At 41.4% G+C, this 1,153,433-nt stretch overlaps 6 protein-coding genes, 1 long non-coding RNA gene and 1 pseudogene across 16 annotated transcripts; 3 read left to right on the top strand and 5 right to left on the bottom strand.

Annotated features, from left to right (window-relative positions):
* Positions 1-273,829: 273,829 nt before the first annotated feature.
* GABRG1 (gamma-aminobutyric acid type A receptor subunit gamma1) lies at positions 273,830-341,784 on the bottom strand. 2 transcript variants are annotated; one of them, XM_050947808.1, is made up of 9 exons: positions 341,643-341,784; positions 320,085-320,233; positions 313,417-313,484; positions 296,895-297,115; positions 294,158-294,240; positions 287,076-287,213; positions 286,608-286,760; positions 282,543-282,754; positions 273,830-275,281 (listed from the first exon to the last, which is right to left on the bottom strand). In XM_050947808.1, exons 1-9 carry the CDS (start codon positions 341,741-341,743, stop codon positions 275,003-275,005), a joined length of 1,404 nt encoding a protein of 467 aa, XP_050803765.1. In that variant the 5' UTR covers positions 341,744-341,784; the 3' UTR covers positions 273,830-275,002. The 2 variants fall into 2 exon arrangements, with proteins under 2 accessions (XP_050803765.1, XP_050803767.1); XM_050947810.1 differs by having other exon boundaries at positions 282,543-282,655.
* A 53,623-nt stretch (positions 341,785-395,407) lies between these two features.
* On the bottom strand, positions 395,408-728,656 carry GABRA2 (gamma-aminobutyric acid type A receptor subunit alpha2). Of its 6 annotated transcripts, XM_050947533.1 has the most exons (17): positions 728,274-728,645; positions 727,946-728,064; positions 716,418-716,485; positions 713,782-714,002; positions 713,597-713,679; positions 711,904-712,047; positions 708,838-708,990; positions 698,080-698,339; positions 466,431-466,519; positions 463,595-463,710; positions 440,278-440,345; positions 422,805-423,025; positions 419,276-419,358; positions 414,396-414,539; positions 413,373-413,525; positions 403,265-403,467; positions 395,408-399,078 (listed from the first exon to the last, which is right to left on the bottom strand). In XM_050947533.1, the coding sequence occupies exons 1-17, from the start codon at positions 728,354-728,356 to the stop codon at positions 398,770-398,772; spliced, it is 2,517 nt and encodes an 838-aa protein (XP_050803490.1). In that variant the 5' UTR covers positions 728,357-728,645; the 3' UTR covers positions 395,408-398,769. The 6 variants fall into 6 exon arrangements, with proteins under 6 accessions (XP_050803490.1, XP_050803493.1, XP_050803492.1 ...); XM_050947536.1 differs by lacking the exons at positions 698,080-698,339; positions 708,838-708,990; positions 711,904-712,047; ... (3 more) ...; positions 727,946-728,064; positions 728,274-728,645 and adding an exon at positions 467,709-467,776; XM_050947535.1 differs by lacking the exons at positions 698,080-698,339; positions 708,838-708,990; positions 711,904-712,047; ... (3 more) ...; positions 727,946-728,064; positions 728,274-728,645 and adding an exon at positions 467,202-467,381.
* Positions 545,461-546,879, top strand: LOC127046361 (histone H2A.J-like; annotated as a pseudogene).
* Positions 728,657-731,121: 2,465 nt separating the features above from the next.
* Positions 731,122-1,020,424, top strand: GABRB1 (gamma-aminobutyric acid type A receptor subunit beta1). 4 transcript variants are annotated; one of them, XR_007773567.1, is made up of 10 exons: positions 768,267-769,382; positions 769,530-769,621; positions 769,913-769,980; positions 921,884-922,104; positions 974,082-974,164; positions 996,760-996,897; positions 996,986-997,138; positions 998,428-998,669; positions 1,005,187-1,005,629; positions 1,020,152-1,020,424. XR_007773567.1 is itself a non-coding variant. In XM_050947725.1 (9 exons), exons 1-9 carry the CDS (start codon positions 768,991-768,993, stop codon positions 1,005,532-1,005,534), a joined length of 1,737 nt encoding a protein of 578 aa, XP_050803682.1. In that variant the 5' UTR covers positions 768,267-768,990; the 3' UTR covers positions 1,005,535-1,005,949. The 4 variants fall into 4 exon arrangements, 2 of the variants coding, with proteins under 2 accessions (XP_050803684.1, XP_050803682.1); XR_007773566.1 differs by lacking the exon at positions 1,020,152-1,020,424 and adding an exon at positions 1,006,700-1,007,025; XM_050947725.1 differs by lacking the exon at positions 1,020,152-1,020,424 and having other exon boundaries at positions 1,005,187-1,005,949.
* On the bottom strand, positions 738,968-768,179 carry LOC127048410 (uncharacterized). Its single transcript, XR_007773656.1, has 3 exons — positions 767,782-768,179; positions 765,284-765,413; positions 738,968-739,019 (listed from the first exon to the last, which is right to left on the bottom strand). It is a non-coding gene; the product is annotated as an uncharacterized LOC127048410 (long non-coding RNA).
* LOC127048324 (uncharacterized) lies at positions 928,828-930,588 on the bottom strand. Its single transcript, XM_050948060.1, has 2 exons — positions 930,407-930,588; positions 928,828-929,412 (listed from the first exon to the last, which is right to left on the bottom strand). Exons 1-2 carry the CDS (start codon positions 930,579-930,581, stop codon positions 928,895-928,897), a joined length of 693 nt encoding a protein of 230 aa, XP_050804017.1. The 5' UTR covers positions 930,582-930,588; the 3' UTR covers positions 928,828-928,894.
* A 7,418-nt stretch (positions 1,020,425-1,027,842) lies between the features above and the next one.
* Positions 1,027,843-1,040,237, bottom strand: COMMD8 (COMM domain containing 8). The gene is made up of 5 exons (XM_050948105.1): positions 1,040,093-1,040,237; positions 1,036,143-1,036,298; positions 1,034,133-1,034,285; positions 1,030,998-1,031,153; positions 1,027,843-1,028,349 (listed from the first exon to the last, which is right to left on the bottom strand). The coding sequence occupies exons 1-5, from the start codon at positions 1,040,135-1,040,137 to the stop codon at positions 1,028,329-1,028,331; spliced, it is 531 nt and encodes a 176-aa protein (XP_050804062.1). The 5' UTR covers positions 1,040,138-1,040,237; the 3' UTR covers positions 1,027,843-1,028,328.
* Positions 1,040,238-1,059,943: 19,706 nt separating this feature from the next.
* On the top strand, positions 1,059,944-1,133,030 carry ATP10D (ATPase phospholipid transporting 10D (putative)). The gene is made up of 17 exons (XM_050947436.1): positions 1,059,944-1,060,105; positions 1,088,248-1,088,556; positions 1,093,110-1,093,304; positions 1,098,719-1,098,923; positions 1,103,765-1,103,850; positions 1,106,025-1,106,131; positions 1,106,918-1,107,049; positions 1,108,441-1,108,568; positions 1,108,756-1,109,008; positions 1,112,150-1,112,385; positions 1,114,701-1,114,889; positions 1,118,192-1,118,810; positions 1,120,025-1,120,128; positions 1,120,698-1,120,824; positions 1,129,397-1,129,581; positions 1,131,307-1,131,616; positions 1,132,914-1,133,030. The coding sequence occupies exons 2-17, from the start codon at positions 1,088,288-1,088,290 to the stop codon at positions 1,132,928-1,132,930; spliced, it is 3,162 nt and encodes a 1,053-aa protein (XP_050803393.1). The 5' UTR covers positions 1,059,944-1,060,105; positions 1,088,248-1,088,287; the 3' UTR covers positions 1,132,931-1,133,030.
* Positions 1,133,031-1,153,433: the final 20,403 nt, after the last annotated feature.

Here is a 1,153,433-nt window from a genome sequence, read left to right as displayed (position 1 = left end):
TGTGTATGTTGAAAGGGCTGCACACATATTTCTCTTTAACGTAATTACAGGGTTTTAAGGTTTTTGGTGGATATAGTGTGTCCTGCCTCATCCTTGCCTATCACCAAAGGTAGTTTTTGTTTGTTAAAATATGAAAACTGATGCTGCTTTTGTATTTGATTTGTGCAAGCATTCAAAAGTTTGAGTTATACTTGCCATGGAGGAGGATTTTGAGAATCACATATTTGCGTCTTTGGTGGAAAACTAGTCTTGCATTCTCAGATGAGGATGTTTGTGCAGGATTTTCTTAGGCACTCATTAAGTCAAGGATCAGAAACAATACATGTGATTTATCTTCCTGATTACAGTTTCGATTCTTAATATCACATTGTCACAGAATCTGATTCAATATCTTTCCCAGTGAAGATGTGATAGGAAAATGTCAAACCTTTGTTTTATGGCTGGAAAATAGTCCACTATATTGCATTGGGAAGACCATAGTTCCCTTTTCCAGTCTTGGATGATCTTATCTACAATATGGGTCAGGAAGGCATTGGTCAAATAGACATTTTGAAATCCTTTTAATCAGTCTATATAGTAAAAAAAAAATTAGGAAAAAAGCATTGAATAAGAGTAAGAAACCTATGCTGCGAGTGGGAGGGAAGAATAAACAGAAAAAAAAATCAAATTATTCATTACAAATCATTTGCTCAGTTTTAACATTAACAGATATTAAAGCCAGAAGGGGCAATTATGAACCAAATATGATGACTAGTTATGATCAATATGTAATGAACACATACTATCTGTTAATATAGATATGTATGATAAACATTCAACAAGTAATGCTAATCACTTGGTCAGATAGGGACAACTGCCCTCAGTTCCTCTCAGGAGCGGCACCAGGGTTTTTGGCGCCCTAGGTGGAGGTTCTTCCACGCTCCCAGTCGGTTGGCGGTAATTCTGCAGTGGGAGGGTGAGGAAAGTCCTTCTGCACTCCCGGTCTTTGGGGCACTTCGGCGGTGGGTCCTGGAGAGAGTGAAGGACCTGCTGCAGAATTGCCGACGACGACCCAGAGTGTGGAAGGACCCCCCGCTACCAAATTGCCGCCCTCCCAAATCCTAGTGCCCTAGGCGACCGCCTAGGTCGCCTAAATGGAAGCGCCGGCCCTGGTTCCTCTGCAGAAAAGCATGCTCATGAAAAAGCCTTTTCAGTAGGGAGGTCAGCAGTTCAGATCTGGATGGGCTTGTATTCCATCGCTGCCCACCAAGAACATCTAATCTCAGCCTACTGGCAAAAATCATTCATTGTTGTTTTTTTAAGAACTCCTTCTTTACCACCTCCCCTAGCTTTTTTAATATTGCAAACACAAAACAGTATGTTAAATGTTTGGTAAGTGTTCTGTTTTCTGTAAATAATTCATTTCTCATTACTATGTAATTCAAAAAGACTAAAATGAAGAATTACAGTATTTATTTTATATAGCAAACCGCTGTGACAGAAGATATGTTTTGCAAATCCTATTTAGTAAAACTTTAAAATTATTTACCATTGAAACACATCAATAAATAAGTTCAGCTTATTCATTTACTCAAAACACACATTGATCCTGATAATACTCTCTCAGTGTAAAATACAGTAGCTTTTATGACAATCATTGTAGCAAAACCTCCAGAATCTGACGAATACTTTCCCAAGCAAGAAGTTATAAGGTAATGGCAACCCTTTGTTTTAGGCTGGAAAATAATTGTTAATCCACTATGTTGCACTGGCAAGACTGTGCTTTCCTTCTCGAGCCTTGGGTAATCTTATGTATAATGTGCGCCAGTGATGCACTGCTCAGATAGGCATTTTGAAATACAAGCAGACTTTTCAAGTGCGTTTGAGTACTCCTCCCCTCCCCTCCCCCACAAGAAACAGAACCAAAAAAGTCACCATTTCAGTGATTTTGTAGGTCCCATGACCTAAGAACTCATGATCTGACTACTGATTTGAAGTATGTGTGTGTGTGTGTGTGTGTGTGTGTGTGTATAGTCCTCCCCTAGGACTTCTCTTTCTATCTCTGGTGCTGTGCAACCTCTAGGAGAACTCACCTGCTGCTGTTCTCCTCCCCCATCAGAAAGCCCATTCTGCGATGGCTCCCATGCAGTCCCACAAGATTGTATTTCTGCTACTGCACGCTATCCCCTTACCCTCTACCCCACTTTCAGGTTCCATTATACCTCCCTTCAGCCTCTCTGGAATATCCTTCCATGCCCCCACCACTTTCCACTGATATCTCTTCTCTCTACTCATGGATAGCAGGTAGTGCTATAGTCAGAAGTTCTGTGAATTATCTTCTGGGGAAGAGAAACTGAGAAACAGAGAACAAAAGTTACAGTAGCCACAGGTTCTGTGTTGTCATAGACTGTGGCATATATTGTCATATGTTTCCACATATGTCGTGGAAAGTCTACGTAGATATACAGAACTTGATTCTCCACTGCCTTGTGGAGTCATCTACAGCAGTCAAAAATGTTAGTGCAAAGTGGGTTTAGATGCTACCATTCTGATGTGTTCACTTTGTACAATTGCTCTGTACAGATGTCAGTGACTACACATGGTGCAAAGCAATGGTGAATTGGGCCCTTTGTGTTTACTCATTTTTCTAGAGCCACTTCTGACTCTACTTGGTCAGATAGATCTGAAAAAGACCAGCAGTGAAATCCTGGGCCCAGCGAAGTCAATGAGAGGTTAGCCAGGAAGCCACCGCCAAAAACATAGGTAAGTTCCTCCCCGGCTCAGCAACTATCAGTCATGTAGAGAAGCACAAAAGGTGCTTACTCGAGCTTAGTGCTGAAGCTTTGGAGTTCCCCCACTGTTCATTCTGTGTGTAGTGCTGCATGCCTTGGTATGGGCTCTGGCTATCGTAACAGTGGGTGTTGTGTGTGCTGCGTGTATTTCTCTCTTAGTCCTAGAAGCTGGTTAAATATTTAAATTGGAAAAGATGAGATCAACAAGTCAGTTTGTTACCTAGGGGTTCAGTGCAGCCTAGGACTCTGAGTGTTCCGGGTATATTCAGTATTGATGACTACCCCTCTAAGGCTTGTTTTGGGCTGGTTAGAGCTGACTGACATTTTTCAGCAATTACTTTTGTTGATGCCACTGTTTCTCCTTCTCTCAACTGAGCTCATCCTGTATGTATATATAATGTTATTCTATAGATGGTTAACATGTCGTATTTTGCACTGGTTAGTCTGAAATCCTCACATTCCGAATCGCTGTACCTACTGGGAATACAATTTCACTTCTTTCCATTGTGCTGTGTTTCAGTAAACCAGACAGCGGGCAGTTTTCACTAGATGACCTTACATAACAGTCTAGGAGAATGTTCTGGGTGTTTACTGTGAAGCCTGAAAGTCAGCAATTTAATGATTAGCGCACCATCAAGGGGACCTAATGAAAAGGGGGAGCTAATGAAAAGTTTTAGCTATTGTGGAAATATGTATAAAATCCAAGGACTAGCAAGTAACCAGGATCTTTCAGCTTGAGAACTAGCCTGGACTGAACTCCCCACCCCTGGATGTGCATCTGAAAGTGGAAGAGACTATTCTTGATAAGAAAGCTAAGTGACTTATTTTTACAGTGTACTCCTTTCTTGTCTCTGTTCCTGGAGATTCTCTAATAGCACAGGCTGATTTTAATTTATTCCCCAAAGATTTTGAAGATCTGAGGAACTATTCCATTTTTCTGATGACAGCTGATAATTCATTTTTAAATAATAACTGAAGTAGTATTCAGAAAAAAAACCAAGCATCTCTTTCGTATTACATTGTAAAACCATGCTTACTAGTACTAAACAGAAGACCAGGTCTGACAATATTTATTGAAAATGTATTTTATGAATTTAACAATATTGTCAGTTGTTTGATTCCTTTCATTTTCATCCACTATGCAGAGCTACAAATAAATATTAAGTTTATAAAATTAATTCAAATAAATAATTACCTTTTTCCTCACTATTCACCCGCCTAGGCTATTCAGGTTTTCAGTTTCATCTGCATACAAGTTGCCTATGAAGCCAATGACATTTATTACCATACTTTACTTCCATAATACAGCCTTACTAGGTATGGTCCATCTTTTCAACCAATACGAACCTGATTTGTGTTTGCAACATAGGAAATTGCACACTCAGTATCAAGGAGAAGAGAATTTTAATAAAAGCAGCAAAGAATCCTGTGGCACCTTGTAGACTAACAGACGTTTTGGAGCATGAGCTTTCATGGGTCAATACCCACTTCCTCAGATGCATGCATCTGAGGAAGTGGGTATTCACCCACGAAAGCTCATGCTCCAAAACGTCTGTTAGTCTATACGGTGCCACAGGATTCTTTGCTGCTTTTACAGATCCAGACTAACACGGCTACCCTCTGATACTTGAGAATTTTAATGTTTTTCATCAGTTGGAAGTTTTACACTGTCTGGAATGGCTCAGGACAGACTATCAAAAAGCATGGCAGACACCCCAGGGTGGTTGTATATTCTATAATTAGATTTCACCAACCCAGTGACAAATGCAAACTCTTGGGTCACTGTAACAGCATGGAGTCACAGATAGTCTCCCTGGGCTCTCCAGTCTATCTTATCACTCAAACAAGCTGGACTTAGTGATAAATGGTTACTTATATCAAAAATCACAAAATATTCATATTGCTCACAGACCCAAGAGACCAGTCCCTTATTCCAGATCAGTTTGTACCCTAGATCTTACAACTCTGGTAGCCAGTCCTATGACAAACTAATTAAGGATTTATTACATAGGAAGAAAGACAAAAGAGAGTTATTTACAAGTTAAAACAGGCAACATATATACACCAATGAGTTCAGTCTATGGTTCCAAAATATGACAGATGTATTTATCTGTCAGCACTGACTGTCTTTTTAGAACTAACCCAGGTTGTCCGTGAGTATCTCTACTTTTTTGCTGCTGAGCTCCAGCCCTTCTAAGAGTCCAAATAGCAAAGAGATTACAAATATTCATGTCAGCTATCGTCATTTCCTTCTTCTAAGCTGCTGGGACCTGCTTCCTCACATACAGCATCTTCATATTGCACATGAACCAGCCTTTTTGTGTTGTGATGTTCCACAATGGCCCTTTTAGTCTTGGTAGTTCTTCTGGATGGGTGGGGGAACCCCTTTTCCTGCCTAAGTTCACAGGTTCAGAGCAAGCATTTTTACAATTATAAATAAGGCCCAAACTTGAATTGTGGGATGATCTTCACATAATTGCAGCAGAGTGGTAGACAAGACATGGAAAATTGAAGAAAAGTATTAATGGGTCTTTATTACTACCAGTAATTTGGAAAAGACAGAGTAGACCTATTTGTTTAAGAAAAAAATTCTGGAGTGATATAAACACTCAACTATTATGTTATATCAGCTAATTTTTTTTGTTAATCAGACATTTTGCTGCAACTATATTACATTCATGAACAACAGCAACAACAAAAGTGACTGGAATAATATAAAATTCAGAAGACTAAAAGCCTTAACACGGCTGCTAAAGAAACTGAGCCAAGTCACTTTTACAGGCACTGAATGTTAGTGCAGTAAACTCCACTACAATGGTCTCCTTCATGCCTTGTCTTTGCTTTGTGAAGACTTGTCTATACCAAGATACTGCACACTTGGCATCCACAGAATTAGGCAAGATTGATAGTGATTGCTTTGCTGTCTCTGCTAACTCTGGAAAATGCTGTAGAACTGCAGGTGAATTGCAAAACTCTCCGCTATCATTTAATTCACATTCACTTGCAAAACATTTGAATGGGGCAAGTTGTGCTTTAGCTTTAGGGCCAAACATAGGGATTGCCTCCAAGGAGAGTGCCTGCTCCAATAACATATTCACTTGTTTCACATCAAATACCTGAACTACTTTCATAAAGGACTATCCGGGCTGTGTGAACATTGGTCCTCGTCAAGCTGGTCTGGCAACACTCTCCTCAATGTTGCAGTTGTATTCCTTCAGTTTGTCTGCCATGTTCTTGAACACTGCTGTCTGCATTCCGCTCTGCATATTTGCTGTGCTTGCATTGGAGTCTGCCCAGTGTGTCAAATCCATTACAGTGTTGTATGATTGACGGAGAGAAACAGAACACATCTCGAAAGATTTAATGGTTTTCATCAATGATTTGGCATTCTGAGCAATGAACTCTATGTCAAGTGGCAAGTTCATGTCATTTAAAAAGCCAGATCAGTCTGTGCATTACTTGAGATTAGGTGAAATCTTCATTTCACTTTCAAAGAATTTGTTGTAGTCACTTACATGCTCAGCATGGTAAAGAACTGCTTCAGACCATGAAGTCAATCATGTCATGCTTCTGGACACAGAGGCACTTGGTTAGGATTAAAATGTTTTATTTTTTTTTCTGTCTGTCAAGAAAGCCTTGAAACACAGTTTGCAAGCTGGGCGGTGTTTAAACATTTTTTTTCATTGCAGCAGTGAATTTATCAACTTTAGAAAAATGAACATGCCACTGATTGCTAGTCAGACTTACAATATGCACATTGCATGTACATGGACCAAATTAGGAAGTAGCCCCTTTAGAAACTGATTATATGCTCAAGTACAGTATGTTGCATTTTCTGTCACTAACCTGGACACCTTATTAAAGTCTATATCAAAATTGGCCAGGCACTTGATGACAGCTCATGACACAGCTGAACAATTTCCCAGGTTAAGAATAGGACTGTCCAAAAGAAATGGTTGTAGATTTTCTGAGCCACTCAATATGCAGTACATAATTATCTTTGTCATCTGTTGACTCATCCAATGTCAGCTTTTTTCATATGCTCTTTCAACTCCTTTCTGTATACTTCAAATATTTTGGGCAAGTAATCTTGCTCCTAGCAGAAGGAAGAGCTTCTGTGTTTCCAATTTGTTTCTCAATGTATTCCCTGAACACTGGGTTATCCAGTTTATCCACTGATATATTTGCACTTGAAAATACCTCAACAAGTTCAAAATATGCCACATTTCAAAAGTCCTGACGCTCAGTACTGCAATTAAATATAGATGCGACAATTGTCTGACATTTTACTTTTGATGTCAGATCTGTCTCTGCTTTGCATTTGGCATTATGACGCTGATCAGAATTTATAGGAACATCAACACTTGACGTACATGTCTAACATGACTAAAATGTGTCTAATGTGACATTGCAGGTTGTACAAAACAACTTTCCACCAACAGCATGCAATTGCATGGGATACTACTTTGCATGAGCTAAAACAGTTGGGTTTTTTTGCAGTTTTTGAGTCTTTATTAGGATTTACCATTTGCTTAAACCCATAGAAGTACTGTATTGTATGTAAACAACCATTTGTCTCCTAGCAACATATAAGTATTGCGACATCAGATGAGTTCATTCAAGTTTCAATGCACATGACAAATTGAATAAATATTGCCAAAGCTACCATAGTTAAGGAGGGAAGTCCTAATGGGAAAAAAAGTGTGTGCTGCAAACCTCAAAATGTATGCAAAATTGTGGATGGTGCAAAGAAAGCTAATTAAAATCAAAATTGTGGTGGAAGTCTAATATTGCAGGATCCGCAGTTTCCACAATATTGCAAATGAATCAGGTCCTTAATGATAAAACAAAACTTACATATTGCCTTATAGGAGGGGATACAGACATTACAAGTAAGATTAATGTATTCAGCAACCTATAAGCATTTATAGAGTCTAATCACTAAACACATTCAATATCTATCTTGAACAATATTAACATACAGGTGAGCTTGTCTGGATTGCAGCTATGAATTTGTCATTACTCAGCTGACACCTATATCCTTGCTAGTATCACAGAGGCTTACTAGCATCACAGAGCCTTACTAGCATCACAGAGGTCACAAATATTCTCTGCATAAGTCAGAGAACAAAAAGAAGCAGGTTGCATGATAATCTAATTAAGTACTTACATATTTTTCCATTCTATACCAAATTTTAATTAGAACATACAAAGTTGCCTATTTAGTCTCAGGGAACAGTTCTCCATGTTAAAACAATTCTGATTTATTAAAATACACTTAGGTTGTAAAATGTTTCTCTAAAATTCTTATAAATCAAATTGAAGGATATCTTTGACATTTTTTTAAAAGTCATTCTTATTGTGAAATATTGGATATAGCTTGAAATTGATACTTTGGTTTTCTGCATATTTCTTCACCTTTAAATATGTAAGAATTCTGCTTGAATGTAGAAACAGCAGCAGTTTCATTCTGCATAACACCAGCTAAGGATGTGGTCCACAATGTTTTGCTTTTTGTATCTGGAAGAACATAAGAACATAAGAACGACCATACTGGCATCAGACCAAAGGTCCATCCAGCCCAGTATCCTGTCTGCCGACTATGGACAATGCCAGGTGCCCCAGAGGGAGTGAACCTAACAGGTAATGATCAAGTGATCTCTCTCCTGCCATCCATCTCCACCCTCTTTCAAACAAAGGCTAGGGACATCATTCCTTACCCATCCTGGCTAATAGCCATTAATGGACTTAACTTCCATGAATTTATCTAGATCTCTTTTAAACCCTGTTATAGTCCCAGCCTTCACAATATCATCAGGCAAGGAGTTCCACAGCTTGACTGCACGCTCTGTGAAGAACTTCCTTTTATTTGTTTTAAGCCTGCTGCCCATTAATTTCATTTGGTGGCTCCTAGTTCTTATATTATGGGAACAAGTAAATAACTTTTCCTTATTCACTTTATCCACACCACTCCTGATTTTATGTACCTCTATCATATCCCCCCTTAGTCTCCTCTTTTCCAAGCTGAAAAGTCCTAGCCTCTTTAATCTCTCCTCATATGGGACCCATTCCAAACCCCTAATAATTTTAGTTTTCCTTCTCTGAATCTTTTCTAATGCCAGTATATCTGTTTTGAGATGAGGAGACCACATCTGTACTCAGTATTCAAGATGTGGACATACCATGGATTTATATAAGGGCAATAAGATATTTTATGTCTTATTCTCTATTCCTTTTGTAATGGTTCCTAACATCCTGTTTGTACTTTTTTGACTGTGCTTCACACTGTGTGGACATCTTCAGAGAACTATCCATGATGACCCCAAGTTCTCTTTCCTGATTAGTTGTAGCTAAATTAGCCTCCATCATATTGTATGTATAGTTGGGGTTATTTTTTCCAATGTGCATTACTTGACGTTTATCCACATTAAATTTCATTTGCCATTTTGTTGTCCAATCATCTTTTTGAAGTTCTTCACAGTCTGCTTTGGTCTTAACTATCTTGAGCAGTTTAGTATCATCTGCAAACTTTGTACCTCACTGTTTACCCCTTTCTCCAGATCATTTATGAATAAATTGAATAGGATTGATACTAGGACTGACCCTTGGGGAACACTACTATTTACCCCTCTCCATTCTGAAAATTTACCTACTTTTGTTCCCTGTCTTTTAACCAGTTCTCAATCCATGAAAGGATCTTCCCTCTCATCCCACAACAACTTAATTTACATAAGAGCCTTTGGTGAGGAACATTGTCAAAGGCTTTCTGGAAATCTAAGTACACTGTGTCCACTGAATCCCCCTTGTCCACGTTTGTTGGCCCTTTCAAAGAACTCTAATAGATTAGTAATACATGATTTCCCTTTACAGAAGCCATGTTGACTTTTGCCCAACAATTTATGTTCTTCTATGTGTCTGACAATTTTATTCTTTACTATTGTTTCAACTAATTTGCCCAGTGCTGACATTAGACTTATCAGTCTGTAATTGCCGGGATCAGGTCTAGAGCCCTTTTTAAATATTGGCGTTACATTAGCTATCTTCCAGTCATTGGGTACAAAAGCTGATTTAAATGACAGGTTACAAACCATAGTCAATAGTTCTGCAATTTCACATTTGAGTTCTTTCAGAACCCTTGGGTGGATGCCATCTGGTCCCAGTGACTTGTTACTGTTAAGTTTATCAATTAATTCCAAAATCTCCTCTAATGACACTCCAATCTGTGATAATTCCTCAGATTTGTCACCTACAAAGGATAGCTCAGGTTTGGGAATCTCCCTAACATCCTCAGACATGAAGTCTGAAGCAAAGAATTCATTTAGTTTCTATGCAATGACTTTATTGTCTTTAAGTGCTCCTTTTGTATCTCGATCATCCACAACATGCATTATTACATTACAAAGTTTTAAAAAATCAGCTACTAAACCCAAAATCTAATACTAACTCCAGAACAAATTGAGAATAAATTAGAAACAGTATAAATCAACACAGAACAGCTAAACAACATCTAACAAACACAAGGTCAACTCCTGGCACTAGTCCACTCAGTCACGAGTAATCAGCTGGAGTTCTGCTACCTAGGAATGCTCTTGGCACAGTGGACGTCTCTTCCAGTAGATAGTAACTCAGCCCTCCAACCACGTCACCATTATAGTCCACTCTTTTCAATGACAAAGAATAGAAATCCAACATCCCTCAAAAGGAATTTCCAGCCCAGCCCAGCCCCAGGCCCCCAAAGACCTCCCACATTTTATCCCCCTTATCTCAAGGTGGGGGGGGGGTGAAGCTATGCCTCCCTCACAGTTAGCTGATACAGGAGCTCATGGTTCCCCTCTCTATCTGGCTCTGAACATGAGCCCTATGGATGGCTGGATATCAGGCACCCCAGAGAGCCCCAAGGCTACCTCACTAGGCCATTTCCTATCTCTTATTTTCCCAGTCCAGGCCATAGTCACAGTCTTACAAATAATCCAAGAAAAAAACAGAGAAAAGAGTTCCTTAATATTAAGGACAAGTGTGTCCCTCCTTCAAGGCCTGGGGTAGCTGCTGTTTGCTGAGCCTCTTCCCTGTAGCAAGGATTCTGCCTTACTCAGGACCTCTTGGGATAGGTCCACCACCCTATTCTATGTGGTCCCAAAACTGCTCCTTAACTCCTATCCTAGTGTGGGTTTATAGATCCCATCAGAGGGCCCTAGAAGTATAAAGAATTCCATGGGTGTTATTTAGAACATAAGAATGGTCATACTGGGTCACATCAAAGGTCCAGCTAGCCCAGTATATTGTCTTAAGACAGTGGCCAATGTCAGGTGCCCCAGAGGGAACAGAACAGGTAATCAGCAAGTGATCCATCCCCTGTCACCCATTCCCAGCTTCTGGCAAACAGAGGCTAGGGACACCATCCCAGTCCATCCTTGATAATAGCCATTGATGGACCTATCCTCCATGAACTTATCTAATGCTTTTTTGAACCATATTTCAGCTCAGATTTAATTATTTATCCAACTAAAGGTCTTAAATGGAGCATTTCTCACTATACCGCTCTGGTTTTTGCCATCCTCATAATTTAAGCCAGCATTTCAGTAAAAGTTATGGAGCCAAAGAGCCTTGCACTTTGAGAAGAGCTACATCCCATCATTAAAATCTGAAACCCACAAAGACTTTTCTGGGAGAGACAGCATGCCAGGGCACTCGCCTCCCCACCAAAATTATATTATCAGGGTTGTTAGTTACTTAGACACAGGTGCTGTAAGTGGGGAGGAGGGATAACTCAGTGGTTTGAGTATTGGTTTGCTAAACCCAGCATTGCAAGTTCAATCCTTACAGGGGCCATTTAGGGAACTGGGATAAGAATCTATCTGGGCATTGGTCCTGCTTTGAGCAGGGGGTTGGACTAGGTGACCTTCTGAGGTCCCTTCTAGCCCTGGTTTTCTATATTTCATTAATAGATTTTTTTTAAGTGTGAACTTTCACTATCACACTAATAATAAGATATACACACTTAATGATAGCTTGAGGGGTTGATGGGGCTAGCTAGCACTTTATCACTACAATGATCAAAGAAAATTGCAAGTACATATATTTATATAAAGAATGTATATATTTGATTGTATCCCTTTTTCCCCACTCTTGGTATGTCACTTGCCCTGATTCTGCACACAATTAAGTTTGTTCTTTAAAACTTTCCTCATGTGAAAAATTCCATTGACTCTATTAAACTACCCATGTGAGTAAAGTTACATTCTAGATAAGTATTTGCAGGTTCAGAGCCTATGAAGGCAAGTGACAAGGCAGGGACCCTGTTGTCAGTGGGGCCATAATGCCAATCAAGGCCTCTGGGTGTCACAAAAACATAAATACTGAATAATAACAATGACAAAGCTATTAAGCTATGATACAGTGTGATAAATTTTGTGTATATATATATATATATACACACCTTCCAAATGATAAGAATACAATCAGAAAAGCTAGTGGAAATGGACAATATACAGGAGCAATATGTTGCTTTTAATATAATAATCATAGTGGGGAGTTCCAGGACACAATCTGGTTTTTTTAGATTTTTTTTAATTGCAATTGAAATAAAACAAACAGATGCTGAGCACTGCTAGAGATAGATATTTTTTAATTTTTGTTTAGAAGCACTTCTGACATTTAAGCTGTGGGTTTGCAGAGAGGGGATTCCTCAGCAAATGTCTCATAATTTGAATCTCTGTTCCTTGAAGGCAAAACTAATTAAAAAAAAAACAAAAAGCTTTGTGGGCTGAAGGTTTGTAAACAAGCGGCAGCAGAGGATTATTATTAGTCACGACTTCCCCTGGTGGCTTTTATTTTGTTCATTGAGAAATGACTGAACACCAAATTTCAGGAAGCATTATTCATTTTGTTACATACATGCAACATTTAACTTTAACTGCCCATGTTCATGGCTGGGCAGAAAGGTTCACACAGTCCTTATAAATCATCTTACTTGTCTATTATTGCCCTTAGGGGTAAATTAAATGTTCAGTGGTAGAGAGCAGCAACTAAAAAAGGGAAAAAGCCAAGGGCAAGGCAGAAGATGGGAAGGGGTGAGGGGAGTACCACTATAGAAAACATGGAAAAGAATTTTCAAGCAAAATGTCATCAAGAGTTCAGTTGCTACATAAAGAAATAAAACCACTGGATACAATGTGTGATCAGAATTTAACACAAAGGAAGGCATTTCCACAACAAAGAGTTCATCTCAGTACACCTTGGCGGCACACTGGACCCTATACTGGATTTTTTGCTCTTTTGGAGATATAGGGATAAATAATACTCATGGGTACCCTAAAGAATTTCCCCAGGAAGTGAAATTCTCTTTCTTCCAATCATTGTAGTACTGTCATAAAAGATGGAAATGACCTATTAGGTTGGCTATTGTATTCATGTGAGCTCGATGAAAGCTAGCATGACTATGTGTACATGCGCAGGTGAATCACATCCTTAGCTCAAATTGCAGAGATAAGCACTGAAGGTGCTAGGCCTTATAGGGTACATTAAAACTGCAAAAATAGCCATGGGAGTGGTTCTCAGAGCCTGGTGAATTGATTCAGGCTCATGCTATGAGTCAGGCTCAAAGTAGCAGTGTAGATGTTCCTGCTTAGGCTGAAGCACAGGCTCTGAGACCCACCCCCCTTGCCAGGTTTCAGAGCCCAGGCTCCAGCCTGAGCAGGAAGTTCTACACTGCTGTTTTGAGTCCCGCAGCATGAGCCAAAGTCATTGACCAAGGCTCTGAGCCTTACTGCTTCAGAGTGGGTGCAGGGGTTGGCACTGTAAATGTACACATGGGTACTAGCCCTGGTGAGAGCCAAGAAGCACTCAGACAGCATGGCTAAAGTGTAGGGCTATTTTACTATGGCTGGCAGAAAAATGAAAAGTTGCAAACACCCCAGATAAAGTGACCTAAGCAGTGATGTTTCAAGGTGCAACATAGTGATTCCTAACTTGGCCCTGGGAGCAGCTGAATAGAAATTAGGGCTCATCAAGCCTTGAACTTGGGTTGCCCTCTCCAGTCCATTCTACTTCTAAAGGCAAGTAGGTAAGCTGCATGTTACCTAGCAAAGATCAATACATGGTATGTCTTAGTGGGTGCCCCTCTGCATTATTCCCCTATCGCTGTGGCAGTACATCCTACACAGCTCCCGATAGCAGGCTGCTCCAGCCACCGTGCCAGCTAAGCTAAAAATCTCACTATGGTTCCTGACTGTACATGATTGTCCTTTATGAGGATAGTTGTCCCTTCTCCTGGGGCAGCTCAAAGTCAGAGCACACTGCCCATTTCTAATCCCTAGTGTCCAGGGCACTTTGCCTATAACAGTGTTCTTTGGGCTCCTGTCCCTTTAAGAGCCTGAGTTAGCCATAGCCATAGCCATAAGCCGTTCTCTTGCAATCCCTCTTGTAAACCCTGGAGGAGGGATTGTGTCTGAGGGTGGGAGGGGCACGTCAAGGACAGGGCCACAGCACATAGTAAGATAAAGATTTCCAAAGGGCAGCCCAAGGATACTGTCATAAGTTAGACAACCACTGAGGGCTGTCTACATTCTAACCTTGGAGACCACTTTGGCCCCCAGAACAGTCCAGAATCAGGTGGTATTAAGGTGACTTAAAGCCACCTCAGACCCCCCTCCCCTGGGCTATGAGTTCTCTGCTGTGTCTCTTAAAGCTAAGCATAACTTTAAATGTCAAGCTATCCCTCTCTTAAGAGGACAGAGTCAAACTGCCCAGATTATCTACACTAACTATATAAAGTATCACATATTTCCTCATAGTTAGTAGATTTAATATCCACTATTACCTGGGTCACAGAGAGCTCTCAGAATGTTTCAGATATGATCTTATTTATAGCATAAATAAATCTAGCAACATTTTTACAGTGCATTTGTAAAATTAACACATTTTGACAGCCAAGGTCACTTATACAGTGACTAAGGGGGTTTGGACTAGATGGCCTCCTGAGGTCCCTTCCAACCCTAATATTCTATGATTCTATGGGCAGAAAGTCTTTGAGCCCTTTGAATAGAGGTGTGTTGCAAACAAGAGACATAACTAGGGACTAACCTTAAATCTACTGTGCTAATAGTTAAGGGTTAGATTGTTGGCCCCTAATATAGTCAGGTCAAGATCAAGGAAATGCAGCTGTACTTCTGAATGTACTATAATAAATACTATGGAAGCAACGTTTGCCTAAGTTTAAGTTTGAAAATTAGCCTTCTCGGTATGTGCCTTTAACCTCTAAAAAAAACACTAGCATAGCATTTATTTTACAATTTAAAAATGATAGGATATATCCATCCACATCTATGACCTAGGAATATGACCTGTGCAATTGCATTTTTAAAATGTTTATTGTACAAATTGTAATTTTATTTACATAGAATAGAAATATACCCAGGCAGATGTAGGTGTTAAAAACCACTGATCTGTATTACAAATAAAAATAGAAGTAAGCATTTGAATAAAGTAGGAAAAGAACATGAATATGGTAATTTTGAATTCTCTTTCACCAAAGCTGCAGTAAGAGGTTTTCTTATTCACATTCTTGAGTATAATGAGATTTCAATTTTGCCCTCCATATATTTTTTAATATACAGCCTCTCTCTCTGTTTATTTGACATTTACTTGGCTTTCTCAATATGACTTTTCAATTGTGAAGAGAGCTGCAAATTTTCAGGGTAATAAATCTCTTAAAGATTTTAGAATTACTGATAGAAAATTTGGAAATTAGAAAAATTACGTAGTTCCACCTCGCATTTAGCTGTGCCACTGAAAACTCCATCAAGACAGAATTTGATCTTATTAAAGATCAAGGAAAGTCTAAGAAAGTCTTGAGGGATAGCTCAGTGGTTTGAGCATTGCCCTACTATAAACCCATGGTTGTGAGTTCAATGTTTAAAGGGGCCATTTAGGGATCTGGGGCAAAAAATTGGTCTTGCTAATGAAGGCAGGGGGCTGGACTTCATGATCTTTCAAGGTACCTTCCAGTTCTAGGAGATAGGTATATCTCCTATTATTATTTTTTTTATTTATTAATTTCCCCAGACCTGAAGAAGAGCTCTGTACAGCTCAAAAGCTTGTCTTTCTTTCACCAAGAGAAGTTGGTCCAATAAAAGATATTATCTCACCCACCTTGTCTCTGTTAGGAAATTTGAAATTAGACCTGATTCTCCATTGCACAGCATTTTGTGAAGTCATTTACACTGGTACAAACTGCATGTGAAAGACACTTCCATCCTGATTTGGTAGCATTTATACACCCACTTGCAATAGTGCGAATGACTACATGGAGTACAATGGAAAATCAGACCCATAATCTTTGATACATTGAGCTCAGACTATTAGATGTATCTATGTCTTTTTTATTCCCCTGTCACTCCCCCACCCACCCTCATGTTAGTTTTACAGTCTGCTTTTTTAGGACACCTTTTTTGATGCTGCCTACATTTTCTCAGATAGTAAAAATAAAAATTCATGTTATCTATGTAAAAATTAATGGAATTTTAGAAGTTTCTGCATATATGTTCATTAGGAGTTGTAGAAAGCAACAAAGAGTGCGGTGGCACCTTAAAGACTAACAGATGTATTGGAGCATAAGCCTTCATGGGTGAATGCCCACTTCGTCAGAGGCATGTAAAGGAAATTTCCAGAGACAGGTTTAAATATGCAGGCAAGAATCAGTCTGGGGGTCATGGGGCAAAACGAGACGAGTTGGTGGCACCTTATGAATTTATGCAAATATGATAGGTATTAAACCAGTTGACCTCTAGCAGAACAAGATATACAGAGAATAGAATGCCTTTGTTTGGAGACCTGAAAGATACTGAATTCTTTTTCACTCTCTTCATGGCAATTTTTCCTCCAAAGAGGTCCCCACTCTAATCCTCACCCTCTTGTAACAGCTCACTCTAAAAAGGATGAACTTGGAAGAAATGGACTTGGGACAGCCATGCTCCTATGTGACCACTGGTCTTCAGAGAAATGAGAGATGGAAAATACTTGTTAAGTCATGGAGTCCCTGACTTTGCCAGTGCAGGCCTCTGTCATTATAATTTCTAGTGCTTTATCCAATACAGGTTCAAACGTCTCATGCAAAGCTATGAGACACAAGGAAACTACTTCACAATTTAGATTCTGGCCTTGCAAAGAGAACTACATGAGTGGACACTGTGCCCATTCAGTTCCCTGTGCAGGACTGATACCTTAACTGACTCTCAGGAAACATCTTGATTCTGTGCCTTCATTATTCCTTCACTTAACTTTCAATCCCTCACCCATGTTGTGCCTCTTGGCACTAGTTTAAGTATTTCTTGTTCTTCTTTGTTGCTTACATTTTTTAAATATGATTTACAGTCTTCCCTACCCCAAGAGACAATCAATATTGAGCCGTGCAATGCATATGATAGCTTCTCCTCTTCCCAGGTAAGGGACATTTTCGAGCCTCCCTCTAATTTTTGTTGCTTTCCACTGAATTCTCTCCAGTTTGCCTGCATCTGTTTCGTAATAAATGGCTTAGCACATTCACTCATCGAATGTTCAGGGTTAATGATACCAGAATAGCTCAAGATGGGATTAGGCTCAAATTGTGTAGTTTTCACAGCTTCAGTAAGTCTATGGCTTGTATAGGACCTTCAGGCTTAAATTCATATTAAGTATGCTTAATCATTAAACCAGTTTCCATTGACTTCTTATGGAGCCACACTTGCTGACAACTCACATTAACTTCAGTCTGGATGGACTACAGAACTAAATTTTCAAAAGTGCACAGTTGCATTCAGAGTGATGATTATGACTGTGGTAGCACACAAAGGTGTCAGTCAGGTTTGGGCCCCACAGTGCTAGGCACTGTACAACACATATTGTATTCAGACATGGTCCCTGTGCTGACATGCATATAATTAGAGGTGTGTGAATAACTGATCTTTCAGTTTGCTGGCATTTAAAAGAAATGTTTTTATTTTGGGTCAAACTGAAAATAAAATTTAAAGCAGTTGCTGGCAAATGGAGGAGTTGAAAAAAAATTCAGTTTGGGTTGAAGTGTTTCATTTTGGTTTTGAGCTTTTGTTATATTTTAAATTTTTGGAAAACAAAAAATGAGAGAAATTTCAAAACAAAAACATTTAGAATTTAAAAATTAGAACATTTTGAATAAAAAAATGTCAAAATGAAGTGTTTCAACTTAAAAATAAATAAGTTGGAGGCAATGTTTGTTTGTTTCTAACCAAAACAGATTCAACAAAATTGACACGAATTCACTAAAAGTTTTGGTGTCACCAAATATGCATTTTTGGCTGAAAAACTTCAGCCAGTTCTATTTACAGGGACGTGCACAGAGGCCATGATGTTCATGTGCCTTAATGTCATCAAACATTTTATTTAAAGGTGCAAAATTCATAATAGTGAGGTATTGTCCCCACCTGAGTGTGTGGCTGTAGACGTAATAGGCAGCTGCAAAAGTAAGTGTGCCAAGTATCATGCAATTGTCGGACACATCCTTATGCCCATCTAAATTTGCAGCTATCCCACTCACACAGAAGGGGTCAAAAGCAGGGGCAGATAAAGAGCTCAGGTCCAGAGCACTAATGGGAGAGAAGACCACTCCATTAGTCTATTGATGAACCAAAGATCCTTAGGAATACATGAGAATGGACTGAAGGAGGGAACGGAGAAAGGCAAACACCAAAGAGAGTTCAATAGGTGGCGGTGACAAGGTATTTTGAGTCCCTTGTGAAGATTACTGCTTTCCTTTTTTTATTTTAAACATTTATATTTTCCCTGAAGACAGGGTTGGATAATTGAAAATACCTCAGTATTGCCAACCCCCAAATGTTCCAAAATCGTGAGTAAGATCCTCTACCCCCAAGAAAAATCACGACACTGGATTAAAAATCATGAGATTAAAAAATTAATAAACATGGAGTTCTTTTTATTTGCCTTGTGGTGTCTGAGCCTTTAGGGTTCACATTTTCAAGCTTCTCCCTCACTTAACTCCACAGATCACAGTTAGCTCTTCTTCCATGTTTTACCCAATGTACAGCCAGATCCTCTTCCACCACCCAGTACCCCAGGCTTCTGATACGCCCTTCTCATCACTCCATTAGGAGTGCAGACATGGAGTAATGGGAAAGAAGTACAATGATGTATGTTTTCTCTGCATGTTTCCCTCCTTCACTTTCTTTCATCTCCCACATCCATTTTTTTTAATATATATATATATAAGAGAAGACCAGAGTCCTGCTTAGGAGAGTAGGGAATAGTCATATCATTCAAGGAACAGTGCAGGCACTCCAATCCCACTGATGCATATGGCATGTGTGTTGGTGGATAGGTGGGTACTTTCACCATTAGAGAGGTGCATACTACTCCCCTTGGTGTGCCCAGATCACTTCACAGGCCAGTGCATGTTGAAGGTCCAATGACCAGCTTGCCTAGTGGTGAGATCATATCCTTACAGTTTTGGCTGCCTGATTGTTCCAGAGTTGGCCCCAGCTTCAGCTTCAGCATGTTCTAATTGCTCCATTCTTCACTTAGATCTGCATTCTGTCTTCAGCTGTTCATCAGCTGCTCTCAAAAAGATGATGGGAATCATGTTGCAACTGCATCCAAAGTATGTTTTGTCCTGGGTCACTTCCTACCAGTCTGGAGCTCCTCAGTTTGGGGGATGGTCAGATGCTTAACAGTCTTACTGTCCTGTTCAGTTAATTTCCTGTTGAAGGACTTGGCCTCCCTAGCCCAGTTTTGCTGTATTCCCAGCCCTGGTTCAGTGTAGGGCCTGTAGATTCCATCACAGCCAGCATGGCTCAATTCCCCCCAAAACCTTTCTGGGGTGTTGGACACCCTCTGAGTGCAGGGTCTGTGAGGCCTGTGAGCCACACAGCTTGGTGGGATGATGCTCTTTGTCCTTGCATCTCCTTCCCACACATTCCCTGAACATCCAGACAAGCCAGGCTCTAAACATTATTTCTTTCTTTCTGCTCTCTCTTGCACATCTTTCTTTCCTACTTCACCTGGACTGTCTGTTATTTTTCCTCTTACAACATTCACCCTCCTTCCAATTTTCCATCCCCTTTATGACTCCTATGCCTTTTTCTCTTACCCTTCTCTCCTACCTTTTTCATTCTTTTCCCTCCATGTCTGACCTTTCCCTTCCACTGTATCCATCTTGCTTTCCCCTAACATCTCCTAATTCAAATCGTTTTCTTCTCCTTTCCTCCCTCTTCACCAGCCAGTCATCTTGGAACATGTGCGTTCACAACTCATTGGTCAATTGGTCTGCAGGATTTCCCACTTCCAATTTCTTTAGCTTCTTTACAAGAAATAAGCTGTAACACTTAAATATTGGTTGGGTCCCAATAAATTCTAACCTATAACTCTTATTTTGAAAGACTCATGCATAGGTTGACTGAGGATATTAGTATAGTATTATGCCTACATATGTGTGTCTGTGTGGAGGGTGAGTGTGCATATATGAGATCATATAGTGAAGACCAACAATCCAATGGTTTGCTCCAAACTAACCTAAGGCGAAATCCTATCAGTGATACAGTTGCAAGATGATTCCCATCACCTTTAATGAGAGCAGCGTATGAACAGCTGAAGGCACAATGAAGCCCTGAGTGAAGAAATACTTTTATAGTCTGATTCCCTAAATATTTAAAAGCACAGAAAAACTGATTTGGTTTTAATAAGAGAAAATGGCTTTGCTTCCCTAGAAAGTGAACTTTAGTTGTGTGAAAGGGCTGGAACACTAACTGGAATTGGTGACCAAATTCAGTCCTTGTGATGTACTCCATTGAAGGCAATAAAGAAGACCACTTTTTCAAAATAAATAAATAACACTAGCCCTTTAGGTTATTTTTAATGATTCATAGAGTTTAACACCAGAAGAGATCATTAGATCGTCTAGTCTGACCTGCATAGCACAGGACATTAAATTTCACTCAGTTACCTCTGTACTGAGCCCAATAATTTGTGGTTTACTAAATCATACCTTCCAGAAGGGTGTCCAGTCCTGATTTGAAGATACCAAGAGATGGAGAATCTACCACTTCCCTTGGTGGTATGTTCCAGCGGTTAATCACCCTCACTGTTAAAACAATTGCACCTTATTTCTAAGCAAAATTTGTCTGGGTTCAGCTTTCAGCCACTGATTTTTTGTTATGCCTTTCTCTACTAGATTAAAAAGCCTTTAGTACCTAGAGTTTTCTCATGGTGAAAATCCTTATACACTGTGATCAATCAACCTTTCACTCTTTCTTATAAACTAAACAAACTGAGCTCTTTAATTATCTCACTTTCAGGCATTTTATCCAGCTCTGAAATCATTTTGTAGCACTTTTCTGTACCCTCTCCAATTTTTCAGCCTCCTTTTTAAAAAGTCCACACTGGGCTTGTACACAGTATTCTAGTATTAATCTCACTACTGTAAACAGAAAGAAAAATCTTGTCCCTGCTGCTACTCAGTACTTCCTGTTTATACATCCAAAGATGTCATTAGCCTTTTTGCCACAGCAACAAACTGGGAGCTCATGTTGAGTTGTGAGTCCTCTCTGACCCCTAAATCACTGTCTTCCAGGACAAAGTCCCTCATTCTCTAGGTGCAGCCCACAGTTCTTGTTCCTAGTTGTATAACTTTGCATTTGGCTGTATTCAAATGCATTTTTGAATGGGCCCAGGATACCCAAGTGATCCAGACCACTCTGTGTGACTGCCTTGTCCTTGTCATTATTTACCACTCTGCCAAACTTTGTGTCATCTGCAAATTTTATCAACAGTGATTTTATATTTACTTCCAGATCATTGGTGAAAATGTTGAATAGGATTGGTCCTAGTACTGATCCCAGTGGAAGCCCTCTTGAAACACCCCCACTCGCTGATTCTCCATTGACAACTATTTTTTTCAGATCTGCCAGTTAGCTTGTTCTTCCTCTATTTAGTGTATGCTTTATTAATATTGTAAAGTGTTATTTTTTAAGCAGAATACCTTACAGTTTTAAGTCAAACGTCTTGCAGAAGTCTAAGTATATTGCATCTACACAGTTATCTTTATCAAGCTCATGAAAAAAATCATATGAAGTTTGTTTGACAAGACCTATTTTCTATAAAACAATGTTGACAGTCATTAATTATATTCCTATCCTTTATTTATTAACTGAAGGCTGTATCAGTTTTTTCATTATTTGCCCTGGGTTGGTGTCAGTTTAACTGATCTGCAATTATGTGGGTCATTCATTTTGCCCTTTTAAAATATCAGCACAACATTGACACTTTTACAGAATTTACCTATCATTACAAGTTGTATTAAAAATTAACATCAGCAGACCTGCGATCTCCTCAGCCAATTCTTTTAGGACTCTTGGGTGGAAGTTATCTGAGGCTACTGATTTTAAAAAAGTTCATCCCTGGTGAATGCTGCTTAGCATTAGAATGTACTTTATGATCATTTTGTGATATGGCTACATTATCCTGCTTCTTTCCAAATACAAAACAAAAATATTTATTGAGCACTTCTGCCTTTTCTGCATCATTTTTAACAACATCTAGTAATTGCTAATATTTCTTTCAATCTTAATATCCTGAGAAAATTCCTTCATATTGTCTTTAACCCTTCTAGTCTTTAGCTTCCCTTATAAATGTTCTTACTTGATAACTTTTAATTTATATTGATTGCTATCTATTTTCCCCCTTCCCACTTGTTATATAGTGCTTGTTTATTTCTAACTTCTGCCTTCACTTCCCCACTGAAATAGAGGGTTTTTTTTAACCAAAATTATCCTCTTTCTTGATTGTAGAACTGTGGCTTTTGAGCCATCTAATAAACGATTTTTTAAGTTAAATCCCAATTTTACTTTAAATTTTTCTATTTTTTTCCTCCCAGTATAGTTCACTAATAATTATCTGCAGCACTGGAAAATTAGCCCTTCTGAAGCACCATACACAGGTTGGGCATCATCACAGGTCTTCCAGTGATTCCTTCATCTTTATCAGTCATAAGGAGTTCCAATATTGAGTAACCATGAGTTGAATGTAATATCTTTTGCACTGGATAATTATCATCTGCAATTTTTAGAAACTCTAATAATCTTCAGTCTAACACCCTCCCAAATAAACTACTTTGGAAGCTGTAAAATAATGTAAAATAAATAAAATAGCAAAAATAATAGTTTACTACTGGCTTTTATTACAACTAGTTGAAATTTTGTATGCAAAATGTTTTTCTAGTGAAAAAATTTCCTTTTTCCCTAAAGCAAAAACTGTCATAAAATGCTCTTAAAAAAATCACCTCTTGGTCAAAACTTTTCCTGGAATTTTTATGCAGCATTCCATTGGTGCCAAGGCTCCATTATTTAGCTCCTGGGCAGTAAATAATAGTTTTCATTAAACACATTGGACACAGTAAAGACATAAATATTTGCATGTACACACTTACAGTATTGGTTAACATTGTCCCTAATCGTAGAATTTTTAATCTTGAGGAGGAAAGTTTAAACACCTACTGATTCTATCTATCTATCTAATCATATAATGAAACAAAACTGTAAACCTGGTGTATGATGGAAACCACTTCAAACCAGAGGGTGCTATTGCACCTCCAGCACTCCTAGTCCCAGCACCTCTGGATGGATGGATAGCAGGGCCGGCTCTACCATTTTTGCTGCCCCAAGCAAAAAAAAAAAAAAAAAAAAAAAAAAGCTCCTCAAACTGCCACCTGAACTGCCGAAGCAAAAAAAAAAAAAAAGCCACCTGGACTGTGCCATCCCAAAAATGGACGGAATGCTGCCCCTTAGCATGTGCCGCCCCAGGCAGGTGCTTCCTCCGCTGGTGCCTGGAGCCGGTCCTGATGGATGGATAGATAGATAGATAGATCAAACTACAGCTAGAGTGAAGAATGAGAATTATTTACCTTTTATACATTATTATGTTTCTGCTCCAGTCAATGCAGAATACATGGACGCTGGGGCAATTTTCAGTCCTTTGTGTTTCATGCACAAATCAAGGAACTATGCTAAAGAAGAGAAACAACTTGCAAAGCAGCTGAAAGGGTCAGGATTAGAACTTCCTGAATCACAATTCTGTTTTCAGTGCTGTAAACCATGTGGCCTGCCTGAGTAGAACTGAGAGCAGTTTATATCTATATTTGAAGCTGTCCATGGGGATTGAGATATCTAACTCTCATTAGTATTTATGGCTTATGTCCCTGTGCACTGTTTTAAAACTTTGTGGGTTAGTATCTAATGTAATCAGAATACTTTCATTCCATTGCCAGGAAAAAATCAGAGAAGTATATAAAAAGTAAAAAAATAATCATACCATAAGTGAGAAATAAAATAACATAGAGTAATTCCACTCAGTGACTGAACTACAATAGGTGCAATGTTTCTGTTTTGCACACAACCCTTTCAATGCAGTACTCTACAATTTTTGTACTAAGGAAGACACAATGTTTACCGTTTACCCTAAGAGAGAGACTAAGTGGCTGATTTAGCCCAGGGATGGAGTACTTGTGTTGCATTTCAGTGCTTTGAGGAATTACTGTTTTCTTCATGTCAAAGAAGTAATCAGCAATCAGGAAAATGCTGTTGTCTTTCATTGTAGTTGCTTTCAGCAGCTTTATCATCTCAAATTTCAGTGTGCTAGAGAAACTCAACAAAATATATAAAGGCAGATTTTCTGTCTCCTTTGTGCTGTTCTGCTCCACTAATCCTCTAAGATCCAGTAGGTCCCTCATACAAGTGGCATAAGTTAGAGCAGTTGAGAGGCGATTCAAAACAGGGAGAATAACCCCGCTCTGACAATCCCCTTCTCAATTTCTCAGCGCTGAGCAGCACATGGCTTTAGTGGAAGAACCTAGTCCATCATGTTTTAATGTGGTGTTGCATTTCCAATTCTGCTAGCACATTCAGGTGTCGTATTAAGTGAAATTCAACATTTCACAGACTTTTCATTCATGGATATGCTAGTACAATAGTGCAACATTAAAAGATTTTTCTCATTACTTCATTCTTCCTCATCTGTCGTGTAAGCCCAGCCTCTTTAAGTACGTATTTAAAGGCATGTGTGTGTGTGTGTGTGTGTGTGTGAACAAATTTTCTGCCTTGCACTTTTTGGAATACTAATGATGTGAAGCTGTCAGAGCTACCAGCATCTCAGCTTGCTAATGAATTCCTAGACCTGCATTCAGATGAAAGGGATAAGCAGATGAGCTGAAAATCCAGTTTCCAAGGAGACAGCCCTAAAAACATGTAAGAAATATTTAACTAGGTACTGTATGTCTCCATGAATTGGAGTTTCAATGTTTCTTGTTCTTTTCTTTTTCAAGTGATAAATACAAACAATAATGGAAAGATAGTTATGCCCTTAGGGCTCAGCTCTGATTCTTAGGACTTGTGTGCTTATCTTGGATATTGCACACAATTACGGTGAGGGGAGTGCCTAGTATTGTAGAATAGCTTTTCATACGGCAGATGTGCACATGTGGCATAGCAGAGGCTTTGTGTTGTGCATACTTAGTTATATATTTTGTTATCCATTTTTATTTATGATAATAGGAAACCATTTCTTTTTGCCTCATTCAGTCTAGGTGAAAATCCCCAGGTGTGCTGTACAGAGCTCTGTATTCTCCTCATTACAACAGCTCCAGACACGTGGGGGGGGGGGCTGAAAAAACATCATATGATGCTTGTGGAAGACAGCAGTAGTCCCTTAGGATTATTTTCCCCTAACTCAGGATACTTTTGATAAGAAGGATTTTATAATAGCTGATGCTGCTTTTCTATCCATGCACCACAGTTGACACTGCAAGCCACATAGTCTGTAATGAAAAGATCTTGAGCTGTTTCAGCCATTGCAACAGATGCTTTCAAACCTGCTCCCCTGCATTAAGGTTCAGATCACCCACTGATAGCAATAATAATGCCTGGCTTTTATATACCCCTTTTTATCAGTAGACCTCAAAGTGCTTTACAATGGATTTAAACATAATTATCCCTATTTTACAGATGGGGAAACTGAGGCACATGACATCTGAGATGTGACTTGCCCGAAGTCACCTAACATGCCAGTGGCCAAATCAAGAATAGAACATAGGTCTCTGGACTCCCACTAATCAGTTTCAACTAATCATTTTCCTTGGTGTATTAGAAAAGGGTTTCAGAAAGTAACTGAGTGAGGCCGTCACTACCATATCTCTTCCAGATTATTCTAATTTTTGGGAACCATGGAAAAGCATTGGAAGTTTCTAGATGCAAACCAGAAAATGCCACCTAATGTGCAAAAGAAAGTCAGTAAGAGAGATGCAGAGAAATGAGTATTTGTTTATGCCCATTTGCTCCACAGAACAAAGCTCTCAGTGAAAACACCTACTTCTCCTTACATGTGGGCCTCTGTCTTCCCTGTCCAACAGATCTTCTCTCTAAAAGATTAATTCCAGCAACTGGAATACAGTGTTAGTGCTAGAAAGATGTAGGCAAATGGGAGGGAATTCAAAGAGCAGTAACAACAACCAGTAGACTAGAAAGAATGAATCATGATAAAAGCGTTCAGTAGTTAAACATGTCTAGCTTGGCTCTTCTGGTTGGGTATGTTAAACGGAGCTGGCCAGGCCAAAATTTTACTTCCATGAATAGTTTCAAGTTTTTGGAAATAGTTTAATCTCAAATTGGGACAAAAAGCCAAAGCTGAAATCCCAGAATATTTTCTGCATTTGTGGCTAAATTGTTCTTCTCCTCCCACCGTATGTGTGTGTGTGTGTGTGTGTGCGCAAGAAGGAGAAGAGGGTGCAGGGAGGTCGTTCCCACCTCATGCAGGGCACCCTTGCAGTGGGCAAGCATAATCTGAGTCTCAACACCAGACAGCATAAAGACAGTGAGGTTGGCTAGAACTGTGCACAGTGATAGTACTCCCAGAAAGGCCATGGGACGCCCCCTCACCCATCCACCTTGATTTCTATGCTGGGAGAAGCACTGACTGTTTCTTTGCAAATGTGTAGCAAAGGGTGGTTTCCATCACAGAGCAGGGATTATGCCTTCAGCAACCTCCACTTGAGGAGGCCCTCTTTATCCCTCAAGATCACAAGAGGCATGAGAGATCAGTGTTAACATGAGTATGGTATCCCATTGAGGAGAGACAGGTGATACAGCTAGAGCTGAAAGTAGCATTTGGCCTAGGCTCACAATAAATCTGCATGGTTTGAAAACCAACTATTGCCTTTTTAAAAGTTGGGTTTTATGTTTGGAAGGAGGTAGAATTGCAGAAGGGCCAGATGAATCAGGACCAGAGCACGGTGAAGACTAAAGAAAGCATTTGCAAATATTTGCTTGAATATAAAGAGCAGCTGTGCTCCAAAAGGTATTTATGACCCTTTTCTTTGCATTCTCCAATTGTATGAGCAATTGTATATGTGCAAGAGTGTTCAGCAGGTGAAATTCTTTCCTGTGCAGTGAGCCAGCCCAAGGCCTTTGCAACTATCTCTATAATGAGGATTTAACTAGGACTTAAATGATGCCTAATCTTTGTGCTGGCCCTCAGCAGAGCAATGGCACAGTGAGGTTGAAGGGAATAGGCTGTGAGGCAGGGGTGAGAGGGAGCTGGAGCAAACTGCCAATCAGTAGAGGGGGAAGATATTTCAAAGTGAAAATTGTAGAAAGCAATGGGTGTCTGCTGGTCCCTGCTGCAGCTGCTGGTCTCTGCTTCTACAAGCCTGAGTTTCAGAATGGCTCATTCCAAGTTATTCTTCCCCAGGCTCATATAGCTGAGGTTGCATGGGTCTGGTGGCTTCGAGTGGAAGTCTCCCCAGCACTGTTTGGGATTTGGTGGTAGCAGGTAGAACCCCATCTAGGTCTCAGTTCCCCCCTCCCAGGCCAGTGTTGTATCTAGACTTTCTGCTGTTACTTGTCCCTGTTTGGCAAACAGGAAAAATGGCTAACTTTATCAGATACACTACTCACTGCAACTAGCCTGTCCAGCCTTAACCACTCCCATGAACTGTGTACAACACTTTCACCCCAGGCAGTGCTTGCAGCATGCTGTCTGAAAACTATGTTGCCATGGAAATGAGAGGTGCTAGTCTCTTGGAAGATGATTCTATACTGGGGATGGGTTAGACAGAGAGCTGCAAATTTTCATCTGATTATCAAAGAGATTACCAACAGGGTAGATTAGGTGGTGGCAGGGGAGGCACATGAAAATTCTATGCCAATCTCTACAGAACTGATGACATAGAGCTATAATATTTAGCTTATTAAATTTTGATTAAATACCATAGGTTGCCCCCCCCATGCATGATCGAGGTGGCATATAGGGGCTGCCTTAGGTTTATCTACCTTGAGTTTACATCAGAAATCTTGTGAATAAACAACATCAGTTTAGTGTACTTATTTTCCTCTACTAATTTCTCATTTTATATCCCTTGGACACTTCAATGTGCACTCATTTTTTTTTTTTTAGAAGTGACTTAAACACCATAGTCAATGCCCCATACTAGCAGACACTCAAACTCTTTCTGAAACTTTGCATAGTATATTTTTCATCCTTCTGATTGGGGGGAGTGGGCTTTTCCTTATCAGTGATAAAATATAGTATGGTGCATAGAACTAAAATTCATAAAGCTGTATGTTTTCCATAAGATGTTTTGTCATGCTCATGTCTGTGTTGCTTTTTAAATTGATTTTCACTTACTTTATAAAACTTCAGTGTTACATGTCATAATTCACACTGGCTCATGAATATCTTTGCATACAAATATTTTTAAAATGAAAACGCATTTCTTTCAGTTTGCCGGTATTCCGCTGTTATTTTTCTTCATAGCAGCAGGAACATTTGTTCCCAGTATCCTTTATTGGTTATGTTTTTGTCATCATTTTACATTTAGCTTCAGGTGAAGACAGCAGACTGTAATGCAACAGCTGTATGACTAACATAATTATGCATTTAAGGGTATAAGCAGTCTACATGTAGACAGAGTTGTTCCTAGGGGATGGTGAATTGGGGTGACTGCTCCAGGCCCCGCAAGTCGGTGTGATTGGCTGACACCACATGGGCAGCAGGTGAATTCCTGGCTGGGGGAGGCTACACCCAACCCCACTCCTTCCACCCGAGGTAGAGCACACCCGCCGCCGGGAGGGTGAACGTGCAACACTGCCACAGCCTCCCCAGCTCCGGGAAGGTGGGGCAGTGTGGCCCCAACCCCCTGGAGCACAGCAGTGTGGCTGAAGCAGGGCCCTTGGGTGCGGGGGAGTGAGGCAGTGTGTGGGCAGGGCCCCACCTGGCTGTTTTGTTCACCCAGCCTCCCCTATCCGCCTCTGGCACAGTCGATCCCAGAAGTGACATCACTTCCACACCAGTCCCTGCACCCCCCTACGGACGGCCCTGCATGCAGAAGCAGTCAGCCAACATATTCAGTTGTCCATGTAGTTTGCAGAGTGACTATGTCTTAAAACACAGTTCTACACTGACAAGTGACTGTAAAAATCGCACTGGGGGGCTCCATGTGTATTGTGTTTTACTGATTCCATATCAAATGTGCTCTGTTTAGAAGTAAAGCTGTTTTTCTAGTGCTGATCCTGCAAATATACCTTGAGATCAATAGATTCTTTATCAACTGTGCATGTACCATAGGGCCACAGTGCTACAAGGTCCAGGAGGTCCTCACTGTTGTGTAAGGTGTATATATCCACATCTGCCCTGTTTCATTTTCCAGTGCTGACTGCTGATAGCTAAAGCTGCGATTCTTTCACAGAGATTGCAGAAGTCAAGGTTTCTGTGACTTTCCACGACCTGCGTGACTTCCACACCCAGGCTGCCAACAACAATTCCAGGCTCCAGGGCAGAACAGTCAATGGGCCCTCAGCCCATACACACATGGTCTGCCTGACATTTGGGTAGTGCTGCAGCTGTACTGGCTGGTGCCCAGCGAGCTGCCGGCAACACCACAGCTTTCACATACCTAGCTGCCTTTGCCACCACCGGTACCACCCACACGCATCTAGGAGTCCTGCCCTGTAGCCCGCCTGGGCTATTTAAAAGGGCCTGGGGTCAGGGGTGGCTCCAAGCCCCAGCACGCCAAGTGCGTGCTTAGGGTGACAAGCCGCGGGGGGCACTCTGCTGGAGCCGCAAGGGCGGCAGGCAGGCTGCCTCGGGCGGTTTGCCTGCGGAGAGTCCGCTGGTCCCGCGGCTTAGGTGGACCTCCTGCAAGTGAAGCCGCAGGACCAGCGGACCCTCCGCAGGCAAACAACCAGAGGCAGCCTGCCTGCCATGCTTGGGGCGGCAAAATTCCTAGAGCCGCCCCTGTCCAGGGTGCCCAGTTGCTGCTCAAGTGCCCCAAGGTCAACTGCATCGGCCACTGCTGAAGCGACCTGGGGCCAGCTGCTCCGTCAGTCCTTGGGGCCAGCCCACACCAGCCGCAGCTTCAGAGGCCCTGGGCCAACTGGCTCTGGGGACTGCCCAAGGGAATCTACTAACAGACACCTCTTACCGAGAGTGGTTCCCCTTGTCTGGCTTTTATCAGTGGGGACATGCAGGCCACATTCCTAGCAAGTCAAGACCTCACTTATCATGAGATAAGCTTTGTTTGCTTCTCATATTTTGACCATATAATTAATTTTATGTAAGCATGTAACACAGGAGTATTTCTAGCCAAGTGTGGAGAAGTCTGCTCAACAGATTAGGTGTCTATACACAAATGCAAGGAATATGGGGAATAAAGAGGAAAAACTGGAAGTATTATGCTAAATTATGATTTAATTGGCATCACAGAGACTTAGGGCTAGTCTGCTCTGGGAATTTACATCAGCATAGCTACGTCTGTCAGGATGTGAAAAAAACCCTGTGAGACATAGCTCTGCCAACTAGCCCTGAGTGTAAACACTGCTAGGTTGACAGAAGAATTCTTCTGTCAACCTAGCTACCATGTCTCAGGGAGGTGGATTACTTATGCTGATGGGAGTAAGTGTAGGTAATATCTGCACTGAAGCACTACAGCAGAGCAGTTGCAGCCCTGCAGCTGTGCTGTTTAGTGATTTAAGTATAGATATATCCTCAAGTAGGATGTCTCATGGCTGAAATACTGGTACAGAAGGGTATATTTGTTCAGGAAGGAAGGTAGGGAAAAAAGGAGGAAGTGTTATATTCTTGATGTATACAATATACACTTGTTCTGAGTTCCAGAAGCAGGTGGGAGGCAGTCTCTTGGTAAAGATAAAGGGAGAGAAAATAGGAGTGACATCATGGTAAAAGTCTAATATAGACCACAAAATCAGGGTGAAGAGGTGGATGAGGCATTTCCAGAACAAATAACAGAAATAACCAAAACACAAGACCTGGTAGTAATGGAGGTTTTTAACTACCCAGACAGCTGTTTGAAAAGTAACACAGTAAAACAAAATTTCCAATAGGTTCTTGGAATGTATTGGGGACAACTTTTGGTTCAAAAAGTATAGCAAGTAAAAAGGTGAACAGCATTTTAGACATGATTCTGATCAGCAAGGAGGAATTGGTAGTAAATCTGAAGGTGGGCGGCAATGTCAGTGAAAGTGATCATGAAATGATAGACTCATAGACTCTACGACTGGAAGGGACCTCGAGAGGTCATCGAGTCCAGTCCCCTGCCCTCAAGGCAGGACCAAATACTGTCTAGACCATCCCTAATAGACATTTATCTAACCTACTCTTAAACATCTCCAGAGATGGAGATTCCACAACTTCCCTAGGCAATCTATTCCAGTGTTTAACTACCCTGACAGTTAGGAACTTTTTCCTAATGTCCAACCTAAACCTCCCTTGCTGCAGTTTAAGCCCACTGCTTCTTGTTCTATCATTGGAGGCTAAGGTGAACAAGTTTTCTCCCTCCTCCTGATGACACCCTTTTAGATACCTGAAAACTGCTATCATGTCCCCTCTCAGTCTTCTCTTTTCCAAACTAAACAAACCCAATTCCTTCAGCCTTCCTTCATAGGTCATGTTCTCAAGACCTTTAATCATTCTCGTTGCTCTTCTCTGGACCCTCTCCAGTTTCTCCACATCTTTCTTGAAATGCGGTGCCCAGAACTGGACACAATACTCCAGTTGAGGCCTAACCAGTGCAGAGTAAAGCAGAAGAATGACTTCTCGTGTCTTGTTTACAACACACCTGTTAATGCATCCCAGAATCACATTTGCTTTTTTTGCAACAGTATCACACTGTTGACTCATATTAAGCTTGTGGTCCACTATGACCCCTAGATCTCTTTCTGCCATACTCCTTCCTAGACAGTCTTCTCCCATTCTGTATGCGTGAAACTGATTGTTCTTTCCTAAGTGGAGCACTTTGCATTTATCTTTATTGAACTTCATCCTGTTTACCTCAGACCATTTCTCCAATTTGTCCAGATTGTTTTGAATTTTGACCCTGTCCTCCAAAGCAGTTGCAATCCCTCCCAGTTTGGTATCGTCCGCAAACTTAATAAGCGTACTTTCAATGCCAACATCTAAATCGTTGATGAAGATATTGAACAGAGCCGGTCCCAAAACAGATCCCTGCAGAACCCCACTTGTTATACCTTTCCAGCAGAATTGGGAGCCATTAATAACTACTCTCTGAGTACGGTTATCCAGCCAGTTATGCACCCACCTTATAGTAGCCCCATCTAATTTGTACCTTCCTAGTTTGTCTATAAGAATATCATGCGAGATCGTATCAAATGCCTTACTAAAGTCTAGGTATATCACATCCACCGCTTCTCCCTTATCCACAAGGCTCGTTATCCTATCAAAGAATGCTATCAGATTCGTTTGACACGATTTGTTCTTTACAAATCCATGCTGGCTATTCCCTATCACCTTACCACCTTCCAAGTGTTTGCAGATGATTTCTTTAATTATCTGCTCAATTATCTTCCCTGGCACAGAAGTTAAACTAACTGGTCTGTAGTTTCCTGGGTTGTTTTTATTTCCTTTTTTATAGATGGGCACTATATTTGCCCCCTTCCAGCCTTCTGGAATCTCCCCCGTCTCCCATGATTTCCCAAAGATAATAGCTAGAGGCTCAGATACCTCCTCTATTAACTCCTTGAGTATTCTAGGATGCATTTCATCAGGCCCTGGTGACTTGTAGGCATCTAACTTTTCTAAGAGATTTTTTACTTGCTCTTTTTTTATTTTATCTTCTAAACCTACCCTTTTCCCGTAAGCATTCACTATATTAGACATTCCTTCAGACTTCTCAGTGAAGACCAAAACGAAGAAGTCATTAAGCATCTCTGCCATTTCCAAGTCTCCCATTACTGTTTCCCCCTCCTCACTGAGCAGTGGGCCTACTCTGTCCTTGGTCTTCCTCTTGCTTCTACTGTATTGATAAAAAGTCTTCTTGTTTCCCTTTATTCCCATAGCTAGTTTGAGCTCATTTTGTGCCTTTGCCTTTCTAATCTTGCCTCTGCATTCCTGTGTTGTTTGCCTATATTCGTCCTTTGTAATCTGACCTATTTTCCATTTTTTATATGACGCCTTTTTATTTTGTAGGTCACGCAAGATCTCGTGGTTAAGCCAAGGTGGTCTTTTGCCACATTTTCTATCTTTCCTAACCATCGGAATAGCTTGCTTTTGGGCCCTTAATAACGTCCCTTTGAAAAACTGCCAACTCTCCTCAGTTGTTTTTCACCTCAGTCTTGATTCCCATGGGATCTTACCTATCAGCTCTCTGAGCTTACCAGAATCTACCTTCCTGAAATCCATTGTCTCTATTTTGCTGTACTCCCTTCTACCCTTCCTTAGAATTGTAAACTCTATTATTTCATGATCACTTTCACCCAAGCTTCCTTCTACTTTCAAATTCTCAACGAGTTCCTCCCTATTTGTTAAAATCAAGTCTAGAGCAGCTTCCCCCCTAGTAGCTTTTTCAACTTTCTGAAATAAAAAGTTGTCTGCAATGCAGTCCAGGAACTTATTGGATAGTCTGTGCCCCGCGGTGTTATTTTCCCAACATATATCTGGATAGTTGAAGTCCCCCATCACCACCAAATCTTGGGCTTTGGATGATTTTGTTAGTTGTTTGAAAAAAGCCTCATCCACCTCTTCCACCTGATTAGGTGGTCTGTAGTAGACTCCCAGCATGACATCACCCGTGTTTTTTACCCCTTTCAGCCTAACCCAGAGACTCTCAACACTCCCATCTCCTATGTCCATCTCTACCTCAGTCCAAGTGTGTACATTTTTATATATAAGGCAACACCTCCTCCCTTTTTCCCCTGTCTATCCTTCCTGAGCAAACTATACCCATCCACACCAACATTCCAGTCGTGTGTATTATCCCACCAAGTTTCAATAATGCCAACAATGTCATAGTTGTATTTATTTATTAGCACTTCCAGTTCTTCCTGCTTATTACCCATACTTCTTGCATTTGTATATAGGCATCTAAGATACTGGTTTGATCTTGCCTCCCAGCTTTGCCCTGACCCTCCTTTCTCTCTGCCATTATAGCCCGTGCTCCCTCCTGTTTCCAACCCATCTCCCAGGTCTTGTTCCCCACTTACCTGTGGGGTTTGCTCACCTGTCCCCGTTGAACCTAGTTTAAAGCCGTCCTCACTAGGTTAGCCAGTCTGTGTGCAAATAAGGCCTTTCCCCTCCTTGAAAGGTGAACGCCATCTGTGCCTAGCAGTCCTTCCTCAAATAGCATCCCGTGGTCGAGGAAGCCAAAGCCCTCCTGGCGACACCATCTTCGCAGCCAGGCATTCACCTCCACAATGCATCTGTCTCTGCCCGGGCCCCTACCTTCGACAGGAAGAATTGAAGAGAATACCACCTGCGCTCCAAACTCCTTAACCCGTACTCCCAGAGCCCTGTAGTCACTCTTGATCTGCTCAGTGTCACACCTCACAGTATCGTTTGTGCCCACATGGATGAGTAGCATGAGGTAGTAGTCAGAAGGCCGGATAATCTTTGAGAATGCCTCTGTAACATTTCGGATACGGGCCCCTGGCAGGCAGCATACCTCCCGGGATGAACGGTCAGGGAGACAGATGGGTGTCTCCGTCCCCCTCAGCAGAGAGTCTCCAACCACCACTACCCTACGTTTCTTATTATCAGTGGTGGCAGCAGACCTCCCAGCCTTAGGGGTACAAGGCTTCGCCTCCTTAACTGTTGGGGGTGATTCCTTCTCTTCTGTATCAAGAAGAGCATAACGGTTATCTATTATCACAGCAGGAGGGTTCGCAGCAGGGGTGGAGCACTGCCCGCTGCCAGAAGCAACCAGTTGCCAGCGTCCACCCTGAGCCATCTCCTCCTCCACTGGTGTGTCAGATACACCCTGAGCCATCTCCTCCTCCACTGGTATGTCAGTAGCCCTGTGATCTGGGACAGCTACATCAGCTGTCTCCACATGGATACTGTCCAGGAATTGCTCATGGATACGGATGTTCCTCAGCCTAGCCACTTCCTCCTGTAGCTCTCCCACCTGCTGCCTGAGAGATTCCACCAGTAGGCACCTTTCACATTGGATGCCTCCCCCAGCCTGGATATCAGTAAGTGGAAATTGCAAATTACAGTCTTTGCAAGCCCACACCAGAATCTGGGTAAAAGCATCCATGCTTTGGTGCTCTGTCTGGCTACAGGCGCAGGTGGAGGAGACAGAAGCGTGCTGGCACAGGTGTTGCGGGTCCTCCTCACCATTGTAAGCCTCCCTCTGTCAAATTCTCTCAAATTCCCGTCTGCAGCTCCCAGTCCGCTCTGCTCTGCTTTAAACAGAAAGGTTTAGGATGGGGCTTGGTTTATAGGTTCAGGGGACCAATGGGTCATGGATGAGACTGACAAGGGACCCCCACTCCCTTCCTACTCCCCTTGCGAAACTCCCTTGCGAAACTCCCTGTTAGCAGCTCCTGTTCGCTAGGCTCCCTGGTCACTTGTGCGCAGCTTTATACAGCCCTGGCCTGAGTGAATGCCCCGCCAACTGGTTAAGGCTCAGCCAATTACCAGAGGCTTCTAGCTTTCAAACATTCCTTGGTAGCTCCGCCTCCAACTGCCAGCTACAGCACACGGTCCTTCAAACAAACAAACCAAACAGACTGACAAACACAAGCTCAGCACACAGCAAGTAACCCCCAAACACAAACACAAACACAAACACACACTGAAGACAGACACTTACCCCACAGATGCTGTATGTGCTCCTCCTTCACCTGGAGAACTCCCTTACCTTTGGAGTTTTTGGCTAGCCGTTCTTCAAACTCCTCTTTGGCTTTTCTTATTACACTCTTGCACTTAAGCTGGCAGTTTTTGTGCTCCTTTCTATTTGCCTCACTAGAATTTGACTTCCACTTTTTAAAGGAAGTCTTTTTATCTCTCATTGCTTCTTTTACATGGTTGTTAAGCCACGGTGACTCTTTTTTAGTCCTTTTACTGTGTTTCTTAATTTGGGGTATACATTGAAGTTGGGCCTCTATTATGGTGTCTTTAAAAAGGGCCCATGCAACTTGCAGGGATTTCACTTTAGTCACTGTTCCTTTTAACTTTTGTTTAACTAACCCCCACATTTTTGTATAGTTCCCTCTTTTGAAATTAAATGCCACAGTGTTGGGCTGTTGAGATGTTCTTCCCCCCACAGGGATGTTGAATGCTATTATAGTATGGTCACTATTTCCAAGCGGTTCTGCTATAGTTACCTCTTGGACCAGCTCCTGTGCTCCACTCAGGATTAAATCTAGAGTTGCCTCTCCCTTTGTGGGTTCCCATACCAGCAGCTCCATGAAGCAGTCATTTAAAGTATAGATAAATTTTATCTCTGCATTTCGTCCTGAAGTGAAATGTTCCCAGTCAATGTGGGGATAATTGAAATCCCTCACTATTATTGGGTTCTTAATTTTGATAGCCTCTCTAATTTCCCTTAGCATTTCATCATCACTATTACTGTCCTGGTCAGGTGGTCGATAATAGATCCTGATAGTGAACCCCTCCCCCCCCCGCTTGACCCTACCTTACCCGAGGCCCCAGGCTTTTTGCTGAGAATAGAGTAAGAGTAGGCCCAAAAGCCTTTAGCTAAGAGCAAGAGTTTTAACTTTTGCTAAACTTGTTTTTCCGTACAAGGGGCATGCGGAGGCAGAAAGATGTGGTCAGGGCCCTGTAGCGAGGCGGTGTGGCTCCCCTCCCCCTCAGGGAGGGTCGAGCCCCATCAGTCATCCACGGGGGCAGGGCCGCTGAGCGGAAGTCCCGCCCCTCAAAGGGTCAGGCGGCGACCCGGAAGAATAAAAGCTGGGCCCCAGCCTTCAGTTGCGGCTCGGCCACCGGCAGGAGCAGACGTGCCTGCCGCTGCTCGTGACTGGGAGGCTGCCCGAGCCAGAGGCCGAGACCAGGAGCCGCCAAAGCTGCCTCGCCCCTACTACAGCGAGGAGCTGCCAGAGCTGCCTTGACCCTACTACAACGAGGAGCTGCCAGAGCTGCCTTGCCCCTACTACGACGAGGAGCTGCCAGAGCTGCCTTGCCCCTACTATGACGAGGAGCTGCCAGAGCTACTTAGAACTGTGTTTGGTGCCCCGCCTGAACCAAGGGCTGGGCCCCTTTTGACTTTGCCACTGCTCTGCCCTGCTCCAAAGGCCAGAGCTGTTTAACTGTGTTTGGTGCCTTGCCCGAACCAAGGGCTGGGCCCCTTTTGACTTTGCCACTGCTCTGCCCTGCTCCAAAGACCAGAGCTGTTTAACGTGTTGGTGCCCCGCCTGAACCAAGGGCTGGGCCCCTTTTGACTTTGCCACTGCTCTGCCCTGCTCCAAAGGCCAGAGCTGCTTAGAACTGTGTTTGGTGCCCCGCCCGAACCAAGGGCCGGGCCCCGCTGACTTTGCCACTGCTCTGCCCTGCCCCAAAGGGCCAGAGCTGCTTGTAACTGTGTGTTTGGTGCCCCGCCCGAACCAAGGGCCGGGCCCTGCTGACTTTGCCACTGCTCTGCCCTGCCCCAAAGGGACAGAGCTACTTGTAACTGCGTGTTTGGTGCCGAAAGGCCAGAGCAGACTGTAATTGCAGGGAAGACATCGAGGCCGGTGTGGCTCCCCTCCCCCTCAGGGAGGGTCGAGCCCCGGCGGAACCCGTCTACAGGCCCCAAAAAGAGGAACTAGAATTGGATAAAGGGGAACCAGAATATCTGTTAAGTTACAACAGCTGAGCCTGCTGTCAGGACTACAGAAAAGGTGCTGGAACGGTCAAACCGCAGACTTGACTGGCAAAGACAATAACAGGAAAAACCATAGATGGAGAATTAATTGGCCAGCTTGCTAATCATCAACATTATATTCCAAATAAGGCAAATAACATGTATAACCAGCGTGCTACGTTTTGCAGTTTTAACTTTTATAAGCTTGGTAAAATTTGTAATATGTAGAGCAGCCAGCCTCTTGCTGTCTCTCCTTGCATATATGCTTGTATGAAATAAAAGAGCCTTGGGCTGTCTGATCTAAATTGAATGGTGCGGTCGATTTTCCACAACAATCCCTAATGTTATATTTTTATTAGAGCATGACATTTCTATCCATAGCGATTCTATGGACCATGTGGATTCTCTTAAGAATTCACATCCAATATTCCTAGGTTCAAGAAGATTTGATTCAAGATCATCTCTCATTATTTTTTAATTAGTTATGAACCAACCTTATTTTTAGCTATGGTATAAATCCCTGTACTTCATTGTATTGGAAAAATGTAGACATTTTGCCATCAGAGTATTTTCCTTTATTGTGGGAAATTTACAGAATTTGGTGCTAGGGTTCAACTCATCACGGAACAAGTGGAGCTCTGGCATAACTCAGTGTAATTCCCATTGAGGTCAAGACTCAATTCAGCACAATGAGTTGCCCATATTCTACGGCCTCATGATAAATTAACTTTTACATGTGGAAAAACAGCTCAAGAAAACAGGAAATAAAGAAACTTAACTCTTTATTATATAGGGAAATTATAAGCCAAGAAAAAAAACTGTCTCAAATAACAAATCACAAGTAATAAGTAAAAAAGCATAGTCTTGTTCAATGAAAAACTGAGGCAGTGCTGTCAGATACTGGGTCAAATTTGGAGGTACCGTAAGATGCCACAACTTCACTGATGTCAATGGAATTGTCTACTAATGTCAGCAGTGCATCTGGTCCTCTCACTTAATCAAAAGAAGGCAGGTCTTTTATGAAAAATGTAATAATTCAGGTCAATACACAAATACGGCATTTAAATTGCTTTTGTTCATTTATTCAGTGTTATCTCTTGCTTTTTGTCTTTCTGAAATAAGAATTTCAACTTTCATCACTTGAGCGGAAAATATGAGCTTATAATGTAAAGGCACTGGGGATACTCTAATAGAAAATACCTTAAGGCAACAGCAATACTTTCCCAGGCAAAATAGCTGGTAGTACATTTCTCTATTATGCGACAAAGGTAAATTTGGCAATGGTCCCAGCACTTTTCCTCCCTAGGCTGCCAGTTTGAGCCACTGCATTACTTAGCTACCATGTGAAATGACAGGAATGTAAACAAGAAAACTATGTGGCCTCACAATGACTGGAAAGGTGAGAGACATTCACAAGCAGTTTATACCCCCTCCAAAGGCCAAAAAGGATTGTGCAAAAAGGGTACAAAGACAGCCTAAATACTGAGGTTTCCCCGGCTTGAGAAAGGCAGATAACAGACATTTCTATACTTTTCTCAAAAGTCCATTTACAATAAATATTTAAGAGTAGTAAAAAAAAGTTTCTGAAAACAAACCCAGAAGGAAAGAGAATTCATAATTCATCACGGTACTGTATCTTTCCAACAAAACACCAAGTGGATAGTCAGCCTGTTAAAAATGTGCATTGAATATGAATTGACACTAGTATCTTGCCAGATATAATGCACAGTATTACAGGGACAATTCCAGAAAACATATTTCAGTAGACATAAGAAAGGCTTTGTTTCTTTTAATGTATAGTCAAAATCACTTTGTTTCTTTACACCTCCGTTTTCTCAAGAGATTACTTTCTGATTAGACAGCTTTATTTTTTCCTCTTTAGTTAGAGACATCAGGCTAATTCTTCAGATAACCTGAGTATTCCATCCAGCATAAAAGCACAAAGAAAAGCCACAGTAAGGTTTAGTAAAACATGCAGGTTCCAATTAAAATTAGACCAAAATTAGATCAAATCAAATAATCAACTCTTCTTCTTCTTCCCCTGCCCCCGCAGACACTTGCTTCCTCTCTAGAATATTTTCTGTTGACAGATATTGGGGAAAAGCGATTTCATTTTTGTATACATTATGTGAGACAGCAAAGAGCTGGTCCATTGTTCTAAGGCCAACACAAAATCTGCATTGTTCCACCTGAATCTGAGGTTCGACTAACGGGTGTAACCTCCTCTCCAGCTTCCTGGCATAGGTTTTGCTGGGGATGCTGAATAGTGTGATTCCCCCTAGAGTTGGAACACAATCTCTGGTCTCCTTTCTTAATGATCAGGACCACCACCCCAGTTTGCCAGTCCAGAGGCACTGAACCCATCTTCCATGCAGCTTTGAAGAGATGCGTTAACCACATCACCCCAATATTGTCCACTGGTTTCAACATCTCCAAGAGAAGCTTGTCCATCCCTGCTGCCTTATCACTATGAAGGCACTTTAACACCGTATTGCCTGAGCATCAGAAATAGATCCGATCTCACTGGAGGTTTCCAGCGTTGCCTCCTGAAAGGGTGTGTGTGTCCAATGGGTTGAGAAGTTCCTCAAAGTGTTCCTTCCACCTCTCAACCATCTCCTCAGTCAAGGTCAGCATTTCACCACCCTTGTTGAGTACAGCCTGGGCAATGTACAAATGAATGGTTTGCCAGAACACCTTTGAGGCTGTCTGGTAGTCATTCTCCATGGTCTCTCCAAACTCCTCCCAAGCCTAGTCTTTTGCTTCCATGATAACCACAGCCCTTTTAGCCAGTGAGTAACTCTCAGCCATATCAGGAGTCCAGTTTGTGAGCATTGCTCAGAAGGCCTCCTTCAACTTTACCTTTGTTTTGTAGGTCTGGATAAGGCATATGACTGCACTCCCAAGAAGTGTTGTGGGAGTATGAGGTGCCGGGGCTATCTGGTCCCTCTATTATAGGAGGGAGGGTTGTGTTCATATTCTTGGCATTAAGTCAAGTTCATTCAAGGTGGGCATTGCTGTGATGCTCTGTACTTTGGGGGAACACCCAGCGCCCCATTTTCATCCTTGTAAAATGATTGTGTGGTATCCAATGCAAAGTTTGTCATGTACAGGTGTCTTCCAAAGGCTCATGATGCCATGAGCATTGTTGTTACAGTAATGTTATAGTAAGGTTATAGATTATAATTTTATGTATGTAGTTATGAGGCTGAAAATGTATCCTCATGGCTTAAAATAAGCCTAGGCAAAAAGTCTCCAAGAGCTAAGAGGTAGTTCACACCTTATCAGGGCATGTATGAGACAAACCAGGCCCAGCCTCACAGGAACAAAGGATGCTGGCCTAGGCAGAAACAAAAGAATCTGTTGGACTCTCGAGGGAGTCCCCTCTCTTCCTTTTGTCAGTTTGGAACTGCAATGAGGTAATGCTCACCTGACTCTGAAGGAGGGGGGCAAAGCCAAGAGAGAATAAAGGACATAATAAAAGGGAGAGACATTTTCCATGCTCTCTTGTTCTTCCACCTACATCTACAGATACCACACCAAGTGATTGAAGCACTGATCAAAGGGGAGAACCTGGCTGAAGAGCAGCCAGCCAGCCTGTAGTGAGAAGCATCTAAGTTTGTAAGGGCATTGGAAGTGTTAAGGTCAGCTTAGAATGTGTTTTGCTTTTATTTCATTTGACCAAATCTGACTTGTTATGCCTTGACTTATAATCACTTAAAAGCTACCTTTATAGTTAATAAATCTGTTTGTTTATTCTACCTGAAGCAGTGGGTTTGGTTTGAAGCATGTCAGAGACTCCCCTTGGGAGAACAAGCTTGGTACATATCAATTTCTTTGTTAAATTGATGAACTCATATAAGCTTGCAGTATCCAGCGGGTATAACTGAACACTGCAAGTTGAAGGGTTGTGTTTGGGACCAGATGTATTGACTAGTGTCATTCAATTGCAAAATCCAAGGAGCAGCTTACATATCAGAGGCTGTGCGTGAACATCCCAGGAGTAGGGGTTCTCACAGCAGAACAGGGTAAAGTTGACTCCCAGAGTCAAGGATTGGAGTGACCTAGCAGATCACCAATCCAGATAACACCAGAAAGGAACATCGCAATTTGACTCTGCCAAGGGTGAATCTTGTCCGGACTCCTGTTCATGATTTTCATGGACAGAATATCAAGGTGCAGATGAGCTGTGGAGTGCCTCCAGTATGGAGAAGTGCACTCCTCTCCCATCCCAGCCAGAATGAGTGCTGAGCTAGGCACAGGGTAGGAGCTACCAGTCAGGGTGCCCAAAGCACTGAGTGGGGCTGGGGAGGGCTGGGTGGAGGGGGGTGAGGGCTCCTACTTCACTTTTCTTTCTGTTTAACTTAGTCTTCCCTAAGTAACAACTGCCACTCTCCACACACACAAAATCATGGAACGAACACAATGTTTGCTTCCTTCCCACTCTTCACTCGGCTTGTGTGTTATAACCCGTCTGCCACTCTGTGTCTGGCTTGTCTGTTTAGATTGGAAGCTCTTTGGGGCATGGCATGCCTATTTCTGTGACCCATTTTGGCTGACTCTTAATCACTAGTGTAATAAACATGACTAATAAGCACTGATTTCTACAGAAGCAACAACAGCTTCACATTGCGATTATTAATCTAGTAGTACATCTAGCTTTTTCTCATTTCTTAAAGAAAAATGGAAATAAATATGAGGAACTACTTTATCTACCTGACTGAGGGGAAAAATTATAATTGATTGTATAATAATAAATAATAATTGATTGTATACATTACATAATTTCCTCAACCCTCTGTGTTATGTGTTTCACACGGGAGTTCTCCAGGTGAAGGAGGAGCAAATACAGCATCTGTAGGGTAAGTGATTGTCTGCAGTGTGCGTGTTTGTTTGCGTTTGGGGGTTACTTGCTGTGTGCTCAGCTTGTGTTTGTCAGTCTGTCTGTTTGTTTGTTTTGGTAGTTTGAAGGACCGTGTGCTGTAGCTGGCAGTTGGAGGCTGAGCTACAAAGGAAGGTTTGAAAGCTAGAAGCCTCTGGTAATTGGCTGAGCCTTAACCAGTGGGCAGGGCATTCACTCAGGCCAGGGCTTTATAAAGCCGTGCACAAGCGACCAGGGAGCGTTGTGAACAGGGGCTGATAACAGGGAGTTTCGCAAGGAAGTTTTGCAAGGGGAGTAGGAAGGGAGCGGGGTCCCTTGTCGGTCCTATCCGTGACCCGTTAGTCCACTGAAAACCTATAAGCCAAACTACATTCAAAACCTTGCTTTTTAAAGCAGAGCAGAGCGGACAGGGAGCTGCAGACAGGGGAGTTTGAGAGGGAGTTTGACAGAGGGAGGCTTATGATGGTTAGGAAGACCCACAACAACTGTGGCAGCACTGCTTCTGTCTCCTCCGCCTGCGCCTGTAGCCAGACAGAGCACCAGAGCATGGATGCTTCTACCCAGATACTGGTGTGGTTTTGCAAAGACTGTAACTTGCAATTTCCACTTACTGATATCCAGGCTGGGGAGGGCATCCAATATGAAAGGTGCCTACTGGTGGAATCTCTCAGGCAGCAGGTGGGAGAGCTACAGGAGGAGGTGGCTAGGTTGAGGAGTATCTGTGTCCACGAGCAAGTCCATGTGGAGACAGCTGAGGTAGCCGTCCCAGTTCACAGAACTGCTGACAAACCACTGATGGAGGAGGAGATGGCTCAGGGTGGGCACTGGCAGCTGGTTACTTCTGGCAGCGGGCAGTGCTCCACCCCTGCTGTGAACCCTCCCGCTGTGGTAATAGGAAACCGTTATGCTTTTCTTGATACAGGAGAGAAGGAATCATCCCCTACAGTAAAGGAGGAGAAGCCTCGTACCCCTAAGGCTGGGAGGTCTGCTGCCACCACTGAAAATAGGAAACGTAGGGTAGTGGTGGTCGGAGACTCTCTGCTGAGGGGGACGGAGGCGCACATCTGTTGCCCTGACATATCATCTCGGGAGGTATGCTGCCTGCCAGGGGCCTGTATCCAAAATGTTACAGAGGCATTGTCGAGGATTATCCGGCCTTCTGACTACTACCCCATGCTACTCATCCATGTGGGCACAAATGATAAGTGCAAGGTGTGATGCTGAGCAGATCAAGAGTGACTACAGGGCTCTGGGAGTATGGGTGAAGGAGTTTGGAGCGCAGGTGGTATTCTCTTTGATTCTTCCTGTCAAAGGTAGAGGCCCAGGCAGAGACAGACGCATCATGGAGGTGAATGCCTGGCTGCGAAGATGGTGTCGCCAGGAGGGCTTTGGCTTCCTCGACCACGGGATGCTATTCGAGAAAGGACTGCTAGGCAGAGATGGCGTTCACCTTTCAAGGAGGGGAAAGACCCTATTTGCACACAGACTGGCTAACCTAGTGAGGACGGCTTTAAACTAGGTTCGACGGGGACAGGTGAGCAAACCCCACAGGTAAGTGGGGAACATGAAGACCTGGGAGATGGGTCGGAAACAAGAGGGAGCGTGGGCTATAATGGCAGAGAGAAAGGAGGGTCAGGGCAAAACTGGGAGGCAAGATCAAACCAGTATCTTAGATGCCTATATACAAATGCGAGAAGTATGGGTAATAAGCAGGAAGAACTGGAAGTGCTAATAAATAAGCACAACTATGACATTGTTGGCATCACTGAAACTTGGTGGGATAACACACATGATTGGAATGTTGGTGTGGATAGGTATAGTTTGCTCAGGAAGGATAGACAGGGGAAAAAGGGAGGAGGTGTTGCCTTATGTATTAAAAATGTACACACTTGGACTGAGGTGGAGATGGACATAGGATACGGAAGTGTTGAGAGTCTCTGGCTTAGGATAAAAGAGGTAAAAAACAAGGGTGATGTCGTGCTAGGAGTCTACTACAGGCCACCTAACCAGGTGGAAGAGGTGGATGAAGCTTTTTTTAAACAACTAACAAAATCATCCAAAGCCCAAGATTTGGTGCTGATGGGGGACTTCAACTATCCAGATATATGTTGGGAAAATAACACCGCGGGGCTCAGACTATCCAATAAGTTCCTGGACTGCATTGCAGACAACTTTTTATTTCAGAAAGTTGAGAAAGCTATTAGGGGGGAAGCTGTTCTAGACTTGATTTTAACAAATAGGGAGGAACTCGTTGAGAATTTGAAAGTAGAAGGAAGCTTGGGTGAAAGTGATCATGAAATAATAGAGTTTACAATTCTAAGGAAGGGTAGAAGGGAGTACAGCAAAATAGAGACAATGGATTTCAGGAAGTCGGATTTTGGTAAGCTCAGAGAGCTGATAGGTAAGGTCCCATGGGAATCAAGACTGAGGGGAAAAACAACTGAGGAGAGTTGGCAGTTTTTCAAAGGGACGTTATTAAGGGCCCAAAAGCAAGCTATTCCGCTGGGTAGGAAAGATTGAAAATGTGGCAAAAGACCACCTTGGCTTAACCACGAGATCTTGCATGACCTACAAAATAAAAAGGCGTCATATAAAAAATGGAAACTAGGTCAGATTACAAAGGATGAATATAGGCAAACAACACAGGAATGCAGGGGCAAGATTAGAAAGGCAAAGGCACAAAATGAGCTCAAACTAGCTATGGGAATAAAGGGAAACAAGAAAACTTTTTATCAATATATTAGAAGCAAGAGGAAGACCAAGGACAGGGTAGGCCCACTGCTCAGTGAGGAGGCAGAAACAGTAACAGGAAACTTGGAAATGGCAGAGATGCTTAGTGACTTTCTTTCGGTCTTCAATGAGAAGTCTGAAGGAATGTATAACATAGTGAATGCTTATGGGAAGGGAGTAGGTTTAGAAGATAAAATTAAAAAAGAGCAAGTTAAAAATCACTTAGAAAAGTTAGATGCCTGCAAGTCACCAGGGCCTGATGAAATGCTTCCTAGAATACTCAAGGAGTTAATAGAGGAGGTATCTGAGCCTCTAGCTATTATCTTTGGAAAGTCATGGGAGATGGGAGAGATTCCAGAAGACTGGAAAAGGGCAAATATAATGCCCATCTATGAAAAGGGAAATAAAAACAACCCAGTAAACTACAGATCAGTTAGTTTAACTTCTCTGCCAGGGAAGATAATGGAGCAAGTAATTAAAGAAATCATCTGCAAACACTTGGAAAGTGGTAAGGTGATAGGGAATAGCCAGCATGGATTTGTAAAGAACAAATCGTGTCAAACCAATCTGATAGCTTTCTTTGATAGGATAACGAGTCCTGTGAATAAGGGAGAAGCGGTGGATGTGGTATACCTAGACTTTAGTAAGGCATTTGATAAGGTCTCGCATGATATCCTTATCGATAAACTAGGCAAATACAATTTAGATGGGGCTACTATAAGGTGGGGGCATAACTGGCTGGATAACCATACTCAGAGAGTAGTTATTAATGGCTCCCAATCCTGCTGGAAAGGTATAACAAGTGGGGTTCCGCAGGGGTCTGTTTTGGGACAGGCTCTGTTCAATATCTTCATCAATGACTTAGATGTTGGCATAGAAAGTACGCTTATTAAGTTTGCAGACGATACCAAACTGGGAGGGATTGCAACTGCTTTGGAGGACAGGGTCAAAATTCAAAATGATCTGGACAAATTGGAGAAATGGTCTGAGGTAAACAGGATGAAGTTCAATAAAGACAAATGCAAAGTGCTCCACTTAGGAAGGAACAATCAGTTTCACACAAACAGAATGGGAAGAGACTGTCTAGGAAGGAGTATGGCAGAAAGAGATCTAGGAGTCATAGTGGACCACAAGCTAAATATTAGTCAACAGTGTGATACTGTTGCAAAAAAAGCAAATCTGATTCTGGGATGCATTAACAGATGTGTTGTAAACAAGACACGAGAAGTCATTCTTCCGCTCTACTCTGCGCTGGTTAGGCCTCAACTGGAGTATTGTGTCCAGTTCTGAGCACCGCATTTCAAGAAAGATGTGGAGAAATTGGAGAGGGTCCAGAGAAGAGCAACAAGAATGATTAAAGGTCTTGAGAACATGACCTATGAAGGAAGGCTCTGAAATAATTGGATTTATTTAGTTTGGAAAAGAGAAGACTGAGAGGGGACATGATAGCAGTTTACAGGTATCTAAAAGGGTGTCATCAGGAGGAGGGAGAAAACTTGTTCACCTTAGCCTCTAATGATAGAACAAGAAGCAATGGGCTTAAACTGCAGCAAGGGAGATTTAGGTTGGACATTAGGAAAAAGTTCCTAACTGTCAGGGTAGTTAAACACTGGAATAAATTGCCTAGGGAGGTTGTGGAATCTGCATCTCTGGAGATATTTAAGAGTAGGTTAGATAAATGTCTATCAGGGATGGTCTAGACAGTATATGGTCCTGCTATGAGGGCAGGGGACTGGACTCGATGACCTCTCGATGTCCCTTCCAGTCCTGGAGAGTCTATGTAGCTTTGTGGCTATATTTTACACATACATTAAGTGATGACATGACTACACAGCCCCGTTTTTAAAGGCATAATTATATTTAAGTATATAATTTGGAAGTAGTTACATGTACAATAAAGCTTAACTGCGAAGAAAAAAGAGAAGTCCTACTCAAATGTGGTCATGCTGTTAAGTTAAAAAATGGAGATATGTATAATTAATTTTATCAGAGAACTGCATTTCTATACCCTTCTTACAATTAGTGTAATGCCAAGTGGGAACAGTATGCCAGGCAGTCAAGTAATCACCATAGCTCCATTGAAGTAAAAAAGCCAATTGACAGTCCTTGAGAATTTGACTCACTCTTCTGACAAGAATTATTTATCTCTACATTCAGCATCTGTAAAAGCAGCAAAGAATCCTGTGGCACCTTATAGACTAACAGATGCCACAGGATTCTTTGCTGCTTTTACAGGTCCAGACTAACACGGCTCCCCCTCTGATATTCAGCATCTGATTAGCATCGAGTATGCTGAATTGCTGTGCTGAATGTATATATAGAAAAAAAAAAGTTTCTACTGAATAATAAGCTTCCATTCCATTATTTTATATAAATTTTTTTTTCAAACTATAAACTAAGACCCTGATTTAGAAAAAAACACTTAAGCATGTGCTTTATGTAAGTCTCCATTGAACAAAGCACTTGAGCATGTACTTAATTCCCTCTGAAATCAACTTGATCTTTAAATAAGTGAATAAAGTGCTTTGCTGAATCAGGGCCTAAGATTTTATTGTCAAAAGACAGCTTGGGGTGAAACTGTGGTCTCATCCTTTTCACTCATTTTAGCACACAAGAATAAAGCATGGTCTCATTTACAGTGCTGCTCATTGATATTGGAACATTCAGGCTGCTATAGCTAAAGCATCTGTTATCTCTTCCATTCCATAATAAACCTCTATTTTGAGGGTTTGCAATTCATGTTTAAAGCTTCACTCCAGCCTAAGGCTTGACACCCAACAGTTCAGCACACAATGGAATGCTTCACAAATGTAGTTTGTTAGTTTATTTATATTTAAGGTCTAAGTGGAGTAGCAGGCCAACAATACATCCTTGGTTACAGTAACATTAGGAGTGCATGGGTGCTTACACTGAAGTAGAGTTGAATTGCTCAGGTATATTTCAATGGATTTTTCATGAGTCTTTTAGTGAAGCTTCTCTCCACTTGAGGCTGTATTTCATAGACATTTTTTTGATTTCTCCCACCATCACAATGCCACTTGTACAGCTCAATCAGTAGTAGCACTAGGAGAGACAGGGCTTTACTGTTTTTACCACTGTGTTCTGTAACCCTATTTAGAGCAGGTCTAGACCACACACCAGCTACCTGAACTCTCTCTAGGCTATGGCTCCCACTGTTGCTACCACAGTAGAGCTCATCATTATAGCTGGTCACTCCAAAACTGCAGCTAAAAGCTGGTGTTGTCACTTATGTCCAACAGTCTGTGGGAGTACAAGATGTTGACAGGATGTTCAAGCATTTGTCTAGGCTCTCCACGTTCACATTTGGGTTCATTACTCAGATTCCACTTGGTGATAGTGTCACCAATCTTTGTCATCCCATCTGCCGTTCGATCTACAGTACATCTAAAGTACACCAGTATTTCCATTTGAGGTCATTTCTCACCATTTTATTACTCGGTAGCCTTCCAAAGTTGTGTTCTGGGATAACAGATTTTCAGAAGCAAAGGTCTTTCTGGACTTCAGCCTCTTGGATGGTGCAATGTTTGGTGCCACGGGTGTCAGAGATCATGCACCTGTTTTTGTCTCTCCTTTTTCCTGAAGTATCCTGCCTCACTGATAGTGATAGTGCAATCCCTTCAAGTATATAGCAACAACATGGGGTTAGTTTTAAAGTCACTCTGATGATCCTACACGATTGATTAATTTCAGTATCAATGGCTTGTGCCTGGGTTGAGCATGACCGTACTGGAGCACAGTACTCCACAACTGAGTCACACAAGATGAGACTGATGGCTGAGTATTTTGGGGTAAGCTCCCCATTTTGAATTGGCCAGTTTCTGGAGTACACAGTTCCCAGATTTCACTTTTTTCTTCAGCTTCTTGATGTGCGCTTTGTATGTCAATGTTCAGTCTAACTTGATCCTCAAGATACATTGCATGTTCATAGTTCTCCAGAATTGGTATCATCCAGTTATCACCCACTCATATAGCTTGTAGGTTGGGCAGACTAAGAATATTGGGTGGTAGCTCATTGCAGACTTAGGCCAAAGTGGCTGCACTGCTCAAACCACATAAAGACACTGTTTCCTCCACCTAGGTATCTACATTTTCTCCATACAAAAATTGAAGATCTCAAGTAGCCACTTCTGCACTCTTATCCAAAAATATAAAATTAGGGCTGTTGATTAATCACAGTTAACTCATGCGATTAACTCAAAAAAATAATTGTGATTAAAAAAATAATTGTGATTAATCACACTGTTAAATAATAGAATATCAATTGACATGTATAAAATATTTTGGATGTTTTTCTACATTTTCAAATGTATTTATTACTATTACAACACAGAATACAAAGTATACAGTGCTCACTTTATACTCTTTTTATTATTAATATTTGCACTGTAAACATGATAAACAAAGTATCAGAGGGGTAGCCGTGTTAGTCTGGATCTGTAAAAGCAGCAAAGAGTCCTGTGGCACCTTATAGACTAACAGACGTTTTGGAGCATGAGCTTTCGTGGGTGAATACCCATTTCCTCAGATGCATCTGGAGATATTTAAGAGTAGTTTAGATAAATGTCTATTAGGGATGGTCTAGACAGTATTTGGTCCTGCCATGAGGGCAGGGGACTGGACTTGATGACCTCTCGAGGTCCCTTCCAGTCCTAGAGTCTATGAGTCTATGAGTCTATAAAACGTCTGTTAGTCTATAAGGTGCCACAGGATTCTTTGATGATAAACAAAATAAATAGTATTTTTCAGTTCACCTCAAACAAGTACTGTAGTGCAATCTCTTTAACATGAAAGTGTAACTTACAAATGTCGATTTTTTTTGTTACATAACTGCACTCAAAAACAAAACAATATAAAACTTTAGAGTCTACAATTCCACTCAGTCCTAGTTCTTGTTCAGCCAATTGCTAAGACAAACAAGTTTATTTACATTAATGGGAGATAATGTTGCCTGCTTCATATTTACAATGTTACCTAAAAGTGAGAACAAGTGTTCGCATAGCACTTTTGTAGCCAGTGTTGCAAGATATTTATATACCAGATATGCTAAATATTCGTATGCCCCTTCATGCTTCGGCCACCATTCCAGAGGACATGCTTCCATGCTGATGATGCTCATTAAAAAAAAAAATGCTTTAATTAAATTTGTGACTGAACTCCTTTGTGGAGAATTGTATATCTCCTGTTCCATTTTACCTGCATTCTGCCATATATTTCATGTTATAGCAGTCTCAGACAATGACCCAGCACATGTTCATTTTAAGAACACTTTCACAGCAGATTTGACAAAACGCAAAGAAGGTACCAATGTGAGATTTCTAAAAATAGGTACATTACTCCACCCAAGATTTAAGAATCTGAAGGGTTGTCCAACATATGAGAGGGACAAGGTGTGGAGCATGCTTTCAGTAGTCTTAAAAGAGAAACACTCCAATGCGGAAACTACCCAAACCACCAAAAATGAAAATCAGCTTTCTGCTGGTGGTATCTGACTCAGATGATGAAAATGAACATTCGTTGATCTGCTCTGCTTTGGATTGTTATTGAGCAGAACCCATCAGAAGCACGGACACATGTCCTCTGGAATGGTGGTTGAAACATGAAGGGACAGGGGAACCTTTAGAGCATCTGGAAAGTAAATATCTTGCGACACCAGCTACAACAGTGCAGTGTGAATTCCTGCTCTCACTCTCAGGTGACATTGTAAACAAGAAGCAGGGAGCATTATCTCCTGCAAATTGTAACCAAACTTGTTTGTGTGAGCAATTGGCTGAAGTAGGACTGAGTGGAGTTGTAGGCTTTAAAGCTTTACATTGTTTTATTTTTTAATGCAGTTATTTTTTGTACACAATTGTACATTTTTAAGTTCAACTGTCATGATAAAGAGATTGCACTACAGTACTTGTATGAGGTGAATTGAAAAATACTATTTATTTGGTTCTTTACAGTGCAAATATTTGGAATAAAAATAAATATAAAGTGAGCACTGTACACTTTGTATTCTATGTCACAACTGAAATTGATATATTTGAAAATGTAGAAAAAATCCAAACATATTTAAATAAACAGTATTCTCTTAGTAACAGCTCATTCATTCACGATTACTTTTTTTAATCACTTGACAGCCCTAGAATAGCTCATTAGATATACCATCGGGTCAAGCTGTCTTTCAAATTCTTCATAGCCGTTGTCAGTTTCTCACTGTTGACAAAGTCATTGTAGACTTTGCTGCCTCTGAGGAGTGAGTAAAGTTCCTGCTTGATTTGTTTCATTTTGCACTTTACATTGTGGGCTGGTTTACCGTTTAGGATGATTTGTTGTGCAATTTAGTTGTCAGAGCACTTTGGCTGTTCTCCATCAGGATTCAGCTTGTGAATGGTGGCTCATGCTTTTCTGCTCTCATTGCACAGATTTGTTGTTTCAAGCCCAGCTTCCTCCAGCCATCATGCTGCTCCTTTCCAATCTCTCATAAGCATTTCTCTGAGCCCAGTGGTTTAATCACCAAAGGAATCCAAGTCAACAATTCTGAATATCTATTATATTGTTGGCTTGTTTGTTCCGAAAGCCCTAGTACAAATGGTGTCTGACATTCCCTTAGGGTTGTTCCTTTGGGAAGTTTTCCTCTCCATGAAGACAAATTCTCCATAGTGCTTGTGTGTCAGAGTAATAGTATACATAGATTCATCCAGTTCAGAGGTAAGCCTTTCTAGACAGTCTTTTTGAAGCTGAAACTTGGCAGGTACATTTTCCTGAGTTGTACTTCAGCATCTGTTCTCACTTGCACTTGTCCATGCTGAACGATGGAATGCAAGGCTAGATTTGTTTTCCCCTAAACAAGGACATAATGAAGTTTTACTGTCCTGCAATTAGTTTTCACTATGCTAATTCATTTGCAATACAGCAATTAATACCTACCAGTGGGTGTTAACCATTTCGTAATGCCAGACAGGTGGAAGAGAAGACCCATTGTTATTGCTCTGAATGTGAGGAATAAAAGGGCCCTTTCTGCAATCTGCTCTCAATACAACTGTTTCCAGATGGAAGTGAACAGGAGCCGGTCATGTCACAACTGTTCATCAGTGGAGTGAAAATATAGCTTTCCAAAGGCTACCTCCAAAAATGGTGGAGGCTTTCTGTCTTGAGCTCAGTGTATGGCTCCTGTTGAAGGAGGAATCACAAATGCTCACAATTAGAATTGGCTACACTTTTTAAAATGGAAATGGCTATCATTTAAAAATTGAAATGCAATTTGTTTTGTTTCAATGAAAAATGTCAAATACAAAAATTCTGTGGAAAAAACCCTAACAAAAAATTTTGATCAGGGTCAGGGGCGGCTCTAGACATTTTGCCGCCCCAAGCACGGCGGCATGCCGCAGGGGGCGCTCTGCCAGTCACCAATCCTGCGGCTCCGATGGACCTCCCACAGGCGTGCTGCCGAAGGCTGCCTGCCTGCTGCCCTCCTGGCGACCAGCAGAGCGCTCCCCACGGCATGCCGCCCCAAGCATGCATTTGGCATGCTGGGGCCTGAAGCCGCCCCTCATCAGCATTAATCCTGAGAAGTTAGCAATCCTTTATGCTCATGCCAACTCTGGCCTCTGGTCAGAGAACAAAGTTCAGCTCAAGCTCTCCATCAAAGGCATGAACCACAAAGTATGATCCTATAAGGTGTTCTCAGTGGTCTGGCTGCCATCAGCCTGAGGTACGGGAAAAGCTTACAGATGAGGGAAGAAAGGCGAGTTCAGTGAGAATGTTCTCAGATGTCTCCATGTGACAGTGTAGCAACAAAGGAGAATAGGGGACATAATGGGGAAAGTAATTTGTCATTTCAGAGACCAATGTTTTCCATCTTCCAATAATGTAGAGCCCCAAATTAAGGGCAGAATAAGAGGTACAATTGTACTCGTGGGTTTCTTTGTGTACCCACATTCTGTGTACACTTCCCCCTCCCCACTAAAGTAAGTGGAATGAGATCATCACACATTTTCACATAGGCAATTGAGCAGCCATCATATGATAAACATTTACAGTGACTGCTATCCAAATCTGGCTTCAAATAGGCAACTTATGAGTGAAAGTCTGAAAACTGCTCTCCAATTTATTCCAAGATATGAAATACAAAAGGTTTTACATAATCTGCCCAAACCCACACAACAAATCAGACAGGAGGATTGGTACCTTAATTTGTTCCTTTTCTGCCAAAGAAATGACATGTCCTCCAGCTTTGTTTACACACAATAAGAAAAACAATGCCTGGGCTCAAAGAGTTACAAAAAGAACTAGTATCAGAGGGGTAGCCTGTTAGTCTGGATCTGTAAAAGCAGCAAAGAGTCTTGTGGCACCTTATAGACTAACAGACGTTTTGGAGCATGCATCCGACAAAGTGGGTATTCACCCACGAAAGCTCTTGCTCCAAAATGTCTGTTAGTCTATAAGGTGCCACAGGACTCTTTGCTGCTGTTACAAAAAGAACTGAGTCCAACAATTGATTTTCACATTTCAATTCCAAGTGAATTTTCTTGACTGTGGATTTTCAGGCACTTAGCATTAGATGCTTAACTAGCATTTTACAAGATAGTAGCAAAGAAAGCAGATACCAGCACACATTTTTGTAGTTAAATAACTGAAAACAATTAAGAAGAACATCTAGTGAAAAATTCAGTAATTCTAGCTGTTTATGTAAGACTTAATTCTGAATATTTATATGAGCAACATCAAATGCAACTTGGGAGATAATAAATCCCAAAGAAGCAAAGCTGACTATGAAGGCCTGCAAGATGTTGCTCTGTTGAGCAGACGCATGCTGCTTTAAAAGAAGTCAACAACAAAGCCTAACACATGGAAAATCCATGTGACTCAACATTTATTCAGAAAAGAAAAGAACTACACATGGCAGCTAGTTTCCCAGGCAACTGGGAATCTCTGTGAATCTAGGTGAAATAATTAAGCATGTTTCTGTGTTTCTGGAGCCAGATAATTGGTATGAAATGGTGAGGTACAGTATGCACTACTGTGTTATCATTCTTAGGGTTTTCTACAGTGCCTATCCAAGTGCTTCCTAAGGGACGTATGGGGAGAGGAACCTAGTGGATGTAATGGAGCTTTCTACTCTTCTCCCTTTCCTTACAGAAGGTAGTTCTGGCTTGGGATGTGCATGTATGAGCATTTGGTTAATTTTGGTGGGGGAAGGTTTCCCTCTCCCTCCCTACTTTCCTTATTGTTTTGGTTATAGTGGGAAAGCTTCGTCAGAAAGTAGGGTCTTGCTCAATGCTCTGACAATGCTCAAATGCCAGGTTAGTCTGACTTCCTTTAGAAGCTTTTTACAACCAGACCCGTTTGAATAAGAATGATTTGTCATCCAGCTTATTCCCTTGTAGCTCTGCAGGGCTAACAGGAATAGGCAATACTAAAAATCTATTTTTGTCACTAAAGGAAGCAATATACACAAGCAGATGAACTGCTGAGTAAGAAGATGTTCCTTTTTGCCATCTTTTTTTCAGAGTAGAACAGAAAGGATCTGCACTAGATGGCTGCTGACAATTGACAATGGTTATCAAGAGTGGGTGCCCCTGAACAAAGACCGAAACCAAATTTGAAGAATGCTTTCTATAACGATGCTGAGAACAATTATGTCCTGGCTATTATGCTAGCAGCTAAGCCATTCTAAAGCAAGGTTTAATGAGAGATGTTGCCATCCATTCAGAAATAAAAATATCTGGTCAGTATGTTTTTTAACTATTAATGGACCAAAAGCCTGTTTATGTGAGGAATTGACATATCAGTTATCTCATAGCTAGGATAGCTGTTCCTATAAAGTAGCTAGCACTATTCTCAATCTGAGTGCTATTGAGAACTGATCATTTTGCTCCCCACTGAAAGCTCATAAAGATACACTATTATTTTTAAATGGGTTTGTCTACATTGTGCTTGCATTCCTTTTGCCTTGGCTTTTTGAAAAATATTTTACCTGATAAAGCTGACTGGTAAGAACACTAATAGAAAAATGAATAAAGTTAATTTTAAAACGAGTAAAAGCACTTTATTTGTCCATGACTGGAGACTGTATCTAAGATTTACATTCCTCCAGTGACGAACAGGGCAACCTAACCAAAATAGCTCAAATGTTGACCAAGAATTATTCACACAGATTATCTGGAGGAACAATACATTTGAGGAAATCACAATCTTATTGCTGTCAATTTGTAAACCAAAAGTTTATTGAATTAATTGAATGAATTATTTGCTATTATTTGTTATGAATCATTTGCAGTTCAGTATAGGAAACAGTGATGCTATTTTGGGTTGGTTGCTTTCTGTGAAACTGGTGTAAATGTAATTTTCCTCTTATTTGCTGCAACATTTTTCATACAAGTCTAATTTTAATCAAGGTTATTACTTAACAGTATTTGGCAACTTAAAACTCAATGACAGCTTCCTTCTTTTCAATTAAGAAAATACAAAGAATTTTTGTTTTACACTTGAATGCTCTCTATCATCTTTCCAAAGCCGATTATTCCATAGATATCATGTCAGCAAAGACTGAATCATTCTACCGTGGACATTTGCTCTCCAGCAGATATTACCTGATAGCACACTCAGACAATCATTTCCTCTAGACTAAATGATGAATGTCTTAGCTTTTGGTGGGTTCACAAGATCATGTCTGTTTGAGTGGGTGTACACCCATGCTCTGGATTTGTGAAGAATAACTATAAATTATACAGTTGCTTCTAATTTATATATGCACTGTCTTTTAGACAATGTGCAACAGTGTTCTTGTCATTGAAAAAGATTCCTGAATTCCTTTTGTTGATATCTGCAGACAGAATACTGTAAAAGAGGCAGAGATTGTAGGTATCACTATTACTTGGGGATAGATCATCTTTACCCACTTACTAAAGGAGACAAAAGTGTCTCCTCTTATCGCTCTGACCATTCAGTTAAAGGTACTAAAATCGCATCTTCAACCGTGGTGGGGGAAAGTAGAAAGCAGAGACAAAAAGTACATATTCACCAGCCAGAACATTGAATGAGCACTTGTAGGGAGATTAAGGCATGGTCAGACCTACAATATTTTGCTGGCATAACTATTTTAGTCAGGGGTGTAGAAAACAACCCCAAACACTCCCTAACCAACATAGCTGTGACACAGATAAAAACCCTATGTAACTGCAGCACTACCAACAAAAGAGTGCCTCTGTCAACATAGACAATGCTGTTAGGGGAGATGGTGTAATGATGCCAGTAGAAAAAACTCCACCTCCCAGCATAATCTGCATCTACACTAGGGAGCTCATCTGGTTTAGTTATACCAGCACAACATCTGTAGTGTGCACAAGATCTAAACTACATCCTGAAAAGGGTTGAAACAATTTACTTACTCCTCTACCTCCTTCCCAAAGGAAGGAGAGAGGGGAGGAATTGTGCATCTCTGAACGCAATAAGATACCTCTATAGTTTAATAAAAGTATGGCTGGCCCAGGTCAGCTGATGCAGGATTTCAGGGCTTGGGCTGCAGGGCTAAAACTTGCAGTGTAGTTGTTCAGGCTCAGGGTATGTCTACACTGCAATGTAAGCCCAGGGTTAGTAGAAGTTGAGTTAGCAGACCCTGGGTTTGTTAGCCTAGGTCTTGAACATCTACATTCATTTGTAACCACAGGATAGGAATTGTTGAGCCCTGGTTTCCAATCTGAGGCTCCAGCATCTACCCTGAATTATTCAGGCCCAAGCCCAACCACCCACATCGCAGACTTTCTAGTGCTCTCTCAAAAAGTGGCCACTCTTAGCCTTTTGGTCATGGTGCTGTGTGGGAAAACTTGACTATCTGACAAACTTGACAGTCCAGAGGACAAAAAGTTGTCCTATGGTATACTTTTGGCAGATTCCCAGAGCACAAGTCCATTGGGGCTGCATCTACACTGCAAAGCAATAGGTTGAATCCTGTGTTCCAGCTTGACTCAGAATTGGACCCACCACCCCCATGGGCTCTTTGGACCTTGGGTCTGAGCCCTGGATTAGCACAATTTGTGTGTAGAGACATCAGGAATATAGGGGAAGTCTGCATTCTTGCAGTGTCAACAATGAAATACATCTTAGAATACTCAGGGAGCTCACTGAGGAGATATCTGAACCATTAGTGATCATTTTCAAAACTCATGGAAGATGGGAGAGATTCCAGAGAACTGGAAGAGGGCAAATAAAGTGCTGAACTATAAAGAGAGGAATAAAGACAACCTGGGGAATTGCAGCTCTAGTACTTGGAAAGATAATGAAGCAAATAATCAAGCAATTGATTTGCAAATACCTAAAAGATAATAAGGTGATAAGTAGCAGTCTGCATGGATTTGTCAAGAATTAATCATGTCAGATCAACGTAATCATTTTCTTTGACAGGGTAACAAGCCTAGTGGATAGAGGGAAAGCAGTAGATCTGTTATATCTTGACTTAAGTAAGGCTTTTGATACTGTCTTGCATGACCTCCCCATAAACAAATTAGGGGAAATACAACCTAGAACTACTATAAGGTGGTTGCAAAACCATTCACAGAGAGTAGCTATCAGTGGTTCACAGTCAAGCTGGAAGAGCATATGAAGTGGGATCACTCAGGGATCAGTCCTGGGTCCAGTTCTGTTCAATATCGTCATCAATGATTTTGATAATAGCATATAGAGTAAGTACATTTCACACGTTTGTGCATGACATTGAACTGGGAGGGGTTCCAAGAGCTTTGGAAGATACGATTAAAATTTAAAACGATCTGGATAACTGGAGAAATGGTCTGATGTAAATTCAGTATGGACAAATGCAAAGTACTCCATCTAGGAATGAACAATCAGTTGCACACATACAAAATGGGAAATGACTGCCTAGGAAGGAGTATTGTAGAAAGAGATCTGTGTGTTATAGTGGATTAAAAGCTAAATATGAATCAACAGTGTAATACTGTTGCAAAACAAGCAAACATCATTCTGTGATATATTAGCAGGAGTGTTGTAAGCAAGGCATGTGAAATAATTCTTCCACTCTACTCCATGCTGATAAAGCTTCATCTGAAGTATGGTGTCCATTTCTGGGCACCACATTTCAGGAAAAATGTGGACAAATTGGAGGAAGTCCAGAGGTGAGCAACAAAAATGATTAAAGGTCTAGAAAACATGACCTATGAGGAATTGGACTTATTTAGTCTAGGGAAGAGAAGACTGAGTGGCGACATGACAACAGTTTTCAAGTACATAAAAGGTTGTTACAAGGACGAGGGAGAAAAATTGTTCTCTTTAAACTCTCAGTATAGGACAAGAAGCAGTGGGCTCAAATTGCAGCAAGGACAGTTTAGGTTGGATATTAGGAATAACTTCCTAACTGTCAGAGTAGTTAAGCACTGGAATAAATTGCACACTGAGGTTGTGAAATCTCCGTCATTGAAGGTTTTTAAGGGCGGGTTAGATAAACACCTGTCAGGGATGGTCTAAATAATACTTAGTCCTGTCATGAGTGCAGAGGACTGAACTAGAAGACCTCTCAAGATCCCTTCTAGTCCTATACTTCTATGATGTATGAGTAATACTTGCCTGAATTACTAAAAGAAAAAGTGGTTTAAAATGCAAGAGTTTCAGCTTAAAACTCTTCTGGATTTAAAAGCAAAAGAATTTATATTGTTTCTGTTATGGAGAATGAAACATATTTATATTCCTAAATATTGTGCTTTAAGTTCTTATTTCAACTTGACCTTTATTGCCAGTTCTTCAGAACATAAATGATGGGAATTACCTTTACAGCTAACTGTGATACGTTTAACGATGTTTGCATCAAGTCTGTACATTCATCTTAGCAATATTTTGTTCTGTGTTTATGTTGCACTCGCTAGGTCCACTGTAATTCAGGGTCTTTCAGAATTTCCACTATAAATATCCTCACATATAATTTAAGATTTATTATATATATGAAAATATTAAATTATATATATTTTATTTGTTCATTTTGAAATGTTGCATTTGTGAGAAGAGTGCAGGTAGCAGTCAAAGCAAATGTTTTATACCCTGCGGTATACATGGGCCAAGAGCCTCTTCATATAAAAAGCTGGTTTCATTTCCATTCATACCCACTCAAACTCAGAATAGGAGTCACTTATTAGAACAGACATCATTCTAATCAGACTCCAGATATGCCAGCTCTTCAAATAAACATGCTTTCTGTCAAATCCAGACTCCATTAATAATCCATAAAACATTTTGATCTGACACTGTCTTCCCGAATGTCTTCTTCTGTACCATCATTTTGTCACAGGTATAAAAATCAGGGCCACTGTTACAGAATGCTTTGGAATAATGTTCTGCATTAATGATTCCTATGTATTGTATGGGCAATCTTTTCCACAGGAAAACTAGGTGTTTCTGAGCTTATGTGCTCATACTAATTCACCACTTTGCCACAAAGTCAGAAACCATCAGCAAAAACAACTTTTTTTACTTTGCTTCTGTGATATAATTTTTGCATATGCAAAATCAAATCACGGAGAAACAGAGTTATTTTAACCTAAAAATATTACAGTTTATGTCTGTATATGTAACCAGTCACATCCACATGAAAGGTATGTATGTGGTCCAAGGGACATGCACTATGTGGTCTTATATTTCATTGAAGATTTTTATATCATGTTTCAAAAAGCTTCATGGCTCCCAATGCTGCATATTTTGTGTGGCACTTAAACAGGTACTGATGACAATATACTGTACCTTTTAAAAATATTCTCTTCAACTAGCTATTAACATCAACTGCCTGAGAAAGTTCATAGTAAATGCTCTGATGGGCACATTTAAGTACAGTGCAAACTAAAACTGGACAAGCAGCTCCCATTATGAGTAGCATGAGTTTGTCCCTTAAATGTCAACATTCATAGAATCATAGAATATCAAGGTTGGAAGGGACCTCAGGAGGTCATCAAGTCAACCCCCTGCTCGAAGCAGGACCAATCCTCAACTAAATCATCACAGCCAGGACTTTGTCAAGCCTGACAAAACCTTAAAACCTCTAAGGAAGGAGATTCCACCATGTCCCTAGGTAACCCATTCCAGTGCTTCACCACCCTCCTAGTGAAAAAGGTTTTTCTAATATCCAACCTAAACCTCCTCCACTGCAACTTGAGACCATTATTCCTTGTGCTGTCATCTGCCACCACTGAGAACAGTCTAGATCCATCCTCTTTGGAACCCCCTTTCAGGTAGTTGAAAGCAGCTATCAAATACCCCTCATTCTTCTCTTCTGCAGACTAAACAATCCCATTTCTCTCAGCCTCTCCTCATAAGTCATGTGCTCCAGACCCCTAATCATTTTTGTTGCCCTCCACTGGATTCTTTCCAATTTTTTCACATCCTTCTTGCAGTGTGAGGCCCAAAACTGGACACAATACTCCAGATGAGGTCTCATCAATGTCAAATAGAGGTGAATGATCACATCCCTCGATTTGCTGGCAATGCCCCTACTTATACAGCTCAAAATGCCATTATCTTTCTTGGCAACAAGGGCACACTGTTGACTTATATTCAGCTTCTCGTCCACTGTAACCCCTAGGTCCTTTTCTACAGAACTGCTGCCTAGCCACTCAGTCCCTAGTCTGTAGCAGTGCATGGGATTCTTCCATCTTAAGTGCAGGACTCTGCACTTGTCCTTGTTGAACCTCATGAGATTTCTTTTGGCCCAATCCTCTAATTTGTCTAGGTCCCTCTGTATCCTATCCCTACCCTCCAGTGTATCTACCACTCCTCCCAGTTTAGTGTCATCTGCAAACTTCCTGAGGGTGCAGTCTACACCATCCTCCAGATCATTAATGAAGATATTGAACAAAACCGACCCCAGGACCGACCCTTGGGGCACTCCGCTGGATACTGGCTGCCAACTGGACATGGAGCCATTGATCAATATCCATTGAGCCCAACGATCTAGCCAGCTTTCTATCCACCTTATAGTCCATTCATCCAGCACATACTTCTTTAACTTGCTGGCAAGAATATTGTGGGAGACTGTATCAAAGGCTTTGCTAAAGTCAAGGAATAACACATCCATTGCTTTCCCCTCATCCACAGAGACAATTATCTCCTCATAGAAGGCAATTTGGTTAGTCAGGCATGACTTGCCCTTGGTGAATCCATGCTGACTGTTCCTGATCACTTTCCTCTCCTCTAAGTGCTTCAGAATTGATTCCTTGAGGACCTGCTCCATGATTTTTCCAAGGACTGAGGTGAGGCTGACTGGCCTGTAGTTCCCTGGATCCTTCTTCTTCCCTTTTTTAAAGATCAGCACTACATTAGCCTTTCTCCAGTCATCTGGGACCTCCCCTGATCGCCATGATTTTTCAAAGATAATGGCCAATGGCTCTGCAATCACATCCGCCAACTCCTTTAGCACCCTCAAATGTAGCGCATCCGGCCCCATGGACTTGTGCTCATACAGTTTTTCTAAGTAGCCCTGAACCACTTCTTTCTCCGCAGAGGGCTGGTCACCTCCTCCCCATGTTGTGCTGCCCAGTGCAGTAGTTGGGGAGCTGACCTTGTTCGTGAAGACAGAGGCAAAAAAAGCATTGAGCACATTAAGTTTTTCCACATCCTCTGTCACTAGGTTGCCTCCCTCATTCAGTAAGGGGACCACGCTTTCCTTGACTTTCTTCTTGTTAACATAAGAATATAAGATCGCCCATAAAGGGTCAGAAGAAACGTCCATCTAGCCCAGTATCTGTCTACTGACAGTGGCCAATGCCAGGTGCCCCAGAGGGAGTGACCCTAACAAGCAATGATCAAGTGATCTCTCTCCTGCCATCCATCTCCATCCTCTGACAAACAGAGGCTAGGGACACCATTCCTTACCCATCCTGGCTAATAGCCATTTATGGACTTAACCACCATGAATTTATCCAGTTCTCTTTTTCTCTGTTGCTAACATACCTGAAGAAACCTTTCTTGTTACTTTTAACATCTCTTAACATCACTTGCTAGCTGCAACTCTAAGTGTGATTTGGCCTTCCTTTCTATACTCCTCCCTGGTCATTTGTCCAATCTTCCATTTCTTGTAAGCTTCTTTTTTGCATTTAAGATCAGGAAGGATTTCACTGTTAAGCCAAGTTGGTCGCTTGCCATATTTACTATTCTTTCTACACATCGGGATGGTTTGTTCCTGCAACCTCACTAAGGATTCTTTAAAATACAGCCAGCTCTCCTTGACTCCTTTCTCCCTCATGTTATTCTCCCAGGGGATCCTGAAAAAATGTTAAATATACTTCCCAATAGAAGAGAATCAGGTTTATTTTACATATTTCAGAAATATTCAAAGATCCACTTTTAATCTTAATATCTATTCTACATATGGTATACATTTAATATACTCTGGATACAGATTTTGCAAGCTGCATGGAAATTTTTTAAAACACCACAATAAAGACTCAAACTAAATGTACACCCTTCCTCCCCCTCCAAAAAAAATAGTAAGAAGAACAAAACAATAATGCCACCTTGCCTAAACAGAATAAAAGAGTTGGTTAGAGGCAAAAAAGCTTACTTTAAAAATTAGAAATCAGTTATTACTGAGGTAAACAAAGGAGCATATACTTTTACACTTGACTTGCTAACGTTTAATTAGTCAGGAAAAAAATTGAAAATCAACTGGCAAAAGACACAAAACTAACAGCAAATTTTTTTTTAAGTACATTAGAAGCAGGAAGCTTGCCAAACATTCAGTGGGACCACTGAATAATCAATGTGCTAAAAGGAAGACAAAGCCACTATGGAGAAATTAAATGACTTCTTTGCATCGGACTTCACTGCAGAGGCTGTGAGGGAGATTCCTACTCCTGAGACATTAGGTTTAGGTGACAGATTTGAGGAACTGTTTATTGAGGTGTTGATAGAGAAGATTTTTGAACCAATTGATACATTAAACACTAATTAGTCACTAGGACCAGATGGTATTCAAGCAAGTGTTCTGAAGGCATTCAAATGTGAAATTGCAGAACTACTATATACTGTATACCTGCAGTATACAACCTATTGCTTAAATGAGTCTCTGTACCAGATGACTGGAAGGTAGCTAATTTTTTTAAAGGTTCATGAGGCAGTTCTGGTAATTACAGGCCAGTAAGCCTAAATTCAGTACTGGACAAACTGGTTGAAACTGTAGTAAGGAATAGAATTACCAGACACATAGCTGAACACAATATGTTGGGGAAGAGTTAACACGGCTTTTGTAAAGGGAAATCATGCCTCACCAATCTATTAGAATTCTTTAAATGGGTCAACAAACATGTGGCTCAGGGTGATCTAGTGTATATAGTGTACTTGGATTTCAGAAAGCCTTTGACAAGGTCCCTCACCAAAGACTCTTAAGCAAAGTAAGGAGTAATGGAATAAAAGGAAAGGTCCTCTAAGGGATCAGTAACTGGTTGCAAGACAGGAAACAAAGGATAGGAATAAATTGTCAGTTTTCACAACGGATATAGGTATAGCAGGGTCTCCCAAGGAGCTGTACTGGGACCAGTGCTGTTCAACATAACTGATTTAGAGAAAGGAGTAAACAGATGGCAAAGTTTGCAGGCTACACAAAATTACTTGAGATAATTAAGTCCAAAGTCGATTGTGAAGAGTTATAAAAGAATCTCGCAAAACTGGGTGACTGGGCAACAAAATGGCAGATGAAATTCAATATTGATAAATGCAAAGTAATGCACATTGGAAAACATCCCAACTATACATCCAAAATGAAAGGGTCTAAATTAGCTGTTACCACTCAAGAAAGAGATCTTGGAGTCATTGTGGCTAGTTCTCTGAAAACATCCACTCAATGTGCAGTGACAATCAAGAAAGCTAAGAGTATGGTAGAAGCCAATAGGAAAAGGATAGATAATAAGACAATATAGATCATAAAGCCACTATATAAACCCATGGCATACTCACACAAATACTGAGTGCAGTTTTACTCACTGGTTCTCAAAAATATATTGGAATTGGAAAATGTACAAAACAGGGCAACAGAAATGATTAGGACCTGTTCAGCTTGGAAAAAAGATGACTAATGGGGAATATAATAGAGGTCTATAAAATTATGAATGGTGTGGAGAAAGCGAATAAGGAAAAGTTATTTTTTCCTTTTCATAACACAAGAACCACAGGTTATCCAAAGGCATTAATTAGCAACAGGTTTAAAACAAACAAAAAAGAGTCAACCTGTGGACTTCATTGCCAGGGGATGTTGTGAAGGCCAAAAGTATAACGTTTCAAAAAAGAGTTAGATAAATTCATGTAGGATCAATGGCTATTAGCCAAGATGGCTAAGCCTCTGACTGCCAAATGCTGGCACTAGATGACAGGAGATGGATTGCTTGATAATTACCTTATTGTGTTCATTCCCTCTGAAGCATCTGGCATTGGCCACTATCAGAAGACAGGATACTGTGCTAGATGGATAAGTGGGCTAACCCAATATGGCCATTGTTATGTTCTTATAAAAAAAAAGTTTTCTAGGATCGTAAAAAATCCAGAAAGTTATTGTCAAGTAGATCAATTGCAAGATTTGTCACATATCCTTCAGAAATGATCCCACTGTGACATTCAGTAATGTGCAGTAAGTGTTACATATTATAGTAAAAGCAGCAAAGAGTCTTGTGGCACCTTATAGACTAACAGACTATAGTCTATACGGTGCCACAAGACTCTTTGCTGTTTTTACAGATCCAGATTAACACGGCTATCCCTCTGATAATATAGTAATGGTCCCATAATTAATCTTATATAGTCAGAATTCATTTTATCCCATTTTGTTTTTGATATCTCTTAATTATTCCAGCAGCATATTCAGATGCCTCCAGATGACATGAAACAAGATAAATAGTGCAGAGGAACTTTCCTAATAGCCTCCTACTCTGATTGATCTCTGGCAGTCGATCATTCATTCAATATCTAGATTCTCTATATTTATTTTAATGCAGTTAAGTAATAAGAGGCAAGAACTTCATTTGGTGAAATGTCTGTTCTGGAAGATGCTGCTCTGTTAGTGCAGAGGTGCACATGTGCAAGTGACCAGCAATATTCGATTCTGAACACAGAGTGCAATGTACATGAGAGATTTTTAATGTCAGTTATTAGAATGGACTGCCATCCCTTGTAGGTACATTGGCTTCTCACTCCATTGTCCAATGAAATGTTATGATTGTAAAATTAAAAGAATTATGAAATGAAAGGGTTGTATCATAGATGTGCTTATTGGAGCCTAATATGCTACCCTTATTCATATCAAGTAATATCTGACTGATTGCCCTAAGAAACCTGCTGCATCATCCCAGAATATATTAAAAAAGCACAGAACAAGAGTTAAGGAATGTACAATTTTGATCTCGAAAGTTGCAATAAGAGAAAGGTATTATTTACTTTCATTAAATTATTATTGAGTGGCTGATCCATATGTTAATAGGAGAATATACCACATTTCTTTGTCTAGGTATGGTTTTGTTAACTGCAATCCATACTGTTATAGGAGGACCCTCCAGACACCTGCATGATTCATACTAGCTGAGAGTCTGGCCCGCATAATTAAGGGTTATTTGACTTATTCTATGTATGCACGCGCATGCACACCCCCACCCACCCAGCCCCAACACAAACACATTATATAATATATACAATAAACTCAGTTATACAGATTTTAAATACTTGTATATGCCCTGAAACTGAATGTGGGTTGGTGAGCAATTAAGGACAGATTAGAATTAGAATTTTTTTTTTAAAGACACATACTACGTTATCTGAGCAACATCATATTTTTTATGTGTCTCCCACCCTCATTATCCAATTTTATTCCTGCTACTTCTGTGGAGTTATCTTTATACTTAAGGCTAGATTGTGAGGCAACAATCTGCCCCAAGTAAGGGGCAGCTCATTGGTGCACTCCACCTGAAGCAGCCTGGAAGGGAAGTTGTATCTGAATCACAATCTGCCTCGTCTATTCGCTGCTCCAGGAAGGGAGGGATCTGTATGACTGTTGCCGAGGTGGCTGAAAGAGCAGGGATCGAAGGGGGGAATCCAGAGATAAGAGCATGAGCTGCTAAATGTAGGGCTGTAACAGACTTATATCCTCTTCAGATTGGACATCTAACACCCATCAACCAGTGAGTTATATACACACCCATGTATATATGGCACAACATAGCTGCCTGATGTGCTAGCCTAATTACACCACCAAGCACCCCGTGGATAGTCCCACGGTTCCTCCCCTCCCATTCATCTGCACCAATGAAGAAGCAGCGGCTCTGAGTCTCCTTCCATGGTTATCTGTGTGTCGCTTTGCTAGCCAAGCCACAGTTTGGCCCTAAGTGTTTGCAGGATAAGGTCCTTAGAATGTGGGCTCCTCAAGGCAGGGCACAACCTTTCCCCAGTGTACTGACCAGGTGCAGAATTGTCTTTGATCTTTGAAGCATCCCTGCATTGATGAGTATTCAATCTAGCAGGGCTGTCATGTGTCACACATCTTACTTTACATTGCCACGTTTGGCAGCCTTATTGCCTATTCCTGCACCAATGCTGAGCTGCAAGCAGGCTTCAGGCATTTCACTGTAGTTGAGCCTTTTGGCCACTAGAGGACCCTGGTATCTGCTGCACCTCGTCCATTTCTGATCCACCTGTTGAACCAGGGCCTTTAAAAGAGCAGCTGAGAGGTAATGGCTGAAGGAGAAGGTGGTGTCAGCAGGGAACAGAAGCAGAAGATGAGGGACTAATATAAGCCCAGATCTCCCCTCCAACCCCACCTTGCAGCCAGCTGTACCAGTATCTGCACCCAATATTTAAGCTGTACCATTATCTCCCTAGCCCTCCATCCACTAGGAGTCCAGGCACCCATTACTGCCCACTAGCCCTTTAAACTTCAGCACTCACTGACCTCCCAGCAGCCCCAACACCCTCTACACCCAATAATGCTCCATCAGTACCAATAGCCACCCCCTGCCAGCTACGCACCATCCCACTCAAACTCCCCATCCCTGACATTCTCCAGCATTCTCCCTGCTGGACCAGGCAGAGTTTCCAAGTGCTGGGCAGCTCCATGTCTTGAACCACCTGCCCTAACTGGGACTATGCACTTAAATTCATATTCAAATTAGCTCACTGCATAATTTGCATAAAATGTCACATCTGGAGCAGAACAAAACTTGGTAGCTGTGTCTAAGAACCAGACCATGAAAGCTCTTATGCATGAGTAACTTTATTCTTGACTAATGTTACTCACTTGTGTAAACGTTTGCAGGACCAGGGCACTAAGCCAAGCATGATAAATACAGTACAACCAGAATAGGGGAAACAATATCAGGCAGTGGAGGAGGAAGGAAGGGACAGACAGAAACACACATTCTCCTTCAGATCCATCCACAAGGGGCCATTCATCAGGATTTTGTTGCAGGACCAGGGCTCATTTGCAATGTACAGTAGTAAGAATGCATGGCTTTAAAATAAAACTAAAGAAAAGGTAAGAATTATAAAATAGCTAATATAAATGGAATACAATGGAAATAGGGCAAGGTCAAAATACCAAGCAAGGGACAAGCTAGGATTAATGAAAATAAATGAGATAATGGCAGCTAGATAAAAAGTCTATAAAACTGGGAATGCAGCATGAGATCAAACCCTTTCCCCTTCCCTTCTATTTTTTAAAATTAGACTTTAGTTCCACGAGGCAGAGACCCTTTTTTGCATATCTTCAAGAAGCTTAACATATTGTTAGATGATATTAAACAATATAATAAATCATTTAAAATTAAAAACAATGGTGATAGAGATATATAAACAGATGAAAGAAAACAACCAACTTAGAACTTGAATGACTGAAAGAGTAGAGCATTTTTATCTACAAATTACTCCATACTCAATTGGCCAGACTTCCTAGGTCACCCTAACTGTCACTAAAGCCAAAGTAGAATTATACTGTGCCATTGTGTGGTGGGTTGGTAAGTCCCATTTGAGTTTGTGGTCTAGGTATTTTGTTTTCTACATTCTGAGCTTCAGGGAAATGGAACTATTCGTATAATAGCCTCATGAAATATGGGGGAGTTAGGAAATAAGTCACCATGTGAATCGCTGGTGGACTGTGTATCTCTACGAAGTTTTAAGAGAGAGTTTTCACAGCTCAGTTTTATGAAGAACGTAGGCGTTTTGACTTCTTTTTAGTGACATACAGATTTCAATATGGGATGTCTTTTCTTCTGAACAAAACAAGCACCTTACACAAAAAAATCTGTGATATACAACTCATTATTCAGTTATTTTAATGGTAGCCTATTTTCCAAGCAATACAATCGCTGGCATTTTTATTTGAACAATAGCTAATGAGACACAAACATGTCCTCAGGATTAGTGACCAGCTGGAAGGATTGTCTCTATTTTGGTGCACAGGGTGCATGAGATGCAATTAATATTAACAGTGCAACAGTGGTCTGGAAAGGAACATCAGCAGGATGATGCACACCAGAACCAAGTTTTTTGTAGCCTACTCACCTGTTTCAAGAGCTTTCCTAAGGAAGCCAGTGACAGCCTGTGCTTTTTTATGTAAGAAAAAAATTATGAAGAGACAAGGAGTAGAGCTAGTCAAAACATTTCACATTTTTTATTTTATTTTTTAAAAAAACCAGAAGCCAAAGCAAAACAGGGGCAACATTTTCCACAATTTCCCCCCATTTTTCATTCAGATGTATCACCAACATAAAGGTATGTGACTTTTTCATAAGAGATTCTGGTTCAAGTGGTAAGGGCAGACCGCTTGTAGAGAAGTAATGTTCTATACATTACCCAATCAAACTGTCTCAATCACTTCTCATTGTTCATCCTATAAAATGAATTATAGAAAAGGGAATTGCACAGAAGGCACTTGCTTAGTCAAAGACAGTTCTGACTATAGGTTCCAACGTAACCACATATGTCAGGATTTGTTAACCAGTGCACCCCCAAAACGTATTTTGACCATTCAAAGAAAGTAAAGAAAATAAAAAGATCTTTGTTTTCCCTATAGCTTGTAAACACTGCAGATTTTAGCATTCCTACTGAAATGGGATTAAGGAGACAAAAAGTAAGGATGAGGGTGGGTTTTTTTTTTGTTTTTGTTTCAAGGTTTTTAAACCATTACCTTCTGTTCACATCTGTATCCATGTAAGTGGAACAACTTATGGAAGCAGTCACTAGCAGATGAGTCAATTTCAGTGTCTGGTTTCTGGTTCTCACTTCAGTTTCCATGGAAACTGATGTTGGCTCAGTGAAAGTAAGGTAAAGTTTTTAAAACATTACAATACTGATCTAATAAAGGTCTTTTTGTCATATTAGCACCATTCTGACCCTCATTTTCTCTCTCTCTTTCTCACTCACACACACACACCAGCCAAGAGTAGCTGGTTTCAAAAACCGAGTACTGATTTCTAGAAGCCTGTTTTCTCCTAATGTCTGGCTAGAAGGAGTAGCTACAGCTCCAGATGGTATACAAGACCATGGACAGCCAAACACTGCTAATGTCCCTGGCCTTAGTGCCAATGGTCATTTGATCCCTCTCTCTCCCCTTGTGCACCTGTACTAGAGCCAGATGGGAACCAAAAATATGACTGAAGGACCACATGAGAAATCCCTTTCTGTTTGAACGGAACTACTTATCTGAATAACATGAGCAAGATTTGTGCTTGTAAACCATGCTATGAAAGCAATAACATATACCAAATGATGAGGGTGTACCAGATATCTGTGTCTCAAGTGACAGAACACAAAAGGTACATATTGTTACTGGTGCGACTCCTGAGAGGAAACAGCCAGAAAATGAAGCAGGCAAATTGGTTGCAGATTTTGTGATATTATTGCAGAAGCTTTGTGTGCTCTGTACTTCCTCCAAACCATCTCTGTGATGCACCACAGAAACAAATACCAATCTGGCATTAAAAATACGAGATATATTGAGTCTTTCATTGAGGACGTACAGAATATTCTCTTTATGTATGTAAATACACACATATACAAGCAGGAAAATGTAGTAAAAAACAAAAGTTAGTTAATTACAAAGCAGCATAGAAACTGAGAGCCCAGAGGTCACAGGAAAGGAAGATTTCTACCTATTCCTCTGTACCCACCAGAAGTGCCTAAACATCACATTGGCTATTCAATAAATTGCACAATAGCTAGTCAAATTAGCCCATTATATAGGAAAAGTTTTATCTATGATCTCAGCTTCCTTTTCAGATAAACACTATCTAAAAAAACAAGCCAATTAGTCACCAGTGATGGAAACTCACCAGGCAGCTCCTCACCCGAACTGAATACACACAAGCCATTATTAAATCACAGTCAGTAATTTAACCTATTATAGACAGGAACAAAATGGTGAGACTCTTAAGCTGGGCTGGTCAAAAAATGTCCTTCAAAATTTTTCAGTGAAAAATTGGGCTTTTGACCAAACATAGTTTTGTAGTGAAAAGTGCCTGCTATCCATAGAAAAAATTAATATTTTGTCCAAACAAAACAAAACCCCAAACATTTTCATTTTTCAGTCAAAATACTTTGTTTTTGGGTAAAATATGTTGCCAAGAAGCTGCCATATTTTGGCATTGAAAAAAATTGATGAAGATGAAAAATCAAATTGTTTTCATTGAAATTATTTTAGGGTGAAAAAACCCTATTTTCTGACCAGATGTATTCACAAGTTTAATATTAGAGGGTGAAACCTTGGCTTCATAAAAGTCAATAGAAAAACTCCCTTTGACCTGAATGATGCCAAATTACAAGGAGAATATGCTGGTCAGACAAAAGCGAGAGTTCTACCTCTTCCCTACCTTCATTGTCTACTCTTTGCCCGCCTGCTCTGGAGCGTATTGTGATAGGAAGGCAGACAGATGCACAGCATCCACTTACTTCTACATGTAGACTAGCCTGAGCCAGTGTATAAGGGGGTTCCTATTTCCCTTCCAGGGAGTATAGTCCAGTCCATTTCATACAGTAGCCCTTAACAGGTAATTGGCAATAGACATGGGCATTCATTTCAAAGAGCCTGGGAGACCTTTTCAAGCATTATGGGCACCCATTCCTATAAAATTCTTAAGAACATTCACAAAGCCTGCAGGGTACGCAAAGAGAAGAGAACTGGTAATCATATATTCTCATTTGAAAACGGTTAGTTATGAATATAAATATGACAGGTTCTGAACTGGACATGCCTATTGTAAAATAAAGAGACAAGGTGGTTGAGGTAATCTTTTGCATTGGATTAATAAATAAAATTATTTCATTATTACTCTCAGAGTGACACAGCTAAATACAAGGCAGAACAGATTGGAATTGGTTATGCTAAACAATCTGTTCCATTTGTATTTAGCTGTGACACTGAGTATGTTTCTCAGACCTCATGAAGAGCTGCTCTATGTAAACTCAAATGCTTGTCTCTCTCACAACAGAAGTTGGACCAATAAAAGATATTACCTCAACCACCTTGTTGCTCTAATATTCTTGAACCGAGACTGTAACGGTTTTGGAGTTCATTAAATAACAAGCCATGAATAAGAACAATATTAAAAACTTTAATAAAACAAACAAGAGAGCATCTATGGTGAACTGCTGCACACAGCCCTGCCGTGTGCCCAACCCCCACCTCCACAATATATCCCCAAATTCCTATGTTCATAATACTATCCCTTAGGAGGGAGCATCTCTAAATTATAATCTTCTACAAACATATCTCTACATCTTCCCTTTTAACGAAAAACTAATTAATTCCTATATACATATATATAAAACAGCTAATGGCCAACTAATCACACATGCATTAGATTCTCAATCCATGAAGTATATTTCCATAAACCCAATATGTCAGCTACCTAGAAAAGAGCGGTTACCAGCACATAACTCTTGAGTGAGTCTTTACCACTCACTTTCCTCAAATGCCTCGTCTCAATGCAAGTTAACAAGGCTCTGAGTATTGCAGGACATTTAATCACCTGCTCTGATCTTCTCAGTGTCAGTCTTTCATTAGAGTCTGAGCTGTTCTCTTGTTCCTTGACAGTTTTTCCTTTGTGCGCTGATAAAGGAATAGTCAGATGGGAAATGCCAGAGTCCACATCTATTGTCAATGTGTTGGAACTTTTGGGGATTACTCATAAATCTCTTCAGTTACACTGAAACGTGTCCCCCTAGTCTGTCTAGACTACATAAAATCTTAGACGCAGCTGTTCTTTAATGGTACCTCTTTGGCCCCAAGTATTAGAGGTATGATTCCTCAGGCACACCATTACCTGGGCTAAGAGATGGGAGATCATGGGCCTTTTTGTCAGAATAATATTGCTGCTTCCACTTCTGATTTTCTTTAATCTTTCGTATGGTTTCATTGTTATGAGATTTCAGCAAGTTATCAGTAATGGGTAAATTAGACCTCATCCTTCTTCCCATTAACAGCTGAGTTGGAGAAAAGCCATTCTCCAGCCATCACTGGCGTGCTTCAGTAAACCAGTGATGCTTTATACCTAGGTGTGGAAACTAGGGGTGGGGTGGGTGCTTTAGCACTGCCAGGTTTTGTGCGGGGTCCCAGCCACTAACCCCATGTCCGGGGTCTCGATGCTCCTGACCCCATGCCCGGGGTCCCAGCTGCAGGACTTGAGCCAGGGGTCCTGGCTGCAAGACCCATATTCAGGGCTCTGCTCCCAGACCCGCACATGGAGTCCCAGCTGCAAGACCCGTGCGTGGGGTCCCAGCTGCAGAACCCGCGCCCGCGCCCAGGACTCTGCTCTTGGCCTGACACGTGGGGTTCCGGCTGCAGGACCTGTGCCGTGCCTCCGCTACAGGATCTGCGCCCGGGGCTCTGCTTTCAGCCCCAGCTGTGGTCACAGTCTCAGTGCCCTTACCCCTGTCCATGTCCCCCCATCCTTCTGGAGCCACAGCCAGGTTCTGGCCTCACTCTGGGTAGAGGGGTGTGGACATGGGTAAGGGGACCACTGGCTTTCAGCACCCCCACTGAGTGTTCCAGCACCACAGGTTTTATACAAATCACGCTCACTGTCAAAAGTCTTTTTTTCCTAAGGCTCTTTACTGTCTGTATAGATATTTTGACAAGTTCGTTTGATTGGGGGTAATTTGGATTTGATGTTTTGTGATGTAAATCCCAATCTATGGCAAGTTCCTAAAATCTGCACTGGAAAATTGTGGCCTACCACAGCTAAAGACTTCATCTGGAATTTCATGTCTGGAGAAGTTTCTCTCCATGCTGGCTATCACTGACTTACTATTAGTACTGTTCAGTCTGCAAATTTCTGGACCCAAAGAATAATAATCTGTGACTATTAAATAATCCTTTGATTGCCAGATAAATAAGTCAGTGCCTCCCTTCTCATAAGGCCGTTGTGGAACTGGATGAAGTATCAGTTTTTCTGCCTGTTGACATAGCTTGTACCTGAAGCATGAAATGCAGTTTCCTACCACATTAGCGATGCCTGGACTGATCCACAGCCAACACACCACTTCCTGGGCTTATTGTTCACACTTCTCAATTCCTAAATGACCCTAAATCTTCCGTAGCATTTCTTTTTGGATGTTCATTGGAATTACAACCTTTCTGCCCTTGAAAATCACCCCAACTATCACAGTAAGTTCATGTCTGTAGTTCCAACAGTCCATAAACTTGGACAGCAACTGCTCATTTCTTCAGGCCACTCTTCAATCATCAATTCTTTAAGGATTCCTAATGATTCATCTTTCTCCATTTCCCCTCTTATTCATTGAAGTTTCTTGTTAGCTATGGGAATTGTCTTTACAATCAGATTTAAGTAGACTTGCATCTCTGTCTCTAAAGTCTTCTCTGGTTTTGTGGGAGCCACTGCTCTGGAAAGTGCATCTGCAGTGAACATGAATTCATCGGGTGCGTAAGTCACAACCAAATCATACCTTTACAGCTTTATCATCATTCTTTGAATCCTTAAGGTACAGTCATTTAGTGGTTTGCTAAATAACACTATCAGGGGCTTGTGGTCAATTTCAATTTCCACTATCTGTCTATAAATATACTGACTGAATCTCTCACAGGCAAACAATATTCTTAAAAGCTCTGTCTCAATCTATGTGTATCTGGTTTCTGCCTCAGTCAGTGATTTGGATGCATATGCCACTGGTTGTCAACAATCCTCTTGCTTCAGTAAAATCACTATAAGTAACCACTGTGAAGCATCTGCTGAAATTTTAATAGGCCTTCCTGTGCATAGAACTTCAACAATGGTTTTTGTATCAGTTGTTGTTTTAAACCTTTCAATGATTCCTCCTGTTCTGCACTCCTATATCATTCATTTTTACTCTCTAGGAGTTTTCTCAAAGATGCTGCTTTGGTAGATAGATTAGGTATGAATTTTCCAAAGTAATTAACCATTAGGTATCTTTCTCTGACTGAAGATGAGGCATCATTTCAATGGCTGAAATCTTTCTCTTATCAGGTTTTATATTTTTGCTGGAAATAACATCCCCAACAAAAGCCAGTTCTGTAACTCCTAAAATATATTTTTCCTTCTCCAGTATGAGGTTTACAGCCTTAGTTTCATCCAGGACTTCCTGAAGTCTAATATCATGCTCCTCTTTTGTTGAGCCCCAGATGATTATGTCATCCACTGAGGTGTTATCATAACCTCAATATCATAACCTCAATCCCAGATTTGGACCTTAGCGTCCAAAATATGGGGGTTAGCATGAAAACCTCCAAGCTTAGTTACCAGCTTGGACCTGGTACTTGCTGCCACCACCCAAAAAATTAGAGTGTTTTGGGGCACTCTGGTCCCCCTGAAAAACCTTCCCTGGGGACCCCAAGTCCCAAATCCCTTGAGTCTCACAACAAAGGGAATTAATCCTTTTTCCCTTCCCCCCTCCAGGTGCTCCTGGAGAGATACACAGACACAAGCTCTGTGAATCCAAACAGAGTGAATCTCCCTCTCTGTTCCCAATCCTGGAAACAAAAAGTACTTTCCTATTCCCCCAGAGGGAATACAAAATCAGGCTAGCAATCCAACACACAGATCTCCCCTTGATTTCTTCCTCCCACCAATTCCCTGGTGAGTACAGACTCAATTTCCCTGAAGTAAAGAAAAACTCCAACAGGTCTTAAAAGAAAGCTTTATATGAAAAGAAAGAAAAATACATACAAATGTTCTCTCTGTATTTAGATGATACAATACAGGGTCGATTGCTTAAAAGAATATTGAATAAACAGCCTTATTCAAAAAGAATACAAATCAAAGCACTCCAGCACTTATATTCATGCAAATACCAAAGAAAAGAAACCATATAACTTACTATCTGATCTCTTTGTCCTTACCCTTAGAAACAGAAGACTAGAAAGTAGAAACTGCTTCTCCAAAGCTCAGAGAAAGCAGGCAGGCAGACAAAAGACTCAGACACAACTTCCCTCCACCCAAAGTTGAAAAAATCCGGTTTTCTGATTGGTCCTCTGGTCAGGTGCTTCAGGTGAAAGAGACATTAACCCTTAGCTATCTGTTTATGACAGGTGTCAACACCATTAATAGGTTCATAATCATATGTATGGTTTTGTGGTACACTTTCTATGCTGAAGCTGTGATGAAGGGTAAGCATATCTTCCAAATGAGGTATTAAATGTGCATAGCTTTGGCTTTCTTCAGGCAATTTTAGCTGCCAAAAACTTGAGGATATAGCCAAATATTGAGGATTTGCAAATTGAGCCATAATCGCTTCTCTGGTTGGTGGTTTGAAATGTTCTCTTTTTATAGGCTTGTTGAGGTTTCTGGGATCTAAGCATATGTGTAGTTGGCCACTACTTTTCTCCACAATGATGAGAGAGCTCACCCATTCTTTTTTGTATTACTTGCATTGCTTCCATCCTTGCAAGCTTAGCCTTGAGTTTATCACAGAGTGCAAATGGCACTTTACTATGTGGATGGGTAACTGGAGGGACTTGCTTGTTTATCCAGATTGTATGTTCACCCTACAAGCAATCCAACCCTTGACACAGATTGTGATATTCCCAAAGCAATGCCTCATAGCTAGGTTCAGTATGATCTTGCAGTGAAATCACCTATTTTACCACATTGAGTTTCTCACGTGCAATCAGGCCTAAAATTGGTGTCCCATCCTTTAGCACTACAATGAACAGGAGCCTGTCCATGGTGATTTTTACAGTTGATGCACCTCCCCTTCACTGGTATATTTTTTTCCAGAATAACCAGTTACTTTTATTTTTGTTGGTCCCAGTTTTGGTCTTATTTTTAGTCTCTCATGTTCTTGTTCAGACAGAATATTAACCAGAGCTCCTGTATCTAATTTCAGTGGAATACTGTTCCATTCACTGTGATAGACAGTATGTAGTCCTTCTCATCAAGCTTGGTAGATCCCAGTACATCTATGAAAAACTCTTCAGCCAACTTGTCTTTAACTGAGAACACTTGACTTTTCTGCATTTGGCATTTGCAGCATTTTGCAAAATGATTATTTCCCCCACATTTATGACAGAGTTTCCCAAAAGACACATTCTTTGGGGCCACGCTGTGAACCACACCTTCCACATAACTGTCTGTCCCCAGTTGGAAATTTCTCCTAGCAGGGGTTTTCATAGCGAGTAGTTCCACTTTCTGATTTGAAATATTCTGCCGGCATGCTTCAGTATTTAGTGCCTGGATAACCCCTTCTGGTGAATTCAGCTCTTTGGCTTGTGCTTTCACAGTTTCTGCTGCCCTGCATATTTGGAGAGCTTTTTCTAAAGTTAAATCTCCTTCCCAGAGCAGTCTCTCTCTTAACATAATGTCTTTAATGCCACAAATGATTCTATCTCTGACTAGAGACTCTGTCAGCTCACCAAAGTCACAGGTTTTACTGAGTATCCTTAATTCTGTGATATATTGTGCTACGTAGTTGTCAGATTTTTTGCATACATGTAAAAAAATTGTGTGTCAAAGGTTTCATTCCTTTTTGGCATGCAACATCCCTTAAATGTAGTCAGTATTTTACTTATCTTCATGCTTTCACTTTCTTCAAACTGAAAGTGAAATCATCAATATTTTTGCATGGTGTTGGGGAGGAAGTATTGGCTATCTATAATAACTTTATCATTTTTCTCCTCTGCCTCTGTGGCTGCTGAATACAAGTCAAATCTCTGTCTGAATTTTTTCCAGTTCTCTGCAATATTGCCTGAAAAGTGCAGACTAGATGGAGTTTGCAATGCATCCTGTCTTGGCTTCCCTCCATCCCCTCCTTTTAAGATAGTCAAGCTATTATTGTGCTCATCAAATACCTGCAAAAGCCACTGAGCCTGGTGATCCACATACTTCCCAGTGCCCCTCTTTGCTTCTATTTTCAGTTGCAAATACAGGAGTTAACTTCAAAATGACTGCAGTCTCCTTCTCATTCAGCACTTCTGACACCATGTAACGATCTTGGGGTTCATTAAATAACATACCAATGAATGAGAAAGGATTAAAACTTTAATAAAATAAACTGGAGAGCATCTCTGGTGAACTGTTGCACACAGCCATGCAATTTTCCCAACTCCCACCTCCAGGGTATATCCCCAAATTCCTATGTTCATAATACTGTCCCTTAGGAGGGAGCATCTCAAAATTATAATTTTCTACAAACATATCTCTACAGACATGACTACAATAAGACCTATAAGCTTTCTGGCTAATATTTTTGTACATGTTCAGCACCCAACATGCTGAGTCTTTTGAAAGATTTGTCACTTATTTAGGGGCTTAAATGGAAGCTGAACTTTCATGAAAGTCTGCCTGAGATTGTGGATGTTGAGCACTAGAAATCTAGCCCTCTAGTCCTACTTTATTTTACTTTGTTTAATTTCATTATGCTTCACTGAATATCAGAGAAAAAGGAATTTGTAAATTTTATTAGATGTAGGTAAATGAATTGTTATAATAACTTGCATGGAACTTGGAAGGAGGACCACACATTGCAGGAGGAAGCATGAGGAATTTGATCTGTATGCACATGGCTAGAATGCAACCTGCAGTTGCAGCATCTCCATAAATAGTTCTCTTAGGCCTGGTCTATGCTACGCGTTTAAACCGAATTTAGCAGCATTAAACCGATTTAAAGCTGTACCCGTCCACACTACGGGGCCCTTTATATTGATATAAATGGCTCTTTAAATCGGTTTCTGTACTCCTCCCCAACGAGAGGAGTAGCGCTAAAATCGGTATTACCATATCGGATTAGGGTTAGTGTGGCCGCAAATCGACGGTATTGGCCTCCGAGTGGTATCCCACAGTGCACCACTGTGACCACTCTGGACAGCAATCTGAACTCGGAGGCAGTGGCCAGGTAAACAGGAAAAGCTCTGCGAACTTTTGAATTTCATTTCCTGTTTGCCGAGCGTGGAGCTCTGATCAGCACGGGTGGCGATGCAGTCCCAAATCCAAAAAGAGCTCCAGCATGGACCATACAGGAGATACTGGATCTGATCGCTGTATGGGGAGACAAATCTGTTCTATCAGAGCTCCATTACAGAAGACAAAATGCCAAAGCATTTGAAAAAAATCTCCAGGCTACACAGTGCTGCGTGACAAGTGTAACGGAAAGCCAAAGAATCACATAGACACTCATGGAGGGAGGGAGGGGGTATTGAGGACTCCAGCTATCCCACAGTCCACTGCAGTCTCCGAAAAATATTAACATTCTTGGCTGAGCTCCCAGTGCCTGTAGGTTCAAACACATTGTCCGGCATGGTTCAGGGTATAGCTCGACAATTTACTCCTTCCCCCCCAATGTGAAAAAAAAGGGAAAGAAATCGTTTCTTGACTTCTTTCAATGTCACCCTATGTCTACGGAATGCTGCTGGTAGATGCGATGCTGCGGCAGTGAAGAGCAGTATCCGCTCCTCTCCTCTCCCCGGTGGCAGATGGTGCAGTAGGACTGCTAGCCGTCCTTGTCATCAGTCCATGAGTGCTCCTGGCTGGCCTCAGGTGAGGCCAGCCGGGGGCGCCTGGGTAAAAATAGGAATGATTCCCAGTCATTCCCAGTAGATGGTACAGAACGGCTGGTAACAGTCCTCATCATAGCAACTGGGGGCTGAGCTCCATCAGCCCCCTCCCTTTCCTGTGTAAAGAAAAGATTCTATCCTGCCTGGATTATCATAGCAGCGGGATGCTGGGCTCCTCTCCCCCACACCGCTTAATGTTCTGCCTGGACTGTCATAGCAGCAGGAGGCTGCCTCCCCCTCATTTTATCTCACTAACAAGTCACTGTTTCTTATTCCTGCATTCTTTATAACTTCATGACACAAATGTGGGGGACACTGCCACGGTAGCCCAGGACGGTTGGGGAGGAGGGAAGCAACGGGTGGGGTTGTTGCAGGGGCAACCCCCGTGAATGGCATGCAGCTTGTCATTTCTGCGGGATCTGACATGGAGCAGCTGTGCTCTCTGATACACTGGTTGTCTAGTACACTTGCCCCATATTCTAGGCAGGACTGACTCTATTTTTAGATACCACAAAGGAGAGATTGACTCGGGGAGTCATTCCCATTTTTGCCTTTGCGCCCCCGGCCGACCTCAGCCAGGGGCACCCATGATAGCAGCAGACAGTACAGGACGACAGATAACCATCATCTCATGGGGCCACAACCGTGGTACCCCCAACCCACCCAGCAATATCGTCAATCTATCCAACTATACACTCAGCCCAGAAGAAAAGTCTGTCCTATCTCGGAGACTCTCTTTCTGCCCTGCCACCCCCACCAACATGATACAGTTCTGCGGCGATCTGGAAGCCAACTTTCGCCGTCTCTGACTCAAAGAATACTTTCAGGACAACACTGAACAGCGCACTGATACACAGGTACCCTCCCACCAACAGCACAAGAAGAAGAACTCCACATGGACTCCTCCTGAGGGTCGAAATGACAGTCTGGACCTCTACATTGAATGCTTCCGCCGATGTGCACAGGCAGAAATTGTGGAAAAACAACATCGCTTGCCTCATAACATAAGTCATGCAGAACGCAATGCCATCCACAGCCTCAGAAACCAGCCTGACATTATCATCAAAGAGGCTGATAAAGGAGGTGCTGTTGTCATCATGAACAGGTCTGACTACCAAAAGGAGGCTGCCAGACAACTCTCCAACACCAAATTCTACAGGCCACTTCCCTCAGATCCCACTGAGGAATACACTAAGAAACTGCAACATCTACTCAGGACACTCCCTACACTAACACTGGAACAAATCAACATACCCTTAGAGCCCCGACCAGGGTTATTCTATCTACTACCCAAGATCCACAAACCCAGAAATCCTGGACGCCCCATCATCTCGGGCATTGGCACTCTCACTGAAGGTCTGTCTGGATATGTGGACTCTCTACTCAGACCCTATGCCACCAGCACTCCCAGCTATCTCCGTGACACCACTGATTTCCTGAGGAAACTACAACGCATTGGTGATCTTCCAGAAAACACCATCCTAGCCACCATGGATGTAGAAGCTCTCTACACGAACATCCCACACACAGATGGAATACAAGCTGTCAGGAACAGTATCCCTGATGATGCCACAGCACAACTGGCTGCTGAGCTCTGTGCCTTTATCCTCACACACAACTATTTCAAATTTGATGACAATGTATATCTCCAGATCAGTGGCACCGCTATGGGCACCCGCATGGCCCCACAATATGCCAATATTTTTATGGCCTACCTGGAACAACGCTTCCTCAGTTCTCGTCCACTCACGCCCCTTCTCTACCTACGCTACATTGATGACATCTTCATCATCTGGACCCATGGGAAGGAGTCTCTGGAAAAATTCCACCACGATTTCAACAGCTTCCACCCCACCATCAACCTCAGCCTGGACTAGTCTACACAGGAGGTCCACTTCCTAGACACCACGGTGCAAATAAGTGGTGGTCACATTACCATCACCCTATACTGAAAACCTACCGACCGCTATACCTACCTTCATGCCTCCAGCTTCCATCCCGGGCACATCACACGGTCCATTGTCTACAGCCAAGCACTGAGGTACAACCGCATCTGCTCTAACCCCTCAGACAGAGACCAACACCTACAAAATCTCCACCAAGCATTCTCAAAACTACAATACCCACACGAGGAAATAAGGAAACAGATCAACAGAGCCAGACATGTACCCAGAAGCCTCCTACTGCAAGACAAACCCAAAGAAACCAACAGGACTCCACTGGCCATCACATACAGTCCCCAGCTAAAACTTCTCCAACGCATCATCAGGGATCTACAACCCATCCTGGACAATGATCCCACACTTTCACAGGCCTCGGGTGGCAGGCCAGTCCTCGCCCACAGGCAACCTGCCAACCTGAAACATATTCTCACCAACAACTGCACACTGCACCATAGTAACTCTAGCTCAGGAACCAATCCATGCAACAAACCTCGATGCCAGCTCTGCCCACATATCTACACCAGCGACACCATCACAGGACCTAACCAGATCAGCCACACCATCACCGGTTCATTCACCTGCACCTCCACCAATGTAATATACACTATCATATGCCAGCAATGCCCCTCTGCTATGTACATCGGCCAAACTGGACAGTCGCTACAGAAAAGGATAAATGGACATAAATCTGATATTAGGAATGGCAATATACAAAAACCTGTAGGAGAACACTTCAGCCTCCTTGGCCACACTATAGCAGACCTTAAGGTGGCCATCCTGCAGCAAAAAAACTTCAGGACCAGACTTCAAAGAGAAACTGCTGAGCTTCAGTTCATCTGTAAATTTGACACCATCAGCTCAGGATTAAACAAAGACTGTGAATGGCTTGACAATCACAAAACCAGTTTCTCCTCCCTTGGTTTTCACACCTCAACTGCTAGAACAGGGCCTCATCCTCCCTGATTGAACTACCTCATTATCTCTAGCTTGCCTGCACATATATATACGTGCCCCTGGAAATTTCAGCTACATGCTTCTGACGAAGTGGGTATTCACCCACGAAAGCTCATGCTCCAAAATGTCTGTTAGTCTATAAGGTGCCACAGGATTCTTTGCTGCTTTTACGTCATCTCATTGCCAATTTACAATGGCAGCAGACAGTACAGAATGACTGATAACCATCTCTGCTATCATGCAAAAGCAAGTGAATGCTGCTGTGTAGTGCTGCAGTATCGCCTCTGTCAGCGGCATCAGGTAGACATACAGTGACAGTAAAAAGAAAAAACTGAACGGGCTCCATGGTTGCCGTGCTATGGCATCTGCCAGGGCAATCCAGGGAAAAAGGACGCGAAATGATTGTCTGCCGTTGCTTTCCCAGAGGAAGGAATGAGTGACGACATTTACCCAGAACCACCCGCGACAATGATTTTTGCCCCATCAGGCACTGGGATCTCAACCCAGAATTCCAAGGGGCGGGGGAGACTGCGGGAACTATGGGATAGCTATGGAATAGCTACCCACAGTGCAACACTCCGGATATCGACCCTAGCCTCGGACCATGGACGCACACCACCGAATTAATGTGCTTAGTATGACCGCGTGCACTTGACTTTATACAATCTGTTTTATAAAACCGGTTTATGTAAAATCGGAGTAATCCCATAGTGTAGACGTACCCTTAGTAAAGAGCCAATTAAGCTTTGTAAGCATGGAAAGCTTTCATGTTATTACCCAACACAGAGTACGTGAAACAATTGTAACACATAGAAGTCTTTTTAGATGGCTTTAAAAACCAATAAAAGTTTTGTTAAATAGCACACCTCACTACATGTTTAGCAGCCAGATGGCTGTATATAAAAACCTCTTTGAAAATCCAGCCCATTCTTTCAGTAAATACCAAGTGTTATTTTCCCACTAAAGGCAAGACTAAAACATGAAAAGATAGTATTGCATCCCCAGGAAAAAAAAAAGCATTCACAAAATCTGTACTAAAGGAAACACCAACTTTGTAGATTTAAATTGTGCATGTCCATTATCAACATTAAAGTAAAAATGACTAATTTTTTTCAAGGTTTATCTGTACTATTTATACATCAGAAATATAGCTTATATTCAGCAAACTGTGCCTGCCCCAACACAGCCAAGCAAGAAGTTCATATATGACTCTTTGACTATTGACAGGTTGTGAAACTGATATATGCAGACATTTACCTGTGTCTCTTGAGATTCTAGGCAAAATAATTCTGTGGCCTAAGGAGTTACTGTAGGGATAAATTCGGCCTATTACAATTCACATGAACAGTTAGATGAATAGAGCAATAGCAATACATTTTAATTAAACAGGTCAGTGCTTAAAATATATCCCTGTGCTGGCTTTATTCTCATTGTTTTGTGGACTAAAGTATCCTTATGTCTTTATTTCCTCAACTGTACATAAGTTACACAAAATATAAAAATATGCTTCTTTTGCATCTATTTTCAAAAATAGAATTCATTAAAATGGTAAGCTGACATACCCTGTAATGGCTCACTGGAATGTATGGCCAGTTGAAAAAAAGGCATCTAGAACATCATCTTGGATCTTACCAATTATACTTGATGTCTAATTCAGTCAAGGATGTTGAGTAATCAGAAATGGTAACAGCAGGGAACGTGTATATGAGCAGGCTGGGCAGAGATGGGTGCAGAGGTGTTGCCTTATTTAAGGAGATTAATAATATGATTTTATATAATATCAGTTATATTAATCTGATCAGAAGATAATAAGGTTCTTGTCCCAGAATCAAGCTACACAGAGTTTGCAAGGACCCTTGGGATGTATGACAAGGACTATAACACTGCGATAAATGTAGCCTTAAAGACTTTTATTAAGATAAATGGAATAGTAATCAAATGGTAACATAATAAGAGTTACAAAGGCAATAATATTGTTCTAGAGATATGTGTGATATTATGAACCATAAAGCTTTTGATTAATATACTCACACCCTTCCCTGATAACCTGGTGGCAAGAGACAAAGGACCAGCCTCCCCTCTGGCATGCCAAGAGAGTTCAGGTCCAGGTTTCTCAATTCTGGAGTGGGAAGTGCAGAGCTTAGGAAAAGCTAAAGAGCTAAGAGCTATCGAAGACTAAAGAAGTTAACTTAGAGTTTTACTTAACTAACTGACTTAAAACTTACAATTAAGAACTAACCAACTAATAAACTAAAGGATAATAAACAAAGAACTAAGAAGCCTCCTTGGCATGGTCACCCCTCTCATAGATCTTGAACACTTAAGCCCTCCTTCTATGTCCAAACTTAGTTTTCTCACCCACAAAATTAAAGGGTAGACTTACTCTAATGGCTGTTATGTTTATATGTATTGATGACTTATACATACATATTAAAGACATTTGCTTATTCTCACATTTGTTACTTCTGTCCTAACCAGTTATTTTGGTTATTTCCAAGTTCTTTGTGAGATTTTTTATTCTAAAGAATCTTACAGAACACAGTAATATTTTGCTATTTGTCTTTAGTACCATGACCTACTGTGTCAAAAACTCCATTGGGTTCCACTTGAGCTAAAGGAAAGTCTCCATCTTCTGTAGCAGGGGTAATAGCCATTTTCAGCTTGTCTTCAGTAGACTTTTTTACCTTGTTAATTGATTGCTGATGAACTCAAGGTCATCAACATCTTTGTAAAGGCTAGTTTGGACATTCTTCAAATGTTTGTTCCAGGCTACAATCATTGTTAGTTTATCCTAGGGCTCAACCTCTTCTGTGGTCACAACAGATTTCAAGAGTTGTTTCAGTTGTTTCTGGGTCTGGCTCATTAACCCTGTTTTTCCACATATAATTCCAGCCTGGAATCCTGAGTTTCCTTTTCCTGTTCGCTCCACATGGGTGTCCTATCCTGACATGGAGCTTTTGAGGTATATTTTTTTGTGAAAACTAAAAGTAGTTGTTTGAACTATTTACTATAATATTCTAAAGCACAATTTTACACCTTCAGTAGTGATTATACATTAAGACAGAGCTAATCTATCAATATTTACTAATAAAAGGAACCATACATCTCCATTTTGGAGAAAGATCTTCATCACTGTTCACATGATTTATGCATGTATTTATCACAATTGAGAGTGTAAGCACAGTAATTCTATCCACACATTTACAACTAGGCATACTGCGTGGTCTGATGGACAGGACACTGGACTGGACTCAGGAAACCTGGATTCTATTTCCAGATCCAGCACTGAGCTGGTGTCACTGTATCTCTTTGTGCTTCTATTCCCCCTCTATCTTGTCTGTGTAGACTATAAACTCTTTTAGACAGGGACTGTTTCCTATTAAATTCTTGAATAGTGGGGCTCTGATTTGGCCTGGTGTCTCCAAAAGCTACTGTAATACAAATAATAATAACTATAATAAATTCAGTTGTATGTGCAGTTACCAAAATGTCACACCTATGCATCCAGTTATGTTAATTGCATGCACAGATTAAACATGCACATTTTCAAACACCCAAATACAAAAATCTGGAGCAATAATCTTAAAAGGAATATCATTTTTAAATCTAGCATTTTCCAGTTAGTAAAATCTATATGGTCATTGTTTAAAAATTTAGCATTTTCCTTAATTCAGAGATTCTCTAAATGGGTTTATTGGATCTGATCCAGTTCCCATGGAAGTCTATGGGATTCCCATGGAAGTCTATGGGATTGCTTAAATGGGCATTGAATCACAACAATACACTCTAGGATGAGTGATCAAAGAACTGTATCTTCATTAATTTGACTATTTCAATTGATGGTCCCTTTTTAAAATTAGATTTTAGTAACTCATTTATGTATGGTTGAAATATTATTCTTTTATCTCTGTGTGTGTGACATTTTGGATCCAAGAACAAATAGCACATAAGTATAATAATGTAAAAATAATATAGGTATTAATGCAATAATACAATTTTCCAACATTTTATTTTCTAACTCGGTGAAAGCACAAGAAAAATAGGACATGATAATCATCCTGGGTTATAACAGAGGCACCATATGGATTGAGAAGCCAAAAGATAGCATGAAACCAGTGTGACTGAAATAGTTTTCTAAACCAAAGCATAGTTGCTTTAACCACATTATTTTAGTGAACAATCTTTTTGAAGTTTTCAGTTGAATCAGTCATATTTTGTTATGCTACCTGACTTCTAACATGAAATGACTGAGAAAAATAAATGACTCAAGGTGTCTGGAACAGATCAGTCAGTGAATCAAAACCTTTCAGAAAAGCAGAAATAATAAAATAATGCTTTAGTAGTATGATACAAAGTTTATAGATTGGATTAATTTTTTTTTCTTTTTGAGCCTGAATTGTAAATGGCATCTAACAGATATAAATACAAAACTAGGAGAAGGATTTTTTTCTTAACTACTTTACTGTGTATACAGTTACTATAAGAAGCATTCATTTCTAACTGAATATTGCTGTTTATAGATATGTTTTATGTGAGCTTTGGCCCTGATTCAGGAAAGCATTTATGCATATGCTTATATCTATCCCTATTCAGGACAGTACTTAAAAACATGCTTAAAGTTAATCCTATGCTTAAATTCCATTGACTATATGTTATGCCCTAGATATAGATCCCGAGTGCATGAGAATGAGGTGACATACTCATTTTAAAAATACTTTAAACTGAATTTTTAGTGCATAATAGGTAAAAATTGAAGTATTTTCTTTCTCCACAGAATACGTACAGCCCGAGCAATGGTTGTGCATTCTGCATTCTCCATTCTGCCCCACCAATATCCCTCAATCTTGAGCTGGAGGGACCATATTTAGGTGAGAGAATAAGGCACCAATCTGTGCCTGTGGAAGCTAGTTCTAGAGGAGCAGAGTCTCATTACAGCCGCAGTCAACGGGGCTGTGCATAGGCATAGGTCTGTCTACGTGAAGCACCATGCAGAAGGCCTGAATCTGCTTCCATGGCTATTCAAGACTTGGCCTTTCTGTTAAGACGGCCAATAAGTATGCCATATTGCCCAGTACAAACTGGACAGAGCTCAGCAGCTCATGCACACAAAACATTTAACAGCCATCAGATGGTTGTTCAGTCATTTCTGAACTAGGACCTATTTTGCTTTTTAAATTGAAATTGCACAGTTTGATTACAGGCATTACTTTTACAGCCCCTGTAGACATCTCTGTCATGGTTACAAGGCAAGCTGTGCCTTAGACCCCCCGTACTCCCTCTTGAACGCACTCCTGTAATGACTAGTTTCACTACTTTTACCTCTTGCTTGGTGGAATCATGCAACCCTATCTCTTTTGGACTCAAATCTCTGGGCTGCAGCACCCTGTTTTCCAGCTGTGTTAAACTAACAGTCCCAATTGCATTTGGCTCCTATACAGCCTTTGTCTCCAGGGACCTGTGACAGCAGCTCATTAAAGTGACTCGCAAGCAGCATCTTCAAAACAAAAGTAGAATTTTATTGCCAAAGGGAATGAAGCATTTAGGAAAATAGGTTAACAAAACAAAAAGTTCTATTCACATATTTTCTCACCTAAATTCAACCTCTCTATCCATAGCTTAAGTGGATCCAGCTTAGTCTACTTCTCCTAACCAAAGATAGGAATATCCTGCAGATCAGCTCTCTCTGACACCTTACCAAGGCTAGCATCTTTAAGATTTAGGATCTCCTTTGATCCTAGGCTTTCATCCTTCATAAGAGTACACCTTGCCAGCTGGCGGGAATAAGCAGATAGCGTCTTCTGAAATGATGGCTCTGCCATTGGTACCTTAACTCCTTAGAAGCTGTTTGCCCCACATCTTACCTTTTTCATTTTTTTGGGTTACTGTTTCCTTCCCTCTTAACAGCATCTTTAACACCTAGCAGTCAGGTTAACATTTCTGGAATGAACTATTTTGGTTTGGTTTTCAAACAACTTTTCATTTCAAGTTTTTTTTTATTTTGTATTATAACATTTAAAAACAGTTTCAGCCAAACAAAATGTTCTGATCGATCCAAAATGATTTTTGGGGAGGTATTTGAGAATTTTGAAACTTTCAGATTTTGTGCCAATTCAGAACAAAGCCAAATTTGGAAATCTCAAAATTCTTCATGAAAGAGAATTTGTCCTGCACACAGCTTTAGGTATTTGAGTTGTTTCCAAACCGAAATGGCAGTACTGCATACTATTTGATGCAGAATACCCATAACAGGTTGAAAAGAGGGCATGGTCAAATCATTGTGCAAGGAGTTATCCGTTGAAATAATTGCACAGTATGAACCCACCCAAGCCTTGCACGTGGTACAGTCAAGCAAGGATTGCAAGTCACTGCTGGCCTGAATAGCCCAATGTGTCATCATAGAGGATGCACTAAGCACACAAACATGGATTGCCACTCTGCAAGCTGGTTGATAGCCAATGTGCTGGTGTAGAGGAGGCCAGCTGAGCAGGTGAGTCTTCCTTCAGACTTAGTAAATTCTTTTGGGCAGGGACTGTTTGTACTGTGCCTAAAACAATGGCGCCATGACTCTGGGGCCCTAGGTGCTCCCACAATACAAATGCATAATCATGAAACATTTAGCAGCTTATATGAAATCAAATTCTTAATAAAAATAATGTAATTATTATAGAACACCACTGTGCTTGTGGATAAACAAAAACAGGAAGACAGTCCCTGCCACCAAGAGCTTCCAGTCCTGTATCCAACACAACTAATACAATTAAAACATGGTTACATAATATATCTCAGCAAGATCTAAATCTAAAACCAAGACAGATAATACTATTTAGTGAATTTTTAATAGTATAATAATCCAAAGCTTTTTGCTACCAGACTGGTGAAAGGAAGTGCTAAGACTGCATTATTTAGCTATATAGGAGCACATGTATTAGTTTGCCAAATGTCACTATCACAAAAAATTTATTACTAAATTATTCTCATCAAGCTATTTTTTAAAGAGAGGGTTTTGTGATGCCATGCGCTTGATTTCCCTGTCTCATAACTGTTTGCTTACCCAGTTATCAGAGTGAATTTGTGAGATTCTATTATATTCCACATGGTTAATTTGTTCATGTGCACTAGAATAAGACACTTCCTTTCCAAAACAGCTTCTAGTCTTCTTGCCTTTACATAGTATAGAGCTGTCTATTCACTGTACTCTCAAGAGCAAAATCAGTATACCGAATAGATCAGCACACACTTGAAAAAATGTCCAGGTAAAGAAAAATACAGCATGAAATCAAGACAATTGCAACAATCATGTTCCAGAGCTGCACAGATGACCTTTTATTTTTCCACATGGTTATAATTATTCCATAGTTAAGCCTTGAATGCTACACTCCTAGAATAACCTATTAAAATGAATGTGAAACCACAATATTGATCTTATAGCCAGAGCATCTTGCAGTTGTGCCTCTGCTGGATTCTGAGACTGTTTCACAGGATACTGTGGGGTTAAATATGTGCAGAAATTTTAAAACTGCAATGGAATCTTCCTCTGCATCTAGGACACTCAAGTGACATTTCCCCGCCTAGACACTGAGAGGATTATATAAAATATATTAATGAGAATTACTGTATATTTTACCATCAACTACTGTCCCTATGTAACTTCTCCTTCCTCCACCACTTCCTACCCCCTTCACACATGCACAGACCTTGACCTCCATACTATGCTTGGAATGCTGTTGACATCTGGGCTGAAAAGAGTATGAAATGGAGATGATCAAACTTAATAAACTGGGTAGGCCAATCCACTTCTAAACTCCTTCTCTTCTCTACCTTTTATGTTTGTAGATCTACTCTCGGGGCTTGTGTACATTTAAAATGCTACAGCAGCACGGCTGCACCACTGTAGCGCTTCAAATGTAGACACTACCCATGCTGATGGGAGAATCCACCAATTGGCATAGATAATCCAGCTCCCAGTCAGCCAGTAGCTAGGTTGATGGAAGAATTCTTCTGTTAGCCTATCAGTGTCTACATGGGGACTTGGGTAGGCTTGATTATGTTACTCCGGAGTGTGGATTTTTCACACTCTTGAGCAATATGGATATGCTGACCTAATGTTCTAGTGTAGCCGTTACTCTGACTCTCTCAAAACACATGAACGCAGCTCCTTGTTTGCTTCCATTCTGTCTTCAGTCAACATGCAGTGTTTTTCTGAGGGAGTTACCATTGGATAATCATGGCTTTCGCTCTCTCATGCTGGATGGGATATCACAATGCAGCAAGTATGAATGTAGGAAATTTTACTTCAGTTAATAAATCCAAACTTTGCTCTCTAGCAGAAAACATATAAAAAGAGGCAAATAAAAGGTTCTTGTTTAAGATTTTGCCATTGAACTTTATTTCCAGTTTTGAATTAAGTGAGTGAGTCTTATGCAAAAACTTAACAAGTATCTCCAAGTGTATTTTGCATCTTATTGAATCATTTTATGTTAGAATGTGAAGGATTGCTCGTTAATAATTGTTAAGGGTAGTTTTAATAACAAGGACTTGGATTTTCAAATTCTGTAGGGACTTTGGTACCGAACAGTTACAACTGGTATCCTGCCACTTTAAACTTCTTTGAAAACCCAGGACTTGATTGTGCTGGGTGTTGAAATTTTGTTTGTTTATTTTGTTATTTAGATACAGAAATTTGACTCAACATTAAGGGGCTTCATTCGCCTCTCACTTATGTAAATCAGGAATGGCTTCATTGAAGTTAATGGAGTCCTGGTGAATCAGGATATTACAATCAACCTGAAAGTGTCAGTTTAACCAGGTTTTGGAGATTCCGGGTAGTTCTGTATACCTGTTATTGGTCCAAGGTTTTGTTACTGCCATTTTCATTGGCACTCGGGGGCTGTTATCTTACCAGACACCCTTGGAAATAGTGGGTTTTATTTTCCATTTACTTACAATGGTGTCAATCGAGTCAATCAGGAGTAATTCTACTGCAGACAATGGAGTAATTGAAGTCAATGGAGTGATGCTGGTGTAGAACTGTAGAACTGGACTGAGTGATGAATCAGACCTAACATTTTATATTTCTAAGTTGTCTTTCTGCTATAATGTATAAATACATACAAAATTATATGTATTTTAAAGCAAAACTAATAAAAAGTGACTAAAACTTTTACATCTAGTCTATATCAAATATGTTTGAAAGCCAAAGAAAAATACACATGCATACTATTTTGTTTTTAACAAATATAGTCAAAGTGTCTCTTTTGAAATCTGTTCTCATATCATTTTAAAACACTGTCATTACAGTTTTCCAAGTGGATGCAATAGGTAAAAGAGTGGAGAAGGGAGAGCTATAAAAACTCTGCTAAAAAAAGCAGAGGACAAAACTAAGTTATCTGGGCTGTCACATTCTTGAAGTAAAATCTCATCACTCTAAGTTTAATGGTTCTTATTAAGTGTGGTTAACAGCTAAAAATGGTGAACTGTGTTCATCTCTCCAGCTTTGGCAGCAGTCACTGTACATAGTAATAAAAATAGAAAGAATTATGGTAGGACTTTTTTCCCCTGAATGGAGTTATTTGTCACCCATTAACTTAAAGTTTAAAGCACTGTTCATTAATAGACTGGCATTGATGTGTGACTCTATTACCAAGGCTCTTCAAGATGTACATTTTCCATTTAAAACTGCCCATCAGTTCATTATGGAAAAATCTACTTCATGTGCATTCAGTGTTCAACTCTGTTATGCTGTCAAGTTAGGTATGTTTTGTTTTGTTTGTGTCTCTTCTGCTTCGTTTTCAGGTTGCTGTAGATGTACAGAGATGTCCTCAGACGGCACATTTGACTTATAAAGTGGAAAAATATCAACAGCCTAAGGGTCAAATTATGGTAACTTGGAATTCTCTTATCTGGATTATCTCTTGCAACTCGTGTCACATCTGGTTTATGCATGTGGGAAGAAGAAGGAGAAGAAGAGGAGGAACACATTCCAGAAAGTATAGACGGATGATGCTAAATACCTCTGACAATCACTCACACTAGCAATCTCCATGCACTGTCCTCTTGAGCAACCCAAATAGCAAGAGCTCTGAGGCATAAGTGGTTCTCTCAATTACAGAAAAGACATTCCTTCTCATGCAGATTCAAAGTAATCCTGCCATGGTCTGGTGCTGAGCATCATCAGGCTCTGAGTTCTAGGCTGCCCAGAAGACTGGAATGGTAAAGCCCACTGTTTTATTTGTTCTATGACATTGCCTAAATTTTGTTATTTCACAGATAGCCTGAGCCTTTTATGTATGAGGAGGTGAGTGATTTGGAAATGGAATACTGTGATGTCGCTCGCTGAAACACTGTGGTCAAAATCATGGAACCTGATTCACCTCTGTGTTAATCCTGTTGAATGCCAGCGGTGGCTCAGGCCCACTAATGACAGGGATTCCCCCCGTGACACCTACACTGTACACTGGCTCAGAATTGTTTGAGAATACTGAGAAATTCCATCAAAGGATATGGTATCACTCTAAAGGATCCCTCAAGGAACACTACGGGAATTCAAAACATTACCAAATGGCACTCAGTGGTAATTTTCAAAAGCCTCACATAAATTATTGGCTGAATGGATTTTATCCCAAAATTAGCAGTAGTGGCCAAAGGCACACATGAAACGGATAGGAAATATGACCTACAAGAAATCATTCCTGACAAACTGTTAAATAGTGATCTGCAACCATGTTTCAGAATTTAGTTTGGTGCACCTAAGTGCAAAATAAATGTAACAATGATCAACTGGCAGGATACTTCATTTTAGTGCTTGGTTAACTTTTCTTGAAATTGATTTTCCTGTAGGTTTACACCAGTATACTGACCTTTTATAATAAGTATAACTTTCCTTTAGCTAAGCCCCCTCCCTAATTAGAACAATTAAACATGAGATAAAGCTGAAGTATGACTGATACTCTTAGTCACACACTTATGCTGTATGCAGCTTTCTTCAATACTTTTGTGATGTGCTAATAGTTTAAAAATCTACCTTTACTGATTACTTAATAGCACCAAGATTTTAGCAATGGTAACTGCACTTACAATGGGTAGAGTTCATCTGGTTTTCTTTTTTCTCAATAAATGAGAATCTACAAATTTGCAAAATGTATTAATAAACCTGTATGACCAATGCTTTGTAAGAATGTGGGAACAAAACTGAATGCCATTATGCTAGAGTTGGTGACAATCCATGATATTGCATGCACTGTACAAACAGAGGAATATGCTGATATGTACCATAAGTGATCGAAACAAAGTGCTTTTCACAATGTTTTCATTGACTGTACTATCCAGGAACGTAAAGAATTCAGCACAGATCTATGAATCTATGAATCTCTGTTCCTCCTTTATTTTATATAAAGTCAGTTTCACAAGTGATAATCCTGACGCTCAGGAGGCCGATGCAAGGGCCAGACAAATCCCCCAAAATCTGCAGATTAAGGAGAATAAAACACAGTGTCAACAGGACTTAACTGAGTAGTTACTGGGTTCTACCATCCAATTGCTCTCATCAGGGGAGGAAATGAAAGATAAGTGAAAAGACTTCCTCCTAACAGCCTGTCATCAAGTGAGCCGATATATGGTTTCCACTGGTCTCCTCAACAAAGATGTCTCACCCTTAAAGGTGAGTGACATGGTCAGAGAGTCATGAAATGTGAAGGGTGGGAAATTTACCAAAATAATCTAAACTTAAAAAAGGGTTTGAGGCTTGTGTGGAAGTCTGACATAGTTTAGATGTTGTGAAGATAAACATGACTAGGAAGAAGAACTATTTTTTCTGTCAGTAAGATTCTTAGGGTACATTCTACATTCATTGTGCACATGGAATTCCAGTTGGCATAAACGGGGGTTTTGCACCAAGACAAAAGGGACACTATGACAGGAAAATATCTTCTTCCACTAAAGTCAAGACAGAAAAAGGATTTTTAAAAATGTTTAGAACACATCGTGCATCTGAATGAAAATACTTTTGTTCCTGTAGTTATAATGATTTAAGATATAAATAAAAGAAAAAAGGAGGGTCATCTGCTTTCTGGTGTCCTGCTACTTAATTTGTTAGAAAATTCTATTCTGACAAAGGTAGCTCAGGAAGAAGCTTGAGGAGATTAACTTCAATATGACTTAGCAAAGAGGAAACCTTTATAAGAATGATTCTTAGCAATGACTGCAAATGAAATTTAGCTATCCATTATCCTGATCAGGTGACTAATTTTGTTTAATTAAGAATGCAGTAATTCTCTTTGAAGTCAATGGGAATCTTTTAATTCATGTCCCATAGATTTAATTAGGTTGCATTTTTGTAACTGACTGCAGAATCTGACTCATTATGGCATCTGATTCTGCTATCCTTACTCATTTTGAGTAGTACCTTTCAGTGGGACTATTTCTATAGTAAGTTACTTCTCAGCATGGGAAACCAGAAACTGGTCCTAACTTAGGTTTTCTGAAGATGAGGAGGCCTGATAAAGGTGAATATAACTGAAACTAATGTAGGTGGATTGCCAGGCTGATTTACGTAATTTACATAAATGCTTTTTTCAATCACCTTCCAATGTACACTTACTCTCAGATGACAGGATAAGAAGATCTGCTCTCAGTTTAAATCTGGGATAGTTCTTCTGACACAAAAGGTAATTCAGATTTACACTGGCATATTTTAGAGCAGAGTTTAACCTGTCCTCAAGTCATTTAAAATAAATTAATTGTTATCCATGAAATTTACAATAACCAACTGCTAATGTTGTCTGTTAATACAAAATCACTACTGAGAAGTGAGAGCAAAGGTGCATCTAAAGCTTCAAGATACAAAAGAAAAACTACAGCAAAAATAATAATGGTAAAAGTATTATTCATAAAATAGGACAATGGCCATAAGTACATACAGCATTTTTCAGACAGACAAAGAAAAAGGCATGGTCTCTGTCGTGAGGTGCTTGCAATCTACAGTTAGAAATGATGCAATGAGTGGGGACAAACCCTAAAGGAAGCCTTGGCAGGAACATGGAACTGGAAGAGACCTCACAGCTCATCAAGTCCAACTCTCTACTATTAAAGTCCAGTCCCCATCATATAATCTAGGTCATATATTTATCAAGCTCCATCTTCAAAAATGATGAATCTCAAAATGCATTATTCACAATTCACATGGCAGCCCTCCAAAACTTAAACATAAACAAGTGTTTTTTCTAAACCGGGGCCTCAATGATAGAAGAGTGTGCAATGAACTTCTCCTCTCCTTGACCCCTGTATAGTATAGGGGTAAAAGTCACACTACTTGGGCTCAGAGACCATACAGTATGCAAGCATAGCACTACCCATGCCAACAGACTCCTTAAGGTGGCCAGGAAGAGGCAGAGAGAGGACTGGGCTACGTCCACCTCCTTCTACACAGGCCATTGGCATTACATCCTTTAAGGGAGACAGCACACTTCACCCTTTCAAATGGTGTCACAGGGGCTATGCTCCAAGAGTCATACTTTCCTGGTGCTCAATGTCACCAATACCCCAGATAGGCCAATGAGCCTCAGTACCAACTTCCTCATAAGCAGTGTAAGACCATCCACCATCCATCTGGTCCTTGCTCAGTTGCAAGAGGTCTCAGGATGCAGATGCATAACTCAGTGCAAACAATGGTGTTAAAAAACAAAAGTAAAATAAAACAGACAAACTCCTCCCAAGTCCGGTTGCACCCTCCTCCAGAGCTAATGCTGAGAAATTAAGTTAAAATACCAATAGGCTGACATTGGTGTATGTAAATATATTATGTTTCTATAGAGACATTATTGCATAAGGGAATTCTTCATTTAAAGGTAACTTGCAAAGCTAGAATATAAAAGAGAAGTATTTCTGCTGGCATTCTTGTTTCTTCCAGGACCCCTTTGGAAATGACACACTATCTCAAAGGAGATTCTCCTGATAAAATGATACATGAGTGAAATTCTCAATAGTATCTAAATCACTAAGGCATTCAAGTCTAATTGATTGTCATTGGTACTTGTGCTCCAAAGTGACTTAGATGCTTTCAAAATCCCACCCAAAATGAGCATTTTAAAACAGTCTAGGGTGGGTAACTATTTAGACATTTAGAAATAAATCCTAATATTGACTTCAAATGGGAGTTTTGCCTGCACAAGGACTACAAAACTTTGTCAAAATTCCCCATTCTCACTTAGACCCAGGCCTCTTTATATTGCTCTGGCAGCATAAAGGGGTTGTAGAGTATTTGCAAATGTAATTTAACAGAACACTGTAAAAGAGCCTTCTAGTGTAAACAAGGATCAGACCTTAAAAAAAATCAGTGGGTGATTTGGCTAGAAGAGGTCTGCAAATTGGTCTCTCTATCCAAAAACTGATGCTGAGGGATAAAGAGGATAACTTTTTTTCTGTGTTCACATCTCTGGTGTTTTATGATTTCAGCAAACATTAAACATAATCAATGGAATAAAGAAAATAGGCTTGCAGCAAATTTGGAAAGTCTAGAAAGTACTTCACGAAGTACAATTAAGCTTGAGAGAAATTCATTAACCTTAGGCGCTTGTATAAAGCACAATAATATTTAGAAAGTCATTAACTGAGCCAAAAGCTAATTAAGTATTAACATGATCTTTAAAGTTAGAAATTACTAACTTCCATTGCATTCTGAATCTTTATCCCATCTACTCCTGTATTTGTCTGAACTAGATTGCAAGCGCTCTTAAGCAGCGTATCTGCTAAGCACCAACTGTTTTTGTATGAATGTGCTTTTTTAAAGTGCCACTCTCATAGTTACAGTGCTCTATAAAAGTTTCAAATCTATGCTAACAGATAATTAAAATATTTGGAACACTGTTTATAATTTGATTGCTGTTGAGTTTATTCTGCTACATGAATGTAAAGGGGCTTCAGTCTGGGCCCACATTCAGCAAACATGTCTGTGGTTGTTGCAATTTATTCTCCCTCTCCCCCATTTTATGGCTGTCCTTTTCAAACCACAGCCATCATAGCTACCAAATGTAGATCTCTGAGACATGATCTGCAGTCAGTTCTGTGCTTGGAGGTCTAAAATTACATGAACTGCACTTGTAAATAACTGTGGGGACAAAACTGACTTAATTGAGAAGAAGTGCCTTAAAAATCAGACCAAAGGTCCATATAGAATATTGTAATTGGTAATTAAAAGACAGAAAGAGAGAGAGAAAAAAAAGAAAAATAGTTCTTTATAATTTGACCCTGGCTTATATTTAAATAAATAAGTAGGCCCTACATCAAAGCAGAATTTGGCTCCCTGAATTTTTAGTTTAGGTTAATATGAAACATGCTTTATTGCTCCAAAATGATTTTTGAGTTATGTTTAGAGGTATCTAGACTATCAACTGGAACTAGCAATTAGAGGTTTTACAGTGTTCATCCTTTTGTCTGTAATGTAAAAATGGCCCCTAAAAGATAATATTCATTTCTTCCATTACTTTGTATAACAGACTAATAGTTTTCTACTGGTCAGTTGTTCTACTGGAGCATACAATATATACTGCTAGAGGAACTGTCTGCATTTAAATGCAAGACACTTTCTGGTTATTGTTTCATATTAATACATAATAGCTACAGAATCCCAGGATAGTGACTGTAATATCATTCTATGTCAAACTGCACTTATACTTTGAGATCACAAAGTTGTTATATAGCTAACAAAGGTTAGAAGTCAGAAAGATAAAAAGTCTTTTTAATTTGCTGAACCAGCTAGCTGGAATCAATTACCAGATTTACTTAGAATCTGTTCTACTGATAATGAGATAATTGCATCTTTAACTGTGAAAAAGCTTTTGATTCCATGGAATTAAATTACATATTCACCTTACTCAGAGAAGGTAATTTTGGTACAACATTTATTCTGTGAATTGAGCTACAATATATTAAGCTGAGAATCTGAAACGGTCCAACTTTTTAACTCTTTCCCTATTTTCATTGATTACAAAAAGCAAGCAGAAAATAAACAAACCTGGCAACATGGCTGCTAACAATTTTTTACCTTACCAATACCAAGTTTCTTGTGGTGAATGTTTTTGATGGTTTCCCTCTAAAGCTACAGCAATGTTTATTAGTCTAACTGCTAGAAAGAGATGAAACTGCATGTCCTCTTGAACTCAAGCGGGACTAATGGCATGTTTAAAGTTAAGTGCAGGTGTAAATCTTTGCATGATTAAAGTCCAAGAGGTTTTTTTTCCCATTCAGAGTGCATTCAATAATACTTTCAAGGTGGCTTTGACACTTTTTGTTCTCTGATGAGAGAAAGTAAAACAAGAACTCTCAACTATTCCTTAGTTTTCCTAAATGAACAAAGTCCACCACTGAGCTCCCAGGCTGCCTTGGTTGCTTTCCTGAAATTTGGAACTAGACAAATATACATGTGTTTCAATGAGGAAAGGGGGAAATTGCTTTCAAAAGAGCATCTACTGTCCTGCTACCTTTGATTTTCCAATACAGAAGTTAAATAGAGCTGTGTTTATCTTTTCATCTATCCTTTTCCAACAGAAAAATCAAACCTGAAAGTATTCTAGTGATGAAAACCTGCTAAAAATGTCTCCAACAGAAGGAAGATTAGGGCTGCAAAATAGATAGGAGGATTTATACCCTTAATAAAACTCTACTTTGTCTTCAGCAATTTTTAAAAGAATTCACTTCCAAATACTAGGCAAAAACATTTGATAATTTTTCATTTCTATATTAATACCTTCCACTACAAAGTATTTTCCTTAATAGAATAACACATAAGCACAATTATTTAACTACAAATGTTTTAAATATTTTTTCAATCCATATTATATTTTCAGCTTGCAGGCCTTTGCATTGTAGGCCTATCATAAAATTAGTCCCAGATTTGGACCTTAGCGTCCAAAATATGGGGGTTAGCATGAAAACCTCCAAGCTTAGTTACCAGCTTGGACCTGGTAAAGCTGCCACCACCCAAAAAATTAGAGTGTTTTGGGGCACTCTGGTCCCCCCAAAAACCTTCCCTGGGCACCCCAAGACCCAAATCCCTTGAGTCTCACAACAAAGGGAAATAAACCTTTTCCCTTCCCCCCTCCAGGTGTTCCTGGAGAGACACACAGAAGCAAGCTCCATGAATTTAAACAGAGGGAGTCCACCCTCTCTATTTCCAGTCCTGGAAACACAAGCACTTCCCTCTTCACCCAGAGGGAATGCAAAGTCAGGCTAGTAAATCTAACACACACAGATTTCCCCCTGACTTCTTCCTCCCACCAATTCCCTGGTGAGCTGCAGACTCAATTCCCTGGAGTTCCCCACTAAAGAAAAACTCCAACAGGTCTTAAAAGAAAGCTTTATATATAAAAAAGACAAATACATAAAAATGGTCTCTCTGTATTAAGGTGACAAATACAGGGTCAAGTGCTTAAAAGAAATATGAATAAACAGCCTTATTCAAAAAGAATACAATTTAAAGCACTCCAGCAACTATAGACATGTAAATACAAAAGAAAAAAAACAATAACCCCTATTTTTTTATGATCTCTGTACTCACAACTTGGAAACAGAAGATTAGAAAGCAGGAAATAGAAATCCCCTCATAGCCGAGAGAGAGTCAGGTAGAAGACCAAGAACAAAGGACTCACACACAAACTTCCCTCCACCCAGAGTTGAAAAATCCTGTTTCCTGATTGGTTCTCTGGTCAGGGGCTTCAGATACTTATTTCCAGGTGAAAGAGACGTTAACCCTTAGCTATCTGTTTATGACACGCCCCCCAAATTGCAGACAGTGGGGAAGCTCACTGGCAGCGATTTCCTCCTAGAACTTTAAACTAAACAGATTAATACAACACATGCACCGTTACATATACTACTAAGAATATAACTAACAGACTTCTACAGTTTAAGAACACTTTTTAACTACTGGATTCTGGGAAACTCTCACAGGAGAGTGCATCAGCTACTTTGTTAGAAGCTCCTGAGATGTGCTGAATTTCAAAATCAAAATCTTGGAGAGCTAAACTCCAACGAAGAAGTTTCTTGTTGTTCCCCTTGGCAGTATGAAGCCACTTTAGCGCAGCATGGTCAGTTTGTAGCTGGAACCGCCGTCCCCAAACATATAGGCGTAGCTTTTCCAGAGCGTACACAATGGCATAGCATTCCTTTTCACTGACTGACCAGTGACTTTCCCTCTCAGACAGTTTCTTACTGAGAAATACGACAGGATGGAAGTTGTGATCTGTTGCTTCCTGCATGAGAACTGCTCCTATACCACGCTCAGATGCATCTGTGGTTACTAGGAATGGCTTGTCAAAGTCCGGGGCCATGAGCACAAGGTCAGACATGAGTGTTGCCTTAAGTTGGGTAAAGGCCTTTTGACACTCATCAGTCCACTTAACTGCATTTGGCTGGGTCTTTTTAGTCAGGTCGGTCAGTGGGGCAGCGATTTGGCTGTAGTGTGGTACAAATCACCTGTAGTACCCGGCCAAGCCTAAGAAGGATTGGACCTGTTTCTTTGACCTTGGGACAGGCCACTTTTGGATAGCATCCATCTTGGCCTGTAGGGGGTTTATGGTTCCTCGACCCACCTGGTGCTCCAGGTAAGTCACTCTGTTTTGGCCTATTTGACACTTTTTGGCCTTAACAGTTAGTCCGGCCTGCCTGATGCGCTCAAAGACCTTTTCCAGGTGTAGTAGGTGTTCGGGCCAGGAGTCTGAAAAAATGGCCACATCATCGAGGTAGGCAACTGCATATTCTCCCAGTCCTGCTAGTAGACCATCTACCAGCCTCTGGAAGGTGGTGGGTGCATTTCGAAGGCCGAAAGGAAGGACATTAAATTCATACACCCCCGCATGGGTGACGAATGCTGACCTCTCCTTGGCAGGTTCATCTAGCGGTACTTGCCAGTACCCCTTGGTTAAGTCTATTGTAGAGATGAACTGGGCACGTCCCAACTTCTTCAATAGCTCATTGGTGTGTGGCATTGGATAGTTGTCCGGACGAGTTACCGCATTTAGCTTACGGTAGTCCACACAAAAGCCTATTTCCCCATCTGGTTTGGGTACCAGAACCACTGGAGATGCCCATGCACTGGTAGATGAGCGGATTATACCCATCTGTAGCATGTTCTGGATCTCCCATTTTATAGCAGCTTGGGCATGAGGAGACACCCGGTAGGGTGGGGTTCTGATTGGGTGAGCATTACCAGTGTCAATGGAGTGGTATGCCCGTTCAGTCCGTCCTGGGGTGGCTGAGAACAATGGGGCGAAGCTAGTGCACAGCTCCTTGATTTGTTGCCGCTGCAGACGTTCCAGGGTGGTTGAGAGGTTCACCTCTTCCACGCCACCGTCTTTTTTCCCGTCATAGTAGACACCGTCAGGCCACTTAGCATCATCTCCCTGGACTGTAAACTGACAAACCTGTAAGTCTCTGGAATAGAAAGGCTTGAGAGAATTAACATGGTACACTCTGGGCTTTAGTGAGGAATTGGGAAATGCTATGAGGTAGTTCACAGTTCCCAGGCGCTCTTGGACCGTGAATGGCCCTTCCCATGATGCTTCCATCTTATGGGCCTGTTGCGCCTTCAAGACCATAACCTGGTCTCCTACCTTGAAGGAACATTCTCTGGCATGTCTGTCATACCAGGCCTTTTGCTCTTCCTGAGCATCCTTTAGGTTTTTTCTGGCAAGGGCTAAAGAGTGTCGGAGGGTGCTTTGTAGGTTGCTTACAAAGTCCAGAATGTTAATTCCTGGAGAAGGCGTAAACCCCTCCCATTGCTGCTTCACCAACTGTAATGGCCCCTTAACCTCGTGACCATACACAAGTTCAAACGGTGAAAACCCTAAACTGGGATGTGGTACAGCCCTGTAGGCAAACAGCAACTGCTGCAACACTAGGTCCCAATTATTGGAGTATTCGTTGACGAATTTACGTATCATGGCCCCCAAAGTTCCATTAAACCTTTCCACCAGGCCATTGGTTTGATGGTGGTACGGGGTGGCAACCAAGTGGTTCACCCCATGCGTGTCCCACAGTTTTTGCATGGTCCCTGCCAGGAAATTAGATCCTGAATCTGTAAGGATGTCAGAGGGCCAACCTACCCTGGCAAAAATGTCTGTTAGAGCCAGGCACACAGTGTTAGCCCTGGTGTTGCCTAGAGCTACTGCTTCCGGCCATCGGGTAGCAAAGTCCACTAAAGTCAGTACGTACTGCTTTCCTCTGGGCGTCTTTTTTGGAAAAGGACCCAGAATATCCACAGATACTCGCTGAAATGGGACCTCAATTATGGGGAGTGGCTGGAGAGGGGCCTTGACCTGGTCTTGAGGCTTTCCCACTCTTTGGCATACCTCACAAGACTGGACATACTTGGCAACGTCCTTGCCCATCCCCTCCCAGTGGAAGGACTTCCCTAACCGGTCCTTGCTTCTGTTCACCCCAGCATGGCCACTGGGATGATCATGGGCTAAGCTTAAGAGCTTCCCCCGGTACTTAGTTGGAACCACCAACTGTTTTTGCGGCTGCCTTTCTTCCCGGTGTCCACCAGAAAGAATTTCCTTGTATAAAAGTCCTTGGACTATAACAAACCGGGATTGATTAGAAGAGCTGAGAGGCGGTGGGGTGCTCCGTGCTGCCGCCCACGCTTTCTGAAGGCTGTCATCTGCTTCCTGCTCAGTCTGGAACTGTTCCCTTGAGGCTGGGGTCACCAGTTCTTCCTCAGACTGGGGACTTGGGCTTGGTCCCTCTGGAAGCGATGTAGGTGATGGGGTGGTTTCCGTTGCTGGTGAACCGCTCTCCGCTGGTGCACCTGAGGGTATTTCAGGCTCTGGCTGAGCCTTTTGGGTATGGCTGTCTGTTGCTTCTGCCAGTTCTGGCTCGCTGGTGCCCACTGGCGTTGAGTTTGAAGATGTGGTTGCAATTGCTTGTGCTGGTTGCTGTTCCAGTTCTGGGCTTGGGACTGGAGGTGCTGTGGCTGCTTCAGTGGTTGGCACGGAATCCGGGTCCACTACCTCTGTCTGGGTCTCTGGTAACACAGACGGGGCGTCTGTGGACGGCTCAGGAACAGGAATGGGTCTGGAAGCTTGCCTGGTTTGGCTACGTGTAACCATTCCCACTCGCTTGGCCCGCTTCACCTGGTTGGCCAAGTCTTCCCCCAGTAGCATGGGGATAGGATAATTGTCATAGACTGCAAAAGTCCACATTCCTGACCAGCCTTTGTACTGGACAGGCAGTTCAGCTGTAGGTAAGTCTACAGCTTGTGACATGAAGGGGTAAATTGTAACTTTGGCCTTTGGGTTGATGAATTTGGGGTCTACGAAGGATTGGTGGATAGCTGACACTTGTGCCCCCGTGTCTCTCCACGCAGTAACCTTCTTTCCGCCCACTCTCAAATTTTCCCTTCGCTCCAAGGGTATTTGAGAGGCATCTGGGCCTGGGGATCTTTGGTGTGATGGTGGTGTAATGAATTGCACTCGGATGGCGTTCTTTGGACAGTTGGCCTTGATATGTCCCAGTTCATTACACTTAAAGCATCTTCCATCTGATGGGTCACTGGGCCGAGGTGAGTTACTGGAGACTGGTGAGGTGGAAGAATAGGGCGTCTGTGGCTTTACTTGGGTTGTATGTGGGGTTTTTGGCTGTCCTCGGTTGTAGGGTTTATGGTCAGTGTGCCCCCTGGGGTATTCGTTCCCCTTGACCGTAGCTTTCTTGCTTTCTGCCACTTCCATCCATCTGGCTCCAATCTCCCCCGCCTCAGCGAGATTTTTGGGTTTTCCATCTTGTATGTACCGTGTGATGTCCTCAGGAACACCATCCAAGAACTGCTCCATTTGTATGAGGAAGTGCAGTTCTTCCAAGGTTTTAACATTGTGTCCTGATATCCAGGCCTCATAATTTTTCCCAACGTAGTAGGCGTGTTTGGGAAATGACACATCTGGTTTCCACTTTTGGGTTCTGAAACACCGACGGGCATGATCTGGAGTTATCCCCATTCTGTATCTGGCCTTGGTTTGAAAAAGTTTATAGTCGTTCATTTGCTGCTTAGGCATTTCAGCTGCCACCTCTGCTAAAGGTCCACTGAGCTGTGGCCTCAATTCTACCATGTACTGGTCTTCAGGGATGCTGTACCCAAGACAAGCTCTTTCAAAATTTTCCAAGAAGGCCTCAGTGTCATCACCTGCCTTGTAGGTGGGAAATTTTCTGTGATGTGGAACCATAATTGGCGAAGGGTTGTTAGGATTGGCTGGCGCATGCAGCCCAGCTTGCGCTAAGTCCAGTTCAAGTTTTCTCTGTTTTTCCTTCTCTTCACTTTCTTTTTGTTGTTTTTCCATTTCTTTTTGTTGTTTTTCCATTTCTCGGCGGTAGGCTACCTCTTCTTCTGCTTGTTTCATTTTGTGGGCCACCTCTTCTTCTTGTAGTTTTCTGTGGTGGGCTGCATTTTTGGCTTCTTCTTGTTTTTGTAGCCTTTCCATCTCTTGTTTGTGAGTTGCCTCATCTCTGGCCATCTGTGTTCTGAGCAGTTCTATCTGTTTTTCCATTGCTTCGAGCTGTACTGCGTCTGGTTTTCGTGACATCCTGTTTTCTTGTGTTGGGGTGCCCTCCGGTGTTTGTTGTCTGAACTGCAGGTTCTCTGTTGCCTCCTGGGGTCTGCCTAGCAACAGTGCCTTTTTCCCTTTCTTCCTCTAGCTAATTTTTTCAATGTAACGTAAACCAGAAAAACCACTTTATTTGCATGTGTATAGTGCTGGTATCTGCCTCCTAATGGGAGTGCTATTGTGTGACAAAAGATCCTTAATAGTCTCTTAATGGTTTCTTGCTTAATATGCAAGCCACAACTGCCAGAGAGAGGAGAAAAAAAATTCTCTCTGGTTCCCTTTTAAAACCAAACTGTTTCTCTCTGCTAAAAAGCCCCTAGCAGAGAAAAGAAAAATATAATATTCCTACTGGCTTCTGGATTGTATCTATCTCACCACTGCCACTCATGTCATAAACCTAGTCCCAGATTTGGACCTTAGCGTCCAAAATATGGGGGTTAGCATGAAAACCTCCAAGCTTAGTTACCAGCTTTACCAGGTCCAAGCTGGTAACTAAGCTTGGAGGTTTTCATGCTAACCCCCATATTTTGGACGCTAAGGTCCAAATCTGGGACTAGGTTTATGACAAGGCCAGTATCATCAGATCTCATTGCAGCTACCCTGGAACTTTATACTTGCAGAAGGATCCTGTGATGGTAGATTCTATCGATTAAACGTTCTTCAGGGCAAAGATAATCTGTGTTTGTACATCTCCCAGCACAATGGGGCCCCATTCCCAACTGGGACCTTTGAGCACTACCATAATATAAATATTTACTATTAAGAACAGGAGGTCTGTTAGTATTGCCAATTGACTTTCCAACCCTCCAGTTCTTCACAGGCTCTTCAGGGAGCGGGGGAACAATACCCATCTAGGGGTCTCAGGTACAAGGTGGCAAGTGTATCACCTTATTCCTCTATTCTGCTCCCTCACAACAACTTCTGTTGTGTAAATAAAATTAAAATGTCTCTAAGTGGGTTTCAGATGTGCAGCTCCAGCAGAACTGCTGCCTAGCACCAGAGCACTGACAGGAGACTGGTTAAGAGATCTGATGCAGAGGGACAGGAAACCAGATTGCCTGCAGACAGGGCAAGCGCGTGAGAGAAGCAGCCTTAGGAGTGGCTTCCTGGGCATGGAAGTAGATGATGAGGCAATAAGAGCTGTTAGCATGGCACGCTCAGGAGATAGAGCTTTCAGGGTATGTTTTAAAGAGCCATCACTCCACTCCTATATTACACACAAATCTACCTCCCCCATTTTAAACACCTGACCTATACAATTAAAATGTGCATTTCATGTCATTTTATACGCATATTTGTATCAGTATAATTGGTACTGGGGGTGGGAGGGTATATTTTATACCATTGGCCGTGCTTTATTAACTATAGTAGCTTATTGCCAACTGAGAACCCCTGACAGAGGTGAGTGGGGGGAAATATCAGTATAGAGATAATAAGTTATAAATAAATAACACTATTATTAGTGCTTATGGAAGAAATTTTCAAACCCAAGCGTAAGTCCTGAGTTAATGGAACTTGGGTAGATGACACTCAAGACAGTTGGCTTGAGAAATGACTTATGATGCCATTTTTATTTTGCCAGTGCTGCTTAAATGCATAGTGGGTATAACATCTAAGGGCTCGGGATGGGGGTGGGGTGAGCTACACAATTTTCTTATTCCCTAATGAAGGATTCCTGAACTGACTTTGATAGCTGTTATGGCAAAGGTGGGAATTAAATGCTGGCTAACTGTATAAAAACTAGCTGTAAAAGCTATTAATAAATGGGTAAAAACTTGAGAACTTTTTCACAAGTGCCTCTGCCTGGACACATATGTCCAGGTGGGCTGGCTATTGCAGTCACTAAAGATGGTTGGGTAAGAACATTCTGTCTGAGGGAGAATACCTGAGAAACTGACTACACATGGCAGAGGAGTTTGAGTTACAAAGTGGCACGATATAGGGAGAAGCATGTTAACACACAGTTCCATCTGAACCATGCCCAGGATGAGGCTTTGTGGCTTCCAAATTAAGGCCACAATAATTCTGAATGAGACTGTCTATACAGGGGTTTAATGTGATTTAACTAATCCACTTTTAATTCACACCTCTAGTTAATTCAGATTAATTTTCCTGAGTGTTCCCAGGTAAACAAGCCCAATGAAGATGCTCACTAAAGGTATTAAGAAATGTGGTCTTAATTCTCCAATGACTTGCACTATGTAGAGTCACACCAGAGCATGAGGAATGCAAAGTGGTTGTAAAATGCTATAAGTCGGAATGGTAGCATTTTATATCCACTTTGCACTGGTATAAATGATTATTATACTGAGTCCAGTGTGAGGGAGAGACCTCAATATTGATGAAAAAATGATAGATTAATTTAACTATCAACTTTTAATGTTGGTATTTACAAACATGTTAGCATCTTTACTGAATATTAAGCCATAGCTGCAGGTATGTTATAGTCTCCATAACTGAAAAATGCAACTATCTAAACATACTACTTTGTTATGTAAATGTTCAAACTAATCAAAGTAATTCTGCTTCAGTCATCCAAGGATGAGAAAATATCAGGAAGATAACTCCTCCTTACTCATAAAACCATTACATTAGACTGCATCTTGGCACAGAAAGCATTTTACCATTTACTTAGCAATGATATAAGGAAACTACATTAGCCCCCTTTAAATTTAGTTAAAATACTTGCAAATAAATGATCAGTCCTTTCAATATTTAAAGAAGGAAACAAAGGCATAAAAATTTCCAGCTACGCGTGTTTTTTCCTAGAGGCTTTTAAGGACACAAGCTGGAAGAGGAGGGGGTGTGGAATTGGTATAGCCCACTCAACACCTAGATTTATTGCTCCGATAACACAGCCTTACGTATCTTTTCACAATTAGGTTATTTCCTAAAATATGAATATTTCAGATCATTTCCTTTCTTGAAACAAGGATACATATGTGCCAAACTGGTATTTTATACAAAAGGGGGGAAGGCAGGACTCATTCTATCCTGAACTGTTATGGTTCGATAAGGAACTTCAGTATTAATTCTCTTTGATGTCTTTTAGACCAAATTATGGTTACCCATTACAGTCTTTGCAATTAAAATGCCTGTCAAATGTTTACACAAAGTACCAATCACAACAACCAATCTTACATCCATTTTTCAAAATGTAGAGGGGCTACAAAAATCAGAAAATACAATAATTTCAATTATCCTCAATTAATTAATTTAATTAATTTGACAGGGAAAATGTCACCTCAGGATATGATGCAGAGATAAAATTTCTAGACACTTCCTGGAGCAGCTATTCCTGGAACACAAAAGGGGAAAGGCAATTCTTGATTTAGTTCTAAGTGGAGCACAGAATCTGGCCCAAGAGGTAACTATAGCTGAACCGCTTGGTAGTAGTGACCATATTGTAATTAAATTTAACATTCTTGCAGGGGATATAACACAACCCCCCCCCACCACCACCACAGTAATGTTTAACTTTAATAATGGGAACTATACACAAAATTAGGTTGTTTATAAGATGGGAATTAAAAGGCTCCGTCACAAGGGTTACTTACCTGCAAACAGCATGGTGACTATTTAAAAATACCATACCAGAGGCTTAGATTAAATGAATACCCCAAATCAGAAGACACAATGACAGAATCAAAAGAATACCATAATGACTAAACATCAGAGTAATAAAGGTGGTTAGAGGTAAAAAGGCATCCTTTAAAATTTGGAAGTGAAATCCTAGTGAGGATAATAGGAAGGAGCACAAACTCTGGCAGGTTAAACATAAAAATATAATATGTTAGGACAAGTATTTAAGAAGCAACTTGCTAAAAATGCAAGAACTAAGAGATATTTTTTTCTTTTAAGTACATCAGAAGCAGAAAAACTGCCAAGAATCAGTGGGGCCAGTAGATCACCAACGTACTAAAAGGATCACTCATGGAAGACAAGACCACTGCGGAGAAGCTACATACATTCTGTGCAGGGCTGGTGCTTCCATTTAGGTGACCTAGGCCGTCGCCTAGGGCGCCAGAATTTGGGAGGGTGGCATTTTGCGGCCCTCGGTGGCAATTCGGTGGCGGGGGGTCCTTCCACGCTCCAGGTCTTCGATGGCAATTCTGCGGTGGGTCCTTCACTTGTTCCGGAACCTGCCGCTGAAGTGCCCCAAAGACCGGGAGCACGGAAGGACCCCCCCTGCCACTGAATTGCCGCCGACCGGGAGCGCGGAAGGACCCCTGCCTAGGGCGCCAAAAACCCTGATGCCACTCCTGATTCTGTGCATCAGTCTTCACTGCAGAGGATGTGATGGAGATATCCAAAAATAATAGCTCTGATGTGGGTGATAGATCTGAAGTACTGTCCCATATAAAGTGTCAATAGAAGAGCGTTTAGAACAAATGGATGAATTAAACAGTAATAAGTCACCAGACCAGATGATATTCACCTAAGAGTGTAGGAGCAGGATTTTTTAATTGTACTATGAGAATTAATGTATAATTTGATTTCATCCTGCCAGCCACCCTTGTTAAATAGCAGAAAGGAATGACCCTCTGGAACTATGGGATTCTGTTTCCCATATGCATTACAAATTGGGCCCTTTCTAGTTCTATGTTTTAAGGTTTAGTTAGTAAGAGACAGGATCCTTTATTGTGTCTATCTTAAGTAGATAAGTAGGAAGATTGAAGGCCTGGGCCTCAATGTGAATTGTTTTGGTTATAAAACTTAGCAACGTTTAATTTACAATGTATTTTTGCTCGACATAAAATACTGCTGTTTGTATTCTCAGAGGTCTCTGTAAAAGATTGTTTGTGTGAATGAGGAATGCATGCATCAGGAAAAGATTAGGTGTGAATGCCATTGTTAACCAGATGGTCAAGAAAGGAGGAGCGAAGACACTTATCAGGTCAAGACTTATTGATGCCAGAGAACCATCAATGCGCATCCATGATTAAGGAAGGGCAGACTGACAACCCTAAGGTGGAGGCTGGCACCCCTAAAGACAATAATTAAATCAGATCCGGGACAGGATGACTCTCTTGGAGGTGTTTTGGAATGTTTACATCAAAAGATAACACCAATTAAGGAGTAACCGGTCATAAACTGACATAGAAAAATCCATAGACTTCAACAGAGAAAAAAAGACTATAGGAACAGGGTGCTTTGCCATGGGACTTTAGGTTCGTCTTGCCACTACTCTAGGAGCATGGGTTCATGACCGACAGAGACATGCTCCCCTCTGAAGCCAATCTGGCTGGCCACTAGGTTGATCCAGACTCTGGATTGGTAACTATAAACATTGACTGGCGGGACTGTGTGCATGGTGTGTGTGTGAGAGAGACTGAAAAGCATATGCTAACTGCTGTATTCTCAATAAATGCAGCATATTGCCTTCTTCCCTATAAAAAAATCTCATGTGCTCTGTTTAAGCATAACAAGAGTTCTGAGGGATATCAAATATGAAATTGCCAAACTACTAACTGTAAGTATGTAACCTATCTGTGAAATCAGCTTCTGTACCAGATGACAGGAGGGTAACTAATATAATACAGATGTAAGCAGAGTCAGAATGAGCTCTACCCTGACATCTGGTGGTGAGCTGTGGAAAAGACTTCAGGAGCTGATCTCGTTTGCATGGGCATACCCTAACATGATTGACTGCCTCCCCAAATGGTCACTATGGCTGCTGTGGGATCCCCAGTCTCTTTGTTATTAGGGCAGGAGTAATAAAGCATTGTTATCCTGGTTATGTGACTCAAGGGTAGTAGAACTGTACTTGGCATTTTATGATGGAGGGACTCATCCTCAACTAAGCAGCACTCACTAGGCAGGGGACATGGGTTCCAAAGCCCAGTAAATTGAGATAGCCTGGGGACAGGTATGTGTATCTGGTAGTGTAGGCCCCCTCAGAAAGCTCTAAAAATTACTTTGATCCCTTCTCTCTCCACTGTGTAATAACAGAGCTAATTTTGACTCTATTGGGAGTCTTATTACATGCTGAAGAGCTGAAATCACTGATACCTAGCTATAAGCATTAGACCTACTTTGGGCTAGTGGTGCATCAGCACTGAGGTTCCCCTGCTACCAGCTGAAATCGCTAAAGTTGCTGAGAGCTGTGTTAAGTGGGGGGGAACCTGAAAACAAGTGGGTAGCGGACAGCAGGATGGCTAGAGCAGAGTGGATAGCAGGGCAGCTAGAGCAGAGCAGATAGCAGGGCGGCTGGTGGAGTGGAGCGGACAGCAGGACAGCAGGAGAGGTGCAACTGGCAGTGAAGACTGCAGCAGAACCCTATGGAGAGGTGTGTCACTCAGCCATCAACCTGAGCAGCGAAGCATGTAAGATGCCCCCCCTCCCCATACCTCTCTCCACTTCCACCCAGGATGGGAGGTAAGCTCTGCAGATGAACTTCTGGACTCTAGGTGTGGGGGCTGCTCTGACCAAGGACAGAAACTGGGGTGAGGGGTGACTTTTGGGTTGCTGGACTTAAGACCCTGAGGGGAAAAGGACACTGCTGGCAATTACAAGCCAGTGAGCCTAACTTCAGTACCAGGCAAATTGGTTGAAACTATAGTAAAGAACAGAATTATCAGACACGTAGATAAACATGATATGTTGGCGAAGACTCAACCCAGCTTTTATAAAGGGAAATCATGCCTCAATCTATTCTTTGAGTTTGTCAACAAAGCTTGTTAATAAGGATGATTCTGTAACCTCAAATACACTATATTGACTGAAAGTTTTTGACAAGGTGGCTCACTGAAGGCCCTTAAGAAAAGTAAGCAGTCATGGGAGAAGAGGGAAGGCCCTCTCATGGTAGATTGGAAAGTGTAGGAATAAATGGTCAGATTTTACGGAAGAGAGAGGTAAATAGTGGGGTTCCCCAAGTGTCTGTGCTGGCACCAGTGCTGTTCAACATATTCATAAATGATTTCAAAAATGGGATTAACAGTGAGGTGACAAAGTTTGCAGACTATACACAATTACTTGAGATAGTTAAAATCCAGAGTAGATTGTGAAGAGTTACAGAGGGATCTCACAAAACTTGGTGACTTGGCAACAAAGTGGCAGATGAAATTCAATGTCGATAAATGCAAAGTAATGCACATTGGAAAACATAATCCCAACTATGCATCCAAAATGATGGGGTCTAAATTAGCTGTTATCATTCAAGAAAGATCTTGAATCACCATAGACAGTTCTCTGAAAACTTCAGTTCAATATGCAGCAATGGTCAAAAAGGTATAGCAAATGAGACAGAAAATATGTTGGCACTATATAAATCCCTGGTTCATCCACATATTGAATAGTGTGTCCAGCTCTGGTCTTCCAATCTCAGAAAGGAACAGTGGAACTGGAAAGGTTCAGAGAAGGGCAACAAAGATGATCATGGGTTTGGAATGACTTCCATATGAGGAGAGACTAAAACAATTAGGGCAGTTTAGCTTAGAAAAGAGACAACTAAGAGGGGACTATGATAGAAATTTATGAACTATGTGAAAAAATAAATAGAGGAATGTTATTTACCCTTTCACAGTATATAAAAACTGGAGTACATTAATAGGTAGCTGGTTTAATCCAAACAAGTGAAAGTATCCTCTTCCACCCACAATGCACAATAAACCTGTGGAACTCATTGCGTTGGGTTGTTGTGAAGGCCAAAGTATAACTGGGTTCAAAAAGGAACTGGATAAGTTTATGAAGGTCAGGTCCATCAATGCCTGTTAGTCAAAATGGTCAGGGATGTAACCCCATACTCAGGGCAACTTTAAGCCTCTGCCTGCCAGAAGGTGGGATTGGAAGACAGGCATCGATCATGCCACAATTTCCCTTTTCTGTATACTCTCCCTCACGTTCTGGTACTGGCCATAGTCAGAAACAGGATACTGTGCTAGATGGACCATTCTTCTGACCCAATATGGCAGCTCTTATATATGTCATGGGAGATAACTGTCCCACTTTATTCAGCACTGGTGAGGCTTAAGGTGAAGGAGTACTGTGTCTAGTTCTGGTCACCATACCTTAAGAAAGATATGGACAAATTAGATGAAGTACAGAGCAATGGAACAAAAATGGAACAAGGTTTAGAAAACCTCACCTATGAGGAAAGGTTAAAAATCTGGTCATGTTAAGTCTTGAGAAAAGATAACTGAAGGGGGGAGGAGGAAATCTAGTAACAATCTTCAAATATATTAAGGGCTGTTATAAAGAGGATGGTGATTAATTGTCCAGTGTAGGTTTGACAAGGAGTTATTGGGTTAAATTGTAGCAAGAAAGATCTAGGTTAGAAAAGTTTTCCTAATATCAAATAAGGACAGTTAAGTACTGGAATAGGCTTCCAAGGAAGGTTGTGGAATCTCCATCACCGGAATTTTTTTAAGAACAGGTTAATCAGACAGCTGTCAGGGATAGACTGAGTTTACTTTATCCTGCATCAGCATGAGGGACTGGACTAGATAACCTCTTGAGGTCCTTTCTAGCCATACACTACTGTGATTGTATAGTGTGACCTAAGGTATGTAAAAGAACCCATGCGACTACAAGAGGAGTCACACCCTTGAGTTGGCAGTAAGAGAAGCTTCTACCATTTGTTATTTCTCTAATCTAAGTACTTTTAACATATTTTAAAAATAAAATAACCTGGTGTCCAACAATTTTAAATCACGCCTTTCTACCTCACACCAGTGTAACAGAGAGTGAAGCCCTGTGTCTCTCTGCTGAATTTCTGAAGTGCAATGGTCTTTGTGAAGCTTTGCTTTATTTGCCACCTTTGATCAAGGTAAAGTGAATTTGTGTGCAGATTGGGTAAAAATCACCACTGTTCAGAAGATCCTCATAGATCTTTGCACAATTTTAGTCCAACTAAAGGCCTCAAAATGGGATTTATATAGGAGATAAGACTTGTATGCATCCTCTACCGAAGAGTGGATTTCAGCCACTGTGAATAAAATAGACTAGGAGTAAATAGCTATAAGCCTTGTCACTAACTTCTGTCCCAGTGAGGAACCGGCTCAATCTTAAATCCCCAAAACTATCTACTTGTTGGCAGAAGAGACAATACTATTCTCTAAAGAATATTCTCAAATGTAAAAGGTCACTCTTCTGCTTTTGACCAATGAATAACTATTTTGATCAATTGTTGAAATAAAACAAAGCAGCAATAGAGGTCCAATATTGATGGTGAGGAAAACAAAATGTCAAACAGAATGAGGAATATCTTTTATGCTGTGGTTCAATGAAGGACGGCACTTGCTAGGATAAATAATGCAGAGCAGAAATAATATAATACCCAACTGAGGACACAGAATGTATATTCCTTAAAAATATATTGGACTTGTATATATATTGTCATAAGACAAAAACAAAGAACATTGAACAAGTAGTTTATGCTGATGCTAAAACATTCTGACTGTATAAATTATTTAACAATTTCAAGTTAGATTTTGGACACTGATCAGAGAGAATTGAGAAGTTGTGTCAATAGGCTGCACCTTTCAAAAATGAATGAAAGGTAGAGAAATTGCTAACTTAAGACTTAGAAAATAAGGAAAAACTTTTGTGAAATTGTAGCAGGAAGCACAGAGACAAAATGCATGTATATCATACTTTAACTAGAGGAAGCTCACTGGTGGCTCTAACTGGGGTCCATAGATGCAATTTCACCCAGGCCCAGATGTGCACTATGGGGGTTGGCTCTCATCTGGCTGAGAGTGCAGCTGGCATTTGGGTCCCACTCTGCCTGCTGTTGGTTCCACAATAGCTCCTCTCAGCAGCAGAGAATGAAAGGAAGCCTTTAGCAAGCAGGGAGGGTAAAGGATTGAGGCAGGAGAGAAAGAAAGGGGACTGAAGCCGAGCTGTTCTCCTTCTCTGGCCTGGCAGGGAGCTCCGGTATGGGGGAAAGGACAACAGGAGTGGAAACCTGTGCCACTACCACTGGAGTAGGGATGCCCACTCTATATGCTCCTGCCTACTCCAGGTCCAGGCTGTGGCAACTCCCTCCTGTGACCCTAGGGGATGAGTGGAACTGCATGTGGTCTTGCACTCATTGAACTGGGAGGCCACATCTGCCCTTGAGTAAGCTACAATTTAAGTAGCATAAAGAAAGATCAGTTCCTCAAAATTAATCCCTGGCATTTTCTTTGGATCAAGGAGACATTCCTCTATAGATAAGGAAATCAGAAAAAAAAAGTTTCAAAAGCATATAATGTTAATAGAACATCCTAAAACTGATAAACCTCTTCAAATAATCAGGTTGAGTTAATTGAACTGAAGAGAAGTTGATGTGCTCTGATAAGCTCACTGAAGAAATCCCATAAAATCCTACATCACATATTGAAAAGAAGCGATATTTAAATTGAATTCTCCACAAAACAAAGAGAGACTGCTTGCTAACTATAAAGGCAGAGAAGATAAAAATTGAAAAAGGGAAGCAATTGTTACTTTAGATCTCACAGGTCAGGAAAAAGTACTACTTTAATTAAAGGCAAGATAAGTGAGAAAGTGCAAAGAGGTGAATTTTCTGGATGAACTGCGTATGTGAAGAATGATAGCTTTATGATGACTGCCATCTGAACCACCTGTCTATGAAGAGAAAAGCTGATTATGAAACACATTATTAATAAGAAATGCTTCAAACTTTTCAGTAATAAAAGGTAGCTTAAGTCAGCATGAATCAGTTACTATATATCAGTTCTTCTCTTCATCAAATATTAAGGTTTGATGAGATACTAGGCAAACTACTGTATATTCCTAAGTCATCTGAATTTGTCGTGATGACACCTGGGCTAAATTATCTTCTGATGTAAATGGGTGAGAAATTTGCAAAAAATCAATAATATTTGCCCATTTACATCAGCATATTTGGCCTAATGGGTCCAAATCAGACCTGGCATAAGTAGGCGCAGCTCCTTTGACTTCAGAGTTTAAGACATTGGATCATTTTGGTGGTTAGATATGGAGGTTAATGTAATTGATTGAGGAAGAAAGTAACTATGCCTAACTTTAACAGAATATACTTAGACTCCCAGAAGAGTGGTTTCCAAACTGTGGGGCATGCCCCTCAGGGGGTGCAGAGAAACATTCAGGGGGCATGGTGGGGCAGAACATCAAAAAAAGAAACAAGGTCGGTGAGGTTATATTTTTTACTGGGTCAACTTCTGTTGGTGAGAGAGACAAACTTTGGAGCTTACACAGAGCTCTTCTTCATGTCTAGGAAAAGTACTCAGTCTCTCACAGCTAAATACAAGAACAGATGTTGATCCAGTAAAAGATATTACCTTATCTACCTTGTCTCTCTAATATCGTGAGACTGACAAAGCTACAATAACACTGCATATATATATCAAAAAAGAACGAAAAGTGCCCCTATCATGAAGTCCTAAAAGTTGGCAACTGAAACCAGACAGCATGGTCCTAACTAAATGTGCTGTGCTGTGCTGTGCATGTGCTCTGCTATGTATGTCTCTTCCTATCCACAGCAAACTTACCTAGCTCAAACTTTGTGCTTTCTAAATAAGTTGAACTTTTTTTCTTATATCACATTCCCTCACAAAAGAAAGCTCCAATGCTATTTTCAGGGATTTTCTGCAAAATCTTTCTGAGAAAGAAAATAATTTCTGTTTTACACCACCGTAATCTGAGTTGCATTGAATCTGAATGGCTATTGTCTCAAAAGCACTTATAGACAATGGCAAATTAGTCCTCGTCTTCTTTCACTGCAAAATGTATCTTTGGATGCAGTGAAAGTTCAGTGAATCTGTATCTATATATTGATATGCAAAATATACACTCCGTGATAAGCACACAATTTGACGAACATCAGCAAATGATAGTATCCTAGGGGTTAAGGCTAGATAGGTACTGTTCAAATAACAATAGAGCTAAAAACATTTATAAAGAAACAAGTGAAATTGTAATATTTGGAAACATGCAGGATGGCAAATAACCTCTTTAGTCCAGACATTACCCTGTTTGTTCTTGTCTTTGTGACTCCCAAACTGCATTTGTGCAGTATAGTCTATAGTTGCCTGAGGATGTTGTGATGTCCAAGACTATAACAGGATTTTAAAAAGAACTAGATATATTCATGTAGGATAGGTCCATCAATGGCTATTAGCCAGAATGAGAATAGCTGGTGTCCCTAGCCTCTGTTTGCCAGAAGCTGGGGATGGGAGACAGGGAATGGATCACTTGATGATTACCTGTTCTGTTCATTCCCTCTGGGGCACCTGGCAATGGCCACTGTTTTAAGACAGATGGACATTTGGTCTGACCCAGTATGGCCATTCTTATGACCTACTCTTGAATATTTGTTCTGCAGGGTGCACTCAGCATGCATCTGCTTCCCTGCTTTGTAATGTTACACTTATAAAACATTATACTAAATTAAAAACAACTGTTCACTTCTATCTATAAATCCTTCTAAGGCTCAGCTCCTATCTCTCTCTCTTTCACTATAACACTAAAGTAAGTACATGCAGATTTCTTTTAAGCTATATACATGGATGATGGTGTTAATAATACATGAAATGTGTGATATGGAATTATATGTCTAATAATAACTAACCGTATTATGTTTTCCAAAAAAAGTTTTTTCTATCTATTCATTATAGTAATTTGTGAACACACTAGGCCAAATATAGTTCCAGTATAAATCTGTTTACTTATACGTGGGTGCAATGCCATTGGTCAGTTGTGAATGTAGATCATTAAATATAATCACGATTGCCATCTGGTCCTCTTCTAGCTATCTATATTGGACATTAGGAAAAATTTCCTAACTGTCAGGGTGCTTAAACACTGGAATAAATTGCCTCCGGAGGTTGTGGAATCTTCATCATTGGAGATTTTAAGAACAAGTTAGACAAACACCTGCCAGGGATGGTCTAGATAACACTTAGTCCTGCGACAAGTGCAGGGGACTGAACTAGATGACCTCTTGAGGTCCCTTCCAGTTTTTTGATTTCATGATTGTAAATTGTATTATTTTTTGCTTCCCAATACAAGACAATTAAATAAAAAAAATTCTCATAAATCTGTATTAGTCATTTTTCACAAGACGCTTAAAAAATAAAATAACTTCACTGTTACTGATAGTTTTAAAAAATATGGCTAAACTGATAATAGCCTTGAAATTCACTCCATAGTCACAGCACACCAAATCACTATTGGCAACCATATGAAATAATGCAAACCTGTAATGTCCATATCAAATAAGTTATACACTTACGATAATTCTTCCAAGAAGAAATCCAGTTCTGAAAGCTCCATATGATGCCTTGACACTTACCTGAGCACAAGTTTATTAATTCCAGAACTTTCATCTCCACCCAAACAGTTCTAACTAATTTCCTGCTTGCCATAAATGAAAATGTTAATTCAGAAATCCTCATTCTCTTTCCTCCAGCTACAATTTGTGTTAGTTTGTTTTGCACAAGAATAATACATAATTTGAGACATACAGAACCTTCTGGCAAAATAAAACAGTCATGCAGACTTCCAATGAGAGCAGGTAACAACAAATTTTGAAGACAATACTAAGTGATACAACAACATCATATGAAGATTAAACCCAATTAAACTAACTCTTTAGCTGAAATGCTTCAGAAAAACAAACAAAAACAGATGAATCCTAGTTGTTTATTTTAGAAACAGAAGTTCCTTTATGCACCAGTCTTCCAATGTCACTTCATCATTTGAGTGCAGTCCAGCTTTTCTTACACTGGAATGTTCCAGGAGGTAAGAAAGAACACCTACTGAGTCCCACGTGTGCTCTGCTGGACAAAGTCTGCAGCAAGGCACTCTGATTTCTGCAACATGCTGGCACTGAATTTTGTAGCAGATTAAATTTTGTGTCAGTGTAAGATATAAAGAAAGCATTCAGAAAACGAGAGGGGATGTTTTTGAATGTCCTATTATGTTAATACTTCCCTCAGCTATTGCACCCTCTCTATAGGCTTATATGCAGTCAGAGCACAGTAAAGGGATCAGGTCAGGGGACAGAATCTAGCCCAAGGTGTCTCAAGTTTGTGACACCGAAACTGAGGTGCCAAAAATTAGTAAATACATCCCAAAATCCTGGTATAAGGTAGTAAACAGACTTACCTGATAACATGTACTGCTTCTAAAAATAGCTTTCCCTCAAGCTAAAAAAAGCCTGTCTCTGACATCTAACTTAACATACAGTCAGTAATACAGAATGTGTACGGCTATTGGTAATAACCCTTTCTGTAAAAGCAGCAAAGAATCCTGTGGCACCTTATAGACTAACAGATGTTTTGGAACATGAGCTTTCGTGGGTGAATACCCACTTCCTCAGATGCATGTATTACTGACTGTATGTTAAGTTAGATGTCAGAGACAGGCAGTTGCATGCATCTGAGGAAGTGGGTATTCACCCACGAAAGCTCATGCTCCAAAACGTCTGTTAGTCTATAAGGTGCCACAGGATTCTTTGCTGCTTTTACAGATCCAGACTTACACGGCTACCTCTCTGATACTTAACCCTGTCTGGTGAAGCGCAGAGTTACACATAGCACCTCACATGTCAGCAGAGTTGGCACATGCCCTGTATCTTGTCAAAGAATGACACGGTGTTTTGTTCCCCATGCTCTCATGGAGCCATTATGCCTGCTTCAGGCAAAGTGCACAAGACCTTTTCCATTAAAGGCACTGCTGAGACCTTAATATTTACAATAATTTCCTAAAATAATTTCTCAGTATGTTGGGGGAATGCTTTTTTCTATGAAATTTCAATTACTATGTTCTAGGATAATAGATTTTAAAGCAAAAAGGGACCACTATGATCATATAGTCTGTCTTCCTGTGTAATATAGGTTTGCCCAAGAGTTGCAAAAATTAGGGGGCTTCGCTTCAGAACTTGAGCTCAGCACCCCACACCCTCTTTGTCCAGCTGTTGGTAGTGTCTCCTCCCTCCTTCTAGCTGCTGGGAAGGAGTGGCAAACAGGAGGGAAACAGCAGCATGCAGGAGTTGAAGCACAAGGATCTCCTGCCAACAACAGCTGCAGGCAGAAAAAATGGTTACAGAGCAAAGAGAAGTATTTCTCCAATAGCTGCATAAAATGGTTCATTCTGTTACCTGTTCCACTGCCATGGAATCATAGAATTCACAGGACCTTGCAAATATGTCTGAAAAGCAAAGAGTTTCTGCTGGAAAAACCAAAGCACCAATTTTTGATTATTTAATAAATTCTGGCAGCTCTTCTTTAAGAGAAGTCTTGTCTATAATTTGTATCTCTCTGTTGACTCCATGTAATCATCAATATAAATATTTCTAAGTTGGGGTACAGTACTATTAGCACAAGCTCTGCTTTATTCTTGAAGTAGAAATCTTCTGGATCAGTATGTTTATTCAATCAGCTTGTGAAAGCAAAATGCTGGTAGCTGCATAATCAGCACTCGCCTCTTGTTCTCCCATCTTTATTCATAAGCTTTGTTTATTATATTGTTTTGCTTTTGTATATTATTTCAAATCTCAAATTATATCTTGCTTTGCCAAATGAAAGTACAGTGACTAGGAAAAGAAGGAAGAGCTGTTTGAACCTGTGAGATTCCACAGTGTTAAGGAACAGTGCTGCAGGCTAGGTTTTGACAAGACCTTGCTCTGCCAGTAGTATAGATGCACTCATAATTTCATCTCTTGAATTTAAGACTAGGTTCTGCAGCAATTAAATCAGGAAAACCTGCATTACCACTAAATTTGGTAAAAACAACAAGGTGTCCTTGTGGCACCTTAGAGACTAACAAATTTATTTGGGCATAAGCTTTTGTGGGATATATCCAAATACATTTGTTAGTCTCTAAGGGATTCCTCATTGTTTTTACTGATACAGACTAACATGGCTACCCAGGGCTGCCCAGAGGACTGAGGAGGCCTGGGGCAAAGCAATTTTGGGGACTCCTTTCATAAAAACAAGTTGCAATACTATAGAATACTATATTCTTGTGGGGGCCTGGGGCAAATTGCCCCACTTGCCCCTCTCCTCTGGGCGGCCCTGCAGCTACCATTCTGAAATCTGTCACTAAATTCTGTGGGACCCTGAATATCTGCTGATTACAGAGTTACAGGGTTTTTTTTTAAATATATATGGTGTGGATGAGGATGGAATATTATTAATCTAAATGAAAATTAAAATTTATTCTTAAACTACTTAAGTCTATAAATACCGCTGAAGCTTGCATTACTGCTTCTAAATGTGAAATCCACTGCTCTGATATAAGCACCAGGTAACAATACCCTTGTATAAAGTCAACACGGATTATGTAAACCAAATGCCGTTTAAATGCAATAAATTAGACAGACAAATGGTTTTTATAGTTGGAATATAATCCCAGTTACTGAACTCAACCACATAATGCTTTTTCCCATATTTAGAAGTATCACCCTTTCCAAATTATCTTAAATTAAGATACAGAAAATTGAATAACAAAGGTAACTACAGAACATCAGCAGAATAACAACTAGAATAATAGAAAGGATTTGTGTATGTTTTTGTAATAGTCTGATTAAAATTTGGTTCTACCGTGAAAAACAACTATAAAAACAGTATTGTTAGGTTCCATGATTGTAATGACACAATGACTTCAAGATTAAATTTGAAAAGATGACAGTAATTGGATTTTTTTTCTTTTAAATGTCAGGGCTAAAAATTCAGGCCTTAGTTCAGGAAACCATCCCTACTTAGGAAACCACTTCAGCATGTGGTTAGATTTAAGCATGTGTTGAAGTCTATTGAAATCAATAGCACTTAAGCACTTTTGTGCTGGGACACTTAGCCCAGGACCTAAAAGTCAAGATCAGTTTTTATTTCTTATAAATCTACACAAGTAAAAATTTCAGTAAGACCAAATGCTACGCTCTGTTTTACCTGTACATCCCCATTGTCGTTAAATTACAGCATCAGCTACCTCTGCACAACCTTGTGATAGCCTTTGGTTTCCACAGATATAACTTCAGTATGATTGTAAATTAAGACTGAATTTGCCTTTTAAACGAAATTCCAATTGCAAGGATTTTAAGAATGCACCAGCTTGCTCTCTGATGCCAGAGCTGCGTCTGCAGTACTAACAGGAATATAAAGATTTAATCAATCAGTAAGTCTGTTTACATATATTCCTGTCAATTAAAGAAGCAGATCTTTCTGAATACACACAAGATGCAGATCTGCTGTGCAAGAACATGCCATTTTTGCATAATCTCTTTTAGTAGGTTATTTTAATTATTAATGAGATTGACAAGGTTGGTTGAAAAAAAGTAATAGTGTTGATGATGTAATATACTTAGACTTCTGTAAGGTGCTTGATTGGGTACCACACAACATTTTGATTTAAAAACTAGAATGATATAAAATTAATATGACACTCATTACATGGATTAAAAAGTAGCTAGCTGATAGGTTTCAAAATGCAACCGTAGATGGGAATTATCATTGAGCCGGAGTATTTTTAGTCAGGTCCCAAAGGTGTTCCTGGCCCTATAGCTATTTAAATATTTTTATCGATGTTCTGGAGGAAAACACAAAATAATCACTGGTAAAATTTACAGATGACACAAAAAATGGGGAAGTGAGAAATAATAAAAGGACAAGTCAGTAATACAGAGCAATCTGCATCAGTTGGTAAAGTGAGAACAAGCAAACTCTATGTATTTCAATATGGATAAATGTAAAAGTATACATCTAGGAACACAGAACAAACTTAGGCCATACACAATGTGAGACTCTATATCCTGGGAAGCGGTGACTCTGAAAGAGATTTGGGGGTCATGATGGATAATTAGGTGAATAAGAGTTCCAGTGTTACACTGTGGACAAAAGGACTAATGCAATCCTTGGATGCATAAACAAGAGAATATCAAATAGGAATAGAGGTTATGGTTTGACCAGTGCTCGAACACTGTGTCCACAATTCAAGAAGGATTTTGAAAAACTGGAGAGGGTTCAGGGAAGAGCCACGAGAATGACTAACAGATTAGAAAACCTGCCTAGACCTAAGGAGCTTAATCTATTTAGTTTAACAAAGAGAAGGTTAAAGGGTGACTTCATTACAGTCTATAATACAGTTTATTGGGGAACAATATTTAATTATTGGCTCTTCAGTCTAGCAGAGAAAGGTCTAACACCATCCAAGAGCTGAAAGTTGAAGCTAATAAATCACTCGTTTTTAAGGGTGAGAGTAATTAGCTATTAGAACAAAGGGTCGTGATGGATTCTCCAATCTCCACTGATGGTTTTTAAAAGCAAGATTGGATGTTTTCTAAAAGATATGCTCTAGGAATTTGGGGGAAGTTCTATGGCGTGTCAGGAAGTCAGACTGGATGATCACGTGGGTCCCTTCCAGTCTTGGAATCTATGAATCTGTTATTAAGTATCATTATCACAATATAAGTTGGAGGCCCAAATTAGAATTAGAATTCTATTGTGCTTAGTATTGACAAATACTTTCCAAGATACAATCCCTACCCCCAAAGAACAGGAAAAGAGGCTGGAAGTGGTAGTGTGTGAAAGTTTACTGGAGGAGGGACCAAAGAAGGGACAGGAGATAGAGAGGGAGGGGAAGATGTCAGAGGCAAGGAGGAAACAGCATGAGGGAGGGAGGTCCAGGGTTAGAAAAACACTCTAGGATCTAGGCAACCTGGTTTCACTTCCTGCTCTGCCACAAACTTCTTATGTGACCTCAAGCAAGTCACTCAGCTTCTCCATGCCTCAGTTCTGCACACAGGGGTATCGTGAGTAGAGTGACCGGACAGCAAGTGTGAAAAATCCAGAAGGGGGTTGGGGGTAATAGGAAACTATATAAGAAAAAGACCCCAAAATCAGGATTGTTCCTATAAAATCAGGACATCTGGTCACCCTAATTGTGAGGGTAAGTACTTTTAAGGATTGCAAAGTGTTCAGATGCTACAGTAATGGGGACCACATAAATATGTTAGGTAGCAGAGCAGTATGTGGGACATTGTTTTGAGGGAGAATGGACAGAAGGGTAGCAGAAGTAGAGATAATGGAACTTCAGATAGATGACTATGACAGGGAAGTGAAACCAGAACAAAAGTGAGGAAAGAAGGAGTATGGCGAGAGCTATATGTGAGTGGTAAATGGCCACAGTTGTGAATCAATTTTTCTAATAAACAATTTTACAGTAGGTCAATGATTGGTTGCAAAAATTGAGAAATTATACAGTCAGGAGTCAAGCCAACTGTCAATAGCAGGTATCAGGGTCAGTGTTGGGGTTCCAGAGATTAAGCAGAAATCAGAATTCAAATCAGAGCTGGCCACAATATAGGGTGACCAGACAGAAAATATGAAAAATCAGGACAGGGGGTGGGGGATAATAGGAGTCCATATAAGAAAAAGACCCAAAAAATCGAGACTGTCCCTATAAAATCAGGACATCTGGTCACCCTACCTCAATACCAGAAGTTCAGAAGCAGGGCAGTCATGGCAGCTAGCTAGTAATTCACATTGTTGCTCAGACACTTCCTGGTATGCCTCATGGGCTCATATAGGATCAAGGAGCTAATCAGGGATGCTAAAACAACTATCAGTCAGATCCGTCGAGGTGGAACTTCCTGTGGCATGCAACCTCTGCACAGTGTGAGTCACAGAGAGCAGCCAGCTTACAACTACTAGCCATCTTACAACTACAAGGGTGGCAAAATGAGGCAGGGCCACCCAGAGGATTCAGGGGGCCTAAGGGTAAAGCAATTTCTAGGGCCCCTCCCATAAAAAAAAGTTGCAATATTATAGAATACTATATTCTCGTGGGAGCCCCTATGAGGCCTGGGGCCTAGGGCAAATTGTCACACTTGCCCGTCCTGGGTGGCCCTTGCATGAGGACATTGATGGCCTGGTTGTCCCGGATTCAAGTCCCACTGATCCTTACAGAGCCCTTCATTTCTACTTCTCCCCTCCTCAGAGGGTGTCCCTGCTCTGGGAATCTTTCACTTTTATAGGGAAAGGTTCTGGCAGTGGGATACTACACTACAAAAAAATAGACAGGGGAAGTGCTGCTTGGATGAATAGATAGTTGTGGAGGAATATATCTTGGGTCAGGTATGTAGGGCACTCTACTCATCTAAACTGTGCCCCACTATCTATGCTGCTATTTATACCCATGGTAGCTGGACATTCAGTGTCTGTACTCTACATGCTGCCATAAGTGTAGACCCACTCTTAGACACTTAAGGGTGGGATTCACAAAAGTACGTAACTACCTATGTGAATCTCACCCTTTAGGAACACATGTCTTACCTGGAATTCAATGAAGTGTAAGTGACTCATCTAAAGTCATAGGAGAGCCTGTAGTAGAGCAAGAAAGTGAACATGGTCTCCTGAGTCCCAGCCTAGTGCCTCAACTACCAGATCATCTATTCATGTCTTCCATTATCTTCAGGTGCAGAGATGCTAGCAAATTTTAACTTGGGGGTGGGGAAGGGAATACATAATGAAGAAAGGAATAGAAGGGATTGAAGGATGGCAAATGCTGGATCAGATGGTGTACCTTCTATCCAGCCTGCTCTTTCGCACATTAGGAAAGCAGGAAGGGGACAAGAAAGGAAGAAAGAAGAGGAAAATTATTAGATTTCTCTAAGCCCCACTAATCTGTCTCAGACATGATGGACCACAGCCTGCATATACTTGAGTAAGCAATGAAAGATAAGTAAGCAACTTTAAATCTGCCACAAGGCCAAGGGCTTTTATTATTTTGTAACATTGTTTGAATCCTAAATCAAGAAAGTTCAGTTTCTCCCAAAAAGCTAAATGCTGCCCATCTATTTTTGGCTAGAAGACTGTTGTAACCTGATTCATATACTGCAGTGGCTGTTCTGGCAGAAATAATGAGACTTACTGGCACTTACTAAATGTTAAGAATAGGTCAACTTCCTCCTTGCAAAGCAATAACACCGACCTCGGCAGCATTGCCAATATCTTGGTATTGACAGATAGACTAGAAATCATTACTTGCTTTTTATGTATCTTCCTGCCCTAACAGAAGTGACTGTTTTATGTCAGATTGATTTATATGGGCACTTAGATCACAATACTTGCATTTATTTTGGCCTGGAAATCGCTTCCGGAGAGTGTGACCCCTAAAGCTTGCAGACTAGCCATATTGAATGATCCTGATCTCAGCAGTTCTTACCTTTAAAAACAGTGAATAGCAGAAGAGAGTTAACGTTTTTAAAGAGTAGTCTGTGTGGGCAATTATCCCTGTTAAATTTACTAGCACTAAAAAGCATAAAAAGCCAAATAAAATATCATGGCTTATATCAAAAGTAATTTGATTATTTTTTTTCAACACTGCTTACAAATAAATACACAAATAAGCCTACAAAGTTACATTTACAAAATTAAGTCTATATTTTAAAAAGGGTAAGAAAATAGGTCTTCTTCCATTTATGTCAATGGAAGCTTTGCCATTGGCTTCCATAGTGCTGGAACAAAAAAAAAAAAAATCACATTGTCCTGGAGTCTTAAGTTCCACTTGTCCTGCAGAAAATTTTCTGTCCTGCAGGGCAAATTCCTAAAAAACAGACATTTCTTTCCTTCAGGACAAGGGGAATTTTAATGGGCCAAGGCAGCATATGTGTTGGAGTCAAATAAAAATCTAGAAACTTTGATACTAACTATTAATTACCTCACACTGATTAATAACTAGAAAAAAGTTTCTGTGTGGGCTGCCTGGTGATCAAGAGAAGTCTATGTGAACCACTTACAGCCAGATCTTGCTCCTACTGAAGTTAAGTAACAAAGATCCAAACCAAGCCAACAGTGGCAACATATATCATGAATGCTACCAGAGGAGAGGGGCAGAGAACAATAAGGGTAAGCTGTCTCTTTGTGCATGGATTTCTGCACAGTTCTCAAGGCATCCATTTCCAGCTACAAGCCTCCCCTCCTGAGTACTGAAAACTGATCAAGAACCAACACCACTCCCGAAAGTCCCTTCCTGTGAGAGGTGATGACAGGACCCTATGATCCTGTAATACTGATACGGACCCTATTGATTAGGCCTGTCGATTAATCACAGTTAACTCACATGATTAACTCAAAAAAACTAATTGTGATAAAAAATATTAACCGCAATTAACTGCAGTTTTAATTGCACTATTAAACAATAGAATACCAATTGAAAAGTACAAAATAGTTTGGATATTTTTCTACATTTTCATATATATTGTATTCTGTATTGAAATTTAAATCAAAGTGTATATTATTTTTATTACAAATATTTGCACTGTAAAAATGATAAACCGGTAGTATTTTTCAATTCACCTCATACAAGTACTGTAGTGCAATTTCTTTGTTGTGAATGTTCAACTTACAAATGCAGATTTTTTTTGTTACACAACTGCACTCAAAACAATGTAAAACTTCAGAGCTTACAAGTCCACTCAGCCCTACTTGTTCAGCCAATTGCTAAGACAAACAAGTCTTAAAAGAACAACACTGATGTGGAAACTACAGAACTCAAACCATCAGCCTTCTGCTGGTGACATCTGAAAATGAACATGCGTCGCTCCGCACTGCTTTAGATTGTTATCAAGCAGAACCAATCATCAGCATGGACGCACGTCCCCTGGAAAGCTGGTTGAAGCATGAAAGGACATATGAATCTTTAGCACATCTGGCACATAAATATCTTGTAATGCCAGCTACAACAGTGTTATGAGAACACCTGTTCTCACTTTCAGGTGACATTGTAAATAAGAAGTGGGCAGCACTATCTTCTGCAAATGTAAACAAACTTATTTGTCTGAGTGACTGACTGAACAAAAAGTAGGACTGAGTAGACTTGCAGACTCTAAAATTTGACATTGTTTTATTTTTAATGCAGTTTTTTTGGACATAATTCTACATTTTTAAGTTCAACTTTCATAATAAAGAGATTGAACTACAGTACTTGTATTAGGTGAAATGAAAAATACTATTACTTTTGTTTTTTTACAGTTCAAATACTTGTAATAAAAGTAAATATAAAGTGAGCACTGTACACTTTGTATTCTGTTGTAATTGAAAAGTAGAAAACATCCAAAATATTTAAATAAATGGTATTCTATTGTTTAACAGTGCAATTAATCATGTGATTAATCACAATTACTTTCTTTTGAATTAAATCACATGAGTTAACGATAGCCCTACTATTGATACTAACACTCTACTTCAATCACATCTTATTTTAAGACCTATTTATCCCTTATGATTGCTCCCTCTTTACAATACTTTGTTAGATGAGTTACAAGCTTTTAAAATATAGCTTTTATATGTTCACTGCTTCAATAATGTCTACAAATTCACTAAGGCATCCTTGAATGCCATCAAGGATAATCTCATTTTATAGTCATGCTAATCCTCCACAGATGTGAAATACGATGAACTGGTGTCCAATACCTTCTTCACAGATCAGACCACATGGTTAACTCCCCTGCTTTTCTAACTATTCACATATCTGCTTTCTCTGATACTTTTACCTCATGTCACTTTGTTCATCAGAAAAATCTATATAGTATCTGGACTGTGATCTTTAGATTCTTTCATCTAAGACAAAAGGGAAAAAAAGCCCAGCAGACTTCCAGGGATACCAATCCATCTGTCATTTTAAACTCTCTACTTCTGTGTCTGAATCACTCCACTGATTCCTTGCATGACTATTTGCCTTGCATGTAGCCGGAGAAAGATAGATGTGTAATTTATCTTTATTTGTTTTGCTGTATTTGTTTCATTTACAACTCTAGACATCCTTACTGATTTTTGTTACACCCCTTTAAGTTTGCAATCATATCATTTCATCATCCTGCTAGGGGTCCAAATTCTGCAGTTTATAATTCACGAGTGGAAGGCTGTGACCATTCAGAGCCCGACTGACATCAAATGTGACTCTGCACAAGTGCAGCAGTCCTGCCACTCATTTTAAATTGTAGGATCAGGTGATAGGGCATGTGTATTGTAGAAAGTTTTGCCACCAGTGTAATTAAAATGGAACACCCTCCCCTCACACTGTATGCACAGTTACACCAGAATAAAAGTGTTTATACTAGAATAGTTATTATGGTTCAGGAAGTGAAATAAGCTATACCAGTATAATGAATCTTTATACTGGTATAACTGCATCCACTCTAGAGCTTATGCCAGTTTAACCATATCAATAACAATAATAACAACAATAATAAAATCACACTCCCACTGGTTATTCTGATCTATAGTTATACAAATGTGACTTTCCAAGTTAGACCAGGTCTTTGACTCTAGTAAAACATTTTACTAATCTTGTGAGAAATCTAGTAATCATGACAAAATCTGTTTGTTTTGTTTCCCCTTCGCCCTTTCTACTTTAATACAAATTTTACTGAAACTTACCCAAACTTGGTTTTGTTTTTAATTTTCCAGTTCTTCCCCATCCCCTATTCATCAATGACAAGAATTGCCTGCATGACAGTGTTTGCCTGCTGTGATGTGGCTCCACTCACCATGTTGGCACCTCCTACTGGTCATCTTGGGGATTAGCTCTGCAGGTCAGTATGCCCTCTCCAGATGGTGCCTTGTCCACTATCACACCTGCAACCATGTTATTCCAAGGAACATGGCATCCTCTTCATGACACAGCTGTCCAGCTGTGTCATGATTTGTGCTTCCCCACTTCCAGGGGCCCTGTAATCAATTGTCCAGCCACTTCCCCTAGTGGCAACTGCAGTCAACTGTTCAGCCACTTCCCCCAGTGGCAAGTGAGGGGGAGCTGGGACTGCCCACTACTCCAGGTCCTTGCCCAGGGACCCAATAGATGGCAACCACCTGCTGTGTCTCCTCCAACTCCTGAGTATATTTCCCAGGGCCAGTTCTCCCAGTTCCTTCTTTGCCCTCACCTCAGGGCCTCAGCATGACAGTCCTAGTAGCCAGCCAGGAACTTCTTCTTGCTCTCCTGTTCCTGTACAGCACTGTTCTGTTCAGGGTGCTAGATTCCATCCACCTGAAAAGCACCCAGGCCTCCCTCCTTGAGCTCCAGGGAGTAACTGCCTCTGCTCTGCCCTGCAGCTCTTCATATATGGGCCTGCTGGGCCTGGATTGGCTGCTCTTCACAGCCTCTCTCCTATTGACCACTTCCTTCACAGCATCTCTAGGGCTTTATTAGCCCCTTACATGCCAGTGTGGGGCAGATGCCTTATCACACCTTCATTACTGGAAAATATGGTGGCCTAGAGTCTTCTCTTTATTTTCTCGTTAGTATCTTTATCACATCTACCAAACTCCATTCATCCTGCAACATTTTTTTTCTGATGTGTAACATACAGATGCATTTTATTTAACACTGTCATCTAACATTCTCTAAAATAGTGTTCGTCAATTTTTTTTGCTGTGTTCTTTCTCTGCTCTACAATGTCTTTCTGTGTCCACCTGTCTCTTTTCTCTCAGTAGTTCCACTCTTGAACTAAGAAATCCACCAACATCCCTTAAAGAGAAGTACTATCTCACCACTAATCCTGTCTTTGAGGAGCATGCCTTTATTGTCTTAGCTGCTGTCCTTCAAACTGACAGCAGAATATTTACCACCATTTCAGTCTCCTACCATCTATTTGAAACTACTTCTATCAGGATCAGAGTTGTGCAAAGATAGTAGAATACCCTTTGGAAACTCCTTGCAGAATCCTCTCCGGAGCTCTGGTTACTATTGTCATTTGTTTCTGAGATTTGCATGGCTCTACTGAAAAATATAGAATTGTTGCAGTTTAATGACCCCACAATGGCTTCTTCACTGCATGACACTTTAATTAAAGATGAGCCTAGATACTTTCATTAGAAAAATATATCTGTGTGTTTCAGGGAAATCCAGATACAGCCTCAGCTAACAAAGTAAAGATACTCTTTTCTATTGTTTCACAGCACTGTTGATGCTGCACTGAACAAGCTGTGGGCAGATAGAAGGAAATGCCACTGCTGGCTTTTAGCAAGGCCACAGAGCACCAAAGCCCTTTTGTTTTCCAAGGTTGAACAAGAAGCACACTACCTAACCTAGATACTTACTGGATTGCATTGTTCTCACCTTTCTCCATCATCTCTTCCTGTCTCTACTATTTGTCTTCTTCACTCATATTACATATGAACTTTAGTGTATAAGCATCTTAGGATGTGGAACATGTCTTGTGATGCTTTGTAAAGCCCCAACACACTTTTGGATTTCTATAAAATAGTAATGAGAACTGTATGGAATTATTATGGAAACTGGTTAACATTAAAGTAAAAAGAACTTGCATAAATGAAGCATTCAAATTTCTATTTAAAACACTCAAAAGCCGAGACACAACTAACTTGGCCACATACATTCCTGTATATTTCATGGTATAGGTTTGATATTAGCAATATTATTATTTTAGTAGTTAATATTTATATTCTGGTAGTATTCTTGGTTCCTAAACAGCACCTAAACTTTCCCAAACATTCTCCCCACAAATTACCCTTCTGCCACTTTGTGAGTTCAGTTACTACTCTGACCATGTCTTCACTTGCAAAAAGTGTTATTTACCATGTGTTAGTTAACAAGTGGTAACATCCTAGTGTGGAGAAGTTTAAGCTCTCACTAGGGTTTTCCTCAACCTGCTAACATGTGTGAAAACAACAAACTGTCTTGTCTAGAAATATGAGATATGAAAGTCAGATGCTCACTGTACAGAATCAGTAAGAAAATATTTCAGTTTGATTAATACTGTTGCCTGTTCTTGTGACACCCAAGAATCTTAGCCCAACACCAATGCTCAGTTTCCAGGAGCAATTCTGCCTGAAGGACTGTTTCTAGCCAGAGATGAAGGCAGACAATAAACTGTCCTGCTACATGGAGAGCTCCCTCGCCCCAAAACCTTGCATAACCCAAAACTAACAGCACACCATGTCTTCCCAAGACCAAAAGTTTGCTCACACACTAAAAGAAATGTGGAAGGCTATGTGTAACAGCACCTCCTGGTAACACCAGACATATCATTATAAACACCCTATTGTTGGTAGATTTTTCTGCTACAATCATCATTTCAGTCCATTAAAACACAGGTGCTAACTGTAAAGTAATTCACAAGGAAACTTTGTCTCAATTTCCTAATGCTCATGAAACAAAGAAAATACTCAAGTTGCAAACATGTTATATTCTAAGTGATCTGGTTAGATGTAGGATACAGCACCAACAGTGTGATAAAATATACTTCTATATTAGTTAGCTAGCGTAAGAAATGCAAATTAATTGCTTGAGGACAGCAAAAATTAACTACAAAAGCTGATTCTTAAAATGAGTAATTCTCTACAGCTGCCATTTGCTCAGTATTATAAAAGCTGTATTAATAAACTGTGAAGTGACTCCATTCTATACATTTACTATCTATACTTGTATTCTCCTGTGCTTACCATAGGGGAGGAGGAGAAAGCCTATTTCTCTTAGAAATTTCACTTTATTAAGCTGTCCCTAAATCTTTTATACAGCACTTTGTGATCCAAGTATCAGCAACATCAGTGAGTAGGGTTAGAAAGATCATTTGCAATAAATAAATCAGTGTGGTAAATAAGTATAAGAATATATAAGTATAAGAATTTTTTCATCACATGCCCCTAGTAGTGATTTGGGAAACTTAGTCAGGTATACATTCTTGTGCAGTATCTTGGTGGTATTGGAGAGGAACATTCAAGCAGGGCTGCTTTGATGCGATGATTTTAGAGCATCTGTTAGTTTGGGTGTAAACACTAGATGTAAACAAGTTATCCATGCTCATCTTTGCACATATAATGGGCCAGATCTGTGAACTTCAATGAAGCTATACTGATTTAGACCAGCTAATGATCTGGCTCAGTATGTACAAGTAGACCTGTAATATGCATATGAACTGAATAGCCATTATGAATATAATTTTGATCAAAATAGCTTAACTCTTTAATTAATAAAATCACAGAAATGATCAACAGAAAAAACCCCACATAAATGGGCAATTTCCCTTTACACATCCAGTAAGAGGCTGTATCAATGCCACAAAGAACCAAGGAACCTGTAAGCACATGACTGATGTCTAGGCTCTAACTGGCCTCAATATTCTTTCAGATGTTTGAAAAGTGTTAGCCAGAAGCATGGAAAACTTTAAGATGCAATGCTGTAAACAAACTGTGGGAAAATACTGGAGGACTTTTAGGAACTCTTCATGAATGTATGAATTGTTCATAAGTAAACAGTGGGGAGAAAAAAATCCAGAAATAATCTGAATTTGAAATTTGATTTGAACATATTCATGATTGTTTCATGGTTTTTCTTCTGTAAACACTTGAGCAGCAGAACTTTATTAACACAAATACTGGTTAAAAAAACAATTTGAAACTAAGATGCTTGACGATTCACAGAAAACAAATTTCAAATTGTATATGTATTTGTAATATCTGGAACTCATACTGTGCTCTTTAATTACATTAGTCAAATAACTGAAATAACTGAAATTCTCATATTTATAAATCTACCAGATTATCTGAAGGAAAGAAAATGTTCTCTTTATATGCAGAATAAAGATGTTTATAATATTTTAAGAGTGGTAGAGAGAGGAAAACACTTTTTTTTGCAGAAATGATCCACATTTTTTAAAATTAGGTTTTGTCTGGCTTAATCAGAGTTTTTCTAAACAATGGTCATTCTAGAAACTGCATCATAATTTTAGCTCATAGTCCAGTTCATTATTACAGTTAAATAAACTGAACATGCAAGCTTTAGTTTAACTCAGCATACATAGCCTAGCTGAGTGAATAATGCACAATAAATAATTTATATGAAGAAATTGGTTGTTTCTGAATATCTACAAGCACATAATAATGTTTGTTGTTTGCATTTTGTCAGTAATTTTTCTTTACTTTTTGTGTTTGTACCCTCAAATGATGGTGAATATTTAAAATGTGAAAGGGTTTTTTTGTTTTGTTTTGTTTACAGTTCTGATTTTTTGTTGACTATTCACGCATACCATTTGTACTTCCTGATTTGAAGTACATGGAAGCATTTTGCCACAAATACTTAAAGTGTGAGAATTTAAAATTTAGTTTCCACATGTTTATTTTGATTTCTGTAAACATTTTTGTTGGCAAAATGCTACTGCTCCGATATTCACAAGAAAACCCAAAATAAACTTGTTCAAAGCAAATTCATCCAGAAATGTGAACATATGTGGTTTTTCTCTTTCTAAGTAGAGGTAAAATTTTCAAAAGCACCTGCATAACTCAGGTGCCTAAGTCCCATTTTCAAAAGTGTCTTAGGCTGCATCTACATTACAGCCCACTTTCAACTGTGTGTAGGGTTTCACCATAGCAAAAAGTAACCTGTGCCCACCCTGTGGTGTATAGGTACACGTGTCCATGCAAGGCTCTGGCAGGGGGAAGCAGTGAGGAAAAGTTGAGTGAAGCCTTTCCCTGCTGCTAGAGCCTTTCCCCACTACGAGTCTTTTTCTAAAGTAGGGAAAGGTGACAGCAGCTAGGACACTACGTAGCTAAAAATAGCATTGCAGGCAGGAAGGCATGGCTTGGGTGAGTAGGGAGCCATATGGGATATGTATTCAGGTATAAATCTACACCCTTCATGTTTGCCTTTACCCTACTCACCTAAACCATACCTCACCATCTACACTGCTGCTTAGACCATGCTTCAGAGGCTACCCAAGTACATTGCCAAAAGAAGTATGTAGTGTAAATGTAGCCTTAGGCACTTTAGGTGTGAAATACTTCTACAATTCTGGCCCTAAAATGCATATATGCTCCTAGTCTAAATCAATGAGAATAAGATACTTAGGTACCTGGCTGCATCTTTACATACCAAAATGCCTTTACAAATCTGACCCTTATAAGACTAAATCCCACTGATTTTCAATGAGATTTACGGGCCAGATTTTCAAAACTGTTTAGGCAGCAAAAGCATCTAACCAAGGTAGGTGCTTAACTCCTTTTGACTGATTGCAAGTAAGAATTCTACCACTTCATCTGGAAGTGGAGGTTAACCTCAATGGAATTCCACAGATGACAGTAAAAGTGTCATGTGTTCTGGTCTTATGTGATGATCTCGGACTGGCCTTGTGGACTCGGTGTTTCCAAGTCCACACCAGAGCATCCACACTGCATTGTAAACCTGGGCTTACAATTGCTGTACCCATGTCTCACAGCCATGCTAACTCATTCCCACTGCACTATGAAGACCTTTTTCCTCAGGTCTGACACTTGAGCTCAGGGGTGGCTCTAGGGACTACCAAAGCAAGCAGCTGCTTGGGGCAGCCCATTTGCAGGGGCGGCAGCTAGCAGGGATTGAGGCTGGGAGCTGAGAACCAACAGGTGGCCCTGGGAGCTGTAGTTCCTTGGTTAGCTCCCTGCCTACAGAACCAGCCCTGGAGCAGGGAAAGAACTACATTTCCCAGCATTCCTTTGGCCACTACCAACAGGAAAGTAGGGGAGGGAGTATGGTAGCTGAAACCTCATGCTGCAGCTTGAGCTCACTGCTAGAGCGGGATGGCACATGAATGGGGGACAGGTGTGCTCAAGGAGTAGAAGGCTTTGGCCCAGATATCCCCTTCAGAAGACATCCCCAGACTGGCTTAGGGATACTGGTGTGACCTCACCTTGCAGCCCCCAAAGAAGGAATTGGGTGGACTAAATGGACAGTGCCCCTCTCTATCTGAAGCCTAGCAAGGGAGGTACGTGGATCTCAATAGAATTTAAAATGAAAAGTAAGGGAGGGGAGGCTCTGGACCTGGGCAGCTTTAGATACAGTACCAGGCATGTAGGAGGATTTCCACTTCTGAGCCATGGAAGCAGAAATTGACTTTTCCTTTCCAGATTTAGCTAATATTCAGAAAGGGAATCTAGCACCTGCCCTCCAGATTTGAACACCTCAAAATTCAAGAGTGCTCTCACTCAATTTTGGCAGCTGTTACTTCATTTCTCCCAAATCAAATATACTGATCCACTGTCATTTGCTGTAGAAAAAGTAGATAAAATTGATCAAGAAACGCTTCCCAGTAGTTTTTAGGACTGGAATTCCTATTTTCAACAGCCATTGCTTTTTTTTTAATTGTTTAAAAGGAAGACAGTGATATTGCTTTGGCAAATTCCCCACAGAAACAAAGAGTGGAACAAAAGAATAATAAAGGCACCTTGACTTTTCCTCATTTTGGAGGACAATTTTATAATATGCATCCAGATATCCTCCAGTCACACAAGCTGAAAATTGTTGCACTTTACTGCAGTTCTGTAACCATATGGGAACCAATCCTGTCTGTGTTCTGTGCACTTCCAAAATTCCTGCTCAATGACCCACCCTGGGAGCAAGTCACCAGTGACCCAGGGCTGGGGCAGAAGGAGAGTGCAGGTGGAGGATGGGGGGGAAAATAGCCCAGGGCTGGGGCGGCAGGGGGTGCGAGTGAAGGGGGCAGAGCCCAGGGCTGGGGTGACAGGAGGTGGGGGGGGCACTGGTGGGGGGAAAGGGGGTACCCAGAGCTGGTGCAGCAGGGGGTGCAGGTGTGGGAGGAGAGCCCAGGGCTGGGGCAACAGGGAGGTGCAGGGGGGAGCCCAGGGCTGGGGTGGGGGCAGCAAAAAGCCTAGAGCCGGCCCTGCTTGAGCTATATCCACACAGGAAAATGGCAGGGCTTGGACTGATGCCAAGGAAATACTTGGGTTCTGACCAACCTGCCTGTCAGGGTCTAGAACATGGGAACTGTGAGCTTGCTGACCCAAGTCAAACAAAAGGCTTGTGCTCAAACCTGAGTCAGAACCTAGGTTTAATGTACAATTTAGACATACCCTTAGAGCAGGGGTCAGGAACCTTTCAGAAGTGGTGTGCCAAGTCTTCATGTATTCATGGTAACTTAAGTTTTCACATGCCAGTAATACATCTTACATTTACTGGGGCCGGCAGCTGGAACCCCAGACTGGCAGTGGGCTGAGCGGCTCAGCCCGCTGCCAGTTTGGGCTTCCGTCCATCAGTCCCTGCCAGCCGGGGTCCTGGCTACCGGCCTCGCTAAGCCTGCTGCCGGGCCGAGGTTCCTTTCATCCAGGCCGGCGAGGGGTGAGCGGGGCCTGCGGTCAGGACCCCAGGCTGGCAGCAGCGTGCCACCTTTGGCATGCATACTATAGGTTGCTGAGCCCACTTTACAGGATAACACTAAACTGAAAGAGAACCTAAAGCTTAAAACTGGAAAAAAGAAAGCAAAATTGGAAGCAAACAAGAACATTTTAAAAGAAATGCAACAGAGAGCGTTGTGAAATCAGGGTCAGACTCCCCCAGGGTAGAACAGAAGGTTTAAATCCCCAAAATGAGTAGCTAAACTGATTGCATACTGTCTTATTGGGCTATAAAAGTATATCAAGGAAGTTTTTTTTATGAAAGCTTGTAATATTATGAACATGCTGGTCATAATGAGATATGTATAAAGACTATGATTACAAAACTATGAGCACAGTTTTCTATATATTCAAATACATGCTCTGTGCTGCAACTTCAACTACACCTCACAGCAGAACAGTGAGCAGTCAAGCAGGGAGGGGCACCTCCCAAGCCAGGGGTTTACAGGAGACCAGCTTCAGGTAAGTCTCTATTGTCCAATTCAGGAAGAGAGAATTGATGGACCATTAGAGTTAATGGATAGCCAAGATGTCTCAGTGTTTTGCAAGTCAAAGAGGGAATTTCCCCACTCTGAATAAACATAAACCACCATGGACTGAGGGGCAGGGGGAAGTCTTTTAAAAAACAGGCTTGGGCCTAAGTTTTTTTATCCTGAACTTGAGGGGCCATCTTGAATTGGGAGGCTGTCTGTCAACTCTGGATCCCTCCTATAGCTAGAGAGTACACTGGAAAACTGTTTTAAGGCAATAGGTAACGTGTTAGAAAAAGGGTGTTATCTGATATTTAAGTGTAAAGCCTGATGTGGAGTCTATGTTTAGTTCCTGTATAACTTGTAGATGATTGCTTTCCCTTACTATTTCACCTTTGGATCAGTGGATTTTTTTTCCTATTAAAAATTGTTTTTGTTTATTTTCAGCCCAAGAAGGCCCCTGGTGTGCAAACTTTGTGGAACATGTATGCCATAGTAGCCAGGTGGCTGGTTTCACATTATGGGGGTGATGAACTGAAGAGAAATGGTACTTAAGAGTATTTGAGGAGACACAGGACTGAAAGGGCAGTTGGCGTCACCCTGCAAGGAGTAACTGTGCTACTCCAGAGTTAGACCTTATGTTTCAGGAATCTGTGTTAGGGATCTGAACCATAGCTGCACAGCACAAAGACTCCAAGATTACAAGACAGGAAGTGACAAAACCTCTTATTGGTCTGATTGGTCACCAAAACGTCACATGCTTAGAGAACAGCTGCACATATTCGTTAAGTAGGCACATGTGTCAAGTTTATTATTATAACTTTTGGGACAGAAGGTTGGAAATGAAAATATTTACCGTGGTTACTCTCAAACCTTTGTATTTGCAAGTAATTAAAGCTACTACATAACTAGTAACCTGCCTTATACTATTGCCCACACCATGGCAATATTAATTAGGCAAAAGCTAAATGTGAAGTTATTAATCACATCCTCTCAACTTAGGGAGTTGACCAACATTGTCTCATTGTTTCCTTGGGCTCCACAGTCTGCCTGTGCCACCCGATGTCTCCTGTCTTATTGTAAGTTAGGCCATAAGTTCTCTATTTTCCTCAAGTATTTGCAGAGCAAGGAGCCCCACTGCTACTGGAATACAAATAAGTGATATCAAATTTAAGTTAATTTTCATAGAACTCTCACACATATTCAAATTGAATCATTAAGAACTGGTATATGTTTAGTGGAGCTGTGGATTTCTTCTCTATAATTGTCATAAACAGATAGCTAAGGGTTAATGTTCTTTTACCTGTAAAGGGGTAACAACAGTAACCTGAAACACCTGACCAGAGGACCAATCAGGAAACAAGACTTTTTCAAATCTGGGTGGAGGGAAGTTTTGGGGTGTGAGTTCTTTGTTCTTTGTCTTGTGTCTGTGCCCTCTCGGCTCTGAGAGTGATCTTTCTGTCTCCTGGCTTTCTAATCTTCTGTTTCCAAGTTGTAAGTACAAGGATAGTAAGACAATAAGGTTATATTGTATTTTTTGTATTTACATGTGTGTAGTTGCTGGAATGTGTTAAATTGTATTCTTTTGGAATAAGGCGTTCATTCACTTTTTTTTTTCTTAAGCAATTGACCCTGTAGATTATCACTTTATACAGAGACTATGTTTAATGTCTTTTTCTTTCTTTTTTATATAAAGCTTTCTTTTTAAGACCTGTTGGAGTTTTTCTTTAGTGGGGACTCCAGGGAATTGAGTCTGCAGCTCACCAGGGAATTGGTGGGAGGAAGAAGTCAGGGGGAAAATCTCTTTGTGTTAGATTTACTAAGCCTGACTTTGCATACCCTCTGGGTGAGGCGGGTGAGGAGAGAGGTTAGCTCTCTCGGTACGTGTGTTTCCAGGACTGGAAGCAGGGAATCTCCTAGGGTCGTCCAGGGAGGGGAGCCTGGGAGGAAGTAACAAGGAAACAAGGGGAGGGGTTTATTTCCCTTTGTTGTGAGACTCAAGGAATCTGAGTCTGGGGGTCCCCCAGGGAAGGTTTTGGGGAGACCACAGTGGGCTAGGCACTGTATAATTCCTGGCTGGTGGCAGCTTTACCAGGTCCAAGCTGGTAACTAAGCTTGGAGGTTTTCATGCTAACACCCATATTTTGGACGCTAAGGTCCAGATCTTGGAAAAAATGTTATGACAATAATCTCTTATCCTACTGGAATATGGATGGTAAAATGTACTCTGTTAGATACACAGAGAGTTTATATACATAGAGACAAAGAAAGAGTAAACAGCTGATATTTAGTGACTGGGGAAATTGCACAGCTCTATGTAGACCATCACCTTCATTCAGGGACAAAAGGATGAATATTCTCCAGAAGAGCTATAAACTATTACATTCCAAAATAAATGCTTCAGTGAAAGAGAGTTATGGTTGCTTTCTTAATTTTAAATCATTTCCTATGCAGTGAGTTGTTGCATAATAAGCCAGGATGACGTTCCTTAATGTTGTTGGAATATTTCTATGCCTGATGAACAAGATCCTTTTACAGTCTGAAAACAGTGATAATTATATTTTGTACACTCTGCACTGAATCTGTAATTCCCATTAGACATAAAAGCTCTTCTAGAGCATTTCAGGTAACAGAGAACAACCTGAGCACTGCTGCCTGACGAGGTGCATTTTTCAATGGATCAATAAGCCATGCAACCTGTATGTTAGTGACTTTTTCAAACTATAAGACGTAGACACATAATATCAAGGACAACCATCCATCTTAGGAATGACAGTGACTGGTGTTGCCTGGACTTCTAAGTAACATGAACATAAAAAAGCACTCAACCTCACAAAGCAATGGGACGCATATCTAGGCCTACTATAATCAATCATTCATATATATTTCTTCCGCTTGCTAAAAAAAAATTACTGAGGGAACACAAAGCATGTTTGCCTTTAAGATGAAATTTGATACAGCTGAATAGCTAATATAAAACATCTGAGAAAGTTTAGAACTATTGGGCCAGATTCAGACTTGGCCAAGTGGGTAAAACTCCACTGAAGTGGATGGAGATGCTGCCACTTACAACAGTTCTGAATGCGACCCATTGTGTTTTTAAAAGTTGGTGCAAGTTTGCCTAATCTAGTTTCAGTCTGAAGTATCTTCTTTTCAGGGTCTGTGGGGAAAATCTGAGTTAAAACCAAGTAAATCTGAGTCTGTGATGGTATAATGTGCATCTTCTTCTGGCCCTCTCATGGTTTAGTTTACACTTCCTGGATTCCCTAGACTTCCTTACACTCTCACCCACTTACTGATGCAGGATTTACATATCACCACGGCCTCAGGCCTACTGGATCTAGCTGAGTTTAAGAGAATATAGGTTGATCAGGGACTACTAACTGGGAGTTTTGCAACTGCAAGGGAGTTCTCCAGGTAAAGGAGGAGCAAATACAGCACCCTTGGGGTAAGTGACTGTCTGTAGTGTGTGTTTGTTTCTGTTTGGGGGTTACTTGCTGTGTGCTGAGCTTGTGTCTGTCAGTATGTTTGGTTGGTTGGTTCTTTGAAGCATCCTGTGCTGTGGCTGGCAGTGGAAACTGTGAGCTTCAAAGGAAGGTCTGAAAGCTAGAAGCCTCTGGTAATTGGCTGAGCCTTAATCAGTGGGCAGGGCAGTCACAGAGGCCAGGGCTTTATAAAGCAGTGCACAAGCAACCAGGGAGCTTTGCAACCAGGGGCTGCTAACAGGGAGTTTCGCAAGGGGAGTGGGAAGGGAGTGAGGGTCCCTTGCTGGTTCTATCTGTGTCCCCTTATTCCCCCTTAAAACCTGTAAACCAAACTACATTCAAAACTTCTTGCCTTAAACAACCCTTTCATTAACTAAGAGACAATGCAGGCAGAAGCCTAGCTGCAGAGTGGAAGCTATCCAGTTTATTGTGCTGAGTGCAGCATGTATGATTACCTGCCCTGTGGGTAGGTGGTGTATGTGTGCATTCGGTGCAAGGAGCTCCTGGCCCTCAGAGACCATGTACAGACTATAGAGGCCAGCGTGGCGGAACTGGAGGAGCTAAGAAAGGCAGAGAGGTATGCTGATGAGACTTTCCGGGACACGGTAGAATTGTCCCACCTCCAGTCAGACAGCCTCTGCACTGTTGAGGAGGATGAAAGGCCCAGGGAAACAGAGCAGTCAACGGGAGCAGAGGGAAACCTTCCCATAGTTGGGACACTCCTTCCATATGGTGCTGGGGTTGCCTTTCGCACTGAGATTACCTCTCCTGGGGAAGGAACTCCAGTTGCTAGGAAAAGGCAGGTGTTAGTAATGGGAGATTCGATCATTAGAAACATAGATAGCTGGGTTTGTGATGACCAGGAGAACTGTATGGTGACTTGCCTGCCTGGTGCAAAGGTTGAGGATCTCTCGAGGCATCAAGACAGACTTATGTGTAGTGCTGGGGAAGAGCTGGTGGTCATGGTACATGTAGGTACCAATGACATAGGGAAGGGTAGGAGAGATGTCCTGGAGGCCAAATTTAGGCTGCTAGGGAAGAGACTGAAATCCAGTATCATAACCTAGTCCCAGATTTGGACCTTAGCGTCCAAAATATGGGGGTTAGCATGAAAACCTCCAAGCTTAGTTACCAGCTTGGACCTGGTAAAGCTGCCACCACCCAAAAAATTAGAGTGTTTTGAGGCACTCTGGTCCCCCCAACAACCTTCCCTGGGGACCCCAAGACCCAAATTCCTTGAGTCTCACAACAAAGGGGAATAAACCATTTCCCTTCCCTTCTCCCTTCCAGGTATTCCCTCCCTGGGTTCCTGGAGAGATACACAGAAGCAAACTCCGTGAATCTAAACAGAGGGATTCCACCCTCTCTATTTCCAGTCCTGGAAAACACAAGCACTTCCCTCTTCACCCAGAGGGTATGCAAAGTCAGGCTAGTAAATCTAACACACAGAGATTTTCCCCCCTGACTCCTTCCTCCCACCAATTCCCTGGTGAGTACAGACTCAATTCCCTGGAGTTCCCCCCCCCCCAAATGAAAACTCCAACAGGTCTTAAAAGAAAGCTTTATGTAAAAAAAAAGAAAAATACATAAAAATGGTCTCTCTGTATTAAGGTAACAAATACAGGGTCAATTGCTTAAAAGGAATATGAATAAACAGCCTTATTCAAAAAGAATACAATTCAAAACACTCCAGCAACTATACATATGTAACTACAAAAAAACAAACCTATCTTTTTGTACTTACAACTGGGAAACAGAAGATTAGAAAGCAGGAAATAGAGAAATCCTTCCCATAGCCGAGAGGGAGATAGGCACAAGACCAAGAACAAAGGACTCACACACAAACTTCCCTCCACCCAGATTTGAAAAAGTCTTGTTTCCTGATTGGTCCTCTGGTCAGGTGTTTCAGATTACTTCTTTCCAGGTGAAAGAGACGTTTACCCTTAGCTATCTGTTTATGACATCCAGAACCTCTATGGTGGCATTCTCAGAAATGCTCCCAGTTCCACGTGCAGGGGCAGGTAGGCAGGCGGAGCTTCAGAGTCTTAATGCATGGATGAGACAATGGTGTAGAGAGGAGCGGTTTAGATTCATTAGGAACTGGGGAAACTTTTGGGATGGGGGGAGCCTATACAGGAGAGATGGGCTCCACCTAAACCAAAATGGAATGAGACTGCTGGCACAAGCATTAAAAAGGTTGTAGATCAGTTTTTAAACTAGGAGATGGAGGAAAGCTGACTGCTGCAAAGGAGCATGTGGATTGGACAGAGACTTCTCTTAGGGGAGAATCTAATGATAGAGAACCTCCAGGTTGTAGTCAGGAACAAAGGATGGAAGAGGATAATGTAAGGGCCAGATCAGATGATAAACATTCACATAAAAAAATGATTCTGACACATCAGAAAAGTGCAGGCAAATAAACAGTGACAAGTTTTTAAAGTGCTTGTACACAAATGCTAGAAGTCTAAATAATAAGATGGGTGAACTAGAGTGCCTTGTGATAAAGGAGGATATTGATATAATAGGCATCACAGAAACCTGGTGGACTGAGAGTAATCACAATGGGACACAATCATTCTGGGGTACAAAATATATCAGAAGGACAGAACAGGTCTTGCGGGCGAGGAGTGGCACTATATGTGAAAGAAAATGTAGAATCAAATGAAGTAAAAATCTTTAGTGAATCCACATGTTCCATAGAATCTCTATGGATAATAATTTCATGCTCTAATAAGAATATAACAGTAGGGATCTATTATCGACCACCTGACCAGGACAGTGATAGTGATGATGAAATGCTGAGAGAAATTAGAGAGGCTATCCAAATTAAGAACTCAATAATAGTGGGGGATTTCAATTATCCCCATATTGACTGGGATCATTTCACTTCAGGACGAAATGCAGAGATAAAATTTATCGATACTTTAAATGACTGCTTCTTGGAGCAGCTGGTACGGGAACCCACAAGGGGAAAGGCAACTCTAGATTTAGTCCTGAGTGGAGTGCAGGAGCTGGTCCAAGAGGTAACGATAGCAGGACCTCTTGGAAATAGTGACCATAATACAATAGCATTCAACATCCCTGTGGTGGGAAGAACATCTCAACAGCCCAACACTGTGGCATTTAATTTCAGAAGGGGGAACTATGCAAAAATGAGGGGGTTAGTTAAACAAGTTAAAAAGTACAGTGACTGTAGTGAAATCCCTACAAGCTGCATGGGTGCTTTTTAAAGACACCATAATAGAGGCCCAACTTCAATGTATACCCCAAATTAAGAAACACAGTAAAAGAACTAAAAAAAGAGCCACGGTGGCTTAACAACCATGTAAAAGAAGCAGTGAGAGAGAAAAAGATTTCCTTTAAAAAGTGGAAGTCAAATCCTAGTGAGGCAAATAGAAAGGAGCATGAACACTGCCAAATTAAGTGCAAGAGTGTAATAAGAAAAGCCACAGAGGAGTTTGAAGAACTGCTAGTCAAAAACTCAAAAGGTAACAACAAAATGTTTAAGTACATCAGAAGCAGGAAGCCTGCTAAAAAACCTGTGGGGCCCCTTGATGATCGAGATACAAAAGGATCGCTTAAAGACAATAAAGTCATTGTGGAGAAACTAAATGGATTCTTTGCTTCAGTCTTCACGGCTGAGGATGTTAGGGAGATTCCCAAACCTGAGCCTGCCTTTGTAGGTGACAAATCTGAGGAACTGTCACAGATTGAAGTGTCACTAGAGGAGGTTTTGGAATTAATTGCTAAACTTAACATTAACAAGTCACCGGGACCAGATGGCATTCACCCAAGAGTTCTGAAAGAACTCAAATATGAAGTTGCGGAACAATTAACGAAGGTTTGTAACCGGTCCTTTAAATCGGCTTCTGTAGCCAATGACTGGAAGTTAGCTAATGTAACACCAATATTTAAAAAGGGGTCTAGAGGTGATCCCAGCAATTACAGACCGGTAAGTCTAATATCGGTACCGGGCAAATTAGTCAAAACAATAGTTAAGAATAAAATTGTCAGACACATAGAAAAACAAACTGTTGAGCAATAGTCAGCATGGTTTCTGTAAAGGGAAATCGTGTCTTACTAATCTATTAGAGTTTTTTGAAGAGATCAGCAAACATGTGGACAAGGGGGATCCAGTGGACATAGTGTACTTAGATTTCCAGAAAGTCTTTGACAAGGTCTCTCACCCAAAGGCTGTAACGTAAATTAAGCTGTCATGGGATAAAAGTGAAGGTCCTTTCATGGATTGAGAACTGATTAAAAGACAGGGAACAAAGGGTGGGAATTAATGGTAAATTCTCAGAATGGAGAGGGGTAACTAGTGGTGTTCCCCAAGAGTCAGTCCTCGGACCAATCCTATTCAACTTATTCATAAATGATCTGGAGAAAGGGGTAAACAGTGAGGTGGCAAAGTTTGTAGATGATACTAAATTGCTCAAGATAGTTAAGACCAAAGCAGACTGACGAACTTCAAAAAGATCTCACAAAACTAAGTGATTGGGCAACAAAATGGCAAATGAAATTTAAAGTGGATAAATGTAAAGTAATGCACATTGGAAAAAATAACCCCAACTATACATACAATATGATGGGGGTTAATTCAGCTACAAGTCAGGAAAAAGATCTTAGCGTCATCATGGATAGTTCTCTGAAGATGTCCATGCAGTGTGCAGAGGTGGTCAAAAAAGCAAACAGGATGTTAGGAATCATTAAAAAGAGGATAAAGAATAAGACGGAAAATATCTTATAGCCCTTACATAAATCAATGGTACACCCACATCTGGAATACTGCATACAAATGTGGTCTCCTCATCTCAAAAAAAGATATACTGGCACTAGAAAAGGTTCAGAAAAGAGCAACTAAAATGATTAGGGGTTTGGAGAAGGTCTCGTATGAGGAGAGACTAAAGAGGCTAGGACTCTTCAGCTTGGAAAAGAGGAGATGAAGGGGGGATATGATAGAGGTATATAAAATCACGAGTGATGTGGAGAAAGTGGATAAGGAAAATACTTATTCCCATAATACAAGAACTAGGGGTCACCAAATGAAATTATGGACAGCAGGTTTAAAAAAAATACAAGGAAGTTCTTCACACTGTGCACAGTCAACTCCTTACCTGAGGAGGTTGTGAAGGCTAGGACTATAACAGCATTTAAAAGAGAACTGGATAAATTCATGATGGTTAAGTCCATTAATGGCTATTAGACAGGATGGGTAAGGAATGGTGTCCCTAGCCTCTGTTTTTCAGAGGATGGAGATGGATGGCAGGAGAGAGATCACTTGATCATTGCCTGTTAGGTCCACTCCCTCTGGGGCACCTGGCATTGGCCACTGTCGGTAGACAGGATGCTGGGCTAGATGGACCTTTGGTCTGACCTGTTACGGCCGTTCTTATTACCTACATCCCAAAGAGCCAGAAGAGAGAAGTGTAGCAGGAAAAATACCTGGAAAGCGGGTGTAAAAAAGATGAAATAGGCAATCCCCTACCTTAACTTACACTTTCTTACCGATAGTGGTCAGGAACAGAGGCTTTTGCAGGAAAGGCAATTAACTTAGACGACTTTAGACTTCGGGACTGAATTCAGAAGTGAAATATAAGTATATGAGCATATTGGGAGTCTAACAGAGTCTAAGATGATGTAACTTACAAACTAGTGGGGGACAGTAAATGACATGTTATACCAGGTTTTACATCTGTATGTGGCCATTTATTTGGACAACAACTCTTCCCTTATTATCTGTCATGTAGAAGCTGCACATATGTTTATGGAATTTATCCACATGTGTGCAATTATACTGCCTTGGGCAGTGTTTTGAAACTAATATTTTAGTTAAACTAAACTGGCCATGCGTATTTGGAATTTTATCTTTTGTAGTGGTAAATGCCTGTGTTTTGCCACGACTACAGTAGCTCGTTCACGTTAAAATGTTTTATCTTACTTCACAGAATATAGAAGTCATGGCCAAATTAGGCCAGCCTTTAAAAACATAACTTCAATTTTTCACTTATGTAACAAGTCATTTGACAAAGTCTGTAGCTTAATTTCATAGCCTTTTTGTCAAAAACAGGAAGACAAGACAAGAGACCAAAATATGATAAACTAGGATCATCAGTACTTATTAGATTGCATGTACGTCATCAGTGTTTATACATCTCCAGTGTCTGAAGAACGTGTCATTGTGTCACATACACATGCAGTTAATATTTTATCTTTCCAATTAGCTGGTAAGTGCAAAGTCTCAGCAAAGATCAGTCATTTTAATTTGGTACGGTGGTTTCTCCACAACTTCAGGTCATGTTTTAAGGGCAAAGTTCACTCTGGACCCATTTCTGATTTGCACTTTTATACACCCAGCACAACTTTTCCAGATAGGCCAGACCCAAGGCTCCTTTACAGCAGTTTGGCAGAATGAAGAGGCTTGAAAGTGAATGTCAATACAATTTATGTCCACCTTAAGGTCCCTTGATGTGGTCAGAGTAATGCAATGTGCCCTTTGTGTAAATGATAATCAGGACCCATGTCTATAAAGCTTGTGTTTTTTAATGGCTGCTAACTCAGATGCCAATGATGATAGTTAACAAAATTGTTATTAAAATATGTCACTGCTTTTCAAAGCACTTTAAGTAGTAGTATCATACTATGAAAATCTACAGTCTACACTAATTAGCACCCAGCTCATTCTGGATAGGCCTTTAATAACATATGGAGAAAGTAAAAGGGGGTGCTATTGGTTTCATTTTTCTACCAGCAGTTTAGCTATCAAAAGTTTGGAACATTGCTAAATCAAGATGCTCTACGTATTTAACCAGCATATGTCTGTAAGAACCACCATTGCATTAGAGATTTAAGATTAAGTATTTTACTTCCATCCTACTACAGAAAACAGATTTTTTACTGCCTATTAATGAGTTAACATGAGTAGTTTCTTTAAGAGCTATCTATGCCACATACAGCTGTGGAAGCTGGCAACTTGTGTGTGTGTGTGTGTGTGTGTGTGTGAAACTCAGTTAGAGCTATTTAGCAAAGAGTCCAATTTTCACAGCTTCAGCTTCTCAGATATTCCATAGTGGCTCTGCCAAAAGTTTCCTTGCACTATTTCTGTGGTACTCCATGCTTCAATACAGCACAAAGTTATCCTCCCACACCCATGGTTGGAAGGTGGCCCATATGGATGGCATCTTTAGGCAGAGCACTGATGCTTACCATGGCAAGAGCTCTCAGGCCTGGTCTACACTACGCGTTTAAACCGAATTTAGAAGCGTTAAACCAATTTAACCCTGCACCCATCCACACAACGAGGCCCTTTATATCGATATAAAGGGCTTTTTAAACTGATTTCTGTACTCCTCCCCGACGAGAGGAGTAGCACTAAAATCGGTATTGCCATGTCGGATTAGAGTTAGTGTGGCCGCAAATCGACAGTATTGGCCTCCGGGCGGTATCCCACAGTGCACCATTGTGACTGCTCTGGAAATCAATCTGAACTCGGATGCACTGGCCAGGTAGACAGGAAAAGCCCCGTGAACTTTTGAATTTCATTTCCTGTTTGCCCAGCGTGGAGCTCTGATCAGCATGGGTGGTGATGCAGTCCCAAATCCAAAAAGAGCTCCAGCATGGACCATACAGGAGATACTGGATCTGATCGCTGTATGGGGAGACAAATCTGTTCTATCAGAGCTAAGTTACAGAAGACGAAATGACAAAGCATTTGAAAAAATCTCCAGGCTATGATAGACAGAGGCCACAGCACAGTGCTATGTGACAAGCGTAACGGAAAGCCAAAGAATCAAATGGATGCTCATGGAGGGAGGGAGGGGGTACTGAGGACTCCAGCTATCCCACAGTCCCTGCAGCCTCCGAAAAGCATTTGCATTCTTGGCTGAGCTCCCAATGCCTGAAGGGTCAAAAACATTTTCCCGGGTATTTCAGGGTCTATGTCCTCAATTTACACCCTTCCCGCCCGCGAAAGAAAAGGGAAAAAAATGTTTCTCACCTTTTTTCAATGTCACCCTATGTCTATTGCATGCTGCTGGTAGACGGGGTGTTGCAGCGCTGAACACCAGCATCCCCTTCCCGGTGGCAGATGGTACAATATGACTGCTATCCATAGTCATCATCAGCCTGTGAGTGCTCCTGGCTGGCCTCAGTGAGGTCGGCCGGGGGTGCCTGGGTAAAAATGGGAATGACTTCCTGGCAGATGATACAGAATGGTTGGTAACCTTCTTCATCATAGCAACTGGAGGCTGAGCTCCATCAGCCCCCCCCCCCCCCCGCTTTCATGTCTAAAGAAAAGATTCTGTACTGCCTGGACTATCATAGCAGCAGGAGGCTGGGCTCCTATCCCCCGCTACCCTTTAATGTCCTGCCTGGACTATCATAGCAGCTGGAGGCTTCCTCTCCCTTATTTTATCTCACTAAAAAGTCAGAGTTTCTTATTCCTGCATTCTTTATTACTTCATCACACAAATGGGGGGACACTGCCATGGTAGCCCAGGAGGGTTGGGGGAGGAGGGAAGCAATGGGTGGGGTTGTTGCAGGGGCACCCCCTAGAATGCCATGCAGCTCACCATTTCTGCGGGATCTCTGGGGCTCTGACATGGACCGGCTGTGCTCTCTGGTTCTCTAGTAGACTTGCCCCATATTCTAGGCAGGACTGACTCTATTTTTAGACAAAACATAAAGAAGGGAATGACTTCGGGAGTCATTCCCATTTTTGTCCTTGCGCCCCCAGCCGACCTCAGCAAGGCCAGCCAGAAGCACCCATGACAGCAGCAGATGGTACAGAATGACTGATAACGGTCATCTCATCGCCAATATACAATGGCATGGCAGACGGTGCAATAGGGATGGTAACCGTATCTGCTACCTTGCAAAGGCAAATGAATGCTGCTGTGTAGCACTGCAGTACCGCGTCTGTCAGCGGCATCCAGTACACATACGGTGACAGTAACAAAAGGCAAAACAGGTTCCATGTTTGCCATGCTATGGCGTCTGCCAGGGCAATCCAGGGAAAAAGGGCGCAAAATGATTGTCTGCCTTTGCTTTCACAGAGGAAGGATTGAGTGAGGACATTTACCCAGAATTACCCGCAACACTGTTTTTGCATTGGGATTTCATCCCAGAATTCCAATGGGCGGGGGAGACTGCGGGAACTATGGGATAGCTATGGGATAGCTACCCACAGTGCAACACTCCGGAAATCGACGCTAGCCTCGGTACATGGACGCACACCGCTCAGTGTGGCCACATGCACTCGACTTTATACAATCTGTTTTACAAAACCGGTCTATGTAAAATCGGAATAATCCCATAGTGTAGACATACCCTCAGAGACAGACTGATAATAGCCCTGCAGCCCATTGCCTTTAAAGGAATACACTCACCCAACTGCTTTGGATTCTCTGTGCTCTGTTTACAAGCTCGTTTTCAGCCTCTGGCCAATCAATCAATCATCTCAGCCCTCTGCTTTATTTTATCTCTGACTAGTAACAGCCAGATGATTTATTTTCAGTGATGTTGCACAGGTGACTCATTTCTCAGATCCTTGAAGCACCATGTGTAATCTAGATGCAGTGTTGCACTGGGTCCATTATAAACAATAGAGGGGAAAAAATGGCACACACGAAAAATTCTAGAACTGCAACATGATTGCATTGAACAAAATACAGTCTGATGTGATAAAAATATTTCTAGAGTAATAATGTAAAGCAGGGGAAAGGGTTATACATATGACACACTAATAATAAAACAAGGATCAATGTTCTAGGTTAAATCTGGATATTAATAAAACTCACAAAGTGAGTATGATATAAATATTTAATTAAGCAAGTTGTATCATACTCTCTGCATTCAAACTGTGGTTAGTTACATCTATAGAAAATGTTATATAGTCTTTCCTTCTTGGTAAAAGAGGTTGCACTAGATTACACAAGAAACAGACCCTAAAATCTATGCTCCTTCAAAAGAACCCAACTACTTTATTCTCTGCACCAATGCTCATTGAATGAGCAAAATACCAGGAATAGTTTTATATTCATAAAATATACATACAGGATAATACATTATGTAAAACATTTAGTAGTTACTGAGAAAATGAATTATATTTTTCCAAACATAAGCATAGAGTTTGGGGATTTTTTAAAGGTAATCTGTGTGGGCCCATGAAAGTGACAGATATAGTAAAACATGAAAGATCACCACAAATCAAATACTTTCACCTCATGCCTATGATTTTGGTCCTCATTGGATCATCTCTGCAAGGAAAAGAAGCAATATAGTCTCTAGATTAAGTCTGCTTTATTGAACAGGTGATTGCCAATTAGGTCAAACTGTGTTAAACAACATTAGGTAGTTGTTTTCATGATGTGTATTAATATCTACTTGTAAGCATGTGGACTCACCCCTGAGGCACCTCCTGCTGGTCTCTGAAGGAATTAGCTGAATTTCCAGCCTGGAGTGCCCTCTGCAAGCTGGTGATCCACCTTACCGCTTGCTGTTGGCCCCCCATGTCCCTCCCTAGACCCAGTGCCCCTTTTACCTGGGGTGCTGCCCCCTGATAGTAACCCCCTTTCTCTCAAGGTCTACCCCTCCCAGGGGAACCCCCACCCACTATCCCCACCTTGCCTCAGTATATGGCTACTGCCAGTCATTATCTAGCCCCCATGCCCTGGGGCAGACTGCAGTATCAGCCTACGTATCACTGGCAAGGTTGGGTTTGGACCTGCTGCCTTGGCCTACCCTGGGCTGCCCTCTGCAACCCCCAGTACCTGTTGGCCTTGTGCTAGGCCACACCCTGGGGCTTTCCAGGCTGGAGTTCCCCAGCTCCTCTGCCTTTCCCCAGACCTGCTCCACTCAGGTACCCTGTCTCTAGCTCCCTGCAGCCACACCCTTCTCCCTCTACAGGCAAAGGGAGACTGTTTGGGCTCCTGGCTCACAGCCTTTTTATCAAAAGAACAAGAGTACTTGTGGCACCTTAGAGACTAACTACAGCTCACGAAAGCTCATGCTGAAAGGTGCCACAAGTACTCCTGTTCTTTTTGCAGATACAGACTAACACGGCTGCTACTTTGAAGCCTTTTTATACCGGCCAGCTGTGGCCTGATTGGGGCATGGCCCAGCTGCAGTTGCTTTCCCAAGCAGCCAAGTTTTTAGAGCTGCAGCCCTCTCCAGGGCTGCTTTTTAAACCCCTCAGGGCAGGAGCAGGTAACCACCCTGCTACACCATTAAAAATAAAACTGAAACCAATCAACACATTTCATTTCAGAACTAAGTTAAGATTCAAACTGTGGTCATAGAATTTAAATGATAAGTCAGTTCCTTTACTAAAGCACCTCCTTCCTCAAAAGTTAAATAAAGTGTTCAGTTTTACATTTTGAAATGTATGCTTTGCCTTAATAATCAAGAGTGTAATTTTATCATTTGTAAAAAACTAACAGTCTTAGAAGAAGAAATGAAACACTTTATAAAGTCCAGGTACCATACATTTGAATGTGGAACTATTATATGACATTCTGAACATTGTGCAACCCACTGCTGATGATTTGGTTAGTTTGGAATGGAATGTCTGTTCAAACTCCGTATCAACAAAGGCCTCATTAAATGGAATTAGTAAGAGAAAAAAGTACTCTGATGGAGTTTAAAGAGCTCTCAGTCCAATCATATGTTCTACAGCGTTCGTCTCTTTTACAAGGTAGCACAGTCATACAATAAAGTTAGACATCAAAAGAATGTCAACTAGTCAGCTAGTCCATTTGTCTCTTTTTCTCTTTCTAAATTTAAGCACCATTTCTCATCTATAAGTATTTGCCAGAAGCAAAAGGCAATAGCCTTTTACAATAGTTCCTATAAAATCTACACGTTGTGTCAGTTCTGTGTTAGATTTTCCTTCCCTCAAATCGTGAGTTTCACAAAGTTTTAGTGAGTTCACTTTACCCACTCTATTATGTCACTTCAGATCCCATCACCTTTCCTCCCTTTTATGAGTTTAAGCGCAGTTATTCAATCGCTCGGTCCAATGCTCAGTGAAGTCAGTGAGAGTCTTTTGATTGACTTAAATGGGCATTGGCTCATTTCCCTAGTGCCCAGGCATCTAGAGTTATTGGGAACATCAGACAAGCTGGTTTCAGATTCTTCTTTTAACAGTTACAATCCACTATACTTGAGAAGTCACTATATTAGGAGGGAAAATTTCCTCTTGGACTGTGCAGTAGACAAGTAATAACAGATGGAAACTATTGTATAGAGAATGGACACGTGCATTTAAATCATTACATGATGTTTTATGCAATGTGTTTTTTTTTAATGCAGTTGTCAATGCCACTTTTTTTTTTTACATTATAACTAGGACAGACCAGATGGTGACAGCTTAACATAAATGCAGCCATTAAAATAATGTACAGAACAAAAAGTGATTAATTCATTGCAGTAGCAGGAGTACATTAATTGTTATGGGGCACGGTATTCACTATAAGGTGATTGGTTTCCAAAGTAAATAGTAATAAATTCTGTTTGCATCTCAACACTGCTTCCCTACATCAACTCTGTTCTTTCCTAATGACTTCATCCCATCTGAAATCTGCTTCTCTATTCAAATAAATAAAAAAAAACCAATAAAATTAGTGTTGACGTTTGCAGAAGTTATTCCCACCCTTCCATTTGTCCCATCTTCAGCTTGATGGAAAAATAATCAACCTCCGTTAGTTTTGTAGTCATTTCATCCTAAAACTATGTTTCACTAAGGGAAATTTTGGTAGTTCTTATTCCTCTGGCTAGCTAAACATCATCCAGTTTTGTTAGTATTTAGATGAGAGACTTCCAAAGCTGCCATAGGTTACAGTGATTATAGGAAGACACGTGACTGATTCAGGAGTAATAAGCACAAATGGATTCTTTATTCAGACTGTGGAGACACACAGATCCTGTAGCGGTCTGGCTCAGGCTGCAAGTAGAGCCTTTGTGTTCTTACTTTGTACCATCTTTGGATGACATACAGAACCAAGGGTCTTATTACTCTCCGTTATTTAAACTCCTCTGGCTTTTCCCCTCAAGAATAAGTGTATTAGCTCTGCCAGTCTGCTCATATTTCAACTTGCCACTTGCAGAAAACAACAGAAGTTTACCTGAGTACTATCTGATTACAAACGGAGGCCATGTCTACATCTAAAATTTTGCAGCGCTGGTTGTTACAGCTGTATTAGTACAGCTGTATAGGGCCAGCGCTGCAGAGTGGCCACACTTACAGCAACCAGCGCTGCAATTGGTGTTAGATGTGGCCACACTGCAGCGCTGTTGGGCGGCTTCAAGGGGTTTCGGGGAACGCGAGAGCAAACCGGGAAAGGAGACCAGCTTCGCCGCGGTTTGCTCTTGCGTTCCGCGAACCACCCTGCAAACCGCAGGGAAGGAGACCTGCTTGCTCGGGTTCGGGGAACGCGAGAGCAAACCGGGAAAGGAGACCAGCTTCGCCGCGGTTTGCTCTCGCGTTCCGCGAACCCCGAGCAAGCAGGTCTCCTTCTCTGCGGTTTGCAGGGTGGTTCCGGGAACGCGAGAGCAAACTGGGGAAGGAGACCAGCTTCGCCGCGGTTTGCTCTCGCGTTCCGCGAACCACCCTGCAAACCGCAGGGAAGGAGACCTGCTTGCTCGGCGGTTCGGGGAACGCGAGAGCAAACCGGGGAAGGAGACCAGCTTCGCCGCGGTTTGCTCTCGCGTTCCGCGAACCACCGTGCAAACCGCAGGGAAGGAGACCTGCTTGATTACCAGAGGCTTCCTCAGGTATGCTGGGATACCTGCTTATTCCACGGAGGTCAAGAAAAGCGCTGGTAAGTGTCTATACTTGATTACCAGCGCTGGATCACCAGCGCTGGATCCTCTACACCCGAGACAAAACGGGAGTACGGCCAGCGCTGCAAACAGGGAGTTGCAGCGCTGGTGGTGCCCTGCAGATGTGTACACCTCCTAAGTTGCAGCGCTGTAACTCCCTCACCAGCGCTGCAACTTTCTGATGTAGACAAGCCCGGAGTTTGAATGGGACCCATTCCATCTACTTAAATTCCCCTTGAAGTTTTAGTTGGATACATTATTCCTTATTTCCATGTAAATACTTGATTATGAAGGTTTGCTGACAAAGAACTGTTACAAGCCATCACATCAGTAGCTACATGTTAGTGGTTAGTGAAGAGATCCTTGCAAACACTGGACAAGAATTTCAAAATTAATTTATTTATTCTTTAAGAAAAAATCTTCCCACCTTCTGTCTCAGACTTCACTGCTCCTCCTGAGACCTCACATCTCTTGTTTATGTTAAGCTGTTCTTCTCAGCATAGAAGAGGCACTTGGAACATTTAATAATGAAATCACCAGTCCTTCCCCTCCTGTACTGCAGAGATTAATTAGGAAAAGTACCTGAAGTGCTCCTCTGGGCATCAGATTCTTTGACAGCAGCAGCAAAGATATTTTTAACAGAATGTTTTTGCATGAGGATTTAACAACAGTATTTTAACTGAGCTTCTTTCCTGTTTTTACTGTGTATCACATACAGTCATTTGCTCTATCACCTCTATGAGACTCAGATGGCCTTCTCCTCAGCTGGGCTAAGTCACTGGTCATCTATTGACATCAAGGACACCATGCAGATTTAAACCATCTGAGAATCTGACCCAAGGAGTATGCTTCAAAGATATGAAACAGCTTTCCTTCTTGTAAATACTGTATATATGATATTGATAGTGGGGTTTAGGGAAATATGTCTAAGTAGAAAGCATTACAAGAAACCAATTAGGAAATATAGTCCAGTTTCCTTCAATATTACATTACTAGGCTCTGCAGTCTTATCAGACTCTTTATTGAATATAAATTTCATGAACATCTGTATGCATTGTGAATTACAGTATATGCCCCAATACCTGTCATGTTTGCAAAATTACAGGGCTACAAGACGGAAGCAGAAGAAAGAATACATCTTCTTCCACACTCGGAGCACAAGAAACGAGAAGTTCCGTTTATGAACCAATCCAAATTTGGGCTTAAGTTTGCTTGAGGAATTGCAGCAAGTGGTATGAAATTTGGAGGGAAGAATTTGGAGGAGGCACCAAGATAATCTGTATGCACATGGCTAGACTGCTAGCTACAGTTGCAGCATCTCTGTAAACAGTTTTCTTAATAAAGAGCCCACTTAGTTTTAGCACAGGGTCCTTTCATGTTATTACCCAGCACGCAGTGCATGAGATAGGGATGACCAAATTTGCAGCCCAGTTTTTGTTTCCCAAATCAGTTCATCCACACCTAAAGAAAACCCTGAAGTCTGGGAATCTCCTTCAGTTTGCTTGATGATTTAGTGGAATGCTTAGCTCAAAACAGATGTCATGGGCTTGATGCAGAAGTTATTGGATAAGGTTCTATGGCCTGAATTATGCAGGATGTCATCTTAGATGATCATGATGGTCCCTTCTGGCCTTACAATCTATAATAAAAAGTCTGAAAATCTCTCCACTGAATTCAGTAGACAAATGGTAAATTGTAGACCAGATTCAACTTCCCTTAAAGTGAATGTGAGTCTTTCCATTGACTGTTATGGGAGCTGGATCAGACCCCATAACACAGAATATGAAATATTTTATGCACCAGATTTCTATAATTAATAACAGATAGCACTTGAGTTTTGTCCAGTGTAAAAGTTGGAGGTGGTAAAGTTACCCATTCATGAACAGATACTAGATTTTGTTAACAGTATTGGAGAACCTAGTGTTTTTATTCTCATTTACTTATAAATGTACTTTTTCCTATTTCCCCCCTTTATTTTCCTTTGCTTTAGGCAGTTGTAGTTTATAGGGTTTTTTTAAATGTTCATAAATGCTTTTGAGAAATTACTGATCTTGTCCGTAAACTGGAAAAACGACAACTAGCTTATTTGTCTTCCCTATTAAAAAAGCCACACAATTTTTGTTGAAATATTGGCTCATTAGTGAAAGCAACCATTTCTAGTGATGCAATGCAACTGTTACCATTAGAAAAGCAACATGTTCAATGTTCATTGAACATATTCTTATCTCTGTGGTAGGTTTTGCAAGATCGAAGAGACAGCAGCAATATCAGCACAGTGTTTACAAGAAATATAGGCACAGAAACATACAGCACATTTATTAAGCTCTTCAGAGAGCATGCTGGTGAGTCAGGCAGTTCGCTGTAGCATTGTGAGACGTTTTTGTTACAGATCTTTGACAGAAGTTTTGATCTAGCTGAGTTCCAAACCCTACCTCCCTCCATGTGCACAGCATTTGAAAGATTTGATTTTTTCCATTTGCTTTATTTGTTTAATTTATGGCAATACTTTGTTTTTAATGACATCATTACGGTCAGGCTAATTATTAGGGGTCTGAACCTGTACCCATTGAAACTGATAACTAGAAACTCCCATGCAGCTTATCATACTTGTATTTTATGTAATTATATTACATATAATTAAGGATGCATTCAACAGTAGAGAATGAAAGGAAGAAGCCAGGATAGATTACAAAAAGGAAATACAGCTAGGAATCTTTAAGAAGGGAGAGACTTAGAATGATAAGAAACAGGAATAGAGCTATACTTCCAGAAAAGAAGAAAAAATACCCAAGAGTTTAGACTACAGATTCTTTTGCTTTTTCTCTATCTTTTCAAGATGTTTTCTAAGGGCCAGATTGTATCAAACTGAGTAATAACTTACTCCTTGAATAGTCCCACTGTAATCAGTGGACTATATAAAAGTCTGATCCTACTCAATGTGAGTAAGGGCAAAGCAATGTGAGCCTAAAAGAGAAAAAGAACACAAAAACATTAGCAACCCTTCCTCCCAAAGTTCTGCACCTACTACATCTTGCTCTATGAAAATGTCACATAAAAAGGGCTTTCCTTTCAACCAAGTCAGAATTCAGCCCTTGGAATTTGACCATGCTGCAGGATGGATTTTCATAGCATGTTGAGAAGAACATATTTGAGTGAGAGGAGGATCTTCAGTAAGCAACAAAATCTCAGAGGAATTCAAAGAAGCAAGATGTGGTACAATTCAGAGGAACCTTTTTAGATTCATTGTGAGCCTGAGCAGGCCACTGGGTGAAGAGCAAGGTGGTCCAAAGCTACCATCAGAAGTGTCTTCGAGGGCAAAAGAAAATAAGACATTGTTTAGCTGAAGACATTTTCCAGCAACTATAACAGTTTGCTAAATATTATAATGTAATAAAAGCTATGAAATAACCTTGTCAACCTTGTCATTTCAATTTTTTATGCCTGGTCTTTCTTTTCCTGGTTATGTCAGTGAATTCTTATCTCCTCCACATATTGCCATAGGCCCATAGTTTGAATAAAAAAAGGGAATCCTGTCTCACAAATGTCACATCTAATAGCATTACACCATAGCAAACACTGGCTTTAGATACTCCTAAACATCTAACTACATAGATTTTGTAGGACCTTTTTGTTCATCTGCATTTGCAAGAGCATGCTCCTTTTGCTGCTCTATTTCTGTCCATGGTTACAAGCCATCTTCAGATTTCAGGGCCTCAGTCTTTCATTTGCACCCAATATAAATCCATCAAGAGCTCCAGTTACACTCCAGTACAGTTAGTTACACTGCTACAAAATTGTTATAAATAAGAAAAGAATCAGTGCTGACTGCCAGCCAAAGAAAGTGTATTGTTCTAAAGACCACCACTGAGAAATAACCACTCTGTTACTTCATTCTTCCCCAATAAAGAAAATTTAGAAACAAAGATATACTTTAGATATAACACAACTGAGCCTTTCACTCGTTGGGCTCACATATTTCTAGATTAAAAAAAGTCCACAGAGAAGGATAGAGTCACTGAAAGCAACCTCAAGTGTGGAAGGGAAAGTTTATTATTCAATAATCTCAGAAATGTAGAGCTTAAAGGGATCTCAAGAAGTCAACAAGTGCAGTTGTAACACTGACAGACTCTGGTCATTGGTGAGTGGGATCCAACCGAAGACCTCCGGAGCTAAATGCATGATCCTCTACTGCATGAGCTAAAAGCCACATGCCTGCTAACTAAGGCTGTACCAGACTCATTAATCTCTAAGTGGTCTTGATGCTACTAGAGGGGACAGAACTCCATACCAGGAGGAGTGTGGGTTACACAGTGCCCTGAGCTGAGGCTGGGCTAAATAAACAAGAACATTCTTAATGTTGGTCTACTAAATAAAGTAAAGTGAGACCACTTTATGTGTAACTATCTTCTGGCCTACTGTACATACAGTAGTCCTAACTCTTGCCTACCTGGGGATTTTGGTAACTAAATAACAGACTAAAAATTGTCACCAAGTTTGAGTATGCCTGGGATTTTTTCCTATAGGATTGCTTTTGTTGCAAACCCTAATTCCCCCTGCCAGAGGGATACTCCAAACCCCCCTTATATCCTGTTTATAAACAAGGCTTACTTGCTAGAAAGATTCATCAGTAATTATGCAATACCTCCAAACACTGTTAAAGAACTGACATCAGGACAATTTTAGTTCATGAGCTCTGCAAACCTATTCTGGGTCATAAAGTCTGGCACTCAATTATAAATACTTATTTTTTAAAGTTTATAAAAGGTAAAAGTGCCCATTGCATAACCTACTGAGTTAAGTTACAAATTATTAACAGGTGATATTCTAGTCCTGACGGCAAAAGTTATAGAACAAAAGAACTTAATATCCAAAGGACAGCAACGATCATAACAATAAAAAGGAGGAGGGATAACCAGTTAAGTTTACTAGGTCAGGAGCATCATTTTACATTTTTCTTCTTGTTCTGACCTCTCCTTCTATATGTTCAAAGTACACACAATGGTAAGGAAGCTAATATGAGAGTGCAAGTCTATGGACTGTCCATGATTGGAATGGTAATGGTATACGGAATCTTTCCCTTTCCAGTTAAAATCTAGTAAAGACTAAACTAAACTAAATTTTGCAACACTACCTGTTCAGTGACCTAAATAAGGCCATATTGAAATAAGTATGGTGGTCACTGTTTCATTAGTAAAGAATGAGGCTGAACAGAGTTTAACTTTATTAAAACCTGTGCACTGCTCCAACCATATGACTGAGTTGCTTCTAGCCTAACTCACCATATTTCCTGGAGGAACTGTTATTGACAGGACACCAGTGGAACATGCGCTCTCTGATTCCAATTCCATGATCATGATGCATCTTCCTTATTTAGTAAACATTTTAATATAATTGTTTTCAAATGTTTGATATCCAGGTCTCCATCCAGTCTCCCTTTATTATTGCTAGTACATAGTCTACTTACTATTGCTAGTACACAGTCTATTTGGAGTCTCATCCTTACCACACTTAGCTGTTTACATAGTCTTTGAGATAGTTTGATCTCAACAGGCAATCAGAGTGACCTCTCTCTTTCTCAGAGTCTACTAAACTATCTCTGTGGAGTCTCCATGCTCCCTGTGGGGTTGGTCCTTAGATGATTCTCTGTCTCTCTGCTTTGGATGTTGCATCTGCCGGTTCATATGTGCATCCTGTTCCTTCAGATCAATTGTCCCTGTTGCATAATCCCGTCATATGACCTGGGTACAACTGCATCGCTCACGACTGCTTTAGTGCCCTCCTCTGGAGACTCTCTAATGGCTAGATCCTCACAGGAGTGTCTGTCTCCAGGACCAGTAGGTCCTTGGCAGACCTGTCATACCTGCCTGCATTCTGATTGTTGGCCATCTCTCAGCAATGTCCCCACCCTTCTGGATGCACCAGGTCTCCCCTCATTGACAGAAGGCTTTTAGTCCTTCATCCCATCAGTGTCTGTGCTAGACTATGTGGCAACCCCATTGTGGGGCATTCCTATGCACCAGAAATGCCAACAAGGATCTGAACCAAAAGAAACAACCTTGTGTGACCGTCTCTTAGCTGTTTTTGCAGCTGATTCCACCTTACCGTTACTCTGGGGGTATGTTGGGGATGAAGTCGTGGTGGTCATATTCCCATTTACATGCAAACTCCTTGAATACTTCTGAAGCAAACTGTCCCATGGTCAGTGGATACAGTGTCTGCAATGCCATATCTTGCAAAGTGTACCTTCAGTTTGTCAGTCACTGAGTTGCTTCTTGTATCAGGCAGGATATCCCACAAATCTGGATAATAGTAAAATTCTTACTGTTGGGGATCTGCACAGTCCACTCCATATCCTGCCTTGTGAGCTGATGTATGGGTTCCGCTACTGCATCCAAGTTTGGACATAACATTTATCATTTCTCTGAAGCGCCTGCCTGCCTTGATCTTGTTGGAATTTGCTCTCAGTCCTTCTACTGTGAGCAGATATCCAATGTTGTTACCCTGAAAAACAGAATTTGAGGCAACCTTACAATAGCCTGCCTGTTGCCCCCTTAATCTGTCCTTCCTAAGGTATGGGTGTCCAGGGTAGTTAAGGAAACACTTGAAGGACATGGATATAATCTTCCAATAAAATGATTGACACAGGCAGTATTCTTTCTGAAACAAATAATGATATTTATTTAGGTGAATAATAATTCTGATTACAGTAATAATCTAGAAATAAAATCAGACAAATCCCTTATTACAAGTTAAAGAGATTTAAACCACAATAGCATACAGTTCAAATAATTCTAAGTGAGTGAGCTCTGTCACAGATGGCCAGTGTGCAACAGATCACTGACAACAATTCATAAATTATATTTTAAGTTTTACATAGGTAAATTACAATTAACACACACTCATACATCACACACATACACATACTAATACTATTTACTATCCTAATACTAATAGTATAATTAAATAATAACAACTGGCAGGCTTGCTTACTCTCGCCGTTAACTTTGCTTCAATGACAGGACTCCCTCTGTTGCTGCCACTTAGTCATTGTTGCAGCTGTTGCTGCTTCTTAAGGTCTGTGTCTGCTGTTACTGTTGCTTCTTCAGCAGGGACGGCTCCAGGCCCCAGCACGCCAAGAGCATGCTTGGGGCAGCATGCGGCGGGGGGTGCTCTGCCGGCCGCCGGGAGGGTCCCACAGCTCCCTGCTGGTCCCGCGGCTCCAGTGGAGCATCCACAGGCATGCCTGCAGGAGGTCCACCGGAGCCGCGGGACCGGCGACCAGCGGAGCGCCCCCTGCGGCGTGCCGCCGTGCTTGGGCCAATGAAATGGCTAGAGCCACCCCTGTTCTTCAGCTATCAGCTTGGTCAGGTCTCTTCAAGAGCTGTATGCTTCTTCTGTTCTCTTGGAACTCTTCCTCTCTCCAGCAGTTCTTGCTAGCTCCCAACTAACTGCTGACTGTCTGCCTTTTATACTATCAGACATCAATTGAGCATGCCATCAAACATTACCTCATTCCCGTTTACTGTGTATGCTTGCTACTGCCACAAAAAGCAACCTGAAGCCAGTCCAAGCTGGAGCTGTTTGATCTCTTTCTACCGTTGTATCTCACATGCTCATTCCAAGCATTACCTCACTCTGCACACGTGTTTTTATGTCTGAGCTATGATTATCTTATCAAATCTTACTGCCCATACTCCATGGCCATACTTCATTTAGGAACCTACATTCTACTAGGCATGCTCAGCCCTGAAATGCTTCGAGGCCATACCTCATTTTACAATCAGTTTGATCATATGACCCATGATATCCAATGATGAGTGACCTGCAGCTTTAAGTTGGTGAAGTGACTCCTGTTTATTTGAAATGGAAAGTAGAGACACAAAACGGAGTCTGAGGTAGTCTGGGGAATTTCTCCGGCATCAATGTGTGTCACCTCACGCTGTTTGAGTAGCTTGTTTTCTGGGTCAAGTTTCATGTTTCTGTCCCTGCTTCACTGGAGAAGAGTTTGACGCCATGACAGAAAACCACATTCAGCTTCTGTATCATTGCTTCCTTCACCTATAATGAGGATATAATCTACAATTATGTTTAACACAGGCAGTCCCTCCAGCACTTGGATGAGTCTTCTCTGGAGCACGTGTGGTGCTTGGCTAATGCCCATTGGCACATGCAACCATCCATAGCGACCAAATGGCATTGTAAAGATTGTCAGAATGCTGTACTCTTTATCCAAGGTCATGACCAAAACCCATTCCTCACATTGCAGATTATACAGATTCTCTCTTTGGAAAGTTCTAGAAAAAAAACAACTCAAAAGTCATCAATTGCAGGCAGTGGATATTGGTATCCTTTCAATGCCCAGTTCAGTGGCTGATTGTCTATGCAGATATGTATTTATCTCCCCATGCTCCTTACCCAGGCTGTACTGGCCTATTCAGGTTCAATGATATCCCTGCTCTATAGACTTTCATGTTCCTTGCGTAGTGGATTATGTAGTGCCACTAAAAATTTCTTTCATGGTAAACACACAGATTCCACTGTGGGGTCTACTTCCAGTTGAAGCTGTCCTTCGAGGCACCATTGCCTTTGAAAATATCCCCATACGTTTTTAAAGCTGTCTTCATTGTCCATAGGACTCCCCCTTTTGCTTCTTGTAGTGCAGCTGTAAAATCTGATACTGTATCCAAATCAAATCCCTGGCCAGTATGTCTGCATTCTGCCAGTCTTTACCTTGCCTTGCAGGTAACAGTGAACCCCAGTTCCCAGGTTCCACAGAGACCTATCTCTCTGCAGTGTCCAGTTCCTATCAATGGACACCCACAGAAATTAAGCCCAGTGCCTCCAAAAGAGACAGTGTTCAAATCAGTCAGTTGCTTTAACTGAGGACTCACACTTAATTCAATATAACATCACAGAGATGGTTCATAGCAAAAACTAAAAATAAATTTTTGTTAGTTGATACTAAGTGGAAAAGTGCGTCTGACAAAGTGGGCATTCACCCACGAAAGCTTATGCTCCAATACATCTGTTAGTCTTTAAGGTGCCATAGGACTCTTTGTTGCTTTAGTGGAGAAAATGTTTACAAATAAAAACAAAATATGCTTTCTAGGGCCTAAAACTTAACTCTAGCAAGATACATCTTTGCCTAAAAAATTGTTTCTCACTTATAGCAAGTTATCAGCAGCTCCTGACCCACAGGCTGAAAGGATCCACAATTCACAGGCTCAGAGAGTGCTGTTCCCTATGACCCTTAAGTGATGGGAAAGCAGGGCATGTGAAGAGGCAGTGCCCACACAGGACTTGCAGGGCCAAGATTGGCCCAGAGAGAGGGACTGAGACAAAAAGCGACCAGGAGAGGGTCATGACCAAGAGAAGGCACAAAAGGTGCTTCCAGTGCCATAAAGAGGGCCATCTAAAATGGCATTGCTCCCTGATGAGAAGGAGGGGGATGCCTGAGAGCCAGGGTTGGTCAGAAACTGGCCTGAGGGAGATGGCAGTGGTGACCAAGGCTCCAGCAGAAAGATTGTCTGGGGTAGGGAGGACCCAGATAAATAGGGGAACCCACACAGGAGCAGAACAAGCTACAGTGGGGACCCAGACAGATAGGGGAACCCACTCAGGAGCAGGACAGGCTACAGTGGGGACCCAGACCCTGGAAGAAGGAAGCAGGTTGCTCCTCATAGTGGAGAGCCTGAGGCAGGAGAGAGACATCCTGTGGGCCCAGCTGAGGGAGAAACTGGGGAGATAAGACCACATACCGGGAGGGGGGGGGGACTCTAAGAGGGAGTGTGTGTGATGGGGCAGATGCCCCACACATGTAGATGTAGGGTTAAAGAAGCCCTCAAGGAGGCTGCACAAAAGTCAACAATGGGATGAGGGCTTGTAGAGAGCCAATCAGGAGAAGGCTTGTTGGAGCAGCCAGTCAAGGCCAGGGAGTGCCATATAAGAAAGGCTGCTCAACAGAGCAGGGGAGCCTCTCCCTGAAGTGCAAGGGAGAAGGACTGGCTGCCTTAGAGGAGTACCTTAGATAGAGCAGTCCTGGGCAGGGTCAGGGGAGCAACAGGGAGTTCCAGCCTGAGGTCTGCAAGACTAAGGCCCCTGATACAAATGGCCGGGAAGGTGCTAGGGCTATGTGGAAATGGCTCACGGAAATAGGTGGCAGGATTTGGAGGGGCAGCAGTATGTGACTGCAGGCTATAGGGTATTTGGGTCGGGGACTGGAATAGGCGGTAGGCCCGCCTCTCCCTTTCCCCGACTTGCCCCAGAGAGAGTGGCCAGTATTCAGACTGCAGTTTACCCCTGGGGGTGGGGAGAGGCTAGACCGAAGGCTGCAGTAGGCCACAGCAGCAAGTGGATGGAGTAGAGACAGTCGGTTCTCCCAGAAGAGGAGGCTGCAGTCCAGGGAGCAACACAGGTCTTAGAGGTAGAGCAGAAGTAATGGCAATGAGACACCACTAGAGGAAGGTGCACCGGCAACCAAGAGCTAATTCCCAGCACAGCCAGCAGGAGGCACGGTGGTGCATCCTGCCTTGTTACAGCCCCATGTCAGTGCTCATTGAGGGGCTCTTAGGGTCATACCCTCTTATCCAGTGGAAATTGAACAAGAGGTTTCCTTATTAATAAATATGCACAGAGGTTGTTATTGGCCATTGTTGCTTTCCTGTCCAAACAGCTTGAACAAATGTGCTCTCAGACTCAAGGAGAATGTCACAGTGTCATCACTCCTATCTGATGTGCCATCTCTGTCTTGCACATGTCTGACCAAATATTTCTGAGACCTTCCTCTACTCCTGCATACACTGCTAAAAGATTCAACTTGCCACATTCTTTGCAATGCTGTCCTTTACCATTTATGCTGTTTCCCCACAGTAAATGAATCTTGCTCTAGACATGGAACCCTGGCCACCTGTTCTCCTTTGCTGTTGTCTCACTGCATATACTTCTTGGGCTATTGTGCATCCTAAGGCTTCATCTTGATGCTTCCAGTGCATGCCCCATGTCTAAGCATCTGCATAACATCAGATTGCCTTCCTGAAACAGCTGCTCCCACAGGAGATCCCAAATACCAAACACTATCCTGTCCTGAATTAGGGAGTCTGTCAAGTGTCCAAAATTGCACGTAGTATCCAGTGTATGTCAAGGTAATAAGAGAGGGGTCTATCCCTTCCCCTCAGATTAGTCTGTAGTGGAAAAACCTTTGTCATTCCATGGTTTTGTTCTGCTTTGGAGAGCAATAGGTTCCTAGGGCTCCTCACACTGCTGGGAGGACTGAGGCAGTGGTGAACTTCAAATTGCTGCGGACTACCACCATGTTCCCCAAATAAGTTAAAATAGTTTTACTTTCCCACTGTTGTCATCATCCTCCATGGTCAAGTCTGTGTACAACTCAAATGCCTCTTTCTGCCAACTCCATCAGTGGGCCAGGTTTCTGCCTGCAAAATCACGGCTCCTGCGGGCTTCAGACCAAGTGTTATGGCTCACATTGCCAGCTGGTGCACTTCAAAGAAGTTACATCTTTGACCTTGCCACCATGTTTCATTAGCAAAGAGTGAGACTGAAGGCAGGTTAAATTAAACAAATGGCACTTTAATAAATTCTGTGCATTGCTCTTTCCATCTGGTAGACTTCCTTCCAGCTTAACACCAACAGTTTCTCCTTCTCCTAGTATCTGGTCAATAGAAGTTCCTGCAGGGAACATGGACCCTCTGAATCCAATTCCACTGATTATGATATAGTCACAGCCCAATTGCCCATGGACAGCTGGCAAATCAGGACATCTTGCATCCCTTGGTAAACTGAAAGTTTCAGCAAGGGCTGGTTAGATTTTGACACTGACCTACCCTGCGCCTATTATATGGGGTCCTTCCAGGTCAGGATTAAGACCTATTGATAAGATAATAAGGAAATTTCAGGTTAATGATGCATACTGCCAAGATAAGTAGGAGGAGAAGGATCATGGTGTAAATCAGGGTAACAACATTGAAGTCAAGCAGTTACATCAATGTAAACCTAGTGTAAGCGATAAGAATCAGTGTAAAAATCAATGTAAGAACCAGCCATCTAATGGTAGAAAATGCTTCAGTCACAGATCATTCCAATCAGCTACCTCTCTCCTGTCCAATTCCTTCAAAACAGTGTTATCTGCAAATGCCCTGCACAGAAGGTTTCAAAAGAGACCATGGTTTACCTGAAGCACTACTACTAGGTATGGCTAGCTCAAGTCTCAGATTCATCATTGTATCAGACATATGTGCCACAAACAATAGTGGGAATGTAGAAAAAGTTATTTTGCATTTTATTTAAACTAGGGTTTTAAGAACTTAAATATTGATGCGCAGTACAACCTTGCCAAAGATAAAAAAGTAATATCTTTACAGGCTTCCTCAATCCTAACAAACCCAGAAAGATTCCGGCAGTTGGAGAAATAAATCAGCTTGTCACATCAGCTGAACACAGAGGTTCCCACTGTTTGGAACTCCATGTTCTTCATGCTTCAAGAGTTTCCGGAACAACAAAAAATGTGCATGTCTTTGTTGACAAATGCAAAATTGAAGGGACAGATGTTATTCTAACTTAAAGCCATGGAATCTGGCTGCTAACATAGGTAGCCTGTTTTGTCTGATTAAAAACTGACAACTTGGCACAAGGAAGCAAAAAGAGAGTGGTGGTGGTGGTGAGTGAAGCAGCAGCCCCCAGATGCTGGAGATGCAAGGGGAGAGGGAAGGAATGGGGGGCATGAGGAACACATCCTCAGGCGCTTCCATCTCCCCCATTTTGTGTACTGGCCCTGATGGTGTCTCCACTCCACCACTCCATTCACCAAAGCTACCAGCTCCACCAAAATCTCACACTGGCTAGTGGGGTGAGCAACCTTACATGTGTAGCAAACAGTAGCATCTTTCTGATTCCGGGTATATTGGATATGAAGTGCTCTGAGCTTGTATCACTACTTGGATGAACCCATTTTGGAGAAAAATGTGACAGCTATTCAGAAGTACACAGCAATATTACGTAGAGGCTCAAAAGGCATTTCAGAGGTACAAGAAGAGTGAATGACAGTAATCCAGACTGGAAGAGAAAGGTGTGGCATGGCCACATCTGAGTGAGATGGCTACATTCTCCTAGTCAGCTGCAGATAAGAAAAGCATTATGTGCCACTGCTGCTATCTGCTTCACCTTGAGACTGTGAACCATACTGGAAGAAAAAAAAACAGTACAAATTTCCTTCCTCTGTCCTCAGTTTCCCCCACCAACCTACAACCATCACTTATGTGTTGTCTAGGCTGAATATCAGCTAGTTTGCTCCCATCTGGGTTCAAATTTCAAGGTTTGAGGAAGCATGCAAATGACAGAATTTGCGTTTGATGAAAAGTGAGTGTTGAGATGAAGGTCATGCACATACTGGTACATCGCCTTCTAGTAATGCTATCTCTTGCAACAGTATTCCATACAAATTGAACAAAGAAAGAGAGGTAACAACATTGAGCCCCATGGCACCCTGCATGCCAAAACCCTCAGAGAAGCAGAGAAATTGCTCAATTACAAATGCCAGAATTTTCAAATGAGTCAACAAAAACCTTGTGGTCAATGGTAAAGTCTGCTTATACTATAGTAATTGATACTACAGGGATGGGTGATGTATAAAACCCTAAGGATGATAGGGATGCAGATTCCATGCTTTTGCATGAACATCCATTTTTAACACTTTTGCTTCTAGTCTTGTGGATGTTATGGTAAGGAGAGAACAATTTATAAATGTTACAGAGTTCATAGGGACCTTCCAGATGATTTTTCTGTAGTTTTTGTAAGGATGGTCCTCCAACAATTGCAGCGCTTATAAACATTGTTGATATAGACAACAACAAAAGTTAAATCGTAACTCCAAAAAGAGGAAAGAGGAATGGCAGAGTTTATATACATGTGTGCTGCGGGGAAAGACTGGGATGGAGGCTTTAGCCTCCCCCCAAAAATAGAGATTGAATTAATAAAGGAAACACTGAATTTGGACCAGAAGCACATTTATCTCACTTCATTAGAAATAGACAAATTTAGTCATGGTACAAAACATCTCATTAAAACAGTACTTACAATTCTGAAAAGGTTTCAAGCAATGATCTTCGTTCTGGGTTTCCTGAAATGAATTCTGCTGTACCAGCTGCAAGCTATAAGTCATTATTTTGCCCTTGTGTACATGTACAATCCTACACCAGTTAAACTGTGACTGTCCCATTGTGGGTGGAAGCCACGTTTTAATATAAAATAGAACACTGAAACTGCACCACTTACAAACATTGATTTTGGCGTAATCAGCAACCATTTTTTAAAAAATCAACTTCACCCCTTCAGAAAACTGGAGCTATCTGGTTTGGCTAAGTGAACTGAGATTTCTGAACCGAGTTCAGTGACTTTGCTATATGCTGACAGAAGGCTTGCAACAGATGAACCTGACTAATCAGTTAGTCATGGCTGAAAATTGGAACCATACACCTGAAGTCTTAAATTTGCCTTTTTTTTTTCTTTTTTTTTTTTGACATTTGGAGTTAAGAGCTTGAAGATTTACAATAATTGTGTAGCCTCTTTGAGGAAGTATGGAATACTTGACACTGTAAAAACACTTACCTCAATGTAGATGTACTTATAAAATTCCTTGCTGAATTCTAGCTGGGTTCACCTGTCCCTATTTGCATTTTCTTGGGAAAATCTCTTCCTTGGAAGCTCAGGCATTCTGACTGTCTTTAACTTTAAAAGATTTCTAGTGAATTTGCTCCCAGAGTAAGTTGGAGCTTTCATTTGATCAGGTGGACTGAAATGTTACATTTTGTTTATGTAACCTCCTTGTCTCCTCTCACTCCCAGAGGCTCTGGCAAGGGAAAGTCAAAGGAGGACAATTATGGGCCTGCAGGAGTCATGGAATAACAACAACATGTTCTGTCTTCCGAAATCCTTCACAGGAAACATCCCCACATATTACTGAGAACCATTATCCACCATTGCTCACTCCTTCTGATGAGGAGGGGAAGGAGATAGCTGCAAAGACATTAAAGTGTAAGCAGTTTTGTTCTCAGTTTTCACATTTTTTTTTAAAAATATGGTGGTGTACTTTCAAAGTTGTATTTCAAAAATATTCTAAAGAAAATTTCATTTTTCATCGATTCTAAGGCCAGACAGGACCATTATTATCATCTAGTCTCACTTCCTGCATACACAGGCCATAGACCTTCCCCACAAAATTTCCTAGAGCAGATCTTTTATGAAAACATCCAATCTTGATTTTAAAATTGTCAGTAATAGAGAATCCACAACAAACCTTGGTAAATTGTTTCACTGGTTAATCACTCTCATTATTAAAAATGTACACCTTATTTCCAGTCTGAATTTGTCAAGCTTCACCTTCCAGTCATTGGATTGTGTTGTACCTTTCTCTGCTAGACTAAAGAGCCATTTAATGTGTTTTACTGCCTTAATTGTTCTTTTTACATTTTTCTAGAAAGTAAACCTTCTGCCTCAGAATTAGTAAAATTTAATCATTTGTTTGTGCATCTCTTTCTGCATATGGTGAACTTTGGGTATGTTTTTTTATTCGGGAACTGGCCTTAAGCCTACAAGTAACGTAATTTGTATTGCTTTTAACATTTGGGTGCCATTACAATTGAAATATTTTTGAGTCTCACCCAGCTCAAACTTCAAGTTTCACAAATATCTGAAGTCCTGGGGATACATACAGAGAAAAGAGTGTACTGTGTGTTTTTCATGCTGTAAAAATCTCTACTACTTTTCAACGTAACAAATGTTTTACACATAGGTAGTAAAGGTGTAATGCCTTTCCAATACCTTTATTGAACATTTTGAAATTCAAAAACAGAAACAAAAAAATTACTGGCAATTTATCTGCCAGTACTCTGTACTCCCCCACCCCCCATCACACACACACGCACACCCATACCTAAGCTCTTTCAAGTAAATGTTGAATTAGGATTCTCTAACAGCTGTGAATTGCACTTGCCACTGGTGACAATTTTTAGTCAATAAATTAACACAATGGGTGCATTTCTCCTCCCTACCTGCCCAAGAGACAATACAATACATTATAAATGTACATATTACACAGAACAGCCACAGCAGGGGCCAGGATCAAGCCTTGCACCAGAGAGCTTCCTATTTAAATATGAGGCAAGACACACGTGATAGCTAGGAGACCATGGTTAGGTAATATAGGGGAAAGAGGGACAAGGTTTGCAAAAATAAGGTTTAAAGATTTTGCTGCTAGGCTTGTTCATGTCTTGGGAGGTGATCTCCATGTACAAGTGAATGTATGTACACATACATGTAACCTTGGTGTACATTATTTGTTTTCTTGTAAACATTAGAGACCATAAGATTGCTTGTTTAATCTGTGATGATTGTACTAATATTGTTCATTGTCTCAAACTGAGCACAGATCTTTGTCTCATTACCATTTATTGAGATCTGCTTGGTACACAGTCCAGCTACTCTATCTGTGTGCTGTACCAGCTGCAGACTGAACACAGTGTCTGCATATAAATGTTGCCAAAAGTGCTGGATGAAGTCTAGCGTGTGATGTTATTGGAATTCCCCTGGCAACCAGGCAACATTGAAGGCTGTGCTCCCTTCACAGTCACCAGTGCTCCCCTATGGGGCACACTGACTACACAATTAATCAGACTGTGTCATCAGCATCCTGAGGCATTATGAACTATCTGTATGAGTCTGGTGCACTTGCACCTCTCAGTGGATTCCAGCATTTGTCTTAACAGAATGTATCCCTATATCCAGGGAAGTAAGAACTTACAAAAGTACCATCCCCCCTTCCCAAGATGAAGAGCCTGGAGGAGGCAATGCTTTAATCATGCTGCTCACAGCTGCTTGTCATTTCTACAGCATCTACAAACTATACTATATCTTACTCAGTCAGCAACTACACAATGTATGCATGTGCAAGAGAGATCCTAGACCATTAGACCTGACAATCAAGTGACCACTCAGCTGCTGGGTTGGTTGCAGGAATTGTATTGGGATTTGCTAATTGAATGCTCTCAGCTGATGTATGGATTTGGCTACCTGCTCCAGTGACTTGGTGTTTGTCTCAGATATCATCTGAGTGTCCTGTGCTGTAACTAAAGCTGAGGGAGTAATTTTTTAGTCTGATGGTCAAACTAAAACAAAAAAACAAAAACAAAATTAAAAAAACCCACCAAATGTTTTGTTCAACCTAAAACAAAAAATGTCATGACCTTAAAACAAAGTTTTGTTGTTTTCATTTTGGGTTTTGAGGGTGCTTACTCTTTTTTAAAGAAAACATCTAAATGTCTAAACAAAAACAAATTTCAAAACAAAAATCAAAAAACCTTTCATTTAGAAAGTGTCAGTGAAGAATTCTGACTTTGTGAGGTTTTTTGGCTGAAACTACTCACCAAATTTGACCCGAATTTGTAAATAGTTTAAGTTAACCCAAAACTACATTTTCAAGTGAGCAAGTTGTTCACATGAAAAATTTAATCAAACTCTATTTGTAACACTTGTCCTTCTCACACCAACCTAGCTGCAGGAAAAGCCATGCGACATCTGTAAGTTCTCTGTATTGCACACTTGTTTATGTTGTGTAGTGGGTGCAATTGTGGAAATTGTGTTTATACAGCACATAGGGGAGGAGTGCCATGGAAACTAATTAGTAATTATATTGGTGAGATTTTCAAATGCTCCTGGACATGTCCAGTGGGAAGCATTGGAAAGCCCACCCAATATCTAGGTTTCTTGTGTTCATTCTACCTCCCTCTCATACTGTTTGTATGTGTTCCTAAGAGAATGTTATATTTTATACACCCACAAACTCCCTACTGTATGTCTAGCTGATGTATGTTCTAAATATTTTTCGTAGAATATGCAAAAGTCAAAATAGCCCTGTTTGGCCTACAGTTCCATTCCTGGCATTATTTTCCAAGCAAAGACCATCTTCAGCTTTCCCTGTGAAGTCCTCTCCTTTCATCACCATTAATTATCATTTATTGCTGTAACTGAAGTGCCTAGCAACCCTACACAGGGATCCACTGTACTAGGTGCTGTACAAAAGAACCACAACAGCAGATCCCATCTGTGACTGAGACAACAAGGAAGGTGGGGGAGGGAAAGGGGAGACCAGATAACTTCAGACAGGTATTATTGTGTCAGTTCATAGTGGTCTCACTAGTTATAGGTCATCACCATCCTAATAAGTCCTAGCAATTCTTGATGTCTACCATTATCCAGTTGTTGCTAATGTTGGGGTTGCTGTTCATTGACCAAGTTATGGAGACAATTTTTGTTTTCAGGCACCCTGTGGGCAGTGGACCACTGTGGTGGTTATATTTCATTCTGTGCCTTCTTGAGGCCTCCCAGTCACTATTCCTCTTTGCTAATCACTGCCATTTTTCTCTTTTCTTGTTCCTCTCTTTTTCATTCCATTATGGCGGTGCAATATACTTTTTTCCAAGCTTGCTGTGCTGTCTCCACCCTCCTGAGAGCACAATCTCTAACTGGGCCAACAATACTTTATTCAAGTGGGGAAAAGTGAGCAGAATCTCTGCCATTGGGTGAATCAGCACAGAGTGATTTTAGGTACTGTAGTCCTTCATTTATATGAGCCACAGCCCCTCTGACAAGATGCAGTGTTCACATAAGTTTATAGATATCCCTTTTTGGCCATTAGTTTGGCATTTAAAACAAAACAAAACCATGACATAGCTGGCTACTTTTACTTCAGATTTTTATTTTCTCTCTCATACATGCACAAGGGTAGCCAGAATTTAGTGTTTTGCTATAGGTGCTTCTTGGTATTTTGATGTGTATTTTGTCCTTAGTGCTTTTATTCTGCTCGTCATTTCATTCCCTGACTCTTGGTGTCTATAGGGTCATTTTCCATATTTTTAGTTTATTTGTTCTTTTGGTTCACAGTGTAGCCACTAATAACAATAAACTATTTGTTTTTCCTCTAGTGCATAAAATCCCCACTTCCTTTCTGTTGTCATTGGATTTCAAAACTAAACGTTTTGTAGTCCCTTGAGTAAGCCACAATATGTAGTTGAATTGAATAGTATATTGGTTTATACATGCTCTTAAATTCACATTTTGAAAAATTAATGTGAGCATTTGGAGTTGGCAGCCCTTTTTTGAATAGGATGAAATCAATTTTTGATCCTGAAATATTGTCAGAACAAGACATGCACTTACCAATGAGTATGCTTGTTTCTAGAATACTGCATTTGTACATGCTCAGAATAATTTTATATTCACTGTGATTAGAGCAAACTGCTTACTCTCAAGGAGTTGACAAACGTTAAAGGTTTCCACTTTAGTGCTTCACAATGACATCAAAGTGGCATTACATCTTTGCAAAGATCTGTTTCCTTGGCAACATGAAGCAAACTATTCAGTTCACAGGTGCCTATAGAGAGTAACTGAGATTCTATCTTTATGTTAAATATCAAAACTTAATGTGGATAATACCATTGTACGAAATATACCACTGAGTTAAAAACAAGTTGTTATACCTTCAATCAACAGTAGAAATAGATGATTTGGAATATCAATAACTTCAAATTACCTGTAGACATAATGTGTTTGAAATCAAAAGTGTGAGATGTTTTCATGTGTCTATGTATGAGTAGTTTAAAAAAAACATTGGATACACAGAATATTGGCTGATAAAATGAGTATATAAATTACAGACAGTCTCACCTCAGTCCCTGGAAAGATCATGGAGCAGGTCCTCAAGGAATCCACTTGGAAGAGAGGCAGGTGATCAGGAACAGTCAACATGGATTCACCAAGGGCAAGTCATGCTTGGCCAACCTGATTGCCTTCTATAGTGAGATAACTGACTCTATGGATATGAGGAAAGCAGTGGATGTGATATATCTTGACTTTAGCAAAGCTTTTGATACGGTCTCCCACTGTATTCTTGCCAGCAAGTATGGATTGGATGAATGGACTATAAGAGGGATAGAAAGATGGCTAGATCATTGGGCTCAATGAGTAGTGATCAACGGTTCGATGTCTAGTGGGCTGCCGGTTTTATTCAATATCTTCATTAATGATCTGGATGATGGAATGGATTGCACCCTCAACAAATTAACAGATGACACTAAGCCTCAGGGAGAGGTAGATACACTGCAGGGTAGGAACTGGATCCAGAGTGACTTAGACAAATTGGATAATTGGGCCAAAAGAAATTGGACGAGGTTCAACAAGGACAAGTGCAGAGTCTTGTGCTTAGGATGGAAGAATCCCATGCACTGTTACAGGCTGTGGACCGACTGGCTAAGCTGCAGTTCTGCAGAAAAGGACCTGGGGATTACAGTGGACAAGAAACTATATATGAGTCAACAGTGTGCCCTTGTTGACAAGAAGGCTAACAGCATATTGGGCTGCATTCGCAGGAGCATTGCTACCAGATCAAAGGAAGTGTTTATTCCCCTTTATTCAGCACTGGTGAGGTCACATCTGGAGTACTGTGTCCAGTTTTGGGCCCCCCACTACAGAAAGGATCTTGACAACTTGGAGAGAGTCTAGCAGAGGACAACTAAAATTATTAGGAGGATGAGGCACATGGCTTACAAGGAGAGGCTGAGGGAAACTGGGCTTACTTAGTCTGCAGAAGAGAAGAGTGGGGGGGGGGGGATTTCATAACAGCCTTCAACTACCTGAAGGGGTGTTCCAAAGAGGATGGAACTTGGCTATTTTCAGTGGTGGTAGATGACAGAACAAGGAGCAAAGGTCTCAAGTTGCAGGGAGGGATGTCTAGGTTGGATATTAGGAAAAGCTATTTCACTAGGAGGGTGGTGAAGCACTGGAATGGGTTACCTAGGGGGGTGATGGAATCTCCATCCTTAGAGGTTTTTAAGGTCAAGCTTGACAAAGTCCTGGCTGGGATGATTTGGTTGGGGTTAGTCCTGCTTTGAGCAGGGGCTTGGACTAGATGACCTCCTGAGGTTTCTTCCAACCCTAATCTTCTATAATTCTATATAAAAGTGTGTTGGTTGCAATAACCAATTTTAAAGAGGTTAATAAGTAATATTTTATCTAGTATCATCTAATGATATTGTTGGGTCTAAACTTTTGGTGAACTTTGGGGAGCCAAAACACACCCAGACTGGCCGTCTCTGCATAATCCTTTCTGAACCCTTTATCGAACAAAGCACTGACCTGCAAACTACTCATGACACCCCCTTTATTAAGTAGCCATTAGCCTTTATCTCTATGCATTTACTTGTTAAACTTGCTTTTCCTGTAAAATATTGATTGATTATGCATGACCATTATCTTTTGTTAATCACTTTGTTTACTTCTGTGTATAAATATTGATGCTCACCCCTAATAAAGGGGCCACACTTAATCTAAAGCTTTGAGAGCTAAGGATAGTGTGAGCCCGTTGATCAACGCATTGGTGTCTGGTCTCTGACAGAATTGTGTGCCCCATACCAACTCCGCACGAACTCGGGTGCTGGAGAGGTGAGTGAGGACTTGCTTTATTACCTAACAATTTGGGGGCTCGTCCGGGATTCCTTCTGGTGCGGTACCTCTGTCCAGTGGTCAGACCACTCATATATGAATTGGCAAGGCGCCACAGGAGATTTCTCCCAGCCAATTCAATATTGAGGGGTCGTGTACTGGACAGCAGGGTAAACGCCAGTTGGAGGGCTCCTGTCAGACACCATGGGTCAAGGGACTAGCGTGCCTCTTGAGAGTCCGTTGGGGATTGTAAATAAGTTATGGAACGAAGGGAAACTCCCAGTACAGACAGGAATGTCTAGGAAGAAGTTGTACACACTATGTGTAAGGAATTGGACTGGGTATACCGCGGTATTGGCCGACCCGGAGATGAGGTGGCCTTCGTATGGCTCTTTCGAACAGGCTGCCTTAAGAGGAGTAAAGAGCCAGATCGAAAAAGACCATCCGGGACAGTTATGTTACTGGTTTTGTTGGGACACAGCAGCAGAGCTGTGGAAATCTTTAAAAATTATGGCAGTCAGGTACTCTCCCGAGAGTGAACCCCCTCCAGGTTATTTCGATGAAGGGTGTAGACCACGGCGTGTTTTGACTCGTCAGCTGGTCCCCTCTGCACCTGCCCCTATTCCTCCGCAGGGGAACTCTCTCCTTGTAGCAGAGGGGAATCTGCAGGATACCAGATTGGAATTTCTGCAGAAGGATGAGGAGGAAATGGAGGGGCAAACCTCGGGAGGAGTGGTTACTAGGCTAATGTCCAAGCAGGTACGGCAGGGTGCATGCCCCCCCCCTGAGGATAGCCCAGAGGATGTCCCCGTCAAATCTCTTGCGAGTAATAAAAGTATAGTTAGAGAGATGCCTTTACAGGTGCACGATCAACCTTATATGGGCAATGATGGACGGTTACAACATGCTAATATTGTGGAATATAAAGGATGGCTAGAATGGGACTTGAAAGAGTGGGGACAGTTGTCAGGGTCTTTTGGGGAAAATCCCCGAAAGATCATAGAACTTCTAGAAAGATTGTTTTTAAGTTATAATCCTACTTATACGGATGTGGATCAGTTGTTAAGTAGAGTTTTGACCGGAGAGGAACGTAGTAGATTGTGGATGGCAGAAAGGACATGGGGAGATAGCAATGCAGCTAATCATACTTGGATGGATAGGCGGGATCTGGCCGCTGGCTGGAATCCCCTAGACTGGACTCAGCCAAGGCTGACTCAGCTGCGAACAGATCGAGAGCGATTGTTAGAGAGACTCAAGGAAATGGCTCGCCGCTCGCCTAATCAGGCTAAGTTCATGCAGATTCGGCAGGAATCTGATGAGCCGCCCAGAAAGTTCTGGTCGAGGCTATTGGAGGGGGCCCGAATGTTCACTCAGATGGATCCTGAGAGAGAAGCAGACCACCCTACTCTTATTTCATTTTTTGTGAATCAGTCGGTGCCCCCTGTAAGGGATTACTTCTTAAAGTTTCGCCCTGGTTGGGGAGGTGAGTCAGTCACTTCAGTGTTGGACGTAGCTGATTTTGCCTGGGAGAAAGAAAGGGAAAGTAGTAAAAAGAAAGAGAAAAAGGAAGAATATAAGCTGATGGCTTTAGCTTTTCACGGCGGTGTTCGAGGCAAAGGCCGTGGCCGTGGCAGGGGATTCCAGGGTGCTCGGGGAAGAGGGTCCTGGCGACCCCAGCCATCAGGAAATTGTTTTCAGTGCGGACAGCCCGGTCACTTTAAACGTGAATGCCCCTGGGGACGCCCAGAGGGTCTGGTTGCATCCGCAGATGCTTACACAAGTGAGGAATACACCCCTGCACCACCAGCTCAGCCCATTCCCCAGGCCTGGATCAACTACGGGAAACAGCAGCAGCCGCAGCACACTCAGCCTCCTCAATGACGGTACCCCGGGGGCGAAGGCAAACAATGTGATGGTCTTATTTCCTTAATGTCTTTAGCCGGCTCCTTTCTCACTTTCTCCCCTCCCAGCAAAGAGCCTCGTTTAACCCTTTCAGTCCAGGGACTGCCTGTCTCTTTCCTCATTGATACTGGGGCTACTTTCTCTCTTTTAAATCATGCCCCCTCTCCCTGGCTATCCTCTGAGGTTAAAACTGCGACTGGGGTGGAGGGCAACCCACAGTCTCTGGAACTCACTTTGCCTTTGAATGTTGTTTATGCTGATAAATGTTTTCCTCACCGTTTTCTTTTTTCCCCAGCTTGTCCGATCCCTTTGATGGGCCGGGATTTACTCTGTAAGCTTGAGGCTACTTTAACCTGCACTCCTGAAGGGGTAGGATTATTGATGACAGTGTTAGGAGATTCGGCCCCTACTCAGGGTAATTGGGAAACACCCCCCTCTCTCTCCCCTGACCTCACTGACTTGCCTTCAACCCTCTGGGGAATTTCTGACACTGATGTTGGCCTGCTCCTTTCGGCAGAGCCCGTAAGGATTCAGGTGAAGCCTTCCTTAACCCCCCCGTCAGTCCCTCAATACCCCCTGTCGCTGGAAGCCCGGGAGGGCATCCGCCCCATTATCGAGGGATTCATTGCACAAAAGCTAGTCCGCCCTCAGCGCACTCCCTGTAACACCCCTATACTGCCTGTCAAAAAGCCTCCTAAAAAGGACGGAGACCCTGTTCGTTGGCGCTTTGTACAGGATCTACGAGTTGTTAATCAGTATGTGGTCCCTCTTCATGCAGTAGTTCCTGACCCAGCTACTATCATCAGCCAAATCCCCTGGGATGCTGAGTGGTTCACTGTTATTGACTTAAAATCAGCTTTTTTCAGCATTCCTGTGCACCCAGACTCTCAGTATCTCTTTGGTTTCACCTGGGAGGGACAAAGTTATGTCTGGCAACGACTTCCTCAAGGCTACAGAGACAGCCCCACGATTTTCAGCCAGTGCCTCCGCCACGACTTGGAAGGTTTCACCAGTCCGCAGGGATCCACACTGGTCCTATACGTAGATGACATCCTATTAGGTAATCGCGAAGAAGCTGCCCTCCGCATCGATGGTAAGGCACTTTTATTATACCTACACACCAGAGGCCACAAGGTAGACCCTAAAAAGATTCAGTGGGTCTCACAGAAGGTCCGATATCTGGGCTTCATGTTAACCCCAGAGGGAAGACAGATGGACCCAGCCCGCATAAAGACTATTCAAAACTGCCCTCTACCGAACACCAAGAAACAACTTCGAGGTTTCTTAGGATTAATTGGCTTCTGTTGCCCCTGGTTGCCGTCCTGCGGGGAGTTAAGCAAACCGCTCCACCGACTCACTGCTAACCTTGCTCCTGACCCTTTGCAGTGGTCCCCGGACACTATTCAAGCCTTTCAGTTACTGAAGGACAGTGTGGCCTCCTCCATGTCTCTCCGCCCCCCCAATTACAGCAAACCCTTTCACCTTTTTGTCCACGAGAGGGGCGGAATTGCTAGTGGTGTCCTTACCCAGCTGAGCGGGCCCCACCATTTCCCGCTTGCTTTTTACTCTCAGCAAATCGACCCTGTCGCTCAGGGAACCCCATCCTGCACCCGGACTCTGGCAGCAGCTGCCCTGCTGATCACAAAGGCAAAGAGCCTAACCCTGGGTCATTTTACCACGGTTTGGACCTCTCATGCCTTGTCAGCCCTTCTGCGTAGGGGCACAACCCAAGTCTTTTCGGCCCATCGTCAGCAACAGCTAGAGGCCGAACTCTTAGAAGACACTAACCTAATTTTTGAAAGGTGTGGACCCCTTAATCCAGCTACCTTGCTTCCTGACCTGCCAGTCCTCCAGGATCAGCACGACTGTGTGGAAGTAGTTTACAGCATCTTACAGATAAGAGACAACCTGTTTGACGTGCCACTGGACAACCCCGATTGCATCCTCTTCTCGGACGGAAGCTCCTTCTATGTTGATGGCAAGCGTTTCACTGGTTATGCTGTCACCTCTGAATGGGACATTCAAGAGGCCGCCTCACTGCCAGGCAACTGGGGAGCCCAAGCCGCTGAACTCTATGCCCTGGCCCGAGCTTGCCAGTTGGCCGCTGGTAAGACCGTTACCATTTTTACTGATAGCAAATATGCTTTTGGAGTTGTGCATTGTCATATCCACCTCTGGAAGTTTCGAGGTTTCCAGACAGCTGCCGGTAAACCCATTCAGCACCTCCCCCTCATCCACAAGCTTTTGGACGCCCTCCAAAAACCCTCTGTCCTGGCTGTAGTTCACTGCCGGGCCCATACTAAAGATAGTAGCCCCGTTACCCGTGGGAATGCCCTGGCTGACGCCTCCGCCAAGAAGGCTGCCACCTTACCTTTAGCCATGCCCACATTGGCTATTGCAACCTCCTCCTTTACTCCACCGCACCCCGTACCAGTACCCGCTGCTGAACTACAATCGTGGGAAAGCCTCGGGGCCACTCTGGTCAAAGGGACCTGGCTTATGCCAGATGGCCGCGCCTGCCTCCCTCGCTCCACATACCCCGTGGCAGTTCGCTGGCACCATGATAAAGGGGGTCACTACGGCACGCACGCCCTCGTGGACACTATCGCTCGCTTTTGGTATGCTCCAGGCATTCAACCCTATTGCCTATCAATAGTGAAAGCATGCAGCACATGTCAGCGTAATGGACCTGCTCCGCCTCTTAACAAAATTAAGGGTGGAAGACCTCCGCCTGCTGCTCCATTTCAACATCTTCAAATTGACTTTGCAGATATGCCAAAGGCTTTTGGGAAAAAGCACCTCCTTGTTTTGGTTTGCCCTCTGACTTCCTGGGTCGAAGCTTTTCCTACTGCTAATTGTACTGCTGCCACAGTGGCGAAGATTCTCCTTAGAGATATTGTACCCCGTTTTGGCATCCCTCTTGTGCTCGACTCAGATCGCGGACCTCACTTTACTGGTCATGTCCTTGGCCGTTTAGAACAAGGACTGGGCATTTCACACTCCTTTCATACACCCTACCACCCCCAGTCTAGCGGGAAAGTTGAGCGTATGAATAGGGAACTTAAGTTTACATTGGCTAAATACTGTCAGGAAACAGGATTAAAGTGGCCTCAGGTACTTCCCTTGGTCCTGTTTCACCTTCGTACTCGCCCAACCCGCGCATTGGGATTATCCCCCTTTGAACTGCTCTATGGACACCCCCCTTTCAAAGGCGGGGCGCTACCACGTGCTGATGTTTCACTATTGGGAGGGGATCATATGACCGCGTGTCAGTTTCTCTCCCTACAGGCTCGCCTTCGTACCCTTTGGAAAGCCTCGCAGTTTTCCCAGACCGTGCCGCTGGAGGAACAAATCCACCCGTTCCAACCAGGGGACTTCGTCTGGGCCAAAAAGTTCGTTCGTGACGACACCCTCCAGCCAAGGTTTACTGGACCCCACCAGGTTCTTTTGACAACCCAGACTGCAGTGTTCCTGGAAGGACGCAAATCTTGGATCCACCACTCCCACGTCAAGCCAGCCGTAGTGGACCACAGTGACGGACCAGCAGCTCTTGTCACCACTGAGGACACTGCCTTCGACCAGTGGACCAGCTTACCTCTCTCAGACATTAGACTTAAATTGACTCGAAAAAAATGAGAGGACCCTTTATTCTGACAACTGTATGTTTTTTTTTTATGCTTTTTTAGTTTATTTTCTGCTTATGAAGATAATGCTTTTATTAGATATTCCCACGAGGTTAAAACTCGTATTTTAGGAAATAGAAGTGATTGCTGGGTATGTACTCAATTTCCAGTAAATGCAGCACAGGGACTCCCCTTCACACCCATTCCCCTAACCACTGCTAATATGACTTGGATGCCACCGACTAGAATAAAAGATCCAGTCCAACCCAATCTTACATGGGACAAAACAGGAGTGCCAATTAACAAATATCTCAGGGTAACCAATCAAACAGGATCACTGTGTTTTGTTAAAGAAAAAGGGTCAACTTTTGTGGGAACAAGTAAATGCAACATATATTTTAATGGCACCGCCTTTAGTAAAAATCTTGGCTTCAAGCCTTGCGCATCCCACTTATCCCATATGTGGATCCCTCACCCCGATCCAACCTTTTCAACTTTTTCATGGAGGGGCAGGTTTTCAGAGTCAGTTTTTAAAAAGCCCTGCTCAGATCTCGAGGGTGTCCAACTAATTGTTAAAGGATACACAATTGCCTTCTACAACTGCTCAAGCAGTACTACACTGCCCTTTGAGGACAACACTACCAAATTGTGCCTCTGCAGTTCACACAACGACCCCTCTGCGTTACCAGGGGAACAGTGGTACAACGGGTGGTGGGTTACCTCCTACTTTGAGAAATGGAATACCCAAAACGCATTATATGGAACATACTGGGTGTGCGGGCCCAAGGCTTATTATTTTCTCTCCCCTGATTGGGCAGGGTCATGTTATTTGGCATGGCTAGCACCGCCTTCTCGCATCTCCCTCACTCCCCCTCATTTTCCCCACGTTCGTAACATCCGTGAAACTGACAGAGATATTAATCTCCGTGATGGTTTGTCCTGGCAGCGGTGGGCTGGTCACACTAGCTTGAAGGGTGCTATCATCCGCCTACAGGGACTATTAGAATCTTTGACAAATGAAACTGCAACCCTATTTGAAAATCAGGCCGGGGAAATGTCCCAGCTGCGCCAGTTAGCTTTGCAAAACAGAATGGCTTTAGATATGATGTTAGCAGCCCAGGGAGGAACTTGCGCCCTCATAAATGAAGAATGCTGTGTTTTTGTAAATGACACCTACTCTGACACTTTTCAACGTACCAAACACCTAAGGGAAATGGCTAAAAACTACTCCTCTGGCCAGCCACCTTATGATTGGTGGGGAGCCTTATGGAATTGGCTGCCCGGACTTGGGTGGGTTAAAAACCTCTTGGTGGGTGTTGTTGGGGCCATAGTAGTCCTTATAATACTGTGTTGCTGTATTCAGTGTGTCCCCTCCCTCATAAACTCATGTAAGTCAGTTTATTCTTTTCCCACTTCAGCTAAAAGCCTTACTCTCTTCGAATTGGCCCAGGCTGAAATTGCCAAGCGGCCCTTGAGATCTTGAAATAGGGTGTAGCTTTTTGATTAATAGTTATCTCAAAGCTACAAATGGAGGAATGTTGGGTCTAAACTTTTGGTGAACTTTGGGGAGCCAAAACACACCCAGACTGGCCGTCTCTGCATAATCCTTTCTGAACCCTTTATCGAACAAAGCACTGACCTGCAAACTACTCATGACACCCCCTTTATTAAGTAGCCATTAGCCTTTATCTCTATGCATTTACTTGTTAAACTTGCTTTTCCTGTAAAATATTGATTGATTATGCATGACCATTATCTTTTGTTAATCACTTTGTTTACTTCTGTGTATAAATATTGATGCTCACCCCTAATAAAGGGGCCACACTTAATCTAAAGCTTTGAGAGCTAAGGATAGTGTGAGCCCGTTGATCAACGCATTGGTGTCTGGTCTCTGACAGAATTGTGTGCCCCATACCAACTCCGCACGAACTCGGGTGCTGGAGAGGTGAGTGAGGACTTGCTTTATTACCTAACAATATCTGAAATTTGCATTTTTCTGTTGGAGACAAACTTTATGTATTCTGCACAGTGATGAAAAATTGTACAGAATGTGTGCCATTCTTGTAAGTAAGCTACTAACAAACCCTCACCCAATCTCTATTTGTTCATTTCACCCTTTTGTCTTAAGTCATGAACCAGAAAGACAAATAAAGAAGAGCTTAGCTACAAATACAAGTTTAGCTTTAGTTGCAACCTTTGTGTACCCTTGCTGTAGTTGTGTGTGTAGTTATAAGGAGAACAAGCAGCGGAAAGGGATTAGTGTGGGACAAAAGGATAAGCAAGATGAAACAGGATTGTCCACCTCCCAATCATCCCCTTGTAGCCAGGAGTTGCTGTGCAGCACCCAACCTCAGTTTCCTTTCTTCAGCTTTTCAGTAACTCAAAGTCTTTCAAGAGTTCAGCAACAGTCCTTCTTGGAATCTGGTTTATTAACATGAAGTTCAAACTTAAGTCAAGCCATCCTCAAAGTCCCAAGGTAATCCAAACAGTCACTTCTAGGCCTCTCCTATCTGCAGCCTTTCCCTGTGACACAACACAAACAGAAACAGAGTTACAAACACTCAGATATGACAGATTAAGGACCCTGGCTAGAAGTGTATATTAACTGCAAAATTACATGGGATTTGGAGAGATCTTAGGGCTAGAACAATCTAAAAGGAAGGACTTGTATCATGATCAGTGAAACTGGAGTCAGAGGGCCCAATGTCTCTGGAGGGACTGTTATTGATGGAACACCAGCAGAACAGGGAATGCAGGGAGTTATGCTGGAAGCAGCACAGACAGAGCGGTGCACAGGGTTTATTAAAGTTCTACTTGTTCACCTTAACCTGTGCTAATGAAATACTTAAAACAGCTTTAAGGCTTGAAGCAGTGGTGAGCTCACCTCTGCCTCAAGCTTCACAGTGTCCTTGGAGCCCTGGAGACCTATTGTTCCCCAAAGCAGAACAAAATTATGCAGTGGCTCAAGCTTTTTACTAGAGAGCAATCCAAAAAGGAGGGGATAGATCCCCGTTACTTCTGTACACCCACCGGTCTGCAGCATTAGAAGTCACCGTCTGAAGGAGAAGCTGCCCCAGGAATGCAATCTCACTTTAGACAGATACTTCAGACATGGCGTGTGCAGCAGAAATCTCAAGAGAAAAAAAGAAAGTCCCAGGAGGCACAACATCCGCAGAAGAATATGCAGTGAGACAACAGCAAAGGAGAACAGGTGGCCAGTGTTCCATACCCTTAGTGAGAAGCATTTATTGTTTGAGACATTATGAGAGGGTAAAGGAGAGAAGTGTCCTGCCCTAAGACAGCAGTGCAAGGAATGTGGCAAGTAGAACCATTTTTGCAGTGTGTGCAAGAGCAGAGGACGGTCTCAGAAATACTCAGTCAGACTTGTACAAGAGGGAATGGCACATCAGACAGTGGTGATGACATCATGACTCTCCTTGAGAATGAGACCATATAAGGTCCAGGCTGTAGGGATAGGAAAGCAATAACGGCCAATCCCAACCTCTGTATAGGCAACAATATGAATAGGGAAATGCTCTGGGCATTTTCAGTTGGATAGCAAGGCATCCTGCAATGTGATTCCTCCTGGTGAATTGGCCTGGCACACACTCATTACAAAGAGCAGGCACACGCTAATAGTGTACAATGAATGAATGATGCAGCCCATATGAAGTTATAGCACAGCATATTAGTATGTGCTGTAATTCACACCCCTGTAGTCCATAATGCAGGCCATGTAGGTGTAGCCTAAGGCTCCTTTACAGGGAGGGAGCTGTGTCAATTTGATCACAGTATTCAGCAGGCAGATAGCTCTTACAGAAGTAATTAAAATATTTATTTTTTAAAAGTTTTTATTTTTTATGGTTTTCTTTTTCTGCTATTAGGAAAAGAGTGGTACATACTGGTGCAAGATAACTTGCAAGCTACAGAAAGAGGAATAAAGTACATTGTACCTGACCCAGAACCTTCAGAGTTTTCTGGGAAAGTGATACCTCTTTCGATGATCAAGAAACCATTCGCATTTGTTATGTGTTCTGTATTTGTGATCTTCAGCACAGAGAGCAGGAGAGGTCTGGGGATGCACTTGTGCACTACACCATGACTGTATCAAAGCAGATGGCCATCAGTTGTTCATGAGAAACATTATTTTGCTGACTTTTGTTGGGGGACCTGACAATTCATTATTATCTCTCTATATTTCTCTTCCTGGGTAAGTAATGAACTGCAGGTTGCATTAATGTTTATATATGTTAAGTTGTCTGACAGGGTGAGATACAATAATAAAAATGAACTTGCAATCCTGGAACCTTAAAATTCCACATGTCCTGAAGAAAGGGTGTCTTAAGGAACTGGCTGTTGTGGGGGAGGGGAAGGACAGGTGGAACATTAGCGCTGCAGAATAGTACCTGTCATTATGATTGCTCATCTTAGACTTTTCATTGCAAGTTGGGTGAATGTCAAATTACTGCAATGATTTTTCCTTCCATTGGGTAAACAATCTCTGGCATATAAATGGGTTGCTTTTCACTGAGATCCCAACAGAGGAATGCCAGCAATTTTAAGAACACTTGACAAGTAATTCTGGAGAGGTTTGTTCAGTAAGCCCCAGGATCATGCAAATACTTATGCACATACTTAAGTCAAACAAGTATACAATTGTTTGTAGGTCTGGGGCCTGGAGTTCCTATTGCTCTGTAGCCCAAGCAAGAGCTATATCATTTTGGCATGAACTGAATAATCTTTGCATTCAGAAAAGAAAAAAATCCATTAATAATGCAGGTATTTTAACTGACCATTGGAGGAAAAAATAATTTAGTCCAAAGGAGGTAATCAAACTAAATAATTAAATTTAACACAGCATGAAAATGATAGAGAACTATTGAATTAGGAGATAACAGAAGGAGATTCACAAGCCCTCCATAAACAGAACAATGTGTTTCAGAGCTGTGACTCATTAATTCTTGTTTTTATTATTTAATCTAACAGTCACAGATAAACAAAATTCAATGGGTTTAATTGTGTGATTTATGCAAATTCATTGAGTTTAGAGGTACTTTAACAAAATGAACTCAAACTCTAGCATTTACATTTGGTAATATTAATTTGATTCATCTTTAAATATTTAATTTTAAATTGCATTAGTATGTAGTCTGCCCACTACTTTTATGCAATAGGAATGTTTAGTTTCTAATAGTTTCTTAGGCATTGCAATTTTTCTTAAGTCAAATGTGTGGTGCAGTAGTTTTTGCCATTCTACCGACACTTACAAACCTGCTGTGTTATAATGCAGTTGAAACAGTGACAATAGAAATATCTTTTATAGTAAATAAAAATATTTATTACAGGTCAAGCACATAAAACCTTATTGATTAACCTTTGATCCTTGAACTTCAATTAGACATTACCACAATGGTATTCAGTGAAAATTATACTCCGCCTTCTGGCTGTGTATGCAGACTATGTCGACTTATTCAAGATAAATGTGTCTGGGTACAATAGTTATTTTTGTAACTTTATGATGGGCAATAATACAATAGTATTAAACCATACTACATAAATCCTTCTGGCTACTTATTCTCAGTGGATAAGTATAAAATATTCATAGCCATGTTTGCAGGATATTATTGTGAACAGGAAGTTTGAGAGTTCCCACTATGACCCCCAGGTTATTCTGTGTGGTCTTATTAACTGGAGAGTAGGATATTATCCAGCCTCAATTTTCCAGTCTGCTATAAGGTTATTCCCTAAAAAGGATATTGTGAGAATTAAAGTTTATGTATTTCCAAAGCCTCAAAAAATGCATTACATTAGTCAAAATCTTATCTGATCTTATCTTGAGCAAGAGGAATTCCTCCAGCCAGAAGTCCAAAGTTTTCTCCACCTTCTAGACTCAGTCCTCCAGTTTCCATTTGCTCCTCTCAACCTTAGAATCACCCTGAGCCCTGCATTCTCCTCCTTCAATATTTCCTATGTCTGCAAATCTGCCAGTCATGTTCCCAACACTGCCTGTTTATTCTGCTGCTTTGATTCTACCTCTGCTGAATTTTTCATCCAAGCCTTCATTTCCTACCTAGCTAACTTCTTTATGCCTCCACTTCCACTCTTACTTTCCAGATACCACCATATGCAAAATCCTGCATGAATGGTAATTAGAGCCATTCCATGTTAGATAGACTAGAGCTTTGAAATGCAAACCTGTATTGTTAGAGAAGTAGAGATAATACTAATTGTATGTATTTACTTATATCTTGTTAGCTGTTAACCATGTAAACAGATGGCACCTGTCTGTTAATACATTCTATTGATTCAGAGGGGAATATTAACATTTAGATGAAAACTTGGGTATAATAATATCATTGCCTATATTTCTCTTTGAAGTTTGTAGTAAATTGTCTATGAACTTTTTAATGGATAATTACCTTATGCTGATGAATGCAACTAGTTACCCGTTTATACATAGGAAATAGGAGGTTCTAGTTCAATGCCACAATGCTTCACCCAAGGAATGCCTGCTGTCAAAAGGCTTCCAGAGAATTATAAAAAGAACTCTTGGGGCCTGATCCTGTGTCTCAGATCTGCTTAAACTTTGGCAGGGGAAGTTTGAGTCGCAAGACTTAGGTCTTCATCTCCAGTCTGGATCACCATGGTATTGGATGTTAGACTATAACCTATGGAACTAATTCTGAAAACTTTTTGCAACTCTGAAGTAGGGCTGTCAATTAATCACAGGTAACTCACATGATTAACTAAAAAAAATTAATCACAATTAATTGCAGTTTTAATGGCATTGTTAAAAAATAGAATGCCAATTGAAATTTATTAAATATTTTGGATGTTTTTCTACATTTTCAAATATATTGATTTAAATTACAACACAGAATACAAAGTGTACAGTGCTCATTTATTATTTGCACTGTAAAAATGATAAAAATAGTATTTTTCAATTCACCTCGTACAAGTACTGTAGTGCAATATCTTTATCATGAAAGTACAAACTTACAAATGTAGGTTTTGTTATATACCTACACTAAAAAACAAAAACAAGCCTACAAGTCCACTCAGTCCTACTTCTCGTTTAGCCAATTGCTAAAACAACAAGTTTGTTTACATTTACGGGAGATAATGCTGCCCACTTCTTATTTACAGTGTTACCCGAAAGTGAGAACAGACATTTGCCAGATATGCTAAACATTCATACGCCTCTTCATGCTTTGGCCACCATTCCAGAGGACATGTTTCCATGCTGATGATGCTTGTTAAAAAAATTAATGCATTACATTTGTGACTGAACTCCTTGGAGGAGAATTGTATGTCTCCGGCTCTATTTTACCCACATTCTGCCACATATTTCATGTTATAGCTGTCTCGGATGATGACCCAGCACAGGTTGTTCATTTTAAGAACACTTTCACTATAGATTTGACAAAACACAAAGAAGGTACAAATGTGAGATTTCTAAAGATAGCTACAGCACTTGACCCAAGGTTTAAGACTCTGAAGTGCCTTCAAAAATCTGAGAGGGATGAGGTGTGGTGCATGCTTTCAGAAGTCTTAAAACAACAACACTCCGATGTGGAAACTACAGAACTTGAACCACCAAAAATGAAAATCAACCTTCTGCTGGTAGCATCTGACTCATATGATGAAACTCAACATGCATTGGTCCGCACTGCTTTGGATTGTCATCAGCATGGAAGCATGTCCTCTGGAATGGTGGTTGAAGGGACATATGAATCTTTAGCATATCTGGCATGTTAATATCTTGTGACACCGGCTACAACAGTGCCATGAGGACACCTAACCACATGTATCTTTGTGAGAAAAGCAGAAACTGGTCAAAAGAAACAAGAAAAACTCAGTGTATGTATTTGCATATAGTAAAATGAGAAACCCTGATCAGTACATCAGGAGTCTGGCCAACCATCCACAATACCAAATAATATGTCCATCCTGTGGAGCTTCAGAACTCTGTCTTTCGACAAACCTTATACACTTAAAACTCTACAGGTCAAGTCAGTGTTAGTGGCAGCCTTCTTCTGCTGGTCTGCTTCAGTCCAGAGAGAACTGCTCTATCAGGTCCTGCTCCAAGAAGTGGCCCTCTGGTCCAGTTGTGCAATTTCAGTTCTATTTCCACTGCCTAAATGGCTCAGTGCACTGTAAAATCAGTTCAGCACTGCCACCCTGCTGGGCCATATTGTGGAGTCACCTCTGTTCTGCTGCCACCAGTCCTCATTATAGATCCAACACTGCTTCTGCTGTTCATCAGACCCTGTTGATATTCACCCCTTTTTGTCAAATGTTGGGAATAGGCCACTTCCACCTTGATTGAATTGGCCTCATTAGCACTGACCTTGCCCCCTCCCCACTTAGTAAGGCAACTCCCAGCTTTTCATGTTTTGTAATATATATACTGCCTACTGTATTTTTCACTCCATGAATCTGATGAAGTAGGTTTTAGCCCACGAAAGCTTATGCCCAAATTTGTTAGTCTCTAAGGTGCCACAAGGACTCATTTTTTTTTTTTTGCTGGTACAGACTAACAAGGCTAGACCTCTGAAACTTGTCCACATAGCTGTTGGCACGAGATTGGTCAGGAATGATTTCTCTTTACTAAAGCCACATTGTCTCTTCCCCAACATGTTGTGTTCATCTATGAGTCTGATAATTCTGTTCTTTATTACAGTTTCATCCAGTCTGCATGGTACTAAAGTAAGACTTCCTGGCTTGTAATTACCAGGATTGCGTTCGGATCCTTTTTTTAAAGATCAATGAACATTAGTTATCCTCTATTCATCTGGTACAGATGCTGATTTAAGCAATAGGTTACATATCACAGTTTGGAGTTCTGCTATTTTGTATATAAGTTCCATCACAACTCTTGTGTAAATACCATCTGGTCCTGGTGCTTTATTACTATGTAATGTATTCATTGGTTCAAAACCTTCTCAAATGACACCTCAATCTGGGACAGTGCCTCAGATTTGTTACTAAAAAGAATGGCTTAGGTGTGGGTATCTCCCTCACATCCTCTGCAGTGAGCACTAACTAACTTCCTTGCTATGGCTTTGTCTTCTTTGAGTGCTTCTTTAGCACTTTGATCATCCAGTGGCCCCACTGACTGTTTGGCAGGCTTCCTGCTTCTGATGTACTTAAAAAATGGAAGTCAAATCCTACTGAGGAAAATGTAAAGGAGTAGAAACTCTCGCAAGTCAAGTGTAAAAATAAAATTAAACAGGCCAGAAAAGAATTTGAAGAGTAACTAACAAAAGACACACAAACTAACAGCATTTTTTTTTAAGAGGATGTCTTTTTGCTTCTAAATATCTCTTTATCTGTTTAGCCACGGTGGCATTTTTGTTTGGTCCATTTACTTTTTTAAAATTTGTTATATGCATTTAGTTTGAGCCTCTATTATGATGTTTTTAAAGGGAATGTCTACATTTAAAGCACTGCAGTGGTACAGGTCCAGTTGCAGCACCATAGCACTTCACTGTGGACACTACCTATGCCATTGGAAGGGGTTCTCCCATTGCTATAGGTAATCCACCTCTGTAAAAGGCGGTAGCTAGGATGATGGAAATATTGTCTACAGCAAGGGTTAAGTTGGTATATCTCCATCTCTGAGGGGTGTGGATGTAAATTCCTAGTGTAGACCAGCCCTAAGTAGTCACCATCTAGCTTGCAGGTGTTTCACTTTGGTAACTGCTACTTTTCAAAATTTCCAATTAATTAGGTTTCTCATTTTTGTGTAGCTCCTTTTTTGGTTTCTTTAGTGAATATTTTTCCCCAGGGTCCCCCTCCCAAGGAAACATACCTACACACCATACCTACCTCTGGGCTAGAAGTGAAAGACCAAGGAAGGCCTGAGTGTTTAACAAGTCACTTTACCTGGTGTAAAAATTTTGGGGGGGAATTTAAATCTTTCACTATTAAAAATGAGCTTCGTCAACAAATGCAATCAAAATGGATGCAAATTCACAAATGGTTGTACCTATAAAGGAAAAGGCATGGCAATTAGCTAATCGTACATTTTTCTTTACAGAAACAATGTTCTCTATTTTCTACAGTCAGCATGAATTTTAGGTCATCCTAGGTTTTATGAAGTTACAGATCACAATGTCTTAAAAAATACAAAGAGCTGCATATAAGCCAGATATGGGGTGGTGCTAACTATCCCCTTCCAAGTGAGATTCCTACTGAAGTGGGTGGGAGCCAGTGCCATACAGAATCAGGAACTTCTGTTGTTCCTTTTAAAGAAACTTCAGCCAACACTTGATGAAGGTGGAATATAAAGAGAAGGGCAAGTAAAAGTAACTTAATTTCTGCATTTTGAGTTGCTGAAATCCAAAATAGGTAAGTTGACGCTATAAGTATACTAAAAAATAACATAACAGAGTAAGGTGAGCATCTTTAATCTTTTTCTGTACCACGTTTCAAAAACAAAAACAGAAAATAGAAGTGTTTTCCATCAGTCATAAGAACAGCCATACTGGATCAGACCAAAGGTCTATCTAGCCCAGCGTCCTGTCTTCTCACAGTAGCCAATGCCAGGTGCACTAAAATAAAAGACCAGGCTTCAGTGAGATTTAAACTCACAATCACTAATTTACAAAACCAGTATGCTAACCCCTGAACTGTGGAGCCAATCAATGAACAACATTGAAACAGATTTTAAGAGCACAGTTGATGAAATAAAAGTAATTAATGGATGACCTGATTCTATGCTCCAGAAAGAGATAAAAACTACCAACATCACAGGAGATGCTGGTTGTTGTATTCAGTCCCACTGGGTCCCAGGAATATTCAGACTAGTTATATCCTACCATTGTAAAATCCTCTGAGTAATGCAAATGCTGAATGATAAATCACTCCTTTATGAATCAAATAAAATAACATGTAAGAAAACAACCTTGTCATGAATTCCAATAATGAGTTAATGGAACATCATAAAAACAAAAATGAAAGAGACACAGCTGCACTACCCCAGGAGCAGAGTAGATAACTCGCAAGTCACACTTTCTCCCCCAGTCCAGTAGTAAGCTACTTCACCCATTTTTGTGGAGCAGATGACTCCCCATTCCACACTGAGCTATTCTGGACAGTGATTATATCTTATGGGAAGTAGGGGACAAAACAAAGGCTTCTCACCCTCTATCTGTTCCCTCCCGTTGACCTGCTCACGGCAGGTAAGGGCAGGTGACTAATTCCTTCTCTGGTCCTGACACCTGTAGTTGCAATCTGAGCAAGGCCAAGCTGGGGAGACCAGCTAAGAGCTGTGACACTCTAAGGACTTAAAAGGCCAAAAACAATAGTTTGAATTCCACCCAGAAGCACCTAAGGCAGCCAGGACAACTCAAAGAGCACTGATTGTTCTTTCTGATTAAAAAAAAAAAAAGTTGCTTAACTGGCTGCAGCATTCTGGACTAACTTCATTTTCTGAATGGTCTGATAGTGCAGCCACAAGTACAGTGCTTTACAATAGTCATGAAATGCTGAAGTATAGCCGAAAAAGTTTTGTAAGTGACTATGTTGAGCTCCAAATAAGTTGCTTCACAGATTAATCCAAATGAAAAATAGATACATTTACTGAAGATAATGTTGGTGCAAAACACTCAACTGTCCTGTTCAGTTATTGGCATCACAGGCATGCCCCTTTCACACTATTTTACTTCTGCAAATCACAGCAGAAGTTAGACAATCTGCCAGGGGAAGTTCTCCCCTGAGGACCTCTCCCTGTATGCCACTTCTTAATTATAAAATATGGAACATTCTCAAAGTGAACTAATTTTGACTGGGTAGCAGTTCTAGATACATGATCATTAGTAGAATTTGACCTAATTTTGGCTCTGCAAAACTGCTCTGTGGAAAACAAGAAATAAAAGCTAATTGAGGAAAGAGGCAGAAGTAACTGTTCATAGAAACAGTATTCAAACCAAAAATGTTTCAGAACTCATATGATAATACAACTATTGGTACATAATAGTGATAGGACAGACAAAACTAATTGTGTAATTCTGTTATCAAAATATAAAATGTCTAAAGTTTAACCTAAAACTCCTCTCCATGAGATTTTTTTTTCCAAATAAAGTAAATGGGATAAGAAACATTTTGTTTTAAAAGTGGCTTTTTACAAATTGAACATTTTGGTTTAAATTATCCTTAAAGTGCTTTGTGTTTTTTGTCTTCAGGAAGCATGAGTGCTTTGACATTCATGCATTTGTTGTGTATTTTAATTAATCGTTGTGATACTCAAAAGACTCAGGGTCTTGTTTGCCTCTAAACCATTGATTTCACTGGAGTGTCACTAGTTTGCACCATTATCATATGAGAATGAGGTCAGTGTTTGGATTTCATTTGGATTTGAGCACAGTTGTTTGGATGTTCATTTGCAGTCAAATCAAAGAACATCTAATAGGTCAAATCCTGAGAGATGCTGAGCCCTTGTTGAGCTCCCAGGACCCCTGGGAGTTTTGAGTGCTCAGGATCCCTCAGGATTGATTTTAATGGGAGTTTTGTCTGAGCAGGGACTACACAGTTTTGCCTGGAGACTTATAATAAATTTAATTTGGGGATCTGAAAAATTGAGCCATAAAGCTGATTTGATGAGAACAAATTGTCTTGTGAATTTCTAGTTAAACAGGAAATTAGTGCCAGAACAGTTTCTCAGCATTTGCATTTATGGTCTCACCTGCAATCAAGAAGAGCAAAAGCACACAAAAATCAATACTAATATAAAGGCTAAGATTAAAAATTTGGGTTCAGTTCAAGTTTTGGATGAAAGTTTAAAGAGAAAATGGAGACAGAGTCCCTAGACATGAAGGGAGAGAACAAGATTTATTTTTTTTAATCTAAACTTAGGGCTAGATTCCAAGTGTGCTGCAGCTGCTTTGCATCTGACCCATCATTTTTATATTTAAAATATCAGTAATTTCAAATTTCAGCTGACATTGTAAGATTAGACATTACAGCAAACCAGAGTTTTATTTATTATTTTTTAATATTTAGGTTGCAATTGCACCTAAAGACCACCACCAGGTTGGACCCCATTGTACAAACATATAAACAAGTGAAAGATATTTTATAAATATATTTCTTGGGTTGGAGTTTACAGATTGCTCAGCACTGGCCTAACCGTGCTCTCACTGAAGTCAATAGATGTTTTACTTTGTGTGGCAAATTGCCGGCACTATTATGATGGGTCTCATGCTCTCTTTTCTGTGGGGGGGATTCAAGGCGCCATTTCTTGCCCCGAATTGGAATATTAATTGCCCCACTAGTGTCCTTGAGGAAGGGAATGGAGAGGGAGGGAGGGAGGGAGGGACCTGGGCCTGCCCTCTACTCCAGGTCCCAGCCCAGGGGCCCTGAGGATAGTGGTGAACCACTTGAACTGGCAGTTCCTTCCCCTGAGTTACTTCCCTCTCCTGCCTTTCAGCTTGTGGGGGGCTTCCTGCCCTCTCTCTGCACAAGCCAGGTGCCCCTTAAATAGAGTCTTGGACTTAGCCCACCACAGCACTCCTCCAAACTTTCCTCTGCTTCTTTTCAAACTGTTCTTTGCTCCAATACCAATCCTTTCTGCTCCAACTCCCACACTGTCTGATTGAAGCAAGGGTTTTTATCATGTGACTGACTGCAGGTGCTCTAATTGGCTTCAGGTGCTCTAGTTAATCTGTAGCAAACTTTCTTCCCCTTACAGGGAATAAGGCTCCCTTCTAACACTCTCCTGCTGCCTTCTGGCCATGCTGTATCACATTTGACTTCAGTGAAAGCAAAGTTAGGCCATCATGGAGTGCTTTTTCGAGATGACATCCTAATGTACAAATAGTGGGCAGATTTGGAAACACTTGTTTAGTCCTTTTTTAAAGTCACTAAAATGTGCATTCAACTCTATTAACTTAACAACATTAATTTAGCAACCTATTAACATGCAACATGCCAGTCATCCCTAGGAAATTCTTGTCAACTGGGAATAGATATCTATTCCCAGGTGACTAAGAAAGTAATCTACAAGGAACTTTGCTCTCTCTCCCATGCCCCCTATGAATACTTAGGGCTGTCTCATCACCAGAACTTCTTTTGTTGGAAAGCCATCAGCCCCACAGGAAACTAGCTTATGTGCAGGAGAAAGCGTTGGGGAGTGCGAGAGGGAAGGGCGCGGGGGACTATCCAAGACTGTGGAACAAACTCCCGCCAGAAGTAAGAACTACCACAAACTTCACGATCTTTCACTCCAAGTTCTAGGTGTGCTTCTTTGACCTTGCCTTCAGTAATATAAAATATATGACACAGTGCTAGTATAATTTATCATAGTTAATAAAAAAAACCTACCAGAACAAAACCCCACACTGCACAAAAACAGTTTCCTCCAGGAGAATGAGTGACAGCGAGAGTGAATATATGTGTTAGAGGGAGGGAAACAGAGAGAAAACACACCATGACAGACATGAGTACGTTGACTAATGCAGCGTTGAAAGATACTCAGCTATTACAGTGATATAAAGAACCTGTACAGAATAAACACATAATTTCTCCAATAAACTATTTAAGTATTTGTATAAAATGGCCAGAAAGTTAAGTGCTCCTTATGGTCTGATCATGACCAAACCGTCAACGACTTCCATGAGAATGTGATTGGTCTCTACTAAAAAACATGGACCCAAATTGTCCTCTCACTTAACATGAAATTTGAATGGGCTTCCTCCATTGACGTTAATGATGCCAAACTCCTGCTGACTTCAGTGAGTGCAGGATCAAGTCCATTGGAAGTTGCCAGGGCTCTTTGCCCCTGAGCTTTGGCTTATTTGTAGTGCAACTTCTAGTGAAGTCAATTGCACCCACGTGAGACTAGAATCAGGCTAGTCCATCTTTAAGCAGATCTCAAATTTCACTCTGTTTAGTGTGATTTTTTCCTTCCTCTTCTTGTCTTTCCCCTACAACACAAGTACGTACACCCATGTGGAACTTTACTGCAGGATTACAACTTGGAGTTGGAAAACTGGGGTTCTATCCCTCTACCACTATTATGGTGACAACTTACTTCTTTGCTTCTTATTTATCAGTCTGTAAAATAGGGATAACACCTACCCAATTTTGGAGACAGCTTTGAATGCCTCAGGTGAAAGATTTCAGAGTAGCAGCCGTTGTTAGTCTGTGTCCACAGATCTTGGGAGACAGACCAGTCCTCGCTTACAGACAGCCTCCTAACCTGAAGCAAATACTCACCAGAAACCACACACCATACAACATAAACACTAACCCAGGAACCTATCCTTGCAACAAAGCCTGATGCCAGCTCTAATGTATCTATTCAAGTGACACCATCATAGGACCTAATCACATCAGCCACGCCATCAGGGGCTCGTTCACCTGCACATCTACCAATCTGATATATGCCATCATGTGCCAGCAATGCCCCTCTGCCATGTACATGGCCAAACCGGACAGTATCTACGCAAAAGAATAAATGGACACAAATCTGACATCAGGAATCATAACATTCAAAAACCAGTGGGAGAACATTTCAACCTCTCTAACTACTCAGTGACAGACTTGAAGGTGGCAATTCTGGAACAAAAAAAACTTCAAAAACAGACTCCAAAAAGAGAGAGTGCTGAACTTGAATTAATATGCAAATTAGATGCAATTAACTTAGGTTTAAACAGAGACTGGGAATGGTTGGGTCATTACACTAATTGAATCTATTTCCCTATGTTAAGTTCTCCTCACACCTTCTATGGGTCATCTCAATTATCACTTCAAAAGTTTTTTTTTCCTCCTGCTGATGATAGCTCATCTCAGTTGATTAGACTCTTCCTGTTGGTATGCATACTTTCACCTTTTCATGTTCTCTGTATGTATAAATATCTCCTGTCTGTGTGTTCCATTCTATGCATCCAAAGAAGTGAGCTGTAGCTCATGAAAGCTCATGTTGAAATAAATTTGTTAGTCTCTAAGGTGCCACAAGTACTCCTGTTCTTTTTTCAGATGAAAGATGCTTTAAAAATGCTTTGCATTAGCTGCCGCAAAAACACTAATTGCTTTTCAGTGCAGAGTAAACGGTCTGGCAAATAGCAACAGGTAATTGGTTAATATGAGCCAAAAATGAATTATCTTTTCTCTCCACTGGGTGGAGAAGTCTTTATTGGAGGAAATTAATTGTGATGATTCATGCAGAAATCTTCCTCCTTATTAACAGAAGAGCCTCTTTATGAAGACACCATTCTCTATACGTCAGTTTAGAAGCTTTTTACATTTATGAAACCTTTTACCAGAAGAGGATTTTTTCACCTTTCTTGCCCATAACGTGATGTGAATTTTAAAAGGGGGTGGAGGGCAGGTATTCCCAAAGAGAAATTCAAATGGGGAATCCTCACAAGAAATAGCAACCAAAAAAGATGTAGCCTAGATACTATTTATACATGAGGGTATTTTTCAACAGTACTTTACAAAGGATGCCATACTAGCCTCCATTCACCTGCAGAATGCAAACTGAAGGATCACAATGAGGGGGCCAGAGAATACCTATACTTGTGACAGTGTCTCTGGAGAATGAATGTCCTTTCCTTTGTGGTCATCCATCTGATTAAGAACCTCTCTTAAATACTTTTTATAAAGTCACTGGAATAGTATTAAGATGACACATACTGCTACTTAAAGGCTCCATTAAATCCCTTCTGAATATACAGTTGTGTTTTTTGACAGATGAGAAACTGGGGGCAGAAATGACACTAAATAGGCCCATGACAAGGAAAGACATGTTGGGAGAGGAAACAGAAGATTAGGATGGAGGAGATTAACAGAATATGCTGGGGGATGGGGTACCCCCTGCCTGCAGCATAAGGGAGTCTCACTTGTGTTTAGCTAGGTGTCAGCTCCCTGACACCATCCACCTGTTACCCATTCAAGCACTCTTTTCTGGGCTATGCCAGCCATTACTTTGCCTTGCAAAGTACAGTAGGTGCACTCTAGTTCCTGAGTCCCTCTGAAGTGTTCCATGTGATAGCCAGCCTCTTACACTGGCTACTCTCAGAATTACCAGGCTTCCTGTTCTCAAAAGGAAAAGTACAGGCACCAACTTGTAAGATTCAGTTCAGGACCAGTACGTTGCTTAACACCACAACACAAATATAGTTAAAATAAGAATAAATTTATTATCAAAGACTAGAGAGATTCAGGAGATAGTGAGTAAGGATATTGGAAACAAATTGTTAACTATGAAACAAAATCATAACACTTTCTAGAGACAAAATGTAAGTTAATCTCTTGTCTCAGTTAGTTTTTCTCACCCAAAATCCTTTTCAATGTTTTCAGCCCAGGCTGGCTGAGATCCCATTTTCATTAATGGGAACACATTTTGTTTATGTCCTATGTGGGAGGGGCTGGTCTTCTCTGCCTTCTATATACACCCCCAAATTAGTTGTCCATACTGAGAAACAGGATAATCACCTATGGCTTTTTTTCCTATGTGCTGCTTCCCTGTTGACTTTACATCTCAATGTAAACGGGTATCCATTGTGTTACTTTGCAACGCTTAATTTACATCCCGACAAACAAATACATTTCTTTCCTCCTGTATGGAGGGAAACCGGTTTTTCACCTCTGCTGGTGACAAATACCTTGACAGAGACTTTTAAAATGTATTTAATGACCATTGCAACTCCAACTTTCACTTAAGACCTCAGGTGATATCCTTTGGAGAAACAAAATGTACATACCAGAATCAGGATAGTCCTATAATCCCTTGCCATTGGCTTTAAGGTGTGTGTATATACAGTCACTGGCTTGAGAACCAACACAGAATTTCTGGGGTCATTAAATACCTGCCCTGGGCACCCTTGATAGTACTTGTGAGTGTGGAAGTATTATCTGAGTCCATGTATGAAAAAAGGAAACTTTATTTGGGGAGAAGGGAGCATTGATATAGCTAAATGAAGGATAAGCAAAAACACTCCTATATGGAACTTTGGCTGCAATCCATTAACTTGGGTCCCCACTCACCAGTGGGCATGTCCAATAGGCAAATGTCCCTTTATGACATCACTTCACCTCTCCCCATCCTCTAAAACCCATTTTAATTTAGTCTCATGAAATCATAGAAACATAGTGCTCAAACCGACTTTGAGAAGTCATTCAATCCAGAGGTCTGCACTGAGGGATAACCAAGTAGACCTAGCCTATCCCTGACAGGTGTTTCTTCAACCTGTTTTTAAACATCTCCAATGATGGGGATTGCACAACCTCCCTTGGAAGCCTGTTCCAGAGCTTAAATACCCTTTTAATTAGAAAGGTTAGCTATCAGGAAAAAATAAATCTCCCTTGCTGCAGATTAAGGCCATTACTTCTATCTACCTTCAGTGGACATGGAAAACAATTGATCAGTATCCTCTTTATAACAATCCTTACCATATCTGAAGACTTATCAGATCCCCCTTCAGTCTTCTTTTCTCAAGACTAAACATACCCAGTTTTTTTAAGCTTTCCTCATATGTCAGGCTTTCTAAACTTATTTTTATTGCTCTCCGCTGGACTCTCTAATTTGTCCACATCTTTCCTAAAGTGTGGTACCCAGAATTGGACACAATACACCAGTACTGAGTAGAGTGAGACAATTACCTCTCGTCTTACATACAACATTCCTGTTAATACACCTCAGAATATGTGCCTTGTTTGCAACTGCATCACATTGATGACTCATTCATTTTGTAATACACTATAGCTTCCAGATCCTTTTCAACAGTCCAACCACTTTGTAAGTTAGTCCCCATTTTGTAGTTGTGCATTTGTTTTTTTCTTCCTAACTGTCTTTATTGAATTCATCTTCTTGATTTCAGATCAGTTCTCCAGTTTCTTAAGGTCATTTTGAATTGTAATGCTGTCCTCCAAAATGAGGAAAATCTCTCCCAGCTTGTTGAAATCCACAAATTTTATAAGTATACTCTCCATACCATTATCCAAACCACTAATAAAATATCAGATAGTACTAGACCCGGGACTGACCCCTGTGCAACTCCACTAGATGTGCCCAGCCAATTTGACAGAAAACCATTGATAACTACTCTTTGAGTATGATTTTTCAACCAGTTGTGCACTCACCTTATAGCAATTTTATCTAGACCACATTTCTCTAGTTTGCTTATGAGAATGTCATGAGACAAATCTTTATTCAAATCAAGACATATCATATCTACTGATTCCCTTTGTTCACCAGGCCAATAACTCTGTCAAAGAAGGAAATTAGGTTGCTCTGGTATGATTGGAACTTGAAAATCCATGCTGCCTGTTTGTTATAAACCTTTTATCCTCTAGGTGCTTACAAATTGATTGTTTATCAAAGTAAGGCTGACTGGTCTATAATTCCTTGGGTCATTTTTGTTCCCCTTTTTAAAAACTGGTACTTGGCTTCCCTTCTCCAGTCCTCTGGGACTTCACTTGTTCTCCAGAAGTTCTTAAAAATAAAATTGCTAATCATTCCAAGATTGCTTCTGCTAGTTCCTTAAATATCCTGGAATGAATTTCATCAGGCCAATATAGAATTGAATACATTTAACTTACCTAAATAATCTTTAGCCTGTTCTTTCCCTATTTTAGCTTGCTTTCCTTCCCTCTTGTTGTTGATATTAATTGTGAGCAGGGGCAGCTCTATGTTTTCTGCCACCCCAAGCATAGCAGTCAGGCAGCCTTTGGCGGCATTTCTGCGAGAGGTCTGCCCCAATCACACAGATTCGGTGACGGTTCTGTGGGAGGTCCGCCGGTCCCGTGCCTTCAGCGTACCCGCCGCCAAATTACTGCCAAAACCACAGGACAGGCAGACGTCCCGGAGAAATGCCTCCAAAACCTCCCTCACAGCGACCAGCAGGCTGCCTCCCCGTGGCTCGTGTGCTGGTACTTGGAGCTACCCCTGATTGTGAGTGTCTGTTCACCATTAACCCTTTTTTAGTTTTGCAGTGCCTCTGAGCACAGACCTTCACAGCAGATGAGTATTTGTCTTTTTTGTAAAGTGCTTTGAGATCTATGGATGAAAATTGCCAAAAAAGCTATGTATTATTTTAATTTATTATGATTCTGGAAACTTCACAGTGCATGCATTGGGATTATATTAAAATCTGAAGTTACAAGAACCACATATGCCACATAAGCGATGGCAGAATAGGGGCATAATGTTATAAGTGTAGCCAGTAGAAGCAATAACATTCCAAATTAAGACTGTAGGTTCGTTCTTACCAAGTGGAGTTCCAAAAAGACAAAATATTAATGATGAGAGGACAGGCATACAAAGTGATCTGGATTGCTTGGTAACCTGGGCCCATTTAAAATGTATAGCTTTGCATTTAACTATCAAAATACAACTAGGAACTAGCAACATGAGCCATACCTACAGAATGGGAGACTGTATCCTGAAAGGCTGTGACTCTGTAGAGGATTTAGGGGTCATAGTGGCCAAACAATTCCTCATGAGCTCCCAGTGCAATACTGTGGTAAAAGCCTAATGAGATCCTTGGATGTATAAACAAGGAAGTACTGAGTAGGAAGGTGATTTTACTTCTGTATACAACATTAGTGCAGCTTATATTAGAATACAGCGTGCAGTTCCAGTGTTGACTTTTTTTTACAGGTTGAAAAATTGGAGAAGGTTCAGAAAAGAGCCACAAAAATTATTTGAAGGCTCGAGAAAATATCTGTTTAGTTTATTAAAAAGAAGACAGATGAATAGATCACAGTGTATATGTACATTCATAGGGAGAAAATACCAGGTATTAAAAGGTTCTTTAAATCTAGCACAGAAAGGCATAACAAGAACAAGCTGAACCCAGGCAAAGTTAAAAATTAGGCACAATTTATTTTAAAGCAATTAAACACTGGAACAAATTACCAAGGTAAGTGGTGGATTCTCCATCTCTTGCTGTCTTGAAATCAGTAGTGGATGCCTTTCTGCATGATATGCTTTAGTCAAAATATAAAGCTTAATCTGACCTCTTGTACATCGCAAATGATCTAATGGTCCCTGCCGGCCTTAAACACTATTAATACATCTGGAGTTCAGTGAAGTTAGCAAAGAGCTGCTGAAGAAATGATCCCCAGTCCTTGGCCTGTTGGACTACTTCTGCTTCGGTTTAATTAATTCAAAACAGTGCTGAAAAGGAATCAGAGATTCTGACTTGCTGAACTTCTGACGCTCAGCTAGAACTTTTAAAATGGAGGTAAATTGAAATGTTCTTCTACCCTTGAAGCCAGAGGTCTGATAAGACAAGGTTTGTTTTGAAATTACTGACAGACAGTTATTGGGGATTTTACTACCATAAGTGACACAACCACTGCTTTTAGATGCAAAGGACTCCAAGTGGCATCTTATGTACAAGGTGCACATACCCCATAGACTGAAAAAGCACTTAGCAGTTTTAAATGGGTCTCTTGAATCTGATATGTATGCTCTAAAGGAACTCATAAATAAATACCTTTGTGAAAACTGTTGGTATGATGGGTGACTTGGTAACGCACTTACAGTGACATCTGCACAATGCTGGATAAGCAATTGGCATTTGTGACTTCTAGATTTGCAGTCTCCTTTTAGTTTCACTTACACAATTGGAGTTTACTTAGCATTATTAATGTAGTTTGCAAAAAGGCTGACTATAGGCCAAATCCTACTTGCCTTGCTCACCTGAATGTTCCTAATGAAGCTAAAGGAAATGCTCTTATAAGCAGGAGTTAGCCTGGCATGCTCTTCCTCGTACAGAACGATTTCAGTCTGGGACATTCTTTGGGCTATATAAGGTCATGTGTGGAGATTGCTTTTGAGTGTGTGTGTGTTACATATTTCTTTTGGGGTGAGTTTATTCAGTATATATGTAATAAGCAGGAAGAAGTTATGGATGGGGACATTGAATAATTTAATATATATACTGTCATGTCTAGGCAGAAGAGACCAATTAAGGTCACAGTAACAACTTTAAATCTGAATTTCTTTCCTTTTGTCAGTTTTTAAAATGCAACTGTAACTCACTGGTGAGTGTTTCTGACAAGTCCCACTCAGTGTTGATATACTCCAAGATATGAGTTGTTACAACCTTTCTACAAAGCCTTTGCTCTGTAACTCAGAAGGTAGCAAGTCCTGCTTTTAGGGTGGGAAATGCCTTCAGTCCCTGCTGTGTCAACCAAGAGCCTAGCTGTCACACAACCTTAATGAGACAAGGTGGATGAAATAATCTCTTTTATTGGACCAACTTCTGTTAATGGAAGAGACAAGCTTTCGAGCTTCAGGCTCTGTAAAAAAGCTCTGTGTGGCTTGAAAGCTTGTTTCTCCCACTAATAGAAGTTGTCCTGGGAACAACACGTCTACAACACTGCATACAGCACCTTAACATTACCTCTGAAAAAAAAATTAATACAAAAATAGTTCAGTCAGAGAAAGTTTAAAAAACCCACAACCTCTTCAAGTTACATTATGATTTCTAGAGCTTTGTACCTGAATGAAACATGAATCAAATCATTATAGCCCGTAAGGTAAAATATTCAGACCCAGCAGCCTGAATTGGAGATTTATGTCCCTATTTAGCCAGCTACATGCTAGCAGCCTGATTTTCAGTGATGCTGAACATCAGAACTCATATTGTACCTATTGCCTTCACCACTTCTGAAAATCAGGTAATTTATTTAAGTGCCTAACTCTAGGTACTCAAATATACATAGATTAAAAGCTCTAAAATACCTGTTCCCTTCACATTTTTCATAAAAACTAAAACATTAATAATGCCAATGATAATAATCAAAGTTCAAGAGCAATCAATAGCATTTTGTTTAGTGCTACTGATATTGTGCTGCAGATCAGTAAAGACCATTGACTGGTTTTTTAAAAGAAACCAAAAAAAAGAGTTACTGTTCATGCACCAGGCACGTTTCAGTGTTTCTTTTTTATAAAAATAATAAAAGACATCAGCCCACTGGATTGGCATTGCAGTGTCCACCAGGGGTTACTTATGACAAATATGAATTGACATGATAACCAAGTTCAGAATCTTTTTGAGCTGATTCTCTCCGTACTACTGTATGGTTGGAAAACAAGGACACTATGCCACTCACACTGGGCAAAACTGGAGGCTTTCTATATAAAATGCCAACATTGAATAATGGGAATAAAGTGGAATGACTTTCATTCATAATGCAGATGTTTACAGTCATTCCAGTCTACAGACCACTGGGGCCATTGTCCGCAGATGGTGTCTTACGCTTTTCAGACATGTTGCCAGAATGCCTCAAGATGTTCCGGTAAATGCAGTTCTCTGGGCGGAGGCAGCCCAGAGGTGAACACCCTATTATGTGGGTGCATCAAGTCTGTTCTGATGTTGGATTTTGGCCTGTGAAGCCCTTACAGCTGCACAGGAATAGATCAAATGGCGAACAATTGCTATGGTCAACTGTTTGGCTAAGCCTAGAAGCAGCAGCAGCCCATTTTTGGTGACCTAGCCCCCACGTTTTTATACCCTATATAATATGGGTGCTGATTTTTTTTTAAAAATTATTCACAGGAAATTAAGTATCCAGTTCAGTGGGTTAGCAGAACAATGACAAATGGAAATGGACCAACTCCAACATTTCATTACTGAAATGCAACCATGAAAAAGATTTCTCCACTCACTCTATTGGGGACTAACTAGTTTAATCTCTCTTTCAGCTCATAATCATATAGTCATATCAATGACTTCAGTGGTGACAGATGAAACATATACAACTAATTCCTGCAAGGCCCTGAGCACTTCTGCAAAGTACTGAGCATCTTCAATTCCCATTGACTTCAGTCAGTTGGTATACGAGTCAGTTTTTCCCTTGCTGAAAGAGCTATATAAATAGGGAGCAGACAAACCATATTTTATTATACAATATTTAATGTGTGTTTGAAAGGGCCAATCTGAAACTTTTTTTAAAAATTGAGTGAATTAAAAACAAACATTTTAATATATAATATATTGTGGGGAAGTACCTGCTTACCCTCTGCTGGCTCAGCCCCTTGCCACCTTGGAGCCACAGGCTTGGGCAAAGCAAAAGCCTTCCGGGTCGCACAGGGTCTAGCCGATCCCTTCTCAGCCAGTCCCTTGCTCAGTTTCTCTCTCCTTCTGGGGAGAGTGCAATCTGCCTTGCAGGAAGAGTTTCAGAGTCCTGCTGCACCTACTCACTGGCAGCTACTCTACTTCTCTCCTCCCCCTTGCTTCCCTGCCAGGGAGGGTTTAAAAAGGTCCCCAGCAACTGGGGCCAGCTGAAGCTAATTAGTTCCCTGGTAACCCCTATTCCAGCTGAGCCTTGTTTCTCCGTGGCTATCTCCCCTCAATGGATAGGGAGAGGCCTTTTAACCCCTCTGGGACTAATTACTATCCCTCTCCTGGTAGCTAATAGTCCCGAGTTTGCCACATATCCCCCACCCCTGCTCAACACTACATGGTTGGGCTACTTGGGTCGGAAAGCAGTGCACCCTCGACAGGCCATCCGCATTACCATGTTGGGTTCCAGACCTGTGTCTGACTGTGAAGTGGAAGGGTTGAAGCAATAGAAACCATCTTGTTACCCTCGCATTTTTGTCCTTGTTTTGGTGCATCCACTGCAAAGGGGCATGGTCTGTGACCAGGGTAAACCTCTGTCCCAGTAGATAGTAGCGGAGGCTTTCTATGGCTCATTTTACAGCCAGGCATTCCTTCTCCACTATGGCATACTTCCGTTCCCTAGGTAGGCGCTTCCTACTGAGGAAGAGGATGGGGTGTTCGTCATCTCCAACCATTTGTGAAAGCACCGCCCCCAGCCCTACTTCCGAGGCATCTGTTTGTCGGATAAACTCCTCTCCACAATCTGGGGCTACTAGTACGAGGTCTGTGCAGAGGGCTGTCCGCAGATCTGCAAAAGCTGCTTCGGCCGCAGCAGACCATTTTACTATGTCTAGGCCCCGAGCTCTGGTCAGGTCCGTTAATGGGCATGCCCTTGTGGTGAAGTGGGGAATGAGCCGTCTATAGTACCCCACTAGCCCCAGGAATGCTCTGACCCATTTTTTCCAGAGTGGTCGGGGCCACTTCTGTATAGCTTCTAATTTGTTGAGTTGGGGCTTCACCATGCCCGTCCCCTCTATATACCCAAGGTACTTGGCCTCAGCTAACCCGATCGAACATTTGGATGGATTTGCAGTCAGTCCTACCCTTCACAGTGTGTCTAGGATTGCTTCTACCTTCTCTAGGTGCGTCTCCCAGTCGGGGCTATATACGATGACGTCATCAAGATAGGCAGTCCCATACTCCCAATGGGATCGTAACAGTTTGTCCATTAGCCGTTGGAAGGTAGCGGGGGCCCCATGCAACCCAAAGGGGAGAACAGTGTACTGATATAGTCCTTCTGGGGTTGCAAAGGCCGTCTTCTCCTTGTCGACCTTAGCCAGGGGCATCTGCCAATAGCCCTTGGTAAGATCAAGGGTAGACATAAATCGCGCCTTCCCCAGTCTGTCAATCAGCTCATCTATCCTGGGTATAGGGTATGCGTCAAATCAGGACACCTTGTTCAGCTTGCAGAAGTCGTTGCAGAACCTCATACTGCCGTCTGGCTTGGGCACTAAAACCACGGGACTGGATCATTGACTATGAGATTCTTCGATGACTCCTAAGGCCAGCATCTTCCTGACCTCTTTCCTAATTTCCTCTCTCTTGGCCTCCGGGATCTGGTATGGCTTGACGTTCATCTTCACTCCGGGCTCTGTGAAGATGTGATGGTGAACCACAGTAGTCCTGCCTGGCTTTTCCGAGAACATATCTTGGTTGCGCTTAATCAGGCTGATCACTTCTGATCGTTGTTCCGGAGTCAGCTCCGCAGATATTCCCACCAGGTTGGGCTGATTGCCTTTAGGGGATGGTGCCCCCAGCGCAACTACCGGAGCTTCTCTATCCTGCCAAGGTTTCAGCAGATTTATGTGATAGATCTGCTCCGGCTTCCGGCGACCCGGCTACCGGACCTTATAGTCGACTTCTCCTACAACTTCTATTATCTCGTATAGCCCCTGCCATCTGACCAGGAGCTTGCTCTCCACTGTGGGTATGAGCACCATCACCCGGTCCCCCACCTGGAACTTCCAGGACCTTGCTTGACGATTGCGCCCCTTGGGCCTTCTCCATGTGTTTGCACACAAGGGGGGTGACTCGGGCTATTTGATGTTTCATCTGCAGCACATGTTCCACAATGTTTCTCCCCGGGTTCGGCTGTTCTTCCCAGTCTTCTTTAGCCAGGTCCAGTATGCCCCTGGGGTGTCGACCATATAACAGCTCGAAGGGGGAGAATTCAGTGGAAGCCTGAGGAACTTCCCGTACAGCAAACAGTACATAAGGCAGCAGGGCATCCCAGTCTTTTCCATCACAGCTAATCACCCTCCGTAACTTGTTTTTCAATGTCCTATTAAAATGTTCAACGAGGCCATCGGTCTGGGGATGGTAGACCGATGTTCTAAGGGTCTGTATGTGGAGCATGGTACACAAATCTTTCATCAGTTTAGAAACAAAGGGGGTCCCTTGGTCTGTCAGGATCTCCTTAGGTATCCCTACTCTGGAAAAGATCTGGACTAATTCTTTGGCTATGGTCTTGGACATGGTATTCCGTAGGGGAATGGCCTCGGGATATAGGGTGGCATAATCTAATACTACCAGGATGTACTGATGGCCCCGGGCTGACTTCTCCAATGGCCCTACTATGCCCATAGCTATTCGCTCAAATGGAACCTCAATAATTGGCAGAGGTACCAGGGGGGCCCTTAAGTATGGTTGGGGCCCATGTATTTGGCATTCCGGGCAGGAGGAACAATATCATCGGACGGCCGCATAAATACCAGGCCAAAAAAACCTCTGTAGAATCCAATCGAGGATCTTATCTATCCCTAAATGGGCCGCAAACAGATGACTGTGGGCCAGATCCATTACCGCTCTCTGATGCTTCCGAGGGACCAAGAGAGTTGTTCTATGACTTGCTCTTGGACACGGACTACTCTATATAGCAGATCTCTTTTAATCATGTAATAGGGCCCAGGGCCCTTGGCTCTCCCCTCCACTGGGACCCCATTTACCTCGACTACTTCCTTAAAAATGTTGTGGTATATGGGATCATTGGCCTGATCCTGACCAAAATTCCCGTGTGCAGTCCCTATTTACCTCCGTCTCCCCTCGGGGACAGCCCCTGGGGAACCAGGTCCAACAATTGGGTTGTAGTTGGTCGACCCAGTCCCCTGTCAGCCGAGTCCCTTCTTTCCCCTGCCAGTGTAGACTTCAGGTACCGGGTCAGGATCCTCGTCCCCCTCCTTTTATCCACCCTCCGTTCCCTCCGAGTCTTCCAGGACTTCCCCAGTGGGAAGAACACATCCTGGCTAAACTCATGGAAGGCGGGGGGAGGGTCTCCTATCTGGGCCACCCCTTGGGTCCCAGGGTCCTCCTTCTCTTCTCCCTCGTCCCCGGGGAGTAGGCCATCAAACCCTGGGAAGTCTCGTCCGATAAGGACAGGGTAAGGGAGTTTCAGAACGACTCCCATCGTTAACTTAGTGGGGTTTCCGAGAACTTCTATGCGTACAGGGATGGTCAGGTAATAGCTGACATCCCCATGCACACAGGACATTCCCGAGCATTTGCCTGGGATAGTTGGCCCGGCCTGACCAGCTTCCTTGAGACCAGTGTGACTGCACTTCCCGAGTCTATTAAGGCTGTGGTCTCTATGCCGTTCATCTTAACGGGCTGAGTGTACCTATGAGGTACCATCGCAACTCCGACTAGACTTAATAGCTCGCATGGTCCCCCTATATCTCCCAGTTCACACTGCATAGGCTCTCCTAGATTAGAGCATTGGGCAGCAATATGCCCTAGTTCACCACAGGCACAACAACATCGGTACCCCACCCGGGGCGCCCCCTATTTTTCGGGCTGCTGGGATTTATCCCTCGAGTCTTCCTCCCTCAGTCCTCCAGTCTCTCCGGGATGGCTGGCTGCTCTTCCGCCTCCTGCCTCCCCTCCATTTTCTGGCCTGGAGCTAGGGCAAAGCGGGGCCTCGGCGCAGAGGCTGGTCTCCGATTCTGGCGCCTTTCTTCCCTGGTGGTTCTAGAAAGTTCCTGGGCTGCTAAGTGTCTCTCCACGAGAGCAACTAGTTCGTCATAAGAGGAGGGATCATTTTGGCGGACCCACCCCTGTATGTCCGGCTGCAACCCCCTCATGTACCTGTCCAATACCAGGATTTCCACCACCTTCTCCGGCCCATGGGTCTCAGGGTGGAGCCACTTCCGAGCAAGGTGTATCAAGTCAAATAGCTGGGACCTTGGTGCTTTGTCATCCTGGTACTTCCACTCGTGGAAGCGCTGGGCCTTTATGGCTGGCGTCACGCCTGCCCTCGCCAGGATTTCCGCCTTCAGCTGAGGATAATCCATAGCTGCTTCTGTGGTCATGTCAAAGTAGGCTTTCTAGGCCTCCCCACACAGGAATGGAGCCAGGAGACCTGCCCACTGGTCTTGGGGCCAGGCCTCCCGCAGTGCCATCCTCTCGAATGCAAGGAGATATGCCTCTATATCGTTGTCTGTCGTCATCTTCCGTAAATGGTTGCTCGCCCGTAGCAGCCTGGGCCCCGTGCGTCATTGTGGTCAGGGCTTTCAACTGGTTCACAACTTTGTTCAGGGTGGCTTGATCTTGGGCAGCCTGGCTCATCAGCAGCTGGTTTGTCTCCTGTTGGACCCATATTGACTCTTGCTGGGCCACCACCTGTACTCTGGTAGCCTCTTGTTGAGTCGCGGTGGCCTGCATCAACACCTTCAGTACGTCCTCCATTTTTTGCGGGGGGGGGGGGGGGGAGTTACCTTGCTCTGTGATTGCTTGCTACAGAGCCTCCCTCACTAATGCATTCCACTGCTGACACTATGTGTGGCGAAGTACCTGCTTCTCCTCTGCTGGCTCAGCCCCTTGCTGCCTTGGAGCCACAGGCTTGAGCAAAGTGAAAGCCCTTCCCAGTTGCATAGGGTCTGGCCGATCCCTTCTCAGCCAGTCCCTTGCTCAGTTTCTCTCTCTCCTTCTGGGGAGAGTGCAATCTGCCTTGCAGGAAGAGTTTCAGAGTCCTGCTGCACCTACTCGCTGGCAGCTACTCTACTTCTCTCCTCCCCCCTGCTTCCCTGCCAGGGAGGGTTTAAAAAGGTCCCCAGCAATTGGGGCCAGCTGAAGCTAATTAGTTCCCTGGTAACCCCTGTTCCAGCTGAGCCTTGTTTCTCCGTGGCTATCTTCCCTCAATGGATAGGGAGAGGCCTTTTAACCCCTCTGGGACTAATTACTACCCCTCTCCTGGTAGCTAATTGTCCTGAGTTTGCCACAATATACACACACAAATTGCATACACACAAATTCATATGTATAAGTCAATTTGAGTTACAATACAAAGAACCTGGATTTTTTAAAAATTGAGTGAATTTTAAAAAATATAAAGTTTCAGACTGGCCCTTTCAAATTGAATACACTGAGCACTACACTAACAGCCTCTTAACATCTAGCATTGAAGAGGTCAATGAACAGGATGTACAATACAATAAAATATCCCTTGATTTAAAATGACAGTTGAAGAGGGGAAAAATTTTAAATATTATTATTTCATTAAAGTATATTACAAGCAGCAAGACATCTTGTATATGATTCTCTAAGTAAGGCAGTGAAAACGGATTTAAAGAACTGTAATTTGAATTATAATATAGCAGCCTTCTTTCGGCAATAATATTACAATTATCCAAGTCAAATGATTTCTTAATATCATTATTAGCATTTCTTTGCAATACTAGGCTATAGCAAATGTGTCTCCTAATACTATAATGGTAAGGCTTCTGTTCTAAATATAGAATTCCAGAGGACAACATAGACACTTTATTTACATTATTTAGTTGATATTGAGGCTAATCTAAGTAGAACCATCATATAACAAATTTATAAGTGCACTGGTCCAATAAAAATCTTTGCATAAAGCCAGCTTTTTTGTGGGGGGAAGACTGCAGAGACAAAGGAGTTTCACCAACCAAGTTTGGGATGTAGTATGTACATTGACACTGCTGAACCCCACGCAGCTCCTGTTCTGATGCTTTTAAAAACAATCATAAGCCTAGAGATGCCTTATTGAATTGTGAGTTAGTATGTGCAAGATAAAAGAAAACCCAATGCCTAACTCATTACTACAGTAAAACCATTAATGTGATAATAGTTAAGACTGCAACCATGTTCCTATTTTACAAAGCAACTCCCACAATCTCCTTATGAATATGTAATTGTGTAGCACATGAAAAGGAAAAACTATAGGATTGTATCATATCAGTCTTACAGAAATTTTCATCCTGGAGAGTTAACATTCTTTCCTGCTAACATATAAAACCACAGGTGACTGATGCACAGTATTAAAAATGTAACATCCTAACACATTAATAATTCAGTAGCAATTGATCTGCAAACAATATCAAGAATCCCAATGAGTAACAGTTACAGATAGGTAACTATTTTGTTTGAGATGTAATGCAGATATGTATTACCCTGAGGTGTATGCATGCACAGTGCATGTGAACTGGAGAACTTTGCCTAGCAATATCAGTAGAGGCAGGGCTTATGGCCTACAGCCATATGTGGACGGCAGTGGCTGTGCTGCCACCCCCTCAGTTCCTTTGCCCTGAATGTCAGAAGTACAAACTCTGATGCAGAAGGTATAGAGGATGGGGCATGGGATATACATCTGTATTGCATCTGGAAAAACAACAGTTACAGAAAGGTAAACATTTTTTTCTTCTTTGAGTAAATGCAGTCCATGTATTCTACTTAAATGACTCACAAGCAGTACTTCTGGGAGGTAGGGCTTGGAGTCTTTTAAAATAAAGGCTACAGGATTGCCTTCCCAAAGTTTGCATGTGATCAGGACACAGCAGTAACAGTATAGTGGTTTGTAAAATTATGCAGAGAGGGCCAAGTGGCAGCCCTACAAATGTTCAGTGTAGGAATATCCCTAAGAAACGCCATCAATGTGGCCTGGGCTCTCGTAGAATGAGCTTTCACCTTCTGAAGAGGTGTAGCCTGGGCTATTTCATATGTTGTCATGATACAGGAAGTTGTCCACTTGGAGATCATCTGTGAAGAGACCACTTGACCCTTCATTAAGTCTGCATACGAAAACAACAAACGAGATGAGGAGCGGAAAGGTTTGGTGCTAGCCCGATAAGAAGCTAAACATCACTTGACATCCAATGTGTGATGTTCTTACTCTAGGGCAAGCATAGTGTAGGGAAGAACACGGATATTAAAATATATAGCTTGGTCTAAGTGAAACTGAGAAACCACTTGGGAAAAATCTTAGGGTGCGACCGCAGGGTTACTTTGTCTTTAGAAAATTGAATGCATGTTGATTCCTACCATCAAAATCTGAAACTCTCCTACCCTCCTTGCAGACAGTATTGCCATGAGGAAGGCAGTTTTCTGACACAGAAGGGAAAAAAGTTGCCAGAGTCTCAAACAGACGTCCCATAAAAGTGCTAAGACATTATTAAAGTGCCACAATGGAATCGACTTTTTAACTGGAGGGTGGGGACAAGCAAAGTCGGTATTTTCCCTGGTACATTGCTAGTGTGGAGCCAGTCAGTGCTGATGCCAATGTCATTGGTACTTAACCTAATGGATACCCCATGTCTGGAACCAGAGTCAATTATACTAGCTCTCACTGATCTTGATGTGGTACCAGGAAGCATTTGGATGGACCTGCTTCATTCCATGTGCTGGAGGGAGTACAGTGCCAGTCAGCACTCCTCTTAGAAGATGAGGAAGAGTTGCCTCGAACCCTGGAGTGGCCCCGATTCGTTTTTATGAGACCTCTTCCTCACTGCACCAGAGGAGGATGAATGACCCCTCTTCCTCTTGGGGGAAACTCCCAAACATGGAGCAGATTCCCTTGCTGGATCTAAAGGCAACCACCATCTACAGGCTTCATTGCCTGCTCTAAGTGGGTGCCGTTTCAGCTGCAAGTCTCTAGCCACCTGAGTCCTCTTTGTGAACGACTTGCAGATGGAGCACTGCTCTTTAACGAGTCCTTCACTGAGGCTTAGTAACGACCTTGTGTGGGGGGATCACTCATGGGAATGCTCCTCTCACATGACAGACAATGCTTGAACCCTGGTGAGGGCATTACACAGTGCAGCCAATTACTCTATACAAGAACAAGTTCTCAGAAACAGAGAATGAAAGTGTGAGGTGAAAACACCAAACAGAGCTCTGGTTGTAGCCGGGGGGTGGGGGAGGAGCAGGATAAGAAGGAACTGAGGGAGTTGGGAGCTGTTGCTCTTCCATAGCCAGGGGAGGGCTAAAATTATGGGTCCTGCTAGGCAAAGTTCTCTGGCTCCAGTGCACTGGACATGCACACACCTAAGTTGAATATACAGCTGAATCTACTGAAAGAAGAACTCCCCATTTGGGCAATAAAACCAATACTTTTCCTCTCTTCCGGTCACCTCCCTCCACAGACAAATGTTGAATATTATATGCAAAATTTTCACCATCAATTCCAACATTGATATATGTTTTTAGGTAAATCAGTAATACACATTGTCTGCTACATTTCATGCCAATAAATCTTAGATAACAATATTTTTAAATTGAAGATTATGGTTATTCAGGTTTATGGTCCTAGGTTTACACTACACTATGCAATAAATTCATGCAAGCCTTGCTTTGTTAGATTTGAGAGTTTTACATAGTTCGAGTAGCTGCAGCTGAATATTAATATCCGATCTGGGTTCCTGGAAGGCCCCAAAAGTTGTAAATAAGTAAATAGCAAAAGGGGGACGTGTTCAACAGAGCATTTTTTAATCCTATGCCCTTTCAAACATTAGATCGACATTTCAAAAACCTAACTGGCTACTTTGCATGCAAAGTTTGCAAAGTGAGCTAGATCCCCAGTAGCCGAGTGCTGCGTAGATACACACTGTGCATAGGTGGCTTTATGCTACCTTTCCAGTGGCTAACTGTTCCCAAGAAGTCCCTGTGCTGCTCAGAACAACACTGTAGTGCACTGCACCCTGACTTTTCCCTGACATACCCCCAGCTCACCCTGGAACACACCTGTGCTGTGAAGGGCCAGGGAGCAGACGTAGTCCTTTAAAATAAAAATCCTCAGCTGTTGCTTTAAGACAGCTTTAAATCCCCTTGTGCCACTTTATTGCTGCAAAGGGGACTTAAGAAAAGCCACGCACCTGCCCCTTGTCTTTAAAGATATGAAAATTAGAAAGGAGAGGCAGCTTCCATTCCTTCCAGAAATAGCTATCCCATTCTGAATTGCCCTGTAACTAATCTATAATGGATAGCTTTCTACCACTGCAGAAGGCTTCTGAGCTTGTACAGTACCAATTCAGACTTCTTAAGGATCAATCTTTCTGCTATCGACAAGGAAAAGGAAGAGCTGATCTGCAATAAATCTTTTTGATTTGTCACTAGCTTTAAAACCATCAAAAAGTCTCAGTATGAAATTCACAAATTGGGATAGTACTCATGGATAATTATTGTGTTGCTTACTGTAAGACAACCAGATGTCAAACTGAAAAGGGTCACATCATCAGGCATATGGCATCTACAAATGCAAGACATCAGCAGGGAGGAGTGGTGAACTGTAGTGGCAAGGGTGCAACTCATCATTAAGTAGCAAGGTGCTGCCTAATTGAAATTTTTGAGGCATAAAATGAGTTATGCTTCATGTCTTGGAATTCTGTGAAATCTTCAGAGGAAGAATCCTCTGTCAGAATGGGCAAGAGAGCTAACAGGCCATCTGAGTCAGAGAGCAGTCAGTATGCAATGACCTCAACATGTAAAGGTTGTCAAGAAGCAGAGTGCTCTTTTAAGCTCTCCACAGTTGCAGCTGGAAAAAAGGCAACAGTTTGACTGTAACAAGGGACTTGGTGCAAAAATAAACTCTCTTTTTAAAACACTATTAAGTGGTATGGCTATATCCAACCTATGCGAAGGTATTCCAATGTGCTGACAGTGCAACCAAACTCCTCTTAATTTGTCCACAGAACTTCCTCATGGGGATACTACTTCTCAAACCACACTGCTGTGTGTCATTGGTGCATGCTGGCAGGTAGATGGTGATTTCCACCCAAGTGGTTAATGGCTACACTTCAGTGGAAAGTCATGTTTTTCTGACTATAAAGGCCCCGATCCTACAAACACTTATGTTTAAATGTATTCACTTGGATAAAAATTAACTACTTATAATGAGTAAAATTACACAAGTGGACATATGACTATTTGTAGGAACAAAGGCCCAGTTCATTTGTAGAGGGGTTTGGATTCTTACAAGTGTAAGGGACTTTAATACAGTTAATTTTATTGCTATAATAGCAATAAAATTGACAGTTGTCATTCATTCTCTTTCTAATGTTGTTCCTAAACATACACAGTATGAAGCACAGTATTGTACTTTGAGAAATGACAAAACCTTGCCTTATACATTTGGCTGTAACATCAGGAGCCTGGACACACAGGATTGATGTAGTTTAAGCAGGCTGCAACTTTATTACTTAATTCATCTGGGAATTATGACCTGGACTGTACAAGATGATTCTTTTCTCACTCATTTCCACCTATTTGGAAGAACTGCTGCTAGTCTTCCACCCCTCCAAAGTTCATCCCAGCCCATTGCTGGAACCTCACCACTCTCCCCTCATCTAAAAAGCTGGGGAAAAGTGGGGTGTCTCCTTTTTGTACCAGAGTTAGGAGCTTCAATCCCATTCCCCAGTTTAAGGGGATGCCTTCCTGTAAGTCAGCTTCCAACTCTGTTTTATCAGAAAATCAATTTCCCTATATGACGAGTATCTACAATGGACATCTGCCACCAGGAGATGCCAGCTATTACTGGGGCAGACTCCCCCGCATCCTCAGCCAGGTTCCCAGATAGTTAACAATGGCTTACATGAGCCCCTAGCTCAGGTGATGGCACTGCTCTCAACATGAAGGAGGGAGGGACCCCTTAAAGGAGCCACAATCCCTTTATTCCTGCTTGATCAAAGTCCTTCCCACCCCTAGACTTTGAGGTCATGAGTTTTGCAGAACCTCCACCAGCAGAGGGCAGATTGCCAGAAGTGACATAAAACTGGGGATCAGAGGCCAGGCCTCCAATTTGTATGGAGAAGCAAACATTTCAGTAGTAGCTCCCCATTTGTAATAAGTTTAAAACAGCTGCTATACTAGCTATAAAACTGGGTGATGTAGTCTGTATATCCTCATTGTGCAGTAACTGAAAACAAGTACAAACTTCTCTATCAGTAGCCAATGAAATGTAAAATGGCTAATATCTTTCCTCACATTTTTCCCCACATTATTTTTTTTAAATTTAATGTACATTGAGTGCAGTTCCCTTAGGCCTCTATTATTCATTCCTTTCTATTCCTCTGCTTTCCAAAGAGTTTTACAATATTATGATGTCCCCCCACCCACAGCAGCTATAAGCCAGTATGTTTCAAGCTTGCAGACCTTTCCCTTGATGGTGAGCAACTGTGAAATCTGTTTCCACATTGCAGAGACTAGTACTACAATAAACTCCTCACACTATATTTATTGGCCTTTTGCATGGCCAACTAAAACTACGTTGACTTTGTTTCTTCAAAAGGTGCGCATAAGCTTTGTGGCGGATAGTTGTCACTTCTGCAGAGGGATCATCTTCCCTTTGGTCTATAATACCATGGGGCAATTATGCCATGGCATTGTAATCAATGGCAGCATACCACAGATAAAGCCGGCCCCTTTAGCTACTAACTGGAAACAAGACAAAAGGTAAAAGAAGCTGTATTTAAAAGAGGCACCTGCCTATTTCTCCAGGCAAAATTGAAACTTCTGGTCAGAAACTGAAACCTTCTGAGTTATTTCAGCCTTCTTTCATTTGTCACAGAGTACATGGCCTCTGATTAAATTAAACAGAAAAACACAGCTGATAATGTGTTCTTATCACAGAGCCAGTCATGTTGGCCTAAAAATTCTAAGTTCTGAACTTACATCGTCCTAACAGTTAACCATTCACTTACCATAATCAAAGTTCACTGTATTAAAATAAAAATGTGACAGTATTTTGATTTTTTACATTCCTGCCTGAAATATTAAACCACCAGTAGCCAAGCTCAAATACTGTCCCATTAACCCACACTGTCTCACCATCATTCCTAACAGTATTCTCTGAACATAACGGTGAAAGAATTGCTGAGGCTGATGACATCACTAAAGGGAGGTGGAGCCTCTGTTGGGCAGGTCAATAAAGGAGACAGTTGGAGAGTGGATTTTGAGAGAGGGAGCTCAGGGAATGGTGGCAGGGTAGTCACAGGGAACCATGAGTTGGAGGGGCAGATGGAAAGTCTGCCTAGATTTGTGTGGAGAGGGAGGATAACTGAAGGAAAGTTAGTAGAGCTCTGAGGATGGACCTGAAGAAAACTCAACATGGTGTGCCGAGCCCCAGAAGCTTCCCACAGAGGTTGATCATGGTGAGCTTTGGAGGAGAGAGATTCCTCAGAGAAAGCGAGGGCCTCTCAAAGCCATCCCAGTAACCCAGCAGCAGGGATTAGTGCTCAGAAGTGACATGGAACACAGGTGTATATTTGTATATAATTAAGAAGTTCAAGATTGACTGATGTGGATAGGGTAAGAAGAGTGCTTTCTGTGTATAAAACTATTTCTTCACTGCTTCCGGCTCCCTGTTCGATTGTACTTGTTCTTGATGTAATAAATAAGATTCTTTCAATCTCTCTGAAAACAGACACCCAAACCAGAGCATCTTATAGCCCAGTAAAAGCAGTAAAGAGTCCTGTGGCACCTTATAGACTAACAGATGTTTTGGAGCATGAGCTTCTGTGGGTGAATACCCACTTCGTTGGATGCATAGCCCAGTAGTTACCTCAGAATTAGTTTATTTAGTGGTTGAGTAGGAGTTCACTCAGCTCTACTGCTATCCTCTGACGCACTCTCTCTCCAACCAAAGAGCCACTTCTGCATCATTTCCCATTGCAAAGTCCTCCTAGTAATGAAAGATGCTCTGTGGAAAGGAACCAGCAAAGACAAGATGCTTGCACAGACTTCTTACCCCTTGCCGAAATGGTACAAGCACTTTTCCCTTGCTCTCAACTCAGGTCCATTACCCAACCAATTCAAGTTTTAGTACAGTTATAGGGCTCTCAAAATAAAACTGGACAAATTCTGGGTAAATCATTTATGCAGATGAAGCAGCTCTGCAGTCGTTCTTCCCTCTGTTCACCAACAATGAGCTTTTTATTTTCTAGAGCTTCATCCCACTGCTAATGATGTATAAACTTTTAGAATAGCAACCCAGTGTATTTATAGCATTAAATGAAATTTAGGATCACACTTAGTGGAGATGACAGAGGTTGTGGAAGTGACAGCAATTCAAGAGGTCAGGTTCTTCCTGTTTGCTGAGTGAAAGCAATGTGCAGCATACACTAGTCCTAAATGTGAACTTGGAAACCAAGCAGCTCTTTCAGTGCTTTGAAATTCACTCTGTATGTTAAGGATAACCAATCTATAATATTCATGAACTTGTGTGTTCCCAACAGGATGACAAAGAGATTGAGCAGCAGATCCCATAAGACAGAGTGGCCACTTGTCCCATAAGAGGAATGGACCCATCAAATGGCCCTGGAACAAAATTAGTAAAGGGGAAAGTTGACTAACTGACTCCAGAAGAACCAGAGGGGAAAATAGAAGCCTTGAAAGTGAAGGCAGAAGGTTGTTGGGCTCCACTCATCTCCTCTCTTCAATCTTCTACTCAACTCAGAAAAAGGTGCAAAGAGGGAAATACCTTGGTTTGTTGGGGACAATGGAGTGAGTCACAACATACAGGGCCTGTTGAGAGGAGGGTGAAAGTGAAGGATGATGAAAGGCAGATCATTTTCTTCTGGTATTATATATATCCCCTGGATTCATATATCAGAGATTACATAGTACAGCTTATATAGGACTTTCAACTCAGTTGACAAACTGAACCATTAATAAATGAACCTTCAAATTTAATGGTGTGTCCATCAAAGAGTAAAATGTGACATTTTATGTTCTGTGCTAAAAGAAATGCATTATGCAAAAAGGGCATGAAGTGACCCTCCTAAAATGCCTGAAATGTCGAGAGAGACTATCCAATTTCTCCAAGGTTGAATTAATTCTGAATGGTCCTGCAGTTCTCTAACAGCAAAGATGTACTGCAGCAGAGGTTAATCTGACTAATGTGCTTCTTTCCTGGGCATTGCTCAACCTTGGGGAGAAATGATAAAGGTCAAAAATACATGTTTTAAAATATGTTTTCCCCCCGAGAAGCCAGAATAGTTCATCTTAATTAAGGATAATTGAAAAAAAAAATCACTTCTCCCATCTTCCCATTATTGACATGATTTGGGAATAAGTGATAAAATATTAATTACAGAAATATAACTAGAAAAGCCTTATGCAACAGTATGAGATGCATCCCTCTTGACTTTTGTTGACCAAAGAACTGTTGACTTCAATGGGACTTTGCGAGAGAGTGAAAGGGTCCACCCATGTGGAACCAGTTGCAGGGGTGTAGCCATAAATTGGAGAAGCCCCCTGTGAGAAGGTGGTAGATAGTTATCTGCCCACACAATCCTGACCTGTTATGAGTTAGAGCTGATTTAATGCTCATGAATTAATATAGTTGTGAGAGCATCTAGAATTTAGTTAACTGGTTCGCTGTTTAAAGAAAGCATCAGTGGTCTTGTGTTTGTGCATTTGAATACATCTCTCAATAAGAACCATTTTTTTCTAATGTCCTCAGCTTCTTTAGCTTTCCTCCCCAAAAAACAAAAAGTGACTTTCAATACATTTTTTTTAATTAAAATATTCTTGTCCAATTACTTGGAAAATATTTTCATGAAATCAGAAACTATGGGCCCAGTCCTGTATGCATTGTGTGCAAAATTCCCAGCACTGAATGAGCAAGGCAGAAAGCAAAACTGTGGCCAAACTAAGGAACATAATGTGCCCGAAATACACTAGAAAACAAAGTAGATGTTATGGCTTGCCCTGTGAAGGGGAGTAGCCTGTTTTACCCAGAAAAGAAAAACCATTAAGAGTAATCTATTTCCCAGGGTCAACTCCTGATATTACTGATAGATTTTTTTTTAAACACAAAGAGATCCCATAGTCTCACAACAATAAGCACCCAGTCTTATTATCTATAATAATAAAGAACATAAGAACAAACATCAATGCAATGCTTTGTTTCAATTCAGCCCTTCAATATTCAGCACTTCAGTTGTTGGTTAGCAAGTCTTGCTTGTATAGTCTAGGAAACAATATTTATATATAGTGGACCCTTAGCCTACAGACCACTTTTCAGTCTCAATATCATGGAAGTATGTAAATCACACCTCTCTGTATCAGCAATGGCCATTAGATACCAGGAGGAGGATTATCCCCTTAGTCTTTGGAGAAGACAGACAGCATTTGCACTGACACCTTACTCCATGGATTCCCCCAAGGGAAGGCATTACAATAGAAGACCTATCAGAGAAGGATGAACTGGGAATAGTGAAAGGTTGAGGAGCAGTTTTGTTTTTACCATCATTATTGATATTTCTTTTGAAGATCACAGCAAACAAAAATCTTGAGGATTTGAATGATGGATCATGGCATTCCAAATGAACATTGGAAGGGAATTCAAGTCTAAGGAGTTGATATGGGATAAATGGAGGGGAAAGTATAAAAATGGGACATGAAAGTTTGTATCACTGCTGATGCAGAGAGGAGAGGTGGTGGTAGGTGACCCTCATTTGTTCACATTATTTGTGCCATTGACTTAAATTAGACGCTCACAACATTAAGGGCTCATAGACTCAGACTCTAGGACAGGAAGGGACCTCGAGAGGTCATCGAGTCCAGTCCCCTGCCCTCATGGCAGGACCAAATACTGTCTAGACCATCCCTGATAGACATTTATCTAACCTACTCTTAAATATCTCCAGAGATGGAGATTCCACAACTTCCCTAGGCAATCTATTCCAGTGTTTAACTATCCTGACAGTTAGGAACTTTTTCCTAATGTCCAACCTAAATCTCCCTTGCTGCAGTTTAAGCCCATTGCTTCTTGTTCTATCATTGGAGGCTAAGGTGAACAAGTTTTCTCCCTCCTCCTGATGACACCCTTTTAGATACCTGAAAACTGCTATCATGTCCCCTCTCAGTCTTCTCTTTTCCAAACTAAACAAACCCAATTCCTTCAGCCTTCCTTCATAGGTCATGTTCTCAAGACCTTTAATCATTCTTGTTGCTCTTCTCTGGACCCTCTCCAATTTCTCCACATCTTTCTTGAAATGCGGTGCCCAGAACTGGACACAATACTCCAGTTGAGGCCTAACCAGTGCAGAGTAAAGCGGAAGAATGACTTCTCGTGTCTTGTTTACAACACACCTGTTAATGCATCCCAGAATCACGTTTGCTTTTTTTTGCAACAGTATCACACTGTTGACTCATATTAAGCTTGTGGTCCACTATGACCCCTAGATCTCTTTCTGCCATACTCCTTCCTAGACAGTCTCTTCCCATTCTGTATGTGTGAAACTGATTGTTCCTTCCTAAGTGGAGCACTTTGCATTTATCTTTATTGAACTTCATCCTGTTTACCTCAGACCATTTCTCCAACTTGTCCAGATCATTTTGACCCTGTCCTCCAAAGCAGTTGCAATCCCTCCCAGTTTGGTATCGTCCGCAAACTTAATAAGCGTACTTTCTATGCCAACATCTAAATCGTTGATGAAGATATTGAACAGAACCGGTCCCAAAACAGAACCCTGCGGAACCCCACTTGTTATACCTTTCCAGCAGGATTGGGAGCCATTAACAACTACTCTCTGAGTACGGTTATCCAGCCAGTTATGCACCCACCTTATAGTAGCCCCATCTAAATTGTACTTTCCTAGCTTATCTATAAGAATATCATGCGAGACTGTATCAAATGCCTTACTAAAGTCTAGGTATATCACATCCACCGCTTCTCCCTTATCCACAAGGCTCGTTATCCTATCAAAGAACACTATCAGATTAGTTTGACACGATTTGTTCTTTACAAATCCGTGCTGGCTATTCCCTATCACCTTACCACCTTCCAAGTGTTTGCAGATGATTTCTTTGATTACCTGCTCCATTATTTTCCCTGGCACAGAAGTTAAACTAACTGGTCTGTAGTTTCCTGGGTTGTTTTTATTTCCCTTTTTATAGATGGGCACTATATTTGCCCCCTTCCAGTCTTCTGGAATCTCCCCCGTCTCCCATGATTTCCCAAAGATAATAGCTAGAGGCTCTGATACCTCTTCCATTAACTCCTTGAGTATTCTAGGATGCATTTCATCAGGCCCTGGTGACTTGCAGGCATCTAACTTTTCTAAGTGATTTTTTACTTGCTCTTTCCTTATTCTCTTCTAAACCTACCCTCTTCCCGTAAGCATTCACTATACTAGACATTCCTTCAGACTTCTCAGTGAAGACCGAAACAAAGAAGTCATTAAGCATCTCTGCCATTTCCAAGTCTCCCGTTACTGTTACCCCCTCCTCATTGAGCAGTGGGCCTACCCTGTCCTTAGTCTTCCTCTTGCTTCTAATGTATTGATAAAAAGTCTTCTTGTTTCCCTTTATTCCCATAGCTAGTTTGAGTTCATTTTGTGCCTTTGCTTTTCTAACCTTGCCTCTGCATTCCTGTGTTATTTGCCTATATTCATCCTTCGTGATCTGACCTAGTTTCCATTTTATATGACGCCTTTTTATTTTGTAGGTCACGCAAGATCTCAAGGTTAAGCCAAGGTGGTCTTTTGCCACATTTTCTATCTTTCCTAACCATCGGAATAACTTGCTTTTGGGCCGTTAATAGCGTCCCTTTGAAAAACTGCCAACTTTCCTCAGTTGTTTTTCCCCCTCAGCCTTAATTCCCATGGGACCTTGCCTATCAGCTCTCTGAGCTTACCAAAATCCGCCTTCCTGAAATCCATTGTCTCTATTCTGCTGTACTCCCTTCTACCCTTCCTTAGAATTGCAAATTCTATGATTTCATGATCACTTTCACCCAAGCTTCCTTCTACTTTCAAATTCTCAACAAGTTCCTCCCTATTTGTTAAAATCAAGTCTAGAACAGCTTCCCCCCTAGTAGCTTTTTCAACTGCAAGATCAGATCCTTCATCTAATTTCGCTTCAACCAGGAAAGACAAGAGGGTGCGCGGGGAGGAAAAATCACAAATGTTCATCCTTAGTAGTTCTTCTATTCTAAGCATATATTTGAGGTATGCAGGCAAACTTCTGTTCTGCTGTATTCTAAAGCTTTAATTTGATCATATATGAACCTTATCAAAATTTGAAGATGTTTTAGAACTACACATCTAATTGAATTGATTTTTGTGTTGGTGGTGGGAGTGGCATTTATTCTGCACTACTTTCTATTGGTCAAGAACTAAAATAATCCAGTGTCTAAAAATATATATTTTAGTTACCCACTTTCAAGTAGTACAGAAAACTACAAACAATTTGGGAATAAACACTTTCCATCTTGGCTGAAAAGACCTATTGTCATTAAAATGAGATTTGTTCTACCGATGCTTCCTTTCCACACGAGTTGAAATTTGACAAACCTTTTGTAAAATTCTTTTGGAAGAGTAAAAAGCTAGTTACACTGAAACACCCAGTAAGAGATGTAGATTTTCTGCTAGATTTAATACACCAGGATTTAGGTGTGCAAAATACAACTTTTGAGAAAACACCCTGTAAAGTTATGGTATGAAATGAACCAAGGTCAAGCAATGTGCCACTTAATATTTAGAAGACACTCTTCATACTGTTAGAACCCTAGGTGGCACAAAGGATTTAATACTGATACAGTAGTAATTGGCAGATGTACATCAGATTTTCTGTGTATCTTAAATGAATGAAGTATTCATTTAAGGACACATTTTTTCTGGTAGAATATATTAAGTATTTAAGATACTTACAAATTTGTTCCTAGAGCAGTTAGATCTGACAGCACCAAAGAAGAGAGAGAGAGAGAGAGAAAAAAAAAGACCTTCAGTGGAAGTTCTGATGCATAAACATATAGGCATGCACTTTAGAAGTATCATTTCATTTTCTCAGTATGCAGTGCCATTGATGCAAAAGTACTTTACATAGTACAGTCACATAAAATCATAGAATCATAGACTTTAAGGTCAGAAGGGACCATTATGATCATCTAGTCTGACCTCCTGCCCAATGCAGGCCACAGAATCTCACCCACCCACTCCTGTATCAAACTTGTGTTTGAGCCACTGAAGTTGACCATTTGACTGTACAGATAAGTAAACTGACACCATCATGGGTTCCATCAGAGATTTGAGATCCCACTAAGCATATTACAAGAATATAAACTCTATTGCATCGTATGCATGCAAACAATATGGAACCCTTGACCAGTGTATTTTTATGTCATATGGAATATCCTGTGTAGACTTTATTCAGAAACAAATTAGCCTTACACAAAAGTATTTTCAGAGGATATATGTACAATAATTTCTTCAGACTGGATTGTTCAAAAGGCACTTTAACATTAACCTCATGAAAAAAAAAGCATTGATTTTGCCTCATAACATCAAGTAAATTCACTATCCTGAACTGCAAGGGAACAAGTTTCCTTCTTGCAATCAATGTTTGAGTTAACTATATGAACTCTGTATTATGAAAAGTAGCTTTAAAGTCACACAAATAGCAGTGTCATTTTATAAACTGTGAACTGCTATTCCAAAAACTGCCAAGATACTCAGAGTGTTACTAAATAGGCTCGATGGTGAAACTACTACTATTACCACCTCACAGAGGAGCTCTCACCTATTTTTAGGATTCAGAGAAAGAATTGTATTTTTTGTGCACAGAGGTCTTAGTTTGCGTCAGGCAAAGAAGTGTATAGAATGCAAAATTTCTGAGCTAATTCAGTGTACGCATATCTGAAGGCAGCTTCCATTGACTTCACATATATCTGAAGGCAGAAGTTAAGCACACTTTAAAGTTAGTGAGCTGTTTGGTTGTATGCCCCTCATTGCAAATGCTACGGCTTATTATATTTCTGTATTACCATTTACTTGAGTTATGCAGATTTTTATATATTTTTAATAAAAGTTCCAAATTTTAAACGTGGTTGTCTAAAGCTAGCACTTCAGTCTACATTTCCGGTAAATAAATGTGGGTTTTGGAATTTAAAAGTCACATATGGATGCGTTAAATATGGATTTAGGGGACAGACTTGAGACACTCAAGCTTGGAAATTAGGTTCATAGGGTTTCTTAAATTAATTGACTTTTCACTTCAGGCATGCATTGTACCAGATCTTCAGCTAGTGCCAACATGCACAGCTCCCCTTAGGTTAATGGAGCCAGGCCCATTCAGACCAGCTACAGGTCTGGCCTGTTACTGTATTCTTAGAGTGAGCCATACAAGGAACTGATTGAGTGAAATTCACTTCTCTGTGCTAAAACCTCAGCTCTGTATATGTGGAAAGGATAGAATTCACTACCAGATCATCTGCTGGCTGGGGGGCGGGGCACAGGGGACAACACAACTCAGCCTGGCCCTCCACATCCGCTGCTTCAGAATATGGGCTAACATAGCCTTTTCTATCCCTCTGCATCTTTTTCATAGAGGAGGCTAAAGCTGATTATGCAAAAATAAAGTTTGCACTGAGACAGACAAAAGCTAGTGTATCAAATATTAACAGGTTTACGTGTACTGTCTTTACTGTTGTACATAACAGGGAGGATTAAAAATAGTTGCTGATTTCATGCCTGAGATAATTATACTCTGATTCTCTCCCCTCCCCCCAGTTGCTGGTGACTATGGGGAAGGCTGGTCATGAAACTTCTAAATATTTACAAATTTCTTCAAATATTGAATTTCAACGAAAGAAAGGGGAAACAAAAAACCCTATACAAATTAATGAATTCTCCTCCCTCATTTTTCTGCCAGCAGTAGTTAAATCACTGGAGAGTAACACATAATTTATTGCGTTAAGCAGTGAATGAGGAAATGGCAGATGCTAATAGTGGGCTGTTATATGTATAACTTAAAAGAACTCTAAAGAAACTATATATATAACTTAAAGAACTATAACAAAAAAAACAAGGACGTGTTAGGAGTGCAGCGTGCTCTGGTTTTTTCCCCCACAGATCAGTAACAGATGAGCAAGTTATGTCTGTCTTGTTCCTGAAATGCAAGAATCCATGGAGAGTGGGTTCTTGAATGTTGTAATCTTGTAAATGGTGTCAGTCTTCCAGATGTGAAGAGGGCAGGATCACTCTTCACTGCTCTGGTAGATTTCTGCCTCCTTACTTTTGCTAATCTCATTGGTTTCAGTGGATCCTACAGCTGATGGCATTTGAAGAGTGCCATAAAACACCTGCAAGATGGCCCGCACAATATCACTCAGCTCTAGACTCTGGATTGTGGGTTCATTTTGGATGTTGTAAGTTGTTACAGTGCAGCTGTCATTCAGCTGTTTACAGCTGAAAATTAAGATTTCCTCTTCTAAATTGACATCTTCTTGGGCATCAGACTTGACTTGGATATTGGCCTTGGCATTCCAAGTGTTGTCATTGGGATCCACTTTCACTGAGATGCCAGTCCAAGTCTTGTTTTTCATAGAGATCTGCATGTTCTTTATTGTTGTTTATTTTTTTAAAAAGAAAATAAAGGAAAAAAAAAAGAGTGCACTTAAGTTAAAACTAGCATGCTCCGGTCTGAGTTAAGAACGATGGCTCCAAATGCCATAATATTGATTTTAGTGGCCTGGGAGAAGACCATTTACCTTAGTAGTTTAAAAGTCAGTATTTACTTCCTTTTTCCTTAGAATAGAAAAGAGCTGTAGTATCTCTGATATTCCTGCAAAGGGTATGGATTCTAGAATTGTGTAGTAACTATGAGTAATGATAGTTAATAGCAACTATTCTTCAATGCAATTAATCCCATAAAAAGGTATCAGAATAGTCAACATCTTATTTTTCTTCTGTTTATTATTACCAGGCACCCAGTTCAGGATCAGAACTCCATGGTGCAAACAAATAAATGCCAGAAAGAACTGCATAGACAGTCTAAGACAAAACATGCTAAACAAACACGAACTTTGTAGACTTGTGCCTATTTCTCTGTGCTAATGACGATGTTTTCTTTCCATTCTACCCTTAAGGGTCTAAGTTTAGTGACTGGTTTTAGATGGTTTTAGTCCTGTTAGTCTATAAAATATAAATCACCTACCAATTCAGAGCTATTCCTTCTTTTCCTAGTGTACTGTGTAGTTTTAAATGTCTCAGGAACAAGTGCTTCCAATACTTCCTTATGAGACTTATTTCACAGATTAATAGTTCTCATTATGAAGATTTTTCCTCCGATATTTAGCCCAATTGCTCCCTTCTAAAATAAATTATATTAATTGCTGATACATGTAAGAAATACCAATTGAGCCTAACATATTATAAGGCTTTGGGACATAGTCCATGTTTTTGTTATGTGTGTATATAAGCCAAGCTCTTCCCATCTCCTCTTGCACGATTGGCCCTCCATTCCCCGGACCATCCTGCTTCAGTTTGAATTGCTCTTTCTTGAACACAGGTGACAAAAATTGTATTCCAAATGAGGTCTTATCAATGCCTAGTACAATGGCACTAATACTTTTCTCTCCTTCTACTGAAATGCCCATTTGCCTTTTTCACAGTTGCAAATCGACCCACACACCCAGGTAGAACTATTAGTGAACTATTTCCTCACAGGACCTGAGACAGCATGAGGGACACCATTTTGTAGAGCAAACTTGACTTCAGTGGAGCTGTGCCAGTCAATTTAAACAACTTGGGCAATCACTGGGTCTATTTGTTTATTAAAAACTTAGAAAAATATAGAGGACCAGAATCTCAGATTATTATTTAATGTAAATATTGAAATACAGAGGATCACTAGTACTAAAGGAAAGAATATGGACAAGTTGTGTAAATAAATTTAACTATTTAAAAGTAGATAAATACAGGAGGTCAGACTAGATGATCACAATAGTCCCTTCTGGCTTTGAAGTCTATGAATGAGTGAGGCTGAAATAAAACCATTACAAAGAACACATGACATGGGATTAGTACATAGCAAGTTGACTAACAAAAAAAAACCCCAAGAGGCTCACAACAGTGTCATTTTAAGTATGTGAACCAGCTCAACAGGATCAGAGCCTCCTCCATATATTCAGAGACATGGTAATACCAAAGTGAACTGAATCACCTTCCAGCTGAGGCACCCAATTCAATGAGGCTGCCTCTTGCAAGGTCTGGACACCCCCTGCATCTTCCACTAACTACAAAGGGAATGGGTGGGGCTCAGTAGCACCTCAGTGTCAGACCATAGACCAAGCAGCGTTGGCCTGTTTGCCAACAAAAATTTCTTCCTCCATAAATCTCACTTGGGAGAGATGTATTAATATAGGAATTAGGCCAATCTGCAGTTCTACTCTTATGAAATAGCTCTGTGTAATACAGAGGATCTCCTCTTTCTTTGTGATTAGAGGTAGTGGGTTACAGTCTCATTTACACAAAGGATGTTTTGCACCAGTCTGGCAGTGCAAAAAAGGCCTGAAAGGTGGAGGAATTTATATCGTCATTACATTAATTCCTATTTTAACACCTCTCTGCACTGTCAGAGTGGTATGAAGTGGCCTTAGTGCAGTAGTATAGCAGGTCTACTACTGCTCTGTTGAGATACATTAACTGTTTGAATTCTCTGCCTTCTTTACAGATTTGTTCACTGTTTATTACTTGATCTTAAATCAATACATACAATTTTAAAATACTCCATCTTCTTCCAGAGCTTAGTTCATAATCACTAAAGGCTAGACTTTGCCACCCTCTCTGACATTAAGTAACATCTTACTTCTCAAAAAGTCCCATTGATTTCAATAGAGCTTCTTTTGAAATATGGTATTGTGGAACATGATAAGAGTGGCCAAATCTTGCCCTATAGTAACAACATCTTCTTTCTGCCTTGTTCTTTTCTCTAATAAAACTGAAGGGAACTCTGAAAAAATCAATTAAATTGTTCCTACCCACCACCTCCTGAACAAACTCCAAACAGAGATGTCTGAAATATTCACTAAGTTCTCCTAAAATGACTTTAGCCTCAAATTGCCTTGATCTCTGCATTCATAAACTTTAGAATAATCCCTTTTCCCACCCTTATAACTGGTTCCCTCCCTCTTACCGCAGTCCTGTGTATCAATGGTAATATTTTAAACAGACAGTAGCAGAAGAGAAAATGGAGCCGTTGAGCCATAAAGTAGTAGTACTTCTAAACCAACACAGTCACCCATTCACACATTAACTCATTCTGCCAGGCAGAACAGACAAACTGAGGAGTCGCACACTAAGTTGTGCCCAGAGTAAGAAAATGCTAATACCCACCACGCTGTAGTTGGGAGCGATCTCCTTGGCCAGTTTGGCAAGTAGCTCCGCTTTGTCAAATTCTATTACTAGGTGGGTTGCTTCTGGTTTGGTGACTGGACTGGGTTTGACATATTCAGTCACCGTTGCTGCTTTTTCAAATATGGTGACCATCTTAGTTTCACCAAATGTAACAGTTAGCCTTGTGCTGAAAAGCAGGATGCAGAACATTACAATCAAGCCAAAAACTAGGATCAGCCCAGCCAAAATGCCAAACAGCAGAGACAAGAGAGTATTTATGATGTTCATGATGGTCGAGTGTTCTGATGTAGTGAAAATAGCTGTATGCCCTTCAAAGAACACTGTAATCAAGTGCCATATTTCAGTGACCTCCCTAAGTTGTAGCTCGATCCATCTGTGCTCACTCTAGGCCTGGTCCAGTATCAGGGAAATTTTGCTACATCACAATGGACAATATGTGAGCAGCTGCAATACACAAAGGGTCCTTCAGCACCATTGCCACCTCCCTGAAGGGTCTTTGCATTTACAACTGCATTTTTGGTCCTCCTTTTTAACTTAAGAATTCTTCTTAAGAAGGCAAAATATTAAATAACTCCTCCATCATGCTAGCTGGCTTCCTAATAACAGAGTTCTTCACTGTAGACACCTATTCAATAGCCAGTTCCGTTGGCAAAAACATTCAAGGCAAAAATAGGCTTGTGCCCTTTTTTTGCTCCTTGACAATGCATTTTAAAAACCTCAAAACTGGTTGAAGTTGCTCAGGTACTTACCTATCCCATCATATACAAAGTCTTGCATTTCAAAATCAAGAGTGGATGGATGGGGTGGGGTGGTGTGGAAAATGTGTTCGAGTTTATATCTAGAGTACAACATTTTAATGGCCATCTCCCATGAATATGCGAGAATAACTACAAACAACTCCAGATGAGAGACACCTTGACTTGAAATGAAACCATTAGGCGGTTATGGAGTAGATTGATAATGCCCCTGCTATTCTATAAAGGAAATAGAGGCAGCAAGATGAGTTGCTATCCTACTGTATAACCAATTACAACATAACACATCTTCCCCATACTTTGTACTTGTTTTCTGTGTTGCTTGTGTTGTGCGAAGACCATTTTTGTGGTTTTATGCTAGTACCTGCTGTAATATGTTTGATTGGCTACCAGTGATTCATGTGCTTGGGCAGTCAACTACTCACACCTATAGCAGGTCCCATTCTCTGTCACCTCAAAACCTTCTGTCAGTGAGAGATTCTGCTGAGTTCTTCCCTTGCACTTTTGGTACCACATTCTGAGCAGGATTTACTTCAACTTATCTGTAGTTAGATAACTCTATAGCTTCTTTACACAGTACTCCCAGCAGGTGTAATTAATTGGGCTGAATTCAAAATGACATAAGGGGTGAAGAGAAGGATTGCCCAGTTAAACTATACCTCTCACACAGGCAGAAGACCAGCTATACTGGGAAGAAGAGAACAATTTCACTCATTTTTTTTAACCTGTTAGTTTTGCCAACCAATAATTGAGAACTGTGTTCGTGATGGTCACATCAGCTCAGTACATGTGAGCATCTATACAGATATCCTAAGAGCTGCCATCTCTGAAGCCAGTGCTTGTGTTAATTGATGAGAACACCTAAAGTTCACAAGTATACAACTTAAACTTTAGCCTTTTCCAAGGAAATCTGGGCTTGCCAGTGAAGATTAGCAGAGAACCCATGGTGATACCCTATAATCAGTTCCATCAATCCAGTAGCTGGCATTGGGATTGTGGGTGCAGTGACTTGAATCCCTGAAAAGCTCTTGTGCATTTTATATACTGTGCAGAATGATTTAAAAGATTGGCACTATACCACTCCGTGCAATTAGTGAGAATCACAGTTGATTTAGTGATGGGTAATCTTCCCATCTGTTTCGCTAAACCTCTAAAAGGTAAGATACTTCTCTGAACCATATGGAAACCTGGAACTTCTATTTTCTAGTCACAAGCAGAAATGAAAATAATGTTTAAAAAATTAATCTTTTAATCTCAGAAAAGGTTTGATTCATGCTTGGCTTGTGATCCAGGTGAAGGTTCTGCGAGTTAATTTAATCTAAATCCACTTGTTCACTGCCTCCATGTGGTGGTATTTTATCTTTAAATTTAAAAGCAAATGAGTGGTGCCTTTACTACAGTTAGGACTACAGTGTAGGGATTTTTCCAGACAAAAACAAAAACCTTACCTACTGCTTGCTACAACTTCAGTTTGCAATTATCCATCAAATGAATAACTGATCTGCAGAGCAGCACAGCATTTGGCATCCAGTTACTAAGGTTCTTATCTGCAGGAGTTAAAACTTAGCACAACATTACTAGACTTTGACAAGTACCTTAGAGTCTGCATTAGGTCTGAATATCAAACAGAGTTTGCCAAGGTCCAATTGAAAGTCAAGAATAAAAGATCGCTGCCTAAGCTGAAAGAGTATATACAGAGAAGGTACATTTACTGTATGTCAACTTGTGCAGCTCTGTAAAATTGACTGGCCAGTTCAGCTTATTGATGTCCTGAAAGACTGGGGCCAGGGAAACTAAATGTGAACTAAAGAAACAAAATCTTTATGACCTCCTGAGAATTATATAGAAAAGACATAGGAAGTCCAACAAAATATGAGAGAGGGTGCAATATACCTGATAGACTGAAAAGCAGCGTCACCTCTGTTGCTGCTGGTAAGTGGCATACAGATATGTAAAATGAGCTAAGGAAATGAACTGTTTCAAAAGGAATTATTCTCAGAGCAAGTCTATACTACAGCCAGGAGAGACATTCTGAGAACGATCCACCAGCATTCAATTTAACAGGTTTAGTAAAGACCCACAAAATCGACAGCAGATTGTGCTCCAGTCGACCCCTGTACTCTACTCCAATGAGAAGAGTAAGGTAAGTCGATGGCTATATTGAATGAGGGGGTGAAATCCTGCAGGTGAAAGTGTCAAACAAGCCACAAATGCAGATATCCAAGACAGCAATATTTTTCTCTCCCCCAGAATACAGAGATGATGAAAGTCTACTTCTGTGTAATTTTAAAGATGTTTAATTCCTTTAGCTTTGTTTGTACCATATTCTTTTACTCCTGGGGAAATTCTGCACAGTGGTGCAGAATTCATGTCCCCCACAGATTTGCTTCCCTGCAGAAAAATGACTTTCTGACAGGGAAGCAAAGGGAAGTTGCAAGAGCACTCATGCACCACTCCCTAGTAGTGCAGTTACATCATTTCAGACACCCAGAGCAGCTGTTGGAGGGGTAAATCACCACAGGACTGGAGACACCCGAGCCAGTGGCTCCTACACTGAGCCGGGATCAGCTGCTAGTCCTGGCTAGGCTGGAGGCAGGAGAGGACAGGGACTTCCTCTTCCTCTGAAAGGAGGGGTTGGAGCTGTGTCAGACCCACCCTCAGAAACTTCCCCCAGCTGCAGGAAGCTCAGCATCCTCCCCTGCTTCCTCCCACCATTGTTCATCAGCTATGTGGGGGAGGGGTAACTGTACAGGGAACTGCTCCCCCATCCACCCAACCCCCGCATCTGGAACTCCCATACCCAGACACCTCTGCCAAGCCTCAGCTGGTACATCCAGAACCCCGCCTTCCCTCTAGGCCTCCATACCCAAACCCCACACTACTGAACCTCAACCCCTGCCTCCAGATCCCCACCCCTGAACCCAGACCACCCCACACTGGGCTCCTTGACTCAAATCCCCACCCTGATGCCCCACCCCTTGCACCACCTTGATCCCCCACATCCAGAACCCCACACCACTGACCGCCAGCTAGCTACACCCACTGAGACCCCCACACACATGCACCCAGACCCCTCCACTGTGCCCCAACCATTTTCACCTGGAAGTGCCTGCAGAGTCCCATTGCCCCTGACCTGGAACCCCACCCACAATGAGCTTCTGTGTATTCAAAGAACCGCCCCCTCACCTAGTAGTCCCAGTGAGCTGCCTACACCCAGATTGTCCCACACAGAATTCTCACCCCACACCTAGATCCCTCCACACTTGGATCCTGCCTGCCCCACACCTGGTGCACCTGACGCAGGGAGGGGAGATCCAGGCCTCGTGCTGTGTCAGGGTTGGGTGCAGCCTTACTACTGAGTCTATGTTCTGGGAGTGGAGGGTCTAGAGGCTGATCTCCCACCTTCATGCAGCCAGTGGTCTATGCTCCCCACTGCCATGCTGGAGCCTCTGCAATTTTTTATTGACAAATAAAACTTGCAGAATTTTAAAATGCTGTGAGCAGAATTTAATTTTTTGGCACAGAATGCCCTCAGGAGTATTCTTTTCTGTCTCTCATTGTAAATTTCTTCTGAAAATACTCACAAAACTATCAAGTGTTTTTACATACATTGAGTAGTTCAGGGGTCCCCATCTAAATGCACCCACGTCCTGGCCGGCAGTCAAGCATCCGCTGAAATGCTGCCACATTTATGTGACGTTTTGGCAGCAACACCTCTCGATGATGCCGTTTGCCGCTGACAAGCGGCATCATCGAGAGGCGTCGCCACCGAAACACCACAGAAATTCAGCAGCACTTCGAAGGATGTTCCACCACCGCCACGGTCCTTCATCTGGCACCTGCCAGACGAAAAGGTTGGGGACCACTGGAGTAGTTCCATGCCTTTTTTTTTTTTTAATTTCCTTCACTACTGGACTTTCAGTTTCAAAACCAGGTAAAAATTGAAGAGCTTGGAACCCTAATCATCTCTCATCCCAACTGTCTGCAGAGGACAACTGTAGTCTGCTCCATGCCATGCTTTCTGTTCATTTTATCCAGCATACTACCTTCCAGCATAGACTACAGAACAAGGAATTGAAATGTCATCTCTAGATCTGCTGAGAGCTGTGAAGTTATTTGTGAAATATAGTGAAAGTTTTAGGAAACTTCATATTGCTGGCTGCCACCAGATTCATCTTTTTAATTCCTTGTTAGAGAATAATTGCCACCACCCACAAGTGGGGTTAGGAGTAAGGCGATGTTGCCCGATCTATTGATTATGTATTAATTATATTTATTACTTCCAAATTCCCACTTAACACTCTGAGGTTTGGTAGGTTCTTGTCCCAAAATTAGGCTCAATACTATTAGAATTCCTGTTTAACTGGGAGCCCCTACCTGCATAGTTCTAATACTCACACTTAGGAAAAACATTCTGTATCGGTGATAGTTTTATTAACACTGTTAGCAAAGTTACAAAACACTCCAACTAAGCATCCATATGCTCTCCCCATCCATTGGGGAACAACTTGAAGTGTTAGTTATCCTCTTCCTCATCTTCCCTTTCCACCATTACCACTGGTCATCATCCTGGCACCTCCTAAGGCACACAGGCTGGGACACAGCTTGTGTTATACTGATACCACCATACCTAATGCATATTCAGTATGGGTTTCAGCCCCTTTGTCTTATTTGTAGCTCCTTACCCTACTAATGTTCAGGTGTCCTTCTCTCCTAGGTCATTAATTCTAAAGACTGCACAGGGGGGTCTGCAAACTATTACGAAAAATAAAAATAAACTTTCACCACATGCAAGTCCCCTAACAATTAAAACCAACAAATCTACTATTTCTGTTTACACAATGTTCCATGGTGCATGAACACTGCAATGCTCACATTGTGCAAGTATCGATGAAAAAAAAATCTCACTGTGTTGCAACAGCAAATCAGAAGTGACATCCTTTTTTTGATGACTGAGATGTCTTTGGTGGGTGAAAGTGGAATATATTTTTGCAGTGTGTGAACAAATTAGATTGAAAATGGGTAAGTTTTTAAAAATGTCCTCATACTAGTACTGTTAGTTGTGCTGGAAACTGGGCAATACAAGTAGTAAGAAACAAACATAGAACAGAGTTTGACAAAAATTATATTGATTTTGGTTTTATGGAATTTAGTGATGGATGATCGCAATGCATTGTATGCTTATAAATCCTATCAAACAAACAAAGCAATTAAACCTGCCAAGTTGGAACACCACCTCACAACAAGGTACCTGGAGTATGAGAGATAAATCCAGAGACTTTTTTCAATGAAAAAAGAATACAGTTGACAGAAAACTCAAATGACACACATATTAGTTCCAGAAAAGGCTCCAAAAGCATCTCTTAGCAGCACTTCAGACTGCAAAGAGCAGAAAAATCCCATACCATTGGAGAAGAACTGATTCTTCCACTTGCTGTCGGTTAGGGATAATGCAGCGAAGAAACTTAAGGCCATACCAAGTTTCAGTTCTTCTACTAACTGTGGCATTAGAGAGCTTTCAAATGATGTAAAATGCCAACTAACTGAAAGTCTACATACCTGTAAACAGCTTGCAATTCAGCTCGATCCCACAAAATTCAGATGACAAAAATTGATAGAGTGGTAAATAACAAAGGGGACACGTCACTGAGTGAATTGGTAAGCTGGCCACAAGCAAACAATATGCATTTTAATATGATTAAATGTAAACATACATCTAGGAACAAAGAATGTAGGCCATACTTACAGCATGGGAGGATTCCATACTAAGAAGCAAAGTCTCAAAGATTTGTGGGGTCCTGGTAGATAGTTAGCTGAACATGAGCTCCCAGAGTGACATTCCAACTAAAAACAACTATTCTGAACCGTGGATGCAGAAACAGGGGAATCTCAACAAGTAGACAGGTTATTTACCCCTGTATCTGGCACTGGTCCAACTTCTGCTGGAATACTGTGTCCAGTTCTGGTGTCCACAATTCAAAAGGATGTTGATAAAGTATAGAGAAGAGCCACGAGAACCATTAGAGGCATAGAAAGCACGCTTTATAGTGTACACTCAAGGAGCTCACTATTTAGCTTAACTTTCTCTTTAAGGGGTGACTTAACTGTACTGTATAAGTACCTACATAGGGAATAAATATTTAATAATGGGCTGTTCAATCTAGCAGGGAAAGGTATAACATGATTCAGTGGCTGGAAGCTGAAGCTAGATAGAGTCAGTAGAAATAAGGCATATGTTTTTAACAGTGGGAGTAATTAACCAATGGAACAATTTATTGAGGGTCATGGCGAACTCTCCAATACTGGCAATTTTTAAATCAAAATTTAAATTTTTTTCCTCAAAGATCTGCTCTAGAAATTTAGGGGATGTTCTATGACTATATTATACAGTAAGTTAGACTAGATGATCACTGTGGTCCCTTCTGGCCTGGTAATCTATGAATCTGCCCCTCCTGCTCTGTGATTAAACAGATAGGGGTACTCAGAGCATGCCTATGAGATTGGGCCCCACTGGAAAGATAGGCATCCCCCCACCCACTTTGAGAATCCAGCTTTGGTTTATGCTAGGGCTCTGAGTAGCTCTTTAGAAGTAGGGTTGTCAAGGCTTAGATGAGTTTTTGGACATTGTCTGGTGGAAATTTAGGCACTATTAAGACAAGTGCCTACAGGATTAGGAAGCAGCACAGTGGTTCTTTAGAAAATGCCAGTGGTATCCTAAATGGTAGACTTAGGCATCCAAGTACCTTTAAAGATCTGGGACAGAGTGATTTACCAAGGCCACACATGAAATGGCAGGGCAGGGAAGTGAAATCAGGTCTTGATGTCCCAGGCTAATGCCCTAACCACTGGACAATCCTTTCCCCGTAAAGCACTCTTACATACAGAATAAGATGGCTTTCAAATGCATTAACCTTTATTGTAATAAAGTGTCAGCAGCTTTTATATAAGGCAGGATATTATAACTGAGATTCTGAGCAAGTATACAATTGAATGTATAAGCTATAGGAATGATTGAGTGTAAATCATACACACAGAGCAAAAGAAACATTAAAAATACAGAGGTTTCAACAAATGTTTTAAATTCATACCAAATCCTATATTTTAGATATTCCAGACTTCTGTTTTTTTGTCTCTGAATTCCTGATTGATAGGCTGGTTTAATGCAAACAATCAGAGCTGAATGTTTCAGTTTCTGATGGCCTTTATCTAGAAGCTGGCACACCTCTAGTGGGAGCTGTAAGCAAGCAGAAGGTTGGCTAACATTTCTAATTTGACATTTCATGCAATGGACAGCATGCAACTGGCATGAATACACCTCCCACTAAGGAGCCTCCTCCCTGTTTAATGATACATAAGCAGTGCAGTATTGCTGAGGGTCCTAATGGTTTCAAGGTTTGACTGAACAGATTATGGAGATACTGTTCCCTTAATTAGCTGAAGCTGTCAAGACAATGGCAGGAGGACCTTCATAGCAGAGTTATAATCCTATCATTTTAAGTTAATCTGTCTGTGCCCATTAACTAAGGTAACATTATGCATCTGATTTTTAACAATGCATTCACAAATTTTGCAAACAAACAATACACACACTTCTAACTGGCATTTCACAATTACCCAGTTTGCTGTCAAATCATAGCTGTACCTGTTCATACAGATAAGATCTGCACCACTATCATGAAGAAAAGCTGTGTTCGTGTCTGCTTTCCAACTGGCTATATATTCATGTTATCACCTGAGAGTCAGCCAATTAGGTACCAAATGCCTTTCCTCAGTCTCTGGGGGAGAGGATGTTTTCCTGTATAATTATGCAGAGCAGTGTAGAGTTGTAACGGCTGATTCGATAAAGAGGACTAAATGCACAGCTTTGCCTTTGGCAAGTTGACATTTTATTTTTTCACAAAGAACATTGCTAAAGACTACAGCATGACTGAAATGTGCAAGGGCTTCTGAATAATGCGGTACCCATTCTAATGATAAAAAGGTAACAGTCAAATGCATCTATAAGGTTTAAAAGACTCTTTGGGACTGTGACTAATAAATACCTTCTGACCAGGAGAGAGCTAGGTGCAATTCAGTACAAAAAGAATGAAAAGTTCTCTCAAAGGTTGTATGAGTTTACTTGGGGAAATGAGATAAAAACACAAGACAAGGCCAGGAGTTACTGATCTACCTGAGTTTTAAAGAGAGAGAGAGAGAGAGAGACACTGCAGCTGCAGAGAGCTTGTACTAGATTCATTTGCAATGATTCCTGGGGGGAAAAAATGAATGTGCCCTTTCTACTTGGGTAGATCTGAGCCACTGTCAATAAAACTGATCTACCAGGCTCAGAATCTCTTTTGCTATGATATTTTTTATTTTAAAAAGATTAGTATATTTAATACTACTTTAGGACTTTAACTCTAGGTCCTGACAAGCCAATTTCCATCAGCTGGTTTGGGGCTAAGAAATCCCTTCTTCCTGTTATGAAGGGTTCACTTTTATGTAAGTCTTTTTGGAAAAAAAGACTAATGGGAATGATCATTTCATAGCAGAAATCTGGATCCTTAGAGCTGTTCAATATAGTCACAAAAGAACCACAACCCATAGCCTGACAAGTTACATTTGGGTTTGGTTTTGAACATAACCTGGGTTCAACGCTTTGGGGTTTTGTGCTCCCTTGCCCCTCAGAGGCTCTGGAATTAAACTGCCAGTAACAGTGCATTCCTTTGCTCTTCTCTTCTGTTGCTGAGAAGAGTATCCAAAGTCTTGAATTTGTTAGACATGCTCTAGTGTGGCAGCCTACAACAAGTTACTGAATACCTGGTATCCCTTTCCAAGTATAAGACTTTAAAGCCATTGCCCTGATGAATTAAGCTGGTTAGAGATGCATGGTCAAGTTCCAAGACGGCTGAAACAAACCACACCATGGGATGCAAGTAATCAGCATTGACCACGAGTTCAACCGGTTTATTTTCAGGTGGGGTGGGTAAAATCTGTGTGTGGAGGGGAGGGGAACATAAATTCTTTCTGTGGCACTACCTTGGGATGAGGGTGCACCTCTTGTCCGGGACATCCTTCTCTCAGTAATATGACTCTCATCCAGGTTGCAGACTTGGGGTCTAGCCCTCCAGCTGTACTTCTTAGGGATTATGCCCCCATTCTGCGGTGTGGCATTTAAAGAAGTCCAAAAGAAAATAGAAAAACACCTCCACAGCCCATGAAAAGAGCCAGGCTTTTGCGGTCACACACCAGGTAAAGGACAATTGTTAGAGTCCCCCCTTTTTTTTTTTTTGGCAAAATAGCATGAAATAAAATGTAATATATAGGAAAGTAGGAGTCTGATTTTATCTCACATCATATGTCCCACAACATAATACCTGGCACATACTGTGTATATTTGATTATTTATTTTTGATACCACTATATTTCTTCAGCAGCATATTCAAAAGCTTACCTAGCACTGTAAGCTTTACTAGATTTCTTAGTGCAGGTTGTTAAATCATGGATTATTAGATCCCATTAGTATGTTTTTCACATGCTCTTTGCAAATGTCAGAGAAAAATTAAGACACTGTACTTAGATACACTTCCAGACAGATTCTACCATAGTGGAATGCAAAGTCCATCTCTAATCAGAGCATATACATATTATATGCAATATTTTTAAAATAGAAGTGCCTTGAGTTTATACACTACAGTAGCCAGGCAAACACCATGAGCTTATCTGCCCTTATTTTTATTTCTTAAAGTCATTCTGCAAATAAAAATATAGGCACATAATTTCATTGCACTTGCAATTGCATTGTTTTAGATGCCTTACAACTTGGTGTGCAAGTACTCTGACAGACTTCTAAAGAAATACTATACAGAAAATTCTATGCATTGCTGATGAAGATGCTCCAAATGTAACTGCCAGTGGTCACCTTGACTAGTGATAAATCATGGCATTCACCGAGCCATGGACTCAATTGGCCAAATCCAGTTTAATTTACAATACAAACAGGCCCAACAAGTACTGGGCATACAATATTTACATCCCACATCAATAAAACTGATATTCACCTCATCAGGAGTCAGTATGGGCTTATTGCATGTTTCTTTAAGATTGCATAATGCTAGTCCTTACGGTACAAAAGCAAACTTAAGATGGCCAAAATAATCTCTGTTGGATTTGGCCAGCTCAAAGAAATGAAAATTGGACTCTAAGAGAAAAAGCAAATTTCTTTTGGTCTATGAAAAAAATCATTAAGACTAGAGACAACGGCACACAATCAAAACTTGAATGTAGATTGTCTCACAATTATTGCTGACAGTTCAATATAGGAATGGATAATGGTGAGGCATTAAGGTCCAAAACATTTAAAGTCTCAAAGAATGAATTCTGTTCTAGAAAATGGTAGTCTATTTCAAAAGATTTAATACATTATTTTCTTTCCTCTGAGTTTTTTGGTACTTTTGCAGCCCAGGACTTAAAGTTCTCTGTTATTTCCGATGATTGAGTTTTTGGAGACTATTTTGCTTGTCTGCTGCTGCTGAATTTCCTTCCCTTCAATGTTTCCAGAGTCTGATATTAATTTTGATACCAATCAGGACACTAGGAGTCTTATTTAGAAGTCTAACTGCCATTCCATCAGTTATCTGTATAATAAAGCCCTTTGAAAGAGAGAGCGAGCAGTTAGAAAGCCCCTGATAGTGCTGGTGTTCCTACTGGGTACCTCTGCTGTCACTTCACAGAATGGCCAGGCTGACACTGCCAGTGGGCACCTCATTGGTGTTGAAATGCATATTGTGGAGGCCACAGCAAGGAATGAGCTGTGTGGACCTACATGGCATCAGGTTAGAGAACATGTCCTTTATAGGAAGAAAGTAAGACCTTGAGAGAGGAAAGAATGTTTGGAATTTTGGCATGAAGGACCCTTTACCACATTTTTTTGTTTGGGTTGTTTACTTACAGCTTTTAAGAGCAATTAGGTGAGGGCTATTTAGCCCAAATGTAAGTTTGGTACATAAAATACCAGAACTCTTAAATGCAAAATTTGGATCTATCTTTGGTTCAGATTTCAAACAGCCCTAATGTTTGAAGGGAAGGGTTTGATGTAGGATGCCTCAGATCTGATGCTGTGGTTCAGACACAACTTCAGTACACACACACACACACACACACACACACACACACAAGCTGTGCTAATGTCATCATCAGTAATGCTGGTGAGCAAACAAGGCTTCTGCTAACTCTGTATTCCTTGGTTACCAGGGAGGGAACAATGTTAGTTTAATTTAAAAAAAAAAAAAAAAAAGAAAATTTGAGGAGCAGAAGAAGGTGTTTTCAGCATCTAGTAGGATATTAGAAATAATGAAAACTAAAACTTTAAGAAATCTTGGCAGTGTCCCTTTAACTTTACTATTTAAAGCTTCAGTTCACTTGGACTGGAAAGCAGGTAGTGAACCTTCAAAATGGTCCTGGTTGTTTTAAGATGCTTTTTCACCACTCACGCCACTGATTTTATTAAGTGACCATTTTGAATGCAGGCAAATCACTTTCAGGTGGATTTAATCAGCCTGAGCATCTCAGAAACATGCTTTGGGCCCTGACTGAGTTGAAGAGACCACTGCTCTTTTTGTGTTTCAGCCTTTATAGCCTGAATTCCCTTCCTCCCTCCTGCAGCAGCTGTACTAGACCTCAAGAGTCCTTTTGCAAAGCACATCCCTGACTAGGAGCTCCTATTTTAAGTTGTCTAGCCTACCTATATACCTGCTGATTCCTCCAGGTCATATACAACCTAATGTAATATGATGCATGTGTCAGGTTGTATCACTGCTTTAAACAAGGGGCACTTTTTGGAGCAGCCTAGTAAGTAGAAATGGTAAACAGATATTCTGCTGTCAGCATGTCACTGCAATCAGGTTGATCTCACCTTTCCTTTCTAATGTTTTCTAAACTGCAGCAATTCTGCTCTTCATGTTTTAATAATACTAACAAACCTTTGAAATGACTTTGAAATGGTAAATAATCAGTCTCATGAAAAAAGGCATCCTGGATTCAAAAGACAACAACTTCACAGGTTCGTGCAAGGCCTAGTGGAAACAATACCATCTGAAAGAATATCAAAACAGCATAGATATTTTTCCTTGCCAACGGCAAATGGAACTGGTAATTGAGTTGTCCTACAACATTTAACAATGGGTCTGCTTTCCTTAATATTGCTATTATACAACTCCCTGAGCAGGGAGCAATATAGTAGTAGTATGAATCAAAAATATGCTGCATCAGGAGTTGCCTCTAGAATCTGAGAGAGTTTTACTAGTAGTATCTACAACGTATTACTGATTGAGGGAGCAGATTGAGGCCCATGAAGATTAACAATACTGTAATCAAGGGGATTGTGGGCTCAAATGAGATAAGGCTGCAGAACAGAACCTTTAGCCTGCAAGTCTTGCTCGTGAAGAAAGAGGACCTGGCTACTGTAGTACTTTTTGCATTAGACATGTTCTCTAAGGAGGCTTTTTTTATTATTAAAAGGTTTGTAAGATTTCCTTGCAAGTGAAAAGGACCATACAAGTTCTCTCCTGACCAATATGCTCTTAATGAACTACTGCCCACCTGCCCCACCACCCAAAGTTTGAATGTTCAATTCAGACATTTAAAATTTGAATATTTACCCAAAACTTAATTGAAACCACATTGTTCTGCAAGCCTTATGTAAGCAGGATTACTTGAGAGATGTCCCATACTTCTCGGCCCAGGAGGAAGTATTATGGGACTAGCTTGGGGGTGAAGGGGGAAAGAAAAAACAAAACCAAACACCTTTGGTACTTCCACTTTTGTTCTTAACGCAGGCACTGCACAGTCAGGCAAAAGTTAGAAGGAAGATTTGGAACCCCCAAATGGATAATCATTCAGTTCAACTTCTGGGCAAAGATTTGGCTCAGTTTATTGAATCTGAACCAGGTTTTCCCAACCACAGTACTAACTGGCTTTCATCCAAGTCAATAGACTCTCCTAATTTACACCAGTTGAGGATCTGGTACACATCCTGCCCAATGCTTCTATGCTTGTAACTAATGCTGTAGGTATGTTACTGTATCATTGCTAAGGCTAAATTGGTGCCTGTAGGCCCAGCCCTGAGCAGGGGTTGTTGCAGCACCACAGTACCCCAGGGATTGCTCAGTAAGGTCTTTCATAAAAGCTAGAGACACACTGGTTGTTAATATCCTTGTGAAATGTATGTGCAAATATCATGTAAGTGTGAAGTCCCTAAAGTCTGAATCAAGGCATACATAAGTACAGCCAGACTGGGTTAGACCAAAGGTCCCTTTAGTCCAGTATCCTGTCTTCCAACAGTGGCCAATGCCAGGTGCCCCAGAGGGCATGAACAGAACAGGTAATCACCCATTCCCAGCTTCTGGCAAATAGAGGCTAGGGACACCATCCCTGCCAATCCTGGCTAAAAGCCATTGATGGACCTGTTATTGGGGTGATAAAACAAACAGGTTTTTGCTAGATAAAGGATGTATAGTCTCCTGCTTGCCTCAGTTCGCATGTAAATTTAGCACTGTAAGCCAACACAGTGGAAGCCCCATTTCTGTATGAAGTCGGCCCACTGAAGTATAAGCTTTGGGGTATGGGGACGGGGTGCATGAGATCATCCTGACTTTGGAGATGAACAATGAACTTTGGGGAATACAAGAAAAAGGCAAAAAGCCACCCTTTAATTCTGCACCTGAGGAATTAGACAGCAGATTTACATTCATGAAAGTGGGATCCCAATCATCCTTGGCTGGAAGTGCTACAAAGGATATTTGGGTGAGATAAGACCGCTTCAGATGGATAGTTAGCCCATTAAAGTTAACCTGCATTGTAGAAATCAAACTTATAATTGTTTATATATATAATATTTCTGTTTTCCTTAATTAGCACTTCAACTCTTGATCTCTGGTAATAGGCTTATGACTGTTTTTGCTATATCACAACAGAGTTATAGTTATTGTACAAGGAGCTGAACCTAAGCTGAATCAGTCCAGTTGGTGTGTATACTGTTCCCTTGGGGACAGCAAACCGGGTATTTCTGTGAATAGCCAGCAACAGGGGCATGCTTCAAAGTGACTCAGGAACTGGGGTGCACCTATTGTTAGTAATTTCTTACTTTGCCTTGTAGGCTGTCTCCTTTGGTTTACTAGGCTGATGGCATCAGAGATGACAGCAAGTATCTCTCTCGCTGGAGGCAGGCAGTTTGCAAGGTGACTCAGCCTGGATCCCCAAAGAAAGTGTCACAGGAGTGATGCCAAAAACAGATCCCCAGGACAAAATTAAATACATTTCCTGTGGTGATGCATTCATTGTGACTTGTGCTGCTAAACAAATATTGCTGCTGCATTTTGTATCAGGGCTTCTTCCAGATGTGTGGCTTCATTCCTAAGTAGAATGGCTTGCAATAATAAGTCTACTAAAGTTCTCTTAAAACACCTATGCTGCATTCCTCAATGTAGCCTGTCTGGCTACCAACAGCTTTTTCAGAAAACACAGCATGGGGACAATAGGGTTTACTCTCTGAAACTTCAGCTATCCAGGTAATTTCATACTTGGCTCAGAAAGAGAAATTATTAGTATCATACCTCTCAGCCTGCCAACCCAACTCAGAAACAGGATATGAGAGACATTTCAGAGTGGTAGCCACGTTAGTCTGTATCAGAGAAAACAGTAAGTATTTCTGGCACCTTAGAGACTAACAAATTTATTTGGGCATAAGCTTTTGTGGGCTAAAACCCACTTCATTGGATCCATCAAGTGGAAAATACAACACACACACACACACACACACACGAAAAGATGAGTTGCCTTACCACGTGAGTGGGTCAGTTCTACTGAGACAATTCAGTTAAAATGGGCTATTATCAACAGGAGGAAAAATTCCTTTTGTAGTGGTAATCAGTGTGGTCCATTTCAAACAGTTGATAAGAAGGTATGAGTAACAGGAGGAGGAAATTAGCATGGGGAAATTAGTTTTTGTAGTGACCCATCCACTCCCAGTCTTTGTTCAGACCTAATTTGATGGTGTCCAGTTTGCAAATTAATTCAGTTTCTGCAGTTTCTCAATGGAGTCTGTTTTTGAAGCTTGTTTGTTGAAGAATTGCCACTTTTAAGTCAGTCATTGAGTGTTCAGGGATGTTTAAGTGTTTGCTGACTGATTTTTGAATGTTATAATTCTTGACATCTGATTTGTATCCATTTATTCTTAAATATTCTTTAATAAATAAATGGGGCATGCATTAAAGTTGTTGTTTAGCTGTATGCTTCTGTTTTCCTCATATGCCCCACACTCCCCAGAATTATTTTGGAGCTAGATTGTGACTAGGAGGGCTACGTACCCCTTCTCTTACTTGCCTTATGCCCCTTATTTTTAATTTAGGGTGTTATTCAAACTATTCTGAAGAAAACATTTTAATCTAAAAGTGCCTTGTGGCTCTTATAGTGCACATCTACAAAAATCCTTAAAATAAAAATTTTAATTGGTTAAAGTGTGCATGTTTTAGTAGAGAATAAATCATCATATTTTAGAAAATGTATTCAACTTTCTCAGGCGGTGTATCTGATTGGCATAACACTGTTTTCATTTTCAGCATTATGATGAGACATGGAATATTTGCATTTCTTTAAATTCAGAATCAAAAGTGGTCACATGAAAGAAGTTCACTCACATTGCTTTCCTGATAAGGGCTCAATAGCCGTATTACTCATCATATAGCATAGCTGACTTTGGAATCACTGTCCAATAAGCCATTTTTTGCAACAATTAACAGAATGATCATTCCCCTCGCCCCCCCACCCCCCACACACACACACTTCTTCCATCATTGAAGTTATTCCAGAATGACCTTTTTTTCTTTGCAAAACTCCCTGTTAGCAGCCCTGGTTGCAAGGGAGTTCTCCAGGTGAAGGAGGAGCAAATACAGGACCCTTAGGGTAAGTGGCTGTCTCTAGGGTGTGTTTGTGTTTGGGGGTTATTTGCTGTGTGCTGAGCTTGTGTTTGTCTGTCTGTTTTTGTTTGTGCTGCTAACAAGGGAGTTTCGCAAGTGAGTTGGGAAGGGGGCAAGGTTCACTTGCTGTTCTTTAAAACCTGTAAACTAAACTATATTCAAAACTTCTTGATTTAAAACAATATCTTTTCATTAAATAGGTAGCTGTAGGAGAGAATGCAGGCAGAAGCACAGCAGCAGAGTGGGGGCTACCTAGTTTATTGTGCTGAGTGCAGCGTGTATGATTACCTGCCCTGTGGGCAGGTGGTGTATGTGTGCATTCTGTGCAAGGAGTTCCTGGCCCTCAGAGACCGCTTATGGGCTTTGGAGGCCAGGGTGGTGGAACTGGAGGAGCTAAGGGAGGCAGAGAAGTATGCTGAGGCTTTCTGGGATACTGTAGAATTGTCCCACCTCTGGTCAGACAGCCCCTGCGCTGTTGAGGATGAAAGGCCCAGAGAAGGAAAGAAGTCAATGGGAGCAGAGGGAAACCTTCCCATAGTTGGGAAACTCCTTCCAGATGGTGTTGGGGTATCCTCTTGCACTGAGGTTACCTCTCCGGGGGACGGAACTCCAGTTGCTAGGAAAAGGCAGGTGTTAGTAATGGGAAATTCAATCATTAGAAACAGATAGCTGGGTTTGTGATGACCGGGAGAACTGTATGGTGACTTGGCTGCCTAGGCGAAGGCTGAGGCTCTTTCAAGACATCTAGATAGACTTATGTGCAGTCCTGGGGAGGAGCCGGTGGTCATGGTACATGTAGGTACCAATGACATTGGGAAGGGTAGGAGAGGTGTTCTGGAGGCCAAATTTTGGCTACTAGGGAAGAGACTGAAATCCAGGACCTCTATGGTGGCATTCTCAGAAATGCTCCCAGTTCCATTGTCATAAACAGATAAGTAAAAGTACTTCATCTCTCTTTTGCCTGTAAAGGGTTAACAAGATCAGTGATCCAGGCTGTCACCTGACCAGAGGACCAATCAGGGGGCAGGATACTTTCAAATCTTGAGGGAGGGAAGTTTGTGTGTGCTGTTAGTGTTTGGTTGTTGTTCTCTCTGGGGGCTCAGAGGGACCAGACATGCAACCAGGCTTCTCTCCAATCTCTCTGATACAGCTCTTATAAGTTCAGAATAGTGAGTACTAGATAGATAAAGCGAGTTAGACTTATGTTTGTTTTCTTTATTTGCAAATGTGTATTTGGCTGGAAGGAGTTCAAATTTGTATTTTGCTGAAAGGATTTTAATTTGTACTTGTATACTTAGACACTGGGAATACCCTCCCAGCCTATAGCTGAAAGACCCTGTAACATATTCCATCTTAAATTTACAAAGATAATTTACTGTTTTTCTTTCTTTAATTAAAAGCTTTTCTTGTTTAAGAACCTGATTGTTTTTTTATTCTGGTGAGACCCCAGGGGACTGGGTCTGGATCCAGCAGGGAATTGGTGGGGAGAAAGTAATCCTAACAGAGAGAAAATAACCTCTCTCTCTCTCTCTTAGGGAGAGTCTGGGAGGTGGAGAGAGAAGGAGGGGGGAAGGTGAATTTTCCTCTCTGTTTAAGATTCAAGGAGTTTGAATCACAGTGATCTTCCAGGGTACCCAGGGAGGGGAAGCCTGGGAGAGGCAATGGTAAGGGAAAGGGTTTACTTTCCTTGTGTTAAGATCCAGAGGGGTCTGGGTCTTGGGGGTCCCCGGGCAAGGTTTTGGGGGGACCAGAGTGTACTAGGCACTGGAATTCCTGGTTGGTGGCAGTGCTACAAGTACTAAGCTGGTAATTGAGCTTAGAGGAATTCATGCTGGTACCCCATCTTTTGGACACTAAGGTTCAGAGTGGGGAATTATACCATGACATCCATGCACAGGGCCAGGTAGGCAGGCAGAGCTTCAGAGTCTCAATGAGTGGATGAGACGATGGTGTAGAGAGGAAGGGTTTAGATTCATTAGGAACTTGGGAAACTTTTGGGATGGGGGAGCCTAAACAGGAGAGATGGGCTCCACCTAAACCAAAGTGGAACCAGACTGCTGGCACTAAGCATTAAAAAGGTTGCAGAGCAGTTTTTAAACAGAGATGGGGGAAAGACAACTGCTGCAGAGGAGCACATGGATCAGACAGAGACTTCTCTTAGAGAAGAATCTATTGATAGAGATTCTCTAGGTTTTAGTCAGGAGGAGAGGATGGAAGAGGATAATCTAGGGGCCAGATCAGATGAGAAACATTCGCATAAAAGAATCAGACAAATAAAACAGTGACAATTTTTTAAAGTGCTTGTACACAAATGCTAGAAGTCTAAATAATAAGATGGGTGAACTAGAGTGCCTTATGATAAGGTAGGATATTGATATAATAGGCATCATAGAAACCTGGTGGACTGAGGACAACCAATGGGACACAATCGTTCTGGGGTACAAGATATATAGGAAGGACAGAAGAGGTTGTGCTGCCGGGAGGGGGGGGGTGGAGTGGTAATATATGAAAGAAAATGTAGAATCAAATGAAATAAAAATCTTAAGTGAATCCACATGTTCCATAGAATCTCTATGGATAGTAATCTCATGCTCTAATAAGAATATAATATTAGGGATCTATTATTGACCACCTGACCAGGACAGTGATAGTGATGATGAAATGCTAAGGGAAATTAGAGACGATCAAAATTAAGAACTCAATAATAGTAGGGGATTTCAATCCCCATATTGACTTGGAACATGTCACCTCAGGATGAAAGGCAGAGACAAAATTCCTCAATGCTTTAAATGATTGCTTCTTGGAGCAGCTGGTACAGGAACCCACAAGAGGAGAGGCAACTCTCAATTTAGCCCTGAGTGGAGCACAGGAGCTGGCCCAAGAGATAACTATAACAGGACCTCTTGGAAATAGTGATCTTAATATAACATTTAACATCCATGTGGTGGAAAGACCACCTCAACAGCCGAACACTGTGGTATTTAATTTCAGAAGGGGGAACTATGCAAAACTGAGGGAGTTAAGTAAACAGAAATTAAAAAGGTACAGTGACTAAAGTGAAATCCCAGCAAGCTGCATGGATGCTTTCCAAGACGCCATAATAGAGGCCTAACTTAAATGTTTACCCCAAATTTAAAAACACAGTAAAAGAGCTAAAAAAGAGCCACCATGTCTTAACCATGTAAAGGAAGGAGTAAGAGATAAAAAGGCATCTTTTTAAAAGTGTCAGTCAAATCCTCATGAGGTAAATAGAAAGGAACATAAACACTGCCTAATTAAGTGTAAAAATGTAATAAGAAAAGCCAAAGAGGAGTTTGAAGGACGGCTAGCCAAAAACTTCAAAGGTAATGTTTTTCAATACATTAGAAGCAGGAAGCCTGCTAAACAACCAGTGGGGCACCTGGATGATTGAGATACAAAAGCAGCACTTAAAGACAATAAAGTCATTGTGGAGAAACTAAATGGATTCTATGTTTCAGTCTTTAAGGCTGAGGATGTTAGGGAGATTCCCAAACCTGAGCCAGATTTTGTAGGTGACAAATCAGAGGAACTGTCACAGACTGAGGAGTCATTAGAGGAGATTTTGGAATTAATTGATAAACTTAACGGTAACAAGTCACCGGGATCAGATGACATTCACCCAAAAGTTCTGAAAGAACTCAAATGTGAAGTTGAGGAACTATTAACTATGGTTTGTAACCTGTCCTTTAAATCAGCTTCTGTACCCAATGACTGGAAGACAGCTAATGTAACACCAATATTTAAAAAGGGCTCTAGAGGTGATCCCAGCAGTTACAGCCTGGTAAGTCTAACATCAGTGCCAGGCAAATTAGTTAGAACAATAGTAAAGAATACAATTATCTGAATAAAAATTGTCAGTAGAGAACATAAATTGTTGGGCAAAAAAGTCAACATGGTTTCTGTAAAGGGAAATCATGTCTTACTAATCTATTAGAGTTCTTTGAAGGGGTCAGCAAGCTTGTGGACAAGGGGGATCCAGTGGACATAGTGTACTTAGATTTCCAGAAAGCCTTTGACAAGATCCTTCACCAAAGGCTCTTACATAAATTAAATTGTCATGGGATAAGTGGGAAGGTCCTTTCATGGATTGAGAACTGGTTAAAAGACAGGGAACAAATGGTAGAAATAAATGGTAAATTCTCAGAATGGAGAGGCGTAACAAGCGGTGTCCCCCAAGGGTCAGCCCTAGGACCAATCCTATTCAACTTATTCATAAATGATCTGGAGAAAGGGGTAAACAGTGAGGTGGCAAAGTTTGCAGATTATACTAAACTGCTCAAGATAGTTAAGACCAAAGCAGACTGTGAAAAACTTCAAAAAGATCTCACAAAACTAAGTGATTGGGCAACAAAATGGCAAATGAAATTTAGTGTGGGTAAATGCAAAGTAATGCACATTGGAAGAAATAACCTCAACTATACATACAATATGATGGGGGCTACTTTAGCTACAATGAATCAGAGAAAAGACCTTGGAGTCATCATGGATAGTTCTCTGAAGATGTCCATGCAGTGTGCAGCAGCAGTCAAAAAAGCAAATAGGATGTTAGGAATCATTAAAAAGGGGATAGAATAGAAGACCGAGTATCTTATTACCCTTATATAAATCCATGGTACGCGCACATCTTGAATACTGCATACAGATGTGGTCTCATCTCAAAAAAGATATACTGGCATTAGAAAAGGTTCAGAGAAGGGCAATTAAAATGATTAGGGGTTTGGAATGGGTTGCATATAAGGAGAGATTAAAGAGGCTAGGACTTTTCAGCTTGGAAAAGAGGAGACTAAGGGGGGATATGATAGAGGTATATAAAATCATGAGTGATGTGGAGAAAGTAGATAAGGAAAAGTTATTTACTTGTTCCCATAATACAAAAATAGAGAATACAACGGGCCACCAAATGAAATTAATGAGCAGGAGGTTTAAAACAAATACAAGGAAGTTCTTCTTCATAGAGCGCACTGTCAACCTGTAGAACTCCTTGCCTGAGGATGTTGTTAAGGCTGGGACTATAACAGGGTTTAAAAGATAACTAGATAAATTCATGGAGGTTAAGTCCATTAATGGCTATTAGCCAGGATGGGTAAGGAATTGTGTCCCTAGCCTCTGTTTGTCAGAGGGTGGAGATGGATGGCAGGAGAGAAATCACTTGATCATTGCCTGCTGGGGCACCTGGCATTGGCCACTGTCGGTAGACAGGATACTGGGCTGGATGGTCCTTTGGTCTGATTCAGTATGGCCGTTCTTTTGTTCTTGTATCTAAAGTATTGAGTCACTTTCTCAGACCAAAGTGGTTTTCAGTTTAAGGATTCATAGTGAAGTTTATAGCAGTTTGTTTTTAGGTTTAAAATTTCAGAAATGGAACAAACAAGTGTGAAACCAGTTTTGAGAGTGGATGAAATTCCACGGTTTCACGAGAGACTCTTAAGTATAGCTAATTTTCTTCAATATTAGAAAAATTATAATGAGGACCTTGCCTCTCTGGCATGGAGATACCACTATGCTTTTGTTTCTATCATAACCTTAGTCCCAGATTTGGACCTTAGCGTCCAAAATATGGGGGTTAGCATGAAAACCTCCAAGCTTAGTTACCAACTTGGACCTGGTACTTGCTGCCACCACCCAAAAAATTAGAGTGTTTTGGGGCACTCTGGTCCCCCTGAAAAACCTTCCCTGGGGACCCCAAGACCCAAATCCCTTGAGTCTCACAACAAAGGGAAATAATCCTTTTTCCCTTCCCCCCTCCAGGTGCTCCTGGAGAGATACACAGACACAAGCTCTGTGAAACTACACAGAGTGACTCCCCCTCTCTGTTCCCAGTCCTGGAAACAAAAAGTACTTTCCTCTTCACCCAGAGGGAATGCAAAATTAGGCTAGCAAATTCAACACACACAGATCTCCCCCCTGATTTCTTCCTCCCACCAATTCCCTGGTGAGTACAGACTTAATTTCCCTGAAATTAAGAAAACTTCAACAGGTCTTAAAAGAAAGCTTTATATAAAAAAGAAAGGAAAAATACTTACAAATGGTCTCTCTGTATTAAGGTGACGAAATACAGGGTCAATTGCTTAAAAGAATATTGAATAAACAGCCTTATTCAAAAAGAATACAAATCAAAGCACTTCAGCACTTATATTTATGCAAATACCAAAGAAAAGAAACCATATAACTTACTATTTGATCTCTTTGTCCTTACACTTAGAAACAGAAGACTAGAAAGTAAAAACTACTTCTCCAAAGCTCAGAGAAAGCAGGCAGACAGAAAAACAAAGACTTTAGACACAAACTTCCCTCCACCCAGAGTTGAAAAAATCCAGTTTCCTGACTGGTCCTCTGGTCAGGTGCTTCAGGTGAAAGAGACATTAACCCTTAGCTATCTGTTTATGACAGTTTCCCTCCTTGGTGGGTAGTTAGCCCTCTTGGCCAAGCCAAGAATTTCAAATGTTTCTATCAGGCAGCCTTCACCCAGATTCTTTCCCTCTATGAGGCACACTCTCTTCGCTGAAGGCTGTATCAGCCATCCCACTATTACTACTACCACCACACAGGGTTATAAATCCAGTTCACAAAGCCTTCCTTTCATGCAGGAATGCATCAGGGGCTTCCACCTGCCCCCATCCAGTGTCTGAGGACAATTACCTTCCCTCAAGGGTCTATCAAGGTTCTCCTTTCTTTCAGTGTCTGACAGCACCCCTTGGTATTTCCTTAGGAGAGCTCATGCTTTTTCCCCTTTTCTGAGAGCTCCACCTATGAGGCCCTGAATGAAGTAGAACTAGAGGTGAGCTGGAGTCAGTTTGCACAGGTTTGCATGAACTGGTTGTTAAATTTTGAAGCAGTTTTAGAACTGCTTGTTAACTGGCTTCCCTGTGAGGGAAGCTTTGATGGGCTCTGGCTGGGAAGCGTGTACTTTCTCCTCCCAGAGCCATGTGAGCTGCCTTCTGGCCCTGTTGCTGCTGCTGCTCCTCCTTGGACCTCTGGCCCTGGGGCTTATGCTGGTATGCAGTGGGTTCCTGGCTGCTCTGCTGGGCCTGGGCTGTTCCCAGCTGCTCTCCCTAGCCCCTGCCCACAGCCAGCCCCTGACGCAGACAACCCATGTCACACTCCCTGCCTCCAGCTAGCCCTGTCCCACGCCCCTGTCTACAGCCAGCCCCATGCCCACTGGTGCCCTGCAGTTCTCAGGGCAGTAACCTTGCACACCTGCTTCAATGAGGGGGGGCAGGGAGCAGCTGGGACCCACACATATGCACACCCTAGGGTGACCAAACAGCAAGAGTGAAAAAATCAGGACGGGGTGGGGGGTAATAGGAGCCTAAATAAGAAAAGACCCAAAATTTGAGACTGTCCCTATAAAATTGGGACATCTGGTCACCCTAGCACACCCCAAGGGAGTGGTGGGGACCCACACATGTGAAATGGAGCTCATTTCTAGTTCAGGCCCATCTTTTTAAAAAAAAAATTTAGGTAGAGTTAACATACATCTGTATTTTCGCATTCATATTGGTACGAAAAAAATACATACTGTGGCACATCCCTTAAAATCAGAACTTTTTATAGGGAACTGGTTGTTAAGATTTTAGCAGCTCATCACTGAGTAGAACCTGTCCATTCTTCTCTCATTTCACTTCCAGTATGACTTCCTATGCTCTTCCCCTCCTTGGGATAGTCCAAGCCTCCTTTATACCCTTTGGTCTCTACTTCTTCCCAGGCTCTCTTGTGATGTTCCCCACTGTCCTGGCACAATTCAGGGTCTTTTAGTAGAGAAAGCAGGAACCAGTCTCTCTGCACTCTGTTGAATGGGCTGCTTCCTATATTCCTGGCATTCTTTGCTGTGTCTTCAGCAGACATTACTGGGGAATGTTAGCCAATATTATATATTTTAAAAAGACTTTGTATTCTTTGCACTTATGCTAACTGTGAACCAGGCTGCCAGTATGCTTTGTTACTCATGTCATGCAGCTGAACTGTGTGTAACAATGTGTGTGCAGAACCTTTCTGAAGTAATGCCAAATATAGAATCATAGATTATTAGTATTGGAAGGGACCTCAGAAGGTCATCTTGTCCAACCCCCTGCTCAATGTGGGACCAATCCTCAGCTAAATCCCCAAATGGCCCCCTCAAGGATTGAATTCACAATGCTGGGTTTAGCAAGCTAATGCTCAAACCACTGAGCTATCCCTTCCCCCCACCAAAAATGGTTGGTTTATCTTCTAGGCATAATTGGTGCAGGCACTAGAAATAATTGGGGTAGGTATCTCTGTACACTGAAAAAACAGGAGGTACAAACTAGGTAAGAGAAGAAAGATCTGTATTAACTGGGGACTTTCCATCTGCTGTTATCAAGTGTGATACAAAATAAGGGTAGGATTAAGATCATACTTTGAAAACTAACTGCTGCATGCTGTTTCCCAGATTGGTATAATGTATTTGCCTGTCTAGTGCTGATTTATCTTAGTTCTATGGTTGTTTATTAGTCAAAGTTACCGGACAGCTGATCAACTAACAGGAACCATAAGTTCCAGAATGTCCCTGTGGTTGGCTGTTCTGGGCACAGGACCATGCCAGTCCTGTAGACTGTCTTACAGGGCCACATGTCCTGTCCCTTCCTGGACATACACACATTCAACCTGTGTGTTGAAGTCACCAGTACTAGTACTAGCCTGTAAATATCAGGTGATCTTGGCTGCTTTTCTTAACTCCATTTTAAGGGCCCTGAGATCTCTGCAAACCCCACTGATTGTCAAACCCTGATATTGGAGGTGTAGTCAAAAACCACTGAAGTTTTACTTAACCCAAGAGCAGTGTTCAATAATCTTTCTACTTCCAGGGACAGCCTGTTGTGTTCAGGCATACATACAAAGACGTTAGATAAACACGAAATACACTGACTAGAAGGCTGACATTACCCTACCTTATCTTAGCATTCAGAATGATAAACACACACAGCAGACTTCTCCCTAAACAGAATGGCACAACTCATCCCAACTTCCTCTAGGCTGACTCTGATCCCATACTTTCCTCCAGGGTCTGCTATCAACCCAATGTAAATGTTAGCTTGTAATTTTAAACAGTTTTCAATACTCTAAATAGCCTAATCCAATAAATGACCAGCAGTGCTTCCCTTCAGGGTCATGTAGTCTAGCTTTGACTACTGTGAGGAGAGGGAGTCAGTGACCCTTCTCCTCAGAAGTAATTGACAAGCCTTCAAATTAATCTCCCAAAGTTCCAAAGGAGCAAGAGTCCAAAGCCCTCTATGTCTGGGCACCCAGGGACTTGCTTTTTGTGTTTTGGCTTTCACGGGCAGGGGCTGGGGGAAGAAGAGGAGAAGAGTCTATATCCCACTTCATATATTTTTCCTTTAATGCATCCTATTTCCTAATCTACATAGTTCCTTCTCCACTGGCCAGCTTGCCCTATTACACATATTGGGAATGGAGCTAGCCAAAACCTTAAATTTCCTGTGGGAGGGAAATACTAAAATTTCAAAGTCTGTCCCTATTCAGGATTAAATCAGAGAGTCAAAAACCTTGGAAGTTTTTATAAAACTAAACATTTGATCTTCAAAAAGTGTTTCATTTCAGTAAAGTTAATTTAGCAATGGCGGTGGAACAGTATGATCTCCAGCCCCAAGTACACATGTTGGATTAACTGATGAGGAATCTAACGTCTCAGTTTTACTCCATTTTGGTCTAAAAAGTGTCTGCACATTGCATTGTTCTGGTGGAGCATTAGGGGGCACAGTGTCTGCTGGTGCAACCTGGATTTGTGCTGTGGGAAAGGTGTAAATTTGCCACAGACCTGCCCTTTAAAGCTCCCTCACTGCTTAGCACCATGGATCCTCCTACTTCCCACACTCACTTTATCCCCTGGGGACCAACCGTACAGGGGCTATTCTTGGCAGCTTCCATGTGGCCAGCACAAATGGATAGTGATGGGTTGGACCCCACTTCTGGGATGCCACCTGACATACTGAGGTTTCACTGAGTCTCTCCTGCTCCACCAGCATAAATACAGGTAGGGCCACACCCAGCTGCAGCCACAGACTGAAGTCAGCTGTATGTGAGAGGACGTCTCCAGTACTCACATGAACACCCTTTTGGGAGATAAACCCAAAATACTGTTTTGCACTGTATAAAAAAAATCTGCACAGCGCAAGCTCATAAAAATCCGCCCTCTTCCTCAATGCAAAGAGATGTGCACGACTTCTTGCCCTCCCCAGTTAGAAATTACATAAACTGGGTTTAATAAATAAAAGAAGTTTAACTACAGAAGGTAGATTTTAAGTAGTTAAAGGGATAGCAAACAGAACAAAGCAGATTACTTTAGTAAATAAATAAAAGCCACAAACTGAGTTTAACACACAAGATAGGATACAAATTAGTAAATTCACACCCTGAATGATAAATGGGCTGGCAGATTAAGGTACAAGTTGCCTTGGCTTTTCCAGGTTCTTACACAGGCTAAAAATCCTTCCAGCCTGGGACGATCACTTCCCACAGTTCAGTCTTTGTTCCTCAGGTGTGTTGTTGTAGGGAGAGTGAGGACTCCTCATGTTGTAGTTGTCTCTTTTATATCTCCCCCCACTCCTGCTGGAAAGCTTTTTTGCTGTGACCTGGGTCAAACAGTTCCCACTGTGTAGAGCTATCTCTGAGAGGTTTCTATTGCACACAATTCCTGGGGTGATCCTTGTGCTTGTGTGCATTTCTTCAATAAGCCACTAACACTGTTTGGCCTCATAGCTCATTTGAAATACATAGACATGGTCAATATTCCCAACTTCAGATAAGACAATGATACATGCATACAAATTGGATAAACACATTCAGTAAATCATAATCTTTCCACTGATAACTGAGTTTTACTTTATGCAAGATGGCTCATATAAGGTATGTCATATCTTTCCATAAAGAATATGGAGGTAATGTCAGAGAGGAAGGCTTTTTCCTTCCTGTTCATCTCTCGTTTAACACTTCCTCTCCCCCAACAATCCTTCACCAAGTAGCCATGAAAGGGCTAGCCCCAACCTGGACTTTTAAAACTGGTCCATGGCTATTATAGCTCATTGTTTGTATGTACATAAAAATGCAAAACATTGCCATTTCTCTGCTGTTCTGTAAGACAAAAATAGGTTATTTTGACCTAAAGCAGTTTATTGTTATAGTAGCTTATTCTGACAATAATCCCTTTAGTGAATGTGAATCCTCAGAGGGAATATTTTCAACTGGGAGCATAGGAACTCTGACACTGTAAAACAGAGAAGTTAAATTGCACCAAACCCAGATTTTCTCTTCCCTTGAGGACTCCAGAGCAGCAATGGCAGGGAAAACCCAGAGCAGAGATATTCATTCAAGTTTGTGCTATGATCCATTTAAGAGGTGGATTTAAAAGCCTGACTGATTTATACTAAGAGAGGAAACAAAGACAGAGATCAAATGTCCATTAAAGTTGCTTGCAAAACTGAGGTAACGTAATCTTCAGATACTAGTTCATAACAGAACCTTGTATTGGGGAGCAAGGAAGAAGTAGGAAGGAAGCAAGTACAGAAGAAAAACTACACACACACGAGAAGTTGTCAAATAAACTTTAGTTAAGCCATTGGTGCTGAGAGTCAGGAGCCATGAGTCTCTCTCACACACACTAAACTTCCTGGAAGAGAACTGTAGGGCTGTTGGCCTGTTTTGCCAATCAAAGAAGAATTAAACACACATTCAGATCTTTCTGGGTTCTCTCAGGAAGTTTTTATTTTAGTTAACAAAAAAAACAAAAAACACCATACTATCCCCCTCTACCCCACAGCAAACCCAGGCTGAATGGGCCCAGAGGCCTTTCACTCTGTACCCCTCTTTCTGCTCCAGGGAGACTCATGGGAACAAGGCTCCCTCCTACAGCTTTCCTCCATCTGAGCTCTCTCCACTTTTAGAGAGACCACTTGACCCCTTCCCAGCTGGAACTGATAATCAGACCAGGCTGGCCAGCCCCAGGTTCCCTAAACCTTAAAGGTGATGGCCACTCCAATACAGTACATGAACTTGGATGTTTATAAATAAAGTGAAAGGGTTTCTGTGTGGCCTAAGAGATTCATTTTCAGTTCCCCTTCAAAGTGTTGGTCCATCCTGCTCTGAAAACTGCTAATATGGCTATTTATAAAATTGCTTTTGGTGGGGAGGCAGCGGAGGAAAGTGGAATGTATAGCATCCCTCTCCTTCCAAACTCCCTGAAGCTACTGGTCAGTGAGAGCAGATGACACCTTCTGTAGGCAAGAGGCTGGGATGGGACCAAGCAATCACAGCCTGTTGGTCTCTCAAATCTGTACTTCACGCTTCCCCTGTGCAGAGCAGAGAAGTGGAGATGAGCTGCCAAGAGCAAGAGCCCCTATGGTCTCTTTCACTGCAGCTGCCCTTTGGTTGTCCTAATACTATAACTGCTGTTGTGCCAAGGGAAGAGTGTTTCTCCTCACATGTTATAGCATGCCCAGCTTGGTCTGGGTGCTCCTGGGGCCCTAAGCCACTCTTCCTCCGACCCCCACCCCTCAATATTCATTTTAACACCCTCTCCTTTTTTCAGCCAAGTGAGCATTAGGGAAAAATGTAACATGCCTACCCTTTGCAGCAGTTACGTGAGAACACCATTGGAACTATTTTCATTTTACTTTAGGGAAGACATGCTGCAATAGATCATAATCTCTCAGTCCGTATCTACAAGGTTTCATTTTGTACTCATAATATTAGAATAGTTACACTGCCTTGCTACTGTTAGTGGATAAACACTGTGCAAGCACCACAGTGAAGTTTTAGAATTGTTGGTCTTCTATTAAAAAAAGAAAAGAAAAAAAGTTAATGGAATTGGATACTGGCCAGGAGAACAGTGTCTTTAATAGAGGTAAGAGATAGACAAAGTCATCAGATGTCAGGCCTTGCCAGCATAGGAAAAGGAGGAATTTTAAGATGTTTGAGCTAAAAGCATTTGCCAAGTTAGAATATGGTACATTGGAAATACACCCAAAACAAGAAGAAATATGCTAGAGATGCAATTCCATGCTCATGGGGACATTTTCTAAATCAGCTGATTTATACCATTTTTCAAGCCTATTAGAACTGTAGAATGGCTTTAAAAAAGTTTTAAGGTGGCCCTACCTTAGATGGTCTTGAAATTGGTTTGCAAAATAAAAAAAGTCAAAAGGAGGACAACCCAGGCTGGGGCTACACCCTGGTTTTAGAATAACTTTAGCTGAACCAGTTTTAAAACCAGCATCTCCACTGCAAAGAGGCCCTGACCAAGTAGCCATACAACACTGCTAGTCCTCGCTAGTAACTTAAGTGCTGTTAAATATATTTTATTTCCATTCCAGCTTTGTTTGTAACAAGTCCACTTTGTTTAGCTCAAACAAAGCTGCTGAATCAAATCTGTCTTTAGAATACTGTCTGCCATCTTGGAAAGCACAATGACTGTCCTTTTTCCCCAGAGGAAGGTAAAAAATTAGAGTAACAATATGGTCACTGATCTTGTGCTAGGGAAGGTACTAATGACTCTGCTCCCAAGAGGCCACTGAGGAGCTCGAGGACACAATGTATAAGATAACAACTGAGTTACAGATGCTGTCACACAGAGACCTTAATTATTTCCACTGATTAAATGTAGTAGATGGTAGAAATATTTAAAGTACTTCTACATAGTGTTTACTTCTTCTGAACTTAGTAGCCACTTTAAAACTTTCTGCAAGTATCAGATATTTTCCTTCACACTCGGGGTAATAATTGGGCACATTGTTAATGGCTGTCTGCACATGTCCAAAAATTATTCACTATATCAAGTGGCTTCAAGGACCATGTGGCTTCGATGGATAACTTCATTTAGTGTAATTTTAGAATGGTGCCAAGGCATCACATTCAATTGTGGCTTCTGGGAAGTGCAAAGATTGTTTGTAATGTGATTTTTCTATTTAGCCAAGTCATCATTTAGAATTTTAAGGCACTGTGTGTCACCTAAAGGCAGTGACAAATCTGTAAGTTAACATCACATGTTACTTGGACTGAAGAGAACTATAGCAAATTGCAATGCAGTCTTTGTGTAATTCAATCCTTACATTATTCACCTATATCTACCTATAATTAAAAAAGACAAAACCAACCTGCTTTGTAACAGGAGATCTAGAAAAGCAATTCATGTTTAGTAGGAAAGAGACCCCACATACCAGGACCCACTCCTGCGCTAAAAAACCTCATCGTTCTGAAGTATAGATTCCTTGCCACGTTTCTCACTAAAGATAGGCCCAAAGCCAAAGAGTCTCAAGCCACCTCCTGTCCAAACTTTGGCAGGGGGAACAACTGACCAACATCCTAAGTTTTATTGGACTGCCTCTAGGAGAGATTTGGAACACCATTCCCAATCTGTCCTAATTTTGAGGAAGATTGAGTATAAATGTTATGACTGAGATTTAACACCATTTGCATCTTTGATTCTTTCAGCACTAGTTCAAACAGACCACTTAGCTGTGTTTAGATCAGTGGCAGCAACATTAACTAATATCAGCTGCACTTTGTCTTAGAAAGACAGGATGTTATAGCAAAAAAAAAAAAAAAGCCTGTCTTGCACATTGTGAAGTCATTTAGACCTATGTAAAGTGGGTGTGAAATGCTACCAAGTCTGTATTCTCCACTCATGCCAGGGATAACATTTTACACAGGTCAAAGTCCTGGCACAGGGGCCATTCCAGAGGGTGCAAGAAATGGTAAGGGAAGCGGCCAGGGCTTTTTGCTCCTATAACAAGCTGCCTCCCTTTGGTCCCTATGCCACAGCTAGAGTCAGTGTAAGGACGAATCTAGGCCTATAAATTCAGCATGGGAGATGAATTTTGGTCAGGCCAACAGAATAGAGTAAAAAACAAAACAACAACTTTTCCTATCTCTGTTTTTCCATACAATAAATTAAAGAATATCAACCCCATCTCTCAAGCAACACCTACTTTACACAAATACTCATTAAATGACACAAATTGGAACATGCATGTGCTCACTGATAAGATCAGGACTGCAAGTATATTGGCAGTACAGCAGTCACCATGTGACCTCTGAGTTGGTTTCCCATCATAGGCGCTGACTCCATGGGTGCTTGGGGGCTGCAGCTCCCATGGGAAAAAATTTTGGGGGCTGAACACCCACCAGAAGTCCCCCTATCAACTTCCCCTTCCCCCCAGTGCCTCCCAGCAGGCCCTGCTGATCAGCACCTCCACCACTGTCCCCATGCCTCCTGCCCGCTGCAATCAGCTGTTTTGCTGCATGCAGGAGGCACTGGGCAGGGGAGAGGAAGGCTGGGTGTCATCAGGGGAGGGGGCGGGACTTGGGGCAGAGCCAGGCGTCGAGCTCTCTCTGGCACATTGGAAAGTCAATGACTGTTTCCCATTCACTGAAGCCAAAAAGTCAGTTCTTAGCTATACTAAAACAGCAGTGGAATTTAATGCAAAATAATAATAATAATAATAATAATAAATAATAATTAATAATACTGACTATGGTATCAAGTTTCTAATCCATGACTCTCAATGATTCTTTTTCATTCCATAGGTCATATCATTTGCTGCTGTAAATCAGCACATCTCCATTGGCTCCAATGAGTTTATATCGATAGGCTCTGACCCATACACTTTTTAAATAATCTAGGCCAGTCAGTAGGGGCCCAGATCTACACCACTGAATTATATTTTTGCCATTGATGTCATTTAGACTGAAATTGGGACCTTGTATCCCCACAGAACTTCTTTAGTTTGGTGCATTGTTGTAATAACTGGGTCTACTAGTTTACCCTAATTGTAAGCTCAACTGTGGGAAAGTTGATCCACTTTTCCAAAGTGTTGTAATAACCTAGAACAATGGCCCTCAGTCAGCAGTATGGGGCCTCCTGGGGGACCATGAGCAGGTTTTGGGGGGCCACCAGGCAGAGCCAGTGTTAGACTTCCTGGGGCCCAGGGCAGAAAGCTGAAGCCCCACCACATTGGGCTGAAGTCCAGGGCCCTGACCCCCCACTACCCGGGGCTGAAGCTGAAGCCTGAGCAATGTAGCCTTGTGGGGACCCCAGGCAATTGCCCTGCTTGCTGCAGCTTAACACCAGCCCTGGCTTTTATATGTAGAAAACCAGTTATTGTGACACAGGTGAACCGTGGAGTTTAATAGCATGATGGGGGGGTGGGGGTGAACCTGGAAAGGGAAAGGTTGAGAACAATAAAAGTTGATGGGAAAAGGTGCAAAATGGAGACAGACTAAGTGAGTCTAAACAAGAAGGCCTACTGATATAACTCAAGGACTGTTAAGATCATGCCAGGCAAACAAAAGAAGTCGAGGAAATCAAATTTGATGTGTCTGAAGTTAGGCCTAATTGGTGAACAAAATATCAAGGGGATGGGCTAGTCCGCCCATCACTTCCTTTTGGGGTCCTTAAAAAAAATGCTGCCTGACTGGAAGATGGGAGAATAGAAAGCAATGAGCTTCACTATCATGGCTGGACCCACCTTCACAACATTGTATGAAAGACGGCCTGACCAGATTGTGCTAGAGAGGGTCCCAGACGACACTGCCATCTCCACCAGCCCTGGCTAAATCCCCAAACCGCTAGGATACGAGACTTGTCTCCCTCCCCAGATCTTTTTGAGGTGTCCTCCTTCCCCACCTTGTTTCTTCTCTTTCCTATCCCTCTTCTTTTGCTTTCTGTTTTATAAAAGCCTGGCTTAGTTGGACAAGACAGCATATTTTGCAACAGTGTTGTAAGCTTGTGACTAGAGAGCCAGCTAAAAGCAATGTCCTAAACAGCCCAATGGAAGTACTAGGTTATCAGGTATCAGAGGGACTTGGCATATGGTCTCATTAGCCCTTGTTTTTCCAGTAGTGAGGTTGAAATTGAATCAATCAATACTAGAGATAGAAAATGCATTTTCTATATTTGCTGTTCTCTCCTCTTTTGTGAAAGTCGTCTTGCTTTTAAAATCTGATCCCATTTTTTAGAATACAAAACAGCAGCAGTCTAAGCTCATAACCAACTACCTCACTTTTCCCTAAGACAATTACCATATTGACTACCATTTAAAAGGCTGTCAAATAAAGGGTCCCCCCTTTTAAAATTTCTCTCCAGCTAAAGGAAAAGTGAACAAGGAATTGTGATGGGGTAGCTTAGGAGTGAAGAGAAAGGTAGAGGATAGCTATAAGCAAGGAGAGAAAATGTTGCTTGAAGGAGAGAATGAGTGGGAAGAGGATAGAGAGCTGGACTGCATTTAATCATGGACTATATGGCTCAGGGGATAAGTAATGGGCTATAGAGCCTGTAATTTCTCAGTTACCAATTTAAATCTAGCTCAGGCTGGTAGTTACTAAAAGTCATTACCATTTGACTGCTATTCTTTGGCCTGTGTGAAATGAGTTTGATGGTTGCAATCCAGTTCCCAATGGACAGGCGATCACAAAAACAGCTATTGCAAATGGCAACTCAGCTAGCAGTCCCAGAGAAGCCAAGGACTGAATGCATCTGTACTTTTAAATACTGTCTCATAATTAGCAATGGTTCATCTAGTTCAGGGTTGAGACACATTGCCAGAGTAGCGTGAAATACCTTGTGAGACTGATGTACCTGCTGTGTGGATAGAGGGTATCTGTCTCCAGATATTTCACTTTGAGAATTTAGCATAAATTCTAAGTCTACACACTTGATTAATAAAAGGTAAATTTAAAAAAAAAATCTATTCTGACAACATTAAAAGAAAAGTCTTAATTCAATTGAGGGATTGCACCTCCATTTGTACTTAGATGATGCTCTAGGCATCTGAACTGCATTGTTTGTCTAAATTAGATTTATATCTGAAGGATTGGATGTTCCTGCACACTGCATGCAGTGCATTAATGTTTAATAAATAACTTCAGTCAGAGCATATTGGTCCAGGGAATGATCTTGATCTGCTCTTTCCTTCTCAACTCTCAGCACCCTGAGTTTGCAGAAAGGAATATTGTACATAGACTTATAGATGATTAGGGTTGGAAGAGCCTCAGGAGGTCATCTAGTCCAACCCCCTGCTCAAAGCAGGACCAACCCCATTGTTCTTTGAAATGCATTCAAATCCTTGGAGCAGCCCCAATCTGTACCAGGCACCTGTTGCTGAAAACATTCTAAAAATAGATAGATATGGCAGAATTTGCTTTAGAGGCCTGTACATACAGATTTTGTCTAAATTACTCCATTTGTCAACTACTTCAAAAGAACCAAACTGTAGAAGCTGGTTTGGGAAGTAAAAGGCTATTTAAACAACACTATGCTTTCAGGGACATGGTATTGGGTAGCAGCACAATTTTACTGAAATGTACATCTAACAGAGGCCTAGCATTACTAGCCACTTCAAGTAAAACAAAAGGAATACACAGATTCTGTCCCCCTAATCAGCCCCTCTACATACTCTAGCTCCCTGCAAGCCTAGTGTAGTGGGATGCATACCAGTGGGAACTATAGCCCAGGATGCTACAGGGGATTTGGAGATGCTCTGCATTGTGAAACAGCCCACAGGCAACCCTCAGGAGATTAATATAATTCAGGCCCTGGCACAAATAAGTCCCCGGAGCAGCCCAGAATCCTGTACAGCAGAGGCCTATAGCAACTCTTGCTGACACCCCCACCCATTCCCATGGGCGGTGCCTCTCTCTTGGCACAGGTTTCTGTAGAGGTGGGAGTCCTCAGATACTAAACAACATGGGGGAGAAGTATGTTCTACCCTCAGGGCCTTGTGTGGTAGGGCACTTTCCTCTAATAAAGATGGGCTGTATTTCCACCCAGAGCCAATTAACATTATTCCTGTAAATCAGTCCGAGAGGACCGCTGGAGAATTATGAGGTATTCCCACCCACCTGGATTGAAAGTACTGCCTCCACATTACTTCCTTTACCAACCAGGGGAAATAGGGCAAAGCATATCAGCAAGTCTGAATTCTAATAGCTTAGTCACTACCTTTAATAATGTCGTCAAATATTAAAAGAAAGTGAAGTTTGGACAGGATACTTACTTGGCAAAGGTACTTCATCAAAATGGAAAAATCACATAACATTCCATTTAATACTTGCAAGTGCTTTAGTTTGGCACTGAGAAACCATGATCTTTTAAGAGAGATGAAACAAGTCAAGGCCTAATCATATTAAAAGCTTGCTGGGATACTCTGAAGCTTTGTGTAGCTGAGTACAATAGAGGCTGAATGAACAAAGTTCCTACTGGAATTGTACCAAACAACCCAACAGAAATGTATGTATTAGTACAGTCACAGGGAGACCAGCAAAACTGAAGCAGTAGTAGGGCTGTTGGAAGGGATTTTGGTGGGAGTACAGGTTTACATTTACAGTAAAACTGTGTGTCTATGTATAGACATACAGTACATAGGACCAGATCCTCAGCAGGTGTAAATAGACATCTCTGCATTGTTAGAGAGATAACCATGTAAATTATTGTAATTAGCAGTAAGTTACATTGCCATTTGTTCCAACATTAAGTGCTCCACAAGAACTACCCACTTATTGTTCTACAGGAAAATCTGATAGACAGTAATGTCCAGCTACACATCTACAAGTGTTCAATATGTACCACCATGATACATGGGGGCAGAAAAAACCCAACCTAAATCAACACCCTGAGTCAGACTGCATCAATATTTATTGAGCCTCCCTTTAGTTTGCTAGCTCGTGTAACACTGAACTGAGCCTCTAGATAGCAGTTTTCAGCCTGCTTGGGGTCTGGGATGGGCACAGAATAGAGTAGAAACTCCTACAAAAGCATATGACCAATGACAGGCTAGGACTGCTCAGTCCCTCATGGGAGGGGGCTTGCTGCCAGAGACAAAAGGAATGGGGGATTTGTTTTGGTTTCACTTTGGGGCTGGGAGTTTGGAGCTGGGAGAGGAAGTGTAGCTTGGGGAGTCTACTTAATTCCCACCTCCCAAATAAAGGAGGACTTAACTATTGTTGGATTTAACATGCTGTCTGGGAGCATCAAGCAAGGAGTAGAGAATAAACCCCGTCCAGCTGCAACCTCCACAGGGCTCCAGACCAGGGAACCAGAAGACACCATAAAGAGGAGCTGTTTCTTTTTGTGTAAGCTGGCCAATGTTCACAGTGCTAAAGCACTCATCACAGGACTTATCCTCAGCATCCCATCTACCTGGAACAATGCTGGAGGGGGGGGGGGAGCTGGGGTCTGTGTACAGTTGCAAATGTAGGGAGATGGGGAATGTGTTATATGGTTGACGTTTTCGTTAGTACTGATCCTTTGTTTTCAGTCCCCAATACAGTTCTCTGTTATATTGTTCTGAATATGGCAATTCATTGGTTGCAGCTTGTATTAATGTATTGTGTTGTTCAAGTACTGTGTTATATTTCTTGTGAATAGAGTCACAGTATTAGTTATTTTCCCCAGGGACAGTGCTCCCTGTGTCCCAAGCACAGAAAGAAGTTACCTTGAGCAGAGACAGGCACTGAAAAAGAATCCAAGACCCCAACCCATGGGAGGAGAGAAGAGCAGCCATTCCAATTTGCAAGCACCAGGAATGATGCCTGTGCACTGCTTTGGGGAGGGAATACTTTTTTAAATAAAGAAAACTGAATGAAAGAAAGGACATGTCAATTTGGAAAGGAAAGGAAAGTGCAATCAGGACACCAATGAACTACTACTTACATTGTAACTCTGGGCAGGGACCTCACATGCATATGTGCACATGCTGGCATAGTGCAGTCTCATTTCCTGATTGGTGTCTTCCACCCCCCAAATAAAATAATGACAATGCTGAGTATTGTCATTGCTAGGCTGATACCAAGGTTTCTTTTGTTCAGTTATTTTTAAAGATAGTCTAAAATCAACTTTAATTGATTAGCACAAATTCAGGGAGCAGGAAAACATGGAATTCAGAAGGTCAGCCTTATGAAAAATTAAGACAAGAATTTGAAGATCAGGATTCTTGCCCTGAAAAATTTATGGTGTTTACTGATTTCCAGTGGGCCTGACTCCGATGCCCTTCCTCCCACTGAATAATTTTGTTGATTCTAAAGGGACTATTTGTGGAGTCAATACAAATAAGGATATGCCAATCTAGCTCTTAATGTTTGCACAAAACGTCTTAGCACACAATGGGCACTGCTGCCAAAAATAAACAAACAAACAAACAAACATTAAAAAAAGAAAGCCACCACAAACCACACAAAACTTAAAGACTAATGTGAGACAATAAAGCCTGATTTTCAAAGTTAGGCATATGCAGACAATTGTGATAGACTTAAGTGCATGAATGGCCAATACATAAGCAAAATCAGGTGTTTGCATTTTCACAGTGCCAGCACAGGTTTCTGCTCATACCTGACTTTGAAGATCAGAGCCATAGCAGGACAGCCCCTATTTCTCTGTTGCTATCATATGATGGACGGAAAAATACACCTTTGCCTTCTTAGGTTCAAAGATCATGGCCTACTGTCTACAGGAGATTTGGTCTCACAACAAGTATCCCCTAATCAATCTTCTCAAGGCAAGGGGAAGGGTGGTGCTGGAGGCAGCAGCAAGCATCATATTTCTGAACAGATATAAAGACTCATTCTACAATTTCTATGCCTGAACCAACCACAAACATGAGTGTTGTATATTTCATAATAAAAGGGACTAGTACTTCCACTGGTCAAAATTGCAACAATTAGTTTTTCCACCCATAATCCAAGAAGCACTCACTCTGCAACCCAATAGCGCTATCCTGACTCCTTAATACTGGAGGAATCTAAGAGTCACCTCCCAGATGTGCTGTAGCATGGCAAACTACCACACACAAGCCCTAGCCTATTCACCTCAAGATATTCTTCCTTAAGTCCATACATGGTTGTCAACAAAAATCCAGCCCAAGACCAAGATCAGTCTGTGAAGCCAAGAAACATGTTAAAAAAAAAAAGTAGACTTACCACTGATACCCTCCCACACACACATTTAGGGTCTCACAATCCTTCTTGAGATAATGTCCCACCTGAGTTCTGCCTCTCAGGCACATCTTCAGCAACTCCTCCTTCAGCAGCTCCCTCATCTACTCCAGGCTTCCTCTCTTTATAGTACCCAGCTCTCCCCAGCTGGGCTTCATCCTTAATTAGGCCTGACCCACCCTCCAGGTTCAAACGGGTGGGTAACTTGGCCTCTCCAGCCCACATTAACCCTTTTACTACCCTTGTAGTGTAGACACCCTATCACAACACAATACAATGATCTCCACTCCCAATCACCTCTGAGTTCTGTTTCCTATTAGAGTCTAGCCAATTAAGGGGTTAATGGGAGAGCAACTACTGCAAGGATTGTATGAGAGGAAACCTTACTACTGCAAGCTGACTTCTCTCTCTCTTGAGGAGAGAGTGAATAGATCTATGGATTGGTGGGAACTGGACCCCAGTCACATAGCAAATTTTCCCATGCCCACCAGCCTGGCCAGCAGATTGAAATTTCTGCCTCTTCTATAGGGCCACAGAAGAACTTGGTTCCTAAATGCTATATTAGTTGTCCACCTAAACAACTCTGAGATCAGAGGGTTCTGGAGTGATGCTTCTTTTAGATAATAGATAGAGAGCAACCCTTCTCCTCAATGCCCCTTCACCTACTGACCAGTATACTATTAGATCTAGCCAGCTAGTAGGCTGGCTAATACCTCACCTTCTCTCTCTATATATATATAGTGGTTCTCAGCTGGAGCGCTTTGCAGAGAGTCAGCATGGCTCACTCTCATATAGTCCAAGTTTTGTCAATCCAGCATTACCAGACATTTGGAGATGGAGCCCTAATCCGCCTCTGCAGTAGGCACTCCAAAAGCTTAGGGATTTTGTTAGTCATTTTTCCTTAAAAATGCCATGAGACTTCCACCACAGTTCACCTGGATTGTTATTAAACAAATTAGTATCAATTTTGTTAATAAAACCTCTCTGTAAAAACAAGGCCTAGAGCCATTTATCCATTTCATTTTTATCTACACTTTTGCTTTGATTTGACACCTAATAGTCTCTCTCTAACTCTATTACCCAGTGAACTGATTTTCTTTAGTGAGTCATTGGAAAGTTGCATGGGCAATTTGCCATGTGGTAAATTATACACTATTTTCAAAAATACATGTAACAATTTATTTATTTAGTTGTTTTTTTTGTAGATACAGTGAACATTTTTTATGAGACAATGAAATGTGATTCATGCAATCTTATTGACTTAATGTAGAGGCCATTAATTCTCAAGAAAGGCCCTGTACATAACAATTGAAACTTAATCAGCCATAAAACAAAAACATTTTCCACCTTGTTTTAAAATCATAATAGCAATAATATCCCTATAACAGGATATTTCACAGGAATTCATGATCAGTGGGGTTAATGCCATTAGCTCCTTCCAGCCAGTCAATCTCTAGAAAAAAAAAACAGGTGTTGTTGAATTAATTAAATCTGGTTGGTTAAAAAATTTTTTCTGCTGTTATATTAAAAACAAAGTCAATTAAGCTGCAGGGAGAATAACAGTGTCATATTGAGCACCTCTGAAAGATACTCTAACTAAAAGAAGCCAAGATGATACAGTGGCCAGGATGTTAGGGTGAAGTTTTTTAAAAAGTGACCTAATTCTGTCCCATTGAAGTCAGTGGTAAAGCTCCCATTGACCTCACAAAGAATAAAATTAGTCCAACACTGGATGCTTTTGAAAATCTCAACCTTATTCAAAGCCAGGACAGAGACCTTCCATATCTTAAAGTGCATACACTCTGCCACGTTGATGCTTTACTTGTGCAGAGCTGCTAGTGTGGGACTTCTATACCTCGGTGAATTGCTTCTTTGCCATGTTTATCAAGATGTGTTGGAGATTTAGGCTTCTACAGAAATGAAAGCAAAGTAATTCTGTCAAGATCTGTTCTTATATTTTAGTAACTTATTTAATTTAGCTCATGGACAATGATTTTACTTTCCATTGGCTGTATGCATAATCATTAGAAGCTGCATTTTTAGATGAATACAATAAAAACAGATAAAAGATCATTTTGAAAGTATGACTATGCAAAGAAGAATTATAACAGTGTGCAATTTAACTTTAAAAGCTGATAAGGATTTAAAAATATATAAATTAGATTTATTTGCAGTAAGCCTGAAAATATGAATTGTAATGGTGAAGGACACTGAAACAAAATATCTTGTTTTATACAAATATTTAAAAGATAAATCTTTTTCCTTGAGCTTTTGATACGAAAGACAGGCTAAGGGTTCACGTTTTTATGACCAAATTACAAAGCATCTTTCAAATATCATCTTAAAACAAACCATACATTAACATAACAAGTAAGCAACAGGTAATTACAGTGGCAAAACAACATTGTCTGAAGTGATTCTCCCTTAAAATGTTGCAACATTTCATGTCGTAAGACAAGGGACCAGGCCTATAAAGCATATTGAAAGAAATTGTGTGAAGCACAGTAATCGGAGTTCACATTTTTTTGCTTGGTCCTGTCACTACATAAAATAAAACATTCAGATGCTGAGGATAATGAGTGAAATACAATCAAATACACCAAACCTTCCTGCATAATAACACATTTAGCTGCATTAACTCACAACAGAGAGATGATCACTTGACTATAAGAGTATCACTTAAGGTCTTTCACAAGATAAATTTCAGAAATTTCTCAAGTCTATGAAGCACAGGTTTCATGCAATTTTCTCTATTTCCATTTTCCCATCCCTCTTCATTTATATGGCAGCTGCTCCAAAGCCCTTTGCAATCAATGAAAAAACCTCCTACTGACTTAAATATGCTTTGGATCATGTTGGTAGGGCTCAGTCATTTAAGTACTGCCTATCGAAATCAATGGGATTTAAACACATGTTTAAGACCTAATTTTAGGAAAATATCTCTATTCATGAGATCACTTAAGCACATGCGCAAGTGCTTTCCTGAATCCAGTCCAAGTAGTGTTCTGAACAGGGATGGACTTAAGCATGCACTTAAGTGCTGTGCTGAATTGGGGCCAGAGTGCACTACTCCAAACCTCCAAATCTGACAATGGCATACCTCAGCAAATAAGCCACTCTCCCTTTGATAGCTATGTGTATTTGAAAGATGGTCACATCTAATCTCTGCTTCCCTGTCATTTTTCATTAAATTCAGTTAAATGTCTTGGTATCTAGGGAGAGTTTCCATGCAGACTAGAAAGGAAACATGTAGGGCTAAATCAACACATTTATTGCATGCCAAGTTATAGTTCACTGCATTCCCATTTCTGTTTGCACACACAGTACTATGAAAACCTGAAATGTTTTCACCAGAAACAAATGAGGTACACACAAAAGTTGGTTAACAGACAGAAACAAGTGTATTTATAAGCCAAACAGCCCTAACATTCAATAGCTTTAATACTCCATTACATTGTTTCATACAAATTAAAGATGACAAGACTTCTTGTCCATCCCCTGCCAGTTCAGGATGTTCTCTCTTTGCTAATTCATTCACTGGAGTTGACTGGCAACTGACAACTAAATGAAATAGAAATAACTAACTGGATGTGCCAAGAGAGGGTTCCCTCTGCAGCACTGAAGCACTGATTTCCTCCTGCAAAGTGCTGAGCTCCCTAAGCATTGTTTGCTTAAACAGGAGTTGGTGGATCTTAGCTCTTCATAGGATAGGACCTTTAGTGGTATAGTAAGCATGGTACCCTTCATTTTCCTTTAATCTACTGCTATTGAAACCACCCTCACCACATTCCCAATGCACAGTGAAAATATCACAACTGCACTGGTACTTGGAACTGGCTCATTTCAATTTTTTTTGACATGTCCCAGAAACTGGACTGTTAAGTAATAATAAAATGACAGTAGATTAGGAAATGTCTTTAGATGATGCATCACTTTTACCCTAATTCTAACAGGCAGGAGAAGCTCTGAGCTCTAAACAGGTCACCCAGTAAAAGAAGTCTGACATTGATTTCAAGGGAGTTAGATACTTAAATACATTTGAGGAACTGGTCCTCTGAATTCAGTGAGGAATGTACATCAGACCACATTGTTTCTGGTACCAATGACTGTAAGGATACAGTATGTTTCTGAAACACATCCAGAAAAGGGATTATTTCAATAGAACTCTAGAGTCTTCCCCTTTAAAATGGTAAATCTTTGTCTACTTCAAGCTATTAGTTATTTTCTTTATGCTTTGTGGAGATATCCTCTGATACAGTGAAGTCTGCACTAAGGCCCATCTGTAGTAGACAACTTCTTGTGCCACACATCCCTTTTAAAGTATCCTCAAGGACTCTTTTGTTTGACTTTTAGTTAAGGAATTCTTCAATTACACAGCTGACTTTTGCGGGTTAGCTTGAGACCAGTTTCATTGTCTATGAAAGGTCAGAAAGCAGAAAGGATTGTATTTTTCTGCAGTAAAGACAACATGATTTATGATACAAAAGTGTTAATTAATTAAGCCAGCCAACAATATTCAACAAGCGGTGAGCTCAGTCTGGCAAGTCCACCACTTGCACAATATCCACTAATGTCAATGGAACATCTCAGTGAGGAGGGGGTGCATGACAGGGTCCTATTCTTTTTAGGTATGTGTTGCACCATGGAGAATTACCTGAAATACATAATTATTTTTCTTTCTGAACAACACACATTTCCAATTAAACATACAATTATTACAACTGCCATTATAAATCAATTCATATTACAAGTGTATTAAAACTGCTGCTCTTTAGTACTGACTCAGAAGGAGACACACAGAGATGAACAGAATCAATAGAAGCACTACCATTTTGGATTATCCTGTAAACAATATGGGTTTCTGAGGAAGTGAAGGAGGCCATGCCCTTTGCTCTGAGGGCTGGAGTTGGAAAGTAATGCCTCTAAATGTAATGACTATGGCAGTGGTAGAGTTTAGGAGAACAATAGTTGGCCCCAAGTCCTACAAACTCTATTGAGCACAATGGTTTTCACAACCCTGGGTAGTCCATATAAATGAATGAGACTAGTTGGGGGAAGACAGCAGGAGAAAGGAAGGAGAATCACTATGTTCAGTACCCAGGTATTTCTGGTGAAATCAGTAAAGCTGCGCTGATCTACATTAGTTAAGGATCTCTGCAGGATTTTGCCCTTTTTTCAGAACCCTAGGAAACTACCAATAGCTAAGTAATGATGGGCAAAGTACAAGCATAAACTTAACCCAAGTTCTAAGCAAAAAACTTATGTGATAGTCAGGATCACACCAGTTCAGAATGACTATCGCCTTCATATAACATGTCAGTTTCATGCTGCTTTCATTAAGTGCTAATTAACTGCATTCAGGTTTACACGTACTTGTTACCAGTATTAGGCAGAGGACAAATGGTTAAATGGACCAGGGGAATATTCCACGCCAACCTCTTTAAAATAGGAATTTATAAAAGTTCAGGTGTTTTTTATTTTTAAAAGTCATTCTGTGGTAGAAAAGGTAGGTATGAGAATGATTTACTAACAGTGCTGCTACACCTATTTTATTAAGGCTTTGTTAACTTTGGTGTAAGAGATGCTACAATGTTTAGCTGTTATTCATTTAAAAAAAAAGTTATGAAGAGGTGCCTGATTCAGCCATTTAACCATTGATTTCTCTGCATTTTTGTTAGAGCTGGAGAAAAGAAAAAAATTCAAAAAACGTTTTTTGAAAGTTTTACCCCTAATTTCAAAAGTTAAAAATTAGCTATATAATTGATCAATTAGAGATGGAAAAGTATGAAAATGTCATTCTATTTCCTTTCATTTTTTCAAGAATTTCAAGTTTCATGCGAATTTCAGAAATTTTGAGCAGCTCTAATTCTATATTGTTCACTGAGATACATTAAAGAGTATCAGTGTTCAGTTATCCCTTTTCTGAGTTTGTCAGACCTCTGGAATTTATAAGTAAAGGTAACCAATCCAATAAACGAGATTGAACAAGGCAAAGGCTGTTGGAAAGAAGATTCGAGAATAGGAGTCGATTTTGGCAACACGGATGTGTATTCTTCCTTCTCTCCAAGAACCTGTGCGGCAGTCTTCAAAACAACAAAAAAAGCTGGTGCAGTCTTTGCCTTCCAGGCATTCATATCCATAATCCTCATCATGCTGTTGGAGGTGATTAATGTTGTTAATTGCTATTAATGTTGATCTAGGACGGACAGCAACTGCAGATGATTTCTAAAGAAAACAATATGTTGGTTACAGTCAGAGAGAAAAAAAAATAACCCTTATGTTTCCCTGGGTGATGTCCAACTATGAACATTTTACAGTACAATACACAGAATTTCATGTTTGAAGAAATCAATTTTGGAAACTTTTCCAGTTTTGAAACATTCTATAATTAACTGATGAGGCAAAAGGATCATGAATATTTTTCACATGGTGCAATGCACAGTAGATTGTTCTGTGAGGCAGGAATACTGAATAATAGGTTACACAGACAAAGATAGGTGATCCCATTTATACAGCACAAAGAACATTTGGGAACACAGTTGCAGCCTGAAACTTGGGTCACAAACTTGTTTACAAGCAGGATAAGAACACTACTACCACGGAAGATGGTGGATTCTCCATCTATTAATGTATTCAGATCAAGCCTGGATGCTTTTCCAGGAGATATGCTTTAGCCAAACAAGTTATTAGGCTCAATACAGTGGTAACTATATGAAAGTTTAATGGCCTTTGTACACAGGAGGTCAGACTAAATGATCTAATGGTCTCTTCTGGAATTAAAGTTGATGAATGGTAGACCCGGGTAGTTGGGAACCAAGAGCCAAATTCTTCCCCAGCAGAACTCCATTAAAGTCAGTGAAATTGAACCAGTGATTAATATGGCACCCTGTGTTAACTGTGTTGAATGGACGTGTGCCATGTGGAAAGGAAACCTTGCTATAACCTGGTAAAATATGTTATGTAGATAATCTCATCAGGTAAGTGATGGAAGTCCTATCACTTGATATTAAATAATAATAAAATAAATAATAAAGTAATAATAATAATAATAATAAATAATGGACTATACAAAGGATGTTCTGTTCTACTGTCCTGAATTTTCTTCTTCCTACTTACACTATTTACTTGACTCTTTTCTCCTTCAACCAGTCTCCTTTTTTATGTTATTTCTTACCTTCAGTCCCCTCGTTCCTTCTCCCATGATTCCTCTATCAACTGTTTCCCTACTCTTCTTTATTCCTGAGTCTATCCTTTTTCCAACCTCAACTCCACACTCATTTGTCCTCTCATTCACTCTCCTTGTTTCTTCCAACCTCAGATTTAATGTCCCCATCCCGCATTTTCAGACAGAAAAAAAATGGCGATCCTTCATATTATCTCTACATAATGCTCATATATGTTCCCTTTCCTCTTCCAGCACTTTGACTGAGCACCTTGGTATACTGAACAGGAATGAGACAGAAAGCAATGGAAAGAAACACATTTAGAAGATAGGCCAAGAGAGCACATATTTGCAACGAAAGCATTTATATAGCTAGCACCTGAAAATATGGAAGAGAACCTCTCTAAAAGATTTGTGAGTGTACATGTGGGGGTGCACTTGGTGGGGGCAAGAAAAAAACTATACAAGATGGCCAATAACAGACATAGGAACCAAAGTCATCTGGGACCTTGCACTTTTGGGGTGCTGTTTCACCACTTACAAGGCTCTGCCTTAAACATTGTGTAGGTCTCCGATTCCTTGCTAAGAGAGTAATTTGTGCCAGTGCATCTTTGCAGCCAGTAGTCTCCCAGAGTTGGTACTGAAGTGGTACAATGGACAGCAGTCACTGGCATTTCCCAAAGCTTCCAGAAATGTTATTTAAATAATGTATTTTAATATTTTATATTAATTTTATCATAGGCACTGACATTCTGCAGAGTCTGCTGTTTCTCATATTTGGACAGGAGCTAATTATTATCCTGTAGGAATTATTGTCTTCAATTTTGTGAAAATACAATACTACCTACATTAGCAATCAACAGTTAGATGTTTCTCATTTCAATTAATATAAAAAGGTTCATTTTTAAATTAGAAAAAAAGTTGCAGTTTAACTTTATTTTTTATTACTACTTTATACCAATAAGTAAAAAGATACAAGGCCTGATTCACTACAGGGCTATCCTGGTTCTACACCAGCCTTACTCCATTGGTTTCACTGGTGTAAAATTCAAGGAACAGTGGTGAGGGCTACATAAAGGGTGCAGTGGGGGGTGAAGTCTCTAAACTTGATGTCATGAAGAAAATAACCAAAACCACTTATTTCAGCTTTTGCTTCTATGCAATGTACAGAAATAAAATGCTTTTTTCAGAAGCATTTTTCTTTTAGCTAGCTATTCATTTAGCAAATAATTCAAAAATATATAAAAGTGTTAAGCAGCAGAAGCACAATACCTTTCCACATTCAATAATCCCGTTCATTAATTATGGCCTAGCAGCACCTCAGTAAGACAGTTAAATCATATTATACCCGCATTATAAAAGGGAAAATTGAGGCCCAGAGCTGTCAAGTCATTTATCCAAGATGGCACAGCTATTCGGTGCCAGAGGTGTCCTGACTATTTGTGTAGAAAGATACCCAAGAATCTTGAAACTACTCAAAGCAAGGGTCTCTGATGCTCCACTGAGCGGATCTAATTCTATCCAGTAAGGCAGTGGTTCCCAAACTTGTTCCGCTGCTTGTGCAGGGAAAGCCCCTGGCAGGCTGGGCCAGTTTGTTTACCTGCTGTGTCCACAGGTTCAGCTGATCACGGCTCCCACTGGCCATGGTTCACTTCTCCAGGCCAATGGGGGCTGCGGAAAGGGCAGCCAGTATGTCCCTCAGCCCACGCCACTTCCAGCAGCTGCCATTGGCCTGGAGCAGTGAACTGCAGTCACTGGGAGCCGCGATCAGCCGAACCTGCAGATGCAGGAGGTAAACAAACCGGCTCGGCCGGCCAGGGGCTTTCCCCGCACAAGTGGAGGAACAAGTTTGGGAACCACTGCAGTAAGGGAACACACACATAACTTACCCAAACAATTACAGTATGTAATGGCTTGATGCCTAAAAATTAAAAAAAGAATAAAAGGGTATCTGAGGCATGTCTAGGTCCTTTGCTCCTAGATTTTCTCCTCATAAAGATCAAATTTTGACGGAGAAGAGGTTATGGTGTAAGCATATCAGTAAGTGAAAGATGGAACAGTAGAAAAAGAAGCATATGCATTTAAGAGAGTATGTCCCACTGTTAGGAACAAGGTACAGTTTAATCTGTGTCTAGTTTGGAAGACATAATGGCAGCACATGTCCACCAGGGTAAGCGCCATTTACAAAAAATATTGTGGACAACCTAAAATGCTCCTTTTACTCCAGTATATGACTGAGACAACCACAGAAAAGGGCACAACATGTGGAAGAATAACGCTATACAACCACTACTGGTCTCTCTCTCCTTAGGCCAGCAAAGAGTTGAGAATGCTGCAGATGTGATGTCCTCATACTCAATCAGGAGATGGAGAAGAAATGAGAAAGACCTGAGTCACACAATAGTGATCAGTCTAGTCATGAGGAGAATTAGTGGAATGTTCCACAGAGGGACTCAGAGAAGTCAATGACAATGACTGGAATGTTCCATAGCACAGAGTTTCAGAGGAGGGAGAATCATTGGTGAAAAAAAAAAAAAAAAGAAAAAAAAGTATGAGGGGAAAAAAGAAATAATGGAAAGAGGAGAAAGAAAAGAGCAGAAAAGCTCAGAATAAAAGAAAAAACCTTAAAAATAAAAAAGTAAACATTAAAATCTAAAGGTCAGGAAAGGCCAGATCCTCAGCTGCTGTAAATCAGCACATACGTTTCCCAAACCTGAAGAAGACTCTTCTTGACTCTCTCATCAACAGAAGTTGGTCTAATAAAAGATATCATCTCACCCACCTTGTCTCACTAATCCTAGGACTGATACGGTTAGAACAACACTGCATAAACCTTGCCTCTTGAAATGTCCCTGCTGTATCTTTTGTGTAATCAGCATCCATGTGACACATAACAAGGACTTTTAAATATGGAACACTGTAACTTAGCCTATTTCCCACATCCTGGGAAATTTTTAACTTAAGGAATATTCTACTTTCAGAAAGCTATTTACTATTCCAGTGTTGCTAAGACAATAACTCTTCATTCAAACTCCTTTATTCATGGAAATATGTTTTCATCTCCATATATTGTAGTAATCTTGCTGTTGTGAGAATATACAGAAGAGATGTAAACTTTTGCTTATTTATATGACATGGTTATATCTTTATATACTGCATAATGATATGTTGCATATTAATATTTTATTATGTTTACCCTTTTGGGATTATTAAAAGTGTAGTATGTTCACTGAAGGGAAAAAGTAACCCCTTTTTATAATAACTTGGATAACTTTTCTCTGAGCATGAAAATTAACTTAGCCCTAAACTTAGCCCTACAGCTATCACTGAAAGGGCTATGTGAATACTAACAAATGAAGTAAAATGCTGTTGATTAATTCATCTCCTGCCTCTACATGTTAGTAAGTATTCCACAGAATAAACGCAGTTCTAATCAGCTGCAGAATCTCACCCTTTGATAAAATGCTATGTTATCAACTTCTTCTTGGAGTAAACTCCAGGAGTAATGAGCTCTTGCTAAATGCCCAGCTGGAAATAGGAGACTGCTACAAGCAATCTTTCCAGAAGAAGTGTGAATGAAACCTTTTCATAAAGAATTAAACTGATTTTTAATTAAATTGATTTTAAAATAGTATACCCATAATCAGAAGGAAAAAAAGAAATTAATATAGAACTTGAAGAAAGGCAGTTGAAAAAAACATCAGGGTTTGTAACTATATGGCCTCTCTGTAATTAAATAGCTTGCTAGTTTAATTTTTCTATTTGGAATTAGAAATCTCACTGCATTTAAACAACGTCAGTGAGCAAAATTGATTTTTCATTAGACTGGTATATTTTATAACTAAATACATTAAATTAAAAACAGTACTCTATTTTCAGATTAATCACTTGGCAAATGTGAGCTCTCTGATATTTTTAGTTTGCTATAAACATGTTTGAAGAAATCTGGATGAACAGATGGGTGCATTTCTCAGACCTTAAGAAACAAAGCACATTTATAAAGGAAAACACATAATTAAACAGTGTTCTAGATATTGTATCATTGGTTTTCATCTTAGATAAATCTCTAGCTACAGATTCAGTAATTGATTCTATGTATGCCTCACCGATACTGTATATTTTATATTGCTTTAGGTGCTGTAAGTCTTGTACCATTTGGCAGAATATTACACAAATGCTTAGTTTATGAAAGAAAATTCTGTAGTCAGGAATTCTATATTAATGCACCTCCATTACTTTAATGGACGTTGTCAGCCACTATTTCAAAAAAGATGTTTAGATATTTTGACTCTGATATTAGAAGACATTTAATACTAATAAAAGATCACATGAAAAAATATTTAAAATTAACCAACTCTCTTTTCCACAGGCTGGGAAAGAAGAGAGATTCTTATTATTTCTATTATTAAAATACATGAGATGCATTCAGCTCCACTGGTGATGTAGGCAGATTAGCTAAGTTAAAGTGAAGGGCAGTTTCTCCTCCTCTCTCTGGCTTGGGTAGGCAGCACTCCCCCGCTGCTCCCTTTCCTCCTTGGGACATTGAGAGCTTCCCCTCCTGCTTCAGTCTACCATGACCAGTAGACACATACTGCAGTGTCCTCCCTGGAGCCATGCCCTAAAAATGAAGCTCAGACACACCATCACCGGCAGCTTCTATCTTTGTCACCCCCTCCCATCAATTAGGCTTAGGCTTCCCTTCCATCTGTGACTGTATGTCCTCCAACCAGTTGGACTGAAGAGATTCCAAGCCTTCCTCTCCCCTGCTGCTGCCATGGCTCCTTGATTGGGCAGGACTGCCCTAGAATCATGGGGCTGCAAAGGTGACTTAAAATTACTTCCCCTGGCCCCCGCCCGCCACACAGACTCCATCCTAGACCTATCCCAAACATAGTTCAGCCAGAATAGAGACCTGATCTCAACAGCAATGTTCACCTTTGCTACCTACAAACTTTTTCTTTGATCCGGTCATGAAAGGACGCTCTGTCATTCTCTGATTTTCTCAGGCTGGGGGGAAAAAGGAGGAGGTGTTAGTCACCCATGCAGTGGTATTGGCACCAAGCTGTACCTTCTTATAATTTAAGGATTTGGGAGGGAGTTTTGCAGCAAGACAGTTTTGGGGCATTTTCCTGCAGGGTTCCCAAAGAAAGTGGTGACCAAGCTTAAATTATTATGAAACAAAGCTATTTCAGTTTGTGTTTCAATGCATAAGATATTCAATGCTTTTACCTCAATGTTTTGTCAATATAAAGTTTAGTTTCAAGTATTTTTCTTATTTGCTAGTATTAGATTCTTTGGAAAATATACTGAACAGGTTTTATATATTAGAACAACGGTTCATTAAAATAGACTAATATTTGTTCCTTCACTTCTGCTGTGTGGAGCCTCATACTCAACAAATCTCAGACTTTAATACCAGGGTGTTGATTCAATTAAAAAAAATCCGTAAATGAGGCTATGGAATTTGCTTTTCATGAAAGCAAGGAATAAAGAATTTGGTGTGATGTTGGATATAATGTTTTCTATGCACGTGTCCAAAGACAGTAATGCCAGTCCAAGCGAAGCCTCATAACCTCAATCCAGCTACACCATCTCTGCTGCTACAGTACTGTTCTCTGATCCTATGTCTGGATGTGTTAGCATGGACCCTACATGCATACTGAATCTTCAGTGGGATTCATCACTCTGTGGGTTACTGGGTCTGCACTAGTGGATCCTGATGAATCATAGAATATCAGGGTTGGAAGGGACCATAGAAGGTCATCTAGTCCAACCCCCTGCTCAAGGCAAGACTGATCCCCAACTATTTTTTTTGCCCCTGATCCCTAAATGGCCCCCTCAAGCATTGAACTCACAATGCTGGGTTTAGCAGGCCAATGTTCAAACCACTGAGCTATCCCTCCCCCCTAAGTATTGGGGCTTTGGGTTTCTCCTTTGAAGCCATGGAAAATGATGTTCAACTGCTTTTTGGCTTAATTTATATCCATTAGAGAGGAGGATGAGCCTAAATTCATGTTCATTGTGCAATTATCAGGAAATGAATCCAAGAGTGAAAGGCTGACATGTTAGCTACCTTTGACTGAGCCTCGCAGTTTGCCAGATAGTCTGTTAAATGTTCCTTTTAGATTGCAAGCTTATTGGGGCTGGGACCATGATTTTGTTCTGTGTTCATACAGAACCTAACCCAACGGGTTCCTGGTCCATGACTAGGCTCCCAGATGTTATGGTCATACAAACAACAACAAATACAAAAATAACTTTTTGTAAAAAATAAAATAGAGACATTACAGCTAAGCAGGCTTTTCCCAAATTGCTTAAACTTACAGCTGGCTTGTGTTTTGATGACTTCTCTTTCTCTTTGTTCCCTTTTTTGTTGCTGGTGAAGTAATGCAAGGTGCCATATTCCATCAAGGCAGCAAACACAAAAATGAAGCAAACTGAAACAAAAAGGTCCATTGCTGTCACATACGAAACCTTGGGGAGAGATTTCCTAGCAATTGTACTTAGTGTTGTCATAGTCAATACTGTAGTAATACCTGTTCAAAAACAGAAACAAAGGGAGCTATTTCAATAAGTGATCCTACAGACAGATTTAGTTGTGAAGCATTTAATTTATTCCCTTTAGTACCAAAGCAATCAAACTGGCACAGTGCTCCTCAATGCTACAATCAAATCTGAGCAAACTGACTCTTCCACCTACACAGAGCCTACTGACTTTCATGAGGCTTCGCATGAGCGCAAATATATGTGCCAGCACAAGAGTCCATCCCCATGGATCCAATGGCAGGACTGGGGCCATAGAGAGCTAGATTATTTTAGCTTCTATTCAAATCCTCTCTGTTCTTCCCACACACTGCAGTGTTAAATAAATTGTAAAGGTCTGAAATTTTCAACTTTTTATACAGCGTAATGTTATTCAGACTTTACATATTTTAAAAATGTGAATAAGGAACAAATGTAAATATCTAAGGAAAAGGTGCACTACTTAACCATTAATTCTTCCAAAAAACCCAGAAGAAAGCATTAAGTGGATGAAAAGTAATGGCCTTTGATATACAGGAGGTCAGACTGAATGATCTAATGATCCCTTCTGGTCTTCAAGTCTATGAAAGTTCTAACTCATAGAAGAGGTATTCCACCTAAGACTCACTGCACAGCCTTTGACATATGAGCCAATCACACAGAAGAGCTGGTTTTAGTAACTATATATTCAGAATCCATATCAAATCACACTTCATTGATGTAATGCAACAATTTTGTATTATATTTTCTGCTTCATGAGGATTAACTTTAGAATACAAGGGCTACTCCAATTTCATATCGGCACACCTGACAATGCAGATAAATATCTAGTGGGATTTTCAAAAATGCCTACCTCCCAGCAGGTCTTTTTTTTTAAATCCATTGTGTGCCCATGTGCATCTTTAGGCCTATATGCATCTTTAGGTGCCTTCAAAACTCTTAACCACTGGTTCTTTGGAAAGGCACAATTTCCACCAAAGTTCTGCCATACATGTGGGTGGTGTGAGCAGTCAGCTCCATCCATTAGCAAGTCCCCATCTTCAATGCACCGTTCCCACTGCAGCAGCCAGTGGGGAAGGATGGGCATGGCCCTGTATCCTCCCCACTACTCTATTTTCAGAGTCCTGTTCCATAGAGGAAGAGGTAGCAGTTGAAAACATTTCCAGTGTTCCTCACAATGAAAGCAGTACAGACATTGCTATTGTGAAGCTATGGAATAGCAGCTCACAAATGGAAGTGAGGTGGGAAGAAAAGGTGTCTGGATTGCTCCTCTGCCCCCATGAATGCAACAGAGTTTCCTCAGAGTCCAGCCCTTTAATGATAGAAATAAATGTTTGTCAAATAGAGTTAAAATGTGGTTGAACTCAGAAGAGTGACTCTAAAAATAACAGCATAGTGGGGTATTCTGGTTTTGTGTTTCCCTCCCATAATGATTTCATATCAAATTAGCTCCACCACCACCACCACCACACCACTCCATCTGCCAGTCAGCAAAATAATCCTAGGATCTGACAGTCAACCAGGGTTCTTTACTGCTTACCCATCAGTCAACAGTAACTAACCCAACTGGCGTGTGTTACAGGTGCAGTACTATAAACCTCTATAACATACCTGAAACACATTTAAGTTGGAACAGGGTTACTGTTGCTGATATGAGAGCCGGAAAAAAAAAATAGCTTTACTGTCATATCCTAGGGTAAGTTTTCAGGGCTGGCAGTTTAGAAGAAACAACTTGTAAAGTGAAGAAATTGAATATGAAGTTGGCAAGAGACAATGAATTGGGAACATAGGATGCCATATTTACATTCTCTTTTCAGACTGTACCCACATTGAGATTTAAATACTATACTTTAGAGGTAATTTATATAGATTCTAAACATCATGAGACATGTCAAATAATTAGGTTTTAAACTCTATTCACTAAAATTTTATGTAACTTTTTGTTAATTAAATAGCATAGAACTAAGTGAACAAATTCATCATTTTTAAAAAAAATCTAGATCTTCCTGTGTTCTTCCTGTAGATTAATGCTGTCAGTAAATTCCTATTACTCATACTCCAGTATGTAAATAGTAGTATATTGAACAATGATATCTCTTTGTAACCAAATTTGCAAGTGTTCTCCTACAGACTGAAAGTGTTTATTCTGATAAATCAGTACTTTTCAAGAGAGCATAAATAACTGCAACATGTTAACAAGAGTAAATATGGTTTCTTTAATACCACTAAAATTAGAAACTGTTTTAGCTACTACTATTCTTAAACTGATTTAATTAAATGAGCTGGGATGAGTGCCTTAACCAAATGTTAAAATAGAACCAATATTGAAAGGGAAATAGCAGAAATGGGGCTTAATTCTGCTCTCACATAGGTTTAACTCCATCATTAATTTCAGTTGAGTTACTCCCAATTTTTCCAAGTGTGAGAGGAGAATCAGGCACATGTAGATAGGAACAACTGTTACGTTTAAGGATCCTTCCCCTTCTGCATACAGAAACGGGTGACTTGCTCACTGAGAAAGGAGCCAGAGAACAGAAAACTTGTGGTCCCAAACCAATAAAGACACAGATATGTTAAACATTGGGATTAGTTAATCTTCCTGGATTAATTTCCCCTGTATTCTGCAACTCTCACTGCAGCAAAATCATGCCTCTCAGTCTATTCATTGACCATGCTGCCATCATACTGGATGATGAGAAGAGCATATATAGAAAACTCTTCTTTGTGCACAGCTGCAGATCCACGGGGTCTGGATCAAGATTTCCTGAGGATTTTCAGCCTCTGCTGTGGTATCCCCTGGTGCAAGCCCAGAATCATAATTTTAAAGTCATGGATATTTTTGATTAGTTTCTTTCGCTCTGAAGATTTTTATGCATGGGTGTCATAAACAGATAGTTAAGGGTTAATGTCTCTTTTACCTGTAAAGGGTTAACAAACAGGGAACCAAACACATGACCAGGGGACCAATCAGGAGACAAGATACTTTCAAATCTCGGTGGAGGGAAGCCTTTGTTTGTGTTTTTTGGGTTTTGCTTTGTTCTCTCTGGGCTCTGAGAGTGACCACACGTACCTACAGGCTCTCTAATCTTCTATTCCAATTTAGTAAGTACAAAAGGTAGAAAGGCGGTTTAGTCTTTTTAATTGTTTTTGCTTTATTTGCAAATGTGTATCTGGCTGGTAGGGGTCTAATGTGTATTTGGCTAAAAGTATTTTAAATTGTATTTTTGCTGGAGGAGGCTTTTTTCTCCAGTTTCTATAAGCTGACAGACCCTGTAATATTCCATCTTGAATTTACAGTGATTTTCTTTATTCTTTTTTTCTTTTATTAAAAGTTTTGCTTTTAAGACCTGTCTGATTTTTCCCCTTGTTGAGGCTCAAGGGAATTGAGTCTGTACTTAACAGGGAAGGAGAAGGGAGGGGGAGAGAAAGGGGGGGGGACCCACCTAATTTCTCTGTGTTGTGATTCAAGGAGTTTGAATCATGGTGATCTCCTAGTGTACCCAGGGCAGGAAAGATCTGGGAGGAAGAAAGGAGAAGGGGGAATCCCTTTGTTTAGATTCACGGAGCTTGAATCTGTATATCTCTCAAGGAGCCCAGGGAGGGAACACCTGGAGGGGAGAAGGGGGAAGGGAAATAGTTTGTTCCCCTTTGTTGTGAGACTCAAGGAATTTGGGTCTTGGGGTCCCCACGGAAGGTTTTGGGGGAGACCAGAGTTTATCAGGCACTCTACTCTAAGTACTGATTGGTGGCAGCACTACAGGATCTAAGCTGGTAATTAAGCTTAGGGGAATTCATGCTAGTACCCATATTTTGGATGCTAAGGTTCAGAATTGGGAATTATACTATGACAATGGGGAACATACATACCTAATGATGTCCTTGCAGGTACAGCATCTTTATTAATCCAAAACGAGACCCATGAAAGAACAACTGTTAGTATACAAGGAATGTATGTCTGAATAGTAAAGTATCCCATGCGTCTGCTCAGATCAAAGAAGATTGTCATGATAATATAGTCCCCTACGAGGAAAAAGCCCACAATTCTAATTAGACATTGCAAGTGGTTTTCTATCCCATAATTTTTGGTATTCTTGTTCCAAATACTTACCATGTTGTAAAATTTACAGTGGGAAACATAATGTACTTTCCTTTTAAACAAAGCTGCCAAAGGACTTTTATCCATTAAAACAGGTCAGCTGCAATTCTGTTTTGCCCTAGACATTAGCAGCACACATAACAACTAAATGGTTCCTTGCACAATTTAGGCAAAGAATGAAAGTGCATAGGCTGCTAATCCTTTAAATGCATGCAAGAAAACATCAGATTTTTCCTTACCAGACAGAGTATGAGAAATTTCAGTTGTATTTCGTAACCCTACAAATGCAAACTGGTATAATCTCCAGTATTTGGGATCTGCGACTTCAACAGAGGTTTTCTTCCATTTGTATTCAATTTCATTTCTGGGGTATCCATCTAGAACAAAGTAGAGTAAACCAAGTATTCATTCACAGTACATAGCAAAGAATGCTTTCACTTGTGATTTCTGAAATTTTAGATACAACCCAAATAAGTGGGTCAGAAAACAACTGCTCCATAACATACCTGATAAACTATTAAGCTTTAGCCTGCAAATGTCTCAGTTTTAAGTGTGGCTAAATGTACTACCAACAAAAATGATAGAGAAGACAGACATTTAAGGAAAATATATATCTCAAATTAATAATGCAATATTTAAATATGAAAAAAATTAACTTGTAGTGATTCCGTTTCTTTAGATTAATAGTTTAATGTAATACAACAGAGGGGGCATAATTTGAGAAGCATATTTAAAGCTTAAATATGGTAGCTACTTTTATTTATTTCATACTTAATTTGTTTTAAAAGGTATAAATGCTTTTGGAAACTTATTTCCCTTTCCATGCTGAATATTTGGTGACTGATTCAGAACTGCATTAATCCAGTTTTAGGTGCACTAGGAGAATACAATCTTTCAGAAGACAGAGGTAATGTCTACACTATAACTGCTACAGTGGCACAGCTGCAGCTGCGTAGGTAATTGCTACAACATCAGAAGGGTTTATCCACTTCTGTAACAAATCTACCCAATCCTCCCTCAGGTGGCAGTAGTTAGGTCACAAAAGTTTAGGTCACCTTAACTACATCTCTCAGGGGTGTGACTTTTTCATACCCCTGAGCAGCATAGCTAGGTCAACCTAAATTTTAGATGTAGACCAGACCTGAGCTGTGAAAGCATGTTTAGTTGAAGTATATAAGAAGCAAACATTAAGCAATAATATTCATTTAAGAAGAATCACTGTAGTTACATTCATCTCCTATTACACTGTACATTAAGGAATAAATTGTTTAGATGTGTTCAGTGTTTTATTTTACCAGTGGTAGCACAATGTCCTTGGGAACAAATTAATTTTACATGCTTAATACTAAAGAGGATAATCCTGTAAATTAGTAATTCTTTTACTCATATATACTAGTCCCACTGAAAGCAATATGTGAATGTGTAAGATATCATTCCTCTGGAGTTAGAGGCCCGTAGCTGGCTGGCTGATTTGCTCCACCTGCTCCACCTAATAACATACTGGAACTTACTTCTCTGACCCTAATAAAAGAAAGCAGCAGGAAATGGAGAAGTGGGACTGCAGCACACACCAAAAAGCTGAGGGGCTGGGGCAGTGTTCCCAACAGACTGCTACTAGAGCTACTGTGGAGAGAAATTGCTCCAAATGGACAGAAGGGAGAGTCTGAGGCAAGAGCAAGAAAATTTTAGTTACTGGAGTTACTGGCACGAAGGGACTGCTCGGCCTGCACAGACTTTTGAGGGAAGAGTCTGCAAGGTTTTACTTTTGTTTTCTAAGAAGGCTTAGATAAAATGACTAACCATGCTGGAAACTGCTTCCCAGGATTCCCTGGGAGATCTCAGACAGTATTAACCTAGGAGTGAGTGACTCATCAAGAGCAATGCTGGTAGGAGGAGGGTGCTTTAAGATGGCCTCAATCTGTTTGCAAGTGATGCCCAAACAGGGGCCTGACCTGAACCCCTTCCAACAAGAAAGGATATGGAGAAGATACTCCAAATAATGGTGAATCAACAGCATGCAGAGAACTAAAGGAAATTCTAGACGGCACTTCTGCCACCCAACAATGTCTGCAGGAAGCCCAGCTGGCAGAGCATGAGCGGAACAGAGAGTTCCAAGTTGAAGTGGCCTGGCTGCTCTCACAGTGGCTGCTGGTAGATGGGAACAGCCCCAGAGGGGTGGCCTACACCAGGGCGTCACCAAGTTTCACCTTGATGAGCAGCAGTGATAACCCGGAGACTTACCTTAACTGCCTTCAAGTGCATTGCCCCTACAGCAAGCTGAAAGAGGAGATCCTGGGTGGCCCATCTGACCCTGCACCTCACCAGAGAGGCCGAAGCAGCTTATTGGGCCCTGAGTGTGAACAAGGCACAATTCTATCTGATACTAAAGGCAATGTTGTGGGCTGCCTCTGTCTCTCTCCAGAGGCTTATCAAAAGAAATTTCAGCCAGAGCCATTCCTTAAGGGAGCATGACCCTAGGCTAGTAGTTCCACAGCTTTAGGACTCCGCTACCTCATGGCTAACCCCAGAGACCAAGACTGTGGCAGAACTTATGGACAATACTGTCCTACAACAAACCTGAACATTCTCCCCATAGTGTTCAAAGCTGAGTTTGAGTTTTACCTGACATTCATTCAGAAGTCACTAGAGACAATTGAGAAGTCTTTGGAAGCCAAATTGCCCAGGATAGGAAATACAGTCTCCCTGAGGGCTGGCCACACTTAGGACAGTGTCAAGGGACAATAACCTGCCAAACCAGCAAGGGTCATAGTACTGGTCCACCCTGAGCAAATGAAACTTTACCCTCATCACAGGAACATCAGGAACAGAGGATCCAAAGTCCCAGACTTTCAAGGGACCACCACCACCACCCTCCCATGCAGGGCCAGCGGTATGTTATCGTTATGGACAACTTGGATAGAGCCAATGGGAATGCCTTGTGATGGAATATGACTATTTAGGATGTTTCTTTGGCCAAGCAGGTGAGAATCCAAATCAACCATTAGGACTGACCCGAAGGCTTTTCATGGTCCCTGTAAAAATAGGGACAAACAGAGTGGAGGGATTGACAGACTTGGGGTGTGGACAAAATCTACTTCAAAGGGACTTAGTCTCACCCAAAGCCCAGGATCCAGAGTGGTCCATCTGAATTTCCTACATTCACAAAGAAATCCGTACATACTCAATGGCCTCAGTTGTTTTGCAGTTAGCAGATCAGGTAGAGCACTTCCAGGTAGAGTGGTGATCACCTACCCTGGACAGTGATCCTGGGATATGACTGGAAATGTCTTCTTCCAGGAGAGTCAGTTCCCTTCAACCAGACCCCCTACCTCAAGAAAAGACCCCTTCTGAAGATGCTAGGACCTATTGCACATTGTTCAATCCAATCTTTTTGGAAGTCTCATGAAGGTCCCAGAGCACACACAGACATTCAAGGAAGTTTTGGGATCAAGCACAAGCCTAAGCCTGTCCTGGAGTTGACTCCATGGAGCATGGAGAAGGACCTTCCCAAAGGGTAAACTCTCTGAGGGGAACATCCCAACAGTCTGTATGTTATCACTTATCCATGGACACTGCAGATCCCATTCCCATCTTAGACTACAGTGTCTTGAGTGACACCTTTTGATGTTGTGGCAGCTCAGCATGATGACCAAACACTACAGGAAGCTTTCAGACAAATTACTGCTGCCAACAGGATGGTTACATTTGAGCAGTTTCCCTGATTTGAATTATGGGATGAGATTCTGAATTGAGTAGAGAGACCCCCATAAACTAAAGAACCCAGAGATCCACTCCTAGTCCACAAATCTGCCAAGCAGGAGTTCCTATGGCTAGTCCATACTCTTCCCATGGTTGGACATCTGGGTAAGGTGAAAACCAAAGAAAGATTGTTAGCTCAATTCTTTTGACTGAAGATATGTAGAGAGGTAGCCAATTTCTGATTGCTATGCCCTGATTACCAAAAGGAGCCCCAAAGGGTCAGGGCCAGGCCACTCTCATCCCCCTACCCTCATCACAACCTACTGTGAGCAGGTAGAGATTGATATAATAGGCCCGCTATAAAAGAGTGATTGATGTCACAAGTTCATTTTGGTTCTTGTGGACTATATCAACAAATATGCAGAGGCAATTCCCTTATGAAACATCTTTGCCTCCACCCTGGAGCGAGAGTTACTCCAACTGTTTTCCTAAATTGGCCTTCCATTGGAAATAGTCATTGATCAAGGGACAAGTTTGGGCACTGCTGAAAGTGTGACCACTCCAGTAGTTTATCTTCCTCAGGTCTGCTGGAGGGGTTCAATAAGGTCCTCAAGAATATGTTAAACAAGCCTGTGGGCACAGAGGCCAAACACTGGTACCAACTGCTCCCCTGTTGGTTGTTTTCAATACAAGAAGTACCACAAGCCTCCATGGGCTTCTTTCCTTTTGAGATTCTTTAAGGGAGACAGCCTCAAGGAATGTTAGACTTAGTTAGGGAGTCTTGGGAAGCTCAACCTACCAATTTCCTCCAATATGTCAGTTAAATGAGGGAAAGATAAGAACTTGTGTGCCTCTTTGCCCGAAATAACCTCTTTCAGCCCCAAAAGATCCAGATGCAGCAATATAATAAAGGGGCTAGAGCAAAGGAATTCCAACTGGGATACCAAGTGCTCCTACTCTTTGCCAGCTTGGAAAACAGGCTCTTGGCCAAAAGGCAGGACCCATATGAAGTACTCCATCAAGTGGGACCAGCAGATTATGAAGTTTACAGCTCAGACCAGCAAAAACAAGGCAGATTTATTATGTAAACCTGTTAAAATCCTAGAAGGTACAGGAAAGTCTTGTCATCCACCTGGAGGACGGAGAAGAGGATCTGGTGCCTCAGCTTCCTAAGCCAGCCAAAATTGGGATAGAGGAGGCATCACTTGGGAAGGGACTCTCTAATGGACAGAGAGGGCAAATAAATAACCCCCTGAGGTCTTAAAAAGAGGTGTTCTCCCTATTACTGGGACAAACCTCCATGGTGTCTCACTACATCCACATATGGTTGGGGCCAAGCCCATTCAGAAGTCATATCAAATCCCAGAAGGTGAAAAACCCATTCATTCAGAAAAACCCATTCATTCAGAAAGTACAGGAATTGTTAAGACTGGGAGTCATCAAGGACTCCTGGAACTCCTGGTGTACTTTGGTAGTTCTAGTACTAAAGCTGGATGGGACCATCTGATTTTGTGTGGATTTCCATCAGATAAATGCCATTTCTGAATTTGATGCCTAGCCGATGCCCTGAGTCAATGATCTGCTAAATTGTCTCGGTCAAGCTTGCTTTATAACAACATTAGATCTAACAAAAGGGCTATTGGAAAATTCCCCTTGCTCTTGATTCCCAAAAAAACCAACAAACAAATTTTTCTAACCCAGTGGGCCTATTCCAATTTACCATGCTCTTTAGGTTGCATGAGGCCCCATCCACCTGTCATAAGCTGATGGATCAGGTTTTATGGCTCCACCATCACTATGCCACGGCCTGCCTAGATGAGAGGGTGGTATACAGTTGGGACTAGCCCACTCAGCTTCAGAACCTAGCAGTTGTCCTTCAAACCCAAAGAACTGGAAAGTGGGAAAGGAAAAAAATATTTTTTCTTATCTAGTAGGGGAACAATAAGGTATGATGCCTAGTTGACAAAGTTGAGGCCCTAGCAAATACCCCCAAACAAAGAACAAAAAAGCAGGTCTGGGTCTTTCTAGACCTAACAGAATACTATAGAAGATTTGTGCTCGACTTTGCCCTGTTAACTGCACCTCTTATCAAGCTGGTTTAAAAAAAAAAATCAGCCCCTGGACAAGTCACATGATCCCCTCAGCGAGATCAAGCATTTTGGAAAATTAGGCAGATTCTCTGCAACAAGCCAGTGTCCCTTAGCCCCGATTTCACTCGAGAATGAATCCTAGAAACAGACGTCTTGCATTACAGCGCAGGTGCAGTGTTACCCTAAAACTTCCATGCACAACAGCACACTATCCTTTACATAAGTAGAAAACTCTTAGCTCAGGAAACCCAGTACTCTGTCCTTTGACAAGGAATGCCTGGCCATTAGGCTTTAAAGGCACTGAGATACTATCTGTTTGGAACACCCTTTGTCTTGATCACTGACCATGTGGCACTAAGATGGCTTCAAATCATGAAGGACTCAAATACCCATGAGACAAGTTGGTACTTAGACTTTCAACCCTTTCAATTTATAATAGAGCATTGGCCTAGGAAGGACCATTGGAATACAGGCTTGCTTTCAAGAACTAAAGAACACAGCAGGCTCTGTGGTAAGTGCCATGACAGGCCCACTCAAAACAGGTGGGTATGTGAAGGTATCAGGGACAGTATTGCTCTAGGGTCGGAGGCCTGCAGCTGGCTGATTAGCCCCACTCACTGCATCTGAGAAAGGTCTGGAACTTAAGTTGACTGATCCTTATAAAAGAGGACAACAGGAAACAGAGGCAGGGACTGCAATACCCTCCAGAAAGCTGAGAGGCCAGGGACAGTGCTTCCAATGAGCTGCTATTGGAGCTACTGAAGAGATGATTTGCTCCAAACAGGCAGATGGGATACTACGTGGAGTTATTTATGGCTGAGGCTCTGAGGTAAGAGCAAGGAAACTTTGGTCACTGGAGTTACCAGTGTGAAGGAAGGGACTCCTCAGCCTGAAGAGACATTTGAGGGAAGAATCTGCAAAGTTTTGCTTTTGTTTGTTAATTAAGCTTAGATCAAACAACTAACCCTGCTGGAAACAGTTTCCATGAATTCCTTGAGAGTTTAGTTAGAATTAACCCAGGAAGTGAGTGACTCCGCAAGAGTCAAGTCTGGTCTGGTAGGAGGAGGGCACTGCAAGATAGGCCTTAATCCTTTTACACAGTCGGCCCAGTTGTGGTGATTAAGTGTTACTTTGTTGTGACCTGATCCTGTAACTTTATGCTGTTAAATATGCTACACGTAGTCACTTAAATGCAGGTAAATTTTGCAGATTATATACATTTCTCCCTCTCCTAAGATCTGATCCAAAGCCCCCTGATGTCAATGAGCAGATGGCTGTTGATGCCAGAATGCTTTGCATCAGGTCCCTAATTGGTAGGATTATTTTTAACCTTTTACACTTCATTTCACTGCAACTTTAACATCATTCTTTCAATTCAAAAGAAGACTAAGCAAACTATAAACAGCTAATTTTTTGGCTGTTCTGCAATAATTTAATGTGCAATCACTGACCTGCTGCTTTGCAGCCTGTCAATCAACAGTGTCTGAATTTAAATAATAGAAAATAAAATTATGAAGTATTTTACCACCTACAGCTTGAAAACTCCAGAGGACAGGAATGTTCATCCATAGGAAAGTTATGAAGCTGAAGATAACATTCAGCATTAATTGTCAACCTAATTAGAAGAAAAAGTTTTATGAGTGAGGTTATGTTCAAGCATCTAGACTCTTTGGGCTACATATTAGAGTACATGCAAGTCATTTTGGCCAATGAATGTGTATTACAGAGAGGCAACTGGCCGTGTACAAAAAGTATTCAGTATCATTTCTAAAGAATGGTATCCATCACCAAATACTACTTGAAGACCCGGTGTCTGTCTGGTCATGCTAGTTTGCATGACCAGTTATGCTACCACAAGGTATCTTCAATATGCCATTCTATTTTTGTATCCTTTCAGCTCTTCACTAGCACAAGCTGATTAAAACAGGAGCAGTTCTCCCCTCACTAACCAAAGAGGAGGGGAATTTGTAAAAAACTGCCACTTACCCAAGACGGGGAGAGCTCTCCACCAGCATTAGCAGAGGCGCCGGAGCTGTGCTCCCTCCACTGCACCCCCTGGAAGTCTTAAACCATATGTCCTTTATGTGAAAGCCATTGATAGATGGCTATATGTTAAGACCACCTAATAACCTACTCTAATGGCTTATCTTAAAGTGAAATTTGGAATCATTATGACTGATGACTAGACGTGCAATAGTGGAATTGAGTACACAGGGACCCATCCTGCAGATCTTACTCATTTAGGTACTTTCAATGAAGCTAGTGGTACTAATATGAGTAGCAGAATCAGACTCTTAAAGAGAAGATGCCCATGGGTAACATTTTCAAGAAGATAAATGCCCTAAATCACTCCAGAAAATAGGACTTAGGCTGCTGAGTCATTTAGGGGCTTTTGAAATTATACCTTACATCTACACAGAAAACTTTCAAAGGCACAAGTTAGGTCCCCAGCTCTCATCAACTTCCACTTGGAATTAGAGACCTAACTGCTATTTGTGCAATTAAATCTTCCCTTCTTTTTGGTAGGGGTCAATTAAACTGATTTCTGATACCATGCTTAAATATCCCTGTGTGGTTGGAGGGGAGAAGCTGACAGGCAAAATAGGAGTAATGAAGTAAGTTGCTATTTTATATACACACTTCTCTGGGGCCTTTCTGGAAATCTGACCTAACCAGTTGAGACAGATGGATAGACTTTAGGATGCAAGAAGGAAAGGACTTCTACCATGCTGTAGAAAACATACTATATTTCAATTTGAAAGTTGTGTATCTACTGGGTCATACGTTTGTTTGTTTTTATAAGTAGTCAACTACAGTACATGCATTTATTCCCCACGTTTCCTTTCTGTGATTTGCTGTTTTTAGATAATTAATCAATAAAGTCATCTTTTACTTAAGACAAAACAAATTAGGTTTCGGATCACAGATGGGTGTCTTGAAGAGATCAGCTGACCAACCTCAGGAAAATCAGCCTGCCTATGAAGTTGAGGGTGAAGAAGTGACAATCCTGCTCCACAAAGTACCAAAAGGGAAGTGGCGAAGGCCATGAGGGATAATTGTAGCCAAATGGCCTGATGTGTTGTCAGATCCTGTTCTGGCTCCTTCATTTGCTATCATATGAACTTTGTTTTTCTCCATTTACTTCCACTTTAGGCCAAATTCAGGCCATCTCTTTCCCTGATACAAATGTGTGCACTGGACAGCACTGGGTTTTGCTGAAGGTCGATTACACTTCCTGTCTCATACACTAGCTTGGTGACATCACTCTCATCAACTGCTCTTGGAGAGCTTACATGAATGCTCTTCCCGAGGCCTTCTAAAAGAATGTTAACCAGAAACAGCAGCAACAAACCTGGAATTACAATTGGACAGGCAGCAAGCTGGCTGGAAGACAGTAGAAGATATGGGTATGAGCAGGTTTGGTGGTGGTGCTCCAAAAAGTTAACATATATTTTAAACATTAGCAGATGAGCATAAAACTCTATACAGGAAATTCTACCAAAGAGGATATACTTCTTAAAGAGGGCTATATCAGAAGAATATATCAGAAAACTGCACTCTTCAAAATAAGATATTTTAAAAAATAAAGTTAACAGTATCCTTTAAAATCATGTTAGATTATTTTTCCTTCTAAAAGATTATTACTGGCAAACAACTGTTTCCCATGATGGGCACTCCTACCCCACATATATATAAGTACTTATAACTAATATTTAAACTGAGAGCTTTCTTTTATTCAAACATAATTTTGTACAAAATAGCTACAGAGGACAGTTAAGAATTCAATTCAGTCCAGTAAGTCTGCTGTCCAGTGTACAGCTGGAGTGGTGACATTTCAAGAGTTAAGCACAAATCATGGTACTGGCTTATTGCATTACATTCATCTTATTTATCTTTACTGTCTTCTTGTATCTAAATAAAAACAAATCTACCCCCTGCCCTGATTTAATTTCTTGTTGGGCAGTATATTACAACAGCATATATTTTATGTTCCTCTTGACTAAGTCACAACTAATTCCTCTCCACATTTGTTTCTGAGCCTCTGAACTTTGGAAGCAAAAGGGACCTGGAAGTTACTTTTTACTATAATTCTTTCCAAGTCCCATTCACAATATTTTGTTTATTAATGATGATGCATTTATTTCTGTCATTTGCAATTGTTTTTAAAGTTGTAAAATTCAGAGGTTTAATTGTAATGGATTGCAGAATATAACAATGAGTGAAAATATTAATGAAGAGCTCCTTTACATCCAGTTAATGAGCCCTTACCTCAGAGTATATAATACTCGTCCATCACTCCAGATTCGAAGCAAACGATTTGGAGTCGTGATCCAATGAGCATCAGATTTTCTTGAGTTCCGGAAGAAAGTGTCTGGAATCCAAATTTTTCCAACCATATTGCTATTAAGCATAAGCACTTTCATTGAGCTGTTAAACTTTAGGCGACTATCATACCAAGTCTGGGCAAAAATTATATCTATGGTGTATTCCTAGAAAAGGAGAAACAACCATATAGTTTTTTTATAATTAAACACACACACACCCAAAACCTATATGCCAAATATTTTTTTTAAAGTTAAACTTAAGGTCAGTGCCTTCATTCTGCTATGGACTCCTTTGCAGCGCTTGAGGAGTGCACAGCACTTTTAGCTTCTGATTTAAAAGGAGTAACTGAGGAATGGGGAACATGACTAAATCAGTTGCCAGAACAGCCAATTGGGACCATCAGTACCTAGACGTGAGCTAGAGCAGCCCCAAGGCTCACAATGCAGATAGAACTACTCTTTCACCAAGCATAACTTGGTTAGACATGCGTCTGACGAAGTGGGTATTCACCCACGAAAGCTCATGCTCCAATACATCTGTTAGTCTATAAGGTGCCACAAGACTCTCTGTTGCTTTTTACAGATCCAGACTAACATGGCTACCCCTCTGATACTTGGATAGATCAGAGTTTCTAGGCCTGTTCTTTAGTTTTTGGTTGTTTTTTTTTTCATTATCTTGAACATTTTGTGAAAAGTTTTCCCATGGGTAAAATGTGGTCATTTTTCAACATTTCCATGTATGTCTCATGACAAAAATTATGGAATTTTTCTACCAGTCAAGTTAAACACAGTTCAAAAAATTCATGAACACGCAGCAAGGGAAACCTCACTATTTGCCATGTAAATTGGTCATGAACACTCTCTGAATAAGGACAGAAGTCCATAGTAGGAAGGAAACCGTGTTAAAGAAAATCACATATCTGTTTCAGTCTGTACGTAACATTTTATCTTGATGGAAAGTATTTTCCTTAGTAGATGTTTTATGTCCAGAACAGAAGAATGGTAATAAAAAAAATCCAAAGAAGCCAGGATTCTCATTAGAGAATTCACTCTGCATCTTCATATGACAATAGTAACTGTATAGTGTGGGAGGGGAGAAATTTTACTGCTCTGTTAGACTTGGTTTTTTTTGTTGATATTAGGGTTGGAAGGGACCTCAGGAGATCATCTAGTCTAACCCCCTGCTCAAAGCAGGACCAACTCCCAGAAAAAATTTTTCCCCACATCCCCAAGTGGCCCCCTCAAGGATTGAACTCACAATTGTGGGTTTAGTAGGCCAATACTCAAACCACTGAGCTATCCCTCCCCTGGAAATCCTTCAGGGCTGCTCTACACTTAAGACAAAGGAGCAACTTGACATCATTTCCCCTGAGGAGAGTTTGGTTACTGTGACAGGACCATATTAGGCCCTTGAGCCCCATGGGGAAGGGACCATACATGCATGGAAGTGTCTGCAACAGTGTTTCTTTCCCCACAGAGACCTTGCACAGGCTTTCAGTGCATCGAAAGTCTGCTCTGGGGAACAAGAAGACTTGGAAGACCAGGGTAGACATGTATCTTTCCACACAGCTCTCTATCCTTGTCCCAGGGACAGCTGTAGCCACAGGGAGTGTGACCGGGTGGGGGGGGGCACTGACCCTGTGTAGGGGCACAGGGTCTTCATGCAGCTGGCTTTGGTCTCTTGTACAGGTGCTAGTTTTGACAGGGGAGGGGTGGGCGAAAATCACCACAGCTTTGACTGGGAGGGGCAATCTGCCCTATTATATAATATAAATTGTCTTGCATAGAATTCAATGCCATGAAAAAGGAAGGCATTATCAACTACAGTGGACTTCACTAACGTGTGTAGTGCTCAATTATTTGACCACTCAAATGCAGCCTCGAAATGTTGGTCTGTCCAGAAAACAAGATACAGTGTCGATCATATAAAAGTAAAACTGACTGCAGAGGGATTAATGTCTTTGTTTTCTAAGAAATTAATATACCCAAAATATGTTCAGTTCAATGTGTTTTCAGCAGCATAAAAATCATCCAGAATTTAGGAAGGAAGGAAGGAAGAAGGAAACTATACTTGCTAAATAAAAACCTTGGGCCAGATCTTCAGTAGGTGTAAACTAGCCACAGTTTCACTGAAGTTAATAGAGCCATTGCCAATTGACACCAGCTGGAGACCTGGCCTCTCCTAGATCTAATAACATAAAGCATAAGATCAATAAGAGATGCTGCTGATTCACTGCCTCAGGAAAATCACTGTCTTAGTTTTAATTCCCCCCTCTGCAAAATGGGGATACTAATACTTGTGTCCCAGAAGGTAGTTAAGATTAAATTTAGTGTTTGTGAAACACTCAGAGACAAAAGCAATGAGCGTCATAGAAAAGACCACAAGGAAATGAATGATTCAGTGTTCAGTGCAGGTTTTGGATGGGGTACAGTAAATACGGCAGGGACTACTAATTGAATGATGATGATAAAAATATGGAGCAGCTGTCTCATTCCCTGAGCACTGTCCATCGTGTGCATTGAATGAAGCAGGGGGACATGTGGAAAAATACTATATGATCATGTAATTAAAGATTGTATCAGAATGCATGTACACAAGGGAATAGAATTAATGTTCCATGGGCAATCTTAATTCTGGCACTTCCTAATTTTCAAATGTTGCTTTTGCAACCTAGGGTGGAGGAAAAAGACACATGATTGAATCATGATGTTTGGCACATATTGCTAACTCTACTCTTCAACTGCTGGATGTTTGTTTTGTTTAGTTGACTATATAACAAAAAAGATCACATTTCATTGACGGGAGAACTAGGGTTTGAAGGTCTTTTTGATTAAGTATGTTGTGGCAGATATGGCAATTTTCTGAAAAAAAAACCTTACTGAGTTAAATGTAAGATCTTTGGAGTCCATTGTACTATAAGCAACAGTTATGTATTACAGTGGATTGGGATTGTATGTAACCTCTCTGGGGTGAAGATGGTATGCAAACAGTTGGAAGTGATATGAACTTCAAAAGACTGTGTTGAACAATGGCCCATACAAGAATGAATTTCTGAGCTAAGGCTGTTGTAACCACAGAAAAACTCCTTTGTGGAGTTTTCAGTAAATGACTCTGACAAGAGCTCTTGGGCTTGACCTCTGGTAAGTTCATTTGAATGTGTGTAGGTTCTTTTATTGTTTTTAATAGGTTTTCTGTGCAGTGCTTTCACTTTAAGAATAAATGTGCTTGCTTAAAAAAGACTTTGGGGTAACTTATAACTGCTGGCAATTATGCTGTTCATAGCCTTTGAAGAGAAAGCAAAGTGCAGATGCTGGCTTGCTGTAGACATCACAACACAGTCAGGGAACTGTGCATCCTGGAAAAAAACCTTGTTGAGGATGGAGTGAAATGTTGGTCACTGCCCAAGAGAGGTGACTGCTGAGGAGCCAGGAGCCTAGAGTCAGTGCTCGTGAGGGACCATGGAGGGGAATATAAGTGCAGTTGCCCTGAACTTTGACATATGTTTTCAGAAGTGCCTTGAGGGGGCAGAGATGACAAGGCAGACAAACCAAGGAGAGGATTCCATGGCTAATGGGATGAATGGAAGAAAACACAGAAAAGAGAGGTAGGAAAAGAGCCCAGGGGGAAACAAAATATCAGCTGAATAATTATAACATAACACACTTGGAACAAGTTATGTCTATAACAGTTAGGGTGACCAGATGTCCCGATTTTATAGGGACAGTCCCGATTTTGGGTCTTTTTCTTATATAGGCTCCTATTACCCCCACCCCCATCCCAGTTTTTCACATTTGCTGTCTGGTCACCCTAATAACAGTTTAAAGATGTTAAGTTACTGATACAGGGAAAGACAGTGACTTGCCCTTTTATATCATGAATGAGAAGAAGGGAATATAAGAACTGACTCACTATCCCACCCTGTGAAGAGTTCTATGGATCCACGTGTGTGGAGAATGCTCTGTCCCTACTCTCTTCCCCCTCCCTTGCCCCATATGCCAACCTGCACAGCTGAGCTAGCATGAGGGTGGCATAGCAGTAAAAGTCACTGACTTTGTGAATCAAGGAGGGGGAGATCAAGGAAGGAATTATTACCCTCCGTGTCACTGTTCTTTTCCTGTGGTGGAATAGCTATTTGGCCCCTTACATAGGGTGAAACAAATATCAATCATATCCACAATCTGGTCAGAAATTGCAAAGACTTTAAACACAATTACGATTTGAAGTGTCTCTGTTTTCTGAAAAATCGCTCTGCCAATAAGTGGAACTGTGGAACTTTGCTTATTGTCCTTGAGTGATTTCCTGTTCAAAAATTATCAGTGTATAAGGAAAAGGGTGGGAGGGAGGATACTGGGGGCCTGTAACTGCTAATCATGAAGACTGACCTGGGATTATCTGGATCTAAAAGTCTGATTTATTTCCTGACAGCTACTAACACCAGCAGTTGTGGTTCCAGAGGTCAAATTAGGCCACCAGTTATGTCTGTGCAACCCCTTTGTCTTTAAATTTTGCCTGCAAAACAGAGCCTGACTCTCCATTTGCCTGTGCTTTGTGTAGTCAGGTACAGCAGTTCAAAGTGGATGCAAAATGTTGCCAAGTCAGAATGGCAGCCAGCCTTTGGCACTCACTCTGCACTAGTGTAAATGGTCACACAAAACAATGGAGAACTTCCCTACCCCCCTCAAGTGACTTCAGTGGGCTGCACAAGTTTAACTGAAACTGAGTAAGTAATTCTTTTGAAGACTCATATGAAAATAACAGATTCCAGCTCCCTCTTCTAGAGCTGCCTCTGCAGCATTAACAGGAGTAAAAAGTAGTCACTAGGTGAGTGAATCAGCAGATGATGTTTTCAATATACAAAAGGAGCAGACCAGGAGAGTAAGAAGGTGCCATTTTAAATATTCACTTTTCACAGCAGAGCTGCAAAAAAGAAATATGACAAAGTAACATTACAGTCAAACCCTCCAGAGCAGGAAAATTTCAAGCACACAACACTTACCACCCCAACAAATTAAGGTTAAAAAGGAAGAAAAACTACTAGACAATTTTGAAGAAAAACAGGGTTTCCAGCAAGGGAACGGCTGAACCAAGCTAGCTGCTTATATTATCTTACATTTTAGCTCTGAATACCAATTCTAGACATAGTCATAAATTGCACAGGTACTTAACTATTCCCCCTTTTTAAAAAAGGGCACAACTTTGCTAACACCTTGCATGCAGCATTTACCCCTTTCAAATACAACCTAATGCATAAAATATAATACAACAAAATTAATAATCTGTTGCTGAATAGTTCACTGCTGTGCAACATTGGACCTAATTCCATGGATCCGTGAGAGAGAGCAGCATGCTAATTGGAGTGTATTTTATATGGAAAACAGGAAATTAAGAGTAAAAATATCCTGATTATTTATGGGACAAACACAAATACAACCATATTTCCCTAAGCCAAAACTCCAAGAAATAGCATAAGACTTGCTTCAGCCAAAGCCTGAGATGAAGACTCAGCAAAGGTCTGGAGTGCAGCTTGCTTCAAAAGAACTGCAGAGATGAAGAAGAAAACCCATTTGATTCACCTCAGCTCAGTTCTCTCTAGAGGTCATTGCCCTCTTTGGTTGACTCTGGCTGAAAACTTAAATTGAAAGAAAGAGTTTTCAAGAAAAAGAGAGAAAATTTTTTATTCTTCTTCAGGAAAGTTGAAGAAAATATACTGGCATTCTGTCCTTATCAATAAGGAGAGCTATTACTAAATTCCACAGACACAGTTTGGTGTGGGGATAAAAGGGTTAAGCGATCAAGGCAGTCAAATACAAACTAGTGAAAATATGAGCTAAGAGGAAGGAATGCATGGAATAAAGCTATCAGCATTAGCTGCTTTATCAGCATCTCACCAGCATTCTGTCCGTGAGCACTTATTTTCTCTCTTTCTCTCTCACACACACACACCCCTCTACCTGCACGTAAGCAAGGGCTTTCAAGCAAGATCTCCAGTATTAAAATATTTAGCAGTCTTTCATTTATAGCTACTCTAACAAAAGTTCCAAAATGTGGCTGCTCTCTTTGGTGAGTTATTTTAAAGCCTCCCTTTTTAAAACCTATGGGAACTGCTTCAGGCTTAGCAATGGATTCATCAACAGCAGATCCCCACGCCTGGGACCAAAGCTGAAGTTAAATTACTTGTTTCAGCAAACACTTTTGGTTATTTCCTTAGGGCCCTTAGGCCAGATCTGGGAAGCCCAATAAGTCGCAATACATTTTGACCTACAAATCTGACATTTTTGATACTGTGTTGATGGGGAGGAGAGGCAGCCGGGGCTTGTAGGAACTTTATTGAACAGAACACCGTTTCATCAATGGTTGGAAACTTTAAACCAATCAGATAATTCCCATTAACAGATCTTACTATAGGCTGTCATGTGAGCCTATGCCAGGCCAATGGAAATAATACTGCAATGACATATTCACAAGAAGTGTATAGAAAAAGTCCATTTGACTCCCTAAATTGTAATAATACAGCAGATAAATTCATATTCTTTGTTATTACATCTGATGTATACACTAATCTGGGCCATTATGAATGTGAAAAAACAGACAAGTGGTTGTATAAATAAATAAATAAGAATTATTTTGACTCATCTGTATAAATTAGAGACTACTAATAAAAATCATGACTGTTAATTATTTTTCTACCTAAAATATTTATTAGAGCACTTCCTGCAATTATGGCACTTGAGAGTTTGGGTTTTATTTATTTGTTTTAAACACACAGGAGTTCCCTTGCTGAAAGTGATGCATTGCTTTTCATTTAAACATAAGTATGCCCACTGTTGCCATTCCTATAAAAACCTCAAAGCAATGAAAGAGAAGGCTAATCAGGCAAACAGCATCATAAGGTGAAAATACACAAAGAGCCATGGGGTGAATGTTGATAAGGGCTAGGGTTCATCTTCCCTTTTTGTGGTTGACATCAGTGACCTGTAAACCTGAGTAACTGCACCTCTGACTTCTTGAGTTACACCCATTATCATCTAACTAGAGAGACTCAAGCAGCCCAATCATCCATAATTGAGCTGAAGGTACAAAGATGTGGGTGCAAATTTTAAGGGAACAAAACGCACAAGATTCAATCATGCTGTAAAATCTCAAAAATGCTTCAAAATTCATTTTGAGGTAACCTCTATTAAAATGAGATTTGATCTATAATGTACAGATATTTATTGATACTTCAAAAAAAGAAACCTAATTAAATTATTTTATGCTAAGCCAACAAAAAAAAAACTGTTTGAAGTAAAATGTCATTGATGCACTTTCCACAGCACCTAAAACAAAACATGGTAATACAAATGTATAAGATTCAACCAAAAGTAATAAGCAAAGAAAAAGAAATTAAAAAACAAAGTACTTACTGTAAGCATCTGTGGTGCACAAATGCAGCCACAATGAGAAATCATCACTTCTCGATTAGAGTAGTATGTATATATGATGGCATAAACACAGGCTTTCTTCTAAGGATCTCAAACTGTATTTTAAATGTTAGTTAGGCATGATGAACTGTAAAAGTAACTATTGCATGATAATGTGAAAACCTAATAGAAATTAAGTTTGGTAGGATGATTCTCACAGCTCGAACACAACATCAAAAGGCAATATTTGCACAGGAAGGCTAGGAAGTAGTAATAATGTATAGGGATATATTTTGAAAAATATCTACTGTCTAATTGACAATGCAGGGGATAGCTCAGAAAGTGTTAAAAATGGTACAAGAAATGAAAGATAGTGAGTCTGTCCCACAGATCACCAAGAAAGGGGCTGATCTGAAATCACACAAAAAATTACCACAGTGCAGCCAAGTAGCCTGAGGGTAGGGCAGAATTGGATAGAAGAAAGGGAGGGGAGTGAAGACTATGAAGAGGGACATATGGTCTTGTATAGAATTAGCAGAATTTGATACTTATGTTTAATAGCAAATATTAAAACATGGCTTAAAAAAGCAGCAGATTTCCAGGTGGAATTCCATTTCCCAAGACTGTATCTTTTCATTAATAATTTCAAATACTTTTTTAAAAGATATAGGTAATAGTGTAGATATATGTCAATAATTGAAATATATATAAAATATTGGAAAGCCAGGAAACATTAATACACCAAAACAAAAACCTTCTATGTCTTTGGTGATGGTTTGGCTATTCACATTGTTGTTGTGTCTAAGATGTCTAAGCTAGCATGAGCCAAATTTTCAGCTTGTATACATACAGCATACTCCACTGAAGTCAATGGAATTATATTAGTTTATATCAGTGGAGGATCTAGCACCATATATTTGTTAATTATCCATTGATCATTTTAGATATGGAAAAACTAAGCCAACTGTGGTTTAAACAGCAGAGTTATATTATAGACAGACAGTCAAAACTGAGCTGGTTGGATATATATGACTTTAAAATTTCACTACAGCATAAAGTTGCCTAAGTATACAGTGTTAAAAATGACAAAAGCCATACATCAAAGGATTCATAGATGGCATGCACAAATCAGGGTATTCCTTCCACTGAAGGGCATTTTAATAAAAACTTTGCGGAACCATAAATAGATCAACTCCTGTAGATAGTAAGTCTATTAAGAGACAATTGCCCAGATGCTCAGTGGTGGCTGAGAAGAGCACAATGTTATTTGGGAGAGGGATGCAAAGATGACATTGCCATTCTGCACCAGTTCTAGTTCAATCCCTGAAAGCTGCTTTAGCCTGTGCCAACTGTCCAAAAGTTCCCTTAGAGACACTTCCTTTCCTTTTCTCTCCCAGCCACATCCCTTGCACCAGCCATGGGAAGGGAGAGTGGCATAGGATCTGCATAACTGGAAGATCCTCATATACTGTGGTAATCTTCCTATAAGTGGATATGAAAGTTCTGCATTACTTTACAATAGCTGTGATGTGAGGCAAAGCAATGGCAATGCAAGATCTGGAGCAATAAATTGAATCTACTGTGAAATACCCAAATGCCTGTACAGAAAATGTGAAGTAAACTGATATTTGTTCAGTACTGTGTATGTTTATAGGGTCATGCGAAATTATAAAACAACAGTGATTAATAATTTAATACTAGTAGGCATATGGATTCTAAAGCTAAGTACATTTCAGAGCAAAGCACAATTCAACTGCCAAGCTTACTAAAGTAGTATTTAGACATCTGCTTACTCATTGTTTACATATATATAGATATATAATTTCAGCAAACATCATATATACATGTGGATAACAAATCAGCTATCACACATAATGCTGACTGGAACAAAAAATATTAAAAATCCACCTTTCCTTATTAAGAAAAGTAAATTGAGAAAACTGTATTCTGTTAGCTCAATTCAAAGAGGGGCTAGAGCTTTAAAAGCTGAAGGGGTTTCCAGAGTTGAGCAAAGGTTGGCACTGCTGACCTGACCTGAGAGTAGAGCATTATGGAAGACATACTGTCATAGGAGAAAAACTACAGAGAGAATTGTATACAATATGCAAATAGAAGCCACATAAGTTGTTTGGATTCAGTGATCTAGAAGTTTAGAATCCTCACCCCAAATTCTGACTAATTTACATATATGGGTACAGGTTATATGCATATCTGCACCTGTGAATCTTAGTAAGCCTCATTCACCACCACCCTTTTCTCTCCCTCACCATGCCAAACCAAGAGACTCTACTGACTGTGGCATGTTCCTCTTAGACATAATTGCACTCCAACCGCCAAGCAAAGCTGCCAAGTAAAGCTTTAGGAATTGGTTCACTCTCAATGTCTGTTCAGTTCACAAACTCATCATGAGCCAAAACCTGGAGGGTTCAAATAGCTCTGGAAATAGATGACGAGTTGCTGTGCTGGGACAGTTATTTATTATACATTTCTTGTGTGTCTTACCTGGAACTATAATTTACTTTTTAAGAATAGGTTTAGGGCACTACACCATACAAATGTATTTATTTAGAATAGATTTGTCCATTTTTCCTACGTGTGTTTCAACTCCTCCTGTAGATGATTCCACCAGTGTGTGTCAATAAGACTAGTTACATGTGTAAACTGAAGTACTTTCCTAAAGCATAGGCAAGATCAGGCCCTTACTCCCTACAACTAATACAAATAGCTACAGTACTTCTCTCCAAGTATCACTCTTTATTTATACTGGTCACTTTACATTCATTAAATAGAACACTTAATTCAATAACATCCAGTTTCAATTACAATTAAGTGATGCAATATTAGGTGTTACATTTTTCAGCATAGGAACAATGAATGTCTACGGTAATGTACTTTCTGACCAAAACTGTTTCTATTCTGATGTGTTTAATGTATATTGTATGATACTTTAACTGAATTTTAACAGAACAAGTTTCTGTTCTTTAAAAGGCATTAAAAGGAAAAGTAACTGAAATCCTGTGTCACATTCCCAATGCACCAAACTACAAAGCATTCTATACTAGGACAAATAAAGGGCAATGCTTAGTAATCTATATCGATGCATTTATACCTTATCAGCCACAGGGAAATGAGCCTCACCAACATTTACAAATGAAGTATTGCTTCTTAGTGAAATAAAAATGGCATTTAAAAATTGATATTTAAAGGTAACCATCAGCAAGTACTACAGATCAAAGTAATGAATGGTGCAATAAGATGAGAAAAACCAAGCCTTACAACTGCCCATGACATTCCCTATGCCTAGTGAAGCAACGTTTGATGTACCGTGTGAATCTTTGACGTATCCAGTGCTTTTGCTCTTTATTAAAAATAATGGTGCTTTGCTTCAAAGTATGGCTGTTAGCTTGCTGTAACAGGAGCCTTCAATGGATAACTAGCAAGAGTCACACAGAAGTTACACAAGCTAAAAAAAAGAGAGAGTCAAGTTCAGGAATAATAAGGAAATGAAACTGTAAGACTAAAGTATAATTACAGGAATGTATTCTAGTCAGAAGTTCTACAACCAAAAATCCATGAATATACTTTAAAAGTTGAATAAATAGTGCCATCTTGATTGACATTCAAGAAAAAAATAACCACCACACTAAAACAGAAGCAGATCCAAAACTGTTACCTAAATATTAAAGATGTGGGAGTCAGCCAAGATAGAGATTTTTCTTTTTTATACAGTTTTAATCAAAAACATGTAAGCAAAAAGTTTTTTCCACAATCATTATGTGCACTTTCCATTAGTGAGTAACTATACAATCTCATTAAAGTGTCTCCTGTCTTTATTACCCCATTCTCTCTCCATTATTTGTTTCCCCTCCATAGTATCCTGTGTGAAACTAGATTGTGCATAATTCAGGGGCAGGGACCATATGTGGTTTATCTGTGCTGTGAAGTGCCTAGAATGCCTTTTGGCTCTGTAAAATAACTGCATTTCCTAATTATGGAACTTTTCCTGTATTCCTTCCCCCAAAACTCCCATTACTGCAGTGTGAGTATGCATTGATTTTAATGATAGTTTTGGATTAACAAAAATTACAGGATGTCAAGGATGGTATTAAAGAAGTATGGGGAGCTTGTCACGCCCCTCTTCAATCACCGTAACATGCCTCTTGCATGGCCTTTCCAAAACTGAAAAGCAAGGGATTGCCACAGTTCCACTGCATGCAGGAAAGGACAGAGAAAGTCTTTGCTCGGGAACTTGTATCACCTGCACACTTTGGAGCAGTGCTACACAAAAGCTCACTCCATGGAGAGAGACAGAGCAGAGATAGCCAGCAAAGTCCATAGACTATGCAGATCCACTAGATTCATAGCCAATTCCACTACTTCAAACTGGTACTAGCAGACATAATGTGGCTCTGTACCTGGCTTCTGTCTGGGAGAAGGAAAGGATTCTATCATCTGAACCCCCTATGCGGATCTACACATAGATGGGCTTGCATGGGGATAAGAACGGGAAACTCATTGTGTGATCTGGGCTTAAGTTCTATGCTGACAGGACCTGTGCCTCAGCAGAACTTACTGCTGTAACCAGGGCAATGGTCATTCAAAATGCTCTTAGCCATATCTTGTGTGTCTACTGTATGATGCCAAAGACTAGACAGATTTGTCCACGTACAGTACAAGTAAAGTATTTACTCAAGCACCTGGTGTCTGTAGATACTCACAGACCATATGGTGTCTGAAACTACCCTTTAGGCACAAGAGAATGATTATCATGTCCACACCATTTAAAATTTATGTAGAACTTTAGTAAATTAAATCCTGGCAGCCAACACCTACAAAATGGTGCAATCAAAGACAAATTCTACCAAATATCTCACATACACTTACAGCCTCTTTTTCCACACAAGTATAAACGTGTTCATCAGGTAGAAGAAGTAGGGGACAAAGACTAAAATCAGAAAGGTAATTGATTTGCTCTTCATAATATACATCCTTCTATCAAACTAGCTCAGAAACAGCAACTCATATGACATACTACTTCAGTATTATATTCTGTTACAAAAAAGCTGTTTCTGACTATATTTTGTCATACGACCAGACTAAATAATAGGACACCACAACTCTCCAAAATACGTTATTTATAAATATCGTCGTGAATTATGCCTTCCAATTTTAGTGGTTTTACAATAATGCCTTTAAAATATTATAAACTCCCCTCCCCTGCCATCCCCCTTTTGCTTTTCAGAGTAGACTAATTGCTTATACAGTGGAAACAAACTGATGATATACAAACTGTTGTCAAAATGTTCAAACTAGAAACAATACAGAAGTTATTTTGCTCTAATCTCTTTAGGGTAGTAGTATAATATGTTACATGTAACAATAAGTATATATAAGTGTATATATGAAAGAGGTGCAATTTCTTCATTTGTGTGTTCTTTACATCTGTGTACCACTAAGTTATAGAAGGTTTTGAAAAATTGTCCAATTTTATTGAATTCACATATTTTACACCGCTAGAGCACAACCAGCAGTCTACATGCAGCTCAACTTGGTGCTTCTTGCAGTCAATGATCAGCCCAGTTTCATTGGCATTAAATACCAAAAGCACTTTAAAAGGCTTTAGAAGATAAGGTATTACCATCCTTTTCAGAAGCTATAACAACATCTTAATTCAAATATGGACTGTACACTTCAAAGCTACAAAGTATTTTTAAAGCATCCTCCAAACACCATTCTAACTGCAGTATATTAGCATCCAAATCTGGAGACTTACTGGCTGAAAAAACTGTAGAATTTTGGGTGTTTAACTTGAAATCAGTAATTGAAAGAAAAATCTGCTTCTCTGTTAACTCCTTCCTAACAGAAGTGAAGTCTGCCACTCACTGCACAGCAGAGGCTGACAAAAAAGCCAACAGATGCCCTGAGAGTACAAAGTGGAGCCTTGTCTTCAACTCGGCACATTAGAGTCTTCCTTCACATTGAAATCAACCTAGTCCAGGAGCAGAGATATCCTCTTTACCTAATCATGGCCTGGAGTATGGAATGACGATGAATGAGATGTTTGTGTAAGGAGAGGGAGAATGGAGAAACTAGGAGAGGGAAACTAACCATTTTATTGGTTTTAGGATAGAAGAAAAGAGAAAAAGAGTCATGAAAGAAGAACAATAGCAGATAAAGAGAGGAAAAGGTAGTAACAACTAAAAAAAAATCAAGATTATTATATTTTATTTATGCCAGATAAAACATTATGGGAGACATTACAGCAACTCAGATGAAGTTGTGTAAATATACTTGCAACGTAATGTCCATGGGTGGGTCAATAGAAGTGGGGATCAAATCTGTGAACTTGGGACCTGAAACAATGAGCCTCTGTTGTCTGCACTGAAAAGTAAGGTTATAGCAGGCTCATCAACCTCAGCCACCAATAGAGGGAGACAAAGGACCACAGAGCAGATGTGGGTTACATATTTGTGAAACATTGTTGCCCTTACACCTCTGCATTTTCCCAGTTTTATACTTTCTATTATAACAACATATTTTCCTTTTTTTAATACAATTGCACATTTTTAGGTGAATATTTCTCTATTTCATTGAGGATATAAATGTTTGATTGAATTATATATTCATGTAAACTTATGCAAGAAACCCAACAGGCAAAGCCTTACGGATGTCTTTCTAAACTTCGGGCTACAGTGCTTCCATATCTGTGATATTTAGTTAGTTCTCCCTTGATATTAAAAACGTATGGGGAACAAAAGGGCTTTGTTTTGTTTTGTTTTGTTTTGTTTTGTTTTGTTAGCGGGGTGGATTTGTCTGTCTCCAGTATCAGTAGTTTTTCCTTTCATAAACTTTTTTTTTTAAATGAAATGCATGATATCTGACCCGAAGCCATACACTGTTAGTATATTTCATAAACAAAAGAGGATGGTGATTTTAATTTATTTCATATAAATAAGTGAGCCTATAGTTGACATGGACCAAACTGCAACATTCTCCCCACCTACCTTTACACTGGTCAGTGGTTACCCACATGGACAGTTGCATTGACTTCAGTGGAGTACTCTAGCTAGTAACTGCTCAACAATATGAGTAAGAAGATCATAATCTGGGCCCAAAGCAGAAAAAGTACAACGTTAACACAGGCGATTTCTTCAGGGCCAGACTGTGATACTCTTACTACACTAACACACACCTTACTCCACTAAGTAGCCCCACTGACTGCAATGGGACTGCTTATGGTGTGAAATACTATTGAACCAGTAGCAAGCATCTATCATAATCTGACCCAATAAGAGCACTGACAGATGAACAAATACAGACGGTGGGGAAGGAGTTATAAAGTCATGCAGTTTGAGGCTAGAAGGGACCACCAGGCCACCTATTCTGACCTCCTGTATATTACAGGCCACCAACACTACATCCAGCATCTGCACAGTAAACCCAACAACTTAAATTAGATTGCTGTCCACTGATGCTAGTGTTTGACAGAAGAGGCTGCTATTATTTGCTACACCCTTGGACAGGTGGCTGCTTAGCCACATATGCTGCTTAGCCACATACGCTGTTGCCACAATGAACTCTTTCAGGGACTGCCGAGGGAAACTAGGTGTGGGGAGTGGAGGTGAAAGGAGGCTGCAACAGGCAGACAGATGGGGTTGCAGAAGCTTGCTACAGGGAGGGTGGAGATCGGATAGCTTTCCACTTCCCCACTGCTCCTCTGCTCTCCCCTCTCAGGGGCTTTTCACTTATTCCTTCCCATATAGCCCTGACAGTACCTGCAGTTCATGCCAGAGGCCTTTGGGCTTTTAAGGCTATTAGGGTAAAATATATATCCTTGGCCATAGGTCATACCATCTACTTTAGGTTTTTCTAAGGCACCTATTACCTTGGTATGTAAGCAACGCATACATTTCCTGCTTTTTGAGAGCTTGTGTTTAGATAGACCATGATAAATCATTATGTGCAAAAACACTGGACCTCTTTATAATCATTTAAGGTAAACATTTATAAAAAGCTCAGAAACTTCTAACACTGCAATGTGCACGTTCTTTACCTTTTTAAGTACTCACATGCTGTATGAATGCAAGAGTTTGTCTGATGTGGGACATGTGTGTATGAGGGTAGAGGGTACAATGAGCTGATCTCATCCATGCATAGGGGCCAGATCCATGAACTTGGGGACAGAGATTGTGAGTGCAAGGATTGCTAACAGCTCATCTTATCAGGAGCAACAGCCAATAGAGAGGACTCTTTTGCAGGGGATGGCATACACTGACTCCTGTTTAAGCTGCCAATATTTTTCATGAGAAACTACATATATTGTAAAAGTAAAATAATGCAAATAGTTGAAGAAACTGCATACAACCAATATCAATCAAGAATGCTGTTACTTCAATCTTTTACAAAATAGTTCCTTTTAAATAGTCCTCCAGCTGGTGTACATCAGCATACCCCCTTGAAATCAGTTGAGACACACCAACATATACCAATGGAAGAAGGCCTGGTGAGACTACCTAAGAGTTGTAAGAACAGCCAAAAAAATGCAGTTTCATATTTCTCCCGCTCTCCATCCTTATGAAAATTACTCCATAAAACTACTGTTAATTCACAAGTGCCAGCTCAACTCTTATTTTTCTTCATGAATTAAGATTTGAACTGGTGAATACTAAAATATTGGACTAGATCCTTAGCTAGTGTAAACCAGCAAAGCTCCATTGACTTTAGTGAACTACCCTGATTTATCTCAGCTGAAAAGCTGATGCATTATGTTTGGTAGATCATGGGGTTTTATTTTTCATTAATTACCATTTTTGGTGATGGATTTTAATAAGAAAACTATTCTCAACGTACTTTAAAAATTGAAATTCATGAAAGTACAGAGAATCTTCAGCTTCTGTCATAATGGTATCATAATTCAATTTAAAAACATAATATAAATGTTCTTTAACACTACAGGGGTACACCAGACTTGGATAAAAGTTAGAGGAGTTAAAGGCATTAATCTGAATAAAGCTGGTGGTAATTCTTATTTATCCAAATATATTTTTCACTCAATCAGGACTTACCATATTGATTGGATCAACTGGGCCAATGCTGTTAACATAGACATCTGTTTCAATTACCGTAGTTCTCACTAAACAAAAGAGTAGCCATAATAATTACATATGTAATCAACTCTATATACTGTATGCTGTTAATATAACTTATATTTATTAAAATAAGAATAAAAGTGATCCTCTTATCAAATACAGAAGGAGTAGTCATTGCATAAGATTGGCTTTTGACCACAGTCCACAGAATCACATGAAACATAACTCCCTTTTTTCATTGTCATTAAATGACAATTATAAACATGAATCTTTGTTTCATACTGGAAAAATTTACCTTTTTCTGATATGTTTTGTAACTATATGAAGCAGTGATGGAAAAAGGTCAGGTGGAGGAAGAAAATGAAAAGATTCATCCATCAAAATAAAATTTGAATCATAAACAGAAAGAAGAAAATGTTTGGAAAAATCATGTGTACAGCAATCCATCAGGTCTAGGAGTAAACATGTCTACATACTGCACAGAGAAAAATCTCAGTGTAATTTGTCAATTTTTATTGAAGATGTGTAGGAATAATAAAATGGCTTTTAGCCAGTTTTCTTCAGTCTATGTAATTATATTCCAATGAAAACATACCTGAAGATGCATTAATAATTCTTATCAGCTAGATCAATATGTCACTTTATAGACAAAATTTAGAACACTTAAAATATTCAACATTTAAATGACTTTCATTTCATAATACAAGGAAGACAGTCTAAAGTGTTCAGCAAAAACTAGCTTCTTTAAAGAGATCATCTTCTAAAAGAGGAAGGATAATTGCATTCAATTTATTTGGATAGTCTCTTAAAATACCTGTCAGCCTTATATAGGTATTCTGTTGTATAGGTGTCACAGGATGGATGCAGTACCTTCCCTCAGCTGGTTAATAGGATGGGAATTTGAGAGTGAGAGATGCCAGCACTCAGCAATAGATCTATTGGTTTTTTAAAACATTGTTACTATGAATTTTTGCTTTTTCTACTTCATATTGCAGAGTGCGTGAAGATACACATGAAGGGAAGAGGACATGTCATGCAGCACCTCACAACAGGGCAGGAAGAATTAAGGTCCTGTGGCATCATTGTCCCTAGCCAAGAGGACTGGGCAGAATAAAAATGTAGTGGGTGTGGGCTGGAAGATTTTCAAAATGAAGCCCCTTTGTCCCTCTGCTGATTTATGGGCAGAAAGGGAAAAGAGCCACAAGGAAAATATTTAATATAGAACTAAATTTTTCCACTTTCTCGATGACCCAAGTGAAGTTCTATTTTCTCAGGTCCAAAGAACATTTGAGGTCATATGACATGGCTGTACAGACGTGATGAAGGGCTGTGTAGATACTGTGGGCACACTTGTGGTCTCTAGAATGGGCCTCTTCTGGTTTGAGAGAGATCCATGAGATAAGGGTCCTTGTGTGAGGTGCCACAAGGTTCCATCTGTCTACCTCCTCCTGTTCAATGCATTCAGGGTGCTGTTAAATGGGCCAGGAAACATGAGGTGAAATCCTGGCTCCCCTGAAATCATTGGCAAAGCTCCCATTGCAGCTGATCCAGCAGAATAGATAACCTAATCACAGAATGAGATCAGAGTTTAGATGACATCAGAATGGAGGATGCTCAATTCAAACAAGACAGAAGTAAAGCTGGCAAGAAGGGGAAAACATCTAGTAAAGGCTTCTGACTAGGGGAGTGTGGCCTCCTTTCATACTGCAAGTTTGCATTTTGAGGATCCTTGTGAATCTCATTTTGCTCATGCATGCCCATTTAATAGCGGGACCATGTGTCTTCTACAAGGAGTGACACTTTTTCTTTTGGATCTAGGCAGTGCCTGTCTAGAACAGGTCAAAAATGAGGGTGAAGGAAACAAAGACTGGAGTGGGGAGTGATGAAAACAGTGAACATCTTTATTTTTTCCATTTTAATTCACATTGGAAGCTCTGAAAATGTCAACCATCTCAATCCATGCTTTTGTCACTTTGAGAACTGAGCATGCATGGTGTGACATTACACGCCATATGTTTCATGGAAATATGGGTGTGAACATAAGGTAACTGGAATATGCTTTATGCAAAAGGTCTCTTGTAAGGTCTCATAAGAAAGGTTCTAACCTACTGAATATATTCATCCTAATTGTATGCATGTATCATTCTTGTATCTGAAACTAGAAATATGAAGTATAACTCTGAGGTCCTATTGTAATTATGGAAAGTGTGGGCCATTAATGGTGGTTTAGAATCTTGATGGCTCCCATTGACCAGGACAATTGGTTATAAATGGTTTACTTACCTGCACACCTTCCTGTGTACATGTGAGCCAACCCAGGAAGAATGGAGATTAGGGGTCTTACAGTGACATGTGACCATGTCACACGGTACTGGAATCCATTTTACTCCTTGTACTTTTAAATTGATGAGGCGGGAGTGGGGACAAGCACAGACAAAAGATTCCCACCTTGTGCCAAAGCTGTAAAAAGGGGTGGAGCAGGACAAAGGGGGCTGCCAGTCATGAGAGAACCCCTGCTTACAACTGAGATGTCTGTGGAGCTAACAAGGACTGTATCGGGGAAAGGATTAGGCCCAGAGTAGAAAAAGGTCTAGTCTGTGAAAAAAAAAAGCTCATTGGAACATCTGAGAGTGAGATATTACCTGTAATCAGTTTCTTAATGTATTAGGCTTAGACTTGCACATTTTGTTTTATTTTGCTTTGTGACTTACTCTGTTCTGGCCGTTATTATTTGAAACCACTTAAATCCTACATTTTATACTTAATAAAATCATTGTTTATTAATAAACCCAGAGTAAGTGATTAATATCCAGGGAGCAAACAGCTGTGCATCTCTATCAATGTTACAGAGAGTGGACAATTTATGAATTTACCCTGTATAAGCTTTATACAGAGTAAAACAGATTTATTTGGGGTTTGGATCCCATTGGGAACTAGGTGTCTGAGTGCTGGAGATGGGAAACCTGCTGAGCTGCTTTCAGTTATGTCTGCAGCTTTGGGGGTGTGCACCAGACTCTGGGTCTGTGTTGCAGCAGGCTAGCATGCCTGGCTCAACAAGGCAGGGTTCTGGAAGTCCCAAGCTGGCAGGAAAATGGGCTCAGAGGTAATTCCAGCACATAAGGTGACAGTACCAAGGGGGTCTCTGTGACCAAATTCATCACAAGTGGGACTAAGGATGGAACAACATGGAGCACTGTAAACTCAGGAGGGCCAAATGAACCAAAAAAATCCCTGAAACAAACAAACAAAAAGCAAGGCAAGGCATTACCGCACTTGCACTTTATTGATTTCCTAATGTATATAGATTAATAATAAAAACCTTTCACAAGGTAATGTCTGTATGTAATTTGGATTTATACAACCTTGTTTCCATGTAGAAACCAGCAGTAGTATGCTTAGCACAGAATATGGTTTTAGAATAGCATCTTTATGCTCTAAGCATGTCAAAGTACAAACAACAAATAAGTTAGTAATAATGAACATATAAACAAACTAAGTGGCTATTAAGCAGTTAGCAAAGTTCATGAATATTGGAATGAGAGGGACAGAGAAAGGCTACACAATGGAGAGAGGAAACAGTGTGATAACCTATGCTTAATTCAGGGACAAAAGATTCTCAGAAACAGAAAGGCAATGTGACTAATGAATAAGACACTGGCGTGAGAGTCTGGAAACCTAGACTCCAATCTTGGCCCTACCAGTGACCTTGGACAAGTTATTTCACCATTCTGTGCCTCTGTTTCCCTTCTCAGACTTTGTCTCATCTATTTAGACCAGTGCTTTTCAACCTGTGGTCCATGGATCCTTGGAGGGACATAGACCATATCTGATTTCCAAATGGTTCTGCACCTCCCATTTGAAATATTTTAGGGGTCCAGAAATGAAAAAAGGTTGAAAATCATGATTTGGACTGTAAATTCTTCAGGAAAAGGCCACCTCTTTCTGTGCATTTGTACAAAGTCTAGAACAAAGGAGCCTTGATCCATAAGAACATATGAATGGCTATAATGGGTCAGACCAAAGGTCCATCTGGCCCAGTATCCTGTCTTCCAACAGTGGCCAACGACGTGCCCCAGAGGGAATGAACAGAACCAGTAATCATCATGTGATCCATCCCTGTCGCCCAGCTTCTGGCAAGCAGAGGCTAGGAATACCATCCCTGCCCATCCTAGCTAATACTCATTGATGGACCTATCTTCCATGAATGTGTCTAGTTTTTTTTTGAACCCTGCTATAGTCTTGGCCTTCACAACATCCTCTGGCAAAGAGCTTCACAGGTTGACTGTGCATTGTGCTGCTATTAATTTCATTTGGTGACCCCTAGTTCTTGTGTTATGAGAAGCAGTAATAACACTTCCCTATTTACTTTCTCCACACCAGTGATGATTTTATAGACCTCTATCATATCCCCCTCTTAGTGGTCTATTTTCCAAGATGAAAAGTCCCAATCTTATTAATCTCTCCTCATACAGAAGCTGTTCCATATGTTGTCATTTTTGTTGTCCTTTTCTGAACCTTTTCCAATTCCAATATCTTTTTTTTTTTGAGATGAGGCAACTAGATCTGCACATGGTATTCAAAATTTATATAGAGTCAGTATATTTTCTGTTTTATTATCTATCCCTTTCTTAATGATTCCCAACATTCTGTTAGCTTTTTTGACTGCTGTTATACATTGAGTGGATGTTTTCAGAGAACTATCCACGACTCCAAGATCTCTTTCTTGAGTGGTAACAGCTAATTTAGACCCCATAATTTTATATGTATAGCTAGGATTATGTTTTCCAATGTACATTACTTTGCATTTATCAACATTGAATTTCATCTGTCATTTTGTTTCTCACTCACCCAGTTTTGTGAGATCATTTTGTAGCTCCTTGCAGTCTGCCTGCAACTTAACTATCTTGAGTAGTTTTGTATCATCTGCAAATTTTGCCATCTCACTATTTACTCATTTTTTCAGATCATTTATGAATATGTTGAATAGGACAGGTCCAAGTACAGACCCCTGGGGGACACAACTATTTACCTCTCTCCACTGTGAAGACTAACCATTTATTCCTACCCTTTGTTTCCTATCTTTTAACCAGTTACCAACCCACGAGAGGAACTTCCTTCTTATCCCATGACAGCTTACTTCGCTTAAAAGCCTTTAATGAGGGACCATGTAAAAGGCTTTCTGAAAATCTAAGTACACTATATCCATTAGATCCCCTTTCCCCACATGCTTGTTGACCACCTCAAAGAATTCTAGTAGATTGGTGAGGCATGATTTCCCTTTACAAAAAACATGTTGACTCTTCCCCAACCAATTATGTTCATCTATATGTCTGACAGTTTTGTTCTTTACTATACTTTCAACCGGTTTGCCCAGTTCTGAAGTCAGGCTTACCAGCCTATAATTGCTGGGATCATCTCTGGAGCCCTTTTTAAAAATTGGCATCACATTAGCTATCCTCCAGACATTTGGTAGAGAAGCTGATAGGTTATAAACTACAGTTAGTAGTTCTGCAGTTTCACATTTGAGTTCCTTCAGACCTCTTGAGTGAATACCATCTGGACCTGATGACTTATTACCATTTATCAGTTTGTTCCAAAATCTCCTCTAATGACACCTCAATCTGAGACAGTTCCTCAGATTTGTCATCCAAGACGAATGGCTCAGGTTTTGGAATCTTCCTCACATCCTCAGCCATGAAGACTGATGCAAAGAATTCATTTAGATTTTTTGCAATGGCCTAATCATCCCTGAGGGTTCCTTTAGCATCTCTATCGTCCAGTGGTCCCACTGGTCATTTAGCAGGCTTCCTGCTTCTGATGTACTTTAAAAAAATGCCATTATTTTTTGAGTCTTTGGCTAGCTGTTCTTCAAATTCTTTTTTGGCCTTTCTAATTACCAGTATGTTTTACACTTCACTTGCCAGAGTTTATGCTCCTTTTTATTTTCCTCATTAGGATTTAACTTCCACATTGTAAGAGATGCTTTTTTTGCCTCTCACTGCTTCTTTTATTTTATTGTTTAGCCATGGTGGCACTTTTTTGATTCTCTTACTATCTTTTTTAATTTGGGGCATACATGTAAGTTGAGCCTCTATTATGGTGCCTTAAAAAGTTTCCATGCAGCTTGCAATGATTTCACTTTTGGCACTGTACCTTTTAATTTCTGTTTAACTAACTTCCTTATTTTTGTGCAGTTCCCCATTCTGAAATTAAAGCTACTGTGTTGGGCTGCTGTGGTGTTTTCCCCAGCACAGGGATGCTAAATTTAATTATATTATGGTCACTATTACCAAGCTGTCCAGCTATATTCACCTGGACCAGAGGTATTACATTTAAAATAGCAAAATGAAAAAACAAACATGGAATTGCAGTAATTTGTTACCTATTTGATCCTGCCTTAAAAGTTTCAATACTTTACATAGTACAAAAAAAACAGATATACAATTTCTATTGTATTTGCTATAAAGAAAGTTGAAAGTTATTTTCACGTTCCATGTTATTTATATTCTGTTTATCTAGCTTGATACATTAATTAATGAACAGTTGACTTTTAAACAGCTACTTGCCACCATTTCATTAAAACCCATGCAGTGTCTGCATTCTCTGTTCATATTTTCTATTTATTATATGTGAGATGAACTTACCCCCAATATCTGGCCGAAGTTTACTGTCATAGCCTTGAAGTAAGGAATCCAATATGTGAGTGACATCTCCACCATGAATCTTTGGTGCAAGTACCCAGGTTTTGTTCACTGTTAGATCTTCATCATCCTCATCATCTGCTTTATCAGCACTGATTCAATGAAACATGAGGGAAGAAAAATAGTGAACAAAATACACACTGCTTGAAGAATGAAATGATAAAAAGAGTAAACATGGCAGTCTACTTATTATGTAGAATAAAGATTTGAACGTATTCTGGTGCCAGCACATAGTTACATCTAATTGATGGTTACTCATCCACGTAATTCAAGGAAATTGCTCTGGGTTTCTAATCAAAGCACATCAAACTGATAGTAGTAACTATGTAGTGTTCTAAGAATCCTGTGGCACCTTATAGACTAACAGACGTTTTGGAGCATGAACTTTCATGGGTGAATACCCACTTCGTCAGATACATGTAGTGGAAATGTCCAGGGGCAAGTATATATATGCAGGCAAGCTAGAGATAATGAGGTTAGTTCAATCAGGGAGGATGAGGCCCTGTTCTAGCAGTTGAGGTGTGAAAACCAAGGGAGGAGAAACTAGTTTTGTAGTTGGCAAGCCATTCACAGTCTTTGTTTAAACAACGACACCATCACAGGACCTAACCAGATCAGCCATACCATCACCAGCTCATTCACCTGCACGTCCACCAATGTAATGAATGCCATCATATGCTAGCAAGCCCCTCTGCTATGGACATCTGCCAAACTGGACAGTCGCTACGGAAAAGGATAAACGGACACAAATCAGATATTAGGAATGGCAATATACAAAAACCTGTAGGAGAACACTTCGACCTCCCAGGCCACACTACAGCAGATCTTAAGGTGGCCATCCTGCAGCAAAAAAACTTCAGGACCAGACTTCAAAGAGAAACTGCTGAGCTTCAGTTCATCTGCAAATTTGACACCATCAGCTCAGGATTAAACAAAGACTGTGAATGGCTTGCCAATCACAAAACCAGTTTCTCCTCCCTTGGTTTTCACACCTCAACTGCTAGAACAGGGCCTCATCCTCCCTGATTGAACTAACCTCATTATCTCTAGCTTGCCTGCATATATATACCTGCCCCTGGACATTTCCACTACATGCATCTGACGAAGTGGGTATTCACCCATGAAAGCTCATGCTCCAAAACATCTGTTAGTCTATAAGGTGCCACAGGATTCTTTGCTGCTTTTACAGATCCAGACTAACACAGCTACCACTCTGACATATGTAGTGTTCTTGTAGCATGTTGATCCCAAGGTATTAGAGAGGCAAGATGGGTGAGGTAATACCTTTTATTGGAAGAGCTTTGTGTAAACTCGAAAATTTGTCTCGCTTATCAACAGAAATTGGTCCATTAAAAGATATTACCGCACCCAGCTTCTCTTAGCAGTAACTATGGGAGTCATAAAATGTATCTTGGCAAAGAGACAATGGCTACCATTAATTATAATAGAGCATATGGAACCCATAAAAGTCGTAGTTACAATGCTATGATAAGCAAAGGTATTATAGGCAACAAAAAGGAATTATATTATCCTTGGAAGAAGTTGCACATCAATACTGTTTAAAAAAATATTATTGCTTTCCATTATACTCCTAGAGTAAGATTTTTCAGAAGTGCCTAAGGGTATATCTACTTTGCATTTTAAAACCCGTGGCAGCAAGCCTCAGAGACCTGGCCTTCAGACATAGGTTCATGGGGCTTGTGTTATGGCACTAAAAATAACAGCGTTAACCTTATAGCTTGGGCTGGATTTCAGTTTCTGAAACCCAACACCTTGCCTGAGCTTCAGAGCCAGAGCTCCAGCCCAAGCTTGAAATCTACACAGCTGTTTCTAGCATTGTGACAGGAGCCTGTAGACCCAAGTTCTGAGAGTAACTGCTTCAGGTTTAAAATGTAGTGTAGACATATTCTAGTGACTAATGTTCACAAGTCTCACTGAAAGTCACTTAGGTGATTTGGAAAATCCCACCTTTAGTTTTAAAGTTTCACTTTCCTATAGTGAATTAATGCCATTAAAATGTGTTGTTATAAATGATAACCGAAGGATTACAAAAATCAATGCATATTTTTAATCATTAGAGGGAAATCTTCAAAGTTCTTAAGTTCTAAATGTCTAAATGAACTGAAAAGTGTTACGCACATATAAATCAAGTCCTCTTGATTCTATTCCATCAAAATAGAAATTAAAAAGAAAAAGTTCTACATGGAGAGAACTTTAAGCCTAGAGAGTCAAGTATCCAAACAAGTCAGGAAATGACACTGCAAGAATATGAATGCTCAAACTTAACTCTGCTCCGTTGTATAGATACCCCAAATTAGTCTTTAATCAGATAATCTACAATTTCTCAAAATACATAATTAGGGCTAGTTGAAAAAAAGTCTATCAAAACTGATTTTTTCTAATTAAAAATTGAGATTAAAACTAAACTATTTTTTTCACAGAAAGTGTCAGCTTTTGGATGATTAATGTTAGTTCGGTTTTGTCTCTCAGTTTAGGAGGTGGAAAGACTTTTCTGTCTCACATAGTGCCCCTAGAGGGAAGATTGGGCTGATAGGGTGATGTGCTAGATGTCCAGGCGGTCAGGGGGAGCTGAGCACTGCTCTCTTCCCCTCCCTGCTACAACTACTATAGCTGCTCAGTCTGTTCCTGGGGGGTTCCATTGCAGTACATGTTGCTGCTGCAGTTGTGAGGTTCCTGGTGTTTGGTGTGCTGCCAAAATTAAGCAGGCCAAAGAGGGAAATTGCTATTTTCAGTGGTTTAGAAATAAGCCAAAGCTGAATGGATTTTCATGGAATGAGCAAAAGGCACTTCTCTGATCAACAACTGGGGGGTTAATAAGTATTCAAAAAAAGTTTTAAGAATCTTTTATAATAGAAACTGTTAGGCAACCTAGATACCGGGTTCATTGCCAGATCCCGCTGTAATAGTGTGGAAATCACTTTAGTTCCTTAGACTTGAAAGGCACTGCATAACACTTAGCATCTTTACAGTACTGTACAGACATTGTCAGGGCCGGCTTTATGAAGGGCAGGGCCTGATTTGAATACCCGGCAGTGGTCCGGGGCTTCGGTGGCACTTCGGCGGCGGGGGGGTCTGCTCTGGGTTTTCCGTGGCACCGAAGGACACCCTCACTGCCAAAATGCCACCGAAGACCCCTGGAGCGGATCCCCTGCCGCCGAAATGCCATCCGACTCCCCGCCGCTGGGTAAGTAAAAAAAAAAAAAAATTAAAAAGACGCCAGGCCCTGGCGTGAGGCCCGATTCCGGGGAATCAGGAGAATTGGCATAAAGCCGGCCCTGGACATTATACAAATATCAGCAATTAAATATTTAAAGATTCCCATTAGTGGAATTCCATAATAAACACTAAAATGAGTATTAACAGAAGTCTCACAACTGTATGTTCATCTTTTCAGAATTACCAATTGCTAATATTTTATGTTTTTACCTACTTGGTTACTCTAATCAATGCTTAAATTTAGTAAGAGCGTATGGGCTCTGTACTGTCTTTGCTTTTCCCCTTGAGGCTAATGAGTAGTTAGACTGAATTTACAACAAAATGTACATTGGAAGGAAATATCAGTGCTGTGGAGCAACCCTTTTCTTCTTTTTTATTTAAAGGCTCCAGCCCTGCAACAGTGACTCGGCGCAGACAGAACCTGAATCTACCAAAGGCTCCCTAAAACCAGCTCCATGGAGATGCTGGGGCTTTTTCATTACATTCTGAAGGAATAGATTAAGTGGATATGATCAATGTCTCCTTTTAGTGACCTTCCCACACCAAAGTTAAGAGCCACCAACTCATAGCTAAAGGAGTTATGTCTTTAGCTCAAGCGGTAAGGGTATAACCAAAAGGTCTGACTGATTCCAGCACTTTCTAAATTATAGTACTTTGATGTACTCTGCCATAGATTCCCCTCTTTATACATTAAACACAGGATAGAATTTAAATATAACTTATTTCACTCCCCCCGCAACCAATGGGAACATTCCCTCCCCTCAACTTTGAAAACTCTGTACTACAAATACAAATATAAATTTTTATAAACTACTAACATCAATATCCATCAGTAATATGGTACTAGGAAAACAGATGGAAGAATTCCCTCCTGGCACCCTTTAGTTTTTTCAAATTCACTTAAATAAGTCCAATTAGTATGATTCTTATTAGATGCCACATATCTTATTTTGATTATTTCTCCATGGTCTATATTTTAAAAACTCAATATTCTCCCTACCCAATGACAATGAAGGGGTATTTTTGTTCATTTTCTTGGGTAGCTATATTTTTTCTATGGCACAGAGGTGAAACTGTTTAATTGAAGGCTATAGCTTGAATATCTGGCAAGGGTAGACTTGGGATGGAAACCTTTTTATTACTGTGCCATAATAAAAATAAATTGATACTCATGTATATTAAAGTGACCCTTCACTCCCATCTTCTGCCACAATCCTTACCACTAAAACTTTACCCATTCCTAAAACCAGTGGAGAGAGGACAATTTTACTTTTTTATGTATATTTATTTTCTTCCAGTTTCAGTCACAGAATATTTATGTACTTCTACTGCATGACATCTCTTTCCTCCTGTGTATTACGGGAAGTGTAAAGTAATGGAAAATAAATATGATTTATCTCAACAAGATCCACACTCTATGTTTGTAGGCACTAAGATTAAGAATGAATTTGATAAGACTCTCAAACATTAAAAATTTACTGTTCCATGGCACTACACTAATTATCACTCATTATACTTCAGATGCTGAGTTTGACTTCACTATGAATTCTTTTAAAATAAAAATAAATTTGAAGGAGCATAAAAAGTCTCACCATAAATATAAAGAAATTTCATTTCTAAACAGGGGGTTTTATTACAGTAGCTATGATGATAAACTGAACAGTAACTACATATATACGGTTAACTGTAATTAGACAAAAAGTGCCCTAATTATGCTCTATACCCTCCAACTAATTAAAGACATTACCATGACTAATAAATCCCTGAGCATAAATGACTAATGACTGAATAAGTCTTTTCAGCATCAGGCAGCATGTTCATCTTTAGACTTTAATATCATAGGTCTTTGTTCTACTTTTAATATGAGGGAAAATAATCAGATGAGTTTTAAGTTGTAATTAACATCTGTCAGGTTATGCAATGAATTATAAAAAATAAAGCAGTGATACTGCTCCTTCTGCTGGATGCACCATATGTAAGGTTATGCACCAACCAGGGATTATATGCACACTATAAATGTAAGTGCCCAAACGCAATCAATCACCATAAAGATTAAATGTTTCAGATAAAGTGACCTTAGAGTTTTCATAAATGAATTAAATGATTAATTGTGGTTGATAAGATATTTTATTTCTGGATAATGGGAACTAATAGTGCACAAGCCACAGGGGAGTGTACAGTGTTTGTTATGACTTTATGAACTTGGAGACTTTGCTTTCCTTCCTAACACAGAATAATACTTATAATAAAAAGTTATGATGAGATGTCAGTAAGGTGGTCAGAACTGGGTCAACACTTCAGGTCAACGCTTTTGTAAAAGAGCTGAAATTTGCACCTATCTTCACTATTGCTTTGAACAGAACTAATAGCATTGCACTTACCTTTAGTCAAAGCCCATTGTTAACCCCTTCATTGCTCTGAGTAGAACCTCAGATTTACAAACACCTTGGAAATGGAGGTTGTTTGTAACTCTGAACAATACATTATGGTTTTTTCAAAAGTTTACAACTGAACACTGACTTAATACAACTTTGAAACTTTACTATGCAGAAGACAAACGATGTTTTTAACCATCTTAATTTAAATTAAACAAGCACAAAAACTGTTTCCTTACTTGGTCAAAAAACAGGTTTTTTTTAAAAAAAAAGTTCCCCTTTTTTGTTAGTAGTTTACATTTAACAAAGTACTGTACAGTACTTGCTTTTTTCGGGGGGTACAGAGGGGGGCGGGCTTTGCTGCCTGACAGTGTACTTCTGGTTCCAAATGAGGCGTGTGGTTGACCGGTCAGTTTGTAACTCTGGTGTTGTAATTCTGAGGCTCTATTGTACTTCAGTGCCTATTAACAGTCTACTGAAGTCACTACCTTGGTATTCATGACACATCCCCCATTCCAGCTCCATATACCTGGGACATTTGATACTGGTTAGATATGAATGAACCAAGGACAAAGTTGAAAACAAAAGGAACAGTTTGCATGATCAACAGACACCAGAGTACTGCTACATTAAGAAGACCCAGTCTTGGTTCTGTTCCTTTGCTCTATAGGCTGGCAAAGGCTGCAGTGCCAGTGCAGTCAGATTGGGAAGAAGGGAAAGGGGAAAGCCAGTGCTTCACAATGCATAATCATCTAGAGATAATTAAAGATATGGCCAGAGCCAAAATATATTTTACAGAACCTAGAAGTAAGTAACAGCAAGACTTGCTCTGTGTGTGCTCTATCCTCCAAGGCCTTGTGTGAGCGTGAGATGTATCCACTAAATAAAAATCATTACAAGAACAAGATTCACAGGAGTAACAAATTAAGTTAACAAAATTAACAGCCCCCACACCTTGTTACTCATTTATAGTCCCACTAGGTAAAACCCTTCCATGCTGCACATAAATGAGCCAATCACATAACTCAAGCAATGAAAACCTGGTTATACCTTTTTAGGCTTCCCACTGCGTTCTGTCTAGGCCTCCTGTGTAATGTAGACTGTATTAATTAGAATTTTGTCTTCCATTATTTTTTTCTTTTTAATTAAAAATGTGATTTTGCCTTTTTGCCTGGACAAAGTGATGATTTCCTCATCTTTGTGTTATGCAAATAACCATCCTTTCTAATGATACAGTTTGAGATATTTTGCACAGACTTTGCATTTATACAATAATTCTCTATTGATAAGCCTTCCAGATAAGTCTTCCAGCTGGTCGGACACCTGAACAGCCACTATCCTACTCCAGAGCATTGTACATGGTCCTATATTATAAAGAAGTTCTTTTTCATGCCCTGGTAATGAGGCTTCAGAAATTGGATGAATTGGCCAAAGTTCACATCATCAATAGGACCTGATCCAAAGCCCATGAAGGGCAAATAAGAAACCAAAACAGATCAGCTGTGCCTTCCATGGGTTAGAGAAAGGCTGGGAGTCCTGGATATACAAAAATATTAGTCATCGGTAAATATGTATTATTTCATTTCAATGGGTACTTAATCCAGAGAACTTCCCACCTCTTTGGCTGCAATTGGAGAACTAATCATATTGGGTGTGGGGAAGAGAGGCATTCTTAGTAAGGATGTTAGAGTAGATCAATCAAAGATGATAGTTTGATTCAAAAGGGGGAGCATATATATGAGGTAATCTCTATGTTGCTTTTGATGTATTACCAACTCTTGTGTTCAAAAGACATGAGGCAGACCTCCATGTTTACTACTCAGAAGGAACCCTATACACTCTCTTCCATCCCTCGGAATGTCGGGTGGCTCCTCCTGTTCTCTGCATTCCCCAACAGCCCTTTCTAGTCTACCTCATGTCCATACATTCCTCTCAATTTGCCTCCAGCTTCCTCTATTCCCTGCTCCCCACATTATCCTGCATCCCTTTATTCTGCTTCCTGTACTTCACATTCCTTTGACTCCTCATAACTTCCTGTCCTATCCCCTAAAACATTCCCTTTCCCCTGCTCCCACAGTCTCATTTCCTGATGGCAGCCTGGCTTTGGAAACAATGGAAGCCACCAGCCTCACTTTCACTTGCAAAGAATAAAAGGACATGGAGGCCATTTTGCTGAGGGCAAATGCAGTCTCCCATTTTTGTCAATGTGATGACAATAATTCTGGTTAAAGCCAAAACTTCACAAGCTTGAAGTCAGACATTCATGGAAAACCATTTAAAAGGAACCCCAAATATCACAAGTGTCACAATAAAGTTGCAAGAGCTGACAATAATGGCTACATATTTTATATTATGGAGGAATATGATGAAAAGCTAGGGTTAGATTTAAATACTAATCAGTGTGTCCTTGTATATGAATAAATAAAGGCCTTAGAAGTGCTTTGAATATAACTAGCCTTTTTCTGCTCAAGACATGTAACTCTTAACAATCAGTTCTGCCACCCTTTTTCACATTACCTTCCCAAGCGGATCCAATGATTTCAAACAAGACTGCTTGCAGACGGTGCTATTAAATGTAAGAATTGGGCCCTAAGGCAGTAGAAAAATTTAAAGTAAGAGGAAGTCTGAATATACTGTTAAAATATATTGTACACAGAAGTCAGAGGCACTTTTACTGAGCAAGAGGAATGGTTGAGTTATTAGAGAATATACTAGATAAACAATTTTTGTAACATTAAATATTAAAAACTTTGTTTAAAAATGAAAAACAATCAGCTCCCTAATAGAAACCCATTCAGTTCTCTTTCAATCATTCTGTGTAATGAAATCCTTTGCCAATTTTTTTAAGTGCCCAGGCAATTAAGCTAGCAGTATCTTAATGGATAGGCCAAGGTGATCAAGCCTCTTCTGATTCATCACAGATTAGTAATATATCTCCAAAGGACATTAAAAAAATTCTCCCACAAATAATAAGCTCAGCAATTTAAGTTTAGTCACAGCAAAATCTTCACTTGAAACAGTTTTCTTATATTTCTAGTTAAATGACCTTCAACATCTGTGATGCTTGCATAACAAAGTCTATCTGAACATAGGTAACTGAACTTTCAGTACAACCAAACTTATCTCTGGGTACTTAACAAGGACATTGTCTGTCATCTCTTCCAGTAAATGTTCACTGTTCCAGTTTCACAAGTTCTTTCATAAAATCTTGGTTGAATCTGTGAACAAAGTCACTCACTGAAGAATAGATTCTAAAAGATATTCCATTTAAATGATGCTCTGAAGAAGTTACACATTGCTCTCTCCTGCTTTACATATATTTTTAGGTGGATACCATCTGTAATAAATTTTAAATTGACCTCTGATGGTTATTATTATTATTGGTTTAAGCAGCTTTAAAGCTTTAAACTGAAATTATTATTGGACTTAATGTACCAGAGGCTTCTTTTCTACCATGTATGTTCTGATGTCTCTTGAAAAGTTTTGTTCAGAAGCTGAAGTACCCAAATCAATTTAAAAGTTATTTGAAGCCTTAACAATGTTGCCCATTTTACATAACTGTCCAGAAATCAGTTGAGTTTTTCACTTAACCACATGCATTTCTTTGTGCTGATTTCAAAACTGCTCAATTTTGTGATCCCAAAACAATTTACCTTGATTGACAGGGGAATTTCAGATAGGCTGCTTTTGCATACAGGGCTTTTAGCGAGCATTTGCAAAACCTTATTTCCAATATTTTGGATTTACAAAGGACAACACCTAGCTATTCATGCATCTCCTTCTTTCATAATTTGAGGTAAGGAATAAGATTCTCATGTGACTAAAGTAATATATGCTGAAAAGTGAACAAAGAGATAACTGCCTCCCCCAACATATACATACACCTGAACATAGTTTGGCTAATTATGTTATCAGGGTCAGCTTAGGTTATTCCCTCACAGTCCCAGGAAGATATCAAAAAATGTAAGAAATATCTTCTCATATGGTTTTTGTGGCTTGGTTTAAAAAAAATAAAATCTTCCTGTAAAAGGTTTCATCAGGAAAGACTATGCAAATACCATCTTACTGAAGACCACATATATCTTTTTTTCCATCACAGATGACAGCAGCAATGGTTTCTCACTCTACTACATATTTAAATGGAAATTTCCTCCACTGTAATCTTGTTGAAGATGTTTCAAGTAGTTTATTTTGGATGTAAAAACTTGTGCAGCTTGATAATTGTGACATCCACTTCTGCATTTTAGGCACACATCTACACCCATTGTGAGAAACTTACTGAAGCTGCCTGTCTCATTACCATGACCCCTTAAAGCAAGTCTTTGTCTAGCACAAAGCGCTCATTATTTTCAGTAAGGAAGCTCTTCCTTTCTCCTATTCAGATATTTTTAATGTTACCACCTGAACATCAGTAGAATTCTTATTCTGACTGTGCCAAAGAACAGCTGGATGTTGTAAATGTGATTGGGATTTTCAATTGCAAAATCCTCTTGTAGTAAAAACCATCTCAACTTTTTCCACAAAGCACCTTCTGAAGTCAGCATTCAATATATATCATGCAAACAGAAAAAAAAAATCTATCCTATCATGATGAATAAAGTAGTCAGCAAAAGTATTTATACCACTAACTGACAATGAGGAGCGTGCCCACTCAAATCCTGCTTAGGAAAACTTATTCCAAGTGAATATAAGAAAAACAGAGCAATATGGATTAGCAAGTCTTTGAATGCTTTGATATCCTTCTGAAGTTCCTGATATCAACAACACATGAGTCAAGTTGAAAGGTCCTTCTGATTTTTGAAGTCCATCATTTTTCTGTTTTTTGGCCAAATCCTGCAATTAACTGAGTAATTAAATGTAAACAAACTCTACACTCTAATGTGGAACTACCCACCCAAACCAAACAGGGATAAATAAGTGGAGAATTATCAAAGGACCCAAGATAAAAGGATAACCCTAGGTAATTACACAGTCTAAGTATTTACAGTCATGAAGGGGAAAAAAGGTATGGAAAAAGGATATGATATTCCATTAATACTGAAGACATCATGTTGGAAGTATAGTAAAGCCTTGTGTATCTGAAATTTGTGTTGTCCAGAACAAGATCACATCTCCTGGGGGTTTCATATAAGGAAAATAAAAGTACTTGTTAATGGAGAATCTTCAGCCAGTGAGAGTGGTTCTAGTGAGAACCACTAGGGATCTATTCTTGGCCTAATGCTGTTCAGTAGCCTTATCAAGAATAACAGGAGATATACCTATCTCCTAGAACTGGAAGGGACCTTGCGGTCTTTGAGTCCAGCCCTGCGCCTTCACTAGCAAGACTAAGTACTGATTTTTGCCCCAGATCCCTAAGTGGCCCCCTCAAAGATTGAACTCACAACCATGGACTTAGCAGGCCAATGCGCAAACCACCAAGCTAGCCTTCCCTGTTAAAACAAGAAGCTCCATTTATTTACAACAGTCACTACCAAGAAAAAGTAAGGAGTTACTTGATCATAGTTTACAAATACCTATTACGGGGAAAGATTTCAAACAGCAGACAGTGTGACAAAGTGGGATCTGTCTCTATCAAATTGTGAACTCTGTTTTGTATTGCAACTCCACTGTGACCTTTATTTTGTAGTGTATCCTTCTATTTTAGATTATAACATTTATTATTTGGTGCTTGACATCTAACGTCTATGGCTGAGAAACATCATAGAGCAATCTAGGATCACCAGCTTTGATGGTCTTTCAAGTACTGGCCCATCATCATGGGAATATGGACTCTCAACACAGAAACAAGACTGGAAGAAGAGGTTGGAATTTCCCAGATGGAGCACATGGGCAAAAAGCAGCAGACTGTACTTAAGGAGGGGGCTTTTCAAGCAAGAGGGTCCATAGATGTCCTTATGCCAGAAGACCTGGCTGTAGAGAGGGAGAAGCAGGAGGGACACTGCCTTGCCTGAAATGCTGACCAGATCTCAGACTCTCAAAAGTGATGTGAGACTAATGAGGATGTGTCTCAGTATGTTATTTTGCATAAATCTGTAACTCTCTAGTACTTTCTTGAGAGTAAAAGTGAAAGTGGTTAAGAAATTCCTTTGCTAAGCTTGTATTCCTTGCTTGCTTGCCACTTTGTTCCTGAAGTAGTAAATTGAGAACTTGGGAGTGCCTGCAGTGAGGATGATCTGAGAGAGTGTATATGAGCAACTAAGGGCTCAGGTGGGTTGAGACTTTGGATCAAAGTTTAAGGCAGATGGGCTCTAGAGCCCCTGACCATATCCCAAGGAAGTGTGTCAGATGTGGAGTCAACACCTGACACTGTGTCTGAGAGATCCAGATTTAGAAACATTGAATGGTCACTACTCTGAGTCGGGGGAAGGCGGGTTAGAAATATGTGGAATCCAGTGGTCAGGTCCACTCAGAACAGACTAGAGACCATCCAGAGATGAGGACTGGGATTAGCAGTAACATATAGCTCTTTAATCTAGAATAAAAAGCATAACAAGATCCAATGTCTGGAAGCTGAAGCTAGACAAGTTCAAACTAGAAATAAGGTAAAATAAAATAACTAACCATTGGAACACCTTACCTAGAGAGACAGTAGATTTGCTATACTTCACAGTCTTTAACTGAAGACTGGATATATTTCTGATTCGCTATAGCTCAAACAGAAGTCATGGGATTGATACAGAAACTATTGGGTGAAATTATATGGCTCATGTTTTGCAGGATGTCAAACTACACAATCATAATGGACCTTTCTTACTTTAGAAATCTATTAATAAAAACATATTTTAAAGACCCTCTTGAATTTTAATAAATACTTGCATTCATCTCTCCCATTGCAGTGATGTGAGGAATCCAAAATACAGTGCTGGATATGCTTTCCCTCTCCTTTTAGACATATTACCTGGCATTTCTGCCCTTTACATTTCATCTTGCTATTTCCTGACAACATTTCTAGTCTCCCAAGGTTCTTTAGTATTATTTCAGTGTCCTCACAGCTGCTAACAATTTAGGCCCTGGTCCTTCAAGTACTAACACAATCTAACTTTACATGAGCAAATAGATTAATTGAACTCATTGGAACTACTTACATGCATAAAATTACTCATGTGTGTAAAACTGTGCAGGACCAAAACTTTAGTTTTATCTTCTGACTGATTCAATACATCGTTTACTCCAACTTACAGTCATTAATGTTAAATAAAACTAAGTTTCTGTGTCTCCTCTACACCATCCTACACCAGAAGCTTCCCTTTAGGGTCATAAACATTAACATAAGAATAGCCATACGGGGTCAGACCAGAGGTCCATCCAGCCCACTATCCTGTTTACCGACAGTGATCAATGCCAGGTGTCCCAGAGGGAGTGAACCTAACAAGTAATGATCAAGTGATCTCTCTCCTGCCATCCATCTCCACCCTCTGACAAACAGAGGCTAGGGACACAATTCCTTACCCATCCTGGCTAATAGCCATTAATGGACTTAACCTCCATGAATTCATCTAGTTCTCCTTTAAACCCTGTTATAGTCCTAGCCTTCACAACATCCTCAGGACAGGAGTTCTACAGGTTGACTGCACTCTGTGAAGAACTTCCTTTTATTTGTTTTAAACCTCCTGCTCATTAATTTCGTTTCGTGGCCCCTAGTTCTTATATTATGGGAACAAGTAAATATATCTTTTCCTTATTCATTTTCTCCACACCACTCATTATTTTATATACCTCTATCACATCCCCCCTTCATCTCCTCTTTTCCAAGCTGAAAAGTCCTAGCCTCTTTAATCTCTCCTCATATGCGACCCATTCCAAACCCCTAATCATTTTAATTGCCCTTCTCTGAATCTTTTCTAATGCTAGTATATCTGTTTTGAGATGAGGAGACCACATCTGTACGCAGTATTCAAGATGTGGGCATGCCATTGATTTATATAAGGGAAATAAGATATTCTCCATCTTATTCTCTATCCCGTTTTTAATGATTATTAACATTCTGTTTGCTTTTTTGACAGCCGCTGCACACTGCATGGACGTCTTCAGAGAACTATCCATGATGACTCCAAGATCTCTTTCCTGATTAGTTGTAGCTAAATTAGCCTCCCATCATATTGTATGTATAATTGGGGTTATTTTTTCCAATGTGCATTACTTTGCATTTATCCACATGAAATTTCATTTGCCATTTTGTTGCCCAATCACTTAGTTTTGTGAGATCTTTTTGAAGTTCTTCACAGTCTGCATTGGTCTTAGTTATCTTGAGCAGTTTAGTATCATCTGCAAACTTTGCCACTTCACTGTTTACACCTTTCTCCAGATCATTTATGAATAAGTTGAATAGAACTGGGCCTAGGACTGGCCCTTGGGGAACACCACTAGTTACCCCTCAACATTTACCATTAATTCCTACCCTTTGTTCCCTGTCTTTTAACCAGTTCTCAATCCATGAAAGGACCTTCCCTTTTATCCCATGACAGCTTAATTTACGTTAAGAGCCTTTGGTGAGGGACCTTGTCAAAGGCTTTCCGGAAATCTAAGTACATTATGTCCACTGGATCCCCCTTGTCCAAATGTTTGTTGATCCCTTCAAAGAACTCTAATAGATTAGTAAGAGATGATTTCCCTTTACAGAAACCATGTTGACTTTTGCCCATTGCTATTTATTATCACCACTTCTCTCTGCTACTGGTAACTGACATGACAACATGGTTATTCTGTTAAGACATACTCACAACTCAATGGCTTAAATGCAGTTAGATGGTTGTTTATACTTTGTAATTAAAAAAAATAAAACAAGCAATGATTTTTGTAGGTGATGCCACAGAAATGGGGAGGAGTTAGATGTGATTTAAGTTCTATTGACATTGCTTTGCCAATTATGCTGTACACAATGGTGTTGAGTCATAGTGACTGGTCACCTAGATTGTAGTGCAGTGTCAAGGTACCCAAACTCTTCAGGTCTGAATAGCATTGCCTATAGTTTAGTTTCTTGAATTCATAGAAACCAGATATTTTGTTATACAAAAGAAATTATAACTTCACTGTGAGTTCAAGCAGAAACTGAGGTGCCAATTCTGATAGTTACACTGCAGAGATAGTCTCCATATGGATGCAGGGGTCTGACTAAAGACAATGGGAGCCTGCCTGGATAGTTCTTTTTGCAGAATTTCTGCCTGAATGGGTAATGGGGAACCTCTTATTCAAATACAGGTATATGTCACAAGACCCTCATATTAAAAGTGACTGGCAAAGCTTTAATAACCTATTTCATCTAGTTTGCCAAAGTTTGAAAGTTTCCTTTTAAGTCACGTGTAAGAAAGCACAATTATTTTAAGAACAGTTTCTTCTCAGTACTTAGCTATGACCTGATACGCTGTATATTAAATCAAGAAAATGTTAAAAAGGGGTTAAATATTAATAAAACAACTTTCACTTAAAAAACAAAAACAAACAAACAAACCAAAACCAGTTAGCGTTGCTAATGGACAACAGTATCCTTTCTTATCACATCATATACCAAGCACATAAAAGGAAATTAACTGTTACGAACATCATAAATATTGTATTGTCACCAGGGGCAGCTCTAGGGATCTTGCCTCCCCATAAGAACATAAGAGCGGCCGTACCAGGTCAGACTAAAGGTCCATCTAGCCCAGTATCTGTCTACCGACAGTGGCCAACGCCAGGTGCCCCAGAGGGAGTGAAGCTAACAGGCAATGATCAAGTAATCTCTCTCCTGCCATCCGTCTCCATCCTCTGACAAACAGAGACTAGGGACACCATTCCTTACCCTTCCTGGCTAATAGCCATTTATGGAGTTAGCCACCATGAATTTATCCAGTTCCCTTTTAAATATTGTTATAGTCTCAGCCTTCACAACCTCCTCAGGTAAGGAGTTCCACAAGTTGACTGTGCGCTGTGTGAAGAACTTCCTTTTATTTGTTTTAAACCTGCTACCTATTAATTTCATTTGGTGACCCCTAGTTCTTGTTATTATGGGAACAAGTAAATAACTTTTCCTTATCCACTTTTTGCACATCACTCATGATTTTATATACCTCTATCATATCCCCCCTTAGTCTCCTCTTTTCCAAGTTGAAGAGGCCTAGCCTCTTTAATCTTTCCTCGTATGGGACCCTCTCCAAACCCCTAATCATTTTAGTTACCCTTTTCTGAACCTTTTGTAGTGCTAGAATATCTATTTTGAGGTGAGGAGACCACATCTGTACACAGTATTCCAGATGTGGGCTTACCATGGATTTATATAAGGGCAATAATATATTCTCAGTCTTATTCTCTATCCCCTTTTTAATGATTATTAACATTCTGTTTGCTTTTTTGACCACCTCTGCACACTGCGTGGACATCTTCAGGGAACTATCCACAATGACTCCAAGATCTTTTTCCTGACTCGTTGTAGTTAAATTAGCCCTCATCATATTGTATGTATAGTTGGGGTTATTTTTTCCAATGTGCATTACTTTACATTTTTCCACATTAAATTTCATTTGCCATTTTGTTGCCCAATCAATCAGTTTTGTGAGATCTTTTTGAAGTTCTTCACAATCTGCTTTGGTCTTAATTATCTTGAGTAGTTTAGTATCATCTGCAAACTTTGCCACCTCACTGTTTACACCTTTCTCCAGATCATTTATGAATAAATTGAATAGGATTGGTCCTAGGACCAACCCTTGGGGAACACCACTAGTTACCCCTCTCCGTTCTGAGAAAATACCATTAATTCCTACCCTTTGTTCCCTGTCTTTTAACCAGTTCTCAGTCCATGAAAGGACCTTCCCTTTTATCCCATGACAGCTTAATTTACGTTACAGCCTTTGGTGAGGGACCTTGTCAAAGGCTTTCTGGAAATCTAAGTACATTATGTCCACTGGATCCCCCTTGTCCAAATGTTTGTTGATCCCTTCAAAGAACTCTAATAGATTAGTAAGACACGATTTCCCTTTACAGAAACCATGTTGACTATTGCTCAACTGTTTATGCTTTTCTATGTGTCTGACAATTTTATTCTTAACTATTGTTTCGACTAATTTGCCCGGTACTGACGTTAGACTTACCGGTCTGTAATTGCCGGGATCACCTCTAGAGCCCTTTTTAAATATTGGCGTTACATTAGCTAACTTCCAGTCATTGGCTACAGAAGCTGATTTAAAGGACAGGTTACAAACCTTAGTTAATAGTTCCGCAACTTCACATTTGAGTTCTTTCAGAAGTCTTGGGTGAATGCCATCTGGTCCCGGTGACTTGTTAATGTAGAATGTATCAATTAATTACAAAACTTCCTCTAGTGACACTTCAATCTGTGACAGTTCCTCAGATTTGTCACCCACAAAAGCTGGCTCAGATATGGGAATCTCCCTAACATCCTCAGCCGTGAAGACTGAAGCAAAGAATCCATTTAGTTTCTCCGCAATGACTTTATCGTCTTTAAGCGCTCCTTTTGTATTTCGATCATCAAGGGGCCCTACTGGTTGTTTAGCAGGCTTCCTGCTTCTGAGGTACTTAAAAAACATTTTGTTATTACTTTTGGAGTTTTTGGCTAGCCATTCTTCAAACTCCTCTTTGGCTTTTCTTATTACACTCTTGCACTTAAGCTGGCAGTGTTTGTGCTCCTTTCTATTTGCCTCACTAGAATTTGACTTCCACTTTTTAAAGGAAGTCTTTTTATCTCTCACTGCTTCTTTTACATGGTTGTTAAGCCACAGTGGCTCTTTTTTAGTTCTTTTACTGTGTTTCTTAATTTGGGGTATACATTGAAGTTGGGCCTCTATTATGGTGTCTTTAAAAAGGTCCCATGCAACTTGCAGGGATTTCACTTTAGCCACTGTTCCTTTTAACTTCTGTTTAACTAACCCCCTCATTTTTGTATAGTTCCCTCTTTTGAAATTAAATGCCACAGTGTTGGGCTGTTGAGGTGTTCTTCCCCTCACAGGGATGTTGAATGCTATTGTATTATGGTCTCTATTTCCAAGAGGTCCTGCTATAGTTACCTCTTAGACCAGCTCCTGCACTTCACTCAGGATTAAATTTAGAGTTCTCTCTCCCCTTGTGGGTTCCCGTACCAGCTGCTCCGGCGGTTTGCCTGCCGAGGGTCCTCCAAACCCACGGGACCAGCGGACCCTCTGCAGGCAAGCTGCCGAGGGCAGCCTGCCTGCTGCCCTCGGGGCGCCAGCAGAGTACCCCCCGCGGCTTGCCGCCCCAAGCACGCGCTTGGCATGCTGGGGCCTGGAGCTGCCCGATTGTCACTACAAATACATTATCCTTATAAATTATTAAGAAAGGCATATTTTATCACAACAGCCTTAACACTTTCATTGATGGACTGTTGTGAGAAAAAAGGAAAATTGTTGCTATCTATAATTCAGTATATAAATATTTTCCATAAAAGGATACATAAAGATGGAAAAGTTTTATTAGTCAAATATATTTTTATCCACTAAATTACATTTTTGATAAAGTATAATTGCTATTTCTTGAGAATAATGTATATTGGTAGGAGCGTGTATCAATATTGATTTATGTTTCAGTTGTCCATCTATGTGCATTGGAGGCTGATCAACATATATCACTTATGTGTAGTAATAGCTTATGTTTCTTTTTCATGAAGGGTTTTATATTGTATGTATTTAGAGATTACTAATAAAAGATAATTAGTTTTATTGGGTTATATTCTAGGTTTTTGTGTTATGGTGATATATGCATTTATTTATAGTTACTGTGTTTTTATATTTAGACAGCATAATATTTATGATCTTATTGCAAAACACAAACATGGAGGTTGTTTGTAACTCTAAAAACAATATTATGGTTGTTCTTTCAAAAGTTTACAACTGAGTATTGATTTAGTACAGCTTTGAAACTTTACTATGCAAAACAAAAAATGCAGCTTTCCTTTAATTTTTTTTAGTAGTTTACATTTATAGTACTGTACTGTATTTTCTGGGGTTTTGTTTTGTTTTGATTTGGGTTTTTTTGGTCATCTCTGCTGCTCCCTGATTGCATTTTTCTGGTTCCAAATGAGGTATGTGGTTGACTGTCAGTTCGTAACTCTGGTGTTCATAACTCTGAGGTTCTAGAGTACATTGTTCCAGCACAACCACCATACACCACAGAAAAAGCACCACAACCTTATCTTCACCCCAGTAAGGATACCAACCATTCAATATCCCTTTCTTCAAACCTGAGCAAGTGTAATTTCACAGAACTGTGCAGAAAGGACAGTAGAGAAGGGATGGATGTCTGGTCTGATCTGTTTGGGTATATCTATGCTCCAGTTAAACACAGTGGCTGGAGTTGGGTAAGATTTGGGGATGGGATGTTGGAAGGTTGGCATCTGTAGGCAGTGTTAAGGTTGTGATGCATGTGCATCTCTAGCTGGTAGTCTAGACTAAAAGATATGTACTACTGGTACTCAACTTTTCATTTCCTTGCTTTTAGGTTTGCACTAAGTATCCTACTTACATAGCAGTCTTTACTGACATAACAGAGAATGTCCAATTATGTCCCTTGAAGTCTGAGTGGTGTGAAAGGTGAGGACCTTGTATCAGAGTTTGGGGATCTCCCGTCCTGAGCAATTTTTGGAAAGTGTCTGCAGTTTGGGGCATTGTGGTCTATTCTTGAGGCAAATGTTGCTTTTTAGAATGTTTTTCACATGAGCGTCAAGGAAAAGCCATCTCTGACAGAGATTAGAACAGAATGCAGAGAAGCAGAAAATTCCTTCCAAACTTCCTTTCAACTTAGTGGCAGAATGTTAAGAAGGGGCTCTGGAAAGTCCCAGAGAGCTCCTTGCAGAACATCAGTGAACTGCAACAAACTACACATCAGAGATTCAGTCTCGAGAAAACATACCCATTTGTGGTCACTTGGAAAAGCTCTCAACAACAAATATTAGCAATTAGTCTCTGAATGAAAAGCAGCTGATATAGGTACATACATATTTATATTGAAGGTTCCATATTATCTGAGAAGAGATTGTGAAGCCCAGAATAAAATAATTCATCCTGGTGCATTTTTTTCTCTCACTGGAGGGTTCTTCATTAACTTATTAAAAATCCATACCTAGTCCTCTCAAACAATCATACTTTATTTTTAATAAGTGAAAAATGAAATGTCATGTGCAACTATTTAAGAGAACTCTTTCTGTCTTTGAAACTTAGTATTTGGACTGATTAAATGAGCATACATATTCTTTTCTCTCAAATCACTTGGTAATTTCCTTCATACCTGAGGCACAACATGTTCATTAAGAAACATTCTGAAGATGTACAGCTATGCTGGTATCATTTCCATCAATGCCTCTGAAAAATGTTACCTTAATCTGACAAGTTTTTTAAAAGAAACAGACACTAATACATGCCAAAGAAAAGGGTAATCAGTGACGTTTCTAACTGGAATCACACAGCAGTCCTCTGAAGATGAGAGATAAGCTAAGATCCACACACTTCACATGGACTGATAAATGATAGTTCAGAGTAGGGATGTGTCTAACTTTTAATAGATTTTGTTAAACATATGCTAATGGATTTCTTACCATCCTAGATACTACACATCTGCTACATCATCTCTGAATGATAATCTGATGCATATAGTTAAAAAGATAGGCACACTGGGCAATATTCTATTGCACTATTATAGCTACTTAATGTTTTTTTAATGAATGCATTAAGTAAGCAATAACATGTTACCTCTGAATTATTAAAGAAGTTGAAAGATAAAAAGAAAACAAAATCATCATTATGTTACATCTTTTATGGACATTTATAAATGGCATATTGACATGGTAGAAAATAATGTCTTCTACAGAGCCCATCTGATCAATCTTGTAAATTCGTCTTAAAGTTTGCATTTTCAGCTTCATAGACTTCAACAGCACCTTAGAACCTACCCAGCTGTTCCAAATGTGCACAATGGACCTGATCCTGATCCTGATCCCATCAGGGACAAAGGTAAAACTTCCATTGATTCAATTGTGCAGGATCGGGATCTATGTCCTAAAGCCACGCAGATAGTACCAGAGTATGGTGAAAAACTAAAATATGATAAGCAGTTGTACAATTTTTTTGTACAAACATCTTGGTTTATTTCTTTTGCAAATAAATGATTAGACTAAGTTATTTCCCAAATTATTTGTATTATTTATTTACATCAGAGTAATTTTCAGCTACAGGAACAGCAACCTGACACTTGTCAGATGACAAAGATTTATTTTTCACAAACTAAACCAAATCAATAAATGCATAAAACTAATTGCCTAAGATGAAACTCTGATAACTTGCAGCTTGCATGAAACAATTTTTATTGTCTAGTATTAAGGCCCTCTTGAGAAACAGATGCTGGCAAATATGTACAAGCTCTGATAGATTCCTAACTGTACTGATTTCTACAACCCTCATACAGCGGATATGGAATGGTAAGAAAAATGCATTATTTTAAAGGAAGAGTAAGTTGAAGATCACTTACTGAAGCAGGGGCTCCACAAACGCTTCTTACTCAAATGACAAACATACCAAGTAAAGTTTTCCTTTATCAGTGTCAGATTCACTAGAGGTGGCTGCGGAGAGTCATTTGCAAAAGAGCTATAATTTATGTTAAGGTTTGTAACAACAACAGGGCACCCTTCTCCCCCGCTCCCCGCCCTTCCTAGAGAACACAGTGCTCTCAGGCAGGTGAAAGGGATGCAAGTCCAAGCTGAAAGTGATCTGACAACAAACGTAAAGGAGGAGTTGGGTGATGGGGGCGGAGGGGAGTGGGACAGACCTGCCCGTGATCTCCGTATTACAATGGGCTGCTACTATGCAACGTCCCCAACCCAAAGCGATCAATGAAGGAGGGAGAGAGGCTACTAAGCAGAGCCACTTCAGGTCCCGTCGTCACTTGTACTTACCAGTTCCCCAAACGCACGATCAATAACAGGAGCAGAAGCCGCCCCCTGCTGCAGGGACTGCACAGAGGCCACAGGAAGGAGGGACGTCTCCATGAATCCATTGGCTCTAAGTCTCTCTTCTCTGGTTTTCTTACAAGTCACTCTCTAGTAGTTACTCTGCAATCTCAGTGTCCCCCCAGCGCGTAGGAGCGAGAGGGAGACACCCCCCCCTCCCAGCCAGGTAGGATCCGACTCTAAAAGGACCATGTAACTTGGCCAATAAGCTCATCAGGTTGCTCCATAAATTATCTTAAAAGTGCTAGACGAATCAAGCCCTCGCAGAGGTGGAGCCTCCTTACTAGAAGGGAAACATGCTCGGCAGAAAGGTTGGCGTCTTTTTAAACGGGAGGCGAAACAAAAACAACCCTCCCACAGTCTAGAGGATCTTGCAACAGGACAAGGGTCACCTCAGCACTGCTTGATTGCGACCCTAAGCGGGGCATGGGCGGGGGAAGAGAGCTAGGAGCTCCTCGCAGAGCTCGCCACTGCTGTAGGAGGAGGAAGTTGCAACGCGATTTAAAACAAAACAAGACGGAGGCGGCACAGGGCTGTCCATTGCCGAGGGCAGCGCTCCCGGGGATGCTGCCAGCTCGTGCCCACCCGCGGGACAGAGGCCTCGCGGCGTGGGAGCTGAACGTGCTCCCCCCAAGGCAGAGCGCAAGGAAACCAATTGCTTTCAGTGCCCTGCTAGCGCAGCGAGCCGCCTCTGGCTGCGCCGTGTGGCTTCTCCGCCGCCCACCTGCCGCCCCTGGGTGCTGCATCCCGCTCCCGCCCAACGCTGTGCGACCCCCCGCGAGCTCTTTGCAGCCTCGTGGTCGCGAGGTACCTGCTCCCCCAGGCCCGCTGCGCTAGAGCAGGAGCGCGGAGCTCGGGCGCCTGTTGCCCGGGAGGTTGCTATGGGGATGGGAAAAGCCGGGCCGCCGCCGTAGCGGGAGCAGAGTGCGCGGGTTTCAGCTCAGGCGCTGCCTTGCACGCTCTGTCCCTGCAGCCAGCCGGGGCGGGGGTTCTGCCGGCTGCCATAGTCCACAACGCGGACACCTGCGGTTCCTCATCCGCCCCAGTTCCCCCTCTGGGGCATGACTCAGGGCAGGTCCGGCTGAGTCGACGATGGGGATGTGGCTGGCACGGAACTTGCCTGCAGGAGTTTGGAAGATGCATGAGACTGTCCCAGCTCAGGCTGCCCATCCCACCAAGTGAGTCAATAGAGGGTGATCCCTGGCCCAGGAGGCTCCATCGCCTTTGATCTCATCTGCAAACGTCTCTCTTCCCCCCCTCACTTCATCTTTCCTCCAGCTGATATTGATTCGAGCTGTTATACTTTATTATTTATTTGCATTGTATTCATGCCCAGAAGCTCCAAATCTAGATTAGTTTTGCACAGTACAGTACAGTTCTCTACTAGGTAGAGCTTACATTTTAACAACTTTGAAATCAGTGTAGTTGTAAGCAGCTTCCAGGTCAGCATATTTTTTTAATTAAATAAGAGTTGCCTTACTTCATTAGATTGAGTAATATTTAACTTTGACCCATTTTACTCTTGATAATCGAAGATGGAAAATATGTTGAAGTGTAGCTCAAGCTCCTTGCTCCTGCTTATTTTGGATACGGGCTGGTAGTCGGTTCTTTATTCTGGTCTCCTTCTATAGAGTACTGTTATTGTATTTTGATTCATAGACTCTAGGACTGGAAGGGACCTCAATAGGTCATCGAGTCCAGTCCCTTGCCCTCATGGCAGGACCAAATACTGTCTAGATCATCCCTGACAGACATTTAACTAACCTACTCTTAAATATCTCCAGAGATGGAGATTCCACAACCTCTCTAGGCAATTTATTCCCGTGTTTAACCACCCTGACAGTTAGAAACTTTTTCCTAATGTCCAACCTAAATCTATCTTGCTGCAGTTTAAGCCCATTGCTTCTTGTTCTATCATTAGAGGCTAAGGTGAACAACTTTTCTCCCTCCTCCTGATGATAGCAGTTTTCAGGTATCTAAAAGGGTGTCATGTCCCCTCTCAGTCTTCTCTTTTCCAAACTAAACAAACCCAATTCTTTCAGCCTTCCTTCCTAGGTCATGTTCTCAAGACCTTTAATCATTCTTGTTGCTCTTCTCTGGACCCTCTCCAATTTCTCCACATCTTTCTTGAAATGCGGTGCCCAGAACTGGACACAATACTCCAGTTGAGATCTATATCTTCTTGCAAGGATAAGAATTTTTACACTACGCTTCAGACAGATACAGTATATCAAAAATTCAGAGACTTCAAGATAAGTTGCTGAACAGGCAGGTGATGGCAGAAAGTAGAGCCTGCTATTTTTGCATAACCTCCAGCTCTCCTTATTGATATCACTCCAGCGAATAATGACACTGACTGGCATGAGCTCAGTCACCACAAAAAAACCCAACAGATATTTGTTACTGAAAATGGATACAGAGAAGCTTCCTTTCTGGTTGTATTGACTCCAAAGACACTTTCGCCCTATGCAGGATGTATAGTAAACCCACCCTCCTTTCCCGTCTAGGTTGTCTATGGATGGCACTGATGTGTGTGCACACACACACAGTTTTCCAAGGGGCCTAAAGTCAATCATTTTACTAGGACCATTAAGGATCTTGCTAATCCATAAAACTGTTATCTTACACCCATGCTGTCATAACAGGAAATGGAGACACATTTTTAGTGGAGAAAGTTGTATAAAGTGTAAATAGATGTCCATAATAACATAGGCCTGGAGTCCGCAACTTCTTTCATCTGAAGAGACTGCTGTGCCTGTGCTGAGGCCCATGGACTTCAGTGCAGCTCTCTGGAGGCATAGCAGTCTGTGCATACTCAAGAAACTCCAGGCTCAGGCAAAGATTAGGACTATACTAGTATGTACCAACAACAACAAACAACTGAAGTTGAGAATAAAATTTACTTATCACAGGTATCATTTTCAACTGATTTGTAATTTTAAAATGGTATCTAAGGGGGGAAAAAAATAGTTGAAACCAAAACCAATGAGATCACGCCAAAAAGGCAAGCAAGCAAAGTTGATATGTGTTCTGTTTTTCACAGAGATAAATGTAGATCAAGGTAGCTCCAAGCCTTAGCCTTCCCTCCTTGTACTGTCTTTCTGGTGTGAAGGATTAATTTCTACTTTTTGAAAGGAGGACAGTCTATGGTAAATTAAATGAAAAGTGAAAGATTAAGAGGGCAAAGAGGAGTTTCGAAGAGTAAATAACTAAAGACATTTTTTAAAATCCCAAGAATTTCTTGAAGCTTATCACAAGCTTATCAAGAATTTCTTGAATCCTGAGAAATGGACAAAAATATACTAGAGTACAAGTGAGCAAAAGAAATCAGAGAAGAATAAGGAAATAAGAGGATGTTGGGAATATACTAATTCCAGAACTAAAACATATGGAGGTTTTAGGAGTGATCCTTAGAACTTTAGACTAAAGAGCATTGCCTCAGAAACAGGAAAATTGATTATGTTAACTGAAAAATAGAATTCTAAAACTCCCAGATGGGATAATGGGGAGAAACCAGCATGGCTTCTAATCTGTTAGAATTCTTCAGTCATAACAATGAAGTAATGGATAAAGAAGAAGTCTCTCAAAAAGTCCATCCAAAAGTCTATTAAGGAAATTATATAGTCATAGGATGAAAGGCTAAGTATTGTCATGAATTAGAAAGTGGCTAAGACAAAGGATAGGAATAAATGGTCAAAGGTTAGCATGGCTAAAGTTAACAGCGAGGTGTCCCAAGGTTCTGTACTAGGATGGCTGTCAATTAATCTATTTCTCATTGGTAAGGAAAACAGGGATTAGCAGTGAGGCGGCAAAACTAGTGGGAGGCACAAAGCTATATAGGTCAGTCAAAACTGAGAAGAAAGTGAGGAATTTCAGAGAGGGTAACAAAAATTAGGTAAAGAGATTGCACAATGGCAGATGAAGTTCCATATTGGCCAGTGCTAGATGCCAAACGTCTTTTATTAAAACAAAAACAAAGTTAAATCCAAAATATTATGGGGGTGACGGGTTTAGTCACAGAGATCCCCTTGGGACTGTCGCCTGATGTGCTGAAATTACCTCTGAGCTCGTTTTCCCTGCTAGCTTGGGACTTCAGAACCCTGCCCTGTTGAGCCAGACACGCTAGCCTGCTGCAGCACAGACCCAGGGTCTGGGCCAGATCCACAAAGCTGCAGATTTTAAACAGCTCAGCAGGTTCCCTGTCTCCAGCACCCAAACACCCAGCTACCAATGGGATCCAAACTCCAAATAAATCTGTTTTACTCTGTATAAAGCTTTTACCAATTTACCCTGTATATTGTACATCCTCTATATCACTGATAGAGATGCTGTTTGCTCCCTCAGGTACTAATCACTCTGAGTTTATTAACAAACAAAAGTGATTTTATTAAGTATAAAAAGTAGGATTTAAGTGGTTTCAAGTAATAACAGCCAGGACAAAGTAAGTCACAAAGAAAAATAAAACAAAACATCCAAGTCTAAGCCTAATACATTAAGAAACTGATTACAGATAATCTCACCCTCAAAGCTGTTCCAATAAACTTCTTTCACGGGCTAGACCTCTTCCTAGTCTGGGCCCAGTCCTTTCCCCTAGTACAGTCTTTGTTAGATCCAGCAGACATCTCAGTTGTAAGCAGGGGTTCTCTCATGACTGGCAGCCCCCTTTGTCCTGCTCCACCCTTTTTATAGCTTTGAAACAAGTCAGGAATCTTTTGTCTGTGCTTGTCCCCACCCCCACCTCATCAATGGAAAAGTACAAGGATTAAGATGGATTCCAGTACCATGTGACATGGTCACATGTCACTGTAAGACCCCTAGTCTCCATTCTTCCTGGGTTGGCCCACAGGTACACAGGAAGGTTTGCAGGTAAATAAACCATTTACAACCAATTGTCCTAGTCAATGGGAGTCATCAAGATTCTAAACCATCATTAATGGCCCACAGTTTGTATAATTACAATAGGACCTCAGAATTATACTTCATATTTCTAGCTTCAGATACAAAAAATACATGCATAGAAACAGGATGAATATATTCAGTAGGTTAGAACCTTTGTTATAATACCTTACAAGAGACCTTTTGCACAAAGTATATTCCAGTTACATCATATTCACACTCAAGCATATTTCCATAAAACATACGGAATGCAACGTCACAATGAGCAAGTTGGCGGCTCCAAGCAAGAACCCAAGGAGGTTGAGAGGAAACTCGGTTCACACCAGATAGCTCTGTTGCTGGGAGAAGTTTGCATCTTCATCCCATAGAATGGGTAGGTGTTTTGGTTGCCCAAAATCTGTGAAGTCCAAAATCACACACCGGGAGGCCTAATTCCTCTACAGTTTAACTTGTTCTTTCCACAATCCATAGCAGCATTGCTCCATAAACCATTGCTCCTGAAACCTGTTTACATCAGAGGGAAATAAATAAATCCATATTTAGGCTCAGCATTATTTTACATAGTGGCTTCCCACAGGCTTCCAGGGAAATGGTACTATGGACACTGTCTGCGGTCCTCCTAGTTTAGGTAATCATTTCACCTTCTCCCTCATGTCACCCTTATGTCTGCCTTCTCATACTGCATTTGATTCACATTTTATTCTAGCTACTCTTGAAAGGGGTAGTCTCTTAAGTGCTTTTTAAAAAAATCAGGGATCATGAGGGAGGTTTTGTTTCATTTCCCCTACATGTACACACTTGTCTCTCATTGGTATTGCTTCTCCCATTTAAATTATTAAATGTTTCTATAATCATACTGTTGGTAATCATTTTAATGATTAACGTGAGTGAGGCAATTAATGTATCAGATGGAATCTTAATTAAAAAAGGTATTTAGCTCTGGGAAATGATAGTTTTATATAAATTATTTTCTATTAAATTGTTGACTGTTTGGCTGAATATAATTGTTTCATGTTTTGATCATAATATGAATGCTGCATCCAAGTGATGTGTTTTTTATAATCCATCTTCTGTGCCCTTCATACCCAAATTCTGCTCACCTCATCTTTACAATTACACTTCAAAATGTCAGTGCCATATTTTAATAAGATCAATATTCTTCAGATATTTTGTATAGCTGTTAAAGAAGCATTAGGGCCACGACAATGCATTAATTCTTTAATCTTTCATATACAATAAGTGTTTATGTAGGTTTGAACATGAATTATATATTTAATGTCACTTTGCTGGATCCATCCCAACAGCTTATTTGTGCGCCACATTTTCAAAAGACGTACTACTGCACATGCATTTGTGCATGCCCAACTTATGAGCACAATACACAATGTACATGTGTACTGCACACACATTTTGCCTGCTAGCTGCGTAGGTATATGAAAATACTTGCTTTGTACATTCACATTGGAAATCTATGTGTAAATTCACCAAAATGTGTTTACAGAATGGCACATTTACAGGTTTAACTTTTGAAAATATGGCTGTAACAATTGTCAAGCATCTAAGAGGGTTTCTCCATGCCCATTCTGAAAATGGCAATGGATCATAGATCCATGGATCATAGAGGCCTTTGGGCCTGCACCTAATGCCAAAGTATTGCACGATTCACCTGCTGCCATTTTGCTAGAAAGGGAAGAGATATATAGGTGTGTATGTCAGGCGCAAGCTAGGAGGCAACCCTCATACCCTCTCCTCCTCACATGTATCAGCCCCCTCAGAATTTCCTTGGCCTTGTCAAGCAGATCTGTATCCAGAAGCATCTCTCAATTGAGTCTCTGTTATTCCTCACGATGATAAAGGAATCAGTGTCTGTCATTGTCATCACTCACCTCAGGATCCTTTTGGTGGGCCATTACCCAAACCACAGGCGTTAGTCAATCCTCAGACTTTGTTGATTTCCCCATGAGACTTCTGTAAGATCACTAGCTTCCCACCAGTATCTGGAACGATGGATGGGACTCACATTAACCCTACAACCCCCAGCTGACAGGTTTCTACAGAAAAAAGACTAGTTCTATGATCTGATGGCTGCGTAAAATGCTTCCCTGGTATTCATGGAAGTGGTGACCACCTATCCCGGCTCTTTCCACAAAGGTCCAGCTCAGGTGTATCTTCAATGGAGAATTTTTGGAGGGCTGGTTGTTAGATAAAAAGTGATACATGGGGTCTTTCCCTGCCTTCCCAGCACCTGCCATTGGACTACTATCCCATTATCAGCAGCTTCCATTCTGCCACCAGCCCCTATTCTTACACTGTCCATTTCACATGCTAAAACATGGGCTTCATTATCCTGAAAGCTGGTCTCATATGATTTCTTACCCTCACAAGAGACAGAGGATACCCTTTTGGATCCCAACTCTTGACTCTCATTATCTGTCCTCTATCTGCAAAAAAAATGATTTATCTATGACCACAAATCAAAACTGGTCACCAAAAGAGCCTTTGATATCCTAAAAAATATGTTTCCGTTCCCTTCTTCCACGTGTGGGACATCACAGCATTGACCTACTAGGTTTGGGAAAGATATTTCTTGCATTCTGTATATTCCACAACACAACCATTCAAAAAGGAATATCTTCACCTTCAGGGTCAAATAGCAGACGTACAAAGGAGAGTGGTGGTGGTGAACTCTCAAGACACCCCCTAGGAGCAGGTGGTCCAGAAGCCACTAAAAGCAGCACTGAAACAAATTGCAAAGGACAGACTGTTCCAGGACACATTAAGAACTACTCCTAGCTCCAGAAAAAAAAAGAGGAGTAAAACTACAAGCCTCATAGGACCCATAATTGGCAAATTAAGTGGTCTTTATATGCATTTAGCTCATTCAAGCTCATGTGGGCCACTTCCCTAGTATCAGTGATGCATCTCAACGCATTAGAGATTGCCATGGTATGCACCCTACTATATTATTTCCCATGAGTCATATTCACAGGGGCATAAATCCATGGCCAGAAGAGACCATTGTGATCAATCTAGTCTGATCTCTTGTATAACATAAGCAGTAGAACTTCCCCAAAATAATTCCTAGAGCATATCTTTTAGGAAAACATCCAACCCTGATTTAAAAATTGTCAGTGATGGAAAATCCACCGTAGTCCTTGGTGAGTTGTTCCAATACTTAATTTCTTAATGGTCAGAGTAATTATGCCTTATTTCCAGTCTGAATTTGTCTATCTTCAACTTCCAGCCATTGGATAATGTTATACCTTTCTCTGCTAGACTAAACAGCCTATTATTAGATATCTGTTCACCATGTATGTCCTTATAAATTGTAAGCATGTTGTAGGGTCTGTGGCTGTTCCTTCCAGTCAGTCAGTCTTGGTGGGAGGCCAGGCCCCCTCACTACCACATATCTATAAAGGCAAGGCTCAATGGGGAATTAGCAATCCTGGGCAGCTCTGGCCCTCTGGCTCAGGCAGATAGCAGACAAACGAAGGCCTCTTTTCATAAAGTGAGTAGGCTGCCACAGGGGTAGGAGGACCCGAGCCCACCCTACTCTGCTGGATCCCAGCCCATGGCTCTAACAGTGGTTGATGGTTCCGCCACTTGGTCAGCGGGGATCCTGCCAAAACATGTTGACCTGAATTCTGGCAATCCAACTGAACTATTGTCTGATATCCCTGGCTACTTCCTACTACCCCTTTGGAGTGTACCTCTGTCTCCTGGGATTTCTCTGTTTCCCAAGGGAATACGTTCAGTAACAGCCCCAGTAGCTCTCCGGGTATTGGTCCAACAGCAGTCCTAGCACCTCTTTGGGTCCTCAGTGCGGCAGAGCTCCATCTCGGGAGCAGGGCTCGGCAGAAGATGAGAGGTGTCTGCTTCCTTCTCTGGCTCTCGCACAACTAAGCAGCAGGGCCCATTGTTTAAACTTCCATTCTCACCCTTTTGCTTCTGGTAGGGTGGGTGTGGCTTGTCTGGCTCTGCCCACTGGGTGGGAGGGGAAGAATGGCTCCTCCCTGTCAATCTCAGAGGGAGGCCACGCCCCTCATTACACATGTCAACCCTTAACCTTCTCTTTGTTAATCTAAATAGATTGAGCTTGTTGAGTCTGTCACTATAAGGCATGTTTTTGAACCTTTCCATCATTCTCATGGCTCTTCTCTGAATCCTCTCCAATGAATCAACATCCTCCTTGAATCGTGGACATGGTATTCCAGCAGCAATCACATAGATGGCACATTTATATTTAGCGATATTTAAAAAATCATATTGTTTGCTTGTGCCTAGCTTAGCAACCAATCCAGATTGCTCTGTATCATTGACCAGTCCTTATTTACAACTCCCCCAATTTTTGTGTCATCTGCAAACTTTATCAGTGATGATTTTATGTTTTCCTCTAGGTTATTAATAATGATTTAAACAGCATAGGACCAAGAACAGCTCCCTGTGGAACATCACTAGATATATACAAATTTGATGATTCTCTGTTCTGAGCCAAAGCTGTTATGATCTTTTAACAGTAAAACCGCTTAATGATCACTTACAGATCCCTTGTTGGAGGCGAGGTGATCTCTGGTAAGCTTATTAGCATGGGTAGGCTCTTTTATCATTTTTTGTAATGCTTTCACCTTAAGAATAAATGTGCTTGCTTAGACAGAGCTGGATAATAACTTAACTGTGGCAATTACAACTGTTCATAGCCTCTAAGAAAGGAAGGCAAAGCAAGGTTGCTTAGGCAATCTGACTTGCTGAGGAATTCACAATCTGCAGCCTGGAAATACCCTAGTCAAGAGGAGGAGAGATATAGATCTCTGCCCAAGAGTGGTGACAGCTGGGGAGCCAGAAACCTGAGAATGGATGCCCTTGTTGGACTGTAGCGGGAGAATACAGGTGCAGTTGTCCCGAACAGTGAAACTCCCCTCTGAGGATCAAACTGCTGGTCTCCAGGGAGCCTTTATGCCTGAGAATTAAGGGGATGGATTTAGTCTGCATAAGGTCAGCCTATGTCAGTTTCTCCCAAACCCAATTCTCTTGTCCACTCTCGCTGACCTTGCTGACTACTAGTCAGCCTTAACTGAAAAAGGAAGACAGACTCACCATTATGCGAGTTGGACATTGCTTCAGCTATCAAGGACCAGGGATGCAGAGTGTATCCAACCCAGTGGCTCAGGGAAATCCGTGGAAAGGTGCTTTTCAAAGGGAAAATGTTTAACAAGCTTATTTTGCCTCATCATTCCATCTAATGAGATTAGCCTTGTGCGTGTCACAGCTGCAATATTTGTAGATGATGCTAAAGTGTAAGAAAATTGTTTGAGATGGACTCAGGTGTATAAGACAGTCTTGTTTCCCCAGCTTCTTCCCCTGCCCTTTGGAGCTAGCTCACTGGGCAGTTAGGATATCACCACTCATGTGTGCCTAGCACACATTCAAAATGCACTGACAAGTATCCCCATTCACTACATGTGGCATAAGGGTGTAAAGGACAGATAGAGTTAGCCATGATAATGCCATGAGGCCCTAGGCACATGCATCTGAGTACATTACCTGGGGCCTAGATATTCAAAGGTGCTCATTCTTGCCCTGTTTATTTTTTCCTTCTTGTGGTCATTCAATTTCCTACCTCCTCATAGGCCTTCTGCCACAACCCCTTTCCTGGAGTACACACTTTTCCTCTGTGTATCTCTAAGCTTCACTTGTGGAAGTCTTTTCTTCTACTGAGCCACAGGCTTGCCTTTACATAGCCTAGAAGTCACATGCTGCCTCTTGTTTACCTGAGGTCTGGACTTTCTTGGAGAATTACATTGTCCAGGTTTTTTCTTTTTAAAATAAATAGCCAAGTACCAGTAAAAAAGAGGGCTAGTGTTGCCTGCTCTTAAAGTGGCTAGTGCACTCTTCTACAATGGCTATATTTCAATTGGGAATGAGATATTTACAAATACTGTGATATCAAAATCTACATTATTAGTTATTCTGATTTGCAGTAGGAAAATCATATTATGGGCCTGCGAAGTGGGTGTAAAATACTGCCAAATCAAAATGTTTGCATTTTACTTCCACTTGTACAAGTGCAAAAGGCTATACAAGGTATGAAGCAGTGGCATATCAGATTGTATAGAGTTAGTTTAATATATTTAGCAGGCCTGTAGTGAACAATACAGTTTTTTGGTTCAGCAAGCAAACAAATCAGAAAAAAATATTCAGTTCATTTCTGATTTTTATTTTTAGAATTTGTCATGAAGTTGTAGAAGACTATTTTGGGTCACACAAGTCTACTTCATGTCCTTCCTCCAAATCAGCCCTAGATAAGATTTGAATCCACATCTACCTCCTAGGTGAGTGCTTTAAACATCAAGCTATAAATATATAAATAATCATTGGGCCAAAGTGGAACAGCTTCAACAGGAAAGACTGAGCACAGCACTCATACCCCTGCATAGCCTAGTGATTTGGGTGCTCAGCTTGGAGTGGGGATTTATTAAGTCCCTGCTCCAGATGATGAGAGAACAAAGTTTGTATCCCCTTGTAAGGGTTTGGTGCTGGGGCTCGTCCCTTTCAGCCAGGAGCCAGGGAACCTCGCTACACAGCAGCAATCTGTCCAGGGCTCAGACCCTTCAGCGGCGCTGAGCAAACAAACAGTCTCTAAGCAAGTCAGAGTCCCAACCCTTCAACAGGGGCTGGGTGGACACAGAGTCTGTAGGCCTGGCCTGGAGCAGGGTGGGGCAGCAAACAATTCAAGTTCAGGCCTTGCAGCAGGGCTGAGCAAATGCGGAGTCCAAAAGGCCTTGTCAGGCCAGGGAGAGGGGGAGTCTGCCACCCTTGGAAGGGTGGCAGGGGGAACGCAGGCCCTCCCACTCCACTGCGTTCCAGCCCGGGGCCCTAGCAGCAGCAAAGACTCGCTGCAGTCAGTGGGGATCCTGGTCGCAATACACTGACATTGGTTCGGGGTCCCCTGGAGCCAGACTGGGGTTGGCTACCCCCGGGCCACTTCCAATCTCCCCCTCCCTAGGTACCTGTCTCTCGCCGGCTTCGTCCGGTGGGTCCCAGACCATGAGCTCCTCAAGATACCAGCCGTAGGGGAGTTCAGGTGACTCCTCGGGATAGTGGGCGTAGGGGAGCTCGGGGAGCTCCTCTGGATACCGGGCGTAGGGAAGCTCAGGCCGCTCCTCTGGATGCCGGGCATAGGGAAGCTCAGGCAGCTCCTCTGGATGCCGGATATGGGGAAGCTCAGGCAGCTCCTCTGGATGCCGGCCACGGGGAAGGTCAGGCCAGCGCTCTTCTGGATACTGGAAACGGGGAAGCTCAGGCCAGCGCTCTTCTGGATACAGGGCAGGCTGGGGCCGGCAGGAGCTCAAACACCAGCGTCTGTCCCCTCCGGCGGCCTGCACCTAACTGAGTGCTGGGGCCAGGCCTTTATACTTCCTGTCCCGCCCCTTAACTTCTGGGGGGCGGGGACTGGCAGCGGTGGCTCCACCCACCTCAGCGTCTGTTCTGGCTCATCCCTTTCAGGCGCGGCGGGGAGCCAGGGTGCCTCGCTACACCCCTAGTGTCATAACCACTAAACTAAGACATACACATGGTTTCCTGAAGCTGCCCCTAGAAAGCTTCCCCCCCACCCCCAATCAAGCCTAATTGGGTCAAATTCCCAAATAGTTTCTCGTCAACCAAAACTGCATTTTTCAGCAAATAACCTATTTGTCCAAAAAATTAGTGATCACCTGTGAAAAGTTTGGTTTAAGTGACTTGCCCAGCATCACATAGGAACTCTGTGGCTGAGACAAGGATAGAATTCAACTCTCCAGGTCAGCATTGCATTGTGGAAAACACAGTATATGATAGGTAATTAAAGTCTGTATCATAATGCATACACACAAGGCGGCTGAATTAAGGTGGCCCAGGCAAATTTAATTTTGGTGTTTTCTAATTTTTGAGTGCTTGACTTTATAATTTTAACATTCTTTAGATGCAGGGCTTTGTATAATTAAGTTTCCTAGATTTTGAGAAAAGGAAACTCAACGCTCTCTATCAAATTACAGTGTGCGGACCTGTGTTGGCTCAATAGCAGATTTGAGACCCTTTGGACCCACAGCACAGACCTCTGTCACTAAGCTACTATAAGAGTAGTAGATTACCATCTTCTCTGTGCAGCAGCCACTAATGAGAGATAAGGCACACATTTTGCCCACTGGTTGTCACAGTTATTTGCGGACAGCAAAGAAATGTTGAGACTCAAGAATTCCAACTTTTAATCCAGGTTATGAGGAGAATGTACTCTAGTAGTTAGACTCTGCTGTCCCTGTCTGCCTCAAGTCTGATCCTTTCTGCCCCCACCCATTGAAGTCTTAATCCAGTCTCTCCCCCACCATGGTCCAGACCCACATCCTCACCTTTTCCCACTCCCACATCCCAGTTACCTTCCCTGACATATCATGCCTTTGCATGCCAATCAGGTTGTTTCCTCCTTCTCAACCATGATTTCTGGGTGCTAGCAGAGGGAGAATTGACATCATAGATGACACAGTCTCCCTGCTCTCAATTTCTGTGCCCAGCACCACAGCAGCCCTTACAACCAGAAGGAGCAATTCAGATGGAATCGGAGAATTCAGGTACCAAACTGTATCAAGTCTCTGCTGAGTATATGTGCATTGACATTTTTCAGAGGCTCTTAAATTTGGCCACATTTGGACACCAGTTCATGGGAACAGAAAAGGGCACATCCCTGACACCAGTGAGACACACCCCTGCCAAATTTCAAGTCAATTCTCCAAAGTATGGAGAAGCTAGAGCTTCTCAATTAAGAGGCTGAGAAAAAAAATTAAGGGGTCAAAACAAGACATTTTTTCCCCAACCTCATTCTGAGAAGTGGCTGACCCACTATTGTTAAAATTTTCTTAACAATTCAGCCTGAGAGATACTCTGAAGGAAAATTTTCAGCCCAAATGTTTAAAATCTGGAAAAGGTATAAACAGAGAAAATGGTCTTGTAATGGAACATGTCAGGCAATCTGAAATATGAGCATTGTTACCAACACTGCCTATAGCAGAGGGAACATCTTTTCAAAGATTTATATTTTCAAATAAGATAAGGTAGAAACTAGAATGGAGAAAACCATACAAGATTCAAAGATTTTGTATGAATAAGCACATAAAAGATCAGATAGTTTGGATCAGTTTTGGAAAAGCACCTCAGCATCTTGAGTCTGCAAAACAGGGCCAAAAGTCTCATGAGAACAGACTTCTAAGAAGATTTATAATTAATAATTGTAGCACATAGAGGCCTCTGTAAGGCATCTGGCTCCATTTGTTATGTGTTGTAAAAACCATCTCTCTGTGTAGGCTTGAAAGCTTGTCTCTCTCCCCAACAGAAATTGGTCCAGTAAAAGATATTACCTCACCCACCTTGTGTCTTTAATAGCCTGAGACGAACAAGGCTACAACAACACTGCATATATCTAGTAAAGAGACAGTGCCTGCCCTAAAGATATTACCACCTTGGTTGATGTTTCCCATTTCCATTCTTGATGGAAAGTGTCACGAGAGGATAGAAGTAAGAATTGTTTCATGGATTAAAGATGCTTCCAAGAGGCTAATATTTGATTAGCTTTCTGGCTTTATTTCATTAGGGGCTAACAGGGCAGCTGTTCTCTCTGAATACTATGGGCACTTACTGTTCCAGCCAGAATCAGCAAGGATAGACACATGAGAAAAAGAAAAATAATGGTTCAGGGAAAGATCATCAGCTGAACTTTTTTCAACATCAAAAAAGATTCAGTTTGTACTTGGTTCAAGCTTTAGATGGAAGTTTAATTGCTTTTTAATTTTATCCCAACCTGTTTAGCCTTCCTTATCATGTAAATATACTGTATGCTTATCACAGACTGCTAAAAAAGATGAACTTATTAGTATCTTGATAAGAATGAAGTCCGCCTAATGAATGACAATATACTCTCTCGAAAAGTGCTGTTCTGATTAAAACAGTGTGTCAGTTCACTAACTGACTCTCTACGCAAATATAAATGGAGGATGTTACTGATGCTATCCAACACAAGTCCACTCCCTATCTGGTACACCAGTGCTCTTCATTATTTTTGAAGTGGGGGCTACGTTGGCAAAAAACCTTCAATGTGAGAGCCACATGGGTAGGGGCTGAGGGATTCGGAGTGCGAGAGGTGGCCCAGGGTAAGGCAGAGAGTGTGGTGTGGGTATGAGGGCTCTGGCTGGGGATGAGAGCTTTAGGGTGGAGCTGGGGATGAGGGGGTTTGGGGTGTAGGAGGGAGCTTAGGGCTGGGGCAGAGGGTTGGGATCTGTCGGTGGGGGTGAGGGCTCTGGCTGGGTGTGTGGGCTCTGAGGTGTGGCCAGGGATGAGGAGTTTGGGGTGCAGGCAGGCTGCCCTGGGGGTAGGGCCGGAGGACTGCCCCCCAGCCTTCTCCCTGCCAGCAGCACAGGCGCTCCAGGGGAAGGGGCCCTCTCTGCCTCCTGCTGGCAGCAGGGGGCCCACAGCAGCCCTGCAAGCCCCAGCTTGCTCCCCTCCCCAGTTCCCACCCACTCCTGACCTCTCTCCTCTCCGAGTCCCTGCTGCATGGCCCTTTAGAGCTGATGCACGGGTATTTATAGCCTGTCATGAGGCCACACAACTTAGAGGGAACTTAAGGAGCTACACTTAGGGTCGATGGGAGCTGCCACTGTCTCACAGGCCTTGCAATGAAGAACACCGTGGTACACTATGCCATTTGCTGACTCCACTGCCATTCCACCAATTATTTGTGGTATATCTCCTGAGGGCATTAAAAATATCCCCCAAACTTTATTCACAAGACATTCACATATGGACATAATGAAGGCTGGAACATATGGCCAGAATCGTCTAAAGCTCATCACCTAGCACCATGTATGTAGCAAATCCAGAAAACTATACATTTGTAAATTAACTGCATGTGCAGGTACCCAAACAGCAGCTGTTGCATATTGTGATTCTAGTATTTGGGTGGCATTCAGGTATAGTTATGGGCTGACAGTTACTATTGTTTGGATAACCATAACTACATTTATGTTCATTTAAGCATGGAGATATATTACCAATATGGAGAGGCTGTGCCAGAGGCTAAAGCTGCTGCAGAAACAGAGGGCTTTTGCAGATATGACTCTGGTATCTCACAGATACTCCAGGATCTGCATGGATTCCGGGCTGGCCTCTTTATCTAATCCACAGGAGTTGCAACCAGCAGCCTTCCCATGCTCCCAGTGAATTATCAGAATTCTGAGGGGACTGTTGCAGAGATTTCCTTCATCAGAGCAACCTTGTGTGAGTTTTTCTATGGGAGGGCTGTCTAGTCCATTGAGTCTCTGGGCCAAATATTGAGATACAATGAGCTGCAAAAAGTTGGAAAAGTTTTCAAATGTTGAAAAATATTTTTATTAAATGTCACTATCTTTGACTTTCCTTGTAATATGATATTAGAAACCATATGGAAAATGGTTTCAGATCATTTTGCTTAAGTTAGAGGGGATGGGCTTAAGTGGAAAGCTAGTATAACTTCAGGTTTAATTACTGAAAAGAAAATCATTATATCATTATAGCGCATGTTTGGATTTTGGAAAGAAAATACAGATCAATTTACTAAAACAGTTAACCGTTAAGCCACATTTATTGACTCTCTCTCATATTTGGCTGTTTTAATGAATGCTAAGGAAGATGCAAGCTTAAAGAATACAAAAATAAATAAATTTGTTAGTCTTTAAGGTGCCACAAGGACTCCTTATTGTTTTTACAAAAAATAAAGTTTAGCAATGTTCCTTGTTTTCCCTCCTATTTCATTGTATTTGAAGCAGTAAAACTGTTCACTTTTTAAAAGCTAATTGTACTTTATATCCCCCCTTACTTTCTAATTCATCACAGTTGCCACAATGTTTTGAATTCTTTTTATATATGCTCGCAAGGCAATACAAATAAAAACATTTTGGTCTTTCAAGTACTATTAGTTTTGTAGCTTCTTAAAGCTAGGAACAGAAGACCCTAAGGCTATGTCTACACCAACTCACAGAGACTTACTCAAGCTAGCTATCATTGAGCTAGCATGCTAAAAATAGTAGCATAGGTGCTGACGGGTGGTGCTGCACTCCCCGACTTGAAATGGTTTCCATTATATATATGATTTACAGTTTGGTTCAATGGCTCTCAGAACCCCAATTATAAAAATTGTTCCAGCACCTTAATTAGTAGTGAAGCCATAGTAGCCTGGGCAGCAATAAGAAGTGGCATGGACTAGCTGTTGTGAGTACGTACCCCTGGGGTCAGGGGTGGGTTTGTACTTGGGGCAGTTAACCCATGCTACTGCTCAATATTTCTCATACTACCACAGCAACAGTACTATGTTTAGTGCTTTAGCTTGATGACAATTAGTGCTAGTATAGCAATAAGATCTGGGAATCACACCCATAGCTCCAAGTCTTAGCTCACCTGATTTTACTACCAGGCACACTGCAGTTCTGTTTAATCACTGGCTTCAGAGGTCAAGCATCTCTACATGATGAAAAGTCATCATGCTAGAATGCTGAAAGTGTTGCTCTGCATAGGCCAGAGTGATGGAAGAACTGTCTGATAGTTTACATTATGCTCTCAAGAAGGCCAGATTTCATTATCATTGGCTCATGTCATTTGGGGCCAATAACCAACTATTCCATTTTATCATTCAGTACCACCATTCCTCAGAAGTTATTTGTCCTTTGTCTTGAGAGCATCTCCTTAAATTATCTAGTTGACAAGATAGGTAGGATAGTGTGAGTATCACCATTCAGCAGTCTTGCTAATACTACACTGGATGTTATAATATGCAAAAATCAAGAGTGATAACTGTTAAAATGCTGTGTGTTTTCACAAAACTTCACCCACAACACTGGCCTACTTGAACCCTTATTTAATGGGTTGTAGATAGAATTCTTAACAAGTCTTACTTCAGTCATTACAACACTAATAAACTCCTTTGTAAAGCTCCTTTTCTTCATGTTTGAAGACAACTGATGTGAATGGTTTTGGGGGAAAACTACTGAACTTTCTCTGGCCACTTGAACAAGATTTGATAAAAGATATATGCTTATTTTCTTTTTAGATCTTTGTGAAGATGGTTGTAGATCAACTGCCAAGCACAAGTTAACTAGCAATGTGTATACTCAGTTTCAGTTGAATTTTTAATCTAGCCCATAATAACCAGTCACTATATGTATGTGCATTAATCTGTGTGTCTGTTAAAGAGTAATACATTTATTGTCATGATGTGTGACACTGCTAAAATATTCTTCTGTCTATAGCTGTACTAACCTTATCTGGAAAGTTAATTTAAGCGTGTGCTGATCTTAAAATTCACAATTTGTGCTATTTTCATTGGTTGCCTAAGTCATCCACTCAGTAATCACACAACTGACGAGAACAACAGCACAAATTACAATATTTTCAATAAACTGTATACAAATGATCTGCAGATCAATAATTTTTTCCTGAAGAAATGTGCAATTCCACATAATGAATTCACTTGAGAAATTTATGAACTGTTCATCAACAATTTATAAAGAGGGAAAGGGTAACATTTGTGAATAATTATTCTTTGTAAATTATTCCCTTGACTTTACCATCAGCCCTGTGTAAGTCTCAAGTATCTGTTTTTACTTCCACACATCTGTACCAGAAGCGGATTTAGTTTTTGAGGGCTTCTGGGCCAGAGCAAGTGGGGGCCCCTCCCCACCCCTTCCGCCTGCAGGAGTGCCAGGGATCAGGGTCGAGGCACGGGGTCTTGCCCCACTCCATCTACCCAGCACTCCTGCTGGGAAATGGGGTCAGGGACCCATTTTTCTGGAGCTCTCCAATTGGCCAGGACTCAGGGGCATGGGCCCCATTGGCCCAGTGGCTAATCTGCCACTGCATGATACAGAGCAAGTAGCAACATATAGTCTTTGCACACTATAATTGCTCTACTAACTGTGTAATACAGATTCTCTCCCTGGGATAAAAATAGAATTTAAAAATGGATACTGGTTTTCTAATATTTCACAGTAAGTGGTCACTAGGGCATTTATACTCCAACTTTTCAACAGAAGACAGAAGTTAAATATATCATAACTTGTTATGATTTATGAAAGACATGCTATTAAGTCAAGGAAGTACAAATCATGGATAAGCTTACTGCTATGGTTAGAGGACACCCATCGCAGCTTAAATACTTTGCAAGAAGTAATGATATATGTAACGCTTCATAGCTCCTTTAATTGCTTCCAAATATTTGCTTTAAAATGGTTCTCTTTGGTTTCTTGCACTAGTCAATGCTCATTAGGTGTTGGCATCAAACAACAATCAAGGACAATGAACTGCCCCTAAAAAAGCAGTGGAAAGACTGGAGTGCATTAACATCAACCACGCTGATGGTGTCACTCCATTATTGGAGTACGATGGGGGGGAGGGACGAAGACACACAGAGGCCATGCATAATACAGGGGCACATATCCTAGCTGGAGACATCTCTCACACCCCTAGTCCACATCCCTGACTCCTAATCCTATTTCAGATGCAAATCAAGGTCCTGCTGTTGATTTAAAAAGCAATACAAAAACTCTTTCTATATTACACTCTCTCCTCTCAAAGAGGTTTACTTGACATTGACACTGACACCACACCTTTACAGCTCTATTCTCCAACTTCCCTCTCATTACATTTTCTCTCTATCCCTATCTATAAAAGAACCACTGATTTTGACACAAGATTATAAGAAATTCCAAAAAGGAGCTCAGCACTCTATAGGTTGCTATTACTGAAAGGGTATTGGGTGCATAAAAATCTGAGAAACAGAGGCGCCATTACTCTGAAGGCTCATCTTTCTGGGAAGACCAGTGCACAGACATGTCTGTCCTGAACCTTGCTTGGCTTGGGATCAGCTTGTTCTCTTCTGATAATTTGTTCCATAGTCTTTGAGGCTTTATGGTGAGAATTCTGTGCCTCCAGTTCTCGATAGCTTCATTCTAGATTTTGTTATTTGCATCAACCCCAATGTGCTCTACATGAGTCGTGGATGAGAATACAGTTCTTGAGTTAGCCTGGCCCCAGTCAGCTTCAAGCCTTATCAATCAATACCTAGACCTTGACTTGGACCCAGAACAGAAGGAAGATGAAACAGGGGGGAAAGCAGAGCACAGGTTTAAGGGCAGTGTTCAGATTGTCTCTCAGCCAGGAATGCTGGCATATTATGTATGAGCTGTAGCCTCTTTGTAGCCTAGGTCATAAACCTCAGGCAGAGTGAGTCACAGTAGTCAAGCTAAAGGTGATAAATGCATGTAGTACAGCTGCTGTATAGTTGTCCAGAAAGAATGGGCGTGGTCCCTTGGCCAAATAGAGATTATCAAAAGCCTTCCTCATGATGTGCGTGTGCATCTAAGAATGAGTCTAACCTTGTCTGAGTTCAAGTCCAGTTCTTTATCCTTATGCTTATCTCTTTTGGGGACAATAACATCCTTATGATGACATTTGCTGTATCTGCCAAGGAGTCATAAATTTGGTGCTATAAGCATATTCATCTTAGCTAAGCCCATGATGGTCATTTATGTATTGAAAAAGCGTTTACAGACTAAAATGCAACAAAGTTCAAGGCTATAAAACAGTACAGGTTTTACTATCAAATCCTTACCTAATTTATGTTGTTTTCATTGTTTTATATTTGTTTATAGGAGTTTCAAGGAAGCTCAGTATACTTTTACCTTGTTAGAATGCTTGCCCTTAAAACTTGCCAATTGTTCCTTAGAGAAATACTCTAAATATAGTAGTTTTATTTCCCTCTACTCCAAGGAACAATTGGCAACTTTTTAAGATTCCAGCCAATCCGTGTACTCTGCTAGAATGTATTGCTAAAAAGCAAAGTTGACTATGTTCAAGGCATAACTTATCTTCAGTAAGACAACTCAATTTCATTAAATACCAACACCTCCAAGTGAAAGGTCACTACTGAATGGGTAACATTACACAAATAACCAAATGCTGAATTAAAACCGAAATGATTTGGCTAAATTACTTAAGCTACTACACTCATACGTTAACACATCTGCCTTAATAGTACTATGCTGCATTGGTCCTGTCTTCTCAACTATAACTCTGGTATTTCTACTGTAGTTTTATATCATCTCAGAAATCCACAAGTCAAGCAAGAGGTAACTCCTATAAACATAAGCACTTATCTGTACATTTTTTAAAAACGTGTTTTTTAGTAGTGAAACTTCAATTAGAGCCAATAAGAATCATGTAGCTTGGCTTCATGTAGTTTCCTAAAGATGTAGCAGTTAATCAGATCCCTTTTAATGTTTTTAAAATGCTTTAAGAAACTCAGGTGTGCAAATGACTCCAGCTGTAGTATAGCTGCAAAACCTTTGTTTTCAGTGTCAATGTAGTGTTCAGGATACGTGCCTGATTAACAGCCCAGGGGACAGAATTCTTCTATTTATCCACAGAATTGGTGCAGCACAAACAGTTCTACACATTGTCCCATGTAGCTGCCTTAACCCAGTAGTGAAGAGACTACATGTATGGGTGAAAGAGTAGCTCATTCCTTAGGCCTAATCAATCTTGCCTTCTTTTCTCAGCTGACAATTAAAGCTGTTCTAAATGTGATGTTGGTACCTCTATTGGAGACTTTAGGAAGTGGTCTGAGAACCATCTTCTCATTTCATGACAAAAGGGATGCCTTTTAGTCATGGCCAGGATGATGACCCAGAGGTAAAAGGTTCAATATTTCATCAAAAGTCCTCTGAGCATTCCACTCATGCAATGATATTTTGACCCATCATCTATAAAGTTATTTTTAAAAACTCTATGTTTATTTTTTCACTAAAGCAGCTGTAATTCAAGTACTGTTGATATTGTAATGGTTCAGCACTCAGGTATTGAACAATCTGAGGGCAAATTTGTCAGGTGACTGGTTGAATATGATATGCAATTGATTTTTGGTGGGGCTCTGATGAGTCTATTTTTCTGGAGGTGGCAACCTTATTGACTTTTTTTCCTCTGTGTACCTCAAAAAAAAAATCAGGAGAGTACCTCAGTTTCTGGCAATTTCACAGTCAGACCTTCTTACCCATATCCTCGTCCCTATCTCATTAAGAGATCACACTGGGAGATCTTTCTGTACAGTGAGTTACTGAGTCCCCCAGTCAGTGTGATGTTTAATGTTCTGAGATGCTGATGGCAAAAGGTATTTCTGGTCATGGTTTTTCATATTTATAAATATGTCTATCTTGAATGAACATGTAGTATAGCAGCCCTTTATCCTGCAGATACTGTAGACACGGCAATTAAAAATAAAGAAAGGAATTGCCAACATTCATCTGAGCACCTTTGTCACCATCTTGCAGGGCTCCTGGATCTCTGTGGGTTCTGTCTATAACCCAGCATTCGTCACATAGATTCAGCAAGGCTTCCTGCTCAGTCCTTAGCACTGCCCTAAACTTTGAAAATTCCTCTGAAAGCAGCCAAAAGAGAGCCCACCACTTTTCTGCTTCGTGCTCCAGCCATCTCTCTGAAAATCTTTCAGCACATAGATCCAACGTAGCCCTGTCATGGCGAGAAGTGACATTGTCTGCACCGTTGGTGCTCTCTCTTGATTAGTGTTAGAGGGAAGGCTTTACTTATTGCCATCACCAGTTGCATGCCTGTGGCTCAGTTTCCCACACTGGTAGGGTGATTTGGGGTGTTGGCCTTCCAGCCAAAACCAAAGTTCCCTCCTTCTGAGCTAAAGTTCAAATATCAAACCATATCTTGCACTCTCTTTGGGTCACAGCTCTCTGCCTAGTCTCAGTCTGACTGTTAGGTCCTTCTCCTGTGGTTGCAGAGACCTCGGTATCCTCTTATTACAGGAGCTCTCTTTAGGCTGAAAAATTCCTCACCCTTCAATATGGGTATCAGTCCATGCAGCAGGGAGCAGTGGATCATGGCCCTCCCTGAGCTAACCGGTCCTGAAGTGTCAGTAGGGCTTTCACAGTTCTTCCTGCCCTCTCCAGGTTAAGTCCTTGTCCCACAGTTGCAGAAGTTTTCACAATCCCTTTACCCCTACATAACGGAGAATAAGTCCTTCGTTCTCATCTCTGGGGATTTTATCACTGCCTCTGCATGGCACCATACAGGAGCCCTGACCTCTACTGTTGACTCAATTCCCAGAACGCTACACCATGGGCAAGTGCCTATCCTCAACTCTAATCTACCCTGCTTCACAGCTTTCTAGGATTGCTTTTAGTTCAGCCTGTTTCTATCTTTATCTAGATCCTTCTTCTCAGCAGTCCTCCACTATACATGGATTCATCTTCCAATTACCCCTCCTCAGGGAACCCCACTGCTAGTCCCAGAGCTCCCACCAGTAAGCTACTACTTCTGCTCCTTCCCACCCTCCCCGCGAGGAATCAAAACCTGGCATGGGTTTGTCCAGTCTCTCTCCTACTGAGATGGGGCTGCCTCTTCTAGTCCTGATCCCTTTCCCAGCAGGCCCAGCTTCCAGTCTGCCAACATGTGATCCCTATTGCACCTACAACTCCCAGGATGCCTGAACCTTGATGCTGAGGTCCAATAACAGGCATACTGGGCCTTCCTGTTCTTACTGCACTTGCGAACTCTGTTAGAAGTCTGAAGAGCTCTCAGAAAATGTTTTAACTGTTGGCATTATTTTCTGCGAGGAACTTTTGACACCATATAATATTTAAGAAGCACTCGGGAGTTAGGTTTGTCAGGAGAGAATGCACAATGTTGTTAATTAACTGCACAAACATTCAGCTCTCTCTGAATCTGCTATGACTTTGGGAAAAAGAGCTAATTCACACTAGACGTGTTCAGAGGCTAAAATCAGGCATTAGCATAGTTGCTCACAAACTAACATTCTAAAGTTTTTCTGTATAGGTACTCCCATCCTTGCAACTTGATATCCTTCCATACAGATATATGGCATATCTCCATGCTCAGGTGTTTTCCAGTTTTTTAGCTCATAATACAGATATCTTATGTAGCCATATATTTTCTGAGAGGAAAAAAAGCACATACTGAGAGTTTTTTTTTTTAAATTGAATAATCATCATACATGTCAGAGGGCTTAAGTGCATAGTTGTGTCTCTTTACAAAGGGAGCCCTGTTTGCAAACATCCACAGTCTGTGCACAGTGAAGATGAAAAGAAGTTTGTGGAAGAGCATGTGTGATGGCTGACATCTTGATTGACACAGTAGGGGCCTCAAGAACTAAGAGTTTTAGTAGCTGCACTTGGAGCTATACTAGATCAGATCCTCAGTGGCTTAGGTATGTGTACACACAAATTGGAGTCTATGTAACTTTGTGAAAGGTTCATGTGCACCCTTCTGGATGTGCTATTGTTGCTGTGGGCCAGTACCTCATATTTCAACAGCATGGCTGAGGGATACAGGCATCCAACTTTTCCCCAGCCAAAGTATGCTTCCTGGTGATATTGGTAACCCCATAAAGCCAAATTCTTCTCTTTGCACAAGATGATCATCTCCTCCAACCAGAGAATAATTTGAATGGAGATCAAGAATAAGTTTATTATCCCAAAGATGGAGGATCTGAGACAAATGGAAGGACCTAATGGACAGATCCTCATACCTTTAACATGTATTTTGAGATAAATCACAATTTAGCACTATTGGAGATAGTTTGGGGATAACTAATGCTCGTAAAAAGCATTGAACATCTTTAGAAGACATTGTTAGATTACTTCATAAAAATTAGCAGTCAGGCCAAAGAACGATTATTGGGAGGGCACTTTGATCTGTTCTTTACACACCACACTATTTTTTTTTAAACAAAGTATCCCTAAATATACAGCACCACAGAGCATGTTGCTGGGTATTAGTGCATCCACCTTACCCAGAGTGTATGATGTCTCCAGTTTACAAGAGTTTTCAAATATTGAGTTGGGCTGGAATGGGAGATTAATTCTTGAGCTGAATGTCTTCAGAGAATTCTCCTTTAAAGATCTATACTGTAGCTTCTGATTAGATCTAGCAAATACTTGCTTGATGTATTTACTTTATTCCTGCCTCTGTTCTAAATTTCCAGAGCATAGTTATTTTCTTTTTGCCCTCTAGGTACTTTGCCGACATTCTGTCACTTTAAAGTATCTATGTTGGTCATAAAGCACAGAAGAGCTAGAAAAGATGACTTTAAGTAGTTCCTAAAATCCCTTGGGGACCATTCAAATATGACAGTTTAAAGTAGTAGGTTAAACAAAGTTCTTGTGGCTGAATTGGCTTCTGAATCTGAAGGTGCAAAATCACCTCAGAGGAGTGGGGAGAAATCTCTTCTGGATACCACAGTATCCCTCTAAGCATTTAAAGGCTTATAGATCACAGCTATCTGGTAGAACACAGTATGTGGCTTCAGAACAGAAATTCTTTTCGCAGAATTATCTTCAAACTATAGCAGCTGACAAGGTCTATTTGGCTTGTGCTTCACTTGGCTTCAAGACTGAGCTTGATTATTTTATGGAGAGGGTGGTATGATGGGACTGCCTGCAATGGCATATGGCCCATCAGTGACTGCCAGTAGCTAAAATCCCCAACAGCCAAAGAAAGGACACTATTTGGGGAGGAGAATTCTTTCCCAGGTGTCTGACTGGTGGGTCTCGCCCACATGCTCAGGGTCTAACTGATCACCCTATTTAGGGTTGGGAAGGAATTTTCCCCTGTGTCAGATTGGCAGAGACCCTGGGAGTTTTTTGCCTTCCTCTGCAGCATGGGGCACAGGTCACTTGCATGTTTAAACTAGCATAAATGGTGAATTCTTTGTAAGTCTTTAAACCATGATTTGAGGACTTTAGTAACTCAGCCAGAGGTTGCAGAAGTATTACAGGAGTGGATGGGTAAAATTCTATGGCCTGCAATGTGCAGGAAGTCAGACTAGGTGATTATGATGGTTCCTTCTCATCCTAAGATTTGTCAGACTATGAGTTATTCAAACAGTTGGAAATGCTGCTTTAGGAGCAAACAAACCATCCCTCTTTCACTTAAAATTGAATGCAAACTCACAAAGTAGGATTTAAACAATATTCTGAAGATGTTGTGGTGGCTGGGAGGGACTTAGCAACTGTGAACAAACAATTACTACTTATAAAGCACTAGAGCGGTATATCTCACTTTACAGACAATTTAAACACATTGTCTGTGCCAAATAACATGACATTAAAGTTTAGACAAAATTTTACTGGTAATATTAGAGAGGGACTGGGCAAGATCACTTTGATTTGCTTATCTTGATGAGTCTTTTTTTAAAGTCATTTTCTTTGCTGTTTATTTACTCCTTTTTGCACATGAACTGAGGTGATGGAGAGAAAGGAGGAGGTACAAGAGGGACAGAAGGAGACATAGGGTGATGGTAACTAAGGGTGAACATGAGGAGAACAAAGGTGAAAGGATGAAGAGGAGGAAATATACAGTGGTATGGTAAAACAAGGCAATTAAACTGAATTTGGAGCAGTGAGTTTGTCAAGCAAACTGAAGGGATACATAGTCAATTAATGGTGATGACGCTACAGACAATCAGTGAACAGCAATGAAGACAGCTCTTAATTCCCAAGGAGAGAGTAAAGTCAAAGCAGTTATAGGCCAGTAACTGTCTGGAATCCTTGCACTCCTGGTGAGAAAAGTGGGAGGCAGACATGGGGAAGGGAGTTGAACAAAACTGGAGATATGGGTAAGATGCTGCTATAAGTAGTGAAGATGTGGCTTGCTGCTGGAAGTTTCTTCCAAGGGAGCAGGAGCTTTTCATAGGCTACAAAGACAAGGCTTATGCAGGAGACAGTGATTCTGCAGAACTGAAAGGCTGGTTAGCAGGGTCACCTTTATGGCAAAGCACTGTAGAATTTAATAAAAAGTTAATCCCTTCTATAGAACAGTACAAGATAGTCATTCATGTTTTGAACACTCAAATTCTATAGTTTTTTTTAAGTAATTTCTAGAGAGATCATTCATTTTCTATATACCTATTAGTTTTATCCCCATGAAAGGCTCTGGCAAAGACAGGTCAAGATAGCAGATAGGCTATTTTTGTAATGGTGCTGGAGGGAAGCAGCTGAAAAAATGCTCTCTGTTGCTTGTCCATTCCACCAGGGCATGGAGGATTTTAACAAGGATTATGAGTAATGGTCAGGATCCATGACATGCTGCTAGGGGAGCATGAGCCCTGCAGAGGTATCTATGGGTCTTGCCTATGTTTAACTAGGTGGGAATGGGACACAGTGGAAAATGAAATTTCACCATCTTTCTGCTGTAACATTTTGGCTTAATGCAAGTTGGTCAATTTCAGCAAAATATCATACATTGTTTAAAGTGATGCTTTCCCATTTTCATTATGAATCCATGAGTTTCCTGAAAACAAAAATGATGAAAACATGGATTTGGACCCACAAAATTCGTAAAATATGATTTCCCCACAGCTCTATACACAATCCCAGGAAGTAAATACTCATTCTAGATCACTTCTGCTAGGGTGCATGGCTATGGAATAGATCTCGACTTCCAGAGTTAAAATGCCTAGGAGGGGGCCTAGTGAAGATAAAAACCAAAACAACAAACTTTGTGGGGTTCCTTTTAGCTGAGTTTTCTCCAAAACCTTCTATTAGAGATAATGATTGAAGCAGAGGAATCATGAATAAAAGGCTACAGGAGCCCCTCAAATCCTACAGATCAGATTGTATGTGCCTTGATTACATTTTAGAGAAAAAAAAATATAAAATGGAACTGAGAATGTGTTATCTCTGATCATTCTTCAGTACTGCTGAAATCAGCATGTAATTTGAAGATACTAGGCTATAAGGCAAGGAAATTGTCTCCTCTTCAAATAAAATAATTTGAAATGTTAGTCACACTAGAAAATAACTTGAATTATTTTGAAACTGGCAAAACTCAGTATAGTAACTTTATATATTATGAGTTGAAGAAAAAGATATTAGAGGAGATTTTTATGGACTTATTTTACAGTTGTATTGGTTAAACTACAGATTAATACTTTGATATAAAGATAAAAATGTATTAGAAATGACTTTTTAAAAGAATCCTTGCGCTCTCCTGTAATTTCCCAAAGGGAAATCAGGGGAACACTTAACTTTTTCTCACGATGCTTTATGGCAAGTATAGGTATTTTGTGCAAGCAAATAAAGTGAGAAGAATTCCTCGGAGACAAGTTAAAGGACAAGAAGAATACAATTGTGTTCCAGCAACTCGGAATAGTTTAGGGAATAGATATACTAAAGTAAAGGAAATGGTAAAAGTACAAGCTATAGTTTATCAAAAACTACAATATGTTCTTCTTAAGGAGAATTCCCTGAACACCAGTTTAAGGTATTCAAGTGCAAGAATTAATGTTCCAGTTGTTACTCTAAATTTCAGAAATGATTTGAGGCACCAGGCAATCTGGAGGAGTTGGAGACGGTCTTAAATGAACATAAGCTAAATATCCCATGGTAGATGTTTTGAGGCCTGAAGATCATAAGTTTATGAGCCAAGAAGCTCCTTTAGGGCTGTTTAATGCTTGTTACAATCACTGGTGTTCTCCTATGTTATCTCAATATTTCAACAATCACATTTGCTTCTGAATGGAAAAAAGCAACATGCTAAATCGCTAAATACACAGAGTAAGAGGACTGCAAATATCCTATCAATTTAGAGGGTATTTTACATTCATGGGCATTTCTAAGGCACCTATCATTTTGGCATCTAAACTGTACCAAATCATTTTTATTCTAGCATGCTCATGCAGGGTTTACTGGGGATGAATATTGGTCTGGATCTGTTTCCCATATCACCCCACTCCTCCCAGACTGATTCTGATTCCACAGCTAGTTCGGGATACAAGTGCTGTATGAAAAAGGGGATTTTTTTTGTTTGTTTCTTTTTTCAAAAAACTTTTCTTTCTGACTGTTCTTCATCTTAGGAATGTCAAGTCTCTTTGTTTCAAGGGTGTTTTAATGCCTCAGAAATGTTTGTTGTGAGCTCTCACACTTTCACTGAAGGAGTAAGGGGGTTGACGGTTGAAACTTTAACAAATACTTCCTGTCTCCTAAATGTACTTTACACATTTGAATTAAGTAAGTATTAACAAAATGAATATAGCTTAAATACATTAATTCAAAATCCTTTTCCCCTCTCAAAAAGAACAAGGAGTACTTGTGGCATCTTAGAGACTAACAAATTTATTTAAGCAGAAGCTTTTGTGGGCTAAAACCCACTTCATCGGATGCATGTAGTGGAAAATACAGTAGGAAGATAGATAGAGATATATACAGAGAGAGAGAGAGAGAGAGAGAGAGAGAGAGAATGAACATGAAAAAATGGGTGTTGCCATACCAAGTATGACGAGTGTAATCAGTTAAGGTGGGCTATTGTCAGCAGGAGAAAAAAAAACTAAGGTGCCACAAGTACTCCTCATTCTTTTTGCTGATACAGACTAACACAGCTACCACTCAAACCTTTTCCGTCTCAGTTTCTCAACTTTTATTCTTTGAGATACCATAAGTTCACCACTTCTCCAGTCACTATGGTGTTTTCTAGAGTAGTTATCTGAATTTCTAGTGCAAAATAAGCTGAATATTTTTCTTTTCACAAATCCTGCTACATTTTCTTTATACATCACAGAGAAACAGAAGAAAGTGAGGGGGAAAGAAACTCAGTTGCATTTCCTATGCAGGTCACAATCTAGTCCTGAATTTGTGTTATTAGGTGCCTAATATGACAAAGATATACTATACTGAAGTCTTCTTAGTGTATGCGCAACATGCCTCAGGTGGCACGTGATGAGGATTCATCACCGAATTTGATCCACTGTAGGATCATCGGTACCAGACTTGGGCTGGGGAAGCTAATGGAGAGTGTGATGTGAATGCTGAATTAACATGAAATACATTGTTTGTTGAAACAACAAAATTGTTAGGTAACCTTCCATTTACTGTAGCACTCATGATCCTATGAGAGCTATTGCACCCTTGCAAGCCTGAAAGTGAGACAAGTTATGTGTGAGAGTAAGGTCTTCTAAACAGCAAGTGCATCAAAAGGTCAGTACTAGCTATAAATTCTGACCAACTTCTCCAGGTTTTCAGCATTGTAGCTTTTAGTTAAAAGGATACAAATAAAGGGCCCGGTTTTGATCTTTGAGAAAAAAAATAAACTCATAATCAGGGAATTCTGTCCTTATTTACTCCATTGTAAGCCTACTGACATTCCACCTCACATCATAGAGAAACTCGAGGAGGGCTAACATTGCTAGTAGCAATACCAGCCTCAGAGGGGGCACTGCAGCCTCCCCCCTCTCACCCCAGCAGCTTGCTAGGCTGACTGCACTGAGAGAACTGACTACCCCTACAATAGGGGTATAGCAAGTATTGCCTGCTAGCTGCACACACCCAAGGGCCCTGTAAGGGGTATCAGACCTTCCAAAAGGACTGTATTTCCAAGCACTGCTGCCTGGGTTGAGAGTCACCTTCTTTTCCTTCTCCACCATAGCTATGGCTCTAAACCACTATAACTGAGCTCTTAGCACTCTATAAGCAATCACTAGCTGAAACTTCAGGCTTCAGGAAACTTAGCCAGTGAATTTTTGAGCAGGGCTGTCATTTCACAGAGCCATGACATGAAGCCTTTCTTAGGATATTTCATTTCATAACACATGGCAGATCAGACTCTACTTCACTGGTGAAACATCACTTCAGAAAGGGGTCTCTGCCCTATCCACATTCTGGTATCTCCCTCTCTCTCTGCTCAGTAGAAAAGGTAGTCACATTTCTATGCTCTATCTCAAGGTAAGATGTCCGTGTCCCTCAACTCAAAGTCTCCTTTTTTCAGTACAAGGGCATATAATCAAAACACAGTATTTGCCCAGCTTCTCATCTTACTGATAACTCCTGAAATGACAGACAGCTGCCTTAACCACTCAGGTGTTACACGTAGTGGACACCTAGGGGCCACTTGTGTGACTTGAAGTGACTAGGAGAATGCATAATAAACATCTATATGGGTGTCACGCTGTTGGATACTTGACAGCTATAAGAACCCAATGGGGCTTAATTTTAGCATTTAGCAGTTTGGCATTGCCACGGAGACCAAACCACAAAGAGCTAGTCTATGACTTGGACAACCAGTCAATACAAAGTAAGCCAGCACCTCCTTGCCTTTACACCCTGGCAAGGGTGCTGGAACAATTTGTATAGTGGGGCTGCTAAGAGCCATTGAACCAAACTGTAAACCCTGTATATGATGGAAACCACTTCAAGCAGGGTGTGCAGCAGCACCCTTAGTTCCAGCACCTATGCTCCCTTGTGAGCACTTTCCAGACCTTGGCTCAGCATGCAGTATGAGTAAGCAGCTGGTGTGTGCCTGTCTGTCTACTGCCCACACAGGGAAAAGTAGAACCAAAGTGCCATTTTGCATCCACCCAGCTTGGTGGCTAAGCACAGCTGAGCTGGGGCAGGGTTGTTACAATTGGCTGCTAGTATGGGCGAGCAGGGGAGTAACTAGGACTATGAGGTGTGTCCCTCAATCACAGTGCTCAGGGCTGGGCCTTAAATCACAATTTAGCCCAAAGATAATAGGGTATATGAGACAGACTTTATGCTGACCTCAGACTTCCAACAAACTTCAATGGGATGTAAATCAACACAGAATTTAGCCATGTTTTTAAATTATTAAATCATTGGTGCTTATGATTGAAACTATTCCCAAATAAGACAGATATAGATATTAACATTGTTCTAGCTATTGCATCAGGGACAGAATACTTTAAAATCACCTACTAATTACCAGTCTAATGAACTCACTAGCTAGCAACAGGTTGAGCACATGTCATGAGCACATGAATGAGCAGCGTGCATCATGAAATGCAAATATAAGCCTGATCCCACATTACATTTATTTAATATTTAAATGCTTTGAACATTTGTTTGAGCTGGTTAGATCATCAAGAAGAAATGAAGGATTGTTTTCATATATTCTGTAATACTAATCACACATTACAGAAAGATCCTCACAGCATCAGTAATCTACTTCATTGAGGCATTTCTATATTTCTGTTATAGGTATGTCACATAAATGCAGTTTTTTTTTTCATGGCTAGGTACTGACCATGGTTTCAAAAAATTCCATTTTAACCTTAACATTTCATTGAATTGGTCAGCCTCTTGGATCAGTTGTTTAAAAGAATAAGAGAAATATCTGTTGTGACTATTACTGAGGTTTAAAAAAAACCATTTCTTTCAGCTAGTCATCATTTCTGAAATTCAAAGGAACAGGAACAGCATTGGTATCTTTAAATGTAGGTCATGGGTGGAGGAGAATTCGGGAGACAGTTTAGGATGAAAGAGACTTTCTAAATTATGTTCAATATTTTTGAGTGGATTTTAAATACTGAATTCACCTCAAGGGTTTCCAAACAACTTATTTAGAAATTAAAAAGGAAGGGAGTTTTTGAGTTTCTGCTTCAAGATAACTTGAATTAATGGGGAAAATTTTGATTTTTTCCCCCCTAACCTTCTGTCACTAGGCAGGGCTACTCCCCAGCTTCAAAACATACACTGCCACACCCAGTCTTCGGCAAAGAGTTTTATTCTCTTAATAGAAGCAAGTAAACAAACAGAAACAGTTTTTTAACTCAGTCTTTACCTTCAGGTTTCAGCTCTACCCCACTCAGAGACTTGTGGCTGGGTCTCAGTTCTAACCAGCTCTGCTCCCTCTAGCCTTCTTGCTCCAGGGGACCCACCACAGTAGCTAGCTTCCCTCCATTCTGGTTTTCCCTCCCCAAGCATAGCCTGTCCCAATCAAACCCCCACACCAAACCAATAGCAGCCCTTTATGTTGGCTGGATTGGACTCACCTGCCCTGGTCCAGGGGTACTGAATCTCATCTATCCTCAAGGATCAGTTACCCTGATACACTTTCTTGTGTTACAGGTCAAAAACAAATTAGGGAAATACAACCTAGATGGAGCTACTATAAAGTGGGTGCATAACTGGTTGTAAAACTGTTCCCAGAGAGTTTTTATCAGTGATTCACAGTCAAGCTGGAAGGGCATATAAAGTGGGGTCCTGCAGGGATCAATTCTAGTTCTGGTTCTGTTCTATTCAATATCTTCATCAATGATTTAGATAATGGCATAGAGAGTACACTTAGAAACTTTGTGGACGATACTAAGCTGGGAGGGGTTGCAAGTGCTTTGGAGGATAGGCTTAAAATTCAAAATGATCAGGACAAAATGGAAGAAGGGCCTGAAGTAAAAAGGAAGAAATTCAAGAGGGACAAATGCAAAGTACTCCACTTAGAAAGGAACAATCAGTTTCACACATACAAAATGGGAAATGGCTGCCTACGAAGGAGTACTGCGGAAAGGGATATGGGGGTCATAGTAGATCACAAGCTAAATATGAGTCAACAGTGTAACACTGCTGCTAAAAAAGCAAACATCATTCTGGGATGTATTAGCAGGAGAGTGTAAGCAGGACACGAGAAGTAATTCTTCTGCTCCACTCTGCACTCATTAGACCTCAGCTGGAGTATTGTGTTCAGTTCTGGAAAGATGTGGACCAGGGATCGGCAACCTTTCAGAAGTTGTGTGCCGAATCTTCATTTATTCATTCTAATTTAAGGTTTTGTGTGCCAGTAATACATTTTAACATTTTTAGAAGGTCTCTTTCTATAAGTCTATAATATATAACTAAACTATTGTTGTATGTAAAGTAAACAAGGTATTTAAAATGTTTAAGAAGCTTCATTTAAAATTAAATTAAAATGCGGAGCCCCCCCTGACGGTGGCCAGGACCCTAGCAGTGTGAGTGCCACTGAAAATCAGCTTGCGTGCGACCTTTGGGACACGTGCCATAGGTTGCCTACCTCTGATGTGAACAAATTGGAATAAGTCCAGAAAAGAGCAACAAAAATGATTGATGGTCTAGAAAACATGACCTATGAGGGAAGATTGAAAAAAATTGGTTTGTTTAGTTTGGAGAAGAGAAGACTGAGAGGAGACATGATAACAGTTTTCAAGTACCTAAAAAACTATTACAAGGAACTGGGAGAAAAATTGTTCTTATTAACCTCTGAGGATAGGACAAGAAGCAATGGGCTTAAATTACAAGGGTAGTTTAGGTTGGACATTAGGAAAAACTTTCTAACTGTTCAGGTAGTTAATCATTGGAATAAATTGCCTTCGGAGGTTGTGAAATCTCTGTCACTGGAGCTTTTTAAGAGCAGGTTGGATGGTCTAGAGAATACTTAGTCCTGCCTTGAGTGCACAGAACTGGACTAGAAAACCTCTCAAGCTCCCTTCAGTCTTACACTTCTACGATTCTATGTTTCTCTTTTCCCATCCTATCTTCAATTGTATCCAGTTTCCATTACTTTTTCAGTTGCTCTTTCATGTGACCTGTTTTATTCATTAAAGATGTTGTTGGGGCATAGCTGCTTGAGTGGGATGCTGCGTAGGGCCCTGGACTAAGAGTGCCATTACAACCATAACATTTTGTGGTAAATTTAAGGACTCTTATCAGATAAATGGCATAGCATTGAGATAAATTCCCTGGGGGCTAGATAAGGCCTTTATGTTCCAGCTCATGGTAAGGGATGCCCAGGATTCTTCCCAGGCATGAAAATAGTGAGCAAATCCTGTTTACCTCTTACTCTTAAGGGATGCAACTCACTTCCTCGGCTGCATCAGGCCTACACCATAGCTGGCGTGAATCGGGGAAAGAGACATGGATCCAGAACCAGCTCCTCATTCTTTCTACCTGCCCTCTTAGGGGCTGCAATTCTGGCTAGAGGTACTTGACAAATGAGGCTCATGTAAGCTCCCCCACAACACACATTCTGCACACCTGTGTAAGAGCAAGGCAGAAATGATCAGCAGGAATTTTTTTTAGAATAACCTCCTTAGCTAGCTGCACGTGGCCAGCTACTAATTCACAGACGATACAAGACTCTGTTCCAATTCTGCTGGAACATATAAGAACTAGAGCAGGAGTCGAGAAGACATTTCCCATCCCCAATGTATTCGGGTAGGTTTTTTATCATCTCCTTTCTCTGAAGCATCATTGATGGCCCTGGCTGGAGATGGGACACTGGGTAGGGAGGGCTGGATTGTTCTGATGTAGCTCTGACCATTCTCTCTCTCTCAGTGGCTTAGCTGGCTAGTACTTGCTGGCACACTTAGGATCTGATTGGCATATGTGGGGTCAGAAAGAAATTTTCCCCAGGACACATTGGCAGGGACCTTAGGAGTTTTTGACTTTAGGGGTTTTTCACCTTCTGCTGCAGTTTGGGGTATGGGTCACGTGCCAGGATTATCTGGGTATACCTCACTTAACCAATTTCACTGGTCTACAATTTTTGAGAAGTCGTCTGCTTCAGAGATAAAATGTGATATATATTATGTATTTTGATGTGCTGAATTCAAATATGACAATTAAAACAACTGGCTACTGTTTCTAAGATATTTAAGTTTTTACATTTTATGTCTATGTATATTGTGTAGATAGAGTTTTAATCATAAATTGTAAACCTAGGTCTTTTCATGTGTTTATGGTTGCTTTACACAATAATATTTCACCTGTCCTGTTTATGTAACACTTTAAAAATCAGCAAAAGGGTTATACAAATAAAATTTATTATGAAACAAAAGGCAAAAAACTATTATGTACATAGTTTAGTCCTATTCAGTGTCTACTCGGCGCTTCTTGGCTTGTCTCTTGTATTCATGAAATGGAGCATCTCTTGTCACTGTCCTACAGTCTGCAAGCATTGATGGGCTCCATTTGCCCTGATAGTCTGCCAGGAGATTCCACTGCTGTAGTCTGCAGCCCAACAGCTCTGCCTTACTCTTGGGTAGTTCCAAATCCCTGACAAGGTCATTCAGTTCACCTTGTGTTATGAGGTGTGGTTCAGAGGAGGAGGATGGGAGAAAATGTGGGTCCTGTAACATTGATGGTTCAGGACCAGAAGTTTCATCCTCTTCCTCTTCCTCGTCTGACTCAAGTGACAATGATTCTGGTGCATCAGGAACCGGCAGTCCTTCTCCGTGGGGTACTGGGCGTATAGCTGATGGAATGTTTGGATAATGCACAGTCCACTTTTTCTTCTTTGACATCTTTCCCAACTGGAGGCACCATGCAGAAGTAACAATTGCTGGTATGATCTGTTGACTCTCTCCAAATCATTGGCACTGCAAAAGGCATAGATTTCCTTTTCCTGTTCAACCACTGGCGAAGATTTGTTGCATAAGTGTTGCAGCATATGTGTGGGGCCCACCTCTTGTCCTGATCTCCAATTTTGCAGCCAAAAGAAAGGTGATAGGCTTTCTTAACCATAGTGGTTATACTGCGCTTTTGTGATGCAACAGTCACTTCACCACAAACATAGCAGAAGTTATCTGCACTGTTCACACAAGTACGAGGCATCTCTGCTCACTTTGGCTAAACAGAAATGTGTCCCTTTGCAAAATCAAACACTGACAAATAAGAGAGCACGACACTGTATGATTTCTAGAGCTGATATAGGGCAATTTGTTCAGCAGAGTGATGTAAGCTTCGTTAGGATTGCATCATCCATGACTTCTAGGAATAACATGATGCAATTCATATCATGTATGATGCAATACCAGCTTCAGATTGCATCATTCATTGTTTTGCCTCAAAAGCAAGTACTGTCCAAACTCAGTCATAGATTTATTCATAGATCCAGTCAAAGATGTATTTTAGTCATTTCTGGTTTAAATTGAGATCCCTTCCCTTTATAACTCACTTATCCTCCACCATTCCCAAGTCAAGGGTCGTATATACTGACCCAACAGCATATCTTGAAAACTAGAGCCAATCAACAATTTTAAGCATCATTTTCATTCTCAGTGACCCAGAATTAGTAAAGTTGGACTACATTTATTTCAGAAGCATTTTGGCTGTAGAGCAGTGTTTCCTGCCATTTTAGTGGCCTCAGGAACTGGTGCACCTCAGTCCCTCCTATTCTCTTCCTGTGGCACTTAACAGTCTACTCTCCTGTGGGTGGTAATACCTTCTAATGTCATTGTTGAGCTTAGTGTGTGGGTGCTTGGTGGTGTTGGTGGCCTGTGATATACAAGAGGTCAGTCTAGATGACTTGGTGGTTCCTTCTGGCCTTAAAAGTTATGATTCACAATCTGCTAATGCAACCTTAGGGATCAATTCTGCCTCTCTTTCTCACACTGAATAGTACCTTACTCTGTGAGTCATCCTGTTAACGTTAACCATAGGAACAGGAGAGTTGCAAAAACTAAGTTTAGAAAAAAATACAGGGTCCAATTCTGCCCTCGTTATTCATGCTGGACAGTATGTTGCTCTGTGAGAAGTTCCACTGATTTCAGTGGAGTTTCTTGCATAATAAGGTACAGCTCAACAAGAGTAAGGGTGACAAAATCTGATCCCCATTGAGTAAAGAAAAAATTACTGGAACAGAACCTCAAAAACATATAGGGGCAGCTAGCATTGAACCCCTATATTTGCTCACCTAACCCTTTCCATTATAAAGGATTCTTGGTACATTCTTCTGAGAAGCACTAAGAACTCCATTGCTTGCAGGGCTTTGAAGTTCAACAAGGAGAAGGTGGCTCCCCTTGATCATCCTCTGTCCCAGTACATGGTACCAGCAGCTCATACCCATTTCTCCTGCTAGCTCATGAAGGTGTAAATAAAGGGGTAAAAGGCTGCGCTGAAGGATTAAGGTTAAAGCCCCACTGATGATGCATGTTATTGGGGTTTGCTACACTTGCACATAAAATAATTTGCCTTTACTTTTTTCCTTTAAAAAAATAACCTTAGGAAATTATATAAAAAACCTTATGTTAAAAGAATGTTATTTAGGTTGCAAAATTAAGTATGCAAGAGTAAGCAAATGCTTATTTATGGCAACCTGAATGGCCTGTGTGTGTGCATTAGAATGTAGTCTAACTCTATGATTACATGCAATTTTTTTCACAGCACTGTACTTTCAAATTTAAACAATTTTAAACAGTTTCTTGCCTATAATTCTGATTGTGTTTTAAAACTTTTCAAACAATGGCATTACTTGTAGAATAAGATACTTCGCAACATGACTAAATGTTAGAAAATCTAGCTATTAAAGACTAAAACTGACTTTCTTCAACACCGATCAAACAAGACACTCTGATGGAGAAGACTGGTATAAGTTTTAGACAGCGGTTGGGGGCTTGCCAATACTTTGGAGAATAGAGCTAAAATTCAGAGAGATCATGACAATTTGGAGAATTGGACTAGAGGCAACAAAATACAATTCAACAAAGACAAATGCAAAGTGCTACGCATAGGGAAGAAAAACCAAATGAACAAATACAGAATGGGGAAAAACTGGCTTGGCAACAGTACAGCTGAGAAGGACCTGGGAGTTGTGGTGGATCACAACCTCAATGTAATGCTGTTGCAAAAAAAGCAAATGCAATTTTAATTTGAATTAACAGAAGCATAGCATGCAAGTCACAGAAGTTGATAGTACTACTCTATTTGACGCTGGTTAGGCCTCAGCTGGAGTACTGTGCCCAGTTTTGGTCACCAATGTATAGAAAGGATGTGGAGAAACTGGAAAGGATCCAGAGGTGAGCGACAAAAATGATCAAAAGCGTGGAATGCAAGCCATATGAGCAAAGGCTGAAGGAACTGGGTATGTTTGGAAAAGAGGAGATTCAGGGGGGAGATAACGGTCTTCAGACACTTGAAAGGCTGCCATAAAAAAAAAAGGTGGAGAAAAGTTGTTCTCTTTTGCCACAGAGAGCAGGACAAGACGCAGTGGGTTCCAACTATAGAATAGCAAAGTTAGATTAAATCTCAGGAAAAAAAACTTTCTAACTGTAAGAAAAGTAGGACAATGGAACAGACTGCCTCAGGAGGTTGGGGAAGCTTCTTCACTGGAGTTTGTCAAAAGGAAGCTGGATAGCCATCTGTCTTGGATGGTTTGGGCACAATACATTCTGCATGTTGGCAGGGGGTTAGAGTAGGTGACCCTTGTGGTCCTTTCTAGCCCTATGATTCTATGTGTTGATAACTGAATTACAGAACAGCAAAGACAGATCTATCAAAGGTAATTTATTACCAATGGCAAACATTACCTGGAAAATTTAATTAGATGCATAAATGTTAGAATGATTGGTGCCCTGGAATATAAAAAGGAGTTAGATCCGATTGCCTTTATAGGAAACCAAGCACCAACAACCTTAATATTAAATGAAAATGGTAATTTTGTTTATGTGGAAAAGGCTTAACTCAGCCCTTTAGAAAACAAATCAATGAAAACAAGCAGATGGAAAGCTTGATTTTAGACTCAAGGGTTGAAATAGAAAAAAAAGGTATGAGTAAAAAAGTTGTGGTACTTTTCCAGGTTCTGCTCACTAACCAGCGTGAGGTACTTGAGACTCCAAAATGAGAGATTGCTCACAGCAGATTTCACAAACCTTTAATATGGTTTTCTCTCTTCTTTCTTGTATGAGGTTGTCAGACATGAAATAGTTAATACTGACATGTGCATTGTCATTATTAGGCTTAAGAGTTCCCATTTATATGAAGTGGGGTAGTTAATGCTTCTCAGAGTTGAACTATTAGGTCAGACTGTCTTCGGGCTCAGCCAGACACTACTGCATCTTTTTGGAGTATAAAATGGCAAGATACAAGTAAAGTATGGGCTCACTTAAAAATTGTGAGCTGGTCCAGTTCAGTCACTGTTAACTAATACAGCTTATGGAAATGTGAAAAATCAGACACATTTCCCCAAAATTTGTTGAGTGATCCATCCCATCGTCCAGGCCCAGCTTCTGCCAGTTGGAGATTTAGAGACATCCTGAGCGTGGCCTGAATCCCTGACCATCTTGGCTAATAGACATTGATGGATCTTCCTCCATGAAATTATCTAATTCTGTTTTGAACCTCATTATACTTTTGACCTTCACAACAATCCCTGGCAAGGAGTCCCACAAGTTATGCATTGTGTGAAGAAATACTTCCTTTTGTTTTAAACCTGCTGCCTATTCATTTGGTGACCCCTACCTTCTTGTGTTTTGACAAGGGGTAAAATACCATTTCCCTAGTCACTTTCTTTACACCACTCAAGACTTTATAGAGCCTTATCGTAGCCCCACTTAGTCATCTCTTTCCATACCCTTAATCATTTTTGTTGCCCTTCTATGCACCCTTTCCAATTCCAATATATCTTTTTTGAGGTGGCATGACCAGAACTGCATGCAGTATTCAAGGTGTAGGTGTACACTTTGACTCAATGAGGGTGTGAAAAGTAAGAGTGCATATGCATCTTCGCTGGGTAACAGTTGTATTGGCAAGTATGAACTGCTGCTATGTAATGGGTGGAAGTGAAATCATATACCTGCAGTGAGTTTAATTGGGAAGTAGGTGCACAGAAAGAGTTTGAAAAAGAAACGTGAGGAGGGTTAGCGCCAGTAAAACAGCCAAGAGAACTCGATGATGAAGATTCTGTTGAATTTTTCTTTTTTAAGATATTCCCTCAACACACACCTCAATCTATCTGACAGGCTCATAATTTTCTGACGAGAAAACAAATTTGATATTGGGCTAAAATTGCCCACGTAGCTCTCAGCCCAATGGTTTATTATTTTTCTCCCTTTCAGTAAACTGAACAAAATCCCTTCAGACATCTTTGAGTTAGAGGGTGAACACACACACATTTCCCCTTGTAAGAATGTTTTAAAACATTTTGTGAGGAGGGAGTGTATGGGGGAGAGGGAAGTTTCACATTTTACTGACCAGCAATAGAATTTTGAATTTTTCAGGTTGGAGGATGAGGTCTGTTTAATGGAAGGAAGCTGTGTTACTTGCTTGCACGTGCCTTGTTGTAGAGAGATGTTTATGCATTTGGAGGTTTTGTAAATTACACCCATTAGATGGCAATGATTTTTGTAGAGATCTGTATGCTTGAAAATGAAAACCCATCAGCAGAGCTGGCATGTCATCATTTTGTCTTTTCCTAAGTATCATGGGTTTATTCATACTCCCTCTATAACTGCCTGAGTTGGCTTCTGAAATCTCTCAAAACTTTGGACACGGGTCCCTGGATTGGTTGCATGTGGAAGTACAGACCAATTTGCAGTTCTGTGCCTAGAGTGTCACACTCACTGCCGCTGTTGTTGTTAACCCCATCACAAAATATATCCCAGCTTGCTGCCTGCAGGTGAGGAAGAAATTATTTTGAGAAGGTAATGTGGCCACTTGTGACCAGCAATAGACTGATCTGTAGAACAAGTCCCTGTCTGGGAAGGAATGCAGAGACCTCCAACATTTGGATCCAATGATAATGTGGTCTGCCACTGGGACTAAGGTAGCTTTTCAGGACAGGACATCAGGAGCACTTTTGCAGAGAGTATGATTGGATCCAGATCCCATTTAGTTTTAACTAGAAGGACAAGGAATCCTACCTTCTGCTGACAACTAGAGCTGTGCAAATGACTGATTTTCAGCTCACTGGCCATGCCAAAAAAAAAGTCAATAACCCTGACTCCCCAAAATGTTAAATATTTTCATTTCAAAATTTGTTTCCAACCAAAACAACTTGAAAAATTCAATACAACTTTGAGAAATATTTCAGTAAACCGAAATCTGAATTTTTTCGCTTAATAAAAATTCAACTAGAAAGATTCACCCAGATCTAATGCCTGCTCTGACTGTTCATTCAACTGTTCTTCCTTTGTTTACCCATCTGTAAATTAGAGATCATTGTTACCTATGCCATGTGGCAGGGTTATGATTGGTTAATTAGTGTTTGGTTAATATTTGCCAGAATTCTCACAATATCCTCCAGTGGCTGATGGATGAGTGGCTACCAGACCTCTATCTTATTAGCATATTTGTCCCTAGCATATTTATTTTTAAGTGTTGGCCACTATGCACAGACCCCAGCAAAAGCAGTTGGGATCTGGTTCTCCTGCAGCTGGAGGCTAGGCATGACTCCTCCACACCCAAATCATATTGTTGGCATAACCCAAAACTGTAAGGCCAGGCCTGTGTACAGAGGTGTGCTCACAGTGGACAGGAGGAAGAGAAATGGGTTATAAAATTGTTCCATCCAAAAATGCTAACTCTGGCTCTGGGAATGTGCCAGGCAAAGTGATAAAAAACAAAGCTAGTTGGAAAATGGTGCTTTTAATAAAAACTGTGGACATTTTGGAATGTTGAAACTAGATTTTTTTTGACCAGCTAATAAATCTCAGTAGCATCCTTTTTCACTTAGTACTATTCTACATTGTTAGCAAGACGTTGTGTTAGTCTATGCAAAGTGGGAGAGATACTGAACTCTATCCTCTTTAATAATTTATATCAAGGACTCCAAAGATCTGCTACTGAAGTTAGAGTTGCTTTTAATATTTCAAACATTCTGAATATTCATTTTCCACTTTAGCGATCTCACACATCCACAAGTGACAAGCACAACTGTTCAAAATGTTTTAAAAGCTTTGCAGGATAAAATGTTGTTCTCCCTTTTGTCATATTTTCTCTTAATTCTAAAAATGTTACGTGGTCCTTCATTTAATTACTACCTGTACATAACCCCCACCTCCCAAAAACACCACCACCACAACCCAAAAAATGAAAAACACAAAGAACCCCAAACCCACAAAACCTTCCCTCCTACAAAATCTGATGTTGGATTCAAAGCAAAAATGCCCTGAAAAATGCACTATGCTATAGACAAACTCACACAGAAATGCTAATCTTTGTGGATTCTGTAACTGCACAGCACCTCTCTATTGGGGCACGTGAATCTTAAGAGAGAAAAACAATCAGATATTTAGCCAGATTTTCAGTAAAATGCTATTCCACTTCTTTGAATCAGCTGCCCTTGGGTGGTGACCACCGACAAAAAATATGCTGCCAGTATTGTAACAAGGCACTACCACAATTTTTTTCTGCCAATATCTGTGTGCTTGCAGAAAGCAGGGAAGAGGGTCCCTTCTCCTCCTGTCTTCTAGGCATAATGAAGGAAGAAGGCAAGAAAATGTGTCAAGCAAACTTATATTAAGAACTCTTATTGGAAATGTTTATATGCTGCACCAGAGAAATATTTACACAGTTGAACAGGGGTGAGGGGTAGAAGAGTCCAGGGCTGTCCACTTCAGCAACACTTGGGGAAAAACTTGCCATTTGTGGCAAAGGCAGAAAAAGTTGCTCTTTAGAAGTGGTGTTAAGAGGCCTAGGGATCATTCATCTCTAGCAGGGATGATTTAACAGTTTACAGAGATGGCTAAGAAGTCACCTCAACTATCCATCAATATTTTGGTCACTGGAGGCTCATGGGGCTAAGTCACACTACTAGAGCCACAGCTATGTAGTGTGCCTGATATACTTTAGAGTACTATATCTCTTGTTGGCACTGGGGGCTTCTGGCAGGGATGTCGTGCTCCTGACTGTGAAGTCTGCAGTCTACGTGGCAGCCATCGAGGTACTGCAGCAGAAGAGGGAGGAAGCACAGAGCAGGGAATTAACAGCTTTGGGTGGGCTAGCCCCACAGAAGCAAAATATAAGTCTGTCTGCACGTGCCCCACTGTACTTAGTGCTCATTTTCCAGACCCAGCAACAAGTGATGGTTATCATGAGTCCTGTTCTGGAGGAGCTTCTGGTCCTGGTCCCGAAGTGCAGAAAGAATAGCAAATATGGCAGGCAACCAACTTAGCTTAACAGTGAAATCTTCGGTGATCTTAACCTCAAAAAGGAAGCTTACAAGAAATGGAAATTTGGACAGATGACTAGAGAGGATTATCAAAATATTACTGGAGCATTCAGGGCTGTAATCAGGAAGGCCAAGGCACAATTTGAGTTGCAGCTAGCAAGGGATGTGAAGGGATAACAAGAAGGGTTTCTACAGGTATGTTAGCAACAAGGCGGTGGTCAGGGAAAGCGTGGGACCCTTACTGAATGGGGAAGGCAACCTAGTGACAGATGATTTGGAAAAAGCTGAAGTACTCAATGCTTTTTTTGCCTCGGTCTTCACAGACAAGGTCAGCTCCCAGACTGCTGCACTCGACAACACAGTATGGGGAGGAGGTGAGCAGCCCTCAGTGGTGAAAGAAAACAGGTTAAGGACTATTTAGAAAAGATGGACATTAATGAGTCCATGGGTCCAGATCTAATGCATCCAAGGGTGCTGAGGAAGTTGGCTGATGTAATTGCAGAGCTAATGACCATTATCTTTGAAAAATTCCTGTCGATCTGGGGAGGTCCCGGACGATTGGAAAAAGGCAAATATAGTGCCCATATTTACAAAAGAGAAGAAAGAGAACCTGGGGAACTACAGACTGGTCAGTGTCACTTCAGTCACTGGAAAAATCATGGAGCAAGTCCTCAAGGAAAATATTTTGAAGCACTTGGAGGAGAAGAAGGTGATCAGGAACAGTCAACATGGATTCACCATAGGGAAGTGATGCCTGACCAACCTGATTACATTCTGTGATGAGATAACTGACTCTATGGATATGGGGAAAGTGGTGGATTTGATATATCTTGACTTTTGCAAAGCTTTTGATATGGTCTCTTACAGTATTCTTGCCCGCAAGAGAAAAAAGTATGTATTGGATGAATGAACTATAAGGTGGATAGAAAGCTGGCTAGATTGTCGGGCTCAACAGGTAGTGATCAATGGCTCGATGTCTAGTTGGCAGCAGGTATCGAGCAGAGCGTTCCAGGGGTCGGTTCTGGAGCCGGTTTTGTTCAACATCTTTATTAATGATCTGGATGATGGGATTAATTGCACCTTCAGTAAGTTCACAGATGACACTAAGCGGGGGGAGGGGAGGAGGGAGAAGCGGGGAGAGATAGATATGCTGGAGGGTAGAGATAGGGTCCATAGTGACCTAGACAAATTGGAGGATTGGGCTAAAAGAAATCTGATGAGGTTCACCAAGGACAAGTGCAGAGTCATGCACTTGGGATGGAAGGATCCCATGCACTGCTACAGGCTGGGGACTGACTGGCTAAGTGGCAGTTCTGCAGAAAAGGACCTGGGGATTACAGTGGATGAGAAGCTGGATATGAATCAACAGTGTGCCCTTGTTGCCAAGAAGTCTAACGGCATATTGGGCTGCAATAGTAGGAGCATTGCCAGCAGATTGAGAGAAGTGATTATTCCATACACGTGAGGCCACATTTGAAGTATTGCATCCAGTTTGGGGTCCCCCACTACAGAAAGGATGTGGACAAATTAGAGAGTGCAGCAGAGGGCAACGGAAATTATTAGGGGGCTGGGGCATATTTCTTATGAGGAAAGGCTGAGGGAACTGGGCTTATTTAATCTGCAGAAGAGAGGAGTGAGCGAGGATTTGATAGCAGCCTTCAACTACCTGAAGTGGGGTTCCAAAGAATGGAGCTTGGTTGTTCTCAGTGGTGGCAGATTACAGAACAAGGCGCAATGATCTCAAGTTGCAGTGCGGCAGGTCTAGGTTGGATATTAGGAAACACTGTTTTACTAGGAGGGTGGTGAAGCACTGTACTGGGTTACCTAGGGAGGTGGTGAAAACCTCTAAGGATGGAGATTATAAGGCCTGACTTGACAAAGCCCTGGCTGGGATGATTTAGTTGGTGTTGGTCCTGCTTTGAGCAGGGGGTGGGACTAGATGACCTCCTGAGGTCCCTTCTAACCCTGATATTCTGATTCTATGAAGTGAGGGGGATTAGTCCGCACATGCTGACTAACCTTGTGGCTCTGCACAAAGAGACACCACACCTGCCTGGGCCTAAAGGACACTGCTACTGAAGGTCTCCAATCAGCAGCGCAGGAGCACAGACACACCTACAGTGGAGCACCCATACGGACACTACTCGAAGAAGCAGCACTACTTGCCTTGGTAGATTGCAGTTATAGATGTGGGGTGACCATTTCTGAAATATTTAAGATTTATCCCATTGAGATCCTTTAAGCTCAAAAGCAGACACTGTACTTACTTTTTTTGTCCTCTGTGCTTCCTGCATCATTGAATGTGACATGGAGACATGAAAAGCTTCCTGATCCAAATAACTCCCAGGATTAAAGGTTCTGATAATTTTACTTCCCGTCTCTGGTTACAGTAATGGCGAGACAAGAATGGACATGGGCAGAAAGAGAACACAGGAATTACCATACTAGATCATAATAGCGGGCCATGTCATCTGGTATCCAGTCTCTGACAGTAGCCAAAATGCTTCTGAAGAAAGTTCATTAAGTCCGCACTTCCCCCACACCAATTTATGGAATAAACTGACTACTGAGACCTTTCTTCCCTTATATCATGGAAAGTGATTGTGCAATCATAGAGTTTGCAATTCTACGGAAGGGTAGAAGGGAGTACAGCAAAATAGAGACAATGGATTTCAGGAAGGCAAATTTTGGTAAGCTCAGAGAGCCGACGGGTAAGGTCCCATGAGAATCAAGACTGAGGAGAAAAACAACTGAGGAGACTTGGCAGTTTTTCAAAGGGACACTATTAAGGGCCCAAAAGCAAGCTATTCCGCTGGATAGGAAAGAGAGAAAATGTGGCAAAAGACCACCTTGGCTTGACCACGAGATCTTGCATGATCTAAAAATAAAAAGGAGTTATATAAAAAATGGAAACTAGGTCAGATTACAAGGGATGAATATAGGCAGACAACACAGGAATGCAGGGGCAAGATTAGAAAGGCTGTCAAGGTTTTTCCCCCACTTTGAACTTTAGGGTACAAAAAGTGGGGACCTGCATGAACACTTTTAAGCTTAATTACTAGCTTAAATCTGATACGCTGCCACCAGCCAGAATTTAGTGTCTGGCACACTTTCTGTTCCCCCAAAACCTTCCCTGGGGAACCCAGACTCAAACCCCTTGGGTCTTAAAACAAGGAGAAATTAACCATCCCTCTCTTTTTCCCCCCAGAATTTCCCCTTCCTGGGTTGCCTTGAGAGGCTTCACACCAATCCAAACTCCTTGGATCTTAAAACAAGAGGAGGAATTAACCATCCCATCTCCTTTCCCCCCACCAATCCATGGTGAGTTTAGACTCAATCCCTTTGATTTTTCCTTTTTTTAAAACCCATCAGGTTCTTAAAAAGAAAACTTTTAATTAAAGAAAGAAAAAGTAAAAATTATCTCGGTAAAATCAGGATGGAAAATATTTTACAGGGTACTCAGATTCATATAGACCAGAGGAACGTCTCCCCAGCATTAGATTCAAAGTTACAGCAAACAGAGGTAAAAATCCTTCCAGCAAAAAGACACATTTACAAGTTAAGAAAACAAACATAAGACTAATCCGCCTTGCCTGGCTATTACTTACAATTTTGAAACCTGAAAGACTGATTCAGAAAGATTGGGAAAGCCTGAGTGTACATCTGGTCCCTCTCAGTCCCGAGAGCAAATAACGAACCAAACAAAAAGCACAAACAAAGACTTCCCTCCACCAAGATTTGAAAGTATCTTGTCCCCCTATTGGTCCTCTGGTCAGGTGTCAGCCAGGTTTACTGAGCTTCTCAACCCTTTACAGGTAAAAGAGACATTAACCCTTTGCCTTTGTCACAAGCAGATGGTTAAGGCACAAAATAAGCTCAAACTAGCTACAGGAATAAAAGGAAACAAGAAGACTTTTTATCAATCCATTAGAAGCAAGAGGAAGACCAAGAACAGGGTAGGCCCACTGCTCAGTGAGGAGGGAGAAACAGTAACAGCAAACTTGGAAATGGCAGAGATGCTTAATGACTTCTTTGTTTCGGTCTTCACTGAGAAGTCTGAAGGAATGCCTAACAAAGTGAATGCTTATGGGAAGGGGGTAGGTTTAGAAGATAAAATAAAAAAAGAACAAAAGTTAAAAATCACTTAGAAAAGTTAGATGCCTGCAAGTCACTAGCGCCGGATGAAATGCATCCTAGAATACTCAAGGAGCTAATACTCCACACAGTATTTCAAGAAAGGTGTGGAGAAATTGGAGAGGGTCCAGAGAAGAGCAACGAGAATGATTAAAGGTCTTGAGAACATGGCCTATGAAGGATGACTGAAAGAATTGGGTTTATTTAGTTGGGAAAAGAGAAGACTGAGAGGGGACATGATAGCAGTTTTCAGGTATCTAAAAGGGTGTCATCAGGAGGCGGGAGAAAGCTTGTTCACCTTAGCCTCTAATGATAGAACAAGAAGCAATGGGCTTAAACTGCAGCAAGGGAGATTTAGGTTGGACATTAGGAAAAATTTCCTAACTGTCAGGGTAGTTAAACACTGGAATAGATTGCCTAGGGAGGTTGTGGAATGTCCATCTCTGGAGATATTTAAGAGTAGGTTAGATAAATGTCTGTCAGGGATGGTCTAGACAGTATTTGGTCCTGCCAGGAGAGCAGGGGACTGGACTCGATGACCTCTCGAGATCCCTTCCGGTCCTAGAGTCTAAGAATCTATATTAAAAAACCCACATCTAATATAAATGCCAATATTATCATTATCCACATACATGGATAAACCTTTTGAATCCTAGTGTGGCTGGGGACACTGATTGTTCAAAGCCTCATTTCCATTGGCCAGCTGGATCTTTTTCATGATGTCTCTCGCCTACACCAACTAGCAAAGTGGTACAGCCAGTGCCCCAAGGCTGCCTGTTTATCTTTGTCACCTGCCTCCATCATCTATCCCCTGCCCATGCTTCTAACTAAATGAGTGTAGGATTTTTTTGGTTTTCAGTGATGAGGTTCCAGCTGCAAAACCTTTCTTAGTTGGGGTATGTGTCAACACTTTATGCTTCCTATCTTGCAACACTTGGCTCAGGACCCAGTCCTAAAAATCATAGGACTATTTATACACATATGGATTTGCAAGATAATGTCCATCCAGTAAAAGCTCTTCAGGGCAGACTGCATCTTATTATTTCTATGTAAAGTATCACGCACAACTGTGACTATATATACAAATGTTAAATATTAACAACTAATATAAAGAAAAGTGATATAAATGTAATTTCTTATAGTGTTACATCCATAATGTGCTGAACTATTGTGTAATGTGGACTTTCTATATAATCTGATATGATGCAACAAATTAAGAGATAATAAATATAGTATTAGATTGTTATAGAATCTAAGCATTGGTCCAGTTGTTGCATTGATGTTTCACTGTTTTGTCGGTTCTGAAATGGTGAATTAGATTGGGAATAAACCAGAAGCTGCAAAATATTCTGCAATATGGGTTTGTTGGTGGTTTTAAGACTGCAAGTGCTGAAATGTTAGAAACCCTTGCTCCCATTAGAGTCTCACTAATTTTAATATACACTCATTAATGAAGACTTTGAGTCAATGTGTTGGCGTACAACAACCAGCTTAATGTTTGAAATGAAAACAAAAAACATTTCTTAATGAAATAGCAAATACCACCAGAAAACTCCCAAGAACGTTTTCCTTCCAAAATATTCTTTTTTGCAGTCAACTCCATCTCTAACTAAAAAACACCTTTGCAGAGGCTAAAATTCTTTCACTTGAAAAGTCATGAGTAGTGTCAAACAGTTATGCTGTTCAATTAAAAACAAAAAAGCAAAATGTAGTATATTTAAATTAACTTTTAATAAGTAGTACAAAAAGAATGTTAAGCAATATTTTGCATGTGGTTAATAAATATTCTTTAACAGCAAGCAAACTGACACATTCAAACATAAGTCAAGTTATTTCTTTTACACTTTTAAAAATATTAACAACTCTGTCCAGTTAAAACAAGGTCACAAATTACAGAATATTATCATCTCCTTTATTTACTTATAATTATGAAACCTAATGAATCAGTGAACTGTCACCAAGAAGTTTTTATCTGATGTTGTTGTTCAAGGTTAAGTATACTTACAGTTAACATGCAGTTTCTTTATTGTGCATGTGCTTTATATTTAAAATTGTGGCTATTTTTTAAAAAATGCAACAACTTCCTCATTATTTCCTGTTACTTAGCCATATATACTAAGCAGCTATTCTTCAAGCTCCTATACATTTTCAAGCCCAGGTGACACACAGAAATAAACTTACCATCCAGTGTTCAGGTATGTTCTGATTCCCGTTTAGTTAAGAAATTACTACCAACGATTTCTCTCTGAATCAAACTTGAATTTGTAAATGCACGTGCATTAATATTTAATGTGATCACTTCAACAAATAAATTTAAAGTGCCCTCAAACAATTCTGAGTAAAGTGACTATGTGTGGAAGTTTTTTGTTTAGCAGCTGGATATTATTTATTCAATAGTTTATACTGTGTGTACTGTACATATAATTCTAATATATAGCTGTAAAGTACTAAGTTGCGTTCAGTTCTAAAGCTAATCTACAGTAGCCTGTTAACTGATTGATTCAGCCAAAATGAACATCTAAATACAAAACTACAAAAAACAGAGAATCAAAGCAGTATCTTATTCCATTCTGTATTTGAATCCATCCCAGAAAGCCTAAAAACATAAGATGGAAAACAAAGAGGACCCTTGAAGCTTACCTTCTTTAACAGTTTACAAATCATTTAGTGAAATCTTTGAGCACCTTTAATGCATATACATGAGCCCCAGGCCACTGACAGAGTGAAGAATTCACAAAGTTATGTAAAATAAGCAATTAACATTTCAAAGCTTCATTTAAATAATTACTCAAGTTACAGAATAAAAATATTTGCATGTGTGTATGTAGACACCAGCACTAGGAGAAGGGTCTGAACCATCTTGCATATTTTCAAATACATTGCAAATTCCTTTTCACAAGTGTTATTCTCCACTTGTAATCCATAGTATTTTCACAGTATTCATAAACCAGCATCAATGCAGTAATGGGAATAAAACAGGCATGATCAAGGCCCAATTTTAAATGTGCTTGCTTCCTATATTTAAAAGTTCATCTTTTCAGTGTGAAAAGGTAAATAATCGAGGAACTCCCAGGGAGGGCTGGATCTGACTCCTATTAGTCAATAGAAAGACTTCTATTGACTTCTGTAGTGCCCAGACAGGTGACAGGTCCTTAGAATGTAACCAAAGTCCTCTAAGGTCAATGGGAGTTTAGCCACTGATCTCAGTGGGAGCAAGATCAGGCCTTCAAAGTGAATACTTCTCAAGTCAGGTGCAACCCTGCATTGAGAACCACATGGGCACAAGGATCCACCAGGTGGCTCTGAGCACAGAATCATGACCTAAGTTTAAAAATAAATGGGGGTTTCATTGAAAATAAAGTGAAAGAAATATTTATACAATAGAAGCAGAGCAAAACAAGCTATCAATGCAATTAGCATGGGCCATTCCCAAAATTAAGTCTCAAAGTGTTTGCCTTTTGCACCCCTATTTGTGAAGTGGGGAATCTGTCTGCTCACTCATGGATCCCTGAAAATCCTTATGAAGCTGTAATTTAGAAATCTAAATTCAGGATAATAAAACCATATTTTCCTGTTGTTAGGGATTTGGATCTATTTACAATAATGAATAGAAAAAAGTCACCAGCCATATATAATAAAATTACAATAACAAAGTATTTTAAAGCTTAAAATTATGTTGAAAATTAGTTATCCAATGGAAGACACATTATACAGTTCCTGAGGAAAAATGTTTGATATTTTTGAATTAATAGGTTCCCTTATTTGGAACCCTAACTAGTAATAGTTTTTCAGGTAAACATAATTTGATTAATGATTCTAGGTTTTTCAAAAGTCTCATTTTTAACCAAAATTTAGAGTTCCTCATTTCTGTGACATTAAATGAGAAAGCCCTGATCACTGTGGACTCTATTTAGACTTGTTCCTATGTTTGTGCACACATCCTTCTACTCACTGTTTTTGAAGGAAGAATTAAATAACCTTCCTGGTTCTGCCAATAACACTCACTTTAACATCTTTTTTTGCTCTGCTTCATGGCTCTGTGTTCTGCTGATTTGAACTTTGGTAGTATGGGCCAATGTCTTAACTCAAAGTGGGATTGGGACTGATCATAATTTCATATCCAGATATGGAATTATTTTTCACATAAACACTTAAGTTAGGAGTGCAGAGTCTAAAAAAAGTGCAAATAATGGTATTTATGATTGTGCAGAGGGCCAATGCACCTCTGAGGCTCCACTTAGGTCCTCAAAATAAGGCATTACATACAACCTGAGGAAAATGTACTGGGAACTAACAGAATTTACTTTGTTCCTGACATATCTGTTTTCTTTTCAGGAGTTGTGAAGAGATGGAAGAGCACAAAATTAAGCACGTAATATTTATGAAGTGGTTAGTGGCATTGCCAATCCCGAGGATTCAAGATTATGAGTCAGATCACAAAAAAATCATGATTACAAAAATCTATTGGGGTCTGATCTGCCTTTTAGCCTTTAGTGCAAAGCTGTCTGCCCACAACTGGTGTGTGATAACTGCAGGTTCAAAATCCAACCTCAAATGCAAACACAGATACGTAAGCTTTCCCAAGGGCTGTTTAGAAAGGGACTCCATTTACCATCTCCTCTGGAAAAATGGAGCTGCCATTTTATCCCTCGCTGCCCCATTTCTTCACAATTGCTCCCCACACTGCTCAACCAACCTTCTGTCCCTTTCACATTCTCACTTCAAGTACTCACAGTCTCCTGAGCCCATATCCTTCCTCTGTTTCCCTTCAGATCCCTTCTCTTCACATTCTCCCTCAACCTTCTCCTTCTCTTGCACTCCCTTCAGTATTCTACCTACCTCCCTCAACTGCACATAGTTTCTCTTCCAGTTTCCAAACTACAACAGAGCCTTCATGGCAGACATTTTCCCAGAGAGCATCATGGCTCAGATCCTCAAAGATATTAAGACTCTTAACGTCCATTGATTTCAATGGAAGTTAGGAGACTAAATACATGTGAAGATCTGGGCCCATGCAACTTCACATCAATTGAAATAATAGGACATGGTGGCCATTTTGAATAAGGCCAAAAATTTGCACAAAAGTGCTGGGAGAACATGAGGACATAGATAAAACATCACAATAGCACAGGAGTTTGCAGCCGCGTTAAATATAAATTAAAGGTGAAGTTATTTTGTCTCTCTGAAAATATCAACAAGAATGTTTGGAAGCCAGTGCATTACAACAAATGAACTAAGACAGGAGACTACCACAGAGGGTGCCAAGGCTGATAAACCCAGGGCCCCTCTATCTTTTCTCACCCCCTAATTCCAAATTACTATTAATACTTGGGTACTGTTCTCTAGCCTTCTGCATCAAGGAGTAAATGTTGCAGTCCTGCATCAAGAAGCTATTCTTTAACCCTGGCTTGGAACCTTGTTAAGCCCAGTGCAAGTTACCACAATGATAGGCCATTTTATTTATTTTTTTAAACTTTTAAGTTATTGGTGTATTTGTTTTTGGATCATGTAAGAAATGCTATAGAAGGCTTGGGAGGATGGCCTGGGAGGGTAGAGGGGGTGGGAATAAACTAAAAGGGACACAAGTTAGGTCAAAAATTCAAATTTAGGTTCCTACATCCATAAATAAATCTCTTAAATAAAAGTGGCCTGATTTTTGGAAGTGCTGAACATCAACAAATCATATTGAAATTGATCAGGCTTCCAAGGCTATGGCTACACTGGGATAAAAGACCCACAGCACGGACGCAGCTCGCCTGAGTCAGCTGACTTGGGCTCACAGGGCTTTGGCTGTGGGGCTAAAAATTGCTGTGCAGAGTGGAGGGTCCCAGATCTCTAGCTCCAGGCCAAACCCTAATATCTACACAGCAATTGTTCAGCCCTGCAGCCCAAGCCCTGTGAGCCCGAATCAGCTGACCCAGGCCAGCCATGGTTTTTTTTGCGTGTTGTAGATGTACGCCAAGTGCTCAGCATCTATAAAAGTGCCTAAGTATGAATTTAGGAGCCTAACTTTTTGGTACCAGGTTTGAAAAATCTTGGCGGCAGACTGAAGTAACTAAAAAAACCCCTACGGCTGGCATTTCAAAATTTATGTTAAGGTCTTGTGTTCACTTCAATCTTCGCATTCAGCTATACAGCTGTCACTCTTAAGAGCTCATCAGTTTTATTTTTAGTCATTTTCATCATCATAAATGATTTAACATTGGAATCATGACAACTGACAAATTGCTTAAAATGCAATAAACAAAATAAGGCAACGTTAAATCTAGACCAACTGCACAAGACTTTGAGCTGAAACTCTGCTTTTAGATATGCTTTTGCAAATCCCACCGACTTCACCAGGAGTTGCATGTAGCTCTCTGAAAGCATTTAAATGCAATCTATGTCCACAAATATGGTTTTATTTTTTCTATGTCTAAAGTATGTGCTAAAAGTCTGGTGGTTACGTGATTTACTCTAAGTGTTGCACAAGTCCATAGGGACTGTTCAGTGAATTAAATAGTTGCTCCTAACACATTATTTCTGACCCTGCTCCCCACACTCCTACTGATTTAGGTGGGAACAGAAGCAGGCCCTCTGTAAAATTGAGGGTGCACAATTTACAGCAGGCCCAGTGCAGTTATAAATTAAGCACATTAATTTTCTGAAGCAATGACAGGACTTGCTTGAATTCTGTAAGTCGGATACCTCTGTGTGCGTTCCTTTAAAAATACAAACAAACAAGGATACACAGCTCTCTCCCATCACATAATTAAATGCACCTCTGGACACACTCATATACAGTGCTTAATTTGTAATGAAAGAAGTGCCAGAAATCTAGCAATTAGGTTCCATGGCTCAAGTCATTTTTTGTACGTTCATGACTGATGCAGCAAGCCCAGATGTGCTGGGCTGGGGCTCAGCCCTGGCACAAATTAAGCACTGCTCATGTATCTAGAGGGCAGAGTTCTGACTTCCCACTATTTGAGACAGCAAACCTAACTTTGTTGAGCTATCTGGGATGTAACTGGGGTAGAATAAGCCCAAACCTGTGAGGTGCTGAGAGTCCTCAACTCCTGTTGAAGATAGTGGGAGTTGAGAGCTCCCATCAGGTTGCAGGATGGTGCCCAAAGGTACACAAAACCAGTAATCAACCTACTCAGAGTCTGACAGCAGATAAGCTTGGGCCTCCACTATACCACATAGTAAGAGCCCTTTGCCAGAAACAGAGAGAAACATGAAAGGATTTTTCTACAAGATCAATATTTACAAATATTCTACATATGTATATATATTATACCTGGACACTATGACATTAAAGGGATCTTTTATAGTTTACAAATAAACATTTTTAAAATGTATAATTATACCATGAAAAAAAACTTTTTATTGCTTGCCTTCAGACCTTACACACTTTATCATCCTATTGCACACATTTCTGTATTACATGGAAGATCTACATTTATATATATATATATATATATATATATATATATATATATGAAAATAAGGGTATTTCTATTTTAATATTTTGAGTAAAGTGCTTGTTTTTCAACTACCGTTGATGAATTAAGATGGATTTATTAGAGAGGACGAAGGGAATTCACATTTCACCAGTGGTTCTCCCTTCTATTTTACTGATATCGTATGGAATATCTTGTTTGACTAAAGTCAAGTCTGTCTTCATTGTAAAGTCTACTACTAAAATGCATTTGTGACCTTGGCATCTATACTGTCATGCAAAGCACAAAATAAGAAATCACACTAAAAACAAAGAAAAGACAAGAAAATTAAACAGCAAAAAAAGCAATGTTCGATTCTTCTTCTTTGTTTTTACTAGTTTCCATGTCTTAAGATAATTCATTTATTCATTTTAGAAATATTTGTACAAGTTTGTCAAACTTTGAACATACTTATTTTATGCACTATACTGAAGCACTGTACAAAACTGCAATAAGTGACACTATACGATGACATATGTTTCTACTGTAAACACACCATCATAAAGGTGCATCTATTTTAAAAAGTCAACTAATAACTGCTAATGTATATGTGAATCAAAATATTTTTGATTGGCCAAGTACATTAAAATCTAAATACAGTGCACAATTATTAGTTATGCCTTAATTTACCAGGCTTTCAGGGCATAAGGAATATTTGCAAAGGTTCAGATGAAAATTAATTTTACTAACATTAAATATTCATATAAAATTGCAGATGGCAGCTCCAATTTTGTTATATTTTGCATATGAAATAACTGACAATTACAGATGATGCACTGAAGTTTATTAAAAATAACATTCACATCTTAGCAAAACCCTTTCTAGTATACAAAGTTGTTAAGTTATGTCATTGAAATGTAAAGTTGTAATTTACAAAAGCAGTAATAAATCTTATCCATGAGGACAACTTCCTGGATCGCAATCACAAACTGCTGTTTCCTTTGAAAACCGTGGCTTCTGTGGGCAGATGTGAGGAAGCCTTTTTAAGGCAGATTTTCCTGTACATACTAGGCAGGAAAAAGAGCATTTTATATTTGTGATATACTTGACCCTGAAAAATTTCTGAGTGTCAATTACCAATATTTATGAGCCTAACAATCTAATTTTAAAAAAACCTTTTCTGACCTTGCTGAATAAGAGAACTTGGTTCAGCAACCTCAGAGAAACAAGCACGGAGGAGAAAAAAACAGTTTTTCTAGTGGAAGTTGATTGATGCTAGAAATTTGATTAACCGCCACTGCTCACTTAAATGAGTTGGAATACTTCATTAACAAGTTCAAAGGAGGTCTAGAAGTAAGGAACTAATGGCCTTGGCATTCCAATAGTCTTTATTAAGTTTTAAACATAACTACTTTCCAAAATGTTTGTGAACAACAGAATAGTTTGAGCTCATCATTCTATAATATGTACATGGGCACTTCCATTGTATGAAATAAGTTTTTTTTAAAAATAATTTTTAATGACCGCTTTTCCCATTAAAGTAGAATTAGTTATTTTATAGAAAAATATTTTAACTTTAAATTAAAAAAATACTGTTCCTAAATAGTTACGCGGGACTATATTTTCCTCTAATTGTATGGAGAAGATATAATTCTGTGTATTTGAATCCCAGTTTTAAGGAAATCCCCTGGGTAGAAGTTCTAAAGAGCTGGCTGTATTAGCCATGGGTGCTATCTGTTTACAGATCCATAAATAAACATTGTGTGCCTCCTTTGGAGATACACGGATAAGTTAACTATATACACTCTGTACATATTGGTTCACAGATTAGCAGTTATTAGTCGTACTGTACATAGCAAAACAACCTATCTGATATAATGATTTTATACATCTCCAGTGTAATTTAGCTTTTAAGTTGAGGGAGCAAACCCAAGTAAGACAGGTTCCCTGTTTAAATATGTAGCCCAGTACACTAAGTTAAAAGTACCAAATAAGACTGGAAACACTATTCTAGACATTCTGTCAATTTTGCTAACACTGTTGAATGTTTTCTTTGCTTCTTGCGGCTTGGCTTCTGGCTTTGCCTTGTTGGGTTCTGTGGTGGTAGCACTCTTGGAGATTGTTGGTAGCACTGAGTCCTTGGTAATGTTTGGAGCATAATTGGCAACAGCCACTGCATAGGCATTGTTTTTCTTAATGACAGATGCTTTTTCTTTTTTCTATTGGAAGACAGCATGAAGTTAAATATTTACTGCATGGGACACTTGCCAAATCAGATTCAATAAAACAGCATTTCAAATGTTTTTTTTAAAAAGTGAAGATGGAAAAATAAATGTCGGTGATTGACAAAGCACATGTAGATGATGCCCTCAGTCTCCCAGATGGAAGCTACAGAATAGTGTCTCAATCTAGTAAAGAAATCTGGAAGAATAGGCCTTTATGCTCACACAGAGTCCCACTGAAGTCAACAGGAGTCTCCAGGGGAGAAAGGGTCCGTGATGGTGGATATCTTTGAAGGACTGGCTACTACCTAGATTGATTGAGTAGGAGCCAGCTTCAGTCTCTAGTCTTGGCTTGAGGCCCAGTGTTCTGATAGAGCTAATGGTAAACAGGAAGCAGGAAATGAATCAGCAAAAGGGCCACCACCAGAAAAAAAAGGTAGGTGAGAATGATACAATCCACACTGTCATTGAACTAATGCCCAGATCCTACCATAATGAAGTGAAAGGACTATTACAACAACTGCTGGAGGGGATAATTAAAGACTGATTGCATAGCCAAATGACTACGGTTACCTGTCAGTACATTAATATAAACATTAGCAAGTGGGATATCTCTCCCCTGCCCCCCAAATCTAATGTTTGCATTACTCGTACACCCCATAATTCCACACCAATAAAAATACAAACTCATACTGTAATTCAATTATTTAAGATACTCTGGTTATTCGCATATATTTTTAATTATATTTATATTGCTTGCTCAGGTGGCTAAGGATATTTTAAAATCCTGCAATGGCTAAAATCTGGGGAAGAGACATCTGTGAGTGAGTAACAGCCCTACTTCCCATTATCATCACTACCTGAGGTATGTATCTACTTACCCCTGCCCCAGATCTGACGTCAGGATTGAAGGTAAGGGTAAGGAGGCCTTCCACGGTCACCTCTGCACCCTGACCCTTCATCCCCTTAATACACAAGAGTAAAAACCTGTAGTCTGTACAGGGTAGGCTGTCTGTCTACGTACCATATTATGGATGCCTGAACAAGATATGAACTAACAAAGCTATGGCTTGTCAACAACTGTGGTCCAAAAAAACCTTTCTACTCTCTTTCCTGCACTATGCAGGATCAGCTCCTAGGTTATACAAAAGAACACATTTTTAAAATCTAATCACCATCTCTCCTATTTGCTTACTTTTTATATTTCACTCTGCTTGGCACGTGATTTTGAAAAATAATTTCCATGTTTTTTCAATTTACATTTTTTTCTTGGGTGCTAACACAATGCTGCAATGTTTGAGTTGCAAATGCTGTAGTAAAATGTTCAAATCAAAAACAAAAAATTGCCTTTATTGGCATTTTTTTAAGCAATTCAATCACCTGAAAAAATATTTCTTTTAATATTAAATCTTGTAAAGCTTAAGTTACACAAACTCTACATTTTGGCATATATTCACATACAAGTCTAAGCCATGTCTTGGGTCATTTTTTCCCCTGGAAAACAGGCCCTCATCCTGCAAAGTGTTCTGTCCTATAGTAGTCACTTACATAGGAACAGAGCTAGATTCCACATCAATACGTTTGAGAGTTTAAGAAATAAAATAAGGAACAGGTCAACTACCCTGTTTACAAGGAAAAGGCATTTAAGATCAAGAATGACAACCTGAGCAGACACTGTGTTGATGCTGGGTCACTTGAATTTTGCTCATTTTGCCCAGGGAAGGCATACTTTAGCTGTTCAGAGTCCTGTGGCACTTTATAGACTAACAGACATTTTGGAGCATGAGCTTTCGTGGGTGAATACCCACTTCATCGGATGCATGTATTCATCCACGAAAGCTCATGCTCCAAAATGTCTGTTAGTCTATAAGGTGCCACAGGACTCTTTGCTGCTTTTACAGATCCAGACTAACATGGCTACCCCACTGATATTTAGCTGTTAAGCAGCTGCCACTTCTGAGATCACGCAAGAACACTGTTACACTAAAGAAGCAATTGAAGGATGATTGGAGAGTTCATAAGGTCTTCCTACATAATTTATAATGAAGTCAATGTGCCAGTCAGAAAAGCTGCATTTGTTTGACATACAGGTAATCTGTTGGTAAGTGATTCAGGATCTATTCCTAGAATCTAGGAAGTGATGCCTGAAGTTGTGGGTGCCTCATTCTTCACTAGGAGCAACAAGAGTTAAGAAAGGATGCGCTGTCACTTTTTCTACAGTTCTTCCTTATTACTGATACAATATTTTGCACTTGTATGCACCACTTTACATATTCAAAGCACTGTGCAAACATTAACTGCTAATCTTTGCTTCACTCCTATTAGGGAAATACATAATATTGTACCCAGGTTTGGGTCAGGAGCAACCACAGTTTGAAGTTTTCCTTAGCAGAGATTCTCTCTCATTTACTGAATGAAGGTACGGTAGAGAGAGTAATTACATAATGTATTAAGTCAAGAGACAGTAATAGCATTTGTTCTGTGTTATTTACAAAAATGATTTATAGGACTTGACACCAAATCTTGCAATAATGCCAATGTAGTCAGGTGATTAAAACACTATTACATTCAGTTAAAAGTTGCCCCACACACTGTCCCCGGGGCTGGCTGCTGGACAGAGGAAGGAGACCAGGCATGGAAGGACTGAGGCAGTACCGCTGCACTGGAGGAGCTGCCGGCATGGGGCTGCCCAGCAGTCCCACATTCTGCTCCTCTTCTTTCCGGTATGCCATATCAGCTATAAATATCTTGCTGGTATGGCAGACCAGACCATACCACCCTACTTGCACTGCTGCTCACAGCACTCTGGTCCGTCTAGAATTTGCCGTTTTTGCACGTGTCATGATTAGGGACAGTCTCTCTTGAGTGCACACCTCAAGAGACAGAGCTGGCCTCCTGCCCCTTGTTCTGAGTGGAATCACACTGTCCAGCCACTCTGAGACTAGGTCTCTAGGCTGCAGGCCCCTCCTCCCCCTGCACCCATTTCTCAACCTGTTAGCTAAACAGTCCAAGTTGAGATTGGCACCCATAAACCTTTTCCCTTCAGGTGTCAGCAACAATATAAGTTTGAAGTGACCCAGAAACAACATCTTCAAAACAAAGCATTATTCATTAACCCAAAGGTAGAAAGCACACAGAGCAAAGGGTTAAAGAACAGAGTCCTACTCGTATATTGTCCCTTACCTACACTTTAATCTTTCCTTGAACACTTATTTAAGTTGCCCTTAACCCAGCTAACTCCCATCTCCAGCTAGGAGAAGCAGACTCTCCTGCCTGCAGCATGCGCACTTTGCTTTGGTGTCTCCTTGTCCGACTGTTAGCTCTCCCTGTCACTCCCTTGGCAGCCCCCTCTCATTCCCATGGGCAGCATCTTTGGGACCCCACTTGATCCTAGGCCTTCAGCCTCAAGATGAGTAAACTATGCAGCCTGGTGGGAGCTAAGCAGGGCCATTCCCTAATTAATAGTTTACCCCCTTAATCCCTTAAGGAGCCACTATTTTGGTTCCTGTTTGCTTCCCCCTTAACACCCTCTTTGATTTAACTCCTGGCATTTGGGCAGGTTAATATCAGACATAACCTGAGCGACAAATGATATTTATAAATAAAACCCTACATATAACTCCCTCATTCTTCACAGTAATGCAGACAGAGAACATGAGGGAAATGGCTAACTATAAAACAAATAAGGAAATAATGAAGTTTGGTGAATGTGACAGTATCTCCAATGTTTTGAAATGTAATGGATGCAAGTGTAGGAAGCTTATTTTCATTGTCTGAATAAAGATTTTTTACAGAAATATTACTCTGATTTTATTCATTTCCACATGAAGGACTCAGGAGCATAATGTGGTGTAACCTCTGATTTTATATTTTTTGACATTTAACAAGACTCAAATAGGCTATTGATTAATGTGGAGAGAGCCCTGACATAATCATCATTCCTCCAAGGACAGCCTGCTAGAGAAAGTTCCTGTATGCAGTTTAATTTTTGCTAGAGTTTGGCAATTTGAGCACACACTTTACAATATCTTTCTATCCACCCCGACTTTCATCTCACAAGTCATAATCTTTCTATTAGTTTGAAAATTCAAGTATTTTTCAGTAATAACCAACTATCAAAATATCTGTTAAACTATTTTCTTAGAATTGACTGGAAATATAAATGTTTTTCATTATCATTTACCTTATCATTGACTACGCTTTTTCCATCCCATGCCCATCCTCGTTTTGTGAAGTAATTTACAGTGGCAAATTCTATCAATGCAGAGAATACAAATGCATAACAAACAGCAATAAACCAATCCATGGCTGTTGCATATGCTACTTTGGGGAGGGAATTTCGTGCACTGATGCTCAATGTTGTCATTGTCAACACAGTTGTTACTCCTGTAGAGGGTGGAAAAAAAGAAAATGTCAGCAATTTTAATTGAATTTTGAAATTGAGTCAGATTCAGAACAGGAGTATCTTACGGTACATTTCTAAGAGTTATAAAAATGCTTACATAATGTTCAAACAATATGGTGGCATACTAGATGCACCATATCGAAGGTGGCAGCACCTTTTCCTTTGTAACCTTCTAGTTTTGATTCACTTTCTCCCCCCCCCAATAAAATTTTGGTGAAAAATGGCTGAAGATACAGTCTTGAAAATACATGCAGATTAATCAAAAAATGGGAAAAAACAATCAGACTTTTAGGGGGAAAACCCTACACCGCGGCAACTAAATAAACTAGTTTGCTTAATGAAGTGTGTCAAATCACTTTGCAGCAATATAGCAAAAAGGACATGTTGATGAGCAGTTGCAATGCCAATAATCCCTGCCTCCTCCCAGTTTCCTGCCATTTCCTAACCATAGAACTCAAGAGATGGTCGGTCAGCTTGGCTTCAACTGCATTGCAAGCAATGTAAAAGAATTAATGGCTATCTTTCCAAGGAGCAGTCTTTTGTGTCCACTTTCAAAGACTATACACGTATGGCAGCCATTCTGACTAAGGACAGCCTGTGGTTTCACTCCCATGGGGAACAATAGGAGACTGCAGGTATCTTTGTTAGTGGCTGTCTCACTGCCACATACAATTATTAAGTGAGGTAAACTGGTCAATTTCTCATTGAAGTAAAACGGACAATGTTATAGTACAACAAATTAATTGAAACTTTCAGATCTACTATTTGTATTTAAACATTAAAAAAAAACAGGGAAAACAAACAAAAATACTTTGTGCTTCATGAAACCCCAATAGTGGATGATAAAGCCATACTCAAAACAATACAAAAAACGGGATATACATAAAAAAGCTATATACCAATATAAATTATCTTTTAGTCCGCCCATTGATACAAATACACCAACAATTACCCTACTAAATCAACCCTAACCAACCAGAGTCACCAAAATTATACAAAGACACCCTTAACTCTTCCATCTCTGGAATGCCATTAAAAATGTGTGTGTCTCCGGATAAGAAACAATACAAAGTTGTACACATACCAGAGATAAATATATCCACACTAATATTGACACATAGTCAAAAGAGCCTCAGTGACAAAAAAGAATTACTAATAGCATCTCATAGCTCACAATTCAAATATTGCAAACAAAAAAATATTTGTTATAACTGGTTACAGTTACTAAGAGGAAATAAAATCAGATCCTGAAAAGAGCAGGAATAATTATTAACTCCACAGGAGTACAGGAAGGAATATCAGCATCAACCAAAGAATGGAGAATTCAGGGAGGGAAAACTCAGCAAGATCCTCCATCACTGGAAATCAGTTATCCAGGCTCTGCAGAATGGGGCTCCACTATGTATGTCTCCTCTACTGGCACGGTGTTTTTAAGCACCACTGGGAAAGGAAAGGAAGCACAGAGTGGGTCTGTTCAGTCCCCTTCTGCCTTTGCTGTCTCTGTTCCCCTTCAGACCCTAAGCAAGGAATCTCCCTCTCAGAGAGGATTGTGACGGGAAAAGGAGGCTAGGCAGACAACCTTCATTCTTTTCTTCCCCATTCTAACACTATTACATTAGGCAGCAGCAGCTACTCTGAAAATAACATTAATAAACCTTCACTTAGAGAACAACCACTCAAGGAAGTTCTTCTACAGAATCATTGTATTTTCCCTTTCATCCTGCAAAAGGCTTTTCAAATAATTTTCACAAGATCCTTGCTTCTTTACAAAAAGGTGTCCCTCTGACTATTGCCTTATGCGAGGTCCCTCAACTTTAACTTTGCTTCCCTATAATTTCCATGTAAGAACATCTTAGTGCCACCATCATGACAAATCCCAAAGGGACATGGGTTTCCTTGGAAATCAATCTCTGGCTAGATCTTTAAAGTGGCCTGGCTCTATGTTCAGTTTTTTTTATTGCACTACCAAAGTTTTGACACCCACATGATTGGCAGCCATAAAGCAGCATATATTCATGACCTCAAAGCAGAATGGTGCTCAGCTCAACACCATCCAAAACTGCCATCAACCAATCAATACTGATATGGAACAACAATGGTGGCAGCATGCAGCCTTGCCAAACTCCTACAGACAAAGGAAACCATGCCATGTATCTGTCATTGACTAACACAGCTTTCTGTTCCATTACTAATGACGCTTTATCTTTCTAAACCCCAGGTGCAAAGGACATCCCCCAGTTTCTGCCATTTATTTTGGTTATATGCATGTCTATTCAGGCTTCTGAGCATCATGATGGATTTGGCTTTTTTCTCTACTGTTCTACATAATGTTTTTCTAGGTTGCTCTCTTTTTCTCTTCCCAGGTGGTGTCCATATTATCACATGATGTGAAAGCCCTGTTGGTGGCATCCTTAAATCAGATTCTAAATATGTCCATCATCATCATCATCATCTTACCATGTTTGATGCTTTAGGTTGGTTTGTTCTACCTAAACTGTCTGTTGTTGCAAGAACCTTTTTCCAATGGACTATGAAAATCTTCCACAGGCATTTATTTTGGAACAAGTTGATCTTATTAATTTCCATGACTCTGCTCCATATATGAAGCCAGACATGATACCAGTGTTAAAAATTCATATTTGTGTTATCAATGCCAATTATACTACTTTTCCAAATCTTTTCAAGTTTATTAACATTATTTGCTGCTTTTGAGATTTGTTCTTAACATTGAATGATTAACTAATATAAAGATAGTAGATTATATCTATGGAATAGCAAAGAAGAAATAGTCTTACATAAAAATAAAATACCGTGGCTAACATTTTCAAATGTAGGTATCTAACTCCATATTAGACACCTAAATAAGTGATCTTATTTTCAAAGTGTAATAATATTTCCCTTTTATTCATAATCACACTTTGCTTCAGAGAGATAGTTTAAGTACCCTAGTGAAATATATTCAGAGTTCCATTTATGTCCTGCTAGTGTGATTTATTGATTTAGAAGTAATCTCAGAAACATTAGTGACTGATCAATTTAGAGAACTCATGGAGGATGGGTGAGGTCCCTAGGACTGAAAAATGGCAAACATAGTGCCTGTCTTTAAAATGGGGAACAAAGAGAACTGAAGGAATTACAGATTAGTCAGTCTAACTTTGATACATGGAAAGATAATGAAACAAAATATTTAAAAATCAATTTATACATACCTAATTCCACCAGAGAGGTCCTTTGGGGCCACCTGCCTGTCCCAAGTCAGGATAAAGGAGGAGGGTTGGGCGTGGGGCTAGCAACTCCACCTCGTAAAAAATCAACCTGCTACAGAAACGCCAACAATAGAGATAACAGAGACTTTTACCCTGGAAAAAGAACGGTCTTCAACTCGAAGATGCATGACGCTGGGTGGTAAAAGCCGTGAGGAAGCCACTAAGCCAATTACCCTTCTTGCAACCAGGAGGATTACCATAGGCACATGGAATGTGAGGACCATGTACGAGTCAGGAAAGACGGCACAGGTTGCAGCAGAGATGAGGAGCAACAACCTGACCCTATTAGGCCTTAGCGAGACAAGATGGACGCAAGCGGGACAGAGACGACTGTTGACAGGAGAGCTGTTGCTGTATTCAGGACATGAAGAGAGCGACACACCGCACACACAGGGAGTAGGCTTCATGTTGTCCAAGCAGGCACAGAGAGCACTGATTGGTTGGGAGGCACATGGTCCCAGGATCATCACAGCATCCTTCAGAACTAAAATGAAGAGGATTAAGATGAATGTTGTTCAGTGCTACGCTCCAACTAATGACAGAGAAGAGGAGGACAAAGATTATTTTTACAACAGACTCCAGAAAATATTAGAGATTCTCCCAGACAAAGACATCATCATCCTTATGGGAGACTTTAATGCCAAAATTGGACCTGACAACACAGGATACGAACAAGTCATGGGGACCCACGCTCTGGGAAAGATGAGTGAGAATGGAGAGAGATTTGTGGATCTGTGTGCACTTAACAACCTGGTCATAGGAGGTAGCATCTTTCCTCACAAGCGGATCCACAAGAGTACCTGGGTATCACCAGCAGGCATGACAGAAAATCAGATCGATCATGTCTGCATTAGCAAGAAGTTCAGAAGATCCTTGCAGGACGTTAGAGTTAGAAGAGGAGCAGACGCGGCGTCCGACCATCACTTAGTGGTGGCCAGATTGAAGCTGAAGCTGAAAAAGAACTGGATAGACGCGTCAGACAGAAGAGTGAAGTACAACGTCAGCCTTCTTAAGGACCATAAGACCAAGGAAGATTTTGGACTGACACTGAAGAATAAGTTTTCAGTATTACAGGATCGGTCTGAGGAAGAGGAAGACAGTGTACTAAACAGATGGCAGAAAGTGAGAGAGACACTTAGGTCAGTATGCCAGGAAGTGCTTGGAATTAAGAAACACCAGCAGAAAGAGTGGATCACAGCAGAGACCTTGATCAAGATAGAAGACAGAAAGAAGAAGAAGGCAGCAGTCAATAACAGCAGGACTAGAGCAGCAAAGGCCAAAGCTCAAAAAGAGTATGCTGAAGCCCACAGAGCAGTGAAGAGAAATATCAGGAAGGATAAGAGAGAGTATGTGGATGAACTGGCAGCAGAAGCGGAGCAGGCCGCATACAGCAGTAATATGAAACAGCTGTATGATACTACCAGGCGACTGTCTGGAAAGTTCAGCAAGCCAGAATGTCCCGTTAAAGACAAGCAGGGAAAGTCTATAACAGGAATAGAACAACAGACGAACAGATGGGCGGAGCACTTTGAGGAACTCCTGAGCAGTCCAGCACCACCAAATCCACCAGATATCAACCGAGCCAACGAGGACCTCCCAATTAATTGCGATAAACCAACCAGAGATGAGATCAGAAAAGCCATCACATGATGAAGAATAGGAAGGCAGCTGGACCTGATGACATCCCAGCAGAGGCCCTGTAAGCAGACCTGGATGCTTCAGTGGAAATGCTGTACCCCCTCTTTGAGAAGATATGGGAAGAAGAAGTGATTCCGGTGGACTGGAAAGAGGAACATCTCTTCAAAATCCCCAAGAAAGGAGATCTTAGCAACTGTGCCAATTATAGAGGAATCACACTCCTGTCGGTGCCAGGGAAGGTCTTCAACCGAGTCCTCTTAGAGAGAATGAAGGATGCCGTCAATCCACAGCTACGAGATGAACAGGCAGGTTTCCAGCAGAACAGATCATGCGCGGACCAGATAGCAATGCTTCGCATCATAGTCGAGCAGTCTATGGAGTGGAACTCCTCGTTGTACATCAACTTTGTTGATTATGAGAAAGCGTTCGATAGCGTGGATCGAGAGACCCTCTGGAAGCTCCTTCGGCACTACGGCATCCCAGAAAAGGTGGTCAACCTGATCAAGAACTCATATGATGGTATACACTGTAGAGTGATCCATGGAGGGCAGCTTACTAACAGCTTCCAGGTGCAAACTGGAGTCAGGCAAGGATGCTTGTTGTCACCACTTCTCTTTCTCCTCATCATCGATTGGATTATGAAGACATCCACTTACGAGCGTAGGAACGAAATCCAGTGGACGTTGTGGACCCAGCTTGATGACCTGGACTTTGCTGACGACCTTGCACTCCTTTCGCACAGTAAACAGCAGATGCAAGAGAAGACCAACGTAGTGGCAGCCACGTCATCATAGGTTGGCCTCAACATTCACAAGGACAAGACCAAGATCCTTAGGATTAACTCCATCAGCAATGACCCAGTCACACTGAATGGAAGCCCCCTGGAAGAAGTGCAGTCCTTTACCTACCTAGGTAGCATCATCGACCAGCAGGTTGGCACAGACGCAGACATCAAAGTAAGGATTGGTAAGGCAAGAGCAGCCTTCTTACAGCTCAAGAACATCTAGAGCTCCAGTGAGCTGTCTTTGGCAATAAAAATTCGACTGTTCAACTCCCATGTGAAATCAGTCCTACTATATGGAGCTGAAACCTGGAGGACAACCAAAACAACCATCAGGAAGATCCAGACCTTCATTAATAGCTGCCTCAGAAGGATTCTCCAGATCCGCTGGACAGACACCATCAGTAACATCCACCTCTTGGAGAGGACCTGTCAACTCCCAGTAGAGGAAGAAATCAGAAGGAGAAGGTGGGGTTGGATAGGACATACACTATGTAAGCATCCAACTAACATCACCAGACAGGCACTGCGGTGGAACTCCCAAGGAAAGCGGAAAAGAGGCCGTCCAAGAAACACCTGGCGACGCGACCTTCAGGCTGATAGCAAAAAAATGGGCTATACCTGGAACCAGCTAGAGCGAATGGCCCAGGATAGAGGACTCTGGAGATCTGTGGTTGGCGGCCATACCCCGATTGGGGTGACGGGCATGAGTGAGTGAGTGAGTTATACACACCTTGAGAATAACAGAGTAATAAGGAATAGCCAACATGAAATTGTATAAAACAAATTACACCAAACCAGCCTAATTCCTTTCTTTTACCAGGTTAATGACCTAATGGATGGGAGGGAGGAGGGAACTGATGATGTCATATATCTTGATTTTAGTAAGGCTTTTGACAGCCCCATGTGATATTTGCATAAGCAAACTAGAGAAATGGGGTTTAGATAAAATTACTAAAGGTGGGTGCACAACTGGTTGATAGCTACTCTTTCAGCACAATTCTTCAATGGTTTGCTATCAAACTGGTAGAACACATCTAACAAGGTCTCGCAGGGGTCTTGGTCTGGTGCTATTTGCTATTTTCATTAATAACTTGGATAATGGAGTGGAGGATATGGTTACAAAATTTGTGTATGGAACCAAGCTAGCACTTTGGAGGACAAGATTAGAACTGAAAATGACATTGACAAATTGGAGAACTGGAGTGAAACCAGCAAGACAAAATTCAAGAAAAATAGAAAGTACTTCACTTAGGAAGGAACTGCAAAATGTGGAATAGCTGGCTAGGCAACAGTACCGCTGAAAAAGATCTGGGAGCTATAGTGGATCACAAACTGAACATTAATCAACAATGGGATGCAGTTGAAAAAATGGCTAATATTCTGAGGTGTATTAATAGGAGCATCAAATGTAATACACAGGAAGTAACTGTGTCTACTTGGCACTGGTGAGGCCTCAGCTGGAGTACAGTGACCAATTCTGGGTGCCACACTTAAGGAACAATATGGAGAAAGTCCAGAGAAGAACAAAAAAAATGATAAAAGGGTTAGAAACCCTGACCTATGAGGAAAGGTTAAAAAAACTGGGTATGTTTAGTTCTGAGAGGGAAAAAAGACTGAGGGGGGACCTAAAAACTGTCTTCAAATGTGCTAAAGGCTGTTATAAAGAGGACAGTAATCAATTGTTCTCCACATCTGCTGAAGGTAGGACAAGTAGTAATGGGCTTAATCTACAGTAATGAAGATTTAGGTTAGATATTAGGAAAACCTAACTATAAGAATAGATAAGTACTGGAACAGGCTTCCCAGGGAGATAATGGAGTACTCATCACTGGAAGATTTTTAAGAACAGGTTAGACAAACACCATTCTGGGATGGTCTAGTATGCTCGGTCTTCCCTCAGCCCAGGGGGCTGGACTATATGATCTCAAGATCCCTTCCAACCCCACATTTCTATGACTCTAAGTCATGTAGTCTCTCTGTGCCTCAGTTCCCTATCTGTAAAATGGAGATAATAGTCCTTCTCTACTTCACAGGCATGCAGATAAATACATGTGAAATTATGAGGCACTTAGATACTACGGTAACAGGGGGCATGCATAACAAGGTGGGTGCATAACTGGCTGGATAACCGTACTCAGAGAGTAGTTGTTAATGGCTCCCAATCCTGCTGGAAAGGTATAACAAGTGGGGTTCCGCAGGGTTCTGTTTTGGGACCGGTTCTGTTCAATATCTTCATCAACGATTTAGATGTTGGCATAGAAAGTACGCTTATTAAGTTTGCGGACGATACCAAACTGGGAGGGATTGCAACTGCTTTGGAGGACAGGGTCAAAATTCAAAATGATCTGGACAAGTTGGAAAAATGGTCTGAGGTAAACAGGATGAAGTTCAATAAAGATAAATGCAAAGTGCTCCACTTAGGAAGGAACAATCAGTTTCACACATACAGAATGGGAAGAGACTGTCTAGGAAGGAGTATGGCAGAAAGAGATCTAGGGGTCGTAGTGGACCACAAGCTTAATATGAGTCAACAGTGTGATACTGTTGCAAAAAAAGCAAACGTGATTCTGGGATGCATTAACAGGTGTGTTGTAAACAAGACACGAGAAGTCACTCTTCCGCTTTACTCCGCGCTGGTTAGGCCTCAACTGGAGTATTGTGTCCAGTTCTGGGCACCGCATTTCAAGAAAGATGTGGAGAAATTGGAGAGGGTCCAGAGAAGAGCAACAAGAATGATTAAAGGTCTTGAGAACATGACCTATGAAGGAAGGCTGAAGGAATTGGGTTTGTTTAGTTTGGAAAAGAGAAGACTGAGAGGGGACATGATAGCAGTTTTCAGGTATCTAAAAGGGTGTCATCAGGAGGAGGGAGAAAACTTGTTCACCTTAGCCTCCAATGATAGAACAAGAACAATGGGCTTAAACTGCAGCAAGGGAGATTTAGGTTGGACATTAGGAAAAAGTTCCTAACTGTCAGGGTAGTTAAACACTGGAATAGATTGCCTAGGGAAGTTGTGGAATCTCCATCTCTGGAGATATTTAAGAGTAGGTTAGATAAATGTCTATCAGGGATGGTCTAGACAGTATTTGGTCCTGCCATGATGGCAGGGGACTGGACTCGATGACCTCTCGAGGTCCCTTCCAGTCCTAGAGTCTATGAGTCTATGTAAGTATATGAGATAGACAGAACTCCTTGATCTCAGCTGCTGAACCCATTCACTATCTCCCTCCTTGTGTCACACTCTGGTTTGGCTGAGGGGGAAGGATTTGGCCCAGAAGCACATGTTCACTAGAAAAAGAACTGCAGTTTGCACACTGCAATATTTTCAAATGATGTGGGACTTCCAGTCTGCTTAGTTTATAAATAGAGCTAGAAGTATATATAAATCTACACAACACTAACATTTGTTGATAGTATAAATGAAATATTTCAGAGCTAAACCTCAATATAAATACAAAATTTAACTTGAAAACATTCAAGATTAGAGCCTTATTACTTTATATGCAAACTGTTCCCTTTAAAAAAAAAAGTCAAGGAAATCTCTGTATGCTACTTTCATATGCTAATTCTCCTGAAAAACCTCAGGATTGTCAGGAGAGCTGTAGCCTGCACCTGAAGGTTCTACAAACAACAGAACTTTGTCACTTTCTATAATAAACTTGAATCAGAAAGGATCTTTGTAACAAGTTCCTCTGCCTGCTGAGCACTCTTCATGGCCAGAGGTCAATCTGTAGAAGCCCACCTCTGCTCCCTCCTCTTCAAGGCCCCTTGCACAGACTTTTTCTGTGGTCAAAAGAATCCTCCTTGGGCTCTGGGTTTATGCATGGAAAGTAAATTCAAAATAAAAAAAAGTCCAACAAACATGTTTTCTCAGGGCCTCCCCTGCCTCAGCAGGCCGCTCCCAGCCCATCCTAGCTAGAGATTTAGTCCCAAATCCCAAGACTCTGCTCAATCCTCAAAGTCTCTACTCTCCCTAAGCATGCACACATGCTTGCCACTTTGGAGTGCTTTTTATAGGGGAATCATCTGATTCCACTCTTTCAGTAAGCAGGGTTGGCTAGCCCCAGGCCCTCCAGCCCATACAGGGCAAGCCATCCAATAAAAAGAACTAAATAGTCTTCAGCTCGTTTCAGAAATGCTAACTGACCGCTGCAGAGGTTGCCTAATGCACATGCCATGTATTCCTCAGAATACTCACCAAAGACTGTTCTTGCAGGTACAGATTCTCTGTTCAGCCAGAACGACACTTGGGAGAGAATGACTGTCATGATGCAGGGGAGGTAAGTCTGAATCACAAAATAACCAATTTTTCTCTTTAAGTGAAAATGAGCTGTCATTACTGTATATTCACCTAGTATATGAAAGAGAAAAACAAAAAACCCTATAAAATGAACTACCAGCCTCCACAAACAATTCACTTTCCTGGCAATTAAAGGTAGCATGGTACATATATGTGAAACAAATGGCCTGTAGATGCAGTCTACAAAACTATTTAGGCAGAAAAATCCTATTGAATGTAAATTAATTTTTTGACTTTGACTCTATGGGCTGTATCCTACTATCACTGAACTCAAAGAAAGTGTAGTCATGGGCTTCAATGAGAGCAAATTTGTATCCAATATTTGTCCTGCACAATATAGTCTAGAAGTGAATTTTTATATTTACAAGGAAAAAACTGTGAACCCTAACATCATTGTCATGGCACAATCTTACATGTTCATATGCATGAACAGACATTGGTGGACATACAAAGTCCCACTGAAGTCAATAGGGCTCCATGCAGATGCAAGGGTCCACTATATCTATGAGCCTGTGGGATATACCAATAGGAAATGCTAATAATTCATTGTCCAGGAGAAGAAAAAAAAAAATCAAATCACACCAAGAAAGTAGTAGACTAAAAATGGCACTTCCAATTTTTCACCTTAACCAAGGTTTGGGTTACAAAGATTCATAAAAATCCTTGATATTAGATTTCATGGGAGCCCTGTGGAAACAGAGATAGGAAGCAGTCACCTCCACTGACACTTGCTATTTCATTAAGTGTCAAGGAATTAGCAAATTGTTCTTACAGGCTGCTCATAGTATACAATATTACTGAAATGGAGTAATCTTATTACTGCCAATACTGGTTTTGGCAGCCTAATGACATAATACCACCAGCATCTTCTGCTTATTATTGTAAAGCAACGATCCTTTTCTTCCAATGTATTTTACTAACCTGTACTCGATTTAACTGTCTCCTTTCCAACTGTTTGGCCTAGCAAATCATACTGATTCAATCTAGAGCCATCCGGTGCAACCTGTACGGAATCAGATGCATTGTAAGTCCAAATGTAGGTCACTTCTGAAGTTGTATAAGCATCTATGGGAAATTGTAAGAAAATATTTTGTCAGAATTTTAGAACAAAAAGGGTCCATAATTTGCAACTTCAGGGCATAAATAATTAGGAGAACTACTTAATTATTTTGCTAAAACCGTCATTATAGTCTAAGACTGACAGGGCAAAATAATATTTAAATTGCTTGAGAATATGTAAGTATGCAAGCCTCATGGTATACATGCAGCACAGGACTATATAGTGTTAATTTTCATTGATATAACCAACTGAATATCATTGCTGTTGAGTTACAAGCAAAATCTATTTATAAACGGTTAAAATATTCATTGGAGATTACTTATTAAATGTGCCCTAAAATCCAAATCAGAGTGGGCGCCTGGGTCAATTATTTGTTATGTGTAGGGCAGATTAAGTTTCTGGAAATTTGTTTCTGCTCATCTATAGAGTCTGAAATGAGCTACAAGCTTTTCCTGCTCATTTGATGTTCATATCTACATATGGTGTTGCAGTGTTAGGCAGACCCAAGAGTCACTGGTCCCTGCTGTCTCTGGGCCTGTTTTTTCCCCCTTAAATTTCACTCCATAACCTGGCCCCTCTGAAAGGAGTGGGAGACACAGAATGTTGGAGCTGCTCACACAGGACACTCTAGAGGATAGCAAAAGGGAAAATACCCACTTTGCCAAGGAGCACTATGAAGGGGCCCACCCTCACTCCTGTAGAGAGGAGACTAATGAGCTATTCTGGGCTCATTCAGCACCAATCAGGCACATCTCTAAGGCTTACTCTGCCTGGAGCAGGGAATCTTAAAAAAGGAACATTATCATAGGAAGGGGTTGTGAACAGGAAGAAGATTGCTACATCTCAGAGACTGCTGATCACAGGGACAGATCAACTAAGAGGGAGACAGTCGTAGGCCTCACTGCCCTTGAAACTACATGGAAAGTCAAAAGCAGGGTACTCCCAGAGAAGAAGCCGGATGTAGACCCTAATTAAAGACACTATACCAGGTGATAAGCCAAACCCCAAAGGGCTGCCTAAGAGACAGACCACCTTTGCCTTTCTCTTCTTTTCCTTTGATTCCCCTCTCACTCAAGGGAAAGAGAGAGAAAAAGACCTTTCTGCTGTTTGTTCAATTGTATTTGGAAAACACCTCATGAGCTGCAAAGAGGGGAAGGACATTATAAACAACTTAAATTGGGGTCTGGTGGGGGCTGAGGGGAGCCCCAACCCTCCCACAAGATTTTTTTTTTTTTGCAAAACTAATAGCACTGCCAACATAAACTAAAAATAGAAGGAACAAAACTATCAGCTTTAATGCATCTTCAATGACTGGGAGACAGAAAAACACTGAGTATGTTCAGCACCTCTAGCGTCCCTTAAAGGTGGATGCGGTCATACAGAGTGAGAGTGTGTTTTTCTGTTTGTTGTTAGGATACTGGCTTAACACTTGCTGCATGGGATGCTTGGGGCTGTTTATTACACAAGAAGTAGGATGGTGTTTCAAGCCTGGGGTGCAGCATGGAGCAAGACATGAAGAGCAGATTGGGAGAAAGGTACAAAGGAAACAATAGGAGGGAGATTTGTGCAGAACAAGGCCATGAGATGGGAAAGATATTTCCATTGCAGTAATAGAAGCTGTACACAACACTTAAAAAGTGATTCAGAAAAATTGTCCATGTAATCCAAATAAAACCACCAAAGGGAATAAAATTCAAGAAATAATATAATTCTGTCCTTTAAGTTGATTTTGTAAAAGAAAGGAACACACTTTTCCAATCTGATATCCCCAATTGGCAAATGGGGCGTGAAGAGAGGAGGCTAAAGCATTGATGGAAGAAATCACATTCAGAGTCTGATAGCGATAAGTAAATTTAAGTCCTATGCTGTGGCTATAGTGCAGGTGGAGAAAGAAATGCAATATATCACATAGCTGAGTTTCAGTCATTTTCATCTGAGAAAGCTCTAAAGGTCATGGAGGAGCTTCTTCATGCAACCAGCCATACCCCACATGGCTAATAAAATCTAGCAGAGACAAAAATTGCAGAGACTGTTAACACTTCCCTGCAGGATAGTATGTTGTCAGCTTCCTACATATATGCAGCTGGAAGTCTCTTGCCTGACAAATCATCATTACAGCCTTGTCCTTAACCTTCCCATTTAGGGTTAGGTTATTGAGAAGCATGCAATAAGGCAATTCTGGTATCACCTGTTATCCTATGATTTCTCTGATTCTTTCACTTTGACTTTTATCCTGGGTATGGCAGAGAGATTTCAACAGTCTTGCTGGTTGATGATCCTCCTTAGTGACAGTTTACACTGCAATAAAAGACCCATGGCACAGCTGCAGCTAGCCCAGGTCAGCTAACTCGGGCTTGCTTGTGCTGCAGGGTTATAAAATTGCTGTGTAGCCATTTGGACTTAGGCTGTTGACCAGGCTCTGAGACCCTGCAAGAGGGAAGAGTACCAGAGCCCAGGCTCCAGCCTGAGCCCAATGTCTGCACTACAATGTTATAGACCCACAGCCCAAGTCAGCTGACCCAGGCCCATCACTAGTCTTTTAGACATACCTTAAGTGTCCATTCTGATTTTTTTAGACTCGTCAGTACCCTTTGATCATAACGCTCCTCATGACAATTTGTTCACACACCCAAAAACCCTAGTTGGCATAGCCAGACTCTCTTAAGCTCTTTCCTCATACTGAAATTCCAGATAGTAATGTTGGACACTGAGTTCAATGGAGCTACGCTGATTTACACCAGCTGAAGATTTGTTTACATACGTGTAAACCACAGTCCCTCAGGTGCTCAGCTTTATTTTTATAATTATTCATGTTTATCATCTTGTTCTCTCCCTCATTAAAAACAGAAATATACATGGGACTCTAGAAATGATTATAACTTAGAGAAATTAAACAATGAAAAAAGTAGGAGTAAGAAGAAGCGAGAGAGATGGAAAGTGGGCATACGCAAAGGCATGTGTGCGAACTCCAGCAGTTCTTTAGCACAGGGACCTGCAATGTGCAGGAAAAGAGTCAGCTTTTCAAAAGAGAAAATATTGTGAACAAGTTTCAATTCTTCCTTTTCCTACAGAACCTGAAGCTTGGGAGAAGCCAAATAAACAAAATAAGCACTAGCACAGTCAGACACAGAACAAATCAGTTACCAAAAAGCAGAAAAAAAACTCACTCAGTCTAACATATTCAGTTCCAGACAAATATGTTTCAAACCTCTGTGTACAAATAAAGTACTGCTATACAGTGATAGCTTTGTCCAAGGATATATTTCAATAGGTTTGTTTCACGTTTTGGGATTACCTCTAGTTTTATACTTTTGCTTTGGAATTCAGCCTTTCATAACACTTTGTCTTCAGACCAGTTCATTGCTATATAAAACTTGTTATTTTACTACTACACATGGCAAATATGCATTTATTTGTACTCAAAATCCTGGGCACTCTCTCTGCACACAGACAGTACTGGCTGCAAGATCCATATACTATTATTTCTTAGTTGATTTTATATAACACTTCTGGTGTTATGTTGTTGTGTTACACAGTTTAGGTAACACATAGCTATATTAGAATATTAAGCAAAAGATTACTTCCATGAGAAAGAAATTTGATATGTATTCAAAGCAGGCTTGTAAGAGTCGACCCTACTCAGTCTTCACTAGGCACAACTCCCATTTGCACATTTTCTAGTTAAAAAAAAAACAGACCAGAATCTCTAGCCCCTTCTATTTCAGTGCAAAAAGGAATAAAAGCTACCTGTATCTCTGCAACCGGGGATTCCCCCCACATGGAGATGATCCCAGAGGGCACAGACCTAGTGCAGCCCATTCCTATGTCTTTTCCCCATACACATCAGAGGCATGGTCAGAGAGTACAGGGCTCTGACAATGCCCAGTTTATGAACAAAATTACCCCTTTCGTTACCACCCGGTGGAATATGGGGGTTGCTTTATACTCTATTAGTCCAGTCTGAAATCAGCCAGAGAATCAGATAGCAGTAACCAACACCTTCTCTTTTGTGGTCAGCAGTGAATCTGCTGCTATCTCTTAAAAGAAAATAAAGGCAAGAAACCAAGGAAATAGATACAATATTTAAAAATCCCCAGCTATTATAAATCATGGGCCTGATTCTGATCTCACTTATAACAGGAATTATGCCACTAAAGTTTATGAAGTTATGTTGATATAAAAGTGGTGTAAGTGAGATCAGGATCAGACCCTACATATTAAACTACAAAATGTACCCTGTAACTTTAATCTCAATAAGTCATTTGCTGCAGCCTTCACTGACTAAGAATGAAACAACACATACCATTAAGAGAGTAAATGCATTGCAATTTAAACTATGCCAGTTAGAATCTTTAGAAACTTTAGATATATTTTTGAATACGTATCTTTGTTTAGAAAGCTTCAGTTTACTATGTATAAATACAATACTTATATTCCATATACATAGGTCTTGATTCACCACTGTGTTACTGAAAACAACAGAGTTACACTAGCATAAAACTGGAACAATGCTGTGATAAATTAGCCCCACAATATTTTTAGTTAAAGCAGAGTCCAGGGATTTTTCAAATGCCTTACAAGATAGAATACTGAAAAAGATCTCACCATGTCAAAATACATGATACAGTATAACTTTCTGTGCCTACATAAACCTGGGCAATGACAATTTGTGAAACAAAGTGATGTTGAACCACACAAGATATTCATTAGCCAGCGGCTATACTTCTAGCTATGTACTTACAGCTGCCAAATTTCAACGGGCATGAATGAGCATCCATAGGAAAGTCTTCCAAGTGCATTGGACATTCGGCTTGGACTGTAAGCCTAAAAGGCAAAAGAACACTATATGTTTAAAAAAGTTAACAAAACAAGAAAATCGATTCCACAAAAAATGAACAGAGTTCATGCTGATTTGGGAGAGGAAATTGCAGTGTTATTAAACTAATTAAATTTTAAATCACCTCTTCCTTCTTCACTTTTATGTGGTCCTTCAGAATACATTGATTTATCACATCAAAAACTTACAGCTGACTTCAAAAATATGAGGAAAGGTCATTTAAATGAAAATATAAATTATATAACTGTGGGTTGTTCAGCATAGTCATTGTCTTCTCCTAATATTCAGAGGCACATGTTGCATAACTCCTAATAATTTGTTACAAAAGCACATAAAGCACAGCTGATTTGCTTAAGGAATGTGCTCCACTAGCCTCTGAACCATATTTTTTTTTAACTTCTTAAATGGAAAGTGTGAAAAAAAATGCATTCATTTTCAAAAAAAGGCTCTTCTCATTCCTCAGTTTACTACAGTGCATACACTAATGCCAAAACATGGAATGTCCTGAGCGAACGTGCTTACATCAAACTCAAGGATAAACATAATCTTAAAACATATGAAATAATTTCTCTCAGATTTTTCATTTGGATTAGTTTTGATTAAACATTGAATTGCATGAATGGACAGGTCCCCAATACAGACCATCTCTATGAAAAGAATAAATACTAGTAATTACAGACTGAAGAACAAAACTGTCTATATTAAAGCAGGCAGTTTATTTTCCATTACATAGGTTTGGTGCTTCATTTAGCTTTATTTTCTCAAGATTCATAGTTAGAAGTTAAGCAGAAGGCTTATACTAATCATATGGTAATTTGAGACGTGTACAATGGCCAGTTCTGAATTTATAAAATTAAAGGAATATAAGACATGAATTTCACAGCTTCAAGAGCAACGTACCTCTATGTAGTTGATTTATAATCGTACACAATTGCATGATTAATTTTATCTGGCATAATCTATCAGTTTACATTAGCTGCCTCTTTTTTTAAATCTCTTCAAATTGGGTGGAAATGGCATTTTCTCTGATTTGCAGCACAGAATTAAAGACAAGTTTCTGGATGGTTGACATTTCAATCAGTTAATACAAACATGGATTCAAATACTGATTTGATCACAAGTGAAAATACTATAAATGGTGATGGCCTCAATTTAGTTCCTAGTAAACTTTTCTATGCATAGTCAAACCATTACATAATTCAATATGATGAGCAGTCTATTTATCAGGATTCAGAAGAGTAACTGCTTGGCAGTTGTACAGCAGATCAGGATTAAGGTGCACTGACAGAGCTGTAAGACTGCATAGTGCCTGATTGCTTTGTGGCTCATGATTTATGCCTTACTCTAGCTGAGGAGCTGGTGTCCACTTTCACAATCAGTAAATTCATTAAATTTGTTCAAAGAAAATCATTTAAAAGTAAGTCAGAGGTTTTTGGAAATTGTTAAACAAAGGTTTTAAACTAGGATTCCCAACTTTCTAATTGCACAAAACTGAATACCCTAGCCCCAACACTTCCTAGAGGCCCTACGGTTCTGCCCCACCCCTTCCCGAAGGCGCTGCCCCACACATTCTCTCTCCCTTGGTGGCTCACTCTCCCCCACCCTCACTCACTTGCACTGGGCTGGGACAGGGGGTGAGGGATCTAACTGGGGGTGTGGGCTCCAGGGTGGGGCCAGAAATGAGGGGTTCAGAGTGCACGAGGGGGCTCCGGGTTGGGATGCGGGAGGGGGTATAGGCTCAGGGCTGGAGGTGTGAGCTCTGGACTGGGGTCAGGGATGAGGGGTTTGGGGTGTAGGAGGGGGCTCCAGGCTGGGGGATGGGGCCAAGGGATTCGGAGTGCAGGAGGGGGCTGTACATTGAGGCAGGGAGTTGGGGTGCAGGAGGGGATATGTCTGGGGTGGGGGTGCGGGCTCTGGGGTGGGGCTGGGGATGAGGGGTTTGGGGTGCAGGAAGGGGCTCCAGGTTTGGTGGGGGACTCAGGGCTGGGGCTCAGGATTGGGGCACGGGCTTACTTTGGGCAGCTCCTGGTCAGCAGCACAACGGGGCTAAGGCAGGCTCCTTTCTTGTCCTGGCTCCACACTGCACCCAGGAAGTGGCCAGCAGGTCCAGCTCCAAGGTGAGGAGGGGAGCAGGGGGCTCCATGCGCTGCTCTTGCCCAGAGGCACTACCTCCGCAGCTCCCATTGGCTGTGGTTCCCAGCCAATGGGAGTGTGGAGCTGATGCTTGGGGGCAGCGGCAGCATGAAGAGCCCTGTGGAGGCCACTACCTAGGAGTTGGACTTGCTGGCTGCTTCCAGGACACAGCACGATGCCAGGTAGAAACTAGCCAGCCTTAGACTTGCAGCATCACCAACCGGACTTTAAATGTCCTGGTCGGCGGTGCTGACCGGAGCCACAAGGGTCCCTTTTTGACCGGGCATTCTGGAAGGAAACTGGACACCTGGCAACCCTATTTTAAACTGACCAGTAAAAGCAAGAGCACTGCAACAGAATACGTAAATAGCAAATTCCACATCATACTGAGACGCTTTCTAACTGAAGGTTATGTTTTGCTCTTACTAATTTTCTAATCAAATTGACTCTTTAGGTACATTTTTTTTTCCTAAGGATGACTTTGCATTTTTCTTAGAAACTGATCATACACAGGATGTAAAAATAAAACATTTTTTAAAAATGTTTTAATAGGATACAAAGAAAATGTTGTTAGTTAATGTATAGTTAATTAAGATATGCACACAGGACTTTGAAAGCCAATTTTTCTCCCTCCTCATTTCTCTTAGCCAATAATCTGGGTATTTAACTCCATCAAATCACTGTCAGTTACACACAAACAATTCGTATAGTAACAAGATGTTTACTAGAAATCACATGCCAGTTTAATCACTGTACTATCAGCTGGTCATTGAAGTTGGTAAATTGTTAAGGCCTAGCTCTTATACAGTGTTTTTCATCCATAGATGTCAGAGCAATTTACAAAGGAGATTAGTATCATTATTCCCATTTAACAGTTGGGGAAACTGATATACAGGTAGGGCAAGTGACTTTCCCAAGGTCACCCAGCAGGCCAGTGATAGAGATGAGAATATGACCTAGGTCTCCTGAGTTCCAGTCCAGAGTTGTATCCATGAGGCCACAAGTGAAGCAAAAGAGTAGCCTGGAGACTGAAAATGCTATATAATTTCTATTTTCATATTCTATTGCAATGCTGTTACTTGTATCGGTCAGTTTAAAACCATTGTATAACAATTTCCAGAAACCTCTGACTTACTTTTATATGATTTTCTTAGTACAATTCATTAAATATGTTCAGACTGTGAAAATGGACTCCATATCTCCAGTTGGAGTAAGGCATGAAGCATGAGCAATAAAGCATTATTCCTTAGAAAAGCCATGTAAATAAATACTGTGAATACAGACAGATAAAAAGAAGTACCTCATGGTATACAAGAGAGTTCCATCATCCTGGATTCGTAGTAGTTTGTTTGGCATTGTCATGTTATGAGCAACTGACTTCTTCCCATTGTGAAAGAATGTGTCTGGGGTCCAGATTTTGCTAGCCATTAAGTTGTTCAGTCGAAGGATGTTCATTGGGCCTTTAAACTTCAACCTCTCATCTTTCCATTTTTGACGGAAGAAAACATCTATTGTGTACTCCTATAACAGAAAAAGACATTATTTTTGTCATAATGAACATCAGTCTGTTTTCCAAGCACAGAACACTAAAATGCTGGTTGTACAAATTCTGTTAATAAAAGTATCTGAAGGGGAAAAGTGGTCAACAACTATAATTGAATAATATCGAGGTTAATGAAGAGGAACTTAGAGAAAGCATTTAGGGTCTATACTCCCTTGGTAAGGGCACATAAAGTAATACTCATTAACCATAATAGACATGCTACGTTAGTATATATAAGCCCTAATAATTAGATGACTGCAGTGCAAATCAGTTTTCATAAACATTTTTCCATTTTGTTCAGAAGAAATGAAGATCAATACAGATCAAATTAGAATGCATTACTGCAGCAAAAACACCTGTAGAAGGAAGCCAGTACTTCAGTAGCATTGAGAATGGCCATGTTTTGAGCCAAGAAAACAAGCATGTGCAGAAAGCGCAGGATATATCCTGGAATATTAATATAAGAAAGATTATTCCCAAGGGAAAAAAAGAGTCAGTAACAAGGCTGTTGAATAATTATGGGCTTTACTAGCATAAACACATAGATAAGGAACAGTGAGTTATACCACTTCACTGACATATGATGAACAAAAGGGGGCAGACTGTCTGCTGAAATCCATGCCTATGAAAGGGGCTGATAGAAGTGTGCCTTGGTGTTTAATCTTGGGAGAAATTTGTGCTCAGAGAAGGAGGTTGTGGAAGAAGATTGATGTTCTACTTCCAAGTGCATGAGTCACTAACTGCTATCCCACTATTCTGTAGACCAGGGGTCAGCAACCTTTCAGAAGTGGTGTGCCGAGTCTTCATTTAATCACTCTAATTTAAGGTTTTCTGTGCCAGTAACACATTTTAACATTTTTAGAAGGTCTCTTTCTATAAGTCTATAATATATAACTAAACTATTGTTGTATGTAAAATAAATAAGGTTTTTAAAATGTTTAAGAAGCTTAATTTAAAATTAAATTAAAATGCAGAGCCCCCTCCCGACTGGTGGCCAGGACATGGGCAGTGTGAGTGCCACTGAAAATCAGCTTGCGTGCTGCCTTCGGCACCCATGCCATAGGTTGCCTACCCCTGCTGTTGACATTCTGTACACATCTTTAGGATTGTTTGTTGTTCTAGCTAAGAAAAATATTGATTAAAACTATAAGTATATCAAGTAAGTTAAAATTATATGTGTAAATTATCTAGTGTTTTGTAACTATCAGTACTGCAGATAAGTTGGAATTTTAAGGGCATGAAAATATTATAGGCATAAAACTGTAAATCGTTCATTTGCAATATTATGTCTTCTGGTGCAGCTGCAGTTTTGTTGTATAGCTGCAACATGTAGCTGTACATTTAAAATAAATCAATATGTTCCAATAACTGTTCTATTGTAATTACTTTGCAAATACTACACTTTATGGAGATTGTCTTATGGGCACATTATACTTGAATGACAATTAAATATCCTCTTATAATCCAATCAGTATAAAAGAAAAGTTAAAAGTAGTTTCAGTTACTACACTTGCCTCTGCCACTTTCAGTAGTTAGACAGACACATACACATGACTGTATGTCTGTCTCCCTCGAACCCCTCTGCAAACAGAGGAATCTCACACAAGCAGTTCTCTGCAATGGACTCGTGCCCACATGAACTTTCAATGGAACTCTCTTTCAGGGGTCCATCTGCAAAGAGCTGCTTGTAAAATCGGGTCCTATCTGACTGTATAGAGCAAACAACAAAACTAGTTCTACAAATATGCAAAAAGTAAATGAACTGGAAAAAAAGAGCATTTCCATTTACAGATATTGTAAAATTAGCAATTAAACATTTTTTCAGGCAGATGTGAGAGTTTTAATTTAACGGCATCCCTTTGAAAGTCCTTGCAAATCCTTAGAAGAAATTTTGCTAAATGCAGCTACTGAATGAACCAAACTGCTGGTGAAAGATTTGATAAATCATTTCAGTATCAAAATAAAATTCATTTCTGTACAAGTTGCAAAGTTTCTGTTGACTGAATCCTAGTATCATTTACACAAGCGAATGACGGAAGAAGTGGATCTTTGAAGTAGACAGAACTTCTCTACAACAGGGAGAGTAGAGATGGGAGATCAGGCCTTTGACAAAGCTCTCACACTGGCCTCCTATGTTTGTTTACAAATACTAGGGCAGATGGGGCGGGGCGGGGCGAAGATTTCAGCCAGAGCAGGACCTTGTTGATTTAAGATCAGGGGCAGGAACTACACACCTGGGGTGAAATCATGGCCCTATTGAAGTGCCACTGATTTCAACAGGACCAGGATTTCCCTTGGATGATCTGCATACAGAAGAGGAGCTATGGGAAATACTGTCCCAAGCACATAAAAATAAAAACATTCCTAGGACATGGTCCTTCATAAAAACTAAAAGCGAAAATGTGGTGTCTAATGTACCCATGTAGCACACTGGGCAACATTAGCACTCAATAAAGTGAGGAGCTGAAGGCACTGAGCTGAACCAGGCATAGTAAGAACAAGCACTGGGAAACTTCCTCAGTTTTGCCAGTGCAATCCAACCTTGACCTGCTATTCTGAACAAATAAACATCCTTATCTAAACAGCCCCAACTCCTACAGAATATTCTAAAACTACAACAAGAGTTGTGGGGAGTCTGGTGTGTAATCATCATAAATCCAAATCTAAAGGTATTCCCTTATTTTTCCTGAAAAAAAGGAAATAAGTTTGAGGCATGAATAGGCAAAAGAAATATCGTTAATTAGTAACATTATGAAATTAGCAAGTGCTCCTGGGCAGCGGAAGCACATATTACATGACAATTCCCACTTGCAGTGCTCATCACTCGCAGTAGCATCACTCTCTGCGGAGGCAGAAGCAGCCACCTAGTTCAGTGGAACTAGTGTAAGAAACTCTCAACCAGGTATTTGTAATACACCATATCTATTGCAAATGTTGGGCTTGTGGTTTAACAATAAGCGTACTAGAAATGCACAAAATTGCACACAACTTGAAATACTAAAGGAAGCAAAAATCAGAACTTCAAAATCTATTTGACTTTGAATTCACTAAAATACTTTATTACTCATGGAATCATATAGCTGAAACCTTTATGGCTCCCATATCACTGCATTCATGTGGGAGGTGAGTGGGGGAGGAAGACACAAAGGTAACTATCCCAGAGCTACACTGAATATACCCCAAATAATGGTTTACTTTTTACTTATTAGTTCTATTTCCTCTGATGCTACCTTCTATTTGTAATCATAAAAAGAAAAAGAAAAAGCTGGCTTAAATCCATAAGTTACTCCGGCTTCCTTAGTAATTATAAAACATATTAAAACCTGGAAAATTGTGTAAATCATACTGCCATATTTTCTCCCTTAATATGCATGCTTTATATAACTTTATTGTACTGGCCAATGCATTTCTCCTCCAGTAGTTGCTACATGTTTCAGAGTTTGCTGTAAGTAAATTTATATATCTTTTGGTATGGTACTGCCTCTGACTTTTTGCTGAATAGTAGACTAGTCTCAAATATGGTGGGACTTCTTTTAAAATATTCATGCTGTAAATGGACCATTTTGATTACCACTACAAAAAGTTTTTTTCTCCTCTCCTGCTGGTAATAGCTCACCTTAACTGATCACTCTTGTTAGAGCGTGTATGGTAACATCCATTGTTTCATGTTCTCTGTGAATATATCTATCTTCATACTGTATTTTCCACAGCATGCATCCAGTGAAGTGGGCTGTAGCCCATGAAAGCTTATGCTCAAATAAATTTGTTAGTCTCTCAGGTGCCACAAGTACTCCTGTTCTTTCTGCAGATACAGACTAACACGGCTGCTACTCTGAAACCTGTCATTAAAAATATCTGTCTGCATATACACAAATCTAAATGTCTGCCTCTGCTATTCTAGTGTTTCCATAAACAAAATATATATAAGGGTCCTATTCATTACTGCATTGCACTTTGTGTACACAATTATACATGAGCAAATCAGAATAGCAGCATTTTACACACACTTCACACAGATCGAAAAAAAGTCTATGGAAGATGCAAAGTAGGGGGAAAAAAATCAGAGCCTTAAAAGCATTTCTCTAACAAAATTGTCAAGCTCTATAGATAATTCTAACCTCTCTGAGGTTAAGGGGGAATTTCCACTCTTCCATCTATACTGTTGCATGGTGTGTTCTGTGCAGAACATAGAATAGAGCAAGGATTGAGCCACATCATCATGAGTGTGTCTCGTGGTCAACCTCCATGTCCATTTGCAATCACCTGGACCAATTCCTACCCTATCCACAGTCATATAACGTCACCATGGCAACTTCTGCACTGACACTAGAAAAATATTAGAAAAGTATTTTGGCTGTCTTTAGTGTGAGAAATGCTTTGTCCTTTTTGACTAAAGTCAATCTTTCTGTTTATTCTATTCATTTCATTGCCCTTCTCCATCTTTTCTGTTTCTGAGCTTGAGCCAAAGAAGAGAGTCAGCACATTGAGACTAGCCAGCTCTTGGTGGACCACCAGTAAGCGTTCCACAGATCACAGCATAGGAACCACTTCAACAGAAGATCAAAAAGGATAATTTTCCCCCCAAAATGTGTAGTCTGAGGGGAATGGATGGTATGTAAAGTGACATTCTTTGTGTTACTCTGTCCTATAAATCTGGTCCTCTATATTGTTATACAGAGGATTCAAATATTTGGTCACATATTGGTGACCAAATATTGGTCTGCAATTATTGAAACATAGTGGTCTCCAGCAAAAAAAGTCAGCATTTGCCAAAAAATACACCACACATTTACAGAAAGCTTGCCTAGTCTAAATAGAAGGAGAAACTGTGTTCTTAGATACCACTGTGGGGTAGCTGATGGCAAACATTTCCTAATGTAGACTACTGCTTTGTACAAATATAGAGATGGATTCTAGAAAAAAAAGAGCCTTAAACCAATATCTTGAATTTGTATTACAAATTTTACAGGTACTCTTTCATTGAGAAAGATGTATTGTCAATATACTTGGCATTAGTCAAAACATTACTCAGCACAGTATCTCCATTAAACTAGAAGAGCATACTTTCAGTATTACAGAAATCTTCCAGTGCTGATTTCTGGTCTAATGAATACTCCCTGCCGATTTGTATTTGAGATCATGGTCTCACAGTTATATTCTAATACTGTACATTTATACATGTTGCATTAGCTATCAAATTTGTATCCTGCCATTTGCTGTAATATTTTATATTACATGGTTAGAATTGTTGGGCCTGTTTTCTCAGTGACTGGACAGTGGAGTAAAATTATAGGGATTTCATTCTTTTTCTAGTAAAAAGTTGTTGTACTTGACGCCTCTGTGAGTGAAGACATTAGATGTACATCAGTATCTCTGGAGCAAAGTTTCAAATTGAGTCAAGTCTGAGCATTTCTCTTCCCTTATTTGAAAATCTTTATTATGAAGGCTAGATTTGGACAGAGAGTTTGGGGAAGGATGGGGGAACAAATTCTCTCTCTCATCTGTCCATGGCTGACAGATTGTGGCAGGCTTTGCATCTGGAGGAGAGATGGAAACATTCCAAATACTTCAAATATTGTGAGTGCCCATCAGCATGCAGCACTGACACTGAACAGGTTGAACATTTATTAATCACGTCCTGTAACCCAGCTTTTTTGTTCTGACTAGATCAAGCCAAAATTCCTCATTTACTGACTTGTTCAGATTTGTCCAAGTTGGTCCTTTATGGTCAGATTGGCCTTTTATAATATAGTATTTAACTCTCTGAAGCAATAAACCAGGTGTCAGCAACCTTTCAGAAGTGGTGTGCTGAGTCTTCATTTATTCACTCTAATTTAAGGTTTCGTGTGCCAGTAATACATTTTAACGTTTTTAGAAGGTCTCTTTCTATAAGTCTATAATATATAATTAAACTATTGTTGTATGTAAAGTAAATAAGGTTTTTTAAATGTTTAAGAAGCTTCATTTAAAATTAAATTAAAATGCAAAGCCCCCCGGGCTGGAGGGCAGGACCCAGGCAGTGTGAGTGCCACTGAAAATCAGCTCAAGTGCCACCTTCAGCACCTGTGCCATAGGTTGCCTACCTCTTCAATACACAAACATAATCAATGTAAACTGATTTAAAATAAGGTAAGTGGGGAGCAATGAGAAGTTAAAGTACTTTTTTACTGAATCTTTAAGAGTAGTCAGAAATGTGTGGAAAAACAGTCCCTCACCCTCCCTTTAAATTTATATATGTGGTTGATCAACTGATGAGAACAAAAGAGCTTTACAGACCTCCTTTTCAAACCAGGGGCCTCAGGGAGAGTTGCAGTCATGCAGATAAGGCAGAACTGGGCCCTGGTTATTTATTTACAAACGGTCAGTTGTTTTGTTTTGTTGTTTGAAGTACCAGTGCTCCTAGTGTCACATCTTAATTTTTCTTACTGAGTCTTAAGGCAATTCAGCCTACTAAATTAGCCCTGCTTCAGTTTAGTTTCAAAGCTATTAATAATGTTACTCTGTGGCTAACTGTCAAACACTTCTGTGAAACCAAAGGAGCAGTTTTAGGCAAGACCCATAGGAAAAAGCAATTATTCAACCAGACTTATCTGTATTGTATCTGAACCTTTGGAACACATCTGCCTCATTATAATGTGATATTTGCCTGAGTGATGAGCACTCAGAGAAAGTAGTGTAAGTCCTGCAACTTATTTTACTGGTGAATAATTCATCACAGCTCCCTTTGAAAAAATGCTAAACATTTGGGCCCAGCTTCCAAACTCAAGCTGAGGTAAGTTCTGCAGTGGTAGCAATAAGCCAACTTTTATTTGGCTTCATCATTTAATTCTCTGTGGGAAGACTTCACTTACAAGGCAGAGGACCAGCTCAAGGCTCTATGCACTGCCAATGTCACACACAGGGTTGTGCACAGAACGGTGGGCAGATAGTTACTGCACACTCACCATGTTGTGTAGAGAGCTGCTCCTCCCCACCCCATGTTGGCACTTCAGAAATCAGCGTGCTATGTTGCAATGGGAATATTTGTGCTAATCCAAGGGTAACCAACAGTTTTTGCAACTTGAATAGCAGGAGTGGAATAGCAGCCAAAACTGGGGTCATAGCACTGAAGAGCAGACAAGGCTTGAGATGGATTTCTCCATCTCCAACTCCTCTGCCCTTTACCACCTGAAGACCAAATACTTTACATTGCATATCATTAGCTATTAGCCTGACAGTAAGTCCTGATTCCATAAAAGGAAAAAAAGAAATTTTTTCTTTCCCAGAAAGCCTGACAAGCTTCTGATCTCTACAAGCCAAAGATTATAGAGGACAAGTAGCTGGAATTAAAATGTTTTCATTCAGCCTTCAGGGGATTTGAGGCAATTCTACCAATTGTTTACTGGAGTTACTGTTAATACTGAAGTACTATTTCCCAGTACCTTTTCTCATAACACAGGACACTGAGTCTGGAAAAACATGGGGGAGAAGGCGGTGGGAAAATTTATGAAACTAAAACTGTAGTTACCAAAAAAAACCCTCTCATGGAAAAATGTTTGGCCAGAAACTGCATGGATTCACCAGGTCCACAGAGAACTCAGATCTAATCCTCTGGGTCCAGGAATGCAGGAGAGCTCCATGTAACTCACAGCCTCAACAATATAGTACACTGGATTTGATCCCTATGCCTGCTCTCTACAACCCAGTTCTAAGGGAACTAGGGCTGGGCTGGCAAGGATTATCTCTCACATGTATTTCCATGGGGTTTTCATAGAAGCACGCAGCATAGCGTGGCTATCCTGACCTTTGTTTCTCTGTCCAAAGATTATCCTCACATCCATGGATTTCCATCCCTGTGGCATCCACGCTGAGGGACTTATATGGGCTCCTGTGGGTCACAGAAAGGTGGGGGAAATGTGGTCTGTAGCTATGATCCTTCCATTACTTTTGCCTCCCTTTAGGCAGACTTCCACATCTTTGCTCCCCTACATGACTTGGAAGACAGGGGACCCATTGCTTTCTGCCTAAAACCAGGCTAACAACTTTTTGCTGTACACACATTTTTTAGGCATTAATAAGAAACGTACCTCACAGATTCTAGAGGAAAAATAGTTTTTACTTCATTGGTAAGCTTTATCATACATATGTAAGCAACAAACTCACTTTAGTTTCATAAAAGGGTGAGATTCACCCCGTTCGAAGGGCCAGCACAAGGACCCTATTTTGAGGCCCAAATGAAACTTCAGTGGTGCAAAGGCTTTGTGCTAGACCACAGCACCATACAGCTGAATGGAAAAAAAAATTTTCCTCTGTGGAAAATGTTTTTGTCAAAACTCTTCTGCAGCAAATGTTGATTTTTCAGTGAAATATAAAATAAACCTACATATTTTGGCCAAACGCTTTTTTGGTTTGGGGCATTTTTGATAAAATATCTAAATTTAACATGGAAAGCAGACACCATTTTTTTTTAAAAAGTCATTTTGTCAAAAAGGGGAAATTTTCAACCAGTCCCACTATGCAAGGGTAAATCCCATTCAAAATGATCAGTTCACTTTTAGGGAATTTGTATTCAAGTTTTTATTTGAAAAGTAATTTCTGCTACGTTAGAAGTATCAAAAGAGGGTAATATTACTTTATTGAGTTATAGCAAGACCTTCCTATATTTGAAAGATCCATTCCATTAGGAGCCTTAATTTTCCATCCAGCTGTATGGTGCCACTGTGACAATGCGGTTCTGGCAGGACCCAACTGGGGGCTTGTCTACATCATAAAGTTGCAGCGCTGGTGAGGAGGTTACAGCGCTGCAACTTAGGAGGTGTACACATCTGCAGGGCATCACCAGCGCTGCAACTCCCTGTTTGCAGCGCTGGCCGTACTCCCGTTTTGTCTCGGGTGTAGAGGATCCAGCGCTGGTGATCCAGCGCTGGTAATCAAGTGTAGACACTTACCAGCGCTTTTCTTGACCTCCGTGGAATAAGCAGGTATCCCAGCATACCTGAGGAAGCCTCTCTGGTAATCAAGCAGGTCTCCTTCCCCGGTTTGCTCTCGCGTTCCCCGAACCCCTGAGCAAGCAGGTCTCCTTCCCTGCGGTTTGCTCTCGCGTTCCCCAAACCCCCGAGCAAGCAGGTCTCCTTCCCTGCGGTTTGCAGGGGGGTTCCGGGAACGCGAGAGCAAACCGCGGGGAAGCTGGTCTCCTTCCCTGGTTTGCTCTCGCGTTCCCCGAACCGCCATTGAAGCCGCCCAACAGTGCTGCAGTGTGGCCACATCTAACACCACTTGCAGCGCTGGTTGCTGTAAGTGTGGCCACTCTGCAGCGCTGGCCCTATACAGCTGTACTAATACAGCTGTAACAACCAGCGCTGCAAAATTGTAGATGTAGACATACCCTGAGAGTGCCAATTCAGGACTACTTGCTTAAACAGGGCAGTTACAGCCCAAGGCTGGGGTTTTTCCACCTCTAAGGCAAAGCAAACCAGCCAGACAAAGGTTTGGATTCACCCCACTGGCTAACCACAACTCACACAAGCAATTTCCTTAGACACTCCAGTCTCCCACTATCACCACCAGTGCCACTCGTCCTGAGCATGAATGGTTATGAAAACCAACACCCCAATAAAAGAAAAAGGTTCTCTCGATCCCAAAGAATCCAGCTCCAGACCCAGGTCAATATACACATCAGATCTTACCCACAAATCATGCTGTTGCCAATCCTTTAGAATTTAAAATCTAAAGGTTTATTTATAAAAGGAAAAAGATAAAGATGAGAGCTACAATTGGTTAAATGTAATCAATTACTTACAGTAATGGCAAAGTTCTTAGTTCAGGCTTGTAGCAGTGATGGTAGTAAACTGCAGGTTCAAATTAAGTCTCTGGAGTACATCCACAGCTGGGATGGGTCAACAGTACTTTGTTCAGAGCTTCAGTTTGTAGCAAAGTCCCTCCACAGGTAAGAAGCAGGATTGAAGACCAGATGGAGATGAGGCATCAGCCTTATATAGTCTCTTTTCCAGGTGTAAGAACCTCTTTGCCCTTACTGTGGAAAATTACAGCAAAATGGAGCCTGGAGTCACATGGGCAAGTCCCTGCATACTTTGCTGAGTTAAAAGGCATATCTGCCTTCTCTCCATGGGTCAATTGTATAGCTGATGGTCCTTAATGGGCCATCAAGCAGGCTAGGCAGAGCTAACAACAACTTGTCTGTGGTGTGTCTCAGAAGCATAGCACAAGTTTGAAATACAGACAGGATAGAGCCAATATTCATAACTTCCACTAAAAAATGACACATGCATACAGACTCATAGACTCATAGACTCTAGGACTGGAAGGGACCTCGAGAGGTCATCGAGTCCAGTCCCCTGCCCTCATGGCAGGACCAAATACTGTCTAGACCATCCCTGATAGACATTTATCTAACCTACTTTTAAATATCTCCAGAGATGGAGATTCCACAACTTCCCTAGGCAATCTATTCCAGTGTTTAACTACCCTGACAGTTAGGAACATTTTCCCTAATGTCCAACCTAAACCTCCCTTGCTGCAGTTTAAGCCCATTGCTTCTTGTTCTATCATTGGAGGCTAAGGTGAACAAGTTTTCTCCCTCCTCCTGATGACACCCTTTTAGATACCTGAAAACTGCTATCATGTCCTCTCTCAGTCTTCTCTTTTCCAAACTAAACAAACCCAATTCTTTCAGCCTTCCTTCACAGGTCATGTTCTCAAGACCTTTAATCATTCTTGTTGCTCTTCTCTGGACCCTCTCCAATTTCTCCACATCTTTCTTGAAATGCAGTGCCCAGAACTGGACACAATACTCCAGTTGAGGCCTAACCGGCGCAGAGTAGAGCAGAAGAATGACTTCTCGTGTCTTGTTTACAACACACATGTTTACAACAGACAGCATAATCATAACCAGCAACCCATAACCTGGTCTTAGACATCTTATATGACCCCCTTTACATAAGATCTGGTGCCCCTACAGGACCTTGGTTGCAACCATGTTCTTCTATATGGTCCCAGATTATATCAATAATGTCACACCATGGTCTTGTACAAAGCCTCTGCACCAATGAAGTCCCATTGGGGCCTAAAAACCGGGCCGTTGTGTAGGCTCCTGATGCAAACTTAAGCTTAAAAAATAAAATACAAAAATGTCAGGAAGTCTCTCTGTTCCAATATTCAGACCAAGTTTAACCCAGTTTTTGCACATGCTTATCCAGATTCTGCTACTTTACACATATTGAGTAATATCTCACTCTCGGTAGTGCCACTAGAAATAGAGAAAAGGAAACTCCATAAGAGGAACTTGGCCGCAGTTTCCTCTCGGTGGCACTCCTCTACAAGTTTTATGATCTGGCTGTGTATTTTGTGCTCTATATAATGACTACTCAGAACGTAAAAAATTATATTTTCCATTTAAAATTTACAGGCCCTTCTCTTGAGGAGATCAAGACATTTTGCTTCTTCAGAAGCTCTAGATGGCTGAATGAGAGGGAGGCTGTGTCAGACAATAACTCAATTCTGAGGAAAAGCTGTAAAAAAAACACTGAGAATCGAGGGGGAAATATACAACAAAAAATAAAGATCTCCTTAACTACATTATTAGTTTTTAAAAGGGCATACAGAAAGAGCCAATTTTAATTGCCTGAATTCACAAACCCACTTCAGATTTTGTCATCTTGTCAGCCATGTTCCATTCTAAGTTTTTTTACCTTCTACCTCAGAATTTTCAAATGTTAAAGCTTTTTTAAGCTTAATTACAGATGCTGTAATTAACTGCTTTAATTACCATTTAGTCCTATAACTTTCCTTGGACAATTATGGTAATTAACAATTTAGAGATACTGCTTCGTTTTTCAGTTACTCGGTTTTTGTTTTTTAAGTATTCGGCTTTTTCCCTCTCAGGCTAATGTCACAATAAATTTACATCACTGACCTGGATGGAAGCCTTTAGGGCTTTACATCACAATACTGAATGTATACATTTCATAAAATAACAATGCAACAACTGACACTCTAAAACTGCAATCTGCTTTATTTTGCTCTTTGGCTTCTCTTGATTAGTCCCCATTACTCGGCATAATGAAGTTGAAAAACAACTCCAGCGAATTCCCATTTTTACACTTTGACAGTAAACTCTGTGGCTTAATACACTTCCATATCTTTATTAAGCAGCTAGTACAAGTTGATCTGGATTTCAGATTATATAGAAAATTTACAGCAATTCTCCCACAACCAGTCTAGCACCAATGCATCAGTGGGAGAAATGCTAAAAATTCTTATTGTAGACAAGACATGAGGTTAGGTTGTTAACATAGTAACTAAGTACCACTGTTTACCTTCAGCAAGGCTAGATTAAAAGGTATATAGTATTATCTGTAAGCAAGCAATTCTAAGGTCTTGAATTCAGATGCACGTGCCAGAGTTTCAGTGTGGCAGAGGAGAACACAAGAAAAGGAATTCATAATTTGAAAGTAACAAAATGTAGTTTAAAGAAAACTTGCACTAATACACTAAATGATGTCAGGTGACATGCAGCTGTTAAGGTCTTTTTAAAAAAAATTCAGGACTAAAAGGTATTTTGACAATTAATGTGCAGTTTCTTCTAATCACGTATCCACATTCAAAGTGGTAACAGATTTTGATTTTTAATGTTAGTTATCCAATTTATTTTTTGCTGGACTCAGATCTATCTATTCAAAAGCATAGTACTCTGACTAAAAATAAAACGATGAACTATGTTACAAAGCAGTAGCATTTACTTTATTTCACCAAAAAATATTAAAAAAATAATGGGCCCAATTCACCACATCATTATTCCAGTCATATGCAAGTGTACCTATCAGAGTTGACTTGAGTTATGCCAACACAGAAGTGGAGTAAAGCAGTAGTGAATTTGGCACTATATCTTTTGTCAACATTACACCCATCTGAAAATTTATTCTTCTTTGAAGCTTCTTTACTAGTAAACAATACAACCAGGTGAAATTTAAACCAAGATCATTTCAATACAAAGGTAGCTGTAGCTATTGAACTGAAGAATAATTCCATTAGCTCTCAGTATAGAAATACAAACAACTTTTTCTAAGTACTGTAGAAGAGAGTCATCCCATTTCACTTTCCCATAATCCTGAACTGCATGAGCCCCAGCTCAAAGTTTATCCATCTCAGAATTAAACAAGGCATTTATTTTGGTTTGGTTGGCTATTCAATGTATGAAGCAATGATCATGTGAAAAAAATGAAGACGAAAATTGGGCAAAATGGAGAAAGGACACAAGACTCAGGCATTAAAGCTTACCCAAATAGTCTACCAATAATGTAATGAAGATGGTGGTATAGCCCATACCTGGTTGAATAATCCTGACATTCTTTGTGGGTTTTCCCCCCAGGCTTATATCATAACATATATCGGGTAAGTGCAACAGATAACAAGCTAATGAAGGGACAATGGGCAAGAGTGCTTGTGACTTAAATTTCCAAGTTCTGTAGTGGGTATATAAACGAACTCAGGATTCTCTCAGCCCCTGTGTGCTTGCCAAATTCCTAAGAAAAAGTTTCAAATTATGAAGAAAAAAAAAGCATCAGCTCACAAGAATCACTAACATCTATAATGACTCCACAGAAAACAAAATGGAAATGACTAAAGTTGTTTTATAATGGGCAATTTTTTTGGGGGGGGGCGGTGCAAAAAAAAAAATCACAAGTGAGTCCCTGGCAAGTTTTGATTAAATCACAGATGTATAACATTAGATGCAGATTTTTGTTTCGAAGAATGTTCTTTTGTAACTTCTGTCTTTTATAGTTGGAAGGGAGAAACAAGTATCTGCACCTCTGCAAGGAGGCAGAGGTGCAGGAAGAAGTCACACAGACTCTCCAATCTAAATAAAAGTAGAAATGGAGACTATGACCTACCATGACAAAAAGCACGAGCTCACGATATAAAATTTGTGACCCACCATGACAAAACAACAGCACTAATGATGTTTCCTTCTATTGACACACCGTAAATAGTTTTGAACATCGTAGTAAAAAAACAGTTACCATAAATGCACACATTCATGCGGTAGTTTTTTTGAAATTCAGTTTGTGTAACAATTCTAAAGTCAACAAGGTAACTTACAGTCTATGTACAGGAGATAATTTTTTTTTTTCCAAACTGGCCAAATTAATTAAATCTTGATGACTAAAGCAATGCCCTATTAAAGGATTTAGCACAACTCATTAGTACAAAAAGTCTTCACTTTTTTTTTATTCTTTCAATGTTAAACTATTGAACCACATTTTGTCAGATTTACTCACAATATTTCCTTGACAGCCTGATACCAAGTTTTGAAAGCTTCACCGCGTAATGTTTATTTCTGCCAAAATTATGACTTGTTGAAAAAATTTGGAATGTCAATGGAAACCTGTACTATGGCATTGGCTTCAAGTGGCAGATTAGATACAAAATACCTTAGCACTAATGGAAATTGAGCCATAACTGATTCCTATTAATTTGATAACAAACAGTAATAATGATCATGAACTCTTTTGTTAGCAATGTGAATAACCATGCTATCTCACCACAATTCCATTTGCCCCATTCCTATCATTTCCAGTGTGAATCTCCCCTGTTCCATACAGAGGGCGAGGTCAGTGTGAACCACACCCACACTATTCCCCAGACCTTTTCTGCAGACCTCACTCCACATGCATTATTCTTCCATCTCAAGCTGACTGTGGAAAAACTGGCAGAATGTTAATGCAACCCAAGACTGCAGTTATTGTTCTATGACCCCCAACCCACTGCCAGCTGGGGTGGGGGGGAGCCTTAAACAGCAGTCCTAGAAGCACCAGTAGCTATGAGACCATCATGGCAATGAAGCTGCACTCTCAGAGAACCTGACTTGAAGGTGCAGGACCTCAGCGATAATGATCCTACTTTCCTGAAGATCTCCTGGGATTCAGGTGATCTGGGAGCCAGGACCACTGCCATTCCATCGGAGAACTAAGGCGGGGGGGGAGATCAAACCCGTCCTCCAGGTGAAACAATTTGGGGAAAACTCTGAAAGGGGTCAGTTTCAGAGCAACTGAACCTGTCCTCCCACTCTGTAGTCAACCAAGGGCACTCACTTAAGGCTTCCAGCTCCACAGCCATCACCTCTCTTGGGTGGAGACATGCATCTCCCTCCCTCCCTCCCTCCTAATTAGGGATCTTAAGGTTGTCCAGCTCCCTGCCTTACATTGTGATATCCTCAACAAGCCAGACCCCCTAAAAGGCCAGCACCTGCAATTAGCTTTCTCTTTGAGGGCTCTGACCAGTGTATTGTCTGCAGATGTAAGTCATCACACATCTCCTTTGAAGCAAGCACATTTATTCTTAAGGTAAAAAGCATTACACAGAAGCATATTAAAACAATAAAAGAACATACATGGATGCTAAAAAGCTTACCAGAGGTCACTCCCCACTCCAAAATAGGGCTCTGGTAGGTTTTAGTCCTTCAAAACTCACAATTGGGTATTCCCTATGATTACACATTCATATATCTTAGATCTAGGACCAGAACGAAATCTGGGCAGATGAGTCATTTACACAGCTTGGGTCTTTGATCTTGGCCTTCTGTAATAGGTAGGTAATCAGCAGGTAGTGGCCATCTCCTCAGGGCGTAGATTCAAACAGCTAGGTTTTTGCATAACGGGAGATGTGGAATTTGCATTAGCTACTCTCTAAGGAGTTCCCAGGGGATCCACTGAACTCTTATTGCCCCCATATTTATCTGGCACAATTCCCTGCCTCACAGAGACGTGAAGATAAATGCATTAAAGACTGTGAGGTGCTCAAATATTATGGTAATAGGGGCCACATAGGTACCTAAGATAGATAGAATTTTAAACATGTTTTGCCCTGGTGTATAATGCTGTGGAGAATCAAACCTATAGATCTAGCTAACAAAATACAAATGATTTTAGAAGCTTCATTTTATATCCTCAGGGGGGAAAAACATTTCCTGCTATTCACAAGAATCAAGGCTATCTATAATGCCGCCCAAGAAAAACGTTTTTTTTTCTAAAATCAGCTTTTTATTTGAAATATCTAATGAAATCCAGTATATAGTTTGTCAGTTGCAACTGGCAAATATTTATTCAAAAACAGTGCTATTTTTTCAAGAAAAAAAAATAATTTGGTATTTCTTTTCAAAATTGCACCTATTTCATGAATCTAAAACCTCTCCAAAACCTCATGTTATGCATTTCTCAAATTCCTTCGATCTTGCACAGCCCTACCACCAACTAACCTGTTAACAGTTGTCAATTACAGAATAATCCATAGCATAACATGATGATTCAGAGACAGAAAGAGCCCAGAACAGGGAGCCAGTTGAGAAAGCTCTCCATAGACAGAGGAAGAGACCAGACTTAGGGTTAGGAGCTCAGGGCATCTTCAGTGGATGCCAACTTCTGGGGGTGGCAAATTGATATCATTAGGTAAGAACAATGGGATAAGGAGATTGGTGGGTTTTTTCACAGCCATTTGGGGAAACATTTTCCACTCTGGGTGACAGCACACCTAGGACTGGCCCTGTAGGCCAATATTGTTAGCTTCTTTCTTTTAATAGCCATGGCTCCTGATCCTGCTGGTCCTTCATGAACCTGAGTAGTTCCAATGACTTTCAGGAGACTACTTAAGAATAACTTACACAAGTGTTTGCTGGATTGGCACCATTGTTCAAAACTGTCTGTCAGAAACTCAGAAGTACAAGGGTTCCCTCCCTTCCAGTAATTTTTCTCAGATCATTTCATTGTGGGGGCGGAGTTTGAGCCCCACACTGAACAAACCTCGCAGCTCACACTCTCTCTCTTTGTCCCAAGCCATCCACCCAAAGTCCTTGAAAGCACCTCAACTTTTCCAGTGACTGGGGATCTATGCTCTTCTTTATAAAGAGTGGCTATAAACAAAGCCATTCAACAAGACACTTATAACAACTTGGGGACTGTTACTGATAGGCTTTCCCTGCCTTGACTTCACTCTGGGTGAAATCTACCCAAGTGCACAGGACCAAGAGAAAACCTATAACCACCTAAGTCACACTCCACATCTTTTGACATGTATATCAATTTTATATTGCCATAATTCTATTGATTTCAATTAATTTACTCCTGATTTGCTCCAGTGTAAATGGGAGCAGAATGTAAACATTCTTTACAGTTAACAGTAGGTCTCCTCATCCTTTCCGTGCTATGCAAGCAAAAGATTAGTTCACTCAGGAACTCACCATGTCTGTGTCTGAAACAGGTCCAAAGCTGGTTACGTAGATATTAGTGAAGACTTTCGTTATACTGTCTGATAAGAGAAGAGAAAAAAAACACACACATTTTTAGCACATTCATTCTCTGTATTCTGCACACAGAGTGATGTGAAACATTCTGAACCAGATTCCGCTCTTAGTCATACTGTTGCAAACATGGAGTAACTCCACTGACCTTATTAGAATTACTCTGCTGTTACACTGGTGTTACTAGAAGCCCTCCCCCTCGAGGGCTTCACTTGCAGCAAATACAAACATCTTTCTCATTTTCACAGCCAGCAAAAATAATTACATTGCCTGGTATTTAATAAGGTGCCACAATTCTCAACATTAGAATTATCTGAACAATAACAGAGCTATTATTCTTAGTGTTGTAGATCACTGCTGGTAAAAGCTTTCTAATTTAAGGCTATTTTTTTTCCAGACTGAACAGCTTTTTTCAAAGTCAAAGAAACTGTTTACAATGCAATTACTAACAGTGCTAAAAATAACTGTGCAACAGCATCCTATATTTTAATTGTTTAAGTGACAGATGTTTAAGCATAATAGTCCTTTCCCTGTGTTGACTCTGCTGCTTAACTCTTGTTAGAGCTGTAGAAAGAATGACCTCCTAACGATTACAGCTGGACAGCCATGATACCAGCATATTAATTGTTGTGCTGTAGGGAAAAATAATTGCTCAGCTTTCTATCTTCAATTTTCAGTGAGGCTCAAAACTAAATAATATGCGCCAATAGGGATGGGCCACACCAGCAGAAAATTTCCCACAGCTGTTTCCAGCTACCCTATAGGTATCAGGCACCTAGAATGTTGAATATTCTACCTTTCAACAATTTAAGTGAAAAAGGAAAAAAAAGGGGCGGGGGGGTACTTAAATACAGGTAAGTGCAATTTGACAATGGAAGCATCATGCCTTTTCCTAAAAAAGAACACTGCACCTCGTAACTGCTCTTTGCTGTATCTTGATCTCCATATTTAATCAAATCAAAGGAACAGGCATTTAGTGCTTTCTATTCCTGGTTAAAAGCTGTTCTAAAAAACAAACAAACAATCTTTTGATCAAGATGTTGTATCATAAGATTTAATTTTTCATTCCATTGATGAACACAATGTAGATTTTCCATTGGAAGCCCAGAATGGAGACCTGCATTGATTGGTTTCTTATATAATCAATGTTTTCCTGACAAAGAGCAGTGCAATTGAACATACTAGTGTGCATGTGCAATACTGCCCTCTACTGAATAAAATCAAAAGTGCTCATTTGTTTATATAGGCTCTATAGCTAACAGTCCCTTTTATTTTTTTATTAAAAGCTAAGGGCCATTATATACTCCTGTGCTTTGGGAATGGTGGAGAGATGCACCCCACCCCAAGAGGGAACACCAGGAGGAACTGTGCTGGTACAATCCCTTCTGGAGCTTCCTGGAGTGTAGAGAAAATGCATCCCTGAAGTGTAGAGGAAATGCATGCCTGAGTTGTCGCTTATGATGAAACATGCACTCCCCTTCACAGCTAACCAGTGGGTCCTACAAGAAGCTGTTGAAGGAGAGCACAGAGCTTGTAATTATACCCTGCTGCTACACAGGGGGATGTGAAGTGCAAGAAAAGTGGAAAAAGGCTTTTTGCACCTTGCTGCCTGCACACCTTAAAGAGGCCACTCAATCTAGTGGTGAGGGCCTGTGATTTTGGAGTAGGGCAACCTAAATTCTGTCCCCACAGCTACCATGAAGTTCCAAGTGGCCATATTCAGTAGCAAAAGTTCAGTATAGTATTCAATATATTCTTTGCTCCTCACAATACTTTTACTTTGGGATTACTTATAATTTATCTGCCTTTTTAGAAAAAAAAAGAAAAATGAGGAAAAGAAAAAGAGATCCTTCCTCAATGTGTCCAAATCAAGATTATTATATATTTGTATTATGCATTAACACTTAGGCGCTCAGTTGTACATCATGCCTCCACTGTGCTAGGTGCTGTACAAACACATAGCAAGGAGACTGTCCCTGCCCCAAAGAGGACAAGGGACAACACAAGATGTTGGGGTGCATGTATGTTCTCAGTATTTGGCTAGGAATAAGCATAAGTTTTGCTGAAATAACATGTGGAAACTACAAGTATGGTTCAAAAATACAGAGACTGAATACTGTCTGTCAGAAAATCGTAAAACTAGGATAATTCTCTCCAAATGGGCACTTGTTACAGGCTGAGAGGAAATTAAAAGTGACAAGACAGAATCCCTCTCTCTCCAGGGCACCAAACAGTGCTACAGAGATTAAGTGTAAAAGCTGGCTTGCACTATTCCAAAAACTCACAACCCTAATTATTATTCTATGCAAAAAAGGTGTTAATGCATTACTGACAGTCAAGCTTTCAAAAGGCAGGAAGCCAGATCTAATCTCAGTTATTCTGGTGTAATTTGGAGTAACACCCCTGCAGGGAAAGGAGTCACTCGGGAGTAACTCCAATATAACAGATTTGAATCTGATCCAAAAAAGTAGAGCTATGATAGGGACCTCAACATTGTCCTGTTATATCTTTCAATAGATCTTTATATTGTTATACATTATTTGTCAAATACAATATATAATACAAACTGAAATTTCAATACCAGTTTTGCATACATTAAACTATGATGCATATACTCTTCAAACTTGGCTTCAGTTTTACATCTCAATGCGAGCAAATCAGTCCCAAATTCTAAGAATATAAACACACTAGTAGGGTTAAACTCCTGGTCCCACTATTGAAAAATAGAAAGTGAATACAGTGTTGAGGGAGATCAAAGAGGCAACAATGAATGGCTCAAAAGCTGTCATAACTATCTGGAGATTCCTTTAGCTGTCCCTAAATTACCTCCTTTAGAATCCCCAATCTAAGGGCAGGCCGAGAATGTGGCTGGAAGAAAGAGACAAGCACTACAGTGATTCTCAGCTGCTAGAACTTTATGTCAGCCAGATGCAGTTCAGAGGAGCACTTAGGCTGATCTAAACTGTACCAGGGCCAAGTTTGAAAATGTTGACCTGTGTGTGCAAAACAGAACAAAGGTCAAAGTGGAGGTCTGTGTCAGCATTGGGATTAGGCCCTTGCTTAGTCAACTTGATCATCCCATCTCTCATGTTCCTGAGCTGGCCCTCCTTGTGGCCTCAAGTCATGCAGTCTGACTGGTAAGCAGAAGAGCTGACTTAGCTGAAGGTAGTTGGCAGGAAACCTGCAGTGGCCTTAGTGCCATCAACAACTGCCTGATTAGGACTGCCCCCTTCAGCTATGAAACTGATCTGGTATCTTCCCCCCCGAAAAATGAAAGAACCTATGCCATGGGTGTTACATGCACCCCAAACCCAAGCTCAGACTGGCTGTGTTGGTAGGATCTATGAATAACCTGTGGCCTTTAGGAAAATATATTGTTTTAACAAAGCTAAATGCCCAAATTTTTCTTAACAGGACCGGATATCTAAAATATGCAAACACACAATTCTAATGCACAGCATGCAACAATTTCTCTTTATCGTATAAATATTATTTTGTATGTGCAATAACGAGTACCCTGGAGAATGCTGCAATGTTGTAATTTGATAGAAGAGCTGTTACGGCATTAAAAAAAGTGAAAATGAAGCAATGTTTATTAATTATGTCAACATAAAATGAAAGAAGGTCAAGTTTAAAGTTTTGTGGGAGCCTTAAGACAGGATTTCCAAGCTTGGGTGGAAAAGCTGTCAAAACCTTGATGTTATTTTAATTATTTTTGATTAAAATGTATTATTTAACTAGAATAGACATAGTTCTGACATTGTAATATGGTCTCCACAGACATGCTTGGCAATTTTGCCCAAAGACACTGAAATTGTGATTCATAATACAATCCAGGAGCTGCACAAGTAAAACAGCCAGAGCCTTAATCCATCAGTATTCCAGCTCAACATTCTCTCCTTAGCTGACAAGCTTGCTAGTATAACTGAAAGTGCCAGCAGAAGACACTTTAGGGCTGGGGGTTGGATAATTGGGAGCTCCAGGAGTGCAGGAAGGAAAGGGAATGTAAATATTTCAGTGTATATTTTGCTTCAGTGATTTAAGGACAGCTGTACCTATCCAATTATTCAGCTTTTTCTACTGTTACCCACTGTCATCAGTTATAATAAAACACTTTTGAACCACTTATGAGTACTTAAGTAAGGATGTACACAGGGATTTCAGCTTGTAAACTGAAACTGTGTTTTGGGAGAAGAGGAAACAGATTCATTTTCCCCATTCCTAACTGCAATACCTCATCTGCCATCTCTTCAGCCTTCCCTTGATCTGTTTTCAATAAAATTTCTTAATGGGATCTATATGTGAAAGTACCCGTATATATTCTGTCTACTTGACTAGACTATTTAACCACTCCTGTCCTCCCCATCAATAGCAGTGCTTAATAAAAAGCTATGTTCAAAAAAGGTAGCCACAGAACAAAGCTACTTGGCAACAAAAATGATTAGTAACAGAGGGGTAACCGTGTTAGTCTGGATCTGTAAAAGCAGCAAAGAATCCTGTGGCACCTTATAGACTAACAGACGTTTTGGAGCATGAGCTTTCGTGGGTGAATACCCACTTCGTCAGATGCATGCATCTGAGATTCACCCACGAAAGCTCATGCTCCAAAACGTCTGTTAGTCTATAAGGTGCCACAGGATTCTTTGCTGCTTTTAAAAATGATTAGGGGGTTTGAGCACATGACTTATGAGGAGAGGCTGAGGGAACTGGGATTGTTTAGTCTGCAGAAGAGATGAATGAGAGGGGATTTGATAGCTGCTTTCAACTACCTGAAAGGGGGTTCCAAAGAGGATGGAGTTCAGCTGCTCTCAGTGGTGGCAGATGACAGAACAAGGAGTAATGGTCTCAAGTTGCAGTGGGGGAGGTTTAGGTTGGATATTAGGAAAAACTTTTTCACTAGGAGGGTGGTGAAGCACTGGAATGGGTTACCTTGGGAGGTGGTAGAAACTCTTTCCTTAAAAATCTCTTAAGGTCAGGCTTGACAAAGCCCTGGCTGGGATGATTTAGTTGGGGATTGGTCCTGCTTTGTGCAGGGGGGTTGACTAGATGACCTCCTGAGGTCCCTTCCAACACTGATATTCTGTGATGGTCATATTACAGCTTCAAAACTGATGCCATGATAAAACAACTATCATGCCTGATTCTAATCTCACACCAGAGTAAATCAGGAGATACTTTTATTGAAGTCAGTGACATTACACTGGTATAAATCTGGCAAAAGTGTGAGGAAAATCAATTTCACTGTTTCTTTCACTGAACTCAGCAGCAAAATACACATTTACTTCAATGGGAATAAGACTGAAACAAAAACGTATAAATTGTTCTTTATACTCTTTGAAGTGTAAGCATATCAAGTTATAAAATCAAAAGGATGACTCAGAAGGAACTGATAGGATATGACATAATAAAAGCTATTAGTGAATGGCAGTACCATATTACAATTCCAGTCTTATGTAAAAACCCAAGGAAAGAAGCTAAATTAGATATTTGAACAGAAGGTGGCACCCATCACTAACGATGGAGCCATCTTAAGATGGAGATGGAGATTCCTTAAGATCAGTTGCTGATGCATGTATTTGTGTACACACACACACACACACACACACAGGAGTGAATGAGAAGAAGAACAGGAAGATGAGAAAAGATTGATGAAATGGCCTATGAAGAACTAGACCACACATTTCCAGTGATGCAGACCAGAAAGGTGTTGGAGTCTAGAAAATCAGAGAATCTGCATTGTATTATTATCATCTATTTCTATACAGTAGCACCTACAGTTTTACAGATTCCAGAAGGGATCATTGTGATCTAGTCTGACCTCCTTTATAATACAGGTCATAGAACTTCCCCCAAAATAATTCCTAGAGCATAAGTAAGAGAAAAATATCCAGTCTTGATTTTAAAATGGCCAGTGATAGAGAATTCACCATGACTCTTCATAAGTTGTTCCAATGGTTAATTAGCCTCACTAATAAAAATTTGCACCTTATTTCCAGTTTGAATTTGTCTAACTCCAACTTCCAGCCACTGGCGTGTGTTATACTTTATTCTGCTAGATTGAAGAGCCCACTATCAAATATTTGTTCCCCTTGTAGATACTTAACAAGGTTAAGGGGTGACTAGATTACCCTGTATGATCCATTTCCCCTGATTTTTCCCTTGGGGAATTCCAAACAATACTCCCCAATCAGCAAGGAGGGAAGAGACCCAGACTGGCACAGCAGTGTGACATCATTTTTAAAACAGGCTTCCCTTTGCATGATGCTGAAATCTGATAATTCTGTAAGGGCCTCCATGTCAAAATACAACGAAGAGCCACAGGTCACATCCCAAGGCAACTCACCCAGTTCATAGAGAGTCTAAAGTATAAATACATTGCACCACCACTAACTGGGCTAGAGACTTAGATTGACACATCCGAGGGAATGACACACTACTAACAAGAGCTAGAGATCCTGACCTGAGTCTACTCCTGGCTTTGCATGGGATAGATAATGCTGTTGTTCTATTGTTAAGTGTGGTGCTTATTCCAGGGGATTACTCTGACCCTCCTAGGGGCAGGGTTGGTGTTTGAGCAGAGGTATGTAGCTGGGACGTGGGATTCTTGTCCCAACTCTGGGAATCCCCCACGTGACAATTTATCTTAGCAAAGAGAAGATTAAAGGGTGGCTAGATTACTGTGTGTAAATACCTACACGGGGAATAAATATTTGATAATGGGCTCCTCAGTCAAGGAGACAAGGGTATAACACTAACCAATGGCTGGAAGTTGAAGCTAGACAAATTCTAAGTGGAAATAAGGCATAAATTGTTATCAGTGAGGGTAGTTAACCATTGGAACATTTAACTAAGGGTCATGGCGGATTCTCCATCACTGGCAATTTTTAAATTTAAGATTATTTTGGGGAAGTTCTACAGCCTGTGTTATACAAGAGGTCAGGTTAGATGGTGCCTTCTGGCGTTGATATCTATGAATCTATAACAAAGTTTGACATAAATAGAGACCCTTCACTTAAACTTTTCTATGTTGTTCTTGTTTATCATCACAGAGATATACTTTGCAATCCTATTTACTGTAATCAAATAAACTTAACTTGGTCCAGTGGTTAGGTCACTAGTTTGAGACTCAGGAGATGTGTGCGCAATTCTTCGCTCTGTCACAGACTTCCTGAATCTTGGGAAAGTCACTTAGTCTCTTTGTGTCTCTGTTCCCAGCTGTAACAGCACTTGCCAACCTCACATGGATGTTGTGAAGATAAACACATTAAAGACTCAGTTGCCCAGACAATGGGGGACATAAAAGTACTCAAGTTATTTACAATGACGTACACTGATTTTTGTGTATTAACTAATGAGGAAACTGATAAGAGGTGCCTTATAAAGAAGTGAACAAAGTTACTTGGGAGGTAAACATGGGAAGGATATAGGATAGCTTGCTCTTGTGCCTTTATTAAGGGCATAAGAGCAAACTATCCCACTACATAGGAAAGATAGGAAGCATGGAAAGAAACCACCCTGGCTTAACCAGGAGATCTTTAATATTTGAAATTCAAAAAGAGTTCTATAAAAAAGAAGTGGAAACCAGGTCAAATTACAAAGGATTAATATAAACCACAAGCATATAGGACAAAATTAGAAAGACCAAGGCACAAAATGAGATTAAACTAGCTAGAGACATAAAGCTAACAAGAAAATATTCTACAAACGTATTAGAAGCAAGAGGAAGACCAAAAGACAGGATGGGCCCATTACTTAATGGGTGGCGGGGGGAGACGAAACAACAACAGAAAATGCATTTCTGCCATTTTTGCTAAACAACTTTTTTTGTTTCAGTTTTCACCAAAGCTTGATAGCAATTGGACATCTAATATAATGAACACCAGTGAAAATGAGGTCGGATCTGATGCTAAAATAGGGAAAGATGAAAAAAAAAATTATTTAGACAAGTTAGATGTCTTCAAGTGGCCAGGGCCTGATGAAATACATTCCAGAATACTCATGGAGATGAGATCTCTGAGCCATTAGCAATCATCTTCGAAAAGTCATGGAAGATGATAAGAGATTCCAGCGAACTGAAAAAGGGCAAATATAGGGCCACTCTATAAAAAGCGGATAAGGACAACCTGGGGAATTACAGACCAATCAGCTAAACTTCACTTCCCAGAAAGACAATGGAGTAAATAATTAAGCAATCAATTTACAAACATGTAGAAGATAATAAGGTGACAAGTAACAGTCAGCATAGATTTGTCAAGAACAAATCATGTCAAACTAACCTAATAGCTCTCTTTGACAGGGTAACATTGTGGATGGAGGTGGAGAAGGTAAGTGGTAGATGTGGTATATTTTTACTTTAATATGGCTTTTTACACTGTCTCTGCATGACCTTCTAATAAGCATTGGGAAATATAACTACTAGCAGCCCTTTATGTTGGCTGGATTGGACTCACTTGCTCCAATCCAGGGATGCTGATCCCCATCTATCCATAGGGACCAGCTACCCTGAGGCACTTCCTTGTGTAGGGAAATACAGCCTAGTTGGAGCTACAGTAAGGTGAGTGCATAACTGTCTGGAAAACCGTTCCCAGAGAGTAGTTATCAGTGATTCGCAGTTAAACTAGAAGGGCACATTGAGTGGGGTCCTGCAGGGATCAGTTCTGGGTCTGGTTCTATACAATATCTTCATCAAGGATTTAGGTAATGGCATAGAAAGTACACTTATAAAGTTTGTGGATGATACCAAGCTGGGAGGGGTTGCAAATGCTTCGGAGAATAGGAATAAAATTCAAAGTGATCTGGCCAAACTGGAGAAATGGTCTGAAGTAAGTAGGATGAAAGTCAATAAGGACAAATGCAAGTCACATTCATATTTAGCTTGGGTTTTTTTGCAACAGTGTTACACTGTTGACTGCATCACAACAAATTTCATTCTGGATTAATTAGCAGGAGTGTTGTAAGCAAGACACCAGAAGTAATTCTTCTGCTCTACTCAGTGCTGATAAGGCCTCAATTGGAGTATTTTGCTCAATCCAGGAACCACATTTCAAGAAAGATGTGGATAAATTGGAGAAAGTCCAGAGAAGAGCAACAAAAATGATTAAAGGTCTAGAAAACATGACCCATGAGGGAAGATTGAAAAGAATGAGTTTATTTAGTCTGCAGAAGAGAAGACTGATGGGGGACAGGATAAAAGTTTTCAAGTACATAAAAGGTTACAAGAAGGAGGGAGAAAAACTGTTCTTGCTAACCTCTGAGGATAGGACAAGAAGTAATGGGCTTAAATTGCAACAAGGGAGGTTTAGATCAGACATTAGGAAAAACTTCCTGTCAGGGGAGTCAAGCACTGGAATAAATTGCCAAGAGAGGCTGTGGAATCTGGGTCATTGGAGGTTTTTAAGAATAGGTTAGACATACGGTCAAGGATTGTATAGGTAATACTTAGTCCTGCCTTGAGTGTAGGGCCAGGACAAGATGACCTCTCGAGGTCCCATTCAGTTCTACACTTCTGTGATTTTATGACTTGAAGCTAAAACTAACTCTCTCTCCATAAAGCTAGCTTTTGACTAAAACAGAAATGGATTAGTTAAAAGAAAGATAAAACACTCCTCACAAATTCATAATAAAATCCAGGCATCTTACCCACTCACATGCTGCAAAAACCAAAACAAAAAACTCCCCCAAAACAGGCAATATCCAGTTTCATATAAAAATCTTGCTCTAAAATGATAATTAAAGAACATAAAGCTTAACTGTTGAGTTAGGTCCTGTTCTGCTTGTTTCTTTTCAGTCTGAGGTTATGTAAAAAGAGTGTACTGGAGATTTAAAATTGGAAGCTGAAAGTAGATTAGCATTTGGCTCTAAAATGTCTGATTCTACTGAGATAGTCCGACTATCACAAGACTGAGGTAAAGCTTAGTTATCAGGTATGAAAAAAGGTGTTTGACAGTGAGCCAAAACTATGTCAACCAAACTAAAAAGCAAACCTTTTGGCATTCAGCCTCGTCCAATGAGCCATTATAGCTTCCTCCAGGATCCAAAGAGCTTGCACATAATAACCAGGTCTGAGTTATTAATGGGGCTATTACCATGTTCAGATCAATGGGGTGGGCATGATGGAAAGCTAAAAAGGGCTGGAAAGCCCGAGGGCTTGTATCATTGTCCAAAATATGAGAGAGTGTTCTGGGTTGAGTCTCGGGGTGGGAGGATAGAAGTCTCTGATGAGAGAGAGGTGGGGAGGGATTGACACGGGCCAGTTTGAATCAATGCTGTTTGACTGGCAAAAAAAGAGGAAACAAAATATCCATTCCCATCCTGGTATGCAGTAGTCTGTCCCAGAATGTTAGAGGTGCAAGGTGGGTGAGGTAATATATTTTATTGGACCAACTTCTGTTGGTGAGACAGACAAGTTTTCAAGCACACCACTCTTCAGTGTGGGAAACATACTCAGTGTCCAGCTAAATACAAGGTGGAACAGATTGTATTTAGCTGTGACAATCAGAGTATAGTTCCCAGATCCGAAGGAGAGCTCTGTGTAAGCTCTGAAGCTTGTCCCTCTCACCAACAGAAGTTGGTACAATACAAGATTTTACCTCACCCACCTTACCTGTCATTGCCATCCTGGAGTGTTTTCCTCCTACTCTTTTCAGGGGTAGTTGGAATGATACCATAATACACATGCAGGACAAAGTGGTTTATACACTGGAAACACACCAGGTCAACATTTCAGGTTAGAAATTAATATGCAAAAGGTTTATCTGATTTTTTTTTTAATGCTTGAGTTTGGCAACCTTAATTTGTTTGCCAGTCAGGAGCACCCTTGTCAGTCTCTGCAGCAGTATCTCTTTGAGCATATTCCTGGTTTAACATCTCAGTGGCCTGGGAAAGGATATAATGTTCCCTGATCAGCAAATTTGGATCTTTGCACCTCAGGACACAGTCTGCTTCTGTTGTTTCCACCACTTCCCCCTCCCTCCAAAGAAGCAAAATCATATTAAAAGGTATTTAAATAAGCATAACATTTTGCTACAAAGTAATGAAATTGTCCCATCAGACATTGCTTTCCTTATCTTTCTAAAGGGCTGTGGGTGCCTGTTTCCCCACCTAACTGTGGAATATATCTCAAGGAAAGAGTGCTATGTTTGCATGTTCCTCCTGAATGATTACTGGACTTAAAGATGCACATAAATTCTTCTGGACTCATCAGTACAATTAGCCCTCCAAACAGAAGCAGTACCCAGAAATGCGTTTTCTCCATCTTCATAAGCATAATGCCTCTTCCTTTCAGGTGCAGACCAAATCATCTTCACCTCCAGACTGAACTAAAGGAATATGATCTGAATTTTAAACAGAAGCTTCGACTAGTCCAATATGCAGTGGGCTGCCTACAAGACAACAGGCTGACAAATGCACATCACACCAGCATTGGTACTCTGCACTTGCTCCCTGTCCAACTCCAGATTGGCTTCAAGCTCCTGATATTTCTCTTTAAAGTCCATCACTAGGTTGCGGCCTGGTTCTCTTAGGGTATGTCTTTCCTGCAGACTTAATCTGGTCTCTCACTCAGCTGTTGCACCTAATCTCCCTCCCGTCCTCACACAAGACCCTCTCACCAAAATTTCGTGGTGCTTTCAACCTAGACTAGCTGGCACAACTGGGGGTATGTGCTAGAGCCCAGGTGCTACTTTCAATCAGATGGGTAAGCCACCTACTTTGCAATGAAGACACAGGCTAAATCACTCAAGTACTGATAGTCCTTCCCACATTTTGCCCCACATGCCCAAAATGACAGCCAAGGTCTCCCACAATGCACTGGGAAAGAATTAGAGTGACTCATTTTACTGCAGCACAAAGAACCATGGGTTATGCCCCCAGAAGTCCTAGTGACACACATGGTGAGTACACCACCAGGCAGGACAGAGTAACTTGGGTTTGGTTTTGCAGTGTGGCTGTTCATGCTTGGATTAGGCTAACCCAGGTGCTCAGACCTAAGTGTCCATTGTCCAAGTTAACTGTGCAGTGAAGGGCAATCCAAAGCCTACTGGTATCAGTGGAAAAGACTCCATCAGTGGGCTTTGGATGAGGCCCTTAGAGAACAGCCTTTTCTCTCCCCCTTCCCTTTCTGTGATCCACTATCACACATACAATCAACTGGGCTGTTGCAGTTGATGGAGTCCAGGATGAAACTCTGGGAAGCCAAAGGCCATGCTTGCTCTGTGACAAGCCCTCATATGCTACCAGAGGTCAGCATGAGCGCAAGTCTTTCTGCCTTTATGTTTCTGCACAAGCCTTCCATGAATAAAACATCTTTAGAATGACTGACACAGTCTCTCCTGGAGACAAAGTGAGAACATCCACTTATGAAAGTACTGCAAATGATGGAGACTATGGTCCTTTCAGACAAACTATTTTATTATAGTATCAGAGGGGTAGCCGTGTTAGTCTGGATCTGTAAAAGCAGCAAAGAATCCTGTGGCACCTTATAGACTAACAGTCTGTTAGTCTATAAGGTGCCACAGGATTCTTTGCTTATTTTATTATAGTGATGGGGAATTAAAAATGCACACACACCTTTATTTTCCATTCTTAACTCAGTGTTTTAAATACAGAAGCTACTGATACCAGAGTAGAAAAGCTAAGTGTCTTCATTAAGTATAGCTTTTGTGTCAGTGGGGCACTGACAATGTACTGCTGCAATAGGAGGCTAAAAAATATTTGTTTTATTTTAATCAGAAATGTTGTAAGAAATTACAAAGGAGAATTTCAGCAGAGGATGCCAAGGCAGAGCAATTAGAGAAGCCCCAACAAAACTAGAGATCCTTTGAACCTATCAACATGACAGCAGTTCCTATTTCACAGTAAGTGAAAGAACTAGTAATCACAGGAAGTTAATCTTGAGCCAGAGTATTCCAATAATACACTTGAAAAAAAAGTTAGCATAGTCTATCTGTAGGGAGCCAACTGTTGTTAATGTTAGTAACTATATTTCTGTGTCTGGAACCTATTTCATATCCACTATCCAACAAGAATGGTAAGTTTTAATATTAGGGCTGTCAATCACAGTTAAAGCAAGCGATTAACACAAGAGTTAATCACACACCTCTGTTTTGACCCTCTTCACTTACTGTACTTCATCGCTTGACGGACATTGGCAAAGTTCTACTGATTTTTCTCATGATCTAGAGTGATTAAATATCAGGAAAAAGTTAATGGAGGAAAGAAGAAAACGTTCAGGTCTTCTAAGGGGAAGTTTATTTTTTAAAAACTTCTGGATGGTTCTCTGGATTAAAAAAATGGTTATTGGCAGCTACTGCAAGACTGAGTTACAATACCATCAAAGTATTTCAAGTCTGCAGTGCCACTTCATACTTTTGCTGACAGTGGGTTATCTGTAGCACAAGAACTGGAGGCAAATGAATGCCAGCAACCACAACAGAGTGCACTTACAGAGTTTCAGGATCGCTACAAGCCCATGGATCAAAGCACTTGTATGAGGTGAACTGAAAAAATACTATTTCTTTTGTTTATCCTTTTTACAATGCAAATATTTGTAATAAAAAATAATATAAAGTGAGCACTATACACTTTGTATTGTGTTGTAACTGAAGTCAATGTATTTGAAACGGTAGAAAAATATCCAAAAATATTTATAATACATTTAAATTGGTATTTTATTGTTTAACAGTACGATTAAAATGACGATTAATCATGACTTTTTAATCTCATGAGTATTTGTGTTTTTTTAAAATCATTTGACAGCCCTACTTACTACTCATTTTTGTACGTATTATGGATGAAATCCTGACTCTACTAAAGTCAGCAGTAAAGTTCCTATTTGTTTCAATGGGGCCAAGATTTCACCTCGTACCTCCTTGTTTATATATAGTTCACTGTATAGCTAAACTTTAACTGGGAGCTACTCCAATACAAGGAGCTTTGCAGTGTCCTTGCTGAATTTTGTACGGATTTGGGTTTAGTTTGTTTGGTTTGTATTATTTGTGTTTTACAGTACCTTTTTTTAGGGCCAAATCCTGAACTCTTTGCTCCAACAAAACTCCCACTAAAGTTAACAGCTCAGATCCTCAGGTGGACCAAAGCAATTAAGTAACCTTTACACTTACCTGATCCCCGGGGCTGTATCCTAGCACAGGTCAGAGAAGACTCAGGCCTGCTTTCTCTTCACCATGACACACCTCATTCATCAGGATTTCCCCAGAAATCAAAGGGGTGGGAGAAGGGATTGAGCTTCTTGCCAAATAATAGATTTCACAAAGCAAGGGGTTCAGGACTGGGTCCATATTGAAATTTAAACAAATGTTAAGAATATTTAGTTTTTGACTTAATTCAAATGGAAAAAGTTATTATCAAGAAGCCAGAAAGCAGAATTTGGACATTTGGGTAACTGTACATCTTTTTTGTAACCAAAGTTGAACATGTCATTCAAATGTAAGTTATCGCTTTCAGTTATTTCTCCATTAATACGCATTCATAGCTAAAACTTAAAAAGAACAGCAAAGATTTAGGGCTGTAAGAATCACAGCACAGACCTCAAAACCCTGCATCCAAGTTACAGCATCCTCCCCAGGCTGTCTTATGGGCTGCCTGGAATCCTGGCCCTTGACACTTCTCCCACCTTCAGCATGCCCCCCATGATGGGGTTTGCAAAGTGGGCCCTCAGGAGGCAGCCTTATGGCTGTCTTCCACTGTTTCTGCAGCACAGGAATCCTTCACTGGCCAGATATGGGAGGGAGGTGAAGATCTCACCCTTAACATTTAACCATGAAGCTTTTGCACATAGAAAGCACAACGTTTAATTGTTCTTCAAAATGTTCTCTAACAAATGTGTAATATGAGTCCATCACTTTGAATTCATATGATCCAGTTTCTTAGCTTGGGAGCTCTTTGGTGCAGGGATCATGCCTTTATGTGTATATGGAGAACACCTAGCACATTGTGTGCACTAACAGAGAACACAATATCTTGTTTTATAATTACTCTCTTTTCTCTTTGATTGTCCTATGATCAACAAAGAAATGAATGAGTGGGAATAAAGTATGCTACACTCGATGACAGCTTTAAAACCTTACACAAAACAGAAGAGATAGTGGACTACAGAGCATTGCAGAATTAACTATCTCAGACTAGTATATTTTCCCCCTTTCCTTCTTTAAAAACTTTCCTAGTAGTAATACTTTCCCTTTTGTCCATAAAACGTACCTTGTGACACAGAACCAATCCCAAATAAAAAGACTTAGCAGCAAGAAGCTCCTCATTCTTCACTTTGTCAACCAGGTTGACAATGGTAAGGATATGAATGAAAATAGCATGGTATGTCCTCAATCTGATATAGGGCTATTATCAAGTCAACATTGAATCCAAGACTCTCCCCTCTCCTTTTTCACTGTCATTTACTCCCCATTACAGCCACTTACTTGTGTTTCGCCCAGAGATATCTAATCCTTCAGTCTGTGACCCTGCAAATTGTGAAGGAACCTTAATGACCCACAAATAGTGAGGATAAAAGGGTATCTATATTGGCCATTAAATTATCAGTCAGGAGGAAACATCTAGACCATGTTGTGGAAGAACCACAGACTTTTCAGCCTGTCTCTGGAGTCTTAAAGAAAAATCCAAACTCCTCTGCTGTCTCCTCCCCCTCCCCTGAAACTGTCTCCAGCTCTGCTGAAAGGCTCCAATACTAGACAGGGTGGAAATGGATGTAGGTCTAACCACTCTATTGCCTGGCAAAAAAGTGGTCTAAAGAATCTATCATCTCAGGGCAACAGAGGATGGGTGCATGAGCAATGGCTGTGTTGAGAGCCAACTGCCTCTGTTGGATGAGACACTCAGCAACACGAGAACGACCAATTCAAATAATTCAGGATATGCAGCTCATCCATAAAAATAATTATCTATTTCCAAGAAGTCATTCTGTAAAACAGTGAAGTTCCCAGACTGTCATTATGCAGCTGAAGGGAAGAGCATTATACAGGTCAAAAAGAGCAAGAAATATTGACAGAAGTCCTATGTAGACCTGACAAGTTAACAGGCTAGGATCACCTTTCTTAAAATTTTGGAATAGAGTGTGTGTGTGTATATATATATATATATATATAAATTACCCTATCACAAAATTTCTACAACTTTCCAATTTTACAGTTTATCTTGCTTTTCCTCTATACAGAGACCCAAGAAGGAGATTAGGAATTTGTAAATGACAAGGCAGTCATTTGATCACAAGGTATATTGTTTTTCTCCCATATCTTTGTGAAAGAAAACTGATCTAGGTGGGTGCAATTTTTGTTTTTGTTTTTTAAATTCAAACTAAAACCGAAAACATCTTTGGGACACATATTGTTCTACTCATGACAGCAGTCCCATGGAAACCACACAACGACCTGTTTGAATAGGCCCTTTATGTGTACATTGCCTTTGTATATTTCAATGAGAAAAGTAATCCATATAAAAAAGAGAACATATGTAGAAATAATATATTCAATTACAACATATTATGTTTACATACCTATGCTATTTGGTATTTTAGATCTACATCTGATATTTCTGATTTTAGTTATGGGTCTCAAACGTGCTATGAGATGTGATTTGTTATATTTTATATACACAAGTATTTATGCTTTTTAACTAATTATGCTTAGATAATTGTGTGAAAAATTTTGAATAAATGTACAAGAATATAATGATTTTCAAAGGTGAAGTGTCTGAAGTTTGGTATGCAATGATTTTTTTTCCACTTTTCATATATTTATGAGATTAATAAATATGTAAAAGCAGCAAAGAATCTTGTGGCACCTTATAGATGCATGCATCTGATGAAGTGGGTATTCACCCACGAAAGCTCATGCTCCAAAATGTCTGTTAGTCTATAAGGTGCCACAGGATTCTTTGCTGCTTTTACAGATCCAGACTAACACGGCTACCTCACTGATAATAAATATGTAAACACTTTTACTTAGCATTTTTACATATCACCAATTGCCTTGAGTGACTATAAGGCACACATCAGTTTTCCTAAAGAAGTGCCAAATTCAGATCTCTGACACATGCACATAACTCTCTTTAACATCAAGAGAAATTGCACATGTGTAGGCAATGACAGAATTTGGTCCAGAGAATAGAGAATATCTTTCCTAGAACATAATAATCCAAACAGAATGCTGATTTGGGGCATATTTTACTAAAATACCTGCTTTAAGTATGCAAGTGTCTGAAACACGTGGTATGCAAGAGTAGAATTTATATTCAAGAGCTCTCTTCGGCAAAGCATTAATGGAATCACATGCACCATCAGGCCCTACTAACAAATCCAATTTCTTAGAAACTTGGCTCCGATAGATTTTGAAACATAAAAGCAAATATTTGGGGAGTAAAAACTTTCCTTTCCCTGGTGATTAACTTCATTTGTGTATCAGCCTGAAAAGATGACATTTAAAAAAAATGCATGTGGGGATTTATCTTTGCAGTGTTGTTACAGCCATGTTTGTCCCAGGAAATTAGAAGACAAGGTGAGTGAAGCAATATCTTTTATTGAACCAACTTCTATTGGTGATAGCGAGAAGCTTTCGAACTTGCAGAGATCTTCAGAAACCCGAAGCACTCTGAGTAAGCTTCAAAGCTTGTCTCTTTCACCAACAGAAGTTGGTCCAATAAAAGATATTACCTCACACACTCAATTGCTGCAGGATTTACCTTGACATATTAAAGCTCTCCAATTCTTATAATTAAAAACAATTAGATGATTTACTATTTTAATTCAGATTCGTTGTCTGTTGTTCTGATTTAATAGGTTAGTGAATTACAAAACAACACAGCAGTTTAACTAATATATCTTCCAAAGCTGCTTTTGAGACTGACTCATCATTTGAATCCATTAATGTCAGAATGAAAAAAAACTGCATAGACCATCATGATCCAACTGATTATGTTAAGTGTTTCATTTTGAAGTTTTGAGCTGGGTTTTTGAAAATACTATCATTCTTAATTTGTCATCTGTTTAACCCACTGACCAATGTACGGTATCCCCTTTTCAGTCCCTCTGTTGTGCCTAATCACTTAGCATCATTTATAGACCTAAATGATCGATTTAACAAACCACCTGTATGCGTATGCCAATAATACGATGAACTGTCTCTTCATCTATGCTCCTGACTGGGATCTTTGAGTGCTACCATAGTATATATAATCAATTAAAATAACTAACACAAAATGTTGCTGTGAAACATTTAAAGTTACTACACACAACATAACTGACACTTAAACTGGCCTTCTGCACACACCCTATTATCAAACTACATCCACCCCACACCTCACTAGCTGTAAATATTGAGTGCAGTAGTTCAGTGTTGGGAGGGGATAGTTTGGTAAAGAGGGTGATGAAATGATGGCATCCCTCTTAGACAGCAATCAGGAGCTTTACCAGAAGCACCAGATCTGCCATAGAATACCACTAGTACCAACAGCATTATACTGGCACAAATGGAAGATGAGTGCCTAGGTTGTTCTGGGGGTGGGGTGGAACCCGTCCACTTATGTCCAATCAGAAAGCCTGAGATTTTTCTGCTTACCCAATCCCATGACAGATTGATTGATTTGTCTAATGAAATCTAACAAACAAACAAAAACCCCACAAACACAAACACCCTAAAACCTACCACAACAAGGAACTCCACTGCATATGCTTCTTCCCCCTGGGGGGAGGATGAGAGAACAAACACATGACAGATGTTAGTCACGTTGTTTAGCACATTACTGGAAGGCACTCATACACTAGAGTAATTAGCTCAGTATAAGAAAATACATAGAACAGAACAGAATAGAATGCAGTATCTGAGAGATGATATATGGGAAGAGGCAAAGGCAACATCAGAATTGGTGTTCAGGACAGCGAGAGATTACAGTGAGATGTAATTGGGGTCAAAGCCAAAGATGGAGTCGGCAGGGGGCTGACCAGCGTTGGGAAACAATGGGAGTTTTCAGATGAAGTGGAGCGAATGCTGGAATTTTGCGTGAGGGGGAGAAGAGGATATTTTCTGGAAGATTAGCAGATGATGTGGAGTTTTGAGAAAAGACTGATTTTTGTTAAGAGAGGAGAGAGGAAACTTTACAAAGGGGAAGAGAGAGAATTTGCCTCAAAGATACTTGTGCAAGGGAAGGTTTGAGGGTGTTTGTTTTTGGGCCTGTGGGATGTGCAGAAGGGCAAGGCTTGTTGTTGGGGGTGGGGGTTTGTTTTGTTTTTATTCTTCAATGAAGCTACCAAAGACGTTACAAGGTGTTAATATCCCCTTCTTCAAACGCCACTGGACCCTCAGTGCCGCTACTGACTTGTTACACCTACCTTTAGTATTGCATATTAGTCCCTTATGGGAATGAGTCTGTGAAGTATTTTGCATTCCCTGAAAGATGCTGAACACTCTCATTGACTTCACTGGAAACTAAGGGCACTCAATACTTCGTAGGATCCCATGGTAGTGTGGGAGTTGGACAAAATACATTGCATGGTCCATTTTCACCTGCCAGCGGCAGCCCTGGCTTCTTCACAATAATACCAAGTCCTCGGCAAGGACTATCCAAGAGAGCGAAGTTATCTGCTCTCTAGACTTTCCCAGCCCTCTCAACTTCACTTCAGTTCTTCCATCTTGTCATTAGTATACTAATAATGAATAATTTTATACTTCCTTCAGATAGTTTCATCTTTTCACTTAAATATATATTATTGGTTAACATTGTATTTAAGGACTGAAGTTGTCAAATGTATTATACTTTCTACTATCACAGATTAAAATTAAAACCTGCAGCTATCTTCTGCTCCCCCATTTGTAAATCAGCACTAATTATGCTGAAAGTCAACAGAACTGTCCCAGACTAAAATTAGTCCCAGTAAAAAATAAATAAATCCTACCGTGATGTCGCACTCCATACATTTTATGGAAATATGCCTATGAGTATGAATATGACATAACTCAAATATGCTTTATGCAAAAGGTCGCATACTTTAGAAGAGGTCTCTGACTTTTAAAACGGTCTTCTGCTTCTAGGTAGTGCCTAGGCGTGAAGTCTTTACAAGAGGTACTCTGGCCCACTTCTAAAGCTGCAACCAACGAGTGTCAGGCAAAACTGGAGAGGGGTTATAAAGTGGCTTTAATCCACCATTCTGCAGGCTCAATCCAAGGGCTACTCCATAAAAATTTGGTCCATAGGAGTGAGTTTAGAATAGCCTGAGTGGTGCCTTAACTTCTGCCTGCTGCCTATAGCCCCAAGAGGCATTGCATTGCCCCATTGCCCATGGCTGCACCCTCTTTGTTGGCTGAAGGGAGGTGCTGTATAAGTCTCCACAGTGGTTGTGCACCCAACTTGAGGACTCCTGCAGTTAGGATGGGCCTCCAGTGACCAATACTATTAGTTTTACAAAAGCTTTGCACCAACAATACAACACAAAGCTTCCTTAACACTCTGCATAGCATAAACTTCAGAACTAAAACGTATGCACTCGTAATTTTTTTTTTTTTAAAAAGTCAAGCCATCTAGCATACACACACACCTAATTTCTCAATAGGTTTGATATTTGAAGTTTCTGAACTTATCCCAAAATTTAGGAACAGGGGTACAAACAGACTCTCACTCAGCTAGAGATTACACAATCCCTTTAACAGAATGTACAGTTATTAGAAAAGTTTTCTTGTATTGCATTTTATTTTCAATAATCAGCTAAAACATTTAGTGCTAAACTAACACTACCTGTTTCAATATTAAGCACGAAGGTATTATTTTTTATTAAACTCCACAATTTCCCAAGTATAGGGGAGAAAATTTAGCTAAGTGACACTTCTGGAAATGCATCACATAAACAATTAACTGGTGCACTGGATTTTCCTTTCAAAAGGCTTCAAAGGAATCCATGTCAGGTGTTTCATAGTAATGTCTTAGTATAAATTAAGACAGGTTCTGATCTGAGTTATACTAATATAAATAGAGTAATAATCTAATCCAATCAAATCTGTTATGCCTAAGTAAATGTTTTAATGACTTCAGTTGAGTTGCTTCAGATTCAGCCAATTATCTGAAATCAGAATCTAGTCCAAGTACCTCAAATAATAATGACATATATACCAAGATTAACATCCAGGCAAGATTAAAATGCAGTAGTCCACATGAAGACACAATTAGGACCGACCAACATCTACCAAGCATGAAAACTTCAGTAACCAATGTTTTCAAATTCTCACCATAGGTAACCATTATAAGAAAGAAAAAAGAAAGAGAGAAGGCTATACAATTTTTGTAATACTCTCTAAAAAGTCTATGTAGAATATATAATACCCAGGACCAGGCTTTTGATGTGTAACTGAATTAAACTGATGTTCTGTTAAATTTCCAATATTCTTGCTCATTATCACATATCATGAATCATTATTGGTTCAATATGCTTGATTCACTTTCATTTCACACATGTTCTGCATTGGTTGATGGCATGTATGTCAATGCTGAACAGATGTTTATCCCTTTATTTTCATGCTCATCAAACATGTATTAATTACCTGGGAGGTTTGGGGATTTTCTTTTTAAACATATGTATATAAACTTATTTTCAAAATTTAAAAAACCATTAGAAATATAAAAAATAGAGTTTGCATCCTTTAAATTAACGCTTTCAACATTTAATTCCAATTTTCGTAGTTTAAAGATCCATATGCAAAGCAACAGCAGTCTGTTTTTATTAATTAGCATGTTCCTCTTTGTAAACAGGCTGAGAATTTTTCCATTACTTTTGCAATAAAAAGGTTTTTTTAAATAACTACAAATTCAATTCAATTTTCTGACAAGTTATTTCTGCATATCATCTGCATGGCAGTCTGTTCTTACTACATCAAAATGGTTACAAAAGGACCAATAATTCTGCAAAAAAATAGTATCTCCTTGCAATCAATCACTATATATGTACATAAATCCAATTATTGTACTGTACTTCTTTTATGAATTATCTATATATAAAGCCCTTTAAAATATTAAATAATATATTTACAAATATCTACTGAAGGGAGGACAGGACTGGAAATAAAAAGGGATTCCATGTCAGGATTAATGTGTAATGAGAGAGCTATACACAGCTTGTGCCATTTTATGCTGGTCATATGCTAGCCAAGGCTTTCCAATCTGGAACAGCAGGGGAGCTAATGGTCCACTGATTTCAAGGAGAGCTGAAGCAGGCCCCTGCTTAGGGCCTGACTTCAAAGAAATAAATGGCAACAGAAGCAGGCTCTCAGGAAATTTGCCATTGCCCACACTAAGCATGGCTTTAGCCAGTTGTAACAGTTTCACACTTGAGCACTGTACCTACCAAAATTTCAAACAAAGCAAAAATAGAACCACAAAATATCAAGAGCAAGATATGTCATCATTCTTTAGTGCTCCATGGTGTATCAGTGTGTGTCATCACTTGTAGCCAAAACAAATTCTTTATATTTGCCACTCAGATAATTTTCTCCATTGGAATATAGTTTTAAAATTAAAATGCAAATAAGATAAACGGACATTTTGAAAACCACATACAAACAGGACACAACAGATCCCTGACTTCTCCCTCCAATCTTCCTATTATTTGGGCACTAGCAAAATAAGAAATAGGGGAAGGATGCATAGCATCATGATCTTTAAAGGCCAAGTCCTGGCCCAATGAAGTCAATGACAAAATTCCCATTGACTTCAACAGGGTGAGAATTTAGCCTGAAACAAGTATTACACGAATATTGTGTGCGTGCACATGTGCATTGACACCAATATTCTGTGAATACATGTATGTATTCATATACTCATTCAATTCCAAGGGGTCCTTGTTCACTCAAATTTCCCATGGACATCCAGGAGAGTTTGGGATGTGCCAAGGAATGATCAGACCTATATGCACCTTTGAGATCTCACAGTAAGAGCAAATGATGCAGAAGGAGTTCTATCTATATGGAAGACGACTGTTTTCACATTCTATTTCAGTTTTCTAACCATTGGACTTTTTTTGTTTTAAAAAACATTAATGGTTGCTACTAGTTAAGAGATTTTATTTCCATTATACTTTTAATTGTTACATTATTTTTTGTCAAACGGTAAATATGGATTCATAAATGATTTAGCAGCAATATGTAATCAAATCATTGGGAAAAAGTTCCTAAGGGAAATATATATTTATTTAAACAACAAATTATGCAATACAGAATCTGATTTTATATGTTTTTAAGTTTTAATGATTTGTTACCTCCTAATCCAGGTCTAAGACGATTATCATAACCATCCAGAAGTCGGTCTAGTATTCTTGTAAAGATGGTGATGTTATTCTTAGCTTCATCTTCTAGGGAGTCAGCCAGCACTGATCTAAAACAACATTTTACAAACCAAAATATATGTTTATGTACATTCAGTATGCAACTAATGTTATCATTTAGCTTTGAATGTGGCAGTTGTTGCTCTCTATTCATCAACATTATCCTATTGTTGCCACTTTTTCCTTATAAAAATGTACATTCAGGAGTATTCTGAAACATGAAAAATATGTACTGTGTAGTGTAAGTGTATACGCATACAATATTTATATATTAAACAATGGTTTGGAAACATGATTCTAAGAAACGCAGTTTCAAATTCTCAAGCACTTCATTTTCTAACAGCCTCTATTTTCAGCATATATTAAAATACAGTAAATATTTCTTCCTAAGAGCTCAATTAAAAATATGGCTGTTCAGGTACAGAACCCCCCAAAAACACCATATGCTTCCACGCCTTATTACTCATGGATTGTGTCCTTAGTTCAAACAAAAACTATCTCCTTGGAGCTGCTGGCCTACTCCCGGCACACAATATCTCTCGAACAGATACTTTGGTTATGCCTCCACCCAATGGCCATATAACATACATGAGCAGAAGTACTGACATAAGGGAAAACTCCACTGATCATGCTCAGGGAGTCCTCTGACGCCAGTACATAGTGGATGGGCACAATGAGGCTGACAGCAGCAATCAATCTGGGTGAGAACTGTGAACAGTCCAAGAGCTGTAGTGGATTTGAAATGGTATTTAGAAACAATTCTTGTCTTTCAAAAGACAAGAGTATTTCCCTATGTTTTGTCAGAGCCAATCACATCTTATAAAAGTTGGGGTGAAACTATAAATTAAGGAGAGTGTGTGGACCATCTAAATGTGTCTGACTTCCTTGTTGAAGAAAGAGACCTAATTCTCTGCACTGATCATCTCTTCTTGGAAAACAGCAATAAATCCAATGAAATATGATTCTGCTGTCCAGTCAAGAATGGTGCTGAACATATCACCTTGGTGTGGAAACCCAAACCATGGCTTTTTATGCCTTTAGTTGTTTCTCCTATATAGAGCCTTCATATTGAAATGTTCTTGTGTAACTAAATTTTAAGCATCATTTATGTGAAATAAATGATATCAGACCATCTTTATTTAATAACAGAGTACAGCATTAGGGCAGTAAAACAGCATGTTAGATCCATTACCAATTTTTTTTTTCAAAAACCTGCAGGTATTTTTATCATTCAGATTTTTGATTTTTCTAAAACTGCAATGTTGATCAAGGAATTTTGATTGAACAATTTGTACTATGTAAAATTAACACATTTTGTCTGATCTACAGCAAAAGGGATCAGGTGACATCTTTAAATTTGTGACAAAACCACCAAAAAAATTAACACACCAAGGATTTTCCTTTCACTCTAGAATTAAACATCATGGAGGAAGTATTTAAATGTAAATTATTGCAGTCTGTGGTTTCCAAGATACTACCCTTATAATCAAGCATAATCTGTTTCATTTACAAACCAAACACCAAGATGTCACATGTAAAATAAAATTAAAAGCTCGGTGTGGAAATTAAAACTATTGCTGTTTTTTCTTCACCTATACTTCGATAGTATGAATATCTGCCTTTTATATTACTCTTCAAAAATGATTCTCTTTTTATAAGTCAAGATGTAACTGAAAATCCCAGTTTATATAGTTCTAGCTTGTTAGGATGTAATCCTACAAATTTTATTCACATGAAAGTCCTTAATTAAGCATACTGTCTTTTTTATATCAATGGGATTACTTATGTGAGTAAGGGCTACAGGATTTGGCTCATTGTGACTTAACTAATACTGCACCATGTTTGGGTGCAAAGCATGATAGATGACCTATTTTTAAAAATTAGTAATTCTGGTCACTGAGAGATAACCACCAGGTAATTGTACCAGACCAAAATAAATGAAGGGATTTTCAGCCACAATGCCCCTATCATTTTGAAAATTATTACCCAAAAAACCTACTACAGTCACAATTGAAACAAGTAAAATGAAGTTACAGACTACAATTAATTGCATGTTTAGGGAGCATAGGTAACACTAAACTAATTATGTTTAAAATTACTTTTCGGTATGTTGTCACTTTAGAAATGGAGATCTCTAAACAACAACATGAGAAATTGATTAATCAGCCAGGCTATTCGTTTATTATATGGGACTGTGAAGTTGTATGCTATCTCCACCTAGAGGTCTAAAGCTTAAATATCATTTCTGGGGTCTGTTGTGTTGACCAAAAAAAATAAAATAATTTAAAAAAAAAAATAGACAAGCCCGTACTCAAAAATGCCAACATTATTTTAGAAATTGTAGTTTGCTATTTGACTTCACAAGAATCTATTACTTTGGTTGCACTGTTGTTCTATGTGATTAGTTTATGACGTAAACTGGCAGTGACATACTGATTCCAATACATCTCTTACCAGCTCAGAATGTTACAAAGAAAATATTTAAGGGTGTATTTTTTGTCTTTCAAATGGTTGAATTAAAAACATCAAGTTATCCTTGTAGCAAATTGTTTAAGACAAGTAATTAACTTTATGTTGTCCCCAGAGCTCAGTTCCGTCACTGCACCTGATCTAGAATCTGCCAAATATTGTATTAAAACAACTAACCAAGACTTTTTTATGAAATATTACCCCCTGCTAGCTTTTATTACCCTTTATAGGAAAGGACTAGGAGCAGATCAAAACACAATATGCGTTACTGTTGAACAGCAATAAGAAACGTTGTGCTCACCTTGTTGGCACCCCCACCAACAAAACGAGAAGACCCAACTGCATCTTGTAGAGTGTCAGTTTCCTTTTCATAGCTGCTCTTTGCAAAACCTAACCATGCAAGAAAAATACAAACCCACTCAGAGCTACAGTGAGTCTCCACCAAGCAAGGCTTTCAACTTAACCAAAGGAAAAATACATGTCACTTCAATGGAGATGAGAAAATACTGGATTCTTGCAGCACTTTCCCCTACTAGCAACTTATAGCTCCATCTTTTGCAAGGATCCTCCTTTGTATAAGCATGTAATGCATAATCAAAAGTGGCACGTGAGCAAATGCATCAGATGCTTGTTTTTTTCTGTAATATGAACACCCCTATAAGACCAAACAAATAATCAGTTCTTAATCATTCCTCGGTTCATAACAATACTCCGCAACCCACTCTCACTCTAAAATAATCATCATGCCCATTCGCAGAGGTTCAGTAGCATGACTGTGAACCAACCGGTGCTGCTGTTGCCAAACGCTGAATGTGTTCGACAGCTGTTTAAAAAAATAATAATGGCTATAGACTCACATCAAAAAGCAAAAAGGGGCAACCACAGCGCAGAGTAAAGTTGCAGAATACAAGGAGCTTAGCTAATGCAACGTCGGGTGCTTGTCTTGTCTGAGGCTAAGGGAGGGGGCAATGTCGGAGCTCCCCCCTAGTCCATCTCCCCCCGAAGACACTCAGACTTTCCGGGGGTGGGGGCATGCCCAGCACCGCAAGGAGAGAGGCGATGGGGTCCCTACCTGGGAGCAGCAGTAGGAGGCGCTCCGAGAAGGGGTGAGCGAGGGAGAGGCCCCCGTGCGCTAGTCTCCAGAGAGGAGGATGTTGAAGATGGGGAAACTTGGAGCCGAGCAGCCAGACTGCAGCGGCGCTGCGAAGAGGAGCCGCTCCGGAGTGCTATGTGCGCGAGGAGGAGCAGCGCGAGGCTGCAGGGGGGGGCAGGAGGAGGAGCGCGCGCGCGCGCGCGCGCAGACAGCTGGCGCGCGCTCCCCTCCCCCGGCCGGAGGAGTGGGAGGTGGAATCGCAGAGCTCGGCTCTCCGCCGGCCGCAGCCCACGTCGGGCAGGGGAGGCGCTTGCCCAGGGTTGCCCTACGCACAAACAGGCGCAGCGAATGCTTTGCTCCGCTGCCCTGCAGCGCCAGGCACCCCACCCAGCGCGGGACACTGCCGAGGAGTGGCAGGGAGCGCTCAGAAGCAAAGCCCAACCTCCCTGTCCCCGCTCCCTCCTTCGCAGCAGCCGCAGACCTCACCGGGGACTGGGGGCATAGCACGGGCCCGCTATGGGTGCGAGCCTCTAGGGGCAGGCCAGCAGCACCCCGTGGGAGTCCGATTGTCCCTTGCAGCTGCCCCCCTCCGGGCATCCCTCTCGCTGATCTGTCCGGACAGGCCACCTCTATCGTCCCTGCCACCTCTCGCATCCCAGCCCAACGTGTTCAAAGAAGTTTGCACTGAAAGGGAGAAAGGAGCTGAAACGTGACTTGTTTGGCTGCTGCACCAGCCCAGCAGCAGCGAGAGCGACTGAGGCAAAATAGACTGAGGAGGAGGGTGGGGTTGTTTCCTTATTTAGCCTTTCACTTGTCAGCTCCATGTGCATTGAAGAGCATGTTATGTAGAGCTCAGCTGCAAAGCCCCCTCCACCCTCTTCTATGGGGGTTGTGTTTGATTGTCCTTGTTAGTAGTCTGTTTTATCTCAGGTGATGAAATGCAAAGAGGGTGATTGCACGAAAGTGGTACCTTCTTCTGTTGATGCATCTAATTTGAGATGAAACTGGCAGACGTCTAAAGGAAAAGAGAGACATAGCTGCTTATTAGGTATGTTTAGAGTGCAACCCTTGTAAAAATGTAAAGTGGGAAAGAGGAGCTGCGTAGTTAATTTCTTTCTTCACGACTGATGAATCATAAGTTAGGATGATCTGAGCATATTAAACATACACGAGACACGACCTCCCTTAATGACAGTGCATGTGTAAACGTGAACACATAAATGTGGTAAGATACTGACAAGACACAAAAAAAACATTAGCTTTGTCTATGCAAGAATAAGCAGGAAAGGAAGAGATCCCTTAAATGATAAACAATATCTGCAGTGGCCTTTTTAACCTCTTAATCACCACTTTCAAAGTAAGTGTTTATTGCACTATAACCTAAACAAACAATTACTGAGTTTTGTCTGCTTATCTAATTCCCACCATGGATCTCATCCTGTATCATTAATATTCTCTTCCCCACTTGTCCATTGGCACAATCTACTTGAAATTCAGAGAGATGAAAAAGTCTGTCATTTAAACGGAGCTCAGGCTTCAGACAGCTGAGGAAACAAACCTCAACTTTCTACCCAGCTTGCATACTTTCTGTCCCCTTTTTATATCATGTTGTGTTCCTTCTAGTATACAGTCTTTCTTTGATATTGACTGAACTACTCTTAATGGTTCTGCTTATTATTTTGGATTTTCTACCCTGAATAGATCATGCTTTGTTTGATAATTGAAGAACTAGATTTATTTTTAACCTAGCCTTATTTTCATTCTTAAGAAAACATGAAAATAGGAGGAAGAGCTAAACAGCAGCATGCCCAACATTTGTGCCTTTTCTTGGCTTATCTCACCCCACTCTAGCTGTTTTTTCACGGTGCCCTTCAAAGTGCTAAGGCAAGACTCAACTGCTTCAACTGTATTCCAACATCACTACTCTTGCTGTTTATTACCTTTTGCAAGGAAGTATTTGTACCCAGGTTTCATATTTACTTCTAGCTTCCTAAGTAAAAGCTCAAATTTTATGTAGAAAAATTCAGTATATTTCTGACTACCATAGAGCTAGTTGAAAATTTCACCTTTTTCTACAAACCCTATTCCTAATACTTCAAACATGTTTTTAATTTTTAAGCCTTTTACCAGTGTAGAAAAGATCTTTGAGTATGGGCCTAATACAGAGTTACTAGCAACCAATACCAATTATTTAAGGCCAGCAATTGTATTACAAATATAAGAGAGAGATTTTTTATTATGGTCATTGTTACTCTCTGTACAAGTTTTTAAATATTGGCACTTCTTCAATTATACAGGGAGAGTTAATAGGTTAGTTTCCTCTGTTTGTGAATGCCAATCTAGACACACCACAACTGAGTGGTTAGCATATGGTACAACTGCAAGATCAAGCCATTGAAACAGTTACCATCACTTTTACATTGCTCTGTCTATTTTTTCCATTCTTGTATTTGTTTGTTTCTTCTTCATCTTTATGTGTTTTCTTTTTTCTGTTTTAAATAGGTTGTATCTGTTTTCTTTGTTGTCTGCTGCTCCCAAGAGGTGGACCCTATACTTTCTCCCTTTAACCCTCCTCTAGTGGTGCCTCTTCTTTTGCTGGCTTCATGTTGCTCTGATTGGTAGATTTCTGACCACTGGTGATTCTACTGGGCTACAGTTCAGCTGAACCAAAAGTTGCAGTGTGGGAGGTCTAGGTTCAATATTAGGAAACACTGTTTCACTAGGAGGGTGGTGAAGCACTGTAATGGATTACCTAGGGAGATGGTGGAATCTCCATCCTTAGAGGTTTTTAAGGGTCGACTTGACAAAACCTTGGCTGGGATGATTTAGTTGGTGTTGGTCCTGCTTTGAGCAGGGAATTGGACTAGATGACCTCCTGAGGCCTCTTCCAACCCTAATATTCTATGATTTTATTCATAGCTGTAGGAGCATATTTGCAGTTGAGTACAAGGCAAATACTTTCCACATATTGCTTTTCCTCTTCTTTGCCCTATGCCTTCCCAGATTAGTTTACTGGGAAACACTGCCTTAGTCTGTCAGTTAGCCTATGTGACAATGTGTGGCTGAAACAAAAGCATATTAATACATTTCAGTCAGGTGGATGTATTAACTTTTATCTTTACTCCATATTGACTTACTTAGAATTTAGTTAGCTGGTCCTCACTCTATTCTGAACTCAACTGGTCATTTTGGAATGTCTTGACCCAGAACTGTGAGGAATGACAATCATACCCAAGAATAAGGAAATATAGTGAATTGGAAATTTTGTAGTCAATATTTCATTAAGTGGAAATGCAGGTTTGAGTGCATTATTTATTTTATCGTTTGTTATTTTTAAGAGCCAAATTATTATACCTTTTTCATGTCAAGTAGTACCCTGCTTAACAAATAATTCTGTTTACCTCAATGGAGCAAGTTGTGGAATCATTGTGAACCAGTGTATCAGAATCTGACCCTAAATGATTTTGCAGAAACAAGTACTGACTTCTGTTGAAACCAATATCAAAATTTCTTAAGGTGAATGTTCCAATGACTCATGTATGAGAAGGGAAACTAATCTTAACCATTTATCTTGGGAAGAAAATCATGGAAGTGTTCACAAACAAGAATCTTGGCAATTTATTCTTATGTGGAAGGTATGAGTCTCTGGAGACAGAAGTGGAATAAAGACTTTTCACAGTTATATGCACTTTCCCTCCAAACACCTTCTTCATTTAATCAAAACACTTAAAACTAGAGTCCTCTCTAAGGTTTACATGTGGGTTGCATCAAGAAGTGGTAAAATACTTGTGAAAATTCTACAATTTGCTAATAGATTCTGTAGGATGTAATACAATTCTATCACTATTAGATTCTCTAGGGATGCTGCCTCGCCTGTATTATGCCTTGGTGTCAATCCCCTCCCTCCAGATCACTAACCTCTAACCAAATCGCTGACCTCTAACTTGTACGGATTTAGATAATTCCTCCAGTTACGGGTGATCGCCTTTAAGTCCACTGTAGAGTAACTGGAATTAAATTCAACAGTTGGATGTTAATATCAAAAGTTTCATGACTCTTTCATGCAAACAACAACCACCTTATGTACTTAATGGCCCCCAGTGCTGAAGTATCTGAGCTCCTCAGAGACTAATGTATTTTTCCTCACCATCCTCCAGTGGGTAGGGAAGTATTATTATCCTCATTTTACTGCCTATGTGACTTGCCTGATGTCAAGCAGTAAGGCGTGGCAGAGAAGGAAATTGAAGGTCTCTCTTAAAACCCAAGTTAGTGCCCTAATCACTAGACTACTCTTCCTGAGCTCACCCTGACCTAACCTCATACTCTGTATGCAGCATTAAGATTCTCAGTCTTTTTTGTCAAACAATCAGGCCTGTACAATGTGAGCTAATGGAGAATCACTGTTAGTGATCAGTAGAAATGAGGGTTATATAAACCTTTTTAGACTAGACTAGTTTCTCCTGGCAAGACAGTCATAAAACAATGAACACTTCACCCAGTAGAGGGCAACACAACATTCACACACTAGCCAGTTTATTGAAGTGAAGATGATCACCACAAACATTTATGACTCCCATTCAGGAAAACGAAGTGCCGGTTCTGTAATGGAAGAGAGGGAATAGGTGGCCTTTGTAATTTTCTTCATCTACATATTTATTTTTTACGCCTGTATAGACTATGGACAGAGAGAGGCAGTTAGGCAACTCACACAAAGCATGTTTAAGGTAAAATACTAACCAATCCTAGACTTTTGCCCTGTATAAATATTCCAGAAAGCAAAAAGTGTGAACATGTTCTAGCTTTTAGAATTGTTTTGAGGCTTTTAAATTATTTCAATTTAAATTATTTTAATTTTTAATTTTACCAAAGTTGCTTTCCAGGAATATAACATGTACCATCTTGTGTTTGAGCAGAAGCTGTAAGGATTTTAATTTACGATAGCATTTCAATATCCTATTAAAATCATTACAAGAAACACATTTAAATCTAGTTCCTTGGCCACGTTTTGCAAACTCTATCTCACACATGATGCTGAAGAAACAATGCTTAACTGGAAGGTTGCTTCTTCTTGATGCAGTTATTTGCTCTGTTTTGAGCAACTTCAGAGCTGTTCTAACTTGTAGAATCTGGCAACTGCTCCCAAGAGATGGTTCTGCAGCTGGGAGTTTTGATGGTACCTCTTTCCCCCCATATTCTTCTGACATGCCCTTTAGACTGGCACCAGAAGGGCAGATGTAGGGACTGCTATACTGGATCTAGTCTACCTGGGAATTCCCTCACACAAAGGGAATCTCCAAGCAGATGGTTATGGTGGCTTTCCACTTTCTTTGCATTGCAGATGAAACAGGGAGCCAGAAACTGGCCTATGGATGGAGCAAGATAATCTCCAGTGCTGAATCTCTAAAAGCCAGAATCTGTTCCCATTAAAGGCAATGGGCATTTTGCCATTGACTTCAGTGACAGCAGGATGAGGCTGTGACATAGGGTGTAAAAGAATGAAGTAATACAGAGAAAAAAGTTCAGTTTGTCTTTTGTCAGGTCACAATTCAGACTTTCACCTCTACACTTCATAAAGTCTCACACAGCTTCTCTGCTTTGCTTTTATTGGCTCTCAGGATTTGGCAAATACCAGTCTAATTAATTGTATAATGTATTATGTATTATATTTGCCCAGTAGGATATCATCAACTACAGAGCCATGCAAGATGTTATTTTTAAAATGCTGCTATTTTTTCATCTCCTTACATTCCAAGTGAGTGCCCAAGCCACTAGGCTATTGTTGGAGTGGGGTGGGGACTCTCCCTCTCACTCACTCATATTTTTTGCCAGTAAAATTGGAAAGGCCTCATTTTCATCCCAGTGCAGAATGAAACCAAAATGTTGAAACCTCAGAATTTTTGACAGAGGGAATTCCCCCTCTCCCCCTCAACTCCTCCCAACAGCCCTAGCAGTGGTCAAATGGCAGATATATTCCAGCCACTGGCAAGCAAAGAATAGACAATAAATCTTTGAGATATGGGAAAGGTTAATGGGAGACAAAAATAAGGAAATAAAATGTTCTCAATAATTTAGTTAGGGACTTTGATATTGAAGGCTAAAAGGGAAAAACAGAAGTTCAAAGACATCTGGGTATAGAACTGTATCTCATGGACAGAAAAATGTAAAGCACAAATACTTTTTAGTAGACAGGCTTTACAAAATAATGCAGCTGTGTAGAAGCAGAAGAGATGAATTTTTATTCCACTGAAAAATACCATTTGTTGGCAGGTTTTTTGTTTAAACTGGTTAACCTCCAGTGCTCATTCAAGCAAACCAATTGTGTTCAGTGATTTCCCCTGCTTTTTAACTCTTACAAATGAGTTGAGTATAGATAAAGAGAAAAAAACAACAGTTCTGGAAACTGAATTCCTCACTGTTTCTACAGGGACAGTCCAAGAAAGTGCAAGCCCTACCAACTGCCACAATCTTGCATCAAAGGAGCTGCCATCTTCAACATTCAGTGCATGGCCTCTGAGACTGCAACTACAGGTGCTGATTAGATAAGGAGGGTTTGGTTTTATATTTATTTATTATTTTATTGTGATCAGGAAAAGTTTAGACAACCAGGCAGTAATCAGATTACAATAGCTTTCCGGTGCCATTGACCTGGGATGGATTTGCACTAGTGGACTTATAGTAACTCATTACCAATCTCATCCAGTCTCATATGAGATTCAATTAATACCAGCAATATAGGCCATTCTGTGAAAAATATAACTCTGACAGTGTACAGACTGTGTACAGACTGGTAACAGAATGTATGCATGCAGCATTGGGTTACCACTCAAGCCTTCCCATGTCAGAAACATCCTCCATTGACCTAAGAAGCAGCTGTACTCACTCAACCAGAAGAGGGAGCTGGCTAGTGCTTGAATAGGCCTTATATGTTCTATCCAGCAGAGGGCAGTAGAAAACATGAAAAAAAAAAGTGGCAGAGTTCTATTGTGTAGTTATATATGTAGTTAGGTAGTGTTTATACTGCATTTAATATTAATAAGCAATTCTATTACTTTTTCTCTGAGATCTGTTGAATAGATGCATCCTAATTTTCAGTAATAGTCACTTGGAGATTTAGGTAAGTGATGGGACTCTCAAAAGAGCACATGAAAATAGAAGCACAAGTTTTCTTCTGATTTGGAAAATACTGATATAGGTATTTTAATTTATTTAGATTTAAAATAATAAAGATGCCTACCCAAAGCTAGTACCCTAACATGGTGATACAGTAACTACAATTTCAAATACATCCCAGCAGCAGCCATCAGTTCCGTGGGAACTCAGGCACCCAACAACCTGTCACCTTCATCACAAAACGCATACCATAGGCCTTAAAAAAAAAAAAAAAACTCTCAAAGAGCCATATTTTGAAGCATGCCTGGAAAGTCCCTAACTCAAGCTATTTTGAATTAAATGGGAGCAAGTTCCAGAGTCTCAGCATTCTCACAGAGAATGCCCTGCCATTCCCTCCATCCTGTTTTATACTGAGGAGGATGCAGCTGGAGCACCTCTGCTCTTAAAAATAAAAATAAAAAATTGATTCAGTCTGTCCTCAGGGAAGGAGAGGGTAAGAACTATTTATCTTTGTTTGGAGAAACTCTTATATACCACAAGCAGGGGCAGGACTCTGCCTGCCCAGATTTGGGTACCTAACTCCCACAGACAAGTGGGGCTCAAACAAACAGTGCTTAACCAAACAGTGCCTTTTAGTTTGTGCCAGCAGGGTCTACACAGGGCAGTTAGAGAGTTACACGTTAGAGTGCTTTACAAAATCACATCTCTGGAATGCTTTGCCAGCGCTGTGTAGACAATCACTGAGCATTTGGCATTGAAGTTACTTCCAGTTTTCATTATTAGTGCAATTGGATGCCGATAAGATGCATAAAAAGCAAACACCTCAGTGTTTGAAAAGGTGGCATGCTTTTGTCATGGAGGTTGTCTTGCTTAGCTCCTGTGAAAGTGTATTTAGCTCTGGGAGAGGATTAGCTGTGCTTATTTGTTTACAGAATCAGGGACACAGTTACAGTTCAACCAATAACTAGCCCTATATTAGAGGCCTGACTTATGCAGGTTTTGCTTGTTGAAAGTGACATGTTCTAGTTTATAAATAAAGTTGACTCCCTATGTTTTCATTACCAAGAAAATATAAAAATTAATGATCATCTTCCTCATGTGTAATGGTAGTGCGCAACTTTGTTTCTGCCGAAAATCCAGGTTTCCAAAAATAAATTGAAAATTATATTTTATATCTAAATTATGTACTTGTATAGCCTGCCAGTCAGCATAGTACTGAAGCAATGCGTTTATTTTAATCAAATACTACATCTGTTACTACACAGTTCACAATGCTGCTTTGAGGTGATTGGGTTTGCTTCCCCTTTAAGCAGCATGAAATGTGTGGGAGCAGGGTTACATGTGTCACACAAGTTTATACATTTCTTCAGGGATCCGGCCATTTAAAAAATTTTCCCTCACTCAGTGAGAGAAAAGCCTGTTCTCCAACTTCATTTGCATAAACCTAATTACTGCTCCCAGGAACAAGGACAGGCTTAGGCAGCCTCAGGAACCCAAATTAATTAAAGGCAGTTTCCTTTGGGCCAAATTGTGACACCCTTACTCATGCTTAGTACTACTCTGAGGGGAAAATTCCACCATTGCATATGAAGTAGTCACCTTGGACAGAAAACCCTGAAGCTTGTGGAACCCCTATAGCTCAGTTGGCTGTGTTACTCCAAGTAGGGCTCTCCTGCCTACCAGTTCCATATCAGAGTAGGATGTGCAGAGTGAGTGACTTCTTCATTCAGGTGTGGAATAAGTCAGGTATCTTAAAAACACTTACACCCTTCACCACTGATTTTAAAAAGCAGTTTGGGAGTGGTGCAAGAAGTCAGCATCCTATGGGAAACAGGTGGGGAAGGGGAGGGAAGAAAGGAAAGAGGAGGAGGCGATGGCTAGTGGGAACATTTGGATGGATTATGAATTTCCAGATGTTAGAAATTGTATGAAGTGTACTTGTGCGGAAAACAGAAATCCATCTGTGAATCTGGTTTTAACCACTTAGGAATTGCCTAACTTCTAGATCAGGGGTGGGCAAACTCAGAGCTTTGGATCCGGCTTGAGGGATTGCTACCCCTGTGGTGCTGCGAGCCCCAGGCCACTCCCGGAAGCGGCTGGCACCATGTCCCTGCCGCCCCTGGGGGGGGAGGGGCGAGGGCTCTGTGCACTGCCCTCACCTGTGGGTTCCATATCCGAAGCTCCCATTGGCCACGGTTCCCTGTTCCCAGCCGCGCAGGGCCAGGGCAGGCAGGGAGTCTGCCCTTGCCTCAGTGTGCGCTGCTGCCACCCTGGAGCCCACACTCTGAATCCCTCCTGCACCCCTGCCCTGAGCTCCCTGCTGCACCCCACACCTATTCTGCACTCCAACCCCCTGCTCTGAGCCCCCTCCTGCACCCCGAACCCCTCCTCCACCCCACACCCTACCCTGAACACCACACCCCCTCCCGCACCCCAACCCCCTGACCCAGCCCTACATTCATGGTCCTGCATACAATTTCCCTACCCAGCTGTGGCCCTTGGGCCAAAAAGTTTGCCCATCCCTGTTCTAGATGCTTAGCTAGCCACTGGGATCCACAAAGTCTGGGTTAGATGTCTAGGCTCTTTATACAATGCACGGGGAAAGCAGGGCCGGCTCCAGGGGTTTTGCCGCCCCAAGCAGCCAAAAAAAAAAAAAAAAAAAAAAAGCCATGATTTGATCTGCGGCAATTCAGCGGGAGTGAGGGACCCTCCGCCGAATTGCCACCGAATCCCTGAACATGCCGCCCCACTCCTGAGCTACCACCCCAAGCAAATGCTTGATAAGCTGGTGCCTGGAGCTGGCCCTGGAGGAGAGATAGGAACCTAAGAATGGGGTCCTCAATTGCCAGTACATGAGGTGGGAAGCCACCCAAGCTAGCCAATAGCATATGTAGAAGAAATGGGTGTGTCTAAAGCTCTGCCCCTCTCTGAGTGTTAGGCTAGACTGGAGTGAAGCATATATCAGTGTGGAATCCACAGTGAAGAACTCTATCCTACAGTTAGGTGCCTAAGCCGTTCTTGAAAGACTAGCAGTAGCAAATGCCTTAATCCACACAAAAGAAGTCAGTGAGGTGGAGGCAGTTGCTTCCACTACTCCACAGGTTAAAAAGGAGAGACCAAAAAAGAGTGAAATCCAACAAGATTTTTTTTATTCAGACAACCAACATGCAGCTCCAGAAACAGTCACAGCAGAAGCCCCAACCCAGTAGTATCATGCATCCTCTTCAACTAACAGGAAGCAGAAAGTGTTTTTAAACTCAAAGACTACAACTCTCAGCATGCAATTCTGGATCTAGCAACACCACATGTTCCGTCATCTCAGAACAATAATAATTAATAATGCAAGTTAGTGTATTAATACCAGTTTTGTTTTTATTTATTTGCTAATTAATTAAGAGAAATGGTAATGTAACTATAATTTGAACACTAGTTGTAAGAGACTTAACCTCTTTTTCCTTTATTACATAACAGTCTCTAGTCCATGCAGGTGGCTGACTGACAGCATGTCTGTCAGGCCCAATACACTGTTGATTATCCTGTATTATCAGTGGGGAAGTAAAATCATCAGGAACAGTTAGATGATCTAAAACACCTTCGTCTCACTATTGGTAAGCAGATACAAAATGAGTAGCTGTACATATCTGACAATCTGATAGCTTTTAACCATATTGTCCTTTTTCCATCCCACAACAATTTTCAGTGGAGATGTGAACCTGTGTCTCCCGTTTGTAAGATTCTAGGTTTTTGTATTCTTGGTTCACATTTGAATTTCAGTTCCTTGGCCCTCCAGCATTTTATATTTTTTGCCTTTTCTGTTCCATTGTTTATCTTATACCTGACTGCATGGATATATCAGAGATAAGTCCCTGTAATCCAGCAATATTTACATTTAGTATACATCTCTCGGCTATGCAATAATTCCGAAGGTGACCTTTGCATTGTAGCATGGTGCCTAGCTCTATACATTTGTAAAAAACTGTAGTGAAGGTTGTCCCTGCTTTTCTTTCCAGTGTAGTTATCCTTCAGACTGTCTTTCAACCTTAGGGTTGAAGGTAATACACAGATGAGCTTCTATGTCTAATGACCCTCTCTACCAGAAAAATGTCTAATTCCAGGGAGGTAAACTGTGTTCTGTTATTGAATACTAATTATTTTCGGTACCCTTCCCTGCTAAAGAGCATCAAGAAGAACTTGATCATCATAGTAGATGTTACCTGTGATGTAAACACCACTTCCAGCCATTTATTGAAGTATGCGTTCAGGGTGATAGCATACCTACAGTCACCTGACACATTGTCAAAGGGACCTATAATATCAGTGGCAAGTTTTTCCCATGCCCAAAGGAACAGGTTGTAATGTTAGCCCAGACAGGACAAGATGGCAGTGATGCAACTTCCAAGTAATGCATGTCTATATAGTTGCTTCAACTTCAGCATCCATTCCTAGCCACCAATACAGATTCTACAGAAATTATTTCATTGTGATAATTGCTTGATGTGTCATGCACCAGGTGTATGAATTTTGGCTGCAATTCATCTGGCACTCAACCGTTAAAGTATCTCATGTCATGCACCCATCTTGTAGAGACAGTTTGTTGTGTACTGTACATGAAGAGAGTAAAGCTGAATCAAAGCATTTGGAATTGTGTGACCATATTGTCAGCAGTTCCTACAATCTTTTTCTAAAGCAGGCATGCTAAGTAAGCAAATTTGAATTGTTCTTGTTTAACAGCTGTGAAAAAGTGGAACTACTTTTTAGTCATTATCTGTCTGCATGTAGGGAGAAGGTAAGGGCAGGTGGGTCAAGCAATCAGCAGTCACATTCTTAATTCTCACATATGACAGTATAAGTGGAAAGATGGTCTTGCTGACCATCTAGAAAGTCATTTTGCTGTGTGGAGATGTTTTGTGTGTTCCTCAAGTTTTCGTGAACTCAGTAATATAATCCAAACACATTGGACTCCAAGCCAGTTCTTTAAAATCACAAGCATCATTCTTTGCAAAGCGTTGGGTGCTGATGTAAGTCCATATGGTACACATTTAGAACAGTAGTCCATCACGCACAAAACACATATCTCTGCAGTCTTCCTGTAGCATAAGTTGGTGGCACACACACTGTAGATCAAGAGTAGAAAAACATCTTTGTGCCATAAAGTTCCATAAACACATCTATAGATGGGAATGGATAGCTGTCAATCACAATGGCTTTATTAGGCTCTCTTAAGTCTATGCAAAGACAAATACCTCCAGTCTTTGTCATCATCATCAGAGAGACCCATTCAGATAATTCAAACTTCTATAGTACCATTTTGTACTAGTTTTAAGCTTGTATGATACAGACTCCTTAACTGAGAATGGGGGTTCTCCTCTGCACCATCTTCATTAATTGCAGAATTGGAGTTATTGCTTAATGGTGCCGGAGGGGGTAGAAGCAATGCATCCATTGACTACCTGCATGTTTAGGTAGGATAGGAGTACATCTATGCACAATATAGAATTCTGCTAGTATGTATTAAAAGTCATTTACAGGGATGCAACCAAGCACAGGAATGCAGTTAATCAAGTAGCACTGTAGGCATAAGCTTTTTGGCAAGTGGCACACATTCAAAGTACTGCAAGTAAGATTGATTCAGGTAGCATAGAAACAGCTGAGCCGATGTCCAACATTAATTCTACCACCTGGGGCTTCTCTTCTGCTGTAGCAAAAACATGAACAATACACATTATTTTATCCACAACATGTGTGGAACTGTTTCTGTTAACACTCAAAACGGTAACATCAGGCACAATAAGGGCACATACTTGTCAATTAGGCTGGTTGCTTCAGCATACCTTAAAAAAATATCCAGTCTGTTTGCAGTGATTGCACTGAGCTGCCTTTGCAGGACATACTATGTAGGTTGTGGTGTGTTTAAATCCACAGAGGTAAAATACTTTTCTCTTGTGTGTTTTGAAGTCGCTGGGCCTGTGACTTCTAATTTGTAGGACTCCTATAATGCTTTGCCTGCCTTCTTGTAGTCCACGTCTTTAATGGTTGTATGGCTTGGATCGCAGTTGCTATAGCTGGACTCTTTATTTTTACCTCCACCATAGCTGCTGATTCAATATGATTAGCAATGGTTATGAGTGTCTATAAGGTCATGTCTGATTTAGGTAGTAGGAGTTCTCTAGTATGGGGCACAACCAATTTTTCCACAAGTTGATCTCAAATCATTTTGTCTGCCACATTGCCAAAAATCACATTGACAATCAATTTCCTTAAAGCAGCAATATATTGATCTGTCGACTTCCCTATTTTTTCTTTACACTGGCAGAATTTATAGCATTCCACTTCCACATATACTTTAGGCACAAAAAAATCTTTAATGCATTGAGTGCAGTCTCATTTTTCATTCAGAAGGGGAAGAGTCTAGAATATACGTGCTCCTTGTGCTCCAAGGCAGTAAATAAGCAGATCATATTTTCTTGGTTTGGAAAGTTCTTTGTCATTAATGGCAAGGACATAGCTCTCAGACGTGCTAAATCCAAGCCTTAAAATCAATTGGAGGCTCACCCAGTCTTTGAAGAAAAGGTAGAAGTGACTCAGGGGCAGGAGAGCCACCCTTGTCACCAATTTGTGGAGTAGCAGAGGCAGACAATGAAAAAGTGAAATACAACAAGTTTCTCTTTTTTTATTATTATTAAGACAACAACCTTGCAGCTCCAGAAGCAGCTGCAGAAACTTCCCTGGCTCATCTGTGTCACATACCCACTTATACTTCCAGACAGTTTAAAAAACAAGTAGACCCCTAAGACTACAGCTCCCAGTATGCAGTACTGGATGTAGCACCATCACATAACTCCATTTCTGTTGCCCCCATGCCCTGCCTGATGAAGAGAAGGGATTTGAACATGGGCTTCCTATCTCCCACATGGATGCCCTAATCACTGGATGACAGAATCACTCCATCACTCTCTGGCCGAATGCATATTTAGTTTATATCAGTTAGAACAGCTTCAGCAGGAGAGATTGAGAGAGTCCCACTTCAAAATATCCCAGATGTCAGATCCCTTTCTTGAGAAGTGGGGAACCCAGATTCAAATCCCTTCTCATCAGGCAAATGGGTAAAGTGATCTGGATCTCCCACATCCAGAGTGAGTACCCTAACTATTGGGCTAAATCTTAGAAGGAAGTCATCCTTGTCCTGTCCCCCACAACCCCCCACATTGTTTTGTGTGGAGTTAGGCATGCTCATAGCATGCAGAACAGGTGATGGTGGGGACAACTAGTTTCACCTGGTCTGAGAATCCCACTGGGGTTTAGGTGTAATAGGTGCCTACACTGATATGTTGTGCACATGCCCAACAATGGAAACTTGGGGCTTAGGCGACTTTTACAGTGAAAATTTAGGTGTCCCAGAGTTCAGGAGCAGCTGAGAAGGGGTTTTGAGGATCTCAGTGGCACCTAAAGTGGGAGTTTGGTGCCTATGTCAGTGTGTGGAGCTAGACCTAGATGCCCAATCAGCATTCAAATCTCAACTTCTCATAAAATAACGGGAGTTTGAGGGCCTTAAACATTTCAGCCCGAGAGCCCTCACTTAAGCCATTTTCCTTAGATAAGTCTATACAGACCTATAGGATTTAACCCTTAATGCTCAGCTAATGGTTTCAGCTAAGTTCACACAGTGTACTCACCTAAAAGCCTGTCCAAATAATCCAGTATATGCTTAGTAAAATACATATAGCTTAATTTAGGTTTGATTTTATGCCTTGATGTATTTGAAGACCTTGTAGAACCATAAGCTTTAATGCTGTCCCCTGATATTGCTTAAGCAATATTATCCATTGCAGTCCTTCAGAATATTTTTATTCCAGCTAATAGCAAGTACTGCATGATCAAAATGGTGTCTTTCACCACAGTGAAGATTTAAATAATTATTCATGATCACTTTATAGGTTTCATTGTAATGCAAGATTACTTGATGTTTAACATGTGCATTATTACTACTACTTTTTTTCCTCTTTCAAATACAACTCATTATAACAACAAAAGGGAAGATGAAAAGATTTGCATTAAGGAACCTGTTTGTCAGTAAGGAGGAATATTTTGTATCATGAGGCCTGTCTGGAGCTTTTACTGACTTGCCTCCCACAAAATATTATAATCAATTTGAAGAGATATGCAGAGCACACTGAAAAATATAATCTGTCATAACCCTCTGAAATAGCTACATGCTGACTACAGTCAAACTTCAGATATTACTCTGGGGAAATTTGTCTATATATCAAACATTACAAACAAAATTGGCATCTCAAACGATCCTCTTGCTTTTACTCTGGGCAGAAAGGAGGAGGAATAGATGGACATGGAGGCCCAAACAACCTTCTCACCGCTAGTGTAGGTCTCACAAAGTTGAGTCAAAACACCTTGGAGAAACTTATACTGCCTTGTAGCACCCCATGCTGGCAGAGCATGGCTCTGATGAATCCTGCCTCAGTTTCCTCATCTCCTGGGGCCCCTTAAAAACTCCACACAGTCCAAAAGCACTAGAACAAAATTCCCCTTCTAAAGTTCTACATTTTTAAGTCCATATAATCTTGAACTAAAGTCTTTTCCACACAGACTCAAAATAAAGCCTTCCTGGTCTGTCGTTACTCCTCTTGGGTTCAGGGGAGTTGCACAGCCCTTCTTTCTTGGAACCTGTGTTTCTGGGCTCTCAACTGCTCCTCTAGCAGCTTCCCTAATTGCTTCCTTCAGGAACCCTCGCAGCAGTTCTCTATGTAGTTTTCTCTTACCTTTGTGGTGTAGGAAAGATCAATAGATAGCTCTTCCTCTGCTGCTGTCTCTTCCTTCAGAAGGCCCAGGTCCCTCCCTTTAAGGAAGTTGTGCAGTAGGTAATCAGTCACAGCTGCAGTGGACCACACTCTTAAAGGGGCCAGTTACCCTGTGTCATGCTCCTGTCTGTGATGTATTTTTTAGGGAGGAGGAGAAGAAAACAAAAAAAACCCTTCCTCCCTTCATCTCTTGTCCACCATCCCCAAGTGTTTTGTCTGAAGTTTTCACAATTAGAAGAGTTATTTAACCTTTTTCCAGACGCCTCTCAAATTTCCTGAGTTGGACCAAAAGCAGAAATGCCAAAATATCATGACTGTGGCCATGCCTGTTTTTCCAGGACAACCACTCCAATCTAATGTAAGAGTTAGTTCCTGATTTCCATCCCATTTTTTGCAGTCCCAAAAGGTGTAGAACAGCTTTGACAGCTCAAGAGAAGCATCTGAATTTCTGGGTGCTTAACTGAATTTAACCTCCAATCCTTTGCCCACAAATAGACTTCCTTCTCCTTTGCTGCTAATCTAGCACCCTCCATGGTTGCTAAATTTGCTTAGAAATAATTAAAGAGAACAAACCAACTAAGGGCATTCTGTTTGAATTCTAGCTGCTGCTGGGTTGTGTCATACTCTCCTCAGTACCCCTCCTAGGTGTAATACCCAGACATTTTAGAAAACAAACAAAAAACAGAATACACCATGTACCAGTTTGGAATAGTTTATTGCATGAAAACACAAGCTGTGCCTTGCAGAAATAATTGCATAGTAAGCCCTAGTTCTTAAAACTAGTTCACCATAGTAATTAAAAGAGCTGTTAACCTGACTTAATTCCCAGTTAGGACTTTCTAAAAAACTCATTTTAAGATATAAAGTCAACGTCTCCCTGGGCATTTTAAATATGAGCTCGAGCTCCTGTTAATTTAATATAGGGATGATTTTTATGTAATGTTTTATTATTTCATCCATGGTTTAATGGTTTTAAAATAATCAGTCTTTAAAATCAATCTGAGAAGTGAAACACATTAAGAAATTGCTGTGTTCAGACTGCTGAGACCTTGTGTATATGGTCCTGTTACTAACCTCTACTATTTTTATTATATGCCCATGATTATAGCATTTTTGTGGGGTGGGGGGAGGGAGATAAAGACTTATTCATAACACCTCCTTTGGGACAGAATATCTAATAAATAAAATGCAATGCATTAAACTTGTAGACTTGTTTTTCTACTCTTGATCTACAGAGTGTGTATATCACTAAGACACAGCTAGAAAAAAACTATATATATATATATATGCATATATATATATAAAATGTCAAGTATTAAAGCCCCTCTATGAAACCAACTAGATTACTAAATTGCATTCATTTTAAGCTTCTTTTGACATTTAAAAGTCACTTTTTGCCTCTCATTCTTTTAAGCAGAATGAAAAATCATTTAGTCAATTTAACCACAGTGACCTAGCAGGAATTTATCTCTCTGGCTTCAAGAGAAATGACTGTTATTCCCTTTCATGGGCAGCTTTGCTACTGGGTTCTAGTGAAATTGACTAAAATGTCCCTTATAGGTATTCTACAGAATATCATCTACCTCTAGTTCACTGAAGCCCTTTTCTTAAAGTAAGTCATTGCATTTTGTATAGACATCGCACATGTGATACGGATTGGAGAAATTAAATTATTTTTAAACCCCAAAAGCAAAGACAGTTGAACATTTTCCTTTCATCTTTCCAAACAGTATTTTGGAAAGAATAGCCTATTCTCAAATTAATATTATGATTTACCCTTCATATGTGCTTCAACTCAGCCTTTAAATGTAAATGTTAGTGGTCAGCAGCAGAGGTAGAGGAGGGGAATTCATTTAGGTGAGCAGAGGGTATAAAAAAAGAACTAGATAAATTCATGGAGGATAGGTCCCTCAATGGCTATTAGCCAGGATGGGCAGGGATAGTGTCCCTAGCCTCTGTTTGCCAGGAGCTGGGAATGGGCAACAGAGGATGGAGCACTTGATGATTACCTGTTCTGTTCACGCCCTCTGAGGCATCTGGCATTGACCACTGTCAGAAGACAGGATATTGAGCTAGATGGACCTTTGGTCTGACCCAGTATGGCCATTCTTATGTAAAAAAACATTCACAGGCATATCTGTGAAATGCTAAGTAAGGAGATTTGATCCAACCACATCCATACCCCATTTGATTTTGTTTGGTTGACTCTTGAATAAGTATTTGTTTTGTGTCTATATTAGATGGAGGGCTCTTATTTATGCATACAGGGAAATTCATCTGTCCATGAATGGACATTGGCCAAGCTCCATAGGTATCCTGCACATGCTTATCACAACAACTTGTTGTGTACCTCATCCAGTGCATTAAATGTCCCAACAACAACTATGTGGGTGAAAAAGCCGATAATCACTATGCTCTCTAATGAACTCACACATGAAAAATTATAAAAGAAATACCATGTCACCTGTGAGTGAAAACTTTCTACAAAGTGATCACTCTATATCTCAGCTATCTGTCCTCATCCTCAAAGGATACCCGCACAACACTTTCCAAAGGAAAGCCTGAGAGGCTAAATTTGTAACGTCACTAGATACTAAAAATCATAGACTGAATAGACATTGTGTTTATGACTTATTACAACAATCTGTAACCCACTAACAATGCCCCCACCCCACACTTCCCTCTTATGACTGGAGGGGTGTTAATTGGCTACTTCATCTTGAATGGTCCCTTGAAATGTGTTAACTACTTATGCTAAACAATCTGTTCAAATCTTGTATTTAGCAGTGACACTGAGGGTGCATCTACACTACGGGATTATTCCGATTTTACATAAACCAGTTTTATAAAACAAATTGTATAAAGTCGAGTGCATGCGGCCACACTAAGCACATTAATTCGGCGGTGTGCGTCCATGGTCCGAGGCTAGCGTCGATTTCCGGAGCGTTGCACTGTGGGTAGCTATTCCATAGCTATCCCATAATTCCCGCAGTCTCCCCCGCCCCTTAAAATTCTGGGTTGAGAGCCCAGTGGCTGATGGGGCAAAAATCATTATCGCGGGTGGTTCTGGGTAAATGTCGTCATTCCTTCCTTCCTCCGGGAAAGCAACGGCAGACAATCATTTCGTGCCCTTTTTCCCTGGATTGCCCTGGAAGACGCCATAGCATGGCAACTATGGAGCACGTTCAGCTTTTTTTTTTTTTACAGTCACGGTATGTGTACTGGATGCCACGGACGGAGGCGATACTCCAGCGCTACACAGCAGTATTCATTTGCTTTTGCATGATAGCAGAGATGGTTACCAGTCGTTCTGTACCGTCTGCTGCCAGTGTAATTTGGCAATGAGATGACGGTTCTGTGTCCTTCTGTGCTGTCTGCTGCTATCATGGGTGCCCCTGGCTGAGATCGGCCAGGGGCACAAAAGCAAAACTGGGAATGACTCCCCGAGTCAATCCCTCCTTTATGGTTTCTAAAAATAGAGTCAGTCCTGCCTAGAATATGGGGCAAATGTACTAGAGAAGCAGTGTATCAGAGAGTACAGCTGCTTTGTGTCAGATCCCGCAGAAATGATGAGCTACATGCCATTCACAGGGGGTGCCCTTGCAACAACCCCACCCGTTGCTTCCCTCCTCCCCCAACCTTCCTGGGCTACCGTGGCAGTGTCCTCCCCATTTGTGTCATGAAGTAATAAAGAATGCAGGAATAAGAAAAACTGAGTTTTTAGTGACATAAAATGAGGGGGAGGCAGCCTCCTGGTGCTATGATAGTCCAGGCAGAACATTAAGCAGTGTGGGGGAGAGAAGCCCAGCATCCCACTGCTATGATAGTCCAGGCAGTACAGAATCTTTTCTTTTCACATGAAAGGGAGGGGGCTGATTGAAGCTCAGCCCCCAGTTGCTATGATGAAGATGGTTACCAGCCGTTCTGTACCATCTACTGGGAATGACCAGGAGTCATTCCTATTTTCACCCAGGTACCCCCGGCCAGCCTCACCTGAAGCCAGCTAGGAGCACTCACAGGTTGATAAGAAGGAAGGTTACCAGTCCTACTGCACCGTCTGCCACCGGGGAGGGGAGAGGAGCAGATACTGCTCTTCACTGCTGCAGCATCGCATCTACCAGCAGCATTCAGTAGACATAGGGTGACATTGAAAAAAGTCAAGAAACTATTTCTTTCCCTTTTCTTTCACGTGGGGGGGGGATGGAGTAAATTGACGAGCTATTCCCTGAACCAAGCCGGACAATGTGTTTGACCCTACAGGCATTGGGAGCTCAGCCAAGAATGCAAATACTTTTCGGAGACTGCTGTGGACCGTGGGATAGCTGGAGTCCTCAGTACCCTCTCCCTCCCTCCATGAGTGTCCGTTTGAGTCTCTGGCTTCCCGTTACACTTCTCACGCAGCACTGTGTAGCCTGGAGATTTTTTTTTTCAAACACTTTGGCATTTCATCTTCTGTAATGGAGCTCTGATAGAACAGATTTGTTTCCCCATACAGCGATCAGATTCAGTATCTCCCGTACGGTCCATGCTGGAGCTCTTTTTGGATTTGGGACTGCATTGCCACCCGTGCTGATCAGAGCTCCACGCTGGGCAAACAGGAAATGAAAATCAAAATTTCATGAGGCTTTTCCTGTTTACCTGGCCACTGCATCCGAGCTGAGATTGCTGTCCAGAGTGGTCACAGTGGTGCACTTTGGGATACCGCCCAGAGGCCAATACCGTCGATTTGCGGCCACACTAACCCTAATCCGATATGGTAATAGAGATTTTAGCGCTACTCCTCTCGTTGGGGAGGAGTACAGAAACCGATATAAAGAGCCCTTTATATCGATATAAAGGGCCTCGTAGTGTGGACGGGTACAGCGTTAAATTGGTTTAACGCTGCTAAAATCGGTTTAAATGCGTAGTGTAGACCAGGCCTGAGTTAGTTTCCTAGACCTGAAGAAGAGCTCAAAAGCTTGTCTTTCTCACCAACAGAAGGTGATCCAAGAAAAGATATTATCTCACCCACCCTGTGTCTCTAATTAGGCAGGATGATCAGGGACATAACTCAGTGTTCGGGGTGTCCCTAAACCTCTGACTGCCAGAAGCCAGGACTGGACAACAGAGGACAGATCACTCAATAATTGCCCTGTTCTGTTCATTTCCTCTGAAGCGTCTGGCACTAGACACTGTCTGAAGATAGGATACATAGGAATGGACATACTGGATCAGACCAATGTTCTGCATGCAAATCTATGTCTTAAGATGACCATATTCTGCTCAAATACTCATTCATATTAGAAGTGTCATCCAGTCACTAGATGCATACCAGCTTCACATGTTCGGCAATGAGGGTAGGTGGTCAATACATTTGAAAGTCAAGCAAATTATATAATTATGGCTTAGGTGGTGTTTTCATTGTATAATTTTCCCCCAAATTTACTATGGGGGCCAATGTTTCTTGTGCTTCTCTGCAGCACAGAAATTATTTGTTTTTCTAAGCAAATTGAAATACATTTGGTTATTTTAACTTTTAGAACATGAAAAAGTGAAATTTAGATGTTATAATTTTTGTTTTGGCACTGTAAAAATTGATAGCCTGCTGTAAGATATTTTGGGCAAGATTCCTTGTTTCACTTAGTTATTTTTAGTTAAAGCAATTAGAGACCTTTGAGACTAGACATTCATTAATTAAAGTTCAAATTTGGCATGTACTGTCTATTGTCCTTAGTTAGGGATATGTATTTTGTCAACATGGAAGAGTAAAGGATAAATTAAAGAAGTTATAAACAAGTGAAAGTATTTTACTGCCCAAATCACATACCCAATTAGTCATTCTTTTCTTGTGTCCACTTTAAATGAATAACCTCACTCCACTAACCTGGGATAGTCCCTTACCCTCCAGATCCGTCCTTAGTTCTCCCTTTTCCACCTTTCAAGAGAGACTGGAGTAGGCACAACAAGTATTGTAGCTTTTCTGCTGATCTTTGTGTACATTAGAATGCTTCAACATGGCTGGGCTGTGCCCCCCAAAATTCATTGTACCTTGCAGAGAATTAACACTGACCCTGGTGGTGACAGCTCTTCTCAGATTAACCTATCATATCACCTGCTGTCCAACCCCATTTTAAAATGAATGGGGTACAGAGTACATCCGAAAACATCGACTTACTTAAGTGGAAGTCAGCTTCTTTCTGTAGCCCAGTCTATGTGTTTAATGGAAGAGAGACAGGAGGCAATGGATTAAACCTGATTCTTTTCCAATTCCCTCGTGTAGCAATGCCTCTATTTCTGAGGGAGCAGATTTCTAAAGGATCACAAGAACCAATGTTTTTTAGTGCCCTGGGGTCACATTTTCACTATTAAGGACAAGATTCTGACAGCAAGTTATACCTTGCTCTTCAATTAATGCCACTGAAATTAACAGGACTACTCAAGGAGTAAGATATTCTTACTCAGACTGAGTTGTATCAGAATCTGGCTGTATGTTTTTATTCAGTCTTAATGCAGATGAAATTCCTTTGGGAGAGTTGCCTGAAGACTATGGTTTGAGAATGAACTTCAGGTTTGTCCTCAGTCTCCAGCTGAACTCCTACAGCTGGTAGGACACATGATGTTAATGTCCAGCTCAGGAAGAATATCTATGAATTGCTATGCCACATGAGTCTCTATACATAGGATATCCATGGGTCAGATAGTGTGACTTGGGTTATGTGTGCTCATGCAAAGGATTAAGAACACCCTTTGTTCCTTTGTATGAGCTAGCCAGGCCTTGGGTCTAAATGCATAGAAGTGGGCTACTCACCAGGCATTCTCAAGACAGATAGGCTAGGCATGGGCTGAACCTTGACTTCACCCCCCTACTCCCTGACCCAAGCAATTGAACCAGCATGGGAATGGAAAAGGGACAGTAATTCACTGTTGATGTAGACCAGGATTAAATTACAACCCCCTGGGACTATGGAAGAAGCAGGGGAAAGGTTGTGCCTCAACAATGTCTGAGTCACAAGCCTCCATAGGGCTATTCTTGCAGCGGGGCAGTTTACACACCACTGCTTGCTAAAGCAACCACCAAATCCTATATGTCTGCATATCTGTTGTGTTGCTGACTTCCTTACTATGATCCCCCAAGAGTCTTCTGTAACCCACTTGCCATATGTGCCACAAGACCACAATTGTTCAAGGAGCTGTTCGAGGGTTAACCAATTTTAGCGGTGACCCTATTCTGATGTACAGTTATACCACACACCTGTGTGCTGTTCATAAGATAGAAGAGGGAGGAAAAACAGTGAGAGGGATGAAATATGTAAAGGAGGAAACTAAGAGTAGAACAGAGGAAGAAGAGCTACATCTGTCTGTTTCACCAACCTAGGTAACATGATCTGATTTTCCCAAATGTTACAGCAGAATGAATATCTTAGTAAAGGAATGTCTTATTTCATAGGGTAGAACTGGACTGCAGAATTTACATTATACACAGCATAATCAGGTAGATAGCCAGGAACAGGTCAATGTTGTCCTGAAGGGATTATTATCCATTCCTTAGCTAAACAAAGGAAAGTCATGAAATTATAGTTAGCAAAGAAACTGGCACCTATGATACTGAGGAACCTATGTTCACTATCAGGCCAAAAGTTTGACACACCATATTAACAGGAAGTCTAGTCAAATAAGACAACTTTGACTTCTGCAGAATCTGCCGTCATAAGTACAGCATTGTACCTCATTTAACTTCAGTGGCATTTCACAGAAAGTTTTCTTTTGTGCAGATCAAACAATGTCCAATATTCCCACACTGATTATATTTGGCCTCTGTGCAGGACCCCTTGCAGCATTTGTTCAGTGGCTTTAGAAGCACAGTGGAGACATTCAAAGGAACACTGGGATTTTTGGCTTCAGCAAACATGTCTTTAGGAAGAGTGTGCAGCTTTTGTCTATCCTTTCAGAATGTTGCTTTCAGGGCCCACCTAGAGAAAGTCACAGCAATGGGCTGAATCTCTCAGCCAGCCACTTTGAATAATCTATTAATAATGCAATTTGGCTGGTTAGAATAAGAGCTCTCTCTAATGTAAGATTAGGTTGAAGTCTTTCATGAATTCATGTATTATTAGCATTTTCCACTAATTGGTCTCCATGCATTTCATTTGTCACTTCAGAACTTCCCCACAATGAAATACACCCTCTTTCCCAGAACTCCACTTCAACGTGTGAGCCTCTTTATTTACAATTTAACTCTCAGAAGACACATGGCATTTGTAAAACAATACACACACACTTTAAGGGAGAGATTTTCAAAGGTACAAAAGGCAGTCAGGTGCCCAATTTCCATTGAAGGTCAGTGGGCATTGCATTCATAACTCCTCTTTGTAAAAGTCTCCCCCAACATCTAGTAATGGCTAAAGTATATATTTTAGTCATTTCTGATAGGTACATTTCTGATAGGTACATTTTCCTTCCTTTCTAAGCAGTATGCAGTAATATTTTTCAATAACACCCCTGTTTTGTAGCATTAACCCTGTTATACCAACTAACCCCATCTGGTCTTGAGCACTGACTTATTCACTTAATATTTGTATTACTCATTTAAAAATGCATTAATTTAATGTCAGAGGCTATAAAAGTTCTGCTCTGAGGCTTCTTGGGACTAGCTGTTGCGTTCATTAATCATTACTATAAAATTATACATTCAAATAAAGCTTATACAAAACACTTTAAGATTAATATTTACAATTGGTTTAATAAATAATAATTAGCATTTTATTCTTCTAACAGGTTTCTTTTAAGATGTGCTATTAATTGTAGCAGAGAAATAAAACAGTTGAAGTCCTAAAGCATCGCTCAAACTGAAAATGATATGATGGGAGAGAGGGGACTGATTCTGAGAAGGGGCAGTGGTAACAGTCAGAATGACCCAAGAAGATGATCTTAGCATCTGTGTTTTGGGTGCATCAGAGAGAGGGAGGTGGTGATGGTAGCATCAAGGTGGGGAATGAAAGTCCTGGATGGATGTTTTTGTTCTCAGCAGCTTAGAGAAGGGGCTCATGATCCAGATTTTAAAATGGGGTTGTTCCACTCAGCCTGGGGACACCCAGCCCCTAGCCAGCTAGTGAAATTTTCAGCCCAATGTTAGGTGGCTCCATGCTGACTAGGATCTCCAGAGAGTGCATGGGGATAGTTAAGTGATTCATAAAGGGATTTTCAGAACCCAGCTAGCTGAGCAGGGAGCCACCTACCCTAGCCAGGAGAGCAACACTGAGGAGAGGGTCTTCGGCACCTAAGCAGCTGATCTGGTGAGCCTGGCAGACAGGCCGGAGATAAGCTTCTTGCTCTCCTAGAATTAGGGTAGATCTACACTGCAGTTAGACAGTCGTTGCTGGCCCGTGCCAGCTGACTCAGGCTAAGAGAATGTTTCATTGCAGTGTAGACATTTGGGCTCGGGCTGCAGCCCAAGCTCTGGGATCCTCCCACTTCGCAGGATCGTACAGCCTGAACATCTGCACTGCAATTAAACAGCCCCTTAGCCTTAGCTCAAGCCAACTGGCATGAGCCAGCCTTGGATTTTTAACTGCAGGGTAGACAAACCCTTAGAAACCTATGCCAGGTCAGCAGTTTAGGTAGCCCATGCCCTAGCCCCCAAAACCATCTGCCACCATCAGTTCCACTCTTGCACTTGTCCTACTATTCTCCCTGTACCTTAGGTGCAGGGACAGCACAGCACCTGCACAAATCGGTGGCCTGCATCTGCCCCTCTTGCTGTGAGGTCCAACAGGTTTTAGGCGTGCTCAGATCATGTATGCAGGATTGGGCCCCCAATCCCAGGCAAGCATACTAAGTACTGGGCTAAAAATTATAAGATGGGTGCTGACACTACTAACACTTCCTCTGTCTGTTTTATGTAGTGTGAAGCAGGTATCTAAGCCACCTGATTCTTGGGGTGCCCATTCATGGGTCTCAAGCAGAGATATGTACCTCCCTGCAGCCTAGATTTAGGCATCCAGCTCATTGGGGAGAGGGTTTAGCACAACCCACTCTTATCAGCATTTCCCATTGGCTAGTTTGGGCAGATCCACCTCTAGAACTTGATCCACAAAAGCCAGCATTCTAAGGCTTCTGTCTCTCCGCATCCATTGTATAGGGAGCCCCAGTACTTAACTTGGCTTTGTGGATGACAGTCTCTGCCTGTAATTTCCTAGGTGCTTAAAATCCCATCCTTGGATTTTAAACTCATAACCAACGCAGCAATTCCAACTCACAATGCTGAAACCTTTGTATTACAGCTTACCCTCAGGCAGTGCTCCCTGTCTATAGGGTCTGTCCTTAGAGTATATGGAGAATTCCAAGTGCAGAACCTAACTTAGTCAGGGCTGCTCAGAGAGCCCTTTTAGTTACAATCCCAAATCTTTAACTTTATATATAGTCTCCAATCAAATCTATAGTCTTCTTTGACCTCAGCCGTGGCCTGCCACAAAAGACTCCACTCACATACACAGAATGTGAAATGATGTGGATGGGACAATCTCAAAATTAAAAGTGAAAATATAGCAGATTTTGAAAGGCCCAGCTATGAGTCTTATGAGCTTCAGCCATTCTGGGGAGGGGTAAGAGGCAGACCACTTGAGAGAATTATGGAAAGCAGTGTTCTCTGCAGGTATCAAGGAATGCTGAGATAGTTTTCTTTTGCTACACCTGTAGCCAGTGTTGCTCTTGGCACAGCCATCCTGCCAGATAGGAAATGAGTCACCATTCCATGTCTCCCTCCTCCCCCAGTGCTGAAGTGTCCCCACTATAAGGCTGCTAGAATGTTGGCTATGCTATCCAGCCATCTACTTTGTGCTTCCCAGTGCTGGGAGCCAGATTATGTCATAGCCCTGCATAGGCATTCTAGGACAAGGACAGCCTCTCTGGAATGTATGTGAAAAAACAGTGCTAGACATCAGGTAGGGCACAGAACACATTGACAGACATCTCAGGTTACGTTCCTTCCCTTGAACGCATGCTCTACCTGAATTGTTTCTTCATTTCATTGCTTATGTATGTTCAGAATGTAGGGTCTGATCCTATGAGGTATTGAGCACCCACAGTTCCCACTGATTTCTTGGTAGCAACAGGTGCTCAGCAGTTTGCAGAATCCAGCCCTTAAATAGGTTGATTCATGGCATGCAAGGTAGTTTAAATGCCCATATGAGATCCCCATTTAAAGCAACTCATGATAAGGGCCTTTAAAAAAATAAAAACAACCTAAGATTTATGTTTCTCTAAAATATATGCCCTTACCAAGGACACACAACAACCAGATAAGAACATTTTACAATTTATTACATATCCTAGGCTACTGACCAAGATAAGTCAATGGTACAATTCAAGCTTAAAAATAAAAAAATCCTGAAAATCAGTTTGGTACCTTGTAACTGTAAGTTTTCTACTAACAAGAAGTTGGATGTTGTCAAGGTTTCTTTCCCCAACTCTGAACTTATGGGTACAAATGTGGGGACTTGCATGGACACTTCTAAGCTTAATTACTAGCTTAGATCTGGTATACACTGCCACCACCCAGAATTCCAGTGTCTGGAGCACTCTCTGTCCCCCCAAAACTTCGTCCCCTCCCTGGGTTGCCTTGAGGGACTTTATCAATTCCCTGGTGAACAAAGATCCAAACCCCTTGGATCTTAAAACAAGGAGAAATTTACCATCCCCTTCCTTTCCCCCCACCAATCCCTGGTGAGTCCAGATCCAATCCCCTTGGATCTTAAAACAAGGAAAAATCAATCAGGTTCTTAAAAAGAAAGCTTTTAATTAAAGAAAGAATAGGTAAAAATTATCTCTGTAAAATCAGGATGGAAAATGCTTTGCAGGGTAATCAGATTCCTATAGACCAGAGGGGGGCCCCCCCCAGCCTTAGGTTCAAAGTTACAGCAAACAGAGATAAAATCCTTCCAGCAAAAAGAAACATTTACAAGTTGAGAAAACAAACATAAGACTAACACGCCTTGCCTGGCTAATTACTTACAAGTCTGAAACATGAGAGACTGATTCAGAAAGATTTGGAGAGCCTGGATGTACATCTGGTCCCTCTTAGTCCCAAGAGCGAACAACAACAAAACAAAAAGCACGAACAACGACTTCCCTCCACCAAGATTTGAAAGTATCTTGTCCTCCTATTGGTCCTCTGGTCAGGTATCAGCCAGGTTTGCTGAGCTTCTTAACCCTTTACAGGTAAAAGAGACATTAACCCTTAACTATCTGTTTATGACAGATGTATTATTCTTTTGTTTAATGAAAATAAGATTTATTTTCTGTTCATACTATAAAAATCATGATTTAGGCTGTAACTCAGCAAGGCATTCATGTATGTGTCTAATTTTAAGGCATGTGAATTCAATGGAATGACTCGTGCTTAAAAGTAAGCACATGCTCAAGAACAGTGCTGCATCAGACTTTAATTATTAGTAGCAGATACATTTTATGAATAGGAAGACATTAACACATTCTAGAAACCATAGACTTTTGCAAAATAATATCAGCACAGAAAAAACAGGTTACTCTTGACTTAGCTATATGTATTCTAGATGACGAACAGGAGGCAGGTCAAAACATTTCTCATTTAAGGGTACGTCTACACTACAGGATTATTCCGATTTTACATATACTGGTTTTGTAAAACAGAGTGTATAAAGTTGAGTGCATGCGGCCACACTAAGCACATTAATTCGGTGGTGTGCGTCCATGGTCCGAGGCTAGCATCGATTTCTGGAGTGTTGCACTGTGGGTAGCTATTCCATAGCTATCTCATAGTTCCCGCAGTCTCTCCTGCCCCTTGCAATACTGAGTTGAGATCCCAGTGCCTGATGGGGCAAAAATCATTATCGCGGGTGGTTCTGGGTAAACGTCATCACTCATTCCTTCCTCTGGGAAAGCAATGGCAGACAATCATTTTGCGCCCTTTTTCCGTGGATTGCCCTGGCAGACGCCATAGCACAGCAACCATGGAGCCCGTTCAGCTTTTTTTTTTTTACTGTCACAGTATGTCTACCTGATGCTGCTGACAGAGTCGATACTGCAGCGCTACACAGCAGTATTCACTTGCTTTTGCATAATAGCAGAGACGGTTATCAGTCGTTCTGTACCGTCTGCTGCCATTGTAAATTGGCAGTAAGATGACGGTTATCTGTCGTTCTGTACTGTCTGCTGCTATCATGGGTGCCTCTGGCTGAGGTCGTCCGGAGGCGCAAAGGCAAAAATGGGAATGACTCCCCGAGTCAATCCCTTCTTTATGGTATCTAAAAATAGAGTCAGTCCTGCCTAGAATATGGAGCAAGTGTACTAGAGAACCAGTGTATCAGAGCACAGCTACTGCATGTCAGATCCCGCAGAAATGACAAGCTGCATGCCATTCACGGGGGTTGCCCCTGCAACAACCCCACCCGTTGCTTCCCTCCTCCCCAACCTTCCTGGGCTACCGTGGCAGTATCCCCCCCATTTGTGTCATGAAGTTATAAAGAATGCAGGAATAAGAAACAGTGACTTGTTAGTGAGATAAAATAAGGGAGAGGCAGCCTCCTGGTGTTATGACAGTCCAGGCAGAACATTAAGCGGTGTACGGGAGAGGAGCCCAGCATCCCGCTGCTATGATAGTCCAGGCAAGACAGAATCTTTTCTTTACACAGGAAAGGGATGGGGCTGATGGATCTCAGCCCCCAGTTGCTATGATGAGGACGGTTACCAGCCATTCTGTACCATCTACTGGGAATGACCAGGAATCATTCCTATTTTTACCCAGGCGCCCCCTGCCAGCCTCACCTGAGGCCAGCCAGGAGCACTCACGGGCTGATGACAAGGACGGCTAGCAGTCCTACTGCACCATCTGCCACCAGGAAGGGGAGAGGAGCAGATACTGCTCTTCACTGCTGCAGCATCGCGTCTACCAGCAGCATTCAGTAGACATAGGGTGACACTGAAAGAAGTCAAGAAACGATTTCTTTCCCTTTTCTTTCACGTGGGCGGGGAGGGAGTAAATTGTCGAGCTATACCTTGAACCACGCCGGACAATGTGTTTGAACCTACAGGCATTGGGAGCTTAGCCAAGAATGTAAATATATTTCGGAGACTGCTGTGGACAGTGGATAGCTGGAGTCCTCAGTACCCCCTCCCTCCCTCCATGATCGTCCATTTGAGTCTTTGGCTTTCCGTTACGCTTGTCACGCAGCACTGTGTAGCCTGGAGATTTTTTTCAAATGCTTTGGCATTTCGTCTTCTGTAACGGAGCTCTGATAGAACAGATTTGTCTCCCCATACAGCAATCAGATCCAGTATCTCCCGTACAGTCCATGCTGGAGCTCTTTTTGGATTTGGGACTGTATCGCCACCCGTGCTGATCAGAGCTCCACGCTGGGCAAACAGGAAATGAAATTCAAAAGTTCGTGGGGCTTTTCCTGTTTATCTGGCCACTGCATCCGAGTTCAGATTGCTGTCCAGAGTGGTCACAGTGGTGCACTGTGCGATACCGCCCGGAGGCCAATACCGTTGATTTGCGGCCACACAAACCCTAATCTGATATGGTAATACCGATTTTAGCGCTACTCCTCTCATTGGGGAGGAGTACAGAAATCGATTTAAAGAGCCCTTTATATTGATATAAAGGGCCTCGTAGTGTGGACAGGTACAGCGTTAAATCGGTTTTACGCTGCTAAAATCAGTTTAAACACGTAGTGTAGACAAGGCCTAAGACTCCTATACAAAGTTCTAGGTACCCTAACACAATGAATATTACAACATAACCCCACAAGCATTAGAACAAATCAGTCACTCAGACAGAAACCAACTAAAAAGTTCCTTCCTCATCCCCTCATCATTTTTACATAAATATTGTTGAGCAACTTAGTAATTAAAGTTCAATATCATTATCCATGTCTAAACTAGGATTTACAGTGTGATTTTAACACGCTAACAATGTTTTTAAAAAAAGTTTAGTGTAGATAAGGCTTAAAGTGTCAGTACATTAGTTAACTTGTACTAATATCACATCTTTAAATCCAAGCCTAGAAAAGACCATTGTGAGAGGAATCATAACAAAAAAGGGCTCTGACAAACTCAACTTTAGAGTAGGGGAATTTTTTTTTAAATGAAGCTTTGTTTTTTTTCAGAGAGATCCTAAAGTCCAAAGTTAAAAAAAAAAAACATCTTTAGCTTGAGCATATAGGCTACTGAAGCCAACATAATGGAGTGACAGAAGGTATGTATTCCCCTGAAGGAAAAAGCAAGCATACACCAAAAATCCTGCAAAGATTAAGATTGCTCAGAGGTTACAGGCCTGATCTAAAGCCTACTGAAAACTATGGCAGTCTTGCTAAAGGACTTTGGATCAGACCCTCAGAATCAAACTGCAAAAATATAAACAAAGAAAAAAGCATCTCCAAATGTATATAGAAATTAGAAATGGATCCAAACCAAACCACCTAGAGCTTCAGGAATTTTTGAGAAGTCTTCTCTTTCCTTGGGTTCTGTCTAATAAAAACCCTAACATCCTGCATGCCTTTACCATGAAAGTGGCTGGAAATAAATGGATTACTAGTTTTTGTTTTTCTACAAAATAATATGGAGCACTTTATATTAAATTTATAATTGCATAGTGGAACTGATTCAGATTGCGCACTGCAAGATGTAGAATTTTTTTTAAAGACCTCTTACTAATTAGGCCTTCACTAATAGTATAAATCACTTAAAAGGACATATTACAAACTTGCCTTGTCCCAGATAATTACTGCCTGTTTAAAGAGGTTGTTTGTTTTTTTTAAAGGGGCAAATGAGTCAACATAATGTGCTCTCTGCTAGGGCAGCTAACATCAGAGCTCCAAGAACAGCAGCACTAAATATCCCACAGCACGAACATCTGCTTTTGTGACTTTGTTACTGTTTGTTGCCAGAACAAGAAGCAGAAGTGAGGCTCTGCTCGAAGTAGATTATATGTGTGTTTCTTGTCAACACTCAAAGTGGCCAGAAGTTTTCAGTATGACTTCTACTACAGCTACCAAGGCCATTGGACATCTTTGTTAGCCAATTTGGTTGACTGTTACAGTTGATAAGTGACAACGGACCTCTGTTCTGCTCTGAAGAATTCAAGAGGTTCCTAATTATACAGCCACCATGATCTTTGGGTGCATTTACAATGGTGGCTGTACATTTAGAAAGATGACTAAATAAAAAAAAATGATAAAATAAAAAAAGATGGAAAGCTAATGACTTTGGAGAAATACAGGGGGGGAAAAAAACCACTTCCTGCAGATACTCCAGAGAAGAGGACTTGCATATCAGCATTTATAACTGAGAAAAGAGGAGAGATGGCTGGTTGAAAAAGGTAGCTGGAGGGGATGGAATAATGAAAGACAAGGTGGTAGTTTGGAGCAAGATCATGTGAGTTTTAAAGACTAAGAGGACTATTTTAACCGGAGCCTGGAATTAACAAGAAGACAGTAGTGTGGTCTCTGAAAAAATTTATTTATTGTGGCATGCAATCTGAAGTCAGTTTTTGGAAGCTAATTCCTCCCACCCCCAAGATTTCCTTATTTAGATTTATTGGCTATGACAGTTGAGTATTGTCTGCAGTGAGAATGGCAAAACGTAGGTACTAACTGTCATGAAGAGTATGAGGATGGAATGAAGGTTGCAGATACGTATAAATAATCTAGAGCACCTTAGAAAGAAGTGTGTGTGGGCTTTTCAGCTGGTATCTTTTTTACTGGTCTGGATTGCACCCTAGAATATGAAGTTGTGTTACCACCTGCCCAATTATAAGTGATTACATTTATTATGGTAGGAATAGGACTCCAATCCTGGAACAGGACCCCATTGTGCTAGGCACTATGCAAATACAGAACAAAGAGATAGTCCCTGCTCCAAAGAGCTTCTCTCTTTTGTAACATTGTCACAATGAGAACTATTCTGAGTTGCAGTGTTTTTCCTGATAGAACATGTAAAGGTGGATGTTGTATCTGATCTTTACATCTGAAATTCTGAATATTTTAAAGAGACAATGTGGGCTAGGTAAAATCTTTTAGTGGACCAACTTCTGTTGGTGAAAGAGAAAAGCTTTCAAGCTCCACAGAGCTCTTTTTCAGGTAACCTTGAGAGAGACCCACCTTGTCTCTCATACTCTGGGACTAATATGACCATTTTAAAGCAAGTCTGGTAGTGTCCATTTGGTACAAGTTTATCTACTCTAAGAGTTTTACTTAGTGATGGGGTGGGAGGGAGAGATGATTTCTTTCTTAAACATAAGAATTTTACAGTGGAAGAATAGAAGAAATTGCTCATAAACAAGTGATTTTAAAGTTGTAGGTAATGCTAGTTGTACACAGACCTAAACCAACAAGATTTGGTAAAATGGGTTGAATATTAGATATGACATTGTGGTCTCACTGAAGTCAAATGGCAAAACTCCTATGTACTTTAATAGGACCAAAATTTTGTGGTCGGAATTCAGGAACGATGCAGTCAGTCACTTTCCCCCCTCCCTGCAAAGGATAATAATTCAACAATTAAAAATTATTTCCTCAGATATGCTCATGTCAGTTCTCACCTTTAATATTCTACTTTCCCAATGGACAGTCTATTCAGGCATGGAGTGCAGAATACTAGAATAATGACCCACTCACTGTGAGAGATTGGTTCCCTGAATCTCATTAGGGACTTAAAGGTAAGTGACTCCTTTCCCTATTCTTCCCCCACCCAATTATGTTTCAAAGAAATAGAAAAGAGGAGCATGCAATTCCTGTGTGCCTGTGTACACAACTTTTAACCGGAACCTATGTTTCTGGTTTTGAAACTCCTATGCTTTAAGTTCTCAGGTGGCTAGAGGTCCCTCTTTCCCTTTCTTCGACATGTTGCTCAGTGCAGGAGGATTTTTGTTGCTCCACTAAACTAAGAGGTTGTTTGTTGATCCTCTCTTTAAAATTTAAAGAGTGTTCTGTGTATTGGATACTAGGTTCTCTTTAATACACTTTTAAAAACATTCATAATCAGGGAGCAATCTTTAGTAGCTAGCTTAAGGGAAAGACAGACAGCCAAAACTTAGGGTACTGTACCAAGGAGGGAAAAAAAGATAGCTATGGACTGCTCGTAAGAGGAATTCAATGAGGAGGAACACACGAGTATCCCATTTTACATTTAGATGAATGTATTAAAGTGTAGGCCCACAACAAACAAGTCACACTACTGGTAAGAGAAAGAGCCCTCCAAAGCCTGCATATTTAAGCTGGCTCATTGTCCAGTGGCTGATGTCTCACATTTCAAAAGCTCAAGTTGACAAGGGCAAGACTTCTCTCAGGAAGAAGGAATCCTGGGAAGTGTATGCCCAGGAGCTGCTGGACTTTTAGGCCTCCACAGTACAATATACTGAGGAGAGAGGCAGGATACAAGGAGTTGTTTCCTTCATGGACAGGAGAGACTGTGGAGGGATCTGGAGCTGCAGACAGAGCTTTACCACCTCTTTTGTTTTGGAGTATGAATGCCAGATTTCTGAGGACACAGCAGCAACTTCAGGGATGAAGAAATCCTCTGGGGAGTTGCCATTTTGTTTGTTAGTAAGTGTGCCACAGTTGGTGCTCTTTTAAAGACATCAGCTTGCAACATGGAACATTATTTCTACTGGATCCATTTATAGATTCTACAATAGATATCATCGTTCCTTCAGCTGAAATGATATCACCTCTCAGTAGATCCAATACAAATGACACTTCTTGAATAATCTGGGTAGGACTGAAGTTAGTATTGAGACTCTGATCTATTTCTCATTTAACCCATTGGTAAAACTGTCAATTTCAGTGGGAGCTGGCACTGAGTGGAAGCTTGCTAGACCGCCTCTCTAACACACAGGTGCATCATTTCACAATTATGATCACGTGTTGATATAGTACTTTGGAAATACTTATTTCCATATCCTTCAAGTGTCTTTGTTAATACTACCCTGTAGGCAATGACTCTGCCATCAGGTTAAGAACATGTCACCCACTATGACAACTTCTTGCTTCATTTTCATCACTGAAAGGGCAGATGACAATTATAGAGAGTTTAAGTTACCAGGACAACATAAGGAAATGTCATCATCTGTTTCTTTGTAGAGAAGTTTTTTAAATTAAAGGTTAAAGGAAAGCAGACAGGTGCTGAGGACCAGATGGTTCAAACAAAATGTCCCTTAGGGAAGGATTTATTAAAGGGGATACTCTGTATCTGAGTAACAAGAGGAGAGGAGAGAATTTTAAAAAGTACGGGTAGGAGCTGAAGAGAAACAGTCAAAAAAAAAAGATTCCCATTCAATTACATCACTTGAAGGCAGACAACTAAATATTGACAAATTCTATAAGTGCTTATATAAAAATTCTAGAAGACTAAATACTAAGATGTGTGAACTTGAGTGCCTGGTATGAAATGAGGATATTGATATAATAGGCATCTCAGAAGCTTGGTGGAATAATGATATCACTAGGACCCCGTAGTGCCAGAGTACAAAAAATATACACAAATGACAGGATAGGTTGTGCTGATGGGTGAGTGGCAATGTATGAAATAAAGCATAGAGTCAAATTTAGTAAAAATCTTAAATAAATCAAACTACCATAGAATCTTTATGGATAGAAATTAAATGCTTGAATAATAAGAGCATAGCAGTAGGAATATACTACCGACCACCTGACCAGTATGGTGATTGTGAAGTGCTTTGAGATTAGAGATGCTAGAAAAGATAGAAAACTCAATATTGATGGGGGATTTCAACTATCTCCATATTAGTTGGGAACACGTCATCTCAGGACAGGCTGCAGAGATAAAATTTCTAGATATCATTCATGACTGCTTCTTGGAACAGCTAGTCCTGGAACCCACAAGGCGAGAGGCAATTCTTGATTTAGTCCTAAGTGATACATAGGATCTGATCTAAGAGGTGAGTATAGCTGAACTGCTCAGTAATAGCTACCAGAATGTAACTACACAAAAATGGGGACATTATTTAAATGCAAATTTAAAAAGGAACAATTACAAGATAAATGCCTGCCAGCTGCATGGAAACTTTTAAAAAACACAATAGTGACTCAAATTATGTATGTACCTCATCAAATAATATCAATAAAAAGGTCCAAAACATACCACCATGGCTAAACAGAGTAAAAGAGGTTGTTAGAGACAAAATTACATCCTTTAGAGGTTTGAAGTCAAATTCTATTGAGGAAAATAGAAAGAAGCACAAACTGTGGCAAGTGTAAAAGAATTATTAGGCAGGCCAAAAAAAGATTTTGAAGAGCAAAGGCCAACCCCCCGCACCCCCCCACATACGCCCCCCCACACACAAAATCAGTGGGGCCACTGGACAACCAATGTGCTAAAGGAGCACTCAGGGAAGATAAGGCTGTTGCAGAGAAGCTATATGAACTCTTTGCATCAGTCTTCACTGAAGATATGAGCCAGATTCCTATTCTTTTTGTGTGACAATTTGAAGAACTGGTCCAGATTGAGGTGTCAGCACAGGAGATTTTGGAACAATTTGGTTAATTTAACAGTAATAAATCACCAAGACCAGACTATATACACCCAAGACTTCTGAAGAAATTGCAATTTCATATTTGAGAACTATTGACTGTGGTATTTACAGGGGGTCCCTTTTATACATTGGGGTTGCATTCTTGAAAAGGGCAATGGATCCCAAAATGGCATATACTGGGGAATTTTTCCCTATAAGAAATAATGGAATAAGGAGGGGATGCATTCACAACTTCACTATACTGGCCTCTGACAATGCTCTTTTTGCCTAAACAGTGTACCTTTTTACAATGACAGGTTATACAGTACATATTTTACATGTATTGAATAAAACAATGTAGAACCACACTAACACCAAAGAGAAAATTTTAATACAGTATAGTAATACAGTATAAAACAGTGTCAATTATGCTAAACTTAGGTAGGGGTGGTAGCAGGGTTTTCTTGGGCTGGCTTTTCCCTGGCTGGCTTTTCATTTGCAGAACTTTTTAAAAATTATTTTATCTATGTCTGCTCTCCTGCACAAATCTCTAAATGATAGATCTCCCTGTAGCAAGATACTGCATCATTGACAGCCCTGGAGGCTTTGGCAGACCATTCAAGAAAATGATCACCAGGATGTATGATTTCCATCATATCACAAAGCAATCCAAAGAAACAGGAGAGATTCTTTGTTATCAGACTCCAGGTTTCCTGCCCTATGTCACCTTCATCATTGTCCTTGCTTTCTTCAGATATACATTGTTGGTCCAGCTCAATCAGTTCCTCATTTGTCAGTTGCTCAGCGTGGGATTCCAACAACTCCTGTACATCCTCATCCTCCTCCACCTCCTCGAAGCTGACATTCTTCACCAGCTTGACAATTTCTTGCTCAAGAGCAAGAATGGCATCAAATCCCAGAAAGCCATGACAGCATCTGGCCATGCACGGTGCCAAATGCTGTTCATACATTGCAAAGTGACCTCTTCCCATAATGCATCAATGTTTTTCACACCATTCAAGATGTTGTAGGACTTCTAAAACTCCTTTAGCTGTGCTTTCCTTCACCTGCTGTCTCCTTAATCAGCATGGAGAATGCAGGGGAGAAAGTAAAATTGAACTCTTACCAGTACAGGGGCTGGCTCCGTGCCTCCTGCCCCCCAAAAGAGGCCTCAGGTGGAAGGGGACGGGGTCAGCATCCCCCAGTCAGCCCAGCCACGCTGCCTGGCCCGCATCGCCTGGGACTCTAGCGGCCATTTAAAAGGCCTGGGGCTCCAACTGCTGCTTTTAAATCGCCGGCACTGGGGCAGCTGCTCCTTTTGACCCTCCCCCATATCAGCAGCCCAGGATGGGGGGCAAAAAGGGGAAAAGACATTAAAGCAGCACTTTAAAGCGCTTTAAAGTCAGCTGTTCGGGCCAGTATTGGTGACCACCTTACTTTCACCCCTGGGAGAACGTCCTCCATATGTAATAAGTCTTGAACGTGGCTGGCGAATGCAAGTACAGTACCATACAACAGGGGAACATGTTTCAATTCATGTTGGTCCTGATCTGTGCAAACGACAGATATGCAGATCAGGATCAACATAAATCTGAACACATTCCCTTATTGATAAGCAATAGATATCTGAAATAATGGATAAGGGGGACCCCCTGTAACCAATTCCCTAAATCAGCCTCTGTACCAGAAGACTGGTGGATAGTTTATTGTAGATTAAAAGAGTGTTAGCTTGATTAAGTTGCGCAGGGCCAGCTAGGTTACAGAAGATCATGGTAAAACTGGGTGAGACTGGTTAGGACCAACAAAAGGGGAAAGAATGTAGTAAACAAGATAGAGAAGATTCTAGAGAATGTGGAAGAGTGCACAAACAGTTTGATTGCCAAGACAATGCATCAGAGTTTAAAAGACTGTGGAAACATATCAGAAACTGACTGCTGAATTTGTCAAGCCACCATCAAGATCCATTGGCGGAGACCACGAGGACTCATTTTGGTGCCTGGCAAGCTCCAGTGTGGAATTTTGCTACTAGGATTGCATAAGCTAGAGTGCTGTCAATAGTTAATAGCTGTGTAATAATTGCTTGGTTGTGTTTTCAATACATTTTGCTTAATCAGAAAGTGGAAGTCTCTTGTCTGGATTACTGTTGTGCCCCATTTTACCCACAAAATTCAGTTAATGGGTGAACAGAACAAAGATTTAAAAAAAAAAGCTCCAGAAGTGACTGTGGCAATTACAGGCCAGTAAGCCTAACTTCAGTACCAGGCAAATTGGTTGAAACTATAGCAAAGAACAGAATTATCAGACTCATAGATGAAGATAATATGTTGGGGAAGAGTCAAAACAGCTTTTGTAAAGAGAAATCGCACCTCACCAATCTATTAGAATTCTTTGAAGGGGAAATCAACAAACATGTGGACAAGGGAAATCAAGTTGATATAGTGTACTTGGGCTTTCAGAAACCCTTTGAAAAGATCCCTTACTTTGCTTAAGAGCCTTCGATAAGAAGTCATGGGAAAAGAGGAAATGTCCTCTCATGGATCAGTAACTTGTTAAAAGATAGGGAAAAAAAGGGTACAAATAAATAGTCAGTTTTTACAGTGAAGAAAGGTAAATCCCCAAAGGATTTGTACTGAGAACAATGCTGTTCAACATTATAAATTATCTGGAAAAGGGGGTAAATAGCTGGCAAAGTTTGCAAATAACAATCTTGAATAATTTTGTAAGTGCAAAGCTGACTGAAGAGTTACAAAGGGATATCTTAAAACTGGGTGACTGAGCAAGAAAATGGTAGATGAAATTCAGTGTTGATAAACACAAAGTAATGCATGTTAGAAAAGATAATCCCAACTATAGATACAAAATGATGAGGTCTAAATTAGCTGTTACCACTCAAGAAAGAGCTTAGAGTCACTCTGGATAGTTCTCTGAAAACACCTGCCCAATGTACAGGGCAGTAAAAAAAAAAAAAAAAAAGCTAACAATGTTGGGAACTATTATGAAAAGGAAGAGATAATAAGATAGTAAATATCTTAATGCCACTATATAAATCAATGGTAAGCCCACACCTTGAATACGGCATGTAGTTCTGGTCACCATCTCAAAAAACATATATTAAAATTGGAAAAAATGTATAGAAGGGCAACAAAAATGAGTAAGGGTATGGAACAAATTCCAGATGAGGAGAGATTAAAAAGACCGGGACTGTTCATCTTAGAAAAGAGACAACTAAGGGGACAGGAGAGAATATGGTAGGAGGTCTATAAAATCATGAATGGTGTGGAGAAAGTAAGTGTTATTTACCCCTTCACATCACAAATGAACCAGGGGTCACCCAATTAAATTAATAGGCAGCAGGTTTAAACACAAACAAAAGGAAGCCCTTCTTCACCGAACAGTCATCTTGTGAAACTCGTTGCCTTGGGACTTTGTGAAGGCCAAAAGTATAACTGGCTTTAAAAAAAATTGAATACGTTCATGGAGGATGGTCCATCAATGGCTGTTAGCCAAGCAGGGCTGCCCAGAGGATTCAGGGGGGCTGGGGCATAGTAGGGGAGCTGCAACCCTTGTACTCACTCGGCAGCAGTCCGGGTCTTCGGCGGCATTTCAGCGGCGGGGTGCCCTTCAGTTGCTCTGCATCTTTGGCAGCACTGAAGGGCCCCCCCCTGCTGCCGAAAAGCTGCCAAAAACCCGGAGCACCACAAATTGCCCCACTTGCTCCCCTACTCCCCGGGCGGCTCTGTAGCCAAGATGGTCAGGGACAACCCAATGCTCCAGGGGTCTCTAAATCTCTTACTGCTAGAAGCTGAGAATTGATGACAGGGAACAGATCACTTGAACAACTACCCTATTCTGTTCACTCCCTCAGAAGCCTATGGCATCAGTCACCTGTCCAAAGATGGATACTTGGCTAGATGGACCAGTGGTTTGACTCAGTATGGCCACTTATATTTCCACCCCCGCCCAAACTGCAGAGTTGAACATTTTATTGCCCAAAGAATCCAATTTTCTGAAGTTTAAGTTCCACTTGTGTAGGATTAATTTATTCTATAAACTGTACTTCCTACACCATTTGAAAATAAATGCTTCCTTTCATTGTAAACATTTTATGTTCTCATTTTCATTACATAATTCATTACAGGACTTAACAGAAGAATTAAACACTGTCCAGTCCTCAGTTCAGGAAAAGTGGGTAATAATTAATATTGAATTCCTAGTCAAATCTAATGCAGTCATTATTTTAGCACAGTTAGTACATAACTATAAACACAGTTACAGACATCTATGGCAGTTCCTGGACCCTGCTAAAGTACTGGCACAGGAGCAAAGTGACCTTTAAGCCACCCTGACAGGGTAGCTGAGGATTCCCTCGGAATGGGGTAGTCATGGGCTGGAAGAAAAAAAAAGAGGGAGGGGGGATCTGTTGGGGGCTAACTAGAGATAGAGAAGTGGCAGTCTGAGACAGGGAACATGTGTAATAAGGGCTAAAGGTAGTAGCATGAGAGCGGGACACTCAGCCAATCCCTGGCTGGTGGACACCCAATCCCTAGGGACCATTCTATGCATCATAAATTGATGATTAGTTTTAGTGTTAGCCATTGCTAATATGTCATTACTTTACATAGGTTTTTGAAAGGATAATAAAATATAGATACAGTGTTAACAAGCCTTGAAATCAAAGACCATTTTAAATGCCACAGTGTCCCATGAGGTGGGCTTCTGAGCATACTACTCAGCCTTTTTCCTCGTGTTCATCTTTGTGACTCTAATCAGGTTCAAAACAGTCAAAGCATGTAAAAACAAAATGCTCCTACCCCAATAAATAGCTCGGCGTGACCCACTTCGCACCTTCAGAAGTGGGTACAAGCATACGTGAAACAGTCAAACAGTTTCACTCCAACTCTTTTATACACTGGAGCTAGACAAAGTTTTCAGTTTTTAACTTATGAAAGTTTTGTGATAAAAAATGGAGCAGTGAGATCTGGACACCAAATTTTAGAGAATTTCTTGAATGTTCAAGCAGGAATTAAGATCTGACTTTCAAAAGCACTTAGGCTAATGCTAACTGCTCCCATTGAGGGAATGGCAAATGACTTGTGGGAGCAGAGTTAGGACAATAAGAAATTTTGAAAAAAAAAAAACAAAACCTCACTTCAGAGTATCTATAAACCACATCTCCAAGTTAAGAGCAGCCCTTGATTTTCTAGCAAGCAACATGTCAATGTACAGTGCCCCAATCTGCTACAACTGCAGGTAAGGAGCAATTTATTGGTCTCATATGAATACCTCATGCTAGAAGGCATCCCTTTATACACCTTCACCTCCCCCTCTCAAATTCTTGGGTGAGATCTGTGTCACATAGCCTTTGCTCTGCTTCGCACCTTGTATTTGAATATTGGCTGTCAACAATTGCTGGTATTTCTTTTCTGTTCACTGTGCAGCCAGCTGAGCTACAGATTTTTAAAATCTAGCCCTAATGTCTGAAAAGTACTTTAAAAGTGTGGCTTAGACAGTATGTAAAACCAAAAATTCAAATATCCCAAGACAGCAATTTAGAAAAAAGCCCAGCTAAAGACAGAAGAAAAATCAGAAAGTTCAGGTTTTCAGAATAGAGGTACTATGAACCAATACAGGAAGTAGAAGGAGCAGTACTTAAAAAATTGGAAAAACTATAAAAATGACTGCATCCTGAATATACCAGATGCCACAAAGCATGGTGAGTTGCTTCTGCAAGATGAAAAATTACCTGGTAATACTTAGCAACTTTAATCTCCAGGAGTAAGTGACTGAAGGCTAGTTCCAAATTTATGTCAGGGCTAACATCCCTAATCAAAGAGTGGGGTGGATAAAAAATAATCTGATTTTTTTTTAATTTAAAATGGATTTTTTTTATAAAATGCTTTGAGGAAAAAATTAAAAACAGTTTTAATGAAGATACATTATAGCTCAAAGATATCTCATCATGGAACAGTGATTATGAATTCTATAGTATGGGATGATATATTCATGTAATGTTTAAGAAACCTTTTGTAAAGGAGTTCCAATAAGATTCGATCCCTAATCCATGAACTATGGGATTCCAGGGGCTTCTGTATAGATTATGGTATCTAAATTAATCTTTCTATCTACCCAATGGGACTCAGTGCTCAGTCTAGAAGATACCATCAGAGATGCTTAGTTTTGCAGTTCTCAAACGGTGTATTTGTGTCTCCAAAGATAACATGCTCATTAACAGCAAAAATGTTTTTAAATAAATAAATAAAATAGAGAGGTGAGAAATAACAGACCTCAACCCTATCGTCCCTCTGCAAATTTGTGTACATAGAGTCAATCCCTTACCTCTCTCTAATAGTGCAGTTTCTAAAAGTTCAATGAATAGAAGATTGTTGGGGGCAGAATAGATCTGGACAAGGAGAAGAAGTCTGGAGATAAATGTGAGAAAGGAGGACAGGCAGTGGAAACAAAAGTGAAACTGTTTGAGTAGCATATTCCAGAAGTCTTGAGGTCTTTCTGAGTGTCGCCTTCATTGATTTGAGATCTACCATATCATTCTCTCACTAGAAGGGAAAAACTGTAATGGCAGCAGGCCAAAAGAGACCCAGTTTGGCAATATTTTAATGAAGTTCTTCTACCTGTGGGTAAGACAGGCATGCATACATAATGCAAACAGTGCACCAAAGAAATACAAGGCCTGGCTGCCTGAATGAAAAAACCACCATGAGAAGCGTTCCTTCTCAGGAGGGAACTGGTTGAAGATGATGAAAGGAACAGGTCTGAACATGCAGGATCTTCAGGTTGGTAAACTTTTTTATTTCATACTGCTTTCTTAAGGGCTGCCTGTCTTCCTTCTGGACTATTCTTGAATTCTCATGTTTGAGCAAAAAATATAGTTGTTACTCTATGGTACTATCATTTTAGATGCAGTTCCAATAAAAAATAAATAGCTGAAATAGGCAGATCTTCCTTTTACAATTTCACCTTTAAAGTAGTACTGAGTGTCCATGAATGCAATGAGTAATACTAAATGAGCAGAATGGTAATAATAATTAAATAACTTCAATGACTTATTTTGTTTAGGAGAATCCATCCTCAACATACAGGATTCTGAAGACTATCCACCTTCAAGATCACCATCATTTTCTATAGTTTCAGAGTTATCTGCCAATGATAGTGTTTCAGTCACATCATGTATGTCACATAACCACAGTATATCACCTATAGCAAAAATTAAAAAAAATTTCCATCATCCAGAAACAGATAAATTTGTAATAAGAACCAGCAAATTACAAAAAGAGATAAACAAACCAGGCAATTTTTTCATTCTTTATGTAACAAACTCTCCTTTCTGTATGATTGAGAACCCACACTTCATTAACATGGTTCAGGCATTAAGACCAGGATACAGTCCACCCAACAAAGCAGGTGTCACAGGCAAATTGCTGGATAACATATATGAAAGAGAAATTGAGCAGTGTGCAAAAGGTCTAGAGAGTGAAATTGTTAACCTGAGTCTTGATAGGTGGAGCAATGTCCACGATGATCCCTCTGCATGTGCTTGTGTGACAATAGAAGAAGGGAATGTCTTCCTTACAGAAATCACTGATACATCAGGAAATGCTCACACACAGCAGAATACTTACAAGAAGTAGCAGTAAAAACAATATAAACAAACTGAAAAAAGAAATCAAATGTCTAGTTCACAGCTTGCTCACAGACAATGCTGCAAATGTATCCAAGATGAGAAGAAATTTAGAAGTCCCAAGCTAATAACATATGGTTTCAGTGCTCATTTGATGCACCTCCTTGCCAAAGACTTCAGTGTTCCAGAAATAAAGGTGAAATGTTGTTGAAACTGCAAAATACATCCATAACAACCACTTTGCAGCAGCTGCTCTGAAAAGAGTGGGAGGAACCAAGCTAACTCTCCCACAGGACATGTAATGGAACTCAGTAGTGGGCTGTTTTGAGCACTATAATAAGAACTGGCCTAATCTCATGACAGTTTGAACAAAGTAGTAAAAAAATAGATGGCACTGTCACAGCCAAAGTTCTCAACATTGAGCTTAAGAGAAATGTTGAACACAAGCTGAGTACCCTGAAGCCTATTTCTGTAGCCTTGAACAAAATGCTGGGAAATAGCTGTTTTATTGCTGACTCTGTTGAAATTTGGAAGGAACTGAGTGAGATCTTAAAAAGAGAAATATGCAATGACAGAGTTAAAATTACAAGCATTAAAAAAAACAAATGGGACAAGCACTATCTCCAGCTCATTTTCTTGCAAATATTCTTAATACTCAGTACCAGGGTCAAACCTTAACTAGTGAAGGAGAGGAGTTGCCCATGACATGGACATCCAGCAATCATCCCTCCATAATGCCAACTACTATATAATAAACTTCAGAGCTAAGGGTGAACCATTCAAGAAATATATGTTTGCTAATGCTTTAAAGAAAGTCACACCAGTAAACTGGTGGAAGTCACTTAAGCTCTTGGATTCAGAGACCATTGAAATGATAATCTCACTTTTAACAGCAGTAGCTTTTCTGCCAGTGTAGAAAAAATAATTTCTTCCTTTGGACTAATTCATTCCAAACTGAGAAATCGTTTGGGACCTGAAAAAGCAGGAAAGCTTGTTTTTCTTTTCGAGATTATGAAGAAATAGGAAAATGAAGGTGAAGATGACTGAGTGAGCTGCAGAAGCCAATATTTTAAGTTTCTCATATTGACCTGGCTTACATAGTCAATTTAATTTTTGATTTAAAAAAAATAATAATTTAATTATTTTAGTTAAAAACGACTAACAAAAACAAACCTAATTTAAAAAAAAACTTGAATGTTTAACTAAATTCAAAAATTCATATGCTTGTTTTGTTAAAATATTATGTTTGCTGTTGAAGAAAAGAAATTCAGGATATATAATGTTGTTGTTTTAGTTAAATAAAAGAATTTAAATGTCTGTCTGGTGATGTTCTCCTCCTAATACAGCATGGCAAGAAAATCCTCCAAATATTAATGATTACCTTGTTGAATTGGAGATAGTTCACCTCCCAGTGACTTCATAAATATCTGCTTCAATTAGCTTTGGTAAATGAAATAACCAATCATTCATTTTCTGATATAGCTGTAAAACTAATCTGAAAAGTTTTCAAAATAAATCACTTAAAAAATGTAGTGTGTACCTTCTAAAAATGAAACCTACATCTCTGAGTTGTGAAGAATATTTATTAAGGTTATAACCACCAACAAGAAGGCACTTTTATGTAAAAATCCATGATTAAATCAAGTATTCTTGAGTAGAGATTTAAGATTCCTGCCAAAAAGGACTATTATTTCCTACAACTATGGGACAAAGTAATGTTTATGTATCAAAACTCAAAAATGTAGACATTTGCACAAATAAATGTATTCAGGTTTTCCTTAATGTCCTTTCTGAAATTTAGTACTATGGTAGCTAATATATGGACAATTTTTTTCAATAGCCTACCTATAAAAGTCTTTTAGAGAGACAGAATCCATGGCCAGCAATATAATAGCAATGCAGTAAGTTCTGTAGGAAATTAGCAAGAAAAGTCACCACAAAATCACTTATTCCAAACAATAGTCTAAACACCTAATGAGCAAAAATCAAAGCTAAGCACAGTGAAAGGAAGCAGCTGGGGGAAAGAGGCAACTGAAGGAGATATTTGATGTTGTCAGGAATTCCACTGGCAGGTCAGCTCAAGCAACAAGCTGAGAACTGTAAAACGAGAACAGTAAACAAGAAGCAGCAGCTCAATCATTGAGAAGCAAAGCCAGTTAATGGGAAGAGACATCTAAATATGAAGCCAACTGTCTGGAACAAACCCACCTTCAATGAAAGATGGCAATATAAGACCACTTGAAAGAAAGTGGCCAGGTGTACCTAAGGAGAATGAGAGAGAGAGATTGAGGGCACAGATACAATATAAGATCTTGGACACATTGCAACCATTATTTGAAATTGAATTTTAATTCTGACCACATCTTAACTGTATCACAGCATTCGCACTATAGTGGCCTTCTGATTAAAATTAGGTATCACAATAAGAGTTGGGATGAGTCATCGCCTCTGAAACAGTGGCCGTAGGTGTCTAAAATTTAGAGTGTTTAGCTGAATTTAATGTAGAAGTTCTCATTCACAAGGAAGGATTCCATTCACTCAATGTCAAGGTGTCCTGTTATGACAAGCACAAAACTCAAAATTGTATGCCATGAAGGAAGAGCATCCTAGTGATTATGGCTCTAGTCTGGGACTTGGGAAGCCAGGATTCAATTCCCTGTTCCGTAACAGACTTCTTGTGTCACCTTAGGCAAGCCACTCAGGATTCTCTGTCCCACATCTGACAAGTGGGGATAATAGTACTGCCCCATTCAACCGGGGTATTGAGCAAATATCATACTAACCTCCTCTTCCTTTCTCTTTTAAATATTGGTGGACTGTTATCACAACTCACCACAGCCTTAATCATCTTGAACCAAGCTATACATTTATCTTTCCGAATAAGTCATTCCCCCTAGCCCTTGAGCAGATTTGTTGCTGTTTTATGCCCTCCATGCAATTTATCTGAATCTTTCTGGCAATAAAGTTTTCAGAAGCAGAAACAGTATTTTAATTGTGGCCCCTCAAGTACAGTATAAGGCCAGATCACCCTTCTCCATGGTAACAATCGAAAAGGAGAGAATTAAATGCATAGGAAGGAGGAAGAAACTTCATAAATTTCCCCTTGTGGGAAAACTGCTCAAAGTGTGAGGCGATGCATACCAGTGGGTGGGGGGGAGTAAAGTGCCCCACTCCAGATTTCAGCAAGTGCCAATCTGCCATTGCAGAGCTTGCTCTGCTCAGCCTGCTGGGGAGGAGGGTGCCCTGTCCTTCCCCTGCTGTGCCTCCCCCTCCCCTAGAACATTTCTGGCTCACTCAGTCACTCTCCCCAGCAGCTGGGCCGGGGTTGCGGGGAGAGCAGAGGAGGTGGGACAGAGCTGCTTCTCACAGTGTGGCTTCTTCTCTGTTCCGCACAATGGCTGCCTGAAAAAGAGCCCAGCTGGGGAGGCAGCAGTGGTCCACCTGCTCCTCTCGCATGCCTGGCTGCCGGGGACAGAGGCCGAGAGAGCTGGAAGTCTGCAGAGGATTGTGGGGCTACGGCCTGCTTGGACCCTGTCCCCTGCAGCCAGGCCTGGGGGTGGAGAAGAGGGGGTGGGACATTTCCATGTCGTAGTTTAATCATTCTCCTCATTTACTAATGGACTAATTTCTTTAGACTTTTGCTGATGTTAGAGTTTCTATTGTAGGCAAGAGTTGGATCATTTTCCATGAGTCGTTGCACAAGAGGTCCTGCAGCAACTCCAGGGAAGCGGCCTTTGGTGTCCTGATGTCTGAGAGGAGCCATAGCGCATAGAAGGTAACAGCAGCAGCTGGAGGCTTAGGGAAAACAAAGCCTGACACCTCTGGAGCTTTGTGATTGTGTCTACTGGGTCAAATTGGTATTAGTGTAATTCACTGCATGCTCATTCTTCACCATGTTAAGAATATCATAGAGAATAGTTTTCAATAGTGCTGATTGAATAATTTTCATTGGATTGATTTTCTTATGAAATATGCCCTTTTTTGCAAAACTTGAATTTTTTTTGTGGGGAGAGACTCAGGTAAGGAGAGAAGGATGTCTCTCCATCTAGATAGCTCTGATTTCACTTTTGACAGTGAAATTGACAAAAGCTTTCTTGGAGCGCTGCTAAGGTGGAGAGTTCTGCTTCTCTGCCTTCCGCCTACCTCAAGCTTTGGAAGATAGGCAGGCTGAATGTGCAGTCTCTTTGCTTCTCCAGCGCTAGAGTTGTGGGGAAGCAGAGGAGGTTGAGCACTGGACTGACATATTCCTCAATTTCATGAGTGGTGGTCAACTGAAAAATTGTTTTGATTGTTCCATAACAGAATTATGTTTGAAAATCCTTCCCATCATCGAATTTGACAGTTCATCTCAGCTTGGGATAATGCAAGGTTTTTGGTGGGAAGGGATTTCCATTTTCCAGCCAACTCAGACCTTCAATTTATTACTATAGGGCACAAGCAACACTATAAGCAAAAAACAGTCACTCAGGGTACCAATTACCACCAGATCCTACTCTAAAATTAAGTATCCCCAGATGTTATTTTAATCAAATTTATGACAAGAGTACAAGTACTTGAGCTGACACATTAATATCTGAGGGAGAATAGGTGAAGATGTAATCTGAATTACAATGGAAGCCAGCTGCATAAGAGCAAACTGCTGCTGCTATATTCAGAGCAGAGAATGATTCAAGCTGCCTATTCACATTTTAATTTCTCTATCACTGTTATTGAAGGATTTTGCTGTATTGCCACATTTAGATAGTCATAAAGAGAGCACAGGTGGTCTCTAGCAGCAGGGAAATAAGTTAACCACAAGTAAAAGTTACATTAAAGTTGTATTAAGGACCAGTTATTAACAAAGAAAAAGCAAGGAACTTCAGAGTTATGCCTGCCACTGAAACTTTAATTCTGTCAAAATATTGCAGGGAACTCAGAATTTGAGTTAGATTAAGAGATTTAGAAAACTTGGTTCTCCCACTAGTTATGAGAGGGGATATAAAGAACAGATCTCATTTTTCACTGACAGCAATTGGAAAATGAAATAACTACATGAAGGAATCTGTGCATGAGTTTTTGTAGGGGAAAGAAATGTAGAAGAGTGACTCACTAGCTGGCACATGTACTCATGGCTGGGTGTGGCATAGGTGGATCTCCTTGTCTAGCACCCCCTACTGACAGCAACTCCAGCCCTGCCATGGTCAGCTTCTTCTTGTGACAGAGCTCATTCTGGCCAGGTCACTCTCCCAGGTGACAAAGTGCTGCCAACAACAGCTCAATGAATTTGTGTCAGGTCTTCGCCTGACTCTGGGCCCAGTGCTTCTTACATTCCTTGTCTCAGGGGCTCACAACCTCTCCATCTTCCCAGGTTCCATGCCTCTGAGGGTTCACCCTTCTTCCAGGGAAGGATCTTGTAGGGCTCCTCCTTGGAATTCTAGGTCTGGTAATTTTTGATATTTTCAGTAGTGATTTAGATAATAGAGTGTAGAATATGTTTATAACATTTGTGGATGAAACCAACCTTGGAGGGGTCATTAGAACTTTGAATTCTAATCCTGTCCTCCAAAGTGACTGACAAATTGGAGATCAAATTTCATCTTGTTGACTTCAAATCAATGAAGACATGTGCAAAGTACTGCACTTAGGAGAGGAATCAAATCTCTATTTTGTTCTTGTGTAATAGGCAGTAGTACTGTTGAAAAGGATCTGCGGGTTATAATTGATCACAAATTGAATATAAATCAGTGTGATGCAGTTGCAGAACCAGGTGAATATCATTCTGGGATGTATTAATATGAGGTTTGTATGAAAGACATAGGAGGTAAGTGTCCTGCTTTTCTCAGTACTGGTGATGCCTCAGCTGGAGTACTGTGTCTAGTACTAGGTATTGCCACTCCCGCTTTTTAAAACAAGTGGACAAATTGGAGAGACTGATAAAAGATTTAGAAAACCTCACCTATGAGGAAAGATTTAATAAACTGGGCTTGTTTAATCTTAAGAAAAGATTACTGGAGATTTATCAAGTCTCTCCTCAAGTATGTTAAGGACTGTTATAAAAAGGATGGTGATCAATTATTCTCCATGTCTACTGAAGGCAGGAAAAGTAGTAAAGGGCTTGATCTGCAGTAAGGGAGATTTAAACCAGCTGTAGGATCTAAGCTATAAGGATAGTTAAGTAGTGGAATAGGCTTGCAGGGGAGGTAGTAGGATACCTGCGCATCTATCAGGCATGGTGTAGGTTTTTCTTGAACATACCTCAGCAGAGGGGGTTGGACTAGATGACCTCTTGAGCTCCCATCTAGCCCTACATTTCAATGATTTTACAAGGGCAAACACTGTACCTCTCACCAAGAATGTCTGGGCAGGTCTCAGAGTTCATTTCTTCCACTGAAGATCAGAATACTTCTCTCTCCTCTTCAGACTTAGCTCATGTTCTTCCTTTTAAAGTTTTCACTCAGAGCTCAAGTTCTGTGGGCTACACATTGTTCTCATTATTCTAGGGTAAGTTTGGAGTAATTCAACTGAGTTCAAACACTATGTTTGGTGTAATTGAGAGCAAAATTGCCCCCCTGCTTGTAACCCAGCAAAACCCATTAAAACTTTTGTTCTTTTTCTTGGTGACATGATGTCCAGTACCATTCAGGGGGACAAACTCCTTGTGGAGCCATTGTAATTAATACACTTTAACAGGTATACATCTGTTTGTTTCATCTACCTGTTGCAATCATATCATTAACCTCATTGTAAGCTTGTGGGGACAGGGACAATTTTTTCTTGTATATTTGTAGGGCTAAGCAGAATGAGCTTTGTCTCTCAAGGTATAATAATTAAATGAATAATCCTACTTATCTCTTCCATTAACCTCCCAATGTGTAATGCAAAAATGGTCTTTTTATTAAAAACCATACTATAATACTAAGAAATAGCAGTATTTCTTTAAGAATAGGGGGACTTGAAGGGGGGCTGGAAAGGACCACAAGGGCCTCCTGTGCAGAGGATGCTCCACAGTGACTGGAATATCAGCCATAACAAGTCTGAAAAACAGCCATAGTTGGACTGTATTGCTACCCCACAGCCTGACTGTACATTGGGAGGGACTTCTGTGCCAATCACTGCCTAGTCCCAACACAAAGTCCATTTAGTCAACCATTAGATGAATTTCACCCATTAGGATCAATAAATATGCACCCAAGTCCAAGAGGGATTGGTTTAGCGAATTCTACTGATTGAATGTTTTTGTTTTATACTTCTGGGGAAATTTTCCATAACACAATACTTAAGCAGCTTTGTAGGGATGTGTTACCATTGAAAATATTAGCCATTTAGGAGTAAATATGAAGTGTGAAATGTGAGTTTGGGTAGTTCTAGTAACAAACAGATCAAAAGCAAGTAGTTTGAATTTTTTTATGGATGATTCTTTTTGGTGGGTAATTCAGTTCTCTATACATTAAAACATTAGTTTTTCCACTGTGACTGCCAGGAAACTGTTAGCATTTTTAAAACTGAGGAAACTACAATTTATCTCTCAACCATTTCATATAGTGAGATTGTACATAGGTGCTTTACAAGGAGAATACATTTATGTTTTGTTAAATGGGATTCACACCCATGACCTGCTAGTTCCAAGGCAAACTTGTTACCTACAGCAGTAGTACTCAAAGCCAGTCCGCCGCTTGTTTAGGGAAAGCCCCTGGCAGGCCAGGACAGTTTGTTTACCTACCGCATCCGTAGGTTCGGCCAATCACAGCTCCCACTGGCCGTGGTTTGCTGCTCCAGGCCAGTGGGGGCTGTAGGAAGGATGGCCAGCACATCTCTTGGCCCACGCCGCTTCCCACAGCCCCCGTTGGCCTGGTGCGGCCAGTGGGAGCCGTGATTGGCCAAACCTGTGGATGCAGCAGGTAAACAAACTGTCCTGGCCTGCCAGGGGCTTTCCCTGAACAAGCAGCGGACCGGCTTTGAGAACCAGTGACCTACAGAACTTATCACTTCTGTATAAAATACTGCAAATAATTTGATGTAGTCATCTATTAATATTTTCAACAGGCATAAAGCAGAAGTTGTCTTATTTAAATCAGCCATTTCCTTTGTTTTTTCTTAGAAAATATCAGCCTAGAAAAAAGTTATTTAAATTTTAGTGCTTAATGCTATTTTGTCAATTTAACTAAAAAACAAACAGCATTTGAACAAAGAATCTGCAGCTTTTGTTAGCAGCGAGACCCTCACATTCCTTTGTTTGAATTATATGAGAAAAAAGTGAGGGCACTATTGGTATTTTTCCCCCAAAAAAGTGCTCCTGTCATAGTATAATTCCCAACTCTGGACCTTAGCGTCCAGGATATGGGTACTAGCCTAAGTCCTCTAAGCTTAATTACCAGCTTAGATTCTGTAGCGCTGCCACCAATCAGGAATTCCAGGGCTTGATACTCTCTGGTCCCCCCAAAACCTTCCCTGGGGACCCCCAAGACCCAGATTCCTTGATTCTCACAACAAAGGGGAATGAACCATTTCCCTTCCCCCTCCTTTTTTCCTCCCAGCTCTTTCCCGCCCTGGGTACACTAGGAGACCACCGTGATTCAATTCCTTGAATCACCACACCGAGAGGAATGTTACCTTTCCCCTCCCTTCTTCCCCGGAGAGAGATATAGAGATAAATGCAGAGAGCAGGTTTTCTTCCCTCCTCCCTCTCCTTTCTCCCACCAGTTCCCTGGTGAGTGCAGACTCCCTTCCCTGGAGTCTTACAAAAGATAATCAAAAAATCAATTAGATTCTAACAAAAAAAAGGAAAACTTTAATGAAGGAAAAACATAAAAATTGTGTCTGTAATCAAGATGAAATATTACAGGGTCTTTCTAGCTTATAGACAATAGAAAGAAGCTTTCTCCATCAGAAACACAATTTAAGCTACTTCCAGCAAGTACACATCTACAAATAAAGAAAAACAAGTTAAAAGACTATAACCGCCTTTTTACTTACTTGCTATTCTGAATAGATAAGAGACTGTAGCAGGGAGATTGGCAGAAACCTGGCTGCACCTCTAGTCCCGTCCAGGACCCAGAGAGAACAAAGCCAAACCCAAAAACACAAACAAAGGTTTCCCTCCACCGAAGTTTGAAAGTATCTTGTCTCCTGATTGGTCCTCTGGTCAGGTGTTGCAGGTCACTGTTTGTTAACCCTTTACAGGTGAAAGAGACATTAACCCTTAGCTATCTGTTTATGACAGCTCCTTAAAAACTTTAAACTACAGGAGCTTCTGCCTCCCCCTGTTCAATAAAAGTACATTGTGAAATAATGCCATAAGAAAAACAATTGTGAAAATTAAATGAATTACATCTAATGGAAGATGCATTTAAATCTCTGAGTCTGTTTAGAATATTTTAGCCAATGATTTAAGTGTTCGGGCTATCTTGCTATGTAACGCCTTATTTCATATGTGATGCAGGAAATCTCATTTATTTTATGGAAGTTTGTCATGGCTAAAGTTACGAACAAATGAAATATGGACTTCCTCAGATAAGAATGAAAAGTTAGAGGCTTATAACTTCTAGAGACAGTTTTTCCTCTACTCTGTCAGGGGCTGATAACAGTATCGAGACAAGATGGAAGAATCTGGGGATTTTCCTGTACATTGGCAAATGACAGTTTTTCCTTTCAGCAAAAGAAAAGAGGGGAAAATGCACATTACTGCTTTATTTTAACAATAAATATCAAAATAAATCCTATAACTTTTCAAATGCTTTGTCTGTCATCTCCCTTTGGTATCAGTACATTTAGGTTGCTGTACCCATTTTAGTCACCACGCACATTTCTTAGATCAGTCTATAGGAACTGAAGGATGGATGCTTTCCTTCTTCAATATTTAGGAATTCTCTCCTCATCAAAACAATCCTCTTCAAAGTAATCATTGATTGTTATGTTTCCAGCACAACTAGAGTAATGAACATTGATAGGTAGGGTAACCAGATGTCCTGTTTTTAAAGGGACAGTCCCATATTTAAGCCCTCCTGCAGGTGTCCCTACTTTTTCTTATAAACGGGCAAATTGTCCTGCATTTTCTGTCTCCTCCACTATCACTACTGACAGGTCCTGCTGCTGGTCAGATCCCTGCTTGCCAGCCACATGCCCACCGGTGGTGAGTGGAGGGGGGGAAGTCCAGTGGCCAGTGATGGGGTTGGGTGTCCAAGGCTGGTGGTAGGGCAAAGATGCAGCGCATGGGGCAGGCCATTCCCTCTGCTGGTCCATCAACACAGCCCCCACTGCATGCCAGGTCTCAGCCAGGAGGGCCCCACCCCCTGTCCCATTTCTGGCCGGCACCGGCTGCGCAGTGTGAGCTGTGATGGCTGATGAGTACAGGCAGGGGCCAGACAGGGGCCAGTTACATGTCGCTTCTGCTGTCCATCCATTGACCTTTTATGTGCTCCCCCTCTCACTGTCCTAGTTTCTTTGTGACTAGGTTACAAAAGCAGACATTAGAAAGTGGGTGGGTAATGAACTCCACTATCCAGAGGGTAGAAAAGAGATATGCTGGCAATTGCCGCCATACATGTATTTGAGGGCAGTAGCTTATTCGAAGGCTGCCAAATTAGACACATCTTTAATTTTCACTATATTGAATGACTACACACACCTTTAATTAAATCCTTGTCACTCTGATTTGGAGTCCTAATCATCCAACCGTTTAAAAAGGATGTATAATAAGAGTAGTTGCCTTAACATATCACAGCCACGCACAAGAAGCTCATCAGACAAGCCACAAGAAGAGTTAAATAATTTAAAATATACATTTAGGGCTAGATTAAGAACTCCTCCATCATAGTTATCAGCACTTCCTCAAACAAGTAGTCTCATTGACATTGATTTACTCACATGAGTAAGGGGCTCACAATATAGTCTTAATTGAGGAGTATATATTTTAGGGCCCAACCCTGGTTCCTATTGAAGTCAGTGAGCTTCTGATCTCAGTTATACTGTGTAAGTCAGCAACAATCCAGCATAACTCCATAGACTTTAGCTGGTGTAAAACTAGTGTGAGATCAGAATCCAGAGGAGGAATTAAGTCAAAGCTAATTGGGTTCTTGGCTGGTTGTGTTTCTAGCGGGGATAAGAAGGTTATTCCAAAAATATTAGGAATGTTTTTTCATTAAATGCAGAAGCCAACATTTTCAAATGTACTGATAGTATTTTGGGCACCCAAATGGTGCACTGCAAATTGTGGTAGGACTGTTGAGCAACAGAAAGAAGGAACTTTATCATCATGACTTGCTTTTTGCTAAATTCATGGACCCTCATGCCTCTAATTATCTTTCATGTTGAACTGTCTTCCGTTGTACTATCACTCCAAAAGGATAGGAAATGGGCTAAGTGAACATTGTATAAAGTCATGGCAGGGGCCTGGAGTGCTAAAGAAAATGTGGAACATCCTCTGCCTCAAGATAAAAAGCAAGGTGGCTGACCAGGAAGGGACTAGATAGAGAAGTGATGGCCAGAAAGAGGACACCTTGGTTGACTTAAAATAGAAGCCATCCTTGCTGAGACCCTGACCCCAGAAGCATATGGTATCTTGATATGTTATTAATGAGAAGCCAAGAGGCAAAGGAGCCCAGAAGGAGTGTTTATTTGAATAACCAAGTGTGCCATAGCAAAAGGATGTTCCTCTTCTACTTCTAGCTGTCTCCCTCTCCCATTTCAATGACCATCACCATCCCTGTCCAAATGGCATTTCGCCTTCTCTTGTAGCAGCCAGCTAGCTGTTTTATTGCTACATGATGTGTAAGGTTGTCGATTGCTGTCATTGTAAAGTATGTATAAATTAGTGTATGGGCCTCACTTTCCCCCTTACACCGGTGCAGTGGGCAGAGAAATACGAGGTTACATAGTTGTAATTGAGAGTAGAGTTTGGCCTTATATCTTCAGTCTCATTTCATGTCTCAATTTACTGCTGTTAGGCTTTACACCGCAACCCTTGAATTAATGCAATGTGAGTTCCAAGTGTTGCATGTACCAGCACCTGCGCATGGAAACCCATAATAGCCTGTGCATATTGTTAACAGACTGAACAATAGGGTAATTGCACATGCGATTACCTGCCTGTGTTCCCGTTGAACTCAGTGGGAGGGATAGCTCAGTGGCTTGAGCATTTGCCTGCTAAACCCAGGGTTCTGAGCTCAGCCCTTGAGGGGACCGCTTAAAGACGTGGGGGAAAATCAGTACTTGGTCCTGCTAGTAAAGGCAAGGGGCTGGACTCAATGACTTTGGGGGAGGTTGACTGTTACTATTAGTAGGCGGTACTTGTTCTTCTTAAACTTTAAGTTTCAAGGGAACTAGGCTAAGCTTGGTTTCCCTAAGTTTTATTAGGTTTTGATTTTAAGTTTAAGTTAGTCAGGTAAACCCTAATTTAGTTTTGATACCTCTTAGCATTAGATTTCTTCTAAGCACTGCATCCCTCACTCAAGAATTGAGAAACCTGAACTGCAAGGCTGGTCCTGTGTCTCTTACCACCAGGTTATCAAGGAAGGGTGTGAGTATATTAACCAAAGCTTTGTTGCATATAATACTATATTAGCATATGCATCTTTTGAATAGCAGTAATGCAGCTGTAGCTTTGTAACTCTAGATATTTTACCATTTACTTACTATTATTGATTTTAATAAAAAGCCTTTAAGACTGTATCTGTCTCAGTGTGAGCTTCCTGTCATATCCCCAAGGGCTCTTTGTAAATTCTGTGGAGCCTGATTCAGGACAAGAACTTTTATCTTCTGATCAAACAGATTGATGAGCCTAAAACCCATAATATTAATAATCATCATCATCAATATTTAGTATTAAAATCACATAAAATTAAATTCCCATATTATCCAAATTAATATCAGTGCACCCTAAATCAGGCTACACAATACTCAGAAAGGGGGATAGGATGTATGAAGGACAGTTCCAGACTAACTCTGAATTTGCTTGTGTTGGTGACTTTAAGCAACATCCTTCAAATTTGATTGCATGTCCATAGTCACAGGTTTAGTTTTTACAGCTGAAGGTAGAATTTTATAAAGATAATGCTGCTTTGCGATAGCAATGGTAGTAGGCTCTTCTTTAATTAAACCCGTTGGAGCAGGTTTTCCAATTTATCACAAACTAGACTAATCTCAAGAATCAATGTTTTTGCATGATTTACTTCACCACAGCTGTGCTGCGGCTACATTTACAGCTCAAAATGCAGCAAGCCAGCTGTGCTATTACTCACTCAGCAACAGTTTCTTTTAAACTGAAAACATGAAAATTGCCAATGAAAGATGTCATACTATTCCATAGTGATTTGAGCAGTCACTGGTTGTGACTGTATGCTGATTTACAATAGGTAAGGGGTATCATTTACTACCCAAGAAAAAGATTTGTTTGTCAGAATGTGAGTTATCATATGGTATCTGTGACTGCATGAAACAAAGTAATAACTGGATCAAATTCTGTGGTCTTTAATTAAACAAAATATGTCCATACTCTTGCTCAGTAAAGGACTGAAGGATTTGGCACAGAGTTAGGAAGTGTTTGTTTCATATACTAAGATGAACAGTGGTGGTTTCTTAAAAGGAAATTTGTGATTTATAGATTTTTTCCCCTTCCCATTTTGTACAGCAAGACAAAGCATGAGGTCTTATATCCCTTCTAGCAATTTTTTTGTCCTATCTAATGTAACTAGATATTTTGATTACCTACATAAATATCTAATCCATTTTGGATTCCGACTTTCCGTTCAGCCTCAATGTTACCAGATGATTGGAAAAAGGAAAATATAGTGCCCATCTTTAAAAAAAGGGAAGAAGGAGAATCAGCCTACAGACCGATCAGCCTCACGTCAGTCCCTGGGGAATTCGTGGAGCACGTCCTCATGGAATCCATTTTGAAACACTTGGAGGAGAGAAAGGTGATCAGGAACAGTCAACAGATTCACCAATATAAGTCATACCTGACCAACCTGATTGCCTTCTATGATGAGATAACTGGCTCTGTGGATATGGGGAAAGCAGTGGACGCAATATATCTTGACTTTAGCAAAGCTTTTATTACAGTCTCCAAAGTATTCTTGCCAGCAAGTTAAAAGAGTATGGATTGGATGAATGGACTATAAGGTGGATAGAAAGCTGGCTAGACTGTCGGGCTCAACAGGTCATGATCAACAGTTTGATGTCTAATTGGCAGTCTGTATCAAGCAGAGTGCCCCAGGGGTCAGTCCTGGGGCTGGTTTTGTTCAATATCTTCATTAATGAACTGGATGATTGGATTAATTGCACCCTCAGCAAGTTCACAGATGACACTACTCTGGGGGGGAGATAGACAGGGTCCAGAGTGACCTAGACAAATTGGAGGATTGGGCCAAAAGAAATCTGATGAGGTTCAACAAGGAAAAGTGCAGAGTCCTGCACTTAGAATGGAAGAATCCCATGCACTGCTACAGGCTGGGGACCAAATGGATAAGCAGCAGCTCTGCAGAAAAGCACCTGGGAACAGGGGTGAAAGTAACTTACAGGACTTACCGGTACTGTCGGAGTTCTAAGGGGGGGCATGGCCTCTCAAGATTTAAAGGCCCTGGGGAACCAGCCGTGGCTGGGAGACCCAGGGCCTTTAAATCAACCAGGGGATCCCAGCTGCAGAGGTGTCTGGGAGCCCCCTCCTGAGGCTCAAGGACAAATTAAAGGTCCCGGGACTCTGGCTGCCTGGGGGAACCCCGAGCTTTGCGGGGCTGCGCCGGAATTTAAAGGGCCCAGAGCTCCTGCCACTGAGGGAAGCCCAGAGCCCTTGAAATCCTGGCCCCAGCCCGGCCGCCAGAGCTGTGGATTCAAAGGGCTCTGGGATGCTTGCAGCTGCGGGGAGCTCTGAGCCCTTTAAATCCCAGCTGTGGCAAGAATTCAAAGGTCTCTGGGCTGCCCACATACTGGCTCTTGCCGGTATGGTGTATCAGACCGGACCAGCTTACTTTCACCTCTGACTGTATGTGTATGAATGTGTCACAAACAATGCAGCTGCAGCCTGCCACTGACCAGCAGCAACCCCAGCAACTGGCCCCTGTGGGCTGCTGCCTGCAGAGAGCCAACAGGTACTGCCGGACTGGGTCTGCCAAGGAGTAAGTAACCAAGGCAAAAACCACAGCCAGAGAGGGAACTGGTGGGCGAGGTGAATGAAGGACAACTAGAATAGCCTTCATGAAATATACAAGATATTTAGAGAAAGTTTTGTCAATTTCAGCCTCTGCACTCTGCAGGCAGGACAAAACAGAAAGATCTGAGATCGCACTCCATGTCCTAAGGACATTTCAGGTGTTTAAATCAATATATAAAAAGAGGGTGGATTGGAATGAAAACTACTATTTCTTTCAAAGGAGGCACAATAATTTCCCTGAATATTCAGTTTTCCCCTCCAATCTGTTTGTGGTTTTGTCTATGGGGGCTATTTGCTTTCCCTGTGAATCTTTAGTTGCTTTAGCAAAATTGCTTTGCCCAAAATAAACCCTAATCATCATGGCAGACGTTTCCACCATGTTCTCCATGTTTTGTGTTTTTTTTGTTTTTTTGTTTTTTTTAAACAGTAACATGTCAAAGAGGATCTGCAACAGTTTGGACATCACAACCATGATCCTCTGCTGGGGAGGGAATGGGATAAGTTTGAACTTGGAAATGGTTCCTGATTTTGATTATGTTTAGGAGATCCCCTCATCCCGGGGGCAGAAAAGAACTGCCCCTGCCATGGTCACACACACCCAACAACTGAGAATGAAATTAACAAGGATGCCAGAAACAGCTCCTAACTCTAGGCACTGAACTGCACAGGGCACAGCTGAGTTTAAACTATTCTTTTGCAGGAAGCAGCAGCAGGCATCTCAGCCAGTGTTCCTACTGCAAGCTAGAGCCTAGAGGAGAACCCCTGTTGGGGGTGGGGTAGGGGGAATGCAAAGTCTTGTCTCCAGCCTGGCTGGAGGAGGGGGAGGGAGGTGCTAAGAAACCAATGTGGCAATGAGTTTTCCCCTTTCACCTTCTTTTATTAGCTCTGGATTTAAGCTGTGCAGCCAAATGCTTGTATATGTTGTGTATATTAGTATTGGAGAGATCCCCTCATCCCAGGGGCAGAAAAGGACTGCCCCTGCCATGGTCAAACACATCCTCCCCTCAACTGCCTCCCCCCAGCTACTGTGAGTGAAATTAACAAGGATGCCCAAAACCTAGCTCTGGGGGCTGAACCACCAGGGAACAGCTGAGTAAGCTATTCTCATGCAGGGAGCAGGCTTCCCTCCTTAGTCTCCTTTTCTTACCCATCCTCCATACCGGCCCATACCAGCTTACTTTCACCTCTGCCTGGGGATTACAGTGGATGAGAAACTGGATATAAGTCAACAGTGCACCCTTGTTGCTCAGAAAGGCTAATGGCATATTGGGCTGCATTAGTAAGAACATTGCCAGCAGATCAAAGGAAGCGATTGTTTCCTTCTACTCAAGCACTGGTGAGGCCACATCTGTAGCATTGCATCCAGTTTTGCATGCCCCCACAGAAAGGATGTAGACAAATTGGAGAGCATCCAGTGGATGGCAACAAAAATGGATTAGGGAGATGGGGCACATGATTTATGAGGAGAGGCTGAGGGAACTGGGTTTATTTAGTCTGAAGAGTGCAGGGGATTTGATAGCAGCATTCAACTATTTGAAGGCAGGTTCCCAAAGAGGATGGAGCTAGGCTGTTCTCAGTGGTGGCAGAACAAGAAGCAATGGTCTCAAGTTGCAGTCGGAGAGGTGTAGGTTGGATATTAGGAAAAACTATTCACTAAGAAGGTGGTGAAGCACTGGAATGGGTTACCTAGGCAGATGGTGAAATCTCCTTCCTTAGAGGTTTTTAAGGTCAGGCTTGACAAAGCCCTGGCTGGGATGGTTTAGTTGGGGCTGATCCTGCTTTGATCAGAAGGTTGGACTAGATGACCTCCTGACATCTCTTCCAACCCTAATCTTCTATGATTCTATGTTGAGGAAATAAGTTTCACTGGTTATTTATGCACTGTGTAAACAAATAAAGTTTCCTCTATTTAGTCTAACATTCATTTCCTTTCAATTTAATAGAATGCCCTTTGTTCTAAATTTACCTTTTCTCATATTCAAGGTGTTCCTTTTTACCTTATCTATACTATTCAATATTTTGCATTCCTCTCTCATCTCCCTTTTAAACTAAGCAGCCCTGGTCTCTTATATACACAAGACTTTTCATGTCGCTGATCATTTTCATCAGCTTTGAGTAAACACTTTCTATTTACACTCATTATTGAACTGAGGTGACCAGAACTGAACACTGTATTCCAGATGAGCAAGTTCCATTGCTTTGTAGCATTATTCAGAATGAGTATGTATAAATTCTTAATGGTTCCTATATTTCAATGCACTCTTAAAATGACTGAAAGAGTTTGTTTCAGATCCCTTCACCAAGCAGACTGCTTTTCTTGAATGTCTAGAATGTGGTGGCTTTGTCTGCCATAAATTGCTGCTTTTAGCTATCCAAAGAATAAAAAGCAGATTGTCCATACTGCATGCAAGGTTGGAGTCTTCTTAGCAAGAGTATAATCCATTCACACTTGTTCCCTATCTTTCACTCACACACTTCTTTTTCTTACGCACAACCGGTGAAACCGCGGCAGAGAGATAAGACGATCATGAAGAGATATGTAGGAAAGGAGGGGTGGAAAAGTGAGAGAGAGCATGAGAGGAAGAGAAGTGAGTATAAATGGGTGGGTATGAAGTGAATGAGGAGGAAGAGCAAGTCAATGCAAACGTAAGATAGAGGGATTGAGTTAATGAAGGGCTAGAATGAATGGGAAACATAATAGTTTAAGATGAGAGTGTAGGAATGGAAGTAGGAAAGCCTGTCTGAGGGTTTTAAGATTCAGTTCTAGCAGTCATTCATTCTGCACACAGAAAGAAGTAGGGTATTCTCTCTATGTGACCACTACAGCACCCTACTGTAGGATTACAAGCCCTGCCATGTGACCATTTTAAGCAGTGACTGCCACTTGGGTACATACATATGTCTTGAGTACTACATTCTAGAAGCATAGTACTCCCTGTAGTTTTAGAAAGGTTCCATGGCTAGATATGTGATTTACAGTGTTGCTCTGTAGAAACAATACATTTGGAACACTAAAGTTACTATGGTAAAAAAGCCTATTTTTTTTCCTGTAAAAAGAGACAAAAAACTAAACAGAACATTTGTTTAGAACTCTGTTAAAAATTGAAAGATAAATGATGTTTTTAAAAAAGCTTGTCCTTGAAAGATTTTGAAATAGTTCTAGTAAATAACCTATTCTCCCTCTCTTTACAGAAACTGCACTGATGTTCCCTAATTTCTGGCAGTTTCTAGCTTTATTTAAGCATGGGAGCTGATGCAATCTCACAAGTCATAGCAAAAAGATTACTTACTTTACAGTAACTGGACTTCTTATAGATGCTTTTGTCCACACAGATCCTATTCTGAGTGGGTGTGTTTCATGATAGAAACCTAGAAGTCTACTAGTCTGTTTCCCCAGCCTAGGAAGGACTAATGCCATGCCTAGAGTCTTCTTAGACCATTACTTTAAGCATAATGTAGTCTTCAAATTTAATTAAACAGTTCAACATAATTAGTACATATTAACCTAGTCCTTTCCCCTGAACCTGGATCTTCTGGAAGCACCTAGTAGCCTTTACCATCACATCTTTCACAAGACCCACTCTATTTCTTGCTACTTCTCCTTCAACTGAGCTTTTAACCCTTTATAGGAATCAGCTGACCCCTTGTCAGCTGGATTTGATAATCCCCTCTCCCTGGCCCAAACACCTGTTCTGTCCATGGACAGGCCTGGCTGAGCCCAGACTCCCTGCCCTTATATAAGGAAAGACTATACTGTTACAGAACTCCTTTAACCTATGCTACAAATATTGCCTGAGCTCTAGTAGAGTGTACCTTAACTGAATAGGGATGGGGGAGCATGCTCAAAGAATAAGCAATCTTAATATAATTTGATATTCTCTGAGTAGATACTGTCCAATCATTAGTTTTACTGCAAAAACTACAAAAGCTCTGAGACTTTTCCAAGGGCTTTGTTCTAGCCAGCAAGAATGACATGGCCATAAGTACACTGAGTCATGAAGCTCAGGAAAACAGAGAGAAGTAAGTGAATAGGGTGGCTTAAATGAAAATCCAAAACAACATTTGGTAAAAAAAATTGGGTGTGGTCCTTATGGAAAACTCTATAAGGAGGCTCTGCCATCAAAGCTTGCAAAATTCACTCACTCTGTGAGCTGAAGTGATAGCCACTAACAATACTGTCTTTATAGAACAGTGGTTTTGAACCTGTGGCCTGCAGACTGTCTAACATTTCCAAAGGGGTCTGACCTCCATTTGAAATATTTTAGGGATCTGCAAATGAACAAAGATTGAAAACCACTGTTATAGAAAGATCATACATAGAACAGGATAATACGGGTTTCAAAGGAGGGTCCATTACAGTTATTAATACCACATTCATATCTCAGATAGGAAAGGAATCTCTGAGCGGTGAAAACAAATGAGACCATCCCTTTAAAAACTGGAAACCAGAGTCGGGGAGGAGGGGAAGAGAACTGAATGACCTTTGAGCTGAGGGTGGAATGCACAAAAAGCTGCCAAATGCACCTTAATGGAGTGATTGACAGACCAGAATGTTTCAAGGATAACAGGTGGTCCAGAATTGCTGAGAAGAGTCCTCCTGCTGAATAAGTTTCTGGTTAGACCATATTGAAAAAATGCCTCCACTTAGCCATATATGATTGTCTTATAGAGACTTTCCTACTATCAATAAAGACTTCTGGAACAGCTGAACACGGTTCTTGAACAGTTTCAGGTTAGCTGAATCTTTGACCCCCTTTGTGGTCTTCCTCAAGGGCACCCACTTAAGATTTCAGGCTTCCTAACCATCATTTCTCTTGGGTGAAGACCCAAGTCTCCCTCATGAGGGGGATTTAGGCTTGCAGTCCTTCTGCACCTCACTGTGACTTCCCCAACAGCTCTGAATGGGGTCCAATCACTGTGGTTAACCTTTCTTCAGGGACTACAACAGTGCACACCAGTTACTGACCAGCCTTCATACAGCAAAATGCTTTTTATTTTTAGAGCAAAAGCATTACAGAGAAAAATAATAAATAAATGAAACTGCACATATGCTAAAACTTTACCAGAAGTCACACCCAACTTCAACAGAGGGCTGTGGTAGGTATTAGTTTCTCACATATATCTACTGAATTGTATGGTCTTGAAATGAAACCAGACATGAACAAAAACAACCTTGGGGCATTTCAGCTCTCTCTTTATACAGCTCTTTATCCTCTTTGGGCCTTTATCTTTGGACTTCTGTAACAAGCAATCACCAATCAGTGGCCCTCTTCTCTGGGTGAAGCTTTAAAGGGCGTTTGGGATGGGGATATGTGTGTTGTTGTTTGGCATAAACAGAGTTGGAGAATTTGCTTTAACCTCACTTCAGGGATTCCCTAGAAAACCCACTTACCATTTAGTGTGACAGAGGTCCATGCCTGTGTGGCACATTTCAGTGTAGTCTTTTGAACTAGTTACACTTCCCAGCACTCACAACTGACACACCAGTGAGCAGTTCTTTTCACACAAAGTCCATCAGATGGCTTCCGTGCTGTCAAGTGTAGATATTTTGGGGTCTGAGTAAAGTACTAGGCTCTGGTTTTGAGAAATTATATTGAAAGGATTGGAAGCCAACAAGATGGGTGGGTTGAAAGGTGTTTTAGATCAGAAACTCAGAACAGATGAAGCCAAACTGAAGGTCTTAATATCACCTTGTCCTGGAGAATTAAAGGGATGGGGGGAAAGACATATAACATGCTTTGATCCCATTGAAATGAAAAATGTCTGCTAGAACTCAGGGATATGGGAGAGTCAGGTTCAAGTCCCTGATCCCATTAATATTTATTTATACAAAGTGGAATAGCACCAACAGGAGAGATTGAGAGACCCACTCCAGTAGAGCCAATAGGTTAGGGCACTTTCATGGGAGGTGGGAGACTTGGATTCAAGTCCCCTCTGATTTGAAGCAGGAACAGGGATTTGAAGCTGAGTCTTCACATACTGGCTGGGTGCCCTGACCACTGGGCTTATGGCTATATGGGGGTGAGGGGCCTCTGTCCCTCTCTAGGTTTTGTGGATGTGTGGTGTGATTTGTTTTGTTTGACAAGAAAGGGCTGTCCTAGCATTAATCTGTGAGCTGGGGTAGAACGGCCTAATCCCATCTTCTAACAGTGGGTCTCCTCTTCAAGAGATAGCTGGAAGGTCTGCTCCCCCCTCTGTTGAAAGTGTAAATTCATCTTTGCTAAGGGGCACAGAAGCCAGTTATTGCCTGTGCACAATGGATGCAAATCTTGCAGCTCAAATCACATATGAAAATATAGCAGAGGGGATGATTTAACTTTCAAAACATGTTTTAAATCAGTGATACTCAGACTTTAGTGGTTCAGGAACCAAATTAGTCATCAACATTACCCAAAAAGCTATTGTAGAGTGAAATAATTGTTCATTTACTCTGCTACTATATATTCATACTTATACAGTATGATGGGGAAATATTAAGTGTGTGTGTGTAAATGTTATTCCTGCAGAAAATAAATTAACTTAATTGGTTAATAACATAGCAAAAGCATCCTGATTGGTTAATAACTTTGGTTAATAATTCAGTCACCTAGTGTTTTAATATCATGTGCTGCAAAGAGTCGCAAGAGAAACATTAAAGAGCCACGTGCGGCTCTTGAGCCTCAGTCTGCGTATCACTGTTTTAGGCCCATGTATTGAAATCTGATGCTATATTAGTTTTAATAATTAGCTAAGCTATTCTCTGGTTACAAGTACAGCAATATAAATACTGTACATCAGTCAATTACGGTTTATTCAGTTAAACAGTTGCTCTCAGGTATATCAACACTGAAATATATTTGATCTTAATGTACATGGTAAAATGAATTGTGTACGGTTGGGAGGCTTCTTTTAAAAATAGCTGGTAATGTGAATATTTAATCACATCATCTGATGTGTTGTATAATTTAGTACATCAGTTAGCACTTTCAGCAGAAAGGTATTCAGTAATATTTTTATCATATGTTAATCCGGACAGAACTAAAATGAATGAAAAGGATTGATGTTTTGGTTATAGCATGACAAGCTCCATTCTTAACTTGCACTGTTTTCAGTCAATTTTTTGTATTAGTAATAAATGTTTTTTAGCCATTTTGGGATAAGCGTACATCCAGGTTTAATAGAAATTTGTAATTTGCCCTGTGCGCTTTTACAAATTCTTCAAGGGGGCAACAATTGTTTAAAAGATTGCTTATAATCCCTGACTCCATTACAAGTTCATTTGAAGGTGTTGCTGGGGCTATGTCTGCTCTCTCTCTTGTTTGTCTGACTGTGGAGGTGATTCATGTTCGCCAAGCCCTTAATAGATTCATGTCTTCTCCTGGATTCTCTACTTTCCCAGGCAGTAGATGTTTCCTAAATGCCTTTTTTCCAGCTTCAGCTGACCTAAAGTTTGGGAACTTCAATGTGTGATCAGAGCTGGGTCAATACTGTTTTTTTTCCCCCTTCCACAAATATTTGTTCAAATTTTAAAATGGATTTGCTTCAGCCAGGTTCACATGCCTTTGGTGTTTGCTTTCTATGAACATTTGGGCAAGTGCATTTCATTATACTTCCCTGGAACTGGGCCAGCTGGTGGTTCTCATATCATTCAGGATAAAAAGCTGTATTTTTACAGCTTTACAATGTTACTTTTTTCTACACTTGTGCATCTTCTTACCCCCACCATTCCTTTTAAGGAAGATCATCACAGCTGGAGCTACCAGCCCACCTTTGTACACACCCCTTCAAGTGAAGTTCTATCAATCTTTGCCTGCTGGCCTTGTTAATATTGCTTTGTCATGTTAACTGTCTTGACTGAAAGATCACAATGAATCCATCTACCTCTGCTTTTAGATATGCAGGCTTATTTAATTCATTGTTAATGTTTATTCTACCCCCATAGCATTAGGACTCATTGACAGTTTAATTGACTAATTTACAAACCAGGTATAGTGCTTATTACTGTGACCAAAATCTTGGAGCACATAGAGGGTCCTGAGACAGGTGTTGAATGACCAGAGGTCTTTCTGTGACAGTGTACCCCATAAGGCTTTATAGGGGTGTCATAAACAGATAGTCAAGGGTTAATAGAACAAAAGTACTTCATGTCTCTTTTGCCTGTAAAGGGTTAAGTTCAGTGAGCCTGGCTGTCACCTGACCAGAAGAACAATCAGAGGACAGTATACTTTCAAATCTTGAAGGAGGGAAGTTTTTGTGTGTGCTGTTAGTGTTTGGTGGTTTTTCACTCTGGAGGCTCAGAGGGACCAGACGTGCAACCAGGTTTCTCTCCAATCTCTCCGATACAGGCTCTTATTAGTTCAAAATAGTGAGTACTAGGTAGATAAAGCGAGTTAGGCTTATGGCTGGAAGGAGTTCCAATTTGTATTTTGCTAAAAGGATTTTAATTTGTACTTGTATACTTAGGCTGGGAGGGTATTCCCAGTGTCTATAGCTGAAAGACCCTGTACCTATTCCATTTTAAATTTACAAAGATAATTTTTACTGTTTTTCTTGCTTTAATTAAAAGTTCTTTGTTTAAGAACCTGATTTTTTTTATTCTGGTGTGAGACCCCAGGGGACTCGGTCTGGATTCACCAGGGAATTGGTGGGGAGAAAGGAGGGAAGGGGGAGAGAGAGGCTAATTTCTCTGTGTTAGGATTACTATCTCTCTCAGGGAGAGTCTGGGAGGGGGAGAGAGAAGGAGGGGGGAAGGTGAATTTTCCTCTCTGTTTCAAGATTCAAGGAGTTTGAATCACAATGATCTTCCAGAGTAACCTAGGGAGGGGAAGCCTGGGAGAGGCAACGGTGGGGGAAAGGGTTTACTTTCCTTGTGGTAAGATCCAGAGGGTCTGGGTCTTGGGATTCCCCGGGCAAGGGAGACCAGAGTGTACCAGGCACTGGAATTCCTGGTTGGTGGCAGCACTACAGGTTCTAAGCTGGTAATTAAGCTTAGAGGAATTCATGCTGGTATCCCATCTTTTGGACGCTAAGGTTCAGAGTGGGGAATTATATCATGATGGGAGGGTGCTTATAAATGTATGTATGATATAACTGGAATAGGGTTTTGCTACATATGCCATGTAACATATCTATGTAAAGGTTATGATCTATTGGTTATGTTCATCCTAGTTTTATGAAGGCACCATTTGTGTGTTCAAAGTTATGAACATTGGCTTTATAATTGCTTGATTTCTAAGGGCTTTGCTACGGAGCACTCCCGCGGCAGCGCTTTGAAGTGCGAGTGTGGTCGCAGCGCCAGCACTGTGGGAGAGCTCTCGCGGCGCCAGCACTGTGGGAGAGCTCTCGCGGCGCCAGCACTGTGGGAGAGCTCTCGCGGCGCCAACGCTGGAAGAGAGCTCTCGCGGCGCCAACGCTGGAAGAGAGCTCTCGCGGCGCTGCACGTACTCCACCTCCCCGTGGGGATTAGCTTGCAGTGCTGGGAGCCACACTCCCAGCGCTGGGGCACTGTTTACACTGGCGCTTTGCAGCGCTGAAACTTGCTGCACTCAGGGGTGTGTTTTTTCACATCCCTGAGCGAGAAAGTTGCAGCGCTGTAAAGCGCCAGTGTAGCCAAGGCCTAAGTAGCCTTAGGATATGGCTACACTTGCAGCTGTACAGTGCTGGGAGTTACAGCTGTCTTCGTACAGCTGTGTAGGGAAAGCGCTGCAGTGTGGCCACACTGACAGCTACCAGCACTGCAGTGTGGCCACATTTGCAGCGTTTGCAGCGCTGTTGGGAGTGGCTGAACAGGCATTCTGGGATACCTCCGAATACATCTGGAGGCCAATTACAGCACTTTTGGTGGCCACACTGGTGGAGCAGCGCTGCATCACCAGCGCTGCAATCGTTATACCCCAGGCAGAGCAGGAGTACAGCCAGCGCTGCAGCCAGGGAGATGCAGCGCTGTATGTGCCTTGCAAGTGTGGACGGTGAGTAAGTTGCAGAGCTGTAAACCCACCACCAATGCTGCAACTCTCCAGTGTAGCCAAGCCCTTAGGGTATGGTTACACTTGACATTTCAAAGCGCTGCTGTGGCAGCGCTTTGAAGTGCGTGTTTGGTCGGAGCACCAGCGCTGGGAGAGAGCTCTCCCAGCACTGCACGTAAACCACATCCCTTATGGGTGTAGCTTGCAGCGCTGGGAGCCGCGCTCCCAGCGCTGCGGCACTGATTACACTGAGGCTTTACAGCGCTGTATCTTGCAGCGCTCAGGGGGGTGTTTTTTTCATACTCCTGAGTGCGAAAGTTGCAGCGCTGTAAAGCGCCAGTGTAGCCATGGCCTTAGTTAGAATATTTGGTTACTTCTTGGGAAAGGAATGTGCAAATTAAGTGCTCAATCAGGAAGCACTTAACAGACAAAAGAGCTTGGAAGACTCCAATTCACATAAGAAGTCTACCTGAGGGCGTTCAAGGTAGCATGTGGGTAATGGCTGCTACCTGCAAGTCCTGAGTCATGCATGGGCATGTGACTTGCCCATGTGATTCCAAATCTCCATTTTGTGACTGGATTCTACACAGGGTGAGGAAGGGGTCTCCACACACAAAAGAGAGTCTATTTAAACCTCTGAGAGACCACTCCATTTTGTCTTCAGCTGGCTAAAGAACAAGCCTCTCCACTCCCCAGGATACTTGAAGGAAACTAGAACAAAGGACAGTAACTACAGGGGGTGTGAGTGATTGCTGGACCCAGGCTAAAAGGAGATTAGTCTGTAAAAGGAGCATTCTGGAACTGGTTAGGATCTTATCTGTATTTAGTTTTATTAGACATAGATTTGCACATATTGTTTTATTTTGCTTGGTGACTTTGTGCTGTCTGTTGCTACTTTGAACTACTTAAATCCTACTTTCTGTATTTAGTCAAATGGATTTCTTTGGATTTAGACCCCATTGGGAGTTGAGCATCTGAGTGTTAAAGACAAGCACACTTCTGTGAGCTGTTTTCAAGTAAACCTGCAGCTTTGGGGCAAGTAATTCAGACTCTGGGTCTTTGTTGGAGCAGACAGGAGTGTCTGGCTCACCAAGACAGGGTGCTGGAGTCCTGAGCTGGCAAGAAAACAGAAGCACAGGTAGTCTTGACACATCAGTTGGCAGCTCCCAGGGGGGTTTCTGTGATCCAACCCGTCACACTTTCCTCATCTTTTGCTCAGGCAGACAACCATTAACTTCATTTGGAGTTTGCTTGAGTAAAAACTGTGTGATGATGCCATGACTTGACACAATATCTTTTTTTTTTTTCCTGCTGAATATCTGTTTGGGTATGGAGTCCGGTGGCACCTTAAAGACTAACAGATTTATTTGGGCATAAGCTTTTGTGGGTAAAAAACCTCACTTCTTCAGATGCATGGAGTGAAAGTTACAAATGCAGGCATTATATAATGACACAAGAAGAGAAGGGAGTTAGCTCACAAGTGGAGAACCAGTGTTAACAGGGCCAATTCGATCAGGGTGGATGTAGTCCACTCCCAATAATAGATGAGGAGGTGTCACTTCCAGGAGAGGCAAAGCTGCTTTTGTAATAAGCCAGCCACTCCCAGTCCCTATTCAAGCCCAAATTAATGATGTTAAATTTTCAAATGATTTTTAGTTCTTCTATTTCTCTTTGAAGTCTGTTTCTGAAGTGTTTTTTGTTCAAGTATGGCTACTTTTAAATCTGTTATAGAATGTCCTGGGAGATTGAAGTGTTCTCCTACTGGTTTTTGTATGTTACCATTCCTGATGTCCGATTTGTTTCCATTTATTCTTTTACATAGGGACTGTCCAGTCTGGCCAATGTACAAGGCAGAGGGGCATTGCTGGCACATGATGGCACATATAACATTAGTAGATGTGCAGGTGAATCAGCCCTTAATGCTGTGGCTGATGTGGTTGAGTCCTTTGATGGTGTCGCTAGTGTAGATATGGGGACAGAATAGGTAACAAGGTTTGCTACAGGGATTGGTTCCTGGGTTAGTGTTTCTGTGGTGTGGTGCGTAGTTACTGCAGAGTATTTGCTTCAGGTTCGGGTATGGATTGTCTACTATATAATCACCAGAAAGTATTAGGAAAATAAGTATTTTCTCATATTCTCTTGTAAGCTTGCTGTCATTCTGGGAAGAACTTGTCCAAAAAAAAGTAGTTGCAAACTGTCCTAAGTTTACAGAACTAGCCCTTTCGTATGGGCTAAAGCTAGTGTTCATTCAGGAAAGACACTGATGGCAAAGAGCACAGCACACACATTGCTTTAAGAGTCAGTAGCAAAGCACAGTTCTTCATAAGCTCTGTGATGTTTTCCTAGTCCATACAACTCACATCAATGATGTGTGACTTTGTAAGATAAAGGAAAGGAGACATACTGTTAATCCGCTTAATCAGAAAGAATACACAGGATATTTCTCTTAATTTTCCATCAGATGTTTGGAAATGTACAATAGCAGCTTTCTGGCAAACATATTCAATTTGAAATTACTAAAATACCTGCCACTCATATCTAAGAAACAGAGTTATACATATGCAATCTGCTGGCAGAATTTAATATAATATTTAGTGGCTGTATTTCTTGGCTGGCCTGAGATTGTTGTGTGTGATCTTGCATATCATCTCACATTAGTACGTGCTGAAGAAATAACAATGAACTGGAGGGTTAACCTGTAGATATGCTTGTATATTCTTCTGGGACAATTGCTGGAACAGGTTATGCCACATGTTTACTGCATAACTTCTACCTTGTGTATTGTCTATATATGAGAGAGTATTCTCAAAAAAAACCAAACTATTGATTAGAGAGCATGGAAGGCCTGGCACGAGTGTGTTGTGAAAACAAAAAGGTAAATATTCCAACTTTCTTTTGAGTTGAAAATCAAATTAGAAAAGGTAAGAGAGACTATAGAAATAAAATAGTTTTAGCATGAATCTTGTTCAGGTGAAACTTTATCACCTATTATAATAGCTGAATATTATACAGAGAGATTAATTACCATGGATATTGAGTATTGGTAATACACTTATCACACACAGTTTGCCAACAGCCAGAATTTGAAATTGGGATCCCAGTGAGATGAGTTATTTACTTCATAAATCACACTCACTGGCTTGTTTGTCTTACCCTTAAAGGCAGTTTGAATTCATAGACACGGACATTGATTTTTTTTCTGCTCAATCTTGCTAAACCTTGTACTGCTTTTATGGGTTTGTTTTTAATATCCATAAGAGCATTTAAGATTTTGTCTACGTTTGTTGCTTATTGTAACTGACTTTTTTGGCAACAGGTGCAGCTGTGACTGATGAGGTCTGCTACTGCCAAAAGCACTTTTAAACCAAGCCTTGAAATATCATCTAATGGGCTTTATTATTCTCCCCTCAAACCACTCAGTGTTGTTGTCATACTCTTGGGGATTGAAATCCCTATAAATCAGTGTGAGCTAATGTCTTAGAACATGGATTGCTAAATCTTTGCAAATATGCTACTATGGTAAACTGTGCTCCCAAAAAAACAAACAAGAGATATTGCTTTTATGCCCAGACAATCGACCACCCACCCAACTCTCTCAGTAGTTTTCATAGATCTTTAAGGCCAGAAGGATCCACTAGGGTAATCTAATCTGACCTGCTCCATAATTTATGCCATAAAACTCATTAAATAATTTCTACATCAAACCCATCATTTCAGTTTGAGCTAGTGTATCTCTTTTAGAAAGATATACAGTGTTGATTCAAAGACTTCAAGTAATGGATGACCTACCGCAGACCTAGGTACGTTATTCCAACTGTTAATTATCCTCACTGTTAAATTCATATAGAAATAAGGTGAATATTTTTATCTAGCTTCAGATTCAAACCTTAGGGGAAAAAGTAGGAATAACTAAATCTACTATCAGAATTTTCTTCCCTGTATAGGTAGTTGTAGACTGATCAAGTCATGTTTTAACCTTATCTTGAATAAACTAAATAGATTTGACTTCTGTTGTCTCACTATAAAGGCATGTTTTGCAGATCTTTACTGAACGCTCCAATTTCTCAACATCTTTTCTGAAGTGTTGGCACCGGAGATGGACACTGATTTAATAAGTACAAAGAAAGTGCAGGAAAAAAAGCAAAGCAAAGCAAAAGACCACCACAGGTAGGATCCCTCACTACTTTTCCTCATATTCTCCTATGAGGCAATCATGGGAGTCCGGGAGGCACACAAGTCTCCCAGTGTCAGCACCTCCATTTCTGCCTCACTGCAGACATATTAGGAGTTAGTTCCAGCACTGCCATTCCTCTATTCATTTTAGACCTTTCAGGAACTACAAGGAGAAAGCTCACCCATTGCCCCTTTCCAGACTCCCATCCCTTTGGGAATCACCAGTGAAGTTATTCTCTTGTGCATCCTCCCCTACTTGTTTATCCATCTCAAGTTGTCTCCCCAACTCCATCCTCATCTTACCACCAGCCTTTGGTTTTAGCCCCCTTAAGTGGAACTGAAATACTGACCCTTGTCTGCCTATGCCAGGCACAGACTAGAGAATAGATAATGTAACTCTGATTTTTTAAAAAAAAAGCTCCAGAGGTGATCCTGGCAGTTACAGGCCAGTAAGCCTAACTTCAGTACCAGGCAAATTGGTTGAAACAATAGCGAAGACAGAATCAGACACATAGATGAATATGTGTTGGGGAAGCGTCAACGAGCCCTTTTTAAAGGGAAATCGTGCTTCACCAATCTATTAGAATTCCCTAAGGCGGTCAACAAACATGTGGACAAGTGAGATCCAGTGGATGTAGTGTACTTGGATTTTCAGAAAGCTATTGACAAGGTCCCACAGCAAAGGCTCTTAAGCAAAGTAAAGAGTCATGGGATAAAAGGAAATGTCCTCCCATGGATCAGTAACTGGTTAAAAGATAGGAAACAAAGGGTAAGAATAAATGGACAGAGGTGAACAGCGGGGTTCCCCAAGGATCTGTACTGGGACCTGTAATGTTAAAAATTTTCATAAATGATCTGGAAAAGGGGTTGAACAGCAAGGTGGCAAAGTTTGCAAACAATAAAAAGTACTAAGCTAAGCCCAAAGCTTACTGAAAAGATACCATGGGATCTCACTAAACTGAGACTAGGAAGCAAAATGGCAGACGAAATTCATTGTTGCTAAGTGCAAAGTAATGCACATTGGAAAATAATAATTCCAAATATACATATAAAATGATGAGGTCTAAATCAGCTGTTACCACTCAAGAAAGATCTTGAAGTCATCATGGATGGTTCTCTGAAAACATCTTCTCACCATGCAGTGGTAGTCAAAAAAGCTGACAATGTTAGGAACCATTAGGAAAGGGAGAGACAATACAACAGAAAATATCATAATGCCACTATATAAATCCGTAGTATGCCCGCATGCAGTTATGGTCACCCCATCTCAAAAAAAATATTAGAATTGGAAAAGGTACAGAGAAGGGCAACAAAAATTATTAGGGATATGGAACAGCTTCCGTATGAGGGGAGATTAAAAAGACTGAGACTGTTCAGCTTAGAAACGAAATGACTAAAGTGGGATATGATAGTCTATAAAATCATGAATGGTGTGTAGAAAGTGAATAGTCAAGTGTTATTTACCCCTTCACTTAACATAAGAACCAGGGGTCACCCAATGAAACAAATAGGCAGCAGGTTTAAAACAAACAAAGGAAAGTTCTTCACACAACACACAGACAACCTGTGGAAATTCTTGCCAGGGATGTTGTGAAGCCAAAAATATAACTGCATTCAAAAAATAATTAGATAAGTTCATGGAGAATAAGTCCATCAATGGCTATTAGCCAAGATGGCCAGGGGCACAACCCCGTGCTCTGGGTGTCCTGAACCTCTGACTGCCAGAAATTGGGACTGGATGACAAGGGATGGACCACTCAATAACTGCCCTGTTCTTTTCATTTCTTCTGAAGAACCTGGCACTGGCCACTGCCAGAAGACAGGATACTAGACTAGATGGGCTGTTGGTGTACCCAGCATGGCCATTCTTGTGTTCTTATGCAGTAGCCTTTGGCACCTTGAAGGGGCTCTGATGCAGGGCAGGCTTGTCTCTGTTTACTTCCTCCTGCCTATACTGTTGCAGAGACATTGCATCCAGGCTCAAAGTAGACTCCAGATTCACTGGTCCCTACTCCTCTCCTTGCCCACACACTGTGCACATGATGGCATTCCATGCACAGTTCTACATCAAGCACATCACAAGGCACCTACAACTGTACGAGACCTTTAGCAGCCCTTTTGGTTGGGGTGGGTGGGGAGGAATAGGAAACCTAGTGGAAAAAAGAGTGAGAATTCATAGGGCTAGAGTAGCAGGCCAAAAGCCAGAGACAAGGTAGGTGCGCTTTACAGACTCATTTCCCTATACTGGCTAAGTCCCAAGAAAGAACTCTTTAGTGAATGTTGATCCTCCTATCCTGACTATTTCTCCAGTCCCTAGTGTTGTGGTGATGGAGGTTGGGCCAAATTCATTGTGATTGTCCCCCCGTGCCACCATGGGAGTAGAGAGCCACCTTGCAACTGGATATACAGAGGCAGTGCTAGCTGATTGGGGGCCCCCCATACACAACACTAAAAAGCAAACAGTGGGCTGCTCGGGACCCTAAACATCTGCTTATGTCTACTGCAAGTTCTGTGGATATAGGACTTTTGGGAGAGGCCTCTAGGAAAGTTGTTTCCAGCTCTTCAATGCCACATGTTACAAGAATCACAGGCACTGAGTGAGTAAGCAAGGATGGAAGACACATGACAGCTATGAAGATTTTTTCTCATTGATATGTAAGGAAGGACATGTGAATCTGAATTTTAGATCAACAGCCATGCCTTCAAATAGCTGCTATGGGATTTTTTTTGTATTGATTGTCTCAAAGTTACTGAATTTTTGCTAGTGCTGCAGTTGACTATATGTGATCAGTGAAGGTTGGAACAGCTGCTTGCCATAGATGTCCACACAGTAATCATTCTCTGTAATACAGCAAAGTCCAGAGGCTTGAATTTTTCTGTCTGGGAAGTGTATGTCAATCCTGACCTGAGACCTGTGGTATTCTCTCCATAGAATTAGATTCTCAGATGTCCCTTGCAACAGTGCCTCAGCCTCATCTGGTAAAGACCACCCTGGCAGTTCAGCTCAGCTCATTTTATAGAAAGGAATTACCCATAATCCTTCACTGATACAGATTGAAAAAAAATCAAGAATAGAATGGCCACTCACTCCTAGACTACATTTCCCAGAATACCACAAAGGGGATAATGCTTCTCTATCTCACAGCATGTAACAAGGAGGAAATCATTAATGTGTGAGGTGCTCAGATAATGTAGTGACAAGTGTCAAAAGAGAGTCAATAACTAGATTATAAAACCACCATTTGGCACCCTAAAAGGTGACTAATTATTTAATGGTATCTATTACGGTAGCTTCCAGAGGTCCCACGATTAGGGATTCTATGGTGCTGGGCACTGTATAAACATAGAGGGAGACATGGTCCCTGATCAGAAGAGTTTACTATCTAAGAAGACTAAAATCTGTAGGTATTCACCTAAAATCACCAGTTATTTTCACACAATCACCAAATATCAATGGGACAGTAACCAGTGATCTGAAGAAAGGCTCCATTTTCCTTCACACATCCAGTCCCCATAACTGAGGTTCATCATTAATCATTTAGCATTAACCCTCAGTTAGTAAGCTAGTATGTGTACTGACAAAGTGAATATGAGAAGGGTTCCAAATACAGGCCAAGGGGAAAGTTTTATTGTTTAACCTAATGCATAACCTTTTTGAAGCTCCTCGTGTAACAGCCACCTTTCATTCATGAAGAGTGCTAGAGCAATGAAACAGATAATGGAAACAAGAGAAGTCTTCGCCCAAAACAAAGTCATGTGCAAGGTTGGAGTAGGAGTTGGGCTATGGAACCCAAGAATGTTCTGTGATCTGGTAAACTCAGGGGAGGGGTTTGATTGGATTGGAGCACTGTGTGAGAAGCAGCAAGAAACACCACAGAAGCCAACAGAAAGCCAAGACCTAACACAACAAACACTGTGAATGTGGCACTGAGAAGAATCCGAGAGAGAGCAAACAGTTTGGGCCGAGTACTGACTGAATGAGGCAAGAAATGCTCTCATTTGATTCCTGCTGAAGTCAGGTACAGAGGACTTCATACATTTTTGTAAACAAACAGGATTGAATCAAAGAAATACCTGCCTCCATCATCAATTTCTCCTCCTAACGCAAACAACTTGCAGGTTCCCACATTCTGGCTAACCACTCAGGTCAAAAGAAGCAACAATAGCCAAAGGCAGCCAGCCGAGTAGACCAGATGTCACTGAACAGTGAACTGTACAATATGAAACAATTAGATATTTTCCAACTTCAGTTATTGCCCTTATTTTACAAACTATTTCTTCTAGGTTTAGGGCCTTTTCTCACTGCAAATATTTCCTTTGTTATTCTATTTGTTGAATTTGGGTTCTTATACTGTATCCATCACCATGATATCAAGTTACCTTCCAGTGGTACTTCAGGTAATGTGACTGGCAGCATTCATATCTGCTCTTCCCATCTCTGTTCTTCATCCCCAAGGCAAAAATAGGAAGTAGGAGGGAGCTACATTGCAGAGCTGAGTTAATAGCTGAAGATACAAAAAAAGTTGCCAGTAAAAAGAGAAAAAAGAGTCAGTTAAGATTAGAGTTCTACATTGTTCTCTTACCTTTGTACACACCATCAAGTTGATCCCCCTGGTTGAATTAAATGGGAACTATGTTTTTTACTGACTCCCTTGAATTGGACCTGGGTTGTCAGATAGGAATTGTTGATTACGTGAGGGGGAGGTTACCTCATGGCTGAACAGAGAGAAGCAGGCAGTCTACAGCAGACAGACTACTGCTGGCTTGAGAGGGGACGTTGTGCTGAGAAAACTGGCAGGAGAAGAGAGGGTTTATCGGCAGCTCACTCAGTTCCCCTCCAGACCAGGTGCACTGCCATGGGTTTAGGAGGTGGCTCCTAGAAGAAGAGGAAGGGCTGTGCCTGCATCCTGCCCTCCTCATGCTGTACCAGCAGGGCTAGCCTACGAGGGCAGAATGAGCCAGCATTGGCACAAGATTGCAGCTGGAGACATTGCGTGTATAATGTCAGCCAGGAGATGCTGCTGCTGTGCAGCACTCTTTCAACCTGAATGCAACAATCTGAGGCAATGGCTGAAGTTGCTACCAGCCCACTGAGCAAATACCTGGCTGTCCATTGGCTATGTTGGGCCTGACCAGTAAAAACAGTCTCTCATATGCATATTATACAAACCCACAGAACATTCAGGCTTCATGATTAAGCAGAAAAATTAAGAAACCCAGGGTTGCATTTGCAGCCTTAACTCTGCCCCCCCTGTGCATAGACACTACAAGGTCAGATTTAATTATACTGTTCCTCAGATAAAGAAAATATAAGGAACTATACTGCATTGTCTACAGCATTAGACACATGCTTTAGGTCCATAGCACCTTAGGAAGCTCACAGAAGGGAACCTTTCTCACATGCACTCCACATCTGGCAATGCTCTCTTTTCCACAGCTGGCCTTCTAATCTACTAGTGATGCAGCTCCGAGTCAAACTATTCCCTCTTATATTCACAGAGGGAACATATTCAGATCCTGTTTTTCTATTTGTTCTGGTGACAACAAGCACCTTTGTAACTTGATGAAATATCAAAATGTATAGCCACTCTGACTAAAGGCCAACCCAATACATCAAGGCTATGGCTCATGAGCAGCAGCTGTTAAATTCTTGACAAACAGCTCCTAGTTTTTCTCTGATTTGAAAAGGTCATGTATCAAGCTATGAGTACTTATGCTTTTGTTCTCTCATCTGTGGATGGTTAGAGAGAGGAATCCTGAATTATTTGAGAGGTTTTTTTAAACGAATACACACTATTTAGAAAAGGATAGAAATATTACATGGTCACTGCTCTTCTTCTCTCATGCAACCCTACTGACTCCAATGGGGCTGCATAGGTATCTCTGACAGCAGAATTCGACTCTGTTTTCAGATGCTTTTTCTGTTTGTGTTTTTGTGAACAGTGGTGGCTGTGGTGAAGAAGTGTCGCAACCATGGGCTGAGGGAAACAAGGTGGCAAAGTGAGGGCTAAGGCAAAGTCTTGTTCATCATGGGCTGGCTTGCAGTTCGTGGTGGGCCGTGTTCATCGGCTTCTCTAGAATGATAATTATGCTGACCGAGTTGGAGCTGGAGCCCCTGTCTATATGGCAGGCATCTTAGAATATCTGACTGCTGAGGTCCTCGAGTTGGCTGGCAACACTGCTTGGGATTAAAAACAAAAACAAAAAACAAAAACCAGGATCAGCCCCCATCTGCAGCTCGCCATCCATAATGACAAGGAGCTCAACAAGCTACTGGGGAAAGTCACTATCTCTCAAGCGGGTGTTCTGCCCAACATCCAGGATGTGCTGCTGCCTAAGAAAACCAAAAGTCATAAAGCCAAGAGCAACTAAAAGTGACCTAGAGGAAAAAAAGATCCAAATCTGTGCTTAAAAAAATATATATATATATTTTTAAATAGAGCATTGTTGGCACAGGGCTTCAGTTCTGGTAATGCTATCTTCTTGTAGTTAGTGCTATGTTTTCCCAAACACAGAAAGCCAAAGAAGTATCTCTCACACTAGATCTCTCTATCTAGATGTAACATAGTACTTATTTCCAAGGCATAAGAGCATGCCCAAGAATTCTACAGGGTATGTGAGAGAGAAAGCTTGCTCATGCTTCACTCTTTCTTCTATCTACCAGCGATTGGACTTTTTGTTTTTTGCTATAGGAGGAAGGCTCAGCTGAAGAGTTTTGAAGGAACTCTGGTTCCTGGACATCCTCATCTCTTCCAGATGTATGTGCCAGTGTGACGTTATCTAATAAAATATAACCTGTAGATCATTGTTGCTACCACTGCTAGATAATTGCAACAAATCTTGTACAAAATGTGGCATGTAAGATGTCTATGGAAAAGTTATGATTAGCGGAATATGATTATGCTATTTGTATGCATGTATCATTTGTGTATCTGAATTTATGAGTATTGGCTCTATACCTGAATTTCTAATGTATTTGCTTCTGGGAAACACCAACAAGGTGTTTAGCCAGCAAATTGTGAAGGAACTATTCAAATACAATAGCTCATCAAGGAACACTTAACTCACAATGGACCATGGGAGACGCTTATCTGCAGATAACGGACTTTCCTGCAACGACTAAGTGAAATCATGCATAGACATGTGACTTGACTATGTGACTCCAAACTCCATCTTTTACTTGTAATTTTCCACTGTCAGAACAATGGAATTCTCTTCCCTTGAGAGAAGCTATAAAAGAGACTGGAAACACCTTTGTTTTGCGTCTTTCCTGCTCAGACCTCTGGACTATGGACTAATAGAAGCATTCCAACCAAGGGACTGAGGACCTTCCAATGATTTGGAAGCAACCAGGGACTTGACTTAAGCCAGCAGTTCATTCCATCACTGCTACAAGCCTGAACCAAGAACTTTGCAATTATTATATGCATTTGATTCCTATAACGAATTTTAAGTCTCACTTTTCTTTCTTTTTATAAATAAATCTTTAAATTTTAGATACTAAAGGATTGGAAACAGCATGATTATTGGGTAAAATCTGAGTTATATATTGACCTGACTAAGTGGTTGGTCCTTTGGGATCAGAAGAACATTTCATTTGATGAAATTGGTTGTAAAGAACCACTCATCTTAAAGACTAGTGTTTTTCGTGGTGAAACAAGGACTGGAATACCTAAGGAAACTGGTGTTCTGACTTCTTGTTAGCCAGTGTGGTGAAACAGAAGTTTACTTTTGTTGCTGGTTTGGTATATCTTAAGGGAGAATAACCAGCAGTTGTGGGGTGTATCTGCCCTATTTCTCAGCAGTTTGTCCTGAATTTGATATTCTCAGTTATAACTCATGGAGGCATGGTGACAGCCAATCACAGAGAAGATCTCTTTAATATGAAGTGGAAAGCTAACAGTAAACAAAGAACTAATATAAAATACTTGACAGCAAAACAGTGACAGCCTCAGCTCCTTGGTGTACTGTGTGTATTTAGTTTTTTAAGAGCATGATTCTAGCCCCTCCATACAGATATATAATTGATAGTTTAATCCTGTTTCTTCCCCAAGTGGCCAAAGAAGAAAAGTTAAGAGCACTGGGCATATTCAATCTAGAGAAACAAATAAGGGAAGACATGATAGCTACCTAGAATGAGATAAAGGAATTTTATAAAGAGGACTAAGTTTAGTTAATATGCCACTACAATATAAATAATCAGTATTTGTCAGATCCATTTCTCTTTGTAGTGTGTTTCAGTAGGAAAATTGCTTTCTAGGAATAGTTAGGCAATATGACAAGCTGTCAAGGGAATCTGTGACATCACTTTCACTAGAAATATACACATCTGTCTGTTAGGGCTAGTTCAGGGGTAACTCAGTCTACCCTGCTACAATGCAGACAGATGGCCTAGTTAACCCAGTATTCAAGTTCTCTACCATTAGCCTGCAGTACATTACAGTCAAGGGAAAAAAAGGTTTATACTTCAAACATGTTAGCTAACCATTTTAACTAGCATGCATTAAAATCTTAGGCTGAAAAGTTACCCTTGCTGAAATCAACAGTCAAACACCTATCAGAGTACCTAGTATAGACAAGGCAGTAAAAGTTTAAACACGTGTTACTGGTTGAGGTAAACACTAGAAGGGATCCAACCATTTACCTTTACCTGTTAGCATGCGTTATAATAATACCTTGCTTTATCTACATTAGGATTTTATTACATGTTTAAAATACACCTTTTTTCCTAGTAAGGCAAGGGTGTCTCTAAATCCCTTCACCCACATTTAAGCACTATTTGTCTCTTTCTCAGCACTAAACTTCTCATCTTCCATTATGCTAATCCCTATACCTTGCACAGTCTCCCTCTTCTCCGCAAGGAACCCTCATTCTCTCCTACAAAAGATACTTATTTCCTATCTTTGCTCCCTAGTAACCTCATCTCACCTTCCCGTTCTTGCACTACTCTTCCATAGCTTGGCTGTGTTTCTTATGCCCTTCTTAGCGTGAAAGCCTGTTAGGGAAGAGACTGTATTACTGCTACAACTAGTCAATTCAAATACTATGCAAGTATTTATTGAAGATTTTAATAGTATTTGTAACACAGGCAGCTGCCGCCCAAGCACCCTTCTTGTGGCCAGAGTTTCCTTTGCAGCAGCCTCCCTCTGTTCTCCCTCTTCAGGGCCCCTTAAGAACTCTACAGGTAATTCAAACAATCCCCACAAGGGGTCCCATGTATTTTGTCCTCTGGCTACACACTGGACCCCCGCCCCCCAGGCCTGAAGCCTAGTTCAGTCTCTCCCCCAGTAGACCAAAATAATACAAAGTCTTTGAAAATAGAACACAAATGCAGTTTTCCTCCCAGTTTCAGGCAGACACAGCCCATCCCTCCCTGCGGGTCTGTCCACATCTCATTACTTCCTATCTGGAATTTGTACATCAACAGGCTCTCTCTGCTGGTCCCTGCCCCTGCTTACCCAGTAACCTTCTTCTCTGCAGGCATAGCTGCAGTTTCCTAAGCTTCCTCCTTCACCGCAACTTCCTGCTCCTTTTATACTGGACTCACCTGAGTCCTGTCAGGCAGGGCTCATTCTTTATCAGCCTCTGGGGCAAGCCGCCCTCTAACAGTATTGTTATCACTAGTAATATTTTAAGGTACCTTTGTGCTGTGTCCAACACTCCCTTTTCATCCTTCAAAAACACTGATCTTAAGGGGTTTCCATGTGTAACCATTCTGCTAGATGGAGTCAGCAACAAGGGGAGGGTTCAATATCTAGGGGTCACTCTTACCAATACAACACAGAACTGGCTTGAGCTCACATCCAGTAATCTGAGAAAGTTAAACACCATGCAAGGCGCCTCTAAGAGGCAATACTTCCCCACTCATTGAATCTGTATGTGGCAGAGAAAACTTTTAATAAAAAGAGGAAAAGAGCCTTACATTAATTTGGAAAAACACTGCAACTATGATTCAAATACATCTGACCATGAGCAAAACTCCTACTCCAGAGTACATTGGGCAGTGTCCTTTGCCTCCATTTCTCACCATGTTGCATGAAATCCCAACAAACAAATGTCCCTTTGACACTCCACTCCCCTCTCTCTCTACTGCATTCCACCTCACAGCAGTTGTCCTTGGCCAGCGAAGACCCAGCATTCAAAGTTGCGTTCATGAGAGAAGAAACGTCGAGTAATGCCTCCACTGCAGCTGGCTCACGGTTACCACTGTTCACTCTGTTGCTACCTACTGCCACTGCTGCTCTGTCTTTCACTCCTCTGCTGACATTCATCATTCACTCCACCACACTGTGTGCTCTGTTGCCAATGGCCCTGTGCCATCACCTTCTGCTGCCACCTGCCTCTGCGAGTCGGTCTCTTGAGGTTCCATGCAGCTCTCAGTGATTTCAGTTCTTAGTGATTTCAGTAGCTAGTGAGGGAACCTCACCTCTAGTGCAGTCTGGGCAAACTCTTCCTCAGAAACACTATCTGGTAGCAGGTATAAAGCTTAGCACTTAGACCTGATTATCAGTGATTTCAGCTCTAGTGATCACTTAACTAACAAAAGACTCAATTGGGCCTAATCAGCTCTGTCTTTAAACAGCAGAGAGGGGCAGAACAAATGGTGCCTATACTCTTAGGCAGAGCCCACACCACCAGGCAAAGACACTTGTCCCCCGCTTTCAAACCCTACCCCATTGGGATCTGACATCTGAACCCGCGGTTTAGGGAGTTCAATTCGGCAAGGGTGAATCAAGACAGGCTAGGTACACTTCTGCTCCCCTTTACTCATACAATAAGGATAACATTTCATTACCCCCGCATTCAAATTTAAAATTTTTTATTAAGATGATGTTAAAAAAAAGTGAACGGTACAGTGTTTAAGCATAGAAGTTTCTGGTTATCAGGGAATAACGTACAGATTATCAAGGGGTGTGAAGTTCAGTTTAAGATTGGATGGAGTAAGAAATACATAATCTGCAATATCCCCGACTGGGGATAAAAGCTTAACAGGTCAAAGAACAGACATTGAGATATGAGGGTATGTTGTTCATATAATGGCTGTGTTCAGGTGTAGAGTATAATGAGTGGATATGATGACGAGAACGGATTGACCCTCATTTGGTGAGATTTAACATTCAGTGAGTTTATGGTTTCAGTTCATATGGTTCAATGAATAAAGTCTCTCGGTCCCTTTCTTGTAGTCAACACATGATGTCGCTCCAGTTCACGCCACCTGGTAGTGTTGGTGTCTGGTGGAGATGTCCCTGGACAATCAGATGGTGTCTGAGACCATGAGGCGCTGCATGAGCTGTGCATAGTGTCGACCAATCCTGCAGGTCCGTGGCACATATTCATTGCAGGAGTCCCAGGTGCCCAGGGCTTTGATGATCAGGGCGTCCATCCACACCCCGTAGCCCTTAGTTCTCAAGATGTCAGCCAGAGGAGCGTACTTTTCCAGCTTACAAGCATGGGCTTCACGAAAGGCTGAGGTCCTGTTCTCAAAAGAGACTGTGACATCGACGAGGATGATCTTTTTCTGGGCCTCGTCAGTGACGACGAGGTCAGGTCACAGCTGGTTGTCAGTACCGGGGATGGCGGTTTAGGATGGTATTGTGGCACAGCTGCCAGGCTCTGGAGTGGGACTTACAGCTGTACAGGACATGGGGCTTGTTGGAGTAGCCACACTTCCTGCAACGCTTGTCTCAGTTCCTGTGGTGGACGGCTCCATTGAGCAGGATGCAGTTGATCTGGGCACGGTGGATGAACCGCCAGTTGGCGAAATGGGTGAAGCCGCCCCCGGCCAGGAAGCGGTTGCTGGAGTCCCACTTGCTGGTCAGCTCAAAGGCTTTACCCTGGTCCGGTTTACACTTCAGGGTTTCCACGTACGGCGAGTGGATGGCAGCCTTCAGGGTCCTCTCCAGCAAGCCCTCGGCACTTAGGGTGATGATGATGGCATCCTCAGACCTGATCTGGGGTACCAGGATTCTCAGCTCCTGGCGCTCCTCGAATCACTCCCAGCGGCAGCCGACGTGCTTCCCCACGTGACATGTGGCGTTGCGAGTGCAGGACCACAATGAAGCGATGTCGCCCGTCCTATCCGAATTCACCATCCAGGGAGCGGCTCAGGAAGGTGGCAATGTCTTGGTTTTGAAAGGTATGCTTGCGTTCATTTTAAACAAAATGTGATTTAGAAGGTACTTATGCATAAAGATGCATGCTGTGGCTCGCCACCCTAGTAACATTCTAGAAAAAGCCAAGGGGAGGAGGATGAGCTCAGTATGTGGAGTGGAGAAGTATAAGCATGTGATGAACAAATGCATAAATAGAAAGGTTAAATATGATTGGTTAGAGGTGTGTGTTATGTAACATGTTATGTAACTGCCATGTGCTATAAAATAGCAAGGGAAGGGGCTCCTTGTTGGAGGGATTCTGGGTGATTTTTGTACCGGGGCTCTCCTTTTATGCACACTAAATAAAGTCTTGTGGAATTGAATTGAATGAAGTATCGAAGACCCTTGATTCTGCCCAGTATCTGGCTCATTTGGTTATTATCGGGAACCACAAAATCCCAACAGTTTGTAACCAAGACCAGACAAAATTGATCACTTGGCAACACAGCTCTGTTTGCTGGATATCTAGGCAGAATACATGTGTTCATGTAAATACAGCCTGGTCCTGAAGCATCTTGCTTCTGGGGACAAAGAGCAGTATAGAAGAAAAAGTCAGTCCTAAGAATAGCCTGCATTTTGTGTTCTCCTTTGCTAACAGCCAAAGGATCTGTTGGGCTTGTAGGCAACAATTTTTGCCCCTCTGCATGGCCATAAATTCCTCCCTTTATGGGTTTAACCGGGTCTCTTCCTCTGCCCCCCTTGCTGCAGCTCCCTGCTATCTCAAAAAGCACTCTGAGCCTCCTGGACGCAGCACCCGTGGCTTTTTATTTACACACAGTTCCCACCACCAGTGATTCTATTTACAGGTCTTACTCTCCTTCTCCTTCTCCTTCTCCTCCTCCTTCTCCTCCTCCTCCTCCTCTATAGGGAGTCTACCCCAGCCTGGAGACTGCCGTGCCTCTGGCTGTTCTCTTCCCACCTTCCTCTGGCTGCCAGCCAGCCTTTATGGCCCTTGAGCCTGCAGGCCCACAGGTGCAGCCTGTTCTGAGGCCAGGCACCAGGCTTCTCCCCAGCCCCAATCCATTTCACCTGATTGGGGCTGGCTGAGCAGGGGCTAATTAGCTGCCTCTGCAGCAGCACCTTGCTACAATGGGAAATGAGGTAACAGTGTCACACATCTATTTTTCCTTTGTAGTTCAAAGGGACAGTTACTGGAAGGTAGTGTGGGGCTGAAAGGGGAGTTTTAAGTGGTTAACACCAAGTAATTTTATTTCCAAAATTACTAAAAATGTATAAACTAGAGCAACAAAAAATGGCAAGCCAGACCTTTGTAATTCTCTCTCTCAAAGACAATTCAGGAATATAACTCTCACTATTTTAGTCACATGGGGTTCTTTCCATACCATAGGAAACACTACTATTAGAGGCAGACAAAATAGACAGTTATTAACTATGACTATTTCCTTTTTGAGAAAAGAAAATTGAGACAGTCCACAAACTACTGTTACTTCAATTCTAATCTTTTCTCTACGTTTCTCTCTGGAGAGTTTGCAACAGAGATTATATCTTTGAGATTGTGTCTTACCTGGCATCTCCAGGTAAGACACAACTCACCTAGCAAAATAATTACCAAAATCAGTAATGAGTCCTGTTTCAGTGTATCAGAGAAAAGTATGACAGTTTGTAGATAGGAAAGGGATTTTTTTAAATGATAGATGAACCCTGTTTGTTTATCATGGATAACAAAGTTTAAGAACATTTTTTAATTCAATTACATAAAAGAAGCCACTCAAAGGATAGTTTTAAAAAATGTCAATCCAAATTAAATCCCACTGTTTTTCTGTTTACCAGATTTAGCTGAGGGCTAGTTCCTGGAAAACTGTACAACAGTAGCTACTCCGTGCATCCCCTCATGGGAAGGGGTAACTTTGCAGGCACCCTTCCTCTTTTATTCCCTTCTAGTGGGCCCCTTAAGCACTCCACAGCCTCTCTCATGACTAACAGTATCCCTGCCTTCCCCCCTAACACCCACCTGGTTAACAACAAAGAAGTTCAAGTATTGTGCAGATAGTCCCCAAAATAAGGACCATAACAACACAAATGTTCACACTCAGCCCTGGTTCTTCTGCCACACACAAATCTCTTTCATTGTCCCAGTTTGCTCCATCCAAAGCCACCAGCCCCAACCCTTTCTGCCAGAAGCTCTAGCCCTGGCTTCCTTCTCCTTTAGCATTCTGAGGGAGAGGGTTGCCTATATACCACTCTCCTCCAGAGCTCACTCCACAATTGGCTGGAAGAGGGAAGCCCTGCCCCACCCTAAACTAAAGGGCTTCTGATCCCAAGCCCTTAAAGGAAGGGTGCCCTGCAAGTAACTCCACAGCCAACCCATAATTCCCCAGGGAATGCTTCCTTTCTTCCAAGTCTAGGCCATTTCCTGGACCTTTGATTATTCCAATTCCCTGGACAGGGATCTTCTGGCTCCCTTTACTCTTCAAGAGCCAGTATATCCCATTACAGGATCCATAGGCTAAACAATCTGGTGCTTAACAGGAGAAGCTGTTAGATATTAACTTATAATATCACTTCAATGTCCCATTAAAATCACTACCAAAAAAATGGAAACCTAATTCCTTGGCAGTGCTTTTGTAAACTCCAACTCACTGATGCATTTTGCAGAACAATGCTATGCTGGAAGGTTGCTGCTTCTTTTTTCTTGCTGAGCTGAGATGAACAGGATGAGTTGAAATAAAAGTGCTGCCAAGCTGAAGGATGGGAACAGAGTGTTTACTGCTTTCTTGCTCTGTTGAGAGAGCTTGATAGGCTGCTTCTTTTCTAGTTTGACTGGAGGAGGAAGACACTTCTTTTGGGCATAGCTGGATTTAAATATCAGCTGCTGTCACCCTTTCATTGGCTCACCATCTTCATGGGATGATCCTGGTAACAGCTGCATCTCATGAATATGTGATCTGCTAATGCTTATACAAGAGACTTGCTATTGGCTTTGTATCTTGGCAGGAAATTATCAGCGCATCTTCAAAGTATAAATAGTAAAACCTCATTTAGTCCATTTTCTGAGCTACCCCTTCAGTTCCATCAGGGTTTAATAAGAGTTGAAATTCCATTTCAAATAAATACAAACACTCATATTTCCTATGTAAAGGTCTTTCATCTCTCAAAATAGTCTAACATAAATAATTCTTAAAGAGAGTCCTTTAAATTTAAACAACCAAAGAAGGCATTGTCTCTTCTCAATCTTTGGAGAGGTTCCTTTAATCTTTCAGTCTGGTAAAAAGTTGCTTAAGCATTGTCAGATTAATATTAGTTGGAGAATTAATTAGTTATTTGTTGTTCCTCAAATGGATTCATACATTAGTAACCAGTTATTAGCAACTAGTTAAGTGACCTTTCTATATGAAACATCTGACTATTCACATAACAAGTCATCAGGAAATTGTTATATGAGGTTTGTATTTAGATACAAAATATTTGTAATATTTGAAAATATACACCTTCAAAAGAAACCTATGCCATTTTAGGCATTTAAGGAGGTTTTCACCTTTAAGTGGAAACACTGATTAGAACATAACATAAGAATGGCCGTACCGGGTCAGACCAAAGGTCCATCTAGCCCAATATCCTGTCTACCGACAGTGGCCAATGCCAGGTGCCTCAAAGGGAGTGGACCTAACAGGCAATGATCAAGTGATCTCTCTCCTGCCATCCATCTCCATCCTCTGACAAACAGAGGCTAGGGACACCATTCCTTACCCATCCTGGCTAATAGCCAGTAATGGACTTAACCACCATTAATTTATCCAGTTCTCTTTTAATCACTGTTATAGTCCTAGCCTTCACAACCTCCTCAGGCAAGGAGTTCCACAAGTTGACTGTGCTCCTCCACCTATCTCATCTGTGGGCTTGATCCAGTGGGCACACTCAGAGACCAGCTACCAGATTAGATCCCATTCAAACTCCAACCAATAGCAGTGACCTTATCATAAAAGCAGCAAAGACTCCTGTGGCACCTTACAGACTAACAGACATTTTGGAGCATGAGCTTTCGTGGGTGAATACGTGCATCTGACAAAATGGGTATTCACCCACGAAAGCTCATGCTCCAAAACGTCTGTTAGTCTATAAGGTGCCACAGGATTCTTTGCTGCTTTTACAGATCCAGACTAACGCAGCTACCCCTCTGATACTTGATCTTATCAATTTATCCCAATGGTTAGAACACTCATTCAGGATGTGGGAGACCAAGTTCAGTGTCCCCCTCTACCTGAGGTGGAAGAAGGTATTTCATCAGGGATCTCCCATCTCTCAATAGAATGCACTAACTAATCAGCTATGGGATATCCTGATGTGAGGGTCCCTCTGTCAGAGACAGGGACATGGGCAGTCAGACCTAATGATTAGATCAGGAGCCCAGCCTAGTAGTTAGAGCAGGAGTCAGGCAGCCAAGGATAAGAGTCCAGAGTGAGACGTCAGGAATCAGAGCCAGTGGTCATATGCCATAGACAAGGGTCAGAGCCAAAGTAACAAGTCAGGAATCAGAGCCGAGGTTCAGAGACGGGCTATTTGGCATGAGGCAGGGCTAGGAACAATGGAAGAACAGGAGCTAAAACAACCATGAGCAAATGCATTGAGCAACCTTTGTCCCATTACTGATGCCTGCCTTAAGAGCAGGTCTGCTGATCCCTTGACCAATCAGGTGGCCTGATTAGTGAAGTGATTCTCCTGCAAGCCAATAGTGATTCAGCTGTGAGTCCTCTCTTTCTTACTGGGGAGGTGGAGCTAGCTGTCCCAGGCTCAGCTGCAAGCCCTAATTCCTGAAACCCCACAATCTCTCCTGTTCAAGTTATTCCTCTTTGGATAAATAATTCGAGAGTCACTGGAGCTGGGGGACTGGACCCTGAGTCTCCCACCAACTAGGTTGGTACCCTAGCCACCTGACTTTACAGTCACTCACTCAGCAGGATAAGATGCATAACTATTTCCAAATTACTCCTTCATATTACAATTTATTGGTATGGTGGTATGGCCTAAAAACCCCAGTCATGAACCAGGATCCCATTCTGCTGGGCACCGTACAAAACCAAAAAAAAATGGACCCCGCCTCCAAAGAACTTAAATTCAAATGCTGTATCTTCTCTACATAATTAATTTGAATTATCTATACTTGAGTTAACTCTTTTGGATTTATCCTTGCTTAAGTGAGGGCAGCCACACTACAGAACAACACTTCCTCTTCACTGTGATTGTGTTAGCAGCTAATAGGTTGTACTCACTTGAGCTGTAGTTTATACCCCGTGATAGGCCAGCCAACATGAGTCAAAAGAAGTTAAGGGGTTTGTATATGGATAGGGCCTCACTTAGGGGTAAGAATACAATTATAACTTGAGTTAACTGCAGTGAAAGTAATCTCTAAGTGGGTACAGACTGACAGACAGAGGAGCACAAGGAAACAGTACTGGTCAGCATGGTGGGCAGTGGTCTCAGCACACCAGTTACCTAACCATTGTAAGATTTTGTAGACATCAGGGCAAGAGAGTTTTAAGAAGGTATTTGAAAGAGGACAAGGGAATGGGTTTACAGATGTCACAGGGAGTTTCTTCCATGTGTAAGTGGGGGCAGCATAGGAAAAAGCACAAAGGTGCTTGCCTGGAAATTTAACAAGTGGATGATATAACAAATGGGCGATGAAGGCTACTATCACGGGCAGAATGGAGGCAAGAACTAGCATCTCAACAGCACAGGAGAGATGATATGTAGGGTGGGGATTGGCCAGGAAAGGCCTTGGAAGTGAAGATAAATCATGTGTGTTGGATACATGGTTGAAGGAAGAACCAGTGAGGGTAGCAAAGAGGGAGTTGATGTGGTCAAAGCGAAGAGCCAGGAAAGATGATCTTTGCAGCAGCATTCTGAATCACTGTAGGGATCCGAATCACACTAGGGAACAGGGTGACTCCTCCCATATGCACTTAGGTACAATGGATAAGAAAAAAAAGCTGCATGATCAGGGGGGACTTCAGTTTGAGTGACATATGCTTCAGGTCTCATGCTGCCAATACTAAATCATCTTTGGAATTTCTAAACATAATAGATGACAATTTCCTAACTCAAAATGTGTTGCAGCCAACATGGGGGCATTCTGTATTAGACCTTGTCCTAACAGATAAAGAGGAACTGATCACAGAACTAGGAATTAACGAGAGCTTAGATGCAAGTGATCATGACTTGATCACATTTATAATGTGCAGGCAGAATAAAGTCAAAACCAGTAATACATATACCTGGTGCTTTAATAAAGCCAATTTCACAAAGCTGAAAACAACTATGACCCAAAGCAGCTGAGAGGAAGAATTTAATCAGACAAATCTGAAAGATAATTAAAATAACCTTACTAGATGCCCAAAAGCCACACTCAAGGAAGAAGGCTGTGCTGGTTAAAAAGCCAACCTAATTGAGAGGGAAAGTGAAGGCAGCTATAAAACAAACAAAATGCAACCAGTGGAAGAAAGGGGGAGTTGATAGTAATGAATATAAATCAGAAGTTAGGAATTATAGAAAATTGATAAGGGATACCAAGAGACAAAAAGAGAAATATAAGGCCAGCAGCGGTAAGGACAATAAGGAGGTTTTTTAAAATATATTAGGAACAAAAAGAATCCTGACAAGGGTATTTGTCCATCACTAGATGGAAAAGATAGAATTAATAATAATATAGAAAAGGCAGACGTGTTCAAACAGAATTGTACAACGGTTAGACAGGAAAGGACTTCGAAAGGTCATGTCGACCAATCCTCTGCACTGAGGAAGGACTAAATACTATCTAGAATATCCCTGACAGGTGTTTGTCTAATCTGTTCTTAAAAGCCTCCAATGAGGGAGATTCCACAACCTTGCTAGGTAATTTGTTCCAGTGTTTAACTACCCTGAGAGTTAAGTAGTTTTTCCTTACTGTCTAACCTAACTCTCCCTTGCTGCAATTTAAGTCCATTACTTCTCGTTCTGTCCTCAGTGGATCAGAAGAACAATTTATCACCTTCATCTTTGTAACTACCTTTAACATACTTGAAGACTTATGTCCCGGGGCCCTCAGTCTTCTCTTCTCCAGAACAAACAAAGCCAGTTTTTTCAGGCTTTCCTCACAGGTCATGTGTTCTGGATCTTTAATAATTTTGGGATCTCCTCTGGACTTCCTCCGATTTGTCTACATCTTTCCCACAAAGTGGTGTCCAGAAGTGAACACAGTACTCCAGTTGAAACCTTATCATTGGTGATTGGAAGAATTACTTCTCAAGCTTGATTACAACACTCCTGCTAATACATCCCAGAATGATGCTTGCTGCTTCTTTTTTTGTGACAGTGTTACATTGACTCATATTTAGTTTGTGATCCATCCAAATCCTTTTCTGCTGTACTCCTGTCAAAACCTAGTCCCAGATTTGGACCTTAGTGTCCAAAATATGGGGGTTAGCATGAAAACCTCCAAGCTTAGTTACCAGCTTGGACCTGGTAAAGCTGCCACCACCCAAAAAATTAGAGTGTTTTGGGGCACTCTGGTCCCCCCAAACCTTCCCTGGGGACCCCAAGACCCAAATCCCTTGAGTCTCACAACAAAGGGAAATAAACCTTTTCCCTTCCCCCCCTCCAGCTGTTCCTGGAGAGATGCACAGAAGCAAGCTCCGTGAATCTAAACAGAGGGATTCCACCCTCCCCATTTCCAGCCTTGGAAAACAGAAGTACCAAGAGCTGATCTCTCTTCCCCCCCTCACCCAGGGGGAATGCAAAGTCAGGCTAGTAAATCTAACACACACAGATTTCCCCCTGACTTCTTCCTCCCACCAATTCCCTGGTGAGCACAGACTCAATTCCCTGGAGTTCCCCACTAAAGAAAAACTCCAACAGGTCTTAAAAAGAAAGCTTTATATAAAAAGAAGAAAAATACATAAAAATGCTCTCTCTGTATTAAGGTGACAAATACAGGGTCAATTGCTTAAAAGAAATATGAATAAACAGCCTTATTCAAAAGAATACAATTTAACACATTCCAGCAACTATACCATGTAAATACAAAAGAAAAAAACAATAACCCCTATTGTATTATGATCTCTGTACTCACAACTTGGAAACAGAAGATTAGAAAGCAGAAAACAGAAATCCTCCCATAGCAGAGAGAGAGACAGGCAGAAGACAAAGAACTCAGACACATACTTCCCTCCACCCAGACCTGAAAAAGTCTGGTTTCCTGATTGGTCCTCTGGTCAGGTGCTTCAGGTTACTTTTTTTCAGGTGAAAGAGATATTAACCCTTAGCTATCTGTTTATGACAACTCCTTCCTAGGCAAAATATTTCTCACTTTGTATTTGTGCAATTGATTATTTCTTCCTAAGTGTAGAACTTTGCATTTGTCCATATTTAATTTCATCCTATATATTTCAGACCATTTCTCTAGTTTATCAAGATCATTTTGAATTCTAATCCTGTCCTCCTAAGTGCTTACTACCCCTCTCAGCCTGGAATCATCCACAAACTTTGTAAGTGTTCTCTTTGTGCCATTATCCAAATCATTTATGAAGATATTGAGTAGACTCAGAACTGATCCAGCAGGACCCCACTCAATATGCCTTTCCAGCTCGATTGTGAACAATTGATAACTACTTTTTGAGTATAGTTTTCCAACCAGTTGTGCACCCACCTTTCAAGCAGTTTCACCTAGATTATATTTCCATAGTTTACTTCTGAGAAGGTCATGGAAAACAATGTGAAAAGCCTCAATAAAATCAAGATATATCACATCTACTGCTTCCCCATTATCCACAATGCTTGTTACCCCATCAAAGAAGGATATTATGTTGGTTTGACATGTGGTATTCTTGACAAATTCATGTTGATGGTCACTTATTACCTTATCGTCTATGTGCTTACAAACTGATTGTTTAATTATTTGCTCCATTATCTTTCTGAGTACTGAAATTAATCTGTCTCGTCTATAATTTTCTACGTTGTCCCTATTCCCCTTTTTATAGATAGGTACTTAATTTGCCCTTTTCCAGTCCTATATAATTTCTAAGAAAAATGCTAATGTCTCAGAGATCTCTTCAGCCAGTTCCTTAAATATTCTAGGATGTATTTCAACAGGTTCTTCTGACTTGAAGACATCTAACATGTCTGTCTTTCCCTCCTCATTCAGTGATGGACTTATTCTTTTCTTGGTATTTCTCTTGCTTCCAATATATGCGTAAAATGTTTTATTTACAGCTTTTATGTCCCTGTTCTGCATTTGTATTCTGTTCTGTATCTGGGGGAAAAACAGATGATATAGTCTCATCAAATGGTGATAACATTCTTTCCATCCACTAGTACCTCTGGGGGATGTTAAACAGAAGCCACTAAAGTTAGACATTTTAAAATCAGCAGGACAAGAGTTTTAAAGGAGCTGGCTGAGGATCTTGCTGTACCATTAATGTTGATTCTCAAAAAGACTTGGAACAGTGAGGCAGTTCCAAAAGACTGGAAGAAAACTAATTTTGTACCTTTTTTTAGAAACGGATAAATGGGATGAGCTAGGTAATTATAGGTCTATCAGTCTTACATTGATCCCAGGCACGATAATAGAGCAGCTGATACAGGACTCGATTAATAAAGAACTCCGAATGAATGTGTCAGGGGGCTGGCTGGATGCTCCAGGCTGATAGCAGCAGCTAATAGGCATGCTCTGGGATATAACACCCAACAGTGGGAGTCCCAGGGGCTGCTTCATCTAGTGGCAATAGAATCATAGATTATTAGGGTTGGAAGAGACCTCAGGAGGTCATCTAGTCCAATCTCCTGCGCAAAGCAGGACCAACCCCCGCTAAATCATCCCAGCCAGGGCTTTGTCAAACCAAAACCTCTCAGAATGGAAATTCCACCGTCTTCCTGGGTAACCCATTCCAGTGCTTCAACACCCTCCTAGTGAAATAGTATTTCCTAATATCCAACCTAGACCTCCCCCACTGCAACTTGAGATCATTGCTTCTTATTCTGTCATCTGCCACCACTGAGAACAGCTTAGCTCCATCCTCTTTGGAACCCCCCTTCAGGTAGTTAAAGGCTGCTAGCAAATCCCTCTTCACTCTTCTCTTCTGCAGACTAAATAAGCCCAGTTTCCTCAGCCTCTCCTCATGAGTCATGTGCCCCAGTCCCCTAGCACAGGGGTAAGTATTGTCCACTGGTGAGACTGAGGAGGGTGGGGGAACCTGGGCCCACCCTACTCCATCGTGTTCTGACTCAACCAGCGCCCTTCAAAACAAAGTCCCCGGACACAGGATTCAAGTCCCAGTGCCCCCCAAGTGTATTCCCTGGGTCACTTCCTACCCTCGTCCCAGTCCCTGCAGCATTGTCTCTGGGATTGGACATGGGGTCCCTCTCACGTTCCCTCTGCTCCTCCACTGGCAACAACAAGTCATCCCCTTTGGTCTCTGCAGTCAACTGGCCTCCCATAGTGCAGCTAAGAGGCTCAACCCTGGCAGCATGGAGTCCAGCAGGAGGCTGCTGCACACAACTGCTCTCCTTTTCAGTTAGCCCAGACTGAGCTGATTTGTTCCCTTTTGAATGCTCCTTCTACAGAAGGCATGCCCAACAAGGGTGAGGGGCTGTGGTCTCTTGAGCCCAGAGCACTTTGTTAATCCTCACCTCTACAGTGCAGGGTTGGTACACTCCATCACAGGATAATGTAATTAATGCAAATCAACATGTGTTTATGAAAAAACAGATCCTGTCAAACTAACTTGCTTTTTTGATAAGGTTACAAGTTTGGATGATAAAAGTAATAGTGTTGATGTAATAGACTTATCTAGAATTTTATATTCTAGCTTTTTTTAATCAAAATGTGCTGTGACCATTTTTATTAAAAAGTAGAATATAAAATTAACATGGTTTAATTATATTAAAACTGGCTAACTGATAGGTCTCAAAATGTAATTATAAAGGGAGAATTGTCACTGAGCAGGCTGGTTTTTAGTGGGGTCCCACAGCGATCAGTTCTTGGCCTTATGCTATTTAACTTTTTTAAACAAAATAATCACTGACAAAGTTTGCAGATACAAAAATTGGTGGAGTATTAAATAATGAAGAGGACAGGTCATTGATTCAGAGCAATTTGGATCACTCATTCCACTGGGTGCAATCAAACAATATGTATTTTAATACAGCTAAATGTAAATGTATATATCAAGAAGGACTGGAGTGATTATTTTACCTCTGGTTTTGGCACTGGTGCAACTGCTGCTGGAATACTGTGCCCAGTTCTGGAGCCCACAATTCAAGATAAATTGAAGATGGTTCAGAAAAGAGCCACAAGAACAATTAACAACATGCCTTACAGTGATAGACTCAAGGAGCTCAATCTATTTAGCTTTAACAAAGAGAAGGTTAAGTGTTGACTTAATTACAGTCTATAAGTACCTACACAGGGAACAAATATTTAATAATGGGCTCTTCAATCTAGTAGAGAAAGGTATATGATCCAATGGCTGGAAGTTGAAGATAGACAAATTCACATTGGAAATAAGGCATACATTTTTAACTGTGAGAGTAATTAACCCTCAGAACAATTTACCAAGAGTTGTGGTGGATTCTCCATCACTGACAATTTTAAAATCAAGATTGAATGTTTTTCTGTAAGATCTGTTCTATAAATTGGTTAGGGGAAGTCCTATATAGTTTGTGTTACACAAGAGGTCAGACTATATGATCATAATGGTCCCTTCTGGACTTAGGATGTGTGAGCCTATGAATGGATAAGATGGGACAAGATGGAATTTTTCAGTGTCAGAGAATATGTTGCAGAAGTAGAAAAGTGAGATGCTGAGAGCCTGGACAAGAATTTTAGCTGTGTGGATAGAGAGGATAGAAGGTATCTTAGAGGTGTTGACTTAACTATTGCATTTCACTTGTCACCATACAAAGACCCAAGGAGAACAAAATTGCCAAGCTGTCACAGCGGGTCCTGGGCAGAGCCAGGGTCCACAGATACGAGATTGGAATTAAGAGTCAGCTGGGTCAGGATACTGGGAGATCAGAATTACAGGTTGGGAGTCAGAGTCAGACTGGGTCACAATACCAGAGAGTCAGAGGCAAGAGACAAACTGGAGGTCAAGAACCACAAGTCAAACACCAGGAGTCAAGCCGTGGAAGCACAAGGCCTACAGTTCACAGCAGGGTGGATCCCAGTTGTTCACACAGCTTCCTGTTCCTGCTGCTGGCTTAAGTAAGGCCAATGGACCAATCAGCTCTGTGACTCTGCTAATTGGCCCTCAAGGGCAGAGCCTCAAATTGGGGCTGAACTTTGCGGGTCCTAGGTAAGCAGCTGTCAGCAGGCTGTCAGGTAGAGGGTTGGAGTATGGCTGCTCCCCTGTGGGCCCACACTGGAGACTTGTGGGCCATGACACCTGCTCACTATTGAAAAATCTATATCCTAAATTCACTGTCTACCAAGTTTTGTCCTATAGATAAGGGTTGCAATATTGCTTTTCTTCTAACTGGGTTCAAATCACTACTGTCACTCGCAGTATAATGTGATCTTGTATTACCAGATGTTACATCCACATTTTTAATGGAACTCAGATTTGTGCAACATCAATATTCCAGAGTACAACAGGAAGCTAACATTTGTAGCTACCCATTACTAATACTAATTAACATTAGTATTTCCAAACTCAGATTCCTATTTGTAATTCTGAAGTAGTGTTACTGTTTTGTAGGAAATAACTGGTATGTCCCCTAGACTAAGAGAGGAAAGCCATATGGCTGTACAGCATGTCTTATATAAATCTCTTCACTGACTGAGGAGACAAAGATTACTTTTGCTAGTAGAGTGACACCAGCTCGGTCTTTTGGTTTGCATTAACCTTTTACATTTTACAAAAATCAGCAACTTCATTTTCCCCCTCTGTCTGGAAACCATAGAAACCAAAGTGAAAGCAGAGGGAAGCAGTTCGTCATTTGGCTATCTCTGGCTGATCTCCATGGAAACATTTCGGGTTTTTTTTTAAATGAAAGATTTCCACATCAGACACCTGACCGTAGCTTGATAGAGCTGTGACTTCTTTGGGAACAATTCTAAATGGAGAAAATAATGTAAAGAGTTTCTGTTTTATATATTCTTATCACATTTCTAGCAAGCATTATTCTTGACAGGTTTGCTTCAACAATTATAATTATAGCTTTACTTTTAAAGTAACCTTATCAAAAAAGGCTTTGAACTGGGGGTAAAAAGTAGTGGTACTGGAAATTCCACCCACTATCCAAGCTCTGCTCACTTGAGGCACCAAAATGAGATCTCACTCATTGTAGAACATACAAACATAAGAAAGGCCGTACTGGGTAAGACCAATGATCCATCTAGCCCAGTATCCTGTCTTCTGGACAGTGGCCAAGGCCAGGTGCTTGAGAGGGAATGAACAGAACAAGTAACCATCAAGTGATCCATCCTCTGTCCCCCATTCCCAGCTTCTGGCAAACAGAGGCTAGAAACACTTCAGAGAATGGGTTTGCATTCCTGCCCATCCTGGCTAAGGGCCATTGATGGACCCATCCTCCATGACCTTATCCAGCTCTTTTTTGTTCTTTGTTAAAGTCTTGGCCTTCATTTGTAGGTTACACCAATCTTCTAATATCTTTCTTGTGTGTTCTGTTCAATAGTGAAATAGTTAATATTAACCAAATGATAATAATTAAGGTTATAGCAACTAGGATTCAGAGCTAAAATTACATGTAATGACATGCAAGGTGAGTGGAGTGATTCACACCTCCCATAGCAATTATTCCAGACCCTCTGAAGACTCAGGCAGGCATTACTGCATTAGTTCTATTATGTTTACATTTCGCAGATTATTAGATTTGTCATTGTAAGTGCTAGTTACTTAATTTTTAAAAATAAAAGATGAGAGTCTAGTGACAAGATGGCAGCCACTATAATAAAAAGTACTACTTCACATGGCTGTCAACAGAGATAGCCCAAACTGATGCTTGTATCAAACAATGTAGCTATGCTTCAAAAGTGACTGAAATACTGAATGCATCTGTTCTGTTTCTGAGCAGTTATTGTAAGTGTTCTCTTTACATGTCTAGCCAGTAGGATATACCAGCTATACCGGCATAAATGGTTTCACTCTATCCACCTGAGGGCACCCATACTCTCACTATCCAGCCTGAGAGAAGGGGCAACTCTAACCAGCTGAAGCCATCCCTAAAAAGGTTATTTGGTGGGGAGGGAAAGCGGTATAAAGGGCTGTGGGTGGTTCAAACAACAGAAGCAGCAAAGGAGAAGATAAGGAGTGGGTCCTGGAACCCTGCCCAGTTTCAACGACAGGAAATATCTGCAGCTGGGAGCAAGAGGGAGGAAAGCAATTGGTAGCTGAGACCCTTCTCCCCAGCCAGGCTACTCAGCTCTCACCTTATTTCTGAAGAGAGCACAGATGGAATGGGGCAGAGAGGGAGATGAGCAAAATATTTGGAGAAAGGAGTATACAATGGCCCAATGCCCTTGGGGGTCAAAATTTTCAAGGGTGAAGTTGTGTTTGGGATTAAAGGGGAAATCTCAGAGGTGGGGAAACATGAGGATGGGAAAGATTAAGGTGTTAGACACAACTGGAGGGCACATTGTGAGAAGGCTGCACAGACTGGGAGCGATTTCTGGGGAACTGGAGAAGGATGGCAAGCAAGATGGATGGGGCTGAGAGAATGTGATCTTGCATTATCAGAGTTTACATCATATGTTTAATGGAACCCAAATACATGCAACACGCGGGTTAACAGTGTTCTCATTCAGCATGGCAATCCCTAAAGAAACTTTATTTCTATGCCATGAAGATGGCGCTTGATCACGGGTCAGATAGAGACCCAGTAGTCTTTGTAAAGATGATTTTCAAAAACCTCTTGCTGTGAGCTTTTTGACATGTTGTTTGTTATCATAGCAGAAAAGTTAGTCACCTTTAATATTTTTCCCATTCTACCTTTTCTTCCATTTTTCTGTTTACAGAGGCTTCTTACAAATTATGGAAAATAATTTAAAAAAATAAAGTCTTCCTAAGAGAGAAATGGCACACAGAATTAACGTTAAATACATTACATGTGTGCTGTCAAAGCCTAATAGACTAAACTACTAAATTTGTCAATCCGTTTCTGAGGCTAAATAATTGCAAGATTTGTGAAATGTAACTGTCTTTTTAAAAAAAAATAAGACACTATTTCTACTGTAAGAATGGGGGAATAAAATGTGCAACTAACCCAGTAAGCACTAAGTCACAAAAATAAATGTTGGAAGGTGCTACTCCAGCTAATCACTCTTATCTTGATAGCTATTATCCTTTGAGAATGGCTTATAGCTCACATTAGATACAGACAGTCTTGCAAAATGTGTTCTAAATCATGTCTTTTGGTTTTTTCCCCCTTACACAAAGTACAGACATCTAAATATACTTGATTAATTCCTCTAATGGACAATCAATGGGTTGTCATATCAAATTTTATTTCTCATTTTTTAGTGGAAAAAGAAAAACACTGAAGAAAATTAAAATTGAATAAAATAATCAGTTAATTTTTAATTAAAGATATAATAATTTCCTGATGAGTCACTTCCATTTGGAAGCCTGCAAGAAACTGTCTGTCTAATTATGGCAAGGCTACAGGGATTTGGAGACAACTTATGGTCCAGTCTTGGTAAAGCAGCTCCATCTCTGCAGGATCTGGACAGGTAGACAACTGGCCATGGGATGATCACTGGAGTGTAGGGGGCTTCTTCAGTGGCATGGAAGAGGCATTTCAGCTTCTACTTCACCCTCCTTCTCTAGTATGACTAGAGATTCCATATGCCCCACTGAACCTTTGGCTGCTCTCAGTTACAACAGGGAACAAAGCATTGCACCTATCGTAAGAGAGGATTTGGGCTTGCATATATCCCTCCAAAATACAAAACCTATGGTATTACCAAGACATAACCAACTGCCACTTTCTTCACTTTGTTTGAATGTTGGGTGCTTTCCCCTTATTCTTTGTCATTCTGGGGTTTTGTCCTTTTACAGCCTACTCCAGCAGACAAGTACACATGTAAATGTACTCTTCTGGATTGTCTCAGTGAGGCACTGCCCTTCAGTGGTGGTTCTAATGTGAAGATGAATCCTTGTTGTACATGGGGGCGTGTGGCCATTGCTGCACCCAGAGAGAGAATGCAGTGAGCATTTCTCCTTGGAGCCATCCTGCTTCAGCCACACCTTCTCCTTGCCCCTTCAAAGCTTGCTAGTGTGAATTGAATGAGACCAACCAGGCAGTGCTGACAGCAAGCCTAAAAGGGGTCAAGGAGAAAGTGGGGTGGATAGCCCCAAGCAGAGGAGCACACTGCATGCTCCCTGCTCCTCCCCGTCCTCTTTGGGGTGCCTTGCAGCATGTACTGGAAGGAGACAGTCACTGCACTCAGAGGAATGTATGGACAGCAACTACATTCAGTTGTTCCTAAGAGAAGGAAAAGCATCTTGTGCCCTTCTCTGCCCTTATGGACCCCTAGAGCAGCCAGACGCTATCTGACTCTATGTTGGGGCAAAAGGAACTAAGATAATGCAAACTGTGCTAGACTATGACAAAGATACAGAAAAACACTAAATTGAGAGCTCAACATGGGAAACATGCTATTTAAAATAGTATAGTCTCTCAGTGCTGGGGTGTTGCATAGAGTATATCCTAGCAGCTGCATATGTTTTTTTGTGAATTCCTTCCTTTATTCTTCCCTTCTTTTTGGTGGAAGTCATATATTTTTCTCTGCATCTTGTCTTGCTACAGTTACCTTCAGGCCTAATGTTGCAAATACGACTGAATGTAGTCCCTATGGGGCACTTCATTGACCTCCTACCTTGACCGCAGTCACTCGAGTTAATGGAACTACTTGCAGTAATAAGCACTGAGTTCAGCAGACTGAGTTTGAAGACTCAAGCTTTGATTGTAAGCTTCTTGGCACAGGCTTATCATTTACTGTGTATCATTTCTGTAAAGCACCAAGCACAGGCTGGGTGATTTGTGAGAACAATAGGTTGTGAAGTGGTTTTGGATGGTAAAAGACTAGAACCTGAAGAGCCACCTTTAGCTACCTTTAACTACAAGCTAGGAGAGTGATTCCCCTGCATGCACACATATATGTATGCTAGCTCTCATCGAGCTAGTACAAGTATAAACAACAGTATAGCCATGGTAGCATGGGTAGCGGCCGGGCTTAGCCATGCCATGTACACACCTACTGTGCCTCCACTGCCACTACAGATGATACCACGGGTACGCTGCTAGAAATGGTCTGAAGTAAATAGGAGGAAGTTCAGTAAGGGCAAGTGCAAATTACTCCATTTAGGAAGGAACAATCAGTTTCGCTCATACAAATGGGAAATTGCCTACGAAGAAGTACTGAAGAAAGGGATCTGGGGTTCATAGTGGATCACAAGCTAAATATGAGTCAGCAGTGTAACATGTTTGCAAAAAAAAAGCAAACATCGTTCTGGGATATATTATCAGGAGTGTTGTAAGCAAGACATAAGAAGTAATTCTTCTGCTCTACCCCACGCTGATATGACCTCAACTGGAGAATTGTGTCCACATTTCAGGAAAGATGCGGACAAATTGAGTTTGTTTAGTCTGGAGAAGAGAAGACGGGGGGACATAACAGTTTACAAGTCATAAAAAGTTGTTACAAGGACAAGGGAGAAAAATTGTTGTCATTAAGCTCTGAGGATAGGACAAGAAGTAATGGGTTAAATTGCAGCCAACGTGGCCTCAGTTGGACATTAGGAAAGATTTCCTAAATGTCCGGGTGGTTAAGCACTGGAATAAATTGCCTGCGGAGGTTGTGGAATCTCTGATATTGGATATTTTTAAGAGCAGGTTAGACGAACACCTGTCAGGGATGGTCTAGATAATACTTATTCCTGCCATGAGTGTAGGGAACTGGACTAGATGACAGTAACCCTCTGTTTCTTGTCCTATTTCAGGCCTTTTGACCTCTACTGGCTGTTGTACATCCAAAACTCAGCCCCTGACCCAATGTACCTTCACAGAGCATTACAAGATAAAGCATTTCCATGATGTAGTTATGGTTGAAGTTCTTAAGAGGGTGGACAAGCCATTACAGTACCAGAAGCAGAGGGAAAAATGGAATGCCGAGAGGCAGGAGGAAAGGCCGAGGCTCGCCATGCAACTGGAGGACAGGGTCTCAGTGAGGGAGGAGGCACTTGCAGTGCAGTTCCTGAAACAGGAATGGAGGCTAACATAGGAGGACAGAGCTCAACAGAGAGAACTGTTTGAATGACTCATCTATATCATGGCTGGAGTACCAGCTCCTGCTGCCTCTCCCACATGAAAGCCTGGTCCCCCAGCAACATACCCTCAGTCCAGTGGTAATTTAGACAACTCCATGTCAGGGTGGCCCATGCAGCCAGGCCCCATAAGCAGCTGGGCAGGGCAGGTAAACCTCATGAAGCCTTCCTTCTTGAACCTCTCTTATGTGGATACCTCCACTCCCTCCCCTGGCACCAAGTGCATGAAAAATGGGGAAAGAAGGGAAAGGAGAACACGGGGCCAGGGGACATGCAACTAAGTAGGGGGGTTGTGTCATGTTTCCACTGTTTCATGCACTTTTTTTGTTTTGAAAATATTCTTCTGTTACTTGTTTTGGGGTGTAGTAATAGCAGCTGGCCTGCCTAGCAATCGGTGACTGTACTGTTTTAACACATTTACAAATAAAGCCTTTTATGTCATCCAGAATGTATATTGATATCACTGCATCCCATCATAAAATCATGATCTGGCACAATTATACATTGCTAAGCAAACATTATTCCTCTATACCATTAGATACAGCAATTCATGCTTCAATGATTACTTATATGAATCCATACTGTGATTCATTCCCCTTCTCCCCACCAATTCATTATTCATCATGTCATTCATAAGTATATTGCATGGCAACCAAGCATCCACCTCTTCCAAGCACCGAACACCCCCCCCCAATTAATTAGTCCTTCACATCCCGTTCTCCCTCCCTGACCCCCCAGAACATTCTTACAGATACTATTTCTTCTCTTTCATTGGGTCATGCCATTCCAAACGTGAGGGCACAAAGCATCCCTGACATCTGTTGCCCGGGTGCATCCAGCTCCAGCTGTGGTAGCTGCACTTTCTGGCTGAAGGTATCGATTCAGTGGCCCCTTGCTGTTATAGGTCCATTCAGGGGGAAATGCTCAACTCTGGCTTCACAGAGACTGTGGAGAGCACAGCAAGCCCCAGTAATACGGACAGCATTGATGACACTGGCATCCAAACAGGTCTGTAAACATCTCCAATGGGCTTTCACTCTGACAAAAATACATTCAACAACCATTCTGTGCCTACAGAGAGAGTGTAATTAAAGTATCTTTTGCCAGGGCCTCTGAAATCAAGGTACAGTTTCATACCCTCTTTTACCTTGGCTTATGTGAGGTCCCCCAGAATAACGGTGGGGACAGTAACTCTGTTTATGACAATGTTGTTTGGTGGGAATACCGTTCTCCCAAGTGGTGAAAAATCCTGGCATCATGACCTTTCCCAGTGTAGGCCATGTTGACATTCATAAATTGGGCTCTGTGGTCCACAAAGGCCTGCATAACAACGGAATAGTACCCTTTGTGGTTTATGTACTCGTGCCCCTCGAGGAGGGCAAGCTATGGGCATATGAGTCCCATCAATAGCCCCAGTACAGTTAGGAAACCCCATTTTCTCAGATCCAGCAGTTACTTCAGGAGTATCTTTTATGCCTGCCACCTTCAGGTAAACCACACATCTGGTTGCCTCAGAAACCTCTGCCACCATTTTACCTACAGGTCACTTTTCAACACCAGACTGGTTGGCAACAGACCTATACTAGTCTGGGGTAGCCAGCTTCCAGATTGCTATCACAGCCTGCTTCTGGACCATCCAAGGTGACCTCATACATGCATCTTTATGTCAAAGGTTTAGGGAAAACTGCTCACAAAGCTCCAGAAACGTAGCTTTCTTCATGCAGAAGTTCTGGACCCGCTGCTGGTCATCCCAAAACTGCATGATGATGTGATCCCACCAGTCTGTGCTTGTGGCCCTGCACCAGAAATGCCGGTCCATGTAAGGAGCAGCTACAGCTATGCTAATGTACTGAGTAGTATCAGCCAATATGAGTTTGCCATGCCAGGATACTCCTCCTCCTCCTCCATCATAGAATCTATCAGCTGCCTTTGGTGGGTCAGAAAACACTGCTGAAATGTCCACCAGCATCTCATGGAAGCTCTGCCCATTTCCTGACACAGAAGTGAAAGTGCAAGCAAGAAAACTTCTTCAAAAGAGGTCCTCCAAAGCCACGGCACCAGCAGACCCTCCGCAGGCAAGCTGCCAAAGGCAGCCTGCCTGCAGCCCTCGTGGCGCCAGCAGAGCGCCCCCTGTGGCTTGCCGCCCCAAGCACATGCTTGGCATGCTGGGGCCTGGAGCCACCCCTGTTCAAAAGGTACCTCCTCCCTGTTGCTAGCTCCAGTAGATGGGAGCACACAGCCTAAAAAGACCACTTGTCAGACTGTTCAAACTTCCTGTAACATGTAGGGTGGATAGTCTCCCACAGTTCATCACAGTCAAAGGGCTAGAGCAGCCTCACTTTGGGATGGCACTAGAAAACCTGGGACATGGTTGGTTTGGCTTTGGTCAGTGTACTCCAATGCGAATGCCAGAGCCCCAGGTTTGCGTATGGGTTAGAAAATTGTTAACATAGGACTAAGAATTAATATACTGAAGCCCTGGGGTCTCTAAAATTGGTCAGCTGACTCAAGTCCCATTAACCCTGGGTTTACACTGCAGTGTAGACATACCCCTAGTGACTAAGACTTAACAGCAATACAGTCTTGGTTCAAGGCATGATTTTTACCACAGTACTTTCCAGCAAGGTGGCTGAGCTCTCTGGTTAGGATCTCTCACAAAGTCCATCCTATGTCTTCTTAGGTGAAAGATAGAGGGACAACAAACCCAAGTTCTTTTGGTCAGTGAACCTCTGAAATGGATTCTCCTGAAGGTAACTCCCCAAAGTAAAGTTCATTCAAGCTGTGCAGAGGGAGACATGGACTCCGCTGGTGAAGGAAATTCAGTACTTGTTCTTCCCCCACTTGTGTTTGCTAACTGTTCCTACAGTCTCCTCCCCCTGCCATGATGCTGAGTGGTTATCTCCACCCTTTGTTAACTTGATGACTTTTAGGTAATGCATTCCCATTGTCTTTCAATGTATTCTGGAAGAATCATCAAGGTGGCAAAACAACATTCCTTTTTCTAGGGTCGGATAACTTCAGCCTGCCCAGCCTGGCAGACACACATTAAGAACGTAATTCTTAATATGTTTGTAATTTTGAATTTGACCTCCGTAGATACACCCAGCAGTAATATTAGTGATCAGTATGATATTAGCTTTCCATTGATATCTCACATGATGCTTTTAGATACAGGTAATGATATTAGTGTGTTGGGGTGCACTGAACTGGTCAGGCCTGCTGAAACTCACCACCAGATACCAGAGAGCCCCCTGTACTGGGATGGTGTTAAGAGTCTCAGTATATTATAGACATTTACTCACTACAGTATATACAACTATAGTGAGTAATTTCATAATGCTCCCTAGTGGGCTTTAACATGTTACTGTTTCAAACAGCACTACGTTAAAGTGCACTAAGGAACACTTAGTGCACACTAGCAAGGTCTACACTGACTCATTAATGCACAATTTATTAGTGCATGTAGCAAGTCAAACACTCACTGCCGTGGCATCTCCTGTTGGACAGTCTGAGAATTAGCTCTTTCCAGTCTCAGAGCGCCTTCTGCTGGCCAGTGACCTCCTGCCTCAGTGCCCTATGTCCCTCCCAGACCCTGGTGCCCTTTACCTCAGGGTTCTGTCCCAGCAGTACCCCCACACTCTGGGTCTCCCATCCCAGGGGAATCCCCACCCCCTATGCCCACCTTGCTTTAGTGGCTACTGCCAGTCATCATCTAGCCCCCCTTCTCTGGGGCAAACTGCAGTCTGTAATGGCCACTCATCATTGGCAAAGGGGTTGGACCAGCTGCCTCTGCCTATCCCTGGGCTTCACTTTTGTAGCCCCAGTACCTGCTCAGGCCTTACCCAAGGCCTCAGCCTGGGGAGTTGCCAGGCTGGAGCTTCCCAATTCCTCTTGCCTTTCCCCAGCGTGGCTCTGCATTAGGTACCCTCTCTTCCCAGGCAGCTAGGCCCTTCCTACTCCCTTAGCCCTTCATATCAGTGCCTGCTGTGGCCTGATTAGGTGTGACCCCAGCTGTGGCCACTTCCCCAATCAGCCTATTTTTTTCCCAGGAGCGGGGTAACTGCCCTGCTACAGTGCAATTTAGCCAGAAACCCCAATAGGTAGGTACAGTGCAATTTAGAAATCGCAGCCCTGTGGTCTACATTACTGCTCCATGTAGACAAGCCCTTAGATACAAATAATCATTTCTGGTGTTTTTCCTGTGCTTTTTGGATAAACACTATTTTTTTTTTATTTATTGTACTGGGGTGTTTATTGGTTACAACCTAAAATCATAAGCCCTATCTATAGCAGGGTCATTAGTGATTAAAATGCACAAATACTTTACTGAACTACGGGAAGTTATATAGCCTAATATTTAAATGAATAGTTCTTGTTGCAAAATCAGCTGATGTAACTGATGCAAATCAGGTTTTCCTTAACTTCAAGAAAAAGTGTTCTTAGTTGTGGGTTGATGCGTGACTAAAGAAAAAATCAACTAGACAAAGCTACAAAATAAAAAAAATCTTACTTCAAGCAAACCAGCTATCCCTCACTACTTCTCCTGGACAAGGGACTGGACTAGTGTTTTGGATGTCAAGACTACAGAATTTGAGGGAGATGCATAATGGGCAATTGGGCACCTAACTCCTATTGACATTCTGTGCCATTTCCATCCCATTAACTTTAAATCTGACCCTTCACAAGAAAGCAAAAGCTAACAGGTAAAAGGAGCCTGGGGTAAAACACGCCTAAGTAACTTAAGAACTAAAGTTCCATTTTGAAAAATGACTTAGGCAAAGAAAAGGCTAATTATGACAGACACTGAAGTTATTTAACTATAAGCTCAGAAAAAGAGATCTTGGAGAGAATATGGATTATGCTTTAGATTTTCTTTAATTAAGTAAAGTAAGAGAAACTGGATTGAATATAGAGTGGATATAGGAGTTATTTGCTTTATTATTACAGAATAATCTGTCAGAGAATTACCATGAGTTATAGTGTAATCTTTCCAATGTCATAACTACTGCATTATAGTAAAATAATATCTGGTAGTGGCAGTTTATTGAATTACTCCTGTCAAAAGTGTATCTGTGAAGAAATAGCACCAATGCACAGAAAAATCTATGGGAAAGATATGGAGTCATCAAGACATCATCCAAATTCAACCACAGACAACTGTCACTGACTATGAGAGTGAAATCCTGATGACACTTTGACATTTGAAGAACGTTGGAAAGATTGTAGTGAATTATCTAGAGCCAGAGACAGAAATCAGCAGAAGTAGCAACTCAACAAAAGCATGAAAATATATTCACAAAGAGGAATTGAAACGTGAGTTATGACACAGCTGATAGTTTCAACAAGCATCCAAAAGATGATAGTCTTGAGCAGAGAAGAAGAAAAAGTTCATATCATCATCATTTGGGAAAATTGCATTAGAAACGTATGAGTAAGGACTTAGTTAGTAAAGGCTTCATAGTTTTGCCCAGATACAGATACAGTTGTCTAAGCATATCCATTCAGAGTACTTAGGCCTGATCCACATACAGTTTTTGTGCTGGTATAATTATATCAGTTAGGTGTGAGGTTTTTACTGACATAGTTTAACTAGTACAACCTCTAGTGTAGACACAGTTGTACTTGTATAAAAGATGCCTTATACCAGTAGTAGTTTATTCCCATAGAGGAAGAATAAGCTAATTTATAGTAGTATAACTTTTATAGTGCTAAAACTGTGTCTAAACTAGGGAAGTTGTACTGATTTAACTAGTCGAGTCTAGTTAAAACAGGACAAGTTTCTCTTTAGACAGGGCCTTATTTTCCAAATATTTTACATCTAGGCCAGTGGTTCTCAAACTGGGGCTGCCACTTGTGTAGGGAAAGCCTGGCAGGCTGGTCTGGCCGCAGCTCTGCAGGTTCGGCCGATCGCAGCTCCCACTGGCCACAGTTTGCTCCACTCCAGGCTAATGGGGACTGAGGGAGGCGACATGGGACAAGGGATTTGCTGGCCGCCACTCCCAGAACAGGGAGCCTTTCTAGTGTGACCTGCTAGATGGCCTCTGGCTATGTTGGAGGTACATTCATGAGGTGGATACTTTTAGACAGTATAATGCCAGTTCCAATACAACGCCTTTCATACTCTCCCTAGACCTCTACAACACAGCACTGAATCAAACGTACCTGTATGGACTGTACTGAGACAGCAACATGACTAATATTACCTCAGTAAGTAAGAGTTCAAAAATTGTGAGTCAAATCCTAAAAACTATGAGTTTTATTTAAAACAAAAAATCATGGTGGTGAGTCTGTCTTCTGATCTCTGAGCTCTCCTGATCATCAGTGTACATGTATAACACCAGCATGTAGAAAATTTGACCTTAAATGCATAAAATAGTAAACACAAAAATCTAGATCCCAGCTCCACTTTGCACCCACCTCTGCAACTCCCACGTCCCTGGCTCCTGTAGTCCCACATCTGCCAGTACCCACTCCTCCCACAGGATGCTGCAACAGCCCACTGCCCCAGAGACCACACTGTCCTAGCTGGCTTCCAGAGTCCCTCACTCACTCCCCTTCTTCTTTTCCCAGCTACATGGATTAGGAGACACAGAGCAGAACCTTCTAGACTGATCTAGTCCTTGGCCAGGAGCCACAAATAGGCAGGGCAATGTTAATATTCTATGATAAGTACAGCACAGATATCAGGGTTGGAAGGAACCTCAGAATGTCATCTAGTCCAACCGCCGCTCAAAGCAGGCCCAATCCCCAGACAGATTTTTGCCCCAGATCCCTAAATGACCCCCTCGAGGATTGATCTCACAACCCTGGGTTTAGCAGACCAATGCTCAAACCACTAAGCTATCCCTCCCAACCAAGGTTAAATGTTTTCATTTTTGAAAATATATTAATTCTGATGGGGGCTTATGAAAAGGGCTCCCAAAGAGTATTTTAATATCAAAACTATACCTAAGCTATGTGAGTGGGGGATGCTCAGAAACTATTCTGTGTAAGTATCCATTCCCCTCCTTCCAGCTCCTCACCTTAACTCTTTGCTAAAGCACAGGCCAGAGTTCTGTCTTTTCAGAAAGCACTACACAGAGTTAAACCTCATGGCTATTGTATGTAAAACCCTGATAGATGCATGGTAGTAACCACCAGTTAATTTCAAAGAGTGAGCACCATTCATTGTCCTAGTAAAGGAAACATGTAATGCATACAAAACCACATTGTAAATAGTATAAAATATTGCAAACAGCGTTTGGAATACTATGTATAAAACTTTTAAACAAAAGCTATTAGACAGTAAATCTACTGGTGTGCTTTACGCAGACTTTCCCCCTTTTGTTTTTCTTACAAGCATTCAAATATAAAGGCTTTGTTGTAACATTTTCTATACTTTAGCACACACATTTAAAACATATTCCTGTCTGATCTTATCTCAGACAGGATTTCTCAGTCCTTATAACATGTCTGTACTATGTAATGTGTGTCACCTGGACTCTTCAAAATTCAAGAAATGGCAGCATCTCAGCTCTTTCAAACACTGTCAGAACCTGTCAGCAAACAAGCAGGCTGGGGAATCTCCACAGCTAGCTGCATTCCAACCCTTAGGTTAATCACTGACTAGTTAATTTCACCCTCAGTTTTTCTTGAAGCCTGCTGGTGGACTGTAATAAAACTGCAGCTGGAAACACTAACATATTCCCTTATTACTTTTACAGAAAAAAAAAAAACAGTAAATACATTTGGCACTTAAAATGTAATTGCTTTGTGATTCATGCATTTGCTAAATCTATGCAAGTTGTGGGCCATGTTTATTATATAAAACCCTAGAACTAAAATGATTAGCTAACAGAATTTCTTGCCTGGACAATAACACTTAGCAGATAAATTACATTATCAAAATGTTTAATGAAAACAAAGAGCAATTATGACAGCAATGGTTTTATATTACACAGTTGCTCCACTTTTTAAAAGAGTTTCACAATTGTTCTATGTTGAATTATATTGCAGTGTCAACATTTGTTTACCTGCTGAGTGACAAGCTATGTACACTAGAAAGTGAAGTTTTTGAGTAGTAAATTCATGAGATCACAGTGATTACCTGATGTAATTCTTCTGACTTCAGGGGAGATTCAGAGATTTTTTAAACTAAAGGGACTGTTGTGATAATGTAGTCCACGTCAGACGGGCTATAGAATTTCACTTATAATTGCTGCATCAAGCCCTTGATTTCTTTTGGGCCATTTATCTTTTAGCAAGACACCCAATTTTTAAATTAAAGAGTTGACATGATACCTAGGGACATGGTGTTTTCTGTAAGTTATTTCAGTGATTAATTATGTTCACTTTCTAGTCTGAATTTGTCTAGCTCCAGATTCAAACTACTGGATTTCATTATGTCTTTAATCTAACAAACAAAGAGTCATCTTCCATCAGAAATCTTGTCCCTATAAAGGTACATATAGACCATGATCCAGTCAGATCCACCTTTTCTTGGGGAAACTAAATAGATTGAGCTCCTTTAGTCTCTCACTGTAAAGCAGATTTCCCAAGACCCTGACATGTAGGTGACCCATGATATGTTTTTTCTGGAATATCACAGGAATTCTTATGAGAGGAGGAAAAGGTAAAATTAGGGGATGGGCACATTAGTGGTGTTATATGGCAAAAGGTGCTTTGATGATGGCAAGCTACAAAATTGTATTAACAATCCAAAGTACTTACAGTAATGATATGTGGCTATAGATGGGTCCTCTATAGAGCAATTTAAAAAGTTTAGGTCTGGAATAGCACATGATCCTAACAACTAAAAGCAGCCCCAACACTGACAGTGGGAAATTGGATGATGAGGCCACCTTCCCTAAGCCAGTGGAATAGAACAGTGACCCCTCCCTATGCATATTTTTAAGTTAATTATCCACAGCTTTGAGACCCTTCTCACTAAGGGCTTGTCTACACTGGCAATGTTAAAACGCTACCACGGCAGTGCTTTAATGTGGCTTGTGTGGTCGCGGCAGAGCGCTGTGAGAGAGCTCTCCCAGCACTCTAATCAACCACCTCCACGAGGAGAGTAGTTCCCGGCGCTGGTGCACTGTCTACACTGGCACTTTACGGAGCTGTAACTTGCTGCACTCAAGGAGAGTGTTTTTTCACGTCCCTGAGCAAGAATGTTGCAGCACTGTAAAGTGTCAGTGTAGACAAGCCCTAAGTGTAATGGAGAGCAGTTCTGCTGAAGGAAAGGAGGTCACAGAAAGCATGATACCACACAAATTATTGATCAATAAAGCTCTAAGACATTACAACAATATGTGAGCAATTTGGGATAAAAATAGAAATCCTGCTACTTTGATTAATCCATTCATTTTATTACCATGAGTATAAGACAACTAGGAGAAAATGACATTTGTCTAAAAGCTAATAACAAACCTATTCCATTAATAGTGTCATGAGGTTTAAGACAAATGTGGTGTGTCGCACTTACCCCTTTTAGCAGTACTTTATATTCTTTGCAAAATGAGTTATTAAAATTGCCAGTGCTTATCATCAGTAATCACTCATATCTTCCAAACTTCCTTTCTTATGACAATTGATTCTCCGGATAATTACACATTTAGGATATTTTCAGTTAGAATGTCATAAATGCTTTTGCAGAAGAATGAAAGGAGCTGTACATAACTCTTCTTTAGATTCAAAATCTACAGCATCAAGACTCCATGGATTTTGTTTTCTCAGTTTTAAATTTTAGATTGCTAAGCTATTCCTTTGTTAAAACAAAAACTGAATGTATTTCAGATGGCTGCCTCCTGTTTTTGACATCAGATATTGGAAATCTGTTATTCATCTTTAACGCTGAAGTGTAAAGTTAATTCAAAACTATGCTAGGCAGCCACCCAATACTTTGTGGGAAAAGGAAACAGTTATGGTATGCTCAGCTGACACTCTGCCAAGAAGTCTAATGTTGAAACTAGGGCTGTCAATTAATCACAGATAACTCATGCAATTAACTAAAAAAAATTAATCGTGATTTAAAAATTGTCATGATTAATCACAGTTTTAATCACACTGCTACATAATAGAATATCAATTGAAATTTATTAAATATTTTGGATGTTTTTCTACATTTACAAATATATTGATTTCTATCACAACACTGAATACAAAGTGTGCAGTGCTCACTTTATATTATTATTATTGATTCTAAATATTTGCACTGTGAAAGTGATAAACAAAAGAAATAGTATTTTTCAATTTACCTCATTTAAGTACTGAAGTGCAATCTCTTTATTGTGAAAGTGCAACTTACAATGTAGATTTTTTTTTGTTACATGACTGCACTCAAAAATAAAACAATGTAGGCTCTAAAGTTTTACAAGTCCATTCAGTCCTACTTTTTTTTTTTCAGCCAATCGCTAAGACAAACAAATGTGTTTACATTTACAGGAGATAATGCTGCTCGCTTCTTAATTACAAGGTCACCTAAAAGTGAGAACAGGCATTCACATGGCACTTTTGCAGCAGGCATTGCAAGGTACTTACGTGCCAGATATGCTAAACATTCGTATGCCCCTTCCTGCTTTGGTCATCATTCCAGAAGACATGCTTCCATGCTGATGACGCTTGTTAAAAAAATCATGCATTAATAAAATTTGAGAATGAACTACTTGGGAGAGAATTGTATGTTTTCTGCTTTGTTTTACCTACATTCTGCCATATATTTCATGTTATAGCTGTCTCAGATGGTGACCTACCACATGTTGTTCATTTCAATAACACTTGTACCAATGTGAGATTTCTAAAGATATCTATGGCACTGGACTCACAGTGTACGAATCTGAAGTACCTTCCAAAATCTGATTGGGACAAAGTGTGGTGCATGCTTTCAGAAAGAGCAACATTCTGATGTGGAAACTACAGAACCTGCACCACCACCATACACACACACACAAAATCAACGTTTTGCTGGTGGCATCTGATACAAATGATGAAAAAGAACGTGTTGGTCCATACCGTTTTGAATCATTATTGAACAGAACCCATCATCAGTGTGGATGCATGTTCTCTCGAATGATGTTTGAAGCATGAAGGGACATATGAATCTTTAGCACATCTGGCTCATAAATATCTTGCGACACCTGCTACAACAATGCCATGTTCTCACTTTCAGGTGACATTGTAAAAAAGAAGTGGACAGTATTATGTTCTGTAAGTGTAAACAAACTTGTTTGTCTGAGCGATTGGCTGAACAAGAAGTAGGACTGAGTGGACTTGTAGGCTCTAAAGTTTTACATTGTTTTATTTTTGAATGCAGTTATTTTTTGTACATAATTCTACATTTGTAAGTTCAACTTTCATGACAAAGATTGCACTACAGTACTTGTATTAGGCGAACTGAAAATTACTATTTCTTTTGTTTTTTACCGTGCAAATATTTGTAGTAAAAAATAAATATTTAGTGAGCACTGTACATTTTGTATTCTAAGTTTTAATTGTAATCAATATACTTGAAAATGTAGAAAATATCCATAGTATTTAAATAAATGATACTCTCTTTGTATAACAATGTGATTAATCACACAATTAATTTTGATTAATTTTTTTAATCACTTGACAGCCCTAGTTGAAACTGACTATAAGTGGGACAAAAATTTCTGTCAAAATGATTGTTCTATGACAAATGGCTTTTTCAACCATAAGAAACATTCTCATTAAAAAAGATACCCATTTTTGTCTCAACATTTCAAGTTTTCATTGAAAACACAACAAATTTCAAAGAAGTTTTGATTTTTGTTTTTTGAGGGGAAAAAAATATTTCCCATCCAGCTCTCAGACTGATCTTTATGGTTTGATCTTATAGGTAATTTCAAAGTTACTGTTTTCTGAAGATAAAAAAAAACAAAAAAACACCACATACATGTATAACCACTTCCAGAGCATTTCACAGGAATTTTGAATTGGATCTCTGTTATGTGGAGTTATAACACGGACCAAATCAGAGGAAAAAGGCATACATGGGCACGCAGACCTGAAAATGTAGAGTAGAGCATGGACAAGAAGACTGCCCCTTCCTATATGCTGTAGTGACTATAACTTCAGTGACTTGCCACTGCATATTGTGAAGTGGAAAACTGCAGGAAGGCGGGGGTCATGACAGTGGTCTAGCCAGAAGGTCCACACACAATATGGATTAATTTGGCCAAAACTCTGAGGTGGGATTAGTGACTTATCTGCTACTCCTTTACCCTGTACTAGCAGACCCAGTCGATTAACACTGTTCCAACAACCTATCTGATTATGGCTGAAGATTCCATATTTCATCACAGTGTAGTTTTCAGATGAAGAAGAGACCTGGGGACTCAGGATTTAGTCATATAAGCTTTATTAATATCAAAAAGTTACTGCTATTGATATTTGGAAGCACAACATACCAAGATGCATTCGCTGTACTTAAATTTAGTTATTACGATTAAATTACTAAGAACAATTTGGTCCTGATAGTGTTTGAATAAGCCAAATACACTGTACTAGAATCAATTAACTAGCTAGAAAAAACAATATGAATACTCGATGGCTTTATTTTTAGGGATTGGTGAACTTGTTCTGATAAGAATTAAACTTGAAGAAATTTAAGTTGTCCTTATGAGTTATTCCATTAAGGGCTCAGTTGTCTATAGGATGAGGTAGACTGAGGTGCCCCTTGGATGCATGGAAGAGTGTGGTGAGAAACCCCCCCTCCGCTGTACTTCGTAAAAATTGTAGTCAGCAGTCCTACAGTACCAGCACCATTATCATGGTGTACAGGGAGGTGTGGGCAATAGCTTCACTCTTATCCTATCTGCGCACACTCCCTCTTAGCCTAGCAACCTTGGAAGTGTTGTTCAGCAAACATATCCCTTGCATTCTAAAGGCAAATTATGGCCGAGCCTCCAGTAGGTGCACTAGAAACAGGAAAGGATTTCTTGTGTCCTCTTTGTCCGTAACATGCTGAAGCAGTCATAGTTTTTCCCTGTATATTTTTGCCATAATATTTTTAACTTTTTTGCCTTCATGTAATGCATCATTACATAGGAATTTATTTACAGTGTGAACAATAACTATTTAAAGTGATCCCAGAAGATAAGGTTAGACTCATAGACTCTAGGACTGGAAGGGACCTCGAGAGGTCATCGAGTCCAGTCCCCTGCCCTCATGGCAGGACCAAATACTGTCTAGACCATCCCTGATAGACATTTATCTAACCTACTCTTAAATATCTCCAGAGATGGAGATTCCACAACTTCCCTAGGCAATCTATTCCAGTGTTTAACTACCCTGACAGTTAGGAACTTTTTCCTAATGTCCAACCTAAATCTCCCTTGCTGCAGTTTAAGCCCATTGCTTCTTGTTCTATCATTGGAGGCTAAGGTGAACAAGTTTTCTCCCTCCTCCTGATGACACCCTTTTAGATACCTGAAAACTGCTATCATGTCCCCTCTCAGTCTTCTCTTTTCCAAACTAAACAAACCCAATTCCTTCAGCCTTCCTTCATAGGTCATGTTCTCAAGACCTTTAATCATTCTTGTTGCTCTTCTCTGGACCCTCTCCAATTTCTCCACATCTTTCTTGAAATGCGGTGCCCAGAACTGGACACAATACTCCAGTTGGGGCCTAACCAGCGCAGAGTAAAGAGGAAGAATGACTTCTCGTGTCTTGTTTACAACACACCTGTTAATGCATCCCAGAATCACGTTTGCTTTTTTTGCAACAGTATCACACTGTTGACTCATATTAAGCTTGTGGTCCACTATGACCCCTAGATCTCTTTCTGCCATACTCCTTCCTAGACAGTCTCCTCCCATTCTGTATGTGTGAAACTGATTGTTCCTTCCTAAGTGGAGCACTTTGCATTTATCTTTATTGAACTTCATCCTGTTTACCTCAGACCATTTCTCCAACTTGTCCAGATCATTTTGAATTTTGACCCTGTCCTCCAAAGCAGTTGCAATCCCTCCCAGTTTGGTATCATCTGCAAACTTAATAAGCGTACTTTCTATGCCAACATCTAAATCGTTGATGAAGATATTGAACAGAACCGGTCCCAAAACAGAACCCTGCGGAACCCCACTTGTTATACCTTTCCAGCAGGATTGGGAGCCATTAACAACTACTCTCTGAGTACGGTTATCCAGCCAGTTATGCACCCACCTTATAGTAGCCCCATCTAAATTGTACTTTCCTAGCTTATCTATAAGAATATCATGCGAGACTGTATCAAATGCCTTACTGAAGTCTAGATATATCACATCCACCGCTTCTCCCTTATCCACAAGGCTCGTTATCCTATCAAAGAATGTTATCAGATTAGTTTGACATGATTTGTTCTTTACAAATCCATGCTGGCTATTCCCTATCACCTTACCACCTTCCAAGTGTTTGCAGATGATTTCTTTGATTACCTGCTCCATTATCTTCCCTGGCACAGAAGTTAAACTAACTGGTCTGTAGTTTCCTGGGTTGTTTTTATTTCCCTTTTTATAGATGGGCACTATATTTGTCCCCTTCCAGTCTTCTGGAATCTCCCCCATCTCCCATGATTTCCCAAAGATAATAGCTAGAGGCTCAGATACCTCTTCTATTAACTCCTTCAGTATTCTAGGATGCATTTCATCAGGCCCTGGTGACTTGCAGGCATCTAACTTTTCTAAGTGAATTTTTACTTGCTCTTTGCTTATTTTCTCTTCTAAATCAACCCTCTTCCCGTAAGCATTCACTATACTAGACATTCCTTCAGACTTCTCAGTGAAGACCGAAACAAAGAAGTCATTAAGCATCTCTGCCATTTCCAAGTCTCCCGTTACTGTTACCCCCTCCTCATTGAGCAGTGGGCCTACCCTGTCCTTAGTCTTCCTCTTGCTTCGAATGTATTGATAAAAAGTCTTCTTGTTTCCCTTTATTCCCATAGCTAGTTTGAGTTCATTTTGTGCTTTTGCTTTTCTAATCTTGCCTCTGCATTCCTGTGTTATTTGCCTATATTCATCCTTCGTGATCTGCCCTAGTTTCCATTTTTTATATGACGCCTTTTTATTTTGTAGGTCACGCAAGATCTCAAGGGTAAGCCAAGGTGGTCTTTTGCCACATTTTCTATCTTTCCTAACCATTGGAATAACTTGCTTTTGGGCCCTTAATAGCGTCCCTTTGAAAAACTGCCAACTTTCCTCAGTTGTTTTTCCCCTCAGTCTTAATTCCCATGGGACCTTGCCTATCAGCTCTCTGAGCTTACCAAAATCCGCCTTCCTGAAATCCATTGTCTCTATTCTGCTGTACTCCCTTCTACCCTTACTTAGAATTGCAAATTCTATGATTTCATGATCACTTTCACCCAAGCTTCCTTCTACTTTCAAATTCTCAACCAGTTCCTCCCTATTTGTTAAAATCAAGTCTAGAACAGCTTCCCCCCTAGTAGCTTTTTCAACTTTCTGAAATAAAAAGTTGTCTGCAATGCAGTCCAGGAACTTATTGGATAGTCTGTGCCCCGCGGTGTTATTGTCCCAACATATATCTGGATAGTTGAAGTCCCCCATCACCACCAAATCTTGGGCTTTGGATGATTTTGTTAGTTGTTTGAAAAAAGCCTCATCCACCTCTTCCGCCTGATTAGGTGGCCTGTAGTAGACTCCCAGCACGACATCACCTGTGTTTTTTACCCCTTTTAGCCTAACCCAGAGACTCTCCACCCTTCCGTCTCCTATGTCCATCTCCACCTCAGTCCAAGTGTGTACATTTTTAATATATAAGGCAACACCTCCTCCCTTTTTCCCCTGTCTATCCTTCCTGAGCAAACTATACCCATCCACACCAACATTCCAGTCGTGTGTATTATCCCACCAAGTTTCAGTAATGCCAATAATGTCATAGTTGTATTTGTTTATTAGCACTTCCAGTTCTTCCTGCTTATTACCCATACTTCTTGCATTTGTATAAAGGCATCTAAGATACTGGTTTGATTTTGCCTCCCAGCTTTGCCCTGACCCTCCTTCCTCTCTGCCATTATAGCCCGTGCTCCCTCCTGCTTCCAACCCATCTCCCAGGTCTTGTTCCCCACTTTCCTGTGGGCTTTGCTCACCTGTCCCCGTCGAACTTAGTTTAAAGCCCTCCTTACCAGGTTAGCCAGTCTGTGCGCGAATAAGGCCTTTCCTCTCTTCGAAAGGTGAACGCCATCTGTTCCTAGCAGTCCTTCCTCAAGTAGCATCCCGTGGTCGAGGAAGCCAAAGCCCTCCTGGCGACACCATCTTCGCAGCCAGGCATTCACCTCCACAATGCATCTGTCTCTGCCCGGACCCCTACCTTCAACAGGAAGAATCGAAGAGAATACCACCTGCGCTCCAAACTCCTTAACCCGTACTCCCAGAGCCCTGTAGTCACTCTTGATCTGCTCAGCATCACACCTCGCAGTATCACACCTCGCAGGTTATTCATATACTAGTATTTCTCTACTACACGTCTACCTCAGACAGCTGTTTGGAGGCTTAGTTTGCTGTCTGTGCAAACTAGAGCTCATAGGAAAATGATGAACATATCTTATGAAAAAATTTCAACAATCTCTAGTAAAGAGCTTTAAGATCATTAGATGGGAGGTGCCACAAGAGTGTAACTTATCATTCTGTAGTAGTGAGACACAATATTTTTCAGTTACCAAGTGAGATCTTGTGAATTTTACTCCAGTTATGGTGTGAGAGTATATTGGATTTTATTCCAACAGTTGATTTAAATAAAGCAACTTGCCAAATATTTGTACATCTGCCGTAACTGCACAATTACTTGATATGCACTTGTATTTTGTTTATTCTTGTTCTTCCACCAGAATATCAGATTATAGTCCATTGTAGTTTGGTTTAGAGTACCAAATAATGAGCTATGACAGGAACAAAGATTATTTTACTAGTGAAGAAATTAACATATTGGAGATTTACTTTCATTACGTGATGCAAACGCCCTACCTCAAACTAATTAATTGAAAAAAAACAACATAGCAGTTAAAAGGCATCTGCTGCTTTTGTTGTGACAAGTTGTATATCACATCTCTCTCTATGAGCACCACTGTTTAGATTTCCTTAAGAGGAGAAACTAGAAAGCAACCATAATTAACACTTTTGCTCATAGAAATTACCTAGTATTGAAACCATCATGCGTGCAGAGAGAGATGTATTTGCTAATTAACATCTTAATGAGATAGGCTCTCAGAAAGTTAATTAGGTCAGTCCCTGGGGTTACAGTCATTATAATTTTTAAAAACCTTGACAAACCCCTTTCTTGATGTTTCTTACAGTACAGGTTAGCAGATGGTGTCAGTTCAATGAGATGCACTTTGATAAGGATAGCATTAGATTAAGGAAGAAATTGACAATTGGAAACACTTATCAGAGGCAAGAAATCTGATGTCCCAATACATACAACTTTAATTAAACCAAGCATTGTGGCTATTGAGAGAATTGTGATAAATGAAGCAAGAAATTGCTGGTTGTTTGTTGGAGCCTCTTATTTTTTACATTAACGTTTGAAGAAGTGTGAAGTCACAAGAAACTAGTTAGTCACATTCATGACTGCACCAGGTTATTTATGCATATCATCATAATGTTCAATGTTGAAATTAGGGATAGTCAAATTGGCTTGGAAAACCTAAGCCTTGGTATTAATCTTCATCCATCTCCAAACACACTGAATTGATTGAATTAAAGACCACACCCTTTTCTCCCACAGCCCTCAGAATAGGTTCTGGCTCCATCCCTTGTCTTGGGACTCTTTTTTTTTAAATAAAAAGAGTGTTATACAGAGATCATACAAAACCTGGATTTCTGTATAACAATATGATTTAACTTTAAGCTTGATTTAATGAGTACAGGCTAGGAGTACTGGGCCTGGTTCTGCTCCTATTTACATTGATTTAACAGTACGCTTCCATTGACTTTGATGGAGTTACTTTTTATTGATTCCCAGTGAAAGATCAAAATCAGGTCTGTTGTGCTTACTTCCTCTACTATTCTTTTGATCCAAAACATGCTCCATGTTATATACCCTATGATAGGTATTGTGCCTGTGCTATCTAACAAGATGAGTACGTTTGGTAATTATTTATAGTCAATTACAGACTCATGTGTAAGCCTATTAATACATATGATCATGTGTTGGTATGGCCCTCTATCTTACATGAGGATCTGATGCATGATACAGACTAACAATAGAGATATTAACCAAATTCTGCTCTCATCTATACTGGTGCAGAGACTTCAGTAAGTCAGTGGAGGTACTCCAGCTATGCACCTGGGCATTATTTCCCTTCTAATTAATCTAAAATGAGTTAGAATATCAATGGGTATTTTTAACCAACTCACTGTTCATGAGTTAATATACTGTGCTAAACATTTCTCAGTGTTCCTCTTGTACTTTGGTCTTAACTTCTTGTTTAAGATTGCATTCAATCTCCACTTCTGCTTTTATTCATATTTGTAGAATACCTTAACTTCAGTAAGATGTGTCCTCCTGAGGCATATGATGCATCATAAATGTTCTACACCTCTTTCTCTGTGGTTATTTTTCAAACTTTTGTGCTTTTTTGGCCTATTAGATTTCTAGGCTGGGCATTGCAAGAGAACATACATAATTTTCAGGCACCCAGGATATTCATTTACCATTGAACGCTATTAATTTTGTTTTGCCCTTCTGAAGACTGCTCTCATCTCTCAATTTTAGAAAAAAAGGAAGGCTCAGAACACTTCACTTACTCAGTTAAGCCAGCCTTGCTTCTTACTGCAAACAAACAATACTAGTAGCAGAGGTGTTGAGTGAAAGGCTTTACATTATGAGGCAAATCTAGTCTTCTTTTGTGGATCATAGTATGTCAAACTGAAAATGGTTCTTGGGGCTTCTGTGAGAGAGGCATGAGGGGTAATGAAGGGTAAGGTCACTTGGATGGTAATTATTCTCCGCTTCTTGAATGCAGGGGCGGCTCCAGGCCCCAGCACGCCAAGCGCGTGCTTGGGGCGGCATGCCGTGGGGGGCTCTCTGCGGCGCCTCGAGGACGGCAGGCAGGCTGCCTTCGGTGGCTTGCCTGTGGAGGGTCCGCTGGTCCCGTGGTTTCGGCAGACCTCCCACAAGCTGCTGAAGGCAGCCTGCCTGCCGTGCTTTGGGCAGCAAAATGCCTAGAACTGCCCCTGCTTGAATGTGCAAACTGAAGTATTTTTTTAAAATACAAAACAATTAAAAAGGCTGAAGGGCATACAGTAAAGGTGAGTGGAATACAGGGAAGATAACATAGTATTACAGAATAATCTGTCAAAAAAAACCAAAAAAGAGATGGATTCCAGGGCAGAGGAGACTGGCAAGCAGCAGAGGATGAATCATAAGTGAATTAGTGCTAACTTTTGCCTAGTCCTAACTAAACCCCAATGCAATTATGTGATGAGAACTAGACTACACAGCTTTTTCTTAAGTTGGTAAGAAATAACTCAATGCTTTGATTTCAACAGAGCCTCTGTGTGTATGCATGCACTCGCTAGGGAAGGTTGTGCAACCAAACCATAAATATTTAACAATTAATGAGATTCTTCCCCATTTCACAGAATCCACTATACGTGAATCCAAGTTAGATTCCAAACACAGGTGGTGTTAAACCAGAACACCAGACACAGACCCCCACGGACTTGAGGGAAGTTGGATTAGTTGTAAATACCATGTTATTACGAGTTTACAAGTCTCATTTAATTTCCAGTTCCCTCTTTGAGGACTGTGGCATTTAGTCCTTTGTGTTATAGTCCCTGACCTTTTACAACATTTTTCTCTGCCTTCTAAATTCCTTTTCTTATGTTCAGTTTGGTTAGACAAAAGAGTCCAAACAACAAACTATCTTCTGTAAAGTTATTGTTTAAATAACCTCCAGTACTTCCATAGTGCCTTAAAAGGAACAGCCTCATTTCCTTTGCTTTGGTTCATTATAGGGCACGTGTCACATTTCTACATCTCCTAAGTTTCTTTATGAACAGATTTTGGTCCACTATTATGTCTCTTTTCAGATCTGAAAGTTCCTCTTTCCTAGCTCCCCTGTCGAATTTCATGCTATGCAGTCAATGCTTCTCTAATTCCTCCAATAAGACTTAATTCATTACAGTGTTACTTCTGCTACCCAAGTTAAATATGAGCTTGGGATTTCCATTATTTTGTAGAGGTTTATGGTATCAAATCCTAAATTCTTTACTCAGTCAAAACTCCCATATACTTCAGGATTTGGCCATGAGAAAATTCACTCCGGGCTGAAACTTTGCAAGCAAGATATTAACTCAATAATAGGTATATGTTTTATTTTTAAAGAAAATGTGGTCATTAGGCCCAAATCAGACTATCTCATGGTAAAACCCACATGCAAGGGAAAGACGACTCTGCAAGATTTACTTCATGGATTTTCTCCCACATGCTCTATTCAGGGGGAGTATCCATGCACATCCTCACCTCTAGAAACATAAGAATGGCTATCTAGGGTCAGACAAAAGATCTACCTAGCCCAGTATCCTGTCTTCTGACAGTGGCCAGTGTCAGGTATTCCAGAGGGAAATGAACAGAACAAGTAATCATTAAGTGATCCATCCCCTGTCGCCTATTCCCAACTTCTGGCAAACAGAGGCTAGGGACACCATCCCTGTTCATCCTGGCTAATAGCCATAGATGGACCTATCCTTCATTAATGTATCTAGTTCTTTTTTGAACCCTGTTATAGTCTTGGCATTCACAACATCCTCCGGTAAAGAATTCTACAGACTGACTGTTCATTGTGTGAAAAAATACTTCATTTTGTTTGTTTTAAACCAGCTGCCTTTTAATTTCTTTTAGTGTCCCCTCATTCTTGTGTTATGGAAAGGAGTAAATAATGCATCCTTATTTACTTTCTCCACACCCAGTCATGATTTTATGGACCTCGATCATATCCCCCCTTAGTCCTCTCTTCTCCAAGCTGAAAAGTCCCAGTCTTATTAATCGCTCCTCGTAAGAAAGCCATTCCATGCCCCTAATCATTTTTGTTGCCCTTTTCTGAAACTTTTCCAAGTCCAAAATATTTTTATTGAGATGGGGCGACAATATCTGCATGTAGTATTCAAGATGTGGGCGTATCATGGATTTAGAGACATTATGATATTTTGTGTCTCATTATCTACCCCTTTCTTAAGGATTCTCAACATTCTGTTCGCCTTTTTGACTACCACTATACACTGAGTGGAAGTTTTCAGAGAACTATCCACAATGACTCCAAGATCTTTCTTAAGTGGTAACAGCTAATTTAGACCCCATCATTTTACATGTATAGTTGGGATTATATTTTCCAATGTGCATTACTTTGCATTTATCAACATTGAATTTAATCTGCCATTTTGTTGCCCAGTCACCCAGTTTTGTGAAATCCTCTTGTAGCGCTTCACAATTTGCCTGGGACTTAACTATCTTGAGTAGTTTTGTATCATCTGCAATTTTGCCACCTCACTCTTTACCCCTTTTTCCAGATCATTTATGAATATGTTGAATAGGACTGGTCCCAGTACAGACCCCTGGGGGGCACACTATTTATCTCTTTTCATTCTGAAAACTAACCATTTATTCCTACCCTTTGTTTCTTATCTTTTAACCAATTACGGCTCCATGAGAGGACCTTCCCTCTTATCCCATGACAGCGGACTTTGCTTAAGAGCCTTTGGTGACAGACCTTGTCAAAGGCTTTCTGAAAATCTAATTACCCTATATACATTGGATTCCTCTTGTCCGCATGCTTGTTGACCCCCTCAAAGAATTCTAGTAGATTGGTGAGGCATGATTCCCCTTTAAAAAAACCATGTTGACTCTTTCCCAACAAATTATGTTCATCTATGTGTCTGACCATTTTCTTCTTTACTATAGTTTCAACCAGGTTCAACTATAGTTTGCCTGGTACTGAAGTCAGTCTTACCAGCCTTTAATTGCTAGAATCAGCTCTAGAGCCTTTTTAAAAATTGGTATCACATTACCTATCCTTCAATCATTTGGAGCTGACTTAAATAATAGGTTATAGACTACAGTTAGTAGTTCTGCAATTTTACATTTGAGTTGCTTCAGAACTCTTGGGTGAATGCCGTCTGATCCTGGTGACTTATTACTGTTTATTTCATCAATTTGTTCCAAAACCTCCTCTAATGTCACCTCAATCTAGGAAAGTTTCTCAGATCACCTAAAAAGAATGGCTTAGATTTGGGAATCTGCCTCACATCTTCAGCTGTGAAGACCAATGCAAATAATTCATTTGGTTTCTCCACAATGGCCTTATCATACTTGAGTGCTCCTTTAGCATCTTTATCATCCAGTGGCCCCACTGGTTGTTTAGCAGGCTTTCTGCTTCTGATGTACTTAAAAAAAATTTTTTTCTATTAGTTTTTTAGTCTTTGGCTAGCTGTTCTTCAAATTCTTTTTTTGGCCTTCCTAATTATATTTTTACACTTCATTTGCCAATGTTTATGCTCCTTTCTATTTTGCTCACTAGGATTTAACTTCTGCTTTTGAAAGGATGCCTCATTGAACTTGGACAGCCACGATTGAGAGGCTGTAGGTCAAAACAACTTTATTCTACATTTCTGGAAGAACAAGGAAGGTGGATAGAGGCTGAGATGTCAAGTTTTTACACAGGAGACCTTTGACAGAGTTACAAAACATTTTCAGAAACAAGGGAGATTAAATTATATGAGAGGCTCCCTGAGGATGTAATGGCATAATAAGCCAACAGGCATGATGAACCCTTTGAGAACTAGGGAATATACTGGTCAGGAAATAACCTCGCAATCTGCAAAAGGGAGGAGTAAACTGAGTTACATTATACAGCCTTACAGATTTTCTGATTGCAAAAAAAGGTGATCTTATGCAAAGTATGAAAAATTTGAGGTGTTCTGATTTAATCAATAAGCCACAAAGGAGCATTAAGTACTGTTGGGAGCACACAGAGGAAAGTTATAACTTTGGAATCAACTGTGAATAAATTTAACCTGTAGAAATTATGTTAAATAGTTCATCTAAATGCAAAAAAAAAAAGTAAAAAACTATTCATAGACTCATAGACTCTAAGACTGGAAGGGACCTCGAGAGGTAATCGAGTCCAGTCCCCTGCCCTCATGGCAAGACCAAATACTTCTTGAATTGTATGTTAAACTCTGAAGTTCATTCAAGCAAAAAGGAACATGAAGGTCCATATTACAATCTGAATACTGCAATTTTTTAAATGCTAGGGTTGACTGATTATTGTTTGAAAGAGTATTGAAAGGCAAGATTGAAGGAGAGATGAGACAAAGGACTAGAGACTCTGAATTTCATTTGGCTCAAGGGACACCAGGACAAACTTACTTGTTTATACTGTCTTGATGAAACATTTAAACTCGAAAACCAAGAATCAAGATTTTAAAATAGCAATGTAAAAAGTATTATTTGCTTATTTGCTCTGTGAATGTGCTATTTGGGCAGAGACAACCAATTAGGGTCATGGCCACCATTCCCAAGATAAAACGAAGGGTGGTGGTGGTCATCAATGACTGCCTTCTACCAACATCCATCTACCAACCTGACATGGAATCTTGGGAGGAATGACGACTGCAGAGGCCCATATCTGAGGTATTATGGAAGGATAGCTGTGGATCATCTGGCCCTCTAACTTGTACCCTATATTACTCATCCATGTGGACACTAAGGATATTGCAACATATGACCCCGAGTAGATCAGAAGTGACTACAGGACTCGAGGGGGGCGTGGGGGATGTAGGAAGTTCTCATTGATCATTCCAATCAAGGATGGGGTCCTGGCAGAGACAGACACATCCTGGAGATGAATACATGACAACAAGGATGGTGTTGCCAGGAAGGCTTTCACTTCCTTGACCAAATGATGCTCTTCTGAGAAGGACTGCTGAGCAGTGATGGGGTCCATCTCTTAAGGAAGGGGAAGACCATCTTTGGATACAGACTGGCTAACCTAGTGAAGCAGGCTTTAAAAGAAGGTTTAATGGTAGCAGGAGCTCACAGGTAAGTCCAGAACATGGAGACCTGGCTAAAGGGTCAGAACCTGGGGGGAACATGGGAAACCATAGCAGGGACAAAGGAAAGACAAGAGGGGATACAGAGGGTAAATCAAATAAACATCTTAGGCATCTGTATAATAATGCCAAAAATATGGGGAATAAACAGGAATACTAGTGAATAATTACAATTACGACATAATGGACATCACAGAAACTTGGTGGGATAATTCACATGACTGGAACACTGGTATAGAAGGGTACCGCTTGTTCAGGAAAAACGGGGAGGAAGTGTTGCCTTATATATACAAGTTGTATACACTGAGGTTGAGATAGGAGTGGGAGGCAGATCTGTTGAAAGTCTCTGGGTAAAGACAAAAGGAGTAAAACTCAAGGGTGATGTCATGGTAGGGGTCTGCTATAGACCACCAAACTGGGAATAAGAGGAGGATCAGGCTTGCTTTAAACAACTGACAAAATCATCCAAAGCAGAGGACTTGGTGGAGACGGGGGACTTCAACTACATCTGTTGGGAAAATAAAACAGCAGGGCACAGACTATCCAACAGGTTCTTGGAATGTATTGGAGACAACTTTTTGTTACAGAAGGTGGTGAAAGCAACTAGGGCAGATGCTTTTCTAGATTTGATTATAACAAATAGGTAGTAACTCTTTGAGAATGTGAAGGTGGAAGGCAGCTTGGGTGAAAGTGATCAAGAAATGATAGAGTTCATGATTCTAAGGAATAGTAGGCATGAAAACAGTACAAATACAACAGAGGAAGTGACCACTTAGAAAGGAGTACCAAAGAATAAGATCTGGGCATTACAGTGGATCACAAACTAAATGAGTCTACAATGTAATACTATTGCAACACAACAAAAGAAGCAACAAACATCAGTTTGAAATGTATTAGCAGGAGTTTGGTAAGCAAGACATAAGAAGTACTTCTCATGTCTTGCTTACCAAACTCCTGCTAATACATTTCAAACTGATGTTTGTTGCTTCTTTTGTTGTGTTGCAATAGTATTAGGGATGATTAAAGGTCTAGAAAACATGACCTATGAGGAAAGTATAGGGAAGATTAAAGGTCTAGAAAACATGACCTATGAGTAAAGATTGACAAAAGCTGGGTTTGTTTAGTCCAGAGAAGAGAAGACTGAGGGGCGACATAAGTACATAAAAGGTTGTTATAAAGAGGAGGGTGACAAATGGTTCTTATCCACTGAGAATAGAACAAGAAGTAATGGTGGTAAATTGCAGCAAGGGAGATTTAACTTCAGGGTGGTTAAGCACTGGAACAAATTACCTAGGGAGGTTGTGGAATCTCCATCATTGGAAGTTTTTAAGAACAGGTTAGGAAAACTCTTGTCAGGGATGGTCTAGATAATCTTAGCCTTGGCGCAATGCAGAGGACTGGACTGGATGACCTATCAAATTTCCATCCAGTCATAGATTTCTTTGATTTTATGATCCAGTGACCAAGGAGTGGAAGCCTCTATACCCATCACCAACCCCCTACAAAAATGAACCATATTTTAGATTATCCCCCCCAAAAATGTAAGGGCCCGTTCTTTCTGGATGATGAACAAGTTTGGGACTTAATTGTTAAGAGTAGTTAATAAGTTTATAGTCTGTAAGAGAGGCTGTATTATTCTGATGTGATACTATCACCCTTGTTCTCACAGAAGCAGCAAAAAGGAAAGTTTATTCTGAAGTCTTACAATGTCAGCAAAGTATTCAAAAATCTGTGCCCAGGGTATCAATACCCTGGTTGTCTTCTGCTATCAGGCTTCTGCTCTGAAGAAGCCCTATGGTATACAACCCAACCACTCCATATTGCACTTTTTTAGGAGCTATCAAGTTCTGTCCTCCTCCTTCCCCCACTCATATACAGAAATCATATGTAAGGGAGTATGTTCATCCCCAGTTAAGTAACTCTTGAACCCTAACAAAGTACCACCACAAGGTCTGTTATTTCCAGTCAATAATATTCTGTAGGCCCTTTGTCACAATCTGTAATGGAGCCCTATATTGCTCATGATCACCATGTTCCTCACTAATGCTCTGGTGAAATTCTGGCCCTACCAAAGTCAATGGCAGAACTTCCATTGATTTCTATAGGAGCCAGGATTTCATCCCTGTCTGGCTTCTCATCAACTTCATCATATTTATCAGGCATACTAGTCACTATCCTCAGCAGCTATTTTGATCAGTGAATCAGTGACTGATCCCTATTTCCTAACATCTTGGGCTGTGCTGTTTAACTTCCACTTTAATTTTACAAAGCAGCTTTTGGCATTTGGAGGAAGAACTGCCTTGCTGACAAAGAAGTGAAAATAATGCCCATTTAAGTCCAGCTATAGCCTATTCTCTTGATTCTGAAACAAGATGCACCTTGACTTGCTGGGAACTTGGACCTGCAAAATACAGTCATGGAGTGGAAATTTGATAAGTGTTCATTGAAATCAATGGTAAAATTTCTAGTGACTTCAGTGGGAGCAGAGTTAGCTGTTGAAAATCCTACTCATAATGTATTTCATTTAGAGAAGGTGGGACAATTTTGGAATCTCTCTTATGAATTCTGATTGATATGAGGTGATTGCTGAATCATAATGCCTCTCTGTCCCTTTACCAAACTGCAAACTTCATTCTGAATGTGCAGTTCTTTGCCTTCTCTATTGTCCATTTGACTCCATGTTGGACTGAAATTTTAAAGGCTAGTGATAGCAAAAGAAAAGAGAATTGTTAAGCTTTGAGGTTCAGCCATCCAGGTGATTAAGAGATGGCTGCCGCCAGTTTTTCAAGTCTGAATTCAGGGCAGAGGTCATCAGGAAGGATTTGTGATGACCTGCTTAAGCCATCAATGGGATCACTTGGCAAAGGGAACTAAGAATTATAAAGAGGGAGGCGGTCAGATCTTTGGCCATTTTGTCTCCAGATCAAGAGGCTAAGGAAGCATCCCAGCATATAGAAACCTGTGTAAGTCAGGGCACCCTGTAATGGAACTGTTTTGGCTGAATGCCACTGTGTGTAACATACCTTATTCAAGCTAACCTCAGTCAGCCATGCCAGGTAGAGCATTAAAGGATCTTATGGAAAACACCTCTGGTGCATCTCTCTCAGATGGAAGCGCTGTAGTCCGTCCCTTTGTGATTCAGACGCGTGATCTGCTAGTTGCAGCCTTGCAACCAACCACATACAAGAAAATACATGACAGATCCTGCCTGCTTTCCTGAGCCCAGAGAGTTTCTCCAGGGAAGAATGAACAAGTAAGGGACATTTTGATTAGGATGTTGATTGTTTTCTACATGATATGTTCTTGCTTTTGCTTTATATGATGATGTAAGATCAGTTGTGTTAGACTCTAGGCAAAGTGTCTATGTGTTATATGTTTCACAACTACTATGTGCCTCCTGAGAGAGGCAGACAGTAATCCAGAAAACTCTCACTTTGGGAGAGGGTGCATTTAAGTATGGGGGAGGCTGAAGGATCAGCACTGTGTCTAGAAAGGATAGGCAGCTGGACGGTAGATTCCAGCTCTTAGAAGGCAGTGTTGGAGTGCAGGTGTGACACTGATATACTGGTCAACTTGTGTATGACCCATAACCACTTAAGAAAAAGCACCAAAATGTAGTCAAGACAATCTGTGTGTGAATTTCAGAGAAATGTACTAGACCAGCAACCATTAACCCATTTATTTATAGTAATAGTGATCAAGGGTAGATACTAAGTGTATTTGTCTGTGTTTACACGCATCTTGTTAGAAGTTTAACAATGTCATCTAATTAGCTTGTAGATGTTCTTGTCTTATACTTCATTCCAGTATTCTATGAGTCAAAAATCAAAGATGTAAGATACTACAGGAACTAATAATATTATTAATGTTTTCTTTAGCTTAATTATCTATGCTACAATGAACTGCCTTGATAGTTTGAATGGGTAATTATCTTATGTAAATGGATACAGCTAGTTCACCTGTGTATGCATGGGAACTAGAAGATTAGCTTCAAAGCAACAATCTACACTGCCCCTTCTTCATTTGTGGAAGTTCTTGGTGTGACAACTGCTGTCATAGGCTTAATCAGCTTGCTAAAGGACTATAAAGAAAAAGCGCTGAGCCTCATACTGCCATCTCAGGTCTGCTTAAACTGCTTAAGGTCTAAACCATAAGACTGAGGTTTCCTGGTTTACTCTGGAATTCTCATGGAAGAACTTGAACAGACTCTACATCTGGACTGCTTATTGGACTATATCTTTTTTAATTGATTCCATGAAAACTTTTACAAATCAGCTGCCTCACCATCTCTGCTATGAAACTGACCTAAGGACTTTACACATATCTGTATGTATACTGATCTGTTAATCACAACAACTCTTTCTTTTTATTAATAAAACTTTAGTCTTTTAGTCACTAAAGGACTAGCATCTGTGTGATTATTGGGCAAGATCTGAGACTCACATTAACCTGGGGATCGGTGCCCAGTCCTTTGGGACTGGTGGACCTAACTTATGGTGAATCTGGTTTTCAGTAAACACTCACTATATTAGACTTGGCTATCTAGATGGGGAACAAGAGCTGGACTGCTTAAGGGGCTGTATTTGACTTCTTAATAACCAGTGTGGTATTACAGAAGCTGTTTTGTTATGGACTTGGTGAGTCTAATTATAGAATAAACCACCAGCTTTGGGCATTCCTTGCAGTTTGCCCTGAGTATAGCATTCTCAGTGTGGCCCCTCCAAGCACATTACTCCAAGAGTGTGCCTCGAGACCTCAAGTTTGGGGCAGTGGCTGGACCCAGTGGTTGGACCTTAGATTCAATCCATGGTAATCTGCAAGGTAGCCATCAGGAGGTGCTCTGCTGGATCTGTGAGAGATGGTGGTCTTGATTCTCTTTTCAGTTATACCTGTTTAAAGCAAGAGTAACTCATCTGAACATAATATTACACCAATAAGCCTGGGAGGTGGTGGAGACAGCAACAGTCTCTGAGTTAGCTAGGGCCAAATCCATCAGGGTTTTGAAAATCCAGATACTGGAAAAAGGACTCTGGGGAGCAACCACAGAGTGGTGTCAGGGTTATATATTCCCAGCAACTTCTGTTGCTGAGCAAATGGGCTGGTGCATTCTAAACCAGTGGAATGTCCTCAGGGCATCAGGCTTCTTTCCTAATTATAGGAAATTGCAATTTTTTTTTAAAGAAATGTTGATCACAGTATCTAAATATGAGTCCAATAGGATCAAGCACAATCGTTTTGTCAGACAGAGGTGGAAACAGATGCATTTGGCTCTCTAAGTGCTTAAATGCAGTGTGGAGTCTTAAGACCAAGGTTACAGCCTAATTAATAAGATTAGATTAGTATGGTAGAGTACATTTCAAAACATTGTCCTCTTCTCACTAGCATAACCTCAGTTTGTCCAAATTCATCTTCAATCAGCTGGTCTTCAACCAGGTGCTGATCTCTCTGTAACTGATCTATGTTCCCTTCCCCTTCATCATGCTCACCTGGCTAGACTGTGGTGGAGTTTCAAACAGGTCTTAGGTCATGACATGTCTGGAGCTCACCCCAATGCTTCATTTCTCCTTCCACCCCCCAACTTCCTCCTCCTCATTGTTCACAGCAGAGGTTTCTGTCTCCAACTCCTGCAAGGTATCCACAACACTCTCCAGGGCGTTGGTGGGGTTTTTACCAAGTGTGGCATGCTACTCATTATAAAAACAGTAGGTCTGCAGGGCATCATAAGATCTACTTTTGGCCTCCATGGCCTTGAGGTATCCCTGACAAAGTTCCTTCACTTTCACGCAGCACTGCTGCTGATACTTGTTTTACTCTTTTACCAGGATTCCCCATGCAATCAGTTCATAGATGTCCACATTTCTACAGGTAGTCCATTGCTATGCTTGCTTGCACAGCCTCTTCCCCCATGGTCCCAGGAGATCTAATACCTTCTGTCTACTCCAGGCAGGAGTGCATATAGTGCCTGGAGCCAGCATGGTTGGTTGGGCTGTTGCACACAATATGGGAGAGCTGCTAGGTGTGTTCCCCAAGGTGAGCAAACAAGAAAAGGCATTTCAAAAACATATGAGGATGGGGTTAATGAGAGGTGTGTCATTTCCAGTTTCTGTGACCCCCATGGAGTTTACAGTTGTGACCATAGGGTCACAGGGAATTGACCATTGTTGGAGAGCTGCTGGAGGACAAAGGTCACACAGTGTTTACACTCACACTGCATTGACCTCAGTAGGTCAGTCAGGGTTCCATGCTGTTCACAGTAGTGGTTTTACTATGTTGTTGTAACGGGGCACTTCATTGGCTGGAGACAAATTTGAGTATAGAACCATGCACAAGTTGGTTGACTTATGTTGACTTTACTTTATAGTGCAGATTAGGCCTTGGTAAGTAGAGTTCTATGGACTGCAACTAACAACAGCAGAGGATTTTGAACAATACCTCTGAAGACTGATTGCTATGAGCCTAATGTGACCTCCTCTGAGAACAGTTCATTGCAGTAAATTGTCTTTCAGATTTATGGTCAATCTTTAGGACATTTCATCCCAAATAGCTACGTGACATCATTCATTAGTCGTAGTCACCCGAGTGTGAAGTAATTGCAGTGGAACCAGTTAATGGTGTTCGTGACCTGAAAAAGATCTGAGACCTTGATTCTTCTTTAGGTGCCATCATTTCTAAGGCATTAGATTTTATTTATTCAAGTTTTAATCTGTTATTGATATATTTTATAATAAAAACAATTAATTCACACAAATAAAGGGACAGCTACAAATTAAAATAAAGGCAGATTAATAGCATTAAATATTTAGAAGGCGATAGACTAGGAGGATTATATAAATATACAAAAACAAGAATTCTAATATGAATTTTAACACCTTTAATAATTCTTAAGGTATGCTATGGTTAAGTTTGTTTGATTTCTCTCTTGTTGCTCTGAAGAGAAATAAGAAATATTTTGTTTATTTAAATGTATTGAAAAGATGTTTAAGAGAAAAGACAAGTGGGACTTTCAGAAGTTCCTGAGTCAGTTAGGAGCACTTGTGTGATATTTAGATTAATAGATTCCAAGGCCAGAAAGCACCACTATGCTTATCTACAGGTAAACTACAGGTCATAGACCTTTCCCAAAATAATTCCTGTTTGAACTGGAGTGTATCTTTTAGGAAAACATCCAATCTTGATTTTAAAATGGTCAGTGAAAATCCACCACAACCCTTGTACAATTGTTCTGATAGCTAATTACCCTCATAGTTATAAAAAAACTACACCTTATTTCCAATCTGAATTTGTCTAGCATCAACTTCCAGCCATTGGATCATGTTATATCTTTCTCTGCCAGACTGAAGATCTCATCATCATGCATTTGTTCCCCATGTAAATATTTACAGATAAAGCCAAGATCTTGTTGGTTATTTTCAGTAAAACTCAGAGACTTGTCACAGGCAATAAACAAAAATTAACGGAATCCCATGACCTGTCCCTGATTTTTACTAAAAATAACAGACAAAATGGGAAAGAAAGGGGGTTCAGCACCAAACACTGCTGAGGCTCCAGGGTCCCCCAAGCACCCCCGCCACCTGCAAGCAGAGGCAAACAGCTACAGGGGACCCTACAGCGGCAAACAGCTCCAGCCTCACCGCCCCATGGCTGAAGCAGAAAATGGCACGGTCATCTCTGGAAGTCATGAATTCCGTGACTTCTATGACCTCCATGACATAATCTTAGCCTTACTTAAAGATTTATCAAGTCACCCTTTAATCTTCTCATTTTTAAACTAAATAGATTAAGTTCTCTGAGTCTATCACTATAAGGCATGTTTTGTAAACCTTTAATCACTTTCATTGTTCTTCTCTGAACCCCCTCCAATTTATCAACATACTTCTTGAACATTGGACACCAGAACTGGACACAGTATTCCAGGAGCAGCTGCACCAGTGTCAAAGATAAAATAACTTCTTTACTCCTACTTGAGATTACGCTATTTATGCACCCACTGGACTTGCATACTTAACTCACTTAGGGACTTACGAAAAGTCTTCTCAAAATGCCTCCACTTCAGCACCTCCATGCTCAGAAATTACAAATAAAAATCCTTTGCACTTACATTGCATCACTAATCTGAGATTCTCAAAACACTATAGAACATTTAATTAATGGTTACAAGACCTTTGTGAGGCAGACAGTAGGTCAGTGGCAGAGCTAGGAGCAGATTTTCACATAGTCTAAACCACTAAGCTCCGAAATGTGCTGCTACCTTCAATCTTCAATACACTCTCCTTCTCCTCACTTTTCACCAGAAGAGGCTGAATGTTGTGAAGATCAAGACTATAACAGGGTTAAAAAAGAACTAGATAAGTTCATGGAGAATAGGTCCACCAATAGCTATTAGCCAGGATGGGTAGGGATAGTGTCCCTAGTCTCTGTTTCCCAGAACCTGGGAATGGGCAACTGAGGATGGATCACTTCATGATTACCTGCTCTGTTCATTCCCTCTGGGGCACCTGGCATTGGCCACTATCGGAAGACAGAATACTGGGCTAGATGGACCTTTGGTCTGACGCAGTATGTTCTGACATTTCAATGTGAATTGAGTCATACTCTGCTAATAGAGAAAAGGAAAGGTTTGGGAGGCTGCAGAGGAAAAAAGTAGGACAGGAGCACTATGCTACCAACAATAATTTGTATTAAAATACTTTGCCTGTTGTCAATTTCTGATTATTTGGATACAATACAGCATAAGCCATGGATACAGTAATAGATTTGCTAATGTTTGATACTTCCCAAATGAACTCAAGTTTACCATATCTATCTATAAATATTAAACAGACAAGTTTTAACAAAGATTAGCTATTTAAAGGAAAAATACATACAGATTGCCAAAAGTTCATCAAAATTGACACTTTTCAGTAATAAAGTGTAAGATATATAAATGTCAAATATGCCTTCAATAGATTGGTAATAAGTTACTGAAACTTTCTCTCCTTTCCGTTCATCAGGAAGCAATCAATCATTCTATTCTCCTCCCCCTGACAACCAAGATTGCAGAGATCACCTCTTCCAGACTCTAGTTACTCATAAAGGGACTAATGAACAATGGGAGCTCAATATCCACCTTCCAAGATGAGAGGTTCATTGTTTAAGATACCTCAAAAATCACAAGACTAAAAATTGGATGCTCAAATTCAGACGATTGTTACTCAAACAAGAGCGTCCCATGATTTTCATGTGAATAAAGCCTCCCATCCCTGTCTGGCTCTAGGGAACCCCAAGGGGTTGACAAAGAAAGAGTGATACTTTGCTTTCCAATTGTGTCCTGTGGTGCTTAGAGATGTGGGGGGAAGAGACCATGAGTAAAAAAAAAAAAAAAGTGTTTAAGGAATAGCTCACTGGGAGGCTCAGAAAACTAAAGGTTCCAGGCATCAAATTTCCTGATACTCCCAAGAAATCCAATTTTGTCTTCTTTATGAATCAAAGGTACCACAAAGTAGATAGCCGGTCTTGTTCCTTCAAAATGATCTCTTGTTTTATTGTAGATCCCAAAAGATCAGAGATAAAAGGTATTAGATATAATTATAGAATTTACGAACCGCAGCCACAAAATGTAGAGAAACTATAAAGGATTTTATCTGTTTTCTTTCTAAATGATTGTTGCGCTGTAGAAGTGATATGAATTCTATGGCACAAGGAAAGAAAATATTAAAGCTGTACGCCTCTAACCAGTGCAGAACTTTGATCCTTTCAAGAACTGAATTTCGATTAACCCCTACTAGTAACTGGAATTCCCTCCTTTTTAAGCAATTTCTTTTGTATATCAAAGAAATGTGTTGTATGCCATCCCATCTACTGGATATCAACACAAGCAGGTGAGATATGGGGAGAGCAAAAACTGAGCCCACTCGGCAAACAGCTAATAGAAATAAGAAATTTAACCTCCTCCAACAACTCCCAAAACAAGGTATATAAACTGTCCACCATAGTGGACCTCAGAGCTTGCTGAACTCACAAAAGAAGCTGCAGAACTGAGAAGCGCTACTGGACACTTGGCTAGCCCCATGGACAGACTTTCCTCTCCCAGAGCTACCAGGACAGAAAAGGTGATGAGACTTCACTTCAGAGACTGTTCCTTTCATATAACACACTGATGCATTACCTTGTTGAGTCTGTACTCTTTCTAGTGGGACTTGAAGGAACCATAATTTGGATTTTAACTGCGGAATTGTTATAAGGTGTATCATAAACTACCCAATAGGAGAAGTGGGCAGATTACCAAAACTAGACATTTCCTGGTTTAAATTTTGTTCATTGTTGGCACCGGCAGAACCATTGCAGACATATACGGGTGTTGGCTGAATAAAAAGACAGTTAATACCTAAAGAAGCTGCCACATGTGTGGTTCACACTACAACATATGGAGATGAGGTAGAGCTTAAATTACAAGAACAGGAAAAAAAGGAGAGAGAGAAAGAAATAGGTTTGGGACGCCATCTGTACATAAGGCCTACAAACCCTTACCAACACATAAGAAATGGCTGCAACCTATGGGACTATTTCATTTCAACATTTAATCTGCAACATCAAATTTGGGAAGAATACTGTGAAATATCTTGTTTTTTCACTGCTAATGATATTAAAAAAGGTAAGAAAAAAGCAATCATATTCAGCACCATAGGAGCCAAGACTAACAGTTTAATGAGAAAAACCTCTTTACCCCTGAAAAGCCTGGAGAGTAAGCTTCTGATGAGCTAGTAAATCTGTTAAAACCTCATTTCAACCCAACACTCAGTGAAATAATAGAATGATTTAAGTTTCTCTCTTGGTCAAGGAAAACAGAAGAGATAGTAGAGGAATTTATGGCAGAACTGAGGAAGCTCCTCAAGATAGCATTTGTCAGGGTCACACCAAAATTGCAAAGAGACTGATTAGTTTGTGGCACTTATCATGACAAAATGCAAAAGGAGATAACTGTGGTTCAGACAATAAACGTTTAAACTACTCTGAAATTAGCCCAGGCAGTGGCAGCTGCAACCACAACCCCACAGGAGACTGGGAAGATGAAAATAGCACACAGGAAACACAAAATTGCAGGGCAACCTGGGAAACAGATCCAATAAGCTAGCAAACACTCCAATGAACTGCAGATTTAAAAATAGAAATGTCACAATGTCACATTTTCTGGTTGACAGGGCACATGCAAAGGGTGTGTTGCAATAAAACCAGGAAAGCAGATACACAAAATCACAATAAAAAGCAGACTCATAGTCATGGTACTTTTCATGTACCTGAGGAAGAAAGTAGTGAAAAAGAAGATGAGAAGTAGCTTATACACCACTACCATGATATAACGTGGTCGTGGAGAGCCAAAAATCCCTATCGAGTTATAAGTGAAAAGCCGTTATATTGGGGTAGCGGTGGCTGGGCTACAGTAGGATTTAAAGGGCCTGGGGCTCTGCAGCAGCCCCAGGCCCTTTAAATTACTGGCGAGCCCCGCTGCCACAGCCCCGGGATAGCAGCAGCAGGACTCCAGCAGTGATTTAAAGGGCCCTGGGCTCCTGGACCCTTTAAAATGTAGCTGGAGCCCTGCTGCTACCGCACTATATGTGAACTCGTCTTATATCAGGTCACGTTATAGTGGGGTAGCGGTATACTTCCTGTAGTATAAGTGAAACAAATACTCATTAAGTAGGTACCATTCATATGGGGCTGTTTATAAATGAAAAAAATGTACAACTTGAACTCAATACAGGAGGTAGTGTAACTATTATGAGTTAAGACACATGTGAGACCTTGTAGAAAGATAAAGAATGACTTCCATTGCAGAAATGCAAGATAAAATTAAAAACATACACTGGAAAAGCAGTAAAGAAACTGGGAGCCACTAATGTGAAGGTTTGCCACCAGAGCCAAGTAAGACCTCTACTATTGCTACTGGGCGCAGGCACTAACCCTAGCTTGCTCAGTAGAGGGTGGTTGACTGATCTTTCATTGGATTGGAAAGAAAAAAATGCATCACTTGAAATGAGAAGATTATCTAGTTCTGGAAACTACACATTAGGAAGTATTTAAAAGATTAACTGTGCATTTTAAAAGTGTCATGTCTTGTTATTTCAAATGTCACCCCTCGTTATTTCAAACCCAGACCTGTACTCTTTGCCATGAAACAAAACGTTTAAATTGAGTTAAAAAAAAAAAAAGATTCCAGGCTACTGGTGTTATTGAACCTGTGAAGTTTTCTGAATGAGCTGCAACAACAGTAGCAGTGTTGAAGCTGGATGGCTCCATACGCATGTGGTAAGTATAAATTGACTGTACATAGGGCCTCACATAGTACCCAAATTCCAAAAATTGAGTCTCTGATTGCAGTTTTAGCAAAAGGGCAGTTATTCACACAGTTGGACATGACCTTTGCCTACTGACAGATCATCCTGGAAGAAGATTCCAAGCAGTATGTTGCAGGAAATACTCACAAAGGACTGTTTAAATAGAATCAGTTACTGTTTGGTGTGCCCTCCACCTCTGCTATTTTCCAAAGAACCGTGGAGAGATTGATTTTGGGAATTCCACATGTGGCAATATCCCCAAGTGATATACTAATTACAGGTACCACAGACACAGAACATTAACAATTCTGCTAAATGTTGTAAAACAAGCTAAAGGAAAGAGGTCTGTGCCTAAAACGAAAAGAAGTGTTCCTTCCTGACACATGAAGAGATATAATTGGGATACAAAATGGATGCCCAGGGACTGCACCCCATGAGATAGAAAGTCAAAGCAATGTGGGATGCCGGGGCACCCAGGAATATTTCAAAGCTGAAGGCTTACCTTAGTAATTCAGCTACCCTAAGTAAGTTTTTGTAAATCTTATCAACACATCTGTCAAGGTGTCCCCTCCACTCTGAACTTCAGGGTACAGATGTGGGGACCTGCATGAGTAACCCCTAAGCTTATTTTTGCTGTCTTAGGCAAAACAGTCACTGCCACCACCAAATGTTTTTAAAAAAATTTGAAGGCGAGCCATTTGGGAACTCTGCCTTCCCCCAATTTTTCCCAGTCCTTATCCCCCCTTTCCTGACATGATCTTACTAATTTCCCTCCCCCAAGTCTCTATACTCTTTTTCCTGGGTAGACTCAAGAAAATTCTCCCCATCAATTCCTGGTGAGCCCAGATCCAAAATTCTTGCATCTTAAAACAAGGAAAAAATCAATCAGTTCTTAAAAGAAGACTTTTAATTAAAGAAAAGGGTGAAAGGAATACCTCTGTGAGATTAGAAAGCAAGATGATCTCACAGACAACAGATTCAAAACACAGAGTAGTTCCCTCTGGGCAAAACCTTAAAGTTACACAAAAAACCAGTTTGATTCTCCCTTTATGTTTGCAAAAGAAAGGCGAGAAAAATAAAGAAATCAACCACATTCTTATCTAAATATGCACTAATTTAAACAAGGGTTAGATGGTCTTTTCTGTATCTCTGACTCCGGCAAAAGCACACACACAAAAGACTTTCCCTCCTCCCTCTTTGAAAGTATCTTATCTTCTTATTGGTCCTTCTGGTCAGGTGTCAGCTAGGTTATGTGAGCTTCTTAACCCTTTAGAGGTAAAAGAGGAATTAACCCTTAACTGTCTGTTTATGACAATTCTAATGCCTGTTACTTAAAAAGTGGAGTGCACAAGTTTTACAAATATATATATGGTCAGAGGTTTACAGTTTACACTGACCAAAACCCCCTGATCTCACTGTTTAATGAGATGAAAGCTATGCCACAGATGATACATGACCCAGAATCCAGAGATGGGCAGTGACATTAAGAGCCTACGAACATACCTTTGTATACAAAGTTTGTAAGAAGTTGGGAAATGCAGATGGTTTATGGCAGTTACCTTTACTGGAGAAGCACAAAAAAGTCAAAAAGTGAAGAAAGTGTTACTAATGGACTATCTCAATACATCCAGTGACAGTGTTACAAGTAAAATCATAGGCATGTAAAGTTCTGGTTAGAGATATTTATTAGAGAAGTTGGAGAATTTGTGCTAAGAGGATGGCCCCAGACCAAAGCTGATCAGGAGCTCACATCTTATTATATGCAACTGTAGCAGAGCGCAGCAGGGCCTCCTTGGTCCCTGCCTGTGCTGGATCCACAAAGTCACTCTGAGACCCTGGGGTTAATAATCATCGGTGCAGTTTATTTAAAGCCTTTCCCACACCATCATTTCACCATGTACAGTTGACCCTTCACTGTCTGAAGGCAGGAGGGAGGGAAGAGCTACCTCCCTGCGTCTACTCCCTGCCTTTTCCCTTTCTTTCTGCTCTTCCCCCTGGCTTCCTTTCCCTGAGGCTTTTATACAGCCACAGGCTAATTAGGCGACTGCTGTCTCTGCTTCTCCAATTAGGGTCAGGTTATCATTATAATTATACCTGAAATGCATGCCCACAGTCCCACCCCTTACAACTTATGGTCATGTTCCATTTTGGGGGGTCATGGGTCTGGGGTATTCATCTTACCCCTCTGTACCCCATGGGATGGGTATGGAGTGATGTTGTGCTATAGCCAAGGGCAGGCATTTCTCTGGTATTTTAGTGTTTTACCTTCCTTCCAATCCCCCGTTGCCCCTCCAGACAGGTTGCTTGACCTTGCCTTGAGATAGGCGTTGAGGCAGTCTGAGAGTGTGCGCTCATATATTATACTCCCACCATGCCCAGTAACACTTTAACTGCTCTTATCTGTTCCCATTATACTAACAAACCCATCTGGCTTAGGTAAAAGTAGCATACACGGTGTCTTTGTCCTTTGTTTACACCAATTAGTAAGAATGTATGTGTATCAACAAAACAAAAATCAAACCGGCAAGCAAAACCCAAAGTACTATCTCAGGTGAAAATACAAGCCTGGATCCTACACTGGCACTAGCACTTCTAACACTTACCCTCCAACATCAAGTGAGTTAGCTGAACATGCAATTCAGTCATTTAAAGAGGGTATTAAAAGAATATCTGGAGGTATTATAGATATGAAAGTATCTTGTTACCTGTTTAATTGTTAGGTAACACCGCAGTCAATCACAAGCCTGTCCCCAGCAAAGATGTTAATGGAAAGGAAATTAAGATCAAGGTTAGACCTTATGAATCTTTACTTAACAGGAAAAATCAGGCAAAAATGACAAGATGTCAATCATGCTAAAGACCAATGTTTTATTGTTGGGATTGGGACAGTATAGATGGTTCTCCAACTGGACGCCAGCTATCATGCAAGATATATCACAACTAGTCTCGTACATGGTAATTGAGGGGGCAGGTCTGTGTGCCAACATGTGGATGAGCTGAGAACGAGGATTGTGGTAAACTTTGGAGATGTTAGAAAAGCAACAATGGAATTGCCCCTGGAGAATGCCCAATTAGGTTCAGCACCAGTTTCTGGAATTCTTTAGGGGCGCAGCCTGGCCCAAGATCAGCTACTATATATAGACCTCGTGGACAGACTGCTCAAGTTCCCACATTGCAGAATGACAGGTTTGAACCAAAAGTGGTTTCTGAAAATGCAGCCGTGATGGCAGAATTACCTTTTGCAGTGGTTGAATTGAGGTGTTCCGCATGTGAGAAACGTTCACCTACATATATGAAAGATTAGAGCGCAATACTGACTGACTGCCTGTTTGTTAATTTATTATTTGCAATTTGCAATGCATTTCTAATTATTATTGATAGTTTTGTAAGTTATCCAGTAAATACTTAAAATGCAGGGGAATGCTATAATGTGTATAATAGACCAGCCACTAGGGGGAGCGGACAGATAGTTAAACAAGAAAATATGTGGCTGTCTAAGTTTGGTTTTATTCATTGTTGGCACCGGCAAAAAGTGGCGGGAACCACAGAATCAATGCAAGTGGCTGAATAAAGACCGTTCATACCTAAAGAAGCTGCCATACATGTGGTTCACGATCGTACTGTAATGTTAAATGTTGTTCTCTTTTGTAAGTCCGAGTCTCAAACAATTTTAAGCAATTGCTTTTAATGTTTTAAACCAAACACTAGAAATAGGTTCCTAAGATTGCCTTAAGAGAAAATTACATCCTTACTCCCTGAAGAATTACTTGAAGTGTGATAACTATTAGACATACTAAATAAATGATTGTAAGCAAGTGTCATAAGAAATTTTGGTGATTTGTATCATTCTGTGACCGTGGTTTTCAACAAGCTTTTTTTCTGGTGACCTAATTGAAGAAAATTGTTGATACCTGTAACCCAATGGATCTGGGGATGAGATGTGTGGGGCATAGGAGGGGCTCAAGGCTGGGGCAGAGGGTTGGGGTGCAGGGTTGAGGGCTGTAGGCTGTGGGGTGGGGCCAGGAATGAGGGGTTCAGGTATGGGAGGGGGCTCTGGGCCAGGGCAGGTGGTTGAGGTGCAGGAGGGGGTCAGGTCTCTGGACTGGGGGTGCAGCCTTTGGGGTGGGGCTGGGGATGAGGGGGTTGGGGTGCAGGAAGGGAATCCAGGTTTGGGGGGTGGCTCAGAGCTGGGGCAGGTGGATGGGGTGCGGGCTTACCTCCGGCAGCTCCCAGTCAGTTACAGCCAGGGTTCAGAAGCAGGCTTCCCGCCTGTCCTGGCACCACACACCACGCTGTGCCCTGGAAATGGCCAGCAGCTCTGCCTGCAGGCACTGCCCACCCTGCTCCTATTGGCCAGGAACCAGCCCATGAGAGTGTAGAGCCGATGCTCGGGGCAGAGGCAGTGTGCAGAGCCCCATAGCCCCCTTGCCTATGAGCTGGATCTGCTGCTGCCTGTTCCAGGGCACAACACAGTGTCAGAACAGGTAGAGACTACTAGTTTTTACTGGCCAGCTGCCAGGGTCCCTGGGTGCAGAGCAAGGTGACCCAGTCCTTTGCATTCCACGACCCAGTACTCAGTCGTGACCCAAACTTTGAAAACCACTTTTCTATATATAATGTTTGACCTCAATGCTGTTTATGTCAGTTGCTTGGAACACAGCATGTTGTATTTAGTACTTCCTTAGAATATTTGATATCCTAACAAACTATAAAAATTATTAGTTTTATAATTGTGATTCTTGGTGAACTGATAAACTTGTTGATAGTTATTCCAAAGCTAAAAAGTGTCTTGATTTGGGAATTACTACCCAAGGTAAAAGCAGAACCTAGTGTTAAAAGAACCCTTCATTAAAATTAGTAAGCTAAAGCTCCCTGGACTGTAAATTAGGATGACTCATTTTTATTAATTCCCTTCAGCCATTGCTATAACACTTATTAAATTGGCAAACCCAGATGGTTATATTACAGCTTTAAAATTTAACTGGCACCTTGGCAAATTCATAAAATCGACCCATTCATTCTTACAAGAGCAACCAGTCTATTCTCTACCAAATCTACCCTCCAGATATAACCATCACTTCCAAGTGGTCAGTCCATAACTCCTTGATTACATGCATCCTTTCCTGATCCATGCAGGAGCATAGTTTAGCCTCAAGGACCATGACGTTTTTGTGCTCTTACACAAAAACGGCCTGACCAGGGAAATGCTGTGTGCAACAACTGCCAGTTTGGGCCCACAGTGTATTTCTCCAGAAAGCATTAGTTTGGATTACACAGAGCAAATAGGAGAAATACTTTCAAATACATTTAGTATTGTGTAACAAGTGGCAGAAAATTCTTATGGTGGGAGGAGTTTACAGGCATACTCTCACACTGTTTTTTTTTATCTGCAGTGTGAACCTGAGGCACAAAAGTTACAGAAATAGTTACTGAAACAGTTGAAATCAGGCTGCACCAGTGAGTGAAAAGCTTGCAGGTTTCTTGTGGAGGTCTCTGTTGAACTCCAAGCTAACTCTATTTTATACCCATTTTTTCAAAAACGGGATACTCTTCATCTCTTGGGCTGGGGAGGACAGTGCTTTTTCCATACATTTGGCCTTCACGATATCAGTGGTCAAATATCAAAACAGATAAATGCAATGATAATGTATATATAACAAGTCTCATTTTGAGATTTGTAGATCAAAATTTTTGCACCACAAGTTAAAATCATAGCCAAGAGGGAATATACCATTTAATGTCCAAAGCCACCCTATACAGATATTCTTTGTATAACCTAACATTCCAGTGTTTACTATAGCAGGTATTAGTAGCAACTCCTACTATTAAGTTTATTATACCTCCCCCGCCCCAATTGTTTATAAATTTGCCAGATTAACTGTTAAGGCTGACATTTCCATGCTTGGTCTGTGTATCTGGTTGAACTTTTAAGTTCCAGCAGCAACAGTTTCCTTGTTTGAGAATTAAGTTAGGAAAAAGTAGGCTTAACAATTTTAGCCAAGTCTTCTGACCTTTCTTTGAGGATGTTGAGCATCTTCAACATTTGGAACAGCGACTTGACATTTGGCATAAGTTAGTCTTTGAGAAAAGAGTACCCTTTTTTCTAACCCCCATGAAAATCCATCCAGGATTGGCTTAACTATAGCTACAGAAAGTCACCAGGCCTCACTGAACCTCTGTCTTCACTCTGAAGCAGACATACGGACCACAACCTCAGGACCTGACAGAAAGTGGCTCCTCCTCTGACCCAACTATGAGGTCAAACTTCCTTGTGAGAAATCACTACATTATACAGTTCATCTCTAAATGTATGCCTACCAGATATGTACATTATTATTGGTGAGAATAGAGTTAAGGTTTTACATTATAGAGCAACTGTGAGGAATGAGGCAGAGTGTCAGTGAAAGTGATCTGTCATGTGTATTTGGGTTGGGATTAAGGTATATTAAAGAAAGATACCTTAATAAGCATTTTCTTGTTTTTAAGGGTCACATATGGGGAGCTGCTCCTGTTAAGCAACCATAACTGTTTTGTGACAGTTTTTTTTTCTTTGTAAATTAAAGGCTCATTTGTTATACAGCAGTAGCAGTGGGTCAATAAGTATTAGGAGAGTTGGAGGAACAAGATGAATCTTAAGGCTGGATTCCACTCAACATAGAACCAGTGTCTCAGAGATCAGCTTTTCTTGTTAACTGAGCTTTTTATAACTTTTTTCCAACTCTGTCTGTTCACCAAACATATGGTAATTCAGATCTTATTGTGTTACAGGTGCATTTGACAAAGTACACCAGACCTTTGGAAAAGTACCAATGTAAAATATGTTAAGAAAATTTTGCACCTTTAATTCCAGAAAAAGTACTGTCTTTAACATACTATCCCTTCTTCCCAACTTCCTACTGATTGTTGCTCAGAATTATCTGAAATTATTAGAATTAAACTCTGTACAGAACAATGTTGCTAGAGCACATGCTGGCAAGAGTAGGTGGCATTGTCCTATTAGGTTTATTATTTCCTACTAGTGCATTAGAAATGCATTTGTTTCCATAGCAAAATCTAAAATTACTTTATTGCTGTACCTGTTTCTCTGCATTTCAATTATACAAGAATCTGAAGCATAAACTACGGTAATGCAGTGAACTTGCTAGGCCCTGCATGTAAAGAGGGATAATGATTTTTTCTGTGTTAGGAACAAGCCATTCTGCAGAGTATTATTAACAAACAGCAAATATGCTCCTCTATAAACTCTATACATCAGTTCAGAAAGTCCATGGCTGTTATGGTTTGTTTTTAAATTAAGGGTCCAATAACTGTAAAAAATGGTATGCACATGATCAATTTTTTCCATTGTTAGATAAAAATTTACAAATAATTTGTCATTCAATACAGATTTTCTAAATGTGATGCACAGTGTATAACCATTTCCTCCTGCCACAGACTCTTATGTAGAGTATGAACAAATGGTATTTGATAAAAGCCTCTGTTTATTGAAAGTTTAATGTTAATTACTGGGTTTCCAGAATACTTGTTTAATTCTCCAGTGCCCTACAGCTTTTGCTGTCGTTTACATCTGTGCAAAGTGGAAGCCAATGCTGAAGAGTGACTCACTGATGGGAGCACTCTCTTGTGGCTAGGTGTGGGATATCAGGCTTTCCTCCTTTGGTACCTCCTGCTGATAGCTGCGCCAGTCCTCCAGTGGTCCACTTCTTGTGACTCAGCTTTCATAGTTCCCCCCCACTCCCATCTCCTTCCAGGGTGACAAAATCATGCCAACAAGTAGTTAGATTACCACTTTATGTCAGGTCTTTGGCCTCTGTCTCTAGGCCCACTGGTCCTTATAGCCCTTGTTGCAGAACTTCTATTAGCCCTTAGCCCTTGTATCAGATGGCTTCCCACCACCTTTCTGGGTGGCCAGTAGGAGAATTTAGGTTCCCTCTCTATTGTTTTCCAGCCCAGGGACCCTGCAGTGAGCAACAAAGGTCTTCTCCTTCCATCCCCTTGCTGCTCCCTCTAGGCCCTTTTCCCCAGCCGCTTTCTAATCTCTGCAAAGTCCTTTCTAGTTCATGTAAGGAGCAACGCTTCCCAGAAATTTCTCCCTGGAGAATGGGTTCCTGCCCTTTTAGCAAAGTTCATTACAGGGAGTCATTCCACCCTTGTGGTTTTTCAGCATCTCTCCTTGCCTATTGCCAGAATTCCCTCAAACTTATTCTCCCCCTGCATTCCTCTCCCTTCCTTTCTGCCCTGAAACACTTCTTTTATATTAGCCACCCAGCAACTTCTCAGCTGAATCTCCTCCTTAATTGAGCCTGACATGTCCTAATATTGCCAGCAGGTATCTTAACTGAGCTCTCCAGTTCTCTTTAACCCTTTCAGCACCAGTGTAGGGGTATACAACCCATCATAGCTGTAATTCTGTTTGGGGAGCATTTTGCATTCTTTGCACAGGTGTAAGTAACAATGGCCCAGAACAAAAGCATTTAAATACCTGACTGCTATTGGTTTCTAGGTGTCTAGCTACCTTTGTGGAGCTGAGCCTATATATGGTGTAAGGGAGTGGGGATCATGCTTATGAAAACAGTATGGAGTTCCATCTTTACCAGAAAATTATTCACATTTAAGGCTATGGATTTTGGGGGCCAGCTGGGGATGGATTGTTCTCTAGAGTAGAAAATATTGGTCAGAGTAATCTTTGCTGTTAATTTCCTGTCTGCATTTATATCAACTCCCATTCATAACTCCTCTCTTTCTTCTGCTTGTATTTGATGTGGTGATGTTCCCACTCTGTGCCCAGAGATAGGAATATTGGCTCAGGTAAGAAAAGTTAGTCAGGAGCTCATAACACTAACCAACCTGACCTATTCACAAATCTAGGCAGCAACAGAAGAGGAGACATTTAATTATCTCAGAAGACATCAGCAGAACACATCCAAAAATGTAAAATGTTGACTTGGATACAATAGCAAGCCAACAAAAATGCATATGTAATCAAAGGGGTGTATCATTTATATAGACAATAAGAATAATGTGGACATAGCTAGACCCTTCCATCCAGAGATCTTCAAGCATCTTCAAACAAACCTTATTTCTATGAACTGTCAAGAAGAGAGTTGAACATTGCAGGGCATATGGTTTTGGGAAAATTCAGGACTAGAAGTGTTAGGGCCACATTGCTGGTTGTAACCACACCTGGCGGAAGACAGAGTGGGGCTGTGGATAGGCTGCTGTGGTCAAACATGCTGAACCAGGGCTGTCTAGCACACAGACACTCAGGGGGTTACCTGCATGCTTGCAGGCTGATTGCAAACATCTCAGGCTGGAAGCTACAGCAGCAAACCATTATAAGGCAATCAGGGTTGCAGGGCAAGGGGACACACAACACCTGCCAGGTCTGAACTATGACACACAGTTTTAGTTCCATCACTGGGGGGCATGGATCAGTGTTTATGTTGCACTCTCTGTCAGAGCCCAGGCTGGGAAAGCTAATGATCCAACTAGTGGACCAAATTCAGTGAAGAATCCTGCTCACATGCCAGTTGAGCCATGCTGAGCATAGGCTAAGAAGTTCCATCACTTTGCATTCTACTTGAAATCAGGAACTGAAGAGTATTGGGAAGCAAACAAGGATGGGAGAGACCTAAAAGAATGGAAACAAAGTTTGTCAGATCTTACCAAAGATTTAATTCAGCCCAGTGCAGAGGATTCAGACAAAGCCTTTATATGCCATTTGAAGCCTACTTCCTCCCTAGGAGAAAGGTTTACGTAGTCAGCATATTTCAGTTTTTAAGTTTTAGGCAAGAGTTGGCTTGAGTGTGTTTCTTAGCCAAAGCACTTCATTCAACTCTTCTTGTGACTGGTATTAGATTGGAATCCAGATCTGCAGACATCGTTTCATGCACCAACTCACTGTTGATCCTGCCTCTCATATAGGCCTACTCTGTGAGAATAGTCTTTGGTTTCCAAACAGGAAGATACAGGCAGCTAAACTTTCATCTTTTGAAGAGAATAGATTGTTTAGACTAATCTTCCTGATACAAGTTTGTCAAAGGTTTTCCAGAGTGAAGTAAATTGCACAATAAATGGAAAATAGCAGAATATGTTGCTGACATGTTGTCAAGTCACCTTCATCTCTATGCTCTGCTTCAAAAAATTTAAAAGCACAAGGAAGATGTTCCTAAGGTGAGAAAACCATGTGAACATGACAGTGAAGCTTCTTGCAGGATGCATTCAAACAATGATATGCTTAGAGTTCACACTGATTTCATAAGGACTTTTGCCATTGTGACAGCAGAGGGTATATAATAACACAGTGTCAAAGGCTACACAGCGTGTGTTATGACGATAAAGATGATTTTGAAAATAGTTAGGAAACAGATAAATAGCTAGAGGGAGATGCAGACTGTACTGTTTGCCCTATACCAGAGACCCAGAGCCTCAAAGCATTTCAGTTCCTATCTGCTTCTTTAGGTGCCTAAGACCACCATTTAGGCACTGCTGACATTTTTAAGCTGCTGCTGCTCTGCTACCACCTAATCCCATAGACACCTACATCCTCTAGGTGCTTATGTTTCTGCCAGTTGGCTTAGCGTTGAAAATGCTAAGCCCTGATGATGCCCCAAAGATGAGCATCTCAGACCCCTCATTTAAGCCTAAGCCTAAGAAGCCTAAAAGAGGTTCTCCTGCCTAATTTGACAATACCTATCCTGCCGGTGGGGCCCAATCCTGTAGACACACTCTGAGCACACCTAAGGCCTGATATCAGTTATTCCCCCCACCCCCCAGCAGGAGGGCTGTATGGAGGCCACAGATAGGTTCTAGAGGTACCACAGCATCACCACAAAAGACACCTGGTGCCACAGGAAAACAGTGAATTTAGGCACATACACGGTTTGGTGGGCATTTTGTGAGTTGTAGTGAAGCCTAAAACTGGGACTTGGGCATCTGAACCTGAGACTTAGGTGCCTAAATCTGGCTCTAGGCACCTAAGTACTTTTGTTGTTCCACCCTTAGGGGCTGTGCCATTGACTCAGACTACATTAAGTAGGAGGGATGATGATGATGATGGTTTTTTACTATATCTAGTTCATTTTTCTGTATTTATTATTTAACTTCCCAAATTCTCCATCCTCCTCTCCTTTTCTTAATAGGTGTGCTACCTTCTGGGATGTCATTTTGTAGTTTATAAATATCTCTGCTTCTTGGGTGTTACTAGTTTGGCAGCTACCCTTGTGTTGGTTAGATATCATCTGTTTCCTGAAGGTTTCCAAGGGGAGGCACACAGGCTAGATTAGATATGAGCCCAGGGACCATTTATAACAAGGCAGTGGTTCCTCTATGAGGCAGGTAAGCATCCAAGGGTTACATTAGAGAGGTTGAGGGTTAATTCATTACTGTTTGAAGATAGAAAGAGTGGCAAGTAAAACAAAGTGAAAACATGCATAAAAGTCTAAAACTTAATCTAGAAAGGGACTGGCTTTGTTCAAGATGGTTTATCTCACCCATCTTTTTTCTTCCCTGCAGTCAGGACCTTCCACAGAAGTACAAAAGGCTAGTTTCCTTTCTCTTCCTAGATGAAAGATTTTTGCCTAAGCATGTTTCCCGCCTATATTCAGTTTCCAGAGACTTCAACCTCACTCCACTCCCCCATCTTTCTCAGTTTGCAAGAGCTCTGGGCCCTTGTGTCTGTCTAGTGGTGGATGCCAAAGATGGCCTCTGACCTTGTTTATATCTTCCAAAATTCAGTGACCTTGTTTCAAGAGGCAAGATGACCTCTCCTACTGTTCTTCCCTTCCTGTGGGCTTCTCATCCCCCAAATGATTTCTATATAAGTAGGGCTTCCATTGTTTTTGGTCATACCTTGCTTAATTTCATTGCAGACAAGTAAAGAGCTGCCTTCTCTCTTGTCTGGGAGGGAACCTGTTTCTCCTGGTTTCACTGAAGACTTAATGATATTATTCTTTAAAGTATCCATATTTCCTGAAGTAGTGCTAATACATATAATTCATAATATTAATCACCAGCATGTCATTAGCTTTCAGAAAAGACCTCACTCTGTACACTAATATTTTATATAGTTGGTTGATTCAATTGCTTATCACTTGAGGTTCAGCCCCTAGACCAGTAAACCCTTGCAATATGTTTTGAAAAATAAAATTCAGACCAAGCTTCTCTCTTCTGCTGTGTGTAGATGCCACGATATCTCCTGTCTAACTTGTTAGTTTGATAGCTTTGTTTACCTGATATGTGACTGTGCCTTCATTGTCTCTGCCTGATGAGCAGCCTGGTCAGAGAAGCAAATACATTCCAGTGTCTAAGGCAGATCTTTTTAATGAACTTCCCCTAACAAGCTTATTTTAAACACATTTTAGTCATAATTCTAGTATGGATCCCAAACTCTTAATACATACTTCACATGAACAGTGAGTTATTAGTTTTCAAATACCTCCCAAGGCATATTTTGTACATAGTTTACTACAACAGTGTGTGGGGTGTAAATACAGGGGCTTTTAGGGTCACAGAAAGGCTATTGCCTCATTACTTCTGACTCTAGAAGAAATACAAGTACCACTGGAGAACATAGTCTTGGGCTAATCCTCATCACAAAACCATTACTCAGTTTAGCAAAGTTCATCCAGATGATCAGCCTTTGCTGAACTGAATCTCAGGAATGGAATAGCAAAAAGTATTGAAGGTCAAAATGGACATACTTTCAGCAGGGCCATATTACTGTTAGAGCCATACTTTTATGAGCAACTACATTCTTTCCCAAATTTAATTAATAAATAAAGCAAAAATATTAAAAGATCAGTACAGCCAAATTGGAATTATATAGCAATGCACAGAAAAAAGGAAGAAACTTAGTCAAAGAATAAGCCAACAACATTACTTATTTTAGTTAATCTACTGAATGATACTGATGTAGTTAAAGAAAGCCATTATCTGTTCTCCTGCTTCCCGTAAGGTACTATATTACAGAAGGTTATTGGAGAATAAAAGGAAGAGAAAACAACACTGCACCAAGAGTGCTAAGTGGACCAAAAGAACCTTCAGTTAACTCCATCTTTTCCATCCCACACCTGATGATAACAGTACTGGGGCCAGCCGTTTGGAACAGTGAGATGAGGATGTTGCCGATTATGTTCCTGCATACAGAGACATAGTTATGAGGTGGGAATCTGCCAAGATAGGAGTATGTGGGAATGCTAATGCTAATTCCTCGCTGCTACGAAACAAAAGCAGAGATGTAGAAGACACAGCAGTGAAAACACCTATTCTACAAAAAGATGATATTTGCTGGAACTGACCAAGACAGACATAAAAGATGAAGGATTGCACCTTCTCTCGATTGCACTTATAATATCTGGGATAATTAGAAGTCAGCAAAAGGAGACAAATATACCTGAAGTGTCAATCACTTGTTTAATTCTTCTTATTGAAGCAATGAAGAAATTATTCCACTATTTGAAGTCCCAAGCCCTATCTGGAAGGTTACCCAAACCACATCTCCCTGGCAAGCTGATGCAACTGTGCTGAAATAATTTGTTCTGTGTTTGTATGACACCTAGCTCAATGGGGTTTTGGTCCATGAAAGGATTGCTAGGCACAACCACAATACAATTAAATTATACATGAACTTCAACTTGGCAGGGAGGGCCCACTTTAGGGAATTCACATCATTTAAACCCTGAGGTCTGGCTGAACAGGGAAGCTGCTGTCAGAACAGCCATATAACCTCTGGTGCTACAGATGGAATCACTTTGCTGGCCCAGCATCAGGCTGAATAAGGGTGGCAATAGGATAAGCCAGCTGGCATATCAGGGAATTGGCTGCTATTCCAGTCTATAGACTGAAGCAGTGGCAATGGGTCCTGGGGTTATATGAGAGCCCCATACCTTTGCTTCTGGGGTAGCTATTATTGCTGGCATGTATTCCAAATTCTCTTCTCCTCAGGTTTGCTATTGCCTGCTTTTGAGGGCAACAACATATACCGAGTTTGAGTCATGAGAGACCAATCTTGAAACAATGGGTACACAAGGAAACTCCCAAATGGAAGGGGAGGGTGTACATGCTCTCCAATACTTCAAAGCAAGTAAAATGACTGATTCCTGGGTTACAGGATGGACTCTTCTAAGGATTGGTTCTCAGTGGATGATGCTGGCTCAGTTTTGTGTACTGGAGATATTTTTTCATGGCTGCTAAGGCAATCAATCAGTAGGGCTGAAGAGAAGTTTAACCAAACTACATTAGGCAAACAGTCACATTTAACTTCTATTCACCAGCAATAAATGCCAGTTAAATTAAGATTTGTTCACATTCTGCATGATGAAGTATGAAGATGAATACTTATCCCCACAGATGAAAAATTAGAGTATTTATGGAATGTTAATGCTTAGACCATTTGAAAAGAAAAGCACTTATTAATTTTTGACACTTTGGGATTTCTGCTTTGTATAAAACTGCATGCAGCCAACAAAAACTCTAAAAGAAAAATGTTCTCTAATTGCATAACAGATTTATGGGCTAAAAGACTCAAACAAACAGAAATAGAGTGGTACGGTTTACATATCTGAATCATATCTGAATTAAAAGACAAGGGATCATTGCCTTTTGCAGGTATTATTAAAAAAATTAGGGGCAGGCAAATGAGTCAGAATGAATTTGTTTCTCTCTGTTGTAAATATACAGTAAGTGATCAGGTCTGAAGATAAGTAACTGAGTTACAAAGCTGTAAATAAATCAAGGCACCACAGTGGTATCAACATGAACAGTAATGAAGCTAGAGTTGTGTAGAACATTGCTGTATCCTGAGATAAAGGGTTATGGCCCCGTAAAACTTGGTGTGATTTGTGTGACTCCAGTGAATGAGAACTGGTCGATTTAGTTCTTGATCTCTCTATTTCATTTGAAGTTTGAAAATTCCAAAGGAAACACAAATGAAACCTTGAGACACTTGTTAGACTCAAAGAAAGTCTTCTCACTACTGCCGCTTAGCTGAGTGCTTACCTCATTCTGAGGTAGAGATGTCCCAAAATGCACTCTGATTAAGAAGAAAGGGCTTCCCTGCACTGCTGCACAGCAAGCCTTTACTATGGCCTGCACTGCATTCTGAAGCATTTCAAACCCAGAATGAGATATAGGCTTAGGTGAACAGTAGCAATGGGCCAAAGGAACACTTTCCACTTCTGCTGCTGCAGGCAGTGTAATTATGCTCTCCACTTCCCACCAGTCTGTTGATGTTCTGTGTAGTAGACAAGCTCCTGTAACCAAGTAAACACAATCTCTCAGATCCCACTTTAAGGGTGAATGTTATGGTAGAGGCAGCATGTTCCTGAACTCAAGATATCTTAGCTGAACATAAATCTTGACAGGTTTGCATCCAAACCCCAAAACATGTTTCAGTGACTGATGCACCCCAGTTATGAATTTGTCTTCCTTTCCTCAATATATTAATTCTATATGAAGTGAGGACTTGATCACAGTCTGCCTTCTGTGATGAGATAACTGACTCTGTGGATATAGACGTGATATATCTTGACTTTAGCAAAGCTTTTGATATGGTCTCCCACAGTATTCTTGTCAGCAAGTTTAAAAAGTATGGATTGGACGAATGGACTATAAGGTGGCTAGAAAGCTGGTTAGATTGTCGGGCTTAACAGGTAGTGATCAATGGCTTGATGTCTAGTTGGCAGCCGGTATCAAGCAGAGTGCCCCAAGGGTCGTCCCTGGTTGGTTTTGTTCAACATCTTTATTAATGATCTGGATGACGGGATGGATTGTACCCTTAGCAAGTTTGCAGATGACACTAAACTGGGGGGAGAGGTAGATACATTGGAGGGTAGGGATAGGGTTCAGAGTGACCCAGACATATTGGAGCTTCAACAAGGACAAGTGCAGAGTCCTGCATTTAGGATGGAAGAATCCCATGCACCGCTACAGGCTGGGATCGACTGGCTAATCAGAAGTTCTGCAGAAAAGGACCTGGGGAATACAGTGGATGAGATTCCCCTACCTAGTCCAGCCAAAACACTTTGGAGAAGGTGGCACTAAACCCAGGCGACCTAGGGCTGTCCAGCCCCCACTAAGGTCAGGGAACTTTCAACTCCACATTATCTTGAAGGGGACAGAGACTATTAAGGACCCATCCAGAAGAATGGATGACAAACTCGATGAACATAGAACTAAATGTGGCAGCATAAGGACAATGGAGTCAGGTGGTGTAGCTCCTCATTCTGCTGCAACAGGGTGCTAACAAATAGAGGCCCCATATTAAAAAGCAGAAACAAATTATTTCACAATAGCAGATAATTAAAAGCCAGCTGGAAAAGACACAAGCTAAACAATGGTAACAAAGTAGTGGAGGAAAAATGAACCAATAGGCTGGAACCTCTATAGGCCAGAGATAATTTGTCATATGTTTGGACCTTGTCTTGAACAACAGGGCTGGAGCCTCCAGCTGCCGATCACAATACAGATAATTACTGTAAAGCTTTGAACAAAACAAGTTATAACAAGCCAGCAAAGTTGTCTTTAAAAAAAAAAAAAAAAAAAAAAAAAAGGAACCAGTTGGACACATACTAAAATTTGCCTCCAGCATCTAGGTGGAGAAGCACCAGCTAATAGAGGGAAGGATGCTTTAGAAAAGCGTGTAATAATAAATGCCCAATGCTTATCATTGGTGCTGCTCGCGTATGGCTGCCAGGATAACTACTCCAGTATGTATTTATTAGGGCTGTCAATTACTTGCAGTTAACTCATGCAATTAACTCAAAAAATTAATTGTAGTTTTAATTGCAGTGTTAAGCAATATCAGAGGGCTAGCCATGTTAGCCATCTGTAAAAGCAGCAAAGAGTCCTGTGGCACCTTAAAGACTAACAGACGTATTGGAGCATGAGCTTTCGTGGGTGAATACCCACTTCGTCGGATGCATCTGATGAAGTGGGTATTCACCCACAAAAGCTCATGCTCCAATACGTCTGTTAGTCTACAACAGCAGCAAAGAGTCCTGTGGCATCTTAAACAATAGAATACCAATTGAAGTTTATTAAATATTTTTGGATTTTTTTCTACATTTTCAAATCTGTTGATTTCAATTACAAGACAGAATACAAACTGTACAGTGTTCACTTTTATATTTTTATTACAAATATTTGCAGTGTAAAAATAAGAAATTCACCTCATATAATACAATCTCTTTATCATGAAAGTGCAACTTACAAATGTAGATTTGTTACATAACTGCACTCAAAGACAAAACAGTGTACAACTTTAAAGCCTACAAGTCCACTCAGTCCTACTTCTTGTCCAACCAATCACTAAGACAAACAAATTTGTTTAATTTACAGGTGATAATGCATCTAGCTTCTTATTTACAGTGTCACCTGAAAGTGACAAGTGTTCGTATGGCACTTTTATAGCCAGCATTGCAAGATATTTGCATGCCAGATATGCTAAACATTCATATGCCCCTTCATGCTTTGGCCACCATTCCAGCATGCTTCCATGCTGATGATACTCATTAAAAAAAAATGTGTTAATGAAATTTGTGACTGAACTCCTTGGAGGAGAATTGGAGGTCTCTTGCTCTGTTTTAGCCTCATTCTGCCATATATTTCATGTTATAGCAGTCTCGGATGATGACCCAGCACATGTTGTTCATTTTAAGAACACTTTCACTATAGATTTGTATTTTGTCAAAGAAGGTACAACATGAGATTTCAAAAGAGAATTATAACACTCAACCCAAGGTTTAAGAATCTGAAATGTCTTCCAAAATCTGAGAGGGTTGAGGTGTGGAGCACGTTTTCAGAAGTTGTAAAAGAGCAACACTACGATGTGGAAACTACAGAACCCGAACCACCAAAAGAGAAAATCAACCTTCAGCTGATGGCATCTGACTCAGATGATGAAAGTGATCATGTGTCAGTCCACTTTGCTTTGGATTGTTATCGAGCAGAACCTGTCATCAGCATGGACACATGTCCTTTGGAATGGTAGTTGAAGCATGAATATGAATCCTTAACCCATCTGGCACATAAATATCTTGCAACGCCAGCTACAACGTTGCCATGTGAACACCTGTTCTAACTTTCAGGTAACATTGTAAACAAGAAGCGGGCAGCAATTACCTCCTGCATATGTAAACAAACTTGTTTGTCTTAGTGTTGGTTGAACAAGAAGTAGGAGTGAGTGGACTTAACAGGCGCTACAGTTTCACATTGTCTTATTTTTGAATGTAGTTAATTTTTGTACATAATTCGACATTTGTAAGTTCAGCTTTCATAATAGATTGTATTACAGTACTTGTATGAGGTGAATTTAAAAATACTATTTTTGTTTTTATAGCACAAATATTTGTAATAAAAATAAATATAAAGTGAGAAGTGTACACTGTGTTCTGTGTTGTAATTAAAATTAATATGTTGAAAATGTAGAAAACATCCAAAAATATTGAAATAAATGGCATTCTGTTATCGTTTAATCGAGCGGTTAATTCGTTTAATTGTGCAGTAGCCCTAGTATTTAGCCATGTCATATTATTAGTACAAATTTACCCCTAAGTTTGACATTGGTAGGACAATTCAAAACAAATTTTACTAAGTCAACTCTGCTTAACGTTGTCCGACTTTTTACTTTTTCCATAATACATTTTAACTCTAAGTGACAGTATATTTGAAAGGTCCTCCTTCTCATTTTCCATTTCACTAGACTTCATTTTTCCATAGGTTAGCCCCAAATTATTGGAAATTACTTCCAACTTTACCCTAGACTATTGGAGGCCCTTGCTATTGTAATTATTCAAAATTAATAAATACCACTAAGAAAATCATTCACTGAATAATTCCACTGTATTATCACAAAGGCTCTACTTTTGCAACATTTAGGATACCTGGGATTTACAATTCAGTTTCTGCACGCATTTGGTAATATAACAATCTCTTTAAGCAGCCACCCAATTCTACTTCTAAATTCATCTCTGAAGCCTGAAAGCTGGTGACAGTTCACCAACAGACATAGTATCCTTTACTGAACCAATCTCACTGAGCAAGTCTCTCTTATTATTTGATTGTCATTTCAGTATTGGTCTGATTTAATGAGCCATCAATGTCCATGTAGATTAGAGATATTCAGCAGCATGTCTTTTTTCATATTTTCAGGATTAGCTCCAGCTCAGATATTTAGGTGGGCATGCACTGTACATTAAATAAGCACATATAGAGTTAAGGTAGTGTGGGTCTACCTGTTAAAATAGTGACTGTTTTATTGGGAGGCTGAAATGCCAGACCTGCCATTCCTGACTGTTTGTTATCACATCTGTGAATGGCATGTAGAACCAGGATGAAGATACATTTCATTTCAATTTCATTCCCTCATTGTTCTTACAGATGCAGGGATTCAGGTGCTCTAACAGACTCTGCTGTATCATCTCCATATGAAGAAGAGTCTTGTGCTACTATTAAAGTATATCGTATGCCATGAAAAATCCTAAAGCTTCAAGGAAGGCCATCACACAAACATGTTCTTCATTTCAGCAGGAGCTCAGCTTCACCTAGAAATGTAGGAGCTGAAAGGAAATGCTCTGAGAACACACACACGGAACACCTCAAATGCAAAATTACTTTTACCTGACTAATAACTATATAGTTCTAAGACTCGTACCTTCCACCAACAAAAGTTGGTCCAGTGAAAGATATTGCTCACCTACCCTGTCTACCTCAAAAATCAGACATTATGGAAAATAATTGAACTGCATTAAGAGCCTGATTTAGATCCCAGTGAAATCAATCCCAATGAAATATTTCCACTGATTTCAGTGGACTCTGGATCAGGCCCTTTCTGAACTATGGAAAACATTTTCATTATTGTACTTTGTGTAAATTGACACATTCTGCTACTTAGAGGTAAGTTATCAGAATTCTGTCCTGAAAGAATTTTGGTTTACAGAGCCTTTTTATTTCTTGATGATTCACATCAGAGGTTCCAGCTTTCCTTTCACTGAGCCACAAATACATAAAAACTAAAATATGGAGTTTGATTTTAATGTAAGTTTCTAATAAAATGATTTTGTTAATCCCCAAGGAGATGTGGAATAAAAGTAAAGAAGCGCTTAAGAGATTTATCTATACAATTTATAACACAACATAAAATTTGAGATTCATGCTATATTGAATGTGAGAAATTGAAAATAATGTAGATGCTGACTCAGGGCACTTAGAGTTAGAACATTAAGTCAGTGAACTTTGAGTTAGTAAGTCCTTTATTTCATGGTCTTAAAACTGGAGCTTTGGATGCAGAATAAATCATTAAATAAAATAGAAAATCTGTCTTTCTGAAAAGCAGCAAAGCTGGTAACCTCAGAAATTAATTAGTACTTGGGATTACAACAGGTCAAAACTGGTTCTCCCTCCCCCGCACAAAAAAAGTTTAAAAAAAAGTTAGGAAAAATCCCACTTTGTCTTTTTACATCCCCCTCTCCCAACCATCACCCCCCCTACACATACCCCTTTCCACTGGAGTGGAGATGTGAGGAGCTGGGAGCTCCTTGTCCCTCTTGCTCCCAACTCCTCACAAGCACTTCCTCTCCTCTGGCTCCTCCTCACCTGACTGGAGTGAGCTCCTTTTTAAACCCAGGTGCCCTGATTAGCCTGCCTTGATTGGCTGCAGGTGATTTAATCAGCTTGTCTGTCTTAATTGGTTCTAGCAGGGTCCTGATTACTCTAGTGCAGCCCCTGCACTAGTCACTCAGGGAACAGAAAACTACTCATCCAGTGACCAGTATATTTGCTATCTACCAGACTCCTGTACCCCGCTGGTTTGGGTCTGTCACAGTACCTTCACAGGGAGACAATACAAGGTACTGAAAGACTCTTTAGTGGAAAAAGGCAGAGTAAGAACAAATCCGTTCCTGGAAGCGGACGCCAGGCCAAATTCAGATTAGAAATTTAAGGCCCAGATTTTTAATATTGAAGGTGATTAACCACTGGAACAAAAGCTACCAAGGAAAGTAGTGGGTTCTCCATTGCTTGGAGTCTTCAGATCAAGCCTTTCTGGAAGGTATACTTTAGTCAAACACAAAATATTGGATTCAATACTCTGTGAAGCCATCACACCAGAGCTATTGATCCCTTTTGGCCTTAAAGTATACAACTATTTTAATTGGGCCAACTAGAGTTTGCCACCTACCGGGTTGAGGTGTGTATGTTCTGAAGAGCACAGGAACAAATTAAGCATATGTACCACACAGCACATGTTAACATGCATATAACATGAATCTTGTCTGAGCTTTTCAGGAACAGGGAGTTTATGCTAGCAGTCAAAGACAATGGAAAGTCTTGTAGCTGTTTGTGCTTAGCAGTGTGTCAAGAAGTTGTTAATGTAAAAAGAAGATTAGGATTCTCTCCCTGTGGATCCTGGAAGTTCTCAATTTAAATAGCAGCACACACGCAGCTAGTGCTACAGGAAAACAAAACAATCTACAGCCCCAAGTATTTAGGTTGAACATTTCCCTCAGAATGCTGTCATGCTTGGCCCCCTAGCCCTCCTGTGTCTTGCATCCAGTGCTAAGGCTGAAACAAGCCATAACATTAGCTACTAAGAGATGTAAGTGGGTCATAAGTACTTTTTGTAGATTTCCTTATTCTTTGGGTGGGGAAGGGAGGGTTGTTTCCAAAATATTCATGCCATTCATCTTAGTTTCTGAATACAATGCACAGCTTCAGTAAATCTATTTGGAGCTTGTATTTGTCATCATGCATCAACTGTGTCAAGATCTTCCCCTCTGCCCAGAATACAGTTTTTGTTTAAAAAAAATATGTATGTGGGAGGATGAAGAGCAGGATTGAGAAGTGGAGAGAAAAGAGAGTTTTTAATTACAGTTTTTGGAGAAAAGTTGATGATTTTTGAGTTTCCTGGGCTAACAAGCCATTGCTGTCACACATCACACCTCATTAATTACACATACTCCTTGCATGAGGGAACAATGTGCTGCATCACCTGTAGATATTTAAAAAATAAAATAAAAGGGCCCTTAGTAAAATATAAACCTTTTTGACTTAAAAAAAAGTGATTGATTCTATTTTCTTCAAGACTTTGACTTTTAAGGAAAATACATTCCCAGCACGAGAAAGGTTAGAGCTATTCTAGATAGGTATAAATATAGACACAGTTGCAATGGAATTACAAAAAAGAAATATGCATGGCAGCTGTGACAGTCACACAAATCAGGTCATATATTAAAATCCCCAGAGCGTGAGCCCTAACAATAAATATTTAAGTCCTTAGGAGAAACGACCAACCAAAACCAAAAATTCACAAAAGGAAAGCAAATAGATACAACCAAAAAGAACTTTTCACCCGATATAGCTCTCTGTCTACATAGGTGCATGTGTTCCTATATGAATTTGAAATGCTAGTCATAAAAGAGCAGGACAAAGTCATTTTCTGCATATAGTATTTAATTCAAGGACAGCACTTGAAGACAATGGGATTTAAGCAAGTACTCAATTTTAAGCATATATTTAAGTGCATTCCTGAAGCGGGGGCAGAATTTTGCCAATATACCTCAGTACTGACTTGTAACATCTCAGGACTAGATAATCTTATGTAAATCCCATAAGAGATAATTTATTTCCAAAAACCTTGGACCCATCACCACTTCTCTAGGAGTACTTGTTAGTCACTACCCAGTTTTACACAGCCCCTTTTTAGAAATGGTGATTGATAATTCCAGCTGCATGTCATGGATACCCACAACATCTACTGTACATTCTGGCCCAGAAAGAGAAGTTAGATTAAAACAAAGTACTCTTGCTGGAAGATTGCAAGACAGCACTACTTTATTTCTTAGAATCCAGAACCCTAACACACAAGAACCAAAAACAGAGAGAGCGTGCACACTTAGCTGTTCCCTAAGGCAGAGAGGTACAATTCACAACAGCTTGTTCTAGGGTGACTCTTTGCAGATTGACTGAAGAAAGACCTAGATTACACACTTCCTTACAGGGCCTTTTAGCCTGAAAACAGGATCCAGGAAACTTCCTGACCATTTAAAATGATGCTTATAATTTTAAGCATTTTCAATGCATCACAAATTTCAGTCTGAGTAAATTGGCCATTTTGGTTGGACTCTGCCAGAACAATCTATCAATCTTCCTAAGTGTGACTGTGGAGCTCAGTCTCTGGATTGGGATGAACTGAATTGAATAGCTCTTTCAAAACAGCTCCACAAGGGAGAAGAAAGAAGAATGCAGCAGATTTCATACAACTTGGGTTCAAAATCTCCACCCACATTTCAGTAGTACCCTGTAGTGGTTTCAGAATGCATCTACAGTACGACTTTAATCCCTATTAATTAGCTATAGAGATGCTGGGGAATGCAGGGTATGGATCACCTGCAATAGTACTGTGATGAAGGACCAATCTCCTTATCTAGCAGCTCTTAGCAACCTTCAAGTAAACAGGTTTCTATTCAAGCTAAAACTGCTTTTCTCGGTAGCATGTGGAGCCTGAGGACTTGTCTACACTACCCCACACTTCAGATTAAGAGGGTGTAAATTGCAGTGTGTACCAAAGAGCTGTCCTGTAACTCTACATGTGGACACTGTGAGCACTGAAGACTGAAAGGTTTCTAGTTCACGTTAACATAATCCTTTCCAAACAGGGCTACATTAATGCTAACTAGGAGCCTTTTAGCCTGTGCCTACAGAGACCACATGGGGCGGTTGCAGTGCAGCACTTTGGTGTGCATGCTATTCACACACCTATAACCCAAATTGTGGTGCAGTGTAGATACAGCCTGAGACACCCATGCTGCACAGCCAGAAACCAGAAGTCACTGTCCATGGAAGAAGGTTTCCTTTGACCTTCGAGTGAGTGCTTCTATCCTACTTTTTCCTTCTGCAGTCTCCCAAACCTTCACACTGCAGTGGGAGCTCAGGAATGAAACTGGAGGCATCCACTGGTGTAACGCGGGGGCGGGGGGAGGAATTCTTCTCAAGGAAGAAAGTCTAAAGGTCTTAACCCCAGACTGATATCTGAATCAACCATGGAGATGTGATAGGACCACTGGGCCAAAACTTTCTCCCCACAGTGTTGTTTGAGCTGAGAAGCCAAGGCCTCTGTCACTCAAGAAACTCACTCACAACATCATCTGCCACCCATACCATGAGCAGGTAACTGGAGCCAGTAGCCCTTCTACCCCATCCAACACCAAGATACATTTTGAAATTATTTACAAAGCCGAGCAGGCCAGCATCTCTAAGTCACACATAAGGCTGTTCAACCCCTTCTGGTGAAAAGTGAGGAGAAGGAGAGTGCATTGAAGATTGAAGGGGGGAGGGATAGCTCAGTGGTTTGAACCTTGGCCTGCTAAACCCAGAATTGTGAGTTCTATCCTGGAGGGGCCACTTAGGGATCTGGGGCAAAAAAAAGTAATTGGTCCTGCTAATGGAGGCAGGGGGCTGGACTTGATGACCTTTCAAGGTCTCTTCCAGTCCTAGGAGATAGGATAGGAAGGTAGCAGCACATTTAAGAGTTTAGTGGCTTACACTATCTGAAAATCTGCTTCTGGCTTTGCCACTAATCCACTGTGTGACCTTGAACAATTCACTTACCCCAACTGTGCCTCTATCACTCCTTTAGTAGTATTGTCATGCCTCACAAAAGCGTTGTGACCATTAATTAAATGTTCTGGAGTGCTTGGAGATTTTCAGATTAATGATGCTATAGAAGTGCAAAGGACTATTTGTAATTTCTGAACACGGCAGTGCTGAAGCAGAGGCATTGAGAGGAAGGTTTGGCCTTCCATTTTTTCTTTCACATCTCCAAGTCCAATATTTTCATAAGTACCCTGTTATAGAAGCAAGAAAGGAGTTTCCTAAAGTGTTTTCTTCCCTTACTTCTGTAAATTGCTGTTTTCATTTTTCCTTGCATTCTGCACAATTTAAATGTGGGAGTGTAGGGGGGAGATAGAACAATTCCCCCGCTCAAAATTTGTCAAATGTATTTCCAGCTGGGCTAAGACTGTTTGCCAAATTTCACCCTGGAGAAAAATAAACCCAATTGTCAAATTTAAAAATGGCTGTAAATAAAAAGCTTTCTAACGAAGATACTCACACACTATTATTACAAACACACAGTTAAGGGTAACTTATGTTTATTAGTCAGACTGGGAAATGTTAGCTCTATAAATGAGGTTTTACAATATTTGAGACCCTTTGCTTTATATTTTCTCATCATTTTCATCTTCATGATTTCTACTTCCCCCTCTTCTTCTTCACCCTAATAATTTTGCCATTTGTCCACAGTAATTTACATTAACAATTTCTTTAAACTGAACCTACCAGGATACTCTGTTTCTGTAATATTACTTTTCTTGCAATGAAGTACTTTCTGGGAACTCAGCTAGCATTAAATATTTAAATACTTGACATGAACTTGGAATTAATATTCAGGTAAAGCAGCTTCAGCTGTTCCAATTTTTAAATATCCTCTTTTGTTATTGTTGCCTGATGCTCAGTTTTTTCCTTCCTCTCTTGTATTCAGTTCTCACATAATGCAGTTTTGTAACTGATGTAAAGAATACTTCAAGCTCTTTATTCCCCAATAACAAGCCCTTTCAGCATAAACAAGATGCAGATAGTTCATGCCGACATGTTGTACAAGTGGGATGCATAACAGTATCTATGAAAGGATGCTTCCTCTTCAATCACCCAATATTTAGATGTGTGTTTACAAAACAAAACAAAACACACACACAGAGGTACTAGAAACTTAATCACTGAAACAAACACTGTTGCCATAAACAAAATGCAAGACACACTTATGAACTCTGGCAACTGACATGTAGTTTGTGTTGCTTATAAAGGCCCTGTCCTACAGTTTGCCAATCACTCTTAGCCTCTATCCAGCTAAGCATGTGCTTCGTTAAGATTTCTTTCTCACATGCACACTTAAGTGGTTGGCTGGAGCAGAGTGGGCAGCACCTGGCCGGACCATATACCATATACAGAGTACTGGGAGTGTGCAAATCAGACTGGGTTTATAAACAAAGCAAGTTTAATGTGCCCAAGGTAAGTGCCAGTCATATCCATACTTATATTTATTGGAGGGGAGAAGTTTGTTGGTCTGAAGCACTACATGTGGCTGTAATCACATAAGCAATCATTATATTATGCTCTCTTACATTGTGCTTTGTCACCCTGGATATGGAAGATTCTTGTTGTGCCCCCCCAGTCTAAGTCATGAATATCCTGGAAATATATGCACACATTCAGTAGTATGGAATTAGACTTTGTGCTGGATTCAGGCTGCTTCCTTTTCTTAAACTCTGATAATTATCTTCCCTAGTTCCTAACATCTACACATACATAGGTTTGAGAAACTTCTTTATATCCTTCCCTGAGCACCAGTGATCATCAAACTTAACTGACATACAGCATGCACCTTCCAACCCAAACAGCAAACACTGGTCTTTGTGTTTTCATCAGCATAGTCAAAACAATGCCAAATTATTTTTTCCTGAAAATTCATTGTATTTGCTTTGTAGAGGTTTCCCATTAAAATTCACAGTTTTGAGTAGACAAATAGAACCCCACAGAAGGTTTTGTCTTTTGAAAAAATAAGAGGGTGTGTTAAACCAATAAAATTATGTTTACTGAAAATGAAACAGACTGTGCAAGTTTTAATTTTTGATTAAGCTTTTTATGATCAAAATTGACCTTTTCCACTATCAAATAGTAAAAAGCTCATGTTTTCAGATGCGTACCTATTGAGTGCTCCTGAAAGCTGCCTGCCTGACACAGATTTCCCCCTTTCGAATGTATGTTTTTGCTGCCTATTGTATTAACTCTATAGGCATGCTGTGTATTTAGTGAGTGCCAAAATCTTAAAAAGTGTAGCAGATGTGCAATGGGAGAAAAGAGCGTCCCTGTGTTGCCTTCCACCATCAACCTCTACTGTATCCCAGCAACAGTGCAACAGACAGGATCCATACATGGTGCCCCATAGAGTACTAGAAGCTGGAGTGGAGGCAATGCCAAAGCACCTACTGACAAATCACATCTCTAAGGGCTATGGTGTTCCAGCTAAGAAAAGCATCGCAAATGCACAGCAATGCTAACTAGGTAGCTGATACCACTGCTTTCCCCTCTCCAAATGATACATAAGACTGGGAGCAGCATTGAATCCTAAAATCTTTCACCATAAAAAAAACAAAACTGATGACCATAGCAGTTACATCACTGAAGTCAAAGAAAATATTCCCCCTCAGGATCTTTTCATAGTTCCTTTTATATTGCAGTAGGACTGACAGAGGAATGCACTAAGAGCTCAAGGTCCTATAATAGGAGTGAAGTTATACAAACCTAACACATGGTTTCAGGCAATTGTATTTGTATTTTCAGCTAGTAGCAGGCAAACTATATTCTGCTTGTATTAATGCAGTTCAGCTCATATGTGCAGCTAGAACTGAAAGGGAGCAGGAATGTATTTTATTATCTATTGGAGAGTTTCAATTTTATTTTTCAAATACAGTTGAATGACTCTTTACAGCCAAAAAACCTGAAGATCTTGATTACTGTTGCAAGAATAATCTCAGCTTTGCTGTTCAGAAGACAGCGGAAATAAATACTGTTGGTGGATGCTGTCATCTGTCAGCTACAAAACGAGAGCCAGAATATTAAATCTGGAGACTAACCTTAGGTGACAGTTAACATGTTTTAATTGTGCTTTTAGCCAGAAGTATGAGTGTTACAAAAGGGAAAATATTTTTCTTATGCTGCTGGTTGAATTACTGATTGCAATTAATAGGTCCTGAAAACATTAGTCCTTTTTTATATTCCTCGCTAATCCACCGACTGAGCCTGATTTTTGATAACATTGATTATTTGTAAGTATTCACCAAGCAGTGTATGCAAACAAATTTCTGACTAGCTTATTCAGAATGTTCACTAAAATTATTCCCTGTTAATGGTGCATGGCCAGTAACTGAAGTCCCAGGATATTATTTCTGTTCCCTGAGAATAGGAGAAAATGTTTTGAACAGATGAAAAGCAAATAATGCACTTCCAGGATATATTTTTGAATGGTGATAAGTCTTTGTAATGTATGAAACTTTTCATAAGTAGCTAGTGGCCGTCTGAATACTCAAAAACAATGATTAACGCTGACCTCACCCATACAAAAATGGACTCACCCAAGTTCAGTGTAATAGCAGCTCTAGAATTTAGGATACCAATATAAAATACAAGTTAATGAATGTCAGTTGCCAACACATTTAATGAAAGGGAGAGAGGAATCAGACAGGATCTCAAGTATATAGTGCCCAGATGTCCTGATTTTATAGAGATAGTCCTGATTTGGGGTCTCTCTTATGGAGGCTCCTACTCCCATCCCAATTTTTCACACTTGCTGTCTGGTCATCTTAACTTCAGAGCACAAACATACCCCACCAAACATGATATGGAAAGAATCAGTGTCCTCAGAGGAGTATGCTTTCCCTCCTCTGCCACTCAGTCATGATGGTCAGTACCAATTAGGGGAGCAGAACTATAGCCCTGTCTCTTCCCTGCCCATTTAGGGGTAGCCACTGCCTGTTGCCAGAAGATGTCCTTGGCCAACTACTGCAATTGTGGTCCTTTGCACTATCCAGTTTTGTACATCCATGCAAGGGCAGATCCCTAGTATCCTAAAGGAAAAATTCCTTCCACTTTCTTCCATTGCAAAATTGACTATGAATATATTATTTTTATTTATACTTTTCTGCTGCATCTGATATTGGCCACTTCTGGATGTAGGATCCCACAACAAATCTTATATGTTTCTATCACCTACTGGGTTTCAGCCTTCCAACTAGTGCTGTATCTTGTGGTATCATGCCAGTTGCTGGTCTATGTAGGATAATTTGTGAAGAGCACGGTGGTGAAACTACTCAGCCAGTGTTGCTTCAGCCTCAGTATATTTTTAATCAATTTTTTTTAACCTATGAAGAATGCTGAAGCTGTTGCACTGCTGCCTGATTACAATTCAATTCCATTTTAGGCAGTGAAGTGTCTAAGAGGAAACCGACACAGTAGACCCACTGCTGTCTAAACTTGCAAGTTGTGCATTTCTGAATTGTTCATGCTGATATTTCAATCTGAACAATAAAGGAAAAACACTCACAAGAAGAGGAGTTTCTGCTGAAAAGGAAGTTATCCTCTGTGTGGTCAGCACCACCATCCTGACCACCACTCAGACCTCTTACCTAGGCATTATCTTCTATTTGTAGCCTGGAGGTGAGGAACTAGAGAGGCTTATCTACATTTTGTGGATTCCTTCTGCACAACATCTCTAAGAGCTGGTCTTTTATCCATCCACACAGCTGACGCCCTCATCCAAGCTCTTATCTTGATAATGCAACACCTTTTTTCTGGCTTTGACAAATGCAATCATGCCCCGCTTGTATCCATTCATAATGCAGCTGCAAAGACCATCCTCCCATCCATCATTGAGAAAGGGGAGCCAGTAGAGAGACTCAAAGACAGGAGTGGCATGCTCAATTGGAACAAACATAAGCTGTTAGTGTGGGGATTTACTGGGAAGAGCCTTGAAAGTGAAGACCATCATCTCTCACTCTCTCTACCAAGCCATTTCTTTCTCTCCGATCAGCTCACAAGACCAGCCTCCATTGCCCACTGGATAAAAGGTGGCTGTTTGAAATTTTAAACTTTTTTTTCTGTGCTGCCCCACACTTTTGGGAGGAGCGCTTTGTAACCATCACAGTCATCTCATTATCCACCTTCAAATCTCCCCTTTGCTGCGACACATGCAAAACAATTGACAACAGTTAGGGGCAATGCTCTCTGCACACGAGCAGCCTATCATGTTGTCCAATATGGTCTCATCGTTTCCTTGTATTCCCTCTTTGGATCCATCTCTTAGATCTCATCTTATACTTGGATTGTAAGCTCCTTTGTGCAGGGACCCTCTTTTTGTTGTGCGTGTACAATGCCTATTATAACAGCATCTTGGTCCATGAGTAGAGCTACTAAGTGCTATGGTAATAAAAAAAATATTTCCATTCTCATCAAAAACTTGAAAAGTTTAATCACTTTGTTCCATCCTTTTGATTGGAAGCTCCTGCTTTGATTGAACAAGGTTTTGCTTTGGCCTGGTTTAGGAGTTAAAATATGCAGCTATACACATTCAAGAAAGATACTCAGAAACTGAAGGGAGTTCAGAAAGGAGCAACAAAATAAAGTTACTCATAACTTATCCTGCTTCTTTCCTGCCATATTTCACTACCTTGTATATTCGATATCCTCTTTCCTACCTAGGTAAAAAAAAAAAATACTTGCTATAAACAACTTACTATTTCTTGAAAATAAATATGAGCTATTCAAAGATGCAAAGAGCAGCTAGGTGCCTAATTCCCATTGACTTTCAATAGGAATTGACTACCTAAATGATAATGGTGCCTTTGAAAATCTCCCTATTTGTATCCTGGCTAAGATGGCTAAAAGGGAGTGCCAGCACAGCCTGCAAGTATTTGAAGAGTATAAACACCAAGAATGTATAATGGTACGAGAGGCTCTAATTAGTGGACTGCTGGTTAAGCAGTTATTTTAAAAATAAATCCAAAGTTTTTAAAATTAAGATGCTGCTGCGTTGGATCTAACTATTCATCTAAAGGAAGATGTAAATATTATATAGGATTCATATCTTGCCATTATTCTATTCGTGAAACTCCCACTGAAATCAATAGTGATTTTAATCTTGGGGATATGGCTGTGAGAGCCTGAAATGGTGAAGTATTCGTTGCTAGTAAGAGTGATATTTTCACAACAGATATTCTAGGGGATTGTGTGTGGAATTTTCAAAAGTACCCAGTTTTGGCCTAACTGCGCCACTGAAATAGTTGGTAAAACTCACTTTGACTTCAGTTAAAGTTGAAAGAGGCCAGCGGTGAGTACTTTAAAAAATCTTGTCCTATGAAAAGGGATCAAGTCTCTATCCTTCTGCTCCCCCTCCCCAAATCAATGCCGGGCATCAGAGAAAGGTAGAGATTCATAATACAGAAGCCCAAGACACCATACAAATTAATTCATAGGATTATTTAACCTGAGCCAGCCAAGATGGGTCTTCTCCTTGTGACTGCCATACCTTCTCTGTTATATGTAGGAAAGGCAGGTAACTGAAGACACTGTAGATAAAAACCCATGGCTGGCCCATGCCAGCTGACTCAGGCTCCCAGGGCTCAGGCTGCGGGATTGTTTCCTTTCAGTGTCTTCTTCTGGGCTTGGGTTGCAGCCCAAGCTGTGGAACCCTCCCACCTTGCAGGGTCCTAGAGCCCAGACTCCAGCCCAAGCCCAGAAATCTACACTGCAATTAAACAATCCTTAGCCCAAGTCCCAGGAACCAGAATCAGCTGACATGGGCCAGCCTTGGGTGTCTAATAGCAGTGTAAACATACCCAAAGGGCCCTTGCTCACAGACTCGCACCCAGCCCCTTTGATTCTATAATCAAATCCACAGTGAAGACCACCACCACAGGATCATTAAAGGAGAAAGCAGAACACAAAGCAGTGGAATTTGGGAGTGAGCTAGCATGCGATGCAATCAGTCCTCTGACATACATAAGCCAATGAAAATAATTGGGCTGGGGGAAGGAAAGTGGTTAAACACTTAAAAGCTATTTTCTTTTTGTTGCAGAATCTTCACTTCTCACACACAAATACCTGAGGGGAAGGCTTAGGATCTGTGGTAACTAAAGCAGACTCTGACGAAGCATTTATCAGTGAGGGAATTTCCCAGTTGTAAGGTGATAATCAGTGATTGATTGATGAAACTAGCCCTCTTACTGAAATCTGGGACTCTGTGTTCAAAGCAGATTCACTTGAGAAGTACCAGGATTGATGGTGTATTTTGCAAGATCATGTTAATCTTTGTATTTGCTTATAGTGACAATTTTGTTGCTACTGAAAAATAGTTAAGTTGTTGTTTTAAAAGTTGAATATCATTTTTACATTTACTTTGCATTCCTACAGACCTACATTTAAAAGACTAAGTAAATGTCTAGTCTAGTGATTAAAAATTCTACACTTCTGGAGAAAAAAATGATTTATTCAGCTAACTGAACAATTTGTAATTAATAACCTATTTTATTAATGTGGCCATTTTTAATTTCATGAAATGTCCATGAACTAAAAATCACAATTCTCAGATTTATTTATATTTTGTTGACAACTCTTCATAAATTAACAAGCCAATACAAATAGAATTTAGGTCCTGATTAAGGAAAGCATCCTTGCTCCAGAGAAGTACTTATGCCTATGCGTTATGCAGCCTATGCTTAAGTTCCATTGAATAACATTGTGTGGATAGGATTTTGTTGAGAGGGGAATTTAGCTATAAAGAGAGACAAGGAAGGTAGAGCAGACACTAAAATGAATGGGTATGGGAGAAGGGAAAGCAGGAGGGTACAGAGGGCATGTGGAGAAAGGCTGAAATAAAAGAGACTATGAGCAAGGGTTGGGAGACAGTGGGAACAGCCAGCCAATCCATTCAAGGTCTCAGTCCTTGGCTTCAAGGTGCTCCCTGGCTTGGACTCAGGGTATCTAGAAGATCACCTAAGAATTCATGATAAAGACATGGTCAACAACTTGATTCCTCCTGCACAATGGACCTCGTTATATTTGGACCGAACAAAGAAAGATAGTGACACAGTGGGAGCTGATTCAAAGCACAGCTGCATGCTGTGGTAGCTTTATTGTTGTTTTGGCAACAGAAGCGAAGCCAACACAAAAGTGAGACTTTGCACTTTTCCATCCCCAGTGTAAAGTGCCCAAACATTTAAAGAGATTGGACATCACATTCCTCCACCCAGTATGAAAATGTCTTTCCAAACATATACATCATGTACATGGCTAACAAAAAACACTATACAATCTAATGAAAAGCTGTTGGTGGACACCAGAGACTCTTAAATGGCAAAGGATTATTCTGCCCTGGAACAGCAACTCACTAACAATTTATCAGTTCAGGCACATGACTGATTTGTGTGGGAGTTTTCTCAGGGGTTGCTCCGAAACTGTGCAATGAATCCCCCCAGGAACTAAGGACTATCACAAATCTCGCCCACCTTCTGCTCCAAGTGCAAGGTGCATTTCTTTGACCTTTCCTTCTTCAGTGCAAACACATAGCAATAGGCATACTGAGAAAATCCTGCCAAAACAAGATACTGCATTGCACACAATTCCCTCCCAGCAGAGGATGAGACCCCAGCCATATGACACATATATAATCATGCTGTTTAATGTACTACTGGAAGGTGTTCAGATACTATGGTGATGACTGTGGTAGAAGAACCTATCTAGAATACAATCAGCAGACAAGAGTGTCCAGAGTAGGGTTACCACCTTTGAAATGCAAAAATATCTGCTTCCCTCCCCCAACAAGGCAACCAACTCCCAGACAACTCCACAACCCCCCCAAAAGCTACTTATTATATCTAGAGAAACAACACAGAGGTAAGATTGATAATATTGCATGTCTCCTCACTCTTGCGTGACTCAAACCCTCTCTCAAATACATGCAGTGTACTTGCATGTTGGTGGGCAGCCAACTGCTGTATTTTCAGCAGTTTTTATCATATAAAGTGCAGGAGTGGGAATATAGCTGCATCTTTAGCTGGACACAAACATTTACCATTAGATATTCCAGTATATTGTGCTAATAACTCACATATTTTGACCCATGTAAAAAAAATACTCAGCAGATTAAATTTTTCTGGCAACTGGCAAATCCATAAAACGGCCAAGGCAGTCAAATCCCAGCCAGGTGTCCAGCTTAGTCCAGAATAAAAGCTGTAAAAATGCTGGAATCGGATGACATCAAAGCTTGCATCTCCATACCACAGCTACTGGTCTCTGCTGCTCTCAGCTGAGTTTCAGGGGGACTCCTTCCAGCTGTCTTTGTCCCTATGCCTACATGTTGGATGAGGGGCAGGAACCCATGGGCCCTCATGCTCCCATAAATTCTTTCCCCTGCACAGTCCTGAGGATGCTGGCAGAGGGATAACCCCAGCTGAGTTAATAATTAGTTATCTACCTATTATGGGGTGTTGTGGTGATTGACAGAGAAAGTGAGATGGAGAAGACTGAAGAGACAATGAAATACAGCTGGGAACATGGGAGAGGACAGCCATGAGGAAAAAGGGGAACAAAGGGGACACAACAGAAAAAAAGGACAATGTTTCTAGTAGAGGTGCTGATTATGGAAGCCATATATTTGGTGTTTGTTATTACAAATCCAAGCCAAGGGTGCACCAGCATTCCAGCACCATTGAAGAGGGGAGAACGAAAATGTAGCACAAGAGAGCCACGGGTTAAAGAGCAGAAGGTGGAGTTAATAAGAGAGAACGAGAGGAAAGGTGGTACTGCTTTTCAGGGAGATGATAGAAAGGAGAGACTATAAAAGAGAAACAGGCAAAATGAAGAGCCCCAGAAAGTGCAGGGCTGGCTCCTCTGCTGCCTACCCTGCAGCCCTTAGTGCAATGGGCAAATAGGAGGCAGTGCTGGAACAAGCTATGTTCAGCTGGGGGATTGGGCAGTAAATCAGGAAGCTGTAGCCAGCTCTTTGGCAGCCCCCATCCTGAGTGAAGCTGAGGATGCGGCCCTATATTTTTGGTCTAGCTCTTATTTCCTCAAGAGTTTTGTACAGTGCTACTCTTGTGTTTTGTTTCCATAAGTCAATTCTCTTTTTAAACTGCACAGTGTTTCTGTTTAAGTCACACAAAGTTATTTTAAACCTGAATTAACTGTTTTTGAAGCAATCTAAATTTAGAGATACGTTGCAGTAACCTGTGCCTGCTGAATACTGAAAGCAAATAGGCCACTGGTAGTAAGAAAACACTAAGGCAACCCATTTTGTAAGGGCATAACCAATACTCATGGGGAACATCCATGACAGTGAATTAAACACATGATTAAAAAATTATTTGGTTGATCTGATTTGCTCAATTTAACACACCAGGAAAAATGCTTCTGTGATAATGAAAATAGAAATTTTCCTCAATGAATTTGCTTTGTATGTAAATTATTCACAAAAAAACAAACTGTTAGATTTTTATTTGTTTTATGCAAACACATTTCCTCCAAAGGAGTGTTCACAAACTATTCACTACAACATTTGACGAGTATTTGTACTCTAGTGAGTCATTTATGTCACAAGGCATTTTTCCTGATCTGTGATTGGATGACTCATTCATAGTAAAAGGAGCAGGGTGGGCCCTTGAATATGTACCTAGGGTGATTGACTCAATTTCCAGTCAAAGCCTGTATGTGAATAGATTCACATTATTGTTTTCATGACTAGCTTTCCATGATCTTTCTTGAGAACACACAATATACCTCTGTCATAAAGAGATAGTTAAGGGTTAATGTCTCTTTTACCTATAAAGGGTTACAAGCAGTGAACCTGGACCACTTGACCAGAGGACCAATCAGAAGACAAGATACTTTCAAATCTCAGTGGAGGGAAGTCTTTGTTTTCTATTGTTTGTTTTGTCTGTTGTTCTCTCTGGGTTCTGAGAGTAACCAGACGTACCTACAGGCTCTCTAATTTTCTGTTCAGATAGAAGGCGGTTTAGTCTTTTTGATTGTTTTCTTTATTTGCAAATGTGTATTTTGCTGGAAGGAGTTTAATTTGTATTTGTGCTGGGGGGAAGGCTTCTCTCTAGTGTCTATAAGCTGAAAGACCCTGTAACCTTTACCATCTAAATTACAGAGACAACTTTTACTTTTTTCTTTCTTTTATTAAAAACTTTTCTTTTTTAAGACCTGATGGATTTTTTCCCCTTGTTGAGGCTCAAGGGAATTGAGTCTGTACTCACCAGGGAATTGGTGGGAGACAGGAAGAGAGAAGGGAGGGGGAAAGGTGGAATTTCCTCTGTTTTAGATTCACGGAGCTTGAATCTATATTACCTCTTGGGGACGGGAAAAGAGGAGGGGGGAAGGTGCATTTCCCTTTGCTTTAAAATTCAAGGAGTTGAATCACAGTGATCTTCCAGGGTAACCCAGGAGGGAAAGCCTGGGAGAGGCAACGGTGGGGTAAAGGGTTTACTTTCCTTGTTTTAAGATCCAGGAGGTCTGGGTCTTAGGGTCCCCAGGGAAGGTTTTGGGGGAACCAGAGTGTACCAGGCACTCCAAGTCCTGGTTGGTGGCAGCACTACAGGATCTAAGCTGGTAATTAAGCTTAGAGGAATTCATGCTGGTACCCCATCTTTTGGACTCTAAGGTTCAGAGTGGGGATTTATACCATGACAGCCTCAATGAATGTTCACAGGAAATTGAAAGCGTTTTGCATACTTTTGAAACTGAATTGAGGTTTATATCTGAATATACTTTATGAAAATCCTTTTTTTCAGTATAAGAAGAATGGCTGTCCTTAACTGCCACAGACTTCCTGAAGGACCTCAGTCAAGTCTTTGTGCCTCATTTTGTCTTCTGTTAAATGATGGATAATGATGCTTCCTTTCTCCCACCCTTTTAAATCAAATTAGATTGTCAAATACTCAAGGCAGAGACTGTTTTATACTGTGTATATGTATACTGCCTACCATGCTGTAGTTGTGATCTTGGCAGAGGGCTCTAGATACTCTACTGGAGACAGAAGATTTACAAGACTGATAGGGTTTCATGCATATGTATCTGGGAAAAAGGTGTCTCAGATTAGATGGAAGTTAGGGGGGAGACAATATAGCAGAGAGTGCTGGAGAGAATTTCTGGGTCTAAATAACCTTACATATGTTTAGGTGCTTATCTGAATAGAGTAGAATTAACAAACCCTAGAGCATTTCAAGGCTCACTCATCACTATGATAGATTAGTGAGTTAATCATAAATGAGCCTTTGTGAACAGGTGGCTTCATACCAGCTCTAAGGACTTGCTTACACAAGGAATTATGCTGGAATAGCTATTCCTGATTAATTGTTCCAGAATAGATTAAGCTAAATGGGAATAAAGTAATATTATTGCAGAATAAGAGCACTGTACACAACTCACTCTGCTGGAGCACCCATCATGGCAAAATCTGGCACTGCAGTCTCTCTATTTCATTCTTCCTCATGGCTCCCACGATCTTGGCTCTCCAGTCAGGTCACATTTTTGTTCTCACTCCTTCCAGGGTAACAAAAGTCCCTTAGTCCAAAAACAGCGTCAAAACACAAGAATCTTCAGCCTCACTGAGCTCAGCCTTCAATCTCCTTCCTTTCAGGCAGGCCCCAGAAACAGTCCATTTTACTGCCTGTCACCTCCTAGGCTCCAGTCACCCTAACAATGCAGACCAGGTCTATCTTCCTCTCAAGGGCTCCAGCAGACCATAGTATTCTTATAATCCTTAGGCCAAGCCAGATTCCTTGCCTCACACAGGAGTAGTTTGTTCTCCTTAAATGACAGCCCTCAACCACTTAGTTTTTTTTCCTCTTAAATCCAGCATCCAACACAGGGGTAGCAGGAAAGATCTAATTGAATATTGCTGGCTGATCCAAAGACTTCTAGCCTTTAAAGCAGAAGTCCATCCTGTTACAAGCCCCTACCCACACATGCAGTTAATCAGAAATAATTAATCTGCTTTAAATTCACACCCTACCTTATTACATATTAACTTGCATGTTTTAAAGACAAGCCCTAGTACAGTTCAGTTTTCCTATGTATGTAGGAATTAACCCTCCCTCCCCCTACCCCGAGGTTTTACTTTATAAACAAACCAATAAATGTGACAGATAAAAATCCAGTCTAAGCCTTTCCCCTACCCTCCAGCTTGGCATTTCCAAGGACTCCTACCTAGTTCAGTGTTTCTCATTCCACATCCATCTCTGCCTGATGGCCAAGATCTTTTTGTCAAGGCAGCCTCTCTCTGAACTCTAATTCTTCCCACCTTGATGTGGCTGGCAGGTATTGCTGACTGAAGCCAGCCCACTAATCTGTTCTTGCCCCAGCCTAGTATAGAGTTTTGCCCATCCTATCATAGATGTGCTTTTCTTTTAGTGTTAGAACTCACTCCTACTATGGCTTCCTAATCTCCAGGTATTTCCAAACAACAACAACTGGAGTCACAACATAGTATAATTTGTATTAGTCATAGATTAGTTTAAGTGCTGGGTACTAATACATTCACTAAAAATGTTAAATCTATATAGTAGCTTTCATATAGCTAAACAACATCAGAAATAAGCAATGAATATATATAAAACTTAACTGATCTTCTAGCTCTCTAGTACACTGCATGCAAATAGCCATTTGGGAGCCACTCATTGAGAAATAGATCCTTCCTGACATATGAAAAACTACATACCCTTCCTAGTATATGAAATGTGTATTTATTCAATTAACAGGAAAATTGGTGTGGTGTGCAGCCATTGGTGTCCTAGCCAAATTTCTAGGACAATGTGGCTTTGATGAATATTGAGAGGTGGGAAACACCTGTTTAAATCCTCTCATGAGAGGGAGGGGGAGATTGAACTGGAGTCTCCCACATCCTTGTTGAGTGCTCTAACCACTAGCCTAACAATTATAAGGTAGGTTGCCTTTTCCTCCTTCCCAGCTGTTGTATGGATTCTGAGCTGCTCAAGTAAGAGACAGGGCAACACCCAGTTTGAAGATCCCACTGGGGCTTAGGCATCAGATAGTCCTGACAGCCAGCAACTAAGACAGCCCTGTACGTGCCCAGAGGCATAAATTTAGGTGCCTCAGGGACTTTAATGGAAGATGTTTAGTCTGCCAAAGTCAGATGGATTAGAGCTGTGAGCATTAATTGTTAAAAAGACAAAATTGTCAAAAATTCTGCTAAACTGCCTCATGTTGATGCAATTACATTAAAGTCAAGGCTTAAGCTGCTATAACGTTTAACGTTCTGTCTCTAAGGACCCAGGTCTCCTTCCATATTTACTGATACATCTCCAGTTCGCAATCTTTTTGTAAGGCATGTGGCCTCAAGTTTGCATCCAAACAAGTCAACTTCAAGACACCTCTTGGTGTCTCTTTATTCTTCCTTTTCTCTTCAGACCACAGTGGGAGTTTACAGCGGTTGAAAATTTGTTGGACTCTTCCCTTAGAGACCACAGTAGCAGTCACCATATAAAAGCATAAGATAGTTGGGTTGCTGAATTGTAGTCACTTTTACACAATATCAAAGGCTTCAGCTTAGAGCAGCTGTGGCAGTGATTGCTATGTTTGTTAATAAATAGTCAATTGCTTGACCACACTTTGGTTTGTTATGAAATATATTCAAGAGATCAAATAATCAATATCAGTCAGGACTATTGCTGAATGCCAATGATAGCATATGTCACAGGGTGGTCCTTTGAGAGTGTCTTGCCCCAGACCACAGTCAGGCCATCTTCACTACCACCAGGCTTTACCATAGTCTTCTCTCAGTCCTGTAGTACTGTTTACATACATACACATACCAATCAGCTCCCCTCTTACATCTCAGGGGGGAGGAGAGGGATTCAGAGCTGGCTGCTTGTACAGCTTTTTCCAGGGCTTTCTTCCTATTCATCTGTTCCCAAATGCAGGGGTTGCCTTCTCCCTCTAATTAGCCCTTCAGTTTTGGCTCTGCCTGTTAATTGGTCTTCCACTTAGATCCCAATTAACCTATGTTGGTTGGGTTTTGAGTGATGGATCAGCTCCTCACTAAGAACCCATGTGATGATGATGTACGAGTTGATATATGACCACTTATACTATTAATATTGCCACTGCTGCCCAATTGCAATAAAACTTATACAAAGTATATCATGTAAGGTGTCAATGGAAAACTTATGACTTTCCAAGTATGATTGTCCTGTTTATATGTGTCATTTTTGTATCTTAAGTTATGGATATTGGTTATAGACCTGTGTCCCAAAATGTGTTTGTACCTGGTGGGTGTTACCCCAGGAACAATCTAAACTGAAGTCAGACAGCTTTGTGTTGATGGCCCATTGAAGATAATTAACTCACAATTGGCCATAGAAGGAACTCTTCCCACCCGGCAAGTCTTCTTGTAGATCTCTTAGCCTCCAAGTGGCCAATGGCTTGCTCCGATGAGTCAGCCACCCATAGTAGGGCATGCGACTTGCTCATGGAACCCTGGACTCCATCTTGTGCCTGTACTTGTCCACAAACTGTGCTGGGGGCTTTGTTTGGGACAATAAAATTCCAGCTCCATGGGAGAGGGTATAAAAGACCTTGGAAACTTCTCAGTTTTATCTTCATTTCCTGCTTCACTTCTCTGGACTGGATTTCTAACAAGGAAGCTCTAAACAAGGACTGATGACCCTCATGCTGTTTGGGTAATTTCCAGAGAGACTCTTGTAAACTAGTAGATTATTCTATCACTACTTCAAACCTGATAAGAACTTGTTTTAACTTTCTACTTTACTATTAAAAATAAACCATTAGATTTTAGCCACTAAAGGATTAGCAAGAGCATGATTATTGGGTAAGACAGTATTTATATATTGACCTGGCTATGTAGCTGATCTTTTGAGATTGGAAGGACCCTATATTTGATTAAATTGGTTTCCAATGACCACCCAAAGTCTAGTGTCTGGGTGGTGAAATAAGTGCTGGAATACCCAAGGAAACTGCATTTTTGACTTCTTAACCAGCGTGAAGAAACAGAAGTTTATTTTTGTTACTGGCTTGGTATAGTTCATGATAGAATAACTGCCAGTTTGGGGTCAGTCTGCCCTATTTCTCAGTTTGTCCTAATCTGGCATCCTCAGTTGTGACCCACTAAAGCACAGTGACACCCTGTCACAGTATAGTACAGGAAAAAGGTTTGATTAAAATACTAGTTTTTGGAAAGCCATCTATTGAAGCTTTGTTACCTTCTCCTTACACAGAAGGCGTGCTTGCAAAGGGACAACAAGTTACAAAAAACTCTTTACACATCAGTAAAATCCAACCAGTTAGTTAAATTCCTTAACCTGTTGTTCTTTACCTTCCTTATGTTTGTTTTGGATGCAGATGCTCCCCGAGTTACGTAAACCCAACGTATGCAAATCCGAGCTTACAGAAAAAGTTCCGTAAGCTAGAAAGAGGAGGGCTGGGGGGTTTTTTTGTTTGTTTTTTGCGTAATGGTCAGAGTTATATTTCCTACTTATGTAAAATTCGAGTTACGCAGGGCATTCTGGAACGGAATGCTTGCATAAGTCGGGGAGCATCTGTACTAGTGTTCCAGATACTGGTCCATGAAGGTACTACCTTAGCTTGTACTAAGATATGGAATGAATGTATCTTTATTTTCCTCTGTTTGTGCCAAAGGTGAGTTGTACTATTGCAGAGTATTGTGGGATATGGCATGAGTGAACAGAACTCTAATAACTGTCTGGCAGTCATAATATGATATATACTAAGCCACACATATGTTAGGTAACAGGTTGCATACCAGTTCCCATGTTTATCTGCTACGTTTGGTCATTCCCAAAATAGTTAACTTGTGGGCAAAAGTTTTGTCAGGTTTGACCTCTGCACAAAAAGTGACTTTTTTTTTAATAAATTGGAGTAAAAATGGCATGGCTGTTCTTGGGTACGAACAGATTACACCCAAATAAAGACTAGTCAGAGGCAGAGTCCTTGTATTCTGGGGGCACAGACACTAATCGTTTCCTAACTCCTCTGGGAGAACACAGCACCCTAAAGGGAGCGGGGAGAGTGATGTGGAATCGCAGCTGCACCCCTGTCTCCTACACATTCCTCAGGAAAGTTGGCTGGTGTTCTGCCCCAGTATGCTAAGGATTCCTGCCTTTCTGCACCGGAATGTTCCACATGGGACAGTGCTGGTCTGCATTGCCCCCAAGACCAGGCTGTGCTTTACAGTCAGGTGGGGCCCACAGTGAATAACTGAAAGTGAATGATAAATACTCAATGCTGTGTTTAAAGAATGGGATTGTCCTGGGAATGATCAGCAAAGTCACAGCCACAACTTTGTCTGAACTTTCTGAGAGCTACAATAGGAAGTGTCCACAAAGGAAAAGAAAACCCAAAGTCTCCTGCAATGTTAAAAAAAAAAAAAAAAGCTGTTACTGTTACTGTGGCAGAACAATGTATGAAAAAGAATTTAAATAAACCACCATAAAATGGGCTGCTCAACAGCTTGCCTCCATTCCTGGCTCTCCTCCCTCTGCCAGCACCCCTCCACCTCCCGATACCATCCATGGGGTGAGGGAACAGAAGAAGGATTCTCTGTGGCATTTAGCCACCCTGTGGAGTAGGGAGTGATGCACTCCATGGTGGGCTCAGGGTTTCAGTATGTCTCTGGGAAAAGCACAATCCCCCTCGGACTGGAAAAATGCCCATCAAGACTGTACACTATAACCCCACCCTCATGATCACATGTTATAGGACTGTAACAGTAACAGGCTCTGGGATGATCCATGTGAGGAGTTGGCCCCTACTGCTCTTTCTGTGCCAGTGACTGCTGCTAATAAGGCACTGCCTCTATTCCCAGCTACCCTGCAAACAGAAGATTGACTCTCATGGATAGATATTATGCAAGTTTTTGTCGCCATTATGACCCTAGTTTAAAACCTGAATGAAACTTATATTCAGCTTCTTTTCCTGTGAAGGTAGGACTTTCTATCTATGGCTCAAATTTTTGTGCAAGGCCTCCACCATGCAAATCTTTACTTACACTTAGTTTCACTCAGTGAGTCGTCTCCACCAATTTCCCCTTCAGATAAGAATTTCTGGTAATTTCAAATGCAACAGTTTCCTCCAATACTTGGTCAGTGGCTAAAGATGTAGGAGGAAGTTTGAAGAACAAAAATGTGCAAGACTCACAATGCTTTTCTGGGTTGCATCAGTGGGAATGTTCACACAAGATAAACACATGCATGAATATTTGCAGGGTCAAGACTTGGATAATGATATGTGTAATGGGGCTAATAAAGTAAATATTTTTGCCTTTTCAAGTGAAAATATGTGAAGTTCTCTTTTCCTTGTTGTTATAAGGTGCTCTTTAGGATTAGTAATAGAAAGTGGGGTTAAACATTTGTAAAAAAAGAGTTTAAAAGTTGTGATTTTTCCATTTTTTTCTAAATTAATAAAATTTGTGATTATCTAGTTCCTTTTTGTTTTGGCTTCTTGACAATTTTATCTTATGGGGACAAAGTAAAATAAATCAACCGAGAAGTCAGAACATCAGAAGCAGCTAGATCAATTAATAGATTGCAAATTTGGCAGTGCAAGTCTATCACTCACACAGCTCCAGTCTGTCTGTTGATTTGGCTTCTTTAGCATCTCTAAAGGAAAACACTTGATATCAGCTTATTAAGAAAATGGATCATAAATTGAAAACATTTCTCAAGATTCAGACAACTGAAACTTCTACAGAACAGATGAAGACAAAAATCTATTAAGGAACTAATCCAATTCAACCTGGTGTTAAATAGTCCAAATACCATTGCATACATTGGTGAAACACCATATTATATCACATTGCAAATTCTGGGAAATAAGTCTATAGCTAATAGCTTGCTTGTAACAGGCTTGAAAGTGGGACTGGAGGGGAGTGAGAGATTCCCCTAAATGTCTTTGCCAAAGTTGTTTGGAGACTTTGAGTGAAAAATATGATCCTACACTATCTTCATAAAGGGCTTTACAGTTATCTCCTCCACAAGCTATTTTGATACAGGGATGTTGATGGGAGAGGAATTAAATGACAACTCTCTTGGAGATTTAAAATTGAAATTTTATCAAAGAAATTAAAAAAGTTATTTATTAAAGACTTCAAGTTTTAGTCTTTCCCAGTGTTGCTCAGGAAACACAAGGCCAGGGATTAGGGATTCAGCAAGGTAAGCACAGAAGTAGTCTCGCTTACTTCAGTGGAACTATTCCAGTACTTTATATGCTTAATGCCTTGCTAAATCAGGGCCTTAAATAAGATATTAGTAAAAGCGAGCAAAAGTGTCATTTTAGCCAGGCAAGCTCCATGTCATATATAAAACCAAGAATGGGACTACTATCAAGGTTGCAAGTCTACTTACTATATGCTAGCATGCCACCCCCCCCAACCCACAGTTAGGTGTGACATAGAAGCCACTTCTCCTTTGGTACCAACTCTCCTCCCAACCCAGTGGTGGTCTGCCTCTTCCTGTGACCCAGTCCTTCAGTCAGAACATTTTTAGTCCTACTCCTTCTAGGGTAAACAGAGTCCACACACACCAATAGTCTAGCAGCATCATAGCAGAGCTTTGGCCCAGCTTCAGGCTTTGTAGGCCTTTCTGCCCTAGGCTTCAGGGTCTTCATATCACCACCTTAGGTGGAGCAGTTGAGGAACTTAAACCAACCATCTACTCTGGATTCTAGCCACAAGATCTTTTATGAAATATATGGTCTCTTTTATTCATACCCTCTGCTGTCTCCCTGGGCTGCTACCTACCTTCCCAACAGCCAAGCCTTTCTCAGTCTCTTCTGTAGATTTCAAAAAAGGAGAAGCAAACTAGTTATGGAGAACACAAAAAACAAAAGGTCCCACGCAAGGCCTACCTGCCCCTAGGAGACTTTGGCATTTAGGCCTCTCTAGTTAGGCTCTGCCCCTAGCTGAGCCTTCCATCACAGGACTAGCTCAAGAAGTCCACATCCTCTCCCAGACAGCCACTGCTAAAATGGGCTTTTTCCTCTCAACTCCTCCCTGCAGGCTTGACACCTCTGACAGGTGTAACAAGGTGGAGCTGATTGATCCCATAGGCTCTTATTGATCCAGAAGGGGTTAATGTGGGAGCCTGTTTATCCCATTACAGCTACAGAATAAATGTAATGTTTCATTAGTGGCAACTTAGAATGTGTGATTGGCAAAATTATAATATGTATTTTTCCCCCCACTGAAATGTGGTTTGTTAGAGCTATATTATTGATGGCCTTATGTGTAGGACTAATTGTATATATTCAGTATTTTTTAAAAATATATAAATTAAAATCAGTTAAGAAAAGTTAAACTCAGAACCTTGCAGACTGCAGGCTCTTTGGCAATTTAAGTGCTATCTTATTTGTGACAATCAGAAATGGTTTCATTGTATAAAAATCAGTGTTGCAGCACGGTTCATTGATCAGAAAGAACAAAGCCCCCAGTGAAATTGTTGTGCAGGGTACTGTATTATATACTAAAGCATTGCAAAGACAGGCTGTCACTTTCTCATAAGTATTCTCAGCAGGGTGTGTTGTGCTATTTTCCCTTTGTGGGCAGTGTATCCTTACTCCCCAGTGGTGCTGTACAGGGCTAGGCAACAGCAGTGGAAATGTTTGCAGTCTGTCTACACTAGCTGCCACCAGTGTTACCACTAGAGGAGCTGCAAGAGTGGGAGCTTCTAGAAAGAGACCAGTGCACACAAAGCTATAGTCTTTTCTATTTCCCTTTGAGACATCTCCAACTGAAATGGAAATGGTTGGGGGAAGGGTAAAGAAGAGAGGGTAAACTTCAGCAATAACTCTATAGCTCTTTTAGTCTCTACCCAGCCATCTCAGATTTCAATTCCGGTTGAAGAAGGGAGAGGACTCCCAGTTTAGTGGTAACCCCCAGCCATTTACAACAATACCAAATGCTGGTATGCTGTTAAAACAACAAAAAAGGGTATGGATTGTGAGAGCCTCTTTTGACACAGATAATAAAATGTGTTGTGGTAGCTTTTCCCCCCCCCAAAATAAATTCATCCTTCCATTTTAGGACCATTTTGAATGACTTTCAGGACATCAAAATACCTACCAGGAGAGGGAGTTTTGATACTTTTTTTTATGTTTAGAAAGTTATGTAGCAAGGTAACATAGCCCCAGTCAATCAACAAGAAACTTCGAGTGTGTGTCAAGCCAAGGAAGTAACAGTTAGCTAATATTCAGCAGTGTAGGGAGAGGCCCATGAAAAGCATTTTTTTCTTCTATCCAGCACAGCTGTGTCACAGAGCGTATCATTCACCAGCAGGCTGGCATCTCCTCCTCGTTGCTTTGTAGATTAGCTCAAGGCCGACACTACCATCCATGTTCTGCATGTCCTCACTCTCTCTCTGTGGTCCATCTGCAGCCCCTCTCCCAGCCTCAGGAACTGAAGCATCCTGTTTATGGCTTGGCCCTCCGGCCGTGTGTGTGTGTGTGTGTGTGTGTGTGTGTGTGTGTGTGTGTGTGTGTGTGTGTGTGTGTGTGTGTGTGTGTGTGTGTGTGTGTGTGTGTGTGTGTGTGTGTGTGTGTGTGTGTGTGTGTGTAGCCCAATAGTCCAACCACTTTCCTGGTGGCAAATTAGAGGGCAGAACTCAGGCTCACTCATTAATCCAGATCCCAGCCCAGGGACTCTCTGGGTACATCCAGACTACCCACCGTATCGGCAGGTAGTGATCGATTTATCAGAGATCAATATATCGTGTCTCATCTAGATGCGATATATCGATCCCTGAATGTGCTTCCCATCAACTTCCGAACTCCACCAGAGTGAGCGGCAGTAGCGGAGTCGACGGCGGAGCCGCAGCCGTTGATCCCACACTGTGAGGACAGGAGGTAAATTGGAATAAGATATGTCGACTTCAGCTCCGGTATTCCCATAGCTGAATTTGCGTATCTTACATCGACACTCCCCCCTAGTGTAGACCAGGTCTCTGACCCACGGTCACCTACTGTGTTCCTTTGCCTCAGCTGCTGCATTTCCCTAGGCCACTGCCCCACAGCCACAGCCTAGCCAAAGCTCCTTCTCTACTCCCCAGGTCCCTGCCTGCATTGCTCTGTCCAAGGTACTAGAGGATTGTGTCTATTAGCAACACAGTCTTTTCTCTTGAAATACCCAGCAACCACTGACCCTGTTCTGCCCTGCAGCTCTTCTTATATGGGCTTCCTAGGCCCAGATTGGCTGCTCCTTACAGCTTCCACCCTATTGGTCACTTCCCCATACCACCTCCCTAGGCTCCTCTTAACCCTTACATGCCAGTGTGGGGTGGACGCCCGATCACAAGCAGTAATAATCATGGTAAGTGATAATAAATCATTGTAAGCATCCTACTCTGACAGCACATAGCATGTTTAATCCCAAAAGGATTTTGCAACCTGTGTTAAATCCCACCTGTACCGACACAGTAGCCAACTCTTACTTTTCTTACTCACAAAGGGCCTGATCCAGTGTCTACTGAAGTCAATGGGGCGCTTTCCATTGACTTAAGTGGATGCTGGACTAGTCCTATAGGCTATCCCACTGAAGCCAATGGCGTTGCTTGCTTGAGTAAGACGAGCAGGATTTGAAACCCAGTGCATAAGGAGGTTACAGTATGCACAGGAGGCAAGCAGTGTTGTGCATGATATGAGCAAGAGTTTCTTGCCACAGAACACAAGAGTGCTGTAGCATATACATCTACTCAATGCAGCCAGGCAAACTATGACCAAAGAGGGAAAGGGACACAGGGGTCCCAAAGCTATTAAGCACGTGTGGCTGCAGCACTAACACACATCTTGAACCATATTCAGGTGGTTTGATGTTTTTCATCTAAGCCTGCAAAAAGAAGATTTCTGTTATTGACCACACCTAGCAGCATAACTGAGTATGGACTGACGCCTGCACTGGCATTTGGTCATATTGACAGGATTTGACTGTAAATATCTCTGTATATGTACATACCTTTCTAGTTATCATTTCATTCACCACTGAAATACAGCCACCTAGCTCTAACTCCGTTGAAAATCTTTTGTTTCATGGGGGTTGGATCAGGTCCTAGCAGAGCACAGCATTCCAACACAATAGGTTAGTACAGGTAATAAGGTAGAACACCATACACAGTTGGAATGTACGTACTTAGAACAGAAAATGAGAACTTGAGGTCAGATTTACAGGAAGAAATATCTCAGAATAACATGAGTGCTGCAAGTGCATGAATTACTTGTTTCTGCTACTGGCAGAGATGCAGGCTAATTTATTTAGCTTTTAGCGGATTAACGTATTGAGCAGCATCTTGGCAATAATAATATTATGCCAGTAGGACTATGTGACAGTTTAATGTATTAAACAATAGAGTAGCATTCATCACATTGCTGATGAAGACCATTCCCCTATATGTTCACATGCAGCATCAGATGGATGAATCACTGAGCTTGAAGTTTTCATACTAACTGCAAGGGGATCCATATCAAAGATTATAGCGGCACTTCTACTGCTCCAGACCACAGAGGACCAGCATTTAAGAACTCTCAAAAGAGTATTTTATTTGACATCAGCAATATACATCGGTATATAATAGGAAAAGTTTGCACAATCTTTCTTATAAGACGGATTTATTTTCCAAATACACAGATGTCCATAATACAGGTAGGTAACAATTAAGCTGCACGATAGCAAAACAGGTTTACAGTTATTGAACCACCTTAGATTGTATTATTATAATCAGGTGACCAGCACGGAACATATACAAATTAGCCTAATAACTAAATTAACCTCTGATTCTTCCAGTCCTTCAGACACATTGTTTCATTCCAACAAAAATGTGCATGAAGAATAATATTATAAAAGAACCCAACAGCTTTCACCTCCAGAAAACTAGGCATAACTTAACATTTAAAACCACCTGATATAATAATGAGTCTTCATGGTGACTGTCTAGGTTCGATGCTCCCCCGACTCACTCCTCCCATATTGGAGTATTAATATGGAGCATATGATAATGTGGCATGGTATAAAGGCTTTATCAACAGGAGTTTGGGCTGGTTGCCTGACTCACTAGTTTTAAATTCATGAGGGAGAAGTTATTCAGGTCATTCCCACATGAGTGCTAATGACACATTTCTACCACACCACATTATTGTACTCTTTTTGTGTGCCACAGTTTTTTTTAAAAAAAAAAAGTATTTTAGGGCATTTTAAAAAATTGTGTTGGGACTACTTTTTGTATCCCTCTATCTGTAAAGTCAAATGCCTTACTTACCATGAACAGGGCTTCACAAGCAATGAAAAAGTCAAAACTAATAAAACACCATCAAATATTATCTAAAATAGCTTTTCTGTACTTAAAAATGTCACTGAGTGAGAAGCACCTGCTTTGTATCCAATTGGAAGGCTGGGAATCTGCCTTTTCCATTGGTTTCTAGCTCCATACAGCCATAATGTGTCAAACTTTAAATCAGTGACTGGTGTGGAAATGAATATTGCCTAGCCTGCGTCTCTGATCTGAGTCATTTGAGAGTGGGAGGGTAGGAAGTTCTATAGTTTGGGGAAAGAAACATCTTTGGGGCAGGTTGATTGATTTTTTTAAAAGCTGGCAGCTGCTCAGAGGTTGAAATGTTAGAATTAACCTGCAGGAGATGGATTAGTGGGCAGAGTACAGATGAGTGCTCAAGGGTGCATGATAAAAGCAACCTGTCACATGTCTGTGCAACTTATCACGTCTCCATCATTTATCATATGGTTATCATCACCACACACATAGAATGTGTGTGAGTATGTAATGGCCAATGTTACTGGTACATTTCAGCTGCTTTGCACTTCTCCAGTGATGCAACAAAGTTATAAACCACTGTATGTGTTTGCCACTGTATGTCACCAGAGCAGCCCAAAGCAATACCAGTGAATCTGGCCTGCACCATAGACATATGCACACCTTTACGGGCACATTTGTTTTTACTTTCATTACTAAATATGCACAAGAGTCTTGTTCCTGACATTTCCATAGAGAAAATTTTGGTGTCAATGAGCCAAATAAAATGTATCGGTTTACAACAGGTATTCCATATAGTTCATCATCAGTGGAATTAATTGACAGCTTGGGAGAGGTAACATGATCTAGTGGATTGAACTGAAGGCTGGAAGCCAGGAACTCCTGAGTTTTCAGTCCAGCCCTGCTACTAACTTATGTCCCCAGTGCTTGGTGCCCTGAACTCTGATTGACTTTATGGGAAGCTCTAGGTGCTTAACCCTCATAACAGCACCCTCATTTCACTGGGCTATTAGATGCCTAACTTTAGGAACCCATCTTCTTGCTCCGCTGTAATGTTGCACCTCCCTTTGTCAGCCCAGTCTGCTGCTCCCAGAGGTACATTCAGCTACTGAAGTGAAGCTGACAGTACTGCTGTCTCTCATCCCTCATAGTTTCCATTAGAGTGGCAACTGTAATCTCTGACTGTGATTCCTACCAACAGAAGTTGCCTACTCTTGGAAATGCTCAAGGTGGTTGCATTTCCCCCATCTGAGGGGATACTGAGGGAGTCTTGTACCACTGCAATATTCCCTCTGCTTAGACTTTTTGCCACTGGGAACTAACCACCATGATCTCTTGAGTGCAGGATGAGGGAGGCAGGATTAGAGATGGTCATAATTTTTGCAAAAGTGGCAGGATGTTTTGTATATTTGTTTTGTTTTCAAGAAATTTTTTCCCATTTTTTCCCGACAGTTATTGAGCAGTTTCTCACTGTAAAGCAGAAGTGGATTCCTTCTGCCCTCCTTAAGCAAAAGACTTAATGGTCCCCAAGATGAGCTGTCGTACTGTGGAGTCAGCATACTGTAAGGGGCTGTCATGCCTGACTATATCGCTAATTCAGCAAAGCATTTAAGCGTGTTACACTTTAGACATGTGCTTAAATGAACTGCTGAAACAGGCCCTCAAGTTCCACATATTTGGGTGAGAATCTATCCCCGCCAGCACTTCCCTGGACTTGTTTTGAGGGGGGGGGAGGAATAATATTTTAAGCAAAGGGAAAATATTTTCTAAGTTATATACTAATAGTAAATGACAGGTTGTAACTCAGATATATTCTTCTTTTCTGTTATTTTACATAGCCTGAATGTATGTATTTATATATATTTATACATGCAGTACGCAAATACGCAGAGAGGAGAAATCTCTCTCTATATACATATATATATCCTCTCTTTTCTCCTCCTCTCTCTCTTTACAGGCTCAGAAAGAGAAGATGTATTCAATATATTTATTTTCAACTATATAAGAAACTGCCACTGAATAAAATCACAGTGTTAAATGTTTCCTATTCTGATTGATACCAACCATCTTACACTATGAGATATAAAATAGAGTAACAGAGACATTCACTGGATCTTATTTCCAATATCCACAGAGGAGCGCTAAGATGAAAATTTCTTTAAGACAAAATTAGCTTCTCTGTCATGGACAAAATACTTTGAAAAACTATAAATTGTTTAAGAACTAACTAAACACCATTCAGCCAAAGCCTCTTATCTATGATTTGCACTAGGACTTTACAATTCACATATCGGTTTGTTTTTAAATTGAAATCTGAAAACATTTCCCCTTGATGTTTCATTTAACAAATGAACAACAAAACAAAGTAAATGGGAAGCATCAAGAAGAAAACGTTTTAAAATATTAAAAGCACAGGCTAGGCACTAGGCTACAGAGGTGGTGGCTTCGATGGCCACACTCCTTGAAAGCAAATACTGCACGTGAGTAAACCCGCTGACTACTTGTGTGCAACACTGAACACAAATACTTGAGTGAAGTGTGGTGATAGCTGGAAGCTTTTTTCCTGCACAGTGCAGATTCCAGAGAACTCGTGTAGTTCCTCATGGAGCATAGTGAGGAGCAGCATTCAGCACACTACTTTTTTTCTTAAACGTAGCTTATTTTTGCATTCCCTCCAGTGCTGGCCTCTGGACAGCAGATGTGCAGGGTGGAGACAGGAGCCTGGTCACCCAATTCACACAGCCAAGCCTTCTTTTGGGTGTTCAGAGCTGCTGGCTGTGCTAACCCAATCCCCTTTGTGCTCAAGCAGAGCTAGAGGGAGTATTCTGCCTACCTCCTGTGGTAGGGAAGGAGTCTTTTCTGCACCCTCAACCCCACCCCTGTGCACCAACAGAGGGGAAGCCACAGTTTGACCCTATCCTGTGACAACCAGATTTTCAGAAGTAGGCACCTAAATTACATTGCCAGAATCAATGGGGAGTGCTGAGCAGTTCAGAAAATCTGGCCCCAGCTGTTGCTGTAGCTGAAGCTTTTGTTAATTTCTGGATCTTTGAGCTTTAATTTTAAAAGTTAAATCAGAATAAAAAACCTCTGAATTTAGCCTTTTTAATATAATGAGCACGTTAAATGATCAAGGCACCAACTTGCATTGTTTAAGGAATTATCAGAGTCTGGAGCACTAGGAAACTTTAAAAAGCCACTCTTTGTTTTATGCTGATAAATGCTTCCGAATCAAGCAGAACAATAATGTTTAAATAATTGTCTTTTGTCAGACCTCCTAATCCTTCCTGACCTCCTATAATGAGCTAGAAAGGGTATATTCAATTAACAGAAAAATTGTTTTAAAAAGGGCACTTGCCAAGATATTTTCCATATTAGTTTTTCTTATATTTCATAAAAAAAATTTGTTTGTAGGCTGTCTCCTAACCAAAGTCCTCACAAAATAACATTTCTTAAAATATCAGAGGGGTAGCCGTGTTAGTCTGGATCTGTAAAAGCAGCAAAAAATCCTGTGGCACCTTATAGACTAACAGACATTTTGGAGCATGAGCTTTCGTGGGTGAATACCCACTTCATCAGATGCATGTAGTGGAAATTTCCAGGGGCAGGTATATATATGCAGGCAAGCTAGAGATAATGAGGTAGTTCAATCAGGGAGTATGAGGCCCACAGAACAATTGGCTGCTGAGCTCTGTGCCTTTATCCTCACACACTACTATTTCAAATTTGATGACAATATATATCTCCAGATCAGTGGCACCGCTATGCGCACCCGCATGGCCCCACAATATGCCAATATTTTTATGGCCGACCTGGAACAATGCTTCCTCAGCTCTTGTCCATTCACGCCCCTTCTCTACCTACGTTACATTGATGACATCTTCATCATCTGCACCCATGGGAAGGAGTCTCTGGAAAAATTCCACCACGATTTCAACAGCTTCCACCCCACCATCAACCTCAGCCTGGACCAATCTACACGGGAGGTCCACTTCCTAGACACTACGGTGCAAATGAGTGATGGTCACATTACCACCACCCTATACCGAAAACCTACCGACCACTATGCCTACTTTCATGCCTCCAGCTTTCATCCCAGGCACATCATACGATCCATTATCTGCAGCCAAGCACTGAGGTACAACCGCATCTGCTCTAACCCCTCAGACAGAGACCAACACCTACAAAATCTCCACCAAGCATTCTCAAAACTACAATACCCGCATGAGGAAATAAGGAAACAGATCAACAGAGCCAGACGTGTACCCAGAAACCTCCCACTGCAAGACAAACCCAAGAAAGAAACCAACAGGACTCCAATGGCCATCACATACAGTCCTCAGCTAAAATCTCTCCAACACATCATCAGGGATCTACAACCCATCCTGGACAATGATCCCACACTTTCACAGGTCTTGGGTGGCAGGCCAGTCCTCGCCCACAGGCAACCTGCCAACCTGAAACATATTCTCACCAGTAACTGCACACCGCACCATAGTAACTCTAGCTCAGGAACCAATCCATGCAACAAACCTCGATGCCAACTCTGCCCACATATCTACACCAGTGACCTCATCTCAGGACCTAACCAGATCAGCCACACCATCACTGGTTCATTCACCTGCACATCCACCAATATAATATATGCCATCATATGCCAGAAATGCCCTTCTGCTATGTACATCGGCCAAACTGGACAGTCGCTACGGAAAAGGATAAACGGACACAAATCAGATATTAGGAATGGCAATATACAAAAACCTGTAGAACACTTCAACCTCCCTGGCCACATTATAGCAGACCTTAAGGTGGCCATCCTGCAGCAAAAAAATTTCAGGACCAGACTTCAAAGAGAAACTGCTGAGCTTCAATTCATCTGCAAATTTGACACCATCAGCTCAGGATTAAACAAAGACTGTGAATGGCTTGCCAATTACAAAACCAGTTTCTCCTCCCTTAGTTTTCACACCTCAACTGCTAGAACAGGGCCTCATCCTCCCTGATTGAACTACCTCATTATCTCTAGCTTGCCTGCATATATATACCTGCCCCTGGAAATTTCCACTACATGCATCTGACGAAGTGGGTATTCACCCACGAAAGCTCATGCTCCAAAACGTCTGTTAGACTATAAGGTGCCACAGGATTCTTTGCTGATATTTCTTAAAATAACTCTTTGAGAGCCAGAAACTGAATTTTGTTTCCTTAACCACATTCTCCCCCTCGCTCACACACAGCATGGTTGACTTACGCACTTTCATGAGTCCTGGGCTCCTGGCATATGATTTTTGGTCCATTAATTGTTTTAAGTGCACAGAATCATCACACCAATCAAAAGGAAACACCAGAGCCAGTACAGCCTCTGGGTGTCTTGCCACTACTTTGACCGGAAAAAGCTATCTAGGTGAACTTTGCCAGTAGATTATATTAAAAGGTTTTCAAACTTACCAACCCTCAAGTTTTATTTTAAAATCCTTTTCCTAGATACAAAATCTAGGCTTGATTTTTCTCAGATTGACAGTAAAGAATCCAGTGAAGTAAATGGAGATGCAACAGTGGGAAACTAACGTGCCAAGAGTTACAGTAAAGAGGGGCAAGGGTACTACAGCTCCCCATCCTTTGTTAAAAGTAAAGAGCAAGCTCTCTTTTGTTATCCTGGCTTAGGTAAGTGACACTCCCTCATTGCTTCCTCTTGTCCTTGACTTGTGTGCTGAGCTCTTCCCTTCTGGTTTCAGTTCGCTACAGCCACTGTCCCAGTCAATACATTTTTATACAATTATACTTTACTTTTTGGGGCACAAAACCTGCCTTATTCACACTGCATGTGTTGGAGGGAGCAGAGAGTACATCCCACCCTGAGCACACCCACACAGCAGCTGAGCAGGACTGTAGCCTAGTTCCCTTGTGTGTCAGACTGAGGGAGTGGCTATTGCAGACATTTGTGCACTAAGTGGATGTGGCCTTTGGTCTCCCATGTGGCATTCTGACAAGAACGGTGGAGGGAAGAGCTATATGATGATGCTTTTTGTAGCACCTGTGAGGTCCAGTTAGGAGCATTTTCCTCCCACAATCCCTGAGCTAGACTGCTGACAGGGTGACTCAGGGACCCACGACAAAACTATCGCTACTCTGTCACATATACCACCCCTATCCCCACCAGGCATGGCTGAAATTTGCAAGGGCAAGAGTTTGCCCGAGCTCCATGAAAAGTATAATCATATGGCATATGATCTGGAAAGGCATGTATGTAATTACTATTTAACAAAACTGCATTTTTTCATGTAAATTCCAGAACCACTGTGGTTACATGCATGGTTATCTGAAATATTTTAAATCTCAAACAATGTCTGTCACCTAAGTTAACAATGAAGCACATAAATCATTCTTTTCCTCTTGAACATATATTACTCATGGTTCCTTTGATGATCAGATGAATTCTAACATAAAGGAAGCTTCTCAAGCTTGCAACGGCAAAGCAGACTCTGACGTTAATTTGTAGTGATGAGGTTCAGCCAAACAATCTCATGCTTTGAAAGCACTTTAGATGAAATGCAGGTAAAAAGTAAACATTCCTGACTTCTGAGCCCTCCCCCATTACATCCTCAAATAACAGGAAGATAAGCCATCATCATTAGCGTCAAGGCCAGGCAGTGTTCAATTTAACATAGCGGTTTGGAAAGTATTGTGCTCAGAACCCCAACTGGGTATTTCATGTAGATTTATGCTGCTTCTATCAATCTCCAGTCAAGCCTTTTTTTTAGTGGCAAAAACATGATGGTAAATAATATTGATTTTACAAAAATAAATACTCTCTGATAATCTTTGTCTGTTTTTTATAGAATAACACCATGAGTTGTGGTATTCACTCCAACAGACAATATGAATATATCCTTTATTAAAAAGCAGAGCAAACATGCTGAAGTAGATTAGCAGCAGCAGCCAAAAATCAAACTCAAGCTATGTATTAGTCAAAGGTTAATTGTAATAGTACAATATATTATTTCTCTTACCTAGGTATCTTTCTCTTTGATTTTGAAAATAAAAATACAATGGCAATAATAATAAATTATACTGAGCTTTTATATTTTTCTTTTCATCAACGCAGAAACCCTTTCAAATTTAGGTTTTCTTGCTTTTAAGTACACCTTCATAATGTCTCCTTTACAAATCAGTAAATATAATATTTGAACATTTTTTCGATGTTCAATGGTATACTGATGTACTACATTGAGTCTGTGATTATGTTAATATTTTTAAATACTGGACTTTGCTGCCCTTTGGAGAAATCTTTCCGTAATTCTTGACTAGACTTGGACACTTTGCTAATGCTTAGTTCACAGAATCTGGATTCCAGCTGTCTTTCTTTTCTTTTCTTTTCTTTTCTTTTCTTTTTCTTTTTTTTTTAAGAAGTTGTATGGCTTTTATCTGTTGTACAAGAAATTAGAATAGAATTTTAATTAAAAAATCTGAGAAAATTACAGTGAGGTTGACTTTTTAGTTGACTGATTTGCTTTGGAATCTTTTCTAATGAAATAATATACAAAATATTAGAAAGTCCAAGAGAAATCTCTCAGTACATTAAATTATACATTACAAAGCAAAGCAAAAACAACAACAACAAAGATTTTAAAAGGTTCATCCATCACATCTGTTAATTCAACAATGAAAACCAACCGTGTTGTAAAGGCATCACCTATTTTGAAAAGAATTGCATTTTCCCATTCTCTACATTTAAGCACTGCAGGGAGCTTTTAATCAAAGTGCTCAGTACTTCACTTTAGGTAAGTATGAACATGGACCGTGCAGAAGAGGCTTGCTTTCAAAAAGTCTGCATTACATAGAAAAGTTTGAAACTGGATTTGTTTTTTAAAAATAAATAAAAAAAGCATAAGCTAAGAAAGTTCTGTTTTCATTCTGAAAGAAGAGTTACAAATGCAAATACTAACCATTAAGGTCTGTCAGAATTTTCCAAAAGATGGAGGCTATGTGCCTGGTTCTTCTCTTATTTAAGGCCTGATCTAAAGCCCATTGAAGTCAATGGAAAAATTCCCATTGACCTATGTTGGCTCTGGATCAAGTTCTTACACCAATGTAATCAGAACTGACTTACACTGATTTCAGTGTAGTTACACCAGTGCAAAACCAGTATAAATTAAAGAAGCATCTGACCCTGTATAAGTAAAATGTGATTTTGAGGGAGGAGTCATGCTATTGTCATTTAATTGCTTTACCTTTGCATAGTTTTTAGCATTTTTTAAGAAACCTCTGACGTACGTTCATTTGGTCTGTTTAACTGTCACTTGTTAATACATATTTTGCATTAAGTTCTTTCTACTTCAGTGAGTTGCTGCTGTCCCACTTCTTGCATTGTTAACTTGTTTGTAACAAGATTATAAAGTGAATTTAAGTCTTAACCCTTCCCTTCCCAAATGATCTGAATAAGTTATTGACACATAATTTAAGAGTTTAGAAATACTATGAAAGTCTTGATTATAATTGCCATTGCTTGTTCTGTATTATTACAAGGTGTTCCAAGGCATTAGCCTTTATTTAGGTTTGGTTGCACTACATTTGCTACTTGGTTTTTAATCCCCATTAATTAAGATTCTTCCTTGTCTATATTAACATTTACAATCATTGAAGGTTAAGAACATAGTGTCCTCACTGGGTCAGAACAATGGTCCATCTAGTCTAGTATCCTGTCTTCTGACAGTAGCCAGTGCCAGATGCTTCAGAGGGAACAACAGAACAGGACAATTACGGAGTGACCCATTCCCTTGTCCTCCAGTCCAGCTTCTGGCAGTTATAGGCTTAGAGACACCCAGAGCATGGGGTTGCATCCCTGACCACCTTGGCTAAAAGCCATTGATAGACCTATCTTCCACCAACTTATCTAATTCTTTTTTAAACTCGGTTATACTTTTGGCCTTTACAACATCCACAGACTGACTCTTCACTGTGTGAAGAAGTACTTCCTTATCTTTGTTTTAAACCTGCTGCCTGATAATTTCACTGAGTGACCCCTGGTTCTTGTGCTATGTGAAGGGGTAAATAACATTTCCTTATTCACTTTCTCCACACCAGTCATGATTTTAGAGACCTCTAACCTATCCCTCCCTTAGTCATCTCTTTTCTAAACTAAACAGTCCGTCTTTTTCCAATATATATTATTTTGCCTTTATCAGCATTGAATTTCATCTGCCATTTTGCTGCCCAGTCACCCAGTTTTGTGAGATCCCTTTGTAACTCTTCTTAGTCACCTTTGGACTTAACTATATTGAGAAATTTCGATAATCTGCAAACTTTGCCACCTCACTGTTTACCCCCTTTTCCAGATCATTTATAAATGTCGAACAGCACTGGTCCCAATACAGATCCTTGGAGATCCCACTATTTACCTTTTCCATTGTGAAAATTGACCATAAATTCCTACCCTTTGTTTCCTATCGTTTAACCAGCTACTGATCCATGGGAGAACCTTCCCTCTTATCCTAGGACTGCTTACTCTGCTTAAGAGTCTTTGGTGTGGGGCCTAAGTAAAGACTATCTGAAAGTCCAATTACACTATATCAACTAGATCACCTTTGTCCACATGCCTGCTGACACCCTCAAAGGATGTTAATATACAAAGAGCATATGTAAGAGGAGGAGTAAGAGATAATGGCCCCATTCTTGTTTGTGATCCAAGGATGCTGCAGTCCACCCACATGAATCACAGTGAAGGACTGGGGGCTAGGCTTACATCTTCAGCTATTGTATACCTTATTTTAATAGTCTACTGCCTTGTTACTCTCAATTTAGTATTGCGGTGAAACCTGGTAATAATGGCCACCACAGGGTCCGATGGATTTCTGACAATGACAACAGATGACTACATGACGAAGTGTTATCACTGTGGATGAGCATTGTGGGTGAACTGAGATTCTACTGGCCTTTTGGCCTGGTGCCCACTTTTAGGGGTCTGGACCTGCATGCCTGAAATCAGCTGGAGTTTTGCTATTAACCTCAATGTCTATGCAGTGTTGTAGCCCCTGGGCAAACACTTTTCACAAAATGATCATTCCATATCTGACTTCTCTGTCCTCATCCTCAAAGGAAACCTGCACAACACCTTCAAAAGACAAGCCTGGGCGCTTACATTCATAAATTTGTTAAACATTAATAATCATGGTTTTAATAAAGACACTGGATTTATGGCTTATTACAACAATCCACTCACCCTCCTTTTTAGTCCCATGACTGTAAAGGGTGTTAACAGGAAACTTCACTTTGAATGGTCCCTTCCAATGTGTGTTAACTACTTATGCTAAATAATCTGTTCCACTTTGAATTCAGCTGTTATACTGAATATCTTTCCCAGACCTGAAGAAGAGAAAGGTGTAGCTCAAAAGCTTGTCTCTTTCAAGAAGTTGGTCCAATAAAAAATATTACTTCGCCCACCTTACGAATGTCTGTTGACAGTCTCTTAGCAGGTAGCACTTAGTAAAGATTTCACCAGGAGCACACCAACACTAGAAAGGCAACAGCAGCACAGCTGCAACCTCTCCAAGAGATGCAACAGAACAATTCTTTCACAGCCCTGAGCAATGTAGTTAAGTTGATCTAACTCTGTAGTGTAGACCAACCCTAGATTTCTAATATTCTGATTTTTTAAATACTTTCTAACACCATCTTATTTACTATTTATAAACTGGACTTTATAAATCAGATTGGTTGATTGTTTTTAAATCATTGTAGTATTACTTTAAAAAAAAACAGAAGAGGGCATTGTTTAACTGGTCGCTGAAATTATAAGCAATTTGGGGGCATACAATTTAAGCTAGTTTTGAACCTATGGCCAAAGATTTCTAGTATATTTTTGGTATTTTTCTTTTTGAGTTTTTTGTGTGCCTCCAAACTACAGACGGTTCATAACATGCTAATACTGATTACATTGCAGCCTCTCTGCTGTTTCTGAGTTCTCTACTATGAGATTGAAAAGTAACAAAAAAAAATCTATTAACTTTCCCTTTACATTGTCCTTATGTAATTTGGAAAGCTAGTTATGGTAATATCTTCAAATGCCCTTACACAAAAACGTAGAGCAACATTATAAATTATTCCTAGCCTCATGGTGAGATTGTCATATCTCATTTTGAATGCAACCATGCAGATGTTGGCAGGTGCTTAATTAGGACCCTGACAGGTTTAAAAACAAACAAAAAAAAACCCAAACCCACTTTTCTGAGAAACTCCTAAACATTCTCCTCCAAAACATTCTCTTTGCTAGAAGGTTGGAACTGAATGTTTGTAAGTTTGTTAATTTTCTATGATTGTGTTGCAGGTTTTCTCAAACCAGAGTAGGTATTGGCAGGGAATCCAAGATACATATTCATATCATCTTGGTCAACCAGCCTGATCCAACTTACGATCCCACTGACCAATGTGCGGATTATACATTCAACATAGGGAGGTGGGAGAAAAAGGAAGACAGCTGTTTCTAGTGTCTTGTTTAAAGCCATGCATGAGAAATGAAGATAATTCTTCTCCTCATCAGACTGGAAAGTGAAGCTCATTTTTAGTAAGTTTCAAAGCAAATGCTGCAGTTTCCAAACAAACCGAAATTACATTGTTCATCATGCTAGAACTATTTTAGTATTTGTGTAGTTTTTTTGTGATCTCTTAGTTTAACCAGATAAATCGATTATGGCTTGTGCCCGTGGGTGATAGAGTGATTATGATACGGTGACTAAATTAGGGAGCAAAAGCTACCATGCCCAGAAATACACCCAAGGATTCAGAACTGCTTCAGATAGTTAATTAGTGCACATGCTGCATTTGTAATTTTGTGCAATGGCAGCTGCTGTGGTATTCTAAGAAGTGTAGTAATCTTACACGTCTTATACTGTAAAAAACCGCATTAGGCCTTTTGGTAGATGTAAAGAAACAAAATGTAAATGACGGCATCTGGCTGCTTGGCAAAGCCAGTGAAACAAAAATGAAAGAAAATTTTTATGTTACATGATAATAAATTCACATAAGTCAATTTCTGCGCTGTCTAATGTAATATGACCTGATGAACCCTAACCCACACTACATGTGGTATTATATACATGCTTGGATTGACCCTAAACAACCAAAAGCTGGGAGTCAAAGACAAGTTTGAATCATTCCATAATCCCCCATGAAGCTCTGGAATGGGCCCCAGTTGGAGACAAGATATTGGGTAAGATGGACCATGGTCTGGCCCAGTCTGGCAGCACTTATGTTCCTACATCTCATGGTCTCTAAAGTCTTTTAAACTACACAGTCAGATTCTCAGATAAAGCCTGTGTCCATGAGATAGAGGTGGGAAGAAGGGCTGCAAAGATTCCAATTGTAGTTCCCTCATTCTGGGGCATTTTTACACTGACTCTGATCCCCGAATAGTTTAGGGCAGCCTCTTGAACATTCTAAACTACTCAAGCTGGCTGTGGCCCCCAAAGGTCCATCTGTCTGCTGGTCATTGACAGAGCACAGTAATGTGCTGGCAATACCTCTTCTGCCCCTAACATATCCCCTATGCCAGGGACTCCTGAAGGAATGGCTTAGGAGTCAGTTATATCACTCTATTTCAGCTGAGGACTAATCCACCCAAGCATATACCCAGATATGCCAGAGCATAGCTGAGAATCCGGTCTATTATTTTTGGTAGTCAATTGCAGAGAAATTCATTTAGCTACCCAGGTGCAGTTTGTGCAGGCAATTCTTTTTTAATCTGCATATCGTCTACCCAGTATGGCAGAAAGGAAATTGATAAACAAGACCTCTGGTAGATTTAAACAGTTCACTTTATCCGAGAAATCCAAATACTTACCTGGAAGTACATCTTAACTCCAACCATTCAGGAGAGCACTTTACTGCTATTGAGCATTTTTAAGACAGGATGGGGCAAGAGGAAAAGCACCTTACCCTAATTAGGAAAGTATTCCTCTTATATATGTGACTTGACTACTTCCCAAAGGAACTGATTTCCCTTCCTTACAGCTGTACTGTACCCGTAACCATAGAAAGGATGGGCAAACTCATTTTGCCGTTTTAAAGCCACTTGAACATTTAACTTGAACTCAACCACTATTGGGTTTGCATTCTGGTTAGGAGAGGCTACAAGAAACAGTGCAAAAGGGAAACATCCAGTGAAAATAATGATGAAAAAAGGAGGAGAGTAGACAGAATGAAAAACAAAACAGGGGAAAGGCACCAGAGAAGGAAGAATTCTAATCAAAGCCTAAACATCATGGGCCTGTTTCTTCTCTGTCTTACACAGTTGTAAATTGGGAGTAACTATACTCAAGTTAAACCTGTTGTAAGTGAAAGAAGGATCAGGCTATTAAGTAGGTTTTGCAAACCCAAAAGAACTAGTTCGAGAGGTTCATAAAATCTCAGACTCCACAAGATTCACTCATCCTTTAATTCAGAGAGAATTTTCTATGCAGCGGCACAAAATACTGCTTAGTAAAAATATATGGAATTCTCCAACTCCTTTGCCTAACTTTTTTCTACAGCGCTCCCCTCACCCCCTTCATTCTATCTCCCCCTTCCCCCAACCCCCACCAGTAGGACTCTCTCTATTTTCTTCTGTCACGACTCATCATTTCTTTCATCAACTTTAATCTAGCACGGAAAAGTCCCTGTCTGGCAGCATTTAAAAATATCCCCAAAACAGTCACTGCAAGTCATAGTGGAAAATGCATTGCTGGGTCTAGGCAGTGGTGATTTGTAAAAATCATTATGGTACACTACTAAAAGTCAGTGCACATTATACTGCATAAATGTGTGTGTCTGCATTCTACTTACTTCCCATCACTGTTCCTCCCATTCCCTGTTCTGTGTTCCCCTTTGGGAGAGAGAGGCCAATTTTCTTACCCTTTACTCAGTGATGAGTTAGTTAATTGTCCCAATAAACTTGTTCTTTGCAGTGGGAACCTAGCACAGAGCCTTGTAAAATAAGAATTAATGGTCTCTTTAAAAAAAAGTTTTAAAAGAAGGAACCCTGCAACAAATGTGTTATAATAATTAAGGAAACTACTATATTGCAGCAAAACTACATTAGATTTTCTGATTTTTCCATGGTATCCTTGGATAGATACACTACCCAGTAGACCATGTTAAATGCTCCAAATGTGACAGGAAATAGAATGCGTGCATATTTGTCTATCTTACTGGTGCCCGAGCTGGAAGCAGGGGGAGCAGGAGGTGGAGAGATAGCAGACAGCTTTACAGATGCTCCCACCGTATTAGCTGTGGTCTGAATCTGCTCCAGTCTAGATCCAAGTAAATGATGAATGGATGGGGATCCAGCAGTGGCATGCTGTGTTATGCATCCAGTTAAAATTGGGGTGGAGGGAGGAGCTGGAGGAGTAGCTCTTGCAGAAGACAATGTTTCTGATACATTGAGGCGACTGAACGGGTTTGGACTTGATGCTGAAAGAGACGGGGGTGTAATGTCAGAAGACCCCTGAGTTACCACAGAAGGTTGGATGGAACTATTTGCTGCGTCAGTTTGGTTCCCACCATCGGCTTCTGACTGGGCCATGGCATTTGTTCTTTTCCTCACATTTGAATTGGCATCTGTAGTCTGCAAAGTTACAAGAAATAATATTAGTCATTTTAAAAATAGACACAAATAGAAGTGATGGGAACTTTTTAAACAAGCCCTATCATGCTAATATTCATTCCTATCATATCTTTGAACTTCAGGATCAAGCTACCATCTGCTCATGAACATGAATTTAACTGCGCAAAAAAAACCCACCGAACAAGAAATCTTGTAGTGGCTATAATATAGACATGGCCAAATCCAAAACTATCAGCATCAAGTGACATCAATTTAAAATGGATACCATTAATCTAAGGATCCTTGGCTGTTTGTTTTTCTCTTTTGGGACTGTGATTGGGAATAAAACGCCAATACTGATCCTCAAGGAGTTAAAAGACAATACTTGGCCCAGGTAGCTCCACCCTTCTGAGCTTGCTGAGCATGTGCTAACTGGAGGAACAGGTTAAATGAGAGCTCAGAAGCCCAGGCAAAGGGTGGTGGACAGTCTGCAGGAGAGAGGAATGCTTCCCCAGGAAGCTCGACAGAAGGTTGAGCCTGAGAGGGGATCACAGAGCAGGTAAGGCCCCCAGACAGTGCCTTCTCCATCTACCATCCCCAGAGCCCTGCTCCTTTGGACTTTTTTTTTTTTTTTTGGTTGAGATGCCCCAAACGGAAGAGCCCTATTGGCAGGAAGTAGCCCAAGGAAGTGAACTTGGACTTACTACAGGGAGGATTCTGCTGCTGTTGCTGCCCTGTGCTGGGACCCGGTGAAGAGAGAGGTCCCACTACCACATCCCTTAAGGGCCAAGGCCCAGATGTGGGAGGAAAGCTGAAGATTCCTGGCTTAAGGTCAGGAACAGATATTGCTACCGCTCTGACAGGGAAGCCTGAGGCAGAAGTCTGGTGTTCTAACCACTAGGCCACCCTGGCCTCTGAGCCTCCATCACACATGGAAGAGAATGTGGGGAGCACAGTGTCCCAGACCTGAAAGTTGGCCAGAAAAGAGTGGGAGATGGAAGACACAAATAGATTTTGAGAAGTTGCTGAAGTGGGCCCTGGAAAACCATTAACAAGTAGCCCGGCAACAGCAACAGCAGAGCTAATGGCTCCAGCACTCTCCGCCCAGCAACAGCAGCTGATTAAAGAAATGGGGACACAACAGCAGCTCATCAAGCAGATGATTACGCTCATACAGCCACTGGGGGCAGCAGAAAGTCTCACCAGAGGAGGGGGAGGTACCACCCTAATGCCATCCATCCTGGTGAAACTGACAAAGACGGGGCACACAGGTGGCCCAGAAGCATTCCTCGTCACATTCCAGAGAGTCACTGCCATGACTACGTGGCCAGTGGAAAGCTGGGCCAACCTATTGACCCTCCACTTGTCAGGTCTGGTCTAGGCTGCATACTGGGTCTTCGATGTGATGGCCACCCAGGATAACACCCAAGTCAAGGCAGTAATTCTGGGTGCCTGAACATCTCTCCCAAAACCTACCACCAGTGGTTCCTGCCAGGAGGAATTCTTGCTTGGGGCTCAGCCCTGGGCCATTGCCCAGAGTCTGAGAGAACATTGCTAGTGGTGCCAGAGAGTTGCACAGGGGTTTAGGTGGCATAGAAGGTAGGCATGGAACAGTACACACAGATCCTCTCTACAGTGGTGTGTGCATGGATTATAAGGCAACATCCTGAAATTCTCACAGAGGTCATTGCCCTGGCGGAGAACTCTCTCAGATCCCTCGGGTCCAAAGCAAAAATGCCCAAAGTCAGCCTGGCATGACCCCAGGGCATACATATTACTGACCTCCAAATCCAGCCAAAGGTTCCTTGGGAACTGGGATGCCCAACCACAGGGGTTAAGGATACAAAGGTCTCAAAAGAGCCCAGAAGTCCAACCTTAGTCTGTTAGGAGGGATTTGGAGCCAATGGAATGACCTTGCCCGCAGAGGCCATTTCCACTGGGACAAGCAGTGATGGGATTGCCTTTAACCACAAGGGTTTGCTTTGCCTGTAGGCAACAAAGCAATTTTTGGCAAGACCGCCTATTCATGGATTGTAATTATGAGCAGGCCTGGACCACAGACCCTCAGAAAAGGGGCCCAAGGAAAATGTTAGTCCAAGTGGACAGAGTGACCATTCAAGGACTGATCAGGGTCACGGAATGGCTGGTGGGGCCAGGAGGGAAGCACGGAAGTATGATCTACCTCCAGTTCATCCATGGAAATATACAGCGTATGCAATGAGACAGATTAAACTGATTGTGCAAAACCACACCAAGACGGTACAAAGACTTGGCCTATCTGGTCACCTGGGGTGTGACTGGTGGTTTTGGAAGAGGTTGTCAGAGGGTGTCACATCCCTAATGGAGGCAGAAAATCTCCAAAAGACCTCAGAAAACAGACGTCAGAAAACAGGAGATGGCTACAGTGGCCAATGAAGGGTGCCACAAGGGAGTGCCTAGGATATGTCGAGGATCCAGAGGAAGGACTGTCCTTGATAAATGACCATGCACTGGGGCCACATTGGAGCAGTAGGGGTCCACCACTACCCCTCAATGTGGGCTTGTTGTCTGGCAAGGTAGACTTTGTAGACTGGAAGCAGCAGACTATATAATCCACTCTTGACCTAATGAAAGGGTATTGGCAGATACCCTTGATGCCCAAGTCTAAAGAAACAACTCCCTTCTCCATCCAATTTGGTGGTATCAATTTAAGACCATGCCCTTTGGGATCCCTGGGGCCACTGCCATCTTTAAAGTGCTGCAGCCACATGGGGCATAAACAGCCACCTACATTAACAGTATTTTCATATATGGTGAAGAGTGGGCTGACCATATAAGGCACATTATTGCAAACTATAAGCTTTTATTGAGGCAGTGTTTATGGCCAACCCAATCAAGTGCCACCTGGCTGCCAAAGATGTCACTTACCTGGGGTATATAATGAGAGGGAGACAATTACGATCTCTGGTGGACAAAGTCCAAGCCTTACCGGATTGCTCCATCCCCTCTACCAAGAAGCAAGTTTGCTGTTTATTGGAACTGCTGGGGCTGAATCTGACAGTACCCCCACTTCTACTACCACTACTGACCCTTTGATGGACCTTGTAAAGGATTCAGGACCCCAATAAATCCATTGGATGAAAAACTGTGATGAGGCATTCAAAGCATTGAAAGACCAGTTGAGCCAGGAACCAGTGCTATTCCACCCAAAGTTCACAAAACCGTTTATTGTGCAAATGCTCAGGGCACTGCTGTCTCAAGAATTCAGTGTAGAAGAGCATCCCATCCTCTTTCTCAGTAGAAAGATGTTCCCCTGAGAGGTGGCATGCTCAATCACTGAGAAAGAGGGTCTGGCTCAGTCACAGAAAATCGGCTGTTTCTGTCCTGTGATATTACTTATGGGGGCAGTCCTTCCACCTAGTAGCAGACCATGCATCTCTCCTGAACTCCATGAAAGACCACAATCCATGCATCGTACAGTGGTATCTCTCACTGCAGCCATATAGCTGCCACATATCCCACTGCACAGGCAGGGAAAACAAAAATGGCAATTTCTTCTATGAGCCAGAGGAGACATGGATCAGCCCTGTGACATCACAACTTGATGGCTAAGGGGGAGGGTGTGTGATGGCGTATACAAACCCCACATAGGGCCCGAAGGTGTTAAAAAGACAATACTGGGACCAAGTAGCCCTACCTCTCCAGGCCTGCTGAGCATGCTCCATCTGGAAGAACCAGTTAAACGGGAACTCAGAGGCCCAGGAAAGGGGTTATAGACAGGCTGCAGGAGAGAGGAATGCTTCTCCAGGAAGCTAGACAGAAAGTTGAGCCTGAGAGGGGACCACACAGCAGGTAAGGCCCCCTAGACAGTGCCTTCTCCAACCACCACCCCTTCTGAGAACCTGTAGGGCCCCTGGACTTTTTTTGTTGTTGAGAGATGGACTGCACTATAGGGGCCAAACCCCAAACTGAAGGGCCGTCTGGTATGAAGTAGCCCAGGGAAGTGAACTTGGACTTACTGCAGGGAGGACCTCACCAGAGTTGCTTTCCACAGGCCTTGGATTTGGACCCAGTGGAGAGGGACGGCCCAGCTCCCCATACCACATCCCTTTAAGGGCTGAAGCCCAGATGCTGGTAGAAAGCTGAAGATTACTGACCTAAGGTGAGCAACAGATATTGCTACCACTCTGACAGAGGGGCAAGGGGCCAGAAGTCAGGTGCACTAACCACTAGGCCCCCTTGCCCTCCAAGCTCCCTATGACAGCGACATTCATATTTTTAACTCTGGGCTCAGATTCACTGGTATGTTCTTACAGCTTTGGTGATGTAAAACAGCTCTAAATCCAGCTTTTGGTAAACTTGGTTTACCTGCTTTGTATCACTGGTATAGGGTGACCAGACAGCAAATGTGAAAAATCGGGATGGGGGTAGGGGTAATATGAGCCTATATTACAAAAGGACCCAAATATCGGGACTGTCCCTATAAAATCGGGACATCTGGTCACCCTTCACTGGTGCAGCTCGAAGCAGCTGGAGTTTACCAGGGAATCTGGCCCCTATTTTGCAAGTTGACACATTGTGACCCAAGAATACTGACATACTGTACTCTCCTAGATGCCACTGTGTGGTAATCACTGGCAAATGCTGATTTTCGAAAGGCAGTGACTGCACTCTCCATGCAGTATTTTCAGGCTCAAATTGTGTTATGAAGCAAAAAACTGTGCAGCTTTAGAATAACTGCTATTAAAAGGCCAAGTGGGTGGAAGCTTCTCTTTATGTATTCCATATACCCTTTCACAGCATGCATTTCATCTTGGCAGCAGAAAGTTATTCACTACTTTATACTCAATTAGACATTTTTATTTTGTTGAAAACAGAAATATAGATGTTCACCCCAGTTTTTTGTTTTAATCAATATATATATTGAAATACTGAAAAGATCTAACATTGAAATTATTACACCAAGTGAAAGACAAGTACATGTCCCTCTACCAAATGATTACAAGTAATTTCATCTCTGTACTGTGATTAAAAAAACCCATCAAAACCCACTATAGATATTACACTAGCATTCCTTTCCTTCAACTAATGTCCAACTAACATAAAAGATAAGACATTAAAATGTGACTTAGAAGTGGAACTAAACAGGTCTAAGAGCAAACAGGCTAGAATTCCAAAGTCATGTGGCTATTTACCATCACCACTAATGGACAGCAGACCTCACCAAAGATGGCAGCACTCTCGATAACTCCTATCCATTTGACTAAACAAACACACGTATGTTTCTTTCCAAAACAAACAAGTATATCAGGAATTCAGGAGAGTTATATTTGGTGAAGTGATAACAATACCTTGAAAACAGCCTGCCATTTCAATGTTCCATCCTCAAGGCACTGTACCAATCTTAGCTATTTAATACATTTAAATAGCAATCACATAAAAACTGAGAGCTGTTGCTAATGTCACATCAGCAGGTTTACTGTGGTTTTCTGCATGATAATTTGGGGCCAGATTCATATAGGGACTTCGGCACCCAACTGCTACTTGAGGTGCCTATATCCAACATGTAGGCATGACACATTCACCGAATTCCCACTCAGCTGCCACCTAAGCCTATAGGTGCCTAAACACACCCAGTGCCTAAATTTCTGCTGCAAAAGTTCCCTGGACACCTATATTTCTGCTTCTGGGCATGCGTAGTCACTCTAGGCATCTGGAAGTCTAGCCCTCAGGGTAATACTCAAAGCAAGGAAAATAGGTGTTTCCCTGAAAGGCCTGATCCTGTATGTGAACTCAGAGCTCCCCTACTCGACTGGGGCCTGTAGTTATGGTGGTGATGACTATATAACTTTTAGCTCAGTCGTTAGACCATTCACTGGGGATGTGGGAAACCTAGCTTCAATCTCCCTCTCTGCCAGGGAAGAGGAATTGAACTAGCAATTCCTACCTCTCAGGCAAGGGCCTTAACCACTGAGCTATAGGATAGTCTGATGTGTGTGTGTGGGCGGGGGGGTCCCTCAATCTCTTCTGTTGAAGCTGTAGCACTTTGGATAAATAAACAGCCACTGAGCCAGAGAGAGAGTAAGAATGCCTCTGTAGGCTGGTGGGTAGGTCCCTCACCAGGGGGTGGAAAAGTCAGATCCCCTGCTCCTATCACTCCCTCATCACACCTGAGAGGTGGGAGATCCCTGGTCCAATCCTTTCTTCTCATCAAGCAGAAGAGAAAGACTGAATCTGGGTCTACCACATCACAAGTGAGTGCTCTAACCACTGGACTAAAAGCTAAAGGTGTATGGTGGCTCGTCCTTTTCCTCCCAAGGAAAAGCTCCTAACTCCCTGAGAGTGGTGAGGCTTAGTGCACACCTCTCTCCTCGGCAGCTCCCTGCTCAGCATGCTGGCGTCAGCAAATTTCATTCTTAGGTGCCTCTCTCTCCCCATTCATTCTAGAAGGAGCCCAGATGCCTACCACAGCCTTTGTGAATCCCATGCTTTCCTGGATGCCTAAAAGTCAGTAAGTCCCTTTGTGAATCTATCCCTTGGTCAACAGATTACCTACCATAGCAAACCTGCTTTATGTGGCTTGGAGGAATTAATGATACACAGCCAAATGATGTTCCTGGAATGAGGGAAACATTTTTGCATATCTGCCAGCAATAACTGATTCTCCAGAGTCACACTGTAGTTGAACTGATGAATAAACTGGTCTTATTGGTATGAAGAGTACTGAACCAACAAATTCTTCCAAAATGTGGGAAAGGACAATAAAGAAGAACTTAAAAGATTTCATAATATGACCCATAATCATTAATGAAAGAAAAACACAATGTGCTGAAAAGATCTGCTATCAGTGCTGGACAAGTTTGAACATTTAGGGGTGGCTCTAAATAAAACAGCAAGTTCAGAGCAATCTAAGTTAGGGGAGACATTGTTCCATCTAAAATTGAATCTATATTTCTAGCTATGACAAATACATACAACCCCTAAAAAGGTATCATTATTTCTAGATGTTAGGGACTTTCTGAATGAAAAGGAAACACAATTTTCAAATCTAGAAAAGAAATCTTGAAATAAAAAATATATACAATGGAGCACAGTTCCTATTAGAAGTCAGAGGTTACCATGTAGAAGTACCATCACAGACAGAAAATACCAGATACTTAAGGACTGTTTATTCTAGCAGAGAAAGATAGAAAAAGAGTCAATGGCTGGAAGTTAAAGCTAGACAAATTCAAATTAGAAATCAGGCACAATTTTTTTTTGTTTAAACAGAGAAGGTGATTAACCACTGGAACAAACTATCTAAGAAAGAGACACAAACAGTGCCATGTGACTGATCTCACCAATCACACAAACAATACAGCTCAAACTTTTGGTATCAGTGATCACTTTTTAGGGTAAAGTTTTAAAAAAGATATTCCTCAAATAAATTCCAATAAAGAATACATTTGAAGAAACTGGGTTCTGCTTGAAAATCTTCCATGAACAGAAAAAAACCCCTAAATTCATTGACTATATATGTCTCAAATTATGTACTCTGCTTTAGTCCTGACAACAAAAGCTCAACAGTAACCTTCAAAACATCAACAAAAGAAAAGGCTAAATCTCAGTCATAAAAATATAATAATTTTCCCTTTAGCACCAAGACCATGAGCTGATATATTGTAGAATTGTATTTTTCATAATGCAAATAATGTAACCAAAAAAGCAAACAGATGGAAATATTTTTAGCACATGACTTAGTGGTTCCTTAGTATAGCACTTTGACAAAATGTCAAATATACAGTTGTGATGCTTTTATTTACCTATCAATTTTGCAACCATGATATTTTCTGGTTGCAAAGTGTTCTAATTTTAGAGTATATTTCATGCACACACCTGTACCTGCTATCCTCAAAAGTTTATATTTACATGTTCTAATCTGAAAGGTAAAACACAGTCCCTGCAATTTCATGTACATCCTCAAGAAACTGACATCAAAGTAACTGGCCACAGACAGCATATGCCAGTTCCATTGCAATATATTTATTTCAGAATCTCTCTTAGGTTTTAAATATCTCCTTTTTCCATTGTCAGCTGCTAACTGCCTTGTTTGTTTATTTATTTATGGTGCTGCAGCTTGAATAAGTGAAAGGCTGAATTACTCTGTAAAAGAAGGGGAAATGATACGTCCTGAAAGAAACACTGATTCCATTTGAAATAAAAAGGCTATAAGTCACTATTCAAAATGTATTGCCATATGCACGGATGTGCAGTTTGCATACGCCTACAAGAGGGTTGCTTACGACCCCAAGCAGATTTTAAGATATCTTAATAAAAACTAAAATAAAACTATACATTCAGTACTTGTTAGAATGTGCATTTGCTGTGACGTCACTGTAAGATGACTGTATACCAGACTGAGAATCACACATCAACTGAAGGGGCACAAAGGCCCTGTCATTTGTAAGCTTAAGCTGATGTGATTCACTAATGGGCACTGCCGAAACCAACAGTGCTGTTTTGCAGAAAAGATAGCTCTGGAGTTCTTAAAATGGGTGTTGGTATTAATCTCTTATGTATAGAGCTATTAGTACATACGTTTTGGCTCTACTTGGGTGACATCCACCTGCAGTGCAGAGGGCCAGCCCAAAGCCCTTTTTACTATTTAATCTCTGTATGGGGAAAGAACTGGGGTGAAGCAGCTGTATAAGCGTGCCTGCATTCTCCTCCATGTGCCACAGATAGTGTCTCCATGGCAGCCCTGCACAGATTAGCATGGAAGGCTACAGTGTGGGCGGGTCTGATCAGTATTTATATGAATCCATTAGTCCCACATATCGCGCACACAGAGGGATGCAGCCAATATTCCAGCCAATAGGCTGGGATAGAAGTTGTGGAGTGGGGACAAGAGAAACAGTTGCACACTGGTCCCAGGTTGGGAGTTTTGGATTTAACCCCCTCCCCCACCTTCTGTACTTTACCTGCAGAGAATCCAGGTATTTGAGTTTTGTGTGGATGGAGGATTTTGCCCCTCATGAATAGCAAGTCTCCAATCAATATGGGCTAGATTGTAAAATAGCTGCATGGCCCCAAGAGCAAAGAATGTATTATGACTCAGAGTCACAGTTCATCCCCAGGCCCTCACTTGCCCTGTCATTTGTTTTCATGGACCAACTTACTTCTGTCCTACCCCCCACCCCACTTTTGTGCCCCATCAGTTGCTGCTTGTGAATAAGAGGAGATGCATCCAGGGTTCCTCCTACTTCCTACTTCTATCCATTCCCTCCCCATCCAGTTGATCCTGGCAGGGAGTAGTCCCAGTTTGCCCCATTGCACCTGGAATTGCAATATGAGCAGGAGGAGGGTTGGGGCAGAGGAGAGAGGGGGAAGGAAGGGGTGGCTACTTCCCTAAACAGGAAAATAAGGGCAGGAGCAATCTAATCCTTTAATCACCATGAAGCCCTGTTTTGAAATGATCTTAGCCAGTGAAAATGGGCTAACCATGTATTTAGACTGTATTAAACTTTCGTCTTAATATTGCGAGGGCGGAAGTATACATACATATAGAGAGAGACACTCTGTTGTTCACACTAAAATTTACATTTCTGAAGACACCATACAGATTACACTTCATTTTATATTGTCACTATATAGTATTGTACAATAAACCAGAACAGCATGTGGGATTCTGGTGAATTTTGGACATTACCTGCTGGCACCATAAAATGCCCAATGCATGGAAATTATAAAGCATATTTGGAGATATGGGGCCAAATTCTGTTCTCAGTTACACTAGTATAAATCTGTTATCGATAAAGGCGACTGCACTGGATTTTCCACCAGTGAAACTAAGTTTAGATTCTGGCCTTTGAACTATAATATGAACAAAGACGAGTCATATTACATTGCATCCAGAAAGGCACTGATTTCATCCAACCTCCTATCAGTTTGATATCCTTTCAAGAGCCTTTTAACAGCACCAGGAAAAGCAACAATGGAACTGCTTAAAGGCCCAGTCCAATTCCGCGGAGGTGAATGGAAGTTAGATCAGGCACTACAATGCCAACCACAATATAGACCTAATATAGCATTCCACTTCTACATTAAATGTTTCCCAAAACTGTGCAGGTCTAGGAATGGCGGTGTATGCCCTTGGTGGAAAAGAGGGGACAATATCATAATGACAATACTAACAGCACAAAGAAACATTTTTATTCATTTTTGTTTTGAGCACATATTGCCACAGCAGCAAAGTATTTGAATAGCCAAATTACACAAACCTACTAGCAATGGGTAACATTTAAAGTCTTGGATTTTGGAGGTATAAAAACTACTGGAGAAAAAGCAAAAATTAAATGGCTTTGAGGCAACCTAGAAGATACAGTGATTATCCAACTAAGGATTCATCCCAGGGGAAAAGCAGGGAGTAGTACAGACAACCTCCACCACAGAAGGGCAGCTTTTTTTCCCACTGAGGATCCATACAGAAATCTCCAGCGAAGTCTACTCAGGAGATTCTCTGAATGATTACCAGGCATCAGGATTATGATTGGGACATCGATGGTCGTGCCTAATCATTGGAGCCATGGAGGTGGCCAGGCCTGGAGATCAGAGCAGAGCTAAGCCAAGCTGGAGTCAAGAATCAGGACCATGGGACATCCGGGGACATGGTCAAGAGTAGAATCAAGGTTGGGAACCAGGGATCAGAAGCTGAAAATCAGAGCCAATGAGTGAGCGGAAGATGGTCAGGAAGCAAAGCTGGAAGTCAGGGCCAGGGACCAAGCCAGAGCCAATACGTGAGCTGGAGCTGTCAGGAAGCAGCACCAGAACTCAGAGCCTGGGGTGTCAAGGATGGAGAAGGGCAGGAATTGAAGTAGGCACAAGAGCAGACTGGATAGGAGCAGGCACAGGAAGCAGGACCAAGTGCAGCTGCAGGCATGCAATGCATTGAGTGGACAACAAGCTCTAGCTGCTCCTGGGTTAAGTAGTAGCTTAGCTCTGCCCCTTCACCAATTAATCACACCGCCCCTTCCAGGATCAGCTGTGCCCACTGTGTTGCTAGGAGACTGACACTGCTGCAGCTGGCTCCCTGATGGTACCCCCTCCCCCACCCTGAGGGAACTTTTTAGGGGCTTAGGCCTTAGTTTTCCTGGGTTTTTCTGGTGAAAAGTGGGTACAAGGCCTGGAGCATGAATATTCCCATCTGGTTCCCAAAACCTTTCTTCCAGTCCACCAGGTGGTAAAGTCAACCTTGGATTCACTTAGAATCCAGGATTTCTCTGATTTCACATTCTTCCTGGCCCTGAACCTCCACAGGAAGTGGGTGGTGGAGCAGAGTGGCCAGGGAAGGGATGTTCTGTGTAGGGCTTCAAGAGGAACAACTGAAAAAACAAGTGGACTTTCAGGGATTCAGGTAGCTGGCATTGGAATGCTCCTCAATCTCAAATGGATTCAAGGTGGTAGGTAACGATAAAATGGCAAAGAAATGAGACCAACAGATCTGTCATTGATTAAAATTATGGACTGTTCAAAGATATTCTAAGTTCTTGTGATTGGTGAGGACCTGGACTGGGAACTGAGCCTCCTACAAAAGATGTCTCCATTCTTTGAATGCTGTTTTAATTGCAAGCAGCTCCTTGTCTCAGATGCCATATTTTTTCAGCAGGAATTAGAGCTTACATGAACAGTATGCACAAGGATGGAGTTGGTTACAAAGATCTGCATTTTGCAAAAATATAGTCACAACAGCAAAGTTCAAGGCATCTGCTTCCATGGTAAAAGGTCTGGCAGGGTCTGGATACACAAGACCACGGGTAGCTAACGTGAACATTTTCTTAAGCTGATCAAAGGCAAATGTACCTTCACCAGACAAAACAAACCCATTTTTGAAGGAGTGCAGTTATCAGTGCTGTTAGCCCGGAGAATCCTTTACTGAAGCACTAATAAAAATTGGCAAATCCAAGAAACCACTGAACCTCCTTTACAACTTTTGGAATGTTCCACCCACTTTCTGTGGGTCACTGTTTGGCCCTCAGGAGAGATATGATATAACTAAGGAACTCGATAGAGTCCTTGTAGAATTGGCATTCCTCTGATTTGGCAGAAAGGCAATTCTGGTGAAGTCTATCAAGGACAAGGTGAACGGATTGATCATGTAGCTTCTGGTTTATGGAGAAGACAAGACTACAATCTAAATAAATAACAAATCAGTCCAGCATGTCCTTGAAAATGTGATTCATGAAATGCTGAAAATGTAGCCAGAGCATTACGTAGCCCAAATGGCATAACTAATTACTCAAAATGCCCATATCAAGCACACAACTGCGAAGTCTTCCACTTGTTGCATTCCCTGATACAAGTCAGACTGTAGCCTCCATGAAAGCCCAGTTTAGAAAAAACTCTGGACAAGCCAAGTCTTTCAAAAAGTTCATTAATAAGTGACAACAGGTATCTATTTCAAACTGTCACTCTCTTTAGAACCTAGTAGTCAACACAGGGCACTAGGAGCCATCTTTTTTTGCCACAAAAAAAGATCGGGGCCCCCTTGGTAGAAGGATGAACAAACTCCTCCTCTAAATTTTCACTGAGGTATTCCTGGAGCGTTTGGAGTTCTAGTTCTGAGAAGTAGTAAATATGACTGAAGGGACTGTCAGCTAGCTCTGGGCTGCAGGTCAGTGGGGCAATCATAACTCTGATGCAGTGGCTAGACAAGTTAATAGTCTGATAATGAGCTCCACTAGAGTCTAGTCAATGGGAAATTATAGGAGTTGTAGCATGAACAGGAGCCAACACTGATTCAGGAAGCTGCAAAATTTCCCATAGTCACTGGGAAATTGGACCAGCGGCAGAATCTTTGGTTTCCTAGGGACCTGGGCAGTACCACTGGCACCTGCAGAGCCATGATATGAGTCTCCAGCATCTGCAAGGTGTCCATTAATTCCCTCAGAGTAATGGAGGTCAAACCTGATCATCGGTCTTTGTCTCTTGGGCTGCACAAACTGTCAGGATCATGATCCAAATGTGGACAGTCACACCTAATGGTCAGAGCCAGGATAGTGGCCTGGCCTGGAGGTTAAAGTGGAACTGAGATGGGCCAGAGTCAGGGCTATGGGCACAGTGGAGAGCAAAGGCAAAAGTGAGAACCAGGGATCAGAAGCCAAAAGCCAGAGCCAATGAGTGAGCCAGAGAAGTGGTGGGGGAAGCAGAGCCAGGGGGTGTCAAGGAAAGCTGAAGGGCAGGAACTGAAGCGGGCACAAGAGTATGCACAGGAAACAGGACCAAGCACATCAGCAGACTTGGAACACATTGATCAGCCAGCAAGCTCTGGATACTGATGAGTCAAATAATAGCTTAGCTTTGCCCCTCCATCAATCAGGAAGCGCAGTCAATCAGGCAGCCCCTGCCAGAATCAGCTGCACCCAGTGTGTTGCTAGGAAACTGACTCTGCTGCCTGGCTGGCTGACACAGTGAGAAGGATGAGTCAAACTGAACAAAGGAATAAGGTCAGGTTTCAGGAAGAACCTAGTGCAGTGTGGCAGCAGGCACTCAGGAATGCAGGCTACATCCTGGATGCTACCCCTCCGACAGTAGAGTTGGAGCATGAAACACTAGTCTCAGATAGCATGCTTAATAAAGATCTCATTCTTGCAATGCCACCTGCCTGCCACATCACTTATTGCCAATGAAACAGGCACCCCATCCCTGCTCTGAGCAGACCCATCCACTCTTTGGGTGTAATCACCAGCTAGGTAGGGGTTGCTATACTGCATCACATTCTAAGAAGACTTTCTGCTTCCAGGAACCTGCAGTCTTGGCTCTGCCAGCTGTGAATCTTATCCAATAAGAATATTTTCTTTTTACAAATCCCAAAGGATCCGAATGCCCTATTCACATTAATTTTAATGGGAATAGCATGTGCAAATCCCTTAGACAGTTTTGATCATCTCCATTTTTGTATTTTGCTCTGATCCCAGGGTCTCTTCAACTGAGGAAGAAACTCTGCTACTGGCTCTGGTGTGGTCAATCCCAGAAACCAGCAGCAACAGCCTCCCACTCGAGTGTAACGGCTATGAGAGGCTACAGTGCAAGAGAGCCAAGTTTCAGTCTGCTCCGGATCTCAAAGATCATCATTAACACCATGGAATTTAGTGCAGACTTGAGCACAGGCATTATGCATTCTCAGCAGTGGCCCCCACTTAAGAGGCAGGCACCTGGATTCTGCATCAGCTGGCGCTTCAAAATGAACTTCAAGGACACCCCAAAGTAAAGTACATTGCTGTAATCTAGTCTGAAGGTGAGAAAAATGTGGATGACTGTTGTAAATCCTGTGAGAGAAGAGTGGTAACAACCTCTTGGCTCGCCATACCACAAGACTGCAAATTTCTTTTCTGAAAGTTGAACAAATAGTTTGACCTGATGGCAGAGATATAATAACTCCCTCCCTGTTATCGGCTTCAAACCCATGGCTTTTAGCATCACAAAGCAGATTGCGACCACTTGCTCTAACAGACCAATTCCATTAGAGGATATCAGCCTCCTGCTGTTAATAAAGCAGCCCCTAAAGGGGGTGATGGCAAACACTATGCTAGTGTGAATTCTGTACTTTCCCTGTTAAAGGCAGATGAGCATGTGAGGGTGTAATGACTTCGTCATGACTCCCTGCACAAACCTCTACCACTCAAATAAGTAACTCTATTAGCTGGCAGCAACGGGAGATTGTCCATAAAAGGGACAACATGCCACACGCTAATGATAACACAGGTCACACAGATACTGTGTCTGCCTGGTCCTCTAAATGATTTACATAACAAATAAGCTTGTCTTTTTCAGGTTAAACTGGAGCTAATTTACTGAGGGGCCTATCCGTCATCAACGAAGCCAATGGAAGTTCTGCTACTGATATCAAGGTGAGCAGGATACGGCCATTCATATAATAAACTGTTCAGAGCAGCAATCTTCTTAACTGCTTGTAAAGCACCTGGCACTGATTGCTGGAGTTACACCAATAATAAATAATCAAAAAGACTATGCTGGGATATGATCTGGAAAAAAAATAGAGACCCAAGGAATGATATATTTATGATTTCATTTCTCAGAGCAAAATATATTCTGGTTATGACAAGATGAGGCATCTCAAATGAGATGCTGGGTGCAAGAGAAAATTGTTATAAAAACCAATTGGCTATTTCTAGCACATCTTCTCAAAGTTTTATTCTCATTTGTTTCTTCCTAGAGTAATAATGTGAATATGAAAGGAGTGTCTATTAATATTAGCATCTATTGAATACTAAATAGATGAATTAAAGTGGACTGTTCTTGAAATAAGATCATCTAATAATCTATTCACTTCAAAATAGGTTTATTTTCCTTATCAGGACTAACCATTTTGGCAGTCAGCCAATATTTTGGCCAGCGGATATTTCTTTAGTGAAGATGGAACTCCTATATTTCAAGCAGTAATACCAACTGCAGCATACTATTGACTTTTGAAATCTTTATTGTAGTCAAACAATTTAAAGTTCTTCCCTTGATATTAAAAAGTCAAAACATTCTGAATGTTCTTTTACAAATTTTTTTTCTTCAGGGGACTGATTGCAATGGACAAATGATTTCAAGCTGGCTCTTCTAAATCTCAAGAATTTTCAAACACAACCCTTTTAAAAATTCTTAGTGCAGAAATTCAATCCATTTGACTTGGCATGAAGGTAGGATAACTAGGCAAACTTCCTTGCAAACATGCATAAATATTGTAATTAATGCTGTGCCCTTCTGTTTCCAAGTGGAAGCACATGCAACTGACCATAGAAAACACAATGAAGTATGCTGTTAGCATAGTTCAACATAGATTGGATAGATTTATCATTAAATCTTATGGCAGGTTTCGACAGCAAGGTTGTGTTGGTCATCTTATATGAGAAAATACATCACACCACCAAAATAGAGTAATAAATCCCTCACAAAATCAACTCACAGATCATTCCCCGTGTCCATAAAGTAAGGGTAAAACTGCTGGCTATTGTTGTTTGCTATTACACTACAATGTGTTCAAATGACAGTCAATCAAAAAAACTCTTCAATATTTAACAAGGTTTGCACACTAACAGCTGTTCATCTACAACATTTTGAAACTTCCTCTGAACCTACATAATCCTTGACTTGAGCCAAAAAAAATCAGGTACTAGATTGTTTTTTCCCTCCATGTTTTACCAGTTTATGACAAGCAAGCCAATTTTGCACCTCAGTGAAGTCGGATTGCCAATTTAACATGAACTGAAACAGTGCATAGTAGCTGAGCTGAGATTTACAACTGGATCAACAACATATTAATATACACACTGAAATGACAAACAGTCATGTTTTTTTAAAACAAATCAACACACCCATTTTACATCCCCCGTGATGAGACCCGGTCAAGTAATCCATAAAACATGCAAGTACATACTTTTTAAAATATTGCAGAATAGATGCCTTAGACAAGTCACAGGAAATGCAGTATTACTATGGGAATGCTGAAGCAATGTTAAAAGTATTTATAGTGTATCAAATTATGCAAACCCCACTGAATAGGTCTGTGATGCAAAATATTGAAAATTGTGCAAGCTGTAAGAAAGTCATATTCTGGTGCAGCATTATGCACAGTTCCTAGCCAAGCTCCTTTCTAGCTCTCAACGAAGCATTTTGAGAGTCCTCTTGCTGCACACTAGTGTTCTACATAGCAGTTTTAAATAATTCGCTTTCATTTAAAATTGCTTTCACAGTTTGTATGAGGAACATACCCTATTGGGATCTGAATCCAAAAAAAGGAAATCTACTATTAGTTCAGCTAAAGAACTATCGGTAGTAGTAGTGCATAAATCCTCTTTGTAGGTCTCTAGCCATTAGTCTCAAGATTATCACCAACTGCTGATAAGCAGGGATGTGATAGTTTAGGGTCACATATTTGCAAATCAGCTTCAGAACTATTTTGAATTGAGTAAGCCACAGCAGCACTTCAGCGGTCCTGGACCCGGATGCTGAAGTACTGCTGTGGCTCCTGGAGCTGTTGAGACAACACTTTAGCAGTGCTTTGTCCACCACACCCTACTCCAGACATATTCAGAGCAACTTGATGGAAGGTCCCAGGACTGCTTTTGCAGCAACTGCGCACTACAAGGAAGCTTCCTTTGCTACGGAGGCATGTTCTTTCAGAGTTTTAATAGTCCCTTTATGACACTAGATTCTATAGCAGTAGAGTCTCCGTTTAGGTCAGAGATACTGTACCATCAATTCAAAACAATAGGCTTACTGTGAGGCTGTTTTAAAGGGGAAGGATATAGCCATAATATAGACTAAAGAGAGGTTTACAGTTATGTGGAGAAAAGCAAATGTTAAATTCATGTGCAGGTGCCCTCTCCATAATTTGGCAGGCCGAGAGTTAGTGTCTGTCTTCATCCCTAGAAGTATCACTAAGATTTCAGTAATTTACAATCCACATGCAGGTTAACTTCATGTACAAGAAGAACAGGGAGTAATTTGATGTCACACAGTCAAAGTGTGGATTTTTCAAAATTAGAACTCAGTTACTCATGCCAAAAGGCACATATTTTATGTGACTTCAACTACATACAACTTTGCCAGCATAATAGTGGTTCTTCCATGAACAAATTGAGTAATTTTGTTTTCAGATGATGCTTCTTAGCCACTAGTGCCACCATTCCTTAATTTACATATGCAACCACTGCAAAGCACATGTAAATAAAGTGCAAATATGGCTAATTTTAAAAATCCTATCTAAGAGGAAATTGTGAAGGTAAGGGTGGTCACCTGTCTGGATTTCAATATAAATTTGAAAGATTTAGGCAAAGATTCTGTCAATAAGTACAATACTGTTTAGCCACCCCGAAAGTCTGCTTTTATCCCAGTTTAGAAACCGTATTCCATTGTACTCTAGTCCAAGAGCTCTTTTCTTATCCTGTCTGCTGTTTCCTAGAGAAGTCGTGATTTCCAGTTACTTCAGGAGGAGGGGACAGCTTGCTAAACTGCATGAGATTTGAGATTTGCCGTGGAGATAACATGTTCTCATCAGTGTAAACAACAGTGGTCTTCCTATCTTTAGTATGCATTGTTCACTTCTGCCCCTCCCCCAGATATTTAATATTGATTATGTACTGTAAGAAAATCAAAAATCCTTTTGGGCCCTGATTCACCCTGTTGCCAACATATACACTTGGAATAGAAATCTCTCTTAGGTTGACATTCCAGAGCCAGCGGATCAATATTTACTGAAGACATGCATTATAGATTTTGTTTTGCCTAGTCCTAGTAAAATCTACACTTGCACAAAGGACAATGAATGCCACTACAAAGAGAGAAGAATACCATAGTGCACAAAAGCTATTTCATAATTTGGAAATCAATAGCATTTAGAATTATTATGTGAACAGAAATAATAGTTATTGAAAGCTACTCTCTATAATCCTATCCGTAATGCCAGACAGTCAACTGTGTCATATCACCCCCTCCAGCTGTGCAATATTTAGGCTCAAGATTTAAAATAAAAATGCAAAAAAACCCATGCAATTTAGATAAGACCAGAGTATGAGAATCAGGAAATAGAACTGAATATGGAAAAGATCCATTAGGTCTATTTGTTTATCCCCCATTGCAGAATTGTTCCCTACAGTGTATTCAAAGGAAGAGAGGAAAGAGTTGATTGGAAATGAGAAGGACTTTAAAAAAGTGTTTTCTCCACTTTTCAATTCTCCAGTGACCTTAAATTCTCCTTAAATTTGCTACAGTGGCTTGGTGAAAATGCCTTTGAAAACATACTAATCTGCCTGAGGGATTTTTCCAAGCTTCTAACAGTTTTATTTCCTCCCCCCTCATCCCCTCAGAGTATAAATAAAATCAGCTAAAATGTCCCAATTAGCATAGAAAACTCACTGGTGGTGCTTGGGCTCACCTGTACCATAAACCTCGCTGCTCAGTTTTTCCCATAACAATTTTCAAACCAAGAAAAAAAATTGAAGCCACAGTATAAATAACAATTCAAATTTAACTCACAGGTTTATCATACAAATCTTTACAGGAAATAGGCAAATTGGTCCTCTTTGTGTATAAATACACATTCATACAAATGATGACTATTGAAATGACAACTTTAAAAAATGTAGCCTTTTCCTTGTTTGTTCGTTAGAAAGCATAGTATTTATTCAGAACTATCTGAAAATCCTACTCCATCCAGATATGGGCTTAGTCTCCTTTTGTGTTTTTAAAATGTTCCAAGATACTACAATATTTGCTATTTTCAATATTTACTTTCATTAAAAACTAGAAGAAAAAAAATCTGATAAACTGGTTTGATACAAATCTTAACTGGGTTCTTGAAGCCAGTATTAAAACAACCACCATTATTTATTTCAATGGTGAAACTGAAGAGTATTTACTTTTCAGTGGATCTGTTCAATCCTCCCTGACTGAGGAATGCACTTAAGCACATGCTTAAATCCACCCCAGTTAGTAATCCACTTAAGCATGTGCTTTCATTTATTAAGCATATGCTTAATTAAGTGTTTTCCTGAACAGAGGCCTGCAAGAACAACAATATCTATTTATGCTTTAATTTGCAAAGTAAATGCCTGATCCAAAATCCAATTAACTCAATGGAAGTTGACTCAGTGCTTTGGAGCTTAAAATGACTAATGACAGAGAAGAGTCTCACAGTGCCTAGCTTGCAATTCTGGCAGTTCTTTATAGTATTAGAATGTTACAAGAATTAGCAAACTGCTACACTTTCTAGCAAGCTTTGCAGGTGGGAAGCACTCCAGAAGAACATCCTGTTTATTTACAAGAAAGCTGCTGTGACAGAAGTCCTGTGGTGACAACTTTAAAGTCAAACAATTTTGTCACATTGCCATCATTACAACCTGATTATCTATGAACAGACCCAGATCTGTAATTCAATGGCTTTTTTTTTATTTACACCCATGGGATCACAGTCTGACCTCCTAAATCTAATATCTTGATTTCCATCTCCCAAGAACTACTCTGCTCACCTTCCAAAGAACAAAAACTTTCTCTTTTCTGTGGCTGCCTATGAAAATGTTCCACGTTCTAATCGTATCAAAGGTATCGTCAATCCAAGGTTTCTTGAGAGGGACCATCCAAGTTAATAGAACTCTTTGACTTATACCTTTCAGAATGATATTGCTAATGTGAAATATTAAGAAGCCCATTTAAACTACTTGAAGTGTTGGCAGGTAGGCCCTATCCTGTAACAACTTATACATATGCTTAACTCAACTGAAGTTAATGGGACTACTCACAGTATGTAAAGGGCTTCTCAGGGCCTTAGCAGGCTAACAGTGATATTTAAATAGAAGCTGGACTTGATCCTCGGGTATCCAAATGCTCAGCATGCACACTGAATCACTACAGAGTTAGTCAGCTAGGCATCACAACCATACCTTTCAAATAGGGTTTAGTATGAGATATGCCACTAATTCTAGACCCACATCTGCTTTCATCCCACACAGAACTGCTCTCTCATTATTACTCTAAATTACTGATAGCAGAGATCTAAAGCGACAGAAAATTGTTGACATGGCAAATAAATTATTCATCAAGCACTGAAAGCTTCCTCCTCTGCTTTATTTGATTATGCCCCTCCTTTTGCATGACCACCTGACATTTTTAAAGGCCAGTGTCTCTCATTTGGTCCCTGGCTGGATTTAACTGCTAAACACCACTACTTTTTGTTTTTAAACACCTAAGAGCATGGAGACAGAAATGAAACACTACTATTACATTTTAAAACTGAATAATTATTCCATTTTCTAGCGTTGTTTAAACACTTGTGTGACTAAACAGCTAGGGCCAGAATGTGAGTGACTGCATGTCCATGCAAGGCGGTAAGAGAGCACGTACCCATCCATGGGCTATCTGAACATTAGATCTGGTCATGTTGGAGCAAGTGAAGCCACTTGCCATTTTACTCCCTCTTCAGGGCAGGCTCCACCCCTCTACTCACTGGCTAGAATAGCTAAAGTGGGGACAGGGGGAGCTAATGTACTGTCGCTATTAGAGCAAAGAGGAACCAGGGAGAGGAATTGTGGAGTGCACCTTATGCATCTCTCCTTGCTCAGTACTGTGCCTGAAGTCACAGGGTGAAATCCTACCCCATTAAAGCCAATGGCAAAACTCCTATTGGCTCAGCGTGATCACAATTTAACCCTCAAACAACAATGATGAGAGAATATCTGGCATGTGCTAGGTTTGGATAATAAATGACCAAAAATTATAAGATTTTTAAACAGACACCCAAGAAGCCAACAATACTTTAGCTGGGGTTAGGAAGGATAAACGACGGGGAACTGTGTCAGTATGAATTACATCTATTTGTAACTTTAAGCTTTAAAAATATTTGATTTAATTTTAAGTGCTCAGAATGGTAGGAAAGGGTTTGTTTAAACTGACCTACTTTTTGAACCAGACATCCCAGAGATACACCGAGAAGGATAAAGATCTTACTAATAGTGCTGAAGAGATTTACTTTTTAAAATGGAACTTTTTGAAATGACCCAAAATGTGATGAAATTTAACATAAAAAGTCAGATGTCTTTAAATGGAAGTGAAACTAGCACAAAAACATAAAAATATAACCATGACTCTGACAAACCATAAATCAATCAGCTTCCTCCAGCACTGGGGTTGCCAACCCTCCAGGTTTGTCCTGGAGTCTCTAGGATTAAAGATTAATCTTTAACTAAAGATTATATCATGTGATGAAACCTCCAGTAATACAGCCAACCACAGTTGGCAACCCTAATGACATACAACAATATTTCTGCTTTTCCTAAGCAAAGATCAAAACATACAGGTCCAGATCCACTCTTTCTGGTGCAAGAAGGTGCTAACCTGCTGCCCGCCCCGCCACTCCAGGGTTACACTTGAGGGAGGGCAGGCTGTGATAGGTGCTACCTGTCCTCGCCCATTGGTTTGGCTCAGAGGAGGGTAGCTCTAAGCTCTGCTGCACTTTTCTCAGGAATAATGCAGGCAGACGCGGCCTAGGAGAAGTGCAGATTCCTTGTATCCTAGGTTGCCATATCCTATCACCTTACAAACTGGACACACACACACACACACACAAAATCCCACTACCCATAAGCCCGGGGAAGAGGAGTATTATCTGGGTAGATATAGGTGACCGATTTCCTGTCTACTAGACAGCAGTAAAGGAAGCTGACATGGTGGGGAGGAGGTAACATCAAGCACCGCAGCAGTAAGTAACCCAGTCAGAAGGCAGGGTAGCCAGAGGGGCTGAGTGGGCATGGAAATAATGAACTGAGTGAACTGAAGGCCTGGGAGAGGACAAGAAGCTGACAAGAGCAACAGAAGGGAGCTGAACTTTGAGTAAGAACACTGTATAGGGAAAACATGTCTCTTTGTTCAGAAATTGCATATGAAAGAAAGCAATTGCTACCCCCTAAGATGGAAATCATAAAAGAGAGGAAAGAAAAAGTGGTCTGTGATGGGATGTTAGATGGGGTGAGATCTGAGTTACTACAGAGAATTCTTTCCTGGGTGCTGGCTGGTGAGTCTTGCTCACACAATCAGGGTTTAAACTGATCGCCATATTTGGGGTCGAGAAGGAATTTCCTCCAGGGCAGATTGGCAGAGGCCTTGGAGGTTTTTTGCCTTCCTCTGCAGCGTGGGGCATGGGTCACTTGCTGGAGGATTCTCTGCAGCTTGAGGTCTTCAAATCACAATTTGAGGACTTCAATAACTCAGACATAGGTTAGGGTTTTTTATAGAAGTGGATGAGTGAGATTGTGTGGCCTGCATTGTGCAGGAGGTCAGACTAGATGATCATAATGGTCCCTTCTGACCTTAAAGTCTATGAATCTATGGAAAGAGAAATAATTTTTCCTCAAAAGGCCCAGTCACCATGTTTCTGAATAAATATTAACTTCATGTTGACCCGCTACTGTATGTTAAATCATTGTAGTAACAAAGCAATTTCTAATATAAAAATAGTCACAGGCCAAATTCTACCCTTTCAGTTTATCCACACAACCCTCATTGATTTCAACAGGAGCTGCACATCAGAGAATAGAATTTGACCTACTAGTATGACAAGATTTTCCTGCTCATGTGAACTGATTACTCTTTTGCTATGTTACCAGCACTTTCTACCAGCTACAGAACAATACTAGGCAAACTAACTTCTATAGATATACATACTAACAAAATATTGACAATATTTTAATAGGAACAAACTGGAGACAAATAAATAAAAAAAAACACAAACCAAGGGAGTTTTTGTTTGTGACACACAAATTACATTTCTTACAGGAGCTGATACAGCCTTGGTAAATGTCATACAATAAAGTTATCAAATTTAAATTAGCCTACAGAGGTATTAAGAAAATGAGAGTCTTTACAGGCCTGATAAGAAAAGTTATTATTATAACCTTGACTGACAATGGAAAACAGAACTGCTTGTGTCTTAATTAAATAAATACTTGGATATTTACAGTATGGCCAAATACCAGAATTAAAACCAATCTCAAGAAGAAGAAACAGCAAAAAGAGAATAAATATTTGCATCTCAGTATGAATAACGCAAGAACACCCCCTTTCAGTCAAACATCCCATGTGATGTATCCTGTGTACCACTAAGCTCTTTAATTTAAGTTATGGTGCAATGCTTGCAGCAACACCAGTGCATCACAGTGGAGGCTCAAGGGCCTGATCCAAAGCCCACTGAGTTCCATCCAATGTCTCCAAGAGTCTTTGAAAGACCATGGCTGATAGGAGGCAGGAACGAGGTTTGCCTATGTAAAGACATCAAAATTGGATCCTAACATACCAAACCGGTAATTTGTTTCACAAGAGCAGAGTTAATTGTAGAACTGAGGCCCAAGTATGGAAATAAATCCACTGATGTCAGAAAGTTGTGTTAGACTGATTGAGTAAAAAGAGCATTGGAATATATTGGTCTGAGTTAAAATGCATCAGATTGTCTAACTATGCTCTGAAAAAAATTACTGTTTTCTTTAGACAAAATGTAATTTAATTTAAAATATTTTAGGTCAGTCTGATTCATGATGTAAACATAGTGAAGTAAATGTAATTACACAAAAGAACAACTAGTCACATCATACAGCCAACATTTTTGTCAAAGTATGTTGTAGTCAAAGCTATGCTACCTCTGGTATAGATTTGCATAATGCATAATGCAAATTGACACCTCCAAATAGACCAGAATGCATTTCTTTCCAGTGAAACAGGTTTTTCTTAGAAAGCTATCAGACATTTGGAGAATGGGCTTTTGATTGAAAATCTAAATATCTCTTTAAAAAAACACAGTATATTGGTCTGAGTAATATATAGGCTGACTTTACATGAAAAACGCATTTTACAATTATTGTTGGTCTCATGGATGACATACACACTTGAAAAACTATTTCTAATTATAAATAATCTTACTTTTATCAAATCCTATTATTATTATATACAGGGCAGCCGGATCGGGGAACCAAAAAAATCCCAAAAAACCTGCTGTGCCGCTCTAGGATTGGGTGGAGTGCCGCCCCACAGAATCTCCCGCCCCAAGCACGAACTTGCTCAGCTGGTGCCTGGAGCCAGCCCTGATGAACTAAGTTAGGGTGTGAATTTAAAACTCAACAGGTACTCTGCAATAATTCTACATGTGCACATACTTATTCCATGTTCAGAGTATCCACAAGGGGTGCTACTATGGAATAGCTATGGGAGGAGGGTGGTGAGAGAGTAAAGAGATGGGAAGGAAAATGGAAGTGGGTGGACAGCAGGAGAGAAATATTTTCCTAATATCTAAATCTTCCTTGCTACAGTGGACAAGGAGAACAGTTGATCACTGTCCTCTTTATAAAAAGCCCTCAACGTATTTGAAGAGTGTTACCATGTCCTCCCACAATCTTCTCTTCTCAAGACTAAACAAACTCAGTTTTTTATCCTTTCCTCATAGGTCAGGTTTTCTAAACCTTTGATCATTTTTTTTGGTCTCCTCTGGACTCTCTCTAATTTGTCCACATCTTTCTTAAATTGTGGTGCCAAAAACTGGACACACTAATCCAGTTGAGGCCTCACCAGGGCCAAGTAGAGAAAGAAAAATTCCTCCCATGTCTCAAATATGACACTCCTGTTAATAAACCCCGGAATATTAGCCTTTTTTGCAAATGCATCACATAGTTAGCTCTTATTCAATCAGTGTTCTGCTATAATCCCCAGGCCCTTTTCAGCAGCTTTCTTGAATTCCTTTTTCTTTTACATTTTCTTCCCCTGGGACCTTGGCCCCTGCTCCAGCTGTTTTCATTTGCTCTGAATCAGACCCCACTTCCCCAGGGTCTGGGGGATCACAAAGTTGGCTTGAAGCCGAGGAGCTGAGGATCTAGCTTCTGGACTCAAAGGGTACATCTACACAGAAAAAACAAAACAAAACAAAACAAAAAATGCTGCAGCAAGTCTCAGAGCCCAGGTCAACTGCCTCAGGCTCACATGATGAGGCTAGAAACAGTCATGTAGACATTCCCACTAAGACTTTGAAACTGACGTGGGCTCTGAAACTTGCTGCCACTGGCATTTTTGCAGTATAGGCATACTCTTAGGGTCTGATACAACTCAAGCTTCCACTGACTTCAACGGGACTTGGGGGGTCAGACTTTTAATTAGCCAGTGTGGATATCAAGATAAGAATCACACAAACCACCTAGATCTCATTTAGGACACTACGATAGCTAAAAAGCAATCCATGGACAAGGTTTGGCAGTAGCTAGGTGGGGTGCCTGTGCAAAAAGACGTTATAATCAACTCCTTGAAAATCAAATGCAACACTGAAATAACAGGATCTGACAAATCTCACATGATAGGAGTCCTGAACAACTTACTGATTTCATAGAAAATGAAGGTTCAGTGCTGTGAGATCCGCACATAAAGGAACACTGATTGTCGGATAGATGATGCCTCCCTTGCTTATTAAATATATAAATTAATTATATATTAATATATATATTAATAAATAAATGAAGATATAAAAGGGTTACAGAATCCGAGAGAAGTCCCTCCCAACAGGCTCAAACCAAAACGTTAACTGCTTCATTAATAAATTCAGGAGAGGGGGAAAAAAGAGACTATTAAAAAACAGTCTGCAAGAAGAAAGATATAATTATTGATGAACATAACCTACTGATTTTTGCTGACACAGTCCAATCACTCAGCAATGGAAGGAAGATTTAAAAAAATTATAAATGGCAATAGCAAAGCCTCAAAATTACATTTGAATTCCATGTTTAGTGTAAAGGAGAGCTTTCTTATTGCCAAATGCTATTTTTTTAATCTTTCTAACTGATTTCAAAATTACTGCTTGCAGCCAGACCATCACCACCACTACATTGGATCCTGACTCTGGATGATGATACATGTTTTCTTTCCTTCTTTGAAATCCTAATTAAATATGAATCCCAGATCTGCATACAGAGAGTGGTAGGCCTGCCTCTTACATGGATATGGATATAGTTGCCTCTGTGGTTATCCCTACTGTCTGGGAGTCTTCAGAGGGCACCCTGGTGGCCTGGGACACTGTGCAGGGGGTGACAGTAGAAAGGAGCAAGCAGGCTGGGATCTAGGTTGAGGATAAGGTGCATTGTCACCCTCATTAGTCTTGCAGAGATTTCCATGAAGAAGTAATAATCTCAGACTCTGACAGTGCTGTTGCCAGCCACAGCCAGGGGAGGCCCAGATAATTTGGCTCCAGTGAAGACAAGAGAGTGAAGGGAAGCTTAAAACACAGACAGCAGAAAGGCATCAAGCCTCCATGTAGATTATCCCTGTCTTCTCTGGTGCCCTGGGATCTGTAGATTTTGTGGACTGGATACACAGTCTGGACAACAGGGAGGTGGAGTGAAAGTGACACAATAGAATGACTTGGGAGGAAACCCCACGAGGAGAACCTTCTAGCTTAGCTCCTTCCCATGAGGAGGATGCAGTCTGGCCCACTCTTCTCAGATGGATAAATATAAGCTACATGTGTTGTTAAATATTTTACTTTTGTCTTCGCTCTATTTCACGAAGATTAGGACCTCTATCTGGAAGGTATAATTCGTTAACCAAAATGGACAGTATGGAAAGATCCTAAGAGAACCAAGTCCTGGTCCCATTTATGACAATGGGAAAAAGCCCTCAATAGGACCAGGATTTATCCCTTACAATGTTCTCTTACATGACCCTATAAATATATTATCAACTATTTGTCATGCACTGGACTCATAAACAAGTGTATATAGTCCTAAAAACAGTATAACAAACAACAGATAAATAAATAAAATACCATGAGTGTCTCTTCTGTGCACTGTTCTCGCTTCACTGGCATGACTGGAAATTCAAGGAGGGATTTCACTGTCTTCCTTTTGGCCTTCTCCATTTGAACGTTAGTAAAATAGTTGACAGCAGCAAACTCAATAAGAGCAGAGAACACAAAGGCAAAGCAGACAGCTATGAACCAGTCCATGGCAGTGGCATAGGATACTTTTGGCAATGAATGCCTTGCACTGATGCTCAACGTTGTCATTGTCAAAACTGTCGTTATTCCTTCAAAGCAAAGAAACAAAGCAAAATTAATTGTTCTATCCATGTAGGTCAGAATGCAAATAAAAAAAAAGAAAAATCAAAACCATCTAGTAGTTTTCCATCTGGGATTGCAAAACCTAATAACATCAAAAAATGCAATTAAATTGCAGATCTCAAGATAATAATCATTTAACTGAATATACCACTTAAATCATCTTGCCAATGAGTAATGAGGAGAAAGGAATATTCAATTTTTTTAAAATAGCACTAGTGATCCTTATAGTTTTAAAGCAAAACAGGCAACAACAATTTGTGAGAAAACACTGCTGTATTGAGCTTGACCTTGCACTCCAGGGATAACGTAACTCTAATGCCATAAGAGGATCTCAATTCAGGTCTCACGCTGAGACTAAGACTCCCATGCTAGTAGAATGCGTGAAGAGCAAGATATCTCAACCCCTCATGAAAAGAGAGCCCTGTGTCTTGCTTTCACGGTCTCTGGGTGAACAGAAACAGTGATTGGACCTGATCTTCCAGTTTTTATTCTGGCAAAACTCCACTTGAAGCCAATAGGAGACTTGCCTGAGTAAGGACTGCAAAATGAGATCCTTTATGGGCTGAGGTGTTTTGATTTGTTTGCAGCTGTTATCATCCACATTGATGAGTTTCCTCAACATGGAACTTCTAAGAGGAAATTAGGGGCAAAATAGGTGGACCCTAAAGGTAAACATAAAAATATGATTGTGCTTCATTATGCAGAAAAGGAATTTATCTGACAGGAGGAGGAAGACAATTACCTCATATGGAGATTTATGCATTTTATACTTATTACAAGGGCTTGCCACTCATGAATAATGCATTAAACCCTGCCTTGTGACAACATACTACCAATCACCACAATGAATTCTATATATATATATATGCAGTTTATACTGTATAAATACCAAAAAAGTGTTACTGCTCAGAGGGAATGCACAGCCACATGAAAAGCCCCATGTGTGAATTGTGTAGGTAATTTGAAACTCACAGCAATAAAACCTTTGTGCCTCCACTTATCAGCAATTTTTCTACATATATTTTTATACAGGAATTGTATGTTATATAATTTCATGCTGTGGGTTGGTATTCGGTAGATATTTCTTTTTAAAAGCATTATATTGTAATATACAGTACTGTACTCAGGCTAAAGAAGAAAAATATCAAATTATCTTCAGTGCCTCCATCAAACTTGTGTTTTTCCCCTATTCTACTGATAATCCAAGTAGAAATAGCACCATTAAGATTAAAAGAAAACAATTTATTTTGGTGCTCAAAAAAATTGGAGCGTTGTCGGGCTGGCAACTTTGTTATTTAACATGGCACCCACAATCTTATCTTTCTGCTAGAAGTATGGAGATGAAACTCAGATATTTTCATCTGAAAGAGAACACTTTTAATTAAAATGTGCATGCATGAAGGTCTCAGCTGAACTCAAAAGCTGCATTTTAGGTATTACAATGAAGTAAACACATACAGTATAAAACTAAGTTGTAAACTTGCTTTCTTATGTTATGTAAAGTACTGCAAGCACTGTTCATGCCTCAAAAAAATTCCCCTTCTTCCAACACAAGATATACTTATTGTACTATGAATATGCTGCTTAAGTTTTAACAGGATAACCCAAAAGAAAACTCTGTGATTACTCTTTACTCTACTTATGAAAACAAAAATCTGTACCAAATTTGGATTAGTGTGTGGTTCATACATTAAGAATTTCTCACCGTGTAAAATGAATTAGTCTGTTTGAAAATAAAGTTTTTAATGGATATTGAAATTCCTGAGCTCATGTTGGTTGGCCCCATTTCTTTTGAAAAGTAAATCTGTGACACTAGCGGTATGGGAATCTAATACATAAATGCTTCATCCAGATAAAACTATATAGGGTCTTTGGAGAACACAAGGAGGCCACCAATGCAGGTTGTATAACAGGTTGAATAAGGAACCTAGGAAGGTTGCCCCGTTGCATGAGAGTAAAAAGAAAAATAGCAGGTTTTATGGAAAGGGAGGGAAATTAACCCCAAGTCAAACCCAACAAGATAAATACAGTTCATTGTGAGCTTGCAGGAGTCTTCCTCATAAAGGTGATGGTGGACATACTGATGTGGGTGATGGCATTGTCTCGGCTAATTAAAGTAATTTAGTTAATAAAGAAATTCCTATGGAAAACGTTGTTTTTAAAGAAGGTGACTGTTTTCCAAGACCCAGTAGTTTAGCTTATATGTCTTTACTGATGGCATTATTAATGTGTTGGTTAGCAGCGGAAGGTGCTGACCTTTCTTAAATATGCATTGGTCAGAGTCCTCCTCAAGAAGACACCACTTAATGCTGGAGTGATTTGTCAATTATTTCCCAGAATCATACCTGTCCTATTTGGGGGTAGAGATTGAAAAGCTAATAGCTATTAAATTACCCATGGACGTCAGTGGCACCATGGGTAAATTCTGAACTAAGCAGCCAATCTACAATTGGAAGAGCTTAGTGACGCTGAGAAGGGGGAAAACATAATAAAATAAATAAAATAAAATGGTGTTGATGGGGCAGAAGTTCTGCCCCAGAATGTTTTCAAAGTATCAGATGCAATTTTCTGTAATTTATAAGCTTTTAAGATATTTCAAAAATATCCCAGCCCCTAACTGCTCCTTATGTTTATGTGTGTCATAGGCTAACTTTCCAGATTGCAAATTATGTTCTATTAAAATGCTAACAGACATGACTCCTAAACACACCTGTGCATTTCCAAACAGATGCACATATAAGCATTTTTTTAAAAAAGAATCATCATAGTAAGCAAAAACATAAACCCCCTAAAACTATGCAGATTATTTCTCCCCCTTTCCTAAGGGACACTGATCTCCCATATCCAACAGCAGCAGTTCTCCAAAACTCCACCTCGTCTATAGAATTCCATACCCAATATGTAAAAATCAGATCTTTTGTACATAGTTTATTGTAAGATTTTGGAACCAAACTTATGCAATAACAACATAAATCTGACATACTACTGTGCATGTTTCTGTTACTTATCAGTATTACAATAGGTTTGGCTACTATAGGATGTGAGCCATACAAGGCAGCATAATTTCTGTGGGCAAGCTTGCAGAACTCAACTCTATAGATCTATAGAACTGGCCCTTAAAAACTGTGAGCTTTGTCTCCCCATGATAACTAGCATTAATGCAAGCTCAGAACTCACTGAGGCCAATTATCTAATTCTTTTTTTTAACCCAGTTATACTTTTGCCCTTCACAACATTCCTGGCAATAGGTTCCACAGGTTCACTGTGTATCATGTAAGAAGTACTTCCTTATGTTTGTTTTAAACCTCTGCCTGTTAATTTCACTGGGTGACCTCTGGTTCTTGTGTTATGTATAGGGGTAAACAACACTTCTGTATTAACTTTCTCCACAACATTCATGATTTTATAGACCTCTATCATATCTTCCTTCCTTAATCGTCTCTTTTCTAAGATGAATAGTCCCAGCCTTTTTTAATCTCTCTTCATATGGAAGCTGTTCCATAACCCTAATCAATTTGTTTCCCTTCTCTGTACTTGTTCCAATTCTAAGATATCTTTTTTTGAGATGAGGTGACCAAAACTGCATGCAATATTATAGCTGTGGGCATATCATGGATTTATATAGTGGCATTATATTTTCTGTCTATGCCTTGCCGAATGGTTCCTAACATTCTGTTAGCTTTTTGGACTGGCTGCCATCATTTGTTCCTTTATTTGCAGTTAAAATGGAGAGTGTATACTTAGAGAATTTTTAGACTGCCGTGCTAAAACAAATAGGCGCTGCTTTATTTTAAGTGATAAAACGTAGCCTTTGACTATAAACTTGTGAATCTAAATCCTTCCCACATCATCAATGAGATGCTGCTTAGGCCACGAACTTAGGCTCCACCATCCCTGTCTATCCTGGGCTGCTCTTTTCAAGTCCTCTATGTTGTTAAATCTACACATTTTCCCTCTCAGAGTAATGGTTGACAGCGGGATTCTTTCAATTGACCCCGTCAGATGTTCCTCCAGCTGCACAATTGCACGCCTACCATGGCAGATGTTCTGGATTATTCTTAACATGTGTCCTAGATATTTTCATCTTCTTTTCAGGATAACTTTGGAAATAAGGAGTTGCAGAACTCTGAGGAATCTTAGCATTTGTTTAAAATTAATTCAGTTTCATACTTAGTATTTTTCTGAAGCATTTGGACATCTGTCTACATCTCTGGTGGATTTCTAGCTTTCAAATCATAATATTTCAGTTGATGATTCATAGTTTGGTCTTTAAGTTGTAGATTTTCAATGGCTAAATCTTGTTTAAGATTGTTACTGCAGCTGTGTTATCGTGCCAATTCATGACATTATTTTTAGTTCAGGGGCCCACCTGGAAAATGCTGCCTGTATTTGAAATTCATAGCAACCACACACACACACACATACACACAAACACAGAGTTTAATGCATTTTAATGTGGGGATTAACCCTCACATGTGATTTTTAGGGTGGGGGAGATGTGGTATATGCAGTGGTGACTTTGAGAATTATGGATTTTTTTTATGAAGTTGTGTCAAATTGCCTTCATAAATTTCTTGAAACAGTCAAAGTAATGACTCTCTCTTAACATGTGTATAATTACATACTAATTTTATCCTATATTGATTTCATTATGGTAAAATTTATTTAAATATGTTCTCTGCTTGTTTTGTCTATATGTGTAATTTATGATTTGCTTATACCATGTAATTTCTGAAAAAAATTAGCTTATTTCAACAGCATGTTTTACAATCTAAAACATAGGCAAAGGATGTTTTAATTTTAGCTCGATATGGTAGTCTGTCAGACCCCTTCTATTCCAGAAGGCAGCTTTTGCACAGTGGCAGCTCAGGCTCAAACAAAAAAAACAGCACCGTAAAGACAATCACCTGAAGCTCCTGCAATGTTCCAAGACATACTGGAATGCAATCCTCATGGGTAATGACCTAATCTTGTGGGGGAAGTAAACAGTAATTGATATACTGATGTTGAGACTTTCCAACAAGCCACTAGCTTTGATCTACAATGGATAATTCTAAGATGCTGCCCAACCAAACTATCTGAGGAAAATTTGAAAAGGTGAATGCTCAGCAAATACCAGGATGGACAGCTTTTAATGTGATGATTTCTTCTGCCACACCAACCGTCACATCTATTGGCTACTGCCCGATGCTGCCAGCACCACCTACTGAACTGAGTACAGTTTTTAGTGTAATGAAGAATGTCAGCAAGATGTCCAGCACTCTTGGCCAAGATTACAGTGTCCCAATATTTGATGGGGCTATATATTGTAAGGCCAAAGAGAGAGCCAGTGGAGGAGCCCAAAGGAATTTTAGAAAACAATCGTAAGAAGGATAGATTCCACATAGCAGACATTTCTTACTGTAATTGGAAAGAAGTATGAAGACAGTAGCCTTGAAGACAATCTCACAGAATTGCAGGTGTATGGTAGCAAGACAGCAAGCAAAGTACTTAACGGCAAATCGTACCACCGTGGAGTAAGGGCCCACAACCTTGTAGTGGAGGCTTTGTCCAGACTGCAGTGGATAACATTTTGTAAGTGGATACAAGACAATGAGAGCGACTGTGATGTAGATGTCACCAACAGCAAGCTCCAAGAATGTCAAAATGTGGCAGCAACACTTTCCCAGCTCAGTGATGCCTTCAAGAATGCACGGGATGTATTGCACAGAGTCTGCAGTTTTCGAACAGCAAAGTTCATAAGCAGTCTGTGCATGGAAATCATGCTGTGGCTAAGTCTAGCAATAAATTCAACGAAGTATGGACAGACATGGCACTCAAACAAAGAGAAACTGTAAGAGTAAAGTAGATGCGAATATATGGGGTTTCATTTTGAAACCAAGAGCCTTGGCTAGATGGTTCATCGCTGCTCATAAGCACTCAGCTATCACAGCTTCCATGAAAGTGATGTGTGATAAGGCAGACTCATGTGTTTCAGAAGGAAAACTCAAAGAAGGCATGCAACATGATGAAGGAGATGTAGATAAGGTTGTTCACACCATCACCAGCTCCATGACAAAGCTATTTAATTTGAATGCTGACCTAACAGACTCACCAACATTGCAACTGCATTGCTGCATTGCCCGCAGAGGTTGCCACCCAGCTTGTTACTAAGAATGATACAGGAATCAAAGCAATGAAACAGTTTGTAGAAGATAGATTAAATTCAAATATCACTGGATTCTTTGAATCACTGCACAAGCTCAACAATCAAGACATTTGCATCACTAAGAAAAAGATCAAATCTGAAGTTAGTAGTGATTGCAGACAGGGAGTTGTTAGCCATCCTGTAGTAGCTGCACAAACAATAGAGATTAATCTGAAGGAAGTTTTCACACATGTGTTTGCCACAGTTCCATATGCTCTAGCACATTCTGATGGTACCCTGAACAAAAACAGCAAAGAATGAGTAATTGCCTGAATTAGAAAAAGAAACAGAGTCAATGTATCCAACATGCCCACAGCTTGGAAAATATAGCTCTTATACAAATGGTCACACAAGGAGGTGCAACTAGTTTGCAGAACTTGCTGAACTGAACTTCAGAATAGTTACACCAGCCTCTACAGAGTTTTGAGAGCCTCAAAAGAGTATATGTTGATCAAAGACAATATGATGTCAAAGATTCAAGTAAAGCTTTTGAGTGCACAAAAGCAATCCTCACAAAGGAATGAAGTCAAAATCCCTAATTCCAAAACACCCATCCTAAAGCAGTGGAGCAGTTCATTGGAAATCCCAAGAATAAAGCACATCTGGTAATATTTTTGTCAGACTCATGCTGTGATATGGCAGAAACTTTACTCATCCCAGCTCAGAAAATGGTTATTGCAGGTAGATTCCAGGTTGGCCTCGTTGCTTGCATGGTCACTTCAGATGGAGCTGTAGATCAAAAATATCTCTTTGCATGAAAAAGCAGATACTCAGCCTCAACCTCAACCTCATGTTGCACGTTTCACAAGAATACCCTTATGTAGTGGTGTGATCTCCAGACACTGACGTTGCAGTTCTCTGTGTACATTTTATCCAAAAGTAACTAGCTCAAGACCTTTGGTTTCATACTGGTTTGAAAGATAAATCCAGGTTTATACCAACCCACACAATAGCAGCTCAATTTGGCCAACAACTATGCAGAATGTTGCCAGCAGTACATATGCTGACTGGGTGTAATTCAACCAGCAGTCTGGCAGAAGTTGGCAGACTAAAACCATGGAAGTTTGTCAGGAAAAAAAAATTAGAAGCCTTACTAATTTTGGCATTACAGTGTATATACTTCCTGCACAACTGAAATCAGTAGTAATCCTTCTCTATGACCCAACAGCTAACTTAATGGATGTAAATAGTGCACAATATAAGCTTTTCTGTTGCAGTCAGGCCTAGAACAAGGCCTTCCCCGAATTTATAGTAGTCTTATGCAACATATCAAGCATGCAAATTACCAGACCCTTATCTAGAACCATGACATGGAAGCACAGCCTGACATCCCTTCCCCAATTGGAAATTACTGGCAACATGACAAGGGTGGACACATTTAACCAACACTAACGACACAGACACCGAAGCACTCCTGGAATTCATTATATGGGATGTAAAAAACCAAAGTATAAGGTCAACTACAGTTGCTCAAGACAGAGCATGAAGTGCACATAGGCTTACTTATGGTGAGAAAGTTGCCAGTGTGGATCCAGATAGAAACTGGCTAGATCATCGGGCTCAACGGGTAGTGATCGATGGGTCCATGTCTAGTTGGCAGCTGGTATCAACTGGAGTACCCAAGGGTCGGTCCTGGGGCCAGTTTTGTTCAGTATCTTCATTAATGATCTGGAGGATGGTGTGGACTGCACCCTGAACAAGTTTGCAGATGACACTAAACTGGGAAGAGTGGTAGATTGCTGGAGGGTAGGGGTGGGATAGAGGGACCTAGACAAATTAGAGGATTGGGCCAAAAGAAATTTGATGAGGTTCAACAAGGACAAGTGCAGAGTCCTACAGTTAGGACGGAAGAATCCCATGCACTGCTACAAAATAGGGACCGAAAAGTTTAGGCAGCAGTTCTGCAGAAAAGGACCTAGGGGCTACAGTGGATGAGAAGCTGGATATGAGTCAACAGTGTGCCCTGGTTGCCAAGAAAACTAACAGCATTTTGGGCTCTGTAAGTAGGGACATTGCCAGCTGATCGAGGGACGTGATCATTCCCTTCTATTTGACATTGGTGAGGCCTCATCTGGAGTACTGTGTACAGTTTTGGGCCCCACACTATAAGAAGGATGTGGAAAAATTGGAAAGAGTCCAGTGGAGGGCAACAAAAATGATTAGGGGGCTGGAGCACATGACTTATGAGGAGAAGCTGAGGGAACTGGGATTGTTTAGTCTGCAGAAGAGAAGAATGAGGGGGGATTTGATTGCTGCTTTCAACTACCTGAAAGGGGGTTCCAAAGAGGATGGATCTAGACTGTTCTCAGTAGCAGCAGATGACAGAACAAGGAGTAATAGTCTCAAGTTGCAGTAGGGGAGGTTTAGGTTGGATATTATGAAAAACTTTTTCACTAGAAGGGTGGTGAAGCACTGGAATGGGTTACCTAGGGAGGTGGTAGAATCTCCTTCCTTGGAAGTTTTTAAGGTCAGGCTTGACAAAGCCCTGGCTGGGATGATTTAGTTAGGGATTGGTCCTGTTTTGGGCAGGGGGTTGAACTAGATGACCTTCTGAGGTCCCTTCCAACCCTGATATTCTATGATTCAGATGAGTCTGAGACTACAGATGGCTCAGACAGACATGTTGCATATGGCAAATATACTGACAAAGGATAGACACACATATATAACGTCATATTGCCCATCACTGAGAGGGTATCCACTGGCTATTAGTGTTTTGTTAACACCATGGTGTTCAGTAGTATACCTGGCTTCTATTACAATGAATGTTTAAAACTTTTGTGTCAATAAATAACCTATGTATTTATCAATACAAAACATGAGGCCAACATTCTTTAAGTAATGAGCCTCAATAACATGTCAAAGAAACCTTTTATATGACTAAGATTTCTTTGTCTTATAAAATAAATTGTTGAAAACCCATTTTATTGGCAATTTTTCTTTCAGACTTGTCTTGACAACTTAAGTACATTTTTGTGGCCTTTTCACTTGTGCAAAATGTTGTTTAGACATGGGGACAAAAATCTTGCATTAGCATACATGGTTATCACTTTACAATACCATATCCACCCTAGATAAGTACCTAAGCGACACTTCTATCAAAATAACATAGTTGTAGATTTCTGTATTGGGGGAAGGGATGCTACATCACCAGCAATGTCCAGCCAGGCCCCCAGACTATTCCATCTGGACATCCCCATTGCCTTGCATGTTACTGCCACTGTACGTGAATTGACCCACCTCTTGTGTACCTTCCCTGTCTAATTTAAGGTTCTCATTAGATTTGGTGTGATTTTTTTTCATTACTGGTTGTTATCGAGGTCTTTTTTTGATGCTGGACAGTCTTTCAGTCTTTGCTTGCATGTTGGTTGAGCTGTCACTTGGAAGTATTAACTTGTAGTATTATTATTCTTTTAAATCTATATATAATACAAATTTTGGCTGAATGCTCTCCAGCTGATTAATCTCACTTCAAAATACAATACGTTATAGAGTCACTTTACAAGATTGCTTTAACCATGCTTGTTTTTTCCATTCCTTTGTTAGGAACCAGCTTGGTTTCATACATTTTGTCTTCCACATATTTGTTGGTTTTGTTTTCAGTGCTCATTGTAGCATCTCTTTTCAAATTGCATGTTAATGTGTGTCACTTTAATATTTTCTGATTGTTTACCTAGCTGCTCTTTCGGTTCATTTTCATGGAGGCAGCAGGAGAAAAGAGACAGTTTCACTGCAAGTACATGACCTAAACCTAAATTCCTTACTCAGACAAAACTCCACTGATGTTAGTGAGACTTGTGCCCAAGATATGTGCAGACACATACGCAATTCCAGAAAAATTAGTTCAATGACACTTCAGTTGGAGTTACTCTAAGAAGAGGCAGGAACATACACCTGAGGGTAAAACTGTCCCTTCTTGATGCCGAGGGCCTGATTTGGATATGGGGGTTTTCCCATTTGCTTCAATGGTACAGGGATAGGTCCCAATAAATTTAACCCTGCTACAATCAACCATATTCCCCTCCAAGTTAAATATTCCAAGTTTCCCTCCACAGTCCAGTGACCCAAGTTACATATTTCTAATATTTTTAATTAGGCAGATAGTAAATGAAGGCCAATCTGCCTTTGAACTTAATTTATTTTCTCATGTTAGCAGCACTGCTTTAGAGAAAGTATGCATATTCTGTCCCATAATGCGGATTATTCTAGTAAAAATGATTAGAGGAGGAAGCATAATTAAATGAAAAAAAAAAGAAGAAGAAAGAGATTATAATTACCAAATACGGTTCTAGCTGGAACAGATTCCTTATTTATCCAAAATGACACTTGCGAGAGGATCACAGTCATAATGCATGGGATATATGTCTGAATCATAAAATAACCCATTTTCCGTCTGAGGTGGAAATAAACTGTCATAACAACATATTCACCTATAAAATAAAGCAAAAGGCAAATATGCTTCTGACCGTGTATGCAATTTTGCAGAATAACCATGTTTCTGACAGCCAACCAGAATTAGATATGAAAATATTATCTTCAGAGCTTAGCAACTCAAGCACTGAAAGATGTGTTGCTTAGGAAACAAGAAGGAAAGGAAGTATGATATCAAACAAAACGAAAAGTAATATGACCTTACAATGCCATTCTGGAGACATAATATAAAAGACTATAAATTAATAGGTAATGTTGGATTGCGTTTTATGGTTTAAGTGCTATTTAAGAGTTCTTTTGCCATCTCAAGAAGAAAACACTCTTAAGGCATACAAGGCATCTATTTACCATCTATCCAGCTGTGGCATCTGCAATATCCATTTCACTGTACATAGACACCGTACTATTATATCTAGGTACAACCTTATGATACCTATTAGTTTATATGGAAACTTGTAATCATTTCAGAAGGTGTTTCCATTCTAGTACTGCTGTCATAATTAAACAGAGAATGAATAAATAAATACTCTGTACTTACATAATGCCTTTAAAATTCTTTACTGGTATCAGTTAATTTAGTCTGACAACCACTACATGAGGTGGCCATCATTATTAAAAGTGTGAGAAATATTCAGAATGAAATACAAACAGTGGGTCTTATCCTGCCACTGAAGTCAATGGGAATCTTCCCATTTCAATCAGACCCATTCTCAGCTAACATGGTGTACGTCAGAACCATGGGGATTGGAAAACAAAATGACTGGAGAGAAAGAGATTTACAATAATGGTTAAAACTAGTTTCAGAAAGTCATGTAAATAGCAGTACAGCAGGAATTATTTTAACTTTAGCTTTAGAATGACACTGTTATTTGTACCTTTATCACTATGACAGAAGTGTATAAAACAATGAATGGGAAAGGAAGGGTAAACTGAGCCTTCAAACATTCACCGTTATATTTGATAGGATAATTGTATATATAAATAGATAGATATAGATTATAAACTGTCATCCTCTAGGGCATAAACCAACCACTGACTGATAAGAGTTAGGAAAAATATTCCATCATGGGCAGGTTAGTCTAAGTTGTCCATTCTGGGATTTCATGTACCTATTTCTGAAGCATCTGGTACTGACCACTGTCAAAAACAGGATGCTGAACCAGATGGATCTAATTTGATCCAGTATGGCAATGCCAGTGTTTCTAGGCTTCCAACCCCCAGTTTGATAGAAATTATTTTGGGGAAGTTCTATGGCCTGCAGGAGGTCACACTAGATGATCACAATGGACCCTTTTGGCACTGGAATCTATGAATTTATGATAGGGAATGGAGACCACAGGTGAGACCAGGCCAGACCAAGAAGAGCAGGGACAGTCCAATTTGGAGCAGGCCTCCTCAAGGGGCATGAACTCTTACTCATTTGAAATCAATGAGGTTATTTCAGTGAGTCATGACTACGCACAAGAAAAAAAAGTTTGCAAGATTAGGTCCCAAGACTGTCCTAGATCCTGCAGAGGAGATCAGCAAAGGCTCCTGTGCCACGTTCTTCCCAGAATAGGACTATGCAAGATCTACCCCCTTATTTTCTCATTCCATTCAATGGAAATTCCCCTCCAAAAAAACCCAAGGATTTCCATTGTAGTGGTAGAGCGGCTCCACCAGTCACCACCCATATAGAGACACACACACACAAGCACAGAGTTATGAAAATTCAGAGTCTTCTGCTAGAAACTATAGTAGTAACGATATCACAGCTGGCCCCTTCAAAAAGCCTGAATTTAAATCCAGAATTTAATTACAGGGAAAGTAACACAAACGATCTAGTACAGAATAAATGGCTTTGAAATCCAGTCTTCATCACAGGTGAAATCCTGGCCCCTTGAAGTCAATGGCAAAAATCCCACTGACTTCTACAAGGACAGGATTTTACTCCATGCATCTCTGAGCTAGTGTTCTGAAGACAAACTAACATAACAAGCTTAGACTGCAAGAGGTCTCCAGAAACCAGTGTTTTGCGGGGTTTTTTTTGTTTTTTGTTTGTTTGTTTGTTTGTTTTTGGGTGGGGAAAGTGGCAGGGAAGTGATCTGGTTTGTCTTCTTATCTTATGGATAATCAACAACATCTCATGCTAATAATATCCAGAGCTATTAAGAAAATATTGTTTTATCTTGAAATAAAAAATAGAGAAATCTGTCAAATACATTTCCTCAATCTGTTGTTTAATTTTGTCTTATCCTGCCACAGCATTTCATTTTACAGTACCAAACACCAAGGATTTACTAATGTAATTTTGTAGCAAACAAACAATAGATAATATTTTAAAAATACATTTTATAAAACAGCTAACCAGTGAGATTTCACTTACAGGGGCTACCTTGTTATTGTCACTTGCCTTAGAAATTTTAGTAGCACAAATAGCAGCATAGGCTCAGTTTTGATTACCACTAAAATAATCTGAACAGAGTTCTAATTTATTACTTTAACAACATATTCTGCATGTTGTATTTCTATTCTGAATTGTTTGCATTGCCAAACAAAAGCAAGTATTTCCCCATATAATACACACAGAGCACCGAGAAAGTACTTCTATAACTGGACTTCAAGGCCTCTAACAGCCTTAGTTACATGGCTCCTGACTCTACAGATTACATTTTACGCAATCATTACATGCATTCATCTAGCCTTTCTGATTGGTGACCTCATACTTGCTTTCTGAAGGGACTCTGAACTCCACTGTAGTGAATCTGCAAGTGGTAATATGAAGAACGAAAACCTGAGCTCTGATTTAAGTGTGTATATGTATATACATAATATGCCAGTAAAAGCTACGGAATACCTTATAGAAAAGGCTAGAACAAAATTACATTGTTAATTCTGCATCTCAAATTGATTCACATTGACGAGATTCTTACCTGTAATAGATTTAACAGTTTCAGTGGACACAGTATGCCCAAGCAGGTCATACTGAACTAAACTGGAAGACTCTTCAGGAACTTCCACGGATTGTTCAGGTCCTTTTGTCCAGGTGTAAATCATTTCACTCTTTGGATATGCATCTAAAACAACATATTGTTAGCATGAATAAATAGAAAATGTCTTATCACTCCATATTAAGGTCCTGATGCAAAGCCCATTGAAATCAATGTAATACGTATGGAACCACCATGAACTTGTGTAGGCTGTGTAGACATAACTAAAGGGACTCAAACTTAGACCCGCTCCCTGCCAGTTGGGTCCTAGGACCCAGCTCCTGGGTACTTGCTGACCTGAGTCAGAGACTTGTGTGTGTGGACAGCAGAGGAATTTTGGCTCAACCTAACTCTAAGCCCAGGTTTTCAATTCAGTGTAGACATACCCCAGATGGATACATCTGAGAGACTGTGGACACATTTATTTTAGGGAAATAACACTTATGCCAAGCTCAGAAATTCTCAAAATATTTGCCAAAATCCAAAGGCCCATAAAAAAAATTCCCAGCAGCCAAAATATACTCCTAGTCTCCAAGAAATATTCAAATAATAATATGAAATAAAGTGATAATGCCTAGCATGTAGTCTCTACATAGCCAATACTCATGTTAAAGCCAAATCCAGCCCTCCTTTTACACGTGAAATGAGTATAACCTTTTTACCATTTCACTGAACATAGGGCTGGATACTCCAATCTGCCAAGTGCAATTTCCACTGCATGTATTTAAACTGGCCAATGATCCCACTGGAGAGCTCTCCCAGTAGGGGTGAGTCTCTGCTAACATGACTTTTGTCATAGCCATATCTTATACCAGCTGCCATCCATCTAGGAAGATGAGGAATTCAGGACAGATGGTGCAACCACACCAATCCCTATGCCTGATTTTCCACTGGTGTAAACTGAATTTATGCCAGTGGCAAACATAAGAGTACCTGCCCCACTGCTCTAACTTCCACTAGAACTGGGTGACCCAGGGAACAGGGAGCTGCACTGCAGGCACACTGTCCACAACATCTGACTGCAGCACAGGGACATGCCAGGGGTAAGACCAGGGGAACAGATAGATTGTAATGTGCTCTAGCAATCCTTAGGTGGTCCCCAGGCCGCTCAAAACTGCTCTGGGGGCACAACAGAGAAACCGGGAGCCATGACTGGCTCTTCCCCACTCTTGTGCCCTATGCAAGATGGAGGCAATACAGAATCTGGCCCAATATGTTACCATTAGAGAATATTAAAAGAATCTGGAGATCTTACAGATGTATGCTATTGGATTTCTAAAGCTTTCCTTTCTGTATCAGACACTAAGGGTCTGAGCCAAAGCCTGCCGGAGTCCCTGGGAATCTTTCCATGGACTTCTGTGAATGTTAGATCAGGCCCTGAAACATCCTTGCAGTCAGAGAGGTGGAGTTTAACTTAATATCTGAATCTGTGCCCCTTTGTCAATTTGCTGCCTTGATAGCACTATGGGCTTGATTCTGCAGCCCCTATATAAACAAAACTCATATGGAAGTCAATGGGATTTTTCTATGCATAAAGCGTGTGGCTCAAACCTAGTATTCAGAAACCACAGTTATGATACAAAGAATTTTTGTTCTTTAAAACTATAGCTACAAGAAATTCATAACTGTAACTTACAACTTCCAAATTTGAGAGGACAAGCATGACCATCCATTGGAAAATCCACTAATCTCATGGGACATTCTGCACTTATGGTAAGCCTATAATGAAACAAATTGAATATGCTTTGGTTTGGATTTTGTCTAGGCAGCATAACTTTTTTCTACAGTAATTGAAAGAAGCCAAACAAATAAACTGAATACCTCATTGTGTATAAGATGGTGCCATTTCTCATTATTCTAAAGAGTTTATTTGGGGCTGTCATATTATGCGAGACGGATTTTTTCCCATTCCTGAAAAAAGTGTCAGGCGTCCACACTTTCGAAACCATCATGTTATTAAGTCTTAAAATTTCAATGGGACCATCATATTTTAATCTTTTGTCCACCCATGTCTGACGAAAGAAGACATCCATTGTGTATTCCTGTAGTATATTGTAGAAAAAACAAATGTTACACTTTTATGTGTATGTTTCCTGTAAAAATCCCTTAGGGGCATACACATGAGTGGCTAAGTAAATGTTGTTAAGTCAACTACAAAATATATTTCTACCAATTAAAGTGAATTGTGCACTTCCTAATACCTTAATTTCCCACATTAGTCATATAAATAAATTGTTATACATATTTAATCATTCAGGAGTAATTACTATAATCTAATAAAATTGCAGGAAGTAGACAATTAAGCTTGTACTATAGCATATAACTGGAAACAAAATGACTAATGTGATAACAAGTGTCAACGGACTGTAAAAAAATCCATGGATTTTTTTTTTTTTTTTTTTTTTTTTTTTTTTTTGTTACAGCTGGACAGATTAAAAATATAAGGACACGTGATTTCTTATTTCTCCCAAGTTCACCAAAATCACAGAAGGAAATATACATCTAATTTCAGCTGACAAAAGCAGGTGGTTTACTGAAAAGGGATCAATAGTTCTTTTGTCACATCTACAAAAAAAAGTGTCTATAATAAACCCTGCTCCTGCAAACATTTACGTTTTAACTTTAGGCACCTGCGTAGTCCCATTGACTAACATGGGACTACTCACGTGCTTAAAATAAAGTGTGTGCACAAATATTTGCATGATTAGGGCCATGAATATGTAACAAGAACACACACACACACATTAATGAATGCATGAAGGATGGAATGTTTACATGGTACTTTTTATCTTGGGATATCAAAGCACCTGCACACCGTCTTACTCACATAATATTGGTTTACCAGTGAAGGGCACTATCCCCTCTAGCTGTAATGTAGCTGCAGTTTTGTGCTAAAACATCTTAAAATTATTGTGATCTAACTTCTTTCTGGCAATTTTCCAAGAAGTGTATGAAACGTAAAACCTCCTCATTAGAGACTTGATCCTGCAAACTCTTCCTCACACAGGTAATCAATCACTGGGCCTCCTCACAATCACTGGAACTGCTCATGTGATTAATGACTATTAGATGAGCAAAGATTTGTAGGACTGGGCTCCTAATTTTATTGTATGATAGAGGTGGCTTGGCTTGGGGAACTTGTTTCGTGTATAGAAGGAGTATGTACCAATATGCATATCTCATGATCTTTCACTGCTTTTGTCCTGTTTTGTCTCCTTCCCCTTCCACCTTGTGTTCATTCTCACCCCTTGCTATATCATGCCTAATTCAGTTTATGGCTATGCAATTCTGCATTATGTCTAATGTTATGTCATTGAGCTCAATAAGGCTGCTTGCATCTGTAAAAAGTACTCAATGTGAGTAATAGTTGTAGAATTGAGCCTTTAATCATTAGCGCCTTGGGGCAGAGATCTGCCAGTTTTAGTTGCCTGTAAAGTGCCAAGCACACCCATAGTGCATAATTGTATAATTAAATAAGCTGAGCTAATAATTCACAATTAATAATTTAGTTGACAAATACAGTCTTTTCTGTGGTGTTACTTAATTATCTCAAATGTATTCATTACTCAGATTTACTTGGGGCAGATCCTAATATCCTTACTCATGCTGAATAGCACCCTAATGCACAAGTGCAACCACTTAACGAGCAAGGTGCTACTCAGAAGCCGTAAGCCCCTTAAAGAATATCTTGTCTAAACTTTACTCCAAAGCTTAGAAATATATTTACATAATTTGAGCTGTGGCGCTTAACCACATAAGCCACACAACATTTTTTCTTTTCCCCTTATTAAGGGCTTGGACTTGCACCATAGAAGTCAATGGGACTTCTTCTGGATCAGGCCTTGAATGAGTGTGGAAGCAATATGTGTGCATTTAACTTTTGTCTTCTGTGACTACTCATGCATGTCACCTTGACATTCACTTTTTGCAAACACTTTTTCTGGTAAAACTCTTTCACTTGAATGTTTAGTGAAAGTGATGCCCAGAGGGGCATGAAGATGGACGACAAATTCATTTGAAGTGAAAATGTCAACAAATATTTGGGGAATAATGTCATTATTTACCCATTAGTAATAAATACTAATAAGCCAGTGAGGCAGAGAAAGGCTAGCTCCAGAAGGGAAAGGCATTTCTGTGACCTCATCAGAGAAATCATCTGCTCTCCGTACAGTGCTCTCAGATACCCCACTGGACCCGAGCTGGCTCTGACACAGTATAAATCCGTTGTAAAGTAATTGATGTCAATTCTTTCTACCAGTCTAAAAACAGTCTGAGTGAGATCAGAATCAGGCCTGCTCTATCTAATTATAGCCTACAAATTAAGCTGCTGGTAATCTTTCCTACTTTGCATGATTGACAGTACAGTACAAAGTGATATGAATTAAGCATTCACTCCTTTCTGCAGTTAATGGTTTCTCAGCATCAGAAAATGGTATTTTAATTCCAGAAGTACATACCATTTCTACATCGGAAACAGGTCCAAAACTGGTGACATATATATCTGTTTTGACTTCAGTAACAGGACCTAACATATAAAAAGGAAGTAAGCAAGAAAAATTGAATTTTGCAGGTTAACATGTCTCAAAAATGATATCAGCATGTATGCCACATTTTATGCAGTTGTCACTCTGAAGATTCTTTGGACTAATGAGAGGAAAACACATAGACACATGTTTTCAGAACTAAGCCTACTGTACTTTACAATGGTTGTACAGCATTAATTATCAGAGAATTACCTTCACTTGCCTAAGTAAATCATCTATGTTTACAATGCAAATTCCCAATCAGAAAATATACTTTGACTCAGTGGATAAGAAAACAGGTGCCACAATGGAAAGACTTAAGCAAATTAGTATTTTAAACTATTAGGGGCCTGATTCAGCAAAACCTTATTACTGAGACCAAGTTATTTACTAGTAACATGCATAAATTTACTAAATTAATGGGAATATAAGTATTGTAAGCAGTATGCTACCTTTGACCCATTCTTGCAACTTCCGCTGATATTAACACGATGATCATGAAAGTTGCACTGAATACTTATGTCCTATACTTGTCAGTAGATTGGATACAGCATGGGAAATAACAGTTCACTGCAAAGATTCACCACCTACATCCATCATTGTTCTTTGCCATTGTTGTATCAACCAGGCAAGGTATCAACAAATTTCAAAAGGACATTATTTTTAAAGTGGAAACCTCTTTACCAAGCTGCTGCTGCACCCACTGTAGCTCTCACTCTGCCTCCTCAACTCCTCCCCCCTCCTTCCTGTTTCCTGTCCTTTCAGACTCCCAACCGCTAGTGCTCCCAGTTCTAGTAATTACAAGCAACATGTAAACACCACAGCCATCCTATAGAGAAACCACCTTCAGAAGACCAATAAGGATCCAACAACTAATAAGGGCCTGATCCAACTCCCATTAAAGTAAATGGAAAGACTTCTGTAGATTTTAATATGAATTGAATCTGTCCCTACTGAGACAGCTATAAGAGTGCTAAGTAGTACTAACCATAATGGGTGTTTTGTGATGTGGGCACTAGTCCAATAGCAATTTAACTTGGACCATCAACTCATGTCACATATGCTATTAAACAGCCATTAGATAGTAACAACTTTGGGACATATTTGAACTGGTAATCTAGAGGCTAAAGGATCCACAGTTTCCAGTCTCCTGAGATTCATGTTTCTAAAGAGAAGACATTATCTGAGTCTATATTAACTCAGGCTTTTTGATAGTTGTTACAATCCAAGAAGAAGCAAGTGAAAACTTGAAGACTTTGCTTCAAAGGCAAAGAACTTCTGCCTCTTGTAAAACTGTTGTGCGCACAGATGTCATTTTAAATCAAAAAGCAGAAATGAAAGGAAAGAAGAAAGTAGACAACTTGCAAACAAGTGAACTATTTCTCTCTTCAGCCAAGCACATACATTGTCAACTACAAACTAAAAGCAAATTAAAAGTTTGTAAAATTATTCCACTGAACAGCCTGCACATTATGTCTTAAGGAAAAGTTAGGAGAAAATGCTAGCACTAATCTCTATTACTCAAGGACATCGGAATATTAGTACCACATTTTAGATTACATAACCACCTTAATCAGCTACTTCATCTGTTAGCTCTAAGAAACTGAGTTTAACATTTCTCAAACTTTTTTACATTCTCTTTCTTTTCAAAGTGTATTTTCCCATTTTAATTTCACAGATTGCTATAATTTTATAACTGCATCAAAATCACCAAAGGCATAAACATCCATTGGAATGAGGGCCTCTTGCAGACAGACTGATTATTTTGATCTGCTAAATTGCTGCAAAATCATGGATGACAAGTGTATTAACTGAAATCACTCTTTGCAAATAGAAGATGCAAAACTAAGGCCAGGAAACTGATTTAAAATCTCAAATTAGGCAACACAGAGGTCTAATGACAGTACCTCATGGGACCAGTGTTTGAGTAACTAGTTACACCCTTACATCACAGATAGGTGGAGGCTAGAAGCACTGCAGCGTAGAGCTGTGTGGCAAGCAGAATTTCCAACATCTCAAAAAACAAAAAAAAGTTCCTAATTTTCCAAAAGAAAGTTATTTTCAGGTCAATTTAAATATTTCATTTTAATTTTGAGAATTCTTTTATAAATATAAATTTCTGAACAAATAGTTATTTTGAAACAGAAAATCAGTTCCAAAAAAATATCAAAATGAAACATTTCAATCTTAACAAAGGCTTTCTTCCCTCCCCTCCCCCCCGCAAAAAACAAACCAAAGTTTTGTCAAAATGGACATGTTCCCACGGGAAGTTTCCATCTTGACAAAATGGCATTTTCCGGTGGGAAAATGATGCATTGGGAAACGTTTGATTAGCTCTACAGCAGAAGTAAATGTGATCTGAAGCTGTGGTAAAGGAACATATGACTTCCTAGCAACTACTTCTAGTCAACTCTAGGAACAGGTTTAATGAGCTCCTGAGTTAAAGGCCCCTTTAGACGGTGTGAATGTGTCTAAGGGAGAATAAAGAAGGAAACAGGAGCTCACAGAGGAGAACTCACTCTCTCTCTCTCTCTCACTCACACACACCCCTAAAATTAAGGGACTGCTCAATGACTTCAGTTGTGTTGTCTCATCTAATGTCAGTGAGAAACTGAAATTAATTCCTTACATTTTAAGGCATTACAACCCATAAACCATGTCAATGTAAATAAAATTATTTAATTTTAAATGTTTTTAGGGGAATGCCATGCTTACAAAAGTAAAAAGTGAAATATTAATGGCAGCAGCTTACAGAATTAGACATAAAGAATGCAAGCAATGTTCAAACTTTCAGCTAGAGTTCTACCACTCATCCTGACTGGCCAACACTCTGCTTTTCCTGTTCTCTGGCCACAGGCTGCCAATCATGCTAAACTGTTTGGTGGTTTGGAAGTGTATACTAGGAGCTGCTGTATAGTCAAACCCACTTTGACTTGAAACTAAATGGCACTCCAGCATGAAAGCACTGTACCACTTAGCTTGAGATTATTAACTATATAATCAGAATGACTTGTTATAAAACCCTAACTTGCTGTTATTGATAGAGTGGATATTTATATATTAAATTACCTTAAGCAGAGGATTGTACAGAAGCCTAACAACACTGGATTTGATCAGTAAAAATTGCTCTTCACTGGACCACGTGAATGTTTCTGCACATCAATAAATTCTCAGAAACATTAAGGAACTATTTACAATACACTTGTAGTGAGTATTTTTTTAAATCTACTAATTAGCAGGGGAGTCCTACGCACTGCTCTGGGCACTCTCAAGCCTGAATCACAGCCTGCAAGATAAAATGCTTCTAGATCTGCTCATGCAGGATTAAAATCAGCCCAGGCAAAAAGCTACAATTAATTGGGTGTGTGCAGGGAAGTTAATGAGTTACTGAAAGGGACAGATTCCAGCCCCTAAAACTATGGACAGGCCACAGGATAATAGCATAGGGTTCCCATGACTGCTATTCCAGCCTATGGGCTGAATTGTAGCCACAGGCCTCCCAATGCCCCCTATGAAGAAGTTCTGGGCTAGTGGAGCTTTGTAAGTTTTGATCCATTATCTCCTTCCCTGTGCCACTCTTGGCCTATCCTTAGTGGACAACTCTAGGGTAACTGCAGGAACCATGTGGACCTTACATGGTGCAGAAAGCCTTGTACAGACCTTGGCAAATTTCACCATTAGAGACATTTCTAACAGAAGAATTAGGAAATTAATTAGGGGTTAAGCTTTGTGTAGAGACATCTATGTGTGAAGTGCAATTTAGGTGCTAAGCATTGTTAATACCATTATTATGAGAACAGTCCTTTGGGCACCTGGGTATATTATCTGTTTTAGGACTGTCCCCAGAGGTATGGCTAAAATCAACGGGTACAGCAAAAGCAGTTTGCAGACGACTTGGTACTTTCTCTTTTTAGGTAACTTCTGGCTAGACAATAGAGGTAAATAACATATGTTTGGGACTGGGAAGCCATCAACCAATATAGTTCAAATAAAACCAAAAGAGCGATCAGCAAGAATAGCAGAAGGAAACCTGAATGGGGCCAAAATTTTGGTTTTAAATTGTGAAGTCATGGTAACTGAGTAGGACATTTTTTTAAAGTGAATGTTTAGTGGTCATGGAAGGTCCAAGATAGACCACACTGGGCAATGCACCTCCCACAGCCTATTCAGACAGACAGACAGAGAGACACCACATAGGCATCATCAGTTCTCAAATACCAATGCCTCTTCATCTGCCCATGTGCCTGAACCCTGACCCTCTCCAGGAATAAGGAAATAGCTCAGTCTCTTTGCCTGTTCAGCAGTTAGTCTCTCTGCTGAAACTGCCAACAAGGATGGTAACTGGTGCCAATTTCATGATGAAGACAGGTGTCTACTGAGAACTGGACAAATATCACCAGCTAATTTTACATAAGTCACTGAACAGCAGACAGATGGTAATGACATCAGTCACTACCAGCCTGGGCCAGATTCAGATCAGCCAACTACAGGTAAACAGTTCCATATCCTGCTAACAATCTCCTGACTCATCCAATCTCACCAGCTGAGGAAGACTGGACAATTGCCTGGAAACCCAAGCAGCTTCATGGCATAGTTCTCATTACTAGCCCACTGATGATTTTTTAATAAGTACATTAGGCCATATGATGTAACCTTGAAGCTATGCATGAAGTTTTAATAAAGGCTAATAATTGTAAATATTTTTCTATCCTCTAGAAACAGACTAAATTACCATTCTGTTTTTCCAGTGTATATCTTGTGGTTATTTTCTGGCTTACTGATGACAAGTCTAAATTAAAGGCTTGACCCCACAAGCCCTTCCTCACTCAAGTATTTCTTGTTCACAATAGGATCTCTACAGATTTTCAAAAGTAGCCTTAAACCATTAACAAAATGATGTACTGGTCTCTCTGGACTGGTAGCGAGTGCAAACTCTCTGGAAGTGACGCTCGGATGCTGAGCACTGAGAGGCAAGCATGTGTCCTGAGGATGGGTGGAAGGACCTTTGTAAGAACCCTTCTCGGTAATGTTTGGAGTGGAGCTGTTCAGCTCCACAAAGAATCCATGCACACTTTCACCAATGGGGAAACAGGCAAATCTTCCTGATCCTCAAAAGTTAATCAATTAAAAACTGAGTAAAAATGCTTATATAAATGTCTATAATTCAAGTGCAGTACAACTGTGAAAATGACTGTGTAGAGTGGCATTATGGGATTCCATGTTTACTGTCTCTCAATTATTTCCAGATCAAGCAGGCACAGTTTACAAATACAAACAAGGTAGAGGGAGTTTTGGAGGCAGGGGTTCTCTTACTGCCAGCTTGTCAAACTCAGTCCAGAATCTGATATTCAAGCTGGTTGTTTCATTTTCAGACATTATCACTAGTAATAAAGACCGTGCAGATCAAATGATGCCCTGAGTGACACCTGTACAGCCCCAGTGCATCCAGATTATGTTCTCAGTGACACCTTTGTAAACCCATTATCTTCCGCTAGCTTATACAGGTGTAGCTCATTAGAAATTAGTAAACAATTCTGTAGATTATGAACAAAAAGGAGTAGAATCCATCTTATTCCCTTTTAGCTGCATCAGCTCTGTCAGCTACATCAGGGATAACGGGAAAAAAACAATATGTACATAGTTTTGCTAGTCATGTATGCAAAAAAACACTGATACATACAGGAGTGGATCTGTTGAATAAAAAGAGGCTACTTTTGCATCATTACTTTTCACACTAGAACTACATGTTAAATTAAGGGGTGATGGAATTAATCACATCTATAATTTTTAACAAAATTTGCTTTTAAATCTAACATGTATTTCATTAGTCTATGAAATATCAGTGATTTTTAACGAAAAATATTAATCATGTCCAAACTGGATCCCATGTTTATTTTACATGATAATTTCACATAAAGGTTAATTATATAGCTTCACCAGTAATTTTAAAAAAGGGACGTATAATACTTTTAGTGATGTAACTCTCCTTAAAGAAATCCTCACTTTGAAATAGTCCCAGTCAGTGTCTGTCTGTGGCATAAGTGTTGTCCTAATCCCCTGGATCAATAATCAATAGATTGAGACTGAATTACTAGTGTAGTCCGGTGACAGCTGAAAGCAAAACTAGCCCATTGAGGTTTAGTCAGAGACAATTTGCAACAGCAGCTAAAGATTGCATAATATGGGATTAAACACAGGCTGGGCATTTATATGAATCATGAAATTTCCTACCATGTCTGGCAGATCAAAAGTTTACTTTGTAAGAATATATGACTTCCCTCACCAGATCAGACCAGTGGTCCATCAAGTCCAGTATCCTGGTCTCTGGCTTTCTCTAGTACCAGATGCTTCAGAAGAAGGTTCACAAAAAAACAAACAAACCACACCAATACTTGTAACGGAAAATTAAGGAATAACTTGCCTACAGTTTCTTCCCAACACCAGTTAGTCAGTAGTTAGCTTATGCCCTGATGCATCCATTATATCCATAATTATATTTTCTGTCACTGAACCTATTCTCATTCTCATTATAAAGGTCTATTTTTCTGAATTGTACTAAGCTCTCAGACTCAATGCTGTCTGGTCACAATGGCTTCCACAGGCTAGTTGTATATTTCATATAAAAAGATTTCCTTTGATTCATTTTGAATTTGCTGCCTTTTAGCTTCATTGAATGTGCCTTTGCTCCTGTGTTATGAGAGTGGGTAAACAGGAGGGCCCCATTTGCCTTCTCCATGCCATTCATGGCTAAAAGAGTATCTGAGTGCAGAGCTCAGCTGTGCCAATCCTATCTGGGTGCATAGTGCAGGTGGGGATTTAAGGTTTCCAGGAAACTTCTCTGCCCTTTGTATGTCCTCACTGAGATTGGGTATAGTGGCAATTCATTTCCCTGCCCTAAACTCATTGACGGCTCCAAGCAAACAACTCCATCAGCACTAGCCTCCCCAAAGTGAATAGCAAAAGGGATCATGGCCCCAGTTGACCTCCTAAAGAGCCAGTGGATCTGGCGTAATGTGGGAAGGAAGCACATGCTGCAACCTCAAAGAGGGTGGGGTACCAGCTAGACTCCCCCATGCTCCAGGAATTATTGACACTCCATGGGTTGCCACTGGGACTTTCTGCTCTGCACTACCACTTGTGCTGGGATGTGTGCCTTCAACTCCCTAGAGTCATAATACCTACTTGCCTTCATCTGTGCACACAACTCCCATTAACTTACCATAGGGGTTAGGCCAAAGATCAAATGCTATACATGGGCCTTACCCTAAAGAAAGAGCCATTTGAGTTTACTTTCTCAATAGTAGTGCTTTCAGACTTAGCAAATGTACAAAAATACAGACTTGTGCTGATCCTGTTCCCATTAAATGCAACAGCCAGCATTCTTCGTACTTCAGTAGGAACAGGAGCAGGCTTACCGTGTTTACCTGAGAAACTCTGCAAGTTCTAAGGGACCATACAATCCATTAAGAAAACAAACACACCAAAAAGCATGTGTTTATATATATATACACATATGAAAGTATGACCCTAATTGGGATATCACTTGCACTGGTGTAAATCAGGAGTAACTCCTTTAAAGTCCATGGAGTTGCATTAAACCAGTATACATGAGACCAGATTCAGGCACTATATATTTACTCAGGTAAATAATATACCTTTAAAAATCACTTTTAATTATATTAATTTAGTACAAGATCACCAGTCAAATGTGAACATACAGAGAAAATACAGGTGTTATAGTTGTTTATAGAAAATTTCTTTTTTCCTTTTCTATTATGATAAAATAAAGGAAACAAGCTGTAAATTCACATTGTGGCTAGAACTGGTGCTCTAACTGATTTTTGCTTCTGAAAATTTTGTGGCAGGATTACCATTTTTGGTAATGCTTTTGCAATTTTGCAACAGATGAGGATGATATATGCAAAATCATAACTTTCTTTTTGTAACTACATCACAGGTATTTACTGTAAACTCCATGCTCTTCTGATCCGGTGCATTATAATGTTTTGATTTGGAAAGTAGGGTGCATTGTAAATTGTAATGAGAATACAGAGTGCAGTGTAATGGAATACACATATTGCAGCTAGTGTAATTGACTTGAATGCTACTATAGTATACTTCCAAACCTCACTGAGCAATATTTTATTCATTAGTCTCTACATATTTTCCCACTCCTGAAACACCACCTGATTATCTTCAAAACAGTTGTACACTAGAAATCTTCCTGATTATACTTCACAGCTTTCTTCTACAAAATTGCCCTTTTAAGTTTTGGAAAAACTAAAGCCATGCTATCGATTTAGTTTTATGTTGCTATTCATCAGGTTATTCCACTCTTCCAAAATCTGTACTACTACTATTCTGAAAACAGCCTTCTAAAATTTAGAAATCATTTCATAGATATCATGGCCTTTTTCATGAAAATGTCTATTTTTGTGTGCAATAACTGTCAAACTCACAATGCACAGTAACCAGACATGTTTTGGGGTTTGTATTTGTTTTATTAATTTGGTTGACTGTTAATGAATGGCACCAGCTTGACTTGCATGGGAGACCTGATTCCTCCATTTATCCACAGAACTGATACAGAATTGGCAATAGCTTCCCATCCCCAGTTTTACATGAGGTTCAATCCCATACACTTAGAAGCAGTCCCACAAGTAAGATGGTAGTTTATCTCTATGCTCATTCAGCCTCGCTTCTGTTACTGCTAACAACTGTGCTAATTAATGCTAATTTTGAGAATTTGGATCCATATTAGGTTTGATCCAATTCCTATTAAAGTATTTTCCATTCAGTTTTATAGGAGCTGGAGCTATCCCGTTTTTATGCAATCATTCCCCTCCCCCCCCCCCGGCCAAAAAAAAAACTTTCCCATTTTGCCTGTGCATGTAGAATTTTTCACAAATTGTTATTGTGGCAAAGCTGGCATATGCCAGAAAAATTCAAAAATTATGGCTAGCCTCCTGAATCTGATTCTAATCTCACTTACACTAGTGTAAATCAGAAATAACTCCATTGAGTTTGGGTGTATAAAACTAAAGTCATAATAATGCCAGGGAAATAAGTTCCTCGGCCTTGTCTGGAGCTGCAAGAGCTATGGGTGGTAAATAAGCTTCAGCACTGAATAGGATGTTGTTTGTCAGCATGTGACATAACTTTGACATTACTGAAACATACTGTACTTTTCCCCTGTGACACTTGCTGTCCTCTGTGACACTTGTTTACTATGCATTCATTGGTGAATGACCCACTTTTAAAATATGAATCACATTTACCATAAATATTTATCAACAAAGACCAGAATACAAGAAAAAACATGATTGAGGAAGTAAATATTTTAATGATTAATCATCTGCTATTACTCTGAGTTCTGTCAAAGATTCAAACCTCAACATTTATATGTATTACTTTATGCTAAAAGCGATTCTTGCCAGTTCAGGTGAAGGTAACTTTTGCAACTAAAGGCATCTTCTTAAAAAATTACAGTGTATTTTTCATGTATTACTTATAAGCTTTATAAAATTAAACCACTCACCTTTGAGTTTTAAAGTTAGCTACTGGAAGAAACAACAAGCAGTCTAGTCCTCATATTTTAAAATATTCACCAAAAATACATTTTTCAATCTCAACTCTGGGTTTTTCTTTCACCTGCAAAACCTCAACTATTTATTTACATTTGTAGTTGGGAGGTGAGAAGGAGGATACAATTCTCTTTTGCTTCCTGCTAGAATTTTTAAAAAGCCAATAACATGTTTTTAATTATTCTGTATTTAGACAATAAGCTGCAAATATAAAATCTCCATAAACTGTATATTGGGTTACAGATTCAGCATTCTGCACTCATCTTAGACATTCAAATACTTCAATTAAAGCATATCTTTACATGCTTAACAACTGTGTGTTCAAAAAAGAATGACAAAGTCTTTTTCACAGCACATCCCTCTGAAACAAACCTGCAGAAGAGTAATCTGTGTTTAGGAGAGTCAAACTGCAAAAGACCATCTGTGTAAATTATCCTCACCGGTACTTTAACAAGATTAACTTTATTTACACCTAATGTCCTAAGCCTAGCTAATAGAAAGCCCACTCCATGAGGTAAAAGACATCTAAAATAAACAAACAATGATTTATGGTGCTGTGTGTGTTTTTATTGTATGGTAGAGTCGTGCATGTGTGCATATTATTTGGTGTGTGTATGGAGTGCTTTAACTTGGTGTAGATGTATCAAGTGTAAGAAGAAGGTATATCAGGACAGGAGCAAAGTATTTCACAGAACAAGCCTACATAACGCCCTCTTTCAAACCTGATGAGTAGCAGCCCCAGGACTGTCTTTGTCAACCTGGTGCATCACCAGAGATGCTGTGTCATTTTTCTTTTCCCCAAGCCTACATTTTAATACCCTCATTCCAGGAAAAAGTAAAAGCTGGATTTATCTGGATCCTGATTGTTTTTAGTCCCTAGCTCCCAAATTGTACCATCAAAAGAGAGAACACACTGCCTAGCTTCTCCTGTAGCACCAGAAAAAAAACCCTGGCCCCAGATACTTCCTGGAACAATTGTGCCACAAAAACCCAGATTCAATACATGGAGCCAGCTAAATATTGTTCTAAAGAAAAGGCAAAAATTGAGGTATTTCAGATAAAAATTGACAGGGTCTGATGTCTAATTCGTATTTTTTTCCCAGTACTATTTGAGCAGATGCATCAGGGTCCAGATTTGTCAATGAAGTAGGAGTAGCTATGCTGGTTTCTATTTAGATTGTACATATAGCATCTTGGGGCCCAAAATTGCCAAAATCCAGCTGGATTCAGGAGTTAGATACATATTTTCGCACCCCCATTGTGCCAATATATGTTCAGCTCAAAATATTTGTAGAGCAGTGGGAGCAGCTAAACCCATTCTGTGTTAAGCAGTGGAACTTGGGAGATGGGGGCTAAAAATTAGCAGGATCCAGCAGCGTTCAGGTGACAGATCTGAATCTTTGAGCGTTGTTATGCTGAAATTTTTGGCACACTCAGTATAGCTAAACTGGTTCTATGCAGTGGAATTTGGGCTATTGCTGCCTAAATTTGTCAGGACCCACATGCTGGACTTGGGCATCTATGACACTTCTGCTCCAGAGTCCAGATTCTTTTGGTGCAGTAGGTGCTCTACTTCCTCTTTATTTTGATGGTATGATTTGGGAATCAAAAACCAGCAGGATTTGGCAAGATCCAAGTAGATCCAGCTTTTTTGCTCTCCTTGCTCCCACTGGTTTAGCTTCTCCTCACTTCTGAGGGACAATATTTTTGGGCGGGAGGAGCAGGAGGGGTATTTTCACATTATCATTTGTCAATAACAATCAGGATCATTACTTATGTTTGTTTCTTTTTTAAACGCACAAAGCATACCTATTTCTCCCCACAGACAGACACACAGGCAGACTGACAGACAGGAGGGACCGTGCACAGTAACCATACCCCCAAATCCAGGACGCAGCCTGTTGTCATAACCATCCAGGAGACTGTTCAGGATGCTTGTAAAATTCTCCGGCCATAATTTCTCCTCCTTTTTGATCTGTCCCGGAGGCTCGGTGACACTGCAGGGGGAACAGACAAGCCATTATCATTGTTGATGCGAACGGGGGGGTAGGATCAGCCAGTGGTCAGGATGGGTTGTCTTCAACACCACCCCTTCCCCTGGCCCGGGTCAGAAGCAAGGTCCAAAGCCAGCCGCGCCGGGAATCAGTCAAAGGGCAGGTGGCGGCGATGCAAGGTGGCCTGGATCCGCGGGCTCGGGGGTACTCACCAGGTCGCCAGGCACAGGAAGTGCAGGAGGGTGATGGAGAGACCCGAGGACATCGCGATCACTAGCTCCTTGGCAGAAACCATCTTTGCATGCCATTCTTCAAGCCTGGCCGCGTCCCTTGTCCGGAGGAGACACCCCAGCCGCTGGCGGGGAGGGGGCAGCCCGCCCCAGAGCCACCGGGCAGGGACAGGCACAAGGAACAAATGTGGGGGGGCAGGGGGGACCTGTTTGCTCGCGCCGCTGCTTTCCCTGCCAAGCTACATCTCGTGGCTGCCGTGTCGCCGGGCGCTTTGCACATCCAGGCGGCTGGGCGAGGCTGCCGAGCCTCTAACTCTCGAGGGGGCAACGGGCTCCCGCTCCCCACCTGCTCCTGCCTCCGCCCCGTCGTCCCGCCCCCTGCTAGTCCCTCGCAAGAGGGGGTTCGACTCGATCACATGGAGCCAGGCGCTGCGGTTCGCCTGCTCGTTTGCCAGGCTCCATTGCAAGCGCCACAGGAGAGGGAGGATCAAACGTGGCAACTACAAGGCAGAAATGGGGTGCGGGGGAGTCTTCTCCCTCCCTTTCTCTCTAGTTCCTTCACACTACGGCTCTGGGGGGGGGTGTTAAAGGGTTAACGCTTCGCACCCCTGCCAAGTGTTAATTTTATACTGGAGAGGGGAAGGGTACAGCCAGTAAGTGGCGAGAGAAAACCAAGAATAGTCTGTTTGAGGACACCCCCCTTTCCCCAGCAATTCCACCCCCACCTGAAAACACACCCCCATTCCCTTTTGGGGCATTATTATACCTTGTTGCCTGCTAGTGACAAATAATTTCACTTCTTTGAAACCCTGTCTCCCAGAATGACGCAGACTTGCTGTGAGACGTCCCCATCTCTTCCCCTGGTGGCTCTCTCCCCAGCTGTCCTGGTGATGATCATGGTGATGAAGTCTTCATTTGTCTCGACTGTCTTTTCTTTCTTAGGAATGGGTGGGGGAGAAACAAACCCACCAGCCACAAAGAAATGAAAGCCTGGCGCATGTATTTCCTAGGTGTAGGAGGTTTGAAAGAAGGAGACTTTTTCCCACGTAGATCGTGGTATAAAATAAGGGGGGGAAAGGAAGGGAATTGTAGCTACAGTGTTCAAAACAGTGCACACCCAAAATGGATGCAATAGAGCTAATTGCCCTTGGATAGAAACCCGGAGATGCCACACAGAGAGCTTGCACATTCAAGGGCTGGTTGTTTTGTGGTTGGTTGGTTTGGGTTTTTTTTCCCCATAATGATGACACCAGCTGTGATGACCTAAATCATTTCCATTATATTAAGTACAAAGGGATTATGCACCAGTTACAGAGAGATCCCTTTTGAAATGTTACTACTCAATCAGAGGTTGTTGGGTTGCAAGGTGTCTCCCCCGCCCCCTTCCTTTTTCTCAGTCACACTGAAAGTGTTTACTATGAACATCAACTTGTTCTTCTGATCCAGTGTACTGTCGAGTTGTTTGTATTTGGAAACTAGAGTGCATATAAATCTTAATGAGGATTCTGAATTTCATTGTGCTGGAGTATATAGAGCAGATATTGTAATTGACTCAAATGCTATTGTACTGCCGAGCCTGCCAGAGAAGGGCTTTATTCATTACTTGCTACAAATTCTACAACCATTGAAATGATTATCTTTAAAACTGCTCTACACTTGAAATCTTCCTGATTGTACTTCAGAATTTGCTCCAAGGAAAGTGCCCTTTCTTACTCCTTTGAAAAACAATTAAAGCTGTGCTTGAAATCTATTTAGCACATACTGCTGTTTATCTTTCATAAGACTCCATCTAGGAAGGTCCTCTTTAAGGTTGTGCAAATTCTTAGTCTGCTTTCTGGCAGTTTCAAAGGGTGAAATGCAAGAAGCTTCCCTTCAGGGTTTTTTTCTCTATACCATATTTCGTATGTTACTTAATATGTAATAGACATTGTAAATTAAATTAATTATTACACATTATAAGAAACTGAAATCAGGGCCTCATTGTGCATGAGGGAGTACATACAAATAGTAAGAGACAGTTCCTGCCATGAAGAGCTCACACGGTAAATAGACAAGACAGATCAAGAGTGGGAGAAAGGAAGTATTATCCCCATTTTACAGATGAAAACAGAAAATCTGAGTGATTTGACCAGAGTCATGCAGGATATTTGTATCAGCACCAAGAATTTAACTCAGATCTTCTGAGTTCCTTTCTAGATCTTTAGCCACAAGCTCATCCTTCCTCCTAAGGCACAGCAAAAATCTCTGTGTAAAGATGTAGTATTCAATGGCCCCAGCTTTGCCCTCACTCAGAATTCCTACTAATTCACAGCACTTACGCCAGGAATGAAGTCAGCCCAATATATTTTACTCTGAGGTGTGATATTAACAAGAGCGTTTTGTAGTATCACTTATTTTAACACACACTTCTTCAGCATCCTGTAACAGTGATGGGGAATCCTTTTTAGTGCAAATGCAAAACAACTCCATTGTTGCTGACTTTAACTGGGTTTCTGTGGTTCTTGCCAGCAGTGAAAATGTGGATGTTTAAGGAGGAGAACTGTGAGCTTTGTGTATAAGCTCTGCTAAAGCCACAACCGCAGCTGGAGCAAGACTTATGACAGTGCTCACTGCTAGGGATTGCCAATTTTTGGCCAAAAAAGTTCTCAAACTCAAAGACTTGTGGACCTCCATTCCTAGTCTCCATCCCCCAGCTTCCAATGTTGTCTCTCCTCCATCCAAGTCTTTTCTTCTTACATTAACTTAAACCTTTAAGTTAATTTTTACAGGGAAGTTTTGCTAGCATTAGGCCCATTCCCAGCCCCTTTTACCCACCACCTACCCCCTCCATTTGGGCAATTTGCTCCATGGAAGGAGCAAGGACAGCACAGTTCCTGTGCACAAGGATTGCTCTGGTACTCTGTCCCTACTTTTACAGTCCCCTGCGCACCCATGCAGGGGCAGCTCACATTTTTGTCCTCAGTGGCAGAAGGGGATTGGAAGTCATATCTCCTGCCCCTGGGCTTCCCTGGAAAATCTTGCAGAATAATCTTGTCATTTGAGGATACTTTCTCAGTATAAGGCAGACCTTGTCACAGAGGCATATCAGTTTCATTTAGCCTGAGTTGAGGGGGACACGGTTAGGATGAGGAATCAGGTGAACATCTGCTCAATATACCATATTGCCTTTTAAGGGCTGCTCAGTTATAATGTGAAAAGTATCATAAATTTCTGTTGCCCAGAGCAACAGTAACAATCCTGCTGCAGCTTCTTACACTGTGGTAGGATAGGGGTAGATGGCTGACAGCTTCAAGACAGCAACAGTTCTTCAGGGACAAGCCCATGCTACGGCTGCCTTAGTGAATCTGAAAGTAAGTACAGATGAGCTGAGAATTATCCTTATTCTTCTTGCACACCTATGCATTCTGGTAGAACGTCCAGCCCTCGCCCCTGCTTTTCTACTCTGCCACTGGCCCTGGCAGTACAGAAAGGACATCCAGCTGTAGGGATTGAGATGCTCTTGGGGCATACACAGCACATAATGAGTAGAGCCCTGGGAGTACAATTCAACCTGCCACGAAAACCTTAGACCCAATTGTTGCATTATGGAGTACAGCCCACTCTTGTAGTTTTACTGCAAGTCTCACAAAAGTTTTTTTCCCCTTAAAGCCTCAGCTTGTGGAAGCAAATGATTACATGAGAATCTCAGCTTTCATTAAAACATGGAAAAGAAAGTTTCAGCCCCTTGTTGTTGCAGAGAAGAGCATGAAACTATGACCTGAGTGCCTCCTGCAGACATAAAAACCAGAAGGCAAATCAAAAGAATTATTTCTTATTATTATTAAAACTCACTATTTTAATAAGGGCTTACTCATGATCCTTGAACAGTTGGGACTGGCCATACTGTTTATGGTCCATTTATGTTACTATAATATGAATTCTCTGTTTGCTTGTGGTGGGTTAGCACAGCCAGGTGCTGTCTCTGGAACGATGACGGAGGCACATGTTCAGTGAACAACAGAACTACATCTATATTACTGGAAGAGGGTACAAAGGCAGCTACCCTCCTGCTGGTATCAGAATACTTTCCCTTTCACCCTGAGACTAGGGCCTTTTCCATCTGGGAGAAGCCATATCCTTACGGGGCTGTATCTCTGAGTGTGCCATGACAAGAAACACCCCCTCACCCGGGTAGCACAGTAATTCTAATGCACTGATGGCCTCAAAGGTCCATAAAGCCAATGGAGCTGGTCCTGATGTAAAGAAATTCTTCTGTGCCATCCCCTCCACTTTGATCCACATGATATGGTGGGCTGCAGCCAACAGGAAAGGAAAATAGCCTCGCTGCCGCTGCAGTCTGGTTATTCACAGCTGCTGCATATTCCTTGTGGTCTGAAGCTGTTTGAAATGTGGGGAGACACAAAACTGTGTTAAAGCCGCCCTTTCCTCTCTCCAGTCCCAAGCAGGGCTGTCCAAACTGATAATCAGACCCATTACATCTACATTTCCTGGCTACTGGGGATTCAAAACTGTAAAGTTTAGCAAAGCAGCAGGTGTAACAGCTGTGCTGAATAATTTAGATTCCTTATTTTAATATTTATAAATGTTTACTGGTCTTGAAGAGTAAAGTAGGTAGATGTGATTTTAATTATTAAAAAGACGCATAGAATCTACCTGCATATAAATGGATATTGTCGATCAAATATACTAAAACCAAATCTTCTTTTGAATTATACCATCATTGTTCTAAAGGACAATAGACTCATTTAATAATACCATGAATGCTTTGACACTAGATGTAAAAATACTTCATGTTTTTTTCTAAAGAAAAAAAAACATTTGAAGAGTCTGTAATGCAAACAGACTCTATAAGTTAGATTTTTGTAGTGGCCCAATGAACAATAAAGAACTGAGCAGTTTAGCTTTTAGAACCGAACTCATGTAATCCCAGTGGCAAAGACTAAACATGCCACAGGAGTAATACACTACATTCTCAGACAATACACAAGCCAATCTGCTCTTCATTAGCATCTGGTGGTTGCTGTTTGGAATGGCATTACACACATTTCTAAAAGGAAGTGAAAGGTACTTGTAATGTCATTGCCAAGAGCAACAGTGGCCAGAAAAAAGTAGCAAAGGAACAATCTTGTCTTAAAGTATGCTGGGGGGGGGCGCTGCAGGGGGCAGAGAGGTTGGACAGGATCATACTTGGGGCATCTAGCCCACTCAGCTGCGGGAGCTGCACCTCTATTTTCAGTGGGCTACCTTGATCAGAGCTATTGCAGGTATATCTATCCAAGCTGGAAAATGCACCTCCAGCTCCAATGTAGCATACCTTAGGGGCATTGACTGTAAAAATATCAGGCTGAGAAAATATTGAAAAGGTGAACAGATGGAGGAAAAACAAAATAAATGAACGTTTGGTGTTAGTTCATCAAGTAACACAACTGTGACAGGTTCCCCCCAGGGTGCCACGTGGAACTGGGGTACCACTGAGCCCTCTGACCCCCTAGCCTGGGCTTCCTTTCACGCTGTACTGCTGTGACAAGCTACAAAGCCCTCCAGCCTTCATTTTCACCAGCATACAATCAGGTAGAGCAGGGGTGGCAACCTCTGGCACGCAGCTCACCAGGCGGCCCGGGCCAGTTTGTTTACCTGCCGCGTCAGCAGGTTTGGCCAATCGCGGGCCATCCCAGGCCAATGAGGGAGGCGTGAAGCCATAGCCAGCACATCCCTCACCCACGTGGGGGGGGGGGAAGAGGAGGCTGCGCACTCCAGTGGATCAAAGCAAGTTCAATATAACGCGGTTTCACCTATAACACGGTAAGATTTTTTGGCTCCCGAGGACAGTGTTATATCAAGGTAGAGGTGTACCTCCTGTATCTTACATACAACACTCCTGTTAATACACTCAAGAATTTCACAACTGCATCACATTGTTCACTTATACTCAATTTGTGATCCATTATAACCCCTAGATCCTTTTCAGCAGTACTACCACCTAGCCAGTTATTCTCCCATTTTTCCTTCTCAACTGAAGTACTCTTCACTTGTCTTCACTGAATTTCATCTTCAAGTATAATTAGGCAAGCCAAAAAAGAATTTGAATAACAACTAGCCAAAGATTCATATACTAACAGCAAAAAAACCAAAACAAAAACTAAACCTCACCCCCCTCCACCCCCACACACATTTCAGTACATCAGAAGCAGGAAGCCTGCTAAACAATCAGTTGAATCACTGGACAATAGAAGTGCTAAAGGATAACTCAAGGCCATTGCAGAGAAACAAAATGAATATTTGCATCTGTCTTCACTACAGAGGATGTGAGAGAGATTTCCCCAACCTGAGCCATTCTTTTTAGGTGACTAATATGAGGAACTGTCACAGATTGAGGTGTCATTAGAGGAGGTTTTGGAACTAATGGATAAATTAAACAATAAGAAGTCACCAGAACCAGACAGTATTCACTCAAGAGTCTGAAGGAACTCAGATATGATATTGCAGAATTACTAACTGTGGTATTTAACCTATCATTTAAATCAGCTTCTGTACCAGATGCTCAAGGATAGCTAGTGTGATATCAATTTTTTAAAAAGGCTAAAGAGGCAATCCTGCCAATTACATGTCAGTAAGTCTAACTTCAGTACTAGGCAAATTGGTTGAAACTATAGTAAAGAACAGAATTATCAGACACATATATGAACAATTTGTTGGAGAAGAGTCAACACTGCTTTTGTAAAGGGAAATCATGTCTCACCAATGTATTAGAATTCATTGAGAGGGTCAACAAACATGCGTACAATGGTGATCCAGTAAATATAGTATACTTAGATTTTCAGAAAGTCTTTAACAAGGTCCCTCACCAAAGGTTCTTAAGCTAAGTAAGAAGGTGGGATAAGAGGAGAGGTCCTCTCAAGGATCAGTAACTGGTTAAAAGATAGGAAACAAAGGGGTAAGAACAAATGGTCAATTTTCACAGTGGAGAGAGGTAAATAGTGGTGGTTCCAGAGCTGTACTAGGACCAGTGTTTTTCAACATATTCATAAATGATCCAGAAAAAGGGGTAAACCGTGAAGTAGAAAAATTTACATATGATACAAAGTTACTCAAGATAGCTAAGGTCAAAGCAGACTGAAGAGTTAAAGGGATCGCACTAAACTGGGTGACGGGGCAACAAAATGGCTGATGAAATTCAGTGTTGATAAATGAAAAGTAATGCATATTGGAAAACAATCCCAACTACACATACAAAATGATGGGGCCTAAATTAACTGATACCACTCAAGAAAGATTTTGGAGTCATCATGGCTAGTTCTCTGAAAACATCCACTTAATGTGCAGTGGCAGTCAAAAAAGCTAACAGAATGTTAGGAACCATTAGGAAAGGGAGCTACTATAATAATGCCTCTATATAAATCCATGGTATGCATCTTGAACATTGCATGCAGATCTGGATGCCTTGTCTCAAAAAAGATCTATTAGAATTGGAAAAGGTACAGAGAAGGGCAACAAAAATGATTAGGAGTATGGAATAGCTTCCATATAAGGAGAAGTTAAAAAGACTTGGACTTTTCAGCTTGGAAAAGAGATGACTAAGAGGGGATATGATAGAGGTAGATAAAATCATGAACGATGTGGGGAAGGTGAATAGGGAAATGTTATTGACCCCTTTACATAACACAAGAACCAGGAATCACCCAAATCAATTAATAGGCAGCAGGTTTAAAGCAAACAAATAAAGTGTTTCTTCACACAATGCACAGTCAACCTGTGAAACTCATTGCCAGGAGATGTTGTGAAGGCTAAAACTATAAGAGGGTTCAAAAAAGGAGGGTTCATAGTGGATAGGTCCATCAATGGCTATTAGCTAGAATGGTCAGGAATGCACTCCATGCTTTGAGTGTCAGTAGCCTCTGTTGCTAGAAGCTAGGAGTGGACAACAGGTGATGGATCACTCGATGACTGCCTGTTCTGTTCATTCCCTCTGAGGCACCTGGCATTAGTCGCTGTTTGAAGACAGGATACTGGGCCAGATGGACCATTAGTCTGATGCAATATGGCCATCCTTATGTTCTCCAATTTGTTAAGGTAGTTTTGAATTCTAATCCTGTCCTCCAAAGCGTTTACAAACATTCCCACCTTGGTGTAATCCACAAATTTTATAAGCATACTCTCTACTTCCTTATCCAATGACTTGGATAATGGAGTGGAGAGTACGGACTCACCAATTTTAAAATGTTGATCCTAACAGTAAGACTCATAGAAACCATCCTCAAACCACTCACCATACAAAGGGCCAGCATCCTGCAAGACACAACTGACTTCCTCCATAAACTCCACAACATTAATGACTTCCCTCAGAACACCATCCTTTCTACCATGGATGTCAATTCTCTATACATCAAGATGCATCACAATGACAGCATAGCTGGCTGTCTCAGATATCTGCAAGACAGGGGACAACCCTCAGATATCCATCGCAAACACATTGCCAAACTCATCCATTTCATTCTCACCCATAATTTTACATTCAACACCACTTGTCCAAACCATGGGACAGCCGTTGGTACTAAGATGGTTCCCCAGTATGCCAACCTCTTTATTGACCACTTGAGGAAGAATCTCTGGACAAATGCACCACAAAACCAATGGTATACCTGACATACATCAATGATATTTTCATCCTCTGGACAGACAGGTTAAACTCCCTCATAGATTTCTACCACAACTTCAACAACCACTATCCATCCATTCAGTGCTTTCTCGAACACTCCCACACTAGCATCAACTTGCTGGGCACCTCAATCAGCTTCAACAATGGAACCCTACAGACAACCATATATACAAGCAACCCATGGATCACCACACCTACCTTCGTAGATCCAGTAACCACCCCAAACACTCCAAGGAATCTGATATCTATAGCCAGACACTGAGATATCACAGAATATGATGCCCCAAGGAGAAAGTCTGAGATATACATCTTAACACACTTAAAACCACATTCACCAAATAAGGATACTCCACTACAGGAGTAGATTGTATCATGGAACAGGCCATCAAAATACCCCAGGAGAACCTGCTTAAATACAGAAATAAAAACTCTGTTCACCGTACACCCCTATTTGTGATCAATCACCCCACACTAGAATGCATATGGGGTATCATTCAACAATTACAACCAATACTCAACTCATACTTGAAATAAATCTTTCCTGAACCCCCACTTCTGGCCTTCAAACAGCCCCCCAACCTCTCCAAGCTCATCAGAAGCAAGATCCCCACTGATCAGACACACCAACTCAAAGTAGCACCAGACCTTGCCAGAACAACTGATGCAAAATCTGCAGACATATCTCCACTGCTACAATGATCAACACCCCGCACAAGACACCTTTCAAGATCCATGGCTCCTACATATGCCTATCACAAAGTGGTATACCTCTTCCAGTGCAATAAATGCCCCAATAACTAAGTGGGTGAAACTAGACAATCATGATGCTCTCAAATGAACTCACACAGGAAAATGGTAAAAGACAAAAACACCCTATCACCTGTAGGTGAACACTTTTCACATAGTGATCATTCTACATCTGACCTCTCAGTTCTCATCCTCAAAGGAAACCTGCACAACAGTGTTTTAGATGTTTGGCTTCTTGTATTCCCTCTTTATGCCATCTCAGCTCTGCACAGGTAACTGGCCAAGCAGACCTCAAGTGAACTGCCCAATGCCACAAGATCCGTTAAGGTACGAAGGCACCCAGCCAGGTTTATTGTAGACAAAGAATAGTATTGGTATCCTGCAGACTCTACCAGATGACAATACATATATGCCCATAACAGACCAGCTCAGTAAACAGAGGGACTTTCTGTTCCTCCTTAGGCCAGACAGAGACATTTCCTCGGAGATACCTCTTTATACACCAATATAAACAAGTTACATATTGCCACTCTGACATAGCTAAGTTCCCTCCTCTGACATATCTGGGTGCCACCTTCTGCCTTATACTTGTTGGTTCAATCGAAACATCAAGCTGTCATTCTGACCTTATCTTTAGGATGTGTGAGCATGTTCCTGTTTTCTTTGGGGGGTGCTGGTATTGGGGTGTTCTGGTACCATTCTTCTGGAATGTGTTTGTGTATATATATTCTTATACCTAGCACTACTTAGGAATGTGTGTTTCTGCAATAGCAGCCCTGTTCTTGCCAGATTCTGTGAGCAGGGCCTGCCTCTTGCTTACAACTTAACTTTGTTTTAAAGCTGCAAAGTTTTCATTACTACTTTAGTTCAGGCCTCAGGCCCAGTACCAGGCTTCTGATACAAGGGCTTTATGTTTCAGGCCCACTTCCTACTTCAAACACTTTCAGAAGATGAGCCCAGGAGCTTAAATTCAAAACTTTGCTAGACTAGACACTAAAAATCATGAACTGAACAAAGACACTGGATTTATGGCTTATTACAAAAATCTGTAACACACTAACTTCCTTTTTTTTGTCCTATGACTACAGAGGTGTTAATGGACCAGTCTGCCTTGAATGGTCCCTTAAAATATGTACTCGCTACTTATGCTAAATCTGTTCTACCTTGCATTTAAATGCTCAAAATATCTTTCCCAAACCTGAATAAGAGCTCTGTGTGGCTCGAAAGCTTTTCTCGCTCAACAAAAGAAGTTGGTCCAACAAAAGGTATTATACCCACCTTGTCTCCTTAGTGATTCTAACCACCGTGAGTCTGAATTTCCCATTCTGTAAAAAAGAGATGATATGTATTTATATATTCCATAAGGACAGTGTGAGGATTAGCTTATATTTGCACAGTATTTTGAAAGAATAAAGCAGTATATTATAAGTATTACTACAAAATAGGTCAATATTTAACCCATACTCATGTCCCTTTGTAGATCTCAGTCTATGCATTTTGTCTGCTTTGTATCACATTCTGCATGTTTAATCCTTAATCGGCTTTCTAAATATTTCTTTGCTGGACATAGGCCATCATAGCAAATGAGATTAACATGTGAGAAATAACCTATTTTGGGCTGAAACTCCAGCATCTAAAAAGCTTAGCCAACATACTGTCTACATGAGCAGAAAATTCATTGTCACTTCACTGATCAGTTGGCAGACATGAGGTTTGTTTTTGTTTTTTAAATGATACAAAATGAGAAGATGGTGAATACAAGGTAAATAAATTAAAATCAACCTTTTCACAAAAATATACATCTCCTCAGAAGGAATTTCAACAGCATAATTCAGGCCTGCACTCAGTAAACTACCAGCAAAGATACAGCTCACTGCATCTCTTGGAAAATCCTCTCCCCGTACCCCTGCCTACTGCTTCAGGGCTTTCCTATTCTTTTTCCTGCTGTGGTGTTCAACACCGAGCCAAAGAGATGAACTGTTTGTAAATCTGAATTAAAGTATGACTTAGATACAGGGGTCTTCTGGGGCCTGATGTAAAGCCCAATCGAGTGAATGGAAAGACTTCCATTTGCTTCAATAGGCTGTGGATCAGAACCAGGGCTGGTGCAACCATTTAGGCGAACTAGGCGGTTGCCTAGGGTGCCAAGATTTAAGGGCGCCAAAAAGCAGCACCCCAAAAATTTTTTTTAAATGGTTGCAGCCGCTCCTGCTGGAGAGGTAGTCTGAGCTGCCTACAACCAGCAGCCCAGGGTGCCCCCGGGGTCAGGGCGCCGGCACGGCAGCCCGGCAGCCCAGGGGGCCCCCGGGGTCAGGGAGCCGGCGCGGCTGCCGCGGCAGCCCAGGGCGCCCCCGGGGTCAGCGCGCCGCCGCGGCAGCCCAGGGCGCCCCCGGGGTCAGCGCGCCGCCGCGGCAGCCCAGAGGTTAGGGCTGACGGCGGCTGCGCTGACCCAGGGGAATCCCTGAGCTGCAGGCAGAGGCTCAGAATCCCTCTCCCTCCCAGAGCAGGGGCTCCAGCCTCTGCAATTTTTCTCATTGCTGGCCAGGGCGCCGGCGGCTGGGCAGAGCTGCGCAGCTCTGCTTAGGGCACGTGGCAGGGGCCCTGCGACAGTGGCGCAACATCAGGGCTTCGCTTCTGGAGGAAAGCGGCGGCTGCCCCCTGGCTCAGCCTCCACATCAGCCCCAGCGAGGGGCATGGAGAAGAAAAGAGCCTCAGCAGTGGTCTGGTGGAGCGGAGGAGGAAAGAGGACCCCAATGTTCATGCATTGGGCAAGGTAACCAAGTGCCTCCCCACAGGTCGGCCTCAGGTGCCTGTGCTCCTGCCCCCTTGGTCCTTGGCTGGTCCCTGCTCCTGCTCCCCTTGTGCCTGGACAGCTGGAGAGAACAGCAGCCTGCAGAGCTGAGCTACCCCAGTTCCCCCCCCGACCCCATCCCCCCCACAGCCCTGACCCCCAGCTCCGAGCCTAGTCCTTCTGAGCTGGAAACCCCATCGACCTCATCCCCCCACAGCCCTTACCCCCAGCTCCGAGCCCAGTCCCTCTGAGCTGGAAACCCCCTCTACCCCATTCCCCCCACAGCCCTGACCCCCAGCTCCGAGCCCAGCCCCTCTGAGCTGGAAACCCCCTGACCCCATCCCCCCAACAGCCTTGACCCCCAGCTCTGAGCCCAGCCCCTCTGAGCTGGACACCCCCCTGACCCTATCTCCCCACATCCCTGAGCCCAGCCCCTGTGAGCTGGGCACCCTTGAACCCAGAGCCCAGCTCCCCACCCAGCCGTGGGCAACAACAGCACCACCCCCAGGCAACGACAGCCCATTGGTACCAACTATCACAATCACCCAGCAACTGCCCATTATGTAATTGCAAATATATACATACCATTACAGCTTTTAATGTTTTTAAATAATGTATTTTGTTTATTTTCAAATTATTACACATTAATTTTTGAATGTATTTCACTAGTTATTTTTTACATTTCCTAATACATGTTACTATAGTATTGCAAATGTTTTATGGAAGGGGCCCCCGATTTTGCTTTGCGCAAGGCCCCCTGAGTCCTCTGGGTGGCCCTGTCTGAGTTTTAAGCCCTGCTGCTGTGTTTTGCCTGCAGCAGGCAGGCCTAAGCCTGTGAGTGACCCCCATAGCAGCTGCCTGAAGAAGTGCTTGGGGGAATCATGCAGAAGGAGTGTAATATTTGTTTGAGTTCTCTCCTCATGGAGGCTGTGCTCCACTTGGTGCAGGACAGCAGTCTCAGCAGGACTCTAGGCCCAGCACCTTGCCTCAGTTTGTAGATTTGTAGTGCACCCATCACCGGGCTCAGTCTGGCACCGCTACCCCTCACCAGTGCCCAAGAAGCAGTCAAAAAAGTTGGATGGACTGGTTAGGTTAGTTGTCATGCTGTTGCTTGGCCAGTGTAGAGACCACTGAATGCATAGTATTCCTCTATGATGTTCTGTCCTGAGCAAAATTGGCATGTTATGAGGTAGTGCCTGTCAGGGACAGGTGTCTGTTTATGTATCCAGCCATCATGTCCTAGGTCTTCTTGGGGGAGCTTTTCCATCCTGCTTTCATTGGTGACATCTGTGATGCTCTGGTAGACATCTATGAAGACAATACTCTGACAGGATCATCTGGCAATACATCACGAGTTGATGCAAAGGCTCTTACAAAAGCCATTTCTAGTTTCAAGTTTCTTGTTTCTCTTGTTTTGTGGTATGACATATTGTTTGAGATCAACATAACTAGCAAACAACTTCAGGCAAAAGAATTTGATATATGTGATGCCATTAATCAACTTGGAGAAACCAAGAAGTTTCTTGTGGGCCGCAGAAGTGACGCAGCCTTTAAGAAAACATTGGCAGATGCAGGTGAACTTGCGGAGGAGTTGGATGTACCGGCACTTTTTGAACCAGATCCAATCCGTATTAGAAAGAAGAGGAAGCAGTTCACATATGAAGCAGATGACGAACCTATTTATGATCCGAAAGAAAAAGTCAAAGTGAACTTTTACTTTGCAGTCATTGACACAGCAATACATTTGGTTGAAGAAAGATTCACATTGATGCAGCAAATTAGTTCAGTATTTGGCTTTATATATGATCTTTACAGTTTGCAAAATAAAACACCAAAGCAAATTATGGAACATTGCTTGATTTTGGAGAAAGCTTTGCAACATGGTGAATCCAAAGATATTGATGCCTTTGACTTGTGCAGTGAATTGCAAGCTATTGCAAGACGAGTCCAAAGGAGTTCATCACTGCAAGATGTATTGAACTTCATATGGGAAAATAAGCTGACAGATAGTGTCCCTAACACAGTTATTGCTCTTTGCATCCTCTTGACTCTCCCAGTTTCTGTGGCCAGTGGTGAGCAAAGCTTCTCGAAGCTCAAGTTGATAAAAACATATATGCGAACATCAATGTTGCAACAAAGACTTGTTGGGCTATCTACCTTGTCAGTAGAACATGACATTGCTCACAGCATTGACTTGGAGGAACTTGTTTCTAAATTTACTAAACTTAAAGCGCGGAAACATAAATTCTAAATTATTACATGTTACTCTGTGACCGTGTATTGTGTATAATGTATGTGATTTGGGGGGGGGGGGGCGCAAGATGGAAGTTTCGCCTAGGGCGCAAAATATCCCTGCACCGGCCCTGATCAGAACCATAATGTAGCTTATATGTTAAGTGCTTCAGTTACTGACTTTATGCCACTGTTTGGTTTTATGCCTTGTCACGGAGTCCCCAGGCGATGATCTGGAACTGCTCCCCACAAAGCCAATCAGAACTTTGGGGAGCATCCTCTCCCTTGGAGCAGACTATCTTCAGGGCAAGAAGCTTACACGGCTTCACCTCCTGGGTCTCTCTTTGGAGCATTCAGCATCCTCTGTCCCTCCATGCGCTTCCCACAGTGAGCCCACCCGGCAGGTTCCTGGGGAAGCCAGAGGGTCCTGCACCCCCACTTCACAGTCAGACGTGACTCTTAGCCAGCCAGTAAAACAGAGGTTTATTAGATGACAGGAACACAATCTAAAACAGAGCTTGTAGGTACAAAGAACCAGACCCCTCAGCCGGGTCCATTCTGGGGCCCAGTGAGGCAGACCCTCATGTCTGCCCTCACTCCTCGTCCCCAGCCAGCCCCAAACTGCAAACCCCCTCTAGCCCCTCCTTCTCTGGCCTTTGTCTCTTTCCCGGGCTAGGAGGTCACCTGACCTCTTTATTCTCCCACACCCTTAGCATCCCCTTGCAAGGGGGAAGGGCCTGGCTATTAATTGCCACGGAGACTGAGTGCTGGCCAGAAACGGAGGCACCCACACAGTATTCAGAGGAAACATTAGGAACAGTCCCACTTCGTCACATGGCTATTTGTTTTATTAGAGCTCTTTTTTGTACATTCGATCATGCAAGTCTCCTACCTGTTCTGTTCTTCATCTGAGACAGAAAAATGTCACTTACCTACACCAAAGGGTGATCGCAGCTTTACCTTGTTGATGTTTGCAAGGCACATGCAAACCTTCCACCTGAAGGCTCTATACAAGTACATTTTCCAATATTCTGTCCATGTGATTGCTCAGTATTAAGATTGCTTTAGGTTTTTCTGGGTGGTACCCAGAGAACAAAACAGGACCTAGGCCACATTGTGATAAGTCACGTACAAGACATATAGCAAATGACAGTCCCTAGATTAAGGACAGAACAATCCAAGTAGATGTTTGGCAAGAAAAGGAAAGACACAACCGAGAAAGAAGGTAGAGGTATAAGGGAGTAGTGCTTATAAGTACACTTTAGCTTAGTGATCCTGCAAACAGCTTTTCTGGGAGCAGGCAGGAAAATTTCAGCCTGAACTATGAAGTCATTTACTCCTACTACTACCTACAGGCTATTCTCTCCATGGAGCAACCCCTACCTCTCCTCCTTTTATTTCTCATTCATCCCACTATCTGGATCGCTCTCATTGGTCACCTGGAATGTTGTTGGAAAGTTTCAGAAAACTGGTATTGCTGACAACAGCGGTCTCCCAGTCTTGTGAATGCTCCAGCTGCTCCTTCTCCTCCTGGGGGAATCAAAAGGGCACTCTGCAGCCCTTTATTCACCGTCTGTTCCACTGCTGCTGCTTTGGCTCCAGCTTCGCTCCCTGGTTCCCCTGGTGAGTCACTTCTCCTAGAGCCCTCCCTTGGAGAGGTGCTGGGGTTTTTTTTCGCTCTTAATGGCTGGAGTAAGGGTTGCCAATGAAACCATTTTCCCTATAGCAGCTCAGTCTGGTTTCTGGGGTAGATGAACAGAAAGATACCCAATAGCCCCTCACTTGTCATCTGCTCCACTGGTGCTGCTCTGTCTACTGGCTGGCTGGTTCCCCCGAAGTAAATCTCTTGCCTCAGTGGTCCCCCTTCTGAGAGGTGCTAAGCTTCTGTGCTAAACGTGGCACTGTGTGTGTGAGAGAGACAGAGAAAGTGACTGGGGCTGCATGCCCCATAGTGGCTCAGTGCTATAAACTGTAGGGCAGATAAGGGGGACTCTGCAGCTCCTTAGCAAAGTGGGGTGGGATGTAAGTGTGTTCCTATTTTTATTAGGTTTCATTTTAGCTTTTTTGCAAATAGCTGAAAACACTACATGTGTTTTATCATAGGTTATCTTGGCACAGAAAAGTATTTCTTCTAAGAAGGAAATAAAAGTTTCTTTATTCACTACATTGAAGAAGTGTCACCTCTAACAAATGGTTGATAAAGTAGCATTTTGTCAATGAGATGGTTCAGGATATGATGCTATAGCACATTTGGAAAGTTAGAACACAATGTACCAGGATTTTTTTTCCCCAGAACCACAGTAGTGACAATAATGTGCCTCACTCTACGCAAAATACAAAAATACAAAAGAGCCTGGACCCAAAAATCTTACAAATTAAAGGCCTGATCCTACAAACTCAGGCATAGTTTTGCTCACATGAATTGTCCCATTAAAAACAAAAACAAAACAAAACACCCATAACAAAAATCAGTGAGACTGCACACAGGTTAAATTTACATATGTGCATAAGTGATTGCAGGATCAGGACCATAAACTCCTTAACACATTGTAGTTTGCCCCTGATATCAATTATTAACTCTATGTAAGAGTCTGAATCTTTAATTGGTATGTCCCCTTGTGCCTGCACACAATGTAGCAGGCTTTCCTTCATTTGCACTCACTTCTGACAATGGCTCCAACCCTGAAGTGGTCTGCTTCTTTTTGAGACTCAGCCCCTATGTTGCTTCACATCTGAGCCTACCCCTTCCAGAATAACCCAATAGCTCCACAAACAATAGACCAACAATTTCATGTTGGCCACTTGGTCCAGCTCCAGACTCACTAGTACTAACTCCTTGTGTCGGGGGTTTCAACACTTCATACCCTTTGTCTCTAGAGGTTTCCTCAGTTGGCCAGTAGGGGAACCCAGGCCTCACCTCACATTTGGGTTCTGGTCCAGAGATCCTTTAATAAGCAGCCATGGCCTGACTATGCAGACCCCTTGCTGCCTCTCTGGACCACTTCCTACCACAACCTATCTTAGGTCTTTCTCACAGCCTCTTCCCAGGCTGACTGTGCATCCACATCACTCTTTCTAGACCTCTTCTCTAGGCTGACAGCAGAGCTTCTTAACACTTTCACCTGTCTGGTTGGTTCTGCTTCAGGAGTGTCCTTGATCCTGTCAAAATGTTTCTCCTCCCTGCAGGACTCTGTGCCAGCATTGAGAATTCTGGGCAGATTCCCTTTCCCCATCTTTACTTCACAACTAGTTTGTGTTCCCTGTTGCAGGCCCAGTTTCCTTCTGGGAGGCTGTCTGGCCACAGGCTAACCTAGCTCCCTGGCTCCAGCCAGGTATCTCAGTAAGAACCAGCTCCACCTGACCCTGGTCCAGCCCTTTTAACTTCTCCCTCCAGGCTTAACACCTCCTGCAGATGTAACAGGGTGACACTAATTGAGCCCACAGGCTCTCATTAACCCTTCTGGCCTAGTGTAGGGGTTGGTACACTCCATCACACTGTTTCCCCATTCTGATTGAAACATCTTCCATGCTGTAGAAAATATCAGCTATGTAGAACTGTTGTAAAAGTAGTACCATTTCATCTGTACAACAGCAGAACAGCTTGAACATTTACTATACGTTTTCATCTTTTAAATCTCTCCTTACAGCCAACTTCTGCCATCATGCCTAAAAAGCATTACTAATAAATCATGCAAATGTGCACAAACTTGTTACCTCATTTGCCTGTTTATATAACTGTTGAATCCCCTCATCATCCATTGTTAGCTCTCTGAACCAGGGGACTGTCCTGTTTAATCATTTGTACAGTGTACAGCAAAGAACCCCAAATCTTTGGTTGGGGTCATCAGACTCTACAGCAATATAAATATACATTTTACTAATTACATAATAATTTTCTCCTCTGTCTGTTTATTTTGACATATCACCACAGGGCAGAAGAAACTCATAATCCTTCCACACTTGGAATGAAAAAAAAGTGTCACCTACTGGAGGCAACAAAAGCCACATTCCTCCAGTGTGTCCAGGAAAAGTGGAGCATAGTAAGTGAGAGTGTTTTGGGCCATTATGCATTCAGGCTTGGACTTGTGTCTGGAGGCAAAGCAAACTTTGTACTGAAATGAATAGCTGTGGGATGTATGGTGTACACAAAACGTTGAAAGATATAACGGGTGGTTTAGAAAGACTAGTTCTCTGTCTACATGGAATTATGAAAGGGGCACTAAATCATTCTGGTAGTGGAAATTGGAGGACAGAAAAGAAGGATTATGTAGTCTTTATTTCATATTTTCATCTCACTTTAAGGATCAAACAGCAACCCAACTTCAGTATTCAGATGTATTTATTATTATTCCTTTGTATAGACTCAACTGTGTACTGGGTGTTTTACAGCTTTGCACAGCACCTGTACCACAAAGCTTACAGTCTAACTGCACAGCATACAAATAGAGGGATGAGAAAGGGAGGGCACAAAAAGAAACATGAATGAGCAGTTAAGAAGGACATCTTGTTAGTTGTGCAATTTCTTTTTCTTTCCTGAGAGAAGCACTAGGATGCATAGGAAGAGCATGAAAGAGGACTGGGTTGGGGAGAAGGTTCTAGGCATAGGAATCCCACTCAAAAAAACACTGAGTCAAATGGTGACAAAGGAGTTCATGAGGCAAGCCGCTTGGGTAGAGCAAAATGAGCAAGATGGTGATACTCCTAGTGCATTTCTGGGACCCCAGCATAATGGGAGAGCTGTTAAAGCTACTTAGAGAAGGGGCAGGGAAGAAACCTCAGATATTCCAGATCTGATCGATGAAAGCTGGACCCAAACACTTACAAGAAAAAGCTTGAACTATGTTGGGACATTGTGCTGGGATATGTTCAGAAAGTCACATTGCCTTTCAAAGACAAATGCCACTCTCACTGAGATTTGAGAGGAGAATATACACTGTGACAAAGTTCCTCCTCTACCTTGGTGGGTCCTGTGCTTATTGGCAGATTTTGCTAGCCTCAGAGATCTTCCTGTGTTGGATCAGGAGTTGGGAGGTTCTGGGGGGAATCTCTACCCCAGGTTCCAGTCCAGGGCCCTGTGAACTGCAGCTGTCTAGTATGCCTTCTGGAACAGCTACACGACAGCTACAATTCCCTGGGCTACTTCCCCATGGCCTCCTCCCAACACCTTCTTTGTCCTCACCACAGGACCTTCCTCCTGATGTCTGTTAACACTTGTACTCCTCAGTCCTCCAGCAGCACATCTTCTCACTCGCAGCTCTTTACACACACACCACTAACTGGAGTGAGAGCCTTTTTATACCAGGTGTCCTGATTAGCCTTAATTAATTCTAGTAACTTCCCAATTGGCTACAGGTGTCCTAATTAGCCTGCCTGCCTTAATTAGTTCTAGAAAGTTCCTGAGTGTTCTGGAATAGTCCCTGTTATTTTACCCAGGGAAAAGGGACCTGCTTAACCTGGAGCTAATGTCTCTACCTTTGACCACTTTCTTGTAGACCTCTGTCCTGACCCTGTCACAACACATAGCCCTGCTACCCATGGCAAAACCTCCATGGCCTTGGCTTCACAGGGAAATTTTACCTAAAGTTTCCAACCAACATTACCACCACTGTGCTACCAATAGCTCACTGGTGGCATCCTCAGCCAGAACCCTAGTGCAGACAAGGTTCCAGCTGTTTCCATCATTTTTACTGTCATGTCAATAGAACCTGCTACTACTTGAGTTCCCACCAGCATCTAGCTCTTCAGCAGGGGTACAGCAAGAGGAAAAATGGTTCAGTGACTAGGCCACTAGCTAGGACATGGAAGTCTTGAGTTTGAGTCCCTGCTCTACTACAGACTTCCTGTATGACCCTAGATAAGTCACTTAGGCACCTAATTCCTTTTGTACATTTAGGCCTAAGTCCCACTGTTGGAACCACTGCAAAGCACAAAACTCCCACTGAATCCTGTAAATGCCTAAACTCACATGGGGTATGTATACACAGCAAAGAAAAACCCATGGCTGGCCAGCGCCAGACAACTCGGGCTCGTTGGATTCAGGCTGCAGGGCTGTTTCATTGCTGTGTAGACTTCTGGCTTTGGGCTGGAGCCTAGGCTCTAAAACCCCATGGGGTGGGAGGGTCTCAGAGCTCAGGGTCCAGCTCAAGCTGGGAAGTCTATGCAGCAATGGTATGGAGCGACAAGCCTGAGCTGAATGGCATAGGCCAGCCATGGGTATTTCTTTGCTGTGTTGACATGCTCGCAGTACCTAAGGTTTTACCGTGAACGTTCACTAGGTGCCTATATTTCTGCCTCTGGGCATCTAAACTGCTTCCTCACTCTAGGCAACCAAATGCCTAAGACCCAGAGCAATTCACAAGTTAGGGGAAGATAGGTGTTCAGCCACCTAAGTCGAGTGCAGGGCCTTTTCTGCTAGGCACGCCCAGACACCATCTACCACATCAGGCCTCTCAGATGAGTTCACACAAAACAGCTTGCAGGGGGAGGGGAGAAGAGATGAAGAGGGCAAATAACTCTTAAAGAGAGAGCATGCAAGCATGTGAATGGCTCTAGCCTGGTGGTTAGAACACTCACATGGGAAACCCAGGAGCTAGTTCCTCTGCTCCAATGATTCATTATTCATCCAGAGTGCAACAGCTTCAATAGCAGAGACTGAGGGAGCCCTGCACCAGAACATCCTGTAGCCGAATGGTTAGAACACTCACCCAAGAGGTGGAAGGCCACTCTTTAAATTTCCTCTCCCAATCAGGCAGAGGAGGGACTTGACTTCCCACATCTAAGAGGAGTACCCCAAGCACTGGGCTAAAAGTTATGAGGGAGGGTGCTCATATTACCCCTGACTTCTTGCTAAAGTGGTGTAGATGCCTAGTGCCAAGACAGGGTTTGAAGCTCAGACTTCCAAGCAGAGATAGGTGCCTCCCAGCAGCCCAGACTCAGTTGTCTATGCTGAGATGGGGCACGGCTTAGCCAATGGGAATGGCTGATGACAGGGCTTTGTGCTATCTTAGGCAGCTCCCTGACTCATGTGCTGGCTTTTATGAATCACACTCTAAGATTCCCGTCTCTCCCCATGCATTGTATAGGAACATAGGTGCCTAACTCAGGCTTTGGGATTTGCAGTGATTTTCTAAGTACCTAAAGTCAGGCATTGTGATGCTCATCATCATAATACCCTACTCTTTTTGTGCATTCAGGCCTTATCATCACTGTGCCTCAGCCCCAAAGGGAGCTAGGCACCTATCTCTGCTCAGGATCCACAGGCATGAACCCACTGGTGGTAGTACCTCCTACCCAGTATTCTAAACCTCAGCGGTTAAAGTATTCATGTGGGAGACATGGGTTCAAATCCTATTCTGCCTTGTTTGGAACAGGGATTTGAACTCAGTCTCCTGCCACCCAGATGAATACTTTAACCACTAGGGTTCCCACTAACCCAGTATAGCTACGACTAACCTAGGATATATATATATATATATATATATATAATATATTTTTTTTTGCTTGTGAAGGATGTGGGGACTGCTTTGTATAAGTTTGTTTGATAACCTTGGGTCCCAAATAATTACACATCAATAAAGTGTTCTGCACATTGTATGAAATGTATACAATAGCTGAAATATCAAGTTGTTTGTGCTAGCACAGCCTACATTGCAAATACTTTTGCCAGTGCTTTCCCATTGGCCCCCATTTAGTAGATCATTTTAAAGAGGGCAAAAGGAGAAAGAGCTGAATGCAACTTGGGAATGTGTGCATGTGGCCAACGTAACCATTCCATTTGAGAGGAAATGGAAAGCATCACACTTGTGCCAGGAAGAGGATGGGGAGCATTGAGGTCCCAGTACAGAAAACTCAACACCACAGCAACCATGATAACTGCATGTGAAAAATCAGAACTCTTTAGACATTTAAACACAACTCTTCCTGGCTTAACTGTGGCCATGAAGCATTCTCATAGAAAGGTGCGTGCCCATGCATGAAGTGGCAATAATGTGAGCAATGAAACATAGCTTAATCTGTTGCCCACCTCTTTATTCAAACACCTGTTTGAAATTTTTTGGAAAGATTTGTGTTATTTTCATTCCAAAGTATTCAAAATAGACCTATTAAGTTTAAAAAAAATATTGAAAACATTAATGACTACATTATCAAAATAGTTATTGAAATTCTTTGTCCAAAAACCAGGTGATCAAATGTCAATAACCACTTCAATACCATTTTTGATACAAGTTTGAGGGAATAAGAAGCACACAAAATGTGTTGTGAAAACCAGAAAAATGACAACAGTGACAAGGATTTGTCATGCACATTTTCACTGTTGAGAGAGAAAAAAAGAAAGATGTCAACCAGCCCTAACTGAGGCTATACTCTCCCAAATGCAAAATCGTTGTCTTCTTTGCCATCTGTAATGATCACCTCCACAATAATTTTCCCCTGTATTGTAAGGGACTAACATTTGTGGTTCTCCATACTGCACATATTAGCTAGCAGGAAGTGGGAGCATTTTAACACTGTCTGGAGGACTCCGCATTTCTTTTAAAGAGCAGTTGCTGTTTAAGCAGAATATTATCCTTTCTATTTTGAGCTATGCAAGCTCTTGATTTAGAACTGAAAATGTGTACTAGGGAAAAGATCTTTAATAAACTGGAAAACAGCCTTTGCTAAAAAAAGGTTTCCCAGAAAGTTCTGCACAATGAAGATGAAAAATGAATACATAATTGACCTAGGACAATTTTATGAATGAAGCTGTTAGTTTTTATAATTTTTGTTGCATCTGGTACATATACAATATGCCTCCAAATATGGACACAAAAACTTTAGAACAAGAGTGCATTAATTGCTTTTGAACATGCTTGACTTATGCTGAAAATTTTCATCCCCAATCCTGCAGTTCTTCCGTCACTCACTACACTCTTCACTAGTATCTACATATAATATGCAGAAATTGTTTTAAAGACTTTTTTTTTTTTACTTTCCCACAGCTGTGCGTTCCCTTGGACTTACATAGATTGTTAAAGCCAGAAGAGATCATTAGATTATCTATGTTTGACTTCCTGTCAAGTACGAGTCATAGAATTTCATGCAGTATCTCTGTAATGAGCCCAATATCTTGTGTTTGACTAAAGTATTTCGAGAAAGGCATCCAGTCTTGATCTGAAGACAGCAAGAGATGGAAAATCTACTGCTTCCCCTGGCAGTTTTTTCCAGTGTTAATGCACTGGGCAGCACAATATGGGGAGAAGGTGACCAGCCCTCTGTGGAGAAAGAAGTGGTTCAGGACTATTTAGAAAAACTGGATGAGCACAAGTCCATGGGGCTGGATGCGCTGCATCCAAGGGTGCTAAAGGAGTTGGCAGATGTAATTGCAGAGCCATTGGCCATTATCTTTGAAAACTCATGGTGAACGGGGAAGGTCCCGGATGACTGGAAAAAGGCTACTGCAGTGCCCATCTTTAAAAAATGGAAGAAGGAAGATCTGGGGAACTACAGGCCAGTCAGCCTGACCTCAGTCCCTGGAAAAATCATGGAGCAGGTCCTCAAGGAATCAATTCTGAAGCACTTAGGGGAGAGGAAAGTGATCAGGAATAGTCAGCATGGATTCTCCAAGGGCAAGTCATGCCTGACTAAACTAATTGCCTTCTAGGAGGAGATAACTGGGTCTGTGGATGAGGGGAAAGCAGTGGATGTGTTATTCCTTGACTTTAGCAAAGCTTTTGATATGGTGTCCCATAGTATTCTTGCCAGCAAGTTAAAGAAGTATGGGCTGGATGAATGGACTATAAGGTGAATAGAAAGCTGGCTAGACTTCTGCACAATTGTCGGACTCAATGGGTAGTGATCAACAGCTCCATGTCTAGTTGGCAGCCAATTTCAAGTGGAGTGCCCCAAGGGTCGGTCCTGGGGCCGGTTTTGTTTAATATCTTCATTAATGATCTGGAGGATGGTGTGGACTGCACTCTCAGCAAGTTTGCAGATGACACTAAACTTGGAGGAGTGGTAGATACGCTGGAGGATAGGGATAGGATACAGAGGGACCTAGACAAATGAGAGGACTGGGCCAAAAGATACCTGATGAGGTTCAACAAGGACAAGTGCAGAGTCCTGCACTTAGGAGGGAAGAATCCCATTCACTGTTACAGACTAGGGACCGAATGGCTAGGAAGCAGCTCTGCAGAAAAGGACCTAGGGGTTACAGTGGATGAGAAGCTGGATATGAGTCAACAGAGTCCCTTTGTTGCCAAGAAGGCTAACGGCATTTTGGACTGTATAAGTAGGGGCATTGCCGGCAGATTGAGGGATGTGATCATTCCCCTCTATTCGACATTGGTGAGGCCTCATCTGGAGTACTGTGTACAGTTTTGGGCCCCACACTACAAGAAGGATGTGCAAAAATTGGAAAGAGTCCAGTGGAGGGCAATAAAAATGATTAGGGGGCTGGAGCACATGACTTATGAGGAGAGGCTGAGGGAACTGGTATTGTTTAGTCTGCAGAAGAGAAGAATGAGGGGGGATTTGATTGCTGCTTTCAACTACCTGAAAGGGGGTTCAAAAGAGGATGGATCTAGACTGTTCTCACTGGTACCAGATGACAGAACAAGGAGTAATGGTCTCAAGTTGCAGTGGGGCAGGTTTAGGTTGGATATTAGGAAAAACTTTTTCACTCAGAGAGTGGTGAAGCACTGGAATGGGTTACCTAGGGAGGTGGTGGAATCTGCATCCTTAGAGGTTTTTAAGGTCAGGCTTGACAAAGCCCTGGCTGGGATGATTTAGTAGGGAATTGGTCCTGCTTTGAGCAGGGGGTTGGACTAGATGACCTCCTGAGGTCCCTTCCAACCCTGATATTCTATGATTCACTCTCACTGTTAAAACTATGTGCACCCTAATTTGAATTTGTCTGTCTTTAACTTCCATTTGGTTCTTGTTGTGCCTCTCTCTGCTTAATTAAAGAGCCCTTGAGAACCTGGTATTCTCTCCATTGTGAAGATACTTACACACTATAATCAAGTCACCTCTTGATCTTTTATTTTGATAAACTAAGTTTTCTCTGGGGTTTGACTGAATGATATGATATTATTCTTTTCCCCATAATTGGCAATAACATAGCAGACAGTGGAAACTCAAGAGTACCTAATATAAATCTGATCTGGGCAAACTGAATTTTACCAAAATTATCTGCAAAGTTCATTTTCATTATGAAAATTAGCAAGAGAATTTTTTGCACCCAAATATATACATTTCCAAATTTCTATTGGACAATTCTTTCTCCTCCCTCCTGCATCTGATCACTGTTCTCTAGAAGTTCAGTTACTCAGTTAGCTGGTTAAAATCAGGAGCACTCCTTCTATGGGACACAATTTTCCCTCAACTTACATGGAGTTCATATGTTCATGGCTGAAAGATAATTCAAGGTACTTGGCACTCTTGATTTTAAAAAATATATCTAGGCGATGTGGCGAAGTCCAATATTTTTCTGGTTATTCACAGGTTGCAAGTGAAATTGGACTCCTCTTGGGCCAAAATTAAACTCAGGATTCCATATGAGCCCTATTACAACACACACTCACCCCCCAGAGCACCCCTTATGTCAGGACAAAGGGTTGCAGGGGTTCTTTCACTCTTGCTGGTTCCACAACGGTCTGTCCCTTCTGTGGCCTAGCCCTGCAGCCAGGTAACTTCTCAGTCCACTCCCCTTCCATATACATACAATATGATGGGGGCTAATTTAGCTACAACGAGTCAGAAAAAAGATCTTGGAGTCATCGTGGATAGTTCTCTGAAGATGCCCAGAGAAGCAGTATGTAGAGGCGGTCAAAAAAGCAAACAGGATGTTAGGAATTATTAAAAAGGGGATAGAGAATAAGACTGAGAATATATTATTGCCCTTATATAAATCCATGGTATGCCCACATCTTGAATACTGTGTACAGCTGTGGTCTCCTCACCTCAAAAAGGATATTCTAGCACTGGAAAAGGTTCAGAAAAGGGCAACTAAAATGATTAGGGGTTTGGAGAGGGTCCCATATGAGGAAAGATTAAAGAGGCTAGGCCTCTTCAGCTTGGAAAAGAGGAGACTAAGGGGGGATACGATAGAGGTATATAAAATCATGAGTGATATTGAGAAAGTGGATAAGGACAAGTTATTTACTTATTCCCATAATACAAGAACTAGGGGTTACCAAATGAAATTAATAGGCAGCAGGTTTAAAACAAATACAAGGAAGTTCTTCTTCACACAGAGCACAACTTGTGGAACTCCTTACCTGAGGACGTTGTGAAGGCTAGGATTATAACAGCGTTTAAAAAGGAACTGGATAAATTCATGGTGGTTAAGTCCATAAATGGCTTTTAGCCAGTATGGGTAAAGAATGGTGCCCTTAGCCGCTGTTTGTCAGAGGATGGAGATGGATGGCAGGAGAGAGATCACTTGATCATTGCCTGTTAGGTTCACTCCCTCTGGGGCACATGGCATTGGCCACTGTCAGTAGACAGATACTGGACTAGATGAATCTTTGGTCTGACCTGATACGGCCGTTCTTATGTTCTAATGTTCCAGGGTTAACAAAAAAGTTAAAAGAAAAAAAAAAAGAAAAGAATCACAAAGTCTAATAGCTTCTAAGCCCAGCCCTCAGCCTCCATCTGGGACTGATAGGTCTCAGCTTCTTTCACTCCTGACACCTGTACTTCCCCTCTTGGTCTATGGAAGAGTTAGGGTAACCCAGGCCCACCCTATCCTCTGGGATCCATCCCAGGGACCTTGTTTTAGGCAGCTACAAACTGTTCCTTTGGTCCTTTTGCCACTCCTACTTTTACCCTGCTTGTCAGTGTCTTTACCAGGTCTGCTGACTGCACTGTCCCCATCTTGGAGTTGTGGTTCCTCGTGGCTTCTTCTTAGCCAGTTATGGAGATGCTTCTTCAAAACCATTTCCAGCCCCTTTGCCAGCAGCTGGGATGTATTTCTAACAGTCCCTCTGTCTCTCACCTTAAGGCAGTTGGTATCTCGATCCTTCAGCCAGGAGTCTCTCCCTGCCCTCCTTCAGGGGCTGGGGTTGTGTTTCAGGCAGTCTCTCATACTCTTGCCTTGTGACTGTCAGGATCTCCCCCCTTCAAACAGTAGTTCCCTCAACTCTCCCCTTCTGAGCTGGGGCTGAGGCCAGCTGTAAAGTCTAATCAGCTTCACCTTCAGCTGGACCCTTTTCCTCAATTAGCTCTCCACTTTGAAGAGTTCAGCAGGTCAGTCTTCTCCTGCTGGTCTATGCCTTGTTATGAGGGAGGAGGGAGTATATACACTGCTCCCCTTCCTGGAGCTCATCCCAAATGGCTGGGAGAGTGGAGTGCCTTGCCCTGCCCATTCTGCAAGGCTTCTGGTCCCTCAAAGGCCCTTAAAGAGACAGTAACATCATTCATCCCAAACATCACTTATTCCTGGGACTATTTCCCCTCTCTCAATATCTCCTCCATCTCTGTACATAAGATCACCCAAAATCTTCAGTGAGCTACACTATGTGACAGGGATCAGCTGACTCCAACCATCACTATTCTTAAGGGGCAGATCTCTCCATCATAAACCCTGATAGCAGAAGCTGTCTAGGTGGACATGGGTTGAATCTGTTTGGGAGCCATCTGAAATAGCCAGTGTCTCAGGTGTCCTGACCCCACTTCCTCTCTGCCTAGCGCCATTGATTTTATGGGCTATGGTGGCCAGCCCAGTGTATGCCTTCCAGCGGAAGAGGGGACAAAAGCAGCTTGTAGGGCTGCATCAGAGCTCCTGGTGGACTTCCTGTAACAGGGATCATGCATTCTGGGTTCCATCGAGAGGCCTGAGGTAGTGAATATGGCCCCTAATATTTAAAAGGGAACCTTGCATAATACCTAAAAGGTGATAGAGAAATAAAATATTGATGTAAAATTGAAAATTAATATCTCTTGGACAGAAAGAGGAACATTTTGATCTGGGAAATACTAATTCCAGGTGCCACTGACTCATCAAACTTGTTTAATAATATGTGTCCCTATTTTGGCTTATCCCAGTACCTCAGTGACATGTTTTTTAAAATTCACAGTTCATTTATTTTCTTACATCATTCTGTGCTTCAATTTTGTAGTAGACTAATTTATGACACTCATTTAAAATCAAAACCATACATATAATAAAAAAAATAGAGAAAGCCATTTTGTTTCCAAGATTTATGTCTAATAGACCCTATACATGTTAAACAGAGTGGAACTGAAGGCTGAAAAAGTAATTAAAAATTAACACTGATGATGGTCCAATGGAAAGAGATTGATAGGAATGTAATAAAAGCCATCTCTAGTACAAGGCAAAGACCTCTGCAATTCAAAAATCAAAGCAGTCACAGAAGTTAGATTTCCTTTTACAGATTTTGAAAACAAAAGGCAATGATTTTAGAACTTGGAAGCCTAACATTACAGTCCTAGATCCAAATTTAGGCACTTAAATAAATGGCCTGATTTTTAAAAGCACTAAGTACTCAGCAGTTTTCATTAGGCCTAACCCAAAACTAATTTAAGTTAATGGAAAGATTCCCATTGACCTTAGAGGGCTTGTATCAGACTTATTGCCTCCAATGGGAACTGCAAGGCTCAACACTTTTGCAAATCAGACTACTTATTCAGGTGCCTAAATATGAGTTAGGAGTCTACTGCTATTTTGAATATCTTGGCCAAAAAATCACTAGCTCAGACAAATGCTGAGGATGCTACATCATTTCTAGGAGTTTAGTATATACATTTTTGAGATGTCTGATCACTGGGAGACCATGGGTAGATAATACTGCCTGGATAATAATATACTTGCTATAAAACTTAGCCCTGTACCAAGTTCAGACATTTTAGGAGACCCTTGTGCCCACAAATAGGTCTAGTTAACAAATAGCTACTAACAGTGACACTGATGACTAACAAAAGAATAGTTATTGTTGAAATGGAAGAACGCAGATTCTACCACAGTAATGGCTTGAAAAGTGTTACTGTATGTTAGATCTCTGGAAAAAACAATTTGCTGTAAAGAAAACAAGGTTTAAATGTTCTCACAATTTGCCATAAAGCAATTGAGCATTTCACTAGTTAACAGCATAGACAAGACTGAGTCCTGCTGTTATTGGTTTGCCTTTCCAGGCTTCCAGAAAGGATGGAAGTTTACTCTGTGAGATCAGATCCTGTCCTCAGTATTCACACTGGGATGGAACAAGATCCCTCCTAATACTTCTGCTGAGACAGCATGGTTCCACCCTGCTTCTACTCTGGGACAACTGTTCAAAGCACCATACAAATCCCAGACTTCCAATTACTGAATGGTTTTTCCTGTGTATACCAAATGCAAGCTGCTCAGGCCCCAGCAAATACAAACAATTCATGCCCACAAATAGGATGGACAAGTAAATACTGTGCAATGGAGCAGTGGTGAAAGTACTTATACAGACAAAGCCTCAAATTACACAAAACACACACCTGCCTGTAAACCAATGGACACAGCTTTACAAGAAACCAATGGAGAGATTTTCTAAAGTATAAATGGGAGTTGAGCACCTAACTAACTTTTGTGTCTTTGAAAATCTCCCCCTATATTTGTGTCATTGGAGACCTCAAGTCCCAGCATGCACTGGACATATCCTTAGGTCAGGGGTTTTGAACACTAGGGGTTATTGGTGTGGGAAGGGTGATGCTACTAAATTTGCACAGACAAGCAGTTCCATCGTTTCCAGGTTACTATGGAGATTCTTGATAGTGAAGTAACAAATAAGGAGCTTTATCAGACATGTCTGCACTCACTGAATAATTGCACACTACTGGCTAAGCTGCCAAAGTCCTGTCTTAGGATGCACTGGGCTAAGTGTAGAACCTCGGATGCATTCACTGGAGGAAGTCTCCTTTGGTCATTCCATAGTCCTGATTAAGAATCTGGAGAGAATGTTTCCTCATTACATCTCTCCATATTTCTAGTAATGAAAGTTGTCTTCTGTTTGTGGGAAATACTCAGTTAACTCATGGCCTATGGTACGTTCAATGAGGGTATCAGGGTATTATTCTTAGGAACAAGGCAACTCAGTTAGGTGAGGGCATTGTAGGGAAAGGCTTGTGATGAAGGATATCATTGTCATTCCTTTCCAGAACTACATTCATTTAACTGAGGATTTGGTAATGGCTGAAGTTGAGATGTAAGGCAATAGACTTAGCACATGCCTTTCCTGACGGTCACTATTATAGCTTTCATTTTCTTACAGCCAACAGAGGTCAGTGTGGTAGGGAATGGACAGTTTGCTATGTGGTCATGTATTCTTGCTACCTAATTTCCACTTGTCCATCACAAGAGGCTTGAAGGATACATGTCCCTGCATTTGATTCCACTGCTGGGCATCCATATCCTCAACTTTTTGCATCATTCTTCAACCACAGTGGTCACCATAATATGGCTACTGAAAGGGCACAGCCCCCTCCTCCCAGACACTGGGCTATATGTTAAATAAATTCCTTTCTAGCAAATATTTGATTCAGCTCTTACTTAGCATTCGAACAGCCTGATTTGATAGCTACTCTGAAGACAGTTCCATATGTAGGGAATTATAACACTGGACCCCGAGGAATAAGAATAATTACTGAAGTTGTTTGTGAGGAGATACATTCTGGTGGGCTAAGCAGGTTGACCATCTGTGATGGTCCAAGTGTGATTTCCAAGTGCTCTTTGACAAATTTGAAATGATCATCAAGAAAGACACAGTCCTCCAAAGCAGCCTGGTAAATAAGGAGTCTGTCAAGGGTCTACCGTGCAGCAGACCTTATAACCACTCCAAGGAAGATCCCTTTTTGAACCCTTCAGAGGAGCAATGTCAGTCTATGACACAGCAATGAGTATAAACACTCTATTAGCCCTCAGTAGGAAGGATTTTTTCAAAAAAAGTGTTATACTCAATCAGCACAAAATTCATACATTCCTAAAAGTCACTTGAATAGTGTTGAAATATGCTCAACTTGATTAGTGTATTTTCAAAAGTCTTTCAAAACAGCAAAGCTGAAGGACTGTCAGATTAAAAAAATTAATTATCACAAGATGAAATATTACAGAAAGTAATAAAGGAAAAGAAACATGAGCAAAAGAAAGAAGAGTTCAATGAGAAGTCCAAAAAGTGTATTTAAAATAGAATTTTCCTGGAACAGAAACAGCAAGAGGATAGATAGTTATTATAGATATTACAGAAAAGAGGTAGGAGTAACTTGTTCTAATGTTCTCCCAAATTGTCATTCATTCTCATAAACGACCAGTGCTCTGGGTGTTAGAGGTAGTCATGACAATGAAAGGATCCTGTTCTAACCGCTGTAATACTGATGCTCTCCTATTTCTCCAAGAGTAACAAATTTCATTAGTGAAATAGCTAAGGTCGCTGAAACTGGCATTAGAGTTTATATGACATACTATAAATTTTTCAAATACTGTGGCCTACTTCCACAAAATATATAAATAAATAAATCTGGCTTTTCTGCTAAATAAAAGTTCATACAACACTGCTGGAGCCTCAGAAACATCAATTACATATTCTGAGGTCACTGCACACCGCACTATATAGAGCACAAATGAGGGGGCTGAATTTGAGAAGGATAAATGTTATCTCTGCTGAGTTACTGAGCCAGGGAAATATTTAGAAAGGCATCAATGAAATAACAGATTGTTCTACGAGCCCTAATTAGTCAGTGTAAAATTTCTTGGAGTAGGTCAGGGTAATTAATAGCATAAACCCATATAAGGTTAAAAAAATCCTCTCCTGAATGCAAGATCAGTTACTTTGCCTGAGCAATAGTAACTCAAAATATGTTATGTTTTCGCATATTAATGCCTAGTTAATATGCTAAAAACAAATAATTAGTACTTTTTAGTGAGATAGCTCCGGTGACAAATTACTCAAAGAAGCAGAGCATTACACAAATTTATCATCAAAGCTCAGATTTCTAAAGCTGGTAAATAACGCAATACATTTCCAGCAAATATTCTTTCAATGTTTTTAATTAATTGCTTTGACTATGCTCAGATCCCTTTTTCCATTAGTTTTGAAAAGAATTATGACGTCAAGAATTATAACAGTCAAAAACCAGTAGGAGAACACTTCAATCTCCCTGGACACTCAATAACAGGCTTAAAAGTGGCAATTCTTCAACAAAAAAACTTCAAAAACAGACTCCAATAAGAAACTGCAGAACTGGAATTAATTTGCAAACTGGACACTATCAAATTAGGCCTGAATAAAGACTGCAAATGGCTGGGTCACTATAAAAACTAATTTCCTCCTACTGATACTCACACCTTCTTGCCACCTGTTTGAAATGGGCCACCTTTATTACATTGAACACATTCGCACTACAAAACTGATTTTTCTTCTCTTCTTGTCAACTGTTGAGAATAGCGCACTTCCACCTTAATTGAATTGGCTCGTTAGCACTGACCCCCTACTTGGTAAGGCAACTCCCATCTTTTCATATACTGTGTATTTATACCACCCTACTGTATTTTCTACTCCATGCATCTGATTAAGTGGGTTTTAGCCCACGAAAGCTTATGCCCAAATAAATTTGTTAGAGTCTAAAGTGCCACAAGGACTCCTCATTGTTTTTGCTGATACAGACTAACTCAGCTACCCCTCTGAAAAGAAATAGAATTTTTCAATTCACCTCATACAAGTACTGCGCTGCAATCTCTTTTTCATGAAAGTGCAACTGACTAGTGCAGGGTTTTTTTGTACATTTTTTGTACATAATTCTACATTTGTAAATTTAACTTTCATAACAAAGAGTACTACAGTACTTGTATTAGGTGAATTGAAAATACTATTTCTTTTGTTTCTGTTTTACAGTGCAAATATTTGTAATAAAAATAAATATATAGTGAGCACTGTACACTTTGTATTCTGTGTTGTAATTGAAATCAATATATTTGAAAATGCAGAAAACAACCAAAAATATTTAAATAAATGGTATTCTATTAACAGAACAATTAATCATGATTAATTATTTTTAATCGCTTGACAGCCCTACTATTTTCAAATACCAAAGCTGACTTCAGCTTTGCAAAGTGTTGTGGGATAGTTGACATGAGAGAATAGAATTATGGGGACAGCATAATATAGTCAGTTAACATAATTTCCCAATACTTATATTTACACAATGTATATTATACTAATACCATATACATAATACCTATTAATGTGGTATACAGATATATAGTCTAAAAATGCTGCGTTCCTACTGCTAAAATAAATAATACTTTTGTTTCTAGAAGTTTGTCTAGTAACTATATACAACACTGGTCACAGACTCCTGATGGGAAGAACCGCAGGTATCCAAACAGAGACCTGCTGAGTTAGACTAAAATATACACAAGTAGACTATAGCTCACAGCCTGCTCTAGTAGTGCTGGAATTGTGACATTCCACCTCAAGATAGATAAAGGCACCAGGTCTGACACCTGAAGGTGTGAGCTCAGAGACATGACAAGGGTCAGAGATGCAGCTAGCCCTGAGTAAACAATTTATTGAGAATTATTTGCTCATTTCCTGTAGATGATCAAGTAATTTTATCAAAGTAAATGAATTTACAAGGTCAGATTTGCAATATTCTCTGTCACTAGTAATGCTTTCCATAGCAGCAGTAGAAGCAGCATTAATCCTCTGGCTGCTACAGGGAGTTGACATTGAAAGCAGAATGCTACAAGGCCTTGTAGTTGTAGAAGTCATTTGACATACTTAATATTAGAAATGGTAGATGGTTCCATCCCTGGAAATGATGATGACCCATGACCATACGGAGGGATTCAATTACAGTTCACAGAACCTCAGTACCATCTCCTGGTGATGAAAAATCATTGACCTAACTACATGATGTGGGATTCTGTCAATACATATGTTTCATTGTCAGCAGATATCAATAAGGTCAGAGATTTAGGCTATTTTAGACCAAGAGGGAGTGAATTTCAAACTAAAGCCTCATGTCACGAAGTCAGGGTGAACTGCATCTTAACAGTTTGGCCTTAGATCCTTTCATTTGATGCAGCCAGCTGAGAGACCCCTGGTCAGTGTACACAGTAAAATTTCACCTGAACAGATCTGGGTTTGACTTTTCAAGTCCCCACACTATAGTAAGGCATTCCTTTCCAATAGTGACATAGTTTTATTCCTGGTCCAGACATTTCTTGTTCAGATACACAACATGGTGACTCTCTCCCTTATTAGCATCAATCTGCATTAGCAGAGCACTTAACCCTCTGTCTGAGGCATCTGTGAAAACCAAAAAAAGGATGGTCAAAGTCTGGGTTTACCAGAATCAGGTCTTCTTCGCTCGTGGCTTCCTTCAGAAGGCCTTTTGATACTGTTCAGTCCAGACTGCTTTGTCTGGTTTACCTTTTTTTAACAGTTCAGGGATGAGTAAATCTAGAGAGCTAAAGTGGGGTACAAAGCTCCTGTAATACCGAGCCATCCTGATAAAGGACTGGGCCTGTTTTGGTGTCCAGGGAGCAGCCCAATCTTTTATAGCCTCCATAATCTGGCCACTTCCCACTTTACTGGCCCAGATAAGTCACCTAGGCTATTGCCTGCGCTTCTCCTTTACAGTCAATCCTACATCCTGAATGCATTTGAGCACTTTTCCAACCTGAGTCACAAGATCCTCCCAGGACTGACTAAAATATAAATATCATCAATATATGCAAAGACTTTGTCACTTTCAGTAGCTCATCCACCAGATACTGAAAGGTAGCTGGAGCCCGCTTGAGCACAAAGGGCAAAACCACAAAGTCAAGAGATGATAAATGCAGATTTAGATCTATCGTCAGAATCCAAAGGTACCTGCCAATAACCTTTTGTAAAGTCAACTGTGCATCCCCCCAGCTTGTCCAGTATCTCATTCATTCTAGACATGGGGTACACATCACATACTGTGAAAGCACTAAGCTTTCCATAGTGCACACAAAATCTGATAGTCCCCAAACCAGTCTTTAAAACAAAGCATTATTTATTTATCCCCCAAAGGTACAAAATGCACAGAGCAAACGATTAAACAATAAGCTGCCTATATGCATGGGTCTTACACCTTAAGCTGTGCTTGCCAGCTTTTGGAAGTATCCCTTAACTCAGCTAACTTCACCGCTGGCAGGGAGAAGCAGATTGTCCTGCCCACACCTTCTGGGATGCTCCTTTTCAGTCTCTCTGTCGGCATGTTGACAGCCCATACCCAACTTTCCTCCCCCCTAGGCTAGCACCGCTAAGGTTTTAATATAGCCTTTGATCCTAGGTTCAGCCTGGGAAATAGAAACTTGACCAGCCTGGATGGAGCTGGAGAGAGCATATTCTCCAACTGAGAGTTCCCTGCATTGTTTCCTCTAGGAGCATTATCTTTACCATTGTTTAATTTCCTCTTTGCTCCCCCCGCCTACACACACACATTGATTTTACTCTAGGATAATATCACACAGACAGACTGAGGCACATATGATATTTATAAAAAATATTAACAAAGACTTGCCAGTTCTCCACAGATCCTCACAGAGAACATCCTGCCAGCAGCTCCCCTCTCTTACATCAAGGGAGCTCCTGCTCAAGTACCTCTTCTGATTGAAGCAGTGGTTATATGGCACAGGGAGAGAGACGGTCCCTCAGAAAAGAAAAGATAAAGCTACCTAGGCCAAGTCTACACTTGCAATTTAGGAAAATCTACTCCATGTCATCTAGTCCAACTCTTAAGTAGGGTTATCTAACATGGTACTAATCCCCTCTGTAGCTGGTTTAAACTAGCATTCCCACCATTGCTAGCAATGATGGGAGATTTCCTTCAAATTACCAGCACAGATGCAGACTTCATCGGTTAAAATAAAATCCAGATAACCAAACACACAAACTGGAGGCATCAGGGTAGATCACAAAATACTGGTATATCATGTTCACAGTGAGAAACCTCATTTAGCAAGTGCTCTGCTGCATTCTGCTCCAGCTTCCATTTCCAAATGGACTCACAGTGTGGTTCATGTGCAATGTAGCAGTCTAGTCTTAAGGTTGCCATTAGAACTGGTTGTGGTTTTTCAAATGAAAGAGGGAGGGGATTGAGCAAAAACAACCTTTTACTCAAAAGTAAAAAATAAACCACAAAAATCTTTTGTCACAAAGCCAAAAGTCTTCAGAACAGTTAATCATTTTTTTCAAATTTAAAAATGTTACCAACACCACTACTGAAAGTTTTTATTTCCCAAAACCTGCATGTTTTGGTAAATGTAAATTTTCACTCAGAATTTCAATAACATTGTTGATGAAAAATTTTGAGTTTGAAAGTATAACAGAAAGGTAACGTGGGTCTCTTTTGAACCCTTTGAAATGGAAACTTCAAAATCTTCAACATTTTTATGACATTTCAGTTTTAATTTTTCAGTCAGCTCTGGTGGCAAGAGCATGAGAGTCAATGTAGCTAAGTCCCCGCCTCACAAGCTCTGGCCAAAAGAAGATGGTAAAAGTCACTCTTTATTACTTGATCATATAACGGCAGCTGGGAATCTAACAATACTGTGAGATAAATGGCACATACCTTCTATCAAAGGGGCCGAGATGTCCATATCTTCCAGTTGCTTTTCTCAACCCACCAGTATTACTTCCATTTTGTCAAGAGTGAGCCTCAAATAGTCAGCCTTCATTCACGTCCCAGACTCCGCTGTATACTGAATACATCATTCAGATACTTTAGCAGGGTCAGAAGAAACAGCTGAGAGTCATAAATATAAGCATATTGTTTCCTTATTAATCCTTCCAATGGCCCAATCACATCCCTGGTGAAGCTCCCTCCAGCTGGATGCTCACCAGGCTCTGTGTTTGGACCTCAATCACTGACCCCATGTATTAGGCTTCTTTTGGCCTGAGTAGGCTGCAGCTCTGTCTCTTTCCTTGGCTTCTCTGGCATGCTTCCTAGGCACAGGCAGTGTGCTATCCTTTCACAGAAATGGGACCCCAATGGCCCAACCTGTCCTAGGGCCCCAGAACAGTGCTGACTCCCCAGCCCCTGACTCTCCAGTAGCTTAAACACAACCTTTAGCAGAGCTCCAACCTTGTCGGCACTCTGGGTTTACAGTTCTTTGTGAACATGTGATAGTGAAATCAAATAGACACACAGACTTCGCAAAGGGTTCCAAAACCAATCACTCTTTACTTTAACTAGCAAAAAAAATATAGGGACTTAGACCAGCTAAAAAAAAACACCTCTACACATTTCCCTGCCTCAGTTTCCTCTCCACTATTGAGCATTCTTGGGCTTAGGTCAGAGTCATCTAAAAAGTCTAGGATTTCCCTGTCTTGCAAATGGTTTCTCCAAATCATGGTCACTCTCTCTCACAATTACTCTCTCTCTCTCCCTCTCCTCTGCAGCCAGTTTTCTTCTTCTTCTTCTTCTTCGACTGGTCCAGCAGTTAAGAAGAACCCCTTTGCTTAAAAAAAAATTCATGCATTTCTGTTCCTCTCTCTTGTCCAAACTTTCTTTGTTGTGAGTCCCTTTGAGTTCCCCACAACCACCCATCCCCATGTCTCTGGCTCTGTTTTTTAAGACCCAGCATTAAAATCTGATATCTCTGTTCTCTTGTTTGGGGATATTCTACTTTCCAAATCCCAGCATCCCATAGAGAAGTTGAAGAAAAGTGGTTTCACCCAGGAGATGGCCATCCCCTTGTCCTAAGGTGCTCTTATTTCAAAGGGAGCTATCAAAGTTTAATGCCCCTCAGTTGGAAGATGGTGTATTCCACATACACTGAGGCATTCAATGATACAGCAATTTCATTAAATCAGCCAGAATTAATAGAGAGATACTTCAAATTGTCACAGACCCATAAGGCACACTACACAAGAGGAGTGACAAGCTGGATCCCCATATGACGATGCACATCAGTTGCCAAAATTACCCCCTTTGGAACACTCTGCAAGAAGGGAATGGAATCACCAGAGGTCAAGTCCATTCACTCATGGTAGGGTTTATAGGTGAGTCAACAATACTTCATGATTAGTGGTACCAAGTACAAGGGATGGATTCAGTGCAGTCTCTGGGAGAGATGAGTTACCTGTTTCCCACAGTACAGGTGCCACTTAGCACTAATACAACTTTGTAATCAGATACTGAAGAAGTTAAAAAATTGCAATTAATGTGAAGAAATATGTGAAAATCTAGCTAGAGCATGGATTCTCCTTAAATAAAATTATTTTTCCCTTAGCACTTCTCCACTCTTTAGATGACTGTGAACAAAAGATCATTATGAAGTCTGCTAACCCTTCAATAGAGTGATTTGTTGTAAGGACAGCATGCTTCTTCAGAAGCCTCTGGAAGCTAATCAGGTGCCATTAGGCTGCAAGGGAAGATCAACAAAGCATATCCCTTACCAAAACAGGAAAAGTGTGTCCCTCCCACAAACTAGAGGCTGTAAATGATCAATCCATGACAGCTCCAACTGCAGGCCACATATCAGATCATGAGTATACCCAGTTTTATAGATTGAGCCAACCACTATATACACTAGTGCTGTAGATGTCATGAAGGCCACAGTGCTGCTGGAACTAGGTGTGGGGGGGAGAGAGGATGCTACCGTACTCTCTAGCTTGAATAACAAACACCAAATATATGGTTTCTATCATCAGCACCCCCACTATAAAAATTGTTCCAGCACCCCTGAGTGGCCATAAAAACCATCAGCTGACTCAGACAATCCATCATCCACATCAATTATGAAATAACTGAGCCACAGCACATCAGACAAAAACTACTACTACTTTTAGGCAGAGATGGGTCTGTACCCCTAAATTGAAATCATGTGTCAATTGTCCCCTAGTACATAGTGTGGTTCCAGGATTTTGGTTCAGCCCATTACAGGAATAGGGGGCATTTGTTTGGTTTGGATTGTGATCTGAATTTCTCCAAAGTCTATGAATGCTTAGGTGCAAGGTGCTTGATGTGGGACTATTACTTGAAAAAATAGTTTTATCTTTTAAGATGGAGCAAAAAAAAACTAACCCTAGTTTAAATGAAATTTTTAGAGGACCTAGCTGCAGTACCTGGTTTCTGCAAAGGTTTCTTCCTCCCACTCTTGTATGGGTTTGCAGTGGTTTAGTATAATGCCATCCTTGTCCTTTGACTCCCCCTCCACTGTGACAAGCCCCCTTGGAGGGACGTTTTGCCCAGCGTTTGAGCTGCTCAGAACTACTAAGCGCTCTCACGAACCGTCCGGACTGAGCGCTTGCTTTAAGTATGCATAGTCATGTGCACTGGTGCTCAGGATCCTTGGAGTTTCTGCCTTGGGTGTCAAACACCGGAATCAGCAGAGGGCGGGCGTTATGTCTTATCTGGGTGAAACCCCCTTGGAAAACTCCGAGGCTATTTGTTGCCCTATTACAATGATTTCTGCACTTCACATTCGGATGGGGAAATAAACAAACATGTAGGTACGCAGACTGGGATCACAGATCCCTCAAGCATCTTTATGCTGTGGTGAAAGGGGGCGGATTGTAGCCGTCACAGTCCTCTTCATCAACATTCAGGAAATGTCCGGGAGGAAAATAACAGACTGATGCTTTTGAAGTGCCTCTTACACCCACCCTCTTTCCCCTGGGCATTCTCACGTCAAAGCAGCTGGGAGAGGTGAGAGTTGGTGGTGTGACTCTATGCAGTGAATGCGTCCCTGTATTGTGTCCAGCTGTGCCACAGCAGCACGCCCGTTGCAGTGTTGTGTCTCTCCATGGTGCACACATAGGATTCCTTCCCAGGTGTGTCTGCCACCCCTCGGGAGCCGCGTAGGCTATTCATTGTGCTAAAATACAACAAAGGAACCAACCCCAAGGCAGGGTGTAGGCTACCACTGTATGCGGAGGGCTGCGAGGAAGAGAGGTAGTAGCGATCAGGTGTTGCACAAGCTTTTGCTGATGCCTGCCGGGGCTGGGGGGCGGAGGGGAAGCGGATACTTGCCACTTATGTGATGGCTGTAAGTGTGGGAAGCCGAGTGGCTCTCTCGTTTGTGGAGCTTCTGTTGTCCATGTCAGTTACAATAGAGGTTTTTGCTCCAGCCACAAAACATAATCGGAGAACAGCTCGTTGGCTTGCTGCTTCTCTTATTCCGCCCCACCCCCCACATCTGGGACAGACCTGGTTATAGTTTCTCTGAACACTTTCCACCGCCTGCTATGTCCCGAACCATTTCCTGTGCTCTAAGCTCCGTCCAGATCGACAGCCTCCAGTTGCAATATGCAATCGGAGACTGTCCACACTAGATGCCAAAGCAGCGCCTGGTTCTGTTTGAGCCCATCACGCTGGGCTCAGCTTGTGTGGGGGAGAAAACCTTGCTGCCACCGCAGGTGCTTTCCTGGTCTGCTCTGAGAAGCCTGGCTGAAGAGATCGGTAACTTTGAGAGATTTGGATCTGTTGATTGTTTTACACAAATTGTTTTCAAGGCAAAAGGTGTCTTTGGAGATCAACCGAGGTCCGCGCATGCGTTGGTCTATTGGGAATTATTGCTCTGCCTTGGACTAAGTTGCATTCCTTGGATCTTCGCAGAAAAGCCAATTCTGCAGACAGAGTTAGGAATGTGGACAGTTCACAGTCGAGAGTATTTTGGGATTCTCTCGTTCCCGGTGATGATAGCCATGGTCTGCTGTGCGCAAAGGTGAGCATTATTCTCTGGCGTGCTCTCTCACGGTTGTTAGTGCCTGTGCGAATCGTTGATCTAATTATTTTTGGAGGTGTACGTGCATTCTGTCTGCCTGCAGTTTTAGCGTTGATTCTCAATCCAATCCGTCCTTCTTCCCTTCAGCGTTAATGAGCCTAGCAACATGTCATACGTGAAAGAGACAGTGGACAGATTGCTTCATGGATACGACATTCGCTTGAGGCCAGACTTTGGAGGTAATTTGTCAGTCTTTTTCAACGTGTAGCACAACCGTGTTGCATTTCCTGTATCAGAGGGAAACGTCAGTTGAAATGCAAATTAGTCTTTGTAAATGGTTGTGGGCCAATTTATGACCAAGTACACACACAAACACACATACTCACATGCGTGCACACACCTCCTGATGTACCCAACTCACACGTGCAAAGACACACACGTTTATATATGCCACTCCACAGCCAGGCACAGGGATGATGCTCTTAAATGTCTATGATGTGCATAACAAAACCCCCTGTTTCCGATTGAAGGTGCTCCTGTTGACGTCGGGATGAGGATAGACATTGCCAATATAGACATGGTTTCAGAGGTCAACATGGTGAGTACACGCTCTGCATTAAACCAGAGCTCTGAAATTGTTACATTTTGTGCCTGCCTCTTAGAGTTCAGTTGGGGGAGAGGAGTCTCAGACTCGTATCTGTGCAGCTTTTTCTTTCGTGCCAGAGCAAAGGACGATGAGCGAAGAGTTAAACACGATGAGTGCTCTTTGGAGACAAGCTGTTGATAGCTGCGCTGGGGAAACCTGCTTGGGACAAATTTGTACAGTGCTGTACCGTCTCCTTTCATGTCCTTTTAAAACACGGCACGCCGCCATCTGCCGATCGTTGCGCCTTACTGCCTTTCAGCACCAAGGACAGCTCCACGCTTCCTCGCTCTCTCAGCCCCCAGAGCCCTGGGCGGCTGGGGCCGGGAGTTTAAAAAAAGGCATATTTGACAAAATGACAATGCTGTATTTGTGGAGTCTGGGGGGCGGGGTCTAGGGGCAACCACGCTTCCCTGACTGTTGACTGGTCAGGAGACGGAGATCCTTTGCCTTGGCAAAGGTTGCTAACAGTGTTCAAGGTGGGGGAGGGAAGGGATGGTGGATTTTGCGTGTCTCTATGCAACTTCTAGAGCTACATATTCAGACTGCAGGAGCAGAAATCTGCTCTGGCTGAACCTCCCATTTGCTTTTGGAACCCAGAGGCACCTGTGGGAAGGGGCGAGATCGTTGAATTAGGAAGTTAGAGGGCAAAGCGTAGTCTGTTTATACGGTATTTTAATCGCCTCTTGTGATTTGGTGTGGAGGAAATAGTCAAAGCAACAGTAGCTGCTGCTAGGCTGTCTGCTAAGCACCATATTCTGCGTGAGTAACAATGCTGCTGAGACTCACGACTGGCAGAATTGGTACTGCTTTAGACAGAGCAGGCGCCTGTTGATTTCCCTCTAGTATTCCAGAGTTCTCTTGCCTGGGACAGGTGGATTGCAATTGCTGAATGACTGACAAATCTTGGCTGTGATGTGAAGTACTTTATCACTCCACAAGCAAATATGTCGGTGAGGATTTTAACAGCAATGGAGGTGGGGGGAGAGATTGAACGGCTTCCATCTCGTTTTAGTTCGGCGTCCAATCTCTCATAAATTGCCTGCTAAAAGCAAACAGTTTGATATTGCAGATTGGATCACATACTTTGGAGTAGCAGGATTACTAGCAAATGTCTGTGTAAAGGAATTCAGGGCTGCTAAGAAGAAAAGTCATTTAGAATAGTTCTATAATTTGAATATACTTAAATTAGAATTTTGAAATTGCTCACTGCATTTAAATATATGTAATATATAAGGTTTCTGTTTTACTCTTAGTGTTTTCACCCCAAGTCAACTATATATATTTGAAATACTGGAAATATTTAGAAATATTAAAGATTCCTGGTACATATTTTTGACAGATGGACAGACTGAATTTCTCTGTCAATTGATTTAGATGGTAGAGATAAAGGCTATTATAAAGAAAGAACATCACCTTCACAAACTAAACACTTCTCAACATAAAAGCAAAGAAAAAAACTAATGCTGGAAAATGCTTTTTTTCATTGGGAAAAAGAAAAAAATGTTTATACATGAGGGAAGCTCCACAGCTAATTAGCAAAATTAGAAAAAATGAAAACTGGTTGAGGGTCAAATAAAATGTAACTTCAGACAGAGGTGTGCTACATTGTACTTGATTGTGTTAATTTCATTGCTGAGATGACTGAATTATAATAGGTATGAATGCAAAAGTAAAGCACAAAATATCCAGTGCTGGATTGGTTTCACATTCTCTTCTGTTACCACAGAAAATGAAAATCAGTTAGAACTTTTAATCCCATCAAAATCATTTCTGATTAATATACTTCAAGGACATTTTGGTGGTGGGGGGCCAGTCTCAAATGAAAATCTAAGGTACTTTTGTCCCATCTGAAGAGGAACATCTATGCAACTAAAAGGAATTGGATAGCTGTGCTTTGTTTTGATACCCACTGTCAGTTTATTGAAATTTCATAAAGTACTAAGACATTTATCAGTTTCAAATTAATTTCCCTTTTCCTAATATTAATACAGTCTAATATTTATCACTGGAATGCTTAAAAAGACAGTATTTTTTCTCTTTAGATTTATTTTTACTACTCAACTGTATATCTTAATTTTCTGTTGTTGAATATAGTTATATTTATTTTAGTGTCACAGTTACATTGTAAGTTCTTTGGGGCAGGGACTGTTTTCACTATATGTATTGTACCCAGCACAATGGGGCCATGAATGGGACATAAAAGCTATATCTTAATTCAAATGTTAAGTAACAATAAACAGTAGGTGGGAAAAGGGAAAATACAAAGGACAGACTTTGCAAATTCTAACTTGCAGAGTTCCTGCTGAACTTTCCTTTCAAACAGAAAATGTTAGTGATAGGGTGGAGGAAAGACCACATAAAACTTGCATACGTCAAGGCTAAGCAAGGGGGACAAACCCTATCCTCACCCGCAAACCATTCCCTGGGAGCAGAGTCAGACTCCGCAAACTAGTCACTGAGCAAACCATCTCTTCTAACATAATGGTTGCCTTAGATGATGTGTCTACACCTTCCATGACTTTATGCTGACATCCTTTTCAGGGGTGCAGGAGCAAAGTGAAGTTAATGCCAACACTAATGGTACTAAAGGCCTTATTCTGTGAGGTGCAAAGCATGCTGGATCCTCAAATGGGAGTTTGGGAGCCATGCCACAGGAGGCACACAGTGCTGTGCAGTGTTAATTATGTTGTATTTTCCAGCAGTATTTCCACTTGGGGCTGCATAGAGCATGATCCATAATGTGTCTGCCCTCCCCCAGCTCCACTCCCTTCCCACACCGGCACAACAAAGTCTGCAGATAAAAATATTGGGGGAGTTGCACTGACACAACCATTCTGATAAATGGTCTCTTTAAGCTAGCAGAGAAAGGTATAATATGATCCAATGACTGAAAGCTGAAGCTAGACAAATTCAGACTGAAAATAAGGTGTAATTTCTTAACAGTGAGAGTAATTAACCATTGGAACAATTTACCATATGTCCTGGTGGATTCTCCATCACTGACAATTTTTAAATCAAGACTGGATGTTTTTCTAAAAGATATGGGGAAGTTCTATGGCCTGTGTTATACAGGAGGTCAGACCAGATGATCACAATTGTTCCTTCTGGCCTTGGAATCCATGGATCATAGATTCATAATCTATGAAAAAAACTGACAAGACTAGAAACCCTTCACTCAAACGTTGGCTTTCCTACTTTCCTATTTCTGTCTTGCTTTACCATCACAAAGATATACTTTGCAAACTGGTTTACTATAGTGAAATAAACTTAAATTAACATATGGATGGTCCAATGGTTACAGCGCTAGCCTGGGACTCAGCACTTCTGCAAATCAAGCCGCTTAGGTTCCTTGCTTTAGGTACCAAGTTTTTACAAGCTGATCCAAACCTTCACTTCCTCTTTCTATTTACGCTCAGGAAATACTAATTGATATACTGACAAATGCTTCAAACCAGATAATTATCATTTCGTTTTCATTACATTTCCAAGGCCAACACGGTGGCCTTCTCAAACCTTAGTCCCAGATTTGGACCTTAGCGTCCAAAATATGGGGGTTAGCATGAAAACCTCCAAGCTGAGTTACCAGCTTGGACCTGGTACTTGCTGCCACCACCCAAAAAATTTGAGTGTTTTGGGGCACTCTGGTCCCCCTGAAACCCTTCCCTGGGGACCCCAAGACCCAAACCCTTGAGTCTCACAACAAAGGGAAATAAATCTTTTCCCTTCCCCCCCTCCAGGTGCTCCTGGAGAGATACACAGACACAAGCTCTGTGAATCTAAACAGAGGGAGTCCCCCCTCTGTAATTCCAATCCTGGAAACCAAAAGCACTTTCCTCTTCACCCAGAGGGAATGCAAAATCAGACTAGTAAATATAACACACACAGATCTCCCTCTAACTTCTTCCTCCCACCAATTCCCTGGTGAGTACAGACTCAATTTCCCTGAAGTTTCCCAGAAAAGAAAACTCCAACAGGTCTCAAAAAGAAAGCTTTATATAAAAAAGAAAGAAAATACATAAAAATGGTCTCTCTGTATTAAGGTAACAAATACAGGGTAAATTGCTTAAAAGAATATTGAATAAACAGCCTTATTCAAAAAGAATACAAATCAAAGCACTCCAGCAACTATAGACATGTAAATACATGATCTCTGTACTCACAACTTGGAAACAGAAGATTAGAGAGCAGGAAATAGAAATCACTCCTCATAGCTGAGAGAGCATCAGGCAGAAGAAAAAGAACACAGACACAAAACTCCCTCCACCCAGAGTTGAAAAAATCCTGTTTTCTGATTGGTCCTCTGGTCAGGTGTTCAGATTACTTCTTTCCAGGTGAAAGAGATGTTAACCCTTAGCTATCTGTTTATGACACGCCCCCCAAATTGCAGACAGTGGGGAAGCTCACTGGTGGCGATTTCCTTCTAGAACTTGAAAATAAACAGATTAATACAACACATGCACATTTACATATACCACTAAGTATATAACTAACAGACTTCTACATGGTAAGAACACTTTTTAACTACTGGATTCTGGGAAACTCTCACGGGAGAGTGCATCCGCTACTTTGTTAGAAGCTCCTGAGATGTGCTGAATTTCAAAATCAAAATCTTGGAGAGCTAAACTCCAACGAAGAAGTTTCTTGTTGTTCCCCTTGGCGGTCTGAAGCCACTTTAGCGCAGCATGGTCAGTTTGTAGCTGGAACCGCCGTCCCCAAACATATGGGCGTAGCTTTTCCAGGGCGTACACAATGGCATAGCATTCCTTTTCACTGACTGACCAGTGACTTTCCCTCTCAGACAGTTTCTTGCTGAGAAACACGACAGGATGGAAGTTGTGATCTGTTGCTTCCTGCATGAGAACTGCTCCTATACCACGCTCTGATGCATCCGTGGTTACTAGGAATGGCTTGTCAAAATCCGGGGCCCTGAGTACAGGGTCAGACATGAGCATTGCCTTAAGCTGGGTAAAGGCCTTTTGACACTCATCAGTCCACTTAACTGCATTTGGTTGGGTCTTTTTGGTCAGGTCGGTCAGTGGGGCAGCGATTTGGCTGTAGTGTGGTACAAATCGCCTGTAGTATCCGGCCAAGCCTAAGAAGGATTGGACCTGTTTCTTTGACCTGGGGACAGGCCACTTTTGGATAGCATCCACCTTGGCCTGTAGGGGGTTTATGGTTCCTCGACCCACCTGGTGCCCCAGGTAAGTCACTCTGTTTTGGCCTATTTGACACTTTTTGGCCTTAACAGTTAGTCCGGCCTGCCTGATGCGCTCAAAGACCTTTTCCAGGTGTAGTAGGTGTTCGGGCCAGGAGTCTGAAAAAATGGCAACATCATCGAGGTAGGCAACTGCAAATTCTCCCAGTCCTGCTAGTAGACCATCTACCAGCCTCTGGAAGGTGGCGGGTGCATTTCGAAGGCCGAAAGGAAGGACATTGAATTCATACACCCCCGCATGGGTGACGAATGCTGACCTCTCTTTGGCAGGTTCATCTAGTGGTACTTGCCAGTACCCCTTGGTTAAGTCTATTGTAGAGATGAACTGGGCCCGTCCCAACTTTTCCAATAGCTCATCGGTACGTGGCATTGGATAGTTGTCCGGACGAGTTACCGCATTTAGCTTACGGTAGTCCACGCAAAAGCATATTTCCCCATCTGGTTTGGGTACCAGAACCACTGGAGATGCCCATGCACTGGTAGATGAGCGGATTATACCCATCTGTAGCATGTGCTGGATCTCCCGTTCTATAGCAGCTTGGGCATGAGGAGACACCCGGTAGGGTGGGGTTCTAATGGGGTGAGCATTACCTGTGTCAATGGAGTGGTATGCCCGTTCAGTCCGTCCTGGGGTGGCTGAGAACAATGAGGTGAAGCTAGTGCACAGCTCATTGATTTGTCGCCGCTGCAGACGTTCCAGGGAGGTTGAGAGGTTCACCTCTTCCACGCCACCGTCTTTTTTCCCTTCGTAGTGGACACCGTTAGGCCACTCAGCATCATCTCCCTGGACTGTAAACTGACAAACCTGTAAGTCTCTGGAATAGAAAGGCTTGAGAGAATTAACATGGTACACTCTGGGCTTTAGTGAGGAATTGGGAAATGCTATGAGGTAATTCACAGTTCCTAGGCGCTCTTGGACCATGAATGGCCCTTCCCATGATGCTTCCATCTTATGGGCCTGTTGCGCCTTCAAGACCATTACCTGGTCTCCTACCTTGAAGGAACGTTCTCTGGCATGTCTGTCATACCAGGCCTTTTGCTCTTCCTGAGCATCCTTTAGGTTCTCTCTAGCAAGGGCTAAAGAGTGTCGGAGGGTGCTTTGTAGGTTGCTTACAAAGTCCAGAATGTTAGTTCCTGGAGAAGGCGTAAACCCCTCCCATTGCTGCTTCACCAATTGTAATGGCCCCTTAACCTCGTGACCATACACAAGTTCAAATGGTGAAAATCCTAAACTGGGATGTGGTACAGCCCTGTAGGCAAACAGCAACTGCTGCAACACTAGGTCCCAATTATTGGAGAATTCGTTGATGAATTTTCGTATCATGGCCCCCAAAGTTCCATTGAACCTTTCCACCAGGCCATTGGTTTGATGGTGGTACGGGGTGGCAACCAAGTGATTCACCCCATGAGTTTCCCACAGTTTTTCCATGGTCCCTGCCAGGAAATTAGATCCTGAATCTGTAAGGATGTCGGAGGGCCAACCTACCCTGGCAAAGATGTCTGTTAAGGCCAGGCACACAGTGTTAGCCCTGGTGTTGCCTAGAGCTACTGCTTCTGGCCATCGGGTAGCAAAGTCCACTAAAGTCAGTACGTACTGCTTTCCTCTGGGCGTCTTTTTTGGGAAAGGGCCCATAATATCCACAGCTACTCGCTGAAATGGGACCTCAATTATGGGGAGTGGCTGGAGAGGGGCCTTGACCTGGTCTTGAGGCTTTCCCACTCTTTGGCATACCTCACAAGACCGGACATACTTGGCAACGTCCTTGCCCATCCCCTCCCAGTGGAAGGACTTCCTCAACCGGTCCTTGGTTCTGTTCACCCCAGCATGGCCACTGGGATGATCATGGGCTAAGCTTAAGAGCTTCCCCCGGTACTTAGTTGGAACCACCAACTGTTTTTGCGGCTGCCATTCTTCCCGGTGTACACCAGAAAGAATTTCCTTGTATAAAAGTCCTTGGTCTATAACAAACCGGGATCGATTAGAAGAGCTGAGAGGCGGTGGGGTGCTCCGTGCCGCCGCCCAAGCTTTCTGAAGGCTGTCATCTGCTTCCTGCTCAGTCTGGAACTGTTCCCTTGAGGCTGGGGTCACCAGTTCTTCCTCAGACTGTGGACTTGGGCTTGGTCCCTCTGGAAGCGATGTAGGTGATGGGGTTGTTTCCGTTGCTGGGGAACCGCTTTCCGCTGGTGCACCTGAGGGTATTTTAGGCTCTGGCTGAGCCTTTTGGGTATGGCTGTATGTTGCTTCTGCCAGTTCTGGCTCACTGGTGCCCTCTGGCGTTGAGTTTGAAGATGTGGTTGCACTTGCTGGTGTTGGTTGCTGTTCCAGTTCTGGGCCTGGGACTGGAGGTGCTGTGGCTGTTTCAGTGGTAGGCATGGAATCCGGGTCCACTACCTCTGTCTGGGTCTCTGGTAACACAGACGGGGCCTCTGTGGACGGCTCAGGAACAGGAATGGGTCTGGAAGCTTGCCTGGTTTGGCTACGTGTAACCATTCCCACTCTCTTGGCCCGCTTCACCTGGTTGGCCAAGTCTTCCCCCAGTAGCATGGGGATAGGATAATTGTCATAGACTGCAAAAGTCCACATTCCTGACCAGCCTTTGTACTGGACAGGCAGTTGAGCTGTAGGCAAGTCTACAGCTTGTGACATGAAGGGGTAAATTGTAACTTTGGCCTTTGGGTTGATGAATTTGGGGTCAACGAAGGATTGGTGGATAGCTGACACTTGTGCCCCCGTGTCTCTCCATGCAGTAACCTTCTTTCCGCCCACTCTCAAATTTTCCCTTCCTCCAAGGGTATTTGAGAGGCATCCGGGCCTGGGGATCTTTGGTGTGATGGTGGTGTAATGAATTGCACTCGGATGGTGTTCTTTGGACAGTTGGCCTTGATATGTCCCAGTTCATTACACTTAAAGCATCTTCCATCTGATGGGTCACTGGGTCGAGGTGAGTTACTGGAGACTGGTGAGGTGGACGAATAGGGCGTCTGTGGCTTGACTTGGGTTGTATGTGGGGTCTTTGGCTGTCCTCGGTTGTAGGGTTTATGGTCGGTGTGCCCCCTGGGGTATTCGTTCCCCTTGACCGTAGCTTTCTTGCTTTCTGCCACTTCCATCCATCTGGCTCCAATCTCCCCTGCCTCAGCGAGATTTTTGGGTTTTCCATCTTGTATGTACCGTGTTATGTCCTCAGGAACACCATCCAAGAACTGCTCCATTTGTATGAGGAGGTGCAGTTCTTCCAAGGTTTTAACATTGTGTCCTGATATCCAGGCCTCAATTTTTCCCAACGTAGTAGGCGTGTTTGGGAAATGACACATCTGGTTTCCACTTTTGGGTTCTGAAACGCCGACGGGCATGATCCAGGGTTATCCCCATTCTGTATCTGGCCTTGGTTTGAAAAAGTTTATAGTCATTCATTTGCTGCTTAGGCATTTCAGCTGCCACCTCTGCTAAAGGTCCACTGAGTTGTGGCCTCAATTCTACCATGTACTGGTCTTCAGGGATGCTGTACCCAAGACAGGCTCTTTCAAAATTTTCCAAGAAGGCCTCGGTGTCATCACCTGCCTTGTAGGTGGGAAATTTCCTGTGCTGTGGAACGATAATTGGCGCAGGGTTGTTAGGGTTGGCTGTGTTTTGCTTAGCCTTTTCTAATTCCATGGCCTGTCGGTGGGCTTCCCTCTGGAGTTCCAGCTGTTTTTGGTGGTCTGCATCTTTGGCTGCTTGCTCTCTTTTGTAGGCTGCCTCTCTTTCTCTTTCTCTCAGCTCCATCTCTTGTAGTCTTTTTTCCAGTTCTCGCCTGTGTTCAGCTTCTTTGATTTGTTCTTCGGCCTCCATTTTTGTCTTGGTAGGCATGGTTCCTGTTTTCTTGTGTTGGGTTGCCCTCCGGTGTTTATCTTCTGAACTGCAGGCTCTGTTGTCTCCTGGGGTCTGCCTAGCAACAGGGCTTTTGCCCTTTGTTTTCAATGTAAAGCAAACCAGAAAAACCACTTTATTTGCATGTATATAGTGCTGGTAATTGACTCCTAATGGGAGTGCTATTGTGTGACAAAAGACCCTTAACAGCCTCTTAATGGCTTCTTGCTTACTATGCAAGCCACAAACTGCCAGAGAGAGCAGAAAAAAAAAATTCTCTCTGGTTCCCTTTTAAAACCAAACTGTTTCTCTCTGCTAAAAAGCCCTTAGCAGAGAAAAGAAAAATATAATATTCCTACTGGCTTCTGGATTCTGTCTATCCCGTAACCGCTGCCACTCATGTCAAACCTTAGTCCCAGATTTGGACCTTAGCGTCCAAAATATGGGGGTTAGCATGAAAACCTCCAAGCTTAGTTACCAGCTTGGACCTGGTACTTGCTGCCACCACCCAAAAAATTTGAGTGTTTTGGGGCACTCTGGTCCCCCCGAAACCCTTCCCTGGGGACCCCAAGACCCAAACCCTTGAGTCTCACAACAAAGGGAAATAAATCTTTTCCCTTCCCCCCCTCCAGGTGCTCCTGGAGAGATACACAGACACAAGCTCTGTGAATCTAAACAGAGGGAGTCCCCTCTCTGTAATTCCAATCCTGGAAACTAAAAGCACTTTCCTCTTCACCCAGAGGGAATGCAAAATCAGACTAGTAAATATAACACACACAGATCTCCCTCTGACTTCTTCCTCCCACCAATTCCCTGGTGAGTACAGATTCAATTTCCCTGAAGTTTCCCAGAAAAGAAAACTCCAACAGGTCTCAAAAAGAAAGCTTTATATAAAAAAGAAAGAAAATACATAAAAATGGTCTCTCTGTATTAAGGTAACAAATACAGGATCAATTGCTTAAAAGAATATTGAATAAACAGCCTTATTCAAAAAGAATACAAATCAAAGCACTCCAGCAACTATAGACATGTAAATACATGATCTCTGTACTCACAACTTGGAAACAGAAGATTAGAGAGCAGGAAATAGAAATCACTCCTCATAGCTGAGAGAGCATCAGGCAGAAGAAAAAGAACACAGACACAAAACTCCCTCCACCCAGAGTTGAAAAAATCCTGTTTTCTGATTGGTCCTCTGGTCAGGTGTTCAGATTACTTCTTTCCAGGTGAAAGAGATGTTAACCCTTAGCTATCTGTTTATGACAGGCCTGCTTCATGTTTTCAAAATGCTTGAGCCTCATTAGCTAACTTCTGACCCCAGGCCCTTTTTCCATTCCCTCTGCTGCTGTTTCCCCTTGCTAAATTACTTATTCATAGACACCTACTTTAAAAGTTAGTAAAAAATATTTCTAGCATAATAAGAACCGGCATTTGTTGTTGTTGATTTATCGGTTTACAAAGCAGCAGCAATGAAGTTTCCCTGTTAGGAATTGTTATGCCTCAGGTAGCTTTTTCACTGGGGAATTTAATTATAGCCTAAGAGTAGTAGCTTCTGGCTAAGAGGGGTGAAAACATTATTTACTGCTGGAATCTAAACCTAGGCTAGAGCCCTGATCCAAAGACCACTGAAGTGGAGGAAAGCCCATGTAATATATATCAATATTTGACTTTGTAATACACATTTCTAATCTAAATGGAGCCAAATGGTGATATTTAGCCACAACCCTCAGTAATAGACTGTTTGTAGCCTCACTGCCCCAGAAGGTGTTCAGGGAAGGGTTAAGCCTCTGGTGTCACTGTGGAGACTACACTGTGCTTTAGATTGGTGCAGTCCCCTCCACTTATGCTGCAGGGCCCTGAACCCACCTCCTTCCTGCCTCACTTCCTTTCTAGTGCTGGGCACCTTGGGGCTGCACTGAGAGAGCAGTCCCTGTGCTCTTTTTTATTGTCATGACAAGTTATACCAGCGTTGCAAAAGCAATTAAAACCACAGCCTCCTCCTCCCTCTGTGTGCCCAAGTACAAGCCTGTCACAATCTGGACCACAAGCAGAACAGTCAAAACTATTTTGAAAATGTCCTTAAATATTGAGAGTAAAATGTATATAGTTTCACCCTGGTTTTTAAAGGTGCTGAGGTCCAGATCTTCAAAAGTATTTAGGCACTTGTAGTGGGATGGACCCCACTCCTGCCCTGAAGGGTAAAAACAGCCCTAGGAGGGGGCTGTGGCTGGAGAAAGCAGCTTTTAGGCTGGGCTGATTGGGGGAAGTGGCTGCAGCTGGGGCCACACCCCAAACAGACTCAGCCAGCCCTATAAGGGCAGAGAAGCCAGAGGTAGACAGAAGTCTCTCTCTAACTGTAGAGTGAGATTGGCTTGGTTGGGCTGGGCTGTAGGGAGCTGGACACAGGGTACTTGAGTGAAGCAGGGATGGGGGAAAGGCAGAGGAGCTGGGGAGCTCTAGCCTGGAAAGCCCCCGGCAGTAGCATAGCATTGGGCTAACAGGTACTGGGGGTTGCAGAGGGCAGCCTAGGGGTAGGCTAAGGCAGCAGGTCCAAACCCAACCTTGTCAATGATGAGTAGGATGATACTGCAGTCTGCCCCAGGGCGTGGGGGCTAGACAATGACTGGCAGTAGCCATATACTGAGGAAAGGTGGGAATAGTGGGTGGGGGTTCCCCATGGGGAGACCCTATGATGGAGAGAAAGGGGTTACTTCCAGGGGGCAGCAGCCCATGTAAAAGGGCACTGGGTCCAGGGAGGGACATGAGAGCCAGAAGACAGGTGGATCACTGGCCTGCAGAGGGTGCTCTGAAGCTGGAATCAAGCTAATACCCAGAAGTCACCAGCAGGAGGTGCCGCAGGGGTGAGTCTGCTAGTCTACAGCACTTAACTCCCATTTTCTGGTCCCAAGCACCCACCACTCCCATTGGTTTCATTGGGAGCTGCAAATACTCAGTGTCTGTGAAATTCAGCTCCTTTATTTGTTCAGAATGAAAAATGTTGCTGCCTGTTAATTTTCTTGCCATCTGCTTAAACATGCTTGCAATCACTGTGCTATGAAAACAATGAAAAGTTATTTGCAAACTTTGGTCTCCATTATATTCCAAGAGATCTTTATGATGGGGAAATTGCTCCATTGCTGAAAAACAACAATCATTTTGAACACAAGACACGGAGATGTGACTATAAAGTGTGAAGTAAGATGTACAGGACAATTGTGTTTTGTTAATGATGCTATTAACAGCTTATCATAACACAATCACCACATCCCTCAAGGCACATTAACTCTCCCCCATTTAGGGTAATGTGGCTCAGTCAGTCTCACATGAAGAATATGAAAGTAAGGCCTGCAACCCTTATTCATGTGAGTAGTCCTCACTGATTGACTTCAGTGGAACTAGTTTGCATGTGTAAGGATTGCCGGACTGGGCCCTTAATGTATACCACTGACTACAGAATCAGCTACAGAGCTCCTACTGGGACAAAAGGAATGAATTTGGTCCACCATTGTTACTATAGTAATTAAGGAGTCTCTAGCTCTGCTTAAGCGAAATATGGCCTGCCCAGTAGAAAAATGTGATCCTTGGTCTGTGAATCGCAGCCATGATAGGCTGGCTACTACATCACCCTGGCTCTTGAACTGAACCTTTCCTTTTGTTTTACTAGGCATCATTCATTTTCTATTAAACACATTAGTGGTGTGTGTGTAGTGTAGTTTAGTTTAGTTTTATTTAAAAGGAGCTGCCACTGCTCTGAGTTTCTGGGCCAGAATCACAAGAGGATGCAAGTTACACCTTCTGCTGCCTACTGGGCACCTGTGCTGCTGGACCCATTCATTGATCTAGAAGGACAGGTGGCAGCACTGCCAGCCCTCCTCCTCCCCAGGTGAAGGCACTTTGCTAGTGCAAGAGGCTTTTTTTTTTGGTCTGGATTCCGCATGTTCCCTGTTGAAGGAGTCTCCCTAGGAAATGCACTGAAGCAGCATGTCAGCTGGCTGACTTTCTCCACATGGAGCCATATTTTCAAAATCAGAGGGCCAGATTTTGAAGTGCACAGCACCCACCAATAAGGTCAGATTTTCAACCTAGATGCTTATTTTGGCACTTAAATTGGAATGGAGTTCCTCTGACAATCTGACCCTTACTGGAGTCATGTTTGGGCAGCTGGCACTACGCTGAATTTGCCCTTGATGGACTTCCCATCACTGTGGGGCTAACAGCCTGGTTTCTGTATCTGCATGAATCCTGTCCCCAGACTTGTTGCAACTTTAGCTTAGACTATAGAAAAAGGACTGCTGTGAACTCTATGAATAATAGACTGTCTGTGCAGCTAGCCCAGTGTTGGAGCCTTTTGAAAATATAGCCTTCTATTGTGAAACATCTCGCCCATTTGCGTATTAAAACTCACCCGGCCTTGTAATCAACCCTGCTGGTATTTTCCCCAAATTATTTATTTTATGTCTACTCAACTTCTTTGGACTGCATTGTTTTATAGTTATTGTGTTTAGTAGTTTACTACTAGTGCTACTGCACTGAGCTTTTACAGTGACTTTCACGTAAAAGATTAATCCAAGCATTCATTCTCATGACCTCCCTGTTTGAGACATAGGTTTGTTGCATTATACTCATTTTACAGGTGGGTAGACTCTGGCACTAGGAGAATATGACTTGCCTTATATTAATCAGCAAATCAATGGTGGAGGCCAAAGTGGGACCAGTAGTACTGGCCCCATTCCCCTGTTCTAGTCACTGTACACACTCTCTCCTTCCCTAATATACCATGAGACAGGGTTAATAGGTTTATTTTTGCATCTTTGTTATAGTAATTGAAATTTACAATGTGTTTCCTTTCAAAACTACAAGGTGACCCTTTTTTGCTTTGTCTCAGTTAATGATGTTTGACTAATTTTCTGCCATGACAGAATTCTTATGAAAGTATATTAAACCTTTACATGAATATGAAATGAGTTCATTAGGAACTGTGCTATGACAAAATCTATTAAGTTTCTGTACATGATTTGTCTGGTTTACTGCAATACCTTGACCCAAGTTAACAAAACAGGCAGCCTATAGAAGATGCCAAAGAATATGTCTGGGTAGTATGATGCATGATAGCTGTGCTCAAGCTTCAGGGCAAACAAATGAAGAGTGTATATCTACCAGAAGATGGTCACTAAGAAGTGGGCCTCAGAAATGAATCATTCACATGCAATAAATGAGTTAAAATGTTACCTCCAAAAGCTTTCCCCAACAGTCTCCATTCAGTGGCACAGAGGACAAAGCGTTACAAGAGTAGCAAAAATCTCAGTTGCATGTGCTTGTAGAGATCTGAAAACTCATATATGATATAAAAACAGAGCCAGACTTGTTTATACAGCAACCAAATAAAAACCTGTTTCCATAGTTTGTAGGGCTCAGTTCTTGATCTACCACACTGAAAATACTCTCATGCTAGAGTTTCTGTACTGGTACATGATCTAGCAAAGCACCTAAGCACGTGAGTAGCACTGTTTAAGTCTAGCAGCACCCATGAAGGAAACTGTGCCATCAGAATGAAGGAGGATGCTTTCAGGGTTCTTATGTTAAGTATATGCTTAAGGGACCTTGCTGTGTCAGGGTCGGAATGACTAACCTCAAGCCATAGGGGCTAACCTTATCTAAGTGGGTTCCTAGGGCTTAACACTGGACTGGTCTTTTCAGTTGATGAGAATTCCTCACTGGAATACTATCCATTACCTTACAGAATGCTAGGAACTATTAGGAAAGGGACAGATAATAAGATGGAAACTATCATAATGCTATTATATGCATCTATGGTATGCCCACACCTTGAATACTATGTGCAAATCTAGTTGCCCCATCTCAAAAAAGATGTATTAGAATTGGGAAAACTACAGAGAAGGGAAACAAAACTGACTTGGGGTATGGAACAGCTTCCATGTGAAGAGAGCTTAAAAAGACTGGGCCTGTTCATAAGAACATAAAAACGAGCATACTGGATCCGACTAAAGGTCCATCTAGCCCAGTATCCTGTCTTCTGAGAGTGGCCAGTGCCAGGTGCCCCTGCCCAGAAGTAGAGTTATAGACTCCATCCTGTATATTGTTAGTGAATCATTGAGAATCACTTGACAGATGTAGTGACCACACAACTCACATTCCCTGATACCTTACAAGATGATGAGTCCCTCCAGGGCTGATGGACAGGAGTGATTTTTAACATTTGCTCTGTCCTGAAAAGTGGCTGTAAAGATGGCATTGTGGGGTCCCATGATTTTTATCTGTCAGTGACTCCATAGCAAATGTGCACTTTTTACAAACTAAAAAGACACTTTTCATAACTGCCAGTCATGCAAACTCAGCCTGCATTCCAAACTTCCAATGGAGTTCTTGCTGGCTCTTTTATCACAATCACTAAAGCTTCTTCAAGACTAATTTAATTCACAGTGGTACGGCAGCTTAGCAGAGAGAAGTGGAATAAAAATCTTTGCCAGAAAATTAAGCAGATATGACTAAATCTGTTGAAGAAGCAACCCTCGATACAGGCAGGGGTGGCTCTAGGTATTTTGCAGCCCCAAGCATGGCAGGCAGGCTGCCTACAGCGGATTGCCTGCAGGAGGTCCCCAGTCCCGCAGATTTGATGGCACGCTTGTGGGAGGTCCGCCAAAGCTGCGGGACCAGCGGACCCTCTGCAGGCATGCCACCAAAGGCAGCCTGTCTGCTGTCGTTGCAGCAACTGGCAGAGCACCCCCTGTGGCTTGCTGCCCCAAGCATGCACTTGGCGTGCTGGTGCTTGGAGCTGCCCCAGGATTAACATGGTGAAATTCTTTGGGCCTATGTTATATAGGAAATCAGGCTAGATGATCATAATGGTCTCTTTCAGCCTTAATCTATGAAGGGGCCATTTCTGTCAGGCCTTCTACTGCTGATAATAGCACTCTAAAGTTGAACATCTCAAATGGAAGTGTCCCAGTTGAAAATTTCTGTATGGAGCTGATGCTGTTAGCACAGAGATGAGGCCCATTGGGTTGAAGATTCCACCACATCGCTCCCCTTTCAACGATATCACTGATTAAGGAGTCAGGATTCTCATTTCCAGCAAAGGAGATACTATCTTATCCAGAGACTAGGAACTTGGGCCAACTTCTAGTCTTCCCAGGCAGAATTTTGGATGTCAAAGATACTTCTCTCAACAACTACACTGTTACTTATTTAAAAAACAAGAACAGGGTCTGGAACCACACAGTAGTAATTAGTACAGCACTACGGCTGTGGTAACTACTATAGATATTGTGGTCCTAGCAGGGGAGAAGAGTCCCAGGACCATGAGGTATTACTCCTTACATGTCTTGTTCCCTTGTATATCTCAAACTTTCACCTGTGGCGTGGGTGTTTACCCTGGTGCATCAGGCTGACCCATCTGTAGAATAGGTGGCCTGACAGAGAGAGGAACTAAATCTGAGTCTCCTGAGTTCCAAGCTAGCACCCTCATCACTAAGAACTTGAAGTCTTAGCAAGTTAAAAAACAACAAAAACCTGTTCAATTCTGTAAACTATTTGGGGAGGAAATAGACTAGTTTTGATTTGCTATTTTGGATGTTTTTATATTATTACCAGTCCAGTACCTCTAATACTATCAAATGAGTAACTACTATACTATGATCATTAGATTGTAAAAGCAGCAAAGAGTCCTGTGGCACCTTATAGACTAATAGATGTATTGGAGCATGAGCTTTCATGGGTGAATACCCACTTTATCGGATGCATGTGATTGTAAGTAGATTTTGTTAAAAAAACAGTAAACATTTTGCAAAAACTCTTCATATTTTTATTGGCTTTTCAAAATTTCATTCTCTTCTCCTCCATAAACCCTGCCCCCCAAAACAAACCATTTCAACCAGCTCTAACTGTAAGCTGTGTGGGACAGACTACTACATCTATCACATATAGCACCAAGCATGTGTAACAAATCATAAACAGCAATAATGATTAACTGGTAGCAAGAAAAAAGCTTGAAAGAAGTTCTGATGTGAAAATTCTCATGAGTTACCTCAGCAAATATCTCAGTTGTTTTATCCTATAGCTAAGCTTTTAAAAAAAGAGATGACCCTCATGCACATTTATCTCTTATTTCATTGAAAGTGCACCAGCATGAACATACAGTATAAGTATCATGAGGTTGCAACTATTTTTTATAGTTGGGGAGTCTCATTCAAATGATGATTTATTATAGTGAGGGAAGGTGTAATAACCAGACTAACCTAATTATTTTGCCTCAGGGCCTACAAAAGAAGCAGGTCACCCAAAAAGCATCCTGTTTAGTGAATATTGGTAGGGGAAGGAAGAGGATGAAGGCTCTGTGAGGGAGAGTAAAGGAGTATATATCATGCTATATGTTTCTTTAGAACAAGGGAGTGTACACAAAAGGGGTGTATAGATAGATGGGGACAGAAGGAATTTAGACCTAGACTGAGCCATTAAGCTGAGTAGCACAGAATCACTCAGAGACCCCCTGGTTCCCCTTGTTCCCAAAAGAGAATAATTTATTGCAGCCCTTTGCAAAATGTAGATTATTCCCCATCTTGTGTCAGCTCAGCCCTGCTGATAGACATGTTATGGAGAGTGTAGCCTAGGCTCAGCCTACTCCCACACCTTTGTGCCTACCTGCTCAAGGGACATGTGAGGCAGAGAAGAGGCACACAGACCCTGCTCTACCCCTCCACCCACTCCCAAGCTTGCAGCCATAATGAGGGAAATGACAACTAGAACTAAGCAAATGAACTTTTTGGTTCAGGGCAGAACAAAAAAGTCCTTAAGAAACTGAGTCAGTTCAGGTCAAACCAAAACTGATTTGTTTACATTTTTGCTCATTAAAACAAAAGCCAAAACACAAAATTTTGGTTTGGAGTCAAATGAAACATTTAGTTGAACCCCTTCCAATTTTAGTATTTTGTGTGTGTTTTGGTTTGGGGTGTTTTTCACCATTCTCTAAAACAAATAAGTACTATATTTCTAAATCAAACATCATTTCCAATCAAAACACTTCACAAATTAAAAAAAAATCCAGTTTTTTTTTTTTGGACAGATTTGACCCAAATCAACAAATAGTTCTGATGCCCTGTGTGATAAATAAAATGGTGGAGTAGCTCCCATTTATGGACACCCAGCCAGTTAGCTATAAAATTCCTCTTAGTAGCTGTTCTCTACTTGCTTTACCTGTAAAGGGTTAACAAGCCCACAGGTTTAATAAAATAAAAAAGGAAGTGAGCACCTGACCAAAAGAGCCAATGGGAGGGCTAAAATTTCTTAAAATGGGAAAGAAACTTTCCCTTTGTTTGTTCTCTGGAGAGATGGAGAAGCAATGCTGTAAGCAGGAATGCTGTGTAAGGCTTGAACGAGGTATGAAAATTCATTTTCCATACCTAGAAGAAATTACTGGACAGGGCATGTTTAAATAGATGCAATTAGGTTTCTTTTGACTTGTGGATCTCCTCTGTGCTAACCCCAGATGTTTTTGCTTTGCTTGTAACCTTTAAGCTGAACCTCAAGAAAGTTATCTTGATGCTTAATTTTTGCAACTGTTTCTTTTATGATCCAGCAAAAAGCCTAAGTAATAAATATTTCCTTTCTTTTTGCTTTTAATAAATTTTATCTTTTTTTTAAGAACAGGATTGTATTTTTGGTGTCCTAAGAGGTTTGTGCGTGTTGTTTGATTAGCTGGTAGCCACAGCTAATTTCCTTTGTTTTCTTTCTCAGTTCTTCCCCAGAGGGGGGTGAAAGGGCTTGAGGGTACCCCACAAGGAGGAATTCCCAAGTGCTCCTTCCTGGGTTCAAAGGGTTGCGGGGGGTTGTTTGTTTTTGTTTTTGTTTTTTTTTTGCATTTGGGTGATGGCAGCCTTTACAAGCCAAGGTCAGAGAAAAGCTGTATCCTCAGGAATGTAATACAAGCCTGGAGTGGCCACTGTATCAATGTGTAGAATCTTTGCAGGCCTCCATCTTCTGCACTCGGAGTGACAGAGTGGGGATTCAGCCTTGACACCCTGAAAAATGTATTGGGGGTGGGGTGTAATTTAGTATTTGCCTAAAAAATATTGCCCAGCTCAAATGGCAAAATAGCTGTGTATGGGTCTTAGTCTCTACTATGCAGCCCTATAGGGTTGGGTCACAAAGCCCTTAGTGAATGGAGAAATTCTGATATACACCTGTAAAGATGAAGACAATTCAGATTTGAAATTGACTTTCATATTAGGCAAAGGGTGGAAAGAGGGAATAGTAAATTGAGTAACTAGATGGAATCACCATTGGGGAGGAATGTGAGACCAAATGCATCAAAACTAAGGAAGTGTTATGGGGTGAGAGTACTTGGTAGCATCCAGGAGCAGTCTGAAAAACAGAGAGTGACTAACACAGCAGTTCTCAAACTTCATTGCATCACGGCCCCCTTCTGAGAACAAAAATTACTACACGACTTCAGTTTGGGGGACTGAAGCCTGAGCCAGCCCAAGGCTCACTTCCCCATGTGGGGATCCAAAACTGAAGCCCGAGCCTTGCCGCCTGGGCAGAGCACCAAAGCCAAATCCCAAGGACAGTGGGGCTTGGGCTTTGGCTTCAGCCCCAGGCCCCAGTAAGTCTAACACCAGCCCTAGTGACCCCATTAAAACAGGGCCACGAGCCACAGTCTGAGAATCGCTGGACTAATGTGTGAGATAACAAATGATCTTCTGCAGAAAAGCTGGGAGAATTGTATAAAAATTTATTAAACAGAAATCCTTTGTACTTTTATTATACACAAAACACATGTTAAATTAGTTATGTAAGATGCAAAGTCAAGCACTAGAAAGTTAGGACATGCCAGATTTATGGCTGCCTATGCAACTTGACTCTGCCTCCAGTCTATGTATCCAACTTGCATACTGAATGAGGGCAGGAGTTCTGTGGAAAAACAAATAGTATGTGAACACGTAACTAAAGATTACATCATACTGCAGACTCATAAGGGGCTGAATTAAGGTTGCATGGAAAACTACATATCTGATTTTTCTAAACTTTCAAGTGCTTGGCTTGACAACTTAAATAACGCTCTTTTCATGTAGGGGTTTTGGGGAGTAATTTCCTTTTGGATTGGTTTTTAAAGAAAAAGTTAAAAATAAATTCTATGCAGTGCAACGGTCACAAACCCTCTCCCCTCACAAATCCCATTTTGAAGTCAAATCTTCAACACTGTAACACAGACAACTACAACTTGAGCTAGAGAACCAAAAGGCAGCAAAAGAAGACTGTTCCTCTGTGGGTGGGAGAGGGGGGTGAAGAGATGAGCTGGCCATGTGTTTTCCCTGAATGGGAGGGGAATGGGCTATTGGTGCCATGTGCAGGGTTCCTGGGAAGGGAAAGGATACTGCTCTATTCTCGCCCCCCGGTTATAGTTGCTCCAGGATTGCATGGAGCCTGTTTTAATAATTAGGGTCTGGAAGACCTACCCCAATTGTGAGATCAACTGAGGGAAAACTGATAAAAGTTAATAAAATGATCCAATCACATATAATAATAAATACTTATGGGAGAGGTACAAAGCGGAGATAAGACTGGGTTCATCCAAACAAAAAGGCCTACTGATACAACCTAATGACTGTGCTGAGATCATGTCTAGTAAATTAGAGAAATGTGACACTGAAAATCAATGGACCAGACTTGGTATGTCATAAATGAGGCCTAACTGGTGAGCAGAATAATAGGAGAATGGGCTATTCCACCTATCATTCCGTTTTGGAGCCCTTAAAAAATATTTCAGTAGGAGGATCAAATTAGCTGCTGGCTGGGAACCAGGTGGACTGAAATGAGCAAGCTTTACCATCATGGCTGCCACCTCAACCTTCTCTAGCAACCTCAGGTTCCACCATGATACCACTGAGCCTTCATCACCCTGATCTTGAGAGATGGCCAGACCAGATCAGGCCAGAGAGAGGGACCAAATGGTATTGTCACCTCCACCGGCACCAGCTAAATCCTGACCACCTCTGGGATGAGAGTCTTTGGTTTCTGCTGTCATTTTTCTTCCCCATTTTATTTCTTTCTTTCTTTTTGCTTCTGTTTAATAAGAATGTGACTTAGCTGTCCTAGATTGCATCTTTTGCAACACTGCTGTGAGCCATGCCCACAGAGGCTAAAAGAAATGCCCTAATCAGCCTGACGCTGGTATAAGTTTGCCAGGTCTCAGAGTGGCTGATCAGACTGTGTGCTTGGCCCATGTTTCTCTAGCAGTGAAGTTGCAAATGCTGCAGTGAAGACATACCCTGTGGGTATAACTACACCGGAATAAGAGACCTGTGGCATGGTGGCTGGCCCAGGTCAGCTGACTTGGGCTCGTGGGGCTAAAAATTGCTATGTAAACATTCGGGTTTGGGCTGGAGTCTGGGCTCTGGGACCTGCCCCCTTCACAGGGTGCCAGTGCTCAGACTCCAGCCCGAGCTTGAACGTCTAAACAGCAATTTTACAGCCCCACAAGACTGAATCAGCTGACCCAGGCCCACCAAGGCTGTTACATTGCTGTGTAAACATACTCTAAATGACTGAAACTTACTCAACAAGGGTCATGCAAAAGACCGTAGCCAGGACTCTGCCCTACAAGGAAATAACAGGAACAACAATCTGACCATGCCTTTTGTGCTCAGAATAAACACACGATTTCTATGAGTGAATGCAACCAAAGAAAGTTAATCTCAGTGGTAATTTGGCCTATAATACTACAGTAGCCTAATTTTTATAGGAGTTCTGACTCAGCATAATGCAAAGTTCCCAGAAAGAGAGAGGTTTAATGTCATCTAAAAATTCCCTAACCTATTACTCATCCAAAGAAGGAAGAGAAACAATACCATGAGCAGACACAGAATGGTGGTAATAGTAATTGCAGGTAGCAAACCGCTTATGAGCATGTCACAGGTTGAAATGTGCTTGCATGAACAAATTCATAAAGATCAAAAATTGTTTGGAACTGAAAAGGAGACAAAATTCATCATATAAACCATTCACAATGAAAAGTTCCCCAAGATCTAGCACAGAAGATGTAGAAAGAGGCACATTTATATTACATAGCAACTCTGTGTTGAAAGGGATGAAGGACATACAAGAATATTTGAAATGAATACTAATGAAACTGTTCAGCACCTGATTTTAATTTTTCTAGCAAATACAGAAAAAGAAATTAAGCAATAATTCATAAAGGTCAAATCCTTTTATCACTGTCCATTCAAAAATGGAGAATTATATTAAGAGTGAGACACAGAATGCATTCTTAAGTAGGCAGCTTGAGGTTAAACCACTGAGACACTGTTACTGGAAAGCTTTTTAGCTTATTTTTCATTTGTCTAAATGGGTAAATGATCCTTCAGTGAAATGGACCCAGGCAAAATGAATAAAGTAATACTCAAGCAAAGGTCCTTCTGTATGCCCCTGAAAGGGGACTTAATCTACTTTTTTCAGAGCTTGAATAAACGGAAGGCTTGTCTACACAGGGAAATTTACCAATATAGCTATGCTGATATAATTACACTAGAATGGCTAGGTCAGTAAGTTTCCCCATGTAGACAAACATTTTGTCCCAAAGCTCTCTGGCTTCAGGGTTAAAGCAAACAGTATTCCAAATTCTGAGCCACACATACAGAAGCAAATTCCCTGGCTTCAGGGTTCAAAGCAAATAAAAGTCACAAACACCCTTTCAATAAGGTGTGAAGCAAATAACACTCTGTTACGTCAGGGCTCCCACTCTGAAGCTCAGAGTAACTGTTTGGCTCTCCAGCCACACTCACTAACCTACTCTTGATTTCTCGTTTGGTTTCAATTTAGGCTTTTGGCTTCCAGCTGCTTCTAGTCCCCTTACATTAATCCCTAGTCCCAGAGCTTCCTGACACTCTTGGGCTTCAGCCAAATATTATAACATCACAGAGTACAATGCTGAAGGAAGAATATACAATGGTAACGCCTCCCTTTTGTATGAATAATGTGCTGAGAATGCTGCCAAATAGTATAAGATACGCAAATCATTGTGATAATGCGAATGGAAAAGAAAATGACTGGAGTGGGTAGATTTTTTTTTCCTGTGGGCCACATCCTCCTCATTGTTCAGACCCCCCCATTTTTTTTTTCTTGAACCTGAAGTTGGACAAATGGAACGGGAATCTTGTTGCTATTGCTGTGCCACAGAGGCAAAAATCTGATGCCACGGGACCATCTGCCTGGGTCTGGCAACCCTAAGAAATATGCCAAATTCAGGCACAATTTCTGGGTCATGCTCCTAGCACACTTCTTCATCCAGGTGTAATTCTTGGTGGCTATAGCTACTACCACCACAGATGTAACCAGAGATTCAAGTGCATATAAAATATTGTGTGAAATCCTGGCTCTCTTAATGTTAACAGGAATTTAGCCATTGACTTTGATGGCAGCAGGGGTGTGGAAGAGCAGTGAGAATGTGTTTGACTTGCAATTACAGTTAGAGGATCATCTCCAGAGTAGTAACAACTTGTCCCTGGCACTTCCCATCCAGCCCACCTCCTCCAGCATTTGTACCCTTGGGCATGCCCTCTGAAAAATGTCTGCTGGTTCAAACAGTACTTGTCCTCTGTAACTGCATACATAACTGACTGATTTAGTGACACTATCCTTCTGAGACTATTCAGGACCCTTAATATCAAGACACTTACAGATACCTTAAAATTAGAGCTGGTTAAAATTTGTCATTCAACAAAAATTGTCCTTTTTCTAAAATAATTTTCAGGGTTTTTATTCAAATGTTCTCAGTTGTCAAGCCCCAAAATTTGGGAGGTTGGGGTCAGATTTATTTTTTTCTACTTTCTCTGCCCTTTTCCTCCCACCCTCCCCAATCTCTTTCCATTTTGTCATTTAACAAGCAAGAGAAAGGAGGAAAATTTAAAACTAAAACTCCAATACCAATAATATCAGAAGACTTTAAACATCTCATTTTTTGTGAAACATACAGACCATGTTTTGACCAGCTCTGCTTCATGCTGTAGAACCCAAGAAGTTCCCCCAACGCGCACACACCCCTCTCAGATGCACTTTCCTCAGTGTATGAGTTCACTTTGTTAAATCAAAACCAAAGATTTTCAAGAGGCTCCCGCTGAGGTATGCTGCTAATGTGGGCACTAGAGACAATTGCAGGATGTTAAATCTTGTGGGACCCCTCAGTATGATGCACTTTCAAAGTGACAGCAAAGTATGAAATGTAGCTCTTACCGGATGAAAGAGTCCAAGATGGCAGCCAATAGAGAGACACCTTGCAGATGCTTTTAAAGCTCAATAAGGATCATTTTTCTTTTTATAAAAAACGACTTCTGGAACTCACACAGGTACTTTCAACCTTGTAAAATTTCTCATTTTAAATTCTTCCTCTTATGTGGCCAGTGCTCAAAAAGGCATTTTAAACAGCCTTCTTCACCCCAAAGCTTTTAAAGCTTAAAATATAGCCACAAGGAATTCCATAATGTCAGCTACTGTATGTTATGGTGGCATATGGCCAACTAATGCAGTTTGTTCCACAATTTTTCAAGCAGTAGCCCCGTGTAAAGAATTACATGTTCTAGGGTAGAAAGGTAGGTCAAATTTCATCCCCTCAACCTTGAAAGGGTTTAAAAGTTTGCTTGGCCTAAGTAATGTCAGTTTTCTCCATCTCTGTTTTAGCAAAGCTTTGATGGCTTCTGTTGTGTTATGAACAAAGGAAAGGTGAAGACACAAATGCAGCTTCTAGAAATACAGTGTTGTAATTCTGCATAAACATCCAATAGCATATGTATATTCACTTTGTAACAGGGCATGGTGATGATTGGAAAGGTTTTTTTTAAAACAAAATGTTCGAGAGAGAGCCTGGCTTCAAAACAAAGGATGAATGATTTCAGACTGCCAAATGTAATTACAGGTTGGAATAAATGTTCTCCATTAAAATGCAGCAGCCCTTTGGGCTGAGATTGAAGGCTCTTGATAGTGTCTTTTTTAATTGTCTCTGTTAGAATAGAAAGCACTCAAGTGGCAACAAAGTTGATATCACTGAAATAGATACACAGAGTGTCTAAATATTGTTCAGCATCTTAATCATATTAAAGTAATAGAGTGATTTGTTTTCCCTGGATTTCAAGTTGATGAGACTCTTAACAGCATCAGTAGAAAAGTGAATTCTAGTCACCTGCAGACATATGATCACAGATGTATACAATGGAACTGAATTGGGGTTTTAACAACTATGGGCTGCTCCTGCAAGAGGCTGAACTCTTTGGCCCAAATCCAGGAAAGCACTTGAATATGTGTTTAACACTAAGCATGTGAATTTCATCTGCATTCCTCATACTCTGTTGTTTTGCTGGATCAGGGCCAGGGTGCTCAGCAACTTGCAGGATAAGCCCTCTGCCTTACATCAGTTTTACAATTCTGTAACACAACTGACATCAGTGAAGTTACTCCTAATTTACATCAGTGTGAGAGGATAATATGGGACCCTACTCACAGTCCCTCCCCCTGCTCATAGACTCATAGACTCCAGGACTGGAAGGGACCTCGAGAGGTCATCGAGTCCAGTCCCCTGCCCTCATGGCAGGACCAAATACTGTCTAGACCATCCCTAATAGACATTTATCTAACCCACTCGTAAATATCTCCAGAGATGGAGATTCCACAACTTCCCTAGGCAATCTATTCCAGTGTTTAACTACCCTGACAGTTAGGAACTTTTTCCTAATGTCCAACCTAAATCTCCCTTGCTGCAGTTTAAGCCCATTGCTTCTTGTTCTATCATTGGAGGCTAAGGTGAACAAGTTTTCTCCCTCCTCCTGATGACACCCTTTTAGATACCTGAAAACTGCTATCATGTCCCCTCTCAGTCTTCTCTTTTCCAAACTAAACAAACCCAATTCCTTCAGCCTTCCTTCATAGGTCATGTTCTCAAGACCTTTAATCATTCTTGTTGCTCTTCTCTGGACCCTCTCCAATTTCTCCACATCTTTCTTGAAATGCGGTGCCCAGAACTGGACACAATACTCCAGTTGAGGCCTAACCAGCGCAGAGTAAAGCGGAAGAATGACTTCTCGTGTCTTGTTTACAACACACCTGTTAATGCATCCCAGAATCATGTTTGCTTTTTTTGCAACACTATCACACTGTTGACTCATATTAAGCTTGTGGTCTACTATGACCCCTAGATCTCTTTCTGCCATACTCCTTCCTAGACAGTCTCTTCCCATTCTGTATGTGTGAAACTGATTGTTCCTTCCTAAGTGGAGCACTTTGCATTTATCTTTATTGAACTTCATCCTGTTTACCTCAGACCATTTCTCCAATTTGTCCAGATCATTTTGAATTTTGACCCTGTCCTCCAAAGCAGTTGCAATCCCTCCCAGTTTGGTATCGTCTGCAAACTTCATAAGCGTACTTTCTATGCCAACATCTAAATCGTTGATGAAGATATTGAACAGAACTGGTCCCAAAACAGACCCCTGCGGAACCCCACTTGTTATACCTTTCCAGCAGGATTGGGAGCCATTAACAACTACTCTCTGAGTACGGTTATCCAGCCAGTTATGCACCCACCTTATAGTAGCCCCAACTAAATTGTACTTTCCTAGTTTATCTATAAGAATATCATGCGAGACCATATCAAATGCCTTACTAAAGTCTAGGTATATCACATCCACCGCTTCTCCCTTATCCACAAGGCTCGTTATCCTATCAAAGAACGCTATCAGATTAGTTTGACACGATTTGTTCTTTACAAATCCATGCTGGCTATTCCCTATCACCTTACCACCTTCCAAGTGTTTGCAGATGATTTCTTTAATTACCTGCTCCATTATCTTCCCTGGCACAGAAGTTAAACTAACTGGTCTGTAGTTTCCTGGGTTGTTTTTATTTCCCTTTTTATAGATGGGCACTATATTTGCCCCATATTTGCCCCCTTCCAGTCTTCTGGAATCTCCCCCATCTCCCATAATTTCCCAAAGATAATAGCTAGAGGCTCAGATACCTCTTCTATTAACTCCTGGAGTATTCTAGGATGCATTTCATCAGGCCCTGGTGACTTGCAGGCATTAACTTTTCTAAGTGATTTTTTACTTGCTCTTTTTTTATTTTATCTTCTAAACCTACCCTCTTCCCGTAAGCATTCACTATATTAGACATTCCTTCAGACTTCTCAGTGAAGACCAAAACAAAGAAGTCATTAAGCATCTCTGCCATTTCCAAGTCTCCCGTTACTGTTTCCCCCTCCTTACTGAGCAGTGGGCCTACCCTGTCCTTGGTCTTCCTCTTGCTTCTAATGTATTGATAAAAAGTCTTGTTTCCCTTTATTCCCATAGCTAGTTTGAGTTCATTTTGTGCCTTTGCCTTTCTAATCTTGCCTCTGCATTCCTGTGTTATTTGCCTATATTCATCCTTTGTAATCTGACCTAGTTTCCATTTTTTATATGACGCCTTTTTATTTTGTAGGTCACGCAAGATCTCAAGGTTAAGCCAAGGTGGTCTTTTGCCACATTTTCTATCTTTCCTAACCATCCATGGAATCACCAGCTAGAACACATCCACTTTTTACACCCTAGAAGTGGAGGAGTTTCTTTGACCCACACTTTTGCAAACAATTTACTCTGAATATCTTTAGCACTAATGTTCACGCACCCGGCAGTGGTGCAAACATACATTTCAGAGCTGGTGGCTTCATACTAGACAGCTGGAGAATTTGGACATTTTCATTCCAGTATGAAACAAAACAAATATTTTTTGAAACTTTCCATGAAATGAAAAGTCTAAAAACATTCTATATTCAATTTTTTTAAAATTGAAGTTTTATTTTATTTCATTTTTATATTACTTTTACATTGTTATGGCATGTCACCAGTAGTGCATAATATGACGTTAAGATAAGTATTCTATTATTCTATTTTGTTTTGTTTTTAAAGTCATTAAAAGGCAGCTGTGTATAGTACTAATGGAATGCCTTATCTTAATTTCTAGATTAAAATGTCTCCTGTTTGTGTTGTTATTAAACAGTTTGACCCTTTGAGTTAGAAAATAAGATAAAGCACTCAGCATACTAATTAGATGAGCAGCTGTTTTCAATTTCTGTGTGTTAGCCTGGAATCATTTTCCATTTCAATATTTTTATGGAAAATTGCATAAAAATCTACATGATTTCATGAAAAAATTCAGTTTTGTCAAAGTGACATTTTGCAATGGAAAACTGTTTTGACAAAAATTTTCCAACCTGCTCTACTTCACACATACACCATGCTTCACAGGCAGTGTAGCAACATCGCTAGATTCCTCTGAGGGAACTTTAACACTGAAAACATATTAGCAGACATCTGTAAAGTCTCTGGTTATTTTATCCACTGTGTCAGGATTGAGCAGGAAAAAAAAAAAGAGGAAGCTGCAACTGCTCAATAACATGCTGGGATCTCATCTGAAGTAGAAGGTTCCAGCTTGTCACTCCTTTGCTTGTTAAATGATCAACAGGCTCCTAGAGAAGTGGGGAACCAGGCACTTACAATGCAGTGGTCTTTTATCAGACACAGCCTTATACACAGTGAGCCTTATGGTGAGAGGTTATCAATTTAGTCGTTATAGATTGCTGCAGAAAAGGATAACTTCAGTACAAACTGTCGCTCCCAGTAGTGACTAAGTTATGGCAGAGACATACAGCATGGATGAGCCATCAATTTACTTCATGTACAGGCAGATCTCAAACTGACATTGAACTGTTGTCAAATCACAATGGTAAAGACTCACAGATGAGTAAATGTTGAGCAAGGAATTTTATTAGACTAAGCAAAACCATGTAGTCCCTAAAACTACACTGTCTCTTTCTACTTCACCATACAACTTTCACCTAGAGCCTGCCTGGAACCCGGCCAGAGATTTAAAGACACAGTACACATATCCTCACAGCTTCCCCTCACACTGGCCCTACATCTTCTAACCATTATGCACAAATATTAAACAAAAATTAATATTGAACAAATTCTAGATCAAGAGAAGTCACCGGTTTTACCACTTGCCCAGATTTTATTATCTGGCCTTGAGAAGAATTGTATTCAATTGATCCACTTGCAATATCAAATCAGTGCACACATTCTATCTGTAACCCTAAGCAAATATTTCTCCAGTATAATTTGTACATGATCCACATTAGATAGTTTGTTTTCTTTTAATAGTAATAACCCTTTGCATTTCTAAGGCACCGCCAGTTTCAGGATCTCAAAGTGCTTTAAGTAGATTTATATTGTCTCACTTTTAATTATAATATTCTCCTGTTTGTTTGCTTGTCATTAGTTGCTTTCTTTTAAATATCAGAATGCTGATGAGTTCTTTTAAGCAGGAAACTTCTCTTGGCTCCTTTCCATGAGCATAGGATCATATTCTGGCCTCTCAGTTCTTATATCACCCTCACTGCCACTGTACCTGAGTACACTGAAGTCAATGGGAGTGTTACCCAGGGTTTGACCCAGGCTGCAGGAGATATCTTACATTATACATGCAGGGGTGGCTCCAGGCACCAGCACGCCAAGTGTGTGGTTGGAGCGGCAAGCCACGGGGGATGCTCTGCTGGTTGCTGTGAGGGCGGCAGGCAGGCTGCCTTCAGCGGCATGCCTGTGGAGAGTCCGCTGGTCCCGTAGCTTTGGCTGACCTCCCGCAGGCTGCCGCCAAATCCGCAGGACTGGGGAACTCCCGCAGGCAAGCCGCCGAGGGTTTGCCTGCCTGCCGTGCTTGGGGCAGCAAAATACCTAGAACCGCCCCTGTATACATACATTCCTGATTAATTATTTTAGCTGAAGAATGGATCTGGTATAATACAAAGGAAGAAATTCCTACTTCAGATGCCTTTCCCACATTTCCATATCATAAGTGGATCTTCTGAATATGTTATCTACTTTCTTTAAACTTTATTAAATACTTTTCTTAAAGTTTCAAATACGTGGTCCAAATTGAGGCTCTCTTTTCTTTTCCCTCAGTTGCACATGAAGGCAAAAAAATACAGGAACTTTCCAGTTTCCAGAGAAATGGTTCTGTTTTCAATAAGCACACCAGTATGTGTTAGGAGCCAGGCTTGTTTCTAGATATAATTATTAAAAGAAAGAATGTGTATTAGTATTTCAAAGCAGATGATTAAAATGACTGTAGCATAGTAAGTTAGGAAATATAATGCGAAGACAACTCTAGCTAAAATATCATTCATATATATGATATTTGTAACACATTTGGCCTAGTTCTTATGGCCTAGAAAGTCAACCTATCATTTCACCACCTGAGAAGAAACTTTAACACACGGAGCCAATTGTAATATCAGGTCAGTTCAAAATATGAAGCAAAAACTTCTGTTTCATACTGCAGGGCTTGCTACTGCCAATGCAAGACACTACAGAGCGATGTATCTCAACAATTCCCTAGGTACCCAGTCTTTCCCCAGATATTGTACTTGGAGGCAGATGCAGGCCTTCAATAGATATCAGAAAGGGAAAAGGTATTAATATTAATTCTTTTACAAGCCAGCACTTTTGTGGGGATTTTCACAAGACAAGGAAAACTCCTGGCCTCCTGTTAAAGATGGTTCCCATTGCCAAGGACATCAGCGTCAGTCCTCAGTCCACCAGATGGTGAAAATAGCATGCACAGCGCTGGTAAAGAGAAGCTGCACAGCCAGCTGTGTTCCCAGTATCAGGTGCTAATTTGCAATCAGTCTTCAGAATCTCAGGTCAAAACATGAACAGCAGCCTCTCCCCAGAAGATAACACCAAGTAAGATTGGGATCCTGATACTAACTCCGCTATGAAGTTGGCAGACTAAGGAAAGTTTAATTTTCACATCACACCCAAATCCAGGTTCACCCAGCACTGTGTGGAGGCAGAGATTTTCCTCAGAATCTTGAGGTGAAAAAAAATATATTTCTTCATTATTTTTTGAATTTCCTCAGTAAACATTTTCCTTCCTACAGTCACTTTCCTGTCTATAACCAGCTCCTTCCCACAAAATGCCATCTATTAAGCCACTGATTTATTCGAAACAAGTATTTATTTTTTAAAAATTATCAAATATTAATCTGAAGATGATGCAGACATTAATTATTTAGACACGTTTATTCCATAGGCAATGCCTTCACTTCCTTTACAAGACTTGGTCCAATGATTCACACAGTTAGTATTCTGAAATCCTACCAGGAGGGTAGCTAGAGATGATGGAGGCTGGAAGGACCAACCACCAAGTACAAGATGAGCAGGAACATCATTTTTTATGGAGCCTGAGGATCAGCCTCTTTTTTGATTTGCCCCCCACCCACCTGCCTTTGCGGGATATAATATTTTATTTAGATATATATATATGTTCTATATACTGACACCATTTTTGCCCCCTCCCCAACCAGAATGTTTCTGAAATGATACTCCTGTCGCACAGGAAATAGTCTGAAGTCCCAGTGCTACAAACTGCTCTGTGTGGGTGGAACCCAGTGCTCACATGGAAACCCATCAACATCAGTTGGGTTCTACAGAGGCAGCCCATGCAGAGCAGTTGTCAGGATCAGGACCTACCTCTTCTCACCATATTTAAAACAAAAGAACATATGGGGCCAAATTCTTCGCTCAGTTTTGACTCAGTGTGGCATCTCTAGATATACATGAGTGTAAGTGGGACCACATAAAGCCATTTACCTACAAATATACACAGGACATGCAATCTGATCTTTCTGATCAGGCTTATGAATTGTTTTCCTGGGGGTGGGAGGGAGGCTTAAGGGTGTAGATGGGTGTTTGTGCTAAAGCAAGGCAGGGGATCTCCAGCCCTATTGGTTACTTTTCTTCTTTCTATTCAAATGTTTAAAATAATGGACAGTTCAGCATGATTTTATTGGAAGGGATGAAAAAATTGAGTGTTACATACTGAACTGAAAATACAGTGAACCAGCCATGCTCAGTGGGATGCTTAATTTTTCCCTACTTATACTCAGACAAATTGTGAGTCAGAGTTTCAAATGCTTTCCAGGTATATAAATTAGAATGATAACACATTGTAACATCCAAAAATTTAGTAACATCGGGCCACAGAAATATCAGACAACTGCAGAGTGGTGCACATTTAGAATCAAGGCATGGAACTATTTTTGAATATATTAATATTTAGATTTATCCATGTGCACTTGACCTGCTCTGAATGGTATGTGAATATTAAGGAGAATCTTTAATGGATGATTTCGAAGCCAGATCTTCTGTGGACAGTTCAATGAGAATTCAAATGCACATAAAGAAACATGGGTTTGTAGGAAAAACAAAGAACTCCTTCCTTGTTCTCTCAAACATACACTCTCCTCCATTACATCCGTATGGGTTGCAGACAGCTTGGTTTTTCTTACAGCTATTTTATATTTCCCTGCCACTACATCTATCCATCCATCCTAAGATACCATTTAAATTTTGATTTAAGAGGCTATCACTCCTCCTGACAGTAATCCGACACCTCATTCTCTCAGCTATCCATATAAGCAACTCCCACCGAAGCCCAGATAATCAGACCATTTACTCAGCCATCATTTTTATATCATGTCCACGAATGTGGTATCAGAGTGCCCTATAAGCTTTAAAAGACAAGGTAACAATCTCTCTCCGTATTGCTTAAGAACATAAGAACAGCCATACTGGGTCAGACCAAAGGTCCATCTAGCCCAGTATCCTGTCTTCCAACAGTGCCAGGTGCTTCAGAGGGAATGAACAGATGAGGTAATCATCAAGTGATCCTTGTTCCAAAGGTATGAGTCATTGGCTGGAGTTCATTATATTATTTTCATTTTTAAATAAAAAATAAGGATAAGCTCACAATATGAGTTTTGCATGTCATTCTGAACATGATGAAATCTGTGGGTGGTAACTCTTCTCTCTCAGGGAGTTGGTTTTTTAGTCTCCTGTGATCACATCACCCTCAGTGGTCAACACTTTTATTGTCACAGTGGAACAAAACTTACATGGGAGGTCACAGTCACAAAGGGAGAGGCGGTATTTCAGACATCTTGGGCCAGTCCCATGAAGAGCTTGAAAAGCAACACAGAGACTTGAGATTTGACTTTGCATTCAGTGGGAAGCACCAGCCATCAGAACTCAAGCCACCAATCAAAGTGGTTGTATATGATGGTATTTTGAAAGGAGGGCAGATTGGGGAGCAATAAAGGGTGTGCTCGTGGTTGAAGCACTGTTTGGAGACCTGGGTTCAATTTCCAGTACTTCTACAGATTTTCTCTGTGCCTCAATTCTTCATCTGTTAAAAGTGGATATTATTATTTCCCTACCTCATCGGGATATCCAGGGGATAAATTCATTATCATTTTTATACACTCTGTTAGTCCAGTGATGGGGCCACATAAATTCCTAAATATACAGTGGGTGCATGTTTGCCTGCATTGGGTTGTAGGGTGGTTGTCTGCCTGCACTCGAAGAAAGCATGTCCCGAATGGCCTAAACTCGTAGTAGAACACCACGACCTGTGACCCAGCCAGTCTGTTCTTGCAGCTGTACCACAGTATTCCTACAGCACTGACAGGAATTCATTTCTGACTTACCATGTGAGAAATCCCAAGACAGCACAAGATGTTCCATGGTAATTACACTTTACTCAGTGGGATTACTGAGTGACATATTGTTGTGAGATATCAAGAGGCAACTGTGAAGTTAACTTGAATCACCACACTTGTCTCTTTGTCCACTGCATTATGTTTACAGCTAAACACAATATGAATGTGTAGATAAAAGGAAGTTGCTAGATAGTTCACAGTATCATGCATGCTCTGTCGGTATTAGCCTTCAGAACAAGCATACTTGCTCTTTCACTCTTTTCTCTTCAGAAACTTGTGTATTCATAATTTATTTAGTTTATATATTGGTTTTAATATTTAAGGCCATACTGTTTTCAGAACAGATTCACAGGCGAATGCAGTACTGATACGCATTTGAGATATGATTCAAATATGCCATAGTATAAAACATGCTATTTCTTTCTATTTGTTCTTTAAATCTAAAACTTCTGATGCCAGTAAATGCAGAGAGTATTTCTGGTCAGTAAGGGAAGGGAACAAATATGATGTGGCTATTCTGTACAAGGGCTAAAACATTTTATCAAAGATCAGGTCATATTTGCACAAATTATAGAACATTATACTGGTAGCAGCAAGGACAGAAAGTCTTGCTAATAATAAACATTTGGACTGATTTGTATCCCTCCATGGTCTCTCTGTCTTTGGCTTCCAGACAGTTCCAATCACCATGGTTATGTAGAGCTACAAAATATTAAAGAGGACAAAAGACTGGAGCAAAAGATGTTTTCCTCCTTCCCTTCCTGTAGGGCAGAGGAGCTATACTTTGTGTGTGAGAAGGATTCTTATTTATTTATTTTAAGCACTTTAGTGCATAGTGTCACACTATGTCCTTCCTCCTCCCCCGATGTGGGGCTTTTAAGAACATGGATTTTCATAAGTACAGTGGTCTGTGTCCTGACCTGCCATGCTACTCAGCTGAGTTATAGCTTACTCTGTGAGCAGCAGTGTTGAAGTCTAACCCCAAGGGAGTTGGCTCTTCAGGAATTTCAGTTGTACAGCTGGGCAGATCAGCAGACCTGATCCTGGGAGGTGCTGAGTACCCTCAACTGCCATTGACTTTCAGCACTTGCAGAATAGGGCATGTAGGCCCAGATCTTCAAACGGTATTGATTTCACTGGGAGTTAGACATCTTCTGAAAATCTGGGCCTAGTGTCCTGTGTGAGTTGCATCTGCCTTGCTTCACATATTACCTTTTAAATACAAAGAACTTCACTTTATTTGCCCAGTGCAGCTCAGCTATATTGGTATAGAGGTGCCCCTAAACTTACAGTTACCCGAGCAGTTCCAGAATACAAATTAGAGCAACCTAAGGACTGCTCTATGTTGCATAGCTGATAGCTGGGGATTGACTGGATGTAGTGGCTCTTCAGCCAAACTTCATTTTTCTTGACCATATCCCCTGCCTTGGAGCAACAGGAGATATTATGCCAGCCCTATGCCATCTGGGAATTTTCCCACGCTGAGGGACTCCTTGGGTAGCTGATTACATTGGGGTCTGTAGCTGCCTTACAGAGAAGGACCAGTACTAAGCAGCCTCAATAAGGATGAGAATCTGGCCCATGATTTACAAAACTTATCATAACCAGAGAAGAATTGTTATATCCATAAACAGAGAAGTATAGAAACATTCAAACTAGTGATTCTTTTAAGTCATCTAGACATTCCCCTGGAGTCCAGTGCAGGACTTTCCCTACTGTACATTTTCTATTATTTTCTCCAGGCTAGTTTAAAATGTCCCAAGAGATCAGATTGGGAGACAACTGCATACCCTAATACATCTCACTGTCAGGATGTTTCCTCCCTCTTTGACATTTAACCTAAAGGTTAAAATTAGGAAAAGTATTACCCCTCATTATACCCTTATATACCATTCTAAAATAATTACATCCCCCAGTATTTACACATCCCCCAGTATTTACACCTTTCAGATAAATATAGCTGGTTGTTATGTCCCTCTCTTTGGTACCATTTTAGACTAAAGAAATTCAGTTTACTCAAACTTTGTCATAAATCACATTCTTAAATCCCTGTGCCATTTTGGTTGCCTATCCTTGAAACTTTTCTATCTTTATATCTATTTTAAAGTGAGTGAAGCAGAATTCTGCATATTATTATTCCAGATGTCAGCCAATGCAAAGAGATACTATAAGCTGTTGTATGCAGACTTACCAATGCATTCTACGAACCACTTTGACACATTGGGTCTGATTCTCCTCTCATTTACACTATTATACATCAGGAATCATTCCACTGAAGTCAATGCCCAGGTGAAACCAGTGTAAGTGAAAGAAGAATTAGGCTCACTATGTCTTGCAAGGCCCACTATCTGTTCTATATATACACATCTCAAAATAGAGCTTTTTCATATTCTTTGGATGTGACATGAATTCATATTATCATCCCCAAACCCCTCTCTCTTTCCCCATGACTACTTCTTATACAACACATCTCTAATTTACACTTATGCTGTGGGTTCTAGTTCCCAAGCTGTATTATCATGCATTTCCTTACACCAAAGCACTCTCACTTGAGTCCAGGCAGTCACCTAAGTCATCAGGCAACACCTGTTTTTAACTTGCTGCATTCACTAAATCTCCTAGCTGTGTTTCATCCAGCGGGTGAGTGCAGTGCTTGGGAAGTGCTGGAACACAAGTATAGGAAATATCACAAGAAGCCACTCTGGCTCCAAGAAAAAGTACTGGAATGACATTCTGGACTGTTCTGGCATGACTCAAGCATTGGTGTCATCCTATAGATTGGTCCGTGTTGAAGTAAGCTTCACTTAGGTCATTAATTAATATATTGACTAGTCCTGGTCTAACCCTGAGAGACCCCACATAACACATCCTCCAATCCTACACTGTGCTGAACATCTCCGGCCAGGTGCTGCATGCCTCCAGCTCCCCCTGAAGTCATTGAGGGCACTCAGTATCTTGCAAGATATTGTCCATAAAGAGCAGCTGAACCACACTGAGCTAAGGGCAGGGCAGTAAGTAATTTATACAACATTCCTCAAAGAACAGAGCTAAGACCAGCCAGGGTCATAATCACATAAGATATTCTAGAGGCATAAATCATTCCTGTGAGATTTCCAGGCACTCTTATTAAGGCAATATTTAAATCAATGTCTTTGAGATAAGAAAAGGGGTTAAACTCTTTAGTAACTCAGTCTACTTTTTATTGCTGATGTAAATGAAATATGTTCTCCCTGAAGATACAATACATTTTACAGTATGTACCTTAAGGTAGATGGCATTTTCTATGTTGCTGTCTACGTTGAAAACGTAGCCTGATGCATATTCATTTTCAAGCAAACATGAGTACAAAGTATGTTATAAAAAGTTAAGGAATCTCACACTTTATAAAGTGAGCAATTCACGTCCTTTTCTTGGGGTAGGACTTTGCACTGTGTTTATAGCAGCAGGCAGTCATCACATGAAATTTGTTTTTCAGACCATTGAACATGTCATTCAATATCTTCTTCTTCCTACAGATCAGATATGCATGATGGGATAGGGGCTGGGAGGCAGGGGTTCTCCAGGTGGCTGGCTCATTAGCACAGGAGGGAGAATGGAACACCTGCATGGCAAAGGAGAAGGAAGAACTCTGGCAGAGTGTAAGAAAAGATCCAGCTGGATGTTAGTTATGGGTTTGCTAAAGTTGGCATGCATCCAGTGAGACATTTTGGATGACATTCAAGGGTTTTATCTAGCCCTGGGGAGAAAATTATGACATTTTAAAATGGCAGTGGCTGCAAAGACAAACAGGGAATAAGCTTTAAGCCCAATCAGCAGAGCATAATACAGCCCCCAACTAATAAATAAAAAGCACACTCTCATCTCCAGCATGTCTCAGAGTTACGGGAGGAGGGAGAGATGTTCCTATACAGGCAAATCATCTATATCAAACAAGCATATGTTTCCCTCTTTAGCAGGGGTTGATCTACAGGCTTGGTATGGGACTTAGGCAATTTCTCAGTTCTTTCACAGCCTTTAGACAACCCAGTCTCAGGTATGTCTATGCTAGGAAATTAGTTCGATTTAATAGAAGTCAATTTTTTAGAAATCAATTTGATACTGTCATTTGTGTGTGTCCCCACTAAGCGCATTAAGTCAGTGGTGTGCGCCCACAGTACTGAGGCTAGCATCAACTTTCAGAGCTTTGCACTGTGGTAGCTATCCCACAGTTCCTGCAGTCTCTGCCCCCCATTGGAATTCTGGGTTGTGCTCCCAATGCCTGATGGGGCAAAAACATTGTTGCGGGTGGTTCTGGGTACATGTCGTCAGCCCCCCCGCCCCGTGAAAGCAATGGCAAAAAATCATTTCTCGCCTTTTTTCCTGGGTTTCCCAGGCAGATGACATACCATGGCAAGCATGGAGCCCGCTCAGCTCACTGTCACCGCACGTCTCCTGGGTGCTGCTGGCAGATGTGGTACTGCAGTGCTACACAGCAGCAGCTCCTTGCCTTTGCAAGTTGGCAAAGATGGTTACCAATCATACTGTACCATCTGCTGCTTTGCAAGTTGCAAGTCACACTGTACTGTCTGCTCCTGTCATGGGTGCTCCGGGCCGGCCTCAGTGAATGCTGCAGTGATATACAGCAGCATCCCATTGCCTTGCCTTGTGGACAGCAGACCGTACAATATGACTGGTAGTCGTCGTCATCGTCCCGTGAGTGCTCCTGGCTGGCCTCAGTGAGGTCAGTCAGGGGCGCCTGGACAAAAATGGGAATGACTCCCCAGGTCATTCTCTTATTTAAGTTTTTCTAATGATGATTCAGTCCTGCCTGGAATATCAGGCAAGCCTACTAAAGAACCAGAGAGGCAAACGGCCGCACCAGGTCAGAGCCCCAGACATCCTGCAGAAATGATTAGCTGCATGCAATTCTAGGGGGTGCCCCTACAACAACCCCACCCATTGCTTCCCTCCTCCCTCAACCCTACTGGTCTATCTTGGCAGTTCTCCTCCCATTTGTGTGCCGAATTAATAAAGAATGCATGAATTTGAAACAACAATGACTTTATTGCCTCTGCAAGCAGAGATCAAAGCGGGGAGGGGAGGGCGAATGGCTTACAGAGAAGTAGAGTGAACCACCATTCTGCACTTGCTCAGCCTATAGTTGGACTGCTCCGTACTACTGTCGAGGCTTCATGAGCCATGGGAGCAAGGGTTAGGCTGGGGTAGATGTGACCGCACGATGCTGTCAACTGGGAGAGCAGCCTGAGGCAGAAGCTTCCAGACAGCTACCACTCAACTGTACTGTCCGCTGTCCACAAGCCAAGACAAGGGGATGCTGCTGTGTAGCACTGCAGTACCTCGTCTGCCAGCAGCACCCAGAAGCCATATGGTGACAGTGAAAACAGGAGAGAAATGCTTTGGGCTGACGAACATGTACCCAGAACCATCCGCGACAATGTTTTTGACCCATCAGGCATTGGGAGCTCAACCTAGAATTCCAATGGTTGGTGGAGACTGTGGGAACTGTGGGATAGATACAGTCATCAGTCGCCCCTCCCTCACTGAGAGCAATGGCTGAGAATCGTTTTGTGCCTTTTTTCCGCACAGAAGCCATAGCATGGCAAGTATGGAGCCTGCTCAGACGGTCGCAGCGCTTATGAGCACTGTAAACAGCATGCGTATTATCCTGCAGTATATGCAACACCAGAACCTGCAAAGGCAGGCAAGATGGCGATGGCAGGGCAGTCACGAGCATGATGAGGACATGGACACAGATTTCTCTAAAAGCACAGGCCACGGCAATTTGTCCATCCTGGTGACAGTGGGGCAGGCTCATGCCATGGAACGCCAATTGTGGGCCCGGGAAACAAGCACAGACTGGTGGGACCACATAGTGTTGCAGGTCTGAGAGGATTCACAGTGGCTGCAAAACTTTCACATGCGTAAGGGAACTTTCATGGAACTTTGTAACTTGCTTTCCCCTGCCCTGAAGCACAAGAATACCAAGATGAGAGCTGCCCTGACAGTTCACAAGCAAGTGGCGATAGCCCTCTGGAATCTTGGAATGCCAGACAGCTACCAGTCAGTCAGAAATCAATTTGGAGTGGGCAAATCTACTGTGGGGACTGCTGTGATCCAAGTAGCCAAAGCGATCTTTGATTTGCTGCTATCAAGGGTAGTGACTCTGGGAAATGTGCAGGCCATAGTGGATGGCTTTGCTGCAATGGGATTCCCTAACTGTGGTGGGGGGATAGATGGAACGCATATCCCTTATCTTGGGACCGGGCCACCAAGGCAGCGAGTACATAAACCAAAAGGGATACTTTTCAATGGTGCTGCAAGCACTGGTGGATTCCAGACTACGTGCTACTCGCCTGCTGTGGTAATGGAGGACCGAATAAGGCTGCCCTCCCCAGAAACTTTTTGCTTTGGGAGTACCTCCAGGAGAGCTTCACTGAGATGTCCCTGGAGGATTTCCACTCCATCCCCATACATGTTAACAGACTTTTCCAGCAGCTGCACTGGCCACGAATGCATCCCAAGTCTTCAGGGCAAATTAATCATTAAACACGCTTGCTTTTAAACCATGTACAATATTTACAAAGGTACACTCACCAGAGGAGCCTTCGCTGCCTTCAAGGTCTGTGAACCTGCCTTGGGTGGGTTGGGAGGGTACTGGCTCCAGGGTGATAAACAGTTTCTGGCTGTCAGGGAAAACGTTTTCTCCGCTTCCTTGCTGTGTGCTAACTTCAGCGTCCTCCTCCTCTTCCTCGTTCCCTAAATTCGCATCCCTGTTGCATGAGAGTCCATTGACAGAGTCAAAGCACAGGGGTAGGATAGTTGTAGGGGCACCCCCTAGAATGGCATGCAAGTTATCATAGAAGCAGCATGTCTGGGGCTCTGCCCCGCAGCAGCCGTTTGCCTCTCTGTTTTTTTGGTAGGCTTGCCTCAGCATCTTAAGTTTCACGCAGCACTGCTGCAGGTCCCTGTTATGGCCTCTGTCCTTCATGCCCTTTGAGATTTTTTCAAATATTCCGGCATTTCGCCTTTTGGAACGGAGTTTGGATAGCACGGATTCATCTCCCCATGCAGCGATCAGATACAGTACTTCCCATTTGGTCCATGCTGGAGCTCTTTTGCGATTCTGGGACTCTATGGTCACCTGTGCTAATCAGCTCTCCACGATGGGCAAACAGGAAATGAGATTCAAAAGTTCGCGGGGCTTTTCCTGTCTACCTGGCCAGTGCATCGGAGTTGAGAGTGCTGTGCAGAGCGGTCACAATGGAGCACTCTGGAATAGCTCCTGGAGGCCAATACTGTCAAATTGCATTCATTTTACCCCAAATTCGATGCAGCAAGGTTGATTTCAGCGCTAATCCCCTCACGTAGGAGTACCGAAATTGATTTTAAGAGCCCTTTAAGTCAACAGAAATGGCTGCGTCGTGTGAATCAGTGCAGGGTAATATCGATCTAATGCTGCTAAATTCGACCTAAACTCTTAGTGTAGACAAAGCCATAGTGAGAGCTCATTTTGCAAAGTGACATTATTACTGCATGTGGGACAGTGAATGCTAAATATTTCACCAAGAATGTACAGCTGCAAGTTAAATATCTGAACACCCCAGAACAGAACACAATGAACCATGGATAGTATGGCCTCTGGAGAGAATGCTAAAAAAAACAAAAAAACACCTTCCAAACAATTGATGTTAAGTTTTAGAAATAGCTATGTTAACCCCATATACTTAATTCAAAGTCCTATATTTGTTACCTCTTGCTCCCCTCATCCACCTGTTGTCTTATCTTCTTATAATTGGACTGTAATCTCCTTGGGGCAGGGAGTGTCTTTCTGTTAGATGTTCGTACAGTGCATAGCACAATGGGGCTGGTCCCAACAGGCACTACCGTAACACAATTAAATGGCAAAAAACTCCGGTAGTGCAGAGTGAAGGTTGCTTGGTGGTACATCGTCCCCTTGCAGAATGCTGAGTTGAGGAAAACTCATACTTCTGAAGACCATGAAAAATGCACAGTTAACATTGCCCATGAAAGCTTAACCCTGCTCTCTCTTTTAGCAATGCCCCACTATGCCCCACTAATACACCTACCTTTTCTCTGTCAACCCCCCAGTTGGTGAAATGGACAAGCTCTTCATCTCCTTTTACAACCCATTCGCTCTCACCCATGGAATCCCATCTCACACTATTAGAGGACAAAAAGGGGTGTGGGAAGTAGCCCACACCACCTTATCTCTGTTCCCCTGGAGCTGGCCAATGGGAGTCATTTGCATACGCTCCAGGAGAAGTCAGTGTATATTAGGTGTGCCTGCACTAAATGGTGGAGGCAGGAGTTGGGCTTGCTTGGTAAAGGTGTGTTTGTTGCACATGAATAAAAGAATTTTAAGAGATCCTCCACATCCGTCATTAAAGCATTGAGCTTCCCTCCTTTCCCTCCTTTTCATTTGTTCATACTTTATATAGCCCACCAGCTGCACAGGAAGTTGAATTGTGGCCATATGCTTGTGAAAATGGAGAAGGTAGGCCTTCCAAGAGAACTTATCAGTGCCATTCCTGCCCTAGCCCAAGGAGTTGCTGTTCAAATCAGTGTACCTTCCACAAAGGCTGAGCTTGGAGTCTTTATCCCCTCTCCCAGCCCTTGTAAACCCTGCAAATTAGAGACCATGAGACAATGTTTATCACTGGGAATCATCATGAAAGACAGATTTAATTTAAATGTCCTGTTACATTTGTCATAACATTTTTCCCAGATCTGGACCTTAGCGTCCAAAATATGGGTGTTAGCATGAAAACCTCCAAGCTTAGTTACCAGCTTGGACCTGGTAAAGCTGCCACCAGCCAGGAATCTATACAGTGCCTGGCGCACTGTGGTGTCCCCAAAACCTTTCCTGAGGGACCCCCAGACTCAGATTCCTTGAGTCTCACAACAAAGGGGAATAAACCATTTCCCTTCCCCCCTCCAGGTGTTCCCTCCCTGGGTTCCTGGAGAGATATACAGAAGCAAGCTCAGTGAATCTAAACAGAGGGACTCCACCCTCCCTGTTTCCGGTCCTGGAAAACACAAGTACTTCCCCCCCTCACCCAGAGGGTATGCAAAGTCAGGTTAGTAAATCTAACACAAAGAGATTTTCCCCCTGACTTCTTCCTCCCACCAATTCCCTGGTGAGCTGCAGACTTAATTCCCTGGAGTCCCCACTAAAGAAAAACTCCAACAAGTCTTAAAAAGAAGGCTTTATATAAAAAAGAAAGAAAAGGACATAAAAATAGTCTCTCTGTATTAAGGTGACAATACAGGGTCATTTGCTTAAAAGAAAAAAAATGAATAAACAGCCTTATCCAAAAAAGAATACAATTTAAACATTCCAGCAACTACACACATGTAAATACAAAAAAAAAACCATAAACCTTATTGTCTTACTATCTTGTACTTACAACTTGGAAACAGAAGATTAGAAAGCCAGGAGATAGAAAAATCACTCTCAGAGCCAAGAGGGTCAGACACAAGACAAAGAACTCACACACAAACTTCCCTCCACCCAGATTTGAAAAAGTCTTGTTTCCTGATTGGTCCTCTGGTCAGGTGTTTCAGGTTACTCCTTTCCAGGTGAAAGAGACATTAACCCTTAGCTATCTGTTTATGACAACATTTAGTCACAGAACAAAAAATATTTTTGTCTCATCACTATCCCTAAAACGTAGATATCTCAAATAACAGTTTGCATGGAATCTGTCAATATGTCACTACATGATCAAAACAAAACCAGCAAATTATCTTAACAAAAGAGCCAAAGAAGTATAACCTGGGTTCAGTCTTTCCGCTGAGAGATTAGGGCCTTTGATAATAGTGGAATAGCATTTAATGTCATGAATACTCAAGGGCAAGGTTATACACTGGATCTGTTCTAAGTAGGTTAAAGTCATGCACTTGTACTTTTTGTAAAACCAATCTGTCTTTTTAATGTTGATGTATGAGCTGAAATCCTGAACCAAGCAGATCTTATCTAGGAGCTGATTCCAAATTTTGCTGGATAATCATAGCTTAATGTGTGTAACTTGGGGGGTAAGCAATATGTGTTGATGGTCAGGAAAAGAAATAAAGACATTCAAGTTTACTCTGTTTGCGTGAGCCATTGACATGCAGATGTAAACACAAGATTTACGTGAACAGGGTATCTTAAAGCAGAATTTAGGTTCACAGTGTATAATCTATTTACAAGCATCACCTCCTTTGGCAACAGAGATTTGTTGATTCATTTTGTGGGATGATAACACTAAAGCTGTTCCCTGACATGTCATCTTCACGCTTCCTGTCCCAGAAAATTAATTTGCTACCAGATGTGATTAATTTTGTTCATGCTATGCTGCAAAATAAAAGTACCACAGTATAATTAATACAAACAGCACTGTGCTCACCAGTAGAGCTGTGCGGGAACCAGAATTTCCATTTTAACATTTCCACAGTTTTAAAATTTCCACAGTTATAAAATTTGATTTTGTTCAGAATTGGAACAAAAGCAAAGAACTTTGAAATTTTCTATGAAACAACATTAAAAAAATGTTTAGCATTAATGGATACATGTCATTTCAATTCTGACTTACATTTTTTATAACAAAATAATTTTTCTAAACAAAGTAGTTTTGAAATGAAAAATCAGAAAATGTTGAAACAGAACATTTTGATATTACCAAAATGCTTCTCCCCCCAACTCTTTCTAAATTAAATTTTGTTAACATTCACACAATCCCATGAAATGTGTCAGTTGCAGTTCATTCTATGCAGTTTCAGCATTTTCTAATGGAACAATGTTCCACTAGAAAATTTTCAACCAGGTCTGCTCATAAAGAAAGCAACTTGATTGGAAAATGTGTTTTCTGCTGTTTCAAGCTTTAAATCAGACTAGATTTTCATGGGGAGTCACCATTTCTCTCAGCTTCAGATATTGAGAATCTGATTCTCCGCTCACACTTATTTTGCATTTGTGTAGCTCCAGTGATGACAGGAGGGCTATTCCCAGTTGACATGGATGTGAGAGGAGGATTAGTCTTTGTGGGGTTATTGAGAGAGAGAGAGAGAGAGAGAATAACACATTGCAGAGGTATTTGTATTTAACCATGTTTGAATATAACATCAAGCTAAGATTTTTTTTGTATATTCACTATGTGGATTTGAATACAGGTCCCATTCATCCTTGTCTTAAACCAGTGCAAAGTGAAAGCAAAGTGGGTGTTAAAGGTTGACAAATCATAATAGTAGCCTTTTTAACCCATTTTTCACTTGGGTAAATGGCTACACAAGATACAGGGTAAGTTTGAACTAGGTTCATACAACCCATCAATGAGCTAAAACACACAGGGCCAAATTCTTCCCTTGTGTAACTCCACTGATTCAAAGAATTGATGTATGAAGAGGTCTCATTAGTACAGTGTGCTCCCAGGCCTTTCTTTACTATGTTATCGACCCAGAAGCGTGGCACAAATGTTGAACAGGTGTAACAGAGGACAGAATTTGGTCTATTTCATTTTAAATGGGATCATAATCATCATAATCAGTTGATTTGATTTAAAGTATGTTTGAAAAACTATTTCTATGTGAATAATTAGAAGTTATAGTCAGGTCAAAGGGTCTTAAACAAACCCCATCAGAGTCAGAACACTAGAGTGACCTATCGTTCAGATTTTCACTTCCCATTGTTTCTCCTTTTCCTCTGCACCATTTTGACTCAAAATGGCACAGCACTGCTATGTAGTGTCACAAATAGAATCAGTTGATTCAACACAAATGTACCACCTAGATTACAAATAGAAAGGATCACAGTATTCTAATCCAGACAAAGTAAAGAAGCAGCCAGACTCTCAGGGATGCTTCAGACTCTTGTAGTTCAATATTTTTTCCTTTCCTAAATGTTGTAAATTGAACAGTATAGTCAAAGAGATCGATAATAAATAGACCTGTGTGAAACTAGATATTTTTCCCATCAGTATTGATATATGATTAGCAAAGATTTTTTTTAAAAACCACACAAATGAGCAAATGTGGTCAAAATAGCACAACTCATAATTCCTGCCAACATTCATGGTGTTTCATGATGAAAACTAGTGAGTTTCCATTCTGGAATAAATTTCAGATAATGCCATAATATAACATAATGATCTAAGCACCTTCCTTGGGGTTTTAAACCTGCTCTTTATGTGACTGTGGTGACAGCTGTTCTTCAGGCCCAAAGCAAGAAGGCTCTTCCACAATCTCATGCCCCAGTTCTTTTCTTCCTGAGACTCTCCTGTTACCTTCTCTAACTGGCATCCCCTCTCTTGTTGTCCAGGGATGAACAGCTCAAGTTGAGGGAAGCTCCAGGAACTGCTGATTCTGTTCCTGACCTTCCATGACAGCTAGAACATATTCCACTAGAACAATGGAACTATTGACAAATAGATGAAGGCTCCTGAGTGTGGTAGACAAAATTCTTACGGGAGCAGAACCTATACTACGGAAATGACTCCAACCAGAGATAAGAATGACCTGCATAGACTTAACCATGTTCAGAACTAAATGAAAATTCATTGCCCTATATGCGTTCTTCACTCACCTACCTTATAAGCTAATCAAGCTATTTCTCCTACAGATAGGAAGAAAAGGAGAGAGTGTTATTTCTGTTTAAATTTGGGAGATACATAGATACACAGATAAAACAGCCTCACAAGAAAATAGTGTGTGCGAGTTCATGGAATTTAATTTGCAGCTGAGTTGATTAAGAAAAGCTTCCACAGTTTATGGGTCCCTTTCATTACCATCTATTAGAAAGGAAGGATGGCTTTGTGGCTAAGGCACTGGGGATCTGGTTTCAATTCACAGTTGTGCCACAGGCTTCCTCTCAGTCTCTTTTAATTCTCATCACTAAAATGTGGATGATAATAATTCCTTTCTAGCACCTTCTGTCTGTCATGTCTATGTGGTTTGTAAGCTCAGCAGGCCTGGGTCTGTTTCACTTGAAGCGTTTGTTTGGTGCCTGGCACAATGGAGTCCCTGTCTTGGTGGGCCTTCAGGTGCTACTGCAATACAATGTGTTAATGTGCCATTGTAGCAATGAAGTACAGTGATAGCAGAATGGGGTAAATATATAAAAAGTCTATTCAGTAAATTAATTTAAATCATGTACTAAACTTAAAATATATGGATCATCTCAATAGCTCCACTTTGAATTAGACTATTTTGAAGATATTCAGTTACAGAAAATGCACTAGAGAAAACTAATCTGGGGAAGAACACAACATTATAATTATCTTTGTCTGGTTCTAACATCTCTGTTTGCTAAAGCACATTTAGTTTCTTTACTTGCTCTGTGTTCTCTGAGCTTATCTGTGTTAGCAGCTATGATAATATCCAATGGATTTATTGCTAAAACACAAGACTACAATTTAGTGATGAGATTATATAGGAAGCACCAATGATTTCTTTTTAAAACTAGGCTAGCCTAATAAAATTGGTACAGACACATCATGTCATGTGATTTAATGCTCTGTGTGTGTGCATATGCATGTGTGCTGCCAGGCAAAAGGAACACTTGCTTCCAACTTTTTCAGATCTCTAGAGAGCTTCTTTCAATGCTCCTTCTGAGACACTTAATTCAAGTCACTAATTTCTGGGGGGGGGGAAACATTTTTGTTCAAATGTTTGCAGAAAATGAGATTTTTTTCAATTTCGCCACATGCTGTGTTCCATTGTAATACCTCCTAAATCAATATCAAGTTCTAGTATAGAACTCATCGCGTATTTCTAGTAATTGGCTTATACTTGGTCTATTTAAAAGAGCCAGAAAATGCTCTGCCCATCTTTTTCTTTGCTCTTCTTCTATACTAAGAGTCTTTGCAGTTGCATCTTTAATATAGTCACCAATACTAATAAAGTTTCCTGTTAGTTTTATTGTCTTATGCAAGATTGTAAGGTCACCTCCTTGGCTAGCAATAATTTGCAGTGACAACTGGAGAAAGGAAAAGGTATATTGATTCTGCACTAGTGTTTGCACTTATATTGACTAGGACACGAGGAAAGTAATTGCAGAAGGCAACCAAGGAATATTATAGACAAATGATAAAGCACTATTAACTGATTTTATTTTTGCTCATGATATTGTCCTGCTTACTTCATACATTGCTTAATGGAAGAAAAGACAACACTCAGTTTTTGGCAAATACAGCAAAACAAGTTGTTCTATTCATCAACATGGGACAGACAGAAATATATGACTATTAGTGTCCGAAAAGTAGCCATTAGATGAAGAAACACTAGAAGAAATACATCATTTTACCTTTCTAGGGAGAGTGATGTGCAATGATGGTGACAGCATGCTAGATGTCAAACAACAAACATCAAAAGCAGCACACTACTTTCATAAACTTTAAAAGAGCTGGAAAAGTAACTTGATTGCCACTGACACAAAAATAATTTTTTTTTAACACCAACAGACTCATGGAAATTGATAAGCAGATCAACTCATTCTAAAGTAAATGCCTGCAGAGGATCTTCAAAGTCCAATGGAAAGAGTTTCTTGCAACATCAAAAATTCTAAGTAGAGCAAACCAATCAAAAGCATCAAATGTGATAAGATGCTAGACAAATGTTGAACCACCTTAAAGGATGCCATCAAAACAACTTCCATGGAAAGTGATAACACAGACTCCACCTGAAAGGAGAAAAAGAGGGCGACCTAGAGAAACATTTTGCAGAACTATAGAGAAAGAAACCAAATCCATCAACATGACACTCAGAAGGCTGAGCAGACCAGCAAAAGACTAAATGAATGATAAAAACTGGTGGATTCCCTATGCCCCTGAGGTTGTGGGAGGATAGAGAAAGAAGGGAAGAAGTCTCGTGTTCATCATTTATTAGTGGGGCCAGGAAATTCATGAAAGGACATCATGGAAAAATGAGATTTTTGCTTCAGCAAGTGCTTTTCCCAACCCTGCTACAAAACAGCTTGTCAGTTGCATCTGTTCTTGCTCACATCACTTTTCATGCTCATCTTTTATTCAGTATGGGTCTCACTAGATATCTAGTGCCTTGGTGACTTAGGGTGAAATTTTGCCCCCTTTATTCAATGGGGGTGTTGCTGTGGACTTGAATGGGACCTTAATGTGGCAGATGAAGAGCACAATGCACTGGTATGGTAGCTAGGTTTTTGGCACTGTGTTACATCCTCTAGATTTTTTCTATTAGGTCATCTCCCCTGCCACTGTACCTAGTTCACTTTTTGGTTGGTTCTGTGAAGGAACTGGGGGCGTGAGTTGGGGATCTAGGGCTCCTTACAGCTCAATTAACTTTGTTCAGGCTTTCAAGGTAAGCTCCCTTGCTCCTCTTCAGCTCCGCAGTGGCCCTCTTTTCTCTATATTCCCTTGTAATCAGTCAGAATGAGGAAGGTGCCTCTACGACTTGTGCAAAGTCTACTAGGAAGCTGAGTTTGTCTGTGTTGGTGAGACTGTGATGTTAATTGTTGGGAAGGAAATAGAAGGAACATATTTTGCACAACCAGTGGTGAGTTGGAGCCAGTTCGCACCGGTTCGCACAAACCAGTTTGTTAAATTTAGAAACTGGTTTAGAACCGGTTGTTAAAGGGGTGGGCAATTGGGAAAGGCAGGTTTTCTGTTGTTACACCAGCTCGTGGGCCACATCTGGCCCACCAGAGCTCCCAGCTGGGGAGAATCCCCCGGCCCCTCCTCCGCCTTCCTCCCCTCTTGCAGAGCCCAGCGCCAGTGCTCTGGACCGCTCTTGAGCAGCTCTGCAGCTCCAGCCACTTTGAGTGGCGTGGTAAGGGCAGGGGGCTGCGAGCTCTAGCGGGCCATGAGACATCCATATACGCTGCCCTGAGCAGCATGGTAAGGGGGCTGGGAGGAGGGGTTGGATAAGGGGCAGGGAGTGGTTGGAGGGGCCAGAGGTTCGTGGGTCTTAGGGGGCAGTTAGGGTGGGGAGGGTCTTGGGAGGGGGTGGTCAGGGGACAAGGAACAGGGGTGGGGAGTTGATGGGTTGAGGGTTCTGAGGGGGGCAGTCGGGGGCAGGTGGGGTCAGGTGGGGGTCAGATGGGGAGGGATAGGGAGCTTGTACTCACCAGGTTGTTCCCTACCAGATCTTCAGCTGCAGGTCCTTCACTCGCTCCGGGTCTTCAACCACTTTGAAGGGCCGGCCACCAATGTGCCGCCAAAGACCCGGAGTGAGTCAAGGACCTGCCGCTGAAGTGCCGCCAAAGAACCAGTAGGGAACTGGTTCTTAAGACTTTGGCAGCTTGTCATTGTGCACAACCATGACTGCAACTGCATGAGTACCAAGCTGTGGCAACTACAGTTCTTCAATTGCACTCATTTGGAGATGCCAGCAAGGTGAAGTATCAGATCTCCTTTCTATTGCTGAGACATATTTGAAGAAATAAGACAGCCCTGTTTGGGTTCCTCTTATTTATCTGATATACTCAATGTTTCCCAGGAAATGTCTGTTGAGAAGGTGAGATTACTATTTTGCGTGGTTTTTTTTCATGCCAGATGTATGAAATGCTGTATCCAAAAACAAGACTTTTGAGCAGATGCTACTATTTAATTTTTCATGGGACAATATACTATTTTAGGGTTCTGTTGGGTTTTAGACCATCCTGAAAGCCCCCTACTCTCCTACACTGAGTATATGTGCAAGAGAGAGAATCTAGCCCGGGCTGAACAAACCAATAGGACCTAATTTTTCTGTGTATATCAGGAGTAACTCCACTGAAGTTAAACCAGCATAAGTTAAATCAGAATCATAAGCAATAACTATATTGGCATAATATTGGCTTCCTTAGAGCATTTTGATGGTTTGCATAGTATTTGTGCTATACATTGGCCAGAAAACTCTGCAGTTTTATAGAGTCTGCACTGTAGTACTGAATAAAGTAGAGTTTTTCAAATTTGGGGCCCTGTTTTGCTCTTGTTGGAAGTCAATGACCAAACTCCTATGTGATTTTAAAATAACATATGAACCAAGCAACTGCACTATTGAAAACCAGCAAAAAAAACCCTGAACAGCTGAACAGCAATTTTATGGCTTTCTAACTAAAAATAATCATACAGACCTCACAGAAAAGAGAAGAAAAGAAAAGAAAAGAAAAGAAAAAGAAAAGGCCATTATGGGCTGAGGATTCATATTCCAAGTTTCCTTCGGTTGAATAGCTGTGTTGTAAACCCATCACACTCTTCACTATATTCACACTGCCAAGAATTACTCTAATGGAATAGATTAGAATTGCTCTAATTTATTACCAAAGGCTGCCAGCAGTAATTCTACTAATTCAAACCGTTAATGACACGTACTAGTGCAGCCATGCTGTTTATTGCATCTTTGAAAATAGATGCAAATATTCTACAGCATCTCATTCTAAACAGACTAAATTGAGAGCCCAGGTCTCCACTCCTTGCACTCTCTTAAGTCATTTGCACCAAATCGGAGTGGTAGTATTTTGCATCCACTTTGCATTGTTATAAATATATATATTCAGTCCAAGGGAATGGTTAATTCAGAACTGAGTGGAAGAAGAGTCAGATTTTTAAGGGGGGAAATTACATACAGTGAGTATTCATTGTTTGTTGGAAATCTGAAACTAGCTAAGAACACCGGTATTTACAGTCTTATTCCAGTTAGATAACAGTATAATTCCATAATTATCCTAATTCCAAGTACTCAGATTTATAGGTGTAGTAAAGCAAGTTCTACTGTAAACGTATGTCTTAAAAGTCTATGTCAATGCAGGTGGTTATGCCCTTGTGGAAAACCTTTCAACCATATTTTAATTCCCTATGTTATGGTGCTGGTGGGTGGGACATCCCATTGAGGAGTGTGGATGAAGAAGGGAGCCTGGCCGCAAAAGCTAATTGTCCTTCCAATGTTATAAACTTGTATGATTTTTGTCGCACAGAGTCATGCACACAAAGTAAGGTCCTAATTTTCCCCTGCCTTTTACTTTGTCTAGTCATTTACACCTGTGCCATGTGGATGTAAGAGAGGTAGCCATTTGCTCATATTTTGTGCAAGCGTAAGTAACTACACAAGGGGATAGGCAGTAGAGAATCAGGCCCAAAATCTTCTCTCATAGTTCAGGCTTCAGAGCAAGAATTGTTTGTTTTTTGCAATGAATTGTTGGCCATATTTGGATAACAATATGCGTCAGGAAGCGTTCCTGGATTAAACTACCAAACTTTCATTCAGTCCCAAATAAAGATTGGCAAGTTTAGATCCAGGCCTAGACTGGAATTTCCCCAAAAATTGGAAGTGTTAGATCCATGGTTTGGTTCAGGTGCCTCTCTAGTTCCAGGTAGGTTTATTGACAAGGTAAATCATAAGATGAGAGGGATTTAAGGTCCTCTGATTTCTCCCCACCCAAATCTCCGGGCTGCATTAATCTATGCTGCTTTCTCCTGGTGTTGCGTAAACTCCTTCACTAGCATACCCTGGAATCATGGCTGCAGAAAACATAGGCAGATAGGAGCTTGGAGTGGGTGGAGGGGAAGGAAGTCTTCAGAGTGGACACAAGGGGCATCCCCCAAGATCTGTGTTATAAGGATTATAACCCTGGCATTTTCCAAAGGAGGGACAAGAACACACAGTTGAAACAAAAGAATGCAGAGGAAACTCCACAAGTTGAGACTCATTTACTCTCCCCTTCTGCAGGTGTTTGCACTATCCCCCTTCCTAGGGATTCCACCAGGACAGGAAAGATTTAATCTTCCTGGGATTAGTTGAATTGGCACATTCCCCAATTACCCTGCAAAAATCTCCTCCCTTGCCAGTGCCTACTAGTTTGGAGCCTGCTGTAGCCATCCACAAACCCCACAATGAAGTCAGGGTTTTACACATCTGCCAGCACAACCACCTTTGGTGGACAATCCACCACCAGATGCATTGCACCAGTGTTACAACCTTTAATAATCTCTCTCCTCACTTAGACATGCACATCAATGTGTAACCTTCTGCCAGGTGGAGCCAGCAGCAACCAGGGCTGGGTTCAATATCTAGAGGTTCCTTTCCATCAATACGACATAAAACCAGCACAGGCCCCCACTCGGTAACCTGGGAAAATTACACACCACCCCTGGGTGCCTCTGAGAGGCAATAGTTCCTCACTCGCAAGGACAGAGTCTGAGTGTAGAAAAGAAACTTTCAATAAAAGAAGGGAAGTAACTCAGAGTTAATTTGGGAAAATACCATAAACAGGGTTCATAAACATAAACCATAAGTAAAAGACCACCCCCAAGTAGGTTTGGCAGTGCCCTTTCCCCCTCAGGTCTTTAAGTCCAGCAACCCAAAAGTCACTGTCCTTGCAGACCCAGAGCTCAGAGGTGCATCTGCAGAGTTCACTTCTCACCCTGGATGTGGAGTAAAGAGGCATCTTACTCAATCCACTGGCCACTCACAGGTCACCTGCTCACTGCTCTTGTCACGCCTCTCCACCACCGCCCTGCTGGCTGCTCATCATGCCTCCCTGCCCCTGGCCTGCTAGAGTAACAAAAGAAGCTCTTAATGAAGTCTATTTAGCCCTATTCTTTGAACAGTGGGGAAGAACAAATTAAGCCAGTCTAGAGAGTACCCCTAGCAGGGTTGTGCAGTCTCCTGACCAGGACTCTTGTCCCCACTTTCCTTACTTTCACAGGGCTTTGACAGTCGAGCCTCTGGCTCAATGAGGTCCTGTGCACTAAGGGTGCCCCCTCCATTTGGAAAAGGTTAAACACAGTCCTGCTTCCCTGCATTTCCACAATAATCACAACATTGGTAAGAGCATTTCACTATCCCTGCATTCAGTACGTGATTTGTGACCCAGCACCAGCCAAGTTGATTACAATGAGCAAAACACTGCTCCATCTGCTGAATATCTAAGCAAAGCAGGTGCAAACTGTATTTACATAACCACTCCCAGAGTCTCTCCCCCTCCCAGCTAGCTGTCAGGGAAGCATTCATTCAGACCCTGCTTACAAATGGTATGATACTCCACTGACTCACCTCCTGTGTAGCCACCAATGGAAAACTAAAGCTGGCACGTCCAAGCAATAATTCAAACCTAGTGACTATCAGAAAGACCCATGAGAAATATCAATTGCCTAAGTTTAGTAGTTCTACTGTTGGTCTGCTCCCCTCACATTAATTACTGATCCTGCTTCTCTTTGTTAATATAATCAGGAGCTGTAGGGGGCAGCCTTTCGCCTGCTGCTCAGGAGACGTTTACAAAGCAGTGCAATACATATGAAAATTGACTGTTCAAATGCTCCTCCTCCAGCATCTAGGGCACAAATGGGAACATTTTTCCAAAGGATAACATGCTGTTCTGTGCAGAGGCAGATTTAAGAGTCAGAGCATGGTCAGCAAACATGCAGTATGGGGCCCATTGATCATGTCACCTGAGGCTTTTTTAAAGATAAAATGGGGGTTTTTTTGTTTTTGTTAACATAGAACAAAAATCATGGGCCTAACCAAAAGTAGAATCTCATTAAAATTGTGTTGGCTTGTGTATTTCTGGTTACTGGATCATGACACAACAGTGACACTTTCCTTGGCAAATTGTTCTGTGATGCTGTCCAGCTCCAATCTTGCTACCATGCCTGTGATAGTGCGTTGAATGCATGTAGTTTTTGACACATCTTAATGTGCTCATTGTACACTCAGCATCAGCCACTCCAACTCGTATGGCGAGAAAAAGTCAATATAATATTTCCATTTCTGGTAAAACATCATCAAGCTAGCTGTGGACTCCAAGAGACAAAATGAACACCTCTGTGTCCTTTGTGAAATAGTACATCTTGAAAGACGGTCTCATGAACCAAGCCTAAAGAAAAATATAAGTATTTCCCATGAGTTTAAGAACTACTGCCTTTGACTCTTCAAAATTTATATTTTGGAGTCACCTGGAATGGAAGAAACCAAATAGAGTAGGTACCTCTTGAAATTCCTCACATCAAGAGGTTAGTTCTTTGATTATGTTGTCTAAGACTGAAATATTTTCTTTAATGGTTATCCGTTGCTTCTAACACAAAAGTGTATGCAAATTCATCATCTATGAGGGGTACACATCTCCTGTAGCTTAGATAGTCTGCATTTTCAAAACGTATTGCTTTGCACTTGTTGTGAGATTCTTTTTCTATTCCCCCATACTTTTCTTCAGATCTGAGTTTTCTGAGCTCACCCACTGTGCTCTCAAATGTCCAGAGGATTTGGAACAGGTCATTTGTCTTTGACTGAAAGATTCTAGAGGTTGCAGCTATATAGGGGCGGCTCTAGGTATTTTGCCGCCCCAAGCACGGCAGGCAGGCTGCCTTCAGCGGCTTGCGTGCGGGAGATCCCCGGTCCCACGGATTTGGCGGCACACCTGTGGGAGATCTGCCGAAGCTGCGGGACCAGCGGACCCTCCGCAGGCATGCCACTGAAGGCAACCTGCCTGCTGCCCTCACGGCGACCAGTAGAGCACCCCCTGTGGCTTGCCGTCCTAGGCACGTGCTTGGCTTGCTGGTGCCTGGAGCCGCTCCTGCAGCTAAAACTGAGATCCTATGCCACTATAACAGATTGAGATAGAACATCCAAGGCATCAAAGAATGGTTGAGCAAAAAGCAACCTATGTCCCCACTCTTTCTCTGTTCAGTGACAGTTTCATCTTCTAGACATTCAATTGTACTCTGAACATTTACTAACATTGCCTCAGTGGCTTTCATTCAAGCTGCCCATCTAGCCTTGCAGAGTGCCTTTAGATATGAAGGTCTCCTTCATTCTTCAGAAGCCTGTTCAATTTCATCTGCTGCATCAATCCTGTCAACTGCTTCAGGGGCCTGAATTTACCATCAAGTTTGCAAAACTGTACTCTCTTGAAGTTTGAAGATAAAGATTATTTTTAGTCTTAATCTTTAGTTTTCCCCCTGAACAGTGAGAGTGTGAAAAATATTTATATATTTCCTGCAAAGCTGAGAAAAAAACCTTCAGGTCTGGACTGGCCTTATCTTCAGCAGCATGCATCAAAACTAAGTCAATTTGATGTGCTGGGCAACGGATGTATGGTACGTACATGTTGTCTCCTTTGCTGTGAAAGATATTCTCTCATTTTTGCTTGCAATCCTTCACAAACACTGGCCATAACATCTGTCCCATCCTATCTCTGTCCAGACTTGTATTTGGGGTCTAACACATACTTGCAGAATAAAACATAGTTAACTTTATTGCCACAAAGCTTACAAAATGCTCTTTTATATCTACTTTTCCTTCAACACAATCAATATTAACAAAGCAAAGCAAATTGCCCCTTTGATCAACATGGCTAATATCCATGGTTGCATCTGCAATGATAATGAAAAAACCCACCTAGCTTCTAGACAGCTATTAAGTATGCACCTCCTGGTTTCTGGTGCTGAAAGACATACATTTATCAGTAACTGTCTTGCTCAAGTATTTGATTCTCATGGTGACACTGGCATGATTGGCAAAAGTTGTGTTATGTCTGACAAGTAGCTAACCACAACTGTTGCTCTCTAACACATCATAGTGACTATGGAAGGGGAATAGTTAAACTAGCTAAAATTTTGACTATCAAGCAATATTTTTGTACATCTTGCCATTTTTTACTATTTCCGGATGCTTGTTTATCAAAACAGGCATTGATCCTGTGACTCTTTAAAAATTGGAGAGCTTCCCCATGTGACTGCACATGTTGTTTGCTCCTTCCATGAAAAGACATTGACTTTAATGTATTCTTCCCATCTCTGTTAACCATGTTGATTTTCAAGTTCCTGTATCCCTGAACAACCAACAGATGTGACAGTATTCGTATTCATAAGCTGAAAGATATGCTAAGCCACTTGACAAGCAAATCTTCATGAGATGCATTTTTCATTCTGTGAAATCAAGATTTAAAAATGGTGATTTGTAGGAGAATGGGCTGGCAAGGACAATTCTGCACAAGCATATGCAATTGCTCAGCTGATAAAACTGAATCTTGAAAGTGACATCAAACCTATTTCAGCAGGAAGACTGCTTTTGACCTGTTTCATTTCTGACCTGCTCATCTACAGGGTCTTTAGTTTTGCTTCTTTCAAGTTCATCTACAGGACATTTGGGGGGAGAGGGGTTGGTTTTAAGATCATATACAGGATCTTTGGCTTTGTTGCTTTGTAGACTCTTCCACTGTGCTTGTTTCAAGCAGTTTCTCTGGAAATATCATCAGTACTATATGGGTATCGCACAATTCATTTTCCTGACTTAAGCCTTGACACAATGACAGATTCACGCTTGCTGAATTGAGAGGCAGTTTGTGACTGTAGGAGTTGATCAGGATGTTTACAAAATGGCAGTTTCTGCTGCTTAGGATCTTTGCAGGCAGTTTGCAATAACAAAATCTCTTTTTCTTTTCATTTTCTAAAACCAGAATTTGTACTGATGGCTTTCATTTTCAGATATTTTCTAGTATGAGAATAAGTTGAAAGTATGGGCCTAAATAAAGTGTATTATTGTGCTGCTTACTTTATCCTTCAGCTGTGAGGTAATCTTTTAAAAAAAATGTTGATTTTTCTGTGCAGAATCTAGCAGAGATAGGCAGAACTAGAGTGAGGCAAGCTGGGGAGAGTACTGTCTGTGGGGTGATGCCAGGGCAAGCAGAGACATCTTTCTCAGGGTCTCATAGGGTGTCCAGATGAGAGGGAGAAAATATTGGGACACATGGGGAGCGGGGTCCACTGGCAGAGCAAAAAAAAAAAAAAAAAGCCGAGCGCTGCCGGCAGAGCAAAATATAGGGACAAATTGCGGCGGGACATGGGACAACCAGCTAAATATTGGGACGGTCCTGATTTTATCAGGGCATCTGGTCACCCTAGGGTCTCACAGCAAGAGGAGGATATGGAGGGTATGAAAACAAACTATATTTCCCAACAATAGCCCCTTCAGCACTGGAGCATATCCAGTGACTCCTGCAGAGTTGGTTAGGAAACTTCTACTACCACCAGCCACTGCTAGGCATGCTCAAATGCGGTGGCATTTTGCCAAGGCATTTTAGGACAGGTGGGTGTGGGACCCCTATAAAAATGGGAGCTGAGGGCCTAGGGCAACATTCAACACATGAATCCATGCAGTTGCAGCATCCCTGAGGCAGCAAAGGGGCCCTTTGCCATGGTGACTGACTCAGTTCCTTGTGAATGATTAAAGGTCTTGAGAACATGACCTATGAGGGAAGGCTAAAGGAATTGGGTTTATTTAGTTTGGAAAAGAGAAGACTGAGAGGAGACATGATCGCAGTTTTCAGGTATCTAATAGGGTGTCATCAGGAGGAGAGAGAAAACTTGTTCACCTTAGCCTCTAATGATAGAACAAGAAGCAATGGGCTTAAACTGCAGCAAGAGAGATTTAGGTTGGACATTAGGAAAAAGTTCCTAACTGTCAGGGTAGTTAAACACTGGAATAAATTGCCTAGGGAGGTTGTGGAATGTCCATCTCTGGAGATATTTAAGAGTAGGTTAGATAAATGTCTATCAGGGATGGTCTAGACAGTATTTGGTCCTGCCATGAGGGCAGGGGACTGGACACGATGACCTCTCGAGGTCCCCTCCAGTCCTAGAGTCTATGAAACTATATAAGGGGGAGCAGAATTGAGTGGGGGCAGAGGACAGTGGCACAGCAATAGTTATTGCAGCTGCTCAAGGGTCCATGCACTGGGAGGGGCCCTGGAGGCTTAGAGCTGCTCAGCCATACAACATATGCCCAGCGCAAGCTGAGGCCATTGCTTGTGGCCTGCTGGAACCTCTAGGAAGAGAAATGTGTTGGTCCCCACTGCCCATATTTGAATGTGCCCAGGGAGGGGGCCTCCAAAATGGTGGCTCTGCCATGAACTCTGATTAGTGGGACTGCAAATGGTAGATCCTCCATTTGGGTTGGAGACCCTTGCTCCCCTCCCATTTCAAATTCAAATTCAGGCAACAGGAACCGGCATAATCCTCTTCCTAAAAACTCTGACTCTTGCCCCGGTGACAGCTGTGGCGGCTCATGGCTCTGGCTCCCACAACAGCAGTTCTGGCTTTGGTGGGAGCAGTGACAATGGCTCTTATGGTAACAGCTCTGATGCAGGGCCCAGGCCAGAGGGAGCAGATGGCACCGCAGGGAGTTGCGGGGGGGGGGGGGGGCATTGGGAGTGTAGAGGGTGGGACAAGGGGGTGGGAGGGGCTGAGGGAAGTGAGAGTTTATTTAAATGTGGGACATGTGATGGCGGGAGGGGGGGCATCTTTCTGTTCCTCTGCCACTGACAGATAGGAGAAGGAGACTGGTGGCCCAGACCAGATGGGGCCCATTCTGCATTTGCTAACTTTGCTGAGTGTAAAATCTGTCACTGGGCCCATGCAAACATTTTCAGCCCATATTCCCTACCCGTTCGTGAAACTGGGATAATGTTTGAGGTTGCAAGAGAACTCTGAACCCACTCAAGTGTTCTGCTGATTCAGCCTCCTATGTAAACTTGTCACATAGTCCTAGAACAGTGCTTCCCAAACTGTGAGCCATGGTCCCTTGGGGAGCCAGGAACAGTTCCTGGGGAAAACGTGAGTATTTGGGAAAAAAATAAGCAATATGCCCGTTTAGGGAGCTGGAGGGGGGGATTTAAGAAACTATTAACCTAGGTTTAAAATTAATCTGTGTCTTATCTATGGGTTTGCATCTGATGTTGCTGCTTCAATCAGGGCTGGGAGCCAGAGGGCGTGTCTACACTGCAATTTAAAACCATGCCAGCTGAGTCAGGCTCACAGGGCTTGAGCTGTGGGAATGTTTAATTGGAGTGTAGACTTCTAGGCCTGGGCTGGAGCCTGGGCTCTAGGACCCTGTGAGGTGGGAGGGTCCTAGAGCACAGGCCAGTCACAGGTGTCTAATTGCAGCGTAGACAGACCCATTGTGCCCTACACTCCTGCAGGAGCCAGGGCTTCCCAGAGGATTCAGAGGGCCTGGGGCAAAGTGGGGGAACTGCGGCACTTATACTCACCCAGCGGTCTGGGTCTTTGGCTGCAGGGGGCCCTTCAGTCACTCCACGTCTTTGGCAGTACTGAAGGGCCCCCCGCTGCCAAAGACCCGGACCGCCACCAGGTCAGGACTTGCAGGGCCTGGGGCAAATTGCCGCACTTGCCCCTCCCCCCCCCAGGTGGCCCTGCAGGGAGCCTTCAGCAGAGAGACTCCCTGCTGGGGGGCAGCATTCAGCAGGAAGTCTATTGCTGAAAGACAACTACAGCAGTACTAGCAGCAAGGGGAAGAGGGCTGAAGGAAAGACAAGGTTGGCATATCTTTAAAATGGGATGTCTTTAGAGGGACAGTCAGTTTGAAACATGCTCACTTCAAAGGAAGAGTTTAAAGTACTTTCAAATACTATCCCTGCATTCCCCTGCCAATCACTGTGGGTTTACAATCACATTTTCTTATCTTTACAAAAGTTCTTTTTCCTGTTGCTGTGTGAAAAACCATCTGACATGATGGGAAAATGATGAGGGCCCTACTCCTGCAGGCTGTTCTATGCAGATGGACCCCTGCCCAAAGCCCCATTGATGTGCTACTAAATATAGAGCAACTGGCAGAATCAGAACCCAAATGATTACATGGGGGAAACGGTGAAACTGATTAGATGCAGGTTGCTGACAAATGCACAAAACTATGCAAACTAAAAATATTGACTTTTTTTCTCTGCTCTCTACTTGCTATTGTTTCAAGTACAGATCACTGTAAATTAAAGATATTTCAAGCAGAAGTGTTATTTTAAATTAACGATGTCCTTTCCAGAAGAATAAGCATCTGTAATTAGAGTCAATAGACCTATTACATTTCTCTTGCATAAATACAGACAACATATAAGTCACCAAATTTTAATATAAAACAATTTAGAAAGACGGGAAATGTTGCTATAGGAGAGAAAGACAGAGGGAAAAAAGTTTAGGAACTTTTTTTCCCATGGTTAAAATTTACAGTTAAACCTAAGGGATCTACTATGGAGCTTAAGGACTGTTTTAAAAGTGTGTATGCAATGGAGCTATGAGATGTAATCCTTATTGTATCATGTGATTACATTTGGTGAACTAGAAGATCTGGCACAGTTCCTGAGGGTACGTCTATATTACCCACCGGATCAGTGAGTAGTAATCAATCTATCAAGGATCGATTTATCGCATCTTGTCTAGAAGTGATAAATTGATCCGCGAATTGATGCCCGTACTCTACCTCTGCAGGAGGAGTAAGCAGCATCGACGGAGGAGCCACGGCAGTTGACTTGCCGCCGTGAGGACAGCCACATAAGTCGAACTAAGATACTTCAACTTCAGCTACGCGAATAGCATAGCTGAAGTTGCATATCTTAGATCAATTCCCTCCTCCCATCCCCCATTGCCAGTGTAGACCAGCCCTGAGGTAACATGATCCCTTCATGGCCTCCCCAAGGATAACCCACTTAGGTCTCAGGTTTCTAGTCATCACCTTTCTGGGGGCAGAGTCCTGTGACTCCCTCCCTCTAGACCTGGGCCTCAGGCTGCAGACTCCTGCAATTCACTGTGATTATCTCAGCAAATCTGACTGCAGTCTCATGAACAATTAGAGGGTTATTCAGTGACCAAACAGCCCTCATAAAGCAAAGTACTAATTTTTCAGAACAAAAGCAGTATAGAAAAAACATATCTTGAAAACAAATAAACCATGTATAGGCATATCCAACTTACCATCTACAGCATGGAAATCCTGGCAGGTTCCTAAGTACCTCAGGGCCTGTGTTTGGTCATAGGCTCAGGTCTTTCAGTTCTTGGAAAGTCTGTGACCCTTTTCCCAAATCAGAGTGATTTCTCTCTCTCTCTCTCTCTCTCTCTCTCTCTAGTTTACAGTTCTTTGTTTGCCAGCCTCTTGAGCCAGGTCAAACCAGGATATGCTACTTCCCCAGGAGGTGAAACATCTCCAGACTTGATACCTGCATTAAGTATTTGTATTAATTACTCCCAAGTATAAGAAATATCATTTAGCTCACCAACTGAGCCAGGAACACAATCACTAGCCAACACATAAAGATACACATAACACTTACACAGTTGATACAATAGTCTTTGAATAACCCATGTGTCCATAACATCTGCTACGTCTGCCACAGCCACATGATTAAACGGGCTTTAACTCAGCCTCTAAATTTTCAACTTTAATTTTTACACATACCATTTCCTCCCCATCCCCATATTTAGACCCAAGACAGCATTTTTGGAGCCCTTCCCCAGTTACACGTAATTGTCTGGAAAAGAAGGAAAGGATACACATGTATCTGTGCTTACAAGAGTAAGGGTGAGTATTTCCTTGATAAGTAAGAGCACAGAAAATTAATGTTTTTCTTCTGAAGATGCTTTGCGTGTTGTGGCTAATTTCACACCTCTTTGTGCATATCAGTAATGTATGACTAAGTCCCTCTTTCTGTTTTTGGGTATAAAACACATTCATGTAGAATTAAAATAGACAATATCAACTGTGGAAAGGTTACTTTACAAAAGGAGGGAAATCTGCAAATGACCTTTGGGGATTTTTCTCTTCTGTAGTAATGTCAACAATGTACTTCCTAAGGAAGCACTTGCACCATCCACATTAAGATCTACTGATTAAAACTCACAATTGCTACTACAATGTGCACCAAGGGAGTTGTCACTGATTTGATCATTTAAAATAGGCACCATTCCGCAAAGGCACAAATAAGCTGACTTGGACTTCACTGAGTTGTGTTTCCTGAATGGGTGTACAGGGAAAACAACATTCACATAGATCTCAAGCCCAAACTCCCCTCTACCCTACCCTATCCTTTTTGCCTTTAACCCCAAATGTCCTCCTAACCTATATCTCCCTCTCTATACCTCCCTCTGTTTCTGCCTTCTTAATTGCCTCCACCCCTCCAGTGTCTATATCCATTTATACTAGTAGTTGGCAAGAGGACATGGCGGTCGTCTACTGCTTCCTTTGGATGGCGACTGCCATCCCAGTGTGCTGAGCCTGTCACTGACTGCTGGAATATTGCAAAATACCTTTGATTTTTAAAATCTTTTTAGTGTCAGTATTCTAAGGTGTTTTAGTTTAAACTAGTTTCTTGAAAAACTTAAAAATAAGAGTACGGTCCCACAAAACACAAACGCACATGTCTCTGTTTAGACAGATCTCCATCAGTCTGCATCACAATCAGAGAAAACACATTAATATGTACTTTATGACATGTCAGGTTCTTAGATATTGATCATTGTCTAGACAGATCAATTGGAAAGATAGATATCCTGTCTTTGCCTGAAGTGGAAACTCAGATACTGAAGTAATAGACATGATATAAGTATCTGGGTAGGTAACTAGATAGATCTGATAGCTAGAAATTCTAGTGTGGACAGCCAAAGACTATGACTGGGGGTGCATATGTCCTATGTGGCAGAGAAGCCAGCTCCACGTGGCTTCTTCCACATTGCTGCAGAGGAAGTGTTGAGGGTGAGTCAAGAATGCAGGAGTGGAGCTGGTGAACCCGCAAACACATGTTTTTACTAGCCATCCCTCCACTCTAGGAGGTGGTGCAAAAAGCACTGAGGAACTTGCAGCCCAAAATGGCTGCAGAGTGGCTCTGTTCTCACCCCCTGACTTTCAGAGATGATTTGTCATCTTTTTACCTGTGCATTTCCCTTGTGCCGAGCTTCAGTTCTTAAGACTTACATGGAACAGGATTTACTTCATCCTCAACACTTAACAGGCAGTGTGCTATCGAACAGACCTATATAGATACAATTGCAAAGTAGAAGCCACAGACAACTGCACTGAGAAAAAAAATCCATCACTACTGCCACAAAGGACTGTCCAAATTCACTATTCAGAGATCTTGGGAGGTGGCACCCTATTTGGTCATAAAAAAAATCTCAGGTGCTGTTCGTAATCCAACTAACAGAAATTTCAAAATTCAGTGTCTGCACTGAGCCCCAGATGGCTCATAGACTGATGTGGTTTAAGACCCATCAGTTTTCATAACCAATGATACACAAGGGAGTGACGTGACCAGCATCACAGCCAACCACCTTTGACTGTTCTAACCCTATGTATCAGGTACCACTTGACAGCTGGGGGAATTGGAGGCAACCTTTCAGAGTGAGATTGAGCTGGACTGGAACCCACAACCACCAGCATCTTAATTGTAGGGCCACGGCCTGGCCTGCTCCCATTGAGTGAGACTGGGCAAACTGAACACAGCCCAGACTAAAAGGAAATATACAGCTGCCCTGCTCTCTGTGGGAACTTGAGAACTACTGATGTACAGGAGGAGCTCACCTGCTGATACACCTTTTATTTGTTGCAACGTACTATGTCTCTTGCACGTATATATACACATACATGGCCAATCGGGGGCCCAAATGGCTAAGTCCCTCCAGAAACAAACTGGAGGCAGAGCCTCAGCTGGTGTAAATTTCCATAGAGCCATTGACTCCAATGGCACTGATAACTTACAGCAGCTAAGACGACGCCCTCTAATTTGCACGTGCATGTCAGGAGTGAGCAAAGATACACTTGAAGTTGTATATGCCTAGCTTTTAAAATGTAACCCATTAATATTTAGCACCAAAGGAATATATATAGATATAGCTATAGATAAAGATATATAATATTACTAATTACTTTTCAGTCTTATATTCCACATGGGTGACTCTAAATGCAGATGTACAGAGAGTGCAAAAACTGAACATGCCCTCCTTTGCTTGCTGCAATACATGCTCAATTTGTCTTCTGTTTATTTATAAAATGCTAATATTTAATTGTATCTTATGACAATACTGGTTAGCAACACAATAAGTTCTTGAACACACAAAGGGAGGAAATGGTCCCACACTGTTGTTTGATGTGTTTGTAGAATATGCACTCATAGTTTCCAAGGCCGGAAGATCTACTCTGATATCCTGTATGACAAAGGCCAGAGAAATCCTCCAGAATAATTCCTAGAGCAGATCTTCTAGAAAAGCCTCCTAGCTTGATTTAAAAATTTCCAGTGATGGAGAATATTCTACATTTACATTCACTTTTAGTAAGCCATGCAAGAAGGTATGTTTTCCACTATTTACCACTCAAAATATATTGTCATAGTTAATCTGTATATTTTATATGTGTAATTAAGCCACAAGAGTGCCAAGGTTTAGGGGCACGTGATACTGCTGAATTCAGAAATTTGACTGTTTTCTTTGTGCATTTAGGATTAAATTCAGTTCAGCCATATAAAGTCTGACCATTCCAGATTTATGTGCATGATGTTTGCAGCATTGAGGATGTTGGCCATCAAGAGACCTGTGGCAATGTTCACATAGTAAAGCCAGAAATAATACAAATTGTATAACAAAAATATGAACTTGTACAATACAGGAATGAAAACATATAAAATAAAATTATAGTGGCCAGCAATTATAATTTTGCAGCACCTTAGCTGGGCTCTCTATGTAAACACTAAGTGACTCTTAGTTAACCAAGTGATGCCAATGCACATCTATTAATAAATCTTCAGAATTGCCAAATGTGGATTCTGAAAAAACTGAAAGCCAGACTCACTGAATTATTACAAAACAATGCAGTGCTTCTTATATGTGCTGAAATAAATTACAAAAAGACTTCTACTAGACAATCAGCCCCTAGAGGAATGTACACAAGATAATGTTTCACTGTGAGAGACATTCCATAGCATATGAGCCTGCTTCCTTTGAAGTCAGTGAGCATTTTGAGCATTGATTCATTGGAAGCAAGACTGGGCTAAGAATCTTCTGTAATTCTCTCTCCTTTTAAAATTCTGAACATGTTTCCTGTAAGTTTCTTTGGCTTCCAGCTGACCAATATGTCTGAATTGCTTCTAAAGCTTTTTCCCCTCTGTCCTGGTATAATTCACCATACCAGCTGGTGTATTTCTAATTTAATAATCCTCCACTCTGAATATTATATCAGTTTCCCCAGATGATCTCACACTGTGATCAAATCATTGGATCTCTCTCAATTTACCTTCTCCAGGATAAACATTCTACAACTTCCTCTGAAAACTAGTCTGTAATGGCCTCCACTTTAATGTAAACATACACTGTGCCATCAGGCATCATGGATGTTCAAAAGCTCTCAGTGTTGGCCTAAATTTGTTCCACTGAAATCAGTGGTAAAAACTGATGTACAGTAAATGTTTAGTTACTTATTAAATAAGTTATACTACTGTAAATCATTAGCTCTGAGGCTGCTCATATCCTATGAAGCAATCCATTCATTAAAAAAAATTAATATATGGCTTTAAATTGTATAGCTGGTTCAATTTATCCTTTAAAATCCATAAACATACATAAAATCTTTCAGACTGGTCAGTAGGTATCTACGTCTGTGAACCCTGCCACTGTTGTATTGGAGCATTACAAAGTCTGGTTTTCACTTAGCAGACAAATTATCTTGTCCCAGTAAGATTGTTCCCAGTAGCTAATACCTGATGTTATCTCCAAACGACCCTAAGAATATAGTAAGAGTTTGAGGATACCCTGATGCCTATAGGAACACTAAAATATTTGCACTTTGGATTTCCAAATGTCTCTCATCTTCTATTCACTTAACTAGATTATCAGCTGTTTGAGTTAGGGACTGTCATTACTGTATATTGTACAATGCTGAGTAGAGCTGGTTGTAAATTTTCAACTGAAGAATTTTCCCACTGGCAAATGTGGTTTTGCTGATATTTTCCACGGGAAAAAATGTAAGTTTTGATGAGGTTTTTTTTCCAATTCTCCAGTCAGGTGAATTAAAAAAAAAAAGTTTCAAAATGTTGATTCAAAACAAAACATTTAATTTCATTCAGAGACAGTGAAATTTTCCATTTTGACTTTTCTGATTCCAAACTCTTAGGATTCTTCTTGTTTCACAAACAATTTCAATATTTCAACTTTTTATCCCAATTTGGGAAGGAAAGTAATTGTGAAATATCAGCTTCCCATTAAAAGAAAAATTTCTTCTTTTGAACAGCTCTAGTGCTGGTCACATAATTGGTCTGAATAAATAGATAGTAAAGATGTAGCCTATAACTGGTCTGCAGGAGCACTGCCTTTAATTTCCTAAGTCACGTCCAAGTCAACTCTGATTTCTCCAAAGCACCCAGGAGGTACTGGGTAGGAGCTATGTGAATGACGCATTTTTGGTTCACTAACAGTTCTGGAAAAACCATTTTAAAAATCATCTAGAAAACACATTTTTGAAACTTTTGGGCAATCAAAATAGAAAAAAAATGTTTCCTTGGGTTGAAAGAAAACATTTATTCCAACCCGAAACAAAACATTTCATTTTAATTCCAAGCTCTTTTACGTTTTTTAATTTTAATAATAAAATTAAAAGAAATTTCAAAATGGAAAGGTATTTTGACCCCCAAAATTGAAACATTTCATTAAAAAAATGTTAAAATGAGGAGTTTTAACTTTTTTTGAATTGGTGTTTGTTTGTTTTCCCCAAAACAATTTGGTGAAATTGACACAAATTCATGAAAAATTTCAATGTAGCAAATCTGCATTTTTTGCCAAAATATTTCATCTACGTCTTGCAATGGAACTAGTGGGAAGTATTGCACTTCCTTACAAATAATAAAAGTTACAGGAAACATGTCAAACTAGATTTTAAATCTCAAATACAATTCCCTTGCTTACGTTTATGGGTTTCCGCTAGACTCAATCTTATTTTAACATAGCGTATTTCATTAATACAACTCCTTTTAAATATTGAGAGAAATTATCATGGGGTTATATGTTTCTAGGAAATGTTTAATATGAAATCTAAGTATAGGTAGATAAGTCCCTATAATACTGAGCTGAATCGATAGAAGTTTATAGATGTTTCCTACTCTACATTTTACTAGAAGAATAGACCCTAATTGTTATGGTTGAGTTTTCACACAGGAAATGTAATCACTATTAAATTGTAATTGAAAATCAGCTAGTGATCAATTAACCAACTTCTGCTGCTGGCAGGGCATTTTCCATAAGAGGCATTTGATATAACAACTGGATGAAACAAACAAGCGAGCAGAGAAAAAGGAGAAATAGGACCATACCAATTTCACAGCCATGAAAGACACATTACAGACCGTGAAATAAGCCCTTCCCTGTGAAATCTGATCTCCCCCTGCTGCTAGAAGTGCCCCACCCAGGGGGGTTCTAGCTCTGGCTGGGGTGAGGAGGGACAGGACTTGTCCATCCCCTACACAGCTGCTCTCAGGGGTAGCTTAGACCTACCTGCAGGTGCCTCCCCCTGCTGCAGAACACTCTGGGACTGGGCAGCAGCCCCAAAGGTTCCTGCAGCTGGAAGTGGAGGTGGATCCAATCTTCCACTGCTGGCAGGAGCACCCCAGCTGAGGGCTCCTAGCTCAGGCTGGGGAGGGATAGGACTTGTCTATCCCCTGCGCAACTGCTCTTGGGGGGAACTCACATCCACTTCCACTTCCAGGAACCTCCTGAGGCTGCAGGAAGCTCCGTGGTTGCTGCCGTCACAGTCCAGCTCTGAAGGCAGCACAGAAGTGAGGGTGGCAATCCCGTGACCCCCTCACAACAGGTTTGTGACTCCTGCACCATCCCCTCCATGGTTACAACACTGTGAAATTTCAGATTTGAACATCTGAAAACGTGAAATTTACCAGTTTTCAAATCCTATAGCCATGAAATTGGTCATAATGGACTGTGAATTTGGCAGGGCCCTAATTATGAAGGTTGGTCTTTCTGGGTTATTTTGGCTGGGCTATTTTTGTGACTGTGATATTTTAAATAATGTCAGGATGCTTTGAATTATTACTTGCTTTTGTTACTCAAAATTTAAATAAATAGATGCAAAAAAATACAATGTGACCAATATTTTATGATGGGCCTCTTAATGCATTGTACTGATGATGGAATCAGATATTATTATACACTTTGGCTGTGCTGATGCTCCAGGTACAAAGATGTGGAGTAAAGAGTAGCAGGGAAAGACAAGAGCAGCAAACCTTATATCTCATTGCCTTCAGAACTGCAGCGTTTAGGATGCTTACCCACTGCCCTCCTGGTAAAAACTCATGCACCCGAATCCAAAGTCAATTTTGACAGCCAAAATAGAAAAATATAAACATATGTAAAAATGGGTTTAAAATGAGTGTAATCTTGAGCTACTTAAAACCCCTGCTCTAAAATCTGTGTAGAAATTACAAAGGCACCAATGTTGCGAAATTCTGGGCTCTGTGCATTGGGAAGGAAGACTAGTTTATTAGCCATTTTCCATTACGTGAAACTGATTGTGACTTACAGCTATATTATTTTATGTGATATAAAAGTTATCAGTTTATTTTCAATTGCCTAGTCAATGGGCAGCCCATGGTATGACATTAATAATATTTTTCCAATCATATCAGTAATTATTTTCCTATTGGAGAAAGAAATCTGACAGCATTGGCTAAAGATAATAAGGAAATGTCCTGATAAGAAAATTTACTAAAGATAGATTCCCCCCCCCCCGCATATCATAATGGGGTTACATTTCTGTGACTCTTGGACCGCTCAGTGCCAACTGGCACAGGGCACAGGTTTTACAGGGATCCCTGGCCCAGAAATATGCATAATAGTTCACCGAAGGGTGGCATGTGAGCTCTGTACTGAGAGCTAGTAGCCCACTGGTCAACAGAGTAATTGCAAAATGTATGTACCTATACTCAGAATTATGTTCCTAAGGTCTTGGAGTAGAGGCAGGTCAACAGCTGGTGACATACCTCTGAAATGTTCCTTTCGGGCAGGAGGTAACAGACACCTATCTCCCTGTCTGGCCAAGTGTGCACTATATGCCGCACACTGAGTAGGGCAGGATGGAAAATTGCAAAAATCTAAAAGAGAGAAAATTTAAAGGATAAAAAGAACAGCAAGGGGTGCCCTGTTTATGAACAAAGACGGGTGATTGGTCTGGTGTATCTTGAGGTGCAAGGAAACACAGAGAATCCTTCATCTGGGAGGCAGCTGACAGCCTGCTTGTCTCAGGAAATGGGATCACAGGCAGCATGGCTGTAAAGCACTGCAAGGACTGTGGGGGAAGCAATACTCTACATAACATGAGAGTATCTTGTTAAGACTAGGCTCTAGAATGTGTGTTATGATTTCATATGTAGCCATTTGTTTCCAATACCTCTGCTTGCTATTACTTGAATCTCTACGCTTTCTTTAAATAAACGTATACTTGATTTCACTATAAACATATCTAAATGTTGTGTGTTAAGCAGAGCGGTGATCTGAGGTGGAACTGGTAAGCTGGTGTGTGTTGTTTCTTTGGAAGCAGCAAATCTATGAATACTGTGAGTGTCCAGTAGAACAGGGGCTGGACACTCCAGGGAGATGCTTAGAGAGCTCAGGAGTTGGAGCATATCAATCGCCACACTGTACAGTATCAGCAAGGCCTTGATCAGAGTGCTAGTGTTGCCCGTGGCCAGTGGAGTTGGCAGCCAGACAAGGCTTCCTCACACGAAGAGCAGGTGGTAGCAAGTTGCCTCGCAACCCTTGGTGCCCCTGGGAAGTGTCACAATCTTACCCTCTCCAACATTAAAAACTCATGAAAGGGGGACAGAGGGCCCAAGAAATGCAGCAAGGTTCTTCTCATGGAGTTTCTAGTGAATTTTACTTGGAGAGGAGAAGGGCTGGGGAGCTAGTAAGGAAGCCAGAAGTATGACTTCAAAATCCAAGACTCCCATTATAAAAGTTAACAGTTTCAGTCACTCATTGAAGGAGTAGAAATAGGAGTAGGAGGACTTAGGTGAGCAGCCACTCATCACAAACAGCAGAAAATTCATGACTATCTCTTAGGCTGAAACTGTTCAAACACAGTATCCAAACATATTTCCAATAACAAACCAATTAATGAAAATCCAAGACCATTCACTGATAATTTGTGAATACGAAGAGAGACTAAATTAACTGACTAAATTGGTCACTCTAGATAGTTATACTTGCTGAATTTCAGAAAATAGAGACTCCAAACCTTTATTCAGTCTTTCTGAGGTGATGTATCTGAGTCTAGAATGTAGGAATACTGAAGGCCCAGTTCACTACTGTGTTACTGCAGTTTTTTAAGCCTTAATTCCCCACAAAACTCAGTCTTCATCTAAGATAATATGCTCCTTGGGGCTGGGACTGTCTATTTGTATCTTCTACAGAGCCTTCTACATATTTCTGGTTCCATATAGGTCAAACCAAGGTACTTAGTGGGATTTTTCAAAAGCACCTAACCATGTTAGGTGCTTAGCTCCCACTGAAATCAATTTATGAAATTTTGAGATTTGCAATCACTTTCACAAATACTCTGCAGTTGTTCATGAAGATTCACAAGAATAACAATCTCTTGATTCATACTAACCTCAACTCAGTGCCTTTGCTCACAAAAAAGGGTTCATGGATCAGGCTTCTGCTTTTTTACTATTGTATTAAGCCACTGTTGTATTCTAATTTAAAAATACAAAGGTTGTGGTTTTTTTATATAGCCAAGTACTTAAAACTCTGATGTCTGGCAGCTTTGAGAAGAGACAGGGAAAACATTGCCTAGTGAACTGTTTATACTGTGCTAGAATCAAAGGGGGAAAGCCCAGTGTGTTACACACATCAAATTAAAAAGAAACCTACTGATTAATACATATTGCAGTAGGAGCTGCCATACTCCATCCGCCAACTGTAGAGGGAAGACAGACCAATTAGGAATTCAACTGTGCAAGGGTCAGAGTGGGCTTCTTTGCATATAATATTTATAATAATGTATTTATTTATGATATATTGTGCTGCAGTAGATCTATCAGCATGTGACATTAGGAAAAACTTACATATATCACTGGAGTTTCCAAATTCTTTGAGAGATGTTTGGAAGAAAAGGAATTTTAAAAGCCCATACTTGCAGCACTCTATTATCTGAGTTCCATCTGAATGAATTTAACTAGTGTACAAAGATTAGAGAGAGGTGAATAGTTGAGCACCAAGATCTTTAATCATCATTATTATTATTATCATAATGATTATTTATATGCCATTAGCACCCAGGATCTCCACTCAGGATTGGGCTGTCATTGTGCTGAGTGCAGTATATGTCTCTTAAAAAAGAGTAGAACAAACATTTATTTTACTGTACTTCCACTTGTGTTTTCTTCTACCTGTGAAATAAACATCTGAGATTCTAACACTTTGGGCTAAAATAAGACGTTGCTCCCAGCTCATGTGAAGGGTCTATGCCATCCCAGGAGCAGCCCAAGGAAAGAACTGTGACTCAGAATCACTGTTCCCTCCTTGGTCCCCTCCTCCCCTTGTTCCAGGGGGGCAATAATGAGCTACTGGCCCCTATCAGAGGCAAATTACTGCCTCTTTTTACCATCTCAGGTCCTGTGGCTATACATCGAGGGCCACAGCTCTGCCCATTCTCCATTATCCTGCACAAAGGTGGAGGGTGATTAGGGGCCTGACAGAGTCTCTACACATAGCAATGTTAAGAGGAGCATTGTTGGTGATGGTGGCTTCTTGGGGTGGTTGGTTTGGTTGAGTTCTTTTAATAAGTGGAGCAAACAATACATCCTAGACTTCTCCTAAATTAGAATTCCAAGAGCTAGACTTTGTCACCCACTGTGGAGGTGGGGGAGGGATGGCACACCACCAGCAGTTCCCACAGGCCTTGCTCCTGAACTGGGCACAAAGCCTCTGAGAGGGGGCACATAAGGAGCACCCTCAGCAGGTTCATCTGTTCCACCTGTTAACCAAGGTGCATTGCTGCAGGCATTCCCCACATGCTGACTCAGCTCTTTGTCAGGAAGGAAGGTGGGGCTGTGACTTTACCCATTCCACCTCCTTTGGGATTCCTAGGAGCACAATCAACAGGCATGGAAATTAGGTACTGACAGAAGGGCAATCACCAAATTTGTGCTGGCACCCTGCCCCAGGAAGCAAGGGATGGAGGAGAAAAAATGACAGCTTCTGTTGCTTTCTCCCTTGCCACCCCACACCCTGGCAGTAATATTATGCAGTTAGCTCCTAACGAGTGCATTCTCCTTAGGAGGGATCCTTTGCAAATGGATAAAAAATGCCGTTCCAGTTATTCTCCTATTTCAACTGGTGTGAAGAATCCCCTACCTGCCTGGCATTAGGATGTGCTTTTCTAATTAATACTCTTTACCTGTGGCAATTTCAGGTCAGCCCTAGCTAAGACATATATCTCCAGCTTGATTCTTGTTAACTACTTGCCTGTGACCAAATGTTCTTGAAAATATGGCTATAACTGGGCTCCTTCCTCCAAGTTATGTAACAACAACAACAACAACGTTGCTATTTTATTCTGTTGCTGGATGTATTGCACAATACTCTGTTCATATTCTCTAGCACTGAGACTAGGCAATATAAATACAAGACTCTGTAAAACCAATAGTTTTCTGGATAGGAATGCAAGTTCCATTACACCTTTTTTCCCTTATACCTAGTATCATGGTTCAGGAGTGAAATGCAAATAGGATCTTCCCCAGTCCTCTTTCCAAGTGACAAGCCTCTTCCTGCACTTCTCCCAGAGTGGAAACTTGCCACTCACCCCATTTGAGACTGGATCACCCAGATACAATGTCAATGTTTCACTAACTGGGCCATCACGGTTACAGGATGGCCTGTACCTTAGACCTCTTCAGCATCCCTCACAAGCACACCTCTCAGGTGACAGGGTTCATGACGTTCCTCTTTCTCTGGGTGGAATCTTGCCAGTTCTACCACTCTTATACTGAATCCCAAGGTGCCAGCCCCTGTTTCCAACCATATCAACTCACCAGGCCCAAATGCCTCATCCCTCCTGGAGCCTCTGACCAGCAGCTGACCGGAGTGATTCCAAAAATCTTCTTCAAAACAAACGTGTTGTATATTCACCCAAAGATACACAGCAAGCAGGTGAAAGGGTTAAAACAACACAAGCCTACATTCATCTGATCCTACCTTAACCTTAACCCTCCCCTTGCAAATACTTCTATATTCCAATAAACCCAGATGCCCCCAGCTCTGGGCTGGGAGAAAGACTGCCTTGCTATAGACTCTGCCTTCATCATTGGCTCTCCTTCAGCATCTCCCCTGAAGCAACTGCTAACAGCTCATCTCCACCTCCTTTCCCCAGGGGGTCTTTCTAACTGTTTAAGGTTCTTTTGCTCTCATCATCTTGGCAAAGTAATTGGGCATTTGTTTTGGAGCCTGGAAGTCATCTCTTCACAGCTGAGAGCTCACTTACTGTCTTTCAAGGTTTTGCTGTGCTATTCTTCATCTGGGATTTATTGTGTTGCCTCCCTGCTTGTTTTTCCAGCAGCCTGCCTTTACCCTGAACCCTTACATTCCCACAGCTCAACACTGCCATATATTGACTACCATAAAAGCTAGGTTACATATTCATCAAATTATTACAGATTAACCTCATATTCTCCATATCAAGCAAATTCAGTAATTTCAAAATGCTTTTGGCATATGGTGTGATAGATTCTTGGTGTGATTGATTAATACCCTTGTCATATCCTACTGTGGTTTGAATTTCTGTTTCTTCTAACCTACAAAGACAAATTCTACTCAATCTGAATAAATAAAATTGTTCACAGATTTTCACCTTAAGCTTTTTCAGGGATATTATAACAGATGGAAAAGTTCAAAGAAAACGGACTCGTTACATTTCTTAGGAGTTCTGAATTAATTTTCTACTTACCCCTGGCTTTTTTTTATCTAAATGTAAAGAATTATTTCTTAGTCATGTCCTATTATCCATCACAGTTGTAGATTTACTCGGATTCTCGCTGCTGACATGCTGTTCTTTTTTATCACATTATTAAGTCTCTTTCATCAGGTGCCACTGCTGTGCTAGTTTCAGTTGTAATAGATTTGGTGATGTGGGTATTCAGATAATCTGAACACAACCAGAGCTTTTTATTTAATACAATTGTACATCTTACTGTGGCAATTCCATTATTTTTATTTTGAAAACAAATTGCATACACACCAAATCCCACACCAAGCCTCTTCTAATTTCCTGCTTTTTCACTATTGGGTGAATGCTGTGTACTGAAGTATATTTCATTTTGCAACACAGTCTAGAAAGGCTTTTCCATACTAACACAACTGCTGATGCCGGAATATGATTTTGATACATTTTATCTGACTTGGTATTGAATTTATTCTTCACTGGACTTATTTCAATGTCATTTTAACTTCATTGAACACTCATAACCTTGCATTATTAATAAATATCTTTACCCATCAATCTTGCTCTTTTACTGTGTGGGTCTCCATATATAGTATGGTTCGGAACTCTTCACTTTAAAGGTTTCTACTGGTTTGATTTTTTTAAAACCTGTTTCAGAGTAATACATTAGAACATGTAACAGCAAAGTCAGTAGAAACTCTGGGAGCAAGTTCACTCTGTCAGCATATGGTCTGGGTTTGGTGAATACCATTTGGAATTATTTATCTCTAGGTCACTGGTTCAAATCTGCTTCAGGTCAGTAGTAACCAAAAGTCATTACTATCCAATGGTTGCCTGTAGACCTCTGTGAAGTAAGACAGGAATATCTGATTCCTAGTATTCAACAGTCCATATAATAAAAACCACTGACACAGTTAGCTTCATTCTTAATAGACTTCAAACACCAAGGATGGAATGGGTAGGGAGATTGTCACAGTAGCTCTCCGTGAACCACAGAAGTGCTATCTGCCGGACTGAGGCATATTGGAAAGGAGGATGAGAGGACTTGCTCTGTTGCTGTTCACCCCATAGGTCTTCACTGGACAAGAGGGGGAATTTTTTCGGTGATCACAAACCAAATTTAGCTGACACCTTTCGTCTTAGTTTTATTCAGATTTTCATGTTTATTGATACAAAGTCAAATCCAGGTTCCTCTTAAGCTAGATAAGTCATGTCCAAATCAAAAGAAAATCTGTATTTGTTCTGCACTGATGCTCAAAACAGAGAACTGGAGCTGGCTGAGTTATCACAAGAACAAGTCCATCCTTCCGTTTTCTTTCTGGTGATTTATCTGCAGACAGGTAACAATTTCCACCAACTATTGTTCAAAATTGTTTGATGAATATTTTATGCATGCATACCTTCAACTTATAGAGTCCCTTCAAACTGTTTTCTGCAAGTATTGTTTCGAGCATATGATGTTTGCAGTGGAACTCTTGGGACTGGTCACATGGTACATTTATGTTTGCTGATGGGATGAGCATTACTCTTAGAATCAGGTTTATTTTGTGAGCATTTATGATTATGAATTTCTGCAAATATTCTACAAAACCCATTTAATATTCCTTGATCCAGTGACTATTTGTGCCAGTAAGCTGGAATGTTACAGAAAACAAACATAAAAAGAATGCACACATGGTTGAAGCTAATTTATTTAAACATTCAAACACATGGTTATGAATGTTGTTCTCCCTATTTGCCAGCTCTCCAGAAAATTTATGCTGGGAAACTGTTTCCACATTTGCTGCCGATACCGTAAGTTCTCCATGGTAGATTTTCCTAGAACCATCACCCAGCTGGGGATTTGCGGAGCAGGTAATGCTCCAGCCACTACACCTGCTTGCCCCTCCCCATTCCCAAGCTGCTGTGTGCCGCAGGGAGGGAGGTATGGGAGCTGGCTATGCCAGCTCTACATCTGCTAGAGCCTGCAAGAGGTTTTTGCTCAATCCCCTCCTCTTTAAGCTAGAGTGCTGTTAGTTTGAGCATTCCCACTGCTTGTGACTGCTGTAGAATCAGATGGGGGAAAACAGTTCCCTCTGATAACCAGGTCCCAAAACATTTAGACTTTTATAAGCTATGACCCACACTTTAAACTTTAGCAGGGATGCTAACTGGCAGCTAGTACAGACTACAAAATGCTGGCATGATGTGTTCTCTGGGTGAAGTACTCCTTAGGTCAACAAACATTCAGCTTCCAGACAGCCGTAGTATATGATCCCATCTACACTTTGTTAGTAGTCTAGTCCTAAATTGATAAAGGATAACTCTAGAAAGGTTGGCATCCAAAGGAAATACCATAGTCTTTTCACCAGGGAGAGATGGAAAACCATTTGTGGCTATCTGAGCATCCAGACGTAGCCAGATCCTCAAATTGCAAACTTTTGATAAATGGTGAATGCACTCTCAGGATAAAGTGATTTATCCTAATCCAAGCCTGGGGGCAGGACACAGACTATCAGTGCAATCCCTCTGTTGCTGCAAAGAGCCACTGGATTCACATATACTTGTGGTGTGTCTACACTGCGTTCAGGAGGTGTGATTGCTGCACATGTAAACATATCCAAGCTAGCTTTAATCTAGTTTGCTCAGGTCCAATGGCAATGAAACCATGGCGGTATGGATTTCAACTCAGGCTAGCCACCTGAATACATACCCAGGTCTTGGGTGAACTTGTATAGCCCTCACTGAAAACCATGCAGAAGTCCATACTGCTGCAGCTTCACTGCTATTGGTATCTGAGCTAACTAGATTAAAGCTAGCTTCAGTATGTCTGCACATGCTGCAAACAAACACCCTGATTTCAGTGTAGCTATACCATTAATGGTCACCTCTCTATTATTTTCCGGGCCAGCCTCTCTCTACAAATCTTTTCACCATGAACCTGCAGTGGCAACCACCCTGAAGCTGTGTGCTGTAACCCATGGGCCCAAGTGACTTCCTTCATCACTTCTTTGCACCTTACTCCTCTCTGTGCCGTAGAACTGTCAGATCTGATTTGTTCAGAGCCTTCTGGAGCTCTTAGCTCTAAACAAGCACTCAATTTAAACAAAATAATTTAATTTGTAATGTATTTTTAAAAGTACCTAAAACCTTCTTACTAAAATTAGGTTCCCTTTTTGACTGTATATCAAGGAACTGCATATTTCTTTGCCAGTGCTAAATCTGTATCGTCATTTTGTGGGGGAGGTAACAGGAAAGGTCTTAAATAACTGATGACAATGGGTTTGTGAGTCATCTTTACATTTTTGATCTAATTTAAAGAATCAAAAGGCCATTTCCTTTCCAAGCAAGCTAGAAATCTCCTGGGATTTCAAATCTGTGAAGAAGTTCTGAGTGGAAATCTACTAGAACCCCTGATTAAAGTTATTGAGTCATGTGGACTCAGTTCCTCAAACGATGTCAAGTAGCCCTTAACAGGGTTTTAAAATAAATAAGATCTTCCAAAAGGGTACTCTTCAAAAACATGATGTTGCCAAGTCCCAACATAGATTTTAGTTAGATTATAGATTAGCTGCCTGGTTCCAATACTTGGATTCCCATCCTTCATATTAATGCTAATGACAGAATGATACTATTTGGGGACAGATAGATGGATAGATTTATATTTTAGTTTTAATACACTTGCTTAAAATGATTTGTGTGAAATTTTCAATAAAACAGCTGTCCTACTGATTTCTCCAGACCTAGCATTAATTAGTACTAACAACTTACAAGAGAGTTAAGGGAACCTTGCACAATGGGCACCACAAACATAAATCCCACTCTCCTCCCATCAAGAGGTGAGATGTTATTTATATGTTTTTTTTAAGTATTGCTGTGACATTTTATACATGAAGACTGTAACAATCATAGCTCTTTACTAGGAGATTAATTAAGACTCCAAGACCCCTATGAGATAAATGAGGGCTTGTCTACATCAGAAAGTTGCAGCGCTGGTGAGGGAGTTACAGCGCTGCAACTTAGGAGGTGTACACATCTGCAGGGCACCACCAGCGCTGCAACTCCCTGTTTGCAGCGCTGGCCGTACTCCCGTTTTGTCTCGGGTGTAGAGGATCCAGCGCTGGTGATCCAGCGCTGGTAATCAAGTATAGACACTTACCAGCGCTTTTCTTGACCTCCGTGGAATAAGCAGGTATCCCAGCATACCTGAGGAAGCCTCTGGTAATCAAGCTGGTCTCCTTTCCCGGTTTGCTCTCGCGTTCCCCGAACCCCGAGCAAGCAGGTCTCCTTCCCTGCGGTTTGCTGGGTGGTTCCGGGAACGCGAGAGCAAACCGCGGCGAAGCTGGTCTCCTTTCCCGGTTTGCTCTCTCGTTCCCCGAACCCCCGAGCAAGCAGGTCTCCTTCCCTGCGGTTTGCAGGGTGGTTCCGGGAACGCGAGAGCAAACCGGGAAAGGAGACCAGCTTCGCCGCGGTTTGCTCTCGCGTTCCCCGAACCACCCAGCAAACCGCAGGGAAGGAGACCTGCTTGTTCGGGGGTTCGGGGAACGAGAGAGCAAACCGGGAAAGGAGACCAGCTTCGCCGCGGTTTGCTCTCGCGTTCCCCGAACCTCCCTTGAAGCCGCCCAACAGCGCTGCAGTGTGGCCACATCTAACACCACTTGCAGCGCTGGTTGCTGTAAGTGTGGCCACTCTGCAGCGCTGGCCCTATACAGCTGTACTAATACAGCTGTAACAACCAGCGCTGCAAAATTTTAGATGTAGACATGGCCTAAGGCTATTATTATCCACCTTTTACAGTAAATAAACTAAGGCACAGAGATATTAGTGTCAGGGAGAAGCAAGTAAGAGTACCGAAGACAATCTTACAGCCATCACTGCTTTTGCATGAATATTGTAAAGTTCTTTCATTTAGCTGCCCTGTCTCTGGGGTTGGTCCGAGACAGTGCAATAAACTCCACAGGAACTAGGGACTCATCACCTCCTGCTACAAGTGCAAGGTGCATTTCTCTGATCTTTCATTCTCTAGCATAAACACATAGCAATAGGTATGCATATTAAAAAATCACCACAATAACGAAAAACCCAGCAAAATGAGACACTCCCTTGCACGTGCTTCTTACTTTGTGGAGAGGATGAGAGAACAAACAATGCATGGTAGATGTGTAGTCACATTGCTTAATTAACTATTACAAGGAGCTTAGATGTGATGGGTGCAATATGAAAACAATGTAGAATAGAAGAGACATATGTATGATTTTTCAGAGGTTCTTAGGACCCATCGCTCTAACTGGATGTGAGATTTGGGTCCTTGAGCACCCCTGGATATCAGGCAAAAGATGTCTCAAGAGGAGTACCCAGAAACTGAGGCACACAAAAGTAACGCTTCTGAAAATGCTAGCCATGGAGAAAAAGGAGACAATGACTCATGGCCCAAATCAATATGATCTACCTATTTCACAATTAATGAGATAATGCTGACATCTTACCAATATATATTTTTCCTGAATTCTATATCAGGTCCGACCAATTCTTTCGGGACAAAGTTTTGTAAGGATTGAAGAGGTGATTACAGTGAGTAAAGCAAATAAATAAGTGGAACAGCCAAGAACACTGGAGTGCGTTACACACTGCTGCCAATGCTCCATACCTTTTAAAATCTCTTGGCATTTTAGGGCAGCTAAAAGGGCTTTGAAGTTTCACTTTAGAAGGAAATAAATTTTAATTAGCATTTGGCACTTAAGAATGATGGAGGAAACAGAGAGAGGCTAATGGAATTTCCGGAAGGCTGATGCCAAATCCTTGGCTTGTTTTCCATAACCTGGAAACCAGTGATTTCATTTGATGTGATCCAAGATCACTATCCCTCCCTTTCCCAGTTTAAATAACTCCATTTGGAATATGCCTTGCTTGCCTAATTTTACATTCTCCACATGCCATCAATCTTTCATACTTCTGCACGGCAGCCACTGCATTTCAGAGTCCCTCCAGACAAATTTCCATAAGCACTTGAAAAGTAATTCTATAAAGATTGGCGGGTTCATTGATTTTCCACAGATAACACATTTTCTTTGGGTATTAGTATTCACCTGTGTGAATGCCACCAGCCTTATTCCTTAGCATTTCCCCTTTTCCCATAATAAGTGAGCTCAAGCACAGAATGGAGAAGAATCAGTATCAAGGAAACAGACAACTTTCTGATGATATTAAGTTTGTGCTACGCTGACAAATAGCAGAACAGACTGAAAGCACTGTAAGAATTAAGTTGCTGCATTCAAAAATAAATATTAAATATTTTCAGTATCTCATATTGCCAGAAGGTAACACATATTACCAAACATTCCAAGTGAGCATAAATTCTCATCTGACTTAATCAGTAGACACTCAGAATGGAATTCAAGGGAAAGAGAAATTGCTCATATGGGGCTGATAGAAAGCCATTAGAAGTCAATTAAATGACCACCATTGACTTTATGGGCACTGGATTGAGACCTATTTCAATATGCAAGATATTGTCTTTCAGCTAATTCTCACTTTAGAAAAAGGAGATTCAGATTTGAAAATAAAAGGAAACATTAAGCAGGAGCTTTTTGAACATTATAAAATCAAGATCATGACTCATGGACCCATTCAGTAGTTAAGGTGGAAAAAGTATGGATCAGCCTCATTAACTGGATTATTGGCCCCTTTATTCCACTGCAGTGGTGCAAAGGGGCAGTAATCTGGCTGCAGACCCCCAGAAAAGAATTCCCCAGGTACAGGGTACATCTGTGCTTCTCCCTGACTCCCCCAGCAGCATAGAGGCCATGTCAAAGGGGCCAAGGAGGTAAGTTAATAAAGCCAGTCAGGATTTCCCCCCAGCCCCAAAATGTGATGAAAGTGAAAAATATATATTCACATATCTGCTATAGGTTTCTGGAAATTTTTTAAGTTTTCATTGAGAAATCAAAACCTCGAATATTTTATGTTGTTGAAAATGGACATATTTTGCAAAAACTTCTGCTTTGCAAAAAACCATTTTCTGTTTTAAAAAATTGATTTGACTGAAGAATGGTGATCATTCTATTATCTAAATGGGGAAATTTTTATCCAAAAATAAACATATGCATAGTCTTCACTCAGTAATGAAAAAGGAATGTATAAATCAGAAGTGGCCAATATTTTGCCATTAAAATGCAGTATATGGAGGCCTTCCACATATCTCACCCTTCTCCACCTACCAGATTGGGGTTGGGGGGCTCAGGACCTCTGCCTTGCAATGTTGTGGTAGGTTAGGGGCTTCTTCCCAGCACGGAGGGAGGTTCTCAGGGCTTCAGCCCCTTGGGGATCACCTGCTGGGGCTCAGGGCTTCAGTAGGAGCTGCAGGGCTGAAGCCCCAAGCCCTATCAGGTGCCTCCCACAGGGCTGAAGCCTAGGGTTGCCAGGTGCCTGGTTTTTGACTGGAACACCCAGTTGAAAAGAGACCCTGGGAGCTCCAGTCAGCACCGCTGACTGGGCCATTAAATGTCCAGTTGGCAGCGCGGAGGGGCCCGGGCCTAAGGCAGGCTCCTTGCCTGCCCTGGCTACATCTGGCTCCCAGAAGCGGCCACCAGGTCCCTGCATCCCCTAGGTGAATGGGCAGCCAGGGAGGCTCCATGCACTGCTCCCACCTTGAGTGTTGGCTCTGCAACTCCCATTGGCTGGGAATGGCAACCAATGAGAGCTGCAGAGGCAGCGCCTGCTGGTGTGAGGGCATCACGTGGAGCCTCCTTGGCCGCCCATGTGCATAGGGGCCGCAGAGACCTGGCAGCTGTGATAAGTGCGGCCAGAACCCCACACCCTGAATCCCCTCCCACAAAACAACCCCCTGCCCCAGCCCAGAGTCATCTCCTGCACCCAAATTCCCTCCCAGAGCCATCACTTTGCATGTCCCCCAACACCCCAGCCCTGATCCCCCTCTTGCACCCCAAAACCCACACTCCTAGCCAGAGCACTCACAAACCCCTCACACCCCAAACCTGTGCTCCAGCCCAGAGCCCACTCCTGCACCCCAAATCCCTCATCCCCACCCCCATCCTAGAACCTGTACTCCATCATACCCCAACCATTTGCCCCAGCTGAGTCCCCTGCCACACTCCAAACCCCTCATCCCCAGCCCTACCCCAGACCCTGCACCCCCAGCCAGAGCCCTCACCCCCACACAACCCAATCCTCTGCCCCAGTCCAGAGCCCTCTCCTGCATTCATTTCTGGCCTCACCACAGAGTCCGCACCCCCAACCAGAGCCCTCACACCCCTTCTGCACCCCAACCCCGTGCCCCAGCCCGGTGAAAGTGAGTGAGGGTGAGGGAGAACAAGCAATGGAGGGAGGGGGGATGGAGTGAGCAGGGGTAGGACCTCAGAGAAGGGGCAGGTCAGGGACAGGGCCTCAGAGAAGGCGTAGGGCAGATGTGTTCAGTTTTGTGAACCCTACTGAAGCTCCAAGCCCTGGCAAGTGCACTCCAAGTCTCAAAATTCTGAAGATTGATGGGTCTTCAGTGGGTCCATAAGTTTGGCCACACTGGTATAAATGGAATACCATGACAAGGAAATCATAGCAGCTCGATTGATTAAGTTTGTGAAATAATATCAGGAGCCCAATGAGTCAATTAGCTGTGTGCACGCAGCCTATGGACTCTCTCGGCCTAGGTGAAAATTTACCAAGATAACTCAGCTTTAGTTAGTTAGTTGCTGAAATTGCTACTACTATAGTATGAGACTATTTGATTCATACCTGACCTCACAAATGATTGACTACATGAGATTAGGAACCAACAAAATGTCAGTTGTATTTCCCAATACACTGAAAATGGATGGAGATCACAACCTAAGCAATGGATGTGCAATTTCTATAGAAAACAAGATTGGGTTATTATTATTTATCCCATTACAGATATGAATTTTATCCAGTTAAAGTTCTTTTCTTGATACAGGCACATTCAATTTCATCTGCACCTTTTCTCAAAAACACAGTCCATTACCCACAGTATAACAAGAAAGAACTTTCTTCAGTTCAATGTGTCAGATAGCATGCTCACTTATGCCCTAAGTAGTAGGTAATAAATCCGTTTTGCTATAGAGGAACTGTCTACCATTACATTTCCATTGCCCATGAAAGAGAGGAAGGATAACCTTGTGGACAGCGTACAGGACCGGATATCAGGGGCTCCAGGTTTTGCAATATCTCACTGATGAGCAGACCAGAGTCAAGATAAACCTTTCATTATAAACAGGAACTGTGGACAGCAATGAAGTAACAAAACTCCCGACTACTCAAGAATACACTGTTCACCCCAGGAAGCACATCACCAGAAACCAAAGACTGCATGAAGTGTGTACAGGAAGTCCAGCATCTCAACACTTCCTGGAGGACTTAGTCTATAGCCCAGGCTCTGCCACAGATCTCTTCGCCTGACCATAAAGGGAAAAAACACTGTGGTGGTGAGTCTCAGAGCCCAGGTCAACTGACTCAGGCTACAGGGCTAAAAATAGCAGTGTAGACCTTCCCGCTAGGGCTGGAGCCCAGGATCTGAAATCTAGCCAAGGGGGCCAGACCCCAGCCCAAGCAGAAACATCTACACTGCTATTTTTAGCCCCAGAGCAAAAGCCCAACGAGCCTGGTCAGTTGACCTGGGCTCAGAGACTGTCGCAGGATTGGGCTTTTTTTTTTTTCCCCCGGTGTTGATGTACTATTACTTGCTCTGTGCTTTCAGTTAGGCCATGTGTAAAACAAGGAAAATACCACCATCACTGAAATATTGGAGTTCATTAATATTTGTACAACTCCTTGAGATCTTCAGACAGAAGGTGCTGTAAGTGTAGTGGATTATTATTTTTACTGCCATTTATTTGTATTTTTGTAGGACCCATAAAATATGAGGCAATGTCCACATTCACAGGAAGGCCCTGCCCCATGGAGCTTACCCTTTAAAGAGATGAGCAACATATCAAGTTGTGAATACAAATAAAACATGTCATGTCCAGTTTTATATACATAGGAGTTTTTGTTCTATTTTATTCATTTTTGTTGTTAAATAAATACATAAATAAATAAATCTCCTATGGCCAACTGTCTCTCACCTGTAAAGAGGGTCTTAAGGGGGGATTTGAAGAAGTAGTATTGTTATAGATCTCAATTCAAGGACAATCCTTATGCATGTGCTTAACTTTTAACACAAGTTTAAGTCCCACTAAAGTCAGTGGGGCTTAAGCACAAGCCTAAGTGCTTCTCTGAACTGGGATCAGAAACTGCTGGCAAGCAGTAATGATGAATCCTGAAGTGGCACTTATGCCACCATGATGCATGTAATGCCCTTTGAGGACACTGTAAGTAATAATCACTTTTATCAAACAGTTATTTCCTCCATTTTATTTGATTTTTAACTAAACATTTCAATTACATGGAATCTGCATTTACAATAGTAGATTATTTCCTACCCTGGTGCACATAACGGATATGTGTGAATGAAATTATATGTTAGGAATCCTGTTTTGTTAACTCTGCTACAAGGGTTAAAACTGAGCTCTACTGCTTAGAGCTAAAACCTGACAAAAAAAGAGCATAAAAATGAACTCAACCCAGCTATGATTCTTTGTTCTATGAATATTTCAGTAGAGTGCTTCAAATAATAGGTAGGAGAGGGTGGCACCATGAGTTGTCCCTGAGGTTTGCTTTTTGTTTGTTTTTTTCCTTTAGAGACTTGGGTGAAATCCTGACTCTAGCAGCATTAGTGGGAGTTTTGACATGGACTTCAAAGGGGCCAGGATTTCATCCTTGGATTCAAATTTAAATTTCAGTAAAAGTTCCTAGTTCCTGATGAGCATTTCCATCATTTCTCTTACCACATATTAGCACAAAAAACTTCCCTTGTTTGGCAAGTTAAGGTTTCTAGAGGACATGCCCCACCTCCCAAAAGCAGGAAAATAAGAAGTGAAGGGAAAATCCTCCAGCATTCCTTGCCATCTTCCCTTTGCCTTCAGTGCTGCCAATAACACACTACAACATTTCATAAGGCATTCTCTTCCATCTCCAACAGATACCCAAAAGCACCATGTACCCTAACTTCATGAAACTCCCATTCTAAGAAAAAGCCAACAACCTTATGCTGTCTCAAAGCAGGAGATCAGAACATCTGACTGTCACAAGTTCCATGCATCTGGAAATGTACTCTGCTTTAACATTACTAGGGTGCTCTTGAGGTTCTCCATTAGAACAGGTGTATTGCATTTCCACACTAAGCTCTATGGAGCCAACACTGGAGAAAATGCATGTCTCACCTGGCTATGCTCTGTCCATTTCACAACCCAACCCCTTCCCCGAAGTAGATCCTCAGAGCCACACAGACTGCTTTTCATACAGCCTGGGAGGAAGGGTACTGCCATGGGAGGTCACTGAGCCCTCCTTAGTTTGGAGGGCTCTCAGGGGTATGACTTAGCTCACAGTTCCTGATCCAAAGCCTTTTGAAGTCATTTCCACCAACTTCAGAGGGCTTTGAACCAGACCCACAGTAATTAAGACCAGCATAGCGGTGTCCAGTTCTGCTCTTTGTCTTTCCCAGGTTTTGCAGGTTTACTTATTGTTCTCTCCACTTCTTTGTTACACACTCACAGTTCTCAGTGTCTGCTCAGGAAAGGTCCAGGATTACAATGGCAATGGCATGCAAGCCAAAGTGGCCAGGCAGTAGAAGGGATATCTGGGGAAGCATATATAGGGTTTGCTAACACTAAGGTCAATCCTGCAGCCCTTACTCACAAGAGCAATCCTTTTTGAATAGACTATTCTCATGCATAAGAGTTGCAGGATCTGGCCCATTGTCTCTGATTCTGACAGCTCCTCTTTGTCTCTCATTTCTATGGCAAACACAATTACAATAAAGATTTTAAAGAATGTTTACGTTGTTAATTGACAAGTGTTTACAAACTAAATAAGGAGGGTTAAATGTAACGTCATATAGAATATTTCTAAGAACTAAAGAGAAAGAATAAAATCCATTAATGCCCTTTCATAAAACTACTTTAGGATGCCATAGGATCATCATCATCAGGTTGATATGGCAACCACTATTTCTAAGGCAACTTCCCTTGTGTTTTGAGGATAAATCCAATGCTAATGTCTTTAAGGGGCTCCACTATCATGGTGATGAGCACCATAACACATAAATAAGTTATTATTTATTTATTTGTATTCAGGTAGCAACTAGAGGCCCCAATACGGGATTGAAGAGGCACTGAACACACATATAATGAAAAATATAGTCTCTGACCCAAGCTGTAACGTTAACTACAGGACACAAAATATATTTTAGATACATACAGAAATGTACTTTGAATGAAAAGGGGGAACCAGGATGTTTAAACCCCAGAGCTTAAAGTTGGGGTTCTATGTCTGTGTTTAGGTCCCAAAATAAGTGACCTGATTTTCAAAAGTGCTCAACAGCTCCCACTGAAGTCAGTTAAATCTTAACTTTTTCAAAGTTTGGAAATGGGTGAAGAGGTGTTTCAGTTTGGGATTCTGGCACAAGCCACATCTACTATTAAAGAAGAATGTCACACACAGTCAATACTACCTCTTAGGAAATATTTGTTATTAAAATATTGTTCAATTATGCCATATTTATTGGCTATTTTTCTGACCCTTGGTTTTCGCATTGTTATTAAACAAACTATGTCATAAGCATATTCAGAAATGCCCTCTTTGTTTGTAAAGCCCTCAGAGGAATTCCTGCAGCCTGCCATGTGGACTTTTTCTCTATGCAGTGGAGTCACATCATACGTGCATTTAACTTACACGAATTCAACTATACGCGCTCGTCAAAAAAACGAAAAATAATTTGAATACAGTAGTGTGGGCGATTCTGCCCACCATTCCACTCAATGAGCATATGCCCCGGAGTGAGTGTGACATGGGAGATGTGAATCTGATGTTCCCTCAGTCGGTCTCAGTTCCTGCATGCCTATCATAGTGTGAGCATCTTGCTGCACTGAGTGTGATTCTAGTGTTTAAAGATACGTATTTTTCATACAACATGGCCCCTAAACGCAAGCCAACTACTTCATCTGATGCTCAACTGAAGAAACAGCGATCTGTTACAGTGCTGGAGGAAAAACTGTGTTGGACTTATTGAGAGACGGTATGTCGGTCTCCAGTGTGGCGTGTAAATATGGCCAAAACGAATCTAGCATCCATGCCATCAAGATTAGAGAGAGAGAGAGAAATTCATCAAGCCGTGGCATCAAGTGCTCTAATATCTGCTAAGGTGATGAGCCAAGTGCATGATAAGACTTTAGTGAAGACTGAAAAGGCATTAAACTTATGGCTGGAAGACATGAACCGTAAACGTGTGCCTATCGATAGCAACACATTGCGAGAAAAGGCTCTTAGCCTCTACATGCTGTTAAAACCTCCTGTCAAAGAGGGACAGTCTTCTGATGAGAAGGAATTCAAAACCAGCCAAGGTTGGCTTAACAGTTTTAGGAAGCGCTTCAACCTCAAAAACATGCAGACAACTGGTGAAGCTGCATCTGCCAATGAAGAGGCAGCAAAAGCCTACCCCGAACAATTAAAGAAAATCACAGAAGAAAAGGGCTATCTTCCAGAATAAGTTTTTAATGCTGACAAGACTGAGCTCTTCTGGAAAAAATGCCCAACCACATTTACACTTCGAAATCAGAAAGACAAGCCCCTGGCTTCAAAGCAGCTAAAGACCATGTGACTGTATTGTTTTGTGGCAATGCAGCTGGGCATTTAATAAAGCCAGGCTTGCTCTACAGGGTTGCAAATCCCCATGCCCAAAACACTTGAATGATTTAATTTCTGAATATGATCCCTCTATGGAATGAAGCCTCAAAATCATATGTAGTATTACGGACGATTTGAGACCGTATCAAAAAATGTTTGAGCAGCTCAAGAGACAACAGTAACAGTTGCTGATCACTATGTTTTTCAAGAAAAAACAACCAGCAGCAATCAACTTCTCGAGCTGCACCAGAGCCAACCACTTCATCTACGACTCGCTCTCCATCACCTCCATCTCCCCGATCAACATCAAGCCCTGACAACCCCCCAGTACTGTTGTCAGGGGAAGAAGATGACTAATCATCAGAGTGTGTACAGCACCCATCTTCATTGTCTCATCATACAGGCTCTGTACTAATCATCATCATCATCATTCATTGTTGTCACATCACCATTGTCATAGTCATCATATCACCATTATCATTGTCATTGTAGACTAGCAAGAATATCCAAGATGGATGGAGTGGTTAAGTTTACTGTTTTCCTTTTTTATTCTTTCATTCTTCCATCTCTCTCTCTCTCTCTCTCTCATGTAATTAAAAATACTGTAAAATTATATTTTGCATACAGTATGTATTCTTATATGCTGTACATTACTGTATACATTATACATTTATACATACAGTATTACTGTACAGGGTTGTGTACACAAAACCATGTATAGTATACTGTACTTCATGGGTGATTCAAGGGATTTTCAAGGGTAATTTTGACTATACGCGATTTTCGCCTTACTAACCCCCCGTAAGATGCGACTCCCCTGTATTCCTCACCCAGAATCAGCCTTGTTGGTCTCCTCTCACATTCTCTCTCTACTACACATGAACCTATTTTTCTGCCATATGGAAGATCCCTCCCATGTGCCTCTGCCTTTTCCCATTCTTCCTAAATTTCATTTAAGAATCTTTCTTTTCAGACTTATTTTGCTCCCCCCATTTTTTATTAAATTCATGATCCAGCATGAGGATCCAGAAGCATGGACCCCATGAACTTCCTTGAGACTCTACATGGCCAGAGGTGTTCATATTAGCCCATTTTGATACAGGGTCATTATTATTTATTTATTGTATTACCACAGTGCCTATGAGACCCAGGCATGGAGCAGGACCCCATTGTGCTAGATGCTGAACAAACAAAACAAAAACAGTCCCTGCCTGAAAGGAGTTTACAATCCAAGTATCGGGGCTTCACATACTGTTTTATTTTAATCCTGAGAAGCAGTTTGTATGGAAGTTGCTGTGCAAATAAAATATGGTTAGGGTTGCTGTTTTCTGAGGTTTATTAATCTCATTTTGAGGGGATTTTTTGGGCAGGAGGGATTTAAACAATTTTTTAGTTCCTTAACTCCTACATTTTTATGGCTTGAGCATCTATTTCTGCTGAAGTCCAAACACTCACTGAAGTCAACAGGAGTTTTGCCAGTGTGAGGCTACAGGGTTTGGCCTTTAGTTAGATGAAACGTCCGCTGAGTCAGTAAGCGCTCCTTGGAACCTTCGGTGGTAATTTGTAAATGACTTTAAAACTGAGGCTAGATGACAGTGCATCTAGTTCTGGTGCCTTGTTTCAATTTCTTTCATCCTCAGGAGAAAGAAGGGTGTCTTAAATTCCACCACTAGAAAGTACTTTAACGAGGTTCCTAAACTATTTCTGGTGAGTTGTGAGTGCAGTGCATCTCTAATTTTCCTTCTAGCAAACATATGTTAATAAAGAATAGTTTACTACTAGATGAACTGTAGCCGCTCTCACTTGCATCTGTTATGCTTCCTCCTCTTTTAGCTCCTCAAGAAAGACCAGATTGTGCCTGTCACTGGAGCAAGTGTGCACTGTGGCAGGAAGGCACAGAAAACCTTTCATGCTCTCCTGCATGACAGGTGGAAGGGCCAGGCAGAATTGCAGACTCTGTTCTCACTCCAGCCCTTTTTCTGCCTTGGAGGTGCAAAGTGCCGGAAAGGGACAGGAAGTGTGGGGAGAAGGCAGGCTTCACCCGTCTCTCCACACAGGCCTCTGGAGCACCTAACTGGTGTTCAACAGAGAGAATGGTGAACCCCATAAAGAAGTGCAGCAGACTTTAGCAAAGCTTTCGATACAATCTCCGATAGTATTTTTGCCAGCAAGTTAAAGAAGCATGGATTGGGTGAATGGACTATAAGATGGATAGAAAGCTAGCTAGATTGTCGGGCTCAATGGGCAGTGATCAACGGCTCGATGTCTAGGGGCAGCTAGTATCAAGCAGAGTACCCCAGGGGTCGGTTTTGTTCAATAGCTTCATTAATGATCTGCATGATAGGATGGATTGCACCCTTAGCAAGTTCACGGATGACACTACGCTGGGGGAGAGAGGTAGAAACACTGGAGGGTAGGGATAGGGTCCGGAGTGACCTAGACAAATTGGAGGATTGGGCCAAAAGAAATCTGATGAGGTTCAACAAGGACAACTTCAGAGTCCTGCACTTAGGATGGAAGAATCCCATGTACTTCTACAGGCTGGAGACCAATTGGCTAAGCAGCAGTTCTGCAGAAAAGGACCTAGGGATTACTGTGAAAAAGAAGCTGGATATGAGTCAGCAGTGTACCCTTGTTGCTAAGATGGCTAACGGCATATTGGGCTGCATTAGTATGAGCATTGACAGCAGATCGAGGGAAGTGATTATTCCCCTCTATTCAGCACTGATGCGGCCACATCTGCAGTATTGCACTCAGTTTTGGGTCCCCCACTACAGAAAGGCTGTGGACAAATTGGAGAAAGTCCAGTGAAGGGCAACGAAAATGATTAGGGGGCTGGGGTACATGACTTACGAGGAGAGGCTCAGGGACCTGGGCTTATTTAGTCTATAGAAGAGAAGAATAAGGGGGGATTTGATAGACACCTTCAACTACCCAAAGGGGGGTTACAAAGAGGATGGAGCTAGGGTGTTCTCAGTGGTGGCAGATGACAGAACAAGAAGCAATAGTCTCAAGTTGCAGTAGGGGAGGTCTAGGTTGCATATTAGGAGAAACTATTTCACTAGGAGGATGGTGAAGCACTGGAATGGGTTACCTAAGGAGGTGGCGGAATCTCCATCTTTAGAGGTTTTTAAGGCCCGGCTTGACAAAGCCCTGGCTGGGATGATTTAGTTGGGGTTGGTCCTGCTTTGAGCAGGGGGTTGGACTAGATGACTTCCTGAGGTCTCTTCCAACCCTAATATTCTATGATTCTAAGGTGTGGTTCTCCTGGGTACTGGAAAGCTCTTCAGAAGGCATTTTAACTGCCTGCTGCCCCACTGGACGCAGTGTAGCTTCATCCCACCGCAAGGCGTGGTTGCTCCTTAAAGGCACAGCTGACTCCCAAATGGAGTATCTCCTTTTTGTTACAGCTCTACCAACCTTACATACCTGGAGTTCAGCCTTACTCCATGAGTAGCACCACTGATGTAGGGTTTCAGTGGACTGTTCGTGGAATAATCTATTCATTGTGAGCAAGAGTGGCAGAATCAGGCCCTTATTTATTGTGTTGGTAAATATACATGTAAGTCAGAGGAAGAATGAAGCATAGAACTCATAGTCCACACAGTATAGGAAGTAATTTGTCCTACAAAACAGGGTGAGGTTAACTGTATGCAAGCTAATGGTGCTAGATAAACTCATAGATTGGCCACTTTGAAAGTTAAATTATACAACCTGTTGATCAAATTATGTTGTGACTGTAAGACTCAAGACTTTATACATATATAACTATGAAAACAACAGCCAGCTACTGAGATATTTTTCAAGTATAAGTTAAGATACTGGAAAGACTTATTTCTTCCTCAACTCAGTATCAGAAGTCATTTCAAATCCAGCACAACTAAAAATTTCTTTAAGGATCAAAGGTGAACCAAGAGCAACATGCTTAGAGTCCTTCTGGATGAAACAACAACCCCCAGGACATTTATACAGCATCCAGCACACCCAGTAAAGACAGGAAATTAAGCAACTTGCCAAGAAACTAGCTAGGTGTAAACTCAGATATGCCAGCTGGAAACATGTTGTTGAGCTGGACATCTGAAGCAAGTGTTTATTAACTGCAGTCAGCTGAGAATGATAAAGAATGATTCAATGGAGCAGACAGAAAAGTGGCAAGAGAAGGTAGAGACAAAAATCAACATTTAGGCATCCATTTAATTTTTTTAAAATGGTGCTGTTATTTAAACAAGATTTCAGTTGTGCATAAATAAATGAAAACCATAAATTTAGGAGCAAACAGCTTTAGTCAAAAAGAAAAATTAAAACTTGTGGAAAGCTCTGAATTATAGCAAAGTAAATGTTTAAGCAGGGCTAGCCCAGTGCCACATGGGGGCCCAGCAAGCATGAAAACAGTGACTCACACATCCTCCATGTGACTGCAAAAGCTGCACAGCTCAAATCTGCTGCTTTTGTTATTTATTTATTGCAGTTCATTAAATACAGGTATACGCTCCCATCCCTACATTGCAGAAGCCTGTTCTCTTACATGTGTTTTGACCAAGGACTACCTAAGAATATACACTCCTGCTGTAAGCCCACTGCCACCTCAATAGCCCAAGAAATGATGCCCTTTGCACTGTGCCCAGAAAGTTAACAAATCTGGGCCCTGGTGGACGAAGGGGCGGGGGGGAGGGGGAAAACACAAATTCCAAAACTGAGGACCCCTCACCAAGAAGGTCCTGCCAGCAGCCCCCTTTCATTTATTTCCAGGAGGCGACAGGTTGAGCTACATTCAATGTGGCAGCAGGTCATGTGGAGAGAAGCAGCTTTTCCGGTTCCCAAAATTCCGCCTAGAATTACATCATTAATATTGGAACTTAATCTATGTGCTTGTGAGAATACTGGCTATTAAAATCATAGAATATCAGGATTGGAAGGGACCTCAGGAGGGCATCTAGTCCAACCCCCTGCTCAAAGCAGGACCAATCCCCAACTAAATCATCCCAGCCAGGGCTTTGTCAAGCCTGACCTTAAAAACCTCTAAAGAAGGAGATTCCACCACCTTCCTAGGTAACCCATTCCAGTGCTTCACCATCCTCCTAGTGAAACAGTGTTTCCTAATATCCCTCCTAAACCTCCATCACTGCAACTTGAGACCATTACTCCTTGTTCTGTCATCTGGTACTACTGAGAACAGTCTAGATCCATCCTCTTTGGAACCACCTTTCAGGGATTTGAAAGCAGCTATCAAATCGCCCCTCATTCTTCTCTTCTGCAGACTAAACAATCCCCAGTTCCCTCAGCCTCTCCTCACAAGTCATGTGCTCCAGCCCCCTAATCATTTTTGTTGCTCTCTGCTGGACTCTCACATCCTTCTTGTAGTGTGGGACCCAAAACTGGACACAGTACTCCAGATGAGGCCTCACCAATGTTGAATAGAGGGGAATGATCACATCCCTTGATCTGCTGACAATGCCCCTACTTTACAGCCCCAAATGCCGTTAGCATTCTTGGCAACAAGGGCACACTGTTGATTCATATCCAGCTTCTCATACACTGTAAATGCTAGAGATAAAGTGTTTGTGGGGGTGAGGGTGGAGGGGAAAAGAAAAAGATGGCAATCCAAATCACCTGATTTTAAAGTATAAGCGTTATCTAAGTATTTGGTTTATATCATAGGCTGATAATGATATAAGCATTTTGTATTTCCACACTCTCAAGAAGTACTACAGTCCACTAAGTAGAGAAAATGCCAACACCAGGTCAGGAGCACAGAGGATTAAGTCACAAGCAGAGCTACAAAAGGATCTCACAAAACTGGGTGACTGGGCAACATAATGGCAATATTGATAAATGCAAAGTAAAGCACATTGGAAAACATAATCCCAACTATGCCTATCAAATGATGGGGTCTAAATTAACTGTTGCCACTCAAGAAAGATTTTGGAGTCATTGTGGATAGTTCTCTGAAAATATCTATTCAATATGCAGCGGTAGTCAAAAAAGTGAACAGAATATTGGGAATCATTAAGAAAATGATAGATAATAAGACAGAAAATATCATATTGCCTCCATTTAAATCCATGGTACGCCCACACCTTGAACACTGCGTGCAAATGTGGTCGCCCATCTCAAAAGAGATATATTGAATTGGAGGATTCAGAAAAGGGCAACAAAAATGATTAGGGGTATGGAACGGCTTTCTTATGAGGAGAGATTAATAAGACTGGGACTTTTCAGCTTGGAAAAGAGACTGCTAAAGGGGGATATGATAGAGGTCTATAAAATCTTGATGGTGTGGAAAGTAAATAAGGAAGTGTTCTTTACTCCTTCTCATAACACAAGAGGTGGGGTCATCAAATGAAATTAATAGGTAACAAGTTTAAAACAAACAAAAGGAAGTATTTTTTCACACGAACAGTCAATCTCTGGAATTCCTTGTCAGAGGATGTTGTGAAGGCCAAGACTATAACGCGGTTCAAAAAAGAACTAGATAAGTTCATGGAGGAAAGATCCATCAAGGGCTATTAGCCAGGATGGACAAGGATGGTGTCCCTAGCCCCTGTTTGGGCAAAAGGGGATGGATCACTTGATGATTACCTGTTTAGATTACCCTTTGGGGCACCTGGCATTGACCACCGTCGGAAGACAGGATACTGGCTAGATGAACCTATGGTCTGACCCACTGGCTGTTCTTATGTAATCAAATCCACTAAATTTCATTGGGCTGCTCTAGTTTCTCTCAAAGGTGGAAGCAAGCATTGCTGATTACCTCAAAAGCAACCACAAAGAACTCATACAGCTTCTTAGACTTTCCTTGGAGGGGGAAGTCACAGCAATGGAATAAATATTACCTAGTCCTGGTCAAAAGAAGGGAAATGTTTCTCATGAAAAATCTGATGAAAAATTGTGTCCCTTTTTGTTGAAAAAAAGTCAAATGTTTAACTTTTTAACCAGCTTCACTCAATGTCCAGTCAAATCTAATAACTCAGCTCTCTTCCTTTTTTTAAGATACTGAAATTTTACAAAACTAACATTCAACAAACAATAAAAAATACACTGTTAAATGTTATCACACTCATGCTTTAAAGGGCCAATGTTTTGTGATTTGGCAGGGCAAAGAAATTCTGTGGCAGGCCAGTACAAATGCCTTCAGGACACTGAAATTCTCTAAGCATAGATGCAAGACCAATTATCAGTGTGTCAGGTGAATAAGAGTTAAAGCTGGATGACATTTTTGACCAACATTTGGGGTGGGGGAGAGAAAAATGCAGATTCAGATCAACTGAAACATTTCACAAATGTATCAAATTTCCAAAACTGTTTCAGTTTGAAAAAAAAAAAAAGAAAAAAATCCCCAAAACCCTGTAACGTTTCATTGTGACATTTTCAAAACAGAATGTTTCAGGGTATGGATTTAGAATGACTTTTTGTTTCAAAATTTCCTTCTTTTTTAAAAAAAGGTTTAAAAACCGAAAAATCAAAAGATTTTGTTTTGGGTCAAATCAAATGTGTTGTTTGACTTGAAAATAATTTTTTCCAATTGCCAGCAAGCCAAAAAAATCATTTTTTGCCAAACTTTAGTAAGAGAGTTCAGCTTCACTGGGGATAAGGAACTGTCCTTGTGGCCTGTGCTTACACCTACAATTTGCAACTCACACACAGTTTGCTTCTGCTCTGTGGTGCTGTATCTTGGTTCAGGCCTTAAAATAGTTCCTATTATTTATTTTCTCTCTGATTTCCCTTTTTCTTCCCTGATACCTGTCACAAGACAAATCATTATGAAGGAACTTGACAAAGCCATAGGCTCAATGATCAGTTCTCTTGCCTAGAAGACAGTAATCTCTCTGACAAATAAGCATATTTAGACTAGCATATGTAATAAAAGGCTGAGAGCGAACAAAATTTGACTGAGTCGTGAGCTGGGAAGGGAGGCTGAAAATAACTGAAAGGAGTGAGTAAGGAACTCAAAGAATTCAAATGTTAGGCTCAAAAGGGCGTAAAACCCCAAGAACCACTTTTTTTTGTTTGTACAACCCTGCTAGCCTTCGTGGCAAAATTATCTACAATAAGCAGATTTTAGGTATTCTTCATGCTCTAATACATTTTTATATGGGGATGATTTTTATGATGCAACATTAAAAACGAGGAGAGAACTGTTGGACCAACTGAGAAAAAAAAAAGATTGATGTTGCAATGAAGAGCAATACCCCATCTGGGGCCCTTTTAGTCAACAGAGCATACTGTTTTAACCCAAAAACAAAGCCTATTGAGTGCTGCCTTTGTAAAACACATCTATCTACTACAGGGTTATTTGGAGGGATTTTCTCTTCCATAGAACAATAGCAGATCCTTGGCCCTGTGTGAAAGCAGTCTAGTCTATTTATAAGTACACTTCACTAAAATGAGAGTCATTGCTATGAAGGAATGATAATGACTTTCAAGGCACACTGAAAGCAAACTAATGAAAAATGAGTTTAGCCTAGAAATGAGGCCAACTCCCCCCACAAACCAGGCTGTTGGGAAATTCAGCACAGAACTCAGGTGGTTTGAGTTTTTACTGTGGTCACAAAAACAATAAAACTGAGATGACATGAGTTTAAGAGAGAACTTTTTGTACATTTTTCCCCTCCTACTTCCTGGTTTATTCAAGATGTCAGAATACATTATGGTGTGATTTCACAAACACCAAGGACTGCATGGATCACAAGAGTTTTGTTAAATTATATAGTATACAACAGTGGTTCTCAAGCAGGGGTAACTGTATCCCTGTGGATACACAGAGGTCTTCCAGCAGGTTTCTCAACTCATTTTATTTGCCTTATTTTACAACAGGTTCTAGAGTCCAGCAGCAGGACTGGGATCCCACAGGACCCACTGCCATAACAGCAGGAAAGGGATAAAAATTCAACAAACAATGTGGGAACGGGTGGGAGTGGGTATCACGAGGCAGGAGCAGGATTAAAAAATAGTCTTCCCGTGCTGCAAACAACATGAATGCTATGGCCAGCAGCCACTGATCTCCAGCCACCCAGCTCTGAAGGCAGCGCCGCCATCGCAGCAATGCAGAAGGATGGCACAGTATGGTATTGCCTCCCTTACTTCTCCACTGCTGCTGACAGTGGCACTGCCTTCAGAGCTGGGTGGCTGGGGAGTTTTTAAGTGAGGTGAAACTTGGGGTACACAAGACAAATCAGACTCCTGAAAGGGATACAATAGTCTGGAAGGGTTGAGAACCACTTCTATACAGTGACATCTTCCATATACAAAGGGAGGGTCAGGAAGGAATTTTGAAAAAGTTACCGAAAATGTATTTTTTTTTTTTTGCCAAATCTCCTTACAGCCTATTTAGTGAGGGTACTGACCATATATTTCTAAGTTTAACAGTTTTCATTTTTGCTTTACAGTTCATTATCAGCCATAGTGTTATAGTTATAGCTAAACATTTAATTTACAGTGAACAAAATATTCAGCAATATCTGTTGCCTCTTTCTCTTCATAAATTGTGCATAAGCAGATTATAATTTTCTCTAGTGTATTCATTACTGAAAAGATAAATCACTGAATAATTTTGGCCACTAACACTGATCTGGATATATAGTTGGGATGGGATAATAGTTTTGATTAGACATTGAGGTCACATAAAGTGAGATTTTCAAAAGTGCTCAGAATTGGCGTCGATTTTTATCTAGGAATATAAACTACATTAAAAATTATAAGGGGAATGTTTCAGAGGGAAAATTCACAACAGTTGTCAGATGGCTAGTGCTAGTAATTACAAGGTTTAGATTTGGATTCTCTAACAATACCCCAGAGAGGCTGCCCAGTCCTGTCACTTACTAAGCAGTTTGGATGGTATTTGCAGTAGCAAAGCAGAAAGCTAACATGCAGTATTCAGTATGTTTTAAGGCTAGTTTGTACAGATTGCCTTAATTAAAACACTGATCTAACGTGGTATAAAAAGCAAAATTCAAATTTCAGCAGCTGTGAAATGTAAGAGATTCCTTGTGAAATTGGGGAACTTGCCTAGAGGCTGACACTACCACCTAGTATGAATTAATGCATTTGTCAGACGTCTTTGTTGTTTGCCAGAAACGAGCATCCGTTTTCAAAGGCCTGCACCACCTGCTTTTATGGATTTCTCCTTTGCATGCTAGTACACTGATTTGCATTGCTCAAGGAGCCTTGGGGCTCTTTGGTGGATTTTTCACAGAAACAATTTCCTGTTTTAGCTGGTGGCTATAATACATGCATGTCCCCTGCAGCACGTGAGATATTGCCGGCTTTCGCAGAGTGGTTAAGACACAGCTCTTATTAAGGGTGTCTAAACTGGAGGCTTTCTGTGTGATGTGCCACACATTTTTGCCCATAACCACATTCAAAGCCCTTACACACATGAGTTAAACCCAAGCTGGTGTGTTCATCTGGTTATGGGTCAGAGCATGTGTTGATCTGTGACCCAACCACCCACCATACAGTGTGGAGGTAGCAAAGGGATGGGTACTTGGCCTCAAATCTACATGGTCCTCCACTGCCATTCCCACAATTCCCTGTACACGCATCTTCTGGCCCTTCTACCTGCTCATTTCCCCCTTGAGTTCAATGCACCAGAACCTACCTATTGAGTCCTTGCTTGATGTTTAACCTTTCATTTTCCATGGCCTATTCCTTTTCTTACTTTAGTTCAGCTTGTCCAGCTATTTTGCACAGCTGCCCATTCCTCATGTTACTAGCTGGCTGGCTCGAGCATGCCAGAGTTATTGTTGACCTCTGGTGTAAATAAACAGGACCATGATTTTAGCTCCAGAAATATCCACCTTTACTAGACCATCTTGAAGAGACTGGTGAAGGCGAGCATCGCCAGACTGGTGTGCAGAGCAGAGAGCAGATTGATACCTGAAGCAGCTGTACCACAAGGCCAAGGATGCAAATGGCAGGTCTGGCAGCATGCCCTCTACATGCCCCTTTATGAGGAACTCAACCAGATGCTTGCCACCACACCAAGCACAGCACCCACCATCTCCCATAACATCCTGGAAGCAGGTACTTTTATTTTCAAACCTGTGGAACAGGAGGCACAATTCCTGGATGCTGGAGGCTGTGGACTAGCCCACACTAGCAGATAACTTTGGCCCATTTTTCGAGGACATATTCATGGATGGACTCAGGTAACAACCTGGAGGGGGAAGCAGAGCAGGGCCAGGGGACAGATCTGCAGCTCAGTAAGTGCTGCCTGCCATGTTTGTTGTCATATGGGAAATTTTATTTTCAAGAGGAAGGACTTTCTGGGTTATTACCAATAAAATTATTATGGAGACTAATGCATCCAATGGGTTGGGTTTAGCATCAGCTGAGGCAGAAGCCATGACATTTCTACAGTCTGCTTTCTTCTTCCCTATCCCTTTCCTCCTCACCCCCTTCCATATGCAATCCAAGATGGATGCCAAGTGGAAGGGTAAAAAATTAAACACACAACTAGTTACTCTTTCAAGCTACCTTTGGAATTATTGCTTGCAAAACAATTAAAGGCTTACAGGCCTAGCAGGCATAACTGCATATCTTTGCAATGCAGCCCTTTGGTAACTTCAGTCCTACCGATGTAATGATGTCGATTTACCTTGGCTAACTAGTCATTGCTGCATACAGCATGGATTATAAATCCACAAGGGTGCAGAAAGTGGTAAAGTTCTTTCTGGCCCTTACTGCTTTTTCGTCTTGCTCTGTCTGTTCATGAGATGCTTCCCAGGCTGTGGCAGGGGAGAGGGAGTAGGGTGCTCCATTGCTGGCTGTCCTCTGCATCCTTGCCCAGGAGCCTGTTAATTTTCATCAGAATCTTCTTCCACTCCTAGCAGGTGTTGCTCGAAAATTTTTCATGCAGCTAGAATTCTAGTCAGTTGGTCAGATTCCTGGGAAAGACAAACTTTCCTGGGCCACCCAGGTAACTTCTTAAACCTCTCCGCTTGCTGGCATTGTTCAGACACCAAAATGTCTCCTTTGTATAGACAGATAGAATCCCTGCCTCTGGCCTGAAAAATGACTTCCTTCTTCAATTCTGGTAGTTCCAAGATTTATATCCTGCCGGCCTTCCCTGGTCTGAAACAAAGTTTGAACCAATCCCAGTAACAATGACCTTCTCAGGAATTCACTCCATCCTCCCTCAGCCAGGCCCAAAATTTTTTAAATTTTTCTAAATGAAATTAATATATATTGTTCTTACCGTAATATGTCTCTGCATGCTTCCAATGTTAGCAGCTGAAGAATTCAAAAAGGAATAATATAAGCCTTCCAAAATGATAAAAGTTGCAAACTGTGGCAAAGTGAGGGAATTTTCATTTTCTTCCCATGACAAAAATGTCACACACACACACGTGTGCGCACTCTGTCTTTCATTACCTCAGCAGATATTTCCACATCAGATGGGCCATCCCTCCCAGCAAGGATTATGGGTGTCAGGACTATCCAGCAGTGCAGAAAAAAACAAGAGAGCAGGGATTAGCTGTTTGGCAAAATGCCACACCAGAGTGAAGCATCCTTGGCATACAACAGGGCAAAGGATAAGCAAGTCACACAGTGGGAGGAGCAACTGCTGGACGAGTTCCCTGTGGAAAAGTGGATGACTAGAGAGCAGGACTGCATGCTTATGGACTATGGGTCTGGTGGAGTATGGGTCTAGTGGCCCACAGGATGCAGCTGCCTGCGCCAGCAGCTGCCGCAACTACCTCGAACAGCTCATGAACCAGTGCCTGAGGCAGCATAAGCGTTCCTAAACACTCCTCCATGGTACCACATAAGAATGGCCCTACTAGGTCAGACCAAAGATCCATCTAGCCCAGTATTCTGCCTTCCGACAGTGGCCAATGCCAGGTGCCCCAGAGGGAATGAACAGAACAGGTAATCATCAAGTGATCCATCCCCATTTGCCCATTCCCAGTTTCTGGCAAACAGAGGCTAGGAACACCATCCCTGCCCATCCTGACTAATAGCCATTGATGGCCCTGTCCTCCAAGAATTTATCTAGTTCTTTTTTGAACCCACATCCTGAAGTCAGTGCAGCACTGGAAAATTCGGGGATTGAGTGGGCAATGGACACCTCCATGAAATGGCGAGGACAGGCATACCCTGTGCATGCCACCCCTGTACAATCCATACCTCTTGTGCAGCCATGTGCAGAGTGGGCAAGACATTCTGCCAGGGAGAAGGAGAACAAGAGGAACAACTGAGAATGGCCTCATAAGCATTCAGATTTTTTGCACTGCTTTACAGGGGTTTTTTGCACTTACACTTACCTGCACATAACACATTTGTTATTTTTTATTTGTGAACAAGCAGTTGGCATGCCTTTAATACTGTCACTACGTGTTTTTTTCCCCCCTGGGTTGGTTGATTGTGTTATTAAAGTTGTTTGGTTGTACAACTGGTTGCTCTTTGCGGAAGGAAGGGAGTAAGAGCCAGGAAGAAGTGTATTTACATTTTAATAAAGTAATAAAAGTCTCTCAAATGTATAAACCATATAACAGAACATATATATGTATAGTCACAGAACACCTATAGCATACTGACAGATGTATATTAAAGAAGAAAAAAAGTCTATGAACTGTTCAAACCATTACAGGCTCCCCATTACAGCATCACATTTCACATCATCTTGCTTTTCAAAGCTCAGGGATGGCTTCTGTACCCTCATTTCCTTTGTCTGCCTGAACACAGGCCCAGGGATGATGGGGATTCTTTCAGGCCTGCAAACCAGCAGTGTCTTGAGATCACTCCATGTGAAAATACTTGACTTCAGCCTTGCAGGCATTGTGTAGGATGCAGCAGGCCACAATCACACAGATGGTATTGGTCACATTGGCATCCAAATGGTTCTGTAGGCATCTTGCCTTCAGCCTGCCAAACGTGCACCACACATCACCATCCTGCAACAGCTCAGCATGTAATTGAACCTTCTCTTGCCAGGTTCTCTGAGGTTAGCAGATGGTTTCTTGAGCCATGGCCGGAGTGGGTTGGTGGGGTCTGACACCCTATTAGTAACAATGTCTGTCATAGTATAATCCCCACTCTGAACCTTAGCGTCCAAAAGATGGGGTACCAGCATGAATTCCTCTAAGCTCAATTACCAGCTTAGAACCTGTAGCGCTGCCACCAACCAGGAATTCCAGTGCCTGGTACACTCTGGTCCCCCCAAAACCTTGCCCGGGGACCCCCAAGACCCAGACCCTCTGGATCTTAACACAAGGAAAGTAAACCCTTTCCCTCACCGTTGCTTCTCCCAGGCTTCCCCTCCCTGGGTTACCCTGGAAGATCACTGTGATTCAAACTCCTTGAATCTTAAAACAGAAAGGAAAATGCACCTTCCTCCCTCCTTCTCTCATCCCCTCCCAGATTCTCCCTTAGAGAGACAGTAATCCTAACACAGAGAGAAATTAGCCTCTTTCTCCCCCTTCCCTCCTTTCTCCCCACCAATTCCCTGGTGAATCCAGACCCCGTCCCATGGGGTCTCACCAGAATTAAAAAAAAAAAACAATCACGTTCTTAAACAAGAAAAGCTTTCAATTAAAGAAAGAACAAAGGTAAAAATTATCTTTGTAAATTTAAGATGGAATAGGTACAGGGTCTTTCAGCTATAGATACTGGGAATACCCTCCCAGCCTAAGTATACAAGTACCAAATTAAAATCCTTTCAGCAAAATACAAACTTGAACTCCTCCCAGCCAAATACACATTTGAACTCCTTCCAACCAAATACACATTTGCAAATAAAGAAAAACAACCATAAGCCTAACTCGCTTTATCTACCTAGTACTCAGTATTCTGAACTTATAAGAGCCTGTATCGGAGAGATTGGAGAGAAACCTGGTTGCATGTCTGATCCCTCTGAGCCCCCAGAGTGAACAACAACCAAAACACTAACAGCACACCCAAAACTTCCCTCCCACAAGATTTTAAAATATCCTGTCCTCTGATTGGTCCTCTGGTCAGGTGACAGCCTGGCTCACTGATCTTGTTAACTCTTTACAGGCAAGAGATATGAAGTACTTCTGTTCCATTAACTCTTAACTATCCGTTTATGACAATGTCATTAGGCGGAAATAAGGTCCCTGCTTCTCCCAGCAGGTAAACACCAGATCTCCTAAGAACCTTGGCATCATGTACCTTGTCAGTACTTGGCGTTCATCGACCTGTCTCTGTGGTTGAGCCACGGTCTGCAGAACAAGGGAGCAGTGACCTTTTGGCTGACATTCACTAGCTCCTTCTGGTTGGCAAGCTATGGGTGGATGTGTGCCATTGATTCCCCTAGTGCAGTTTAGGAACCCTAGCCCTATAAGCCAGCTGTTATTTCAGGTACATTTCTTATGCCCACCACCCATGGGTACACTACTGTGCTTACTGCCACACAGACCTATAACAGTCTGGGGTAGCCAGCTTCCAGATAGCAATCGCAACTCATTTCAGTGCTGGTATGGCCTTCCTCAGTTGAGTGTTTGTGCTGGAGGGTTGAGGTGGGCTCTTCACAGGACTCCAAGAAGGTCTGTTGCCTTATGTGGAAGCTCTGGAGCCACTACTAGTTTTTCTAGGCCTGCATGACAATCTGGTTCCATTATACCGTGCTACCTGTCCTGCATCTGAGCGGGAATATGCACCAATTGTGGAATTCATCATGGCTGTCCAGTATGTCACCAATTAACTCCCCATAGGCCTGCCAACTTTTGTGTCGCATCAGCAACTGCTCCCAAAATACTATCCAGCATCTGGCCAATGTTATCAAGGGCTATTCCACTGAATAAACCAGGCAGTTGCTAGCAGAAGTGGCTAGTAGAGCAGCTCCATGGCTTATCCCCCCAGTTGGAATGTACAGAAGTGAGAAGCATGCTGAGCCAGAAGCTCCACAGCTTAATTGTGACAGGCTAAAAACACTTCCACAGAGAAGAAGTTCAGCAAGGACAGAGAAGTTCTCCCAGTGTGCCTCACAAACAAAATACTAGAGAAACTCCCATTGGTGAGGCACTAAGGACTCTGGGATATGCCCCTAGAAATCAAAGTGATAAACACATGTAGCTGCAGCACAAGTATGGGCGGCAGTATGCTACATATGGCATGTATGTGGTTCTGCAGTGTGACCTTCAGAGAAAGGTTTGGCTAATGGGCAACAATATGCATGTGAGCCAGGACAGCATCAGGGGCAGCTCTAGGCAGGGCCAAGGATGCAATTGCATCCACAGAAATCAGGTCCAGATATGGATCTCACATGGCTGGGAGTGTGGCTGCCACCTGGGTCCCATGCCGCTTGCTTGAATCCCTGGCGGCTCCAGGGCTGGGGACCAGCGAGAATCCTCAAGCCAGAAGGGAGGAGTAAGGAGTGGGATGAGGCAGGGAGTGCTCCTTTTGGGAGGGCCTCCCACTGTGCCTGCTGGCTCCCTTGCCTGAACCCATGGCTGCTTGTCTCAGAACCAGGGACTGACAGAAATGGAGGTGTAAGGATTTATGTAGGGTGGCAGGGAATCAGGGCGACAAGCCAGACTGTTCTCCTTGTATGGCCACAGGGAGCTGCAGTGTGGGGAGAGGGGGAGCCTGTGCCACCACTGCTGGGGCAGGGATGCCGGCCTGTGAGCTCCTGCCCATTCCTGCAAAGGCAACTCCCTCTCAGGGAGCTCAGAAGATGGGAGGGAAGCAGGGCTAGATGTGGAGCAGAGAAGGGACGACCCTAAACCTTCTTCCCCAAAGAAACCAGGTAAGGTAAAGAACAGGGTTGGGGCAGGGAGAGGTTCCTGGGAAGGGACACAGTAGGGGGACTCCCGTGAGAGCTGAGGCGGGGAAGGGTAGGGGGTAGAAGGCTTACAAGGGAGCAGGCAGGGGCTCCTGCTTTCCTGGGTGTCTAACTGTTGTAATAATCATATTTAAGTTTTCTTACACTGAACTAACTCGCCGCCATGTTGCTACAACTGTATACATGCACTGTACAAGAGTTTGGTATAACACTGCTCTACAGCCAAAATGCTTCTGAAATAAATGTAGTCCAACTTTACTAATTCTGGGTAACTGAGAACGAAAATGATGCTTAAAATTGTTGATTGGCTCTAGTTTTCAAGATATGCTATTGGGTCAGTATATACGACCGTTGACTTGGGAATGGCGGAGGATAAGTGAGTTATAAAGGGACGGGATCTCAATTTAAACCAGAAATGACTAAAATACATCTTTGACTGGATCTATGAATAAATCTATGACTGGGTTTGGACAGTACTTGCTTTTGAGGCAAAACAATGAATGATGCAATCTGAAGCTGGTATTGCATCATACATGATATGAATTGCATCATGTTATTCCTAGAAGTCATGGATGATGCAATCATAACGAAGCGTACATCACTCTGCTGAACAAATTGCCCTATATCAGCTCTAGAAATCATACAGTGTCGTGCTCTCTTATTTGCCAGTGTTTGATTTTGCAAAGGGACACATTTCTGTTTAGCCAAAGTGAGCAGAGATGCCTCGTACTTGTGTGAACAGTGCAGATAACTTCTGCTATTTTTGTGGTGAAGTGACTTTTGCATCACAAAAGTGCAGTATAACCACTATGGTTAAGAAAGCCTATCACTTTTATTTTGGCTGCAAAATTGGAGATCAGGACAAGAGGTGGGCCCCACACATATGCTGCAACACTTGTGCAACAAATCTTCGCCAGTGGTTGAACAGGAAAAGGAAATCTATGCCTTTTGCCGTGCCAATGATTTGGAGAGAGCCAACAGATCATACCAGCAATTGTTCCTTCTGCATGGTGCCTCCAGTTGGGAAAGGAGTGTCAAAGAAGAAAAAGTGGACTGTGCATTATCCAAACGTTCCATCAGCTATATGCCCAGTACCCCACGGAGGACTGCCGGTTCCTGATGCACCACAATCATTCTCACTTGAGTCAGACGAGGAAGAGGAAGAGGATGAAACTTCTGGTCCTGAACCATCAATGTCACAGGACCCACATTTTCTCCCATCCTCCTCCTCTGAACCACACCTTATAACACAAGGTGAACTGAATGACCTTGTCAGGGATTTGGAACTACCCAAAAGTAAGGCAGAGCTGTTGGGCTCCAGACTACAGCAGTGGAATCTCCTGGCAGGCTATCAGGGCAAATGGGGCCCATCAATGCTTGCAGACTATTGCTGGACAGTGACAAGAGATGCTCCATTTCATGAATACAAGAGACAAGCCAAGAAGCGCCGAGTAGACACTGAATAGGACTAAACTATGTACATAATAGTTTTTTGCCTTTTGTTTCATAATACATTTTATTTATATAACCCTTTCGCTGATTTTTAAAAGTGTTACATAAACAGGACAGGTGAAATATTATCATGTAAAGCAACCATAAACACATGAAAAGACCTAGGTTTACAATTTATGATTAAAACTTTACTATCTACACAATATACATAGCCATAAAATGTAAAAACTTAAATATCTTAGAAACAGTAGCCAATCAGTTGTTTTAATTGTCATATTTGAATTCAGCACATCAAAATACATAATAAATATCACATTTTATCTCTGAAGCAGACGACTTCTCAAGAATTGTAGATCAGTGTAATCAGCCTCCTCTGCAGTGCGTGTATACAGTTATAGCAACACAGCAGAGACTTGGTTCTGTAAGAAAAACTTAATTGTGATAGTTTATGTCTCTACCTGACAACGCAGTAAAAATGTAATAGCAGCTTTCAGTGTTCATTAACTAATGTGAAATTACAGTGACATGCCAGGAGGAAATACCTTGGGGAGACCAACCTGGGCCTTCTCTGTCCTCTCATCTCCTCCTCAACCCCACAGCCTGGACCTTCTCTGGCCCCCACCCCCTTTTATTCTTCATTACAAAAATAGACCTGCATTACAGTCATCATAATCACGTGATATGTTAAAAGTTCCTGGCGTTATAAGTAACATATATTACATAAGCAAGAGATGAAAGTCTTTGCTCATGAAAAGACTTTCATGAAAGTCCTCTTTATTACTAAATAATTACATAACAGTGCTGCTACGTATACCTGTACTTGTGAAACTGCACAGCCCTGCAATATATTTCCATAGTGATCCTACACAATTGTTAGGCTTTTTTTTTTAAAGGATTAATCTCTTTTATTACTTTTTTAAGTAACAGTCTCAGTTCTAGATACTACAGTCTTCATAACCTGATTTTAAAAACCAATAACTCATATGCAGAGGGAGGATATCTATCTCTAAGATTTCTCTGAGCTTACTGAAGTTGTGGGTAGGACAGAAAATAACATGTTGCCTCTACATAAATTCATGGTATGCCCACATCTTGAATACCGTGTACAGATGTGATCACCCCGTCTCAAAAAAGATGTAAGAGAATTGTAAAAACAAACAAACAAATTAATTATTCCCAGCATTCTGTTTGCTTTTTTGACTGCCACTGCACACTGAGTGGATGTCTTCAGATAATTATCCACAATGACTCCAAGTTCTCTTCCTTGTGTGGTAACAGCTAATTTAGACCCCATCATTTAATATGTATACAGTAGTTGGGATTATACTTTCCAATGTGCATTACTTTGCATTTAGCAACATTAAACATTAAACTTCATCTGCCATTTTGTTGCTTAGTCATCCAGTTTTGAGAGATCCTTTTGTAGCTCTTTGCAGTCTGTTTTGGATTTAACTATTTTGAGTAGTTTTGTATCGTCTGCAAATTTTGCCACCTCACTGCTTATCCCTTTTTCCAGATCATTTATGAACATGTTGAATAGGATTGGTCCCAGAACAGATCCCTGGGACCAGTCCTATTCAACATGGTCATAAACATATCAAAAAAGGGAGCTCTAACATGACGTTCACAGACCATCATATTGTTTGCCACATGGATGTGTTATATCCCTTGCCCTAACCCTTTGTGTGTCTATTTAAATTGTACGGTCGTTAGAGAGGGGTTGTCTCTTATTAAGCTTCAGCACTAATCTAATGATAATAATTAATAAAGTGCGAGAGTTTTGGGGGGTTTATCTACAGCATGCAAATGTACCATAGGAAACTCTGTTAGCCTACAGCTTTAGAACAGGCAATTCTAAATTCACTCAGATGTAGCTAGAATGTTTATAGTAAAACACAGCACATGCAACAGACTGTTATGACTGAAAATATGAAAGTGCCTCCTAAAACAAGTCCTTCTAAATAATATGATTAATTTTTAGTTGCACAACAAATTCAAAACAAATGTTAGACTATTTTAATGTTTTGTTCACATTAAAACTTAAAAGAGATACTGTCAAGTAACAAAATCATGGGGGCTCATCCGTGAAATCCTTACTTCTGCAAGTAGTTTCAGTGACTCCAACGAGATTGTTCACATGGATAAGAGTTTGCAATACCAAAGAGAATCTGACTGTAAATAGGAAATTCACACTAGCATTGTCACCTTATACTTTGAATGAAATGAGGAAAGATTTAAAAATATTTTAAGTTGTTATAACAGAGGTAAGGAAAAGTATGCCATAGATACCGTCTTGGAGGTCGGGAATCCATACAATTGGACTTTTCCAGTTGGTATGCGTACTTCCACCTTTTCATGTTCTCTGTATGTATAAATATCTCCTGTCTGTGTGTTCCATTCTATGCATCCGAAGAAGTGAGCTGTAGCCCACGAAAGCTCATGCTGAAATAAATTTGTTAGTCTCTACGGTGCCACAAGTACTCCTGTTCTTTTTGCGGATACAGACTAACACGGCTGCTACTCTGAAACCAGTATTTAAAAAGTTATTGAGCTCAGAGTTTGGTTCTCAAGAACGGCACTTGCTAAAACTCACAAGCCAATAGAGGTTGAGCATGAGGACTAAGGCTAAGGTGTCATAACATATTCCCAGATTTGGACCTTAGCGTCCAAAATATGGGTGTTAGCATGAAAACCTCCAAGCTTAGTTACCAGCTTGGACCTGGTAAAGCTGCCACCACCCAAAAAATTAGAGTGTTTTGGGGCACTCTGGTCCCCCCAAAAACCTTCCCTGGGGACCCCAAGACCCAAATTCCTTGAGTCTCACAACAAAAGGGAATAAATCATTTCCCTTCCCTTCTCCCTTCCAGGTGTTCCCTCCCTGGGTTCCTGGAGAGATACACAGAAGCAAGCTCCGTGAATCTAAACAGAGGGATTCCACCCTCCCTATTTCCAGTCCTGGAAACACAAGTACCAAGAGCCAATCTCTCCCCCACCCCCCCTTCTTCCAGAGGGAATGCAAAGTCAGGCTAGTAAATCTAACACACAGAGATTTTCTTTTCCCCCTGACTTCTTCCTCCCACCAATTCCCTGGTGAGCTACAGACTCAATTCCCTGGAGTTCCCCACTAAAGAAAAACTCCAACAGGTCTTAAAAAGAAAGCTTTATATAAAAAGAAAGAAAAAATACATAAAAATGGTCTCTCTGTATTAAGGTGACAAATACAGGGTTAATTGCTTAAAAGAAATATGAATAAACAGACTTATTCAAAAAGAACACACTTCAAAACACTCCAGCAAGTACACACATGTAAATACAAAATAAAAACCATATAAATCACTATCTTATATTTTGTACTTACAACTGGGAAACAGAAGATTAGAAAAGCAGGAGGCAGAAAAATCCTCTCATAGCCGAGACAGACAGACACAAGACAAAGGACAAAGAACTCACACCCAAACTTCCCTCCACCCAGATTTGAAAAAGTCTTGTTTCCTGATTGGTCCTCTGGTCAGGTGTTTCAGGTTACTCCTTTCCAGGTGAAAGAGACATTAACCCTTAGCTATCTGTTTATGACATAAGGCAAGAGGGTTTCCAGGTAGCCTATGTTCACAATAACCAGGTGGCTCAAAGGGATATGCTGTGGTCACTGAATCTAAGCTTCACCAATGTACAGTGAATGCAAACATTACCCTGGGTAGAAATGTTAGAATGATCTATAGGCATGTTACTAGTATCTGCCTCTGTTACGAGGGTTTTACGCTTTTGTGAAATGTGCCCTGGTGATTTAGAAAGGGTTCAACTCTTTTTCCCTCCTTCCTGAAAGATGATAAATTACACATGCTTTACCCATTATTAATCAGTTAGCACTGATTAACTACAGGGGAGAACAAAGCCAGTTAGGATAACGTAATCCTGAACAATGGAACTGACTGTACTTAAAGGTCAAGGGATTCCAGGTACACAGGCCTCTAACACAGTGGTTCTCAAACCTTTGTACTAGTGAGCCCTTTCACATAGCAAGCCCCTAAGTGCGACCCCCTCCTTATAAATTAAAAACACTTTTTTATATATTTAACACTATTATAAATGCTGGATGCAAAGCGGGGCTTGGGGTTGAGGCTGACAGCTCACGACCCCCCATGTAATAACCTCACGACTCCTTGAAGGGTCCCAACTCCCAGTCTGAGAACCCCTGCTCTAACATGAGGTACTCTTACCACTGTTATATGCTTCTAACTTTTTTCTTTGTGCAGAGCTAGAGAAAATAAGGAGTAGTGTAGGAGCACTGAGGAGAAATTTGGAGCAGTATGGGAGCAGTACTGGGTGTTGGAACTTGGAAAGTGCACGGAGGGAAGGGGGGTTGGGGAGAAGGTGTAGGGAGGGAATAAAGGAAGGTGTTTGGGCCTGCAGAAAAGGAAGGAGAGATTGGTGGGATGTGGATGGATGGTTGGGAAGGGGAGATGGCCCAGGCTAGGGGGGAGGGAGTGGGGATTAGGTAGGTGGGTGACCGTAAAAGGGATTGGGGATTAGGTGGGTGGGAGACAGTAGGAGGGAATGGTGATTAGGGGTGGGCCCTCTCCTGTCTTTTGCTGGGATCTGAGGGCGGGGACTGGCCCCCTGAGGGGGTGTGAATCCCTTCCCCTTCTGCACCATGTGACCATGTGGTAGGTAGGATCTGAGGTGCATTGCATCTGTGGTGGGCTTCAGCCTCTTTCTCTGCCCCTCTGCGTGCTGGGATCTATGAGGCTGTCAACCGGGGCCCCTCTCTCTGATTCCCCATGTGTGCATGGAATGGGGGAAGTCCTGCACCTCTGGGAAGGGTCTGAGCACTTCTTCCTATCCCTTGTGTGTGTGTGTAGACCAGGATTTGGATATCCTGCCTCTCTGGGGGAATCTGAAACTCTCTCCCGCCCCCTCACCTCCACTCATGCCAGGTCCAGGGGAGAAACTGCCCCCTTGGGTCTGAGCCCTGTTCTCATGTGAGCTGGCATCTGGGGAAGCTCTGCTCCTTTGGTGTCAGAAACTGTGATGGGGATGGTCAGTCCTAGTGGTCAGTGCTGTGGCAGTAAGAACCAATCAGGGGATCCAAGGGTCAGAGCCAGATCAGGAGTCTAGAGTGGGTTTGGAGCAAGGCTAGAGCAGGACAAGGAACAGGGTGGGAGCAAGACCAGGGCTGGAGCAGGCTAAGGCTTGGGGAGTCTGTTGCCACTGTTAGGCAGCAGAGAATTCCAAGCCCTGGAGTTACGTTGAGCAGACGGAGCTGCTGTTCCTCCTGTGGGGCTTATATACCTGCCCAGAAAGTCATCAGACCAGTTCCTGGCCTGTGGATTGGCTGGAGCCTTGCCAAGGAGTGACCCATCCCCTTACATTTGGGTGGGGAGCTGAGAACAGGCATGCTTGGAATTTTCACCAAGCACACACTACTGAGACCAGGATGAGAAGAGCTGCAAGAGTGGATCTCACCATGGTCCATCTTGCTCTGTCCTCTATCTCTGGCACTGGCCTGTACAGAGCTTCAGGGAGAGTGTAGAGAACAGAGCAATTAAGGAGTGATCCATTCCTAGTTTTTGGTTATCAGTGGTTTAGGGCTGCCCAGAGCGTGGGATTGCATCCTCGGCCATCTTGATTAATACCCATTGATGGACCTTTCCTCCATGAACTTTAGTTCTGTGTTTGAACCCAGTTATACTTTTGGTTTTCACACTATCCATGGCAATGATTTCCACTGGTTTATTGTGAATGGTGTGAAAAAGTACTTCTTGTTTGTATTAAACTTGCTGCTTATTAATGTCATCAGATGTCCCCTGGGTTTTGTATTGTGAGAAAGGGTAAATAACACCTCTCTATTCACTTTCTCCACGCCATTCATTATTTTATAGTCTCCTATCATATTATCTTCCTCCCCACCCGTAGTCATCTCTTTATAAGCTGAACAGCCCTAATCTTTTTAGTCTCTCCTTGTGTGGAAGCCATTCCATATCCTTGATCATTTCTTTTGTCTTTTCCCAGTTCCACTGTATGCTTTTCGAGATGGGGTGACCAGAACTGGACACAGAATTCAAAGTGTGGGTGCACCATGAATGTGTATAGTGGCATTATTATATTTTCTGTCTTATCTTCTATCCCTTTCCTAATGGTTTCCAACGTACCGGTAGCCTTTTTGGCCATTGCTGAGCATTGAGTGGAAGTTTTCAGAGAACTATCCACAGTGACTTCTTGGGTGGTAATAGCCACTGAGAACCCATCAGTGTATATGTATAGTTTTCCAATGTGCATTACTTTGCCCTTATCAAATGTTAAATTTCTTCTGCCCTTTTGTTGCCCCATCACCCAATTTTGTGAGATCCCTCCAGCAGTGCAAGTAAGCTGGTCCGGTCTGGTATGCCGTACCAGCAAGCTATTTATAGCCAATACGGTGTACTGGAAAGACACCGTACCACCCCCAGCCCCTCCACAGAGCTGCCTCTCAGAAGAACAGAGGTGGGGGACCTGGGAGCAGTGCAGCAGCCGGAGGAGCTGCCAGCGTTCTGCTCCTTTCCCTGCATAGAGTAGCCCCTCGCAACGGGGAAAGGAGCAGAACCCCCAGCCCTGTCCTCCGGCAGGCCTGCCACTGTATGGAGCAGGAGGATAAGCAGCTCCATGGAAGCGTAGGGAGCAGAGCTGGGAGCTCTTCTGCTCCTTTCCTCACTGGGAGGGGCAGCAATGCACGGGGAAAGGGGCAGAATGCTGGCAGCTCCTCTGGTTGCTGTACAGCTCCCAGCACCCCCTACCCCCAGGTAAAGTGGGAAGGGGAGGAGAAGAGCATGGGGGCCCCAGGCTGGGGTTGTAATCATGTGGGTGGGGGTCATGTGGGTAAGTAATCCCTCCCCTTATCTGGTGTGCCACCAACCCCCATACTGGGAAGAAAATAATTTTACTTGCACCACTGGATCCCTCTTAAGTTCAAAGCAGACTGTGAGAAGTTAACTATCTTGAATAATTTTGTATCATCTGCAACTGTTCACCTTGTTTTCTACATTATTAAAGAATATGTTGAACAGCACAGGTCCCAGTATAGGTCCTTGGGGGACCCCACTGTTCACCTCACCACACTTTGAAAACTGACCATTTATTCCTGTCCTTTGTTTCCCATCTTTCAACCAGTTACTGATCCATGACAGGACCTTCCCTTTTATGCCATGGCTACTTAGTTTCCTTAAGATCCTTTAGTGTGGGACCTTGTCAAAGGCTTTCTGAAAGTCCAAGTCCACTGTATCGACTGGGCCACCTTTATTCACATGCTTGTTGAAACCTTCAGAGAATTCTACTAGATTGGCAAGGCATGAGGAGTTGAGAATGGGGATGCTTGGGGCATGGCATAGCTCCTGGGCACTGATATTGGGAAGTGGGGGGGGTGAGAACATCCATTGAGTTTACATGTCTCAAAGCTATTGCTTCTGACTGTATTCATTGCTGTGTTCTCATGCAGTGCAGAACATCTGATTGAGATGAATGGGCCAATTTGCACCTCTCTGAGCTTCCTATGCTGCAGAGGGATGCATAGAGCCCTTTCCCCATACACTAGGCCCAGATCTGGGACAGAGACTTTGCATCTCTATTTTCCTGCCTCCTCACAGCCCCCAGCTCCCCATGGTCCTCCCAAGCTTACCAGGGGCAAGGAGGAGGGTGGAGCTTGTGTGTGTGTGTTGTGCTAAAAGTAGCGGGGATGTGTGTGAGGGGACTTGGAGGAGTGGACGGTGGCGTGTCTTGGAGCAATGGGCATGACAGAGGGAATGTCGGAGCAGTGATGGGGAGTCTGAACAGTTGGAGAGAATATGGGGGTCAGACTATTAAGGGGGAGTTTGGGAACATTGCAGGGAAGAGTGGGTAGAAAGGAGGGGTTGGAGCTATGCAGTAGAGGATGTTGGGGGCTTTAGTTCTGTCCCCCATTATCTCCAGATCAACTCATCAATCAATCAGTTGATAGGTATTTATATGGTCCCAATCACTGTAGTATGAGTGGGTTACACACTGATGCCTGTCTCTCCATAGGGATGGGGGCTGAAGCAGGAGAACTAAGCTGTGCTGGACAGGCAGAGGGAAGGGAGATGATGCAGAGGCAGTGAAGAGACCAACATGCAGCTAGTGCATTCTGTTGCCAGGGTAATCATTGCCAAGTAGCTAAAGGCAGTGGAGGGGGAGATCAGGGCTTTCGTAAATGGGGGTGCTTAGATTTTTTTTTTTAAAAAAAAAACAAGGAAATTAAATGCACCAAAATGACATACATGCTGAGTTAAGGTTGCACAATGCTGCTGTGTGCCTTTCCAGAATGTGGAGTGTAGTGAAACATAAACCTCTGACAACCAGGAAATGAAGAGATACAGTACGCACCAATGCAATCTTAACTCTGCCAATCATGTCCATAACACACACAGTATTATTCTGCCCTTGCAAAAAATGCAAAACCATCAGGGAATAGGGCGCAGCATAGGACAGAGTCCAACACCTTCTCTTTCGCCTCAGCAAACTTCTGTTTAGGTGAACTCTGCGCCTGCCCTACAGTCAAACACTAGGCCTACGCCACAGAAACAACCTTACATTGGCTACATTTTACAAACCTTTTGCTCTTTCCCACAGGATCCCATCTAACACTATACTTTCACTTACCCTTCCTTAAACCCACAGACCACTCTCGTATCTCACCTCACTGCTGACAGTCCCCATGGTAAGAAACCCATGTGCACTGCTAGTGACACAACCCACTTAAGTACTGAAGTGAGGCATGCTGGATCTCAAGGTACACACATGCCTTTTTCCTTCATTCACACAGGCACTGGATGGGGCACACAGGGAAAGGGACTCAGACCCTCTCAGGGGCCAGTCCCCTTAACCCACCAATCTCCTCATACCACAACCATGGCTTTATCAAGCTGCTCCAGCTAATCCTGTCACCATTTCATACAGCTAGCTTTATTCTCCACTCATGTCAGTGCAAATCAGGAGTAACTCTATTGAAGTCTGGTATAAAACTGATGTAAGTGAGAGGAGAATCAGGCCTGAAGTCCTTATGTATATACATTTTTTGTGGGGAGGAGTACAACATACATGATAAGCAGCAATAGCAGTTAATCTACAATTTCTTGCTCACTGAGAGGAGATTGGGTCGGACACCAGCCCACAGAAAGTGACCGGCTATAGCCACCTCACACATGTGAGTCATTCTATTTGCATACTCAGATCAAACTGTCATCCTAGTAGGCATATTAAAAAAGTGGAGAGGCATATGTGGTAGATGAAAAGAGTTGTGTTGGTGTAATGGAAAAAACATTCACAAAAATCACCTATCCATTAATAATATCTAGCACTTGCATAGTGTGTGTGACCCCTAGATCTCAAAGTGCTTTACAAAAAGTAGTAGTGGTATTGTATCACATTTTCAAATGGTGAAACTGAGGCAGAGAGGGGTTAGCTGACATGGAGCATCATAGACCGAGTCATGGCCACAGCTGGCTATAGCACCTCGCTCTCCAGACTCCCAGGCCAGTGCCGTACCTGCAGCATCACACTATCTTTAATAATTAATATTTTCCCAATGTTATAATATCCAATACTCAGAGCAGTGAGCACACTTTGCAGCTAGTAGTTTGTCTAGGTTAATTTGCCCTCATTTATTTTCCCAGTAGCAGGGCAAAGAAGTAGGTAAGAGTAAAATTAGAGTTAAAATTTTAATTAACAAAAGGAAGGAAATTTAGACTTAAGGCTGATGTTTATGCCTTAACTCACTTAATACTGCAAGACCACATTACAGAATGATGAGGCACTGCTGAGACCCATCTTACAACACTGTGCCATTTATAGAGGACAGATTGGCAGCCTTTCCAGTAGATATTTTTATTCATTTTCTTGTTTTGGTTATCAACAAAGTCTGTCATAGAGTTTTCAGTCGAAGTACATGTAGCAATGCCTGGGGTACTCTCTCAGATAGAGAGTTTCACCCTACCTCATTCCAGCCTAAAAGCACTGTGGCATGGAGGGAAAGTTACAGTTAAAACATCTCCCAGTGACCCATTACCTGAAGATCAGTGACATGGAAGACATGGATTGAGGAAACCTTCCTATGGAGTATTGACATTATACAGGCTAAAGGCACTATACAGATCTATCGCATCAGTGGCTACCCAAGAATCCTGAGTCCATGGATCATTGTCCAGTCAATGTTTGCCTGAAAAGTCTTTAATCCTGCGATCAGTGCATGTGTTCTAACTCAGACTGCTAAAAATCTGATTTTTTTGGATGAAAAATACTTGCTGCCCATGAACATTTGTTACTTTGGAAAATGAAATCACATACAGAGATTTAAATTCAGTGTGTTCACAGGAATAACAAATTTTTCAGACTGCTTCTGTATTTTAACTCTCTCAGGTAGGAGAATTCCAATAAAAAATGATTGTTTCAATTTGTTCTTTTCAGGATGCCTCCTTTCTGAATGTAGGACCCCTCTCTTGCTCTACAGCAGGGGGAGTCAATTATTTTTTGTCAAGGTCCAAATTTCTTGGTCAAGCTATAATCAAGCTCCAGCCTCCAGAGAAACACTTTTCACACCACAATAACAGTAATGATAATAAATAAAAAGATTTTGTGGCCCATTCAAAAGTGTCTGGCAGTCAGGATTTGGCCCGCAGTCCACCTATTGACTACCCCTGCTCTGCAGTGCCCTCACAGTTGGTCAGAAAAGGTAACGCGACAAACTATTTGAAAAGTAGATCTTTGCCACTTCCTTCAGGAAGTTTTAACACTCTTCCAGAAAACCAACTATGGATGGTGGTGGTGATGGGTCAGTGTATTTAGAATCCACCAAAGGCCTATGAGTAGGGTGACCAGGTGTCTGGTTTTTTACTGGGACACCCGGTCGAAAAGGGATCCTGGATGCTCTGGTCAGCACCACCAACCAGTTCGTTAAAAGTCCGGCTGGCATTGCTGCAAATCTAAGGCAGGCTAGTCCCTACCTGTCCTGGGGGTGGGGTACCACACTGCACCCCAGAAGTGGCCAGCAGGTCCTGCTCCTAGGCACGGTGGGGTGTGTGTGACAGGGTTCCATATGCTGCCCCTGCCCTAAGCACTGGCTCCGCACTCCCATAGCCCGGGAACCGGCCAATGGGAGATGGGGGGGCAGTGTCTGTGGGTGAGAGTAGCAGGTGCTGCGGAGCCTCCCCCGCCCCCCAGGAGCCGGACTGCTGCCTGCTTCTGGGATGCAGCATAGAGCAAGGACAGGCAGACAGCCTGCCTTAGCCCTTCTGTGCCACTGACTGGGAGCTGCCCAAGGTGAGCCCACGCCCCAATCCTCTGCCCCAGCTCTGAGCCACCCCAAACCCAGAGCCCCTCCTGCACACCAAACTCTTCAACCCTAGTGCCAGCCCAGAGCCCACACCCCCTCCTGCACCCCAACCCCCAGTCCTGACCTCCCCAAACCCCAAGTCCTCTACGCAAAAGAATAAATGAACACAAATCTGACATCAGGAATCATAACATTCAAAAACCAGTGGAAGAACACTTCAACCTCTCTAACCACTCAGTGACAGACTTGAAGGTGGCAATTTTGCAACAAAAAAACTTCAAAAACAGACTCCAAAGAGAGACCGCTGAACTCGAATTAATATGCAAATTAGATACAATTAACTTAGATTTAAACAGAGACTGGGAATGATTGGGTCATTACAGTAATTGATTCTATTTCCCTATGTTAAGTTCTCCTCACACCTTCTATGGGTCATCTCAATTATTACTTCAAAGGTTTTTTTTCTCCTGCTGACAATAGCTCATCTCGATTGGACTCTTCCAGCTGGTATACATACTTTCACCTTTTCACGTTCTCTGTATGTATAAATATCTCCCGTCTGTGTGTTCCATTCTATGCATCTGAAGAAGTGAGCTGTAGCCCACAAAAGCTTATAGACTCAGACTCATAGACTCTAGGACTGGAAGGGACCTCGAGAGGTCATCGAGTCCAGTCCCCTGCCCTCATGGCAGGACCAAATACTGTCTAGACCATCCCTAATAGACATTTATCTAACCTACTCTTAAATATCTCCAGAGATGGAGATTCCACAACTTCCCTAGGCAATCTATTCCAGTGTTTAACTACCCTGACAGTTAGGAACTTTTTCCTAATGTCCAACCTAAATCTCCCTTGCTGTAGTTTAAGCCCATTGCTTCTTGTTCTATCATTGGAGGCTAAGGTGAACAAGTTTTCTCCCTCCTCCTGATGACACCCTTTTAGATACCTGAAAACTGCTATCATGTCCCCTCTCAGTCTTCTCTTTTCCAAACTAAATAAACCCAATTCCTTCAGCCTTCCTTCATAGGTTATGTTCTCAAGACCTTTAATCATTCTTGTTGCTCTTCTCTAGACCCTCTCCAGTTTCTCCACATCTTTCTTGAAATGCGGTGCCCAGAACTTCACACAATACTCCAGTTGAGGCCTAACCAGCGCAGAGTAAATCAGAAGAATGACTTCTCGTGTCTTGTTTACAACACACCTGTTAATGCATCCCAGAATCATGTTTGCTTTTTTTGCAACAGTATCACACTGTTGACTCATATTAAGCTTGTGGTCTACTATGACCCCTAGATCTCTTTCTGCCATACTGCTTCCTAGACAGTCTGTTCCCATTCTGTATGTGTGAAACTGATTGTTACTGTTCCTTCAATATGCTGAAATAAATTTGTTAGTCTCTAACGTGTCACAAGTACTCCTGTTCTTTTTTTAATACTGTTTCCCAAAGGGGCAGCGGGTTCCATACACAAGCTGAGATAAATGTTGAGTGACTGAGATCAGTTGAGGACAATCAGAGCTATAGTTAGAGCTCCAGTTGTGTGCAAAAAAATGTGATGAGAACCAGTTGATTTTGTAAAAGTGATGCTCTTTGAGAGGATAAAACAACGAGGCTGTATCTCAGAAACCTTTTGCTCAAATGCCCCAACTTTTGGACCACTAACATTACCCAGGACCCCCACTGGACACAGAAAATGTCAAGACAATACAAAAAAGCATGCAGATTTTAGAGCAATTACAAAAGGCAATCTTTGAACAGAAAGAGCTGCTCAAATGTATCTAGAGCAGAGATGGCACTGCACTATGAGAATGGGCCCAATTGTAACTGGCCATTTCATGGCTGTGCAAGGGAAAAAGAGATTGCAAGCCATCTTCCCTCCCTTTAATACCCCATCTCACCTCACAAAAGGCATGCCATACTTGCAGAGTTTACATTCTCCATCTGGAGTGACTGCTCCCCCTTGGCACTCCTTGAGGCACACACTACCCCCAACAGGGAGGAGAAGTGTGTTAGAAGGGTTACAGATGAACAGGAGGATTAAAGTTGCCTCACATCCTTCAGGACACTGGGCAGTGCAAGACATCCTGGCTTGACTCTCATACTCAAACCAACCACAGAAACTGAGGCCAAGTTTATACGAATGGGGCAGATTTTCCCCAAAACTGGTGGTCCTTTCTATAATTAGATTTACCCATGCCCCACTGGTTACCAAGAAGCCCAAAAATACAGTTTCCCTTAAGCAATCCATCTTTGGGCTCCCACCCAGACAGCTAAGTCAAATATGGTAAGGATTACTTAAAATTCCAGTCCCAAGAGACCAGACACATTACCCACCAGGTCACTGAATATTTCAGATCTTACCCAAATACACACTTACAGGCAATTCTTATCAACTAAACTAGGATTTATTAAAAAGAGAAAAGAAAGAGTTATTATGGTTAAATATCATTATACGTACAGATATGAGTAAAGTTCTTAGATCAGTTTCATAGTAGAGATGGTGGGCTGCTGATTTTTAGGAAAGTTCTTTCAGAATCAATTCCATAGATTATAATCCAATAGGCAGTCCATGTATACAGTTTGTTCAAAAATTTTCATAAAATTTGCCAGGGCAGTCCAGGGTACTTGGAGAACTCAGTCTTGAAGCTTGAACTTCCCCTGATAAAGTTTAAGCAGATCAGAGAGGACAGGATCAGACCCTAGAGTTCTTTCATAGATCTCTGGTAGGCTATGATAGCCTCTTGACAACAGATGAATACAGCAGATATCCTTGGATGAAGAATAGGTAATATACATTGTTACTTTGAAGCATTCCTCTTTCCTATCTCATAGGTATACACAGGTAATTAGTTGCATTCATCAGCATAAGGTAATTATCCATTCAAGCAATTCATAGTTTACTACAGACTTTAACAAGAAATATAGACAATGATATTATTACACCTAAGTTTCATCTAAATGTTAAAGCAGCAAAGAATTCTGTGGCACCTTATAGACTAACAGACATTTTGGAGCATGAGTTTTCGTGGGTGAATACCCACTTTGTCAGATGCATGTCTGCATTTGTGTCCATTTATTCTTTTGCATAGAGACTATCCGGTTTGGCCAATGTACATGGCAGAGGAGCATTGCTGGCACATGATGGCATATATCACGTTGGTAGAAGAGTACCCAGAAGCCACCTACTACAGGATAGGCCCGACAAAGAAAATAATAGAACGCCACTAGCCATCACCTACAGCCCCCAACTAAAACCTCTCCAGCGCATCATTAAAGATCTACAACCTATCCTTAAAGATGATCCCTCACTCTCACAGATCTTGGGAGACAGGCCAGTCCTCACTTATAGACAGCCTCCCAACTTGAAGCAAATACTCACCAGCAACCGCACACCATACAACATAAACACTAACCCAGGAACTTATCCTTGCAACAAAGCCTGATGCCAGCTCTGTCCACGTATCTATTCAAGTGACACCATCACAGGACTTAATCACATCAGCCACGCCATCAGGGGCTCGTTCACCTGCATATCTACCAACGTGATATATGCCATCATGTGCCAGCAATGCCCCTCTGCCATGTACATTGGCCAAACCAGATAGGCTCTACGCAAAAGAATAAATGGACACAAATCTGACATCAGGAATCATAACATTCAAAAACCAGTGGGAGAACACTTCAACCTCTCTAACTACTCAGTGACAGACTTGAAGGTGGCAATTTTGCAACAAAAAAACTTCAAAAACAGACTCCAAAGAGAGACTGCTGAACTCGAATTAATAAGCAAATTAGATACAATTAGCTCAGGCTTAAACAGAGACTGGGAATGGTTGGGTCATTACACTAATTGAATCTATTTCCCTATGTTCTCCTCATACCTTCTATGGGTCATCTTAATTATCACTTCAAAAGGTTTTTTTTCTCCTGATGATGATAGCTCATCTCAATTGATTAGACTCTTCCTGTTGGTATGCATACTTCCACCTTTTCATGTTCTCTGTATGTATAAATATCTCCTGTTTGTTTTCCATTCTATGCATCCGAAGAAGTGAGCTGTAGTTCACGAAAGCTCATGCTGAAATAAATGTGTTAGTCTCTAAGGTGCCACAAGTACTCCTGTTCTTTTTGCAGATACAGACTAACATGGCTGCTACTCTGAAATCTCCCTCCCTGGTATTTATTCCTCTGATATATTTATAGAGAGCAATCATATCTCCCCTCAGCCTTCTTTTGGTTAGGCTAAACAAGCCAAACTCATTGAGTCTCCTTTCATATGACAGGTTTTCCATTCCTTGGATCATCCTAGTAGCCCTTCTCTGAACCTGTTCCAGTTTCAATTCACCCTTCTTAAACATGGGAGACCAGAACTGCACACAGTATTCCAGATGAGGTCTCACCAGTGCTTTGTATAATAGTATTAATACCTCCTTACCTCTACTGGAAATACCTCGCCTGATGCATCCCAAGACCACATTAGCTTTTTTCACAGCCGTATTACATTGGCGGCTCATAGTCATCCTGTGATCAACCAATACTTCGAGGTCCTTCTCCTCCTCTGTTACTTCCAACTGATGCCTCCCCAGCTTTTAACAATAGTTCTTGTTATAAATTCCTAAATGCATGACCTTGCTCTTTTCACTATTAAATTTCATCCTATTACTATTACTCCAATTTACAAGGTCATCCAGATCTTCCTGTAGGATATCCCGGTCCTTCTCTGTATTGGCAATACCTCCCAGCTTTGTGTCATCCACAAACTTTATTAGCACATTCCCACTTTTTGTGCCAAGGTCAGTAATAAAAAGATTAAATAAGATTGGTCCCAAAACCAATCCCTGAGGAACTCCACTAGTAACCTCCCTTCAGCCTGACAATTCACCTTTCAGTATGACCCATTGTAGTCTCCCCTTTAACCAGTTCCTTATCCATCTTTCAATTTTCATATTGATCCCCATCTTTTCCAATTTAGCTAATAATTCCCCATGTGGAACCATATCAAATGCCTTACTGAAATCGAGGTAAATTAAATCCACTGCATTTCCTTTGTTTAAAAAAATCTGTTACCTTCTCAGAAGAGGAGATCAGGTTGATTTGGCATGATCTACCTTTTGTAAAACCATGTTGTATTTTGTCCCAATTACCATTTCAAGACTACTCTAATATGTTCTAAAGGATTACTTTAGCCTTTTGGTAGCTTAACCCTCACTGGCTCAACGTCAGCTGATTTTCAGTGGCACTCACACTGCCCGGGTCCTGGCCACCGGTCCAGGGGGCTCTGCATTTTAATTTAATTTTAAATGAAGCTTCTTAAACATTTTAAAAATCTTATCTACTTTACATACAACAATAGTTTAGTTATATAGAAAAAGAGACCTTCTAAAAACGTTAAAATGTATTACTGGCACGCGAAACCTTAAATTAGAATGAATAAATGAAGACTCGGCACACCACTTCTGAAAGGTTGCCGACCCCCGATTATATTGTATTATATTATATTAACAGTTAGTCAAATACATAAGTTATCCCCAAACCTGATTCAGTTATCAAAGTAATACCACAGGGAAGAGACAAGACAATTACCGGGGGAGCATACTACATGATCCTAATGGATAGTTCAGTTGACACACTCCCCACATCTTCCTGGAAGATCTGGAAAGGACTGGTCTTTGGGAGACTCAGTCCCTTCCAGAGTACCCTCTTTCACCGTCCTGTAGCTGAAAGTCACAATTTGACCCACTGTATGCAAATAAGCTAATGTGTATGCACAGGAAAGGTGCTGTAGTAGATCAAAGTTCATCCACCTACAGAAGTCACCTGTTTTCAGCTAGTGACCTGGAGACACTAGCTCAACTGTTAGTTTGGCTACTGTTTATTTTATACATTTATCCTACCATTAAAATACCTGAGCATATGAACCCCTGTTCCATGACAAAACACCATGTACATTGGAACTACACAAAAGAGACATAAATATCTTTTCATGCCATGGTCTGAATTGAGAGCATAAGTCACATGGTTTTCAAACTGACTGGTGATTTCTTTGTTGTTGTTCTTGTTTGTTTTTACCTTTCTTTAAATGCCCAGATATCTTGAAAAATACTTTGAAATGTGGAATTCTGAGATACTAGCAATGACACTGGATTTTCATGTTTTAATCAGATTAATCATATTAAGCAGACCATTCCAGTTAGTTACCCAATTAAGTTACGCTATTTCAAAGTTAAAAATAAAACAATCTCTTATTTTCAATGCTCTAAAAATAGTTTGCATTTTGCCAAAGCCAGTGATATACGTTATACATGAATCATGCATCCTCAAGGAAAATTGGTTCTCTTGTGGATGCCTAAAGCAAATTTTCAATAGAAAATCTGCATCAGGCATGTAAACTCATTATGTATCATGTTAAATCATTATGTAAGAAGATTAATATTTAAATTGTGCTGCTTGTAGGAAGTCGCAAGAGGAAGCTCTTTGTGGAATTGTCTTTTGTACTCTGATAGAAAGAGACTGGATACAAAATGACTATTTGTAGAGTGTTTACAAAATGAGACTGAAAAAGAAAACAGCTCAAGCCCCCCTGAAACTGTGAAAAATGAAAACAGACACATTTAACTTCCAGAAAATTTTAATACAAAGTGACTTCAAAATCCTTCTGGAATTGTTATAGTTCAGTGGTGACATCATGAAGCCACTACCTCTTGAGCAATTAAAATAAATTGCCATGGCAACCCCAAGGCTGAATCATTCAAACATGATTCTTTAAAAAATGCTGGGTTAGAGACGTCGCTGGAGGATTATTTTAATAAGGGGACATACTGTTCAGCAACAAGTCGAGTGTAACTGCAGCTCCACACTCTACACCAAGAGCTTGATAAAGCATTGAAATCTCTCTAAAAATAACAGTTTCCAGCCAATGGGAGCGGCGGGGATGGTGCTTGCTGGCGCGGGCAGCATATGGAGACACACTGACCCCCTCCTCACAACGGCACACAGAGATGTGCCAACAGCCGGCCACTTCTGGGAGCAGCGAGGGGCTATGGCAGGCAGGCAGCCTGCCTGACCCCCTACTGAGCCTTTGTCCTGGAGCCATCCGTGGTAAGCGCCTCCTGGCTGGAGACTGCACCTTGCACCCCTGCTGCACCCCATGCCCTGCCCCATGTCAGAATCCCCTCCTGCACCCAAACTCCCTCCCAGACCCCACAGCCCTCCTGCATGCCCCCAGCCTCAGGTCAGAATCCCCTCCGACACCAAACTCTCTCCCAGAGCCTGCACCCTGCACCCCAACACTCAATGGCAGTCTGGAGCCCCCTTCTGCACCCAAACTCCCTCCCAGAAAGAAACAAATATAACAGTTGTTCTAAGGTAAGGAGTAGGCTATTTTGAATTAAGACTGAAGTGTAACCACAGAATGGCTTTATGTTAATTAAAAGCCAAGTTTAGTATAGCATTAATAGCCTCGATGCCATAATTGTGATCATTTTGTTTTAAATTAGGAAAAGACTTGTATACAGGAGCCCCACAAAATCTAACAGTCCCGCGACCACGGGAGTGTTAATCCAGCCCTGAGCACAGACTGCAGGATTGGGCTCTGCAGCAATTCTACTGCAAGCTGTAATGTTTTGGACCAGTGGTTTATTTTTGTTTTGGTGGGGTTTTTTAACAATACTGTAGGGTTGTAATTTTTAAGTCCATCATGGCTGCATGCATACCTATTTTTATTACAAACAGCCAGATCCTGCATTCCTCATACAAACAAAACTGTCTAAACTCTTGATAAACTCAATGGTCCTGCTGGAGGTGCCACCCCTCAGCTGAGATATTAAACTTGGGTTCCTCCTGGCCACTTGTGGCTGAAGAGATGGAAATTAAAGATCTATAGATATTCCTAAAAAAAAACTAGGGATAGCCTTGGAATCCTGGACGGTATAACCCCCCTCAATAAATAATGGTTGATATCCTTGAAGTTATGAACATAGCTGCACTAGCAGTATCTGTCCCACTAACGCAAAGTGCTTTGGGATCTAAAGTATGAAATACATTATGTAAAGATTAATTTGATAATGCCCCTTTCTCCCCCACTTTCAGATTAGTACAGAGCAAGACGTTATGACTTTTCTTATGTCTACATAGAAAAGAAGCCTCCATTCTGATGATTTATAGCTAAGCATTATGAGAGACACCCAGGATGCCAATAACATATAAACAAGAAATCTCTATAGCAACATGACCACATTCATCATCACCAGCAGCATCTTACACAGTCTGATTCATATATAAAACATCAGCAACAACAAAAAAATCATCAGAAAGTTCAAGAGGGATCAGAACAAAACTAACAAATTGAAACAATGGTTAAACATATGGCAACAATTAAATAAGGTGTTTGTGTATAGAGTAAAGAAGTGGCAGCCAAGTGGACTGCTGTTTTTATTCTAGGAAAAGCCACTGACACTTTGCATGTCTGTAGGCAAATCACTTTGACCTCCACGAGCCTGTTTCAAACCCAGAAGAAAACAGTGGGTAAAATTAAGAACCAAACTAAAAGTCAGAAGTGAAATATAAGCTGATTTTTTCCCAGTTGAATCTATTTAAATCAGCACCCTCATAAAATAAAATAAAAACAATCCTAATCTTTGTAAAAAAATAAACTGGCAAAAATAGATAATACTGATTTATAACTGCTGTCTTCTCTGTAGTGTTAGTCCAGGCTTTTACTTGGGCACCACCTCTAACCCTCCTCCCACACATACAAAAACATCTCCCTTGAGTAAAATGGTGTTTTCAACCCAGGCTGGCTCACCTGGCTGCGAGTGTGAGTTAGAGCCTAGGTTCTGCTTTCACCCAGGTTCAACCTGGCCACTATACAGTCAGAATGCAGGCTAAATGATTTGAGTGCAGATAGTCTCCAGTGCCTTCCCACAACTACCACCACCCCCTCCAAGTGCCCAGAATGACAGACAAGTTCTCCCATAATTCACTGGGAAAGAATCAGAGTAGTTCATCTTACTGCAGCACAAAGAATCACAAAATGGAAGGCAGCTTAGGTGACAGTGTTCAGGACATGGTAGAGTTCATGATTCTAAGGAATTGTAGGAGGGAGAACAGCAAAATAAAGATGAAGGATTTCAAGAAGACAGACCTTACCAAACTCTGGGAGTTGGTAGGTAAGATCCCATGGGAAGCAAGTCTAAGGGGAAAAACAATTGAAGACAGTTGGCAGTTTTTCAAAGAGAAATTATTAAGGGCACAAGAGCAAACTATCCCACTGCGTAGGAAAGATAGGAAGTATGGCAAGAGAGCACCCTGTCTTGACCAGGAAATCCTCAACGAACTAAAAAAATCAAAAAAAGTGTCCTACAAAAAGTGGAAACTAGGTCAAATTACAAAGGATGAATAGAAACAAAAAACACAAGTATGTAGGGAGAAAAATAGACAGACCAAGGCACAAAATAAGATCAAACTAGCTAGAGACATAAAGGGTAACAAGAAAACATTCTACAAATAAATTAGAAGCAAGAGGAAGAACAAGGACAAGGTAGGCCCGTTACTCAATGAGTGGAAATAATAACAGAAAATGTGGAAATGGCAAAGGTGTTTAATGACTTTGTTTTGGCTTTCACAAGAAGGTTGGTGGCGACTGGACATCTAACGTAGTGAATGTCAGTGAAAATGAGGCAGGATCAGAGGCTAAAATAGGAAAAGAACAAGTTAAAAATTACTTAGACAAGTTAGATGTCTTCAAGTCACCAGGGCCTGATGAAAGGCATCCTAGAATACTCAGGGAGCTGACTGAGAAGATATCTGAGATTAGCATTTATCTTTGAAAAGTGAGAAATTCCCGATAACTGAAAAAGGAAAATATAGTGCCCATCTATGAAAAGGGAAATAAGGACAACCTGGAGAATTACAGACCAGTCAGCTTAACTTCTGTACTGGGAAAGATAATGGAGCAAATAATTAAGCAATCAATTTGCAAACATCTAGAAGATAATAAGGTGATAAGTAACAGTCAGCATGGATTTGTCAAGAACAAATTGCGTCAAAACAACCGGATAGCTTTCTTTGACAGGGTAACAAGCCTTTTGGATAAGAGGGACGTGGTATATCTTGACTTTAGTAAAGTTTCTGATACTGTCTCGTATGACCTTCTCATAAACAAACTACAGAAATGCCACCTAGATGGAGGTACTATAAAGTGGGTGCAAAACTAGTTGGAAAATTGTTCCCAGAGAGTAGTTATCAGTGGTTCACAGTCATGCTGGCAGGGCATAACGAGTGGGGTCCCGAAGAGATCAGTTCTGGGTCAGGTTCTGTTCAATATCTTCAATGATTTAGATAATGGCATAGAGAGTACGTTATAAAGTTTGCGGATGATACCAAGCAGGGAGGGGTTGCAAGTGCTTTGGGGGATAGGATTAAAATACAAAGTGATCTGGATAAACTGGAGAAATGGTCTGAACTAAATAGGATGAAATTCAATAAGGACAAATGCAAAGTACTCCACTTAGGAAGGAACAATGAGTTGCACACATGCAAAATGGGAAATAACTGCCTAGGAAGGAGTACTCCAGAATGGGATCTGGGGGTCATACTGGATCACAAGCTAAATATGAGTCAATAGCGTAACTGTTGCAAAAAAAACAAACTTCATTCTTGGATGTATTAGCAGGAGTATTGTAAGCAAGACACAAAGTAATTCTTCCTCTCTACTCCATGCTGATTAGGCCTCATCTGGAGTATTGTGTCCAGTTCTGAGTGCCACATTTCAGGAAAGATTAGGACAAATTAGAGAAAGTCCAGAGAAGAGCAACAAAAATTATTAAAGGTCTAGAAAATATGACCTATGAGGGAAGATTGAAAAAATTGGGTTTATTTAGTCTGGAAAAGAGAAGACCTGATGACAGTTCTCAAGTACATAAAAAGTTGCTACAAGGAAGAGGGAGAAGAATTGTTCTGCTTAAACTCTGAGAATAGGACGAGAAGCAATGGGCTTAAATTGCAGCAAGAGAGGTTTAGGTTGGACATTAGGAAACCTAACTGTCAGAGTGGTTAAGCACTGGAATAAATTGCCTAAGGAGGTTGTGGAATCTCCATCACTGGAGATTTTTAAGAGCAGGTTAGACAAATACCTCTCGGGAATGGTCTAGATAACACTTAGTCCCGCCATGAGTGCAGGGCACTGGACTAGATGACCACTTGAGGTCCTTTCCAGTCCTATGAGTCTATGGGCTGTGCCCCCAAAAGTCCTAACACAGAGAGATGAACAGCACCAGTGAGGACAGTAACTTGGGTATGACTCTGCAGGGTGGCTGGTCACATCCAGATTAGACTAACCTACGTGCTGAGACCCAAGTTTGGATCACCAATGCTAATACTATAGTGAAGACACCCTCCGAGACTTCTCAAATCACAACATTTAACAGGAAATGTGTCTCTCTGATTTATGCTTACATTTGTTCTAACAAATATATATAGGTTTGGATCAATTTACTTCAATCTCTGCTTTGGTCTTTGTTTAGTCCCAGGTGTCCCATGCAGATCCAAAATATGAAGAGTACTGTTTAATATTTTGCCCTGTGTAAGAGTATTTCATTTATATACACAACTCAGGACCAACAAGATGTACTCATATCATAAACATTTTTATACTTCAATGTATTTGTTTCCCCAGGCACACACTGGATTATGGCTTCCCTTAAGCACCATACAATACCTACACACTAGGTACCATATTCATTTTCTCCATTTGTTTCCAGAGTTTTAAAGACCAGCATTTTTTAACAACACAGACACTCATCTCACTTCCATGCCTCTCAAGCTTCTGCATACACTAGTCAAGTGCAAGTAAGCCGTTATGCTCCGGTACACCGTACCAGGAAGCTATTTATAGTTAGTACAGCATACTGGAAAGACACAGCAGCAGCCCCACCAGAGGAGAGAGCTGGGGGGCAGGGCTGGGTGTTCTGTTCCTTTCCCCGCTGGGAGGGGCAGCAGGGAAAGGAGCAGAATGCTGGCAACTTCACCGACCTTTGTACCATCCCTAGCCCCATCCTCCAGCAGGGCTGATGCTGTAGTCGAGGAAGGATGGAGAAGCAACTCCATAAAAGGGCAAGGGCCGGGGCTTGAAGTTCTGTTCCTTTATTCAAACATTACATCATCTCATTTGCATAACACCCCCCACTCCCACATTTATTCTTATCTGCCCATACAGTGACTATATAGTATGAAAGTTAAGTGAAGCTGGGAATGCTATAGTCGGCATTCCCTAGGGGGGTGCAGGGCCTGGGACAAATCAGCCTGTATGGGCCCCCTGTCAAGGTATTTTTCCCACTTTTAACTTTAGCGTCCTAGAAGTGGGGACCTGCATGTACCCTTCTAAGCTTAATTCCTAGCTTAGATCTGATAGCGCCGCCACCAGCCAAAATATAGTGTTTGGCACACTTTCTGTTCCCCCAAAACTTTCCCTGGGGAACCCAGGACCCAAACCTCTTGAGTCTTAAAACCAGAAGTAATAAACCATCCCCCCTCCCTGGACTACCCTGAGAGGCTCCACTGATCCAAACTCCTTGGATCTTAAAACAGAGCGGAATTAAGCTTCCCCCCACCAATCCCTGGTGAGTTCAGACCCAATCCCCTTGGGTCTTAAACAAGGGGAAAAAATCAATCAGGTTCTTAAAAAAGAAAGCTTTAATTAAAAAAAGAAAAAAAGTAAAAGTTATCTCTGTAAAATTAGGATGGAAAATGTTTACAGGGTAGTCAGATTTATAGAGCCTAGAGGGACTCCCTCCCCCCTAGCCTGATATTCCAAGTTACAGCAAACAGAGGTAAAACTCCTTCCAGCAAAATACACATTTGCAAGTTAAGAAAACAAACATAAGACTAATCTGCCTTTTCTAGCTAGTACTTACTATTTTGAACATGAGAGACCGTTTCAGAAAGATTGGGGAAACCTGGGGTGCATGTCTGGTCCCTCTTAGCCCCAAGAGCAAACAACGAACAAAACAAGCAGCACAAACAAAGACTTCCCTCCACCGAGATTTGAAAGTATCTTGTCCCCAGATTGGTCCTCTGGTTAGGTGTCAGCCAGGCTTACTGAGCTTCTTAACCCTTTACAGGTAAAAGAGACATTAACTCTTAACTATCTGTTTATGACACCCCCCACTTAAAAATTTTTATACAGGCGAAATCTGGTTGCAGTGAAATTCAAGTGCAGCTGCAGGTTAAATATTGATAGCACCCAGCTGTATAATTAATTATATTGTAGTTCTTATGTATAATTATAATGAAGTTCATATAATTAAAAAAACTCCCCATGGAGCAACCCTGCCCCAAAACTGAACTATGCATGGACCCTTTAGCTGGGAGCGAGTGTCCGAGCCACTCTGCACCCCCGCGGGGAGCTCATGGGCCAAGACCCGGTGGGCTGGACCAGCTCCCTGCCCCACACAGAAATAATCAGCTGCGAACGGGTCTCTCACAGGCTCCCAGAGCCGGGGCCTTCCCACGACCTTGCTACCAGCAGGCAGGGCCAGGGACCTCCACGAGATGGGGCTGGGAGGTCTCAGCCTGTGGGATGCCCCCACTGCTGCACTCCCTGCCCCCGGCCCTGCACTTACCCGGCACCGCCTCCTGCCTCTGATCCCATCACTGCCACAGAACCCCATCTCTGGGGCAACAGTCCACAAGGCCCATGCAGGGGCAATCACTGCCACCTCCAGCACTGTGGGGCAAACCCAAGAACCATCGCCAGGATCCCCCCACAGATTGCCACCGGTCCCCCGGGATCCACCAGCCCCCTGAGCAACACACATGTACACTCTGATGGGTGTGTGCAAAGTATTGTATCTGACACTATGATGTCAAAACATGGGGCCTGGAGTAGTCACCCCAATTCGCCCTACCCCAGGGATGGCTCTGGCTATAGTAATTTCAAGTGTGCTTGTAAAAGAGAATGCATTGTTTAAAGAAGGCTTCAAGGAGAATATTATTAAAACCACAACAGGATATTAATATTCACAAACCAGTGTGTTGGGATCTTATTTTTCTATTAATTTGCTGAAGCCACTTCCCAATCAAAAAATTCCATGTGAGCAGAAGTTTCATTTTAGCAGAAATGGTACTCCTTGATCTCCCAGTGCAAACAAATAGGATATTCAGACTTTAATCCACTTTGTAGGACAGCTCAAACAGTTAAGCAATAACAAAGAGCAAGGAAAGTAATCCCTGGCAGTTACAGCCTGATCCAAAGCCCAATGGAAGCCTCTCCACACCCTTGGAGACTAGCTGGAAAAGATTAAGTCAGACCATAACCCACCAAATTCCAAGAAATGCTCAACCCAGGGAGTGTTACTTCTATTATAAACTACGAAAATATAAAAGTATAAGCAGTCTAGATATATTGATGTGCTAAAACATTATGCAAAATGTAGCCAAGTACATAGTATTCTGTTAACAGGCCTGAATTTTTATTTTGTTAATAACAATTCGAGATAATGGGGTGAAATCCTGTTTCCATTGCACGCAATTCCATTGACTGCTAAGGGAGCAACATTGGGTCCCAATATAGAAATGATTAGGCCTTTCATTTGCCACATCCCTATACATTTATAATAAGTCTTATTTTATTTCTGACTGTGTTTAGAGCAATAAAGAGCATCTTTACGGCCTCTGTGACTCCTGCCAGATTTTTACTCCCCCCCTCCTTTTTTTTTTTTTAAAGACATGACTCCATGCTGTGCACTTAATTTAATTGTGAAGTTGTAAGTGCCAACAATGTTTATGATTCATTTCTCTGGAGAATAAGTAATCAGCAATTTTTCTTCTGAGTGGTAATTTTGAATAAAGACTGTCAATGTTGCTTAGAAAATGGAGCCAGGTTTCTGTTAAATGCAGAACACTTTACTAACCACCAGAATTACTACATAGATCAGATAAAATTTTAAAAAATAGTATTCTAAGAGTTCTATGAAAGACGACCTTTTCTCATTTGTAGAAATGGTCAAGAATTTTCTGTCAGAATGGTTTTCCATGATGAAAAATGTAGTTTCCACAAAATCAAAATTTTTTGTGGGATAAATTTCATTCTATGGACATTTTTCAATTTTCTGTCAGGAAAATCAAAATGCAATATTTCATGTTGAGTCAATTTGATCCAGATCAGAATATTTCATTCTTTGAAATGTTTTGTTTCAAATTAGTTCAACAAAAAACTTTAAACTGCATTTCCCTATCAGCACATTACCTTATGGGAGTTGTAGTTTAGGCCTCCATTCTCTACTGTGGTTCATGGTTCAGACCCGTTTCTAAGGCATGTCCACACTACACATTTTTGCCAACACAAGTTATGTCAGCATAAAGCCATCACAGTTAGCATATTGCTTATGTAAGTGCATACTTGGCTCCTTGTATCAGTGCTGTGCATACTTAATACTTGTGTTTCGGAGCATCTTGCACTACATCATGGGTAGGTATTCCAGTGTGTAATTCACCACCATCCAGCACACTGACTTTTGAGAAGGTTTGGCAATGCATGGTGGGGCAGAAATCAGTCCCACAGGGGTGACTGAGACTGTATCGTCAAATTCCTATCATATGATTTTCTCCACCCCCAATGACATATCCATTCCATAATTTTCATGCCTATTTCGAAAATCCTACACACCCACATGGGACTTGTCACTGTCCACCATCTCTGACAAATGTGGAGCCCACACAGATCTGCACTATTGTCATGAGCATTGCGAGCACAGGACATACAATCCTCCGGTATTTGGAGAGGCACAGGAAGACCAGCAAGGAACATGACAATTTCCTAAAGGGCAGATTGCTGTGATAAATGGTAGAGTGCTATTTCTGGGCCCTAGAAATGAGCACTGATGGGTGGGATCACACTGTAAAGCAGGCTTGGGATGATGAGCAGTAGCTGCAGAATTTTCAGATGCACAAGGCCACGTTCCTAGATCCGTGTGCCAAACCCATCCCAACCCTCCAGCGCAGGGACACCAGAATGAGAGCTGCATGAGCAGCGGAGCAGTGAGTGGTGATCACATTGTGGAAACTTGCAATACTGGATTGCTGCCAGACAGTGGGAAATCATTTTGGAATTGGAAAATCCACTGCAAGCGGCTATTGTTATGCAAGCATGCGAGGCCATTAATTGTTTTCTGCTATGCAGAACTGTGGCTCTTGGCAATGTCCAGGACATAATGGATGGACTTGCAGCAGTGGCATTCCTGAACTGTGGTGCAGTGGCACATTCCTATCTTGGCATCAGATCACCTTACCACAGAGTAAATCAACAGAAAGAACTTTTTTCTTATGATTATGCAAGTATTGGTGCATCACTGGGGACACTTCACTGCATAGGCGCCAGAGCTCGAACACCCATGGAAAAAAATTAGCGGGTGCTTAGCACTCACTGGCAGCCATCAGCCTCTTTATCCCCCCACCAGCGCCTCCTGTCTGCCGGTGGTTCAGCAGATCATCTCCTCCCCCTCTCTCCCAGTGCCTACTGCCTACCACAATCAGCTGTTTCATGGTGTGCAGGAGGCTCTGGGAGGCAGGGGGAGGAGTGGGGATGGGGCATGCTCAGGGAAGGGGGAGGAACTGGGTGGGAAGAGGTGAGGAAGTGTAGGGACTTGGGGCAAGGGGTGGGGCCTGGGGTGGAACAGGTGTGGAAAGAGGCAGGATGGGAGTGGGGACTTGGGGGAAGGGGACAGATGGGGGTAGGGCCTGGTGTTAAGCACCACCAGGGCCCAGAGAAAGCAGGCACCTATGCTTCACTGACATCAATCTTGGCTGGTCAAGGAAGGTGCATGACACTCACAGGGCTGCTCAGAAAGCTACAAGCAGGGACTTTCTTTCCTGACTGGCAGATTCTCACTGGTGATATTGAAATGCCAATAATGACCCTGGGAGACCCAGCCAACCTCTTACTCCCCCTGGCTTGTGAAGCTGTACACCAGCCACCTCAACAGCAGCAAGAAAAGATTCAACTATCGGCTCAGCAGCTGCATGTAAAGCTGAGTTGTCCTTCACTCCCCCTGGTGTGTAGTGGTAAGGATAGGGATGTGGCCTCTGATGCCACCTGAAATGTTAAGGGGGTATAGAGAGGTCCTATGCTGGAGTTCTCCATGGACTGCAAAGAGAGGCAGTAGATTTCACAGTGGTAAGCAAAGTGGTTAGTGTCAGACGTTGTGGATCAGCTGCTGGAGGACTGTTAAGGTCAGCTCAGGTAATGCAATGTTTACATTTGTGATGCATTGACCTCAATACAGAGACCATGGCTCAGTGCTGTTTGGGAAATTGGAGTTGTTATGTTTCCACAATAGAAATTTACAGCAATGGGAGACAAATTTAAGTGTAGACACATACACAATGAAGTTGATGCAAGGTAGGTTACATTGATCTAAGTTTGACTTAGACTAGGCCTAAGTCAAACCTTTTTGTGTATTTTGGTCCAGCTGGGTTTTTGTTTTCCCTGCTTCCCCCCAAACAAGTTTCAGGTTTGAACAATTTCCAAAACAGTTTTTTTTAAAGGAAAAGCTGCTGTTTTTTAAAAATATAAAACTTTGTTTGTCATCAAAACAATCTGAAAATATTTTCCACTGTATTTTTGAAGGTTTATTCCCCTTATCCCCTACTTTTTGCTACTGAATACAACGGAACAAGTGATGGAGGGGGGATATTCCCCCACACGCACTCTCTCTGTTTTCCTTTTTCCAGATTCTCAACTTTTAAAAAGTTATAGCAGTAAAAGGAAAGTGGCGGGGGGAGACAGTCATTTTATTGTACTCAGTAAGAAAAGGAGGTGAAGGAGGGCTAAAAGTGGGGGGCGGATTTTAAGTTTCACAGTTTTTTTAAAAAAATCACAAAATTGAAAAAATGAAACCATTTAAAATGGGGGGGTGTACAAATTTTTTTTTAAACCAGCTCTACCCAAAACACAGAAAACCAGCCATATTTTGCATCACTCTACTGGGAAATTAAATGTGCACCATCTTCAGTCCCCTTGATGTGCAACCCCTCACTACTTACAAAACCCTTCATGGTCGTCCACAGAATTAAACCTTTTTGTAAACCAAAGGGCAGGGCACTGGAGCACAGAATAAGAGGGGGGTTCATAAGATTCTCTTTCTTGAGCTGTCTTCAGAAGGATAAAGCTGGAGAACCACTTATGTAAAGGAGACATGGTGGATGCTTGTGTAAAAACAATCTAATACAAAATGAAATGGCTACATTTTCAGTTTAGTTGTAATGACTTCTAACTGTATTCCCCATCTGATTCATTGGAATAGCTGTTTAAAGAGCTCAATTTTCCTGTGCCAAAACTAATACTTATGACTAAATTGTAAATCTCAAAAAACTACGGGTTAATAAAGGGGAAAAACAGATTTTTAACTACAGTATAAGGCCATGCTTAGATGCCGCTATAATTAAAAGTGGGACCAAATTAAGATTCATTTGCGTTTTATCTCCATAGCAGACTGTCTAAAATCGGAGCAAAATACACTGTACATTTGAAAGGCAGGTTTGAATTCGTTAGTCTCTCTCAATCCTGGCTCCTGTTCATGCTGATGGAGCAGTGCCAAGCAGCCAGAACATCCAGAAAGCCGATAGATCCAGCCCTATGAGGATTCTCTTTATGTAAATAAACCTTTAGTGGCAGAGGATGGGGTAGTGGTTCCTTTGTGCCTCACCTCCCAGCGCATTGCAAAGGGGATGTTATCTGGGAGAAAGGGGACACAGCCAGAGGAGGGATTTCTTTATTCGCCATGCTCACCTATGGCTATCCACAGATATTATTATTACTTGTATTACCGTATCATCTAGGAGCCCTAGGCATGGATCATAACTCCATTGTATTAGGTCCTAGGAGAGAGGATCAAAATCAATAGTTGAATCCAGGGGTGAAAGTAATATTGAATTCTTACCAGTATGGGGGGCCGATTCCGGGCCCTGGAAGGGGAGAGGCCTCAGGCAGAAGGGAAGGAGCTGGTGGAAGTCAGCCTCCCCCAGCCAGCCCATCCGCATTGCCTGGCCCCCTGCCACCCCTGGCTACAATGGTTATTTAAAAGGGCCTGGGGCTCTGGCCACTGCTGTGGTAGTGACAGCTGGGAGCTCTGGGTCCTTTTAAATCATTGGCCCCAGGCCAGCTGCCCCCTTTGCCATCCCCCACCCACCGCCTGCCCCCCCCATGGGCAGCCTGGGGGGGCAAAGGGACAATGAAGTTAAAGTGCTGCCACAACAGCACTTTAAGGGGGGGGTCCCTTGCCACAGCAGCGCTTTAAAGTCACTGCCCCTTCCCCCTGTTCGCAGCCCTGCCAGTAGGGACCCTACTGGCAGGGCCGCCAATGGGGGAGGCAAAAGGGGCAGTGATGTTAAAGGGCTGCCGCGGCAGTGCTTTAACGTGGGCTGAGTACAGGCCGGTAGCAGCTTCTTACTGGTATGCCATACCGGCCCGTCCCAGCTCACTTTCACCACTGGTTGAATCAAACCTGGATGAAGCTCAGAGTCAAATTTCACTTATGTTTTAATGTTTGAAAATGCGTCAGGATTCAGGAAGACAACAGAGATATACAGTAACTTTCTCCTTTGAGCAAATATAGTCCATTTTATTCAGTTTACATCCTTTTTCTAGGTGACACATCAATCCCGTTATTTTGGAAAGGAAAAAGCTTTTCAGGCGCACCCTTTTAAACTGTGTGTAATTTGAATGCACAACACAGCTCTTCTGTTTAAATTAGATAAAATCTAAGATACAGTGTGTAAGTGATGCCAGATTAGAGTCACTGGCATGAAAACATGAGAGGCACAGAAATGCCCAACATTCATCTGTCAGACCTTTGCTGAGCTGCAACTTATTCTTTGCTGTTCTATTTAGAAAGAACATTTTATATTCTGCATTTTAAAAAGAGCACCCTTGCACCGAAAGCTAATTCAGCAAGTCCCCCTAGATACTGATTAATAACCAATTTGGTCCCCGATCCATGGCTGCAGAGTGCCCCATTGCTGCAGAACTGGTCTGGTTCCACTGTACTAAGGGCTGAATTAGAGGATCTTGTGCAAACAGTCCATAACCCCCAGGTCAATATTGCTCAGGTGTATATATGGATTCTAATTATATACAACAGCAGCAGGTTTCAAGGCAGGACTGACAAGGAGTTGGGCAAGTAGGGTTGTCAACCCTCCAAGATTGTCCTGGAGTCTCCAGGAATTAAAGATTAATCTTTAATTAAAGATTATGTCATGTTATGAAACCTGCAGGAAGATGGCCAACCATTATTGGCAACCTAATGGACTGTCAGTTTAAAATGAGTCAAGCATACTCATTGCAAGGGATCTCCTACATAATGCAGGCCCACGCAGGCTCTGCATGCTCTGAGTCTGTAGGAACCATCTTGTTACATATCTAAATGAGTTGTGGTTTCAGCATTATATCCCGGTCTCACTCTGTGTTCCTGAAATACAGAGACTGCAGCATACTCACAAGGAAGACACTCTCAGCAGCCAGACTGTGCTATAATGTATGAGAGTAAAGGCCTTGGAGTAAGTCTGTTACTTTTGCTCCATAGTGTGGTGAGAGTGAGAACATTACTTTCTCACAGTCTTGCCAAATACCCTGCATCATGCCCAACAATTTATGGGGAAATAGCTGGGAGTTGCTGGGAAGTACAGGATTTAATTCTAGGCAACAACCCATTCTTAATATACATTATTTATAGATCAAGATATACTTTCAGATATTCCCCAGGAGTTCCTAGGTAGATCAGTGGTAAGAATCAATGTGATTTTGTTGCCAGCTTGGCACTAACACTTTTTTTGACATCCAGGCAAGCCGTAACTTATGAGTTAATATGCCATTTTCAAAATTGCACTTCCAACTATTAACACATCCTCTCAAAACCTTACCCTTCCCATCCTGTTTGGTGTCCAATACATTTGAAAAATAATCTTTTTTCCAGTTAATCATAGCTTGCAATCACAGCAGGATTTACATATGTTGGTGTACCACAGTATATAGCCCCATTTCTATCAATATTAGTATTCACATCACTCTATATTTCATCTTAAATTGTCATTTCAATTATGTTTGCACTGATTAAGTTATACATATATTTGAGATGCATTGCATCTCATTTTCTGCAGTACCTCCAGATATTTAATTATTGGATGTTTCTGTAGGATATTTAAATTAAAGGCAGTTTTTGTATGCATTCCTCATGTGTACATATGCACATGAGGTACTTTGATCTATTAAAAGTATTTTATTGATGTCTTAAATATATTTTATACCACAGTACAATCTTGGTATAATAGAACTCCAATATTCAATTAACATGATGGCTGCTGCCTCTTATTTAGTTATTGCAGCAGTTCTCAAACTTTAGCAACCCGAGGACCCCCATTTTGATTTAAAAAATTTTGCAAACCCCCAAGCCCTGCCACCACTCCACCCCTTCCCCCAAGGCCCCACTCCTGCCCCAACTCTTCCCATCCCCGCTCCACTCCTGCCCCTCCTTTTCCTCACCTTTCTGCCTCCTCTCTTGAGCACACCCTGTCCCCACTCCTCCTCCTCCCTCCCAGCACCTCCTACCCACTGCTGAACAGCTGTTCCCCTGCATGCAGGAGGCACTGGGAGGGACGGGGAGGAGTTTATCAGCGGGGCCAGCAGCCCCAGACATGACTCGTGGACCCCCTGGAGTGCGCTCACAGACCCCCCACAGGTGCACAGACCCCAGTTTGAGAAACCCTGATTTATTGCATTACGAGAACTCAAGAGTTTGGGGGTTTGTTTTGACCCTGTGCTTGATTCCTGAATAAATATTTATTAGTGTCAGCAAGCGTTCGCCCACAGTGAAGGACAGGGCTGCCCAGAGGAGGGGGCAAGTGTGGTAATTTGCCTCAGGCCTTGCAGGGGCCCTGTAAGAATATAGTATTCTATAGTATTGAAACTTTTTTTTATGGAAGGGGCCCCCGAAATTGCTTTGCCCCAAGCCCCCTGAATCTTCTGGGTGGCCCTGGTGAAGGAATTCTCAGCAGTCTGATTAAGGTAGCTTTAAGTCTCATTTGCACACTGAAGCAGCACATTGGTGACTTCACCAGAACCTTGATGATCTGTTTCACTAATTCTTCCTGATACAAGGGCAAGTGAAAGTGAAACTAGACAAATGATACATTTACCAAATTAAAATGGTACATATTTTTAATGATGAGACGCCTACCCATTGCATTTTTACCAGTCAATTGTGCAATTATAGCTGTCTTTGGACTCAGCTAGAAATGTAACAGCTAACATTGTTTTCACCAAGAAAAGAAAGATTTGCAAGCATATGTTTGCATTTACCAACTTTTATTAAGAATTGCTTTCACAGCCTCGTGTTTCAGCTGGTAAGACTTTGTGAAGATGCTTTGGTTTTCAGTTACTATTTAAAGATTTGTCATGAATGTATTAAGCAACTCCTGAAATTCATGGAACAATTACTGTTGTAATAAAAAATACATTTAAGTCTTAAGAGCAAACCAGAATCAAAGGTCATTTAGACCAAATTGCTGGATGTTGAAAACAAAATTATTCCAAATTTTCCTTTTAAACAGATACGTGTGCCTATAAAATCTGTCGAATATCAGCATGTGCCAGTCTGGAAATATTACAGTCATTACTTTAGTCACTTATTCTACTGCTATCTATATTGAGCTGGTGAGGGTTTCATGTCCTCATTTATGCAACCATATGGCCTCGCAGGCCAGATTCCTTTGTGGTATTTTCTATCACATTCTGTTCTGTCATGGTGGAATGACATGAGAGGAGTTGACATACTGTGACAAAACACCACATAGTAGAAATTACAAGAGTGTCTACATTAGAAACTTTCAGATTTCTACTGAAAACATATGATCAAATCAGGAGGGTTCTGAGTTACTACAGAGAATTCTTTCCCAGGTATCTGACTGCTGGATCTTGCCCACATGCTCAGGGTCTAACTGATCACCATATTTAAGGTCAGGACTTCAGTAACTCAGCCAGAGATTAGGAGTTTACTACAGGAATGAATGGGTGAGGTTCTGTGGCCTGCAATGTGCAGGAGGTCAAACTAGATGGTCATGATGGTCCCTTCTGACCTTAAAATCTATGATCACAAAGTAGTAGTATTTTAACAATGCAATACACACAAATATATTAACTCCAGTGAGCTGCTATGGATTTATCACAAGTGTTAGTCTTAAATTACATATAAGTTACACATCAATCATACACTATGAAACAACTAAAATACAGGAATAAGTTATTTGAGGCAGCATCAGTGAAACCAATTATTTTAGCTCTCTACATGCTAGTAGGGTACCAGGTTTTATGGTGGGGCAGAAGCTCAGTCTCTTGGAGAGTTCAGATACTTCAGGTCCAGTCAGATCTTGATAAATTGGATGAACAGTTATTACAAAATGATCACTTCATATCTAACCTATCAGTCCTCATTCTCAAAGGAAACCTGCACAACATCTTCAAAAGATGAGTTTGGGAGCTAGACACTGAAAATCATAAGCTTAATAAAGACACTGGATTGATGGCTTATTACAACAATCTGTAACCCACTAACCCCTTTTTTGTCCTATGACTGCAGAGGTGTTAACGGGACACTGACCTTGAATGGACCCTTAGAATACGTTAACTACTTATGATAAACAATCTATTTCACATTGTATGTGGCTGTGACACACTAAGTTTCCCAGACCTGAAGATGAGCTCTGTGTAGCTCAAAAGCTTAGCTTTTTCACCAGCAGAAGTTGGTCCAATAAAAGATATTCTCTTACTCACCTTATCTCTCTAATGTTCTAATCCTTGGACCAACACAGCTACACCAACACTGTCAGAAGCTGGGAATGGGTGACAGGGAATGAATCACCTGATGATTACCTGTTCTGTTCATTTCCTTTGGGGCTCCTGGTACTGGCCATTGTCAGAAGATAGGATACTGGGCTAGATGGATCTTTGGTCTGACCCAATATAGCCATTCTTATGTACTGCAAACAGCAATGGAAGACATCAAATTTGGCTTTCTGAAATGAAAACTCCACAGCACAAAGAAAAAAGAAGCACAATATAACAGTGGCATCTACTTCCCTAGCAAATGAAAGAAACAAAACATCATTCCCAAAGGACTCACCATCTCTAATCCTCTGATCACTACATAGAACTCCAAATATGCTGAATACCTCAGCAGAAGGACTTCCAAAAAACTTCACATACTCCAGAAGGGACCACATCAAACAAGAAAATATCACATACTCCCACACACTGGAAGGGAAAAACAGGAAAACTACCTGGAGACCAGGAAAGAAACCTAAAACAGCTATCAAAAATCCTGATGATAGCCATCCAACACAAAACAAAAAGTGGAACCAACTACAACAGCTCCACAACCCACCGACCATGACCTCCAGGAGAAACCATGCCACCAGGAAACACATGGACAGTACACAAGACCCCAAAATCATTCATTTATAAAGACTCCCCCTAAGCAGAGCTAAATAATCTGTACTCTCCAAAAGACTGAACTTCTGCCCCACCACAGAACCTGATCCCGTATTAACATGTGAAAAACTGGAAGAATTATTTCACTGACTCCACCTCAAAGAATTATTTCCAAAATAATGACAACACCATCCACAACTACCTCGTCTCCACTGATAGTCATAAGAAAAAAGAATAATCTGACTAGATACCCCACAATGGGCGAAACCACACATTTGATCATTATATTTATTGCTTCAGGAAGAAAATTGACTGTGAAATCCTTAACAAACATCACATCCACCACATATCTCTCCACCACCAAGAAGACAGCTATATAGTCCCTGAAATCCAACCACCAGATAGTGATCAAAGCAGCAGACAAAGGGCGTGCCATCATAGTTCTCAACTGTGATGATTACGTCAACTAGGCCAACTGACAACTCCCCAATACTATCTACTATAAAGAACTCAAAGAAGATACCACACCACAATTCACCCAAGAATTTAAGGATATCACCAAATCCTTCTCCAAACAACTCCAAGAGAAACTCTACAACCTCATCCCCCATGAACCCCCACCCCAGGGACCTTCTATATGCTTCCCAAGATATATAAATAAGGGAACCCAGGCAGACACATCATATCTGGCCATGGCACTCTTATTGAAGAAATATGAGGATTTACAGAAATCATCTTCAAACCACTCACCACAGCAACAGCCAGCTTCCTCCAAGACACAGCTTACGTCCTCTAGCTATTCTGCAACCTTAAGAACCAGAACGCCATCCTTGCCACCATGAATGTCAATTTCCTATACACCAACACCCATCACAATGACGGCATCGCTGCCTGCCTCAAATACCTACAATACAATGGACAACCCTCAGATATCCACCCCAAACACATTGCCAAATGATCCATTTAATCCTCACCCATAACAATTTTACATTCAATGACAAAATACTTTGTTCAAACCATAGGAACAGCCATGGGTACTAAGATGGCTCCCCAATATGCCAACTTCTTCATGGGTAACCTTGAGGAAGAAGTTCTGGACAAATGCATCACAAAACCAATTATATACCTGTGATACATTGATGATATTTTCATCCTATGGATGGATGACCTAAACTGTTTCAGATTTCCACCACAGCTTCAACCACCACCACCCATTCATCACTCTCTCTCTAGAACACTCCTGCACTAGCATAAAATTTCTGGAAACCACAAGAAGCTTCAACAATGGAACCTTACAGACAACTGTGTACAAGAAACCCACAGATCATCATATTTACCTCACAATCTGTTATCTATAGCTAGGCACTCAGATACCACAGAGGAGAACGTATGGGATACACACCTCAACCCAAATGGGTACCCAAATACCTCAAGAGAACCTGCTTCAATACAGGGTGGGGGGGAAAACTCCGACCGCTTATCCCTGCTGAAACTCATATGGGGTATCATTAAACAATTGCAATCAATATTTGATGGGGACCACATTCTGAAAGAAACCTTTCCTGAATCCCCTCTTCTGGCCTTCAAACAACCCCCAAACTCTCCAAGCTCATCATTAGAAGCAAGCTCCCCACAGACCAGATCCTGCCATCACAACAAACACAAAATTTACAGACATATCTCCACTCCTGTGGTGATCAACACCCCCCACAACACATCTTTCAAGATCCATGGATTCTACACATGCCTATCACAATATGTAGCGTACCTCATCCAGTGCTCTAGATAACCTAATAACTATGTGGGTGAAACCACACAATCACTACACTCTTGAATGAATTCTCACAGAGAAAAATTAGATAAAAACACCATATCACCTATGAGTGAACACTTTTCAGAAAGCAATTACTCCATATCTGACCTGTCAGCTCTCATCCTCAAAAGGAAACTGGCACAACACCTTCAAAAGACAAGCCTGGGAGATTAAATTCCTAACTTTGCTAGACACTAAAAAGCACAGTCTTAATAAACACACTAACTGTATGGCTTATTACAACAATCTGTAACCCACAACCCCCCCTTTTTTGTCCTATGACTGCAGTTAATGGGACATGTCACTTTGAACAATCTTAGAATGTGTGTTAACCACTTACGCTAAACAATCTGTTCCACCTTGTATTTAGCTGTGACACCGTGTACCTTTCCCAGACCTGAAGAAGAACTCTGTGTAGCTCAAAAATTGGTGTCTTCACCAACAGAAGATGGTGCAATAAAATATATTATTGCACACACTTTGTCTCTCTAATGTATATAATGTGCACTATTAGAAGACCACATAATTGTTGTTGAATCAAAACCAGTATTTGGAGCCAGGGCCAAATTCCAATATTGAGATGCTCTCCAAACAAAGTTATTGAACGTTCACATGTACACAGAAGTACGTTGCTGTGCAGATCTGGCTGTGGAAAGTTTCCACATCTTCATTCTCTGAACTCATAATCAATCAGTGTTCATCCAATAGTTAGCTCTGTGCCTAGAGACAGATTTAGAAAAAGTTTGTTGGTTCAAGGCATTTTGTTCTAGCTGCCCAAAAGAATAGGTTCTCTTATTCACTAAATATTCACAGAGTGTCTTTTAACCAGGACAATCATCAGCTCATGGGAAGCTGATGAAGTTTGTGCTGAGGGACCACTCAAAAACTTTCATCCAAGCTCTCATCTTGAGACTCAATTTCTGCAACATTTCATTTCTCTGCCCTTGACAAACACAATCTTTGGAGCAGAGAAATATTTCTGTTCTGTCTTTGTACAATACTTAGCACAATGGGGTCCTGGTCCATGCCTAGAGCTCCTAGGAGCTACAGTAATGCAAATAATGAATAATAATGAGCAGCCCAAAAGATTCGTCCCTGTCAGCTGCTCTGTCTCTGACATGGCTTACATAGTCACCTAGAGGTTAGGATCCATACAAGAAGGGTTTCAAGCAATTTATCACATACATATCCTTGGTTTTCACTTGACCAATTTTTTTTTAAACCAACATGGGGCTTTCTTATCCCATTCATAACTGCTGTTCCTGCCATATGCCACAAAATGCTGCAATCCCGTTTCACATTTTGGATATACAAAAATTCTGCTCTGCTGTGTTCTACCACACATGGCATTCAAAACTAGTCAAAATTGTAGCTATTTTGCTCATCCAAGAAGTATGACATTTCACAAAATGATGCCAAATTAATTTTAATGTGTGTTTGGGATTATTTGCACTAAAAATAACCCTTTTTCTTTATTTTCAAAAAGCTGATTTGAGGAAAATGAGCAGATTGACTTAAATGACATGAAACATATAAGAGAACCAGGATTATATCCATGTCAGTGTTATTTTAATATAACTGAAATCATCCAGAAATTGCCCTATTTACCTATGTTCTTGATCACTGATGTTTGTGCGGGGACTGTTACTTAAGCAGAAATATATAAAATATATGTTTCTTTCAAACTATTAACCAAGTGGCCCCACATTTTAAAAAACTGCTACTGATCTAAAAGTGAAAGTAACTTGCATTTTACTACAGGATTGTCTTCAATTTACTGTGGCATCAGGATTCTGGAATGACATTTACTAGTACATTTTGCTCAAATGCCATCTGAGAACCAAGTCAATGAGAGATCTCTGTCATTTCCACCACTATCCCATTTATTTAAAGCAGGTTTGGTGTTGAAACCATGCAAAAGTATGGATTTGACTGAAAAATCATAAGCTGACCCGGCTTTATTCAAAACTGGGGTCAGTGTCCTTCAAAAGTATTGTCATTCTTAGTGAACCTTTCTATGAATCTGCACTATAGTTTGAGTTTAAAATGAATCTCCAAATCTGGTGATTTGGGTCTTTATTGTGCACACTGCTCAGTGTGGTTCTAACCACTCAGGAAATAAAGGAAGTGTGATATTTGATTAGACTAATGGCCAGCCTGTTCCAGTATGGAATAGAAAAGGCCATTGCTGAGAAGCTAAATATATTCTTTGCATCAGTCTTCAGTGCAGAGGATGTGCGGGAGATTCCCACACCTGAGCCATGCTTTTTAGGTGACAAATCTGAGGAACTGACAGGTCAATAGAGGAGGCTTTGAAACAAAACAATAAAACTAAACAATAAGTTAACAGGACCAGATAGTATTCACCCAAGTGTTCTGAAGGAACTCAAATATGAAATTGCAGTATTGTGGTATGTAACCTCTTGCTTAAATCAGACTCTGTACCAGATGACTGGAGGATAGTTGACATGACACCAGTTTAAAAAAAGAGGCAATCCTGGCAATTACAGAACATTGTGAATCATTAAGAAAGGGATAGATAATAAGACAGAAAATATCATAATGCCACTATATAAATCCATGGTACAGCCACACCTTGCATACTGTGAGCTGTTCTGGTCGTCTCATCTCAAAAAAGATATATTAGAACTGGAGAAAGTACAGAGAAGGGCAAAAGGATTGGGGTATGGAACAGCTTCCATATGAGAAGAGATGAAAAAGACTGGAAAGTTATCTCCTTTCTAAACAGAACAAAGGGTGGGGATATGATAGAGGTCTACAGAATCATGAATGGTGTAGAAGAGGTGAATAAAGAAGTGTTATTTGCCCCTTCACATAACAGAAGTACGAGGGGTCACCTAATGAAATTAATAGGCAGCAGATTTAAAATAAGGAAATATTTCTTCACACAACGCCCAGTAAACCTGTGGAACTCCTTGCCAGGGGATGTTGTGGAGGTCAGAAGTTAAGTGAGTTAAAAAAAATTAGATACATGCATGGAGGATAGGTCTATCAATGGCTATTAGCCAAGATGGCTAAGCCTCTGACTGTCAGATGCTGGGACTAGACAACAGGGAATGGATCACTTGGTAATTGCCTGTTCCGTTCATTTCCTCTGAAGCATCTAGCATTGGCCATTGTCAGAAGACAGGATACTGGGCTGGATGGACCATTGGTCTGACTTAGTATGGCCATTTTTATATTCTTATCCTGTCATCTACAGTGGCCAGGGCCATATATTACAGAGGAAGGTGCAAAAATAGATCAATCAGTAGGTTGTTAAGGGATAACCTGCCACCAGGAAGAAATTTTCTCCTAGCTCCTAATAGTCATAGCTTGATGCAATGCATTCTAGTCATATTATAAATGACAGGACACAGGTATACATACCTAGAATAAATTCTCTTCTCTGTAACCTGAGGCTATCAATACCATAAGCCAAACATTAACACCACAAAAAACCTAATCAACTCTCTGCCCCCACCCAAAAAAGGGAAATTAAGTAACTTTACTTAATTACCTTAAAAATAGGTTCCAGTGGGCACTGCTACGTAGAGCTTGAGTCCAGATTCCTAACTAGTGAAGAGAAACAGGAGATGTTCTGTACCATAAACTGGAATTCTTCAAAGTCTCCATTTCCTAATCTGGAACCTGTCAGTGACATGACCTGTTAATATGTCAGTATCCTTGTTTGAATCATTTGTTGTCTTATCCAAATAGTGTAAAGTTTTAAGAGCTACAGAATAACTTATTTGATAGCATCCTCATTGGGAAATTTGCTTTCAGGGGAAATCTGGAGATTAACCTTTGTGAAATGATACAAAACAAAAAACCCATTGGTCCAGACTGCTACAGAGAGTTTGCAGAAACCTGATTTACTAGAAGGGGAAAATGTCCCTGGCTCTCAAGCCACAAAATGTGAGTTACGTGTTTATCCTAAAAATTTTAAATACTTGTCTTTGCCTATCTGGTCCAGTCTTTTCAACATCTATCCCTTTCTGCTTTTATTAATATTGGCCCATTTTCTAGTGACAAGAACACAGACCAGGCACTGTTATCTTTTTGTAACTTGATTAATTAAACTTTGTTAGCAAATATCAATACACACTTCGTAATGGGTTCTGTTCAGTTCATTAATTAATGAGACATCAAATGGTTATGCTCAATTGCTTTTTATTTATCAAAGATTAGACATCTAGGATTAATCAGCACAAAAACAGAAAGGCAAAATCTCTAGTCACCCTTCCTGGGAATCCAGGTTGTAGCATTTCTTAGGTCTAACTTGGTAATCATTTCATAGGTTTTTATTCATTATGTGTTTACTTCATTCTATAATTTGCAGTGAGCTATACTCTTATCACCACCAATCACCATCAGATGTCACTCTTGAGGTCAATCATCTATATAGTTACATATTCCATTATCTCCCAATACACTCCAAATTTCCAAAGTACAAAAGGTCACAACAAAGACCATACTAGATTGCAAGTAACATTATTCAGCCAATCATGAAATTTTGCTTTTTGCGGTTGGTTACATTTTATATATTGCCCAATCACATGTTAATGTCATATTGAGGTTATATACTTATAAAGTGAATCATGTTCCTTTGCAGATTTCCATTATATATGCCCTTTCATGTGGTTCCCATTATAATTTCATTTGCCAATCACAAGCACTGTTTTCTACTTTAAAAATAGGCTATCAAAGTTTGTCATGAACTTAGATAGATATTGCTTATAAAGCAATAATATATATTAGTAATTCTGTATTGTCTCTCTTTTAGCATTACTTTGCAGCAACACTTTTTTGGGAACTTGGCCAATAAGCTAACAGTCAAATATGCAGTACCTTTTTGGTTCACTTGAGGGATGGTGAGAGCTCTAGGCTCATAGGATATCAGTACCCATTAACTATCATCATTTACAGATGCCAATACATAAAAATCTTTGAGGCAGGGACTCTTCCTGTGTGCATGGACAGTACCTAGCACATTGTGGAGTCTACCAAATACGTATAATAAGAACTGGAATGCCATAATTTCAGCGCAATCTGACAGGATCTTGCAATTATGAAATTCAACATCATTTTAGCCTGCTAAATAAACAGTTCTACATTCTACAAGAGAAATGGTTCAAGACATGAAAGATTAATACTGCAGAAATTCACTGAATTAATGTTGTAACTTGCATAGGTTTTTATTTTAATTTTTTAATTTATCATACAAGAAATATCATGGAGAGACATAAATAGAAATGTTCGAAAAATATGGTTCTCAGCCTTTTCAAAACCATGATCTGATGTTAAAATGGAGAGAAATTTCAGGATTCCTCTCCCATCTACACATAAAGACGGGGAGAAGGGGCATGACTAGAGCTCAACAAACTTTGTTGGACTAACAGCTTATTCACTAAAAAAATGCAGATTCAGGTCAACTAACATGAATATATTGAAGAGCTCCAGCCCTGTCTCAGGGTTTGCTGCTCACCATTTTGTTATCTGTAAGCACCACTCTTGAATGGCCTTGGGAATCTGAGCTCCACACAGAATGGTGCACAAGTGTGATGCTGTTATGCTGGTGCAAGAGACAAGACATGCAACTTGACCACCAACAAAACAGAGACTGACTATACAAATTGCTGTCAAGAGTACAATGGAAAAGAAAAATGTTTTCATTAACTTCTCTCAGTTGTAGTCATCTTGTCATTTGTAGATCTAGCAGGCACACCATTTTCAGACAGAAAAATGATTTGCAAGTTGGCCATATACTTTTAATGCTCTTCATAACTGTGCATTAAGAGGTCCTTGTAGATAAAAAGTGCAAACACCACATTAAAGAGTTTATGGTGCCTTTCATTTCTTCAAAAATTTACAGTCCAAGTTAGGATTTGGTAGTCTGACAGGCATAAGACCCTCTCTCAGAGTAGAGAAAATTCTTCTCTCGCAATCTGTTTGGCACAGTCTCTATAATTTTGTTACACTGTTATGGCAGTGAGAAAAATGACCAGGCACTTGGAATTGGGGGAGGGAAACTTTAACAGTCCACATGCTGCAGCTGTATTTATCTTTTAAGAGCTCCATTAAGTACACAATTCTTGGGGTTTTCCACTTTAAAAAACTGATTACACTTAAAAATGAGCAGATTCAGAGGTGGGGGGAAATCAGACAGTCTTCAGAAGCCTTTTGAAACATTTTCATTCCACATCAAGCCGAGTAGAAGACCAAAAGCCTACGTAAATGCGGTCTCCTCTGCGCCACAATCTGATAGTAAATAGAAGATAAGAATTCACTTCACGCAGATGCTCTGGCCTGATCTCCACAAGAAAAATCCATAGTTAAGCCAACCTAAATCCCTGTGTAGACAGTGCTAGGTCAACAGAAGAATTCTTCCATCAACCTAGCTACTGCCCCTCATGGAGGTGGATTTCTTGCACCAATGGGAGAATCCCTCCCATTGGCATAGGTAGCATCTACACTGAAGCACTACAGGTGTGCCTCTGTAGCATTTTAAGCATAGACAAGACCTCAGTTTTCAGGCCTGGAAAAGTCTCAGGACCAAAGTGAATCCTATATGACTGTAAATGGTGAATTGGGATTGATGGCCTTAATAAACAGTGTTGGAAAAGTACCTTATCTTGTGCTTTGAGATAAAATATTTACTATCTGCTAAAGGGTGTAGGGACAGCATACCCTCTTGGATTGTTGTAGAGTGGAATGTGGAAGATGAGAGAACACATCAACAAGAGCTCTGCAAGTGCCCAGCTTGGCTGAGATCAGGCAAAAGCAGCTCTCTTCAGGTTGAGGATAAATCTCAAGAAACATGTAACACATGATTTATGGACAGGAGTCCCTTAATGTTACTCCCTAATGCATGAGTGACAAGTATTCTATTTTAGTGGCTTTCAACCTTTCCAGACTACTGTACCCCTTTCAGGAGCCTGATTTGTCTTGCATACCCCCAAGTTAACCTCACTTAAAAACTACTTGCTTACAAAATCAGACATAAAAATACAAAAGTGTCTCAGCACACTATTACTGAAAAATTGCTTACTTCCTCATTTTTACCATGTAATTATAAAATAAAAGAATTGAGATATAAATATTGTTCTTACATTTCAGTGTATAGTGTATATACTTGTTTATACTGCTCTATATACCAGGGATCGGCAACCTTTGGCACGCGGCTCGCCAGGGAAAGCACCCTGGTGCGTCAGGCCGGTTTGTTTACCTGCCAGGTTGGCAGGTTCAGCTGATCACAGCTCCCACTGGCCATTGTTTGCCGTCCCAGGCCAATGGAGGCAGCAGAAAGTGGCGCAGGACAAGGGATGTGCTGGCCGCCGCTTCCCGTCGCCCCCATTGGCCTGGAGCGGCGAACCATGGCCAGTGGGAGTCGTGATCGGTCAAACCTGTGGACGCAGCAGGTAAACAAACTGGCCTGCCCACCAGGGTGCTTACCCTGGCGAGCCACATGCCAAAGGTTGCTGATCCCTGGTATATAGAGCAGTATAAACAAGTCATTGTCTGTATGAAATTTTAGTTTATGCTGACTTTGCTAGTGCTTTTTATGCAGCCTGTTGTAAAACTAGACAAATATCTAGATGAGTTGATGTACCCTTGAAAGACCTCTGCCCACCGCCATGTACCTCTAGTTGAGAACCACTACTCTATTAGATGTGGGAGGAGACACTGCAAGGATATTTCAGTTTACCAGCTGTAATCAGAAGGAAGCTCAACATTAACATATACAGTTCAAGAGCCACAGATGTGGTTACTGAATAGAGATCTATGTTTGCTACAAAGTTTCAGTGATCCTTAAACTTTTGAGTGTGCTATTAATATTAATGTAATGTATTCAATAATTAAGTATTGAACTTAAATTATCAACACTAAAATTATGGATACATTAACTATTGTGCAAAATACACAACTACTAAAATATCTTTTTTCTTTTTTGCTTCCAGGACTACACACTTACAATGTATTTCCAGCAGTCCTGGAGGGACAAAAGGCTGTCTTACTCTGGAATACCTTTGAACCTAACTTTGGACAATAGAGTAGCTGACCAGCTCTGGGTCCCGGACACGTACTTCCAAAATGACAAGAAGTCATATGTTCATGGGGTTACAGTGAAAAATCGAATGATTCGACTACATCCTGATGGAACAGTCCTTTATGGCCTACGGTATGTAGTATTTTACTTTACATTTCATGTCTTTTTGGAATAATTGTACACAACACTGTAGCAGCCATACAGCATGACTTATCACCAACATATTTTCCTTTATTTTGTCTTATTCTGAAAGCTTTACTCAAATTCACTGGGGCTATAGGTTGAAGTAACTAAAATATCCACCTACAGCATAGGAACCTTACTTAGCCTCCAGGTATTTTCCACAACACACCACCACTACCATTTATGTATTTAACTACGACTGATGTGAAAGCCTAATGCCTTCACATCTTTTGGCTCTTCTGAGCATGTTGGTGCTGCTACGGAGTCTAGCATTACTGTGTTACTCAAGCAATGAAGTAGTATAGACTGGAATGAGCTTTAGGGCTGAGTATTGCTTAGTAAGGGTGCAATGATCTAAAATCAAGAGGTAGATGAAAAAGTACAAAAATTAGCTAATCCAAATATGCACTATTCCATGCTCTCCAGTGATGGAATTTTTCATGTGTGTTTGGCTTTATCATTTAACATGGCTGGTTCAGATTTCCTGACCCATTTGCTCATTCCCACCGGAACATGCTCTTAGTGAACTACAAGTCATCAGTATCTTGCAAGCACTGAGAGAGGAGGTAGGAAAAGGACATTTTGCCTTCACCAAGTCAAAAGAACTGGGTTTGGGAGATGTGGATAAGTTCTACTCAAAAAAAATCAGTAAGTAAGGAGGTATGAGAGTTGTTAAAGCATACAAGGATAGTTCATCCATCCTGTGGACATGTCACAGGACATTTTCAATTATTTGTAAATATTTTCTTGGAAACCTAGATGTATTTTAGGCATGAATTATTTACCATATAGCTTTTATTTTAACTTATAACCAGCAAGGTCCATAAGTGTTTTTATTGACATACTGCTCTATATCTACTTACATCTTCTATGCTTGTAGGCAGATTGGACCATAATCTGGCCCATTTTTACCCCCCACTCTCTGTTCCATCAGTATAAAGGTGCCACAGCTGGCTAGATCAGGATTCTCCTGGTGTAAAGTGGCACAGAGCTCATGTACGTGCCCTGGCATTGGGGCATGGCTGGAGAAAGGAGTTGTGCTGCTATAGGGATTCTGAGCTGCATAGGCAGCTTTGGAGAAGCCCTATGGGCTGCTCTAAATTATGCCAGCAACTGTTTCAGGGCCCACAGCATCCCAGCTTCCATATGGCACAGAAGTGGCATTAAGCCACTACTGTCCTATTCCTCCTAGGCTATACCCTGAGTGAAAGGGTGTTTTTTTCTTATTTTAATGTGAGAGTTCATTCAAGAGTGTAGTGATTGGCTGGTTTCACTTATTATAGTTATTGGGGCATTTAGTGCACTGGAGGAGGTATACCACGTTATGATAGGCATGAGAAGGACCCACAGATCTTGAAAAGTGTGTTGTGGGGGGTATTGCTCATCATAGCAGTGGAGATACATCTGCATTGGTTGTTAGGGCAGAGTCTGGTGCAGCTTTGAGTTGGTGTGTCCTGGTCTGTGAAGCATTTGCTTCTGATGATGAGCTTGATGATGCTGGGGATTTATTTAAACAGAACAGAAATATCTCCATGATGATCAGCACCTCCCACAACACACCTTTCACGATCCAGGGGTCCTACACATGCCTCCTACAACACACAGCAGACCTCATCCATTAAATGCCCCAGTATCAACTATCGGAGGGGTAGCTGTGTTAGTCTGGATCTGTAAAAGCAGCAAAGAATCCTGTGGCATCTTGTAGACTAACAGACGTTTTGGAGCATGAGCTTTCGTGGGTGAATACCCACTTCGTCAGATGCATGTAGTGGAAATTTCCAGGGGCAGGTATATATATATGCAAGCAAGCTAGAGATAACAAGGTTACTTCAATCAGGGAGGATGAGGCCCTGTTCTAGCAGTTGAGGAGTGAAAACCAAGGGAGGAGAAACTGGTTTTGTAGTTGGCAAGCCATTCACAGTCTTTGTTTAATCCTGAGCTGATGGTGTCAAATTTGCAGATTAACTGAAGCTCAGCAGTTTCTCTTTCAAGTCTGGTCCTGAAGTTTTTTTGCTGCAGGACGGCCACCTTAAGGTCTGCTATAGTGTGGCCAGGGAGGTTGAAGCGTTCTCCTACAGGTTTTTATATATTGCCATTCCTAATATCTGATTTGTGTCCATTTATCCTTTTCCGTACACGCTGTCCAGTTTGGCCGATGTACATAGCAGAGGGGCATTGCTGGCACATGATGGCGTATATTACATTGGTGGACATGCAGGTGAATGAACCGGTGATGGTGTGGCTGATCTGGTTAGGTCCTGTGATGGTGTCGCTGGTGTAGATATGTGGGCAAAGTTGGCATTGAGGTTTGTTGCATGGATTGGTTCCTGAGCTAGTTACTATGGTGCAGTGTGCAGTTACTGGTGAGACTATGTTTCAGGTTAGAAGGTTGTCTGTGGGCGAGGACTGGCCTGCCACCCAAGGCCTGTGAAAGTGTGGAATCATTGTCCAGGATGGGTTGTAGATCCCTGATGATGCGTTGGAGGCGTTTTAGCTGGGGACTGTATGTGATGGCCAGTTCAGTCCTGTTGGTTTCTTTCTTGGGTTTGTCTTGCAGTAGGAGGTTTCTGGGTACACGTCTGGCTCTATTGATCTGTTTCCTTATTTCCTCATGCGGGTATTGTAGTTTTGAGAATGCTTGGTGGAGATTTTGTAGGTGTTGGTCTCTGTCTGAGGGGTTAGAGCAGATGCAGTTGTACCTCAGTGCTTGGCTGTAGACAATGGATCGTGCCCGGGATGGAAGCTGGAGGCATGAAGGTAGGCATAGCGGTCGGTAGGTTTTCGGTATAGGGTGGTGTTAATGTGACCATCACTTATTTGCACCGTGGTGTCTAGGAAGTGGACCTCCCGTGTAGATTGGTCTAAGCTGAGGTTGATGGTGGGGTGGAAGCTGTTGAAATCGTGGTGGAATTTTTCCAGAGTCTCGTTCCCATGGGTCCAGATGATGAAGATGTCATCAATGTAGCGTAGGTAGAGAAGGGGCGTGAGTGGATGAGATCTGAGGAAGCGTTGTTCCAGGTCGGCCATAAAAATATTGGCATATTGTGGGGCCATGCGGGTGCCCATAGCGGTGCCACTGATCTGGAGATATATATTGTCATAAAATTTGAAATAGTTGTGTGTGAGGATAAAGGCACAGAGCTCAGCAGCCAGTTGTGCTGTGGCATCATCAGGGATACTGTTCCTGACAGTTTGTATTCCATCTGTGTGTGGGATGTTTGTGTAGAGAGCCTCTACATCCATGGTGGCTAGGATGGTGTTTTCTGGAAGGTCACCAATGCATTGTAGTTTCCTCAGGAAATCAGTGGTGTCACGGAGATAGCTGGGAGTGCTGGTGGCATAAGGTCTGAGTAGAGCACCATCCACCAATGTAGTATATGCCATCATATGCCAGCAATGCCCCTCTGCTATGTACATCGGCCAAACTGGACAGTGTGTACGGAAAAGGATAAATGGACACAAATCAGATATTAGGAATGGCAATATAAAAAAACCTGTAGGAGAACACTTCAACCTCCCTGGCCACACTATAGCAGACCTTAAGGTGGCCGTCCTGCAGCAAAAAAACTTCAGGACCAGACTTGAAAGAGAAACTGCTGAGCTTCAGTTCATCTGCAAATTTGACACCATCAGCTCAGGATTAAACAAAGACTGTGAATGGCTTGCCAACTACAAAACCAGTTTCTCCTCCCTTGGTTTTCACTCCTCAACTGCTAGAACAGGGCCTCATCCTCCCTGATTGAAGTAACCTCGTTATCTCTAGCTTGCTTGCATATATATACCTGCCCCTGGAAATTTCCACTACATGCATCTGACGAAGTGGATATTCACCCACGAAAGCTCATGCTCCAAAACGTCTGAGTATCAACTATGTGGGTAAAATGAGAATCACCATTCTATCAAATGGACTCAAAAAAAGCGATAAAAGACAAGAACACCATATCAACTGTTGGTGAACACTTTTTATAAACCATCACTTCATATCTGACCTTAGTCCTCGTCCTCAAAGGAAACCTGTATAATACCTTCAAAAGACTAGCCTGAGTGCTTTAATTCATAGCTCTGCTAGACACCAACAATCATGGACTTAATAAAGACACTGGATTTATGGCTCATTACAACAGTCTGTAACCCACTAACTCTCCTTTGTCCTGTGTCCACTTCATCTTGAATGGTCTCTTGCAAGTTGTGTTAATTCCTTATATGTTCCACCATTGTATTTAACTGCAACATTGTGTACCTGTCCCAGACTTGAAGAAGAGCTCTGGGTAAGCTAAAAAGTTTCTCTCTTTCACCAACAAAAAATGGTCCAATAAATTATATTTCCTCAACAGCTTGTCTCTAAATATTCTGGAACCAACACAGCCTACACCAACATTGCATGTATGTACAAAAAACTGTACATGGAAATGTAGTGCGTGCATATAGAGAAATAGTAACACACTGGTGTCCTTTTACAAAGATAAAATGTTAATGTCTTACTTTTTCCATTTCCAAGAGACTGTATTATTTGATAATCATCATTCTTTAAATGTTAACATACTCAACAGCAGCTACAAATTCACTTCCCTTTGATTATGTATATTTCTGTCCCCAGCACTGAACATATTACAACAAATGCTGGACATAAAGTATCAAACAGCATCTGTTCAGAGAAAAAAGCTGTTTTGATTGTTCTTTTATTCTTCATCTTATTAAAGTGTCTATATAAAAGTATCAGGCCTTGCTTATGCAAATAAACTGCACTGCTATATAAGGTGGAAGATGCAGCCTCCTTTTGACAAGCCTGGATCTTTCACCTGTGAAGTTCTAAAAGAGGCCTTTCTCTCACAGAGGGTACGTCTACACTACGGAATTATTCTGATTTTACATAAACCGGTTTTGTAAAATAGATTGTATAAAGTCGAGTGCACACGGCCACACTAAGCACATTAATACGATGGTGTGCGTCCATGGTCCAAGGCTAGCGACGATTTCTGGAGCGTTGCACTGTGGGTAGCTATCCCGTAGCTATCCCATAGTTCCCGCAGTCTCCTCCGCCCCTTGGAATTCTGGGTTGAGAGCCCAGTGCCTGATGGGGCAAAAATCATTGTCACAGGTGGTTCTGGGTACAGCCTCACCCCTCCCTTCGTGAAAGCAGCAGACAACCATTTTGCGCCTTTTTTCCTGGGTGAACTGTGCAAACACCATAGCACAGTAAGCATGGACCCTGCTCAGGTCAATACTGCAATCGTGGACATTGTAAACACCTCGCACATTCTCGTGCAGTCTATGCTGAAATGGGACCTGCAAAGCCAGATGAGGAGGAGGCGGCGGCTACAGCAGCGCGGCGACGAGAGTGATGAGGGCATGGACACAGAATTATCTCAAACCATGGGCCCCTGCACTTTGGAGATCCTGTTGGTAATTGGTCAGGTTCTAGCCATTGAACGCCGATTTTGGGCCCAGGAAACAAGCACAGACTGGTGGGACTGCATAGTTTTGCAGGTGTGGGATGATTCGCAGTGGCTGCGAAACTTTCGCATGCATAAGGGCACTTTCATGGAACTTTGTGACTTGCTTTCCCCTGCCCTGAAACGCCATAATACCAAGATGAGAGCAGCCCTCACAGTGGAGAAGCGAGTGGCAATAGCCCTCTGGAAGCTTGCAACTCCAGACAGCTACCAGTCAGTCGGGAATCAATTTGGAGTGGGAAAATCTACTGTGGGGGCTGCTGTGATGCAAGTAGCCAAAGCAATCATTAAGCTGCTGCTACAAAAGGTTTTGACTCTGGGAAATGTGCAGTTCATAGTGGATGGCTTTGCTGCAATGGGATTCCCTAACTGTAGGGGGTCGATAGATGGAACCCATATCCCTATCTTGGCACCAGAGCACCCAGTACATAAACCGCAAGGGATACTTTTCAATGGTGCTGCAAGCACTGGTGGATCACAAGGGACGTTTCACCAACATCCATGTGGGATGGCCTGGAAGGGTTCATGACGCTCGCGTCTACAGAAGCACTGCTCTGTTTAAACTGCTGCAGCAAGGGAATTACTTCCCAGACCAGAAAATAACAGTTGGGGATGTTGAAATGCCTATAGTTATCCTGGGTGACCCAGCCTACCCCTTGATGCCATGGCTCACAAAGCCATACATAGGCAGCCTGGACAGTGGTCAGGAGCTGTTCAACTACAGGCTGAGCAAGTGCAGGATGGTGGTAGAATGTGCATTTGGCCATTTAAAGGCGCGCTGGAGCACATTACTGACTCACTCAGACCTCAGCCAAACCAATGTCCCCTTTGTTATTGCTGCTTGCTGTGTGCTCCACAATCTCTGTGAGAGTAAGGGGGAGACCTTTATGGCGTGGTGGGAGGCTGAGGCAAATCACCTGGCTGCTGATTATGCGCAGCCAGACACCAGGGCGATTAGAAGAGCACACCACAAAGCGGTGCGCATCAGAGAAGCTTTGAAAATGAGTTTCATCACAGGCCAGGGTACGGTGTGACTGCTGTGTTTGTTTCCCCTTCATGAACCCCGCCCCTTTAGTGACTCCTTCCCTGTAAGCAACCCACCCTCCCCCTTCGATTACAGCTTGCTTAAGGAAATAAAGTCACTATCATTTAAAAATCATGTATTCATTATTAAAAAGTAATTAGAAAAAGAGGCAGAGAACTGAAAAGTATCCTGGGTGTGGTTTGGTAGGAGGATAGGAGGGAAGGAAAAGGCCATTAAACACATTTCAATGTAATGACAACCTTTAGGTTGGACTGTCCAAGGGGGTGGAGTGGGCGGGTGCACGAAGCCTTCCCCCACGCATTCTTACACGTCTGGGTGAGGAAGATATGGAACATGGTGAGTGGTGAGGGTGGTTACACAGGGGCTGCAGCGGCACTCTGTTACCCCGCTGCTGTTCCTGAAGATCCACCAGACGTCGGAGGATATCAGTTTGATCACGCAGCAGCTCCAGCATTGCATCCCGCCACTGCTGATCTTCCTGCCTACACCTCTGATTTTCCTGCTGCCACCTCTCATCTCGAGCGTCTCTCCTATCCTCACGTTGGTCCCTCCTGTCCTCACGTTGGTCCCTCCTGTCCTCACGTTCACTGGCATCTTTCCTGTACTTCGCTACCACGTCCTTCCACTCATTCAGATGAGCTCTTTCATTGCGGGTTACTTCCATGATTTCCGAGAACATTTCATCTCGCATCTTCTTTTTCCTCCACCTTATCTGAGATAGCCTTCGGGATGGAGTAGGGAGGCTTGAAAAATGTGCAGCTGCATGAGGGAGGGAAAAAAGGGAGAGAAGTATTTAAAAAGATACATTTTACAGAACAATGGTTATACTCTTTCACAGTGAACAACACTATTCACCTTACACAGCACATGTGATTTCACTACAAGGTCGCATTTTGCATCTTAATATTGAGTGCCTGCAGCTCTGGTGTTACAGATCTCACAGACGCAGGTCCGGGCATCAGAATTCAGCTTGCATGCGGCCATGGTAAGCCATTGTCTTTTGAGTTCTGCAGCCTTCATATACACAGTGCCCTCTGATGCTTCTTTCCTGTTAACATGCAGCAGCAGAAGCCAACCCCCTGCCATCCAATTCTCTAGGATGATTGCTTTACCCCTCCCCCCACCGCATGGCTGGTATCATGGAAGATCACTGCTAATCACCCCCCTTCCCCCTCCCCCACCGCGTGGCTGGTAGCTGGGAAGATTCCTGCTAGCCAAACGCAAAAAAGCTCAGTGCTATCTTTCCTCCCCTCCCCCCGCTTTGCTACATGCAAGGAAGGATTTCTTTTAAGCAACAGCCCAGCAGGAAAATGGCCATCTCCGTCCCCTTAATTAAATTCCTGAATTTCAACCAGGTTACCATGAACGATATCACTCTGCTGAGGATAACAGAGCGAGATAAAGAATGGATGTTTCTTGAATGCCAGCAATCACCGGGACCATACGCAGCTATGCTTTGTCATGCAATGATACCCGATTACTTGCTACGTGCATGGCGTGGTAAAGTGTCCTACCATGGTGGATGGAACAAGGCTGCCTTGCCCAGAAACCTTCTGCAAAGGCTTTTGGAGTACCTCCAGGAGCGCTTCATGGAGATGTCCCTGGAGGATTTCCGCTCCATTCCCAGACATGTTAACAAAACTTTTCCAGTAACTTTACTGGCTGCGAATGCATCCCAAGCCCTCATGGCAAATCAATCATTAAAAAATACTTGCTTTTAAACCATGTTTTATATTTACAAAGGTACACTCACCAGAGGTCGCTTCCATGGCTTCACTGTCTGGGCTAGTGGCTTCAGAGGGCTGGGAGGGTAATTCCATCAGGGTCACAAAAAGCTCCTGGCTGTTGGGGCTAATGGAGTGCTGTGTGCTCGCTGCAAGGTCGTCCTCCTCCTCCTCATCTTCCCCCTCCTCAGAATCCTCAGCCATGGTTGAGATTACAACCCCCACCTCAGAATCCATGGACAGGGGTGGGGTACTGGTGGCCCAGCCCCCTAAAATTGCATGCAGCTCAGCGTAGAAGCTGCATGTTTTCGGCCCTGACCCGGACCTTCCGTTTGCTGCTTTGGTTTTCTGGTAGGCTAGTCTGAGCTCCTTAACTTTCACTCTGCACTGCACTGAGTCCCTGGTGTGGCCTTTTTCCATCATAGCCTTGGAAATTTTTTCAAATATTTTTTCATTTCTTTTGGAATGGAGTTCTGTTAGCACTGAATCCTCTCCCCATATAGCGATCAGATCCAGTATCTCCCGTGCGGTCCATGCTGGAGCTCTTTTTCGATTCTCAGGAGACTGCATTGTTACCTGTGCTGATGAGCTCTGTGTGGTCATCTGTACTGATCAGAGCTCCACGCTGGCCAAACAGCAAATGAAATTCAAAAGTTCGCGGGGCTTTTCCTGTATACCTGGCCAGCACATCCGAGTTCAGATTGCTGTCCAGAGCAGTCACAGTGGTGTACTGTGAGATACCGCCCGGAGGCCAATACCGTCAATTTGCGGCCACACTAACCATAATCCGATATGGTAATACCGATTTTAGCGCTACTCCTCTCGTCAGGGAGGAGTACAGAAACCGATGTAAAGAGCCCTTTATATCGATATAAAGGGCCTCATAGTGTGGACAGGTGCGGCGTTAATTCGGTTTAACGCTGCTAAAATCGGTTTAAATGCGTAGTGTAGACCAGGCCTGAAACACTCCTTTGGCACAGAGCCACAAAGAGGCTTCAGCTGGAGCTGCAGAGCTGACAGAAAACATCCTGCTGTTGACAATGTAAAAGCCAGGGACCACTACTGAAACCATAAGAATGTTCCAAGTGAAAGGCAACATGTAATCATCTTATTCTGAAGATGATTGTCGGGGGGCGGTTCCCAGTGTGTTGAGTGGGGCAGGGAAAGGAGAGACACATGAAGCTTGAACATCAAAAAGACAAACTTAGAAGTGGAGACATATGGGAAGAACATAGTCACAAAAAAACACTTCTATATACTTTAACAAAAAAGTTTTCAAACATTGATTTTCAGGAGCTTTCTTTAAAAACTCACTAGAGGCCAGATTATTGGCTGCTGTAAACAGACTTTCATGACATTCCAATTTACACCGTCCCAGGATCTTTAACAATGGAGGGCCAGATTTACTGAGGTATTTATGTGCCTAAAGAGGAATATAGGGCCAGTTCAGGGTCCAATACTGTTCAATATTTTCATTAATGACTTGGATAAGGGAGTGGAGAATGTGCTTATAAAATTGGCAGATGATTCCAAGCTGGGAGGGACTTAAGCACTTTGAGGGGGGGCGGGATTAGAATTCAAAATGAACTTGACAAATTAGAGAATTGGTCTGAAATCAACAAGATGAATTTCAATAAAAAGACAAGTGCAAAGTACTTAATTTAGGAAGGAAAAATTCAAATGCACAACTACAAAATGGGAAATAACTGGCTAGGAGATAGTACTGCAGAAAAGGAACTGAGAGCTGTCCCACCTGGATGCTCTCATTCCAGTTCCTAACAGAAAAGTATCCACACTTCCCAAGACCACTAGCACAATTGGTCCCAGCTAGCACCATTGTTGGTAATTTCATTAGAAAGGCTAAGGACTGAATGGACATGGAAATCAAACAACTTTCTGACTCCCTGAAGCAGTCAGTCCAGGTCATCATGGAAGCAGGGCAATACAAGGATATTCATGATGTACCTGTTCTGTACATAGAGGACTTCAGGCTCCTGATCTGTCCATTGGCACCTTTGTTTTCAACTAAATTAATTTAAAAGCAAATTCTTAAGAGCTTTAAAAGCATCTTACATGATAAAGATTATCAATGGGGGTAGGAGAAGAAAGGGGCTGAGCAGAAAAACACTCTGTCCTAATGTCTCAAGAGAAGTAAGGAAGAAAAATTAACCCACAGGCTTTTTTTTTTTTTAAAACGTTTTGAGAGATGTTCAGATACTTCAGTGATAAGTGTCATAGTAAAGACCTGGATGGATTATAGTACATTAAGAAGGAGCAGTACTTGGACCTGAATGGTTTTCAAATCCTAATAAAATAGATTTTGGTGCTCTCTCAACATAAGGAATAACATGATCTAGCTCTTTAATTTTAGATTTGCATATTTGAGACTTTTTATAATAATAATTTGTACAGTTTCCAAGAGAGAGGGGACTTTGCCAGGAAGAGAGTTGGCTACTTGTGACAAATTTTGCCCATAGTTGTGGAAATAATGGCAAGAGAATATAGTGAAAAGAATAATTCAGTCAACCTAAAAAAAAAAAAAAAAAAAGACATAAGGCACAATGTATCTTGGATCCATTTGGTACATTTTTTAAAAATGTGGATAAGATAGGATTGACAAGCAGCACAAATTGCTTCACAGTCCAAAAAAGGGATCAGTTTCTGAACATCTTAACGATGGCTTAATCTGTGCAAAATAAAATCTCAAATATCACATTGGTTCTCTGACTATATTGCCAAATACAGTAACTTGAAAACTAGTAAAATATACCTCTATACAGGTGTACAAAGTACACCTCTACCCCAAAATAACGCTGTCCTCGGGAGCCAAAAAATCTTACCGCATTATAGGTGAAACTGTGTTAAATCAAACTTGCTTTCATCTGCCGAAGCGCGCAGCCCCGCCCTCCTGGAGTTCTGCTTTACCGTGTTATATCCAAATTCATGTTATAACGGGTCGTGTTATATCGGGGTAGAGGTGTAACATGTTTCCAATTATCAAAATCAAGCTTAAGGTATATTAGCAGGAAAAAAAGATATTAAATATTTGTTTATTGATTATTTTGACCCATCATGAGTTTCCTGTCACACTCTTCAAACTGACGGCTGGGTGGATACTACAAAAACTGTATCAGGTCTAGCAGGGAATACTAGGACTTCCTGATACAGAGAGATGTATTCTGTTAGTGGCAAACTGGTACTTCAATTGTGAAAGAGAGAAAAACGCACCCATAAGGAAATGGCTGTGAGCTTGAAGAATGTGGTTTTCATTTGTTAAACAGAGCACATGGAGAACATGTTTCCATTTGCCTTCAGACTTCACGTCTGCAATTCCCTTCTGTCAAACTAACTGATGAAAATCAGCTTATCAGGTGAGTTATGCTTAGAGAATTTCTTAGAGAAAACTTTCTAAAATGTTTTTTGAAAATAGGTAGTGGATTTGCCTTCCTCTCTTTGTGTAAAGAACTATTCATAATTTCAGTCCTTTAAAATCAGAATGTATGGGAACCATATGTATCTTCAGCAGTGATATTCAGATTAGCTGAACTCACTGGTGAGTGTATTACAGGTCCCACTCTGTGCCTCATTCAAAGAAGAGATGAGTCTGTCACTGTCCCAGCTAAGTACTTTTGGCTCTTTAGCCCAAGCTGTGGCAACTCATGCTTTTAGCTCTGGAGGTCCCTGGTTAAATCACCAGTGTGCCAGCCAAGATGGGGGCCACCGCATAGTTATATCTGCATATACACTAATCAGTCATGAGCTCACCTAGTTAAATAATAATTATTGATCATTTGCATTCTAATAGTGCCTAGAGATCCCAATAAAACTCAACTTCCCATTGCTCTGGGCAACTAACTGTAGAAACAGATAGTTATGGACAATCCCTGCTCCCAGATGCTTACAGTCTAAAGCCCCATTCCTGCAAGTCATGGCATGCAAGAGGACCCTTCTGCCCACATCAGACCAGATTTAAGACAAGATACAACAAGTGAAGGTGACAAACTGACAGAGGAATGGCTACAGGAACATGTTTCATAGATGGAGTAATTTTTTTGAGGAGATAAAACAAGCAAAATTAAATATCAGTAACTTCTAGTGCCACCTTTCTTGATGATAATAGTTCTGTTACGGCCATTCATCCTACATTGTTTATAGCTCATATGAATGAGGATTTCATACGAAAGGGCATGCACTGAATGACATATGGTAAATACCTCATAAAAGAGAGGAAAGGAGAATGAAGAATCGGAGAGAAAGGCTGCTAACAGAGAAATGATTCTTCCATGAGAATATAGCAGAGTCTCCAGAGTTAAGTCTCCTGGGTAAAAACCAAGCATTGCAATATATTAGTGAACATTTAGCAGCTGCTGCACAGTAGATGAGTGTAAATAGACTATCATCAAGCCTCTCAGAGAGATGCAATGACCTGCAAGTTTCACTTTCATTACTGAAAGTGAATCATCAGCCAGGCAATGCTTGAACAAGACAACCCTAATCATGCTGGAAACAAGATTTGAATTTCCTACAAATCATTAGTTCTCTCAGACAGGTTTTTAAACTGTATCTATAACATGATTTTAATGCTTGATTTCCCCCAGGTCTTCTATTCCCATTTTCAGTCCAGAGTCAAACGTTTATTTTCAGACTCAGATATGAAAAATTGCTGGCACTTCTTAAATGAGAAGCTGGAATACTCAAATTCTAAATAACATTTTGTCTGCATCTCAGAAGTTGGCAGTTTGGAATTAATACAATATACAGTTTAAATGGGCAAAGAAAAACAAAGCAAGATTAGTAAAAGCAGCAAAGAATCCTGTGGCGCCTTATAGACTAACAACGCAAGATTAATAATTCAGTTCCCCATGAATAAATACAAATATAAACAGAATACATTAATATGGCATTAGATTATCTTTCTGAAACTCAACGGCTTCACTATGTGTTTATTACATAGTAGTACTTCTCTTATTTGACATAACTCTACAAGAAGGCCCCTGAGCCATTATTTTACAACATTCAACTGCCATAGTAGAGTTGGTTCAAGACAGACATGTACGGGCATTTAGCTACTCAAGTCCAGCGTTGAATATTTCTGAACTCTCCAACTCACTGACTTACTATTATCTATCTCCCAGTGCAACTACTGCTTCTGGAAATGATTAGCCGTAATGAGGTGTAACATGCTGGTAACAGTATTTAGATAACTGCTCCATCTAAAGTCACAATCCTGGAAACACTTATGCATGTGCTTAATTTTAATCCCATTGATTTAAACTGAAAACATGTCAGATGTTTTGACCAAATATTTTTATGCATATGCAATATCTATGCCCTCATATGCGTATAAAATATTTACACACATCTAGATATATTTATGCTTACATTTTTATTGAATATGGCAGTTAGTGTCTTACTAAGTTCGTATCTTATAGCAATATTGCTAACATTTCTTATGTTGTACTTTATTGTCCAATATTCTTGCTATAAGTTAGTAACAGACCCAGTTTATAATTCAGGCCTCTGTATTTTTCCTTTTCTGGTGAACATTAACTTCTTTCAGGATTTTTTTTTTTAAAGCAGCAATTCAGGGAAAATTAAACAATCCTTTTGGGCACTGTGTCTAAAATTATTTTCTCTTTTGATTTTTCAAAGCTCAGATTCCTGAAATCACAAATGTTTACTTTCACATGCTCATATGTAAGTTTCTGTAGGACCCAGGAGAGCAACTCTGTAGTTAACTATACTGTTAAGGGATTTTTGTTAACTTGTGGTGCTGGTGTTTCCTACAACTTCCTACACAGTATCAAAATGAAAGCTTTCATGTAAAAGATCCTATTTTCAGTAACCCTCCCACCCCTTTCCTTGAACTCTTTGCAACATTTCAATATTATCACCTGACATCACATGCTGTTCACCATTCTAACCAGATCCAGTTCTTTACAGTGAAGTACTTGGTTCTGGACTATGCTACAATCTGTGGATATGGGAACCAATTCAGATCACAAAAGGAAAATAGACTCAAGCCTCTGACCAAAATGAACCTGATTTGTGTAGAGGGGTGTGTGTGTGTGTGTGTGAGAGAGAGAGACACACACACACACACACACAAATCAGGTTCAAATGAAGTGACACACACTCCTCAGTACTATTACTAGTTTTTCCCATCTGGTCCACCTCTGGAAGTACCAGCAATATCATTACTCTAATTTGCAAGATTTACAGAGCAAATATATTTGGATATATGTATCTGAAGTGAACCTCAAATATTTTTATAGTGTTGCCCATTACAACGACAACTTTAATTGATAAACGAGAACAGAATTTTTTCCAGTGTATTTCAAGAATTAATACACTGCATGTACCTCAGAAGTGTCAACTGCTGTTTAAAAGTTCATTTTAACTTCACAAGTGCAAGGCAATTATTACTGAAACTGCATAGTCACACTCTAGCAGTGTTTTCTGTTTTCTTAGGTCCTGATCTAACTTGCATTGATATCAGTGGGAGTCTTTCAATTAACGTTAATACAATTGGACTGGGCACAGTTTAAGACAGATGCAAAAGGCTGGCTCAGATCAGTCACAATTTTTTAGTGTTTGCTTTTAGCCATCCCATGTTATTCTTATTATTTGTATTGTAATAACGCACAATACAGTTGTGCTAGGCACTGTACAACATAAATGAAGAAGACGGTCCCTGCTCCAGAACATTCACAATCCTATAGCCTGTAATTTATGTCTCGGCCATGTAACATAAATGTTCTGGCAGAGAAGTTCTCTATCCACACAGTGCATATGACATGTCTGTAGTGTGCACATTACTGATCTGCTTAGAATTCCAGCAATCAGTAGTAACGCTGTGATGGATTTAAAAGTTTTCGATGTGTACATTATGGTCCCGTTTTCAAATGGCCTCCCTTAACTGCACCAACAAAATTTGCAGATATCGATTTTTGCATACAAAGGTTTAGATTGTGCAACAATTCTTATTGTGCTATCCACTTATTCACACAAGTGCCACTGAAGTCAGACTAGCACAACCTAGCCAAAATGAGTAGTAGTACAGGCAAGGTAGTATTTGAACTCACAGTTCCCTATTTTGAGTGTGCGGGTGCTGTTTTTTAAAAAACATGAAAATAGTTTTGCCAGCAAACATAACCGGTATATTCACAGAATCTAGTTTTGCCAGCAAATACTATAACTATATTCACAGAATCTTACAAACGTAGAACTGGCAGGATGAAGTATGCCTATGCCATGCCTCACAGTTGTCTGTCTAAGCTATTCTTAAACACGAGGATTCTATAGACATCTTGGATAACCTGTTCCAGTGTTTAACTGTCCTTGTAGTTAGAAAGTTTTTCCTAATATCAAACCTGAATTTCCCTTGCTGCAAATTAAGCCAATTATTGCTTGTCCTACTCTGGGTGGACACAAAAGGCAATTGATCAACATCCTCTTTAGAACAATCTTTTACATAGTTGAAATCTGTTGTATCCCCCATTTGATCTTCTCTAAACTAAACGTGTCCATTTCTTTCAACATTTCCTCATGGGTCAGGTTTTCTAAACCTCTTATTTTTGTTGCTCTCCTCTGGACTTTCTCCAGTTTGTTTACACAATTCTTAAAGTATGGTGCCCAGGACTGGATACAAAATTCCAGCTGAGACCTCACCCGTGCAGAGTAGAGAGAAACCATTAGCTCCTGTGTCTTACGTATGACGCTCCTGTTAATATATTCCAGAATGATGCTTGTATTTTTCACAACAGCAAAATTGCTGACTCGATTCAATTTGCAATCCACCATAACAACCCCTAGATCCTTTTCTGCAGTATCTCTGCCTAGCCAGTTATTCCCCACTTTGCACTTCATAGCCAAATTTTCAAACAGCACTGTCTCTGATTGGCTCATTCTACTTTAGTAACACACCTGTCAGCAACATTAAAGAATTCTAATAATCCACAGCACAAGTCTTTTAGTGCAGTGGAACTTCATAGCGTTTTGTGGATTTCACCCCTCGTCTCCTGCAATGTCTTTAACGGACTGAGGATGTTGAGCCTTTGCTGAGGATAGGCCATCGTAGCAATGTAGAGAGTCTGCTATTGCTAATATTCAAGCATTACATATTTTCTTTTGTGCTACCACAGAATTCTGTTCAAAAGAGACTGTAGTTTAAAAAAAAAGGTAAAAGTAATATATAAAAAGCTACTTTTACTTCACTCTGTAGAAAAACACAGGGCAACATGCTGTGCATTCTTTTATGAGGTGATAAAGTAGCTTCGAAAATGAGCCAACTAGTTATCTCTCATCTTCCATATATCCATGCCAAGAATCATGTTGTGCTACAACATCCAAGGAGGAACAAGAAATTATAGTTGAACCAGGAAAGATTTACATTCTTCCATTTAGTATGCTCATGTTGTACAATTATCTGTTTTTTGGGAAGGCCATAAAAGTTGGTGTCAGGCTTCCTTTATTTTGCAAACCTATAAATGTAAGATTGATTTATATTTTTAAAGCTGTTCCTAGGGCTGAATATTTGCCACTATGATTTTTCCTACAGCTCACAGATTATTAATGGTCCCTATTACAGTGCTAGCTTTTGGAGCCCATGAATCAGGTGACTGGTCTGCCCCCCAATTTATGGTTCAGGAGGTGGGAGTTTCCCATGACAAGTTGTGGGTGCCATATAGGCTGCTGCAGGTGGTATTAGAGTTGCTGCAAGCTTTGCCCCAGCTGGCTGCTTTTAAATGAGCCAATTTGTGTGCTGAGCAGCCAGCATGGCCCCTGATCACAAGAGGTCCAGGCTAATGAGGGTCTAAGGTACATTGCAAGGTCCATTTGTTCTCCATAACTGCAAGGAAGTGGGAAAACTGTGGAGGTAGAGTTTAAACATGTTCCAGCTGGTTGGTGTCAGAGCTCTCAGCTGCACTGGTATTAAAGGCTGTGAATGCTACCCCAGACATAGGTGGTGTCCTTCAGGACAGGGGCCAATAGCTGACTAGTGGGGAAAGATGCCCCTCCTGCAGACTAGCTCTGGACCCTCTCTGCTCTTCTCCCCTACTCCTATGAGGCTTATGAGGGACAGCTGCCACATGTCAACAGGAGCATTCAGAGAGGGGATGGTTGAACAAGATGAAGTTGGTGGGCCAACACATTCACAACAGGGAAGAGAGAACAGGAAGCAGATCCAGCCTTGAGCTACTGGGCTTCTTCTGTTCCCTCCCTCTGCCTTGCCTTCCCATCCATGGGCCCTCACTCACATAGCTAGTTCCCTCCTCACCTCTCTCCTATTGAGAGTCTGTCATCTCCTCTTCAGCAGCCCCAGGGCTCACTGGCTTCCCTGTGCTTCTGGGAGAGAAGGGAAAAGGAGATCAGCAGTTGCAGCAGCCCTACAGGTGGGAGTGGGGGAGAAGAGGGAGGCAACACTGTAATTAGTTGGGTGGTTGTGACCCTGGAACCTCTGGCAGAGACCACAAGGGGGGACAGAGTTTTACAGGGATCCCCTGGGTCGGGTATATACATATTAGTTCACCAAAGGGTGGCATGTAAGATCGCGACTGAGAAGCAGTACCCTGCTGGTCATCATAATAATTGTGAAATGTATATAAGGATAATATTTAAGAAGTTACTTTTCAGGATAGATGGCTATGTTCTTCAGGGAAGGCAGGTCACCAGGCAGTGACATTCCTTCAACAGGTTCCTTTCAGACATAGGATAACAGACACTTCTCTCTGTCTGGTTATTGTGCTCTGCCCGCTTCACATTGGTGGTCTATTTGAATACTGAGCCTGATGCTAATGAAAAGATTGACAAGAGAGGCAAGCCACAGGAAAAAGCAATCATCCAAGGATATTTATGAAGAAGAACAAAGGACTGTCCTAATATATCTAAGGATATCAAGAGACCCCTTGTGTTCTTCACCTAGGAGACATGCTGACAACATGTGTTGTCTCATGAAAAAGATATCACAGCCTGGCTGGAAAGCATTGGTGAACAATGTCTTATTAATTCTGTTCTCTAGAATGCTTGTTATGATTTTATGTAATATATAATCCTTTGTTTCCAATACTTCTATTTGCTGTCACTGGAATCTCTATACTTTGCTAAATTAACTTTTACGTGTTTCCAATATAAACATATCTAAGTGCTCTGTGTCAAGCTCAGAGGTGATCTTAAGTGTAACTGGTAAGCTGGGGTATACTGCTTCCTTGGAAGCAGTGAATCTGTGAACACAGTGAGCAACCAGTGGTTCAGGTGCACCATGCTCCAGGGAGACAATCAGAGGTTGGAGTGTGCTAATCACTAACTGGGGAGCTGATCCCTGGAAGGCACAGAACAGGTTCTCGCTCTCAGGGAAAGTGATTGCAAGGTGCTTCACATCCCTGGATGCCCTAGGGAAGTGTCACGGGGTAGAGAGCTGGTATTAGTCTATGAGTGAAAGCAGCCAGCCTTAATTGGATCTGTGTAAAGGGCACAGGTTGCATTGAGGAGCTTAATTGTATGGGTTGTCTGCACCTAACCCTGCACTGGGGCCCCATAAGAAGCCCAGCCCCTCCCCACAGCAGCCCAGGCAAGGATTCCTCCTCCAAACTAGTCAAAACATGGAACACCTGGCGTTTGATTATGCATCGCAATACATAAAAACTATAAAACTCATTTTTCAGGATGTTCATCTTACTATTTTTACCAGGCCACCCCCGCCATATACACACACCAGTTAACCTGTTACAAATTGCAAAGCTGGTTTACCTAATGCAGCCAGTGTGGAAAAACGAGTTTTCCTAATTTAAAAAGTTAGAGTCTGTCACTTAGTGCATGATGTGCACCAAAATACAGGTGTTGCACTTTTCATTTCAGTGGCTTGTCTCTCACATTGGCAGATTCGCAGATTGAGAGGTATGGTTGTTCATATGCTGACTAAAGATAAAAGGGGGATAATAGGAGTGGTCTATTTTATAGTTGTATATGTTTGAATTGTGCAGGAGCCCTTAGCTCAAGAGATAGGTGCTCTTTTTTTAGTGGTGGTGTGTACAAATCTAAACAAACAGCAGCAGTTTTACTGACAGCAAGGGACTCCTGCATTCCAATACCAGTGCTCTCACTGACTCAAACCAGTTAAGCCAACTTGTTCAATAGAGTGAGTGCCTCATTGTTTGGGTCTCGGTTTAGGGGTTTCAAAATTGAGGACCCCAAGACGGAGGCACCAAGAAATAGTGCCCTCTTTTGAAAATTGTCCTTAACCTTTCTGTCTGTTCTCTTCCTATAAAATAGAGATGATACATACTTACTGTCATGCTGTCTGGAGTGGCTGATGACTGTGAGTGCCTACTTCAAGGCAAACTCCCTAAATTGGTAATGTGTTCTATAATTAGAACTCCCTAAATTGGTAATGTGTTCTATAATTAGATTTCACAATCCAGGAACAAACGTGAACTCCTGGATCGCTATACCAGGCTTGCCACAAACAGTCCACTCAGACTCTCCAGTTTATCTTACCACTCAGACAAACTGGACTTTGTGATAAAAAGGTCACTTATACCAAAAATCACATCAAATCAGTTTGCTCCCAGTCTCAAGAGACCAGTCACTTACCCCAGATCAATTGGTTCTCTAGATCTTAGAGACAACACTAGTAGCCAATTCTATAGTAAATTAACTGAAGATTTATTAGCTAGGAAAAGAAAATGAGTTATTGAGAGGTTAAAGTGTGTAAAATATATGTACAGGCGAGTCATAGTCTGCGATTCCAAATGTTGTCAGCAATGTAATAAACTGCTAGTTTCCCAAAAATCTTTTTAGGGTACCGAGATTGTCTCTGGGGATCTCCCATGTTGGCTTTTCCTTTGATGACAGAGAGTGAGGAATGCATTTACAGTCTTTGACCTCTGATAGCACACACAATGGCCACTTGCTTTGAAATTAGCACTTTTCTGTTATTCTTCATTTGCATTCCACAAGACCTCTTCCTGTTTGATGGGTTATTTAGTTTCAGGGTATACACTAGGTAAATGTTTGCTATTACACCATAACTGGATACAGATAAGTAAAAACAATGCAACTAACATTCTATTCATTTTCAAGACATTTAAACACCAAATACACTCTTATACATTTAACAATTACTTTGATCTATATTATTACACAAGTGAATTGACCAGGGGCTTTGGTCAATTCACACTTACCTCACCAGGTGATGATCAGTTAGTTAATTGTTGGGAAGTGTTACTGTATATGTTAAAATTCTACAGAATGCACACAGTATGCCAATGGCTGGGGCCTACTTGTTCTAAGACCCACGTTTTTTCTGAGAATTGTCCCTGGGGAAGAGCCCTAAATCATTTCCATAATCCTAGAACAAATCCTAGTCTTATTATAGTGGACATCAATTGGTTACATTTGCTCAAAGGTGGGCCTGGAATAACGTTTCTCAGGCTTACATAAAAATACTAAAGCAAGTTCTGATTAACAGGTTGAGAAAGTTAATTTGATGAACTACTTCTATCTGTTCATTGAAAGTGCCTGGACCCTTCACCATCACTTTGGAAATTCTGCTAGTTCTGTTCAGTTTACAGATTCAGAATCAAATTAAATTACATTTAGTCTCTAATTAAAAAATGTGATGTTGGACAGTTAGTACCCCAGTAAACTAAACCAAAGATTGGAAAAGGCACAGCATTAATGCTATTGCATGACAACGACTGCAGAAACAATTGGAAATTATGCAAAGTTCACTGCCTTCTTTCTATGGCTGCATTCATCAACACTTTACTCTTCCAGTATATAAGTGGGCACTGGTTACAAAATTAATATACATATTGCTTTATGATATACCTGCTATGATTACCTGGAGTCATTTGACATGTTTATTATTTTGTCATTAGAGATGAAGCTGGAAGCTGCACAAGCAACCTTAATTCTGGCATTTCCTAATTTTTTAAGTGCTTGACTTTGCAACCTTAACATTTTCTTTTAATACCATTTTGTATGTAATATCTATTGAGAACATGAAAGTTACCTCACTACCACGGCACATAACTTTTCATAAAGTAAGGTAAATAGGACATAATGTGTTCATAAATGCAGCTTTATAGTTTAAATGCCATCATTTGGTGAAGAGAGAAGGGAATACTCTTGAGTGAAATATAACTGCAGGGGATTACAAATGAAAAAAATATATCCGCTAACTGCAGAAGTTGAGGCTAAAATCTAGTTTAAGACTCACAGGGGTGAGCAGCATAATGTGGATCTTTACTACTCAATGCAAAATAGAGAAAACCAATAACTCTTCATGGGCTACCATTTCCAAATCAAAATATCACTTCCTTGTGCTCTCAATGCCAAGGCTATTCTCTCAGTCAAACACAGGACCAGAGATATGGGGAGCTTACAAGGTAAAGTTGTAGATCATAAATAGCATAAATCTAAACATGAGGAGGAAACTGAAAACAACCCCTCTGGACTTTAAAACTTTCACTGTACGAGAGTCTGGATCTGAATTTCATTTAGTGAATTTCATTTCACTAAAATCCTTTTATACTTCTTTGGAAGTATAAATAAGGCCTTGGTGTAAATGACAGCAAGTCCCTCCATCTTACTTCGTAACAGTGGCCTCATAATCGGGAGCAGGCCTGCTTTTAAGACATTTCCCTGAGAAAAGTAACGGACTCCACACACCAAAAATTTGATAGCGTGCAGCACCCACTTGCCTTTGCTGAAAGCATGATGGCAGCCATATCAATAAAGGCTACACAACAGTACAGCAGAACACAGGACAGTAAGGAAAGCAAAATGGAAGAACATGATACAGACAGGATAGATAAAGACTGTCCCTATGTACGAAATGTTCTCACCCTGGACTGAAGTAAAATGTTTGGAATCTATATCAGGGCTAAAGGTGTTATGAACCTACAAGTCCAAAAGGGTAGAAAGGTGATGATAGTGGCCAGTTCTTGTTTTAATTGTTAATGGAGTATCTTTCAGATTTTCCAGAATCAAATGGGAAAAAAAGGCTCAGATAGGGCATTGCCTAATTCAGCAATGCCTGTGCCCATTGAATAATATTTATTCACAGGAATAATCCTACAGATTTCACAGAAAATGAACACAGAGGGCAGGAGCAAAGCTGAAATAAAAATTCACTTTTAAATTCCTGTGAATGTTCATAAAGAATGTTTGGGGGCTTTTTGTCCAGATTTACTAATAGTCTTGCCTCAAAAATACTTCCCTGCCCCCTCAAAGGAAGCAACAACATAGTGTGTTTTCCTGAAGTGGTTTGTGTCTTAACATTGTGTTAAGAAATTTCATCACAGAACAGTGCCAGGCCCAGTCATTCTTTGAGGCCACTGTGGAATCAGTGATTTCCAGACTAAAATCTTATTCTCCCATTCCAACCAAAACATAGTGCAATGCAGCAAAACTTTGGGGCAGAATACATTTTAAATACAATATTTTACAGAATAGAGTGCTAAGAGAGAATCACCTATAGGTCCCAATATGAAAAAGCCTTTACAATCACACTTGTAAACACATTTAGTCTCTAGTCTCATAGACTCATAGACTCATAGGTCAGAAGGGACCAATCTGATCATCTAGTCTGACCTCCTGCACAAGGCAGGCCACAGAACCCCACCCATCCAATTTTATACAACCCCTATCCCAGGACCGAGTTATTGAAATCCTCAAAAATGGTTTAAAGACCTCAAGCTGCAGAGACACCACCAGCAAGTGACCCGTGCCCCACGCTGCAGGGGAAGGCGAAAAACCTCCAGGGCACCTGCCAATCCGCCCTGGAGGAAAATTCCTTCCCGACCCCAAATATGGCGATCAGCTAAACCCTGAGCATGTGGGCAAGAGTCACCAGCCAGCACCCAAGAAGGAGTTCTCCGCAGCAACTCAGTACCCATCGCATGCAACATCTCCCCGCAGACCATTGAGCAGACCTGTCTGGTGGTAATTCAAGATCAATTGCCCAAATTGACGATCCTATCATAACATCCCCTCCATATACTTATCAAGCTTTGTCTTAAAGCCAGGAAAGTCTTTTGCCCCTACTACTTCCCTCGGAAGGCTATTCCAGAACTTCACTCCCCTAATGGTCAGAAACCTTCGTCTAATTTCAAGTCTAAACTTCCTAATATCCAGTTTATACCCATTCGTCCTCGTGGCTACATTAGTACTAAACTTAAATAATTCCTCTCCCTCCCTAACGTTAACCCCCAAGAACAAAACTGGTCTAACTGAAGTCATCTGGACTAGTCATGTGCTTAAAGTTAATCATGTGCTTTAGGAGCTCTGTGAGACTGAGACCATAACGCTGAACACCTTGTAGAATCAAGCCTTAAGTATTTTGCTGAACAAAAGCCAGAAGGCCAAATATAAGGTCCACTGAAATTAGTCATGGTCTCCAACAAGTTTTGGATCAAGTCCATAATTCTTATAACTGAAATAGTTCATTGCTTAATGACCCAATTGTTAACAATATTAAATCCACCCAAAGAACAATGAAGTCATACAAAACAAGACTAAGAACAAAAAAAATGGGATGAAAATGGAAGTTATATCGCAGAAGTTATTTTTATGGTGAAGACATCTTACAAAAGAGAATTACATATTTTCATACAGCATAGGTACATTAAGTTTTTATTCATCATCAATATAATTTGGAACGGGTTTCCACATATATTCAGGTAGATTTCCCCCATTCGATACTTTATAAATTGTTCTCTAGAGATGCAATCTGAGCCAGGTTAGTTATCCATTTCACCTCTACTAGAGAAATTGTCTATCCAATTATTTGAAATTATTCTCTCTTCTATTAATCCAATCTGCATTAAGGTTGCCTTTCTTGATTTGATATTCTTCAGATCTGCAGAACTTTTTTGGAAATGCATTGACATTTGGCATGCAGAGTAACTGTAGCTGAGTCAGTCCCAACATATTACATAGATAAGGTGGGTGAGGTAATATCTTTTATTGGACCAACTTCTGTTGGTGAGAGAAAGAAAAGCTTTCGAGCTACACAGAGCTCTTCTTCAGCTCAGACTCAAAGAACTACTCTGTGTAGTTCAAAAGCTTGTCAGGCTCTTAATATCTGGTAGGCATTTATATTAAAGCACACTTAAGGAACTGTATAAATACTGACAAAAAGTCCTGTGGCACCGTATAGACTAACAGACATATTGGAGCATAAGCTTTTGTGGGTGAATACCCACTTCGTCAGACACAGGTGGTGGAAATTTTCAGAGGTAGATATAAATATGCAGGCAAGAATCAGTCTAGAGATAACAGAGTTAGTTCAATCAGGGAGGATGAGGCCCTCTTCTAGCAGTTGAGGTGTGAACACCAAGGGAGGAGAAACTGCTTTTGTAGATGGCTAGCCATCCACAGTCTTTGTTTAGTCCTGAGCTGATGGTGTCAAATTTGCAAATGAACTGAAGTTCAGCAATTTCTCTTTGGAGTCTGGTCCTGAAGTTTTTTTTGCTGCAGGATGGCTACCTTTAAATCTGCTATTGTGAGTCCAGGGAGGCTGAAGTGTTCTCCTACAGGTTTTTGTAGATTGCCATTCCTAATATCTGACTTGTGTCCATTTATCCTTGTTATAGTCTTGGCCTTCACAACATCCTCTGGCAAAGAGTTCCACAGGTTGACTGTGTGTTGTGTGAAGTACTTTCTATTGTTTGTTTTAAACCTGCTGCCTTGTAATTTCATTTGGTGAACTCCAGTTCTTATATTATGTGAAGTAAATAAGATGTCCTTATTCACTTTCTCCACACTGGTCAAGATTTTATAGACCTCTATCACCTCCTCCCTTAGTTCTCTCTTTTCTAAGCTGAGCAGTCCCCGACTTTTTAAATCTCTCCCCATACTGAATCTTTTCCATATCTCTAATCACTTTTGTTGCCCTTCTATGCATTTTTTCCAATTTTAATCTGTGTTTTGAGATTGGGTGTCCAGATCTGCACACAATATTCAAGAGGTGGGCATACCAGGCATACAGAGGCATTATGATATTTTTTCCTCATTCTCTATTCCTTTCCTAATAGTTCCTAACCGTCTGTTACCTTTTTTGACTGTCACTGCACATTGAGCAAGTGTTTTTAGAAAACTATCCACGACGACTCCAAGATCTCTCTCTTAGTGGTAACAGCTAATTTAGACCCCATCATTTTGTATTGGGATTATGTTTTCCAATATGCATTACTCTGCATTTATCAACATTGAATTTCAGGCATTTTGTTGCCCAGTCATCCAGTTTTGAGAGACCCCTTTTTAACTCTTCACAGTCTGCTTTCGCCTTAACTATCGTGAGTAGCTTTGTATCACCTGCAAATTTTGCCATCTCACTGTTGACCCCTTTGTCCAGATCATTTATTAATATGTTGAACAGCATTGGTCCAAGTACAGACCTGGGGGGACACCACTATTTACCGCTCTCCATTTTTCAGAATAAACTGGCCATTTATTCTACTCTTTGTTTCCTATCTTCTAACTAGCTACTGATCCACAAGAGGATCTTCCCTCTTATCCCACAACTTCTTATTTTGCTTAAGAGCCTTTGGTGAGAAACTTTGTCAAAAGCTTTCTGAAAGTCCAAGTATACTATATCCACTGGATCACCCTTGTCCGCATGTTTGTTGACCCCTTCAAAGAATTCTAATAGACTGGTGAGACATGATTTCCCTTTACAAAAACCATGTTGACTCTTCCCCCACAAATTGTGTTCATCTGTGTGTCTGATAATTCTGTTTCTTACTATAGTTTCAAATTTGAAGATAGGTTTACTGGCCTATAATTGTTGGTATCACCTCTGGCGCCTTTTTTAAAAATAGATATCACATTAGCTATCCTCCAGTCACCTGGTTCAGAAGCGGATTTAAAATGACAGATTACATACCACAGTTACTAGTTCTGCAAGTTCATATCTGAGTTCCTTCAGAACTCTTGCATGAATAGATAACATTAGAAATAGATACCATTCAGATGACTGTGACAGACGAATGGATTTTGCCTGTGTCCAACTCTGATATTTTTAGGCTTTAGGGGTTATCACAGAAGGGATCCACAAAGCTGAAAATGCTATTCTGATGCAGTAACAATACTGAATGATGGTGCTTTATGGATGCTAAGACAACTGATTCTCTGAAGAGGCTCAACATGGGGACATAGGTTCAGTCAAATGCCTTCATAAATCCTGACAGGCCAACCTAAATAAATAAAAAATGGGGACTCGTTGAAGCTGCTGGCTGGTCAGACTTTCAATAAATTAAGAAAGCCAATAAACCAATGCTGCTGTTACTTCCTCTGTGATCTATGGCACTGAAGACACCCTATCAGGTGTGTAGTAGTTAACTGTATCAGTAGAAAAGTTGCTTGCCATCCTGTGTGTAATCTGTGAGCAAAGATTTATAAAGTACTTAACCACAGAACATAGTAATACTAGTACCATGCACAGAAATTACAGCCGTGGACAATGTTCATCACTCTTACCTACTGCTACTCTTCCTCAGTAATACTGCCTGAGAGTGACAATGTCAGAGTTTGACTTCTCTTCTTGCATATACTTGGTCTATTTTTCCAGTATATAAATAGCTGGAGGAAAGGCAAAGTGTTATTTTAACTGTTTGCTACCCAGAGCAATAGCCAGCACTAGAGTAGGATAATGAGTGGAATAATAGAGTGGAATGTCAGATGAACTTCCATTTATTTTCTCTGATATATTAAAGACAGGATTTCATTAGTTTCAAGCCAAAATATTCTCATATTCCTTTCTATTATTCAAAAACCATAAAATCACTCTAGTTTTTCTAACTCCTTTACAATGGTCCCATTTAATTTACAAAGACATACTAACATCATGACTTTCCTAAACACATGTGAAAGCTGGCAATTAAATCTCACATCACACCACCAGTAGAGGCCGAATGTTCTGATAGTATTTATACATATCACTATATGTGAAGTGAAATTGCATCTAACTAAAATAATAATATTACCTGAGGAGACGAAAGAACCAGATTAACAGAGGAGTAGGAGTCATGTTTAACTCAGTAAAGCAGTACAAGACTATTTTGTGACCTATGCGAACTGAGCTTGTTATCTCAGTCCATTTCCTAGTAAGAGTAATGTTCTGGCCATATTACCACCCAGATTTGTACCCTTGTTATTAGACTTGGCAAAGAAGCCAACCTCTTTTGAAAATCTGGCCCAATATGACTCTCCTGCCAGTTTGGACTAGATTTCATGTAATATCTCAGAAATTGCTAGGGAGAGTTTAAATTTCAGTGACTCAGTACAATTGGTTTTTAACTTTTGTACATTAAGACGAGGCTGCACTAATTATGTTAAGAACAGAGTCACCAGTGTCATGATAAGAAACAGTGTAAAAAGTGAAGCTTTGATCCACCGCTCTGGAATTCTCAAAGGAATTAGCACAGCAACATTTAAACTGATTTTATGGCACACTTTTATTCATTTCTTCTATTTTTTATTAAATCTATTAGCTGTGTACCATAGCTTAATTCAATACCCGGACATTTTAAATACACAACTTCTATGCAAATGCTAGCTGCTATTATGAGTTAAGATTACTCAAGATTTCTCAAGGTAACCAGAGAGTCCCCTGCTGGGAATCTGCCTTCATGAAGCATGCAAAGAAAGTGTCAACATGAAGGTATAAATACTGCAGATGTTTCAGTAATAATTAAATATGGTACATATGGTGTGTTGTCCATTGGATTGACTGAATCCTTTGCTTTACATAAGCGAATTCCTGTGCAGCAAAAAAACAACTGTCTATTCCATGCCTCAGACTCATATAGTTCCCTTGACACTAGTTAAACTATGTTATATGTACACATTTCTGTAGTACTCATCACTGTGGTATCTGGGTGTTCTCAAATGTTAACAGTATATTATTATTACTATTTTGTGGGCTCTGCAAGCCAGCTGCAGGCCTGCTTAGGAAGAGGGACAATAAGCAGCTTGCACCACTGGTTCCTGGACTCCATGAGAAGTGAGGCCTGCTTGAGACCCACAACCTGGCTTCCACTACTGGAACCTAGTGAATGAACCTGATACAATGGACACTTCTGAGACACGGCTTCAGCACAGTAAATTGCATGCAAGTCAGTGGGGATCATTTATTGTTTACTCAAAGAAATATTAAAGGCCATGGTACTGGTTAGTATGTGAGTGGCTATGCAAATAAGACGACGTAATACTAGTATGGGAGTGAGTAAGCAAATTTCTGCATTAAAGCACTGAGTGTGCCCAGAGTAAACAAGATGTTTCCAGAAACCTGTGATAACTCAGTCTGAACTGAGTTCTTATGCAATTAAATGCCATGTCTTCTCTCCTGACAAACTTGACTCCTGAGAGCCTAAAACCTGACACACCATGGTTGAGATCTTCAGATCTGTCTAGGGGATGTAGACACCCAAATCCCATTACTTTTAATGAGAATTAAGTGTCTAAATCCCACAAACAGCTTCACAAAATTTCAGCTCATGACTCTAGTGCTATAGTGACCAGAGCTTATTCTAGCTTTCTCCTGTAATTTACTGTGCATATTACCATACTGACACCTATCTGTAGAAGAGTTCCTTATAAAGAGAATTATAAAGCTAGTAGCATTATTACTGAGGTTGCCCAACAATTCCCATTCAGAACCTATTTTCATTCTCTTATGTCTTTGCCAAACTAACTATTTGAGCTGAAATTTCCCCTACTGTGTGTCCGCTTCAAGCCCAATTTTTTTTCCATTTAAGCCAAAATGATTCAGCCATTTGAAAATGAGGCTACTGAAAATACACGGCTTTTCCCATGTTAAAAAACATATCTTTCAGAACAGGTACTTCACAGTTGGCAGATGGAAACTTTTGTGCCTTTTGCCATACCTGTGAAAATCCACCCAAATGTGACCTATTTATAAACTTTTGGGAAAAATCTCAATTTGCACATGCTCATGACCAATTTTCTAGAGTTTCACAACTAAAAATTCCAAAGGTTCCATCCACACTGAGTTTGCTCCATCCTGAGGGCTCAAGGAGCTGATCAGACTTTCCCTGTAATTGTTGATCTGGGCTTCTGTGGGCTAGAGATGGACACCAGAGCTGAAAGTCAGGAGACTCTGTCCTGTGCTTTCAATGCTTGCCCTGGTAGCGCCCACATAACATGGAAGAGCAAACTGCTTGATTTGAATTCAGGGCAGGGATATGAGCCATAACTTGGGGAAAGAGGATTAGGACAAGGAGCCCGGAGAGAACACACAACTGGGACTAGAAGCTGGCAGGGAGAGAAAGGGAAACTAGGACTGGGATAGGGGGGAAGACTGGGACTGCCTGGGCAACAAGGTGGGGGAGCATGGAAAAATCTATAGATACTCAGATTTTAAAGCAAGTAGTGGCCATTAGTCATCTAGTCTACCCTCGGAGGAGACTGGTACTGAGAACCAGTGGGGCAGAAGGAAAGAGGTGAGATGGGAGAGACAGATCTAACAATGAATCAGGGTGGGAAGACCCATGATTTTTACATCTCACCATTCCTTTGCTGTCACCAAATATCTATGAAACTGTGACACTCTGTACCTCCGAGCAGCACCCTGAAATCCCCATATTCACCACTGTCATATAATTAGGATATGTTTTGTACAAAGTATACCTTGTGAAGTATCATTTTAAAACTCTTGATCTGTTGAATATTAATATCCTGTGCTATCATTGTATGTGAAGTTATGAAGTTTGCTATGTGTGTGTCACTGAAATATGTTGTGATGTTGGGAACACCCACAACCAGCCTTTCACATACAACAATGGAGTAGCCAGACAGCACTGATGGCCATTAAAGGTAATCAGTGCTCCGAAGGGCCATCCCAGAGACTCCTCAGAGGGAGCATGTTTACAATGAAGACTGCTTGACCAACGGGGACTGCCTGATCTCCTCGTCACAGCAAAATATCTTTCCAGCAAGAACATATAAAAGAGGGGAAGTGACATCAACACTTAGCCTATTCCCCCTACCCCCACCTGGAAGAAATATCTGGAGGACAAAAACTTTGAACTGGGGAAGATGGTCCTGGGGTGGAATGCATTTCCAGTCTGTGTATTGAGAATCTGTGACCTGTTTGTACCATCTGTCAGGGTGAGTCACAGCTTGATTTAAATCCTGTTTAGTTTGTAGAACTTAGACTGCAAACTTATTTTTATTTCTTAGATAACCAAATTTGATCTCTATGCTTGCTACCTTTAATCACTTAAAATCTGTCTGTATTTCTGTAATTAATAAATCTGTTTTCTGTTTTATGTAAAAACAGCATGTTTTGGCTGAAGTGCTTGGGAAATCTCAGCTGAGCTTACAAAGGTTATTGTGCGTCCTCTCCACATTGAGGGAGGGGCAAACTGAGTAATAAACTTACATGGGCCAGGCTTGTGACCAGTGCAAGATGGTACAGTTCTGGGGTGCAAGGCTGGGGGGAATTGGCCAGAGCCTCTCTATTATTGGTTCATGAGTGGCTGCGAGATCATTCATTAACTCAGTTAGAGACATGTTTTATGCTGGATGGGATCTGATTCAATATGGTGGTGAGGATACTCAAAACTCCTTGTCAGAGCCCTGGCAAAAAGACAATTAAAACTACCAGGCAAGGAACTTACCACAGTCTTTACAGCCAGAACCATACATGCTGTTATTCTGCATCAAAGTGATAAAGAGTAATTAAATTAAGACTTATTGTGTGATCCAGAATAAAAGAGGTTAAAATATTCTAATCCAAGCTATCAGCTACCACTCCCAGAAAGATTCCAATCCCTCTCCTTGATTACAGGAATTCAACATCCAATCAAGGAAGAAATCATTCCATGTGATTTGTGTGACCATGACAATTAACCAACCATTTGAATTTCGGTACCATTTTATGGATATTTATAGTGAACTGCTTACAACCAATCCACAGAGGGAAACCCCTACAAGCTATTTTGAACAAGTGCATTGAGGAAATCATGGCCTTCTCAAAGATGTTCCAGAAGCAGAAAAAGGAGCTACATTCAGTGTGAATAACTGTCTACAAATTACGCATTCAGTTCTTATCTTAATTATTATTTTTAAATAAGACACACTATTCTCCGCAGAAAGAGAGAGATGAAAAGGCACAGTTCAGAAGGTAATCCCTTATAAAGGCTATTCACCATTATTGCAGTCCCTGCTAGTATTATTTTTGAGTGCCAACAGCGTGTTAGGTACTTCACAGAAACAAGGCAGGCCATGTTCCCTGTCCTAAGAGCTTGCAGTCTAAATTTAGACAGGACACAGGTAGGGAGGTCATAACTATACAATAAGGGAAGAAAGAGAGATGACAATGATTTCTTTCATGAATTCTTAATAGTGTGTGTTAAAGCATTGTCCCAGTGAAAGCATGCCCATATAAGATGATCACATACTTTCTTTGTGGTTCAACTTTTCAAAATCAGGAGGAGGAGAATTGCTGGATCTTGAAACCCAGAAGGCAATATTATTCCGTGGTTGGGCAGCAGCTTCCCATTTCACATTGCTGTCCTGTTCACGGAGGAAAAACAAGCAAAATCCTTTAAATATCCCTCTCATACTTCTGCAAGGCAAGAAATAGTGCCAGAGATGGGATGGAACGACACAGAGTGAGTTAAACATTGTAAACATCCTCTGTGTTGGTTTTAGCTGAAGATTTTCCTCGGGGTGATGGAAAAAACTTTTAATAGAAAATAAATGAGGCTGTTCATAAGAACTTAATAGAGCTTAAATCTTAACTCAGTGTTTTAACATTCTGAGAAATAGCAGCTCTATCATCTAAACATTACCATCTGTCACAAAAATCAGGAGAAATCATTGAATGTGTTATTTCCATCTCATTTATTTTTTTCCTTCAGAGACAATTTGCTCTGATTATTTGCAGCCTCATCTTAGTCTGTTCTGCAATGCTCCATTGAAAACAAGGTTTATTTTTTATCATAATTGGGTTGTAAAGGACATGGCTGAGTTCCTGTATACATGATGGTACTTGCTTCTTGTACACACATGTACATTACAGGTACGCTACGAGAGATGTAGGTAATTCAAAATACCAGTTCAATCTCTGAGAACTCATGCAGTCCTGGTGAGATGGGGATTCATCTGGTCACTGAATGGGATGTGGGACTCTTTCCATACTTAAAGGAAAGCATCTTTGCTGGATCAGGGTCAGATCATTCAGCAACACGTTGCAGGATTGATCCACACATCTGCGTAACGCTATTGTTTTCAGATTAACCTCTGTTACTCCTGTTCAAGTGCACTGAGGTTAATGGGGTCGGTACTGGCATAAGTGATGGCATAATATGAAAACAATGAGATTACACAGATGAAACAGATGGAATGCATCATTCATCCTGCAGAACATCCCCGACAAGCCTGATCATTTTTCCCCTGGCACCTACAGCCTGTCTTTGTCCCAGTCTCTCCATCTCAACCCCTACTCCATGTCGCAGTCCCACTCCATCACCTGTGGTGTTTAGATGTTGCTTGTAATTATTAGAACTGGGAGCACTGACTGTTGGGAGTCTGAAAGGACAGGAAAAACAGGAAGGAGGGAAGAGGAGTTGAGAAGGCAGAGTGAGAGTTACAGAGGGTGCAGCAGCAGCTTGGTAAAGAGGTTTCCACTTTAAAAATAAAGTCCTGTTGAAGTTTGTTAGTACCTTTCCTGGTTGATACATCACCCTTGACTCCTCATCCCATTCCCACCCAGCCTCTTGTCCCAATCTACCCTTTCACCACCTTTCCAGGACCATCTCCTCATCATGCTGCATTCAAGAGTTCCAGCATTCCAACAAAACTTGCTGTCCAATATAAAACCTCAAATGCAACCTCATACTCTCCAATATCAAACACATCATCTCATCTGGTTGTCACACATTCCATGCATTTAGGAAGTTATTTTGCCTTAACATTGCCAAGAAGGAACCAGAACTGACAGTGATATTTGAATTACCAGGTTATATGCCCTTTCGTGTAGGTCTTTATTCTCTCATGCTGTTTAAAAAGCATGTGTGCACATTGTACATTTATATCTCTCTATATGTAACACACAACAACATAAGGTGCTTTAATATCTAGAAGAAAGAATTAATACCATGCAACTAGATATTTATAGACTATACAGGATTCTTTACTTTTTGGTTTATATTTATTTCATTCTGAAAGAGACTGTTTTCTATAGTGAGCTAGTATGCTATGCCTTAGTATTTATGTATTTGAGAGGGTGTGCCATGTGTATGGTTGGGAAGATGTAAGCTATGTACTGCATACACAGTAACTATTCTGGATCTATAGGACATATGCTAACTAGTTAGATGCTTTTTGGAGATGAAGTGAAGCGCAGTATAGGACAGTACTTAGAGTACAAGAGTAAACAGAGAGAATATGTTGATGAGTACCACCAAGAAGCCTACAAACAAATGAAAAAAAAAATAAAACCTCAGCATCAGAGCTGGTCAAAAAACAGAAAATCAGTTTTTCAGAAAATTCTGAACATGTTTCTGATCTACAGGGCTTGAAACATTCATTTGGCATTTTCAGCACACAAAAGTGTTCAATGTCAAACAATTTCCATTAAAAAAAATTAGAAATATCAATAAACAGTTACTAGAACTTTCACAAGCCCTAGAAAACACCAAAGGTATCAGCATCGCTGAGTGTTATGTTGTCGAAAAAGGCCATTTTTTGTTTGGTCAACATTTTGTGTGAGAAATGTGGGTTCTAACATTTCCTTTTCAAAGAACTCATCCACTCAGGCACAGCCACACTGCTCTCTCCATACACATGCCTCATCCATGACTGTTAACTGGCAAGCAGGAGGCTCTAATGTGTGAGGCACAGCCAAGCCACTTCTTGTGTGAGCATAAAGTCATTGACCTCCTTGTAGCTCACATAACCCCAGCAGTAAAACTTAGTAAAAAGCAGGATAATGCTTAAAAAAAAAGAAAGGAACTGAGATTTGCTGTAGTAAATGGTGCATGGGGGGATGGGGAATAGGTGTATTTGAAATACATAAGACATGATACAATATAATACAAAATAAAAGTTTGCACCCTATGGTTACCTAAATATTACTTATTAACTATATATTCCTTTTTTAGTATTTTAAATGGAATTAATATGCTATTCTAACATCCTGCACCACCGGTATCTGGGCACTAAGAATCTCTACAATGTCAAATTGTTCCACACTGATACAGTCTCTCTCGGGCAGAGTGCAGAGCAACCACCATTTCTTCTTCCCTGATGTGTCTTGTTTTCTAATTAAGATCAATTGACAGGACATGATCATCTTAGTCAGTTTTCCATATGGAGTTATGTCAACATTCCTCCCTGTCTGGTGCTGTCTGACAAGCCAGTCTCATTTCCTTGTTCATACTTCACATTGCAACTGAGCTCAAGATTCTGGCAAAGGCAGATCTCTTTTGCATACAGTCCTAATGTAATATTTTCATTTTACTTTTATTTCTCTAATGGAATTAGTCACTGCACCTTGTAGATTAGCTGCAGCAGCCGGCCTCTTTAGATTCGCTTGAATATCCTCTCAATATACATAGCAAAACATAATTACGCAACAAAATCCAATCACTAGACTTGTTAGGAGTTTTTATCATTCAGCTGGGACTGAATTTTTGTCTTTTCTTTTCCTGAATTGCGATTTCTGACTATTAGGGAGTTGTGCAAAAATCGTGTTATGAAAAATCAGTCACACCTTTTATTAAAGGTGCATTCATACATGGTTTATAAAGGGTTAATAAATGTTCATTACTTATTATAAGCATATTGCTGACATTAGTATTGTGTGTTATGGATAGTCATAAGCATATCAGCAGAAGATGTGTTACACTGTTATAAACAGGATTAAAACATCACAACTACATGTAAATACTCTACTGCATTTTGACCTTGATCTACAGACTTTAAAATAACTATAACGAAGTCCATAGGGGAGTGATTTTTCTATGCTCCAAAATTGCCATAACTTTAGTATAAGAATTAGTGCCTTGCCTTTATATGCACTCTTCAGGAAATTATTAGAAAGAAACACAAGTTAAACAACAGTCAGTAACGGCTTAATACCAATAATCGGGCACTCTATTGTTAGTATTTCAAAACCATAATCCTGTCTTCTACTTATATTTGACAGAAAGGGAAATAGTAAAAAATTGTGTTGAATTATAAAAAATTATTGGAAAGGTTTCCATGCCAACCATGAGAGTTTGGAACATTCAGTTCACTTCTCTTTAAAAATAACCATTCTGTATACTCAGTAAAGGCTTAGCGATAGTGGATCTCCCGTTTTCAAACCATTTCTGACGGCTAGAAAACTGGTTCAGTCTCCACAATAAAAAAAACCTATAGGAGCAGAGCAGAAAAACAGAAAACTGAAATGGCTTTTGGCTCAATGTGGTTCCACTGGACTCTTTCTCTCTGGCAGCATAATTCCTGCAGGAGCCATGCTGCCATTGACTAGTTCTTATGTTCTTAACTGGCAATCACCCCCTGTCCCCCGGCTCTAGTCTCTTCTCATAGACTCATACTTTAAGACCAGGACCATCATGATCACCATGACCTCCTGCGCATCTCAGGCCACACCCACTCTTGCAATAGGCCCACAGCCTCTGGCTGAGTTCCTGAAGTCCTCTAATCTTGATTTTAAAACATCAGGTTACACACAATGCACCATTTACTTTAGTTCAAACCAGCAGATGACCCATGTTCCATGCTGCAGAATGTGGTAAAACCTGCTCCTGGGTCTCTGACAATCTGACCTGGGAGGAAATTCCTTTGTGACCCCAAATATGGCAACCAGTTGGACCCTGAGGATGTGGATGATATCCACCAGACAGACAGACATCCGGGAAAGAACTCTCTATAGTAACTCTGAACCCTCCCATCTCCAGCCATTGGAGATATTTGCTAAGAGTAGCTGCCAATAGGCCATACACCTTGGTGGGCAACCTCATCACACCATCAAACTCAGTCTTGAAACAGGTTAGGTGTTTTGCCCCCACTACTCACCTTGGAAGGCTGATCTAAAACTTCACTCCTCTGATGGTTAGAAGCCTTCATCTAATTTCAAGCCTAAACTTGTTGGTGGCCAATTTATGTTCATTTGTTCTTGTGTCAACATTGGCCCTTAACTTAAATAAGTTCTCTCCCTTTTTTGGTGTTTATCCCTCTGATGTATTTATAGAGAGCAATTGTATCTCCCCTCGACCTTTCTTTGTTAGGTTAAATAAGCCTAGCTTCTTAAGTCTCCTCTCCTAAGGGAGAGTCTTCATTCCTTTGATAATCCTAGTAGCCCTTGTCTGCACCTGTTCCAGTTTGAATTCAGCTTTCTCAAATATGGGAGACCAAGTCCTGCTCCCAAAGCCCCAGGGAACCCGAGGGGAGGGGCTTTTACAGGTTGCAAGGGAGAGTGGATAGTGAAGGTTCAGAGGCACCACTTCTTACTAGACCTGGTCAAAACATCTGTGGAGAAATAAAAAGTTTTTCTGTTTTGTAGAAGCTGAAAGTTTTTGGAGATGTCATTATTAGAGTTTTCATCGGTGCAGGGAGCAACAGAGCCTCTCTCTCACACTGTATTTCCCAGTGATTAGGGCCCTGGGATGTGGGAGACCTAGATTCAAGTCCCTGCTCTGCCTGATACAGAGTGATCTGGGATGAAAAATTCTGATTTGAAGTAAGCAGAGCATGGTCTTGAACCTTGGTGTCCCACATGCCCCGGTAAGTGCCCTGACCACCATGTCACATACACACCCTGCTGCTTCCTGAATCAAAAGCTCAGGTGTTGGTTAAAAGATGGACACTTTGCTGGCTTGCAGCCACAATACATAGAGTGTGGGGAAGGAGGCAAGCTGAGTAACTTAACAGAGGGGGAGAGAGGGAAATGCTCTTGGGAGAGCTATTTTTGTTTTGTTTCAACTGCAGGTTTCACAATCCAATTTGGACTGTCAAGAGCTAGATGATGAGGCCTGGGCAGATTACTACTGGGATGTTTGATGAGAGGAGTGAGTTTTGAAGAAGGAGAGTGAATATCACCAACTGGCACAGGAGGGAGGAAACTGTCTAAGACACCATGGAAAAGGTCATGGAATTGTGCACTCAAGGAGAGAAGGGGGGTATCTAGGTGCACAAAGATACAGCGTAAGATGAGCAAGAGGATACAATAGGAGACAAAGGCAGAGAGGGTGGCAGGAATTAGCAAAAAGCTTGATATTGAAGATGAAGTATTTATGAAGAAGGAGGCTGAAAGCCTCAAGGGGAGAAGAGACGTGATCAGAGTCACTGGAGCTCTCCTTACGTGTATGATGCAGGTGTTTGTTTTCCCTTTGTAAGGACTCAGAAAGGTCTCCAGCATACACCTATTTGCAGACTTTTAATGTAGTTAAACTCAAACCTCTTTCCAGTAACACTGCAGCCACAGACACAAGTAGGAGTGGAAGTCTCCTATGATATTGGAGCAGTCCCTAAACAAGTCTAGCCATGATTCCTTCCAGTGAAATAGGCGATCAGGGCATGATCACTTTCTCCCAAGAGCTCAAGCAGTTACAATGGGGGGTTGAACTGGTAATACTGCACCTCCTTTCCCCAAGAATGAGTTTTCCCCAAGATTTCTCACTCCTAATGATGTTGGCCCAGGTCCTCTCAACTCAAAGATCTCCTGCACTTCCAGGGAGTGGTTGGCTGGCACTGCAGGTTGATCTATTATCTGTTTTGTTATCCCTGGCCTCCATTTACTGGCTCCAGGACTTACCCTCAAATCCTCATATCACCACAAGACTGGGCTTCGTGTGTCAGATTATTTAATTAAATTCTATATGTAAAAGGGAATCAAGATTCTAAAACCAATTTCAGCTCCTCTGAATATAGAATTAGGAACTCCTGCAAGTATCTAATGAGTATTAATTAGAGATTGCAATGCACTTTGAAGATATAACAAAGTGCTAAAGAGAGGCTGAGTGTTATCTCAGATACAATACACACAAATTAACAATGTTCATTACTTTTATTATTTCCCTTTAACATTAACAGTAAAAACCCAAAGGGCACATCTGAAATCATTACCATAGACAAGTAAGCAGGTGATGATCAAGGATAGATTTTAACTTTAGTTAAAAATGAGATCTCTGTTAACACATGTTAAACCTTTATGTTTAATCTGTCCCAGTTTGTATTCAGCTCAGACACTTGCGTTTCCTTTCCCTGACCTGAAGAAGAGCTCTGTGAAGCTTGAAAGCTTGTCTCTTCCACAACAGAAGTTGGTCCAATAAAAGATATTACCTCACCTATCTTGTTTATCTCCAGTATTATTCAGACTAGATATGGTCCTGAGCCAAAACCCTAGATACAAAACAACCTCCTCCCTTCCTCCAACTGTGAGGTAAGGAACTCAATCCAAATGTTATGACTTAAGACCATTCCAACATTTTTTGGTTTGCCAACAATTCCAGAAAGACAGACGCTAGCTAGCTTTGGGTCAAATTAAATGTTTTATTTTGATTGAGCATTTTTAATATTATTTTAACATTAAAAGAAACTTTAAAGTCAAAAGTTGTTTTAAATCAAAGGAACCAAAACATTTCATTTTAAAAGTGTTGAAACAAAATGTTTTGATGGGAGGGTGAGAAATTTGGGGCTTTGTCCCCAAAAAGAACAATTTGGAAAAATGTGAATTCACAAAATGTTCCCAATGGCACTGAAACTCCATTTTTTGCTGAAAAAAGTTTTAGTCAAAAAAATTTCACTCAACTCTAAGTAAAGCTGAAGAGGGCCTGGTAAGGCCAAAGGAGAGGAACAAAATCTAACCTTTACCTCAATTGCCCAGCCTATTGCTGACCCTCACCATCCAAGCACACACCTGTAGATGACTTGCTAATGAATAGCTTTTGTAAGGTTTAAAAAGAAGAACTTAATCATTTATTTGTAAGTTAGACAATTTCAGTTTGTCATTGGTAGTTCTCATTCAGCACTTTCCTGCAGATCACAAGCATGCAACTAATGGACCAATGTTAAGACTCAGGGCATGTCTACAATTGCCATTTAAAGTGGAAAAAGTCCCTTTTTTGCACAAAAACTGTGGGAGCGTCTACACTTGTCAATGACTTTTTGCTGCGAAACTCAGAAGTTTCACTGCAAAAAGAAAACCACCGCCATGAGAGGCATACAGCTCTTACTGGTGATGCCTTTGCGGTGATGTGCAAGTGAAGACACGTTCTTCCTGTTTAGCCTCCGCAGGATATCCCATAGTGACTAGGTGACCACTCTGGCCAGCAGCTCTGCTGCTCTGACGCCAGGTAAACAGACATCCACCCCTCCCCTGTAAAGCCCCAAGGAACTTTGAAACTCCCCTTCCTGTTTTCTTGGCAAGTGCTCACTTATCTGACCAGGGGACCAAGATGCCCAACAGTCAGCCCACCTACCTTCCCACAAGGCCCATCGTCAAAATGGAGAGAGCTGCACTGTGGGATAGCTGCCCTTAGCGCGCTGCTCTCATCGGTGATAGAAGTGCGGCAAATGATGCCTGTGGAAGTAAGTGAGTTCACAAACCAGTGCTTTTCTTTCACTGGTTCACTATCACCATTGAAACTGACAGCCCCAAAACTCTGCAAGTGTAGACACAGCCATACAATATCAAACCTCAGTTTGATAGACCAAATCCCTGGAGATCTAACAAAAGTTCAAAGTCTTGACTTTGAAAGGCCCTCTAATCATTTCTAATCCTAAAAACAGCAGTGACTGTTTTGAAGGACTATGTGCTAGAAAAGAAGACCAGACACGTATGTTAGATTGAAAAAAAAAGAAGAAGAAAAACAGTATACTAAGAAAATAATGGTCTTCTCTAATGTAGACTTTTGATATATGACAAGGGGGATCCAGGATCCCCATAAACAAAATTATGTTCCTCAAAAGGAAAATTATGAAAGCATTTGTACGCCCATCCAAATTCCGGCTTAGCACCCAAAACATATTCTGGAATGTCCAGGAAACAATCATCTATCGGAAAAAGCAGAAGTTTTCTGGATTAGGATAAGTTTTAGAAGCACTAGACACAAACTGTGTAGGGTTGAGAAATAAGATATTTGCCCCCTTACAGATATGACACAAACAAAAAATTGCAGATTACGTCAAGATTATTTATGTTTTTTGATTAAAAAGAAAAGCATAGTTATTCAACTGATAGTTGCAATTATACAAATATTTTACCTAATTATTATACTTCCAGATATGCAGCTTTGCTCTCACAAGGAGTGATGGTGCTATGATTTAAATAAAACAAATGAAAAAGTGGAAGAGGATTAAAGACATGGCCATTGCTTATTTCTTCTTTTCTCCTATTCTCCAAGGAAAGTATGGACTGCAGAGTATACATAGGGTCAGATTTTCAAACTCAGAAACGCGAAATTGAACTCCTGTTTTACAGACAAACACCCATTCATGCTAAGTGGCAATGCATGTGTGCAGATACCCAAAGTGTGTGTGCAGACTGGGTCTCTCCAAATATAAGTTTGGTGCCCAAACAGGTCTCCAGTTATGCAAGCCTAACTGAAAAATCTGATCCACTCCGTATTATTGCCAAACCCAAGCATTCAAAACTCAGTCAGTCCCTAGCAAATGATATTTTGTTAATATATATTATTTATATTGCAGAAGCACCTAGGACCAGCAGTCCTTGACCAGTACCCCACTGTGCTAGTCATTGTACAGACACAGAATAAAAAGATGGCCCCTGTCCCAAAGAGATCACAATCATGTTCTTTGTCACCTTTAGAGTGCTCTTAGATCACATTTTCAAGCTTTTCTCCACAACCATGAGGACTATAAATGTACCTCTTTTTAAAATGAAAACTGAGATTTTCACCTAATCGTCTGCCTCTGGGAATTGGGGATTTAAGAAAAAAACAAATATGGCAAGACTCAAGAAACATGTTTCAAGCTCTCGCATGATGTCAAATATAACAAAAGTACTAATAAGGACTGTTGTTTGCATTTGTGGAGGACTTGACTAGCCCCTGGGTTACAGCTGTTTTATTTAACTCATATGGCCTGGGCCAAAGCCCCCTGAAATCAATGGGAGTCTTTCCTGACTTCAGTGGACTTCGATTTTAACACTTCACTAGGGGCCCAATGCAATCAATAAAAATTATTCAAACTCCAATGAAATTACACACCAGTTGCAGGGTTATTGACTTTCCTAAATACAGCTCTCAAATAAGCATGAAAATAAATCTTTAGTGGGGAGTTGGAGTGAAAATTTCTACTTGAATTCAATTCCCTTTCTGTCCAGATAAAGGTATGTCCGTGTTTTAATTTGGTGTGTAACATGTCTTGTACCGGTTTATACTTAACCCCTGAAAGATATATTTGGAGGACACAATTTTTGAGTAACAATTCAAAGTGAAATGAAGTGCAATAACATTCCTTCCAATTAGTTACAGCCCCCCAGAGAGTGGTGTTGCAATGAGTTAGCAGGGGCTCAGAAGACACTTAGTACAAAATTTCAAGGGTGCTCCTAAATGCTCCTGCTTAGGTGTCTACACCATTACCTTTCTACTCTTGCATTACCTTTGCCAGTATTTTCTTTATCTATGATGTATAAGATGAACTATGAATGAGTTGTGAATTTTTCTGATCTTGGCAGATGGGAAAGTCCACATCTGATCCTATATATGATCTCATTATTGTAGTTTATGCAGCGATTAATTGACAAGCATCGCTGAAGTAATAAGAAAGACATGGTACATTTATCTATCTGTCATGCTTCACTGAACAGATTATGGGCCCTGACCCTGCAAATCTTTACTGACACAGATAGCCCTCGCTCCCAAGAATAGTTCTATTGACTTCAGTGCGCCCACTCAGGTGGTTAAGAGTTTGCGTGACTGGACCTTTCAGTGGAATCATTTAACTGTAGTGTCAGTGAACTTAAAGATCAGATTTGGGGATAAAGCATGGTAAATGGCTACAACTTCTGTTGGATACTATGGAACATTTGAAATTTTGTAATAAGTGTTTTCTGAGCCTCTGAGTTTACTTTTAAAAAAAACTTGAAGTGCTGCATATTTTCTAATGAATCTTGCTTTGGGGTTGGACGGGACTAACAAAATTAGAATGTTTGGCCATCACCCCTCCCATCCTCCAGCTTCTCTTAGATTGTGCTTTACCTTTAGGCACTTGATTCCATAAAGCAGCGAATAGACTTGTCTGAGGAGAATGTGCATATATAAACATGGTAACAGGGTCAGATGCAGCAATGACTTTTATAAACAATTTTCTTATTCCAAGCCAGTTCAGCTGATTGACTTGACTCATTGTATATTAACTTTTCATGTCCCTATTTACATTTGACAAGAAATGTATTCCTCCTATGAACCTTATTGGGTGTACAAGAACTGATGAGAAACTCAAAATGAATCCTTCAGGATTCAATTTGAGCTCTATTACATCAGTACAGGATACAACTATATTTTACTACTTTTTTTAAGAGGTTCTTTTTTCTGATTTTCTCAGTATTAACCTCTTTCTCCTGGCCACCAAGAAGCTTTTTTCCCATTAGAAATGAAGTTTCTACTTTGAATGGCATCTCAGCACACATTCCCTATATGCCCACCACTCTTCTATTGACTTGTGCAGCAGATGGTGGTCTGTATTTACTTGCGTAGTCATTACTGAGCAAATGGCTCAACAATAGAGTGGAAATTTTTTGTGCAAAACCTTTTTTCGTCAAAATTGCAAATTTGAGTAAGAGTAAACAAATTCATATTGATTTCAGTTAATTGTTTTGGTTGGGAAAAAAAATATCAAACATTCCAAAAGAAAATGTTTCACTGTTTCAGAAAGAAGTTGCATTTTGGAATTTCCATCCATTTCATTTTAAAACAGTTTAAATGTTTTTAAAACCCTTTAAATTGAAACATTTATTTTTGTGTCAATAAAAACATTTCATTCAACCCAAAGAGCTTTTGTCGGCATTTCAATTTGCCAAAAATTTTAAAACATTTTCATTCAGGTTAACCTGGAAAAAATATATTTTTTGGACATGTACCAAAACCAAATGTTCAGTCATTCATACAGCCCTACTCAGCAAATACTTGCTCAAAACCTACCTGAGTGACTGCTGGTTATTTTGACTTTGTTCATTATGGCACCAATGACTCATTCGGGATAGCAACATTACTTAAAAATAATTAAAACAGTTTTCACAAGTTTTTGACAAGTGACTTTGGGTTCATGGATATTCCACACCTTGAAAATATATATATTTTTTAATAAAGTTGTCTGGCAGTGCAGGTGAGAAATATAAGGACAGGAAACCCAGAGGGGAATGGGGAGGAAGCAAAAGGCACATGAAGGGTGGCTTAGGATACAAGAAATGGGAATAGGCATTGGCTCCTAAACTTTACTGGTTCATGTCCCACCTTCTTAAAAAATAGTTGTGAAGTGAATGGATTGAACATCAAGCTCACAGACCCAGTTTGGGAACCCCTGGATTAGAGGTTACACTTTATATTAAAGTTCTATTTCTAAAGAGTTTATAAGAGGATAATAAATGATTAAAAGATATTTTAATAAATGGTAAAACTATGGTGATAGATAGTTACAGAACCTGTTAGGTTCTGTAACGATATGTGACTTGGGAACTTACATCACATTTGCCCAACTGTCAGTGAGACAGGATCCTAAATCACTTAGTCTGAAAATTCTGTATCATGCTTATAACATCCATTATTCATGTATTAATCCTTTATAAGCTATTTATAACTACTTTTAATATAATGTAACCAGATAGATACCGAAGGAAGTCGATTTTGTAACCATATATTAAAATAATGTTTGATCCAGCAAACTTCAATTAACTCCAAGCATATGTGCAGCACATAGAAGTAAATTGGAATACTCTCAGTGCATGAAGTTCAGCAGTCATGTTTTCAGGATCAGAGCCTATTATCAATCCTGGAGTTCTGGTGGCCATGAACAAAGTGCTCAGGCTTTGCTTTTGTAATGTATGATGTCACCAGATTCTCTGGAATTTAAAGCCTTACATGAGGCATGTATAGGTAAAGGATGTTGGTTTTATATTGTAAACCACATGCATCATTTTCTCTTATGCAAAGTACTCCATTTAGGAAGGAACAATCAGTTGCACATATACAAAATAGGAAATGACTGCCTAGGAAGGAGTACTACAGAAAGGGATCTGGAGGTCATAGTGGACCACAAGCTAAATATGAGTCAACAGTGTAACACTGTTGCAAAAAAAGTGAACATTATTCTGGGATGCATTAGCAGGAGTGTTGTAAGCAAGACATGAGAAGTAATTCTTTCGCTCTACTCCACACTGCTTTAGGTCTCAACTGAAGTATTGTGTCCAGTTCTAGGAAACATATTTCAGGAAAAATGTGGACAAATTGGAGAAAGTACAGAGAAGAGCAACAAAAATGATTAAAGATCTAGAAAACATGACATATGAGGGAAGATTGAAAAAACTGGTTTTGCTAAGTCTGGAGACGAGAAGACTGAGAGGGGACATGATAATAGTTTTCAAGTACATAAAAGGTTGTTACAAGGTGGTAGGAGGAAGAAAAATAGTTCTTTTTAACCTCTGAGGATAGGAGACGCAGCAATGGGCTTAAATTGCAGCAAGGGAGGTTTAGGTTGGACAATAGGAAAAACTTCCTAACTCTCAGGGTGGTTAAGTATTGGAATAAATTGCCTAGGGAGGTTGTGGAATCTCCATCATTGGAGATTTTTTAAGAGCAAGTTAGATAAGCACCTGTCAGGAATGGTCTAGATAATACTTAGTCCTGTCATGAGTGCATGGGAATGGACTAGATGACCTCTTGAGGTCCCTTCCAGTCCTATGATTCTAAAATACTATGTTTCTTCTAATAATTTTGCAACAAGCATAGAACAGGCTGTCTTAGACTTACATTTTAAACAGAAAAATTGAGCAGCTATTTTCAGAGATGAATCCTGGGCCTGATTCTGATCTCACAGCAGTGCGAGGGAATTAATCCAAAGTCAATGTGTACAACTGATACAAGATCAGGAAGAGCAACTTTTCCCCCTGGTGTAAAAGTTCACTTTCAAACTGCAGTTCAGGCTGAGTTTTTACAGTGTGCACAAGAGACTTAAAAAACAAAAACGCTAGTCTTTCCCAGTTCATACCCTTGTTCACATTTATAATTTATACCATGTTGGCTGAAAGAGGCAGCAAGAACACATTAAAATTGTATTGCTTCTTCTCCAAGTGGGACAAGACTTTCCATGACAGGATTTGTATCATTTAGCTCTGGGTCCTCTCCATATTTAATCTTTCATGCTAGGTTAAATATTGCTTTTTTTTCCCTCTATAGAGAACTCTGAAGAATAGACAACAGCTTTTTGGCAATGCTGTTGTGGTGAGATACTCTGACCAAGTATTAAGCAATAGCTACACTGCATGTTCCTGCTTCTGTGTTTATTTTAACCCTGGTAGTCTATACTGCAATTAAACAGCCCTGCAGCCCAAGCCAGCTGGCACAGGCCAGCTGCGGGTTTTTAATTGCAGTGTAGACATACCCATAGTAAGAGAGAGTCCCAGAACTTGCCATCTAAACAGAAACAGCAGGCAAAGGTGGAAGGGGAAACCAATCCAACTTTTACACACACGACTAGTTCCACTGAAGATAACAGGACTAGTCACATGTGTAAAATGTTCACAGCACCTTGCCACAATTCAGTATCATCATGAGAGATGCCTGTTCAATGAAGTTTTTAGGGATAATCTTCCTGCCTACAAAATTCTTGCAGCTTGTCCTTTTCTTTTGTCTGACTGAGAAATACAAAAATTACATAATTCTAATACAGCCAATAAGTAGTACAATCTCCCTGGAGACAACTTGGGAAATTCTATGGAAAAATCAGTTTAAACTGCATCACAATACATGTTCTTCATGCACAGAAATTCTGTATTATGGTAATACCTAGAGTCTTCAGCCGAGATCCCAGTATGCTAGGCATTGTACAAAAAACACGTAAGAGACAGTCCCTTCCCTGAAGAGTTTGTCTACAAACAACACAGACAAGAGGGGTAAGGGAACAGAATTGGAAACAGGCACAGATAGGCGAAGTCACTTGATCAAAGTCATGCAGCAGGTCACTGGAACCCAGGTCTCCAGACTCCCAGTCCAGTGCCATTAGAACACACAATCTCCCAAGAATGGTTGTGCACAGAATCTCACATGCAGTATCTGATCCTTCTTCCACTGAAGTTAACAGGGCCAGTATCAGTCCCAAACTACATTTTTCACAAGTCATCACAAACTCTGTACCATAGCAGTTCCTACATATTAGCTATTTATAAGACAATTCAAACTTGTCTGTAATGCTAGCAGCCGTTTCCTTTGGAGTTAAGAGAAAATCAGCTATATTTATATTCTCTTAGGTTTAATAAAAACTTGTTTTAAGAAATCTAAGTATTGGGCTCAATTTGAGTTGACAATAAAACTAAAACCCACAAAGCTCAAAGTATATTTTCTGGCCTACTAACTCAACTACATGCCCAGTGCAAGGATGAAATCTGAAAAAGGATGAAAAGAATACAAAAATTTCTGTATCATTGAATGCCTCATTGTATACTGAATTAGCCATTTCATGCCAGGGCTGGTATCACAGATGTCTCTGAACAGGAACAATTGAAAGTCATTAACCTGAATAGCTTTCCATTCAAATGGGAGCACCTTTGAGCAATGGGACCACTGCAGCCTACAAGAAAACCAGTTCCACCCAGGTTGCCTGCCAGAGGCTGAAGCAGTGGAAAATTCCTAGCAAAAAAAAAAAAGAAACAACCCATTTTAAAAGTGCATTAAACTAAACAGGACGAAGGCTCTCTTATTCTGGAATAAAAGTATCCAACATAGAGTTAATCAGAAACAAGTCCATGTGTATACATACAAGCCCTCCAAACTGACACTTAACAGTCTCTGGCACATCTCTCTGAGCTGGGAAACATTTTGACTGCTGGATCCAAACAAGCTGAGGGGAGCTTGTTGCAGGAATCAGAGGGGGCTTAATGATCAGGAAGAGAAGACTGAGCCAGAAAACTGAGATCCAGAAGAGAGGACCTGAGGGCACTGACCAAAACCCATAAAATGTTCAAGAATGGTGAGGACTCTGAGGAAGGGAATTGCATACTGGCATTTCTGATTTTTCCTATATCTATGTATCTCCTGTGCTTTGTCTATGAGTAATGAATTATTGATTTAGAAATTCCTCTGCATAGAGTGTCTTACTTCAACCGTCACGTTCCCGGAAGGGTTAAAATATAACAGTGGTTCCCAACTGGGGTTTGTGAACCCCTGGGGATTCGTGAAATATTACAGTGGGCTCTCAGGAAAAAATTCCCTAATGGGAGACAGAGCTGTCCCTAGGAACCCTGGGCAGCATGGGGCCAGCAGCCCGGAGCCCCTGGACTTCCAAGAGCTAAGCAGATCAAAGCAAGCATACCTATCACACTAAGGAGATTTAAACTTCAAGACTCCTTATAAGAAATGGAAAGGGAGGTGAATATTTTTTGCTGTTTTTAAAATTAAATAGGCAGCTAGTATTGTTTTTAAAATTATGAAGAAGAAGAAGTTTAAGCTTTGTCGTAATGTGCGCTGTTTGCCTGGACTGCTCAAGACCTGAATGCTTGTGCAGGAGGAACTCTTTTGAGTTGGCTTCTTAAATACCTTCATGCCATTTCACATCTAATACTCCTTGACGAAATACAGGAGCCTTGTCTTATAACAGGCTTATTCAGTGACACAAGCTACAAAAGTGAGATCTTGGAAGAGTGTTGCCGTTTTCATAATGTAATAAAAATACTGCAATGATAAATAGTGTGTAATAGGCATATCATAAAAACAAATTTTATATTTCCAAGATCACTGCTTTTATAATTTATACTCAGGTAAAGGAGAAAATCCCTGGATGTATTCCTTTTTAAAAGGGGGTTCATGAGACTTGACATGCTAGTGAAAGGGGTTCACAGGCTGTTAAAATGTGGGAATCACTGAAATATAAATCAGAGTACCCATGGGGGTGGAGCTCTGGTGACGGTGTATTGGAGGGTCGCACTGGTCCTGGAGCCCATTCCTTAGAAGTGACACCAGACACAGTCTGTGCCCAGAAGGTATGTCTGAGAGGCCGGAGCCTACCCAGAACCAGGGGAGTGTAGAAACACACAGATCCAGCACAAGGGTCCAAACACAGTTGTCGGGTGAGCAGCCACAAGGGGGAGCTCAGCCAGGACTGATCATTTTCTTGCAATTTTTTATTTTGTTTCTTTTTCCCTCTAATTCACTAACTATTTTTCAGCTTCTTAAAGTGGTTCATGAATCATTCAGACTCAGTAGAAATGAATAATAATGAGCCTATTTACATTGTGTTCAGTATGCAACTAATTACCTGAAAATGACTGCTTGGTATTGCATCAAGGATTGTCTCATTAGCATTCAGTGCTGCTGTTATAGCAGAAAGGAGGAAAGAAAACAAGAGGAAAAAGCGGAGTAGAGAGCAGAAAACCAATTTAACTGTGCTTTAAATAAGAAAAAATATAATAATAGGAGATAGATCTATCTCCTAGAACTGAAGGGACCTTGAAAGGTCATTGAGTCCAGCCCCCTGCCTTCACTAGGAGGACCAATTTTTGCCCCTGATCCCTAAGTGGCCCCCTCAAGGATTGAGTTCACAACCCAATGCCAAAGCTCAAACCACTGAGCTATCCCTCCCCCCTTTGGACTGCTCATCAACCCTTTCCCCCAAATATACTAAATGGTATGTATGATATCATGTCTTGAGGCATGATAGAAGTTACAGAATGAATGGTGTAGAGAAAGTAAGTCCAGTGCTGTTATTTACCCTATCTCAAATTACAAGAGCAAGAGGATATATAATGAAAATTAAGGGCACCAAATTTAAATCCTACATAAGGAGATATGCACTGGAGATAAATTGTGAGATTCACTGCCATAAGCTACCACTGAAACCAAGAATTTGGTTTATGCAGCAGAGGAAAGCTACCTATTAAGCACTCTCTTGCAAGTTCCACTCAAATTCCAAATACAGTAGTAATATAGTGTCTTACCACAAAAACTGCAGGACATTGCTATTTCTTTATTTGTATTGCAGTAGTGCTTAGAAGCCTCCATTAGGGATTGGGTCCCACTATGTTAGGCACTGTACATGCATAAAATGAAAAGATAGCCCCTGCCCAAAAGAGTTAATTCTGCTTTACAGAGTAATTGAATAAAAAAGTTGCTCAGTGGAACATTTGAAACTAAAGTTTATAGGATAATTGACCAACCACCATGATTTCATTTTTACAGTGGATTATTTGCAGCAACATAAAATCCTTGAAACTATGAAGTAAACTGGTATAAAAAAATTATGACTATGTATAGGATGGGATTTTCAAAAGTGAGCACAAGCCCCCCATCATCAGTCACAGGACATTTGCTCCCCTTGTCACTTACGTGCTTTTGAAAATCCTACCTTATAATCATACGAAAGCAAGCTGGCCACTATAGTGCTATGATCACTGCACCATCCAGGAAATTTTGTACTGATGTCTATGGGTTGTGCAATCTTTCTGAATCAATCTACTGCAAATGAGTTAAGTTAAGGCTGATTAACTGGGAACAAAAAAAAATGCTGTTTGGAATCTTCATAAAAAAGCATTTAACTGGACTAACACTAATATATGCAGTTGTGTATAGAATTAAGTAGGAAAGAATAAATGCCTTTCTTACTGTGCATTCTCAATAAGTCCTTTGGCAGAAGGTTTCTCTGCCACAAGGACAATACAAACTAGCTCATATCTTCATTGAAGTCCTTGACCTTCGCAACAAACACAGCCCTATTAAGACAAGCAATTCAGTTTAATATGCAAAATCATGTGGCTCTCAAAACCAGCCTTCCAGGAAGAATGCAGTTTGTTCAGAATATGTGTTTGCATTGTACCTGAAACAGATAATCTGAAATATTCCAATGTATTGTGATATGACCCACATAACAATGCTATCTTTAATTAGTCCTTAAGTACAGAGTTTAAAACCATGTGTGTATATATATAATTTTTACAACTAAGAAACTTTAAACACACTGTGGCACTAAAGTATGCAGCATATTTATATTTGTAGCAGATTATTGCCCCAGTTCTGGACAGTACTTAGATTGTTGCTTAACTTTCAGCACACCAGTAATAAATTTCTGTAAGTCTTCCTAGGTACGTCTATGGCATTCATCACCACCATATTTGAATGCTTCAAAATTATTAATTAATCTTATCCTCACAATACCCATGTTAGGTACTATCCCCATTTTACAGATGGGAACTGACCATTGAGTATTAAGGGTAAAATTTTCACAAGTACCTACATCTCATTTTCAAAAGTGATTTAGGCATTTAGGAGCTTAAGTCTCATTGAAAGTCAATAGGACTTAGGCTACTAATTCATATTGGGTAACATTTTCAAAAACACCAACTGACTTACCCAAGGCCAGACAGGAAGTCTATGAGCAAGTTTAAGATTTGAACCCCAAATTCCTGGTTAAGACCAGTGATTAATCCTGCCTCCCATTGGCTTCATGTGCTGAAAATTAAGCACCTGCTGAAGTTCTCTGCAGAACTGGGATCTAACCAAAGTCCAGGAAGGGAGCTAGTTCCCCTACAATCATAAAAATATATGGTCCCTCATTTCACTGGTACCTTTTGCTATTTTCCCATTTCAGTTCTGTGCCAATTTCCTGTTTGGTAGCTCTTAGGAACATTTCTCCAGCTTAGAGATAAGAATTTATCCTTTCTGAACTACCGAACCATAAAAGTGAAAAATGGTAAAGACCTCCTAAATCATCCATTACACATCCCCATATATGAAGGATTGTTCCTTCCAGTAGAATCACTAGTGTTATGTCTAGTCTCATTTTCAATGCCACAATCGCTTTTCTAGGACTGCTTTAATTAGTAGGAAGGAGAATGTAGCCCATATTGTGGTTATTATCACAGAGAACAGTTGTTTGAAGGAGAACATGTTATCTTTATGTTACAGTGCATCATTTTTTGATAGCATAGCTCTATTTTGGGGTAGTCTAGTCTATTTATCACTGATAAATGATGGATTGATTTATGAAAGCATATGCTAGTTCACCACCTATTATTTAAAACTCTTCCTTCACTAATATTTAAAGCTTGGATGAAAATTGTTATAGAAATTTTAAATATAAATGTACAACAACAGTAAGTAAAGATAGATCAGAAAGTTTTCACTTTAGGCAGCACTCAATACATAGGTTATAAAGAAAAATGTTTATAATATAAATTTGAAGAGACCTTGACTGCCAATCTTAAAATGAGATACCCAAGTTGAATTTTCACTAAAACATCAGCGCTTCTTTTATGTGTTGAGCTGCAGTTCTCAGTAGGAATTTTGCTAATGTATTTTAATATTCAATAGATTCTCTTTATGGAACATATGGTTACCAGACATACAGAATAGCAAATATTTAATTGTAAGACACATAGAGCCTGGTGATGTGGCTAGCGGATGTAAAAGAAGCTGCTCAATAAAACAGTAAAATATTTTGTCACAGATACCATACCCAGGGACTTTTTTCATGAAGCCATCTTTTTCCTTCTTATAGGATTACAACCACAGCTGCTTGCATGATGGATCTACGCAGATACCCTCTGGATGAACAAAACTGCACACTAGAAATTGAAAGTTGTAAGTTGTGGGAGGGAGAGGGTTGACCACACTGCATCTTTGAACTGAAAATAATTTATTGGTTAAGTAAAGTTTATAATTGGTCTAGAACGGAATTCAGAGCCCTACTATATTCTTATCAATCTGGTTTGTGTATAGAAACTATATAAATGCATTAAATGAAATAAATTGCATAAGTGAGCCACATTTAATTCACATTATTTTGCTGATCCAAGACTATCAAATTTCTGTGAAGGTCTCTTACCTAAAGGAGGGAGTGCTGTGTAATGGTTAGATCAGAGCCCTGAGTCAGAGCTTTTGCCTTCTCCGTCACCTGTTCACCATAGTATCTTATCCTGGGAAAGTCACCTCACCTCAATTTATTCATCTAAAAAGTAACACTAATATTAACATTTGCAAAGCACTTTTAGAATCTCAGATGAAAGACACTATAAAAATGAGGTCCTGGATCCTATATCATTAAAGCCAATGGGAGCTTTGCCATTGTCTTCAATGGGCACAGTTTCAAGCTCTGTAAGATTAAATTCTTCTTCCTCGTATCTTAATATTTCTCTACAGATAGGAGAATCACAAAAAACTCTATGGTGAAATTTATGGAATGGTGCTTGTATACTTGCAATGTTATTAAAGTCAAAATGGAATCCATTGGCTACATAGAGCAAATTATTTCAATATATCTGATTAAAAACTTCCGAAGCAGAATATCTCAAATAGGACATTGCAGCAGTTTCTATGAAACAGTTCCAGTTGTCACATTACAACTTTTGTAAATTAAGTATAGCAGTGTGTTAACCTATTACTGTAACTAGTATTTATTTCTGCTTTTTTGTGAAACTCCCAGTAAGTGTTGTAATACAGTACTGTAACTGGAAACTTCTTTCATAAGCCGCAAAGCTGCACATAATGGTTGGTAGCTCTGCTACTTCAGACTTTGCAGTCCCAGCTCACCATCTTTCTGGCACAAAATGCTGTAATGCTACTTGCTGCTGGGCTCATCTCCCGGTTTGTGATTAAAAAGCCCTGCAGTCAGTACATTTGGAGAACAATTCATCCCTGGACTCTCAATAAGGGGTCACCTTATCTGCAATAACTACTAGCACTGTGAGTTAATATAAATATATAGGATACATAGTAATAGTAATTAAATGAGCTCCCCAGTCCTCTTTGCTAGGGAAGCACTTGAATAATCAAGCCCAGTCATTAGCATTAATGACTAGAGCTGATCAACAAATATAAAAACTTGTTTGTAAAGAGTCTAGGGAATTAGAAACCAGTTTGTGATTTGGTCTGTTCGTACTTCATTATTTACTGTTTGAGAGCCTTCATACAACTGAAGCTTTGTTTGGTTTAAAATTCGCTGTCACGAGCATTCAGTTATGTAGCTGAGATCTGTGTAATCAACAAACAAAAATATTAGAATCAGGTAATAAAGATTAATTCAAATCTAATCAGGAAACAGACAATACCATGTTATTTAAGCAACCAGTGACAAACCTTAACTAGAGAATGTCAGATAATCTACTGAACTCAGTTTCAGTGTGTTTATAATATTTGCTAAGCAGTTTCAAATTGACAAAATCTTTAAAAACTGATCTGTTATGCAAAATTACTGAATACATTGTTTTCAATCAGTAGGTAGACCAGCTCTACTGAAAATTAAGGGAGTGATTTTCAAAAGGCACAAATGGCACTGCAAGACGTAACTCCCTCTGAAAGCCAATGTGTTCAGATACCACAGCGCTGTTTGTGCCTTTGAAAATCCCCCTCAGAAATGTCTAACATTATAATAATTTTCTCCTTGGTGTACTGTCTCAGATATACTAACCTTTTAAAATAATGGATATAGTGTCTCTAAATAAATTTTAAGAACTCAAAATTATAGGCAGTGCACCTGAAAATACAGCTATATGATCAAAAAAGTTTTTAAAAAAATGCCAAAAATTTGGCTCCATAATCTATGTTTTAATTTTGGCAATTAAATAAGCAGCTTGATTTTCAAAAGTGCTGAGCACTCAATTGCTCATATCGACTTCACTGGGAACTGCTGACCTCCCTCGCTTTTCAAAATCAGGGGCTAACAAACAGTCACTTTTTTAAATCTTAGAACAAAGATTTATCCTTTTCATAATCTTATTCCAGTGTTAAGAAAAATCACTAAACAGTCCCAATGGGATTACATGGGAAGTCAGAGAAGAATGTGATTATTGAATTTGAGGGTTGTTGGGAAATCAAATTTCAAACTGCATTAAGCAAGTTGAAATAGCCCGAGTACCAATGAACTGTGGCATTCACCACCATGTAGAAATCTCACACTACATGATTTATCAAGCCACCCATTCCAGACAACTGGAAAGTGTTTCTTCTCAATTTTACACCCTGTTCTACAGTTGCAAGAATTAATACACTTGGGACAGAATTCCGGGGCAACATGGATCATGAAAATCCTCACTGAATAGCCATCACCACCCACTTTGGGATGACAAGCTCCCAATTGTCATTATCTTTCTTTTGCTACCAGAGCTCCCATTGATTTCAGTGGGAGCAGAGTTAGCCTAATGCTGACTGCTTTTGAAAATCCCTTGACTTTTTAAGTATCTCTCACCCAGCCTCACCATCCTGAGAGTTATCATCTACTAACCTTTTAAAATAATGGATATAGTGTCTCTAAATAAATTTTAAGAACTCAAAATTATAGGCAGTGCACCTGAAAATACAGCTATATGATCAAAAAAATTTAAAAAAAAATGCCAAAAATTTGGCTCCATAATCTAGTAACTGATGCTACTGACATATCAGTGTACCCTCCACACGTGTAGGATAGACATGAAAACCAGGTAATTGAATGAAAGAATGCAGATAGCAATATCCCCACTCAGCGCTAGAATGAACCACTAAGTGTACAGCACTCAGTAGCATGTAATTCAAATAGACTTAATGGTCCAGCTCCTCAGCTGACCATTTAAAAATCAGAGGAGCTCACTTAATTTAAACCAGCTGATAATCTGCCTTGTGTTCTTTATTCACCCATTTTAGCATGCTCTCTAAGTGTTGGGCCAACACTGGGCACTAGGTCTCAAACCCCCCTTTAGGCTGACCAAACAGGAGATATGGTAAAAGTCATTTTGGAAACAGGATGAAATATTAAGAGAAGTTTAGGACAGCCTGTGCACTGCTATTTTCCTGACTGAGAATCTAAATTATCCAGCAGCATCCAAAATTAAACAACGGGAAACTTGCATGACAATTAAAAATGTAAAGAACATGATGAGAGATGCAAGATAAACACGTTTAACGTCTAAACACTATGTCTTTAGAGAACTATATTCTCAATTTAGAGGGCTTTTTTTCCCAGGAGCAACAACTACACTGATCTAAATTCATTCATAGATGAAACAAGGTTTGGGGGAGTTCACATACTATATATTTATACAACTGTATTTGCATGAGCTAACGATTACAAACAAAAGCCTTAGACTGCTTTACTAATGGCAGGGTATCAGATCACTATTTCAGATTGGCACTAAAAATAGCATCTGATCCTCACACATGCTATTCACAGATGTTAAATGCCAACAAAGAGAAGGAAATTGAACTTTGTGAATGATTCATGATTTTTTTTTTTTACATGTTCATCTAGTCCCATGATCAGGGAAATTAGTGCTGCTGGATAGCTCCTTAAACAACACTGATTTTGCAGAACTCAGCTGACTGCTAAGAGAAGATGGATGTTTTAGAGTTACGTTCACAGAAGCATCTCACACTGCACCCTGTCACCTCCACATTTTGTTAGTTTTGTCTTACACCTGGATTAATAATTTATATATTAATTGTGGGTCAGATTGTGACTGGGCGCTGCATGTGGGAGTGCACCAGCGGGGAGGATGCTGGAGCAATCCTTTCCCTCCCTTCCATATGTGAAATAGCTACAGCTGCAGCCCATGGTTTCCTGAGCACAGACACCCCAAAGGGTGGGAGTAAAGAGACTGGCCATCCCTCATGTCATCTCAGCCCACTGGTCAGCTGAACTAGCTGGGAGTAAAACAGAACAAATGCTTCACCCTCCTAAGGGTTCCCTGTGTGCCCAGGAGTTCTGGGAGGCATTTTGTCCCTCCTCCCCCGGCTCAATGCTTCCTAGTGCATTCACTGGGGCAATGCAGCTTTGCACCAGCCCCATTTAACCCCACAATCTAGCCTTACCTAGGGAAACTGGAGGTACGTGAATTACTTTCATGCCATTTCAGCAGTGATCTTCCCCCCAGTTTAGAAGCCCCATAGGAATTAGACTGCACAACAAACAACATATTCCTAAACTATCCATAGAAGAGACAAATATATCACAGGGTGTCAATATAAACAGGGCTAGTGAGTCATTCTGTCTCACAGAGGGGTTGGGAGAATTAGCTAATTACAATGCTCCAAAGATGTAAATTGCTATATAAAGGCTAAGAATTCACACTTCCATTATTTACTATTTAGTAAATGCAATATGTTATGGAAAACTGTTACAACAGCTGCACTGGATAGGAACAGAAGTTGACTATGGACCTATTATCTAATCTGGTATCATGCCTCCAGCAGAGCAGAGGAAGAGAAATAGAATTAGCCAGCAGATTATTTTGGTATTTTTATAAAGCTTTTCAAAGTCAGCTTTTTTAAAATTTTCTTACTTGTATCTGTGCAGGCCACTATTTCCATTACTCCATAAACTGCACAGCTACCAGAGAAATGTGCATGTTTAGGCACAGAAAAGATGATTAATTTATGCATGTTTCTGTACCCAGAATTATACGATCTTTTCTCAATTTGTTCACTAAATCCTGAGTTTTTAAAGGCAGAAAGCTGCTCTGAGATGTCGTCATGCCTCAGAGGGTGACAGCCACAATCTTGGCTGACACACAAGAGATTAAATCAGGGACCTCCAGAGCTAAAACCATGAGCTGCCCCAGCATGAGCATAAAGTCAGTGTTCCCTGCTTGGGACAGCAACAACTCATATCCTCTATGGACTGGCACAGAGAGCGACTTGTAACATATACTCAGTAGTGACTTACAAGAGCACTTAGGCAGTGCACACAGCAGCCCCAGCTGCTGCAGTTCACCTTTATCATGCTGCACTGCCAACATATATGACGACCTAGCTCTGCTAGCCAGTGCATAAGGGAGGGCAGGACTAAGGCGGATATCCCAATGCCCTACTTTTTCCACTCTTTGGGGTTTTCGGTCATGGCAGGAGCTTAAGGACCACATTTCTGCCAGCCTGTGTAACACACAAACCTCCTGGGTGTGATGTTCTGTCCTGCCTGGCTGGCAGGCAGGGGCGGCTCCAGGCCCCAGCACGCCAAGCATGTGCTTGGGGCGGCAAGCCACTGGGGGCGCTCTGCTGGTCGCTGCGAGGGCGGCAGGCAGGCTGTCTTCGGCGGCTTGCCTGCGGAGGGTCCGCTGGTCCCGTGGCTTCGGTGGACCTCCCGCAGCGGACCTCCCACATGCCTGCAGGAGGTCCGCTGAAGCCACGGGACCAGCTGACCCTCCACAGGCAAGCCGCCGAAGACAGCCTGCCTGCCGTGCTTGGGGCGGCAAAATGCCTAGAGCCGCCCCTGCTGGCAGAGAGAGAGAGAAAGATTAAGGAGTCTGCTCTACAGCTTTAGCTAACAGCCAGTTGGCTTTTAGCTCATACAGTAGAGGCTCATACACCGAGGTCCCAGGTTCAATCCCACTTGCCAGCGACCAGGGTCTGTCAGTGTTACACCTGCACTCAGCGAAATAAAGGGTGGGGAAAGGGCTCTGCTTCATTTGTATGTCCTACTATATTTCAGCAACACGGCTGAAACATGGCTCACTATTGAAAGACAGACAGGAGTAAACTGTGTGTCTACTCTGCAGAATTATGGACTTGATGCAGAAAATTTGGGGTAAGGTTCTATAGTCTGTGTTATGCAGAAGGTCTGAACTGATGATCAGAATGGTCCCTTCAGACCTTAAAAAGCTGTGACAAATTTAAGGCTGCAGCGTAGTTCAAGAATGCAATTAAAATATGGTTTAGTCTCTTCTACATAACACTGAATTATGTTTTAACCACGTCAGGAGCTTTCTTTTTGTAACCATAATCAATGTGGTAGGATTGAGCAGACCCAATGAAAACTATTCTCCAAACCTAATTAGAAAGGTGTGGGAGGAACAGAGAGTAGTGTTTTAAGCCAGCTACAGCATGAGAAAAGGCATCCCCCATTGAGAAAAAGTCTGTTATTCTCCATTGTTTCTATGTCTATTTCTGTACAAAGTAGAGACAACCATAACACTAAATACATGTAATGCTTGAATGAAACAGCAATCAATTTCAAGTAATATTATAGTGAATCAATGAGATAGTCCACTGGACTCTATAGGTGGTTTGTTGTCAGGAAAGAAGAACCATGTTCATAACTAAACTTTCATTGTCTTTTCTGTTGGCGCACAGTGTTGTGACAGAATGAGATTTGAACAGATTTATCACAGCTCCCCACTTGAAACAAGATTGCATTGATCTGGAATAGGATTGCATTTGAACTACATGGGTGGTAGGAACCTGTGCTTCAGAGTAAAAGGTTTTCTTATTAGAGCCGAAAAACTGTCTTAAATTCAAGCCTTCCTAGATAGGGGGACTTGCTTGTCAGCAGACACAAGAAATTTAGTACTTAAGTGCCTGACGCACCAATCACATCTAGCAGGGTGAACACCCATCCCAAATTGGGCAGGACAGTCCTGAAATGCAGAGTTCAAGTCCCAGTCCTGGGCTGAATGACTCCGGGACAGCAGGTGTCCCAGATTCACTGAAGCTCAGGGATGGTGCCAGCCTCTTCCCAGTGGGGGTGGGATGTGAGGTGGGCCTTAGACCCCCTTGCCACAAGGACCCAGATCCTGCTCCTCCTCTCCTCCAGAGCTGCCCAGGGAGTCCAGGCTGCTGTGTGGAATCCCAGACCCTCCACTTGCCCTGGGCAGTGCAACCCAGGCTTGGGGACACAGGCTGGGGGCTGCTGTCAGGTACCCCAGCCCTGCACCTAGGGAAGGTCAAGAGTCCAGGGCTCCCCACTGTGGCCTGGGCTCACTAGGCAACTCTTACTACAATCCCGCTCCAACTTCCAGCCTGGCTGGGGCCACAGAAGAGGGCGGGGCTTGGGGTTGCCAACTTTCTAATTTCAGAAAACCGAACACAGCCGATATGCATTACTTTGCATTTATTAACACTGAATTTCATCTGTCATTTTGTTGCCCAGTCACCCAGTTTCATGAGATCCTTTTGTAGCTCTTCACAGTCTGCCTGGGACATAACTATCTTGATGAGTTTTGTATCATCTGCAAATTTTGCCACCTCACAGTTTACCCCTTTTTCCAGATCATTTATGAATATGTTGTATAGGATTGGTCCCAGTACAGACCCCTGGGGGACACCACTATTTACCTATTTTCATTCTGAAAATGGACCATTTATTCCTACCCTTTGTTTCCTATCTTTTTAACCAATTACCAGGAGAGGACCTTCCCTCTTATCCCATTTTGCTTAAGAGCCTTTGGTGAGGGACCTTGTCAAAGGCCTTCTGTAAATCTAAGTGCACTATATCCACTGGATCCCCTTGTCCACATGCTTGTTGACCCCCTCAAAGGAACACTAGATGGGAAGGGCTCTGAGTTACTATAGAGAATTCTTTCTCAGGTGTCTGGCTGGTGGGTTTTGCCCGCATGCTCAGGGTTTAACTGATCACCATATTTGGAGTCAGGAAGGAATTTTCCCCCGGTCAGATTGGCAGAGACCCAGGGGGTTTTCTCCTTCCTCTGCAGAAAGAGGTGCAGGTCACTTGCAAGTTTAAATTAGTGTAAATGGTGAATTCTCTATAACTTGAAGTCTTTAAACAATGATTTGAGGACTTCAATAACTCAGCCAGAAGTTAGGGGTCTATGACAGGAGTGGGTGGGCAATGTGCAGGAGGTCCGACTAGATGATCATGATGGTCCTTTCTGGCCTTTAAGTCTATGAGTCTCCTCTCTCCACTTTTGTAACATCATGTCTAATTTACTTTGTATGCTTGTTGGAGCAGCAATCAAGTTTTCTGTTTCTGGAGGTGCCTAGCTCTCCCTTAGGTGCTGATAGAAACTGATAGAAAAGTAATTGAAATAACCATTGTGTTTGCCTTTCATTTGCATATGTAATTTGTAACAAAGCTAAAGGGGTCAGCAGGAAAGCACTGGAGACTGAGACAGACTCTTGCCTCCAATGCAGTTTCTATGCTCTGCTTTAGCGGTGCAAGGGACTGTTAATCTGTCCTAACTAGATAGTTGAGGATTTCTCTGGGCCGCATAGTTGCTGTAACCACAGCATAGGGAGCATGTTGGGAATGCATCCCAGGGAAGGGGTCTGGCCATTTTGCTGCAATGTTCCAGTGTTCCCTGGTTGGCTAACGGCCCCTTGGGACCCATTACCACTCACTAGCATAAATTAGAGTAGCCTCAGGACTGCTCTAACTTACACTGGCCTGAACTGTCTCTTGATGGCCCCAGCGGCAACAAAAGCTGGCACAGAAACCTTTCCATACCAGCTCAGTCAGGCCCAAGAATTAAGATGTTATGGTACATCATAAGGCTAATGCTAGGTTGAGAGGAAAAACAGCCTGTTACTCAGAACTGAAGTTCTGGTGGAGGGAGGGAGGTATGGACTTGAACAAGAGATAAACTGTTCCCCTGAACAAGGGATTAAAGACTGTAATTGGAAATGTATTCTAACTCATTGCACAAGTCCGTTTGTGAATCTTGAGAAAATGGTCCAGCTTCTACTCTTAAATTAGCTTAAAGGATTCCCATTGAATTCATTTGGAGATATACATATGCACCTGAGATCAAAATCCTGCCCAATATTTTTCAGACTGTATTATCTCCAGATGGCATTGTAAGGGTGTTTTAATTATAGTTCCACTGTTCATTAGATACCAAAATGATAGCCGACTATTAAATCGTTGTGAGCTATAGAGTTTTGCCAGAAATACCTAAGTTCTAACATTCACATCCACAAAGATGGCAAAGAAGCCTTACACAATGATGTCACCAGAACTCAGGGTTATTGCTATGTTGCAATAGCTCTTGGCAACTTTTCAGTTGAAAAGGGAAATATTAAATCTCTTTAGTTAGAGGCAGTCAAAATAAGCTCTGAACCTTGTCATTTCACATTTTGGAAGACCAGGCATGCACTGTTTTGAGTTAATACAATCGTTGTGGTATTTTATGGCCTTTAGCACAGTTTATGCATTTCCTGATTTTCTGCCAAGGTGTGAACAGCAGCTTAAAATGTAGATAATCAAAACCCAGGATGAATTTAAAGATTCATATGTCTATTGATTCGGTTCAGGTTGTGAGAGCCAAATCCAACCCCAAATATATCTCGACCCATCTAGTTCCCTCATCTTAAAAATAGATATGACCTTCTCTGCTACCAAAAGGACAAGCCTTCCCCTAAATCCTATTGTTATCTGCAAAGAACTCTACCTAAGAAAATTCAATGTTATTCAAAAGATCCCCTTCCTTCCATGCCCAGCCACCCAGGATCACTTTCTGGACTTGAATTCAAGTTTTAGTGCCAAAGGATCTCACATTCCATTGAAAACCCCATGCAACAGGGGTATTAATTCAAACATTTCACATGCTTCCACATGGGCAGATTTCATGTTAGTCAGGCTAGGGGCATAGGGTGGAATTTGTGCAGAGTTTAAGGATCAGTAAGGAAATCTGGCCCAAGTCCTGCAGCTGTTGGAGCTTCTTTGCATGGCATGCCTGCTCTTCTGTTGGTCTTACAGTCCACCCACTACTCTGATATCTGGTAGTGTAACCCACTGGTAAGCAAGGATCCCATCTTTCTGACCCACAGAAAATATGAGTTATTACAGCCCGCTATTAAGGAACTTTAGCTCAAGCTGTAGCAGCTCATGCTTTTAGCTCTGAAGGCCCCCAGTTCAATCCCATGTTGATAGCCAAGATGGCCACAGTAGCTTGACCAGCTTGGTGGACATGATACCAGTAGTCCCCCGCTCTCTCCCAATATATGGCCACACTCTGCTCCTAACTTCAAAGGGGATAGAAGCCAATGTTTGAAAGTTAACACTGCTCTGAACACCATCAGTCTCTCTAATTGTAATCACTATTATAGGCTGTATAGTAGTGACACCTATTAGGCTAGTAAGGCCTAAAACTTTCCATTATACCCTCTCCTTTTATTGGCTTTTCATTTTGACTTTTCAGTGTGAAATTTTCCTTTAGGTTGAGTTACTAGATAGTATGTTGTGTTCTAAAGAAATCATGACACCTCAACCTCCTGCTCCCCAGTTCACCACTTTACATTTGACCACATCCCTTTAAAAAAAATAAGTCAGATGTGCAATGTCATATGCACATTGTTCATGCAGAAAGACCACTGGTAATATGAGCAGCAGAGCGTACCCAGAACTTACACCCCTCACCTTTAAACTCTCAGCCTTATTTTGCTGGTATTTGGACACATTTCCTCTAAACCACTGCAATGGAGAATAGGACTTTTAATTTTTCTCTACTATAATCTTGCAAAATTTTTCCCACCATTGCTAGCACCAGCTCTGCTCCTCACAGTTAGCAAAATTGAGAACCTACTGTAGATGGGCCACCAGCATTTCATCCATTGTAATCATTAGCCCAGATCTGAACTGGGCTAAATGAAAAAGGTGTTTAAAATGGGGGTGGCTCATACACACAAGGTCTCCCTCATGAAACTGAGGTCAGAACTGAATTTTGATTTATCCTATTATAACAGTAGATGTGATTTGGATCTGGATTTTAATCAGGATCTGATCTTCCCTAATTTTCGGGTCTGGTGCTCTGAATAGGCTTTTCTTTGCTCCTAGTAATTGTAAAAATGCTTGATTAATCTTTAACCGTGGTCACAAAGATCAACTAGATGAAAAAAAGCATTTGAAAACAGAGGTCAAATAGATATATATTAGAATGTGTGGGTCATTGCATCAACACTGAAGTTTTCCTGTTATTTTTATTAATTCTTCATTATAGGTCACCCTTGGGTTAGTAGGACATAGGAAAAGTATCAACCTAAAGGGGAACCTTTTAGTCAAATATAAACATCCGTATTAGGATTAAAATAAAACTGTCTTCTCTATCATGGTCATGGTAACACTAACACTACATGAAAATAGGTTAGGCAGACATATTTTATATTATGACATGAGTAAACATGCAGTGTTGTGCACTGGTTCATAGACTGGATCAATCACCAATCGATCCTGGTCCCACTGAAATCAAAACTCTGTTGATTTAAATGGAATCCAGTTTTGGCCCTAAATACCATAGAACACAGCACAGGTGGACCTGTATTCCCAGTGTCTGCATCACGAAGAATAAAAATAGTCACATCTAAATTTGGAGGAATCTGCCTGGGAACAAAATGAGTGTGCTTAGAAGTAGATCTTAAGCAGTCAGAAGAAATGAATGCTCAAAGGCAAGATGTGTTTACAATATGAGCAGGCAAAACTATGTACCATGCAATATTGACTGAACTACATTAAATGAATGCTAATTAGCTGGACATCTGCAGCCAATGTTGACCTAATGTGCTTACAAATAGGTTTGGTTTAGTTTTGTTTTTAAATTTCTAAAGCATTTGAAGTTGGAAAAACTTCCAGGATTATGGTCCAGCAATGACATAACCACACATTACAAACACCAGTGGAGTATGGCAGTCCAAAATGGGGAATAAAAGATGAACTAAGGGGGCCAATGCTGGGGGAAAGCAATTATTTCTATTGGCTGTATAACATACAAAGAAAGAAAGATTTTGAAACAAGGGATAGAGTCAAAGGGTTAGAACTTTGTCTGGTATAAATTTGTGTCGCTCCACGGAAGTACATATTGAAATCACTGGAGCTATACCAAATTACCAGCTGAGCAGCTGGCTCAAATTTGTAGGAACTACTGGATGAAGATCGCATATATAAGGGCTAATTTTTAAATGTCAAGTGTGCATCTGTGCACAAATATTGTATATACAATTACTTCAGCTACATACATAATATCCAGTTTGTGCAAGCACAGAATGGTAAGTTTTTCTACTGAGAGGCAAAAAATGCATGCCTGATTTGTTTAAAAATAAAAACCCAAAGAAAGCTGTCAATATCACTGCTGTTAATTTTGAGAGAGTAACAATCAAATGTCTTTGAAATAGAAGTTAAATAATGGACAATATCTGCGGAAAGAGTCTCCTCTTCCCACATTTAAATGAATTTAAGTTTTCAGGCATCTTTCGCCTGCTGGATTATGATGATAATTAAATCAAGTCTCTTCACTGATAAGCAGAATTTGAGAACCAACAGGATTTTAGAAATAGAACTTAAAGTTTAAGTAAATTACACACAAAAAAATTGAGGAAATAAAAGCCCTGGAGAACTGGTTAAAAGTCAGCTTAGACAGAGCAATAGTGAAAATGTGGTTTACAAAGGCCAAAGATAAAACTGACAACAATCTAGTTAGCAATGGGTCATATCATGATACTGTATAACACTCCTGTACACAGGGCTGGTGCAACCATTTAGGTGACCTCGGTGGTTGCCTAGGGCGCTGGGATTTTGGTGCAACATTTTCTTTGGCAGTGACCGCGGCGGCCGGATCTTCGGCCGCCGTCGGCATTTAGGAGGAGGGAGTTGGGGCAGGGGAGCATGCGGAGGGCTGCCTGCAGCAAGTAAGCGGGGGGCGGCATGCAGGGGAACTCCCCGCCCCAGCTCACCCCTGCCCCGCCTCCTCCCCGAGCCTGCCGTGGCTACTTCACTTCTCCCGCCTCCCAGGCTTGCAGCGCCAATCAGCTTAGGTGCCACAAGCCTGGGAGGTGGTAGAAGTGAAGCAGCCATGGTGTGCTTGGGGTGCCCATGCGCAGAGCAGGAGTGAGCTGGGGCGGGGGGGGCTGCCTCAGGGCGCAGGGTGGCGGTGGAGAACTGCCGCAAGGGGGGTGCCTCAGGGCGGGGGCACAAGGTGGAAGTTTCACCTAGGGCGCGAAACATCCTTGCACCGGCCCTTCCTGTACATATATGATTGCATTCTTGGAAACAGGAAATTGCAGCAAGTACAATATTTGATGTTTGAATGCATCATTGCAAAGGAAAGAGGAGCCAGTAGAGAAGTTATGTACTGTTGAACAGGGAGAAATTTAAGGGGGAAAAAGAATAGCAAGGAAGTAATTAAGATCATCAAGGTGTCCTATAGTGATCAAAGTGGGCATCCCCCCATACTTGAATACCTTAGAAGATTAGAAAATAGCAATATGTAGGTCCTGGCTGTCCTCTCCCTTATATCTGTCTGTTTTACGCAGGTGGCATTCCATTGAAGTCACTGGCATAAATCCAGAGTAATGGAGTGATGTATCAGACCCAGTATTTTCATGGAATGCCAAAAGCGTTACAATTTGTATGAATCTCCAAAGTACCAAGAATGTAGTGTAAATCTTCTGCTATGTAAAGTTTCTATCGATAGCTCCATTATTATGATTACACCACCACCTAGGGCTAGATCAATAAAGGGGACTTAGAATTGCAATGCTGAGGGCTGGTCTACACTAGGGGGGGAAAATTGATCTAAACATGAATAGCGTAGCTGAAGTCGAAGTATCTTAGATCAAGTTACCTACCGTCCTCATGGCTCGGGATTGATGTCCGCAGCTCCACCTGTCGACTCCGCTACCGCCGTTCACGTTGGTGGAGTTCCGGAGTCGACAGGAGCTCGTTCAGGGATCGATATATCGCATCTAAATGAGACGCGATATATCAATCCCCGAGAAATCGATTGCTACCCACCGATACGGCAGGTAGTGAAGACGTAGCCTGAGTAACTTTTAGGCACTCTGACACCTAGTGGAATCCACAGTCCTGCAGTTGGGTGCCTAAGTTAGGCACCTAAGAATGGTATCCACAAAAGCCAACATGCTGAGCAGGGAGGTGCCTAGAGATAGTCAAGGAGAAATGCCAAAAAGAGTGGTTGTTCATAAATCCGGCCCTTCAAAGGGTCTTAGGCAACTAACTCTAGGCCAGATGGAGAAGCCACCTTCTGCTCAGGTTTCACAGCTGTGAACCCTCTCCTGGAATCATATGCCTAAACCCTTTCTTGCAAAAGTAACTAGGTTAAGGAGGGAGTTATTACTTTATTACCTTATTACTTTAGCCCAGTAGTTAGAGAACTCACCGGGATGTGGAGACCCAGGCAGGGCCAGCTCTAACTTTTTTGCCACCCCAAGTGAAAATAAAAGAAAAAAAAAAAAAAAGGCGCCGCCCCACCATAACACCCCCTCCCCACGAGCACCGCTGAACCCCTCTCAAGCACCGCCAAAGCCCCCGCCCCCCCCCCCCAAGTGCCGCCCAAACCCACACACACTCCTCCCCCCGAGCACTGCCCGGCCGAAACAAAAACAACCAAAAAAAACCCGAGCGCCTGCCACCCCAAGCACGTGCTTGGTCAGCTGGTGCCTAGAGCCGGCCCTGGACCCAGGTTCTAGTCTCCCTCTCCCCCACACCAGTATGGAGAAGGAATTTGAACTTGGGTCTCTCCCCTCCTGAGAGGGTGTCTGAAACACTGGGCTATGGGGTATGTTGGGGCAGGTCTCTCTCTGTCTGCCCTGTTGAAGCTGTTCCACTGTCTATAAATAATTAAATTTGCATTAGGCAAAAGCAAGCATGAGAATGACTCTATAGCCGAGTGGTTAGGGCACCTGAGTGGTGGGAAACCCAGGTTCCAGTCTCCCCATTACAGTGCACTTAATTTATGCACAATGGAACAGCTTCAACAAGACAGACTGAGAGCAACCAGCCCCCAGAATACCCTATAGCCCTGTGGTTAGGGCACTCTCCTAGGAGCAGGGCAACCCCAAGTTCAACTCCCTTCTCCACATCAGGCAGAAGGGGGGGATTGAATCCAGGACTCCTATACCCTGAGCAAATCTTCTAACCTCTGGGGTAAAAGTTATAAGGGGGGAGGACCCAACAACAACTAGTGAGATAGAATTTAGACACCTAAAGTTGCAGTCAGGCACCTAAATCCCTTTGTGGATCTCTCCCTTAGAGACTTTGACCAGATCCCCATTGTGCTAGGTAGCAAACAGATATTAAACCTAGACTGGCATGCTGTATTGGTGACCTTAGACAACATGCAGTAGTAACAATTACTGTGTGTTTTTAATAGACGTCTATGGAATGGGATGCCCCCAACTGGAAAAATCACACATGGTATTTGTTTGATGTCTTTTTCCTTGTCAGACTCTGGGCATCTGCCAAGTGCTCTCCATCAGCATCTGTTTGAGGCAATGCAGTCCCAAGTTCTGACTCAAGTCCTCAATTCCAAACCACCATCTGTCATTAGGTATTACAGGAAGTCTTCCTTACTATCAATTTGTCCAAACTTCTTAAGGAAAAAAGCACATGCACTCCATACATTTGTAGAAAGATAGGCCAGTCCTAAAACAAATCTCTGAGCAGGCTATGTGGGGTAATACCAGTTTAAAAACAGCTTTGGGCTTCTGCTTTCCAAACTGAACCCATTAGATCTTTGATTTCTTGGTCATGTTTTGGGGAGCGGCAGTGCTGTTCATTGTATCAGTGTAGGATTCATTTTCTCCCAGCGGCAAGTGTTTTAATGTATTAATGGCAGAATGAAGAAAATGGAGTCACGATGGTAGTAACTAGATAAAATAAGGAAATACTGTAAAAATGTAACTGGCAGCAAAGATCAGAATGAGATAGTCTGCTGGAATTCCAAGCAATGGAGCACTAACAGGAAGGATGGTCTGATGGTTAAGGCATCTGAAAGGCCTCAGGAGATCTGGATAAGTTCCTTGCTCTGCAACGAAGCAACCACAGGTTAATCACTTTATCTGTTTGTGCCTCATTTCCCCATCTGTAAAACAGGGATATTAAATACTTCTGTTGTCCAACTTGTCTATTTAGATAGTGAGCACCCCACTACCACCTTGGGGCAGAGTGTCTCAGTTGAGCGTTACTGAGATAAAATAGGAACGGATCTGAGACTTTGCATTAGTAAATGTAGACTTTGCATTATTTTAACCTCTAAGGGGTCATGACACCTAAGTAGCAGAGAGGAAAGAAAGAGCCCAATTATATCAGGAAATGGAGTAATCTCTAACATCGCTCATTTGCTGTCTCATGTGGATAGTAAAACTCCTTCTATAGCAATTGTTCTTGGAATAGTAAGATTTGTACCTTACTTCTTTCACAACCTATTTGCTTTTTAGATATATGGAACTTGTGTCTATATCCATGCTAAATAACTTCTCAGATGTTGATCTAAGAAAATGTAAAGCAGCTGGATTGACAGTGCTGTGTTGCATTGACAATTGCTGACAATACAAAGATGCAGTATTGTATTATTGTAACTATACAATAGCTTTTCTTTGGTCTACATAGCTGAATTGAAAATATTGAAGTCAGAATATCAATTCTGCTATTTCTAGAGAGATATTGGAGCTGGAAAAAGATTTTTTCCTCCAGTAAATTAACTCTTAAACAAGGCAGGAGGCTTCAGTATATCTGTTTGTTTCTGTAGGAGTACACTTTTTCTAAAGAGCCTAAAACCCTTTTCATTCTTTACATGGACAAAAAGTGTCAAAACTAGGTGAATCTGTTGAATGATTAATATGGGCTAGCCTGTTATGGTGTCAGTATAAAAACAGGCCACATTCTCTCTGACAGCATCTAGGAAAATTTATTAAACCCCAAATTAATCTTCTATATGTAGCCTCATGATTAGTTACAATTTCACATATCAAACTACTTACATTTTCATCCTGAAATCCTGCTTTTTGCTAATGTATGCTAACTGCTATTGTACAAAATTAGCTAGCATGAGTAATCCTCTACAATACAAAGTTTGTAAGGGTGAGTGATCCTAAATTCACACATGGAATGAAATGTTTGATTAAGTGTGAAGGATAAATGAAACTAGATCCCAAACCTTCAGGGACTGCGTGGATGCAACTAACTATAGCAGATCTTGACTGCCCCCTTGTGCTCTATTTCATCTGGTAATACTCCGCTAATCAAAGAGAAGAGATGATGATGATGGAATAAGATTTCTAAATTTGTTAAATACTTGCAAGCCCTGTGTTTAACATTCTTTAAATGCATTTTAAAATACTGTGTGTTCATGTATTGGCTCAAGTAAAGTCAGTTATTGTTTTTCCCTATTTGGAAGAATACACCTGGACTGGGATGAAGAAGGTTTGTGTTCAGAGTTGCATATTCTGATTTTAGGGAACAGAACGTAATTGAATGAATAGGATTCAATTAAGCTGAATGCGTAATATAGTTAAATATTACTGATCTCACACACACACAGAGTAATTATGACTAAAAACCATTACTCGGGACTTCAGATTCCCAGTTTTTGACCTTGTTTTAAAATCAATTAAGTATTTCATTAGATTTTGTTTGGGAAGCAGCATAAATATTGTCTGGATTATGAATACTACTTTTTCTATTACAAAAAAATTCCACCATTATAAATACTGACAGGCATATGTGCAAGAGAAATCACACCATCGAGAAGAACAGCTGCTGAAGGAATGTGTACAGTATAGAAGTTCAGTGAACAATCAGCATATTTTAGAGCCATGTTTAGCCCACACTAGTACCAATTTTCTATCATTTTTAAGGCTATTCTGGGCTTGGGAAGGTTAGAACATGACACTGCCAGAAATGAGAGCTGTTTATTATTTGCTAGCCAGAAATAGTAGCTGCTCCACACTGTATATTTCTTATTTTATGTTACTAATGCTCTTCACCATGAATTAAAAGGCACATCCACTTTAGTAGGGCAATGCAATGATTAATTATCTGTGCTAGCTCAGTTTCTCTTTTTGACTCTGTCTTGTTCTTTCCAAACCACAAACCTCTTATCAAATATTGGGCTGATTCTTCAAAACCCTGCTAATGTGAGTAATCTGTAGGCCTTGTCTACACTACAGGGGGAGATTGATCTAAGTTACACAACTTCAGCTATGTGAATAATGTAGCTGAAGTTGACGTACTTAGATCTACTTACCGCGGGGTCCATACTATGCTATGTTGACAGGAGACACTCTCTCGTCGACTCTCCTTGCGCTTCTCGTTTAGGTGGAGTACACTGATGGGAGAGCAATCTGTGGTTGATTTAGTGGGTCTTCATTAGACCCGCTAAAACAACCATCAATGCATCAATCGCCACATGTCGATCTCCCAGTAAGTGCAGACAAGCCCTTATTCATGACAGCAGTGCCATTGACACATCTATTGAAATGCATATATACCATCATGTAAGGCTATAACACAAGGTGAACCTCATCACACTGAAATATGTATTGCTCACTAGACCACATACATCACATATTTAATACTGATATAAAAAGAGGCCCCCAATCAGAATAAGGACCCTTTGAGTTATGGTCCTACACAAAACAAATAATAAAGTCCCTGTCCAATTACTGTATTACAGGAAGATCCAATATCACTCCCTATTAAGGTTGCCTGATGTTTCCCATTCAAAGACCTTGTTTTCAGTTTCTTATACCTTTGCAAAACTTTAAACAGTTGGGCTGAAATTTTCCATGCTGAATGTCTGCTTCAGGCTGAAGCTCTTTGGAAAACTTCAGCTAACACAATTTGGCTATTTTCAAGAATGAGATGAGGGCAAACATCTTGTCATAAACAGATAGTAGAAGTTAATAGAACAGAAGTACTTTATATCTCTTTTGCCTGTAAAGGGTTAAGTTCAGTGAGCCTGGCTGTCACCTGACCAGAGGACCAATCAGGAAATAGGATACTTTCAAATCTTGAGGGAGGGAAGTTTGTGTGTGTGTGCTGTTAGTTTTTGGTTGTTGTTCACTCTGAGGGCTCAGAGGGACCAGACATGCAACAGGTTTCTCTCCAATCTCTCCGATACAGGCTCTTATAAGTTCGGAATAGTGAGTACTAGGTAGATAAAGCGAGTTAGGCTTATGTTGGTTTTCTTTATTTGCAAATGTGTACTTGGTTGAAAGGAGTTCAAATTTATATTTTGCTGAAAGGATTTTAATTTGTACTTGAATACTTAGGCTGGGAGGGTATTCCCAGTGTCTATAGCTGAAAGACCCTGTACATATTCCATCTTGAATTTACAAAGATAATTTTTACTGTTCTTTTCTTTTAATTAAAAGCTTTTCTTGTTTAAGAACCTGATTGTTTTTTTTATTCTGGTGAGACCTCAGGGGACTGGGTCTGCATTCACCAGGGAATTGGTGGGGAGAAAGGAGGGAAGGGGGAGAGAGAAGCTCATTTCTCTCTGTGTTAGGATTACTTTCTCTCTCAGGGAGAATCTGGGCGGGGAAGAGAGAAGGAGGGGGGGAAGGTGCATTTTCCTCTCTGTTTTAAGATTCAAGGAGTTTGAATCACAGTGATCTTCCAGGGCAACCCAGGAAGGGGAAGCCTGGGAGAGGCAACAGTGAGGGAAAGGGTTTACTTTCCTTGTGTTAAGATCCAGAGGGTCTGGGTCTTGGGGGTCCCTGGGCAAGGTTTTGGGGGGACCAGAGTGTACCAGGCACTGGAATTCCTGGTTGGTGGCAGCGCTACAGGTTCTAAGCTGGTAATTGAGCTTAGAGGAATTCATGCTGGTACCCCATCTTTTTGACGCGAAGGTTCAGAGTAGGGGTTTATACCATGACACACCTTTTGCCCATGTCAAAAAATTCTGGCAACTTCTTTGAAAAAGGGAATTGAGGTTTGGCAGGGGGTGGCTTTTGTGTCAGGGATGTGCCTTTTTCTGTCCCCACAGAAATTCAGCCAAATGTGTCCAAGTTATAAGCCAAGGATTGGCAACCTCTGCCACGTGGCTCGCCAGGGTAAGCACCCTGGTGGGCCGGGCCAGTTTGTTTACCTGCCGCGTCAGTGAGTTCGGCCGACTGTGACTCCCACTGGCCTCAGTTTGCTGTCCCAGGCCAATGGGGGGGGGGAGGTGGGAAGCGGCATGACTGAGGAATGTGCTGGCTGCAGCTTTCTGCCTCCCCCATTGGTCTGGGACGGCGAACCACAGCCAGTGGGAGCCGCGGTCAGCCACACTCACCGACGCGGCAGGTAAACAAACTGGCCCGGCCCGCCAGGGTGCTTACCCTAGCGAGCCGCATGCCAGAGGTTGCCGACCCCTGTTATAAGCCTTTGAAAATCTCAATTTGTACCAGCTCAAGGGAGACATCTTAGATTTTAGCAGCTAGATTCCCCAAAGACACTGGCCACTGGGCTGCTGCAAGCTGTGCCAGGTCCATGTTAGGATACCAGAACTGAGAGCAGGGAGCCTCTCTCTCCAACGTGTGCAGTGACACCCCACCACCACCACACAGGCCAGGCAGCATGAAGGAGGATGTTGCCTGATTCAAATGCAGGGGGATTAGAGTGGTACCAGGGAGCCTCAGAATGGAGGCTGGGGTGAGGGTGGGAGGAGAGGAAAACTGGAAGCAGAGTTGGGATGAGGGGAGAGCCTGGGACTGGCTGGGCAAAGAACATGGAATTAAGAAGCAGTGGAGGGGGATGGAAGAAGTTGAGGAGAGAGGGGGAGACAGCTTTGATAAATAGCTGAGGTGCAGAGGGAGAACTAAGACTGACAAAGACTGAGACAAGGAGTCAGGTGGCAGAGACTGGGGTCAAGGAGCCAGTAGGGATACAGAATGGGAGGTTAACCAGAGGCCATGATGATGAGAGAAGTAAATTGGAAGAGAGGCCAGGAGGAAGGAATTGGGATTGGCCACGGGCAAGGAGAACAACACTGGCATTGGAACAGTGAGACCAGAGAATTGAGACTGGTGCTTTCTGGACACACAGATGGGGGCCATAATGATAAGCCTGAGGAGTGGAGACTGATTGGCTGGGTGAGGAAAATGAGACTGGGATGAGGAGCCAGAGTTGGGGAACAGCAAGAACTGGTACAAGAGGTCACATAGGGGGAAAAAAAAAAAAAGAGTGTGACCACTAGAGCACATTCCCCTCCAGAGCCTTCAGGATTCCCAAATCTCACTATCCCTCCACTATCAGCAAGTACCTATGAAATCCACTGGCAAAATTTGTGTTTATCACCTTTTAATGCTGGTCCACAGAGGTAGACAACTTATTATTGCCATTAGTTACTCCAGTAGCTCAATTGGCAGAGATCATCAGACTATTAGCTCTCACTAGGGATGTGAAATATCTAGGTTCATATCCCTGTTCCAAGCAAAAAAGGTTTTGGCCCAAAAAATTGCCCTGGCTCTAGCAATTATGCATATTATATATATGGGCACAAAAAAGTGCTATTGGTCATGTTTCTTCCTCATTGTTCAATGTGTAGCCTTAGGCCTTATTTACCTGCACACTATTCAAACCCTGCTCTGAAGACAGAGCTTTTCATTTCCTCCTAGGCTTTTCTGTTGCACTCATCACTGTAGTATTTGAGTGCTTCACAAACAATTCATTTTCATGACTCCCTATAAGGTGGAGGGCATTATCCCCATTTTACAGATAAGGAACTGAGGCACAGAGATTAAAGTTAGAAAGGTGTCCACCAATCATGAGATCCTAATTTAAGACACCTACGGCCTGTTTTTTCAGAGTACTTAGCTTATATAGCACTTTGTGTGTTCCAAGTACAGCTCCCATTCATGTCAGCTGTACATGTGAGAGTTCAGCACTTCCACAGATCAGACAAGATGTTTCAAGTTGGGCACTCAAAAAAATTAGGACACAGTTAGTGGTCACCTGTGAAAAGTTTACTTTATGGGACTTGACTAGCATCACACAAAACCCCTGTGCCAGAGGCAGGGATTCTCCCACATTCCCCTGCCTTAACCATGAGGCTGCCCATTCTTGCCTCCAGTAATCTCCAGCCTCATTCACCACACACCTTCCAACCTCTGCAACAAAGGCAGGAGTCCTACAGACAGCCTCCTTCACTGCACAACCCTGATTCATTCCCAGAGCAGGTTCATCCAGTGCCTTAAACGAGGCAAGGGTCCTATGTTGAATATAGTAGGTGATCATGTAAAGACTACATTATAATGCCCAAGGGGACTAAACTATTTCCCAAACTATTCTCAGAAGTGGCTGAACCATTTTTGATGAAGCTCTTCAAAAAATTTTTGCCTGATGCAAACACCCAGCACACAAAAATGTTAACCTGAACAAATAAAGTTTGGCAAAATTGTAAGTACTGAAAGCAGGGTCTAGTGGGAAGTGTTGGGCAACCTTAATTACAAGCAGTACTATCAGCTTCTCCAATAATTTCTCATCTTATTTCTGTATTTTTATTTATAATCTTCTGCATATCCATTCTCTTAGATATTGCCTCTTACTAAAAAGAAAACAATGACTTGTGTGTAACTTGGAATTCATGTAACAGCACGTTGAACTCATGATTAAAGTCGCTACATTTTTAAAAACAAGCATTCCAAACCCGGAATAAATAGATGATGGCTCCTTCCTCATTAAAAAGTGTGGCTTGGAAAACCAACTGATCAAAAAAAACAAAAACCCAAACAAACAATAGTCAAATTGTGTTTCTTTGTTTTAGATGGATACACCACTGATGATATTGAGTTTTACTGGAATGGAGGGGAATCTGCCGTAACAGGAGTTAATAATATTGAGCTCCCACAGTTCTCAATTGTTGATTACAAGATGGTATCAAAAAAAGTGGAATTTACAACAGGTAAGCACTGACTAGCTCAAAAAGTGCACCTGACACAGAAGTATCAATGGCTGAAGTTTTCATAACGTCACTTTCATCCTTCTTTCAGGGGCATATCCTCGATTATCACTTAGTTTTCGGCTTAAACGAAATATTGGTTACTTCATTTTGCAAACCTACATGCCTTCCACGTTGATCACAATTCTATCGTGGGTATCTTTTTGGATCAACTATGATGCCTCTGCTGCAAGAGTTGCCCTAGGTAATTTATTTTCACAGCTATTGAAGTGGCTTGAGTACTGAGCTGTGTAACTCAGCGTGGCCCCATCGTCAATGCGACTACGTTGATTTACAGTTACTGAAAATTTGACCCTGTGTTTCACCCACCTGCCAGTTCATATTGTGATACTATGATACCTGCTACAATTTTACCTGAGCAATCTGAAAGGCGAGGCCTCAGCCTGTTAGCATCGTTTATTAGGACAGTCTGTGGTTTAAGCCTATAACCTTTTCAAAGGCTAACTGCAGTAAATCATGTGCTCCCCAGTCTCATTTAATTGGAGCACCTTATGACTGAATGAGTCTAGAGCTATTCATTAGATACATTAATGGCCTGTGATTATAACAGAATAGAAAATGGTTTCATTCTCATAGACCAACATCAAAAATTCATCATATTGTGGTTAATAGATTACAAAGCCATGAGCTGGCAAAGTTTCACCTCATAGAATGAAGTAATCTCTTTGAAAATTAGTGAAGAGGGCTATTATGATGGCACCACCAACCTCCCTACACTAATGCCCACGATTCTGTTCTGGAGCCTCCATTAATCCCCTCAACTCTCTTATCCTCAGTCAAAATTAGTCCTAATACCTTTCCTCTGGCTAGGATACTTACTCTGACTCCAAGAACACTAGTAAATTTAATTCCAGTATAGGGATCAGGCAGAATGGCTATGTTAAGAATCAAGTTAGCAGTGTTCCCTCATCTGACAAGACCAAGTGTCTTCTCCATAACATCCCTGTTCTGTAGTGACTACATCAACCAGCACTGGAATGTGCCTTTGTAAACCACATATTATTTGGAAAGAGTCTTAAGTGAATTTAAAAAAAAAATAAGCAGGGTAGGCTACTAATGAGACAGGCAATTGGACAAGAATAGAGTGTTCAGGTAACTGATTGTCCCTCCTGCTATGGAAAACGCAAGGGGGTTGACCCCAAATGCCTGCAGAGCTTGCAATTTAATATGTCACTTAAGGCACCTGCTGTTTCAAATTTTCCACTTTCCACCTCACTGGCTCCCTTCACTACCAGTTTATGTATATAAACCTAGCATGTTACATAGAACATACTGTCTTGACTCTCGGTAATATTTTTTTGCTAGATGACAAATGCATTCCCTTAATGGTTAGGAATCTCCCATGAAATAATTAAGCCAACTATGTCAAACTCAATGGCAATGTGTTTGAGCAATGATGCAGCTTTTATGCCTTCAAAGTGACGAACAACGTATTAGAGTTGCCTTATCAACATTTTTTTTTAAACTTCACAGGAATCACAACTGTGTTGACCATGACCACAATCAGCACTCATCTCAGGGAAACACTGCCAAAGATTCCCTATGTAAAGGCAATAGATATTTACCTAATGGGATGCTTTGTGTTTGTATTTCTGGCCTTGCTGGAATATGCCTTTGTAAACTACATATTCTTTGGGAAAGGCCCTCACCGTCAAAAAAAAGCAGCTGAGAAGGCTACTGATGAGAAGGGCAAACCAGAGATGAATAAAGTCCAGGTAATTGATTCAAGCTAATATTTCATATATTTTTATTTCTAATAGGGCAAGGCACCCATAAATGAAAGCATCAACAATTTTTTTTCCAAAGAACTTTATATAATAAGGGAGTTACTGCAACTAAAATATGGTGCCAAATTGCTCTCAGTGCCAATGAACTCATCATCCTCATTGTACTACATGGCCAGATAAAAATACTTATCTACATTCATCTGTTGTCTAAAATCATACAGAGTGACCTATTATGCTACATGGAAATACAGTTCAAGATGCTGACACCCTACAGGTACTCCAAAGTGTTATCCCTACACTGTTAAAGGCATAAGCCATTCCTTTATGGATTGTTCGCTGGAGATGCTGTCCATACCTATGCTGCTTTCAGATGAGGGCAGTAGTCCATTCATCATCCTCTAGATAAATGTACTAGCTTGAGTTTCTTTTAATCTTTACTGAGCAGTCACCCCCAAGGGATCACTAATGAAGAGTCATGCATACATGATCTATTGTGATTTAGGTCTCAAGCAGCTTCACTGAAGCTTTCTTAAAGTGAAAAACAGAGCAGACTAAAGAAATTGTAAATTCAGCCAAGACAAGAAGTGATGTTTTCACTATAAAGAAATGTTCATGGTACATCCTGCATATCCATTCAGGAGAGTAAGGGGGTGGGGTGTACTCACTCTCTCTTGCAGGTGGGTGAAGAGTGGGGAGGCAGAAACATGGAGTGGGCAGAGCTTTGGTGGCATCCCCACAACCTCTAGTATTCTGGCCAGCACAAATGTGCCTGTGCACCAGGGGATGTAGTCTGCACTAGGTATAGGGCTGGGATGTGTTCTCCAAAATTGAAAGGCAGATTTTGACCAAGTCAGAATCTGCTTCCTAGGCTGCTCTTGGGACTGCATATTACCCCAGGCACAACCAAGTGTTGTCCTGTGTTAAATATTATCACCACCAAGACCTATTTATTTATTTTTTTAAAGAAACACTAAATGTACATGGTTTTAATTGGAAATATTTGTTATAAATTTCAATCTAAAATTAATGTAGGCAGGGATTGTCTGCAGTGTCGTTGTAGTCATGTTGGTCCCAGGATATGAGAGACAAGTTGGCTGAGGTAATATCTTTTATTGGACCAACTTCTGTTGGTGGAAGGTACAAGCTTTTGAGCTACACTGAACTCTTCTTCAGGTCTGGGGATGGAAGCAGAGTGTCTGAGTTAAGATACTTTTAAGTAAAAGATTGCCTCACCTACCTACCTTGTCTCTCTAGTCAGGGGTGACAGTTCTGCAAACAAGCCTTTTTTGGAGGAGATTTCTTTTGGCAGTTGCCTATTTTTTCCAAGATTCTTGTTATACCTCAGTAATTAAATGTCTGCTATACTTTTGATTTTTTTTAAACAGTATTTTGATCTGAAGTTTAGTACACCCTGAAATGACTATTAAAGACACAGGGGTCAAATCCTCTGATGACCTAGTTCCATATCATTTGATCAAAGATATATATAATCTTTGATCGAATATATGATATATAAACTTGTTTGCTTCTCTTTTGGATATTTTTCTCAGAGATCATCATAAACATTTTGCTATGAATTGTAAACCTATAATTCTAAAATAGTGAATTGTTTTGCTGATTTATTCAAATTAGCAAGCTTAAAATGGTTTAAAAACTCATTTAAAAATGTAACAAGATCATAACACTTAAATTAAAGCACTAATTCATATGGCACTTGGCTTGCAAATATACTGTGAGCCTATATTAGTTTACAAGGAAGCACCCATATGAATCAATTTAAATTGTAAGCACTTACGAGTTATTTGTCTTTATAAGGAGAAGCTATAATAGAGTAACTTGATGCTTACACTACTGTTTCAACTGATTCTATTTTACACAGCCCAGAAACCCTTAATTTACATATAGGATTATACAGTAACAAACAGCCATGAGATACATGCCCTGTGAGGCTTTATTTCCCGATTTAATATACATTCATATTTTTCCTCCCTCTGAAGGTTTTCTTGTGTCTAGTTCTCAGTCAGACTATTAGATCCTTGGGACAGGGGCTTTATCTTCCTTTTTGACTGAAAGTACCTTGCATAGGTTTTAGTGTCATCAGTTTGCAGATGACATTCAGCTGTATCTTTCCTCATTCAAATGATGCAGATCGCTTTCCTCACTGTCTGGTTGAGACTGGGACATGGATGACAAACAGCTGGATGATGCTCAATTGAGATAAAACAGAAGTGACAGAGGGCTAGTGGAAGGAAGTGGAAGATATGGTAAAGGTTGTACTGTCCCCTTTTATTGAGGGTGGTTATCCACCACTTATCATTGTCTTCACAACTTGGGATTCTGATTAGATTTCCACTTATGGTTGGAAGATCAGCAATTAAGACAGCCTTTCATCATTTGCATCTGACCAGGAAGTTACAACTTATGATATTTCAAACATACCTTGCTACTGTGTCACCTGAAGACTAGATTTCTGCAATGTGCTCAACTAGGGCCTATTTCTGAAACCCACTCAGAAGCAGAAGTTGGAGTAGGAGTAAGATGAGACAGCCTGGTTGTTAAGCAGGTGATATGCCTGCAGCCAGATACCACTCGTGCTTTATAATCTGGACTAGCTTTTTGTGGATTTCTGGGTGGAGTTTAAGTGATGGTTTTGCCTTACAGGAATTAAGCCCTACATGTCCTAGAACCTGTCTGAGAGACTGCTTCACTCTCCATGTCATACTACTGCAGTTAGTGGTGACTCTGAAGCAGAAGGCTCCTCTAGTGAAAACAGAGGGAGCTAGTGGCAGATCATTCTCTATGTAACTGTGTCCTGAACTTGTAGTTCACTCCTTAACTTGGTCTGATACAGCCAGAACATGTTGCCCTTCGGGGAAAAGCCCATCATTTTTATGGAGGATTCTCAGGAGAAGTTGTTACAGGAGTAATTTTTAGGGAGGAAATGTCATTTTTCTCACCATTTCTTCTTTAAAGTATACCATGGAGATTGCTGCTGGGTTTCATCTTTATTTATGTTGATAAATAACTGTTAATGGCAACTAGAGCCTCTTATTGGTTTTTGAAGAACAGGCAAAAATATAACTTCTCAGTTGGAAAAAATTATGCAAAGAAAATTAGATACCTCCTTTGAAAAGATGTTTAAAATAATTGAGACAAGCTAACAGCATTGTGGACTAGTAGAATGTTATCACCCTTTCCCTCCTCTTCCCCATATCATTACTATATGGTCTCTCTTCAAAGCTCCAAAATTGGCTCCTAATTGTAATAGTTTACAAATCTTTTCTTTTTTAAACTACTAAATGCATAGAATTCCTGCCTGAGCCATCCATACCCTAATTTTGACTCTTTTATATTTATTCTTGAAATAAGTAATTTCTGGATGACATTTCCTTCAGTCCAGACATAACCATTTTCCACTTTTGGTGGATTCTTCCTTCTCTGATATTTGCATCTCTTTCCTCCTTCAATAAATTCCATGATGAAAAACAGAATCCAAAACTTCCATTTCTTTATGGCAACTTTATAGTTTAAAGTTGGGTAGGACAAGTAGTAATGGGCTTAATCTGCAACAAGGGAGATTTAGGTTAGATATCTATGGTCTAACTATACTGGATACTTAAATACCAGAATAGGCTACCAGAGAAGGTTGTGGAATCCTCCTACTGGAGGTGTTTAAGAATGGGTTGAAAAAACACCTGACAGGGATGGTCTAGGTTTACTTGATCCTGCCTCAGTACAGGGAGCTGTCGAGGTCCCTAAACTTTTATTATATGAGTATCTCGAGTCCTTGCGTCATTTAAAAGTCAAGTATTTTAAGAGGACTATGAAACATGATGGGAAGTCAGTGCAGAAGAAGAAGAGGATGGATGGGGATGATGTACCTTAATAATTTAAAGCTAGAAAGTAGTCACACAGCCATAATTGTACTCCTGTGGATTTATCAAATACTGCACTCCAGCTAGAGAAAAGTCTTGCCTTGACGTGATTACAGCATGAACAAATAACTTAGCATGACACTGGAAAAGAGTTTCACTCTAGAAATATTATTCAAATAGTGATAAAATCATAATCTATAGCTACAGGCAACAGGATCAGTTATTGAATGTAAACTTTAAAATTATATTTTAACAAGTCTAGGAGGAGAATCCAAAAGAAAAACTGTGAGAACAGCATCCGTTACTTAGAAACAATGCAAGAACTGATTGATAGCCTCTTTGTGCAACTGGTATTTCATAAGAGGTGTTTAAAGTTCCTAATACAGAGGTTCACTGACCTTTCCATTGTGAGGCCCACACCTTAAAAAAAAAATTTTCTTGGGGATACCTTTCCTTGCCATTAATTACTCCACAGACTGTGCACTGATGCGCAACTACAGCAATTGCTATCATGGAAAAATAATATTAAGGATATATTTAATGTATTTTGTTATCTTTTAATGACTGGAAATAAGCAAACTCAACACTGTGGACCGTTACCTACTGGCATCAATTAAAAGACTCCCACTGAAGGCCAGGCCCTAAGTGACTAGCCAGTTCTCTGCAGATCACCAGATGTTGTGCCACAGATCACCAGTAGTCCACTGACCAATTTGGGAGCCTCTGCCCTAATCTTTAGGAATATAGAAGTGACCTGTAGGAATTGAAGAAATGTGTTTCTGAGTGTTCCAAAGAAACAGTGTAGGTTGGGTCCCTGGTCAATCAGTGGGAAGAGAATAGCTTTGATATTCAAAGGTGAAAGAAGAAATTTCAAAAATCGTATGTTTGATGTCTATTTCCTGAATGAATTAGGGTGGCCAAGTGTTGGTTTTTTGACCAAAAAGTCCAGTTGAAAAGGGGACTTGCCGGTGTCCAGTCAGATCTACTGAAACCCAAAGTCTGGTTTCTGCAGGCAGGAGAAGCAGGGAGGGGCTGAGTCATCACCCTTGCCAACCCCTACTCAGCCAAGGCCACCTCCTACCTGCACTGAGCAGCTGCAGCTCCCAGCCCCAGCTATGCAGGCAAGTCTCTCCCAACCCACACAGGGAGAGGGGAAAGGCAGTAAGCAATGGAGCGAGGGGGAAAGAGGAGCAAACAAGGGGCAGGACTTTGCGGGGAAGGGGTGGGGCAGGAGTGGGGTCTTGTCCTCAGGGAGAAGGTGCGGGGCATGGGAGGTTCTGGCACTCCTGTTGGGGTGTCTGGTTTTTAAATATTACAAAGTTGGCAATCCTAGAACGAATTCTTGTCTAATATGAACTATTATAGGAGATTTCTCAGATATTTATATTCCTAAGACTATCCTGGAGAGGCCAAAAGCATTCCTACACCAACAGAAGTTTTACCACCCAGGAGTACATGCAAACTTGAGAAGGGTGAAGAGTGGGGGAGGGTGTCAATTGTGACTATTTTAGTGAGTATAAAATCAACTATTCAATTTGGCCCAGCTGTACTCCTTTGTTTGCTTTTCATTCACAGCCAGGTTGGAAGGTGGCTTGCAAAGGACTATGTTACCACTATGTTACCAACATGAACAAGGGTTCTGAGATGCATATACAGCTGTAGTATTTGTTCCAGAAGTGCTCACTCTGTTTTTAAATTTCTGGTCATCTAATCTGGGAGCAGCAACAATGCTATGTACTGTAGGTGCCCAATCATAACAGCATAATGAATATCAAATAAGTGAAAATACAGTTGAAACAACTAATTCAGGAACAGGTTGAAATGCATCCATATTAAACATCCATTGAACATTTTAGTACATTTGTAAAACAAAACTGAAGTTTGTTCATGCTAATGCACATATAAACTGTTTGCTACAGACAGCTCACCTGCCCCATACATTGGCAGCCTATGTATTTTAATACCCAGACTTTAAATCTATGCAGGACAATATAAATTAATACTTATTTCTATCACTACAAAAGATAGTTAATATGCATTCTGCTAGGGCTGGTTGATGAGATACATCCATACCCTGGGACATTTTTCCTGGGAAGGAAGCCCACTGTTGCGAACCATAGCGACAGTAAGTTTTAGAAATGAGCGCACAGCCCTGAAACTGTAAAGCAAACAAAAAGACAGAAATATTGTATTTTCAGCATAAATACATAACAATGCCAGGGTAACCTGACACCCTTTGTTAAGCAGATGTCACATTTTTATAACAAAGATTGAGCCTTAAAGGTAAAACTAGCAGAATTTTAGTAAGGGGAGCAACTGTGCCCTATAATTGAATGAAGCAATCCCCAAACCAAGATACTGTCTCATGATTTATTTATTTAACCACTGAACAATTCATTTCATCTTTAGCATCAGGCAGATGGGGAACAGTAGCAATATCTTCAGGTAATACTTATTCTCTTAAATTGTATTGATGTTCTACCCTTTCTGATGCTGTCGCTGCTCCTGAAGCAGCTTCCTCATTTGTAAAATCAAGTGAGATTTGCAAATTTGCAAGAGGAAAAAAATATGCTGATACAATGATAACTACTTAGATGAATATAGTTTAGATAATTTCTTTCTTGCCACAGGTTGATGCCCAAGGAAATATTCTTCTTACGACTCTGGAATTAAGAAATGAGATCAGCAGCTCAGAAGTGTTCACAGGTATCAGTGACCCAAGAGCCACCATGTATTCATATGACAGTGCCAGCATCCAGTATAGAAGACCCATCTCAAGCAGAGAACTCTACAGCAGAAGCACTTTGGACAGGCATATGGTTCATAAAAAGGGGAATTTACGAAGAAGGGCATCACAGCTCAGAGTCAAAATCCCAGATCTGACAGATGTTAATTCTATAGACAAATGGTCAAGGATGGTCTTTCCTATCACATTCATTATTTTCAATGTAGTTTATTGGCTTTACTATATCCACTAATATATGCACTGATCATCCCATCCCTAGATTTATTTTCTTCCCTTCATTTTGTTAACTCTCCAGGACTGCAGTAGCCATAATGCTACATTTCCAAGGTAAGATATTCAGCCATTGAACAGTTCTTGTTTAAAAAAAAACAATTTAACCATGTTCACTTCAGAAAAGTACAGTGTCTACTCCAGCATATTATTATTTGAGATCTGTTCTTAAAAAGCAACTTCAACAAGGAAATAAGTGTTATTCCTTTACTTATCCAAAAAAATTGTGCATCTTCCATGATCTTTTCCTACTTTTTTTAATCTGGATTTTTTTAAGTTAAATAAAAGATTGTCTTATTTTCCACCACATTCTGGTAGAATAACACTTGTCAAACAAGACTGTATAGTGTCTCAAATCGGGCACTTGACAAGTTACAGCTTTTCAGCATAAGCAGGACTCAAAGACAATGTGGAAAAATACCTGTTGTAAAGACTATATCTACTTTACAGAAAGTACTATTCAAAAGTGAGTACTTATGCCAGCGCTGGCCTTTGACAATGTTTGCAGGAAGTACCAATCAAGGGTACATAAGTCCCAACTATTATTTTCCATAAGGCTAGAATTTTCAAAGGAGCATAAGGGAGCTAGGTGCTCAAATTAGAGTCGCTGGAACTGGAGGCCAGAGGGCCCTTGCTCCATCGCTTTTAAAAGCTATGCACTCCCCCTTAAAGCCAGTTAAAAAGTGAGAGTGACAGAGGGAGTAGTTTTGGGGGGAAGAGGCGATGTGGGGGCGGTGCCCTGGTTCAGGCACCAGTGGCTCCCCACTTCTAGGGAGCTTCCATCGCTCCTGGCCCAAATCCCATTCAGATTCTATCAGGCAAGTGGCTGATCTGGTCTGACCTGGAACTCTGTTATTTCCATGAAGGAGTGAAGTAGAGAATCGAAAACATTTTGTAATCTGGAATTTTATAGTAAAAAAAGATTAAATGGATTAATTCTAGATAGCTACTAACCATTCTACTAAAGGAATAGATTTTGCCTTATCTCTCATCTCTCCCTTTATTTAGGGATTGCTTTGTATTTCCCCCCTTGTTTTACTTGGCTGCTTAGTACAACAGCTCTACTTCAAGAAGACAATGTATGCTAATCTTCCTTTTGTGATGGAAAAATTTCATCATGTTTTTAGGAAAGCAAGATGCACAGGCTGAGCAATGCTGCATAACTATGAAGACTATGTCAACTGCCATTCATACTCATCAAAACAAATATTGAGATAAATACCACAGGTAGTTAAAAAGCGGGTGGCTAACAAAGATGACCCTTAACAGGAGCCAGCTAAAAGCTGATCTCCACTGAACTGGAATGGATTCGTATTCTCAATCTAGCGGCTTTACCACCAGTTGACATTATGTCATTTAGTATGGTTGTCGTTAATTTTTAGATTGCCTTGTCATTATTATTTTTGGACATTCATCTTAAGGATCGACCCTTCTTCCAGTCCAGAGAACAGGCTCCTGTCCTGTGGCCCTCTGAGGAATTCCCCAGCTGCAGGAAAGGTATGGGTTATACACAGTCATAGATTACTGGGCAGAGAAGGGCCACATCGGAGGCAGGAGAGTCTGTAGCCTGCTATGCTAGAGCAATTCTGGACTGTGGAGTTAAAGTAGTCCTTGAGGCTACTGCAACCCCAGAGCACCCAAAATTCCAAGCACAGATGTGGCGTAAAGTCACCTTTGCAATCAGTCCTCCTGGACTGCGTCTTCTTTGTTGTGACTTCTGAGAGGTGCAGCACAATATCAGACCCCAAACCTACATCTTACCCATCAACCACAAAAAAGCAGAACATGTAATAAGGGTTGCCAGGTGTTCAGTTTTCAAATGGAACGCCTGGTCAAAAAGGGATCCTGGCGGCTCCGGTCAGCACCGCCAACCAGGCTGTTAAAAAAGTCTGGTCAGCAGTGCTGCGGGTCTAAGGCAGGCTAGTCCCTACTGCTCTGACACCGCACTGCGCCCCGGAAATGGCCAGCAGGTCTGGCTCCTAGGTGCGGGGGGGAGGGCGGCGACGGGGCTCCGCACGCTGTTCTCACCGATTGCACCAGCTCTGCACTCCCATTGGCCGGGAACCACAGCCAATGGGAGCTGGGGGGCGGTGCCTGTTGGCAAGAGCAGCACACAGAGCCTCCTGCCCCACCTCTCCCTCCCGTGTAGGAGCCTGACCTACTGGTCATTTCTGGGGCACAGCACGGTGCCAGGATAGGTAGGGAGCCTGCCTTAGCCTCACTGTGCTACAGATCAGGAGCCACCCAAGGTAAGCCCATGTCCCAACCCCAAGCCCCAGCCTTGAGTCCCCCCAAACCCAGAGCTCCCTCCCACACCCCAAACCACTCAGCTCCAGCCCCACACCAGAGTTCACACCCCCAGCCCCATCTCAACCCTGAGCCTCTGCCTGCACCCCCAACCGCTGCCCCAGCCCAGTGAAAGTGAGTGAGGGTGGGGGAGAGCGAGCCACCGAGGGAGGGTGAATGTAGTGAGTGGGGGACAGGGCCTCAGGGAAGGGGTGGAGCTAAGGTGTTTAGTTTGTGCAGTTAGAAAGTTGGCAACCCAACATGTAATGGAGTCTCTGAAAGTAAAAATCCTAACTGTGGATGGCCTGGACTAGTTACTATTGCAACAGAAGAGCTTTGCTGAGTTTATTGCAGTTTTTACAGCAAAACACACACAAGACTAAAAAAAAAGATGCAATCCAGTAAAACCTGATATTTTGTGCAAATTGATATTGATAAATACAGCCCAAATCAAAATATCACTTCTGATCATAAATATGAACTCTGTAGCCAGCTCCCCAGACTAAAATAACTCCAGATGAAAAGTGAAAAGCTTGCATTGCCTTAGCAATCTGAAATGAAAATCAATATATAGTGCTTCCTTTCACCCAAAATTACAGACTTTAGCTGTGACAAGGTTGGGACTCACCACCACAGTGCCTCCCACTAGTTGCTCCAGGAATTAGCGCCCTCTCCTGGTGGTGTCTCGCCCATTGTCTCACCCTTGCTTGGCACCTGAGCCCGCGTCACTCTTCAGCTTGTGGCATCCTCTTCTGGACTACTGCCCTCCGGCAGTGCCCCTTAGTCCATCCACACCCCCTTCCGGGGGAGGGGGTGTATCAGTAGTCTCTCTACACCTCAGCCACCATGTCCAACCACACATCCCAAAGTCTAATCCCTCCAGTCAGGGATCTGGCATAGTCTGTGATGGCTGCTCCCCATGGCCGATGGCAGAGTGTACTGCAAGGAGGGAAGGGGGGGAACACAGGCCCATCCACTACTCTGGGTCCCAACCCAGGGACCCTCTAGTGGCAGCCGTCCTACCCTCCTTCTCTCCCTCCGTCTGTCCACATCCCTGGGCCGCTTCCCCTTTGGCCCCTCGCACCAGCTAGGCCCTTCCCCTCAGTGCCTGCAGCCTGGCAGACACCAGGCTGCAGGCCTGCCCAGCATTGCATTGGTGCTGGTGCTGGTGCTGGTGCTGGTGCTGGTGCTGGTGCTGGTGCTGGTGCTGGTGCTGGTGCTGGTGCTCTGGAGACAGACCTTTCCCTCTCAAAGGCCTGGGACAGACTGCCTACTGCTGTTCTGGGCAGCCTTTATATATGGCTGAGCCTGGCCCTGATTGGCTGTCTCCAATCTGGGCCCCAATTGGCTCCCAATAAGCCCTTTTCTTATTGGCTGTTCATCTGCACAGACCCACTGGCCTGCTGCAGCCTAAATTCTCAGGGAGTAGGGCAGCCGCCCCACTACAAGCCAATACAGGGTTTGCAGGCTGTTTTGCTAAAGACTATTTTCATAGTAAGTATCAAGACTGCTTTGCGATGTGATAACATTCCATCAGCAAGGCATACAAAACACAGAAAAATTACGTGCTATCAACGACATGTCTCGAAAATGTTTGAGTTAAGCTGAGGTACAGAGTGATAAAACATGGCTTTTCTTGTAAATCCAAAATGTACAAAACACATGTACCACTGAATAATGTGTGGTGTTCAAATCAGACAAACATGTACCAAACCTAGTACAAGTACAACAGCAACTGCTACTTGCCATTTCCAAACACCTCAGACTTCATTCTCTAACTTCTATAGACTTCATTTCTTTTGAATACAACAAACTATGTTTTGTAACATCCTGGCACACACAATATTAGAAATGTAGGGCTGGAAGGGACCTTGATTGCTCATCATGTCCAGCACCCTGCGCTGAGTCAGGACCAAGTATACCTAGACAATCCCAGTCAAACCTCTTCCTAAAAACCTCCAGTGATGGGGATTCCACAGCCTCCATTGGAAACCTGTTCCAGTGCTTAACTACCCTTATAGTCAGCAAGTTTTTCCTAATATCTAACTAAAATCTCCCTTGCCACAGATTAAGCCTATTATTTCTTATCCTACCTTCTGTGGACCTGGAGAACAATTAATCATCATACTTCTTTATAATTGCCCTTAATGTACTTGAAGATTTATCAGGTCCCTCCTCAATCTTCTTTCCTCAAGATTAAACATGCTGGGTTTTTTAACCTTTCCTCATAAGTCAGGTTTTCCAAACATTTTATCATTTTTGAAATTGGGTCAATTTTATAAACATCGATCTTTAGAAAACAATTTTTTACAGTCGATCATGTATGTCCCCACTAAGTGCAGTAGGTTGGTGGAGTGCATCCTCAATACTGTGATTAGCATCAACTCACAGAGTGGTGCACTGTGGGTAGCTATCCCACAATGCCCGCTGCCCACTGGAATTCTGGGTTAAGCTCCCAATGCATGATGGGGCAAAAACATTGTCATGGGTGATTTTGGGTACATGTCATCAGTCTCCCCATCCTCCCTCTCTCCCTGAAAGCAACAGCAAACAATCGTTCTGTGGCTTTTTTCCTGGGTTACCCATGCAGACGCCATAGCACGGCAAGCATGGAACCCACTCAGCTCACCACTGCTGTTTTGAGCATTGTAAACACCTCGCACATTATCCTGCAGTATGTGCAGAACCTGGCTAGGAGACAAGGACAATTGTGAGGAGGACATGGACACAGACATTCCTGAAAGCACGGAATGTGGCAATTGGGACATCATGGCAGCAGCGGGGCAGGTTGATACAGTGGAACGCTGATTCTGGGCCTGGCAAACAAGCACAGACTGGTGGGACTACATAGTGTTGCAGATATGGGATGATTCCCAGTGGCTGAGAAACTTTCGCATGAGTAAGGCCACTTTCATGGAACTGTGCGAGTTGCTTTTCCCCACCCTGAAGCACAGGAATACCAAGATGAGACCCGCCCTGACAGTTGAGAAGCGAGTGGCGATAGCCCTGTGGAAGCTTGCATCACCTGACTGCTACCGGTCAGTCGGGAATCAATTCAGAGTGGGCAAATCTACTGTGGGACTGCTGTGATCCAATTAGTCAAGGCAATCAGTAACCTTCTGCCAGCAAGGATAGTGACTGTGGGAAATGTGCAGGTCATAGTGGCTGGCTTTGCTGCAATGGAGTTCCCTAACTGTGGTGGGGCGATAGACGGAACGCATATCCCTATCTTGGCACCGGACCACCTTGCCAATCAGTACATAAACCACAAGGGGTACTTCTCAATGGTGCTGCAAACACTGGTGGATCACAAGGGACGTTTCACCGACATCAATGTGGGATGGTGGGGAAAGGTGCATGATGCTCACATCTTTAGCAACTCCAGGCTGTTCAAACATCTGCAAAAAGGGACTTACTTCAGGGATGTTGAAATGCCAATAGTTATCCTTGGGGACCCAGCCTACCCCTTGCTCCCATGGCTCATGAAGCCATACACAGACAGCCTGGAAAGTGGTAAGAAGCAGTTCAACTGTAGGCTGAGCAAGTGCAGAATGGTGGTAGAATGTGTCTGTGGCTGTTTAAAAGCTCTCTGGCGCTGTTTGCTGACTAGGTTAGACCTCAGCGCAACCAATATTCCCACTGATATTGCTGCTTGCTGTGTGCTCCACAATATCTGTGAGAGTAAGGGGGAGACGTTTATAGCGGGGTGGGAGGTTGAGGCAAATCGCCTGGTGGCCAATTTTGAACAATCAGACACCGGGGCCATTAGAAGAGCACATCTAGGTGCACTGTGCATCAGAGAGGCTTTGAAAACCAGTTTCATGACTGGCCAGGCTACGGTGTGACAGTTTCTCCCTGATGCTAAACTGCCCCCTTTGAGGAATTTACTTCCCTGTAAGCCAATCCCCCTCCTCCTTCGACCACAGCTGACAAAGGAAATAAAGTCCCTATGGGTTTGAATCCATGCATTCTTTATTTATTTAAAAAAAGTGAGATCACTGACAAGGTAGCCCACGTGGGGTGGGGGAGGAGGGAAGGACAAGGCCACATTGCTTATTATAGCCACACTACAAATCAAAACTGTTTGAATGACAGCCTTCTGTTGCCTGGGCCATCCTCTGGAGTGGAGTGGCTGGCTGCTTGGAGCCTCCCCTGCCACATTCTTGGGCATCTGGGTGAGGAGGATATGGAACTTGAGGAGGAGGGCAGGCAGTTATACAATGGATGCAGCGGCGATCTGTGCTCTTGTTGCCTTTCCTGCAGCTCCATCAGACGCCTGATCATGCCTGTTTGCTCTCCAAATTAGCCTCAGCATCTCGTCCTGTTTGTTCTGATCATGCTCACTGAATGCTTTCCTGGCCTCTGCAACTGAATGCCTCCATGCATTCAGCTGTGCCCTATCAGTGTGGGAGGACTGCATGACCTCAGAAAACATGTCATCACGAGAGCATTTTTTTCACCTCCTAAATTATGATAACCTCAGGATGGAGATGATACAGGGAGCATAGAAACATTTGCAGCCGTGGGGGGGATAAAAAGGGAGAATAAAATTTAAGAAGATACATTTCTGAGAACAAAAAGGGAGACTCTTTCAAAGTGAATCAAGCAATTCACAAAAGACAGCACATGTGCTTTAGGTACAAGGTCGCATTTTGCCTTTTATATTGAGTGCCCGCCGGTATGGTGATACATCACGCACAGCTGGGCAACAGAATTCAGTTTCCAGGCAGCCATGGTAAGCCAAAGGGTACGCGGGGTTGGCTTCTTCTGCCTTCAGAACATGTGGGAATGGTTTCAAACTGCAGCACCCTCCTTTCCCATAGCAAGCAATGCTGGTTGGGTTTGCCCTTTAAAAGGAGGGGGATGCGGTTTTGGGTTGAATGTGCAGCACATCCCTCCCCCACCCCACGTGACTATTCTCTGGGATGATCCCATTTAGCCAAGCACAAACAGCCCAGCATGAACGGGGTCCTTTTACTGTTCCCTTACAAAAATTCCCCTATTTCAATCAGGTGACCATGAATATCACATCACTCTCCTGAGGCTGACACAGAAAGATAAAGACTGAATGTTGCATCAATGTGACCAAAACCCAGGACCATTCGCTGCCATGCTTTGTGCTGCAATGATTCCAAACTACTTGCTACTGGCTTGGCATAGTAAAGTGTGCTACCGTGGAGGATAAAATAAGGCAGCCCTCCCCAGAAACCTTCTGCAAAGGCTTTCAGAGTACCTCCAGGAGAGCTTCATGGAGATGTCCTTGGAGGATTCCCGCTCCATCCCCAGACACGTTAAACTTTTCCAGTAGCTGTACTGGCCGCAAATGCATCTCAATTCTTCAGGCAAATCGAACATTAAATACAATTGCTTTAAACCCCTGTAGTGTAGTTACAAATGTGCACTCACCAGAGGTGCCTCCTCTACCTTCATGATCTGGGAACCCGCCTTGGGAGGGTATTGGCTCCAGGGTGATGAAAAGGTCCTGGCTGCTGGGGAGAACGGATTCTCCGCTTACCTGCTGCGCATTCTCCTCCTCCACCTCCTAATCCACAAAATCCTCCTCCATGTTGCGTGAGACTCTCCCCTTGCTGGTGTCCACGGACAGTGGTGAGGTAGTGGTAGGATCCACCCCTAGAATGGCATGCAGCTGATCATAGAAACGGCATGTATGGGGCTCTGAACCGGAGCGACCATTTGCCTGTTTTGACTTGTGGTAGGCTTGCCTGAGCTTCTTAACTTTCAAGTAGCACTGCTGTGTGTCCATAGTGTAGCCTCTTTCCACCATGCCCTGTGCGATTTTGGCATATATATTAGCATTTCTTCTTTTTGTTTGGGAGTTCTGCCTGCACAGATTCTTCTCCCCATACAGCAATCAGATCCAGTGTCTCCCATTCACTCCATGCTGGAGCTCGTTTACGATTCTGGGACTGCATGGTCACCTGTGCTGCTGAGCTCGCCACGCTGACCAAACAGGAATTGAAATTCAAAATTTCATGGGGCTTTTCCTGTGTACCTGGCTAGTGGATCAGATTTGAAAGTGCTGTCCGGAGTGGTCAGATTGGAGCACTCTGGGATAGCTCCCGGAGGCCAATACCATAGAATTGCACGACGCTGTGTCTGCACTAGCCCAAATTTTACCCAAGAACGTCAATTTTAGCACTGCCCCCCTCACTGGGGAGTAGTAGAGCAGTCAATTTTAAGAGCCCTTTAGGTTGACGGAACGGGGTTGGCTGTGTAGCCACATTACTTATAAAATTGACCTAACGCAGCTAAATTCGACCTAACCTCGTAGTGTAGACCAGGGCTAATTGTAGTATTCTGCCCTTCTCTAATTAATTTCATCTCGATTTCAGAACAATACTCCCATTTCTAAAGGTCAACTTGAATTCTAATCCTGTCCTCCAAAGCGCTAGCAACCCCTTCCAGCCTGGTGTCATCTGCAAATGTTATAAGCATACTCTCCATTTCATTATCCAAGTCATTAATGAAAATATTAACTACTATGAGACTCAGGACAGACCCCTGTGGGACTCTGATAAATACATGAACCAATCTGACAGTGAACCACTGAACACTATTCTTTGAGTATGATCTTTCAGACAGTTGTGCACTCACCTAATAGTAATTTCATCTGGACCACATTTCCCTAGTTTATGAGGTCGTCATGTGGGACTAAGACATACAAGCTCTCCTCCTATCCAGTAGGCCAGTATCTCTGCCGAAGAAGTAACTAAGATGGCAAACTCCACCCTTCCCCAGGATGATTTGGGGAAATCTCTCTGAGAGTAACTTCAGAGTCCTCCTTCCCATCAGCACCTCCTAATGCAGGGAAGCATTCATGCTGTTTGTTGTTAATAAATATTTAATCAGAAATTATGCAGATTTTTGCTCCCACGAACCAGACATAGGCTTGCCAGCTTTGAGATGCAGAAAAAACAGTAACTACCCACCACAACCAACAGAAACTGGCCACTGGTCACCAACTCCTCTTCCCCTCAACAAAAAGTGTCCTAGGGCCAACTATAGCTAATTATTGCTAAAATGTTTTGGAGAACCATTTTATACCAAAAACAAACCAAAAATGTGTATTTTAATGATATTTTCTAACCTTATCCTAACACAGCTCTGCAGTGCAGGCCACAGGGCTGTGAATTGTAGAGCAAACTGACATATCCCAAGTGAAAAAAAATTGCACATCAAATTTTTTCCACCATCAAGTCAGTACAAAACCAGCCAGGAGGCAACCCTAATGAGATGACCAAGATTAAGCTCCAGCTTCAGTGAATTAAGTTTTGTGATATTAATGGATTTACAAAACCACCAGAACTTTGTAAAAATATAAAGCTCATAGAACTTGTTGTGAATGGTTAAATGAGCCACATGATAGCAAACACTCAAATACAACAACCACATAACACAGGGTCTGTCAAGGTATTTTTCCCACTTTGAACTTTAGCGTCCAGGAAGTGGGGACCTGCATGTACCCTTCTAAGCTTAATTTCTAGCTTAGATCTGATAGCGCTGCCACCAACCAGAAATTCCAGTGTCAGGTACACTCCCTGTCCCCCCAAAATCTTCCCTGGGGAACCCAGGACCCAAACCCCTTGGGTCTTAAAACAAAGAGAAATAAACCATTCCCCCTCCTTTCCCCCTCCCAGACTTTCCCCTCCCTGGCTTACCCTGAGAGATTACACTGATCCAAACTCCTTGGACCTTAAAACAGAGAGGAATTAACCTTTCCCCCCCCTCCTTTCCCCCCACCAATCCCTGGTGAGTTCAGACCCAATCCCCTTGGGTCTTAAACAAGGAAAAAAATCAATCAGGTTCTTAAAAAGAAAGCTTTTAATTAAAGAAAGAAAAAAGTAAAAATTATCTCTGTAAAATCAAGATGGAAAATGTTTACAGGGTCTTCAGCTTATATAGACTAGAGGGACTTCCTGCCCCTTAGCCTGAGATACAAGTTACAGCAAACAGAGGTAAAACTCATTCCAGCAAAATACACATTCACAAGTTAAGAAAACAAACATAAGACTAATCCACCTTTTCTGGCTAGTACTTACTATTCTGAACATGAAAGACTGTTTCAGAAAGATTGGAGAAACCTGGTTGCACGTCTGGCCCCTCTTTGCCCCAAGAGCGAACAAAGAACAAAACAAACAGCACAAACAAAGACTTCCCTCCACAGAGATTTGAAAGTATCTTGTCCCCCCATTGGTCCTCTGGTCAGATGTCAGCCAGGTTCACTGAGCTTCTTAACCCTTTACAGGTAAAAGAGACATTAACTCTTAACCATCTGTTTATGACAGGGTCACTCTGTGAATATGTCCAGTTCTTGTTAGGAAAAGGGAAATGGATGTAAAAACAAAGTATGACTGTCAAGGTTTTTTCCTCCACTTTGAACTTTAGAGTAAAAATGTGGGGGACCTGCATGGACCCTTCTAAGCTTAATTCCTACCTTAGATCTGGTACGCTGCCACCAGCCAGAAGTCTGTGTCTGGCACACTTCTGTTCCCCCAAAACCTTCCCTGGGGAACCCAAGATCGAAACTCCTTGGATCTTAAAACAAAGAGGAATTAACCATCCCCCCTTCTTTTTACCCCCCATCAATCCCTGGTGAGTTTAGACTCAATCCCTTGGATTTTAAAACAAGGAAAAATCAATCAGGTTCTTAAAAAGAAAGCTTTTAATTAAAGAAAGAAAAGGTAAAATTTATCTCTGTAAAATCAGTATGGAAAATGCTTTACAAGGTATTCAGATTCATAGAGACTAGAGGGACTCCCCCCGCCACCTAGCCTGAGATTCAAAGTTACGGCAAACAGAGGTAAAAATCCTTCCAGCAAAAAGACACATTTACAAGTTAAGAAAACAAACATAAGACTAATCCGCTTTGCCTGGCTAGTACTTACTATTTTAAAACATGAAAGGCTGATTCAGAAAGATTGGGAAGCCTGGGTGTACATCTTGTCCCTCTCAGTCCCGAGAGCGAACAACGAACCAACCAAACAGCACAAACAAAGACTTCCCTCCACAGAGATTTGAAAGTATCTTGTCCCCCTATTGGTCCTTTGGTCAGGTGTCAGCCAGGTTCACTGATCTTCTTAACCCTTTACAGGTAAAAGAGACATTAACCCTTAACTATCCGTTTATGACAATGACATACACTATTGTGCAAAATTCTGGAATTCTGTAACTTTGAACCATGAAGTGCAGGGCTCAGAATAAGATGTGTGAATGAGAAAGTGAGAGAGTCAAGTTTAAGGATCCCCAACACCCTTCTCCAGTCATTTGCATCTCATTTTTGCCATGGAAAGTAGCATTTTGCCATATTAAAGTTCCTCAACGTGTTCAAGCTAAGCTAAGCAAAGCAGGGTACATGGTTTTAAAAAGGCAAGAATCTCTATTAATAAACAGAATTGCCCAATCAGTGCTGTAGTCTCCTGTTTTAAAATATATATTTTAAAGTTCAACATAAAATAGAGCTGTCCTATGCAATTGTAAGCTGGGTAACAGGCGCCTGCTTGTGTCTGATCCTGTGTGGGTGGGCAAGGAGGCAGGCACACACAAGAGGCCTATCCACCCCTCTTTACACACCTTCAGGGATGGCACAGTCACAGTCTTTGCATTCCATAAAGTACAGCTGTGTGAAGCTAGTTCCCATAGCCACTCATCACAATGACAGGCCTCATATTGCTAGGCACAAGTGGGAGAACATTCTGGGCCTTGTAACAAGGTGGCTCAGTGACTGCACTCCTCCTGGGACAGTTACACCTCCACTCCAGGACTCAGGCGCAGTTGTGTCTGTGAAACACAATCAAGGCCTGGCTCTATGCGCTAGTCACCCTCTTGTATCATCATACATTGCAAGGGATGTAAATATTACAGAATGTGTCCCAATACATGTTAAACAAAGAAGACATTCCATAATACATGTGAAATATGTACCATCAAAAAGGACGAAACAGAATTTTCTCTGCTGATAACGTACCCAGCACAATCTCCAGCTGCACGTACAAAATAACTATAAATTCACATACACTGATTCATCAACTGCGAATCAATTAACAAATCAACACAAAAAACACAACCAGCACCAATCCACCCTTCAGAAGGCCTGAGTTAGGCCTTACAACATGCGCTGAAAGTCATTTTTCAGATCTTTCAAACCAAGAAGAGAAAATGAATTCCAATGGAGAGCTTATTGCTGAAGACACCCTGTCTCTAGCCTCAGAGACAATCAAATCTAGGCACTATCAGATCAAGTGACCCAGCTAATCTGAACTGCCAAGCCTGGGGCATGAGGGGAGCATGAAGAAAAAGGAAGTTTGCCACATATACAGGACTCAAACCATAAATCTAACTCAACACCTTAAGTTGCACCTGTAAATAAATGGGAAGAAGAGAAAGCATTCTGTGGCACTCAGGGGTAAGGTGCTCCATACACAAAACATTTAAAGTGACCAAGCAGCCAGAATACGCACTAACTGAAGTTTCCGAGTGGTCTTCAAGGATAGGCCTAGGTCGACCACATTCCAAAATTCCCATCTAGAGTTGATAACATAAATACTACAGCAAAGTCCCCACTAGGAAGCAGTTGCAATATCCTTACCAACCAATGAAGGAAAAAAGCCCTCTGGGTCACCATTGTAATCTGGACATCTAGAAGCAACCACAAATCCAAAGTGACTCCTAGATTGCAAACATTAGTAACAAACACTAGGCATTTGCCTTCTATTAAAAGAGCAGATAACATTTCCACCACACCCTCCAGCATTGCTTTCTTACAGATTCCTACTATCAACTATGTCTTATCTATATTAAGTTTCACCCAGCTAGCTCTTATCCAAATACCTGACACTAGGAAAACAATCACTCATACCATGGAATTCCAGTGAAAGAGGCATAGAGATGAGTGCCATCAGCATACTGAAGGCATTGCAAACCCAAACCATTTCCCCTTGTGACCTCTGCAACAGACTAAAATAGGCAGGTGATAAACAGAGCACTGTGGTACCCTGCTTAGAAAAGGCCAAACTCTAGTCTCACTCTGAGCAGCCTTATCCAAAACATATAATGGAAAGTCTACAATGAGAAACACTAAACTCTATACCTGAGTAAAGTCAACCATTTTTTTTCCCAAGCGATCACCTGAAAGAGCTCCATTTATTGGGACCTTCCATAATGTGAAGAAGCAGCTATTCTTTGCCTCTATTGTAGCCAGGGCATAGGATTGAATTAATTCAAAATACAATTTCTGCTAATGGTATTCTCCGTCATTCTTGCTTCATCTATCACAAGTCATTTGTGCATAACAGTGACTTGTAGAGGATGGAACAAAGGGAGAGGAAACGTGATGGAGAAAGCAGTCACTGAGAATGTGAAAATCTAGGGAGTAGTAGGTCTATGAAAGGAATAATTCAATAATGTATGTTATTTGCATTCAAACTCCTTATTGAGTTATATATAAAGTCTTAAGGGAAAACAGAACCCAATTACAGTGTATAGATTGCAGTGTTGGCTTGTTTCCCCCCCATTATAACTACCCTTTTCTTTAAAAACAGAGACAGGCATTCTTACCTTGGGGTAGCACTTTAGTGAAGTTTTCTCTATAACCAGCATTTGCTGCTAGTTGTTGGACTCCATTTTGGGTCCTATAGGGGGACTTGTAAGTGCTGCTACTTATACCTTTGTACGGTATCATCTAGTGTTAGGAATGCAGTATTGCAAAGGTGGCACCACTGCAGCTTCCCATTTAAACTAATTGGCTAAAGTAATAAGATAAGAGACTATAAAGCTGGTTTCCAACACTAGACACATACTTTTTGGCAGGCTTTAGTCTAGTTTGAGAACTTTTTCTAGTCTTGGGAACTCATTGTAGTTTAAGAGTGTTGCTTTAGTGAGAGGCTCACAGCCTAGATTAGGACCCAGTGCTGGTTAGATTTTTAGCTAAGGGTTTTAGTGGATGTCTTCTGGACCCTAAAGCTGGATTTTATAAAGGGGTGGCTACATAGGTGTGGAAAGTAGGGGTGGAGGAGGGCTGCAGTACCCTCAGGTTTTATGCAGGGCTGCTGGCTCTGTCCCCTGCTCCCTAGGTGCTGGATCCACACACAAAACCTGGGGGTGCTTCCCACACCTATGCCCTACTCCCAGCCCTCTGTTTCTATTTCTGTTTCTTCCAGAATTCTGTAATTTAAAATGTATATTTTTAGGGTTCTTGCATTAAAACCCCCTTATTTTGATACTTACAGTGACTTCCTGGTTACATTTGATCTTACTTCTCTTTACTATATTTACAGATCTGTTATCCACATTTCCTGCACTACAATCACAATATGACCATCTGTTTAGGAGCCCCGCACCGATAATTAATGAAAAGGATGGTCATAATATCCCACCAAACTATTAACAGAGTGGCCCAGGGGCTGAACAGGAAACATTCTCAGAGTAGTTAGTTAATTAATCTCCAGAGGCAGAATAAAACAGGCAACTTAAATCTGACATTCCCTAACTGCAAGTAAAGTTACCATGGACTGCTCATGTGGTACTGAAGCCCAGACTGAACTGTAAGTATTTTGTTTACTCCTTATGACATTAGTAACTTTTTATTTTATAACTCTTTTTGTATTTCTTAACTTCTTAAGATAGGATAACCTCTTGCCTCCGGGCAGAACTGGTGCCAGTCTCACAATCATCCCCTTTTGGCCTTGTCTACCTATTACTTTCTTATTTTGGCGGGACCTGCCCAATTGCTGCCGAAGAGCCGGATGTGCCGCCCCTTTCCGTTGGCCGCCCCAAGCACCTCCTTGCTGGGCTGGTGCCTGCAGCTGGCCCTGGCCGTAACAGCTGTGGGAATTTTTGAGCAAAATGTATAGTCTGTTGAGCATCCTGTATTTTCTCCCACAAAGCATCCTAAAATGTAAGGCCTTGGTAAATTATTAGTGGTGTAAAGGGACCTTACCGTACATAAAAAGAATCAGGTCTAAAAATTTTAAGAAAGAATAATTAAAAAAACTTCACAGACTGACTTGGTATGCTCACAAAAGTACTCTTCCAGCAACCAATCAAGTCAAAATCTCTACATCACTAATTCTTCATTACAAATTTTAATCCACTATTCAATGCATGAATATAATTGCACATGCTTTAGGACAAGCAGTGACTGAGTATATTTCAGCTTATTTGTTACCAGAAAGGCTAACACCAGAAATGTACATTTTAATTGCAGACTCAAATAAATTGCAATTTTTTTTATAATAAAGCTATTTTGGCATACACCATTGCTTTGTTACAAAAGCAAATTTTTGCAGTAATAATTTCTGCACCTACAGTGTAAGGGTGTGGTCTTGCTCCCAGTGAAATCTGTAGTAAACCTCCCATTCACTTCAAAAGAACAGGATTAAGTCCTAAGTGATAAATCAAGAAAACCATTACATTTGTGGGGTTGTTTGTTTTTTTGGAAATCAAAGGAAGACTTCTATGAAATGGAAAAACCTACTGTATGTACTTGTTCATAAGCTGAATTTTTTAAGTAAAAAAGGGAAGCATCAGAGAAGGGGGTTGGCTTATGAATGGGTATATAGAGGAAGAGGTGGGACACAGCCTTCTCCCCCCCACCAAACAGAGGATAAGGAGAGGCAGCACAGCCAGGGAAGAGGTGGGGCTAGAGTCTCTCATCTTCTGGCCATGCTGCTCTCCCTCCCAGCCTCCAAAGCAGCTGCAGCTTCATGGCTTGCAGGCTGCAGCAGTGCCGCTCGACCCACCAGAGCAGGCTGTGGCCAGGCCAGAGACATCCTCCCCTGGCCCTCCCCAGATAAGATGGGAAGGGATGGGATGGGGAAAGTGTGGGTGTCCCAGGCTAGGGTCATGTGGGGGTGGTCACAGGGGTTACTCCCCTGACCCCCAGCTTCCCCCCAAAAAATTTCCCAATCAGTTGGTGTCCTGGCCTGTCAGGGTAAGCCCCTGGCGGGCCAGGACACTTTGTTTACTTAGGTTTACTTCTGTGCCAGCAGATGCTCGAGGTAAACAGTCTCGACCCGCCAACAGCTTATCCTGATGGCCCAGGAGCCAAAGTTTGCTGACCCCTGAATTATAGGGTCAGCTTATGAATGGGTCATAAAAATTTGTCATTTTTACTTATTCATAAATGACCCAGCTTATGATCAAATACATACAGTAATTTAATTAATGTCAAGGGAGGACACAGAGACTAATTTCACATATAATTAACTTTTCTACTTTGTATCAAGACATGCTGCATTTTCTGATTCAAATTGCAGGTCTGTCAGTGCAGTGTAAATCTGTGTAGATGCTTTTTACATGTTGAAATACAATTTTCATAGGGTGTGTGCACTACATGTACCTTTTTTGTTTGGGATTTTTGTTCAAATATTCTACTGTACAGTTACTTTCTTTTATTATTACATGCTTAAAAGATCTAAACAAGGTACCGTTAGAATATCCTGCTCTTACAAAAGCTGATGTCTATGTTTACCTGAGTTACTTTCCTGAACTAGATTCTACATTTTGATATATGACAATTTCCATAAGGGTCTCAATACTGTGACTTTTACATACAGTGACGTAAGCAGAAATGGACCAAATTGTGCAGTTGTTATTCAGACAAAACTTCCACTGACTTTAACAGAAAATTTTTCTAAGTAAGAGAGGCAAATCATGCAAAATTGCAAAAGTAGCCATGCAATTGCCAAAACCATGAGGAAAACTATGTGAAAAAAGTGTGTTCAGTCAAAGAGGAGGTTTGTCTTCAAAGATGCAGAAAACCAACCCTTGCATGGTCAGTAATAATAAAGAACGAGCAACATCTGTAGAGGGCTAGAATCTCCTTTGTCCTAATCTAAGAAAATCAAGATTTTCTAACTTTGATCTAGCAGACAACATAGTGTGTTATGTTACAGTAACTTATCTGAGATGGTTTGTTCACCTGGATCCTACTTCTGGTGCCCATGTAAACACATAGGCACAAGAAGTAGGATCCACCTAGACAAAACATCTAGATTAATATGATTTTTTAAATCATATGTATACCATTAGAGTGTGTGTGTGTGCGTGCACACACTGGTGAAGGGGGAAAGAGAAACAAAGAGAGCCTATGTCGAGACTGATTAATGGATTTATAGTTTTGTACAGTACACATATACCATAGCAATAAGCATAGTATAAATAGCTAAATAGATTGAGCATGTGACAAGGCCTGAAAACATGCAGAGAAACATGGAGATGAGCCAATTTCTGTGCTAGGAACTAATGGACTCTCCTATCTCTCCTCATATATTGGTCTAACTCTTGTGCATTCAGAATGGATTGGATGTTTCCATAGTGTTCTTTATTTCTCTCCCTTTTGGTAGAGACTCATGTGACTTTGATGATGAAGACAAACACTTTCTCTTTACATTACAGTCCCCCACATAACATACTGCTTTCCTCAGCTGGGTGTGTTTTTCTCTGATTTGTCCCATTTGGTAGTTCACACAGGGCCTGTGCTGTGCAGTACAATACTGCTTGGTCTGTATGAGAACCCGTAGAGATGTGATGTCTTCTTCCTTCCTTAATATCCCACTTTGCATATAGCTTTCTAAGCACTGGAGAAAACACTGCTGGGTCCACGCTTAACACACAAACTCCTTGGTGTACCCTCCAGCCAGATGAGCTTGTTTTGAGCTCTTTCCTTGTACATGCACCTTTAACCTGTGTCTGACTCTTCATTTCTCTGTACCTGTGAATGCTGAAGCTGACAATTTACCAAGTTTTGTAGAAATTAGTTTTGGTTTGGCCTGGTGTGACTTCCAGATGTGCAATTGTAACTTAGGGAAAAACTTTTCTTAAACCTACTATCTCCTGGAGTTCCTTCTTTCCATAGCATAGCCACATATATGCTATTGTCCAAACATACTACATGATGCCATAGAAAAGTGGGCTCTCTCTTCTGTTGCTTTTGGTCCATTTCCTCTTATTTTTACTGTAGGCCACTACGTGCCTTACACAGAAGGTGGTTTAGCCCTATGTAAGAAAATGGCAGGACACAAACAAGAAAATATCAACAAGTAAATAACACACACCTACAGTGTAATTAAAGCCATTTTTGCGTAGCTTCAAAACATGTAACATAAAATGTGTGTAAACTTTATTAACCTGTTTCTTCCTAGCAACCAAATAAATAAATGCTTGATTTTAAAACTTACTTTGTACGAGCTGAAAATCATCTGATCTGTTTTTTATAATTCGAATGAATGCACAATCTGAACCTATCATTTGGGCCTATTTAAAAATAAAAAAACTTGTTTTGAAGCATTTAAATTTGAAGTACTTTTTACAATATTTCTGAACAATAGATTTCTGAAAATTAAAAGGCATCAACATGAAAACCTGTATCAAAAGCATGTTCCTGTACCAACTTCACCTGCTCACTTTTATATCCTTTAAAATAGAGACCTTGTAAGCATCTGCAAACTTTCTTTAATGCATTCATGGTGTTTATAAACTGTAAAAAGGCAAAACAAAAAAAAAAAACCAAAGTTGTCCTCTACTCAGAAATGTGCAGAATTCACTTAAAACACATATTTGTATGGCAGCTGTTCTTACTTTCAACACTGTAAATGTAAGCAACAGGTTTTTTAGCCTGTTTGTAACTCCTTCTAGCAACTCACTAAAAAGGAGGTGTTGATAATAAAACGATTAAATTAGCAAGTGAGGCCTCCTTTATCAAGAGTCTTTTGGTTATGTATTTGGCAAGTTTTAATTAAAGCTAATTTTGCTGTGCAGGTCCCCACTTTATTCCTGAGGCACTTGAAGCATACAAGCATAGTATCCATGTTTATGTGATGAAGATGATTGTGGAGTTGGTGGGGAAAAGATAAGGCATGTATAAAGGCACACTACCATTGTAAAGACTGCTCTAGATAAAATAGTGTGTGTGGTTCGGGAGGGGGGCAGTATAAGATAAGCTATTCAATCCAAAAATTGAGCAAGGTCAGTCTGAATAGAGGAAAGTCACTGGTTTTACTTGAATATCTTATGATTGTATGTCCATTAATTTATAGCTATCTGCATTCAAGTTTTAAGAATTCCAGAGTTACACAGTCACCAGAGGCTATCAGATAAATATACAGGGTGATGATCTCCCTTTCCACTGTGAATCCCATAAGAGGGGGAAAACTTCTAGTTGCTGAATTTCAACTAAATTCTCCCCTCAGGGAGAGGGACTGGAAAAATCTGCAGAGAAGGCTAGAAGCATAGGATCTAAAGGAACTAAGAGATTTCAGGTGTCTCAATTTTTGAGTGCCTGGAGCTCCCTGAAAAACAGGCCCCTTTAATGTGGATCAAATTGGGCACCTAAAATCACTAATCGCTTTTGAAAATTTAGACCACAGCATCCAAAACCTGAAGAGCCCAAAGACACACAAACCACGCTGTTAGTTTGTCCACACTACTAACTTTCTCTATTCTCTGGCACTCTGGCTTCTTGAGGAGCTCACAACCTCAGGGAGTTGCTGTTGACGCTACTCTCCCTATCAGACCAGTGATACTCAAACTGAAGCTCATGAGGTGCAAGTGGCTCTTCAATGTTTCTCCTGCAGCTCTTTACAGCATATGATATAAAAACATTGTGATTTAATTATTAACCAATCAGGATGCTTTTACTATATTAACCAATGGTAGTTGATAAAATAATACCTGGTCAATCATTTTGCTGTGAGAATAATACATGTACAAATTAGTATGTCCCACGTCATACTGTTTAAATCTGAATATATAGTACTACAGTAAATGAAACAAAGAAGTCACACTATTGTGGCTCTTTTAGGTAATACTGATTGCTGATGTGGCTCCTGAACCCCAGAGGTCTGAGAATCACTGTAAACGACGGAAGTTACTAAATTGGATAAACATGACTGCATAATTTAGATCCATTCAAGTATATTTCTCCAGCCAAGTTAAAAAACTGGTCTACAATCAATTAATATAAAAATAAACTTTGCCGACAATGACTAAATGCCTGACACAGAAATGAAATACTAAAGATATATTTTGGGGTTCTCTCTTCTCGGGTTAACCACTCAGTACCCCTTCCTTGGTACCTTTACTATACATATATTCAGCAGGATGCTGGTCCATTACTAGGGCTCCTAGGTAGTACAAATAATATACAATATTACTCGTCCAACATGTAGTACAGACATGGAGGACTTCAGGGTTTGGAGGGATTTTACCCCATGATGGGTACTCTACATGAGAAACACTATCCTGAATATTCCTTCCATAACTTCCCAACAATCCTGGGGCGTCAGTTCTGCACACTAGTGATCAAAGGTGGCAGCCCTTGGGGCTACTGCCATGCCAGCCTACAGCAGTAGAATTTACATACACAAATCAATAACAGATTGTGTTAACTTGATAAGCAAACCTATTCCCTTATTTCAACAACAGAAAACAAAAACAAGGCTAAAAAAGAAATAATAGCCTGAATATCTTTGAGCAAGCAACAAAATTGCTATATTTCAATCAGAAAAATCCAGTGCATCTATCTTCCTCTAAAATAAATTGCTTGAAGTTACATGTAACTATTCTATGTGATATGAAGGTTGTTTCTCTCTAGTTCATTCCTACTTTAAATCCCATTACAATGATACAGTAAAATAAGAGTTCATTTGCAATTATCGTTTCTGAAATGTTATGTAGTACTCTGACCATAATATTGAATAGTGGTGGTTCATGGCTTTTTCATTAGTTTGCCATATGAAAAACACAAAAAGTATTTACACAATCATTTAATTACAAATACTATTCACAATGGAAAGAGAAAATTAAAATTCTATCTAAGGCAGAAAAACAGAAAATAATTAGTATGAATTTGCATTTCAGTAATTAAGGTAATGTAAAGTGAATTCCTTCATATTACTAACTTAAAACACACCTATATTTTATGCTGGTAGGGCTAATGTTTCCTTAGAGGGCCAGCTTCTTAAGTGATGCAAGTTGGCAAAGCTCCAATTGATTTATGCCAGGTGAGGATATGGCCTACAGATTGTTTTCTCTTGGAGATGTAAATCTGAATTCAGGTCTTGCTCCTATACAAATCAATGGGAACCTCACTACTGAAATGAATGATAGTCTTGGGTCTTGTACCTCACAAATCACTATTATCTGGGTATGAAAGCAGGATCCTGCCCTTTACATCACTTCCGCATCCTTCTGCTGAAAGAGAGTCACAAGAATTTATTTGTTAAAGGCAGATAACATTGTAATTTATTACAGTTCACTGCAAATAAAATGAATGCATAAATGTTTTTCTATTCTATTTAAATACAACTAAATGTGTTTTGATATTTAATAATAATTGGAGATATACCAATCTCCTAGAACTGGAAGAGACCTTGAAAGGTCATTGAGTCCAGCCCCCTGCCTTCACTAGCAGGACCAAGTACTGATTTATGCCCCAGATCCCTGAGTGACCCCCTCAAGGATTGAACTCACAACCCTGGGTTTAGCAGGCCAATGCTCAAACCACTGAGCTATCCCTCCCCCCAAGAGAACAGTGGGGTTTGAACCAAGAACCACTTGATCAGCAGTCAATACTTAAACAACCATGTAATTATCTGAATCAGACAGATTTCTGGCATCAATAAATTCTCTTTAGAAATTTTGCATGTAGTCTAAATCCTGCCCCCAAACTCTGCAGGTGTGTAACACCCTCCCTGCAGAAAAATGGCTATATTGGGCTGGGAGCACTATTCTGACAGCCTGTGTAGAGCATATACACTCAGACACACTTTGGAAATAGCTGACCTACTGTTCTGCAAAGCCACCACTTGATTATCTTTTGAGTCACACTTGTCAGCTTAAAGCCATGTGTTTCTTATTTAGAACTTTGACACTGGTCCAGTTTTCAGAGCAGATTCAAGACAATTATGTGCAAGACACAGGTCGGAAGGTTCTGAATGTTTAAAGATCTTTAAATTTTCAAGAGCCATTATCTATGTAAAGCATCAACTGTTTATTACTTTGCTATTCACAAGTATCAAATATTTATGTTCCAGGACACAGGTATGCTTACCTTTCCCAGGAAAGCAACTCATATTACACTGTTATGTATAAGTTACTGTGAAGGCAAGATTTCTTATTCTGAACAAAAACAAGCTTATGTACATCTGCAAAATCTCCTCTCCAAAGTCAAACACAGCACTCAAATTTTTCATAAATGCTACTGCAGTCTTTCATAGGCCTATATAACTTTCAGCATTTTCTACAAGGCAACTGTGTTTTGGGTCTAGTGGACAGCAGGCTCTCTTTTTCCAGCAAATTTTTGATAAATCTTCTGGTCCACATTAGTATGGCTCGCTTAACTCAGTACTTTAATAGCATCATTACGTTCCCACTTCATAGAATATATCTCCATTCTCTTTGCAGTCTCTTGTGGAACCATCGCCAACAGATGTCACTGATAGTCAAAGTCTCGTCATTTCAGCTGCAAAACGACCTTCAGAAAGAAATTGAAAGAAGAATGAGACTCAGCTACAATCAGCGCCAGAGTGACAGGCTCAAGAAGCCTGAATAATACCTTACAAACAGTCTGCAAATATGCCTGCAGGTTTCTGCCTCACACAGCAGATATGGACACCAGTCACAGAGTGAGTCCCTCCTCTCAATACATACAATCAAGTATGAGAACTTTATCTTATCTTCCCCTGCAACCCTGAGGAGAGCACCGAGCAAGCTGGCAGCTGCTGAAGCCTGGGCTAAAGGAGCCCTGGCTGGGTAGCCCAGAATCTTGATGAGCAACTGCTCCTTTGGCTTCATTTGCAAGGAACTCAGGGGTGCCCAGAGGCCTCAAAGTTTTCCTGTGATCAGCTCTGAGAAGGCCCAAACAGGAACTGCTGCCAACTGCTTAGGAGCCTGCTCTGCCAAGAAGAAACAGTTCCTGTAGATAGCCACAGAGCTACTCCCAAAAGCAAAAGACGACTGTTGGCCACAGCAGGGCACATATGGAAGTTTCTGCTGCACCTGGGATGAAGATGACCAGCCATGACTAGCTGTCAGGTTGCTTGGTGGCCCGGTCCTGGCACTACTACACTGAGATATGCTCGTACCACTTTGAACTATGTATGACCACTTTTTAAAAAAACAGCACTATTACTGACATAGTTCTGCCTCATTTAGCATTTGATACTAAAAGCACTAAGAATTACAAGCCAGGATTTTCCAGTAGCCAAGCACTCTTGAAAAAACATTAGACGAGCTGGCCTGCAAACTGCAGCCACGATACTAAGACATTATGGATAGATAACAACAAATAGTTTGTCAGCTAAGTTTAAAAAACAAAAAACAAACAAACAAAAAAAACTTGACCTAAGAGATAAGAAGTCAACTTCTAAATGGATCCTTCTACTTTATTCCATCATTTCTCCACTCATTCTACTGGGAGACAGAAGTTTGTAAACAGTCATTATTAGTAAATCAACAGATATTTAAAGCATGTACATCATTCGTCAACAGTGCTAACAAACCACTGTACCTTATGAAGTGCCTTGAATAAATGCTGCAATTTGGTTGAGGATACCACCAATCCCTGTGATTACCATCAACGTATGTACAAGTCAGACAATACCATGTCTTTCCCTATCACCATACCACTCCAAACATGTTTAAGTTACTTCTGCTTATCTTCTGCTTTCCATTGTCCAATTTGGAACTATTCCAGGGGATTTAGTTTCCATTAAAATTAAATTTTTCAGTGTCAGATATACTGGCATTCTCAGTGTCCAATTCCCTTTCTATCTGTTCTATTAGCCCTCAGGAAATAAAGGATTGCTTGATCTAGATCAGGGGTGGCCAAACTACGGCTACGAGCCATTTTAAGCCGGCTCCTGAGCCGCACCACGCAGCTCAGCCCCTCTCTGACGGGAGCGCAGGGGGAGGGCCGCACCACGCGGCTCAGCCCTGCTCCGGCTGGGGCACAGGATCAAAGGGCACGCCCCTGAGCCTCTCCCCATGCCCCAACATCCTGCCCGAGCCCTGATCTACCTCCACTCTTTAAACCCCTCAATCCTATCCCAGAGCACCTCCTGCACCCAAAACCTCTCATCCCCAGCACCACCCCAGAGCTTACACCCCCAGCCAGAACCTGAACCCCTTCCTGCACCCCTGTCCCAGCCCTGATCCCCCTCCCACCCTCTGAACCAGGGCTTTGGAGCGGAGCCTGGAGCTGGAGTGTGGAGCAGTGGAGCTGCAGGTTTTTGCCTGGGGCTGGAGCACAGCTCCAAAGCCCTGCTCCAAACCCCTCGGACCCAGCCCAGAGCATCCTCCAGCACCCCGAACTCCTGATCCCCAGCCCCACCCCAGAGCCCACACCCTCTCCTGCACCCCAACTCCAATTTTGTGAGCATTCATGGCCATCCATACACTTTCTATTCCCTGATGTGGCCCTCGGGCCAAAAAGTTTACCCACCCTGATCTAGATAAACCCATATAATGTGTCAAAGAGTCCGTTTTCAGCCATTGATGCTTTGTGAGGGTCAGGAGGAAATTCTGTCTTCAAATCATTCTGTATGTGGCTTTCAGCTAAAATGCTGTTCTTTTCATATTCTTTTCTGCTGCTACAACTTTCAGGACATTTTAATCCTGATCTCAGCTGTCTATTGTGCTTGCTGCATTCCTGCCCCTGTAGAAAGAATAGGGACCTTTAAAATGGTAGCAATATCCTGGGCTCTGTCTTGCTACACAGAACCAGACAGGCTAACCATGGTAACCAAACACTATGAAACAAAACAATATAAGAGGGGCATGCAAAATTTTGGCCTACGCCAGAGAACTCCAAGCAGGGGTAAAGCAGCAGAGAAAGAAAGTTTGATAAAAATCAACTAGTGTAAATGACAAAAAAATTTTTTTACTGTTTATTGGAGGAAGAGATGATTTTTATAAAACTGTGCCAGCGATAAACGAACACTGCTAAAGATAAACATAAACAAGCCTAAATACAGTAATAAGATCTAACTCCACAGAAGCATGTTCCACTACCAAGTTACTTCCTATAAGGGCCAATAAGAACAGGAATACAGTAAACTAAAATGATTGTAGTACTTAGGACCTAATTAAGAAGGGATGTAATAAAAAGTCAGTAATAAATACCTTATTAGCTGCTTCCAGTGCATTTATTAGGTTCTGCAGTTCTTCCTTATTCATTTCTACAGAGACTGGCTTAATTTCACCATTTTCTTTCACATCCAGATCAAGATTGAGAAGTGGCATTTGCAGCATGGAGATCTTATCACTGGAAAGAGCAAGCTGTACATGATGAATTAAAAGTCATTTAAAATAAAGCCATTAAATGTTATATGTTCAGCAGGCCACCACATGTACGCTTTCTCTTGAAAGGGCACTGTCAGGATTAATGTGAAGTATAGGTAGCAGCACTGAACCATGTGTTCAACTCAAAACTTGGGTTGCATGAACTTTGCAATCAGATTTTTAAAGCAGATTACATTTTGGACCTGCCAACGCTTAAACAGTGACACTGTCAAGTTTCTTGCTTATTTGGTTTTTCAAATACTCCTGCATGCAAGTTATACAATATAATTGAAATATACATCCAACAAGGGTCAGGATTAGATAAAAAGGGCAAATTGCTGAGAGCGAGCCATGAAAGACTATAAAGGTAAAAGAGATGACAGTAGGCCTGACTGAACAGTATTTACAACTTACTCAACAAGTACCAGAGTCAAAATACAAGAAAAGAACGGGGGGATATAACAGAGGTCTACAAAACCATGACTGATGTGGAGAAAGTAAATAAGGACATGTTGTTTACTCCGTTTCATGACACAAGAACTTGGGGTCACCAAATGAAATTACAGTAAAAACTGTGTTATCCGACACTTTACCAACCAGAGAACTCTAGTAACCAGCATTTCTGATATCCATTAAAAGTCTAGTTGGTGCAGGGTCAGCAGGCTCCCTAATTGGCTCCACATAGCTCTCCGGAAGCGGCGACATGTCCCTACTGCTCCTAGGCAAAGGAACAGCAACGTGGGCTCTGTGCAATGCTTCCGCCTTGAGTGCTGGCTCTGCAACTCCCATTGGCCAGGAACTGTGACCAATGGGAGCTGCGAGGGTGGCACCTGCGAGTGGAGGCAGCGCACTGAGCCACCTGGCCACGCTTCCACCTAGGAGCAGCAAGGACATGTCGCTGCCTGCAGGGAGACACCCAAGGTAAGCGCCACCTGGATCCGGCACCCTGAAACTCCTCCTGCGCCCCAACCCCTGCCCTGAGCCCTCTTCCGCACCCAAACTCCCTCCCAAAGCCTGTGCCCCAACCCCTCCCACACCACAATCCCCAGCCCTGAGACTCCTCCCATATCCAAACTACCTCCCTCCCTTGGTAAGTATAACTCTTAGTTAACCAGAATTTTTGACTTACCAGAACCCCCCATTCCCACAACATGCCGAATAACAAAGCTTTTACTATAATAGGCAACAGGTTTAAAACAAACAGAATGAAATATTTCCTCACATAATGCACAGTCAAGCTGTGGAACTCTTTGCCAGAGAATATTTTGAAGGTCAGGACTATAACAGGTTTGAAAAAAGAACTAGATAAGTTCATGGAGGATAGGTCCATCAATGGCTATTAGCCAGGATGGGCAGGGATGGGATGCAAAACCATGCTCTGAAGAGTCACTAGCCTCTGTTTGCCAGAAGCTGGAAGTGGACGACAGGGGATGGATCGCTCAATGATTACCTGTTCTGATCATACCCTCTGAAGCACCTGGCATTGGCCACTGTCAGAAGACAAGATACTGGGCTAGATGGACCACTGGTCTGACTTAGTGTGGCCATTCTTATATTCTTAAGTAGTTTTTTGCACTTTCCAGCCAACTCTGCAGCTGATCAAATACTATTTAACAAATATACAATTTTATAAATACTGGTAAAATTTGTCAAATGGCATGTCAGTGTTTTTCTACTACTTAAATCAGCCCTAGTAAAAAAGTTATTTTTTAAAAAATGTAATAGAAATTTTGACAATTTTGCAACTAAATACAGTACACAGCTCTATTCCTTTAAATTGCAGGATGTGAAGTGGTGCAGGTATTTTTCATATTAGCTGGCAAACACTGAATACATTTTTCCATTTACTTGGCAGTATTATCATATACTAGATACAGAGAGCCTGTGACTTGGTTTTGGTCCTGTACAACTAGGGGAAGGCAGCTGGTCCTATATAACTGTTACAGCAGCATTTCCCCAAAGGAGAGTTTCTGATTTTAATAAAATTACACAGGTGACTAATGGGAATAAAGGATAAAGCAAAAAGTGAGCCACAGAGGAAGAAATGGACAGCTGTGAATTAGTTCATGTTATATTAATTCAGAATTAATTCTTAGCCAGAAATTAAAAAAACAAAAACAAACCCTCAATAGGAGAAAGTAACAAGAAACTGCAGGCAGTAACTGGGTGTTTTTATAGGTCTGGTTTATAATCTTGGCAACGGTAAATTCAGTCAGTGAGACAGATCAGTACTTAACAGGCAGCTCATCTGATGCACAACATGATGTTATGCTATCAGCTCCTGCAAAATGTGGTCCAGTCAGAAACTGACTTGGAGTTCAAAATCGTTTTTTAGCAAAAAATATCTACAGTGCTTGTTAGGACAAAAAGCTAGTCTGTTATTTAACAACTAACAAGGACAGATAAACATAAGCAATATTACCAGGATTATTTCTATAATGCATTTCTGGCAGATTAAAATGTTCATGCAAAAGAGCACTTGTACAATAGGCAGATGTTCTTCCAACTTTGGGCAGCACTGTTCTCTTTAGTAAAATAAAACTAAATATAACTGATGTCAATCTATCCCTTAAACGTACATACATTTAGTCAAGATCTAGAGGGTTTTTATTTATGAGTCAGAGAATTTCACATAGTCTTCATGTAGCTTTACTTTTTTATTTTATTCTAAGTAAAGGTTTTCTTCTTCTATTCAGTCAAGTGTCCCAGTCAGGCCTCAAATGGTGATGGGGCGATGTAAATTAAATGTGTGTGGAGAATCAAAATATCACAAAAACATCCAAGAGATGGCAATAATGCAGCAACAGCAAAGGGGAACTTATTTTCATGAGCTGTATGCCTTCCCAGCAATTCTTCTGCTCTGGGTTTCTGGTATCCATACAAGTCTAACCTTATCTCTGAATCATGCAGCCTACCAGAGGCTGTGTTTGTAGCCTTCTAGGCTCTGGACAGTAAGCAACACAGATAGTGTCTCACCTTCAACTGCCAGTCAAAATCCTGTAGCTGGGCAGAGGAGATTGCACTTATGCTTTCTACCAGTGCATGCCTGATTTCTTCCTTTCTGCCTTTCAAGCATTTTGTGATTGCTTCTTGATAGCTTGAGCTCAATTCATTTAACTGCTGAACAGCCTGCAAATATCAGTAAAAAGAGAGTTTTAATTATGAAGCAGAAAAGGTTAGATTTACAATAGAATATAGCTGTACTGGATAAGAAGCCAAAATGTTAACTGTTACCTGAAGTTACATTCAGTTTATGCCCTTGCCTCTCCCAACAGGTCACAATGGCAGACAGTGGAGATAAGCAACCACCAAAGCACCCTCGGATACAGTGAAATTTTTATTCACTATAAAGCCTTGTTTATGTGTTAGGGAAATCTGTGAAGTGTTTACTCACTGTTGTTAAACAATTCAGCTGAATACACTTGAGGCTTGAAAAATTCAAGGAAGTTTCCCTATCTGTGCCCCTTTCCCATTGATTTCCTCCATGTGTGTTTCTTATGGTGCATAAGCAAACATGACTCCATTAAGTTTATCTCCATAATTGTAAATTAAATATATGTATAAACATTGACTGCAGAATGGTCTCTCAAAGGGATACTATTAACCTGTTTAGATTCCTTTCTTAAAAGAAAAGTTCCAATTAGAATCCATTGATGCATGCTTTAAAAAATAAAATAAAATAGCTAACTCTCCAGTGCTAATTTGAAAGGACACACTGGTATTGACTGTTTATCTGCACTTAGCTGCCCACGTACATTCTGAAGCTAGCATTCTGATTGCTACCTCCCTGCTATATCCATAAAATGAAATAAATACATTCCTAACTGTATTTATAAGCACCTATAAGTTTTCCTTAGAATTAGTCACACTGTCTTCCACAATATCAATACCACATCTCATCTCATCTCTGCTCATCCTCCCAATAAAATAACATGCTGACACGCTGAATGACTTATCTCCCAGACAGAGAATGAGGGAAGAGAGGAAATGGGGACATACATATAGCCCAGGCACGAAGGGAAGGGGTCACACAGAAATGCTGGTGGAGGGAGGAAGAAAATTGGTGAAACCTAGTCAGGGGAAGGGAGCAGACAGAGCCACTAGGATGGTGGAGGAAGGTGGGAAGGCTGGGGAGCAGCCAGAGCCCCTGGCATGGGTGGAAAGGGAGGAGAGTTTGCCGAGTCCCTCCTACGGGGGTCCCTGCTATGTGCGGATGGGGGGGAAAAACACAGAATCCCTGGTATGGGGGCACACACACAGCCCCTGCCATGAGTGGGAAGAATGGGTGGCCCCAGAATGGACTAAGGGGGGCACAATAGCCCTGGCCCAGGGGAAAGCAGTATAGAGAGACCCTTAGGGGAATGGGAGGACTGTAGACCCTCATTGGGGGGGGAAGAACATAGAGCTCCCAGCGTGTGGGAAGAAGGCAGGAATGGGGAGGCACACACAGTCCATGGCACGGGAGAAGGAGGAGGAATGGACCCCACGGAACCCTGAAAGGCAGTATTAGGGACATGAGAATGAGAGCACACACAAAGCCCTTGCCATGTAGAGGGAATAATGGGGGAACTTGGAATGGGGGCACATAGAACCACAGACAGCGATGGAGGGGTGGGAGGAAATCTGTCATAGGAGAAGGGAGGGTGAAGAAAATCCCTGCCACGGAGGGGAAGTGAGAATAGGGTGCACACAGAACTGCTGGCATAAGGATGCTGGTAGGGGAGGAAGGAAATGGGGGTTACAAAAAACCTGGAACAGAGAGAGGATGCAGGGAGCTGCACAGAATCCCTGAAATAAAGGGGGATGAGAGGAGGTAGACAGGGAGCTGCTTAAGGTGATCAAGATTTGGTCTATTTTATTACTATCCAGATCCTATATTAAACATATGAACCCCCACTTAAAATATATAAATATTTCAGGATAGAATAGCAATAGCACTTGGCTTGATGGCAGAAAGTCAAATCTAATCAATGATGATAGTCTTACCTCTTCATCTGACAGATTTTTGCCAACTGTAGTTTTGAAGTATGTTGTTGTTTCTTCTAATATCTCCATCCATTCTGCCAAATTCCAAACACTGCCATAATCCTGATATCGACAGTATGCACGGCCACATATGCCATCAACTATTTGGTGAAGGAACTGGAGGATAAAAACAGAAGAAAACCTCTAAGGCTTTATAATGGCTCCACTATCACCCTACACAAGAAGCAAAGTTCAGCAGACAACTCAGGTGTCACGTTTGCCTCAGCATCTGGATGCTGAATGAATGCCACCCTGGTATTGTGTAAAGGGATATTGTGCAGCTAGAGGTAGCCTATTCTGGACGAGCTGTTAAAAAAAATAAAAATAAAGAGATCCTGACTACATCACACAACACTTTTCATTAAAGGAGATATGTTTAATTCCCTTGCTTTGACCAGGGACCACACAGGGTAACTACATCATGCCTTTTCATCTGGATAGTTTTGTTTTTTGTTTTTTTCCATTTTCTGTTATGCAGTATTGATATGTGCTATTAAACTATCACTGAGTTTCACCTAAGTATGGTACAATGATCTTTCTGAAGCACTTTGGAATCTTCAAAATTAAATGTGCAACATAAATACAAGATGTTAATAAGTGAATATCTACTGCTACCATAATTCTCCATTCTCCAAATCACCAGCCACTTGCATCCAGAAACTCTCCCCTAGTTTCTCTATCCTCAAGGCCCAGTGCAGCAACTACTTTCTTTGTGACTGAAAAGGACTGACCAGTACTTCATTTACAACAAAAATCAACAATAGTCAGATCTGTTGTGACAGCAGCAGAGGATTCTGGGTTATCATCAGCGAGGAAAGTCATAGTGTTTAATTTGTTTTGTGCTGACAGTTGTGAGAATGACTGAAGAATATCTCAAGTGTTTTATTTGTACTGGTAGAAAAGTTTAAGAATATTTTCACTAGTCCTCTAGGTATTTTAATCAAGATATTTTTCTTATCTCTCTTGTTAAATATAAAACTGCCAACTGTGTGTGTGTTTGGACACTGATTTATACATATCAGATGTGGCTCTTTTACCGTTAAAGTGCAACTTGTGGAGTCCCTCACATCTCCCTCCATTGTCCACCTACCAGACAGTGGGGGGGGAGCTTGGGACTTCTGCTTGCAGTTTGGTGGTAGGGCAGGGGCTTCTGCCCAGCGAGGGAGAAAGATCTCATGGCTGCTGTCCAGCAGAGTGGGAGGGTCAGAGCAGGACTGAAACCCCAAGCCCCAGCAGGTGTGGCCTAGCTCTCTTAACTTTTGAAGACTGTCATATGCGGCTCGAAGAGTCAGTAAGTTTGGCCACCCCTGTAATAAACAGCTTGTCTGTTTCACAGTTCTTTAAAGATCAAAAAGTAAAAAAAAAAACTATTAGATACATGATAAGTAGGGCTGTCGACTAACTGCAGTTAACTCACACTATTAACTAAAAAAATTAATCACGATTAATTGCAGTTTTAATCGCACTGTTGAACAATAAAATATCAATTGAAATGTATTAAATATTTTGGATGTTTTTCTACATTTTCAAATATGTTTATTTCAATTACAGTACAGAATACAAAGTGTACAGTGCTCACTTTATATTCTTTTTATTACAATATTTGAACTGTAAAAATCATGAGAAATATTTTTCAATTCACCTCAAACAAGTACCATAGTGCAATCTCTTTATCGTGAAATGGCAATTTACATATGTCGATTTTGTTGTTGTTATATAACTGCACTCAAAAACAAAACAATGTAAAACTTTAGAGCCTAGAAGTCCACTCAGTCCTACTTCTTATTCAGCCAATCATTAGGACAAGCAAGTTTGTTTACATTTACGGGAGATAATGCTGCCCTCTTCTTATTTACTGTGTCATGTGAAAGTGAGAACAGGCGTTTGCATGGCACTTTTGTAGTCAGCACTGCAAGATATTTACGTGCTAGACATGCTAAACGTTTGTATGTCCTTTCATGCTTTAACCACCATTCCAGAGGACATGCTTCTATGCTGATAATGTTCATTAAAAAAATAATGCATTAATTAAATTTGTGACTGAACTCCTTGGGGAAGAATTGTATGTCTCTTTTTCTGTCTTTTACCTGCATTCTGCCATATATTTCATATTATAGCAGTCTCGGATGATGACCCAGCTCATGTTGTTCGTTTGAACACTTTCACTGCAAATTTGACAAAACGGTACCAATGTGAGATTTCTAAAGATAGCTACAGCACTTGACCCAAGATTTAAGAATCTGAAGTGCCTTCCAAAATCTAAGAGGGATGAGATGTGGAGCATGCTTTCAGAAGTCTTGAAAGAACAATACTCTGATGCAGAAACTACAGAACCCGAACCACCAAAAACGAAAATCAACTTTTTGCTGGTGACATCTGACTCAGATGACAAAAATGAACATGCATTGAGCTGCACTGCTTTGGATCATTATTGAGCAGAACCATCATCAGGATGGACGCAAGTCCTCTCTAGAATGGTGATTGAAGCATGAAGGGACATACGAATCTTTACCACATCTGGCACATAAATATCTTGCAACACTGGCTACAACAGTGCCATGGGAACAGCTGTTCTCACTTTCAGATGACATTGTAAACAAGAAGCAGGCAGCATTATCTCCTGCTAATGTAAACAAACTTGTTTGAGTGACTGGCTAAACAAGAAGTGGGCTTGTAGGCTCACTTTACTTTGTTTTATTTTTGAATGCAGTTTTTTTTGTTCATAAGTCTACATTTTTAAATTCAACTTTCACAATAAAGAGATTGCACTACAGTACTTGTATTAAGGAAACTGAAAAATACTATTTCTTTTATTTTTACAGTGCAATTATTTATAATAAAAATAAATATAAAGGGAGCACAGCACACTTTGTAGTCTGTGTTGTAACTGAAATCAATATATTTGAAAATCTGGAAAACATCCAAAAATATTTATATAATCATGATTTTTTTAAATCATGCGATTAATCATGATTAATTTTTTTAATCGCTTGAGAGCCCTAATGATAAGCTAATAGGAGCTGTCTGGAGATAAGGGAACAACAGGAGAAAGATTTGCCCAGCTCATTTCATTAGGGTATGATGAATTAATGCAGCCTCGCTCAAAATTACATTTAAAGACAAATGTAACCGATACCCTTCTCCTGACAATTAAAAGTATTTCTCTCATTACTTCTAAGAAGTTATGACTCAATTATCCCTTCCAGTTTAGTGAGCAGAGGGAATCCTGATCCATACACAAACGTGTCCACAGGATGGATGTCATTAATGATTTATTCTATTTTTGGGTGCCGGGGGGGAGTAGGAAAAACAGTTGGGGGTGGGGGCAGGGAAGCCTCCCAGGTGGGATGAGGGGGAGTCGTTGTCCTGAACATTCTTCCCTTCATAGACAGCAAGTATCAATGTCTAAGTTACTTAAAATATTGACCACAGACGTTTAGCCCATGAATCCCAGAACCAGCGTGTGTCCTGGGATTGCTTCCCCATGTGTAGGGTGTGAATGCTGAGGGTGGAACGGGGACCCCAAGCCGGAGGTGTAGTGGCCCAGGGGTCACACGCAGGAGCGCCCCACACTAGGTGTTACTGCCATACACCCGTAACACAACGAGGGAGGCTGGATTGTGTGTCCCCGAGGAGGGGCGGGCGGCTCCTGTCAACTTCACGCGGTGAGGAATGCGGGGCGCTGGCTCACGTACAGCAAAGGGGGTTCTCGTTATTAGCAAGGACGAGACACACACCCCCCCCCCCCCGGCACTAGCCCGGAGATGACGGGCCCAGGCGGGCTGCGGCGCCGCCAGCCGAGGTGCAGCATGGAGCAGGGCGTCCGGCCCCGCGCCGGGTCAGCCAGGTCACGGCCGGGGCCCCTCGCTGCCCACGGACAGCCCGTCCGGCTGGGCGGGGCCGGGTCTCACCTTCAGGGCCTGGTCAGCCGAGAGCTTCTCCAGCAGCACCAACATGGTCCCGTGTAGCCGCACCTCGGGAGCGAGGCCAGCGAAAGCGCGTGACCCTCACCGCTCCAGCCTCGTCCCTCCTCCGGATGTGCCGTCAGAGACCCTCATCGGGAAGGGGGAGCTATAGAGCGCATGCGCAGGGACAGTAGGCCTCGCGGGGCGGGGCGGGGCGGAGTCTGACTAGAAGCCCGCATGAGCAGCGGAGGGGGTGGGGCTTGTGTGGGTGTAGCCGCTGCAGGGATACCTGGTTGCGGCCAGTGCCCTAGGGGGGTGGGGCTCGGCCCGGCCCGGCCCGGCCCCCGCGGGCAGAAGGGGCCCCCTGCGCTGTCCGGCCAGCCGGAGGGGCGCGAAGCCGTTAGCCTGCGCTGCCGCCAGCCGCCCACTCCCGCCCCGAGCTGTCCGGGGTGCGGAACTTGCCAGCCTCACAGCGGGGGTCCCGTAATGTTTGGGCTCGTTCTGCGGAACAGGGGACCACAGCCCCTGTCCGCCTCCTCCCTGCTGTGCGTCCCTCTCCCGCCCCGGCGCAGGGAGGTGGCCGGGCTCTACGGGAGACTCCTGGGAGCTAGAGAGAGCCACGTGTGGAAGAGGCTGAGACTCAAACGTCACTGCTGGCTGCAGGTCTGCGTGGGACTTCGCCAGCAGCAACTGGGGGGGGAACTGGTGCAGAGGGGCCCTAATGTGGCTTGGCTACACTGGTGCTTTACAGCGCTGTAATAACCTTAGTCCCAGATCTGGACCTTAGCGTCCAAAATATGGGGGTTAGTATGAAAACCTCCAAGCTTAGTTACCAGCTTGGACCTGGTACCTGCTGCCACCACCCAAAAAATTAGAGTGTTTTGGGGCACTCTGGTCCCCCTGAAAAACCTTCCCTGGGGACCCCAAGACCCAAATCCCTTGAGTCTCACAACAAAGGGAAATAATCCTTTTTCCCTTCCCCCCTCCAGGTGCTCCTGGAGAGATACACAGACACAAGCTCTGTGAACCCAAACAGAGTGAATCTCCCTCTCTGTTCCCAATCCTGGAAACAAAAAGTACTTTCCTATTCCCCCAGAGGGAATGCAAAAATCAGGCTAGCCATCCAACACACAGATCTCCCCGATTCCTTCCTCCCACCAATTCCCTGGTGAGTACAGACTCAATTTCCCTGAAGTAAAGAAAAACTCCAACAGGTCTTAAAAGAAAGCTTTATATAAAAAGAAAGAAAAATAAGTACAAATGTTCTCTCTGTATTAAGATGATACAACACAGGGTCAATTGCTTAAAAGAATATTGAATAAACAGCCTTATTCAAAAAGAATACAAATCAAAGCACTCCAGCACTTATATTCATGCAAATACCAAAGAAAAGAAACCATAGAACTTACTATCTGATCTCTTTGTCCTTACACTTAGAAACAGAAGACTAGAAAGTAGAACTACTTCTCCAAAGCTCAGAGCAAGCAGGCAGGCAGAAAACAAAGACAAAGACACTCAAATCCCTCCACCCAAAGTTGAAAAAATCCGGTTTCCTGATTGGTCCTCTGGTCAGGTGCTTCAGGTGAAAGAGACATTAACCCTTAGCTATCTGTTTATGACACGCCCCCCAAATTGCAGACAGTGGGGAAGCTCACTGGCGGCGATTTCCTTCTAGAACTTGAAAATAAACAGATTAATACAACACATACACCTTTACATATACTCCTAAGTATATAACTAACAGACTTCTACATTTTAAGAACACTTTTTAACTACTGAATTCTGGGAAACTCTCACGGGAGAGTGCATCAGCTACTTTGTTAGAAGCTCCTGTGATGTGTTGAATTTCAAAATCAAAATCTTGGAGAGCTAAACTCCAACGAAGAAGTTTCTTGTTGTTCCCCTTGGCAGTATGAAGCCACTGTAGTGCAGCATGGTCAGTTTGTAGTTGGAACCGCCGTCCCCAAACATATGGGCGTAGCTTTTCCAGGGCGTACACAATGGCATAGCATTCCTTTTCACTGACTGACCAGTGACTTTCCCTCTCAGACAGTTTCTTGCTGAGAAACACGACAGGATGGAAGTTGTGATCTGTTGCTTCCTGCATGAGCACTGCTCCTATACCACGCTCAGATGCATCGGAGGTTACTAGGAATGGCTTGTCAAAATCCGGGGCCCTGAGCACAGGGTCAGACATGAGCGTTGCCTTAAGTTGGGTAAAGGCCTTTTGACACTCATCAGTCCACTTAACTGCATTTGGCTGGGTCTTTTTGGTCAGGTCGGTCAGTGGGGCAGCGATTTGGCTGTAGTGGGGTACAAATCGCCTGTAGTATCCGGCCAAGCCTAAGAAGGATTGGACCTGCTTCTTTGACTTTGGGACAGGCCACTTTTGGATAGCATCCACCTTGGCCTGTAGGGGGTTTATGGTTCCTCGACCCACCTGGTGCCCCAGGTAAGTCACTCTGTTTTGGCCTATTTGACACTTTTTGGCCTTAACAGTTAGTCCTGCCTGCCTGATGCGCTCAAAGACCTTTTCCAGGTGTAGTAGGTGTTCGGGCCAGGAGTCTGAAAAAATGGCCACATCATCGAGGTAGGCAACTGCAAATTCTCCCAGTCCAGCTAGTAGACCATCTACCAGCCTCTGGAAGGTGGCGGGTGCATTTCGAAGGCCGAAAGGAAGGACATTGAATTCATACACCCCCGCATGGGTGACGAATGCTGACCTCTCCTTGGCAGGTTCATCTAGCGGTACTTGCCAGTACCCCTTGGTTAAGTCTATTGTAGAGATGAACTGGGCACGTCCCAACTTTTCCAATAGCTCATCGGTACGTGGCATTGGATAGTTGTCCGGACGAGTTACCGCATTTAGCTTACGGTAGTCCACGCAAAAGCGTATTTCCCCATCTGGTTTGGGTACCAGAACCACTGGAGATGCCCATGCACTGGTAGATGGGCGGATTATACCCATTTGTAGCATGTTCTGGATCTCCCGTTCTATAGCAGCTTGGGCATGAGGAGACACTCGGTAGGGTGGGGTTCTGATTGGGTGAGCATTACCTGTATCAATGGAGTGGTATGCCCGTTCAGTCCGTCCTGGGGTGGCTGAGAACAATGGGGCGAAGCTGGTGCACAGCTCCTTGATTTGCTGCCGCTGCAGACGTTCCAGAGTGGTTGAGAGGTTCACCTCTTCCACGCCACCGTCTTTTTTCCCGTCGTAGTAGACCCCGTCAGGCCACTCAGCATCATCTCCCTGGACTGTAAACTGACAAACCTGTAAATCTCTGGAATAGAAAGGCTTGAGAGAATTAACATGGTACACTTTAGGCTTTAGTGAGGAATTGGGAAATGCTATGAGGTAGTTTACAGCTCCCAGGCGCTCTTGGACCGTGAATGGCCCTTCCCATGATGCTTCCATCTTATGGGCCTGTTGCGCCTTCAAGACCATAACCTGGTCTCCTACCTTGAAGGACCGATCTCTGGCATGTCTGTCATACCAGGCCTTTTGCTCTTCTTGAGCATCCTTTAGGTTCTCTTTAGCAAGGGCTAAAGAGTGTCGGAGGGTGCTTTGTAGGTTGCTTACAAAGTCCAGAATGTTAGTTCCTGGAGAAGGCGTAAACCCCTCCCATTGCTGCTTCACCAACTGTAATGGCCCCTTAACCTCGTGACCATACACAAGTTCAAATGGTGAAAACCCTAAACTGGGATGTGGTACAGCCCTGTAGGCAAACAGCAACTGCTGCAACGCTAGGTCCCAATTATTGGAGAATTCGTTGATGAATTTTCGTATCATGGCCCCCAAAGTTCCATTGAACCTTTCCACCAGGCCATTGGTTTGATGGTGGTACGGGGTGGCAACCAAGTGATTCACCCCATGAGTTTCCCACAGTTTTTCCATGGTCCCTGCCAGGAAATTAGACCCTGAATCTGTAAGGATGTCAGAGGGCCAACCTACCCTGGCAAAGATGTCTGTTAAGGCCAGGCACACAGTGTTAGCCCGGGTGTTACCTAGAGCTACTGCTTCCGGCCATCGGGTAGCAAAGTCCACTAAAGTCAGTACGTACTGCTTTCCTCTGGGCGTCTTTTTTGGGAAAGGGCCCAGAATATCCACAGCTACTCGCTGAAATGGGACCTCAATTATGGGGAGTGGCTGGAGAGGGGCCTTGACCTGGTCTTGAGGCTTACCCACTCTTTGGCATACCTCACAAGACCGGACATACTTGGCAACGTCCTTGCCCATCCCCTCCCAGTGGAAGGACTTCCCCAACCGGTCCTTGGTTCTGTTCACCCCAGCATGGCCACTGGGATGATCATGGGCTAAGCTTAAGAGCTTCCCCCGGTACTTAGTTGGAACCACCAACTGTTTTTGCGGCTGCCATTCTTCCCGGTGTCCACCAGAAAGAATTTCCTTGTACAAAAGTCCTTGGTCTATAACAAACCGGGATCGATTAGAAGAGCTGAGAGGCGGTGGGGTGCTCCGTGCCGCCGCCCAAGCTTTCTGAAGGCTGTCATCCGCTTCCTGCTCAGTCTGGAACTGTTCCCTTGAGTCTGGGGTCACCAGTTCTTCCTCAGACTGTGGACTTGGGCTTGGTCCCTCTGGAAGCGATGTAGGTGATGGGGTTGTTTCCAGTGCTGGTGAACCGCTCTCCGCTGGTGCACCTGAGGGTATTTCAGGCTCTGGCTGAGCCTTTTGGGTATGGCTGTCTGTTGCTTCTGCCAGTTTTGGCTCGCTGGCGCCCTCTGGCGTTGAGTTTGAAGATGTAGTTGCACTTGCTGGTGCTGGTTGCTGTTCCAGTTCCGGGCCTGGGACTGGAGATGCTGTGGCTGTTTCAGTGGTAGGCATGGAATCCGGGTCCACTACCTCTGTCTGGGTCTCTGGTAACACAGACGGGGCCTCTGTGGACGGTTCAGGAACAGGAATGGGTCTGGAAGCTTGCCTGGTTTGGCTACGTGTAACCATTCCCACTCTCTTGGCCCGCCTCACCTGGTTGGCCAAGTCTTCCCCCAGTAGCATGGGGATAGGATAATTGTCATAGACTGCAAAAGTCCACATTCCTGACCAGCCTTTGTACTGGACAGGCAGTTGAGCTGTAGGCAAGTCTACAGCTTGTGACATGAAGGGGTAAATTGTAACTTTGGCCTTTGGGTTGATGAATTTGGGGTCAATGAAGGATTGGTGGATAGCTGACACTTGTGCCCCCGTGTCTCTCCACGCAGTAACCTTCTTTCCGCCCACTCTCAAATTTTCCCTTCGCTCCAAGGGTATTTGAGAGGCATCCGGGCCTGGGGATCTTTGGTGTGATGGTGGTGTAATGAATTGCACTCGCATGGTGTTCTTGGGACACTTGGCCTTGATATGTCCCAGTTCATTACACTTAAAGCATCTTCCATCTGATGGGTCACTGGGCCGAGGTGAGTTACTGGAGACTGGTGAGGTTGAAGGGTAGGGTATGTGTGGCTTTACTTGGGTGGTATGTGGGGTCTTTGGCTGTCCTCGGTTGTAGGGTTTATGGTCTGTGTGCCCCCTGGGGTAATCGTTCCCCTTGACAGTAGCTTTCTTGCTTTCTGCCAGTTCCATCCATTTGGCTCCAATCTCCCCCGCCTCAGCGATATTCTTGGGGTTTCCATCTTGTATGTACCGCGTGATGTCTTCAGGAACACCATCCAAGAACTGTTCCATTTGTATGAGGAGGTTTAGTTCTTCCAAGGTTTGAATGTTGTTTCCTGTTATCCAGGCCTCATAGTTTTTTGCAATGTAGTAGGCGTGTTTGGGAAATGACACCTCGGGTTTCCACTTTTGGGTTCTGAAGCGCCGACGGGCATGATCTGGGGTTATCCCCATCCTGTATCTGGCCTTGGTTTGAAAAAGTTTATAGTCATTCATTTGCAGCTTAGGCATTTCAGCTGCCACCTCTGCTAAAGGTCCACTGAGCTGTGACCTCAATTCTACCATGTACTGGTCTTCGGGAATCTTGTACCCAAGACAAGCTCTTTCAAAATTTTCCAAGAAGGCCTCGGTGTCATCACCTGCCTTGTAGGTGGGAAATTTCCTGTGCTGTGGAGCAATAATTGGCGCCGGGTTGTTAGGGTTGGCTGGCACATGCAGCCCAGCTTTTGCCAACTCCAGTTCATGTTTTCTCTGTTTTTCCTTCTCTTCATTCTCTTTTTGTTGTTTTTCCATTTCTCGGTGGTGGGCCGACTCTTCTTCTGCTTGTTTCCTTCGGTAGGCCACCTCTTCTTCTTCTTGCTTCCTTCTGTGGGCCAACTCTTCTTCTGCTTGTTTCCTTCGGTAGGCCACCTCTTCTTCTTCTAGTTTTCTTTTGTGTGCTGCCTCCTTGGCTGCCTCTTTGGCTGCCTGTTCTCTTTGGTAGGCTGCCTCTTTGATCTGTTCTTCTCTTTCTTTCATCTCCATCTCTTTTTGTTTTATTTCCAGTTGTCGCCTGTGTTCAGCTTCTTTGATTTGTTCTTCGGCGTCAATTTTTGCCTTAGAAGTCATGGTTCCTGTTTTCTTGTGTTGGGGTGCCCTCCGGTGTTTATCTTCTGAACTGCAGGTTCTCTGTTGCCTCCTGAAGTCTGCCTAGCAACAGTGCCTTTAGCTAATTTTCCTTTTCTCTTTCTAGCTAATGTTCAATGAAGGGAAACCAGAAAAACCACTTTATTTGCATGCCTATAAGTGCTGGTACTTGCCTCCTAATGGGAGGGCTATTGCATGACAAAAGACCCTTAACATGCAAGCCACAAACTGCGAGAGAGAGCAGAAAAAAAATTCTCTCTGGTTCCCTTTTAAAACCAACTGCTTCTCTCTGCTAAAAAGCCCTTAGCAGAGAAGAGAAAAATAAAATATTTCCACTGGCTTCTGGATTCTGTCTATATCATCCCACCGGCTGCCACTCATGTAATAACCTTAGTCCCAGATCTGGACCTTAGCGTCCAAAATATGGGGGTTAGTATGAAAACCTCCAAGCTTAGTTACCAGCTTGGACCTGGTACCTGCTGCCACCACCCAAAAAATTAGAGTGTTTTGGGGCACTCTGGTCCCCCTGAAAAACCTTCCCTGGGGACCCCAAGACCCAAATCCCTTGAGTCTCACAACAAAGGGAAATAATCCTTTTTCCCTTCCCCCCTCCAGGTGCTCCTGGAGAGATACACAGACACAAGCTCTGTGAACCCAAACAGAGTGAATCTCCCTCTCTGTTCCCAATCCTGGAAACAAAAAGTACTTTCCTATTCCCCCAGAGGGAATGCAAAAATCAGGCTAGCCATCCAACACACAGATCTCCCCGATTCCTTCCTCCCACCAATTCCCTGGTGAGTACAGACTCAATTTCCCTGAAGTAAAGAAAAACTCCAACAGGTCTTAAAAGAAAGCTTTATATAAAAAGAAAGAAAAATAAGTACAAATGTTCTCTCTGTATTAAGATGATACAACACAGGGTCAATTGCTTAAAAGAATATTGAATAAACAGCCTTATTCAAAAAGAATACAAATCAAAGCACTCCAGCACTTATATTCATGCAAATACCAAAGAAAAGAAACCATAGAACTTACTATCTGATCTCTTTGTCCTTACACTTAGAAACAGAAGACTAGAAAGTAGAACTACTTCTCCAAAGCTCAGAGCAAGCAGGCAGGCAGAAAACAAAGACAAAGACACTCAAATCCCTCCACCCAAAGTTGAAAAAATCCGGTTTCCTGATTGGTCCTCTGGTCAGGTGCTTCAGGTGAAAGAGACATTAACCCTTAGCTATCTGTTTATGACAAGCGCTGTAAAGCAACTTTCTCGCTCGGTTGTGAAAAAACACCCCCCTGAGCGCAGCAAATTACAGTGCTGTAAAGCACCAGGCTATGGCTGCTGTTTTCCTACAGCTGTGTAGGGAAAGCGCTGCAGTGTGGCCACATTTGCGGCATTTGCAGCACTGTTGGGAGTGGTGCATTATCCCAGCACTCAAGTGGCTGCAGCGTGCTTTTCAAAAGGGAGGTGGGTGGGGTGGAGTGTGACAGGGAGCGTTGGGGAGACAGTGGATTTTTGGAGGTGACACTGTCAGCTCCCTGCCTTGTAAGTTCTAAGGACTGGAAGATATACAGCACCAATCTTCAATCTTTTTAAAAGTTTCGACCCCTTCCCCCACCCCTTTCTTATTCGCTAAATGCAAATAGCCTTTAGACTAGATAAGCAGCTGCTCCAAAACGGACTCCCCCCCTCTCTCCACCCTGTTGCTTCTCTCCTCAAGCAAATACTATCAAGCTGTGAACATTCCAAAGGAATTCCCCTGCCTTCCTGTGCTCGAGCAAACAAGCTGTGTTTGTTTTTTAGATAAGCAGCTCCGGCAGCCCGGAGTTCACAACAAAACAGCAGAGTGGCTGAATAGGCATTCTGGGATACCTCTGAATACCTCGGAGGCCAATTACAGTGCTTTTGGTGCCACACTTGCAGAGCAGCGCTGCATCACCAGCGCTACAATCCTTATACCTGAGGCAGAGCAGGAGTACAGCCAGCGCTGCAGCCAGGGAGATGCAGCGCTGTATGTGCCTTGCAAGTATGGCCGGTGAGTAAGTTGCAGCGCTGTAAACCCACCACCAGCGCTGCAACTCTCCAGTGTAGCTAAGGCCCCAGTGTAAACAGTGTCCCGCAGTGCTGTAAACTAATCCCCTCCGGGAGGTGGAGCACCTGCAGCACTGGGAGAGCTCTCCCCCCAGCGCTGGCACCATGACCACGCTCATACTTCAAAGCGCTGCTGCAGGAGCGCTTTGGAGTTTCAAGTATAGCCAAGCCCTTTGTCTACCCTGCCACTTTACAGCGCGGCAACTTTCTCACTCAGGTGAAAAAACACCCCCCTGAACGCTGCAAGTTTCAGTGCTGTAAAGTGGCAGTGTAGACAGTGCACCAGCCCTGGGAGCTAGTCCCCTTGTGGGGGTGGTTTTTTTAGGGAGATGGTGCTGCAACTGCCACAACAGTGCTTTAATATCGCTGTGTAGACATACCCTTGCTCTGGCCTGGAGCCATGCAGGCTCCCATTTGCTAGAAACGAGTGGAGAGGGCACCCTGGGGCCTGAAGAGCCCTGATTCTGAATTAGACTGATGCTCTGGGACTCGGACAAGAACTGCTGTTACTCTTTTTGAACTCTTAACTGTTTAAGCTGCTGTACACTCAGGATATATGCAGACATTCCTTTTCCTGTCTGCCCTAGTAAAATACCCTTTTGCTCAGCCATGTGGCTGAGTGGTCATGAGACACCGAATAGTGCCTATAAGGCCTAACTGCTGAAGCACCTACAGTACTTGCATCTGAGTACTTCTGGGGGAATTGTGTGCCATTGTGTGTGCGTAGAGTTCATGTCTCACACAGATTTTTTTCTTTTTGCTTCCGTGCAGATAAATGATTTTCTGACAGGGAAGCTGCAAGAGCATTCACTCACCGCTCCCTTGCTGCAGATGTACATGGTTTCAGGCACCTGGTTTCAGGCACCTGGAGCAGCCGTTAGAGAGGTAAGTCACCATAGGGCTGGCTACACCCCAGCCAGTGGCTCCCACCCTGAGCAGGATCGCAGCTGCTGGGCTGGAGGCAGGAGAGGATAGAACATTCTCTTCCCCCACAGCAAGTGGATGAAGTGTCAGACCCATCCCTAGAAACCTCCCCAAGCTACAGGAAACTCAAGATCCTCCCCTGCTTCCTGCCCACATCACTCCTCAGCTGTGGGAGGAGGGGTCACTGTACGGAGAGCTGCTCCCCCCTCTGCCCAACTCCCATGCAGCTAGACCTCTCATACCCAGACATCCCCTGCCAAGCCTCACCCAGTACCCCCAGTCCTCCATACCTGAACCCCACCCCATTGAACCTCAAGCACTGCATTTGGAGCCCCCTGCACCCAGACTCCCACACTGAGCTCCCTGCATTCAACCCCTATCCTGATGAACCCCACCACCCTGAGCCCCTGACATACAGACCCCCCTGACACTGACCACCAACTAGCCACACCCCGACCCCTACCAAGCCCCACCCCCACAGCACCCAGACCCCTCCACTGACCCCCAGTCACTTTCACCTGAAAGCCCCAGCAGAGTCCCATTGCACCTGGAACCCCACCCCCAATGAGTCTCTGTGCATCCAGATCCCCCCCTGAGCTTCCTTCACCAAGACTGTCCCACACAGAATCCTCTCCCCCTGCACCGAGCCCCTCCACACTCGGATCCTGCCTGGTTGAGCCTGCCTGCCTGCCCCACACCTGGTGCAGAGAGGCAGGGCCACAGGGTGTTTCTGGGGCTACATCTTCACTACCCACTGTATCGACGAGTAGCAATCGATTGCTCGGGGATCGATATATCACGTCTCATCTAGACGCGATATATCGATCTCCGAACGTGCTTATATTGATTCCGGAACTCCACCAACCCGAACGGAGTTGCGGAGTCGACATGGGGAGCCGCGGACATCGATCCTGTGCCGTGAGGACGGTGAGTAATTCGATTTTAGATACTTCGACTTCAGCTACGTTATTCACGTAGCTGAAGTTGCGTATCTGAGATCGATTTTCCCCCGTAGTGTAGCCCAGCCCTGGGGCAGGCCCAGGCCTTATGCTTTGTTAGGGTCAGGTGCAGCCTTACCACTGAGTCTGGTTCCCACGCAGAAGTTAGAATTCATAGGAGCTACTCTGGACTCCAATGTAGCTAAGGCCTACTTACCACAGCCGCGGTTTCAGGCAATGACAACAATCATCCGAGGTCTACAGAATTTCCCGACGACCTCGGCTCACACTTGTCTCGGTCTCCTAGGTCACATGGCTGTCTGCACATTCGTGACCAAATACGCCAGACTCCGCCTCCATCCTCTCCAAACTCGGCTCAACTCGGTATACTGCCCGGGCAGGGACCCAATAGACATGATAGTCACCATTCCCCCGAGCACTCTAGGCTCCCTAGACTGGTGGCTGACTCCCTCCCTGGTGTGTGCAGGGCTGCCGTTCCATCTGCCCCAACCCTCAATGTCCCTGACGACAGACGCGTCATCTCTCGGCTGAGGTGCTCACCTCGGACGCCTTCGTACTCAAGGCCTCTGGTCATCTCAGGAACTGGCGCTACACATAAGTGTCCAAGAGCTGAAAGCAGTCTGCCTGGCGTGCCAGGCGTTCCAGCAACATTTACAAGGCCGTTGTGTCTCAGTGTTTACAGACAACACAACAGCCATGTATTACATAAACAAACAGGGAGGGACTCGATCTTCCCCCCTTTGTCAGGAGACCATCCGACTCTGGGACTTTTGCATAGCCCACTCGATAGACCTGGTAGTGTCCTTTCTCCCAGGAGTTCGGAACACTCTGGCGGATCAACTGAGCATGTCCTTCCTGTGCCACGAGTGGTCGATATGCCCGGATGTTATTCATTCAGTTTTCCAGAAGTGAGGATTTCCCCACATAGACCTGTTCGCTTCCTGCGCGAACAGGAAATGCCAAATGTTCTGCTCCTTCCAGGGTCTTTCACCGGGATCAATCTCGGACGCATTCCTAATGCCGTGGAAGAACTGCTCTATGCCTTCCCACCGTTCCCGCTGGTTCACAAGGTCCTGCTAAAATGCCGCAGGGACAGTGCTCACCTAATCATGATCGCTCCAGCGTGGCCCAGGCAACACTGGTACACCACGCTGCTCAACCTGTCAATAGCCAACCCAATTACCCTGCCACTCCACCCTGACCTCATAACTCAGGACCACGGCAGTCTTCGCCACTCAGACCTGCAGGCCCTTCACCTCACGGCGTGGCTGCTGCATGGCTAAACCAGTCAGAGTTGCATTGCTCTGCCTCAGTACAACAAGTACTCCTGGGTAGCAGGAAGCCTTCCACTCGGTCAATGTGTCTGGCCATGTCATAAACAGATAGTTAAGAGTTAGTGGAACAGAAGTACTTCATATCTCTTTTGCCTGTAAAGGGTTAACAAGATCAGTGAGCCAGGCTGTCACCTGACCAGAGGACCAATCAGAGGGCAGGATACTTTCAAATCTTGAGGGAGGGAAGTCTTTGTGTGTGCTGTTAGATTTTGGTTGTTGTTCACTCTGGGGGCTCAGAGGGACCAGACGTGCAACCAGGTTTCTCTCCAATCTCTCCGATACAGGCTCTTATAAGTTCAGAATAGTGAGTACTAGGTAGATAAAGCGAGTTAGGCTTATGTTTGTTTTCTTTATTTGCAAATGTGTATTTGGCTGAAAGGAGTTCAAATTTGTATTTTGCTGAAAGGATTTTAATTTGTACTTGTATACTTAGGCTGGGAGGGTATTCCCAGTGTCTATAGCTGAAAGACCCTGTAACATATTCCATCTTAAATTTACAAAGATAATTTTTACTGTTTTTTTTCTTTAATTAAAAGCTTTTCTTGTTTAAGAACCTGATTGTTTTTTTATTCTGGTGAGACCCCAGGGGACTGGGTCTGGATCCACCAGGGAATTGGTGGGGAGAAAGGAGAGAAGGGGGAGAGAAAGGTTAATTTCTCTCTGTGGTAGGATTACTTTCTCTCTCAGGGAGAGTCTGGGAGGGGGAGAGAGAAGGAGGGGGGAAGGTGGATTTTCCTCTCTGTTTTAAGATTCAAGGAGTTTGAATCACAGTAATCTTCCAGGGTAACCCAGGGAGGGGAAGCCTGGGACAGGCAACGGTGAGGGAAAGGGTTTACTTTCCTTGTGTTAAGATCCAGAGGGTCTGGGTCTTGGGGGTCCCCGGGCAAGGTTTTGTGGGGACCAGAGTGTACCAGGCACTGGAATTCCTGGTTGGTGGCAGCGCTACAAGTACTAAGCTGGTAATTGAACTTAGAGGAATTCATGCTGGTACCCCATCTTTTGGACGCTAAGGTTCAGAGTGGGGGATTATACCATGACAGGCCAAGTGGAAGCATTTCTCCTGCTGGTGCGGAACGCAGAATGTTGCTCCCACTGAGGTCTCGATCCCTACCATCTTGGACTACGTCTGGTCTCTTAAGCAGCAGGGCCTGGCAGTATCTTCATTGAGGGTGCACTTGGCCATCTCTACCTTCCACCCAGGGGAGAGTGGCCGCTCCGTGTTCTCGCATCCTATAGTTACTAGATTTCTCAAGGGCCTGGAACGCCTATACCCCCAAGTACGCCACCCCGCCCCAACATGGGATCTCAACCTGGTTCTAACCAGACTTATGTCTGCCCCATTTGAGACGTTGGCAACATGCTCTTTGCTATACCTGTCCTGGAAGACAGCTTTTCTCGTAGTCATTACATCGGCCAGACGAGTTTCCGAGCTTCATGCTCTCACGGTAGACCCACCGTATACTGTGTTTCACAAGGACAAGGTGCAGTTGCAACGACACGCAGCATTCCTCCCTAAGGTGGTTTCGGCCTTTCATGTTAACCAGGACATCTTTCTCCCAGTCTTCTTCCCTAAGCCGCACTAATCACGATGAGAGCAATGATTGCACTCCCTGGATGTCCGTAGAGCGCTCGCATTTTATATCGAGTGGACAAAACCATTTCGTAAAATGCCCCAGCTCTTCGTCGCAGTGGCGGACAGAATGAAGGGTCTCCCTATCTGATCCCAGAGAATTTCATCTTGGGTGACGGCGTGCATCCGTACTTGTTATGACTTGGCTCACGTTCCCTCGAGCCACCTCACCGCGCATTCTACCAGGGCTCTGGCTTCATCTGCCACCTTCCTGGCTCGTGTACCTATCCAGGAGATATGTCGTGCAGCTACCTGGTCTTCGGTCCACACCTTTGCTTCACATTATCCTCTGGTTCAACAGTCCAAAGATGATGCAGCCTTTGGCTCAGCAGTTTTGCATTCTGCCACATCTCACTCCGACCCCACCGCCTAGGTAAGGCTTGGGAATCACCTAATTGGAATCGATATGAGTAAGCATTCGAAGAAGAAAAGATGGTTACTCATCTTTGTAACTGTTGTTCTTCGAGATATGTTTCTTATATCCATTCCAAACGCGCCCTCCTTCCCCACTGTCAGAGTTGCCGGCAAGAAGGAACTGAGGGGTGGCTGGGTCAGCAGGGGTATATAGCCAGTGCCATAGCGGCACCACTCCAGGGGGCGCTCAGCCAACCCACCGAGTGTTGCTAGGGTAAAAAGTCTTCTGACGAACATGCACGCGGTGCGTGCACACCTAATTGGAATGGATATGAGCAACACATCTCGAAGAACAACAGTGACAAAGGTGAGTAACTGTCTTCTTTGCTCAAGTCAGCATTCTGCAAGTGGATGACGTATCACCAAGCATCTTTAAACTCTGCATTAACGTCACTTGGTGCAATTATATATAAATTTGCATGAAAACTGTAACATTACTTAGCAAATGAGTTTTTAAGGCATCTGTACAATCAGGAATGCAAAATAATATATGAAATATAAGTTGTAAGAGTGAAATTCAGGCTTCCCTATTAAAGCCTAATTACTTGGTCTTAATGTAGGGAACTAAGCTGAGTTAGGATGGGCAGGTTATTAGGCTGCTGAGTAAGCGATTAAAGTCCAGGACCTCCTTGGTAGCATTCTCTGAAATGCTTCCAGTTCCACATGCAGGGCCAGTTAGCCAGGCAGAACTTCAGGTTTTCAATATGCATGTTGGATGAGATGATGCTGTAAGGAGGAGGAGTTTAGATTTATTAGGAACTGGGGAATCTTTTGGGAGAGGAGGAACCATACAAGAAGGATGGGCTCCACCTAAACCCAAATGGAACCAGGTTGCTGACATATACAATTAAAAAGGTTGTAGAGGAGTTTTTAACTAAGGGCCAGGGGAAAGCCCACAGCTACAGAGGAGCACACGGTTCGGACAGAGACATCCCTAGAATGTCTATTAATGGGGATTCTCTATATCCTAGAAAAGAGGAGAGGATAGAAGTTGGTAAAGTAAAGGTAGGAACTGAAGAAAAACAGTCAAATGAAAAAGAGTCCCATTCAATTACATCCCCTAACAGTAGACAGCTAAAAAGTGACAAATTTGATAAGTGTATATGTCAAGGTTTTTTCCCCCACTTTGAACTTTAGGGTATAAAAAGTGGGGACCTGCATGAACACTTTTAAGCTTAATTAGTAACTGAAATCTGGTACGCTGCCACCAGCCAGAATTTAGTGTCTGGCACACTTTCTGTTCCCCCAAAACCTTCCTTGGGGAACCTAGACCCAAACCCCTTGGGTCTTAAAACAAGGAGAAATTAACTATCCCTCTTCCTTTCCCCCCCAGACTTTCCCCTCCCTGGGTTGCCTTGAGAGGCAACCCATCCAAACTCCTTGGATCTTAAAACAAGGAGGAATTAACCATCCCCCGTACTTTCCCCCCACCAATCCCTGGTGAGTTCAGACTCAATCCCTTGGATTTTAAAACAAGGAAAAATCAATCAGGTTCTTAAAAAGAAAGCTTTTAATTAAAGAAAGAAAGAAAAAGTAAAAGTTATCTCTGTAAAATCAGGATGGAAAATGCTTTACAGGGTACTCAGATTCATATAGACCAGAGGGACTCCTCCCCTAGCCTTAGATTCAAAGTTACAGCAAACAGAGGTAAAAATCCTTCCAGCAAAAAGACACATTTACAAGTTGAGAAAACAAACATAAGACTAATCCACCTTGCCTGGCTACTACTTACAATTTTGAAACATGAAAGACTGATTCAGAAAGATTTGGAGAACCTGGAATGATGTCCCGTCCTTCTTGGTCCTGAGAGCGAACAAACCAAAACAAAAAGCACAAACAAAGACTTCCCTCCACCAAGATTTGAAAGTTTCTTGTCCCCCTGTTGGTCCTCTGGTCAGGTGTCAGCCAAGTTTACTGAGCTTCTTAATCCTTTACAGGTAAAAGAGACATTAATCCTTAACCATCTGTTTATGACAGTATACATATGCGATAAGTCTAAATACTAAGATGGGTGAACTAGAGTACATGGTTTTAAATGAGGATATTGATATAATAGGCAACACAGGAAGCCTGTCTCAAAAAGATATAGAATTGGAAAAGGTGCAGAGAAAGGCAATAAAAACGAGTAAGGGTATGGAAGAACTTCCATGTGAGGAGAGATTAAAAAGACTGGGACTATTCATCTTGAAAAAGAGATGACTAAGGGGGGATATGATCGAGGTCTATAAAATCACAAATGGTGTAGAGAAAGTGAATAGGGAAGTGTTATTTACTCCTTCACATACCACAAGAACCAGGGGCCATCCGATTTATTTCATAGGCAGCAGGTTTAAAACAAACATATGAAGGTACTTCTTCACACAATACACAGCCAACCTGTGGAACTTGTTGCCAGGGGATGTTGTGAAGGCCAAAATTATAAGTGGGTTAAAAAAAATAATAAGGCTGTGTCTACACTGACTACCTTACAGCAGCGTGGCTGTGCTGCTGCAGCCGCCTGTTGTAGGGTGCACAGTGTAGCTGCTCTTTGTACCCCAACAAGGGGTAGTAGCTTCATCGATGGGAGAGTGGCACTGTCCACACTGGCGCTTTTCATTGTTAAAACTTTTGTTGTTCAGGAGGGTGTTTTTTCACACTTCTGAGCAACAAAAGTTTTAAAGACGAAAGTGCCAGTGTGGACAAAAAGTCCATCAACGGCTATTAGCCAAGATGATCAGGGAGGCAACCCCATTCTCTGGGTGTCCTTAGCCTCTGACTGCCAGAAGCTGGGGTGGATGACAGGGGATGGATAGGGGAATAGAGAGTATGCTTATAAAATTTGTGGATAACTCCAAGATGGAAGGGTTTGTAAGCACTTTGGAGGACAGGATTATAATTCAAAACTACCTTAACAAATTGGAGAACATAAGAATGGACATATTCAGTTAGACTGGTCCATCTGGCCCAGTATTCTGTCTTCCAACATAGCCAGTGCCAGGATACTGGGCTAGATGAACTACTGATCTGACCCAGTATAGCTGTTCTTATGTTCTTAGCCCCTCCATTGCCCTTATTCCAGTCTATAGGATGAGTATGTGACTGCAACTTCCATGGTATTTAATGCAGAATGTATTGTATGTCACTTAATATTTGAGAGAGACAAGAAGAACTCCATGTAGCTTGGAAGCTTGTTTCTGTCTCTTCCACCAACAAAAATTGGTCTGATAAAAGATATTACCTGACCCATCTTGTCTCTTTCTGAAGGACACAAATCCATACCATGTAGAGGTCAAGCATAGGAGTTTATTACACACAGCGCTGGTGGAGTGTCACCTTGCTTATTAGGCTCAGAGACACTATCAATTGATTACAATAGAATATATAGATTTTCCATGTGTGGGGGAAAGTGACAGGATAGGCAGTTCAACATCCCAGGATAGGTTTTGCAGCAAGACAAGATAGCACATTAGCCAATGGTTAAAAGGTTACATAATGTCTCCGCCCATGGTCTCAAGTTAGCAAGTTAACATTTAATTAATACTTTGATAAAATGTTATTAGTATAAAAGATATATGTTGAATTCTGATTTGAGGTCCATAGGAATGGAGCAATTCCTTTGATTGTCCCACAGGTACATTCCTAGGGGTTAAAGCAAAAAAACAGTGCAAGTATATGGCAATAAAGATTGTCTCCTTTATGTCTTAAGGCAGGACATTGGTCCCTGGGAAGGGAGGTGGAAGGATGCCATATCTTATACTGACGTGCCAATTTTCATAAACTCAAGGTTGGATCTGTGGGAAGAACATTCCCTACAGAAGAGACTGAAACAATAGGAACAGGGATCCCTTGTTCAATTTGCAACTTTGAATAAGACACAATTATTTAGTTCTTAGCTCCAACATCTGGCAATTTGCTGACCAGGCCTATTTTAGCAAGGGCAATGTTATCTTATTTACCCCCAGCTTTCTCTTAGCTAATCACTATTTGCTAGGCCTCTGGTCTCTTGACCAAACTCTGGACATTGGGTCTGAAAAAGAGCTGGCACAATCCATATACCAGGTTGTTATATAAAGTGCACATGGATTTTAACCCTTCACTCTCTCATATCCTGGGACCAACATGTCTACAATAACACTGCAAACTAAATATTTATGTTGTGGGTCAAACCTCCAGCGTATAGGCATGCATGTGGTAGGGAGAACACATCTGTGAGGCACTGCTAAATACGGATGTCAGTTTTTTATTATGATTTAAATTGTGGTATTGAGGTTGTGCCTGAGGGCCCCAGTCAAGATTGGGACCCCACTATACTAGGCTTTGTACATCCCAAAGAAGTTTTCTAAAACTCATCCCTCCTCCCGCCTCCAGAAGATGGTGTCAGAGTATGAATTTCTCCTCAGTTCCTTGTAAATGGACACAGTCTGAGATGTGATTTACTTGAGAAGACTTTATGTGTGTTTGTTTTGGGGGAGTGACTGTGCAGGAGATAAGAATACAACAGTTGTGTTTGGACCCCCTAACAGGTGTTTGAACAGGATTTATTGGCTCATTCAGGTACCTGTTATTCAAATCCAAACAAATGATTTGAGAACTTGGGCACTTTCTCCACAGTCAGAAGCATACTCCAAGCAAAATAAAAAGGGCATTGTGTGATTGCATTGATAAAGTGATTAGACGGAAGGTACGGTAGGGTCAAGCTGTCTCAAATGTCAGCCTGACCTGGCAAATGATCAAACTTGTCAATCTCCCTTGTAAAAATGAAGAAATATTAACCTCCATCATAGCAGTACCCCGAACATTGCTTCCATCTGCTAAGAGAAACCCTTAAAAGGTGATCTGTGCTTTATGTATACAGCAATATAGAGAGAAGGCCTGAAAGATTTGTGTAACACTTACACATAATGAGCATTTGGAAGAAAGGAGGCCTTTATTAAAGAGCAACTGCCTCTCTCCCTTTAACTAAGGTGTGAGAGCTCACAAAACAAGGACTTGTCTACACAGACATTTTGCACAGTTTCTGTTGATTACTAGCCCCATTTTAGCTCCAAGAGTGGTAATGATATTAGACAATCTAATCTGCATATTAACTACCAGCTGAAGTTGGCACTCTAAACACGGCCTTAGATTAGCCACGCTCTGGGGTAAATGACAATGTGTTAAAATGCCAGTCAGCAATTACTTTCTCACTAATTGCACTGTTTGCCAAGATTCATACTGCTGTGTGTTTTGTAACCAAGTGTTTCCTCATAGACTGCTGTTGGATCAAACAAGATGTGTGTAGTCTCTCATATCCCAATCAGTGTGTGTGCCTGTATTTTACCTACTCTATTTAAGTAATACAAACAAAAAGGAAAACACCACTTTCACCAATCCTATAGCTACTCAGTAACTTCTTTTATATGTTCATTATTTTATCTCTGTTTCTAGGGTTGCTGTTTCAAAATAAGTTAATTTTTTACATAAGGTTAAATTAAAATAATCATATGTTAAGTTTTTAATATCTCATTCAAACACACACACATTGCAAAAGCAATTAAAATACTGCCCTAAATTAACTCCCAAAATAAGGAAGTCTCTTCCTCCAAATGAACGTGAGTTTGCAGGTCTACAGCTTTTAAACCTGTCGTCTGCAACTTTGTTAAAACAAGTTGTGAACATCAGTACCTCCAAGAAATCTGTACTTTGAATGGGCACATATGCCATTTTTCCCCCTCAAAGCCCTATAGACCAGGAGGATAAGGGCAGAGTAGAACAGCAGAGGAGAAGGAAAGAAGAGAGGGAGAGGATAGAACAAGAAAAGAGAGCAGATAAGAAGCAAAGAACAGAAGACAGCAAGGGCAAAACTAGGAAGAACCCAGGTCTGGAGAAAGAGAAGAGTGAGGGCTGTGGTGCTCCAACAGCTGGAGTTAGGGAGAGCCACTCAAGAGGTGCCTGGAGGAGACGTCAGAAGGGGCGAGGTCGGGCTGTGATTCGTTGCTGCCTGCAGCCCCCGAAGGAAGGAGGATGGCCCAGTCGAGCCTCGGGGAGGAGGAACCTGGTGCTGAATGAGGCAGCGGCGCTGGATTCGGCCGTGGAAATAGCTGGGGCAGAAGCGCCATCCGCGTGACCGGGATACGCTGCGCGGCCGTATCTCCGCTGGGGCTCATGGCCGTGACGCTGTGATGCGCATAGCGGGACTGGTAAGTGTGATACCCCTTCTGCTAACTCTTTCCTTCCACTCCCCCCCTTCCTCTGTGCTGCGTAGCTCAGGTTCCTGCTAAAGCTTGTGGTGGCTTGTCTGGGGAGCAGCGTGATAATCGCTCAGGAGTGCCCCATAGATTAATTCAGGCCATTCGTCTTGCATGCTTTTCTTTGAACTCCCCCCGGATTATGTTTATTTATGCCCCATAGGAGTTAATACATTAGCTCAATTTTGTAAATCTAGCCAGCCCTACATCTTCTGTAGGAACGTTACACTAGGCCGCGGGGGAGGGGAGTGGGGGCGCTGGTGAAAGAGAAACATGAAATACAGTCAGACTCGGGGTATATTTTGTGGCTGATTTTTTTTTTCTCATTGCCATTAGTAGGGGGGAGGGGTTGCAAAACTGCCAGTGATAAGGTATGTAAAAGCAAAAGCTAGATTTGGTGTTTGGGTGGAACGGCATTATACTTATGAAGATAAAGGAGAACTTGTATATTAATTCAGAGAGACAATTGCTGGTTTGCCTGTTGGCTGTCATAAGGTCTTGAAGTAGGCACTATACAGTATACACATTTCATACCAGATCTCTCTTGTGTTGGGCTTGGCCAACTGCTAATACATTATTAAACATGCCAGAACTGAGGACACAGTCTGAATGAAGATCTTAGTCTGTGGTGTTATGGTCTAACCACAAAGAACTTAGTAGCTGGACTGGCCCCTTTCCTATCTCTTAATGCCCCTAAATGTGGGGAAGGAAGCAGAGAAAATAATAGGTAGGAAAGTGAGTGGTTATTGTTGATTTCAGTCTGTACACAATTAATAAAATATTATGTACCTTCAGACTAGGAATCCTTCAGTCTCTGCTGCTGTAGCATAAGCTATGGCAAGTGCCATCTTTTCATGTGCTATAATATATATACTGCTTACTGTATTTTTCACTCCGTGCATCTGATGAACTGGGTTTTAGTCCACAAAAGCTTATGCCCAAATAAATTTGTTAGTCTCTAAGGTGCCACAAGGACTCCTCATTGTTAATGCCCAATGTGTGAGACCTTTGAAGAATCAGACTCAAACTGCCTTAACAGTTCCGTGGAAAAATTGATAATCAGAAAAACTTGACTAGAAAATATTTGTTTAAGTCAGAATTTGATAATGAACAAACTAGAAAAGTTTGCCAGTATAGAAATAGGTCCAGTCCTGAAAGTCTGCTGCAAATGGGAATACAGTATGTGTAGTTCTTTCAGTGAAATCTGAACTCTTTATTCAGATAAAGTTTTAACTGAGTAGAGGGAAATGGTGGATGAGGTAATATCTTTTATTGGGTCAACTTCTGCTGGTGAGAGAGGCAAGCTTTCAAGCTATACAGAGCTCATCTTCAGGTCTGGGAAAGGTACTAAGAGTGTCACAGCTAAATACAAGAGTATTGTACCTTTTCCAGACCTGTAGAAGAGGTCTGTGTAGATCAAAAGCTTGTCTCTCACTAATAGAAGTTGGCCCAATAAAAGATATTACCCCACCCATTGCCTCTCTAATATCTTGGGGCTGACTGAGCTACAACACCACTGCATAAATAGTGCAGGGTCGTGCCTGTGGGTCTCAGTAGAGTGTTAATCATTCTGTAAGAAGAGATGCTACAGTGCAACATATTTGACCTTTGAATTTCAGTATTAAACTCAGAGATGCATTGATTGTAACGTAAGAGAAGTCCCGTTTATACTAATTTGGTAGCTTTCTTTTGCTTTGAAAGCATGTGATCTGTAGTGTTGCTGTTTAGCATTATCGTCTCCATGTTACTCTTTTCACTAATAATATAAGGGATTATGTGAAAATGTCAGACAATGGAGAATTTGAAGTGAAACTTACTTATGTTAGGGGGCCGCTTCACAGCAGGCCTTTCCTTTTTATGTAAATATAGTCTGTTGAGCTTTGCAGGAAGACAGAAATTGTGTAACTGAAACCTTAATCTAGTAAGTAGAAGTCTGTATTGGATTTTTTTTTTAATAATTATTTATCACAGACATTGAGGAGAGGGACTGAGTTTTTTTCACATTTTGTAGTAATTAAGGATTTAGTCCCTAAAATTTGTAGCAAACAGACCGACCTGGGCACACACAGGGTCTTATTGAAATCCATGGGGCTTCATGTGGTAACAGAGATGTACCTACACAAAATAAGTTGCAGAATTGGGGCCTTCTTCTAAAATTGATAACAAAAAGTTGCTTAAAATTACACAAAAGGGGAAACTGTTGTGCTGCATTTGTGGATATTGAACAGTAGGATTTATTTTAATACTATTTTAATACTTCAAGGTACTTCTATATAGTATCTGAGTGCCTTAGAATCTTTAATGTATTTATCCTTGGATCACCGCTGTAAGGTAGGGAAGGGCTATTATCGTCACTTTACAGATAGGGAACTGAGGCACAGAGACACTTGGGGTATGCCCACACTACAGTGCCACAGCTATGGCACTTAGCTGTTCCAATATAGTATCTCTAGTGTAGAGACTTGCTACAGCGGTGGAAGGGGTTTTTCACACCTCTGAGGCCTTGGCTACACTGGCGCTTTACAGCGCTGCAACTTTCTCGCTCGAGTGTGAAAAAAACACCCCCTTGAGCGCTGCAAGATACTGCGCTGTAAAGCGCCAGTGTAAACAGTGCCGCAGCGCTGGGAGCGTGGCTCCCAGCGCTGCAAGCTAAACCCTATCAGGATGTGGAGTATGTGCAGCGCTGGCGCTGTGACCACACTTGCGCGGCAGCGCTTTGAAGTTTCAAGTGTAGCCATACCCTGACTGACATAGCTAGGTTGACCTAAGTTTTAGATGCAGACCAGGCCCAGGTGACTTGCCCAAGGTATCACAGGAAGTCTGTAGGAGAGCAGGGTTTTGAATCCAGGTCTCTCAGATCCTAGGCTATCCTAACCACTGGATCATCCTTCAAACTATTGTACTGTCATTATCTAATAATAGATCTTCACAACTGACCCGTGAGGAAAGTATTATTTACAGGAGGAAAATCTGAGAGAGAGATGGAAGCTAAAATTTTCTAAAATGGTCATTGATTGTGGATGCTGCAGTTGGTAGATGCGCAGCATCTCTGAAAGGGTATGTCCACTCTAAGACATCTTTTTCTAACAAAGACAAGGCCAAAATCTCTAGGGAGGCACCAAAAACCTTGACCTTAGTGACTAATTCAAGGTCACAGCATAAGTCAGTGGAAGGGTGAAGTGTTAGAACCGGGGAGTTTTTGGTCTCTGTCTTGTGTTCAGGCCACTACATCATATAGTTTCATTTTTTAGCAATATAAGAAATTTAAAATAAAGACTAAGCATTTGTGGTTGAGCTGTGAGATATTTTAGGTAATGAGCCTACTGAACTTGTTTCAGAGTCTGAAACTGTTCTAGCTCAACAGGCATGCATTATAGTATTGCAGCACCTTTTGTAGTGGTTAAAGTGGATTCACAGGTTATTCCTGTCAAGAATATCTTGGAGCAATGGACAAGTGTGTATTATTACAGACAAATGTACTGATTGTCTCTCATCTGGTAGGCACTTCAGCTTTGTCATTGATTCATTGCAGAATTGAGCAATTAAATTTCACTTTTATCTTTAATTCCATTGTACAGTATATTGTTTTGGGGACCATCTGTGTAATGGCAGCAAAAATTCCCTTACAGTAATAAAACGACTTCTCTGGATGTTGCTATGCTACTTAAAAAACAAAGATACACACCTCAGTATAGGGAAAAAGGATAGTTCTTGCCTCTAGGAGCTTACAACCTAAATGTTGGTGTGCACTTAAGTGGTGTACACTTAAAATTTAGGCTGATAGAGCTGTGGTGCTGAGAGATGTGAAAAATCCATATCCCAGAGCATCGTAGCTATGCTAGCCTAACCCCCTGTGTAGACATAGCTAGCTTGATGGAATAATGCTTCTATCAACCTAGCTATGGTTTCTCTGGGAGGTACTGTTCCTACAGTGACAGTCTACAGCAACAAAAAGTGTTTTTCTATCTACATTATGGGGTTATGCCAGCATAGCTACAGTGCTGCAGGTGTGCTACTATAGACCCCGTAGTGTAGATGTAGCTGCAGACTTCTGAGAGCAATGGCTAAGGCAGGGATCTCAGACACATGGCCCATGGAATTACTTCCTGCAGCTGCCAAGCTCCCCTCACTTGCCACTCCCCCTCCCCGTGTGCTGCGTCCCCACTTCCCACCACCAAACAGCTGTTTGGGGGTGCTTAGCACTTTCCAGGAGGGAGAAGCGAGGAGCTATGCGCTTAGGGGAGGAGGCGGAGAAGAGGCAGGGCAGGGGTGGGGATTTGGGGAAGAGGTTGGAATAGGGGCAGGGAGGGGACGGAGTTGGGGTAGGGACGTTGGAGAAGGGGTGGAATGGGGGCAGGGGCATAGCATCATGGAAGGGGTGGAGTGGGGCCGGGGGCCTCATGTGGCCCTCGTCGTGATTTGAATTTGAGATCCCTGGGCTAAGGGGAGTAGGTGATTGTTTCTGCTAAACTGAAAGCAGTGATATTAGTGTTGACCTTTAAATTACTATTTACTTTGATGTTAACATCCCATTGAAATGAATGGGTACTTCACACCTCCCTAAGGGTTATTGTTCCAGCGTGTTGTGGGGAGGAACAACACTACACTGGTTCACATTTAGGGCTTGTCTACACTGGCACTTTACAGCACTTCAACTTTCTCGCTCGGGGTGTGAAAAAACACCCCTGAGCACTGCAAGTTTCAGCACTGTAAAGTGCCAGTGTAGACAGTGCACCAGTGGTGGGAGCTATGCCCCTTGTTGAGGTGTGTGTGTTTGTTTGTTTTTTATAGTGCTGGGAGAGCTCTCTCTCAGTGCTCTGCCATGACTACACAAGCCACGTTAAAGTGTTGCCAACTAGTGAAGATGTGCTGTTAGAAGGCTATATTCAAAATAAGGTCTAAAACATTTGTTTTCTTTGAAGATGACTCACAGGATTTTTTTTTTTTCCAAATGTGGGTTGTGCCCTTTTTGTCTTTCTAAGAAGGCCTGAAGGGATTTTTTCCCCTGCTTGTTTTTTACATTAGAATTTCAGGTCTTGCCTATATAGCTTGTTTCACTTGTGGGTAGCAGTTTTGCTATCATTGTACTAAGTGTAGTTCTGGCAGTACAGTTGCATCCACACTAGGAGCACTTTGCTAGTGTAGTATGCTGGTATTTCTATACCAGTAAAACACTTCTAGTATAGGCATGGCCCTAAATAGATAGAAACACTTGAGAGCATAGATGAAGAATAGAATAGACCATTGTATGTTGGCCAATGTTTGCATTTCATTTATGAGAGGCTGTGAGGAGAAACAGAAAGAGGAGTCAGGATGAAAAAAGCGGGGTCCTATGTTTAAGGATTCCGGAAAAGGGTTTGGAACCTGAAACTCCATGGCATTCATGTATCCCCATTCTGAACGTGGTGAGCCTGAGACTGAACTGCAAAATTCAGATCTGTGGTTTTGAACCCTCAAATCTGGGGGCATTTAGATTTGGTCTATTCTAAGTACAAGGACTAAATGTGAATTTGTGATTTGGATCCTAAATATCCTCCTCCAATTTTGGGGCCATATCTAGTTTTACTTAAAGGTATTACTCCCATTCCCTGAAACATTATCAGCATTATCCCAACCATGTGGGATTTTGTTTACAGTTTAAATTACTTTGTAACTGTCCATGTGCCAGCTCCCCAGCACGTTCTGGTTCTCTAACAGCTGCGGAAGGCACCTGCTGATTGCTGTGTTGGGCAGAGCCTTCTGTATTTGAACTACTTAGAAACCAGAGGAGGTCTTCTGCAGGTTGAGGGTGTGTTAAGGGTTCCAGAAGAGGATGGGAAATATGAGAAAGGGATTTCCAGGGAAGACAGCTTGTGGGATGGAGCAGAGCATCTTTCTATGACGGGGGCAACTTGTAAGCTGTAGAGACTTCTTTAAAACCATTCACTCTCAGCGTTGGGGAGCTATTAATGGGATAGAACCAACATGAAGGCAGCAGTGCTGCTGAGGAAGGGTGTGCAGAGAGAAGCCACAGTTAAAAAATCTTCATGTTCCATGGGGAAAACTTCTCTGTTGCTGCTGGCTCCTACTGCTTTTCAGGTGTCATTTTGCGTAGTGTTGGAGTGAGCTGAGTGTGGATTCTTGTCACTTTATTTGTTCAGATCCTACTTCTGTGCCTTTGTGACTCTGAGTATACAGTAAACTCTGATTGTATTGTAACTCTAACCCACTGTCAAGCTTTCCGCTTGTTCCTCGTACTAAATCAGACTTGTAGGTAGCATTGAAGGATCAGATACTGGCATGGCTGTGCACCTTTCATAGTTATTTTCACCTGTGTGCTATTCTGATCTGTTAGCGTTTTACATAGGTATAAATTACTACACAAGTTACAAGGCAATGGAGGAGCAGGGCCTGAGGCTATGTCTTCACTACCCACTATATCGGCGGGTAGCAATCGATTTCTCGGGGATCGATATATCCCCGTCTCATCTAGACGCGATATATCAATCCCCAAACCCGCTCCTGTCGACTCCGGAACTCCACTGGAGCGAGCGGCGGTAGCGGAGTCGACGGGGAGGCGCAGACGTTGATCCTGCGCCATGAGGACGGTAGGTAATTCGATCAAAGATACTTGCGTATCTTAGATCGATCCCCTCCCCTAGTGTAAACCAGCCCCGAGAATGGAAAGCAGCCAAAGCTTTCTCTTAGTTGGTGAAGTTCAGATGTCTACAGGCTATTTTGTATGCCTCCAGCCATTTAACTGCAGAGGTGGCTTCTGTTGTTTGTTACACAAGCATCCCAGAAAAAACATTGATTCTATTTTATAAGTGAGAATTTAAATTCTGATTTATAAAAGGCACCTCCATGCAGATTTGATTCGGGTTTGCAAAGACTTTTGTTAGTGCCTTTTGCAGTTTCTTGTTACAGAGAAAGCAATAACAAATGCCTTCCTAAGAGAAGATTATTATTATTTGCTTTCCACAATATAAATTGATCCTTAGGTCTGTGGGTGTCCATTACTTCTCTAAACCCCTAGATGTTTAATAACTCTTGGTTGTCAAAACAGATTAGGAGGCTAAAACATAAAGCCTTTCGTACGTTTAGTTTTGACACTGAAATCAAAGGTTTATTATTTATGTACTGCCACAGGTATTTGTAGGCCTGTGCAGTGGGTAAAGTTGGCCAACTAACAGAGGCCCGTATGATTCATGTGCAGCTGCGACTTCTGTATGTAGATCAAATCCTTCCTGTGGAAGGCGGTATCAGCTGCTTCTGAACCAACATCTGTCACCCTTGTACCTCTGCTTACAGAGCTCTGGAAGAGGCTGAAAACCCATGAATAGGAGCTGATGGAAAGTGGGCCTGGCGAGAATATGCACTGTCTATCTTTCCCTTGATTGGCCCCTGCAGAGATCTTCCAGGAAAGCTAATGTATCTATTCAGTATCCTTTAAAAAGGAGCCCTGGCAGAGTGGCTCCATCGGAGACCCCCTGTTAGGAGCTGGCTACCGGGAGCAAAGACCTGGTTCAGAAACAGAGGGTCTTCCATTGATACCTGTAGGTCAGAGTCTAGACATATGGAGGTACAGTATAAAATGATACCAAACCAGAACACATGCACACAGTGAGTTAGAGACATTACAGTTAGAAAGCTTTATTGAACAGGAGTGTGTATGTTTATTTATACATGTGTGTGTGAGTGAGCTCACATAGCTAACAATGATTTGGAGATCAGTACAAGTGAAAATGTTGACCTGAAAGGAGGCATACTGTCAGGGGAGGATGGAAGGAGTCAAAGGGAGCGGTCAAGAAAAAAGTGAGGGTGGTGTACAGGGAAATGTAAATGGTGTGTGAGTGTAGTAGCGCAATATATAGCGATGTACAGCTTCAAAGCACCATAGCTATTAACTAATTAATCCATACAACATCACTGTAAGACAGGTAATCATTTTACAGAGGAAAAGCTGATGCAGAAAGGTTAAGTGACTCGACCAAGGCTACATAGCAAGTCAGTAACAAGGTGATAATTAGAACGCAGCAGTTGCAGGCATCCAGTCCTATGTTCAGTCTGCTAGACCCTGTGGACTGTAGGGGGGATGTGGAAAGAGTAGGAGTGAAGCCTTGCAAATGAGGATGAGATGTTCAAAACTTGGAGGTTGAAGGAGTTTGCAAAAGAGCAGGGAATGCAAGTGATGGAAGAAGAAAAGTGACATTATTTTGACAGTACCATGCAGTGTAAACTTCAGTGCTTGTCTCCCCTATGGTATTACAACAGGATAGCTAACATTAGTTATCCTGTTGCAAAAATACATCTTTTCTTGGCAGTGAAGACATAGCCTTAGTGACTCTGTGAATCCTGTTATTTAATGACTGCAAATGTACCACAGAGATCAGAATCTGCTCCACAGGATATTGTTTCAGCTATCAAACCTAACATTTGACCTTGTAGCTTCTTTTCTTTTCTGTTTGCAAAGTCCCTTTTTTTTTTTTTTTTTTTTTAAATAAGACTTGTAAAGATGGTGCAAGTGACTATGTCTGAGTAAGGCTCCAACTGCAGGTCATTTTTGAATAACTATGAAACAAAGAGGGGAAATGGGGCTTGTACCTTTTTTGAATTCTTCGTTGATCAAAAAAGGTGCGAAAAGTAGCTTTAAAAATAACCAGCTTGTTTTTTACATTGCAATTTCCTGTCCTGTGTAGGCCAGAGAGCTTATATGAAAAGTGTCAAAGTAGAACTGTTTAAAAGCAAAGAGGATTTTTAAAGCTTTGGTTTTTGTTAAATCTTCAGCATCTTTACCTCTTCAGATACTATGTTAAGAGTTAACAGTAAAACGTCCCTTATATTTTCCAGTATTCAGGGAAGCCCAGGCTTTACATTCCTGATTTTCATAAGGTTAAAATACAAGCAGGAAAAAAAAATGTTTATTTCTAAATTAAAACAAACAAAACCTTTCAGGCTTTTAAAGAGCAGCACAATCCCAATGAAAAAAAAGTATTTAAATGAATCGAGGAAAAGCAAGTCAAAGGGGTAGTAAGCCTATGTGGGTATGTCTACACTCCAATTAAACCTCTGTGGCTGGCTCACGAGAACTGACTTGTGCTTATGGGGCTTGGACTATTGGGCTGTTTAATTGCAGTGTAGATATTCAGGCTGGAACCTGGGCCCTGGATTCTGTGAGGGAGGAGAGTCCCAGAGCCTGAGCTACAGCCTGAACGTTTACACCACCATTAAACAAGCCCATAACCTGAGCGCCCCACATGCCTGAGTCAGCTGACATGGGCCAGCTGCACAGGTTTAATTGCAATGTAGACATACCATATGTGGCCTGTCCAGATAGTTTTCCAGAGAGGTGGGCTCACTGACATAGTTCTCCCTTTCGTGCTGTTCAGGGTGCATTGTGACTCAGGCTTGGACGTATCTATTGTTCCCACTCTGACTTGAGGGTATTTTGTGTATGAATTCCTGTGACTTGATTTCTTAAAATTGTTTTTGTCAATGTAATTTCCTTGTGACTTTCCCTAAAAGTCGCTACAATAAAATTCTAGCATTGCCCTCTGCATAAAGAAATCTGGTATAACAGTGACTTAAAAATGTTCAACCCAAGTCCTTTTTTAGCAAAGAAACGATGTGTATCTTAGGTTTCAAGAGCACAGTAAGCAAGCCACAAGAGAGAGTGAGTAGTTAGCTGTCGGAGTTTGGGAGATCTTGAAGTTTGAGGAATATTTTCTCTTCTGTTTCCCTTTTCTCAACAGCCAGTCTGAAAATACTTTGTTTCTGTTGCTTATTACTGAAGACACAACTCTTCAGCTTTTAGAGACACCTGATTTTAATCTCACATGACTAGAAATTTTGCATGCAGTATATTTGTTTTGTTTTATAATGCATTCAATGAGTGGAAGTTTTTTCAAGCATCTCGTGAAAGAACATCTCCCTTTGTGCTTTTCCCTCTGGCCTCTGTCTGCCAAAATATCCCCATCAGATATGTTTGATGTTTATTGGAAAATAAGTGCTGTTGCCCATAACAAAAACGAATTTCTCATCATTTTAAGTCAGTTCTAAAGAGTGTTGGCAGATACCCAACCCTAGTTGTGCTCAGAGCTGAAGAACACATCACAATTACTGATTTAGTCTTACGCAAGAACATTATACATTGCAACAGCTCGTTGCTACTGATTTGTCATTTTCCTGTGGCTCATGGGAAAGACTCATAGCTTCATACAAAAGTGCAGTAATAACCCTGTGCAATCAGGCTAAAGATGGCCGCATAATAGTGGTAGCTTGACAGAGATTAAGGGCTTGTCTGTATTGGCAACTTTCTCACTCAGGTGTTTCTCGGCGGCCAGGGGCGGGGGGGCAAAAGGGGCAATGATGTTAAAGCTCTGCCATGGCAGGGTCCTTTGCTGTGGCAGCGCTTTAACATCTCTGCCCCTTTTGCCCCCCCCCCCCCCCCCATCGGCAGCCCTGCTGTGAAGGAGGCAAAGCTGTGAGGTTTGTGATTATGGAGAAGGACAAGGATCATTTTTATATGCATGCACTAATGCTAATATGTTGGGGGGGGGGAGTTAATATATGCTAAATGCTTTCTAGAAAACTTAAGTTGGGGTGAGATGGGGCATCATTAGCCTGATTAGCTGATTCTCCACTGTGGGCCCACTTACTGCCCTCCCTCCCCACCCAAATAATAAAATACAATCTTAAAACAGTAGACTACTGTTTAAGACTGGGATATTAGTTACCGAAGTATTTTCAAGGACACTACTAAGATACTGATTTTTTTCATTATTAAAAATATCCCCCTTAGAAGCTTGAAACTGTCTATATAGTCAGTATTTCTCCCTTTATTGTATGCATGCAATGGCTTGTTGTTGCAGGATTCCTTTTGAGAACTGGGCCTTGGTGTGATTTAATCCAGGCCTATCAGGACTTGAAGCGGATAGTGACTGATCTATGTGAAATGAAATGAGTTGATTGTCTAGTTAAAGTTTTAAGTGGGGATGTGTCCACATAACAAAAAAACAGTATCCCAGTTGGCACTAATTCACACCCTTCCTGGCAGCCTTGATAGATACATTTAGGATTGAATGGATATGGAAATTGACTGTTTCATTTTCAGGTTAGGGATGATGATGAACTTTGTGAAGCTACTGTAGTGTAGTTTTGTAGATTTTCTACAGGAGAGTTTTATTTTTGTTTGTTATTTCCTGGGAGTACTGAGCATGAACACTCAGATTAAGATGATGTCACTATTATATATATTTTATTTATCTTCCTTTTGTATTCAAATTAACAAGGATATATATTGCTTTTTGGTTTCTCTCTGTTTCCACATGCCCTATGGGATATATATCTAAAGGGACATATATGTGTATCCTTTTTAGATGAGGAAATAACTGTGAGATTAACATACTACCGTTGCATGTAGAAGTGCCTGTCCAACTTCCATAGTATTTGTGTTCAAAAATGTTAGTGAAAATTAGGAATTTGGAGAGAGATAGCAACTTTCCAGATACTTTGTTACCATATTAACGATGCAGTTGGTCATGCTTAATTAAAAGCTGCTGGAAAATCAAACTTCTGTTTCACTTCTCCCTTCACACGGGATTCTGGTTACATCTGGTCTTACTTCAGGAAACGTATTTAATAAAAGTTGTCAGAAACAAGTTGACCTCAAATATAAGAAAAACAGTAAGACAAGGAAGATGAGCAATGCATTGTAGTGTATTTCAGAACTTAGCTCAAAGAGCATCATGCAATGCTTTAAAATTGTTGCATGCCTAATAGAAAAGTTCAAATATTATTTGAAATACACTGCTTAGGCACTTGCAGCAGGACATTGAACTTTTTATCTCATAATTTTTATATTTTCTCTTTTAGTTGCTTATTTAACAAGTGCAAGTGCACATCCATAGCATTCCTTGTACTAAGGAGTATACATTATGGTGTGGAGAAAAATAACTTCATGTCAATTGCTTCTAAAATATAAACTCTGGATGAAATCCCAGCCCCACTTAGATTAAGCTAATCAGGTCACTTTTATTCCACAAAAACAGTATCACGTACAGTGAGTTAATATCTATTCCATGTGCAGACAAGCCCCATATCTTCATTAGATACCGCAGCAGGATCGGGACGTTACAATATAAACGGTAGAATAAAAAGATGGTGCCTGCCTCAAAGACTTTACAGTCTAAGACAAGAGATAACAAACGGCTACAGACAGACAGGTGGGGGAGTATGGGAAAACAGAGATGGTATTGATCCCGTAGGCAGTGGTCTCAGCACACCAGCAGCCTAACCTTTGTTAAGTTGCTGTTGTCATCATAGCAAAGGAGCATTTTCAGGAGGGTTTTGAAAGAGGACAATTACATAGCTTTGTGGCTGTTTTCGGGGAGTGCTTCCCAAGTGTGAGGTGTGGTATGAGGAAATGCACAAAGATGCTTATTGAAAATTTACTAAGTAGATGATGGAGATTGACATCAAGAACTGATCAGAGGCAAGAGTTGAATGACAAATGATAGATGTGTGGATAGGCTGTGAAGGTCTTTGAAAGTGAAGAAAAGTTTGATGAGATAGAGAATGGGGAACCAATGGAGGGATGCAAAGTGATGGCCTAGGACAGTGACTCACAATAGTCTAGAAAGCTTGAATCTCTTTCAGGAGTCAGATTTGTCTTGTGTAACCCCCCAAGTTACACCTTCCAAAAAAGTACTTGGTTACAAAATCAGACAAAAATACAAATAGTGTCACTATTATTGAAAAATTCCTAACTTTCTCATTTTTACCAAATAACTGGATTTGTGTATAGTATACAGAGCAGTATACACTAGTCATTGTCTGTATGAAATTTTAGTTTGTACTGACTTTGCTAGTGCTTTTTACTTACCTGTTGTAAAACTGAGCAAATAGCTAGATGAGTTGGTATATCCCCTGGAAAACCTTTGCTTCCCCCCCAGGGGTACATGTACCCCTGGTTGAAAACCATTGGCCTAGAAAGGTGATCAGCAGCATTCTGAATGGATAAGAGCTGAGCAAGATTGCATTTGTCAAGGCCAGAAGAAAAGCTGTAGCAATAATCCAGATACAAGATGATGATAACTGGGATGAGCGATTTAGCTCTGTGGATGGATAGGAAAGGCTGCATCTAAGAGATGTTTGTGGAAAGAGTCAGGAAGATTTAGCCTGGATGTGAGGCTCTAAAGAGAACTCTGAGTTGAAGATCATATCCCAGTTAGAGGCCTACCTGCTAGGCAGGGTGATGGTGTTGCCTGCAGTGATTGAGGAGCTGGGTGTGTGTGTCGGGGGGGGGGGGGGGGGGGGCGGGCGGAGGGGTGTGAGGATTAATCAAGTTAGTCAGAAAGAACTGCCAAAGTCCAAGTGATGTTTTCACAAGTTTTAACAGAACACTTGGTAATAGTTTCATGCATCATAAAAGTTAAGTAGCTTGCCCTCAAGCTAGTTATTCACCATACTCCTTCACTGGAAAGATTTTTGTTGTCAGCATTTTTCCTTTATCTTTTTCCAGCAGTTTGGACCTGCTCCTGCAAGGTGATGAATGCCCTAAATTTCTGTTGATGTCATTGGGCATTGAGGGTGTAAGAGACCATTCAGTACTTGTGTTATTGGGCCCATAATTAATTGGAACACTACTCCACCAAATGCAAACTTCTTTTTTTCTTTGCTACTTGGAATTTGGCTGAGAAACAACTGATGCTCCTGCTTTTTCATACCTTTTACAACGAATCTCCCTTATTGCACGTTATCTTTCATGAAGAATGTCTTTAAGATAGATGGGGAAACACTGTTCTCTTTATGGATGTTATTAATAGAATTTGCTATTCTCGGGAGAATTCCTGGTCTGGAACCCAGATAAGGAAACCTGGATTGTGCCTCCCTTGCTGCTTTTTGTCTATTTCATCAGAATTCAGAAGACTTGGTTGGTGTAGAACAGGACATCATTAAGAGCCTGTCATGAACAGATGTTTAAGGGTTAATGTCTCTTTTGCCTGTAAAAGGTTAAGAAGCTCAGTGAACCTGACTGACACCTGACCAGAGGACCAATGGGAGGACAAGATACTTTCAAATCTTGGTGGAGGGAAGTCTTTGTTTGTGTTGTTTGTTTTTGTTGATTGTTCACTATTGGGGCTAAGAGGGACCAGACGTACATCCAGGTTTTCCCAATCTTTCTGAATCAGTCTTTCATGTTTCAAAATTGTAAGTATAGCCAGGCAAGGCAGATTAGTCTTATGTTTGTTTTCTTAACTTGTAAATGTATCTTTTTGCTGGAAGGATTTTTACCTGTTTGCTGTAACTTTGAATCTCAGGCTAGAGCGGGTGAGTCCCTCTAGTCTATATGAATCTGAGTACCCTGTAAAGCATTTTCCATCCTGATTTTACAGAGAGAAATTTTGCCTTTTCTTTCTTAAATTAAAAGCTTTCTTTTTAAGAGCCTGATTGATTTTTCCTTGTTTTAGAATCCAAGGGATTGAGTCTAAACTCACCAGGAATTGGTGGGGGGAAAGGAGTGGGGGATAATTAATTCTTCCTTGTTTTAAGATCCAAGGAGTTTGGATCGGTGTGAAGCTTCCCAAGGCAACCCGGGACGGAAAAGGAAGGGATGGTTAATTTCTCCTTGTTTTAAAACCCAAGGAGTTTGGGTCTTGGGTTCCCCAAGGAAGGTTTTGGGGGAACAGAAGTGTGCCAGACAGAGACTTCTGGCTGATGGCAGCGTTACCAGATCTAAGCTAGGAATTAAGCTTAGAAGGGTCCATGCAGGTCCCCCACATTTTTACTCTAAAGTTCGAAGTGGGGGAAAAAACCTTGACAGAGCCTGATCCTGAAATCCTTAGGCGACACCATATCTCACTGAATTTAGTAAGTGCGTGGGGTTGGCAGTAAATGGGCACTCAACAAATCGAATCCTACATTATGAAGAGTTTAGGAATGAAAGACTCATTGAGTGCAATATTAGGAGTTCCATTATTGCCAGTACCTAGAACAAGGGTAGGCAAACTACGGCCCATGGGCCGGATACAGCCCACAGGACTTCACCCCATGGCGCCGTGGGCCCTGTTTCACTCTCCAGAAGTGGCCGGCACCACGACCCTGGGCTGGAGGGCAGAGGGCTCCATGTGTTGCTCTTACGTTCAGACACCACCCCCCGCATTGGCCAGGAACAGGGAACCTTGGCCAATGGGAACTTCGAGGGAGGTACCTGGAGGTTCAGCAAGGGCAGCACACACGGAGCCCTCTGGAGATGCAGCAAGGGCAGCACACACGGAGCCCTCCCTCCCCCCTCACCCCATCCCCAGAGGCCGCAGCGCTTCCTGGAGCAGTGCAGGGCCGGGGACAGGGCAGGCATGCAGCCTGCTATGGCCCCAGTGTGCGCCACTGTCACCCCGGAGCTCGAAGCCTTCCTGCACCCCACCCCCCAACCCCCTACCCTAAGGCCCCTGCCTGTACCTTGCACCCCTCCTGCACCCCAATTCCCTTCCTTGAGCCCCCTCATGCACGCTGCACCCGTCCTCTGCTCCAATCCATTGCCCATAGCCCCTTCCTGCACACCACACTCCCTCTCATACCCCACCCCCTACCCCAGCCCTGCATACAATTTCCCCACCCAGATGTGACCCTTGGCCCAAAAAGTTTGCCCACCCCTGACCTAGAACATGCATATTTTACTATTTGATCTAATTCTGTCTAGATGATTCCTTGCAGCAATTGCTGCCTGTTGTGGATATTTATTGGTATATCCAGACTGCTTTTGGGCCTCCTTTTCCTCATCTGCACTCTCTTCCACCTTCTCAGCACTTGTAGAATTTATGCTATGATAGTCAATCTTTGAGTTCAGAAAGCTTCACTGCTATCACTTTATTAAGGAAATATTAACAGGATTTACAAATCCTAGCCATGTAAAAATCGGAGACAGTATAATAATTGTTAAAACAGTTAGCTTTTTTTAGAGAAACATTATACCGTAATATAAACATTGGATCTCTCTATTTAACAGTGTTCCATGTTACTGAGTGAATATCTTTACCCTAGTTGTTTCTAGTGATTGTATTAAATTGACTGAAATCTCTGATTATACATATTTAACAATCCAGGCATATCCAAAAAAGTAGTGTGTGTGTGTGTAAAAAAAAAAAAAAAAAAAAAAAAAAAAAAAAAAAAGGGGGAGGGGGAGAAACGGACGGACAGTTATGCTCCACTCAGGATGTTCTACACGTGTTGTGTGCTTTCAAGTGGACATATTTGCTGCCCAAAGATCAGTATTGATCATACATGCAACATGGAGCCAGTCAGTTTCACCTCTGCAATCTGCTTGATGCTAAGAGAAGGATTCTGCTCCCAGAATCCTCTTTCACAGTTCAGTCATGTCAATCCATGTTCTCATCATTCATTCAGTATGGCCACACCAATTCGGCACTATCCCAACAGTCACTAACCATGTCCACTTTTAATTTTATTGCCATTAATTCTTTTCCATTAGTCAAAAAGCTGATATTTAAACACTTAAGGTAGGAGACGGGCACACATCTCTGCTCTGTCTCATGGTAAACCTTGCCCCTCATGAATATAAATAAATATTTTCATATTGTTACCCAGGATTTTCAGAACCTAAGCAATTATCTCCGAACTGTTTCTTTCCAGGTGGTGTCAGGAATAAATCAATGGGGACACAGTTCCTCTGATATGATTGATACAAACCAGAATGCTTTTACCTAAAACTACTTTTTATTAGGTCTCAAGTACATGCACACACTTACACGCTATAGTAGTAGATTCAGAACATCCTATACTTCTGTATTTACTAAAGATAAGATGGTTTTGAGGAATCAGCAGCCAGTCTTCCAGGGGCACTCCTTCTGTCTCACTGCTGGGGAACTTAAGTGTCAGATCCTTGCCCAAAGAAAAGCTTCTTCGGACTGCCCCAAATCACACTTTCTAACTTCTTATAAAGCAGGTAACTCATGATAGACCCTAATAGGCTAACAACTTCCCTAACAACAACCAATAACAATTTATTATTCTCTTTATCAGCAAAACATTTCTAATCATAACAATGAAACTTGCATGTCAGAGGCACCTAAAACCTAAGTCATCTGTCCAAACATTCATTGTTTTCATGGAACATTAGCTCCCTGTCCCAACCTCTCATTCTGATTAACAGAGGTGCAAACATGCAGCTGCAGGGCCTTTCTTAGGGTCTAAGATTAATTGTAGCTATATGATGTTCAGGTTTCAGCTGGCAGTGGTTGAACTTGCAAAATGGCTGACTGCAGGTACGTGCGGGAATGTGAAATTCGGGGGCTACAATATAAGTTTCCACCTTTTTTTTTTTAAATATCACTAATGTTGGACCTAAACTAACCGGCAGTGTCTCTTTAAATATAACCATAACTAAAAACTAACTGTATTTAAAAACAGTTGTATACTAGTGGTGGAACGTATAGCAATACCTATATTAAGGTTATACCCACATACTTTAGAATGAAAGAGTTGGCCTTTTGACTGAAATTTGGTAGGTCTGTTTTAAGTCAGATAGCAATTTGTTTTTTTCTTAAAATTTCACCAAAAATGGTTGAGCCATCTTGAAGCATGGAGAAGGTGTTAACAAAAATGTGTTTGTGGCGGTGGTGGTGGTGGTGTTGTTTTTGTTTTTAACAGCTTGTCATACCTCAGCTGGAGGTGACAGGTAAAATTATTAGGGACGTAAACTGCCTAGTTGGGTCTTTTGGTGGTCTAATGAAAATTACTTTTGATTTGGTTTATTTATGAGCTTCGTTCAGTTGGACAGCTATGCCCATGAGAAATCCTACTGACTTCAATTAGGGCTACATCTAAGTGTGATGGCTGGACTTCCCTCATGGATCTTATAGTAGGAGTGGAGCTTTGGCCCACAGTAAGGATTAGTGCATAAGGCATGTTTGCAAGGACTTGGTTTAGAAGTCAGCGTTATCTACTAACAGTTTTATTTGAATTAGGTTATGCTGACAGGATATGTAATGTGCATTTAAAAAAAAAAAAGTACTGAATATCTTAAAGCCCAGAGAAAAATGTATCTGGTTTTTGCAAAGATGCTTACAGGAAGGCTGAATCCTGCAAACACAGCAGGTGCATAATTTTTCAGTGAGACTGATCAACATAAGTAAAGTTTTTTTCACTTTCTTAAGTGTTAGAAGGATCGAGGTCTGAGACAGTAGCCAGAAGTGCTCAGTTACAAGGACTACAGAAAACACAGCATTTAAAAAGGAACTTTTTTCCTAACTGCAATATAGGAGAACCTAACTTCAATAACAACATTTTATAGTACTGGTATTTTAAGGCCCCTCTCCCTCAAAAAATCCCAACCACTCCCAAGCAATGCTTCCTTCATATTTTGCATGTGTCATAACAGTGCCTTGGAAAAGATGCAGAGAACTGGAATGCTAAACTTTTAAAGCAAAATTCTAACCATGCCAAATTAACCACATATTCAGAAGAAAAGTATATTTAGTTAATGAGTTATAGACATTATAGAAGAGGTAAGATGAGACATAAGAATAGAGGAAATATAAAGATAAATAGGTAATGTTGGTCTGAAAACCCAATGAAAAATATTGCTCAAACTAACTTACATGCTGCTTATAATTCAATTATTATTATTGCCTAATAGTTGTTTGAAGTAATCCAAATCCTTTATGTTTAGCAAGAGGCTCTTTCTAATCTGTGAATAAATTAATCCTCCAAACCAGAGGTTGGCAACCTTTCAGAAGTAGTGTGCCGAGTCTTCATTTATTCACTCTAATTTAAGGTTTCCTGTGCCAGTAATACATTTTAACGTTTTTAGAAGATCTCTTTCTATAAGTCTATAATATATAACTAAACTATTGTGGTATATAAAGTAAATAAGGTTTTAAAAATGTTTAAGAAGCTTCATTTAAAATTAAATTTAGATGTAGAGCCGCCCGGACGGGTGGCTAGGACCCAGGCAGCGTGAGTGCCACTGAAAATCAGCTCACATGCTGCCTTTGGCACGCGTGCCATAGGTTGCCTACTCCTGATCCAAATCAATTTGATTCATGTATGGGAAAAAAATATCCTGCAAAGTTGGTATTAAAACCATTTTAGAAACAGAATGTGCTTAGTTTGCATTATTGCAACAAAAAGCAAATTCTGCAGAGTCTTAGACATAGTCTGCATTTCACTGAAATCTTGCAATTAAATACCTTTTGCAGTGGTTGAAACTACAAAGCCCAAAAATTGCTCGCTATGGGTCTGTTCATCCAGAGTCCATTGAAATGATGGGGAGTTTGCCCATTGACTTCAGTGGGCTTTGGATCAGGCGCCATATTGGTTATTTGCCTCCATAAAGGTTTAATCTATACGCATGAGAATAATGATTCCCTTGCATCTTTAAATTCCACCTCTGTTTTTCAATCCATGGGTCAGATTTTCAGGTCCGACAGGGTTACATTTGGGGAGGGGGAGGAGGAGAGAAAGGAGGCCTAAAGCTGTCTTTTCACCACCAGACTGGCACAACTTCTACACCAGGGGTAGGCAACCTATGACAGGGGTGCCGAAGGCGGCACACGAGCTGATTTTCAATGGCACTCACACTGCCCGAGTCCTGGCTACCGGTCCAGGAGGCTCTGCATTTTAATTTAATTTTAAATGAAGCTTCTTAAACATTTTTAAAAACCTTATTTACTTTACATACAACAATAGTTTAGTTATATATTATAGACTTATAGAAAGAGACCTTCTGAAAATGTTAAAATGTATTACCGGCATGCAAAACCTTAAATTAGAGTGAATAAATGAAGACTCGGCACACCACTTCTGAAAAGTTGCTGACCCCTGTTCTACACTAAGGGGAGCTGAGAGGGGTAACATAGAGCCTGCCATATTGGGCGGTTAAGGATTCTCTCATGCCTGGACAATCTCCATCTGTCTTGTTAGGCCGGCTTTCTGGCCCATTTATGTTGTTGGAATTGCACAAAGGGGCCTAAGACTTTTGCCATGTGTATGGGAGAGAAGTTGTTAATTTTGCTGTTGATCATTAGTAATAAGGTAATTTATTTTCAAGTGTTTATCTCAGTTCAGGTTACTTTGAGGTGAGATTAATAATTTCTTTGAGTATTTAACTGAAAATATTGTACTGAGATCACTTTTTCTGTTGAATTTAAAAAAAACATTATTTGCACAAGATTTTGGAGAACTCAAGCACAATATTATAATATTTGATCCTGTGTGAGGCTATGATTTAGGAAATGACTAAGTCAGTAGAGAACCTTGTAAAGGTATGTTAATATTATTAGAGAAATCTACATTTTTATACATGTCCTCCTGGAATAATCAGGAAGGTTTTATATTTTCTTGAACTGTAAAAACATCAGTAAGTTGTCATTTTGATATAAATACCCTTTATGAGGGATGATTGACTTGCTAGCTGAAAGTTGCATTGTCAATCACAAACAGTGAATGTTGCAAAGCAATGATAAAATAATTAATACCTCACTCATTTTATTTAAGAGGAGGCGTAATATTTTAATTAGCACTGTCCAAAAATTGGGGAATTTTTTTTGAAAAAAATTTTTTTGGTTACAAGTTCGGAAAAGGAACAATTTTTCAGAATTTTTCATTAATATATTTATTTTTAAAAATTATTTTGGTGTTTAATTTTTGCACACATGCCCCGTTATCACCCTGTTTTTCCACTGAAAAAAGGAGGGAGAGGAGGAAAAAGAAAAATAATAATATACTGAAAAATGACTACGTTTGTTTTCCTTAGTATTGTTGAAAAAGAGAAAATGGAAAAAAAATATCCAATTTTTCCACAAAAGACTCTCCATTTAGAAAATGGTTTTGGGGAAAAAATCTTAAAATTTTCAATTGCCTTTAATTTTAACATGAGTGTTTGTCAGCCTATACTTGCTATTAACTTTACAAGAGGAAGAGAGTATAAAATTAATTAATCACCCACCCTCTATCTAAAGAGAGAGAGGTAAACACTATAAAACTTCCCTTTTGTGCAAGTGTAGCCTAGGATAAATTAATTTATATAGGAGCTACAACTTCACAGTGTAAGGGCTAGCTATTGGATGCTTCATAATAAATTGTTCCCAGTGGTGTAGTAGCTATGTTTGTCCCAGGATATTAGAGAAACAAGATGGATAAGGGTAATATCTTTTATTGGATCAACTTTCCAGATTACCTGAAGAAGAGCTCTGTGTAAACTCAAAAGATTGTATCTATCACCAGCACAAATGGATCCAATAAAAGATACTACCTCATCCACCTGGTCTGTCATAAGAAGTTATCTTTCTAGGTTTGATCTTGTTGAATTTGAAAAGTTAATCATGTATGTATTGGATTAATATTTGGACAGATGACATATTGCACTGTATTACAAACTGCTTGCATCCTTGTAGGAATAACAGCAGATAGCAAAGGTGTGTGATGGTATGATCTCTTATGCAAAGCTAGATTTGACATGGTGGGCTCTTGGATGAAACAGTTGGGGTAGTTTGATACTGCAGTTAGACACGCGTGACTAAACAACTCTTTAGCCCTAGCACTGCAAGCGCAAGTCAGCTGGTACAGACCAGCCAGGAATGTCTAATTGCAGACGTACCCTTGGAGAAAAGCAATCCAGGAAGCACTTGCATATTTTGTGCAGCTGCAGGACTTCCCTCCCCTGCCTTATTTCATATTTAGGAATGTTGTGGACCTTGAGGGAGGGCTGAGTCAGGCATTTTTCTTGAGGTGTTCTGAAGAGCAAGGGTTCCTTATTGGCTGGAATGGAGGAGTTGGCTTGGGAAAGGCTTGTGTCTTTTTTCCTTTCCCTCTATCTATCCTTATTTATTTAGTTAGTTTTTAATTAAGGAAATATTTTTGTGAAGGCGAAGTGAAGAATTAATATTTACATACAAAATAGTCAGGACAGTCCCAACTAATTTCTGCATTCCCAAGTATATTTGATTTGTTCAGGAATAAAAGAGTGGGAGAAAATCAAGTAGGCGGTGAGCCCATAGGGGAGGCTTTTGAACAGTGGTGAGTGGAAGGAAGAGCAAGCCAGAGCAGAGAGGAGTGGCAAGAAAGAGGAGTGGAGCAGTGGCATCCCGGTTGGTTGGAGAAGGAGGAGGAAGAGATGCAGCCCTGTGGGGAAGGAGGAGATAAAGAGGTAGCCCTGGGCACAATGGAGAGGAGCAGGAGTCATGAGCTTGGCTAGATAAGTAAAGTTACAGATGAGAACAAACTGAGAGTTTTGAGATTTATCTATAGCAAATGATGGTTGGAGGAGGATGTGGGTGGTGTTTAGTTGGAGATATGACTAAGCACAGGGGGACTAAGCAAAAAATCAGAGCAGTAGCAATATGGCTGCAGTGGACATGGGAACAGGTGAAGGACAGGTGCTTCAGGAGAGCTGAGAGGAGAGTAGGAGTTGCAGCTTGAGAGGAGTATGAGACCAAGGACTTTTCACTTAATCTCACAGCTGTACCCAACTTGCCAGGAAACGTGACATGAAGATCACAATGAGGTTTCCATGCTAAGCTGACCACCTCCACTTTTTTCCCAGGCTTTTAAATGGGCTCTTTCATTTCTGCATTGCACAGTGTAAATGCAGGAATAAAATAGCACAAGTATAAAATAATGCACTTGAGGTTAGAGAAAAAAGACCCGCTCCAGTTTTCATAAGATCACACATTGAAAAATACAATGTGTGCACTGGGACACTTGCATGACTTTTTTTTGTTTGTGAGAGACATCCTCCTTTCTGTCTAGTTGTTTCAGCCTCCCTTTCCTCCTCCTAACCTTTCAGCTGCATAGTTTTCCTGGCCCTTTGATCAGAGCTATCTGACACTGTGTTCATCAAAGTGCTGCAAAGCCTAAGAATCTTTCGAAAGTAATCACTAAACCTCGATAAGGAGCTAGGCTCTTAAAACCCTTTAAATGAAAGCTTTATTGAATAGATACAGTACAAAATTATAATTGTGCTTATATTCTCCTGGCACCTGCAGGAGCAGGGCCCTGTTGTGCCATGTGCTGGAGAGGAAGATGCAGTCCCTGCCCCCAGAGAGCTTACAATCAAAGGAAAGGTTTCAGGGTAGCAGCCATGTTAGTCTGTAAGGTGAATCAAAGGAAAGGAAATTGTCAACCGATATGTATTGAGTTTATAAATAATCTCAAGCAAGTAGCTTTATTTTCATTGTGGAACACAAGACTCTCTCATTCACCAAATCCATATTTTAGTAAATGTCTCCATTGGTTCACTCATCCCCAGTGCTTGGGGGGTGATGGTGGGGGATGGAATCATAGCATGGAACAAAGTCCACTGGAAACTACATGTTTCTCCTGTGATATATCCTCTTAATAAGGGGTTCTCAAACTGGGGGTTGGGCCCCTCAGGGGGTCGTGAGCTGTCAGTCTCCACCCCAAACCCCTTTTTGCCTCCAGCATTTATAATGGTGGTAAATATATAAAAAAGTGATTTTAATTTATAAGGCTGGGGATCACACACAGAGGCTTGCTATGTGAAAGAAGTCACCAGTACAAAAGTTTGAGAACCACTGCTCTTAATTATCCTCTGAGGCAACGGGGTTTGGATCCTGCAGAATCAATATGGTGTGTGTGTGTGTGTGATCCGAAAACCCCATAGAGAAACGGGGCTCCATCCTCCTGGGTCTTGCACCTCTCCGGCTGGTCCCCTTTCCCACAGGCAGCATTGCTTGTTTAGATCCACATTGCCATGGCTTTCATCCACATCACCCAGGGTGAAATCCTGGCCCCACTGAAGTCAATGGCAAATTCCCATTGTCTTCAGTAGAGAGAGGATTTAATCTTTTTGTCTACACCAGGTGGAAGGGGCTAGAAGGTGCAGAAGTTAATAGTTGCCTGGATTTCCACTAGATCAGGGGTTCTCAACCTTTTTCTTTCTGGCCCCCCCCCCCCCCAGCTTGCTATAAAAACCCTACGGCCCAGCTGTGCCACAACTGTTTTTCTGCATATAAAAGCCAGGGCTGGTGTTAGGGGGTAGTAAACAGGGCAATTGCCCGGGGCCGTACACCACATAGGGGGAACTGCAAAGCTAAGTTGCTCAGGCTTTGGCTTCAGACCCAGGTAGTGGGGTTGGGGCCCCGGGCTGCAGTCCTACGTGGTGTAACTTTGGCTTTCTGCCTTGGGCCCTAGCAAGTCTAATGCCAGCCATGCTTGGCAGACCCCCTGAAACCTGCTTGCTTCCCTCCTGGGGGCCCCGAACCCATGGTTGAGAACCACTGCACTAGATCACAGGGGGAGCATGCCACAGAGAAGGCCACTTTCCAGCCACACTTGTTCACAAACCACCCTGATCACACAGAGTTCTGGAAAGGGCTTACCACCTCCTATGTGCCCCAACCTCAGTTACATAAAAGGAGAGAAATTCAAGCCTAAGCTGTGCCTTAAGTGCCTGATACTTTGCCCATTGAAGGCTTCCATCCACTTTAGTTGTGCAGAATCAAACACTATATTTGTGCAGTGTCAGCATTTTGTACAAATCTAATTTTAAAAAGAAATGTCCCATCCAATAATAATGAACTGACTAAGAAATTCTTGAAATACAGGAAGTAAAGAAATGGAGGAAAACTTTTAGCATCTGTGGTAGACAGTGTGCTAAACTGACTAAAAAAAAAAAAAGGCAGTCATTTTCTGACACATCCTATGCTCTTTTTAAAAAAAGATCATTATGATTGTTTCCATGCCTTTTTTGTGGAAAAATGAGCTTAAAAGTCTTCCCACTCGATCAGTTTGAATTCTAAAGCCCTCTTGCTGCACTGAATATGTATTAGGAGAGTGATTGGTATCGTTATGCAGGCCCTCTGCGAATAATGCAAAGACAGGCATGCATGTGAGTCTGGCAAAAATATACAAACCTTGCCATATCCTACTGTATTTTCGGTGTTCAATGACTTCTGTCTACTGGAACCTAATGTGAGATCAGAAATGAAAACTGTACATTTTGCAGATTTCCTCTGCCTTCCCTTTCCCCCACCTCTCATATACTGGTATTGTGATATCAGAATATCCGCAGCTAGCAGCAGCTTCACTGTTGATCTAGGAAACTAAATATGATACTGGCTGTCTTACAAAACAAGAAACTACAGTCTAAGAAGCAGAGCCACTAAGCATGGTGGGGAAAATAAACACCTTTCTTGCTAGAATCTAGTTGAGGTGAGTGGAACAGAAACTTTGCTGTCAGGTTTATCTGTTATGGCAGAGGAAACTTTTCTCAGCTGGTTAAGAAAGTGTCAGACATGAGAATGTTTATGGCCTTTTTAATTCATTGGGGAGAATTCTTTAGGTAATGAAGTCTATTTGTGTGCTGTTCACAGGCTAGGTTTCCAGGCATCTTTCAATAACTTTGGAAGTGCTGTGATTTATGGAATTTATAGGGCTGGTCATGGTCAGCAGTGGTTGTAGAGCCTGACCTAAAAGGAATTCCTTTTAAAATTCTGCTGCCAGATGAGCTAGCAGGCTCAGCTGGTTATGCAGCCCAGGGGACTGGAAGGATGAGTGCCTTGTTGAGCTGGCGATCCTGCTCTGACCATGGAGGGACAATCAGTCGGGCTCCGTGTTTGTCGCAGAGGTTGTGGAAGTCACAGATTCTGTGACTTCCTGCGACCTCCGTAGTTTCTGTAGCGTTTGGTGCGGCTGTCCCCAAGGACTGGCTGAGCAGGGGTCCCAGAGGTGGCTAGAGCAGCTGCTGGCCCCCAGGACTCCCCCCTTGCAGCGGTGCCATGGGTTCCACACCCCACCCCCAGCAGGTGCCTTGGGCATCCCCCTCCCCCTAGCAGTGGCGCCCCCCCACAAGATTCAATCAGGGATGTTTATGGTATAAATCATGGACAAGACATGGGCTGCAATTTTTTGTTTCTTGCTCATGATCTGTCCAGGAGTTTTACTAAAAATACCCATGACTAAATCATAGCCTTAATAATTGGTAAATGACTAGAGGAGGAATCAAACATGTCAAGTGGTGGTTGGTGGTCTTCTGTGTGTGTCAGTGGCCTAGGAAGAAATAACCCCCTTGGCCTTTGTTCCTGGGTTGAAAAAGCAGGATCATGATAAGAAAGCCAGGACGTTGCAGAGAAATATCACAAGTGAGAATTGAGACCTATAGCTGGTTGTAATGCATACAACTCAGAATGCAGGACCGGCAGTTCCAAGAGGCCTCTGTGTGAGGTCCAGGAGCTCTGTCCTCACACACCCACAAATGCCACTATTCTCTCATCCTTCTCATAAGGAAAAGCCTGTTGGAAGCTGACTCTTAACAAAAATATTAAATAAGGCCAGTCATTGTCATGGCTATTTAATTTTTTAAATGTAGGGGATTTGTTTTGTTTTATCAAATCCAAATTTAAATGATAGGCTGTGCACATAAAGCGGCACTAGAATTCTAGAGCAGCTCTGAACTAATGGAGTGCCACTCTTACTGTGAATGCTAGAGGGCCTGCAGACCCATAAATCTGCAAAAGAATTAATATAACAGTGTATGTATGGGATACTGAGCGATGTAAATATAGCTGATTGGGTTACTGCTTAAATCAAGGACTTTCTCTTGTTTAGTGGAGTTGAAGAATGCCTTAGATTATATTACTGTAAAGGTGTTGCCGTAGATTAGACACCCTGTGCTGGCCTAGCTTTCTGAGTGAAGAGCATGCAATATTGTCTTATAATGGTCAATATATAACCCCAAACATCTTTCTCGCTTGGATCTATCAGACTTCAGGTCCCAGTTTATTGGATGCACATCTTTAGGTCCTGTATCTAGAGATCTATACGATTAATAATTTTAAATGGTACTGCTATGTCACGCTGTCTGGTATGGCATACAGTTGAGAGTGCCAGTCTCAGGTCAGACTGCCAGAAAACAAGGCAGACACCCCAAACTGGTGGTATATTCTATAATTGGATTTCACCAAGACAGTAACAAATGTGTGCTTTTGGATTACTATATTAGTTTTACCGTGGAGCCACAGACAGGCTCTCCAGCCCCTTTTTACCACCCCAACAAACCGGACTTTGTGAAGAAAGGTTATTAATACCAAAAATCACTGCATATTAGGTTACCCCCAGCCCCAAAGGCCCAGTCACTTACCCCAGGTCAATGAATACTCTGGATATCACACCAAAGAGAATGCTGAAAGCTAATTTCTCTAGTAAGCTAAAGGTTTATTAGCTAAGAAAAAGAAATGAGTTATTGAGAGGTTAAAGCAAGAAAAATTACATTAACAGGCAAGTCAAAGTTTGTAAGTGCAGTATGATAGCAGAGATGTAGTGATCTGCTAGTTTTCCATAAGTGTCTCGGGGTACCCAAAATAACTTTGGGGACTGCTGTCCAATTGCTTAGTATTCCACCCTGTCAGAATCCATCAGGCCAGAGATGCAAGATCATTCCCTTAAACTAGTATTTATAGATCCTGCTTGCAGAAGACACTGTCTTCACCTGCTTGAGTTTTCATAAGTAGCAATTGCAGATTGAGCTGTGGATTTCCATTGTTGAATACAATGACCTTTGCTTTGAAATTAGCATTCTTCTTCCTGGCATTCACAAGTAGTTGGTTACAGTGATATACATAATGCCATTGCCTGCCATTACATTATAATCGGGATTTATAAGTGAAACAATATAAGTATCATTCATTAGTATTCATGACGTTCTAATGTCTGAATATACACTTACTTTGATCTAGGGTTTATTTAATTACAGGGTTATATGTAATATGATAGCAGTCAACAAGTTTATAAGTAAGTGAAGACAATGCCATTAGCATTTCTTTGAACTAAACTACTAAAGGCAATCTGCTAGACAGCATCACATAAGTACTCTATGGGCAAATTTTTCACCAGTCTTTATATCAGGAGATGATGGATATCGAGGTGGGGATTGTGCTTTGTATTTATGGTACAGTTCTTTTAAACAAACATTAAAACAAACTAAAACTGGTCAGGTTAACAAACCAAGTTGACCTCACTTAAAGGCCTTTGCAGTAACCATTGTGAACAGCTTTTCCCTTGTAATTTTTTGTTTGTATTTTGAACTAAAGCTTCTCCAGACTTACTGTGTAATTTTCTTGACTTGAAAATTTTGCTAGATAGAAGACTTGGCCTGGGTCACAAATCATTTCAGACAATATGGCAGACCCCATCCGATGGGCCCGATATCGGTGGCAGCGTCTGGTATCTGCAGAAGGCAGGGATGGAAGCAGCAACAGCTCCTCATGTGACAAGTGTTATCAATCATCCAAAGTGCCTAACAGACATAGAATAGTTATACCGTGTCTGGGACACTTTAAAGAAGAGTATGAAAAGGTATCAAAATTATATATGAACAACAGAATACGAACTACGAAATACACTTTATTCAACTTTATACCACGGAATTTATTTGAACAGTTTCACAGGTAAAGGATTCTTGTGTATAATTGTAGAAATTATTCCAATGTGGGGTGGGATTTTTTTGGGTTTGTTTAAAATGTATGTGCTAACATGTACAAATTTGTTTTTATAAACTATTCTTCTCGCCTGAATTTAGCAGTCAGTTCTGATAACTTTGTAATAAGATACCGCTTTTGACTATCAGTTTTGGGATAACGTATCTCTCCTCATTTGGTGTCATGTCCTTTCGTTCACCATTTTGGATCACTTAGATCAGGGGTGAGGAAACCTACAGACTGCAGGCTGGATCCTGCCTGTTGGTTAATTTCATCTGGCTCGCAGCTTCCCCCCTCCCCCCGCCGTGGGGCTAGAGTCGCGAATGCCAACTCACCCTGCTGCAGGGGGAAGCCCTGAGCCTCCACACACCCTCCCCCCCAGGCGGGTGAGTGGTCTGTGATTGATTTTCTTCTGTGGGTCAGTGGCCCATGACAGGAAAAGGTTCCTCACCCCTGAGTTAGATGTTCCCTCTTCTTGGATGACTGACATAGAGCAGCATATGATAGAATTCCCTCTCTTCTCCACCACCTCCCATTCTGTTTGACAGGTGTAGAGGTGGAGAAGAATGAGAGTGGCTCTCCTCTTCTTCAGCCACTCTATGAATTTGCCTGCCAGCTGGCTTGAAAAGTTATCTTAAGGGGGTGGTGGGAGGGCTTACTTGGGGAATCAAGGTGACATTGAGGGGGGGGGGGTTCCAAAAATGGGTTTTATTAAACCAACAAGGACATTGTCAGAAGCCTTGCAATTGGTGAGATTTTTGGTACACCCTAGCTTTGGTGGAAGAGATATGTAGAACATCTGTCAGGTCCTTGGTCCAAGCCTCCTTAAGTCATCAAAGGGGTGGTACTCCAGTAGTTTTTGCCTCTGTGGATACTCTTTGACCACAAAGCCTTGAGGGCTGTAGTTCAGCCAAAGTTTCTTGACCTGCTCTTCTTTCTAGATTGGGAGATTGCAGTTCTATCAGTGGCAAATTTGTTTAAATGGTGGGTGCAAATATAGAGTTTTTTACCTGTTAAGTTTTTCTGGATTGTCTGATCATCAGTTTGAAACAATCATCTCAGCAACTCTATTGGTTGGAGCATGGTAACAGGGTTTGTGTCTCTTTTTTATTCTTAATTTTGTGGGGAGTGGATGAGTTAATGGTAGCTTCAGTCTCTGTGTATTATACAATGGGAGACATGGAAGAGGATGTCTCAACACAAGAAGTGGAGTCAGAACAAGGAGAAGTGACATAAACATCTGAGGGAGGAGGGAACTGGTCACAGAGACCTCCTTGGGACTGTCACTTGCTGTGCTGGTATTACCTCTGAGCCTGTTTTTTTCCTGCCAGCTTGGGATTCCAGAACCCTGCCTTGTTGAGCCAGACACATTAGCCTGCTGTAACATAGACCCATGCTCCCAAAGCTGCGGATTTTAACTAAAACCTGCTGAACAGGTTTTCCCTCTCCAGACACCCAGCTCCCAATGGGATCCAAACCCCAAATAAATGTGTGTTACTCTGTATAAAGCTTATACAAGGTAAACTCAAAAATTATCCACCCACTGTAACACTGATAAAGAGATATGCGCAGCTGTTTGCTCCCCCAGGTATTAATCACTTACTCTAGGTTCATTGATAAACAAAAGTGATTTTATTAAGTATAACAAGTAGGACTTAAGTGGTTTCAAGTAATAACAGACAGAACAAAGTAAGTTACCAGGCAAAATAAAGCAAAAAACACGCAAGTCTAAGCCTAATACGTTAAGAAACTGATTACAGATAAAATCTCACCCTCAGATGTTCTAGTAAGCTTCTTTCACAGGCTAAACTCCTTCCTTGTCTGGGCACAATTCTTTCCCCTGGTACAGTCCTTGTTAGTTGCAGCAGATATCTAGGGCGGAAGGTGGAAACTAGGGGTGTTCTTGTGACTGGCAGTCACCATTGTTCTGTTCCACCCACTTTTATAGCTTTGGCACAAAGTGGAATCTTTTGTCTCTCTGGGTCCCCACCCCTCCTTCTAAATGGAAAAGCACCCGGTTTAACATGGATTTCAGTATCAGGTGACATGTTCGCATGTCTTGTGAAACCCCAGCCTCCATTCTTCCAGGACTGACCCACATGTACTCAGGAAGGTTTGTAAGTAAACAGAGCTATGTACAACCAATTGTCCTAGTCAATGGGAGCCATCAAGATTTAAAACCACCATTAATGACCCACACTTTGCATAATTACAATAGGACCTCCGAGTTGTACTTCATATTTCTAGCTTCATATACAAGAATGATACCCACATACAAATAGGATTAATACACTCGGTAGATTATAAGCTTTGTAATGATACCTTACAAGAGACCTTTTGCATAAAGCATATTCCAGTTACATCATATTCACACTCATAAGCATATTTCCATAAAACATTATGGAGTGCAACATCACACGCCCTTCACGTACAAATTCATGAGCTGAAAATGTAGGAAGCCAGCTTTAGCAGGTAAGAATTCCTGAGAAGATCTGACCTTGTACTAGTGATTTATGTGGAAAGCTATACCTAGGGCCCTACCAAATTCACGGTCCAGTTTTATAAATGTCGTGGTCATAGTATTTTTAAAATTCTGAATTTTACGGTTTCAGATATTTAATCTTAAATTTCAGAGTTGTAACAAAACATGAAGATGTATTTAAAAATGGCAAAATATAAACATGTAAAGCCCTTAAGTCAGCATTTCTAAAACTGGGGGTCCCGACCCAAAAGGGGGTTGCAAGGCTATTGTGGGGGGATGGGGGTTTTGCCACCCTTCTGTATTGCCTTCAGAACTTGTTGTCTGGGAGCTGCTGGATGGATGCTGAACTCTGAAGGCAGTGTTGCCACCAGGATCAGCGCAGCCTTCAGAGCTGGATGTCTAGAGATTAACGGTTGGCTGGCTGGGAACGCAGCTCTGGAGGCAGTGCCACTGTCAGCAGAAGCACAGAAATAAGTGTGGCAACACCATACCATTCACCTTTACTTCTAGGCAGCTGCTGACAGTGACACTGCATTCAGACCTGGGCACCTGGCCAGCAGCAGATCTCTCTGGCCACCCAGATCTTAAGGCAGCACAGAAGAAAGGGTGGCAATACTGAAACCCCTCTACAATCAGCTTGACTCTTTTGTTAGGGACCTCCAGTTTGAGAAACATTGTGTACTTTTACCGTATAGTATAAAAGAGTGCAGTATAGGGTAAAAGTACACAGACAACCAGATTTCATGGGGAAGACAAGATTTCATGGTCCATGTTGCGTTTTTCATGGCCATGAATTTGGTAGGGCCTTAGCTATACTAAACATGGTTACATTTGAAGTATCAAAGCTACAAATGGTGACTAATCTGTTGGTGTGTACAATATGCCTTCTTGACCTGTTACTTTAGTATGTTTTACTCCATGAGAATATTTGTAAGCACCCTGAATTTTCTTTATAGAACTCCCTCTAATGCTCTCGAAGATTATTGCTATGATGTAAAATGTGCACAATTTGATGAGTAAACAATTAAATGCTGAAAGTGCTTCAACTCTTTCTGTATCCTTTGTTTATGGTAGTTGCTTGTTTACATCTTTCCACTTACCAAAGGCCAGAAGTTGCTGGTGATCTGTATTTTTTTTTTTTCCTCCACTGGACTGGATCATTTATGTTACTCTAATAACTTGTACCAAGGAAGACTGTGAATGAAAGATGTGTTAAAAAGTGGAAAGGTGAAGCTGCAATTATGTAATTCTTCAATTAATGCCTAAGTGTTTCATGATTTGTTTAGGTTATATTCCGATTGTTTAGGCAGGTGGCAGATTCATGATGCTTATTGCTTGTGTGTTTTACCTCAACATTGACAATAGAAAATTTCTACCTGATAGTGGGCATGGCTGAAGCCGTTAATGCTAAAATTGAGATGAGATGACCTTTAAGGCAATACGTTTGTGTTTCTATATAGGGTAATAGATCTTTTGCAGGAAATGTAATTAAAATTTGTTGGTGTGACCTCATCACTGAAGATCTGAATGATGCTGAGATGTGTGGACATAAGGCTTCTGCTAACATTTTAATAACTTTGGATATAAAAAAGCATGGTATCTTCTAATATGTTGATCTGTGCTGATAACATGCTCATTTTGTACAAAAATCAAGCTGAGAGCTGTAGGAATGTTTTGGCATTATGTTACCTGTGGAAAGGAGTGATCATTTTGAAGCTCTGGTTGCATGGTAAGAGCTCATTTAGTTTCTTGGTATTTAAGCCACATGGATGCCATGTCTCTTCAGCATACTGCCTCTTGCGCTACATAAAACTCTGCATAAATACTCTGCAGACATGCATCTGACGAAGTGGGTATTCACCCACGAAAGCTCATGCTCCAAAACGTCTGCATAAATGTTACTTTTAAAGTACATAGAAGCTTCTGCTTAACGCAGTTTGCTAGTGAACTGCAGGTCGTGATGTACATCACCTGCCTTTTACTCACTTCCTAAACTTCATTCCATTCCTAACTCTTGCATCTGTTTTTTTGTTTGTTTCAGAGCTGCCAATTTATATTTCCTATTTTTAGTTGTCCTGAACTGGGTTCCACTGGTGGAAGCCTTCCAGAAAGAAATTACCATGTTACCTCTAGTAGTAGTTCTCACAATTATTGCAGTTAAAGATGGCCTTGAGGATTACTCAAAATACAAACTAGATAAGCAGATAAACAACTTATTAACTAAAGTATATAGCAGGTAAGTGTTTTTTTGTTTGTTGGAGTTTGTTATTGATGAATAATGTACAGTGTGTTTTATTAGTATGAATATAAAAAGAACAAAAAAGTAAGTTTGAGGAACCTTAACAAAATTCCTTTCTGGATTGACCACTTGGCCACATTCTTATTTTGGTTTAAAAGTGACTTATTTCAGTCACACTGCTATTGTCGCACAGTTTGGAACAGTTGTTAGTGTCTGTTAAACAGTCGCAGAACCAGAATGTCCGAGATGTTGTGTCACAGGTTATGATACACCTATAACACCTTTGTGAACTATGCTTTCCTTAAATTAATGCTGTTATGTTTTAAATCATCTAGTAAAGAGTTCCGAAATAAGTGTTGATAATAGAACCTGACCTGTTCCTTTCTTCACTTGGACATTGGCTAGGAAGTTAGGGAGAAATTATTGGTTCTTTTCCTGACACTACCACAAATTCCCTAGGTGACCTTTGGCAAGTCACTTAATATCTTTGTACCTTAGTTTCCTCATCTGTAAAACAAGGATAATAGTTCAGGCATGCCTACAGTGAAAGGGTATTGTGGGGATAAATCAATTAATAATTATCAAATGGAAATGGAAAGTACTATGGACTACATTACTCTTGCTGTGTGATCGCGCTAGGGTATAAGGAGCCCCATTATTCATTTGCTGTGATACCTATTTCAGGGAGTAGCATGCAGGGAGAGCAAGTGGGCAGCTGAAGCATTGCAGAGAGAGAAGTAAGCTGCACCAGGAAAAGGGGTGGCACAGTTTACTTCTCGCACAGAAGGAGCAGGGACTGGGTCTGGGTCTGTGCAGCCACACACTGGTGCTCACGCCTTGTTTTCACTTTAAAAAAAAAAACAAAAAACCATAAACTGAAACTTTGAGTTTCAGTGTGTTGTCTAACAGATGTTCAAATCCTAGTGTACGTATAAGGCAAGTTACAGTTTTTTAGCATGTGTTAGCTCAGGGGTGGGCAAACTACACCCTGCAGGCTGGATCTGGCCCCTCGGGGCTTTGGATCCAGCTGGCGGGATTTCCCCCCTCCCCCCTGTGGCACCGTGGGCCCTGGGACCAATGTCCCTGCGGCTCCTGGGGCCTTGCCTCCAGGCACCGCCCTCCGCAGCTCCCATTGGCTGGGAATGGGGAACTGCGGCCAATGGGAGCTTCAGGGGAGGTACCTAGAGGCGTGGCAGGGGCAGTGCATGCGGAGCCCTCCACTCCCCCTCCCCCAGGGGTCGCAGCACTTCCTGGAGCGGCGTGGGGCCGGGGGCAGGGCAGGCATGAAGAGATCCTGCCCTGGCCCCAGTGTGCACCACTGACACCCTGGAGCCCGAACTCCTCCTGCGTCCTGCCCTCAACTCCCTGCCCTAACCCTCCTGCCTGCACTGCACACCCCTCCTGCACCAACTCCCTGCCCTGAGCCCCCTGCTGCACTCCGCACTCCTCCTGCACCCCAACCCCCTGCCCTTAGCCCCGTCCCGCAGTTTGCACCCATCCTGTGCCCTGCCCTGAGCCCCTTCCTGCACTCCGCCCGCCCCTCCCCCCCCGGACCCCAACCCCCTGCCCCGGCCGTGCATACAATTTCCCCACCCAGATGTGGCCCTCGGCCCAAAAAGTTTGCCCACCCCGGTGTTAGCTGGTTGAGGTAAACCCTTGGCTCCTCCTAGTGTAGACATGGCCTCCCTCAGGGCAGATTGCAAAATTACAATCTAGCCCTATGTAAGTGTGGAGTATTATTTTGTGATTAATTCTCAGGATAAAAAATTTTAGTTCTCTGACATGTAGCATGCCCTGTTGATTTTTTTTTTTCCTTAGAGCTAGTTCCATAAGAATATGAATAACCTGGAGAATGCTTTCGTAATGTAACTGCAAAGAAACAAAATTGCATCCGGTTCTGTAAATATAAATATCTCCTAGTTACAGCAACTTTTCGGGAGTCAAATTATTTAGCCAATTATGATTAGATCCTGAAACAGGAATAAAATTAAACTTTTAGAGACCTGAAGTAATTTCTCTCCTTTCAAGTCCTGCATGTGTTAATGGTAGAAGACTTTAGGGCAAAGTCTGTTCTTTTATGGTCTCTTGTGGTTGCGCTGATAAACGGCATGTTCCATGAATTGCATGAATTCCATGAATGCTCAGTTGGCTGGAGCATCCAAATATTTGAGTTTCTAAATTCTCTGTGTTACTCAGACTAAATAAGTGTAGCTCCTGTCAGTAGGAATTTAGTTCACAACTACTACTATTCCTTTGTGACTCTTTTTTTTTCAATTAATAATGATGAATAGAATATGGGAATTTATTTTTGTAAGAATCTGTAAAATTTTCCAACTGTGCCTGTAAAATAGGTATGTTTTTTTAACTGGTATAATTTAATTTTTTTCTTAGGTTCCTCTTCATAAAGTAGATTGTTTTACTAGCTGCTGTTCATTCTCCTGCCCCATCCCTACCTTCAGCGCTAATACCTGCAATAACAGATAGCAAAATAGTTTATTGTGCTTATATGTACAAATAGCTTTAGAAGATGTATTTTAGGAAAATTAAAGCTAGTGATACATATGAATGTTTACTATGTATAAATTTATTGTTTTGAAGGTACACTTTTAATAAGAAAAAATCATTGATTTTCAGTGTAGATGCCCCTCTTCTGTGGCACAGACATACATTAAAGTCCCATGAGTTCCTAAGGTAGTATTCTCTGGTAAACAAATTAAGAACCAATTCTTAAATGTACAGAAGGTGTGATTCATCAGATAATGTAGACACCGATAGAGCTGTTGATGTTAGTGGGTCCTCTAGAACATTCTAAGCAGGAGTGCCATGAGATGTTAACACGTGGTGCATACCTCCTTAGAATGTGGTTGTCCAGTTAAACTCCAGATTTCCTATGTCTTGGTTCAGATATAGCATTACAACATTATTGGGAATGAGCAATGCATAAAGGTGGTAATTAAATTTTAACACCTGGAATGTTTTAAAATATACTATGCTTCTAATATACATTAATGTAGGGTTATTTATGCTCTATGTCCATACTACAGTATTGATTTTATGACTGCTTGGAAAACCCATAATAATGATCTTGAGAAGAAGGCAGGCATGTAACTTGACTAATTTTATTTTTAGACTAGCTTTAGCTTTTATTGCTTCCTGCTCTTGGTTCTGTTGCACTTTGAAGGATATGAAGTCACCTGTGCTTAACTAGGGAAATCTGTCAGTACAGTAACTCCTCACTTAAGGTTGTAGTTATGTTCCTGAAAAATGCGACTTTAAGTGAATCCAATTTCCCCATAAGAATTAATGTAAATTGGCGGGGGGGAGGGGTTAGGTTCCAGGGAAATTTTTTTTCATCAGACAGAAAACTATATATTATATAGATATACACTCAGTATACGTTTTAAACAAACAATTTAATACTGTTCACAGCTATAATGATTGTGAAGCTTGGTTGAGGTGGTGAAGTTAGAGGGTGGAAGAGGGAGGGATATTTCCCAGGGAATGCCTTGCTGCTAAATGATGAACTAGCACTTGGCTGAGCCCTCAAGGGTTAACACGTTGTTAATGTAGCGTCTCACACAGGGCAGCATCAACATGAGGGAGGAGAGATATCATAGCACACAGAGACAGACACACCTTGTGTGGGGGGGGGAGAGAGAGAGATGCACACTGCCCCTTTCAGTAAGCTGACCCACTCTTAAGTGCATTCTCTTTTTAAGTGGATCCGGAAGTTGAGACAGCCGCTGCTGCCCCAAGCTCTCTGTCTCTCTCCATCTGTGTCCCCTCCCTGCTCTATATGGAGAAGGGGTAAGCAGGGTGCAGGAGCAGGGGGGATGGGGACACCGTGACATTAGCCCCCTTCCCCCTCCTGCACAGCAAGCAGAAGTCTCTGGGAGCAGCTCCAAGGCAGAGGGCAGGAGCAGCACATGGTAGTGGGGGGAGGGACAGCTGAACTGCCTTGATAGCCTGCTGGGCGGCTGCAGCAAAGGGAACTTAGGGGTGCAGGGGGCTGCCGGTCCACCCTGATTACAAGCCCCCACCAGCTCTTCCTACAAGCAGTGGACAAAGCAGGCGGCTGCAAAACAACATTAGAAAGGAGCATTGCACAGCTATAAATGAGAATGTTCCCTAATTGATCCGCAACATAACAATGAAACAACGTTAACCAGGACAGCTTTAAGTGAGGAGTTACTTGTACACTGCTTAATTATTTTTCCTTTGTGGCGTCTCCCTTTCAGGCTTGCACTTTTAAGGGGATGCTGTCAAATAGTTCAGGCACCAAAAGTTTTAGTTACATGTATGAAATATTTCTCTGATATTTTTCTTTTTTATTTAAATTGTTTTTATTTGCCTGCAACATTTTACTCAGCTAACAATTTGATTAATGCTAGTATGTTGATCTGCCAGTCTGAAAAAATATAGTGCACTGGTTGGTCTCCTAGGCCCCAGGTTAAACGGTAACAGTACCTGACACCAGAAATGCCTTTTGTCCATTCACAATAAGACAGAGAAATGTCCTTACCACCAAGAAGGTTTGATCCCTTGGAGCAATCATCACACTCTGTCTACTTGCACTGGTGCATTCTGTACTGGTGCCCACCGTTCATCAAATGCTTTTGCTTACTCTTCACCTGAAATCCTAATCCTGTTGCATCAAAATAATGTTCATATTAACCAGCTGTGATCACATAAAAGGAGGATTATGGTCTCAGGTAAGCACTGAACAGCAGAAGTAGATGGAAAGTTGAAGAAATAAGTATGGAAAACAATATTTTAAGGGCTTTCCTAATAAATGGGTTCTATTCTGCAAGGTGCTGAGAGCCCTAAACTCCTTTTTGACTTGGAGTTGCAAGATCTTTGCATCTTACAATGTTGAGCTCAGAGCTATTCAACAATACATAAATACAAATGTTTTAAGTAGAATTGTGTTCTAAATATTTAATGATATGCCAGCTAAATGTTTTAGATTTTTGTGTACTTGCCTATCCAATTAAGAGACAAAAATTTGGGTTCTGGAGTCACCATCAGGAGTAAGGGGGAGAGAAAGAAATGAAGATTTGACACTTGGTTTACATAATTTGGAAGTGTAATTCACCTAGTTAGAGAATTTTAGAACACTACTTCTCCATGGGAATAGAAATCATAGGACCAAGTTCTGTGCTGAGTTTTACCCCAGTCAACCTCACAGAATGTTTTTATACTCATGGATAAGGTATGGCCCTGATCCAGCAATTGATTTATGTTGTGGGTACACTCACCTTAAATTGGTCAACTGTCTCCCCAGCACTTTGTGGCATACTGATTTAGACTAACTAGTTTATAATCAAAACAATCATCTTTTGTAGTTCGTTTGTTCATTTGAGCTTGCAGCTTGTGGAATTTTTTCATTTAAACTTTTATATATATTTCAGGAAAGAGAAGAAATACATAGATCAGTGCTGGAAAGATGTTAATGTTGGGGACTTCATTCGACTTTCATGTAATGAAATAATTCCTGCTGATATGGTGGTGTTATACTCTACTGATCCAGATGGGATCTGTCACATTGAAACAGCCAGCCTTGATGGAGAGACCAATCTGAAGCAGAGGCAGGTGGTGAGAGGATTTGCAGAGCAGGTGACCATTGTGCATTTCTAATCATTTTAAAGAAAATGGATGTTTCAAGAATTTATTAAAAAAAAATTATTAAAAAAAAAATCCCTAGTTCATCTACTTGGTTGTTAGACTCATAGACTCATAGGTCAGAAGGGACCAATCTGATCATCTAGTCTGACCTCCTGCACAAGGCAGGCCACAGAACCCCACCCATCCAATTTTATACAACCCCTATCCCAGGATTGAGTTTTTGAAATCCTCAAAAATGGTTTGAAGACCTCAAGCTGCAGAGACACCACCAGCAAGCGACCCGTGCCCCACGCTGCAGGGGAAGGCGAAAAACCTCCAGGGCACCTGCCAATCCGCCCTGGAGGAAAATTCCTTCCCGACCCCAAATATGGCGATCAGCTAAACCCTGAGCATGTGGGCAAGAGTCACCAGCCAGCACCCAAGAAGGAGTTCTCCGCAGCAACTCAGTACCCATCGCATGCAACATCTCCCCGCAGACCATTGAGCAGACCTGTCTGGTGGTAATTCAAGATGAATTGCCCAAATTAACGATCCTATCATAACATCCCCTCCATATACTTATCAAGCTTTGTCTTAAAGCCAGGAAAGTCTTTTGCCCCTACTACTTCCCTCGGAAGGCTATTCCAGAACTTCACTCCCCTAATGGTCAGAATGGTTGTTGAGGTGGGGCTTGTCTGCACCTGCATTGGAACCAAAATAACTAAATCAGTTTTAATTCACACCTTTGGTTATTTCACTGCAAATCTGTGTGTGGTCACTCATTTCAGGTTGAGTGTCCGATTTCAAATCAATGTAAGTCAGTAAAAAAAATCCTTCTTCAGGTACATGTCAGTGTGGATTCCGCAATAGGTCTTCCTTTGTGCCACCATGAATGTGAGACTGGAGTCTTCTGAACAGCAGTGTCCATCAGTGCTGCATGTGCTTGCTTTACCTCCTTGTGCTCTCGTGCAAGGGCATAAAGGGAGGGGCATCCCTGACTCTCCTTCTGTTCCCTCTTACCACCTGTGGCAGCAAGATATAACCTGGCAAGTGTCCAGCAAGAGACCTGCTGGTTCTCGGATTTGGCTAAATTCTTTCACTCTTCATAAAACCTTCTGAACCCTTCTGATTTTCTGACATACAACAGCCATGAACAGTATCAGCCCATCTGGACTGAATATTGGATGGTCACACTTCCCTTGTAGAGATCCCCTCATACACTCTTCCACCTACAAATCCCTTTATGGAGCTTCACAACATGGTGGATTTGAAACCTGTAGGCTACAATCCCTGCCCATCCTGTGGTGGGCTAATTTCCACTGAAAGATTTGATGGGACTGTCAGGAGTCACAGATCCAGTCCAGACAGCGTGACCTTTGGAAGCTGCCTTGTCCTATTCCACCGGGCATGTTATGTCATGCCATTGGACAGATGGACGCTAGAGATCATTGCCCGTTGCTACCCCATCTAGTTCTATTCTCTATTTGCTATCCACTGCTCTCCCAGTTCCTCTTCAAGTACCCTTCTCACAAAAGCCTTTTACAGATGGAATTGGTCTTGTTGTTTGTAGCATCTAAGATCCATAGTAGAGATACCACTGGAATTCAGGGGCGGAGGCTTGTACTAGTATTTCTTTATCCTGAAGACGAATGGGGGAAGAAAAAGGGGAGGGGTAGTCCTATCCTAGACCTAGGGAGACTCAACAAATGAATGTTCAGGATGGTAGTGCTTGCCTCCCTTATTCCATCTCTCCAAGCTTAGGACTGGTTCATCGTTATGCACTTCCATGTATCTACCCATCCAGCCCACAGGAAGTAGCTAAGATTCACAGTGAGGCCCAACTATTATCAATACAGGGTTCTGCTCTTCAGACTCCCCATAGCACCAGGAGTATTCACAAAATGCCTGGCAGTTGTGGTAGTGCACTTATGGAGAAAGGGAATTCACACGTATCCCTCACTGGGTGACTGGCTGATCAGATGCAGGTTCCTGCAGACTTTGGCAGCCCTGTTGTACATCCACTTCCTGTTCTCCAAACTAGGACTTCTTGTGAATTTGAAAAATTGTCACTGATTCCATTACAGACAACTGAGTTCGTAGGAGCTACGACTGTCTCTCGGCGGTAAGAGGTTACTGTCAGAGGACAGGTTCCAGTCCCTTCAGTCATTGGCAAGGGACTTCAGACATGTATGCACCAATGATCTTGGGTTTGATCTTAAGTACTAGGCCATATATCAGTGCATACATGTGTGACACTGCTAGCCAAGCTTCATCTGCAGCCCTTACAATTATGGCTGAGGTCGGTGTATTCTTCATTCAAGCATCATGTGATCAAAAGTCATGGTCCTGCTCAAGGTCTTACAGAACTCACTTGGTAGCTGGTCTCAGAGAACATATGAAAGGTGTGCCATTCTACCTGCTCCTCAATAATGACAATTAATTGCCTGCAGTGGCTTCCTTCTGCTTCAGAATCATGCTTATGTCCTTGATTTGCAAATCAGGAATGTGGAGCTAAGTGCTAACTTCTGTAAAATATTTCACCCTTGTTAACATATTACATGCTTGTCATGACTGCTAGGTTTGATGCCAAGTTTCGGAGATTGTCTCTTCTTCTTTTTCAATCTGTGTTTGACTAATGTGGTATGTGTTGTTCGTTCCCACGATCAGGCGGGGATCCTGCTTGCCAGTCTCCCATAGTGGGAGTCTCTCTCTCTCTCTCTGGTTCTTTCAGATGTTGCAGTCAGTGTGGGACCCAAGACCCGTCCCCACTTTTCAGAGTCCTCAGCAACACAGGACTTGAATGGCAAGGAAACTGAGTGGGGATCGTAGCCATGCCATCCTTTAAGCCCTTGTACAGGAACACAAGGAGATACAGGGCACGTGCATGGCTCCAGCTGACACTGTTATTCAAAAGTATCCGATCTTGTGTGCATGAGGCACATGTTGGGTGGGATCCACACTGACTTGAACATCTAACGAACCACAGTTGCTGTAGGATAAGTAACGATTTCTATTTAAATGAACTCCAAATAGGACACGCTTAATCTGCAATAACTTTCTCTACATAGATTAAAATCAAAATAACTAAAAATGTGAATTAAAACAGAGGTAGTTAATTTGGTTCTGGTTTGTGTGTAGATGAGCCCTGATTTTCCACTGCCTTGTATCTTGTGGAATAACTTACTCCTGTGCAAAGTGGGTGTAAAATACTGCTAGATCAGAATAGTAGCATTTTACAGTCACTTTGCACTCATAAGAACATAAGAGTTATCATACTGGGTCAGAACAATGGTCCAACTATTCCAGTATCCTGTCTGACAGTGGCCAATATCAGTGCTCCAGGGAGAGTGTACAGAACAGGGTAATTTTGGAGTGATACACCCTAGTCTTTCACTCCCAGATTCTGACAGTCAAAGGTTTAGAGTTGCCCTGAGCATGGCGTTATATCCATGACCATCGTGGCTAATAGCCATTGATAGACTGATCCTCCAGGAACTTAACTAGTTCAGTTTTGGGATGGGGAGGGGGGTTGGTTGTGGGTTTTTTGTTTTTTTGTTTTTTTTTAATCCAGTTATAGTTTTGACTATCACAACATCCAAGGGCAATGAGCTTCTCAGGTTAATTGAGCATTATGTGGAAAAAGTACTTCCTCAAATTTGTATTAAACCTGCTGTCTATTGATTTCATTGGTGACCCCTATTTTTTGCATTATGTGAAAGGGTAAATAATACTTGCTTCTCCATTCACTTTATCCACACCATTCATGATTTTATAGACCTCTATCATATCCCCCCGTAGTTGTCTCTTTTCTAAGCTGAACAGCTCTGGTCTCTTTAATATCTCCTAATGTTATGTAAATAAACGAGGAACAGGGCAGAGGAGAAAGAGGCCCTATATATTTTATTATTTATATTTATAAAATGACAAGAGGCGCCTATCAGAGGTTCCAGGCATCTCTGACAATAAATCAATATATCAAAATTTACAGCAGGTCAGCAAGGTATGTGCAGATAAGAAAATGCCAAGCTAAGATTTCTAACTTTCAAACTCTGCCTGTGGATTTATATCTTAGCCTCAGGATTGGCATCCTCCAGAGATGGAAAGAAGTCTAATGGTGAGAATTCAGGGTTCTTTGAAACCCTTAATTATGGAGAAGACATTTCAAATGAAACCTATGAGTTGTAGACTTTGAATTTGACAGCCTGAGTCTAAGTCTTTCTTTAAAGAATAGCTGACATATCAAGGAATTCTCTTGTAAAGCATTCTACTGAGAAAGCATTCTATTTTCATATCAGAGTCCAGATTTGCAAAAGTGCTGAATCTTCATGTATCCCATTAATTGCAGCTGGAATTGTGGTTCTATGTACTTCTGCAAAATCACATACACTTTTCTGTAGTACTTGCCAACTTTCAGCCCTTCTTAAGAAGGGAATGTTCTAAAGGCAGGTAACTTTTTTTTTTATTTATTAATTTTTGACATTCTATTGCTCAACTGCTCCTGCTTATTCACCACTTGTAGTTCTTGTTTTTTGCAATAATCATTTCTCTAGCACTAATTAGGCTTCATCTACACTAGAAAGTTTTATTGGCAAAACTTCCCTTCTGTTGACACAGTCTACAGCCCGATTGTGTCCATGAAGCATCAGCAGCTCATCTGATACATCCCAGGGTTTTATGTTGGCTAGGGAATCTCTCCAGTCATCTTGCGTTCTGATTTAGCAAAATACCTTCTTTTGTTCCACGTTGCAATACTTGCTAGTATGAAGTATTGCAAAGTCTGAAACTGCTGCTGTGAATTATTTTTTGTAAGCAATATCACTCCTTGTCTGTTACATTCTTCTCTGTGAATATAGGTTTCTGAAATTGATCCAGAGAAGTTTTCAAGTAGAATAGAATGTGAAAGTCCTAACAACGATCTCAGTCGATTCCGTGGCTTTGTGTAAGTAGGCTTGGGGGAAATTTGCCATTTGTTATGGTAATTTGGCTCATTTGTTGAAGGCTTGTAACGTTCACTTTTTAAAACACCATATATTTAAATCACACTGTCCGATTCTAGTTGCACCCTTAAGTTTCTGTGTGTGGCTGAGAAGGCCTGGAGATCTGAAAATGCTTTCTGTACTAAAGCTTGCGAACGGCGGAGGCTTCTTGATTTTGTAATAATGAAATTTTCAAGCGCTTAGTTTATAATGTAATTCACATGGGTACCACCTTTATTCAAAATGGCTCTCTTACCTGTTTTTAATGGTTTGTGATATTTGCACTAACGCCTTCCGTAATACTCATTCTGGACTGTAGTCTGAATAGGAAGACAGTATTGTCTTATGATGATGAAAAACCGGAACTGGGACCAAAGAGGCCTGGGCTTTATTTCTGAGGGTTAGTCTATTCTGCAAAGGTTTTGCCAATATAGCTATACCCGCAAAGCCCTCTAGTGAAGAGAGAGCTTATGCCAGCAAAAGGAGTTTTTTTTGTTGGTATGGTTCAGGGATCTCAAACTCAAATCACCATGAGGGCCACATGAGTACTAGTACATTGGCCTGAGGGCCGCATCACTGACACCTTTTCATATAAAGGTACAAAAGCCCCGCCTCTATCCCTGGCCCTGCCCCCACTCCACCCCTTCCATGAGGCCCCGCCCCTGCCCCTCCTCTTCCTGTCCCACCCCTCCCCCATTCCAACCCCTTCCCCAAATCACTGCCCCTGCCCCACCTCTTCTCCATCTGCTCCCCTGAGCACACAGCTCCCCGCTCCTCCCCCCTTCATCCTGGAAACCGCTAAGCATCGCCTTTGGCGATGGGAAGCGCCTGGAGGTAGGCAGAGGAGCGGGAATGTGGCGTGCTGAAGGCAGGTGGGGCGGCAGGTGAGGGGAGCTTGGCGGCCGCAGGAAATAACTCCGGAGGGGGTTCGGGGAGCTTGGTGAGCCTCAGCAAATAACTCCACTAGCCACATGTTTGAGACCCCTGGTATAGTTAAACCACCTCCTCAAATGACATAAGCTGTGTTAGCAAAAGAACTCCTGTTTTGGGTATAAACGGCATCTGCCTGAGGTGCGGGGGAGGGGGGGTTGCCAGTCTAGCTAGGTTGGTTAGGAGTGTGATGTTTGTTTGTTTTAATTTTTTTATTTATTCTCCTAACCAACATGGCTAGGCCAGCAAAATTCTGTAGTGTGGACCTGGCCTGACTCTACCTCTGGCTTGCTGTGTGACCCTAGGCAACTTGCTTAGCTTCCCTGGGATTCAGTTTTCCCATTTGTAAAACCTCCTTTGTAAAGAGTTTGTGACATCTGTGTGAAAAGCACTGTTTATGATGCAAAATATTTTTTAATGCAAACTATTTCCATGTTAATTTTGAAACTCGCTGTTTCTACAGTGCCCCTTCTCTGCCCCCCATAGCATGGAGAATAAAAATTATAAATGGGAGAAAAGGAGGGGGGATTATAAACTTATTCAAACTATATTCACCATAGGTGTATCTATATTATAATTAATCTGCTTACAACACTGTTAAAATATAATTCTGTCTTCTCGTATTGATATGTGCTAACTGTGTATTAGCCACGTCCTTGGTCTGTTTGACAGCCTAGGATAGAGAGAGGCTGTAGAATGTTTTGGGGAGCCTGCTATTGTATGGATAGGTCATTTCTGCACTGCAGGGTAGGGATCATGTTTTAAAAGGTGTCAAGAGTGGCCAAAGTTCTACTTGGGTCCCCAAGCACGGGTTTGATTTGAGGCATAGCTGGGGCTGATACCATCACTGTTCCTCCCCAGTAGACACATGTAGTGTGAATTGGGATGAGCTGGGTTGAAGTGTCTGCTTTCCATTCTTAGTGTTCGTCCTTGAGATCGCAATGTTGCACTTATGTAGGATTTTCTTCTAATTATGCTCCTGAGAAACTGTTGACTTATAAACGTATGAAATCTCAGTATTAACCAAGAGAGCATGCGTGCCCAGATTTTCAAGAGATCAATATGTTCGGTGCTGAGCTTTGCTGAAAATCTGTCACAATGAGGGGTACTGGGCGAAAATCTGCCCCAATGTGCTTTCAAGGCTTGGTTGCTATAAATGCTGTGGGAGTCTCTGGCACACCTGTTAAGTAATGCACTGTGTTTGCAGTGAACATTCAAACAAGGAGCGAGTGGGCCTGAGTAGAGAGAACTTGCTGTTACGAGGATGCACAATCAGAAACACCGAAGCCGTTGTGGGCATTGTGGTGTATGCAGGTTAGTGGAACTAACTTGCACTGATTTTCATGCAAACGTGAGTTCTTCAAGATTTCCTTTTTAAGTCGTATTTACCTGATCTGAGAAACAGTACGGTTCAGGCACTAGTAAATGGGAAATAGAGCCTTTTACCTTTAGATTGCCGCTTTCAGTCCAGCACAGGGGAGTAGTACCTGGAAGCATTGCTAATGACTGTCCAGTGGGCTATGGAAAATAATTGGTTTCTGTCTTAGACCTTTATGCTGCTGTAATATGTGAGCACAGATAGGTAATCTCAGTTCAGTTCCATGGGAACAGGCCTCATAGCCACACACACAAATTAGCACTGATTAGTAGTTGCCTCAAAATAGAGTCCAAAGAATGGGATGGGCATATGGAGACTGATGCCATGTCCTTCTGTTTCAGGATTGAAGTTGTGCTGTTATTGCCTGTCCTGCGTGTATTCTCTGACAAAGGACATGTCTCCAGAGCAATCAGTCTGGCCCCTTTAGCAAGCACTACAGTTCATGTTCAGAAAGTAGTAACCCACCTTGGAGTGCAACTTCTGTTAGACAGAAAGGAAAATGATTTTCGGATACAGGGGCCAAACAAAACAGAAGCTTTTCTTCTTGGAGCAGAATTAATGGATGCATTGTACTGGCAGATATTTGCTTTACTTAAGTTTAGAACCCTGGTCCAAATACTAATTAACCCACACATCCAATTTTCTCAGTCTTTTGGGGATGTATTTGAGTTTTGGTTTGAATATCTGCCAAAGAAGGAAAATAAAATGTTTGTGTGTTACAGGTCATGAAACCAAAGCAATGCTGAATAACAGTGGCCCTCATTACAAACGCAGTAAATTGGAAAGGAGAGTGAACAGTGATGTCCTTTGGTGTGTTCTGCTTCTGATTTTAATGTGTTTAATTGGTGCTTTGGGTAAGTAAAGTGTAAGGATCTGCAAAGTAGTATGTTTGTTTGTTTCTTGTCTCCCCCTCCCCTTTTTTCTCTGCAGGTTTTTTAGTTTTTTATTTTTGGGGATGTCAGTGTGGTGGTATCTAGGAGTAAATAATAGTCTGACTCTTCCAGGAAGCATATTCTTTGCCCAATAGTAACTGAGTTAAGAATGAAAAGTGATCTGAAATAAATTAATTTCAACTAGCTAAATTTCTTGTATACCTAGTAGGCCTAGGCATTGAAAGTTGAAGATTGAGGCTTATCTGTGTTATGAAATGTTCCACCATTTTCAGGAAATCTTAAAAACTGTTTCAACTCCCACAGTTACACTGCCTGTGTGGACTAGGTACTGGTGTCCAGATCACTTCTGGGTGCAATATAAAGTGGGGCCGTAAGTAGTTTAGGTCCCAAGCTCCTTAAAAGCTGCCTGTCTCCTAGTGTAATACTTCATCAGCTGAGCTGCATACAGTGCTTGAGTTCACAGTCTCTTTTTCAGTTCAGAGAAGTCTGGAGGGAGGATATTGTCAGTGAAAGGCCTTCAACTTGGGACCGTGGTTCCCCAGCTTACTGGTGGTCCCCATTGACCTTACTGGTAATGCTACAAAGCTCATATTTTCTCCTAAATCCTTTTCTGGGAAGGCCAACAGAATGGTATTGGATGGAGAGCCTTAAGTTTGCATGGGTTTGGGGGGAGTTTATATTTTGGACATTGGCTAAATTTAATACTTGCACTCAACTGCCTGTACATTTTATTATCCAAATAAGCAGGTTGTAAAAACGTTTCTGAAATCCTTGAGACAGTCTTACGCCTGAAATACATTGGTGGTACAAGCGTATTTGCTGAAATAGTTTTTAAGTTTGGATTTTTAAAACCGTTTTCTAACAGCCAGTGTTGTAATTGAGGCAGGACCTACTCTTTGCCTCATTGTGCACATCAAGTAGCCTGGATAAGCCATGGTTCACAAGCTAGGAGTGTGACCCACACAGGCTATGTTCGTTGTTGGTATATTCCAGAAATAAAAGAAAAATCCTTTGAAGCTTATATTAACTGTATCTTTCTAACATTCCCATTGGATTGTGGATGAGTAGTTAAATGATCAAAAGGCTATGTGCACCTGCTCTTCATGCAATCCCATGGCAACCTTCATTCAGGAATTAGAATAAGCAAAGTGGGAGGAGGAGTTTGTTTTGATAAACTCTCTTTCTTGAGAAAAAACAAAAAGCTGAAGTCTAGTTGTTGTTAGGAACCAGGCTTTAAACCTGTTCCAGTTTTTGTTCAGCTTGACACTAAACTATGGGCCAGCGTATGTACAACTGACTCTTTCTTTCTTTTTTTTTATCATTGTATTTTGTTTGATTTGTTTGTTTTTAAGGTCATGGAATTTGGTTAAGTAGCTATTCGAAGATGCCTCTTTTTAATGTTCCTGAGCCCGATGGAAAATCCACTCCACCAGCATTAGCAGGGTTTTATATGTTTTGGACAATGATCATTTTATTACAGGTAACTTCAATCCCCCTTAAACATCATAGGCCAGATTCTGCTCTCATTTACACCGGTGTATATCTGGAGTAACTCTTTTGACTTCTGTGAAGTTACTTTATTTACACTGGTGTAACTGGATCAGAATTTGGTTTCATAATCATCAGATTATCTAGCTGCATGTAATCCACTCATTTTATTTTGTTAGGTCTTGATCCCGATTTCTCTCTATGTTTCAATCGAAGTTGTCAAATTGGGACAAATCTATTTAATTCAGAATGATATTGACTTGTACCATGAGAAAAGTGATTCCACTATTCAGTGTCGAGCGCTGAATATCGCTGAAGACTTAGGTCAAATCCAGTACATCTTCTCTGACAAGACCGGAACCCTCACTGAGAACAAAATGGTTTTCCGGAGATGCAGTATTGCAGGACAGGAATATTGCCATGAGGAGAATGGTAAGGAATGAAATATTAAGGCAGCATTTGTACCTTCTGCAAGAATAAAGAAGTTCAAAGGTTTGATAGGGTAGAGTGCATGTCAAGTCCATTTGGCAGACCCATGCACAGTAACATGGAGAGAGGGAGTGCTGGCTAATCTTATTAGCAGCAGTGCTTCTACCCTGTGTGTGAACTGTGAAGCACTATCCATACATTGCCTTGTGTGCTAAGAGTCTTGAGAACTGTTGGCAATGAGCTAATATGCAGATAGTTGTGTTTCTATTCACTGTGGTGGAGAAACACTTTTTTTTAAACTCTGGCTGAATGAACTTCACTGGAATTCAATCACCTGTGCTCTGCCTCTCTCCGTGAAGTTTTGGAAACTGTCACTGGGAAAGTGCAAATAATATTTCCTCTTTTTTTAAGTAGTGAGCCAGGGATAATATCTGCACAGTATTTTAGGGTGCAGCTGCCCAGTTCATAACCATAGTAGAGACATGAAAATATCCTTCCTCACTCCATGGAGCATTGTTTTAGGCCTCAGTTCAGCATGTGGGTATTTAAAAGCATGAGTAGTCCCATTGAAATTGTATGCTTAAATTTAGCCACATACTTATGTATTTTGCTGAGTCAAGACCTTAGTGCTTCCCTAATATTAGGGCACAAGCAAATTCATTTGCAAGCCTAGCAGATATGTAGTAATTTGATGAACTACCATTCAGCTGGCAAAGACCTGCACTTCTATTCTAGTATGCTTTGTTAAAATGCCTGTAAACTGGCATATCACAAATAGTTGGAAATATTATTAACTCAAGTTTTAGAAACCTGTGTACTGAGTTATGAACACTCTGTGTCCTATATATGAGTTACATTCTGTATCTTGCTCTCAGTACACTATTAATTGCCCTCTGGGAGCCAAGTGTTGTATTAGTGGCTTGTATTTTTAAAAATGCATAAGCAAACAATATAGGATGCAACTGTAGACATAGGAGGAAGTTATATACAACATCACAGACTCTTCCACTTAATTTGATCATTGGTTAATTTAGCTGTCTGGCTAAGTTAGATCAAAAATACAGGAGTATATTGACCATATATATTCGATCATAAGCTGGTTCATTTATAAGCCGATCCTCCCGAGATGGATAAGTAAAAATGGAAAATGTTCATAAGCTGGCCCTATAATTCAGGGGTCAGCAAACTTTGGTTCCTGGGCCATCAGGATAAGCCACTGGTGGGCCGAGATGGTTTGTTTATCTCGAGCGTTGGCAGGCATGGAGATAAACCTAAGTAAACAAAGTGTCCCGGCCCACCAGAGGCTTACCCTGACAAGCCTGGACAGCAACTGGTGGGGAAATTTTTTGGCTTGAGAGAAGCTGGGGGGTCAGGGAAGTGATCCCCACACTCTTCCCCATCCCATCCCTTCCCACCTTATCTGGGGAGGGCCAGGGGAGGATGTCTCTGACCTGACTGGAGCTGCTCCGGCAGGCTGGGCAGTGTGGCCACAATGTGCTCGTGCTCCGGAGGGAGAGTGGTGCAGCCACAACCTGCTCTGGGGGGCGAGACTGAGTGGCACGGCTGCAGCCTGCCAGCCCTGGAGCTGCAGCTGCTTCGGGAGGCTGGGGAGAGAGCAGCGTGGCTAGAAGTGGAGAGACTCTGGCCCCACCTCTTCCCATCTGTTTCTGCTGGCTGTGCTGCCTCTCCTTGCCCCCTCTGTTGTGGGGAGAGGCTGTATCCCACCTCTCCCTCTCTGTACCCGTTCATAAGCTGACCCTCTTCTCTGGTGCTTCCCTTTTTTACTAAAAGAATTCGGATTATGAACGAGTATGTGCGGTCTTTCGATCACTTTGTGCAGGTACTATTAGATAATACTGTTCACTGCAGAAATCTGCCATTTAATCAGTAGGCCTAGCCAATCTTCTCCACTCAATCAAAAAGGATTGAACCGAAGTGAGAACATGGTAATGCATGCTTAGTAAAACTAGTGGTATTCACAATATTGTGTTTACTATTGCTGTGATTGATGTAACAGTTCATTATGCAAACTAGATACACCACCTAGTGGTCACATTGATAAACCAATCAACCTCATGGAAATACACTTGATTAGAAACCAATTCTAAAAAATAATTTCTGCATAAATTTTTGAATAGTGTATGGAGCAGATACAATAATACAAGTGCTTCCCTCACATTTCACATATGCACAAATTTAGAACACTTTAAGAGTAGAAGGAACCGTCATTATCATCTAGTGTGATCTGCAGATTGAAGGCCACCTTCACATGATTCAGATTAATTTCTGAAATACATATAGCATGAGGGCAGCCATTTTGAATATTACTCAGTTCCTTCTTCATATCTTTACTTTTACTTTTACCTCTTCCTCGGCTCCGTAGGTTCCTGCAGCCTGAATCCTTTTCTTCAGTATTTTACCATCATCAAGTCACCTAGGCAGTCTCCTTCCCTTGTTTGGCTCTTTCCCTAATAGAGGCTACTATTGTCCACAGTTTGAATTTTTAACTTAGAACCGCTCTGTGATATGTGATTTCTTATTATTTTAAAATATATTTTTTCTCTCTTCATATTGAGGCAAAGGAGATAATAGCCTGAACCCTCCTTTCCAGGTTGTCTCTATGATCAGTGGTGCCCCATGGGAGGAGCTTGGAATCATCAAAATGCCAAATCCAGCAAACAGAGACCATGTTCTCCTAAACTGGGGGAAGAAGATGATTTTATTTATGTCTGAGGGTGGGAGCAAAACCTCCCCCACACATGACATGCATGATTCAGGTTTTACTGACAGGTTATTGCACTGATGAGACTGGCTTTTCAGTTATAAAAATTGATAAATCAAAAAAGTTCTTTTCTCAAACAGAGAAACTTCAGGCAGAATTCACAGAGACCTTATTAACAGTGATACTTGTGCTGCCAAACCAGTGTACATGTGATGAGTTTGTTGGGTGTTTTTTTTTTTTTTTGCTTTTGATTAAAATATATGTAATCCATTTTTACATACATGTACAAAATTCATTGTTTTTAAGTTCATATCCCAGGCTTCCAGCTGATGATTTGAGCTTGTAATATTGGACAAATGAGGGATTCTTCTTGGTTGCTGAAATGTGATTTTTTTTCTTCCCCCCTTCTTCCCCCTCATTAGCCAAGAGGCTGGAATCCTATCAAGAGGCTGATTCAGACAGTGAAGATTTAAGAGATGCTCTATGTGGCTCATTGAGCTGCATGTCAAAGCAGAAGGTGCACAACTGCAAGACAGTGAGTCGGCCTTTGAACTCCAAGTCTTTGAATCAGCTGGCTGGTAGCTGTTCTGCCTTAGGAGGGAAAGATGGAGTCAGTAACATTCCACACTCAAGACATGTAGCTTTCAGCAGCCCCATTGTAAGTATAGCTTGATGTCTTTTGATCTTAAATATCCGAAATAACTCATGAAGACATCTGATTTTTTTTCTTTAAAATTGAATAGGTCATTTGTCTGATCTGAAATCCTTTCTGTTTTCCTTCAAAAAGAGACAAAAAAGTGCCTCCCCACAGATGCAATTTGTAATTGATATGTTTTTAAATGATGGCAAAAGTAAAATGTGGATTTGCAGCTTTTAAAGCGAGGCTAGAACTGAGCTGGGAGCATGAGGTTCATTCATTGTCATCCCTTTCTAAACTATTCCCATAAAGCTAGAGGAGAAGGATAGTCCAATGGCTAGGGCAACAGAATCAATTCTCTGCTCTTCCACAGACTCCTAGTATGACTTTGGACAAGTTGTGTAGCTTCTCTGTGCCTCAGTTCCCTACCTGTAAAATGGAGCTAATAGCACTTCTGTACCTCACAGGGGTGGTGTGAGGATAAACAGGGGTTCTCAAACTGGGGGCCATGACCTCTCACAGTGTCACAAGGTGGTTAAATGGAGGGGGTCGCAAGCTATCCGTTCCATGGGACTGATAGCCCTGAACCCCCATTAAATTATATTACACTCGCCCCCATTTTTAATTTGTAAGTGGGGGTCACAGTCAAAAGTTTGCTATGTGAAAAGGGGTCACCAGTACAAAACGTTTGAAAATCCCTTTGATAAGTGCATTAGAAATTGTGAATTGCTCAGATGCTACAGTGATGAGTGTCAGATACATCAAAGGGCTTGCCTATAAAACTATTGTTTGTTTGATGACATATATTTGATACGCACAGTGTGTTATGCATGGCAGTGCATAAAAACACTTGAAAAGTGTTCTCAATGTTTGTATTAGATAATGCAAGTGCTACTAAATAATTCAGATCACCACTGTGTCTGCGTTGAATCTTGCTGGCATAACTCCACAAGCGCACCAGCTGAAATGAATAAACCAAATTTAATCAGCATTTGCCATGTTGCTTTGAGAGGGTTTTTAAAAATGGGTGCTATCTGGTGTGGGTAAGCAGTATTTCAGCCTAATGCGCGAGGTCGTTGGGAGCAAAAATGCTGCATGCACTGTGTATGTCCTTTATAAATGAGACTTAAAGTAACATTAAAGAGGTGGTGGCTCAGTTTTATTTAATTTCTGCTGAAGTGTTCCTGAGTAAGGCTAAGATTTTTGTCATAGTTATTTTTAATAAAAGTCACGGACAACAAACAGTTCATGGGAACCCGTGACCTGTCTGTGACTGTACTAAAAATAATGGGCGGCGGGGCAGGGCTTGGTAGGGGGAGAAATGACAACTGGAGTCCCGGGGGTGGGGGGGCATTAACAGGCTGAGCCCCACAGGGCTTACAGACCTGGCTGCAGTGCTAGCTGCGGGGCAGGGGTACACAGTCCCAGCTGCAGCCACAGGGGGGAGGGGTGGTAACGGCCCTGCCTGGTGCTAACCCCTCTGAATTGGAGTGAAGATCATCCCCTGTGAGAAATATCCAAGTTCCAAATGAGGCGTATTCTATCCCCTTTCTCTGCAGATGCAGAAGGAAGGCTGGTAGCAAAAGAGTTCTGGTATGCAAAGGGATGGGGGACAATTTAAGGATGTGCCCTCATGAAATTAGGGTGGTAGGGAAGTGAAAATATGTCTTTAGGGTTCAAAATTAGCAATGCTCATGCAGGAAAAAGACCCAGGTATCAGTGGCCAACTTAATAAAGACCTCTACTCAATGTGCTGCTGTGGTCAAAAAAGCCAGCAAAATATTAGAATATACAAGGGATTAGCATAAGACTTCCAGAAAGGGCAGATTATGAAGAGGTTCTTGTATCTTCCTCAGAAGCATCTGGTGTCAGCCATTCTTGGAGACAGGATACTGGTCTAGATGGACTGTGTGTCTAATCCAGTGTCAGTTCCTATGGTCCTTTGAATTATCATGCACTAAAAACTATCTGTGATTAAGGACCTGCTCCTACAAAGTGCTGACCACACCTGTGAGATGCTGTATATATCAAGTTGTGCTCTCCTCTCTCCCAGAAGTGCTCCGAATCTAGCAGGATGGAGCCTTTGTTAGCCGGAGGACATTGCCCAAACTTCTCTAGTGTCTTCATGTTATAAACTGTAATAGGTTTTACTTTTTTTTTCAGTTTTAGATTAAGTTCCCTGCAGCAGCTGCCAGTAGGAGTTTGGGAAGTGATTATTCTAAGATAACTTTATTCATTATAAAGTCTTGCAACACTGAAACTGTCTTGTGCCAGGAACCACATCAGACCTTTTGTAACTATATGGTAAGAGGATATCTATTTTATTTGATCAACAGGAAACTGATGTTGTTCCAGACGCAAAGCTCATGGAGAAATTTAGTCAAATTACCTGTCATTCCTATGCACAATCAGAAGAAACTGACAGACTGCCATCCTTGGAGACAGTATATATCACTGACTTCTTTCTTGCTCTGGCAATCTGTAATACTGTGATAGTTTCAGCTCCTAACCAACCACGTCAAAAGGTAAGGAAGAAAAATCTGCTACTCAGGTGGTCACACTTCTGACTGTTGCAGCATATTATAACTTTTTCATGTGTTTTCTATAGTCTTTTTGCATGGGGAGAAAACAAGGTACTGCCATTTAAAAGTGGTCATTTCCCCCTCCATTGGTTTGCCGTGTTTGCTTGAAGGAAAATAATTATTGTACAGTTGAAACTGAACAGTCCAGTAAGTTAATGCATCATATACAGCTAACAAAAGTTTCCAGTGAGGTGAGGCTGGCCTTGAATACTTTATATTGTGTCTGTCAATTAATCGCAGTTAACTTGCGTGATTAACTCAAAAATTAATTGTGATTAAAAAAAAAATAATCACAATAAATCTCAGTTTTAATCATACTGTTAGTAGAATACCAATTGAAATTTATTAAATATATTTGGATGTTTTCTACATTTTCAAATATATTGCTATAAATTAAACACAGAATACAAAGTGTACAGTGCTCATTTTATATTAATATTTTTATTACAAATATTTGCACTGTAAAATGATCAACAAAAGAGAGTATTTTGCACTACAGTGCTTGTATGAGGTGAATTGAAATATCTTTATTTTGAAAGTGCAACTTTTTTTGGTTGTATAACTGCACTCAAAAACGAAACAATGTAAAACTATAGAGCCTAGCAATCCACTCAGTCCTATTTCTTGTTCAGCCAATTGCTAAGACAAATGAGTCTGTTTACGTTTATGGGAGATAATGCTGCCCTGTTCTTATTGACAGTGTCACCAGAAAGTGATAACAGTCATTTGCATGGTGCTTTTGTAGCCAGCATTGCAAGGTATTTACATGCCAGATATAGTAAACATTCATATGCCCCTTCATGCTTCAGCCACCATTCCAGAGGACAGGCTTCCGTACTGATGACGCTCATTAAAAAAAGCATGTGTTAATTAAATTTTGACTGAACTCCTTGGGGGAGAACCGTATGTCTCCTGCTCTGTTTTACCCTTATTCTGCCATGTTTTTCATATTATAGCAGTCTTGGATGATGATCCAACACATGTTGTTCGTTTTAAGAACACTTTCGCTACAGATTTGACAAAACACAAAGATGGTACCAATGTGAGGTTTCTAAAGATCGCTACAGCACTCAACCCAAGGTTTAAGAATCTGAAGTGCCTTCCAAAATCTGAGAGGGATGAGGTGTGATGCATGCTTTCAGAAGTCTTAAAAGAACAACACTCACGGAAACTACAGAACCCGAACCACCAAAAAAGAAAATCAACCTTCTGCTGGTGGCATCTGACTCAAATGATGAAAGGGAACATGTGTCAGTCTGCGCTGCTTTGGATCATTATCAAGAAGAACCCGTCATCAGCATGGATACGTCTTCTGGAATGGTGGTTGAAGCATGATGGGACATATGACTCTTTAGCACATCTGCCACGTAAAAGGACACCAGCTACAACAGTGCCATGTGAACGTCTGTTCTCACTTTCAGGTGACACTGTAAACAAGAAGCAGGCAGCATTATCTCCCGTAAATGTAAACAAACTTGTTTGTCTTAGCGAATGGCTGAACAAGAAGTAGGACAGAGTGGACTGGTAGGCTCTAAAGATTTACATTGTTTTGTTTTTGAGTGCAGTTATGTAATAAAAAAAAAATCTACATCTGTAAATTGCACTTTCACAATAAAGAGATTGCATTACAGTACTTGTATAAGATGAATTGAAAAATACCATTTCTTTTTATAGCACAAATATGTGTAATCAAAAATAAATATAAAGTGAGCATTGTACACTTAGAGTTCTGTGTTTGTAATTGAAATCAATATATTTTAAAATATAGAAAACATCCCAAAAAATTAAATAAATGGTATTCTATTATTATTTAACCGTGCGATTAATTGTGCAATTAATTTTTTTAATCACTTGACAGCCCTACTTTATACTTAGCTTTTACAAGAGGAACTCTAAGATTAAATTGGATTTGCCATTTTTACTATGTTCTATTCACCAATAAAATGCCTGATTGTAATGCCCCATCCAGTATGAAAAATGTGGTATATAGCAAACTGTAGCTGCCTTCTGGCATTGCTACAAAGCTAGGGAGAGCCTACTTTTCAGTTTTATACTGTAATAATAATAATTAAAACATACCTACATATGGCAGCTTGGATGCATTGCTAAGGCACAACAGCTGTTTTATGGGTAGTGATCTTCCTCTTTTCAGTAATAAATTATCACTTTGTTAGTAACTGGAACTCATTGGGTTTTTTTTGTTTTTTTTTTTTTTTTTTTTTTTAAATGTAATCCAATTTATCCTCTGAGTAACCTTATTTTAGAAAAGGTTAGGGTTGAACTCCCCACAGAAAGCATGTGATTACTGTAAGTAAATGTCACTTAATTGAAAACTTGTTCCTCTTGCTAAATTGCAGGGTTTCGGACCTATAATGGGATGCAGATCTTTAGAATGTCATGTTTGTAAATCTGGCTTTGCTGCTGCATTCAAAAAATGGTTGATGGAAAAAATAGCTTATTTCCCCTAAGCAATAGTACAAAAAACTCCTATCCAGTCACCCTAACCTAATTCACAGATGGAAAATATGCTAAACATTTTAAATAGTGAAATACATTCCATAGCTCTTTGTAGTGTTTTTCTTCTTCCGAGTGCTTTATAACCACAAGACATTAGCTGTTTGCAGTAGATGTAAGCTATGAACTGCAGTACTGTTCTGATCAGTGTCCAATATACTGAACCAAGCATTTTGTATTGTTTTTTTCTATGTAAGTCCAAATAATAAGAAAAGGATTTTATTTCTAAAAGTTATTTTTAGGTGATTATTGTCACCTTTTTTGGGAGCAGGTTTAATCCTTGTATGCATCTGATTGATTTAGAATAAACAGAATAAAACTTTAAGTCCATTTGCTGTGAAATTAAAAAAAGTTAGAAAGTAAGTCATGCTATTTGTTTCATTATTGGTCCAAATTCTAGAAATGAACCACAGTCAGTCATTAATCAGACTTGGAATGAGTGTAATTTAACAAATCTGAAGTGTTTACAGTTGATGTGCTTGGAAACTAATTACCTATGGGTTTGATTGAATTTATTTAGTAGAATTATATGGTAATATATATACAAATACAAATTTAAGTCCAAAACATCAACATTGAAGTTTAAATAAGCAATATATAAAGAAAAATATCCTTGCTGAAATAAAATACCTCCATTACTAAATGAAATTGTTTCAGCACAGATATAAATGTTTGTGCTGATTTTTATTCATTTATTTATTTATTTTATTTATTGTTTAATTCTGTTGCAGAGGAGACTATCTTCACTAGGTAGAATGCCTATTAAATCCCTTGAGGAAATCAAACAGATGTTCCAGAGGTTGTCAGTCCGAAAGCTGAGTTCATCACCAGCTCCAAGTGCAAAAGAGTCATCCTCTGAGAGCCCTAGTACTTTTGGGAGCAAACTATCTATTTTCAGAGTGAAGCTGGCTTCACCTGCTATGGAAGGGGTGGCCGAAACAGTTAATGAAGCTCAGGCTACTGATAGCCCACAATGCACCAAAGTACCTCCACTTGGACCATTAGATAGAGTGGACGTAGCTGCAGGCAGTGAGCACTCTGATGCTGGATCATCTCTTGAACAATCTATTGCTAAGCTGTGTTATGAGGCTGAGAGCCCTGATGAAGCTGCACTAGTTCATGCTGCCAAGGCTTACAAATGCACTTTACAGTCTAGGACTCCTGATCAAGTTACTGTAGACCTGGCTGCTTTGGGATCTTTGACATTTCAGCTTTTGCACATTTTGCCTTTTGACTCAGTACGAAAAAGAATGTCAGTAGTAGTTAGACATCCGCTTTCCAACAAAGTGGTGGTGTACACGAAAGGTGCAGACTCGGTCATTATGGATTTGTTGTGGACTGGACCTTCCGGTATGTACAGAACTTTGTCAGCTCTTGGTTTCATCTTTAGTATCACACAAGAGTAATTAATTGAATAAATTTTTTTTGGAATGACTCATAAAGGAAGGTAAATAACTAAACAGACCTACCATAGTCAACAGCTCCCTGGTTCCTGCGCTCCCACAGAAATATCTAGTTATTTATTCCTTAGGTACCACTGTGACAAGTGCTTTACAGACACCCAAGAAAGATAGGAAATTTGGGGTTCAAGACCTCAATTCAGCAAAATACATAGACACCGCTGAGCTTTAAGCACATATGTACACCCATTGAAGACAATGGGGCTATTCCTGTGTGTAAAGCACCTGCTTAAGTATTGTGCTGAATTCAGACCCTCTATTATGATAGTAACACATCTTATTAATGAACGTATGACATATACTATATTGGAGTTAAACAGTGTCCACTCTTTATTTATGTCAATAGTTCTGAGTTCTCAGATAGAACTTCTAATACACCTCTACCTCGATATAACGCCACCCGATATAACACGAATTTGGATGTAACACGGTAAAGCAGTGCTCCGGGGAGGCAGGGCTGCGCACTCTGGTGGATCAAAGCAAGTTCAATATAACACGGTTTCACCTATAACGCGGTAAGATTTTTTGGCTCCCAAGGACAGTGTTATATCGAGGTGGTAGAGGTGTATTAGATGTTAAAAGAAGGAGGCGTACTTGTGGTACCTTAGAGACTAACAAATTTATTTGGGCATAAGCTTTCATGGGCTAAAACCCACTTCATCAGATGCATGGAGTGGAAAATACAGTAGGAAGATATATACAGAGAACATGAAAAGGTGAGGGTTGCCATACCAATTCTTAACGAGACAAATCAATTAAAGTGGGCTATTGTCAGCTGGAGGAAAAACCTAATATTAGACGTTGTCACCTCATGTATGAACTGTTTCTGTAGAGTTCGTGGCACCTTTTACTTGTGCCTGTTTGTTTATGTGGCAGACACTTTTGGACTCTGCAACAGGAAACGTTAACTTCTGTAGTACAATTTCTTGTTTGCTGTTGCACTGTAATGATTAATTTACATGGAATGGAAAACACCAACTGCTTTTTACTGAAGGTCATTGAGGGCAAGAAAACATGTCGTCTTAACTATATGGATCAGTGGTAAATGTCAGTAAGTAAATGTCAACAGTGCATATTTTACTTCCCTTTTTAAAAAAATTTCAGATGATAAATCAGAAATGGAACAAAAGAAAATTAAGGAGAGAACTCAGAAACACTTAGATGATTATGCCAGAAGAGGACTGCGCACATTGTGTATAGCTAAAAAGGTAACTTGTGAAGAGATTTATGGTAGTTCATGAAATGACATACTTTCTCTCAAATGTGAAGTGCTGTAGCTCTGAGACATACATCACTACTTCTAAACAAATGCTTGCATATCAGCACTAGACTTTTATTTAATTTTGTGTGATCAGAAAAAGCTTAAAGTTACTGCATAACTTCACTTTTAACTGTCATAGCTGGTGGCAGTGGAGGACGTAAAATGGCTTAATGTCTACAACTTTATTAATAAAATTGTGATTAACAAATAGTTAACCCAGTTTTCTGAGTAAGACGTGGGAGGTGAGCCTGGACCAGTTTTATGGCTTCACTTTCAAACCATGTAAAGCTGACAGTGTTACATGGTTTGAATGCGAAATGTCATTTTGACATTTTAGCTGAGTTTCATTTTGGATTCAGAGCTGCCCAGAAATTCAAAATATAGCTCAGCATTACTGAAAGGGAAAGAAATTTGCCCAAACCTCTCTGTAAACTAAAACCTCAGAGGTTGTATAGGTCAAACACTGAGTAGAGCTGAGGCTTTGATCTCTGTGTTTTTCCCGCTCTTCCTCCACAGGTGATGAGTGATGCAGAATATGCAGAGTGGTTAAATAGTCATTTTTTAGCAGAAACCAGTATTGACAATAAGGAAGAGCTGCTGCTTGAATCTACTATGAAGCTTGAGACCAAGTTAACACTCCTTGGTAGGTAGAAAACATTATCGCTTGCTGGAAACTGTATTGCAGTGAAAATCTGCTTGAATAAATGGATTCATTTTGTAGGCATTGTGCAAAGCTGAATTTGTTTTTAAAGTGGCTTTCTGCAGATTTAGGATTTATGGCTTGTTGTTAAATTTCCGTAAGTTTGCAAATACAGGGCCTGATACAAATCCCATTGAAGACAGCTGAAGTCTTTCCAGTGTCTGTAATGGGTTTTGAATGAAGCCCAGATGAAGTCTCTCTAGCTCTGCATACAGCAGAGCATCTGGGCATTGCCAATGATATTGCAAGCCTGTTAGGAGATTGTAGCATGTCACGGACTCATGCTAAAGTGCATTGCTGGTGTAGCATGGTGCAGTTAGTGTCCCTAGACCATTTGGAGGTAAAACGTCAGCCACAGCTCTACACTAACACTCCTCCTGGGCTAGATCACTTTAGCTATGGAAGAACTGGAGAAAATCTTCAGTGTAGATGCAGCCAGACTGAGTAGGGAAGGTGGGACAGGCCTCCTCATGCCTGCAGGATGGCAGTCGGTTTGTGTGTTGGGGTAGTGGCTGTGGACAATTGCTCACGAGATGATCTTTGAAAAAAGGTCAAAGACTAGATTGTGGCGTGGGGAAAAAACAGCCCTGGCTAGAAGCAGAAGAGAGACTTTTTCTGTTGACTTTTTTTTAATGATATGCTACTACTATGTAAAGATGGTAGCTGTATCCACCTTTATGCTGTGTGACTTTATATTTTTCCAAGTGGTAGTTGCTTTGCTTTTTGTAGAGTAAGGGTCAGATTGTGCAGCAGTGATGAGAGTGCAGGGAGCCTTCTCATAATCCCTTGTGTCCCGTGCATGGGACAGGCACAGTAGCAGTCCTTTGTACTAGACAAAACAAGGGAATGCTCCCACCTAGCTAGGGTGACCAGATGTCTGGATTTTTTAGGGACAGTCCCGATTTTTGAGTCTTTCTTGTATAGGCTTCTATTACCCCTGTCCTGATTTTTTCACACTTGTTGTCTGGTCACCCTACTCCTAGCTCTCCTGGGTGTCAGGGAAGGGAGGAGCCAGGATGTAATAGGGGAGGAGCGAGGGTGTGACATTACCTAGGGTACAAACAGCTTCATCCCTTCAATTCTCCAGCCTAGGGTGTCTTTTATACTGCTTTGTTGGTCTGCTCACACACAGCCTCCAGCATGTAAATCACTCCCAGTTATACTGTATGAGTGTTCTAGCCAGCCACTTATCAATTACACTACAGGGCAACACCAGCAAACTCCCAGTTCTGTAATTTACCTCAGAAATGTGCTTTTTGTACTGCCCACCCCTGGTCTGGACAACACAATCTCATACAAAGTCTATCACTTTAATAATAGAAAATGATATGCGCAAATCTCATTATCTCAAATGGCACTTCCCAAACACTTCAACCAAACACACTGGTTTAGATAAAACAAATGTATTAACTACACAGAGAGCTCTTTTAAGTGACTACAACTAATGAGGCATACAACTCAGAAATGGCAACAAGGAAATGAAAGGTAAAATGCAACTAACACCTAACTTAAGCTAAGTGAAGACAAAGCAAAGGTCTCTCTCGCCACACGTTCCAGCAGTCTTACTGGCTGAGCCTCTCTCAGTCAAAATCTCTCCCACTTAGCCCAGTGCTGCTTCCTTTGTTACTCAGGTGTCAATAGTGCCATGTGTAGAGAGTAAGGGAGAGATGATTTGGGACTTTGTCTTCTCTTGCACAATAATCATCTTCAGCTGAGGTGCAGGAGATAGAAAGTCTGTGTGGACAGGAACCGCAAGCTGTTTCTTTGTTGAAGATGTAGATTTTTGCTCACTTAATCGGGGTGGGGGTGTACCCCACAGGTTTGGGACCTCTGTTCTATAGAGAGTCCAGAGAGGAAGAAGATTCCTGCAGGACCCTGAATCAGTAAGGAGAGAGAGCTCTCCAAGCATGGAGGCCTGGGAAAGATCCTGATCAAACAAGGAAGAGGCTGAGGAATAGCCCCAGAGAGGGCAGAAGGTTTGGACTGTTATTTGGAACAACTGTGACACCAGAAGGGACGGGCTAAAGACTGTGACCCAGTTGGAGGGCTGAATTATTGAGAGAAACTACAACAGTGTTGCAGTGGCTTTCACCATACTAGCGCCCCCTTCTGAGAGAGCTGCGGTGCCATGCCTGGCCACAAGGAGGTGCCCAGTGGTGAGCGGACATGGGCGCTGACAGCTCTCCGCTGCAGGAGCCTTTCCCTGCTGCCTCCCTCCCTGTGAGAGCCTTTCACTGACACGGGTAGCTACACACTGCAGTGTGGATGCAGCCTGCTTTTCGCTGCAGCATGTAGCTATGCACCAGATAGACTCACCGCTGCAAGTAGTGTGCGATGTAGAAGTAGCATTAGAGGATTAAGAGCAAACAGGCGGAGTCAATCCAGTTACTGTCAAGGTCACAAACAGAGACTTGGGATGGTCCATAGTCCCTGGTTGAAGAGATGCCATAGAGAAGGGTGGAGTCCATGCTGATGTACAGGGAGTCCCAGTCCTTTGGCGTACCAGGTGGTGGGGACCAACAGTTACAAAATTAAATCACTTTATTAAAATCTCTATTGAAATAAAATGTAGTTTCCAGTAAGAATATCCTTTCTGTGCCATAGGTGTGTTTGTTTCTTTGATGCTGCACTGTGCACAAAGCTGGGTCCCAGCAGTGTATACTTCTAATCTGCCCTAGATTAGATGGAGAAGGAAGCAAATATTGCAGCAGGGCTGTATTAAGACAATGTACTCTCCCAACCCTGAAGATAATTTCTTGTTCCTCTTGCCTGCCAGCTGAATCTGAGTGAAATGACTTCCAGGCACTGAAAGAACAGGGGTCTTGAAGGCGTTGTCTCCTAGTGCATGGTTGGCCACTGGCCAATCAGCTGTGTGGCAGCTGCTTGATGAAAGAGCAGTAGCAAGAGTTTATCTGACCATAGGGCCCATGTCCCCATTACCCTATCTCAGTCCTCCGCTGCATTGCAGTTCATTGTTTATCAGAACTGGGCACTAGGAAGGAAAGACAAGTCCGTACAGTGAATGCTTTTTCTTTTTCTTTCAACCATCCAGTCACAGATGGGTTTGCCCTGTCATTGTGGAGTGAACAGGGCCAGTGCAACCATTTAGGCCACCTAGGCAGTTGCCTAGGGCGTTAGGGTTTGGGGGGCGGCATTTTCTTCTGCAGCGACCGCGGTGGCCGGATCTTCGGCCGCCACCGGCATTCAGGTGGAGGGAGCTGGGGCAGGGGAGCGCGAGGAGGGAACTGAGGTAGGGGAACACAAGGAGGGCTGCCTGCAGCAAGTAATGCGGGGAGGGGGGGACAGCACGCAGGGGAACTCCCTGCCCCAGCTCACCCTTGCCCAGCTCCTCACCGAGAATGCCATGGCTGCTTCGCTTCTCCCGCCTCCCAGGGTTGCAGTGCCTAAGCTGATTGGCACCGGAAGCCTGGGAGGCAGGAGAAGTGAAGCAGTGACGGCGTGCTCAGGGAGGAGGCAGAGTAGGGGTGAGCTGGAGTGGGGGGGGTGCCTCGGGGTGGGGAGCTGCCACGGAGGGGCACATCAAGGCGGAGGGGGGGAGTTGCCTTGGGGGGGGGCTCAGGGCCAGGGCTTGGGGACAGGGGAGGGCAGAAGGTGGAAGTTTCGCCTAGGGTGCGAAACGTCCTTGCACCGGCCCTGGGAGTGAAAGCCAGTAAATTATTGTTCTACCAAACCAGCTGCTGTCTTCTAGCATATGGGGAGTCTTCGCTTAGTTTTACGACTTAGTTCCCATTGTGGGACTCTCCTATGCCCCAGATATCCTGCAAGTAAACCATATCTGCAGGTTACGACACAGTTCTATTTTGTAGTGTGAAAAGGACATAAAATGTGTCCCTGAGCCTTGCTAATTCAGGGACATGAGTGTGTTTCAGAGCTGTTCAGATACACTGCCTTGTGAGTTGTCCCCTGACATGGTTCTGTCTGTTGTTAAGACTGTGTATTAGTAGCATTGTGCTAAAATCCTAGACAATCTTTCAACTTGAAATCTGGCCATATTATACTAAAATACCACATGAAAGCTCTCAGTCTTGCAAGGCTTATCAATGGACAGAGGGCTGAAAGTTGCGAGGAGAGAGAATGGAAAATTATGATAAGTTCGGAGGAGCAACAAGAGGAAAAACAGCGGGAGAATCTGTTCAGCATCTTAGATATCTATACACAAATACAAGCAATTTGGGGAAGAAACAGGAAGAACTGAAAGTATTAGTACATAAACTAGATTATGACTTAATTGGAATTACACAGGTTTGGAATATTGGTATAGAGGAATATAGTTTGTTCAGGAAGAACAAGAGGGGGGACAAAGGGGAGGAGATGTTTCATTGTACATTAAGAATGTATACATTTGTTCTGAGTTCCAGAAGAGCTGAAAGCCTCTAGGTGAAGATATAAGGGGGAAGGAAACAGGAGTGATATCACAGTGAGGGTCTACTATAGATCACCAAATCAGGAGAAGGTGGTGAATGAGCTATTTCTGGAACAACAGAAATAACCAAAACACAGACCTGGTATTAGTGGGGGACTTCAATTACCCAGACATCTGCAGGAGAAATAATAAAATAATAAGGCAAAATGCAAAATGTCCAATAAGTTCTTGTATCAGAGAGGTAGCCGTGTTAGTCTGGATCTGTAAAAGCAGCAGAGAGTCCTGTGGCACCTTATAGACTAACAGACATAACTAACGTCTGTTAGTCTATAAGGTGCCACAGGACTCTTTGCTGCTAATAAGTTCTTGGAATTGTTGGGACAATTTTTTGTTTCAGAAGGTGGAAGAACTAACCAGGAGGGCAGATATTTTAAGCTTGATTCAATTCCAATTCCTCCTTGTTAATTAGAATCTGAAAGTTGAAGGCAATTTGGTTGAAAGGAATCAGGAAAGGAAGGTGTGAGAGCAACAGAATAGGGACAGTAAAATTAACAAATCAGGCTTTAACAAACTAAGAGAACTAGTAGGAAGGTCCTATAGGTAGAAAATCTAAGGGAAAAAGTAGCTCGAGAGAGCTGTCAGTTTGTAAAAGTTAATATTTAGGGTGCAACAGAAGACTATCCTAATGCAAAGGATAGATAGGAAGACTAGTATGAGGCCAGTGTGGCTGCATCAGGACCTCGTTAATGACCTGAATTAAAAAAGAAATCCTGCAGCGAGTGGAAACATGGACAAATTGCTAAGGATCAGTACAAAAGAGTAGCATGAGCATGTGGGGAGAAAGTCAGAAAGGCTAAGGCTTGAAATAAGTTATGATTGGAGAGGGACATAAACACTGAGAAAAGAGGGTCTATAAATACATTAGGAACAAGAGCAAGCAGAAGGCTGAGGTATTTAATGCCAATTTTGCTTTAGTCTTCACTAAAAAATTTAATTGTGTCCACATACTTAACATGATATTCACAACAAGGGGGAAGGAGTGCAAGCCAGGATAAGGAAAGAACAGGTTAAGGAATACTTAGATAAGTCTATTTAAGTTGGCAGCACCTGAAGAAATTCACCATATGGTACTTTAGGAAGTAGCTGAAGCAATCTCAGAACCATCAGCAATTATCTTCAAGAGCTCATGGAGGATGTGTGAGGTCCCAGAGGACTGAAGAAAGGCAAACATGGTACCTTGTCCTTAAAAAGGGGAATGAAGAGGATCCAGGGAATTAGGCACAATCAGCCTAACTTTGATATCTGGAAAGATACTGGAACAAATTGTTAAACTATCAATTTGTAAACACTGAGAGGATAATAGGGTGATAAGGAATAGCCACCATCGTGGATCTGTCAAAAAACAAATAATGCAAACAAACCTAATTTCCTCCTTTGACAGAGTTACTGGCCTAGTGGATAGAGGGGAAGCAGTAGACATGATGTATCTTGATCTTTAGAAAGGCATTTGACACAGTCCCACATGACATTCTCATAAGCAAACTAGGGAAATGTGGTCTCTAGATGAAATTACTATAAAATAGGTGCAAAACTGATTGGAAAAAATGTACTTATAGTGTTCCCTTTAATTTTCCCCATCCATCTGAGGAATGAATTTTATTATGTGCACCAATATGGAGGTGATGTGTGACACATCACCTTCACATTGATGCACATAACAAAATTCATGTGGTGAGAGTGGGGCCGAGGGGTTCAGAATGTAGGAGGGGGCTCAGGGCTGGGCCAGAGGGTTAGGTGCAGGGGGTGAAGGCTCTGGTTGGGAGTACAGGCTCTGGGATGGGGCTGAGGAGGATGGGTTTTAGGTGCAGATGGGGGCTCTGGGACTACAGCGGGGAGAGAGCTCTGGAGTTGAGGCTACAGGGTAGGTGCCCCTTTACCCCAGCAAGTTGAGCTAGGGAGGGGCCCCCCAGCTGTATCTGGGTCCAAGCCAGGGCTGCCATCCCTCCCCCCACCCGCCATGGCTGGGGCTGGGCCACTCCACCTCAGGTGCACCTGGGGCTGGATCCAGCCTCAAGCTGAGTTGAGGCTGGGCGAGAGGTGCTCCTTCCGCAGCAGGTTGGGGGCTGGACTAGGTTAGGGGAGCGTTGCCCCTTCCCCAGCTACGGCAGGTCCCTGGGCAGGTTCTCCGAGCGCCTGCGTGGCGTTAAATAGGCTGCTGCCCTGCCGTGCAGCTTACAGGGAATTTATCTCTCAGACAAAGGGCTGGTCCACACTAGGGGGGGGAAATCGATCTTAGATACGCAACTTCAGCTACGTGAATAACGTAGCTGAAGTCGAATATCTAAGATTGGATTACTCACCCGTCCACACCGCACGGGATCGATGTTCGCGGCTTTCCGTGTCGATTCCGGAACTCTGTTGGGGTTGATGGAGTTCCGGAATCGATATAAGCGCGCTCGGGGATTGATATATTGCGTATAGATTAGACGTGATATATCGATCCCCGAGCAATTGATTTTAACCCGCCGATACGGCGGGTAGTCTGGACGTGGCCTAAGTATCAATGGTTTTGTAGGAACCTTGGAGGTTGTATCTAGTGGGGGCCTGCCAAAGATCTCTCCTGGATCCAGTACAACATAAGAACGACCATATTGGGTCACACCAAAGGTCCATCAAGCCCAGTATTCTGTCCTCTTACAGTGGTCAATGGCAGGTGCCCCAAAGAGAATTAACAGACAGGTTATCAAGTGATCCATTCCCTGTCACCCAACCCCAGCTTCTGGCAATGGAGGCTAGGGACACCATTCTTGCCCATCCTGGCTAACAGGTCCATCAGTGGCTATCTTCCATGAATCTATCTAGCTCCCTTTTGCACCCCATTATAGTACTGGCCTTCACAACACCCTCTATAAAGGAGTTCCAGAGATTGACAGTGCTTTGCGAGAAAAAATACCTTCTTGTTTGGTTTAAAACTGCTACCTATTAACTACATTTAGTGGCCTCTTGCTCTTGTATTATGAGGAGTAAATAACACTTATGATTTTATAGACCTCTATCATATCCCCCCTTAGTTGCCTCTTTTCCAAGCTGAAAAGTCCCAGTCTTATTAATCTCTCCTCATACGGAAGCCGTTCTGTACCCCTAATCATTTTTGTTGCCCTTCTCTGAACCTCTTCCAATTGCAGTACCATTCAATATTTTCATTAATGACTTGGATAATGGAGTGGAGAGTATGCTTATGACATTTGTGGATGACACCAAGTTTGGAGGGGTTGCTAGCACTGTGGAGGACAGGATTAGAATTCAAAACTACCTTGATAAATTGGAAGCAGATTCAAATACACAACTACAAAATGGGGACTAACCGGCTAGGCAGTAGTACCGGAGAAAAAAGATCTAGGGGTTATAGTGGGTCACAAATTGAATATGAGCCAATGGTGTGATGCAGTTGTGAAAAGGCTGATATCATTCTGGGGCGTATTCACAGGACTGTTGTATGTAAGATGTGGAAGGTAATTGTCCTGCTGTACTCGGTACTGGATGTAGCCCCAGCTGGAGTACTATGTCCAGTTCTGGGTTCCACACTTTAGGAAAGATGTGGACAAATTGGAGAGCAACAAAAATGATAAAAGGTTTAGAAAACCTGACCTGTGAGGAAAGAGTAAAAAAAACTAGGTGTTTTTAGCCTTAAGAAAAGGAGACTGAAGGGGGACATGATAATCATCTTCAGATCAATTAAGGGGTGTTGAAAGAGGATAGTGAGATCAGTTGTTCTTCCTGTCCATTGAAGGTAGGACAGGAAGTAATTAGCTTAGTCTGCAGCAAGGGAGGTTTTGGTTAGATATTAGGAAAATCTTTTTAATTATAAGGCTAGTTAAGCACTGGAATAGATTTCCAAGGAAGGCTGTGGAGTCCCCATGACTGGAGTTTTTAAGGACCGGTTAGGCAGACACCTGTCAGGGATGGTTTACGTATTTTTGGTGCTGCCTCGGCAAGGGGAACTGGACTAAATGAACTTTCAGATCCCTTCCAGCCCTAAATTTCTATGACTCAATGACTATTTAGAATTTTCCATGTTTATTTGTTTTGTCTTTTTAATTTTTGTTTTAATCCACATGCTTTTTATCACAGGTGCCACTGGGATTGAGGATCGCCTGCAGGAGGGTGTTCCAGACACTATAGAGGCACTGCGAAAAGCTGGAATCAAAATTTGGATGCTGACAGGAGATAAACAAGAGACTGCTGTCAATATCGCATATGCTTGCAGGTTATTGGAACAAGATGACAAAATCTTCACCCTCAAATCTCTAAGTAAAGTGAGTGGAAAATGAGATTGCCCTCCCTGTCACCCCACAAGCAATTTTTTTTTGCCAGAAATGATGGTCAGACTATACTAGAAGCGCTATTTAAATTTTTTTTAAAAAAAGTTTCATGTTTTCTAAGATATCCTTTATATACTGAAAAACTGGGGGTCTTTTTCCCCCACCCTGTGCATAAAGTATATTTTACATTTATTTTACAGAAACCTGTTTCTGAATACAACCCCTAAATGCTTGTTAATTACTTAAATCGACTGCACGGTCTCACTTCTCTTTGTATTAGGAAAAGATGTTGATACAATGTACATGTTTATTAATGTTTGCAGAAAGCTAGACCTTGAAGTATACTGGGAATATAGTCACTGGTCAAAGAATTATTGACATGGAAATTGTGTTAAATTTAATTTTTTGCTGCTCTGTGTCATATTTGCCCTCAGCCCTGCTTGATTAGCATTAATACACAAGGAATTATCTTATTAAAGTGGTATTACAGACAGAGATCCAGAGCATTAATCTGCTTGCATTTTTTAAGGGAGCAAAATCTTTTTTTCCTTCTCCTTTTGAAAATAGTTCAGTCATCTGGTAAATAAAACAGTGTTCAAATTTGCAACTGCAGTGGGAGTCAAACTCAGTCTTGCTTGGTAATTGTGACATCTGCTGGATGTTTATAACTAATTGCATTTTGTTTCTCTGTTTTGTGAGCTATTTAAGATTTTAAAGAAAAAATGTCTAACCATTATCCAGATTAAGTGACCTACAGAAATGGTTATGTAGTTGAGGGTGAACATGGGCACACAGAGTTTACCTACTTCTCCTTGGGGAAATAAGGAGTTCAGTTAAAGTTTAGTTTAGATTGGTTTACTCACGTCTTTTTTTTTTCTCACTACACTGCTGCTTGCTCAATACATGTGTGTGAGGAGGACTGGGCATGTGATAACATTTTGTTCTTTATGATTTTTTAAAGAATGTGTGAAAGAGGGGTGTGTGTGTATGTGTGTTTTGCTTGTACTATACCTTAGAAACTCAGGTCATTCCTTCTTTGGGAGATTCTCTGGATAATTAGTGCAACAACAGATTGAAAAAGGAAGGGATTTTTAAGTCATTCTATAAAAAAATTGTTGGATATTTATTTTTGTTCACAGCCATCTATCTTCCACAATTGCTTAACAATTTGGATAAATGGTGCCTTAGTGATGCAGTGCTTGGCTTTTTTGGTTAGGGTGTTAACTGTAACAATAAACCGGCTCTGAGGTCCTCCAGCAAAACATGACATCGTTAATATGTCTAGGTAAAATTAGAAGCAGACACAAACTTTTTTAACAAAAATCTTTTGGGCCTTTTGATAGATTATAAAGGAAAAAAAATGGTACAAGGCCAATTTTTTTGGAAGGCTTTGCAGGTCACCTTTAACCTGGATTTAAAAGGTATCCCTGGGTTTCCATTCCAAACTAAACAAATTAAGAGAGCAAAAGACTCATAACTAAGCCTGATTTATATCACAGAGTTCTTAATGGTCATTACTACATAATAGTCCAGTAACTATTTTCCCAGTTAGTAGTGCAAAATCCACACCAATCTGCTTAAACAAGGTTGAACTGGCCTTCTCTGCAGACAGCAAACTCTGTCCAACTGTAATTTTAAAGAACAATAGCGCTGGAGAACCAATTGAGATCAGGGTGAAGATAGGCTGATGTAACGTCCTTTCTCTTTGCCTTACACAAGGACGCCTGTGCATTGTTGATGAACGCTATTTTAGAAGACATCCAAAAAAGTATGTATGCCCAAAAAAATCACAACTCCAAACTTGCGAGCGTCTTTCCAGCTCCTTCCACCCAAGCTCCAGAGTTCAGTGCCAGCCTGGTTATTGATGGAAAGACTTTAGAATATGCCCTGCACGAGAGCCTGCAAAGTATCTTCCTGGAACTCACAGAGAGGTGCCGGGCTGTGGTCTGCTGCAGAGCAACGCCCCTGCAGAAAAGTGAAGTCGTCAAACTGGTGCGAAACAGGCTGAAAGTGATGACACTAGCTGTAGGTGAGTCTCCGCCCCAGCTGCGCGCTCGATTATTTCTGCTCCCTAGAAAAAAGAGGAGCTACTTTTAATATTTTTGTTGCTGTCTCTTTTATACGTTTTAGCCACGAAAGAGATGAACTACCTAGGGCCAAATTCACTTCTGGCATAAATTGGTATAACTCCACTGAGTCAATAGGGAATTTGGCCCTTAAATTAGTTACTGGAAGCCCTTCTTCCTAGGCTTGCAATAACAGTAATACTGATGCTTTCTCTGGTACTTTATCGGTTCGGTTTTTTTAAGGAGTGTATGCAGGGAGTTTTTCTGCCATTCTCTATCACAAATATCCCCTGTGTGAGAGAGACAGGAAATGGTCCAGTCTCTTTCATGTAGAGCTAGTTAACAAAGATCCCAGTTCTGCTGTCCCAAGGTATCAGCAAGTTTCTGAAAAATGTAACCGCAAACATCCATTGGGCACTATTTTCCTGTAAAATCCACTGCTTCCCGTTACTAGCTTTCTATTCATGGGGTATTCCATAGTTTACAGTGTTGATTAGAACAATAATTCTTAGTATTCTGGGCAGTGTTCTGATGATAGCTTTGTCTCCTCTCGCCATCCCTGTGTAGACTACATTAGCCAGCAAAGCTACCTCCATGTTGTGTTCCAACTAAGATTATCATCTTCTTCCTTTCCCTCCTCTCCCCTGCCCTCCCTGGAAGGTGATGGTGCCAATGATGTCAGTATGATCCAGGTGGCTGATACTGGAGTGGGACTCTCAGGCCAAGAAGGCATGCAGGTAGTGGAGACAGAAAACAGCTGCAAATCAAACCAAACTCAGACTGAAATATAATCAGGGTTCAGCTTTGAGGTTTAGAGGCTACACAATACATTGCCACAGAAGGGACCAGCATGTGTTCTGAGCTCACTCCCAAGCCTGAGTGCTTTTCCAGGAGCAATCAGAGGCTGAGCGCTGCAGGGTCTTGTGCTCTTGGAAAGGCAGCCTGTTGCTCGTTACTGAGCACCTTGTTCCTCAAACTCTCCCTGTTGTTCCTAGCCAACACATGGAGCCCACATGAAGTTGGCGTGGATGTACGTGAAGGCAGAGATTGGCCTCCTGCATCTGAGATGTTAGTCAGGGTTGTGTTTGTGCATGTAGGGGTCCTGATATGAACGGAGCACTGGGTGCTACCTTAGTCCGTATGAACAATAATTAGTAGCAATGTAATATAAATGCCCCACTCATTTGTCTGCATTTTATGCACATCATGCCTGGTATTTTAACTGTTCAGGTGTCACAACTCTTTCTTTGTGTGTTGCAGGCTGTGATGGCAAGTGACTTTGCAATTTCGCAGTTCAGACACCTCAGCAAGCTGCTGCTTGTCCATGGTCACTGGTGTTACACCAGGCTGGCCAACATGATCCTTTATTTTTTCTACAAGAATGTGGTATGTAGCTACAGAGTATCCGGGAAAAGGTTCTTAGTTTGTGAGTGTGAGAGGGTGCGATTTCGTTACCTATTCTTGCTGGGTTTTCCTTGTGGCTTTTGAAGGTGGAGACAGTAGACTAAATGCATAATTGTCAGAAATAAAGGGCAAGCTTTAAGAAACTCAAGTTTCAAGCTCCTTTGGCAGAGGGCTGAGCCTGTCCATCTGCCTTGGATTGAGCTCACTGCTCCAGATTCATTTAAAATCTCTTAAGCTTTATCTGTTTTATTTAAAAAGCTATCTGTAGTCATTACTGGGAGGTAAAATTATATTTTAAGTGCAGTGTCAGGGCATGTTTGTTTGGAAAGCAAGTGTATATTTCATTTCCTGCGGACCACCTGTAACAATACAGAGATAAGATCTGTTCTCTTTTTCCTGAGCTTGCATAATGCTCAGCTGTGGGCTTTGGTTTGTTCTTTTGTCTTTGAATTGTTAGGCCTATGTAAACCTCCTATTCTGGTACCAGTTCTTTTGTGGGTTTTCGGGAACATCCATGACCGACTACTGGGTTTTGATTTTCTTCAACCTCCTCTTCACTTCGGTGCCGCCCATCATTTATGGCATTCTGGACAAAGATATCTCTGCAGAGATCCTCATGCAGCTGCCTGAGCTTTATGTGACTGGACAGAAGTCTCAGGTACGTTAAAGAATTGTTGGCCTGAGGCAGATTGAGATGCTCAAAATTGGTTTCAGCTTTTTTTCTTTGCTACATGCTCTTCATCAGTTGAAACACCTTTCCTATCTTAAATCATCTGGAGGGGACATGCAACTAAAAGCTATTTTTCAGAGGTTGTTAGGCCTCTTGCTGTCTTGAGGAGTGGGTAGGAAGGAGGAGAGGGGGAGCTTCTGTGGCTGAGGCTATGAGCTAGATGAATAGTCTGTTACCAGTATGTTCTGTATTGGCTAATGCCCAGTTTACAATGGTTGAGACACAGCTGTCCATAAGATCTCTAGAAACTAAGGTACCTGTACTTCAGTGTCATTGAAGGGCTCAGCTACCACAGTGATGAGCACAGTGCAAGAACCTGAACAGAGTAGAATTTACTCCACCTTGTGGGACCATCTTCAGCTAAATCCCATCATTCTGGGTTCCTTTCCTCCTGATGCCTGCTGTCCTGGATTTCACTGCTTCCTCCCTCTTGCAGCTCCCTTCTGGATACTTCGTGTCTGCCTGTAATGAAGCAGGAAAACTTTAATGACATGTTTAAAATCAGCAAATCAAAAAAGATTGTTTTAAAGTTAAAACGAGGCAACTCATTCAGCCTTTCCCTGATTTCTGCTTTGCTCAGCATGAGTTGTAGCAAAGTTTTTACTCGTATGAATGTTGAGGGAAGTAAAGTACCATATTCTAGTGACTTTTGCTGATACAATAGCAATAGCAGGCTTAGAGGGGCAGTCAGCATACTCTTAGCCTAAAATTCACCATTTCGTGACCATCTTAGGCCTCTCAACAGCCGACATCACCAGATTAATGGCTCCTAGTCTAAAAGATGCTCCAGCATGCAGCGTGCTGATGACCTAACATCAGCAGTAGATCCTTGCTGTAGCCTAGTGCTTCCTTAGAAGGGGAAAAAGGGTGGTGAGGTGAGCGGGGCAGGGAGTTTAATAAATATAAGTTTGGCATTGTAGGGGGAGGTGTGTCTACCTCCCAAAACTTGTTCAGTTTCACTTTTCATATTTTGCATCACTTGATTTATAGAGTAATAAAGTTTGCAAAATGAGATGCTTGTGAAGCCTCCATATGCAGGCCGTAGCTGTGGGTCTGTGGCTTGCAAGTCAGAGATTTAACTAAATACATCTCTGGAAGAACTTCAAGATTTGGCCCCATATCTTGGCTTCCTCCCTCTGAGATGCTGACTCTCTCCACCTTTTGTCAATTACCTCCAAATCTTCCTCCTCTGTTCAGCCTAGCATGGGGGTAATGATTACTGCTTTACACAATAGCTTTTTAATAAACCTTTGGTCTAATTTTTGTCCAGTTTTACCATCTTGCCTTGCTATCTCTTCTGGAGCCATTGTTAAATTGTATTTCCCTTTTTCTCTTGCTATTAAGTGCATTGAAGCAGGCATTCTGAGTGAAAGGCACAATGTAAAAACAGGTGGAAATGTTGTATAAAATAATTGCATCACAATATTGCAGTAGTGGATTGATTTTTATATTGTGCATGCTACAGCTTATGTTCTTCAAAGGACAGATCTTTTCAGTGCTCAGCCCTGTACAAAATGCAGAAGATGACAGTGTGTCTGCCTCCAGGGATTTACAAACTATGATCCAGGTCCTGTATCAGCATCTGCTATTGCAGCCCCCTATGCCCAAGAAACGTCTCACTAAGATTAATGGGACTCCATGTGGTCCTGGGGATGTGCTAGCAGAGCCTGCTGCAAGACCAAGGTCCACATCCCGTTCTTCGTATAATCTCTGGTAATTAGTTGCATGCCTACAATGAACTCTCTCATTTTTACCATGACCATCTCACTGTGGGCTTTCTATATGGGGAAATTGACCAAAATAATCTATGCAAGAAATATTTTAGTCAATTTTCCTATGTAGACAACCAGTAAATGTCTCCTTTTTGTGCAATGTTAATATGTGACCCTTCCTGTGGGATATTGTGTTAGGGGTTTGATAGCCCTGGAGGGGCTCACTGTCGGTATCCGCTTAAAATAGCATTTTAAAGTATAATCATCTTGAGCAAACAAGATGATTATACGTGACGATAGGAATTTAGTTTTCCCAGAGTCAGAAATGTATTACTGATTTGTTCCTTTCATTGAGGCAATGGTACCTCCTGTGTTTCCTCTTTAGGCATATTCACCTCCAACTTTCTGGATCACCTTGCTGGACGCTTTTTACCAAAGTCTGGTTTGCTTTTTTGTGCCTTACTTTGTAAGTACTGGATTTGAATTGTATTAATACACTTGTTATGTTCTCTAATTTGCTAGTGTGGTTCTTAACATAACTAAGGGTTTTTGGTTGCACTTTCTCATGCACTGTTAAAATTGAGGATAATTATTTGACCATTTTGAATTTGCATATGTAAATTGATCCCGTATTGCAGCTGTTTGTATCCCAGTGGAATGTGATATGGCAAAATATTAGGGCAATACGCATAGAATATATCAATTAACGTGTCTTTTACTTTGCAGACTTATCGTGGTTCTGACATAGACATCTTTTCTTTTGGAAACCCGTTAAACACAGCAGCACTCTTCATAATATTACTGCACCTCCTGATTGAGAGTAAAACTTTGGTAAGAATGTTCTTCATCCATTCTAAAGGGTATATTCCTCCCCCGGTGTGTGTATACAACTCTCATTAAAGCCAAACAAGGGAAGAACAGTCTCTATATGAAAGCAAATAAATATATTAAAGGGTGAAATGCTGATCGCTTTACTCATGTGAGCAGCCCATTGGAGCCAATGGGATTACTCGCATGAGTAAGGCAAGCAAGCTCTGCCACCATTATTGTTAATAAATAACAAAATAATCCTGCTCTTAACAGCTTCTGTTGCTTTGGTGCTTTAAGTTTAGTTTTGCAAAGGGGAAAACAGATATCAAGATACCCTGCCTCTATCAGTTCCTAAGGCTTGATTTTTATAAACAATAAATGTGGAATGCTAGTTTTGAATGCTGGGAACCGATAAACAGTTTGTAGCCAAGATGAACAATTCAAAGGTGTCTTTCCTGCCGGAATAAAAAAAGCTGTTTTATGCTATAAAACTGTCATCTGAGTGTTTGTTTAAGTCTGCCCAAGCTAAGACAACAATAGATAGTATTCCAGTTCGATTGGATTAATTTAATTTCTTTTTAAACAAGTAAGGGTAAAACAGTGACTGTTTCTCGTAATTCCGGAGAAAAATGTAATCATCCCATTTAAAGTTGGAGGATGCAGGATGGTGGTTGTTTACTCAATGCAGAAATATAAATAAAAATGACAGTTTCATTCTTGAGTTGTTTCACAGTAGATGGAACATCAAGCTGTATTCTAAAGTCTTTTGGCTTAAAGATTTGTGTGTATAAGCCAAGCCTTTTTATCTTGGATATGGAGGGCATGGTAGCATCACAAAAATCCCTTTGTTTAGCAAACTATGGATGATATTAATGTCTCCATTCTCTGAGTGGCACAAATGAACTTCTTTTGGCATTTAGAGTTGTCAGCAAGCTGTTGCACCAGCAACAGATTATTTTCTTAGTAACTAATGTACTCTAAATTGCAAAACAAAACAAAAGAAATCCGAGACAAATATGCAGTTATTCTGTGTTTTAAATCAAACTGTGTAGCGGTATCATGTGACGCTTTTGTTCTGCTTGTTTGTAAAGGCCTTCTCTGATGCTTATGAGTAATGCAGTCATCTGAAGCACTTGGCATTGAAAAGTCTTTTAACACGATATCATTAATTGTATATTTAATAGACAAAATTTAATAAAAGGTTGATGGGGGAAGAATTTAAATTATATGGCTGTGTTTCCTGTCAACTGGAGAGGGAAGAAACCCTTCTCCCTGGGAATATTTTATCTAAAATCAAGGGAGTGCTATCTGTCTGAACTGATTTAGATTTACTTCAGTTCAAGACTGTGTGTGTGTGTGTGTGTGTGTGTGTGTGTGTGTGTGTGTGTGTGTGTGTGTGTCTACTCACACACACGCACATATACACTTTTCTGTTTGTAATAACTTTAATCCTGAATCTCTGATTCTTGTCTTGTTTCCCCTGTCCCTCCTTTCCACACTTATAGACTTGGATACACATGGCTGTTATGATAGGTAGCATCTTATTTTACTTTGTCTTCGCACTGACTTTTGGAGCAACCTGCAAAACCTGTAATCCACCATCAAATCCCTATTGGATCATGGAAAAGCACATGACAGACCCAGTGTTTTATCTGGTTTGCATCATTACTACTTGTGTTGCTCTTCTACCAAGGTACTTCGTCGTTTTATAACCACTAGTATTAACCGGCTCTGGTTTTCATTGTGGTTATGATGCTATAAATCTCTGTGGTGGTGTCTTGTCTTTTTGAAAATATAAATTGCACAGCCTGGTAGTGCAGGCATAAATGAGCCCATATGTATGCAAGGAAATGTTATTTGGGATCTTCTCCAGTTAAATTTAAACAAGTACAAAATTGCTCTAATGACTTGGTCTAAATTCTGCTTCTCATGTTTAAGTCAATAATTTACCTTAATCACTTTTCAAAGGTCAGAATTGATATCCAAAGAAGTTATGTAAGATTGCAGAGCGAATCATGTACATGCCACAGAGAAGCTATTTATGGGCCTGTTTTTACTACTGAAACAGTTTTTTTCAAATGTTTTCTTCCTTTTTTTTTGAAAAAGCTTGAACCCAGGATTTTTGTAAATGGACAAAATATTCAAAAAATCTCTGTGGATTCCTAAAAGTTATTAGGAGATCACTGCTGTGGAATATACAACTTGTCCTTCCCAATTGTGGGTTGGGGCACAGCATACCTAGGATACACATTTTGCTTTAGGACATAAACATATCACTCTGGTTTTCAACCTTGGCTTGGACCTTGCAACTAACCAGCTGATGGTGGTACTGTAGGCCTGGGCTGAATTGTATCAGAGAAGCCCACGTAATCCCTTCCAGATTGTGCCTGGCTCCAGATGGAGCCACTAACCCCTTGCTTTCCCTCCTAAATTAATTTAAAAAGCAAATCCCCAAAGTGTCTTTTTTCTGTAGCAATAATGAGCTAAGGCAGGAGAACGCTTTCAACACATTGGCTATTTTCAATCAAACAGACTAGTGAGTGAAACGTAAGAGTTCTGGTTTTAGAAGTGGCTGATTCTTCATGTTAGACTAAATGCAAAGTTTTTAGACTTTTTATAAATAAGGTTCTTTGAGTCACTTTCAATCTCCCACTGCCAGAAAAGTTTCAGCAGTGTTGCCAAAACAGATTGTTTTTGTTTTGAGACCTACAGGGCCTGCTTTTCAGCATTACTGAGAGCCTATGGCTACCACTGACTTCAGCTGCAGTGCAAGTACACACTGTCCCTGGTCATCAGAGCTTAGGGATGTCACGTCCAACACGCAAAAAACTGAGGCACTGAAATCAGCGACCACTTTTAAAAATCTTGGTCCTAACAACCTGTTCTTGTGCAAAACTGCAGGCACAGTTATTTGTGTGTGCAAGCCTAAAGGTCATTGCTGCAGGGGCGACTGCAGCTTTGGGATTGCAGGGCTATCGCTGCAGCCTGGGTGATAGGAGAGATGTCTCCTCTCCTTTCCCTGCATGCTCCTGTTTGGTCCTTTAGCACTGCTGAGAAGAGCTTGAATCTGCTTCTGAATGGCTTATTGGAAACCGCTGTTTATATTCTAGATACCTGTTCAGAGTTCTCCAGGGGGCTTTGTTTCCATCTCCAGTGTTGAGAGCCAAGCACCTTGACAGACTGAACCCGGAGGAGCAGAAGGAAGCAATTAAAAAGTGGAAGGACGATCGTGTTGGGAAGTGCAGAATGGGTTCCCAGGGCACTCGGGCGTGTTCCAGGTCTGCTGAAGATGCTGCATCAGTAAGAGAAAGCACTGACCACTCTTCATACATCCCAGTATCTAAGACACCTTTTCATACCTGTCCAGTAGACAGGTCAGTGCAGAAGGCTTCTTTCATATCAGACATACAGGATGAATTCAGGGATGTGAACAGCCTGACTTGTGAGAGAGCAGCATTTCTGAACTCCTCGAAGGAAACCTATTCAGAAACATATAGCACTAATAATTCTTGTGCCAGCATCCCGGAGTTTACTTTTGCAAAGGGCAGCAATGAAATTTCTCGAATAAATAAGGCCAGTTTGAATTGTTCTTTGACTGAACAGGATGTTTTAACATACCCTGCAAAGCTGGAATGTTAACTGTTTTAAAAAAACAAAAGCATCGGTGCATTACATTACATTCGAGTTTTTTGTTGTTGGTGGGTTTTGGGGTTTTTTGGTCAAGTCAGTTGATGCACAAATTTATTCAGAAGCCTTTTGTATTTTTTAAAACCTTTTAAGTAACTTAATGAGGTATCCAGAGTCTAAATGGGCATGAAGCATTGTGAAAGTACCAGCTTTATTAAGAACTCATCATTTTTGGTATATGCTAACTGCATAACATAGTAACTTTGATAAAAATGACAGTGATGTAATTTAAAGGCTATCCTGGTGGAGACACTTTTACCAGTTGACCCTGACTTTGTCATCCTGAGCTTCACCCAGTGTTGCTGCAATGTTGTGATCTGTAGTGATGTTACGATGACGACTAGTGCTGATAAGGTCCACTGCACTCTCCAAGACCTCTTTGCAAAACGTTTTTTATCCTGATCATTCTCTTTGTGATCATAATATTTGTGTGATGGTTTCACATCAACATGGAAGGTCATACCAGCAAGATTTACAGAACACATTGGTCATGTTCAAAGTCCATTTTATGAAAAAATAAAACCTTCAGTATCATGTGGGCTCTCACTTTTTTGGTACACTAATACAATAGGATCTGGATATTTCTACATCTGGAGCTGCTTAGCACAGGCAGGGCCAAGTTGGTTTCTGAATGTCTGTTGTGAGTGAGAGGTCATGTCAGTAATTCCTATTTGCTGTGGTTTATTTTGTTTTTCACTTGGATTGTGAGGATAAATAAGTCCTATCTTTTCACCTGCCAATTGACTAACCACCTTCTCGTTAATGTTGTTTTGGAAAGCTCCACCTCTCACACTGTCTCTGGTGACTTCCTGAAAATCATTAATGAAGACACGGCCTAGGATAATGCCTCCTTCCCAAGAACCACGGCTTTGTTAAGATTGTCACCTCCTTGGGCAGCTTTCAGGAGCCTGCGGGGGTTGGAAGGTGAAGAGAATAATGATTCGCCTAGAGGAAATCCATCTTCCCACCCCCCAGGACAATTTCTTTTCTTTATTTACAAAAAAAAAAAAAAAGAGAGATGGAGTCCTGAAACAAACAACTGACAGATCTCCCCTCCATGCCTATCATCTACCTCAAGCCTTTGATGTCATGCTTACCATTGCAATATGGTCCTGATTCAGGATACTTAAGCACCTGGTTAAATCCATCCCTATTCAGGATATCTTGACTTTAAGCATGAACTGAAGTTTTCTCCTGAACATGGCTGCTTTCCTGAATCAGGGTCTGTCTGAGTACTGTAGGCATCATCATAACAACTTTGTACCATCAGAGCTCCCTTCATTTATTTAATTTATATTTCATTCGAATCAGTGCATTTCTTGGGTGGTTGGAGCAATTCATCTGTTTGCCTCATGCCTCACAATGTTCCCAAGATGAACTAGTATCATTTTTGTTGTTGTGTTGCGTAACTACTTTTTGGCCAACTACTTTTCTCCCAGCTGAGAATAGTTTCTAACTTTATAGATTCATACAGATCACATTGGTCACAAGAAACTTCTAATGGAGTTGTAAGAACATTGGGTGCCAATCCAGGTGAGCTTGACTGTTTCAGTAGCACCCTCGCTCACCAATATCGCTGAACAAAAGTTCTGCTATTGCCTTGATCTCACACACCTATTTGTGTGATGTAAGTAAGGCTATGTTTTAGTCATGGGTATTTTTAGTAAAAGTCATGGACAGGTCACAGGCAGTCAACAAAAATTCACGGCCTGTGATCTCTCCATGATTTTACTATATACCCCTGACTAAAACTTGGGGAGGAGGTGTGGGGGATGGCGAAACATGGCCCGGGACCCCTGCTGGTGCGGTGGAGGGGAGAGTTGGTGGGGCCAGCAGGCTCCTTACCTGGGTCCACGCCTCCCCCAATCCCCAGCATGAACAGGTTTGGGTGTGGGAGGGGGTAGGGAGTTGGGGCATGGGACGGGGTGAGGCGGGCTCTGGGCGATGCTTACCTGGGGGGCTCCGCAGAAGCAGTGACATCCCCCTTGCTTAGCTGCTAGGTGGAGGCATGGCTGCCTCCACCTGTAGGTGCTGCCCCTTCAGCTCCCAGTGGCTGTGATTCCTGGCCAATGGGAGCTGCGAAGCCACTGCTCTGAGTGCAGGCAGCCCGCAGAGCTGCCAGGCACACTGGCCACTGCAGAAGTCACGGAGATCACAGAAAGTCAAGGAATCCGTGACTTCCGTGATCTGTGACAAACCCCCAACCTTAGTTGTAAACAAAACTCCATTAACTTAGGGGACATCAACACACTGGTCCATTGCAAGGATTCTCAGGTTTCTTTCATAGCACAGACCTCTCCTCCCATTTGCTGTTGCATGGGCACCTTAATGCTGACAGCTGAATAATGTAGACCATTAGCTACAGCAACTCTTCAGGTAGAATATAGGGGAGTGACATGATGCATATTTAACTGTGTTTAATATGAAGTTTTTGTTTCTGAAAGAAGAAATCACTGCATCTCTTTTTATTCATATAATTTGTATCCTCCTCTCACACCTCTTCTGTTTCTCTCCCTGGTTCCCCTTCATGTGCTTTTCTGTTGACTGGCCCAATCCCTTCTGCCCTACCTACACTTACTACTTGACATTTGGTGCCCATTCACCACGATGTGCTGCCTCATTACCTCATTTCCTTCTCTTTTGGATAATCTTCTCCAAAGGGTGATTGACAGCTCCAGTCCCTGAGGACATCCTGTTATATCACAGCCACCCATAGCAGAAGTGGCTAGAATGACTCATCTTCTTTACTGTCAGCTGCTTTTGCACGCCTCCAGACGCTTCTTTAAATTAACAGCCTAGATTCCTATAGAAACTATTAGAAACACAGAAGAGATTCAGCACCATATGACCTTTCAGCTGTTCTGCAAACCACCGGTAGGAACCGCAGGTTGAGAATCTGGGTCTGTTTCTTTAGCCCAGGCTGTTTAAAATATTGCCTGTTTGTTTTTTTAATTACTTTATGTTACATAGCCAATTCATGGAGCACTGTAGGGAATAATTAGAGTCTAAGGCCTACTGAAATAAACACAACTCAAAAAGTGCAGCTCTATTAAATTATTAGTATTTGAGCCCATTTTCTGTTCTGTTTCCTTCTGAAATTTTCTGCTTGCAAGAATGTATGGTTGGTTGGTTGGTTGGTTGTACGTGGATGCTTTAGGGTACCGGAAGGCCTCTGCCTTTAATTGCAGCATGAGATTTTTTTTCAGTGTTTAACATTATATTATTCTTCACCTTTTAAGACTTCTGAAAGAAAAGACGGTTACTCACCTTTGTAACTGTTGTTCTTCGAGATGTGTTGCTCATATCCATTCCAGTTAGGTGTGTGCGCGCCGCGTGCACGTTCGTCGGAGAAACTTTTACCCTAGCAACCCAGGCGGGTCGGCTGGGCGCCCCCTGGAGTGGCGCCGCTATGGCGCCCAATATATATCCCAGCCGACCCGGCCACCCTTCAGTTCCTTCTTGCCGGCTACTCTGACAGTGGGGAAGGAGGGCGGATGTGGAATGGATATGAGCAACACATCTCGAAGAACAACAGTTACAAAGGTGAGTAACCATCTTATCTTCTTCGAGTGATTGCTCATACCCATTCCAGTTAGGTGATTCCCAAGCCTTACCTAGGCGGTGGGGTCGGAGTGAGATGTGGCGGTATTTAGAACGGCTACGCCAAAGGCCGCATCATCTCTTGATTGTCGGACTAGTGCATAGTATGTGGTGAATGTGTGGACCGATGACCAGGTCGCTGCACGGCATATCTCCTGGACAGGCACGTGCGCCAGGAAGGCTGCCGACGACGCCTGAGCTCTCGTGGAATGTGCCGTGAGGTGGCCAGAGGGGACACGAGCTAGATCGTAGCATGCGCGAATGCATGCAGTCACCCAGGAGGAAATCCTCTGAGAGGAGATTGGTAGACCCCTCATCCGTTCTACGACCGCCACAACAGCTGAGGAGACTTCCGGAACGGCTTTGTTCGCTCAATGTAGAAAGCGAGCGCTCTGCATACATCTAAGGAGTGTAGCTGCTGGTCCCTCCGAGAAGCGTGGGGCTTCGGGAAGAAGACCGGGAGGAAGATGTTCTGGTTGGTATGGAAGGCAGACACAACCTTAGGGAGGAACGCCGGGTGGGGTCGCAGGTGTACTTTGTCCTTATGGAAGACAGTGTAGGGTGGGTCCACTGTGAGAGCTCTCAGCTCGGAGACCCGTCTGGCCAATGTAATGGCCACTAAGAAGGCCATCTTCCATGACAGGTACGTGAGCGAGCAAGTCGCCAGTGGCTCAAATGATGGGAGCGTGAGCCTGTTTAGGACCAAATTAAGGTCCCAGGTAGGAGCAGGGCGGCGTACGGGGGGGGGGTAGATACGCTCCAGGCCTTTAACAAATCTAGCGACTACGGGGTGGGAGAACACGGAGCGGCCACCCTCTCCTGGTCGAAAGGCGGATATGGCCGCTAAGTGCACCTTTAAGGAGGATGTCGCCAGGCCCTGCTGCTTAAGGTACCAGAGGTAGTCTAGGACCGTGGGAATCGGGGCCTGCGTAGGGTTCACACCCTGAGTAGCACACCAGCAAGAGAATCGCTTCCACTTGGCCTTGTACGTTGAGCGAGTGGAAGGCTTCCTGCTGTTAAGGAGGATATGCTGGACCGGTGCGGAGCAGCTGAGCTCCGCCGCGTTCAGCCATGCAGGAGCCAGGCCATGAGGTGTAGGGCTCGTAGGTCTGGGTGACGGAGCCTGCCGTGATCCTGTGTGATCAGGTCTGGGTGGAGAGGGAGGGGGATTGGAGGGTCCACAGACAGGTCCAGCAAGGCGGTGAACCAGTGCTGTCTGGGCCACACAGGTGCAATCAGGATTAGATGCGCTTTGTCCCTGCGTAGTTTCAACAGGACTTTGTGCACCAGAGGGAGCGGAGGGAAGGCATACAATAGGTGGTGGGTCCATGGCAGGAGGAATGCGTCCGTGATCGACCCGGGAGAGAGACCTTGAAAGGAGCAAAACTCCTGGCACTTCCTGTTGGACTTGGTCGCGAAGAGGTCTATGTGGGGAAATCCCCACCTCTGGAAGATGGAATGGATGACATCCGGTCTGATCGACCATTCGTGGCCTAGGAAGGATCGGCTGAGTCTGTCCGCCAGTGTGTTCCTGATCCCTGGGAGGAAGGATGCCACCAGATCTATCGACTGGGCTATGCAGAAGTCCCAGAGGTGAATGGCTTCCTGACATAGGGGAGACGAGCGGGTTCCCCCGTTTGTTGATGTAGTACATGGCCGTTGTGTTGTCCGTGAGTACGGAAACACAACGGCCGTGCAGACGTTGTTGAAACGCCTGGCAGGCGAGGCGGACTGCCCTCAACTCCCAGACATTTATGTGGAGTGACAGCTCTTGGGACGACCAGAGGCCCTGGGTACGTAGGTGCCCTAGGTGGGCCCCCCACCCCAGGGATGATGCATCGGTTGTTAGAGTCATCGACGGTGGCTGTGGATGGAACGGCATCCCCGCGCATACTAGGGATGGGGTGAGCCACCAGTCGAGGGAGCGGAGAGGGTCGGAGGGGACCGTCACCAATACATCTAGGTGGTCCCTGCCCGGGCGGAATACCGAATGAAGCCACGTTTGGAAGGGCCTCATTCGGAGCCTGGCATACTTCGTCACGTAAGTACATGCGGCCATATGCCCCAGTAGTGTGAGGCAGGTGCGAGCTGAGGTGATTGTGGAGGCCTGCAAGCTCCATATGAGCAAGACGATAGTCTGGAAGGGGGGCTGAGGTAAGTAAGCCCTGGCTTGAGTAGAGTCCAGGGTCGCGCCTATGAAGTCCAACCTCTGTGTGGGGACCAGGCTGGATTTCTCGGCATTGAGAAGCAGGCCTAGCTGGGAGAAGAGGTCCGTAACCACCTCGACATGTTGCCGCACCTGCGACTGGGAGGACCCCTTTAGGAGCCAGTCGTCGAGGTACGGAAACACGTGGATTTTCCGCCGACGGAGGTGGGCGGCCACAACGGCCATGCACTTGGTAAACACCTTCGGGGCCGTGGAGAGGCCGAAGGGTAGGACTGCGAATTGGAAGTGCTGATGTTTGACCGTGAAGCGAAGGTACTTCCTGTGCGGTGGAAAGATGGCAATATGGAAGTACGCGTCCTTCATGTCGAGGGCGGCATACCAGTCTCCAGGATCCAGGGATGGGATAATGGTTCCCAGGGAGATCATGCGGAACTTCAACTTGAGCATCCATTTGTTGAGGCCCCGCAGGTCTAGGATGGGTCTGAGACCTCCCTTGGACTTGGGGATCAGAAAATATCGGGAGTAGAACCCCTTTCCTCTCTCGTCTAGAGGTACCTCCTCTATAGCTCCTGCTTCGAGGAGAGAACGAACCTCCTGCAGGAGGGTTTGCTCGTGAAAGGGGTCCCTGAAGAGGGACTGGGAAGGGGGGCGGGAAGGGGGTAAGGAAGCAAATTGTAGGTGGTATCCTTGCTTCACCGTGCGTAGCACCCAATGGTCTGAAGTTAACTGGGACCACGCCGGGAGGAAGTGGGAGAGGCGGTTGGAGAAGGTAGGGGAAGGATCCTATCTTGAGGCTGGTACGCCATCCCCGGGCACACCTTCAAAAGCCGGACTTGGAGCCCGGTGGTGCCTTGGAGGGCCCTTGGTTTTGGCCTCCCTGGGAGCCGGATTGGCGTCTGCGACCCCCCCGGCCACGCCGTCTACTGAAGTCCTGCCTCTGGCGGGGTGGGAAGTATGGGTGTCATGCTTGGGGCCTGAAGGGTCTACGCTGGGTGGAAGGTGTATGCATCCCCAGCGAGCGTATGATGACTCGATTGTCCTTCAGGTTTTGCAATTTGGAGTCCGTTTTGTCCGAGAACAAACCCTTCCCCTCAAAGGGTAAGTCCTGGACAGTATATTGTAGTTCCGGGGGTAGGGTGGAGGCCTGAAGCCAGGAAATGCGCCTCATGGTGATTCCCGAGGCCAAGGTTCTGGTTGCTGAGTCGGCCGCGTCGAGGGAGGCCTGTAGAGAGGTCCTGGCCACCTTCTTACCCTCCTCCAGGAACGCATTAAATTCCGGGCATGAGTCCTGGGGTAGACTCTCGGAGAACTTACCCACCTCCGCCCATATATTATAGTTATAACGGCCCAATAGGGCCTGTTGGTTGGCCACACGGAGTTGCAAGGCCCCAGCTGAATACACCTTGCGACCCATGAGGTCCATTTGCCTAGCTTCCTTGGCTTTGGGGGCCGGTGCCTGCTGGCTGTGCTGTTCCCTGTCGTGACAGACTGGACAACTAGGGAGGAGGGAGGAGGGTGGACGTATAGGTACTCATACCCCCGAGAGGGTACCATGTACTTCCTTTCCACTCCCTTAGCCGTTGGCGGGATGGAGGCTGGCGATTGCCAAAGGTTATCGGCGGTGGACTGGATAGTCTTGATGAATGGGAGGGCTACTTGGGTAGGTGCGTCTGCAGAGAGGATGCTCACTACCGGGTCCTCAACCTCTGGGACCTCCTCCACAGGTAGGTTGATGTTAAGGGCCACTCTACGGAGGAGGTCCTGGTGGGCCCTGAGGTCTATCGGTGGGGGCCCTGACGCTGAAGACCCAGCCACGGCCTCATCTGGCGAGGAGGAGGATACTCCGGGGATGAGGGCATCCTGTGCGGTCTCCTGCTCCTGGACTGGTTCCTGCTCCAGTTGACCCAGGGAGTCTGGTGGTGGCTGTTTATCCGATTCAACCACGGGGAGGCGGGAAACAGTGGCCTCTGGTACCCGATGTTCTAAGGCGGCAGAACGGGTCTGGGGCACGGGGCCACCCTGGGTCTGATGATATGCCCAGGGTGTCCAAAAACCCCACTGTTGGGAACTCACGTCCTGCGGGCAGGGGTCCTGGAACACTCCCAGCGGTACTTCGGGATCCTGCTCCCGTTCGTAGTAGCTACCCGCCTGGGAGGATGCCGACGTGCCTCTGGACGGCCATGGTGGAGCAGCGAAAGTTGGAGCCGAGGTTCCAACAGACTTTACACCTCTGGGTTGTGGTGACCGGTGTCGGTATTGGTGACGATGCTGAGAGCGAGACCGGGACCTGCAACAGGCTCAGTGCCGGGAGGTTGACCGAGACCTCGAGTCTCTCTGTCTCGATCTGCTCCTGGAGGTGCGGCACCCACCGCGGTGCCGTGAGCTGGAGCGGTACCGCGAGTACTGGGTTGACGCTCGAGATGTCGACCGGTGCTGGGAGCCTGACCGGCGCCGGGAGCGTGAGCGGTGCCGAGGCGGCGATCGGCGCCGGGAGCGTGAGCGGCGCCGAGACGGCGATTGGCGCCGGGAGCGCGATCGGTGCCGGGAGCGTGAGCGGCGCCGAGACCGAGATTGCCGTCGAGAGTGTGAGCGACGCCTCGATGTAGAGCGTCCGCGGGACTGCGATCTGGAGCGGTGCCGGTCTGCTACGCTGACCGAAGCTGGTCTGGTCAGGGTCGGTTTGCCCATTGAGTGTAGTACCCGCACCGGCGGTGCCGGGGGTAAGGGCGGTGGCGCATCGGTGATCGCGATCAGATCCCTCGCTGTGGCAAACGTCTCCGGAGTAGATGGCGAAGCAGGCTCTACCGCGGTGGGCACCGGGGAGCCGCCAGGTGCCGGACTCGACGGCCCTCGTGGGGTCGGAGTCAATGGTACCGGCTTAGACGGTGCCGCGGCAGGTATCGGTGCCAGGTGGTCCGTCTTTGGCGCAGGCTCTGATTGCGAGGCAGCTGCTGGCGGGATGATCTGCGCCTTCGCCGTCTTCGACCTCAGGGAGAGGGAGCGGCTCGGAGCTGGTTTCGGCGCCAGCGGAGGCCGGTGCCGTGAGTCCTTGGTGGCAGCGCTCGGTGCCGCGGCGGTGCCCTTGCTTACCGGCTGACTTGTGCTCGGTGCCGAGGGTGGAGGTGTCAGGGCCGCTTCCATAAGGAGCTGTCTTAATCTAATGTCTCGCTCCTTCTTGGTTCTCGGCTTGAAAGACTTGCAGATTGAGCACTTAGCCGATAAGTGCGACTCCCCGAGGCACTTCAAGCAGGAGTCATGGGGGTCTCCAACTGGCATAGGCTTGTGACAAGCCGAGCACTGCTTGAAACCCGATGAGCCAGGCATGAGCTCCGGCTCCCGGTGCGGGGAAGGGGGGGTCCCCGATCCCCTCAAACTATAACTAATAACTACACTATTAACACTAACTAACTAACTGACTGACTAAGTAATTATATATATATATATATATATATATATATATATATATATATATATATATATATATATATATATATATATACACACACACAACAATTAACTATAACTACTATATACAACGATAGCGAAATGAGCTGCTAGGGAGTGTGGAGGTCAGCGAAGCCACGCTCCACAGTTCCAACGACCGACACGGGCGGTAAGAAGGAACTGAAGGGTGGCCGGGTCAGCTGGGATATATATTGGGCGCCACTCCAGGGGGCGCCCAGCCGACCTGCCTGGGTTGCTAGGGTAAAAGTTTCTCCGACGAACGTGCACGTGGCGCGCACACACCTAACTGGAATGGATATGAGCAATCACTTGAAGAAGTATTTAAACAAATGCTATGAGGGCTGGTGGGTTGCTGTTGAACTGTTATTTAAAGGCATTATTATAAGTTCATACAAATTCAGTTCACCACATGCTATCATTGAGTGCTAATTTTAAAACAAGTCCTCTTTTAGAATGCAGTTGAGAGCAGTAAGGAAATCTCTATTTTTGTTTGGTGTGTTGTAGCCATGTTGGTCCAAGGACGTTAGACAAACAAGATGAGTGAGGTAATATCTTTTATTGGACCAGCTTGTTTTGTGAAAGAGACAAGCTTTCAAGCTTACACAGGGCATTTCTTCAGGTTTGGGAAAGGTATTCAGAGTGTCACAGCTAAATACAAAGGTAGAACAGATGGTGCAAGAGATGTACATGTAGAACATGTGAGGTGCAGGAGATAGTTCCTCAGTTTTTCTGAAGTCTAACCCTCTGACTACGGAGGGATAGCTCAGTGGTTTGAGCATTGGCCTGCTAAACCCAGAGTTGTGAGTTCAATCCTTGAGGGGGCCATTTGGGGATTTAGTTGAGGATTGGTCCTGCTATGAGTAGGGGGTTGTACTAGATGATCTCCTGAGGTCCCTTCCAACCCTAATAATCTATGATTCTATGAAATATGCTGAACAGCTAAGCGGAAGGATTTCAGAAAAACAGAGGAACCATCTCCTGCACCTGTGTGTGTGTGTGTGTGTGTGTGTGTGTGTAATACACTACAAAACTACATAGTTGCACTGGCGCAAAACTCTAATGAAAACATGCTGCACCAGCACAAAAGGTTTATACCAGTGCACTGTAATCTGATAACATACAGATCTGTGTTTCCTTGATTTAGAGAGGGCTTAAGTCATTTTATGAGAATCCATTGTAGCATAATAGGGTGACCAGACAGCAAGTATGAAAAATTGGGACAGGGAATGGGGTTATAGGCACCTATATAACACACAGCCCCAAATATCGGGACTGTATGCATCTTTATACTGGTATAAACTGCATCAACACTTGTATTGCATTTTCACTATGCACAGCTGGGGCACCGTGGCCCCGTAGTGTAGCTGCTCCCAGCCGTGATAGGGATTTTTCCATTGAGGCTGGTAGTTCATCTCTTTGAGCGGCGGTAGCCAGGTTGACAGAATTCTTTCACTGACCTAGTGTGTCTACAGTGGGGGTTAGGTTGGCATAGCTATGGCTTTGGGGTGTGTGTGTGAACTTTTCACGCCTGTGAGTGTGGTAGTTACGTCAGCCTAACTTTTTAAGTGCAGACCAGGCCTAGAACATTGCACTTATACAGTTAAGTGTTTTTTTTGTTTTTAAAAATTGTGTAGACTAGCCCTACAAGTTAATGTTTTTAATCAGTTTGAGTAAATGTCTCTTTAAGAGCTAAGTGTTAGGACTTGGGATGTCACCACTTCACTTGTTTCATCCATCAGCACTAAATTTCCCAGGCTGTACATGACCTGAACTTCTAATTTTTTTAAAAAAATAAGTCTTTTAAAACTATTTTTTCTGGCCACCTTTATCTAGCATAAAAATGGACACAACCTCCCTATTTTTTTTAAATTCATTTTTAATTTTGATTTTTTTTTAAATCTTGAATACAAGCAAATCCTGATTGACTTGAGTTTTGACTTATTTATATTAGTGTTTTCCAGAGCAAATTTTAATGTTACTATAAATCTCCAAAAGTAGAGAACCATAAAGGAAATGTTGTTTTTTTAAAAAACCTCAAAACTTAAGATTTATTACATTCTAAGGCTGCTATTGTTAAGACAAAAACTGTTTTGCAGACTGGTAAGTAAGTCATGCCTTTCATTTAATAGGTGTTTTCCAGCATAGCAAGTTTTTTTTCTTTACGTAGTTTGACTGTTGTAAAAAGGTGAATCTGTGTAAGTAGTCTCAGCACAGACAACCAGCTCCCACCATTTGAATGGAGTTTGAGAGCACACACCACCAGCCAGTCATTTTTGTAACAGGGAGATGATAACGTGTTTCACTATTTCTGATTGCAGTAGACTTTATGCCTAGCAATACTTAGCCACTGTCCATAGCTCAGTTGTGCAAACAGTAGTGCTTTCAAGGGGTATAATAGGTGGCTTGCCCCTTAAAGATTAAAGGCCTGGGGGTCAACCAACCCTGATTACTAAAGAGGCACACCTAAGTAAGAATCCCAGTTTTCCCTCGTAAGAGCAGCAGGAAGTTATAAAGTCCTCAGGGGGAAATGTGGGTGGAGGGGAGTTGAGGAAACTAGAGAGCGAGAGGCCCCTGCAGGGAAGACACCCCAGCTAGGAAGCTATATAGCAGGGAAGACTCTGAGACACAGGGGAGTTTGGATCTGTGTCCAGATTGAGGCTGGAGGGAAGATTGTGTTTGATTTTGAACTTTACGTTAACAGCCTTCCTGAGGATCTGGTTTATGTTACTAGACTTATGAAAACTTCTTTTTGAGTTTGAGGCACCAAGAGGAGAAACAGAGGTGAGGGACTGCTTGCAGGGCTGCCGTGAGCCCACCAGAGGGCACCTGGGAAGTGAAAGGGCCACTCCATGACAAGGGGCTTGACATTAAAGCTGGGAAAAAACCACAGAGGGTGTTAATGAGGCCAGTTTGCTAGTCAGATGTTCTCACTCCATCTATGATGTATGTGTCTTAGACATTAGTGTGAAGTTGAAAGGTTAGTTACACTGAACCATTAACTTTAACTTTGTGTTCTTGTACAAAGTGGAAAATAATCGTTCAGCTCAAGCATAGCTTTTCAGTAAAAATGCCCTAGGAGCCTCAGGCTATCATATAAGTTGATTCAAAGTCATGAAAGTACAACTGTAACATACAGGGGATGGAAGGCTTCATGTAATCTTTGTCTAGTTCTATTACACTACAACTGGTGAGTTGAGTGGCTGTATTTTGCTCTCTGCACATTTGCATAGTGCTGAAACTCTGCATATTATTTGTCCGTACCAAGGCTAATCATTTTGAAATAATGTCATCAGAGAAATACTGATCTAAAGATATTCAGAGAAGGTTATAGGGTTTAGTAGGTTTTTTTTTAATTTCCCACTACAAAAATGTAATTTAATCCAAAATATTTGTAAGCAGTCACACTTCTTATCTTCCTATTAATATTCTGTATTGATACCACCCATGAGAAATATGGGTAAGTTGTAGAGACAGAACCTGAGCAGACTGATACTGTGCTAAAAGGCTAGCAGTGGTATGGGGAGCAGCTTGGCACATATATGCCAATATGGTTTCAGGGCTATTTGAAACACACAATCACAAGAGAGTAGAGGTATAGCCTTGCCTTTAACTCCTTCCATTTGAACTGAGTCTCTGGCAAGAATAAAAACATGTTTATTTTAGATCACAGAAATTATTGGACAAGTGTTGTACATATTTGTTTAATATGGGTAGAAATAAACACATCTGCCTAGCTGGTGCGATGTTAATTCCATGTGAAGCTGTAGTTGTGACATAAGTGAAACAACAAATGTGTTTTTATCACCTTAAAATGGGGATACAATTGTTAGATAATTCTGATTGTCAAAGATATGACAATACATAGGAAAGGACTAATACATTGGAATGAGGGAGTAAGTTTGACTCTTTAAAACCTACACACACTATTATGTGCACATGTAGAGGGGAAAAAAGCAGTATAAAAATACATCTATAAAATTACAAATATCTTTTCATGGAATGTTGTGGCAGAAATGATTTGGAAAAAAACTGTCTACTCCTTTCTAATGCCACTTGGGATGCATTCTTTCCTAACAAAGGTGATTATATTCAATGGACTATATGGTGCCACTGGATTTTAAGCAAATTCATTTATTTTACTGGGGAATTCTGCTTGAAAACTGGTGGTAGGCTGAGGCCCAAGTAATCAATGAGGAAATAAGAAA

This window comes from Gopherus flavomarginatus, chromosome 3, assembly GCF_025201925.1.
Source record: "Gopherus flavomarginatus isolate rGopFla2 chromosome 3, rGopFla2.mat.asm, whole genome shotgun sequence".
Taxonomy (NCBI): Eukaryota; Metazoa; Chordata; order Testudines; family Testudinidae; genus Gopherus; species Gopherus flavomarginatus.
This window is presented reverse-complemented; position numbering and strand designations above follow the sequence as displayed.

Excerpts from the sequence above, each read along its gene's own strand:
- GABRG1 (XM_050947808.1), bottom strand. The coding sequence starts at position 341,743 with ATGGATTCATGGAGACGTCCCTCCTTCCTGTGGCCTCTGTGCAGTCCC. Across the intron at positions 320,234-341,642 it reads ATCGTGCGTTTGGGGAACTG|TGCTGATAAAGCAGATGATG; the intron begins GTAAGTACAAGT and ends TCATTGAATCAG. Across the intron at positions 287,214-294,157 it reads TCCTCTGGAGTTTTCAAGCT|ATGGATACCCCAGAAATGAA; the intron begins GTAGGTGGTAAA and ends ACTTTGTTCTAG.
- GABRA2 (XM_050947533.1), bottom strand. The coding sequence starts at position 728,356 with ATGGTTTCTGCCAAGGAGCTAGTGATCGCGATGTCCTCGGGTCTCTCC. Across the intron at positions 714,003-716,417 it reads CTGTTTCCGATGTAGAAATG|GAATACACAATGGATGTCTT; the intron begins GTATGTACTTCT and ends AATATACTACAG. Across the intron at positions 466,520-698,079 it reads GCACAGAAGAGACACTCATG|GTTTTGCAAAGAGCAGCTAT; the intron begins GTATTTTATTTA and ends TTGCATGGTTAG.
- GABRB1 (XM_050947725.1), top strand. The coding sequence starts at position 768,991 with ATGCCAAAGCAGCGCCTGGTTCTGTTTGAGCCCATCACGCTGGGCTCA. Across the intron at positions 769,981-921,883 it reads TGGTTTCAGAGGTCAACATG|GACTACACACTTACAATGTA; the intron begins GTGAGTACACGC and ends TTTTGCTTCCAG. Across the intron at positions 997,139-998,427 it reads TGCTGCAAGAGTTGCCCTAG|GAATCACAACTGTGTTGACC; the intron begins GTAATTTATTTT and ends TAAACTTCACAG.
- LOC127048324 (XM_050948060.1), bottom strand. The coding sequence starts at position 930,581 with ATGGCTGAGGATTCTGAGGAGGGGGAAGATGAGGAGGAGGAGGACGAC. Across the intron at positions 929,413-930,406 it reads AGCCATGGAAGCGACCTCTG|CTGCACATTTTTCAAGCCTC; the intron begins GTGAGTGTACCT and ends TCCCTCATGCAG.
- COMMD8 (XM_050948105.1), bottom strand. The coding sequence starts at position 1,040,137 with ATGTTGGTGCTGCTGGAGAAGCTCTCGGCTGACCAGGCCCTGAAG. Across the intron at positions 1,031,154-1,034,132 it reads ATTTTGACTGGCAGTTGAAG|CTTGCTCTTTCCAGTGATAA; the intron begins GTGAGACACTAT and ends CATCATGTACAG. Across the intron at positions 1,028,350-1,030,997 it reads CACTGGAAGCAGCTAATAAG|GTCGTTTTGCAGCTGAAATG; the intron begins GTATTTATTACT and ends TTCTTTCTGAAG.
- ATP10D (XM_050947436.1), top strand. The coding sequence starts at position 1,088,288 with ATGGCAGACCCCATCCGATGGGCCCGATATCGGTGGCAGCGTCTGGTA. Across the intron at positions 1,108,569-1,108,755 it reads CAATGATCATTTTATTACAG|GTCTTGATCCCGATTTCTCT; the intron begins GTAACTTCAATC and ends TTATTTTGTTAG. Across the intron at positions 1,112,386-1,114,700 it reads TAGCTTTCAGCAGCCCCATT|GAAACTGATGTTGTTCCAGA; the intron begins GTAAGTATAGCT and ends TTTGATCAACAG.